Here is a 1,153,433-nt window from a genome sequence, read left to right on the forward strand (position 1 = left end):
GATAGATCTAGAAAAGGGGCGGGCCATGGGGATGATTCTCAATGCGAACTTTAGTTGGCCTACCAGCACCTGAAGCTGGTGTAGGGTAACTCTCTCCTGAGATGACATTACATGAATGGATTCCTTGAAAGCCAGCAACTTCTCCTGAGGCAAGCGACACTCCCCGGCCACCAAATCAATTTCAATTCCCAGGAAAGTGATGCACGTAGTGGGACCGGCAGTCTTCTCGGGGGCCAAAGGAACCCCGAATTCCTCAAACATTGCAATCAAGGCCTGGAGAGCCCACCCGCATTTGTCAGACCCCGGGGGACCCAAGATTAGGAAATAATCCAAATAATGAATGACATCGCGGTGACCAGTGTGAAGTGAGAAAGCCCACTGGAGAAAGGTGCTGAATTGTTCAAAATAACTACATGATATACTACAACCCATGGGCATGCATTTATCATAGAAGTATTCCCCATGGAACTGAAAACCCAAGAGCTGATAATCGTCTGGATGGACTGGGAGAAGACGGAAAGCTGACTCAATGTCGGTCTTCGCTAACAGGGCCCCTTGGCCCAGTGCCCTTAACTTTTCCAATGCGTTGTCGACTGATGCATATCGGACAGAGCAAAGCTGGGGGTCAATGGCATCGTTAACCGATGACCCCCGGGGGGGCAGACAAATTGTGAATCAGCCAGAACTGCCCTGGTTCCCTCTTGGGCACCACTCCCAAAGGGGAGCACACAAAGCCGGATAAAGGTGGTCTTTCAAAGGGGCCCGCCAGCCTCCCCAGGGCTCGCTCCTTTGCCAGCTTCCTGGCCACCACGCAAGAGTTCTGTGACGCTGAGACTAAGTTTTTACAGTGATTTACTGGTGTAACATTTGAGGCGGGGATCCTGAACCCGTAGGAAAACCCGTGAAAAAGTAACTTTGCGGAATCTAAGGCAGGGTAAGCCTGTAACCATGGGAGCAATGTGTTTCGTCTAATAGGAGAAGGCAGAGGGTGGTCAATTTGCTGGCTTACTTGAATCCCTGCCCCTCTCTTTAGACTTCTTGATACACTTAGATTCAGGGTGGGAGGGGTGCCCGCAGAAGGAACAGTTATGCCTGAACTTGCAAGACCCTGCGGGACGTGAACACCCGTTTCGGTTGAATGCCCAGCAAGAGCCCTTCCTCTCCCTATGGGCCTGAGTCCGAAAGGGCTGCCTCCCAGAAACCTTGTTGTTAACGCATTCCAGCCACACATCAACCTCAGTTTGATCCCAACTGATGGATGGATCCTCCACCCTAGCCCAGCGGAAGTCCCTGTCGTATTCTAACCAAGCGTACCCCCCATAAGTGTGCTGGGCCTTCAATATTTTATTTGCGTAGTATATCAAAGAGGAGGCCAACTCCAGTTTTTTCTCCAACAAGACTGACATGAATACATTAAAACCCAATAACCAATTAGTAATACTCTCTTCCACCTTGGGTTTCCTATCCCCAAAGAATGAAGACTTGGGTTCTTTATCTTTAGACTCGGCCTCCCTCCTTTTTGCCCTTATCAAGGAAAAGATATCCACAAATTCCCCTTTCCAGATCTTCTCCTTAACCTCTGCAGCAACGTGTGCTGTCAGCTTACCTGGTCTGGATAGCAACGCATCTGTTGTCCCTTCCTTTGTAGAGTTATCCTGAACCGTAACCTTGCTGGGCCCAGGCTGGACATTTTGAACTATGGGAGGTGAGGTGACAACAGCGCCCGGTGTCAGGGTGACACTCGGGCTGAGAACAGATGCCTGTAGGTTCGTTGTATGTGCAGCCGATAGCGCATCCAATTGACGCTTTAGTTCATTTAGTGTGTTCTGCAAAGAATCATCCGCCACCCTCGGCGTTGTAAGAGGGGGCGAATTAACAGGTGGTGTACTAATACTGGCTAACAACCTGGATACTTCAAGCAATGTTTGCCTGGATGGGTCCTGTACCGGTGCAAGATGCTCAGGAGCCTTAGAAGCAGGGGGGGGGTACAGGCAGTGCTACAGGTACTGCTGCGGGCAAAGCTACCCCTGTTAAGGGGGCGGGAGGGGCCCCTGACTGTGCTGCGGGTGCCAAAGAGGCCAAGGATTTCCGAATATCCGCCAAGACCCCTTCTAACCCTGGTGCTGGTGCTATGCCCTGGGTCACGGGGGAAGGGGCAGCAACTGGGGCGGGAGGTTCTGGTAGGTCAATATGCACAGGTGGACTGGCTACAGCAGTAGGGGCAGCTATAGTGAGGGGCTGCGTGGAGGAGACTGGAGCCTGCGTTCTTCCCTTCCTCGTGCGCTTGACTGGGGGAAAATCCGCACTTGGAGCTACATGGGACCGCTTAGGGGGGCTGCTCCTATCCCCACCAGCATCTCGAACGGGTGACCCCATGACCCCGCCTGCCTCCTCTCTGACTAATTTTTCTAGGACCAATCTCAACAACTGCGATAATTCCGGATCATTCCCACTTCTTTTTGAGGCGCTCGCCTTCTTAGGCGCCATGATCAAATGTAAATGCAAGGATCCCCCCTAATCTGACAATGTCAAGAAAATACCTATATATATATATATATATATATATATATATATATATTTTCTTCAACAGATGGACTGATAGCCATCTGACGGCTGCACCGATCCCATCACGTATCTCCCAAGTGTCGAAGTCAATTGAGTCCAAAGCGCTCGTATTTAGTTGATGAATTTATTTATTTAGCTTGTATAGGTAATTCAGAGTCCCGAATGAGATGTCTGTCAACGCGTTTTGGCAAAACGCCTTCTACTGGACAGTTTGGCTAATCAGCCAGCATCATTTACATATAGCTATTACGTCCTACATTTATTTCTATAACACTGTGATGTACTACAAATGCGGCGGCCATTTTGAAGTGTGTAATTCTAATTATTATAGATACAACAATTAATGGAGGAATAAACCTACATTGATGCCAATATTTATAGATAACATCAAAGTTAAGATTAGACAGTCCTAAGGAATAAATATTGAATAATAAATATAATAGAAAAAAGGACAATTGCTTCCAATAATTCATAATATTTGATCATATAAAAACATTGTAGGAAGTTGGCTCTGTATGTGCTATTTCAAAGTAAGGAATAGCATGCACAGAGTCCAAGGGTTCCCCTTAGAGGTAAGATAGTGGCAAAAAGAGATAATACTAATGCTCTATTTTGTGGTAGTGTGGTCGAGCAGTAGGCTTATCCAAGGAGTAGTGTTAAGCATTTGTTGTACATACACATAGACAATAAATGAGGTACACACACTCAGAGACAAATCCAGCCAATAGGTTTTGTATAGAAAAATATATTTTCTTAGTTTATTTTAAGAACCACCGGTTCAAATTCTACATGTAATATCTCATTCGAAAGGTATTGCAGGTAAGTACTTTAGGAACTTCAAATCATCAAAATTGCATGTATACTTTTCAAGTTATTCACAAATAGCTGTTTTAAAAGTGGACACTTAGTGCAATTTTCACAGTTCCTAGGGGAGGTAAGTATTTGTTAGGTTAACCAGGTAAGTAAGACACTTACAGGGCTTAGTTCTTGGTCCAAGGTAGCCCACCGTTGGGGGTTCAGAGCAACCCCAAAGTCACCACACCAGCAGCTCAGGGCCAGTCAGGTGCAGAGTTCAAAGTGGTGCCCAAAACGCATAGGCTAGAATGGAGAGAAGGGGGTGCCCCGGTTCCGGTCTGCTTGCAGGTAAGTACCCGCGTCTTCGGAGGGCAGACCAGGGGGGTTTTGTAGGGCACCGGGGGGGACACAAGCCCACACAGAAATTTCACCCTCAGCAGCGCGGGGGCGGCCGGGTGCAGTGTAGGAACAAGCGTCGGGTTTGTAATGGAAGTCAATGGGAGATCTAGGGATCTCTTCAGCGCTGCAGGCAGGCAAGAGGGGGGTTCCTCGGGGAAACCTCCACTTGGTCAAGGGAGAGGGACTCCTGGGGGTCACTCCTCCAGTGAAAGTCCGGTCCTTCAGGTCCTGGGGGCTGCGGGTGCAGGGTCTCTCCCAGGTGTCGGGACTTAGGATTCAAAGAGTCGCGGTCAGGGGAAGCCTCGGGATTCCCTCTGCAGGCGGCGCTGTGGGGGCTCAGGGGGGACAGGTTTTTGTACTCACAGTCTTAGAGTAGTCCTGGGGTCCCTCCTGAGGTGTTGGTTCGCCACCAGCCGAGTCGGGGTCGCCGGGTGCAGTGTTGCAAGTCTCACGCTTCTTGCGGGGAGCTTGCAGGGTTCTTTAAAGCTGCTGGAAACAAAGTTGCAGCTTTTCTTGGAGCAGGTCCGCTGTCCTCGGGAGTTTCTTGTCTTTTCGAAGCAGGGGCAGTCCTCAGAGGATGTCGAGGTCGCTGGTCCCTTCGGAAGGCGTCGCTGGAGCAGGATCTTTGGAAGGCAGGAGACAGGCCGGTGAGTTTCTGGAGCCAAGGCAGTTGTCGTCTTCTGGTCTTCCTCTGCAGGGGTTTTTCAGCTAGGCAGTCCTTCTTCTTGTAGTTGCAGGAATCTAATTTTCTAGGGTTCAGGGTAGCCCTTAAATACTAAATTTAAGGGCGTGTTTAGGTCTGGGGGGTTAGTAGCCAATGGCTACTAGCCCTGAGGGTGGGTACACCCTCTTTGTGCCTCCTCCCAAGGGGAGGGGGTCACAATCCTAACCCTATTGGGGGAATCCTCCATCTGCAAGATGGAGGATTTCTAAAAGTCAGAGTCACCTCAGCTCAGGACACCTTAGGGGCTGTCCTGACTGGCCAGTGACTCCTCCTTGTAGCTTTCTTTGTTCCCTCCAGCCTTGCCGCCAAAAGTGGGGGCCGTGGCCGGAGGGGGCGGGCAACTCCACTAAGCTGGAGTGCCCTGCTGGGCTGTGACAAAGGGGTGAGCCTTTGAGGCTCACCGCCAGGTGTCACAGCTCCTGCCTGGGGGAGGTGGTAGCATCTCCACCCAGTGCAGGCTTTGTTACTGGCCTCAGAGTGACAAAGGCACTCTCCCCATGGGGCCAGCAACATGTCTCTGGTGTGGCAGGCTGCTGGAACTAGTCAGCCTACACAGACAGTCGGTTAAGTTTCAGGGGGCACCTCTAAGGTGCCCTCTGGGGTGTGTTTTGCAATAAAATGTACACTGGCATCAGTGTGCATTTATTGTGCTGAGAAGTTTGATACCAAACTTCCCAGTTTTCAGTGTAGCCATTATGGTGCTGTGGAGTTCGTGTTTGACAGACTCCCAGACCATATACTCTTATGGCTACCCTGCACTTACAATGTCTAAGGTTTTGTTTAGACACTGTAGGGGTACCATGCTCATGCACTGGTACCCTCACCTATGGTATAGTGCACCCTGCCTTAGGGCTGTAAGGCCTGCTAGAGGGGTGTCTTACCTATACTGCATAGGCAGTGAGAGGCTGGCATGGCACCCTGAGGGGAGTGCCATGTCGACTTACTCATTTTGTTCTCACTAGCACACACAGGCTTGTAAGCAGTGTGTCTGTGCTGAGTGAGGGGTCTCTAGGGTGGCATAAGACATGCTGCAGCCCTTAGAGACCTTCCTTGGCATCAGGGCCCTTGGTACTAGAAGTACCAGTTACAAGGGACTTATCTGAATGCCAGGGTGTGCCAATTGTGGATACAATGGTACATTTTAGGTGAAGGAACACTGGTGCTGGGGCCTGGTTAGCAGGGTCCCAGCACTCTTCTTAGTCAAGTCAGCATCAGTATCAGGCAAAAAGTGGGGGGTAACTGCAACAGGGAGCCATTTCTTTACAAACATTAATTAAATAACAAGAACAATAACAGTGTAAATGTAAACGAAGAAACGATAATATCAATTTTTCAATTTTACAATGTTTAAATTATCATTCGTTATATATACATATAATTATTAATAATTAGTTAGTATCTTGTATTAAAATCATGTTTAGGTGGTGACAATAGTTATGTTTTAATACCATGGTTTTTATCGGATGCCCGTATAATCAAATCTAGTTCCTCACTGTCCTTATCTGTATACTAGGTAATTCCATAAACATACATATAAATATGTTGTATTAAAATGAGGCCTTGGCATAAAGTGCAATGTGCTGAAAAACTAAGCTACTAATAAGTGCAAAAAAGCATATAAAGTGCATAGAAGTGTTACAAAAACTCCAATTAAAAACAATCAAATCTATTGATCTTTTGGTCCATGTTATAATCTAAATGTGCATATATACCTCTATATATGGTATTTGATATTCTTCAGTCGCCAAGTTATAGAAGAATAAAATGGAATCAAACATCATCATCAATGGTACAGTACAAATCTGTATACAAACTTATTCCATCTATATTTCATCAGTTTGTGATATGAATTCAAACTAGGGAAAGTTATTAAGTCATGTCTATTTTACAGATTACATCATGGCACGATCATTTAAGTTAATACGATCTTATCACCCTTCTCCCTAGTAAGGAAATATAGATAACATACTACCAAATTAGCACTACTATTTTTAAAAATTGAAACACAGGGGGAGTCTCCATCTAAAAAGCAATGAACAGTGTATTTTCATCTAAGATGGACATAGAGCTCAGCATCAAGATTGTGCCCCAATGGGGACTCAGACCCCAATAATAAAATCATCTTGGATTCCATTTGTCTGAGCTCGAGTGTTCTATTGCCACCTCTGGAGTTGTTTTTAATGTGTTTGATGCCATAGAAAGCTAAAGTGCCACATTCTCCTTTGTGTACTTCCCAAAAATGTTTAGCCAGAGGATAGGTTTTGTCCTGATTTTTTATGGCTCTAAAATGCTGTAAGAACCTAACTTTTAATTTATGAATGGTACTTCCAATGTATTTTTTCTGGCATCCACATTCGATGACATAAATCACAAATTCAGTGTCACATGTAATCCGATCTTTGATCTTGCATTGTCGACCATCAAAAGTTTGGTATTTATATGTGTTTTTAGCATACTTGCAGGCCTTGCAATGGCCACATTTCCAAAATCCCAAACTTTTTTGGCTCAACCAAGATGTATTGGTTTTTACTGAAAAATAACTTCTGGTTAGATAGTCTCCCAAAGAACGTGCTTTACGAAATGTTATGGACGGATGGGTTTCTATGTGATCATTAATAATGGGATCGTTCTGTAAAACATGCCAATTTTTTTGGAGTATAGTTCTGAGTGACTCATGTTGTTGATTGTACTGGAGAAATATTCTAGGTGCTGAATGTTGGAAATCATTACTAGTTACTGTGTTATTAAAAAGTAACTCATCTCTGCTTTTATTCCGTACTCTGTGTAAAGCATCATTTAAGATTTTTGGAGGATAGCCTCTACTTAAAAACCTGTTCACCATAGCCTTAGATTCCAACTCATATTGGTTTTCATCAGAGCATATTCTGCGGGCCCGCAGTAGCTGGCTATATGGTATGCTCCATTTCAGTGAGTGGGGATGTCCACTATTGGCATGTAATATAGAATTACAAGCCGTGGGCTTTCGAGATATGGATGTCTTTAAATGATTGTTTTCTACTTGTAGTAGGACATCCAAAAAAGAGATGGTATCTCTATTGTAGATGGCATCTAAATAAATGTTGAATTGATTATTATTTAATACATTTATGTATTCCAACAGCAGTTGTTCTGTGCCATCCCAGATAATGAACAGATCGTCGATATATCGCACCCACAATATCTATCTATATATATATATAATTATTATTATTATTATTTTTTTAATTGTGTTATTGATGATCCTGCAACAAAATGAATACAAACACAGTTAACTGATGAGTCAAGGACCACAAGTATCACAACTTAACCCAGCTAAGACCAGCCAGGCAATGAAGTGCAAATGCAGAGGCCACCCTCTTTTTGCTGAAACCCTGTGTCGGTTCAAGATAGACTTACCCAGGTAGGAGTTACCATTTGCCCAAAAAGATTGCAAACACAATGCTAAAAAAGGAAACTGTAAAAACCCCCAGTTGCAACCCCAGTTTTAAATAAACATTACCTTCTTTGACTGATAACTATGGGCTTGTGGGGTTTTCATTGAATTATAATGCAAAAGTAGCAAAATATTCCCCAGTTAACCAGCGAAATGGGACCCTACAAATCACAGCATTACCCCAAGAGTGACATATCCCAAGCACGAGACTAGTTCTCTAAGGCAGAAAGTGATGCTCGTCCAAAACAAGACTCTACGAGTGTTTAAAAGATGGACAATAAACAATGCGGCATTGGTAAACTGTTAGTACTGTAAAACAAGTGATTCAAAACATGTGCAAAATAACACAATTGCGAAAAGTACACAAAAACAGATAAACAACCTGCATTTGACGTGCTGCCCGTCCCCAAGGAGTATGCAGGTTCGACCGAAATCCAAGCAATCCGGTGCCTGAATAAACTTTTTCGCCCCCACGTGGACACCCCACCACAATGCCGCCCTGTAGCAGGGGAAAGCCTGGCCCCCCTTAAAAATGCGCCTCCTACGCGCTGCTGGGTTGTTAGTTAAGACAGACCCTGGCACTGTTCCAGGCACAGCAGTGCCGTCCTCCCCCTGCCTAAGCGCGGCGCTCCAAGAACTTCCACAGGACTGAATATAGCGCCTGTTACGCGCTGCCCTGAACGTTAATTAAAGCAGATAATAATTGCCCCAGCTACGCGCTGCACGCTGTGCTAAATACGCTGAATTAAGGCAACACCGGCTAGCCCCACGCGGCGGGATATACTTACAGGACCACTCTGCCAGCCACCGATGAATCCTCCTACACGTGACCCTGGACGCAACGCCAAAGATCCGGGAATCCTGCAGAGCCCGAGGACGACCATTCCAATGGTTCCTGGAAAAGCGCGAACCTCTAATCCACCGACCGCCGAAGAACCAGGAACACAGCAAACGCGGGACCCCGCTCCCGTCCAGCCACCGCGAAATAGTAAAGAAGACCTGAGTCATTCTTCCGATGTTGACCGTGACGAGTGAAAGGTGATACCCTCCATCAAACGCAACACAAATACTTGCTCTCTAACAGGCGTAAGGTTACCATGCAAACCTCTGCATCCATGCTGCCTAAATATCCATATAGAAAAGTGGATGTGTTAGAAAAAATTTCATGTCACATACGGTGAATCATTAGACACAGTTCTAATCATATTTACCAAGTTTAGAGCGCACATTGACTGAACGGTCATTTGCCACCATAGCTATGAAAGAGTGAGGAGTTGTACAACGAAGTAACAGCAACATTAACGAGTCACTTCAATCACTCTTGGAAGACGAGTACTTATGATTTGCAAGGCTTTGCTTTGGGGCCATATTGCTCCACTTCCCTGTGGGGAAACTGCGAATGTTGAGTCGTGGGTATTCGGTGGCCTTCGTGGAATAATCGTCTTTGTAGCCTTTGAGAGGAGTGTCACAGCGAAGAGAGGGGCAACACTTGATACACAGCTGAGTCTAGGTCAGGGTTCTGCAAAGTCAGTCCTGGAGAGCCGGGTCCATGCCAGATTTTTAGCATATCCACATTTAGAAACAAGATGTTTCAGAAATCTACATTGTTCTAAATGTGGATATGCTAAAAATCTGGCATGGACCCGGCTCTACAGGACCGACTTTGCAGAACCCTGATCTAGGTAATTGAATTAGGAGGATCATATAATGCCATGCTTCCACTGACCCAAGAACTCCAACGTACACCTGACACTCGGTTTGGCATATTGCATTAATACTTTTCCCTCAAACGTAGCGGTTTGTAGACCGAAAGGTTGTTTTTCATGACAAGACCCCGTAAGATTTTAATTCTTAAGCATGTGCTTTGGTGGGTTTGCTTTTTTTCCTAGCTAATTGTTTTTGGAAAAGTTGACATGCATCGTGCCCTTAGGTTGTGGTGCTGGTGTCGACCTCCCTGTGCATTTTAGTGACGTTGACAAATACATCACTGTTATACGTGTTGGCTTGCCACCCCTACCTTCGTGGTTATCGGGGTTCTAGTGTAGAGCTACAGGCAGAGTGCATCACAAGAAAATCCCTTCCTTTTTAAGCACCACTCATCCATCTGTAACAGACACTGTGACTGACGTTAAACTGTTTATTTACATAAACTAAGTCTAGTCCCAAAGAAGACATGATTAACAATTGTTCATTGGGATTCATTCTTTGGTGCTGCTACTGCACTGTGCGCACACAGTTCATCAATACACAGATCCATTGGTCCTTGAGGACTGATTAATTCCATAGTCATAATGATCTCAATCCACTGCTGGGTGAATATTTACAAAGTGTTGTCATACACCTAAAAAGATTTATCAAGAAAGTCTCAACTTTTATAACCCAGGTTGTTGGGACAGAAAAGTCCCCTGAATTACGATGGACATCCACCGCTGCCCTGAGTGCCCCAGCTGCAGTGATATCTGTATCCTTCGTACTGATTTTTCTTCATGACAAATACAAATCATGGATGTGCCCTTAGGTTTAGGCCTGCCTCGGGCGTACAAAAAGCATGCTCCTCATAGAGGTAAAGGGCTACTGCGCTTAAGTAAAGTGATGTAGCAGGAGTGTGGTGGTGGGATCAGTAGAAGTCAAAACACTTATCTGTTACACTGGAGTGTAAATTTCTGCTGCTGAGTACCAAACTTGCTCTCGGCCTACATCATGTTAGTATGTAATGCTGTTCAGCGAGTGTGTGGTTGCATGTGTGTGCTGTAATGTTTGTGCCCCTTTGTGTTGTGCAGCAGTAATGGAAGCCTGTGGGTTCCATATTGGAAGCCCAAGGCTTTGAAAGGCATGTGGAGGGCTATCCAAGACAGATGTGTAGATTGGGTGGATGTCTGAGAGCTCAGTGGCGGAAGGGAGAGCCAGGCTCATTTGTGCACTTTAAAAGGGTTCTTTCATTCTGAAAAGCTGATGTACAACACCTTCTTGTTGTGTCTAGGACTGTGAATCAGGGTTTGCTAGACTCTGCTGGGTGAAGGGACATCACCAAGGAGAGTCAGGACTGCTTCCCCTGGAGTACCAGCAACGACTTGCTTGCCAGGACCACCGGGCCATGTGAAGAAGAGAAGGCCTGGAGGTAGTGAAGTCCATTGGGGGATCCTGTTGAGCAGAATCCTGAAGTGCAGTGTGGGATTCCTGTCCATGTCAAGAACGCTGCACTGATCGGGCCTTGTGCCATTGTTTGTGACCCCCGTATGCCAGGTGGGGATCACTGTGCAGTGTAAGGGCCGTCGCCTGGGGGTTTGCTGTGACTGAAGAGGGCCGTCGCTATATGCATTGTTCTGATACAAAGGTGCTGTCGCCGTATATGCTTCTGTTCACGATCCCCATATGCCAGGGGGCACCAGCGTGAAAAGAGAACAGTTATCCTGGAGCCACATGCGTCCGTGAAGCATAGCCAATCGCAACTCATGGAAAACAGAACGTTGATTCAACCACCACACCCCAGAAGCATTCAAGACCATCTGGTGGTCTCAGAAAGACTTACTGCATGACCAGAGGAGTGTTATTGTGCCTGCCTGGTTCCCAGTCCTCATCACAACAGTCAGAAGTCATGCTAAGCTTCTCCATTCTGATGTACAGCTAAATGTTGACAATTTTGGAAAGCTCAAGCTCTCCTTTTATACTATGTTTCCAGACTTGCCTTCTCCACAACATCTAGACTTCTGCTCACTGACAAGCCGCTGACACTCGCCCAGGGCTTCCATTTTGTGACTACAGCAAGAGCGGGTAAGACAGACTTCCGTGCTGCTGACCCTTAGGCTCTGATTGAAGGCCTACAGTGCGTAGATACTTTGACTTTTAAAAAGCCATTGTGGAGTGTATAAGACTTGTACTCACGAGGCAGTCCGAGCATTACTGTTGCTTCATGTAATTGGGGAATAACTACAGTCCTCTGGCAGGGAAATGGTGCTCAGGATCTTACATGGACATCACTCATGTGCCGGCCTTACGAAGGTATATCATTTATAGTGTGCTACATTTCATGTTTGTATATAATTACTACTTTTTTCATAAAAACAAGTATCTGGCTGGACATTCATTTACTGGGGTTACTGAGCCTGTTTTGAGTCTCGTGCCCATGTAAACCTTGCACCTACCATTCCCTGAGAACCTTTGGACTTATTTACCTTCGTTACTGCTGAGTCAGGTGCTGAAGGAGTGGTACTTGGCCTAGTTGCTCAGGTCCCATAGGTGGTGAGACCCTGGGACATCGGGTGTAAAAGGCTTCAACTCTCATAATTGAGCCCAGAAGATCCTACTTGCCCTGTGGCCCTCTGAAAGGCATACTGACGCAAGTATATATGCCTTGGGATAAAACAGTGCAGCCCCTATGTTCACTGGCACATATCCAGACATGTTTTTCGATGGTGATGCACACCTGCCAGTGCCAACAGTAGAATAATTTCCACTGTGTGAGGCTAGGTGAAAAGAAAGAATGGGGCCTTAAATGGAAAGGGTGGGGGAGGGGGGTCGTGAAGGGTTGGGGCTATACACCCACCCCCTTCCTGGGTACTGACTAAGCAACTGACCCTGTCATGCCCTAAATTAAAGGCATCTGGAGTCACTTTTTCTTCACTGGGGGAACGTGAGAACAGTACTGAAAAAGTGTCACATGGGCGGCGCCGTGTGACTTGAAAAGTCTGGTGTAATGTTCCCTGACAGAACTGTACGGTTAGCACAACTTGAACGCAGAAAGCGTGACGTTTTCCTCAATCTGTGGCTCTCTTTGCATGTCTGAATCCGTATCTTTTCTGTTTCCAGTTCTTAACATTGTTGCATCGAGATAAACTGTTTGCACCGCTGCTCAGCTTTTTTTTTCTTTCTAATTCACCAAAGACCGCTTGTTGTGAGGAGCAAGCTTCCAGCGCTTGGAACTTGATCGTCATCCAAGAGCTGGAGTCACCTTGCTCGCAGCGAAGACTCAACAGTCTCAGATCTCCCAACTGAAGAAGAAATTCAGATTTCCAAAGCGCGCTCGGGGTCGCAGGTTTAAACTCTATAATTTGAATAACAAAGGCACCGTTTAGTCGTTTATCAAAAAGAAAAGGCTGCTCTCTTCTCTTTTGCTGCTTTCTCCGTCTGCCTAATTAAGAATATTGTTCTGCGGCCTGAGGCACCGGGCCGTTTTACGTTCATGCGCTGTCCCAACAGAGCAGATATTTCTGCATTACAGCGCCGGAATAGCTTTTATCTTCCAGTTTCAGCGGGGGAAGCTGTAAGTAATTGCAAAGTCGCATTTATGATGTGTAGCAGCGCGTGCTTGTGTCATTTCGACCTGTAAATGTTTTGCAAAGGGGAGGAGTATTGAGCTTTGGGATTAATTCATTTTTTGCACTTATCCAACCCCCTCTTTGTTCTCCAAAATTAATGGAAAAAAACGGAAATCCTATTGTGTGTTAGCTGACTTTATAAGAAGTAAATCCAGTAATGGAGTTTTAGTATTTAGATTAAAAGAAGCTTAGCATTTGAGAACAACTCCTCTAAGATTAAATGTGAACTGTCAGTAAAAAAAAAACGTCAGGGCAAGAGGGTAAATCTTGAAAAGGATTGAACAATCGATTTCTCGTTGATTTGAGGAATAAGAGCCAGGTTAGTAGAAGATTGTTTTATGCTTATAGTGTGTTGATCATTTTGATTGTCTTTGTATCAGAAGCACAATAGGTTGTCCTCCTCAGTGAAGCAATACTTCTAGTTTGCCTGTAATTGTTATTAAATGAGTTGTACCCTACAATGTAACTATATTTGTGCTGAGGTGCTTTTAAAGCCTACAGAGGTAAATAAGGTAAGGCCCACTTGGAGTGTGAAGTACATCATCAGGTGACTATGCTTCTAAAGCTTTCAAAGGCTGACTTACTCATTCTCCACCTGTTTCTCCCTTGACATGAATGATTTAGGTTGTGTGAGAAATAGTGGCAAGTGTGTTCTGTAGACATAGGGGCAGCAGTAGAAACGTGACCGATGAATAAAGCGTTGATTAAAAATCTGTGGCCTCTAATAGGACAAGTAACATGACCCACCTCACATTTAAGGCACAGGAATACCATCCCAACAACCCTTTGCATGACAGCAGAGAATGTTTTTCCTCTCACCAGAACCAAACACCCTAAACCTAAGCTAGAACCTCTGAACCAATGGGGGAGGTGGCAGCTTCCATGACTTTCAAACACAACAGCAAACCCGCGTCCATGTTCTTAAGAAGGTCAAGCCAGCCTACTGAAGAGGTGTAATCCTAGCCAATAATTTGACCAAAAAACTCTGATAGTGTTAGTAGTGTGTAAGTGAAGCTCAGGTTGCCCGTTAAAACTAAGTACTGACCTGTTAAGCACCATACCTGTTTCTACATGTTACCTTGTCTCCATTAGTAGAAGCACAAACTGCACCAGCATCCTGTCAATACTGCAGTCAACATATGTCGAAAAGCACCATATGCACTTTACCGGATTTCACTGTCGTCAAAGGGCCCTGAAACGGTTTGGCTTGTTTGTGAATTATTTTCCCTCACTGGGTCTAACTTCTACTCTGCTTTGCAACCCTAGAGAGTCATACTTTTCAGGTCAAATTCCTGCTTTAGTTATATTGAACTTGGCATTTCTGTTCCACTTTTGTCAATAGACTGCAATGTGAGTTAACCTGAATTTTCTTGCACATTTGTCATTGACGAGCCAAACATGCGCTACATGCAGATAGCTACAGTTTTAGAGCGGGTAAAAGTATTGGACCTAGAGCCACTGTCGACCTGTAGCTGGTTTTATAGGGTCTAGCATAATGTAAAGGTAGGATAACATGAATGACCCGTTGAATATCATTGCCTCATCCACTCCTAGTCTAGTCTGGCAAGTATTCTGTCAGCAAATGATTCCCCACGGCCAGATGTATCTCATTCTGTAAACAACAACGTCCAAGCTCTCCACAGTGGAACATCTGTTTTCTCAAAACGTTTCCTGCTCCTCACAGTGCAATTACCAGGCCACTTTCGAGATTCCAGGGGCCCTTGTTCAACTTGGCTCTCTCCTTCAAATGCCATGTCAGGAGAACAGCAAGTTTGTTTTGGCATGATAAAAATCGTTATTCCAACTGCTGTGGCTACCTTCCTTAATTTTACATGTTACACCAAATCGTCCGCCAAATCCGTCTTGTTCATGCTGCTGTTGTATTGTGTCATCTGTTGTGTATAAATCATGCTAGTATCCTCTCAGGTGTACTATATGTAAATACAATATTATTCTCATTGACTACTGTAGCAGCAGCCACCGAAGTATGTTCTATTTTAAAGCAATAGGTTGTTGTGGGTGTTTCAGTTGCTGTTGATGACTGGATGTTGGGTGTAATGAGAATGGAAAGATCATATATGCTTATGTGGCGTTAAGTACACCTATACTCACTGATATATACTTATCTTGTTGATGTTTTGGTGCTTGATATTTTGGCCACAATATATAGTGCCACAGTATTCTGGTGGAATACCTTCTTCCGTCGTGTATAGAGATCACTTGCGTCATACACATTGCTTATTTTCTTTCTCAGGCCCTTTTATAGGCTTGTAGTACAAGGCAGTGTTGACGTGTCTTCCAAAGAATTATATAGTCGTTCTCTTCTTTGTCATTATTTCCGGTTTCAATACATTTAATGTTAATATGCATGTCTTAGTTTTACTTACTGATGCATATTATTTTCATACTTATGAGATCTATCTCGTTTAGCCACACTTCACACACTACATGGTCGCTTGATCCAGTCTCATACATTTGCTTGTATATTGATTTATAAAACAATCCATTCCACGATCTTCCCTTTCGGTCGTCTTTCTACGTAGTCAAACATGATTTTCCTTTTTTCTTTTTAGATTTCCATCTTCCTTTACTCTACCACTTTTCCATCTGCTTACGTTTGCTGACTTTTTAAACTGCTAGTACTGATGTAAGAAGACCGCGCATACTAATGGCTCTCACAATTTTACCAATAGATAGTAAAAACCGAGACGTAATGACATATTACACTCTGCACTAATAACATATCATAGCACGTATAATAGATATCAGACTAAACTGAATTTTCTTACTTCCCCCATCACGGCGTCACAATCATCTAACTCAGAATTGCTTTATATGCGCTAATCATTTTAATCTGTCAAATCACTTTCATCCTATGGTCCTCCTTTCATCTGTTATGTAAATCTCTTATGCACATAATTGTGTACAGCTTTCCAAGTTATCACCCCATTTTGTGAGGCACACCGGATTGATACCTAGCCAGAAGCAAAATGGAAATCCTAGCCCTTAGTTTGTATTTGGATATCACAAAATTAGACCACCCTACATTACACCTAAAGTGTCATTATTTTAAGCAAATTCAACAGCATCATTGGGAAATGGGAGTATCTATTTTGCCCAATCTGTATAACCATCAAACTACCTGGTATTCCTCCTTTTTGCCTCATTGGGTATTTTTCATCATGTAGAAGCTCAGCATTTTTCTGTTCCTTTGTAGTGTAATTTTGTAATAGATCTGTATTCTTTTTGTGCAAGTGGTATGTATTTGCTTTATGCCTGTTGTCGGAGTCTGTCTCTTCTCCTGATCTCACTTAAACTCCAACCCTGTGGTTGATGGGGAATAATGTTAGTCAGGCATTTAATGAATTGGAAGTGTGTTGTCCAGGACACCCTGAAGCAGCTTTGGAAGCAGATTTACCTTCTGTAGTTAAAGAAACTTGTCTTTTAGGGAAAGATGCTACAGACACTTGAAAAAATCCATGTTTGACACTTGTTCACACAAATGTTGCTCACTCCTATGTGGCAACGCCTTTTTGTACATGCAAAAGGCAAACCCAGAGTCTCGGATTTCATTAGTAGTATGTTTCCAGTTGCCACAAGCTGTAGGAGTACCTATCCTCAAATCACCTGCTATGTAAATTGCAGAAGTCCTTTCATTGACGTTCCTATAGTCTTCCGTTATGAAGATGTACATTTGCATCCTTTCCACTTTCTCTGATTTCTTGAAAGTCTGCTGCATCACCCACCAGTCTGTGCTGCTCCTTCCCCTCCCACCACCCACCCGTCTGTGCTGCTCTTTCCCCTCCCCACTCCCCCAGCCATGTTTAATTCCTCCTCAACATCCTTAAATGCATCTCTGCACATCAGGCCTGAGCCACTCTACACTGGCTGCCTGTTGAGCAGGTGGTTCAATTCAAATCCCTTTGCATCACCCGTAGGGCCTTTCAACAAAAGATCCTTTCCATCCTCCGACCGCTTATCTCCCCCTACATGCCAAATGGAGCTCTTTGATCCTCCAATGCCTGTCTGGCTACAGTACCTTCCATAAGAAGAGCGAGCAGTGGAGGGCACTCCTTTGGCTACAGTGTGGCCAAACTATGGAACGCCCTACCCTTCACTCTTAGACTGACTGACATTGAACTCCGGTTCCGTAAAATGTTAAAATCATGGTTATTTGACAACTGGTCTACCCCCTGAACATATTGAATAGAATTCTGGATTGCGTTTGCTTGTGCTGGGTTGGACCATGCACAATTTAAGTGCAAATAGAATAGAATCCTCTCCCAACCCCTTACTTATTCCGTCCCCCTGCCGTTGGAAAAAAATGAGTTCTGATTCAGCCAGTGTAGCCACTTTTATTTTATTTTTACCGTCCTGTTCCCTTCTCCAACCCCACTATCTTGTTCTCCACCCCAACCCCGGTTGGCAAAGCCAATGGTTGTCAAATAGGCGATTTCTATTGGCTTTGCCAATGTTTGTTGCTTTGGTCATTTTGTATGTGGTACTCCTCAAAACGTAAATGTCTACATTGAAGATGGTTAATAGGTGATCCCTTCCTTTTGCAAAAGATGAGAAATCATAGAAGCTTTCCAGTGTTTTTCCGGTTGTATCACCACTCCTAATTGTATTTTTGCTTCCGGGGTTTTGTGTAAGACGTCACTGAGCCTTTTATCTTGGGTTCCCTCTGTTTCTGAATCCATTCCTCACCAGCTCCGAGAGCCCATCAAGGCTGCCATGTGCACAGTTGTCCACTTCAAGTATGTATGTAACGATATTTGACAAGCATGATGGATGCTACTGGGATAGTAGAGTGCAATGCTTTCCTCTGAAAAAGCTTTGTGTATTGTGGTAGGGACAGGCACAGCTAAGCCATGTAAGCTGTTCTGTAGAGACGTACCTGTTCCCGTGTGTCGGAGATAGCAAGCATCTTTTTCCAATCTCTCCTTGACTTGCCAGTGGTAGAACCCTCAGCAGGCATCTAATTTCCAGGAGAAAAACAGTTGCTGAGTATTAACTGTACATACATTTTACAACATGTTTACGGTATGTTTTTGTCTTCATTTTTCAAATTCTTCAACTCCTTCTGATCAGTTGTCTAATCTTCTTACAGCCCAGTTTAATGGAAATGAGAAAAGACAAACCTCTTCTCCTTCGCCCTCAAGTGACCGGCGACGACAGCTGCGAGCCCCGGGTGGCGGCTTCAAGCCGATTAAGCACGGGAGTCCAGAATTGTGCGGGATCTTTGGAGAGAGAGTGGACCCAACTGTGGCCCTGGAAAAACAAATGTAAGTGGTAACTCCTCCCTTTCGGGGTCCCATGTGGCATGAGTGCGGTCCACACATCTTCCAGTCGCGTTTAGTGGATGAACAGTAGTTTCTGCTGATTTTCCAGGCTTTGAGATTGAGGCTTCAGCATTCTGTTTCTAAAACTATATATCAGAATGTGTAGTGCTGGCCCCATGTGATCATGCCTGTGAGAGTGTGCTGCCGAACAAGAGGTCACATTATTGCCTGATTTATGTGCCCAGACAGACTGTAGAGACAACTAGCAACCCCTTCATGAATGAACTCATGAAACTGTTTCCTCAGGATCCCTCACGCACTCCCTGTAGATCGCTTTTGGGCAGTAGTGGATCATCCGTCTCAAATATAACCAAAGTGTGTGCTATTTGCCCTCCAACACTTCTGGTTGACCATTGGTGTTCACTTAAGACCTTTTAGGCTGTGCCCCAAGCGAGCATGGTGACCTCTTATGATTGCAGGAAGGAGAGCACATGTTGACAGATGGTCTGAAAGTATCTGAACTGTATTGCTTCTTATTTAAGAGAATATTATAATTCCCTTTGGTATCCTTTTGATGCCCCCCTGTTTAGTACAGCGGTGTAGGCTTGTTGACTTCAATTGGATGCTCATCTAGTGAAAATCTGGAGTTTGAGTCACGTTGTACAGGTCAGTAGAGCAGACTGTGGCGCTAATATAAGACTAAGTACAGAAGGGGTGCGTAGGTGCAGAAACCTTGACAGAAGCCAAAACCTGAGGTGCGGTATAGAATATGAAATCCTTCCCTCCCCTCTGAGGTATGACAGCTCAGAGCATGAGGGTACAGGGAGGCTGATTGGTCAGTGTTGCAGCATTAAACCTAGGGCTTCTTCTAATGACAAGCCAACAGCCCTTTCTCCTCTTTGGTGTCACCTGCCTCTAAACAGGTCGACACAGGACCAAGCTGCCTACAGATATGACACCCTTGCACTGGGATCCCTATTTGTGAATCCTCTGTTCTTCAGGTTGATAGTTAAAATAGGTCTCTTACTAAGCTCCCGCGAGTACGCCTCTCACTCCTGTTCCATAAGTGTTCATTTGGGAAAGAAGCAAGATTTGTATAAGTTTGACACAATGAAATCACAGAACCTTGTATCACTACTCCCGCACCTATTCTGTCTACACCTCTTCTAGGGTCATAGTTGAAAAGGAGGTTCAGGTCTTGTGTTCTTGCTTTGAGTAAACAGAGCTTGCGTTTCAGGAGTATTAAATGTATTGTTTAAATGAAAAAGGTGAACTTAAAAGCCTTAGAATAGACGGTTACATTGCTTAGAATTCCAGGTGTGGCCAAAGATGCCACACGTGGCGTGGTCCATTTTGGCACCGGCAGTCCAGAGTTGCTGCCTAACATTGAAATCAGTCACAAGTGCACGCATCAGCCCGGGCCGCAGCTGCTTTTGTCGCCGGCTGGCACTCTTACTTCTCGGCCTTCTGTCACTTGAGTTAGGGAGCCTTCTCCAGTGTATGTGAATGCATGGAAAAGCCCGTGTTAGGGAAACGCTATTCCTTGGTTTGTTTTGCTTGGATGCCTAATTTCCCCCTATATATTTCCAAGCCTTTACCAGCCAAGCCAGACTTGGCTCTTAGTCTTGGTGTATTTCTGCTGGATGGCTGCATTTAGCTAGAGCCGTGGGCGGAGTGGCCCCGAGGGGGGTGTAGGAAGCATGTTGTGTTTAGGCTGCATGCACAGCTGCCAGATATCTTTGTATCTGTAAACTTAGGACGTCTGGATTCTTGTCCTATATATGGTAGTGCGGTGCTCTCTCCCATTCTCTTGTTAATCTCTTGAAAGCACGGAAAATTAGAGAGCTCCAGTTACAGCAAGCTTGTAATTTTTAAAGCACGACAAATATTACCGTTCATTCTCCAGCTTGTGTAAGGGAGTTTGTTTTTCTAGCATTATTTAAATCGGTGTTCCATTTGAGGTAAACCACAGAGACTTGGCTGAGAGATTGAACCTAAAAATAAAAGCTATAGCTTTAACATTTACACTGAACAGCTTTCCAGTGATGCCTAGTAAGTTCTCTCCTTTCATGAGTTGTGCCTGTCAAAACATCAGATTTTCCTATTTCAAATGATTCAAAGCAATACACCCAGACTTATCACCTGAAAGTGTTGAGTCTTAGTACGCTGGTGAGCCATCAACATCCTAATCCCTTACAGCCCCCTTCTCCAGTCACGAACACAGCTATCAAAATGGCCGCCAAACCACTATATCAAAATGGAACTCCACATCCTTACATGCATCTTCAAATCATCAGTCAACAACTACTCCTCTTCTGTCCGCCCTCTCCTTGCTTTGGATCCTAACGAGGCAATATGCTTTCTATATCTAGCACTCTGGGTTTATTTTAAGTATACTTCATGAATATCTCTATCAGAAAGAGGCCTGTCCTGCTTTTGGTGGGTCAAAAGTTGCGATGACTCGACAGAAATGAGGTGGTCAGCATCTGGATGGCTACCAGCAGGATGTGCAATGACCAGCTCGTTCTTGGTGCTTCCCCCACATTGAGTATTCTGGAAAAATGTAACTCTTGAAACATTTGAACCCTAGAAGGTGGGTTTTAACTTGAACTCTATTTTTTGCCTTTCAAGTCTTTGGTGCAATAACTTATCCATACCTTTTGCTTTTATCATTTCCATGTTGCTGCTTCCTCTGTTGTTTTGAACATAATGTGGTGTTGTCATTGAGCTGGTCCAGTCCCTATTTTATTATCCTTTTTTCTTTCATTGTGATCCTGCCAAGGTTTTGGAAGATAACAATTACAAAGATTGTAGGGGTGAATCAGATTTGAGGCTTCTGTTGACGTATATGCCACTGGAATCCCCAGGAAGACACATACTTTTCAAATTCATCACTATTTTTAGCAGTTGCAATGACTCTGTGTAAGAGGTAGAAAATAGAAATACGTGTTTTTTTTTCTTTCCCCTGTAAAAAAAATAAATATCTAAAATGGTCTGGAACGATGGTTTGCCAAACTCTGTCCTGCGGTACTCAGTCTGCAACCTTGAGATTTCACTCCCCGCAGCTCACCTTTTTATATGTAAATTAGTTGGTAAGTAGCTGTTGGCAGCAGTATCTGGTCGAAGGAAGCTAGTTTACAGCACACTTTTTCAAAGTTTTGGAGATCAAACCAGTATTCATTCACTCTTCTCGCTTCCTTCTCGGAAAAACTGGGTCCATTAAAAGTGAATTTCGCTTCATGGTTGGTAGGCTTGAACACAAAGAAAGTATTGCCGTGAAATTTCTACTCCAGCAACATATTTAAAATGTGATATTTGTAATCTGGTCACTAGAGCGATGAGATCTCCTCCCACCCACCCATTGAAATCCATTTGTGTCACTTTTACCAGCTGGACAACCCCAAATTGAATGTTGGTTTGGGATTAGTGTTCAATTAGCCGTGGTCTCATCCCTCTGTCTTCTTGTTTTCCAGATGGTATCATGGAGCCATCAGTCGGACAGATGCTGAGAACCTGTTGCGGCTATGTAAAGAATGTAGTTACCTTGTTCGCAATAGTCAGACCAGCAAGCATGACTATTCTCTGTCATTAAAGTAAGTTAATATGTTACACAACGTTGCACACCCCTGCACTTACGTATTATGTGATGACAACCTATTGTTTCTCTATCCAAAAAAAGGCTAATGAGGCACCAAGATTGCCCTTTTTATTCTGTCATGCTGGTTCAGCTCTACTGACGGGAACCGAATTGGATTGTGAAGTACTTCAGAGGTACTGATGGACTGTGTCCACGTGCCATTCCAGAATTCATGTACATTTTTTCTTTATACAATGGGACCTATTAGAAAATAATTTATATTCGCTTTTCCAGGATGTTTTAGACCCTGAGCATCCATTTATCCTCTGTCAGTCATTTTGTATATTAAATATAGGATTCTCGTGTAAACAAGCAAATGGGTCTTGCCTATCAGTAGTGATACCCAATGTTTTGGCTTTAATACTTTTGATGATGTTATTCCGCATCAGCAAAAAGAAGAAAATACTTATTTGCTGATGTGAAACTACATCGGCAAAAAAATAAAAATAAAAACGAGCTCGGCCCCTCACACATCTTCATGCATGTGTGCTTATACATCATGACACAGCCGCAGCCATAGCATCACCACTATTGTGCATGCATCCATCTTTACATGACAGCCATTTTGTTTTTTAATTTATTTTACTGTTTCAAGATGGTGGGTGCCCATCTTGAATCAGTAAATTAAAAAAAAGAACGTTTCTAAAAGTGCATTTTTTTAAAGAGCAGCAAATAGCAAGTGGCCACCCGAGATTTATTATTATTATTTTTTTTTTTTAAAGGTATGAGGAGGTGGCACTGATGAAACTGACGAGTTTGGCGTGCAGTAAGCTGTGGGGGCAGAGGCCACTGACAAGCTGAATTCGGAAAGGGTAGCAAGACGTAGACTGCAGGTGTTTCAGTGGAGAAGCAGCACCCAAGGTTGAGAGCTAGAAAGCTCATGCATTTGCATGGCGTCTTGAAGGAAAAGACAAGCGTAGTTCCCAGAATGTAAGAACAGAAGGATACAAGTTGTCCAAAGAAAAAGATTGTAAATAAGCTATGCCCCAGTGCAGGGATAACACAACAATAGAAAGGAACCCATTAAATAAGATGGAAGCAAATTAGATTGATGAGAAAGCCAACTATCGATTACGCAATGGAGTAACTTTAAGCCCACTGGGTGTATGGGTATTGTCCTCAATACGTCTTCAATAACAAATGGCTATCAGCTGTTTGTAGTGATACTTAACTGTATATGTGCATCAGCAAAAGTCAACATACCTTTTACTCGAGCCAGATAGCATAGTTGGTTGATGCAATCAGTGTGTGGGCGTTTCTGGGTGGAACTGCAGCTGAGGAACTCTCTATGGGTTTTTACCAATGGCTTCAGGCAGCCAGACGCAACTGGCAAATAATGGTTCCTTTTTTCTTTAAAACGTAAGGTACCGACATTCCTCAGTTTTATGGACGCGTTTAGCGGTTGGATGCCTGTTTTCTTTTATGGTGCTAGCAGGTTGTAGGTTCTGTTTTACTGAAAGTGATTTGAGACTTGTTAGGAAACAATTTAAAGAATTAGGAAGGTTTCTGAGGTGTGAGGCTTTCTGGAAATATAGGAAATGGTGTCTACGGGAGAAAAGGATTGTCTGCTTGTTATGGGTTCAATAAATGGCATATGATAAAGCACCCTACAGGTAGAGAAGTACTTATTAAAATTGTTAGTTTTGTATAACTGGTACCCTGAACTCACATATGTGAAAGTGCTTTCATTCATATTGGTGAAAAAAAATATTTGCTTAGGATCACACAAATTAATCAGGAAGCCATGATTTATCCAGGTTTTCTGGTTTCACTTCGTACAGATCAGCCAGGAAATGGCTATTTGTCTTTCCGTATGTTGTGTTGGAAATGACCCTTTTTGCAGGGTTATTCCCTAACGTTTTGCCCTCTTCCTCCTGTTTTCTGATCTGTTTTTGCTGGTTTTAGGCCTCTATGCACTTTACCACTGCTGACCAGTGCTAACGTGCAAATGCTCCTTGTGTAAATTGTGATTATGATTGGTTATCCGTGTTTGGCATTTTTGAATTACTACTAAGTCCCTAGGTTAATGCACCATATGTACCCAGGACCTGTAAATCAAATGTTACTAGTGTGCCTGCAGCACTGATTGTGCCACCCAAATGAATAGCCCTGTAAACATGTCTCAGACCTGCTATGGCAGTGTCTGTGCACGGTTTTAAACTGCCATGTCAACCTGGCAAGTGCACCCACTTGCCAGGCCAGAACCTTACCTTTTAATACATGTAAGGCACCCCTAAGGTAGGCCCAAGTTAGCCCCCTGGGGAGGGTGTGGTGTATTTAAAAGGTAGGACATATACTGGTGTGATTTCTATGTCCTGTCAGTGAAATACTGCCCAATTCGGTTTACCCTATTGCAGGGCCTATCTCTTCCACAGGGCCTTGAAATCTCTCAAGCGTAATTTCCCATTGGGAGCAGGTAGAGATGTGGAGTTTGGGATCTCTGAGTTCACAATCTAAAAATACATCTTTTGGTGAAGTTGGTTTTTGAATTGTAAGTTAAAATGCCACTTTTAGAAAGGGGGTATTTTCTTGCTTACCTATTCTGTGCCTCTGCCTGTCTGTGGAATACACTTCTGGGTCAGGATGCCAGTTGGGCTGTTTGTGAATCCACTCTGCACAGTTATACAAATGGAGCGGAGGTGTGTCCTGCATATCCTGATGAGACTTCCTGGGAAGAGTGGTGGGAGGAGCTGACACACCTGAATAGGGCTTTGCCTGTCCTTACACAATACAGTCTCCAACCCCCTATAGTGTGTCTTGGGCCAGGGCAGGAAAGGCGCAGGGTCTTGTGCATTACAAAGTCTTTTATTTGATGTTTGCCTGCTTCGAAGGCAGAAATGAGTATGAGTGTTGGACCCAAAACCCCAGATTTTGAGAACACTTCTGGATCAAGAGGAGACTCTGCCAAGGAGAAGAGCTGTGATGAGGAGTAATGCCCATTTGCTGTGTGTGTTTTGCTGGGTTGGCCTGCAGTTTCTGCTGCTGCTTTGGAGAGGGCAAAGACTGGACTTGCTGTGTATCCTGATTGTGAAGTTTCTCCAAGGGCTTAGACAGAGCTTGCCTTCTGTTATGAAGTCTCAGGGACATCAACGACTTAACCTGCCAGCCCCTGGGTTTTCTTGCTGAGGACCCTGACGTGCCAAGAGGTGCCCACGCCAGTTCCTGGGCCCTTGAGAGTGAAATCTGGCATAAAATAAGAGGAACCAGGCACCCCGACTCTGTACAACTCTAGAACCCACGCCTCTGTCTACACCCCAAGCCATGGTCAGGCCCAATGCCGCCGCAACACCTCTGAAGTCCTGCAACACCGTGAGTCCCGAGTGCTGTGTCACCGACGTCTGTGACACCTGATCTGCTGCGACACTTGTGGCCCTGTGGTGTGACTGCAACCCCGTGAGGTTGCCTCATCGCGTCTTGGCCCGCTAAACTCATTGACCCTGCCAGATCGTACAGAACAGACGACTTGCTGCCTCACCTCTGCTGCCCCGTAAGAAACAGACGACTCACCTCCTGCACAGGAGTACGGAACTGACACCGCACTGGCTCCTGAGATGCCTCACCTCCCCGACTCCGTGCCACGTCTTTGAGTCTGCCTCATTTCTAAGGTACTGTACATGGGGTCCGTGCGACTCCGTGACTGATGCCACTTTCCCTCGCGAATGGCATTGGACTGTTGGGAACGACTCTGTCATGACGCTGTGATAGCACAATTTGGAGCCAATGTGTTTCTAAGCATTTTATTGGAACTTAATCTTTAAAAAAAATTGTAGATTTGCTTCTTTGTGTTGCATATTTGTTGTTCTGGTCTTGTTGTACTTAGATAAATATTGGCTATTTTTCTAAACTGGTGTGGTGTCCATTTGTAGTGTTTTCACTGTGTTACTTTGTGGGTACAAACACTTCATGCATTGCTTCTGAGATAAGCCTCACTGCTGATGCCAATCTACCAAGATGGGGAGCAGGGGTCATCTTAGGAGTGGGACTCCCTTACCCTGAATAGAGTGGGAGTCCCTACTTAGACAGGGTGTCAACTGACTGCCAACTAATTTCTAACATTAATTCTTTGTTTTTACCTCTTAGTTCATTTTCTACAGAATTGAAATACAGTATAAACTTAACCCAAACGCTGAGCACTTTGCATGAGCACCAGTTACATTACATAAGGTCACATGTATTGTAGCCACAGATAAATTAAGTGATTTGCCCAGAATTACAGAATGCTGAGCCAGTGCTGAGACTCAAACCTGGTTCCTCAGTTCCACAACTAGTAGCTCTGATCATAACACCACATCCTGGTTGGAGGGGAGGATGGTTGCAGAGCCACATGAAAGCTCAGCTGGTTATGGGCTCTAGGATCCCACAGGACCTTGAGCTGAACCAGCGACAGACTTCAGGCTTGAGCTTTCAGTGGCTTGCCCAGCTCTAGTTAGTAACCAGTGTGATGTGTGTGATAACTGATGGCAGTCCGTCTTTAAGGGGGGGAATCCCATTGTTGAGCCATATCATAAACAATAAATATAAAACAGATGTGCATGACCGTGTCAAATGTTTCATTTTCCTCTTTTAAACAGTGTAGTCTTTATGCCCATCATATAAAAGCTTTGTTTCTTTTTTGCCTCTTCCAAGTTATCAGAGTGGGGTATGATGTAGAAGTAGTGCTTGCTTTTTCTATTAACCTCATCAGACCTTAGCCACCCAGTGTCTTGTAATCGGTTATATAGCTGTGGTGCCAAACACCGTTGATCAAAAGTACGTAACCCTGCCTCCTGGTGGGTTAAGGAGCAGTGAATCCAAGCAAACAGGAGTACCTGAAGACACCCGGGTCTTAGGAGGTCTGTGGAATAACTGCTAGTCAAAGCAGTCACTGTGAAGGGGGGACTTATTTTTTAATTAATTTTTATTCAGAAGGAGTAGGAGTGTGCAATCTGTCATGTGAAACTTTTACATAGATAGTGCTTGAAATTAAAATATAGATTTTCAGGTACTCCTTGTCACAGGGTACCTTCTGCTTCAGGGAAGTGCTAGTACTCTCCCATTGAAAGCACTGGAGCAGTGCTGAGAAGTGCCAGTACCATATCTTCCAAGTAAAAGAAATGCAGGTACTCTGTACCTTTATAGTACCTTCCCATTTAAAGTACTGGGCTTAGACCATGGCCACTAGAATCATGCAGCAGGGGAGGCCAAATTATGTGGCACGATTGACTAAATTATGTGTCACAAGGCAAAATATGTAGTGTAATGCAGCATATTTGAAGATAGTATTACTTCATCATTTTGCCATTTTTACACTTGTAAACACTGTCTGTGCATGTGTTGCACCTCGTTAGTAGCAGTTTAACACTTAAATTCAGCAATACACATTACAATGTTTAATGAGCAAGTGTGACTCTAGCCACATCTAGGGCCTAGTGGAACCACTCGAAGCCAGGTCTTCAGCTTCTTGTGGAATTCAAGAAGTTAGGAGGAGAAGGCTGTTATGTGTAGGTAATCAGTGGTGCTCCTTGCGCACTACCCAGCCTACCATCCGACTGGTATCTTGGAGGTGGACTTAGATTTGGTCCAGGAAAGAGAAGTGATCACTGTCCAACCAGCAAATATTGCTATGGCGAATATCAAGGAAGACTGCTCAGCTGAATACCTGGTATTTGTACAGTGGATTGTGGTGGCAGGGAGTGGACATCAGAGAAAAGTTCCAAAAGTTTACCTTAGTACACATCTGGAGCCCAAAAATTCCATGCACAAGTTTTTTTACCTGCGACCTTGCATTGGCCATTTTTTAAACTATTATGTGTTTTAAAGGAGGTAGTTAAAAAAATTCAAAGTTCTGTCACTTATGCCAAGCATGCAGCACAGTATTGGAGTGGCAGAATGCTCTGACACGTGTCCCTACATGGTAGTGTAATCCATATGACTAAAGTATGTCATTGTGCCACTTTGTAATAGCGGCACCGTGTTACGTGCTTGGCAAATCCATAATTATACGAAAAATGCAGCGGCCACACAATTGCTTAAGTCCAGTAGTCCTAGTCTTAGACGAAACAGCCGCCCCCTTCCATTGAGCATCGTGTTTCTAACATGTTTCCTGAAGCAGTTAATTCAGTTGTGGGGGCTGTATTAAAATAAAATGTTTCTCCCGCCATCGCTGTTGACGGCGGTCATGACCTGACCACGTGATAACGTAAATGAGACATTGTTTCCGGTGTACCTGTGGCGGCCATGTCCATTCACACCTTTAATCAGATTTTCTTTAGTGACCGTGCGCTAAGAAGCTTGCGCCTCCGAGTGCACCCTGCAAATCATTCAAATCTATTCATTCAAAGAACCTGCCCGATTTTCTCGGTGACGCACAGCAGCAGGCTACTGAAAGCAAGCCCTGTCAGCGTGTCAGGCATCACTTTCCTGACAGCAGGGAACACGCGTGATCAGGTTACCCCCGACTTCCCTTGGGCACTCGAGCCACTTAACTTTACCACGCGCCTTCTGGGACCTTGGAGCTGGGATTACCTGCGGGCTCCAAGTTGCTTGTTTGTTTTCTACTTCACGGGATCGACGTTGCAGGGATGAGTTCAAATTTAAGATATCCGGGGGACAGGTCAAGCTGCCTACAGTTTGCCAAGGAGAGTTTAGAAGGTAAATGGGCGCTTGTACTCATTCTAGTGCCCAGGAACGTCTCCCCGAAAACACTGGGCAAGAAAAGGCCAGTGCAGATGAGCCACTGTCTGTCCTGTACCTTTGAAAAAGAAAAATCTCAAAATTATGCAGTAGCTTCGCCTTTTAATAGCTCAGCAGTATGATAATATAGAAATTGATAGCAATTGTTCACGCTGGCAAGGGAAATAAACACTTGCAAAGAGCTGATGTTCTGCATAATTTTAGTCCCCTAAGGCATACATAAAGTGTTATCGCCATAATTACCTCAAATGACTGGCCCAGAAAATCCTGCACGTTAACCATAAGATGCATACATACCTACGCACATGCCTGCATATATTAATACAAAGTGACAGCAGAGAGGACCCGCCTAGCCTGCTCATTTCCTCATCTATTACAGACCCTGGGGACACTCAGTCTCATACCAATCTCTTCTCACTCCTTGTTGTGTAAGAGAGAGCTTCCTTTTTGTAATCGTGCTTCTTAGTTACTTGCGACATGTATTTCGCCAGCCTTTTCACGCTTGATCTTCAGGTTTCTTCATGGTCCCATAGCCGAGACCTTGCACACCAACTTCAATGGAGTCGAAGCTCCGCCCCCTCCTTTTACTCAACAGCTGCTTCCAAATGTGAATGCACTTCCTTGCTGGAAATGGGAAAAAATATTCCAGGAAAACGCGCATTGGGAGACGAAGTTGTGGTTACGTGGTAGAGCCTGAAAGGGCGAAATCGCGAGGAACGGAGTAAACAGCAGTCAGTTTATGGTCTGCCAGCACATATGCATTATTTTTACAAACTCAAGAGACCGCATAAGAAGATATCTTTAGGGGCTGAGGCACCAGCTGCAGTGGATCTATGTATCCAACACCTTTTAGGGTGATATAAGGCCAAGGCAGTTCAGAAGGTTAATGTTCTTCCTGCAGAGATCTTTGCAGGTCACAGTTTTAAACCATTTTAAAATAGCTTTATAGTTTAGTGGGCCTGGAGCATAGTATTGTGCCATCTTAACGCCAGAATTCCCAACCCTGGTAAAATAGCTTCGTGGGTTAAGCCTCCCTGCAAGCACGTGTATCCAACTTGCAATGCACGAATGCGCTGCCTGCAGGCTTAAGTTCAGTGCTTCGTTCTTCTAGCGTTGATGACGTGATCATCACTTATAGCCAGGAGTATGCAGTTGATGCCGTACAAGCAGAAAGACGAGTAGGTGGTTGTATGGAGATTAACCTGCCCAGAAAGACTGTCTTGAAGCTGAAAACTGAATGCAAAGCTGACATCCGGCATCACACGCATCCACGTATTTGACCTGTTTGCTCCTCTGTTGTAAAGAGCAGAGTTTGTGGCCACTGTTGTCTTAAGAATTTATGGGGCCCTCGGAAAAGCATATTTTGGGTCCCCCCTGATTCTAACAACTTTGAATGTTTTCTGCTAATTGAAGCCTGCACGGTGCCAAAGAAACATTCGGAAGTTAGGTTCGCTCAAAAAAGTAGAAATATGTATTTCCAGGGGCTCCAAAAATCCGTAAGGTGGCACTGGACGGAGTCAGAGGAAGGCAGAAGGAGAAAGGTAGTCAAAGGCGAGCTAGAGAGAGAAAGTAAAGTTTCTGAGGGGGGAGGAGGAGCCTGGGCACTTGCCCACTTAACCCGTGTTTTAAAACATATCTGCCTGTGGGCGTTTCATGTCTCTTTGCCTTTCTGATTCTGTTTGGCTGCTTGTGGCCGTCTTTCTTCCTATCAGTGCCATGGATCAGTGACTGTGGTGGGTGTTGACTTTTGTGCTGGCCCTGATTTGGGTCATAAATAAGCCACTGGCAGTCCGCAGGGCTGCCCTTCCACATTCCACCTGTCCTGCAGTGTTGACTCTAGAGGGTAAGGAGCCGCTTTCCAAAGGTGAAGGCGTGCCCGCTCCGTATACATCTCCATTTGTGGCTTTTGACACTTTGTTTGAATTGCGGAAAACGGGGAGTTGAGGGGGTTACGAGAGTGAGTTATTCAAATAGTTGTGGCTGGTCACATCGTAGTCGAGCGGGGCAGGTGAGCAAACGCGCCGACCCAAAGGAGGAGCAGTTTAGGGGCCGTGTTACAAGAACCTTGGACCACAGCACTACAGTGCTCGCAATAATCGAGTGGAGCAAAAACAGCATTTGTAGTGACCGAATGGTTCAGAAACTATTTCACCTACCACTGCACGTTTGACATGATGCTGCCCATTTATTGTCAACAAAATGACGAGACGCCGGAAAAGTGTATTTTTGGTTAGGGCCCACCGTGCAAATGTCACTTTTTGTGCGCTGGCTCATTGTTGTGAAATAGAAGCACACTAGTGCTTTATTGTGCAGTCTGGCCCAATCACTCATGCTTGCAGAAAATGGACAGGTAGATTACTTCAAATGCTTTTTGTGGAGTTAAATGATACTTGAAAGTGAAGTGAACAATGACCAGTGTGGGTAGAAAACTAGACCACCACAGGAGTGTGGTGTAAGGGAGAGCAGCAAATATAAACGTTTCCAATTCAGGTTAAGCTGTCGCTAAGACAGGCTACACTCCACGTTGCAACCCATTCACCTCTGCTGGGGTTGAATGTAGAATTAAGGCACAACCAGCAACTATGCTGTGCATATGCAAATACAGAATAGAAAAATGCCTACCTTTTTTAGGCTCAAGCTTGTGAGTTCATGCACTAGCGCATGCGTCTTACTTGGAGCCCACCTGTAGCTTACCATTTGTTGGCATGTGTGACACTTCTTTACAGCCTTGTTATTAGTCACTGCAGGCCTGGCGTAATTTCCATTCCTCTGTGTGGAGCAGGGACCAAGCACTGATTGATTCAACTTAATCAGTGCCTGTCCGCTACCCTACTCAATCCAGTCCACCCCACCCCCTCCAATCCGGTCCACCCCACCTCAATACAGTCCTCCAAACCCTGATCCACCCCACTCAATCCATTGCACCCCACGCAATCCATTGCACCCCATGCACTCCAGTCCATTCCACCCCACCTTAAAACAGTCCACCCCACTCAATCCAATCCACCCCACTCAATCCATTGCATCCCACGCAGTTCAATTCACCTTGCTTCAATCTACTCCACCCCAATCCACCCCACTCTAGTCCACCCCACTCCAATTCCATTCACCCCATGCCAGTCCATACCACCCCCTCTTCAATCCAGTACCCCCTCCCATCCCAGCTCCACTCAACCCCACCCCCAATATAGCCCACCCCAATCCATTCCGCCCCACCCCAATCCAACCCCTCCAACCTACCCCACCCCATCTTAAACCACTCCAACCGATTCCACCCCACCCCGTTTCAGTCCATTGCAATCCAATCCATCCAGCCTACTCCATTCCAATCCACCCCACCTCAATACACTCTAGTCCAATTCACCTGACTACAATCCACCACTCCCCTATGCAGTTTACCCCACCTTATCCTAGTTTAGTCCATCTCACTCCAATGCAATCTATCCTGGCTACCCCACCCCAATCCAACCCAATCCAATCCATCCACTCAATCTAATCCCCCCCCCTTAATACAATCCACCCCACTCTAATTCAGTCCACCCCACTCCAATCCGACCCACTCCAATCCAGTGAATCCAGTCTATCTCACATCAAACCAATCCACCCTAGCCCAATCTAATCCACCCCACTCCACCTCAGCCCTATCACCCCAATCAATCTATCTCACTCCATTTCAATCCAATCCACCCCATTACCTCAATCCACTCCATGCCACTCTACCCTAAAACAAATCTCTGCCACTGAACCCCTGAACTGTACTCCCATCTACTCAACTGTACAACACTGTACCCCCCCACTCCACGACACACCAGCAAATCCACTGTATGACACTCTACTCCCCACTCCGACATTCCATGCCACTAACTTTTAGTCATGCTGAACAGCAGCCACACTGGCGTAAGACATGGTAAGACACTTTTCCAAAGCCCATTGCTCTTATATAAGCAAGACCTGTTGGCTTTGCCAATGCGTGTTCTTTATAGCTTCCGACTTTCTAATCAGTTTACAGCACCATCAAGCCCCTGCAACTCGCCAACTTAAGGGAGAGAGACTCTCATTAGCACTGGAATCAAATATTGTCCTTATTTGGCAGGTTGAGATTAATTCAGGTTTCAGACTTGCAACTTGTTTTCCTAAGGACAACGAATTTAAAGGTTTGTCAAGTGAAGAATTGTCAATCAATAGTTCGCTGCTTGTACCTTGGCTGCCAGTTATGTTCAATCATTCTTTTAAATGACACCAGCTGACACTAATGTATGGCTGCTTAAGTCATTCTCACAGACAGTAATATTAGGACATCTCCATTGATGTTAAAGGCTCAGCTGAGAGCACATATGTGCCAATGCTTAGGAGGCTTCGAAAAGTGTTTTCTACTCACAAAAATTAGTTCTGCACTGGTGACCAATCCAAGAGTTCAGCACTGGCGACGAGAATAAGCTGCCATTTCTGTTTCAGATTTAGAGCAGACAATTTATTTACATGATTTATTTTCAGATTACGAAGGCATATTTTGGAAATATTTCAGAGACAATGAAAGTGCGACAGAACATAAATATTTTATAGCTGTGTGGATGGTTGCAAATTTAAAAGATGTGGACCATAGTTTATTGTTGTGATTTGCATAGAATAGCCAGAGCAGTTGAAGACCCATTAAACAAGCATTTGCAATGCAATAGGTCTCGCATTTGTGAGCATTAGCTATTGGTGCTGTAATAAGCATAATTGGACTTTTCTTGCCCCATAAATTGGTCAACCCTACCTCATAATGTGGTCCTTTCCTGCCACATAATTCCACTGGCTCTGCATATAGCTAAATCTCTTCAACTTACCTTCTTCCTCTGTCTGCAGCAAAAAATTGAAAATGATGGCATTTAGTATCCTAATTTAAATCGGCCATGCTAATTCCAATAGAATCCCACATTCACCACTCCACCAAAAGAGTTTCTGGCTGGTTAACACAATTCCCCAAAAAAGACACAAGACAGGCACAGAGGAGTAACAAGAGAAGTAAACTAGAAGGGTCATCGAAACATATCAAGACTGTTCAAACAGTCATAGTGTAATAAGGATGTTACGTTGGCCTGAATTATGGTTATAATTGCAATAAGGAGAGTTTAATAAAACATATACCATCATCATGTAAACCCAATGATACAAGCATTCCAGCTGGAAGCACTATTTGGTAAATTTGACATTGGTTTTAAAAGAAGGTAGTATTCAAAGGCATAAACTAAGAACAAAAAGAGCAATTTTTAACCGCACATTCACATCGCATTATAGAATATTAAGATGTGCAATAATTCTCCACTAGTTGACACATTCATACCTAAAGCACATGTCCCTTCACACAAAATTCCACAAGATTAGTTTTTTTTTTCCATAACGTTGGCTTGAACTAAAAAAATTAAAAAAAAGTCAGGAAAAAAAAACACATTCTGAACGCAACACTACTCCTCTTTGACAGACAACATTGCCAGCATAATTTTGATTAAAAAGCTAACTTTTAGTATCAACATCTCCAAGGCTCTCATGAAAAATTACATGTAGACATCAGGAAGCACAGGGTTATAATGAACTGTTATGTTCACATTAAAAATGCTAGTTTTACAACAATCAATGGAAGCAAAAGTAGTGACTTTCAGATATCCTAAAGGAAGCATCTATAAAACGTAACATGCATGTCTGAAAACCTACGGCTGCATTCCAGGGAATATTCAAAAGCTGTCATGCACTGGGGTAGCGGGCCTCCCGATGCTTGGTGCCATGCATAATTCACTTTGAAACTGCCTCGTCATTCGTGAAAGGTTGCTTTTCGAGAAATACACCAACAAGATCACACACCCTGCTGGAAAGGGTTGGCATGGTGAAAAGCAAATGCATCCCCACAGTTAAGTCTCTTCTTAACGTAGATTTAGTGATAGGAAAGTCTTGCCCGGGCAGGAGCAGCTACAGTCATAAAGCTGAAACAAGTAAAATTGTTAAACAAGGGCTCCGCCTTCGGAAGTACCCTCTTCATAAGTGAGTGAAATAAGAGGTTTAAATGGGATAAAATAACTGATTATTAAACAAATATCTGTTTAAAAAGTACATGTGAAAATGGGCTCGCCCATTGGCGATCCGGAGTACGAGCAGCCTCTTCAGCATTATTTATATTTATTGTGGCTGTTGCAGTACAGAGTTAGTGGTAAAACATTAAGATGGCTGCTAGAATCCGTCCCATGGATGTGGCATAATGGCTAGAGCAGCTGACTTTTCAACTGGGGAACTGGGTTTGAGTCTCATTCTCGGCGAGATGCTCAACATTGTGTAAATGTTAATAAAAAATTAGAAAAAGCCACTAAGGGTTTGATATGTCAGGAGCGGCAAGCAGTGCTGAGGGAGTTGGAGCACAAACAGGCACCCTCTGGCATTTGATCTCAGTTGAGATAACAGCATGATTTACAGCCCTCTGTACAGAAACAGAGCTGGAGCGAAGCTAAGGTCAGAGCAAGAATGCACTGAAATGAAAAGGGAAGCTTCACCAAACACTAGAGTGAAACCAAGAAAAAAGTCCCTCAAGGAACAGATAAATATGACAAAGCGTAATTATACAGTAGTTAGTCCCTGCTCCCAAAGAGAAGAAAGAGGGACAAAGAGGCATGACTGACCACTAGCAAGTAAAGAATTTTAAATTACTCTGAAACAAACAAACTAAATTGCTTTAAGCCCACAGAAGTATAAGTATACTAAAGTATACAAGAGGTCGTACGCTTATGCTGGACCTAAAAATCAAGGTTGCCTGCCCACTTTTAAAGCAATACAGAGATACCAGTGTCCGCTGATCTGCAAATTACTTTGTCTTTTGCACTGTGTACAGTTTGCAAAATACTTAACAATTTAACGCTAGACGTGTGCACACTTAGGCCTGCGATTTGTGGGCTTTTCTTGTGGCAGACCACTGTGTGGAGGATGCTGAAGCCCAAGTGAGTGTGCATGATGTGGTTCACTAAGATTGCCAATTTTCATTTTCCCTAGCTCCTACTCACCCTGTGCATGCACACACTCAAGACTTCTTCATAGGAGCTCTAGTGCTCTGCTCATAGAGGCACACCTTCTGACTTTTGGTGATAGGTTACTTGTTAGTGTTTGTACGAGAAAAGATTAACTGAATGCAAGTCAATTTGTGTTGAAATGTGTGTAAACATGTCGGCCATCTTACAAAGGAGTATCGAGTGCAGTTATAAGGCAAGCAGCAAATGGGTTCATTACGTTGTGTTTTTCATTACTTAATTACATTTCTGATTAAATAACAGTTGTAAATATGAAAATTATTTGTTTCTTAAATTACCACTCACTGATTTTTTTGTATACTCCTGCAATGTTTTATTTTAAATTGTTATTCTCTCAGTGACTTATTAGCAGGCAGTTACAAGTGCATTTATCTTGCAGGCACTGGGGTCATGATTTGAATGCTGCAGCAGGTGCAGTGGAACCAGGGCTAAAAGTTGTCAGAACTCCTCTAAACACAGATTATTGCTAAATTGTACTACTAAACAGATTGTCACAAGTGCAGTTATTTAGGCGGAACTAGGGTCATGATTTGAGTGTTGCAGCAGGTGCAGAGGCACCAGAGCCAAAAGTTGTCAGAACGCACCTAAACACCAGATATTGCTATATTTTACTGCCAAACAGGCAGTCACAAGTGCAGTTACCTTGCAGGCATTAGGGTCATGGTTCTAATGGAGCAGCAGGTGAAGTGGCACCAGTGCGGCAAGGTGTTAGAACCCCTCTAAACACAGATTATTGCTAAAGTTTACTACTAAACAGGTGACAAGTGGCGTTACCTTGCAGGCACTAAGGTCATGATTTGAATGGTGCTGCAGGTGCAGTGACACCAAAGCCAAAAGCTCTAGGGACCCTTCTAAACACCACATATTGCAATATTTTACTACTAAACTGGTATTTACAAGTGCAGTTATCCTGCAGACACTAGGGTCACGATTTGAATGGTGTAGCTGGTGCAGTGGCACCAGACCCAAAAGTTGTCAGAACTCATCTAAACACTAAATATGACCATATTTCACTGCTAAACCGCCAATAACAAGTGCAGTAGGGTCATGGTTTTAATGGTGCAGCAGGTGCAATGGCACAGAGCCCAAAAGCTCTAGGGACCCCACTAAACACAAATTATTACTACATTTTACTCCTAAACAGGCAGTCACAAGTGCAGTTATCTTGCAGGCATTAAGGTCATGATCTGAATGGTGCAGTAGGTGCAGTGCCACTGGGGACAAAAGTAGTCATAGCTTCTTTAAACACCAAATATTACTGTATTTTACTACTAAACAGGCAGTCACAAGTGCAGTCACCTTGCAGTTAAAAGGTGCATGATTTGAGTGGTGCAGCAGGTGCACTGGTACTTTACTAACTACCCAATACTATAATCTAATACAATGCCATATTAAATAAGGTACACATTATGAGTCCCGAACCATGGGATATTAATTCAACATACATCACAATATATACAGCTATTAACGGTTTATCAGATTTAAAACAAACATTATAACCTTTTTCTAATATTTATAATCCAGTTAGTAAGCTAGAATGTAAAAGGAAAAACAAAGGCAAGACCTATTGGCTTTGCCATGCTTGTTGTTATAGACATTCTAACTGGTTCAGGGTGTTTTAAACTGCGCCATCTGTCACAAAGTGTGCTGCCCCGTGATAGAGGCATGCGTAGAAGAGAGTGTAATAGTGCACTGCAGCCTCCCTCCCGCTTTGTGTTTGACAAGCTCTCTCCTCAGATGCCTCTCCGCAGTAACAGGTGAAGTGGTACTATGACAGAGCGCCTCCCCAATTGGGGGGGTGCAGCGCTTAGTGCCCGGGGCCGCCGTGGCCCGAGCCCTGTACGCTAGTCTTACGTTTTCTGGCCTTGGCACTTCCGGAGGCCGCACGTGTAACTTCCGGCCGCCTGCGCCGCCCCCTCCATTGGGGGGTATTTAAGTGCCCCCCAGATCAGGCCTCAACCTTTTTAGTGGAGACGGCGTGGGCGGCACGGCCAGTGAACGGCGTTACCCACCCTCCCATCCCTTTAGACATGAGATTTAGGGTAAGGTCTGAGGGGGAATAGTAGGCGGGAAATGAGATAATACAGTCACCCTAAGCAACAGAGGGGTACCCAAGGCAGGGTACCCTGGATAACACCGAAGGTAGGATCCTGCAGTCCTGAATCAACCGGTGGATGTACACACCAGCTTGGGGGTTAGGGTGCCCAGATCGCTGGGGTGGGCACGGGGCTCCCGCTCCTGGCCACCCTGTTGCACCCCCACGGCAGCTTGGTGTTGGGGTGGGGGCGGAACCCGGAGCAGGACAAGGGACGTTGAGGTGTTGGGAACCGCCCCCCCAAGGATACAGGTGAAGTACGGTTCACCTGTGTGGTCCAACGGTGTTCGGGACGCAGGAGGATCCTTGGATGTGTCGTTATCGTGATTTATGACCGGATTGAATTTTGATTTACAGGAAATGTTTTTTATGATTTGTGATTTTAAGTAATTGTCATTTGTAAATAAAATTATTCTAATGCCAAAAACAATCAGACTCTGTCGGTCTTCGTTTGGTGGGTGCGGGCCTACTGGAGGCATCCGGGTACTAAAAATACCAAGGGTCCTGTTTGTTCGGAAAATCCTGCTCTGTTGAGGTCAGCTGAAGTGCAGCTGAGCCAGGGCAGCTATTAAGTGTGGTTTGGCATTTATGTATTTATTGCCTTCTGTTCACCCTCTTAGCATTGTAAAGGTCTGGGGGCATTTACTTCAGCAATAAAAAAAAATGTGCTGGGCGCCTAAAGAAATACTTCGCATTTTGTAGATAAAATGGGCCTCTTAAAACTGGTGCGAACTGGCTTAAGGAAAGCTATCACTGTGGAACCTGAAAGAGGAAATACCTGTTGGCAAACACGTCAGAAGCCTCACAGACGCTTTCTGCGCTGTAATTGCCCCCTCGTGCAGTTAGTGGAGGCTGTGTTGTGAAACCAGCGTGTTGTGTCGATTCATGTATTATGGTAACCACGTGTCACGGTTAACGACGATTCGGAGAGGTCAGGAGTGCAAGCCTTTACTCACTCGCTGAGAGCACTTCATTTTATGCAAATGTTCTCTTATGGAACCCTTAAATCTGGTTACCAGTGCGCTCTACACGAAATATGAAAACACAAGCTTAGATGAAAAAACTGCTCAACAAGTGCAAAAATATAACTGAGTAAAGTTAAGTTTATAAATGGGCCACTCATGAGTTAAGAAGCGAGAAAGTGAGGGCTTAGAAGATGAGCGCAGGCAGGCGAGAGAGAAAGAACTAATCACGGTTGAAGCAGGGCCAAGAATTGGAAACATGGTCTGGGGAGGTCAGTATAAAGCACATGTAAAGCAACATGTGAATCACTGCAAATGGAAGTAAAATAATAGCAGAAATAGGAAGAAATGCAAAAACGAAACCTACTTGGGGTGCTGAAATGTCCCCAGAAGATTTTGTCCTGTTTTAGCAAATAAGGGTCATTGGCTTAGGTGCCTTTCAAAGGGAAACAATTTTTGTCTTTTACAATAACTGATTAGGGATTCTTGCTGTGGAAGTTTTACCAGTAGCGGGTGCCACACAGATGTGCGAGCTCCTGAAAGGGATTGTGGGCTTGTCTTAGGGTGTTGAATTTTTGGGTTTCAAGCGTAAGATTCTGTAGGCTTCTTAAGCTGAGGTGGTTGCCAGATCTTTTGAAATCTAATGGTTATGTATTGTTTCAAGGCAAATATCTATTTTCATTACAAGCAACAGATTCCTAGTGCAGCACTGAAAAAGGAGGGCTTTCTTCACAAATGTTACATTCTGCAGACACGTTTTAGGCAGGTCACAGCGTTTTCATCACACTTTCGTGCTTGATGTATTAGCTTGCTTCCAGGAATTGTTAGTTTTGCACAGCATTGCTAACACTATCCATAACAATATGCACAATACAAAACAATCTAGTGACAGCAAGTGAAACCACACCAATTTTGATATGGAGGAAAAGATTGTTGCAGGTTTATTGAAACACAAGCCGAGTTAACTTGCAGCCGATCTGAGTCTTCAGTAGTTTGTTCAAATTAGAGCTGGTTCCCATCCAAAGAAAGCAAAATGCAACCGGAACTCGTTACATCTAGTTTGCTGTTAATTCATTTAACCTTTTAAAACGGCCATCGGGAGAATGATGTCACAGTATTTCTCAAAGCCCAAGCTGACATAGTCAAAGGCACATTCTATATTGTGATTGTGATTGTTAGCGGTGCATGAGTAGGTAACGAGAACTGAAGATGTCCCTTTTAACTGTATCTTCAAGGTTCTCCTATAGAAGAATGCGGTTTCCAAACCTAGCTTAGCATTAGCATATGATAAAGGTGAAATACAGTTTTCAGGAATCAATCACCAGGAAGCACAAGTAAGATGATCTATCCAGTCACACCCTACTTGTGACATGGCCATCTGCATTTCTATTCTAAGAATGGGTGTGCAGGTCACATCTTGTAAAGTGTCATTAACGAAAAAGCTCTGACATGCCAAGGTCTTGCATATGCCATGAGACCACCTTGAACATATGTATACTTACGCTGCTTTCCTTTATTCTGTTAAGTGTTGTTACTCTATCAGTCAGAAGAGACCTCTTTTCACATTATTCACACAAAGGAATTTTGAGTGTTATATATATATATATATATATATATAGTGTCCTGTGAGTTCATTTATACCTGCCACTCATTTTTTGCGTAGAGCGGCAAGTGTCTGATAGCAAAATACATAGGTAAAATTGTGTTTCATGAGCTTTGCTACAGGTAATGTTTGGGAGGCTTCACACTTTCTAGCCTCTAGTCATTTAGACCTCATTATATTTCTGTTAAACGTGTTCAGGTGTAGAACACTAGCTATACCCTCCCTTATGGCAATCCTTTTACGAATGGCGTATGCTCCTGTTATTTCATGACCTGGCAGTGTGGCAAGAAATGTCAATCAATGGACTTGTGTCGGACACCTGCATTCTTAATAATGGTTAGGATTTGTCTGTAGTTCTCGGCCTAGTTCTGGATGCCACTGCTCTAGAACTATAACAGATATGTCAGGCTATCTGGGGGAGAGTTGCAAAATAGTGTACAAGTGTCCTTCAGTCACGTACATAAAAGCTGGCGTTTTGTTGAACACAGTGACTTTATTTTCTGGTCACATTAATCAGTGTCTTTGTAACATGCCTAAGATTGTCTTGTTATCATAAGTGAAGACAAAACAAGATTTCAGCCTTAAGAGGTACAACGATGTTTATCTTGGAAGTATGTTGTGAAGGTAGATGTGCTCTAGTTCACTTGAGATTTAGGTAAGAGGATGTGGCGTTCTGGCCGGAGCTTCTGATTTAGGAGCTGGGGAACCAGGTTTGTGTCTCCGCATCAGGTCAACATGCCGTGATTCTGGGCAAATCACTTAAAGCCCCCGAGGCTATACAAATTAATTTGTCCTTGTGTAATGGAACTGCTGGTTGTGTCAAGTGCTCTAATACTGTTGGGTCGAGTGCACAATGTGTATACAACTGCCAAAAAATAAATAAATTCTGCTGGTGATCTCCACTTAACTGCCAAAGAATCTGCCCCCAATTTACCTTGATAGTTTAATGTTAAGAGACTGGCTAGATTTAAAATGGAGTAGGAACTAAGCAGGTGACGACCATATCACTTATGCTAACATCACATGGCTACCTTCTTATCTTTTGTCTTTGGTAAATCGAACGGTTTTTGTAAAGAAAGGTGTTCTGAGTCACCCTGAAGGCGATGCAGGCGTTATATAAAAGCACTGAAATAATTTTTGTAAATTAACATTTAAAAGATTATTGTGATGAGTCTATAGAATAGGACTGCCTAAAACTCACAGCTGTGTTTCCGAATGAGGACATATTCGTAATTTATGAGAATTTCATTTGCATAATTTCATAATGATATAAATGCAAAAACAGCTGCTAACATGGCATAGACTCCAACGCAAATAAGCATTAAAGTACATTATTATAAACCATGAAGAGAGGAGTAAGCAGGGGAGTAATAAGCATTGTTTTAATCAACATTTTTTCTTTTGCCCGCTGGCAGGGGATACGAATTCTTTAAATGCGTTACCACATTTGAATCATGGAATGCGTGTGCCCGAATACTGTAGTCCAGCACAGAATTTGGATATCATTGGACCCCAAGCACTTCTAACCTAACAGGCGCTCCCTAGTCTATATCTGGGCCGGCGCTTCCACGAGGTGAGGTAAGGCCTAGCAGTGGTGCCACATAACTGCAGACAGGCCCGAAATGGCCGTTTTTCAGTGCACAGCCTTGCAGGGCCACTCCAGTAGTCATTGTCTCAAGTGCTTAAAAATCCTCTCATCGGTCACCATTCCCATTAAATCTTCTCACATTAAATACAAGGGTCCTGTGAGGATCCTCTCCGAGTAGCCTGTCCGTTTGCTCATCTTTAACTTTCAGAACATCCTTCTCCATTTCATTCATTCTGCTCGGCATACTCTATCCTTGCAGCCTTCAGTCCCATATTAGAGTTACGATTCACCTAACTCGGGGCTCTGAGACCACTAGGGTGGGGTGGCAGCTGTACCAGTGGGACTGACACCTGCGGCAGTAATCTGAGGGGGTCTCAGGCTCCCTAAGCATCGTTTGGAGGGGTTCACTTGGAAGTCTCCAGGGTTGAGCGCATTCTTTTATCACTGCCTGCGATTAGTTTTCATCTGCAAGTGTATCGGAAGTGGTACATTTTCAATCTTTTTATATGTGGCATTGGGTGTGCGTACATGTATGTAAAGCCAGCGCCACTCCATTCCGCCAGTGTTACCCTGTATGTAGAGTTACAGCGGGTGATAAACACTGCTGGCATATTAGCACTTGTCCTCCTAAGTGCTTTGTGTTTGATGCACTTAACTGCAGTCAGTACTGACCTGAGTAAAGTTATTCGTCTTCGAATACCGGCGCAGCCGGTGCTCGACGTCTGTGGGTGTGTTTCATGGTCACTCCCATTCCTCAGCAGAGAGCAGTGCGTTTGGTTTCAGGTGCTCAGCCTGCTGCTTTCAAATACTCAGGTCAGACGCATACCCTGTCTCGTCAGCCTCGCAGCTCCAGGGCAAACCTTGCCCCGCGTGTACATCCTGGAATGCCAATGACCTTTGGAGTTCAGAGGTTACCTTAACTGTATGAAATGCCGCAGTGGTGCCCCATACACTGATGCGCTGAAGTAAAGGCATACGCTCTGCTTTCAATGAGTGTGTAAAAGAGGAACGAAATATAGACGGAAAGAGTGATTTTAAACCAGTAAAGGAAGCCAGCCATCTGTGTGCAGAGAACCATGTACTTCTGTCATTGTAACACCATTTAATGTTGCTTGGCGTCTGTACATTCTACCAAATACAACTACCGAAGAGCTGACCTGGGTTCCAGGTGTGCACATTGACCTGTCTCCTGAGGCAGTTCACCAATGGTGAGCTCTTGTGAGGTGCCTGTTGACAACCAGCTCTCATATGTAGTGAAAACACTCCGTGTCTGGGCGTTACACGTGAGCACTGCAGCGCAACAGTAGTTTTTTTGGACGAACTTGTTTTCCATGAAAGAATCCATAGCTAAACATGCTACCATCTCTAAAAGTAGGTTCATGATTGCTAATGTGCCTTGAAGTCCCTGTTCGCTAAGAAGTGACTGGCAGTATTAATACCAGCCTTCCTTTCCGTTTCTTTGTTGGAATCTTGTGAATGGTATTAACGGAGGGGACCCACGCCTGTGATGATCAGCCACAACAACAGAAAGACCTGCCTGAGACCAAGATGTATTTTTGTTTAGAGAAAAATGTCAGGACGCCCTTTATTAAAAAGAGACATTGGATTGGAAACAGAGAAAACTTATTTGCACAATTCAACAACGACAAAACTGAACAAATATCAAATTACACTGTTATAAATCTGTACTTTTCTTTTTGAATCCCATATAGAGTATTCTAAACAGGACATTTCCAAGAACTCCTCTCCATCCCTCCCATGCACGTTTACGATTTGTACCCTCATGGTCCGACTCTTCCTTTGGTCCTAACCCCTCGTCTCTCCTAACCCAGTAATGAGTGGAATGGCCACCCGAGCCATACTGTTGTAAAGAATCCCCTTGAAAAGGCCTACTCGGGTGCGAATCCGATTATTTGTGCTAGAGGGACCCCTCCGCACCCCGGCAGGCCGTTAGCACCCGTTGAAGTGATAGGCTGGGTAGCCAGGGTATAATTTGGTCCCCTGACTCAGATCACATCTCTCCCACTATCACAAAGAGCTTCCTAAAATGGAGCACCAGCTGAATGAAAGGCCAGTGACAGCTGCTGCCGCATCTGTCCTCAACACCCTGTCAAAGGCTGAAAGCTACAGTGCCCCCCATCCTTGAGATCCAAATAACCACCAATTGTGTCTTATTCTGTGAAAGATATCCAGATGACCATAAGTGTAACTGCCATTCATCTGCTGCCCACTCTGCCACAGGCTAGTAAGAATGTCCTATCTTCTGCCCTCCCTCCCCCGTCCCAATAAAAAATACAGGACATAAACTGGGAAGCAAAAGAGAAAAGTGAGTGGACAAAATATTAATCTTCTTCTTGTGTAAGGTGAACCCCCACCGGCAGGAATCTACCTGTCTCACCGCGAGACACCTTGCGGAATAGACCTAAGATTGGCTACCCTCAGAAACTCAGATATTTTCTGTTCAGCCACTGAACAGATTTAGCATCTTTACTGTACCCTACTCTCCATCTGCCACACTAGTCTACGAGCCTAAAGGGAACTTGCTGCCACTGCCTCAGGGAACCGCGGAGTTAAGCAGGACAATCCAGCCACCAGCATATCAACCACATTGCTGCAACCATACTGTGTGAAATAGTTACCACCAATGTGCAACATAACAAAGCCAGACAGTTGAAGACCCCTTATCTTGTGTTCCGTTTACAGCCAGGCTCATGCTGTTCATGCATAGATCCCTGATGGCGAAATATCTCTTCTTGAAACCAGCACCTCTGACGTATGCAGCCAAAGCGCCATCAATATGTTTGATGTGCTTGCCGCACGAGTTTCCAATTACCAATGCTTCTCCTTGAGACATACCTCCTAATGAACACAGTATGCGAAGTAAAGTGATACCATAAGCAGTAAGACAGCAAAACTTGCTCCAAAAGGTAGTTGTCATCACATGTGCGCATCAAAGAATATTTAAACGCACAAAACAGCTTTAGCAGTCTGATTTCTGTCTGCCCATCCTCTGCATCAACTGCAGTTTGAGACCCGAAAGAGCTGCTAAAGCGGCAGCCCTAGTGTGTAAGGAATGGGAGCTACAATGGGTTGGATCAATTGCAGCCCTCACCAGTGCCCTTTGTACAATACAGGAACCTTGAAGCCACAATTGTGGAACCATGTCCTTATGCAAAAAAAAGCTCATGCCACCCCTACGCTCACATATTAAGGCAGTACCTCCACTGGGCAGCATGGGTTCCATGGGGTCTTTTGTAGAACTACATGATCCCCACTATATGTTTGTTCAGTTTTTGAAAAAGAGAGTGATCAGATGGGACCCCACTGGACCGGCCAATGCTTTCCAGCAGCAACCCACCATGCAGATCAGTTTTTGATTTTGCTACCATTTCCCCCTAATCTGAATACACCGTAAAATGTCAAACAGAAGGCTGCCTTCAAAGTTATAACCTAAAATTATGAGCAGCATAACCAGGAGGTTGGCTATGACAATGTTGAGTTTGTCAACATCGGTGGATCTCCTAGAGTCCTGCTTTACCCCTTGGATTCTTTTGCACCGCTTTAATGCTCTTTTATGTCGGAAAAACAGGAGAAATCACACGTCCCGACTCTCTTACCAGAAAAGTCAAGGCTGCCAGATGCTTCTTTGCATGAGATGCTGACCTACCTTTTTTTCCTCAGGAAAGAAATAACTTCCACCCAAGCCTTCAGAGAAAAAACTTCCACGATCCCCCACAGCCTAATTAAATAGGCAGCCTTAAAATGCCCCCTCATTGGCTTGTCTGGACTTTGGACCCAGGTTGATTGAAATGAGATGTGGTAGGATGGTGCACCAAGACTCCAGAGATTCTCAAAGAATAATGTTGGTTCCTCTGCGGCCTCTGGATGGAAGTGGCTGAATTCCTGAAACTTAAACCAAGACAGAGTATTATCAGTTTTATTCATAGCCCAGACACATGTCTTGCTTTGAAAATCATATTCTTTTTAAGCCTCATGTTAGACCTGTCAGCTCTTGGCGTGGTTTCCCCTGTCATTTTGCTTCTGACATCCCGTATCTGATCCTATGCTGAATTTTGTTTTTGCTGGCTTCAGGACTCTGGGCACTTTACCACTGCTGACCAGTGCTAAAGTGCAAGTGCTTCCTGTCTAAATTGTGTTGGTGATTGGCTTATCCATGATCTGCAGGGGCTGTAAACCAAATGCTACTAGTGGGCCTGCAACACTGATTGTGCCACCACATCTGTAGCCCTGTAAACATGTCTCAGACCTACCACTGCAGTATTTGTGTGTGCATTTTTAAACTGCCATGTCGGCATGGCAAGTGCACCCATGTGCCAGGCCCAAACCTTGCCCTTTACTTCATGTAAGTCTCGCATAAAGTTTTTCACCCCTAAAGTATGCCCAAGGCAGCGCCATGAGCAGGGTGCTGTGTGTTTAAAAGGTAGGGCTTGAACTGGTGTGCTTGGCATGTCCTATTAGGGAAATACTGCTAAACTCCGCTTTCACTATTGCAAGGCCTATTTCTCCCATTGGGTAACTTGGGGATTGCCTTGAAATATCTTAAGTGTAAATTTCCACTGGGGGACAGATAGAGATGTGGAGTTTGGGGTCTCTGAACTCACAATTCAAAAATACATCTTTTGGTGAAGTTTGTTTTTAAATTGTAAGTTTGAAAATGCCACTTTTAGAAAGCTGACATTTTCTTGCTTTACCAATCTGTGCCTCTGCCTGACCACTGAATACAGGTCTGGGTCAGGATGAAAGTTGTGCTGTTTGTTTATTCACTCTAGACAGTCACACAAAGGGAGCTGAGGGGTGCCCTTCATCTCCTGATTGCCTATCGCCAGGCTAATGCTCCTACTGGCAGAATTGCAGTCAATCCTTGACTATGCTTTTGACCTACTCCCCTCTACTCCACAGCACCACCACACAAGTTGCTGTGGTGTGCGCTGAACCAACTCACAAACAATAAGCATGCTTAACAACATCCTAGCCAACTATTCTCCTCTTGGTTGTTGCTGAGAAACTAATAATTAAAAAAGTAGAAAGTGCTCCAACTTTGGATAACAATATTAAAACAGCAGCTGTTTGCGACGTGGTCGAGGTGGTTTGCCTGCAGCCTACCAGCTTCTGACCCCCACCCCCTCGTCAAACCCTCTAATCCCTCACTGGGGAAGCTACTCTAGCCGCCTTCACTGCTGTTGCCACAGCTCACACACTGCCACTGACAGCCAAGCAATGTTTACCCTTCTAGACAACATTTGGATTCATGACCGGCCTGCTTGACTCATTACAACAAACAGCACCATTTGGATATGGCTCAGTGACCGTTGCAGGCACCATGTGTGTATTGGCATTTGAGATAGAAAATCCTTGGACTTACTTGAAGCCAGGCTAGAAGAGGCCACGACTTGCACAGCTCTTGCCCCAGCTTTTCAAGGTCACTTATGAAGGAGTAGAAATGCAGCTATGGGAGAGGCACCCACCCCTAAGTTGTTCATTTGCCGGCGACACCTGCCTGTTCCACAACCTATAGAGTGGAGTAGGGTGACCTAAAGTGGAATTGCATAGAGTGGAGTATGCTTGATGTGGTAGCATACTGCCAGTACAGACAATACATCTTCAATTGAAATGACCATTAGATTTTTGTGCACAGACCTACAGATTTATTGATAAAACTGTACAGCGCACAAACGATAATGTGCGGAAATAGCATCACCTAGTGTATGGATTTGGCCCTGGAAATGTTCAGTCCCTTTTTGTGTAGTGCTTTGTGCTGGGAGGAGCTATTTTTTAAGAGTCCCACTTGTTGTGAATTTCTGGAATTTAGACTACATTCCCTCTTTTACTTCTCACTGGACACTGTTCGGTCCTTCGTCACAAAAGCACAGTATACAAACTGCAATTACAATAAACAAATGAAACACCCCCACTAGGCTGCTTCCTGAAAAGCCCAGGGCGCCAACAGTCGGTCGCAGTTACAATCCAACTACAGAACTCCTAGGTCTCTTCCACGTAGCAGAAAGTAGCACTAGAAATACCCGAATATCACGTGATGATGTGTAGAGTTAGACACACCTGTACTGTGGAGATCAAATGGGTGTGGCATGGGGTGGCACACCTCTGCCTATTCATGGATTGGCTTTGCCCCTTGCTTCTCCCCTTGACCATCACAACTTGAGCTAAATGAAGTGGGTATGAATGCAGAGAAGCAAGATCAAAAGTCCTGTGTTGGTTGAATGAACTGAAATGTTCCTGACTTGACCCTCTTGTGACCCAGTAGGAGTGCACATTTGCCATCTTTACATTTACGTCTTTCATAAGTAGAGATCTCTGGCCTCGAGGCAGTTGACATCAAGGGCTTTGTTGCTGGGAGCTCACGCCACCTGCACCCATCTCATGAGTACTCCGGGAGAGGTCTTGGGATTGAACGAGTGCCCCCTCCCGCCCTACTAAGACATCATGCTTTACCAACAGAAAAAGAAGACATCTAAGGAATTGAAATAAATAAAACTTCAGAGAAGATATAAAAAGAGAAATAAAATAAGAGCAAAGTAGAGGAAAAAGCAGAAGAAAATTTAAAAGGAGTATATAAAAGCAAAATTATAAGAACAAATGAATGTACAATACATTGAGAGATGTAGAATGCCTGCGGATTAGATTCCTATCACAGAGGACCATAAAAATAGTGGGTCTTTATGTTACGATGACAAATCACCAACGCCCCAAAAGATTTGGGCGCCCAGTTGAATGGTCCTTGCCTTATTGACCTTGGAAGGATGAAAAGGGTGAAACAGCTCGCTGAGTTTTGAACCTGACACCCTTGGTTTGTACACAATTTTCAACAGTGGCGTCTCAATCCACAGAGCGACAGTAGTTACATAATTCAACACACACTACCCATATAATATAACATCCAAAACCAAGCCCAAGAGATGTGCTGAACGAGTTCCAGGAGACTGCTATATAATTACTATTACATCATGAAGTAATGTCAATTTCGCTATGCGTTTCAATGATCAAATAAAATAGAAATTCATTAATAAATATTCTGTGGCTAAGATGACCGGATGACAAAGGGAACTCTGGCTTTCATAAGGCATAATAGTCAATCATTGCTAGGACAATAGAAATTATGTGTAATCTTGTTGGATGCAAATATTATGGGTACTGCCGAACTGGCTTATGCAGCCGTTATATACACGTGTTTATAAAAGGGAAGGTGGACTAAAAACATAAATGATGTATTCAGAAGGAGAGGGGTGGAGTGAATGAGGGAAGGTGATGGAAAGATGGAGAAAGAAGTGCTACTGCGTTATAATGAAACCTCACCTGCTTGCCTTCTACACAGAGGTGCTGAAGGGCGGCTTGTTTCCTTCAGACCCCAATACTGCCACCATTGTGGTTATAATGAAGGCGGACCAACCGTCGGACCATTTCTCATCATACCACCCAATTTCTCTTATCAGCGCTGACATTAAAATCTTTGCGGAGATCTTTGCGACCAGACTAGCTCGAACTCTTTACCTCATTCATCCAGACCAGTAGGGCTTTATGCCCAGTAGGAGCACTCGTCACTGTATCCGAAGAGTGTAGCTGGCCCTTTCTCAGTCGTCCCAGCTGGGGGGGTAGTCTGGCCCTCCTTATTGACTTTCACAAAGTGTTTTATATGGTCTTGTCATCGTTTCTTGAGTCCATGCTCCAGAGTTGTGAACTTCGTTACCTGCCTTTCACAGACTGGTGGGACTACTATACAAGGCCCTATACTAGGTTTGGGGCTGGCGCGGGGTGGGTTGGTGTAGAGGACCGAATTGCCCTCTATGCTGGTGATGCCCTGCTTTTCCTCAGAGAACCGCAAACGTCAGGTTCTAGATGTCCTGAGATCCTCCATCTGTATTCTGAGGCATCTGCCCGTCATGTCAACACCAATAAGTCAATTACAGTGGAAGTAACTGGTGACGCTGCAGGTACTGCAGTCAGACGCAACTCCTTCATGTATCTAGGGATTCACAACTCCATCCTTCCAGACTTGGCATGGCCTCAAAATTTCCACCCCCTTGCCTCAACACTACTTTGTGATTTATGCACATGGCCCCTTCTGCACGAGTGGGCTGGGTTAGCTGTGTTGAAACATAGCGCTGCACACTTTTACACAGCCCCTACTTCAAAAACAGAGTTGTGTGATTAAGTGAGGGCGCCTGAAACGATCATCACTCTAGATGAGCGCCCGGTGTCACCGTTCAACAGTAGAATCACTATTATTCACGAGAACATTGGAAACTAAGGAGCTCCTTTGAAAACCCTTCATTTATCCCTCGCTCCCCGTCACCTAAACTGCCTCAGTGCTGCAGTGTGACAATGCACAGGAAGAGCCATGCGGAGGCTTCCCCTACAGCTACTGTTAATAGTGTATGCCACATACCAGTGTTTATAGCCCGCTGTCATCCATTTTTTCAAAGAAGCGCTCAGCATTCCAGTGCTCTAATAATTACAAATATATACTCGCACCATCCTCTAGGTGGTAGAGTTCCCTGATAAAAGGATTCTAGGTGAACAGGAAGAAAATGGTGGGTATACTGGACACCTTTCAAGGGGGTCAGTAGATTTAATGCTAGGAATAAAAATCTACAATTCATGGCAGCACCACCGCCGCAAAAATGTATTCTGGATTTATGACTCAAATTTCACATGATGTCAAAATGAAATACTCATTTGCTTTGGCAGCGTCGTGGGTATTTATTTTGTGAGCGACCTGTTCTATTGCTTCACTGATTCATGCTCACATGAAAATTCATCCGCGTGCGATTTATAAGTCCCCTACAGAATTGTCTCCTTGCTAATGTGCTTCTAAATTGTGTTTGCTGATCGTTCGGCGCCCCGGTTGTTTGCCAATCAAGTATCCGATTTTCTTTAAGCTGTGTCCTCTCTCTTTGCCTATAGATTTGTTGTAGTCCGGGAAGGAGGAGATAAATAACTCTACTGGAAATATTAAAGCGGCTAGCAGGGCTGGCTTTGAAGTTAATTAGAACCCCCCCTCCCCTCCCCCAGTGAACTGAGTTATGGAATTTTTTCACAGTCGAGTGTAATGAAGTGCCAAGATGTGGCTTTATTGCTTTTAAGAGTCAGAGGTTCTGTTTTTTTTATAAAGACTGTGTGTGCCTTGTCTGGTACAGCAATGAGCAATGCCACAGAACTCGATAGAAGTATAAAACCTGTAGGGTTAAGATCGGGCGGAGGTGCCTCTTTTCCATAAGAGTTTTGTACCATGGTAGTTGGCCATTTTGTGCGGGCCACCTGCGTTCAAGTATCATTCAAATCTAATCATTTTTTTTTACGAAGTGTTTTTGTTGAGCCACACTTCTTAAGTGGTTGGGGAAATGTGCTTGATATGTTACTTTACATTTTTTCACAGCCACGTTTACATAGATGTCCTGATTTTTTTGGGTCACCCTCAGTCTTATTTTTTAGTGTTCTGTAAGTTTGACAGACCACAAATCTAACTATATTCCACCGTGGTAGCAGCGGGCAGTTTCACAGTGATTTCTAACGATTTGTTCCGAAACTGTTAATTTATAATTAGAAGATGCATGTCCCCTGTCCCAGAAATGACCTCAACATGGCTCACTGGTTAAAAACTTGATTGAGCTGTGATATGCGTTTCAAGTCACATGTTAGAATCTCATCTTCCTTTATTTTTATTTGATTATTGTTAAACTTGGTAATACTAACATCTGTCATTTACACTGCTTAGGAACTGGCATACATGCAGTACGAACTCCTATACAAAACACATAATCCTAAATAGAACAGATTTTGAAAGTAAATAACACAAAAAGTGATCGATGTAATGCCTAAATTAATCTCAGCCTGTGGTAATTACTCTGGGCCACATCCCAAACCTTTGTTTTTCTGCACACTATATCACCTCAGTTTGGACCCATCAAGTCTTGGCTCTGCTTCATTCAGAATAGCCCAGCCCGAAGTGCCAAGCCAGGCCCGAGTGATTACCAGTGGCTGAGATTAATTCAAGCATTCCATCCATCACTGTTTTGTATACTAATCGTGCCGCTCTAAGTGGGACAGGTATATCCAGGTGCAGGTCTTGTGCACACTGTGTCACTGAATTCAAGCTGTACCCCGCTGCCGAACCCATAACTTGGGGGAAACTGGTCCTTGGTTACTTGTGTTCTGGTTCCAGGAGGACCTGGCTTGGCAGTTGGGACTGGACTGTTCCTTTTGGAGCAGGGTCAAGAAAGATTTGCATATAGCGGAGTCCAAACTGAGGTGTCATGGTGTGCAAAATAACAGTGAATTGGAATATGGTCCCAAATGATTACTAGTGGCTGAGATCAATTTAAGCATTCCATCCATCACTGTTTTCTATACAATATTTTGAAAGTAGTCCTTAAAGGAGGTAGGCATGGTTCCCTGTTGGCATAGGCACTGTATTTTGTTTTATTGTCATTGGATGAGCCTGCTAATCCTTGCATGACAAAACAGGTTCTTGAAGTCAAAAAGAATACCAGGTCATATGTCTGTTGATGTCACTTGTTGTTTCCCCCAAACGTTATCAAGTTTACAATTTATACTTAATATTGCAGGACAGTCGGAAACTAGTAATCTTATCAATAAATCAACAAATAATTTGCCACATAAAACAGTTATTCACAGTGCATTAATCACTGAAAATAAATGTGCATTTAGGAGCAGGACACCTATATATAACATTGATGAGGCTTGCTTTGTTGCAAGGTATCTTACTCTCTGGCACAGTCTGGGTCTTGAGGTACTATTGCTATGTTGGGAGTTCCTATCACATCTTAGATTTAATAATCAAATTGAGCAATTAAATGTGATGCTACACCAGACTCTTGGTCATCTATGTAGGCGTTCTAACTTTGCCATCCTGTAGTGCATGATATCCCTCAGCTTTTCCATAGCATGTATTGTCCACAGTTTGGATCACAATAAACTCAATGTGGCAAGGGGGACAGGTGGCTTCCAGTAGTGAACTATGAATAATGAGGCAGTGTGAGGATATTATTTCTCTTCGCCACAGATACCTAGTATCATGACCATCAACTCTAAATCAAACAGTTTTGTGATTCACAATACCATTTGTACCACCTGCTCCCAAAAGCCTTGTGTTTTAGGAAGCATAGCCAGATGAGGAAACATTGTACCCCTTTCTCCGCTGCCCTTCCGGGAATTATCCAGTGTGCCAAGCATTAACTATAATTTTACTAGGATGAACTAACCCCTCATGATCTTTTAGGAATTGTCCCTGAATTAACAACAGTTAAGAGGTGCTCTCTTCTAATTGATAGCCCGAGCTTCTAGGAAGATCACTTTTCCTAACTGTGCTTTCCATCTACTTATGTTCACCATGTTTGGAGGGCTGAGGGAACAAATAAAGTTGGTGTATAAATTAACAATACCATTGAATACTCTTGCCTCTTTAAAAAGTGCTTCAGCTGGTATCCAGTCTCTACTCCCACTTTGTAGGTATTGGTATGCACCAAGTGTAGAGGTTGTATTAACATCGGCTGAGAACAAAGACTTCTATGCAAAACTCATCCCTAAGTACTTACCCATTTTCTAATAGATCCCCCAATAATAGGGGATTGCCCTGACTCCATGTTTATACACCAGGATCCAGGAAGCCTGGGGGAATCTCTCTCATTGGGGAGGGATTGACTCTACCTCCTAACACGGTTTTCTCCGAATGTTTTAATAATGCTAAGGTAGAATACAGGGTCATATCTTCTCGGCTTGGTACTGTGGTCGTAGCCATAGTGCATACTGTATGAGGTTAGCCGTTCATTTTGATTCTTAAATTATACCTTCTCACCAGTCACCTGATAACCTTGTGCTCTGTTTTTCATGCTAATTTGAACCAAGGTGTTGTGCAGTAATATCACTTTCAGTCTTCCAGATAGCTTAACAGGGAGCGTTGATCAACTGTGCTGTACTGGGTAGTCTTTTACATTAGCGTCATGTGGGTAAATATAGGCATGCTCAATGCTTAATTTGAGATGGCACTCATGTTTGGGGACTGGCACATATTTTTTCACATGAGATATTTAGTGAGAGGGAGAAAAACAAATAATATGGAGAGACTGAGTAAGAGAGAGGCTGAAAAACCGTCACAAAAGGAGAATACAGGCACCGGTAAAAGTGAGATAAGGGGTGGGGGTGTCTGGTAGTGAATTAATGAGGCATAAGGTGGATTCAAGTCTATACAACACTTTTTCCGCACCAACTTTTAATTACTCTTGCTGCAGGTTTCTAAGTAGTGCTTTTGGTACCAGCACTCATTCTTTTGCAAATTAAGCACTGGACCTGCTCAACTTTAGCCTCTTCAGTCAGTGGAATGTTATTCACAAAACACTGGGCCAGTGTACTGGAAATGACACAGTTGAACAGATATTACAAAAGTGGTCCAGAAAGTTTTTGAAATCTCTTGTGTTTTCTGCTTTTACAAAGCTCATGGTTCGCTCGCTGTGCAAACTGGCATAGCTCACAGCAGTGTTAGGCTCGTAAGCTGCTGCTGTTTTATGCTAATCAATGTATTTTTCACATGGTAAACCCATATGAAAACTCACCAGAATTCCTAAAATGAGTAAAACACCAGGTTTATTGCCCTTGCAAGCAGAGCGTCACTGTTGCTGACGGAGAGAGACGTTAGTGCCGGGTGGCTCACGGCACTCACAAGCTCGAGGCAGAGACTGAGAGAGGCGTTGCTGGTCCCGGTTGGGCTGCTGGCTGCTTGTGGCTAGCAGCCTTGACCGGGGCCTGCATCACCTTTTGCGGAGGTTGGGGTGCCGTGGGCAGCCTAGGGGGAGCATTTGTGGAGCGCTGAGGCTGTATTCAGCCTTGGCTAAGCTTTGTCCCCAGAACCCAGCGGAGGCGGGCCGGATAGCGCTGGGTGCAGCTTGCTGAGGGGTTAGTGAGCCTCACTCCCAACTCCCCTCAGCCCCCACACCAGCAGAGCACCCACCTGTTCTATCCCTACCTATTCTGCCACCTAGGCAGTCTTTCCTGGCCCTCAGGACCCTGGATTCTTCTTGGCACCCCTCCAGGCATCCGACATGCCGCTAGGTAGTTGGACCTCTAGCAGTACAACTAGCTGTACATAATTATCATGACTACGCAAGATTTGCGGAGAACTTTTCTTCAATTTTTCCTCAACTGCCACTTAGCTCCCCAATTCAAATCTAAATTCTCGGCCCCAAACTAATACGACAGCTGAGCAATGTCCACCGTGCCCACCGTGCCCCCCTTGTTCACCTTGCGCAAAACTAGGGGCAAACCCAGGGGCATTAGGATGAGCCCAGGAAGGCTCTTATACGAACCTAAAGTGCCACACCTGCCACTATGCACCTGGAAAATATCAAATCTGCTATCCTTCCGCCAACAAACTGATCTGAAAGCAAGGTATTCGATGTCAAGAAATATTTCCATCCTGAGTTTCAACCTGAGGCCACACAAGAAACTGTCAAAGACCCCAGAAGGAGATTCCGGAAGGCGACCTCAGGGGTTTCATGCTCCATCAATACACAGCTATGGAGGCCCAGGCAATCTGGGCTGCAGCTGCCTTCAGACCAGAACCTATGCAAAAACGAACTGCTTAATCATCATCAAAGCATAAAGGTGCAAAACCAATATTCAACAAAGGAAAACCGCCTGATTAGGAACAACTACAAGGCAGTAACAACAAAACAGCGTAGATTAGCTCAAAGATCAGTTTTAGATTTTTTTCAACAGGGCTCCAAAAAACATAACTTTAGCCAAAGGCTATCCTCCATGAAAAAACATTTCCTGTGCCAAGATAGGGGGTGAACAGTGCATAAAGGAACCCCAAGTTCCATCATACAATGGGTCGGTCCAACTGAAGGACGATACAATCATCGAAATATTGTCCAACAGTATCATAGATAACACACCACCGGTAATAAAGGATTACCTACGCCATGAATATCAATTAGACCATGGGTGCAGCATGGCCACCTTGTCCAGGACCCCAGACGAGGCAACCCTTCAGCGCGCTCAAAAAAACTGCTGATATAATATGCCTACAAGAAACATGGCTAATCTTGCCATTGACAATCCTGGGCTTTCAAGAAATACAAAAAGTTGGAATAAAAAAAAAATATATTCAACACACCCTCTGCGGCCTCTCAGTATATCTAAATGTCAATCTTGACTTCACTGTCTGAGTAGTTCCCTCACAAAATGAAATGTTACAGATAATTAGGCTAGAAACTTCAACGCCAAAACACCAAAAGTCAAATTTTTTAATAGGTAATCTTTATTTTAATAAATTTGGTTATGACAGAGCAGAATATATGGCCCACCTAGTAGATATTCTGGATGGAATACTTTGTGATCACATTAGCTACAACGTTTTAATCTGCGCAGACTTTAACCTTATGTCCCTGGGAGGGAGGCCAACTACTGAACAACCAGTATGTAGAGATACTCAATATTGCCATAATTTTCTCAGTAAACAGTCTCTTCTCCTTTCAGCACTTGAAAAATACAAGTTTTTCACACACTCATTCCCAAAAACCTTTCAGGGTAAAAGCACCTTGGATTATATCTTCATCTCTGAGGCAATCATTAATCGCGTGGTCTCTTTTGAAATCTTACAAGTAAACACCAGCTATCATCTCCCACTCATAGCGAACATCAAAACGGATATAAAATGCATGGAAACACAAAAGCTAGTAGGAACTTCACGAGGAGAGGAAGAATCACAACTAAGGTGGATAAAATGGGGTCCAGTGGCAACCCGGCTATACAGCTCGTGGAGGAAACTAATTGCACCACCATGCTGACAATGGCTGGTGATACACTTCAGGTTAATTGGTCGGACATCACCAACCGTGTCTTGCAACATGCAGGATCATCACACATCCACAACAGATCCTTAGTAAAACCCTCCCCCAACCGCCCATAAGGGAAAGCAAACGGAGACTTGGTAGATTGAGAGCACAATGCAACAAAACTAGGAATGCTGCTAATGGCGCTAACCATAAAACTACGGGAACATGTTAAACAACATAAACAGCTGATCTGGCTGTTAAAACACAAACACTCTGAAAAGGAGGTTGTCCATATCTACTCATTAATGGGAAAGCATAACCACACTGATTTATGGAGGTACGTTAAAAACAAGCTGGGACAGAGCATCCTCAATTTAATGCAATAAATGAAACAGAATGGATAAAACATGTCAAGAAATTGTACACCGTTAACTCACCGATTTCCGACCACCAACTGCTTAATCCAGGCACATAAGATACCCCGAAGGCACGGGACCTTGCACCCTGCACCAAGGGAAGTTTCCAGCATCTTACAAAATATGAGATCATCAGGGGCTGCTGGTCCAAATGGCTCCCCGCACAAATCTTCAAGGAAAACAAAGAGCTTTGGGCCCCGGTTTTGTCGGAGCTCGACTGTTCATATCTGTAATCAGAGGAAATACCCCCAGCCTGCACCCAATTTTTAAAAAGGGGGACAGACACGACCCTGCCAACTAACACTTTATCGCCCTATTAGGCATCGATGCAAAAGGCTTTGCCTCTTTCCTCTTGGATGAACTACAAAACTGGGCAGAGGAAACTGGGGTAGTATCTCTCTGCCAAACCGGCTTTAGGGCAAAAACTGTGACCATAGATAACGTAGTGTCTCTCTCATTTCTGATACACGAAGCAACTACAAAAAAGAATCCTCCATTATTTGCGTGCTTTGTAGATTATTCTGCAGCATTTGACGCTGCGGACCAGAACCAGCTTTGGAGAAAGGTCCAAAACCGGGGAGATCCAAGCAAACTACTATGCGCAATAATTTCACTTTACTCATCAACCTGGGTAAGCGTTAAGCTATCTAGCTCTGCCATTAGTAAGAAGATCACCACCACCCGCGGGCTAAAGCACGGTTGTGTGCTCCTGCTTCTTCTATTTAATCTCTACACAGCAAACATTTCACAAGCACTAAAACACGCAAACCTGATACTTGATACCAAAAATTGGGAGCTTCAGACTCTGCAATATGCAGATTACATTGTCTTGCTGTACCACTCAAAAACTGCCCTATAAAAAGCACTAACAGCCCTGTATGACTATAACATCACAAATAAAATGATAGCGAATCCCTCAAAAACTAAAGTAGTAATCTTTGGTGGGCTGCGGAAACACCGGCATCTCAACTGGAAAATGGGGCAGCTTAACATCTGCAGCAGAGACACCTACAACTATCTGGGAGTCTGGCTATCAGCCATTGGAAAGCCCAAAGCTCATCTTCATCACTTAAAGTCAAAAGCTGATTTAATAATAACTAGACTTTGCCAGTTAAACAAAACCACAGAAAGCCTAACCGCCAGACTAATCCTTAAAGTACTGCATGCTTCTTTCTTACCATCATTAAATTATGGCTATGAAGCATACCCATGCCACCTTACTGCGCTGATAGAAAAACTTCAAGTGAAAATCTATAAAAGAATATTCAAACTCTCTTAGTATCCAAGGAGTAACCTGATAAGATTAGAATTTGGGCTGGAAGGTCAAAATTGGGCACATATGGGGGCTTTTATGAAGTACTACCACAAATTAATTATGGCACCTACGAATACTTTGAAATCATTTCTTCGTTACATCTTTGAAACAGTCAAACCCATGGTCACAATACTTAACCATAGCATTAACAGGCCTACAAATCGATCAAGCCGTGCTGACAAAACTAACAGTCACAAATATCCATCAAGGCGATCCTGAAAAGATACACAAATCCTTTCCCGAGCATGTGATCTGGGTAAACTGAATAACACAGCAGTACAAAGAGTGGTGGTAGCATCTTATAAGAGTGATACACAGCATCTGGAACCCCAGCCCTACTTAGCTTGCACAATCAGGCAGGCCTCTGTGACAAAATGTGCCTTTTCCTGGCTGCTTGGCCTAAAAATAAAGGAACTGAATCCAAAATGGCGCTCCCTTACCAGTATAAACTGTTGCAGACTTTGTGGCTACAAAACAGAGACAGTTATACATTTATTATGCTGCTGTCCGGCACTGTGAATGCACAACGCATCCTCCTAAGACCTTTCTAAAAGAGCCAATAGAGCTGGCCAAATTTGGGAAATATATTTCACAACTGCAAGCAACATTAAATGAAAACTGCATGTCGAACTGATTTATCTTTTAAACGGTTTAACTGATACAAACTAATATCTTATTTTAAAGTATGACACAAGGCATATACCAATCCCTGATATCTACTGCTGCACCTCTTATTTTCTTTTAACTTTGTTAGGCCTTAATTTTTAATTACTTCACAAACCAAGAAGCGTGATTGTCTAAACAGTGGTGCACTATTTGTATTTTTAGTTGATGTTTGTAACTTGGTACAGTATGTGTTCGCTTTGCAAAGATTTTAAGTAATCATGCAGTAAAGTTTGTTATGAGAGTAAAACACCACGAACTAATGATTTATACTGTAACTACAATCTGTTATCACCCTGTATAAATGTTACACTTTGTGATCCTCAAAACCTGGCAGTCACTGCAACGCACTTCAGTAAGGATCAAGACCCAGAGTTTGTAACGCCTGCCATAACATTTTGTCCATTTTGAGGCCAGCCAATTAAGTGGGGGTCTGTTTGTAACCCTAACCCCCCCCCCCAACTGTCCCCTATAGCCCCCCCTTCCCTCCCCCCCACACGCACCGTGCCTCAGTGGGGGCGGGGATAGGGGCAGGGTGTGCTGACACTACTTCCTTATATGTTTTTTTTCATTCATTTTCAGGACATAGAGACCACTTCCCAGAGTTCTGCAATGGCTGCCACAACATGTGTATATTGTGGCCAGCAAATCAGAATGGGCTAGTCCCTATAAAGTGGCCAAACAGTCCTGATACACCTACTTTTCCTAACCCCTCCATGTCTATTCGAGCACCTCTTTAAACACAGATTTTTCAATAAGTTAAACAGATTTGCACCAAATCACAAAAAGGACATTTTTTGAGTGGAGCTCTAACTTTTTGTCAAGTATGAAAATGTGATTAAATCAGCCCTGCTTATTTTCTGTATCAACAATAGAAGTTTCCTATGGGAAGAGATATGGGAAGTCAACGTTCTTGGCCCCCATTTGACAGATCCACCAAAATTTTCCAGAAGGGTGATAAGGTGGATGGTTGTTTTTGGGAAAGTTGTGTGCTGGTTTGTCAAACGCAGCCATGTTATTAGTCAAACAAAGTATGCTCTTCCTAACTAGAACTGCAGAGTGTGTGTGTGTGTGTGTGTGTGTATAAAATTAGAAGAGCTAACTATAACTTATGCACCTGCCATGCACTGCGTATGACCTCACATGTTAAAACACACTTGACCTGTCCTATAACATGTATGTATGACATCACTGATGGCATCTCAAATGACATAATTTATAACGTCATCCATGACAACATCCAAACTTCTTTTGTACACATTGCTCCATAAGCAAGTATGACCTTAAAGCTATGAAAGTAATTGCAAAATAGCTCAGAATAATATGAAGTATCATTACTGCCATCATACATACAATTTCCATACATTTTATTATGTGCAGGTATAACTGTAAATGTTATTTTTTTCGTTAATGTTGTTACTGACCGATTCAGCTAACCATAATGTTACTTTAACCTTTCTTTTTTTCAGTGAATGTGTAGGTTTTTTTTAACGCATTTTATTACCATACCTAAAGCCAACCCAGGCTCTACAGCTAACCCCCCCCACAGAAAGCCAGCGCCACACTGCGCACAACCTTTGGCCATGAAGAACAGGGGATTAGCAACAGGGCCTGGCCTGAGACCAGGCTCTGTAGCCAGCCCACCCGGAGGCAGACAACCCACTTGCAGACAGCCAACCTCATGCTGTCCACGGCCTTTTATCACATACATCGTAGGGTTGGTTGAAGGACCTGGCTTGCAGCCAGGCGTTGCACCCAGCTCCCCACTGGCAGCCACCCAGAGGCAGCCAATCCCATGCCACACACTGCCTTATGTCATTCCTGGCCTGTAGTTAGCCACAGGGTGTATTTCAGAGCCAAGCCCTACCTCCAGCTCCCCGCAGTCAGCCAACTGCAAGCTGCACATAGCCTTTGGCCATGCACAGCTAGGGGTTGGTCAGAGGACATGACCAACCCCTGCCTGACACAATCAAAGGCTGTGTGTGGCATGGGGTTGGATGCCTACAGGGGGTTCGCCACAGGCTCTGCGTCCAAACACCATTGCGCATGGCCGCAGGCCTTGTGCGGCGATGGTGAGGTTCACATAAGGTAATTTAATATTACTTAACGTTAAAAAGGGCATTAAAAATTCACTGAAAAAAAATGTTACAGGGACCTAATAGTTAGATTCTGAATTCACATGAACAAAACCATAGAAATTCAGCTGTTAGATAAATTTCACATAACTATAACTCGTGCCCTAAGGACTTTTGCCATTTTACAGCTCGACATGGATGGCACTGTACTAAAATGCTTAAATACTTTGCTGTATGAATGGCAAAAGACTTTGTCCCTTTCTAGCTCAGCGTGGATGGCACTGTTCTGATCCTATGCTCAAAAACTTCGCTAGAAAGACTTTTGAGGTGAGCAACTTTAGACTGTCGCTGGTGTTGTAGGGTGCTCTCTACAGGAGCTGCTATCCACCTAAACTTGGGAACTAGCAAGAGTTCTCTGCTTCTTTTTTACATAATTTATGCAGCACTCTAAGCCTTGTGTTTGGGCAAAGCTAACCCTCTCTGAAGAGCTGTAATGATAGCGAAATACTTCAGGGGTTACTTTTATTCATTCCAGGTTGGCTTGGATGGTATTTTACCAATCCAAAGTAATAATACTGTGCCTGGAGTGGTCAAATGCTTTTGTCATTTTACAGCCCGGCATGGATGTACTGTGCTAATCCAATTTTTAAAGACTTAGCTGTATAAATGGCAAAATACTTTGTCCCTTTCTAGCTCAATGTGGATGGCACTCTGCAAATCCTTCACTTAAACAGTTTTCTGGAAAGACATTTGAAGTGAGCAGTTTTAAAGTGTGGCTGGTGTTGTAGGGTGCTCAATACGGGAGCTGCTTGCCACCTAACCTTGGGAAATAGCCAGACTTCTCTGCTTCTTTTTTTAGCATAATTTATGTGGAATTCTAAGCCTGAGAGGGTATTGTTTTGATTATATATATTTTTTCACTTTAAAAAACCAAAGGTTACAGGGTCGTTATAGATAGGTTCACATTTTAAGTGTACAAACAATAGACATTCACCTACTATAGTTATTTATCTCAAGTAACTACAACTTGTGCCCTAAGGTAACTAGAACTCACGCCCCTCCATGCACAGTTTTGTCATTTTGTTTTTATGCAAATATTATATTGATTTTATCAATGATGATATCAAAGATGTAATGAGTGCTGTAATTTGTGGGGTAATTTGCAGTGCATAGGGTGGGAGTGAGTTATAGTTACTTTAGGGCACAGTTTATGATTACTTGAGGTACCTCTAAATAGAACAGTTGAATTTCTGTGATTTTGTCCATTTAAAATGTGAGCCTAACTATAACGTCCCTGTAATCTTTGGGTTTTTTCAGTGAATTTCTATGTTTTTTTTATTTTTTACTTAAAGTAATTTTCATTACCATTCCAGCACCATAATTTGATTAGTCCAACCACCACTGCGCAAGGCCTTTGGCCAACCCTTATAGCCACCCATCCTCCTGCTGTGTGCGACCTGCGGCCAGTCCCTGCAGCTGACCCGTATAACCACCCACCCATGCGGTGCGCATGGCCTTTGCAGCTGGGGTTGGCTGCAGGGCCTGGCCTGCACCCAGTCCCTGCAGCCAACCCCTATAACAGCCCAAACCCGGATGGCCGCCCCTCCCCAGGGCGATCGTGGCCCCGGGGGCCCCATCCCCCGAGATCTGGCCTAAATAGTTTTTGGGGGGGAGGGACGCTGTGCAGTCCCCCCTCCCTAGGCCAGTCTTGGCTCTGGGGACCCCATGCCCTGGGGTGTGTCCTAATTATTTTTTTTGGAGGGGTGTGGCCCCACTCCCCAGGGCCGATCTTGGCCCTGGGGACCCCATCCCTGGGGGCCAGGCCACGTGACCTGGCTGCTCCCAAGGCACCCAGTGACAATGTTGGGGACCATGGGGGAAGCCTCAAGGCCTCCACAGTCCCAGCCAGCTCCCCACCTCCTGTGGGAGCTGGCATTGCTGTCACAGAGAGCAGTTTCCTCTGCCTCCCTGCCTGCATCTCCGTAAGCAGAGACACAGAAGAAAACTCTGCTTGCAGCGAGGGAGAGCTGTTTGACAACTCTCCCCGGCTGCAAGCAGAATGTTTTCTGTGACTTGGCGTAGCTATAAAAGTGTCCGCCAAACCACAGCAAACCGCTATATCCCAGGGTTGGGCATCCCAGGACATAGCAGGAGGAGGCTCTGGGGAGTGCAGTCCCCATGACCATCATTGGCTCCTTGAGGGGGGCTAAACCGGCCCCTGCCAACAATCAATAGCCCCTGGGAGGTGAGGGTGCGCCCCCCCACAGTCTATTTAAAAAGTGCCCTTTGAGGTGGTGGTGCAAGGGTCTGTGAGGCCATGGCCCCCCGCATTGTTTTCAACTTTAGCCCTGGGGTGGTGGTGGTCCTCGAGGCTGCAGGGCCCCCCCCCCCCACATAGAAATTGTGAATGCTCCCAGGTCCTGCCCCACCTGGGGGCTTGTAAAAAAAAAAGAAAACAAAAAAAAGCACTGGAGCCTTTTGTGGGACTCTGCTCGAGTCCTAAGATGGCTGCCAACACTCCCTGGTTTGAACTGTTGGCAGCCAATCAGAGCTCTGCACATCCATGCACGAGCACTTATTAATCGCGAAGCAGTCGAGGACGATCCGTGGCCCTAGAAATACCAATGTATTTTCCCTTTAATATCTCAAAAACTACTGAACAAATTTAGACCAAATAAGTGAAAGCACAATCTGCGTTCTTAAAGCTAGCTTTCTGCCACATTTGGTGGAATTCCATCCAGTGGTTCGGGCTGTAGTCGTGTTCAAAGGTCCTATGGGAATTAACATGGGAAACCTAATTGTTTTGACCCCCCCCCCCTCTTTTTCTTGACCCCCGATTGACGAATCACTCCAACACTTTCCATGCGTAACAAGAATGACCATCGCACTTTTTGGGGAAATGTTCGTGAAGATTCATTAAACAGTGCCAAAGATATAGGCAAGTCAAAAAATGCTTTTTCTATGGCAACATTGTCCTAACTATAACTACCTAGTGGCGACCGCCATTAGGAGATATATATTTGCACTGTTCCTGAACACTCCATAAGGGGCATAATCTATATGATACACAATGCCAAGGGTAGAAACCTGGGTTATATCCCAAGTCATATTTCATTCAGGCCTTAGCTAGTGCCAGCAAGCATCACTTGGGTGTCTCTCATGAATGTTGGATGACTCATACAATATATGAGGATTAAGGTTGTGCTGCTGAGATGTGTGTCTGAATATATGTAAACTACATGTTACAACTTTAGATTTTAGCATATCCAACTCAGCCAATTAGCCTTCCGAGGTGAATAAAATGAGCCATTTAGTTTGGTAATAGTAACGCCTCTTATTTGCAGCTGTAACCTGTACGTGCAAGATACTAGTGATAAATAACATCAAGTTATCGCACTAGAATTCTCAGAGCTGCCACTACTTCTGAATTTCTGTTTTGTATGCTTAGTTACGTATATTAAATCCTGTGCGCTTTTGCCTTGCATGCGCTTTTAGAAAACCTCACTACCAATATTATATACATGTACTGTATTATTCCACAATGGAACTAAAGTTCAGTTCTAACTTGAAGCTCTGTGCTACTGTTAACTGGCTGTGCTTATAGAATGTGTTTGCAAATTTAAAAGTTACGCTATTTATGTGATACAGTAGTCCCTGCTGTGCGTTCGGCGAATTTTACAAGTATTGCAGGAGGTCTGCGTTCATTTAGAAGAATTTGGTCAAAAGTCGAGCTCCTTTAGGTTGTGGCTAAACTGTAAATGACTTTAAATAATACCTTGAGGGTTGTCGGAGTAGTAAATGATATAATCACAGCACCTTTCCAGCTTACTATTAATGCCTTGATCTCTTGTTCATTTCGATGCAAATTCTCTGGGCTGTGAATATGTACAGTTGAACTGTGCCTCTGAATAGACAAATAAGCAGCTAATATTTTGTTTCACTCCATAATTTTAAGCTTTTAATGCATGTCAATTTAAAATTTAGTGTCATGGATTAAAGCATTTGTTAACAAGCGGACAGGTCCATGTGCTATGGAATACAGTAGTCCAATAAATTAACATATTACCATAAATCCATCCTTACTAGTAAAGGAAGGAATTGGTGTTCAAAGTAAACTTTTTCAGTTCTTGAGACAAAAGAGGCGCGTGATCAAGGTCACGGTCACCTTTTGAAGATGCATAATTTGTAATCCAAAAGCTTGTCAAACTGTGAGCCTAAACCAGTACTTGAGAGAAACGCAGACAGAAGAGAACTAGGCCACTCCTTTAACTTTTTATCAATGAAAAGCTTCCCAGCTGGATCCTGTTATTGAAAGGAAGATTTTCAAGAATGTTGAGGTACTCTAAATGGAGCTATCCGCATAGGGCCATCTAAATGTGGCTCGGACAAAGGCCATCTGCAACCAATTGATGAGACTAATAAAGGCTGACAAGGATAGCCTCTTGCATCCATAGAATACAGAAAATATATAAATCAGACTTTAAATATGCATGTTTTTTTCGGAGGAGTGGATGTAATCTTTCACCTGGTTTCTAGGAGTCAAGTTGTGATGTCAGAAGACCATTATACAAGCGGCACAACAAAAACGTGTAGCATACATTACAATTTACTTGAACATTACTACACTGTACTGCCAAACCTGGAGATTATAACCCAGCCACATTTACAGATAACATGAAGTTACAAAAAACGGGGGACATCCCAGTCCCAACCAATAAAAAGATTGTTTTCAGAAACCCTGTAGTAAATAAAATGCGGTAGTGATGAAATACCCGGAGGTTTCTAAGACAAAATGTGGAAATGGGCTCCACCCATTTAATCTCCCTGTATTTTCCACTTTTATGGACTACTTACTTTGTTATTTTATATGTGTTTGTAAAATGCACCATCACCCACCAGGATATTCTTGCTCTTTAAATAGACTTTTCCTGTGAGTGAGTCTCACTCACTGTAAGCCCTGTTTTAATGGATTGAGAGTACTAACCACCAATGTCTGCCTTTTAAGATTAGGTCCGGTGTTGCTCAGCTAGTGTAGGATGCTTGTTAACATATAACAAGAGGGCACAATTGAGTATACACTTGTATGGGTTGAGCGTGTCAGACGTCTGTCTAACTCAGTCCAGCCCAATAGCTGCGCGCATGTAGCCTGTCAGAGAAGGGGCCCTTCAGAAATTGACCTGTGCACGCCTTATAAAAGGAGTGGGCGTTGATGGTGAGAGTATGCACATCTGTAGTGCTTCACTGGATGTAAAGTGCTAAACTGTAATTTACACTGTGTGTGACATGCACCAAAGTACAGTTTTGCCATAGTTTGGCTTAGAGGCAAGTTTGACACACTAATCCTACAATAAACCAGGATACTAAATGTAAATGTGACATTAATTCCACATATCTGCACCTCTTGTGGTACTTCGAAATCCATATTTTTTTCACAGACACCTCTTTATAGGATTCTGGACTTTGAATCACCCAGCTGTGCGAAGTTAATTACTCTGCTGGCCAGCTAAAGAATCAAAGGCCTCCCCACTCAATAGGGACATGAGCAACAATTAGGCCTACTCCTAGGAGAAGGTGAGGAAGGAATCTACATGTACTAATTACTTTTCACACTGCACCTGGCCTGGGAATCCTCAACTACTCAAAGGAAGATAGCCAGGCCTTTGAGGACTGTTCTAGGAGTGATTGCCCTTTGAGGTTTTAGATTGAAGGGACCAGTCAGCTCTGGCAGTGAGGGGCAGGGCTTAAGTTGTCAAAGAATGTCTTTCAGTAGATCGCTTGATGGTGCTACCTTGGAAATTCTTAAAATGCTGTGCAGGGGTGGAGTGATAAATCACCTTAGGTTTGGGCAGAGGTGCCAAGGGTCTAGAACTTTCCACCTCCACTTAAAGTCCTGGACAAGGGAGAGACTTTTGAGAAGAGTCTGGACATGGGGGACATGATGCCAGAGGAATGCCTAGCTGGAAGAGAGAAGATATTTGACCCCTCCTGCAAGTATGCACTCACATTTTTATAATTTTATTTCGTGAAAAGGGAGTATGACTTGCTTCTTCAGGGCCAGTGGTGCTGCCCCCTTGGACCCTCAGCTGATAACGGAGGGGTGGACTTATTGTAGGGGATTCTGGAGAGCTACTCTGGTTCAAATGAGGACTGGTAAAGCAGGAGTGTCCCCTCCATAAGGAGAGGCCGATGCCTTCCAATAGCCCAGGTGTTGTGCAGATGATGAAAGGAGGCCATTTGACATAGATGGTGCAGGCAGGGACAGCACTGTGGCTTGGGATCGCGAGGGTGCTGCTGAGAAAACCCCTACATCCAGGAGAAGTGCCAGGCACTCAGACAGGAGACATCTACTATGAGGACAGAGAACAGTAAAAATCTGACTCCCAAGAATTGTGAATTTTAGAGATCAGAAGGTCGAAGAAACCACTCCTGGCTGGAGCACTCCACCAGGAGCGAAAATAAATGCTCCCCATGTAGTGAAACATTATAGGTAATAATGAATATCATTCTCATACCATACCATCCTTGGTGGTTTTAATGGTGTTGTATGGGTGTACGGTGACCTAATTCTGCCTGCATTAATGTGATGGCACGTTTAAAAACCCAATAGTTATGTCTGTTAATAACTGCACCCTATTATATTGAGGCCTAGCGTATGTGGAGGATATTAAGGTCTTAGGGTTCAGGGCTCCCTAAGGCTGTGAACTGTTAGGAGGGTGTTAGCTTAGGTTTTTCCATCTGCCATTGTGTATATATTTGCAAATTAATATGTAGCACTGATTAGGGTGCATATAATAAAGTATGTTTCCTTTTTATAAGTAAAAGTACTGACTGGACAATGGTTTGTGTGTTTGCTGCATGAATGCAGACTGGGTTCAGTGGTGCTGGAACAGTTTCAGAGTTGGGCTGATGCCATCACTGAAGTCGCCGATATTGTGAAAAATCCACACAAAGAACAAGTATAGCAAATGAGCCACACCCATTCAACAAGAGAGTTGTAAGAGTGCAGTATGTAGCTAGTGGTGCATTTAGGAGCACATTGTCACACGTCTACTACTAAAGCATGGTGGGGCAGTGCACTGTCATTCACAGACCGCACATTTCGCATTAAAATTGCCACTAAATTTGCACAGACATGATTTACTGATTTAACTGTCTAGCACACAAATGATAATGTATGGAAATCTAGTTTCATTAAAGTTAAATGCACATCACCAAATAAAGTCTCTTGATATGTTTTGATCACGTTAAAATCTTTTCCATCCTACTCCAGAATTACAAGAATGTGCTTTGTTCTTTGCTAAATACTGATATATTTTGAACAATCTGTACTGTTCATTTACAGATATTTAAATGTTGCTTTGTGTTATAAGAAATTGGCAACCTACAGCGTTCCTTCCACACTCGGTGTACCTGGGCAAGTGTCACATAGTTCACTTCAGACTCCTCTCTTAGTTCACTTCAAACTCCTCTCTTAGTAGCCAGTTAAAATAAAGAGAACACCAATCTCCATTTTAAAAGAATAAACAGTAATTTATCAAAAAACGCAGCCTGACTATTGCTCTCTCTTTGAGCACAGCAAATGTGGCGAGATAAAAAAAAAAAAAAACACCTTTATTGCTCATGCACCTTCTGAACTCCTGAATTGGTATTCAGGGAGGGCTGTGGCACCCTTACTTGCATCATCTTTGATTGGGGTCCTAGCTAAAACAACCTACCCGTGGTAGGTCTTACACTACTACTCCTCACTACCCTTAGATAGTCAAATCCTGACACAAGGTATGTTGTTTCCAGTAGATGGAAGGTTGTGGACCTATTACTAGTGGAGGCCTGGCATCCTCCCCAATAACCCACTTTCTTAAACAAGCCAATTTCCTTTTCAAGAGGAATCACCTTTTAGTGGTCTATCAGTCAGGCATTCACTTCCACTGCAGGGCAAATGTAGATACTCTAAAGATTCTAGATGACATTCTAGGCATCCTGGATGTTGGAGATTCCTGCCTCCCTCAACTCGTCATGTTTAATCATTAGACTGATAGCAAGGCTGGAGCGCTGAAGATGCTTTCAAGGCCAAGTTCGGAGGTGGTTTACAGGCATCTTATTAAATCATCACCAATTGATCAAGATTTGAAAGCACATTGTAACCTCTCTTTTAATATATAGTGGTGTGCTTCAAAATTAAATCCTAGTTCCCACAGTTTTCCGTTTCTTTCTGGGGATGTTGATGTCTCTTCTCTAGTGAGAGGCTATCCTCCTACTTTAACATACAAATGACAAACTAATCAACCTAAAAATGTAGTCCGTAAGCGATTTCCTTATGTGTTTTTTCATGTTTAGCGAAACTGCAAATTTGGATGGCAGTGAACTTCCTAATGATTAATCTGCATAAAATGTAGTTAAAACTCATGACGACTAGTCACAAAAATCAGATTTGATCCATCTCTCATCGCGTATCCAAGGTAGATGACTTGCTGTATTCTATTGCTTACAATCGCTTTTTTCTAAGCCGTTTGAGAACTGTTGCCGAGGGACCTCATCGTTTGAGAACTGTTCCCGAGGGACCTCATCGTAGCGCTATATGTTAATGGAACAGGCCTCATCGATAGTTGCTTGCGGACTTTTCTGGACTCAGATAGGAATTAAGTGTATGGAGGGTTAAGGGCTAATCAGGGGCAGGACTAACGGTCCAGGCTCCTCCTCTGGAATGGGGAGCAGGAGATTTGGTGGAAGGAGAAGGAATGTCGGGCTCACATCTGTAACTAATACAGAAATGTGTACCAGTAACCCAAAATAACCTCTTCCACTACCACTTTGTGGGCCCTGCACTTGGTTGTTTTCACCTCCACCTCTATAGCTAATGTGAACGGGTTGTAGCATGCCAGCTTCTGTTTTGTTTTTCATATCTCTCTCCTTATTTGAAGATTGTGGGCAAAGGTGGCTGGCCCTTCTTCCATTACCCTCACAGTTTTTTTTTTTTTGGTTTGCGGAGCCTGCATCTCACGTTCGTTTGAAAAATTCATAGCATTATTTCATATTCTTTCCTCAAAGAGTGATACTGCTGCATGGGACACTAATCTGCCTCCTGACCTACATATTCACTATGCATCTGTTCTATATTTGGTCAGTAGATTTAGAAGGCTGCTGGTCGAGACTGAAAGAAGTCTGTGACGGAATGTGACTTCAGAATGTGATTAGGTATGCATAAATGTAAAGCTGCCTTTATTCACTCAGCGGGCTTAGCTAGAACATTTTCTGCAATAGTTTCTTATTATCTGCTAATTTTCGCTATCTAGAGTCACACTGACAATATTCTTACATGTTTGCTATTAGTTATATTTATGTGGCACTCAACTGCTGAGTGCCTTTACATTTTTCCTATAACTGTGGGAACAGACTGGTCGATGCATGTGCCAATTATATTTAAACGAGTGTGCATGTGCTGCTGATACACTGCTTTTTAGGTCAGGTTTGGCAACAGAGCTGTCTGCAATGCCCACTGTTATCAATTTTTAAAAATATGAATATAGAGTGAATTTTCGTTTCACCCAGAGAGGAGTCTTTCTGTCTCATCTCACTCTGCTTCCTGTAGAATGCTTAGACTGCAATGCACGAGGAACTGTTTAACACCTCAAAAGTACTTTGAACCATCATACATTAAATTATTTAGCTCTCGGTGCAGTGTATACAGAAAGCATATTTTACTGCAGTGTGTTTAAAAAAAAAAAAAACATTTTAGAGCACTGAAAATAAAAGCCAGTCCTATTGCTTTAGCCAGTGCTTGTAAGTTGTGAAGTAGAGCTAGACCTGGTATCACTTTTACAATAAAGGCCAGCCATGCAGAGTAAAATGTATATTCTATCTCAAGATTCAGAGGGGGTATCACAGTGTCGTGCGTACCAGTGCATGCGTGATCCACTTGTGAGTGTTATGTAGATTGTCTCCATATGTTAGGCTGAAATGATCGGGGAAGGCTTTTTAGAGGGCAGACAGGAAACATGCTTCCGAGTTAGGTAGTTCGACCATGGAGGAAGTTGGCCTATTGGAGCTTTCTCCTAGAAGCCACATCTTTTGAGCATGTCCATTTACTTCAATCTCTAGCATCCCAATCGCGGGCTAGTGAATGATCTACTATGGAAGAGCCCCCGCCTTTATCACTTGCATGCCTGTCAACTCTTGCTCCAGTTGATGGATGGAGAGTGGGCCATATGCTGACAGTAATCACCCCCACCAATACAGCTTCTTGGGACCTTTCTTCTCCATGGGATACATCTAGAAGCAAAAGTGCAGTCAATAAAGCCAAGATATTTCTGAGGTTTCCCCGTTGCAATGCTTAGGACATGGAGAGTGTGCGTGAAGACACCTTGGGCGCAGCTGGGCAACATGCCATGTTAGATGGGGTCAGGGGATGACCTGAAGGCCTAGGTAACCAGGCACGACCCTGTCTTGCTAGTAGAATGGTGGACAGGAGTACACGTCGCACATGCAACACATCGAGTGAAATTAAGGACTGATTGCTGGAGCAGGGGATCAAACTGGTTAGTTTGATTTGTAGCTGACTGAATCATGGTCGTGGATGCCAATTCTCCGTTCTCTCCCTGCACTTTCCCTCAAAAGGTTACGTGCTACTTTACTGATTCCCTGATCGCCCGTTTCCCCTCCATCCTCCTCATAGAACCACTGCTGCTTCCCCGTACCCATTCTCCACACAACACACTTCCTTACAAAAGAGCCACATTTGTTGGTCTTAAAATAATTATGCAGTCTTGGAGAGTGTGCCAAGCACGTAACTCTTGTGTTTTCATGGTGTTTCTCTTTGAGCCGCCGCCATTTGAGAAGTTTGATCAAGAAGAAGGATGTTTGGCACCAGTTTACATCTGTAACAATAGCAAATTTAGCACCTTTACGGGGTCCTCACTGGTCCTCTGGTCACCATTAGAGAGAGGAAAGAACATGGTGCCCACAAAGAAAATTCTCAGCTCTCCTTTCAATATTAGTCTGACCTCCTTCACTACTATTAATTCTGCAGGCCCAGAAACTATTGCCGCTGTATATCAACAGTCAGAGTTTTATTATTGCTGTCGATGGGCATCGCACTCACTTTTTTGGAGACTAATTTTTCATGATCAGGCTTTCACCTTGAGCAAGAGAGATAAAGTCACAAAGGGAGAAAGAAGAATAGAGAGAAAGATGGTTAAACTGATAAAGGGAGGCAGCAGGGATGACAAACGCATGGTGTGAAGTAAGCATGGAGTGAGTGGAGGTGGAGGAAAGAGGCATGAGGTTGAATCAAGACTAAGCAGCTTTGCTATTCAATGACCATGGCCTTCGGTGGAGTCAGCAGAACTCTCCCAAGAAAAACGGCCGGGCCCCTGCAAGTATGTGTGTTTTTTTTTTTTTTTTTTTTAAACAATTAGACACTGCTAACACTCACTTGACGAAACCCAGTACCTGCCGAAGCCTGCCAATCCACCTTTTGCTTACATTCCCCGCTCCATTTGCCTTGCAAGTAATTGCCGTTTTGCCTTGTCTTGATTTCGGCCTCTTTACCACTGTTCTAGGAGGCTTTCTTGTGTCGGCGTCCACGGTAAAATAAGTAAATCATATACTTCCTATAAGAATTAGTTATACAGTCCAATGATATTTCAAAAGAGTATTGTACGCAAGGTATACAGTAATTCAGTAATGATTGCAAAACCGGGGTGAACTGTGGAGACATAGGGGAGCGTCTCAGGGCTTGGAGTGTTTGGTTTTAGCTTTTCAAGGTTCGTCAGACTTTCAACCTCCGTGTTCTTCCACAGCGCACGTTTGCAAGGAAAGGAACCCTTGCAATATGCTACCACAAGAGCTGTACTATGTGTTCTACACATTTTATTACCATGTACATTTGATGTTGGTGACAGGAATCTGTTTTCTCACATTGGTGGGGCTTTGTTTTGTGACGGCGCACAGTGTGCCAAATGCATTATTGGCTTCAAGTCTGATCCCCTTTGCTCTCCTAACAAATTCAAGAACGTAGCAGGGGAGGATAGTGGAAAATTCAGGCAGTGTCTTCGGGGCATCATGCGCATGCTTACTGCCTCTCTAAATGTCATCTTGGCACTCCATCCCACATCAGTCCCCTGCCCTGAGCTTTTAAAATGTGGTCAGTTAGCAGGGTAAAGAATCCTATAACCACAGCAGAACCTTTGTTTCTGCATTTCAGGGTAAGGCATTAGTCTTTAGGCACCACCTAGCGATGGCTCAGACACACTACAGTATGCTCAACGCTACCTTTTTAGGTCAAGCGTTTTGACCTGTTTGAGTAATGTGGGCTTTTGACCACGCCCATCACTTTCATTCTTTCCTTTGCTTGTCTTGCAAGAATCACTTGTGGCATTGGTAAAAGCTTAAAATTTGTCACACCTTGAGGCTGTTTTTGTCATGCCTTGAAGACTGCCCTGTTATATGGATTATTGCACTATTGCCGATATACTTCAGAGTGGGCAAACTATTTTCTCCTTTTGTCGCTCCCCTTCGTGCTGCATGGTGGCCATGGTGCTCACAGAGTAAGCAGGCACAACAGCGTGAACTCTATCTGCGGTATTGGAGCGCTGGTCACATTCACAGTTACCTAATCAGAGTAATTTCTTGTGGCTCTCCCCTTAAAACACTTGAAATTGGTAAATACTTCACATAAAACAGAAATCCAAGCGAAAGCGGCTATCCACAGTGGGAGATCCAATACTGCAATAGTCGCTGCACTTGGGAATCTTGACCCATAATGCTTTGCAGGGCATTACTTTCACAAAGCATTTTTGCCATATCTCAGCCTGTGGTGGTCTTAAGACAATGGGAACACCACCAAAATGTTCAGCACAATACACTGTTTGTGTCTATGTCATCCCTGTGTCCCCACACTAGGTTAGTGGGGACCCTAAAATAATAAACTCTTCTACCATTCAGTGTCTTTTTAAGCACTCTCATGGCTGGAACGTTTGTTTTACAACTGGGAATAGCTTGTGCTTTAAGGGCCTTATTTGTAATATTTGTAATATCATTATAGGCCTCCTACCCCTTAAAATCTGTAATGCACTATGCCCTCTAGGGGCTAAATCTATGGCGACACTGCTTTATTTATTGCCATTTTCTTTTTGTGTGGTAATGCCTTCTAGGGTCTAGCTATATAGTTACATGACCATGTTTCTTATAAATGCTATTTTCCTTGTGCTGTCTTCTAGGGGCTGTTCTAAGCATTACAGTTATATCAACATACTTAAATATTTGTGGCATGGAAACTTGCCCCATAATGCTTTACAGGGCATTACTTTTACAAAACATTTTTGCTCATAACTCAGCCCGTGCTGGTCCTAGGACATTGGGACCACCTTCAAAACATTAAACACAGTGTGCTTTTTGTCTACATCATCTCTGAGTCCCCACACTATGTTAGTGGGGACTCCAAAATAATAACCCCTACCACCATTCATTATCTGTTTAAGCTTTCTCATGGCTGGAACTTTTGTTTTATAGCTGGGAGGAGTTATATTTTATGGGCCTCGTTTGTAATATTGCAATAGGCCTGCTAGCCTTGAAAATGTGTAATGCACTACACCCTCTAGGGGCTAAATACATGGATACACTGCATTACTTTCTCCCATTAATTTTTTCATGTAGTTATGCTCTCTAAGGGCTAGCTGTATGGTTACATTGACCATGTTTCTTCCAGATGCTGTTTTTTTTGTGATGCCCTCAAGGGGCTGTTCTGAGCATTGCAGTCAACATACTGTAATATTTGCGGCACAAAAACACGCCCCATAATGCTTTGCAGGTCATTACTTTTACAAAACATTTTTGCTTATAACTCGATGACGATGGGACCACTTCAGAATTCTTAGTCTTCATCATCACTGGATCCCCACACTAGGCTAGTGGGGACCCCAAAATAATAACCCTTCCCACCATTCAGTGTCTTAAGCTTTCTTGTGGCTGGAACTTTTGTTCTATAGCTGGGAGAAATTTTGTTTTAAAGCTCTTGTTTGTATTATTATCATTGCAGTAGGCCTTCTAGCCTTAAAAACACTTTCTAAGGGCTGAGTATATGGTTGCACACTGCATTACTGTTTTCTTGTTGTTTTTTTGCATGGGGTTATGCCTTCTAGGGGCTAGCAATATGGTTACATGACCTTATTTCTTACAAATTATATTTTTGCTGAGGTGCCCTCTAGGGGCTGTTCTGAGCATTGTAGTCTAATGCCAAAAGTTTGTCAGATAGAGGTTTATATGATAATTGTATATGTTTTAATAATCTCTCCTTATTACAGTTATGACCATGATTCAGACCAACTTAACATCCTTATTACATCATTCTGACTGTTTGAACACTCTTGATATGTTTGGGTGACCCTTCTAGTTCATTTCTCCTCTGTGGCTGTCTTGTGTCTTTTTTTGGGGGAATTGTGTTAGCCTGCCAGCAACTTTGATGGTGGGGTGGTGAAAGTGGTATTCTACTGGAATTAGCATAGCTGATTTAAATTTAGATGCTAAATGCCAACATTTTCATTTTTTTTTCTGCACATATAGGAAGAAGGTAAATAGATGTGCTTTAGTTGTATGCAGGGCCACTGGAATTATATGGCAGAAAAAGACAAAATTATGAGGCAGGGTTGACCAATTTATGTAGCAAGAAAAGTCCAGTTATGAAATTACAATGTCAATACCCCTAACTTGAGCAAATGTGAGGCCTATTATATCGCAAATCCTTGTTTCTCATGGTTTACAGACTGCACCTCCTTACCAAAATGTATTTTTCCTGGCATGCTGAAACCTTACTCCATTTCTGACCCATTCTCTAAGGTCCCAGCGTAAATGCAGCAACATTTACAGTAAGGTCAAAGGTGAGTATGCCATGATGACTTACTAGTAATCTTCATTACTCCTAATACTGGCCTTCCTTATCTCAGTCCATACATGTCTTAGGGCAGCGAGAAGGAAAGCAAACACGATGCCAACGCTGGTATCATATGCAAGCCTCTGTGCAAACCCCCAAGACTTAACTGGTAGAACACCTGAGGCCACATTACACAAAGTGCCCGGAGGCCCAACAGGCACTTTGGTATTATAGAAGGGTCTGCAAATGCTTATGTGGCCCCTTTTGTAATACTGATAGCTCTGAAGCACATATAGTGCCAGAAATCTCTTGAGAGGGCAGTCCCTCATTTGCAGTCACTTATCTACAGGGTGATCTCTGTCCCATCTCCAAAGTTCAGGTGAGTGCCACCTGCACAGTTAAACACAGCCTCCTTATTTCTCTGATTGTGTTTCCCACAGGGCCGCCACAAGTTTGTGGCTACTCTGAGGAAACGTGCATTCACTGTAATCGGGAGCACTCTTCATGTTTGCCTCGGTGCACCTGTTTAAAGGTGCTCTGGGGTACAAACATGAATAGTGCGCCCGATATATAATATGGACTCTCATAAAATATGATAATGTTATGATAGTTCTCTCTGCCTTGTGCTTTGAATTTAATTTTTCACAAATTAAATGGATGATCTTATTTTTCAAACTGCTCATAAAGCATCATTGAAATACATAAAAGCATGTATTTAAGAGTTACCTTCGATAAACAATTCTATTGAATAGCGAGCCAGGAATTGTGGCATTTTGCAGTCCTGCGGCAGAGCTTTTGACTTAATGTGTTCCTATCCGTGGCACAATAATCAGGCTAAATCTTTGTTGTGTATCGTAGCATAGATCAATTTCCATCTCATTAACGAGCAAGCATGAAGATTTAATCTATGGAAAATTCTTCACCCTGTGGAAGTAGGCTGCCACCGCGCTGATAGTTGGGCCCCCATCTCCGAGAGGCTGTGCCTGCAAGAGAACCAATTACTAGGAGATAAACCTGACCTTTCTAAATTGCATTTTCTTACCTTCATAATGCGAGTGTTGTAGGAGATAGTTGTGCTTTGCATATAAATATGCATTTATGACTGCTCCCTTCTCATTTTTCGTCGATATTCCACCAGAGACGCGCATTCGTATCTGAAATGCCGGCAGTCTGAGAACCCTTTCCCAACAACTGTGTATCACTTTGTTGAGAGAGTGTGTTGTCTATTGGCATTGCATTATGCAAAACAGAATCATATTCAAATGTATTGCTGGAGGTGTGATGTCACATTTGAGAAATGAATTGGGAAAATTCAATGATGAACTCGTTTGGACTCAAGGCAGCACAGGCTTGAGACGGCCCGTTGTTTGTTCATGCACCTCGCTGTCTGCTGCTTGGGTCCTTTGTCCCTGAGCCCAGGGTGAGTTCAACAAATTAATAAAAAGAGCACCAGGAAAACTGCATTTTTTCTTCGTGTGCAGCTGCTTCCCTTACATTTTAGAACCCGGATGCCCCCAGTTGGCCCCCGCCCCAACACCTGCCAAACGCAAATCAACAGTCTGATTGACTTTGGTATTGGAAGAATTTTTATTTACAAATGCCAATTAATTAAACTCCTAATCATAAGAAACATATCATGTAAGTCATAACTCAGTCATTTCATAAATCTCATACATCCTGATAGTGACACAACCAAGGATCCTCCCGGACCACACAGGTGAACCTTACTTCACCTGCATCCTTGGGGAGGCAGTTCCCAACACCTCACTGTCCCTTGTCTTCTTGCTCCGGGTTCCGCCCCACCAACACCAAGCTGCCCTGGGGGTGCTACGGCATGGCCAGGAGCGGAAGCCGCCGAATGGTTGTACCAGTGATATTTACTAGTCATCGCGCTCCCACAAGTGTAGCAATTTAGTCTGTTCCAGGTCGCACAAAGCTGTAGGAATGGACTGGAGGTGCTGGTAGTGCTATTTCTGTAATAGGTAATTGGAAATGTTAGACTCTGCTGATGTGCTCTGCTAAAAAAACGTAGAGAGGTAGACTGTGTATATGGTAGACTCATAAAGTGCTGGTGTCGAGCACCGAAATGCACTGGTAGTATTTGTGGCCGGCCATTTTCCAGCTCTTTAGTGTGTGTTCCGTGATTGTTATTTGGGGGTTGCATTCAGATCCTTTGCTCTGTTCTAGTTTTCTGCTCTGTATTTCGCCGCTTCGAAGGTCACATATAAGTAGCACCTTACTGGTTTGTAGAAATCCTTATTGAGCTCAGAAACCTGTTTGGAATAATACACTGACAAAATTAATTTAGCAGATTTGGTGAACCCTTTTTCAGCAATGCCAGCAACAGGTCAGTCCCACTTGAAACATCTGACGTGCGCCTTTTCCAATATACATGTCCTTTTGACAGGTTCTTCTGTATTGTGCTGTGATGTCACAGTGTAGAAATCCTGTTCAGAAAGTCAGATATATGTTTCCCCTCATATTCCCTCTTCCTAATCGGTGCTTTCTCAGTCTGGAAAAGGCCGGGAAATTGTAGACCTCTACTGCTTGGCTAGAGAGGTGACTTTTAAAAGCTGAATACAGTTCGTTCTCTGCCAAGTCTTCTGGCCAGCGTCCACCTGTACTGAATAAGAACGAGTAGCCAGTTCATTCTTTGTGGGTTCACATCACTTGAGGGCTGTAGTAGCACAGGAGTACTGACAGGAGACCGAAATAGGAAGGCCAGTACACCATTTGATATTTTTGTCCTCCCTAATGAGCCTGCCAAATCAATGGAAAAACCTAAATATTTAGCGCCAATGCTTTTGCTGATTTTGGAACCAGTGGAATCTACTAGGTTCCATAAACTGCTCGTCTAAAAGTGCTGTAATGGAACTCTCACCGGTTGTTTTAGATTGTTGTGACACCCAGTATGTACCAAAGTTAAGATCTAATTCTACGTTTTAGGACTACTAGGCATCCAATACAATGACCTATCAGCCTGCCCATGAGCCAGCCTTTTGATGTACATCTGGAAAATCTACCATGCTGTGGGATCTTCGAGGCCATGAACATATGGAACACACCCGAACTGGAGATGTGGACGTATTGCCAGGGCCACACTTTATTATGTTTTCAATTTGCTCGAGACCTAGGTCACTTTTATGTGTTTTGTAGAATTGGGCACAGTGGCATTTGTATTGGCTCCTGGTATACAAAGCTCTTTTTTTCTGTGCAGGTACCCTGGTAATGGATTCTCCTCTCCTTGGGTTTGGCAACCTCCGCTCATATAATTGAAAGAGAAGCACAGGCACTTCTCCACAGGATTGTAAAGGAGGTAATACCCCATCATCTCAGGATTCACTCACTTCTCTTAGGTATGTTGTCACTCTGTGGGAGGGTGGCAGGACTTTGCCTGCTCCACCGAGGCATACTCTTATCACTAGTCCTTCCGACCACCAGTGAGTTGGCCACTTTGAGGCTTCTCTTGCAATAAGATGGGTGAGAATATTGTGCTGTCACCACACTCCTCAGGATCTCCTATTGGAATAATACCTCCTCACAAGATCATCTTCCTGAGAATGCTGCTTAGTATTGAAAGTCTTGCCTTTACTGGACCGAATCCAGAAAGCAATACCGAAAGGCTCTGTCCATCATAGTTGTGTCTTCAAAAATGTCAAAAGATTCAGTTGAGAATACTGTGCAAAACTATTGAGACCATCACTCGTGTACTAGTTTGTTCAATAAGAGGGAATATATTCAAGCATATTTCATAGTGAGTCCTTTTGAACGATGTCTAAATACTTTATTCTTAAGCCCTGGATGCTTTTATGGGTACATTACGTGAGCAGTTATTTTTTGGGGAAAAAAATACTAAATTGTTTTCCATTCATGGGGTCCTTATTCAACCCTTGAGCATCAATAGTGATTGTGACCCGTTGAAATATTCAGCTGCTGACTGGATCTCTTCCTTTCAAATTGCTGTAAGCCCCAATAAAACTGTTTTTCTGTATGAAGAACTCAGGATAGTCCGATTTGTCATTATACCTTTCTGAAGGTACTTCAAGAAGCATACGCACTAACAACTGTGGACAATACCTATGTGGCACACTAAAGGTTTATATGAGGAACATGACTTCATCATATTTTCTAGTGTTTTAGGTGCTGATGAATGTTGGTGTTGTCCAAATGTGGGTGGCAGCTCTTCTCCCCATCAAGAGCACCATTTGGGGAGACATCAGTGGGTCCACATACATACATACATACATACATACATACATACATACATATAAATGCAATTTGCCAATGCTATCCATCTTTGTTCTTGAACAGAACTTTTCTGTGAAGATGTTCTCTCTCTCTCCTTCCTTCTCTAAACGGTGCGAGAGGAATCAGAATTGGAGTATGGTACAAGTAGACCTGGTTTTCATAGTTCTGCTGTGGGCTAGGGAGGTCAGGTAAAAGTTCCCATGTCACCTCTTCCAGGCCGTCTCATCAATCAACATTTTGGAAAAATGTACTATTGGAAATGAATGGGGGCATCCTTGCTTCAAGTCAAGTATTACAAGGTTTGACAGCCTCACTCCGAAGTCTTCCAATATTAGCATCTAAGGAATCCTAAGGGAAATAGCGGTGGTCTCTGTTAAAGTTTTCACCTTACCAGTGATAGTTTCTCTAGTCTTCCGTGATGGTTTATCTATCAGTTGTGACACACTGATTACCAAAATTCGAACTCATTACTCTGTTTTCAATTAACAGTTACCCTTTCTTGTCTTGGGGGTTTCAAAAGAAAGTTTCTCATTGTACAGTGGCAACCTCTTTCCAGGCCACAATACTGATTATATTGACTTAAAATGTCTTCAGAAATGATGTAAGAAGACCGGAACAAAACAAGTCCTAATCTCAGTGTCAACAGATGCACTTTTGAACGTGATGTAAATTGCTCTCCATCGAAGTTCATTTTGTCTATAGTGGGAGACAGCACCCAAAAAAATCTGCCCCAGCAATATCTACATGAATATCTACTCTGGCGACACAGAGGACCCTTTTGAAACACAAATTAGGTCTAATGTTGATATCCTATGTGAAAGGGCGAGAGACAACACTTGTAAAGATAAACACTGTTCTCAAGTAGTCGAAAATGTGCGGATGAGGTTCTTCTGTGCCAACCCTGTGGAGCCTAGGAAGACCTCTCTAAAAATCAATGTTGGTAATAGCTGGGGAGATACTAAAACAATGCTTTTGTTATACCTTAGTAGAAGCAACATCAGCTGTTCGAATATTAATCTATCTTAACAGTGAGCTAATGTAGGTATGTTGCAAGAAAATTATCTTCTGAATCATATATGTTATCTATACAATCACATCCAACCTTCTTTGATTGACATGGTCCTATGGTACTACTTGGCTCCTTGTAACTGAAGGAAATAAGATGTGGGTTATAATCTGTACCTAATACATCGGATAAGGCAAAGACACACAATCTGTATAATTCTATAGACAAGCAAATTAACCTTAAAAGGTTCTCCCTTTACCCTCCCGAGAGAAAAAAATTAATTATGTGAGTGATGAAATGAAGGTTCTCCTCATCACCCGGTAAATCCTCTGCAAGTCTTACACTTGTCAAACATTGCAAATGGTATTTTATTTTGATAACTTGGTCCATCAGTCCTGTAGGTCTTTCTGCATTGGACAGCGAGCTCATTGCATTCAACTGTCAATCCTATTTTATAAGACTTAATCTAAAGGTTGGTGGCTAGAATATTTCTCTATCTTTTTGAAAGGGTTTGTATCTGGACTGGTCTTAAACAGCTGGTATATCCAGATGGTAAACAGTGTTAATACAGCGTCCTTCCTCGTGATGTATATTTGAAGTAGGCAGATGGTGGCAGAACGTGCGAATATCTTGCTATGTCTGTTTGTGTGTGGAAATATTGTACATCCAAAAGTTACCTGTTAATTAGATTGAAATGTCTAGCAGGATTGTACGTTTGCTTAGCTACTGAAGCTTTCGCTCTGCCACAAACCCGTCTTTAGAATGGTATAGAGTAACGTCATTGGCGCTGGGGAAACACTAGGTCCTTACAGTGCCAACATGTTTGCATTACCTCATCCTGAAGTTATGGATGCCCTCTTTGGATAAGGCTATATGTTCTTGTTGGAAGTCCACTTACATTTTCAATAGGTTTTATATTTTTCTGCCAGATTCATAATTTCCTCACACGACTATCCATATCAATAACAGGAGTTCAACGGGAGCTGTCCCAACCCTGGAGATGGCCTGGCAGTTAACTTTAAAATAAGGCCTATTCCAAAAAGAATATATGCCGTTCTAGGAAATGTACATTTTTTTATATATATAGCTTCATTTACATTTGCAGAAGCAGACTATAACTAACTTCAAATACATTATAGGGATGCTTTTCTTTAAGGGGCTGCGCGCATTTGAAAATCGAGAGAATTCTATAGAATAGAAAAATTCAAACCACACCTTACCATGACTAAATGTAAAACCAAAAGCAGGTGTCTTTTTCTGTTTTTTACCGGTCGACCAAAATATGCAAACACTACATCTCCAGTTCTCCTGGATACTGTATTTTGACATTCTCACAATAACTTGGCTGTGTCAGCCCCCACCTCAGAGAGGACTTGGAATGCTTTAAGCAGTTTAAACCCCATGCCACCCTGCTTCGCCCGCTCTCCGGAGTGCTGAAGGCAGCAGTTCGTGCATCTGCTGTTTGCTTCCACGGATGCATTTTAATCGGAGTCTACATTATTCTTAAACGGTTCCACTTTTGTGGGCAGCGATTCCATTTCTTTCTTCATTTAGAATACCGTGACATTCTGGAATCTGTGTCATGCCCCCTTAACAGTGAGGATTTGCCCAAGATCACTGCAGAAAACTGGTTGCCTTTCAGAGACAGCTGATGGCAAATGCAGAGACATGGTTAAATGCTAATACTTTCTGAAATTGCTGCCAATTTTCGAGTAATGTTTTGCTTTCCTTTAAAATATTTAGCATGGTTGGTCAGTGTCACCCAACTCATTCTTTCTATGCAAACCCAATGGAATGTGAACTTTATTCGGGTTTGCCAGTCACCATTAGTTTGTGCAAACCGGTAAGGTAAATAGCGTCTCTGCAGCTTTTAATGTGACTAAAGCTGTTTTTGGTACATTTGTTAATTTTTGTTTGTCTCTAAGTGAGCGTTCCATAAAATATAAATATAGCCTTCCGCTGGGTGTTTGTTAGCTTGATGGTCGCATGTGGGGATTTCACCTCAAGTGACGAGCTAAGTGCAGCAACAGAATGCGATAAATGGCCTCATTGCTTCAAAAATTTATAATTTCCTGTCATTGTACAAATATCGCTTTGCAGAATGCAGTTTTGCATATGCTCTTCAAAAAGCATGTACTTTCGCGAGGTGGATTCTCTGCATGTGTGCAGCAGTGGCACCTATAAAAGTGAATTTTAGATAGTAGCGTACATCAGGCCACAGATAAAATTGATGGGTATGAACATACATACTAATTCAGGTTTGAACATTTTAAGCAAACGCTGCTTTGCAATGAAAGGTGGTTGGACAAATTGTATTTGACAGGGTGGGTTTTTCTGTGGCGCCTCCTGGTACGTTTAGCAGCTTTGATTGTGGGGCACAATGTGGGGAGCCAGGACAAATAGAGCTGGGGTACGGGTCCCATCTGGCCCCTCCCTCTAGAGAGACCTCACTGGTGTCTGATGAGAGCATTATACTCTAGTGCCCGTAATCTTTTTCCATTAATTTGCTTGGAAAGTGCACTTATTTATCAAAAACAAACATCTCCTTAAGGACTGTTCCAGTACACTCTGCAGACATGGGCGCTTACGAGGGCATACTGACCCATGCTCAGAATGTCTTTGACCTCTTTAGTGCGTTGTCCAAAAAACTAACATTCAGATCCCTTCTGCAGTCGTGTAATCCACTGTCTATTATCCTTGACTTTTATTCTACCCTTCTGTAGTGTTTTTATGAACATTGAGAACTGGAAGTGAACTGCATACAGCATCACAGTTGTAACGTTGCCATGTGGAATGTGCTCTGTCCAGGTTTTCTTACAGTATTCACTCAGCAAGCCCCGTAAGAAGCCTTTCTGCAAGGCTCCCTTTAAAGACCTTCCACGGGTTACCCGTGCCCTCTGCCCACTTTAAGGTACGGCCTACTTATAGCTCTGCGGCAGGGCCATGCTGAACTGTGGAGGTAGACTATCTGCTTCGCAAAGGCATCTAGCGATCGCTCCATAGCACTTGTGTTGGAAGGCCCTGTTGCTCATGATCATTGTACACAATCTGGTGGTGCTGCTGCAAACTAGTAGGAGGCCTCTACAGGAATAGTGAGGCTTGCTTACGTTTGCCGCGCAATAACGAATGCTTTGTTAGTCTCTGGGGTGTATGGTGGCATGCAATCAAGTCTTTTAGTGCCACGTAACTGACTATTTATCTTACCAGGCAGCACCTGAATACACTGGCGTAGCACATACATATATGGTTATGTGGCTGCTCGTTGTAACTCAGGAGTTCTCGTAGGTAAAGAACAAATGCTCAATTCGAGCAATTTGGAGCAGAGAGAGAATTTTCTGCCCTCTGTATCCTTGCACATTAATTCTGTCCTTAATTCTGTATTGGTTGTCTAGTCCCACTTAGTCATTTTCTACTGTATCTGTCTTCTCATCTTCTCCCCACGTTTTTTCTGTTTTTCTTGTACCGAGTACTCATATTGCCGCCATGCTCACCACTCACCTATGTTGATTGTCACATTATGATTACAAGGTTTGGACTTGGGGCAGTGACTTTGGCGACCTTCTCAATAAGAGCCAGATTTGGAAGCGAGCACGAAGCCATCTGTTAATAATCTTTCTAAATGTTTGCACTTGGGCACGTGACGAAGAGGGTTGCTTTTAATATCTCTTAAGTGGCATTCCTCATCCAGATTTAATATATTTAAAATCTCAAGATTCCATTGAATTAATAACTTTATATTAGTGAGTAACACTGACTTAGCAGGTCAACAATCCAAGCTTCCAAGTCATGTGCTGTGAACATGCAAACTATTTCTTGCATCGATCATTCTTGCCCCACTTAAAAAGTACAAGATTTAAGATATGCAGGACATAACTTAATATATAGCATTTCACGCAGTTTTGTAAACACATTTGAGCCTTTAAAAAAAAAAAGTCCCCATTTCTCACTGATTGGTAGAATTTTCAAATCATTGGAACTTGTCAGAGACATAAGAAGTTCCAAATGTAGGTGGTTAGCATAGAAACGGTTGTGTGCTCACTGCTGTAAATTGGTAAAAAGGTATTGCTTCACATTCCCTGGACCCTCACAACTGTGAAATCTCTGAGAATAAAAAAGAAAAAGTACATTTGTTCCAGAAATGTATGCTAGATAAATATACTGCTCCTTGCATTAAGATAAGATTACTTTTGAATTAGGAGGGATTGCTTTGTTCTGTTAGAGACCATCATCATTGGTTGCATCTTAATATTGTCTTGGTCGCAGTTTTCCACTCTGTCTTGAACACAGAATGGGCCCAGATTTCCTGCATGGAATTTGACTTTTGAATTGGCTAGTAACGAAGGCTTAAGAAAAGGTGAATTTCAACTTCATTTCTTGGGTACTATCAGATTTAAACACCAATCAAGCAAGGGCTGCTCTGCTTTTTCCGAGACTTCATGTGCACCATATCTTGGAAGAGGACTAGGCACTTAGGCTCTCCATCAGCCACACTAGATGAACTACCTTTGCTAAGGGTTCTTAGTCTGTTATCACTTTTGTGCACAAAACACTACTAATGTCCATGGGCGTCCACAAGGGGAGGCACGGGGCACGCTTGCTCCCTCCCCCCCATAATCCCCTGGATTTAGGTACAACCTGGCGTGCAGGCTCACAGTGCAGCATAACACTATGGCCGCTGTAGTGTTACACTGTCTGCACTAGTACGGCCGCGGCCCTTGCCAAATACACCCCGGGACGCCTCCCCTTCCCTAAAAAATGTCTGCAGACGCCCATGCTCAGACCTCTTTCCATCTGGACTGTGGTGTTCATCGGAGTAATCGGCTGGTTAAGAATCAAGTCTCTTTTATGTAATGTCAGTAAACACTGCACTCTTCCAGCCGTGCACATTTTCATGTTTGCGAGCATGTGCTCAAGGGGTTGGAATCCTAAGGAAATAATGTGCCAGAGAGAGACTTCAGTGTGACCTAAATTCAGTTGGCAACGGCGTACTGCCATCCCCGCTCTGATATAGAAAGCTTTAGTATGCGTCTTGGAACATACATAACTAGAACTGAGCAATTTGCATCATGAGTTTAATTAGAACATTGAAATATGGCCTCTTCTCTGCATTTACAAAATGTATGAATTTACATGGATCTTAATTTCGATATAGCAAACTTGTAGAATCTGCAAAAAGAGCTACGTTGGCTATGCCTTGCGTGGTAACCTGGAAGGCTGAATAGGGTTTCTCACTCGACACTTCGTTATTTGATTTCGCCTGCCTTGTGGTGTTTCACACCAGCACAGAAGTCAGACACCATTAGAGCCATGTCATATTTAGAGAAGGCTCGATGTGTTTGTTTTGAATTATTAAAACGTGTGGAATCTAAGAGGAGCAGACAACAGGATTGTATTGCAAGCCCCCTGCTCGATTCTTTGATTATGGGCTATTGAAGCTGCCGGGGCTCTACATGATTCACAAAGAAGATCAGCGTTTATGCTCCCCGCTGTGGAGAGCTATGGCAGCGCTGGATTCCCCAGGCTCTAAGAACACACTGCAGCCGGAGGGGCGGCCCCGCGGCCCACCTGTTCCTTGTCCGCCGGTTGTCTAAACAGACCCGACGGAAGCCATGCTGCGTGCAGGCCGCGTCTCTGTAGAGAGCTGTCCTCGGACGTGTTCCGCCGGGCCCCCTCTCCCCCTCCCTCGGGGCCCCCTGTGTTTCTTTCTCAGCAGCGGATAAGAAGCCTTTTCTCCAGGTCCTGTCTCGCGCTCCGCTTTAAGCCCCGCCCACCCCTCGGCCGGGTGTCTAGGGACGTGGCGTGAGCCCCTGCCCTACAGTGCGGAGAGGTAGTAATGACCCCACAGGGGTCCTGCTCGTCGGATGCACCGTGATGCATTTGTCAGACGGGTCTTTCTTCGCTTCTCCTCTTAAACTAGATGCTCATTGAGTTGTTTCTTCCAGAATGGTTTATTTGACTTTAAAATGCTACTTGACCTTTCAACATGGTATTTTGGTAGTTATCAGGTTTTCCTCTTTGTAACTCGCATTGGTGTTAACAAGGTGTTTTGTGAGGTGTGCCTCAAGGGAGGAATTGGGAAAAGAAATAAATCGTGCATACTCTTGATGCTGCGTAACCTTAGCTATATTATGGATGTCCTCCGTAGCCGCATTAGACGATAACAAAGTATTTGTTAAGTGAGACACCGGCAGCGGATCCACACTCTTGAATACAGTGCAGAGCAACATCACCAACATGTCACATCTTTTCTCTGTGCAGGTTGACTAAAGTGAGTCAGCATACTGGAATTGGTCACAAGTCTATAGAAGGGCCTGTCCAGGAACGAGATGTTAATGTGCGGAAGGTATTGTTTTTTTGGGTTTTTTTTAGGTACTATTCAGTGTCCTAGCATAGGAAGGAGTTGAAGCTCTCCCTCAGCACACTGAACGCTCCAAAGTAAGTCCAGAGTAGCCCCCCCCCCATGTACTCTGCACGCTGCCCCTCAAGTATAGTTACTACGCTGTTACTTTTGACTGTAAATCGGACTTTCGCACAAGGTTTAAAACATACAGTAGAAAAATAAAGGAAAAGAAATCCGACAGAAAAGAGAAAAATAAAAATGAAGCCCTCACAACCGGAAACATGCAAGAATCAACAGGCTGGCTTTCTTTGGAGGGACACGTCTTGTATTTCTTTGCGTCCCCAATACTCTACCGTTATCTACAGTTTATCTCTCATCTAAGGAGAAGTCCTTCTACTCTGGCACCTCATGTTTTTTTTTTTACTCTGTCATCCTTTCAACTGTGTGTACGTTCGGTTTGTAACTAGTTTTTTTATGAGATTTTCCATTTCGCCCCAGCTTTGAACGAGAAACTAACCAGGCGCAGTCACTTCCTCTGCAAGTGTCTCTAAACAGAAAGAAGAGAATGTCTTCATCATTTTCCAAACATTTATTTTCCAATCTGTTTAACGGTTTGATCTCGGAGCCATTTGTAGAGTGGGAAGACCAACAGAAAACGGGTTAGGGCTTCAGTTTGTCCACACGTGCAAATGTCAAAGTTTACTTAATATCTCTTTTATAGTAATGTTTTCAGTGACAATACACCGTTCCTGGCTAATTCAAACAGCTTTCTGGCCCAATAGTTTGTTAGGTTAACCGGGTAAGATTGCATTTACTGTGCAGGATCAAACAGTCCAGATTGTCCCTATGGGTGGAGCGTTTATAAAACTTTGCACCTAAGGAGGCTTCTGATTTTTCTTTCCCCAATTTAATATGGTTCTTTCACATAAGGTTGTTAGTTAATTGAGGCCGAAGTATGTAAGTCACTTTACTTCTTGCAGTGTATAATATTTATTTTGAATACATTCTTTTATTTCTGCTCTTTTTAAATAACATTGTGTTTTTCTTCTGGGTGTTTATTTTCAGCAAATTTTCTTGGCTGTATTTCTCGGTTAGTCAGCTGTGGGCTTGAGGTTCTGGCTATTACAATGGGTTCCTCAACCAGGATTTTAAAGCATTTGAAAGGTGTTCCATCTTGGATAACCTTCAATATCCCACTGTGAAGGTCATTTGTCTGGTGAAAACAGTACCCCTCACTTGTGGAGGGAAATCTTTTACAGGGATGGCCTTTTTGGTTTTATCTAACCTGGGCTATGGTGTGAGTATAGAATTATCACCACAGATAGTAAAGCAGAATTCATCCCAGTGCCCTGCAGTTTCTCAATAACTGATGTCTGGGAGCAGAACTGAAGGCAAACACGAAGATATCTTTAAGTCCTTATCTGCCCTTTACCCAAAATCATGCTATGTAGAACCAAAGACACCCCTCTTGTGAGAACAGTAGATAACGCAATAACAGTCCCCTTTCACTCTCAGAACACATTTCCTCTCCAATGACTTAGTGACTGTATCTTTGTGTTTGATCCTGAACAGCACTCCACTTTGTTTCCGTTAGGTTTCTCCATACAAATACATATGTACATACATACATAACTACTTTCTCTGGGTGGTCAGGTGTACTGTTCTTGAGTGGGCAAGTCATTTAAAGTGCATCATTTAAGATTCCTTCCCTTTTTATAGATCTTGTATATTTAGCACATTGTTATACCTCAGATTTGTGAGCATTCAGACTACAGAATCTTAAGCTCTGCTGGTGGAATACATATCTACAAACTCGTCTGGTCCTCCAAGTAGTCGTAGTTTCTGCAAGATCTTCCATGGTTAGGAAAGATAACATGAGCTCCAGCCCATTCCTAGACTCCACAGATTCAGAGGGGACACATTCTACATTTGTTTCAGAAGTGTAGTGTTGTCATGTGCTCCACAACAGCCAGGGCTCTCTCACCCTACAGCATGAAGGAACACAGTTAGTAGGAGGTTCCCAGCTTGGATTTGCTTAGCTGCTCCTGCTGCTTGGGTATGGTTAAAAATGATTGACCAACATCACTCGGGGAGATTGAAGATAAAGGAGTCCCCTCAGGAGAAGACATCCCTCACTGGGCCACAGTAGCGCATCAAACGGAGGTTCAGAGTCATTGGCACTTGCCCAGAGAGGCTACTAACTTTCATTAATGTTGGAAAATGAAATCACCTAAACACAGGTTTGCAAGTGGGTATGTTGAATCAGAGGTAGGCCATGAGATCGAGAAATCGGTAAAACAGCGCATTTACTTAGGTGTGCATTCACTAGTAGCAATACAAAAAATAGTTAACATAACAGAAAAAAATCTCACTAAAATTTGAGATTGTCAGAGCTGGATTAATATTTTTTTGACTGTAGATTATAATTTATACTTAGCTTGTGAGGTTGAAACAAGCATAACATGAGTTAGTGGTAAGAGTGAAACTGACTTTGTTGTTTCAACTACTAGGTGGATTGTGGAGTGTTTTTCACCCATTGGGTGGATGATGCTGCTGTAGGATTACTTGGCACACAGCAAGTTCTACGAGCCTACTGCTTTTTAAGTGGCATAACAGAGCTTAAGGTGAGTTCTGGACATGTGCACAGACTAAAAAGAATAGGTTTGTAAATTGAATTCATATGTAGATGGAAATAGTGTGCAATGGAGAAAAACAACAGATGCTAGGTTATTTTGCTGGTTGTTTTGTGTCCCAAACCAAAGATCGTTTATTATCCTGGTAATCGCCACGGACTGTGCTTATTGCAGCAGAATGGCTTGAGAGTGAATTAAATTCATGACACCTTCTTTTTCCCTTTTTTAGGTTTTCAGACGTGGAACAGCCGAGTGTGGGTTTTTGCCATATTAGCTGACCAACTTTGAGGGCATTTTTATCTATAGGAAATCGCTGTAAGGCAAGATGCCATTTTTGGTACCTCTTGGGTGGAGATGAGCAAGTAGTTTAATGTATATTGACCTGACCACCAACAAAGAAAGCTTCTTTAAAAACTTGGCTGTAGATTGCAAATATTAGAGACCAACACACCAAAGGATTCTGTTGTGCTTGTACATTGTACATACACAAACCTATCGGACCTTGTGGCTCTATGCAAAACTCATCCAAAATCTTCTTAGTTTGAGGCCAACACGACAAAAATGTTGTAAAGCAACACCTTAACTACAGCTGCAAGTACTGAAAATTAATATGTGATAGGAAAGGAAATCATAGGTTCTGTATTGAGAAAAGACCGCAATCAGGACTCCGTGCAGCAGCGTGCAAACCCTTGACAGTAACTGCCTTTTAAAACACTTCGAACCTTGTGATTTTGTAATGAAAGCATTCGTCACTCGTCCTTTGACAGAGGAACAGAGCTTTCTTTACGTGAACATTGTATCAGGACAGGAAGCCTTGCCGGTGCCAAAGTGTGATGGACTCTTTTCTTCATGGAACCTATGGAATTAGCACCATCTCTTCTCGCAGTTGTCCTTTCTGCCATTACACATTCGCCACAAAGACTGGCCCCCACGTACCCACTAAGATCACTCCTATTGATGGGTGCTGTAGGTTTCTATACCCCTCTGAGCAGCAGTGGGTCCCCGTGCTCCCCTTTTGCAGGCCCAAACTCCTGCACCACTGTTATTCCTCTATTGAGCCAAGTGCAGACCGAAGCCCCTGCAGCCATGGATGCAATTGTCATGCACATGCTTCCTCCAGGAGATCTGAATCCAAGAAAGAAGTGATGTTTTTATTGTATTTTGTAGAACAAAAATAACTGTTCTCATTTTTTTAAATTACAAATGCTTGCAAAATATGATTGCTCACTTTCGGAATGCTTTGCAATTGGGCCAACAGATAACTGCAGATGCATGATCACATGAATGCCGTCTTATTATAGATGTGTTGTAAACCTAGATCAGGCATCTTTTATTAACAATGATTATTGGATTTCTAAATAAATATACAAAATAGGATGAGCTCGGCAATCAAAGGGGTTAAAGATTTTGAGTGTATTGTACTAGGTGAAAAACTCTTTTTACGCACCCAATTTCATGTCTCATAAACACTATCCCAACTAATTAACCCAATAGCAGTAGATTCATGAAAGTTAACAGTATTTCACTAGTAAGAAATAATAAAAACTATGGAGTAAACAATAGATGGGATGAACTGCCCAAAGGCAGGGTCGCCCTGACAAATGTTGTCAGACCAGTCCCAATACGGTGCAGAGAGAGCTTGATGACTGTAAGAGGGACGGGAGAGGGAGGTCTCCACCCAAGAAAATTTCCGAAAAAATATTTAAGAAATGGTGCACACTACAACACGTTTTTTTAGATTTAATTGTGTTAGCTTTTAAAACATAGTAAATGATGACTTTGCAGTGCGCCAGGATACAACAATCTTTGATGGGGCTCTTCAATGATTACCTCACGATTACCCTCCAACAGTGCCTTTTATCTCTTCATAGCCCCTCTCTCACCCGTATTTCAATTGTTGTATAGCGCCAAGCACCCCAGTGTAGGATGTCTGGGCACTTTACATCACACATACAGAGACAATGACTCAGGTGTAAATTAGTGTATAGAGAATTTTACATAAGACACAGGGGATTACCAGGTGTATGGTTACCTTGCCATCTATGCCGGCAGGCCTTTGTGATTCAGAACGTAATGCAGTGGTTAGGTTGGCTTTACTAATAATCATTTATTTCTACCCATACGGACCCTTCTTGGCAACATTAGTATGATGAAAGACCCGGAAAAACATAACTTTCCAACCTGTAACATGCAGTTCGCATACATGTTTTTGATGGCAATTCATAGCTCACTGTGCTAGGTTACGATTGTAATTCATGAAATACACAGGAACAAAAGCAGTAACCCACTGAGCTACGCACATAAAATACTGTTCTGTGATCTGTTTACTAGACGTTATTTGCAGCAGGCATATTAACCATCTGTGCTTCTTTAGATGACTCAAAACCGCCACTAGCAAAAACTCTGATCGCTCTCCAGTGGGTACACTAATCACCAGATTTGTCGGGATACTTTTGTTATAGCATGGAAACTGCTGGATATTCAAGGAACTTTGAAGTGGGTGCTTTTAAAACTGATTCAATGGTTCAAAACCACCCCCAGTAACAAAACCAGCCCCCACCATTCCAGCCTCCTAGCGAAATGCCCAATTTTTTGTACAGACATATATGTAGTTCTAATATTTCTTTTGGCATTAAATTACATTGTACTCCAGAGAATTGTATACATGGTGAAAATGTACAAAGCACATTTGATTCTTTCAGGGTTTTTTTCACATGGAAAAACGTTTCCCTCCGGCAAACCTCTTTCCCCTCACCCTGACAAAAGATAATGATTTATAAATGTCTTTCCTCCCCTGGAAAAGCACTACTCCTGCCAAGTGCTTAATTTGCACAGGTGGTTGCATGAAGTGACTCCTTTCTGCTCCCCCAGGACACTTAGGTAATACAGAAAAGGCTGCACAATCTTGCCTGCCCCTTGTGTAATATAAATAGTGCTAGCACGTATGTAGCTCCAATACGGTCCCAAAGAAGTGTTCCCTCATTTGCATGGGGGCATGACCCCACAGAAATAAAGAAATCACTTTGCCTCTATGCCTGTTCTGAATAATAGATGTGGCACAGAGGTGAAGAGGCTGTCAGGAGGCACAGTAAATGTGCACCACAAAGAGGTGGCACACAGTCAGTGTGCCCCATAAGGACAGCCCTTTGGGGGTGAAAGTGGGGGGCCCATGGGCCACAACTAAGACATCCTCCTGCTGTAGGGTGCAGGCACTCACTGCACCTACCTGAAGTGGATCTCTGTCCCTCTTGAAAGACCAGTCCAGGTGCTGTCTGAACTACTAAAGGTGGCCTGGTTGGGTCTATCAGCCAGTCCATCTTTCACTAGTGTACCGCCTCCCACGGCAGCGCAAGTTTGCAACTACCCTGGGGTGCAGCACATTATCAGTAATAGTGTGCACTTCCTTTGTCTGTGCCTATCTCACCTAATTAAAGGCATACCTGGCACGAACAGGGACAGTGCACCCTTATACTGACTCAGTCCTCAATTTTCAGCGTATGACTTAAGTTCATTATTAGGCATCGAACTTCATCACTAGAAAGAACGACTGAAATGGGTGAAAGAAGGAGGAAGACATGAAAAACATTCACAAAGGGAGAAAGCAAGGATGGGCAAGCAATGGAAAAACTCGTAGGTCTGTCTTTTTGTTAGTGGACGTGGTTGGTAAGTGTTCTGTGTCTTTAAGTGTTTCCCATAATTAAGCAACATCCTGGGCTACAACAGTAGCTGGGGCAGGTCCCCATTGCAGAATAGACTGCGTGGTATAATCGGGAGTCTGAAGATGAAGTTTGTAATATAAGTGATAAACGTAAAAGGCATGCACAGCTAAGTATTCAATAGCGGAAACTTTGGACGAGAGGCCCATATCATTGAGAAACCGTACATGCATGTGCATCTTTAATTTAGGAACAAAAAAGCCACAACTCTTAACAGCATGTTATCATGACTGCATAGTAAAACAAGTCTGTGCATAAGGGTTATTAATTAATTGTAAATCAGTCACGTATCTGCAGTCCAACAGACTGACTGCTTGTTACGCATTACAAACATCTAATGGGAATTCAGGTGGCACAATGTAACCATCTATAAGTTCCTTGGTCTTCATTAACAACCGTTCCAATAAAAGACCAATAAAGAAAAGCACACAGCCTATGGTTGAAGGGACCTGACCCCAAGTCCACGGTTTCTGTACTTGCTGTCTTTGTTAAAGGAATCATGAAGCGGTCTTACAGACACGCTACAGTGAGATAACAAAAGAGGAACTGCAGGGTAATGGAAGAGAGAGCCTTGGAGAGGTATCAAGTTTAGGCAACCTTGATATCCAGCTTTCTGGTCTTCTGCAGCAGTAGAATCTGGTTCTTAAAAAAAAAAAAAAAAAAAAAAAAAATTGCCTCCTTTTCCTGATTATTATTTTTTTTTTTATTAACCGATGAAGCACTGCTCCTGCCTTTTAATAGAAGTAGCGCAAAAGCACTTTTTAAGGCAGATGGGCCAACAGCAATTTGCTGCTTGCTCCTCCGCCAAAAATAAAAACATAAAAAAAAAAAAAAGACTAGGTGAAGGAAGGGGACAGTAACTGGCAGTGGAAGGTTGGGAAGGGGCAGCAAGGGGAGCGGGCAGGAGAGGGTAAAAGCAGCACTCAAGGAAGAAGCACAGAAGGGTGAAAGCACGACGATGCACACTAGTTAAGCGCAACAGTGAGGGAGTGGAGAGAAAGCAAACGGGTGAAAGAGCAATACAGAGCACAGCGGAGGGAGAAAGAGAAGTTACACGAGGGAGGCAGCTGGAAAACAAATGCATTCTCATGGATTGCTTAACGAAAAAGTAAAACGTTGTTCCTGGAAAGTAAGCCGTGGAAGGACACAAGTGAAAACAGCATGCTTCAAAGGAGGGACAAACACAGAAGGCAAGCCCACACAAGGCAACAAATAAAGAAGCAAGTCAATGAGAATGACAAAGCTTCTGCTGTCTGGTAATCTCGACCCATAAAGGACAACTTCAATACCCTGAATTAGTCTCCGTCTATACACTTTTTTCAGCGCAGGTCGGAGAGCCTCAACGTCATGGAGACGCGCCCTCTTCATAACTGTTTATTGTCATCAAAAGTAATCTAAGAGGGTTTGCTTGCAGCGCGTGGGCATGACCCCAGTCAGAAAATCCAAGAGCTCCCACGTCATCGTTCTGTTTACTTTGGAACTCCGTGTGCTTTGTTTTTCAGCTTCCACTTATAATGGGGCAAAGATGTAGAATTAACGTACGTTTAACTGTTAGCGTCACAGTTTAAAGGCCGGGCTGACAAATCTCTGAATACATTCTTTGTTCGCACGTGGCATGCAGCCTAGAAGACCGTTACTGCAAACATTATCAGCCTCTATAGTAAACAGTGAAGAGATTTTGTCCAGCAACACAAAAGGCCTTTGATAATTTGGGAGGTGAATGTTACCTCATAAAATGCGTACTTTACAGTGTTAAGCACATCTTTTCCGAGTACAATTGGGCTTATTTTATTTGTGGTAATGTTATGTGGGTAAGAAGATGTAGCTCCTAACGAGGTGCTGCATCTCATAAAGCTCACATCCGTGCTTAATTTGTAAAAGCTTTTCTCTGAAGCCCCAGTCTGACCCTGTTGAATGTCAGCTTGCCAAATACCATGGCTGCCTAGTATTGAATCTGCCACATATCTCTTCGACCCAAGACCAGCCACTCGCTGCCCCTTTATCTCCCTCTTACAGATCTGCTTTCTCCATTCCTCATGTTTTTTTCTGGTTTTTCACTTCCCCCTTTTCCTCTTGTATGTTTTCCCTCACTTCATCTGGGTCAGTCTGATGAGGAAAAAGTGCTGGTCTCCAAAAATGAGGGCAGTTGGGCCCCAACTGCAACCACTGGCTCACATGTGTGCGTTCTTAGTAGTTGTGTTGGGCAGAAAGAGCTTACTTAAGTTTTAATGTAGCTTACTTGACTAGACTGCAGCATTTATCATTGCTGGCTTTTTCCCTTTGTAAACTGTTTATGTTATTAGTGTTTTGAATGTTATTAAATTTTGTCCTGACCCTAAGAGACATTATATTGCACCAGTGCTAAATTTGAGCCCATGGTTGCCAGTTGGGGGGGGCACTGGCCCTTACTTTTGGGGACCAGCACTTATTTTTCCTTATCAGACGTTTTCCAAGAGCAAGAGAGATAAAAACACACAAATGGGTAAGAAAGATGGAAAAACCGTCAGAAAGTGAGAAAGCAGGGACTTGCAAGAGTTAGATAAAGGGCGAAGGGAGTGTCATACAGTGGATTAAAGAGTCTTGAGGTGAATGCAGGACTATGTAGCCTTGGTATTCGGAGTGCTGACGATTAATATCGTCAGCCGCGGGCTTCTGAGCAGCGATTTGGGCACCAGTACTCATTATTTTAGAAATTAAGCAGTACATTCTACTAAGACATCTCTTCTGCTATGTTCTGCTACTTTTCTGACGGAGTGCTCTTCAATTACTGAACTCTGAAAATTATACTTTTATTTACTCCCAGCAGGGCCAGATGCCTGTGCACAATTTCAGAACGCTCCACCACGTGCAATCAACAGTGGTCTCAGGAGCATATGCATCAATAGTGCATGGATGTGCAATTCCATTGGGGCCTGCATGTGAGAGGGGACCCCTGCAGCCAACTATGGCTGTATTTTAGTACTAAACCACAAATACATTTCCTTTGCTTATATTAGGGCTCATTCCATCCTGCTACACCACTTAGCGACATGAAAAGCCACCTTTGTGGAATCAAAAGGACAAACAACACTTTCACTTAGAAAGATTTATCTTGATTTTAGAGTCTTAGTGAGAGAATACGAGGAGCGGATGCGGGAGATCTGCAGTGGATTGGCTCCGGTCTTTACGGTATGCAGTGTGAATCTGTTTTAATAATTTATAAAACTCATCTTGAGAATAAGTTGGGTTTTTGGTTAGGAGTGATGTGATGCTTGTTAAAAATACCAGATACATTTCCTATTGTAGGAAGTTTGGTTGATCACCAGTGAACATGTATGGTCACCGAGCATACCCTTCATGGATTTGTCTGTCCTTCCAGATTCTATTTATTCTTAAATTAAAGAATGCCACCTAGGGTTTACCATTTCTGTATTGGAATTTTAGGCGTGATTTGGATAGCTGTTCGAAACTGCATGTAGGACAGAGTTAAGTTTGGGGAAAAATATAATAAGAGTATAGCTAGAATGAGCAAACCAAAAACCCATTAAGTCTGCATATACTTGACACCCTAAAAAGTCACCTGCAAGTAGTCCAATACATATATTAATAGAACGTATTGTTGCTTCATATTATTGATCATTTATGTAATTATACCTGCTAAATAACACTTTTTGGTTAAGTTGTGAAAACATTCCAGAGGCTGTTTTTATTTCACCAAGCCCTGATAATTAGCTTGTTTCTGAGCAGCCACTCATAAGGGAGTGCTGAGTTAAGAATACACTGATGAATCCCTGACTAGGAGTTACACTGTGTGAATCACCCGATGGGACATATGGGGAGCAGGGGACATAACTGGGTGGTGGGAGGGAGACCGTTGCTTGTATTTCTGTTTTTTGGGACACATTTGGACCTCTGTTTAGCTTTCATAAGATGTTGTTGCTCATCGCACTGGCCCTCATGCGCTTCACAGAGCTTGAGAGGTTAAGGTGTAATCCTATACCTTGGATTTTAGTTACTAGTTCTCTGGTGGGCTTGTGCCCTACACTGGTTATATATACTCTGTTGGTACCTATAAAACACATTAAAGATATTTTGGAAAAAATACACAGATGGAATCCGTGAGCTATTGATGAAGTAAGGACGTTGAGACTGCTTTTCGCAGCATAGGTCTACAATATGCTGCCTACTGGTGGCTGTTGACTGCAGGTTCATTTCATGATAGTACTAGACCATAAAGGATTTAAAGGAGCAAGTGATATGAGAGAGGCCGATTGTCATTAACTTAAGGAACCTTGTCCTTATACATTCTATTAATTAAATAGCAAATATGGACAAAGAAGCATAATGATCATTTGAGATGCCAGGAATGTTACTCTTTCGTGGCGTCTCAAATGATCATTATGCTTCTTTGTCCATATTTGCTATTTAATTATTAGAATGTATAAGGACAAGGTTCCTTAAGTTAATGGCAATCGGGCTCTCTCATACTACTTGCTGCTTTAACTTTTTGTCCTGGCTGAGATCGAAAACAGTCTTAAGTCCTGAAATATTCACTGAGTTCTGAAACGTGGTTAAAATTCTTGTGAGTAATCAAAAAATTGTCTGAATGAAATTGTGACATGGAAGATTAAATTGTATTAATCTTTCTCCTAAGCTGCTAGCCTTTAGTAAGGTTATGTGGCTTAATGATCCATTAAAATGATATACGATTTCTTGTCTTACTAGTTTAATAATAACGTGCTGGTTCAATTTAGCATGTTTGTTTGTGTTGAGAAATTTAATAACAATTTATTATATTTCAAGACCCTATTTAGGCCACTCGTGTTCACTCAAAACAAGTGACAATGAAGTAGGTTCTCTTTTCTTCCTTTTGCTTCTGACAGATTGGAGTGTTGTTAATCGATATCCGTAGGGTTAACATGTTTATCTTCTAGCATTATTACATAATAAGTAGAAATAATGCAGCATTGACGCCTGGCTATTGAAATAGAGCAGAGAAGTGGCTAGTACTTCAGTCAGCACTCTCGACCTCTCATCCCCTTCAAACTCGTTTTGAACCTTACAATAGGCAGTGTCTCATTTATTTAAAAAATGCACCGGGCCCTAAAATTGTTTTTATGGGACCAACTGCTTTTGAACATGTTGCTCCTCTGTGTTCCATCATACGTGCAGAGCTCAAGGCTGCAGAAAGAGCAGCCACTATTCGGTGAGAAGGAAATGGAAGTCGATCAGGTGCTGCCAGCAGCACCACTGATGCGCATCCTGTGACTACATATATGCCAGCAATTTCAAACTAGAAGCACTGAGAGTTTGAAATATATCAGGGGACTTTATTTTCCCCACTGATTTACACTGAAGCAAAGACAGTTTTAGGTGGGGAAGTGTTAAACTGGAGCCATTTTTGTTAAAAAAAAAAAAAAAAAATCAGGACTATCCCATCTGACAAGGGTCTGTTGGCATGTATGTGACCCCTTTTGGAGTTATACTCAGGCCAACTGGAAAGCAGCATGCACACCGTCCAGAAGGGAAAGCTACAGTCCTCTCTCTGCTGTATATAATGATGTATTTTGTGTATTATCACATGATGCATTAAACGCTATAACCTTTGTGTAGTTTAGTATATTTTTTGGTGTATGTTCAAGTGATCCGGAGTCAAAATGATGTAAACAGTTACACCTCTAGCACCCTTTTCTCCAAGAACCTGGAGTACCTCTGCTGAAATGGTGATTGTGAATAAGGTCATTTTAATGCTTATATTGGTGCCATTGATGATCAGAGATTCAAACCGGATAGAAAAAAGAGTTTAAACCCGAAGGTAATACAATAGAGGGGAAAAATATTTTCTATCATTTACCGGATGTTAGCCCTACAGAATGAGGAGCTGGATGAAAACCAAAGTGCAGTTAAACAGTTAAAAGTTCACTTCAAAGACAAAATTATTTTGGTTGTACTCGGACATCATTTCTTTAACAGGAACCCAAGCCCTCGCTAAGTCTTTAGGAACGTAGGTGACTTCTCTTAAAGTGTTGGCATCCTATTGTGATTTTGAAAATTTCACCTCTTAATTGATAAGAGATCAGCTAGTGGTAAGGTGTAGTTCTAATAAAATTCAGGAGAGATTGTTGGCATACAAGAATCCATCTTTGGATGAGGCATCAATATAGCCAAGAGTATAGAATCTTCTAGAGAAAGATTCTAAACAACTAGACCTCAAGTTACCACAAGTTGCTCTTGTAAACCATGGTTTTAACATAGGGCATCAGAGAGGTTGCAGGCAACCAGGTTTGGCATATGCAAATAGAGTGCAAGGAAATACCAAATATATTTGTTTCAGCTGTGGGTCATCTTCTCATGTTTCAAGTTTTAGGAATTGTCTAGCAGTGTCCCTGGAATGTTGGAAATGTAACAAGCCAGGTAATTTTTCCAAAGTTTTAGAGGAGGCAGACGTCCTGTAGTAGTAGAGGCAGAACAAGAGGTATGTATGTTCGTACTGTATAAAGTCGCGAAAATAATGAAGTCATGCAATGTTTGGAAAACAAGGTATTTGAACTTGTGTTAGCCTTAGAGGTTTCTGAAACTGAGGGTGATATTAATGCCAAGAATTATAGTGACTCATTTGTGGACTTTGTAGTCCATGCATGTACCATTCCCTTGTTGGTGAATTCTGGAGCTAGGAACACAATTATTGACATTTCTAAATGTAATGAAAGTTGGGAAGATCAAGCTTTGTTACCTCCAGATGTGATAACTACAACTCTGAAGGAAGAATAGTTGATTTACTAGGTTATTTGTGGGCTAATTATGGATTTTCTACCTAGGAAATCAAATGAAAGGTGTATGTACTAAAGAAAGGCATCAATGCTCAGATGGTGGCATCAAGCTAATTTTGGTATTGTAATTAGACCTGGAAAAAACACCCTGTGACACTTGATGAAGAACAGAATGTTGGAGGACTCATGTCTAATGAAAAACTTTAATGGGTGTCAGAGTTTACCAATGTTTTCACGGATCAGATTGGGAAAATAAATAAAAAATACATACACCATATTAAAGTTAAGGAAGGTTATAATCCTGTTGAACAAAAACTTGTTAATGTGCCTTTTGGTGTAAGAGATTTATCCAATTTATTGTTTTAAATGCAATAGTACAGTATAATTGAGCCAGTAGATGCAACACTATGGCTATCCCTGGTTGTTCTTGCTAAGAAAACGTGAGGAGAATTTCAACTGTGTCGACTTGAGAAGTGTTAATGATGCTATCTGGGTGGAAATTGTTCCCATTCTTTGCACGGAAGATCTTCTCAGAATGGTGGGTCAGGCTAAATGGTATACCAAGTTGAATTTAAAAGCAGCGTATCGTCAGGTAGTGTTGGACAGCGAGTCTTGTAATTTAACAGTTTTCATGACACTTGATGGTATGTTCCAGTTTTGTAGGATGCCATTTGGTCTGGCCTCCGCTACTTCAGTTTTTCAGGACGTTATAGCAAAATTAATCCTCCAGGGGATAACAAAACATTGTTTTCCAAGTTGGCATGTTAGTCTTCGCGAATAATATGGAGGAACACAGTGTTACACTTCATCTGGTGCTAACTGCTTTAAACAACAATGGTGTCACTTTAAGAAAAGACAAATATATGTTTGCTGTCGAAGACATTGAGTATTTAGGCCACATCTTGTCATCTCAAGGAGTCAAACCTAAACCAGGTTTGGTTGATGCTATTATAACATGAAATAACAGTGGAGCACACATATGTGAATTTCTATGTATGCAAATCAATCCACATTTGTATAGTAGTCGAATCATACACAAATCATCATCACAAATTATTTGAGGACATACGGGTGTTATTCTCTTTTCCTTTACTATATCCAAAATATATAAAAGGTTTTTGTTTGCATTGTTTTTCACTTTTTCCTTTCTTGTATCACAAATACTTCATTAATTTTTGTTTACATTGCTTGTATTACTGTATTTTCGCTCCCGGTACCACTGCTATTCGAACAGTATATACAATCTTGGTACTAATATCATTAGTGTTGCATTTTTGTTTATCTCCACTGCCTATGATGGATTATAATTTCATTCATCCAGGCCCATTTCTTGGTTCTGAAATGCTTATAGCCAGTTATTGATGATCTAGCCTGATTAGGTGAAGATTACAGCTGACACGTGTTTTGTCCCATTACAGGACTTCTTCAGGGCTGATTATATATTAACATAAAAACAATATTAAAACATATCCTTTATTCCTTCCTCATTTAAGAATTATTTATTGCATTAATCGCAACAGTTATATCCACCTTTAGAGACACCTTCTGACATAGACATCAAAGAACTCATTTATCTAAAAACACCACATCAAAATGTGTCTAGAATTCATTACTAGATTCATTATAATCCCAAATATAAGAGTGAGTAGATAAAAAAGACCCCGAGATATACCCTTAATTGTTGCACAATCAGTTGTCTACTCAAAAAAAGGAAAGAGTAAGAAGAAAGAAAAAAGTTTTAAGATAAACACCGTGTGAGCCCAAAAATAAACCATAAGTGATGACTCTTTATTAGTTAAAACAACTCCCCAAACATTTGATTATATCACTTAATTACCTTGCTCCTGGTATCAAAAGCTACATATAATGGAGAAAAACAACTACTTAGGAAACAACATTTAAATCACTGAATATGAACTCTAAGTATAAGACCATTTGTACAACTGTTAAGAAACTAAGTACCACATGTACTATAACTTACCTTACAGCTAATATAAGTCTCTGACAGTATCTGCCCAAAGTAACACTCACAATGAATAACAGCAAAACCTATTTGTATCTCTTCAGAAGATAGACACTACATCATAACACCAAAGCATTTTGTAATTATTCCCGTATTTTTATCCTCCATATTAAAGAACACAATATTAGGTACATGGCCCTTTGTAGAGATAATTTTGCCCATAATTCATCCACGATCTCAGAATAGAAATTGCCCCATGACGATGCCCGCTCTGTCTACTGGTAACCATGAGGCGACTCCACCAATTATAATTTAAAGAACTACCACTTGTTAGGTGCCACGTCTGTCTACAGTCAAATCTACACTGATGACCAGAAAAGATATCATACATACATTTCTAGTCCCGTTACTGTGATATAATACAAGTCTTCTGTATTCAATAAGGCTTGACGGTTGTATATTCTCCCCAAATAAATGGCACATATACCACCATTTAACTTATATTGCTCCGTATTCATCCATCATCTAATGTCGGCCTAAAGCGGCTTTCAAAATGAGTAAAAGCAACCCTGTTTGCATTTTTTTTTTTTTTTTTTAAAGGTTGAAAAAGTATTGCATCATCAAAGCAATTATTATACTGTCCCGTGTTCTTGCACTCCATATTACAAATCTCACTATTAAATGCGTGGCACTGTGGCACTTCGTAAAGATAGTCTTACCCATAATTCTTCAGAGAACATCAAAAAAGAAGAAATGACCCCATAATGGCGTCCGCTCTGTCTGCTGGCAAACATGAGGTCTCTGTCAATTGCCATAATAATGAAACGAATAGCCAATTACGTTGAAGTTCTTTCAAAACATAAAATCGCAGCGACAATACAACCAGACTTCAAAAACGGTCGCCATCTTGGAATAGGTTTGTGTATCTATATTCTTCTATCATATAACATTTGTTCGTACTGCAATTCACAAATTTGCACTAAATTGGCCTAAACACCATAATAATAACCACTCATCAATAGCTATTTTATAATAATCCAATTAACATTTTTTAATCTGTCCCGTGTTTGTACGCTCCATAATAAAGATCACAATATTAAATACGTGGCCCTTTGTGAAGATATTCTTACCCATAATTCTTTAGAAACGTCAAATACAAACAAGTGGCCCCATAATGGGTTCCACTCTGTCTGTTGGTATACATGAGACATCCCTGTCAATTGTAATATAAGGGACAGAGTAACCAATTACATTGACGTTCCCTCAGAATGTAAAATCGTATCGACAATGCGGCCAAACATCACGGACGGTCGCCATCTTGAAACAGATTTATATATCCATATTTCTATCAAATAGCATGTGTTTGGTAGATGCTATTGTCAAGACTTCTCCTTCCAAAGACAAGGACCAACTCAGATTTTTTTGGGATCCATGTGAGTTCTTCTCAAAGTTTGTGCAAACCTTTTCAGATATGACTAAATGTTACAGGAAGTTACTAAAGAAGGATTCTGATTGTGTGGACTATAACATGTCAACAGAATTTTGATCTCATTAAAAAAGAATTGTCAGTTCCAGCATTACAACCATATGTAGAAGGATGAACAACATTTATCACTGTAGATGCAAGTGCATACGTCCTGGGAGCAGTTTTCTCCCAGTTTGATGGAGGCAAAGAAACAAAGGGGGGGGATTCGTATCCAGGACATTTTCAGAAGTTGAAACCAGATACTCAGTTATTGAGAAAGAAATGTTAGCATGTACGTGGAGGGTTGCAAAGTTTAAATCGGTTGTGTGGGGAAGAGCATTTTGTCTACAGTGGATATTCTAAAAGGTGTTAAAGTTAAGAAATCTACAAAGTGATTGGCAAGACTATCTGAGGAACTATTAAAATGTAATATTGATGTGGCTTCTATTCTAGGGGGAAGAATTGCAAAGCGGATTATCAAGATCACCTTTGAGTGATCAAATAGATACCCTGTATGAAGAAGAGATTGAAGAGTGTATGACTGCTAATGTTGAGGACCAAGTTATGTGTAAAGGTCTTAAGGAATGCCTTAAGGCTACAGTTAAGGATTGTGAGTTACAAAAGGTATGGAATGTCTATTGAAGGGATGGCCAAGAGATAACAGTATCTCATTAAAAAGTGGCATCCTTGTGAGAGGATATAACCTTGTTCCCCCCACTTACTATTGACAAAGAATTATTGAAACGGCACATGCAAGGCATTTAGGCATGACTGCCTCCAAAAGACAAGTGAGGACCATGTATTGATGGCCATCCATGGACCGTGAAGCTGATGTACTTGGTCAAGGATGTTATGAGTGTTGTTTGAGGCACAAACATTTGGTAACTTCAGTGCCAAAACCTAGAGTGGCTTTGAGTCCGAACAGAGTATGGAAGAAAGTGTCTATTTTGTTTTTTTGGACCACGTGTTAGCATATGAAATATTTGATCATAATGATTGACCATTTATACAGGTGGGCGGAAGTGAACGGTGTTACTGAACCAAATACAGCAAGTGTGATAAAGTTCTTTACATCGTTTTTTTTTATTTTTATTTTTAATAGAGAAAGCCAGCCGTCCTCATGAAGTATTGTCGGACAATGAAGTACAATTTTTGCCCTCTGCAATGCAAGAGTTTTGTTTTTTTTTGTCTTTTTTTATTTTAGAAAAATTGTATTAAGCACATTTGCACCCCATTGTATTGTCCACAATTTAATGGAAAACTGGAACGATTTAGCCAAGTTTGGGTTTAGAGCATTCAAAGTGTGTTGAAATCCCTTGTTGATTGTTTTGAGGCAGTCAAATACTATATGAGCTTATCGTACAACACCACATTCTGTCACAGGACAGATTCCTTTTGAGATCATGAGAGGGAGCAGTGTAAGGTCATGTTTAGCTCCTGGATGGATGACTGATATCCGGGATGTGAAAGTTAATGTTCAGGAATTATCTGAGAACGCGAAAGCTGCTAGTGATGAGGTGGGGCATGCCAGACATGGATTGAGTGGAAGGCATAGGTGCAAGAAAGCAGTGTGTGTGGAAGCAGGAGATTCAATTCGCATTAAAGATCCTTTGTTGATCAGAAAGGGTTTGTCTAAGTTTAGAGAACCTGTTCAAGTCAAAAAAGTGTGTGGCAGTTTGGTCAGTGGTGGAACTTGTCCCTTGTTGCTAAAGTGAGTAGGGACTGCAATGGCAGGGATGGTTCTGAAAGTGTGGAATGTGGTAAGAGTGATTCGTCTGCTGAGAATTCTGGATGTTACTTTTGTTCCTCTAGTGGGGAATGTGATTTGTGCATTGAGAAGGAGTTCATGTACTAAGAGATTGCCTAAAATATATATGCATTAAAGTTTTGTTAGTTTACTTGTTTTGTTGTATTTGTGTGTTTTGTTGTATATTGTATATAAAAAAGGGGAGCTGTATATAAAAAAGGAAAGATGTGAGGTGTTGTCATTAATGTAGTGTATGTGCAGTTTCTAGTTCTAGCAATGACATAGTGGTATTAGACTATGACATGCATAGATTCTAAGGGAGTACAGGGACGCCAAGAGGAGGCACTGTGGGTTGTAGACATAGAAGATGGGCTGTCTGTTTAATGAATGGTGAAGGATAACAGTATTGGCTATCTTTAGATTGTTTTTTTCTTGATGGAAATAAAAGGTGTGACTCATCTGTTTAACCTCACAAATGCTACTTAAGTTAGCTGCAGACTGTGGCAGTGTTAGAGGAAGCTTACAGTCCCAGTCCCAGCTTTGGTTTCTAAATGGAAGGTCAATCTTAGACAGTCCCGGGGCTCAATTAAGATTTTATTTTCGAATTGGCCTTTTTGTGACTTAAATTCGCTTCCACAGTGAGCTGTGTCTGTCCATTTCATTGGTGTGTCATTCCCAAAGGTGTAACAAATGCCCCCACGGTGGGGGGGTCAGGGAGGGGGGAGTCCTGGGCTCCAGTGGCCCCCTCAGCACAGTACACTGTGCACGAGCGGCAGGCCCCTGACTGGGTCCAGGGGTTAGGTGCCCCCCTCAGGTTTCCTTGCGGCCCAGTGTCTACCGGCAGTGGCATTTCTGGTGTCTTGTTTGTCCTGCTACCCCTGCCCTAATTCTGGCGACATGTGTGTTTTCCTAGGGTGCACTTGTCCAGGCTTCGTGTTTCTCCATCCTGTACTCATCACGCACATTTGGGTACAAGCAAGTATGCCCATGAGATATGGAAGTATTTTTAGGCCACTTATCTCGTGAAGACATGATTTAACTTCTATTGCGCTGTAGCCTTTATGAAATATGCAGTAAGCAATTACTTTGTAAAAGTGAGAGGGATAAGAGATGTCTGACGCCAGAGGCTTCATTCTAGACTCTCGCTGATGTGTTATTATGCTCTTTAATTATTATCAAGATGCAGTCGGTGTTAAAGGGGTCTATGTCGCTATTAGACTTGAAGTAGTTGACGATTGGTGTGATCGGAAATTACCTTTTTGTTATGTTAATGAGGCATTTTGAAGCTGGTAGGTGTGACAGTTCATGTAATTTTAATGCTTCGCTGCTTTAATTGGGTAAGTCATTCGCCAGGAAGCAGACTGTAATTGCCGCATTTTCCTTTAACATCTTTATCGCAGAATTTAGCAGTGTAAATGTGCTGTGGCTATCCTTAGCTGGTGGGTCCTGGTCTTCGTTCTGCTCTTTTCAGGCTTTTGAGAAATACTTTGTTACTTGTTGTAATGGCTTTGCATTTTGCCTCTACTGATATTCTTCGGTGATGAGCATCGCAATGGACATTGGTTTGGATGTTCGACTTTTCCGCATAAGGGGTAAGCAATATATCAATCAAGCACTGCGCCCAGAGGCGAGGCGCCATGTTATTGATTGTCAATCACATATAGTGTAATCAGTCTATAGGATCTGTTTGATGGTGGTCTCACAATTTAGTGGTAAGGGATATGCAGTCCTCATAGGCGGTTGGTTAACTTTGGATAGTTCACTATTGCACGGTGTCCATAAACAAGATCCCAGGGTGACTGTCAGATTCAGGGATCACAGACCACCGGGTCTAAATGGAAGGTCAATCAAAGACCACTGGGTATTTCAAGTGGATTTCAGCAGGAGGTGACAGTACCCGTAGTGGTAATAATCCAGGCTTGACTAACCCACCACTTCTTTTGTAAAAAGAATGGAGACGCCAGTATATAGTGCAAACATCTCAAACCTGTGCATTTATTAAATAAAGTTCCGCTAATTAGCAAGTGTTCCGTAAAATATGAAAATGAAAAATCATTATCACTGCTAAATATTGCACTAGGAAGTTGTAAATTTTCTGTAGATAAAAATATATCTTCTGACAAGTCCTTCCAGTTCAAAGATTAACTCTAGAAATCGTTTCTTCCGAATCAGAGTGCAATTGAGTTGCCGATGTTGCCTGTTTTCCTGAATGGGCTGGACCTTCGTTTGTTCATCCAGAAACTCTGCCATATTGATCCACAAAATGGTTGGGGGAAGTAAAAGAAAAGCGCCTTCAGCAAATAAAGCAATTTGCTGTGCATACATGCATTTTTCCAGAAACGTACTGAGGACACAGCCTTTACTAATGATGTCTAAGAAATGGCTATCTGCAGGAAGTCACTCTACACTAGTAGTTCCCCAAGGAGTCCACCCGCAGGGAAGCCAGATCAACTCTATTTTCAAATGTCTGTCTGGAAGATTCAGAGTACAGTGCCAAGACGGGAAAGAGCAGGGTAGTTGTTGTTCTGTAATTAGGTCACAGACACACTCAAATCTGCTTAAGATGAGCCATAGGTAACGAGAACATTGCTGAAAAAGAACAGGGCCAACTGAACACCTACTGAGTGGAGGGAAGGCTGTCTTTGCAATGAGAGCAAAAACACAAAACCCTGCGAACTCAGAAGTCATGGATAAATGGAGAAGCTGGCAGATCAGCATAGAAGGAAACCTGGCTAAAGAGCACAGGGAAAGGGATTGGGCATAGTTGGAGAGGCGTGCTTCATCTACATACAGCAAGGTCAGAAACATGAAGAATAACACATGATTCTGAGAGTCTAGCTGCAAGGCAAAAGACATGTAGGAGGACATCGGCGAAGAAGCTTGTGGTTCATGCAGTTTATACAATAAGAACTGTAGTTGAAGGGTGGACTTAAGTCCTTTGAGCAAGAAAAGCATACATGTACCAGAATAAAAGGGCAGAACAAAGTCAAAACCTGTAACAAGGCATGTAGAGGGTTTGGTTGAATATTACTACCTAATATGGAAATAAAAGCAAATGCATGCTTCTTTTTTAATTTATGCAGAAGCGGGGTCTTAGAGGGCCCGCAGTTTGTGCCACTTTAGGATAATAGATTTCTAACACACTTGTGCACAGCAATGGCTTGTTGAATGTAAACAAACGTATTGATTCAGCAGAGCAAAATATTTTTTTTAGTAAACCAGACACCTACATTCGGATAGGCTGACTTGGTAATTATCTTGCTATAAAAATATTTAGAACTTCTATAAGGTTTGCTGCCTGTCCAGACTGACTGCCTGTTCAATGAGAGTTGCCACTTGTGATGCTTCTCAATAAGTTTTCTAAGAGGAAGTGAAAATCTGTGTTCCATTAAACAATAATGTATTTAATTTATTTTGGACGAGGATCACTAAAATGGGGCAAATGCCTCTTTGTAGAATACACTGAAGAATTCCATCAGTGTGAATTAGTCCTGCTTAGTGCTGATATAGTGTTCAATCCAAAGGCTATAATCGGAGGCAAAAGCCCTGCACCCTTTCAAAGTTCACTCATATGAAATTGTGACACAGCCATGGTCTAAGTCTAGAATGAACCCTGCCTTCATACGTGAAGGTCGTTCAAAGTGTGTGTTTGCCATTCGTTATCTGTGAGCCATACATATCCGGCATGTACGTACCCAGAGCAAAATGTTTTTTGTACCACTGCAGAGTTCCAGATACAGTGAGGTGTTCATCAAAGATAAGAGTGCTGTGTCTAAGGTAGCTGATGTGATTGATGGCTTCTGGTCTTTACGCACTTGAGCTTTGACCCATCAATGATTGGTTCCCAACTGAGACTAACTTCCAGGAGATTGTCCTCGTCTTCTCCTCAGTAGAGATTGTATGGAAAGGTCTTTTATGCTTCTAATCAGTTATGAGCAGTGGACCTGCAAGACATGGACACAATTTTTACCCTGACCCACCCCCAAAAAATGTACACAATCCATATAATCATTTTGGAATCTGTTGGTCTTATTTATATGCAAAAAATATGTTGATTAACTTTCACAGCCGCACTATGCCAGTTAAAATGTTACTGTAACAAGAGAATCTAAAATTGACAAACTTGAAAAAAACAGCTTACGTTAATTTCTTAATAAATGCATTTACCTCTGGCATAGCATTTGAGGTCTGCACTCCTCTAGCGCAGAACCTACCTCAGGTATTTGATGACCAAACCTAAACGTTTAACAGGTCAAACCCATTTGCATGAATGTTTTAAAAAATGGCAGACTAAGCTGATCACCTTGCTATCATGCTTGAGTGTCTATGCCACCCTCGAACCTCAAATCTGGAGCCGACTTCAGCCAGTATCTTTTCATCATAATGCTAACAGAGGGCTCCATCTTTCTCATCGCCGTGATGTGATGGCCATGCCAAAAACGACATCCATGAACACAAAACGACTGTCGCGCCTGTCCTGGAATTGTGCACGTAAGCCTTGTCGAAGGAGAAAGCCTCATTCAGGGATTACCTGCAACATACAAATGGCCATAAAGCATACTTTTTTTTTGTCCGTGCTTTCGCCAAGGTATCTCTGCACAGACTTCCAGCTGTCAAAATAGATGTAAAACAGCACAATTGGAAATATATCTGCGATGTGCTTCTCTCCAGTTTTCACCACGGAACAATGCAATCCAAATCTTATAGTTTATAAATATTGTTTACATGTTTTTAATTGTTTAATTGGGAAACAAAGCTCATCCATCCAATGTGCAGAAATGTTTTTAATTTTTAAAGGATTTACACTCTCCCATGTTAACAGCAAAAACAAATGGCAGCTCTCGGAGAGGTAGAACTCCAGAAATACCCACCTAGGTCTTTAGCTGTAAAACCCTCCAGTTGTCTGATTACACATCACTAAGCACAGGCAAAGATTTAGAAAGCCCCAGTGTGTTTAAAAATAATGTAACACATGGCTCTGAAAGGACCTAACAGAGATGGGTGCAGAAGCAGAGATCGGAGGCTCCACACTGAATGAGCCTAAGAAGGAGAGCGTTAGTATCTCAGAATGTAGGTGGCGTAATGGCCTGAGCTGCTGACTTTGAAACTGGGGGAGCGAGGTTCGAGTCTTGGTTGTCCGCTCAACATCCTGTGATTTTGGGCAAATCTCCCTGACCTTCATGAGTGATTTACTGAGTTTTACAAATCCTGGATTTATTATACCCCACCTGCAAAGAAAATGTACATATCTTGCATTCCATTACCTTAATTAATTTAACAAGTGTTTCCTGCTGCAATTTGTATGTATTTTGCAGGAAACACAGTTTGTTATTTAGCGCTTTTGGGCCCTATTGCACTCGTAGGCTCTGAATAGAAACGTAAACAACTGAAAATGGTGCCAAAGCAGACACCCATCACTCTTAGTTATCAAGCAAGTCTCCATTCTCCAAGAGCCTCCGACTTCAGTCGTAGTGCTTGATAAGCCTGTGATCTGAAATAGATGTGGCACCAGAGCAGCCCCTCAACTCTGAATGCTCTCATCTCAACCTAGTTGCTGCATCCTAGCAGCTGCTTAACGTTCCTTACGCCTGCTGATCAGCGCCCGCTGCAGCCATCAGAAATAGGAATAGATCCGCGCCCAGGCAAAGTATGGAAGAACATTACCATTAATAAGCAAAAATGGAAATCTCATTCCTTGACTTCATGAAGGTTTGAAATAAAAAGGGGCCACAACACCCTAATAGAAAGGATGTTGCTCCAGCAAACCTCCCACCGCTTAGGCAGACAGAGTCACAGATAACCCGAGCACTCACGTGGAGTGCTCACAGACAAAGAACAAGGAGGCATGCAGCGACGGGGTCATGTGACGGGGTAATAAAAAATAAAATGGCACTCTGAGCGGATTAAAACAGCAGCACTCCTGAGGAGGGCTCGTACAGCAAGAAAAAATAAGTCCTAAAATGGTGATAAAATTAGGGATAATGGAGGGATAGTGTACTTAGTCCCTGCTCTTGGGGAGGAGTAAACAGAGGAAGAGGCATGACAGATGAATGCCATGGACAAATGGCGTGAAAAAATGGGAGAGTGACGATGGAGCCAAAAAATGGGAGGCCTCTGGGCGGACTGAAGCCCACAGTGTAGATACAGCATGTCTCTTCGAGACAGCCGAGACATAAAAATAGGCATGAGAGATAACAGGACATGGTCAACAGCAGAACACAAGTGAATAGCAAATTAGAGTGCATACATCCCTTGTAGTAAACAGACTCCCACCTAAAAGTTCCTGACCAGTAGCTTGAATCCTGTCCCTTTAGTTGCTTCCCCTATCGTGATTGGATAATGAGTAAACTGGAGTTGATTCCTTCCACAAGCCCCTGAGAGATGTAGCCCCTGGATGCCCCAGGACCATAAGTGGTGACTCTTCAGACTCACCCACTCCAAACCGATGCACAGTTACCTTCCGGTGCCCAAAACTTACACTGTGTTGAACTTCTAAGGGTGTTGTGCCTCCCAGCCTGCTCATGTTTTTGGGATTGTGGGAGAAGGAGCTGTGCTACCAACTCTCATGCACAGCCTCTTAACGATTCCTTTTGCAACCGATTGGTAGGTGAGACAAAGCTTCGGGTGTAGTGCTCCAAAGAATGGTCATCTGTGGGTTTGTGTGGATATTCTTTGAAAGAGGAGATAGAAGGGTGGCTAGAATATATGGGGAGCAGGACTGGTATTCTTTTTAGCTACCCTGATCCAGCAAGGAGATGAAACAAGGGTTAAGATCTCTGAGAGTAAAAGATACAAGACTGTGGAATTCCCTCCGCCTCTCTCCGAGAACCCAATCATATTCACTTCACGAAGCTCCTAAAAATTGGGACTATTCAGCCTCTTGTTTTAATGGACTGTACGTTCGGTCTTTTAGGGGCTGCGACCGTCAGGGGCTGTGGGCATCATATACCCGAGAACACATGATCACTTCTTACACCACTCAATCAAATTGTACAATGTTTCTACACCCTTCTAACACTTTGAAATATCTGAAAGCTTACGCAAGACATTACACAAATCCATAATAAATAGCTAGACTCAAACTGCAGTTTGTACCCGGATAGTTGTTCGGTACGAACATAATCACCTGAATACTGATTGTATGGACGCTAGTCATCGGTACTTGTAAAACCACGAGGCCCTTGTGCGACGTACTGACCATGCCTGTGCGAGAACTGCGTGAGGCTGGGTTGCTTGAATGTGCACTATCAAGCACGAGGCCCTTAGCCCAGACTCTCAGACTTCTTGCCATCGGAGCAGCATGCAATGAATAGAGCCAGCCGAACAATATTTCTCTTCATAATGATGTTTTTTTTTAGACGTCGCCCTCGGCTTAACGAATGTCATTTAGAGAGCAATTATCTTTCAAAAGAGAATCATTTGCTCGCGCAAAACTCAACTTTAAATTAAGATCGGGCCCTGAAAAAGCTGTAATTACACTGCCTGCTGTCAGTTTCACTCGCAGACTGCGGGTCATTTCTTGAGAGAATTGTCTCCACAAAGCAGGAAGACATTCCGTCTGCCCTCACTTAACTTGCCCCGCAGACGCCGTTATGCGCATAAAACAGAAAATATGATTGCGGAGGAAAGCACTACTTCAGTAGAGGGGCAATTTGCATCTAGATGTAGAAAGCTACCACGCTGATTGTAATTGCTGGCGCTACGTGTGCCTTGTCACCTGCAAAAAACACCCAATTTTGCATTCTAATTGGGAGTCTGGAAAATGTCGGGTTGACGGATCAATATCACGCCGTCCCTTTTCCAGCTCCCGGGGTCTCATCATTATTGAACAGGTGGATGTGAAATCGCCAGCTTCTGTGGCCACAAAGCACGGCTTTAACAAAGGACTGCTTCCCGGCACTGAATTATATGTCAAGCCGTTAGAGCCGAGTATACTGACGGGGAACAGCGCTGTTTGTGTTTGTTCGACTTGTTTTTTTAATCGGGCAGCTGAACCAAACGTCTCTCCTGGTGGTATTGCACGCGTGTTGTTTGCTGCCTGGTAAGTAACCACTCGAAGCAATGTATTGGATATGTCAATGTTCTTAAGAATGTGATATGTAAGAGACAAGCAGACAATGCTCAAGAGAATGGAATTCAGAATTAAAGGGACTGTAGAGAGACATTTTGAGGCAAAATGAACCAAAATGATGGGCTCTCCGATTCAACGAGAACAAGAGGTTGCAAATGAGAGGCTGCAAATGAAATGAGAGACGACTATCAGGATGGGGAATGAGACAGGGAGCGAAAGGGAGCTGTCCAGAAGGGAATGAGAGGCAAAAGGCTGAAGAGAGAAGAAACGACGAGTCTTCACAGTGAGACTTGAGAATTTGTTTAACACAATCTGTGAATTTCCTTGGCGAACACACACCCAGGACAAGAGGTAAAGTAAGGCTCAGGTTTACCTCTCAGCCACTGTCATTGCACACTCTGTTGCAGTCACTTCTCACCTCCTCGTTCCACCTCTGAAAAACGCCTAGCAGTGCCTAGTCCAGCCGTGAGAAGCAGGAGCCGGGGGATGGCCATTCCAGTCTCCAGTTGGAGTGGGTAATAAAAGTCCATGATTGGAGCACTTTACTCTCTTTACTGAGCAATTCGGGCGCCACAAGTCCACCGCCAGGGAGCTGTGCTCACCAGCTGCTTTTTATCCTATGTCCAGCTTCTTTTTTTTTGCTGGCCGTGGTTTATTCCTGTGTAGCTTTCTCCTGCCTCCATCTTCCCGAGAGTCAACAGCAACGCGTGTGTCCTTGCTACCTCATGGGCCTGCCCCTTTCAAAGAACCTGCAGTCTTCTTCCTGGTTGGTGTGCCAGCATAGGTGCTGGCTCAAGACAAAAGGTTCTCCAAATTTCTGCTCCCATGTTTGGTGGTCAGTGATGATGCCACTTGTCCTGTGGATGTGCTCTGATGATCACTGGATGGTAACGTTTTATTCACTGTTTTAAAATAGCCCCATCCCCAGCTTCTTCTTCTGGTCTCTTTCCTTTTTCTCTGAGGGGAATAAACACGTTTTCCAACCACAGCATGTCCCTGTAGAGAGTGCCTGCTTGTAATCACATAAGCATAGCAAAGGCCCCCACAGTGCATTCTAAGGAAAGTGATGGGGTGGGGGGTGCTGGTGTGTGTGTGTGTGTGGGGGGGGGGGGGGGGGCGGAGAGGGGAAGGTCTGATAAGCAGCTGTAATGCTGGTCCCTGGGAGCAGAGCAAAGGGGCTGTGTTTCTTACATTGTCATGTTGTCATAGTAGCATGTGAAAACATGATGCAAAAACATCTTTTGAAGAACCATACATTACGAAACACAGACTTTCAAAATCTTGGCCTTACTTAAATATCTCCTTACAAAATTTTTGTTCATCTTTCTAATTGATTTTCAAGCCCTTACTGCAAATATGCTAGAGCCGGAGTTAGAATTGTACGTTAACCAAGTCTCGCTTAAATAGGGAATTGGGCATGCTCACTGAAGCCTCAGGGAATGCTATTTTCAGTCCGTTTTGGGTCCTGATCTGTGTATTCCACACAGGTTGGACTGAGGGATGATTTGTATCTGCTTTGGTTAAGAATATAATATTTGTGTAGTTTGTTCCTATTGTGGTTGTGCTTACGATCTACCCGAGTGTATCATTTTATGGCAGGAATAATGAATTTCTTTTCCTGATACATGTCAATTATAATCGAGATTTGGTCATGATGGTTTTGAAACGTTTTAAAAAAAACTAGCGAAATGGGTCTGCAGCAGAACATCCTCTGCATGCCAAGGCATGTTCTTCTCTGATGAGTGATGCTACCAATGCTTTGTATTATTGCAAGATGCAGGAGTTTAAGAAGTATCACTTGGTGGCAAAAGAAGACATGAAAGATTTTCAAGCATACTCCATGAGACATGATTAGAGTCTACTTGGTGATCAAAACAAATAGGGTTGATAAGAGGATATTGGGACATGTTGTATTTTTTGGGTGACAGACACTCAAATTCATGTATTGTCTCTGGAAGCGTGGGTAGCTTACATTCCAGGGATGCAAGCAGTAAGTCAACCATGGCCTGGGCAAACTGTGAACCTAGTCTTTCTGTGGAAATTAGCAAATTAATATATTCATTTATTTGAAGGCAGTGGTGGGATGGAAGCCTTGGCAGGATTCCTCTTTGACTCCTAGAGAATGCGACGTTTTGAGAGCTTTAGTCCTTGTAATTGCAGAATCACCAGCATCTCAAGCTTCAGTTTGAAGCACGGTTATTGTAAGTGACCTTGACACTAGATGTTTATGGGGCTTTTTTTGCATTCCAGAGTTTATTTGTAAGTCAGAGTGATTCCTAGATGGACTTATGATGGACAATGTTTGTTTGTGGGTCGCATGCTCCAAAACTTCAGCAGCTAAGGAATATTAATGTGGTTCAATTCAAACATTTGGCTCGGAGTGTTAGGTTGCTGCAAGCTCTTTGTGTGCTTGGATAAAGGACTATTCTGACCTTTGTGGAAAACCAACTATTTGGACTTTCAGTTTTATGAGAAGTGTATTGGCATTGGAGCTGTTAACGATGCTCTGCAACATGGTGTTGAAAGCCTTGCACTGTGAGTGACTCCTACTCCTGCATTTCTTTGTTCTCAGTTTTGATTTGGATGAAAATTACTTTGCTGACAGGGGTAGGAAAGCTACCCAGGGTGCAAGTACTGGGAAATTTTTTTTGTGGCTGGCAGACCTTTTTCAACGGAAATCATTACATTGGCCTACATATGTCTTAGGCAATATTGGTGCTTACAGAATTTGTCATGGTGTGGTGGATATGTCTGTGATACATCCTAACGCAGAGGAAACTAAATTTAGTTTTGCCAAAGGATGCTTGAGAAACGTTCCTCATTAGTTGTTGACAAGCCTTGGAACAAGGCCTCCTTGGTGCCATTTGCTTTTTCTTCTTTGTTTGGTCTGGTAGAGAGAAGCAAAGGACTCGTGAGCCCTGGAAGTCTGGTGTCCTACATAACTGTAGGAGTCTGGCCTGGTTTGTAGTGGGTACCAAAGGTACTTACACCTTATACCAGGTCCAGTTATCCCTTATTAGTAAAATGTAGTCAATGTCTAGAAACCAGGCTGTCTAGAGGTAGCTGCGGGCAGATCAGCCAAGGCTGAATTAGGGGACATGCGAAGCTCTTGCAATACCACTATAGTCACACACTACTTATACACAAGAAAGACAATACTCAGTGTTACCAAACATAAAGGTACTTTATTTTAGTGACACAAGGCCAAAAATACTTTGGAGACTATACTCCCTTAGGAGGTAAGTAAACTACACAATATATACACTAGTAACCAGAAACCGGTAAGTACACAGTCAGAAAATAGTGCAAATAGTGAAAATCACAATAGGTTGCAATGGGCCTAGGGGGAACACAAACCATCTACCATCTACTACCTCTAAAATAGTGGAATGCGAAATTCGGTTTCCCACCTATGCAATTGTAGTGTGTAGAGGGGTGCTGGGAGTGTAAGAAAAACACCAAAGGTAAGTAAAATACCTCACCCCAGAGCCCAGGAAAGCAGGAGTAAAACATGGCAAGTTTCCTAAAATACACTAGAAGTCGTGATAGAAGATAATGCAAGAACTAGAAGAGTCTGCAAGACACCAACCATGCATTCCTAGACCTGAAGACCTGTGGAAGAAGGGGACTAAGTCCAAGAAGCACTGAAGAGTCCAGGAAGAACAGGAGCCCCTGCTAACCCAGATGAAGGTGCAAAAGTGGAACCACCGGTGAGAAGACAGTCAGTATTACACCAAAGAAGACATATATGGGTTACTGGTTGGTGCAGAAGATGTCCCACGCCGGATGGATGAATGCAGTCTGGTTTGCATCGCTGGATTCCGCCAACAAGCCTTGGTAAACGCAAAGCACACAGTTAGCAGAAAATGGCACTGACCGGGACCTGTAGGGACCTGGTGGCCTCTACCCAGGAGGGAGAGATAGAGGGGGCTCTCAGCAACTCAGAGAGCCCTCAGAAGACCAGGCAGCGTGCACAAAAGTCCCACAGCATGGGGACAAAGGAGGTGCAAATGGAGACCCATGCAGCACGACACAAAGGATTCCCACGCCGCCGGAGAACCACTCAGGAAGCTGTGCGTCACAGGATGGTGTGCTGGGGGCCCTAAGCTGTGCTGTGCATTAAGAACTTTTTGGAAGGTTGCACACAAGCCTTAACAACTGCAAGTCACATGGTACATGGGGTACTGTCTTGCATGTGGAGGCAAGCTCTTACCTCCACCAAAGTTGGACAGCTGGAAAGAGGGACTGCCGGGAATCACTTTTCACCCATGTTGCTGGATCCATGCCTGTCATCTGGAGAGGGGGTCCAAATCACCAGTCGTCGCTGCAGAGAGGTGCCTGCTGAAGCAGGGAAGTGACTCCATCACTCCACAGGAGGGTCCTTTGGTTTTTCTGGTGCAGGCAAGACAGGCAGTCCTCGGAGGATGCACAACCTGGATACTGTTGCAGTTGCTGGCAGGAGCTGAAGTTGCATGGTTGCAGAAGTCAATTTAGCTTCTTTGTTGCAGTGTTGTAGAGTTCCTGGAGCAGTCAGCGATTGATCCATCGGTAGAAGATGAAGTAAAAGATGCAGAGGATTCCTGCTGGAGTCTTGCAATCCGAATCTGAGGAAACACCCAGAGGAGAGACCCTAAATAGCTCTGAGAGGGGGATTGGTCAACTAACCAGGAAGCACCTATTAGGAATGGTCTCGGACGTCACCTGCTGGCACTGGCCACTCAGATGCTCCCAGAGTTCACTGACCATCCTGAAAACAAAATGATAGATCCCAGGGACACTCTGGAGGAGCTCTTGGGTGGTGATGGATAGGGGAGTGGTCACTCCCCTTTCCTTTGTCCAGTTTCGTGCCAGAGCAGGGACGGGAGGTCCATGAACTGGTGTATACTGGACTATGCAAATAGGGCACCATCTGTGCCCTTTCAAGCATTTCCAGAGGCTCTGGAAGGATACCCCCCATGCCTGTAACACCTATTTCCAAAGGGAGAGGGTGTAACACCCCTCTCCTAAAGGAAATGCATTGTTCTGCCATCCTGGTATTGAGTTGCTCAAGCCCCAGGAGGGCAGAAGTCTGTCTGTGAGGTGGCAGCAGCTGGAGCTGCAGTGAAAACCTCAGAAGACTGGTATGGCAGTACTGGGGGCCATGGTGGAGCCCCCATAGTGCATGGGATTGTGCAGCCAATACTAGAATCAGCACTGGGGTACAATTCCCAGTTGTTAGACACCTTACATGGCCATATTCAGAGTCGCCATTGTGAAGCTGCATATATATGTATTGACCTATATGTAGTGCACACTTATAATAGCATCCCTACACTAATGAAGTCCAGAAAAATGGGCCTGGACATCGTGGGAGCACCTCTGCTAGTGCAGGGGTGCCTTCACACACAAGTACTATGCACCTAGCTTTCAAGGCCTGTAGGTTAGACATATAGGTGCCTTGTAAATGACCCGGTGCAGTGAAAATGGTTGTGAAATAGTGTTTTCACTATTTCACTCAGGCTGTAATGGCAGTCATGAAGAAGTGTTTGTATGAGCTCCTTAAGTGTGGCAAAAGAAATGCTGCAGCCCATAAGGATCTCCTGGAACCCCAGTGCCCTGGATACCTACGTACCATTTACTAGGGACTTATAAGGGGGGCCCAGTATACCAATTTGGAGTGAAATACTGGGTTACCAGCATGTAAGTACAAATTTGGACCCAGAGAGAGCATAAGCACTGGAGTTCTTATTAGCAGGACTCCGGTGACACTGTCAAGCATACTGACTAAAACAGTAAAACAGACTGACATGTAGGGTACAAACCATAAACACTGGGATCCTGACTAGCAGGATCCCAGTGACAGTCAAAACACACTGCCAGGCCAAAAATGGGGGTAACCATGCTAGAAAGAAGTTACTTTCTCACAATAACTTGCTAAATTTAATGTGTGATCTTTGGGATTTGTGAATGTGCCAATTAATTGGTGACATTGTTTTCCCGTGCACTGGGCCGTGAGGTTGTTGATGTCTCTATATCATTTAGTCTGACCAGATAGTTTTTAGAACTGCCATGCACTGGCACTGGTGTATGAAGGTGGCACAAGCATAGAGCACAATTTTCATAGATTTCCTTCTCTGTCTTAGTTACTAAATGATCAGTGAAGGCAATTTAGTTTTTAATGGTATTAATTCACCGTCAATTTTTCCTTTTTTTTTTTCCTTACGTTTTGTAGCTTAAAAAAAAAAAAAGAAAGTGTCTCCCACAAAAATGTATAGTTTTTCTCTTGTCTTATCTTGAGGGAGGCTGTGAGTAGGATTCCTAGATGGGAGTAAACCCATTGAAGCTGGGTGCTGTTCATGTTCCAATCCAAGTCAATTCAACCATATGGCCACGGAGTGACTTCCCAGTCTCTCACACAGAGCTGTGGCTCTAGCAGCTGTCAGTCGGGGGTACTGAATGACCTATTTCCGAACCCACTTCAGCGTGGGATATAAAAAACATGCTTACGGTAGTTTACCCTTCTTTCTTCATGGTTCTTTCCCTTGCAAACCAATGCTAGTAATTTGTGCTGTTAAACTGATTTTCATCATCCCTTACAGCATTCTCTTTGTATGGTTGACGTGCTTCCCTATTGAGGAACTTTCTCATTACCAATAAGTTTTAGGCTTTCAGGGATGGTCTGCAGGGTGCTATTGTTATCTTGACTAATGTAGTTTTGATCATTGCAGTTTGTGAACATGAAGATCAAGCTGTGAACTTATTTTCCATAGCTATGGGACAAGGAAGGACTTTGCAATTAACTCCTTGTGAGTGACTCTTATAGTATGTGGGAGTACGGGCCTGGACCAGGGCCTGTGTTGTTTGGTTAGTGTGCGGGGTACTTTTAGGCACGGAGCACAAACATTTAATAGCTGATCATTTTGAAGTTCAAAAGAGGCAAAATCCATCATTAAGTAATTTTACCACTGTAATGTTCCATGAAAGCAGTTCTGATGTAAATTTATTTTCTTGTTTGATCTGTCTTTTTTATTAAAATGCAACCCATTTTCCCCACCAAAAATAGTGTTTGTTTTGCCTCCGCTCGATTGGGGTGCGGTAAATAGACGCATCCTCATCTTTTGAATTTTGAATGAGGCTTTGGTCCTTCCTCTTTGGGTGTGGCTTCACACTTTTTCCTAAATCGATTTGTCCTCTTTGAATCACTATTGACCCTGAAGAAAATGTATCATTAGCAGAATTGTTGCAACACACCCTTGATCAACAGTTTATGACTCGAAATCACAAAACAAGAATTGTCAGCTGTTGTTTTTTCTCCACCGGTTTCATGTTTCTGGAAAAAGGATCAATATTGCACAATTGCTCTGCGTTTTGGTGGGTTGATTATGCAGCATGCATGTTTTAAAGACAAACATTTAAATATGATTCGGTCTTGCTAGGAGACAGCTTTACATATGTACAACAGATCTCATGAAAAACCGAGAATGTAGAGTGAGTTTGTTGATTTATGCAAATATAAATTCTGTATTGTGCATTTGCATCAGCGAAAGAGCTAGAGAAGTAGTTCCTCTGCATCATCGCACTACATACCTTCCCTGACACAAATGACAGTTTCTCTCCCAGTGACATCCATGAGTACCCACTTTATCTTCCTGAAGACAACACCGTGAGTGCTTGATTTCTCATTGCCAGTGGTTGCAACCTTGCTAATATTAAAACACATATCTGTTAACTTGCACGGTAACATCAGTTGTAACACAGTAGTGGTACTCTCCACAGGGTCAATTGATGAAGGGGCATCAGTGCATGCTGATCCCTATCTTGAACTGGAAACCATTCAACAGTATAGGACTCTGTCTCTGTGTAGAGGTTCTGCGGTGTTGTAGTCCATTTTGGGTCTTGGGACCAGTCCTTGACACTGGATGCTTTTATTTGGCCCGTTGGGGAGGTAAGGCATTGGCTGTTCAGCCACTTTAGTACTCCAAAAGCCCTGTTCCACCCCTTCCTCCAGGCTGTGCTCTGTCCATCCCGTTATGGTAGAAATTATTCCAAGATTGGAGTCTGCAATCACTATGAGCCCCATGCATACGAAAATATAGACTGGAGGATATAAATGGACATTAGTTTCACTGAGCTGAATTAAGCTCAACTCTCTAGATGGCATTAACGTCATAGATTCAGGAAATGTTGTTGCTTTGCTTTCAGAAATGGTAAAGTGTTCGTATCCAACAATGGTCCCAGGCCTGGAGAAGTTGCAACTCTTGTGCCAACAAAATGGGAGTTTGTTAGTTGAACCTACTGATGTCTAAGTTGACCATTAGTGGTCAGCTTTCGGCGGCATGGTCTTTCAAGGAATAAACAATTTCTCTTCCTGTAGGTCTGCAAGGTCTCTCCTGGGCTTCTTGTTTAGGTGTACATAATTCTGCAATGAGCTTTCCCTCGATTCTAGCAGAATGTCATTGTATCCGAGCACAAAGGCACTTGCAATGTAGGTCAAGCTGTTCCAGGTATGACGTAAATCCCGCTAATAAAAGTTGCTCAGTAAGAATCAATTTTAGTCTCTTTGCTGCCTGAAGCATTTGCACATTCTCACGTAGCTTTGGTTTGGCTATATGACTGTTGTTTCAATTTAGAATTGCACTGCGTGAAGGGGGTTGATGTGCAGCCCAGTACCTTTGGCTTTGCGTTCTTTTCAAATTATTAATTAAATTGTATTGTCTTCTACTTTCTGTTGAATGAAGAAAAAGTGTCTGAACAATGATACCATATTGATGCAAGCTTGGAAACAAGTTCTCGGTAGATACATTAAATGAGACCTAAATCAAAATTTGTGTTTTAAAAAATAACTTTAGTAACCTTTTTATAGATAGTATGCCAGCCTACCCATCTTGAGAACACAGGGCCTTTGAATGTTAACATGGCTCAGGCATCTGTAAACATGTCATGGTGAACAAACCCTGTCGTACCAGCAATACAGATTCCTATTTCATTTATAACTTCTGCTTTTCATTGTAAGACTTGGAACAAAATAACATCAAGTGCACAAAGCAATACAGATTGCTGCTTGCGCAATTGTTCATACTTTGCTTCTTTGTATTTTTGTATACATCTGTTGTAGAAAGCAAGGTCCGCATCTGGTACGCAGGCACTTTTTGTGAGAGCTGCATGTGCCCATGTTTCTGATTGATACATATTCCCACAAATTCATCACCCTATGAGTATCCTTCCAGTGTTCTGCAGGATCCAGAAACTTTTTCCCAAGCAACAGAGCACCAGCGTAACTAAGCGGCACCATGCTGCTTCAACCACTAATCTGCCTGACAAATTTTGCTGTAGCCAGAGTATAAAAGTACCAACTGGTTGTGGCACTGGCATCAGTTCCTGTTTTTTCCATACTACTTTCTGTGGGTCCGGAGCGCTTCTCAGTGCTTCACAGAGAAAAATCCTCAGCTTTCCAACAGCAACTGTGTTGAATGTCTCCTCCTAAGATTTCAGGTTCAAACCCTGTTGTAGATTACACAGGAAGATATCCTTCTCAGACTTACATGACATCTGCATGTCCATCATGGAGTGGGAGGCCAAGCTATTTTCGGCCAAGACTGTTGGGGACAAACTGAAGCATTTCTCTTCTGCTTCAGCTACATCCTCAAACAGGAGATGTTTTCCCAAGAGATCTTCCCACAGAAAGCAGGGAAAGCACAATGGTAAGGAAAAATTCTCGCCTTCCTTGAGGAAATAGTCCTTCTCCCAGGACTATTCAGTGCCCCAAATCCAGCCTCTTTGTTATTTGTGACAAATCTGACATAAGAAAGATTTGAAGTGGTGGGAGTCTCTGACTTTATCATCTGACCATGCAAATAATTAATTTTTTTCAGGACAGCTCAGGTGTCCTCTGCCCGAAGGGTGGATCTGATCTTGTGGGTTTGGCAACTGAAGGAGGATTTCTTGGTGACATCCAACTCCTCTACAGGCTCTGGCCTCAGCACCTCAAATAAGTCAGTGCCAGCCAAGGGGCTGTGCCCCATATGTTTGGCACCTGGTACAGTGCCAACATCAGCACTGCCCTTCGAGTTTGTTTCGGTACCACTCATCAGGTCTGTTGAAATCATGAGGGTGGCAAAAAGAGTGTTAAAGCTAGTTTTGATGACAAATCCTTGGTGCAGCCTCGTCCCTGGCTTAGAAATTTGATTATACTGATTATGGCAGAGGCTAATAACTGCATCCACTCTTGTAACATTGTTGCTGACCTGTATCGTGATTTACCAAAATGCATTTGGTTTGAGTATCTCTCCAGAACCAGAGATATCCCTCACCCATCTGGCTCTCCTTCAGAGGAAGACTTTTCATTCACTACCGTGGTAGGAAAACCACCAGAAACAATGGAGTTGACTTCCCCTTACTCACAGTCTTACATTTTAGTAGATATTGAAGACCCCTTCTACAGTTTCAGAGTCTCTTACCTTTGAATAAAGCATTATTAGAGCTTGTCTTAGTTGCTCTTTAAAACCTCTTCCACAGACAAATTGCTCAAAGCACATGCCTGCTCTATGTGATCCAAAGTTCTGGACATCACACCCACCACCAGGAAGTCTGGTGGTCCAAGTCTCTGATCTAAAATGTAATCCATATACTCCTCTCTGGTGGCTTCTCTAGGCAGAGTCCAAATGACTAGATTATACAGGATAAAAGGTTGTTGCTTCTGGCAGCCTCTTCTTCTCAGTGCAAATGGGACATGCCTTTCTAATTTGCTATACCCATGCCCTGTGGAGAAATACCAAATCTAAGTGTCATCAATCTACTGAACCACATGAAAAAGCCATTCTCTGATTTGATTGATGATTTGAATGCTTCCAGTCAAATTCTTAAGAGGGATTTTGCTGACACTGTGGCTCCATGCATGGGCACGGCTGTCAGCCTATGTTGTTATGCTTGAATTTTTTTCACAAATTTTCCCGTAGGACTTCAAGCCTCACTATTGAGCATGCACTTTGATAGCAAGTGTTTTTTTGCAGAGTTGGTAGCTCATAGCATTTCTTGTCTTAATCAATATCTTGCTACTAAAGTATTGCAGAACAGAGCTGACGGACTTGGACTTGGGTGAACTAGCGCGAGCAAACCCTGGTTTCAATCATATTTTAATTATAATTTCTTATGTACAAACACTCCTTTTTCAGAATGAAGGATTACTCATGATCCACTCTTATTAACTGCTCAACGCCTTCTTTGGCTAAACGTTTCAGGGAGAGATTCATATAGAGTTGATTGTGCTATAACAGACCTTTTCCTTTCCTTTACTAATATTTCCTATAATCTTACTCCTTGGAGAAGCAGCTGTTTTTGCTTTTTATGTTGACACTCCCAACCACAGTAAAACTTGCATCTGATTATTCCATGTGGTCAAGCCATCTAACCACTTCCCTTGACCAGAAATATATAGGTCAGGGGGTCTCACAAGACAATGGACTATAATAAATTCATTGAGGCTAATCAGTAAAGCCAGGGCCTGGAGCTCACCAGTTCCAGGGATTTGAATGGAAAAGTTCCAGAGGTCATTCACCAAGTGTAAGAGAGCTTGCAAATCTTAGTCTTTGGCTTCACCTCCCTGAGGTCTCCCAATTTCCAAGCCATCTGGTCATGTCAGTTTGTTTTTGTGGAAGTGACGGAGATGGAGTATGGCTTCTGGTATACTGGGAAAGGCCCCCTCCATCACGAAATGCAACAAGCATTGAGTTTCCGTGTTTGATGACGCTTGAGTCTGTTATCTTCTGTGGTTCTGCCTTTTGTGGTATATCTGCCATGCAATTACTGGTGCATCCCTTGCTTTCACATACATAGACGCCTGCTGCATTTTTGTGACATTGAACTATGGCCTGAGTAACTGATGTGGAAAATGCTGCCAGTTTGGTGAGATTCGTTTTCAGAGGCTGCTACTGCGTTCCCTGGTTCCTGATGTGAAAAATGAACCAAAAGCAACAATTGTACTCCTTGTCTGAACTCACAGCCACATGAGCTCAGTCTAGATCGAATGTGCTTCGAAAACAAGGATGTGATGCCATACACGATGTGCTAATTGATACATTTTTCGAAGAAGAAATGGCAATATTCACAAAGACACAGCCTTCCTCACTAGCAGTTTATCTGGGATTTAATGCAGCATGGCCTCAGGCACACCCATTCAGGTGACCACAAACTAGTGGCTATGGAGAGCATTAAAAGGAGGAATATTTATCGAAATAAAGTTGTGCTACTGTAAAAGGATGCATTTTCCCACAAATGTACAGCATGTCCCTTCTAAAAGCTGGAACCAACATTTACCATAAAGTGATTACATACTTATTACAGATTTCTGAGCCTTGTGGTGGGTACAAGTTGCACTGCCTGTAGTACACACCCAAATACCCCTTTTTGCCCAACAGCTCATTTGATTCAGAAGTTTGATATGGGTGAAGCCGACGATTGTAAGAAGCACTTATTGACAAGGACAAAGTAGTCGTATTTTTGACACAGTGGAGGCACTGTTGTGCATGCCTGCTTCTCTGGTGTTACTTACTTGCCAATGCAAGTATACACGTGGCACTAAAAAGTTTTATTTACAATGTGCTGGGAGGGGTCACCTTTGCAAATAAGTTCCAAGACTGGTAAATTTCATACCCAACTAAATTCAGTTAAAAGGTTACTGGTATATAATTGGCTGCTGTTGGAACAAGAACCTCCCCAAAATGATGAACTGGAATTTACCCCTGTACTGAGCACCTGACTGCATGTGAAACTGGCATCCTGGCTTTTATTGTTTTCCTGGCGTCATGCTAAGCTAGTGAGTGCAGAGGCACAGGTTTGTTAGGTTTGTCCCTGATAATGCAAGGTCCAAGACCTGCACTTGAGACCTTGACAAGTGGCAAGTGTGCTCTCATAGGGAACAGGAGGCTATTATCCCTGTTCTGTGATTAGCCCATAAAGTGGCAGTGGAAACTTACTTTGTTTTGTTGACTTATAGTTGAGTAGACCTTTTTATCTGTGCCAGTGAGAGTATGGCCTACTTACTCCTCTAGTGTAAAGTTTTGCTGATATGTGAAACTTGAAACCTTGTATTGCCATCTTGTATTTGTGTAGAGTGCCTGTGAAGGTATAGTATGTGTGCAATTTATGTTGAAGTTAATCTGTATGGATTTGAGACTGAGTACTGAAGCCTCAGGGACCCATTTAAAATGTCCCTGGTTTGACATGGTACAAGATGGAGGATGAGGTAAGTTTCCCCAGACAGTGAAAGTGTATTGGCTGCATTCCTGTGGTTGGAGGGAGGAGATGCAATCACTGAAAAGAAGAGGGTGGATACAGAGTTATCTATAGAAATTCTATGAAGTCTTAGTTAGCAGGGGGATGCAGTATGGTTCTTCCTGAGCATTAACATTTGGTTGATGGTAGGTGTAATAAACTGGGTTATTAGTCAAGGGGGGGACTAGGCACCTAGGTTAATAATCCCAATCCTCATCAGGGTAAACTCTCAAAGTCACTAAATTAACTTGAGCCCAACCCCACCTCCCCTCAGTAGCTATGGCACAGAGCAGACAGGCTTAATCTTGTGCAGTGTGTAAAATCTTCATGAAATACTGAATGAGTAATAAAGTCCAAACAGGGCACAATAAAAATCAAATTGAATTAGAAAAAGAGTAGATTTCAATAAATAAAAATCACTCCAAAACAACAAAAAGAACCAAGGATTTAAATGTTCTGATATTTTAAATAGAAATTAGTGGCAAAAAGCATTAAGCACCCACCAAGGTCAACCGATCCCAGGAGACTAGGACCTAGACGTGATTTGAGGTGGACCATGTTGGAGCGTGGGTCGAATAAAGAAGCCAGGTTCGACTGGTCTGAGGTTTTACAGTGGAACTTAGTTTAAAAATGGAAGTCAAAAATCTTCAGTGGAGCAAGGCAGGCTGTATTCGAAGAGGGCAACTCACGAGTAACTAGGGAAGCGGGTAACAATCAATCAGCATTTAATTTACTGCAGAACGAATTTGGCCACCCAATGAAAGCCCAAATTGGAAAAAAAGTTACAGGGTTTTATTACTAATTAATACTCTGGTTAATTTAAACAATTCTCAAGAATATACTGTAAAGGTGCAAAAATCACCATAGGATAGCCAAATCTTCTGAAGAAATTTAGTCAAACTAATATGAGACAAACTTGGCACTTACTAACTGCAACACAGAATATCAGTCATAGAATCTGAATCTCCGAAAATAGATGCTGGTCAAATCTTTTAAACAGTGCAAATTAAATCATCCAGCTAAAATGGACTATGAGCAATTTAGATAAGTTTGTTGGAGCCTGAACTATCCAAATTAGATTGTAACTAAAGAACATATGGGCAAAAGGCCAAAAGCTAAAATGAAAAAGAATTCGGAAGGAAAGGTAAAGGGAAGTTGTCAGCATTTCAGAAGCTCGGTCAAAAGTTTTCTGTGGGAATTAAGTGCAAGCCTAAGCCACACTCAGCAAAGCATATGGCAAAAAGGGAAAGTCAGAGGTCTGTTCCGCTCAAAGTCCAAGGGGATCTGCCTTACGATCAATTAGTGAAAGTTGTAAGTAAAAATGCACAACTCGATCAGATAACACCTCCTGGCTCAAGCTATCACATGCTTCATTGTTCTCCTGAACATCCTTTACAACATGTATGAATAAGTGACAGTCTTCACATTCTTTGTCTTTCCTTGTACCTTCTCCAGGGTTATTTTCTCAGGCTGTCTATTTGTAAAACAATAGCACATCTATTTCCAAACTAACATTTAATGGAAAAACATCTTCAATTAAATGACACGTTTAGTAGAAAATGGAAAACAGTTTCTCACGTTAAAGAAAATTAGGCCTAGTCAAGCTAATATTAAGCAGTGCACGTTTAATTTTGTGTTATACTGTGCACATGTTTAATTCTACAACAGTATGAATGTGAATTATATTTTGAGTCATAATTACATGTTAAGGTTAATATGAATGCAGGCTCTACTAATACCTAATTGTAAGTGTGATGTAGGCATACATTTCAACATTAGGGTATACATTACATAAACCTTTGTCATTTTAAATGCAATTGCATTCTAAGTAAGAATGGTTAAAATATTATGCTTAATGATTACATTTAACTTAGTGTAGTTAGGCACGCAATATATGTGTTTCTCACACTACAGTGAATACACCTCAGTATTAAAAGTTTTACAACTTTTACATTAGACAATGGTTAAAACACAACTTGTTATATTGTCACAAACACCTATGGCCATGTTTATGACATCAGGAGTAGCATCCAATTATCCGCTGCACAGCTATATATGTAAACATGTAACAATGTCTTAAGTCTGAAAAAATATATTTATGACGAAAAAGTGGTTGCATCTGTATTTGCCACATGTTATATTTATTCCTGTGGTTTTTTTTTACCTCTTCAGGAGCAGTCAAGGATTCATGCACATGAAATTGGCAAAAACCAAAGACACGTATATTTTGGGTCAGAACAGCCCTCCATTTGAGAGTGTCCCTGAAGTTATCCACTACTACACCACAAAAAAGCTTCCTATAAAGGGAGCTGAACACTTGTCCCTGCTGTACCCTGTTGCTGTGCGAACCCTGTAGAGAAATGACTGACCTCAATCCTTCCTGTGGAAAGGAGCCAATGAGCAAGGATGCAGCATCGCAAACTATGGTGGAGCAGAGCATTTCCAGCACCAGTTGTTAAAATGAGGGCAGGATGCCCTAGACCTTTGACTTGTTGGTTTGAACGCATTTCGTTTCATGTATAACGTACTATTGCACTACTGCATGTCTTTCTTATGAGTCGGTTGAACAGCTACAAGGGAAAGGCTGAAAGGAAAGACCCTTAATGTGCTTACTTGTAATTCAGACAATAGTTAAACATCCAAAGATCTGTCTTCAAAGATGCAAAGATAATGAGTAGCTCTCCAAGGACATTTATCTTTCTTTTCCCACAGGACCAAGAGTGACACGATTTAATGATGCAATACCTGGATTGTATTTTTGGTGCCAATTGACAGTAGACACCTCCACAGACTAAATATAATAAAATGCTTAGGCATGTCAGCCTCTTGCTAATTTGACCCATGCCACCAAACTATTATCTTCCTGCCCGTTCTGTGTTTGGTGCAACACGAACTGAATTCCTCCATGATGGGATTTGCAGATCTTCACAAGTAATTCTGCAATAGTGTTTTTGTTGCTTTATTTATGGCTAGAGTATGTACATAAAATAGCAGTTTAATATATACATCTATTTTTATTCTTCTTGTTGGTACACTGCTCCGGCTGTTAACGGATAACTGAACATTCTGCCAGATTTTGGACCTCCGTGTTCGGCGACGCCTCCAGTTGTCTGGTTGTATTTCTTTCAGTGTAATGTGTCTTTAACAGAGTAATTGAAATGTGATTGTTTGTTTTTGTGCCTAGGATTTTATATTTTTTAGATGGTGGGAGAGATGGGGAGCCGTTCCTTAACTTATTGTGTATGTTTGGGTGAAAGCTGGTAATGCTGACACCTATCTCTTTATGCCAATGTGAGGGTATTGGATTGCCAAGGAGAGGATGATTGAATATCCCAGATAAATTTCACAGAGTTTTTCACCTCAAAAGTTTACAAATGTTCCACAAATACACACGCTACTTTTTCTGAGTGGGGTGTATTCTATTTTGCAATCAAAAAAGCAAACATTGTGTCTCAGGCTTATAAAGTGCAATTTCTCATTCTCCCAGTAAGAAGAGGTTTTTGTCCAACTACGCAGCGCCAAAAGCAGCAATAGTGTTTTATTACCATAAGGTTAGCTGGTGATTTTCTGAACTCTCAGATTAATTGCAAATCCTGCGTTACTGTAATTTTTTCATTCTCTTGCCACTAATAATAAATCCCACGAGTGATTTTCTTCGTCTGTTTGGCATTCATAGCCTATCATGCCTTGCCTACCCTACCATGTAGCCGAGTGTTGGTACGCCACAGTATTTCTATGTAAATCAAGCTCCAATTTAAAGAAAATTGACCCCAAGAGATGAACTTGAAAGAGCAGACGAGTATCCTGATGGGGAGGAAAGAACATGTAAAATCCTCTCGCATAGAAATCTCTGCATGACATCTGACTTTAATTACCAGGCTGTCTGGTAGCAGGCTACTATTATTCCAATTCAGCAAAAGCCACATAATGGCTGACCAGGACCCTAAGATGCTAGACGTTAGAAGGGGAGTGCATGACACTTAACACACAGCATGTCAAATGAAAGAATTGGCCAGTTTAAATATTCTTATACTGCACTCGACAAATATAATCAAACAGATTTTTGTCTAAGTTGTTGGTAACAAAAGAAACATGTATTGATCAAGAAATACTGTTTTCTAAAATTTTCCTCTTCAGCATTATTGTCACAGACACTAATATCTTAGACTTAAATCACACACTGATTCCACCTATTTTGGCTAGGTCACTCAAAAACAGCCAAGTCCCATGGCATGCATTCCTGCAGTTACTAGGTCCTGATAGTTCGTCATAACAAGCAATTAAGAGATTGAAAGAGGTACCCCATTCGAATCTTGCCTAAAACATTCTCTTGCACATGATTGTTCCCAATGATGCTTTTAACTTTGTTTCAGTAGTCCTTACTCTTCAGGTTATGTCTGTTTGGTTAAGGAAACATCAAGATTCTATAGGAAATGTTCCTTATGTGTAAGTGCTTATGGGAAGAAATGTTCGCTATTTATTCAAGCATTTATAAAAATGGAGTCCCTCTCAGTGCATCATTATGTGTTCAGCTAGATGGTGTTTCACAACCTCTCCTCTCGCTCGGATGCGCTGTAAACCCTTGTGCTTTGGACTTTGAGTAGCTATCAATGAGTATTTGTTTTATGGTACCTTTTTGAAAGGTCCTCAAGGCCTTCTTTTACACGTTTATTCATGTACAGACTCCCTTTTGATCTTAATGCCTGTTGTTCAGCCATCCACTCAGAAGACAATCTCAGTGCTACCTCTTCATAATAAGTTAAGTATCTTTGGTGTGTAAACTTGTTCCAGGCCTTGATAAGTCTTAGAGTGTTCTTAATGTGCATTACGTTAAATATCAAAGCTCCAAAAAAGGTTAAAGTAGTAAAAGTTATAAAAGCATCAGTTGATGGCTGACTGGCTGTTAACAAACATGAATCTAACAGAACCAGCAATGTGGCATAGTGAGAATTTCAATTAAGGTACCAGGTTTAATAATAATTTTCAGTGGATCCAAATGTTCTCTTAGTAAAAGACTGAGTCAGTACACCAGTAAGGGTTTATAGCGGTCTACGGGAAACCTCTTTTTCTGAAAATTTATGTTCAGTGCTAAGCTGGTGCATTGTCATCGATAGTCCAAATTGTGGTTAAGTCATGATCAATGGGAAATCATTCCAGTTATGTACATTTGCATTCACATAAGCACTAATTATATTTTAATATTACTTCCTAGTTGTGGAGTCTGAGATTTCTGCTTTTGGGGATCACCTAATTCATCATTTAATTTGTAATTTTTTTATACCAATAACAGTTATGGGGTGGGAAGTACATGGAGTAAAAATGAACAGATTAAGATCTACCATAAGACCGATTGCTCATGTAGACATAGTTGTCCCCTTGAGGTAATACTGAGTGATGTCAGCAGAGATCATAAATTGTATTGTCATGGCTAAGAGGTCATGGTAGAGAAAAGAAAACATAGCTTTAGTTCTGCTTCGAAAGTTGTTTTAGAACAATTGTGAGTTCTAAGCAGTAATGCACATAGTTGTTTAGCAACTGATACCTGAAGGGGTTTTGAATGAGACAAGCTAGGACCAGTTGTATCTTGAGGAAAGCATCATTAATGTCTACCATGTCGGGATCCCAACAGCAGATTCAAAGAGAAGGCCCACCCAAGAGTACTAATGGTACAACAAATCCGATTTCAGGTTTAAAAACCGATCAAAATATTATCAAAATAATGAGTTCTGTAGCATAATGGCAGTTTGGAGTGGTTTACATCCCAGACTAGATGTAAAATGCAGGACGTCCTCAATGTTATTATTTGTTTTGGTTGGAATAAATATTGCCCCCCTGCTCCGTGGGTCAGCAGAACATCTACAGTGCTCCAGGCCTCGAATAGCCCGGGAGAAGTGCTGTTTGACTTCACTGCGTCTGTTCAGATGCTAATCGCATGAAAATGACCTGCCCTAATGTCTGAGTCGCTGCCAGATGCAATCAGCGCCTGGTTACTAGCACAGCAACTGCACCGAAAATGCCTGTGGCACAAAATGATTACAAACGTGGGAAATGGATTCGTAGTCAACAGGGTCCATTCGCTTTGGTGTGATAAGTTTAGAAGGAAATGGACTACGGGCACCTGGAGTCCAGATCTCCATTGAAGAAAGCCATTTTCCAAAAATTGCAAATCTGAATGTGAAAAGGGATTCTTCAAGAGGTGAAACGTATGGCCGCTTTGTTTAATAACTGCACCTGGAGACCAGTGGAAATTGGCACTGATGCTTTTTTGCGGCTTACGACGTGACTGTATTTTCAGGATGTCCCCTGCCCTGGCTGCCCTCCAGGACATTTTCAACAGTGGGTGGCTCTCCGCTTATCGCATCGCAGGGAGATGAGAAAGGAAGCTTTAATCATGGTGCCTTCGCAGTTAGAAAGGGCGCATTCTTTTTATTGGCCGCACCCTCTTCTTCCTCTCATTGTGCTGGCTTCCGCTTTGTCACCAAGCAGCCATGTTTTCTTGAACAATTGCGCTCTTGAAGAACTGTTCTAATTCAGGCGGATGGGACACTTAGTTCCTCTCTGTGGTATACAGTGAGACTAATAACTATGTTGTGGATTATGTGAAAGGGGCACCGATTCCCGGTTTTTATGGCATGGACAACTCGCTCCGTGTTGAGTATTGTGGAGCCCCACTCTATGCTCCATTGCTGGGTGGAATTGCCGGTCTTCCTTCTTATCTAGCAGAGAGCCTTGTAGATGATAGATGTGTGCACCTACAAGCACCACACTTGCCTGGAAAATCATATTAGCCAAATTAGGAAATGAACTGCACAGCACGTACATCTATAAGGCCACAATTTCACGTGAGGATCAGGTTTAATACAAATTTGCTTTATTTGGTACACTCGCTCATCTTAAACAGGAAAGACACCTTGGCCTTTACAAACTCGAGGTCTCCTTCAACCATTGCACCCTCTACAGCCGTGTACCGTTTCTGTTCGTGGTTAGGTCAAAGGACGGATATTGTTTGGTGTCTCTGTTCAAAGATCATGAAATTGTAGTTTTAGATCTGTGGAATTCACTCTGTTTTTTGTTTAGCAAGTAAATTAAGGTTCACTTTGGTCGGACTCATTATTCATGTCGCAATTGCGACACTGGTTGTGTGTGTCTTGGTTTGACAATGTAATTGTAAAGACTGTAATTTCGCCCCTTGCTGAAATATTTTTTCAAACGTTTCTGCAACATTGTGTTGGTTTTTGCACTTTATTACTTGTAAATAAATTATTACAAAAGAAGTACGAAATTGGTGGTTACATTTTTACCTCGCTGTGTCTGCTTCTGGCCCCCTCTCCAAGAACACCTGTAAGTGGTGGCTTTCAAGAGCAAATTATTGCATCACTTGCTTTTTACTATGAATTTCCTCTTAAATCACAAGTGAAAAGTATGTTAATTGTCAGGAAACCACAAAAATCAGTTTTCCAAAAGGATGGCGATTTGTTTTAGGCACTAAACAACTTATACGTTCTAAACAGGTTGTAGACATGGCAATTTATCTGTTTAAAGTCTAGATTTTGGACCTCGGAGTGGTTCATCTCTCCTTTATAGTATATTACTGGTCTTTATTAGGTGGACATCTCACTTTATTCGACCACCCTTTCTATTCTTACTGTGGATGCCTTTTCTTATGTGATTTATGCAGGTGAGATTGTATGTTATATGTATGTGTGTAGGTTTCGAACCAAATCCCAAAGGATCATTTTGTTGATATGGGAAATTGATATATGGCTGCTACTGAGTGAAAAGGTGAGTGCAAAGATTGCTTAGCTACATGGGGCGGCCAGCTTAGCAGGATGGCCCCATGGTGTATATAATGTGAGGATTGTTGTGTGTTCTATCGGACCGTGATAGCCAGAAAATATGTTTGATCCACTTCCTTCCTCCACTCATTAGTCTTTTCAAGCTAGGCTTTGGGTGTCTGGTTCGGAATTCAAGTCGGCCTCAGTGGAACATGAAAACCCCTTTTTGCTTATTTTCTCTGGATCAAGCTAATTACAGCAGGTCAGTGTGTAACCTTAGAAAAGGAACATGGCCAAGGGCCTGCACATCCCCTGCATTATGTGCCCAAACCTGGAAAGGAGAGAGCAGTCAAGTAACAATCACTGATTGGCTTAAGGGGTATTTGAGTCAGATACATAAACACAAAATATTATGGGATGCTTACAAACATCGGAGTAACTATGCACAGTTTAGGATACTGCTTTCCATGGAGCTGGACTGTACCCACTGTAAAGTTCACCAAAGACAAATAAAAATAAGGGTGACCCTGCAGAACGTGCACATTTCTGATTCTTACACAAGGATGAACTTGGTATTTATTGTACCTTGTTAGCCATTTGGAAAATATGAGCATGTTTCCCCTTATGACACTGTCTGATCTGCCTGCAGTCTCCTGTGACGTTTGGCACAACACAAAAGAACACCATGCGGCAATGCCTGAGGACCTGCTGACCTTTCAGAAGAGTGAACCATATCAGCAGTTTGTGTACTACACCCACGGGTGCCTTTCCAAAGAAATGTACTTTATAGGAAATTTAGTACAATGAAAAAACTCTGGACCCCTGAGATAAGACAAAAGGCTATTTGACGGCATAATTATTGCTTTCACCATATTATTTAAATGAAAGCAGTCCTTTGGTACATGGAAGTACTTGTTACAAGAATTTTCCACATTGCACCCTATTCCCAAATTACTTGAAGGACTACCATAACAAATAAAGAGGAAGAATTGTGTGAATACCTCGTTGTACCACCAAAACTCACTGTATCAAGACGAGCACTTAAATACACATCCAGACCTCAATGGCCCAGATACCTCTGCATTTTGTTTTTTTTAAGTGCTTGATACAGGATTCTGATGCCAAATCCCCTCCCTGAGAGGGACATGCTTTGCTGCGTGTGCCTTCCCTGCCTTGCCCTCATGGAGATTTAATTTCCCATTTGAATCCTTGACCAACTACTAAACCTCTAATTCCTGTGTCCCAAATACTAGCTTCCTTTCAGCACCTGCCACCATGGATGAAAGAGATGTTGTAGGAAGAAGAGGAGCAAGAAGACGAGTCACCTGGATTTGGTGCTCTCTGGCCATATATTATGTAGCACAGCCTGAATGAATAGGGTGAGGATACGTTGAGACTATGTGGCCCAGACTGAGGAATCAACTGCCAACTTTTAGTGACTTCCCAATATGGAGGCCTTTCAACATCATGAGTTGCTGTGAAGTGCTTCAATTCAAGGCAACACGGAGTCCAGCATTCTAGACATGCCATTTAATGACTAATCTCTGTTTGCTAAAAAACTTCAGTGATGTACTACAGACCATAAAGGTGAACACAAAGATAGCAAGATCACTAATTTAGCTACAAAGAAGAAAACCTTTACATACTTCCAAGCAAGGGCACCGGTACAGTGTCAGAGCATAGGCCTAGTAGAATGATTCTTTCCTATACTGACAATTCAGCTCCCCCAAGGGGTTACCAACTCTATTATCAGACACATCATTAACAATCACAGACCTACAGATGCCCTACAAGACGTCCGAGCACCCAATTTGCTAATTTACAGGACCAATCCAGAAGGACCTGACTCAAAAGGGTACTTCTCTCCCACATTTACCATACCATGAAAAGGAGAGTAGCCAGTTGTCCGGATGCAAGATATGGTGTAAACTTTCTCGAGATTTCAGATTACCACATTTACCTTGTCTCACCAATACAACAGGGAAGATTTCCCGAAGTTTTTTCAGGCTTTTGCAACATTTCAGCAAACGGAAGGAAGCCAACTCCGTCTATTATTTATTCTCATGAATTCTTCAGAGGTTATGCATTGGTTCTCTTAATATAGTTGCTTAACTGTTTCAAGTCCGTTGTCAAGTCTCCCTCCTTTCCATAGTCTGTAATTTTCATGCTCAAACATAAATATTACAGGGCAAGCCACTATATAGTATATACATGATCTTGTCTTCTCAGAAAACCGCTGCATTCCCCACACTTTCGGTATCACAAATATAGGTGTCAGCAAGCCCTTGGTGTCTTTTCGAGGCAATTCTGTATAGACATGAGTCCCAGCTGTTTAGAGTAGAGCTAGCCTTAACATTGCTGTATACCGTTACTGAAGCTATTGCCTCAGCCACTCTGTCACATGATGTAGCACAGAGGTCTCTAATAGGTAGCTCAGGCGTTACTGATAGTTCAGCAGTAACCTGGAAGTAACTCCCTCAGGGGCTGCCTAGCACACTACTTAATTTAAATGGTCTATGCTGGCCATATTGAAGAAGGTCACTTTAAAAAATGAAAAAACAAGATTTTCTTTGAGTATGTTGACTCAAGTTGGAAAGTGCATATTTGCTAGAAAACTGTATATTCAGATAAACTGAAATGCTGATGTTTGAAATCAAAGTTGTTGAAAATCCAAAGAGCATTTAAACTGCTCTTTTAATGATAAGTCATATCTAGATGTGTAGATTTATGGGCTTTAGCATTTCTTTTGTGCTAATGGGCACTTACTGCTGTGATTGATAGGCCATTTATGACGTGGACGCATTTTATCATCTTAAGAGTTTACCTGCCGTTGGTGTCAGTAATCCCCTTTAAAGTGTGGGGCTGACACGTTGTAGTGTAATATCAGATTTTAATACTGTGGAGCCAAAGTTTTGTATCCAGAATATAGACTACCAAACTATCAAGACGGTAAGTCTCTAAAGATGAGTATAGTTTTATATACCTTCTTAGCTCAATGTCTATTTATCTTTAGCGTGTATATATCTTCAAGGTATGTAGATGTGGAGTATAGAGTAGTAAATCTATATTTAGCTACTCCTACAAGTTGTGGCCAGTATCATGATTGCCTCTGATGTGGTCACTACTGCAGTAATCGTCAAAGACATTAGTAGTTTGGGACAATTTTGAGTGATCCGAACTACCTCGTGTTAAAAAGGAGGACTGAGACCCCTGCTGTACCACTCAAGCCTGATAACCAGATTTAAAGTTCAGTTCTTGCGTCCTTCTGTACATGACAGAACTAACTTCTCATCACACTGCCTTCTTAACATTCAAAAGACTTAATAATTTTATTCATCTTTGTTAGATAATCTTTTGGTTTCGGAATGATATGGAAAATGTACACTAGTCTACTAAAGGGAAATTATTTGACAAGTTTCAACCTGCATATAAAAGGCTTGCAAAATCCACCCCAATGCTCCATAGAGCAAGTCCTCTCCCTTGCTCCTCAGTGACATTTCAGTCCTTTGTTTCTTCTCCATCACCCCTAATCATGATACCAAGGTATTGGAACAGGTCTCTAGACACCATAATGGGGAACTGTGCCAATCTTTTCCCACCACTTATTTAGCAGACTAGATAACTGCTAGAAATGGGGTCTGTGGTTGGCAGGCAGTCTGCACTCTGTCCAAGCAGGGACCCTCACTCTAGTCAGGGTAAGGGATTTACACTCTTCTGACAACCCCTGCTCACCCCCTTGACAGCATGGCACAAGCAGTCAGGCTTATCTCAGAGGCAATGGGTAAGGTATTCGTACCAACACACGCAGTAATACAGTGGGAACACTACAAAAGGAACACCACATCAGTTTAGAAAAATAGCCAATATTTATCTAAATCAAACAAGACCAAAACAACAATCCAACATACACAAACAAACTTATGCATTTTTAAAGTGAAAAGAGTCTTAATACATAGAAATCAATGGATGCATTGTTTTTACACAAAGTAGCTTGTATGTGTCAAAAATAAAGCCACACATGCGGGCATGCATTGGAAAAGTAAGCAATGCATCGATTCCTGACTCGCAAGTGAGGCCGTGCGTCGATTCTTCTGCGGTGGGGTAGGCGATGCATCGTTTTCTCTCCTGCAGAAGAGCAGTGCATTGATTTCCAGACGAGCATCCTTAGGACCGTGCATATTCACTGCGATTTACCACCCAGCAATGATGCATGCAGAATCCTGATACATGGTGGCGAAGAGCCACGCTGCCGGGCTGATGCATTGATTTTGGCAGTCGCAAGCAGGTGTTGCATTTTTTTTTTTTTTCCGCTATGTAAGTGTGGCATCAATTTTCTTTTTTTTCTCCCAGTCTGCTCTGGTGCGTAGATTTCAGCCTTGGTTCCACCAAGTTTTCCTTTGAAGGGCCCAGGGACTGGATAGGCCACTGCTTGGCAGGGTAGGAGTCTCAGCAAGAGTCCAGGTACTGGCAGAGAAAGTCTTTGATGGCCTTGGGACTTGAGAACATGGGGCAAGCTTAGTCCAAGCCCTTGGAGACACTTCACAAGCAGGAAAACATAGCAAAGTCCAGTCTTGGTCCTCTCTAAGGCAGAAGCAGACACTGCAGGCCAACCCAGAAAAGCACACTCACAGGCAAAGGGGCAGTACTCCTCCTCCAGCTCTTCAGCTCTTCTCCTTGGTAGCTGTTCCTGCTAATCCAGAAGTGATCTAAAGTCTGGGGTTTTGGCTCCACTACTTACACTAATTCATGCCTTTTGAAGTAGGCAAACTTCAAAGGAAAGTGCCACAGGATCATGTCTTGCCCAGGCCTGGCCCGAGACACACCAGGGGCTTGGAGACTGCATTGTGTGAGGCCAGGCACAGCCCTTTCAGGTGCAGGTGTCGGCTCCTCCCTCCCCAGTCTGGTTCAGGAGACTCATCAGGATATGAAAGCCATTCCTCAGTTCTCTTTGTCACTGTGTTGAGGGAATTCACAAATAGCCCACCTCTCAGTCTGACCCAGACGTGGATTTCACAGGCAGGCAGAGGCACAGAATGGTTAAGCAAGAAAATGCACACTTTCTAAAAGTTGCATTTGCAAACTGACAATCTAAAAACCAACTTTACCAAAAGATGAATTTTTAAATTGTGAGTTCAGAGACCCCAAACTCCATATCTCTCTGCTCCCAATGGGAAGCAACACTTAAAAGGCAGTCCTCATGTTAACCTATGTGAGGGATAGGCCTTGCAATAGTGTAAGCCGAATTTGGCAGTATTTCACCATTAGAACATGTAAAACACACCAGTACACATCCTACCTTTTAAATACACTGCCCATGGGGCTACCTAGGGCCTCCCTTAGGGGTGACTTACATGCAGTAAAAGGGAAGGTTAGTCAAAATGGCAGTTTAAAACTGCACACCCAGGCACTGCAGAGGCAGGCCTGAGCCATGTTTCCATGGCTACTCGTGTGGGTGGCTTAATCAGTGCTGCAGGCCCAGTAGCAGCATTTGATTTACAGCCCCCCCTGGCCACCTCCAGTGCACTTTATTAGGGACTTACTAGTAAATCAAATATGCAAATCATTGAAAAGCCAATTACAAATACAGTTTACACAGAGAGCACTTGCACATTAGTACTGGTCAGCAGTGGTAAAGTGCCCAGAGTACCAAAACCAGCAAAAACAAAGTCCAGCACACAGTCAAAATACAGGCAACAGAGGCAAAAAGACAGAGGAACCACACCAAGGATGTTAGGTCTAACATGTGCACCCCTTGCCCCCAGCTGAAAGTGGTGAGAACTACCCAACCTCATGTGAGTTCTCATCACTAAGGCGGAAGAATCTGGTCAGATCATCAGCATTGGCGTGTTCTGTACCTGGGTGGTTTTCCACCATAAAATCCATTCCCTGTTGGGAGATGGACCACCTCAACTGTTTTGGGTTCTCACTCCTCATCTGCATTAACCATCTGAGGGGCCTGTGGTCTGTCTGGACCCAGAAGTGAGTCCCAAACAAGTGCCCAGACCACATCAAAAGCTTCTTGTTCATTTGCACTCCACCTCCGTACCCGGGGAATTAACCTCCTACTAATGAAGGCTACAGGCTGGTCTAGGTCCTCTTCATTTAGCTTTGCTAGAACTGCCCCCACACCATGCTCTGAAGCGTCAGTCTGTACAACAAATTCCTTGGAGAAGTCGGGTGCCTTCATCACGGATGCCGTACACATGTCTGCCTCCAGGGCATCAAAAGCAGCCTCGCATGCCTCAGTCCAGATCACTTTCTTGGAGTACTTTTTGGAGGTCAACTCTGACAAGGGGACAACAATGGTGCCATATCCCTTGATAAACCTCCTGTAGTAACCAGTGAGACATAGGAAGACTCTCACCTTTGTCTTGGTCTTGGGGTGGGGAGAGATTCTCCAAGCCAGAATAGTGTCAATTTTAGTTTGCAGGGGTGCCACCTGGCCACTCCTCACCTGGTGTCCCAGGTAAACCACAGATCTCTGCCCTATTTGGCAATTACTGGCCTTAATGGCGAGGCCTGCCTTCTTCTGGTCCTTCAAATCTTCACAGGGGTGTTGCAAGTGTTAGTCCCAGCTGGAGCTGAACACTGCAGTGTCATCCAGGTAGGCTGTGCTGAAATCCTCCAGCCCAGCCAACACCTGATTGACCACCCTCTGAAAGGTGTCGGGCATTTTTCATCCCAAAAGGCATAAGCCGGAACTGGTAGTGCCCCTCTGGGGTGGAAAATGCTTACCTTTCCTTCGCCTCATCAGTTAAGGCAATCTGCCAGTACCCAGATGTCAAGTCAAACGTGCTGAGGAACTTGGCAGCATCTAGCCGATCTATGAGCTCATCTACTCTTATTGATGGTGTTGAACCACCGTAGTCCACACAGAACCTAAGTTCTGGGGTGGCACCGGGGGTAGTAGTTGTTTGGACCAAGGCCACTGTGCTGGCCCAGGGACTGCTGGAGAACTCAATTACCTCTAACGCTAGCATCTTGAAAACCTTATCCATGATGCTGGCTCTGACCTTGTCAATCATCCTGTTAGTTTTGTGTTTCACAGGTGGACTGTCCCCAGTGTCCACATCATGGGTACACAGATGAGTGACCCCTGGGGTCAAGGAAACAAGGAGGCAAACTGTCTTAGTAACTGGCGACAGTCCCTCTGTTGCTCTGGTGTCAGTGGTGGGGAGGGTTTCACACCCTTCAAAGACCCATCTATCTTCTGGGCAGGCAGGATGTCAGGAAGAGGCTCACTCTCCTCCTACACACCATCATCTGTTACCAAGAGCATAATCAGTTCAGACCTCTCAAAGTGAGGTTTGAGGTGGTTCACATGTTGGACCCTCAAAGGGTTCCTGGGATTCAGTAAGTTCGCCAGGTAGGTTGGCGTGTAGGCTCTCATTATGCTAATGAGGCTACTGGATTTGAGCGGCAGAATCACCTGTGGGGTTGGGGTTGGGGGGGGGGGGGTCTGAGTCTAACCCACTACAAATGACACCTGTCGGCCTAATCCAGATTTTGCTTCGGCTAACTAGCAGTGCCTTATCTCTGCCCTAGAGTAGGGATGATTGGGCAGCAGAGTGCATGACACAAGGGACTCCTCAGGGAAATCGCGGTCACTCAGATCTCATCCGTTTCTCTCAGTTACATTAGTCTCACATATACAAGGACAGTCAGAGGTAGTATATGTTTCAATAAGGTTTTAATGAAGCAGCTGCATCTTAGATAATAAAGCATGTGCTGCAATAACTAGGACGATGAAGAATGACAGGAGTAAAATTGTGACAAGGAGAGTAAAGCATAAAAATAACACTACCATATTGTCACTAGAATAATTGGACTAATTCCTACCTAGGCTATAGTAGAGCACAGCATGTTAGGTTCTAGTTCTGCCCTTCAGGTTCCCTTAGGAAGAAATTGTCCCTCATACCTTAGCAATAGGCCTGAAGTCTGCATAAGCAGCTGTAGCCAAGCAATCAGCATACACTCGTGGTCATCTGGCTGGAATCTCCCTCTAACGTATATGGGACAGTGAAGTGTTTTTATAATAAAACAGCTGATGTTCTAAGAAAATGTCCCTACGTAAGGATGTGTACGTTTATATGAATACCAGAGACAAAGCATTACCATGTTTACCAGCAACCTATCTTACTACACCCTTCAGAAAAGCACAGAGTGATAGAAATGTCTTGTTTAAGAACGCAGTGCTGGCTTAAGCGAAGAACAGCTAGATAAGAGAAGTAAAACAAGACCGCACATGTGGCTATTGCTAAAATAATAAATGAAGCTGAATAAAATATATCTAGGTTAAAGTGCACAGTGGCAGGCCTAGTGTGCTAAAATAAAGTGCATGGAGCTATAACAAAAATGGCTACACAACAAGGTGACATCACTCTTGCACGCCAGCACCTCAAAAGGCCCATTCCACTTGTCCTGGAAAGCACAAGGCTCCACTGGGGCCATGGCCCACACTTTCTGGCCAGGCTGAAACTCAACCAGAGTGGCATTCTGGTTGTACCACCATTTTGTGTCCTCCTGCCTGGCTTCCAGATTCGCCTGAGTGAGTTTTCCGAAGTGCGCAGTCTAGTTTCTAAAGGCGGGTATGTTGCTAAACACGTACTTGGGTGGGGGGGGGGGGGCTTACTGGAGGTGTTCTCCAAGCCCTCCTTTATCAGACTCAGAGGTCCCCTCACAGGCTGGCCATAAAGGAGTCCAACCGGGCTAAAATGAAGTCCCTTCTGCGGTACTTCACTGTAAGCAAAGAGGAGGCATGGCGAAAGGACATCCCACTTACCCCTCGGGGTTCTGACAGACCCATATTCATGCCCTTCAGAGTGCGGTTGAGCTTTCAAACAACACATTTCCTTGGGGGTGGTAAGGTGTGTTGAACTTGTAGGTTACCCCACACTCCTTCCTCACAGACTTCATGTATGTAAATATGAAGTTGGTACCCCGGTCAGACACCATCTCCTTGAGGTCCCCCATGTGGGTGAAAATCCCCATCATTGCCTGGCCCACCACAGGGGCTGTCGTTGTTCTCGGAGGGATGGCCTCTGGGTGCCAGGTGGCATGGTCCACCAAGACCAGGATAACCCTGTTGCTCCTGGCTGTCTTGGGATCCAGAGGCCTCACAATGTCAATGCCCACCTGCTCGAGAGGGGTGCTCACGACAAGAAAGGTTTGGCGAGGAGCCTTGCGCTCCCACCCCCCACCCCACTCGTGCCACTTGCCTGACAAGTTTGGCAAAACCTGCAATGTGCGTCAGAGTGCCTACACATTTGGGGCCAGTAAAAGTGGGTGCCAAATCTCTCAAAGGTCCTGTCCCAAATGTCCTGGTAAAGGCACATCATGAGCCAGACCCAGTAGAAAGGCTCTGAAGTGCTGGGGTACCACCAGTAAGCCTGCTGCCCCAGGCTCAGCAACCATAGGCTCAGTATATAGGAGGCCATCCTCCCAATAGATCCAGTGTGATCCAGACTGCTTGCCAGATGCCTGGTCTGCAGCCTGTCACCACAGACCCTCAAGAGTAGGGCATGACATCTGTGCCTCACAGAATTCTTCCCTAGTGGGACCCCCTTCCTGCTGCCAATGGGTCAGCTCGGGCACTTCCCCCACTTCAACCTTTTGTTCCCCTGTAGGCTCCAGGGCATTCCCCCAAAGGGTTTAGCCTCCTCCCAGACCATGGGAACTTCTGGGGTGAGTTTGTCGTGCCCCTTGCCCAGCCTCTTCCTGATTGGCACCTTGGCCACTCTTTCAGACTCTAGGGCCTCCTGGTCACCCTGACGGGCTGCCGTAGACTGGGTGGTCACACACTCCCACCAAGGCAGACCCAACATCTCCGAGTGTGTCCAGCATTCCACCTCACTTCAAGGGGAATTCTCCAGGTCATTGCCTAGCAGACAATCATCAGGCATGGTTGGACTCACAGCTGCGATCAAGGAACCGGAGATCCTCACCCCACTCAAAGGGAATCTGCGCCACCTTACACCGGTGCTCTGAGTTGTCTACCGCAACTACTTGGTGAAGTACATGGGGAACTAATTGCTCTTCAGAAAGCAGGTGACACCTCACAGTAATCACATTGGCTCCTGTGTCTCTCAGAGCCTCCACCCTCTGTGCATTGATGGTCACCCACTGCCTGTACTTCTTAATGTTCTCAGGCATGAGGGTCCTTTGGTTCATCTCACGGTCCCCTAGCGAGACCAGGGTCATCCCAGCTGGCTCCCATTTTTCTTCTGGAACCAACTCCCCAAAGCGCTACAGTGGCCAAACCCTGTGACAGAGCACCTGTGGGTGCTGGCGTCCACTAGGGAAATTTGGGGTCCTCCCTCATGTGACCCACCTGATGACGTGCAAAACACTTGCAGAGACGTTCTCTGCAGGTTTCCCTGTAGACACCCATTGTTTCTTTTCACCTGGGGACTGGGAATCCTTACCCTGGGAACTAGGTTGGAGCCCTTTAGAGAATTTCCCCTGTTTACCCTCACCCCCCCTCCCTCCACCCCACTTCTGATGGGGACCCTGCCCACCCTCAGCAGAGTCTCCCCCATACCTCTTTTGGTCCCTGGTGCTCTCACACCGGTCCACTTCCTGTGCAACTTTCCTGGGGTCAGTCAGTTTGCTGTCAATTAGGTGGTGGTGCAGCTCTGGAAAACAGACTATACAAGTGCTCAGTGCTTCCACAGACCTTCACCCAATGTACCTCAGGGACCATGTTCATGTGAAGAGCTGACTTGTACCCCTTAAACCACAGGTATAGGTCATCCTTCCTTTTTGTAATCCTTCACTAAATCCTTTGGGATGTGTACCCCCCTTTTAGGCTGCACAGTGGTATTGCTGCTACCATCTCTGCTCAACTGGCTCCTTTGGTCCAGCTCTTTCAAGCTTAACTCCTAAGCCAAAATAATATTTTTCTCTTCTATGGCTAATCGTTTCTCTTCCATTTCCATTTTAAGTTTCTCTCATTCGAATTGGTGCATCCTCTTTACTTGTCTGTCCTGCAGCTCATCTGAGGTCAGACCTTTGGAAGAAACACTACTGCCTGCTCTGGATGCCCTCCCCCCAGGTAGGTCAGGATTATTGAATACAGCATCATGTATGCTCTGCACCTCCTCATCCACATTCTCCTCCTCTGTGTGCCCCATCCTCCTTAGCTGCCAACTAGGCCCCCAGCGCCTTATGCAGCTCCTTCTTCCTAGCACAGCTTTTGAGTGGGCAGGAAAGTTCTTTGCAGAACTGTTTAAGCTGAGACACTGTATACTCCTCCACTTTCTCCAACTCAAACACAACTTTTGTATCAACAGCTGGTGCGTCTCCAGATTGAGACGTGCTTGTGGGTGAGGATCAATAAAGATGCAAGAGTTCCAAAAAGGCAGAGGGATCCCACAGGAAAAACAAACAAAAAGGAAGAAGAAAAATAGTCCACAGAGAGAAAAACAAGTAGTATGTGGTCACCTAATGGTCTGCACTGAAACAGTAGTGTACACCAATCTCTCTGTATGTCAAGTACAAATACAAGTCCTATCCTCACAACTGATAACCAATGTTAGAAATGGGGTCTTTAGTTAGCAGTCAGTTTGCACTCTGTCCTAGCAGGGGCCCTCACTCTAGTCAGGGTTAGAAAGTTACACTCCTCAGACTCCCTGCTCACCTCCTTGGTAGCTTGGCACAAGCAGTCAGGCTTATCACAGAGGCAATGTGTAAAGTATTTGTTACAACACACACAGTAATACAGTGGAAACACTAAAAAAAGGAACACATCACCAGTTGAGAAAAATAGCCAGTATTTATCTAAATCAAACAACAAGAATCAAACATACACAGTTTTGAATTTTTAAAGCGAAAAGTCTTAATCCATAGAAATCAATACGTGCATTTTTACACAAAGTACCTGGTATGTGTTTAAAAAAAAGAAAAAGCTACACAGGTGAGCAAATGTCGGAAAAGTAAGAGATGCATCAATTCCTAACTCACAAGTGAGGCCATGCATCAATTTGTCTCCGGTCAGGTAGGCAATGTGTTGTTTTCTCTCTCCCGCAGAAGAGCGATGCTTCGATATACGGACTAGCAGCCCTTGGTCCGTGCAGGTTCACTGTGGTGTTACGCCCAGTGATGATGCATGCAAAATCCTGTTGCACGGTGGTGAAGAGCCATGCTGCGTGGGTGATGTCTATTTTGGAAGCCACTAGTGGGTGGTGCATCGATTTTTCTCCCGCTCTGGTGCATGGATTTTAGCCGTGGTTCCACTAGCTTCTCCTTTCAAGGGCCCAGGGACTGGGAAGATCACCACTTAGTGGGGTAGGAGTCTCAGCAAGAGAGTCCAAGTGCTGGCAGAGGATGTCTTTGGTGGCCCTGAGACTTCAGAACAGGGGCAAGCTCAGACCAAGCCCTTGGAGACATTTCACAAGCAGGAAAACACAGCAAACTCTGGTCTTTGTCCTCTCTAAGTCAGAAGCAGCAACTACAGGCCAACTCAGCAGAGCTCACTCACAGGCAAAAGGGAAGTACTCCTCCTCCAGCTCTTCTGCTCTTCTACTTGGCAGAGGTTCCCCTTGATCCAGAAGTAATCTTAAGTCTGGGGTTTTGGGTCCACTCTTTATACTCATTTCTTCCTTTGAAGTAGGCAGACTTGAAAGGAAAGTCTCTGCCGTTCACAAGATCCTGCCTTGCCCAGGCCTGGCCCCAGATACACACCAGGGGGTTGAAGACTGCATTGTGTGAGGACAGGCACAGCCCTTTCAGGTGCAGGTGTCATCTCCTCCCTCCCCACTCTAGCTTTGGAGACTCATCAGGATATGCAAGCCACTCGTCAGCTCCCTTTGTGTCACTGTGTAGAGGGAATTCACAAACAGCCCAACTGTCAGTCTGAATCAGACATGGATTCCACAGGTGGGCGGGCAGAGGCACAGAATGGTTAAGCAAGAAAACACCCTCTTTCTAAAAGTGGCATTTTCCAACTCACAATCAAAAAAACAACTTTACCAAAAGATGTATTTTTAAATTATGAGTTCAGAGACCCCAAGCTCAAAATTTATATCTGCTCCCTATGGGAAATTGCACTTAAAAGGCAGTCCCCATGTTAACCTACGGGAGAGATAGGCCTTGCAATAGTGAAAACCGAATTTGGCAGTATTTCACTATCAGAACATGTAAAACACACCAGTACATGTCCTACCTTTTAAATACACTGCACCCTGCCTATGGGGCTACCTAGGGCCTACCTTAAGGGTGACTTACATGTAGTAATAGGGAAGCTTTGGGATTGGCAAGTGAGTTTACTTGCCAGGTCAAATTGACAGTTTACAACTGCACACACAGACGCTGCAGTGGCAAGTCTGAACCATGCTTACAGGGCTACACATGTTGGTAGCACAATCAGTGCTGCAGGCCCACTAGTAGCATTTGATTTACAGGCCCTGGGCACATCCAGTCCACTTTACTAGGGACTTACTAACAAGTCAAATATGCCCATCATTGAAAAGCCAATTACAAATACAGTCTACACAGAGAGCACTTGCACTTTAGCACTGGTCAGCAGTGGTAAAGTACCCAGAGTACCAAAACCAGCAACAACAAAGTCCAGCGCACAGTAAAAAATACAGGAAGCAGAGGCAAAAAGACAGAGGAAATCAAGTCAAGGATGCCTGGTCTAACAATACAATTTCAAAATCCTCTATTGATTCTAAGATTTTGTCAAATATAATTATTCAATTTCTAATATACAGCAGAACACAGTTTGCATACTTTGAGATGATATGTGAAGTTTCCTGATAATCAGCTTGTGTGTTCCCAGTCTGCCTCATTATGCAAGCTACTAGTTTGACTGCTGGGGCAAATATCAATGGGGTGTTGGATAAGATTTGCCAGGTGCCTCTGGTTTCACCCTTATAATAATTTCATTGACCCAAACTCTGTTGTTTAGAAGAGTACATTACATTTTCCTAAAAAGCATAAATGTGGAGTGTCTTATACAGAAAGTGTAATTTCTATGTACAACTAAAAGAATGTTTCAAAAGGTTTTTTATGTCAAGACTGGCTGTTGCTTTAGGGCTATTTTACATTGATTTTCCTTGTGTCATTTAATAGTAGTTCCGGGTATAAAGCCCAATTGATATGGGTGAACCATTGCAGGCATCAGTGAGGTGTATTGTGCTGCTAGTACATTTTTCCAGGAGCTTAGCATCATCTGTGTTTAACAGTGACACTGGTCTGCGTGATCGGTGGACACGTTTAATGTCCCTTTATCGGTGTACACGTGTGATGGATGCTCAGGTTATCTCTTATCGGATTCAGTAGTTATCTTGTCAGGTTTGTTGTTCAAAAAAACACTTGGATGTGTTTTGTGAAAACTTTCTGTACCTTTCTGGTCTGTTATTAAATAGTTTATAGTAGCTTTGCCAGCTGATTTAAGCTTTAAGCCCTTGTCTATAGTGAACAGTCAGTCCAGTATGCTACCTGTTTTCTCTGTGATGCTTATCTAAAAAATGTACACAATTCAATTAAATCTCAACAGTTTAGTCAAACTATCAACCTGTTTAGCAGCAATGTAAACCTTTTTGGGTTGTTAGTGTATTTTATGTGGGTTCTCTATCAACGTCCTGCTCCAATTGATCAATTTCCCTCTCAGTGTGTTTATTATCTCAATTGCGGCAGTCTTGCTGTATCCCCATGCTGTCACTTAACATGCCTCCCGCTCATTTCCCCACGTTGAGGTTTTGACCCTATTTATTTTTTTTTTAATAAAGAAGTTTAATCGCCGCCCTCACGCCTGAATACCACATTCCTTAACCAACGCAGTTAAAATTTCAATGTGTGTATAGAGACGTGCGTCCCAATATTCAATATAGCTGTAAGTGGTGCAAGGTTTTGTTGAGGTATTCTGAGTACGAAGAAGCTTGCTATTTTTCTGTCCGTGGTATCAAATAATTTATATTTATGTACATTTTAAGTACCTTGGAACAGAAGAGATATCCTTTCCTACCCTCATTTTCTAACCACAAGATCTTCTCCAACTGACCATTTTGAATTAGTTTCAATTACACCAACACATTAATGTACCCACCACTCCAACATAATGTTCTGAGTCATTGCTTAGTGTCTTACAAAGCAAAAACAGGGCAGCCTACTAGACCCAAATGAGAACACCTCTTGTAGAGTATGTTAGTGCCAAAAATGTTTTTTCGGCCTCCCTGCTTTTCATCAGTTTCTCTCAAGCTTGTTTACAGACGTTTCCTGAAGCATGGAAGTAACTAATTCCTACTCACCCAATGTGGCTTCACATGGCCACATTTAATTACCCCACCCGTGCCCTTAACCTTCCATCCCAAAACCCCTGTTTTCATTGATATTTGAATTTAATTTACACGTCACCAGTATGATGTGAAAATCAAATTCAAAAGCGACTATATGTTTTCCAAGTCATGAGAATAAACAGAACGCTCGCACCACTGTCCAACCATTATAAAAATATTCAAATAAACCCCGCCCACCTTTGAAATCCACCCAGTGCATCCCTTTCCTGAATCGGGGATGTTTCACTTCAACCATCGTCCTTTAGTCACTCTTCACCATTCCTCAGTCAAATAACTAAGTTAACCTAAATGGATAATTATCAATAACAGGCTTCCAGTTTTAGAAGAAATATATAGCTAAAGTGTAGGTTTTATTCCTCCTTTCCTATGTATTTTCCAACAATACTGGCACTTGCATCTTTACACGAGTACCCTAAATTCCATTTCCACAACTCATTCTTCATAGCTTGTTGATGTGGAGCCTCCCTCTGAGGCTACAAGGGACTTTTTACCAGTATTATCTTGCCTGAACTACATCTGATGTTTCTAACTGGTCATAAGTCTCCGTGGTAGGGTGGTCCATAAAGTACACCTTTAACAATCTCAGCAAGGAAGGGAAGAGTAGCACATATATTAGTCCTCTTTCTCCAAACTTTCACTTCATTAAATCACTTCCTGACCTATTTTACTGCCGTGGCATGGGCAGGGCTGAATGTATTAGCACTTCTTATGCTCTTTCAATGTAAAAGAAGTTTGAGAGTTCTTTGTATGCTACCTGCTTTAGCAACCAGCCCTCCAAGAACAGTTCCACTGTGTAACCAATAACTCCCTTAAGAAGTACCAAAAACCTAATGTTTTTCCTACATGACCTCTGGTCAGCATCAGAGAGCCGACCTTCCAGGAAACTTGTGCAGTGATTGTACTGGATAGTTGTGACTGTAAGTGAAAGATCTTCTGCTTCATTTCTTTTTGAGCATTCTCAGCTTAAGTGAATATCTCTGCCATCTTTCTAATATCACAATATAGAAACTGACATTACCTCTACTATGGCTATTTGGTCTTCCTCTGATACCTGCAAGTCTTTTAATACTTTAAGCATTATCACAGTCAGCTACAGTAGAGTGGGTGTGCACAAAGCTGTGATGGTCGTTCACCATGTGTTAATGACATTGGGATCCCAGAATGGGCATGGGTTCCACCACATTGCTTCTTCATGTTAATCAGTTTTTCTATGATACCTCCGATTGAACGTATAATGAGCAGTAAGCAAGTAGGTCTTCAATGGCAATGCCTAGGAAGCAGATATTAGGCCTGCATCAAATAGAAGGCCACCAGGGAAAAAAGTGTGATTCCTACTGACTGACTCTTCAGGGCTCCGGTATATAATGCACCCACCAATCAGTTTTAGGTCTTCTACACACCACTTAACTATTGAGTGATGCAACAATCGGCTTTATACCATTGCAGAAGAGAGTAATAACCCTTACACTGTAATAGATCTGTATGGGGTGACCTCCAGCTCATTCAGGACTGCCACGATCTGCTTACGTTGCACCTTACATCAGTTAGCCTCTCAGCATGCAGCAACTTTCAGAACTGAAAAGACATCTATGCAAGCTAATTTAGTATGGTATATGTCATCACCTCAGTACTAAAATTTCAAGCCCCTATTATATGCATTTCATATGGAACCAATTCCATGAAGTCCAGAACTGTTCATGGTAGAAGGGCTTTCATGTTGTACTCATGAGCAGCAACAGACAATATGGCATGCACAGCACGCTGTTGCAGACTGTCTATGCCAAGCCAGTGCCATTCAATAAGACACCCAGTTTATGGAGAGTGTGTAATTGTTTCTTCCCTGTAGGTTACAGCATGCTCCACTAGACCATCTCGGTGCATCTACAGTAATGGTAATAGTTCTCTACACTGCATCCTAAACCTGGTGCAGTGCTTAATTTGTGCTTGTCGTTTTCGGTACGGAGCACCTTACTTTTGAGGGCCGGCACTTATTTTTCTGCCTCAAGCATTTACTGTGAACAAAAGACACATATGGTAAAAAGACGGGGGAAGAGAAAAACGAAAAGCGTCACAATGGCAGAAAGCTGCACGAGTGAGCTGGAGTGGCTGTAAATGGATTAAAGGGGCCAGAGAAGGCTTGAGGATTACGCCGCCTTAGTATTCCGTGTTCTCACATTTAATTGCAGCATCCGCATGTTTGAGAGAGGGGCTTTGGGCTCCGGCACGTTTTTATTCACAAATTAAGCACTGGTCTGGTGTGCAGGGGTTTCACATAGAGTTGGGGAAACCGCCACACTGACTTGATCCCAGCCCCGCAGGCTCCCATGACAGGTACAGAGTTTCCAGGTAATACACTGTTATGTGCCTTCAGTCCTGAAGAGGTGGATCTCTGTGGACACAGTTCTGTAGAGTGAGCACTTGCTTAATGTGACTCGAAGAATCTATTCTGGCTATTCTTTGGGTCCAAACTCAAGCCCACTTCCCAAAAAAGGAAAGAGCCCATCACAGGTTGCAGAAGAGGTGTTTTTGGTTAACAGTATGCAATGGCCATGGTTGAAACTTTTTCTACTGCTAAGCGGCCACGGGTGCTTTTGCTTATATGGATGAAACTGCCGATCTAGGTTGCAAATTTCTTGATTGCAAAGCTATCACAGGCCCTTCTGCTTCGTTGAATGAACCACCTGATACCGGTTGCTGCGAAATCTTGGCAGAAAGACTGGTATTTTCTACTCCATACATGTACCAAGCTTGCCTAATACTGAACTCCAGCTTTGGAACTCATTTCTGGCAGTTCCTGGCCTTTGAATATTCCTGGCTTAGTGGTCAAGCCACAGTCTTTGTCCTCTTGTGTGGGGTGGAACTGTGAACTCTGTAGTGAGAGGCACAAATCAAAGGCACAAAAGAGGGAGAGGCAGGCTCATTCAGCTACTTTCCAACATGCTGAAGGTAGCACCTCTGGATGAATGGTTCAGGAAGCACAAAGGCTGCTTTACACTGTAAAGGGCCCTCCACCTCCTACCATTCACACCCTGGAGTCTGGTCTACTACAAAGAACCTGTGGGATGCTGAGGAGCGCTGAAATAATTTTACATTGGTGGTTCTCCATAACTCCATCTTACATTCCACTAATGTGCAGGAAATCAAAATGAATACCTGGGCTGTAGCGGTTATGGTATGCACAGCACTCCTCACACATCCTACTTCACATACAGATGATATTCATACCTCCGCCACCACGTCCCACATGGATAGAGTAAGGCTCCAGTTGCCGGGGGCTGCCAAACTTAAAACACAGAAGTCTCGGCACCTCTTCCTCGTGTGAAGCCTTTAGAAAGGACTGTCCTTCCGCTATAATATGTTGCTGCCACTATCGTCAGTACTCCACAGAGATCGCCTAGCTAATAGTAGACGTACTCAGTAGAGAAGAGTGCACACAGTTCCTCCCTCAAGACCACAGAGCTTAAAGCTCTCACTGAAAAAAGGGGGGACAAAAGGCAAACTTGAACACCATATTCCAGCCGGGAACGGTATTTACTATTCAAAACTGGACTTCAATGACTGTGATGAGTCGATGATCAGGTTAAACATGACAACTGAATTGGTCTAAAGTAACTGATGCTGATATAAGTATGCATTTTGATTCTGAGAATGGAGTGTGTGACTGCGAGACAACGAATAATTGCATGTTGTCAGACGCTTTAAAAATGAGTATCGGAATGATGTATTTTATAATACAAATTTGAATCTTTAAAAAATTGATAAATGCAGCATGAATTCATGGTTAAAGTGAATATCCTCAGCATTGGAGTTTATCGGTGCCAATGGTGGGTTGTAGGAATAATAATAAATTAAAAAAATTTAATAAAACCACTTACCTTAAGAAAGCCGCTTCAGTGCTTCTGTGCATTTTCTCTCCCCATCAAATCCAGAAGCTTGTCTCATACTGTTACACCACATGAGACAAGAGCCTGGATTGGTCTGAGCAGCCTGAATTGCCGCTCAGATGGGGACTGGGAGACTGGCACTAGTTTTTCACCTGGGCTGTGATACACAGCCTGGGTGGAGAGTTCTAAGTGTGCATTCGTGTTTAAAAGGCTCCCTTGAGCCATTGAGCTGTCGAGCTCTGGAGATGCGCCTGTGAGTGGTAATAGACCTGGGACTATTTTGGCAGCATTTCCAGCAACCCCAGATATTTTGCGATGTTTTCGTCTCTCTACTGATGAAGGGCAGTAACCCAGAAACACGTGTATAGAGATGAACATCAATGACTGCACTAACTTTAGTGAAAAACTACGGACACTTTCAAGTACGCGTTAAATTTGAACTGCATTTACAAGGATGCAAAGGGACGAACTCTACTGGGATGTGAGGCAGTGTGCTCCCAACTCGCCTTCCTGTTTAAAAGGCTCCCTTGAGCAATTGAGCGGACGAGCTCTGGAGGTGCACCTGTGAGCCTATGAGTGGTACTAGACCTGAGACGATTTTGGCAGCATTTCCAGCAAACCCCAGATATTTTTCGATGTTTTAGTCTCTCTACTGATGAAGGGCAGTAACCCAGAAACACGTGTATAGAGATGAACATCAATGACGGCACTAACTTTAGTAAAAAACTATGGCCACTTTCAAGTAAGCGTTAAATTTGACCTGCATTTACCAGGATGCAAAGGGGCGAACTCGACTGGGATGTGAGGCAGTGTGCTCCCAACGCTACTTCCTAAGTGTGCATGTTGGTTTTCCCAGGCTTGGACGGCCACCCAAACTGACATGCGCACTTAGAAGTGCACACTACTCCTCACCCCCCATTCTCCGCTGCTGATGACGGTACAGTAGTTGTATTATCGTTTTATTTTTCTGCTGCCTCTCAGCAGAGGGGTGATGCCCCTCCGCCATAGGGGAGTGGCCGCCCCTGTCACTGCCTTTGCTACCCCAGGCCTCAGAGGTGGCAAAATCAGTGCGAGGGGCACTTCAGGCATTGATTGGGCTTCCACTCTCTTTTTTTCTCTGACATTTTTCTTATTACACTAATAGTGAATAATATTACATTATTCACTATTGGTATAAAAAAGAAGCAGAATTAGCTGGAACATGACCTTCCCTGGCAGCTGAGGTAAGTAAGAAAATGCTTTTAAATATATGCTTTGTGCATGCTTGCAGGAAATAGTGTTCATGTGAGAGAGTGTGCGCGTATGTGTAAGCGTGTGTGTGAGTGGAAGTGGAGTTCAAAGGGCGTGTGATGTCACTTCCCCTACTTCAGGCATTTTGGTCAATTGACATTCATGATACACTGGCCTCTCTAGCATCTGACAATTCTCATAATATTTTTTACTCGCTCTACGGACAAGTTTTATTTTCATTTAGCTATCTTGTACTCTGACATAGGTATTGGTTTAGGGCCATGCCATAGAAGCGTTTGAATGGTGCTAACATTAATAATATAGGTTCACTGTTCATTCCTCTCAAGAAGCACAATTTATATATCCCTGATGAAGTCTATCTCACTAATGAACTGCATTGTATCAGGCAGATATTTACACCCTAGAATAACTTTTCTTCTGCTTAAAACATTTGGCATCCTCTAAAATAAATTAAAAAAATTAATTTGCGGAGCAGCAGCTCCCTTTCAAGTATAGAGATCCCTAACATGCAGGTTTTGATCTTTAAATGCAGAGGACAAAGGTCATGATCTCATGCCCTGGCAGGACAGTGATCTGCACACCAATTCGTAAATAAGGCCCATTGTCTGAAAAGGTGAGTGGAAAGATGTAAATCGACACTAAGTTGAGAAAGAACTTTGTGAAATGGGCCTCACACCTTCTTATATAAACTATATCATGTCATTCTCGACCAGGGGCCTTGCCACAGGCTCACAGCCAGCCAGTTGCCAGCGAGTTCTGGCCGGCGGGCCACCTATGACAATATTTTATTTTGCGGACTCCAGCAATGGATATTCATTGGTTGCTGGGGGACTACTGAGGTCACCTGAGCAGCCATCAGGGGCTGTTTGGCAGGTCAAGTAAGGCACTTTCTCAGCTGATCCCCTTCTTTCTGTCTGGCTGTCTCTGGGTACCAACGACATGTTCTGTTTCCTGCATCCAGGCCAAGTGCTCTCTTTTAGCATTGGGAATTTAAGTGCAGGCAGGCTCAAGATGGAATTGGTTTGAAGCCTTTGGCTCAAACCGGGGCATCGGTACCATGGTATGTAGTGAAGGACTAGTGATGTCTGTCACAGTGTTTGTCCATGGCCTGACAGAGTATTCCATTGCACCCTGGGGAAAGTTCAGAGGGATGGTAGCTCTGGCAGGGGCCCAAGTTACGGGCCAGTTGCCCAGGCCCATCTCCTGTTTGGGAGCTAGGTGGATTCCCGTGATTGGGTGGCTCAGGCAGTTTTTTTTTTCTTCAGGGACCAGTTTTTATGCTGGCCCATGCTCCCTTGATCTTGAGAGAGCAGGTGGGTTTGCCTTGTAAAGGATTTCCAGTGGAGGGCTCTGTGAGGGGGTCTTTTCTTCCCAGCCCGAAGTTAATTGAATTACGTGATGCCACAGGGTACCCGGCAGGTGGTCAACCATGACATAGGGTTCTGACAGTTTTTAAAGAAATGAGAGAATGTTGATGGACGTTTTTCCATGTATTAGTTGCATCAAATCATGAAACACACTTCTGCATTTATTTATAAATGAATGCAAAAAATGTTTTTTTTTTATCTCAAAGGTTTTGCTTAATATGACATTTTTATGATGCCTAACAAATACTGTCTGAAAATGGAATATTTTCTCTAACGGAACAAATGCAATGAGACTGGTCATTTTTGCGGGCCTAAAAATTATGGTTAGTGATGGGGGATGTCTGATATTTTTGGGGAAAAGGGCGGTGAGGTTTGACAGGCCTTAAGCCGGTTTCCCACCTGTGTGCCTGGTCATATTACACACTAGGACAAAGTCAGTCTAGTTACTGTTAACCTCAAACTGAGAACATATGTAGACTTATTTTTGTAGTTAGTTTTATAGAAAATGTAGCACGAAATAGAGCTGCATGTCTGATAGGTCATTAATCTTAGGTGGGTTGTATTACATTGCAATTGCATTTGTATAGTGCTTACTACCCCTGACGAGACACTGAAGTGCTTTACAGCAGGTGGCAGGCTACTCTGTAATCTAAGATTAACGTTTAATCCAGTGGTTGTTGCTTATCGTTGGTTATTGTGATTAGTCGCATGCTCTCAAGGAAGCCACTTCATGCATTTTCTCCTTTTTCTTTGTGGTATATTAATTCCATAGAAGTTAGGAGTGATCGTTAGTTCATTCATATGGTTGGTGGGATGAATACAAGAGTTATAGGTGATTAGGTATTGTTAGGTTGCAGGGATATGTTTTCGAACACGGAGAGGTTGTGATCTAAGAGGTGAGATGAGGGCATTTTGCATAAATACAATAATAGTGAGTAAGGCATACAAATATGCGACTTAGAGTGGGCTGCTCTTAGAGACACTAAAGCATGCAGAGGATGGAAGGTAACAAAAAGAACAAAGCACAATCACTAGTTTTGAGTCAAGGTCAGTATTTATGCAGGGTTTTAGGAATATAGTGGGAAAAGGCTTTTTGAAGCAGCATGCAATTTCAGGAGGTGAAAACTGTAGAAGGAAGCCACATTCTATGCATGTGAGATAGCATATTGTACTGAAGCATTTGTGTAGCTCTTACTGCCCATTTTCAAGTGCTGAACCACCTATCCAGCTAGATCGTGCTCTGTATTGAGTTGTTTAAACGTATGTAGACAAACGACTGCTCTGTAATGAAAACGTAAGTATAAACCAGCACAAACCACTTACTCAGACAGGTAGGTGAAAGGATGAAAACACCATGTTTTATTGAATAAATAATATGTTGGTTTAGGTATTGACTACTAGATTTAATTAAGATGCACTAGGATGCAAATCTATTATGTTTTCGATCCCTACATCCATGTTGTACATGTGCATTTATATACATATAACAAGGAACTTTTTAACCCCAAGTTATTGCTGTTTTTGTTGGTAAAGCATACACCATTGTTATTCACATAAACACGCAAGTCAGTAAAAGATTGTACATACAGTACACGATATTGAACCAAGTGTTTCACCCATGGGGGACATTTTCTGTGGGGAACCGACTGACTTCGAGTGTGTCTCACAATTAGCAGACTCTTTCTACCTAGATCTTTCACTACACATGCTGTGTCCTATAGATGTGGAATGGTGAGTTGTGCCACTGCGGACAAACAAGAGTCCAGAGTCGTTGGATCATCATCAGCATAATCTAAAATAATTTTCTTATATATGTATGGTGTGTCTCCCTCGTCAGTGCAGTGCTATGTGCAGCAGCCCTCTAAAAACAAAAGGAGCAGAAAAGCACTCCACTGCTCTTTATCAATAAAACATGTCATTTATAAAAGGGCCAAATGAGTCTTGTACTGAAAGTAACACCGAACACCGTCTCACTTATGCACATCAACACTGCACAAATGGGGAGTGTGCTGGCAAGGCGCCCTAAAGTATCACCCTCACTCAGCCAAATCACAGAACCACCTTTATGACCCACTGACAGGCACGGTAAGAAACTCGCTCTGCCTTTAGCCTCAACTCTCTCAATAATGAGCCATCATAAACACCCTGTGACGAGGCGTCCTTTGTGGAAGACACCCCTAGGTGCTCCGGGGGTACGTCCTTGGATCTTGCCAGCCCCGGGGGACTTCCAGTGTCGGCTTAGCCGCCCCAGAAGTGTTATTTGGACCACACGGGCACGTGGACACAGGAGGATGGGTGGGGCCTTTAAATGGCCTGAAGCACACAGGAGGCGGCGCAACCACTGGAAGAGGGAACTCCCCGGAGCCCAACGACCGCAACGCTGATGAAGACGACCACAGCCGACTGCTACATTTCGGAAGGGGAACCAGGAGGAAGCAATGTATTGAAGCCGACCTCGCTCTGGAGAGCGTGGCCTAACCAGGTACGGGACAGGAGGGGGGCGGGAGAGAAAAGTTGTTTTGTTGTTGGTTTGCTTTAGTTCATTTTTGTCCTTATTTTCTATGGTAAAACAATAGCCCACATAACGAAGGACCGGAACACGGTCTGAGTGACAGTAAGGTTGTTGTTTGTTTTACGTGATAAAATCAGTGGGCATTAAAGTAAACATTTAAGACGGGAGAACATGGCGGGCTGCGTCGTCTGAGCAGCGCACTAGGACGCTTCCAGTTCCGGTTCCTGGGGGATGTGGCATGACGGGGCTGCCGATCGGACTGCGGTAATGACGGGCACATGGCTGTGCGTACCGCGGTTTTTCGGACCGGAGGCAGGCTGGAGGGCAGCGGGGGCTGTGTTGTGGTGCCGTGCCGTGCTGGAGCAGTGCCGGGCATGGAAAGGAGCGGCGCGTATTCCCTTTCGGGGGAATAGCGGCAGCAGCTACACCAGTGGCTTCCCTAGCGAAGCCATAAGGAAGGTGAGGCAAGGAGCACAACTTAATAAAGGGGACCAGGAAAAAAACAGTGAGGCAAAGTGGGGGGGGGGGGTTTATGGTGATTTCCCCCCCCCCCTTTTTTTGCAACAAGTGTGGAGGGGACTGACCAGCTTCAGGTGGACAATTTTAATGTGATACCGGGTGATAAGGGGGGTTTAGGCAAGAAAAGGTCTAAATCCAAATCTGGTGAAGGAGGAAGGACTGTTGTGAGGAAGGAGGGGGAAAGTAAGCTTAAGGCGAGAGATAATTTGACTCCCTCCTTAAGGTATTTTTTTAAGGTAAGACCGGAAGTAATTAAGCTTACCCCCGGCCAGGTCAGAGCGGTAGTGGAGGTTACCACCTCTCAGTCGGAGGATGCTTTTGGTGAGGGCAGGGGGCGGGTGGACAATAGTACGGTTGCGTTGTCCCAAGCAATTGGTGGAAGCAAAGAAGGAGCAGGGATGGAGAAGTCTTTTCCCCCGCCATTGTTGGGTAAGGAGCAGATGGCCCCCCCTCAAGTTCAGAGCTCAACCTCAGTGGCCTTAGAGTTACAAGACCCTTTGCCTAGGGTGATGGTTGAGGAATCCTCCCAAGCCGTTCCTGCCCCCTCTCTTTCCCTGAGCTCCTCGCTGGAGGCACTGATTTTGTCCATTTCTGAGGATGTAAAGAAAGGCTTCGCGAACTCTGAAGTAAACCAAGGGGAGATAAGAGAGCTTTGTGCAGTTCTAGAAAGAAAGATTGATGGTGTAATGAAGAGAACTCAGGCCCTTGAAGAAGCTATGGGTGGTATGAAGGAGGAATTGGCTCAACATAAGGGTGAGATTGATGCATTGAAGGGAAGTGAGCAGGTATTAAAAAATAGGATTGAGCAATTGGAAAATTACTCAAGAAGAAACAACTTAAAACTTTTGAAAGTGCCTGAAGGTACAGAAGGCAACGATCTCAAGGCCTTTGTGGTATCGCTAATCAAATCGGCAGTAGGACTGGAGGAGACTGAGGAGGAAATTGGAAAGGATATCCAGAGAGTACATCGGGACCCTTTTAAGATGCAGATGAATAGTAGTAAACCTTGAAGAATTTTGATAAACTTTTTGACATATCAGATGAAAGAAACGATCTTATCTAGAGCATTGAAACAATTTTCTTTCAAAGTGAATGATGTTGTTTTTGAGATTAGGTCTGATTTATCTAGGTCTACTATGGATAGGCAGTGGGAGCTCGGGAAGCGTTTGGAGATCTTTAAGTCTCTGGGGGTCTCGGCTCAGTTGAAATTTCCAGCCTTTCTCCGGGTCGTGTACAACAACAAAATGTACAATATTAGAGATACAAGTGAGGCAGAGGAATTATTGGAAGTAGTTAAAGATGGGCAGACCGCAAAATAATGTTGTTTTAGTGGTTTTCTAAGTTAAAATTCCCCAGGAACGCGGGGGCGTTCTAAAATTTTGGACCAACATGGTTCTTAGTTGGGGGAGTTCTCCACGGGTGGGGTATGGGGGGAAGGTGAGGGGTGGTTGGGGGGGAGAGTTTAAAAAAAAAAAAGTGCCTCGTTCAACCCGGTTATTTGTTCCGTAAGATTTGAGAGATAGCTAGTAGGGAGAGAAGCCAGGGGACGAGGAGCACATCATTGCAAATCCTTTCTTGGAATGTTAATGGTCTGAGGATGAGAGGGAGAAGGGAGCAAATATTACAGTATTTGCATGATTCAACTGCTCAAATCTTAGTCTTACAGGAAACACATTTAACAAAGGCGGAGTGTATTAGCGTAATAGAAAAGTTGAGGTGGGTTCAAACGTTTACATGTACAGAGCACAATTCTCATACTAAAGGTGTGGCTATTTTAGTTAAACAGTCACGACAGGGAAATGTAGTAATTTTGGAGGTAAGATCAGATACAGCGGGGCGGTGGGTGGTAGTTAAAGTACAATTTGGTGGTCGTAATTTGGTTTTAGCAGGGTACTATGGCCCCAATTGCGATGATATAGAACCTCTAAGGCGTCTTTTCTCTCAGCTTCTTGAATTCTCGGACCCAGTCATTTTGATGGGTAATTTTAATGTCGTGTTAGATAATGAGCTGGATAGGCATAATTGTAAGTCGCGAGGCACGCCTAAATCGCAACAATATTTCAGGAAGATGATGAAAGAATTTGGTTTGTGCGATATTTGGAGACAAAGGGTGGGGAATAGTAGGGATTTTTCTTTTTTTAATAAGAAATATAGGCATGCCTCTCGAATTGATTGCTTTCTATTAGATTTACGCTTGAGAGAGGACGTGAAAAAGATAGTGTATCTGCCCTCTCACTTATTGGACCATTCCGCGGTTGTGCTTGATATGAGTTTCCTGCAGGGAATACTTAGTAATCGTTGGACGATTGAACGTTCTTTATTACTGGGTCAGGAGGTGGTGACGCAGTTGCGTAAGGAATCAGAATTGTTTTTTAGTGTAAATATAGGATCCGCCCCAATATCAGTTGTATGGGATACGTTTAAAGCGGTTATTAGAGGGGAGATTACGAACATCTCTATCCAGAAATGTAAAGTGTTTAGAAGTGAGATTAATTTGATAGATCAGGAAATGCGGAAGTGTAAAGTTGAAATGATAGAATCAGGTGAGACAGAGGCTTTGAGGGCTAGCTTTAATGGGTTGAGAAGACAGTTGGAGAAGGTATTACAGGGAAGAATTCAAAGGAAATGGGAGGCAAGCAAATTGGCCCATTTTGAATATGGGGAAAACTCTGGGAACTTGTTAGTCTGGAAAGGCAAAACAGATCATGTCAGGAACTATATCAAGGAGGTTGAAATGGAGCAGTCAGGAGAAAGAAGAACGGATGATGCAGCAATAGAATCTGCTTTTCAAAACTTTTTTACACAATTGTACTCAGAGGAGTTAGAGGTGGGAGAAGGTATGGTAACGGATTGGATGGGGTCTGATATATCTTTATGTATATCATCGCAGGAGAGGGAAGCACTGAAGGCCCCAATCACGTCAGAGGAAATTAGGAGAATTTTGAATAGCAGTAAGTCTGGGACTGCTCTGGGTCCGGATGGTATCCCAGTGGAGGTATATAAGGTATTAGGGGATTCAATAATCCCCGTCCTGACAGAGTTGTTTGGGGGGATTTTGGAACATGGCAATAACATTCCTCTTTCGTGGAATGAGGCGGTTATTTCATTAATTTTAAAACCTGATACAAATCCTGCGAAATGTGCTTCTTATAGGCCTATATCGTTGTTGAACAGCGATTATAAATTATTAGCTAAAATTTTAGCGGATAGGCTGAGTAAGATAGTTAATAATTTGGTGCACCCAGATCAAAAAGGTTTTTCTAAAGGTAGATATTTGCATGCGTTAACTTTTGAATTGATTGGGGCAATAGATATGGCTACAACTTTTGGGGCACCGTTGGCAATTATCTTAGATGCAATGAAAGCTTTTGATCAAGTAAATTGGAATTTTTTAAAATCAATTTTAAGGCGGGCCAACTTAGGAACAAAGTTTTGTGGGGTTATCGACCAGATTTATACAGCACATTTTGCTAAGGTTTTGGTGAATGGGAAACTTACAGGTCCTATTACAATTTCTAGAGGTACTAGGCAGGGTTGTCCCCTGTCCCCTGTCCCCTGTTTTGTTTAACCTGTATATGGAACCATTTGCCAGAAAAATCAGGCAAAATAGCCTCATCCCTCCTTTTTGCTGCAATGGTTGAGAAAAAAATCTCTTTATATGCAGATGATCTGCTGATATATACCAATAATTTGCCATTGGCCTTTAGTACAGTTAAAGAATTGGCTGAGCAATTCGGAAGCATTTCAGGATATCGGATTAATGTGGGAAAAACTGAAACTATGAAATGGAATATGGAAGTAGGGTCAATATCAAGTAAGCAGGAAATACGGTATTTAGCCATTTTAGTGACTCATAATCTTAAGGACCTAGTGGAGAGGAATGCACGAAAACTGTTAGCTGAGTGTAAAGCTATGCTACAAAAATGGGCATATCTCCCTTTGACGATACTCGGGAGGGTAAATTTAATTAAGATGTTTATTCTGTCTAAATGGAATTTTGTGTTTGCAGCAATTCCTCTGGCAATGCATAAAGGATATTTGGATAAAATGCAGCAGGTGATAAACAGTTTTATTTGGAGTTCAAAGGGGCCAAGGATATCCTGGAAGAAATTATGCAGAAGAAGGGAAAAGGGAGGATTGGCTTTACCAGATCTGGCATATTATGCTTGGGCCTTCTTATTCAAGAACTCAAGGATGCTGTTTGTATGCCCAGATGGTTCAGCAGTGGGCAGAATGTATAAGGCAATTGTTTCAACTGTAAAAGGGGCCTCAAGGCTTTTCAAATTCGGCGATCCTAAGTTTTTCAAAAAAATTAAATTGAAAGTATTGCAAGGACTGGCAAGGAGTTGGTATCAGTTGAGACGACGTGTGGGTATTCATTACTACAGTTATCACTTGCCTATTTGGGACTCCCCGGGCACCCCAGAGTGCTGTAAAGACATTTTAGCACTACCACTCAAAAAGGCAGGGGTGGAAAGCTGGGGTGATCTTTCTCAAGAGGGTACTTTACTTTCATGGGAAGAGTTGGTAGGGATAACGAGTGGATCCCTGTCTAGGTTGAAGTATTTGCAGATAAGAGAGTGGGGAAAAGGAATTAAGGGGGGTCTGTGGGTGGTAAGTTCATTGGAGGATTCTTTTTTTAGAATTCTCGGTCTCTGCCCCTGTAAGAAGTTGGCGGTTTGGTACTGGGAAATGTTAGAAACACTTGATGGGAGTTTTACCCTACCGACCGATCTATGGGGTAAGGCCGTGCCTGGCGATAAGGTGGGTATATGGTGGAAGAAGTCGTTTTCGACTCTTTACGAAGTAGTGAAGCCAGCCCCATTAAGGAAAAATCATCTTTATACTTTACACAGAGCTTATATCTCGCTGGCAAAACTTTCTAAGTTTAAGAATGGAGAAGTGGCTAAATGTTTGAAATGCGGTGGTGTAGGAGCAACGGATATTCATGTTTTGGGATTGCCCCGCTATTCGGTTGTTTTGGGAGGAAGTTTTTGGGGCAATATCATCTATGTTGGGTTGGAAAATTACTGTATCACTCCCGTTGATTATACTTGGGCAGCTACAGGAAGAGGGTACAGGGAGTAGGGTGAATAATGTTAACAGTAAATTTCTGTTTTATGTAATTGTGTTGGGCAGGAATGAAATTTGCAAAAATTGGATGAAGGAGCACCCTCCGAGTTATATGGATTGGCTCAATGCAGCTCTCCGTACCTCGAACATGGACTTGAATGCGCGGGGTACTAAGAGAAATGCGGAACTTTGGTTGCCTTTGTTAAAGTTTGGGGGAGTGTTATGAATTATTTGAGAATTTACTGCTTTGAAAATATTTGAAATTGGTTTGTTGTTTTCCGTCCAATGATTATTCACCGCTTAGAACTCCTGCTGGTTTGTTTAGGCGAACCGGGAGATATAATGGTGCACCTCCTGGTTAGGGTCCCTCTCTTATTTAAAGGGTGAGAAGGATGTATGGATCAAGAGGTGGCTCAGAATGCGGGGTTGAATGAGGGCAAAAAAATAAATATAATAATAATTTTTTTAAGTAAACATTTGCAGAAAAGCATATAGCAAACGGACCAGAAACAACAGAAAACAGGGGCTCACATAAGTCTGTATTCGCACCAATTTATTGTCATTTAAGTAAAGAGACCAAGAGATAGAACACACCCAAGTAAAAAGACAGTAAAAGACAGAGAAAAACTTCAACCATACAGAGAGAGAAAAGAAAAGAAGGAAGGAAGGCCAATCAGAAGTATAGGAAAGGACAGAGGGTGGCAGCGAGAGAGAATAAGGAGAGATCAACACCAGAGAGAAGAGATAGAGAGAACAAGGAGAAAACAGCACCAGAAAGAATAGACTAGAGAAAGAATGGAAGAAGGAACTAGAAAAGGAAAGAATAGAGAACAAAGAAGGATATACATACCAGCTACCTGTGGTCTTCTTCTCTTTGCATGCTCCTCCTGAGTTGACCCTGGAGAAAAAGAAAAGAAGAACAAGAGAAGAAAAGCGTGAAGATCCACAAAGAAGGCAAAGAGAACAAAGAATCAAGACCCACCAAAAACCAATCGAATAAGAGACTATTATTATCTTACCTTACTTTAATAAGTAATTCCGTAACAATACTAGTGCGTCCCTCCATTTTCTGACCCCTCTTACACACCCATTCTCAGAGACACCTAGAAGCCACTCAGTTCGCAAAATGCAAAATATTAAAGTCCTATGTTACATAAAAAAACTTCAGAAAGCAATTTTCGGGGAAAATGAATTACTCTTTTGAAGTGCAAGGTAAAGGTAAATATGAAATGTAAACAGATTGCATCGCTGAAATGGACGACATTACATTTTTTACAGTCACTGTTGAGAAATCGACCAATCTTTTGCCTGTAAAGTTAAAGACATGAATAAAAGGCCAAGTAGAGACCCCTTTCAAAATCACTTCTTAATTACTGCTGGGACTGAGACCTTGGGACAACCTCAATTCAGCTTGAAAGGACATCCGGAAAAAACAATGCAAACAAGCACAAAACTGATGAAGTTGAAGTGTTTAGAGCCATGCTTTAAATGAGTAGCAAAAATAACCCAACCTGAACATTATACAATCGATTACCTACAGACTCTGTTCTCCTTCCCAATGCTTTCTTGTAAGCACTCAATGTTTTTTGTAACTTTCTATCACACCAGCTACATAAGCGTCGAGTTACTCTGAGAAACCGCCTTTACAATGAGGTATTTATCACTCAATGCCTTAAGCATGCATGCCTCCACAACGAAATTATGAAATGGTAAGTACGTAACCGGTAAGTGTATAAATGTATATGTGTGTGTGTAATTAAATTAAAATGAAGTAGTGGTGTTCAGTGTTGAAACCACAATAACAAGATACAACGTGGTCTTGGTGTTCCTGATACAATCGAACACAAGGAGCACAGCCAAGGAGTACAGTATGGCCCAGCGCCCAACATTTGCTGCCTCCTGAAGATCTCACCATTGAGACGTCCTGCTTCTTGGTAAATGGCATGCTTCAGGAGAAAGTGGAATGTGCAATCATGCCGTACCAAGACGAGGGGTGAGTGGATCAGGCAGACATGAAGAGCGCTTGGAATGGGAGTATGATCACGCTGAAAGCCTCTCCTGATTGAGTAAGGTTGGAAGCCACTGAGTAGAGCACTATGGAGGACTATAATTTATGCTTCACCATCAAGGGGTCTTGGTCTCTAAAAGCCCTTGATTGCGCCTATTCTTTGCGAGCAGGCTCCAAAGGTGCAGGCCTGCCATTACCAGCCATTCCATGTGCCTCTTGGGGGGGCATTATTATTCCACTCACGTTTCTGGGGCAGCCGCAGTTTAAAGAATTCACTGTGGCCCAGAAATGCGGCATGTTCATGCACTAAGTATTTTTTCTGCTAAACATTTTTTAGCCTGTTCCACAATTCCACAAACCACTGTAAAGGATTCCAACACTTAAAAGCGTAATCAGGTGTTTTTTTGACCCCCCTTTCACAGCATCCGAGATTTAAAATGTTTTTTTTACATCTGTTTGAGATGTAAAACATGTATGGGCTGACACAACCACGATTAAATAGCATGTTACCTATACAAATTTGTCAGATTCTAACAATTTTTTAACAATGCTTCAGCAGTGTGCGTTGCTTGAAATGAGAGCAACTCTGCTTCTTTTTACCGGGAAGCCTGCTTTAGTGATATGGAAAGCTGTTTCTTTTTATTGATTTTGTGGTACAATCTATTCGTCATAAACCCAATCCCCTTTTCTCCAATGAAGAGAAATAGTACACTTGCTTTCACTTCTCATTAGTAAATGAAAGCCTAGAATGCAATGTAAAAAGCCGAGCACAGGAGAAATAACCATCCTCTTTACGGTAGATGCTTGCTCTTCTGCGGATTGGCTGAAGTGAGAGGGTGTGGTGAACTGCGACCTGAATGAGTGGTCAAATTTAAATACGTATGTTTGGTTCATAATTCTCTCTATGGTCCACGCCCTAGTTCTCTTTCAGTTAGGTGTAACTACTATACGGCTCACCTAGATCTTCCTCTCCATGGTTGCTGTCTAAGTTTAGACTCATCTACGGGCGGGCAAGGCATTGCAGTTGCATCAGTGAGGCCCTGGAATGAGCTGCCATTATAAAATAGATCTGAGTCCTTCCTTCTGAAGTTTAAGGAAGTTGTGAAAACCTGGCTCTTCTCATCTGAGTAATGACTACCTCTGGTTCATTATTGTATGCGTCTGTATTCCCTTTAGGCTGTCATCCAGCACCGAGGTACCCACTCCGGCGTTGTTGTGCTTTAGATATATAAAATGAAAATAAAATTATTATTCGTTTTAAAAAAAAATGTTTTTCAAGGTGTCACTATGTCGACTTTAGTCAACTTCAGGTCTCCTTTGGCCACTGTAAAAAAAGATACAAACGCAAAAACAGTAACACCTCTCAGAAAGTGCAGCTAATGCTTCGTACATCAGGGATGTATGTAAGTGAGGTAAGAGTGCTCATCCGGCATGCTGTGTTCCCCATCTGTCTAGAACCCCATTATTATCCAGACCGAAGCTCCATTACCATGTTCATCCTTCTATACCTTGCAGCTATGTTCAGCACAACCTACCATCACTCACTACTGGAAGGCCTGCAGTGGGACAATGCTGCATGCAGAACAGCACTAAGATCGTTCAGGCTGTTCCTGAGCAGCTAGAAACGAGGTAGCCAAATGGATTTGTATTTAATAGTGTAAAAGAAAGAACAGTAAGTACATAGGGTGAATAACTTTATTAAATATCACTCATTAGCATTAAGAAGTGGTACGGTCTGTTAGTGAGCAGAAGGGATATAGGGTCTGATTTGGAGTTATTCAAGATGTTTCTTTCCCAGCAGGTTCACCTCTTCTAATAGTTCAGTCTTTCAATTTATAAGATGGAAGAACGCTTTAGACATGGTCAAGCAAGATCATGCAATTGAAAGTTCATCAAGAAACAAAACAAAAAACATGGAATGGCATAAAACTTAAAGAATCACATCAAAAGTCACCAATTTCACGTAAGACCTTTCCATCTATAATAAGGTGCAATACAAGTTTATTTAAAAGTTGGGACCAGCAGAATTTCTTCCATCATATCATTAATGTAGGAATGCTAATTTCCCCCATTTGGAGTCTCGTCTGGATTTAGCATTTCCTCTAGGAATCGCAGGTTTTCTGGTGCCACTCTTCTGTAAATCGGGCCTTAAACTGAAATCCCGGAACGTCCAAGGGCTCCCTTACTGCACTGGGCGCAGAGAAACAAGCATAAATTCCCTCTTTTTTCTCTTGCTTTCTTTCCACCTAAGCCTTCTTAATGCCCTGGGGTGCCCCTGGTATTCATCTGTTTCATATAGCAGTTTTTTTGTTATTTCCTTGTAGGTCATGAAGCGTGTATGTAGTTCTGTCACAATAGTTAGCATGGGGCACACTCTCTAATCAGTCTTCAGATGTTGGCCCAGCTGACTCAGCTGAATCAACATGTCCTATCTGTAAGGCTGTTACCAGACAACTATGTTGGTGTCTATCTACTATTTTAATTGCTATGGTGGAACAATAGCAGACTTGGCAAAATTAATTTATTTTTCCAAAGCACCAATTCCAAGGCCTTTAATATTTTATCCCAACAGTCTCTTAAGAGTGAGAAATTCCAGAGCACGTGCACATTCCACAACTTCTGCTCCAAAGCAACAACACCAGTCAGACATTGTTAGGCCTGCCGTCTTCAGATTCTGGGGTTTTCACTGCTACTCTTGTAATATTTTAAACTTTACTAGCTTTGAGTTCACCCTTGTAATCCATTCATTACATTTTACATGAATAATGTTAGAACACACATTATATATCATGTTTACATATACATATAGGCTAAGTAGTAATGTCAGGGGTACAGTGAAATTTACGCTGTTCCAGTCCCCCCTTGGATGGAAATTCAAGTCATCACATTCTCTTATCAAAGAGGCCACTCCAAATCTCAGAGGTTGATCCAGGAAAGATCTTCTGGGTTGCTCTAGTTGCTTCATGTCATCATAATATCTGCTTTGTCTAGTTTCAAGTGGAAGCAGCCTAAACGACGATGGCTGAATAACGATGGGCTTTGTCCACGAAAGCTGAACAACGCTTTCCTGAACAATGACCCTGTTTTCCTCTGCCTTAACTACGCATGCCTGAACAACGAACATGCATGGTTAAGGCAGCGGAAAATGGATTTAGGATCGGAGAGGACGCGGTCAGGTAAGTGGGGTTGGGGTATGGTTGGGGGTAGTTTAGGGACGGGGTACTTTTAGTTTTTAAGGGTGGGGTGGGGGTTCCAGGTAATTTTAGGTTTTAATGGCGGGGTTGGGTGTCGGGGTAGTTTTAGTTTTTAGGGGCAGGGTTAGGGGGTAGGGTAGTTTTAGGGGTGGGGTTTGGGGTCTCAGTAGTTTTAGGGGGGTTGGGGTAGTTTAAAGTTTGAGGGACGGGGTGGGGGGTCGGTGTACTTTTAGGTTTTTGGGGTGGGGGTTGCAGTAGTATTAGGGGCAGGGGTGAGGGGCTGGGGTAGTTTTAGGTTTTAGGGGCAGGGTGGGGTAGTTTGGGGTTTTAGGGGTGGGGTGTGGTGTTGGGGTAGTATATGTTTTAGGGACGGGGTGAGGGGTCAGGGTAGTTTTAGGTTTTAGTGGCGGGGTGGTGGGGTCACTGTAGTTTTAGGGGCGGGGTGGGGGTCAGGGTAATTTTACTTTTTAGGGGCTGGGTGGGTGGTAGGAGTAGTTTTAGGGGTGGGTGGGGGTCGGGTGGTTTTAGGGACGGGGTGGGGGTCACGGTAGTTTTAGGGGTGGAGGTCGGGATAATTTTAGATCTAAGGGGTGGGGGGTCAGTAGTTTTAGGGGTGGGGTCAGGGTAATTTTAGGGGCAGGGTGGAGGGGTTGCGGTTGTTTGTTTTTAGGGGCACGGTGGGGGTCGCAGTAGTTTTAGGGGTGGGGGGTCAGAGTAGTATTGTTTTAAGGGGTGGGGGTAGGGGGTCAGGGGAGGATTGTTTTAGGGGCAGGGGGTCAGGGAGGTTGCATGCTGGAACCATGCATGCCATTCCACTGATGCCTTTATCAGGAATGCCTTTACAATGAAAAATCATTGTTAAGGCTTTCTTTTTAAGGGTATTAGTGGTAACAACGTGGTAGTTGTTCCGACTGCGTTGGTCAGGCATGCGTGGTTCAGCATGTGTTGTTCCGACGTATATTCGTTTCAAGTTCTATGTCTACTCCACTTCTCCCTACTTCCTTCCTCATCTGTGCTTTCTTGTATCACTATCACTGGTAAAGTCCAAATAAAATTAATTCACAAAGAGCGATTATCAACAAAGGTCTCAAGATGCTTACGACAATTCCACTACCTAGTTTTCCAGCCCATTTGCCAATAGCTGAACATTTACTCCCTATAGCTTCCCATGCACCTGTTGCAGCTAGCTTCTGTAAATCTTCATTCAAATAATTAATGTTCTTAATATATTTCTTCAATTCCTTACTATTCTGAGGGATGTAAGGGCAACATTGTTGAACTTTTAACATTAGACAGACTCCGCCCTCCTATGTGAGAAGGATGCATAATACAGGTCTGTTTTGCAAAACCATTGATCGTCTGGCATCTGTCTCAGTATTGACTATCAATGATGCATCTGTTGTACGAGTGGATCACTTATCTACAATATTGGACAACTTTCTTATCTTGATGTCCTTCAAAACCACTCCTACAGATGGAATCAATGCACCAAAAATATCTCCTATGATCACTGAACCACAAGCACCTCTCTTAATTCAGGTGTTTACTTCCCACACAGGATCATTAAGATGTTCCATGTGATAAATCTTTGGAAAAAGTATACCTAAATAACATGTACCACACCATCCCTTGAGCAACCTAAAATGTCCATGATCCCCACAAATAAAGTAAACTCCAGGTATGGCAGGATATCATCATCACAACACAAAGGTCCAACTGTTTTTAATTTCAAATGTATGGTCACACTCACTTTTTCCCATATACTTTGTGTCGGTTGTTTATTTCTCCTTAAGAATGCACAATTTCACTTTGTTTACAACCAAGTGTCAAGGCAGCTTGATTCCCTTCAGTTAAATGTTCAACTTGTTCTTGTTCCCATCTATGTTCAACTTTAGCTTTCGCTGCTCTAGATTTAATTCCTACTCATCAGTCTTTAACTATGTTAAAAAAATCCTTTTCAACTCTTGTCAAGATATGGTAGGTTGTTTTGGTGAGCATAAACTGTATCAAATGACATAATAGGTTGAAAGAATCCCCAAACTGTGTCTATGTGCTTTGCTTTAGGGGTTTTGTTCAAATGTTTAAGGATAGTAATCTCTGAAAAACAAAATCATAATTTGAATAATAATATTGAAAGTGTTCTTGTTCATACGGAAGGCCCATCTGTAAGCCATACGTCAAAGGAATATGGTGACATGATTCCTTCTGTAACTGATGCAGGTAATTGTGTACAAATTTAGCAATCCCTTCCATCCATAGTGCCAATGTACTTAGAAAGCAATTTATAATACAAATTTGATGAAAGATCTCCTCTAGAAGTATCTACATGTAAATCTTTCTCAATCAGTGAATTGATTCTACTATCACTAGATAGTGTTGTTTTAGAGGCACTTGTAGATCTAATTTTCTCTATGCTAGAATGTGTAGGTAACCTCAATCCTATCAGTCAGTGTTTCCCAAAGTGTGCGCCGTGGCTCCCTGGTACGCCATCAGAACTCACCAGGGGCGCTGCACACTTCTAGGGAACACTGAAATGCTTTCATACTACCGTAGGGCCCCATTCTAAAAATACATCGCATTTAGAATGGAGTTGTACAGGAGAATGAAAAAGAAGGAATCACAGTGGAAATAAATCGAACTTGTTAGGGTTTTGCAATGTTATGTTGTAAGTTGTAAAATGCATCAAGTTTGATTTGTTTCCACTGTGAGTCTCAGCCAACAAAGCTGCATGGTAGTATGAAAGAGAAAGACTTGCAGTGGAAACAAACCAAACTTGATAGATTTTACAGTAGACATTGTAGCATTGCAAAAACCTAACAAGTTTGATTTATCTGCACTGCGATTCTTTCTGTTTCATACTACTGTACAGCTCCATTCTAAAGACAAGTTACGTTTAGATTGGAGCCGAACAGTAGTATGAAAAAGAAAGAATCACAGTGGAAATAAATCAAACTTGTTAGGGTTTTGCAGTGTTACATAGTAAATTGTAAAACCCATCAAGTTTGATTTGTTTCCACTCAGTGTTTAATTATTTATAACTAAAAACGTACCTGAAAGCTCTCCTCTGAAACACGTGGCTGCTGCAATTAAATATGCATGCGAGGCAGCGGTAATCCTAAAGCCATCTTGGACCTCTTCAATCCATTTACAGCCTCTCGCTACCCCTTCAGTTCACTCTTGCATCTTTCTCCCAATGTGGAGCTTTTCCGACCCTATCTTCCTTCGTCTTTCCCATATGTGCCTTTGCTCGCAGTAAATGCCTGATGCAGAAAACTAAGCCCATATTTATGAAAAGTCTGCGACGCAATTGCGTCATTTTTTTATGCAAAAGTGGCGCAAACGTACAAAATAAAATTATATTTTGTAAGTTTGTGCTTCTTTTGCGTAAAAAAATAATGCAAATGCGGCGCAAACTTTTCATAAATATGGACCTAAGTGCCAGTCCTTAAAAATAAGCCAGTGCTTAATTTGTAAATAAAAATGTGCTGGTGCTCAAAGCTCTCTTTTGAAACAAGCGGATGCTGCATTTAAATGTGCAAGCCTTCTCTGGCCTCTTTAATCCATTAACAGCCACTCCCTACTCCTTCAACTCACTCATGCAGCTTTCTACTTTCTCCCTTTGTGATGTTTTTTAGTTTTTCTCTTCCTCCACATTTCCCATATGTATCTTTTGCTCTTACTAAATTCTGAAGTAGAAAACCATAAACCTCCTGCTCAAATTAAGCCCTGCGGAAAGCACTGGCTCAAATTAAGCACTGTTTGCACTGCCATTCTTTCTCTTTCATACTACCATATGGCTCTATTCTAAAGATGTTATGTTAGTATGAAAAAGAAGGAATCACAGTGCAAAAATAAACTTGTTAGGGTTTTATAATGTACATTTGCAGCCCTGAGTAACCTATGTGGGAATGCCATGTGGGGGTGTTATGGAAGCCACAGCTGTCAGCGTCTGGAATGGTTTGGACCAGCACATGACGTCTTGCCTAATAAATAAGGAGCGTGTCTGTTTAGGCAGGGTCTGGCACAATCAGGACAGTGATGGAGTGTTACTTCTCTCCGTGTTCTGCAGCTACTCAAGAAAAGAGGGTAATCATGAAATTAAAAAAATGTCAACATTTAAGAGGAAAGTGGGAGATTAAAAAAAAGAATCAGGAGAATGTATTTCTCCCCTTGATGCCTGAATCAGGTCTATTGTCTTATGTAGGACTTCCAGGTGTGGTGCTGCAGGATCTGAGATCAAAAATGCTAATGTGCTTTTTTTTTTTTACTTGCCAGGAACAAGGAGAAAGCGCCATGGCAGGCAGAAAGAGCGTGACAACAATGTTGTGCATTAGCCTGCAGCAGCAGATTACTGGCAGTGTGTACTCTGTCACTAAAGACAAGTCCCTAGCGCAGAGGCCCTTTATCGGCTTCATCCCAGTTTTAGGGAGAAAAATGGAAGTGCTCCCGAGTCCTGGCTTACATCCCCCCACCCGTCAAAATAAGTGACATAACGGGGAGCCGCAGCCAATGGCCAGTAGGTCAAGGGAGCCAGGGGTCGAAAAAGTTTGGGAACCACTGCTACAACTAAAGAAATCATTACTACAACTATTACAACTAACACTCTGCAAGTAAATATCTAAGTCTACCATTATTGTTTCTAGGTTCCATGATTTCACTAAACTCAAACCGTTTTAGTAAAGTGCAGCAGCAAAAGTCTCTTTAGTTCCCACTTGTACAAAGCAGCAGCAAACAATTGTCTTTGCAACAACTCAAATGTTATTTGCTAATTTTCCGTTAGTTTCCCTTTACCCTACTCCTTGTTCTTCCAGAGGATAATCCTACATTGAATCTGCAGCCTCAGACCTTGGTACTCTTCTTTATTCTCTACAAAGTCTATTAAATGTCTCTAGTAAGTGCACAGTTCAAACTCACTAATGATCATATCAAGGATAAAATGTCTCAGTATCTATCTAAGGGCAATGTAATTTCAAAGCTCATTTCAACCACAAAGTTCAGTTCAAGGAGGTTCATCTGGATTCAAATTATTATTACAAGAGACTCCAAATTCTTTCTCCCCGTCATTGGCAGTAAAATACTTCCATGCAGGTGAGTGGTGCCTCCGAAAGGGTACTCTTGCTCTCTTTGATCTCTGTACTACTGGCCCTTCACCATCACTGTCACTTTGGCCAGATTCCTCAGTCTCTTCCGAAAAAGTGTGTGGTACTTGTACTTCATGCAACTTCTGCTCTCTTGGTCACTGGTCTCCAGGCACAACTTGCTTAGCTCCAGCACTAAGCCCTTCACCAGGTTCTGAGTTTGAGCAGTCAACATTTCTGGATGCAGCCCTCCTGTACCGACTTCACCTACTGACTCACTCTGACCGAACATGTGTTGTCCCAGACACTTGCTTCTCCCCAACAGCTTGACTAACCTTGATAGAAGTAGGGTTTCTGTTTGGCTAGGGTATGTACCTCAGCAGAACCTGCCCACTCTAGTCAGGGCAAGTCAGATAAACAAACTGAATTGACCTGTGCTCACCCTCTGGTAGCTTGGCACCGAGCAGGCAGGCTTAACTTAGCAGGCAATGTGTAAAGTATTTTTGCAATTCTCCCACACAGTACCCCAATGCATGCACCACAAAAGACTCCACACAGTGTTAGAAAATAGAGGATACTTTATGGATTAAAAACCAAATAGAGATGATAATAATCCACTTACATAGTTGAGTGCTGATTTTACAAATAGAATGTGTTCGACACCCTCATTGGCTTTTCAATATTTGGAGGCGTTTCGCCTCAGGTTAATATGGTAATTTCCCCCTCCCGGCCGCGCTTTCCTTGCGTGATCGGCCGGGAATGACGTCTTTGATGAAACCAGCTCCATCCCAGGTTTTGGCAATATATGGAGGCACTTTGCCTCAAGTTACTATGGTAATTCTCCCCGACTGTGATGCCCTCACATGAGCGTCAGGGAATGGAGTGTCTGGTGGGTTGTCAGCCCCCTTCTGCCCGCCGCGGGGAGAAAGAGCAGAGGCAGGAGGCAGGCTGCGGTGATGGGCTCCTCCTGAGTAAGTGAGGAGAATGTGAAGCAACACCAGCAGGTTCTGGGGATCAAGGCCACCCCGGGGATCGAGGCCACTCTGGCGATCGAGGTGAGACGCACTCAATGGTCTTGGAAACCCTCAGGGAAGGAGGTGCAGGGCCCAGTGGTGTCCGTGAGCCTTTGGGAAGTTCTCAGAAGGGGGGCCGCAACACAGAGTTAGGGCTCCTCCAGGCTAAGTGAAACAAATTTGTGGAGCCGACAGGTTCTGTGGTACAGCGACCACTCCGGCAGTCGAGTCAGGGCCTGCTTGGTGATCCTGGAAACCCTCCGAGAAGGTGGTACAGGGCCCAGTGGTGTCCGTGAGCTCTCGGGAAGTCCTCAGGAGGGAGGCGGTCCATGACACAGAGTGGATGTCCCCCAGAAAGCGATGCTTTAAGTCAGGGATGCAGCGGCAGATGAGCAGAGTTCACTGTTGGAAGAGCAGGACTTGGCAGCCTCAATGATGGCCGGCTGCAGTCTTTAGGGAGGCAGGGCCCACCAGCGAGTTTCATGAGGCACTCTGGGGTTGCCTGGCAGAATCATTTTCAGAGTGCGGGCAGGGATTTGCAGGGTGTAGGGCAGCCCAGTCAGTAAGAGCAGCTGCTTCTGGGAACAATCAGGTTCTGGCATAGTGGTGATCCTGGTACGCAGCAGTCCTTGCTCCCTCACAGTCTTGTGGGTCAGGAAGTGTACTACTGAGTGGGTCAAGAGGCCCACTGTTTATACAGAAAAGTGCCTTTCATGTGGGGGATGACCAACAAAGAATTATTGTGAAGTGTGCAGGTCACCCTTTCGAGTCACTCTCAGCTCCAGACAGCCTGTGGGAGGTAATCAGCCCTCTTGTGTGGACCCCAGCCTTTACCCTTTGAGATATAAGTGTGAGAGATCCTCCCCACCCATTCCCCAGGAAGACTAATCAGTATGCAGATGAATGCAGGTATAGCTGAGTCTCCTGTGTTATGGGTGTCTGAATGGAATACACAAGTTTAATTGTCTCCCCACCCCTGCCAGATGTGTATTGGATGTAGGCTGACATTTCTACACTGGTTGTAATAAGCTGAATCTTATCAGTAAAGCGGGTTTATTGTTACCATTCCAATGGTACTAAACATGACCCAGCCACTCCTCTCAGACCAGGAAATATAACTTAAGTTATTGTAAGGAATTCCTAATGCTGGCCTATGAGAGGGGTAGGCTTCACTGTGATGAAAAAACACTTGAGGGATTTTTTATTATTAGGACATGGAAACTGGAAGTATATGTCCTGCCTTTTTACTTACATGGCAGCGTGCCAAATGATCTCCCTAGGGCCTGCTTGAGGGGTGACTTACATGTAAGAAAAGGGGAGTGTAGGGCTTGGCAAGAGGTTTTAAATGCCAAGCCGGGATGGCAGTGAAACTGCACATACAAGCTCTGCAGTGGTAGGCCTGAGACATGTTTTAGAGCTACTTAGTGGGTGGCACAATCAGTGCTGCAGGCCCATTGGTAGCATTTAATTTGCAGACCCTGGTTATATGATACACAACTTGACCAGGTACTTACAGGTAAATTAAATATGCCAGTTGTGGATACACCAATGTTACTATGCTTTTAGGAGAGAAGCACATGCACTTTAGCAGTGGCAAAGTGCTCAAAGTCCTAAAGCCAACAAAAAAATACAGCAACAAAACAGGAGGGAAACGCAAACAGTCTGGTGTAAGACCACCTTAAGGATGCCAGGTCTCATAAACCTGCTCTTTTTGTCTCACTGTAACCGGCTCTTCAGGGACATGTGCTTTTGTACCATCAAATGGATACAGGACTCTGTGAGAATGTGCTGCATGCACCCAGTTGGGGAGACCTCCACAATTCACAGCAGTCATAGTGACCAAAATCACCTGAGCCAGTCCTTTGAAGTAATCAAGAACTATGTCATCTTTAATGTTCACAAGTGCATTTGCAGACACAGCTTGCTATCTCATGGCTCTTCCCATAATGATTTCATGAGGGCACAGTCGTGTTCTGGAGTACTGTGAAGACTCATCAACACAAGGGGCAATGCATCAGGGTATTTCAAAGAAGTGGAAGCACACACTTTAGTCAGTCTGGATTTCAGTGTTCCATTTATTTGTTCCATCAGACCTTAAGCCTCAGGTCAATAACTAGAATGTAATCTCTGCTCCACTTGCAATGCTGCACACAGTAATTTCAGGACCTCATTATTAAAATGAGTTTCTCAGTCTGACTCCAGAGAAGGCAGGAACCCAAAATGTGGAATGCGTTCTCTCAACAATAACTTGGCTACTATGAGACTGTCATTTCCCCTAATCAGGTAAGCTACGACCCAACATGAGAAAATGCATGCAATCACTAGGATTTGCACACAGGTAACTCAATCAAATCTAACTGCATCCTGTTGAAAAGACCCCATGATCTCTCTATGTCACTCAGTGTTACTGAAGTTTGTTTGCCTACATTCATCTGTTGACGTAATACTTGTGTGACACAATGCTTCATCCATCAGTCTAAACCTGGGATTGAACCATGTCTGCCGAAACAAGCTCACCATTGCATCTCATCCTACATGAGCTTGACCATGGTAAAGGCTCGCCATAGGGGGTATCATGTTATCTGGCAACACAGGTCTTCCATCATTTCTCATCTCTTTTGACACATCCTGGTCTAATCCAACCTTGCTCCTCTTCTTTGGACACTTCTCTTAACTTCTTCCCATATATATGCTGCAGTTAATAAGAGGTTGTAATTGGTGTCATCTTTCTCCTCATTTTGATATTCACCATTGAACGCACAAGCACTTAAGGCACAATATCTGGCAACCTCATCAGCATAATTATTTCCAACATTCACATAGTCAGTCCCCTAGCAGTGTGCAGACCATTTCACAATAGCAATTTTGGCAGACAGCTGTAATGCCTTCAACAAGTTTTACATTCTTTCCCTCTATTTGAGAACCTGAGGAGGTCATAAACCCCCACTGTGACCATAACTGTCCAAAGTCATGGACAACACCAAAAGCATACTATCTGTGAAAATTATCATCTTCAGCTGGTCTGAAACACAGCATGCTCTCATAAGGGCAATCAATTCAGCCGCTTGGGCCAAAAATACTCCTTGAAGCCGGGAAGCTTCAATCACACCCGAGACAGTACAGACTGTGTAGGCAGTTCTCCAGTTTCCTTCATGGTCTCTTAAGCAGGGGCCATCGACAAACAACACATAGGGGGTCATTCTGACCCCGGCGGTCTGAGACCGCCGGGGCCACGGTCGGCGGGAGCACCGCCGACAGACCGACGGTGCCCCGCAGGGCATTCTGACTGCGGCGGTTCGGCCGTGGTCAGATGCGGGAAACTGGCGGTCTCCCGCCGGTTTCCCGCTGCCCTGCAGAATCCTCCATGGCGGCGGAGCACGCTCCGCCGCCATGGGGATTCTGACACCCCCTACCGCCATCCTGTTCCTGGTGGGTCTCCCGCCAGGAACAGGATGGCGGTAGGGGGTGGCGCGGGGCCCCTGGGGGCCCCTGCAGTGCCCATGCCAATGGCATGGGCACTGCAGGGGCCCCCGTAAGAGGGTCCCACAAAGTATTTCAGTGTCTGCTATGCAGACACTGAAATACGCGACGGGTGCCACTGCACCCGTCGCACCTTCCCACTACGCCGGCTCAATTCTGAGCCGGCGTCCTCGTGGGAAGGTAGATTTGCCCTGGGCTGGCGGGCGGCCTTTTGGCGGGCGCCCGCCAGCCCAGGGCAAATCCCAAAATACCCTCAGCGGTCTTTCGACCGCGGAGCGGTATTTTGGTGGGGGAACTTTGGCGGGCGGCCTCCGCCGCCCGCCGATGTTAGAATCACCCCCATAATCTGTTTCAGAAAGTGGCACATCTTGTATTTGAAGTCTTGGTTTGGCGGATTGTTCAGTGACATCTAGATAGTCATGCTCAACTTCATTTTCAACATTTGCATCATTCACAGGCACAGGCAACAAATTGGCAGGATTAAATGTTGTACATCTCTTAAGGGTTGCATTAGGCACAGCAAGTATGGTCTGCTCATATCGCATCAATCAACTGTTTGTGAGGTGCTGTGTTTCAGTGCGAGTTAACAAAATCTCCACAGAGAGGGGAACAAAAACATTCAAAGGATGACCCATAGCAATGCTTTCACACTGTTCAGTGCTGACACCAGTTGCTACAATGGATTTAAGACAGCCAGGCAATGCAGAAGTGGGTCAAGTGTAGCTGAAAATGGGCTATGAGTCTGAGTATTCCCCTGAAACTGAGTTAGTACCGAGAGAGCGCATCCCTCACTCACATTGCAAAAGAAAGTAAATTATTGTTGTAATCAACATTCCCAGAGCAGGGGCACCACCAAGATTTTCTCTCAGCTTGAGAAGGCACGCATGCAGATTTCACCCATTCGTACTGGATCTGATACATCCTTGTGTGTCTGCCTTTATAAAGGCTTGGCCAGTTGGTGAAAGTTGGGAATCCACTGACAACTGTAACCCACCATTCCCAAGAACATCCTGACTATTTTCTGCATAGTTGGCAGATTCATTTTCAGTATTTCTGAAATTCTCTCTTGTAACGCCTCCCTTGCATCTTTCTCAAAGTGATGTCAAAGGTATAGGACTTCTCTCTTACAGTATTGCAATTTTCTCTAGATACTTTGTCCATTCTCAGTGAAGTGATTCAACAGGGCAATAACATCAGGTCTGCAAGTTTCTCATGTATTTGTCTCCACTAATAGGTCAACAATGTATTGAATCAAGACTGAATGACAGGGCATCACTAGGGTCTCCAGATTCTTTTGAAGAATCTGATTGAAAACCAATGGACTTCCAGTATACCCTTGTGGGATTTGGCACCATGCCAAAACGTGACTGCCAAACCTAAATACAAAGAGGAACTTTCTTTCCTCATGCAACAGTATGGAGAAAAATGCTTGGCAAAGGTCAATCACGGTGAGCCACTCTGTCTCACATGGATTCTGAAATAAAATAACAGCTGGATTTGCTACCACAGGACAACAAGGAGCTACAATTTCATTGATCTTTCCCAGGTCTTGGACTATGCAGTACTTGCCACTGGGCTTTTGCAGTGCCATGATATGAGATTTACATGGACTTCTCATAATTCCCTTTAGTGTCTCTTGCTGAATCATTGAGTCAATCACTGAAGTAATCCCAGCAGTGGTTTCAGGGATCAGATTATATTGTGGGATTTTTGGATACTCCCCATTTGGCTTCACAGTTATCCGTACAAGTTCAACATGTTTGATGAGACCTTTTTCTTTTACTGAAAAATCCCAGATTTCAGGTAGTACTATGTCTCTCTGATCTGTGGTTAAATCATAGCGTGTCAGTATAGACTACAGTCTGGGGTCTGACAAAGGAACTACCATTTACAGTAGAGACCTGACTCAATTTAGATTTGGGATCTTTTGCGTTTTGTTGGGGCATTGGAGCTTGTAGAACCTCCGTCATTTGACCTTAGGGCACATTACAATTTTGCATTCACTGTTTCTGTTCATACTGCGACTGAACTGGATTATTTCCTTGAAATTGCACAAATCCACCATTCTGTAACTGATTCTCATTTGCCATATTATTTGGATTAAAATGACATTCTCTCTTCCTATGGCCCGTTTTGCCACAAACATAACAAGGATTGGTCTTTTTTTAAAGTCGCCACATCAACTCCTGCACTTGAATTAATTGGGACACCTCGTCTTGCACCCTGTTGTTGAAACCCATTACGTCCTTGCATCATCGGAACTCGCTGCTGATACTGTTGTAGAAGCCTAATTATTCAGCACCCATTCAGGATACAAACGACCGTTAGCCAGCACTTTCTAGATAAACATTTAATAATTCATTAGGGATAGAATAGAAAGACATGTACATGGAGGATGCTCTGTACTAGTGTACACGAACAGCCTAATACAAGGAAGTAATACACGATCTTTTATAGTATTAAACCACAAACATAATTCAACATCTTATTGGTTCTTTGGCTTTGACGTATGATTGACGTATGACTACTTCTCCATTATGGCTGAGGTAGTTTTTCCTATCATACCATATATAGTAACAAAAAGCATAGAAAAGGATTTTACACAAGGTGGCCTACGTGCCTAATATCACATGGTCCATCTTGTGACAGAACTTGAGAACATCACGTACTCAGACTGGTACTTTCCAGAAGGGAGAATGCTTCAGCTAGCATGCAATGACGATGATATTTCATGATGGCTGTTCAGAGAGCAAGCCTTGCAACATAATGCGTTCCTAGCAGTGGCGAATTACATTTTTAGGCCTCTTTACTTAATGATAGGCCTGTGCAGAGATTGTCATTGTGTATCACAGGGGCCACTAGGCATAGCATACCTAAGAACTGTAAAATGCGATTCCACATTCCGCCCTCTGATACTCAATGACAAATCTAAGGGTCATGGTGTATTGCTCTCATTTATACCTCTTGCTCGTCCCTGTTGTCATCCTTATATCTTTTTCTTCTATAATGTGTGCGTTTCTGGTGACAGGATTTTTTTTTTTCAAGAGTAGGGCCAGGAAGGATGGACAAACTGGTATGAGCACAGATATCGTTATCAGTGCCACGATCCCCATCGCTAGTACCTCTACCAACCAGGTACCCCAACCCCTGAACCATGCTGCTATTCGATCCAGCATTCCTCCGACGTCTGTCCCATCTGCCACTTTCCCAGCTCCTTCTTCTACCTATTTATATCCTCTATTTCCTTTCTTATATTCCCCACATTGGTGTCCTCTTCCTGCGCACCACGCCAAGTGTTCTCTTTTCCCCCTTCTGTAATTCTGTTCTATGCACCATTTTTGGTAGCACGAATGCTAGGTAGCAGGTACCTTGCCAACCTGCTGGCAATTTAAAAAAATGCAGATGTCCCACATATAATAAATATTCCATTGGGAGGTGTCAGGCCTATGGACAAGCCTGTTGTGTCATTTCTTTTGTAGTCCAGGCTCAATGTTGTATTGCAAATACTATGTCCCACATCAATTCAGTTTTTGCTAGTGTCTGCGTTACCTCTTGAGCATTTGAAACACCATGGTGCCTTTATTTCTGTATCTATGGCCAGGCATGGTATTCGTTGTTCTGAGCCATGATCCCTTTCAGTGTAACCCTTCCCTCTTTCTGTTGTAAATGCATTCAATAAATTCTCTTCTTCTTTCTTCGGATCTAATCTCCTACACTTCTTTCTTCTCCTTCTATCTTCTTCCTTCAATTTATTTTACACTCTTTCTACCAATTTTCCTTTCATATCACCTACATAAGGTTCATCTTCCAAACCATAGTCATCCCTTTTTCTCCTCATTTCTCCTTTGTTTATATTTTCTCTTATTCTCTCCTTTTTTCTTTTCCCTGTTCTCATTCCTTTTAAATTTCCCCCTAACATATTATCTAATATGTTACATACTTCGAATTCTGTGAGGGGCATTTAAGTGTAATTTCTTTTCTCCTGGCTAGTGGTCGGTAGGTGGGTACATATATAACAATCAGACACATTTGCTAGTTCTTTGTACATTGATACCATTTGCACAAATGTATTGTCCTTATAATCTTCTCCATCTTCTTTACATTTTCTATATTTCACCCATTTTGTTTTATCCTCCACCCCTCTCATGTTGTTTTGAGATATTGTTGTTCTCAGCACCGGTTGCTACTTCACCTTGGCCACTTTTGGGGATGTAGTGTTCCTGGTCGAGCCATGGAATATGTATGTCGTCTTTATATACTATCAGGATTGTTGTGAGTACTTTAGCTGCTACCGGGGTGAGTAATGCTGTGACCACCACGGGCCACTTCTTCTGCTCCTTTTTCTTACGTTGTAATCTGAAATCCATGTCGCCTTATAGGGTGTGGTCGGATATGGCTAGCACTTGAAACCAGTTCTATTGGTATGTAACCTTTGGTACCTCCTTATTCCTGTAGGAGTGCCACACGAGTAGTCTATTCCTTCTGTATATTTTCGGGGCGACGTTGAATGCTATTTGACACTTGTAGTTATGCAGAATATAAAAGGATGAATCCCAATGTCCAGTTCTAAGGGAGTTGGGTGCGATAGTCCACTGACCCGAGGGATGGCCCTTTTGTCCTATTTTTGCTATATTCCTAATTGGAAGAGGCACCTCCCAATGGGGCTACAAGCCGCACTGATCCTAGCGACCAGCCGCTTCCATAGGACTGGGATCTGTACCTCTTGGCGCAAATTTTTCTAGCGGACTTTTAGTATTCTGTTCGTTTATATCCTGATGTCTTTAATACTTAAGTGGCCTTGCTTGACTCTCCGACTCCTGTGGAGAGCAGCACGAGCAGTTCTGAAAGAGTATCCTGGTGTCTTGAAGGCCTCGCTTGCACCCTCCGACTCCTGTGGGGTTGCAGCACGAGCAGTCCAAGAACAATGCTCTGGTGTACTGGGGAACCCGCTTACACTCTCCGACTCCTGTGGGAGTGTAACACGAGCAGTTCCGTCAGTGTTGGCTGGTGGCCCTTGTTGAACGAAGGTTGTACTGCTATGCTGAAGGTGGCATTACTCTCATCAGCAACTTTGTTGGCGGCTGGTCGTCCTTTGGTCCAGCAGCCTTCTTGGTGTGTGAGGTATGGACCCAGGATGTGATGCCCTCACACTTGACTGCTGTGGCTGTTGTCAACAGGACTTGGTGTGGTCCCTTCCACCGTGGTTGAAGGCAGTGACGTCTGGTGTGGCCTTTACCCACACCCAGTCTCCAGGATGCAGTTGTGTTCCGGTGGTGTACCTTCTTGGTGTAATAGCTGTGGATCCAGGAGGTCAGTCCCTCCTACTTTTCAGGTGACCCAAGCCCAATCTCCCTGTTGGAGATCATGTCCAGGTAGTGTTGTCCAGCCAGGAAGGGCCTGCAGCACCTAATGCTGAAGGTAAGGCAAACTGCTGTCAAAATGTCTTATCAGATAATAACTTCTCAGCACCAGACATGTTCATAGGCCAGTCAAACAGTATCTCAGTCGGTGCTCACTTTAACAACTTTGTCAAGGGTGCCTTTCTTGACCAAAGAAGCAAGCGGTAGTGCATCAATCTAGAACCGCTCAGCAGTTGCACAAAATCTTATAAAGGGACATATCTGACTAGTTTATGGGGTAACTAGCACACTCTTAAACTGAAATCAACACTCAAAAAATAAATGACAATTACAGTCAGTAACAGTGCAATATTCACACAAACTATTTCACCAAACAAATGGTGATCCAAAGGTCAGGAGAAAACACATGTTACACTGGTATACAGCCAGTATATTTTTTTAACATAGCATTGTATCCTATTATTCTATTTCAACACCCTGAATATCTGCATCAATGCTGGAAGGGTTGGGACTTTGCAGGCATCACCGCCATCAGAAGTCACTTTCCCTTTCTCGTACAAGTGTGATGTTCTGAAATGCTGATGTTCCTTTAAGATATTATATTTATTTTATTTATTTATATTTGGCACCCTCATCCTCAGAGGTATATTACTCATAGCTGTATTGCAGTACTACATAGCACATCCTAAGGTAGTAATAACTCTATCCTAATATAGGTATTTTCAATACCCAACACCAGTTTGGAGAATATTTAGTTGCAATCTACCAACACATGAAGGCAATCCATGTCACTGTGCACATTAAGGTGTACCACGGAAGACTCCCATTAATTATGAAAACATAAAACGTAACATAGACAGACGTATACAGAAACCACATCTTCTCGTCCATGTTCTGAAACCTAGGAAAAAACATGGATAGAAAAATACTCCTCCTGCCGCCAATTATATGCACATATATATACGTAGATACATACATCCTGGGTCCAGGGTGTATATAAAAAAATCCTATAAACTTTAAAATTAACAAACATTCAGCTGTACATTTATTCTACAATTCTACTTGGTCCGTCATGGTAACATATCGCAACAATCCGTGGCTTTGCCCTTGGAGCCATGCCCAGAGTCTGTGGTTTTCAGAAATGGGGAAGGTAATCTTAACTGCCACAATTTAATACAGGGACGGGACCTCGCAGATAAATGCATTCAATAAAATACAATAAAAATAAAACACATTTGTGACAAATGTGCTGCATTTTGACCCATTCATTGCCCTTTTGACACCCTGGTTGCACTCACATGACTTCAACATACTACATGTACTGCAGATGTTTAAACATCCACTTGTGTTATTTTCTTTTAGCCTCTTATTAAGTGAAATCGATCAGTCACTAAAACGTCATGTGTAATCATTATTACTGCACTAATGTGTTTATTTTAAATATCAATACACCTTAGTAGAAGTTTGTTATCACATAACTAACTCACTCTACACCCCAACAAGAACCCACATTATTATTATATATCTATTATTTCCTTATATTATTTACAATTCAGCACATAGTAACTCTTCTGTTAATTTCTATATCTCTTCTGTCATTGAACATGACTAAATTATTAGTATTTACTCTATAGAGCTATGAAGGCACAACCAGGGGTATGGAATTACCGTAAACAAATGCCCAGCACAATTCTTCCAGAATGCTCTCTCATCAGATGCAAATATCTGCAGAAACTTGAAAGCAAAATTTGCTATTCCCTACTTTCAAAATATCTTCACAAACAATGTAACTAGGAAAGAAACATTCTGCTAAACTACCATGATATTTTAGGTGTCATTTCTTTGAAGCATCATTTAGTAAAATGTGGGATGCATGGTGGTATTTCCAAAATTTATATTCATAACAGGAAAAATCAATGTAAACTTTTCATCAAAGTTACACATTGACATAGTAGTTCCTGGCATGAACAAAACTACTTTGTGACAATATTCTTTGTATGGCAGAGCAGAATGGTGTCACTACCACTGAAGCCAGTCAATAAACAGAGAGACAGAATTCAAATAAAAAAAGGTCTGTGATAACCAGTTTATGGCATAATTCTTAAAGAAAATCACAAAGTGCACCCATGGTATCTGTTCCTGCATTAGTGCAGATTTACAGCTTTTATACATGAGCTAGCATTTAATGGGGCAGACCAGGAAATCAAAATCCTAGACAATATTTGTAAACACCATTTTAGCAGGAGGAAAATATGCATGTGTTTTTACAGGACAAGTAGACTGATGACACAAACTGTCCCATGGACAATTAGACATTTTATAAAATTCCACACTCCTGACAACATATTGTTAACTGCTGCAAATGAATCCTCTATTCCCTCCAGACTAAATTTGTTCACTGTAACAATTTTGGCAACCTTTGCATGGGTCAAATATTTTTAAATGTAATCCCTACATAAGAAAGTTCTAATTTGTTGTACACCTGTGGTTCCTAACCTTTTTACTCCTGGGGACCACCAGTGAAACATTACTAGAAGCCAGGTACCCCCAAGCAATTTGCACAATTTAAATTTCAAACATGAAATCATTCTTTTTATATTGAAAAAATATGCAAAAATCTAAACATTTTATTGGAAATGTTGGTGCTGCATCTTGGCGACTAGCTTTTCAATTTTTAGTTTTATTTAGGAAAGGTGAATCCTTCGGGCAATGTTTTTTTTAATTATCTCCGGGGCTATTTCTGTTATTATTTTTAGGTACATAAGATCTAAGAAAGCTTTTATACATAAATATGTGGTGGGGAAAGGAAGTAAACCATAAGTGCCTCTCTTCTCTCCATATCCTTTTTGCCACATGTAATTAATTTTTATTATAGCATCTCTCATACCAGTGTAGGTGTTGGAGCACTTTACAGCACTTTAAAATGAAAGACTGGGGAAAAAACAGCTTTCTAATTTGTGCTATGCAGTTGGCATGCCGCTCCTTAATTGCAGTTCATAGTTCACTGTGCTAGATTACTATTATGAACTGTACAGTAACTAAAGAATCTCTGTGACAAAAGCAGTAACCCACTGTGCATCCACATAAAATACTGTTCTTTTCATGATACACATCCTTTGCAGCCTGCATATTAACCATCTGCACTATCTTTCAGTCAAAAATGCCACTGTCCAAAACTCTCATTCCTCCCCAGCAGGTACATTAATCACTGGAGTTATCTTGACATTTTTATTTTCGCTGTACAATGCTCTTTGCAGTGCTTTTAAAGCCATTAACAAGTAATAAAGTCTGAATTTTGTGTCTTATTACGTGTGATAACTTAACAATTAAACTTACATTTTCTACAGTGTGTAAGCATGTTACAGCCATCCCTTGTCTACTTGCAAACCTTTCCCATACTCAGTCTAGCGCCAAATGATAGTGTAGTAATTGGAGTAGTGGTCACATATTTCAGGCCAGTGTATTGCCTTCTTACAATCCTCCCACAAATCTCATGGTACAATAATGCTAAACAATGTATCCAGATCCTTCCAAAGCAGCCCTTCCCATGGCTATTATTCTGTTTAACTCTGTACATTTTTATGTACGTCGAGAGACTGTGTCTTGTGATCTCCAGCTGTGTGTTTGTATTGCTGAGCACCTCCTTCCACATCTTGATGTTATGGATTGTGTGATGTGCATATATGGACATATCCCATAGTAAATTGTGTGATCCCTCTCGCCCCTTGCCAATACACCTTTCCATTTCATTTGATATCTGTTCGTACTTCTGTTCATGTTTTCTAATTGCGTTAGCCACTTCCTCTTTACCCTGGCTATGGAATAACTGTCTAATTCTTTCACAAGGTCTCTTACGTTTTGCTTTTATTTTTCACTTCCTCATCCATCAAATGCCATGCCAGGGTGCGGCTTTCACGTTCCGTCTCTGCCTGCTGTTGTAGAGGCAGCTCAGAGTGTTTGGTCCCTGTTGTGGTGCCCTCAGGCTGTAGTGTATTTCCCAAATGTCTTCAAACAAAATCGATGTTTTGTTCCTGTGACTGTGCACTCGCCACAGGAAGAGAGCTTGACAAGCCCCTATTATCTCTATTTTTTTTTTTCTTCGTCCTCCAATCTTCCATGCCCTTGTCAGCCCCCCCACCATGTGGAGGAAACCATTCTTCAGTTCAGTTTTGTTTTTTTGTTTTTTTTGTTTAATCCTCCACATACAGGACAGCCCCACATTCAAGGGACATCCCATATGCTACTAGTATGTAGGCGGCATTGTAAAGCACCACACATGTCCGCAAAGCCACAGAAACACTACTGTCAGTTTCCTTGCAAAGTCAAAGTCTAAGTACAGTAGTGCCTATAGGCCTTCTTTCGCCTCTATTTGGTACGCTGGACTGTCCTTGGGGCTATGTTGATGTGTCTCTAGTTTGCCTTTACTAAGAGGGTTCCTCGTGACTGTCTTACCCTAGCCGTTTGTTACATAACACGAAGCCAATTACAATCGCTCCAGAAAACAGTAGGATGTGGGTGTATTTTTTTTAACACCACTCATACCCCATGACACAGAAGGGATAACAATGGGTACATTCACGCACGCAGCCTCTTTCTGTCAGCCGCAATTATTTATTAGTAAAATCAGGAAGCAAGCCGGTCTGCATTCATGCCACAATTTCAGCCGGCCATGTCCACCTTAGCTCACACAAAGTTTGAAATCAGACAATACCCAAGGTGCTAGTGACGGCGTCCACACTGGCGTCCTTTGGGGCGAATCAAGAGATTACAGAATAGTCAGGAGGGAAAGATAAAATATATCACACCCTTGCATTCCTGCCCTGGGACAGGGTGCGGCTGTATGATATTGGAAACTGGACCAGATCCTTGGCCAGTGACACACAGATAATGCAATAGCGGTGAACAAGTCAGGCAACCACATGTGACGGCAGAACCATAGACAAGGGTCACAGTACAACTAGCCCTGTTGGGTGATCCTACTCCCACCCCTTGTATCAAATATGTAGTGAGTGCAGGGCGGTGTTTGTACTGTTTGGTGTTTGCAGATTAAATCAGTCAATTGTCATACAAATCTGTATTATGTCGCCCAGGAGTCCACCCACCTAGTCTTAAATTTTCTAAAAATTCTTAGCCTAAATCGCAAATGCATGCAGTCAAAATAAATCACAGTACACCACCTTGTGGTGAACCTTTCCTTCATGAATCAAAAACCACTTTCGCACACACACGTATTCATAGCTCAAAAACCACTTTCACACACACACGTATTTATAGCTCAAAAACCACTTTCGCACACACACGTGATCAAACCAGCATCTATAGTTTACACCATTTCACATGAGTAGCCGATAGTTCAATATGCCATAAGCATTGTTCAAAGAGCTGCAATATCACAGGAAACAGATAACATAACAATTGTTTAACACGACAAACAGAGCCTGCCTGCTCCACTGGAATGAACAACTATCATCCAGTTACTGGAATGAACCACTATCACTCCTATACACACAAGGACGCTGACAACACCTGCCAGTTCCTCTTAAATGGACACATAGACCCTGAAACGGACCACTACCATTCCATTCCACATCTGGGCAACGCCCTTTTAACCTGGGGTTGGCTTGGCGCCTACAACACCCTCTCTGGCCAGAGTTATACACCCCAGCCCCTCCAGCTGGGGACTGCAAATAGCGACTCGCGCTGTGTTCTGAAGCAACACCGCTAGTTGCCTCTATTCCTCGGACTTCGTTTTTAACAGTAACAAGCTACATGAAATACAGGAAGCTATTCTAAGTATACAGCTGCAGCGCAGGGAGGAAGGAAATGGTGTAATACAATGGAAGGACCAAATTAACACAGAATGCTAGCAGAATGCTAGCAGCCGGCGGACGGCTATAGTTAACTATCTGAATGTTTTCACGAGGTGCATTATCGGAGCCCGCAACAGAGGACAACAGAGGAAGAAATGCCCTTGGCATTCCACCGGAGACAGAGAAAAAAAATGTCATTATAAAGAGCTGGCTAAGGGGTACGGCAAATAGAAATATTAACCATAAATGCATAACCACTCTATGCAGGAAACATATTAACGAAACACCCCAGTTACCTCCCTTTTTTCGCAATATTTACACCGAAAATACAGTAGAGCAAACAGCGAGAGCAGGACCACGAAGCAGCAATAGATACTCACGACAGCTCCAGCTTCTGCCGCAGGAGGGGCCCTGTCCAATGGGTCAGCTGTCGCCCCAACCGAAACAGGAGCCGGGCTGAAGGAAGCTATTCGCTGAACGAGACCGCAATTCTTCCACCAAATGTAGAAGCCTAATTATTCAGCACCCATTCAGGATACAAACGACCGTTAGCCAGCTCTTTCTAGATAAACATTTAATAATTCATTAGGGATAGAGTAGAAAGACATGTACATGGAGGATGCTCTGTACTAGTGTACACGAACAGCCTAATACAAGGAAGTAATACACGATCTTTTATAGTATTAAATCACAAACATAATTCAACGTCTTATTGGTTCTTTGGCTTTGACGTATGATTGACGTATGACTACTTCTCCATTATGGCTGAGGTAGTTTTTCCTATCATACCATATATAGTAACAAAAAGCATAGAAAAGGATTTTACACAAGGTGGCCTACGTGCCTAATATCACATGGTCCATCTTGTGACAGAACTTGAGAACATCACGTACTCAGACTGGTACTTTCCAGAAGGGAGAATGCTTCAGCTAGCATGCAATGACGATGATATTTCATGATGGCTGTTCAGAGAGCAAGCCTTGCAACATAATGCGTTCCTAGCAGTGGGGAATTACATTTGTAGGCCTCTTTACTTAATGATAGGCCTGTGCAGAGATTGTCATTGTGTATCACAGGGGCCACTAGGCATAGCATACCTAAGAACTGTAAAATGTGATTCCACACTGTCACTGCATAGCACCAATGTACCTTATGGATTGTAAAATCTGACTCCTTTGTATAACTTTCATCTGTGCCAACATCAACTTCTTCAATTTCTTCTGTTTTATCTCCAATTCACCACTGCAGTATTTTGCTTATCTCAGAATGTCATCAACTGATTTACTCTGCCAACAAATCAAATGCTGTTGAATTGTTGTGCTAATCTAAGGTTTCAATCCATGCACAAATCTGAACACAAAATGTCCCATGTCATTGGGCTCAATAGTCTCTTTGCCACTATACTGTTTAAACACCTGTAAACATCTCTTATAGTAGGAATGTATTGACTCTTTGGACTCTTGGGTCGTCCTGTCAATCTTAACCCAATCAATGTCTTTAGGAGGCATCTTGGATTTCAAAAATATAATCACCTGATGATACTTTCTCATCAACACTGGAGACAGATCCTTGGTCACTGGATGTATCATAGGTGCTTTTTCAGGCCACTAAACAGCTATTTTGCATTCAAACCACAGATCACTTGACACAACAGTCTCAAACAAGATGTTCAAATCTACCCATAGGACCTTTGAAATCTTCACAAATCGATTGACCTGTATATACCTTTTTCACTGGATTCTACCTCAACTGTAGGAAATCAATTGTGAATGACACAAGATCGCTCCTACGTCATGGCACATTAAAATAGCCTACACCAGGAACTTCTCTCATTAGAAGCATTTGTATGTCTTCCTCATCCGCTACAGTCAGAGGCAGATCTAACCTTACTTTCTTCGGTTCTTCTTTCTTTACTGATCTTCCTTCCCATCTGTCTTGTTCACTCTAGTTTCAAATGTAGCCGATTCATTCTCTGATCTGTAATTTCATCCTTACAGTCTCATGTTAGAAAGGTCTCAATCATTAAAGCACAAGCAATAGCTTCTGTGTAAAGCGTTGTACCTATTCAAATCAACTTTGTATCTCTGAGCTAATTCAGCCAATCTCTCATGAGTTTGTCCTGCATGTCTTGTAATGTCTTTACATACAAACAATAGTTCATCTTCTTGGAAAGTGTCTTATTAGGACATGTCAAGAGTTCCAAGTATAATTTAATTCAATTCTTATTTCAGTTTAGCACATCTATTTCCCTCTCTCCTTCTGGGGTTTGAAATGTCCTCGCACAGAATCCTGAACCTTCCGTTTCCCCTGGAATGTCCACACCCTTGAGCCAGTCATCTTGGGGACTACGACCTGCTGGTTCGGCTGGGATATTAAGCATTATCTCTCCTTAGAAAGTACTCGGATTTACATTGTCTGGAGTATTCACAATGGACATTGCAGAGTTGGCGAATTCAAAGGCATTCCTATCCTAGGAGTTCTGCAGTTAGCATTTGGGGCAGTGTTCGTTTTGGGTATGAAAAAGGGTGGTGATCCTTGAGAAAACTTTGCATTTGGGGACAATCGTGTCTGACTTGTTGTCGGATCTGTATTTGTGATGCATTTAATGTTCCTTTGTAATGGAACTGAAGGAAGTCTCCTTATCGTTATGTTCCCTAAATTGCTATTGCCTGAGACACCCCTTACTGTAGGTACAGTCAAAGTATATAAGTTACTCCCTGCCATTTTTTGGTCCTTACAATGGAACTACAGGACTAATTATGATGGCAACAGTAAGTGCATTTGGAATAGCCTATGTATTTGGACTTTGGAGTACTGTCCTCCCTAAACTCTCTCCTGTCTGATTTGAAATGAGTTCTACTGGTGCTATGGGTACATTGAAATGTTAATTCCTTATTATCCCAGTTGTCCCTCCTGCTTGTATCATGTTATATGGTGGTGGATGATCTAACACCAACTCATTTAGGAAATCCTCATCCGAATCACTATCACTGTCCTCACCCCTATTCTCAGTGTCTTTGTTTCTTCTTTCTTTTCCTTGTCTTTTGTTTAGTTTTTCTCTCTTCTGCACTGGTCAAAGCAGGATACAATCTTGTTTCCTCAATTATGTCTTTTCTCCAAGCTTTTTTGTTGATTATCCCATGTAGCATCTACACAAGTATGCAGGACTTTCCTGACCTTTCCCTCATATTTCCCTCCGTCTCTGAGGCACTACCTGTGCCCAAGCATTAAGTGCTTCAAATTGTGTAGGTCTAGGAGGCGGTTTCATCTCATACAGGATTCATCTCAAATGTTCAATGATTCTCAAAGTATGTGTTCCATAGCATGGAAATGCCAGTTCATTCACTTTCTCAGTGATCTTGTGGCATTGTTCAAGCCAAAGACAAGTGTGAAGACCTACATTTATCATCATATAATGACCTGGCGTACATTCGGGATGTATCTCTTCTCCCACTCTAACAGGTATAATCACAACTCCCTTCATCAAACTTAGCAATGCCTTAAAGAATTTCATTTTTCAGTCAAATTGCAACTTTCCCACAATAACTTGTCATTAACAACCAGAAAGTAATTCCTCACCCACAATTCTCTGTTCGACGTTGACAATAAATATCAGCATGTCTCTCCATGATGTGGTTTACCAATAGCAGTGCAGCTTTATTCCAGGTATCCAATACCAGCGCGGCACTATGTGATGTCAATCTCACTCCTTGCAGCGGCTCACCCTCCGTTACAATTTTCTCACAAACACTCTCTCACTCAACAAGCTATGTGCAAAAACAAAAGCAAACAACATTTCACAACAACTTAGTCTGCTCCTCTAAAGGTTCAGGGTATTGAATAACTTCAGAAAATGGTTCGGACACTTTCCGACCTACTCACTATACCAACCTCTCACAATCACCAAAGAAAGTCCCTTTCCAATAGTACTGTTGACGATGTCTCATAACTAGTACCACAATGCAGCAGACAAGAACAACATAGTGTATTGTACACTTTTCTCACTATCCCGGATCTTAGACCACAATGGACCGATAACCATCTGAAAATCTTTGCGATAAGCGCCACATTCACACAACTTAAAATTTCTCTGCGAAAACATTATAATCACTGCAAGCTAAGCATTAGCATCACAATGCGTAACCCTCTTGTTACTCACACAAATTTGATGCGTTGTAACAATGCTGGATTCCACAACTTTTCTGAATGAACCATGGGCTTGGAATCTCGGGCTGGGTTTGGGCAATGTCATAATGAGACATCCCCACTCCCTAATTTCCCTGAAGAAACCATCATTCTGCTTCCAGGTTTAATGGCGCTTTTAGCTCTTCTTCTTTAGGTGATGGGTCTTTCCTTCCTATGAAGGGATTAACTTAGGAAGTTAGCACACAACCAGTCATCATTCATTTACAACGTAATCAACTTAGACACAAAATGAAGCCCCAAATCGGAAAGAACATTAAAGGATTTATTTCAAATTAATGCTCAGGTTAATGTAAACAAATCTTAAACACATACTGTTAAGAAAGAAAATTATAATGGGGTAGCCAAATCTCCTGAAGAAATTTAGACAGATTAGCATAAGACAAACCAAAAATTCAGTTACTGCGATACAGAATGTCAGCAAAAGAATTTGATGTTCAAAGGAAAAATATTCCATCTTCCCTCTTACACATGGGTGCAGTCTAAGAGCATTTAACCAAATTAATCTATTAGTCGATAGGTGAAATCTCAAAGTCAAATCTCAAAGTCAAAAGCTATGGCAAAAGGAAAAAATCTATCTGAAAAAGGGTGTAGCTATAATAATAGAAAGTGAAGGTGTCAGCATTTCAGAAGCTCAGTCAAGAGCCTTCTCAAAGAGAGTAAAGGGTTAGCCTAAGCCACACTCAGCAAAGCATTGGGGCAATAGGGAAAGTCAAAGGTCTGTACTTCTCAAAGGCCAGGGGAAAATGTCCTCAAATCAAACTGTGAGGATGCTAGTTAATACCTCATAATTCTATTAGGCAACACTCTCAATCATGCCATCAAAGGTTCCATCCTATTCTTTTGCCCCACCTTGTAACCTGCAACATTTGCAGCCTCTCCCTGACCAGTCCTGAGAATGTTGTTGTCCTTAGTTTTCTAGACATCCTTTGCAACATGTTTAAATAAGGGACAGTCATCTCATACTTTGTTTCTCCATGTTCTTCCGTCAAGATTTCTTTCTCAGACTCTCTATCGCTAAAACACCAGTATCTCTATTTCCAAACTAACATTTTGTGTGAATGCACCTGCAATGAAATGAAACGTTAGTGGAAATGGAAAGCAGTTTCTCATGTTAAATAAATACAGGCCTAGGTATGGCAACTTAATGTACCATTCACCAATACGCATTTAATTTCATGTTATATTGTGCACATATTAATTTAAATATTCATATAAATGTAAATTACATAATCTCAATTAAACTTCATGTTACAGTTAGAATAAATGCAATACAATTGGGAATGTATAAACCCAAGTGTGACTGAACACTATATTTCGCAGTGTTGACCTGTAAATATTAGTGCATACATCACATAAATTGCCTTAGTTTCTAATGCAAATACGCTCCAATTAATATGAAGATAGCTTTTCTACTTATATAAATCATTACATTTAATTTAATACGGTTAAAGCACACTGCGTATGTTATTTCGTAACTCTACAGTGAATGTATTTCTTTACTGAATTCAAGTGCACAATAAAAACTTTAATAATGTTAGAACGCACATTATATATCATGTTACGGATACATATAGGCTAAGTAGTGACATCAGGGGTACAGTGAAATTTAACCTGTTCCACTATGTTTGACTTCTGTCAGAAGATATTATCTTATATGATTTTTTAAACCTAGCTATTGAGTGCTCTGGCATCAGAGCTGTGAAAAACAGAGTTATATTTTTAAGTGCCCTGATGTCAGAACAGTATAAAAGCAGCTTTAAAGCTTGTGCTATGAAAGGTGCTGAGCCACCGCCTCACCTAGGTCTTCACATACCTGAGGGAAGTTATGGAAAAGTCATTTGCCATCTCATGTGCCTCTCTGAGGTCTTCACAGACCTGACTGAGGTGGGAAAATGTCAGTCAGCATTTCGCCCCTCAGCAAGGGTCTGTGCAGAGTCTCAGTGACAGGGGATTCCTGGCTGCGATGCTGAGCTCCTCTCACAGAGCCTCTATCAATGCAGTGGCATCTCTCTAATTGAAAGTAGAAAGCCCGGTGGGTGCTGTGGAGGAGGGAATGCACAGAGGGTGATGGGGCGGGTGAAAGGGGCCAGATATACATTTTTAAATATTAGTACAGGAGGGAGAAAGTGAGAGTTATGTGGCAGCTATTGGGTTATTTTATAAATACTGGTAAGTGGTGGGATACAGTGTTTATGAGAATGGTGTGGAAGAATCACAGGGTGGCTGGCATACTTTGTGCATTTGGGAGAAGTGAGGGTACAAGTGACGACGGAGTGACTGGTGGGGTATCAGGATGCCGGGAGTATGCAATATATTTGGTGGTTTTTAATTACAATGGTGGGACCAGAACAATGGTTAAATGTTATTTTAAAGTACTCTAGGGGGATGGAGTTGAAGAAGTTGAGGGGAAGAGGTTTTGGGAGGAGTACACAGATCATAAATGTGTAGAAAGTTGTCAGTAACATGGAGTTTTCCATCGCAGGGTTCTCAGGGTTCCTTCCAAGCTACATCATACACAACTTGAGCTCTGCTTTCATCTATTTGATGTCACTTGGTACCTTTCAGTGGAAAACTATTGTTGACTACTACCCATCAATAATTCTATATAACCTATCTGGATTCTAACCGTTTCGAGGGATACCCATTTCCCCGGTCCCTAGCTAATGGTCAGCTTCCATACAGTTTTCTTCCTTCAAGATGCATTTTGGTTTAAGCAGAAAATGCGGGGCATCTGGAAACCAACTGGATTACTTGTTCCACATTCATGCTTTTTTACTTCCACTTCAACTTTTCATAGCTTATCAGATGGATTTCCAGTGGTAGCAGGCAAAATATGTATTTTGATTTCAGTAAGGCCATTAATGTGATGACCTGCTTTAGGCACCATAGCCGCATGCTCAGTCCATCACACTTTTGGAAGTCCCATAAAGTTTTAAGCTTTATCTTACACTACGCAATCAAGGCCTCAGTTCTGTTTTATTTTTATATACTTCAACTGAGATGCACCCAACATTTATCAGGTACAAAGGAACAACTTGTGGGTTCTCTTGTTTCACAGCATTGCCTCCCATTTCACCCAATTTACTTGAAGTTGTAAAAATGTGAGATGTTTCTTTCTTCATTGATTCATTGTGTGAAAAGTCTTTGCTGTGTTACCTCTGCTACTGAGCCTCACAGTGGGATTTGAATAAAACAACTTAACTTTCTTCAGAAAGCAGTGGCTTAATCTGAACTCTGATGGCCTTGGATCCCTTTTTGTTTTGGCCAATTAATCATTAGTCTTCCAGTGCCTCCCCGACCCTATTGGCATTTTTCATCCTCTATACACCTGACCACAAGGGATTTTGGGGGTCATTACAACATTGGCGGTAAAAGCCGCTTACCGCCCTGCAAAAGACCGCCAATACACCGCCGCGGCCACGGAATTCCACCACAGCTATTATGACACACATCTCGGAATCCGCCGAAATCCAGACACCCACACAAGTCCGCCACACCAAAGGTCAGTGTTAAACTGGCGAAAACAAAACCTCCACCTCCACGCCAACAGAAACACGCCCATGCTATTACAACCCATGAATCCACGCGGCAGTCTTTTAACCGCGGTATTCCATTGTCGGTACACACCGCCGCGCTCAAAATACACACACATCTCCAAAACACCGCCACATTGGACAATTCCAAATACACACACCTGATACACATACACACACCACTCCCACACACCCAATTCAATATAAAACACACACCCACATCACCCACAAACCCCTTCGACCAAAAGTTAGTCACAAAGGCCAGAGAGACAGCACAGAATAGACAATCCCACCACACAGAGGCACACAACACCATCACCCACACAACATCCACACACAAAACACCACACACCACTACACATCACCACACACATCAACACTGACACCGCCCCACACATCACACACACCACCCCATGTCACGCCAAAGACACCCCCGCTTTTCCGAGGAGGAGCTCCAGGTCATGGTGGAGGAAATCCCACGGGTAGAGCCACAGCTATTTGGCTCACAGGTGCAGCACACATCCAAAGCCAGGAAGATGGAGCTATGGCGCAGAATCGTGGACAGGGTCAACGCTGTGGGAAAGCATCCAAGAAATCGGGAGGACATCAGGAAGAGGTGGAACGACCTACGGGGGAAGGTGCGTTCAGCGGTCTCCAGGCACAACATCGTGGTTCAGCGGACTGGCGGCGGACCCCCACCTCCTCCCCCACAACTAACAACATGGGAGGAGCAAGTCTTGACCATCATGCATCCAGAGGGCCTCGGAGGAGTCGGTGGAGGAATGGACACTGGTATGTCAAAGCTTAACTATCAGATCCCCCACCCTACCTGCATGCTATCACACACCCCCACCCTCGCCCCCTCCCCTATCACTCCAACTCCTCACTAATGTACTAATAACACAAACCACACATCCCAACACCAAGCCCTGCATGACACAACTAAGCATGGACACCCATCACTAAAGCATGCTCACTGCACATACCCATAACAACCCCTAACCAGCATCGCACAAGACCCCACACAGGAATGCTTGCACTGGGGTACACGCTCACCCACCCATTGCACACCATGACACACACACATGCAATAATCATGCTCTTATGCCCCTGCAGGATCACGAAGGACCGTCACCACACCGGAGGGTCCAGACAACTCCACTCCACCCACAGAAGAGGCCCACAGTGACGATAGCAGCTCTGCCCTACTGGATCCTGATGACCAGCCCGGACCATCGTGGGCCTCGGGACAGTCGGTTCCCCTTGCACAGGCACAGCCCAACACTGACCTTCCACCCTCTGGTAACACCAGCACAGCACCCACCCAGCGGGCCCAAACCTCCGTACCCAGGACAGGTCAATCAACTGTGTGTCCACCACTACAGGGAACCCAGGATAACCCACCACCCCAACAACAACAGGGACCTGGGGGCAGTGGTGGTGGGCACACAGTCCAGGGGACGGAGGCACAGGAACACAGGGTAACTGGGAGGGCTGCTGTACGACAGGGGGCGGACAGGCCAAGGGAACCCACTCTCAACGAGGCCCTCTCATCCATCATGGGAGCATACCACCACTCCCAGGAGACGATGGTGACGGTCTTGGTCAAGTTTCAGGAGACCCAGTGCCTGCAGGAGGACCAGTATTTGGGGTTCAGGGAGGAGCTCAGGACCATCAGCTCCGCCTTGGGCACCATCGTAGGGGTGCTGAAGGACATACAGCAGACATTGAGGGACACAGTGGCACTCCAAGGGGCCCCTGACACTAGCATGGACGATGAACTGCCCACCACCTCCGCCGGCGCTAGTGGACAGGATGCCCCGCCACAGGACCACCACACCAGCACCCCACCCCCTGCAGATGGACAACCACCACGCAAGTGGTCCCTGAGATCCAGGAACAGGACAGAGCAAGATGGCAAGACCCCCGCCAGGAAATGAGACCACCCTGATTGTCCTCCCACTGTCTCACTTTGTTACCCTGTCCATACTTAAACTGCCCCATATGGGCAGTGCACCTTTGAGAATAATAGACTGGACTCTGCCATGGACATTCCTCCACCATCACCCCTCACCATTTTTCAACCCCCCTCCATTTTTGAGCACTTAAATAAACACCCTTGAACCACAAAACAATGTTGAGTCAGTCTATGATTTGATAAAATGTATTATCAATGACAGTGTCAAAATGCGTTTCTAGTTGTAAAGGCAACATACCTATGTCACACATCACAAGTCCTTGAAGGATGCATGCAGATGACACACGTTGGTAAGCACACCTGTGAAACCGTAATGGAAAGGAACAACTCAGTTACCAAATAATCCTATGAAATTACACACAGGATAGAGGAAGACGTGTGACAGTGAATGTAATGGTAAAAATGAAAATGTTCTCACCTGTGTGTCACTGGAAATATTGCTGTATGACTGACTCCCTCCCCTGGAATGATAACTCTTACGGTTCCTGTACACCTGTTCACTCCTGTGGGGTGGGACCAGAGCTACATGGGTGCCATCAATAGCACCTATGATGTTGGGGATATGTCCAAGGGCATAGAAGTCACCTTTCACTGTAGCCAAATCTTCCACCTCAGGGAAAATGATGTATCTCCTTACGTGTTTCAGCAGGGCAGACAACACTCTGGACAGCACATTGGAAAACATAGGCTGGGACATCCCTGATGCCATGGCCACTGTTGTCTGAAAAGAGCCACTTGCAAGGAAATGGAGCACTGACAGCACCTGCACGTCAGGGGGGATTCCAGTAGGATGGCGGATTGGTGACATCAGGTCTGGCTCCAACTGGGTACATAGTTCCTGGATAGTGGCACGGTCAAACCTGTAGATGACGATTAAATGTCGCTCCTCCATTGTCAACAGGTCCACCAGCGGTCGGTACACCGGAGGATTCCGCCATCTTCTCAATTGTCCCAGCTGACGGTGCCTAGGAAGGACAACAGCGACCACAGAGTCAACTTTTTCCATGTATGCACCCACAGTTACACAGAACACGACACCAAACACAAAACCCTTCCTGTATGTATGTTGAGTGTAGGCCTAGCTATGTGTGACGCAGAAGTAAATGAAGCCATGTGGGCCCCTGAAATGGCGGCTGCCTGACCTCTAAACTGGGAGAATGGGATTGTGGGGTAACTGTGTTGCCGTTGCACACCGTCGCGGTAGGCGGTCGTAGACCGCGGCGCAATGCTGCATTGGTTAACATTCGATCCTATGGGTCCCAAGAGCCAATGAACAAGTGCGCCGCCGGTGATGATACGCATCGCCGCGGACGTCACCGCCATTTTCTATCTGTTCAATCACTAGATACCTGATCTTCGACAGGACAGGACCTACACTGCAAGTGCTGCTGTGACCTCGGTCTGGAAGCGACGATGGCTGCTGCGTCTGGGGAAAGGGCCCCTGCCTTCACTGCTCAGGAGTTGGAGAAACTAGTAGTCGGGGTCCTACCCCAGTACACGCTACTCTACGGTCCTCCAGACCAACAGGTTAGTACACAGGTAGCACGTTGTATGGGCTAGGCCTGGGTGGAGAGGGCTGGTTGTAAGAGGGAAGGGGGCAGAGTTCAGGGAACATTAATGCATGTGAATGAATGTGCCACATGGCTAGGGTAGGGAGGGGGGACACTCACTTTGACTGTGCAGTTGGTAATGACTTCTCTTCTTCCCTTGTGCATGTCATGTAGGTCAGCGCCCACCAGAAGAAGGACATTTGGCGTGCCATCGCCAAGGACGTCCGGACCCTGGGGGTCCACTAGAGACGGGGCACCTACTGCCGGAAAAGATGGGAGGACATTCGCCGCTGGAGCAAGAAGACGGCGGAGGCTCAGCTGGGGATGGCCTCCCAACGTGGGAGGGGTGCCCGTCGCACCATGACCCTCCTGATGTTCCGGAGCCTGGCGGTGGCCTACCCTGAGTTGGATGGGCGCTTGAGGGCATCATAGCAGACACAAGGGGGTGAGTACAACCTCATTCTGGGTACTTGGCGTGCAGTGGAGGGGCTGGCTGAGGGAGGAGGGCTGTGGGTGTACCTAGGCCAGGCAGAAATATGTAGGCTAGGCCCCTCCATAATGAAGGCCATGTGGCACTCTACCCCACCGCAGTAGAGTGCCAAGTACAGGTATACATGCCCCTGTGGCATCCATGTGTGCAGATGTCCACCATAGCCATGTAGGCCAGATCCCAGGAATTGCATCTGCAGAGGCCAGGAGCACGGCATAGTGCAGGGGGCTGCTGTGTCTGTATTGTCCGCTAACGGTAGCGGTATGCCATGCACTCAACCTGTCTTTCTTCTGTCTACCCCCCTCTTTTTGTGCTCTCCCTGTTCTTTTGTGCATCAGCATCATCAGGCGGAGGTACAGTGGCACCGGAGCACGAGGGAGCTGCATCCCACATGGCCATGGAGGGCCACACCACGGACTCAGGATGCACCAGTGGGACGGAGGGCGAGGGGAGCTTCACGTCGGCCACCGGATCACCAACCAGCGACACGGACTCGTCCGCCGATGGGAGCTCCCTTGTGGTGGCGGCACCATCTGTGCGCCCCACTTCTACAGGTACAGCCGCCACCTCCCCTATCAGCACCGCCCTCCCAGCAGCCCCTCAGCGTTCGCCCCGTGCCCACTCACCCAGGAGGGTGGGCATCACCTTCGCCTAAGGCACCTCCGGCCCTGCCCCAGTCACCCCTGCTGCCCTCACTGAGGAGGCCATTGACCTCCTCAGGTCACTCACTGTTGGGCAGTCTACCATTGTGAATGCCATCCAGGGTGCAGAAAGGGAGTTGCAACACGGTAATGCATTCCTGGAGGGCATTCATTCTGGTCAGGCTGTCCTTCAGCGAACCCTGTAATCTCTGGCCTCAGCACTGATGGCAGCCATTGTTCGTGTGTCTAGCCTCCCCCCTCCAACCTCCTCCACCCAGACCCAATCCCCTGTACCCCAGCCCATTCCAAGCACACCATCAGACCAGCATGCACACACCTCAACACACAAAAGTAGCTCAGGCAAACATAGACACCACACATCCCACAGGCACTCACACAAGCATCACATACATACAGACACAGCAACATCCATTGCCTCCACTGTGTCCCCCTCCTCATCGTCTCCCTCCTCCCGCCCAGTCTCGTCTATACTCTCACCTGCATGCACTACATCTACAGGCACCAGGACTCGCACCAGAACACCCAGCACCACACCCCGCTCACCTGCAATCACCACCTCCACTCACATTTACACGTCCCCTGTGTCCTCTCCCAGTGTGTCTGTGACGCCCCCTCCCAAAGTACACAAACGCGGGCACCCACACACCCAACATCCATCCACCTCACAACAGCCTCCAGTACCTGCACCTGCACCCAAAACACCTAAAGTGACACCTCCTACAACCACCTCCTCTTCCTCCACTCCCAGACCCTCTCCAGCTACCCATCCCAGTGTTTGTCAGAAACTGTCCCTCTGCAAAGATGACCTTTTTGCCCCCACCCCCCCTCCAATTCATCAGTCCCGTCGTAGCACCTCAGCCAAAAAGCCTCCAGTACCAGTGGTGCGTGTTCAAGGTGTGTGGAGTGCACCGGCCACCAGGGCAGGCAGTGTGACACGGAGCCAAGGCACTGCCAGTCCACCCCCTGTAAAGGCTCTGAAGTTGGAAAGTGGCCGACGGGACTGTGTGAAAACTCCTGGAGGCAAAACAACTCACAGGGGTCCCAGGGGGATTGCAGAGTCAGCTGTGACTCCTCCAAAGGTGGGGAAGGGCCAGAAGAAGCATCACAGTGGAGAAGGGCGGCATCCTTCCCGGCGGCCGGGACGCCACCGCCAGCACCGTCCTCACTGGTCAGGAGACCACTGGCGGAGTCAGTGCCCAGGAGGGCCCAAGTATCGTCACTGGTCAGGAGACCACCGCCACCACTGGAGTCAGTGCCCAGGAGGTTCCAACTATCGTCACTGGTCAGGAGACCACCGCCACCGCCAGAGTCATTGCCCAGGAGGGCCCCAGCAGCCACAGCCCTGCTGGGCAATGAGGGACCGTCATGCCACACACCAATGCCCACTCCAGAGAACGTCATGCCACACACCAATGCCCAGTCCAGAGAACGTCATGCCACACACCAATGCCCAATCCAGAGACCGCCATGGCAAAGCACCGCTGAACAGTCCAGAACCGCCATGGCAAAGCACCGCTGAACAGTCCAGAACCGACATGGCAAAGCACCGCTGAACAGTCCAGAGACCGCCATGGCAAAGCACTGCTGAACAGTCCAGAGACCGCCATGGCAAAGCACTGCTGAACAGTCCAGAGACCGCCATGGCAAAGCACCGCTGAACAGGGCATGCACTGCTGAACAGGGCAAGCACCGCTGAACAGGGCATGCACCGCTGAAGAAGGAAAAGACCGCCACATCAAGCATCGTTATCCCATGTGCAGCTGGGACAGTGACGGGACAGGAACTGTCACGGGGAGACTAATCCAGTCTGGGCACCAGTCCCCCTCCAGAACCAGTGGAGAGATCCATCCACTCTGTTTGTCCTTCACAGGATGAAGAACTTTGGGCACCAGTCCCCCTCCAGAACCAGTGGAGGCTGTTATCTACTTGAGAGACTGTGGCTTTGCACTCCCCAGGATGGTCCAGTGGGCAACCCACCCACTGTAGAGACTTGAGAGACTGTGGCTCTGCACTCCCCAGGATGGTCCAGTGGGCAACCCACCCACTGTAGAGACTTGAGAGACTGTGGCTTTGCACTCCCCAGGATGGTCCATTGGGCAACCCACCCACTGTAGAGACTTGAGAGACTGTGGCTTTGCACTCCCCAGGATGGTCCAGTTGGCAAACCACCCACTGTAGAGACTTGAGAGACTGTGGCTTTGCACTCCCCAGGATGGTCCAGTGGGCAAACTACCCACTGTAGAGACTTGAGAGACTGTGGCTTTGCACTCCCCAGGATACATCAATGGGCATGGAGCCCCGTTGTGGATCTGGCTTTGCACTCATCCGGCTGAGGTGCCCCCCCTTCCCCCTGAGGTGCCTGTTGTATTTCTCTCTGATGCCCCGGCAGTGTTCTCTCCGTTTGTGGACAGGTATCTTGTGTGGGCCTCGCCCATGCATTTTTGGACTAGTGGTGCACGGACATTGATATGTGCTTATCTGCACTACTTCTCGTAACGTATATACTTTTGAATGATTTTATAATATATCTGTATATATTTGAGACATGTATATTGATACATTGCAATGTTTGAACTGATTTCGTTTTGTCTTTGCATTCTTCCGGGGGGGTTGTGGGTTGTTACTGTGATGTTTCTAAATGCATTGGTGTGTGTGTTGTAATATGCGAGGGTGGGGGTGTTTTGTGTGTGTCCCCCTGACTTTTGCCTCCCCCCTCCCCTATGTCGTAGGTGCAGTACTCATCGTTGTCTTCGCCGGCGCCGGCGTTGGTCTTCGTAGATGAGTAGGAATACAAGGGCCGGTCGGATTTGTAATTCCGGCTCCATGGTGTCCTCCTTCCTCGTGGGATGTGTTAAGGTGAGCGTTTTCCCATTGCAGAAACTGTTTCCGCCGTGTTTTTATCCACGGTGAATCCGCCCCGGAAAAGGTGGCGGATTGGCGGGTTGGTATACTATGGGCGGTACATTGTCTTCCGCCTGTCTGTTGGCGGTGACCGCCACTTGTCTGTACCGCCGTGGCGGGCGTTGTGTTAAAGTGGCTGTCTTTGTTGGCGGTTTCCGCCAGGGTCATGATTCTCTTTTTTTCTCTGCCGGCCTGTTTGCGGTATTACCGCACCTTTAACACCATCTGCCAGGGTTGTAATGACCCCCTTAGTGTCTCTTCCCGCTATTTCTTCTCTGGGCTATCGTTCCTCGATGTAAAGGAATATTTATGAATTTACTTCACTCTCAAATACATCATTTATGATGCCAATACATTATTCACCAAGCCATCGAATCCTTCACTCTTTCAATATACTCTACATGATCTCTAGTTAGGGACAGTTTTTCCACCTGTCTATTGATCGCTCAGTGTCTTCAGTGACTCATTCTGTGTCTATCACTCGACATTTACACCTTACCCTAGATGAGGACCTGATCTAATATACTGCTTGTCTGAATAGTGAATCCAGTGAGTTATTCAACGCACTACATGGGCAATAAAATACTTTATTATTGACGCAATCCCTTGGACACACAAGATGAAACAAAAATCCCATTAGGATTGGCAAGTCTCCAGGGGTTCACCAAAACTAAGTTTCACATGAAGTGTGTATATTTCTCTCTTCTTGTTGGAATGCGGGCCAATCTTCCTTATTTTGCCTAATAGCAGGCTGTGTCCTTTTTCAGTCTCCCTCAATGATCACAGGGGTTACTTTGGATAATGAACAGAATTGTATTGAAATAAATCTTACAATCCAGACATGGCAAATTTAATTACCACTGGGAAAGCAGACCACATAAAATATCGAAATAAATATTCAAAGATGATTCAAAGTCTAAGCAAGTGACAGCATGTAATTATATGCACAGATAATCTAGATATGTCTTTATCACCCCTGTTGAGAAACAGGAGAGAGAGAGATGCCCCAAGCAGCAGAAAACCGACGAGTCCAGTGCTTTATGATGAAGTTATCTGACACACCTGAGGAGAATCACATGTTCTCAACTAAGGTAGGAGGTAAGGAAATTGAATCCTAATAGACAGTGGTGCAACTATCTCATCAGTTAGAAACAAGCTGGATCCAAGTAGTGGCAAAACAGTAACTACTGTAGCTGTAAATGGAATGCTGATGCATGAAGAGTTATTAGAACCCCTACCTGTTTCCTTTTGAGGATTTCACAATGACCCATCAATTTCTCCTGTCACCAGATGCACCCATCAATTTGCTGGGAAGAGACCTCCTCTATAAATTGTGTGCAACATTATATTTTTCACAAAATGGGATTTACTTACAAGTACCTGAGGACAGGTTAGAATTGGCTAATAGAGCGCCCACTGCTTGCAAATTAAGTGAGGAATCTATGTTATGTCCAAAGCCTGTCTTGTCTCTCTGTCCAGCATGCTACCAATGGACTTCGTTACAGGGAGATTTCTACAATGGCGTGTAACTGTTTAAATACAGCCTTGACATTGAGAGTGATCTGGTGACTTAGTTAGTGCAGTTAGCATTAGTACCTTGGTCTATACACTGTACTGCAGAATTTTTTTACAGGCCCAGTGCCTGAATGGTACACCTACATGGCAGACAAATATTTGTTCTGGACAATGGAGTTGCTCAAAGACGCATTGTATGTAGGCAACATAGGGTGTGCTGTGAGCATTGAGCTGGGACCACAGGAAGAGAGGTTATTTCAAGTGCCAGCTTCAGAACCACACGTGTCTATAGCTGTAGCACCAGGATTTTACCCTAAAGATTTGGGCCTCATGGTCAAACGTCTCCGGGACTTACAAAGAACTAAAGATTTTACATTTCCTTTGCCAGTTATGTCTGTATTGGGAGATGGAGAAGAACGTTGTATATGCTCAGAAACAACAGGGCTGCAGATTTTGATAAGCTTGAAGGGAATATGGCTTTACAGCTGACTAAAAACAAGGTCCTAGAACAAGTGAACTCCGAGGAAAAACATGCCCTCCCCGTAAAGTGACGCTTAAGGAAAATGCAGAATCACATTATGTTTGTCAGTATAGACTGTCACCTCAGGCAGAGGAGGGAATAAAACCTGTGATTGAGTCTCTCTTACAACAGGGTATCATTAAAAAGACCAATAGCCCCTGTAATAGTTCAATAATTCCATTGCCCAAATGCAACACAGGGTAGTATAGATTCATGCAGGATTTACGCCAGATAAATAACATTGTGGTTCCTTTAGCACCTGTTGTGACTGACACCAATACTATATTATCTTCTATACCTGCAGAAGCAAAGTACTTTTCAGTTATAGATCTCGCAAGTGAATTTTTCAGTATTAGAGTTCATCCACAGAGTGAGTACATTTTTGCCTTCACAATAAAGGATACCTAGTACACTTTCACAAGACTGGCCCAGGGCTTCACAGAGAGTTCCACGGTCTGTGCACAGGCAGTAAAGAAAGACCTGGACAGCTTACATCTCCAAGGCAGTAGTGTCATCTTGCAGAACGCTGATGACCTCCTCGTGGCATCTCCATCACTTGAGGCTTGTGAAAAACACACTGTAGCTCTGCTCAACCACCTCCAGGAGAGAGGACACAAAGCCTCATTGTCGACATTTCTGTGCAGCCCAAAAAAGTGACTTACCTGGGTTATGTGGTATTCAAAGGTACATGCTGCATACCACCTGACAGAATAAAAATGATTTAAAGCATGCAGCCCCCATCCACCAAAAAAGGAATGATATTCTTCCTGTGGATGATGAACTACTGCTGCCAGTGGATCCCTGAGTACAGATCCTATGCTGCAGTCTTGAGGAAATGCACCCTACAACACTGTATGGACTAATGAACTTGCAGAATCTTTCAAGAAACTGAAAGGGACATTGTGTACTGTGCCAGCATTGGGTCTGCCTGATTACAAACTGCCCTTCCTTCTCTATGTGTCAGAGCAAAACAGCATTTCACATGGTGTGCTTACACAGCTGCATGGCTCTGGAAAAAGGCCTGTGGCGAATTACACTGTGACTTTGCCTGCAGGCGTGACTGGGCATCCAGCTTGTTTGAGAACAGTGGCTGCCACCGCTATGATGGGAGAGAGAGCGGCTCTCATTGTGATGGACTACTGTATTGTTTATGTACCACATTCAGTACAGTTGTTGTTGTCATCAGCAGCAATACAGCATTTTGCGATGGCCAGGCGCACAGGTTATGAGGTCACGTTGTTGTCTAATACTAATATCACCATTAAAAAATGCCCACCTGTTAATTTGGCAACATTATTTCCTGCAGTAGGTGAATCTGATGAGACCCCTGACCATGACTGTGTTGAGGTTGTAGAAACATGCACCACCCCCAGACCAGATTTACAACAGACACCATTTGAAGAGGCAGACTATGAGTGATACACTGATGGTTCCTCCAGCAGACTAGCATACACTGATTACAGAGCTGGGTATGCTATAACAACAGTAGACACCATCATTGAAAGTGCAGCTCTGCCCCCTGGCACATCTACCCAGCAAGCTGAGCCGTATGTTGTAACAAGAGCATGCATCCTAACTGAGGGGAAAACTGTTAACATTTATGCTGACTTACGTTATGCCTATGAAGTTGTCCACCATTTTGGCCAGCTGTGGCAGTATCGTGGTTCCATAACAGCAGCAGGGCGCCCGATTAAAAATGGCCTTTTAATAAAAAAAATTGTTAAAAGCAATACTACTACCCAACTCCATAGGAGTCATAAAATGGGAGGCCCATTCAAGAGCTAATATCAAGATATCCAGAGGAAACACCATGGCTTACACAGAAGCAAAAGAGAGCATGTTACAGCAAGTATAGATGGTGCCCCTAATGGCAAAAAATCATTAACAAAATTCAGCTCATTCAGAGACATTTGTTGCTAGCTGATGTGAAGGAAGCACAATGGTCTGCAATACCAGGTGAGGAGAGAGTGTGGATTGATGCTGGATGTGAGCAAAATGATGAGGGATTGTGGATCCACCGGGACGGGAGCCCTATGGCTCCATGCAGTATGTTCCTTCCCCTTACAAGGCTTGCTCATGGACCCACTTACATGGCACAAGGCGGGATGAATGAGCTAATTAGACAGGCATAGCTTGCACAAGAGATAACTGCCTTCACTGCACAATTCCACTCCCAATGTCTTATCTGAGCCCAACATTTTAAAAGCCAGTCCCCTGGTACACATGATCACTTACCAGTACCTTAGGGTCCCTTTACCAATGTCCAAATAGATTTTGCCTATATGCCCCCAGTGATTGGATTCAAATATTTGCTGTTGTGTTTGGATCAATTTTCAAAATGGGTGGAGGCGTTTCCCACGAGGAAGAATGATGTGGCAACTGTTGTGCGATGCCCAAGGGGATAAATAGCGACAGAGGGGTGAATTTGTGGCTGCAGTTTTGCAAAAGATGGGTGAATGTTTGGGAATATAGTGGAAACAGCATGCCCCTTACCACCCCCAAAGTTCAGGGCAGGTGGAAAGGATGAACTCCACAAAAAAAATATATTAGCAAAGACAACTGATGCAACAGGTCTGAAATGGCCTGATTCATATATCCTTTAGTGCTGCATGCCATAAGGGCAACGCCATCTATAAGGCCATCTATAAGAACCCATGAGGCACTGATGGGGCAGTCTATGTCTGTGGGGTTAAGTTTTCCTCTTCCAGCATCTCAAGCAGCACTTCTGTGGACAGATTAAAACATTTCTGACTATGCTATAAAGTTGTCAGCAGTCTTGAAGCATCACCATCTCCAGGTGAAGGAAGCTTTGCACCATCGGTCCTCAAAGCCCACACACCCTTTTAAAGCTGGAGACATGGTCATGGTGAGAAAAATGAAAGATGTTTCTCTTAGTTCTAGGTGGACTGGACCACACCTCATGCTTCTGGTGATGCGGAAGGCGGAGAAGGTGCAGTGACGTCCTGAGTGGATTCATAGCACTAGGTACAGATCCGCACCAACAACAACTGAGACAGAGGTACCTGCAACAGATGAGCACCTTCAACCCGTGGAGCAGCACTACATACCAGAAAAGGGGGAGACAGACCAGACCATTCCTAAGTGCCGTGCTGAGGGCCCCTCATCAAGTGTCAGATGACACCAACTGATGCAGTTGAGAGAAGCACACAACATAGTCTTGAAGAAAGGTGATGGTCACACCTGCAGGAAAATTTACTAAAGAGGACACCGCAGGGCAGGACCGTGAAACCGCCCTGAAGAAGATGACTATAGATCAGGAGGAGAAGCAGAGGACACAGCGCTGCATGCCATTGCCTTACTGACAATTAGAGAAAGTGGCATAGAACTGAGTAACTGAACGACTTCATTTCTATATCTATACATTTTGAAAAGAAAAAAATGCATCACATAGCACAAATAATATTTTTAGTACCTTAATTTTGTGTGTGCTACCTGTATTCAGACAACCAGCTGACCATCCCCTCATTGCAGTACATGAGAAAGTAGCCCAAGTCTGAGGTCTTGAAAATTGATAGATGTGTAGAGAATTATCCTGACATCCTAAGTACCTCATTGGCTTACACAGGACACCTGTGCCTACACAGAATCACGTGCAAGGTAAGAGATCCCTTATACCAAATATAAGTTGGGACTGTGGAGAGGGAAGGATTGGATGGTACCCACGTTTGCATACTACCAAATATTCAAGCTGAATACCCAGTGTCACCTACAGTGGAAAACAATGCAGAGGACAGTGTTTTTCCTGTATGTGTAAAGCATCAAGTTTCAGGATGTAACCCAGCTTCCTAATACTTAGGATATCTAGCAACTAGCAAGTGTCCTAACATATTAGAATTTGATACCAGGGGTAATTGCAATATAAGGGACAGACAGTTAATAACTAGGATCTGGACAACTAAGATACAAGGAAAAAACATTAAGTACACTTTACACTACTGGAAGATCACTATACATGGAGAGACGCTGTTGATAACACCTGACGGTCTTCTATATGATCCATTAATTGAGCAAGAAAGTGATTATGCTATTGCACCAAATGAGATTGCTAAAATATTAGAATATCCTTTATGCTCCGCTCGCTGTTCTGAACTAACACCCTGGGCAAATCTTACACTCATAAATTCTACATGGATTGATTACAAATGGTGTGATCAAGTCCAGATCTCTTTTCCTGAGGGAGTAGGCCTTTCTCCCAGTAAATATCACACATTGGACACACAGTTACAAGGAGGTATGTATTTCATTTGTGGAACTAAGGCTTACAAGGAGCTTCCCTGGCACTGGGAAGTCATGTGTGCTATTTCTTATATAATATCAAACATTTCAGTTGTGCCACATATTGCAGCACATGAGCCATTACATTTGGAGTTTCGCTCATAGGTATAAAAGAGATATACATAGACCTATGCTGGCGGCTAGACAAGGTCTATTTTTTTTAGCTAATGCGTATAATAATCTTTGGTTATGGTGTATATGATTTGGAATTGGTCCTTGTTAACATGTCTGCTGAGCTAGCCATAGCATTCAGTGCCACAAGGGATGCACTGCAAGAGTTGCAGGTGGAAATATATTCAGTGGCTGCCATGACTATCCAAAATAGAATCGCACTTGACCTCCTAACACTACAACAAGGGGGACTGTGTGTTTGAATTCCTCTTGCTGTTATTTTTTAAATGAAAGTGGAAACATAGCAAGGGATGTGGCCCAAATTAACAAACCAGTTAGAATATTTCATGAAGCCAAGAAAATTACAGATTCTGATGATTGGTCCTGGCTTTGGTCGTGGTTATCAACAGGATGGTTGAAGTTCTAGCACTATTCGGTATCTTTATAACAATAGTGATACTTTTGTGTTGTCTTCAGTGTTGTTTCTCCATGCTATAGCAATGCTGTAGTAAGAGAATCTATTTGATTTCTGCAGTTAAAATTCTACCTCCTACGGAGCAGGAGCTAACCCACAGATATCTTAGAATACAACAAAATGGAGAGGAAGCACATAAAGAAATGTTTGATTTAATGGCTAGAGACCTATAACATGCGAATGCATTGGGTACTAGCATATCATTTTGTCTATGTTTGAATAATGATTATCTCATAGGTGTATATCTAGATGACAATATGTGTATTTCATTAAAAAATGTCTAATGCCATCCAAAGATATGTATTTTATTGATATGTTGTCTGTACTATGCTTCTACTATACATGTGTGTGTGTGTGTGTATATATATATATATATATATATATATATATATATATATATATATATATATATATATATATATATATATATAATGCCAAGAATTTTTACCGCACTCCACGAGGTACCAGTAACGTATATTTTATTGTAGTAACAAGCACTTTTTTACTACAATAAAATATGCGTTACTGGTACCTCGTGGAGCGTGGTGAAAATTCTTGGCATTATACAAACTTCGAGATTGGTTCTCTCTGTCACTGGGCACCGGCAGTGGAGTGCGCCGCCCAGCAACTCTTAGACCACTTTGTTCTACAATATATATATATATATATATATATATATATACACAGATTATTTTTTTATGTTTTTTACAATTGTGTATGATCTTACTACCAAAAGGGAGGAATTGTTGAGAAAAAAGTATATATATATATATATATATATCCACATGTATGTTCCTATAGATATCATACTTCTGTTCCAATTCTCTCCACCATTATCTGAAGCCCACTAAGCTATTTATTCCTGTCTCTGACCAAGCTACTTGCTCACATGCTCCCTTCACATTCACAGAATGGTTCCCCTCATCCACATTACTTTTTTAACACCGCCCAAAGACTTCCCGCTGAACTCACTGACACCTACGACAGCTGTGCAAACAAACCTCCCCAAGCCATTTAAGTTTAGCTCTGTCTTACACATTAAGGGGCATATTTATACTCCATTTGCGCCAAATTTGCGTCATTTTTTTACACAAATTTGTCACAAAACTAACTCCATATTTATATTTTGACATTAGACACATCTAACCTCAAAACATTGGAGGTTGTACCATTTTTTAGAGGTGTGAACCTACCTTGCGTCAATAAGGTGCAAGGGAGGTGTTTCCATCTAAAAAATTGTGCTATCTCCATAGCCCCATATTTATCCCCCCTTGTTAAAATGACTCACGGGTGGGAGGAGGGGCTAAATAATGGTGCAAAGCTTGCTTTGCACCATTATTTAACGCCTGGGTCAGACCAGGCTTTAGGCGACCTGTGGACCCATTTCCATGGTAAACACCATGGAATGGGTCCACAGGTGCCCTCCTCAAGCCCCAGGAACACCCCCACGCACACCAGAGGGACACCGGAGGATGGTGGACCCCATCCCAGGTAAGTAGGGTAAGTATAGCTAAGTATTTTTTTTTATTAAAGTGCATCAGGGGCCCAACTTGGTGCCCCCTGCATGACACAGTGTGCAATGGCCATGCTCAGGGGACACTGGTCCCCCCTGTGCTGGCCATTGGGGTAGTGGGCATGACTCCTGTCTTTACTAAGACATGAGCATGTGGTATGGATGGTTTTGCGTAATTTTGGGGTGCAAAACCCCCTTCTCCCATACAGCCACCCCCACCCGCTAACGTCATTTTTTATATGCTAGCCCACCCTTTGCACCAGGTTGTGCCATTCCATAAATGGCGCGCAGGAATGGCGCAAACCGGTGCTAAACATTTTGATGCAAAACTGCGTTAGTGCAGTTCTGCATCAAAAAGTATACATATGTCCCTAAGTAAATCAAGTCAGACCAACCTACAAGCAAGGTCATAGCTCCCCTTCTTCCTGCAATCAGTCTGCCTGTTGTCTGTTTACTGGTCTTTGCCCACCCTGCATTATGTATAATTTTACTCCATGGTCTTGAAGTTTGTGTATATGCAGCATTTCTATTTTGTATATGCTTGCCCATGTTTGGACTATGTCCCCTTTTGGGGTTTTGCTGTGACAGCACTTTCAAACATATATAACTGCCTGACTTAAATGTCTCAGGGCAGAAGATGTTTGTTTGTAAGACGTAACACTGGGATGTGCATATGCCTTCTGCCTTGGCCTACAGATAAACCTTGGTACCTCAACAAACATTTCATCTGTTCTGGGGCCTTGCCTGATGTTTGTGTTTTCTTTGGTTCACTCTGAGGAAGGTTGGAAAAGTTGTTTCACTAAAAACCCCATCAAACCAAATGTATTCAAAACACACATTTCCCTGTAAATGAAGTGTACGTGGGAAGCAACATTTACCACGCAGTCATTACCAGGCATTCACATTACCAAAAAATGCCTTTACCAAGCATGCTATTACAGCGACCTATTGATGATCGCCAGTAGGTAAATAATAGTTAGGACCTAATTTCTATAGGAAAAGCAGTTTTTATTTTGCTAAATAACTTTGGCGCCCATCGAAGAAACTTCATGAAATTTTCAAAATTAGTTTGCCACTCATTTCAACTGCTGTCTGGAAAGTGTTGTGTGGCTTTACAAGCAGGGGCCGAGAAAAAGGGGATACCAAAACGCATTTTCCCCATGCAATTTCCCATAGGGATTCTAAACATGACTACAGCCCAGACTGCTGAACGGAATTACACTACATTTGGTAGAAAATTCCATCTTGGTCCAGAAAAATATATTTTTGTAATTTGGTGTAGTTTTCAAGTTGTTAAAAAAAAAAAAGAGATATGTATGTCTAGGGACGCGGAGGGTCCACGGATCGCCCAGATTCATGGTGAGATGTGATTGCCTGCCACCACTTACTGGGACCAAAACATTTTTTTTAATTTAGTGAGGAACTGCAGATCAGTGGCAACATTTAACCCAAGAAGTGTCATGGGCCGATCTAATCAGCCCATTGTAGAAACTGAAAGTGCTCCAGCCTATTAGATCGGCCTTGAGCACTGCCCACTAGTGGGAGGAGATTTTATCAGTCTCCGTTCATCGCCATACTTTTCCTGTTAGAGTCTCCGTTTTCTAGCCTTTCCTGCAATTTATAGGCTTCATCATACCGTTAAGCAGGTGCCCAGAACAAGAAGAAGAAATCGCCACAAAAGACTGTCGGTTCCTGTCAGAAGTGACAGCCTGAGAGCTGCTGAGGCAGAAGCTGATGTAACGGTCTAAATATTGGGCACATCTATCTCAAATTGGGATCTCCTTTACTTTAAAGGCCATGAAGCTGGCTTCCGGGGTGACTTCCATTCTTTCCCTAGATCTGCACATTCTTTGTTTGAGATTGTAACACACATGCATTTTGAGTATCAAGCACCGGGTAAACATCTGAGGGCCTGGACGCTATCTCTCCTATGATGCCTGTGGAAACCAAAACCTGCAGAACCAAAACTTGTAACATGAGTCGTGTCTTATAACTAAAAAGTGGCACATATGTCTGCATCCATCTGGCCTTCGTGTATTACAGAGATTATTGTCTTTGGTGTGTTTGCAATGAACTTACAGCAGCCTCATTAACAAAAAAGAAGAAAAAAAATCCTAGCAGGAACCCCGAAACACGCCGAGGAGTTGAACATGTGGGTCAGCATTGTAGGAATAAGGGCCAAGGGAAAAGCAAGGCACATTTTCATGGATTACCTTATAGTGGTTACATGCATTTGTAATGTGCACATTTTCGTTTTTGGAAGCAGACCCGGTTCAAGAGGGTGGGCCAGGTGAGCCAGGTGAGCCAGGTGGGCCAGGCCGACCCAAAGGAGGACTCTGGGCTTCCCAAGGCCCGTTTAAAACCAGAAGAAAGTCCGCATGTGTTGTATGCCTACAGCATTTCCTCTGTGCCTAGCGTCTCACCAATGGAGCTGAGGGGAAAGCACTTTTTGCTGCAACAAAATAATGCTTTCTTTAGTTGCTTAAAAGGATGGGCTGCACTCAATGGCAATGAAAAGTCAGTTTTTCTGTGTCAAGACTTTAATCTGTAAACTACTAAATGGAAGGTTTGCCTCTTTTTTCTGTGAAAAGTCACACCAATTTATTCCCTTAAAGAGATTCTGCAAGGACCTTAAGGTGTGGTGCCTGTACATAATATGTAAAATTATCAGCATTTTTTTAAATCTGGCAATTCTTGCCTGTGTGGTTTAAATATCGCTGAAGAATAGTGTTGACAACTGTAGGTCACTTTTTAAGTGTTTTGTTCACGTATGCAGTTTTCACCTGCTCATGAAATAGAAAAAATACAGACTGTTTTTATTTTCACATTTGTTTTTTCAGCCTAAACATGAACATGCATACTACACTTGTTAAAGTTCTGCAAGGTGGCAGCTTACTCAATGATGATTAATGATAAAACAATTAGTGTCTCTGAAAGGTGATAGGGCTGGGACAGAGTCAATAATATGTCAGGGAATATATAATCATATTGTTGCCTGATATGTGACTTAGGCCCTCATTGTGACCCCGGCGGTCTTTTGACTGCCAGGGTTAATGTGGCAGTATCACTGCCAACAGGCTGGTGGTGTATACCAGCACATTATAAGTGTGGCAGGTTGGCCGCTGCCAACCCGCCACATCACCACTCATACCGCCATGGTGGTATGAACTGCTGGGCCGGAAATGTTAATTTCTGACTTGGCGGCCCACAGGGTACTGCCCACGGTATTATGAGCTAGCCTACTGCCATGGTTTCCCCTGCGGTAGCAACGTCACGAAAACCATGGTGGTAGGGCATACCGGTGACAGGGAATTCCTTCACTGTCATCAGTAGACAGCTCCCCCATCCCACCAGCAAGCACCAAAATCCCCACCCACCCCCCATCCAAACTCACTTCTTCAGCCACCCCCGATCCAAACACATCCTCCCACCCCGATGCAAACTGACACACACCCACCCCCTCCAATCCAAACACACACACCCCCACCCCTCCAATGCAAACACACACACACCCACCCCCATTCATGCACGCACTCGTAGACACGCACACACTCACACTCACGACACCCATTCATACACACGCAGACTCGCACCCACCACACAACTGCCCGCACAGCCATACATGCACACAGCCACACACACGCACATCACCCCCACGCCCTCTACAGTCACAGCGCCCCCATGCCACACCCCCTCCCCACATACATGCACAGACACCCACTCTCACCATGCATACACCCATTTACCTACAGTTCCAGACATGCATCCACTCACACTTATCCAGACATGCATTCACTCATACATACTCACACGCATTCAGGCATGCATACACACAGACATTCAAACATGCATACTCACACACATGCACACTGACATGCAGACACGCGTTCACTTCAAGATTCATGCATGCATTGACTCATGCAACCACGCATACACCACAACACTCATATTCACACACGCACAAACATGCAGAAACCACACACTCACACACAACACCCCCCACCCTCCTCCCCTGTCAGACGATCACCTTACCTGTTCCAGGGAGGAGGTCACCCGGCAGGGAATGGGAACGGGTGCTGCTACCGCCAGCAGGACACTGCCAGGCTGTATTAAAGGTCTTAAAATGGATGGCAGCATCCTACTGGCAGGTGGTGCAGGTGGTAGCACCACCAGGACACCACCGTCCACCAGCATGGCTACTGCCGGATTTCCGCCCTAAGTGTGGCGGTAGTCCGGCAGTCTCCATAACCTGGCGGATGGATGGTCACCTCCATGGCGGTATGTTGGTGTCCGTGGCATCAACAGTATTGGAAGAATACCACCGATGTCATAATGACCCCCTTTGTCAGCTCCAATCTTTGCACCCTTACAAAGCCAGAAAACTGTCAAAAATCCTCCCTATTTCTAAGTGCATTTTCAAATCATTCTCTTATTTGCCTTTTTCTAAAACCCTATGATTTTCAGATCACTGCCATTGCCTCAAGTGCTTTGAATGTACCATGCCTTTTTGTAAGTAATTCTTCAAGAGAAACTTGAAGTCTCACGTAAAATGGTGTTTAATTCCTATTCATTTGAGCTGTGTTGCTGGCTGAGTATGCATTACAATGCACCATTTACTGGTGTTCTCAAAAATGTCTGAAGGGGAACCGATCTCCCTCCCAACTGTACGTCATCTTCTGTTCATATAAATGTTATTTGCTCACATTGTTTTAAAATGCTCAAGTAGTAGGCTTGCCAGATAGCACAAAAGGTGTTAAGTTGATCAGTTTGAATCATGGATTTATTAATTCTGATGTGACAAGTGAAGAACGCCAGATTCATGTGCAAACCTATTTTGTTCCTCACATGGTTTGAATCTCAACCTCAGTGCTAGACTCAATAATGGCTGATTCTTGGCAAATAACTTAATCCCCCAATGCCTAGGTGTGTTTATAATGTATTTGTGTGATCTCCAATTGATGTGCACAATCTTTGTAAGAAATTGGATTACTATTTGTGGTAGGCAATAGCCCACTTCGCGGAATAATCGTAACTCTTGTCAGAGCAAACCCTCATAGTCACTAAACTAACCTGATCCTGACTTCCTTGTAGATATGGCTCAGAGGAAGCAGACTTAATTTAGGGCAACGTTTAAAGTTCTATTCAGTACCAAAACAGTAAACAAAAGTCAAAACAACAAGCAATAATTATCCCAAACCAAAATAGAAAAATAAAGGATCCAATTTAGGTCCAATTTGTACTGGTCACCTGGACATTTCAGTGAAAAGACCTCTTGCAGCTAGTTGTATCCTTGCAGCCAGTTAACTGACCCTTGAAGTCCCTTTCTTTGTCCTGAGTACAAGATGGAGCATGTCTAGTCCTTCAGGGCTCCCCCCAGGCCACAGAGCACAGGTCCAGTCCTGAAAGTGTTCTGAAATGAGTGCCTGGGGGTGCCACATTTATGCTTGGCGCTAGAAGGTTGGTGGGGATAACTCCTAGTCCCTCCCTAAGCAGTTGGGAAAAAAATCCTGGGAGTAACCCAACCCACTTTTGCAGCCATTCCCCACAGTCCACCTCACTCTCAAAATCCAAGATTGAAAAACCTTTCTCTCCTTGTTAAGGTCAAAAGGTGTGGCTAGACTAATGAGCAGTCCTCTCCTTTGTGGTCACTTTTGACCAGTTCTTAGGGGCATCTTTCCACTCAATGGGTTGTTTCCTGCCTGTCTGGAAGGACAAGGGCTGGGGCCTTTTCAGGTGTCACCAAACATTTGCTTGTGACAGGGGAAGCCCAATGATGTAAATGAAATTCCTAGGCCCACATCAACTGGTCTTCCTGCCCGAGGATCAAAAACACCTCCCCACCCTCAAGCCTTTGTCTCTGTTGCTTCATAGCTAGGTTTGTGTTATATAACTATCAATACATACGTAAATGGGGTCCTAGCGAGACCACCACAAAGAAAGGTACAATAATTGTGAAAACTGGCTCTAGTGATGTTTTGCAACCATTAGATATTTGCCTTTACTAGTTTAATCAGACACACAAGAAGAAAAGCAGAACCCACAAGACTGGGAGGAAGGAATATGCTCAACTAAGCACAGACTGTTATGCTCAATTATAAAATGCAGAAAATGTACACAGAAAGATTTTAAATTAATCTTGCAGATAAAATGGCTCAAATAGTCAATGAAGGATGGATATTTTGTGAGCAATATATATGTTCCAAGCAATACATATTCACAGTTACAATTTAAAAGTTTGGCAGCACTCGGCCTCACCAAAGAAGCTAAGATGTATTGTTAGTCATAGCTAATCTGCAATACATATTAAAAAGTAATATTCGTCAACTCAATTTCCATTTCCATCGTGGATTTTGATATGGCGTCAGTACATTTCACAAAACCACTTCTTAGTTGAGGGTCTTGCCCACCTAAACAAGGCATTACTGCAAAAGAACAGTTTTGTATGCCCAGTCTTTTTAAGGAACATTTTAGATATCTACTTCATTTGTTTTGTAGCTTGGGGAAACAATAAATTATATGCATAAGAAAATCTTCGATGTTACTATAGAATGTAGAATGTAGAATATTTGGGTTTGTGCACACTTAACATTGTTCCTCCATTGAGAAAAACTCAATTTTTAATCCTAAAAACAAAAGATAGGAAGCAAGTATAACAGATACCGCTGCAGGAGTAGACATTTAACCATAGCTCAGCATATTTCCTCAGCAAACTAGTTATTTCTAGTCAGTGTGGTTTGCTATTTAGTTGTTTTGTCTGTATCTTTTTTGTCTGTATCTTTTTAAAACACCATTTGGTAATCCAATTTGCCATACCTCCTGAATACCCAATTATGTTAGTAAGTATGAATGTAAACAATGGGAGTATAAGGGAAAGCCTTAAGGCAAGCAACTCCACAAAAGCTGAGATTTTAATGTGTCTCTGTCAAAATTTCTGCTTTGGTGCCAAATCACGACTAAACAAGCATCATTACCAGGGTGTCCTGAGTTAGCCTAAACTTTATTAAGTAATTAAGTAACCTGAATAATCTCGGCAAGGTACATGGGGCAGTGCCCAACCTCTCTGAGAGTTTCCCTGGAGATCCCTCTACAGTACAAGACAATGTGCACAGTAATTTGTGCCTCGCTCATCTAGGATTGGCTTTGCTGCTGAGCCTAGAAGGTGAGTAAATTATTTGTGTAGTACATATTTAAGAAGTAGCTTTTAGGTTATGCGATGATGGTTGATCATAATGACTGCCCTTTTAGTTTAACCCCTTATTTTTGACACTGTGGTTCGCTTTACCTTTCGAGCCATAATCAAGTGGTCAACATGAACTGCCAGTTATGTTTCCTCCACTACTATCAGATATGGAGATTCCAGACATCTGTCAGTTTCCCCACAGATGTTTCCCATTATCTCATCTGGTAGCTAGCAAGACCATGCTAATTTCAATAAAGACTAAAACGAGCCTCGGCGTCCTCTGGCATTTCCTTCACCTTTTCCATTACAACTATCGTCTTGCACTAGATCAGCTTGTTGTACCCCGAAATGCGATATCATGCTTTTTAGGTTCAATCTCCATCTCTTGGTTATTCTACTGTAATCTAAGAAGAGAGAGTGCCATTCTCTATCCCATTCCTACCTTCAACACCTGGTAATGTGGTATTCTAAGTGTTCAGCACCGAAACAAAGGAATCCATTAGTTTGCAGAATTTCTTTAGGAAATCTACATCTCTGGTTTGAATACTTATATATATGTGCATTCTTCTTCTTGCCTAAACCTTGGAACTCATGGTCTGTTGGGACTGTGCTTCTTGAAAGCAGGCCCTTTAGTGGAGACATCCATGCCCCAATGCCCCAAACCACTTCCAGTCTACTCTGATCATCAAGAGTTCTGTGTTCTGCGCGATTAACCCACCAACGTACAATTGTGCTTCAATGTCCTCTGGTTTCCTTACTTACGTTTTCTGCGTTCAGCTTTTCTGGACATCTTTTAAGTACCTTTGGTGAGGTGCATGAGATTGAGAATTCATTACTTCGCAAACACTGTGCTAAACCATTGAACATGTTTTCTCCTGAGTTAAATATGACCTTCAACTATCTGCCTTTTACAAGGACATTAACACCTGTTTCTTTCACTATGCTTAATGGAGAACGAGTTGTTCTTTTATGGCAGTTTTTGTGCTAAGCAGCAGGCAAATAATACTTTTAGATATAAGTTCAATTCATGTGTTCATTCATTATATACCAGCAGGACTTGCCTCTTCACAGCACATAATATGAAAGGTCATTTGAACTGGAAAGATCAGGCGCCTGGTGTGGGAATTCACATATGCCTGAGGTTGACAAGTAGTATAAGGATCTGAATGCCATTACACAAGAGCCCAAGCTGTGGAAATTGAAACAAGAAAATGTTTTTATTTCATTTTTATTTATTTAGGCAACCTATATAATTTCAACCAGAAACGCTATTCATAGCAACTATACATAACGTCAAAAAAAGTGAATGTGAATCACGTGTATACATTTGTGAGACAATGAGTGCAATAACAATTAATCATATACATATTTAGATTAAATAGCGGTGTGTGGAAGCTGCGGATTTGAGCAGATGAGATAGAGGCATGTTGCCTAAGGTCTTGTGGCTTGCATTGTGTGGTCTGAGAGAGGGTTCACACACAGATAGAGATTAGATTGAGAATAGCTCCACTGGGCATTGAGAATGGCCCAGTGCTCGGGTCTGTGTAGATCGAATGAACAGAAACGTGAGGTAGCACATGGAGGCTTGTGGGTAACTGTAAAGGTGTATAGATCTAAGTTTGCATGATTGTGTGTATCCGTTAACCAACTGAGTTAGGTAGCTAGTGTACTATCTATTTTTAGGTTTTAAAGACAAGGGTGAGTAGTTTGTATAATGTTATTTTTTCTAGTAGCCAACCAATTTGATGTTGTGAGATTATGGACTACCTAGGCAGATTAGACACCTCTGCACCAAAGTTTATTACTGACAGACAATATTTTATTTAGGATATTGTTGACTTCTATCCTGTAACATAACTACCTTATATTTCAAGATCCATCTAATTTATAAGCAACTGACACTTGTTTGAGCTGCATCATGGAGCCATTTTATGACAATATACTTATGCGCTATTATAAACAAAAATACAGAGTAATAAATCAGCAGTGGTGATAAAATATATGTGCCTAGTGAAGATTTATAGATGATACTTTTGGACTATGGATGTGAACATTTAGCTTATTTCTTGTGACATCAATTTATTCAGTTCATCTGTGTTAGACCTGGCGTCCTTAGTGTGGTCTTTCCTCAGACCTTTTTGCCTTTTACCTTCTGTTTTTGCTATATCTTTTTGTTGACCTTAGGACTCCGAGCACTTTACCACTGCTGACCAGTGTTAAAGTGCATGTGCTTCTCCCCTAAACATGGTAACATTGGTGTATACACAACTTGCATATTTATTTTACTTGTAAGTCCCTTGTAAAGTGGTATACTATATGCCCAGGGCATGTAAGTTAAATGATACCAGTGGGCCTGTAGCACTGATAGTGCCATCCATAGCCCTTAAACATGTCTGAGGCCTGCCATTGCAGACCCTGTGTCTGAAGTCTCACTGCAACTTCAACTTGGTATTTAAAACCTCTTGCCAAGCCTTAAACTCCACTTTTATTTCATATAAGGTACATCTAAGGTAGGCCCTAGGTAGCCCATAGGACAGGGTGCTATGTAAGTAAAAAACAGGATATGTACTTTAAAGTTTTACATGTCCTGGTAGTGAAAAACTCCCAAAGTAATTTTTTACTACTGTGAGGCCTATTCCTCTCATAGGCCAGCATTGGGAGTGCCTTAATAAATGTTTAAGTGATAATTCCTGATCAGAAAGGAGTAGTAACATCATGTTTCATATCATTGGAATGGTAATGATAAATCCTCTTTATTGGTAAAATCAAATTTAACATTAGTATTTTAGAAATGCCATGTGACAGGAAAATGAATATGACTCAATCACAAGAGAGCTTAAAATGTCTTAAGATGTATTGTTTAGTGTTTGTATTTTCACACTTTCAAAAAATTTAGACAAAAGTCCCTCCAGTCTTGCTGTAGTCCCTTCATTCCTAAACTCCCTCAGGGTTTCTTTGTCACTTTCTCCTTTGGTTTAAGTTGGTGGCTCCCTCGGAGATAACGAAATACAAAACAGGACTTTTGTGATAGTTTTTTTCTCAAACAAGGTTATCACCCGACACCACACCACTAGGTGAATCTCATGCTCTGTTTCTTGAGTGCTTAGTGGAGGTGTACAATACCCTAGTTTTGCTAACACATGGCTGACTCCACGGCTGAGGTGCAACATTTAATAGAACATAAAGTGTAACAACAACCCATGCATTTTACAGACATGCAATCAAGTGAGCCCGGTGAACACCTCCTGTGCAACTGCCAGCCACGTTCCCCCTTCAGTGCGGCTTAAGTACACTTGCCTTGAGCCACGGTTCTGAACAAGAGCTGTGACGCCTTGGTTCCCAGCGCCTTCGACTAGGGAAATTGGCCTCATGTCTTCCATCCCAAGGTCAGTTCGCTGGTTCTCCTTTGCAGTGCCACCACGACTCGGACTCCTCACGTTTTGGCTGGTCGCTGCAACCTCCCTCTCACCCCCTCTGTGGTTCGTCAGAGTCTCCAGCTCCCGTTTGTTATCTTCTACTCATCCTTGTCTCCACACCCCTCTCCACGCTGCTGTCTCTCCAACTTCCTCTCTCTCTTCCACATTTATGTCCCCGCCTATTAACTGCTGATTGGTGGAAGGAACACGTACAGCTAGAATACTGACTTGTGGATCCTGGATATCCCTAGGGTCCCAGCTGTCACTTGCATTCCCTAGCATCGCATCACATGCCTGTTTTGGAAAGTGGGCATTTCTCTACTGCTACTGCTCTGTGTGCTTGACAGCTTGTCTCCAACACACATCTGGGCTGGGTGACAGCTACATTTGTGTATTCCATCCAGATAGCCACAACAGAGGACGCTCAACTGCATCTGCATACTGGTGGGACTTCCTGGGCAGGAAGGATGGGAGGGGCCCACACTTACACTTGAAAGGGTAGTGGCTTGACCGCACACAAAGGACTCATTACTCCCCACAGATAGTCTGGCTGGGTGGAAAGTGATCCTTCTGCACTTCAGAGACTTCCTTTGAAGTAATTCACTACATCAAGGGGTCCTTTTGGGTTTAAGTACTGGGTCTCTGTCCCTTAAAATCAGATCTCTACTGAACCTGGGAAGAAATCTGCTGGAGTAAAGACTGCTGTGCTGTAAGGATTGCCACTCTGCCTGGATTGATTGTGCTATGCTGCATGCTGATCTCTGCCCAGCTGAGGACAATGACTGGCCCCATCTCATTTGAACCAAGAGTGACTCCAAGGGCTTGCCCTCTGTTCTTCTGCAGACTCAGGGACATCAAAGACTGCCTGCAACTCTCCTGGTGCTGCTGGTCTCTGACACCTGTGAGTCCTACCCTTTCCTAAGGCATTCACTCCACTCTGAAGTGAGTTTTTGCAGCTTCTTTCTGCTAAAAACTAATGCATCATCACTATTGAGCCAGTCAGAACCGACGCATCACCCCTTCGACACAAAGGCGTTCGCCAGCAGACGCATAGCCTGGCCCAGCCACATGATGACGCTCTGCATGGCTTGATGATGCATTGCATTCATCTCTATTGAGTTCAACGCTGATGCAGGACCTGACTTCAGGGAAAAAATGACCGCATCAGCTTCGCATTTGCTCCTCGATCTTTATACTTGCTCCATACAATGTACTTCTTCTGCGGACCCTGCCTGGGTTCTGTAACCGGCATACCCTCCATCACGGTCAGCCTGGACTTTGGATTTTCACTGGTCCCTTGTGACCGCAATTAACCTTTTAACTGCCAGTGATTAAAAAAATTAATACCTCGACTTCTACTGATTGGATATTTGTTGTTTTGGTCTTATTTTACTCAGATAAATATTCTCTATTTGTGTACACCTATGTTGCGCATTTTTGTGGTGTTTTCATTGTTTTACTCTGTGTGTGTTGCACAAATACTTTACGTAAGTTAAGACTGCCTGTTCTGTGCCAAGCTACCAGAGGGTGATCCAGGTTAATATAAAGTGTGTACATGACTTACACTGACTAGTGGTGGTTCTGCTTGTACAGAGTTCATACTCTGACAACCAGAAACCCAATTTCTAACAATCTGATATTAGAAAAGGTAGATTGTCTTATACATTTAAAAAAAATGGAAATAGATTTAATGCATGGCAATTTTCAGACAGATTGATATATAGAAAGTATTAGACCAGTGTAATTTCACATCACATGCTACTTTTGATGTGTGTAGGTAGGGAACTGTGTGGAGTATTGGTGGAAGGTTCTGGGGAGGGTGGCATGGGGTAGGGAAAGAAATATAATGGCAGGAGTGTTGTAAGAGGGGGACAGCATGTGGTAAGGCAAGAGCTGTGGCCAAGGCTAGGTTGCACTTGCAGCCGAAGCCTAAAGCAGAGTTTCCAGCAGATAAAATCTGGCATGGTTTTCCATAGGAAACCCATGTATTACTTGAGTGAAGAGCTAACCACCAGGATTATCACTCTATTCAATCCATAACAGGGGCCTGACTGTTTATTACTCAAAACGGAACATACAGCACATGCTAACAGAGGAGAACATTCAAAGAATCACTTTTTACAGATGTTTATGTCAACTAAAAATTTTGGTTATACAAATCCTTGTTTGAGGTATACCAACTGTAATCATGTACTTGGAGGTTCACAGATTCCACATCCACAAACGGGATATATGGTACAATTATAATAATTTGAAACATGTGATTCAGCAGAGGTGATTTATGCAATAAAATGTCCACCTGGCACAACTTATACTGGGCAAACATCTTAAAATTAAAAGTAGAAATAAACTATGTGACTGATGGACACTAAATTGAATTTGGCAAACTGTAATGGACACAATGAACATGATGTATCACAGGTTCAATGTCAGTTATGATAATTAGTACGAAGACCAACAGAAGAAGATGACATAATGAGGATATTACCTCGAAGGAATCATGGTCGGTAGGATATTTGAATACACCGATACCATCAGGATTGAATAAATTAAAACAACTGTATCTTATAAAAAGGAGAAAAGCGATTATGAATATGTAAGCATAAAGAGGAGAAAGGGTTACAAAAAGGACCTATGTAACATGATGGCAAGTGGAAGTTGTTATTACTGGGAATAGTTTGTATCCACTGTAGACCGGAATACCTTTTTTAAAATCTCTTTTGTTATCTGAACCTATTAGCCGCTATCAATTTAAAAACATTCCTACCCCAGTAATCCAAATAAAGATCTACAGTGCCTTAATGAATTATTATGCTTGTGAAAATAAATAATCACACCGTACAAATAAATCTCCTGCTGTTTTTCTGATGGACGATTTGACGTTATTAAGAATCTATTGCTTGTACTTATTGTTTTTAATAATCAATATAATATTTGTGAATATTGTATTCTGTTACAAAATGTTATTGATTTAATTTCTTATTAGAATTCAATTAAACTAAGGTACTAAGGTTAATTGCAGTCAATCAGCGTTTACAATTTAGTCTACAAAACTTGTCAAAGCAGTCATTTTGTCCATAATTCCCACACTCCTTGCTCATTTATAGACAATAAACAATTTATAGACAATATTCCTTAATAGACAGTTAATGCTAGACACCCATTTGGTGCGAATGTATGATGGAACAATGAATGCTGGAACCTCGCATGCCTAAACAACGCTGTCGGAACAACGACCGCGTTATTACCATGAATGCCTTTACCACGCATGCCTTAGCAACGATTTTTTGTTGTAAAGGCTTGCCTAATAAAGGCATGTGTGGGACGGCATGCGTGGTTCTAGCATGCGACCCCCCACCCTAATGCCCACCCCTAAAAACAACCCCTGACCCCCATCCCACCCCTAAAACTAAAACTACCCTGACCCCCCACCCCGCACCTACAACTAAAACTACACGACCCTTCACACCGCCCCTAAAACTAAAACTACTCCAAACCCCACCTCATCCCCTAAAAACTAAAACTTGCCCGACCACCCACCCAGCCCCTAAAAACTAAAACAACCTTGACCCCCACAGCCGCCCCTAAAACTAAAACTATCCCAACCCCCACCCCAAAACTAAAACTACCCGACCCCCCCACCCTGCCCCTAACAACTAAAACAACCCCAACCCCCACAACGACCCCTAAAACTACCCTGACCCTCCCCCCCTTAAAAACGAAATGGATTGGTGGATAGCTCATCCAGTATATTTTTGACTTTTTGGAATTCAGCATCATCAGCAAAAGGTCAAATACTTGTCTTCCAAGTTTGTGTTGTAATGATGTTTTTGAGAATGAGCATTCCTGTATCTGCTTTGGTAGTAATAATAATCTATTTAATGGATGGAGCTGCCAGCATGCTAGACCTCACAATGAAATTGAGATACTCTTCAGCTGCTTTTGATGTTGATCTGTGGCGATGTAGTGGTACTCATGAAAAGTAATCTGCAGGGTTTTTGTATTTCCCCTGCTTGTGTATAATCACATAGTCATACTCTTGCAGTTGCAACTCTCACTTCTTGATGCGAGAGGGCATTTTAGATTTCAGGTTTCTATCGATAGTGAACAATGCCTGCTGTTGATGATAGTGAAACGTTTCCCATATGAAAATGTGAAAAATTTCTCAGGCCCACACTACAGCCAGTCTCTCCTTCTCCTGCTGAGAGTAAGCACATTCTGTTTCAGACACACTTTTACTGGCATAGGCCACAATGTGTCTCTGAGCATTTGGATAGCCATTGTGCTGAGCAAGGATTGCCCCAACCCCACTGGGCTCGCATCTACTGTGATCTCAGTATGTAACTTTGGTTGAAAATAGGCCATTTCAGTTGCATTCTCAATCGTAAGTTTTTATTTCTTTGAAACTGTGATCACATTCATGGGACCAATAAAATGGGACATTCCACTTTGTTAAGTCTCTCAATGGGGAACTCACTGTACCAAAGTCAGGAATGTACCTTGAGCAATAAAGGGCCATGTCTAAGAAGAAATGTGGCATGGTTACATCTTGTGGAGGGCAGGTAGATGATAGTGCTTTCACCTTATCCGGATCAGGAGTCATTCCCTCATCAACCGCTGCATGTAAGTGTAAAGCAGCTCAGTCGTTCTTTTGGGCAACAGGGTGAATGTCCCCCTTAACATGAAGCTGCACTTTCATTTTTTTGAGTCTTCCTAAGCCATGAAACAACAACGGAACTGAGTTACAATTTTAGCCTGAGCATGGATGTTGTAGTTGATCGATATCAAGCCCATGTCAGCAGCAGTGGCAAAGCTAAGTATGCATGCACTAGATGAAGTTCCCCAGAGGACATGAATTGGTGCAGGTACTGATGTCGTTCTATGTCGTAAGGTTGCTGTAAACAAGAGCCAGGTTGTTGAACTTTTCTGCTAGAATGATTTATTTAATGCACTACTGTCAATAATGAGGGTTATGGGGCTACTGTTCACCTTTAATTAATTTTGGACAGTGTCCAAATGGGTTTTGTTGCTTTGTTTGGTGATTCTTTTTCACTGGTGCTTGATAATGATGTTGAAGAACCTTTCTAGGATGATTTTGACAATGATCCACTGTGCCTGGATGCTACTTGTCACAATTGATGTTGCCTTTTGTCCTTGTGGGCATGGTAAGAATGCTTCTGGAACCTTCTGTCATCCATTATCTTTTCTAGCTTTGACGTTTTCGCTTTGCAGGCAGTCATAAAATGGTTTTCTTTCCCGTAACCTTTGCATGTCTCTCTATGACTGGACATTGACATTCAGAAGCATAGATTTTTTTTCTTCGGAGATGCAACTTGTGTGCATCTATTTTGTGCTTTTGCTTGCTTTTCATGATCAACGCTGATTCACAACGCACTGTTCCTGCTTCTATTTGAGCAGCTTGTCGATCTGCTCATTCTTCTGCCCTTGCAGCCATTACCATTTTCTCTAAACTGAGTGGCTCTCTCGACATGCGTCTGCTGAAGGAATCTGAAAAGCAGCCATCAGTGCCTCTGAGGTGCATGGCTTCTTCATCATTAAAGTCACAGAACTTACAGTGTTTGAGAAGTGCATCAAATCTCTTAACAAATGTAGCCATCCTTTCACCAGCTTATTGTCCTGCTTGGTTGGAGATGTACCACTCGCAGTTAACTGTTGGCAATGGATTCAACTGGCATCCAGCGCTTCTTTTATCTTTTGGTATGATTTTGCATCAGCTTGATTGACTTTCTTTAGCACTTCTTTCACTTCATCTCCGGCAAGGTTTTTCAAATATTTAATGATTTTCTTATTGTCTTCTTCTCCTAACGCAGCTATGAAGTCATTGAATGTTTCGATCCATGCAGTCCACCTGACACCAATGTTCTGTTTGTTCGCTGTATCAGACTAAGGTGCTGACTTCAGGAATTTAGCTGTGTCATACTTTGCTGTTCAGGCACCATTCTTCTCACAGGGCAGGACCAGCAACCTCTTCACACAACACCCTGTTGCTTGGGCCTGGTGGTCTTGTCTGATTTTCAAGGTCAGATAGCACTTCGCTGGTTTGTGCCGGTGAGTAAGCTTCTGTTTTCGTACCTGGTTGTCATTGCCTTTAGTGTTTGCTTCATATTGATGATGGCTTCGCTCAGTGTTATGGTGCAACACAGTATCTCTTCTTTCAGCCTTACCAATGGGTTTTGGCAGGCTTTGCAAATATGCTCCACTGCAGGGCCTTCATCTTCTTTGAGGGCTGTGTATGGGCTGGAGTAGGGCTTTGACTCCACATACGCCAATTTCAGACTGCTCTGCATCAATTTGGGGCGCACATGACATATACAAGCAGTTTGCTGCACCTTTGCAAACACTCAAGGAGGGCAATTTACTTTCTTCAGGGCACATATCTGACCTTCATCACCAGTTGTAGTGTCTTCCCTTGCCCGATAGCAGGCAAATGAATGCACCACACATGGAGCTTTGTAACAGACATGTTTATTCTTCAACATGCTATCGAGCCCTACATGCTTTGCATCATTACTTTCAAAACCATACCTTAACACCTCCCGTCAGATTACGTAATTCCTGTCTAAATTCCACCCAGGACCGCAAGGGTCATGGCACGCATGATATAAAAGACACTACAACATTCACACTCTGGTAAGATGTCAGCAATCCTTGTTTTTAAACATTATGGCAAGCTTTGGTCTTTCCGCCCCAATAAATTAGAAGTATGGCAAATTTCAGTGTAATTGGAAACTGTCCACCATCAACAGCCACTAGCTACCAAACATTGCAAATCTGATATATCAACTTGAGTTTTAAATGTGATATTCTTGGAGTCGCAAGGCAAAATGTGATGGGCTAACCTTCTTTATCTGGGGATTAGTGATATTCACATGTTCCCTAGGTGACCACACATGCCATATTATAGCAAATGCTGTTGTACGCTTTTAGTTAATTTGATGTAATCCTAGTAAAGTTCATGCTGATTCTCTATTTATTTTGTTAATCTGTTTGGCTTTTAATAATGTAAACAATTCACCTCTTTCAGACAAACACGATACCCTGCAAACTGCATTCCTGTCATGCACAAGCTTGACTATCTGCTCCAAATTTTGGCTTGTATTTTCTGAATATACATTTGGAAAGAATGAATGTCCAAATACATGACGACACAAATTGGTGTTAAGCTCAGCATAGAAGGAATGTCCTTGTTTGTTTCTCCACCCCTCAGCAAGTTCATGAACTAGAGTGTAGACCATTGGCTTTCACTCAGAGTAAATTGCCATTTACTTAACAACTGACTCACCATTCCATTCACAGCCTGCACTTTGTCATTCATGCACACAGTGGCGCTTCCACGATGTCTGACGCTTAATTGTTCATTCTGAGTTTTTAAATGTATCAACAATAAGTCCACTGCGCACTCGAGGGCCATAACATTGTATCCAAAATGGGCACAGCTCAAAGGAAAGTATGGCATGCCAAACACTGCCTGTCTAGACAGTACTGGAAATGGAATAAAACTCTACTCTGATACCCTAAATTGGGGCCTACATGGGCAAGAAAAAGGGTGTGGAGTCGTGAAAAGCTGTCTGTAAGTCAACTTATATATGTTTTTTTTTAATACTCTGTCGCAAAGAAGTTGATACCAAGAGACACATGAAAGAAAATTTGCTCTACCTTATTTGGTTGCAAAGTCTACATTTTAAAATATCTTATGTGGTTAAAAACACCTGCTGCAGAGCACTTTGTGCTCATTGAATACTAATAATGGTAAAATATCTCTAATATCCAAAGCACTTGCTGAAGAGATCTTTGTTTTGATTAGTCACAGTTTTGACTCATAAAGTAGCAAAGAGGGTTAATTTGCCTCCGGCACAGCACATCGGGCAACATGCAGATGAGAGATTACTATGTTATGTAGATAGGTAAGTGGGTCACTTTTTTTGACAGAGGGGTCCCTTTTAGGCTGAGCATTCGAGAACTCTTGTATATACTTTAGTATCTACTTCTTTGTGGGCTACAAGTCCGCCCACTGCTTCTCATTTGTTTATGGCAGTGTCCATTTAAAATCCTTGCTTCTAAGTGGTTAATCTTTCCTATTTGTCCCACCTTTTCCTCCTTTGGCCCCACAATACTTGTACCCTTCAACTTGTCTCATTATAACATCTGTGTCAGGGACTATGTTTTCCTTGTTTCTTTTGCTTCGGCTAGGCTTGTTAGTTTTCTCTTGTGTTTTGTTCCTTGTCCAGTGTTTTGTCTCAGCGTACTTGGCTCATGTCTGCAAACCAATGTAGCTGTGTACACATGCATAAACAAACTTTAATTTATGATATGCTATTAACTGCTCCTTGGATTAAAACTTAGGTTCTTAGGTTTTTTTTAACATATGGGGACAGTTTTGTTTTCTTATTTTTAACGCACAGGGAGAGCCGACATGGGAGATTTGAACCAGGCTTCCCAGGTCTAAAGTTGGCAGCTCTGAATGTTATGCCACATCCTCTCTCCAAGACAATTGGCATTTTTTAAGGTTTTATCTCAGTTTCCCTCACTGAGTTGCCTTCCCGCCGTGCACCCACCTTTAACTCCTTTCTCCCTTTTGTTTCCCTGGGCGCCCCTTATGTTTACATTTTAATAAATTGCTGTTATGCAGTGCTTACTACCCTGTGTTAAAAAGCCTTGTCTATTGGTAGGCATGAGGAGATTAAGGCCCTCATTATAACATTGGCGGTATATACCGCCTACCGCCTACCGCCACGGCGATGGCCGCCAAAAGACCATCCCTGCGGCTACCAGCTGTCAGCCGTATTATGACCACAGCGGGATTTCTGCCAGAAGGATGGTGGAATTCTAACTGTGGCCATGCCGGCGGATGGCGGTAAGGTGGCGCTTCTGCCAGCAGCAGAGCCACGCCAGTAAACAGCTGCAGAACATATCGTCACACATGATACAGCCTGGCAGTGTTCTGCTGTCAGACGCTGCTGCTGGCAGCAGCGCCCCTTCCTGTCTCCTGCCAGAGGACCCCCTCACAAAAGGTAAGTCGGATGCTCCAACAGTGGAGGGGGGGTGTTGTGTGTGTGGGTGTGTGTGTGTATATCTGTGCGTGCGTGAATGCGGGTGTGTGTTGTGTGTGTGTGTACATGTATGGATGTATGAGTGTATGTATGTTGTGTTGTGTGAATGCATGTGTGCTTGTATGTATGTAAGTGTGTGTGGATGTGTGTGTGAATGGATGTCTGCATGCATGGTTGATTGTGGGAATGAGTGTGTGAATGCGTGTGTGCCTGTGTGAATGAAGGGGGGGGTCTGGAGAGGGAGGGTGTAGGAGGGAACCTGGGGAGGGAGAGGGGGTGGGGAAGACCCCTATCAGTGACAGGGAAGGGATTCCCTGTCACTGATAGTTCCTACTGCCATTGTTTTCGTGGCGGTAAGGAAGCCACGAAAACCATGGTGGTAGGCAGGGTCATAATCCCGCAGGCAGGCTAGTGACGGCCACCAGGCTGAAGACTGAAGTCTCCAGCCCATCGGTCGTTACCACCGTGGCGGACGGTGTGGTACATTGGCAGTTTGGCTTGAGCCAAACCGCCAATGTCTTAATATGAGAAAAAAGTACCTCCAGCCTGTTGGCAGTACTTTCCTCCATATTAACGTCATCCACAGGGGTCATAATAACTCCCTAAGTGATTTGTGCAAAATCACATGAGGTACCTGCAATAGGCTCTGTTGTGCTCTGCCTCTCCATGGGGCTGCAGAGTGTTACTTGTCCGTTCTCTAGTAGTCTTTGGCTTGGAGCCATTGTGACATGTCAAAAGCATTGATCGAGCTGCACCGCACTGTTTAGAGGCTGAAAGAGAAGAGGAACACGCTCATCTCACGTAAACAGACGGTCACCTGTGTGCCTTCACAAATAGGTGTCATAGACATATACAGGTTGCCCAGGCACCTGTTTTCCAGTGCTAAAAATAATGGCATGATTTGAAATATAATAAAGATTATGTGCGAGGTAAGAAACTGGGTGTCAATCACAGAAAACTTTCTAACCCAGAGACTTAACTGGAAATACCTGCACTAAATGCTGAACTGTTTATTCATTATCGTGCAATTCCACCCGACTGGGTATCAGAGCATATGTTGACCATGGTAACATATAAATAAGCATTTTACACATATAACATAAGAACTGATATGGACATATAAAACAGGTGAGTGATGCATGTCAGCAACATAAAACTCAAGCACAATTAAATTAGTTCAACACTAAGATATGTTAAACCGTAATCCCCTGTTATCATATGACTCATAAGCATCTCACAGACATTGGCTGGGATGGTTATTAATAGAGCTGGTGGTCACTGGTGTTAAGGCATTCTGTTTCAAGTCCCATGGCTTGACTTACCTATGAGAAAGTGTCACTCGAAGTGTCACTCACTTAGCATTAGAATGTCACTCATAAGTACAATAAAACCATTGAAATGTCACACACAAGCAATGTGAAAACTTGGCAGATGTGTTTGCTTGAGTAGAAAAGTAGGTACCTATCATAAAGTCGTACTTCAAACTAGACTACTTTACTCCTAACTTTCTCTACTATCATCAAATGTTGTGCAGGAGGATTTCCTTTCTGGCTCAAACAGTTAAGATTTGTAACTCTACCAGCACGAATAAGAGAAAGTGCCGACCACCTCTAATTTCAAATACCTTTAAAAACCTGGCTTTTCTCATCGTTCTAACAAATGTGTGCTCTCTGAACGTATAACTAGGTAAGTAATTGCACACTCACTGCGTTTGCACACTCTTCCTCAACACCTCATGCATAAGCTCAATGATTGCCAGAATCATGTTAACAGCACGTCCTAACCTTCCACACCTCAATGTAATTTACATGTAGGTAACTCTACAATGAACATCCAGTAACAGAGTACCACTACCTTCCTATTACACATCAGCCTCTTCGCACATCCTTTTCAATATTTCTACTCCTAGCCTTCCCCCAGATTTTCTGTTAGTCAGCCAGCAACTCTGATGGTGGGGTGGTGAAAGTGGTATTCTATTCTACTTAGCATGGCAGATTTAAATTAGGATGATAAATGGCAATATTTTTATTTTTTGCTGCAAATAGAGGAAGAAGGTAAATGGAAGTGCTTTAGTTATATTCAGAGCCATGGGAATTATGTGGCAGAGGGGACCACATTATGCTGCAGGGTTTACCAAATCATGTGGCAAGAAAAGCCCAGTTATGCATTTACAACGCTAATAGCTCTAACTCTCGCAAATGTGAGACCTATTGCATTGAAAATGCTTGTTTTACTTGCAGTTCATAAATTGCAATCCTTGTAAAATAGCAGAGAGTGCTATGAACCATCATCAAGGACCTGCATGCAAACGGCAAGACATTTAGGCCCATATTAATACTTTTTTAGTGCCGCCTTGGTGTCATTTTCTGACGCAAAAGCAGCACAAACTGTCAAAATATAATTGTATGTTTTAAGTTTGCGCCGCTTTTGCATAAAAAAATGACGCAAATGCGGTGCTAAAAAAGTATAAATATAGGCCTTAGAACCTTTTTGTTTTCTCAATCTGTTTTTACAAGGGTGCTGAAAAGGGGTTTTGGAACAACCCCAAGCACTGTGTTACTTTTTAAAACATGATTTCGGATATAATCACTGTTAGTAAAGATGATGTGTGACTCCTACACCTTGAAACCTTCTTTGTCATATGTAACATCTTGTACATTGATTTACACTACACACTTATATGATTTATTTTTAAACTATAATGTGTGCGTGTGATGTAAAGTGCTCTGACACCCTGCAGTGGGATGAATAATGGTATAGAAGTATAAAAAAAAAAATAGCAAGTGCTATTTCAATGTCATTCATGAAAGTGCTCCTACATATTGATACATCTGACATTCTTGCAGGGCATACATATGTCTTACATATAGAGGTTGCGCAAGTCAAAAACCTGCCTCTAAATTGTAGCGTCTCTAAAGTACTCGTAAAGTGATATAAGCGGTGTGCCTTTGTTTCCCCATTGCATTAGGATCTAGGTGTTAGGCTGCAGATAGCTTCTAGCGAGGATTATAATTAAACAAAAAGAGGGCTGATGGCCCTTTAGATTCACCCTTTGTTTTTGGGCCAAGCTGGAAGAGAAAATAAAAAAGCCTCCTCACTGCCCCCACGTTGCTGCTGCAAACAGAAAGCAGACAACGTGCAGGTGCTGCTGAATTGTGTCCTGATGTTAGCAAATCACACCAGGACCAATTCAGCCTATTTCAGTGGGGCTAGATGGAAACAGGATCCGGCTGACTAATAGTACTAGATCAGGGATCCGGTGGGTTCCCCCTTTGTTCCAGCACTGTGTCTAGATACAAGGACTCCTGATAAGACATCTGTCTACATGGCATTGCTAGAGTACCCGCATAAACATTTCAGCTGTTAAGAGTTTACCTTTTCATCCTCCCTTCTGTAACACTATACACATCTTTCCCCTGCCACAGTATAGCATTGGTTCCCATCCGTTTTATATCACAGTACTTAATGGATGTACTTCTCTAAACAAATACAAGTGCATTATTGCCCCTTCACTACTGCCTAGTCCCTCAACTACCAGTTCAATCCCTTCCTGCCAATTGTCCAAATAATTTATCACAACAAGGAAGAGAGGTGGCCTACTGGTTGGAGCTGTTGACTTTAGAACGTGGGGAACCAGTTTTGAAACCTAGCCTGTACTCAATGTCCTGTGACTCTGGACAGATGGCCTAATCTATCTGCGCTAAAAAGGAACAAAAAATATGTAAGTGGTATTTGTATAAGGCACTATGTGCCAGTAAAGTGTGTCCACTTTGTGACCATTAATCAGTGAAATTCATCTTGGATTGCCACTGCAAATTTGCCACATAAGATAGAGGATGAATGCCAGACAGCGCATTATGTACACCTAGCAATCCTTTGGTCAGCGGTACCAACTTTAGAATATGGGGAACCCAGGGCCGTGCCCTCCACGTGGGCGGAGGAGCGTTGCCCCGCCAAAAAAATGCCAGCGTAACAGAAAAATTTAATGTTAATAAACGTTGTTATTACCATTTTATTATTTAGCACCCCGTCCCGAACCGAGTGTCAGGACGGGGCAGGGCAATTAATGCCGAGTGGCAGCAGGGAGCTGTGCACCTGTTTAAAGTGTGCATGTTTTGCGATGGCCAGCCTGACATGCACACTTTAAACTTCTCTAACTCCGCTGTCTTAAGACAGCTGGGTTAGAGAAAGCACAGGCTTCCAGAGAGACCGCTCCCACCAGTCCTGTCTCTGGTTTCATACTGGTTACCAGCATGAAACCAGCATCAAGATTGGCTTGTGCAGTTTCCTGGGTCTCGTGACCGTCGCGCATCTCAGCTGGGAGAGACGACGCAAGGAGAGGAGATCGGCATCAGATAAGTGCTTTTTTAAAGAAAAATTACTCTTATTGTATCCCCCTCACACCCTACCCCCATTGTAAATATGAGCTAGCCGCCACTGGGGGAACCACAATCAAATCTTAGCCTTGGCGCTACTTCTTGAACCCCTTTGCAAACCACTTATTATCTCTGTTCGTAAAAAATGCAAAACAATGTGTGACAAAGTCTTGTTCTATTGGCTCAATATCTTTGTGTGAAGTTTGTACTATAAAAAACTACAAAAGAAAATAAGTGGGTTTTGTAAGTGGTAATAATGGCAAGATCCCCGCCCCCCCTTAGATATGCAGAAATTACCTATTACTGTGCTCTAGCTCTTGTTCCTTCCTGAAGCAAATGTCATTAAATTAGATAAGGGTTTTGGAAGTCTAAATGCATCAATCTCCTCTGAAATGCCTTTGTCAGGGCCTTTCCCCTTAGTTTCCCCAGAAGTACCGCTTTCATGAGGTGATGGGAGTGAGCTGATCCAGGCTTCTCCCATTTGAGACTCCCATCCTCAAGTCCTGCTGCCTGCCTTATCTGGAGACATAGGGTGTGCCTGTTCTTGAAGAAATGAAAAGTGAATCAACAGCCTTGAACTGGAATATACAAACCATGTGTGAGAAATGAGTATGAGGGAAGGGATGAATCTGACAGTCAGGGTTCCAGGACCTCTCTGTTAATGGTGCAAATGACACGCAGCCCACAGGGCATTGAGAAAACATCTGAGATTGAGGATTGGTGTCCTTGACAGCCAGCCTACAGGAGGTGAGAGTGTTGGTAAAGGAGGAGAGCTGGAGGTGTCTCTACTGGATGGGCCTGCCCAGAGACAAAAACCCAGTTGCTGTCACCTGGCATAGCATCTGCTCAGAAGAGTGAACTGACTACTGAAGACATTTTGGTGAGCTCCCTGCTGCTACGGTGAATGTCACTGGGTTGCCTTCATGAGGCTTTAAAATATTTCTCTGCCCCTCCGTGGATTGGATCGGAGTTGTAGCCAATGTGGATTAATGGAGAGATATTACAGGAGCACTGGCCATAGAATGACTGAAGTGGGTCTCCCTCTGTCCTCTGCTTGGGGCACAATGCACCAAGAAGCCCAACCTCTGGTCACTGCCATGATCTGAACTGTTTCAAGAAGCATGTGGGGCCAAAAGCGTACAATGAACCATCATCTGCGCTTGTCACTGCAAAGCTGCTGTACTGGTGCTGGTTCATGCACCTTCTGATCTCGGAACCCCTCTTTCATTGTGTGCCAGGAATACCTGAACAGAAGCTCCAAAGAACAACTGTAACTCCCCATATGAACTCCAGTAAACTTGACTCAAGATCTGTTGGTTGGCTGTGCACTTTTACTTGGGTGGAAGGTTTTGCTTTGGGTCGGAACTGCAGTATGAACTCCAACCACTCATCTATCTCAAACCCATTTTAGGCTGTGCAACATTATCCTTACTCTTACAGTATCACTAAGGACCTGATTTAGAGTTTGGTCCTAGGGTACAGGGTTGCAAATGCAAAGGAGTACCCCGACAGACAAAACCTCATTCCACCCTCCTAAATTAGAGACGGGAATACATTATGTATTATGTAAATGGAGCCCTCATTGACTCGGTGAACTGACTACTTCCTCAGATGGCCCAATGGAGTAGGGTCCATTGGAGGAAGGACACTACACCACCTGCCCTATTTAAGGTGAACATTGAAATGCCTTTTTTCCTGTCCATCGCCACCAGAAAAAAACAGGAGGCGAGAGACCAGAAAAAAACAATAATAACCCTATTGCAGCGCGGATTGGATGTGCACATTATTGGTGCAAACTCAAGTGCAAGTTGCACTTGAGCAGATGGACCTTTAGTCCCGGGCTAAGGTTTGACTACAACATCAATAACAATGAAGCGCATAAGGCCCCACAAGGATGACAGAGAGTAGTAGATTTGCAGACCATGAAGGTTTCTTAACAGATTAGTTATTTTACAACTCAAATAACATGCAGTAGTCAGAAATCAATGATCACTGTATAAATGTGTCAGTCAGAAAAATTCTAGTGATTCAAAGTAGCAAATACAAAGACAAACTGTTTAAAGGTTTCATAAGCAAATCAAGCAAATTCATTTTCCCATGCAGGGAAGTTCCCTAGCATACTAAACTAAAGGAAATCGGGAAAATTGTGAGAGCACTTAAATAGAAGGTGTCAGCAGGTGACGCCTCTATAAGGCAGAATCAAACAAAGATTCAGTCAGGCAAGTAAGAATAGATTTACTCAGGAGTCTAACTCTGAGTAGGAGTAAAGGGAGGCATCCGATCTCAAATGACCAATGCACAATTAAAGCATACAATTTCTCAACAAGATGCAACACTCCCCATGGTTCTCAGAGAGAGGAGACCAATCAGGGCAGAGCATTTAACGATACGATTGCATCACCCTTTTTCTCAGCCATAGCACAATGCCATGACCATCAAGAAATATCTCATGGTAGGATGATGTATCGTGGTCAGTCTGTCCTCTGCAAAAGAGCAGAGACTCATTGCTGAGCTCTCAGTGAAATACATGCAGATAACCTATTCTCACAAAATCCAAATCATTTTGTAGCATTTAATTAACATTTAATTAACTCAAACTACTTTAGCTTGACTCCGGAATCATGAAAACAAGAGAACCATGAAAACGAGAGAAAGAACACAGCCTTTGAAAGTACATTTTCATGTTAGCATGAGTCATTTAACCTGAGGCCTACATTAATTATGGCTAACACAACATAGAAATCACACTTGAAATACGTGCGTATGATGGGCAGGTTAGTGTACATGTCATGCAAAATGAAAAATACTGAATGCACGCGACCAACCCACACATTCTGGGAGTAAATTCCCCGGGTGTGGGGGTCATCCTTTTTGTGTTTTACCAAAACAAACTCTCACTTTGAGAGTTCGTTTTTGACAAACAAAAAAGTTTCAAGTTTGGTACACGGCCATCTAAACCAACAACAGCTGTCCACCAAACATTAAATACACTGAAATTTACAATCTTTATGACGGTTCCCTTCAATGTGCAGAGATGACCACTGGGCCTAAAGTTATCTTTAACTCTGTAAATTTGGAGGGTGGTAGTCCATCAGGGTGGTAGAGGTAATGGCCTCGTCACCCTGATGAATTGTACTCCACACTCTCTGAATATGTTTCTAAACTAGGATGTATGCACTAAAGACTGACCAATGGGTCAAAGAAGCAAGAAGCTATTCTCCTTACACTGTGAGACTGCACATGTCCAGTTCATCCAGATTACTACTTTAGCATTGTCTTACTGATAGAATCGCAGTAGGGAATCCTTTGTCCCCTGACCGGCTTGACATTCCTTCACTGAGTGATATTATGTTGATTTATGAGGTCTGATTCTCTACCCCCACACCATCTGTCTGAGTAAGCCTTTGGCTGCTTGCCTCACTACTCTGCGAGTCAAGCCTACAGGGTTGTACTTTGTGCTTAGTTTTCAGTGTCCATACTGTAGGACCCTCCCCAGCCTGGGTACACGCAAATGAATATGCCACACAGGGAGTTATGTATTACACATCTTTATTCATCTGCGTGTAACCGCGAGCTCAACATTCTAAGCCTGAATTCACTTCACAATGTTCTAACACTCACGTCATCACTCTACGGAGTCTTTTAGGAGCCAAAAGGGTTCTGTCATTCACACTCACACAACGCTACATCTCCCCCTCTGTTAAATAACAAAACTACTTCTTTTAAAACATATGAACAATCAAACATAAATAAGCCTTCTTTGCGCTTCGATGATCTGTCTCAATCGTGTCTTTGGAAACAGGGAATCAGATACAGGAATGTCCATAATCTGTGTTGGTGATGCCAGAGCAAAATCAATCTGTGGTTTTCCAATTGTCTTTTCTGAACCAGTCTCTGCATGGAGATCACTATCTGACGAGCAATTAGCCACATGTCTGAAATGTGAGGAATCTTGTGTGATGGATTTTCCAAGGTGTTGGGCAGTCACCATGTGTCTTTTGCTGGTTACAACATGGAATGGCTCAGCATCAAATGGAGCATCAGATTTACGTTGACGGGCGAGCACTAGATCTCCTCTTGTGAAAACTTTGTCTGGCATGCCATTGTTTCCTTTATTACGATCCAAGTCTTTTATATGAGTCACTTCATCACTTGTTGATCTTGAGTTGGTCCATTAAGGTAACTTGATCGTCATCGCTCTCCTGAACATCAATGTTGCAGGGCTTTCAGCTGTGGTCGAGTGAGGAGTCAAACAGTAAGTTCGTAGGGTAGAATTCAACACTGTCTTGAGGTTGAGCTTTTCTAATGCAGCACACTGAACAGCTGGCTGTAATGTACTCATGAAACATTTAACAAGGCCTGTGTCCAAAGAGGTGTGCTCTTCTGATGCTTCACTTTAAGAAGATTGAGAAAGTCTCTGAATTCTCGACTATTTAAAGGTGGACCATTGTCATATTTTAAAATTGCAGGAATGCCCCATGTCGCAAAGAATGCCATCTAATCTCTCGATGACTCTTTCCTGAGTGAAAGATAAGAGATCTTCTATTATTGGAAAGCAGAAGTATTCATCCACAATCACCATCAGGTGATGTCCATAGTCTAGTAGGCTGAAAAAGTCAACAGAAATTCTTTCCCATGCATGTTTTGACAGGCAGTTGTATAAATGATAGGCCTTCAACTCCCTTTCCACTCATTCATCAAGATGAGGAAACCAGACTTGATCTCTCAGTGCTCATTTTGTGGCAACTATTCCACAAAGGCTTACATGGACTACTTCAATCATCTGTTGTTGCAGACTCTCTGGAATGACAGTTCTTGAACCTCTCAGGGTAATGCCTTGTTGAGTCACTGACAGTTCATCTTTGACATTTTTAACCTTCTGGTGTTCTCTGTCACTGGTAAAGGGACAAGTATGTTGGTTCCATGACTGATGTGTAATAATGGCTTTCAATTTTAACATGTCACTATCCTGACTCATGGCCATGACAATTTGTTCCAACAAAATGGTGGCTGGTATGTTTGATTTCATGATGAATTTTATGTAGGCCTCAGCTGTCTTAGATTGGGTACCTTGACACTGTAGAGGCATTCTGGAGAAGTAGTCGGCAGAGTTTTGATCTTTCCCTGGATGAAGCACAATTGTGTAGTTGTACTCATGTAACCGTAGACCCCAACGTTCAGTGCACAGAGGCATCTTGGCCTTTGGATTGCCAAAGATGGTCAGCAATGCTTGATGATCTGTCACAAGCCTGAAAGGTTTTCCGTATAGGAACAGGTGGAATTGTTTACAAGCCCACATCACTGATAAACTTTCTTTTACAGGTTGTGAATAAGCATGTTCACTCTGCGACAAACCTTTCCTTGCATATACTACAAAATGTCTTTGAGCATTTGGGTCTCCATTGTGCTGAGCAAGGATTGCATCTAACCCAACTGGTTCCAGCGTCAACAACAACTTCTGTGTGTAACTTTGGATCAAAATATGACATTTGTGTAGCATTTTCAATAGCTTTTTTGATTCTCTTAAAACTTTACTTGCATTCATGTGACCAGTGAAATGAAACATTATTTTTTGTCAACTCTCTTAGTGAAGCACTCTCAGTGGCAAAGTCTCATATGTATCTAGAAAAATAACTGCCCATGCCAAGGAATGAGTGTAACATGGAAACATCTTGTGGGAGACTGGCAGTTGACAACACTTGTACTTTAGCTGGATCTGGTGTCATTCCCCCATCGGAAAAGATATGCCAAAGCACTTTAGCTTTGTATTATTTGATTCACATTTATCAGCATTTAGCAACCTGCATCAATGAGTAAACAACACCCGTGCCTGAGAACTTTATCATGCTCCTTCTGTGTAGTTCCGAAAACTAATATGTCATCACTGTAGGGAAAGCATTCACAATAGGCTGTATGGTACATCTAACGATGTCTTTAAAAAAATCTCTGCAGCTGATGACACACCGAAACTTAGTCTTTTGTATTGAAACAGACCAATATGTGTAGAAAAGGTTGCAATTGAGTTCCAACTGATGATAACCTTTATTCAGGCCAAGTTGAGAGAAGACTTGTGCATCATTCAGTTGTGCTATCATGTCAGCAATGTGCGGAGCTTGATGTCATTCTCTTTCAATTTCTTGTTCGCTTGACGCAATCCCACGCAGATGTGTACAGCTCCTTCATTGTCCTTTTTGGTCACTAACACTGTGAGCGAAACCCATGGTGTCAGACCAGTAGAACTCTCAATGATGTCACACTTAAGTAATGATTTGAGTTCCTTTTCAACAGCTTTTTGTAAGTGAAATGTGATTCTTCTGTGTCTTTGAGAAACAGGACGGACATCCTAATTAATATGAAATTGCACTTTCATAGTCTTAAATTTTCCTAATCCATGAAACATTGAAGGGAACTGACTTACTATTTAGAGCTAAGCATTCATATTTCCATATTGTAGTTCACTGAGATCAGTCCCATATCAGCAGCTGTGCTAAAACTGAGTAAACAGGCGCTTGACACTGTACCTTGAAGTACGTGAATGGGCATTTGCACTTTTGCTTTCTTGTGTTTCATAGTCGCTATGAATTAACCTTTAGTTTTCAAGGGTGTTGAAGCAGCCCATGTGTACACTCTGATTTCCGATGGTGTCAGTCTTGGCAATGGAGATAGTTCATTATATTTCTCCTCAGTTATAATGTTTATCTATGCTCCATTGTTGATGATGAAAGGTACTGAACAACCATTTATCTTCAGTGTAATCTTCGAACAATACTTGATAATTTGGGTGCTTTTTCATGTGGACTTTTCTTTGACTGGTATTTTTCTTCACATGCGGCCAGTCTAATATGTGCACATTTTATTGTAGTAGACATCGACATTGCACAATCATCTTCTTCACTTTCACTTGATGCTGACACAAAAAAAAAATTGATGATGATCTAGATGATGATCCACTTCATTTGGTGTTGATTTGTCTCAACTGATGTTGTCGCTTGGCCTTGTGGGTGTGCATCATTTTTTGCTTCTGGAACATTCGGTCGGCTTTTTTGCCTTCTCGCTGACGCACTTACTTTTTCCTTTGCCCTGCAAACCTTTACAAAATGGTTCTGTTTACCACAGCCTTTGCCTATCTGTCCAATCTCTGGACATTTACATTCATGTGGAAACGATAGACCACATCTGAAACACAACTTCTTTTTCTGTGGAGACATCACTTGTGTCCTTTAGCTCTGTGTCTCGGCTTGCTTCTCATGTTCATGACTGACTCGTTTTGGGCACCTCCGGTCTCCATGTCAGCAGCTTGTCTATCAGCACGCTTCTCACTCTGGCAGCCATGAGAACTCGCTCCAGACTAAGAATTTCTCTCAGTTATTGTCGTCTGAATAAATCTGACTGGCATCCCTCAATAACTATGAGACGTATTGCCTTTTCGTAATTAAATTAATTGAATCTACAGTTGTTGATGAGCGTATCCAGTCTCTCAACAAATTTGTCTATGGGTTCACCAACTCGTTGTTGTTCTTGGATAAAAGTGTACCTTTCGTGATCTACATTCGGCATTGGATTGAAATTAAGATTTGTGGCTTTTTTAATTTGACAGTACGTAACTTCATCAGCTCGCAACATTTTCTTTTTGACTTCTTTTACACCATCACCAGCAAAATTCTTGAGGTACTTGATAATCTTTTTGTTATCTGTTTCTTCTGGTGCATCAATGAACTTATCAAATGTCTCTATCCAAGCAGTCCACTTATCACCAATATTTTGCTTTTTGTCGGTGTTGGTGGTGGTTTTCGGAAGGTGGCAGCATTACAACTGTTCATGGGAGTGGCTGAAACAGCGTCTGGAGCTCTCACCCACTCCGTCTGCCATCTATCAGGATCTGTTCCATTCAGACCATCAAAGTAGCCCTGTGACGTGCAGGCCTTAAGGTCATCTTTTATGCTTGCTGGAATTGGGGCCCCTTTTTTGGCATCCATTGGAAGACAGCCTTCTATTGGGTCTTTTGCAGCAGCAGTATAATGACTCTCTTTACTTGGTTCTGGTAAGCGGATGGCCTTTCCTTGTATCTGAATTGCTATGTTTTCAGGTGATCTTTTGCACTTTTGACACCTGGTTGATCATTGCCTTGCAGCACTTCTGATTGTAGCATCATCGTGTAACTTGCAGTTGCTATTTGCTGCACTTTTAAAATCTGGTTGTATCTGCCTTCAGCAGTAGTGCTCTGTATACTGTATAGCTTTATATTGCGTAATAGAGTGCTACCTTTCAATATGGCTTTGCTAGTAGCTCCTTGGTGAATGATGCGTAGACTTCTCAGTGAAGCTTTCTTTATCTTCAAATGCTTCACAACGACTGGAGTTGCGCTTTGATGCCAAACGTTGAATCTGCACTTTGGTGAAGCCACACGTGGCATGCACAAGCTGTTTGCTTGGACAACGGCAAACTCTCTAGGAGAGAGCACTGTTGATCTTCGAGTAACCTATCCCCCTATCTCATTGCAAGTTGTATCGTTCTCCCCAGCCTGGGGACATGCCAATGAATTCCCCAAACACAGAGATGTGTATTACATGTCTTTATTAGTCTGCACGTAACTAAACTCAACATTTTAAGCCTGCATTCACTTCACCCCATTCTAATGCTCACATCATCACTCTACAGTCTTTCAGGAGCCTAAATGGTTCTCTCATTGGCACTCACACGATACTACACATAACTAGACTGAATCCCAGGACATCAGTGTAAATGGACTTAACTTCTATGCTTGAGGCCTGGTAACCCCTCCATGTCCACACAGTGCCATACTGGTTCTTCTAACACTATTCCTTCTTGTGGTTTTTAGCAAATAGGGATGTAGGAACAAAAGCAACCTGAGCACAAAACTCATAGCTTCAGTGTCCGAGTGCAGGGAAAATAAGGGCATGTTAATAAACATAAGATTAAAATGACAGTGATCCACATACATGGCATAGTAAGACATTCCTCGTAAAATCGCAGCCACGGGTATTAACTGAAATTATGGCCTATAGAAAAAAAATTGAAAATCACAAATGTTTTAGAAACTTACTCAGGGAAAATAAAAATTGTCATATGAACTATTGTGTATATTATGTTTCTTCAGCGTTTGTTACATTGGTAGAGTCCTGTTTCTGCAGGTTTGTGGCCTTTATATCTTGATACCTCATTTGTCCTTTCATTGCAGGTTTCAGTAGTCCATGAAGTGGTGAAAACACTTGTAACTAATTTGAAGCATAAAGTTGCATAAAAACAGTGTACATTCACCAAATTTACACCAACATGAGTTGTGTTCTGATGAAAAGCAAAGCAAGCAAAATGGCAAACTGATTATCGTTGTTTTAACCAGGCTCCACTCTTATTTTCACACACTGATGTCTGAAAGCTCTACTAGTAAGACACAAACGTACGTTATCTGAATGTTTTTGATTATATCATACATTACTTTTGCGACACCAGCATTGTAAATAATGAGGCAGATTTACTAACACTTTGCACCAGGTTTGTGTCAGGCACAAAGCGAAGAACTGGCATATGTGCATGGCATAAGCTAGTCTCGGAGAGTGCCGGCACAAAGGGAGCGAAACAGCGCCTTATTGTAGTGGATGCGGAGCTGTGCTGCTCGCTCCCATTCTTGCAGCACACGGTGCGATGTGTGAAATGTTAGTAAATCTGCCCCAACGTGTTGCCCAGGACTTTCCACCTCTTTCTCACTGCTGAATCGATGACATGCACTTCAGGTGATAATGATCAAGAGAAAGTATTATTTTGAAGCCGGAGTGGCAGATTGAAGATGGCTGCCGACTAGTCTTGGTTTGAGATGCCTTGGAGCACTGAACCCAAGGACGCATCCTACAAACACTGCATCTGCATATTGATAGGATGCCACAGCCCCTGTAACCAGTCCAGGGCCTACTATATCAGACTGAGCTCCGTCCTTGCTGAGCAGGGGGCGGTTAAACATCCATCTCTTGTGAGTGTGGAAACAGCTGTCACGCTTGCATTTGATGGGGGAACGCTGCTAGGATCATTTAATACAAATGGAATGAGTCACCCCTTTCACAACCTTGCAGACAGCCGCAAACGGTTCTAATGAGGGGACATTTGTTTAACTTAGTTTAAAGCCTTTTATGTTAACGATTTTCCATACATTCATTATCATGTGACAGACTAATAACGGGCAATCTTGGTCCCGCACTCCTGGCAGCTTTCTGATAATGTGCATCCAGGCATGAGGAAGATGGCAGGCTCTATTTGGGGCTTAGCCAATACTTAAAAAAAATCGAACCCACTTTAATACAAGTATTTACCCGCATTTCCTTCAAAGATGCACTACCATTTCGACAGCCTTTGTTTGCACTTACCCTGCTCACACAAGTGCTTTCACACCACATGCATAACCTCATGCCAGCCGGCACCTAAAATGTCCCAGCACAACTTTGGATAAGGGCAGTCTGTTGGTACCGAGTATATGAAGGTCAATTCACCAAAATGACAGGGATTGCGGAGGTGACATCACAGATATTGACCATTACTTTCACTCACGCGCAAGCTTACACATACACACACATTTACACATAAACACACCTGTTCTCATATAAACATACTCTCACCCGCAAGCGTGCACTCAATGTATTTAAACATAAATTTGAATCATTTTTTACTTGCCTCAGCTGCCAAGTAGTGTCATACTCCAGCAAATTGTAATTCTCTCTGTATTACACTGTGAATAATAAAATAATTAAAATATCATTCGCTCAGCGTAATAAAGAATTTACAAAAAATAAGCAAAGTGGAGCTTCCCATGTGTGTCTGACACTGATTTTGCCACCTCTGAAGCCAGGAGTCACAAAGGCAGTGCCAGGGGTCGCAAGAGAAAAGCCAGGGGTCGCAGCTGCGAACCCTGGCGACCCCTAAATGACGTCCATGGCAGCGAGGGGTTTTTACTTTCTTTCTTGGATTTTTTTTCCTTCAGTAAATTCGCGACTGTATTCCTGAACCCTAGAAATTGCCAAGTGGGACCAGCTTTAAGGAGCTACGCTGAACAGTGTGAGAAATGGAGCACTTCAAAGTGCCACCCAGTAAAAAGCGAGGTGGGGAATTACTCTGGGATGCCGGAAGAGTGGCAGCCCTGCCGACCAGGAAGAGGAGGCTAAAAACGGGAGCTTCATGGAGTTGGTACACAGAAGCTAAAAGATATAAACCCTGCAAATTAGTCCCTGATCCATAATAATGACACCGGATAAATAACTATCACATTACATTGGTAGCATAAATGGGATCAATGGCCTATCCCTGAGCAGAACATAGTTTAGAAGAGCATGAAACGAAGAAAGGCATTGTGGTGGATTAGAATGTTAAGGCCAAGCTACAGTTTCATTCATTCATTCATTCATTCAATTATGTGGTTAATATTTAAATATAGTGCTACTCCACCCCGAGGAGAGTCAGTGTAGCAATAAACTGCGTCACAGCAGCCTCTGAAAACACATTTAACATTAGAAAGCGCTAAACAGCGTGTACCAATGGAAATTATAAAAGGAGCCAATGAAAGGGGAAGAGAAGAAGGAGGATGAAGGAAGGATATATGGGGAAAAGAGTCAAGGGGAAAACTCAGAAAGAAGCGAGGGTGTAAGTGGCGAAAAGAAAATAATGGGAGAAGGCAGACAAGAGGTGACTATATTGTCCTTTGTCTTTTTAGTGTGGAGAGAGAGTTCTGAGTACAACGATACCAATGCTGTCGTGGCGTCTCAGGTTTTCAGGAACAGAGTTCCATAAAGACAGGGTAACCCCAGAGGAAAAGGTAAAAACTGCTGAGCTGCACTTGAATCTTTTGATTTCAAGTCAAAATTTGCTTCTGAGGTCCTTTTTCTTTGCCTGGTGGGCGAGGGGTGCCCTGTCATTTTGTGTTACTCCATGGGGGAGAGGGATGCAATATAGTCAATTACAATGTCCAGGAATCTTAAGAAATAATATATGTCAGTAAAGAGTATTTGTGTATGAAATTGGGTTATTAGTTGAGGGAGTTATGTACTCACTTCAAGAAATAATCACAATCCTTGTCAGGGTGAACCACTTAAGACCATGACGAATGTGGCAATGGAAGGAGACTCCAATCAATGAAACATTTCAAAGCTATATTTTACAGCCACAAAGCTAATGTCACAAAGACTGTGCGCAAAATGAGATAATAAAGATTTAGAAAGATAAATCAACACCCTTGGCTGCCCATAGCGTCAAAATGAATTTAATCAAATTAGCATTAACACAATTAAGCATTCAAGGAGAGCGATACATATCATTAAAGATATAATCTGAAATACAGAAACATTTCTCAGGTCGGACTGTATCAACATTAGTAAAGTTCAATTAAGCAGAATATGCAAATGTGAGTTGGACATAGGTTATCCCTACAGCTAACCAAATTAGGACATGCATGTGTGGGGACAAACACATGCAGGGAAAAAATGTAAAAGAAAGGCAAATATTATTTGGAAGAATATATCTAGGACTATAGATTGCTAACTAGAAAAATAAAAAGAATGAGTGTCAGCGTGTTAGCTTCTATTCTAGAAAAAGAAGGACACGTCAAGGGAAATGACAATCAGCAGGGAGATATACCTCTCCTCAGGTCAGCATTTATGGATTCTTCATCAGCAATTAATTAGATCATCAGCAGAGACTGTTAGAAGCTCCATCAGGGAAGTGCAGAACACGATCTGCAGAGAAAACAGGCTGTGTCTTTGTACCCACTTTGTTCCTTATTTTTCTAAATTACTGTGTTTATTATTTGCACAATTGTACATCTGATTCACTTATTTTGGCTCGCACGAAAATACCTGCCCTTTTGTTTGTGTATGATACGCTTGTGTTTTCAAAAATACAAATAAGGCTGCAAACCGTGTTAGAGAGGTTTGCCTAATTTTGCATGACCCATGGGTTGTAGGATAATACAGCAAAGACTATGGGCCTCATTATCAATTTGGCAGTCCCACCACGGGACCGCCAAACTCACGGGGAGGATGCCACCAATATATCGCTGACGTTCCCCCCGAGCGTATTACAATGTTCCTGCCGGGCTGACTGCCAGGAAGATTTTATTACATGTTCCCACAGGGCTGACCAGCAGAAACAGTGTTAGGATATTGGCCTCGGCACTGTTAAGGGAGTCAAGACCAATATCCTAACACACCAGCACCCTTGAAATGCACACCGTCTGCAAAGCAGACGGTGTGCATTCCGAGGGTGCTGGGAAGGGGACCACTGCACTGGCAACAACATGGTCGTGGGTAGTGCAGGGGCCCACCTGCAGCTCCCAGCTCTTCCTTTCTGCCAGCCTTTTCATGGCTGTGAAAAGGCTGGTGGAAAGAGGGGTTATAATCAGTCAGGCAGCACTGAGTTCAACGCCACCATGGCTGATTGCAAGCCCAAACACCGTCATGCCATCGGGAACCATGTTGCCGACGGGGACGGTGGTCCTTTGGTGATCCAACTGCCAAAGTTGTAATTTGGCCGTTGGACAGCCAAAGCCGCAGCAGTCCGACTGCCACTGCGAGTTTGACGGTCTCATGACCACCACACTTGTAAAGAGGCCATAAGGTTATGTCCACCAATCCCCACATGATCTTAAAAAGTAAACTAACACTGGGTGACACCTGTTTTGAGAGAGTGTCTGAATAGGAATACCTGGGTGTTTGATTATCAGACTCATAGTCATGGTGTACTTAAGCTTATAAGAGCACTATCCTGCTGAATCACAGAGCCTCAGCCATACGTTTGTGAGGCACACATCATTTAATTCAGTGTTACTTGCAATTGAAATCTATAAAGAACAAGCATTTAGTGCCACTTTGCACGGCTTACAGCTTTGAACGAATTGCAACTCTGAAGCTCTTAGGATCAACAGAAACAGTTTTATAAGATCCTTCCTGAAACTTCCCAAAAGCACACTATTACTCCCACTAAGATTAGACATAGCATTGAAATCAATCAGAGAGTTTATTAAACTGGTTTTGTTTTGGTTGTGTGCCTGGTCTAAAGACGAACTGGAGCCATATAGGCTGGGCCTAAGATACATCATTCAAAGACCTGAAGCAATCAAAATTCCTTGGCTGGGATATATACAGACCCCTTTACTGGCCCTTGGCTGAAAGATCATTGGTGCAACAACTCGTCCATTCCTTTTACTACATGTAACATTGGTAAACAAATACTTTCGTTATTGTGAGTGGGAGAAAATGCAAAAGAGCCCCAGGTTTGGACAGCCGGTTCTGCTTATTCTAGATTATGAAATGTGGGCCAAAATCTGAAGAGTGTTTGAACTAAACCAATCCCGTCCAAACAAGATGTTTGTGTATCATATTTCAACTGGAAATCTTACCATTAGCTTCTTTTACCGAAGGGTGGGGACACTAACCACAGAAACCAAGCAGTATCTTGTTTGTCGCTTAGATGAGTAACATGAGAAACATTTACTGTTTTTCTGTAAGACCTACTCAAAGCAGAACTAGAGATGGATCATCCCTCTTTTGTCGCTTATTGAGAATTAGATGCTGTAGAGAAGCATTGAGAATCTGTAAGTTAAACATTAGCCCACTTGTGGTATTTTCTGTCTCGCAATTCTTAGAGTCCGCCGGGCTCCTGAGATATAAATCACATTGAACCAATTGTTGAGACAAAGGTGCGATTTCAGATAATTTTGTACAACATATTTAGTCTGTGCCATAATTAATTACTGACTTTTATATTTGCAGTGTTTGTTTTAAATATTTAAATACTTTTCCAAATGAACACAAAGAATTAAATATGTACTCGTTTTATTTGTTTTGATGATGGATTTGATCAGATCTGACAGTAAATAATGATGATGATAGTAAATTAAAAATTAATTTGTGTGGATGGTGTTCAGAGGGTGTTGGTGAATGGATAATGCATATTGAAAGGATGATTGATGAACAGAATGAAATGATAGCAGAACAGAGGAATGAGGAACAGGAAATATTTTTTATTCGGCAGGTATAGTTTCAATAGGTGCATTTTAGAGCACGCTAGGAGGCTAGCAAATATGAACTGCGTCTGAGTTCTTCAAAGAGATGATTCCATATTTTAGACTTTTTGCATAAGAAGGACTGGTTAAGAGTTTTTGATTTTTTGCTCTAAGGAATTTACCACAGGATGTATTTTCATCTAATGTATCTTTTTTTCTCCTGTGATGTGGAGTGTATTTCTCAAGTAGGTAAAACACTTACATGAAGGTCTTCTTTTGTATGATGCAGGCCATTCTGAAGTTCATTTTGGCTTTAAAGGGGATTCAGTGGATGTCCCTCTTAGAAGGAGTATTATGCTACAAATGTTATCACATTTGACAATGAGAATTTCTTTCAGGAGAATGGCCTTGAGAGGTGTCAGGGTGGTTTTGAGGCACTGTCTAATAGAACATTGACACTGTTGAGGTGCCAGAATACTAGGGTTTGGACCTCTGCTCTTAAGTCACAGAGACTGGAAGTAGATTAGAGGTTCCTAAGTAGGAAGTTGACAAGAGGCATTTTTAACTACTTTTGCTTATGTGGGTTATCAAAGGTATTTCTTGCTCAGTAATGCAGTCAATCAACATAGCGAATGGGACAAATGTGGAGAATATGTTTACAGAAGTTATTGCAGCTGCTGTTGTACAGTTCAGAGGGTTGTGTTTTGAGAAGAGTAAGATTATTTGTTGTTGGAAAAATGAGTCCATCCTGTTTATTAGTTTGCTCAGGAATAGTTGCAGAGTTGTTATCTTTGACGGTGACTGGAGATTTTAAGATAAAGTTGGCTATCATCATCATCATCATTTACTTTATTTTGGTAGGTAAAAACATACCATAAAAGTACAATACACAACAGATTGTAGAAGAACACTAAAAATAGAAGTGCAATAAAATGGATAAAAAAATTGGAAAAAGGTTAAAATCATGGCAGAATAAACATAAAATATATTTCTCCAATAATAAAAAGTTCCACTCAACAGCAGACCAATTCCCAAAATCCATTGATAATCAATAATGTGGAGAAACAGTACCTATAATGCCACAAATTGTCAACTAATATCATGCGTCAAAATTCAATAAATATACATAAATAAATCTAAAAATCAGCTACCCAATCTTGTTCTTTAAAATTGCTAATCTAAGACGCCAGATTGATTCAAGGAATTTTGCCACTGGATAGACTATATAAACGGATGAATCAGATTTTAGAACTCTCTCAGCATGTAAACAGGTCCTAACACCTATTCATTTGCAAAGGGGGCTGATCCAAAGGGCTCTTTGTTTATTGTATGCACGATGGTGGAAAAGAACATGTGAAACAGACTCTTCGTTTTTACAACCCATCGGGCAGAGCTTAGATCTATTAATGGAATTGGACCATTTGTAGGTTAAAAAACACAAAGGGAGGGACCCTATTCTAAATCTGATAAAAAGGGCACGTGTCAATGGAGAAAGTGCTACGTCCATGAAGGGCTCAAATTCATAGTGGCATTTGACTGACAAGTAGCTATCAGACATGGACAACGGGACAACCTTAGCAAATTGAACAGTTTGGACATTATGCCAGAAAGCATCCTTCAACAACTGCACAGCGTTTTGGGGGATGGAGGAAGGATCCTGCCAATAGGACCCTAAGCCAAGGTGAGTTAAGGACCGTTCGACATAAGCGCACCAATTAGTTTTAGTAATGGGGTTGCGGCCCACCAGTTTAAGGAGCCTGTGTCTAAATGGAATGAGGGCATCTGATGACCATAGCCGAATCCAAAACAAGAGGGGCCTTAAGGCAGCAATCTGCGTAATTGAAAAGAGATTTAAGTCCATTCGGATGGGCAGGGATGGAGTGCTGGAAGGAGCTTTTAGCAGCATCTTCAAGAACTGATTTTCCACCCTTGCCAGATTCGCCAAGTCGCAGTGGCCCCAAAGCTCTGCACCATACAGAGTCCCCCCCCCCCCGGCTTGAGATTTGTATATTTCGAGAGCAGGATTCATTGCAAAACTGGGTGATCTAGTAGCAAATCTCACGATGCCGCCCGCCCTTTGCTTCAAACACAGTAGTGATTTCTGGCGGTGGGCATGCCAGAGGTGTGAGTCTTCTAATTTTATGCCTAGGTAATCAAAAGTGCCCACTCTTTCCAGGGAAAAACACCTTCTAAATATACAGGCCTCTTCATTTTCTGCCTATTGTCCCCAAAGACCATGTATTTTGTTTTTGCTGAGTTGATTTCCAAACCATGATCCCTGCAGAACTCCGTAAACTTAGAAAGCAAACTAGAAAGACCCATAGCTGTTCGAGAAAGTAGTAAGGTATCGTCCGCAAACAAAAGACATGGGAGCTTCTGCCCACCCATACTAGGGCCATCGCCAGGACAATCTAGAAGGTATGGGATACATGCATTGATAAACAGAAGAAACAGGGTGGGCACAAGAACGCAGCCCTGCCTCACACCACGGGCTGTTGGAAATGCTGGAGTCAGATCATCTGCAGGGCCCCAGCGAACTTAGGCACAGTTGTCAGAGTAAAGATCTTTAATATTATTGATCATGGAGCCCAGGACTCCAATATTGCTCAAAACTTCCCACAGCTTGGTGCGCGGGACAAGGTCGAACGCAGATTTCAGATCAACAAAGGCCACAAATAAGTGGCCTTGGTCTGCGTCTACGATCTTCCACTTGATGGTAGTAAATCAGAAGAACTGGTCGATAGTGCTGACCTTGTCCCTAAATCCAACCTGAAGATGGCTTAAGACCTGATTTTTCGCTATCCAATGTTTCAATCTGGATAGCAGCTGAGAGCAGAATATTTTTTGCAGGTTATCTAATAAACTAATGGGTCTATAATTTCCTGGAGAGCTCTTTTCTCCTTTTTTTGTGAATGGGCACAATAGTTGCCACCTTCCAGGAATCCGGATAAGACCGGGTTGTCAAAGCAATGTTCGATATCCTGTTGATATACCGGGTCCATGTAGACAAATCTGATTTGTACAGGTCCGAGGGGATACCGTCTGGTCCAGGAGCCTTCCCTGATCTTTGGGCACAAATTGCCAGCTCTGTTTCTTTTAGAGTAAAGGGAGGCACCACGGGGTAGCACAATGGAGAGTCTGCAAGGTTTGTGTCGGCAGATTCCGACCAAGAGCCGTACAGTTCCCCAAAGAGGGAGAGCCAAGTGTCAGCATCAATGTGGCATTCTGGAGTGAGTGAAAGATCTGGGTCTCTATGTGAAACCAAAAGCCAAAAGAGTTTGGCATCACGAGCCCTGGCCGCCTCCGCCAGATTCCCCCATAGACTTTCCTCATACTTGAGTTTGGATGACTTGCAGGTGGAAATATAAGTTCTTCTCGCATATATGATAGCTTCCCGAATCTTTGACTTTAGTGCTTTGGTCAGGAGGCTCTTGGCCTCCCGGCACCCCTTATCAAACCATTTGCAGTTAGGTACAGTGGTGGGATTCCTTTGGATCGTAGCAGATTTAATAAAAAGCTCCTTAAGAGCCGCAAAAAAAGCCACATGAGAAGACATAACTTTCAAAGGAGATAATACAATAGAGTCATCAAAAAGCTGGTGACTGGAAACTAAGGCGTGGAGTTTATCATTTAGCAAATTGGACTTCTGAAATGAAGGCCATCTCACAGCGCGCCTATTGCTAGACAATTTCAGCAGATCGTGAGCATTAGAAGCATAAAGCGGCGAGGGCCCTGCAAAAAGAGTTGCGTTTAATGCAATTTGTAGAGGGGCATGGTCGCTAGTAAACCGTGGACCCGCCTCTACATTAATTATACAATGCCAAACCCGTAGGTCAAAGATGACATAATCCAAAATACTGCTATAAAGGCCCCTGAAGAAAGTAGGTCTAGCAGGATTGTCAGTTGGGAATCGGCTGTTTCCAATACGAAGGCCATAAGTTACTGCAAGTTGGCTATCATCACATCTCATCAGCATCATCACTGGATTGGCACCATGTGCACCATATGATCAGCACTGGATGCTAAATGAATAACAATTGAACGATGAATTACCAGTGAATGAGATCACTCAGACTGGTAAATCAGGGACACGAGTATTGAGAGGCTTAGGGGTGGGAAGTAACAGGAACAGTCCTGGGATGGGGCAAGCACTGTGACAGGAATGGAAGGGAGTGATGAGGAAAAGATGACCAGAATGAGACACACTGGAGTTATATCAACAGAAATAACAGGAACGACGAGCAGGGAAGTTACACAAACAGTTATAGATGGGGCTGGGAGGACGGCATTGTAACAGGAAGTGAAAGGAGTAATGAGAAGTAGAGGGGAAGAGTTCAAAGATGCATTGAGGTGCTTGGGCAAAGCAATGTTTCTCTGTCACATGTGGAATAGAATCTGCCTGCCAGTAAGATGGAAGCTTTTCCATGCACACACAGCATGCATAGTTTTGTATAAAGCAATTCATTGCATCCAGATAACTGGATGGGCAGCTGCACCTTGCTGTACGCATTGGATGAAGTATTTTGCAGGAGGGCAGACAGTGGATAGCTGTGGTGATTTGGCTTGCCACTTCTGTATCTCCTGATTGCTCTTGAATAGTCCCGGTAACACATTGCCACCTTGCAGCTGCACAGCTTGGTGCAGAAACAAAAAATGCTGAGCTGATGCTTTTGTGATCTACAGAAGCGTGATTTGACGTTACATTTATCTGCACACAGAAGAATGTAGCTGTGTATTTTTTCTAAATACAAGTGAAGGATGCAAACTGGTAACTAGAATAACAAAAAAAATATAGTTGAAAAATGCTGTCAATGGTCTCCTCAAAGAGCTATCTCTTTCTCCCACTACCTGCCTAACACCAACATTCCAACAGTCATGATAAAGAACAAATCAACAATGACAAGAAACGGGGTGGGGTGGGGTCGGGACAGTGACAATGGAATGTGGTGCAGAGTTGGATGAGTCCTAACTATAACACATCTCCCTTTCAACTGGGCAAAAAAGGAATGCCTGGGTGCCTGGAGAGGGGAAAATTAACTAACTAAGGTTGGGCCAGTTAACACATTGGTAGAATGTAAGGAGTAGAAGATATTTGTTGGTGTGACGTATTTAGATTTAACCATCTTTTGACCATCAAATGGATTTTGTGTGAGTGACTCCATTTTATGCCCTGCTGAAGTTTCAGGGCAGTGCAGGCATTTTTCCTTACAAAACTTGTTTTTCTCTTCAACAGTGAAGAGTCGGACAGTGCTGGAACATATTATGTTGAATGCAGACTTGATAAGAGTTCACAAGGCTGAGACTGTTTTTACCAAAGGTTTGTATGAATCTGTCTCAGAACAAACATTGGGAGCCTGGCCAGCTTCTATGGGTGTTTTTGATGCAGACGAAGTACAGCCAGCATTTAATTTCATAACAGAGGGGAGGGGGGTCCTAGAACCTTCTTCTTGAGGTGTTTTAAGGTATAAAATACGGGGAGACTTGGCACTCTGGTAGGAGCTCACCTGTGGGGCAGGCACGCTGTCCAGGATCTGAATTGTGATCCCAATTGGTTCTCTTCTCTGACTGAATAAAGGGTTCCCCAGTCGCACTGGCAAGGATGATGTCAACCCAACTGGTTAAGTATTTGGAATCTTGGTTATTTAGCTCATGTATACATGCTCAGTTGAAGCATTGCACATTTCTTTAAGACTTGACCACTTGATATTTGCATTTATCTATGTATATACATGTGTCCTACTGCATTCGAGTTATATTCTTATTCTCATATATTTGTATGCCTTTTATTAGATATTTGGGAAGTGTCTTAATAAATTCATTATTTAGACTAAGAGTGCTGAAATCTTTTGGCATTGTGTTCTCTTAGTTTAAGTAACAGCAAAACAGTTGGTAGAATGTAAAAAGAGGAAGAAGTTCATAGTTCATTACATAGTTCTTGAGCCAACTTGCTTTGTATCGGTTTGTCGCAGTTTTTGTCATTGTGGTCAAATGTTTCACATGGTGTTTTTCAGTCCTACCTGGAGTATTGAGCACTTGACTAATCTGTCCATGCTCCAAGTGTGCCCATCTTCCAGGACAACCATGGTGCATTTAATTAACGTAATTATGATGGGATTAGTGAGGATGCTATTCTTGAACCTTAAGGACTCTCGTTCATTGACCGCTAACAATTCTCCCACATGCCATCTCAAATTGTTCACCTCAAACTTGATGTTAAATCCCTTTTAATAATCTATTAGGTAGTGCACCACTTTCTAGCTTACTGCGTCCCTGTTGACCCACATGGGGTCTACTCCATTCAACCAGTCGGTTACTTTGGTACCTAGTTGCTTACCTTTGAGAGATATAGGCGGTCATTCTGAACCTGGCGGTTGAAAACCGCCAGGGCAGAGTGCCGCGGAAGCACCGCCAACAGGCTGGCGGTGCTTCATGGGCAATTCTGACCGTGGCGGTAAAGCCGCGGTCAGAAAAGGGCAACCGGCGGTTTCCCGCCGGTTTACCCCTGCCCCAAAGAATCCTCCATGGCGGCGCTGCTCGCAGCACCGCCATGGGGATTCCGACCCCCTTCCCGCCATCCTGGTCCTGGCGGTAAAAACCGCCAGGAACAGGATGGCGGGAACGGGTGTTGTGGGGCCCCTGGGGGCCCCTGCACTGCCCATGCCACAGGCATGGGCAGTGCAGGGGCCCCCTAACAGGACCCCATAATGATTTTCAGTGTCTGCCTAGCAGACACTGAAAATCGCGACGGGTGCCACTGCACCCGTCGCACACCAGCAACTCCGCCGGCTCCATTCGGAGCCGGCTTCATCGTTGCTGGGGCTTTCCCGCTGGGCGGGCGGGCGGGCGGCCTTTTGGCGGTCGGCCGCCCGCCCAGCGGGAAAGTCAGAATGACCGACGCGGTCATTTGACCGCGGTGCGGTCTTCTGGCGGTCTCCGCCCGGCGGGCGGCGCCCGCCGGGGTCGGAATGACCCCCATAATGTTGTAGTTCACATATTTTCATTAGAGGTCTGCAGGAGTACAATGAAGCTAATCCTATTCATAGAGGGAGATTATGACTTCTGATTGTAACAGAAATCACAGCAGCCCACACAGAGTGGAAAGAAATGAGGGGAAGCGGGAGAAAACATTGATGTGAGGCTCATCACACTTCCTTTGGAACTGCTATGGAAGTCTGCAATGAAACAATACAGTTTGGAAAACAACTTTGTAATATTCATATCACGTAGAAGTTTTTTAACACATTACCTCAAGATACAAGTCTTTTAACTCAATCCTTCCTACACTTAAATTTAGCACTGTCTCTCAATGAAATATAAAAAAACAGTGGTTATTATTTGTCCTCTGAAAAATCCTTGCAGTGTAGTTTTTTTGTATGCTTCTTGCGAAGTTAATAGATACTTCAATGCACATGATTTCAAAGCAAGGTCCAGTCTTGTAACTCCAGTGATAAAATGATGATATGTACAATGCCGATGATGAGAACAGGAAAGCCACAAAGTGTAAAATGAGAATGTGCTAAAAAGCCAAAATGTGATAGAAAATAGTGTGCGCACAAAGTGAGTACAAACATACTAGGCCTTGAATGTGATAGAAAATAGTGTGCGCACAAAGTGAGTACAAACATACTAGGCCTTGAAAATGGTAACGGTTCTGAGAACAATCTGAGTAGACAATAAAGTGCAGAAGTAGGATGTGAAAGTCCGAATCTGACACTCCTACTCAAAGACAGTGACTCAACAATGATCCTCTGATGACATCCGATGACTCAGATGTCTGCCAAACACAAACTGCTTTGGGAAGCAACACGGCTCTGAATTCACTCTCCTTATATACAATCAAAATTCAAGATGCCCACCATAACATATTTCCTTCTTTCAGTGAGATTCAGGTTAGTTTGTTTTTGGTTCCATAATTCATCATCACTCACACTAATTTTCCTCTGATCCCAAACATTATCATCATATCTAGCTCTCCAATTGTGGGAAGCATTTAACAAGCACTATTTGGACTTGTTATTTTCCGTAACTCAACAATTTTTGACACCGCTATATAATGTAATCATGACAGTGCCCCCCTCTTTAGTGTCTTCCTTAGCTTTTTCCTTATATTTTTTTAAAGCCTGTGGGGCTGATGACATCCTTAGCGAATTGATTGACATTTTTGTCATTGTTTAGACTGATAATATTCTTATGTTGTCAAAAGACAGACAGGAACAAATTCAGTATGTATGCAGAGCATGGCAAAATATGTGAGAAAATCATTTACATGCAAAGGCTGAAAAGTGTGAATTTCATGTTTCTCATGTAGAATGTTTTGGGCTTTGAGATTTTTCCAGAAGGGTTAGAGATGGATAATTATTCATGCAATCATTGAATAGCCCATTCAAAAGACATTGAAAGCCATTCTGAGTTTTTTAGGCATTGTACAATTTTACAGACATTTTATTAAGAATTTTAACCAGGTTAGGAAACCCATTACTAAGCTATTGAAGAAAGGGGTCCATTTTAATACAGAATGAGGAGGCAGAAGAAGCATTCTAGGAATTAAAGACCAGGGCTGATCCTTAGACATCCTGATTCTAAGCTACTTTTTTTTCTGTGTTGAAGCTGATGCACCAGATTTACCTTTAAGGGTCGTAATATCACAGAGACATCCAGATACAGGTCAAATACATCCAGTAGCTCATTTATCTCGAAAAACTGACTAATGCCAAACATAATTTCACTATTTCTGAGAAAGAGCATTTGGCTGTTAAAGTAGGTTTAACAGAACAGGGACATTATTTAGTTTGAACACAAGTGCCTGTCATTGGCTATACAGATCAATGTAATTTGTTGTTCTTATGATCAGCAAGGCATTAACAGCTAAAGAGATTATGTGGTTGTCATTCCTCTCATACTATAATTTTGTCATATCTTTCAGATGGAGAAATAAAATCAAAAAGCTGACTCATTGTCTCATAGAAATCATGAAAGTTATGAGAAGGAGCAAACAGTCTATCTAGTAATTCCCAAAGAGAAAATCATTATGTATCCATTTCAGAGAGTATTAAGAGAGATATGTCTGATAACCAAATGATGGATTTGGCTAATAAGGATGAAAGACAGACAATTTAAAATCAGTTACCATGGTTTAACCAATGTCTACATTTACCTACAGTGGAGAACAGAAATCAGGCATTAAGGAAACTTATGATTCTCCATTAGCTACTCATCAAGGGACAGCTACACTGATTGAATTAATGAAAAGACAATTTTGGTGAGAAAACCTAAGTACAACTTAAAGGAGTATGTATTGTCTTGTGACATTTGCTCCAGAAACAAGCATGAACATAATAAGCCAATAGGAATGTTACAACCACTGGAAGTTCCCCAACAACCTTGTCAAATTAGTTCCATGGATTGCATTGTAGATCTTCCATCCAGTAAAGGGTTCACAGCCATTATTATAATTGTTGATCCCTTTTCAAAGATGGTCCATTTTTTTATACCCACTAAATGTTGCCATCAGCATCACAGACTAATCTTTTGTTTTTTCAACATATAGTAAAACTTCATGGGTTACCCACAATAGTGTTTTCTGATCATGGGAGTCAGTTCATCTCCAAATTTCGGAAAGGTTTTTGTAAAAATTTAAAATTTAATATCAGGCTGTCATCTGTATATCATCCCAGACTGATGGTCAAACTGAATGGCACAGGAAGTGACGTCACTGGATTTCCCACCATCCATCTCCACAAGAAGTGACATGACTGTTTTCCAGCCAAAATCGTCTTTATAACAAAAAGCCAAACAAGAAGATTTCATTTTCTGTTGCCTATCTGCATGAGAAGTGACATCACTGGATTTCTCAACATCCATCTGCACAGGAAGTGACATCACTTGTTTGCTGCCTGTGCTATCCTGAACTCCTCCTAGAACCATTTAATTGTGGCTGGCATGTCTAAGGCATGCCCCTCTGTGCCCAACCATACCTGAAATTCACCCAGAACACTTGTATACAGACCACCATAACCCAGCACCAATTTCACCCGCAACATCATAGACTTTGTCACACCCCTCATTATCAAAGCCAGCACCTTCATCATCCTCAGAGAGCTTAACTTTCACATAGAAGACCATACCTAAATTCTACATCCCTCCAAGAAAACGTTGGAGACCTTTGCCTCATTCAGCACAAGCTAGCAACTTTGATCTGGACAGACCACATCTTCATTAGTTTCCGCATACCCATTCCACACCATCACAGGCCTACTCCCACCAAAGCTGCTTGCTGCAGCTGGAAAAGCATCTCAGAAGAGGTGTGGATTTCTGCCTTCTCTGAGCCCTGACCTGAGCACACCAGTGACTTGTTGAAAGCCATCAAAAGCCCAACATCTGAATCATCTCATGCGCCAACACCCTGGCTCTACTCAAGTGCAACCCAACTGCAAGAGCCCGACCACAGGCCAGCTGGTACATAGAAGAACCCAGGCTGACAAAATACCACTGCAAAGAACTGGAGCCTACATGGAGAACAAGTGACGACACCACAGACAAAGACATCTTCAAATGAGCCCCAAAACGCTACCATCAGCAGGTACAGAACACCAGAAGCACAGCTCTTGCAGATCACATCAACGCCAGCACTAACAGCAGCAAGGAAATCTCCACCATCATCAAAGATTTCACTGCACCTCCTGCCGCCTACATCAACATTAACCCCTCACAAGACCATTGCAGCAATATTGTGAAATTCTTCTGTAACAAAATCACTTCCATATACAGAAATTTTGAAACTCATCTCGACTTCTTCACCATCACCACTCAACTCTCAACTTCCCATCACAGCAGGTGAACGAAACATAACTTTGTGACCTGCTGTCACCACCATGGAAATCACTACTACAATGAAAACCATTCACTTGGGGGGGGGGCTCAATGTGACCCTTGACCCACCATGCCTTTACCAAAGGACTCCTACTGATCAGTGAAGACCTAACACCCATCCTCAAAGGCTTTGTCGTCCCTGTCACATCCCTGCACACCTGGAAACATGCCACTGTCATTAACCTGCTCAAAAAAAGTCAGCTGACCTAGCAACGCTTTTCAACTACAGACTATCTTCCTCCTACCATACCCAGCAAAGGTCTTAGAGACACTCATCAACCGACTCCTCACCGAGACCTCAGCAACCACCAGCACCTCGATGCCCCACAGTCTGGATTCAGGTCCATTCATAGTACAGAAACAGCACTCATTGCTGCCACAGATGACATCCACATGATCCTTGAGGAAACAGAGCAGACCTCATTTTCCTGGACCTCTCTGCAGCTTTTGACATAGTCTCACACCACATCCTCATCAGGCACCTGCAAGAGATTGGCATCCAAGGATTAGCTCTCTGCTGAATCTGCTGCTTCTTAACAGATAGAACACAAGCTGTCAGCCTGGAACTTACTCCTTGGAAGCCCGCAAACTCATCTGTGGAGTGCCTTATGGTTATTTGCTCAGCCCTACCCTCGTCAACGTATATAAGATCCCCCTGACCAACATCATGCAACTCATACTCTCCCTCTCAGACAGTACAAGAAACAAGAAGTTGCTAACTGGATGAAAGCCAGCACCTGCAAGCTCAAAACCTGCAAGACAGAAGTAGTGATCTTCAGCATGAAGACATCACCATGGGCCTGGTCGGCAGGAACTTTGACCCACATGCAGAATACACACCAGGGACCTTGGAGTAGTCATTGACAGCAAACTGGACATTATTGCACTAGTTAACACCATCACTAAATCCTGCTTTTACACCCTGAAGATGCTGAGAAAGATCTTCAAATGGCACCAAGCAGTACTAGAAACAGTGTCACTGTCATCCTAATCACCAGCAAGTTGAAATATGGGAACAATCTTTATAATAGGACCACAAGGCAACTCACTAGAAGACTACAAACATTCCAGAACTCGGCAGCCAGACTTATCTTCAACCTTCCACACACAACTCACATCAAACCACATCTCAGGGAATTGCACTGGCTCCTGATACAAAAACACATTAAATTCAAACTCCGCACACACATTCAAGGTACAACACAATTCAGGCCTCACCTAGGTGAATAGTTACATCTCCTTCCACCAGCCACCCAGACACCTCCACTCTGCTTGACTCCCAGTCGCATGTATCCCAAGGAACCAGATCCAGAGGACGAGCATTCACTTAAATCGTTCCTAAAGCATGGAACGACCTCCAACTCCACATAAGAGCCTCCTTTTCTCTAGAATTCCACAAGAAGCTAAAGACCATGCTTTGCAATTAACCAACCTACCATAGGGAGGGCTAGGCACATACACCTGCTCAGCGCCAAAAAGCCCCCATTGGTGATGGTGCACTTTAACAATAGACATACCAGTTCAGAATTAAATTTTCTCATTTAGTCACTTCTCCCATGATGCCTTGATATCGCTCCAAGTCACCAATCCTTGGACAGCACAGGTAGCAGCTGGCGAGTTCAAAAGCCACAAAACAAAGCAACAAGATAATTTTCTATATAGAAAGATACAGCGATACTGGTGGGGCAACCTCATGCTTGGCAGGCGATAAATTCTTATAAGCTTTTAAAACCACAACTATACTTCGATCTTGGCTACCCATTTTATATTCAGCTAAAGTTCGTGAACCTCCACCTAGGAATCCATCCAACTTTGGACCATCGCCTGCTGGTTACAAAAAGTCCTCATACTGCAGACTGTGTGGTGTTGGAAATGAGACTTTAATACATGTTCCCTGCACTTGTCTGGCGATGCCACTAAAGAATAGGAAGTTACTATGTGGATGTTTAGTCAAGTTGCTGCGTGTACATGCAGGCAGGCTATCATTGTTGTCCTCAATCCAGAAAAATGTGCACCTTAACATTCAGCCAGTACAGTTCACAGAAATATTCGAAGCTCGAATAAAGTCCATTGTGAGGGCCGTCAGCTGTATTGACTGCATGGGTTAATGACCCATGGTGGGAAATTGGGCACCACACAAAGCACTGTCACTTTGGTAATCTTAGCATATGCATTTCTGAAATGAGAGGCAGAATTTAATATTGCAGTCGGCGAGGGAAGCCACGGAGAAGAATGGAAATTTAACTCTCTGTTCACTTTTTTGTACGTTTTTTGTAAATCCACAGCATGGATTTCATGGAACTCCTGTAGTTTTAGTGAATAGAAGTGACGTCTTTTCTTTAGTTTATTTGTCTTTTTATTATTTATTTTCTTACTGTATAAAAGTGTGATGAGTTTAATTAGCTATGCACTTCAGAAATTAATTTGAATTTGAATTTCGAAAAAATAACATAGTAACCAAGAGTTGTAACATATTTATTTTAAGATGTTTCATCCAGTATTGGAAATTATGGTTGGATCATTTGTGCTCAGCTCAATGTTGTCCCAGTAGCACTATTCATGCCTCTACTGGTGATAGTCTACTTTTTATCATGCAAGAATTTCCACCCACGTTTCTTGGCAGATATACCACTCACAAGTTCTAATTATTCTTCTACTGAAGAAATGACTCAGCAATTAGATAGCATTCATGAGTGTGTAATAGACATTTTAACACAAGACAAGCAAAAGATGAAGATGCAGGCAGATACAAATGAAAAAAAGAACCTCAATATCAGGTAGGAGATGTAGTATGGCTTTGCACTGGTTATATTAAATTGTATGGAAAAGAAGATTTCAGACCAGATTTATTGAACCTTTTTCTATACGTATGGTGATTAGTCCAGTGGCTATGAAATTCGCATTACCAGAGACATTGAAAATCCACCCAGTGTTTCAAGCTCAAATCGAAAAACCACTGGACCCTATAATTCAAAATTCTGAAATTGAATATGATATTCAGGCTATCTTAGAGTCACTTATTTTAGGAATTAAATTGCAAAATTTGGTTAAATAGAAGTATTATGGTGTAGAAGAAAGGCACTGGGCACCAGCGCAAAATGTTCTTCATGAAATGTCTTTAAAACCTGAAGGCCATGCGTATTCTGTGCCAAGTCAGCAGTCTGATTACTTAACACTTGGATATATTCTATTTTAAAATTGTATCCTTTTAACCCAAAACACATTTCACTATGTGGCAAGGTGTACACTCTATGCTTTTGGACGAAAAGACAGAAATTAGGCGTTTGTGGATGTTGCTCAGGTTAAAAGGTGGGCCTGAGGAAACATTTTAATTGGTTTATAGGCGAAAACCATAAGAGTTCCTCCATCTCTACTGTGCCAATCAACTAGAGGCAAATGCAACTATCCTTTCCTTCGAATACAACTTCTTAAAGAAAGTAGCCCCTAGTCCCTTGATAATGGCATCTGTGGTTAACATGGTTTTAGGATTAACATTGAACTTTCCTAAGGTAGATGTAGCAATTATGGTATTTGTGACATAGTCAAAAGCATCCTGGTAATCTTGAATCCACTTGAACTGGGCACCCAAACACTCAGAACTCTCAATTGGTTCAATAACAACTTGTGCTTTAGGTTTTTCCAATTAATACTTCAACGATTCTTTCATCAAGTTTGGAACTGGGTTTGTTTTAGGTGCCACATGCACAGCCTCAAATTACAATGTACATTTTTGTAGGAAGTTCTTCAGTGATCCTAAATTGAGGCCTAGTTGCGTTGCCAGTGCTTGTTATATATGATGACCAATTGAATAGAAACTAAAATCCAGACCTAACAAAATAAATTATATAGTCTTAAATTCCCATTTTTACACTGTGAGTCTTCCAGAGGATTCCAATGTACACACAAGACCATCAGTTAATTCCTTGCATCAATGAAGCATGCCCTCGAAGAGACAAATGTTTTTTGAGGAGAGCAGATGCTTCCATGTATTGGAGCCCAGAGCTGCTAATAGCTTTGAGTGTCAGAACAAGACAGCATGATTTAGTGGTTAAACTAAACTTTTCAAGAAGGAAATAAGGACAAAGGATGTGAGAAGGAGCTAGTCTGTTAAACTAGCAATTGAATGCGATGAAATGGATGGATGGATGGATAGATGGATGGATAATGGATAGATGGACGGACGGACTAGACTTGTATTTATATAGTACTTTAGCCTCCTGAGTAAGTGCAAAATTTATTTGCAGACAGGTAGCATATCACCAAGGTGCAATAGTGTGCAACCCATAGGAACTGTGACCCATAGGAACACAACCTATCATAGTATCTGCTCTAATGGCACCAACGATGAGCAACTATTTAACAACCAGCAATAAAATAAGCTTGAGTAGTCGACCATGGAATGCCAGGGAGTAACCCTTAGGAATAGTCATTAAACAACCACCACAGGTTCATGGTCTGCAAAGTCAATACAGGCTCTGCAAGGAGAGTACACTACGCAACCAGTCATAGTACAACCTCTGAGAAGTCTACCCATGAGTGGCAAGGAGCAACCAATAAAATGAGCATTATGCAACTAGCTAGCACATGCTCTGAAGGATCCACTGTTGGGCAATCAAAGGAGCAGCCTTAGCATTTGTTCTGTGTAGTCCTAAACAAGCAGTAGATGAGAAGTCGTTACACAACCAGACAGAGTGAAAGGATGGATAGATTGGTTCTGGGCAAATAAGTACTCCTCTGCACCTCAGAAGCAAATATGCATAATATCAGTATTTGAAGTTCATGTTCACTTCCTAGATTCCTGTAATCCATTCCCTACCAAACCCTGGGCATATTTATAAGTGGGGCTGCTTTGCTCTTGCACCAAGCAATGTGGTGCATGCGCAACGCAGGTCCAAAATGTGATTTGTGAAGCTACGCAAGGCCACCTTGTGGGACCCTGAGTGGCTTCATAAATCTGGAGTAAAGCAACGCTGCACAAGTCGCTGTGTTGTGTTACTCTGCTCAAAGGAGGCATTTCATGGGTGTCGCGTGGGTGTCACCATGCAACATCCATGGATTTTAACAGATTCCCGGATTTACCAGAAAAGGTAGACCTGGCAATGTGCCAAAATACTACGTCTTCCAGGTGAGGCGTAACAATGAGAAATATCTTTATTTCTCTTTGGTTTTTTTCTCTTTCCTGTGTGTGCTGCAAAATGCTGCACACATAGATGCCTCAGGGTATTGTTTTTATGCACAAGGTGCACATCCTGCACAAAAACAATCATCCATGCAGCGCAGGCATCTTTACACCCTAGTTCAAGGGGGCCTGCGTTGGCACTAGGCACCACTACAGGGACAAAGGCAGAAATGCTCCATGTTCTTTTAAATACTGTCAAGCCAGATCATAAAAATTAATGCATTGTTATGTTGGAAAGGGAGGCTTTTACGCCTCTCCTGCAAGGCCCCGGAATACAACCTGTGTCTGAGGACATTGAGGAGATACCACTTTAATGGCCATCTGCAGTTGGAAACAACTGGAGTGCTAACGTCTCTCATACTTTGTCACTGTGTGAGTGCCATAGCTGTGCAGGCAGATGACTGTATTATCTTCCATGTGAATAAATATCACTCTTGATACCCTCTGTGTGGTTCAATACCATTTTAGGTACCATCTCTGTGCCTATCCACACCACTGTAGATACAATGTATGTAAATTCAACTCCACTGCAGATGCCTCTTGTGCATCTTTACACCAATGCTGATAACCTATGTATGAACAACTGTTTAAACTCTGTAGATAAACTCACTGTGTGAACCCACACTAATGTGGATACATTGTGGGAATCCATAGCAATATGGATATTGTTTTAATACATTAATTTCTAACAGTGTGGAAATCATCCATGTGAATCACTACTACTACTGATACTCTCTAAGAAGTCAAAGCATTGTGAATCCCCACTTTCCAGATCCACACCATTGTAGACACATTCTGAGTCAATGTTCTTGCAATTTTAGGGGAAAGGGAGATTCTAGCCACTAGGGGCCAGATGTAGGTAAGTATGGTTTTGCGAGTTGCAATTTGCGAGTCATAGAGACTCGCAAATTGCAACTCGCAAAACCACATGCAGAAAGGTGTCTCAGACACCTTCTGCGAGTCGGTATGGGGTCGCAATGACCCACCTCATTAATATTAATGAGGTGGGTCGCAAATTGCGGCCCCATACCGACTATGGGCACTCGCAAACATGGAGGCCTGCTGTCGTCAGCAGACCTCCATGTTTGCGACTGCTTTTCAATAAAGCAGGTTTTTTTTTTCAAAGTGCAACCCGTTTTCCTTAAAGGAAAACGAGCTGCACTTTGAAAAATAAACCGAAACCTTTTGTTTCGGTATTTTTCAGGGCAGGTAGTGGTCCATTGGACCACTGTCTGCTCTGAAAAATTATTTTTGTGATCATTCACAAAGGGGAAGGGGTCCCATGGGGACCCCTTCCCGTTTGCGAATGAGTTACCATCCACTTCAAGTGGATGGTAACTGCGAGTTGATTTGTGACCGCTTTTGCGGTCACAAATCAACTTACATCGCGGTGCGAGTTGCAAATAGGAAGGGAACACCCCTTCCTATTTGCAAGTCGGAAACACATTTTGCGAGTCGGTTCCGACTCGCAAAATGTGTTTCTGCATCGCGCACAGGCATTAGCGCCTCGCAAACGGCGTTTTTCGCCGTTTGCGAGGCGCTAATGCCTTGCTACATCTGGCCCTAGGTTTTTCTTAATTGTGCTAAATGATTCATTTTAGGGCACGATTTTCCATATAAATTGACTGAAGAATATATAGGTTTTGAAGGTAGGTCTGAAAATAAACACACTAAATAATACAATAATTCAGGATCTGTCACAGCACACATGAGCATTATGGCTCAGCAGAAGAAAATCTGTCACCGATAAGACAACTATTTTCATTTTTTTTCCTTATGATTTCAGTGCATATTTTTTGTTGTGTTATTGAACCTTTCAGGCCTGCTGTTTATATATTTCGTATGAAGAGTAGATGCGTGCAGAAGGACCCCTTGAATTAAGTGTGATTGCCCCAGCACAGTACAGATAATACAGTGGTATTGGAATTTTGACAAGTACAGGAGCATATACAGCATGCTAAGACACATTTCTGGGACAGTACATCAGTGTTTGATAACAGTCAAGGCATTAGCAATAGGTTAAGCCTCCACAAGTACCTGTCCATAATAGCGCAGTTTGCATACCATCAGCATTAATGACAAAATAGCAAAAGGAACCCCCGACACAACCAACAGAACTCCTCCACCTGCTCCCTGCCCCTCAGCTTCCAGTTAGCATCCAATCAGTTTATGGAGGAACAACTTTAAGAGCATATACATGTCAGCCACACTTTTGGTTGGCCATCTGCATCCACGGTCACACACATCACATCTGATTCTCCCGCTTATCAGTATCCCCACCTACCCATCGACCAACCTGCGCAGTTGAGACATTTAGCTGGTCGTGTCCTCCTGCTTGTTATAATGAAACAATACCATTTGTAATAAAGTTGTATTCATTTATCATTTATTTCGTTCAAAATTGTAGAATTATTAGCAAGCTTGCAAAACCTTTGGAAGATGTATGTTACTCAGCAGCGGCTCATCTGTACGGCTGAGGGGCCACGCAACCCTACGTTTTTCCTGACGTGAAGAGTGTCTCTCAGGCTGAAGAAAAGTCAGCCTGACAGACACTCTTCTGGTTCACGACAGGCAGCCAGGAGCTTGACATGTGCTAAGTGCCAAGACTCCTCGTTGTCTGAGCGGAACTTTGCCGGGCTGATGAAGTCGCAGCCTGTGGGTGTGACCTCTTTAGCCTGGCAAATGTTCCTCGAGGCCTGCCCTCCAGTGATGAAGGATAGAGCCACTCATTGCCTCCGACCTGGGCGCTTCAGTTTTAAGCCCTGGAGTGCTGAGGTTTGAGTTTCAATCAGTGACACCTCGTCACAGAGTGGGGTGGGGTCAGCAGTCTCACTGACCCCATTCCACTCTGTGACAGATGAGATTGGAACTGCTGCCTTCCCTCACTGGCTAATCTTAGGTCAGCCCATGAGAGAAGGCAGCAGTCCCAACCATCAGGGGACCCCTGAGGCTTCCCTGTTGGAGCTGCTGCTCTTGAGATACGTTTGTTTTTATGTTTTATGTTCAGTGTGTACATATATGAATGTATGTGCATTTGTTAGTGAGTGTTGTGAATGGGTGTGTGAGTGCATGTATGAATCAATGGGTGTGAGTGAAGTGTATATGTGCATGTGTACCCTTCTCCTCCCCCGTCACCCTCCCTCATAAAATTACCGGCCGCCACTGATATTAGGAGAATGATAATGAAGCCTTTTCCATATGGCTATTACTACTTCAACATTCATATTTTGGATCCTAATCATAGCGATTAGGGGCAGAGCCTGTGACGCCTAAGTGTGCACAACCAATCAGGAACTTAGAAACATATTCTATTAGAGGTGAGAAAGTGTGATATCCTGGGAATGGTTGGGGAAACTCTAGCCAAGTGATTAACTGGGCATGTTCTTGCGACTGATTGGCTTTCTCTCCTGAGGAGTGCACTATGGCTTTGGATGGTCTCAGATAGCCAGGATGTCTGTACAAGAATGTTTCTACTGGGTGACTAGTGCTACCTGCCTGCATCTTTCATTTTAGAAAGCTGGTACCTTGGCAGTTGGCCAACCTTGGTGGCCCATGTAAACTGAATGCATTGATGAGCAAACTCTTCCCCAAGGGGGGAGTGGGTGTGTGTGTGTTGTGTGTATGTGTGTGTGTAACCTGCATTTCTTTTCAAAGCATTAAACCAGGCTTGGGGGGGGGGGGGGGGGGGTGCACGTACGTGCATGCGTGCCTGTGTCATGTATGCCAACAATTTAGAGCAAAGTGGTAAATTTTCAAGAAACAATAGGGATATGGTATTTTCTCCACTGACTTCTATTGAAGCAGAAGCAATGTTACGCTGGAGGCTGCTAAAATAAAGCCATTTTGTACTTCAGAAATGGGAAATCTTGTGCCTAAACCGGGTCTGTTGGCATGTGAATGAAATGAAAGGAAAGTTAATTTATAGAACAACAGTTGCTCAGGATAGATCTTCAAGGTGCGAAAAACCCGATAGCTCAACTACAGAAACCAGAAAGGTAGAACTAAACATCGAGGGTGAACAGCAGCAACATTTTCATATTTTACAGGAAAAACAGAATTAATGGTATGCTCTATGTGTGGGTCTTGCGTTTCTGCTACCAATGTGATATCAGTTCTGTGGGTACAGGGGAAGCTGACACTGCTTATCCCTGTGGTGCCTGTTCTCAGTGCCTTCATGGAGCTTAAGAAGATGTTTATAGAAAAATGAAAGCTATTGGCACTGCCAATGCTTAACAACGACGAAGGGGAACTAGGAAGATAAATAGTTGCACCTTGTGAATGGTTGCTGCTTATGGCGGTGGGGTGAATTTGCTTCTCCTTGTCCGATACTTTTCTGCTGCTAGGCCCAGGCCGCCCTCGTCGTTGTGATAGGGCAGTTCAAATGTGCCAGACACCACTCTCATTTATAGAAAACAAACAATTAAAGAACGTGCTGATCGCTGGCATTTAAATGATCATGCGGGGAAACTCACGTTTTCTACTGAGTAATCGTCTGCTTTATGCTTTACCGCACACTTTGAAAGAAGTGCTAAAAATCGAATAAAGAATCACACTCATACATATAAAAACTTGGCTAGAAAACCGCTGGTCCATAAATGTACTAAAGAACAGCTAGTGAAAATGGTTAAATGCGAAATTAAGAGATCGAACACAAAAATAAAAAAAAACAAGCACAAGTGATTTTTCTGGAACTCAATACGGGGTTTCTAAGAGTTTTAATGAGACATTTCTGCCATCTAGTGGGCACATTGTAGTACACTTACCAGTCTGTGTACGTACTAGGAAACATACAATTAAAAATAACACCCAGAATAGCCCTTTCCATCATATCAACAAAATTGTGTAATTCATCCTGTTCACTTATTTCAAGGGGTTACTCCACAAATTGGGGTTAGCCAGGGCCCACCGGCACTTTTTTTTATTCATCAGACTTAAAATCTGAGAAAGAGAGAAGAAAACTCGAAAAAAGGGAGAAAAAAAGAGGAAGAGGAACGCCAAAAAACAATGGCAAAAGAAGATAGGATGAAAAACAACATGAAAGAGTGAAATAAGAGACAAATAGCATCTGGTGGAGGAATAAAGAGCATCAGGTGGAATCAAGAGTATATCGCCTCGGTATTCAGCACCCCGAAAGTACGCCTTTGCTTGAGGCATGCCAGTATACACAGCATTTATTGATTTCTCCGCAGCGTTTGATATAGAAGATCGTCAAACGCTGTGGAGGAAGCTTTTTCTTTTGGGTGTTCCGCACTATCTTTTGGGACTTATTATGGAGTTACACATGGGCTCCTAGTGCCAAATTCAGATTGGAGGGACAGAGGGTTTACCCCGTAACTTCAAAAGACATAATGGTCTTAAACAAGGCTGTTTGTTTACTCCCCTTTTGTTTTCTTTATGCATTTTTGACCTTTCAGGCACCCTCAATCAAGTGAGGGGTGATCCTCCCAGAAGTAGCTCAATGTCCATTGGCTCTTAACTTTATGCCAATGATGTAGCCATTGTGAACCGAACTCCTATTGGCTTGCAATGCCCTCTTGTACTATTGTCAAAGCATACTGAAGCCCATTTTCTGAAGATCAATATTTCCAAAAGCAAGATCCGGATCTTTTGTGAGAATGGGTTAAGATTAAAGAGAAATTTTAATTGGTATTTAGGTACTGATAAACTTGAAATAGTGGACTCTAATCTCTATCTCTGGAAGTTTTTTCCCAAGAATGGGCAGGATATTTATCACACTAAGATTTGTGTGAACAGGACCCTCTCTCAGGCCAATGCCTTGTCTAGATTTTACAAAATGTGTGGAAGACCTCATTTTGGGCATGCCTTGTGAGGCTAAAATTTCTCCCTCTTTGCGCTATGCATGCAAAGTGGTAGATATAAGTTATTGACACACTTTTTGAGGGGATTGAAGGTTGCATTTTTCATCAGATGTGCTGTTTGAATATACTTGCATCCCCTCATGCTTTGCACCGGGAGTTTGGTTAATTATCCTCTAACACTTTTCCCTGGCCACTGTTTTGAGGTGGGGAAACTCACTTCTGTGTGAAGAAGAGGGAACATTACGAGCAGCTTTGAAGGTTGACATTTTCTCTCTACTTATAGAACGTAGCACATGCTTTAGGTCTTGTGAGTGGGCTAATGAAACCTTCGGGATTGATCTGAATATAGATTCTTTCATGCCCAGGCCCGCTCTGAAGAGCTTAATAAAGGGCTCCTTGTCAATAATAAGTTTGGCTAAAGATAGTGCCTTAAGCCAGTCAAATCCCATAATCAGGTGGTGCATGAGAGTAATCTGGGAAATAAACCTCAGCCTTATCTAATATGGAATTTGCCCCATGGGATCAGAAGCATGATACTATTGCTGAGACTGGACTTGCTCCCTTTACCTGTGATTACTGGCATTTGGGATCAAATCCCGAAAAAGGGTAGAAGATGTGAGCTGTCCCAGCTATATATTCAGGATTGTAACCACATATTATGTCTGTCCTGTGTTGCAGAATGTTCATTGCCATTTTTAAGGCCTATGTTTATTAAATATAACATACAATCTACTTTGGAGGCTCGTAAATTTGCATTGTCTCCTTCAATGAAATTAGATGTAATAAGAATTACCAATTGTTAAAATCATTTTTGAATATCAATTAGGGCCTTGTGATAGGACCAGTGGCTATTTTTAAAAAAATCCTTGGATTCTCTTAGGACATCTGTGAGGCTTTTGGTGTATTATCTGTGGGTGGTTAAACCAAATCTAATGTTTTTCCTGAATGATTTGATCATGGGATTGCAGAGTGTAATAATCATTGTACCTCTATCTGGTCATGTTTTTAGACATACAATACTGGTATATTCTAATTTTGTTTATGTAGTCTGCTATTCCTTAAGGTTGCATTTATAAGAATGTATTATACACTACTTGCACTGTGCATATTGCACTTTATAAAAGGTTGAAAATGACGTAGTTGATTAAGCTCTTTATGTGTTAAGTTTGCTTTTCTACTCTCTTTTGGTGTCCATTACTTCCTTTCCTAGGTGGGGAATAAGTGAGCATAAAGCACTTCGAGTCGAGTGTTGTGTGAACTGAAGTGTGATGTTTCTACCATTTCTATTCCATGTGTACTACTATCCCTTAAGGTTGCATTTATAAGAATGTATAATGCACTATTTGTACTTCACATATTGCACTACGCACATTGCACTTTATAAAAGTTTTAAAATGAAGTTACTGAATAAGCCCTTTAAATGTTATACTTGCTCTTTTTCTCTTTTGGTGCCTATTGCCTCCATTGTGAGGTTGAGAATAGGTGAACATAAAGTGCTTTCAGTGTTGTGTGAACTGAAATGTGATGTTCATACTATTCTCATTGTGTTATGCATGCTGACATTTTTTAGTGGTTGCACCAATAGAACTGCAGTCATACAGTATATGTGTTGTGGTGCTATACATTTCGTCATTTAATAAAGGACATTTATTGTCATTTTTAGATGATGTATATAATAGATTGGAGGTTTTATATGTTTTTTAATTGTTGATTTTAATATGTCATTTGTAATGTTTTTGTGCTCTTTTATGTTATGTGGACCTCCGTAGGAGTTCCGTAGCATAATAAAGGTAAACTGAGGTGAGTTTTAATGAGCCATTCCTACCATCTAGTGGGCAAATTGTATTACACTCACTAGTTTGTGCATGAACTAGGAAAAATACAATAATAAAAAAAGAGAAGTCCTTTATATCATATTATATAATTCACCCTGTCCACTTATTTCATGGGGTTACACCCCAAATCAGGGACCGCCAGTGGTTAATTTAAACTGATGATTGATGCACTCTTTGGGACCTGCACTTTTTTTCCCCTCATCAGACTTAAGCAAGACCCTGAGCAAGAGAGAAGAAACCATGAAAAAGGGAGAAAGGAGGAATGAGAACGCCAAAAAACAGTGACAAAGGAAGAAAGCAGGGATGAAAAACAACATGAAAGAGTGAAGTAAAGAGGCAGATAGTATCTCGTGGTGGATTAAAGAGCATTAGGTAGAATCAAGACTATGCAGTCTTGTATTCAGCACCTCTGATATTCTATAGCACTGACCGCAGGCTTTTGAGCAAAGCTTTGGCCCCTGTAGCTCCTGGCAGGGGTGAGGTAAGGCCGCAGCGTGGGCTTGCATGTGTAACAAATGTGAGACATGTACATGGTATCGCAGTGACCATGAGCAATCACCCTGCCTTTATTGGCTTGGAGCCTCTGTGGGGGTCACTTTTCGATGCTTGATGTTCAGTCTGCGGAGATATGATTGGAACTCCTGCCCCTGGTATGGAGGTCCATTGTCCATCTTTATCTCATCAGGTATTCCCAGTAATGCAAATGTCTTCTCCAGTGCTGGCTTTATGTTCACAAAAGCCTCTGATGGCATAAGTTCTATGACTGGGTATTTAGTGGGGCTGTCCACCACTACTGCTGTGAGCCTGCCATCAGGAAAGCTGCCAAAGTCCATGGTGACACACAACCACAGCATTAGCTTGATTCCTTGGTGATTACTGGTGCAGGTGGTGGATCTCTGCTCATGATGGAACAGGAATGGCAGCCTATGACTCTGTCATCCACCCAGTGGTCCATGCTACGGAACGTACCTTGTCCCTTAGACATGCCTTGGTCTTCACTATGCCCTGGTGATCCTGATGGGCTAGTTTGATGACAGGCGTCTGGGCATTACAATCTGCCATCTACAGAGGAGCAGGCCTTCTTCGCTTGTGCTGAGGCCACCCCTGATCCTCCAGATTTCGCTTATCACCATTGGTTCCTTGTGGTTAACGCTTCGGCACCATCCAGGAAGTTGTGCCATTGTCTCCTATGGAGTGCCCCTTTTGCCTTGGATAGACATGTCATTTTCCATGGTCTCTCGGATTTCCACTAGGGAGAGTACTCCCAAGCATGCAAAGTGAAACACCATTCTCACAAACTCTTCTGCACCTTCATCTTCCTCATCAGAATTGATGCGGGCCTGAGCTGGCAGGTGTCTGGTCAGATAGTCTGCTGGATTGCTCACCCGTGGGTGATACAAAACTTCAAACACGTATGGTTGAAGTTGCACAGCCCACCTCGTGATGCGAGGTGGAAACCTTTCTGGTTGTGCCAGCAAATAGTGGGACAAGTGGCTTGTGGTCAGTCACAACTTGGAATTTCTGCCTATAGAGGTAGAGGTGGAAGTGTTGGCATGCTCACTGAATTGCTATGGCTTCACGTTCAATCTTGGCATACCTGGCCTCTGTGTCTGTGAGGGCCCTGCTTGCGTATTCAACAGGAACCCACAATCCTTTGTGTTTTTCTTGCAGTAGTACAGAGTACAGCATCAGAACAAAGGACCATGCATCCACCACCAGCTCTGTTTTGCAAAAAGGGTTGAAGTATGACATTGTTTCCTCAGCCAAGGGTGTCTCCTTCACCTCCCAGATTGCTAAGTTGGCAGAGGTGTCCCAATTCCATGGACTGTTGTGTTTAGTTAAGGCTCTTAGGAGCTCTGATTGTGTGGCCAAATTTGGGATGGACCACCTGCAGTAGTTGGCCATTCCAAGTCACCTGCAGTAGTTGGCCATTCCAAGGAAGTTTCTCACTTCTGATGCGGTTTGGGGAACAGCTGCATTTCTGGGTCCACTTCTAGTCCCTCACTTGAGAAGTGGTATCCAAAGAACTCAATAGCATTGCTGTAGAATGAGCACTTTTAGTTGTGAAGGGATAACCTGCAGTCTGCTAGCCACTTTAGCATTGCCCTCAGTGGCACATGGTGGTCTTCTAGTGTGTTGGAATACATCAAGATGTTATCGCTAATGTTCAGCACTCCAACCAGCCCAGACAGAGGGCTATATTTATACTTTTACACGCAAATCTGCGTTAGCACCGTTTTGTTTGTAAAAATATAGCGCTGGCTAGTGCCATTCCTGGACGCTGGCCGGGCACCATATGTATGGGATGGCGCTAGCCAGTGCTAATGCACTGTTAGTGTCCTTATAAAGGATGCTAACTGGGTGGCAGAGGCAAAACCGGAGCTTGTACGCCGAATTATGGCACTATACTCTTTAGAGGCAAAAAATGCCTCTAAGCAGTGTAACGCCATTTCCTGGCTGACAACCCCCATGAACATGCCTCCCATTGTAGCAAAGACAGGAGCCATGCCCACCTCCCCAGTGTCCAAGCCAGGGGATGAATGTCCCCTGGCATGGCCATTGGGGCCAGCACCATGAAGGGGGCCCCTAGTCAGGGCCCCCAAGCAGGATTTTTTTAAAATATATTTACCTGGACTTACCTGGGATGGGTGCCCCATGCTGTGGTGTCCCTTTGGTATGGGTGGGGGTGTCCCTGGGGCCAGGGAAGAGCACCTGTGGGCTCTTTCCATGGTCTCTGACCATGGAAAAAGGCCCAAAGGTCCCCTAACAACTGCCCAGACCCAGGTGTTAAATAATGGCATTAAGCAAACTTAGCGCCATTATTTAGGGCCCCTATTCCCCCGTGCTGGATTTTAGCACCGGGGATAACTATGGCACTAAGACCATATCGTCATTTTCTGCACGAGAACGCCTACCTTGCATCTCATTGACGCAAGTTAGGTTTTCATGTCCAAAAAATGACGAAAACTCCATATCTTTGGCGCTAGATGTATCTAGTGCCAAAGTATAAATATGAGTTAGGTTTGCGCTGAATTAGTGTAAAAAGAAATGCTGCACATTCAGCGCAAACCGAGTATAATGATGGGCCAGAGTTTCTTGTATGACGTTTTGGAACACCTCTGCTGCTGAGGAGATTTCGAAGTTGAGGCACCTGTATCGGCAAAGAGCCACATGTGTTGAGAAGGTAGTTATGTACTGGCTTGCCTCTTCAAGCTTGAGCTGTTGGTATCCTGCACAGAGGTGCAGCTTCGAGAGCCATCTGGCTTGACTGACTCTGCCACTATGTCATTGACTGTGGGGCTGATGTGCTGTTCTCCGCATATAGTTTGTTCGGGAACCTCATGTCAATGCATAGCCATATGGCCCCCTGTTTCCTGGGTGCTATAATGAGAGGCGAGACCGATGGAGTAGGCCCAATGACTTTCTCAAACACCCACTGCTGTTTGAGCTGGTGTAGGTCTTTTCCACTAGTGAGTGTAGGTGGACTGGCACTCTCCTGTGCTGGAGAGCTGTGGGTCATGGTCATGGCATGGCAACCAAGGAGGTTGTGTCTCCTCTGCTCACATGGAACTGGGTCTGTGTTGTCTTTCCTTCATTCTCCATGGCTACCTCTATGATACCTCTCAGCGTAAATGGCTCATTGCCCCCATATATGTAGATTCAGACTTTGGTGGGTACCAACTTCACAGTAGCTTGATTTTGTGGGATTGGGTTGAGTCCATAACATTTATAGATGTGCCTGTTTCGATGAGGGCTGTGGTCAGGGTTGAATGTGGTGCAATCTTATTCCATGAATGGCATTCCTAAATTTGCAATACTCCTCAGTCTGTATGTCTATGCATTTCAGCCCTTGATACATATGGGCCTCATCAGCACATTGTAAGAAAGAAGTACCTTTGTGTTGTCTATGGAATAAGATGGCACCACATTTAGGCCCTGATTTATAATTTTTTTGCAAGCATTACCGTAGTTTTTGATGCAAAAACAGCACAAACTTACAAAATACAACTGTATTTTGTAAGTTTGCGCCGCTTTTGCATCAATAAATGACGCTAATGGGGTGCAAAAAAAGTATAAATTAGGGGCTAAATCACCACGGATATAACATCTTCAGCTTGCGGTACTCATTACTACTACCTCTTTTTGCAGACTGCATTTGACAAATTGAACTGGCAGCATCTTTTTGCATATATAAAGGAAGACTGAAGTGCAGTGGTTGTTCCACCAGTACCTTTTAAGTTAAAACCAGCCTGCAGGCATATGACTGTATTTATGTGTTTTACTGTAATGTTTTGTGACAGGTTCAGTGTGAAAAATGTTGCATTGAAAATTATATGCAATTCCCTTTTTATGTTCTTGTGATGAGGAGTGGGGCAGTGTGTGACAAATTTTTTTTTTAATAAGAATTGGTGGCATAAATAATGAGACTCTCTCCAGTGATCATTTGAGCTTTTCACTGCAATTGTAATTATGTGTGTATCTTTCCCTACTTCATACCACTTCTTTGTTGATGTTCTGTTGCAGGCTAAGTGGATGCTGGAGGTTTTATTTTCTTCTTCTATTTTGTTTTTTTCGCACTTGCCTCTTCACTGGTGTGTGTAGTTAGTCTTGTCAGTGTGACCTACCCTCTCAGGGGCACACCACTCACAGGCCTTCTTTCAGAATGGTTTAGAGTCCCTGTTTTTCTTTTTACACCACTATTATTTTGTTGTTTTTTTCTGTTCTTTTTTCTTTTACGGTCCAATTGGGTCTGTGCCAAATTATGCCTGTTGCCAGACTTCAGCTCCCACCTCATGCATGCCTCCCAGGGAAGTCTGCCTCATTCCAACTCACCTCGCTGGATTCCTAGATTCCTGTATCCCACTGAGGCCTTGTTGATGGCCAAGCATGTGATACATTGCTCTCTGGAGTTGCTCTGTGGATGAACAGCATCGTTAGATGGCGCTGCAGCCACTCCCCTGGGCTGTGCAAGTCTTGCTACTCTGGCAGGCTGTGCCCCCCCTGGAATGGCTTGAAGGCGGCTGAGTGAAGGGCACTTTATGCTGAACAGGAGCAGACGCAGATATGCGGCATGGGCAGGGTACTCCTCACCTGCCGTTGAGCTCTTATGACTTCAGCAAGCCACCAGGGTGTACCACGGTTCACTGGCTACTGGGCAACCAACTTCTCTTCAAGTACCGCATAGTGTGTAGGGGATCGGCTTCAGGGATTCTGGTGTTCCCTGCGCATGGGGACACTGCCATCCTTGTCACCAGTGTAGCTCCTGGCAGGGTGAGGTAAAGGCCCCAGCGTGGGCATGTGCAGGTAACAAACACTTCAAACAGAAACCGTCACTAATGAGGACAAAATGGAACTGTCACAATAACTGATTCTTCCTGAATCTCCAACAGCAACCAATGAATCAGGGGGGAAAGATGAAAGGAATAAAGAAGGTGATGTATCCCTGCCAGGATCAGGATATTCACTCCAGAAGACTCTGGAACAGGAAAGCAGGCAGAAAAAGGAGGCAGCTAGACATTCCCCAGAGAACCAAAGAGGTCAAGAACAGGCCTTTCTTACCTGTAATAGATGCTCTTGAAAGATGCTGGACAGAGGGGATTTTCCTCCTTGATCTTTTTTCCCAGATATTGATATTGTCCAGTTTCCTAATGCAGAATGCACTAAGAAACAACAGATGGAGTTCAGCTCAAGCCCAAAGATACAAAAAGTAACCAAGATGAGGGACCTGAACCAAGCACCTTGCTCTTTGGTGTTTATATGGATGATAGCAGCAAATTTGTTGGTCTGTACCAGCACGTAATGACTGCTGAGTTTGACCAGAAATTAGTGCCAGTCCCTTAGAACAGTACACCAACACTTTCAACGATTTGGAAGCGCAACAGCTTACCACCGGAGTACAGCAACACTGTGTTAAGTGGCTGACTAATGTTGATTCCCCATCTCAGGGAACAGGCATCTGACCAATAAGAACAGATCTGGACGAATCAGAGACTCTTAATCAAGGAGATTGGACACAGCCATCACTGACCCTGAAAGATAACACAGGGGGACCTAAGGGTCAAATGTCTCAATGTCCTAGGACACCAGAACCAAGTGCTGATGATGATGTGTCAGAGGAATTCAAGGATGCAAGTGGGCTCAGAGGACAGTAAAGACACATGAGACCATGTGAGCCTGTAACCATAAGTGGATCGGAGAGTTTGGTGAGCCAACAAGGAAAAGAGAGTTCATATTAACCACTATGCTCTGGGTGCAGGAAGAAACACCATATCCATGTTGATGTAGAAGTGAGCCTCAATGAATATCCTAACCTAGTAAAGCACCGGCAGAAACTTTAACAGATTATAATTAAACCTATATTGAGCCAAACACCATCAGATTGGAGAATTCCTAGTCTTCTCGAAGCCACCTCCACAGAAGGAGCATGTAGCAGACAGATTCCTAAATACAGGAGCAGGTGCAAACCCTGCTGAGGAAGATGGCCCACAATGGGAGTCTCTTCCTTGGTGAACATGTGTGGGGAAGTTCAGAACACAAAGGGCAATATACAGAACTGATAGAGCTGTCTTCAACCACAAACCCAAAGGAATCTTTTATGACATTTTGATGATAGACCTTTATGAGACCGATAGACACCATTTACGCCAGCTTTGCCACCAATGAAATGGCGGGTCTCCTTTTTAAAAGGGATCTTCCAAAGGTAATAATAGATTGATGATCTATTGAAAACACCCAGTAACCTGGGGCACCCAGAACACAGTGTAGTAGACTCGTGTCCGCTAATCGTCTAAGGGGACATGTAGCACCACCAACTGGTTCAATAGGAAAGACAGGACAACCTGAACCATGCCCACACTCTTTAGTTGACAATGAGATCACAGCATGGAGATTACTTTTCAATGTAAAAAAATATCAAAGAATTCTAGGCAATACCCTTCTTTTACCACTTAAAGACACAAGCATCTGATGTAAATTGTTTCTAGGAAGTCATAAATCATTATATCTGTTTACCAGTGGGTCAATTAAGGCCATTGTCAGCATATTCAGGAGTGCTGAGATTTCTCTGTAGAGGAAGGCATGGTATACACAAGAGACTGTCCCAAGAGACTCCTACCTCACTATTTTGTGACTGGTAGTAGAGCTGGTCTTTTTAACATCTGGTGAAAGGAAGATCAAGTCACAGCACTTGAGGGAGAAGAAAACTGGAGATACTAAATGATGAAGAGTATTTGTACTGTACAAACAATCAAGGTAGTTTGTGTTCCAGATGATCAGCAACAAGCAACCTGGTACCCTTAAGAGAAAATCACAAAGCAGCAGCATTCTGGCAGGTGTCAGTATACCAATCATTAAGAAGCAGATTGTGTTGAGTTGCTATATAAACATCACCCACCCGCGCAGCAGCCCAGGTCCTATGAAAAGAGACACAAGAGAGGAATTGAACCTCACTCTGTATTACTCCAAAAGAGAAGAGAATTGCATTTCCTCTTGTACAGCTTGAAAAGTCAGAGAGTACAAACTGAGGTATAAGCCCCAAAATCCCAGCAAGCAGCACCAAATAGAAACCAGAGTAGACCAGGGCTGACTATCTTTGGCATAACTATCAATCCAGCTTGAGATCACATTGCAATACATAGACAGTTACCTTAAAATCATAGAGGACACCCTCCTGACCATAGATAATGATGACCATTACTGGGTCTCTCAGTTGCCTTAAACATTGTTGACCATCACACCCTCATCCACACCCTGATACCTCGAATGGGGTTCAGAGGCAACATCTTTCACTGGTTTTTCTCTAGATGACACACTACTGTACCTAAAAGCTTTCCCACCTCCAGCCATTGAACGCCTCAAGAACTTCCTGCATCTAATCTGGATATTAATGTCCAGCGCCTATCTCAAGCTTAACCTCACTAAAACAGTTTGCCAAAAACAAGAAGTAACAAATAGTCCAAAGCATTGTCAACAACATGAACCTGGACCTCAACTTTCACCCATGCAAGTCATTCAAATTCATCCTGGATAGCAATGTCACCCTTAGGGAACACATTGCAAAGAAAACCAAGCAGCCCTAGTACATGCTTTCTCTACCAAAGACAGGGAATCCATTCATTCTAGAAATAAATATGAGAACTGCTGTTCAAGGCCTTGTACTCACACCTATGCGCGTGGCAATAGTTTGCTCTGAGACTCCACACTGGCATCTCTTAAGGGCATCCTGTATGTTGCAACATGCCTCATCAAATGTTTGAAGAAATGCAACCACAGCATCCCCTACCGCAGTGGTCTCCAAACATTTTAATGCCACAGCACCCCAATTGAAAAATAAAAATCATTGGGCCCCCCTCAGAATTTTTCACAATTATTTTATAAAGATGGCAATATTTAAATGTGTCTAGACCTATTTAAACATTGCAGTTAGGTACTGTTAACTTTTTAACAATGCAATAACATGCTTCTGTTGTATAATGCTTCTTTCGGCCAGAGTCTAGCACCCCCCTATGCTCAATTAAGAAAAACTGAAGATACACCACACTAAAGAGCACTTCATGAATATGCAGTAACAGTCCACATATTAGAACTCTGCTAACCCTCCAACTGCATAATGACTTTGGCGGTCCGCCGCCCGCCAAAGTCCCGCCGTCAGAATACCGCTGCGCGGTCAAAAGACCGCCGTGGTAATTCTGAGTTTCCCACTGGGCTGGCGGGCGACCGCCAGAAGGCCGCCCGCCAGCCCAGCGGGAAACCCCCTTCCATGAGGATGCCGGCTCCGAATGGAGCCGGCGGAGTGGAAGGGGTGCGACGGGTGCAGTTGCACCCGTCGTGATTTTCAGTGTCTGCTTGGCAGACACTGAAAATCTTGGTGGGGCCCTGTTAGGGGGCCCCTGCAGTGCCCATGCCATTGGCATGGGCACTGCAGGGGCCCCCAGGGGCCCCACGACACCCGTTACCGCCAGCCAGGTTCTGGCGGTCAAAACCGCCAGAACCAGGCTGGCGGTAAGGGGGTCGGAATCCCCATGGCGGCGCTGCCTGCAGCGCCGCCATGGAGGATTCCCTAGGGCAGCGGGAAACCGGCGGGACACCGCCGGTTTCCCATTTCTGACTGCGGCTGTACCGCCGCGGTCAGAATGCCCATGGATGCACCGCCAGCCTGTTGGCGGTGCATCCGCGGTCCCCGGCCCTGGCGGTAGTCAACCGCCAGGGTCGAAATGACCCCCTTTGTCTTTACCTTTAACTATCTTCAGTTCTCTGCTACCTTTTAACTAGGTTCATGCTGTAAAGATTCCACATACAAGCATACATTCACATATACATTCATAGACAGGAATCCGCCTTCTTCCCAACGCAATGCTTGAGAATGAAGTACTCCCAAACCAAGTTGGCCACAAGAGAATCCACAGGTAAGTACAGAATCAAGGAAAGACTTTTCCATGTCTTCAACAGGATACAGCTGAGCCATAAATCTTGGCAAGTTGATGGGGACAGGGACACTCTGCTGCCAGTGAATAGCACCATGCACATGCTGATGAAGAGTTAACCCTACAATGTGCCTCATTTCATCCTTCATCCCCTGCCACATGCAGGACAAGTGCTAACTGGAGAGGCATACATTTAATAGCATCTATGCAAAGCAGTGTCATGTGAAAATCTACAGTGCTGTGTTGATCGAATGATAAAAAGTGTGCTTGGTCACATTCACTAGGAATCACACATGGATTAAGTCATCAACCAAGCTGGTGCAAAAATTGGTTGTTGAGGACAATGCTAAGATTTGTGCTACAGTTCAAGGGTGAATCAGTAGTGTCTAGTGTGACATTTGTACACTAAGTACAGTATGCATTAGCAATTCCAATAAAAGGGTATCTGGCAATGGGTAAACATGCAATATTTCACTTGACCCCTGTATGTGTATAATTTTAGTTTGGGTTAGGAATTAACACAAGCCATTTAACTGAAGGCCTCTCGCTAGAGGCGAGAGCAGAGGTCAATTGAAGGGGTGGTGCAAAGGGTAGAGTGGCGCTGGACCAGACAAAGGAGTTTGGAAGGATAATTAACTTGGGGAGGCATTTGTAAAAAAGTGTTTTTCATAAGTCTAACAGATCATAGAAAAGGTAGGCCAATATTGACCAAATTGGAAACTACCACATTGGTGGCATGCTGCTGTGGTAGATGAAATAATGGAAGCAGGGTAAGTCTCCTTTCACCAAATTTTATCTATTTTACCATGAAATGTCATTCACTACCAAAAATGAAACTGGAGGTTGCTCTGGGAAGAAATTCTAGAAGGTCAGGAGGATGCCTCCTTATGTAAATTAAAAAGAACAGGGGTACCTGGGATGAAGCTAAATATTGAGCAGCAACGGAGGGATAACAGAAGCTTAACATGAGGCTAATGATTTGATCTTGTACTGCCAGGGCAGCAATCTACCAAGCCCTTTGCCCCTTTCTCTTTCATGTGCAGGTTGCCATTCTGGATCGAGTCTGAGCCATGACTTGACAAGGGCTCCTCCAGTTAGTGCTCCTCTGCCTTTGAGAGCTTAAGGGGGGCTTGTGGCATGAACCTTTGACATAAATGTTGGCTTCTCTTTGCCTAGCAGAAGTAAGTGGAATCCATGCCTTTTATAGTTTGTGTAATTTCTGACCAGAATGAAAACCTAGATTGCTCTCTCACTCCCTTCCTCTTTCATGTAATGTATTTATTCACAAGTAGACAGTATCCCTGCCTTTAATAAATAAAAAAATAAAATAAAAAAATAATGCATGGCTACTGCTTATGTCGCCAATTCCCATTATCCACCTTTTACCCATTGAACAGCAACCGCGTTCAATGGGTAAAAGTGTTCAGACAGTGTAACACTAGTGACACTTCTTCTGTCCATGAGTCTGAGAACACCATAGAGACTCCTCCTGGTTCCCTTCCTCAATGCACGCTGAGGTGTCTTCCTATGCTCGATGTGGAGTTTGAAAAGATTGAGCTACAGAATTAGGGACTCTAGAAGCACCTTGTTGATGTCATCCAAAACTGCAGGTTTCACCCCGACTTTGAGGCTATATTAAGGTCAGCGAGGTAGTTTTCAACATTTGTCTAAAGCTAGTTCTCTTTTCTCTGTAGGGCATGAGCTCCCTTTTGTCTTGCTGTACCTGTGGGGTGGGGTGTTGTGATGAACCTTTCTTTGTCCACTTTACATGCTAGTGGAGAGCAATTAAGGCATTCTGTGAGCTTTGGGGCAGTCTAGGTGTGGATGGTGAACCTTTACCTTCTTACCTACTGAGAAGTTTTAGCTCACCCATTAGTAAGACAGCTCACATCCCATTGGGATTAAACTGGGTTCTTTGGGTTCTAACTGTCACTATTTTCAAACCTCTTTTAAACCTCTTGATTCAGTAGACCTTAACTTATGGACCCTTAAGTATGCCTTTCTGATCACATTTACCTTAGATCCTCATATTGGCAACCTCCTTTACTTAGAATTCTTGATGATGGTGTGGTGCTTACACCCGTTACAGAGTTTTTGCCGAAACTGCAACCTTGGCTTGCAGAAATCAGGAGATAATTTTACCTGCTTTTTTCCTTCTTCTTCTTCCCCGGGGGAGGAATTCCTGTTTTCATTAGAGTTCAAGAAGAATCCCTTAGACCATCTGGAGCGTTGTTCGTCTTTTTTCAGTTCTGAGTATGTGTTGTTTAAATTAGTATTTACTGGGTGGGGACGCCCAACCACTTCTTTATAATCAGATGCTGGATGGTCTTCTACTATACCCTGGTTTTACCCTGGTTTCTGCAGGAATTCACCATCTGCTGTTCAGGGTAGGCCATCCAGGGATCTAGCTATTTCTTGAGTGGAAGTACGGGTAGTTTCTTGAGCTACGCTTTGTTGAGCGGTTACTTGGGCTTCTTCACATACCTTTGTGTATAGGTTCAGGAGGGTACTATTTAGGTTTTAGAGTACTAATTACTCACTACCTGCTCGTCCTCGTGACAGTCATTACAACCTGCCCACCTACCCTTAACTGTTTGACCCTAGGGATGGCTTGGTTATTTTAGGAGGAATGCTGGGATGCAAGCCTGATTAAGTGTGCAGAAGATCGGGTTTCTTTGCATTTCAGCATACTTCTAAGGTTTTTTCCATCCCGAGGATGGATCACCTCATGAGTAATGGCTGGGATGAGAGTGGAAAGTAATGAAGATTACTAGTAGGTACTCAAACATTCTTGTCGTCTGCCACTCAGATGTTATCAATGTAGATACCAACGGTCCAATGTACTAATTAAGGTAAGGATTTTATGAAGATACGTGGCGTGCCCAGTCGTCTTTGCTAGTGTGAATACACGAACATTAAATGTTCCTTTTTCACCAGTCCAAAATGGCGTTTCATAGTCGCACTTACCACTGGACACCATTTAAAACTACTTTAACCTTTGAAGCAGCAATTAAACGTGCATTCAAGCATGTAGAGTGCCTCCCCACTGGTGCCAGCACGATTTAAATTGGCGCTGCGGACACACGAGCTGGATTGCTTATTCTTGACTGCATCTTATGTCCGCTTGATGTGGTCTGGTGGCAAGCTGGGCATTAAATGAGCTCAGAAAAGGTTCACATAGGACACAATCGTAATTATCTCATTAGGCGCATATAACTCGTTTATTCATTTCTCTCTACTAGAAAAGGTGTTAAAAAACACAGCAATAACTGCCCCTCCATCCCTTACAAAGTGGCGTCTTCAAAAAAACTCACCATCACTTACGAACTGAAAAAGCCATTTGGTGCTTAAAATAAACACGTTATGTCAGCTCCAAAGTTTGACATATGGAATTTCTGGGCCAAACAAGCACAGGGCACTGCTAATCTGTAAATGGGCTGATGCTCGTCTCTGCCAAGCGAAGTTTGTGAGAATGTAACTCTATGGCAAAGATGTGAGGGGAAGTGAAGTTGGTAGTTTATGGTTTCCCATTAGACAGTGAAGGCCCACCTGTTCGTACGTACTGATCACAGTCTAAAATCGCCACAAAGCCAAACTTTGAAGAGGATGATGCTTGCCTTCACCCCACCAATAAGGCTTGCATGGTTACCATGAAGCTCACACCAGAGCACCTTCTGAGAGCTTGACTGCCCAACTATACCTCACAGGAGTCCAAAAACAGCCACTCCTTCTGCTGCCCGTGACTCTGCCAGCCGCTTTAAAAGGGTGCTGGTGGCATACATGCGTTAAATAATAAATAAATAAATACATGTCAATAGAGTTTGCATATATCATGTAGTCCGCTTATTTCTCCTATCAGATCAGATTCCGATGCCCACATTTTTCGAAGAGTCACATTTCAGTGTAATCTTTCCATTTAACGCCTAACTCATTTTTCCAGCAAAAAGTCCCTTTGACAAAGGTTCCCAAGAGAAAGGATATTTGATTTAATGAAGGGCGAGTGGTCATACAAAGATTAAAACGGATAAATCTTGCTGTATAATATTTTGAGAAAGGAACTCTATACTTGTCACCCCTGATGAAGCGTGTCACCATCACTTATTTGTGCTTAATGATGTGTTAATCTGTAATGCGCATAATCATTGCTTATATGATTTATACCTGAGTTAGACCTGATTTATTATTTCACACATCATTTTTCACAATGTTTTCTATTTAGGTTTAGTAAACCATGTCTCTATTCTTCATTAAATGTTTTCAAAATTAGACAAATAATGATCCTCAATGAAACGCCTTCATATAAACATAAAGTACTGATGATACATAGAAGTATGAGCCACATAGTAAGAGAAGAAACAAAAGGAAACATATTTCAAGTAACACATTTACATACATAGGTGATCGATCAACACATCAAAATATAACTTTATGTGAAAAACAAAGAAACTTACTTAAACATCATATTTTAAACAGGCATAAACCCACCAACAATAAGTATATACAATATTTAAAGTCAGGATTATCATGAACCTAAAAAAAGGGGCCCCATAAATGACAAAAATAATGTAAATTGTTGTTTAATTTATGAATATTTTTTTTAAATTTAGTCACATCAAACATATCTTTCAGCCATGAGTTAATCGTTAAAAGAACATTGGTCCTCCAAAAATGTAATATATGAACTTTGGCTAGGCTGAGAGCACTGGAAAAACATTTAAAGGTATGAATAATGACTACAGGGGATAATTCTGGAGTATCGTGTACAAGTGATAAACACTTTGTGAAAGAAAAATTAATAGAAACGTGTTTTTTCAAGTGGTCTTCACTCTGAAATCAAAATGTGCAAATGTTTGCGCTTTTCCACAATATACAGACCATGTCACAATCAGGTGCTCAACATCTCCAACAGAGGGAATCAATACTAGGTTTAGCTGAGTATAATTTGGCCAGAGGCCAGTGCCAACGGTGCAGTATTTTGAAGACTTAAATTTAAGATGGGAATCTCTAAGCCCTTTGTTATAATTTTCTAACATAGCATCCCATTCTTTGTCCGTAAGCTCTATGTTCAAATGTAAGGACCACCACAACCTTAAATTATTGGAAGTTTCTATAGAAAATGAAAAATCAATTACGATGGTGTAAACACCAGAGTCAGTACCCTTGCAGTTTTTCCAAGTGTGAATATACCGTGCAATCGGGGAATGGGATGTTGTATCATGAGTTTTTGCCATACTTAAAGGAAGGGCAGATGAACGTTGAGTATATCAAGTTGCGATAAAGAAGGGTGAATTTTTGTTATAAACTTGGGAATGGTTTTAAAGAATGTTGTTGTGTAAAACCATCAGCTATACAGAATATTTTATGATTGGCCCAGATAAACCAATTGAGTTTAGCCCCTTGTATGTGACGTCTGCATTGTTCCATAGGAGCTTGAAAATGTAGAAAATATGAGTATCCATAAGCTTGTGTGTCTTCTGCCAGGCTAATTGCGAGGAGTAAATGATGGGGTGAGTAGAGTTTGTAAACTGCAGATGTTTCGTATCATAAATTGCCAGTTCCACATTAGATGGAAGTAGGGACTGTTCCCGTTTAAACAAAAGTGGAATATTCCTAAGCGTGGGTAACATATAATAGAATGAGCTTATTGTTGTGCAATCCAACAATTTTCTAAGTGAGGAAGACATAAACCAACTTTTCCTAAGGAGGAATGTAACTTCGAGTCACTTAAACAAGGTCTATCATGAGCCAGGATAAGTCATTGTTTTGAAAAAAATATCTTGGGATGGAGAGTGAAATCATTCCAAAAATATAGTTACATTTTGGAATCATATTCATTGTTATAACCTGTACTCTGCCCCAAGGTGATAAATTCAGAAGTCTACATCATTGAAAATCTTTTTTCAGTGGTGGGAAGGATCAGTCTAAACAGGGATCCAAGACAGTGTTAAAATTACCTCCCAATAACCAGGAAAGCTCACTCCATCGAGAGAGTTGGCTAGATAATGAATGGAAGAATGAAGCCTGATCCGTGTTCGGTGCGTATATGGAAACCAACACCAAAGCACGACCAGCAAGGCGTCCCCGCCCTAGGGCATTTCATCCCTGCGTATCAATGATTTGATCTTCTGACCCAACTGAAGGCTCCTCTAGCATAGGAAGAGTAGCCTGTCGCATAGAGCTGCGCTCTCCAAAGTTGCTGCAGTCAAGCCACCTTGGGTTGTGCTAGGTGAGTTTCCTGCAAAAGCGCTATAGGGATGGAGTGCCTTTTAAGATATGAGTATATGGAATATCCGCGTACTGGCATGTGTATGCCTCGCACATTCCACGTAAGGATGGTAAAGGGATTCATGGTGGGTCATTGTAATGATAATGTCCAACGGTTCGCTTCCTAGATATAGAGGGTGTTGCGCTACCGGCAACGAGGGTCTCGTGGGCCAGCGGGCAAAAGGTTCTCAGACTCCACACAAAAACTAGCAAATAGAATACCATAAAAGTAGAGGGACAACTGGCATCTGCCCAAACTAAGCAACTCGTAAAAGTGGCAAAACAGGTGTAAATAAGAAGTCTCCACTAGTAGGAGAGTGGGATGGGCAAGTTGAGATGTGATCAATTGACAAAAGGACAAAACCCCTAGTCCAGTATAGACGCAGGGGGCCAGCAGCAGCCAGGTATGTCCATATATAGGGGAGGCATATGGCGGTGCACTGATAAAGGAACCCCAATTGGTCATAAGAAACATCAAGTCCTGCACCAGTGCCGCCGAGTTGTCTGCAGGGGGGGCAAGGAGGACAGCTGAGACATCAGCAAGGTGATCAGGAATTATAACAATGAGGAATTTCCCAATTCACCCATGCAGCACTTCCGGGAACCGAACATTGTCAGTTGTGAGTCAGCTTGTCAGATTCAGAGCAAGTCGTCTGCGGTGTGACCGCGGGATGAGCCGAGGATCCCACTTCAGGGGAGGTGTCAAGGGAGGAAACATCTTCTCCATTAGATTGCGAGAGCTCGCTTCTGCATCCAAGATAACTGGAAGGGCATTAATGGCTGCTGCAGATTGCAGTGCACAATGTCGTTCTTGTATGATTTGTTCCAGATCAGGGACATGTTTCACCTCTCTCGGAGCGGTCACTAATTTCTTCCGACTTCTCCTGTTGCAGAGGTGCAAACCATTTATTGGTAATGTTTCTGCTTCTGTGTCACGCCCACCGACCCGGGTCGTGGACTCCAGCCAATCCCAGGCTGCCTCTTGTGTGGTAAAGAAATGCGTCTTGTCATCAGTGGCTACTCGCAGTCAGGCCGGAAATAGGAGGGAGTATGATAGATTAAGGGCACAAAGTTTACGTTTTAAAGGCAAAAAGGAGGCATGTTCTTTTTGCACTGCAATTGCATAGTCTGGGAATAGCATGACCTTGGCGTTATCCACTCGGAATGCCGGAAGCGATCTGACTGCACAGAGGATAATATCTCTGTCTGCGTAATGTAGTAGGTGGATCAGAAAAGGACGTGGGCCAGGACCCGGAGGCTGAGCCCTGGTAGGGACCCTGTGAGCTTGTTCTCTGTCGGGCTGGACTAGTCCCATAGGGAACAAGGTGAAGACTGATTTGCATACGGCTGGGTCCAAACTGGGGTGGCAGTGTGAGCAAAAGAACAATGGATTAAACCCAGATCTGTGACTGGGGGTAAGTGGTTAAAAAGTTTCAACACTCCGTCCATCATCCTTTTGTGTTTCTAAAATTGCCCTAAGTGGAAAGAGTATGCCGAGACATGGGTCCCTTGCTCACTGTGCCACTGGATTCAAGCTAGCCTGGCTGATGAAGGGTGATTCCCTGAAACTGGTCCCAGAATGCTTGCTTCCGGTCCAGGGAGATCCTTGCCGGCAGTTCGGGCTGGACTGTTCCCCTGAGGAACAGGGTCAAGACTGATTTGCATATGGTTGGGTCCAAACTGGGGTGGAATGTTGAGCAAAAGAACAATGGATAAAACCCAGATCTGTGACTCGGGGTAAGTGTTTGAAAAGTTTCAACACTCCTCCCATCATCCTTTTGTGTTATCTCCATATTCCACCATCCACGCTGTACTAGGCAAGATTGCCCCCTCTCCATTATTGTTTGTTTTGGCTTTAGGACCACTAGCTATAGCCATACGGTCTAATACGGATATCATGGGCATTGACACTACTGCTGGGGAAATCAAAGCCTCTTACTTTGCAGATGATATTGTTTTGACTCTTTTACACCCAAAATCATCGGTAATTTCTTTAATTTCTCAATTAAATACATTCTCAAAATTTTCTGGTTATAAAGTTAATTGGACTAAATGCAAAGTCATACAGATGACTCCTGTTACCACTAAAGCTTCTATCAATGGCCTCCCTTTTAAATGGCGACACTTGAAATTAAAATGTTTAGGGATATTTCTTAACATTGGTCTGAAGTATAGGATTACAGATAATTTAAATCCTATAGTTGAACGTCATATGGCTTGATCAAATGGGAAACATTTAAAGTCTTCATTAGGGGCCACTGTATGGGCACACAGTGGAACTTGCATAAATCTATGGAGTGCGACCTGACTAGAGTGGAACGAACCCTGATGCAGCACGAACAGTATGCTACCCAGCACCCCTCAGAAACGACACAATTACCATCTGCCCGAGCAGAACGTATATCCCTTTTAGAGAAATTACGTTGTTTAAACTATGCAGCCCACTCAGCATGCGCACATGCTTTTGTGGATAGATCGGGTAAATTGCCTGCCTGGCTCATCTGATAAGATCAAGACTGCAGCCCTATCACAGAACTCCGCTTGGTGACTGGGAATATGCTCTATACCCCTCATGGGATTCATGCTGAACTTACGAGGCATTATGAGTCCCTTTACTGCTCCACAGCAATGACAGGCCACTTGGATTTTGATGACTTCTTCTCCCTGATCGCCCTACCCCACTTGACTACCGACCAGCGGGAAGAACTGGAGGAGCCCCTGGCCCTCTATGAGGGACAGGAAAGTATCCATGCATTGTCTGCAGGTAAAACTCCAGGACCAGATGGCTTCCTGTCTGTCTTTTATAAATCCTTTTCTGCAGCTCTCGCACCTCACCTTCTCTCTCTCTATGAGGGGGCACTACAGGTGGCATCCCTGCCAGTATCGCAGAGAAAGGGGCTGCTGGTGTCCCTCCCTAAACCAGGCAAAGACCCGTTAGAACTCGGATCTTATAGACCACTGGCGATGCTTAACACTGATTATAAGATCCTCGCCAAGGCCTTGGCGTCACGACTGGTGCCCCTGGTCCCACAACTGGCTCACCCCTACCAAAACGGTTTTGTACCTGCACAAGACACTGCTCACAACATCAGACACCTGTTCGAATCATGCGATACTCAACGCAGGATTGGCCTCGAGCAGGATGTCTGGTGCTTGACTTGGAGGAAGCCTTCGACTCCTTGGAATGGCCTTACCTGTTTGAATCACTGAAGTGATTTGGACTTGGCCCTTATTTTTTCCGCATGGTAAAATTACTGTACAGCCGACCACGGTTTAGGGTCAAGATGGGCGGGAATGTATCTGACCTGATTGAGGTGGGAAGGGATACATGGCAGGGCTGCCCTCTCTCTCCGCTGCTATTTTCCCTAGCGATGGAACCATTGGCTGCAGAGATTCACAGGGGAGGTGATGGCTGGAGCATTCTACTAGGAGACGGCCCACACATCATATCATTGTATGCGGATGACCTTCTGTTGTATTTTAGGTACATCGATGACATCCCTCCAGAAGATGCAGTCCTTCTGCAACAGTTTGCCACCCTTTCTGGTTCATGAGTCAATTGGGCAAAATCATGCCTTTTCCCTTTCAATCCAGCACTACTGAATCTGGACCTATGCCTTTCAGGGTCAGCATTCCATGGCAACCAAGGACGTTCCGTTACCTGGGTATACAAATATTTCACAGAGACGAAGATCTTCACAACGGGAACCTTAGAAGGGCAGTATCATCCATTCGCTCCCAAATTACCTTTTGGCAAACACTGCCACTCTCAGTGGCAGGAAAGATCGCCTTCCTGAAGATGATAGTACTCCCTCACTTATTATTATTCTTTTCCAACTTACCATATTATGTCCCAGCCAGATTCTTCAAAGATCTGGAACCCAGAATAAGGGAATTTAACTGAAACAAAGGCAGATGCAGAGTGGCGCTGAAAAAACTTTACTTTCCTTTAACTCACGGCGGCCTCTCTGCACCAAACATGGAACATTATTATTTAGTCTCGCAGCTTCAATTGGTGGGGCGCTAGGTGGCAGAACTTCAGTTCTCTGACACGGCAACCAATTCCAAACCCTGGACTCATGCGTGTCTTGTGCACCTTTTCCACCCACTCACAACTGTGGCACCACCTGCAGAACATTTATTAAACGTAGCTCATCGGTGCTACCTCAGATGTTTAAGCCTCATAAAGGGAACCATCCCCTATGCTCCCGCATTAGTGCTTCTAGGCACACCAAGAGGCCTGAGAATCACGACTGCTCCTGAACTTGGACCTTGGCATGCTGTGGACTTACACACACTGGGCAATCTCCATAGCGATAAAAGGCTTATCCCATTTAATGAACTGATGGCAGAGACAGGCCTTCAGGCAGGACAATTTTTAATATACAATTCATTAGTGAGGGCTCTGTCGAGCAAATGGGAGGAACTGGCAACCAAATCCCCAACTCATTTACTTGTACAATATATACAGGTTTTGGAACAGGACAGGCATCTGATACGATGGTTCACTTAAGCACTTAGGCCCATATTTATACTTTTTGACGCTAAACTGCGCTAACGCAGTTTAGCGTCAAAAAAATTTGCGCCGTCTAACGCCATTCTGAAGCGCCATGCGGGCGCCGTATTTATGGAATGGCGTTAGCCGGCGCAAGCAGACCGGCGCTGCCTGGTGTGCGTGGAAAAAAACCACGTACACCAGGCAGCGCCGGCGTTGGGCAAAAATGACGTTAGGGCGTCTTAAAATGGGGCAAGTCAGGTTGAGGCAAAAAAATCGTCTTAACCCGACTTGCGCCATTTTTTAACGACGCCCATCCCCCATCAACATGACTCCTATCATTGTAAAGATAGGAGTCATGCCCCCTTGCCCAATGGCCATGCCCAGGGGACTTCTGTCCCCTGGGCATGGTCATTGGGCATAGTGGCATGTAGGGGGGCACAAATCAGGCCCCCCTATGCCAAAAAAAATTATTAAAAAAAAAAAAAAAAATACTTACCTGAACTTACCTGAATGTCCCTGGGGTGGGTCCCTCCAGCCTTGGGTGTCCTCCTGGGGTGGCCAAGGGTGGCAGGGGGGGTCCCTGGGGGCAGGGGAGGGCACTCTGGGCTCATTTTGAGCCCACTTGTCCCTTAACGCCATGCCTGACCCAGGCGTTAAAAAGCGGCGCAAATGCGCCGTTTTTAGCCACGCCCACTCCCGGGCGTCTCTTTTGCCCGGGAGTATAAATACCACGTAAAGGCCTGGGAGTCATTTTTTAGACGGGAACGCCTCCCTTGCATATCATTAACGCAAGGAAGGGGTTCACGCTAAAAAATGACGCACATTCCGGGAACTTTGGCGCTAGACGCCTCTAACGCCATAGTATAAATATGGCGTTAGTTGGCGTTAGTTTAGCGTCGAATTTGCGTCGAAAAAAACGACGCAAATTCGGCGCAAACGGAGTATAAATACGGCCCTTAGAATGCATGCACTGCACACTCATACTGCACTCTGTGCCGCCTGGGACGGCGACTCCACTGAGCCCTTTACTGATGCAGTATGTGGTGCAGCCCTGTCCAGTCGCATTACCATCTCCCGCAACTCTAGATTTCGCCTTATTCAATTTTATATTATTCATAGAGCATACCTCACTCCGGCCCGCATTAATAAATACTTTAACCGTTTTTTCGCTGCTTGTCCTCACTGTAAGCAAGTAGACGCGGACATCCTCCACATGCTGTGGTTCTTTTCCTCCTTATGCACCTACTGGTACACAGTAACATTATGTCTCTCAATATGCACGTCACACCCACCATTAGAAAATTGGGAACTCTGTATTTTTGGCTTTTTCCCCAGACACAAGAATTATAAAGTCTCCACGAGATTCCTAGACCTCGGGCTCCTAACGGCCAAGTGTCTGATCACTCAGAGATGGAAAGCCGCTGAACCACCATCCTGACTGGCATGGAAGAACTTTTTTCTAACATGGGCGGAAGCTGAAGGGATGGCGTTAAGACATGAAGATCCCCTATCTATTAGCTGGGATGACATGTTTTCTCTCCTACACAAACCACACACTGACACGGACTCTAGCGATCCAGCTGAACAACTCATGGTAACAACATAGGAATAGACAATTGGTATGTTAACGTTGATAAGTGTAACATCTTTCCTAATCCTAAACAGCGTTTACGTTCACGATATCATCGGCAAATATTTTAATGTGTCATCCTGGACTCAAACACATTACCATTCACGCAGTTATACTGGGGGACCCCCTTGACTAATGGATGGGGGGTAATTGACTCAGACTCCAAGTTTAAGTTTAGTTTTGTTCTGATGTATTATTCTTCTGAATTATGTTATTCTATTTATCATCAACGTTAAATCTACACTTATAAATGATTTTATGGACACACCAATTATATCGAGTACAAAACATAAGGTTATAAATTGTGTGAAGAAGCGCTGACGGGACTAAGCGGATGGACTTTCACTGTAGCCCGCACCCAAGGGCAATCGCCCTGAAGAACACTTTCAGCCCCAATCAATAGCTCATTACTAACTAGGAACAATCTTATCATGAGCAACAATTTTCTAGCTCCTTGGAGCGCGATTCAGGAGCTATAAATAGTATCTGAAAGCTGAACAAGTGTAAAAAAATATTTACCATAACTGTACTGTAAAGTTTAACTGGTTAAAAGTAATAAAAAGATTCAACCAAAAAAATTGTCCAGCCCGAACTGCCAGGCAAGGTCCTCTCTGGACCGGAAACAAACATACTGAGACTGGTTTCCGGGTATCACCCTTCATCAGCTAGGCTAGCTTGAATCCAGTGGCACAGTGAGCAAGGATCCCACATCTGGGCATTCCATTCCACTTAGAGTAATTTTAGCAACACAAAAAGATGATGGACGGAGTGTTGAAACTTTTCAAACACTCAGCCCCTGTCACAGATCTGGGTTTAATCCATAATTCTTTTACTCACTATGCCACCCCAGTTTGGACCCAGCCGTATACAAATCAGTCTTGACCTTGTTCCCTATGGGAATAGTCCAGCCCAAACTGCCACAAAAAGGTCCTCCCTGGACCGGAAACAAGCATCCTGAGACCAGTTTCAGGGTATCACCCTTCATCAGCTAGGCTAGCCTGAATCCAGTGGTACAGTGAGCAAGGGATCCACGTCTGGGCATACCCTTCGCACTTAGGGCAATTTTAGCAACACTAAAACTGGGGTGGCAGGGTGAAATATGGGGATATAAATCCACCACAGGTAGCGGCTGCTTTAGGTGAATGATATATACTACTTGTTAAAGTGATAAAATTTTTACTAAATCCCATTTTCTCCATAATGCGGAATAGGTAACCCATTCTACTCTGTCAAAAGCTTTTTCCACATCTAAAGAAAGAAGGACTTTCTCCTCTTTATTGTTTTGCAGTTGTCATAGTAAATGTGATATAGTAAGAAGATGATTAGTAGATGATTGACCTGGGACAAACCCAACTTGTGATGGATGTTTTAAGGAGGTAATGACCGAACCTAGCAACTGGCTAGAACTTTGGCTAGAATTTTAATATCTGAAATTATTAATTAAATTGGGCTATAATTAGAATAGTCTACAGCAGTGGTTCCCAACCTGTGGTCCAGGGACCCCTGGGGGTCCCTGAAGCCTTCTCAGGGGGTTCCGTGACTTCTTAGAAAATTAAAAAATATTAGCAGATTAGGTCCCCAGCTTTCAATAATGACTCAGTGGGGGGGTCCCTGGATTCCAATAATGATTCAGTGGGGGTCCCCGGGTTCCAGTAATGATAAAGTGAGGGTCCACAGAAGTCAAAAGGTTGGGAACCACTGGTCTACAGGGTTTTTACCTTGTTTAGGAATAACCGTCATAAGGGCCCTCAAGAAATCAGATGGTAGATGTCCCAAATTTAGTGCCTCATTGAAGATAGATTTCAAGATTAGGACAGTATAATTGTTGGTGATTTTGTAAAATTCTATGGAAAATCCGTCTTCCACAGGAGCTTTACCAGAGGCCAAACAGTCACTCGCCTTAATTATCTCATCACTTGTAATTTCTCCTTCTAGTTTTTCTTTCTGTCCCTGTGTTAAATTAGGAAGATTGAGTTTGGAGAAAAAAGTAGTCTTCTTCTGATTGATCTGAGCAGTTTATGGATGTATAGTGTGTTTTATAGAAATTCTGAAATTGGGATAGAATCTCTGAAAAATGTGTAAGTAGATCACCTTTAGGATTTCTAATAGCAGGGACCACTCTAGAGGATTCCTGCTGACATAATTGATAAGCTACTAGTCTCCCAGCCTTCTCCCTGTGTTGTAGTTGGGCTCTTGCTCCAGGCAAAACTGCTGGTTTAGGGATGACACAACTTTTGTTTGTAGGCGACTAGGCCAATCCTATAACAAGTCGCAAATGTCAACTCTAACCTTCTGGCTCACAAGAAGCACCTCAACAAAAACCCAAACAGTAAAAGGTTATTTCTGGCAGCCTTTATGCATGGACTCAAGAGTGTGACATCCCAGGGGAGTCGTGGTTAAACGGAAACTACCCTTTGTTCACATGAGCAACAAGTCTCAATTACACACAGGTAATGAAGGAGATGCAGTAAAGTTTTCAATAGGTTTTATTAACAAGACTGCAATCTATTGTAAAATGCATGAGCTGCAATGATTAGGATAATGAACAATGGAAGAAACAAAATTGTAAGAACAAGAGTTGTGAATATAAAGACCCCCACCATCTTGCAACAACATGAGGTGTAAAATAGTTCCTAATACCCTAGCATGGAGAACCTAATCTCTAACCTGAAGAGAGCTAGATGTGTTAAACCTAATCTGCCAGTACCATGTCCATGAGTAGATGCCCCCAACCTTTGTTATCTTGGTCACTAGATCAGATTCCGTGGGGACACAAAGGCTGGATCTGCATCATGGCAACGTGTAGCATAGATAGCATCAATGGCATCTAGTAGGAATCCCCCTGATAACCTTGTCTGCGTGAGATGTATTTATACAGATCTAGCAGGACCCCTGATGCAGGTATGTTCCCAAACAATAGATAAGAAGGCATGCTTGAAGTGGCAATTATATAAACAATTCCCTCCATTATGTTCCTGTCACACATAAGTGGGAAAGGGACATGATGTGAATACCTACGTATATCACTTGTCTTTGACACTGATAGTGATGCGTTTTCAGAGTGGCACTGATCAAATCAAAACATCATCCTAACTATAAACATAGCAGCTATCTTGGAAGAATTAATCAAATAAATACTCTAAAACAGAGTAGGCTAAGTAGGTTAAAAGTCACTAGGTGAAGGGGAGCAGGCCTTCCAGCAAGAAGGCTAAGCGAACACCTGATACCCAATTAAACTAAATAGGATCCACTACACCTGTAGAGTCACTGACGAATACGAAATAAACATTTCTCTGCATGAGAAGTAGAATTATTGTTAAGGGCAAAGTCCGCGGATAGCAATTTCTTCAATATATCTGAGGATTGTGTTTGAGAATAGGTGGCTGTGAGATTTGAGATTTCCTTTTTGAGTTTAATTCTAGTCGTGTTTGCTGCCTTTTAGGGTAGAGCGTGCAAGCACTCTGGCCTGTTGTAATCTCACTGTGGGCTTTTAACCATGCCCACTATTGCCATTCATTCTTTGTTGTGCTTGTTTTAAGTGCTTCATTTTTATTGGTGCATTTTGTGAACTGTCCCTACTTTGTGTGCTGAGTTGCCTCCCTGGCGATTTCACTAAGTGAACATTTGTGTTGGCCCCGCCTCCGGTTTCAGTTTGCCTTTCATCCCAACCGGGATCCTTTCTAGACATTTACACAGGGAGCCAGTAACTCTCGCTCATGGTGGCCGTGGCACTTTGAATTGACTTGTTTATGTCAACTGTTTTGTTTTTACTTTCCATTTTCGATTTATGTGGCAAGAAAAGTCCACTTAGGAAATTACAACACTAATCGCTCTAACTTGGACAAACGTGAGACCCATTGCATTGCAAATGCTTGTTATTAAGTGCCATGTCTCTCATTATCAAGTTTCTCAATAATGCTTTTCCGGCACACCATAGTGTATGTGCATTAGAGACAAGGTGTTCATTATCCTCTAGAAATTGTTCCAGATATGAGCATAGTTGATGTTTCCCTTGAGAAGACTTATATGAAGAGTGATTGGGTGTCCAAGGAGGTTTTAGGGATCGAAAGAACCCCAAGTCTATGCAGATATCAATAAGATCGTGATCTAATATACTGCATGGAAGTATATTTGCATGTGTTACCAGTTGCAGAACAGAAGAGGAGGCTAGGAAGTAATCAATTCTTGTACATATAGAAGGAGGAAAAGAAAGAAAGGTATAGACTCTCTCATTTGGATGTAACAATCTCCAGGGTTCCTGTCATGTATGAGTGTTAAGGAAATCCAAGAGCATGTGTCTTTCTTTATTATGATGAATGCCAGGTTTTCCAGATCTATGAATGAATGCATCAATGGTAATGTTCCAGTCTACCCCTATTAATACTTGTGAGGTCCCAAAGGATGTCAGTAATCTACTGAGATGGGATAGGAAGGCAAGCTTGGAATCTGTAGGAGCATATAGTGATCCCACTATTGTAAAAGTGTTATGAATGTGGAGTTTAACAAAGATATATTTTCCCACATTATCTTCCGATGTTTGCAATATTTTATGGGGTATATATTTATTAAAGAGGATGGCAACACCACATTTCCTTTGTGGTGTGGAGTTGTTAACAGTCTTGTTATTAGTAATACTCAAAACTATTACATGGCCTACCCAATCTTCTTTCAACTTTTCACTTTCTTGTGAGGTAAGATGGGCTTCTTGCAATAATGCAATAGCTGGTTTGTTGTGGCCAATATATAAGTATTTTTTCCTTTTGATAAAGTGTGTCAAATCATGTACATTCAAAGAGACAATTTGTAACGGCCTTGTGTGAGTTGACTGCATAGGTTAGGTTGGTGTTTTAAGAATAGTCAGTGGTGTGACATTACAAGTGTATATAAAATGAACATATCATTAGTAGAAAGCATAATGTTGATGTGAGACAATAGATTCTAATTCCAAGATGATTCACTAGGAGGTACTTTGTAGAGTATATAATATGGCAATAATAGAGATAATAGGTATACGAATAATGATCAGTTATGTGTCCGACAGTAAACGTTCAGATGACGATATACAAACATTTGAACTGTTTAAGTCTGGAGGTGTGTATGAGATGACATGGAGTAGGGGGAAAGTCCTTCAGCCTTGTTAAGAACAAATATAAATGCCCAGTACATAAACTTAGCTATAGAGAATGCTTGTTAAGAGCAAATTGTGGCGAACAGAATATAAATAAACCAATTGATAGTAAACAATAAGAAAAAGGAATGTGCATGAAGTACAGTTGTTACAAAGAATGGCATAATCGCGTACAAACATATGAGGTGGAGGAAATGAAATAGAGAGAAGGGACAAAAAGAGAAAAGATAAGAAAAAGGAAGAGAAAACACAAAAAATATGTTATAAATCTGTGGAAAAGTACAGTAAAAAGGATATTGTAAATATCCATGTTCAGGATTTCAGTGGTGATCTTGACTAATTTCTTACTGTCGATCCCTAATGAGATTTAAATTTACCACCATGAGACCAAATACGAGTCACGATTTCCCATCTACCACATTCATCTAAGTCTAAAGTAGTATTACTATTCGGATAAGTCTGCTGTGATGATGGTCTGTGCTTTGTCGTAGGTGCAGGAGCAGAGATTTTACTGATGAAATTTATAATTGATAATGTACTGATCATTGATGAACTAATGTGTGAAAATGGATGACTTTTCTAAATGGCCACCATAATCCATTTTATCTTCTACTTATGCTAACTTTAGCTAACTTTGCAGTTGTTTTTCATTGCTCTATGCTTACTTAAAGGAGTGTGTTTAATAGTTTATAGAAGTGTAGACAGCTACCTCTAGTGTTTTTTGTGTGTTATGTCTTACAAGGTCAGATTTATTAGGTCATTGCTAGAGTTTGACTGTCCTATTGTTAAGAAAATGCCACTAACGTGTGGTTTCTTCCTCGAGGATGGAAGTTAAACCAACAATGTTAGACGTTTCCTCCTGAACCTGAGAGTCTGATGAGTTGGAACAATGGAGACACAGACGAGACGGAAGAGAAGAAGAACTTGTTATAAATTGAGTTTAGCTAATGATTTCATCAATGAGAAATTGTCAAATGAGAATTCAGTGTACTATGAATATCTAACCTTAGTTTTATTGGCTAAATGTACAACACCCCATGTCCTGACCAATCATGAGTTTTGTGAAAGTTAATGAAATGTTCTGTCATTTATTCTTGGGGGTTGGTTAGTTGGGTTGGAGAGAGAGAAAGGAGAGAAGAGAGAGGCAGACCAGACCTTACAAGATTTTCCAGTGATATTTCAGTCATCTAGGCTTGGGGGATTTATAGATCGTTCCTACTGATGGTGCCCCAGTACTGAAGTGATCTTCCTGTTGTTTTCTTATGGGTAATGTATAAATTGCGAATTGTTATATGTCTTTTGTTTACAGGTACCAACTGCAACTCATGAATTAATTACTGCATGTTAATGATATTATTTTTATTATAACCCGAGTTAGTATGTTTTCTAAATTTGTGTTTCTAAAACGTTTACATGAAGCCCAACATGTTAATGCTAATTAGAGGTTAGTGAGGGATTCTGTCTTTACATGCTCATGATTCATATTGATGTTCTTTGACTTATTGCTTCAATGTATTTTATCTCACTGGCGCAGATTTTGGTGTTATTAAGTTGCATCATAACACTTGAATTAATTTGTTTACTTGCTTTACTTAAACTCAGATATAAGGAGTTCTAATCACCATTGATGATTCTGTATGCATATCATTTGTGGTTGAGAATTATTTTTGTGACTTTCTCATTGTTAATATAGGGAAATACATTTATAAACCTTCTTAATAAACTGGTGTGGTCATTGTAGTATAATTAGATTATTGACTTCTTGTTTATTAATGCTTATTATGAATGATTATGACATGCATCCTTGACATCCCCTCCAATCAATGCTGTGTCGGTCCATTGGCCTAAGGCGCGAGATCCACTATATAGTCTGAGGTAATAGTTAGGATTTCACTGCGCTACAGCAGAGGTACAAGGACCATGTTTTTTACTTCTGTTATGATTCGTCAAGACTGTTGCTGATGAAGGCAACAATCCAGAATATAGTGGGCTTGAGAGATACAAGTGAAGTTTTTGGAGCGTACTCAGTGGGCACACTGAAATTCAGGTTTTGGAGAAAAATGAACTTAATCAGGGTTGGAATTAGATCAGTAAGAAATTCCAAAACTGCGTCCTTTTCGAACTGTTCTGGAAGACCAATAATTCTAATACCGTCTCTTCTACTGCAATCTTCAAAGTCAATAGTTTTTTGTTTGAGGTACGAAATGTCTTGACTGTGTTTGGAAAGTTTATCAATTCACAATTCAACCTCAGTGAAGCCACCATCTAGTAATTGCATGCATGATTAAAATTGGGTAACCTCCCCCCTAAAAGACTGTACTTCCAGGGTATTCACAGTTACTGCATAATTTACTAAAGCAATTGAGTTTTTAGAGTCCAACAGTTCTTTAAGTAAAGTATTAATTGCTGTTGAAGGGATGTTCTGAGAGGTTGCCATGATGGAAGGAGGATCTCTATTAGTTGGGTCTGTCATTAAAGCTTCAGGTGTCTAATGTGCTTAAATTTGACTTGGGAATAAAAATTGATGAAAAATAGAGATGACCCTCTTCCTTAGATTAAATTCAAGCCAGAAAAAAATTGGACTGGCTTGCAAAGGCCAGCACGGGGTTATAACGGGATAGATAAGCTTGGTACTTGCATAACGCTAACTTGGAGCAAACTCGGAACTCCATTATGTCCACTAGGAGGGTCCGTTTTGTGACATTTATTAAAAGAGAGTTTTTATACATGCACTGAGATGTATTCCTGCCCACTCCCATCAGTAAACTAAAAGAGAAGTCAGTTGTCAAGTGCACCCTTTATGTGGCTTAGAATCTTCTTATTGATGGAGCAACATTATAGGCTCTTAAACCCAAAACTAGATGATATTGTGCAGCGCACACCTTGAACTCACATATTGGAAACTGCTCTCAAATGTCAGTCAGTCAAATCCTTTATTTCTAAGAAATAAATTCTTATAGAAATATTACGTAGACATCATTTGACATACACAATTACAAATTTCCTAAACATCCATACATTACACTTAATTACATTTAATCCACAAACACTTACATCAACCTAAAATGAAAACAAAGAGAATAACATTTCGAATATCATCACATTGAAAGTCAAAGGTCATAACATTATCATATATCCATTGAGAACATTTTAGAAGCCATTAATTATCCAAGGCATACAGCTCATCTAAGCAAATAAAACATTATAAAATGCATTGTGCAGAGCCATGCTCTCTCAATTCTCAAAGTCGTGTTCCACCTCTCACCTTGCATGATCAATACCAACATATGAAAGGGGAACAGATCTTAGTGAGTTCACAACACATTATAACTTTAACAACTTTCAAAAGACTACTGAGTTCCCAAGGCATACAACTTGTTTACGTGGGTAGAACATTAAAGCGCAAAGTGCAGGGTCAAACTACCATGAACCCTGGGGTACCATTCAGCCTATTTTCTACCATGATCGACACCCACCTATTTAAAAGAACAAAAAATAAATAGAAGATTATAGCCCATTATCACATACCTATCAAAAATAGTTGGAAGAGGGGGATATATTACCCAAGTCAAACAGCTCATTTAACCCACTAGAGCGGTATAAAGTGCAACATACAACTTAACCCCATTCACATACACAATACCAGCATTTGGACAACCTGGGAAATTGCCCAAGGAATACGTCTCATTTTGCTGTTGCATAGGGTCTCATTATTCTAATAGGACTACTGGATTTTGAGCAGCAAGATCGTCCACCGTGTGGGGGACTGAGTCTGACCCATGGTGGATGACACTTGTCGCTCCAAATCCGGGCTTTGCTCCGGCTACCTAGCAGTGCCTCATCTCTCCCAAGAGACAGAGACGATTGGGCAGCCCGAGCGCATTACATATTGGTACTTCTCAGGGAAGTCGTGGTCACTCAAGTCTCAACCGGTTCTCTCATACACAGTGTGATCTCATATAAAAATGACAATAAGGCAGTATAAGTTTTAAAGATTGGTTTAATAAAACAAATGCATTTTGGATAGCAAAGCGTGAGCTGCAATAACCACAACTACTCAACACAACAATATTAAAATAATGACGATGAGAGTGAAGCATAAGAATAATGCTATCATAGTGCCACTAGAATCGATGGACTATTCCCTATCTATATCATATTTCTAGCACAGCATTGTTGAGCTCTAATCCTGCCTTTCAGGTTCCCCCGGGAGGACATCAACCCTCATACTTGAGCAAAGGCCTGTGATCTGCGTCAGCATCTGCAGCGGAGCATTCAGCATACAGTTGTGGTTCCCTGGCTGGAATCTCCCTCTTGACGTGTATTAATGACTAGAAAGTGTTTTTATAACTAACACAGCAGACGTTGTAAGAAAATGTCCCTACATAAGGATGTGTATTTTCTACGAATGTTGGAGACTAAACTTCTACCACGTTTACCGGCAATGTACCAGATTGTAGCCTTGACTGAAGCACAGGGTGATCAAGAATGCATTGTTTGAGAACACAGTGCTGAACTAAGCAAAACAGTTTGATAGAAGAAATTAAAACAAGACCGTAAAACTGGTTATTGTAAAAATAACAGTGCAAAGCTGAATAAAATATATCTAGGTCAAGGTGCACAGCGGCCTAGTGTATTAAACTAACGTGTATGCTAACCGTGTTATAAAAATGCAAAGTGCAGAACCACTATCACAACCTCGGATCTTTCCAGCGATCCCCCTCTTAAGTTATTTTAGGTCAGCCTATCTTGTAAAATGGAGTCACTAACAAACCTGGGGGCACAAATCCTACCTTACAACTGAATCAATTGACAAGAAGTCTGGCATAGGAGGTTACAATTTTCTCCAAGGATTGGCCAGTAGCAATAGCTACGTACTGGAACCTTAGGCCACATATGAGGTTAAGGCCTCACCTCAAATTCAAATACCATATGTTATAAAAAACAGGGTGGAGAATCTTCCTCCCTTCCTCAAAGAAAAGTACACAGTCCATCAAGAGATGACTTACTGAGTACTGACAACCTTGCCGGCAGGGACACTGTCCAAGATTCTCCATAATTTTCAGCTTTAAACCTGGCATCTGCCATCCAGGGTCAATTCTAATCCTTAAACGCAAAATTTCATATCTCAAAGACTTATCCAGGATATTATGCAAATATGGGAAAGGGTCCATAATCTCCTGAAAAATATGGAAGGGAGCAACAGAACCCTTACTTTTAAAAAATGCAAATCCTCCCTTTGGCTAGTTTCCACAGCACATTGCCTAAGGGTGCATTTTATTTGACTTATTTGTATGACTTTACCTTCCTCCAAATATAAATTAGGGACTTCCAGACACCCTAACATACCTGACACTGGGTTAGTCTTGCAATAGAAAGTTAACAATACCTCGGGCAAGATTTGGGCTGATAGCTTTTCATCTTCAACTTCTTGTGTCATCAAAAAATTAAAGTGCAAGTCTCTTGCATCTGCCAGAGCACTCCAAGCAACAGAGCCAAGTTCCCTCTGTATAGCTCTAAGTGATAATGAACAGCTAGAAGTCTTGGTGAAATAACACATTTTCCTAGGTTCACACAGTTTGGTCAAGCAGTGAAGGTAGGAAAGATTCAAAATTTTCTGGTTTCAAACTTTCCTAATTCATCCACTAGACAGATATCTCTTTCTGACATGAAAGTTTAATGCCCATGGTGCATGGTCCACAGCTGTAGGGGCTAGGCCACATCATCTCCGGGTAAAGCTCGGCTCATTTTGGGCTCAATCTCTGTTGGCCTGGCAGAGGACTTAACCTCCGCCAGGCCAAGACTACTCCAACCACCAAATTTAGAAATCACCACCAAACCGGCAGTCACTTCTGAAGCACTGGCAGAAACCGCCATTACCTCTGACCCTTTCAGTACTGTTTACAGTTTGGTGCCCTGCAGCAAACTGAATTCTTTTTTATTTTTGGAAATAAAAAAGAAAATCCTTCCCTCTTCATGGGAGTCCATTCCCATGATAAGAAGGGCATTTAGCAGTTTTCACTGCTCCTTATTGCCAGGGCAGTCAAAACTAACTTCTAATTCCTCCAATCTATATGAAGTGGACTGTCAGAGGGGTTTAGTCTGAGTGGAGACAGAGTAGTCTCTGCTGTGATTAAACCTAAGGTCCACCTGCATCAACATTTGGCAGGCAGACGATTATCTTTGAGTTGTAGATGCTCTGTTTCTATTAGAATGAAGTATCAATTCCACGAGATGTAAATTGGACCCTAAGTCATCAAATCTGACAGGTGCTCTCCTAGATCTGGGAATAACATTCCTTCTTCCTATACTCAAATGAGCCCTGACCCTTATGTTATGCCTAAAACGTATTGTTTGACATTTAACTACATCTGAACTTGCTCCTTTGTTAGTTTCAGTGTATCTGAGACATTTTTCATTAGACACCAACCACTATGCTTCTGTTCCATTTTTATTCCATTGTCAAAATCATTTCTTTTCACAGATACTACTTTATGAGAACCCTTACATCTTAATAAACCTGCACCCAGACACCCTGACCTTGAGTTGACCTTTACCAGTCATCTTCGATCACCAATTTCTCTTGTTGACTACATGTGCATCCTGAGAAATTGGTCTCTTGTCCTTCTCACTTACTTCTTTCAACCAAGTAGGAATAAGGTTGGTTTGGGCAAGTTGACCTCTCACCTAAAGAAAGGCATTTGACCAGGCAACAACGATGCACCCAGACCGCATTCCATAACTGCCTTCTCTGCATCCAACCTGCCATTCCCTGCCATCTGAATCACTCCTTTGACCATGCAAGAAGCTCTCTCAACTATTTTGTTGATCTGGGAGTTATAAAATGATGTTTTGTAATGTTTGACATCAATATACCTCACACATTCCCTTATTTCTTCTGACGTTAACTGTGTCCCAATTGTCATTAAGCAGGAATGAGGGGGCCCCTTCTCATGCAAAAACTCCTCTGAGGATTTTATGGTACTGGTGGTGGTACTTTTGTTTACAAACTACACCTCCAACCAATATGGGTGTATGTCCACCAGCACAACAACACACCTCCTAGCACAAAGTAGTGCCTAACGCCCCTTTTTCCATGCTTGACCTTTTTCTTACCTTCTCTTCACATGTTGGATGATATCTTTGTAAATCATAGGCTCCAAAATGCTCCTTTTAGTCTCCTGAAAGTCATGGATTGCTCTAGGTGGCCTGTGTGGGAAATAGTGCAAATCTTTTTGGAATGCAGCAGCACTGCTTCCCTTCTTCAACAATTAACTCCTCCTGAATTTTGACAAATTGTCTCACTCTAATACTTCTGCTGCTGTCTCTCAAGCACCCCTTATTAGACTATTTGCCTCTTTCATGACTACATCATTGTCTTGCTCTCCTAATCACTCCTCTTTAGGAATGGCTCTGTTGCACTCTCACAGGACATCCTCTATGTCAGCCACACCACTTCACCATCTTTATCACTATTACTGAGGAAACAATACAACGGTAAACTAGATAAGCAGGTTGCTTGTCTGTAGTTTTATCCTGGTATGAACTTCAACATATATCCATAGCCATGCAAACGAGAAGCTACTCTAGCCAATCTTGCTGAGGCATTGTATGTTCTACCATGTTGCAGTACACATAACACAGGTTTGAGATCGGTACATAGTAACACATTTACATCCCAAATGTATGTCTTAAAATGATCCATGGCCACACAATGGCCACTGCCTACACCCCAATAACAGAATAATTATGTTTTGTCTATGTCAAGGAGTGGGAAGCAAAAGCTACTGTCTTTTCACTACCCTCTTGGTTTTATGACAATACTGCTCCTATGCCTACTGCACTGCATACACTGTTACAATAGACTTGCATTTGATAGCAAAAGGTGTCAACATCTTAGCATTGGTGATTTTGTGTTTCACTTTCTCAAAAGCATTTACTTGTTCCCTCTGCTACTCAAATGTTTTCCCTTCCTTAACAACTGCTCAATGCTTCAGTATTCTCAGAAAATCTCTTGTCAACTTTGGCCCACGAATGCCCTTAGCTCATCCTTATCTTTCGGTACTGGTGTGTTCCAGACGGCTTTGACAACATCTGCTTTTGATTTACCATTTTGGCAGTACAAGTATACCCTAGGTATTCAACCTCCTTCTAAAAAAAGTTCCACTTTTCTCTCTGTAAGATTGTCTCTTCTTTGTCTAACTTGCCCAGGGCCTGTTTTAATGCCATACTATGTTAATCAATATTTCAATAAAGAATCAAAATGTTGTCTTGAAATAAGACAACTTTCCTTTCTCCCTCAAATATATCAGTCATAATTTGCTGAAAAATACTTGCGGCTGAAACCAAACCAAAATGTAGCAGATTGAATTGGAATGCCCCTTCCTTGGTTACAAAGGGCAAGGGACCTTTAGACTTGGGATGTAATTTGGCCTTGTGGTAAGCACTACGAAGGTCAAGCATAGAGAAATATCTCCCCCTTTCAGCACTGAAACCATTTTGTCTATGTTGGGCAGTGGAAAGCTGATGTTTTGGGACAGTGCATCTGACTTCTTGGTTATAACAGAAGGGGATACTGACTCTGCAAATTAAGGCCTGTATTTATATTTTTTTAGCGCCACATTTGTGCCGCTTTTGCGTCAAAAAATTATGCAAATGTGGCACTATAAAAGTATAAATATGGGCCTAAATTGGTTCTACAACTGCCTCAACCACCACGTCTTCTAACATTTTCTTGACTTCTTCCCTGATGGCAATAGGTACCCTTTTTGTTTTGCATATGATATGTTGGACATCATGTTTTAGAATACTTTTATGTACATATGTTTTTATCACTCCTAACCTGTTCTCAAGAACTTCTTGGACATTATTTATGATCTCCTCAGTGGTTAGAGTCCTGTAGTATATATGTATATTTACAGGTTGATGTAGTATATATGTATATATACAGGTTTAATAATGTTACATTTTCATTACTTGTGTTATTTTTACTTTTGCTAGGTTACGTTACACTGTGTTTACTTTTGTTATTCCTAAGTTCTTTCATCTTTGGGCAAGTAGAACTTTGTTTAGGTTCTAGAGCTCTGGGGGCCCTCGTCTGGCATTTGCACTGAGGTCTTCGACCTGTGTGTACGTGCCTGTGCCTGCCGTGGACCTGTCAAAAAAACTACACATAATCTTTTCTTCATTGCGTTCTCAACTTATTCAAAGGAATTACCTGTGATATCCGACTTCCTACAAGTCCTCAACCACCATAACTTGATAATTCCCTCAGAGGTTAATGATTATATGTAGGTCATATTGATGGATCCAGCCTAAAGTAGGTGGGTCTGTCTCAGCCACATACACTTTGCCACTGACCTCATTCCTACAAAAAAACGTATGTCAACCCTCATGAGTTCCAATATCTTTATACTACGCACTTAGTAACTGTGTGATTGATAATTTTGGATTCTAGGGATAACTTTTCCCATTCTTCTAACCATAGTTTCTCCTGTATATTTGTAAACATTGAACCAGAATCTACAATGAGATCTTTGAATTCAGCAAACATTGGGCTTTAGGTTTACATTTTCTTTTCAAAGTTCTCTATTCCCCATGCTCAACACTCTTTTAACAAAGTTTTCACCTCCATCAACTAAGTTAACCTTACGTTTGCCCAAAGACATACACTGGCAAAATGGCCTCTCCACCCACATTTCTTGGACTTTTTATTAATCGAAAAACACGTTGTCGAGTCTGAATTGTGAAAAGTGCTGCCACATCTACTGCACATTTTATTGTGTTCATATGTCTTGTCAGTTCCTACATTTTTCTGTTGATTGGCTTTGTAGTGATAAAGGCCCTCATTCTGACCTTGGCGGTCGGCGGAGAGGCGGCGGTCGGACCGCGAACAGACCGGCGGTCCAAAAAATGGCATTCTGACCGCGGCGGTCACCGCCGCGATCGACCGCCACTTTCCCACTCCGACCGCCACGGCGGTCATGACCGACGGGCTGGAGTTTGCGCACTCCGGCCCGGCGGTCGACCCAAGACCGCCAACCGTATCATGACCCTGCTTACCGCCGCGGTTTTTGGCGGTCGGGAACCGCCATGCGAACCATGGCGGTAGGCACTATCGGGGCCAGGGAATTCCTTCCCTGGCACTGATAGGGGTCTCCCCCACCCCCTACTACCCCCCACGAGTCCTCCCCCCACACCCTCCACCCCCCCAGAGGTGGTACGAACCCCCTGCCCCCCCCACCCCGACATGCACATACACGCACCCCGACATGCACGCACCCCCAACATGCACATATGCACACCCCCTACACACACACATACACAACGGGGGCACATACCCGCACACATACATGCCAACATGCGCACCCGCCGAACTACACACATTGCCCATAGGCACAGCAGCACCCCCCGCCCGCATGCACGCACTCACACACCCCCTCTACACACCCCCATGCACGCACACATCACACAACACCCCCCCACCCCCTCCCCTCACAGACGATCAACTTACCTTGTGTGTTGGTCCTCCGGGAGGCGACGGGAGCCATAGGGACGTGACCGCCAACAGAAGACCGCCAACAGAAGACCGCCACACAGAAATGTGGGTCATAATTCTGGGGGCGGTGTTCTGCTGGCGTGGCGGTGGAGGTTGACCAGTCTCCACTTTCCCGCCGACCGCCAGTGTGGCTGCTGGCGGTTTTCCGGCAGAACGCTCCCAGCGGTCGGAATACGCGCAGCGGCATACCGCCGCGGTCGGCGGTCTTTACCGCGGCGGTAACTCGGCGGTCTTGCGAAAAGACCGCCAAGGTCAGAATGAGGGCCAAAGTTTCTTTTATTGACCACTGTCACTCTTCGTTTGGTTGTTCAAACTGAAAATTGACAGTGGCAGTCACCGCTTCTTGAGTGTTTTTAATTGCATACGCTTCCTTCTCCTCCATGCATGCAGCGGACTCCTAAACGATTATTGCAATGTCAAAATCTTCCTTAAGTGATTACTTTTTAGCAGCCCAAAGTCTCACTTGCATCTTTTTTCTATAATATTGCACTATATGTTGGTCTTTTATTAGTTTGCCAGTTATTTCTCCAAATTCTCGTTTGATTGACAATTTCCTGAGGTGAGCTACCAATTCTTCTATGGACTCATGTTGTCATTCCAGCTGAGCGTAAAACTTGTGGTGAATCATGGCTACGTTAATTGCCTTGGCAAATCTACTTTCCACCCTTTGTTTAACTTCTTTCTAAACATCTTGAATGTGTAGTTGTTCGTGGTCCAATGCCTCAGGTAAATATTTGAAAGTGTATTGCCCTCTTTGCCCACGGCATTTAGCTTAAGTGCTTTCTTCCTAATGGGATTGAAGTTCTTCCCATCTAGATTTGCTGAATAGTTTTCAAAGTAATCTATAGATTTTTCCAATTGAATAGATGGTGGGCCATTATTGAGTAGGAATTGTAGGGGTTATGCAATGGTGGGTTCCCACTAATGTATTTAGTACCGCTGCAAACTCAATTTGTAAAATCTGGGTCATTAACTTGTTATTTTGTGGCTTGGTGAGGTAGTGAAGTGCTGTCAGGTGAATTTGTACTTTGTATCAAAAGATGGCATTGTGGCCTTGTAAAAACCCAAGTTTGGTTTATTTATTTGTGTTTCTCAAGTGGTGATAGTCCACTTTCTATGTTTATTGCAGGCAAGGCAGGGCTGTGTGCCTAGATGAGTGCTACTGTCGTCTTTTGATGAAAGAGAGGAGAGTGTCAATTGTTTTCTGTTGTGCCAATTTCATTTCACACAATGCGCTGCCAGTGTGCTGGTGATGTGAAGCGGCACATGCTGGAGATCAGTGTGTGACTATTGTGAGCAATGATGAACACAGTTCTACTTGATGTGACATTTGTGGCAGTCGGATTGGTCAGAATTTCAGTCATGCTTGTTCACATGCTCACTTGCTTTTAATAACGGCACAGACCACAGACAGAAGATGCCTTCATAGCCAGTCAGCAGAGGATCAACTACCCCTGTTGTCATAGACTACTGAGTCACAGTGAGCAATTTGATGTAACAACATTCCGTCAGATGTTGCCATGTTTTATTTAAAGGGCCAGTTCATAACACCTGTTTACCAACATTCTCAGTAGTACACCTGAAAAGCAGCTTCAGGCACACTTTCCAACCATACTACTATGAATGTGATATGACATATCTCAAGGTCTCTTAGTCCCTTGTGTTTTATTCTACATAATGTAAAAATCTGCATAGGGGAATGGAGCCTCCGGTCCAAATGTATTTTTTTTTTTTTGCCACATCGGAAAATTGATCCCAATAGAGAAATCTCATCCCATATACCCCAAGCAAAACTGGAGGTGAGTTATTCCCTTCTCGTCCTGGAAGAGGAGCAATTCTACAACCATTTCCAGGCAGGAAAGGGGTCAAAAAAAGTTTGGGAATGCCCACAAATGTATCTATTTTGTGGCCATTTCCACACTTCCAGGCAAACCACACCTTAAAACACCCACTTCACAATCTGTGGCTAGGATTTACTATTGCTGATTTGTAGGCACTTGTAGTTTTCAGCTGGCATAATTGAGGTGTTGTTGTCCCTGAGCCTATATGTTCAGCTAAAAAAACATTGTTAATACACCCCTATCCATTCCACTGTTGGTTTTGTGTATTCTTTTAATTGTATTGATATGCATGGAGTGACTGCCGACCACACTGGCTTGAGGTGTGTATTGTTGTAGTTTGTGTGTGTGTGGAGGGGCGTGTTTTTCCATAGTTAAATGTTTGCTGGCAACAAAAATGTTACAGCATTTGAAATTCCTTGTTCTACTCTGGTTTTGTGTCAGTCAGTGGATTTGTACTGAAGGTCTGCCAAGATTTAGCGTTCAGACACATCGACTTAGAGTGTTTGATATGAGCAGTTTTTGTGCATGTCTGTTTAGTCAGAAGCTCAAACACATAAAAAATGGTGCATAATTCTTTGTTGAAAATGTAAATTCTATATGGGACATATTTACAAGCCCCTAGCACCACCGTGATGTCACTTTTTGTGACACTCCTGTGGTGCTGTGCACTGCGCCGCATTCACAAGGCATGTTAAGCCACTTTTCGTGGCTTAACGCCACCTTGTAAATACAGTCCCTTCACACGCAGCAGTTTACGTGAAAGGAATGTGCAATGGGTGTTGCTGTGGGCGTTCCACAGCAAAACCCAATGCGTTTTGATGCTGCCCCAGATTTACTAGAAATCGTAAATCTGTGGCAGCGCCAAAATATAAGGTCACTCCATGGGTGGCTTTAGCATGGCACAGCGAAGGGAAATGTTTTAATTTCTCCCAGTTTTTTTCTCTTTCTCTGTGTGCTGTAGAAAGAGCAAATCACCATTGAAGATTGTTTTTGTGCAGGAAGGTGTCCCTTCCTGCACAAAAACAATGTCCCCCATAACATAGCCATTCTTGCATCATGGCGCAAGGGTGGGTGTGTTGGCGCTAGGCAGCTAATTTAGCGCCGATGAAGGGGGAAACACAGGGATGCACCGTATTTTTGTAAATACAACGCTTTCCTGGGTTTCAGGACTGATGCAGCACAGTACAAATTTTAGCGCAGCATCACGCTGCACCAGTTCTTTGTAAACATGCCCCTATATGTTTCACTGTGCTGTTATATTCACTCATAAATAATTAGATAAATTGTGGTTTTAGAAAAATATACACACTTTGCCATGCTTACTAGAACTTAACATTTTATCTTACATCTCCAAAACGGCTGAACATATTTTCCTCAAAAAGAAAAGGCGTGGAATGACCAATAAAATTATATGCCTTAAAAGTTTGTAACTGTCCGTTCAGCAGTTTCAGAGTTACTCAAGGAGAAACACTTCACAGGGTAAACCCCATCATATTATCTCATAAAAAGTGATTTGGTGACCCCCTTATAACTTTTAAACTGTTTGTTATATGTTTCAATGTTTGCAATATCTTAGACATCTTCCTTTCAATAGTTTTCACCAAAGTTTGAGCAGATTTGTCAAAGGGTGCCAAAACTTTGTGTGAATTATAGTTTGTATGACATTGTGTGAGCTATTGTGTGTAGTGCTAACCTAACAGGGAAAGGCTGTTTCCGCCCGCTGACCCAGTGGGAAACAGGCCACAACATTGATGCTGGTTCGTAATCAGCAATGCTGTGGTGCGTCAGGTGCAACAGTACCCTTCGTGCTTTTCAGTGCCTGTAATTCAGCCAGCGAAAAGTGCGACGGGCTGTCCATGGGAGCCCCTGCACTGCCCAATCCAAGTGGCTGGGCAGTGCAGGGCCCCCATCGAGGCCCCAGCACCCCATCTCCGCCAGCCTGCCATGGCGGATTAAGACTGCTGGCGCCACCAGCACTGCCAGGCTGTTGACCGGTGGCAATCTGGCGGTGCAGGCGGTCGGACAGTGGTGGCTCCACCACAATCATGTAGTGGATGCCAGACTGCTGCTTTGGTGGCAGTCCAACCGCCACCACGAGTTTGGCAGTCCCAGGACCGCCAGACTCATAATAAGGGCCTAAATGTGTTTTCTTAAGTGCAGTTCCAGGTTTCTTAAATTAAGGTCTTTTTCATGGGCTATGATGAATGACTTTAACTGTTTTTAGTGAGTTTCTATGTTTTTTGTGATATACTAGAGCCATGAACAGCCAACACCCAATGTGCATGGCCTTTGATTGATGGTTCTGCACAAAACCTGCCAGACCCACAGAATGATTAAGATACTGAATATATCATCAAAGGATGCCACAGTTGTTGGCAAATGAACATTTCATTGAATCCCATTTTAACTTTGCATTAATATTAAAAAAGCAAGAACTATACAAGCTAAGCTTCTCCAAATTTCATGCAAAGTTGTCAAAAGATGGTGAAGGTATAGGCATAAATAAAAATCACCTTTTCAGTTGTCACAATATCGCAAAATGATAAATCATCTAATGCTAATATTTTAAAAACTAATGAAAGGTTGCCTGGTTGGTGTAATTACCGTAAGCAGTATTTACTGTAGCAGACAACTAAATTTCTGATCGGGTTTAAAGGGAAAATGCAAATTTTTGTTCCATACTTTGGGGGTCATTCTGACCCCGGCGGTCTAAGACCGCCGGGGCCAGGGTCGGCGGGAGCACCGCAGGGCATTCTGACCGCGGCGGTTCGGCCGCGGTCAGAAGAGGCAAACCGGCGGTCTCCCGCCGGTTTACCGCTGCCCTTAGAATCCCCCATGGCGGCGCAGCTTGCTGCGCCGCCATGGGGGATTCTGACACCCCCTACCGCCATCCTGTTCCTGGCGGTTCGCCTGCCAGGAACAGGATGGCGGTAGGGGGTGCCGCGGGGCCCCTGGGGGCCCCTGCCGTGCCCATGCCAATGGCATGAGCACGGCAGGGGCCCCCGTAAGAGGGCCCCGAAAAGTATTACAGCTAAGCAGACACTGAAATACGCGACGGGTGCAACTGCACCCGTCGCACCCCTGCAACTACGCCGGCTCAATTCTGAGCCGGCGGCCTCGTTGCAGGGGCATTTCCTCTGGGCCGGCGGGCGCTCTTTTGGAGAGCGCCCGCCGGCCCAGAGGAAATGTCTGAATGGCCGCCGCGGTCTTTTGACCGCGGTGCGGTCATTCAGCGGCGGTCAGAATGAGGCCCTTTATTTTTACCTCCCATGGATGAAAAGAAATGTGAATTTATATAGTGCAGCTTATCACCCGGGAGGGTCTCAAGGTGCTGTCCATGGGCACAGGGAGATTAAGGGGGGTCATTCTGACTTCGGCGGGTGGCGGAGGCCGCCCGCCAAAGTTCCCCCGACAGAATACCGCAGCGCAGTCAAAAGACCGCCGCGGTAATTCTGAGTTTCCCGCTGGGCCGGCGGGCGACCGCCAGAAGGCCGCCTGCCCGCCCAGCGGGAAACCCCCTTCCACGAGGATGCCGGCTCCGAATGGCAGTTGCACCCGTCGCGATTTTCAGTGTTTGCTATGCAGACACTGAAAATCTTTGTGGGGCCCTGTTAGGGGGCCCCCAGGGGCCCCACGACACCCGTTCCCGCCAGCAAGGTTCTGGCGGTCAAAACCACCAGAACCAGGCTGGCGGGAAGGGGGTCGGCATCCCCATGGCGGCGCTGCCTGCAGCGCCGCCATGGAGGATTCCTCAGGCCAGGGGAAAACCGGCGGGAAACCGCCGGTTTCCCTTTTCTGACCGCGGCTTTACCGCCGCGGTCAGAATTGGCCTGGATGCACCGCCAGCCTGTTGGCTGTGCATCCGCGGTCCCCGGCCCTGGCGGTCTATGACCGCCAGGGTCGGAATGACCCCCTAAGTGATTTGCCCAGAACCACAGGACGTTGCACCAACGCCAAGGCTCAAACCTGTATCTTCTGCTCCCGAGGCAGTTGCTCTGACTACTGCAAAACTCGATATGGTGAATGGTAGCCCCGTTTATTATTTGATGGGAAAGTTTTGTGCAGCTTAGTTGCACAATGCCAAAGTTGTAAGCAAAGTAAAAATAGCATGTTCAATTGAAAGATAGACCTAAACATAAGCCAAGGGTTGCTATTCCTGACTTTGACACACTCACCCACAAACACACACATAATGAGAGTTGCTATCGCTGACTCTAATACACACACATACCATACACACATATACACATGCACACACCTAGAGACACCAAAGACACATGAAGGAATATGCAGTTTTTAGGTTTCTCATGCACAGCGCTTGTGCTGTGCATGTGAAATCTATTTTATTTAATATAAAACTTAAAAGGAGCTTACACCCGCCCCATTGATTTCCTTGCTTTTCATTTGTTCCTGTGCTTGCCACTTACTTTCCCTCCATTTGTATTGGCTGTAATTCTTAGTGTTGTTCCTCTGTGCTTCTCCAATCACTTTCCTGTCGACCAACTACTGTTTCCATCATATGTGTGGAACTTTTTTTAAGATTATGTCTGTACAGCGTTTGCCAGCTACAGTAGAATAATCAGACAGTATTTGATTCTCATGTCTGTTCCCTTCTTGGCGCCTCCTCCTTTCTATGCCCACCCATTTGTTGGTACTGGAGTACATATTTCCTCTTTCTTGCACTGTGCGGTTCCGTCATTTTCTAAAACCACAATATTAAAGTTGCGTCTCAATTTATATAGTAAAAGGAATTCAAATACTACATGCACACTTTGTGTCTCAATTTAGAACTAACACGTTTCACAAAAATGTGAAGTCACAATAAAGGATGATAACAACCAGCATGTAGCCAGTTCTTGTGGACACTGTAGTTAGCAAGCAGTTCTGTAGATCTTTTGCATGGGTCTTATTTGAGCAGAACACTGTTCACTGGTTACTGTTCACTGGTCACAGAACTTTATCCAACATCATCACTCTTTAGTGTGATCTTGTAACTTTAAGCTTCACTGGTATTACCCTCCCAGTAATCCCAGACTGCATGCAGCTGGGGAGATTACTTCTGGTATAGTCTCTTCCGGAGCGAATGCTTTATTTTCTAACTACCTGTTAGTCATGAGAAACAAGCTTTCTTATTTGCTTTCCTTACCATCAGCATTTAAAGTTGCATAGAGCCGGAAGTGAGGCAGAATCACACGCTCGGATCTTTTAAAGATTTTTGACTGCTGGAGGTTAGGTAAGTCTTGCTTTTGAGAACCTGCTACTGGATTCTGGAAGGGTACCCTTGTTCTAGTTTTTTGCCACATATTTTATATCCCACATTTGTTTTTATTTTTGCTTACTAAAAAATAACACATTAAAATAATAGTAAAGGACACTCTCGTTTTTTGGGACATAATATAGAATTGTTAATGTGTACATGTGAGGTAACAATGCACTGGCCAGACTCTTGGGACATCTGTTTTTGGAGGAGCTCTGCAGTTTTTATAGTCCCTTCTCCACCTCACTCAAGAATGCAAGTCAATCTCTTTCATTGGATCCTTTCTGCACCTTCAAAAAGTAGACTGAATGAATTGAAAATGACCTGCAAAGTATGCGAAGGTGAGCAGCGCCAGAGACTCGACTGTATCTATTGAATTCATTTTGCATGTGTTTAGAGGCTACGCAAGTGCTTTCCTTGTACTGCATGAAGACATTGATGGCCTGATTAGGACCATTGTTTTTCAAACCTGAAAAGGCATCCCTGAAGTGAACTTGTCCCGAGTCGCGGCTTGTGCTAATTAGAAGGGGTGGGGCTGAACGCAGAGGGAAGGGGGGAAGAATAAAATTAAATAAAAAATATTTGTAAAAAAAAACACCTCCGCTCTTGCACCGCACTACTCCTCTGCCTCCTCCCGTCTCGCTGCAGACAGGCACAGGCTCCTAGCCTGCTCTGCGCCAATCCTGATGCTTCTTAGAGAAGCGTCAGGATTGACTGGGAGTGCCCAGCCAGGGCGCTCCCAGGCAGCCTGGGAGCCTGTGCAGGCTCTCTCCAGCCCAGCAACTTTGTTGCTGGGCTGGAGAGAGCCCTGTGTGCATGTGTGTTTGGCTGACCCTAGACGGCAGGCCAAACACACATGCGCTCTGAGGGGGAGTGCTGTGCACTCCCCCTCTTTGCTCGTCACCCCGTGGCCCTGTCCCATTTCCTACAAAAATATCATAAACACAGTTTCTGATCTTTTTGGGGAAAAGGTTTGTAGCTGCCGCTGTTGGCGGAGGGGGGTGATGCTCCTCCACCCTCATGGAGGAGCAGGACCTGCTTGTACCCGTGCTACTTTTGAGCAAGTGAAAAACAAACTCCTGTGCATGTTCACATGTGCCATCTGTTCTGCAGTTCTCGAAACGTTGCAATCAAGTTCCAACTCTTTCAACCTGCATTGTTCAATGCATAATTCTCTAGGCCTAAAAAACACTCAATTGGTGCTAACATGTTTCTAAATTAAGCTCACGATGTCCGCAGAGCTTGTGTAACAATATTCCTAAGGAAAGATCCCAACATATTTAACAGCTGGAACTGAAAATTGGATTTTCTTAGAAAAGTAAATTGAAGATGTGCAAAGGGGAACTCCTTTGTAATTACGTGACATTCCACAAGACTTTCATTTTTTTCTAGTACATTTGATTTAATATAGGTACACACATACATGACTTATTTTTTCGGAAGGAACATCAGCATGAAACAGTACAACTAAAGTTTATGTGCACATTATGTCTGGCTTGATTTTCAGCCAGTCAATGTGCCATTTCGTATTGGACAATCTCTGACTTATTTCCCTGGCTCTTTGATTTTTAGTGTCTCTCTGCAAGAAAAAAAAAACAGGGTTTTAGCTTTGGCAAAGGTTTTTTGTCACAGCTCCATGATTGATCTTCAGGCAAACAAAATTAAACAGACAATGGTATGAGAAGTTATTATAAGACACCTTTCCCTGGATCCAGCATAGAAAAACAGACACAAAGAACAAAGGGAAATTAAATGCAGTTTATTCACAGAATAATTTGATAAGGCGTGCTAAATAATCCTGTACTGGAATACATGAAAATTCTCTTTTCTCTGTGTTCGGGTTCCCCTCTCAATCATTCAATCAACTCGGATGTATAGAGCATGGCTAATCACCCAAGAGTAATGGTCTGCCTAACAAAATGATGACACAAGTGTATAATTATTTTATATTACTGAATTCAGCCCACTGTTTGAGGGTTTTAGAAGCATTAAGAACACTTATCAATCTTCATTCATGCACCACTCACCCTGCACAGAGAGCACTCAAACACTGCTCCCACACCCCGTAACATTATTAATCCCATAGGCGAATACTAATGCATTTATCAATGCTTATTTCACATGTATTTGTTAAATAAAGGTTTTTTAACCAAAGCTGGATTCAGGAGGTCAAATGTGTGCAGTGATGTAACATCACATTGGAGAGGCCTGCCAGAAGAGTTGTTTTGCTATGTAGAGTCACTAGGGCTAAACCGGTCTTGTTGGCTTGTGTTCTGGTCCTTGAGGGCCTGACTTGGTAGTTCAGACCGTGCTGTTCCTACTGGAGAAGGATCAAGTCTGATTTGTATAAGAAGGTGTCTAATCTGAGATGTTATGGTGAACAAAATAATGATGGACTGAGTTGCGGCCTGGGTAATTACCAGTGGATGAGATTAATTCAGGCGTGTTGCCTATCACTTTTTGAATTACTTCAGTGTGAAGTCACTGTACCGTACAGTCTGTGATGCAGTAAACAGTTTTCTTCTCATGTTATTCTTGATGTACTTTGGTAACAAATGTTAGTAGATGGTTTTATTATTTGTATTGTTACTCTAAATACTACGATATTGGGCCATATTTAGTTTCCCCACAGTGTGATAGATATACTGTATGTATATATAGATAGGTGTGAGAAGGGCCTGGCTTGTGGTGGACACAATTAAACCATGCCGAATGGGAATGGGCTGCAACTTGATAGAAAGACATTATCCTTCACTGCCACACCGGTGACACCCTCCACATATATCCACACAATTATTAAAACACTTTTACATTTCCATCTAAAAAACACAGTTATTATGAATTAATGTTAGCTTATGCACTTGAAGTCCAGTGCTTATAGCCTCACACTGTATGATATTGTTAGTTTTTTGTTTAGAATGTGCCGTTTTGCTCAAATTCGTTTTTGATGTAAATGTTGCAGACTGTGTTGTATGAAAGTAGAATATTGTTTTTTGGGTGTAAATGTTGGCAAATGAACCATCAATCTTGTTTTTCTACTGACATTCCCTTACATGTGCTATATTAGGAACTTGCTTCTTCAAAATGACCACTCTTCTTAGCTCCATGTCTTTGTGAAGAAATATTGCAGGTCTGGACAGTGTAGGTTCCTTAAACCAAGGCTGAGTTGTGCTGTCCTAGCCTTCAGCTTTTTCATATTTGAATAACATGGCCTTCCTTCCAGCCTGGGTCTCATTTGGTTTGAAATCTCTGCGGAGATCTGCACGCCCCTTTTTTTGCTGGGTTTGGCTGTTATCACTTCACACATGCAGCCATATCTTTCCTGGCCTGTACATCCCAACATTACATTACCATTCTCACCTTCCTGAATTGGGCTACAGACTGAATTTGCGGGTAGTGTGTGTGGGGAGGGGGTGACTGGGGGGAGGGGTATTTGTCTGTGTCTCCTCTTTTCCCTCACGACTATAAATCGAAAACTGTTCGATGCTTAAAACAATAAAATGGCATTTAGAAAATTTGATAAAATCGCAAATAACAAATCTGTAATACACCATTTCCTGTGTTTTTCAATTGAATACACAAGGTAAAGTCACATCTGTTGACTATAAGAAGATAATGTATACCCCCCTGTTTTCCCTTTCTTCGCTCAAACACAGCATGACTCTAGAGAGATGTAACGTGCCCAATGATGTCAAAGATCTCTTGGGATTTTCTGTACTCTGCAAATAGTGCTGATGACATTTTTAAGTTATTCTTGGCACTTTATTAAGAATATAACGTTAATCTTTACTAACGTGATTTAGTAACGCACCTTTTCATTCCAGTCCTTGCAAAGGCTGTCATGGCATCTGATGCTGCAAAATAGCGCTAGAAATGTTAAAGCCAGCTGAACACTTCCAAAAGGGGCATTTTCCGGGACTTGGAGCACAGGGAAGTGAGTCCTTACATGGTTACAGCAGCTGAGGCTTTGTAAGGTACAAAAGACACAAACTTACCTTATTGTCCAAATTTGAACAGATAAGGCTATAAACACAGAGCTACAGAAATGCTTTGAATGGCAAGGATCATATTTGGGCTGCCCGAGGCTACCTGGCAGCAGGAGCCAATAGGAAGAATTTTGGCTGTGGAGAAGCGCAATTTTAGACTCCATCTTTTACACGCCAATCATTGAGCAACTATACCTTTATAACTGAAGTTATATTTATTCTGTATCTTACTATGATTAACATGTGTACCTATCTTGAGGCATTAATGAAATGCAACCACTGAGAGACTGAAGCTTTATAAACGTGCACACAAAATATGTGAGCCTTGTCGGCATGGGGCGGACTAATAGCTGTGTGAGCGCGTCTGACCTTATTTGGTCTTTTATAGTTTAATTGATAAGGGTTAGAATTCAATGGACCTTTCGACTACCCTTACAGTGATTCCACCATAACTCCTTACTTCAACAGCAATCTTTACAACTTTCAATAAACACTATACCTGTTTCCTATCTTGGGTGACCAGCTAAAGAGGATCAATTCTGGAGTCATTTCAAACTGTAGGTGTAATATATCATTTAACACCTCCGAACCATTGCCCAGAAGTTCTGAATTTGAGAACAAAAAACAAACATATGTAGGTCATCTGCCATAGGAAAGCCGCAATTACTGCAACCCATATTCCCTGCAGGTCTGAATTTGACTATTTTCTTAGAAGTGTAATATGACCTGTGGAGGAAAAAAAGGTGATTTCTTCTTAAATACTGTACTCTGGTTTTACCACTTGGTAAAGAAGGCGTCATGAGACTAAACATAGACAGTGACATCTTCATTCCGGAAACGTTCACCACATAAGGAGGCAGAGAGATCCTGATCTTGATCTAGACTTTCCTAAAATAACCTATAGTAGGCCGGCACTTCTTTCTTGCAAATTGGTCGTTTGACCAACAGCTCCTCCAGCTCATTTGTGTCAGCTCCTACTTCTCGTAACGATTGGGCCCAGCTTTGCAGTTGATAATATTAGAATTTTGTTAGTGATCCCCGTGTCTTTGCCACAAGTTCGTCCCAGTAATTAACTTTCCCATTTTGGAGCATCTGACCCCATTCTACAATACCTGTCACATTTAGAGGGAGTTATAGGGAATCCTTAAGGCACTCTGGTGTACCAGGGGAGTCACACAAAGGAGCATGACTACTATAGTATGACTACACTATAGTATGACAAGTTCATTGTTTTCCTTATCTGGGCCCATAGCGGAGCAGCTGCCTGTAGAACTTTCAGTCTTACTTTTTTGTAAAATCTGGGATGGCCAAATTTGTACATGAATTTTAACTCGTCTTCTCCCACTCCTTCTAACATAACATTCCTCTGCTGATTATCCCCTCTCCCTGATAGCAGATCTTTTGCGTTCTTTAACTGAAAAGCCCAGGATTATAGTTGAATATGTGGCAAGGCTAGTCCTCCTCTATCATACTTCCTGCTGAGCTTCCTTCTTGCAATTCTGATTCCCTTTGAAGCCCAAATGAAGGAATCAAGTTTAGATTGTAATTTTTGCATCTCGGTCTTCTTACAATGTAGAGGTATCATATTAAAAAGGGAGGTGAGTTTTGGGAGGATGGACTTTTTTAATAATATTTACTCTTCCATATAAAGTTACCGGTAGATGAGACCAACTTAACAAGAGCTTGTTAACCTTTCTTGTAACAGAATTTAAGTTCACGTCTACAATAGCCTCCAAGTCATTACAGACCTGGACACCCAAATATTTAATTTCTTTTTGTTTTCCAAACTATGCTCTTCAAACCATATTTCATGTCATAATTTCCGTTTTAGCCATATTAACTGAATACCCCAACACCTTGCCAAATTCTTAAGTTAGGTGTTCTAACCTATCCAGGGTAGAAGGCAGATTAGTAGTATAGATTATAATGTAGTCTGCATATAAAGATATTTTATTTTCCCAGTCAACATGGGTAAATGGCTTAATTGAATGATCCTTCCTAATCATCAAAGCTAGTGGATAAACATAGAGAATAAATAATGATGGAGCGAGCGGACAACCCTATCTAGTGCCCCTCGTAATTTTAAATGCCATAGTTAAATTCCCATTTAGCAGTTGTAGTGTGGTCAGTTTTATGTATATTTTGCGCATTAGCTTCAGGCCTTAGGCCTCTGTGCACTTTGCCCTAAATATATTTTATTCATTTGCTAACAGCTTAGAGCCTCTGTGCACTTTACTCTAAATGCTTTCTATTAAGCTTCGTACTGTTATTTTACAGAATAGCCAGTTCTACGGTGTTGTTTTTTATTCATATCACACTGTTTTGCCTACTTCAGCACTGGAGTTCTTCATAACATATTCACTCTGTGCTTTAGTCAAGGATACAGTCTGGTACATTGCCGATAGACGTGGTAGGAGTCTAGACTTGCCATTCCTGCGTAGGAACATTTTGTGATCACGATGACATGTTAGTTATAAAATCACTTCCTTGTCCCAATACATGCAAGAGGGAGATTCCGACCAGGGAACCACAACTAGACGCTGACTGCCTCTTTGCAGATGCTGAACCAGATCACAGGCCTTTGCTCAGGTATGAGTGTGTCCGTCTCCCTAGTGATACAGAAAGGCAAGCTGAAAGCTTAAGATGCTGTGCTCCAAATAGAACAAGCAGAGGGAGAGTAGAAACGGTTAGGAATTATGATAGCTTTATTTCTATGTTTTACTCTCCTGGTTACTATATCAATCCTACTATGTTGTATTGTTCTGGTTATTGCGGCTCACGCCTTAATATCTAAAATACAGTTGTTTTATTAAAACATTATATAAAACTTATACTGTCTTTGTCATTTGTATATGAGACCATATTGTGAATGAGAGAGTTGGTTTGGATCTGAGTGACCACGACTTCCCTGAGAAGTTCCAAAGATGTCATGCGCTCGGCTGCCCAATCATTTCTTCCCCGTGGGAGAAATGAGGCACTGCTAGTTAGCCGGAGCAACAACCGGATTTAGGGTGACAGAGTTCCTTACACGTGGGTCAGACTCAGTCCCCCACACCGTTATCGATCCTGCTGCCTAGAAATCCAGTAGTCTCATTTAGGATAATGAGAGCCCACGCGACATGGCGCCGCCAACGTTTGGTCTGGCTCTAATGTTTGGGTCCGACTGACTCTCTCGGTCTCGTATATATTTTGACTACTCGGTTCCGTATACGGAGACGTCCGTGGGGCTGAGGGTTTCCGCCACCACAGGTTGGGTACATCCTCATACTTTGTGGTTGGTTGTTCAAGCTTGAACTTTGAAAGGAAATACCCCGATATTGGTGTGCCTTCTCTGTCCTAAAGCTATTATTATTATACTAATGGCGAATCGAGTTGTAGTAAATATACCGCTTAATATGCGATTTCCGCTCACGGGTCATCTGATAGCACATGGACTGACGGTCCAGGGGGGTCCGGTCACTTTTGTGGTGGACGCCCATGCAGCCTATAGAACAGAACTTTTTTATTCTTGGGTCGTATTTCCAGCAGCTGATGGGGGTACAAATACTTTTCACGAATATACTGTTGCGAATGTCCCTGGACAATACAGGGCTTATGCATACTTGGAAATACCTTTATCTTATCAAGAACACCTTAATTGGCTTGATGGCGCCCTCCCACATTCAGTAACACCAGTAAGGTTAGGTCCGTTGAGTAATGATGGTCCGACCTGGCCTTTATTGGCTACATATACACCATATCCTGGAGTGGCAAATGTGGCAGTGGCTGAAGTGCGTCGTTTATATGTGGAATTAACTGTAACGTACAGACGATTAGTTCAGTTTGTGATGCAGACATTGAATACTAATGCAGCGCGTGCTGCTCCAGCTCACCCACATGCGGTGGTACCGGGAATCAATCCGGCCACTGTACACTCTGTAATGGGCAAAGTACCGGCTAAACGTGAGGAGACTCCATTTTGGCTGGCGCAAAAAATTAATACGCTGGAAGCAGTATTTCCCCATATGGGACCTCAGGATAAGCATAGAATTTTGACGATGTGTTTGCCGTATGGGATGGTTCCTACGGTGGATCTTTGTAATACTTGGGGCACGGTGTTTGCCGCACTCTATACTACAGCACACGGTACACCGACTTTGGCTAATTTGCCGGAGATGCTTAAACAAATTCAGGATGAATATGGGGCTGCCCCTGCCTTAGATTTAGGCATGCAATTGATGGGTAATTTTGACGCGGTTTCTTCTATTATTTTGAGTAATCTCAAGGGGGAGGCTGTAGCACTAGCAGTGCGAATGCGTCTTCGGGACGTTCCGCAGATTAATCAGAAGCGGGAAATTCCGAGAATAATAGCTGAAACATATTGTAGTATTGGTCGTGATAGCCTAGGGGCTCGACCGCAGAAGCCACAATTGCAGGGTAAAAATAATAAAGATAATTATAAGCAACAGCAACCTGAGGGTGCAAAAAAGCGCTGGGATAAGAAACAGCAAACACCTAAGAAAGATGGTGGGCAGTCTCCGCAACCGGAGACCCCACAAAATAAGTATAATCTCAGGAATAGGGATACTTTGAAGACGCCTGATAGATATCAATATACTGATACGCGCCAATCTCGTTCCTTTCAGGACTCCTCGGAGAAAAGAAGTGAGAGAGGTGGGCGGTCAGAGCGGAGGACGGAGTACGTGAAACCGAGACAGGATTCACAACGCTCAGCGGAGGTTTCTATTAAACAAGAAGAGAAACCGCTGCAACAAAAAAAGCAATTTAAAAAGAAGAAAGTGGCAGCAGTCTCAGTTAGACATGCCGCTCAAGAAGAGAGTTCTCTTGACGAACAAGACATGGGCGTTAGCGCTGTTAGACAGCGCGGCAGAGGTCACAATAGTTCGCCGGAGTCTTCTAGAGCATCTGGAGGCGAAAGCAACTGATGACTTCATACAAGTCGAGACGGCGGATATGCGAGTCTCTGATCCTGATCAAGTATATCTTGTGACTCTACGATTAGAAGGGGACATTGACCGCGTTGTACACGCCATCTTTTGGGACCATGTGGTGAAATCATATGATGTCCTGTTGGCCGAACAAGATTGGCCACCTGACTTTGTTCGCGACTGTCCGGTTGGGGAGGAGGTTATTGCGCCTTCCTTTTCACCACTTGTTCTGAGAGAACTAGCGGAGTCATATGGTAAATCATGGGCTCTAGCACAAGACCCCACCCTATATAGAAATAATGTGGGGTGGGATAAACAATCACCTTATCATGTCATTCCCATTAAAGGAGAACCTCAGCCACAGCCGCAATATCCTATTAAATTTGAAGCAAGGGCATCGGTTCGGAAAATTCTTACACAATTGGAGTACCAAGGTGTGATTGAGCCTTGTGTCTCGCCGATGAATAATCCCTTATTTCCGGTTGCTAAACCGGACCATTCCTATAGGATAGTGGTGGATTACAGACATTTGAATAGTCATACACGCACATATGCAATACAGAATTCACATAGCGCTGCGCTTATGAATAATATAGTGTGTAAAAAATACAAAACAACCTTGGATATCTCGAATGGATTTTTCTGCCAGAATATAGCACCCGAAAGTCGGGACTATACCAGTTTCAGTGCGTTTGGCTCTCAGAAAAAGTTTTGTCGTTTACCTCAGGGGTATAAGAATAGCCCGGGACTGTTTTCGGCTCGTGTGACTGAACTTCTGCATGAGTTGGACCCTGAGGCGTTATCATATGTTGATGACATTTATTTGATGAACAATGAGATTCTACAACATCTCAGACGCGTATTGTGCATTGTTGTGGGTTTTGCTGATATTGGTTATAAGTTTAATTTTAAGAAATCGAAGATTGCCTTCCTCAGTGTTATTTTCCTGGGATATGAGTTATCGAGTGAGGGCAAGAGCCTGGCGCCACATTTTTTGGAGAAATGTGCTTTACTGCAGCCTCCTAATACGGTTCTGAGCTCCAGTCATTATTGGGGTTTCTGAATTTTGGCAGAACTTACATTCCTGATTATGCTACACGTATAAAACCTTTATATGAACTGATTCGCCCGAATTTTTCAAGTAGATTTTGGACGATTGAGCATACACACATACTGCGAGAGTTGCAGACTGATCTCTTAGCGGTTAAACATTTACACACACGGGACAATAAAACTAATTTGGTCATCAGGGTGATTCCTGGGGCTGTTGGATTTACGTATGTCACCTTTAATGAGGGGGAGACAGTCCCGATAGCATACAAGTCCCACTTGTATTCTGCTGCAGAACAACGTTTTGCACAGACTGAGAAAATTCTCACTGCAGTACAGATGGCTGTGATCAAAGAAAGACCGCTAGCCCAGGGCCAACGCATTATTGTCGTTTCCCCAATTCCGGCCTTAGAGGCTGTTACAAAAGCGAGTGTTCCTAATTCGAAAGCTTTACACCCGCGGTGATACAATGGGCTACGTCTTTGACGGCCACTGATGTGGATTACATATTTGACCCTAAGCTGCAGACTCAAGAATTTCTTCAATTTGAAATAGAGTACCCAGTTCCTGCTGGCACATTGCCTATTGACCAATATGAAGTGGTCATGTATACCGATGGCTCTGCGCAACCGGCGGTTGGGACTAAACAACAGTATTCTGCTGCATGTGCGGTGGTGAGCGGGACTATGGAGGGGGAAGTCTTCTGCCCCCGACATACTTATACTAAAACCTTGGGAGATTGCACGGCGCAGCTGGCTGAGCTCAAAGCTCTTTTGTTAGCGTTGGAGCATGCAGAGCCGGCGATATTGACCTTGCTGGTCTGTGACTCCTACTACTGTGTGCAATCCTTCAATGAATATCTGCATTATTGGAAAATGAATGGGTTCAGAGATTCTAAAGGCAACACCATTAAACATAAATTGTTGTGGGGTAAGGTTGCAGGTCTGAAAGAAACGCTTCCTAAAGTCCATGTTGTACATACACTTGGACACCAGCGCGTTGGAATACCCGTTGCTGGGAATACTTTGGCTGATGAGACTGCAAAGTCGGCAGTGGCTATTGCCACTGTAGCCGCGGTAACTCGTTCGAGTTCAAAACCAGACATAGAGATTTTGGCTGCCATAAAAGCTACGGCTGATGGCACGCCATTTCCTAAAGGATTCCCTTCTAAATATAGTTACTGCTTGAGTGGTGCACTAAATGCTGTTGTTAATATTCCAGGCGTTGGTGTACGTGAGTTACCGAATAAGATTGAGAGACCTCGATTAATTTCTGCAGCACATGAAGGGGTGGCATCTGCGCATGCTGGTGTGGCTGCCACGATTTCACTTTTACAGGCCCTTTATTGGTGGCCTGGTCTCTATAAGGAGACAAAGCAGTATGTCCTTTGTTGTGACGTCTGTCAACAAATTAAAGCATCGTCGGCTAGACGCCCGCAGCAGACTCCTCTTCTGATATCAAATAGACCATTACAGTGTGTGTACTTGGACCATTGTGGTCCACTGACACCAGATAGTGCATACAAATACATATTGGTTGCTGTAGATTCGTGCTCCAGATTTGTGTGGGTCTGGCCACAGCGCTCGGCTGACGCTCGGACTGTTATTAAAGATTTGCGTATCTTTGTCGATACATTTGCAGTTGCGGCTTTTCATTCGGACCAGGGCCCTGCTTTTGCCTCTAAGGCATTCAGGGACACCATGGCTTCGTTGGGGGTCCAACTCCAATTCTCGTCTCCATTTCATCCCGAGGGAAATTCTGTCGTGGAGCGTTTAAATCGTGATTTAAAGCAATCCTTAACAGCCAGGGTTATAGGTACGGGTCGTAGTTGGCTAGCCCACCTGTATGGAGTACAGAGAGCACTTAATAACTTGCCTAGAAGGTCACTGGGGGGTCGTACTTCATATGAGTGCCTGTTCGGAACACAAATGTATGTTCCTGATCTAGATGGTCCTGGTGTGGAGGCGGCAGATACGCCCTTTGACATAAATGATCGTGTCACTGTTTTGCAGGATTTACAACAATTTCGTGAAGATAACTCTTCTGCGAGTGCTGCCTCCTCTGGAATTAAGGATGAGCCAGTAACACCTACTGGTTGGATACCCAGGATTGGGGATCTAGTGCATGAAAAGGTCGCAGTAAAGACAGAATTTGGTCCTTCTTATCGAGCACCTGTCCCGGTGTTGGGGGTGAGCGGCACGAGAACTGTGATTTTGCCGCCGCTGCAAGGGGCCAAAGGAAATCGTTTTGTTTCCATTGATAATGTCAAGTTACAACATGTGGCCGATTCTGCACAGCAGACCAAGAGGGACACCCAGTAGTTCCGGCATCCCTCTCACTACTGGGGAAGAAGTCCCGCTGCAGGCGATTTGCACCGACCCTGTTTCCTCTCCGAGCTTGGGGAGGGTGGAAGATGATCTTGCGATTGTTCCACAGTCAACGATTGATATCGATTCTTTTTCTCAAGTTGCTGTACGTTCTACTGATGTTTCTGAACATGTGATTTATAGCGTACCTAGGAGAGAACCTCCATCAGCTTCCTTGTTCACTGTTGCACCTTTTGCAAGAACTGCCTCTGGCTGCTTCAACGACGCGGATGCGGCTGTATCCAGCTCTTCGTCTTCGCTGTCTTCAATCTGAGGTCCACGTAAGCTACTGAGTTGGCTTAAACGTACATATTTTGTTATTCCTTGGAACTATTTGTGGCTTTTTATGGCTGTACTGACTCTTTTTTTATGGTTGGGATTTGTGGTTACCTTTTTTCTAGTAATACATGGTCATTTTCTTCCTGATCGATCAGACATTGAGCACGTGGAGACTGTGTTGAGACCACATTTTTCGTCTCATATGGTTCGAAGAGACTTATCCAATGTGAACATTTCTGCAATACCAATTCCGGATGGGATTGTGTGGGATAAAGTAATGTTTGATATATATGGTCCCACTGAATTGATTCAAATACCGTATGTTCTTAAGTTATCAATGAATGATATTGTTATTCCAGGCATTGTTTCTGATGATTGGGATGTGAAGACAGTAGATGCTATGCTAAAAGATTTGCAATATTATACTGTCTATGACGATGAAGATGCTTACCAATTTAGAGATAATCATGGTGATATGTTTTGCTACACCTATTATGGACACCACTTTATTCACAAAGCGAGTAGCCCTAAGTCCATCTTTAATTATGTACAATGGGAACATTGCTCGACTCCTCCACAAGGGAGTTCGAAAACGTATAATGATAAATTTGCATATTTTTCTGGGCATGATCAGCGAAATGCTAAGTCTTACTATTTTAAAGTGACACCGTATTCTAATAAGCAAATTTTGTTGACCGATACTAAATTACTGTATTCTAATTCGTTTGTATCTAAACTTTCGGTCGAAGGATATGAATACTGGTTGAAGACTGTTGACTTGAAAAGTGTTTGGGGTACGAAAAATTGGCAGATGCAAGGCAAAGATACATTATTTCGAGCATGCATTATCCCTGTGCAAATGATTTTCCTCAATGACACAGTACAACAGACTAGTTGTTTGGGCTTGGCGTCGATTAGAGAATTGACTTTGCCTAGTATACCTGTCCCTTCTAAATTAAATAACTGGCAGCACTATGTGAATGCTACTTTTAGTGAATTTACGCATTGGGTCCAGAATGGTACGCTTAACGCTTCATCGTTACATCCGGGCGGGTGGTTATTGTGGCCTGTAGACACTAATCAGTGTCATCAACGTTTTGTTACCTCTTCTGGGGGGTTCAGGACTAGTAGGGCAGACCCTCGTTACATTTCACCAGAACATGCTGATATAATAACTACATACAGTGTGGGGAAACTTTGTCAACAATGGTTGAAGTACTCCACGCTGGGTGCAGTTAAGTCACACCTCAAGTTACTGTCTAATGGTACTGATTTACAAGATTTCTTATCGGGTCCCAAGGTGCCCCGGAGAAAAAGGTTCTTATACGAAGTGTATAATGAGTTTTGGAAACTTTCCCAGCAGGAGGCTGCAGCCCGGTTAAGACAGATTGATCAAGACAATCTGCTGCAGACTTTGTCTGTTGTTGATAATGGCATGCATACCCTTTCTGACCGTGTTTACACGATTGACAGCATTGTCTCTTCTGCTATTGACATTATAAAATCAGACATGTCTTCTTTATATTATGGGCAGAGTCAGACACGATCTATCATGCAGCTGGGTTGGACTCTTCAGACCTTGAAGGCGGGTCGCGTTCCATGGCAGCACATTCGTGCCAGAGAGATCTTTATCTCCTTTAATTTAACTCGTCAACAACAATTGATGGCTAAGAAGGAAGCGACGTATGTTATGTTAAATATTGAAAAGTTGGAGAAACTGCCTTTTACGGTGGCTGAGATTCCGTCAGCTGAGTGGTTGATTCATGGGGTTATTAATTTGCCTATCTCCACTCTGCAATTTACTTCTTGTTTGAAGCACATTCCGGTGGGTAGATATGAACTATTGGGTGACAGTTACATACATGAGGTGTGGGAGCTTCCTTTTCAGTACAGATGTGTTAATGGTTTGCGGGAAGTTTTTCTTAGCGGTAGCGAATGGGAAGCTTCTGTTAGCCATTCCATGGTTTGTAAACAGTCCTTGCACGGAGCGTGTAATGCTTCGATTGCTAACTTAGCTTGTTATCTGAAGGGAGTTCCAGTCCCGGTAATTAAAAACACTTTCCAGGTGCTTTCTAACGGCAGGTATATTGTTCTTAACAGCGAACGCTGCTGTGGCATGCGTGCCGGAATAGTTTACGTCGTTGTCGTCAACAAGGCCGTTACGTGCTGCGGGAATGTGTTGTTTCCCCCTACTGAATTTAGGGAGGTAGCGGACATCTGGCCTCATATTGCTACTTCCAAGGTTGATTTCGACAAGTTGAGTCGGCTGAAAGCTTTATTGTTTCAAAAGCATGTGGCCCTTACAGCTGCTAGCGAGACCTACGCACTTCAAGTGGCAAGGTCGTCGGCGGAGATACAGTCCCTTTTGAATACTAACTTTCCGAGTCACTTCGGTGAACTTGTGGGACGTATATTTAATGCATCCAGCACTGCTGGTATTGCTCATTTTTTTAAAGCCGTTGGTGTTGGTTTCGTTCACACCTTCTCTTCCATATTCGGTTTGATACCTTCGGCTATACACTCTATTTTCGGAAGCATTTTTGGGGGTTTCCCAATTACTTTGGCTTTATTGGCTGGAGTTTTGCTATTGTTGCTATTTTTTCGCAATGGCTGTCCCGCCGCAACGAGATCCTGTATTGCTGCTCCCGTCAGCGCAGCTGTGTCGTGAACGCATGATGCAGCGTTTTGGAGCAACACTCCTGGCTCATTTGGAGTGTGACTGGTCTTTGTCGTTCCGACCGGTTTTGGATTGTGTGCAACCCGTGTTTCGATGCCTTTGGTGCTCGTTTGAACATGCACTGGCTTTCTGTCTCTCACTGCAGCGCTCTCCAGTGGTTGATCTTGATCTGTTGATGTTCCCGATTAGGGCTCATTCCCAGACTTGTGCACTTCGGTTGCGTTTGCTTTGTGAAGCGGATTATGAGATTCCCTTCCTGGAGGAAGATGGTTTTGTCTCTTTCCTTGGCGCTACACGGGGTGCCGCCCTGAATGGTTTTGGGGCTTTGGAACACACCTGCTCCATGGTACTTTGTGGCGTGGATCTTCCGATATTGACATATCTCGAAGTGGAGGAGCTTCTACGTTCTATTGCTTCTGTCTGACAATTGGATTTTTTTTTCTCTCTCTCCCGACTAAATTGACACTATATTGCAATTCGCTCTATCGTCACATGTTTCCTAAATTTATGACTTTGTTGTCTTCTCATCTTGTCGAAATGTTGGGTTTAAATTTAGGTCATTTTTTTTATTTTATTTTTTATGTTGTTAGAACCACTTGTTACCGACAAGGGGAGGGTGTAGTGTGGTCAGTTTTACGTATATTTTGCGCATTAGCTTCAGGCCTTAGGCCTCTGTGCACTTTGCCCTAAATATATTTTATTCATTTGCTAACAGCTTAGAGCCTCTGTGCACTTTACTCTAAATGCTTTCTATTAAGCTTCGTACTGTTATTTTACAGAATAGCCAGTTCTACGGTGTTGTTTTTTATTCATATCACACTGTTTTGCCTACTTCAGCACTGGAGTTCTTCATAACATATTCACTCTGTGCTTTAGTCAAGGATACAGTCTGGTACATTGCCGATAGACGTGGTAGGAGTCTAGACTTGCCATTCCTGCGTAGGAACATTTTGTGATCACGATGACATGTTAGTTATAAAATCACTTCCTTGTCCCAATACATGCAAGAGGGAGATTCCGACCAGGGAACCACAACTAGACGCTGACTGCCTCTTTGCAGATGCTGAACCAGATCACAGGTCTTTGCTCAGGTATGAGTGTGTCCGTCTCCCTAGTGATACAGAAAGGCAAGCTGAAAGCTTAAGATGCTGTGCTCCAAATAGAACAAGCAGAGGGAGAGTAGAAACGGTTAGGAATTATGATAGCTTTATTTCTATGTTTTACTCTCCTGGTTACTATATCAATCCTACTATGTTGTATTGTTCTGGTTATTGCGGCTCACGCCTTAATATCTAAAATACAGTTGTTTTATTAAAACATTATATAAAACTTATACTGTCTTTGTCATTTGTATATGAGACCATATTGTGAATGAGAGAGTTGGTTTGGATCTGAGTGACCACGACTTCCCTGAGAAGTTCCAAAGATGTCATGCGCTCGGCTGCCCAATCATTTCTTCCCCGTGGGAGAAATGAGGCACTGCTAGTTAGCCGGAGCAACAACCGGATTTAGGGTGACAGAGTTCCTTACACGTGGGTCAGACTCAGTCCCCCACACCGTTATCGATCCTGCTGCCTAGAAATCCAGTAGTCTCATTTAGGATAATGAGAGCCCACGCGACACAGTAATCTAGCTGACAGGGTGTTATAGATATCTCTCAGTAGCCTGCAGAAATGTTCACCAAAATTAAGATATACTAAAATGGTATTTAGGTATTCCCAGCTCACTCTGTCGAAAGCCTTGGTAGCGTCTAGGGTTATTATGGCCAGATGGAATTTTGCCTTTGCCAGGTCTATAGCTCCAATCAGTTTGTGAGATAGCTCATGCATATACCTTTCCTTTAATAATCCCTTCTGATCTCCCTGAATCAATTTCCCCTTCACCTTACCCAACCTTTTAGCCAAGATGTTTGAGAATAGCTTATAGTCATTATTCAGTTATGAAATCAGTCAATATGATTCACATGTCGGAGGATCCTTCCCTGGTTTTAGAATAAGTGTAATCACTGCTTCCTTCCATTATTTAGAAAGGGGGTATCTCCTTTAAGAATGCCGTTGAATAGCTTAGTTAAGACCGGGTTAATTATCTCCTTCATCCCTTGATAGAATTCAATTGGCAACCTGTCCGGGCCTGCCACCTTCCCCTTTTTGCCCTTGCAAATGACCTGCAGCACCTCCTCCAATGTTATCGTCTCCTCTAACTCTACCTTCTCCTCAGAAAGTTTTCCCATCTGCACATCTTCCAGCCATTCTGGTCTTAATGATGTTATTTTTGCTGGATCTTCAGTATATAAGGACCCAAAGAAATACACAAAGCCATTTGAACCTATGAGGACTCCCTCAACACTTACCTGGTGGTATTGGATCTTATCTCTCTTACTTCATTTCTTGTTAAATCGGTCTTAATTTTCCAGTCCAGGAGTGCACTTTCACCATATTCGAAGTGCACTAATTTACTTGCTTCCCATCTATTTTTCACCCTGACTTCTATAACGTCAGCTAAGGAGGCCCTTTTCAGCAGAAGTTCCTTCTGCAGGGACTCACCCTCCTCCTTCTTTGTCTGTGATTCTACCAGTTTCCCCTCTAGATGGGCAATAGTTTGCCACAGATCCTGTATTGTCTTCCTGTGCTCCCTGCTTTTATTAACTGAAAGGCTGATCAGGGCGCTCCTTATGAAGGTCTTGTAAGAATCCCGCACCACGTAAAGTGAAGCCGACTTCATATTGATTTCAAAGAACTCGCTGGTCTTAGCCATCAGAGCTTCTATCACCTCCCGATCATTTAAAAGTGACCTGTCTAAAGTCGATCTCCTCATTTGAACCCCGGAATTACACCGTAATCCTCAAGTCCACCGTTGCATGGTCGGACAGGTGTCCTGCTGTGTCCTCGATGTCCAAGATTTCCCTTTAAGTGCCCTATTCATCAAGAAGTAATCTATCCTAGAGTGATGTTTATGTTTCATATTATGGTATGTGTAGCCTCGAGACCGTCCATGGTTCTCTCTCCAAATATTTAACAGCGCAAATTGTTTCATTACTAACCTAAGGAATGCCTGTGATTTTGGGCTCCCTAGGGATCTACTTTTACTTGATGCATCTGAAGAATTATCTAGAACAGCATTAAAATCACCTGAGATTATGATTGGGTGGGGGGCGTTTAGGAGTTCTCAGCACAATTCTTGCAGGGGCTCTTTATCATCAGTGTTAGGTCCATAGTAACCTACTAGTGTGTAGCCATGTTCTTAGATTTTAACATTTGCTATAACCCACCTGCCCTTCCTATCTGATTTATAGCTCAACATTGAGGCATTAATCTGTTTCTTAACCAAGATTAGAACACCTCTTGAGTGAGACATACTATCTGTGCACACCATCTGATTCACCCACCTCTGAGATTTAAAAATTGTGTGAGATTTTTTGCTTGTGAAGTGTGACTCCTGAAGTATTGCTATCTGAGCCAGGGCATCCCTTACGTATTGAAGGATATAGTTTCTCCTAGGTCTTACTCCAAGACCGTTCACATTCCAGGATAGGAGTTGAACTCCTTTATCATCCATCTCCCTTACTTTCCCTAACTGTTATAAGTTTATGCGTCTTGTAGTCTTTCCAAGTGTCTACTGCGTATTGAGGCACACCCCTTTTTCTTTCCTTTTTTTCTTTTCTCCCAATGCTCCACCCCTTGTCCTACCCTTCATCCCCCTTTACCTATGAAGCCCCTCCTCCCTGGAGAACCCAATCCTTCTCCAAAATTGTTTTGTAAAGCCAGTGGGTGCTGCCCGGCCTAACTGGATATACAAGACTACACAAAGGAGGAAGAAAAGAGGAAAATGAGTGGAAATCACATCCCACACAGTTAAGAAAGGATCTACGAAAAGAGGAAATGGAAAGGGGTAAAAAGGAGAAGGGAAATTGTACCTTGCCGAAAATCCCTCATAGCATATTCTAAGTGTCTCTACTCAGTTGTCCGCCTCTTCCCAGTCTTTTAGGTTATACATTTTATTGTTCATCATGACCCTTAGAGTCGCGGGGATTTTTAACTGTGCAGTGGCCCCCAGTTTTTTAAATCATCCATCCATCATCCATCCTTTTGCCTAACTCCCACTGTTTATTTGAAGTTGTGAGTGAGATATCTGATCTAAATTCGAAGGAGCAGTCCCTCCCGTTCAACGTTCCTAGCTTTAAGATCTTAGACAGTACTTTTTCTTTAATGGTGTAAGTAAGAAAGTTCACCAGGATCTTCCTTGGTTTGTTCCTATTTGCTGGTCTCCGAAATGGGTCTCGGAGTACTCTCTGGATGTCATTTGCTAGCACTGACTCAGTGCCTTCCCAGGCACCACTTTGTGTCAGTAAATCAACCACTAGAGCCTTAATGTTTTCAACTTCTTTCTCTTCCGGGTCATTCATCAATCTAATGTTGTTTCTTCGTGCATTATTCTCTAAAGTTTCAAGCTTGCTAGAATCTATTTTTCACCCTCAAAATATCTATCTCTTGCCTGTTCCTTACAGACATCACTTTTAATTCTTCTACTTGGACTTCCAGAGCCTGAGTCAATACATCCAGCTTATCTGCTAATCCTTTGCAGACTTCCTGTATCTCTTTCTGGTTAGCCTGGGATACTGAGAAGCCATTCCTAACCTTTTTTGCTAAGGACTGTAACAGTACCTCCAGGGGGGCCAGCCTGTGAACTCTGTGGTTTGTCATCGACCATATGAGTAGCTTGGGGGCTCCTGCACACCTGGAGGTTCAAAGACTCGAAGGCTACCTCACCTGGGGGGTCTTGGAGGTCACCTGGTTAATCAATTAGCGGTCTCAGGCTTCAGTCAAACCTATCGTAGTCGGGTTTTCAATAATCTCCCCAGAGTCAGTTTTGCAGGGCCTCCCGTGACAAGGAAGCTTCAACTAGGTTTCAAAGCCAATAATGTAGAAACCGTCTCCGATTGCCCCTTGTTTTTATCCTCCATACCCCTATTTATACCTCCACTGGGATGCGGGGGGGGGGAGGGGGTGCAGCTGGAGGCTCAGATATACCCCCCTGCGCTTTAAAGAAGGACCTGAGAGAAGGGGTGATTTTCTGCTGCCACCTGGGGAGTGCCATCGCAGTTTTTTTTCTCCCCAGAGATGCTGCCTGGCTTTGAGGTCTCTTTTGACCAGATATAGTTCTCACTCTATTGGGGGGATCTTCCTTCCACCCAGCCTGGTGCATTAACTTACCTACCCCCTCCAAAGACCCCTCTGTCCCAGCATACGCCTGCAGGGAGTATCCCTCTAGTTTTCCTTCTCTAGTATTCTGGGGGTCCACCCTCCCCTTTCCCCACAAATCACTGTGCCACTTATCTTTGGGTTCCTTCGGGCCTTCCTTCTTGCCTTCCAGGAGAGCTGGGGGTTATCTCCGCTTTCCTTTCACTGCTGGGGCCAAAACCTTCTGCCTGTAAGGAGACATTCACTTGTGCTGCCTCTGCCAGTACTGCCCCCATTCACCCCCCAAGCGCGACCATGGAAGTGAGATTTCTGACCTTTTTCACCTCCAGGGGTGACCGAATCTTCGAAAGAATCTCAATTTTGCTAACGCATTGACAGTTAAACACTTGAGGGCTACAGTGAAAATCAGTAACAGTATTGACTGGAAAACTGAGACAGTAGACATCTTGAATCGACAGGTGAATAAAATCAATTCTCCGTTAATAACCATTTGTCAACATCTTGGGCATACTAACTAACCTCAGTTTAGAATAGCATAATTGGGTTTCATGCAAAACAATTTTAGTCAAAGTTAATTTGGAAAACATCTAACTATGGCTCTATCAGAATAGCCGTTGGTACCTAAAAGAAAAGCACAAATATAGCACAAAAGAATAGCAGTTTTGTTATACCTCTCCTCATTGAGCCAGCAAGAGACAGTCGCTTCGTCAGGTGGACATCTGTCTGGTCAGAATCAGCCATGGGCAGTGGAAAAAGGGAGGTGGCTCAGTCACGGTTGACCTCTAACTTATCTGAACCAGGGGACATTAAGCTAAAGAATCAGCATTAACACAAAATAGCAGAAAACATAGATCTGCGATTCTCCAAGAACAGGACACTAACAGGTACAGAAAGAATCACTCGCAAAGGTTCAGAAATAGGGACTCTCTCTCTTAAGTACAGGCAGGCGAAGTTGAACTACCATGAAATATCTTCTGCAAGATTTTGACTTGATGTTCCTGCGATTTCTCATGGAGGAGTCAGATCATTTTGACTTTGATCCAACTAAACTCCTTCTACCGGGTCTGTATCCTGCCTGTTTGTCTTTCAAGATTGTCTGCTTCTGGGAGAGCTCTCCTCTCACTAGAATCCCCTGCTACCTCTGTTGAGGTTGGTTCGCTGTCACTGTCCCATATATCCTCCATTTTGTCTCTCACAGGAGTATTTCCATTGTCTTCGGTCTGCTAAGGTCTGTCTCTGATCCTCCAGCTTCCTTCTCTGAGTATCTACAGAAGTCGTTGGTACTCTCAACAACTCTTCTTCATTGTCCAACGGACAGGGTACTTTCCAAGTATGACTGGCATGAATCCAATTCGGAACTCCTGCACACTTCACAGCAGTAGTAGTAATCAGTACTACCTGGTAAGGCCCTTTCCACCTGGGCTCCAGGCAAGTCTTCCTCACGTCTTCTGATTACAACCCAATCTCCAGCTCTTAGAAAGATCAAAAAACATCAGCCAGATCCTTGCAGTGATCCAACACCATATCATCTGTTATGTTCACAAGAGCATTGGCAGGAACTGCTGGCAATCTCATTGCTCTGCCCATAAGAATTTCATGTGGTGACAGTCCAGTTTTTCTGTCAGGTTTGTTCCTCATACTCATCAGAACTAACAGTAGTACGTCTGGCTATTTCAGATTCATGGACACACACATATTTGCAAATCTTGATTTCAGGGTACAATTCATTTGCTCAACAAGTCATGATTTCAACAGAGCAACATTTTTGGGCATTTGTCAAGCTTGTAAGAAATCATGGATTTTTTCACCATTTCTAATTGGCGTACCAGAAGAGGTCAGGAAATCTCTCTGTGACCATAGCTGACCGAAGTCACGGACTATTCCAAATCCATAGTAAGAGCTACTAATTCAGCCACTTGTACAGAATACACTCCCCGAAACCAGGAAACTTCGAGTTTGCCAGAAATTGTGCACACTGCATATCCTGCTTTCAATGTTCCCATGTTATCTCTTAAACAGGAACCATCAACAAAAATAATTTGGTCATTTTCTTCCAATCGGATATCTTGAATTTCAGGCCTAGGTTTTGTAAACAAATCAGTAACTTCTTGATAGTCATGTTTGACATCTTTCAATTTGTCAACTTCAATGTTTTCTTTTTTTAAACAAAGTTGCTGGGTTAAGCACTGTACACCTTTTCATAGTAACATGTGGTGAACTCTGGTCAGTCTTGTGTTTGTGAGGTACTGAGTTTTCATTCAGGTAAGCAAAAGTTCAATGAAGTGAGGGACCAAAACAGTAAAGGGGTGTCCCATCACAATGCTCTCACTCTGAGTGAGGCTCAAACCAACCGCTACCATAGCTCGAAAACAGCCGGGTAAAGCTGCTGCAACTGGATCCAAAGTAACTGAAAAGTATGCTACTGGGTGGTTTATACCACCATGTACTTGTGTGAGGACAGACAAGGACCATTCATCATGCTCATGACAAAACAACACAAAAGGTTTTGTGTAGTCAGGCATTCCCAAAGCTGGAGCGTTGCACAGACTTTCTCTTAGTTCAGTAAACGCTTTCATGCAAACTTGATCTAACTCTAGGGGATCAGTAACTTCTTTGTGGGTCATCTTCTGCAAATGCTTTGAAATTAATGAAAAATGCAGAATCCACTGTCGACTACAGCTCACCGTTCCCAGAAACATTCTGACATCTCTCTGTATAACTGGGGAATGCATCTGCAATATGGCAGTGACCCTCTCCCTAGAAAATTTTCTAGTTCCCTTTTCAATCAAATGACCTAAGTACTTTCCCTGACAGTATTGTAATTTTGCCAGAGATGCCTTATGTCCATTCCTTTCCAAATGATTTAACAAGCAAATAGTATCCTGCCTGCATGCTTCTCTTGTCTTTGATGCGACCAACAAGTAATCAATGTACTGCACTAGTGTCGATTGATAGGGCATTACCAATGGTTCTAGATTCTATTTCAGTATCTGGTTGAAAATGGATGGTGACTGAAAATCCTTGAGGAATTCTACACCAACAATATACTTGATCCAAGAACTTAAAAAAACAAGAGAACCTGGCTATCCTCATGAAGAGATACAGAAAAGAATGCTTGTAATAGGTTCACTACAGTGAACCATTCAGCATCACATGGGAGCCTGAACAATATCACTGCTGGATTTGGCACTACTGGGCAACATTTAATAACAATCTCATTGATTTTCCTCAAATCCTGAACTATTCTAAATTTCCCACAATGCTTCCGCAATCCCATTATATGTGAGTTACATGGGCTGCTCAATACTTCTATTAAGACGCCTTGTCTTACAAATTCTGCAATTACAGGGACAATCCCTTCAACAATATCCAGAGTCATGTGGTATTGGGGAATCTGGGGGAACATTGCATTTGGCTCACCTGGAATTTTAACTGGCTCAACTCCTTTGATTAAACCAATGTCTTTTCTTGAAAAATCCCACACTGTCATCTGAACAGTTCCTTGTAAGTCAGCAGGAAGATCTTGCATTGTAAAAACAGGAAAGAAACTGATCAAGGGGTACTTTTCATTCACTGAGTCACACTTTGTTATCTCTTGTGGGTCATCTTCATCACCACTATTGGTCTGAATGGCAATTCCATAATTTGAACAGGTAAGTGAACATCTCATTTCGCATAGCAAATCTCTTCCTAGTTAGGAAACTGGACTCGAGTCACAAACTACAAATTTGTGTAAGCCTCTGAAGTTTCCAAGTTTAACTGAAACGGGCTCTGTAATCGTGTTTGTCAAATACTGGTTTGCAACGCCTACAATCTGCACTGTTTTCCCTGAAAGGGGCAAGTTTGGTACTTCTTCACTTCTCACTGCAGGGCGTGTAGCTCCTGTGTCCACTAAAAATATGACCTTGTGACCCATCACCTTTCCTTTCACATATGGACCCTTCTGATCCACTTCTAATGAAGCCGCTGACACACATTTTTCTTCATCCGAACTTTCACTCACCCAGTCATCATTCGATTCATCCTCACTGTGTAATGGGTATTTATGTATTGTGTTATTACTCGTGTTAAACCTTTAACCTGTGCCCTGCTGAGGAAGCATCATCTGTTGCTGTTCCTTAGGGGCTTGAGGTATCTGCATTTGTTGCCTAAGTACCATTTAGACTTGGGGTTGCATTTGCTGCGACTTGGGCATCTGCAAACATGGCATTTGCATTGGTTACATAGGCTGAAGACCTTGCACCTGATTCACATTATTTTGAAAATTCTGATTTTGACCTCTCATTCTTGGTACTCTCATGTTCGGGAAAGAATTGATTTAATTTGTCTGTGGAACAACACCTTCTTGCACTAGCATTGGACACTCCTGCTTCCAATGTCTGAGGCCTCCGCAAGCGTGACATGGTCACATCCTTTTCATTCCCTGCACATCATGCTGAGTGACTACAGTACTGAAATAGGGACCACGGTCCACATTTCAAATTTCACCTTGACCTTTACCTTTTGCCTGATTCTGCAACCACATGTTTTCCTTCTGCTGTTGAAAACTCCCTTGCATTCCTGATTGTGCCACTTTAATATGCATCACCATTGTTTTCTCTTTCAACTTCCTTTGCTTCAACTCAATCTTGTCACTACAGTCCTACAGTACTTAGCATATTGCAATACTTCATCATTTGGCTTCACTTGCCAACAAACCAAATGACTCCTAATCATCTGGCTAATTTCAGCTCTTAATCCCCCAACAAATCTGAACACAAAATGAATCATGTCTTTCGCCTCAATTGTTTCTGTACCACTGTAATGTTTAAAAGCCTGTAACAATCTCTCATACTATGATATATGGACTATTTTCCTTCCTAAGCTGTCCTGTCTATTCTCTGCTAATCTATATTCATGGGAGAAATTCTTGTTTTAAAAAATTCAATCACCTGTAATAGTATTTCATTACATCAGGAGATGGTGCACCTGTAGCTGGATCTTGTGGAGGTTCTCTCGTCAGCCAATTTATGTATCTTTTGCATTCAAAAAATAAATCTGCTGGAACCACTATTTCTAATACGGTGTTCAAATCCTCCCACATGCATTTTGCAAGTTTCACAAACCTATCTGTTTTCTGGTACCATTCCACTGGTTTCTCTCTTAGCCTGGGGAAGTCATTTGTGAAGGACAAGATGTAACTTATGCTCCAAGGGACATGAACAAAATTCCCTCCCAGAATTTCCCTCATCTGTAATATTTTCACCGGGTCATCAGTCTGCTGCACATTTGCAGTAAGGTTCACATAATCCCTTCTCTTCTTGTCTCTTTCTTTTCCCATCTTGCTTCCCATTTATCTAATGCTCCCCGTGTTTGAACGCTCTGGATTAATTCCCTAATGTTAATTTTCATTCCTGGTATCCTCATGTTCTCAATGTCCTTTGAGTCAAATTCTAATCTGTATCTTCTTTTCAAATGCTTAATTTTTTCAATTTCTATGTCATATTTCTCAACCAAGTCTGCTAACTTCTGATGTACTAATCCTGCTTTATTGGTGATTAATTTGAACAAATAACGCAATTGCTACGGTCTGAACGATGCTTCTCACCTTTGATTGAAGGGCTTAAAAGAGCACCCGGTCTACTGCTGGTTCTGGATAGTCCAAGATAGGGGCAACCCTTTCTAGTAGCCACAATGCTGCTTGACAGAGAAACGCCAAGGCAGACCGTACCCTCCAGAAGGAGTCCCAGAGGAAAAAAAATCCCAAAATGGGAAAATACTCTAAAACAGGAACTCCTGAAACAGAGGAAAAAACAGGAATGAATACTGGAAAAAAGAAGAAAAATTTGCAATCAGAGAGCAGGAACTGGAAAACAAAGGACGAACAGGAGCGAAGATCACCATCAAGAGGAAGTGTTTGCAACACAAAGCAGATCAGGACTGAGTGACTTATATACAGGAAGACAGGAAGTGACAACACAGGAAAAGGAAACAACACCATCTTGGATTGGGAAAAGGCCCATAGAAAAGAATGGGAAAAAAGTAGCAGTATAGGAGAAAAAGGCATGCTGGGAAAAAAGAAACAGAGAACAAGACAACATGGATCCCTTGCAAGAAGACAGCATGGAGACCAAAAAGAAGAAAAAGACAAGAGCACAGAAAAGACAGAAGAAAAGAAGAAAAAGAAAAAAGAAAGGAGTCCACCACCGACAGGAAAGAAAAATATTATAAGGACAGGTAAAAACGATGCGACTGGGACCATAAAAATTGCTTCCTGGTACGCATCACAAAAGCAGGACAAAAACGCAGAGGACAGCGCTCCGATAATCGGAGGCGCTGTCCAACTGGGGTAGCAAATAGAGACGCTGCAGTTAAGCGCGGCGTCACAGCAATTCATCTTCTCGGTGCGAGTCAAGTCTATCTAGTTCAATGATTCCCTAAATCAATTAGTCTACTACTTGTTTAAGCCTGGTCAAATTTAGTGAACTTCCTCCACTGAAATCTCCTTGGGTGCTACTCAACCTTTCCAACCATTCAGTTAACTGCTGAGTTGTCAAACCTTATAAAGAGATGTTGTTATTATTCGCACTGGGTACTTGCTGTAACGTTAGACGTGGAGTCACTGGTGTCACCAAACTTGGGTTAGGACCTATGTCAGATCTCCCCTGATTATTTGGAGGAGCCCTGGACAACTCAAATCAATTAATGGACCTGTCTTATCAAATGTCAGGTTCATGGGAGTCATCATTCCTGCATGTTCATTGAACCTTTCCATTCCTACATGTGTATTTAGACTTCTCTGTCCACTGCTCTTATTTCCCTGGACGAACAAGGGTATAACTGGACCAATATTAACAAGTACTGATACAGCGTCTAAACTCAGTAGGACGTTCTGATCTCAGGGGTATACTACTCCTGTATCTGGACTTGTAAATGCAGACATCTCTGTCAGTGACCCTGTGATAGGAGTGTCCCTCTGGATAGTATGTGCTTGCGTTGGAGACATTAAATTAGAGGTAGACTCCATCTGACTCAGTGTCGGCTTCTGATAAATCTGTCTCATGTGGGCAGCTTGACCTGTTGACACCACTAAACTCAGTGTAGAGTTTACACTAGATCTGGATAATTCCTAGGTATGTTGATCTGCAGTATAGGAATCTGAATGGTAGAAGTGGTAGGAACACTATGGTTAGCTTGTTCTTGCCTTGGTGTAATTTCAAATGGTACTGGAGCTGTAGGATCTTGGACCCATCTCATGTGCTGCAAATGGTGGGGGAAGACTTCTCAGTATTTGCAAAATAAACTTGTCATCATCTGACTCTTGATTGTAAGTCAAGGGCATTCTAGACTCTGACTATTTCTGCTCCCTGTCATCAGAAAGATACAAATCCCTCTCTTTGGTACTCTTCCTAGCCTTGCTCTCTTTCTCTTGTGGAATTGCAGGAAACATCCAAATCCCCTGTAAAATCTCAGCTCTCCAAACTCTCTGCTCCCTATCCCATCTCGCCTCAGCTTTTCTCATTCGCCTCTCAAATTTCTGTTGCTGTTGCTGTATAGCTACTAACTCCCAAATAGTTAATGCTTCAAATTGGGCAGATCTCGGAGGATGTTTGGAATAATACAATATTCTCCTAAAATTCTCTAAGATTCTCAAGTTAAATGTTCCATGGGCAGGAAACACTAAGCTCCCTTCTTTCTCTGTCTCTTTCCATCACTGTTTCAGCCAAAGACATGGCGCGGCTCCTTGTTCTTTGAATACAATATATGCGGATGTACCTTCTGGTGGTGTAGCTTCTCCTTTTCTGACTGGAATTAACACATCTCCCATTAGGGCACTCTTTCATGCTTTGAAAAATTTCATTTCTGTGTTTCACGCTACTCTTCAATCAAATTGAGAAGTACATTTCAAATCCAAAATCATTGTTCTCAACCAATTATGCTTCACGGTTGTCCACCAATCCGTTTGCATTCTTTCTCAGTATCTGACCTATCCCAGCGCGGCTCTAGTGATGTCACACTCACACATACAGCGGCTGATAAAACCCTTCAGCCTGTCTTCGCAATTCAGACCCACGCCAAACTATATGCAAATATTGTGAGCACTAAATAAAAATCAACACACAACTTGTCTATTTGCTACAGGTAGGTTACACAATCGCTTTAGAAACCTTACTGAATTTTCAACTGTGGTATTTAGCTCTGACAGATACTCCTATTTCAGTTTCCCTGGCTCGCAAGCAAAATTCGACCAGCAACTTCTACTCTGAACTGATCATTGGATCCTCCTGGTGCACATAGGACTCACCAAATCTCAGACGAAAGATATCACTCATTTTAACACGCACTCTATGTTTGTCAACCACACCGGATTGACCTATTAAACAGACAAATTGCAGCATAGACCAAGTGTTTCATACACTTATACAATACTCCAGAGTCTTGGACCATGCAGGGTCTGTATATCAACTAACATATGGGCATTTTTTTTTAGCACAAAGCACCATACACATGTGAAGTTTGAGGGTACGCAAACTCCCTAAACCTCTTCATTGGAGTACGCAGACTCCTTAACAACCTCATTTGGAGTACGTAAACTCCCTATTCTTTCTCAAACATCACAATTCACCTGTGATTTGCTTAAGTTGTGCAAGTGCGAAACCTATTTTGTTCACACTCTCACTAGAAACTCTGAAAACATCCTCAAAGAAGCATTGGAAAACTCCAAGGTTTGGGGAAAGTCATGGTAGGTTCTTAGGAAGACATAGGGCCTGATTCTAACTTTGGAGGACGGTGTTAAACCGTCCCAAAAGTGGCGGATATACCACCTACCGTATTACGAGTTCCATAGGATATAATGGACTCGTAATACGGTAGGTGGTATATCCGCCACTTTTGGGACGGTTTAACACCGTCCTCCAAAGTTAGAATCAGGCCCATAATCTTTATTAGCACTACCAAAATCAGCCGTTATGTCTGGGGAATCATAGTGGTCGCTTAAGGAGACTAACCCTTTTATTTTTCTATTAATAACTGGAAATTATGGTGGCCTCTTAAGGAGACAAACTATCTAACTCTGCTACCAAAATCTGTGAGCGCGCCTGACCTCACTTGGTATTTTATAGTTTAATTGATAAGGGGACGCGTCAGAGGTACGATGGACCTTTTGACTACGCTTAGAGTGATTCCACCAAAACTCCTTACTTCAACAGCAATCTTTACAACCCTTTCAATAAACACTATTCATCTTCAGAGACTTTATAACGTGACCTATTTGGCCACGAATAGCCACACCTTTTAGTATAAATTAGTATGTTTATTTTCCTAGATTAACAACGCTAATATCACGTAGATTAGTCTCAAAACCAAGAGATAAACATATACAAGCAACACGGTTGACCGAATTTTCTAAAGAATGTAAATTTCGCTAATGCATTGACTGTTAAACACTCGAGGGTTACAGTGCAATCAATAACAGTATTAACTGGAAAACGGACACAGTATACATCTAGACTCAAAAGGTGAATAAAATCAATTCTCCGTTAATAACAATTTGTCATCATCTTGAGCATACTAACTAACTTCAGATTAAAATAGCATGTTTGGGCTTCATGCAAAACAATTTTAGTCAAAGTTAGTTTGGAAAAAACATTTAGCTATGGCCCTATCAAAATAGTGGTTGGTACCTAAAAGAAAAGGACAAATATAGCACAAAAAATTGCATTTTTATTATACCTCTCCTTAATGAGTGAGCAAGAGACAGTCTCTTTGTCTCTTTATCAGGTGGATATCCGTCTGGTCAGCATCATCAATGGGCAGTGGAAAAAGGGGGGTGGCTCAGTCACGGTTGGACTCTAACTTATCTGAACCACGGGACATTAAGCTAAAGAATCAGCATTAACACAAAATAGCAGAAAACATAGAACTGCGATTCTCCACGAACAGGACACTAACAGGGACAGAAAGAATTGCTCGCAAAGGTTCAGAAAAAGGGTCTCCCTCTCCTAAGTGTAGGCAGGCTAAGTTAAACTACCATAAAATATCGTATCACGCCATCATTGGTCAGAAAATCGTACATTTACAGTAGGACCAATAGGCTATAAACTATGTATTTAAAATATAATTAAACAGTCTTTCGCATGTTGATGATTGGCTCCTCTTCTCCTGTTCCCATCGTCAGGTTCATCAGGTAACTTTTCTTGTTGTGATCCTAGCTGCAGTCAGTGCATCCATTGTTCGGTCCTGGGAACATCGCTGTCTCACGCATCAAAATTACAATGTAATATTTTCTAGTACAAGACATTCTAGGAGGCAGTTCTCATGAGAAGGTGTAAGACATTTACAAATTGCTTGATCAGCACCATGTGAACAATAAATAATGTTCATTCTCGGCTTTCACAGAACATTTACAAACATTTTTCTATGTCAGGTATTTAGCACGAGGCTTGTCAAGTAGGCCCAAACTACATGATTAATCAACGACTAATATTATTTAAGTGAATACATTACATTCATATTTTAGTGGAATCCATTAATACGTTTGGCTCTAGGTGTGCACATCAAGAAAAATACAAGTGTACATTTATTATTGGTTATTACACTCATTATGGTGGCCACTCAGGTGGGTACATCTTCCTGAACATACACTTTTTTCTATGTTATCCTCATTCATGTATATCTCTTATTCCATTAATCATTACAAATGTGTTAGTAATTAATTCAGCTCTCACAGCACCAAGCAGATAGCTGTGGAGGAACGGCATGCCTGGCGCTCGTTGGGAAGGAGAATGTCTGAGTAAAGATTGTCACGTATGGGACCCCCTCCCATACCTCCTGTGATCTCGGATATTACCTCCGGGCCTCGGACTTTAGATCCCCTTTCCAGAGGGAAAGCGACAGCAACAGTGAAGAAACCTAACTCGGGGACAGCTGTGCTTTGGTTTCACAGCTGCCAGTCAGATGCAGTGGAGGGAGTGCTGCCTGTCTGCTTTAGGCATCAAGCTTCAAGCCAGCTCCAAGCTCCTGGTTGGTTCTGTCCCCCGGCTGGATGGCTCAATGGGCTTGATTTTCCAGCTGTGGAGGCTGCAGCAGTGGTGGTGTGCCCTGAGCCCAGAACTTACACTTTCACGTTACTATTTCTGCATTCATCCAGACATAAGAGCTGGCAGGCAAGGGGCTCTTACTGGTTATTTTCTTGCAGTGCCTCACGCCCCATGTGAGAACTTTGATTCCCAGGCAAGATATCTAGGCAAGGGGAGTGATACATTCTTTTACAGGCACAAATAAAAGGCAGAGTAACTCACCTCTGGCTGATGGTACACTATAGGACATTGAACTGGTTAGCTGTTTGTGCTCTGTTTTACTGCATATTGCTTCTGCCCCCAAATCTGTCACAAAGTGTGATTATTTTAATCCTGAGCTATCTGGGATTTTTTGGGGATATCTATCTACCTGACATTCCTCATCCAGGCAACTTGCCTCTAAGGGAAGGGGGCAAAGAAAGGGACACGGTTCAAGATCTCAGACAGCTGCAAGGGCTGAACAGGAAAGCAGTATTTCTGGTAGACAGAGCACTCTCATCTCTAGCTCTCAAGACGGCTTTCAGAGAGGAAAGGGGTTCCCCCGATCTATTGCTGCAAGAGTGAAGAAAGGGCCTAATTGAAGTTCTGGGCAGGCAGAGAAAGGAGTGCAGAATGAGTCTGGGAGTGAATTTGAAGAGGCCACATCCGGTGGAGTCAGTGGTTTACACAAGAATAAAATGGCTTCTCATTTGACAGAAGACTATGGACTCCTTTGTCACCCCCTTTATGTTTGCTGTGCCTGATGTTTCCTCTGCAAGCCATGTAGACGCAAGGGTTCATGCTCAAGTTCATATCCAAAATGTAGTATCAGACTCCTTGGTGGGGTCTGCTATTGGGAAACCATCAACTTCGGTAGCAGTGGACTTACAAACACCTAATACATCTGCAATGGCAGCTGTGGTGGTTCAGGAAGGTGGAGCCAACCAACAAAAAGGGGCAGCCTGTCTAGTTCACCTAGGTTAATCTACCTCTATTAAAGTCTTCCACCCTCTCTGGGCACTGAGCGAAACTGGCACTAGCGGCACCAGTGGCACCACGGGGACTGATTGGTGACACACAGGAGGCGTTTTTCTAATTTTCAGATCTATCTGATAGCGACTGGAAGGATGAGGTAGACCAAGCGGCGCAAACAGTTCTGGCTGCCAATGACTTGTCACCGGTAGCAAAACCCTATGCAAATGCCGGCTTTGCTACCGATCTGCTATCTAGGTCTACACAGGAGATGGGTACAGAGGAGGCTAGATCTGGTGATGTGGTGAGATCTGTCTTTGACAAAGGTATCATCAACCCTACCCTCAAAATTTCACAGGAGAAGGGAGAGCTGGTGTGGGATCCTGATGGTACAGGGCAGACCCCCACTAACTTCCCACCTCCAATCACAATACCGTCAGCAGTGTTGTCTACCCAAGCTTCATCTCAAGCCCCTTCTCAACCTCATTGGTGGCAAAATCTCTCCCTGCAAAACACCATCTCTTGCTGCAGGATCGTGAGGAGTATAAGAAAGACTCATTGGCACTAAAGGCTGCACATTTAAAAACCCAAGTGGTCCTTTGGAAACTTCCCAAGAGCATAGAAATGCTCTGATCGCTGTGATTGCAGTGAAATCAAGTCAAGTGTCCCTCCAGGAGGTGTTGGAGGGCAATTTCACTCTCACCAAAGGTCGAAGACCAGGAAAATAGATCATGCAGGAACAACCTCCAGGTCCTTGGGATTCCAGAAGGCTTGGAAGGAGATGGCCTTCGGGGGGTTCGCGGTTCCTCTGTTTCAGGAAGCATTTCCTGACCTCAGTGATTGGGATATGGACTGCATGATCCAGAGGGCCCATAGATTTCCATTTAAACCGCCTATTAAACTATCACAGTACCTATGGGCACTTCTGATATATATAGGGAGCTTCATCCTCTGACAAGAAATCTACCTAGAAGCCACACGTAAACTACCGGCTAAAGCCTGTAGAGTGGAGTTTTTTGTCTGCGGTGACCTTTCACACCAAACACTTGTGAGATGCTCTGCGAGCTTATCCTGACTCTGCAAAAGTTTGGGGGCAATGGTCTCTCTAGTGGAACCAGCAACTCTGCAGATTCGCAAGTAGGGACGGACCTACTTTTTTTATGATTACCCCAAAGTCCAGGAGCTTATCTCGAAGTGGCAGCCCGGGGGATGAGAGAGTTTTCCCTTATTCAGTTCAATCTTTGCTGTACTTTAAGGGGGTTGGCTGTGAGGGAACACTAGGGGGTTGGAATAATGAGAGAGGATTGGATTCATGGAAGGTTTGAGGAGACTTGTTGGAAGTTTGTGATTACTGCATTTGGATGAGGGGTTACCACTAGCAGCTGTCATGTCTTTTTGACTCACCATTCTTCTTTACCCTACTCTGTTTCTCTCTACCCTACTCTGATGTCATCTCTCTATGAATTGGGGGATCCAGGTATTTTCGGTGGTATTGTGTATCAAGTGGAGATTAGGCCATTGGGCCATCAGAGGAGGGAACAAATGGCAATGAGATGGAGGTTCATACATTCACAGTCTTCTGGGTGGACTGGGCGGGTGGAGGTTTCAGGGGGTTGAAGGGGTTAGTGGATGGTCTGATCCTTCTCTTGCTTGAAGGGGGCATCTGGTTTCTACTGTTCTCATGGGCAGGCCCCACAAGCCTTTCTGCTGTAATGGCTTGTAATCACAACCACCAACTGGGAAGGAGGGCCCTTGAATGGCTTGGGCTTAGTGCAGGGGGGTGTCACAACAATTTGGGGCTTGGGGTGGGGGTGGCCGTGGTGGGCGAGGGGTGGGGGGAATTGGGGGTAGGTGGGTTATTATTTTTTTCTCTATTCACTTTGATCATTTATGTGGCTGGGTTTTGGGGAGAGGGATTTGCAAAAAAATTAGGTTCAAAGGCATTTTGCTTATTGTGCAAAGGTGACGGCAAGTACATTTTTTCCCCGTCTAATAGGTTGTGCTGGATGTATATTTAAGTATGCCAGGGCTAGTCAGGGGGGTGGCCCTGACCAGCACCCACATCTTCTCTCCTGGAATATTAATGGGCAAAAATCCACCAAATAAGTGTAAACTTTTGAATAAGGAATTACGGTAAATCCATCACTCAAAATTCCCTTTTAGATGACATGGGCTAGCAGGTCTTGGCTTCGGCTTGCTACACCTCCTCGCAGAAGGTTGTGGCCTTATTGGCCAGGGATAAGAGCTGGACACTTACAGATCATCAGATCGATGTAGGTGGAAGAATGCTTATTGTTAACGTTTGTAGGGTACAACTTGGTTTCAATCTCTGTGTTTTGTATGGAACCAATATGGATGATCCTGGGTTTTGTAGCAGTTTATTATCAGAGCTACATGTATTGCCTGAACCACTGATAATATGCAGCAATTTTAATCTTACTCTAAATCCAAAAGTAGGCTTCAATAAAATGGCTAGAGCGGCCCCTTTTCAACTAATAGAATCCTATGCATTAGTTGATGTCTGGCGATATCACCGTACAAGGCAGCATGGCTTTACACATTACTTTGCCTCTTGTGAGACTTTTTCTTAGATTTATATATTTCTCGTTAGTAGCATGTTTGTGTCTTATCCTAGCATTTTTTTAAATCCGAGGGTGGTTTAAGATCATAACTCTTTGTCTCCTCCTACTTGGGGGAATGGGGTTCAATTAAATTCTAAAGCTCGTTGGTGGACATTGGAGCGGAAGCTCCTACTGTATGAAGAATATATCCATTCCATTACTCAGGAGGCTAGGCTTTTTTTCCTAACTCAACACGGGTTCAGCTTCTATCCCCATGGTATAGTATGCATTTAAAGCCTATTTTAGGGGGGCACACTTTGAAGTTTGCCTCTTCCAACGGAAACAGGCAGCATCAGTAGTGATCAGTGTTCGGTGTACCCTTACACGTTTGGATATTCTGATGGTCAACAAGGCAATTGCTCATGATTGGCATTTTTTGTGTCTTTGCTCTGAGGGATTATTTTTTAAGAACTCAATCCTCTCTCAGGGAGTTTATGCTTGATAATCTTATGAAGATGGTGCAGGCTAAACAACTGACCTTCTTCGAAAACAGCGAAGAAATTGGCCGGATATTATCATTCATGTTTGTTACAGAGTCAATTCGTATCTCATCTCTGAGATAAAGCATTCGTGTGGGGATGTTGTTACTGATCCGGCTCTTATTAGGGAGGATTTTTGCTGTTGCTACCAGAAAACCTATAATGAGGAAGTGTTTCCCTCTACGGAGTCAATTGGCCGGCACCTCCAACTTTATCATCATTGGAAACTGTCTGCTGAGCAGCAGCTCAAACTTGAAGAACTGAAATTGGTTCTGGAAGTCAAAGGTTCATTTGGCCAGCTGGCACGTGGTAAGGCTTGTGGTCCGGATCAACTTCTGCTTGAATTATATTCTGGATTCTTACATTTCATAGTCCCGGTCTTGTGCGACTTATTTATCTCATTCGAAATGCTGGGCACAATTCCTCAATCATGGACTGAGACCAGAATAGTCACCTTTCCAAAAAGGGGAAGGACCCCCTACTTTGTTGTTCATTTCGGCCTATATCACTAATCAATGCTGATTCCATCATTTATACCCGGATTCTGGCCCACAGGCATGCCACACTCATCACTGATCTTGTTGACGAGGATCAACATGGTTTTGTTTGGAGGCAGGATACTAGTGTGCATGTTAACTCAGTTATCACAGCTTTGGAGGTAGGGCCTGCTCAGGATAGCCCAGTTTGAGTAATAATGTTGGATACCAAAAAGGCCTTCGCCCAGGTATCATGGCTATTTCTGTGGGTAGTTATGGCCAATTCAGGGTTTGGTCCACGCTTTATAGCTCGGGTCCAACAGCTCTCTTTGAATCTAACGGCCTGAGTATTTTGTTTTGGGTCCCCTTCGGACCGAATCAGGATAAATCATGGCACCAGTCAGGCATTCCCTCTCTCTCCTCTCCTCTTTGCGCTCTATATGGACCCCTATATTTAAGCATTGAAGTGTTCCTGGGACATCTCTGCTCTGCAGATTCATCTTCTTGAACTTAAAGTTCTTGCTTTTGCAAATGACATTGCAATTTTGACTTCCTCCCGTGAGGAGTCTTTGAGAGCTATTCGGCAAGTGGCAAACAAATTTGGGGTTATCTCCGGTTATAAACTCAACCTAGATAAAACACTGGTTCTACGTAATGTCAAATCTGCTAGTGAATATAGGCACTGGGGCAAGTCTGCAAAGTATATGGGGGTAGAACTCTATGAAGATGAGCAACATAATCAAATCTAATTACGAGGCACTCTCCAGAAGAATGATCGATATATTTAGCAAGTGGAACCATTTACATATTAGTCTAATAGGCTGTTATATCCTAATCAAGATGATTATTCTTCCATGGTATCTATATCTCTTTTGGTGACCTTTGTATTTATCTAAAGCTTTTTTCACAAAGGTCGAAGTAATATGACAATATTTGACTGGGGGTATAAGAAGCCTCAGGCCAATATTGGTAGATTGCAGAGGCTTAGAACCGAAGGTGGACTCTCGCTACCTGACCGCCAGATTTACTTTTTCGCTGCATTCATATCTAGGTTGAGCAAAGTGTTGGGGTGTGAACCATGGAGGCTTGGACGTGCATTTATGGAATATCTCTCTTGGGTCAGGACTGCATCTTTTAATAGATGTTCCTATCTCAGGTACAATCCCAACTTTCCACCTTCAGTCCATGATAGCTTCATTGACGGATGGCAGGCAGCTGGCTTATCTACATCTGCTTCCTTCTTTGAGGGGGATTGCTTTTTCTCTTTCTAGGTGTTATCCCAATGATTCTTCCTCGCTCAGACTTACTCCAGCACCTTCAAATCCGCATTTTATACAGAGTTATAGGGGGCCGGGATAATTTGCTCCAATAATATTGTTCTTCCATTTTTGTAGAAGGGATCCCCCAAGAATACATTAGCCGGGCCTATAAATATATATCTAAGGTGGAGGCCCAACAAAGGGCAGACATTTTCCAGACTTTGGCAGAAAAACTGAATTGACTTCTAGTTACTCACGAGGAATTGAGGTGTACTAATTATCTATTTCATATGGTCTTGAACTTCTCTCGGATGAAAAACCATCAGTTTAAATTCATCCATGATTTCGATTAAACTCCCTACTGACTTTGGGCTATGAATCTGAGGGACGATTCAAAGTGTTTTGATGCTCTGGCGATCTTGCACACTCAGTGCATATTTTCACCAGCTGTCTGGATTTATCACATTTTTGTCTGTCTGTGTTTGGGAAATTGAACTCGCTCTGTGCGTTCAAACTCATCATTCTCGGTCACTCACCTCTTATCCCAAAGCATCTTGATAGTTTTTACTTCTGTGCTTTCGCATTGGCCTGATTGATCTTGGCTGGACATTGGTTAATGAACCAGGCCCCCAACCTGTTGCTTTGGTGTCATCATTTCATTAATAAAGGTTCCTTTGAATGCTTAATTATCAATGCGGATGAGCAGCATCATAATCTCAGGGAATATGACAGCCATTTAGGAGGTCCTTTCTAATACTGGTCATGGTCTTTAACCTCACCCAGCTCTCGATTGTCTTATACTATTTTTGGTCTTTTTGGGCATGGCAACATATTTTTTTGTTACACCTAGGCACTCCTAGGGGACGGGCTGGATATCTCTATCTTTCTACATTTATTTGATGGGTATTTTTATCTGCTGTTTTCTGTTTATTTTGGACCTGTTATCTCAATATAAAAAGAATAAAGCAAGTCTGCATGCATGGACCTGAGCTGGCTGCCAGCATGTACCCTATGGGAGGATGCTGCTGGGGAATTTTGTGGATTCCTGTTCCGAACCCTAGCATACTTCAGTAACATTTTCTCACATACCAACTTTAGGCAGGTCACATCTATATCAAGGCAACATCCTTTATAAAGAAACATAAAAAACTGCATGTAGACAGAAAACAAATTATAATTAATGGGTTTTGTCTAAATCAAGGATGTTAAATTCTGGTAGGATTAAAAGTGCAGATTGGACAAGCAAACAGATCAAGATCAAGATCAAGTTTATTTATTCAATGCATAGTTAATAAAAACCACTACATCACATCATTCTATCTAATCAAAAAATATCTAAAATCAAAAGATCTATAGTCCAGAAAATCAAACTGTAACCTCTAATATGCATAAAAATAATATTATTTAAGACTTTTCTAATAAGTACCTCCTATTCCAAGGTCAGTATAACTACCCATATATGTCTAATACCTTACTTAACTAGGCCTAAACATAATTTAATGAATACTATACAGTGATTTATTGTTTTTACAGAGAATTAAAAAATTGTGAATTCTATATAAAAAACGTAATAAATATGTACTAATTAAGATCTTATTTAAAAAAAAAATCTGTTGTTAAACATAGAAACTTGGTAAATTTAGCATTCAAAACGTCTGAGGGTTTAAAACAGGCAATCACCACTTGCCTGCATGTCCGTATCCTCCTTTGATTGAATGCTGCCTTCAATAGAGATTTGCGTTCATTTCGTAGGCCATTACAAATACAGATCAAATTAATTAAATCTTCCTTACCCCGGCCACACAGCCTTCACTGAGGGATTGTTGCAGGGCGTTCCCACTGGGCTAGGTGGGCACCACCAGGAATTGGTATTTGATTAAATGATCCTTGTCTGACTTTGTCCACCCAGCTTCCAGGTAAGACTGACATTTCAAAAGTTTATACTCGTTTATTACCATCCAGGAATGCGAACTGTAGGCCAATAAACTCTTATCCATGTTCACTGATCTTTTCCTTGTTATTCGATTTAGGATTTTTTAAAAAGCAAAGTAGGAAAGGTTTGAGTTCCATAATTCCACTACTTCCAAGTCTGTTAATGCCTGATCTAAGTGCTCTTGAGATTTAGCCTTTGAGTTTGAACTAATCTCCTTCCAAAGTGCTTGGCAGAGCTGATTTTCCTTTGTTAGCTGTAAATGCTTCCAAACTTTGATATAACTGGCTTTCCTATCTATACATTGGTTTAGATAACCAAACTCCAGCCTAATTTGGGCTTGGGAGGTATATCCCAGTAGTTGGAATAAGGACCTAAAAATGTTTCCAGTAATTTTATTTAGGGTGATAGCATCTTGTCCACACAGAGCTTCGCTTCTGTATACTAAAGATGGAATTAGTTTGGCTGCAACGACTTGAAGCAACGGCCGATAGCTAGGGACGGTAAGCAGTTTCTTTAAAGTGTGGAAAGCGAACAGCAGAACATTTCCTTTTCTGTATAGCTCCTGTTTCTGGGGAAGAAAGGAGCCCCGTTCATCAAAAAGTACACCCAGGTATCTATACTGGTTTACTTGTTCCAAAACACCCCTTTGTGTGTTCCATTTTTTAACTCTCGAAGTTTTTTTGCTAATTTCCAGTACTTTGTTTTTTTTCTGATTTATTTCCAATCCATTTTGCTCTGCATATTCAGATATCTTTATGATGAGCCGCCGTAGCCCTACTTTAGTTTGACTCAGGTGTACTACGTCGTCAGCATATAGCAAGTTTGAAATAGTCATATCACCAGGCTTTGGGGGTTGCGCATTTACCTTATTTAGTTCCGCAGTCAAGTCAGATAAAAAGAGATTAAAAAGATATGGTGCCAGCACACAGCCCTGTTTCAGTCCTTGTTTTGTTTTAATTTCCCTTGTAAGGAAAGATCCATCCCCTATCTTAACTCTTACCCATGTAACTCTTACCCATGTATCTGTGTATCTGTGTTCGATAGCCTTTAACAGATTCTCTGGTATCCCCCAGGAGACTAATTTCTCCCATAGGAGAGGTTGCTGTACCAGGTCAAAGGCTGATTTAAAATCTACAAAACACAGATACAAGGGTTGATTTTTTTGTTTCTATTTATCAATAATCAGGGATAGGGTTAATATGTTTACGGCAGTACCCAGGCCCTTTACAAGACCTGTCTGATTGGAGGGAATAATGCTATTTTTGATTGCGCACCTACGAAGATGCTCCAGTAAAATCCCTGCATAATATTTAGCTTCTACATCCGTTAAGGTAATTAGTTGATAACTCTCAGTTTGTGATTTATTACCTCCTTTGAATATTGGATGGATTATCGCCCCACTCCAAGATTGTGGAATACTTCCTAGCGCCATACAATGGTTGAAAGTCAAAGCCAATTTTTCACCCCAAAAGGCAGGATTCAGTTTAAACAAGGCATTTAGGATCCCATTTGGACCAGGAGCACCCCCAGTTCTGCTGTTTTTTATTGAGCTCATAATTTCGGCCATTGTAAATATTATTTTTTTGGTTTCCTTTTGGGGTGTGAGGGGTTTTAATTTTACTTTTTCTAGGCTTAACTTTTTTGCTTCCTCTTCTAAATTTTTACTGGCTCTCTTTTGTTCACCGAAGTGGTGACTTAAGTAATCAAACCAGACGGCTTCTGAGATATTAGAGCTGGTCAGAGTCATCAGTGCTTTATCAGGGCATTCACCATTTTCCAAAAACCTTGTCTATTTGATTTTTTACTCAAGAATAGGGCCTTTACCCAAAGATCATGGTTTTCCTGATGCTTGTATTCCCATATTTGTTTCCGATATATGTTGTTTAGATTTTTTAAAATCTGCCTTAGAATAGCGGTTTGTTGGGTTCTTGTTATATAATCTTAAATCAAACAGTTAACACTGCATGATGCCATCAGCTCTGGTGGCATATGGATTCACATAAAAACAAATTGTATAAAATAATAATAATTATTATTATTAATAATAATAATAATAATAAAAATAATAATAATAATAAAAAAGAACAGGACTTTCCAGTCAGCCCAGCTCAATGACATGACACTGATAATTCTGCTGGCTAAGCTACTTTTTCTCACTGTGAAAATACAGCTGGCAAAGCTGTTTTTCCTCCCATTCCTATCTGGTCACCCATAGCATAGAAATTAAAGATGCAAATGATTTTCCATCACAGCAGGAAGTGTGTTAATGCCATTTTTAAACGTCATGGGGCCTTTTATTGGACTTTAATCAATATTTTTTTCCATGAAAAGCGACTCTGGGACTGAAACCATATCAGGCACAAGAATACTAAAACAGATAAAACAAATTAATACAAATAGCAACTCTTGCTCAGATTGTGCAAAAACTGGCCAAGGCTTTAAATATATGTATATATTTACTTGCAAGTGTGAAGCTTTATACTGAATTCTTACTTCTTTTTGGAAGACTTCTACTGAAGTCTTCGCAATGCTGACACCTCCTTGCATTTCCAAATTGCCTCAAGCGACTTTCCACTCATCCTTGGGCTTTCATTCCAACTACCCTTAAGATTTATTTCTAAACCATCCTCATTCTTTACTTAAAACTCTGATTAGATGTCTTTAGAATTATTTCATGTTTAAGAGAGAGAAAGGAGTTTCTTTATGTAACACCTATTTCTAATTCTCAATTTCAGTATTGCTGTGATTATAATTACTCTGTATCTTAGTCTACAGAGATTGAACAGTTTGCCATATTTCAGCATGCCAGATGCTAGTTTGCATCTTTTCAATATTTTCATGACATGCATATATATTTGATTGATTATTGATTGGCTATAAATCAACAACCTCAATCACCAATTCCTGAACCTCACTGTGGAAAATACATTGATTATTAATATAAGTCTCTTGTGCATCTCAACCAACCTAAAAAGGTCTATCAGACAAGAGTGTAAATTCACATTCCTACGCACTCTCAAATGATAGCTTGTTGGATGTTTCTGTTATTGAGATCACAGGAGTTACTCTATCCATAAGAGCCCAGTTGTCCAAGCCCATTCACAATTCTAAAGTCCATATCACGATTCAGAGGAGCAGCAGTATTCTAGAGTTTGCAATTACATTGTTGCAGTGGGGGAGTGGGTTTCAATGGGGTCTCACCTTGCAATTGCTTATGTGTAGCATGTGGTGTTTTGCTGAGATTGTGTGAGATGATGCAGTGATGTCTTGCGTTGTTGCATGGATATGGAAAGGCTTGATGCTAAGTTGACATGGTTATCAGGCTCGATATAGCCTAAGATCCCAGGATAGTAACAAATGATCAGAGTAGAAGACACTGTGTTGTAATTGTCTGGCAAGTTTAGTGATGTTAGCCGTGAGGTATGGTCAATTACACAATTGAGATGGGCTAAGTACCTTTGTGTAACAGCAAAGTGCAGTTGGTGTTGTGGATCCTTTTGTGCAGGGGTGAAGCTGCACTAATCCGGGTGATTCCCTGCTGGTCAAGGTCTCACTCGAGTGTGAGACAGAGTAGGCCACAAAGTGTCCCTCCGGACCATTTTGTGTCTGATTGAATACTATTGATTCTTCAGTAGAGCAGCCAAAGTTGTTGAATTTGCTTTGCATTTGTTTTGTGCTTCTATTGCAACATTCACAAAAAATTGTAAAGGAGGAGAACTACTGCAAGGAGTAAGGAAAACATCATAGAGTGCCGTGCTGAGATTGGACAGTTGCAGGTAAAGCCACACTGTTATTGGTTGACCATGTCAAAGAGTGCCATGCCGCTGTTGGTTGTTAACATCAAATAAGAATTGTGGGTGAAAATAAATTATTTGCTGGTTGAAATTAAAATTGAAATTCTATTTGTGACTGTTGATATTATTGTTGGACAATGAAATGCTTTAAGGCTGTACAGAATTTGATTAGGGGAGATGTGAGAATACCTGTAAGAGAGAGAAACATCGCCCGAGGACATGCAGGTGATTATATAGCCATAAATGTGGGGCTTCCTACATGTGTTTGGCTGAGTAATGGCATAAAATCACAGAGAAAGAAGGTGCCTTGATATTTCCATGCTATGGCACATTTAATTAAAGAATCATTGAAAATCTGAGAAGAGGATTGTACAAAATGAAACCGCATCCACAGTTCAAAGCACTTAATACTTGGGTGCACAAAGCTCATGTTAGGGAAAGGGAAATATATCAGCAAAGAGTTTGAAAGGCAGTATGTAGTTGTGCCGATGATAGATAGGATGCAGAATAGAAGCGGTGGAGGACTGACATGATAGAGGGAGCTTGGTTGTACCCTGCATAAACAAATGAAGAATCTGAGAAAAACAAAGAAAGACAGGGAAATATGAAAATACAGGAAACCAAGAGAGTTCAGATGAAGATAGTGATAGTGATTCTAGCAATGATACCCAAGATGTGTTGTTATAACCATGTCCACCTCCATATCATATACCCCAAATTCAATCAATCAATCACAGGGTCTTCTATAGCTCTACTTGTCACCCCGGGGGGGTCTCTGGGCACTGGGGGGCTGCAGGCCTTATCTGGCTGGTGCTGGTGATCGAAGAGCCAACTTTTGAGCTGCTTTCTGAAGTCCTTCAGGGAAGGGGAGGTGCGCAGGTGGAGGGGGAAATCGTTACAGGATCTGTCGGCGAGGTGGAAGAAGGAGCGTTTGCAGAGGATGTGGGGGATGTGGACTTGGGCGAGGGAGGCTGAGCAGAGGACTCTGGTTGGTTGGTGGAAAATGAGGCGGTTGTTGATGTAGGTGGGTCCGACATTGTGGAGAGCCTTGTATGCGTGCATGAGCAGCTTGAAAATGCATCTTTGCTGGATGGGGAGCCAGTGGAGGGCCCTAAGGGGGGGGTGATGCTGGTTCTTCTGGGAAGGTTGAAGACGAGTCTTGCTGCCACGTTTTGAATAGTCTGTAGGTGGTTCATGAGCTGTTTTGTGGTTCCAGGATAGAGCGCATTGCCGTAGCCGAGTTGGCTGGAGATGAGGACCTGGGTGACTATTATCCTGGAAGAGATGGTGATCCATTGAAGATCTTGTGGAGCATGTGGACGATGTGGAAGTAGGCAGAACAGACGGTGTTGATCTGTTACTTCTTGGTCAGTTGGGTGTCCAGAATGATCGAGAGGTTGGGTGCATGGTCGGTGGGTATGGGTGGGGAATTGAGGGCGGCAGGCCACCACGTCTCATCCCAGGAGAAGGCCTTGTTCCCAAAGATGAGCATCTCCATTTTGTCCAAATTTAGCTTGAGGCAGTTGGTCCTCATCCAAGTGGCGATGTTGGTCATAGTGTTTTGGAAGTTCGTTTGTGTGGTGGCGGTTCCGTCTATGAGGGAGAGGACGAGCTGGGTATCATCAGCATAGGAGACAATGCTGAGACCGTGGGTGCATGCAATGTCTACGTGGAGCTGAGAGAGGAGCCATGGGGGATTCCACAGATGATGTCTTTGGGGGCAGAGACGTAGGGAGGGAGGAGGGTCCTATGTGTTCAACTGGATAGGACAGAGGAGATTCATTTGAGTGCGTTGTCTTGGATGCCAATGCTGTGGAGTGATGAGAGTGTGGAGTTGAAGTCTGCCGATAAGACGAGGAGGATGAGGGTAGATGTTGCCCCTTGGTCGAGGAGGAGCCTGATGTCGTTGGTATTGTGATCAAGGCGGTTTTGGAGCTGTGATTAGTCTGGAAGCCAGATTGCGATAAGTCAAGTACGTTGTTGAGTTTGAGGTAGTTTGTGAGCTAGCAGTTGATAGCCTTTTCCAAGACTTTGGTGGGGAATGAGAGGAGTCAGAGGGGGCGGTAGTTTTGTAACTCACTGGGGTCAGCTGAGGGTTTCTACAGGAGGTGCTTGGCTTCGGCGTGCTTCCAGGCACCGGGGATGGTGGCTGTGGAGACGGAGGTGTTGAGGAGTTCTGTGAAGGGTGCTCTGATTTTTTTCTCCCCCTGGGTTGTAAAAGCATTGTGGACAGCGGTCCGAGGGGGATCTGGGGTGGATGGAGGCCATGGTGGAGATGGTGTCTTCAATGAATAGGTACTTCCATTCGGTGATCCTCTTGAGGGGGGAGTGGTGGGGCAGGGTGCAGGGGTGATTGAGGTCAGAAGGTTGGGTGTCTAAGTTGCTATAGATGTTGGCAATCTTGTGGTGAAAGCAGTCTGATAGCGTGTCACAAAGGGTATGGCTGGGGTGAATTGTGTTCTCTTTGGTGGCGGGGGAAGAGAATTCCCTGACGATGAGGAAGAGTTCTCTGGCACAGTTAGTGATTGCCTCGATGTGGGTGGTGAGTTCTTTTTTGGTCTCTCTGAGTCAGCGGTGGCATCTTTTGAGGGCAGCCCTGAAGCCAAGGCTAGTGTTGGTCTTGTTGGAGTGCCAGTGTCTTTCGAGTTTCCTGCGATATCGTTTGAGGGTCAGAAGTTCTGGGGTGAACCGTTTGGCTTGCTTGGTGGGCTTGCTACTGGTGGTTTTCTTAGACGGGCGTTGGTTTCGGCAGCTGAGGAGGTCCGTTTGGAGAAGTTTTGCACATGGCGTACAAGTGTGTCTGCAAGGACGGGTCTAGCTTCTTTGAGGGTGGTGATCCAGGGTGTTTCAGTGACTTTGCTCCAGTTGCAGTGGGGAAGGGTTTTGTAGGGACTCTAGGCAGTCCCTTGATGGTGAAGTGGAAGATGTTGTGGTCGGTCCATGTTACCTCAGAGGTGTGGGAGAACTTGACTCTGTCATTGGAGAAGAAAATGCGGTCTAGTGTGTGTCCTGCGCTGTGTATGGGAGTGGTGACCAGCTGAGAGAGGCGGATGATGCTCATGTTTTCGAGGAGTGAGGCTGAGTTGGCATCGTCCGGGTTTTCCAGGTGGAAGTTCAAATCCCCTCGGAAGATGTAGTGGTTGGAGTCGATTGCCAGGGGGGCAATGAAGTCCAGAATGGAGTTGCGGAAGCTGTGGTGGGCACCAGGGGATCTGTAAGCAAGGGTTCTTCGGATGGTGGTTTTGGCATCAGGTTTTACCTGGAAGTTGAGGTGCTCCATGATCTGTTTGGTGTCGTAGTCTGAGGCGGTGCAGTGGAGGGAGTCCTTGTAAGTGAAGGCGATGCCTCCGCCTTGCCTGTGGGGGCGGTCACAGTGGATCATCTTGTATCCGGTGGCGTGGCGGCAGCATTGTGTGGTGCAGAAGTAGAGGTGAGCCAGGTTTCAGTAATGAACATAATGTCGGGTGTGAGGGTGGTGATGGTGTCCCACTTTTTTATGGCGTACTTGCAGAGGGATCAGACATTGAGTAGTACGCAGTAGAGCTGAGGTTTGCGGCTGGGGATCTGCTGGGTAGAGATTATGGTGGTTCCAATGTGGTAGGAGAAATGACTGTTGAGGCAGGAAAAGATCTTGGTGGATCGAGGCGGTGCTGCAGCTGGGGCTCCGGGTCTTAGGCCTGAGGTTCTTGAACTCGTCAGAGGAGTACCGGTGCCAGGTTGCAGGTCTAGGGGTGCAGGCACGGGCGGGCGCAGATGCGGTGTGCCTTTGTTGCGCCTTTGAGGTGCTAGCGGCATGCTCGCTGCACAGTCGCAAATTGACTGCCATAAAGTAGGTCCTGGGGGCAGGGCGTGAGGGGAGCAAGGGGGAGCATGGCGGGAAAAATGGCAGCAGGATGCAGGAGGAAAATAAGGTGGTAAAAAGAAAAGAAAAAGTGGAAAGAGCAGGGAGGGGTGTCTGCAGTAGGCAGTAGGCAGCAGCAAAACAGCAAAACAAGGGCAGAGGCAGCAGAGACACTGTGCTTCAGGTGCTATGTAGTGCCTAGTTGCAGTGCCAGGGGGGAGCTGTAGGGGCCTGCTTAATGGGGAGGCGCAGCGACCACCATTAAGTAGGTCCAGGGTGGCTGGGCATGAGAGAGCAGGCGGAGCAAGGCAGGAAAAATGGCGGCGGGATGCAGTGGGCCTGATTGGGGGCAAAAACAGGAGCAAAAAGAAAAGAAAAAGCTAGAAGAGTGCAGGGAGGACGGGAGCCTGAAGTAGGCAGTAGGCAGTAGGCACCAGCAACATAATAGCAAAACTGGGGCAGAGGCACTGTGCTTCAAGCACCATGTAGCACCTAGCTGCAGTGCCGGGGGGGCTGGAGGGGCCTGCTCAATGGGGTTGTACAGTGACCACCATTAAGTAAGTCCTTGGGGGTTGGGGCGCAGAGGGGTAGAGAAGCAAGGCGGGAATAATGGCAGCAGGATGCGGGGTGCCTGAGCGGGGGCAAAAAGAAAAGAAAAAGCAGAAAAAGTGCAGGGAGGGCAGGGGGACTGAAGTAGGAAGTAGGCAGCAGCAACAAAACAGCAAAACTGGGGCAGAGGCAACAGAGGCACTGTGATACAAGTGCTATGTAGCGCCCAGCCAGTGCTGGGGGGAGCTGAAGGGGCCTGCTCAATGGAGTTGTGCAGCGACCGCCATTAAGTAGGTCCTGGGGGGGGTGGAGAGCAGGGGAGCAAGGCAGGAATAACGGCGGCTGGATGCAGGGGGCCTGAGCGGGGACAAACATGGGGGCAAAAACAAAAAAAAAAGAGTGGAAAGAGTCCAGGGAGGGCAGGGGCCTGAAGTAGGCAGTAGGTAGCAGCAGTAAGATAGCAAATCGGGGGCAGAGGCATTAGAGGCACTGTGCTTCAGGCGTAATGTAGTGCCTAGTCACAGTGTCATGGGCGGGCTGGAGGGATCTGGTCAATGGAGTTGCGCAACAACTGCCATTAAGTAGGACCGGGAAGTGTCGGGGAAAGCAAGGTGGTAAAAACAGCAGGTAGATGCAGGGGGCCTGATTGGGGCAAATAAGGGGGCAAAAAGAAAAAAAAAGTGGGAAGAGTGCAGGGAGGGCTGTAGTAGGCAGTAGGTAGCAGCAACAAAATAGCAAAACTGGGGCAGAGGCAGCAGAGGCACTGTGCTTCAAGTGCTGTGTAGCACTTAGCTGCAGTGCCTGGGCAAGCTGGAGGGGCCTGCTCAATGGGGTTGTGCAACGACTGCCAATGAGTAAGTGTGGCACACTAGGGCAGGAGAGCACGGCAGGAATAATGGTGGCAGGATACAGAGGACCTGAGTGGGAACAAACAAGGAGGCAAAAAGAAAAGAAAAAGCGGGAAGAGTGCAGGGAGGGCAGGGAGCCTAAAGTAGGCAGCAGCAGCCAAATAGCAAAACAGGTGCAGAGGCAGCAGGGGCACTGTGCTTCAGGCACTATATAGTGACTAGTCACAGTGCCAGGGTACGCTGTAGGGGCCTGCTCAATGGAGTTGCACAGCAACCGCCATTAAGTAGGTCCTGCGTGGGCACAGGGTGGGAGCAGCAAGGTGGGGAAAACAGCAGCAGGATGCAGGGGCCTGACAGGGACAGAAAGAAAAGAAAAAGCGGGAACAGTGCAGGGAGGGAGGGGGCCAGAAGGAAGCAGTTGGCAGTAGCAACAAAACAGCAAAACTGGGGCAGAGGCAGCAGAGGCACTATGCTTCAAGCACTATGTTGAGCCTAGCCACAGTACCGGGGGTGGCGGTATGCAGGGGCCTGAGCGTGGCAAAAAGAAAAGAAAAAAGCAGGAAGAGTACAGGGAGGGGGCCTGAAGTAGGCAGTAGGCAGCAGCAGCAAAGTAGCAAAAGGGGGCAGAGGCAGCAGAGGTACTGTGCTTCAGGTGCTATGTAGCGCCTAGCCTCAGTGCCAAGGGAGCCCTGGAAAGGCCTGCTCAATGGGATCACGCAGCAACCACCATTAAGTAGGTCCTGGGGGGTACAGGAAGGGCAGTGGGGCAAGGTGGGAAAAACAGCAGCAGAATGCAAGGGGCTGAGGAAATGAACGATGTAGCTACTAGTGTAAGTTCAGGAATAGCTACTACACCAGTGAATATGAGTCAGAACATTATAGGAGTTCAGGGATTAGTGCTTCTGGAAACTCCACTGTTCCAAATACCCATGATGCAATCTCTGCTCCAGTTACTATTGTCCAGCAGTTCCTTTGTGTAAATCTGAGTCTGCAGGAACTCATACCTCTGTAGGAACATACTTTGACAGTCCTCACTGGAAAAAGAAAGTCAATGAACACTCTCGCAGCCCCAAGAATGGGAGTGATTCCTTTAGTCTTGACTCAGGTAAATACTGCTTGTATTGCCTCTGCACAATTAATTATGAATCAGGCAGGAATTATTCCTGTAGGAGAGTCCCCTCCAAGATAACAAATCCTAACATGTTTAATTGGAACTCACCTCAGGATGCTACAAACAGTAATCACAGAGAAAGAGCAGAGTCTAATACCCCTATGATACAAAATGGTATTGATCTTTGAGGACTAAACAAATTGATTAGGTTATACAAATGGGTCCCCAAGAAAAGGTGAAGGTTCGGAATCAAACAGAGAAATAATGCAGGTCCTGGTGAGGGTAAAATGCAGTGGATATAGTCAAATAAAAGTTAGAATTGGATGAGGTGATACAAGGAAACCTTTCCTGCTTAGACACCTATCAAGAGAATAAACTTGTATTCATGTGTACAGACGTTACGAAATGTGAACAACAAGCTCATGATAAATTGTCTGAATGGGCTTATGAAGATTTCACAAGTTTTGTGGGTGGATTTGACCACCTTCTTTGACATAGTTGTACCGAGTGACTTGTGGACAGAATGCAAAGTGACTGTAGAGTGGCAGGATAGGGAACCTGAGAGAAATCCAATAACAAATGCCCCTTGACTGTTGGTGATGAAAAAGTATCAACAGGTGATGACTTTTTTCAAAGGGAAGATACTCGCAAAGGATAATGATTGGGTTAACATTGATAGAATGGCACAAGAGCCCAAAGTGTGTGTGCATGTCTAACTTAAAAGATTGTTGTAAGTGTTCAAGCAGCTTAGTTGAAAGGAGACTATCGAAGCTAGACATGAGAAATTCTGGGGCATATTTATACTCCGTTTGCGCTGAATTTGCGTCGTTTTTTTCGACGTAAATTTGGCGCAAAACTAACGCCATATTTATACTTTGGCGTTAGACGCGTCTAGCGCCAAAGTATGAGGAAAGAGCGTCATTTTTTTGCGTGAACGCCTTCCTTGCGTTAATGAGATGCAAGGTAGGCGTTCCCGTCTAAAAAAATGACTGCGACGCAAATGCGTCGTATTTATACTCCTGGGCAAAAATCACGCCCGGGAGTGGGCGGGGCAAAAAAACCCGCATTTGCGCCGGATTTTAGCGCCTGGGTCAGGGCAGGCGTTAAGGGACCTGTGGGCTCGAAATGAGCCCACAGCTGCCCTCCCATGCCCCCAGGGACCCCCCCCTGCCACCCTTGCCCACCCCAGGAGGACACCCAAGGATGGAGGGACCCATCCCAGGGACATTAAGGTAAGTTCAGGTAAGTATACATTTTTTTTTTTTTTATATTTTTTTTTGGCATAGGGGGGCCTGATTTGTGCCCCCCTACATGCCTCAATGCCCAATGACCATGCCCAGGGGACATAAGTCCCCTGGGCATGGCCATTGGGCAAGGGGGCATGACTCCTGTCTTTACTAAGACAGGAGTCATGTAAATGGCGTCTGGGCGTCGTTAAAAATGGCGCAAATCGGGTGGAGGCGATTTTTTGGCGTCAACCTGACTTGCACCATTTTAAGACGCCCTAACGCCATTTTCCCCAACGCCGGCGCTGCCTGGTGTACGTGGTTTTTTTCCACGCACACCAGGCAGCGCCGGTCTGCTAGCGCCGGCTAACGCCATTCAATAAATACGGCGCCCGCATGGTGCTTCAGAATGGCGTTAGCCGGCGCAAAACTTTTTGACGCTAAACTGCGTTAGCGCGGTTTAGCGTCAAAAAGTATAAATACGGGCCTCTGTGTCCAGGTTTGTGACAGGATTGAGGTTAGCTTAATGATTCAACAGCATTTGATATGTTGGCAGAATAACTTAGTTGATGAAATCTTGAGATATGTTAAACATTGTAGTGAAGTATTGGAAATGAAGCAGAAATGATTGAAGGAGAAGTTGATGGTGGCACAGATGAAAGCTACGCAGAGAGGATGTCAGAGCCAACTTTTTGTAGGGAACGTTGGGTCTATGCAAGAAGTATTTCAGCAGGCGGTTCCTAAGGTGCAAGGTGGAAATGGATTCCCTCAACAAGGTAAAGGCCATGGTACTCCAATCGATCCGAATACTGCATTTGATATGGTTACTTTGAACAGATCAAAACATTGTCACTAATGCAACAAGTTAGGCCATTGAAAGTGGGAATGTTGTTTTAATCCAAATAGAGTGATGAGTGAGAACCAGATTCAGAATTCAGGATTTGTACAGCCCCAGAGTAAAATCACTGAATGTACCGAGACCAATAATGCAAAACATTAATGCGCCCCAAGCTCCAGTGATGCAAGTTTCACAAGCCCGCTGCTGCAACAAAATGCTAATGGTTCCCAGTTTAATTCAGATCAAGTACCTAATCTGAACTAAAACGCTTTCCACAATTATAATCCATTGCATCAGTTGCCATTGTTTGATGTCTTTAAGCACTACAGATCTGACCAATCATAATGACCGTGATGAGGGCGGAGGAAGATTGCCTACTTGGCGCAGCTTTACAAGTGGACCAGAGTAGTTCATTCATAGAAGGTGAGGTGAATGGCCAATCCGTATAATTTCTGATCGATATTGTTGCTACCCGCTCTACTGTTAGAACTGTGGAAGTTCCAAACCTACCTCTCATAGGAAGAAGAATCCAAGTTGCAAGCAAACAAATGTCAAATCCTTTAACAGAAGGTATTTTGAGGAGAATCACCTGTTTGTGGTGTGCGATTTGAGTCCAGTGAGTCTACTAGGACACCGTTTGTTATGCAAATTGAACTGCACTATTTATTGCACCCTAAAGGGTGTCAAATTTCAAATACATGATGAGGATGTAAGTTTTAAATTGAGTGAAGAACCAGAGGTTCAATTGTACCTTTTGATGCCACTTGAAGTCTTGCCACCAGATCTTAAGGATAGGGTGAGGCCTGAGGTCTTGGACTTTTCAGGAAAAGAGATTGGTCTCATAAAGGGAGTTGAGCCTATTTACACAAAAGCAAAACCCAATGTAAAGTACCCAAGCACTCCACAGTACAATCTGGCCCCTGAAATAATTGGTGGGATTATCCCCATGATTGAGTCAATGATACAACAAAAGGCATTTTGAAGTAAATAATGGGAAGTCCATGTATTTCACCCATTATGGGCTTACAGAAGCCTCTCGGTAAGTACTGCATAGTGCAGGACCTGAGAAAGATCAATGCTATTGTTGTTCCCTGTGGCCCCAGGATGTCGAGTCCAGCTGTGATTGTGTTTCCAATTCCATGAGAGGCTGAGTGGTACACTGTCATTGTCAGGATACTTCAATTCGATTTCCTCAGAAGCAGAAGATAACTCCTCAGTCCCGACCCGAGCTACTCACAACGAATTTTAATCCTTCGTGCTGAGTACCCCGGAGGGGGAATGGGGAATGGGATGGTAGAGAGACTGCCACTGAGATGATGAACGCCAGTACTCAGTCTGCCTCTTCACATCTAAGATTGGATGCAGCCCCTGCAAGAGTCACAGTCGCAATTACTAGGGACATACAACATCAGTTTTTCACTTTCTACTCTCAACACTTAATTCTCTTTAATTCGATTATTTCTTCACTCACCCTGAGTTCTCTGTAGCCTTGCTTCTCTCTATGAATGATAGCTCTTCTTGAAAAATGCTTATTACTGATTCTGGAAGAACTTCTCAACCTTTGTTAGAGATTGGTTTTATGTTGATATATATATATACAGTAGTTGGTGATCATGCGTTCTCCAAATCAGCTGATGTTATTTAATTTCTCCTGTCTTATTGTGACTTCTGTCAATACTTGTATTTGTAAATGCTTGTTTATTAAAGTTCGTTTCTCCTTTCTTACTTCGACATTTGCTGATAACTTGTATTTGTAAATGCTTGTTTATTAAAGTTAGTTTCTCCTTTCTTACTTCGACAACTGTCGATAACTTGTAGTTGTAAATGCTTGTTTATTTAAGTTCGTTTCTCTTTTAAACTCTATTTTGGTTTATTACCATTGAATTTGTAAATGCTTATTTGTTAACAGTTCGTTTCTCCTTTAAACTTGGCCTTCGTTTATAACCTTGACATTTGTAGATACTTGCTCTTTTAAAGTTCGTTTTTTCTTTGACTTTAATATCTTAAACAAGAACCTAGTAAACATAAGGTTTATTCATACATTAACTCTGTAGCCTTGCCGACTTCCACGGGAACGGTCTACTATCAAACTCTTCGAATAAACCTTGACAATATTTATCCGTTTTCTGTAATATAATCTTCAAATGTAATTTTACCTCACAGGAGTTTCTGCTCTGAAGCGCGCTCTCTCTCCACACAGCTGATTCCTGTCAGACCTCAGTTGAAGTGCAAAGCTTCCAGCTGGAGAGCTCGTAACCTAGCAACCAACCGATTGCAAGACTAGAACTGTAACTAACCTTCAGGACTCACAGCGGCCATCTTGGATCTTCTCTCCTTGATTCTTCCTTTGAAATAAGCACAAGATTACTCTGCAAACCTTCTTCCAGTTTTAGCTTTGCTGTCTCCACTGAGGATATCTCTTTGCTTTTCTCATGCACTTCTTTGATTTGACTTGGCAAGTTTGTGTGGTCATGACAGTCATTAATCTGTGCCAGGGCTTTTTCTATGTCCCCTTGCATGAGAATATCAGTACCTTTTTGCTTTCTGTTTCCAGAACCATGTTTTAGCATGGTGGAAAATCCCTAAAAGGTATACAGAAAGTCCATCAATTTTAATCAGATTCTCAAAAAGAACCTTGAGTTTCTGGTCATGCCCTTTCATTGTGTCCTAATACAATACATTGACAACCTGTTTGTGGCATCCGATGCTCAGAAAGCTTGCAAAAGGGACACTATTGCCTTGCTGAACCACTTGGCTGAGAATGGCCATAAAGTGTCTAGGTATGCTGTAGTATTGCAAGAAAGAAGTTCTGAATCTTGGAATATAATATTGAGAAAGGTGTGAGGAAGGTGTTGCAAGAAAGAATCTTGGCTTTTCTTAAAATGGATTCACCAACCACCCAGAGAGAAGTCAGGATGTTCTTGGGAATGGTGGGCTACTGTCATCAGTAGATACCCAACTTTTCCCTAGTGGCCAAACCTTTACAGAGCCTGACACACAAGGATGTGTCTGATCCAATACCATGGGACAATGACTGCTTGATTGCCTTCCTAGAGCTGAGAGAAAGTCTCTACCATGCCCCGGCCTGGGAATTCCTTGTTAAAATAAAGCTTTTACTCTTTTCTGCAGTGAGAGGGAGGGCTACTGTCTCTCAATGCACAGATGCATGGGAATGTGGGACGCCCTGTGGCCTACTTTTCTGCTGCGCTTGTCCCTGTGACTTAAGGAGCTCTCAGCTGTCTTAAAGCTATGGCAGCTCTAGGTGTTAGCTTCAAACAATGTAAAAGCATTGTGATGGGACATTCTTTACCTGTTCTTGTCCCACATTCAATTGAGATATTGTTGACATGTACTCTTATACAGCACCTTACCAACAGGTGCTTGCGGAAGTATGAGCAGATTATATTGGCTGCAGACAATGTCACCCTCAGACGTTGTGCTACTTTGAACCCAGACACATTTGTGCCCCTTCCAGAGAACGAAAATGATGATGGGGAGGCTGAGCGTGATTGTTTTGCTATCATTGAACTATGCACCAAGCTGAGGCCAGGTATATGGGATGAGGCACTGTTGGAGTCTGATCACATACTGTTTTAGGATGGGTCTTGTCTGAGAGACAATAAAGGAAACGAGAGCTGCCTATGTAGTCTGTACTGTCTCAGGAGCAGCCAAAGCCTCCTAACTTTGAGTGGTATTCTTTGCACAAGTGGCTGAATTGATAGTTCTTTCTAGCACTTGCTGTGTCTCCAACCAGCTGAGTGACTATATTTACAGATAGTCAGTACGTCTTTGATGATGTTCACGGATTCAGACAATTATGGTCACAACGAGGATGTATGACATCATCTGGTTCCCTGATTCATAATGGAGAGTATGCCATGAAATTACTTGAGGCATTAAAACTGCTTGTACAAATTGAGGTTGTAAAATGCTCAGCTAACTGCAGTGGTGATGATTATGTAACAATGGGCAACCGTTATGCTGATGAAGTCGTCCAATATTGTGCATATGGGTCACAGACATTCAATAGTGTATATGTGAATGAGTCTGAAGGTGAGACCAACTATAACCTTTTGTTGTCAACAACTGATACATGGGAGGAAGTGAAGAGGTTGCAGGAAGAAGTAACAGGCAGAACACCAAGGTTGGATCAGTGCTGGGTATGTAAAAAGGGATAATTATATATAGGTTTCTGTGGATGACAGGACAGTGTTACCAGACAGCATGCTATCCCCAATAGCAAGACATTTCCATGGGCCCACTCATATTGGGAGTGACGCCATCTTTTAGTTGATCAAGCAACATTTATTTAACCCATGATTTAGGCTGCTGACTGAAGAGTTGTATTACAGATGTGATGTATGTCAACAGATGAGCATAGGGAAAAGAACTCCAGTGACATTAAGCCACATAGGAAGATCTGGAGGGTCATTCAATTGAATGCAGCTGGACCTCATCAAAATTCCTATGTGCAACAGGCTGAGATATGCCCTGGTGATTTTATGCATCTTCTCGCATTGGGTGGAGGCCTATCCAACTAGGAGAAATGACAGTCTCACAGTAGCCAAATTGTTGATGAGGGAGTTGATAACTAGGTTTGGTTCCCTGACTTGGCTGGAATCAGACAGAATAACTCGTTTCAATAATGAGGTCCTCAGCATGTTATGTGCATCATTACCAGTGGAGCAAAGACTACATTGCAGTTATCAATCAGAGGCTTCTGCCATTATGGAGAAAGTGAATGGCAGCTTGAAAGCCAGACTAGCCAAAGAGTGTGCAATAATATCTCCAAAGTGGCCAGACTCTTTGCCTCTTGCCCTGATGAGTCTTCCCAGTGTTCCTGACAGGAAAACAGGATTGTCCCTGTCCCCTCATTAGCTAATCATGGGGATAATCATGAGATTGCCTGCAGTGGCTACAGATGTGATTGTGAACATTACGGATGACATGGCTCCTGACTATTGCAAGGGACTAGCTGACATGGTCCGTTCTGTGTCCCGTCAGGTTGAAGCTGTTGCCGCCACACCAAGTCTGGAGTAGTGCCATGACCTCAATCCTGACAACTGGGTCTTGATGAAGAAGCACGTTCTGAAGACATGACTGGAGCCTAGATCGTGTAGGCCATATCAAGTTATCCTAGTGACAAACACTGCTGTCAAGTGTTGGGGTCCTCTTAACTGGATTGATGCAGCACACACTCGTAGAGTGGAATGTCCTCTTGATGATTTGACAGAACCTCTTCCTAAAGCGCAACCCACAACTAAGAGACGGCAAGACGAGTGTGCATAGATTACTGAGACTCGTCAAGAGCCTGCGTCTGCACATCCTCAGCCCGACGGGGGTCTTGATGAACGAATACTTGTGGAGTCTTGGGCTAAACCACTACCTGGGCCAGACTCAGACCTGCACATAGGGCCTAGTGGTGTGTCATGGTGAATTGGGACTGAGAACCGTTGGCTGAAAAGGCTACAAAGAGAGAGGTTGAGATTGCTAACAGAATGAGGACTGAGTACTGTCCTGGAGGAAACTGAGGAACCTGATCTGAGTGACACAAAAAGTGAACAGTCCATACCCAGAAGATCAAAAAAGAACGAGAGTGTCATTTCAGAGGCACTCATCCCCTGATTGGACATACTTTGCTGATAATGTTTACAAAGAGGAAACTTGTGAGTTGAAAGACAAGAGTGAGATACCAGTTGAACCTCAGTAAACTTGAGTTGCAACTTGAAATTTGAACCTGTACATTTCAATGAATAGACTGATTTGAAGGATTATTGGTACAATCATTGGAAATGAACTTTGACGTCTAAATCATGAATTGCATAAAAGAAACCAAAAAAAGTCCCAGGGCATGAAGTAGCTGAAGGAGAGTAAGGGGGTCACTTAGAAGAAGATAGAGTAGGGCCAAGGAAGTCTCATAAAGTTTCTGTAAATAATTTAATTGGACATCGCTTGAACTTTGTTTTGCCATTTGCACATGTAGAAACCCTGCAGAGAAGATTCTGTTTACTGCAGATTTCTACTCAATGGTCTGATGATAAAGAAGTTGTGGAAACTAATAACACAAATAGACCTAGATATGTATCAGTAGGAGTGTTGTTTGTCACTATTGAGATACTAATAGTTCTTCTTGTAGGACTATTCTCACCCACACCTTCCACAGTGGTTAAGCCTAAACACAGTGTTACCCCTTTGCACCTGAGTCCTATAGGCAATAGCTTATACACAATAGATTATAAGGCTTTGCATGTAGATGTGTCAGCCGCAGAAGGAATGACCTATCATCATATTCTACTTACGCATGGTGTTACGTGTAGCCTTCTGTTAAGTAGGTTTTATGGGACAGGACATTTTCAATGTTATTTTTTTTTAATTATGATTGGAATTGCTATTTACTGAAGGTCCTTTATTGAAGCATTTGAATTGTTGTTTCCATGCTACGACGATGGGGACAGTTGGCAGCTTCCTTAAACCACTTAAGTCACTGGACACGGCTTATGCTCACAGACACAATCTTACATGTTCTTTACCCGAAGGTGAGAAGTCATTTTTAGATTCAGTAGTAGACAGGAAAAGGACAATAGATGAAAGGGAAAACAGGATGGGATCAGAAGTATAAAGGATAGTGGGAAGAAGAAGAAGCGAAACACCGAGATCTATGAGTCATGCCCGCATTGCTTTTAGATTGACAACGCGAAGGGAAATTATGTGTAAGTAGGAGTCAATCTTCCCTTAGCAAAATTTTCATAGGTAAAAGTGCATGTGACCATGATTTCAAATATGGAGACATTTGGCTTGCATTTTTGGGACAACATGATCACGTTATTCCTGGAGTTTATTTTATTTGTGAGGATAGAGCATATTTCAAATTGCCTGAAGGATGGTACGGTACATGTTATTTAGGTGTGGTTTTCCAAAATATCTATCATGTGAAGCATTTGAATGGTCCTATATGGCAGACAAACCTAGAAAGAAACAAAGTACAAGTGGAGCTGAAATTGTAGGAGACATGTTTGGTGCAGTGATTCTAAATGTTGGTGTGATCTTGAATGATCTCAAGATTAAAAGATGTCCATCATAGTGGATATGTTGTCCACAGCAATTTCTTTATTGACCCTAAATACTGTAATGATAGCTATGAGATCCATGGTTTTGCAAAATCATCTTGCATTAGACATCTTTCTTGCAAAAGTGGGATGAGTCCATGAGTGATTTGTCTGTTTATAATTTTAAGGGATACAGATATGTAAAGGCAAGGAAGGAAATGCAACAGTTGAAGAGACTGAAAAGAATTAGAAGAGATATGAGAATGGAGGAGAGTCAGTGTAGATTCTATGGTGACATGAAACACCTAGAAAATACTAGACAAAAGTTGCTTGACAATTAAAGGCTTCGACTTGACCTCACCTGATATGGATTCACATGTGTGTTGTTGGATTGGCTTACATCACCATCAAAGGGGGCATACGAGAAGCCCAATTTCAGACTCCATCCTTTACACATCAAACATCGAGCAAATACACCTTTATAATTGACATTCTATGTATTGTGTGTCTTAATACTATTAGGATGTGTGCTTATCCTGATGCATTAGTTAAATGTAACCACTGAGAAACTGAAGCTTTATAAACGTGCCCAATAATGGTCATTTGAAATTCTTACATGTACTCATTATCCATATTTTACATTTATATTCTAGCTGCATATGTTTAAGTAACGTATTTCCTTATTTGCATTTATTATGAAAGGCTGAAAGTGCAGATGTATAACCATGTATTTGAAATGCACATTAAATGTTTAGTTAAAGTTATATTGACTAAAGGCCTTCATTCTGTAATACATCCTTTGTTTGGTCAGCGTCTTCTTTGCAGGTGTGTTTCAAGGCTTCGGTAACTAGAAGAAAGGAGTATGGCCTGAGAAGAGAAAATCTTGGCATTTGCCGTGAAGATTTAATGAGCAGCTGAAGTCTCCTATTCATCGTGTACCAGGAATGTGGGACATTGAAGGTTGCAGAGACTGTTTGAGTTCTGTGGGATGAGAAACTTGGGTGATGTAACAATTTATGAGATGGATGAAGGTCCCATTCATCCCTGAAATTGAGGGGAAAATTCAACTGATAATAAAGCTTATGTATGTTTTAAATAATGCTTGGAAAAAAGGCGGGAAGCGCAAGGAGGTCACTGGAGGCGTGTCGAGGGCAGGAGCCCTTTAAATTTCTAATAGCGCTCCCGCCGTCGCGGGAAGCGCAAGGAGGTCACTGGAGGCGTGTCGAGGGCAGGAGCCCTTTAAATTTCTAATAGCGCTCCCGCCGCGCGGGACGCGCCCGGGCGAAGCCCGGGCCAAGGGCGGGCCCGTCCTTGCCCGTCCTTGCCCGTCATTGCCAGGAAGAGGCAGGGCAGGGCCACCCCCCTGACATTTATCCAAAAGTTGCATGGATATGCCAATCTACACGTATGGCTGCCTGAAGGTACTGTGTTGATACTTACTCCTAAATAGGTCCTTTTATAGAGGGCCTTTGGACCGTATTCTCCACCTATTGTTGCGACGCTCTTTCCATTACCCGATAAATATTGGAGTGGGGCCAGGCTGGGCCTCTGCCTTTTTTTTTTTTTTTTCTTTTCTTTAACTGGCAAGAGGTCTGCTTAGATCTATAGTGGCAGCTTAATCCATGGGAAAACGCAAGGCATCAGAACCCCCAAGGGGAAAGATGAATTCTGTAAAAAAACTTAGGAATGCGGGTGAGAACTGCACGATAGCTGAAATAGACGATCTTATTGAGGAGGTAGAGTCACTACTATGCAGTAGGACCACTATTCGGGAGGGTCCCGACAAAAAGATTACCTCCTATTACACGAAGAAAATCAAACCAGTGGAAGATAAAGCGATAGAGATCGTTTCCCAGCAAGAGGGGGAGGCACCATCTGATGTCAGGACTGTTAGCCCTAGGGTTGCTGCAACTAGACCCATGCACCTATGCACCATTGATAATGGTAGGAAGAAGAGCCATATCCAGGAGTGCGAAGTTAGGTGCTCCAATAAATATACAGTCTTGGCAGAACTTGATAGTAGTAACATACAGAATGCACAAGAGGGGGAACCCGTGGATGAATTACATCCATTTATCCCAACTGTACAGCTAGATAGTGAAAGGATCACTCCTTTTAATTCAGAACTAGGGAACCCTCTAAAAAATAAAACAAGATCTATAGCAGATCTTTATGATTTAATCACCGGATTAATCCAGGAAGTTAGGGATTTGAAACTTGAAGTCAGAACCTTTACAGATATTGTGGAAAAGGAGGGGGGTAGGGGCACCAATAGAGGCCAATGCGAAAGGGAGTCCCCCCCCATATCACTCCATCTACAAGGTAGACCTACATATCCTCAAAATTCGATTACTAACCCTAACCTTACCCCAGCTACAGCCAAGATTGTACAACAACCACAGGGATGCACAATAGGGGTCAATGTGGAACATATTGGTTCACGCAATTCCCAGAGAAGAAATGATAGTAACTTATGCCAAGGAACAGGGAAACCACAAAGAGGTCCCCGCTTGATAAAAGGACCCCAAAAAGGAATTTTGGAACTTACTTTGAACTCCTATCCCCAAGCATCTAATGATCATAACAAAAACACCATATGGAACCCATACTCTGAGGAGGATAGGTCTCCTACTAGGATCAATGTTGTCCATCTGTTAAATGTTCCAAAATTACCCTTAAATAGCAGAGAAGATGAGGACTCCTTAAAAAATAAGCTTATACATTGGATCAGGGCTAAAAGACACTGTTTATCCATAATTCGATCAGACATTAGGGGGGCAGAAAGAATCCCTGGAGAAAGGGGGAAACCTGACGTTATTGCATTAACACTCAAGGATGGAAGATTAATCAGAGGTTTGATTGACATGGAACAGAGAACCCCCGCCCCTAATTCCAATGCTATGAGGTTTAGCTTGGATCCATTAACTACCAAACTTCGAGCACAAAGGCATAAACTTAATCACAATGAGGGACTGCAAAAGAGAAACTATGATTCAAACCTTGAGAGAGTAGATTGACTAATCCAGATAGATCAGGCACAAGTGGAACCCAATGGGGACCCAATAGTAGGGGAGCCCCATGAAGGGATTGATCTCCATGCCATAGGGGCAGGGAGCGCAGTGGAGCCTTTGTATGGTAGGAAAAATTTAACAACTTACCCGAGCCATACTCTCAATGCCACAAGCCTAAACGGAAGGGGTCCTATCACCATGATTTCATGGAATGTAGCTGGCTTAAAAAATAAGCTTATAGACCCCGAATGGCAGGACTATATTGATCGACACCATGTCTGTCTCTTCCAGGAGACGTGGCTTAAAGATCCACCGTATAAAGTAGGATATAAAACCTACTTTATCAGTGCAACTTCAGCTGCCAGAGGGAGACCGTCTGGGGGGTTGGTTGTATGGGCGAAGATCTCATTAAATGTTGAGATACGCATGCAAGCCACTGAGTCGGAGGACATTCTATGGTTGACAATGGGAAAAAAAAATAAGATAATAACCAACTTGCTTAATGTATATATAAGACCTAGAAAGTCAAACGTGGAGTCTCCTGAAATAACTCTACTAGACGAGCTGCTCAAACAAATTCCAATAGGTGAGACAATTATGATAGGGGGTGACCTTAATTGTAACTCTGAACCTATAATTGGATTCGAACATTTAGCAGAAGAGGAAGACCGAATGAGAACAATTCCTTACCTAACAATAGAAAAAACTGTCCCAGGCACAGTGGCCGCACTGCAAATCATGAGCCTTACATTAAACCATGGACTGAGGGCATGCAATGGCAGAGTGGGTGAAGTCGGCCTTAATCTGGTTACTTTCCAGAGAGGCAACTCAACTTCAAAAATAGATTACATTCTGCATAGTATAAGCACATGGGAAAGACTAGCGACCTTTAAAATTGATCAAAGAAGGGATAGCGATCACTTCCCGCTAATAATTGAATTCAAGGCCCACTTCTTAGATTTGGACTCGAAATATATAGAACATGATAAGGTGGAGTTACAACCCACCCTCAGTAACAACAGAAGGGTTGTGAAATGGCCAGTAATACTAGGCAATCAGGTCACTATGATAAACATTTACAACATATTTTCTGATCTCTTGGAGCCTTATGCAGAAAATATGCCTAGTGACATTCCTATTACGGCCATCCACCAGTCATTGAGCACTATGCTAAGACCTGTCCTGACTAAACAGTTACAGAATAAGCACATAAAGGAGAAGGCCCAAACCACCCCTAACAGTCCATGGTATACTATCAAATGTAGAGAGAGGAAAAGAGTACTGGTAGAGGCACTAAAGCAAAAAAATCAATTAGCCATACAGCAGGCAAGGGCCAGTTATAAGAAAACGCTGGCTATTGCCCAACGCAACTGGGAGGGCCAAAAATGGCAAGACCTGCTGGTAGCAGCGAAAAGCAATGATGCAAGAACCTTCTGGAAAATAGTTACCCATGGTAGCAAAGAGGAGATATTTACTACAGACCATCATATAGACCCCAAAACATGGGTTAACTATTTTACATATCTTTACTCTGACCCTCTCACCTTCGATCTCTATCCCTCAAGACACAAAACCCCAGTTGCTTGGGGTATTTTACCCGAGTTACAGTTTAGTCTGGAGGAGACAGTGATTGCCATTGAAGCAATCAAGCCAGGAAAAGCCCCCGGTTTGGATAAGATCCCGGGGGATCTATTCAAACATAGCATAGAAATCTGGGCACCTTATCTAAACCTTCTGAGTAATGCTATAGCAAGGGGAGGCCCAATGCCCGAGACATGGACAGGGGCAGACATAATCCCAATCCACAAAAAAGGATCCAGGGAAGACCCAGGGAACTATAGACCAATTAGCCTCATAGACGTCACACAAAAAATTTATGCGAGACAGATCCTGAATAGAATTAATATCTGGATAGAAGAGAACAGCATAATGACTATATACCAAGCAGGCTTTAGACAACAGACCAGTACAGTTGACCAGGCCTTTAGGCTATTGACAATAATATGGAAATACACTAGACTAAGGAAAGGCCACCTGTATATCGCGTTTGTGGACCTGCGCGCAGCCTTTGATCTGGTGCCGAGAGACTCCTTATGGGCAGCATTAGGAAAACAGGGCATGCCTGGGAACCTCCTGGGCCAGCTGGAGAGGCTACATGAAAATACATTTGCAAAGGTCCGGTGGGGGCCAAAAGGAGAGTTGACAGACCCAATACCTATCAAGAGGGGGGTGAGACAGGGCTGTGTGCTCGCCCCAACTCTTTTCTCTTTATACATCAATGATCTGGTTCATTATCTGAAACAAAGTAACCACGACTCACCAAGATTGAATGATGATCCAGTCCCCGCCCTCCTTTTTGCAGATGACATCATCCTACTGTCTCAAACCCCAATGGGCCTGCAAACTCTACTAGATAAATTCAGTGAGTATTGCAGCTTGAATGGGTTAGAAATAAATGCAAACAAGACTAAATACTTAACTGTTAACCCTCACAAAGCACTCAAGAGAAACATCTGGATTAGAGGGCAGGCACTGGAACGAGTTAAAAATTTCAACTACCTAGGGATACTGCTTGATGCCAAATTGTCATGGGCGCCGCACATCAACAAAGCTGCTATCTCCTTAACTCATAGCTCCATGGCAATTAGTAAAAATTATAAATGTTCAAGGTCGAGTACTGTGTCACCAGTATTCGAGATCTATAGGTGCAAAGCACAGGCCGCTGCTCTGTATGGCGCAGAACTCTGGGGATTCACAAAACTAACTCCATTGGCCACTCAGGAAAATAATTTCATGAGGGGGGTATTGGACATCCCTCCATCGACTCCGCTGATTCCCTTAGCCCATGACACTAATATGAAACAAATAGGCAAATTGGCAGCCCTGAGGCCCCTGCTCTACTGGTGTAGACTTTGGACAACCCCTGAACTGATCCAATACAGGCAAGCCTTAATTGAGATCATGGGCTTGGACAAGACTATTTCCCTCCCGTGGCTTTATTATATCAGGCAAAGCTTTTATAATTTAGGGCTGAAAATCTACTGGGATGAACCGCATATACTCACAACCCAATCAAAGATCCGACTAAAGCAAGTATTTTGGGACTTCATCTCTAATAGCCCTTTTCATAGCAAGGATTCAGGTAGACTAACCTTAAGTTTTCTGGATTTTAAACCACTACCGAGCGCTGAGGAATGGATTGATACAATTCAACCTAGACGAGCAAAGGCTTTATTTATGAAGTATCGATATGGGATTCTCCAGGTCAAGGCTTTTACCTTCAAATGGGGTCTCCTGAATGGGAGTAATCATGAGGCGACCTGCGAGCTGTGTAATATGGAGACACCAGAAACGACAGATCATGTCCTTTTAAATTGCATTGCCTATGATAAACTAAGGAAGAAATGGATCCGACCCATCTGCAGGAACGTCGGAATCAGGAACTACAATGAAGCTGCCAGATTTTTGAGATCCAGCTCGATACCATATGTTGTTTTTGGTCTAAGCCGGTTCTTAATAGCAATTTCATTCATCAGAGACAAGGCGGGCCTGAGGTTGTAGGCGTTCTAATTCAGGCAAAACTCCCAAAGTCAACCTATGGTCCTGAAATCGATAACTGGGAGCCACCCTCTGCAATTCAATGGCCTTGGGACCTATAATCGGCCAAGGATATATCTAGCTCAGGGGACACTGTCTATGCCCGGGAGGACCGTAGCTACTGGGAGGTTGATTAAGTTACCTAGAATGGTCATTGTCACCTATGAAACTTGTTCCTGGATTCTGATATTTACTTATTTTTATCCCAAAAGGTCTCCTCCTAGTTAGGCAAACAAGTGCCTGATGGCACGGGAGGTAAATTTTATGGGTTTTACAAATGAAATACTGTACTCGATTTTTACCTACTGTTTTTAAGATCAATATCAGATAACTTGTTTCTAGTAGATAAGTGAATATTTGCTGCTGCTAGAACAATGTGCCTTTTTACATTACTCGATCGTATATGACCTCTAAGCAATATAGGCACGTAAGAAAGAAAGGAATCGTTGGGCCCTAGGGATTGTTAATCACTTTTTAAAAAATTAGTTAAATAACCCCTCACGTGATGATGCTATCTATATTGCTAAGATTGTAGAGGCAACTTGAACCTACTGGAGGCAAATAATCATTCAAAAGCATATATCCTACTTTCATAATGGTTACTTTTTGAGCTAGTCCATAGTTAACGATACTACTAGCAAGATAGCAATTTTAATTGTTTTTTGTATTAAGGCTTATATTTTAGGGGTATTTTATAAAATTTTATAATATTTATATGGCGACCTGCATGATGATGTGTACTGTATATTTTATAGTGTTTTAGTGATTAATTGTTGATTTTTAACAATATTTATACCCACAACTCGCCTATTTGTATTGTATGGCCCTGAGGGAGCTTTGGTCTCGATCAGTTTTTTAGTGTTTCTTTGTCTTTCTTCTTTTAAAAAGTGTCTTTGTTCCTTCTAGAAATGTAAGAATTTTGTCAGTATGCTTTTATGGTATTGTTTTACCGAAATAAAGCTGCAAAGGTAAAAAATAAAAAAATAAAAAATAATGCTTACGCTGTCAGAGTTTAAGGGTGATTCTCCTAGACCTCGAGGGGTACAGACCTCTCTGCTTTCGTTATTCTTGCAAGCGTGAAGCTTTATGCTGAACACTTACTGCTTTTTAGAAGACTTCTACTGAAGTCTTCACTATGCTCACACCTCCTTGCATTTCCAAATTGCCTCAAGCAACTCTCCACTCATCCTTGATCGTTTATTCCAACCATCCTTAGGTTGTATTTCTGAATCATCATCATTCTTTACTTAGAACTCTAATCAGATGACTTTATGATTATTTCATATTTACGAGACAAAATAGGAGTTTCTTTATGAAACACCTGTTTCTAATTCTTAGTTTCTGTATTGCTGTGATTGCAATTGCTCTATATCTAAATCTACTGAGATTAACCAGATTGCGATATTTCAGCTTGCCTGCTGTGTTTTGGTATCTTTTTAATATTTTCATGACATTTTTGAAACTAGGGCTCTAGTTGGCAGAGGTATGCACCCTGTCCAAGTAGGGACCAGAATCCTAGTCAGTAGAATTCAGATACACAACCTAAATTAACCTGTGCTCACCCTCTGGTAGTTTGGCACAGAGCAGTCAGTCTTAACTATAGAGGCAATGTTTAAAGTATGTGTGCAACACTTGATTATAGTAACACAGTGAAGGAAACCTCAAAAAGACTCCACACCAGTTTAGAAAAATAAAGAATGCTTATTTGGGTTAAATGAGACCAAAATGACAAAAATCCAAAACATATTTGTTTAGGTATAAGTATCCAAAACATATACGTAATCAACACGTGTGGGAGCACCTGAGTGCTCCTATTTCAGTATTTGCTGTAAGTTTCTTACGTTAACAGCGGTCCTCGTCAGGGTTCGGCAATCAGATTCCTGCTAGTTAGATTGGGACACAACGATGCTCCGCAGTTCCCTATAGTGATTCGGCAATTAGAATTCTGATAGTTAGATCAGGACACAGCAATACTCCACAAGTCGATAGAGTGGTTAGCACACAGGAGACCTCACTCAGTCCCTCCCGATTGTGAATTCACAACTCCAGCTGCCCACAAAAGCACTGTGCAGTCACAGTTACAGTAACTTTCTGTGGTCCAAGTGCTGTGGATTTACTCAGGTTGCTCCAGCAACACAGGGGAGGGAAGCTGCACTGAACCAATTCAAATACTGGAGGCCTCCTTAAGCGCTCAAGAGTTGCAGCATCACTTGGATTCCTCCAGCAACACATGGGCGGGGATGCGCTAAAGCAGGGCATCCTCCAATACTGCATTTTTAATCAGTGGTAAAGTTTGCGGCTGCAGGCAGTTCACCGGGAAGTAATACAGACAGGTGAAGAGCAGGCCAGAGTTGATGTGCACGCCCTGGATTCAACCTGGCACGGGGTGCAGGGCACATGCTGATCAGGGAAGTTGTAAGCGCTGATCCTTAGAGGCGTCCACGATTGTGGGTGGATTGCCAGTGAAGTCTTTGATGGCCCGGAGACTTCAACAACAGTGAGCAAGCCAACAAGTCCTTGGAGTTCTTGGGTTAAAGAGTTTGTCGAAGGAAAGTTTCAATCCTTCCTCACTGCATGAACTACCAGGCAGCAGGCCAACACAGCAGAGCAAGCCGAAAAGTGGCAGTCCCTCCTGGCAGCACACCTCTTCTCTGTTGCAGAGTCTTTTCAGGGCCCCAAAGTAAACTGATTCGGTGGGGTTTAGGGTCCAGTACTTATATGAAAATGTGCTTTGAAGTGCGGGAGACTTCAAATAGGCCTTTGTAGATCACGAGGTCCCTTTCCTTCTTTTCCTGGCTTCAGACGCTCTATAGGAGGGTATGCAACTCTTTGTGTGAGGAGAGGCACAGCCCTATTCAGGTGTAGGTATCAGCTCCTCCCTTCCATGTAGCCCAGGAAGACCCATCAGCCAGGTGATAAGCCACCAGGATGCAAATGTTACACTCAAGCTCCCTTTGTGTATGACCGCCTAGAAAGAATGCACAAATCCCAGCTGCCATCTACCCCAGAAGAGTATTCAGAGACAGGCAGAGTCACAGAATGGTTAAAGTAAGAGAATGCCAACTTTCTAAAAGTGACATTTTCAGAATTGCAATTTAAAATCCGACTTCACCATAAGTTGTGATTTTAAATTGTGAGTCCAGAGAAAACCAAACACCATATTCCTCTCTTTTCCCAGTTGGAAGTTACACTTAGAGGATACTTCAAGATAACCTCACTGTTAATATATGGGAGACACAGGACTTGTAGTAGTGAAGAATGAATTTCACAGCTTTTCAGCACCTGGACATGGTAAATTTAAAAATGCATGTCCAACATTTTAAATACATTGCACCCTGCTCCGAGGGCGAGTAGGGCCTACCCTAGGAGTGACTTATATATAAGAAAAAGGCAGGTTTGGGCCTGGCTAGTGAGTACACTTTAAAACTGCACACACAGGCTCAGCACTGACAGGCCGGAGGCATGTTTGCAGGGCTACTGTAGTGGGTGACACAATCAGTGCTGCAGGCCCACTAGTAGCTTTTCATTTACAGACCCTGGGCACCTATAGTGCACTTTACTAGGGTCTTACAAGTAAATTAAATGCACCAATTGTGGATAAGCCAATGCGCAGAATCCTACAAGCAAGCTAAAATGATGTCGGAAAACTAATGGTCAGGGGGCAAAAGTTGGGGGAATCCACAACAGGGATTCCAGGTCTAACAACATGCATATATATTCAATTGATTATTGATTAGTAATAAATTGACTTAATTTCAATCACTGATTTCTGGTCCTTATTGTGGGGCCCAAAGGGCCTTATTGAAAATTAAATAGTTTATTATTGTAACTCTCTTGTGCATCTCGCTAGCATAAAATGGTCCATCAGTTGAGGGTGTAAATTTGCGCTCTTCAGCGCTCTCAGCTCAAATATTCACAATCGTATGTAAGGCTCTATACATCTTTACAAATGTGTGATGCTTCAAACATGCTTCCTTTCTGAGATAGAAAGCTCTCCCCTTGGAGCCTAAAAACCTCATCACTCTAGGGTATTCATTCAGCCTTCCTACCGCAAAGTACAGTTATAGATCTTTAGAAACCTTCTTGTACTACAATGAATTTCTGCTCAGAAGCATCAAAAACAGGGGGTAGTTTGACCCTACTCTGCTGAGTAAATTAAATGTGGATGGCTTCTCTCTTCCACTGTAATCTCCACCGATACATCTGGGGCAGTGGTTCCCAACCTTTTGACTTCTGTGGACCCCCGCTTTATCATTACTGGAACCCCCTCTGAATCATTTTGGTATCCAGGGACCCTCCCAGGGAGTCATTACTGAAAGCTGGGGACCTAATTTGTTAATCTCATTTAATTTTCTTAGCAGTCACGGACCCCCTGAGGAGGCTCTGCAGACCCTCACCCATGTCATGCCCATCAGTTTGGTTAGTTTGTGGGCTTGCCTTTTAAAATTTGCTTGATTTAATTAGTGAAAGGCACGCAAACGTCATGCCTTTTATTATGTTTAACCCGCCTCCAGCGCATGGGCCAACTATTAAAAACATACAGGGGTCCATGTTTTCGGTATGATTTCTGGACTACTTTTTCTCTTTAATTCGTAGACAGTTCGATCTCGCTGGGCAGTAGTCGAGCGCTTTGCATGACATCAACCCTGTTACACGGATATTTGCACTTTTGCCGGTTACATGGATAATTGCACTTTTGCCGGTTATATGGATAATTGCACTTTTGCTGATATTTTTCACTGCGAACGAACTTCTGTTTCCTTTTGTGTGTCTGCTTTGCGCTCATGGCAGCCGTTGGCTCCCTTATGTGAAACTGTTTTACTTTTCATTTTCAGTTTATGTGGCAAGAAAAGTCCGGTTAGGAGTTTACAACACTAATCGCTTTAACTCGAGCAAACGCGAGACCCATTGCATTGCAAATGCTTGTTTTTCATTGACGTTACCATTACCATGGTTACAACCACCTTGATCATCATTACCAGCACCACCATTACTAGAACTAAACATTTACCACCAGTACCACCCCATGACAACAGCAACATCACCCCCACATCCTCCATCACCAAAACTCCATTACCCTATTATCACTACAACCATCACTAGCAACACCTTTGCAATTCCAAGAACCTAGTCACACCATCATACAACGTTTAGCACATTTATAAATATGATTAATTACTCTCTCAAGCATTTCTCTTTTCACGCTCTCTCAAGTAATATTATGCATGCGAGTACTGCTTGATTTAGTAAGCTGGGTTAGGAATAAGACACAAGGTTACAGCAGAACGACCACCTGTCATTGTCATCGTAAACTTGGGCAACACTTTATCCACAGTCATTGCACACACAACGCTTGTCCCTGAATGCAGTGCTGTATTCAACAAGGCTCTTCTTAACCAAAGTCAATAATTCACTTTTAAATTGCCCTTTCTAAATGCCTATTGTAGGTGGCCACAATAGTTTTATCAGTGGCCCAATGTGTCCCACTCGCTCTTAAAATTCACTTCTAGAGATGCTGGTGGTTAGGGACTTGTTCTGCTGTCTTCCAATCTGACATCAAGATTTTTACTTGGTCAGGTGTTTGTGGGTGATGGACACCAGCAGTAATTTTTTGGGTCCAGGACTTGTTATTCATCTATCTTCAGAATGTTGACCCAAAGATGGGCAAAAAGTGACAAATGCAGAAAGTAGAGAAAGTAGAGATGAAAGGCAACATGCAAAATTGAGTTAAAAAAGGTAATGTAAGTTTAGGTGGTGGAAGAAACAGGTATGAGGTTGAATCAAAAGTCATGAACCTTGGTATTCAGCAACCTCAGAATTCAGCAGTGTTGGGTCCTTGGAAAACATTGCATCCCTGCATTTAGTTTGTGAAGAAATTCAGCTCTACTTTCACTCAAGTGGAATGTTAAGCAGGATGAAAACAAAACGCTCTCTGGATAAAGATGTTCTATCACACAGATTTACCAAATTCTGGGTCTGATTACGACCTTGGCGGAGGAGATTACTCTGTCCCAAATGTGACGGATATCCCATCCACTACAGTATAAGTTCCATAGGATATAATGGAACTTGTAATACGGCAGGCGGGATATCCATCACATTTGGGACGGAGTAATCCCCTCCGCCAAGGTCGTAATCAGGCCCTAAGTGTCGCCTCTCAAGCTGTGTTAAGCCTGCAGTGTCAGCAGAAAGTGTGGCGAGAAGACCAGGATGAGTAAGGAGAAACAAGCTAGGAGAGATGATTTCAGTCAGCACTCTTTTTCTAGGGAAAATCATTTTTCGCACTAGCATTTTGAGGATATATTGTGATTATTTTGTGAAGGTTTATTCAGCCATTGCATACTATATAATGCATTGCCTGTGGTATATTCAAAGGATGGAAAAGTACATCCTTTGTTAAATCAGGTTTGCAGAAAAATAGCCTAGTTTTAATGATAGCATTACCCCAAACCACTCGTACTAAAGCACGATGTGATCAAGTTTCTCATCATAATGTAGTATGTGATAGGCAACTGCTCACATGACAGACCCTGTCTTACTACTCTCTTCATAAATGAAGAAGAATGCTATTAGGTTCACTACTACAAAAACACAGATATCATTTGTTGGGAGGGACAGACAGAAGCCACCCTTCAATCTTCCTCAACCCCACACACAATCACACCCCTCAGAATGTGGTACACACTAGCTGCTGAGATATGCACAAGCTGCACATCATTTGACTCTCAGCTAGGCCAGCTCAGTGAGTAATGTTGCATTGGGTAATAGTAACATCTGTGATCTACAGTGCTTAGGAAAAGCAGAAGTGTGACATGAAGCGTAATATAAAAAACAAAGTTATTGAGAGAACTAGTGGTAGAGGAAAGTGAGTGCAAAATACGGGCACATGCAAATGTCTGCTAAAATATACTTTTAATATAAATCTTCTCACATCAACTTCATGAATTTGATTTATTACAGAGAGTGAAGTCTATTAACAATTTAGCTCAAAGAAAAATCTGTCTTTATCTGTCAGACTCTCTGGCAATATGACCATTAATGTATCACTATAGCAAATCACTGAACTTCATAAGAATGAAGGTGAAAGAAAAGATAGCACTGAGTGCTAGAAGGGGGTATACTGAAAGCAAATGAAATGCTTTAAATTTCAATTTTGAAATGAATTCAAATTGTGAACGATCTCACTGCAAATTCATTCCTAGGTCATTAAAAATCATAAAATTATGTGAATCTTAATTTAATAAACATACATCTATGACTAAATTGACTTTTTAGGGTCGAGCCTGCGTTGCATGCGCTCGCGCATGCGTATCGCAGCGAGACGCTTTAGTGTTTAGAAAAGGGCTCGGAGCCCTGTCGACGTCACGTCAGTGTTTTTCATTGGTTCGTGGGCTTGCCTAATAAAATCTGCTTGCTTTCATTAGTCGAAGGCATGCATACGTCATGCCTTTTCCGGTGGCTAGCCCTCCTCGAGCGCATCGACCAAGTACAGAAAACATGCGAGGCTTGCTGTTTTCAGTCCGGCTCGTGGACTACTTTTTCTCTAATTTACTAGCGCAATTTTGCTTGGCAGAAGTTGAGCGCTTTACATAGTTAATTGCACTTTTTCAGGTTACGTACATAAATGCACTTTTGCCGATAGGTGAAAAGTTGGGTTAGGAGTTTACAACGCTATCAGCTCTAACATGAGCAAACGCGAGACCCGTTGCATTGCAAATGCTTGTTTGCAAATGCAACCTTTAAGGGATGAAAACCGACTAACTGCATATTCCCCTTGTTGTAGAAATCTACTTTTAATTGGGTCAGTAAGTTACTAGACTCGGAATTCAGAATTGTGGTCCAGATGTACTAAGCCCTTTTGTTGTTGCAAACCCTGTTAATTCACAAAAGCATTGCTGGTAACAACAAAAGAGTTTTTTTAGGTCTCGCCTGGAAAGCGCATGCGCTGTCTCAAAGAGACATGATGTTTTCAAAGTGTGGGCTTCTACCCACCCACAGGCTCATCATTTGCTTGCTCCGTCGTCACTCTCATATCCATTGTCCCCTATTGTCTATGGCATGCATGTGTCATGCCATTTTTTGTGTTTAGCCCTCACCCAGAGCATGGACCAAATTTTTGTGTCAATCCACTGCTCCCATTTTAGGAGCTCATTTTGTATTTGTGTTTGAGCACTCCACACGAGTGCTTATGTTTTTCCAAGCTCCATCTCCTACCGCCTGGGCTTCATTTTTAACTGCTCCCGTTTTCGGAGCTACTTTTTTCTTTGTGTTTGAGCACTCCACACAAGTGTTCATATCTGAACCAAGTCTTTTAAAAATCAATAAGCATTCAGGAAGCTGCTGATAATGTGAGTTTCCAAAGCACATACATTGACCCAAATTGACAATGAGCTTTTTTGTGTTTTGAAATACAAAACAGGGGCATTTGCCATGTAGATATAGATTTTACCCACCAATCTATGGAACAAAATAGATTATAGTCATCGGGCATGCCTCAGGATTTCTTAAACAAGGGCCAGATTTCACTATATCCAACAAAAGTAAAAGGATTATCGCTATGTTATCAATATCAGTCAGTATTTTAGACAAAAAAAAAAATTCTTAAAACAATACCTGCATGCAGTGGCATTATGTCACTCAGTGATTGCAATTCAAGCTTTGGATTACGGTGTGGTGGGTCCCTCTAGTGTCTGAAAACGGAATATCCCACACAATATCCAACTACATTCTATTTGCGTTATACAGCGCAGGCTGGGTCATAGCATTTTTTACATGACATTGAGCCATGCTGAACAGCATCCATGCTGCTATAAAACAGGGCTAAAACATATAAACATGGACAACACCAATAACTTGGTTTGCCACAAACAATAGGCTTTGCCAATGCTTGTTTATATAGAGTAAAGCTATTTTCCAAGTCAGAAAGCTTTCCTACTTGCAAAAAGAGGGGTTGTGACCAATTCTGCATTGTAGTTAGGCAGGGGCATGAAGGGGTCACCCCTTCCAATTGTGAGTCACAATTGTAAGTATGGATAGTTTTCAGCCTCTATTTCAGTCACAAACCATTGATCAACACTTCAAGGGAGGTGGCACTGATTTTTAAAGAGGAAGGAGGAAATATGTCAGAAGCCACAGGGCGAATGGAAATACGACCCTTAGGGGGTCATTCTGACCCTGGCGGTCACCGACCGCCAGGGCCAACGACCGCGGAAGCACCGCCAACAGGCTGGCGGTGCTTCCTGGGCCATTCTGACCGCGGCGGTAAAGCCGCGGTCAGAAAAGGGGAACCGGCGGTTTTCCCCTGGCCCAGGGAATCCGCCATGGCGGCGCTGCTTGCAGCGCCGCCATGGGGATTCCGACCCCCTTCCCGCCATCCCGTTCCTGGCGGTTTCTACCGCCAGGAACAGGATGGCGGGAACAGGTGTCGTGGGGCCCCTGGGGGCCCCTGCACTGCCCATGCCACTGGCATGGGCAGTGCAGGGGCCCCCTAACAGGGCCCCATAATGATTTTCAGTGTCTGCTTTGCAGACACTGAAAATCGCGACGGGTGCCACTGCACCCGTCGCACCCCAGCAACTCCGCCGGCTCCATTCGGAGCCGGCTTTATCGTTGCTGGGTCTTTCCCGCTGGGCCGGCGGGCGGCCTTTTGGTTGGAATGACCCCCAAAATGTTTTTTTCCCAAAAAGGAAAAGCTTTTTTTTAAGTAGCACCAATTCCTTTAAGGAACATGATTAACGTTTAAATAAACATGTTTTTCATTTGGGAATGCAAATGCAGAGCTGGTGGTTTGTATCCAATCAGAAAGGATACCAAATAAACCCTTGTTTTACTGAGACCTAGTGAAATACCAGGCTTCACCTGGAAATAAGCTCATACAGAAACAAAAGTCTGGCTACTGATAGTTACCCATAAGATAGGGTGTCAGGTTGTTTGATGATCTCATAGAACATTTCTATCATAGTAGGAAGCTTTAATGTTTTGATGAATTATTGGCCAGGATATCCATGCCTTTTCATGGGATCGGTCATATAGGCTAGCAGCCACCGCAGGAGGAGACATAAAACAGCATATTGTAGTGATCAGTAGCTGGAAACATGGGAGCCTCGGGTCCTTTTCCTTGCTGGTGATGGTACTGCACAAAAGACATGCCAGCCTGTGTAGCTGCACACACATGTCATTGAGTAGTGCGGATGGAGCTGTGGAAGGTCGCCACAGGAACTACAACTGAGCAAGGTGCTCAATATAAGCCTTTGAAGGATGACTATGTCTGAGACACAAGGATTCACATATGTGGACTCCGCAAACTCAGCCCATCGCCTAGAGACTCCAAGGGACAGAGACGGGGAGAGCTGAGGCCGGTAAGGCAGAGAAACGCAGGTTCTGAAAGAGGCAGCTTCCAGAGGGTGGCACAGCGTGACATAGCCACACCGGCCTCATTTTTACACAAACCATATTGTGGAAAATAACAGGACAAGCACGATACGTTTATAAAAGCTGCATGTCTCCTATGAGCACTGAGCCAAGGGTACCTGAGGGCTCATCTAAAATTTTAATAATACTTCAAGCAAACAGGGACTGAAGGGGATGACCCAAACCCCTACCTATGCATAATTCTTTTATTTTTCTTTATTACAAAAACCTTAAAACTGAAAAAAGGCAGAGCTGGCTTTAGGACGACTGCAATTTAAATAGACTCATGACTTATCAAATATTTAATTTAGATGAGCACTGCACAACTGTCAAAATCCTTCTTGTAGAAGAGAAAAATTAGGGAGGGTAAGATATGTCTTTTCCCGTGGACCACGGGTCAAGAACCCGGGTGTCCATGACGACTAGTCAGGGGATCTGCGACTCTATTGAACATTAAACATTAGGAAATGAATAAAGTGTACATAAATGAACAAACTATACAAATAAAAGTGTTAAAACGTTACATAAATAGGAAGGAATTTGAAAAAGAAGGCTAAAAATGGCCGTGGTATACTTAGTTTGATTTGTTGGAGCAGCACAAGTACGGCAAACAGTATATAGACAATGGGCTGGCTCAACTGAATCACCAACAAAAGCACAGCATGCATTAGGAGCATAAAGACAAAGTAATGTGCTAGAGTTTCCCATATCACTTTGTATTTTAGCATTAAAAACTGAATTTAGAAAAGGTCCAACCTTCCCATTAAAATTTATATTTATATGTTTCTATATTTCTTTTTTAATTAAGTAAAATATTTAATCATTTGTGCATTCCTTTGATGTATGCCTGTTTCTGTATTTTTGTGTATTGTTTTGAAGTTAAAATCTTAAAAATTGTTTAGAGATGGTCCCCGACTTCCAATAGTGGCTCAGTGGGGTCCCTGATTTCAGAAATAATTCAGAGGGGAGATCATCAGATTTAATGCTGAAACGAACTAGGTGCCTCGACATATTAAAATGCAGTACCAGTGGTGCCCAATCTACAGTATCACACTCTTGGCAGCTGAGAAGTTGCAAAGCAAAGAGCAAAGGATAGCTAACCCACAGTCAAGTGGTGGCCCTTATTGTCTGTAAAAGTTAATTTCTGTGTATCGATGCCTTGTTCACTACAGGAAGCTAGGAAACAGGTAAATGTCGAATCCAGCGGGGCACCCTGGCAAAATGCATCTTTAGGAAAACCCTTTGAGGTTCAGATCTTTCATTGGCTTCATGCAAGTACTTGTCAAATGTGGCTTTCAGATGTTTACGCTCTTGCACATTTTATTTTCTTCTTTTCTTTTTCTCTTTTTCTTCCCTTTGCTTTGCAAATGGGGGAATCTGAATAGGAACTATGAGTTTACTAACTTGATTCAGATGGCTGCCAATTGTACATACTGCTGAGAAGCAACACCAATTGCAGAGTTGAAAACTGAGCATCAATGAGAAGGTGGCATCCAAGCGCAGTAGACTTTCCCTTGGGCTCTGGACTAGCAGGAGTTGACTTGGAGCTATTTTTATGTCTGGCTTGGCAGTCTTTGCCTTTTTGAGAATATTATCCTCTGACCTTTTTCTATTGGCTGTCTATTGCATCATTCCACCTCCAAGGAAGAGTTTGCTCTATAATGAATGAGAGACCATTTTACTTTTCGTACACTGAATCACGACACATGAAGTTATTTTTCTCATATATGCAGTGTATACACCAAATAAGTATTTGTTTTGTCTTTTTCACAGGTTTTTTATGTTTTAGTCTGGAGTTGTTGCGTGACTTTCCCTTCCTGTCTTATCTTTTGTTCTTCTACCTCTGTGTCTTTCCCATGGACTTTGCATGTTTGTTTGTTTTCTGCTATTTTCCCTGAATGCCGTTGACAGTGCTTTCTACATCTGTCTCTTATCCATTGATCTTCATGGGTCTTCATGAAACAAAAACGTACCGAAGCCAATTAGTCTAGCTTTAAAAAGTTACCATGTGCAGAGACATGAAGAAATGCTGTTTTCATGCACATTAAAGCCAGAACTAGTGGGATTACCAGTAGTTGTATTTTCGGTTGGCATCACCCAGGGACACAAAGGAACTTCAAGAATTAAAATTGATTTTAGATAAAAGGAAAGTTACTATAACAGTTATAGACTGGATATGCTTCTAGTGAAAGGGTGGATGCCAGCACGTGGATGAACGAGGAGGCCTTTTACATCAAAATTCACAAAATGTTCTTATTAGAAGATTCTCATCAGCAGTGGGGCGACGCTCCTCCCCCTTAGCGGAGGGGCCGCCCCTGAGTGAAATTTCTTTGGGGGAATTAATGAGAAAATGTTGTGGGTAGTTGCGTTGACCCAATTCAACAAAATCAGAAGGTTATGTGTTCGCTTCCCACCCGTTATCACAACCAAAGCCAACAATTTGATTGATTTGATTCGACAGAGTAAGTTACTGAGTCTTGCCAATGAGCTCTGTGCCCTGTTAGAGTGGGGACCTTATCTACTATTCTCGATTCAGAAATGTGACGTGAAGATGGGACTTTGTGTGGGGGCGTGGCCACGGAGCTGAGCATGGCGCACGCTTAACCGCTCGGCTCCGGAGGGGCCGACTTCAAACGTATGCCTAGACGCGCTGGGGCGGGCAGTGTCGCGCTCAAAGTGGAGCGGAACGACTGCTGAAGACGTGGGGAGACGGTGGCGGCGCGGCTTGGCCCCCGGGGTGAGCGCCTGGGTTCCCGGGGCTGATCGGGGCTGCGGAGTGGCTGCGGCCTAGCTGACGGGCGGGGCCGCCCCGCGCTGAATTGAGGTGCCGCTGGCTCGGAGCGAAGGAGGAGGTGAGCGGCGATTGCGGGTGGGGCCACTGGCGAGGGGCCGTTGCCCCGGGGGTGGCCCCCTGCGGATTCGTGTGGCCCGGCGGGGATCGTGCCCGGGGGCCTGCTGGCGGGCTGCGGCCGCGGTCCTGGGACGTGCGGCGTGCCGCGCCGGGCGCGGAGGCTGTGCGCGGGCCCGCCCCGAGGTGTGAGGGGCAGATCGGAGTGCCGAGTGGGGGCGCCGGACGGAGTGAAATTGGCCTCCCACCCGGGAGACGTGGCCTGGTGCTTCCCGGCTGCGGGGGCACGGACGGTGAGGAGACAAGGGGACAAGAGGCGCCCCGAGGAGGACTGATAGGGAGCCCGCTTCTCCTGTGCCCCCTGGGGGCCGTGCGACTGCCGTTGCCCGGGTGGCCCCTGTATAGTGGCGGGGGGGCCCCCTGTGCCTAGGACGGTTCAAGTTGGACGCTGATCGCCCGTCGCGGGGTGTGGCGGCGAGGGTCCGCCCCGTGCTGATTGCTGTTATCATCCGAAATTTTAGACTGCGCACCATTGTTGGGGTCCCTCCTGGCTACTGGAGACGGCGCGGCCTTGGGGGCCTGCCGCGGCTGCCCCTCCCGCGCAGGGCGGCGCGGTCTTGGGGGAGGCGCCGCCCCTGACCCGATCCAAACCACCTTGTTACCGACTACGCCGCTGGTGGGGACGCTCGGCGGAGGCGAGCTGCACGGCGACATCGAGGATCCTGGGCGCACCTGCTTACTGTGGCCCAACGAGCTGGAGATGACTGGCTTGGTGGCTGAGACTCCTCCTAGAGCGACCAGAACCTGAGATCCTGACGGCAACAGATTGGGTGAACGAGCAGGCCAACAGCAGGCAGCATAATTACCTGTGCGGCTCGCCGGCCTCGCTGAGACGCCCTCCTCTGCATATCCAATGCCCTCCAAGGGCAGACACAAGAACAAAGCCATGGAACCCATGACACTGATACCAATGGCGGACAACGAGCTGACCACACAGAGCCAGTCACAAACCAAGGTTCAGGACACCCTGGACAAGATACTGGGTGCCATTGCGGACACCAAATCCACTCTACAGCGTGACATTAATCAGGTGGCGATAGAGGTTGGGCTATTGAGAGCCGACCACCACAAATTGGCTGACAGAGTAAAGGAGGCAGAAGCAACACTAGAGGAAGTTGTTCCAAAACAAGCAGAAGTATCAGCGGAGGTGACCTCTCTGGCAGACAGAGTGGCGAAGCTCGAACGGCGAGCTGAGGACGCAGAGGGCAGAAACAGGAGAAACAATATTCGCGTGGTGGGTCTCCCTGAGGGGATCGAGGGGACTAACATGGTGGAGTTTCTGGAGAAATGGCTAAGTACGGTTGTGGCACCAGGATGCCTGACCCCCTTTTATTCATTGGAACGTGCACACCGGGTGCCGGCTAGACCGCTTGCCCCTGGCAGACCGCCCCGGGCTGTAATTGCTAAACTCCTGCACTATAGTGACAGAGACATCCTCCTGCAGAAAGCCAGGGAATTGGGTCCGTTTAAAGTGGCCAATGGCGAAGCAACACTGTTCCCTGACTTCACCTTGGAGGTCCAAAACAAGCGTGCCTCCTTCCTGGCCGTTAAAAGAACTTTACGAGAAGAAGGGATACAGTACTCATTGCTCTATCCAGCAAGACTACGAGTGATTGTGGAGGGGAAAACCACTTTCCTCCAGACTCCGGAGGAGGCATGGGAGTGGCTTGAGAGCTCGGGGTCGGGCCCGGCGCGGCCCGCGCCGGGGGGCCGCGGTGGGGGGGGGTCCCGGCGGGCCCTGAGAGGGAGAAGGCCAGGGGGCGGCCGACGGCTAGCACCCACGCAGGCACAAAGGGAGACTGGAAAGAGAGAAGCCCTAAAAGCGGCAGCCAAGATGGGAGTGGAATCGTCTCCGCCGGCGGTCTCTGAAGAGGAATCAGAAGACATAGTGGTGTCCTCGCCCGAGGGCTCTGGGGGATCGACTAGTGCGCCGGAGGTAACCCCACAAACGGCTGATGAACTGATCTAAACAGAACCTGCACCGGCGCTGAAAGGCGAGTCAAGATAAGAAGTACGGTGGCCCCTCCGGACCTGGCCGCCCCCCCGGACCTGTTTCTCGCCTGTCAACCCTGACCGGCGAGTATTGACTTGATGTGTTTGTGTGATCTGCAGTGTTGTAGGACTTACTGGGCAGCCTACAGTTTTGGAGGCGCCCTGGGGAAGGGGAGTTGGGTTTTTTTGTTATTAGTTATACCGGCTATATGTGCGATGTGGGCTGATCATAATGAAGGTGCAAGCTTCTGGGGGGCTTGGCCGGGGCCGGGGGCGCGTAGACTCCATGTACAACGGGTTCTAAGAATACGATGGGGGGCTACAACACTATGACCTGGAACGTTAGGGGGATGGGCACTCCGAGTAAGCGACATAGAATTCTTTCCTTTTTAAAAAGAAGAGGGGTGCATATAGCTATGCTACAGGAGACTCACCTCGCGCCCGGAGAGGGGGAGAAATTACGGAGGAGATGGAGGGGTCAGGTATTTGCCACAGAATATTCAGCTTACGCAAGAGGAACCCTAATTTGGATTAGAGCGGGAGTTCCATTTGTGCTAGATTCCTCCAACATAGACAGGGAGGGAAGATTTGTCATTCTAGAAGGGAAACTACAGGGGCTCCAGTTGACCCTGAGTTGTATATACGCCCCCAACCAGGAACAAGCATTATTCATGACGAGCCTGTCTGGGCATCTCACTCGTCAATGCACGGGGGAAGTACTAATAGGAGGAGACTTTAACGCAGTGCTTGATATCGCCCTAGATAGGTCTAACCCCCCACTGCAGGGAGCAACATCAATTAAAGCAGCAAAAAAACTAGCAGAGTGGCTGGACGCCTGGGGACTGGTGGATGCTTGGAGGCTACAACACCCTGTTGCCAGGGATTATTCGTTTTACTCGGGCCTCCACCAGGTACATACTAGAATCGACAGAATAGTTTGCACAGCAGGGCTGGCCCGAAATATGACCCACGCGGAGTACCTTGCCCGCACAATATCTGATCATAATCCTCTATTGATGACATTGAATGTATCTCGGGACAGACCTCCTATACCGGCATGGAGAATGCTTCCGTCGGCCTTGGAGGACCAAGCGTACAGGGAGGGGGTACAAAGCTACTTAGAGGAACACATAGAGGATAACCGGGGATCCACTTCCTCCAGAGGCATAGAGTGGGAGACACTCAAGGTGGGGACGCGGGGTCATTGTCTGGGACAGTCAGTGGGGATAAAACGTACACTTGAGAGAGAACTAAACGCACTGGAGAAGGTCATCCACGAGGGGGAGTTGAGACAGGGCCCCACAAGACAAGCGGATGAAGAGTACGAGAGTGCGCGTAGGGAGCACTCCCGAATAGAAGAGCGTCTTAGATGCCACAGTGTGCAAAGATACTTGGTATCCATGCAATCAGAGGAGGGGAGATCCGGTAGACTTCTGGCATGGCTAGTGCGCCCGAATGGTGATAGTGGTCCTATTGCAAGTGTATTGGACAGGGGTGGGACACGCAGAATTAGTCCAGAATCCATTAACGACGCATTCAAAGATTATTATACGTACTTGTATAGGAAGCCTACAGACTTGGAGGTGGGGATCCTTGATGGTTTCCTAACTCGGATGTCTCTGCCGGCTTTGAGCCCGGAGGACGGGGCCGGCCTGGGGGGTCCAGTGACTGTAGAAGAGATAAACGAAGCAATCACGCAGCTGGCTCCTGGGAAGACCCCGGGCACAGATGGTCTTCCGATGGATTTTTATAAAAAGTATAAATCCTTATTAACTCCCAGACTGAAGGAAATGTATATGGAGGCGGTAAAGAATGGGGTGCTCCCTTCCACGCTCCGTGAAGCATTGGTTGTGCCGCTCCCAAAAACAAACATTAGTGATCCATCGGTAACAGAATTTAGACCACTATCAATGCTAAATAGCGACTTTAAGATCTTGAGTAAGATACTAGCTAATCGGTTACTGCCCCTTATGCCGACCCTGGTGCACCCTGACCAGAATGGTTTTATTCCTGGTCGCAGCACCTCCTTGAATCTTAGGCGGATTTTCTCTATAATGCATATGCCTGATGAGGCGAAGCCACCAGCCGGGACCTTGCTAGCTGTGGACTTTGAAAAGGCCTTCGACTCGATCAGATGGGATTACTTGAGGGCGACAATGTTAAAAATGGGCCTGGGTGGTGGCTGGGTTGCCTGGGTGGACCTGTTATATTCGTCCCCATTGGCAAGGGTCAAGACGGGTAGGACGGTCTCAGCTGTTTACCCAGTGCATCGGGGAACTAGACAGGGATGCCCCCTGTCCCCATTGTTGTTCGCGTTGGCGATGGAACCCTTAGCGGCGTGGGTGCGAGGTGAAGGAGCGGGCAGAGGGATTCGGTGGGGACCAGGGGATCACATTATCTCGCTATATGCAGACGACATTTTGATATACCTTAGAGACGGGGCGAGTGGACTCCCCTGGGCCCTGAACGTACTTGAGGAATTTGGTTTAGTATCAGGATTAAGACTTAACCGTAATAAAACATATGTGTTCCCCCTGACGTCTGGATATGGTCGCCCCATAGCGTGCCCGGTGGACCTGAAATGGGCTCCGCGTACATTTAGATACTTGGGGATCCAGATCTACCATGGTATGGCTGACCTAAGAGAGGGTAACCTAGGTGGAGTGCTTCGTTCGCTGAGATCATCAGTAACATTCTGGCGCTCTTTAAAATTGTCAGTGATGGCTAGAGTGGCGCTATCCAAAATGATCATGCTCCCCCGACTGCTCTATTACTTTGCCAATTTACCGCTGCTAATACCCCGGGCATGGTTCCGTGATCTGAACACCTTGCTTAGAGAACTAATTTGGGATAGTGGGCGAAGACGTACCACTCTCGTGACCATCTGCAGGCCTCCCCAAGCGGGAGGCCTGGGGGCACCTGACTTTGAGGCATATTACCTTGCATCCCAATTGCAGTGGATAGCCGGGTGGCTTACGGGTCGGGGCCAATTGGATTTATATACGGCCCAGGGAGTGATTGATACGGCGTGGATTGCGGCAAACATGGCAAACAGGAAGATAACTCTCCCTGGGAACAACATAATGATAAAAGTGGCAATAGGATGTTGGAAAAGATGCACGAAAAGAGTAGGAGTTGGTCACCCGTATTCTCCAGCTCTGCCGCTGGCAGTACTTGCTATAGAACCCAGGGGGAGGGGGCCGGGAAGTATGGGACTCAGTCATTGGCTAGCAGCGGGAATAGAAGTAGTGGGAGGACTTTTCAAGGAGGGTGTCCTGAGGGGATTTGATGACTTGATGGAAGAGGGTGTTCCCGGTGGACAGTTTCTACTGTACGGGAGACTGGTACATACCCTTAGGGCTCACTGGGACACGGCAAATGCGGAACCTGACACACACGGGGTTTTGCACTCACTGATGACATTAGGTGAGGAAACACGTCTCATCACCAAGATATATCGGTCCCAGGTTGAGGCAGCTTTAGACCCCCTACGTTCACTGAGAGGAGGCTGGGAGGGCACGGTTGGTCGAGAACTCACAGACTCAGAGTGGAAAAAGATACTGGCTTACCCCCGGATGGTGTCCCGTAATACACGCTTAAGGTACCTTCAATATAATTACCTGCATAGAACATACCTCACACCCCACAGGCTGTTCCGTATATACGGTGGATCTCCAGCGACCTGCCCTAGATGCGGGGGGGGTGGGGCGAATTTCGACCACATGGTTTGGACTTGCCCGGTGATCCAGACTGGCTGGAAGGAAATGTTGACTACCTTAACTGAATTGCTTGAGGTTGAGTTAAGACCCAGCCCCGAGATGTGCTTGCTGGGCCTTGGACCAACGGCACTCCGTGGAAAAGTGAAGGGGCGCTTTTTGGACCTCACCCTGGCACTATATAAGAGACTAATCTCGAGGGGCTGGAAAGCTGCGGGTTGTCCTTTACTGACTGTCTGGGAGAATGATACATTAACGTGGGCTAGAGCAGAATTACAGGTCCTAAAAGCAGAAGAAGCCAGGAGTATCCGCCGGGTTCCCATAGCTCCGGGGTGGGAGAACTTAGTGACGAATTGGGAGAGTATAACTAGGAGATTGGTGAACCCAGCAAGAGAAACCAGCGACTCCCAACCCACGCCGAGGTCGGAGCCAGGCGATTGTAGCACATAGATAGGCGCCCAGAACAAACCCGACCCCCACGTGGCTTTCATTAAGTGTAGAGGCCTGAAGACAGCTGGGCCGTGGATCCCCACCTCGCCATCGAACATGATAGGCAGTGTGCGTGCCCCTCCGCCTACACGGCGCGTCCCTGCGCCCTGGGTCGATATTACCCCCTGCTTAAAATTAAAATAAAAAAGTGGATCTGACATAGCACCTCCAGTTCAACAACTATAAAAATCATTTGCACATAGCCGCATGGTTGGCCCTGTGTGGCCTGTTCTTTTTTATTCCCGCCTCTTCCTCCTTCCTCCCACACCCAATTGGGTGGCACCTAACCCTCTATATCATTATTCCAAGTTACAAGGAAGAAGGGGTTTAAACCTGTTGCTTGACTATTGCTTATGCAGAACAAAGAGCTGTAACAAAGAAAAGTGATTGAATAAGTAAAAGAGTAACTGGTTGAATAAAGAGAAATAAAACGACTGTTAATAAAGATTGAGCAATAAGCGAAAAAGTACAAAATAAGAAGCAGATATAAAAGTGCATGTGAAATGAATAAATATGTAACGTTGTAATAGCAAAATGTTAATAAAAATATATTCTAAAAAAAAAAGATGGGACTTTGTGTGCCTTTGAACTCTTGTGAAACATGTGCGAAGTTCGTTCATAAGACAAACATTTGTCTTTCTGCCATGAAAGAATGCAGTAGCTCCGGAATGTGTTTGTGATCTCATTTTTCAAACCTTTAACTAAATACTGGGTGTTGTCATTTTTCAGTGCTGTTTCCTTTCACAATGGCAGCTAGTTTTCTACCAAAAGAGACATCACGACCTGACACTGGCTGGAAACGTCTTTTATCAAATGCCTGCAAGAGATAAATAACTGACTTTGTGCAAATAAAACTTTTATTTTGTGTGAATTTCCGCATTAGATTATTTAGACATGAATACTTAGCCTTATCCTGAAAGAACACCACTCACAAGGCATTTTCTGTGTGTGTCTTACTCCCGGAAAATGAGGTGTAAATCGCAATTAAATTATGTGTTAATCACAGAAACATTCTTTTAGTTTTTCCTTGGGGCACAGTTTTGAATATTTCTGAGCTTCATTCTAAAGAAATGCTGAGTATCACTTTAGAGTTTAGGTGCTGTGCTTTAAATGAAGTGTAAATGTTTCCTAACGGGCTGCAACTGGCATGTTTAAATAGGCTTTCAATTCCATCCTCGCGCCCAGATTAGTTGGATTTACTGGCCTTTGTTGGGATCACATCCTCGGGTTGCCTAAACCCTTGTCCATATTTGATTCATCAGTTCTAGGAAGCTTTGACTGCATTAGGTATGTTTAAACTGGCTTTGACTTAAAGGGTCTGGTTTAGAGTTTGGCAGACAGATTACTCCATCACAAAGGTCACCCATATCCTGTCTACCATATTTAAAAGTGCTTTGAATTCCATGGCACTTGTAATAACACATCACACTGTGAAAGATTAACCCATCTCCAAACTCTAAAGGATGCCCAAAGTCACTTCCTCGAGCCTGCTTTAGTTGGTCAGCAGTGGCAGCCGGCAGCTTTAGGAGGGAGGGGGGCAGGCGGGATATACACACACACACAGCACACACGCACATCCATTAAAAACAATCATACCATTCAAACATTCACGCATGCACCAAACATTCATTTCAAAAGATCGCACACACTCATTCTTTCACACACACACGCACACACGCATGCACATCCATTAACAACACTCAAACATGCACGCACGTACCAAACATTCAATTTAAAACATCACACACATACACACACACACACACACACACTTACCTTCAGCCTCCAGGTCCCAGGAGGGTTAGGACTGCTACCAGGGAGAGTGTCAATTGGTGACGCTTTCCTCGTCACCCAGGGGAGGGCCGCGAGGCACCTTTGCTGTGCCGAGGAGGTCACACCCATATGAGCTGTGACCTCCTCAGCCCAGCAAAGTTCAGCTCAGGCAGCCAGGAGTCTGCACAAATCGCCCATGTCTGCTCCTGGCTGCCTGAGCTGAACATGGGGAGTGTCTGTCAGGCTGACCTTTGTTCAGCCTGACAGTCACTCTTCATGAGGGGCAAAAGGTGGGGGAGCGTGGCCCCTCCGCCCTAAAGGACAGGCCACCACTGTTGGTCAGTCTGATCAGGAGTTGGTGGAATCTACATCAATTCAATCCTAGAATGGTAAGCACAGCCGTCGCTCAGTCTTCTTCGCTTCACTCTATGCAAAGTGTTTGTACATGTATGTTGCAACATGTTATGAGAGGCCTTTACCATGCAAAGACAAAACTAAAATACTTCCCATGTACGTCATACTGCATTCACACACTTCACCCACACAGTCGTGCCTCATGAGCCTCAGCATCCTGTCTCTCACTCCTTTCACTTCACGCTGTCAGAGCAACTCAAAACCAATAAGAGTACTGCTCAGGTCATTGAACATCAAAACACTTCCCACATGGACCACATCAGAAACCTGCACCCTTTCATTCAGGCATACCAATTGAGTAGTGTTCTGCTAATCTGAAAATGTGCTTTTAAACCTCATCAGGAGCATCAAATCCAGCATAATAAAACAATGTAAACATACTATGGGTTGAACTGTAGGATTTTGCCCTTAGTTGTGTGATTTTCATCCTTGCTCCCCCATCCTGTTTGCCATTGGCAGCCGATAATTTTAGGAGGAGAGGGGCGGGCGGGACAAACAGGCACATATGCACACTCACACATTCACACACACGTGCACACACATCCATTCACAATACTTGTTATCAAATTTTCAAACTTACCCTCACGAACGCACCAAACAGTTGTTTAAATAAAACACACATACACACACACACACACACACACACTTACCTTCAGCTCTACCTCGGAGGTCCCAGGAGGGTTGGGACTGCTGCCTTCTCTCACTGGCTAACCTAAGGTCAGCTAATGAGGGAAGGCTACAATCCCAACATGTCACAGAGTGGGATGGGGTCAGTGAGACTGCTGACCCCACCCCACTCTTTGATGAGGTGCCACTGATTGACATTCGGGCTTGGGCACTTCAGGGCTTAAAACTGAAGCGCCCGGGTCCAAAGCAATCAAAAACATTCCCCCCTCATCATGAGGTGGAGATCCTCAAGGCACCTTTGCTAGGCTAAAGGGGTCATGCCCACCGGGCTGTGACTTCATCAGCCCAGCAAAGTTCAGCTCAGGCAGCCAGAATGCCTGCGCAAATAGCGTATGACTAGCTCTTGGCTGCCTGAACTGAAAATGAAGAAAGTCTGTCAGGCTTGCCTTTGCTGAGCCTGACAGACACTCTTCTTGGGGGAACAAGATGGGGGGGCACGGCCCCTCAGCCCAAAGCATGGGCTGCAGCTGCTGTTTGCAGTTTGGACCTAGGAACTCAGTCCATGGAGCAACAGCGCTTCTCAAAATGCTTCCTCACCCATTGGTTTGTCCATTGTGGTGTGTTATTGTTATATCAGTGTTATCACTTTGAGAGACGTTTCATTGTAAGTACATCAGTGTGGTTATCGCATTGTAGGTAAGTACATCATGAATATTTGCTTTGCATTTCGTGGGCCTTTACTTCAAATGAAAATGTATTATATGTATTTGTGTGTGTGTGTGTGTGTGTGTGTGTGTGTGTATATCAACATACACACATAATATTCTTAGGGTTCAGGGATGGGTAGTGTATAGTGGTACTGAAGGGAGCATTATAGAGCTATTAAGAATTACAATACCTCATACCCGGTTGCCAGGCATTGGTCGAAAATGCACAATCGAGATGCCGAATGTTTGGTATATTATGGTGTTGACAGAATTGAAAGAAATATACGTGGAGGTGATCGAGAAAGGGTTCTTAGAGTGAGGGAATCTGAATATATTATTCTACTTGGTAGCAAATCACCGGGGGCCTGAACGAGGATAAGGAGCTTTATGTACATGTTGGTTTGATTTGATGAGATTAGTGAGACATGAGTTTTTCACAAGTTCCTCCATTAGGCGCTTTCTTTAGATTGAAGATTGACATTGAAAAAATGTGTGGGTTTTCTTATATTAGAGTCACACGTTTAAAGGTTTCACGGGGAGGGTTGTATGTTTCATTATGATGACAGATTAATTGAGATGTCAATATATTATGACAATTTTTGGTGTTATAAATTGAAATTTATGTAATCTGTGATTCACTGAACATATTTTGATTGAACATATTTATTATATTTTTTATATATATTTTTTTATGTATAGAAATATATATGAAAAATCTTTTTATTTATGGATGAGAGGCCACTTGGCCGAAAATGGAATGAAGTAAATTTCATATATAAGAGATCATTTAATTTATATATAAGGGATCAGGATTTACCATAATATTTATGAGAAGAGTAGGAATTTTGACATCTGTTCATTTTAATCAGAATCTATAAATAATTCATTGGTAACAGTGTGGTAAGTGTAATTTAAGTTCCACACCTAATAAGGAAATTTTGATTATTTATTTTCTTCTTTTTTGAAATTATGAAGTACAATGTGCAACTTTTTTAATGTTCTTTGTTCATGTTAGTATTTGTTCAATGTTCATGAACTGGGTGTATATAAGGTCAGAGGGGAATGAGCACAGATTTTTTCAATTGGGCCATGATGAAGACATTTTGGTGTTGAAACGCGTAGCCATATTAGAAGTAGACTTTGGATTGCTAAACCTAATCAAACCTTTGGTCTGAGAAGCTGAGACGCTGGGTGCCACCCTCTTTTCTGCTATTTGGAATAATTTGGCAGAAATATCAGACATATATATATATACATATATATATATATATATACATACACATATATATATATGTGTGTATGTTTATATTATATAAAGTATGAATGGATACATAAATGCATAATGAATTATGTTTTTTCATCAAAAATTGAAATGTATTCATTAAAATTTGAAATCAATATATAAAATAAATTATATGGGCTTAAAAAGAGAGCCTACCAACTCAGGAGGTAAAGGTGCTAGAGATGTAAAAGCATGCGATGTGAAGGCATTCCAAGTGTACTGGCATGTCATGTAATGCCGCTCCTGATATGTAAACTGCAATGTTAGGACTCCAAATGTAATGATCTCAGAAGTTATAGCTGATATTCACAATTTGTAGTTCTCCTGCAGCTTGGCCCTTCCTTTGGCTACTTTGCCTGCATCAGACAGGGCCTGACATCATGACCGACCTTGTGTGCAGGAGTATATCCCTTGGTTGGATGATATCAAATGATTAGTGACCAAATCTGTCAAACGCTTTGGACGTGCTAAGAAGATACAATGGCATTTGAGTAAGCGAGCATGCCTGCCGGAAATCTCTTGCTGTGTATTGTTTTCTTATTGAAGTTTAATTTGCACTGTAAGATCATAACACAATTTTGCATAATTGTGTCTCATTGCAGTCTTTGACCACTCTAGCTCTGCCCCTTCATCCTAACCTCTCCCACATACTTTGTATATTTGTCACCTGGCCCTAGCAATTTAGTCCGTGGAGCAAATGCCCTTCTTTTGGGGCTTTCTGACCCATTTAGAATTGTATTTGTAGTTTTCCATCCTTCCTGCTTTCCTAGGTGAACTCCACCTCCCTTGTCTGCCTTGTCTTCAGGGTCGCACTGGGAACCAAAAGCGGCTGTGGCAAAATGTCAAACCATTCCCTCTACCGTCCTTTCTTTCTCTCCCATCTCTCATTTTTTTTTTTTCTCATTTGCTCTCTCCTCTCTCTCTTTCCTCTCTATATCCTAAAGCATCGGAGGTGCCTGCTGCAATTACTCTGCGGACGTTGGAGCTGGAAAAAGTGGCAAGGGAGTCAGTACAGACCCATTGCCTTGTAAAACTGGCCTTCGGTAGCTTCCAAAGTTCTGCCCTCCCCGGAAAAATGCCTGATGAAGAAATGGGCAGCGTGCTGGACTAAATAGGGCCTGCCATCCTAGACTCTTCAATGAGAGGAGGAAGCGATGCCTTGGGTGGAGAGTATTAGAGGAAAAGCCTTTGTCAAATCAACTTGCAAGAGGTGTGGGTACATTTCAAATTCTTTGCAACACCATGGGGGTCATTCTGACTCCCGCCGGCCGCGGTAACCGCAGGGCCGGCGGGAGCCGCCAGAATACCGCTGCGTGGTCAGAAGACCGCCGCGGTTATTCTGGGTTTCCCGCTGGGCTGGCGGGCGACCGCCAGAAGGCCGCCCGCCAGCCCAGCGGGAAACACCCTTCCATGAGGATGCCGGCTCCGAATGGAGCCGGCGGAGTGGAAGGGGTGCGACGGGTGCAGTAGCACCCGTCGCGATTTTCAGTGTCTGCATGGCCTGGGGCAAAAGCAAGGGATATAGAGGCGATGGGCTGTGAATGAGAGCTCTGAGGCGAAGTATCCAAAACCCAAATTTCCAGTTGTACTTTTTTAACTGTTTGAAGAGGCTCAGAAAATTCAAGTGAAAGTTCCTGGAAAGGGCGTGTATTGATCTCCTTTTCCAAAAACGTTGTCGATTTTGAAAGAAATCTGGACTAAGAATGTAATGATGGATGCTGAAGAAAGGTATTGAGGAATTTGCTTTGTATACAGCACTTCATAAAGGGCGTCTGTCAGTTCCAAGCTCTGTAAACAACAGGCATTACTATCACCCCAATTTATTATCAGTCAATGTGCAGACCGCAGAAAGATTGATTGGCCTTACGAGAATTCAAATTTGTGACCTGCAGATTACTGCGAGATGTAGCAGTAACTAGTCAAACGTCTGAGCCCTTCTACTCACTGTTGTGGGTCCAGGACATAAAAGATGTAATGATTATTCAGTTTAATAGGACCCTTCACCCCTGCCGCAGAAGACCAGGCGGCTGTGTCGACCTATAAACGTATGACCTTTAGATCACTACATGCTTCAGCAGCGAGTGCTGAAGTGGCTGTCCTATTTATTGGGCTACTGTGGGCATTAATTAAAACACTACAAGCACTTCAGGTTTCTGTTAAGACCCAAACACATTTTCCCATCATTTTCTCTGTCAATCAGGTAGCATGACATAGTAAGATGGCCAAAAACACACTTTAGCAGAGTGCTCACGGGACCCCTAACATAGTCCTGAGCCAGAGAGAGATGAAAAGTCCTTTTGCTACTTCGCCTGTCCTCGACACTGCAGAGATAAGTAGAGATAAGGAGTGCCGGCATGCGAAACTGGAAATTTGACTACTCTGGCCTACTTCAGCAGGAGCAGTTATGTTGATGCAGCTGCATCCCTTCCGGTGAGAGACGGTTGGGATGGAGACTCGCGGCTGACGTACTGCCTGTGGCCTGCTACCATGAGGCTCTCGTAGAATGTGAGCAGCCGAGACTCAGCCATGCCCTGTAGGCAGCCTTGGCGTTATGTGAAGAGCAGTGCTTAATTTGAGCAGGTGGTTTCCGGTGCTAGGCACAGGCACTTATTTTTGAGAGCCGGTATGTATTTTTCTGTCTCAAGCATTTACTGTGATCAAAAGGCACCTATGGAAAAGATAGAGGAAGAGAAAAGTGAAAATGCGTCACAAAGGGAGAAAGGAGAAAGCTGCAAGAGTGAGCTCAAGGGGTAGCAAGTGGCTGTAAATGGATTAAAGAGGCCCGAGATGGCTTCAGTTTGGCGCTGCCTCAGTATTCTGGGCTCGCACATTTAATTGCAACAGTAATGTGTTTCAGAGGAGAGCTTTGGGCACCAGCACATTTTTATTCCCAAATTAAACACTGGTGGAGAAGAGCTACTTTTGCTTTTCTCTGGTGAGATGCCTGAACTGGAACTCACTCGTGGGACCCATAGACAGTAAGGCCTGCAGGGTTCCTGGTAGGTATGAAACCCTAATATGGTTCTAATTTGTGCATGGATGAAAGGCACTGGTTATCTGGTTGTCCCAGTGATGGCTCAACTTGGGGGGTTTACCACAAGTGCAGATAGTACTGAGGCAGCAGGACTGGAAGGGCAATGAAATTGAGCTCAGGGGGCCCCAGTGGACATTGAGAGGAAACAGAAGGCACACTGTGCTTAGAGCAGGCTTCCCCAACCAGTAGCTCGTGAGCTACTGGTAGTTCTCCAGTTTCCAGTACGTAGGTCTCCTGTTTGCAGCCCAGCCTACTTAATTAGAAGCTTTTGCTTCGTTAGATAAATGTAATATACCTGTACCAAAACTGAGAATGTATATTTAAGATGAAAATGTATTTATCCTCAGAACTCATATGCTGATTGTCAGAGAAAAGTGGCTGATTTCCAAAAATATATTTAAAGCTGATTTTTGAGTGATAAATCATGTAGCATTTGGTAGACTTTCTAGAGATGTTATTACTTGGTGTCAGAGGCATTACAACTGTGATTGTCATGTCTTACCCATGTAGAATAATTTCAAACTGACAAAGGTTCTTTTTACGTTACTGTTGGCAGCCATGCCCGCTGGACTGAGGTGAACGCTGTTAGAATTTTTGGTTATGGTTGCCCGTTGTGTAATCTTATCTAATGTGGCCAGTATAACAAAACTAACAATATTACTAGCTGTAAATGAGTTTAATTGAAAATAAGTAGCTCGTATTACAGAAAAGATTGGAGACCCTGCCTTAGACCTAAGCTGCACTGCAAGACAATTGCAGCATGACACACCATTAGGTGGGAGCTGACGCTTCAGTAGTGGTTGAGTTTTGAGAGCTGTGGGCACCCCCCTGGTGAGTGTGGTGTTAGAGGTTTCATCCCATTTAGAAAATTACTGGAGTGAGAATAGCTGGAAAACAAAATACCTGAGGATGTATGGGTCTGACGGCCAAAGTGATGGAGAGACCTGGGGAGGAAGTCTACTGAGATGTACTGTTAAAGGGGAGAGACAGAGCATCCAGAACAAACAAACAAATGAGAATAGACTGGTATGCATGTCGGAGCCATGGTGCCAAATCAGCAGGAGAGAGCAAAGGGGATCAGACCACACCAATGGAACCAATGGGTACTCAGATTCCAGCAGTGACAGAACATTCAATGCAAATGCTTGAAAATAAAATTGGATTTCATTGAAGTGAACCTCCACAAAGTGTGTGAGAGGTCCCTCGAGAGTGAAAAGACTGTGAAAACTCAGAGCAGAGGCAGCAAATGTTAAACCAACAGTGCAGGACCTCTCAGACATAGTTTATTTCTTAGACAATAGACTGGAAGACTCCTAAGGCAGGTTTTGCTTCACTAACCTGTGTTTTGTTACATTCCCAGAGTAAACTGAGGGTGGCTCCCAGAAGCACTGCATAGAACAGTAGATCAGAGAGTCTATGAAACCAAATGACCTCTCAGCAGTGCTTACAGTGTAGAGCTCACAGAGTTGTGGCCTCTGTGCCACCATCTGGGCTAGGTGCAGAGTCATAATATACAGAAGCATAAGGGAAGGGATTTTCACTTCACAAGGCCAACTGACCTATGAAGGATGAATGATATGCATTTTTCTAGACTAGAATCAAAAAAGGGCAGAAACTACAAAAATAATTCTTGCTTCTGTTTCCTGTTAAGCTACGTACATTACGTAGTTTAAAATACTGTCCCTTTATGTGCCCAGATGTATGGGAGTGGCTTGCACATGGAGACAGAAATGTCACTGCACTGGCTCATAGGAGGGACATGCACCTATGTAGTATGAGTGAATCAACTTGAAAGAGCGGTGAGACTAACCAGGTCAGCAGTAGAATAATTATGCAACAGGATGGCACAATAGGTTTAGAGACAGAGCCAGATACAGGCAGATTGCAATCAATTTCAATAGGATGGTCCTGAATTAGAGGAGGAAGAAACTGTGGGGCAACCTGAACTTGTGGAGCCAGCTGGTGGGGATGTCTGCAACGTGAGAGTTAGCTGCATGCTACTACAGGGAGCCCTGTTTCACAGTAAATCTGACAGCCTGTATAGATGTGGAACAATTTCAATACGTAATGAATAACCTAAAGGCAGCTGTTGAGGTGCACAGGAGCAAGGGGGTATACAAAATAGAGGGCCTCATTTAGAAGCCCTTTGTGCCACCGCTGCATCATTTGTTTGACACAACAGTGGTACTAGCAGTGCACTGCACTGCTCCAGATTTACAAACTGACACATTGAGCCTAATGAATCAGTTTGGAAAGCCCTGCATTAGATAATTCCTGCACCAGGTATAATATATGCAGGGGAAGGCATTCCCAGGCAAAAAGCCAAGCAGGACTGACGCACTGAAATGTACAATATTTCACTGCATCATTCTGCGACTTCACTGTATCAAAATGTTTCCGCCTGGTCAGAGCAGGCGTAAAATTGATACAGGGCTTTCTCCAATAGGAGCCTCCTCGCATTGCTGAAGTAGCAACATTTTTAGGATGCTACTCCAGCAATGTGTGAGTTTAGCACCAACAGATGCATCACAATTTCTGATGCATCTGTGAAAACGTACGCCATGGAGCTCTGTATTGTAAATACAGCACACCTATTGCTTGTTAGGGGATCTTAGGGAAGCACAGGAAATCTGACGCATCAATAACGATGCGTCAGATTCCTGAAAATGAAGACAAGAATGTTGTTGAACGGCAAGGAGAGTCTAGCATTAATAAAAGCACAACATGTGGGATACTTGATTTAATAAGAATTATGGGTACCCTGAAGAGTACATGTCCTTTTCGTTTTTGCCAGCAGACCCACTGGTGTGGGCGATTGGAAATGAGACACAACCTTCATGAAAAGATGTTAGATTTTAGTTAAGATGAGGTTTAGCTTCAAGTCAGCAAGCATTTTACAGAGATAAAATATATGTATGGGTGAATGATGTTCATCAGGGCAAGACTGCAAGAATTATTTTTTTATTATTTCTTTATTCAGTTCAAAAAGATATAACTATAAATGATACATAAAAATAAATACATTAACACATCAATACCCAGGTCGGTAAGCACCATAAAATCTATAAACAATTTCATAATGTGACATAAACATACAAGTTTGTATGTTTAGTATTCCTATCAGAGCATACTAGAATAATTGCAATAATGCAAGGAATCATCAGCTTGAAACCTATATGCTAAAACTTATTGTCAACAATATATAGGCATAGATCTGGAAGACAGCAAAATAACAACAAGGAATTATTAAGTGACCTTCTAAGGTTAACAGCTTCACGTAAAAAACAAGCAATTGAATAACGTGAGTTAATTAGACAACAATTGTGTAAGTATTTGGGCTGGCCATACGTGAGTAAAATCCCTCCCATCAAAAGTGAAAGTATAAAATCCTCACTGGAGCTTAACATAATACTTACAAAACATAATAAATTGAAGAGTGTATTTTGGGGAAAAAGAATGCACCTACAAGAGTCAAGGTTTCTGACATAAAACCTCATAGTAGGGATCTACAAACAGCCAGTGTGCTAAGATTATCCTGAACATCGTTAAAAAAAACATTGGTAACCGTTGCTAGCAGACAACAGCTATGGGGCTAGATGTACAAAACATTTCTGAGATTGCAAACTTACGACGGCAAAAATGCCCAAATGGCAATTCGGTAACTTGCTATTGAGTCCCAATTTGGGTTTTGAGATTTGGTACTTGGAAGGGGCGTGTTAAGGGCATCCCTTCCTAATATCGAATCAGAATGGCATGTGTGAATGTTTTGCAACAGAAATGCGGTCGCATTTACCACCATTTAAGAAAAAGTGGTAACCCATTCACAAATGTGAAAGAGTCCCCATAGGAGACCTTCCTCTTTGAGAAATGTTGGTAAAATATTTTTAAAGATCACTGTTTACTCTTAAAAGAGAAAACTTCAAAGTTTAATTTTTTTCCTCCAAGCAAAACGGGCTGTGTTTATAAATTGCTTCCTTTAAAAGCACTCACAGAAATGACGGTCCCCAGCAGGCCACCATTCCTGTGATGGCTGTCATTCCTAATGGGTCGCAAATTAGGACCTATCTCATTAATATTCATGAGGTGCATCTATTTGCGAACCACTAGGAATCTCTAATGAAACTCCAAAAGTTTCATACATTAGAAATAGTTATTTCCTAATTACGATTCACACGAAATAGCAATTAGGATAGCACTACTTAGGACTTATGTACCTGATTCAGTGAAAATTGTTGTTTTTAAAGGAACAGAGCCATGGACTAAAGAATTAATTAGTTTCTCTTCTGCCTGTTGGAACTCACGCTGCAAGAAAACATTTTTAAGGGGGCAGGCCAGGTCAGACTTAATAGTCTTGTTTGGGCTCTCAAATAAATCCTGTCTGCCCAAAAGGCGAAAGGAATCCCTTAAGTATTTCAGCCATGATATGGACCGCCATTTATCATGATTAAGACAGTCGCTCACGATTGCCATATTCAGATTACACTCAGACCTCAAACAGATTGGAACCCATCTGAGTAGAGGGCGATGGCCTATTATGTTCGAAAGATAGTTTAAGCCCAGTTTTTGCTGCACTATGTATGAAGGGCAGCACACTGTGGCCCATATTTATATTTTTGACGCAAAACTGCGCCAACGCAGTTTGCGTCAAAAAAATTAGCGCCTGCTAACGCCATTCTGAAGCGCCATGCGGGCGCGGAATTTATTGAATGACGTTAGCCGGCGTTAGCCGCTGGCGCTGTCTGGTGTGCGTTAAAAAAAACGACGTACACCAGGCAGCGCCGGCGTAGGGGGAAAATGGCGTATGGGCGTCCACAAATGGTGCAAGTCAGGCTGAGGCAAAAAAATCGCCACAACCCGATTTGCGCCATTTTTTTACGACGCCCATCCGCCATTGAAATGACTCCTGTCTTAGCAAAGACAGGAGTCATGCCCCCTTGCCCAATGGCCATGCTCAGGGGACTTCTGTCCCCTGGGCATGGTCATTGGGCATAGTGGCATGTAGGGGGGCACAAATCAGGCCCCCCTATGCCACAAATTTTTTTTTACAAAAATACTTACCTGGACTTACCTTAATGTCCCTGGGGTGGGTCCCTCCATCCTTGGGTGTCCTCCTGGGGTGGGCAAGGGTGGCAGGGGGTGTCCCTGGGGGCAGGGGAGGGCACCACAGGCCCACAGGCCCACAGGTCCCTTAACGCCTGCCCTGACCCAGGCGCTAAAATCCGGCACTAATGCAGGTTTTTTAGACCCGCCCACTCCCGGGCGTCATTTTTGCCCGGTAGTATAAATCCGACGCATATGCATCGGAGTCATTTTTTAAGACGGGAACGCCTACCTTGCATATCATTAACGCAAGGAAGGTGTTCACGCAAAAAAATGACGCCAACTCCATGAACTTTGGCGCTAGACGCGTCTAACACCAAAGTATAAATATGGAGTTAGTTTTGCGTCGAATTTGCGTCGAAAATTCGGCGCAAACGGAGTATAAATATGCCCCTAAATATTTTCATATAGAATTAATTTTCAGCAGTTTGCAAGGAGGAGGTATTAATGTGCACCAAATGTCATTGTCATACACAACCAAAGACACACATTTTGCCTGGAATATTTTCAAAAAGGCACCTGTTGTTTTTTTGCCCGACCTAGCGGAAAAGCCAAAGACTGTAGCTATGGCACTAAAAAAGGTGTTCTTCTGACCATTCACAGGAGTGGACTAAGAGCCTGCATTGCCAGTGCCACGGTATGGAAAATAATTCACCCTGGACAGTTCATGAACTTGGATTCGGAAAAATCTAGGGCATATTTATTACAATGGCATGCAGCACAGGGCAGCAAGTCACCTTGCTGCACCTCATGACAGAGAAAGGGCAGGAATGCACTATATTTAAAATAATACAGTACATTCCTGCCTTTCCCCAGTTCTGACGCACAATGTGCTGCCTAGCGCCAGTGCAGGTACTCTTGCATCATGGTGCAAGGGTGCTTGAGTTGTAAGCAGGATTGTTTTTGTGAAGGAAGGGGTGCCTTTCTGCACAAAAACAATCCCTAGAGACATTTTCCTCAGCACATCTAGAAACACTGAAAGAGGAATAAACAAGGAAAAATAAACACATTTCTCCTTGTTTTGCCTCACTTGGAGAGGTGTAGAAGTTTTGGTGCTTTACCAGGTCTACCACTTATGGTGAATCTGGGAATGCATCAAAATCTAAGGGTGTTGCGTGCACCACCCATGGAAAGTCTCCCTGGGGAAGAGAAACACAACACAGTGATTTGCACTGCATTCCATTACTCTGGATTTATCAAGTCACTCAGGGTCACGCATTTAATTTATTCAAAAAGTATTTAGGAAGTCCCTTGCCATGATTGTTCCATATGAAGACCATTGTTAACTGTACACCTAGGTTCAGAATGAGAAGATTAATGTGACCCCAGAAAAGGATGGATGTTAAAATCACCCAAAAATATAAGCCAGTTGGTGATGAAGCACTTATCCCTGAGACAGTCTATGAATGATCTTAAAGTTAAAAGATACTCAAGGCCTTTAACCATAGGGGTAGCATTATAAACGTTCATTTATAACATTGTACTATATTTAGCAAAAGTAAACAATACATTCTCCAAATTGGGAGACCCGATCAGAAGATCATCAAGCGCTACACTTAATGGAACGTCCAACCAGTGTCAACAGCCCAGCTTTGGGTCTGCCAGAAGATAAGATTCTAGGTCCAGCAAAGGCTGACTCATCTGATCTAGCTGAAAATAATTGGACAAGTCTGAGGTTTCCTGCGAGCAGGTCACCTCAAATTGTATTACATAATTAAGCCAAATTTGTTCATGCTTTTTACTGTTCAAACTAGCTATATTCCAACTAACAAATTGAGTACATTGAAGAGCCACCTTGTTAATCTCGGCGATCGCACCATCCTGATAATTTATAGAAGGATAGGAAACCACACTGATTGTGCACAATCAATCATTATTCCCCATGAGGGTCAATGGTTCCAACTGGTTAGATGTGTGAATATTGGACATATGGGAAATACCGTACACTGTTCAATGACAGCGGGACCAAAACAGGGGCCTTTGATAGTAAACGGTACACCAGGAGATGGTGGAGCCTATAGAAAACCCCATCTGTAGTATCATAATGGAAGACGAGGAACCATGAGCTCAAGAGGCCTCAGCCAACACACAAGCAGCCACCCCCAGGTGGTTAAAAATGCCAACTATGCAGTCTCCTTCAAACGATTTAGAACCAGCCCAATCCAACTTAACCACCTCACCCTGTTGATATGTTGACATATGGCTGGCATTCTCCCAGCATGTCTACTAATTCAATACATAATCTTGTTCTTCTATTTTGAATACCCTCTTGTGCCCCAACCTGTAGATGTGGCACTTTACCTAAAACAACCACTTATGGTGTAACATTAGTTGGCGGGTTTAAAACTATGCCTGCGGGAGAACAGCCACACCATTATGGCCAGCATGAGGGTTATCCAGCTCTACACTCCCTGAAGAAACCTGGTGAGATGCAGCAAGAAGGTAAGTGGGTCATATAACAAAAGGGTTAGGGAGGAATAAAGGTATAGGAGGTGGAACAGCCATGGGGGTAGGTAGAAACGACACCTGCATTGGACCAGCCAAGCACCAGAGGGATTGCTCACTTACTCATCCAAACCCGAGAAGAAGAATTGAGATGTAACCCCTTAAGCAAGGTGCTCCGTAGAACCACAGAAAAAGCACTCATATTGGCTTCCATATAAACCTGGGCAGAACTCAAATAGTTTCACTCTGTGGAATTTCACTGTTACATAAAAATTCAGCAAGATTCCTCAGAGTTCCACGAGCCAGCAGAATTCAGCCACATTGCACTGTCCGCACTTATTTTTAGCACCAGGAGCTTGTTCGGCACCACGGAGCGTGCCAGAGGGGCTGCTTCTTTCTGCCACTTGAGTAGACACCAAACTCCAGCACAGTCTGACTCAATCTAGAATAAAGTTTCTGGTCTACAGAAACTAATTGGATTAGGTGTGCCTGTGTAAACTGAGTTGTTGGAGGCAATAATGGAGCCAGGCAAAGTCCGGGTTAACCTGGACAAATTTACACTAAAGGAATACAAGTAGAAGCTACACAGTGGAAGGTGCAAATCAAGTAAACTCTTGGCCAGGCTATTAAAACGTGAGACTGACGCCCTGAATTAAATTAAATAAGCTTGATGAAGGCCTTGTGATGACCTAGAAAAGTATTAAACAAGTTCTATTTTATCATCCAGGTGCACTATTTAAACAACCCCTTGTATACTTGAGAACTAGCTTGGTGATTTTCTTACTGGTATTCACTTACCAAGACCAATGGAAGAACATAAACCTGAATTAGAACAAGATCTTTTCATAGAAGATACAATGGAGGTTGTGAAAAATGCACCCATAGGCAAAGCACCAATGACATACAGTATACCTACAGAATGAAAATCAGATCTTCGTGGGACTCCTCTCAGAGAAGCTCTTGCAGGTGTATAGTGCGCAAAAAAGCTAAGTAACCTTGCGGATACGATGTGCGAAGCAGTAATTGTCATAGTGCCGAAGCCAGGCATGGAACTGAAACTTCCATGTTCCTGTCAGCCTCTATTGATGAAGAACTCTGTTGTTTTACACCAAGATGCAGTACTCTTCTGAAGAGCTGAAGACAAATCGCATATTGAATGTGACAGGCCAACTAGAGGGTGAATGTGTGTTTGTGGTGCTTGATACAGAAAAAGAGTTTGATGCATGGTTGTCATTTATCGGTCGCCAGGGTTCGCAGTTGCGACCCCTGGCTTGCAGTTTGTTGCCCCTGGCGCTGTCTTTGCGACCCCTGGCCTGAGGTGGCAAAATTAGTGCCGAGTACATAGAGGTAGTTTGCATTACCAGCGTCAGGCTCCAGCCTCCTTTTCTGTTCATTTTTTTTACATTAATAGTGATTAATCACCTATCAGTTACTATTACGCAAGTTTCAGAACACCCGGACAGACATTGATTGCTACAATATTGGCACTACGGTATACTCACGCTTGTTTTTTGGTAGTTAGCTATCTGTTAGTTAGTTAGTTAGTTGGTAGTTAGCTATCTGTTTCTGCTCCATCGTATTTGCACCCAAACAAACCATCAGGCTGATTATTGCAGCAGAGAATGACTATTGCGGATGTAGGCAAATGCTTTCATTCTAATTAGCTGTGTACTTAGAGACAATTGGGTGCAGCAAGCCGTGTGATTGCAGTACTGCCTGCGCGCTGTTATTTTTTCGGAGCCAGCACTTTACTGTTTTTCCCAGTTACCTCATATGGCTGACCATGTGATAACCATACCACTAGATCATGCCATTGTGTCTGTGTGTGTGTGGGGAGGGGGGGATATGTGAGGGGGATTTGATTCCAGCCGCAGGCAGCAGTGCAGACAACTTTGTTGCATGGAAGCTCGTTCAACAGTCATATGTTTAAATCTCCTTTCCATGTGGCATACCTTTGCATTAACAATTCTGAAAATGGTATGTCCTGCTTCCACTTTAAATGCAAAAAAACTCGCATCGCTGTAAAATGGACATGCGCCTGTCTCAGGTATCCTCTAGGCTGGTTTTATTTGCACAATTATGTGATAATAAAACATAGTGAAACAGAAACCAGCATAATATAAAGGTGCCTTGTCTATGTGGCATTGTTGATAATTTGTCATTTTAGTGTTTAGAGGGTGCATTTTATAGTGCTTACATTTACGAAGACTGCGTCGGGTTTGCTTTAAAAATATAGAATTTAGTAAATACGCAGACCGTACTTAATTCTAACATTTTTTATATGTACCCATGAAAAGCAGTTACTGCACAAGCTTCTAACACCTTTACATTACCCCTCCGAAAGAATAAAACTTCAAGTGATCCAAGCAATGTAAACCAATACTAGCTTCCAAGCAGCCGTTACATGTTATGTTTAACCAACTGTCCAAATATCTTTCAGGGAGCAGACACCCTGGTGCGAAGGCTTGCTTCTTCTTTAGCGGTCTGTCCCTTTCCTGGCTCCACGGCGCAGTAGACACCCCTCCCTTTCAGCAGAGAGGTGTACTTAACCCTTCCAGGACGGTATCGTTTAACAAAAAGTAGGGACACCTTTCTCGGTAAATTAAAAGAAACTATGGCCACGTTGTTCCACAGAGAACCTACCCGCTGTGACCTCTGCCTGTTGCGCCTCAGTAACTGCCGGACACCTGCCCCTCTTCCATTGTTGAACATCTCCCCCACCCACCACTTCTGTTTGGTTGTTGGGGTGCAGCGCTGTAGCCAGGGTGCCTCCTGTCAGTGCTCGGTAGTGGAGGTGCACCACCCGGCAGACTGGCATGGACAGCGACGCCAGACCCGCGCCAAGCGCCTGAGCTAACAACCATAGCAAGAGCCATTCACATGTTTAGAATGTGCATCATGAAACAGTTCTCGTGTAAACAAGTGATAAAGAATCTTCAAACTTCAAAATAGTACATAAGATTGCATCAATGGACTTCATTTATGGTCACCAGAGGTGGCAGCTGCGAACCTCTGACTCTCTTCTTAGGCAGGGCTCTTGTGTCCCTTGTGTAATTTCCGTTGCCTGTATGCAACAGCGACATTGCACTGAAACAAATATGTTGCGTCCTGCATCGTGGCAATAGCAATTTCACTCTGCGTAGTGACGGCCTCAAAAACACAATCGACAACAGGACCAAAGCATGGCGTCTTCAAGCAGAATCCATCAAACTTGCAACATAATGTATTTATTGCTGCTAGTACTGAAAATGCGTGTCATAAACACATCTATCTCCCTGTCTCTGACTTTCCCTTACTATGTGAGAGGAGATGAAAAAACAGCAGAGAAGAGAGTTAATAGATGACCAGGGAAGGAGAGAACAGATAAGAGGAAGAGGATTCTGCAAATAGACATATGGGGCACAGCGAAACAAAGAGGGGTGTGTGTGTGTGTGTGTGTGTGTGTGTGTGTGTGACAGATATCGAGAGAGATAAAAAGGTGACCGAGAAGAGAGACAGTCGAGGTGACAGATGTTGAAGAAATAGAGATTGACAGGTATGATAGAGGGAGACAGGTGTGAGAGGTGGCGGAGACTGAGACCAGTAAGAACGAGAGAGCACGGTGAGATGGGAAGACAGGCATGAGAGGCAACAGAGAGGAGAAAGAGGCATGGAGGAAAGACAGAACTAGAGACAAGACAAGTTTGAGAAAGGGGAGATAAAGAGGCAGGCTTGAGAGAGACAACTGAGATTGGGGAAACATGTAAAAAAGACATCCACAAGAGAAGGGAGAGAAATAGTTGAGAGAGGGAGAGTAGGAGATGTGATTGAGAAGTGATAAAGAGAGACATATGCGAGAGAGCTGCACAAGGGGATAACAGACAGGTTAGAAAGAAAATGCTAAGAGGTTGGGAGACAGACAGGAAGAAATGGGCGATAAACAGTTGAGAGAGAGGATGAAAGAGTTGCAAGAGGGGTGATGAAGACACTGGGGGTCATTCTGACCCTGGCGGTAATTACCGCCATGGCGGAGGTCGGCGGTAGCACCGCCAACAGGCTGGCGGTGCACCGCTGGGCATTCTGACCGCGGCGGTTCAGCCGCGGCCAGAAACGGAAAGTCAGCGGTGTCCCGCCGACTTTCCGCTGCCCTTGAGAATCCTCCATGGCATCCAGTTCCTGGCGGTTCTCCCGCCGGGAACAGGATGGCAGTAGGGGGTGCCGCGGGGCCCCTGGGGGCCCCTGGGGGCCCCTGCAGTGCCCATGCTAATGGCATGGGCACTGCAGGGGCCCCCGTAAGAGGGCCCCAAAAAGAATTTCAGTGTCTGCCTAGCAGACACTGAAATTCGCGACGGGTGCAACTGCACCCGTCGCACCTTCCCACACCGCCGGCTCAATTCTGAGCCGGCGTCCTCGTGGGAAGGGTGTTTCCCGCTGGGCTGGCGGGCGGACTTTCGGCGGTCGCCCGCCAGCCCAGTGGGAAAGCCAGAATGACCGCCGCGGTCTTTTGACCGCGGAGCGGTCTTTCGGCGGGAACCGCGTGGCGGGCGGCGACCGCCGTCCGCCGCGGTCAGAATGACCCCCACAGACTGGTGAGAGACGGAAAAGTATGAGAGGGATGATATAGGAAAGACAGGCTAGAAAAAGGTGCATGTGGAGGCAGTGGTGGGAGACAAGTGGCAAAAAGGTGCTAAAGAGGCAGGCGAGAGATACAGATGAGATAGGGAGAGATTATCAAAAGACACGCGAGAGCCGATTTATGAAGAAAGGTGAGAGGCAGGTGAGAAAGAAGCAGTTTAAAAAAACAAAAAGGGAGATAAGGTGATAAAGAGATATATTGTTGGTATAGATCTCTGAGGAAGAGGCCTTTGCCATGCATCCTTACCACGCATGGCCATTACCAACAGTCTTTACAATGCAGGTAAGTATCACACAGGTAAGTATATAATATAGGTGTTCACCATTACCTTACATCCTTTACTCTGCACACAGGTATTTTTTTTTTATTTACAAAAAGGTTTTATGTATGGATTGATATAAAGTGAGATATGGGTGATTTTAGGGTTATGGGGTGGTTAGATGTAAAGGGTGGCAAAAGGCAATTTTACGGTTCAAAGGTGGGTAGAGGTAAAGAGAGGCAAGGGTGATTATTGGGTTAAGAGATGGGTAGAGGTAATGGGAGGTAAGAGTGACTTTAGGGCTCAACTGTGGGGAGAGCTAAAGGGAGGTAATGGTGATTTTAGGATTTAAGACAGGGTAGATGTAAAGGGATGTTACGTTGATTTTAGTGTTAAGAGATGGGTAGAGGTAAAGAAAGGTATGGGTGATTTTAGGGTTTAGGGGTGGGTGTAGGTAAAAGGAGGTGAGGGAAAATAAGGCTTTAAAGAAAAGAAAGGCTGGAGGGTCCCTCAAAAACACCCAAAAAAGAAGGGGTGCTTGGTGTAACCACCTTCTCCTCCTAAATGAAAAGAAAGAGGAGGTAGAGGGGTTAACTTCCACTGTAAGCCACTCCACTCAACTCTATAACTCTATACCACTCCACTCTATGCTATTGTATTCTACACTTCACCACTTTATGCCACTCTACTGTATGCCAGTCAACTCTATGCCACTCCACTCTACTCTATTCCAGTCTACACCACTTAACTTTACATCACTGTACACCCCTCCACTGTATAATATTCCACTCTGCACCATTCCACTCTACGCTACTCCACTCTATGCCATTCCACTCTACGCCAATCCACTGTGTGCCACTCAAATGTATGCCACTCAACATTATACCATTCTACTCTATGATTTTCCACTCTACGCATCTCTGCTCCATGCCACTCTAGTGTTCACCATTCAACTCTATGCAACTCCACTCCATGGCACTCCATTGTACACTATTCCACTGTCGCGCCGCGAACTGCGGCACGAGCCGAACATTTGGCTCGGGACGTGACCGCAATCCGCGGCAGCAGGATGTGCCGCACCCTTGCCATTACATATTTTAGTCAAGGCCCTAAATTGGGCATAGGGGCCTTGACAAGTTACGGGCGTGGTGCGCCCCTGCTAGTCCTTGCCTCCCTCCACACACAAACTCATCCCCACTTGCCCTATGGTTCCTTTTTCTTTCTTCTTTTCTACTTTCCTTGTTTCTCCCTGTATTTATGCCCTTCTTTAGTTGCCATGATCCTTTCTCCTTCCAAGCATGCCTTCCTTCTCCCTGCATGCCTTTGAAACCTTTTTTAACATGGTGACTTTTCTATAGGTTTCTATCTTATATTCCCAATCCAGTGTGGTGTCTTTTACTTCCTGTTGGTCACTTCCTGTTCTTTGGGTAAATAAGATGTGTGCTTCCTGTTCTCTTTGTGCTGCAACACTTCCTTCGGGTGGTGATCTTTGCTCCTGTTTCTTCTGCGTCAGTTATATTTCTTCCTTAGCCTGTTCCAGCTTTTTTCATTGTCATTTTCTCTTTTGTTCAGATTTACTTTTTACTTCTTGTTTTTGTTCCAGGAGTTCCTGCTTAGAGGTTTTTTCCCTTTTTGGGTTTTTTCCCTCTGGGACTCCTTCTGGAGGGCACGGACTGCCTTTGGCGTTCCCTCCGTCAGCAGCACTGTGGCTACCAGAAAGGGTCGCCCCTACTGGGGTCAAGGCAGAACCTATAGGAACTAAGACCTCGCCGCATTGTCAGTGGGCCACAGACAGAGACAACGAGTAGTTTGTGACATCCACTCTATGCCACTCGAATATACTCTACTGTACGGCACTCCACTATACAATATTTCACTCTACACCACTTCACTGTACATTACTTCACTGTACACCATTCCACTCTACGTCACTCCACTCTATGCCACTCTACTCTACGCCATTCCGCTTTATGCCACTCTAGTCTACTCGATTGACTGACGCTCTACTCAGTACGTCACTGTTCTCCAATGTAATCTATAACACTCCACTTAACAACACCCCACCAGGACAACACCACACAACACTATACAATTAGGTTTAAAACATTTTTTTATAATATATATATATATATATATATATATATATATATATATATATATATATACATATATATTCAATGAAAAAGCAAAGGTTAAAACTTAGTTAAAGTTAGAAAAACTTCATTTATTTTTTTCTATACAAACCAAACTTAAACTACACAAACATTAGACATTCTATAGGTATAGTTGTACCTTAAATTTATAATTCATGCTCCAGCTTTAAATTACATTAACTCATGCACCGCCGAACATACTATTGGCAGCTCACTAGCCACACTATAAAAACAATAAATAAAGTTTTCAGTCACCAATTGGTAGTTATAGTTACCATAATGTTTCCACAGGAAATGTTTTTTTTAATTTGCAGTTAACTTTGGTGCAGTTTGACAAACTCTTTCAAAACAAGTGCTTTTTTTCACTCAGCTCCTTCATTGAAAGTTTAAGGGTAACCCGTGAAGCAGGGGGCTGATAAATAGTGGTGGGTGTCACAAAATGGAAAAATCCCATTCAATTTCCTTAGGAATTTTTGAAATGCTCTACAGCCAAAACAATGGAACAGAATCACACCAGATTTGACAGGAAGCTAGTTCTTCATCCAGAAAGTATGTTTTTTGTGATGCAATGTAAATCCATTCAGTACTTTTCCAGAAATTAAACTTGAAAAATATTTGTCTATCTGGATCGTTGTGTTCTCTGAACTCTTGCGAGACTCCTGCAAGCACAACTTTAAATGTTAGAGTGTTTTGATTGGCCAAGGGGTCTTTTCCCATGGGTCACCTAGCTCAAGCTGAGTAAGAGTCCTGCAGGAGCAAGCGCTCTGATTGGCTGGCCACAACATAAACACAAATGCTGTGGCTGCCATTACAGAACTCCAGAAACGTAGAACCTAATTTAGCGAATATCCTGTCCACTGTATTACGATCCCATTGTCTCCTATTGAAGTCGTAATACAGCAGATGGGATATTCATCATATTTCTGATGGAGTAACCCATCTGTCAAACTCTAAATCAGGCCCTTGATGGCTTGGTGAGGATTCCCAGGCCTTTAACCCTTGTGATGGGGGTCCCAAAGAGACCTCCTGGGGTCAATATGTTTAAAAAAATTCTTTTAACAGTACTCCCATGGGATCGCAGCAAAAAAAAGAAAATGGCCGCCGCCATTGATTTTTTTCTTTAAGTAAAATGACCCCTGAGTGGGCCACAGCCTAGGGATCAAAATATATTTAATTCTTTTGGGAGGTGGGCATGCATAGCCCCCTCCTCCATGAGCTAATTTTGGCCTTTGGAACCCCATGCACCTGGGCCCACCAAAGTTTGCAAATTGGAGGGGTACGTGGCCCCCTTCCTGATCCACATAAGCCCAGTATGCAATTCTCCCCCATCTGTGAACAAGGCTACGGCTGAAACGCGTTGGGAGGAAGACTGTTTCTGTTTTTGTTAATATATTTTGCAACTGCCCTTTTGTGTCTTGACCTTTTCTTTATATTGGATAAGAAAATATGTGTAGCATGTTAATGGGATTCCTGTTCCCATGTCAAGACCACTACGTTTGAGCCTCGATATTTCGGGCATTTTGATGGACATATATACGCACAAAACAGTAGAAATTATGGTTATTTCAAGTAACTAAAACTCACGCCCTAAGATAACTATAACTAGCAGTTTTCTCTTCAATAATTTGACTGCTAATGTTACATTCATATTTTTAATAATGCTATAAAAGATGTCATGAATGCTGTAATATGTGGGGTAATTAGCAGTGCATGGAGAGGGTGCGCGATATAGTTAATTCAAATAACCATAACTATAACTGCTGAGTTTCTATGGATTTGCGTGAGTAAATTCAGAAACTAACTATAATGTCGCTGTACCCAATGGATTTTTTTTAAAGTGAATTTCTATGTTTTTTTAAATTCTAATTCCTAACTACAGTATAATATCCCTGTAACCTTTGTTTTTTTACTGAATTTCTATGTTTCTTTAATATAAAGTAATTTTAATTGCTTTACGTTTATCCAGTCACTGCCGCCAACACCCTATAACCACCCAACCCCACGCCATTCACAACCTTCGTCCGGGCATGCCATGATTTAATCATAGGTCCTGACCTGTTGCCAGGCCCTGCAGCCTACCCCACTGCACTAATGAAGAGCTTCTTTGTTTGGTGGAGATGTGATCATATTCCTATGGATTCCTATGGATCAAGAACGCAAGAACGCGTCTCCAAAATCATCACGAAACGCGCTGGGAGAGCTTTAGGTAGGCGGTCCATCTTCTTGGCAAAAAGGGAGGGAAGACCTTGCATATCACTAGTGTATATGGGGAGGGGCCAAAAGGGCAGGGCTTTTACGCCATTTTACATAGTTTCAGTTTTTAAAAGTGATAACACAATCTGTGGTCTCAACAGCAGATGACAAGAAAGACACACTAGTGACAGTCACTACATGAGATATTGTGCTTGAAAAAGCAAGGATGCAAACACCTCCATCAAGGATTACAGATAACTTTCCACAATGGTTTGCCTTTCCCATGCGCATGAAGTTAAGATGATTAGTACTTCCCAAAAGTGAAGCTTCAACTTGGGCACCTGCTTTGTTTATATCTGTAAGTGCCTTTTGTCGAGGTTTATGTTTTCTGAAATGATAATCATGCCACAATGAATCCTGCCCAGCATATTTATCTAAAATAAATAACCAGGGCAGGGTTCCTTTTTTTTTAGTGTTGAAATTCTTTATCAGCATTGCAAGGTAATACAGAAAAAAGGGGACCAAGGTCCCTACATTGACAAGAAGTGACATATAACACATAGAAACACATAGAAAATAAATCGAGTGAAATACACCCAACCATACATCTAATCATTATAAAAGGGCAATCGTAATAAACATAGGAAGATAAAAAGATAAAGAAAAGGAGAAAGAAGGGACTAGAAGTGGGAAAAGGGGGAGAGGGAGAAATAGGGCAAGATTGGTTCATAAGCAGCCTACTGGCACAACGTCTGTAATAACATGTCTCGCTGAAATGAGGCACAGGTCAGAGTTATACAGTGCCATTTGTTTATGCTAAAAGGCCAGTACGGGTCGCGATCCTTCATGCTAGAGATCAGAAAGTCAGAATATCAGAATATCAAAATATCAGAATATCAGAATATCTGGGGCTGCATGCATCTTAATGTTCGCCTGTCGTGGGTAGTGATTGGTGCCCTGTACAACAGCTGCGAATCATTGAGATACAACTATGAGGAGACCCTACAAAGAAGGGAATAGAGGGCCAAGTCCAAATCTCTTAAACTGAGAATGTTTGTAAGGCTCACTAAGGCCTGCACAAGGCATGTTGCAATGCAGCCTGGCATATGGAGAAAAGGGAGATGGAAAAAGAAGAAGAGAAAAGAAAAGAATGGAAAGAGAAGGAAGGAGAAAAAGGGAGAAAAGAGAGAGATAGAGAGAGAGAAAAAGATAGAGAGAGAGAGAAGTAGAAAGAAGAAAAAAGGGGGAGAGAGAGAGGGGAAGAGATAAAGGGAGAGAGAAGAGGGAAGGAAAGAGAGAGAAATTAATGTCAGAAGGGCAGCAGGGAGCACTGTATGAAGAAGAAGGGGGGAGGGGAGGGAGGTGGGGTGGGGGGGGATATAGAACAGGGCGAGGATGAATCATGAGTATCAACAAGTTCCGTAGAGTAATGATAGCCAGATAGAGTACTATCAGTATAAGGGGGGGAGGGGAAGAGACTGAAATACTAGAGGGGGTGGGGGCAAGGGTGTGTGTGGGCAATATAAGGTGGAGCTTGTGTGTAAGAGTGGGAGGTAAAGGCTAAAGGCTCGAGGGGAGGAGGGATGTAGCAGCTAAGGCTTTCATGTTGGCTGTAAGTCTGTTTCTGATTATGGTTTTGGTTTTGGTTAGGAGCTGTCGGGAACAGAAGCAAAAGGCGAGGAGCGGCCTACAGCAGGTATGGGTGGTGTAAAGCAGCTCACGACAGTCCTGCTGCAAGGAAGGGGGTCCACACCTGGTTGAATATATGGGCCTGGTCCTGTAGATTGTAGATGACTCTCTCATGCGTGGCTATGCGGGCCATTGCCGCAATCCATTCCTCCAGAGTTGGGGAGGCTGCTGATCACCAATGGCGAAGAATACAGATTTTTGCGGTTGCTAACGCCATATGTAACAGTCATCTATGCGGTCTGGGCAGGGCCGGAAGGGAGGTCATATCGTGCAGTATGATAAGGGAGGGGGAGAATGGCACTGGAAGCGGTATAGACTCAGCCAGAGTGAAACCCACGGCTGCCCGCAGAGGCTGGACCATCGGGCAATCAGTTAAGATATGTAACAGATCACAATGTGCCTCTGTACAGCGCCAACATTTTGCATGCAGGAGGAAGCCTGTTCTATGCAACTTCGCTGGGGACCAATACCAGTCATGGAGCACCTTGAAGAGACAGAACTTTAGCCGGGCCTCCCGGGTATCCTTGTCCATGGCCTCCAGGATGTCCACCCAGCCCTCCGTGTCAAACGTCCGTTACAGGCGGTCTTGCCATTGTGAGCACAGCTTATCCAGGAGAGGTTGTGAGTATAAATGTTGTGTGATGCCCTCATAGAGGCCTGCCATAACGCTTTTGTGCTTTCCCCACTTTTTCAGATAAGTTACCACAAGCGAGTTCTGGGGTCCCCAGCGGATTGTGTCGGCGCCGTGTTGCAAACAGTGTTTGAGTTGTAAGTATCGCTATTCCTGCCGCGGGTGAAGGTTAAATTCCTCCTGCAGCTTAGCAAAGGGTTTGGGTGCTCCACCATCCAGGACCTGAGCGAGATCAAGGATACCGACCCTGCTCCATTGTGGCCAGTTAAGCACCTCTCCTCCTATCCGTAAGCCATTATTGTTCCATAAAGGGGCCAGGGCATGTAAGAGAGGGTGTACCCCAAACAGGCAGTGAGCCCTGCGCCAGGCCGCTCGGGTCGCCCTCAGGATCGATTTTGTCGTACCGGAAGACGAGAGATCGTCACGGTAGAGCACTCCAAGTCCCCCGTCATGGGAAAGCAGCACCTTCTCCAGAGCTACCCACTGGGACAGGTCCTGCACTCCAGGAAATGTGTGGGCCAGTTGTGATAAGTGTAGTGCAAGTGCATAATGTTCCACCGAGGGAAGTCCCATACCCCCATGAGAGCAGCGTGCCAGCAGTTTTGCTTGTGCCAGGCGTGGCCGCATGGAGCCCCACACAAAGGCTCTGATGAGAGTGTCAATGTTCCGCAGAGTAGAGAGAGGCACTTGAAAGGCTAAGAGCCACAAGATGTAGGTAAAACGAGGCACTGTGACCATCCTTACTGCCTGTACCTTACCCCAGATGGTTCCACTTCTCAAAATCAAGTTTCATTTGCGCAATAAGGGGATCCAGGTTGTCCACCACCATGTGCACCAGACCTTGATTGACTAACACTCCCAAATATTTGAGGCATCTCGGAGTCCACCGAAATGGGAAGCCGAGGAGCATGGCTTTCGTGGTCACACGCGAAAGGGGAAACGCCTTGCTCTTGTCCCAGTTAATATGGTAACCAGAGAGGGGCACGAACCCATCAATGATCTCCAACATCTCCAACAGAGCTGGCAGAGAACGCTCTAGGTCCGTTACGGTTAAAAGGACATCGTCGGCATACAAGTATATTTTGGAGATGCCGCTTGACAGAGTGAGACCCTTTATTGAGGAGGAGGAGCAGATGGCAGCTGCAAGTAGTTCCATTGCCAACAGGAACAAAAGGGGCGAGAGAGGGCATCCCTGCCGCGTCCCTCTGCGGATGGGAAAAGGGTCAGAGAGGAAACCTCCGCAGTTAACCCATGCCGTGGGGTCATCAGATACAGCTGTATCATAGAGATAAACCGATCTCCCAGACCGAACTTTGCCAGTGTTGAGAATATATAGGGCCACTCTATGCGATTGAATGCATCCAGAGGCAGAGCCAGTGCAGTCTCCGGCAGTTCCATGGAGGCCCATAGAGTGTGGCATGGAGTGCGCAGGTGGTTTCTGGAGGTCTGGCCCAGTACAAACCCCACCTGAGTATGGTGTATTAGGGACTGAATGACTTTGCGTAATCGGTTTACTAGAACACTAGCTAAAATCTTTAGATCGCTGTTCAAGAGAGAAATGTGCCGATAGCTGCTGCAGAGTAGGGGGGGCCCTGGTTTCGGTATGATTGCTATTGTGGCATTGTTGGACATAGCATCCAGAGCCGTCGTCCTCCAGGCTTCACTCAAAGCCCCATGCAAGACATCAATCACCTACTCCCCTGCTCATTTATAAAATTCAGCGGGAAATCCATCTTCCCCAGGTGACTTGTGGTAGGGGAGGTCGGAGATGACTTTCTCTATTTCCATCCTACTGATTTCTCCATCCAGAAGGCTGCGACTGTCATCAGATAGAGAGGGTAAGTCAATGTTGGCAAGAAAGGCCTCAATCTGGGCAGGGCTAAATGTTGTCTCCGGCGTGTAGAGATGCCGGTAAAAGGATGCAAATTCGTTGACTATCTCTTGTGGATGCGTGAGCATGTCTCATGTATGAGCGCGGATGGCTGGTATAGCGAGAGCAGCTGTTCCCTGATGAAGCTGAGCTGCCAGCAATCGGCCGGCTTTCTCGCCCTGCTCATAGTGCCTCCCCTGCAGACATTGAAGGGCGTACTCGGCCTGAGAGGTGTATAGCTCGTTAAAGGCCATACGTGTGCATTCCAGACATCGACACGCGGGGAGAGAGGGGTGATCTGTGTATTGGCATGTGAGACATCGGATGTCAGTTTTGAGTGCCACCTGCCGCACTTTTATCTCTCTGTTTGCTAACGCCGCGTCCCGCATGAGCTGCCCTCCTATCGTTGCTTTGGCTGCAGCCCACATAATTCTCCTATAATCCACGCTGGCCAAGTTTTCTTGAGCAAAGGTGGACGCATGGGCTCTCAACTGCGTCTTGCCCTGTGGAGAGCGATAGCGGTGAACAGCGAATCGCCACGGTTTGCGACCAGGGGATACCAGGCCCGCCTGGACAGCAACGAGGATTGGGGAGTGGTCCAAGAGACCACATTCAAGGATGCAAGCGTCTTGGGCATGGGCCACTAAGTTATGTGACATGAGGAAGTAGTCTAGGCAGGATTGAGTGCCATGCACCGGTGACAGAAAGGTGTACTCCCTGTCAACCGAATGTGTCATCCTCCAGTGATCCACCAGGCTGTTGTCCAACAGTATATCAGACTGTAGGGATCTATCAGCATTATTGCTAACGTCCAGGGGCCCCGTCCTATCCAGTACTGCGTCTCTAGACAAATTCCAGTCTCCTCCGATTACATAACAAGTTGCCCCTATTTCTGTCAAGAGTCGGTTGATTTTCAGAAAGAACAGATGCTTGGAGCCGATTGGTGCATACACGGAGCCCACGCACAGTGAGAAGCCTCCCATCTTCAGCTTAGCAAACACATAGCGTTCCTCTGGATCAATCCATGATTTAATGACTGTGAGATGGAGGGTTTTGCGCAGCAGTAGTGCAACACAGCATTTCCAGGGGGCACCGCCCCCTGAGTCTTACGAGGTAGGGCTGCAGTTAAACAATGCAGTCCCCACCCAGTCTCTGTGCAGCTTGCCGGACACCTCCCTGTCTAAGTGTGTCTCCTGAAGTAGAGCTATATTAGCCTGCTTGGAGTTAAGGTAGAAAAGCACTTTCTTCCGTTTTGTGAAATGGATAAGACCATTCACATTTCAGGATATGATCCTCAGCAGGGCAGAGATGGGTGGAGGAGAGCCATTCATTGTGAAACCCAATGAAAAAGGGTGGAAAGAGGGGAGGGGAGAGGGAGACTAGGAGCGAGAAAAAGCGAAAGGTAGAGACACGAGGAATGGGCCAAAAGGGTAGGGAGAGATCGGTGCTGCCCTCAGGAGCAGAAGAGGGGAGAGAGAAGGGAAAAAGATAAGAAAAAAGAAAAAGGGAAAGGAAGAGAGGAGAGAGGACAGGGGAGGAGAGAAAAGATAGAGTGGAACAGAAAGTCCAGTCGATCCCAATCTGTAGCCTGCGAGTCTAAACCTAAGCCTATAGAGCTCAATCGCCCGACCAGTGGGCCCCAGGCCGGGAGAGGGGAGGTGCGCAGGGGATCCCATTCCAACCAACCCAATCCCCCCGTCAGGGCTCACGCACAAGGGGGCAGCCCAGGAGCATGCAGCAGGAGCTGGAGCGGTGCCGCACCGCAGGAGAGGGAGGGGTGGGGAGGGAGAACTATCACATGATACGTCAAGGGTGATATCAAGCCCTGACCACGACAAGAGAGACAAACCACGAAAGTGACGCAGGCATAGGGTGTCCGAATGCAAAGGTTGGGGGGGAGGGAGAAAAAAGGGAAAAAGGAGGGGGATGGGAAAGGGTAGCGTCTACCTGCACATCTCATGAAGACTCCACGCCTCCCAGTGCAGTGACCCCCGATGATAGACAAATGCCATATCGCCCAATACCAAGACACTGGCAGTAAATGTATGGAAGCATATCCATATATGAACTGGTCTAACAGCGTAGAGAGGGGGACAATCTGGCCTGGGAGAGGGGTGTGTATGAGTGCAAGGGAGTGGGAGGGGGGGTGATGCACAGGGAGGGGATAGGGTGAATTGGGGAAAGGTACAGAGTGAGTCTCGGATATGTGTATCATATAGCTTTGAGAACTTAAAACAGTGAACATCAGTCAGTTAGAAGCAGTCAAACTTGAAGCATATTTCTAACAAATGGGATCAATAGGTCATTTAAGCATCTTCCAAAATAAACTCAAACAAACCAAATGAGGGCTAGGCAACAGAATAAGTTTGCCGTAAGACCTGTGAGAATACAGTTCAACTGTAAAATAAAGCATCAGCTATACTATAAAGGCAGGTACTCATCTCTCCGTCGCCTCAGGTGAAGGATCTCTGCAACTCTCGCAGGACTCTGCATCTTCCAATGACAAGGCTCCCTTGGAATACTGCGCTTCCTTGTCCTCAGGTGGGGGCCGCAGTGGGCTTCAGCGGGGAGCGAGACTTGTCTCTGCCTGTGGTCTGCGTGTGCATCACCACTGCCTGCAGTACTTGACCCCTATCTTTGTGGCTCTTCGTGAGCCTCTCCAAGTCTCTCCCCCTAGGATGGGAGTCTACGGTGGTCTGTCCCACTTCCCCAGGAGCGGAATTCGGAGGGGTGTCGCTCGGGATCGATCCCAACAGGTCCTGAGTCCGGCGCGGGCCGCTGTGTCCATGGACTGGGTCTGGTTCTGGAGCCCCTACAGAAACACTCGCAGGTCTTCGGGTCATAAAAGTCTCTGGACACCCCATTTTTAGTGATCCACATGCTTGCTGGCTCAAACAAACCGTATTTCACTTCCAGCTGATGCAAACGGGGTCGAAAGGCCAAGAATGCCCTCCTGCGCTCACTGGTCTCTTTGGAGAAGTCAGCCGTTAGTCTAACCTCTAGGCCATCTGACCTAAATGGGCTGTGTGCCCGGGCCACCTGTAGGAGTTGACTGGTCTGCACATGGCGCAGAAGGCATGATATGATCGGGCGGGGGCGATTGGCGTCATCTCGGCATTTGGGACCCAGCCTGTGCACCTTTTGAAATTCCGGGGGGGGTCGAAAGTTAGGCCAGTCAGTTTTGGTAGAGTCTCCCGCAAATAGGAGTGTATGTCCGCACCTTCAATGTTTTCCGGGAACCCGAGAAAACGGACATTGTCTCTACGGCTCCTATCCTCTAAGTCAATCAGCTTACTTTGGAGATATAAAAGTTCCTGGTCTCTGTCCACTAAGGAGGCGGTGTGCATTTCCACCGATGTTACTCGCTGATCTAGTCCCGTAACTTGCGACTGAAAGCCCGCTATATCCAAGCGCATGGATTTCGTCTCCGCTGTCAGCGAAGCCATGGCACTATACATCCCTTCCAGCTTACGGCCCACCGCCGAAATCTCCTGCACGATGCGGTCCATGGTCGCTCGCTCTGTAGGGTCCACCATAGTACTAGGTGGTGTGAGTGGGCACTCCTCTGTGGCTGTGAACAGGGCTCTCTGATGGCACAAAGCTTCAGAGAAGAGCAATTGCTGGGATGGCTTACCCAATTGCTTGCTGACCTACCATCGGGCATCGCAGCCTCCCCGGTGCGGATAGGGTTTCGGAAGAGCACCGTCCCACGGTTCAGCAGGCGGGCTATGCAAGCGGAGGGGGGAGGTAGGCACCTCTTGTGTTGTGTCTGGTTCCCGCCAAAGACAGGTAAGTATCCGCTGGGGCACCAGGAGCCAAGGGCCAAAAGTCAGAAGCGGGGTGGAGGGTACAGGTCCCAGTTGCTCAGGACCCACAAGGAAGAGGAACGACAGATCAAGGAGTGCTCTGTTGGACCAGCACCGGGGAGGACAATCTAGTACTGCGGGCACTCCAGCCTGAGGGCAAGGGTAGTACGATGGTCCCCTGTCACAACATACAACGTCATGAGTGTTCCCCTCCTGGTAGTCTGATTAGGATCCCCTGTGTCGCTTACACGGCGTGGGAGAAAGTGCTCTGTCCGTTTCGCTCCCAGGCCCGCTGCACAAACCTGCCGGGCACTGCTCCACTATGTGCCTCTCCTCTCTTCACAAGACTCTTCACCTCCGGGCCAAAAACCCCTTCTCAAGACCACCAGCCAGGGTCCGTCCCTGGCTGTGCTGGTCCGGCGTGCCTGTAATGAGTCGCCTGTGCGCTGTTGTAGGCCTCCGGTAGTCAGCCTGGGTGGGGGCCGGAGGGGATGCGGGAACAGGCCGGGCCACTATCCCCCTTTTAAGTCCTTATGGCAGGCGCAGCTAGTTCGAGGCTCCAAGCGCCGTCCTTGGCGCCACCCGCACCCGAGCGAGGAGGAGATGATATGAGATGGGGCCGGCGTGGGCACACACAAGTGAGTGTAGTCACGAGCCAAACCCTCGTCCGCCCGCCGAATCTGCTGCCTCAGCACGTGTCCCTTCCCAGGGCGCTTGGAGCCTTCATAATGCTGCACACATCAAGCCGGGCCTCCAGGGCACACAAGGCCGCGGCTCAGCGGTGGATCGCAGGCCGCTACTCCTCACGCAGCCCCCACAGGAGGGATCGGGTGCTCCCCGCATCCATTCAAAGGCTTCCCCAGCGACCCACAGTGCTTATTCAGTGTCCGAAGCAGGATTCTCAGCGCCCGTGTAACGCCGCCGCCCCCGGCCCAAGGCCCGCCGCTCCGTGGAGCTCACCTCTCAGGCGGCCATCTTGTCTCATGGCCAGACCATGCCCCTTCCTTTTTTTAATTAACGGGGACCCCTGTGGTCTCAGATGGCTCTCCTCCTCCTGCAGGAGCCGGCATTGCTCCTGCCTGCAGGGAGGTGCTGGAAAAGGAGCTCCCTACTTGAGGGAGCAATACTGTAATCTCTTTCCCTCCCCGAATGTCTGCGGGCAGGTAAAGAGATTAAATCTCCGCTTTTAGCAAGCAGGAGCATTTTTACAGCTCCTGCTTGCTGGAAGCGGATTGATTGCTTTTGCTTAGCGGGAAGTGTTACAGCTTCCCCCAAGGAAAAGCAAACAGCTACCTCCCAAAGGTGGACACCTCAGACAGTAGCAAGAGCCGGCCCTGGGGGCTGGTGGTCCAAAGGGTCATATATGGCTCCATGATGAGTGCAGCGTGGCCCCCTCTTTTTTTTGCTCTGCATGGGCTGTCCCGTGGTGTTGTTGGTCCCCGTGGCCATATGTGGCCTGGGAGGTGGGCCACATGGCTTCCCTCCATTTTTTAAGAAATAAAATTGTCCTCTGGGAGGTGGCAGTCTCTGGGGCCGGGAGTCTGCTCGGACCCCTATTTAAATTTAATTGTAGCCTGGGGAGGTCTGTCCCCAGGGCCTGGGGGGTGGGGTCCATGCACCCCCCCAACAAATAATAATTTATGGCCCTGGGATCTGGGGGGTCCACATGCTCCCGTATCATTAATAAATATAGCCACGGGTAGTTCACAAACTGTGGGGGGTTCACAAAGCACCCCCTATTTCTATTCTGTAGCCCCTGGGAGGAGGTGGTCCCTGGGGCCGGGAAGGGGTTCACTTGCCTTGTATATGTATTAAATATTGCCCCAGGCAAGTGGTAGTCCCCAAGGCTTTTAAAAGCCCTAGGAGGCATGACCCATGTGCCTCCCTCCTTCTTAATTAAACTGTGCATCCCCTTGGAACCTGGACCACCTGGGGGCCAAATTAATAAGAAGTGCAGTTAATTTTCGACCCAATCCATTGATCCCTATGCAGATTTTGCTGACTTTTTTAAAAATAATACCTTTTTCCCTAGTGAGGCCGGAGGGAGACCCCAGGACCAAGGCAAGTGGGTTCAGGGTATTTGCACCTTGTCCCCTTTTTTTTGTTTTTTTTGTTTGGGACTTGGCTAAAGCTGAGTCCCAAAATGTCTATCAACACTTCCTGTTTGAAATGTTGACAGCCAATCAGATATCATCACGGGGACTGCTAGATCTGCAGAGGATCCACGTCCTTAGATATGTATTTTTTTGCTTTAATATTTCTAAAACTACTGTAAGGAATTGGACCAAATCACAAAAAACACGAACGTGCTTTCTGGACCAAAAGCTTGCTTTCTTCTAAATTTGGTGAAATTCCATCTAGCAGATCAGACTGTAGTCATGTTCAAAATGCCTATGGGAAAATGCATGGTGAAAATGTGTTTTTGGACCGCTCTTTTTCTCGGCCCCTGCTTGATGGATCACCCCGAAACTTTCAAGACAGCAGCTGAAGTGACTGTCATATTAATTTTTATTTTATTTTTAAATGGTGGCAAAGTTATTGGCAAATTAAAAAACTATTTTCCTATAAAACCATGCATGGCATTACAACGTGATGTAAAGGTCAACCTGGTAATGACACATGGTAATGTCTCATATGCAAAACAGGTGAGGAAGAGACGTTAGAATGAAACATCTGAGATAAGTATAAGTTAGAATGAAACATCTGAGAAAAGTAGCAAGGGTGCACAGGTCAGAAAAGAGTGATAAAGAGACAGACATGGGTGAGAAAGAAGTGTGAAAAAGTTGAAGAAGAGAGATATGTGAGAAAGTGATAGCTGAGAGAGAGGCAGACATTTGAGAAAGAGGTGACTACGGCACTGGATCGTTTGGGAAGGAGACAACTGAGAGAGAATAGTGATAAAAAAGAAACACTTGATATACAGATGACAGAGGCAGGTGAGAATGAGGCACTGAGAGAGAGAAAGAGCAAAATAGACAGGTTAGAGACAAAGAGGTTATAAAGAAAGACAGGTTGAAAGAAAACAACTGAGAGGGGCAAAAGGTGACAAAGACACAACAACAACTGTGAAGAAGGCAGCAGAGAAAGGGACAGGAGGTAATAAAAAAAGAACCCAGCATGAAGCAGATAGATTTGTGTAGGAGTACCTAGTGCATAACTGTGTATAGCTATTAGATCTGGGAAGGCTGGACACTACCAGCCACAGGTTTTTCAATTGTGTCATACACTCAATTTGCACATTTTGCTAGTAAACAATAGGCCAGCAGGGGATCTTTCTTTTCCACAAATGGTGAGGCACTAGAAGTACAATGACCAGACACTGGTGTGATCATGCATCGGCCTGCACTGCATCCCCAGTGCAATGTGTTTCCAGAGTCAACCTTTGTCAGGATAGCCCCCTGGGCAGAAAGAAATTTGGCTTCCCTGTTGCTGCTGGTAAACAAACGGAGGAGCAGGACCCCCTTTTGTGTTTAGAGGCTAGTTCCTGGCTGATTAAATCAGAGTTGTGACAGACCTCTGAACACAAACATCTCTGCACCCAGGGCCATACTGGGCTGGACTGGGAACCCAAAGCAGCCCTGACAGACCACCCCCCATAGCTTGCATAGCGAGCGAGCCTGACCACTACAATGGGGCTTGGAGGGATTCCTCCCCAAGAAAAGTTGGGAAGAATGGCAAGAAAGATGTGTTCTACAATACATATTTCATCATACATTCAATGTATTAATTCTTACAGCGTAACAAATGATGACCTTACAGTGCACCGTGATAAGGCGGTCTTTATTGGGGCTCTTCAGTGATTCCCTCACCATCACCCTCTAACAGTGCCTTTCATCTCTCCATAGCCACTCTCACATGTATTTCCTTTGTTTCAGTAACGCCTCTCTTACCAGCATAGAGTGCTGGAGTACTGTATATCACACATAGACACAATGACTCACATGCGTGTAAATCAGTGTATAGAAAATGTCACATAAGACAAAGGTGACTATCATTTCACATGCCATACATACTGGTAGACATTGTTTTAAGACTGCTTGATCTGGGGAAGCATAAACCCAGGATTCAGAATGCAACACAGTGGTTAGGGTTGACTTTACTAATAACAATGTATTTCCACTGAAACAAACGTTTTATAGGAAAACTATGATAATTAAAGACTGGGAAAAACATAACTTTCTAACCTTACCATGCAGTCTGCATGCAGCTCTTTGATGGTAGTTCATAGCTCACTGTGCTAGATTCTGCTTGTAATTTATGAACTGCACAGGAACAAAAGGATCTTTGAGACAAAAGCAGTATCCCACTGAGCTATGCACATAAATACAGTTCTGTGATCTGCATAGTACACGTTCTTTGCAGCAGATTTATTAATCCTTGCGCTACCTTAGAGGAGTCAAAACTGCCACTAGACAAAACCCCAATCTCTCCCCAGCGGGTACATTAATCACTAGAATTATTTTTCCACTTTTATCGTTGCCTGAAAACCCATGGATATACAAGGAACTCTGCAGTGCTTTTAAAGCTGATACAAAACGGCCCCCCAGTAACAAAAGTGGCCCCCACCCTTCTGGCCTCCCTGAAGACGCTCAATGTCCGGTACAGCCAGCCCAGCCTTGTATGCAATGGCCTAAATTGCACACGGATTAGGTCCTCACAGTGATGTCAAGTTATTTGTTGTTAAAAAAAAATCAGTTACAGCACTTTAATGTGAATTGTGGTGCCAGGTGACAGGGACTCTGCTCTCTGCATGACCTTAATGCATGCAGCTGCATATGCCCCTCTGAAGACTGGCGCCCTGGGCATGGGCCCAGCTCCCTCATGCTAAAATCCAGACCTGTGTATTTGTTTGGAGCCACTGTGATGCAAAGTCTGTATGAGATACAGGAGTGACTCATCAAAGCAAGTGATAATGCCCTCAGGGACAGCACTACAGCATCAAAATGAAAAGGAAGTGGGTGGCTTTCAGAGAAAAATGTTATCCGCAATTCAATACATTCCTTATACAGTTCTGTCAGCTTGCAAGCTAATTATACAAACCGGTTAATGTTTGCTAAATTCTCTTCTAGATGGGTGCTACGTGCACAGTTTTAAATGAAATATTCGAAGAAGGAATATTGTTCTTTTCAACTCTGCAAACATTTCTAATTTTATAACCAAATATCCACAATTTAAAGTTCAATGTTGCACCTTCTTGTGTGTGCTCTTAGTTTAAAGTGAGCTGTTTCTGACTGATAAATGCACAATACATGTACTTGATCTTGAACTCTGCCTAACTAATGTACTGATACATTGTCTGAATTCTTTTTGTGTGGCACATACGCGCCTGTACAGTGCAGCTTAGACTCTCACGCACACTCAGCACAGCGCACTCCTTATCACGTTTATTTAACAATTGCTGCTCACCGTACTTTGATCCGACTTCTCTTAAACTGGTTGTTTTGCCGCGTGCAGTGTAAAGACACAAGGCACACAGGTAACAATATCACACTTGATGAAGTGCAGCCATTTTATTAAGAGTGAAGATCAATATGGGTAATCGTAGTGACCAGAAATGACTCCCATGCTAGCTTCCTCTAGTGAGTTGGTTAATGTTTGATGGGGTGTTTGCTGTCTTACTCAGACTGGAAGTTTACACAGAGGCGCACTGAGGACTTTGTCGCTCACCCTGACAGCGATATCACATCAGTTACAGGATCTGTAGGCGGCGGTAGACCCACCTGATGGGATTCATCCAACAGAACATGGAGAGGCCGTCTGGCACCCAGCGCTAAACTGTCCGGTGGGGGCTTCTTGGCTCTTTCTTACAGTCCACCAAGCCTGACTGTATAGAGACCCCTGGCATCTTCTTTACCACTGTGCTCACATTTCACGATATCACTATCGACATGTCTCTCCCTGGCCTAAGGTAAGTGAAAACTTAAAAAAAAATACATTTCTCAAATATACCTGCAGGTGACTCATAAAACAAGCTGTGAGATAACGTTTCCCATTTTACGCACGTGAGAAGTGTGTTATTATTTAACGCGGACAGCAAGAAGGCAATAGAGAGTTCAGGGACCTACCACTACAGACGTTTGATATCATATTTAAGACTTCCAGTTTTCCGATTTTTACAGTTTTTTACAGATAAATACAGAATTCCTGTCTGTATTTATTTTAAAATATGGTAAAAACGAAAATATGCTTGCTTTGTGACTGATTCTAAGCGCTGAATGTCATGACTTCCAAGACAATAGCTGTGCAGATGGACAGGTAAGGGAATTAAAAAACAGACAGAAAGTTTCTTTAGGAGGCGTAAACAGCTCTAGATATGTAGAAGGGTAATACTAAAATGTAAATGTTTCTGTATATTGATTTATCACTAAGGGGCATTCATGTCACTGAAAGGTGTCAGGTGTTCAGGTATCAGTGTACATTTAATGTTTGAATACATGTGGAAATATACTCATTTTAGTTGAATTTTTTTCACATAACCCAAAATAGAAACGGATGAATACAGGTAAAAGTGGCAAAAAATAAATATGGATCGATAGAGTCAGAAGTGTGAAAAAGAAAATACAGTAAAAAGCCAGGATCCCTAATTATATTAGCTTTACTACCTGCTGCAACACGCAGTTTTATTCATTTACACGTAAAACAAACAAACTGGAATATATTAATTTGGTGTGCACTATTTACGAAGAGCCAAGCTTTAAGGCGCTAATAAAAGTAGCATAAGCTGTGATAGTCGCTCTAAAATTGATTTTGAAGGAACGGCCAGCCAGGCTGCTCAACATGATGACATTTTGGCACTGACTCTTTTTATGTTTGGTCACTGAGACATATTTAGCAGTCTTGCCAGTTAATTGTTTTCCAAAACATTCATGCATAATATACGTTTACAAAGGGACTTTTGGCCAATGGGCTTCATTCATTGGTGCAGTTAATTTGACTTCCGCCCACTAAAGCATGCTGCATGGGGAATAGCTCAGCTCTCTTTACTCTCCACTTTGTGAAATGCTGTCTAGGACTGAGAAACTCTGAGGGAGGGGCCTTAAAAATTTTTATTTGGAAAGAACCCCGTGAACTCCCGAAAATACACAGCATCAATGGCTCTTCCAATTTGTATAGAATTCTGAACAGGCTGCAGTTGATCCACAAATGGAATAATAGGTAGTATAGAGCTTTCACGATCACGGCCAGACACTGCAGTCGCAATTTCCTTTAGCAAGAACCTAGAGGAACTAGACAAGCTGAACCAACCTACTACCCACATTCAGCTCAGAATTATCTGAGAACAAATTTGTAACAATTGATTAGAGCAAAATACGTCTTTTTGGTGTCATTAGATAATATCAAAGCTGGATGGAAGCCAATATTTTCCAAGTCATTTAAGTGCTGTAAAAGTTGTGGATATCATCTAGAATCCCTGACACATCATTTAAATTTGTTCCTTTTTCTGGAACTCTGAAAAAAATTATAAGGCTATACAAGAAACGTATGGGGCTTCGAACTTTTAAGGATGCTTGTTGGACTTGGCCCTTTTTGCAGGATCATCCCCAAGCTTTTTGCCTCCTTCCTCCTATTTTCTGACCTCTTGCTGTTGCCTCTAGGACTCTGAGCACTTTATCACTGCTGATCAGTCCTAAAGTGCAGGTGCTCTCCCTTCTAAAGTTGGTATGATTGGCCTACACCTAACTGGCACATTTAATTGACCTATAAGTCCCTTATACGGTGGTATCCCTATACCCAGGGCCTGTAAATTAAATGCTACTAGTGGGCCTGCAGCGCTGCTTGAGCCACCCACAGCAGTAGCCTTTCAAACCTGTCTCAGGCCTGCTAGCGTAGGGCCTGCGTGCGCAGCTTACTGCCACAGGGACCTGGCATCTAACTTTACTTGCCAGGCCTGGAACTCCCCTTTTATTACATGTAAGTCACACCCGAGGTAGGCCCTAGCTAGCCCTATGTATGGGCAGGGTGCTATGTATGTGGAAGGCAGCACATGTGCCTGGTTATGTGGCCTCTCCTGGTAGTGACAAACAGCCTCTTTGGTTTCTCACTGCTGTGAGTGCTGACTTGCTCAAAGGATTGCATTGGAAATACCCTGCCTTATAACAAGATGGTACTGTCTGATTCATGAGGGGTAGCATAGGCATGTTTGGTATGGTTGTAATGGTAGTGATAAATGCTGCTTACTGGTGTAGGTGGATTTTTTTATTACCATTATAGAAATGCCACTTCTAGAAAGTGAGCATTACTCTGTGCTATGCAGCTTGACTCCAATCCACATCTGGGGCAGAGTGACAGCTGGGCTTAGTGCATACTTTTCAGACAGCCTGTACACAGGGGGGGTGAAGGTGTCATAGAGGTGCATATGTATATTGAATGGTCTTCCTGGGCTGAAAGAAGGGGAGGCGGGGCACACCTGCATTTGTAAAGGCGGCGCCTTTGCCTCACACAAAGGTCTTGTTTACCCCAACTGATCTATGGAGCCTGTGCTGGAGGAGAGAGGGGACACTCCTAGAACCAATTGTAACTTGTTGGAACCTCTTATCCCCCTCTTTGTAAGTTTGTGCAAAACTGAGCATGAGTACAGGGGATTTTCCCCATGTTTTGGAGAGACACTCTGGAACAACTGACATGGACACAGAATGCTGCTGGAGGTACTCAAAAGGAACCGCCATGCTCCTGCTGTCCTGTGACCTGCTGGGTCACTAGGAGGACCTGCCTGACTGTATCTCCCTTGTGCTGGCCTACTGTTGGGCCCTACAACCCTGTGCTCCACTTGTGTCCTCAAGGGCTGGATGCTGTGGCCCCTGCCCCCTGCAGCTAATTGCTTTCTAGGACAGCGCTGTGTTTGACGCACTTGTGCTGGAGCATAAGGGCCTGACAAGCGCTTTAAGTGTTTCACTTAGCGCCTTGAGAGCGCTCCTTCTTTTGTTTGCTTAGCACTTTGAGAGCTGTGCTGGGGATCCATGGACAAGTCAAAGTGAAGACAGGAGCTAGCACGCTCCTTTCAGTGCCCCAGGGGCGACGAGCACTGAAGGGGCACAACCGGGCACCAACTTGTGGTCAAATTCACCGTCGTGGGCTGGGAGGACTGGAGAAAGGCTTGCGCACCAGGACCGGGTGCGGGCGTGCAAGGGAAAGTGAGGTGCCGGTCTCAAGAGGGCAAACGGAGCGCCCCCTCCCTTTTCCTCTGAAAGAGAAGACGAGGCAACGGGAGGCCTCCCCTGTCGACTTGAGCCGTCCACCTGTCTCCCGCCCCGACTGCAATAGAGGGACGTGCAGCCGAGCGGGAGCACAGGATTTAGGCCCCAGAGCCAGAGGGCTCATTGTACATTGTGGCCCCGCATAGCAAGGAGGCTCTTGTTTGGAAGGTGGCCCCTGTGTGAGGAGTGTGGTCGCCTCCATCCGATGTGCCGGCTTTCCCTGTTGTTCTTTCCCATCCTCCCTGGGCACACTTAGGGGAATCGTGGGGACCTTGATTGTGGGGGAATCACCTTGCGGGACGGAGAGAGGCCTCATCAGAAGCCCCGTCCCGCTGAGGGCCATTTTTGGGTCCCACAGGAGTCGGAGCATAGGAGCTCTGGGATCGGGACACGGATGTCCCTGTTTGCCCTAGGGCATAGTAGCCCTGATAACCTGGTTAGGCTGACCTATGCCCCATAGGAAAGTTGGATGTCCTGTGCATTTACGATGGTGCAGTGTGTTCCTCTGATGTTTCCTTGGTATGGGCGTTCATGATGTTGGTGGGACACTTATGCTAAGGGAACTCCATGTTCATCTGTTAATCCTGCCATTCGCTTTCTTTAGTGATGTTTCACCTTTTTAGGCATTCATGTTGGTGTCTTGGTAATCGTAATTACGTGTTTCCCATGATCCATGCATTTGTGTTGATATGTTTTCATGACTTGCCATGTGTTCTCTGATGTTCCTTTTATGGGCATTGATGTATATTATGATATGTGCATTTCTTTTGTAATGTTTTCCTGACTACTGCTTATGTTGCTGAATAATCAGTAACCTATGTGTTCTATGTGACTACTGCTGGCTTTCGCATTGTGTAATGTTCTGACAACTGCTTGGGTAGCAGGTTACTACTGACATGTTGTGTTTGGTCTAATAATGTTGTGTACAATAAAGTTTATTTTTATATAATTTTGTGTTGTGTTTCCTTTGTGGTGGGGATAGTGTGTCACGCATGTTGTTTATATTGTGCAAAAGCTTTAAACATTGTCCCTGGGGTAGGCCTGACTGTTGTGCCAAAGTACCAATGGGGCGAGCTGGAGTTATCTTAGGTGTGTAACTCCCTCACCCTGACTAGAGTGGGTGGGTTCTTCCTGGCATAGGTGCATACCCTAGCCAATAAGAAACACCATTTCTAACAATGTCGTACCTGCATGTTTATTGACCAAAGACACACAATTGGTCTGCAGATTAACCAAATGCATGGACCTTTCAGTAAACTAATTAGATAAATGTAACAGAAGACAGTGTGCTGTAGAATTTGGAGCCATAAATTATGTACTTTCTTTTAAACTTCTAATTGCATTTCACATCATGAAGCAACTACAGGAACTTAAAACCTATACGGTCTGCAGGATTGCTGCCCTTATGACCCATTGCTGTCCTCCCCCTGATGCTGATATAATCAATGGAAGGCTTTTATCATTTATCACTTTATAATGTAAGATTGTCTTTTTAAGAATGTTTCTGTAGTATGACATCTATGAGATTTTAAATATTGTTATATTCTTGTTCTTCAAATCAGCATCTCTAGATGCTTTTAGGAACATCTGCTTAGACTTATTGTTCCGAATCGTGGACCTAAAATTGCTGTTTTGGGTCGACTTCGACAATGTTGAGTTGTGCGCCAAAATGTATTTTGAGATTTTTTTTTGTAAATCTGTCCATCTATATTATCCATTAGGTCCTTTCACACTGAGTTACTGCTCAGCATCTCTGCATATTGTTCACATATGGTTCAAATACATCCTTTATCTTCAGTTACAAATTTTGTCCAAATGGTGTTTTATTTTATGTGTTTTTACATTAACAGCGATTTATTTTTCCTGCACTTGGAGGGCCATGTAGATGGTTATTTATAAAGTGTTTAGATCACACGGTGACATTGTAACTGCCTGCATTTAACTTGTTGTTTAGGTGGTAATTGGTTCTTATATCCTTTACAAATAATAAAATGCATGGCACATCTGAAAGCTTGTTAGTGAATAAACATCACAGGTAAAACAACCACACCAGTGAATGTTTTTAATTTTCAAAAATGTAATGTAAGAATATGTCAGCCACATGCTGATGATGCGTGTTTTTTCTTTTCATTTTGTGGAATATGCTTGCAAAATATGCAGTTTAAAAAAAAGAAACAGTGTAGCATGAAAATATTCATCTGGAGTAGAATTTTGGCAGGAGAAATATAACAGCTAAACTAGTTTCTTGTAAGTGAATTTTCCTGTAGGAAAAGCGTTTTCAGGACTTTTTTCCCGCAAATACCTTTTAGTTGGAACACTCCACATACAGGAGATGGACACTGCGTAATTTTGTGTGGTGCGAAGGAGGTTTATCTTTCAGGATTTTGCTGGAGAAATTACAGTTTTGCACACCACACATTCTACAAGAAGATTCAACTTTAATCAGCGAGGAGATAAATATGTTTCTTGCTGCTTGTGTTCCGTGTTACAGAGAAAGTTCCCCTGGTTAAATAAAAACATCCAGTAACAGCAAATCAGCGCTCTTAGACACCAATAAACAGGTTCCAAGATGCATCTGGAATCTACTTTACCTTTCACCATATCACTTCAGCTGGTTTCCAGCTGCATCCAGTAGAAGCCAATAGAAACCGGAGTCTTTCATGTGTAATAGTTCTGAGAGCCCAAGGCTATTTCTGCAACATTCCCCTTATAAATATACTCCTGGAAAAAGTTGCACTTACCTATGCATAATTTGGATGCGATTCACAAAGCTAGAAATGTCCACTTTATGTCTGCAGTGACTCCAAAACATCCGAGTTACCTATGCAAAGTATTTGCAATTATTGTGCAACCATCACAAGGGTAGGATATGCATTAACTTGAAAAGACACGAGTTCCCAAATATGTTAACATGAAGACAACAGAGTACGCATTGAGCACTCGTGGCCAAGCAAAGAACATTTTACAACCACCACAAAAGACTTGAGAAGATGCCACAAAAGTTTTGCAGAGCTGTTGCTACACTTACACAAAAAAGGCGTAATTCAGTTTTCTACATATATATCAATTACTTATATAAGTACCTATGCGCTTTGCACTTGGGCATCTGAGGTGCCACTAGAAATGTTTATGATTCACAAGCAGTATTAATTTATCCCCTTGCATAGGCATCATTTAATAATTTCGTAAGTTACAACGTCTGTAAGCATGCACTGTGAATTTAGGGCCAGATGTAGGTAGGAAAAAAATAGCGACTCGCAAATTGCGAGCATGTGTGACTCGCAATTTGCGAGTCGCTAACTGCAATTCAGGTAGAAAGTGCGCGGACAATTTGCGACTCGCACCCGGAGTCGCACCGCAGATAGCGAGTCCGCTGTTTGCGAGGTCGCTTTTTGCGACCGCGCAAAAAACGGTCTCGCAATTTGCGAGTGGGTGTCGCAAATTGCGACTGTGCTGAAAATTGAAAGCAGGTGCTGCAGAACACTCTAGAAATCACTTCAGAACACTCAGGAAAACACTTCCTGGCACATGATGATGACATCACAGCCAGGAAGTTTACAAATACACCTGGGAGGAGGGAGGACCACACCCTTTTTAACTGCAGCACAGCTAACAGAGCACCAGCAACCATGGCTGACACTCCCAGGAAAAGGAAGCTCAAGTTTGCTGAGAAGGAGTTGGAGGTGCTAACAGATGAGAGCTGTCAGCACCATGATGAGCTGTTTGGCAAGGCAGCCCTCACTGTGCCAGACACAGAAAAAAAACAAATTTGGCAGGATATCCAGGACAAGGTAAACTCCCTGGGGGTCAGCCACCGGAGTGTGGAAGAACTAAAGAAGAGGTGGTACGACCTCTGCTCCCGGACCAAGGAGATGGTGGCAGAACGGCTCCGGGTGATGAGAGGCACAGGAGGGGGACCATCTACCATACCACCACCCACACCCCTGGAGGAAAGGGTTGAGGAGACCCTTGAGCCGGAGACTGTCACTGGATTTGGAGAACTGGACACCTCTGAGCCCGGACCATCAACGGGTGAGTACCATGTGATATGCTTGTACCCCCATCAATGCCATACCCCCACCCACCATGTACACAGGGGCATGCACAACCAAGATAGCTCCATTTCAGAGTAGCAAACACCAGGATGATGCATTATGGGCAATGTAGTCAAGTAGGCATTTCATAGGCAATTGTTTATTAGGAAGTTTTTAACTGATAGTAGACACTGACAGTGTGTTCCCCATGTCCCACAGGTCTCCCACAAGACACTCCCACCAGCCCAAGCAGCCAGGTGCCAATGGTCAGCCAGCACAGAGAGGAGACAACAGGACCAGCCACCACTCCCACCTGCACCACCAACACCATCCCCTCTCTGGAAACACCTGTTGCAACAGAGGGGTTTTGGAGCCTGCACCAGGTACAAGCCAGAGTGCCACATCAGACATTACAGGGCCTCCACCGCTGCGCAGGCGACGCAGGATGACAACAGCAGAGCAGCAGGAAGAGTCAGGGCTTCCCTCCACAACACCAATGGAGGCCCAACTGCTACGGGGTCAGCGCCTGCAAAACCAACAGTTAAAGAGGATTAGTGGGGTATTGCAGCGCTTTGAGAGGAACCATGCCATCAGCATGCAGCAGGTGCATTCAGAACTGCAGGTCATTGGGAACAACACAGGTGACCTTGCACTGTCTATGCGCGAACTGGTGGCTGGACTGCTAACGCAGAGTGACAGTGCACGGCGCAGGGACCGCCAGCTGCTGCAACACCTGGACAGGATGGCCTCCTCTATCGTTAGGCTTGCAGTTAACACAACTGGGCTGTCTAGGAGAACAGCCAGCCTCCAGGTTGATATGAGCCACTTTGCGGGTGATGTGGCACGGGGACTGGGCCGGATCACCCATGCAATAGACCTAATGGAGGCATGGCAGGTGTCCAGGGGCACAGGTGACACCACACAAGACAGTGAGGAGGGCTCCACTGTCAGCAGTGTCTCTGCCGGTGACACCAGGGTGCTACGTAGTGGGAGCACAAGGCAGAGCACTGCTGACCCACCTAGTACCAGCCAGGCTGGCCGAGCCCGCCGTAGGGTGTGAGCTAAACACTGTCCCTGGGGTTGGGGCACATGATGACAATGTGTCCCATGCCAGGTGGACTATTGAAGGCCCTGAACTGTTTTTTCTTGTATATAGTTTGGTTATTTGCACTTATTAAATCATTTGTTCTTTCCACTTAACACATGGACTGTTTGTTCTATTGGTGAGTATGGTAGAAGTTGGCACGTACCTTCCAAAGTATTGGTTTGCAATGTGTTCCCGTCTCAGTCTGCCTTGATTGGCGATGCTCCTATCCCCATGATGGTGATGTGGTTGCTCTTGCTCTTCATCCTCCTGATCTGGGTCTTCAGGGGTGAGAGGTTGCCCACGTCGGGTGGCAATGTTGTGCAGGATAGCGCATGCGACAACTATTTTGAATGCCGTTATTGGGGTATACTGGAGGGCACCTCCAACTCGGTGGAGGCATCTGAACCTTGCTTTCAGCAGTCCAAAGGTTCTTTCGATGATGTTCCTGGTCCTCTTATGTGCACTGTTGTATCGCCTCTCGCATTCATTGCTGGGTGTTAAGTACGGAGTCAGTATCCATGGACGTAGTGCATATGCACTGTCACCTGTTGGGCACAAAACGTACACTGTTAGCAAGGCATGGGTGGTTTGCACATTGATCTGTGTGCATGTCTTCAAGGTGTATTCAGCTCTACCTAGGAGGTATCCGTCTCCAAACTCCCCACGTTCCAGGCGTTGGTGTATCCCACTGTGCCTAAAAATGTAGGAGTCATGAGTACTGCCTGGAAAGTTAGCAACCATGTCAGTGATGACATAATGGGCGTCACATACCACCTGAATATTGAGTGAGTGGGTACACTTCCTATAGCGGAACAGATATTCCAGGTTTGCAGGAGGGCATATTTGAATATGTGTCCTGTCTACACACCCTATGACATGGGGGAAGTTGGCAATCCGGTAAAAGTCCACTTGGTGCTGTTAATTTCTGCCTCATTCCTGGGTAGGTATATGTATCGGGACATGTGTGTGTGAGTATGGCATCTAGGAATGCCCTGAAGAACCTTGGTAGTGCACTTTGGGATACCCCACCTGCCACAGCAATGACCCCCTGATAGCTACCCGAGGCCAAGAGGTGCAGTGAGCATAGCACTTGCACATGCGTAGGGATGGCGCAACCGCGCACAGTCTGGCGTTCTAGCTGTAGTTTGAGTAAATCTATTAAATCTAGTATAGCTGCGCTGCTAAGTCTATATTTCTCATATATTTCCTCCTCAGTTTGCTGGAAGAGTGTCTGCCTTGTTCTGTAAATCTTCTCCTGTCTCTGGCTCCTCCTCCTCCTCTGCTGGGCTGCGTGGGCTCTCCTCCTCACTGCTATCAGGTATATCTCTGCCATCTTGAGTAACCCAGATGCCTTCTGGGTCTCCTTTTATACTTTGGTAATGGTTACCACCTGCTCTGAGTTAGTGGTAAATTGGAAGTCCAAAATGGGCTTTTTGCGACTAGTCGCAATTTGCGAGTTGGTATTGCATATGGTTTGCGACTCACAAATTGCGACTTCCTATTTGCGGGTCGCAAAATGGGGTCGCAAATTTTGCGAGTCGGTACCGGCTCGCATCGCATTTTGCGAGTTGGAAATGGGATTTTTGCATCCCATTTCCGATTTTGCGGGGTCGCAAATAGCGAATCGGGCCATTTGCGACTCGCAAAAGTTTGCTACATCTGGCCCTTAGTGTGTTATTTCCAAACTTTAACAGTAAAATGTCCCTTTTAATAATGGCCGACTGAAAGTGCAGTGGTCCAAAAATCATTCACGGTTCAGTCTTTCACTTAAACTTCCTTTTTAGGCTTTCTCGTTCGTTGTGCATTTTCAGTGGACATGGGTGCCCTTGTTTATGGGAAAGTGGTACAGTGCAGTGCAGCAAGTCGACTTGCTGCGCTGCGCTGCACTGCATCACTGAGAAAGGGCAGAAATGCACTGTATTTAAGGCATATTGTGTATTCCTGTCCTTTCCTCCTGCGCTTGCCCACAATAGGCTGCCTAGTGCCAACACAGGCACATTTTCACAAAAACAATCCTGGGAGGCGTTGTCCTCTTTCTGTGTGTCCACACGTACAATGAGGAAAAAACAAGGAGAAATAGTGAAATTACCTCCCGTCCCTCCCTCGCCTTACTTAATGACCAATGAGGCTCCTTTGTCTCACCTAGACCCCTCCCCTCTCTTTTGAAAAGAACCCCCCATCCCACTCCTGTACAGAAACAAGCCAAAGGCAAGTCAGTTGTCCTGTACCAGGAGGGAGGGAGGGAGGGAACTGTAAGGAAGGCGAGGGAGTAGGACTAGGAGTAATGCCATTGACGGTAAGTAATGACGCATTACCTCTTAATCCCTCCCTCGCCTTCCTTAATGACCAATGAGACATAGCAAGGAAAATAAGAGACAGACAACTAAGTTGCAATGCACAAATAAGCATATTTAATCACAACCAGTTCATACACAGAAAGACCCCTATTCCTTCATAGAGGACAAAACCATGTCCCCCAAAAACCGCCTCCAAACGCCCCAATTCAGCAATACGGTAGTGTCTTACAATAGTGGACCGAGACGCCCAAGTAGCAGCTCTAGAAATCTTCACCACTGAAGCACCCAGCAACTCAGCCACAGTAGCAGCCTTAAATCCCAGCAGGAGGCACCACCCCTTTCAAATCATAGGCCAACAGTACCATCAACCGGATCCAGCGACTCAGGGAAGCAGTAGAAGGCTTATGCCCTTTCCCTTACCAAAATTTACAAACAAAGAATCCCCTTTACGGAATGCAGCAACCACCTTCAAATAACACAAGGCCCGCCGCACATCCAACGCATGTAATCTGATCTCGTTCTCAGAGGAAGGATCAGGACAAAAAGCAGGAAGAATCACCTCTTGTCGACCATGAAAAGCCGAATTAACTTTAGGCACAAAAGAAGGAACTGGAACCAGCACAACCCGATTAGAAAAAAGTTTGCAAAAAGGAAAAGAGCAGGATAACGCACCCAACTACCCCAAATGCTTAGCCGAAGTAATAGCCACCAAAAAACAAGTTTTCAACGTCAAATGCTGTAAATCAATGTCCCCCAAAGGTTTGAAAGGGGGATCCAGCAATACATCTAACACCAGCTGTAGATTCCAGCCAGGGAAAGAACGCACAGAAGATTTATGAGGCTACACAAAGCTAGGCAAAGTGGCTTTACGTGGGTTCACATATCTGACTTAAAGCTAAACCACACACCTCAGTTCTAAGTTATACTGTGACCAGGTCAGAGCCTTGTTATCACTACTTTTCACAGAGTACAAATATTTGAAAGTATTAGACCTCAGGCCACCATCTCTTGTAACACATATTGTCCATGCTGAACATTAATAGTGACCTTTTAATTCTCCTGGCTTGCTGCTAATTACAACAGTGTCAGAAACACTAGACACAATTTATCCTGCAACTAGTAGAGCTATAAGGACTCAAAGAGGAAGGGTACTGTAGAGTGTTAATCCTTTCTCTGTTAGGGTTTCTGTGCATTTAATGCATTTTGATATATTAATAGATCATAAGGGCAGTGAAGAGGATTTTAGTACAAGTTTGTGGCTTTTAGAAAAGGAGTGCAGCTACCAATAGTGCAGCAGGGAAAGTGCCACCAGGGCACAGGTTTGTAAGAGGGCCAGTGGACCCCAGCTAAAATTGTGTAAAGTTGCAAGTGGATTTCTAAAGTTGCATGAGGTACTGTGCATAGTGCAGCATGTTTTGTGGTGTATAACGTAGACTGGATTATGTGAAGGAGGGTGGGAAGGAGATGTAACCTGTATTTGGGTCAATGCTGGGCAGCATAATGTACAGTTTGAAAGATGTCCCTGTGAGTTGATAGAGTCCTGAAGGTTAGAATCCCTGCAAGGTAGGCTCAGCCTTCCATCCTCCAAAGAACAGCAAATTGTATATAAAACACATGGAACCAGATTTACAAATGTTGGGTTAGCATTACTTTCTTAATGCAAACCAGACACTTATGGGTATATTTACAAAGATTTTGTGCCATGTTTGTATCAAAAAAGTGGCACGAATCAATGAAAAATCTTTTTTCCAATTTACTTTACTGGAGAAAAAAGGGGCAGGGTGGCGCGTGGTGGAGGGCATGATGACAAAAAATGTATATATGATAATTAAAAAAAACAAAAACTTTTGCGCCATGCCAAGAATCGCTCTTCGGCCCGCTCTTTGACTGCAGGCACAGGCTCCCAGCCTGCCCTCCGTCCTATCCTAACACTGCTAGCATGCTGCTGGCAGCATGAAAGTAGCATTAGGATTGGACGGAGTGCCCAGCCAGGGAGCTCCGAGACAGAGTGGAAGTCTCTGCCTGCTGTCTCCAACCCAGCAATGCAGTGCCTACGCTGCCGGGTTGGAGAATGTCTAGTGCGTATGTGTGTTGTGCCAGCCCAAGCCGGCCGGCTAAACATACATGCACACTGAGGGTGAGTGGTGTGCACTCCCTCTCCGTCCCTGTCATCACCTGTGGCCCCCCTTTCACAAGAAAACGATAATAAACATAGTTTATTGTTATTTTATAGTAAACGTTTTGCAGCTGCTAGAGGGGGAGTGGGAGGGGCGACGCTCCTCTTCCAAAGCAGAGGAGCCATCCTGCCAGCACAAAGCTTGTTTTGCGCTGAAAATTCACTTGAAAGTAACACAAAGCAGCACATAGCTCTGCTTTGTATTACTTAGTGCAAAGGGGCCATTCCATGGGTGGTGCATGGGCATTTCCATTCAACCACCCATGTTTTTTGACACAAAACTCTATCTGCTAAAAAAAAGTAGACAAGGTTTTGCATCAAAAAATAGCACCCATATCAAATAGGCTCTTCAAAGAGAAATGCTTTTATTTTGCCTTTCTTTTCTGACCTTGCATGTTTGCTGCACTGTACAGCACACATACAAAGTGGGAAAAAATTAAAAAGTTAGTCTAAGCATAGTATTTTGTAATGGAAGGATATCCTTCTAGTACAAAACATGCACTATACTCAAGCATATACCCTTGCACTATGCTGCAAAGGTGTGTTCCTGGAGCACGGCTGCCTAATTGTGCACCAGCTCTAGGGAGAGGGGAGGAGAGAGCCATATCTCTGTAGATATGGCACTCCCCTGCTCTCTGCTTCTCACGCAGAAAAGAAAAAAAAGTGTGAGGGGGGAATGTGGGAACTAATAGTCAAAAAATTAATCTATGGTGAGAACCCTAATTAAACACCATACTCGTGGTATATACATATCAACAAACGAATAAATAAAAATGTAACAAATCAAGCACAAGGTCTAGTGTTTATGATGTTTCACGTAGGAACCCCGAGCACCTATTTATTTGCCAAACCAAATAACATCCAGACTATACACAGATTGACAACAGTATTCCAAATACTTCACACAGACTGCACAAACAATGTTATCCTACGGTTTTGTCATATAAACAGCTTAAATGGGTAAGAAACCCTTTCATCAAAGAAGTTCCAGTCTGCCAACAAAGTCTTTTTGGCTATATGAAGTAATAACATCAAGTCCACTGGCTGAGATGGTCCAAGACAAGGTGCAGACTACAGAGACACCTCAGTCTCTTATCCTGTTTGCTGCACCCAGCATAGTTTATACAAACAGCTTCCACATTTGAGGGACCTCTCCAAGTAGAATGTTGACGCTCTTCGGCCCTCCTGGGTACGGGCCTCTTCTGGACATGAGAAGAAGGAACACCTAAAAAATGTATGTACAAATTCTATCCATTTCAATGTAACTCGAAATAGGGTGCTTCCAGACAGCCAAGAGTCACACATCCCTTACACGGGTGACCAAGAGCACACAAAGTACTCAGAGAAAAAACATGCAGAGCCCAGCTGTCCATACACATTCAGTTAAACACATGTAATACATATACTCCGAGCATAAAACCCCAACAAATAAAGTGTCTGTTGCCCAACAAAGTGCGAAGGCAAACATCTGTACAAAAAGCATTGCAAAATGAGTTTAGTAAAGCATGCCCCCCAATCATTAGGTGGCGGCACGAAGTTACTTCAAAAGCCAACAAAATTGCCAAGCAGTTCAGAGCCTCAGAAAGGGTCTGCCAGAGGAATCAGCACTAGTATCTCTAGGGGCTAGAAACAAATGAAAGCCATAATGAGGCCTGGTGTAATTTACAAAGCTTATGTAAAACTAAACAAAGGACACGTGCCTATCCGAATGAAGGTGAAACGGGCAACAAAGGGACCTGTCAAAGCGGGAACTCCATTTGGCTTCATACAGGACCTAACACGACCGCAAGTGTTGGTTGGACCTGAAAAACGGGCTACAAATGCTGACTCAAGTAAGTGGCTACATCAAGTGTCGTACTATGAAAAGCTCCTCAGCTTGCATTGTTCCACCGCCACACCAGATACACTCCGTGTTGTCATGCACTAGCAGAGCAGACCACATAACAATAATGGCCGCGGGCACGTGACCAAACAATCCAATAGGTATCGCGCCCGCCTTGTTGGGGGAACCATGCATAAAAAAGACTAGACTGAGACACTACACTAGTCTAAACACAGGAGGTTATAAATTCAGAAGGATAGAAAGAGTATCATGTCCGCTAAGTCAGGGGAACAAAGAACAAAAAACAGAGGGAGACTAGACTGTGTCATTAAACTATTAAAACTACGGAAGGTCCACGCTTGCTTAACAACAAGGCATGGGAATTGCTCGGACTATCACATTGTTACAGAATACACAAAAAAGACTACAAGAATCAAATAAAAGTCTCAATAATACATCCAAAAATTATACAGATACTTCAAAGTTAGCAAAAGTATATACATAGCACCAAAAGGTAATTAAAAAAATAATAGAATACACTGAACATCACACTATCGCCCGTGTTAGACTTTTCATCCTTGGTGTGGTCTCCCCTATCTTTTGTGCATCTGTTTACCAGGTTGTTGATGTGTGCTGGACTCTGTTTTTGCTGTTTCTGTTACTCTGGGCACTTTACCACTGCTATCCAGTGCTAAAGTCCAAGTGCTTCTTTATAAAATGTGAATGTAATTGGATTTCCATGATTGGCATATTTGATTCACTGGTAAGTCCCTAGTGCAGTGCACTAGAGGTGCCCAGGGCCTGAAAATCAAATGCTTCCAGTGGGCCTGCAGCACTGGTTGTGCCAACCCTGTAAACATGGCTCAGACCTGCCACTGCAGTGTCTGTGGGTGCAGATTTTAACTGCCACTTCGACATGGCAAATGTGTACCCACTTGCCAGGCCTAAACCTTCCCTTTTCTTACATGTAAGACCCCCCTAAGGTAGACCCTACGTAGCCCCACGGGCAGGGTGCAGTGTTTGTCTAAGGTAGGACATATACTAATGTGTTTTATATGTCCTGACAGTGAAATACTGCCAAATTCGGTTTTCAATTTGCAAGGCCTATCTCTCTCATGGGTTAACATGGGGGCTACCTTTAAAAATCATTAAAGCGTTGATTCTCTTTGGGAGCAGATAAACATGTGGAGTTTGGGGTCTCTGAGGTCGCAATTTTAAATACATCTTTAGTAAAGTTAGTTTTAAGATTGTGTGTTTGAAAATGCCACTTTTAGAAAGTGGGCATTTTCTTGCTTAAACCATTTCTGTGACTCTGCCTGTTTGTGGATTCCCTGTCTGGGTCAGTTTGACAGTTGGGCTGGTTGCACCTCTCTCTAGACAATGACACAAAGGAAGTTAGGGTGTAGCCTGCATATCCTGATGAGCCATCTATGCTAGGAGGGAGGGTAGGAACGGTCACTTACACCTGAAAGGGCTGTGCCTGCCCTCACACAATGCAGTCTCCAATCCCCTGGTGTGTCTGGGGTCTGGCGTGGGCATGGCAGGATTTCAAAAACAAGAGAGACTTTCCTTTGAAGTAAGCCTACTTCAAAGGCCAAAATGGGTATAAGAAGGGCACCAAAAACCACAGACTTTAGGTCACTTCTGGACATCAAGAGGAACCTCTGCCTGGAGAAGAGCTGAAGATCTGAGGAGAAGTGCTGCCTGTGACTGCTTTGTGCAGCTACCCTGCAGTTGCTGCTTCTGCCTGTGCAAGAGGACAAAGACTGGACTTTGTTGTGCATTTCTGCTTGTGAAGAAATCTCCAGGAGCTTGTCCTGAGCTTACCTCCTGTTTTTGAGTCTCAGGGCCATCAAAGACTGCTCCTGCCAGCACCTGGACTCTCTGCTGAGACTCCTGTCCTGCCAAGTGGTGCCCTATCCAGTTCCTGGGGCCTTGGGAGGTGAAGCTGGCAGACCAAGACTGAAAATCCACACACAGACCGCTGTGCGGGGAAAATATCGACGCACCTTCCGAGATGCGGCTGAAAAATGACACCGGCTTTGTGGCAGAAATGGATGCTCCACCTTCATCACGGCTGGAAGATCAACGCACGTAGCTGGAGAAACAACGCACAACACCCGTTTACAGAGGCTGACAATGTCGCAGCCCACATTGCGCGGTTTTGCTGATACCATGCGCAAACCTTGCTGGGTGCGGAAAAACAATGCAACGCCTTACCGGACCCGAGGGCTTGCCCGGATCGATGCATCGCTCTCCTGCAGAGAAGAAAAACGACACACACCGACCGGACCAGAGAAGGAGATCCGACACACGGTCTTGCTTGCGGTTGAGAAGTCTACACATCGCTAACCTTTTTCAACGCACACTCGCCCCTGTGTGTTATTTTGATGCTACCCAGGTACTTTTCAACTCTAACAGTGTTTTTACTGTTTTCAAGGACTTAAGACTCTTTTGCTTTTAAGGTTAATAACTTGACATGTGCATGTTGGATTTTTGTTGTTTTGGTCTTGTTCTGTTTAGATAACTATTTCCTATTTTTCTAAACCTGTGTTGTGTCATTTTGTAGTGTTTTACTGAGTTACTATGTGTGTTGGTACAAATACTTTACACCTAGACTCTGAAGTTAAGCGTGCCTGCTTGTGCCAAGCTACCAAGGGGGTTGAGCGGGGATTAACTAAGGGTGATTTTCCTTTACCCTGACTAGAGGGAGGGTCCTTGCTTGGACAGGGGGTAAGCTGGCTGCCAACCAAAGACCCCATTTCTAACAGCCCACATTTTGTCTTGGTCATTTAACCCATTCCTGGCTGTCCCGTACTTCTCAATCAGCTGTGCCTCTATTCTATTCAATATGCAGCTTGCAGGGACATTGGACACAATAAACAACATTTTTGGTGTTACAATAGGAAAACGTTTTTTGAACATGTTTGACCATTGATGCTGATGCTTTTTGTATTGATTGTATAGGGACATACACTACAATTATGGCATTTAAAATGGTCGTTCAATAGGGGCAAACCAATCATTTCACACAGTTTGTTTTTCTTTTCTGTAGGTCGCGCTGCTTTTACTAAATGATTGCAAAGGTGTTTTTCCTTTTTTGAAAGCAAATAATGGTATAGGAATATTAAACGGAGTCAAGATTTTCCAAAAGTTCTGAATAATGTTTTCGATCTTGTTAGCTTTTTGGTTGCATGTAATCACACAGGTAAGGGGAATAATCACTTGTTGTACCTTGGTTGCCAACAGTGTTTCCCGTGGAGTAAACCCAGCCCTTTTGTATGATGATTTGAACAATCTTTTAGGGTATCCTCTATGTACCAGTTTAGCAAACAAACTTTAAGCATTTACAAAATAATCTTCTTTAGGAAGAAATTGTCCAGAAGGAAAATTCTCTTTTGATGTAAGAGGGTGACCACTTGAGAAATGGTGTATTTCGATCTGTGGGTTTGGTAAACAAACTGACTTCTAGTTGTCCTTCACTTTTCTCTATGCATACATCGAGAAAATGAATTCCTTTAGTGTCACTTGACATGCTGAATCTCAAATCGGGGGTGCAAATACTTTACATGCCGCTCTGCGTTGTATGGCTTATATTGAAATATGGCCAATTAGAAGTGGATAATCTGAGGTAAAATGTGTGATCACAGCACATTTGATGCAGCAAAAGTCAAACCAACACATTCTAGTGGGCACTGTAACACATATGCTAGGGGCATGAAATAAACACCATTACGTAACCAGTCCCAGTGAGGACCAGTGGCATTCCTAAGCCTTTAGGACTTCCAGGTTTTTTACCTTTTTGACTGGAGTTGAAAAAGGGGCCAATATACTTGGATGATCTGTTTTGTTTGGGGTCTGACTCAGGCAAAAGGTATGTGAGTCAGGGTTCTTTTTGTAGGTTTGATCTATAAAACCTTTGTAAGCAGAGGATTTGGGAGTTGTAGGAGTTTGGGGGCAAGGCAAAGAGCCAGTGCCACCTTAAGTGTTTTTGAAGCCCTGCGTACGATATATTTTGGAGACCATGTTCCAAACAATTTTAAATTTATTATCCAGTTTCAGCTACTAGAGCACTCTTGATCAATCAACATTGAATTGCGTGTTGAATTGTCAGAAATAGGCATAACGAAAAAGAGTTGAAAGCTCCAGCTGCCATGTGTATAACAACCAAATAGTTCCAAATAAAAGCTTAAACCTTCATAAAACCATTTATTTTTCCACTTGAATATGTGTATTTGTTCTTGCTGTAACACTATTTTATATAGACTGCTTTCCCTAACCAGCCTCTTCCTCCCATTATTCGAGACAAAAAAAGACTGACTTGCTGGATAATTAGAGGACTACTGCATACATCCTCCTGGAATTATGGCTTGAATTCCAGAATATTTGCAATCACAAACATCCTCTTTCACATATGACATTATCATTGCAACATGAAATCAAAGCACTTCTGCTAGGATTTTCTCCTGTCCCACAGATGAACTCTGATAATTTTCTCCTTAATTCCTTTCCCCTGCCTTGTCCCTCCTTTCCAGTTTCTCTATCTATGTTTTTGAGGTGAAGTGGAGGAGCAAGGGACTGTTTAAAATTAAACACATAAGGCTGCCCTACAATCCAACCTGCGTTTAAAGCAAAAATAAAAATCAGCACAGCAAAGTGAGCATATTGGTAAAATACATGAAATCTAATACAGTTTATATATGTTTTCTCTTCATACAACTCTGTGGAGCCTAATCACATGACAGAAACTTGATATTTTCAGCAAACATTTATCTAATGAGAAGGTGGCAAGATCTCCTCCCAGAGGAAACACGAGGCGTCCTCAATGAGGAGATATTATTCATGAATACAATACTGAGTTCATTATTTTCTTATAATACCACTTTCAGTTGCTAACACTAAAACTGAGGTTACAACATGCAAAAATGTGCATGAATAAAATGAAGCCTGGGCCTACTAGAGCAATGCAACTCAGCAAACATAATCCAGCCTAAAGTCCCGTTCAGATCCATTGGAAACAACTTCCATATTTAACTATAAAATATATTGGTACATAAAGTGATGTGCAGAGATATCAACACAATAAGGTTGCAGAACAAAGGAATGTATGACTATGTTTTCACAGGAGGTAGAGTTAGCGACGAGATAGAGAGACAGATGAAGTAGGGAGAGACTTAAAAGGAGAAAGTTGAGATAGCTAGAAGTAAAGGGATTGAAAGAGGAAGAGGTCAGAAGAAAAATAGAGGGAGAGGGAAAGAAAATGGTTTTAGAGTGTAATAGAGAGAATTAGGGCCAGCAAAATGTTGGAATGCGTGGGGCTCACAGAGTGGTGAGGTTAAGAAAATAGTAAATTAGAATGAGAAGTGAGTTAGAGAGCGTTGGAGGCAAAGAGAGGTGAACAGGTTGAGTAATAAGCTAGTGAAAGAAGTATGAGATAGAGAAAGAGAAAAAAACTGGTAAGATAGGGTCCCAGTCACAGTGTACTGTGCTGAGGCGGGCCCATGGAGCCTGGGGCCCACCACTACAACAGAGTGCTGTGGGGGCCTTTGGTAAGCCACTTACTGTGAGAGAGATTTGAAGTAGAAGAGATGCAAAGGAGGTGAGATCAAACAGAGCATGGAAGTCCAGAGAGGGGTAAGGTAGAGAGAGATGGCATATAGATAAATGACAGGGAGGTAAAAATATAGAGGTAGGCTCAGAGAGTGGTGGAGAGGCCATGAGAGACATACAGAGGGGGAATAGAATGTGGTACATTGAATGTGAAACATGTTACACAGAGAGGTGAGATAGAGGAGAGAGAGAGTCGAACGATTTATGGAGATACAAAGGTATGTAAAAAAAGAAAAGAAAGAGGGGTGATTGTAGGAGGCTGGACTGGCTTGTAGTGAGTACCTAGGGGTACTTGCACCTTGCACCAGGCCCAGTTATCACTTATTAGTGTACAGGGTGACTAGCAGCTTAGGCTGATAGATAATGGTAGCTTAGCAGAGCAGCTTAGGCTGAACTAGGAGACGTGTGAAGCTACTACAGTACCACTTAGTGTCATATGCACAATATCATAAGAAAACACAATACACAGTTATACTAAAAATAAAGGTACTTTATTTTTATGACAATATGCCAAAGTATCTCAGAGTGTACCCTCAGTGAGAGGATAGGAAATATACACAAGATATATATACACAATACCAGAAATATGCAGTATAGTCTTAGAAAACAGTTCAAACAATGTATAGTTACAATAGGATGCAATGGGGACACATAGGGATAGGGGCAACACAAACCATATACTCCAAAAATGGAATGTGAACCACGAATGGACCCCAAACCTATGTGACCTTCTAGAGGGTCGCTGGGACTATTAGAAAATAGTGAGGGTTAGAAAAATAGCCCACCCCAAGACCCTGAGAAGTGAGTGCAAAATGCACTAAAGTTCCCCTAAAGACAAAGAAGTCGTGTTAGAGGCAATGCAGGAAAGACACAAACCAACAATGCAACAACGCTGGATTTCCAATCTGGGGTACCTGTGGAACAAGGGGACCAAGTCCAAAAGTCACAAGCAAGTCGGAGATGGGCAGATGCCCAGGAAATGCCAGCTGCGGGTGCAAAGAAGCTTCGACTGGACTGAAGAAGCCACGGTTTCTGCAGGAACGCAAAAGGCTAGAGACTTCCCCTTTGGAGGACAGATCCCTCTCGCCTTGTAGAGTCGTGCAAAAGTGTTTTCCCGCCAAAAGAACGCCAACAAGCTTTGCTAGCTGCAAATCGTGCGGTTAGCGTTTTTGGACGCTGCTGTGGCCCAGGAGGGACCAGGAGGTCGCAAATTGGACCAGGAGGTAGAGGGGACGTCGAGCAAGACAAGGAGCCCACTTAGCAGCAGGTAGCCCCCGGAGAAGTGCCAGAAACAGGCACTACGAGGATGCATGAAACAGTGCTCACCCGAAGTTACACAAAGGAGTCCCACGTCGCCGGAGACCAACTTAGAAAGTCGTGCAATGCAGGTTAGAGTGCCGTGGACCCAGGCTTGGCTGTGCACGAAGGATTTCCGCCGGAAGTGCACAGGGGCCGGAGTAGCTGCAAAAGTCACGGTTCCCAGCAATGCAGTCTAGCGAGGTGAGGCAAGGACTTACCTCCACCAAACTTGGACTGAAGAGTCACTGGACTGTGGGAGTCACTTGGACAGAGTTGCTGGATTCGAGGGACCTCGCTCGTCGTGCTGAGAGGAGACCCAAGGGACCGGTAATGCAGCTTTTTGGTGCCTGCGGTTGCAGGGGGACGATTCCGTCGACCCACGGGAGATTTCTTCGGAGCTTCTAGTGCAGAGAGGAGGCAGTCTACCCCCACAGCATGCACCACCAGGAAAACAGTCGAGAAGGCGGCAGGATCAGCGTTACAGAGTTGCAGTAGTCGTCTTTGCTACTTTGTTGCAGTGTTGCAGGCTTCCAGCGCGGTCAGCAGTCGATTCCTTGGCAGAAGGTGAAGAGAGAGATGCAGAGGAACTCGGATGAGCTCTTGCATTCGTTATCTAAGGAATCCCAAGAGACAGAGGGGGTTATTCTAACTTTGGAGGAGGTGTAAATCCGTCCCAAAAGTGACGGAAAAGTGACGGATTTACCACCAGCCGTATTACGAGTCCATTATATCCTATGGAACTCGTAATACGGCTGGTGGTATATCCGTCACTTTACCGTCACTTTTGGGACGGATTAACACTCCTCCAAAGTTAGAATAACCCCCAGAGACCCTAAATAGCCAGAAAAGAGGGTTTGGCTACCTAGGAGAGAGGATAGGTTAGCAACACCGGAAGGAGCCTATCACAAGGAGTCTCTGACGTCACCTGGTGGCACTGGCCACTCAGAGCAGTCCAGTGTGCCAGCAGCACCTCTGTTTCCAAGATGGCAGAGGTCTGGAGCACACTGGAGGAGCTCTGGGCACCTCCCAGGGGAGGTACAGGTCAGGGGAGTGGTCACTCCCCTTTCCTTTGTCCAGTTTCGCGCCAGAGCAGGGCTAAGGGGTCCCTGAACCGGTGTAGACTGGCTTATGCAGAATTGGGCACATCTGTGCCCAAGAAAGCATTTCCAGAGGCTGGGGGAGGCTACTCCTCCCCTGCCTTCACACCATTTTCCAAAGGGAGAGGGTGTAACACCCTCTCTCAGAGGAAGTCCTTTGTTCTGCCATCCTGGGACAAGCCTGGCTGGACCCCAGGAGGGCAGATGCCTGTCTGAGGGGTTGGCAGCAGCAGCAGCTGCAGTGAAACCCCGGGAAAAGCAGTTTGGCAGTACCAGGGTCTGTGCTACAGACCACTGGGATCATGGGATTGTGCCAACTATGCCAGGATGGTATAGAGGGGGCAATTCCATGATCATAGACATATTACATGGCCATATTCGGAGTTACCATTGTGAAGCTACATATAGGTAGTGACCTATATGTAGTGCACGCGTGTAATGGTGTTCCCGCACTCACAAAGTCCGGGGAATTGGCCCTGAACAATGTGGGGGCACCTTGGCTAGTGCCAGGGTGCCCTCACACTAAGTAACTTTGCACCTAACCTTTACCAGGTAAAGGTTAGACACATAGGTGACTTATAAGTTACTTAAGTGCAGTGTAAAATGGCTGTGAAAAAACGTGGACGTTATTTCACTCAGGCTGCAGTGGCAGGCCTGTGTAAGAATTGTCAGAGCTCCCTATGGGTGGCAAAAGAAATGCTGCAGCCCATAGGGATCTCCTGGAACCCCAATACCCTGGGTACCTCAGTACCATATACTAGGGAATTATAAGGGTGTTCCAGTAAGCCAATGTAAATTGGTAAAATTGGTCACTAGCCTGTTAGTGACAATTTGAAATAAATGAGAGAGCATAACCACTGAGGTTCTGGTTAGCAGAGCCTCAGTGAGACAGTTAGGCATCACACAGGGAACACATACCTATAGGTCACAAACTTATGAGCACTGGGGTCCTGACTAGCAGGGTCCCAGTGACACATAACAAACATACTGAAAACATAGGGTTTTCACTATGAGCACTGGGCCCTGGCTGGCAGGATCCCAGTAAGACAGTGAAAACACCCTGACATACACTCACAAACAGGCCTAAAGTGGGGGTAACAAGGCTAGAAAGAGGCTACTTTCTCACACAACCCCCCCCCCCCCCCCAAACGAAGGACAATAAGGCTAACCTTGGCCAGTTGAGACTTTATTGTCTAAGTGGTGATAAGTAGAGAGTAGCTCTGCAATAGACTGGTTACTCCCTTTATCATCCACTATATGGTTACTTCCCTGTGGGGATGTAAACCACCCTGTTTGAAGTTTTTTAGCTAAGCAACAATGTGAAGATGTATTTTCAGAGTTTCTACCAGTAAGTTTTAGTTTAGAGCAGTGGGAATTGTCCACTGAACCTATTTGTAGTGATGGAAATGCCAGACAGGGATGCTGTCTCAGAAAAGCCATAGCTGGGCAAAAACTTTGTCCATATGGCTGGAAGAGAGAACAGAGATGCTGTTTCTCTTGAGTTGGAGCAGGGATGCTGTCCTATGAGCTCCACACTAGGGCAGGGATGCTTTCCTAAGTGTTGTGAGGCAGTGCAGGGTTTCTGCACTAAAGTTTCTCTGGGAGGGTTGGAGGGATGCTCCATGTTAACTAAAATGGTGCTCTTTTTCTCACCAATGTTAGTTATCCCACAGAGAGGTACTTCTACCTCAGGGAGTCCAGCTTTGCCAGCTGATGATTCCTTTGGAACAGGTGCCACCCCAGGAGAGGTTTCTCCCACCACAGGAATGGTATCCTGAATGGTAGGGTGGTTAGGGGATACTGTGATACCCTTTTTACCTGTTGATGGAGAGGGATCCTGAGTTTTCAGGCCTTCTCTCCTTTGCTTTTTCATTTCAGTAGAAATGAGAGGGAACAATTCCTCAGGGATGCCCAGCATGGCTGCATGGGCATAAAACTCTACATCAGCCCAACCTGAGGCCTCTAGGTCATTACCTAAGAGACAGTCTACAGGTAAGCTAGGTGATACCACCACCTGCTTAGGGCCAGTAACTCCACCCCAACTAAACTGAATTATAGCTAAGGGAAGAAACTTAGTGGAGTTATGGACATCAATAATTTTATACTGTTGTCCAATGATGTGTTGTTCAGGATGCACTAGGTTTTCAGTCACCAAAGTGATACTGGCACCTGTGTCCCTGTAGGCCAAGGCCTCAACACCATTTATTGAAACTGTCTGCCTGTACTTATCCATTGTAAGGGGACAAGCAGCCAGTGTGGCAAGGCCAATGCCACTAGGTGTGACAGAAACTGTTTTGGGACTGACTACCCCAGTTTCTATGATGGACCCATAAGTGAACCCAACTACACCCTTAACTTGACTGTTGCCAGCAGTCCCACCACTAGTACCACTACTGCTAGGGGCACTAGAGCTTGATGTATTAGTGGTGGTAGGCTCAGGGGGTTTACCTGGACAGGACTTATCCCCTGGCCTATGGCCTCTATTTTTACACACAAAGCACCAAGGCTTTTTAAATTGTGTAGGTTGAGAAGAAGAGGAATAATTTGTTTTATCCCCACCCCCTGAAGAGTGTTTAAGATTTGAAGTGGGATCTTTGGTTTTACCCTTATCCCCATGCTTATCTTGAGATTTTTCACCATCTTTCTTCTTATTGCCATCTTTGTCACCCCCTGTATGAACTTTTCTGTTCACCCTTGTTCTGACCCATTTGTCTGCCTTCTTTCCCAATTCTTGGGGAGAGGTCAGATCAGAGTCTACCAGGTACTGGTGCAACAAATCAGACACACAATTATTAAGAATATACTCTCTCAGGATCAAGTTATACAGGCTGTCATAATCAGTAACTTTACTGCCATGTAACCACCCCTCCAAGGCCTTCACTGAATGGTCAATGAAATCAACCCAGTCTTGTGAAGACTCCTTTTTGGTCTCTCTGAACTTTATCCTGTATTGTTCAGTGGTTAAGCCATAACCATCCAGGAGTGCATTCTTAAGAACTTTGTAATCATTAGCTTCATTTTCTTTTACAGTAAGGAGCCTATCCCTACCTTTTCCACTAAATGATAGCCATAGGATAGCAGCCCACTGCCTTTGAGGGACATCCTGTACAACACAGGCCCTCTCAAGTGCAGCAAACCACTTGTTAATGTCATCCCCCTCCTTATAAGGGGGAACTATCTTATGCAGATTCCTGGAATCATGCTCTTTTGCAGGATGACTATGGGGAATACTGCTACTGCCACCATGGGTTTCTAAACCCAGTTTCTGTCTCTCCTTCTCTACTTCTAAAGTCTGTCTATCCAAATCCAGCTGTTGCTTCTTGAGCTTCAGTCTGGTTTGTTCCACTCTCAATCTATTGAGCTCCCTTTCTAACAATCTGTCATCAGGGTGGGTGGGAGGGACATGCCTTGAAACAGAAGTATGGTGAGAATGGACAGAAGGAGACCTGTCCCTTACAGAGGACACCCTAACAGCTTGGCTAACAGAAACATCAGTACCACTGTGGTGTGAGTAAATGCTTTTGCTATGATGTGAGACAACACTATTTGTATGGTGTGACCCATCATCATTACCAACTATGCTAGACTGTCTAGTAATGGGCAGGCTAGGAAGTTTCTTTCCTGAATCTTTTCCTGGGGGAGTCCCTGGATCAGATTGGGAACCATTAGCTACCTTTTCAACAGATGGGGCACTTCTTGCCTTATCTTGTTCTCTAAGCATGTTAAGTAACAATTCCAAGGAAGGATTCTTCCCTACACTCAAACCTCTCTCTATGCAGAGACTCCTTGCTCCTTTTCAGCTAAGGTGGTCATATGCAAGTTTGGACAGATCAACATTTTGGCCTGTGCCAGACATTTTTAGAAAGAGTTAAAGTGATAGAAAAAGGCTAAAAAGTTTGTCAGAGCTTTTAGAAAGACAAAGAAAAATTAAAAAAAAAACTTTTTAGAACTTTTTAGAAAGTTAGAAGTACTTTTCAGCACTTAGAAAAGAGTGAAAAGAGGAAATGCAAAACTTTTTGGTTATGTGTATATACACTGAACTTGTTTTGTATATTTTTCTCTTATGAAAAGTACAATGACAAGAGTGGTAAGTAGTCTCAAAGCACTTATCCCACCGCTGCACAACCAATGTAGGAGGCTGGACTGGCTTGTAGTGAGTACCTAGGGGTATTTGCACCTTGCACCAGGCCCAGTTATCCCTTATTAGTGTATAGGGTGTCTAGCAGCTTAGGCTGATAGATAATGGTAGCTTAGCAGAGCAGCTTAGGCTGAACTAGGAGACGTGTGAAGCTACTACAGTACCACTTAGTGTCATATGCACAATATCATAAGAAAACACAATACACAGTTATACTAAAAATAAAGTTACTTTATTTTTATGACAATATGCCAAAGTATCTCAGAGTGTACCCTCAGTGAGAGGATAGGAAATATACACAAGATATATATACACAATACCAGAAATATGCAGTATAGTCTTAGAAAACAGTGCAAACAATGTATAGTTACAATAGGATGCAATGGGGACACATAGGGATAGGGGCAACACAAACCATATACTCCAAAAGTGGAATGTGAACCACGAATGGACCCCAAACCTATGTGACCTTGTAGAGGGTCGCTGGGACTATTAGAAAATAGTGAGGGTTAGAAAAATAGCCCACCCCAAGACCCTGAAAAGTGAGTGCAAAGTGCACTAAAGTTCCCCTAAAGACAAAGAAGTCGTGTTAGAGGAATAATGCAGGAAAGACACAAACCAACAATGCAACAACGCTGGATTTCCAATCTGGGGTACCTGTGGAACAAGGGGACCAAGTCCAAAAGTCACAAGCAAGTCGGAGATGGGCAGATGCCCAGGAAATGCCAGCTGCGGGTTCAAAGAAGCTTCGACTGGACTGAAGAAGCCGCGGTTTCTGCAGGAACGCAAAGGGCTAGAGACTTCCCCTTTGGAGGACGGATCCCTCTCGCTTGTAGAGTCGTGCAGAAGTGTTTTCCCGCCGAAAGAACGCCAACAAGCTTTGCTAGCTGCAAATCATGCAGTTAGCGCTTTTGGACGCTGCTGTGGCCAAGGAGGGACCAGGAGGTAGCAAATTGGACCAGGAGGTAGAGGTGACGTCGAGCAAGACAAGGAGCCCACTTAGCAGCAGGTAGCACTCGGAGAAGTGCCAGAAACAGGCACTACGAGGATGCGTGAAACGGTGCTCACCCGAAGTTACACAAAGGAGTCCCACGTCGCCGGAGACCAACTTAGAAAGTCGTGCAATGCAGGTTAGAGTGCCGTGGACCCAGGCTTGGCTGTGCACGAAGGATTTCCGCCGGAAGTGCACAGGGGCCGGAGTAGCTGCAAAAGTCGCGGTTCCCAGCAATGCAGTCTAGCGAGGTGAGGCAAGGACTTACCTCCACCAAACTTGGACTGAAGAGTCACTGGACTGTGGGAGTCACTTGGACAGAGTTGCTGGATTCGAGGGACCTTGCTCGTCGTGCTGAGAGGAGACCCAAGGGACCGGTAATGCAGCTTTTTGGTGCCTGCGGTTGCAGGGGGACGATTCCGTCGACCCACGGGAGATTTCTTCGGAGCTTCTAGTGCAGAGAGGAGGCAGACTACCCCCACAGCATGCACCACCAGGAAAACAGTCGAGAAGGCGGCAGGATCAGCGTTACAGAGTTGCAGTAGTCGTCTTTGCTACTTTGTTGCAGTGTTGCAGGCTTCCAGCGCGGTCAGCAGTTGATTCCTTGGCAGAAGTTGAAGAGAGAGATGCAGAGGAACTCGGATGAGCTCTTGCATTCGTTATCTAAGGAATCCCAAGAGACAGAGACCCTAAATAGCCAGAAAAGAGGGTTTGGCTACCTAGGAGAGAGGATAGGCTAGCAACACCTGAAGGAGCCTATCACAAGGAGTCTCTGACGTCACCTGGTGGCACTGGCCACTCAGAGCAGTCCAGTGTGCCAGCAGCACCTCTGTTTCCAAGATGGCAGAGGTCTGGAGCACACTGGAGGAGCTCTGGGCACCTCCCAGGGGAGGTACAGGTCAGGGGAGTGGTCACTCCCCTTTCCTTTGTCCAGTTTCGCGCCAGAGCAGGGCTAAGGGGTCCCTGAACCGGTGTAGACTGGCTTATGCAGAATTGGGCACATCTGTGCCCAAGAAAGCATTTCCAGAGGCCGGGGGAGGATACTCCTCCCCTGCCTTCACACCATTTTCCAAAGGGAGAGGGTGTAACACCCTCTCTCAGAGGAAGTCCTTTGTTCTGCCATCCTGGGACAAGCCTGGCTGGACCCCAGGAGGGCAGATGCCTGTCTGAGGGGTTGGCAGCAGCAGCAGCTGCAGTGAAACCCCGGGAAAAGCAGTTTGGCAGTACCAGGGTCTGTGCTACAGACCACTGGGATCATGGGATTGTGCCAACTATGCCAGGATGGTATAGAGGGGGCAATTCCATGATCATAGACATATTACATGGCCATATTCGGAGTTACCATTGTGAAGCTACATATAGGTAGTGACCTATATGTAGTGCACGGGTGTAATGGTGTTCCCGCACTCACAAAGTCCGGGGAATTGGCCCTGAACAATGTGGGGGCACCTTGGCTAGTGCCAGGGTGCCCTCACACTAAGTAACTTTGCACCTAATCTTTACCAGGTAAAGGTTAGACATATAGGTGACTTATAAGTTACTTAAGTGCAGTGTAAAATGGCTGTGAAATAACGTGGACGTTATTTCACTCAGGCTGCAGTGGCAGGCCTGTGTAAGAATTGTCAGAGCTCCCTATGGGTGGCAAAAGAAATGCTGCAGCCCATAGGGATCTCCTGGAACCCCAATACCCTGGGTACCTCAGTACCATATACTAGGGAATTATAAGGGTGTTCCAGTAAGCCAATGTAAATTGGTAAAATTGGTCACTAGCCTGTTAGTGACAATTTGAAATAAATGAGAGAGCATAACCACTGAGGTTCTGGTTAGCAGAGCCTCAGTGAGACAGTTAGGCATCACACAGGGAACACATACCTATAGGTCACAAACTTATGAGAGCTTGGATTTTCTTTACCAAATATGCCTGGCTGTGTGCTGAGAGCAAGGGCGGAGGATCACTTGTAATTGCTTATAGGCTTGTCACCCAGCTCTACCGGGACTCCACAATCCCTAGAGAGGCAGTGCCCACTTCTGATTCCACTTGCAGCTCCATCAGTGCACCTCAGTTCACACACTCCAAGCTCTCATCCATGCCTGGAACCTCACACATGCTGTCTGCCAGAGCACCTCAGTTCTTCCAGTCAGTACACTCTGCTGCTCCAGTAGTGGGACCTTGATAGCGTGTCAAGACCTTGATAAGTAAACTTACAAGGAGACACGCCTAGGCCGATGAAAATTTTGACTAAGTTCGGAGACTTCTCAGAACTAGATATCTTTTAACATCACAATCAATGTAATAATAAGTCAATCAATATTCGCAATACCTAATCAACAAGTTATCAATAACATTCAATAAGAATCGATAAAGTGAACACACCATGACCTTTCAGCCAATGAATAACCTCGCAAATCTCATTAAGTGTTACGATATTTATTCCCTATTAGGTACAATCTAAAGTAATTTCTGTTAATCTTATTAGCAATCAATCTCATTAGTAACTCTTCAAACTTGTAATTAGAACACACTTAATCAATTCATAGAGAACACTTATTGAACATTATCACATCATTAATAAGAAGCAGTTTAGCAAAGTCTCCGTTGTGCAAGATTCAACAAAGCAAGAACTCAGTAATTTGTCTACTTGCATCAGATTTTAGTGAACACCTTAACTAACCTCGAATTAACATCAGCATGTTGGGTTTCATGCAAAACCATTTAGCAAACACAAATTTGTAAAGCATCTAACTACGGCTTCTATCAAAAGAGCAGTTGGTACCTAGAAAGAAAAGGCAAACAGACAATTACAATTGTCATCAGATAGTTACCCTTCCAACGAATCAGCAATCAGCGTCAGTCTTCGTCCTCAGGACATCAGTCGATTCAGCATCGGCAAGGATAGGACAGGGCAAAGTCTCAGTATGGCATAGCTAAGAATAAGGCACTTCCCTCATAAGGAGGAGAAGTAAGTATCAGGTAAGGATTCAATCAAGGATGGTTAAGAACCAGAACAACAAAGTCTTGAAGAATAATGGCAAAGGCATAGCTCGGTGGAATGTCCAGTAATGGATAATAATGGCTCATAATGGCAAGGATTTGTGAAGAAGAAGAATGGCTGATTTCTCCTCGGGTCACGCTGTTATATCAAAACTGTCGAACTAGCCCTTAATTCATCATTGGATCAATTTTGGTGCATCATTATCTGTGTCCAATAATTCTCTACGCACCTCACTAGAATTTTCCACAAAACACAGTTCTCATGCAGTTGATTGGCTCATGTTGTTGACGTCTTCATCGGTAGGAATGTCAGGTAAGAAAAGTTACACTTTACGCTCCAGTCAGTAGTCCCATTGTGTTCTCCTAGTCTAGACAGCCTTGTACCTGTTACGAATTACACTATTGCATTCAGCAAGAATGTCTCCTTGAGCAAGTCGAATCCCATGAGAAAGAATTTACTACGGCTACACACACGTATCTCTAGCTTCTGGAAAAGTACAGCTTTGTGTCCTTCAGGAAAGCAGCACATTGCACGTTAGAAAAACACAGTTTAATATGAGACCAGGCAGCTAGGCCCAGACCCTCGCTAACTAAGGCCTCGTAATTTAAGTTGACAAACCCCAAATACATGACTCTGATTGAGATACTCTAATACAAAACCATACATTAGTACATTATTAATTCATCATTAATTAGTCTCATTCGTTTTCGTGTACATTCGTGTACATTGGTGGCCACTCCCCGTGGGCACATTTTAAACATGTGTATTATTAACACATTTTCTATGCAGCTCCATTACAGAATATATTGCAAGCTTTTCATGTTAATAGTAATTTTAAAAGTCACACTCCAACAATCCCTCCTCTGATGACTCTTGTCATCACACAAACCTTTCCCCTTACATTTTACATTTTAGAATTCCTTCATCTCAATTTCCTCTCTCAATCTTTCCCCCTGTGATTGTGCCCTGAACAATTTTTCCCTTTGCTTTTCCCTTTTGCTTTTCCATAATCCAAATAAGCAAGCTATAACAATTAATATTCCCTGTATTATTTTCGCCAATATCCCATGCCAAATACTACTAAACCAACTTCCCACTGAAGCAAGTCCTTTTCCAAACTTTTCCCAAACACCTGGCTCTTTCAGTTCCTTCAAATCTGTACTATCCCTAGTCAAGTTAGTAAGCATACTTCTAATCTCATTACTATTGTCAGGTATGTAAGCACAACAATGACGCTCATTAAGCATTTTACAAACTCTGTCATTTTTCGCTAAAAGAATGCCTAAAGCAAGCCTGTTTTGAAGAGTCATAGCCCTCTCTGCAGCAAGTTCAGTATCCATCAGAAGTATAGCTCCTGTGAAATTTGTCAGCATGTTATCCACAATAGTAGACAACTTTCAAATCTTTATGGAGTTTAAGATAACTCCCACTGAAGGAATTATCGCCCCAAATACGTCTCCTACCACACAAGCAGCAGTCTCTCTCCTTTGTCTAGTACAATGTAATTCAGACAATTTCGGAAACCTTTTCAAGTCCTCTAGTTGATAAATCTTTGGGAAAACTATCCCCAAATAACATGTTACATACCATCCCTTTGGAAGATGGTAATAAGCATTAATTCCACACATATAATAGATCCCAGGGATCGCTGGATCCTGTCCGTTTAACATGAACGTCCACTTACTCTGAAACAAAAACACATGCTTACATTCACTCATTCCCACAAACACATTGTCATAGTACGATTTTGGCCTAGATTTGCAAAGCTTCCGTACGTGTAGTGCATCTAAAGCTAACTTCCCCTGTTCCCTAACCGCACTGTAACTCTCACTACTAGCAAAAGCTCGCTGCTGCAATCCTTTCTCTAACTTTCCCTTCAATGCCCTCCTTCTATCTTCCGTGTGATCTAAAAAGCTTTTCTCTACAGGTGTAAGCAAACATTTAAAATTGTTGCGGTGTGCATAAGATGTACTAATTGTTAGTGTCGCCTCAGAGAATCCCTTAACTAACTTTATGCTATAGTATTTAGCCACACTACTCAAATCCTCTATGATAGGCACATAAGAAAACACAAGGTCGTGATTGGAGTAAAAATATTGATTCTCTTCCTGGTTATAGAATCTTGTTAGTAACAGACTACAGCTTATCCCATATGTCAACGGCAAACTATGATAGGTAACCCTTCTTATACCGAAACAAGAATCTGTGTACACACATAACAATCTTTCGCATCCATAGTGTCAACATACTCACTCAGCATGCGATAGAAAACATTAGTTGATAATTCCCCTTTTGCGTTAGTCCCCTCATGCAAGTATTTAGTATCCTGCTCAAACCTCTCCCAAGCTGTTAGTGCAGTGGCGGTCTCAGGAATTGTAGCATTGTTAGTTCCACTCTTACCCACTAATGGCATACCCACAATCACAATTATGATGAATATTACACACGCGACACCCAAACCAACACCCAAACATTTACAACGCTTACTTCCCCTATTATCTTCTCTAGTGTTAGCCATGATCTGTAAAGAATCAGAAAGTGAAGGATGATTAGTTCAAATAAAAACTAACAGAGGATGGTTAAACTTATTATTATTATTTTTTTTTCAGCAAAGTTAAAGCAAGCAAGAGTCTTTCTTCAGCAATTATTTACAGCTTTCAGTTTCACTCCCAGGATCCTTGTCAATTTCGGTTAGCAGCTTGTCAAAATCGTTTTCCAAAAGTCAATTCAGGTTAATAGTGTCACATCTGGTAAGTTATCAGTCTTTTCTCTCACTTTTCTTCTTTAACTCAATTTTCATGCCAATGCAGTCTCTTTGGCCAAACTCAAGTGCCAAAGTACTGACCTGGGACTTCACAATCAAAGCAAAACGCCAAGAACTCTTGCTGCTATTCAGCTGACGTTGCATGCGCCCATTCAGGACCTGCGTACCTTCTATTTGCTACTTTCTTTCTTTTCAATTTGCGATCACCTTGCAACTCTCCGTCACTCAGATCTTCTCACCTTGTCGTATCAACCTCTTCCTCTATTGCATCTTCGACGACCACTTTCCCTTTCTTCACTTGCAATTCCAGCCAATTATCTTCTTTCAGCGACTCTCTGGCCTTTGATCTTTCCTGGGGCAACCCTTCGTCCTCCTCTGACTCTATGGTGTTCTCTCTTGATGGACCTGCAGTTTGCTCAGGTGGAGTCTGGACACTCTGACTCTCTTCCGCCTCAACTCCTTTGCCTTCTGGGTCTGTCACGGGCTCTAGCTGAATTCCACATTCGTCTCCTTCTGGGAGAACCTCCTTCTGACTTGGCTCTCCTGGTGCCTTAGTTGAGATAGGCTCACCGTCAGCCCTCTGGGTCTCCGCTCCTTCATCTCTTACTGGAGTGACCAAGCCGTCCTCAATGGGCTGTCCTTCTGTCTCAGTTCCCCTTCGATCACTCTCTGGCCCTGAGACTTCCTTCTCTGTTGTTGGTACTTTCAACAACTCAACTTCCTCATCAGTTGGAGACGTCACCTTTTTCGTGTGACTGGCATGGATCCAGTTTGGAATTCCCGCACACTTCACAGCAGTAGTAGTTGTCAGTATTACTTGATATGGCCCTTCCAACGTGGCTCCAAACACAACTTCCCCACGTGTTTCTTGATGACAACCTAGTCACCTGCCTTCAGATTGTGCCCTGGATCATTTATCGGTGGCAGGGTGGTAGCTTCCACCAGTTGAGAGAAAGAGTGGACCCTGGGAGGAGGGAGGACCACACCCTTTTTAACTGCAGCACAGCTAACAGAGCACCAGCAACCATGGCTGACACTCCCAGGAAAAGGAAGCTCAAGTTTGCTGAGAAGGAGTTGGAGGTGCGAACAGATGAGTGCTGTCAGCACCATGATGAGCTGTTTGGCAATGCAGCCCTCACTGTGCCAGACACAGAAAAAAAACTAATTTGGCAGGATATCCAGGACAAGGTAAACTCCCTGGGGGTCAGCCACCGGAGTGTGGAAGAACTAAAGAAGAGGTGGTACGACCTCTGCTCCGGACCAAGGAGAGGGTGGCAGAACGGCTCCGGGTGATGAGAGGCACAGGAGGGGGACCATCTACCATACCACCATCCACACCCCTGGAGGAAAGGGTTGAGGAGACCCTTGAGCCGGAGGCTGTCACTGAATTTGGAGAACTGGACACCTCTGAGCCCGGACCATCAACGGGTGAGTACCATGTGATATGCTTGTACCCCCATCAATGCCATACCCCCACCCACCATGTACACAGGGGCATGCACAACCAAGATAGCTCCATTTCAGAGTAGCAAACACCAGAATGATGCATTATGGGCAATGTAGTCAAGTAGGCATTTCATAGGCAATTGTTTATTAGGAAGTTTTTAACTGATAGTAGACACTGACAGTGTGTTCCCCATGTCCCACATGTCTCCCACAAGACACCCCCACCAGCCCAAGCAGCCAGGTGCCAATGGTCAGCCAGCACAGAGAGGAGACAACAGGACCAGCCACCACTCCCACCTGCACCACCAACACCATTCCCTCTCTGGAAACACCTGTTGCAACAGTGGTGTTGGAGCCTGCACCAGGTACAAGCCAGAGTGCCACATCAGACATTACAGGGCCTCCACCGCTGCGCAGGCGACGCAGGATGACAACAGCAGAGCAGCAGGCAGAGTCAGGGCTTCCCTCCACAACACCAACGGAGGCCCAACTGCTACGGGGTCAGCACCTGCAAAACCAACAGTTAAAGAGGATTAGTGGGGTATTGCAGCGCTTTGAGAGGAACCATGCCAACAGCATGCAGCAGGTGCATTCAGAACTGCAGGTCATTGGGAACAACACAGGTGACCTTGCACTGTCTATGCGCGAACTGGTGGCTGGACTGCTAACGCAGAGTGACAGTGCACGGCGCAGGGACCGCCAGCTGCTGCAACACCTGGACAGGATGGCCTCCTCTATCGTTAGGCTGGCAGTTAACACAACTGGGCTCTCTAGGAGAACAGCCAGCCTCCAGGTTGATATGAGCCACTTTGCGGGTGATGTGGCACGGGGACTGGGCCGGATCACCCATGCAATAGACCTAATGGAGGCACGGCAGGTGTCCAGGGGCACAGGTGACACCCCACAAGACAGTGAGGAGGGCTCCACTGTCAGCAGTGTCTCTGCCGGTGACACCAGGGTGCTACGTAGTGGGAGCACAAGGCATAGCACTGCTGACCCACCTAGCACCAGCCAGGCTGGCCGAGCCCGCCGTAGGGTGTGAGCTAAACACTGTCCCTGGGGTTGGGGCACATGATGGCAATGTGTCCCATGCCAGGTGGACTATTGAAGGCCCTGAACTGTTTTTTCTTGTATATAGTTTGGTTATTTGCACTTATTAAATCATTTGTTCTTTCCACTTAACACATGGACTGTTTGTTCTATTGGTGAGTATGGTAGAAGTTGGCACGTACCTTCCAAAGTATTGGTTTGCAATGTGTTCCCGTCTCAGTCTGCCTTGATTGGCGATGCTCCTATCCCCATGATGGCGATGTGGTTGCTTTTGCTCTTCATTCTCCGAATCTGGGTCTTCAGGGGTGAGAGGTAGCCCACGTCGGGTGGCAATGTTGTGCAGGATAGCGCATGCGACAACTATTTTGAATGCCGTTATTGGGGTATACTGGAGGGCACCTCCAACTCGGTGGAGGCATCTGAACCTTGCTTTCAGCAGTCCGAAGGTTCTTTCGATGATGTTCCTGGTCCTCTTATGTGCACTGTTGTATCGCCTCTCGCATTCATTGCTGGGTGTTAAGTACGGAGTCAGTATCCATGGACGTAGTGCATATGCACTGTCACCTGTTGGGCACAAAACGTACACTGTTAGCAAGGCATGGGTGGTTTGCACATTGATCTGTGTGCATGTCTTCAAGGTGTGTTCAGCTCTACCTAGGAGGTATCCGTCTCCAAACTCCCCACGTTACAGGCGTTGGTGTATCCCACTGTGCCTAAAAATGTAGGAGTCATGAGTAATGCCTGGAAAGTTAGCAACCATGTCAGTGATGACATAATGGGCGTCACATACCACCTGAATATTGAGTGAGTGGGTACACTTCCTATAGCGGAACAGATATTCCAGGTTTGCAGGAGGGCATATTTGAATATGTGTCCTGTCTACACACCCTATGACATGGGGGAAGTTGGCAATCCGGTAAAAGTCCAACTTGGTGCTGTTAATTTCTGCCTCATTCCTGGGTAGGTATATGTATCGGGACATGTGTGTGTGAGTATGGCATCTAGGAATGCCCTGAAGAACCTTGGTAGTGCACTTTGGGATAACCCACCTGCCACAGCAATGACCCCCTGATAGCTACCCGAGGCCAGGAGGTGCAGTGAGCATAGCACTTGCACATGTGTAGGGATGGCGCAACCGCGCACAGTCTGGCGTTCTAGCTGTAGTTTGAGTAAATCAATTAAATCTAGTATAGCTGCGCTGCTAAGTCTATATTTCTCATATATTTCCTCCTCAGTTTGCTGGAAGAGTGTCTGCCTTGTTCTGTAAATCTTCTCCTGTCTCTGGCTCCTCCTCCTCCTCTGCTGGGCTGCGTGGGCTCTCCTCCTCACTGCTATCAGGTATATCTTCGCCATCTTGAGTAACCCAGATGCCTTCTGGGTCTCCTTTTATACTTTGGTAATGGTTACCACCTGCTCTGAGTTAGTGGTAAATTGGAAGTCCAAAATGGGCTTTTTGCGACTAGTCGCAATTTGCGAGTTGCTATTGCATATGGTTTGCGACTCACAAATTGCGACTTCCTATTTGCGGGTCACAAAATGGGGTCGCAAATTTTGCGAGTTGGTACCGGCTCGCATCGCATTTTGCGAGTTGGAAATGGGATTTTTGCATCCCATTTCCGATTTTGCGGGGTCGCAAATAGCGAATCGGGCCATTTGCGACTCGCAAAAGTTTGCTACATCTGGCCCTTAGTGTGTTATTTCCAAACTTTAACAGTAAAATGTCCCTTTTAATAATGGCCGACTGAAAGTGCAGTGGTCCAAAAATCATTCACGGTTCAGTCTTTCACTTAAACTTCCTTTTTAGGCTTTCTCGTTCGTTGTGCATTTTCAGTGGACATGGGTGCCCTTGTTTATGGGAAAGTGGTACAGTGCAGTGCAGCAAGTCGACTTGCTGCGCTGCGCTGCACTGCATCACTGAGAAAGGGCAGGAATGCACTGTATTTAAGGCATATTGTCTATTCCTGTCCTTTCCTCCTGCGCTTGCCCACAATAGGCTGCCTAGTGCCAACACAGGCACATTTTCACAAAAACAATCCTGGGAGGCGTTGTCCTCTTTCTGTGTGTCCACACGTACAATGAGGAAAAAACAAGGAGAAATAGTGATATTACCTCCCGTCCCTCCCTCGCCTTACTTAATGACCAATGAGGCTCCTTTGTCTCACCTAGACCCCTCCCCTCTCTTTTGAAAAAAAAACCCCATCCCACTCCTGTACAGAAACAAGCCAAAGGCAAGTCAGTTGTCCTGTACCAGGAGGGAGGGAGGGAGGGAACTGTAAGGAAGGCGAGGGAGTAGGACCTAGAGTAATGCCATTGACGGTAAGTAATGGACGCATTACCTCCTATCCCTCCCTCGCCTTCCTTAATGACCAATGAGACATAGCAAGGAAAATAAGAGACAGACAACTAAGTTGCAATGCACAAATAAGCATATTTAATCACAACCAGTTCATACACAGAAAGACCCCTATTCCTTCATAGAGGACAAAACCATGTCCCGCAAAAACCGCCTCCAAACGCCCCAATTCAGCAATACGGTAGTGTCTTACAATAGTGGACCGAGACGCCCAAGTAGCAGCTCTAGAAATCTTCACCACTGAAGCACCCTGCAACTCAGCCACAGTAGCAGCCTTAAATCCCAGCAGGAGGCACCACCCCTTTCAAATCATAGGCCAACAGTACCATCAACCGGATCCAGCGACTCAGGGAAGCAGTAGAAGGCTTATGCCCTTTCCCTTACCAAAATTTACAAACAAAGAATCCCCTTTACGGAATGCAGCAACCACCTTCCAATAACACAAGGCCCGCCGCACATCCAACGCATGTAATCTGATCTCGTCCTCAGAGGAAGGATCAGGACAAAAAGCAGGAAGAATCACCTTTTGTCTACCATGAAAAGCCGAATTAACTTTAGGCACAAAAGAAGGAACTGGAACCAGCACAACCCGATCAGGAGAAAGTTTGCAAAAAGGAAAAGAGCAGGATAACGCACCCAACTACCCCAAATGCTTAGCCGAAGTAATAGCCACCAAAAAACAAGTTTTCAACGTCAAATGCTGTAAATCAATGTCCCCCAAAGGTTTGAAAGGGGGATCCAGCAATACATCTAACACCAGCTGTAGATTCCAGCCAGGGAAAGAACGCACAGAAGATTTATGAGGCTACACAAAGCTAGGCAAAGTGGCTTTACGTGGGTTCACATATCTGACTTAAAGCTAAACCATACACCTCAGTTCTAAGTTATACTGTGACCAGGCCAGAGCCTTGTTCTCACTACTTTTCACAGAGTACAAATATTTGAAAGTATTAGACCTCAGGCCACCATCTCTTGTAACACATATTGTCCATGCTGAACATTAAGAGTGACCTTTTAATTCTCCTGGCTTGCTGCTAATTACAACCGTGTCAGAAACACTAGACACAATTTATCCTGCAACTAGTAGAGCTATAAGGACTCAAAGAGGAAGGGTACTGTAGAGTGTTAATCCTTTCTCTGTTAGGGTTTCTGTGCATTTAATGCATTTTGAAGTATTAATAGATCATAAGGGCAGTGAAGTGGATTTTAGTACAAGTTCGTGGCTTTTAGAAAAGGAGTGCAGCTACCAATAGTGCAGCAGGGAAAGTGCCACCAGGGCACAGGTTTGTAAGAGGGCCAGTGGACCCCAGCTAAAATTGTGTAAAGTTGCAAGTGGATTTCTAAAGTTGCATGAGGTACTGTGCATAGTGCAGCATGTTTTGTGGTGTATAACGTAGACTGGATTATGTGAAGGAGGGTGGGAAGGAGATGTAACCTGTATTTGGGTCAATGCTGGGCAGCATAATGTACAGTTTGAAAGATGTCCCTGTGAGTTGATAGAGTTCTGAAGGTTAGAATCCCTGCAAGGTAGGCTCAGCCTTCCATCCTCCAAAGAACAGCAAATTGTATATAAAACACATGGAACCAGATTTACAAATGTTGGGTTAGCATTACTTTCTTAATGCAAACCAGACACTTATGGGTATATTTACAAAGATTTTGTGCCATGTTTGTATCAAAAAAGTGGCACGAATCAATGAAAAATCTTTTTTCCAATTTACTTTACTGGAGAAAAAAGTGGCAGGGTGGCGCGTGGTGGAGGGCATGATGACAAAAAATTTATATATGATAATTTAAAAAAAAAAAAACTTTTGCGCCATGCCAAGAATCGCACTTCGGCCCGCTCTTTGACTGCAGGCACAGGCTCCCAGCCTGCCCTCCGTCCTATCCTAACACTGCTAGCATGCTGCTGGCAGCATGAAAGCAGCATTAGGATTGGACGGAGTGCCCAGCCAGGGAGCTCCGAGACAGAGTGGAAGTCTCTGCCTGCTGTCTCCAACCCGGCAATGCAGTGCCTACGCTGCCGGGTTGGAGAATGCCTAGTGCGTATGTGTGTTTGGCCAGCCCAAGCCGGCCGGCTAAACATACATGCACACTGAGGGTGAGTGCTGTGCACTCCCTCTCCGTCCCTGTCATCACCTGTGGCCCCCCTTTCACAAGAAAACGATAATAAACATAGTTTATTGTTATTTTATAGTAAACGTTTTGCAGCTGCTAGAGGGGGAGTGGGAGGGGCGACGCTCCTCTTCCAAAGCAGAGGAGCCATCCTGCCAGCACAAAGCTTGTTTTGCGCTGAAAATTCACTTGAAAGTAACACAAAGCAGCACATAGCTCTGCTTTGTATTACTTAGTGCAAAGGGGACATTCCATGGGTGGTGCATGGGCATTTCCATGCAACCACCCATGTTTTTTTACACAAAACTCTATCTGCTAAAAAAAAGTAAACAGGGTTTTGCATCAAAAAATAGCACCCATATCAAATAGGCTCTTCAAAGAGAAATGCTTTTATTTTGCCTTTCTTTTCTGACCTTGCATGTTTGCTGCACTGTACAGCACACATACAAAGTGGGAAAAAATTAAAAAGTTAGTCTAAGCATAGTATTTTGTAATGGAGGGATATCCTTCTAGTACAAAACATGCACTATACTCAAGCATATACCCTTGGACTATGCTGCAAAGGTGTGTTCCTGGAGCACGGCTGCCTAATTGTGCACCAGCTCTAGGGAGAGGGGAGGAGAGAGCCATATCTCTGTAGATATGGCACTCCCCTGCTCTCTGCTTCTCACGCAGAAAAGAAAAAAAAGTGTGAGGGGGGAATGTGGGAACTAATAGTCAAAAAACGAATCTATGGTGAGAACCCTAATTAAACACCATACTCGTGGTATATACATATCAACAAACGAATAAATAAAGATATAACAAATCAAGCACAAGGTCTAGTGTTTATGATGTTTCACGTAGGAACCCCGAACACCTATTTAATTTGCCAAACCAAATAACATCCAGACTATACACAGATTGACAACAGTATTCCAAATACTTCCCACAGACTGCACAAACAATGTTATCCTACGGTTTTGTCATATAAACAGCTTAAATGGGTAAGAAACCCTTTCATCAAAGAAGTTCCAGTCTGCCAACAAAGTATTTTTGGCTATATGAAGTAATAACATCAAGTCCACTGGCTGAGATGGTCCAAGACAAGGTGCAGACTACAGAGACACCTCAGTCTCTTATCCTGTTTGCTGCACCCAGCATAGTTTATACAAACAGCTTCCACATTTGAGGGACCTCTCCAAGCAGAATGTTGACGCTCTTCGGCCCTCCTGGGTACGGGCCTCTTCTGGACATGAGAAGAAGGAACACCTAAAAAATGTATGTACAAATTCTATCCATTTCAATGTAACTCGAAATAGGGTGCTTCCAGACAGCCAAGAGTCAGACATCCCTTACACGGGTGACCAAGAGCACACAAAGTACTCAGAAAAAAAACATGCAGAGCCCAGCTGTCCATACACATTCAGTTAAACACATGTAATACATATACTCCGAGCATAAAACCCCAACAAATAAAGTGTCTGTTGCCCAACAAAGTGCGAAGGCAAACATCTGTACAAAAAGCATTGCAAAATGAGTTTAGTAAAGCATGCCCCCCAATCATTAGGTGGCGGCACGAAGTTACTTCAAAAGCCAACAAAATTGCCAAGCAGTTCAGAGCCTCAGAAAGGGTCTGCCAGAGGAATCAGCACTAGTATCTCTAGGGGCTAGAAACAAATGAAAGCCAAAATGAGGCCTGGTGTAATTTACAAAGCTTATGTAAAACTAAACAAAGGACACGTGCCTATCCGAATGAAGGTGAAACGGGCAACAAAGGGACCTGTCAAAGCGGGAACTCCATTTGGCTTCATACAGGACCTAACACGACCGCAAGTGTTGGTTGGACCCGAAAAACGGGCTACAAATGCTGACTCAAGTAAGTGGCTACATCAAGTGTCGTACTATGAAAAGCTCCTCAGCTTGCATTGTTCCACCGCCACACCAGATACACTCCGTGTTGTCATGCACTAGCAGAGCAGACCACATAACAATAATGGCCGCGGGCACGTGACCAAACAATCCAATAGGTATCGCGCCCGCCTTGTTGGGGGAACCATGCATAAAAAAGACTAGACTGAGACACTACACTAGTCTAAACACAGGAGGTTATAAATTCAGAAGGATAGAAAGAGTATCATGTCCACTAAGTCAGGGGAACAAAGAACAAAAAACAGAGGGAGACTAGACTGTGTCATTAAACTATTAAAACTACGGAAGGTCCACGCTTGCTTAACAACAAGGCATGGGAATTGCTCAGACTATCACATTGTTACAGAATACACAAAAAAGACTACAAGAATCAAATAAAAGTCTCAATAATACATCCCAAAATTATACAGATACTTCAAAGTTAGCAAAAGTATATACATAGCACCAAAAGGTAATTAAAAAAATAATAGAATACACTGAACATCACACTATCGCCCGTGTTAGACTTTTCATCCTTGGTGTGGTCTCCCCTATCTTTTGTGCATCTGTTTACCAGGTTGTTGATGTGTGCTGGACTCTGTTTTTGCTTTTTCCGTTACTCTGGGCACTTTAACACTGCTATCCAGTGCTAAAGTCCAAGTGCTCCTTTATTAAATGTGAATGGAATTGGCTTTCCATGATTGGCATATTTGATTTACTGGTAAGTCCCTAGTGCAGTGCACTAGAGGTGCCCAGGGCCTGAAAATCAAATGCTTCTAGTGGGCCTGCAGCACTGGTTGTGCCAACCCTGTAAACATGGCTCAGACCTGCCACTGCAGTGTCCGTGGGTGCAGATTTTAACTGGCACTTCGACATGGCAAATGTGTACCCACTTGCCAGGCCTAAACCTTCCCTTTTCTTACATGTAAGACCCCCCTAAGGTAGGCCCTATGTAGCCCCATGGGCAGGGTGCAGTGTTTGTCTAAGGTAGGACATATACTAATGTGTTTTATATGTCCTGACAGTGAAATACTGCCAAATTCGGTTTTCAATTTGCAAGGCCTATCTCTCTCATGGGTTAACATGGGGGCTACCTTTAAAAATCATTAAAGCGTTGATTCTCTTTGGGAGCAGATAAACATGTGGAGTTTGGGGTCTCTGAGGTCACAATTTTAAATACATCTTTAGTAAAGTTGGTTTTAAGATTGTGTGTTTGAAAATGCCACTTTTAGAAAGTTGGCATTTTCTTGCTTAAACCATTTCTGTGACTCTGCCTGTTTGTGGATTCCCTGTCTGGGTCAGTTTGACAGTTGGGCTGGTTGCACCTCTCTCTAGACAATGACACAAAGGAAGTTAGGGTGTAGCCTGCATATCCTGATGAGCCATCTATGCTAGGAGGGAGGGGAGGAATGGTCACTTACACCTGAAAGGGCTGTGCCTGCCCTCACACAATGCAGTCTCCAATCCCCTGGTGTGTGTCTGGGGTCTGGCGTGGGCAAGGCAGGATTTCACAAACAAGAGAGACTTTCCTTTGAAGTAAGCCTACTTCAAAGGCCAACATGGGTATAAGAAGGGCACCAAAAACCACAGACTTTAGGTCACTTCTGGACATCAAGAGGAACCTCTGCCTGGAGAAGAGCTGAAGATCTGAGGAGAAGTGCTGCCTGTGACTGCTTTGTGCAGCTACCCTGCAGTTGCTGCTTCTGCCTGTGCAAGAGGACAAAGACTGGACTTTGTTGTGCATTCCTGCTTGTGAAGAAATCTCCAGGAGCTTGTCCTGAGCTTACCTCCTGTTTTTGAGTCTCAGGGCCATCAAAGACTGCTCCTGCCAGCACCTGGACTCTCTGCTGAGACTCCTGTCCTGCCAAGTGGTGCCCTATCCAGTTCCTGGGGCCTTGGGAGGTGAAGCTGGCAGACCAAGACTGAAAATCCACACACAGACCGCTGTGCGGGGAAAATATCGACGCACCTTCCGAGATGCGGCTGAAAAATGACGCCTGCTTTGTGGCAGAAATGGATGCTCCACCTTCATCACGGCTGGAAGATCAACGCACGTAGCTGGAGAAACAACGCACAACACCCGCTTACAGAGGCTGACAATGTCGCAGCCCACATTGCGCGGTTTTGCTGATACCATGCGCAAACCTTGCTGGGTGCGGAAAAACAATGCAACGCCTTACCGGACCCGAGGGCTTGCCCGGATCGATGCATCGCTCTCCTGCAGAGAAGAAAAACTACACACACCGACCGGACCAGAGAAGGAGATCCGACACACGGTCTTGCTTGCGGTTGAGAAGTCTACACATCGCTAACCTTTTTCAACGCACACTCGCCCCTGTGTGTTATTTTGATGCTACCCAGGTACTTTTCAACTCTAACAGTGTTTTTACTGTTTTCAAGGACTTAAGACTCTTTTGCTTTTAAGGTTAATAACTTGACATGTGCATGTTGGATTTTTGTTGTTTTGGTCTTGTTCTGTTTAGATAACTATTTCCTATTTTTCTAAACCTGTGTTGTGTCATTTTGTAGTGTTTTACTGAGTTACTATGTGTGTTGGTACAAATACTTTACACCTAGACTCTGAAGTTAAGCGTGCCTGCTTGTGCCAAGCTACCAAGGGGGTTGAGCGGGGATTAACTAAGGGTGATTTTCCTTTACCCTGACTAGAGGGAGGGTCCTTGCTTGGACAGGGGGTAAGCTGGCTGCCAACCAAAGACCCCATTTCTAACAGCCCACATTTTGTCTTGGTCATTTAACCCATTCCTGGCTGTCCCGTACTTCTCAATCAGCTGTGCCTCTATTCTATTCAATATGCAGCTTGCAGGGACATTGGACACAATAAACAACATTTTTGGTGTTACAATAGGAAAACGTTTTTTGAACATGTTTGACCATTGATGCTGATGCTTTTTGTATTGATTGTATAGGGACATACACTACACTTATGGCATTTAAAATGGTCGTTCAATAGGGGCAAACCAATCATTTCACACAGTTTGTTTTTCTTTTCTGTAGGTCGCGCTGCTTTTACTAAATGATTGCAAAGGTTTTTTTCCTTTTTTGAAAGCAAATAATGGTATAGGAATATTAAACGGAGTCAAGATTTTCCAAAAGTTCTGAATAATGTTTTCGATCTTGTTAGCTTTTGGGTTGCATGTAATCACACAGGTAAGGGGAATAATCACTTGTTGTACCTTGGTTGCCAACAGTGTTTCCCGTGGAGTAAACCCAGCCCTTTTGTATGATGATTTGAACAATCTTTTAGGGTATCCTCTATGTACCAGTTTAGCAAACAAACTTTAAGCATTTACAAAATAATCTTCTTTAGGAAGAAATTGTCCAGAAGGAAAATTCTCTTTTGATGTAAGAGGGTGACCACTTGAGAAATGGTGTATTTCGATCTGTGGGTTTGGTAAACAAACTGACTTCTAGTTGTCCTTCTCTTTTCTCTATGCATACATCGAGAAAATGAATTCCTTTAGTGTCACTTGACATGCTGAATCTCAAATCGGGGGGGCAAATACTTTACATCCCGCTCTGCGTTGTATGGCTTATATTGAAATATGGCCAATTAGAAGTGGATAATCTGAGGTAAAATGTGTGATCACAGCACATTTGATGCAGCAAAAGTCAAACCAACACATTCTAGTGGGCACTGTAACACATATGCTAGGGGCATGAAATAAACACCATTACGTAACCAGTCCCAGTGAGGACCAGTGGCATTCCTAAGCCTTTAGTACTCCCAGGTTTTTTACCTTTTTGACTGGAGTTGAAAAAGGGGCCAATATACTTGGATGATCTGTTTTGTTTGGGGTCTGACTCAGGCAAAAGGTATGTGAGTCAGGGTTCTTTTTGTAGGTTTGATCTATAAAACCTTTGTAAGCAGAGGATTTGGGAGTTGTAGGAGTTTGGGGGCAAGGCAAAGAGCCAGTGCCACCTTAAGTGTTTTTGAAGCCCTGAGTACGATATAATTTGGAGACCATGTTCCAAACAATTTTAAATTTATTATCCAGTTTCAGCTGCTAGAGCCCTCCTGATCAGTCAACATTGAACTGTGTATTGAATTATCAGAAATAGGCATTACGAAAAAGAGATGAAAGCTCCAGCTGCCATGTGTATAACAACCAAATAGTTCCAAATGAAAGCTTAAACCTTCATAAAACCATTTACTTTTCCACTTGAATATTTGTATTTGTTCTTGCTGTAACACTATTTTATATAGACTGCTTTCCCTAACCAGCATGTTCCTCCCATTATTCGAGACACAGAAAGACTGACTTGCTGGATAATTAGTGGACTACTCCATACATCCTCCAGGAATTATGGCTTGAATTTCAGAATATTTGCAATCACAAAAATCCTCTTCACAAATGACATTATCATTGCAACATGAAATCAACGCACTTCTGATAGATTTCTCCTGTCCAACAGATGAACTCTAATAATTTGTTCCTTAATTCCTTTCCCCTGCCCTCTCCCTCCTTTCCAGTTTCTCTATCTATGTTTTTGAGGTGAAGAGGAGGAGAAAGGGACTGTTTAAAATTAAACACATCAGGATGCCCTACAAACCTGCGTTTAAAGCAAAAATAAAACTCAGCACAGCAAAGTGAGCATAATGGTAAAAATACATGAAATCTAACACAATTTATAAATGCTTCTCTTAATACAACTCTGTGGAGCCTAATCACATGACAGAAATGTGTTACATTCAGCAAAAATGTATCTAATGAGCAGATGGCAAGAACTCCTCCTAGAGGAAGCACGAGGCGTCCGCAATGAGGAGATATTATTCATGAATAAAATACCGAGTACTTTATTTTCTTAAAATACCACTTTCAGTTGCTAACACTAAAACTGAGGTTACAACATGCAAAAATGTGCATGAATTAAATGACGCCTGGGCCTAATAGAGCAATTAAACTCAACAAACATAATCCAGCCTAAAGTCCCGTTCAGATCTATTGGAAACAACTTCCATATTTAACTATAAAATATATTGGTACATAAAGTGATGTGCAGAGATATCAACACAATAAGGTTGCAGAACAAAGGAATGTATGACTATGTTTTCACAGGAGGTAGAGTTAGCGACGAGATAGAGAGAGAGAGGAAGTAGGGAGAGACTTAAAAGGAGAAACTTGAGATAGCTAAAAGTAAAGGGATAGGAAGAGGTCAGAAGAAAAATAGAGGGAGAGGGAGAGAGAAAGAAAATGGTTTTAGAGTGTAATAGAGAGAATTAGGGACAGCAAAATGTTGGAATGCGTGGGGCTCACAGAGTGGTGAGGTTAAGAAAATAGTAAATTAGAATGAGAAGTGAGTTATAGAGCGCTGGAGGCAAAGGGAGATGGACAGGTTGAGTAATAAGCTAGTGAAAGAAGTATGAGATAGAGAAAGAGAACAAAACAGGTAAGATAGGGTCCCAGTCACAATGTGCTGTGCTGTGGGGGGCCCATGGAGCCTGAGGCCCCCCACTGCAACACAGTGCTGCGGGGCCTTTGATAAGCCACTAAGGGCCAGATGTAGGTAGCCGTTTGCATGATGCAAACTGCGAAAATCGCAGTTTGCGCCATGCAAACGGCCTAACGCGATACTCATTCCCAAATTGCGAGTCGGTACCGACTCGCAATTTGGGAATGCAACTCGCAAATAGGAAGGGGTGTTCCCTTCCTATTTGCGACTCGCATCGCAATTCAGAATTGCTTTGTGACCGCGAATGCGGTCGCAAAGCAACTCGCAGTTACCACCAGTGTTACACTGGTGGTAACTCATTTGCAAAAGGGAAGGGGTCCCCATGGGACCCCTTCCTGTTTGTGAATGTCGACAAAAATATTTTTTCAGAGCAGGCAGTGGTCCTATGGACCACTTCCTACTCTGAAAAAACGAAACCAAATGGTTTCGGTATTTTTTTCATTTTGCAACTCGTTTTCCTTTAAGGAAAATGGGCTGCAAAATGAAAAAAAAACTGCTTTATTTAAAAAGCAGTCACAGACATGGAGGTCTGCTGACTTCAGCAGGCCACCATCCCTGTGAGTGCAGGGACTCGCTATGGGGTCGCAAAATGCGACCCACCTCATTAATATTGATGAGGTGGGTCTTTGCGACCCCATAGCGAGTCGCAGACGGTGTCTGAGACACCGTTCTGCATCCGAGATTGCGACTCGGAAATTGTGAGTTGGACAGACTCACAATTTCCGAGTCGCAATCTTGGACCTACCTACATCTGGCCCTTACTGTGAGAGAGATTTGAAGTAGAAGAGATGCAATGAGGTGAGATAAAACAGAGCATGGAAGTCCAGAGAGGGGCGAGGTAGAGAGAGATGGCATATAGATAAATGACAGGGAGATACAAATATAGAGGTAGGCTCTGAGAGTGGGGGAGAGGCCATGAGAGACAGAGAGAGGGGGAATAGAAAGTGGTACATTGAATGTGAAACATGGTACACAGTGAGGTGAGATAGAGGAGAGAGAGTGGAAAGATTTATGGAGATATAAAGGTATGTAAAAAAAGAAAAGAAAGAGGGGTGATTTAGAGGAGGTGAAGTGAAATAAGGATACAGACAAGAGAGAGAAATCAGGTGACGAAGAGGGATCATAGAGCCCTCAGACAGAGCTTTGATCTGGCAAGAAGGGACGCTCAACAGTGTACAACAGAAAAGGGAAATACACAGAGAGAGATTAAGTTGACTAAGATGACCTAGAAAGAGAAGTGATAGGCAGAATGGGAGGGAAAGTTGAGGAAGGTAAGAGTATGAAGGTATACAGAGAGAGGTAAAGAGGAAGGAAGCACGGAGGAGAAGATAGAACGAGAGATAAATAAGGTAGAGAAAATGAGGTAGAGATAAAGGTATTTTTATTTATTATTTAATGTTTACTGCACAGATCATGCACACGTTAGAACTAGAAAAACATACTTATAAATATAAGACATCGAAAATAGACTTTTACACTATTAGGATCATATAAAAAGACAATCGCATCGCCTACAATTAAAATATTTCTTGAACCAAACAACAGGTTTGAACACATATTGTTGTAATCTTATAACCCCTTGCAGAAAAATTATATCAATTATGTTCAGGAGTGGGTTAAAATAATAAGACATCCTCTGTTCGTGGCAGATCGCATGTAAACTAGGCATCCGCTGCTACCTGGAGTCCACTGGTTTTGAGATTGATAAAAAAAGTCTTAGTTTAAATTCCAGGTTTGATATAATGTAAAACTGTACATGTTTACAAATCTCAGTTCTGTAAATTGGTCATTGGCAATTTTATGATTAAACCGAAATTAAACCAGGGAATTTACAAGTTAATTGATTGATTGCCAACATTGCTTAAATTTTTATCCCATTCAGGTAGTGACTTCAATATATAATATGCATTTCAGAGTGCCTTGTTTTTTGCTAACATGAAGTTGTTGAAAATAAGTATAATTTGAGCTAGGCCTCTATAAACTATAGTAACCATCCATAGACTGAGACCTCCTTACCATCAAATAAACTTTCCAAAGACGGACTTCTATTTTTTTAAGTCGAGCGCAAGTGTACGACCTCTTGTACACTTTTAAGTATACTTCTTCTATGGGCTTCCAGCTATTTCATTAGTTAGTTTCAGTGTCATTTAAAAATCCTTGGTTGCTAGTGGTCAGTCATGCCTCTTTGTTACTCCTTCTTCTGTGTGGGAGCAGGGACCAACTACTGTATAACTACACTTTGTTCTGTTTATCTGGTCTGTAGGGGACTTTTTTTAACTTTGTTTCCTGCTCCTGCCCAGGGAAGCTTCCCATTTCATTTGTAGAGCATTCGCCCTCTGAGCAACGCTGTAAACAAGGCTATAAATCAAGCTGTTATCTTTGTCACATTTGGTCTTTGTGGGTTCTCTGCACAGTCTCTCAGCTGCCTGGCTTCCGCCCCTCCTTGGCTTGGATTTTCTTTGGATTTTCTTTACCAAATGTGCCTGGCTGTGTGCTGAGAGCAAGGGCGGAGGATCACTTGTAATTGCTTATAGGCTTGGCACCCAGCTCTACCGGGACTCCACAATCCTTAGAGAGGCAGTGCCCACTTCTGATTCCACTTGCTGCTCCATCAGTGCACCTCAGTTCACACACTCCATGCTCTCATCCATGCCTGGAACCTCACACATGCTGTCTGCCAGAGCACCTCAGTTCTTCCAGTCAGTACACTCTGCTGCTCCAGTAGTGGGACCTCGGGCGCAGCGCCATCAGTGCACCTCAGTTCACACACTCCAAGACATCAGCCGTGCTAGTGGCAGAACCCCACACATGCTGCCTGCCAGATCATCTCAGTTCTTACAGTCAGTACACTCTGCTGTTCCAGTACTAGGACCTCGGGCGCAGCTTCATCAGTGCACCTCAGTTCTACCCCGGCGCGGTATCTTCCTTTCCTATACTGGGACCCCGCTCACTTACAGTTCCATTACAGCAGCTCAATTCTAATATTCAGTCCCACTGGCAAGCCAATACTGGACTCCAAAGAGCAAAACACAACTCAGCCAGTGCACCTCAAGTCTAACATCCAATGCCACTGTTGATGGGAACCACCACAGCTCTGCCAGAATCCATCAATTCTAACATTCAGTGCACATTTCTTCTCAGTACTAAGGCTCACACACATGCCCTTCAGGACTCCTTGCTTCTGTGGTTCAGAGGCAATGCCACTCCCATACTGGGTCCCACTCACAGCTTCACCAGGGCACCTCCAGGCTGACACCCGGTAACACTGGCATGCCAATACTAGGTTCCACACAGAGCTCCATTATCATACCTCACTTCTGAACTTGTGTGCCTATTACTATTCGCGTACTGCAGCCCACATACAACTCTGTCAGTGCACTTCAGCCCTAACCTGCAGCCCCCCCATTATTCCAATGCCAGGAATTACATGGCCCTCCGCTTCTCATTCCTCACCCGCTGCCTTTCTATTATTCCAAAACTGGGCCGGAACACAGCTGTGTCCATACCCCCAATCCTGATCTGAAGCGCCCCAATATTGCTGTATTGGGGTTCATATACAACTGTGCTAATGCACCTCCTGCTGTTCTGCAGTGCCCCCTGCTGTTCCTCACTCTGATTTCCATTTGAGGATCTGGGGGAGCCAATTAAATCTATTCATAGTTGCCATCTTTATTTCAGAGGGTCTGTTTCATCTATCTCACTCCGTTATTCCCTTTACTCTGTTAACTCTCAATGTTTTCTTTCTCCCGCACTTTTCTCTTTCCAGCTCTTAAAATCCACATGTTAACAGTTTCACTCTTTCTTTCAACTGTTTGTTTCTACTCTTCTCCCTTTTTTTATTTCCCTTTTCCTCTTGCTACCTCGTCTTTCAAACTTGCAAAAACTTGGTTATGCCATTCCTTGTTCCTTCTCTTTTTTCTTCATCAGGAATTCCTTCTTTCACTATTCTTTCTCTTCCCTTGATTCTTTCTTTGTCTTTTTTTATTTGCTCTTTCCTTTGACTCTGTATGCGTCCTTTCTTTTTTTTTTTAGATCTTTCTTCCTTCCTTTCTCTGCTGTTTTTCTTATCTTTATCTGTCAATTCACGTTTTACTATTAATCCCTATTGTGTCCAGTCTGTTTGTGGAAGCCACAAGTCACTTGTCGAGACCGAAGTGTCAAAGTGGTTTTCCCATTCTGTGTCTGTAGGAAAGGTGTCAGTACATAAATGCCCAGGTTCTTTCGCTGCTTGTTTCTCTCATTATCTCTCTTTTTTCTCCAATGTTCATTTCTCTCTTTCTTTTCACACTTCTTTCATTATTTTTTCCTCTATCTTTCGTTTGCTAGCTTCCTTCTCTTTTTTCTTTTGTCTCACACATTTGCCCTATTTCTTCTCTTAGTTATGTTTTCATTTTCTTGTTTTTTCTTTCCCTTCTTTCTTTTAATTTCTTTGTGACCCCTTCTTTTTCCTCCTTTTGTCGGTTGTATTCCTTTCACTTCTCTTTTTCTGCCCCATCTGCTTTCTCTCCTGAGGCCTAGTTATCAATAGAGCAACAGGTGCAGTGGCACCAGGGCCCGGAGACCTATGGACCTCACTCAACCCTAACTACTTCTGTATTTTCCTGCCAAAATTGCAGTCAACAATTTTCCTTTCTTACTCTAGGGCCCATGATACCGTTACTACACCACTTGTCCTCTCCATCTTTACTCCCGACTCCCTCTTTCCTTTTATCATCCAATCTGCCCCAAATTATATTTTTGTTATGGTGTTTTGAGCATTACACTCTAATGCCAAAGGTTTAATTCTGATAAAGGTTTACATGATAATTGTGTATGTTTTAAGATAGAGGAAGAAGGTAAATGGAAGTGATTTAGTTGAATGCTGGGCCACTGGAATTATATGGCAGGAAAAGATGAAATTATGAGACAGGGTTGATCAGTTTATGTGGCAAGAAAAGTCCAGTTATGAATTTACAATGCCAATAGCTCTAACTCAAGAAAATGCGAGAACTATTGCATTGCAAATGCTTGCCTATTAAGGCCATCTCTGAAATAGAGACACTCTTGATGCAAATACATGAGCACAATTTCTGCTTTGGCTATATATACTTTCTTATATTTTTTCAGTCCAGTAGGCTATTTTTTGCTGTCTGCCAAGCTGTGATGAATCTCAATAAATTAGAGAATTAGAGAATCTCACTAAAATAGAGCCGATTGACGCTGCTTTGTCCACTTGAGCTGAAGCATAACACCTTGTAGACACGTCTGCATCAAATAGCATCCCTAAACAAGCCTAGCGTTGCACTGTTCGATGCCTTTTCCGAGCATGCCTCTTCCGAGAGATCATAGTCTATTTTTTTTCAAGTTGATATGGAGATAATGTTTGGTAGGAAGTTCATAAGAACTATTGATCAACTTCCTTTGCAGGACAAAGGGAGTAAGATTTTTTAAAAACTCTCTAATTGTCATGCAAAGGCAAATTGATATCCCCACCCCCTATATTCGGGGACACATATTGACTATTTCTCAACGATTCTGGCAAGTTTGCCAGGTGTAGGGAGAACAGCAGGGGAAAGATTACACACCCGTACCGGAAGCTTTTCTTCGACGGAAGTAAAACAGAATGTTTGTCAAAGGAGCTCCTAGTCATGTATCTAGACGTGTTTGTCATGATTGTTATGATGCCTTTAGCAGAGCTGATGGAATTCTCCAATTTGATAATTTGGACCACAAAAGTTCAAGCCACCCTATCAAATGTACAGGAAAATCGAAAAGTGGTAGCTTCCTAAGAATTATGTATTTTTCAGAATATAATCAAATAGCCATACTATTGCCCAGTGGTGAACAGTTGGCCCTAAAGTAATTTTGGTCTAGTGGGGCAACTGCTCATCCTCTGACCAATATTTAAGAGTAGTCAAGATTTGTTTAGGATGTGGCTTCACTGAGGCACCTGGTAATACTCCTGTCTATAACTGCCATAACAGTCAAGAGTTCCTTTCTTGTAGATTGGCAAAATTAAGCTATTCTGCCATGAGTCAGGGATGCAATTAAACTGCAAGCACACATTAAACAATTGACAACATAATTTAACTCAGAGAGAGAGAGAAAGGAAGAGATGGGTATGGTGAGGATAAGTAGAATTACAGAATCGGAGTTGGACATAGGCAGAGGGAAGGCAAAAGATTGAGTTACAGAAAAAGACACAGAAAGGATAACGACAGAAGGAGGGAGACGTGAGAGAGAGAAAACAGCAACAAAGTGACAGAGTCAGAGGGAGAAAGAATGAGTGCCTTTTTACTGTCCGGTTCTCTTAAAAAGGGTGCCCCTTGGAAGGAGGGGTCTCTGGCCAATTGGCCACTTTGCCCATGTCCTAAAAGGATTACCCGCTAAGCAACATTTGGTCTCCTAGGGGAAAGTATGCATTATATTCGACATATTTCTGCTTTTGGAAGGACATCGATTTTCTTCATTCCTGGGTAGAAAGTCTCTATGAATGAACAATGAAGGCATTTTTGTCTAGACAATCTTATAATGTGGAAACGTAATGTAGCTAGTTATTGCACTATTTCATCAGCAACCTTCCTTGCACAGTAACACAAGTGTACGAAGTTTATGTCCAACGACACAATTGTACTCATCTATCAGAAATGTGTTAATTGACATAATTCAGTGTGCAGTATCACATGGCTGTGCACAGTAATACAACTGCAAAATAACTAACCCCAAAGGCAGTATGTCTAACTTTTAAAACACAAGTACTAAGCTATTGGTTTTGCTAATGGTTGTTCGTAAAACGTGTTGAAATAAAGCATAAGAAAAATAGCAACAATGCTAGTGAAAAATCAAACATATAATGTAACCGTATCTTCAAAGTAAACACTGAATTCAATATTTTCGATCTTTCTAAATGGCTTAGTTTATTTTTCAAATTTCAAGCAGTAAAAGGAAAATCATTTTAAAAAAGGCTATTGCAAAGACCTACTGCAAAAATAACACAGAGGACTAATTGTAGGTACTTAAAAGTGCATTAAAGCTTTCTAAAGAGACGTCAGAACTTAAATGACAATGATTGGCAGTTACTCTCCACCGAAGAACAATTGCCCTTGCCATTTGGTGGGCTGCAGCAGCACAGGGTGGAGATTTATGATTCTCTGAGAGAAGGGACATCTTTCCAGTCACTTTTCTGCCTCAAGTACTACTTAGGGCACACCAGGTGGGGTGCCTCTTCTGAAGCAAATACACTTATTCCTACAACAAATCAACCTCGTTGATTTAGATTATGTTATTTTTAGATTGAATGAGCTTTTAATATATTTTCCTCAGGATTATTTAGATTTTTATTAATGCTAAGCTTTACAGAAAGAGCTGAGGGTCTTTCGTAACAATAGGACATATTTAAGACATAGGCCTCCATTTTCGTACTGTTTCCCATCCGAAGACGTTAACAGGTTTTAACTGATGAAATCTATGGGTGAGCATGAATCTGTATATATGTAGTTTTTCATCAGGAGTTATAATCCTGATTCTGCCCATAATTTATGTTAGGGGCCAAATCAGGAATACATTCACACCTGTAATGGAGGCTTTAGTGCTATATTTCATTTAAGTCAAATCTAAATATGTAGCAACCATATTTTCATGGCTTTTGCTCCAATGGTGCTTATGTGTTATTAAATATATGTATTCAAATGTGTACATTCGTTTTGAAGAACAAAATGAATCCAGAGGCTGTCTGGCAGACATCAATATAACAAGCATTGGAAAGGACAATAGGTCTTGCCTTTGGGATAATTGGTTTGCCAGTGTTTTTTTTGCGATGCTGTGCAGCATGGCTAATAAAGAATAAAGCAAAACCCTATGACGTGGTTTTGAGAAAGTGGTTATTAGTTGAGGTGGATTGGTGTCCTCCACGAATAATAAAGTCACTATCTTGATAGGTCCAGTCAAGGGTTTCAGTGATTCAAACCTGAGCTCAACCCCTGGTAGCTGTGTCACAGAGCACACAGGCTTGAATGTGTAAAGCATTTACAAGAAACAAAATTGTTAAAAAGTTGTTAAAGGCACAATTGAGGAACTCTCCCACTCCAATTTATACAACTAGAGAAACAATTAATCAGCAAAATGACATCAAAACGGTAAAAATCCCATTAAGGGAACTGAAGATATGCATTTTTAAAGATTTATTTGAAAATAATTCCCAAAAAGTGTAAATCACCAACGGTAGTCAATGTCAGTGGTGTAACATAAGCACCCACAGTGCGTGGAGGGCCCTGAGCTCCAGGGGGACCCCTCAGCAAAAGTGGTAGGTAATGGGCCAGGGAGGGCGCCTCTCCATCTACTTTGTAGGGGGGACCTTCAGGTTTCATTAGGCCTCTGGTAAATATAGTGGTAGATTGGGATCTCGGCATGATTTAAGGCCAATTACAATGGTGCCATAGCCATCTACACCCAGTAGATGTTTTCCACAGAAGCATGGAAGTAGATAAGTTTAACAAAAAGTCTAAATCACAATAAAAAAGGGACATTGTCATGTTTTTGCTAAAGAAAAATTCTTCACCGTGCAGGACAAAACGGAAATTGTAGCTGCTGCCATGGAACTGAACGTGAGAAATGTAAAGTCATTTGCTTCCACTAGAGCTTTTTGAGGTTTACGTTGAAAAACTTTCTAAGTCTCAGCGCAGAAAGGTTCTTTGTCATTTTTTCAGAGGTGCAGAGATCTCTGTGTAGGCCAAACCTAAAATTCAATATGACACCGTAGAACTGTCCATCAGATACTTCTCGCAGCAGGTCCTTTTGAAATTCTAGAGCAAGAGGTTTTCAAAAGTCCAGACAGTCACAGGAGTACACATCTAGGGCTCATAGGACCTCATGGGGGTACCTAGAGACTTTCTGGGTGTCAGGCAGAACCCAACAACAAAGTCAAGTCAAAGTTCCCTTTGCCATGGTCAGCTGGAAATTTCCAAGAAAAAGCCTCTTGCAGCTTTCTGTGTCCTTGTAGTCACACAGCAGGTCAGCCAGCTGCAGAAGGGGATGCAGAACCACTCTTTCACGACTCGTCTCAGGCACAGACAATAGGTCTATTGCTCTTATGTTCTTCTGCAGGTACAAATAGTTTTCTAAGGAAGTGCCTTCGGGTGCCACGTTTATGCCTGGCACTAGCTAGTGGGTGGGGGTGAATTCTGGGCACTCCCTTTCAAGTGTGCCAAAGGGTTACATGTGGCTCAGACACACCTGTTAGGCAGGCACTGACATGGTGATGCCATCAGGATAGCTGTCCCTACCCTTCTACTGAGTTCAAAGGAGTCATCCTTCCCAATTCAGGTCGATCTGCCAATCACAGTGACATATTGAGCAGCTTCTGGGAGAATTTTCACACCTCATTCACACCTTATTCAGGTCATGTACAGGCTGGGAGAAACTGGATAGCTAATGCAAATTAGCCTCCAGGAACCTCAGACAAAGAAATGGTAACTTTCTAAAACCTAGTTTCCTTAATATATGTTAAAAATGCATCTCCAGGGGCATCGCCAGAAGTACAATGCAGTAGGATGCTCGGTCAGCTCAGCCTGCAGTTGTAAGGCACTTCTTCAATGGTGCAGCCTGCTGGAATCAGGTAGTGGGGATCCGCGGAACAGCCAGAGTGTAGCCAGCTCAGCTTTCCAGAGTTGGAGGAGGCCACGATACTGGCTCCAGCATGACCGGTCTTCAGTGCCCTGCAGCAGCCAATCCATTGGACATATCAAGATGACAGTGACTGGCAATCTCTAGACCTGAGCTGCAGGGATGTACTTCTGCCTCATGTACTACAGGGTGTGGCAAAATGAGAAAGAGTGCCCAGGCACACATGCGACCCAGCAGTGGCAGTGGAATGCGGATGATCTGGGAGGGTTTATCACAGTACCTTTTCACCATGACGGTGTTGGGGCTCTAGGTGTGCTCTATGTGGCCCAGTGGTTCCTGGGAGGCAGTATTGCTGTGAGGCCTGACTTGCCTTCGAGTTTCTATGCACCGTGGCAAGGACTATTGTAACACAACAGTCGCACCAGCACTATTGAAAGGGTGGAGCACCATTTTGGACAGAAGCAGAGGTGAAATCAGTGCAGGAGTATGGGACTGAACTGAGAAACTAGGACGATTAACAGTGTTTAATTGCACCCCTGCAAGTCCAGTGTCCCTTGAGCAGAGAGTTGCCTACGTGGCTATATCTAGACACTGGCTACTACACTGTGGCTGGCAACCTGTTAGATGTCTCCCCTATATGGACTCTGAAATATCTAGGATGGTGCCCCATGTGAGCAGGAAAGTTTGAGTGGGCTCTAGAAATACAGAGGGCCCACCAAACCCCCTTCACTGGAAGACAACAGCATAGCCCAACCTATACAGTTTGCTTTGCTGCCCCGTTTGCATATTGTGGATAAGGAAGAGGAATGGGGCAATGTGAAAGGTTGATTGCTGCTCCAGGTGGAAAGCTGGCCACGTGGGGGAGCCCCTCGAACATGCATTCTTGATCAGGGCTGACGTCCTTCACCATGGTGAAGCCCAAGGGAAGAAAGCTGGTACAGGAAAAGAGTGCTACACCAGATTACAGTCTCCATGACTTCCCACAACCCCCCAGGACTATGGAGACTGTATTTTAGGGTTATAAATCACTATTTGCATCAATCCTTGAGGCTCTTGTCAACTCTGTAGCACTTGAAACCAAAATAGACTCAGTGACCATTGTAGCCACACTTCTTAGAGCAGATCAGAACAAGCTGGCAGAGCAGGTCACCAAGAACGAATCAAACCTAACAAACTTGCATCCCTCTGCGAAAGACTAACAGACGAAGGTAGCAATGTTGATTGAGGAAGTGGACACCTTGAAAACATGGGCAGAGGACTCTGTCTGCTGTTCACTCGGGAGCAACACACAACTGAAAAGGACACCAGAGATCAAGGGATTTCATAACTCTGAACTGTTTCTGGAAAAATGGTTGCTGGACAATGTGGTTCTTGGCATACCCCCGATTTTTTTTTTTGCTGTTGACATGGAGCACAGAGTTCCTGGTGGGTGTCCACTCCACGGCTCTCATCCAAGGTCCATGGTCGTCAAGTTGCTAAACTTCTGTGACAGGGATCATATTACGGAAAGCTGCACAGCAACCTGGAGAATGGACACAATGAAAATAAATATCTTCTCTGATTACATAACCTAGGTTTCGGGTCAACAGAGAGCATTCCCTGAGGTAAAAAAAAAACTGTCTTTAGCAACATAACATTAAATTTGCAATACTCTTCCCAGCCAAGCTTCGTCTAATTACTAATGATAAGACCAACTCATCATTAGTTGTGTAGGACTGACTGAAATCCGAGGGGATTCCCAGTTCCAAGACACATAAGGTCTAAGTCAATGGTGCCAAAACCACACATCAGGAAGCAGAGAGATGGGCAACTGTGGATGACCATGGATCACTCCACATGTGAGCAGGCGACACAGAACGGCCATATGTTGTTCAGAATGTCCTATCATAGAACACAGCACTCTTTTATGACTGGCTCTGCACGGGACCTGTGCGCTGATCATTCTGTGTCAAATGTGGCTCTGGATTCAGATATGCTCCTACGGGGTCACACATTAACTCCCATGGCTTCTGAGACAATATTCTGAAGGTTCTTTGACTGATGTCTATTTTCAGGTTGCAATGGCAAGTAGGGAGGAGAAGGATAGAGATGGCTTTTATGGCAGACTCGTCTTACCCAGTTAATGTTTTGGTGATGCTCTCCTACATATCGGTACACCACATTCGGGCTGCTAGAATGGTACATAGTTAAACGATGGTGTGGGGCAGACCAGTGCAGGGTATATAGATGGAGTACTTCTAGTTTCTCCTACTGTTACTCACAGGTACACAGAACGCAAGGTAGAAATAGAACAGGTAGCTTTCTGTTTTATTTTGTTTGGGGGTAGTTACAGGGGCCTGAAAGGTAGTTCCACAAACCTCAGGCATGAGATTAAATGGATTGCTGACCAGCGGCAGATTTCTTCCCCTTGCGACAAAAGGCACATTTGATTCCAATAACACACACTATTGCAATGATTGGGGCACTTCACAATGTTTCCTATACCATGGGGATGGGGTTGAAATCTGTCACATGGAATGTTCTTGGTTTAGATATACTGATAAAACTGTAGGAGGGAACAGTTCTGAAGGGGTGGAAGGTTCAAGTGGCTTGCATTCAAGAGACACGCAAGATCACAGAAGAACTGGGTAAATTCCAAAAGAAGTGGAGGGGTCTGGTACTTGGCACAGCTTATTCAGCGCTTTCCAGAGGAGTTCTGATTTTGCTTTCCCTCAGTGTTCCCTACTGGTTGTCCAAGACCATCGTACATCCTGATGGAAGATTTGTGATCTTAGACGTAGAATAGAGAGACAGCACGTACTGTTGCTGTGTATATATTCTCCGAAAATCAATCTGGTGTGCTTCTTGCAGGACCCGGACTGGTACATGTTGCCAATGTGATTTAATTTTGTTACTGATGTAGGCATGGATAAATCTGCCACCCTGAGATCTCAATGGCTCACCTGAATAGCGTTTAATGTGATTCCTTGGACAAACTACTATCAACTGCTGAGACTGGCATAGCCATAGAGCTGTTGGCTAGGGGTAAGGTTTCTGGCATGGACTGGCTGCTCACAGATATCTAAGCTGCCTATAAAAGCAGATTAGTCCCTAAATTGCTAATTGTGTACCAGGACACCCTGGAGTGAGACATGCTCCATGAATCCACACAGACCACCTTGGTGGTAGTCTTGCAGAAATCAGTAGATATCCATTAAATGTGTCATCTTATACCCCCTTTCACTACTAAATTCAGAATACAAAATAATTAGCAAGATATTGGCTAACAGACAGTCTCCACTGATGATGTCCCTGGTGCACCAGGATCAAATGGGTTTATACCAAGTAGAAATACTCACCGTCTTTTTTACATTTTAGACTAATCTAATTGTCTGCCGCAAAGTGCTACACTGGCCTCGCTAGATATTGCGAAGAACTTGCACACCCTCCTATGACCTTACCTTTTTGAAGCTCTCAGGAAGCTCTGTCTTGGGGATGGATTCTTAGAGTAGGTGCGGATACTGTATTCAGACCAACAGGCTAGGTTCGAGACCTCGATTATTATATCGGATCAATGGTCGGTTCAAAGAGAGATGAGGCAGGAATGCCACCTGTCGCCCCTGATATTCTTTTTGGGAATTGAGCCACTGGTGTGTCAATTTTAGGTGAAGGGACCAGCCTGGGAGATTGCATTGACAAGTGAATGGCAGATAATCTCATTGTATGCAGACTCATGGCAGTGCATGACTGAACGTCTAACGTTGCTGGATGACTTCAGGATAGTTTGCTGCCTATGGGTTAAGTGGGGCAAGTCTGTTCTATTTCCCGTGTGCTCTGGGGGCCCTGTGGGTCTGGAGTTGGACTTGCATATACCAATGTATGTTGAACAGGACACCTTTAAATATTTAGGGGTTTGTGTGTATCGTGGTGACGTGCAGCTGGTGATGGGTAACGTGGGCAGGACAATGGCATTAGTGCAAGCATCTTGCCCTTCTGACAGAAATTACCATTATCTTCTGTCAGGCCATTGCCGTAATTTTAAAACAATCCTTTTTGTAGCAAGTTAAATATGTTGTGGCCTGATCAGATCCTGGCGGGACAAAGGAAAAGAATGTCTATAAAAAAGATTAGGCTTTCATTGCACGAGAGAGGAATGAGGTGCCAAACTTTGAAATATATCATCTCAGCTGACCTGACCAATGTGCTGGATTGGGGAGCTTAATGATCAAGACCCCTCAGAGTTACTAGCATTTGTTCTGGACTCTTCAGTAGCTCCATGGCTGGTAAGTGGGGATACATTTTTCGTAAATTAACCAAGAGCTCTTAAGTAGTGAGGCACATGCTGTCAGAAACATATGCACGCCCTGTGGCTCTCGTGTGTGTATGCCCCTGATATACCAATGTGGTGTTTACCGCAGTTCTGAACTTTGACTAGATTTTATGACATACAGACATGGAGCTTAGCTGACCTCTATGTGATTGACGTTAATTTCTTCTGTAGGGTCTTAAAATCCTTTCAGAAGATAAGTGTATAGCATGAGCTTTCCCTGGGACAGTTTATGGCACATGCAGCTCTGTTAACTGGGATAAAAGTGACTTAGGACTGCGAGGACCGTGAACCAGACATGTCCAGGGTCCTATCGCATATACTCAGAACGTGTAATTGCGAACATGCCAGTTATGCTCCTTGAGGCAGCCCTGTCATCGGTTTTTCCGATGACAATGCTTCCTCACACAGGAGCACAGAGGAGTTCCGGCAGAAATGGATTGACCCATTAGATGTCGAACTTACAGATAGCACATGGAATAATGTCCTGACGGATGCTCGCTTGGGCCCAGATTTAAGAAGGCCTAGCACCTCCTTGCGCCACATTAGCGTCATTTTTTATGATGCTAATGTGGCTCAACAAGGGCAAATTCTCCACGCCAAATTTACAAAGTGGAGCAATGTATGCATAATGTATGCATGGAAGGCGTTCTTCCTGTTAGGGGGACCACAAAAATGGCACTGTGAAATTTATGAGATTCTGCTGCACCATTTTAGCAGCTATTTTTAACGTCTGCACAGAGGAGGCATTAAAAGGCGGCACACCATTATTCTTAATGGGCCCCCATATACTTTGCAGGATTAGCACCAAAGGTTTTGACACTAATGCTGCAAGTACTACAATGTCGTCAAAAATGATGACGCTATTGTCCCTAGCCTGCGCCATGGTGCGCTATATGTTCCATACGGCACACACATGGTAGCGTTAGGGGCACTAAGGGCCACAAGAAGAGTGGCACTGCATCTAATGCAGTGCCACCTTTCCTAAATTTGGGCCTTGGTTTCAAGGAACGCACAGTTTTGCTTCATGCAAGTGAACTATGTTCATCAGACTTTTCTTATCAGGGTCTGGTGGCAGCAACAGTATTTAAATGGGCACAAAGACATTTTTTTTCCTTGTTAACGACTTACACCAAAGTTAAGCTAAACCTGAGGATGGATCACTTAAGCAGGGTCTTCCCATCTTCACAGGACATACTAATTGGCAAACTGACCATCCAACAGATTTGCAGGAAGTTCAGGACTGCTTTCATAGATCGTTTTTCAACACGGGACAAACAAGTAGATGGCAGATTCTGTTATAGGTTCCTGGACAGTATAGTTTATGGGTTTAATGCTCTACCAGTCTGGTGTCCCAAAGGTCTTCTGTGGGCCTTTCCACCTTTTGTCCTGTTCCCAAAAGTACTACTCAAGGCTCAACAAGAAAGGGTGAATGTTCTTTTGGTAATAACTTCCTGGCTTTGATAAGTTTAGTTCCCACTTCTGATTGACTTGTCTGTGGACATTCCATATATACTGCCTCTATTTCAGTTTTCTTTGCATAGTCATCTCTTCTCTCACAGGTGACTGTCTTACATCTGTTTAGTGATTTGGCAGCTGAAAGGTTAGGTCTGCAGGAATTTGGCTTATCGATAGAGATTGCATAGACTCTGCAGGCTTTTAGAAGAGGTGCATCAGTTTATTGACTCAAATCCAACAATGCATCACTTTAGAACCAACAGATGCGTCAGAGTTTCTGACATATCTGTGAAAATGTGTGCCATGGAGCTCTGTATTGTAAATACAGTGCATCCATGGATTTCATTAGGGGATGTGTGGCAGGTGCAAGAAATCGGACGCATCGATGCCGGTGTATCAGATTATTGTAAATTAGGCCCTTGGTTTTCTGTTAGATGATTTTCCTTTGGGCTTAGTGGTGGCCACTTAGAAAGTCCAGTAGGTTGCAATTTGCAATTAAGGCATTTAGAAAACTATGAGGAAATTTATTTATTTTTGGTTTCCAGATCATTCAAAACTTTCATTTTGCTAAATCCACCTCAGAGACCTTTGGTTCCTCCTTGGGATTTACCTCTTGTGTTAAAGATATTGCAGAATCCACCTTGTGAACCACTTTGTTCATAACCAATAGATCTGTTGACTTTGAGGGGCATGTTCCTGGTAGACATCGTGTTCTTACAACACTTTGGTATTTTCGGTTATTTCCCTTCCTTATTTGAAATATCTACATTAATCTGTGTGTGAAGCCATCCACAGCTATTGACATTTTTTAAATTCCACTTCCACCATTTGCACAAGGGGCTGGCTGCTTCATAAACTTTGGCCTCAAGTATTCCTTTCCTGGACTGTTGTAAGGACGGAATTTGGTGTTCAGCTTTCACTTTTTTTTGTTTAAATGGACGTGTCATGGTAGCTGATCAAATAGTTTTGACTATGAGCCATTCTGTTACTTTAGAAGCGAAACATTAAACTGTTGATGTGTATGTTTTTCACTGTTGGCTTTCAGTAAAAGTACACTGGTGATTGTATTGCATTTCTAATGCGATAGGTGTTTAATTACTTCTTCAACTGGCGAGCTTGGATACATCCACATCATCAACATTAAAGGAATGGTATAAGGACGAATTGAGAAAGTGGTCATGATTGGATTGCTTGTGGTAGTTTCCATTGCTTACCCGTACCATTTCTTGTCTACTCTACCCCTCCCTATATGTTGATTGCAGAGGTGAGATGCAGAGTATGCTTGGTACCTAACAGAATTGCCCTTGATAGGTTTCCCAATAAGGATACCTTCTAGAAATTGGATAAATGGAACTACTGGGAAAACCACAGGTTTTAATTTGAGAACATTGCTAAGTGGAGGGACAAACCTCTCTATCAAGAGATGGTATGTGATGAAAAAACAGAGAATGAGTAATGGAGTTTGCCACAAGTAGTTTAGCAGTACTTTTTGATGAAGACCACAGTATAATTGATAATGATGTTGGTGAGAGAATTTGAAGATGGGGAAAAAGAAGACACTGAAGTTTAAAGTACGTTGGTACAGAATCTTTTGGTATATCTAGTTTTACACATTATAATAGAAAAGTATTTGATGACTCACTTATTTAGTTCACAAGAAAGAAAACCTGTACACTGAATGTCTCTGACATTTAGGGGGTTATTACAACTTTTGAGGAGGTGTTAATCCGTCCCAAATGTGACGGATTTACCACCAGCCGTATTACGAGTTCCATAGGATATAATGGACTCGTAATACAGCTGGTGGTATATCCGTCACTTTACCGTCACTTTTGGGATGGATTAACACCTCCTCCAAAGTTGTAATAACCCCCTTAGTGCCATTATAGGGAAATGGTTGACAAGTATGACCACTTTGTTATCAGCAAACTATTGACAATACTGCTGCTTGACACATAGAGGAACTTGTGGTATCTGTAGACTGTTTGTCATTTGTATTTATCTAATGGATATTGTGTGCATCATACACGTACATGTGTGTTGCTAGGGGAGTGCTCTATCAGTGCAGACATTCATCTTTTATATTTGTTCTAGTGGGTCTCCAAACAGGTGTTGTTGTTTTTAAGTGCATCTGCTGTTCACCATAGTTCCTTGATAATAGCAATATTAATCTTGTACTGTATTACTGCTTAGGTATATGATTCACTGCTGTTGTATGGTTTTTAATGAAGTGAATTTCTTACCATTGACTTGTTGGTAACTGCTTTTTTGATGACCTTTGATGTTGCACAACAATAGTGATATTAACTGGTATTCTGGCACCTTCAACTTCCCTTTATACAGACCTTGTTGTTTTCTTTTTTTAAGCTGTCATGTGTACAATAATAACAGGTTAGTTAGCAGCCGGATATAGTGGTGAGCCTTGTGTTTTGAGATTAAATCTCAATGTTCAAGAAGTTTTTTTACTGCATAATCACGCTATATTGCCAGATTAGTCTGTTCATATCAAGTTTTTTGTCTATTTATTCTAAAACATAAAATGGTTATTCAATATATGTTGTATTGATGCATAAGTAACTAATATACAGAAGACGTTCAATGTTGATTAATAAAATATAGTATAAAAGAACAAATCATTACTACTGAATGGAGAATGTGTTCAGCACCAATCTGAAAAGATCATACATGATTAAATGATCGCCAACAAGGTATGAAAGTACTATATAAAATGGTACTCATTTTACAAACTTTTTGTCAGATGTTTGTTGTTCAAATGTATCAACACTTGCAATATCTATGGCATCAAGTGAAAGATCCCTTAGTGATGTTAGATGTTTTGGGTGACCCTCCCCACGTACCATGACAGTGTTAATTTCATTCTAAATGTTTATCATGCCTTAACAATATTTCAGCTGTGTTCAGACTCATGTTTAGTTATTCCCACTATACTGACTTTATCCATATTTCCCTCAAATAGTTTTTTTCATTTTTTTATTTTAGACCTGGTGAAATTAAGGGTCTGATGTAGAGTTTGGCAGATGGGGTTACTCTGTCACAAATGTGACGGATAGCCCGTCCACCGCATTTCAATTGCATTATATCCTATGGAAATTGTAATAAGGCAGATGGGATATCCGTCACGTTTGTGACAGAGTAACCCGTCCGCCAAACTCTAAATCAGGCCCTAAGTGATTTGTTCAGAATCACAGGATGTTAAGCCCACCCCAAGCCTCAAACCTGGTACCCCAGTTCCAAAATCGGCAGCTCTGGCCATTAGGACCCATAAGATACATACACTACAAAATAAATATGAGCAACCTCCAAAATATCCAGTTCTTGTGCATAAAATGTGGCCGCACATTGCCTGTTTGTAATGAGTCTATTACTTTATTGAAATAAATGTAAAACATATAAATAAGGTTTAGAATAAAGGAGCCTTAAGAAAGCAAAAACGAGTGTCAACAAATTGCGTCCCACTTGAGGTCTAACACTGCTGAATACACCATACATGAAAAAATGCTCGCATTAAACTGGTTGCATAGTCCAAAAGTTTGACAACTGCAACAGCCTAGTGATGGAACCTACCCACTAGCCAGTGATACCTTCAAATATATTAATATCGGCTTGACCATATGGGATGGTTACCACATGCACCCTCTTTAATATGGCTGGACAATTACTTACCTGGCATCCCGACAGATAAAACCTCACGAAAGACGCGCAAACCAGTGCTCGATTCCACCTACAGCACATTATCGCCAACTACTTCTCAAAACAGGTGTCATTTAACTCTCGTACTTGCTCCAGGATCTCTTGTTTGAACATTGGCTCAGAAAACTATAGTAAATGTAAACACATTTTCTAATTATTGATTAATATAAAATGCTTGACATTGCGAGCAGTGCTGCCATATATGAGGGTAGAAGAGATACTTAGCATAAAATGCAGCAATGGTGGAGAACACAAACCTGACAAGATGAGTTATCAAATGTATTAATTTGAGAAGAATGAAGAGCGATAAAAACAACATAAAGACAGATACATGGGTTTGTTACCTAATAGGCATAGTCACATTTAATATAAAGTGCATCTTTATGTATGCATATATTAACTAGCAGCCAGCTTCACTGAGATCAAACACTGCAAACTGTTGTGCTAATATGTATGTTAAAATATTTATAAGTACCTTATGGTTCCAATCCCTGCCGTGATTAAAACACGGCAATCAAAAACACATCCATATAGTAACCATCAATCTGTGATTGTGTTTCAGTACACTTTGGTTGTTATTTACTATATCACTTATCAAAACATTTCTTTGAAGCAATCCTAAATGTAGCAAAACAGTTTTATGACATAATATTGAGCACAAAAATACCAACTGCCAAACAGGTTGAGGTACTTTGACTATCTACCTACATACACATTTATACTCACTGAAGAAAAACAAAGGTTAAAGTGACATTTATATAATGTATGGTAATAAGATCTCATCTTACATCAAGCCAAAAAAAACTGGAAAATCACTGATGTTGATATAACTCAAAAACATGCATTTAAAAATTGAACACTGAAATTCACATGTTATGATTTACCAACCTAACTATAACTTCTGCCCACTCAATGCCGTGCTTATCATCATATACATTACAACTCTCATGAATCTTAAATTACATAAATGGGGATATCAGTAATTATTACAAAAACTGTTGAGAAATGTGCTGAGTTAGATGACTGTTTTTGTTCTCTAAAAAAAAGCTTTGTGTAGATGAATCAAATGGTACCAAAGTTATTACCAGAACAAAAATAGTCTTCCTATGGAACCTCTGACCCAACTATAACTGCACAGTGGCACCCACCACTGTGTTATCTATCTATCTATCTATCTATCTATCTATCTATCTATCTATCTATCTATCTATCTCTCTCTCTCTCTCTCTCTCTCTATATATATATATATATATATATATATATATATATATATATATATATATATATATATATATATTCACTAAAAAACTAAAGGTTACAGGGATGTCATAGTTACGTTCAGATTTTACACACACAAAACCATTAAAATTCAGCTGTTATAATTAGATTATTTCAAGTGACTATACCTCATGCCCTAAGGTAACTCTAGCGCCCTTGCCAAAGTTCTTAAGTTATAGTTATATCTTCAATTCATAAATTACCTACCTCTTCTCATTTTTACATCTCACGCACCTCTATACACAATGTATTGAACTCTGTAACCACATTACACTAACTATAACTCGTGACTTCTCCATGCACTGCTTATACTCTTTCATATTGCATCACTTATACCATCTGAAATTATGGCATTCATAACATCACTTAGGATATTGTAAATCAATTGTTACAGCACAGCATAGGGTGGAGTGACATGCAGTAGAGTGGCGTAGAATGGAGTGGCATTGAGTGGAAGAGCATAGATTCGAGTGGCTTACATTGGGGTTACGTAGAGATTAGTGTTGTAGAGTGGAGTGTTGTGAAGTGAAGTGTCATAGAGTGGAGTGGGGTAGAGTGGAGTAGCATAGAGTGGAATAGCATATAGTGTTGTAGCGTACAGTGGACTGGTGTAGAGTAGAATAGCATAGCATGGATTGGCGCAGAGTGGAGTTGCATACAGTGCAGTGGTGTACAGTGGAATGCCTCACGGTGGAGTGGCATAGGGTGCAGTAGCATACAGTGGATTGGTGTAAAGTGGAGTGGCATGCAGTGGAGTGGTGTAGAGTGGAGTGGCATAGAGTGGAATAGGGCCAGTTGAATGGCACGCAGTGGTGTAGCATAGAGTGGAATGGTGTAGAGTAGAATGGCATACATTGGAGTGGCATATAGTGACGTGGCTTAGACAAGAGTGGAGTCGCATACACTGGAACAGCGTAGAGTGGACTGGTGTAGAGAGGAGTGGTACAGAATGGGGTGATATGGAGTGTAATGGTGTATAGTGGAGTGGTGTATAGTGGCATAGACTCAAGTGTGGTACAGTGGAATACCTTAGAGTGCAGTGGCGTACAGTGGAGTGGCATATCATAGAGTGGCATTGACTGGAGTGGCACAGAGTGAAATAGAGGAGAGTGGAGTGGGGTAGAGTCGAGTGGTGTATGGTGGAATAGCGTACAGTGTTGTGGCATAGACTGGAGTGGCATACAGTGGAGTAACGAAGAGTGAAATAGCCTAGCATGGAGTGGAATAGAGTGAAAAGCCGTAGAGTGGGATAGCATAGAGTGGAGTAGAATGGAATAGCATAGAGTGGAGTGGTGTAGAGTGGCTTAGAGTCCAGCGGCATAGATTGTAATACCGTACAGTGAAATAGCATAGTGTAGGGTAGGGTAGAGTCGAGGGTGTACACTGGTGAGGTGTACAGTGAAGTGGTGTACAGTGAAATAGCATGTAGTGGATTGGTGTAGGGTGGAGTGGCATAGAGTGGAATAGCGTTGAGTGGAGTAGTGTAGAAAGTAGTGCCATAGAGTGGAGTGACTTGTGGTGTAGTACAGTGTAGTTTAAAGAGACGGAATGTAAAAGTAGCTGAACGGATGTACATGAAATTTGGCAGGAGTATATATTATGGGATGGAAACTGTAATGTTTTGTATTAGGTCCAAATTGGTTAAATACTATTAAACTTATAAGGGGAAAACAACTTTGTTATATATTTTGCTGTGGCAATTTCACGGTATAGTGTGGCACATGCCAATCATTAAGCAGTATATGATCGGCTAATGGCTGTGTTTAGAAAAGTAAAAAGCAGTCATGTAGTTTTCACTGCACTTTGGCTGTGTTCTGGGTTAGGGCCTTATATGTAAGTAAGTAGTAGGCGCTATTGCTGTTCCCTACCTATTTCCACTTTATTAAAGTGATAATAGGTAGGGAAATGTATTATTATTTTTCTACATATTTTTTAAAAAAGTTTATGCAATATTGCACTAGTACCTACAAAGTACTGCGGTAGTTACAGGAAAATTGAAAAAAGAAGTATGTAAAAATAAAAAATACACTGTAGTACACTTTATTTGTGAAATAGAGTGTAGTACAGAGTATTTCTTTTGCAAGTTATTTTTTTTACATTTTTCTAAGTAGCCAGAACTTTGTAGGTAGTATTGTGGTACTGCAATTTCATTTTTCTAAAAATAAATATGTAAAAAATTGAAAATACACTGTAGTACACCATATTCGTGAAATATAGTACATTACAATGTATTATTAAGATTTTACATATGTTTTTCCTTTTTTAAGCACCACTGAATTTCCTAGGTGGTACTGAAGTACTCCCTGACCTCTTTTTAAATATATAGCAACATATAAATAATTTTCCCTACCTATTATCACTTTCCTAAAGTGATAAAAGGTAGGGACAAATATAAAACCTACTACTTAGCTTTATGTAAAGCCCTAACCCAGAACACCAGCAAAGTGTGCTAAAAACAAAATGGCTGCCTTTACCTGTGTAAAGGCAGCCATTAGCCAATCATATACTGCGTTGTCATTGACAAGTACTGCGTAATTTCCACAAAATTATTACGAAATTACATGGCTTGATATATCACTAAATTGTAAAGCCTCATAACTTGAAGAATACTACCTGTTCTAACAAAAATAGTCATCTACACACCACAAAGTATATACCTGCCAAATTTCATTTAAAGCTACGGCTGAATACAATGTCTGTGGAAAATGCTTTGGTGGACAAATGAGTTTTGGAAATGGCCTTTATTCTTTGTATTCCCTTGACAAATCTCTGCAAAACTTTGCATTATCCGTCAATGTAGAAAAAGCAATGGGCCTGCTAGCTTCCATGGAGATTCGTCAAACATTGGTAAAGACACTAGTGATCAAAAATCCGACTAAGGCCCTCATTACAAACCTGGCGGTCGGTGTTAAAGTGGCGGTAGTACTGCCAACAGGCCGACAGTAAAGAAAATGGGATCACGACCACGGCAGAAACCGGCAACACAGACAGCCACTTTAACTCTCCGACCGCCACGGCGGTAGCAACAAACACAGCGGCGGTCACTGCCAACAGACAGGCGGAAGACAATGTACCGCCCACCCCATCACAACCCGTCAATCCGCCAGCTTTTCCGGGGCAGTACTAACACCATCAAAAGTATGTCAGAAACAGTGTTTGGAAGGGAAACCACTCACCTCTCGGCACTCAATGAAGAACCAGGACACCATGGAGCCCGAGTTACAGGTCCTGCCCATGATGGTCTACCTCCTCATTTATCAAGAATACGAAAAACGGCGGCGACGACCAGGGTGAGTACTGCACCTAGTACACAGGGGAGAGGGGAAGGAAAACAAGAGTGATACACACATGCAACACGCCACACCCCCGCCCCCACCCTCACCCACAACACCATACATACAAACACATGCAGCAACAGTACATGTACACCCCGTTACTACCTGGAAGAACTCAAGGACCAAAGGAATAGAGTTAAATCAGTGTAATTATAGAAATAGGCAGATCTACGTAACGATAATTAAAACAGTATCTACAAAAATATACAATATGTACATAAGGCCGTACATTGTCCCTTCCAAATGTCCGTGGGCCACTGGGCCAAAAATCATGGGCCAAGCCCACACTTGACTCCTGCCTCAATACGGAGAGAACACTGCAGGGGCATCAAGTCGAAAACACACAGGCACCTCAAGGGGGCGGGGAAGCGGGGGCACGTCAGCCGGAAGATGGAATAACGCCACTGCTACTCGAGGGGGCTTCATGCCCACTGCTTGGTCCTGGGGAGTGCAAAGCCACAGTCTCTCAAGTGGGTGCTTTGCCCACTGCTTGCTCCTGGGGAGTGCAAAGCCACAGTCTCTCAAGTGGGTGCTTTGCTCACTGCTTGCTCCTGGGAAGTGCAAATCCACAGTCTCTCAAGTGGGTGCTTTGCCCACTGCTTGCTCTGAGGAGTGCAAAGCCACAGTCTCTCAAGTGGATACCTTTTTCCACTGGTTCTGGAGGGGGCCTTGTGTCCATTGTGCTTCATCCTGCCAAGGAGGGGGTGAGTGGATGCCTTTCTCCACTGGTTTGGGAGGGGGCTTTGTGCCCAGTCTGCTTCATCCTGCCAAGGAGGGGGTAAGTGGATGCCTTTCTCCACTGGTTCTGGAGGGGGCCTTGTACTCATTGTGCTTCATCCTGCCAAGGAGGGGGTGAGTGGATGCCTTTCTCCACTGGTTCTGGAGGGGGCCTTGTGCCGAGCGATGCAGCACTTGGGTTGTGGCAGTTCACATTCCCTTACCTGGGTGTCTGAGGCACAGGATTTCCAGGGACCACGTTGCATGATAGTCCATGGAGTCAGGACTAGTCTCCATACTGCGTTGCCTAAGGCTGCTAACTGGTGGTAGTGGCAGGGCTGGTGGGGGTGATGCCAGTGGTGGTGGGAGGCTCCAGCCCATCTCCTGCAGCCTCGGGCGGCTGCCCACTGGGGATGCTGCTGCTGGTAGTGGTCCTACTTTCAGCGGTGCAGGTGGCGGTGCTTGCGGCAGGGCTGCTGGCGGTGCTGGCCATGGTGCCGGTGCTGCCAGTGCTCAAGGTAGGCCCCAGCCTTTCTCCTGCAGCCTCGGACGGCTGCCCACTGGGGATGCTGCTGCTAACAGTAGTGGTGGCATCGGCCGTGCAGGTGGTGGTGCAGGTGGCGGTGCTTGCGGCGGTGCCTGCAGTGGGGCTGCTGGCAGTGCTGGCCGTGGTGCAGGTGGCGGGGCTGGCGGTTCTGCTAGTGGCCACCAGGCCTTCACCTGCAGCCTCTGATGGCTGAAGGGCCTTGCCTTGGGTTTTCTGCCCCTTCCTCACCTTGACAGATGCTGTAGCGACCTTGGCTCTGGCAGCTGGAGTTTTAGAGGAGGCCTTGCTGGGTGGGTCGTGCTCCTTGCTGCATGTCGTCCCCTTCTTCACCTTGGCAGGTGGTGTAATGGTTTGGTCCTTTGCAGGGGTTGGTGGCACAGTGGCTTGTCTGACGGGTGACCCCTTTGAGCCTCTGGGAGTTGGAGGTACCACAGCGGACGCCGACTTCGTGGCTGAGGTGCTGGCCTGGGTTCAGGAGAACCTGGCCCGAGGGGAAGGACGGGGGGGAGGGGTAGGGAACAGGTCAATGTTTGCCAGGACAAGCTTTTTAGACACACTGGGGCGTTAAGAGGGAGAGGGTTTGGGAGTGGAGGAAGAGGGAGTGGTGGTAGGAGGTGTCTGTCTGCTGAGTTTGGGTGAAGGTGCATGGGCTGGATGCTGTTGTGAGGTGGATGGCTGTTGGGTGGGTGGGTGCTTGCGTTTGTGTACTTTGGGAGGAGGGGTCACAGACACACTGGTAGAGGACACAGGGGACGTGTGAATGGATGTGGGGGTGGTGACTGCCAGTGAGGGGTGAGTATTGATGGGTGTGCTGGTGATGGAGGTAGTGGATGAGGATGTAGTGCATGCAGGTATGAGTGGCGAGGATACTGGGAGGGAGGTGGACGAGGAGGAGGAGGGGGACACAGTGGAGGCAGTGGATGTTGGTGTGTCTGCATGGGGATGGTGCTTGTGTGAGTGCCTGTGGGATGATGTGTGGTGCTTGTGTTTGCCTGAACCACTTCTGTGTGTTGATTTGGGTGAATGCTGGGCTGAAGGTGTGCTTGGGATAGGCTGGGGTTGAGGAGATTGGGACTGGGTAGAGGAAGTTGTAGGGGGAGGCTAGAGACGGGGACAATGGCTGCCATCAGTGTGGAGGCCAGAGCCTGGAATGCTCTCTGTTGGGCCGCCACCCCAGAGTGAATGCCCTCCAGGTATGCATTTGTATGTTGAAAATGCCCTGCTGCACCCTGGATGGCATTCACTAAGGTTGACTGCCCAACAGAGAGGGATCTCAAGAGGTCAATAGCCTCCTCACTGAGGGCAGCAGGGCTGACTGGGGCAGGGCCTGAGGTGCCTGGGGCTAAGGAGATGCCCACCCTCCTGGGTGAATTAGCACAGGAAACACGATGAGGGGCTGCTGGGAGGGTGGTGCTGGTATGGAGGGTGGCAGCTGTACCTGTTGTTGGGGTAGGCACAAAGGTGTCCGCCACCGCCAGAGAGCTTCCATCGGAGGAAGAGTCGCTGTCTGTGGTCTCCCCTCCTGTCCCCGTTGTGGTGCTCCCGCACCCTCTGTCCCACTGGTGCCCTCACCCTCGGTGAATTCGGCCTCCAGGCCCATGTGGGATGCAGCTCCCTCTGTCGCCGGTGCCTCTGCTCCTCTGCCAGATAATGCTAATGCACACAGAGACAGGGTGACAAAACAAAAAGGGGGGGAAGAGACAGATGATACACTTGGTCAATGCCAGCAACACCACTACCGTTGGCGGACACAACACATAGGGAGCAGCCCTATGCACTAGGCCGTGCCCAACCAGTTACTAAGATAGTCACCAGCCCATGGGGTACAATGCCTAACACCATCAGCTGCACACCAGACACCCACAGGACCCTGCCCATTAGTAGATGCCCACTAACACTATTGGGGTAGGAGTGCTTCAGAGCCTGCCCAACAAGGGACCTACCCTGCCATTTTCGCCCTGGCCTAGGGGCAACCATATCCCACAAACCCCAACCAGGTGCCTCTTAACAAGTGCAAAGTCAGGAGTCAGTATCTGTACTCACCCCCTTGTGGCTGCTGTGATGCCTTCAAGCGTCCATCCAACTTCGGAAAGGCCACCGCCAGGATGCGGAACATCAGGGGAGTCATGGTGCGACGGGCACCCCTTCCTCATTGGGAGGCTAGCCCCAGCTGGGCCTCCGCCATCTTCTTTGACCAGTTGCGCAGGTCCTCCCACCTCTTGGGGCAGTGGGTGTTCCGCCTGTCAAAGACCCCCAGGGTCCGCACCTCCCTGGCATTGGCACACCAAATACCCTCCTTCTGGTGGGCGCTGACCTGCAGGGAAAAGACAGCAGATAAGGGAATTAGTCAACCGTCCGGACCGTCAGACTCATGGCCCTCGAGATCCCTCCCATCCCCTTACGCACATACATTGTCCACCTTACATGTTGCACTCTGGCCAGGACGCCTCTGCCCCCCCACATGTGGCTTACATACACAGCACTCCATACATTCATGGCCCACGCATCATGCTCACAGTGTACTCACCTGTTTGTCTGGAGGACCTTACAGTAACGTGTACTGGGGTAGAATCCCATCCACCAGTCTCTCTAACTCCTCCGCAGTGAAGGCCGCGGCCCTTTCACCAGACACCTGAGCAATTGTCGCTTCCAGACACAGGTCACAGCAGCACTTGCAGTGTAGGTCCTCTCCTGTTAAAGGTCAGGTAGCAAGTGAGTGGATAGATAGAAAATGGCGGTGACGCATACCATTACCGCCGGCGTACATCGCCATTGGCTCATGGAACCCATAGGGCTCAATGATAACCAATGTGAAGTTGCGCCGCGCTCTTTGGCCGCCTACCGCGACAGCGCACAACGCCAGCGCAATTACCTCATTTCCACTCGTCCCTCCTCACAGGTCAGGCATCCGCCATTTCAGGGGTGCACAGAGCATGGCACCTAAATGCGTCACAGCAGACATTGGCACGGCAACTGAGAGTCGGCTCCAATTTTTTGTTCTGTAAAGTAAACAAATCATCATTAGTGCAATAGATGTGGGAATCTGAACCTCTGCTCACCGTTCTCTTCCATAGGCTTCAACAGCTGAGGCTGAATATGAGATGGCGGCATCCCCCGGTGTACAGACCCCTCGTGGACCTTGTGACAATGGAGGACAGACACATTATCATTACATACAGACTTGATCGGGCCACATTCCAAGAACTGTGTGCCCAATTGAAGCCAGACCTGATGTCAGCTATCCTCCAGCCCACAGGTATCCCCCCTCTAGTGCAGGTCCTGTCAGTGCTCCATTTCCTGGCAAGTAGTTACTTCCAAACAACAGTGGCCATGGCATCAGGGATGTCTCAGCCAATGTTCTCAAACATGTTGACCAGAGTGTTGTCTGCCCGGCTGAAACACATGCGCAGCTACATCATGTTCCCCCAGGTGGAGGATTTGGCCACAGTGAAAACTGACTTTTATGCCCTGGGTCATATCCCCAACAAAATTGGTGCCATTGATGGTACACATGTGGCATTTGTCCCCCCCCCCCCCCCCCCCGGAGAAATGAACATGTTTTCAGGAATAGAAAAAGCTATCACTCTCTGAATGTGCAGATGGTGTGTTTGGCTGACCAGTACATCTCCCATGTGAATGCCAAATATCCTGGCTCTGTGCACGACACCTTTATCTTGAGAAATAGCAGCATTCCATATGTGATGGGCCAAATCCAGAGGCACCGGGTGTGGCTAATAGGTGAGCCCAAGTATATCTTGGTGTCTGGGTATGGGGTTGTCCCTAAGGGTTAGTGTGTGTCTAACAGTTGGCCCTTGATATTTGCAGGTGACTCTGGTTACCTGAACCTCTCATGGCTACTGACCCCAATGAGGAATGCCAGGACAAGGGCAGAGGAATGTTACAATGAGGCACATGGGCGTACAAGGAGGGTTATTGAAAGGACCTTTGGCCTCCTGAAGACGAGGTTCCAGTGCCTCCGTCTGACAGGTGGATCCCTGTACTACTCACCCAGGAAGGTGTGCCAAATCATCGTTGCATGTTGCACAACCTGGCCTTGAGACGCCAGGTGCATTTTCTGCAGGAGGATGAGCCTGGAGATGGTCTTGTGGTAGCAGTGGAGCCTGTGGACAGTGGAGAAGAGGAGGGAGAGGAAGAAGATGTTGACAACAGAACCAATATTATTCAGCAGTACTTCCAGTGACACACAGGTAAGACACTGTAACTTCACTTTACATTTCATTTTTCTGTTGGATATTGTACATGGCAGCCTGATTTCCCTCTGTGTATGGCCACTGACTGCACCTTTTGGCACCTCTATTTTCAGATCTCTGTGCCCCACTATGGCTCCTGCTATGTGTACTGCTGCCCACCAAAGGTCATTCCAAAGTATATTTCACTGTACATTTGAGTTGCAATGCTTTGATAATGTTGTTCTAATACATTTGTGAATCATTTGACAGACTCCAGATTAGTATTTGTTTCAAGGGTGTTTATTTAAGTGCTCATAAATAGAGGGGGATGTGCAATGGGCTGGGCTGATGGTGGAGGAAAGTCCATGGTAGAGTCCAATCTCTTGTTATCACAGGTACATTGTCCAATGGGGTATAGGAAGGGGAGTAATGGCAGTTCTAGGAGCAGGGTGACAGAGTGGGACAGAAGGGTGACAATCAGGAGAGTCTTATTTCCTGGCGGGGGTCTTGGCAATGTTCTCTGGCTTCTGCCTGGATCGCAGGGACCGTTTGTGGGGTGGTTCTCCTTCTGCAGGGGTTGGGGTGCTGGTGGCCTGTTGGTCCTGTGGCGGGGCTTTCTGTCGACTAGCGCCGGCGGAGGTTGAAGGCTGTTCATCGGTTTGGCTAGTGTCAGGGGGCCGTTGTTGTGCCACTGCCTCCCTCATGGTCTTGGCCATGTCAGCCAGCACCCCTGCAATGGTGACCAGTATGGTGTAGATGTTAGTTAGGTCATCCCTGATCCCCAGGTACTGTCCCTCCTGCAGCCGCTGGGTCTCCTGCAACTTGGCAAGTATCTGGCCCATCGTCTCCTGGGAATGGTGGTATGCTCCCAGGATGTTGGAGAGTGCCTCGTGGAGAGTGGGTTCCCTGGGCCCCCCCCCCCTGTCGCACAGCAGTCCTCCTAGCTTCCCTGTTGTCCTCTGCCTCTGTCCCCTGAACCATGTGCCCACTGCCACTTACCCCAGGTCCCTTATCGTCCTGGGTTTGTGGGGTTGCCTGGTGTCCATGTAGTGGTGGACACACTGCTGTTTTTTTTTTTTTTTTAATATATTTTTATTAACAATTCGCTGTTTTACATTTCACAGGTACATTAATGGGAACATTTTATTCTTGTCATACATCTTTATACGAGGCTTCACATATATCTTGTGTCATGGTTTAACGTACATCTTGACCTTCATCTAAACTCTGTTATCTGTTAGCACTAGAGTTCTAGCATTTCTTTCTTTGGAGGTCTTACTCATTGTCGTTCTGTGTTACCCATTCACTTTATATGCCCACATAACAGCTTTAGCTTGAGATTAAACTATGTACACACTTGGTGGCTTTTTGTGGGTGGTTTTGGTGTTGGCTAGGAGGGGTCATTCCCTGAGGACGCTATACTTGGGGGGATAACTATCCAACCACATACATTTTCCTACTGCTTTTTGCAACAGTATGTGGCCAACTCCGACCTACCCCCTGTGTCATATTGTGAACTGTTGGCCTTCTCGTCTAACTGTTTCATTGGTGTTTTTTCCTCCCCAAAAGGTGGTATTATTGGGTGTATCCCTTATCTCATTTCTATACTCACTCAGGGCTCTGTTTCTGTTGGTGCTGTATTGGGAGCTATTGGTCCTCTTACTATATTGTCCCAGCTCATCATTAGATCTTCCCATTCTGGGGCTATGGGGGTCTGTCGGATACCTTATGCTTCCTCAGCCTTCAAGACCTGTAATTCTGCCCTGGTCCACTTCGTGACGTCGCTTTTCCATTCAGCGAGTGAGGGGTGGCTAGGAGCCTTCCAACCCCTCATGATCAGCCTTTTGTAGAGGGCCAGTGCGAGATCTAGGAGTGATTCCTAACCTTCCCTCGTAAAGTACCCGTTTTTAGGCCCAGCAGACATATATCAGGGGTAAACGGCAGTTCTGTGTCATATAGCCCTGACATGATCTCTATGATTGCCCTCTAGCCAATCTGTAACACTGCGCATTTCCACATCATGTGGTCAAAGTCTGCCTCGCCCTCACCACATCTGGGGCACGTCTTGGGGGTCCCTCCATAAATACGAAACAGTCGGTGAGGAGTAAGGTACGTCCTATGCAGGTAGTTATATTGGATGTATTGTAAACGGGTGTTACGCGAGATCCCCCGGGGATAAGCCAGAGCCCTGTTCCACTCTGTCTCGGACAAAACGTGTCCGATCGTTTTCTCCCACCTCTCCCTCAGCGAGTGCATGGGATCCAATGCAGCTTCTATCTGGGCTCGATATATTTTCGTAATCAAGTGGGGTTCTTCCCCCGATGTCAACAGGAGGTGTAACACTCTATGGACCTTGGGTTCCGCATTGATCGTATCCCAATGGTCTTTCAGAGCATGCACTACATTCCTGCACAGCAAAAATTGACCCTGAGGGACCCCCTTTCCTGCCAAGCCAACGAAGGTCTGCAATACCCCTTCCTTAAAAAGCTCTCCCACCGTCTCCACTCCTACACCCGTCCATGGTCCCAGCCCTCGGCCCCCAGAACCGGTCCCCTTCGGGTCCACAACTAAGACCGATAGTGGTAGCGCCGGAGAGTAGGGTGGACCAACTCCGACCCTACTCATACATCTCTTCCAGCACGTCACCGCAGCGTTAGTCATTATGTTGTCTCCGAGGGGGGGGAACCCTCCTCCCTATCATATGTGCTATCTTTCGGGCTGTGTCCAACGGACCATGGGAAGTAAACAAATCCAGTTGTCCTTTGCCCACCATCCAGCCGGCCACCCATTGCAGTTGGGATGCCAAGTAATATGCCTCGAAGTCAGGAGCCCCTAGTCCGCCCGCACGTGTCGGTCTGCACATAGTCATCAGTGCTGTGCGCCCACGACCCTCATCCCATATTAGTTCCCGAAGCAGAGCGTTCAATTCACTGAACCACGCAGGGGGGATCCATAACGGTAGGTTAGCAAAGTAGTAGAGGGGGCGGGGAAGCATAACCATTTTAGACAATGCTACTCTGGCCATTGTTGTTAGTTTCAGTGATCGCCAGAACCCGATCGAGGAGTGCAGAGAACGGAGCGCCCCACCCAAGTTGCCGTCTCGGAGGTCACCCAGTTCATGGAATATTTGGATACCCAAATATTTAAAGGTCCGTGGGGCCCAGTTCACATCCCCTGGACACGTTTCGGGGCACATGCAGTTTGGTAGCATGGGGAATACAAATGTTTTGCCTCGGTTAAGGCGAAGTCACGACAGTTCCCCGAAGTCCTCCAGAATCTTCAGAACCCACGGGAGACCACTGGTTCTGTCTCTCAGATACACCAGAATATCGTCCGCATATAGGGAAATAACATGCTCGTTTAGACCCCATTTAATTCCATTACCGACTCCCTCTTGTCGCAGCTGGGCCGCTAGAGGTTCGATTGCCAGGGCAAATAGCAGTGGGGATAGGGGACATCCCTGCCTGGTTCCCCGATATACCGGGTATGTATTAGAGATCGTTCTGCCCGTCTTCACCCTAGCTAGCGGGGAGGAATACAGCAGGTCCACCCATTTCACCCAGCTTTCACCTAATCCCATCTTTAGCATCACAGCCCTGAGGTAGTCCCATCTAATCGAGTCGAAGGCCTTTTTGAAGTCCACCGCTAGCAAGACCCCGTAGGAGGCTTCTCTACTACTGGCATGTGTAAGATAGCAAAAATTTGCCTTAAATTCAGCGAGGTGCTGTGGCCAGGGACGAAACCATTCTGATCTGCATGCACTAGTGTGGTCATAAGGGGGAGCAGCCTGCTAGCCATGATCTTACTGAGAATCTTAAAGTCGCTGTTCAGCATTGATAAAGGACGGAAGTCAGTCACTGGTGCTTCCCTGTTTTTTGTTTTAGGGAGTGGCATCACCAAAGCCTCGTGCAGTGTGCCTGGTAGCTCCCCTCGGCGCAATGCCTCCGCGTATACCTCAGCCAGCTGGGGCACCAACAATGTCCTATATTTTTTATAAAAGTCCATTGGGAGGCCATCAGTACCGGGAGTCTTTCCGGTAGCCAACCGCGATATGGCCTCGCTTATCTCCTCCGCTGACACAGGATCCCCAGGCTATCCCTCTCTTCCGGGTTCAGAGCTGGGAGAGTGATTCGCTGCAGGAAGTTCCAAAAGGCCTCCACCCTCAGGTCGCTGGGTTTCCTGTACAGGTGCATGTAATATTCCTTAAATGCTTCATTAATTGAGCCTGGACTACGCCTGCAAAGTCCCTCTTTGTCTTGTATACTCGTGATGGGCTCTCCCCCCCCGCCTGGGCGCACCAGCCAAGCCAGCAGTCTCCCTGACCTACCCTCCTCTGATTGTACTGATGCCAACTATTTTTGTATGTTATGACACCTAAGCTGTGCCTCGATCTGGGAATGTTCTCTTCGGGCTCGGTTATATTCCTCGTTCTCTTGGCCTCCAGAATCCTGTCTCACTTCTCCCTCGTGTATTTTCTTCTCTAAGGAGGACAATTCCATTTAAAGTGTGCGTTTCACCCCCACCGATTGACCCAAGCAGAAGCCCCTCGTTACCACCTTAAGTGTTTCCCATTCTGTGGCCCTAGATGTGGTGGATCTACTATTAATCTTGATTTGTGCTGTCAGGTGGCAGCGAAGGGCATCTCTATACGCCTGATCCTGCAACGCAGCGGGGGACAGTCTCCATGATGGTATTGGGGGTCTGTCCTCTAAAATTCTTAGTGTCAGCAGCAAGGGATTATGGTCTGACAGTGTGCGGCCAAGATACTCTGAGTGGGTCACATAACGTGCAAGGCCCACCGTGCATGTCATTCTATCAATTCTAGTGTGCAGCCGGTGGAGGCCTGAGTAATACGAGTAGTCACTGTCTTTTGGGTGTTGTTCCCACCAGATATCCACAAGCCCCCAAGTGTCCAGCCATTCACGAAGCTTTTTGGCTATTCTAGTGGACACTGCACCCTGCTGCGGCGGGGTCGATCTGTCCATTTTAGTGTCTAATATTGCATTGAAGTCCCCCCCCACTAGCAATTCTCCTGTACATTGGCGGGTAAGGTGGCTCGATAACTTAGTCAGGAAGGGGATTTGGTCCTGATTGGGGGCATATATGCAACTCATGACAATTGAAATTCCATGCAGTCTCCCCTCACAAATCTGCCCTCCCGATCTATGTCAGATGAATCCATTATTAGCGGGACCCCGGCCCTGACCCATATCAATGGCCCCGTCACATAAGCTGAGTACTCTCCGTGGCAAACACCTGTCCCCTCCATCTGCGTCTCAGTTTCTCCACCTCCCCAGCTACTAAGTGGGTCTCTTGCAGCATTGCCACCTGCACACCTCTTCTCTTTAAGTAGGAGAGGATTCTGTGTCTTTTGGCCGGAGTGCCCATCCCCCTGACATTCCATGTTAAGAGATTGTAGTCTGCCATATTAATATAGTAGTTTGATAATAGCCCCCCTGGTGACCCCAGAGTTCCGGTCTATCCCTACCCATGTTCAGACCTTTACTACCATCGAACATCGCCACCCACTTAGCCAAGTTAACTGTTAACTGTAAACCCCAACTCCCCAACCCCAGGGCGCCTATTAACCTGCAGGTAGCCCAGAAAATCACGCAACAGTGCAACTTGTTCAAACATATAGCTACAGTTCTCACCAGACTAGCTGGACCAGCGAGGTACTGGTTCGAGGGGCAGCCAAGTCCGGAGGGGCCTCACGTTCTCCTGTTGTGCCGCATCGCCAGGTCCTCTCGTGCCAAGCTTATCCGAGCTCGTCAGCAGTTTGCCGCGTCACCCTGGGAGCACGTGTCGAGCAGCCTGAGTCCCCAGCCGAGGACACCACTGTATCATCTGAGTCCTTCCCTGAGCCCTCCGGGGGGGACACTCCACCACCAACTCGGGTCGCCGCCTCCAGGGCCGCTCTTTTGCCTTTTTCTTTTTGTGTTTGTGTTGGCGCCAGCCTCGGTCGATTCCCGGGCCTCTGCGCCCCAGGGGCCTGGTGAGCCCGGCCCACAGCCGCGCCCTCACCAACGGACCGTCCCGCCTGGGGCCCCCGTTTCTCAAGTCATTCCCATGCCTCCTCCGGGGTTTGAAGGAAAGTGGTTTTCCCCTCCAACATCACTCTCAGTCTGGCCGGATACAACAACAAATATTGAATCCCTTCTTCTCTGAGGGCCCTTTTGACTGCTAGGAATGAGGTTCGCTTGTTCTGAACATCCATAGTGTAGTCCGGGAATAGCGTCACCTCTCCGTTTGCTACTTTAAACGGGCCCATCTCTCTAGCCTTCTGTATAAGAGTGTCTCTATCTTTGTAATGCAGCAATTTTGCAATCACTACAGAGGGTGGCCTGCCGGGGGCGAGCGGCCTCGACGGCATCCGATGCACTCGCTCCAGCGTGTAGAAGGGTGTTAGGCATCCAGGCGCCACCGTTGTACTAAACCATTTCTCCAGGAAGTCCACCATGTTGGCTCCTTCGGCCACCTCGGGAAGGCCCACCACGTGGACATTGTTCCTCCTGTTTCTTCCCTCCGCATCCTCAGCTCTCTGTTCAAGTCGTGCTACTCTAGTAGCCAGGGAGGTCACCTCAGCTGCTAGATCTTTCTGTTTTGGCCCAACGATTGCCAATGTAGATTCTGTTACCTTGACCCTGTCCGCCAGTTTATGGTGGTCTGCCCTCAGAAGGCCTACTTCGACCGCTAATTGGTTGATATCGTGTTGTAGTGTTGTCTTTGTGTCTTCAATCGCCCCTAGTATTTTGTCCAGGGTTTCCTGTACGTTGGATTGTGGGTGCGTCTGTTCTTCCATTTCTTTGTGCACTGGTGGCGACGCGGGGTCCATGATTTTCCTCTCATGTCAGGCCTTGGAGGGCATGGGCCAGAAAGGGCAGGGAGGGCCGCACCCCCAAGGCGCCGGCCCGAGCCTATTTACAAGCTCTCCTTCCCTCGTGGTCTCGTACCTCGGCAAGCGCAGGCCTGGTCTCGGTCCCCGGGTGGGCGCCGGGCAGGGCCGCTCCGACCCCACCAGCTATCCTCGGCTGTTCGTCACAGTGTCAGGAGATTCCATGCCGTCAGCCCGTAGCTGGTCCCTGTTCTCAATTGTTCTGGTCTTTTCGTTGGTGCCACAGTGCGCTTCGCTCCCAAGATCAGGTCTCGGTTAGTTCCACCAGAGCGCCATCTGGTCGTTTTCCCAGTGGCCCCAGGTCGCCAACACCCCGCAAGCCCCAGGCTGGTCGATCACTCCCACGGGTCGCCTTCGCCTCCTCCGTGTGCACTCAACAGTGTTAGCTGTTTGTTTAGGAGCATCCACTTCCGTCTTGTTTCCAGTCCGGTCAGTTGCACTACACTCAGCGCCACACCCTTTCCGGGTCAGTGGCGGCTCCAGGGTCGAACAGTAGATTGCCCATGTCAGGCATTCCGGCAATCGCGGCCAGAGGGAGCCCCCTCCCGGTTGCCAGCACCGTTAGTTGCCCTACTTCTGCTCCGATTTGGGCCAGGAGGTCAGTCCTGTCCTGGCGTCAGGGCCATCCACTAGGCCCGACTTCCGGCTGCTCCTACTTAGTGGGGGTTCTGCTTCATACTCCTGTTTCAGCCACTCTGGTGATGATCCTCAGGGGGCCACAGCCTCAGGGCTGCCCGTCCTCTCCCGTCAGGGCGGCAGCATGTCCGGGGTCGTCATACATCTGTTTTCCCCCTTCGTGTTCTTCTTGTTTTCCACTCTGTTGTTTTTACTGTTTTTTTTCCTCTTTTTTTTTGTTGCGCCTTTTTCCTTTTTATTTTTCCTTTTATTTTTTATTATTATTATTTTTTTTTGTACTTTTTTCTGCCCCCCCCGGGGTGCTACCTCATTGGGGGCCCCTCTGGGTTCTTCAGTTGCCCGGCGCCTCTTATCGCGCTCTTCGGGGCCAGTCCTCGGGCCCCGGCTCTCCATCAGCTGAAAAGGCCCGCCCCGAGTCTCCGCGACGGGGCACCGCTGAGCCGCACCGCCCTCCAGGAGACCGGGCGCCGCCCAGCCTCACTCCTGCCTCTCCCCGGAGGGAGCTCCCAGGGTCCGGCTCCACACACCGGGGATAACTGCCCGGGACCGCTCCCTCGGTTCGAGCCGAACGCGCTCGTCCGGCAGCGGCTCCCAGCCCCACTCGAGGTCCCGGCTCCTCGCGGCGGGGCAGGCCGCAGATCCCCTCCGCAATCAAGGGGCCGAATCCGCGCCCCCGCTCACCTCGGAGTCAGGACGGGGGCCCAGTCGCCTCCAGGACCGGCCCCCAGTTCACCGCTCGTATCCAGGCATTAAATCGCCCGGAGATGGCACGCTTGCAGTCAGAAATTGAATCGGCCCCTCCGGAGCGAGGGGATCAAGCGTGCGCCATCTCCCGGCAGTTGGCCACGCCCTCGACACACTGCTGATTGACGTGTCCTGGGGACAGTGGCATGGGCCCGCTGGTTGGGTGCTGTGGTGGTGTTTCTTGAGGGGGGAGACTCTGTGGTGGGTTGGGACTGTGGCTGGGTACCCGACTGTCCAGAGGTTCCTGATGGACCAGGTTGGTCATCCTGATCCAGGTGTACAGAGCTGCTGTCGTCACTGTGGGCCTCTTCGGGGGGGGACTGGATGTAGCTGGCACCTCCTCTCTGTGACGTTGAGTAGGGGTCCTGTGGGGATGAAAATGCAGTGTTATTGTGTCTGCGTGTACCATCTTGTGCATGGGTGTGTTTCCCTGTATGGTTGTGATTTCCCTGTCAGCTTTGCCTTGTGTGAGTGGTGATTTTGTGGGCTGGGTGAGTCTCTCTACTGGGCATGCTGTGGTGATGGGTGTCCATGCAGGTCTGTGTTGGGGGTCCATGTGTTGGTGTTGCGTGCAGGGCTTGGTATTGTGATGGGTGGGTTGTGATAGTGGGGTATATGTGAGGTGGTGGAGTGATAGGGGTGAGGGTAGGGGTAGGAGTTTGTGATGGCATGCAGGTAGGTGGGGATGAAGTAGTAAAGATTTGACTTACCCGAGTTCAGTCCTCCTGCTACTCCTGTGAGGCCCTCAAGATGCATTATTGCCTCCTCCCATGTTGTTAGTTGTGGGGGAGGGGGTGGGGGCCAACGCCAGTCCTCTACAGCTACCTGGTGTCTTGCAACCACGGACCGCACCTTCCACCGTAGGTCGTTCCACCTCTTCCTGATGTCATCCCTTGTTCTGGGGTGTTGTCCCACGGCGTTGACCCTGTCCACAATTCACCACCATAGCTCCATCTTCCTTGCAATGGACGTCTGCTGCACCTGTGATCCGAATAGCTGTGGCTCTACCCGGATGATTTCCTCCACCATGACCCTTAGCTCCTCCTCAGAAAACATGGGTTGTCTTTGGGGTGCCATGGATGTGGTGTGTGTGATATGTGTGAGGATGCGTGGGGTGATGTGTTGCGGTGTATGCTGTGAGGTGCGTGGATGGTGTATGGGTGATGGTGTTCTGTGGCTCTGATTGAGAGGGTGCTCCTGGCTTGTGTCTCTCTGTGTAGGCAGTCTTTTTTTGTTGTTGAAAGGGTTGTGGGTAATGTGGGTGTGTGTTTTGTAGCTGTGTGAGTGTGTGGGTGTGGTGTGTGCATGTGGGTCTGGTGTGTGTAGTTTGAATTGTCCAATGAGGTGGTGCTTTGTAAATGTGTGTGTACTTTGAGCGCGGCGTTATGTACCGCCAATGGTTTACCGCGATTGAAAGACCGCCGCGGTGATTCGTGGATCGTGATACTGTGGGCGTATTCCTGTTGGCGTAATGGTGTGGGTTTGCCTATCGGCAGTTCATCACTAACCTTTGGTCTGGCTGACTTGTGTGGGTGTCTGTATTTCTGTATTGTGGCGGATTTCTCTGTGTGGGTCATAATACCCGTAGTGGAATACCGCTGCGGTCACGGTATGTTGGTGGCCGTCAGCACAGCGATAGGCGGCATTTACCGCCAGGGTTGTTATGAGGGCCTAAGTCTTATCTGTGTGAATCCTAACTTTACTACAGAGTTGCTAATGCCACTATGTAATATAGTCAAGGAACTTCTATACCTCTATGTGGAGTTAAGAACAGCAAGTCTGTTTTTATCTATGTATGTTTACCTTCATGACATGGCAGTTGTTAATATTCAATATTTAAAACTTAATAGTATGGTAGAATACGAACAAACCATCAAATTTACAATACAGCTCGATTACTTTGCAGCATAAATCAAACTAATAACTTGGAGTTGAAACAGAAGAAAAAGGAAAGCAGAGAAGGCTTTTTATATGGTACACGGATATGTTTTCACATTTTTCATGAATAACAAGTATGAAGGAGATACTTTTAGATGGAGTGGGAGCATATTCCAAAATTGAGTAGTAAAACAGCAAAGGAAGTACCTCCATAAACTGCTTTCTCAAATCACGGTACAACTGGAAACATGACATCAGAGGAGCAGAGAACACAAGAGTGTCTATAGTGGAAGAACTTTGAGTTGAAAAAGGTGAACTTCCATTCAATCATTTGTAAACTGCACATCAGGCCTTGAAAGGAATTATTTTCTGAACAGGAAGCCATGTAATTTATTAAGTGTACTTAGCAGATAAGAAGCGTTAGATAGAGAGCCCACTGATCTGGCTGCTTCGTTTTGGATAATTTGTAACCCATTAACTAAGGGCCAGATGTAGCAAAGGATTTGCGCCTCGCAAACGGCGAAAATCGCCGTTTGCGAGGCGCAAATGCCTCTTTGCTATGCAGAAATGCATATTGCGAGTCAGGACCGACTCGCAATATGCATTTCAAAATCGCAAATAGGAAGGGGTGTTCCCTTCCTATTTGCGATTCTGAGTGGTATGCAATACCATTTGCGACCGCCTATGCGGTCGCAAATGGTGTTGCAGTTACCATCCACTTCAAGTGGATGGTAACCCACTCGCAAATTGGAACCCCTTCCACTTTGTGAATGGACCCAAAACAATTTTTTCAGGGTAGGTAGTGGTCCAAGGGACCACTACCTGCCCTGAAAAAAAAACGAAACTAAAGGTTTCGTTTTTTTTTTTAAGTGCAGCTCGTTTTCCTTTAAGGAAAACGGGCTACACTTAAAAAAAAAAAAACTGCTTTATTGAAAGCAGTCACGAACATGGAGGTCTGCTGACGACAGCAGGCCTCCATGTTTGCGAGTGCCTATACTCGCTATGGGGCCGCAATTTGCGACCCACCTCATGAATATTGATGAGGTGGGTCATTGCGACCCCATAGCGAGTCGCAGTCGGTGTCTGAGACACCGTACTGCATACCAATTTGCGAGTTGCAAATTGCGAGTCGCATGGACTCGCACTTTGCAACTCGCAAATGTTTTATTTGCTACATCTGGCCCTAAATGTTTTAATAGTCTAAGATAGAGTACATTACAGTAGAGCCTCAAGCAAAAATGGCTGAAATAACCAAAAGTGTGGTTTCTTAAGAGAAAGAATGAAGGATCAGTCTATGTTTGGGAAGAAAGCTACATGAAGAGAGTACTGAAGAGATATGGATGTCTAATTTCAATTTGGAGTCTATTTTGATTACTAAGTATTTGGCAGCTGATTTGGGATTTGAAAAGGGGCTACAAGATATGGGTCAGATAGAGAAAGACTATACAGACAGACAGTTCCCTATTACAAGGACCTCCAGATTTAATTTCCAGATTTTTCAGATTTAATTCAACCAGCAAAGATGCATCTATATTTGATATCATATAGATAATTGGTAAGGGTCTTGTGAGAAATTAGGTTGTTGATTGAATGGGGTGTGAGTGCTGGTCAAGCAGTAACTGAAATCCATGTCAGGGTGAGGCACAAGCCAATCATAAATTAACTTTTGCTCAACCTTTTGATAGCTTGGAACGGAGCAGTTAGGCCTAATTTAGAGGTAATGTATAAAGTACTCGTGCACCAATTCAAACAGTTATAAAGTGAAAATACCACACAAAAACGATCCCACAGCCCAAAATGGAGAAACATTGAATAAAACAAGATCAAAACAACAAAAATCCAATCCAATTAGTAGAACCAGAGATATTCAAGTTTAAAGATTTCAGTGAAAATAGCCCCAAAAGAACAAATCACCAACTGTGGAGACCTGGTTGCACAGGACTGGGGCCAAGTCACAAGGTCAGGCCGATTGTGATGGAACACAGGCCAGCTACAGGGGCCCAGCTAGGCCCACTGAACAAAGTACCTTACACTCTGGTTTGTCGAGCACTGCAAAAATCTGTGTCAAAGATGCGTCACACAGCCAAAGTGATGTGTCGGTTTCGAGATGCAGCGAGATTGCTACTCAAGGGATGCATCTTCGTTGTGGATCCCATCTACAGGGCTTGTGATGAAAAGTCTGCCATCAAGGATGTGGTGTACAGTTGGTGCGATGCGTCAGGTCCGAAGAGCTGCGAGGCTGCAATGCGTAGTCCAGTGCTGTCATCGAGGCTGTCATTGATGAGGCATGCAAGGGCCTGCGTCAGGCAGTTGGGTGATGCTGTGGTTCCAAAGAGCTACCATGCTAGGCAGGTCTTTGGGACGTATTCAATCCATGCAGCAGTTGAGATGTGCCAGTTCTGCTCGGGTTTGTGCCGAGTAGCAGCGGAGATACATCGGTATCACTGTATCTGCAAAGGCAGACAGAGCACCTTAAGCCCACTTCCAAGTGTCCAGGACTGGGGTGGCACTACTTGGCAGGGCAGGCTCACAGATGGCAGGGCGCAGGGGTAGATGTAAGGTTGTTTGTAGCCTGTTGTGTCCCTGAGGCTTTAGATTAGGTGGCCAAACTGCTAGCCCTTGGAGTCACTCTGGGTTCTGGGTTCAAGCGATGCAATTCTAGTCCTCAACCAGGAAAGAGGGCAGCAGGCAGCAGGTCAGCACAGCAGGATAGCAGTTTATTAGGAGTAGCAGTCCAGCAAAGTGGCATTCCTTGTAGCAGCACAACAGTCCTTCTTCCTGGCAGAGTATCCACAGGTCCAGAAGGATACAGAAGTGGTGGTGTCTGAAGTTCAGTATTTATACATAGGTGTGAGAAGCTTCCAGAGGCTTGCCTTTGAAGTGCACAGGTACCCTGCCTTCCTGGCTCTGGTTCCAGACTAACTACAGGGGGTACGCAGGCTGTGTGGAGACAGGACACAGTCTGTGTAAGTGTAAGTGGGGATCCTCCCATCCTGGCAGTGATGGCCCATCCAGTGACACCTAAGCTCCCCATTGCTTGTAACTGTCCAGGAGGAATGCACAAAGCTCAACTGTCACCCATGCCCAGTCATGTGACCCAGAGACAGGTTGTGGGCACTAAGTGGCTAAGGCAAGGAAATGCCAACTTTCTAAAAATGCCATTTTCAGAGACACCAAACATGAAGGGGTTACATGTTCTCATTTGGAAATTACAGTTATAAAATGTAATGAGGTAATTCCAAAATTACCCTATGGGAGAGGTAGACCTTGCAGTAGTGAAAAACAAATGTAAGAGTTATCCTCTACTAGGACAAATAAAAGGCAAAAGTCCATGTCCAACCTTTTAAATACATTGTACCTTGCCCTGTCCGGTGCTGTCCTTGTCTGTACAGAGCCTACTCTAGTTGTGACTGTATTTAAAAGAAAAGGAAAGTTTGATCCTGGAAAAGGGTTTACTTTGCCCGGTCTAAAAGACAGTTCAAAATTGAACACACAGGCTCTGTAATGGTAGGTCTGAGACATGTGTAGAGTGCTACTTAAGTAGTTGAACAATCAGTGATGCAGGCCCACTAGTAGCATTTAATTTACAGGCCCTAGGTACAGGAAGTGCAAATTTGTGAGGGACTTACAAGTAAATTAAAGAAGCCAATTGGATATAGGCCAGAGTTACCATGTTTTAGGGAAGGAGCTCAAGCACTTTATTACTGGTTAGCAGTAGTAAATTGTACAGTCCTAAGGCCATCACAAACGAAGTGTGCAAAAACAGGAGGTCTGACGGCAAAAAGTCAGGGGAAAACCACACCAAGGATGCCAGGGCTAACAGGCCTCTTGTCCAGGATTGGTCTCACAAGCTGAAAAGTGAGCTGTGTATCATCCACATAAGTGAAAGCGCATCCATGTTTCCTAATCAGGGACGCCAAAGGCAAAACATAAATGTTAAATAGGAATGCTGAAAGTATTGAGCCCATGGCGGCTACAATACCAAAGGTCACAGAGGAAGAAGTTAAATTATTAATCATGACTGTTTTAGATCTTTCTGCCAAAAAGGAAGTAAACCACTTGAGGGCAATATCTTTGACAAAGCAGTGCTGCTATCTAGTGATAAAGGTATTATGGTCTACGGTCTACGGTGTCAGATGCTGCAGGTAAGTCCAGATATATTAATACACTGATTAAGTTGTTATCTGATCTCAGTTTGAAATTTCTAAATTATCAAGACGTATCAAGAACGGGGGCCCTGTGCTTTTTCAGTTCCCACATTTGTGCTTCAAAATTGTTTAGGTTTTGAAACAAGCTTGCTCTATTTTTTAATGATGCCCCAGCGAACACAGCTACATCACTAGATGACGCCAGATGCTGGAACTGCTGTGCTTTGTCCTTCCCTCGAGGACTCCCTAGAAGGCTTTTTTAAACTTAGAAACAGGTGCTTGTACTATGAGGGGCCTCACATGACATTTTTTTTACTTGGGCTTGCAAAAACGAATGGCGTGCCTGATTATTAGCCTACTCTTTTTTTAACGTATGGCTGAGCCCAAAAGTGGTACCACTGTGACTTGTGGTCCCAGCTATAGTGAACATTTTGCAAAGAAAGACAGCATGCCTCCAACCTTCTGGTAGTGTTCTTGCAAGTAATTGTTAAAAAAAAATACATACACAAGGAAATCGAAATATGGCTGTGAAAATATGTAAATGCATTTGTAGTTGCATCAAGGCTATTGTTAATGGATACACATGACACTGAATATGACAAAACCAAAAGCACAGCTTTGGTAAATCTGTATGGAGATGCCGCACTTTCAACAACGTTATCATACAAATAAACTAACTAAACCTGATATGGGACTTAGAAGGGGTAGAATGAATTGACTCATCTCGTTGCTTTTGAAAAATAAATTGATAGTCTAAACTGTCTCATTCATGTGATGATATATGTAGCATTATATTGCTAGTTACTTAGTTAAATTTAAAATGTAACCGTGATCATTTGAACATTTAGTGATTTGTAAGGGATGCATGATATTTTATTGGGTTGCCAGTTGAGATTTTCTATATGCCTATGAAGAATGTAAAAAATAAGTTTACACTATTTTCCTTACATTTAATTAAAAATAGTGTAATCAAGCGGTTTATTTGTAATGTGTTTGCCATTGTCAGTGTCTTACTTTACTCACGCATGTATGTTGCAGGAGTGCGGGTCACAATGGAACGTGTGCCGGGTATGTGGACATGGGTCTGTTTCTGCATTACTCCCTTATTCCTTCGGTAAGTAACACAGCAAACAAAATACCTTCTCCAACTGAGTAAGAGCCCCCAGATGCAGAATGGAGTTTTGTACCTATTTTTTCAGTAAATATCGGTCTCTGTAGTGCATGTGCTGAGGTATGCTCGAACCGTTATTAATTAACACTCTAAAACTGAAACTTGGCATGCGGAGACTAAACTGGTTTATTTGCTACTTCACCGTATTTCTCTTTTCTACTTGCACTAGCATAACATAACATAGCCTAACATAGCTTTCCATAACATATTGTAGCATTACAAAGAATAACGTTATATATAATAGCCTTGCAGAACCAAGTAGCAAAGTATTGCATAGCCTAGTCCAACACAGCATTAAATCATAGCATGACATAGACCAGGCAGAATACAGTATAACATAAGACAGTGTATTAGCACATGTGTACAATGTGGGATCTTACAGCAGGTTTGCCCCATGAATCAGCATCACATTGAATCATTGCATGTCAGTAGGGGGATCAACAAATACCACGCATAAGTACTTTAGTTCTGTGCATGACACTTTGACATAATGACATATTTATATCTGAGTAGGACTTTTACGTGCTGTACTTTATTTTAGTGAACATCATATTAGAATTGCTGTAGATATCTGTACTCACTCTTTTAAAAAAAAAAATCAGATTTTGTTATTAGAGGCTCTCAAAAGCTTGATGTTCTATTGATTTAATATGGAAGACAACGTAGTAAATGACCTATTGCATTAAGGTGTATGTATGCCAGTATTAGGGATATGCTGTTACCTAAAAGTGGACATCTTCACAGAATTTTCGTAGGCCATCCAATTCACAGAGTGTAACCAACCAGCTAACATGATTTATAGAATCATAGGGTCTGATTTAGAGGTCAGCGGTCCAATTACTCCACCATAAACCTGACAGATATCTCATCCGCTATGTTACAAGTGCCATTGTAAATAATGCATTTGTAATACGGCTGACAGTATATTGTCAGGTTTGGGACTGATCAAGCTGTCTGCCGAACTCTACATCAGGCCCATGGTCACCTAAAGTATGGGTGTTTGTAAACCCCTGGTCCTACATTAGTTGCATTATTGGCTGCAGCAGATTAGGTCAATTTGATCATGAGACGTCAGGAGAGGTAGGCAGCCCCAGGGCTGTGTCAAAACCCACTTTGCCCTTTGCTTTTGCAGACTGCAGCATGCAGAGAGTGGCATGGAGCAGACTGAATGCAGTGTTGCTCTGGGAGGATGTAAAGTCTCAGAGCCTGAAGAGACGAAGAAGCCAGGCTGATCACGTCTCTCTTGTGCCTGCTGTTTTCAGTGGCAGTTGCCACCTTTTGGTCGGTTCAAGAAATCATTTGTACTACCAGTCCAGCTAAACAATAGACGTTATGCATTACCATAGCAAAAGAAAAACAGTATGTCTTATAGAAGCATAAACAATGCGGTATGTGACACCATGGATCCTAGACACTTCACAATCAGTCCACCAATTCTCACTAGCACCAAGAACCTACTGCTGACCCAGTGATGAGGCAATAAAAGATAAAGATATATCCATTAGTTGCCGAAAATCATATTATTCAATTCCATTTAGGACTGATTGTTAGTTTTCCAATGCTCATTTTCAGAATTACCTATAAGATTTCGAAATAAACCTCTATGCAAATTGCCTTCCAGGGTCAGCATCCAGAGAGCCTTAAACCATAAAATGAAACATATGACACTTTTAAACTTTGAGATCAGATTAATGACTAATATTGCCTGGCCATACCCAAGGGTGATGCAACTCAGCCCTGTATAGTCCCCTCGGCACCCCTTTATAAATTGAATATTGAGCATAAGTTTTTAGTTTCTTAAAATGCATATTAAAACCAAGAACTAGGCCTGCGAGGGGGTGCCTTTTCCACAATTCCATACTATGCACAAGAATGTGTTGATGGATTACTGGGATTGTGAAAGCGACCATAACATCTCCTATTTCGAGCATCCACCTCAAAAGCTATCAGGGCTCCTCATGTGGTCATTGGTTATTAGTGATGAACAATGTGTTTGTTGCAGGGGGTTGTGAGGGACTCGCTACAAAGCACAGCGGCTGACAGTGCACGCTGCTCTGTTGGTGTGTGCTACCATCAGTCAGGGCAAGAGCTCTCAGTAACTACTGAGTTGCTTAAAATCAACAACAAAACTGTTTTTTTCAATGAAATGCCGGAGGTTACACATTGTATCCTTTCTATACATTTTAGAGGATTTTATTGGAAAATCTGAATATGACACAAACAAACTTTACTGTTCACACTTTCCCTCTGCTACAGTTTGTCATCATGGTGATCCTGTCTTACTTTGAGAAGCGGGTGAACAGAATGAAGATAGATGAGAAACTGCCCCTACAAGGACGTTTTGGAATTGTAATGTAAGTAGTTGATCTGCTCTGAATGTGACATTCTCCACAGATACTTGGAATAACTATAGATCTTTGTGGAGAGTTGCTACCCAGCCAGGTTAAGAGACATCATAATTCAAGAAAATTTTGATTTTAAGAAAATTGGCACAGCTGTAAAGTAAACTCTGAGCAGCGAATCCCACATACAATGATTGTTAGTCCTGAATTCTTTGGTTTAGTATTTCCCCAGACATTTTGCTTTCATTACCTTGTTTTTTCTGGACCTGTTTTTGTTAGCATTAGGACTCTGCGAAATTTACCCCTGTTAAACACTTGTAAAGTGATTGTGCTCTCTCCCTTAAACATGGTAAAATTGGTATACACCTATTTGGCATCTTTAGTTTACTTATAAGTCCCTAGAATAAAGTACTGTAAATTAAGTGCTAAAAATGTAATGCAGTGCTCATTGTGATACCAACAAAATCAGTGCTACAAAACATATCTCTGGTAGAAATCGAAGGTAGTGTTGAAGCACCCTTACTGAAACTAGTTTATGGAACACATCCTTCAACTAGGACTCATATTTCTATCTGGAAAGCTACACTACTGTATGTGCACCTGTAGAGATGGCACACATACCGGAAGGCCAAATGCAGGATGAAACATGAACTTTTTATTGAAGAAGCTTTCAGGGAGTTCCACATATCTCATAGAACGCTAATTATATATCATCAAAAATGCCCTGGCGGCACAATGGGCATGTGTGCCGATTTTGTATGCTCTAGGGTTACTTTGGAATAATAGAAGGGGATGCAGATGCTTGTGTGGCCCCTTCTGCAATAAAGATTGTGCTGGCACACATGTAGCACCAGCGCTGGGGCGTTTTCTTATTTGCATGAGGCATGGACCAAGCAGAAGAGAAAACACTGTGCTTCTGCACCAATGGCGCATCATAGGTGAGGGCACACAGGCAAAGGGGCCATCAGAGCCACAAAGGCGCTCCTTGGAAGAGTGGAAAGGGGGTTCCTAAGGCTAGGGACCCCCCACACACCTCTTTTAGACAGGTGCAGTCACTCACTGCCCCCAACTTCAGGGGCGACCCTGCGGCCCCATTGAAAATGCAGGCTGGGTTGCAGCCTGCAGTGACTTGAACCAGCCGGCCCACCTTTCATTAATGTGCTGCCCCTGGGGCAGGTGCAAATTTGCTGCAAAACTATGGACATTATGAAAGGGCGCACTGACCTGGTATGTTCAAGTGAAATCAGTCAAAGGTGTGCGGTGATACAGGCCATGGCAGCACCCCATCTATAATATGGGCTCAGTTCACTAGGATCTGACACACTACAATCCAGCGTGACTGACAGAACAGCACAGAAGGCACGGCAAGTTCTATCCAGGATGACTGATACAGGATATATTGGATACCACGGTCCTTTCTGCCTTCATGAATGATGATTCTTGTGCATGACTACATGTGCAGTTCAGTACCTGGAATCTAACTTAGGAGTCAGCATTCAGTTCAACAGGCCGGGTGTGAAAAACTTGCATGGGAGGTCTCAGCAAGTTACCTGGATACCCATGGACTTGAGGAATCAGTTAGAGTTTAATTGGGATGGAAGAACTGCAGTGACTCATCACCCCACCAAACTTGCGTTTCCTCTCCTTCACTAGAGGAAAGAGAGCCACTGATTGACTACTGGTGGAGTCAGCAAAGTTGGAGACTCATCACCATAGGGTCGCTACTTTTCGTGCATCATTAGCTCTGCCATTATTGTATTAGAACAGTCCTCCCGATTAACAAATAACATTCACCCCCATTTACAGGAAGAAAACTCCCTGTGGTCTAGACAGTTTGTGTTTTTTGCTTTCAAGAAATAAAATCTGTCTCTCAGCTTGTTACTAAAAAGCAAAAATGAATGCACACCAGGCTGCATCAAATTGGTAACCTGTTCAACATCTGGTGTGAGGAAAGCATCGCACTGGCAGATGCACTCTTGTCACAGGGATCTTGCCAGGCAGGGAGGATATCTAGATAGAGTAGGCGGTCCTCCATCAAGGCTGTGCAGGCAATGGCCTGTGCTGACTCAACATGCTCTTAGGCTCCCATTTAAGAATAAATTGCCCATTTAGTCTCAGGAGAGGTCTCCATAAGGGCAATTCCAACCTGTCCTTAAATCTAATATAATATTATTACTCTTGTACCTGAATCACCTATTGAAGTCTGAGAAGAAATATGCCTCTGAGGAAGTTATCCACAGAATAAACCCCAACCCCTGGACCAGTTCAACAGCTGCAGTTTCTCTGTGGGAGCGCAGGAGCACCTCCCACTACTGCTGTGTAGAAAGCGACAAAAATAAAATGGTAATAACATGATTTTATTAACATTTTATTTTTGACGCTTTCTGCAAGGAAACGGAGTGTAAGGGCAGGGCCAGTGTGTTACTGCTGCCACTGATTGGCAGCATTGAGGAGTGATCACTTTGAAGTGCACATGTTGGTTTGGCTGTCTAACTTGCTACAGCCAAACCGACATGCGCAATTCAAGCCTCTCCAACCAGGCTGTCTTGGACAGCTGCAATGGAGAGCAGGCACAGGCCTACATTGCCTTTTGGAGCGTGGAACCAGCCTACTCTAGCCAATCAAGACGTTTAACAGCATGAAAACAGCATCTTGATTGGATGAGGGAATTGACAGAGGCTTCCCGCTCAGAGGACATGCTGCAGAACAACAGGGATGTGCTGCAGAACATTGAGTAAGGTAAGTGATTTTTTAAATATTTATATTAGGGTGGATATTATTGTGTATGTTATGTGTAGTTTTTTGTTTGTGTTTTGCGATCCTCCAATGTAATTTGCCACCAACCACCACTTCAATTCAGTTTTTTTTTTTTTTACTTGGTACCATAACTCCAACTCTCTGCATTTTCATGGACAGTCATCACTTACCTGCATCCCTCCGGAAGAGTCTTACATTCACTGCTTATCTATTGTATTTCGTTCAAACTCTGAAACAACTTGTTGACTCCCATAAGAAGGTTTTACTGGAGTGGGGTAGAATAGTGATGGAGACAAGCTAATTACCTTGTAGGTATTAGCTATGTACCCTCGTGACTGATGATCCTGAGTTGATTCGCCATTTCAAACCATCCCAGGCCTTATTTTGTTCAAAAGCCTCCACCCCCGACGATTGTGTATAAATGGGCTGAAGCTGGAAAGAAGTGCACCAAGAAACCAAGAGAAGTCATGGTAAATGTGATCAGTAAGTATGTAAAATAGTGGTGACGCTAGCAGGAGGAAAAGAGCTGGGTTAGAGAGATCACCCTGAAAAATACAGAGGGTAAGCAAAAAAGAGTTCTACAGTTAAAAAATGAATGTAAAGAAGATCTGTGGTTTACCTAGGAACACTTGCAGATATAAACATCTGCTTCAATGTTTGTGGGAGTCATGAAATTTACAAAACAAACCTTGCGTTGTATAGCCCGTTCAAGCCTCTTGCATGGGTTTTACTGCTGTGGAATTCTCTGCACTAGTGGCGGTGAACGCTGCAATAGTAAAATCATTTACACCTGCTAGGAATCATTTTGTGCCTTCCTGGCAGGCATAAATGAAGGCATTTTCATACGTAAAAATATATTTACTGTCGAAAATACCTTTATGAATTGGCCCGTGAGAGTGTTAGCACCAGGACACTTGCACTTAACATTCTGCTGTAGAAACCAAATGCAGTCACTCGCTGACTTAAATGTGATACAAATTCAGAAATTGAGCTTATTGCCACAATGACTTGGCTTATACTGTATTTTCTATCAATAAAGACTAAATGGTATTTCATGGTAGAGATTAAACTTTCTGTAGGTTTGCATGGAATATAATTTTGATTTGGTGTATTTAAAACACGTTGTGTTTCTTTTCTGAGTTACTAGCAGGGGCGGCTCCTTCATTAGGGCAGAGGAGCATTGCACCTCCGTCAGCAGCAGCAGCTGCAAACCTTTTCACAAAAAACGATAATAAACTGTGCTTATTATCTTTTTTGGGAAAAACCCGGGGGTACCAGGGGTGACGGGCAGTGAGGGGTAGTGCTCAAAGCGCATGTGTGTTGGCCGGCCATCTTGGGCCAGCCAAACACACATGCGCACAGGGCTCTCTCCAGCCCGGCAACACAGTTGCTGGGCTGGAGAGAGCCTGCAGAGGCTCCCAGTCTGCCTGGGAGTGCCCTGGCTGGGTGCTCCCAACCAATCCTAACGCTGCTCTAAGCAGCATCAGGACTGGCGCAGGGCAGGCTGGGAGCCTGTGCCTGCAGAGGAGCGGGTGGAGTGGTGGCAGCAGAGGTAAGTTGTTTTTTAAAATTATTTTACTATTTTTAAATTAATCCCCCCCAGCGCCGCCCTGCCCCTTTTGCATGAAGCGAGCCGCGACTGATTATTAGTAACAACTCATTGAAAAATTGTACAAAACCCACGGTGAAAATGATCAGAAACCAGACACAACCCCTCAAAATATGTATTTATTTATTTATTTACATTTTTCTATGGCACTACTGAACCAACTAGCTCTATAGTTTACAAACAATGCAAGAAAGCTTTTTAACATTCATAAAATACTTCGCTGTGGAAGAGAGGATGTCAGGGAATGTTCTTAGTAGGGTATTGTAAGGATGCTCCAGATGTTTGCAGAAGCACTGGCGATCCATTGCCTCAGTGCATTTGCTTCTTTGAATTTTAGTGCTACAAGGTGAAGTGTGTTCTTGCTTATAGGTGTTCTCCAACCTCCCAATCTCATAATGAAAACTGCTGGGTGCCTTGTCCTACCTATGTTTATTGCTTTGAAGTTGAGATACCAAATTTTAAATGTTATATGTGCCTCCAACATAAGCCAGCTTTAGCACAGGGGAGAGGTGTTTGGATGTCTTTATCTCAAAAAGTAATCAGTCGATTGGCGTATCACTTTCATTGGCGTCAGTACATTAGTAAGAAGGTACACCATAGTGGGGTTATAAAAAACAGTCTTGATAATTAGAGCAGAAGGGCTATTGTTAGCCATTCGTTAGAGTAGGTTAAATTCGTTTAAGTAAATGTTGATGGAAGTTTGGTGATTTCGCAACTGTGTTGAATGGCCAGCTGTTCACTACAGTAGATGCTTTATTATTCATAGTTCATCTCGATGGAACTTTGCCAAATGCAGAACTGTGCTGAATGGGGGAATCATCAATAGTGAAGAGTCCAGTGAGAAACCCATGGATTTCACCATCATAGAAACCGGAAGTGGAAGTGGCAAGCCTTTCACTGGCAGTTCTGAGACTGGGTTTGGGTGAAATCAAAATAAGTTCCACTTTCTGTGGTTTCAGCTTCAAGCACTTTGCTGTCATCCAGTTTTGTGATTTCTCAAGTACAGTGATGAAAGTTTGAGAGGACTGGAGGACCTTAATGGTGTGCTTCTACCAGAACCATCATAATCACTTCCTGAAGGACGTCAGAAACAAGTCTTGCCCAATGACCGGCCATTCAAAATGTAGCAGGTCCTCGACTTCATACATCTTGAATCTCCTAACCTTATGTTAACTGGAAATACCACAGGGTATTGGTTGGATTTTAATGATAGTTAATGCTACCAGATGACCCAGCAGGTGTAGGACAAGCTACATGAAGCCAAAACTTACCTGGCTGACCATGGGTGACCCACACCCCTACCAAATATCCGATGATTCTAATGCAGACCCAGGTCCCAAACTTAAAATTTAATTGAAGAAAAATATTTCCAAATGCTAATTATGCACATCATATGCATTTTCCTTTAAAAGAGAGGCTCCTTACCAAAGTTAGGGACACATTTACTATTCTTAAGAGAATGCGATGCACCAAGTAAACCAAATGTGCTGCATGAAAATAAGAGAGCAGAAATGCTCCATATTTACATAGATATGGGGCATTTCTGCCCTCTCCTTGTGCTGGCGCATCTTGTGCTGCCTAGCGCCAACCAAGGCACACTTGTACCATAGTGCAAGGGTGCCAAAGTTATGGGCAGCGTTGTTTTTGTGCAGGAAGGAACTCCTTCCTGCACAAAAACAGTCCTTAGAAGCAGAATGCAGCACACATGGAAAGAGGACGTAATGGAGAGAAATAAAGATATTTCTCCTTGTTACTCCTCTGCTGGCTAAGCACAAACCCAGGTTTACAATTCTTTGTAAATATAGGTGTGCTTCAAAATACATGGGTGGATGCTCCTCCCGTGTAACACCTAGCTGATGCAAAGTAATGTGGATACTTTGTGTTTATTAAACCACGCAAAGTGGCTTTGTATGGCTTAGATAATGCTAAAACTGATTTTGCATCTGGGCTTCACCACAAACATGATGGAGTCCCAGTGCAAAATCATAATTCAATTTGGGCCCTACTGTTTGAATTTACACACTGTCCACTAGCTCTGGAAGCAGTCAATCCTCCTCCCCTGCTACTCACCAGCTTAAATTCCTTGTTTAGTTTTGCATTACTTTTTTAGCAACAAAACAGTCCTAACAAACTCTACCCTTGCCCTCTTGGTCATGCTGCCAAGCCAGTGGTAAAATCCACTCTACGTCCAAAAAGCTTTATGAGAAACAAGTATGATGGTAGTCTCTTGTTGCATCGTATTGACAAACAGTTAACACCACATCAGTAGTCCTCTAAATGGAAGCAGTTAATGGTACTCCTGTGGGAGCGCTGTTAGCAGGTGCAAGGTCAGACCTCTACCTTCATGACTGTCTCCACCAATATAATAGACACTGCTGCTTAAGATGGTCCTCATGTAGAAAGAGTGAGTACCATGGTATCCGTGTCCGTATTGCATTCTTCATCTATCAGTACACCCTGCCCGAGTAGCTAGACATAGAAGTGTTTGTCAGCTAGCCTAGCCACTTCTGTCAAATTTGTCTCAAGAGTGACCCTAGCTATTCGCTCAACTACTTTGTTTTTTAAACGAAGTATTTTAAAGGTCATTACTTTCTTTCTAGATCATTCCAATTCTGTTGAGGCACCCAAGCTTCTTAAACCATTCTCTGTAATTCTGCAGCCGCAACCCATATCTACTGAATGTTTGTGAGTTAAAAACCAGGAAATTCAGTCTGTTTGTCCATTAACACAGAGGCATGGCACGAGTATTGTTTCTGACACTCACAGAATCAATTACTTGAATATCTGTAGTATAAAAGAAAAGAGAGAATCTGCAATCTTTGTCCTGCCACTGTGTTCCAAATGACAGAAGGTGTGATGTTCATCCATAAACAGTGTAGGCTCAATGTTTTTGGCAAACTCATAGTGTTAGTGCACTTCACCATATGATCCAAATATCACATAGATGATAACTCATGCCTTTATGATGCACTGCTTATACCCTTTCTTATTACATCACTTATACCATATGAAATAATAGCATTGATAACAACACTTAAGACATCTCAAATGACGTCGTTTGTGAGAACTTTGTGCATGGTTATAGTTTATGTACTATGGCTAACAAGTTGACAATACTGTGTACTGAGCTGCACGATTTATAGTAATTGAAAGGTGGTGTGTAAATTATAAATGTAAGGTGTAACTATAACTTTAGCATTTCTAATATTTATGTAGTTTAGGTTTGGTTTGCATAGAAAGAATAAGTTTATAGGAATTTGAAGGTGGTGCTTAAATGATAAATTTGATAAATAACTATAACTTTAGAATTTATAATAATTGTATAATTTAAGTTTGGTTTGTATAGAAAGAATTCATGTTTTCCTAACCAGAACTAAGCTTTAGCCCTTGGTATTTTAATTGAATTTGTATGATTTTCTTTCAATTATTAAAATATCTTTGTAACATATAAGAAAGTAGAAATATAATTGTTTGTATACAGTGGCTTGGAGTAGCGTAGAGTACAGTAGCATATAGTAGAATGCCGTATAGTGGTGTGGAGTACAGTGGTGTGGACTTGAGTGGCATACTGTGGAACTGCGTAGAGTGGAGTGATGTAGAATGGAGGGTGTAAAGGGAAGTGGAGAACCATAGATTGGAGTGGTATAGAGTGGGATAGCATAGAGTGGAGTGGCATACCTTGGAGTGATGTAGAGTGGAGTAGCCTACAGTATAGTGGCATAGAGTAGAATAGCATACAGTGAAGTGGCATAGAGTGGAGTGGCATGGCATAGAGAGGCATAGAGCGGAGTGGAGTAAAGTGGAATAGTGTACAATGCAGTCACTTAGAGTGGAGAGGCATAGAGGGGAATAGGTTAGAGTGGAGGGGTGTAGAGTGGGGTGGAGTAGACGAATAGCCTAGAGTGGAGAGGTTTGGAGTGAAATAGCACACACTTGAGAGGCATAGAGTGGAGTGGAGTGGCGTAGAGTGGAGTGTTATAGAGTGGAGTAGGGTCGAAGTGAGTAGTGTAGAATAGAGTATAGTGACGCAGAGTAGAATATCGTAGAGTGGAGTAGCATAGAGTGAACTAGACTGTCATAGAGTGGAGTGGTGTACAGTGGAGTGGCATGTCGAAGAATGGCGTAGAGTTGGAAAGCATAGAGCGGAGTGGCATACAATGTTGTAGAGTCGAGTGTATAGAGTGGAATGGTGTGGAGTGGAGTGGGGTAGAGGGGAGTGGTGTAGAGTGGAGTGGCATTGAGTGTAATAGCGTAGAGTAGAATGGCATAAAGTGTAATAGGAAAGAGTGGAGTGGTGTAGAGTGGAGTCACATACATTGTATTAGCAGAGAGTGGAATGGCATAGAGTGAAGTGGTATTGGCGTACAATGGAATACCATTGAATGGAGTGGTGCAGACTGGAGGGGCATAGAGTGTAATAGCACAGAGTGGAGTAGAGTGGCATAACGTCAAGTGGTGTAAAGTGGAGTGGGGCACAGTGGTGTAGCATTGAGTAGCATGGAGTGGAATAGCGTTCATTGAAGTGGCATAGAGTGGATGGCATAGAGTTGAGTGGCATAGAGTGAAGTTATATAGAGTGGAGTGCTGTGTCATTCAGTAGAGTTGAGTAGAGTGGTGTGTCACAGAGTGGCGTGTGGTACAGCGTCTTAGAGTGGGGGGTATAGAATGGAGTGGTGTTGAGGGAGCTGGTATGTCATAGAGTGGAGTACAGTGAAGTAGCAGGTCATAGAGTGGCGTTGATTGTAAAAGCGTAGAGCGGAGTGGCATAGAGTGGAATAGCATAGATTGGGGTGGCATACAGTGGAGTGGCCTTAAGTAGTGGTGTAGAGTGGAGTGGGTTAGAGTGGAATAGCATACAGTGGAGTGGCAGAGAGTGAAATAGTATCAAGTGGAGTGGCGTAGAGTGCCGTAGAGTGGAATTGCGTATAGTGGAGTGCCATAGAGTGGAGTGGCATACAGAGGAGGGCCTTGTCCTTCTGTAGAGTGGAGTAGAATAGCATGTCATAGAGTGGCGTGTGGTACAGTGTCTTAGAGTGGAGAGGCATAGAATGGAGTACTGTTGAGTGAACTGGTATGTCACAGAGTGGAGTGGTGTACAGTGGAGTGGCATGTCACAGAGTGACGTAGAGGGTAAAAGCACTGAATGGAGTGGCATAGAGGGGAGTGGTGTACAGTAGAATAGGATAGAGTGGAGTGGCATACAGTGGTGTAGAGTTGAATGGCATAGAGTGGAATAGTGTAAGTGAAGTGGCATAGAGTGGAGTCGCGTACAGTGCAGTGGTGTAAAGTGGAGTGGGATAGAGTGGAATACCGTACAGTGGAGTGGTGAAGAGTGGAATAGAATAGTGTGGAGTGGCATAGAGTGAAGTGGCGTACAGTGGAATAGCATAGAGCAGAGTGGCATAGAGTGGAGTTGCATACAGTGGAGTGCTATGTCATTCAGTAGAGTGGTGTGTAATAGAGTGGCGTGTGGTACAGTGCCTTATAGTGGAGGAGCATAGAATGGAGTAGCTTTTAGTGAACTGGCATGTTATAGAGTAAAGTGGTGCACAGTTGAGTGGCATGTCTTAGAGTATCACAGAGTGTAAAAGCATAGAGTGGAGTTGCATAGAGTGGAATAGCGTAAAGTGGATTGAAGTACAGTGGTGTAGAGTTGAGTGGCATAGAGTAGAATAATGTAGAGTGAAATAGTGAAGAGTAAAGTGATGTAGAGTTGAGTGGCATAGAGTGGAATAGCATGGAGTGGCATAGAGTGGAGTGGCATAGAGTGGAATAGGATAAAGTGGAGTGGCGTACAGTGGCATAGAGTTAAGTGTGTTGGGGCCACATGTACAAAAGAATTTAGCATTTCAAATTGCAAATTGGTCCATTTGAGAACGCTAGATGTGGTTTTGTCATGTACCAACCCTATTTTGCGATTCGGTAACCAATTACCAAATCGTAAAATAGGGTTTGTGAGTCGGTATTAGGAAGGGGCGTGTTAAGGGTGTCCCTTCCTAATGGCAAGTTGGAAGGCTATGTATGAATGTTTTGTAGTCGCAAAACATTCATCTTTTACAAACTCCGTGAAGGAAGTTGTAACCCATTCGCAAACAGGAAGGGGTCACGAGGGATCCCTTCCCCTTTGTAAATGTGGGCAGCAACATTTTTTAAGAGCAGGCAGTGGTCCCATGGAGTTGGGGGCTTCAAGGTCACTCGTCATCTGCCCACGCCACATATCAGCTCCAGGAAGAGGCTGTGTAGTTCTCTGAAAAATCATCTGGGAAGCGAAAGTGTTAGTGCAGCAAAAAATTTAACAGGCGAGGCAATAGAAGCATTTTAGAGATCGCCACTCGGCCCACTGGGTAGAGAGGCAAAGACAGCCAAAAGGGAGGAGATCCGCGTTTTGAGACTAACACGTGGTCCACATTGCCCTCTTTGAGGTGCTGGGATGTATGATATAAATGGAAAAATATTTGGAGGTGTTGTAGCACTATTTGAGTCGGAGTCCCGGCAGGGTGTCTCTTTCAGGGTCCTTGATCACAGACAAAGGAAACAGGCACAACTTGGTCCAGCTGACAGTGCGGCCCTAGTCAGTCCCAAATTCCTCCATCAGGCCTGGAAGGGCGGTGGTCACATTCTGCAGGAAGACCAGGGCATCATCTGCATACAGTGAGACAACATAATGCGTACCCTGTTTCGGAATCCCCCATTGTTGCATGCGCGGACGTAGATTGCATGCTAATGGCTCCATAGCAAAGGCAAAGATCAGTGAGGATAAGGAGCAGCTCTTCCTGGTGCCCCTTTGATTTGTGAAGCTGACTGAAATCATCGTGCCGTCGGGCATGTATACATGGTACGTGTCCAGCTAGGGTGCCCTGGCCACAAGCCCATGCCCTCCAGAGTCTTCAATAAGTAGTCCCATCCCAAGGTGTCAATCTCCTTATCTATGTATAGGGAGAGTGCAACGTGTCCATGGACTTCAGCCGGAGTAGCCTGCATGAGGCACAGCAGCCAGCGAATGGTGAGGTGAGGAATGAACGCTAAGGTATGAACCCTGATTGATGGTCATGTACCAGGGTACTGACTACGGGCAGCAATCTGTTCAGGAGCACCCTTCCCAGTATTGCATAATCTAAGTTTAGGAGGGATAGTGGGTGATTGGAGAGGACAGCCAAGGGGTCACGGCCTGGTTTGGGGAGAACCACAATCAGAGCCTTGTGGAGGGTGCCCGAAGCTGGACCTCAGCCTCATACAGGGACTGACAGCAATCCTGAAATGCAGCATTCCTGGCAGACTGTGTGGTGACCAACAAGCCTTCCTCTAGTCTGATGGCTCCTATCCAGGAGCACTGTTGATCCTCCTTCACCAGCCATGCCAACAGCCTCCCCGAATGGTCCCTCTAAGCATTTACCAAAGCTAGTGCCCACCTGTAGTCATGCCTCACACTCCCTGTGTTTCTTTCATAGTTGCAAAAGTCACTTGACTTTTTTGGTCTGGGTAGGCACTTCGGTCTCATGGAGTCGCATTTCCTGTTCGAGGGCCATTAATTCGTCATTCAGGACCGGGCAGACCCCCCCACATGGTGGCCATGCACTGACCTCGCATAACCACCTTGTGAACATCCCATTCTAGTACCCGAATGGGTTGGAGTCTTGTTCTGGGTTATACAGATAGTGCTTAGCTGAAAGGAGGGTCTGATAGGTTACGCGCTAGATATTCAGTTTGCACAATCTGCACCCCCACCCGTTCAGTGCACAGAAAGAGATCTAGCCTGGTGTGTATGCTGTGCACAGGAGAGTAGAATGAGAATTTGCTGTCATTTGGGTGGCCTAGTCTCCACACATCGTGGAGTCATCTATCAGACATCTAGTCCCGGAAGTGATGCGTCATCTGGACACATGAGGCGTTATGTAGTGGGGGTTCAGAAAGGTTCTGGGTCACATCTGGAACACAGTTAAAGTCACTGCCCCAGAGGCCCGGGGTGTGTGGGTCTCAAAAGAGACAGTGTAAGAGTGTCAAGAAAGGCTGATTGGTTAGGATTGGGAGCGTAGATGTCCACGACTGAGAGTGGGGCACCACTGATGTGTCCTTCCACTACTATATATCATCCCTTCACATCAACCCTGTGTGAGTCCACCACATAGGGATCACCTGGGCCAACCCAAATCAGAACCCCTCAGGCTGAAGTAGAAGTACCATATGTTTGTCCCCTCCATTTTGCACGTACCTTGTGTACCTTCGTTAGCGCTAAATGTGTTTCCTGCATCAATGCAATGAATGTGTGCCAGTGTTTGAGATAAGCATATATTCACTATCCTTTTGCCCATACCCCTCACGTTCCATGTCATCACATTTTTATATCATGGAGTAAGGCTATCTGCGGGTGTGTCCATGACGTATAACTATGAGGTACCTGAAGCAGTTCAGCCCATCATATCAATTCCTTTTGTATTCAGTACATATGATCATCCTCATGTACCAGCTGCAGCTAACTATGCCATGTATAACTGGGTTGAGACTCCCTTGTACTCCTGTGAGACTCCAGAAAAACAATTTAAAAAAAGAAGAACCATGACAACCCTTCATTCCCCTGGTTAGATGGAACTCATGTCCTCAGCCAGCAATGGCTTCCTCACTGAAACATGGATGAACTCCTCATCGGAAACCGACATCATCATAGCCATCCCAGAAGGATACAAAATCACCCGTAGAGACCGCACCAACAAACCAGAAGGAGGAATCACCATAATACACAGAAACTCCATCAAGATTTCCACCAACACCAACGACACCCTAGACACTGCAGAGTACCTACACTTTCAGGTACACATCAACACCAACACCACCCTAAGAAGAACCCTCATCTACAGACCACCAGGACCCCGTCCCCATTCTGCGACACCATCGCCGACACTATCAGCTCCCACGCCCTCACCTCCACAGACTACCAACTCCTTAGTGACCTTAACTTTCACCTGGAAAGCACCCACGACTGCAACTCCATGGCCCTGCTGAACAACATCGCAACCTCGGCCTCAAGCAACTGGTCACCTCACCCACCCTCTCAGCCGGACACATGCTAGATGCCATCTTCACCTCCAGCAGCCACATCGCCTTCACTCACACCACCGAACTCCACTGGACTGACCACCACTGCGTCCATTTCTCCTTCCTGAAACCCACCACCCACCACCAAAAACATCCTACCCCCTACTGCAAGTGGAACAAGATCTCTAAAGAACAACTGATCTCCAACCTCGCACAAGCTCCACCTCCCAGTACCAACGACCCCAACGCCGCCACCCTCAACCTCACACGATGGCTAGAAACATGCACATACTCCCTCGCCCCACTCAAAATAACCAACAACACCTGCAATATCAAGACCGCCCCCTGGTAAACCACAGAACTTCAGTCTTCCAAACGAGAATGCTGAAAGATTGAGAAAGCCTGGCGCTAGGAACCCTCAGTGAGCAACTTCTCCACCCTTAAATCAGCCATGCGCAAACATCACCAACTCATACGGACCACCAAACGATCCTTCTACAAAGAACGCACAGACAACAACATACACAACAGCAAGGAACTCACCAAACCCAAATCCTGCACCATCGACCCTCCACACTCCCAAGACCTCTGCAACTCCCTCTCCAACTACTTCCACCGCAAGATCGCAGACATACACAACAGCTTCACATCGTCATCACCCACCACCACCGACACAATCAACACCACAGCACCCTGCCGCACCAACCTACTGAACACCTTGACCCCCACCAACAACGAAGAAATCAGCGAAACTATGAGCTCCATCCACGCAGTCTCCCCAACAGACCCTTGCCCCCACCACATCTTCAACAAAGCCAGCCAAATCATCACTCCCCAGCTCCGGGCCATCATCAACAGTTCCTTCGAGACCACAACCTTCCCAGATATTTGGAAACACGCTGAAGTCAACGCCCATCTCTCTACTCCCCTTCCCCGTAAAGGTCATAGAGAAGATAGTAAACATACAACTGTCTCCCTTCCTAGAAGACAACAAAATACTCGACGTCTCCCAGTCTGGATTCCGCAAAAACTACAGCGCCGAGACCGCCCTCTATGCCTGTACAGACGACATCAGGACCAGATTGGACAAGGGCGAAACCGTCGCCCTCATCCTCCTAGACTTCTCTGCAGCTTTCAACACCATATGCCACCAAACCCTCCGCACATGCTTCTTCGACGCCGGAATTCATCACAAAGCCCTGGACTGGCTCACCTCCTTCCTCTCTGAAAGAACCCAAAGAGTTCGCCTCCCTCCTTTCCAGTCTACAGCCACCAAGGCCATCTGTGGGGTCCCCCAAGGAGTCTCCCTCAGCCCCACCCTTTTCAATATCTACATGGCTCCTCTCCCAACATCATCCGCCCCCACGACCTCACCATCATTTCATACGCTGACGACACCCCACCATCATTTCATACGCTGACGACACCCAGCTCATCATCTCCCTCACGAGGAACCCATCTACCACCAAGAATAACCTAGACGCCGGACTCCTCGTCATCGCTAACTGGATGACAGCAAGCCACCTCAAATTGAACTCAGAAAAAAACAAGATCATCATCTTCAGTCCCAACAAGACAGCATGGAACAACTCTTGGTGGCCCACCACCCTTGGACCACCCCCAACACCCACCACCCACTCATGAAATCTCGGCATCATACTGGACTCATCTCTCTCCATGACTCAGCAAATCAACCCCATATCATCCTCCTGCTTCAACACCCTTTGCATGCTACGCAAAACTTTCAAATTGATTCCTTTAGAAACAAGAAGAACGGTCACCCACGCCCTCATAAGCAGCAGACTGGACTACGGCAAGGCCCTCTACACAGGGACCACAGCCAAGCTTCATATAAAACTCCAGCGCATCCGGAATGCAGCCACATGTTTCATCCTCAATCTCCCTCGCCACAAAAACATCTGCGCCCACGTCAGATCCCTACACTGGCTGCCCATCAACAAAAGGATCATTTTCAAAATCCTTGTCCACGCTCACAAAGCCCTCCACGACACCAGACCGGCCTACCTCAATGAACGAATCAACTTCCACTAACCAACTCACCAGCCCTGCTCCGCCGACCTCACCCTCGCTACAGTCCCCCGCATCCAACGCACCACCTCCAGCGGCAGATCCTTCTCCCACCTCACCGCCAAAACCTGGAACTCCCTCCCCACCAACCTACACAAGACCCAGGACCTCCTAACCTTCAGAAAACACCTCAAAACATGGCTTTTCGAGCAGTACCCCCCCCCCCAGCGCCTTGAGACCCTACCAGGTGAGTAGTGCGCTTAAGAAATTTGTTTGATTGATTGATTGAGAAATGCCCAACAAATAACCAGTAGCTAGAAAGCTCAACATAGGATGAAACGTGTCCAGTCTGGAACCCTTGTGGGATGTGGTGCACCAGTAGCCCACGTTCTCTATTATTCAGGCTGATGTCACTGCATCTGACCATCATTCGTGAGGGTGTCCAGCATTTCTCAGTGTGCCTCTTGCAGTTAGCCACAGCTGCAGGAGCATGATCATGGGCACTGTCAAATAGTTAGAGTAACTCATCTGCCAGCCCCATTGTGAGTTCTGGGCTGCTTGCTATGCCAGGCTTCAAGGCCCTGGAGTATCTAATGTCCGAGCCAGAGTCTGAGGAGCACCTTGACCTCAGGATTGCAAAGAGGTTCATGCTGTGCTGCAAGCCCTCCCTCACCGTCCTTGCCTGCTCCTCAGCCACTTGATCCTAAGTAGGGCGAGTCTTAATTCCACTGCATCTTCGGGACCAAGGTAGAGGCAGCAACCATTCCCCATTTGCGGGGGCTTCCGCCATTCCTTTGGCATGGAGCCAAGTCCACGAGTCCTCAGACGAGAGAAAATGGGCAGCCTCACCATCCGTCACCTTAAGCTTTGCAGGGTACAAAAGAGCATATTTAAGATTTAAGGTGCAGCTCAAGAAGGAGGTGTTTGACTTTTGCATAAAAATTATGAAGATGTTGCACTTCTGCTGTGAAGTCAGGGTAGGTTGTGATCACAGTGTTCTCAAAGCGCTAAGGGCCCTTAGTTGAGAAAAGTTGGAGTACCAGGACGCGATCCCGGTAATATTGGAGACAGGCAACAACAAGGTGCAGTGGGGCTCGCGGATGCAGCAGGCTGCCAGGTGTGTGGAGTGTCCACTCCACAGAGAAGAATTTGGGAAACTTGTTTTCCATTACAGTGATCATCAACCAGTTTTCAAGAAAGTGCTCCATGCTAGGGCGCTTGGACCATTCCGGCAAGCCCAGGTACCAGATGTTATTGTGCCTTGAGTGCCCCTCAGTGTCTTCCATCCTGAGATAAAGGGAGGCTACTTCCTCCTTCATGTCCTTTAGTTGAGTTTGGAGGTTGTGTATTGTGGGTCCCATAGACGTCATGGTGGACTCAGCATTGTCTACCTGGTCCGCTGGTTTCCGGTGGTCTGCTCGTAGTAGGTTCACATCTAAGGATAAAGCATCAATTTTGGCCTCCATGGTGGCTTTGGTGTCCATAATTGCATGGATTACTCTTTCAGATTGGGCAGAGTGAGTGTTGAGGGTGTCCTCTGGGTGACCAAGCGCGCCCAGAGTCTGGTCCAACCGGGCTAGATGTCACCACTGGGGGTTTGAGGCTGGGTTTCTGGCAGTTTTTGGTTTTACTGTCATGGTACAGCTGGGATATGTCAATGGTGGCAGTCTCAAGTAGTCTATGTAGGCCTGTCGGGGCTCTCAAGCCACCCCCCCCTTACTTCTCACCTTCGGGCGCACAGTGAACTGCCGGCAGTCCCTCACTTTAGCCCCAAAGCCACAGGGGATCACCGGATGGAGTGCCAGTCAGCAACACACTGAGGGCCCACCACAGAGCCAGGTGTCCTCTCTCCTGTGTCTCGCGGTTGGTACCTCGGCTCACCTCCATTAACTCACTCCCAGGTGCCGGGCACCCTCGCAGGCAGGAATCCCAAGCCCACCAAAAAGGGAACAATCAGTGGTTCCCCACTCTGTTCAAACAATCACAGGGCATCATTGAGGGAAGCGCCAGTCAGCAGCACACCAGGGAGCACACCACAGGGCCAGGTGTTTAGCCTTCTGCAGCCCCACTCTGTCACCCCTGCACATCTTGTCTCTTTGTGGTCAATCCTGTGAGTTCCATGCAGTCATGAGTCTTCCCTCAGGCTGCTCATGTCAGGGTAGAGCAGGGGTGGAGAGACAAGCAATAGGCAGCAAGGGGCCCCTATGTAATCAGTCTCCAATGGGGCCATTTCCAGTGCAGCACGACTCCCACCACGAGTGCCACCTCAATGGAGTTCATTTCGTGTAGGCCACAGGAGGGGAAAGCCCATCAGTTGCTGGCCTGCATTGTGCTGCTGCACACACTCAGGGTAGGGGTGGCCAAGGCCCAGCCACATCAAGGGAGTCGCCTGGTCCAGGCAAATCTGCATGACTGTCTCTGCCGGCCGGATAGGAGACCGCAAGGAGGGAGGCAACCACCCACCAGGGACCAACCCCCTTTGTGTTTTCTTTGGGCCGTGCTCCCATTCCTTTGAGGCATCACAAGGAGCAGCAAGGAAGCAGGCAATGGGTAAGGGCTTTGCCGGTCAATATCCCTCACGGCAATTACCTCAATCATCCTTCTGCAATACCATGCGCGTTCTGACATGGTGCCACGGACCTCGTCCCATTCAGGATCCCACCAGGCCAACGCTGTCATAGGCCCCGCCTCAGGTTTGGGTCATCAGCTGATCCCCAGTCGCAGCACCAGTGGGGATTTAGCTGTCAGGTGCTTTCTTCCAGCGCTGCCCCCCTTGCAAAAGGGCTGCTGGAGTGGTTCTGGAAGTCTATAAGCCAGAGGAAGCTGTATGTTGCAGGATGGTATACAGGCTCTGGGCGGAGCTCGTTAAAACGCATCCAGTGCAGCCGTCATCTTGGCAATGCACCCGCTGCCATTACTGTTTAGTGTGAAGAATTTGAGGTGTTGTGGAAATTAAATGAAAAAGCTATATAAGGGGGCATCAGAAAGGCATTATGTCCCCCTAAGTTGAGAGAGGACGGCCCAGATTCTCAAAGGCTTAGCGTCGGGTTAACATTACTTTTGTAAAGCTAAACCAACGCTAAACCTTTTTTGGGATTCAAAAACTAACACAAATTAGTATTTGCATTGGGTTGTTAGGCAAAGTAATACAAAGCAGTGCGGAACACTGCTTTGCAATATTTTGCCTCAAAGGGGCGTTACAAAAGTGGTACATGGCATGCCCATGCAACCACCCAGCTTTTTGATGCTAAACCTAATTTCAAACATCAGTAAAATGGTTTTACGTCAAAAATTAACATCATTGAAAATCAGGTGTTAAACGGAGAAATATTTTTTATTCTCAAGGCTTTTCCAACTTTGCAGGAGTGCTCCACTGTACAACACACATACAAAGTAGGAAAAGCTTTTTCAATGGTCTAGGCATAGTATTTTGTATAGGAATGATAATCTTCCTGTACAAAACCTATGCTAAACTGATGCACACACCCTAGCACCATGGCGCTAAGGTATGCCCATTGCACACAACAGTTGAAATCAGCCTGACAATCGGGAATGGTGAGGAGAGTGCCATATTTATGGGACTATGGCACTCTCCTGCTCTCTCCCCGTCACACAATGCAGCACAGCATTTCTGGCTGCTGTGCTGTGTTGGGTAACAGGTATCAGAATCTAGGCTGAGGTATCTGAGGGATAACTACTGTGAAGAAAAGACATGATTATTGTTTCTAACTAATTTTTACGATCTTGCGGACTCTCATGGGACTCTTGCGGGATCGTGAATAGTAAAAAGAAGTAGATGAGTTCTCCATACACTCTATTAGTAGGAATGCATATTGTGTTTTCTTTAGAAAAAGTGAGTAAGAGATAAGTACTAAGATGAGTAGATGGTTAATTCTTATGGGGTTGGTTAGATCTCACAAGCATCTCAGAAGACTTGCATGGAAAATTACTGAGCCTTTCACGAGGTGTTTTATGAGCCCTCGAGAGTCTAGCGAGATTGTAGGTGGAGAAGTAAAAAAAAAGGCCCAAGGCTCAACCAATAGTTACTATTTTTATGACATGTTTGAAGAAATGCTGTGATGTGATTGGGTGCAGAACCAGATATAGCTCAGTTTGTCCTTGGTGCTTTGGAGGAGAAGGAAGTCTCTTTGAGTTGTGCTGATGAGAACTGAATATATCATTCTGGAGTTGAAAGAGACGGATGTGGTCATTTGCATTTAAAAAGGATTCCAAGTTAAGGTATTTAGTACTATATTTCATAAACTCAGTTGTGAAGTGTCAGTCAGGTACTAATGTTGATAAACGTTTCCTTCGCTATGTTTACAGACTGAATTTTTGTTTAGGAAGGTGTAACTGTGATAATATAGCATTTGAGAGATACAGATTAGAATGCATGGAGAAGTGAGCAAGGTTTGCAGACTGCATTACAAAATGAAGTGTACAAACTGTTTACTTGTAAGTAAAGGAAGCAGTGTTTCCTAAATTCTAAAACAAAGAATGTAATAATACAAGCTGTAGTGTTATTATGAGTATTATTGTCCATACACTTGTTTGAGTGGTGACAGTGCTATTTGTAGAGTGAAAAGCTGTTGTGAGTGTTAACTCAGGTGTCTCAATAGGGATGTGTCACTTACTAAAGTTTTAAGAAATTAGGTTTGAGCCATTTTAAAATATATTTGTGATAAAAGTGCACTGGGTGAGGTTTTGGAATTTTTGGGAAAAAGGGAATAACACATTACTGGGGGATTTGATGTAAATATGTGATTGTAGGCGAAAAATATAGAAAGGTTTGGAAAATATACTGAAGTATTGCTTTTATCAATTATTGACCAGTATGTAACTTTTATCTTTTTGGTTATTTTGGCTTTTTTGGGAGGAAAATGTAAACTTGTCTCTGAGGAAGTAATTACATAACCAGCAAAGAAGAGCCCTGTTAAGACAAACAGGATTATTGTGCTGTTCAGCAATAACTACTTCTTCAGGTAAAGTGTATTCAGATTGGAAGGATTTGAAGGTGCCTGTACAGTTGAGTAGTTCAGCAGCACAAGCTAACTCTGCATGAGCTAGGCTTTATGAACTGTAATTTATTAATATGGTGCTTTACTGAGACTTTATTGCCACCTAGCCTGGCATTACATATCAGGAAACCAAAGTCTTTGGCATGCTAAAGTGGCTAAAAGACAGGAAAAGAAGTGCTACCAAGATAAAAATCCAGTGGAAAATTAAAGCAACTAGGGGTGTGTATAGCAGCTGCTTGCGAGCATTAGAAAAACAAGTATTTTGAAGCAGTTTTCTTTGTACTATGGATGTTCATATAATTTGTTAATATAGTTATTGTAGTGTTTTGTATTGTTAAATTGTTTAATTGTAATAAAAAAGTTTAAAGTTACTCTGGATTACTTTCTGTAGGAAATTGGGCTATTAGTTGTGTGGCCTGCACAAGTAATAGGTCCACAATTGTCCTTACTGGGAATCAAACACCCCATTGTAGCATCTGACTCTCACTGGGTAGTAGAGTGGAGCAGTCCAAGGCCTACTCAAGAGAGGTGGTGAGGGCTACTAATCACCATTCACTGGCACGCAACAATAACAATCAAAAAATGGTTGTCCAGACAGTACTTTTTCTTAAGAAAAAGGAGAAGTACATTTATTACACACACTACTAAATACTATACAATCATTTACAAATATGTACATTGGCAAATGGAAAATACCATATATGACATTGTGTACCCATTGATGATCCCCCCTCCCCCTAGAGAGGTCACCCAACCATATCAAGTGAGTACCACAGTTTTTTGTACTGAATTGAAACACATTTATATACCTTTAGCAGTAGTCATTGTCACTATTGCAGTAACTAATAAAGCATTTGAAATCATTATGGTGAACCAATAAAGCATTGGACATGAGTAGCGCTGTGTTTGCGCATTTCTTATACATTTTATTAATGAGCTGTGAGTATCAAAGAAACCCCTAGAGAAAATCACATTGATATAACATTGTTTGGCAACCATACACTTGGTCCCTAGATGGAACTTTAATACCAGTATTGAATATAACGTTTTTTATCCCTTTCAGGCCTTCATAAATGTCACCACACACATGGCCCTTAGACAGCACTCCCAGCTGTAGTTCAAAAGCTCCAGCCTTGGGAGCTCTTGAAAACATCAGGAAACTTCAGGGGATGTGATGGTTGTGGAGTCCCCCTCAACTTAAGGCAGGGACTCTGCAAATCCATTTGGAGGTGAGGGGCAGACAGCATCCTTCTGAATTTGTTGGTGGTGACCCCCTCATCCTGGGGCCACCACAAGGGGAAAAATCACCAAAAAGAGGTTGATAATGAGGAGGCCCAGAGGGCTTTGGGGCGCGATCCCCGCACTTGTACTGAATTTTAAAGGATCGGCTCTCCCACTGAGCTGGAAGGGCTGTGGTGCTTTTGCTTTTTGCTCTTTTAGTTTGAGCGCAGCCTGGCACTGCATTTCTTTTCTCCTCTGGGTGCCTGGTCCCACCTGGATCACCCCAAGTGTATCATCTCCCTCGTTCAGGGACAGCTCAAGGAGTCCAACCACTGCTTTCCCCACCGGCTCCTCGCAGCCAGCAGCATTCCATTGTGTTGACGCAGGATCCGCCAGTCTTCCAACCCTGCAGGCAGCTGTGTGTGGCTTTGGTTGGCCTCCTGCTCCTCCAATTACGGGCACGGGGAGTGAAATGGACCATCCACGTGGGGGAGCATGGCAGAGCTCCCTTTCCTCTCCTCCTTTCATGGAGGCCCAGCGATGGGGTCCTGGGCCCCTCCCACGTTTGCAGGAGGGAATACAACAGCGCTCCCTCCCTTCACAGCTTTGGGGAAGTGCAATGTGCCTCCCTGCTTAGGGGGCTGGGGATGGGGTCCCGACCTCCTAAACAGGAGCCCGCCCGGGGTTGCGGTCCGTTGGCAGCAAAAAGAAACAGGAGAGGGAGGCCCATGCACACCCTCTCCCCAGCAGTACAAGGACAGCTCCTTTGTGCTGAACCCTTGACCCTGGCCCATCCCGGGGAATTTACCAGCCAGACGGCGGAGCTTCCCACGCTTTGCGGCAGGAAAAGGGGTCAACACTCACCTACTTTAAAATGCCATTTCTCAGACCCAGTTGAGCCGATTTGGACGATCATGAACTCGTTTTACTCCTGGGACTAGCTCTATCCACCAGGAGCAGTTGCAGCAAAACTCCTCACCTCCAAAGCGGTGCAGTCCTCAAAGTGCTGGCCATTGTGGCTCACTTCATCAGCTCTACTCTTGATCTTTGTTTCTGGGCACAGAAAAGTCCAGGACTTTCCCCCAACTGGTCCTCAGGGGGCCTAAGGGGGCCAGCCTCACTTTCCCTTGGGGAGGCTCACTCGTTCTGGGGTCACCTGGGCAGATTCCTTAGTCCTGAGTGGGGTTCAGGGGGTTCTTCTTTCCAGTTCTCTGTAGCTGTCCCTTGATCCAGCAGCAAGTGTAGAAAAATCCACAGCAAAGAGGGAGTCTCCTCTCTGGTGCAAGGGTTTTTAAAGGGGAAAGGAAGATCCTAGAGTTCAGGAACTCCTAGCCAATCCTGGGGTCCAACATCACCTCCCCACCCCTGTCCCAACCCTCCTGCACAGCATGCTGGGACAATCCAAAATGGCATAATCAAGGAGCCACTGGTCACATCAGCTCCTGAGGTCTCAGCTCAGTTCCACCCCCCACTGACATCACTTTTCAGGGACTTGCACTCTAGAATTTCAAAGGGAGCCCCCCAGTAGCTTGGCTTTAGTTTTCTGGGCACTCTTCTTTGTTCCGTGGGCTTGGGCAGGCCCATTCCTGGTACAGTATGGCAGCTGAGTGATTGATGCAGATCATTCTGCCTCATCCTCTTCCTCCTTAGCAACTGGGAGAGTACTGTTTATTGCCTTTTTTGTGTGTGGAGGCCTTTTGTTCCTGCTTGTGGAGAGAAATGTAATTAACTGGGCACAGCAGGGTGACAAAAGGCCTGGGCTCTGATCCTGAGCAGAGCCATGGAAATATGAAAACTCTGGATGACCCATAAAGTGTACATACATCATTTTGGGGGTAACATAATTGATTTTTCCACACAGATTACACTCCAATTCAAGATCTCAATGGTCCCTGTAGGCCGAAGCAGAATGAGACTACAATCTAGGGCAGTTCTCGCCCTATGATTACAATGGGGTGTCACTATAGACAAAACTGTAAGTCACACTGACTCCCTATTAGTGTATGCTCTCCGTATAAGGCCTATCCCAGGTGAACACCTAATCCTGAAGAGTCTCCATTGTGCCAGGCTACCTGTGCACAGTTACCAGGCTGTACAGGACAGTAGTTTTGCATGCGCAGCCTGCACATGGGCACGCACGTGTGCACATGTGTATGTGTAACCAGTCAAGTGCCCCTTACTCTTGCTGTGTTGCAGCAGTCTTATCTTAAAAGGTGACCACTAGCTGTAAACATGCACAGTATGTTTGCCATGTAATTACCATGGGTGAGATAGAGGTAGTAAGATTCACCTACAGTAAAATATCCAAAACCAGGTGATCAATACTTTCCTTAATACTTATTATAAATTTAAAGTGTATTATATTATTGCAATATTCAGTAGAACTGGCAATTCTATGTTGAGGGACTGTGAATATGTTACTATATGTGCATGTATGTCAGTGGCACTAGTCACATCTTGTATCCTACAGAGACTTGTTAATGGAGAGCACAGTTGTTTTATTATGCAGCTATGGTTACTTGTCATGCAACAGTGAGGTGTTCCCACAGAGATTAGTCATTGTGAATGCTCTAGTGTAGGGAACTCTGATACCAGAGAGACATCTTGGCACAGAGGGCAGTGCACCTTTATCCACTAATACACACTGCTATCAGCTGCTGTGCACACCCTAATGCATATGAGTGTTGCCATTGCAAGGTGTCTGAAACATAAGTGAGTATGTCTTCACAATCAAATATGGACTCCAGTTGTCCAAGGCAGAGTTCTCAACAGAGAGGATACTCCATTTTATACTGTGGTATGGACATTATTCAGTATGAAGAGAAGTATGCGCAGAGAGAATAGCTTCAAACCACCGCCTTCTTTCCACATATGTTACTCTGGAGAGATGTCTTACCTGAGAGGGCAGTGCGTTTTCATAACATAGGCCCTCATTCCGACTTTGACCGGCGGCGGTCGCCGCCGGCCTGTCGGGGGCCGCCAGAATACCGCTGCGCGGTCAAAAGACCGCCGCGGTCAAAAGACCGCCGCGGTAATTCTGACTTTCCCGCTGGGCTGGCGGGCGGCCGCCTTCAGGCCGCCCGCCAGCCCAGCGGGAAAGATGCTTCCACGATGAAGCCGGCTCGGAATCGAGCCGGCGGAGTCGAAGCTGTGCGACGGGTGCAGTGGCACCCGTCGCGTATTTCACTGTCTGCCAAGCAGACAGTGAAATACTTGTAGGGGCCCTCTTACGGGGGCCCGTGCAATGCCCATGCCAGTGGCATGGGCACTGCAGGGGCCCCCAGGGGCCCCGCGACCCCCCCTACCGCCATCCGGACCGCCGGGATCTGGATGGCGGTAGGGGGGGTCGGAATCCCCTCGGCGGCGCAGCAAGCTGCGCCGCCTTGGAGGATTCAATGGGGCGGCGGTACACTGGCGGGAGACCGCCAGTGTTGCCGGTCTGACCGCGGCTTTACCGCCGCGGTCGGAATCCCCATTGGAGCACCGCCGGCCTGTCGGCGGTGCTCCCGCGGTCCTCCGCCCTGGCGGTCTTTGATGTTGCCACATCCGTTTGGTACTCATGCTGTATTGCTTGTTCCTGCTGCCCTTGCTGACCTTCTTTTTGCATATTTTACATTTGACATATTTAGCAGATACTTTGTTTACCACAAGGCCTCATTTAAAATACTTGCCACACCAAGGACTCCTTGGGTGGCTGAGGTGGCTGAGTTGTAGCAACAGCACTAGGCTGTTCATCTGAATCTGAGGATGACATTCTGGTGACAGAAAATCAGCAATGTCAGAGAGGTAGCCAAAAGGTCTAACCCAGTGGCGGCTTGTGTCATTTAAAGGTGGTGGGGCGTAAATGCTTGGGGTGAGTGCTTTGCGGCCAGCGAACATGGTGAGTGAGCCCGACCATCCTAAGAGAGGTTCAGGGGGGTTCTCCCCCCGGAAAATGTATTCTAAAAAAAAGTGACATCAAGGAATAAATATAAAAAGGCTGTAGGGCACCCTACAACTAGAGTACAGCCCGAGGCAATATGCTGGCGCCATCCCCTGGAATCAGTTCCCAGGCCCTGTGATTTTATTTATGTTCTGTCCATTGTGAAAAGTTTATTTACATGCGAGTGAGCCGCGAGCCGCAAGCATTTTTATAGATAAGAGTGCCCTTTATAAAAGCCAAGGCTCTGCTACAAAGATATGTAAAAAAAAATATATAAAATAAACATTGCAGCTTACATACAGTGTTCACCACACACACCGTAATAATTTTTCCTCCTGGCATTGCTTTCTATTGGGTCTTTCTGTTACCCTCAGTATCCCCTTCGCGCGCTCGCTCTCTCTCTCTCCTTCTCCCGTCCCCCCTCCCTCCCCCTCCCCCGGTATTGTAGTAACAGTTTTGGGGCAAGGGCTATGCATTTGGCAAGTGCACTTTGCTTTACAGCTAGCTGTTTACGGGCTGTCTTGTAAACATCTGAGAGACATTTGCTGTGAAATAAAAGGGTTTGGTATATGGTTGCGCACACTTTCTTTGAATGGCGCTCGCTCACACAGTAAATGAGGGCCATTGCATCCCTGGTGTCTAAGATGCGCAGCCCTGTTACTGGGTGTTTAAGTTTTATTTACTGAAATTCCACTTTTTAGCTGCTCGCAAGTGTCCGCTTCAAGATTTTTTATATTTCACATATTGTCCCCCACCCTATTTCCATCCGTGCCCCAATGTATCCAATACAGTTATCTCTACGGTAGTGAAAGGATCGCTCCAAAAACCACTTGCACACGCCACTGTACGCTATATTTAAACACGAGTTAAGCAATCGATGTATCTTCATTCGTTTTGCAGTTTTTTATATAGTGTGGAACAGCTCTCGAGGCGCTTGCGTGCTTTACATTGAAATAATACAGGAAATCTGCATGTAATATACAAACACCGCCCGGTCTCTGACTTGTCATTAGAGGCAACAATATGATGGGGCAAAACGGGTATAAATAAGAGGGGAAAAGTTTCACTCTAAAAGGGATTATTCACGTTAGCAATAAACGTAAGTCGACGACTTGCAAAGGGAAACCATTTACTTACACCAAGCACTCCTGCAAAGAGCAGAGCAGGCCTCATTCCAAAAAGTTATCTCTTTAACATTTCTGTTGATGGTGGCAAATCCTTTACTGCAAACAACAGTTCTCAGGGGCGCTGCGTGGGGCAAGAGGGAAGCACCTGTGCCGGCCCAGAGCACGGCCACGAGGCATCTGGAAGCCGTGCTGCTGCTGGTGCGGGCTGCTCAGGAGCAGGAGGAGCGGGAAGCAAACACCTCATGTTTGCTAACAGTGCATTAGCTGCGCAGTGCGCAGACTCGATTTTCGCTGCCTTCCTGAAGCCCCGCCCACCATTTCCCAACTTGTTACAGGGCTACACCCATACTCCGTGACAAATTGGGAAAGGGTGGGGTGACCATCCTCCACTACCCTGACTGACGTGAAGCCCTTAGCACTACAGGGCTTCAACCTGAAGCGCCCGGGGCTAAGTTTATTTCCACGTGATTAGGGGGTGGAGACTGGTCCTCTGAGCTATGTCTGTGCCGAGCTGATGACCTCACAGGCCTCAGGCTGTGAGCTTATCCGCCCGGCAAGCATAGACTCAGTCAGGGGAGGGCCTGGCCTGATCCTGCCAGTCTAAAATGACGTGACCTAGCCCCAAGCAAGAAAGAGGTGTGTACATTTCTTTTAGGGAGGGACTGGGAGTTAGGGGAGTTTGTTTTCACCTTTTTTTTTTGTTTGTTATGTTTACGAGGGCGGAGCCCCGACGCCCTCGTGTAGAAACCGCCACTGGTCTAACCACAGCAAACCCCAATAGCTTAATAAAGCAAAAAAGAAGGACTCTTTCTTTTCTGAATAAAGACATCCATATGAACCAATTACAATCCTTTCTTCGGATGCCTTTCCCCTACTGGACGACTCTTGGGTGTCTCACAAGATCATAAAAACAGAGAACTTACTTTATATTGCAAATGAAACAATACATCAGCTGTTTTTTACTTAAAACAACACTTCTCATGTCTCACTTTCTTCAAAACAAAAAAATACACTGTAATGAACTTAATTCCAAATGTTCAATCTTGTGAGCGGATCATGAGAGCCGGACATAAAGTACAACCCCCTCATAGTCCATGCAGGGAATAGTATGTTCGCCTCTTGGGATCATCTCGCAAGAGCTGTAAGTTTCCCAAAAACAAATTAACACAATATACATACTGTAATCACTTTATTGTTAAAAATTAGCATTCAATAATAACTGACCACATGAAAAAGATCTCTGTACAACAGATTAGAAATAAATGTACAAGTGCTACAGCCACGCAAGTCTCCAGTGAGCCACCAGCGAGCCTCCCACAAGAGCGACCACACACATTAAAAATAGAGGTACGTAGTAAAAACACATAGGCCCATATTTATACTTTTTTAGCGCCGCATTGGGGCATTTTTTTACACAAAAGCGGCACAAACTAACAAAATATAATTGTATTTTGTAAGTTTGCACTGCTTTTGCATCAAAAAATGGCGCAAATGTGGAGCTAAAAAAGTATAAATATGGGCCATAGTTTGCAGTAACACTGCTGGAATAGTTTGTATGTATTTATAAATATATTTTTATTTTTAAAAAAGCCTTCAAATTCACTAAAAAACAAAGGTCAAAAGGATAAAAGGTTTGAAAAAACAATCCTTGGAAATTTACTGAAAATACCAAAGATCAAAGTAACGTTATAGTTAGGTGAATTTCTCATTCACAACGTTTATGTTTTGAACTAACAAAACACAGGAATGCACCATAGCTAGCAGCACTAACTATAACTTACATCCCGCCATGCTCTGCTTATGACCTCACAGATGACATGTGAGGTCATAAGCAGTGCATGGCCGGATGCCAGTAATAGTTAGTGCTGCTAACTATAACTGGTGAATTTCTGTTTTTTCTTTTTTTTAAGTTCAGAGCATTAACATTGTCATTGAGAAATTCACCTAACTATAACTTTACTTTAACCTTTGTTGAACAAATACAGCTATGGAAAGAAACAATGATGTAGTGCTCCAGAAGCATAACAAGATTAATGAAACTTTGAAATAATGCAATTTGGTGAATGGGTTTCCAGAGATTGATGTTAACTGTTAAAGAAAGATAAGAATACCATAACAATCCTTGTATAATTGTATTTTTATTGATTTTATATTTTAAAGAAAGATAAACGTTCACAGGGCCAGAGGAATAGTAATGTGCTTTCAGATAACTGTTTCCATTAAGTAACTTATAATTATATTTTAGATTTTTGACAATTCCTTTACACACATAAAATTGAAATGTTCCAACTGATCTGGTATTCTTAGTATTAGATCACTAAATTGCATCAGCATTGGTTTGTGTTATAATGGATAATTTATATAGCGCTTACTACCCCTGACGAGGCGTCGAAGCGCTTTTCGGTGAGCAGCACGCTACTCTGGAACCCAACTTGGAGTCTAATTAGCTAGTGGGGTTCAAAGGAGACCTTCAGCAAAAGAAAATTCTGACGCACTCCCTATTTGAGTGAAATCAAAGGATCTAATATGTAGGCTTATTTACTGTGAGGTTTTGACAGTGTTATTGTAAAACATTTTTGGGACACTGGGCAAAACATATTTCGAGGTCCCTTGTTGGAACAACTCTGAATGTTATTACACAGTTTCTGCTAATTGAAGCCCGCAGAATGCCCAACAATTCTGAATTATATTTAAACTTTCAGAAATGGGGGGTCAAATAAAAACATCTTGAATATATCTTGCCCTGGGCCCCAAAAGTCCTTAGGATGACCCTGGGTCCTGAAAAAGAGTTAGAGACAGACGTAGGCATGATGAAGTTGAGATAAAGAAATAGACAGATATGAAATAAAGAGAGGAAAAGATCACTTTCCTAGGGGGCCCTCTTTGGAAGTGGAGGCCCTGGGCAATTGCCCACTTTGCCCATACCTTAAAACGTCTCTGTCTTTAGAAAGAACTTTGGTGCAAGTGGTGCACCTTTACAGTACTTGGCCTCCTGAATATTGTACCTTAGCAATAAACAAAGTTTTCATTACGCCCCAGTCCCCTGGGTTTGTAATAAAAAGAGTGAAGGGGGTGTCTCACAGCACTGGGCCCTGATGTCACTGCCATTGCTGCACTATTGATAGCTGTGCCTCTGCGACGACTGCATGTCCTCTCTCCTGGCTGGGCATGTGTCGCGGGCCTGCAGCGTAACTTCTGAAGTGTACAGCCAGCAACTTCACAAGTGCCAAGTGCGGCACAGGCCAGCGTGCCCCACCTGTCTCGATAGATGCCAGCTGAGCTTCGCCCATTTAGATTTGGGCATGCCAGTGCTTACCTAGGCCTTACTTCCCTCTCAGTGACTGTAACCCAAGCCCTTTCATCCCCACCTCTCGTCCTACAAGAGCAAACAGACACAGCTCACAGACAGGCACTTGTAAAAAAACATGCGTACCTTAGTGGACATTTCATTTACTGCGGCCATTACAGGTCGCATTAGGCCTCTTGGATTTCTGGCTTCTGGTGCCACTGCACCAGCTGCACTACTGGTAGCTTTATGCCTAATGTCGGTGCAGGAAAGGTAATATTAAAAGAACAAAAGATGATGGGTTGAATGCTTGCGAAAGTCTCAACCACTGACTATCACTCGGACTACGTCCCAGTCCATCATATTTTATTTTGCCAACTTTGCCATTCCATTAGGAGTAACGATGTGCAAATTAGTCTTAGCCCTGCTCCAAGAGGTACAACCCAGCCTGAGCTGGCAGCAACCACAGACCAGTTTCAGCCTATGTGGGCTGTACAGTGGGGAGAAGCTCGGATGCCTTGAAAAGGCGATGTCGGGTTTTATGACTATGGTATACCATAGTAGTTCATTCATGAGGATAGAGGGTGGGCACCCATATCTGAGCAGGTTTTATAGTGCATTTCAAACCTCACACGGGCTTACATTAATTAAATAAACATCAGTGAAATTGTTCACGTAATAGTATTTTGCACTTAAATAAATAGCCAGCTTTAATTCCCATTTAGGGGTACAAAGAAAATAGTTAGTTCATGACTTCAGATATAGTGAGACCCATCAAATAAGGGCAATCAATGGCATCCTTCATGTAGCCTTTTTGACGTGTTTCCGTATATAGACTCACTGATACCTTTTGTTTTGTGTCTCTTGTTGGCTCTTCGGCTCTCTTTGAGAACAGATTTTGCATAACTTTGTAATCGCACTTCAGTGGCATAATAGACACAGGAAAATGCTTCTCCAGTTGTCATCATTTTGTTTTGTGGCTGTAAATAAATCTCAGTGCTTCTGTCATGAATGTAGTACTTGACTAGTTAAAAAAGAAGCACGGTGTCTAAAGGTTATTGTAGGAGAGTGACTATCAAACGCCTCTGCCAAACACCGAGCTGCTAGTTATGCACAATTAGTCTGTTTATCTCACTCTTACCGGTTCTTTTCTTCTCTGTTTCCTGTCTTGGTCACTATTTCTATGTGTTACTCTTCCTGCAGCATTCTCACTTTTCCACTTTTTTAGCTCCTGCTTTGGATCAAAGTCTGAAGATGCTAAATTAGTCCCGGTCACCAAAAATCAGCGCTGGTGATCCCCGCCAGCAACCACCGGCAGAAATAAAGCACTGTATGGAGGCCGGAGTCTTCCTTTAGTACTATTCCACCAACCAGGGCAATAACAAGCTAAGCCGTTTTGGACTAACGCATTGTCCCTGAGCAGTGTCTGTGCCTCATCATTTGCAGAATAACCTTCAGAGCAGGGCCGCTTTAGTGCTGGTGGCACCCGGTGAACAAATCTTGTTGGCGCCCCCCGCCAATGATCCCCTTCACCACAAATGTCCTCACTTCCACCCTCTAACAGTGCCCTCAAGTCTTCATGACTACTTTCTCTCAGATGCAGGTAATTAGTTTTATAGCGCCACTCATCCCAGTGTAGCACATCAGAGCACTTTACATCGCACACCATTACACAGAGGCAAATCAATCAGATGTGTGTAATTCAGTGTATAGGACATTTTACGTAAGACAGAGGACTACAAGGTGTAGGAGTCATGCCTTCCATACTGGTAGGCAGTATAGTTTAAGAGTGGTTGATCTATACAAAAACAAACTCAGAATTAAAAAAGTACCACCATGGTTGGGGGTCGTCCTTACTAATAAGAATTGATTTCTACCCAAATGAACCCTTTTTGCAACATTACGATAATGAAAGACTGGGGACAAATCATAACATTCTAGCCTATAACTTGCAGTTTCCATGCAGCTCTTTGATGACATTTTCTAGCTCACTGTTCTATGTTGGGACTTTAACTTATAAACTGCAAGTAACTAAAGGACCTCTCAGACAAAAGCAGTAACCCACTGATGTATTTACATTACATGCACATTATGATCTGCTTGCTACACATTTTTTGCAGCAGGATATATTAACCATCTGCACTAACTTAGGATGAGTTGAACTTCCATTAGACAAAACTCAACCTCTCTCCAGAAGGTTAATTAATCATCGTATTTATCTTGACATTTTAATTGTTGTCTAAAAATTGGTGGAGGCAAGGAATGCGGCAGCAAGTAATGTTAAAGCCATAACTACTTGCAAACATGGCGCCCCCACCCAAGTCAGCACCTGGTGCAGTGGCACCGGTCGCACCCCCTTAAGCCAGCCCTGCTTCAGAGTTACCTGACGTTGTTATTGTAGTTATAGGCAATCTTTTTCAGTCATAGAGATGGGGTTGGCAGTCACACCCTGGAAAACAAGGAAGGGTGCGGTTTCCTCTAGAGTACACCTTTCATATTTGTGATTCATAAAAATGAGCAAAACCTCATTCAAACACTTTGGCGCAGGCGGGACTAGGTACTGTTTGTGAGTTGACCCTGTGATTACCAGATCAGACACTTAACAGATGGGTGACAAGGTGTGAATTTGAACTTAATCATAGTAAAACAAAGCAGTCGGTGATCTGTGATATTTAATTACCCGTTTTAATCTTACTTAGCACATGACTAGGAGACGTCCCGAGAAATGTTGTCCTTGGAAAATAGTTCCTTTTTTTACAGCGTAGGATGCCGCATGTTTTGATTGTGACTTTTCCCATTGCGAAGATCCCAGCACTGATACGGAGCATTAGCCTGAAAAAATGCCAATTAAGCAGTAACACCATGCCTTTCTGGCTGTGGGAGAGAGTTAGATTATATACTTAAATCTTACACAGGTCAGTTTGAAAATCAGAACACATTAAGGGAGGCACAATAATGAGGGTCTTCCATACAACTTAACTGACACAATCGTAGGATGCCCAGAAATAGATGCCGCAGCCAATGAGGAATGTGGTCCTATAGGGCCCAATGGCAGGAGAACAAGCCATTGTTCTCCTGAAGCTGGATTGATGAAGGTGAGGTGCAAGACATGTTATTGACCTTTGCGTATGAGATGAAAGACATAGATCAGTTGAAGGCCCCCCCCCCCACACACACAATGCAGGTGCAAGCTCAGACTTCTCATTACATTACTTGTAACTCCACAAATGGTTTCCAAGAACAGAAGAGCAGAAAAAGCTTGGCTAGGCCACGTACTAATTCGAAAAAGCAAGTCTCACCACCCAATCTTTAAATAGTTTGGCAATTAATTAAGCACAGTGTCTTTGCACTTAATTCCTGCTATTGGGACACAATTATTTGTATTGAAAGAAGCTTGAAAAACAGTGCACATAGTGCAAGGCCCAAATAGTTTCAGGTCCAGAATAGAGTGGCAGAATATAACATGAGTATCTGTAAGGCACACATTGAGTCACAGAAATCTTGGTGCTGGATAAGAGAGGTTTATTGTTACCCAACAGTACTCATTTTGTCAACCTTGGGAAGATGAAAGACATAGTATACCTACCAGGATTCAAGCATGTGACCATGGGGTCAAACACAGATCTGTAAAGTGAAGCATTAGCTGAGCCATCAGACCCATCTTCAAGTGTCTCTCCCTCTGATTGAGACTTTCTCCCTGGTATGTTACCAGACCCAGAAGGAGGACCAAGATGGGACTTCAAATCGATTTTAGCAACCAGTTGACTGCACATGGCATCAGCAGTAAGATCACTGCATCAAAGTCCACACAACGTTGCTTCCTCAGGCGTGTTTTTGACAGCAAGTATGGGAAAGGTGATAAACACACAGACATACGATTCTCGATTTTCATAAAGAGTAATTTTCTTTCGCTAGCTATCCTTAAATACTTGATTTCTAAAATTCCATACACCATTAACTTGTCGATGTCCCTTTTGCAAGTTCTCCCTAATTGGTTTCCTGAAAGCAAATCAGAGGAACCTAAAGTCCCTTGAGCTACTCTCTGGTCAGGGACAGCCAGAGAATTATGCCATTGACATAATTGCCCGATATATCTAAGTTGCAATAAGCTATTTTCATATGGCATCTAGAAATCATCAATAACCTACGCTATTTGTGGTTCTGCCCGTAGAAATATTTTCTGTTGCACAATTTTGTTTCACGTTTTGAAATCAATTCTTTTAAGTGCCATTTAACCACTTTATTAAGGAGTTGTATTCATACACCTGCTATTGCAAATTTGACATTCTTATAGGCATAAGACCCTGACAGCTTTATTTTTCTCTGTGACATGTATTGGATGAATGAATCATTTTGGTTGTTCACATAAATTCTTCTGAATAACATATATGTAGTTACATATCTGTCTGCTGCTGTTTCTGCATTTGCACACTTGCATCATAATGTCGTAAGTCATCTTTTTTGCATCTACAGGTGGTTTCAGAGTACGTTTTTCATGCAGAGAGGAAAAAGAAGGGTGTGATTTGGCCTTGTTTAAGTCTAGCATTGGCTTTTGATTTCTGGTGCATCCAAAGCCTGTCTCATTCTCTTAATTAGTTCAGTGCATCATTTCCATTGTTATTTTAAGGAGGCATCTGCATCACAACACAAGAACATATTAGAAAGAACATCCCACTCACACATTTTACAAATACGAAAATCAGACATACATCATTTACAAAGTGAACATGTAAAAGCTAGCAACATCATGCTCAGACTATGCCTACCTGCAGGGCAGTGCACATGTTACTGATGTAAGATATGCTCAATCAGTTTGGTAAGGTCATCTAGCTACTCTCCAATACCAAACTTATACACTCACACTTAATCAAATATGACAATGGCACTGAAACCTGGATAGATCAGAACACTAGAACCAAAACATGTCATCATATTGGGACTCAAACTTCGATCCGGTAGTTGTATTATAGTTGAAGTGATAAAGTGCCAATTATGTCTTGTAAGAGCATATGATGGAACCTTTTTGGATCCTGAAAGACTCCGTAGAATGATGACGTAATTTTTAATACGTGGTGAAGTGAATGCAGGTTTAGACTGTTGGATTCACTGCCACACGCTGAAGAAAAAAGGCATGTAATAAATAGCTCCATATGTGGTGTAGTCATTGTCAAGTACCCAGGCTGGGGAGGACTCTACAACTGGTGACGAGATAGGGCAGAAGTAACCTGATGATCAACAGTGCTCTCCCAGAGAGTTTCCAAAGGTCCAAGCAAACTGCTTGTACATGCCACGTGTGCCTTCGTGGAAGTTCTAAATCGATGTTTGGCGAATGTGGAGTCAAAGCGTCATTGGTCAAGAAACTACAAACAAAGACATACCAAAAGGTACTGTGCTACTACTCAATATAAAGCTATACAGTACATGGACTGCTTCTGCTGAAGGCAGATACCACCAGGTTTTGAAAGTGCAGCAGTAAGCAACAGAAGACTACGTAATACCGCTGCAATCAGAAGTGCTGCAGGCAAAGATCAACCAGATGTTAAGAAAAAAGAAAGACTGAAAACAAACCACTTAGATACATGAAAGGGTCATCTGCTTACCAGAACTGAATAAAGAGAATCAAACTACTGCAGAAGGTGACTCCCAGAGAAGGGCGTTGGGTTGTGCTTACTGAGCCGTCTATACCAGCAGCAACAAGATGCCCAGCAGAAAGCCATTCTGCCAATGGAGACTGCAAAAGATAACCCCTAGGCCAACCGGGCCAGGGAAGGGGCATGAATGGAACTGATGAGCCACAGTGTCAGTTAATCCAATGAACAGTTACATTGATGCCGCCTTCCTGAAACCACCACCACCCTTCAATACCACAAAAAGGCAGAATATTGGCAATAGATGAACTGCTTGGATAAAGACATTTGATGATTTCATTGATGCGCTAGAAGAAACAGATAAAAAGATTATCAAATATCTTAAGGAAGTCATGAAAAAAATTCTGTGAACTGATGAAATTGCCTTCTGTCAAATTAAGGAAGCCTTGAATCTATAGTTGAATCCAGTGCCGAACGTAGATTACAAAAGGTACATTTTCAGTCAAGAATGACAAAGAGTTGGTGAAACCATAGGTGAGTTTGTAGAGTGATTGGATATGCACGTAAAACACTTCAGAGTCAATTAATTTAATGAAGAAGGATCAATACATCTCAGAGTTATTGAATGATGCTTGTCAGATTCTCTCAGGCGATAAATGCTGAGCGAAACATCTAGTCTGGAGCAGGCTGAAGAGCATGCTGATCGACAAGCTGCTGACAGGGAGGCTAGAGGTGCCAAAATGAGTAAGTCATGAATATGAAAAGTGAGCAGAAACACAAAGCTGAGGGACGCAAGGTGAAGTTTCTATGGAAAAAATAACCTATGTTTCTGATGTGGATTGTCATTTCCACACAAAGGAAAGTCTCCCGCCAATGGACAGATATGCAAAGGCTGTTGTGAAGAGAAACATTGTGTGATTGTTCGCAAAGTGAAAGAAAAAGTAAGTGTGCCACAGCGAGAAGACAAAATGGGCACCCAAACATTCCAGAAGCAATGCTCAACGTGCATCCCTGGGACCAAGCAGCAACATCAGTTGAGACAAATCATTACCAAACAAAGTTGATCATCATCTAAATTATTGTCGAAAAGTTCATCAGTATCGAGTGAAAGTGAAGAAGATGATTGTGCAATGTCTTTTTATTATTATTATTATTATTATTATTATTATTATTATTATTATTATTATTATTATTATTATTATTATATCCTAAATAAAAATGAGCAAACATCTACTTTCATTCCATACATATCATAGATTACAGCAGAGTTCACAGATAATAAATATCACATATTCAGTCCATTCTAATGGCAGCAGTATCTCACTGTGCATTCCATTCTTAAAGGTGATATGAATGTGCCAAATGTGGGTTAAAAAGGGAATAACATTACATACCAAATATAGATCATACTAATGCAGTTCCTACTAACGTAGTAACATTGGTTATACATTCAATCTGCAACTAGAAGTATTACTACAAAATTTTATTCAGAAACTAGCCAGTCATCGTATCCAGATTGATTTGAAATCCTGTTGATCATAGTTGACCAGACCCTTTTACCACGTCTCCTAGCAGTTATATACCAAGCAGACGTCCAAACCAATGTTGCAAAGTGGGGGGGTCTGCACTTTCCAATGCAGTTCCATTAAGGAGACGAGCCAGGGCCATAGCTATAAAAATGAAATATACCTGGCCCAAATCTCCCTTGTAGCGGTGAGCATATCTGGGAAGCATCATAGCAGGCGTAATGTATATCTTTTCTCTAGAGGGCTTCTGCCAAAATGATTCTCTCCCTTCCTTAAGCATCTGCAGTCTCTCACAACTCTGAAACATATGTAGTGTATCCGCTGGTCCTTCCCCTCATCTGTGGCACTTATCGTCCACCCTTTTAGCCCAAACAAACAATTTAGCAGGGGTAAAATACAATCTAGACATCGTTTTGTGGGCTCTCAAGCTAGAAGAGAGAAGGACTTTCATTCCTAAACCGATCGTCGTCTGTAGGTCTACATCCTCCTCCCCTACCTTCTGTGCTCAGTACTCTGCCTGATGTTTTAAGTCATCTGGGACAGTACTAACTAGAATATTACACACTTAACCTATATTGCATCCAGAGCACTAAATGACATCTAAGAGGGGGACTCTTTCCAGTGAAAAAGTAGTCTGTCCAATTTTGCCCATAAAATCTCTTATCTGAAGGTATTTAAAGAAGGTGCTATCACCTAACCCGTGTTCCTGCTGCAGCACAGGAAAAAGAATAACTGGTCAGTCAGATAGGGATCACATAGTTTATTAAGACCAGATTTCTCCCATTGCTGACCGATAAGATCATAGGCTTCTGCTGGAAAAAGTGGAGATTGCCACAGGGGAGTATACAAGTTATAACACCCATTATTTATGGGTCTCATGCATTACCCTCCAGACAGGAGCCATAATCTTGAACCTCACTACTTTATTATGACTGGGCTGTATCTGACGTAGAAAACAACCACGAGCTAACCTCCAGAGCATTAGCTCGTAAATCGTAGGGGCCCTATATTATCTTTCAACCCAGCTGTACTGCCCCTCTCAGCCAAGAACAAAACCCCCATCTGCTGAAGGAGGGCAGCCTAATAGTAAAATAAAAAATTAGGTACTGCTCAGCCCCCACCCTCTTGTGTGAGATTTAAAAATGTGAAGGCCCGCCTAATCTTATTGTACTGCCAAACAAAATTAATACATATAGAATCAAGTTTTCGAAGCAGAGACTGGTCCTATTCTTGGGGTATGGTTCAGAACAAATAAAGCACTTGGGTAGAACAGATATCTTCAAAACATTGCACCTTCCGGTCAGGGATAAATGTAAACCATTTGCATGCCTTACATCAGAGCTGATCTTGCTTATTAAAAGATCGAGATTGATCTGGTATATAGAATCAACCTTGGATGTTAGCTTTATACCGAGATATGTGGAGCTATCCACCCTAAGGGTGTCAATCAGGTTGATATTGGCTGTGCACACAATCCATGGTTTTTCCTTATTAAGAAGGTAGCCAGAGCTTCTCCCATATTCCCCAGCCAGTTTCTCAAGCTCAGGTACAGCGGTATGCAGGTCTAAAGTTATTTTTGCGATATCATCCAGGTAGGCAAGTACCTTGGTATCAAACTCATTTATCTGGACTAGTTTAATGGTCTGGCTTTGGGTAAGTTGTTCTTTAAATAAATAAATCTATCTAAAGGGCAAACAGAATTGGAGAGCCTTGTGCCTCTCGTAATAACAATCCTCTGAGATTCGTGGCCCATAATTTGTAGTCTGGTATAATACATCCCCCTTATTGTCTTAACCTGCCATGAGCCAAACACCTTCAGTTTAAAAACTGACCGTAGATAACGCCATGATACTTGATTGAATGTTTATTTCTGCATCTAGGAGGATCATAGCCACCCGATCTCCCATGACTTCCACTATGTCAAAAAGTGTGACAGCTCGTCTTGATGTGGTCTGATGTACCTCTCCTGGGTATAAACCTGTGTTGCCATGGTGAGACCAAATGGGCTATGACTCCCCCCCAAACGAGCTGCTAAAACTTGGAATATAGATTAGAATCAGAATAACTCAACAAAATTGGTCTATAAGAACCTGGGTTATCTGGGGGTTTATTCTTTTTTGGGAAGATCACTATATTTGTGTCCTGCCACAATGGAGGAGGGGCCCTGTTCAGTTGAACCCCTTAAAAAGATCCACTATAAATGGGGCCAACACAGGGTACAATATTTTATAAAAAAGGGAATTTTGTCAGGGTCTCCCACACCATCTCCAGTGAGGAGCTGTATCTGTTTAGGTAAAAAAACTCCATTACCCAGTTGCTCAGATGTTCGATGTAGTAAGTATTTAACAACAGTTTCCTATCAAATAGCCAATTTGCCTGAGGTCTCAATCCTCCCAACCCCCCTACTTCAAAAATTAATAGATTATGGTCAGAAAAAAGCATTGGGAGCTTCCGAATGTGAGCCCTACCAGCTAAACCAGCAGAGACTAAAAAGTAATCTAAACAATAGTACTTCCTATATGGGCAAGAAAAATAGGTGAAGCCAGGATCCTGGTTCTTCATATAATTTCCTTAGTATTCAGCTATCTGTCACCATCCAACATCTAAATGTACATTTAGATCCCCGTAAACAATCAGTGGGGTAGGCCATGTGGCCAGTTCGACCTCCAACTCTTCAAAAAGACCAGGTCATCCTGAATAGATCTATAAATCAAGCAAATAGTAGACTGGTCCCTGCATTAAAGCATTCTTCTACTACCCACCGCCCCCTCTTATCAACCAGCTTCTGTTTAGCTGGTCTGATGTGGTTTTTATCCAGTATAGCTACCCCCTCGATCGTAGATGTCTGAATAGTACATGCTAACATAGCATATCCTTTCATAGCTATCAACTGTCACTTTCCCCAGGGTATATGTGTTTCTTTTAAACAAATAACATCCATAGCCAGAGATCTGAGTATCTCTGCCACTCTTTGCTGTAGAGAATTTACCCTAACCAGAGGCGTATGCCTGTATCCAAATCTTGATGACTAGACAGCTTATTACCATATCAACCTAATGATGACTAGACAGCTTATTACCATATCAACCTAAACTAGCTGCCAGCACAGCCAGGCCTCCTTATGGGACATTCTAAACATTTTGATTTGTCTCTCAACAATGCTAATTTTTTTTGGGATGTACTTTTTCCCCCGCGCCACCTACCCCAACCAAAACCAAACAACCCACCCGCTCCCCCTCCCTCCTTAGTACGCGCCCACCCTACTGAGCCTCAATTGCTCCCTTCACACAATGTTATCTTACTCCCACAGCAGGTGCCCCCCCAACCAACTCACCCCCAGCCACCACTGCCCCAGTTCCCACATGAGAAGCAAATGGAGCACTCATTGGTCTGGTAAGATGTGGGAAGCGTCTCCGCCAGGCTCTGGAGCGAGCAATATTTTTATACTTATGACCTGGGCACCACCTAGAGGGTCCCTTCCTATGCCTATACATGCACCCCCATCCCCAAAATCACCTAATACTATTCATATTTGATCCACCAAAGTGTACATTTCAACATGATAGTCTGCCATCACCCACTACCTATATGGCCCCCACCCATTCTATTGTGCTAACTAGCTCATAAATACTGTTACTGCAAGGCTTACATATACTCCTTAGCTTTGACTTCGGATGTAAACATCCACAAGCTATTATTGCAGACCACTTTCAAGCATACAAGGTTCAATAGGAAGGCCTGCACTCCTTTGTCCTGAAATGGTTTAATTCTGGCAAAAATGTGGCTTAACAAAAAACAAAATGGCGTTGACCGTTCTCTTAGTATCTGGTCTTGCTTTCTTGTAAATTGTCTGTCTAAACAGATAGTTTCCAATGTAAACTAATATTGCCCTAGGTCTTTCCACAATAGTTTTACACTGCTTCAGCATCAGGGGTACTCTGTGAGCTCGTTGAACCTCTTGAGACCAGTTCAAGCCACCAATTCAGAGAGGGCCTGTAGACGGGTCTCGGCGACCGCGTCTTCCCTACCTCGGAACCGCCATCATTCCTCAAGTTCCCTGGATACGGCGTTGCGTTCCCCTGGCAACGAGAGGACGATACGTCGCGTCAGCAGTATCAACTTCCTGAAAGCGGAAGTTGAAAAGACGACGGACAACGCTTATGCGGCGGTGAACGCCACGGAGAAGACGCCGACCGGTGGAGCAACAGAGACAGCGATTCCGAATACGCGGGAGCAGTTCAGCGGAGCTTGCAACCAGACGCCGAGCGAGTCATTAGGAGAGACACAGAAGACGCGAGATTCCCGCCACGACCCCGGAGGGTCGTGGCTTTGGAAGGTACGGTCCCTCCTAGGGGCAAGGGGGTCACCGACAAACGTAGGCACTGGGGAAGGGAAACAGGGAGGCGGGAGAAAGGGAGGAGAGGGACACTGAAACACAGAGAGGGGAGGGCGGGAGACCAAGGAATTAAACAGCACCAGAACCCAAACCCTTCACCGTAACCCCCTCCTCACCAACCCACCCTGCTTGCTCCCTTCCCCCTTTAGATAAAAGTAACAGACACCCGACCCCACGGAAGGACTTACCTGTTCTTTCTTTTTTCCATGCTCCCGGAAACCACCTGATGGGTCCACGTCCAACACCATCACGACAGCTCTGGGAAAGGACAGAAGAAGAAAGAAGAAAATAATTAGAACAAGTGACAGGAAGAATTAATTGTAACCTAACCATAAAATTACTGAACAAAGTACTTTCCTCTGTGAGCACGAACCAGAGAATAAAAGAAATACGATAAGACCCGTGTACCACTTCTGAGACTCAGTTTTTATATACGCTCGTATACCACATCCTACCACAGGGCCTTTTGAATTAGCTCCACAAAAAACAACCTAGTACCAGAGCATTCTTTGCATTCTGGCACCCCTAAAATTTGCAGGTTGTTCCGGCGCTGGCGATTTTCTTGATCATCTGGTTTCCACTGGACATCTAGTAGCTGAACCTCGTGTGCATTTGTCTGACCTTGGGCCCCTGCCACTTTAGCCTCAAGAGTCAATGTTCTAGTTTCTAAGTCGGCCAATCGATCAACAACAGCAGTTCAGGACTTTGCCATTTTGCGAACTACTCCCTGCACTTTACGGGTTGCCGCTTGAGTCCAAGGCTGTCAAGTCTGGTCACCTCTCTGTGTGACATAATGCACTGGTAGATTGCTTCCAGGGCTGGAGGGGGTGGCTAGAGTTATGTAACTCACCAGGGCCTACAGGTAAACCTCCTACTAGCTGATCTGTTGGCGAGTAGTCCCATTGCAAGTCTTTCCAAGTTTTAGCCATTAGTGCATTATTTTTGACAGTCTTACAGGCAGTAGGCATGATATCCTGATCCACATCACTTGGAGGATAATGGCTAGAGTCAAAAGTTGCCTTAGAATCCTTGACCGACCATGAAGTAAAAAGTCACTTGTTGCCATTTATTTCGGACCAAGCTTTTCCCCTGCTGCCATTATGGTGGCTTTTAGCAAGTCTATAGCAAGCCTATGCGCCTTACAAAAGTTGCGAGGGGAACACAGGTCTTTATGGCCACCTGTATTGGCCAAGTCATCATGGTCTCCAGCTCCAGACCCACCCTCGGGTCAACCTGCATACTTTTTGGCACAGCATTCTCAATGGGTCCTCGAGAGCCCTCTATTGATTGTGATACGTTTGAAGGAGAGGAATGGCTTACTTCGGGGTCCCCCAACTGTTGGTGAAGATGAACATCCTCCTTAGCGGCGACCGCCGCTTCACAAGTTAATCTATGGCCCCCAATTGGAGATTACCTGCTGTCTAACATCCTCCCGAGCATTTAAGACTGGTGTCTTCCCCTTCTTGGAATCACTCTCCACTTCTTCCATCTCAGTAACTGGATGGGGGCGGGCAGCACAAAAGACACATCATTGAGGTGCCGGACACAGGAGCAGGGGGGAATTTCCCCTCTCTCTTTTCTCCAATACTTCTGTTTCAGCACCAGGTGGTGTCTTCCGCCCATTCACCTGCACCGCCCACTCCGTCTCTGACAAACTCAGCCGCTGCAGCATTTTGGGTTGTATTTGAGGCAGCTTGTTTAGGCAGTCCACCGCCCACAGTTGTAGGTCCCATTTTTCAGGTCGGAGTGCCGATGATGGCACGACTATGTCCGTAGATTTTAAAGACTGCTGCTATCAGCTGCTCCCAAGCATGCAGTAACTTTTTACGGCAGTAGAGCAGAGCATAGTTACCCCCACCCAAATAGCTTTGTCGTGTCACTTGAAGAAGCCCTACAGCAGTATCAACCAGCATGGTGACCTAGGCTGTACTCTGGCAAGTCTATAACCCGGCGTGCTTGAGCCTTTAGACATCTAGACGGAGAGCCGCAGTACGGCCGCATCAGCCGGCCTCCATATTGCTTCTCCTCACGGCCACCATCTTTACATGCATCTTGCCAAGACGATACATGTAAGGCACCCCTAAAGTAGTCCCTACGTAGCTCCATAGGCAGGGTGCATGTACTGATGATTTTTAAATGTCCTAGCAGTGAAATACTGCCAAATTCAGTTTCCACTGTTGCAAGGCCTAGCTCTGTCATAGGTTAACATGGGGGCTGCCTTTAAATAACTTCTAAGTGCAGTTTCTCTTTGGGCAGATGGAGATGTGGAGTTTGGTGTCTCTCAACTCACAATTTAAAAATACATATTTTTGTGAAGTTGGTTTTTAAATTGTCAGTTTGAAAATGCCATTTTTAGAAAGTGGGCATTTTCTTGTTTAAACCATTCTGTGACTCCGTCTGCTTGTGTATTCCCTCTCTGGGTCAGATTGACAGTTGGGCTGTTTGTGAATCTCCACTAGATGAATCTCCAATAGACAGTGACGCAAAGGGAGATGGGATGTAGCCTACAAATCCTGATGGGCCATCTGGGCTAGAGTGGAGGGAGGAGTGGTCACTTAAACCTGAATGGGCTGTGCCTGCCCTCACACAATGCAGTCTCTAACCCCGTGGTTTAAGTCTGGAGCCAGGCCTGGGCAAGGCAGGATCTTGTGAATAACAGAGACTTTCCTTTGAAGTTTCTGAACTTCAAAGGCAGAAAGGGGTATAAGTAGCGGACCCAGATTTTCAGATCACTTCAAGGATTCAAGAGGACCCCAGATTTTCAGATCACTTCAAGGATTCAAGAGAAACCTTTGTGAGGAGAAGAGCTGAAGGAGAGGCGCTGCCCCTGCCTTTGACTGTGCTTTGGTGGGCTATTCTGCAGTTGCTGCTTCTGCCTGTGAAAGGGGACGAAGACTGGACTTTGTTGTGCATTCCTGCTTGAGAAGATTCTCCACGGGCTTGGATTGAGCTTTCCTCCTGTTTTGAAGTCTCAGGGCCATCAAAGACTTGCTCTGTCAGCACCTGGACTCTCTGCTGAGGCTCCTGCCCTGCCAAGTGATGCCTATTCAAGTCCCTGTGCCATTGAAAGGAGAAGCTGGTGGAAATCCAAGAATACCCGAGGGCACCGACTTTATGACCCCGGACTGATGCCGCTGCCGGATTCCGTGACGCCACTTGCAACTGAAGCCGTGGTCCTCACTGGAGTGTGGCGACCCCACAGGCCAGATGCCACAGAAGCCTTGTCGAAGTCCTCAACTCCATGAGTCTGTAGATGCTGTGTCGCCGACACCTGTGACGCCTGACTTTGCCGCACAACGCCATGACCACCAGATATCGGCTCCACCGGAAGTGCTCAAATCCAACGCTTCACACCGATGCTGCCTCAGCTCTACCACTCTGCAGTAAGGACCCGACGTCTCTTCGTGACACCTCCGCTACGCAGCACCGGAACCAACACTGCAACAGATTCAGCGATGCTGTGATCCCCACCTTCGGGCACCTGCTTGTTTTTTCATTTTCACAAGGTACTGTACCTGGGGGTCCATGTGACTCCGTGCCCATGCCATTAGTGTCAGATTGTTGGGAACGGCTCCATCATGACTCCGTGATATCATCAATTCGAAGCATTTGTGTTTCTAAGCACTATATATTGAAGTTGAATCTTTAAAAATTCATAACTTTGCTTGTGTATGTTGGAATTTTTTTGTTTTGGTCTTGTTTTGCTCAGATAAATATTGGCTATGTTTCAAACCTGGTATTGAGTTGTTTTGTAGTGTTTCCACTGTATTACTGTGTGTGTTGGTACAAATACTTTACACATTGTCTCAGTCTTTCTGCTCATGCCAAGCTACTAAGGGGGTAAGTGGGGGTGAACAGGGTGTGTTTCTCCCTTACCCTGACTACAGTGAGCATCCTTGCTTGGACAGGGGGCAACCTGACTGCCAACCAAAGACCCCATTTCTAACAATTACATTACACAAATTGGCCTGTTTTGATACAAACGACTACTGGCCTGATTTAAAGTTTGGCAGATGGGTTACTCTGTTAAGAATACGAAGAATATCCCACCCACTGTATTATGATGTCCATAGGATATAATGGCTTTGTAATACGGCAGACGGGATATCCTTCACATTTGTGACAGAAGAACCCCACCTGCTAGGTTCTAGATCAGGCGCTAAGTTTTGGAGTGTCATCAGATGCCGAGATTTTTCAAGATGTCATTAGATGTATCATACAACCTGTTGTAAGTGCTTTCAACTATAGCAATGGCATACTGGTTTTTGGAGCCACACAGAAGGAACATGACAAAGCGTTAAGACAAATGTGTTGTTTACTTGTTGATGCAGGTTTAATGCTAAATGTTGAGAAATGTGAATTCAATAAGACAAAGCCAAAATTCTTGGCCATATTTTTTCTGATGGGACATGACACCTGATCCAGTTAAGGCACAAGTGTTGTCAACTGCCAGTTCCCTACAAGATGTTTCTATGTTAGGTTAATTCCTTGGCATGGCCAGTTACTGTTCCAGATAGATGTGAGACTTTGCCACTGTGAGTGCTCCATTGAGAGAGTTGACAAAAAAGAATGTTTTATTTCACTGGTCACATAAATGCGCGCAAAGTTTTAAGAGAATCAAACAAGCTATTGAAAAGGCTACTGAAATGGCCTACTTTGATCCAAAGCTAGATACTGAAGTTGTTATTGATGCTAGCCCAGTCGAATTAGGCTCTATCCTTGCACAACACAGCAGACAGCCAAATGCTCAAAGGCATATTGTGGCTCATGCAAGTAAAAGTTTGTCGCAGACTGAATGTGCTTATTCACAACCAGAAAAGGAATGTTTAGCAGTGGTGTGGGCTTATGACTATTTCCATATGTTCCTGTACAGAAAACCTTTCACACTTGTGACAGGTCATCAAGCATTGCTATCTTTGGCAATCCAAAAGCCAAAATTCCTCTACAAATTGGATGTTTGGGTCGACTATTATGAGTACAACTACACAATCGTGCATCATCCAGGGAAAGATCAAACCCTGTTGACTACTTTTCAAGAGTGCCTTTACGGAGTCAAGGCACCCCATCAAAGACGGCTGTAGTCTACATAAATTTCATTGTGAAATCAAACACACCAGGTGCCATTTTGGTGGAACAAATTGTCAATGGCATGAGTCAAGATAGTGACATATTAAAATTAAAAGATATTATTAAATGTCAGAAATGGAATCGACATACTCAACATCCTATCAGTGACAGTGAGTATAAGAAGTACAAAAATGTCAAAGATGAACTGTCCGTGACACAATAAAGAATTATCCACAGGGTTTCAAGAATCATCATTCCAGAGAGTCTGCGACAGCAAGTAACTGAAGTGGCCCATGAAGGACATCATGGAATCATTGCTACTAAACAAGCTCTCTGAGATCGAGCCAGGTTTCCTCATCTTGATAAACAAGTTGAAAAAGAGTTGAAAACCTGTCCTGTCATCTATGTAACTGTCTGTCACTGAAATCTACTCAACGCCCCTTGAATATTTCAGAGCTGCCAAAGCATGCCTGAGAAACGATTGCTATTGAGTTTTTGAGTCCACTTGACAATGAACATCACCTGGTGGTGATTGTGGACCAATACCCTTGCTTCCCATTAATTGAAGATCTCTCGTCTATCACTCAGGACAGAGCCATTGAGAGATTAGATGGCATCTTTGAGACATGGGGCATTCCTACTATTTTGAAAACTGACAATGGCCTACCTTTTAATACCAGAGAATTCAGAGACTTCCTCAATCTGCTTAATGTGAAGCATCATAAGAGCAATCCTCTTTGACCATAAGGCTAATGCCCTAGTTCCACATTTTATGAGTATGTTTTAGAAAGTTGTTCAGAATGCTACATTAGAGAAGCTCAACCTCAAGACTGTCCTGAATTCTACTTAACAAACTTAACGTTGACTTCTCACTCGACCACATGTGAAGGCCATGCATTGTTGATGTTCGGGAGAGCCATAATGACAAAGGTACTTCAGTGGACCAACACCAGATGAAAAACCGACAACGTAAATCTGATGCTTCTTTTGATGCCAAGATATTTCATGTTGTAACCAACAGGAAAATCTATCACCCAAGATTACTTGCACTTCAAACATGTGGCTCAACTCTAATTGGACACTAATGTAAATGTAGAGACTGGTTCAGAGAGTACAGTTAGAAAAGCCTAGACTGCTGTTGCTCCAACATTACCAAAGCAGATCATTAGCCCTCTGATTACTGATTGCCAGTTTCCAAATACACAAGCCGGACAAGTCATCAAAGCACCAAGAAGGCTCATTGAAACGTTGTAATGTGAATACGTTGTAAAAAAGTTAAATTTTTTATTTAACGGACAGGGAGATGTTGTGCCTTGTGAGTATGTATGATGGAACCTTTTTGGATCATGATAAGCTCTGTAGAATGATGTAGTAAATTTTTGAACATGGTGAAGTGAATGCAGGTTTAGAATGTTGGGTTCGCAGTTACACGCTGAACAATAAAGATTTGTAATGCATAGCTCCATGTGTGGTGTAGTCATTGGTGGGTACCCAGGCTGGGGAGGGCCCTACAGTGCCCAATAAGCCTGACAAGATTCTGAAGCAAATTGCTAATGGCTAGCATGCTACTCTTTAGGTGTTCTTAGTTTACAGCCTGACCTATGCTTGAATTGTTTTGGTGTTGTGCATGGTAGGAGCTGGGTAAAGCTGAACTCTTATTGTGCAATGTATGTCCTTACACCTCAAGGTGTAACGAAAAAAGTAAAATAAAGGACATTCAAGATTATAAGTCTTTGATGTGTTTGATTGGCAGAGTGGGTGAATGCAGTGTGCCCTTTTTGGGACTTTCATGGTGTTGTGATAGATTGATATGCAATGGAAAGCTCCACAGAAGCTGAAAGACCCCTTCAGGCGGCCAACACCACCACAAGGCCATACTAAAGGCACCATACAAACACCACTAATGTAACATATTCTATATCAGCATAACTATTCACACAATGGATAGTAAGCATAAAGTAATCGGATAATTTACTCTGGTATGTCGTGTATTTGTATGGTTTTTGTGGACAAAAGTGAACTCATTATTAATTAATGTATTTATATGAGTCCAAAATATAGTACTAATATATTCACATGGGCATGATTGTATTTCATTTTTAGTGGTAGTTGTTCACAGTGAAGTAGATATTTATGTTGTGTAGTACTGGTTCATCCAAATTGTTGGATTGTGTTGTTGACCCTATGTAACAAACAGAGTCAGAACTTGTTGTGTAACACTGCCTCTGCATCTCCTAGACCAGAGCCTAACTTTCTAAATGGATTTCAAAATAGAAAGAGTAGTTTTATCAAAGGATTTCCCAAGTTCAAATTATTTTTAAAATTAAATTATTGTCCCTGATGGCACAATAGTGCATAGGGAATGACAGCTAACGTATGTCATGATCAACCCTGAAGTTTGGAGATCAGTAAAGGGGAGAGGGCATGGACATCATTTAGGGGTCTCCAGGGGTCGCAGCTACGACCCCTGACTTGCTCTTTGTGACCCCTGGAACTGCCTTTGCGACCCCTGACCTTAGAGGTGGCAAATTCAGTGGTAGGGACACAGTGCCATCTCGTTCTTATGGATGTCAGTTGGGACTTGCTCTCTTTGCTTTCTATTAATTGTAATAATAGTATTCACTATTACTGTAACAAAAAGGGTACAATTAGCTTGAATATGCCCTTTCAGGTAGCTGAGGTAAGTAAAAATGCTTTTAAATGTATGGTGTGTGCGTGCTTGCTGGTGAGAGTGTGTTTATGTGAGAGAGTTTGTGTGTAAGTGTGAATCTGTGTGCATATGTGAGTATGTGTCTGTAAGAGAAAGTAGAGGTCAAAGGCCACGTGATGTCACTTCTGCTACCCCTGGCATTTTAGCGAATTGATCTCTATGGTAGAGGGCACTTCTTTATAGACCCTGCAGAGGCTCGGAAAATTGTAGAGTTTTGTCCTCAGTCTGGAAACAACTGGGGAGCTCATTCACAGCTAGAAACAAAGAGAAAATTATTAAAATGGGTAGGAGCAGTATGAAAAATACAAATAATAACAAATGACATCTTTGAGAGTAATTGTATATGATATGCCTTGAATAAACTCCCTGCGATTAAGCAGCAATGTATTTGAAGTGTATGGTCATTCTGTTGTACATGTGGAGCGGAGCACCACAACCTGTGAGCAGTAACAGAAAGACCTTTCTTTCCTCTTATCGGTTTTCCTCTTTCTACTGAGACAGACACTTATCTACAAGGACATGATGGTCCTTGGAGTAAGACTAAATGCATGCAACTAAATGAATTCACGTGGGTTGTGCATTAGATCAGTTATGGTTGTGGGTTTCCAAAGGAGTCTTCACTTGGAAGCCTCGGAGCCATGCTTCCTAAATTCGGTGTGGGCTACTTTTATCTTAAACAATTATCTGGATGAAATTGATAAAACTGCCTTACAGGCTTCTGAAGCCAACGTCATCAACTACTGCTCTACGGACATTAGCATTATTTGTTGTAATGGTGCTTGACACAACAATCGTGCATTATTGTTTTCATTTATTAGCTATCTATCTACATGAGCCAAACCATCTCTTGCAGCGTATTGTTTGACAATTTGTTAAAATGGGGCATAGTACTTGGACATTGTGGATATTAGTTGTACCACAGGACCCATTCTAGACGTGAACCACTGAGGGCCAGATTCACAAGGCCCTTGTGCCCCTTAGCGCCACATTTGCGGCCAAACAATTTCCGCAAATGTGACGCTAACGGGCCACTACCATAGTGCCATATTTACAAGGGGGCACGAACGCCACCTTGTAAACCCTTTGCGCCGCATCATGCATAATATATGCATGATGTGTGCAAAGGGGGCGTTCCCTCATTAGAGGGTCGATGAAAATGGTGCAATGGAATCTACAAGATTCCATTGCGCCATTTTAAGCGTAATTTTTAACGCCTGCTTAAAACAGGCGTTAAAATGAGGCTCTCATTGATTTCAATGGACCTCTTAGCACTATACTGGATTAGTTTAATCTTTTTGGACGCTAATCCAGTATAGCATTACAATAGCATAAAAAAAATGACGTTATTCCCCCTAACATACGCCATGGTGCTCCGTATTGTAAATACGGCGCTACCATGGTGGCGTTAGGGGATGCAAGGGGGCGGCAAGAAAAGTGGCGCATCACTAGTGATGCACCACTTTCTTGTAAATATGGCCCTGAATCTCCAAAGGAACCACTCTCGAGCTGATATCATGATCGCCTACCTTCCCCTGGAGTTAGACTCTTTGCATCTCTGGCACCTACATTTCTGCCTCTGTCTTTACAGGTGGTAGTTGCTATCACAGATTTACTCCTGGAACTGGCTGAGGAGTGGGCAAAAATTCTGACAGGAAGGTTTTAAAAGACTGTCAAGCTCTTGTCGCTGTGCCCCGAGACAATATCAATAAAACATTTAAAAACAAACTATCACTTGCTGGTTATTTTGCGATTCAATGTAACAGCGTCCAAGCAAGCTGCTGCTGAGAAAATATCTCAATTGAACATTCTTTTACTTTTTTACGTAAAAATTAAAACAAAGTTAACAGTCATTATCGTCATTAATATCCAACTCGACCTTTAGTCAGTTTGTTGGTAATGATCTCAGTCTCAAAGGGATTAAGAGATGCTTTCTGTTCTCTCGCCTTGCCAGACCCTTAGATTTTGTTGGCGCATTCAACAATCGTTGGACACTTGGATTTGCGTTTGGGGCCATAGCGAATAAGATCATGTTCCTGTTCTCGGAGGAATTCACTCCATCTGAAGTGCCTAGTTGGGCAAAAGGTAGGCCATCTTTCACAGACATATCTGGCCTTTTCTTCCCTCACTGACCCTGGAAGCTAAATTTCACATTTCGTTGCCTCACTAATGTATTCAGTCCTTTCTACACTTATGAATTCTATGACAATAAATATATTTTGTATTTATTTTAGGAAATCAAAAAAGTGTTGGTTTAGGATGTTTGAATTAATCTCAGTGATCGGTAATTGCTCAGGGTTGCAGCAGTCCAACGTTTTTGTTTTTCTATTATCACTCTGCAGTCATCATCACAATACAGTTGCTCGCCTTTAAACATCCAAGCATCTAAAACTTTAACTTACAATTTGTGACTAATTTACCTCAATGTTTAGTTAATTCACTGACCACCCATTAAAAGAACACATAACTCTGTGCTTGAAAACGTTTTGGGAGTTAGTTGAATTATTAATTGAAAAGCTGTACATTAACTTCAGCTAATCCTTATTACAGCCCTGTTCATCCTCACTGGCTTCATATCCTTGCTTGGGCTCCTTCCATCTTCAACCATGTCAGCCTCAGAGAGACGAATCACTTTATGAAACATGCCCATAAAACATGCCACACTCACCCACATCTGGCCGTGAGAGAGCAATGTTATGAGGAAGTGAAGACTAGACATAATGGTGTTTTGCTAATTTGGCCTGAGTAGGCCCTCGTTTTAACATGTAAAATGCTTTTTCTGTGCTTCACATATTTTTCCTTTGTAGGCCCACATTCTTCATTGTTTAGGTAGTGAAAGGAGTATTTTATATTAGAGAAATGAAGGCTGAGCAAGAAGACCCTGGCACAAACTGGGTAACTGGTGTGCCTTCTGTTTGTCCGTCTGGGAAGAAGGAGCTCAAGGTTGATTTGGTGGTTACGGGTGCGTGAGATGGGAGAATCTCTCCTTGTTGCAAGTACGCTCTGTGAGAAGGAGCAGTAATTGGCTATCAGATGACATGTTCAGAAGATACGGATGCTCCTGGAACTTCAATGTTCATTTAGTTTTCACATTGTTGAAGAGATTGCAGAATCTTTTTAGAATCCGAGAGGTGCAGACTTCTTAGACTCCTTGTCCTTACAGTGTATAGCTTCATGCTAACACTGGACCCTTGAATTTTTTGAAGACTTCTAGTGAAGACTATAAATGCTGACACCTACCTTGCTTTGTCCCGCAACTCTTAAATCTGATTCTATTATTTTTAGAGCCTTAAGTAGATGTCTCAAATTTTTATTTTTCCTGAGAAGATATCTGACTCCTTCCATTGAAGGTCAATTCTTATTTCTTAGTTTTTGCATCACTGCGCCTGTAACATTTATATGCTGTATACTGAATAGACTGAACTTGGTTTGGCATTTCAGCTTAGCGGTTCTGATTTTGTATTTTTACAATCTGATTTTGTTATATTCATATACTGGAGTGATAACTAGCTTGAAATAAATCTAATAAACTTCAATATTGATTCCTGGTCCTTTTTGTGTAGCCAAAAGGGCTTCACAGAATTGTAAATCTTAATTTGGTGATGTAGACTGACCTCCGTTTCCATGCACGCTTTAACAAGATGGCAGCTTGTCGGATGGTTCAGTTGTTGGAACAGAGAGTTAGAACGCTCAAATTCTAGTTGCCCAAACCCAGTCCATATCCCAAAAGCTCATGATTCAAGTCAGAGGACTGATGGAGTTTCAGCCATTCAGGAGAGAATTGTAACAGGAGGTGAGTGAGTATTAATATGGTTGTGTGTTGTTGTCGCGTATGTCTAGCTTGCAGTGTTGAAGAGGATTGTGTTATATGATGCAGTAATATTTAAGTTGTTTTGAGAGTGTGGCACTTGATGCAAGGAAGTTGAAGTTGCTATAAGGTCTGACGTGGCCTAAGAGCCCAGGATAGTATTAAAAAGTGTAGAAGACAATATATTGTATTTGTCTGCTACGCTTGACGATGCTTGTTGTGAGACGTCGTCAACGGCACAACTGAGATAGGACATATATCTTTGCATGTAAGTGAGGCGTAATTGGTGTGGGGGAGTCCTAGTGCACAGGAAACCACTACATCAATTCGAGTGATTCCCCGCAGGTCGAGGTTTTATTAAAAAGCGTGTCAGAGTGAGTTAGAAAGTGCCTGTCTAAATTGTTTCTTGTGTGATTGATTACTTTCATTTCTTTAATGGAGCAGGCAAAGTTGTTTGTTGAATTTGCTTTTGAAGTTGCTCTGCATGTCTTTAGTATTGAGAAGAGTAGGCTCGTGAAAATTGTTAAGGAGGGTGAGCCACTGTGAAGAGACAGGCCGACAACACATTGTGCAGCGCTGGCATACGTTGGTTGGTGTTGAATCATGCTGGTATTGGTCGTTCACTTCACAAAGTGTTGAGCGCTATTGGCGGCTATTGTTGGACAGGAATTGTGAGTGAAGCTTTAGATTTGATTCTTAGTTGATTTCAAATTGCAAATTGTTGAAAATTGTTGTGAAAGATGAATTGTTTTAGAGTTTTACATGACTTGTTGAGAGAAGATGTGCAGATACCTGTCTGGGTAGGGGGAAAGGCACTGCCTAAGATGCGCCAGATCAATATATAGCTATAAATGTGGGTCTTCACTCTGTATTTGGCTGAATCAATGGGATACAATCACAGAGAAAGAAGATGCATTGAGGTTTCCATGCTATGGCACATTTAATTTGTGAATTATTGAGAACGTGAGGAGGATACTTTATGAGGCAAAACCAAGACCTGGACCCACACAGTATAAAACACTTAGGCCCATATTTATACTTTTTTAGTGCCGCATTTGCGACGCTTTTTGATGCAAAAGCGGCGCAAACTTGCAAAATCCAATTATATTTTGTAATTTTGCGCAGCTTTTGCGTCACAAAATGACACAAATGCGGCGCTAAAAAAGTATAAATATGGGCCTTAATGCTTGGGAAGGTGTACCACAAGCTAAACATAGAGAAAATTTTCAGGGAAAGGTTAAAAAAGAAGTGCGTACTGATGCAGATGCTAGATGGGATGCAGAAAAAAAGAGATGTAGAACTGACATGATGGAAGGAGCTAGATTGTACCCAGCATTAACAAGCGAAGAGATGGGTAAGGAGAAAGGAAAGTCGAGAGCACAGAAAGAGGGAATGCTGAAGGATACAGAAAATATATGGATGAAGATAGTAGCGGTGATTCTAGCAATTACATATTGGATGCATTGTTGTCAACATTTCCACCGCCATACAACGAGACACAATTTGGAGGAATGAGTGGTGCATTCCTAAATGAAGGTTTAGCAGTGCCTTCCGCACCAGCAAATGTAGGAGTAAATGTGAGGCCAACACCAGTGGGAGGGAATTGAGGACTAGTGTGTATTAGAGTCAGAAAGGCTGAGCAAGAAGACCTTAGCTCAAAGTGGGTAATAGGTGTACCTCCTGTTCTTTGACCATCTGGGAATAAGGCGCTCAAGGTTGATTTGGTAGTTAATGGTCCATGGGATGGAAAATCTCTCCATATTGCAAGTGTGCTCCATGAGAAGGAGAAATATTAGGGCATTGGATGACATACTCAGAAGATTCGGATTATCCTGGAACTTTCCACATTAGTTTAGTTGTTCACACTGTGAGAGAAATTGCAGAATCATTTAAGACTCCAAGAGGTGCAGACCTCTTAGACCCCTTGTCCTTACAGTGTATAGCTTCATGCTAACATTGGATCCTTTATTTTTCTGAAGACTTCTACTGAAGTTTATCAATGCTGGCACCTATTTTGCTTTGTCCCAAAACTCTTAAACCTTAACTAGATGTCTTTATTTTTATTTTCATTTTCCTGAGAAGAAAATACCTGAATCCTTCCATAGCATGGCAATTCTTATTTCTTAATTTTTGCGTAGCTGTGACTGTAACTTTTGTATGCCTTAGACTGAGGAGACTGAACTTGTTTCGTCATTTCAGCTTACCGATTCTGATTTTGTATCTTTTCAATTTGATTTTGATATGCTCCTATATTGGAGTGATTACTAACTTGAAATCAATCTACTAAACTTCAATATCGATTCCTGGTTCTTTTTGTACAGCCAAAAGGGCTTCACAGAATTGTTAATGTGAATTTGATTTTAACTCCTTTGCCCCACAACACTCTGAAAAAGGTCCATAATAATACTGACCTCTGCTTCCATGTGTGCTTTAACATAATCCAGTGATTACTGACGTATTGCCACTTCATTGTTGTATTATTTACTAAGTCAGGAAATATCAAACAAGATTCAGACGTGCCCCCAAACAAAAAGACATGCCTTGTCGAATACAGCACAAATAATTTTATTAAGCAGCACAGATAGGTTGTGAACTAGAGGTAGCCAGGACAGCATGCCCACCACCATGGCTGCCTAACCAGCAACCTGCAAGCTATAATGTTGAACAGTAGACAAAGGGGCGACCTATGTAGCTGCACAACAGACATCCAACAAGGAAATTCCAAGTGCCCAAGCTCCAGATGCTTCAATCTATTGGGTAGGACACAGGATACTGTGCAGAGCAATGTTTCAGTCAACTCATAAGCTTTGAAAATGAGAGTGAACCTCAACAGACTCTCGGTTGCTGTAGCTGTTTGCAGATGTTTTTAACAGGACCAACATTTACAAAGAGCGCTCCACAGGTCCTTTGTCCAGAGGTATGCTAAATGCACATGAAAACACCTCTAGTCACATCCACACCCAGAAGAGCAACAGACAATCCTTCCATTGAATCAGGCAATAGGACCAACTCCTCACCTAAATAAAAAAGGGACAGAACAATGAACAAAAATCACAAAACCAGATCAGACCGTAGGATCAAATGATTTGATAGGACATGCAAATAAGGCACAAGAGATGCAGAGTCCATAATCACCTCAACGAGGTCACTGCAGTGAGAAACAAACATCAACATATACGACATAAGTTTCAAAGGAATGTCTTACAGATCCTCATAAGGAGGGGCATGTGTGAGCCTACTAGCATGCTCCATCTGGCCATTTTGCTAGCTAAAGGTCACTAAACGTCCCACCAAGTCCAACAGCGGTTGACCCATTCAGCAACATAAAGTGGGCTCTATTGATCCACATGTGTGCCCTGCGTCAAACAGGACATCTTCTCCATCACTTAACAAGTTCATGGACAAGCAAAAGATCAGGGAGTGATTCTTCTCAATGTGGCTGATGTGGGTGTAAAGGGGCCCGAGCCCAGCACAGTAAGTGGAGGCCATTGCGCAAGGACAGAGAAGAATAAAAGCAATGGAATGGGGAAGTGAAGATGCAGCTGGAGTGGGATGTTTTCAATGTATTTGGGCAAGCATTTCTGTGTGGAAACTGAAGAAATTTATAGTCAGTCGCCAACCACCTAAGCTGTTCCTTCCATATACAATGTTTTGTGGGCACAACATGAGGCCTATTTGAATGTGTGCCTGTGTAAATGCTGTCTTTGAACAATGCCAAGTCAGCTCATAATGGTACCCTTATGGGGGAATCAGTTTCTTAGCTGGTTTACTACTGCCTTTCACAAAAGTACATCTCCAAGCTTTTTTCATGGTGGAAATGGGCCTTGGAAATGCTTTAGAATGGCAAAAACAACTATGGTTTGGGTGTTCCCAGCTTTCAAGTCACTCCTGTCCAGGACCTGGGACAAGACTAATTCACAAAAAGAAATAGATATGAGGAAACGTTTCACGGGTGTTAAAGCACTTGTCTGAATCGCAAAAGTGGCTGTACTGCATGTATATATTCAACTTAGATGTGCAAGATGCTTCAGGAAACAGGTTATCTGTGCATATTTTGTCATTTGAAACATAACTCATGCTCCATTAGTTAACTGTAAGGTCATCTTTCCAAGATCTGCTAGGTCCTCCAATTTCAAATGAGGAAATGTGAAATTTCAATGTATTGCTTTGTAAAGCTCTTGTAACTATGTTGGTTTTCCATTTTCTGGCGTACTTGTGGACACTGTGTGGTTGTGTGCATCTGTGCATGTGGTATCTTGTATTGGTTGCGACTTTGAAGGTTTGTGTTTCCTTATAAATGTCTAAAGTAATTGATAAACTGATTTTGTGTTTTGTCGAGTTTGCATTTTGAGCAGTTGCCCACATATGGGGGTAATATCTTTCTAAGCCTAAAGCATTTATAAGCTGCTTCGATGGCACATATTATTTTGATGTGGTCAATTAGCATAACTGGAGGTAACCTGAAAATTATAGGGCCTATTAACAAACTGCATTTTGTACTACATTTAGGGGGTCATTCTGACCCCCGCGGGCGGCGGGAGCCGCCTGCCTGGAGGGAGCTACCATATGGCCGCTCCGCGGTCGAAAGACCGCGGAGGCCATTCTGGCTTTCCCGCTGGGCTGGCGGGCGACCGCCAGAAGGCCGCCCGCCAGCCCAGCGGGAAACCCCTCCCCACGAGGAAGCCGGCTCCAAATGGAGCCGGCGGAGTGGGTATGTGCGACGGGTGCAGTGGCACCGTCGCGTATTTCAGTGTCTGCAAAGCAGACACTGAAATACAAAGTGGGGCCCTCTTACGGGGGCCCCTGCAGTGCCCATGCCATTGGCATGGGCACTGCAGGGGCCCCCAGGGGCCCCACAACACCCCATACCGCCATCCTGTTCCTGGCGGGCGACCCGCCAGGAACAGGATGGCGGTATGGGGTGTCAGAATCCCCATGGCGCGAGGATTCTGCAGGACAGTGGAAAACCGGCGAAAGACCGCCGGTTTTCCTGTTCTGACCACGGCTGAACCGCCGCGGTCAGAATGTCCTGAGGAGCACCGCCAGCCTGTTGGCGGTGCTCCCGCATCCCCGGCCCCGGCGGTCCTTGACCGCCGGGGTCGGAATGACCCCCTTAGTGTGCTATTTATAAACCTACTAGTTTAAATCTCCGCCTCACCTATCTTTTCTGTTGGAGAGATCTTAACACATACAAATTTTACAACTTATTAGTAACCATGAGAGGTAACATGGGGAGTGGCTAGAAAAAGGGCATAGTTATTATACATGGAGGGGTTTTGGGAGGTGTAAGCAGGAGTTTAGGGAGGATTAGGAAGGGGTTTAGGGAGGGACATCCAGTCACCCACAAGAGTAAGTTCATTGCTTTTTACAAACTGCACTTCTAAAGATACTACAGTCAAAAATGGAACCAAAATAGTAGAAGATGATTCCAGCTCGAAGCTCCAGCACCACACATGGCCAACCACTGGTATTTCTTTAATTATTTAAAGTATATTAAATTATATAAAACACTTTTTTAAAGTTTAAATTACAAAATAAGTTCCTACCTAAAGGAAAATAATATTATGCTTTATTAATTATTAAAATAGGTGTATAGAATTATTTTAAAGTAATGTATTGATATTTTGGATAAAAACATATGTTACACAAAGTTATACATTAAAAAAGGTTGTTAAAATATTTTATATTTAAGTAATAAATATTTTAATTTTTATGCATACATATATATTAACATTAAATTATATGTATATATATTTTAAAATATTTAAAATATTTTAATGTATTCCAACATAATTTCCCACAAGGTTTTATTTAAAGGTTATGTTTCATTATTTTCTATTAGAAGGTACTGAAGTATCAGTGGTTGGCCATGTGTGGTGCTGGACTTACTATTGTTTCTTTTTGGTAGTATTAACTTGGCTTATAAATGTGGCTACACCTCCTTTTCCAGGAGGTGATGTGAAAGTCCACAGTTTAGAGTAACTTTACAGTTTGATTTTGTAGCCAGACGTGGCACATTTACTCAGAAGTGTAAGAGCAAATTCCAATTTAAGTGTAAGTTGCCTTTGTAAATAGTCCAGTGCGTCTATAGCACCGTATTTTGGGATCAACACCATAAGATATGTTGAGAAGGGCACATGCAAGTTGGTGTTTTTTTCAGGACTTGTCTGTGGTGTGTTCGGTGTGGGGTTGGTCAGTGGGCTTGTGTGTGTGCTGTGGCAGGTAAAGTGGCAGTACGTGCAGGTGAAAGGACCTACTATGGAGCATGGGTTGGCACGGTGGCAGTCTTTGTTGTGGTGTCTGGGGTTGAAGGTGTTGAGCTCTGCGATGATGTATCTGTTGGAGCAGGAGGGCCAGGGTTTGTGGCGCTGGGTGTGGTCCAGGCACTGACAGTCGTAGACAGGCTTACTGCTGGCACGCCGAATGCACCCAGTGCATGCACCCACTGTATAGTCACGCTGCAGCCTGTATTAGGTTGGCCCTGGGGTGGGCGGGACTCCTGTTGCGGGAAGAACAGTGAATGGGAAACCCAGGTGGGAAAACCCATGCAACAGCTGTCTCACTTGGTCAAACAACAGCAACTGAATCAGGTTGGGACAAGCAGGAACTGGAGGTCACAGGCAAGTGGCTGGCTTGGTGCTTAGGAGCCTACTAGTGTGGTACTGCTGCTTCCTGCATGAAGTAGGTCCTTGGGTGGGTGGGGCTTCTAGTTTACCAATTTATGCAACACCTGTCATCCCCATGCAGGGATGACTCCTGTATATGGATTGGAGACTTCATTGTTAAAATTCCCATGTCAAAAAACGTAACTATAATTGTCAGAGAAGTGGATTCTGTATCCCATACAAGTGCCTCTAAATTTGAACATCATCAGTGTAATCATCTTGGCCTAGCATTTTCAGAAGGACATAATTTGTCCCTTCTTAATAGGTCCTTGCTAGGAACTCTCTGGCAGTGCAAACATGTTGCAGTCAGAGTTCTCGATCTGTAATAGATTACACCACTGTTGATGTTGTTTTTTTCTGGCTGTTATGATTTTCATGTCTATGGTTAGCGCTTAAGTAATTGTTTACCTCTGCCTTTTGTGCTTTGTTTTCTCTCCTTTATTGTTAAGCTGTTGTCTTCGTACAAATGAGAATACTAACTCTGGAAATAAACATCCTGTGGGAAAAATGAGCGATGATGACGTTCAAGATACCATACCCCACTATAATAAATCACTACATACTATGACCACCATTTCTGAGAAGGATAGTTCTGTAACAGAACCACAGAGGGGTTCAGAAAATGACTGGATTGTTCATGCTGTCTGTTGCAGAGGAGACTGTCAAGATCTTCACATTTCAGGCAGGAAGGCAAAAGGACAGAAAACCAGAGATGGACATACATCGCTCAGGACTTCACATGACAAGGAAACAACATAGGCTACAGAAATAGGCACTAGGTGAATAAAAGTGGCTGAAAGGCTTCTAGAGGCTGGGCTGGCAGAACACTGGTTGTAGAGCTTTCCATAGTCATTAGTGTATCCACTGTTTGGCGGCACAGGACTTTTCCATATCTTCCCTATCTTCTCCCAGTTTCCCTCTTACTAGTGATTTCGGCATTTAGAGATTGTGAATACTTTCACTGTTCCTAGACCTCCCTTGATGTTTATGTTAATAATTTGTTCAGTGCTCTGTACCTGTGTGTGTGCTGGTGCTCCTAAGATTGAGAGGCTTTTCTTGAGGAACTCATGTCTGAAGTGGTCAGCACAGGAACTATTACTGGAGCTTTTGGTAAGCCAATAGTGTAAGGATCAGTTAAAACAGTATTTTCTTTATCCCTCAATGATTTCATGCTCCTTAACAAATTGTTGCATGTAATTCTTAAAGAGATGCCTTAATTGGGGTACTTGTACCATATCAAAACATCAAAGAGTTTGGCTTTGGAATTCGAATTGAGACCAGGTTAGAGGAGCCCTATGCTTTTTTTTCTCTCCAATCCAAATCCCTATTTTCCACAGGAGAATGGGTCTTCAAAGGTTCACAGTTTTGACTGTTTTCTGCCGTATCTCATCAGATCTAAGAATGGTGCATTAACATCTAGAAATATTGTCACTACATAGACCTTTATTTGACTTCAAGAGAGTGACTGATTGAAGACTTAGATAAAAGCATCAATCTCTCAAATATCTTATAAAGTACAGAAAAAGTAATACTCAAAGGAAATGTCGGAAGCTATGCTGGCACCAAAATTAATAATGTTAGGAGCTTTTGCATGGTAGTTGCTAGAAATATTCATTTAACACCCAGAGATTCCACTGAACTTCAAGTTAATTAGGAGGCTTGGGTTAAATATCTGAGTACTAAAACAGCCCACATAACATACTGGGTGCACTCTTATGGGTAAAAAGAAGGTTGATTTATCCCGATCTCCAAATATCCCATATGTACATTCAATTATATAAAAAAACAAAGCATCATAGGCATAGTATCCCAATGGAATGAGCCCAGACGTTTTGAAAATTTACTTCACTTGTTGGACAACAGTACTTTGATCTCTACTCGTATTCCAGTTACAAGAAGCAATTCATAACTGTTTTCCATTTTTAAAAGGGAAGCACTAAAATCATTGTGATTATTGTATATGACAGTCTTAAGTCCACCTTCTAAGATATTTCCTAGCCACATTCTTAGTAAATTGAATAACTGGCTGGACTGTATGGCAATCCTTCTTCATTTGCAGGTGTGATTTCATAAGTGGATGTCCACAGTCCACAGTAGATATGGTGGTATTTGCACTCTGAGCACAAGAATCATTGAAAAGAAATATGATATGTCTATATTATGTGTTCATGGACTTCAGGAAAGCTTTTTATATCATCAATATATCATTGAAGTGGAGATATTCAATAAAATTGGACTGCCCCCTCCCTCTGGTTTCTTTAAATTAACATCTGGACTATGACATGTAAACATAGGAGTAAATATGTGGCACATCCTAATCCCAGATGATCAGGAGTGAGGCAGACTTGCGTATATATATGTTGGCTCCCATCCTTTTTAAGACCTTCTTAAATGTTTTGGTATCACACCCTGTACAATGTTTTACCCACAAAATTAGGCCCAACCTAAATATAGACATTTGCATGCCAATGATTTAGTCAGGTTAGATAACACTCCAAATGGACAACAATAGATTTTTAATCTTCTGGCTTCATATGACTCAGTCAACCAGGTAAAATCAATTTAGAATTTAGAAAAAAAACTCTTCATCTGGTACTTGGTCCCAAAAGCAGACTAGGAAATGACATATTTTAGGCTCCAATCTAACTGCAGTAAATCAATTAAAATTTCTTAGAATCCAATTTGATTTAAAGTTGATGTGGGATTTATGTATGGCAGATACAAAAACTTTTTCAAATCATTTACTAATGTTTTGGCACACTTTAACACATTTGGAGGACTACAGTTGATCCAAATGGGTAAAGCCTATTGGTCTAATGTCTGGCATTCCCTCCTGGTGACCTTGGAAACCCCTCAGGCTGGGAGTGTAGGTTGACAGAGTAATTTTTGTGTACCAAAATGAGGCTTGTGTAATAAATTGAGCAACAAAACAACTGTAATTTAGAATTTTTCGTTTTTGCTGTGTTTAATAAGTAGCAGGAGCCCCCCTCTCAAAGAGTCACAATCCAGTCCCCATGTTAGAATTGTGTTTTTTCTTTAGCCAAATGTATGATGGCACAGCAAAAGTATTTGGAATAACTTGAAAGGTTTTACATTCGCTGCATATTTATTTCAATGTTTTCAGTCATGGCAGTTGTGCTTCTAATTGAGATGCTTTTGTGTGGTGTGACTTACAGATTTTATTTTATAAATGATACACTATGATGGTACATAATCCTCAGTTTGAGTACTTTCTTAATAAGTGTGTTTGTTTTGATTGTGTGTGGGGTTTGTTTTTTACAATGGATATGTGAATTGCACGTTATGAATTGAACCTACATGTTTTGCATTTTGCCTCTTCATCACATTATTTTATATTTGAATGTGTGATGTGAGCCGATCTTTGCTTTTCTTTTAGCGGTTGTGCTCCTCCTGGCTGGGCTTGAAGTGGGCTTCTCCTACTACCCTTTCTTTGCCTGCTTGTCAACTAGCTCCAGAATGGTGGGATCCATTTTGGGATTTCTCTATACTGCTTGTTGGTAAGTGGTATCTAAAGAGTATCTGTAGAAATACAATGCCTATATACCTGTTTGTACACCATGTCTTCAATACCCATTTAAGTAATTGAGAAAATGGGCATCCCAAGAGGAGTTAAAGAATTAAAAATGCCTTGTTTATAGCTTAGCATTTTCTTAATTTTTGTGTTTGTTGATTTTAATGATCACTAATGTTTTGTTGGAAACTGTGTCACGAGTGCTCCACATTTAATGAACATTCCATTTTGGGGCAAAGGAATCAGTTCATTACACCCACTTTAATCCTTGTTGTATAAAATTTTATAATTTTATGTTTAGTTTAATTTCATAGCCATATCAGCTGCTATCATACATTCTAAAGGTGAGACTGTAGCACAATATATTCATTTGGATTCTGAAATATTTCTATAGTCGGCTTTGTTTTGTGCTTAGTTAAAGACAGCAAAAGGAGGACAGTGAATCTTACAAATGGTTCCATTTAGAGATGAGTGGTCTGGAGGCATCTGGCAAAAATTGGTGGATGCCATATCCTTTCACCACAGGGTGCCCTGTCTCATGTAGAGATGCTCTATGCAGCATTGCACGTCCCGGCCTAACTAGAGTGGGACTTCTAATATTGCTTTTCTCTGCTTAAAAACAATCCCATGCAATAAAACCAGCATTCTCCTAGTGCATCATAGACAATGTTTTACATTTCTGACAAATAAATACCCTCTTTAGGGGTTTGAAAAATGTAAAGAAATGTCAGCTAATTGATCATGCCACAAAGACATTGTTTGTCATTGGACATACAGATCCTTTGCCTTGTCATTGAAAGCACTCCTGTCAACACTTCAACCACAGGGCCAACAGAGGAAAGGCTCCTAAAATGGCAATTAGGATAATGATGACATCATTTGAGTTGATCTTTGACCTAGGTGCTTTAAAAGCTTGTGTAACAGAGCTCAGCACTGCCTCAGTCCATTTAATGGTCTTTCAAATACTTAGGCAGAAAATTCGGGAGTTAAGATAACTCAGTCGTTTAATGTTCGGACAAATTGCACTCACTTAGTAAATAAAAAAGCAAGGATATGTGCTGGAAGTAGGGGATTGGGGAGGGTGTTGCAGCACCCCCAAAATATATATGCTGGAATTCAGAGGGTAAATGAGCAATAAAGATGCCTTTACATTTTTTTTTACCTTGTCACATTTGCTGTGCTTCGAGGACAGAGATCAAATGTCAAGCTATGTTCTTGAGAAATTACTGCCAAAACACTCGCTAGTCTCTTAAAAAGGGAGATTGATGTTTGCTTTTCGTTTTTGACTCCAAAGTGAGAGGATTTTTAAAAACAAACTATTGGCCTGATTTAGAGTTTGGTGCACCGGTTAGTCTGTCACAAACCTGATGGCTATCCTGTTCAACTTAGTGCATTACATCCCATGGCACTTGTAATAAGAAGGCAGGACGTCTGTCATGTTTGTGCCAGAGGGCCATCTCCCTTCCACTGCCTCTCTCGCCTGAGCATCCATATTTCCCTACAGGAGCAGCTTTATACTGCAGGGTAGAGAGCTACAGACAAGGCGCGACGCTTCACTGTTGAACGATACCAGAATAGTAATCAAGATGGAAAACATTTGGAAGCAAATAGTAATAGGCCAAATTTAAACTGAATTGAGAATTGAGTTAAAACACTCATTAGTAACATGATTGTTTGGGAAAATAACGGCTTAATTCAGGTGCATCACATTATTTGCAGCACAAAATATGTTGCCAGCTGAATGCTGATGCTTCAAAGACTCATAGCAATATATGAATAAAATTCATCAGGCTCATCAGCGTAATTGTAAGGTCGAGGGGCAACACAGCCATCTAAACGAGCTACATTTGAACTACTGTCCTTAAATACTCGCGGGGCAGGCTGTGCTGATTCTCAGGCAGCCTCTGCTGGGCTGCACAGCAGCTCGTCTGGGTTACTTTCACTGCACGTGGGAGTAGTTGCTGTGTGATGTTCTGTTGGGCATTAAGAGCGGTATGATGCAAAGGTAGGGTCCGTGGGTGGTACAGCTGAAGCAAGCGCTGGTGCCTACCGCCTAAATCAATATGGTTAGCACGTATGGCCCTGTCCTGTTCACTAAATGTGCTCGATTTATTTTGTCCTATTTATACAGCTCATTTCACAGCTTTGTCGCTGGTGCGGGGCATAATTAAAAAATGATTTCATTGCACATCCACTAACTACGTAATTACTTATCTAAGGTGTCATGGGTTAGTCCTTGCGTTACAGTTATTTCCACCCATGCTATGCGTACTCTTTTAGAAGTAACAGCTCGTATTACCTTTATAAAAACAACAGAGCTGTTATGTGAATCATAAGTGTTCATTTAAAAGTCTTCTAAGTAGAAAAATCATGGAAGAGTTGTCATTGTTAACTAAACATATATGTACATTCTGATTTTGTGTCAGCCTTTACCATGAATCAATAATGTAAAAATATCTTAACGTACAAACTGCAAACAAAAATGATTAAAATGGAGACCTTATATATTGATATAGCCTAGCAATGCTTTCAATATTTAAAGGGTTAATGGGATACGTCTGTTAATGACTAAGTCCAACTCGGTTAGCGGCGACCTCTATAGTGATAGTTCATGTGTCGAGATCATCCTTGACCCTGGGGGGTCTATATGCCAAATTCTCATGCAGCACAGTGCACCAGCAAAAAACGCTGAGGAGAGAACAGGAGAGTGCCACATCTACAAAGATATGGCACTCTCCTCCGCTCTCCCTAGCGCCAGTGCACAATCAGGCAGCCGTGTCCACGAGCAACACTTTGCACCATAGTGCAAGGGTATCTGGATTGGAAGGATACCCTTCCAGTACAAAATACTATGCTTAGACTAACTTTAAAACTTTTCCTACTTTCTATGTGTGATATATAGTGCAGCACACATGCAAAGTCTTAAAAGAAAGGAGGAATAGAGCATTTCTCCTGGATAGCACCTAAATGGGAGCATCCTTTCCCACTCTACGAGACTGCCATCTCGCTACCTTGAGATTCCTAAGCATATGAGCGTGTGCTATTCATTTTTAATATTAGTGTGTTATTGTTTTTTTACCTAGTTGTTTTCAGGGACATTACCACTTGCTACATTTGCACTGCTTCCACTCATACATGTGAGGTTACTGTTTCAGTTGTTGGGCTCAGGATGAACTCAGGAGATGGGGCATTATTGAATTGGCCCTTATGTGCAGGCTCGCGGACGTGATTGCTGATTGGTTCACCTTGCGATGTTCTCATCATCCGGCTCGTCAGGTATAAAAAATGTTGCATCTTCTTCTCCAGTCAGTGTCTCCATTAAACAATCAGCGGTTCATGGTCAGTTCAGCACATTAGCTTCTCTACATTGCGTTAATAATGCAGCTTCCGCATGAGGCCTGGCAAGACTAGGCCACAACTTTGGCTAAGTTAACTTTACAATATGTTGCAAAACATACATTATATATCTCAATATGACATACTACTACATTATTCAATAGGTTTTTCTATATTTCATACATGTTATTCATTTTATTAGTTCATTTGTGAATCTTGGTGATTGCTCTCCGAAGGCACATTTTCAAACGTGTACATTATTTTTATTTATTTCTACATTTTTTTATTATTCAACATACATAAACATTCATTAATAATTTTAATTGTCATATCTGCCATTGCACACCACAGTTTAGATGCCTCAGATTAAGCTGCAGGAATGGGAGCCACAGATGAAACCACAGCAGTGGGAACCTCACTCACAGACCTCCACTACATTCAAGGAAGTCTAGAGTTCTCAAGCAGGCATTTTGTTGTTCATGGCCAGAACACACACTGATTCCACGGTGGCTGACGCTGCTGCCGACACTGCTGCAGAGGGTAAAACGGCAGAAGAAATAAGGCTGTATCAGAAAAGGGCGTGGACAAAGAGAGGTAGTTTAGATTCCATCAAGGGAGGAGGAGGGAGCAACACAGAAGGTGATATATGGGAATGTGCCTTCCAACTCTGCTACCAAGAGTGCAAAAGGTTGAGACACCCCTACACCAGCATGGTAAAAAACTGAAAGTTCCTACATTGGTAAAGAGAGTTGAAAACCTGAACAGAGATCTTCCAGGTATTTAGAAGTGTGGATGATTATTCATTCTGGTTCAGTTCTGTTTTTCACACAGAAGAAGCACTAAAGCTATGGATGCCTAATTTTTGGGGCACTACGGTTGCTTCATTGTTTTTCCCACAGTAGCTAATAATGCGATATGGGAAGCAAAGTGGTGCTTAGAGAAACTTTCTTTAAGTAGTGTGCATATAATAAATGTTGGCAGTTCAGTTTTAAGAGGGAGTGCCTTAAATATGGTTGAAGGTTTCATTGGTTTTACTTTGGATTTTATATTCTTCTAGCTCCTGTATCACGACTACCCCTTTCAAATCAATTCAAAGTTTAAGTTATCAGACAAATGTTCTTATTGAACATTTAAATGAAACATGATTAAATGATAATTTAGTAAAAATCAAATGCAATAACCAGTAATCTTAACAGTATGCAAGAAGGTTTCCCAACCCTACTGTGACATCCAGAAATCACATTTCTCCATCAACTAAAGCAATGGACACAGTCTCTGAAGATACTTTCCGTACTTTGTACAGTATTCTTGCTCACACCTTGATTCCCCAAATGTTTCTTTGCATAGACCACTGAAGGAAATAATCCACGGTGGTGGGCACACATTATCAGATGTGGTCCAGTGTTGCTCCAGAAAATAGATCACAATAGATCATCTAGGTACTTGCTGCCTGACACTTTAGTGTATGAATTTTTGGATGAGCAAATAGTAAACTCCCAACTATGATGAAGCCTAACTTATTTGAAATAGCCCTTCCAATATCAATGTTTTTGGGAACACATTGGAAGACAAAGGAAGACGCTGTGTTTGAAGAAAAGGCTGTCAGAGTTGGGCACACTAACTTCTTGGTTGAATCCTAGGGACATAGTAGTCCACACTGTTTGAACTGCTGGAGGTACCTACTGACTGCAAGGAACCTGTGAAGGCTTAGGGAGAACTGCCGTAGGGTAAGGGATTTATTTTGCCTATCCGGTGGAGCCTTTTGAAACTCTGTGTTCTCGGAAATCCATACTAAAGTTTGAAAATATCATGCCAGAGATTGTTTTAGGATTGAGCCACTGTCTCATACATAACAGGCTCGACACATATCTGCTTGATAATTCCTGCTGATGCTGAAACTTCAGCCAGCATGCAGTAAGATGTGTTTCGAAATTCAACACAATGCCTTGAATTATTGAAATCAAGCTTTTTTCACCGACCAGGACAGCTGAGCGCTTGATGGGTACTAAAACAATCTGTGCACACTTTCCATGAGATTCATTGGCTATGGAAGCCACGTGGAGTAGTCCAATCCAACCCAACTTCAAATGCATTATTATTACAGTTTCAAACAAGTTCGAAGCAGCTTCGACACTTGATGATTTCGCAAGTGATTCGACCCAACACGTGTCTTCATCATCCCAATATCTTAAAAAGCATTTGATTCTTCATCTTCGAATTCAATTACACCTTGTTGGGAGCAGAGCTTGGACAATGATTCAGTTGAGTGGTTTTGTTGTTATCTAGTCACTATTCCCCCTGTTTAAGGACTACTTGGCTAGCTGCAATCTTGTTTTTATTCAAGGTCTTTAATTATTAGCAACTCCTGAACTACTGATACAATGTTGATAATTTTACTCATTTTAATTTTTATCGATACACTTTCTATGTTAGTCTAAATATGATTTTGAAGTACTTTATTTCGTGTAAGAATTATGTTCTACATTGTAACACGCACACTCCACACACTTTAGCTTAGAGGACAACGCTGCTGTTTGCCATGTTACCAAGGGTGAGCCGTGGGTACCTTATCGCAAAACACGTTTACTTTTGTAAGTCTGACTTTCTGAGAGATGAGCGAGCTCGTAGATAGCACGTGCCTCTGTCATCCCTCATGGCCCTGTGAGCATTTTCTTACATTAGAGTTTTATATTTATTTGTGCAACCTCTGCTCGTACTAGCAAACGTCGTTCAGTTTAATGCTGGAAACCGCACAAGGGCGGCCATTTTATGCAATTAATAGGCTGTAGGGCCATGCTAAATGATGAAGAATGTCAGTGCTAGGACCAATGGCAGTTTACTTATTAAATGAAGAAATACTGATTATTCCCTGTTTGAAAACAATAGTGGTAATAATACAGTCTGTCCAATGCACCCACACTGTCATGGTTGAAGGGTGGGGTTGGGAGCAGAGGGGCATGTCTAGCCTCATAGTTTAGAAACTGGATAGCAAGAGTTGCTCTTAGGTGTAGGCCCATATTCGTAGTTTGATGGAGGTCATATTTGTAGAGCTTCCCAAACCTCAATTTAATCAGTTATTTATGTTCACTTAAAATCAGACTATCCTAGTCTAAATCCAATGACACCCATTCAGAACATAACTCCGAATACTTCACATAGGAACCTACTCCTGACACCTCACGCAATGTAAGATTTATGAATGTTTGCACAAATTCTTACTGCTCAATGTTTTGCAGGTTTATAATTACCATGATACATACTGTGACGTGCCCACATGGTGAGGTAAGCTTATTGTAGAACATTTTGTGACAGAGGACAATGTTTCTGAACACATGTTGTAAATGACCAATTCTCTGCACACGCATACACACAGGTCCTGTGTCATCAATGAAAGCAATATTGTGTGGTCTCTCTGCCTAATCTTTGCCATGTTCAGAAGGACTCGCCACTAGACGAATCTCTCAACATCGTTCATGAAATTAAATGCTACTTGCATAACTAGGAATCAGAAACAAAAGGTGATCCAGACGAGTGTGCAAACTAAACATTACATGAGCCCTGACGTCCAGTTAGTTGGTCAATGGGCATTTTAAACAGTAAATGGGATAATACAAATGCATTAGGCTCAGATTTGAAGGGTCTCAAAAGGAGGCAACTCCTGGCTAAAATATGAGCATCAGACACACTGTGGCTTTGAACAGGAGTCCGCCTACCAGAATATATGAAGGGTTTTCACTTTAGGATGCTACATTAGGTCGGAGGCTCCTTGTAATTGTTTCTTGTACTTCTTGGAATTATTCATTTCCTCACCAATTTGCCTCAAGCCGTGATTGCCTTGGTCCAGTGTTCTTAGATCATTTGCCAGTGGATTTGAATTGTATAATTCAACTGCATTTTGCAAATGTACCACTATATTTTCTGGATAATCCAGATTTCAGAGCTGCTCTATTTACTACTGAATTTTGGGTTCAGTTCCACAACAGCCAGAACACTGGGGTATCTAATAGCTTTCCCTTATACTCAGCCTTGATAAAAGAAATAGTGTTGCCATTGTGCCTTAATCTTATCGTAGGAAGACTATGACTTCCGAGTAAAGGTATTTCTTTATGGGCCTCAGAGAAAGGGTATGATTCAGAGCTGAATGATAATGAACAATCCTTTCATTTGACAAATGGGGAGGAGGAATCCAAAATAGAAGTAGTATGATTGTGGGAATTCTATAGATGGGTTTGACTTCAGATGTAGCACTTTATCCCTATTCAACCTTCTTAAGGGGGATCGCCATGGTTACAGTGTGCACATTAACTCTTTTGATGCCCAATTATCAGAAAGGTGCCACAAATAAAGTAACAGAAATCATCACAGAAGTCCCTATAGAGGCGCCTTGTAATCTCATCTCTGAATGGTATCAACACATTACAGAGACAGCTAGGAGGGATCATGGGGTAGAAGGATAAATGCTTAGGCAGTGATATTGGGTATCAGTGAGTTTACATCTGCAACTTGGGTATCAGTGAGTTTACATCTGCAAATTGAACACATTTGCTACACTCACAATGATTGGTTAAGCACTGCAACAGTAAAAAACAACCTAAAATTCCTGATTGTTCATAGCTTCATGCACACATCGCATCACTGTACAGTTTCTGGGCACCTAAGAGCACATTCTCTGCCAAACTTGTGGAGGAGGAAGCTATAGAAAGAGAAGCCCATTCTAGACTTGAAATGGAGGACAATGAGATATATGATTGCTCTGTCGTAACTATAACAAGATTCAGTAAACATTAAAAGAGGGATTAGCATCATCACAAGCTGGTGTGCTTTTTCGGGATATCAAAGAGACAACACAATTAAATAGAGTTACCAAACCATGTGACAAAGAAGTGTAGAAATTCAAACAACATTGATTAAGATTTATTACATGCACCAAAAGGAGCTTGTAGTCTAAATATGTGTAAAAAATAATTTGAAAGACTGGGCCTGATTACGAGTGGGTCGGTTGAATCCAACCTATGCACAAACTCGTAATAGATGTTATTGATCGCACACAATAAATAACATAACTCGTGGTATTGTTATTTCTCATGTGTGGTAAATAATTCCTAAACTCATAATCATGCACTTAGGCCCTCATTACGACTTTGGTGGTCTTTTTGCAAGACCGCTGAAGCTGCTGCAGCCAACGGACCACCAGTGTTGGTGGTCCGAAGACCACCATATTTGCAGTTGCTTAGGATTTCCGCCCATTTACAGGCGGAAATCTGACCCAGTCGGCCTGGCCAATGGAGGAAGAGATGCCGTTCCACCATCAGCATCGCCACGCCAACAGGACTCTATCCACCGTATCATGATACATAATCAGGCGTGGTGGTGTCTTGTATGGCAGTGCGGTGCTGGCAGTGGAAGACACCAGGACCCATCCTCTCCCGGACGAGCACCTAAACAGGTAAGTGGACTTTCCGAAAAGGGTAGGTTGTTGGGTGCATATGTGTGGTGTGTGTGTATGTGTGTGAATGGGGGTTTCTGAGTCCATGTATGTGTGCGAATGGGGATGTCTGAGTGCATGTTTGTGAGCGAGCAACTGGGGGTGTCTGGATGTATGAGTGGGTAAAGGGGGTGCCGGGATGTGAGTGAATAGGTGTGTGCATTGGGATGCATGCAAGTGGGGGTGTATGTGTGAAAGTCTGCGAGTGAATGGGAGTGCATGTGTGCAAGTCTGTGAGTGAGTGGGGGTGCATGTGTGCAAGTCTGCGAGTGAGTGGGGGTGTCTGTGTGCAAGTGTGCAGGTGAGGGGGTGTCTGCAAGTGTGGATGAGGGGGGTGTGTGCAAGTGTGTGGATGGGGGGGCAAGTGTGCAGATGATGGGTGTGTGTGCAAGTGTGCCGATGGGGGATGTGTGCATTTATGCGTATGTGGAGGAGGGAGTGTGTGAATGTATTCTGAGGGGGTGGGGGTGTGTATGTGAGGAGTGGGGTGCGTATGTGTGAGTGGCGGTGTGTGTATGTCAGTGTGGGAGCGTGGGGGGATGTTTGGAAGTGTGTGGACGGGTGGGGGTATTTACATGTGTATGGACGTGTGGGGGTGTGTGTGCCAGCGATAGTAATGGAAATTCCTGTCGCCTAGACTTACTGCTAGGGTTTTCATGGAGGGGGGACTGCCGCAAAAAGCCTGACAGTACGCTGCCTCCTAATACGGCTGGTGGCCTTAGGCCTGCCACCGGCCCAGATGAGCTCACCTCCTGCAACCGCACCAGCGAGGTGGGTGGTGTTGTGGTGGTTTGGCTTCGGCCAAGCCCCCACAACTTGTAATTCGACGGTCTTTAGCGCCAGGTCCGCGACGACCAGACCGCCGCGGCAAGTTTGGCGGTCTCTTGGTCGCCAAACTCATAATTAGGGCCTTAGTGTGCTATTCTACATCTCGTTCTAAAGACAGAGATTATATGTTAATAACAAATTGAGACATAGAGATCTGAATATCAATACTCCAAAATAGGGAAGACAGGAGATACAGGTGAGGCACAGTGCTTAATTTGAGCTGGTGGTGGGAGGTGGGGTGCACTGGCACTCATTTTGGGGAACCTGCACTTCATGTTTTCTCATCACACTTTCACCCAGAGCAAGAGAGAGTAAACCCCAAAAGGGGGAACAAGGAGGAAGAAAAAGTCAGCAAAATAGCACCAAAGAAAGAATGCACAGCTGAAAAACAGATAAGAGGGCAGAGAGAGTTTGGTGGTGAGTGAAAGAGAGAGGAGGTGAAATCAAGACTAACAGCATTGGTAGTCAACACCTCTGAATTCAATAGCACCAGCAGCAGGCTTCTGAGCAATACTTTGGGCCCCAGCACTTTTTCTTTTACATACTAGGGTCTATAATAAAATGTATTTCTGTGCACAACAGTTTGCAGAAAGGGGATGAGCATAATGGTTCATGTGAAATAGACACACAAGAATAACATTGAGAAGTACTTTACAGAAAGGAGTGAGGCATGAGTAGACTACCAGTAAACAATGAAGGGAGGGGTTAAAATGAACTAAAACTCGTGATATTCGTGTAAAACCTTATTATGTAAACAAATGTGAGTAGCTCAAGTTGTATATTCAACAAATTAGGTTTCTCTTCAATAAATATCTGTTTCTATGTTACCTATGGAACCTCTCTGTTGCTTCTCTTCGCAACTATCCAAAGTGCCTCAAAATCCCATCAGTCCTTACTTGCCTGAAGAATCATTTCTTTGTGTTTTGTATTTTCTTTACAGAGTGGTGAATATCTAGAGGTCGTCATAAACTGGCCTTCCCTTTTATGTCTAGTTTTCCTTTTGGGACGATTTCTCCACATGTTCATAAAGGCCATGCGGGTTCTTCTAGGATTAGAAGAAGAAGGAACACCGGTGGGTGCATATTTTTATGTTTTCCATGAAATGTGTGCTAGTGTTATGGAGTGAGTCCAAGAGATGTTTCACTTTTTGTCCCTGCACCCAGTCATGTTGATTTGTCGATGGGTACAAGAAGGACACACTGATGAGTCTGAATGCAGATAAATTCTGCTTCTATTACACCAATACTTGTATATATTTGCTATGTTATTACAAAATTATTAACAAACTCCTAAAACTTGTAAAATTTGGAGTCATGATGGGACACCTTCACTGCTTGACATTAATATGTCTATGGCTAAGGATCGTGGAACCAAGACATGCATGTAGTCACCAGGTCTGCCCATTGGACATGTGACACCTGAGCAGGAGTGACAAAGATGATAGGCACGCGGGGCAGGTCCTGCTCTGTGACTGCAGACAGAGTGTCTAGGGATTATGACACAGCTCCCGGCAAGCTGCGGGGTCACCAGTAGCATAACGAAACTTCCGGGTCCCTCTGCAAAGTACCTTGAGGGGGTACTGTGTACTGTGCTGGGGCCTCCCCTAGAGCTTGGGGCCCCCAGCACCAGGAATGCAGTGGGGGCCTTTGCTACGCCTCTGGGGGCCACCGGGGCCACCACATGTTGTTGCAGACAGTCCTTGATTCCTCCCAGACTCCAGCAATACAATGGTTGAAATACTGAAGGGGTTTGCTGAGGGGACAACTTTAGGCACTAGAATAATGCCCATTACTTTTTAAAACAATCTGATTGCAGTTATTGCACTGATTTTTATCTGGAACATTTAGGACCTTAGTTCATCGAGGCAAGAATCTAGCACTTTGAGGCTGGTTATTTCATCAGTCCTTAGTTATAGCTGCATGTCATCACCATAGTGATGGAAAGAGATGCCAGTTGTAATAGGTCTTTCCCACAAATGTTCAACATAACATGAAACGATAAGGAAGCGCAGCCTGAATCTTTGAGATACCTATGCTCTATCATGCTGCACTTTAATCTATTTCAATAGATACCATTTGAACCCGCTCAGATCAGTGCCTCAAAGTCCCATTGAATCATTTAGTATTTTTAGAAGAACAGCATGCTCAAGGAAGTCAAATGGAGCAGGCAGATTTGCAATTGTTAGTAGGACCTACTTCCCTTCATTAAAAGTACGTAATAGATCATTGACAATATTGAGCAAAGAGGTTTTGGACTGTGTCCAGATATGAAAATGTATTGGAGCTCGTCCAAAATCTGCTTTTAACAGGTATATTTGTCTGTTGAATGGCAACACATCCCTCCAAGATTCTAGCAATGAAGGAACTGCCTGTAATTGGCTTACATTTTTTGATTGTTCTTGGTCAGTGTTGAGGTATTTACAAAATGGTGGACATGACTAATTTTGAGTCAGGGAAAAATCCTGCTCGAGAGTGGCGTTCATGATTTCCAACCAGACACGTACAAGAATTTCAGCATGGTCAGAGGAGAACTGAGATGGTTTGTTGTGTGCAACGTTTGAATTCCATGCCTGTGATCAAATTGAAGTTAGGTTAATTAAGCTTTCCTCAAGAATACAAAATATCCAGTGTCAAAGTAAATAGAGTTATAAATGTCATCTCTAATGCCTTAAAATGTGTTGACGAAGAGCATAACCAATTTCTTCGAATGGGATTTATTGAGAGGTGATGGTGGGATAGCGTAGCACGGATTCGAAGAGGTATTTAGGTCTGAAGTTCTGTGGCAGCTCCCCTGCAACGTATGTGAGGCTGAGGACAGAGCCAGCTGAGCTCTCTAACAAAAACAAAGCATTTCCCTCACCTCTAAGTGAGGTGACAGAACCCACAGGTGGGAGGACACCAATTTGTAGCCTATGGCTCATTGCTGCCCGCCACTAAATGAGGACCAATGTAATAGTCACTGTTCTCCTTTTAGAAGGCAAAGGCGGAGAGTAGTGAGACAATGTCTCCATTTTAGAAAACGAAGGCTGCAGAAATGGTGGCAATGTGGGTTAATCCCAAACTACAATGGCGATTGGTAGTAGGTGCAGGGTCTTCGTGGCGAGGTGCATGAAGCCAATGCCTGCATGGAAGTTACAGGTTTCCAGATTTCATGCCCTGCGGGAAAGCTCAAGTCTCCCAGCCGAGGCTGGTCAGACAAAGAGAGGGGCTTGCGTTCACAATAGGAATCAGTTACAGTGGGATGGCGAGGCGGAGGCCTGCGATACGTGTATGTTCTTCCTCCCTTTCAGAAAATGGCTGTTGCAGCAAAGGCAGTTATAAGGAACAGTCCCAAACTACAATGGTCAATGGATTCAGGTGCAGGGTCTGTGGCCTTTGTTGTGCCTTTCAGGTCGTGTAAGCAAGCCGGGGTCAACTTCTCCCAACTAGCACTGGTCAGACAAGAAGAGGAAGTCAAGTGCTCCAGCCCCACCTGATTCTATATTCAGAAGGAATTTGAATATTCTCAAAATGAGGCTCTTAAGCATGTTTAATTTAGATTTTGTAGTCGAAGCAATAACGCTTTGGATCAGCCTTGAGGAGATTCATTTTGTCCCAGGAACGAGTGGAACTTTTCATGTTAACTTAAGGACCACGTCAGCTTGGCCCCTTCTGCTCATCTGATTGCCCCATCTAGAAACACATCATTTTGAAGCATGCACTATACACATATTCACTTACATGGTTATATTTTACTATATGCCTAGTGAGGTATTGCAGCACTGTGCACTCCCCAGTGCCTTTCCACAGTACAAAACGTCGGTGTCTAAATAAAGAAACTTGCAATTTTGTCGCGTATGTGCCTATAGTTTCTTGATATTATTAATATATGAGTACAGCATTTGTGAAATACCTCCAGTATGTGTGAGTTTAAATATTTCAAGCACTATGTACAGGAAGTAGTCCAATAATGCATGAAGATTATCCAGCGTCTCCTTGTGTTTGTGTGGTTGTGGCTCCCCTTTGGGTTAAAGCCCGTCACTTCTTGTATGTCATGTAACATGCACAGCTAAATACAGAGGCTGACATGGCATACACTGTGTTTTTGTGTGGCTTGTGTGTACCTGGCTTATCACAGTATTTGACTGAGGTGATAAGTATTGCTGTGTAATGTGAAATGACTAAGGGCCAGAAGTAGCAAGCAGTTTTGCTCATTCTGTGTCTATGGGAAAATGTGTTCGTACATATGGCCCTAAATCTCAAATCAATAATTTCCCCATTGTCTTCTACAAATGTAACACTGTGGAATTGACACTAATCATCGTAACAATCTCAAATTAAGGTATTGAAGTGCATATAGAGTTCCATTAAATTCAAATTATCGGGATTGGAATTTACAAAGGCCCAGACTTGGAACTGGTAGTTCTCTATGTGGATGAAATTCGGCCACTAGTAATCCTGGCTACAGCTGGAGCTCCTTTCAGCTAACCAAAATGCAAGTATAAAGTAAAACATCTTGTGTACAGCCAACTACAGGCCACTGCACATGCCAATATATTTACACACCTGGAATTCTGAAATGTGATTTTGTGACCACTAATACAACACATAGGCCCTCATTGCGACCCTGGTGGTCGGGGTGGCGATCGGACCGCCACATCACAACTGCGGCGGGAGGACTGCGGTCAGACTGCCAGCACGGACACTTTTCCGCCACAGGATGGACTGGCGGATGGACAGGCGGATGGACAGGATGGACCGGTGGTGCTGAAGTCTACTTGGCATGGGTAGTGCAGGAGCCCCTCTGGCCAGCCTCGTTGTAAAGCTCACTGTCTGCCTTGCTGGTACACTCTGACCCAGCGGGAAACTCATTATGGGGCCGACAGGGAGGCAGCCGCACTGGCGGCAACCTACCCATCAGGACTCTGGCGGACTGGCTTTTCTGTCTGCCAAAGTCATAACCGACCCCAAAGTGCCCAGAAAATGAAAGTTGTTAGCATGCTTGGCCCAATTCACAAAAGTTCAACCAATAAACTGGAAATTTTCTTTTAGGGGATTACTCGTAAATTTGGAGCTTTCTGAATTATTTGGAAGTTTCAAACATTCCCAGAGCAGTTACCAAATTCATCACATTTATAAATGTCCAGAAGTAATCAAACATGAAGGCATTTCTGCATGCAGAAATATATTTTAACAACCTAATCGTTTTGTTTCTCCACAAGGAAAATGTTTCTTCCCAGGAATATACTTCTTAATCTATATCCCCATCAACTCTGGGGTGTTCATCTTTATTTCACTCCTGAATAAACATTTTCTCTTGTTCATGTAAGGAATAAACATCCACATGTTTCTAGGGTGGAAAACTATTTGCACATCATTGAAAAATATTCATAAAACTTCACGTTTGGTATTGTCTACGACTGTTGCTGCCTGAGCTTCACTAAATATCCAGAAGATTTTCTTTCATTCTGGATTTGAGATTAAGGAAATTCAAACAAAAATATTTTGTCCATGAAGGAAAGCAGGAAAAAGTAAGGGGCCTTTAAACATTACAAATACGTGCAAACAGGTTAATTTTCTGCTGGTAGACGTTTTGCCATATAAAGGTTAGGCATGCTAACATAAATATGATTTTTCACAGATTGAAGTCTAGTGTATCCTTTAGTGCTTTTTGTAACACCCATAAAAGACATAGGTTAATCATATTCAGAAGGAAACCCATAAGAAGTAGATTGTTGACTTATAAAAATACCCATGTTTAAGAAAATGCCTGCATTTGTTTGGTCGCCCACATTTTTTGCTGAATGTTATTGCTTGATTTTAAGCCCTGCACACTTGGATACTGCTGTCCTGTGGCCAGTGTTAGTACTCCGACCCCTAAAATATGCAGAAATGAGCTAATCCCTCATTTGGTTGTTTTACTTTCTTATAAGGACATAGTATATATGGTGCAGAAAACACATCAATGGCTTAGAAAAGTAAATGTCACCATTAAATGCAATTCACTAGATTGACAAGGCAAAGATGGCTTCAGGCCGGCCATTGAAGCCTGACTGCAAAAATTTGAACCTGCAGCCCAACCTTTCAAAATAGCCCTTGTGATGTGGGGAAAAAGCTTCCTTTTAAATATTAAGAAGTCCCCCGATGTAGGCCTTGTAGTCCAAAGATTGTGATGCATAGGATTTAAAAATTGGACATATAGACATTTAATGTCACCATATCCCTGAAGTGACAAGCCCCCAAAAGCTGTTTTCACACTGGAAGGCCCCCAGCTTTCCTATAAGAAAGCTAGAGTACAAATTAAAATATTAATTGTGTGTCACAGCTTTGGGACCAGTTATAAAAAAATAAGTAATTACTCTATTTAATTTTTATTAAAAGCTAAATTCAATGGTGAAGTTGGATTTTTTAATAAATATTTAGGAAAAGTAACTTTTAAAAAGTTACCTTTTCACTGTCTGAAGCTCCTTTAGGCTTATTTACATGGGGTCGTCAGAGGCTGACAACCAAGTGGTTGACCTTAAGGAGGTGTGAAAACTGTTCCCAGAGCATGGAAAATGGCTTGGGGTGTGGAAGTATTTTCTTCCCCTGGCAGGAAGACCAGTTGAGATGGCGTCAGGAGTATTTCTTTTAGTGTTGTAATTTTTATCAAAGACATATAACAGTATAGGGGTACAAATTACATTATGCCACTAAACAGTAGAGAGAGGAAAAGAAAAGAGGGGGAAGGTACGGGGCAGGAGTGAGAAGTACCTGATAGGGGCGGTGAAGTACAGGATAAATGATACTATGAGATAAGGCAGGAATAGGGACTGAATTGCAGGTGGACCCTGGGCCTTAGCTAAATCTTAGCGTCAATGGCCAGGGATGCTATACCTCCCGCCTGTTGGACCGAGCTCCGAGGTAACCGAGAGATGGGCTGAGGAACGAAAATATGGCAGCTAAGTCCGGGTAGAGGGGTGAGTGGTGATGTGGAAAGTGGTACTGTATGGCAAGCTGAGGCACTGAGCACTAGCGCAACAGGTGAGAGGTATGAGGAATGCACAGAGGGAAAAGGAGGATGGGGTAGGAGCAACGGCGTAAGAAGGAAACTGTTTAAGAGGGCATTGGAACTTGAGTAAGAGGGGATGGTAGATAATAATGTATAGTAGAGTACAGTTGAATAGAATAGAGTTGAATAGAGTAGAGTAGGGTACCCAGCGTCTGGTGTGGTCTGGGGAAAGGAAGAGGGGAGAAGGAGAGAGGGGGAGGGTGATGAGAGGGGTAGATAGAAGGGAGGTCATAGAAGTATTGTCCGAGAGTGGGGATAAGTCAGAAGGGGAGGAGGAAGTGGAGGGGGGAGAAAGGAAGGGGGGGCTGTGATCAAAGGGAACATAGCCGGGCTATAGAAGAAGGAAAGGTAGAATGAAGGGAGCTGGTAGGGAGATGGGGGTGCGAGTGGGGCAGCAGAAGAGTGATTGGTGACATTCATTCCCTTGGCAACTATGGCATTAGCAACAGTAATTGCAATTGAAATTGTAATGGGGAAGTGGTAAGCGCGCTATGAATCACCAGGAAGGAAAGGCGCCCATATCTGTGTAAACAGGGCAGTCTGGGCTTGCAATTGATAGAGGACGTGTTGATGGGCGGCGGTCCGGACCATTGCAACCATCCACTCCTCCGGCGTGGGTGGAGCAGGAGATCTCCAGTGACGGGTGATACAGATCTTGGTTGTCGCAAGAGCTGTGTGCAATAGATGGCGTTGCAGTCGGAACAGATCAGGGAGGTCCCTCATATCATGAAGGACTACGGAAGAGGAAGAAAGGGAACTTCAAAGGGCCATGGAAGCACCAACGGTGGAGCCCACGGCCTCCCAAAGTGGTCGGATTGAAGGGCAGTCGAAAAGGATGTGAGTCAGGTCGCTTCAGGTCTCCGTGCATGGCCAGCAGTTCACTTGAGGTGGAAGACCCATTCTGTATAATTTCACAGGAGTCCAGTACCAGTCATTGTAGGAAGCTTACTCTGTATATACTATATCAAAATGAGATATAGGGGGTCATTCTGACCCTGGTGGTCATGGACCGCCAGGGCCAACGACCGCGGGAGCACCGCCAACAGGCTGGCGGTGCTCCCATGGCATTCTGGCCGCGGTCAGATACGGGAAACCGGCGGTACACCGCCGGTTTCCCGCTGCCCGCCATGGGGATTCCGACCCCCTTACCGCCAGCCTTGTTCTGGTGGTTTTGACCGCCAGAACCTGGCTGGCGGTAACGGGTGTCGTGGGGCCCCTGGGGGCCCCTGCAGTGCCCATGCCAATGGCATGGGCACTGCAGGGGCCCCCTAACAGGGCCCCACCAAGATTTTCAGTGTCTGCCACGCAGACACTGAAAATCGTGACGGGTGCAACTGCACCCGTCGCACCCCTTCCACTCCGCCGGCTCCATTCGGAGCCGGCATACTCATGGAAGGGGGTTTCCCACTTGGCTGGCGGGCGGCCTTCTGGCGGTCGCCCGCCAGCCCAGCGGGAAACTCAGAATTACCGCGGCGGTCTTTTGACCGCGCAGCGGTATTCTGCCGGCGGGACTTTGGCGGGTGGCCTCCGCCGCCCGCCAAAGTCAGAATGACCCCCCATAGTGTGCCAGAGTCGAGGGGTTCCCCAAAGGCTTAACAAAGGCTAAAGTAGATAATACTAATGCTCTCTTTTGTGGTAATGTGGTCGAGCAGCTAGGCTTATCAGAGGGTAGTGCAAAGCATTTGTTGTACACATGCAGGCAATATAGGAAGCACACACTAAATAACTAACTCTAGGCCAATGCTTTTTTGTAGCAAAAATATATATTTTGTTACTTTATTTCTAGAACCACAACATTCAGTTTGCAGGTAAGTACATTTGCAAGTAAGTAGCAAGCATATGTATCAACACCACTTAGTTTCCAATTGGCAAGTAAAACGGTTTTCAATGAAATAGCAAAAATCTATTTTAAAAGGGGACATTGCAATTTTCAAAGACAGTTCTAGGAGGGAAGAAATTTGAGTACAGTTCCAAGGTAGGTACAAGACGTACAGTTCCAGTCTCTGGGGGTTAGGATGTCCACAGGTGGGAGTTCAAGTTAACCCCAAACACCCACCACCAGCAACACGGGCCGGCCGGGTGCAGAGGTCAAAGTTGTTGCAAGATTTAAAATGGGTTCCTATGCAGACTGGGGGCACTCGGAATCAGGCCTGCTTGCAGGTAAGTACACGTGTCTTCGGAGGGCAGACCTGGGGATTTAGGAGAGCACTGGGGGGCACAGGTCAGCACTAAACACACACCCTCAGCGGCACAGGGGCGGCCAGGTGCAGGGTGCAAACTTAGCGTCGGGCTCTCAATGCTTTTCAATTGGTGGAGCCCGGGGTCACAAGTAGGCTGCAGGCTGGGTCCAGGGAGTCGGTTCGGAGAAACCACAGACTGGACAGTAAAGAGGGCTGTCTGCTGCACGTTGCTGCACCAGATGTCGGGTTCTCCAGGGCCAGGCAGCTGCGACTGCAGGGTACCTTTTGGCATTGAGTATCCTCATACGGATCCTTCATAGGCAGGGGGTCCTGTGGATTTAGTTTGCAGGTGTCATTGTGGTGGACAGGAGGGGTCAACCTAGGGTGGACACTAGTTCCGATTTGTCTGGGGACCAGCTCTACTCCGTTGGGCCACCTGGCACAGGCCGTGGGCATTGGGTGCAGAGTGGGCAAGGCTTGTGGATCCGGGGCAGTTCTGGAGTCCTTTGTTGGAGTTTCATTCTGACAGGGTCACTGTCCACAGGAGATTCTGGTCCTCTGTTGTGCAGGCAGTCCTCTTAAGGCTTTTAAGAGGTTGCTGGTCCTGCAGGATGTGTTGCCTTTTTGTAGTCGTGGCTTCAGAAGCTGGAGACAGGCCGATATGTCTTGGGCCAAATCAGTTGGTGTCTTAAGTCTTCTCTGCTGGAGGTCAGCTTAGCAGTCCTTCTTCTTTCTTCTTGTGGCCAGGAATCTTGTGAGATAGGTTCAAGGGTGCCTCTAAGTACTAGATGTAGGGGCATTACAGGGGTCAGAGGGCCGTAGCCAATGGCTACTGTCCCTGAGGGTTGCTACACCCTTCCTGTGCCCACTCCCTTTGGGGAGGGGGCATACTCCTATTGGTCCCTGCACTGCGAACCAAGATGGAGGATTCTGCAGGTAGGTGGCTACTTCGGCTCTGGACACCTTAGGGATGGTCCCGGCTGAAGTGGTCACTCCTCCTTGTTTTTCCTAATTTTCCCACCGGACTTGCCTCCAAAAGTGGGCTTTGTCCAGTGGGCAGGCATCTCCACTAGCTGAAGTGCTCTAGGGCACTGTAATTGGAGGCCTGAGCTTCTCAGGCTCACCGCCAGCTGTTACAGTTCTTGCAGGGTGAAGGTGTGAAGCACCTCAACCCAGTGCAGGCTTTGTTTCTGGCCGCAGAGAGCACAAAGGCTCTCAGCCCATGGGGTAAGAGTTTGTCTGGAAGTGGCAGGCTGGCACAGACCAGTCAGTCCTGCACTAGAAGTTTGGGTAAAACAGATGGGGCATCTCTAAGATTCCCTCTGGGTGTATTTGTCAAAAAATCCAACATTGGCATCAATGTTGGTTTATTGTGCTGAGAAGTTTGATACCAAACTTTCCAGACTTCAGTGAAGCCATCATGGAGCTGTGGACTTTGTAATGACAAACTCCCAGCCCATGTATCTTATATGGCCATGCTGCACTTAAAATGTGTAAGAATGGACTTGGGCACTGTAGGGACATATTGCTCATGCAGCTATGCCCTCACCTGTGGTATAGTGCACCGTGCCTTAGGGCTGTAAGGCCTACTAGAGGGGTGACTTATCTATGCCACAGCCAGTGGTTTGTGGGACTGGCACCTTGAGAGGAGTGCCATGTTAACTTTGTCTTTTTTTCCCCACCAACACACACAAGCTGCAATGGCAGTGTGCATGTGCTTAGTGAGGGGTCCCCTAGGGTGGCAAAATACATGCTGCAGCCCTTGGGGACCTTCCCTGGCCACAAAGCCCATGGTACCATGGGTACCTTTTTCAAGGGACTTAGCTGTGTGCCAGGGGTGTGTCAATTGTGGAAACAATTGTACATTTTTAGGGAAAGAACATTGGTGCTGGGGCCTGGTTAGCAAGATGACAGCACAATCTCAGTCAAGTCAGCATCAATATCAGGCAAAAAGTTGGGGGGTAACCATGCCAAAAGGGGCACTTTCCTACAGTCATGGATTGTTTTAAAGAGACAAAACTTCAGGCGGACTTCCTGAGTACGTCTACCTAAGGCCACCATGATGTCTGTCCATTCCTCCACATCAAAATCCGTCTGGAGACGGATATGACACTTAGCGCATAAATTGTCGAGGAGGGGCTGCGAAAAAAGATGATGTGTAAGGACCTCATAGAGGCACAACATCACGCCCTTGAAGCAGCCCCACGTCTGAAGATACAACAGCATGGGGGAGACCTGAAGGATCCAGGGGCTGGCTCCCATGCTACTTCGCAGACAGTGCTTAAGTTGCAAGCACCTCCACGCCTGGTGTGGTTGGAGGCCATATTCCTCTTGCAAGTTAGCAAATGGATTGAGTTCACTATTCTCAAGGATCTGGTCCAAACTTCTGATACCGGCTGCAGTCCATTGCACCCAGTGGACGGTGTCCCCTCCGACATGTAGGCTGAAGTTTCCCCATAAGGGGGCCCATTTGTGGAGATGAGGGTGTACGTCGAGAAGGTGGTGTGCTCTACACCAGGCTGCTTGCATCGCCCGCAACATTTGGTTGTCAGCGCCTTACTAGGAGAAACTAACTCTGTAGAAGGAACTGAGGCCTCCCCGGCTAGAGAGTAACAGTCATTCAGTGATGACTCATTGTGGATGCGGTACCTCAGGAAACATATACGCTAACTGGGAGAGATGGAGTGGAAGCGCATAATGTCCTATATCCTTGCAAGAACGTCGTGTCATGAGCTTAGCAGGCGATAAACGGGGACAAGAGGAACCCCACACAGAGGCTTGCATTGCTGCATCAATCAATCAAAGGGTTGATATGGGCACTTTAAGGGGTAACATACCTAACACATAAGTGAAGCACGGTAATGTAACCATCCTCACCGCCTGTACCCTACCCCACATGGAGAGTTCCAAATTAGACCACTTCTCAAAATTCAAATTCATATGTACCATGAGTAGATCCAAATTGTCTGCGATCATACGTTCTAATCCCCAGGTAATGAGGATCTCCAGGTATTTGAGGCGAAGCGGCGTCCATCGAAAAGGCAAGCCATAAATCTCGGCCCATGTGGTGATGGTGGAGAGGAGCAGCACTTTACTCTTGTCCCAGTTTACCCGATATTCGGATAGGATCGCAAAACCATTGATGATCTCTAATAAGGATCGGATGGATCGGCCCAGGTCTGTCAGGGTAATTAGGATATCATCCGCAGATAAGTATAGCTTGGACACACCCCTTAGAGGAGTATTCCAGTAAGGAGAGGAGATTGATGGATAGTGGCCTCTAATGGTTACATACCCAGCAGGAATAAAAGTGGTGAGAGACGGCAGCCTTGCCTTGTCTCTCTGCGTATTGGAAAAGAGTCAGATAGGAAGCTGCCACAGTTAACCTGTGCCGTGGGACAATCATATAACAGACATACTTTGGCAATGAATTGATCACCCAAACCAAATGTTCTCAGTGCTGCAAACAAATAGCCCCATTCAATGCAGTTGAACCCTTTTCAGCATCATGGGACAAGGCTAAGGCTTCATCCAGGATATCTCTGGCTTCTCACAGGGCATGTGAGAGGGAACAGAGAAGGTTTCTAGAGGTGCATCCCATGATGAATCCCACATGTGTATTATGTATTAAGGATAGGAGGACCTTGTGTAAACAGACTGCCAAGACACTGGCAAGGATTCTGACATCCCCATTCAGGAGGGAGATGGGATGATAGCTGTCACAGAGGAGGGGATCCCTTTCAGGTTTAGGAAGAACCGCAATCACTGCCCTATTTGAAATAGAGCCCAGCAATCCCTCTTGACTGGCCTCTCAAAAGGCTTCATATAAGGAGTGGACTACTCCCTCACTGTCCCATGTGTAAAATTCTGCGGGGAAGCCGTTGTCCCAGATGATTAGTGGTATGGTAGATTATATATGGCCTGTGTTATTTCAATCCTATTGATCTCTCATCCAACAGGGCTTGACCCTCACCCGATAGGTGGGGAGGCTAACGCCCTCCAGAAAGGCCTCTATTTGACTGGAGCTAGCCACGGTCTCATGGGTATACAAGTGTTGGTAGAATGCTGTGTACTCATTAACAATATCCTGTGGTCAAGTGAGGAGCACAACAGTTGAGGAAGAAATAGTGGGAATGGCCTGTGCAGCTTCTCGCTGGTGGAGCTGAGCTGCTAAAAGTCAGCCATGCTTTCCCCCTGTTCGTAGTGGCATCCCTTCAGTTGTTGCAGCACATATTCGGCCCAGGATATGTACAGTTCATTAAGGGCCACACAGGCTTGCTCCAAGCGCTGGTGCACGGGCAGCGAGGGATGGGCTGTGTACAATTGGGTGAGAGATGCAATGTTGCCTTCCATTTCTGTTTGGCGAGCTATCTTTTGTTTTTTAACCAGCGCTGCTTCATGCATCATTTGCCCCCGAATGGTTGCCTTCACAGCCACCCACAGAACCCTCTGGAATGAAACTGTGCCTTTGTTGTCCTGTATGTAAGTGGATACATGGCCCAGTAGTTGTGATTTGCCGTGGGGGATAATATAGCGATGTACGGTGAAATGCCAGAGTTTTCGGCCCAAGGTGTCAAGGCCTATGCTGACAGACAGCAATATCAGAGAGTGACCAGAGAGGGCAGGCTCCAGTATCCGAGAGTCTCAGACTTGTGGGCCACTGTGTTTTGTGATCTGAGGAAATAGTCTAGTCATGACTGAGTACTGTGTACCTACAAAAGAAAAGTATATTCACTATCTGACGGATGTGAAAGTCTCCAGTAGTCCACCAGATCATGGTCTGAGGTCACATCTGCCGGTATTGCCCTGTCCTGATTATTGCTGACATCTATGGGACCGGTCCTCTCAAGCACCGCGTACCGGGCTAAGTTCCAATCACCCCCTATAAGGTAGCGGTGCTAGGAATTTAATTAACTTGAGAGGCTCATGCCACATTACATGTAAAGGTCAAGTGACACCTGGAAAGACACAGCCTTTGTCCCCATAGTGAGGCTGGAACCAAATCCAATGGCAGGAATGCTACTTTCACAACTCATTTTGAATGATCTCAGGGGAGGAGACTGCTCATTACCCTGGCCACACCTCTGGGTAGGCACCTAGGCTCTCTGAAAGGGGAGACAGGGTTCCCCATCTTGGATTTTGGGAACCCGGGGATTTTTTGTAATAATGAAAACATTAACTCTTGCTAAATGGACATCGTTGTCTCAGGAAACTTTTACCTCATTGGTTATGGAAGAGCCCGGAAGTCACATTGCCCACTAGCTGCTGTCTGACATAAATTTGGCATCGCAAGGCAACATCCTCAGGATTCTCTATGGACCTGTGGAAGAACAGGAGTAGGGCTGCACCTGCTTTTTGAGACCTGTGGAGAGATCTGGATGGCTGGACCTGCTCCCACTTGCAACCAGGACCAAAAGGTGTACTACAAGGGTCAGCTGGTCAGACAAAACAAGCTGCAAGAGGCCCTTTTTCTAGAGTACTTAGCTCACCAGTAATAACTGGATCTCAACTGGACCCTGCTGATGGCTTCTGACACATTGAGTGTCTCTAAGTGCCTTCCCTGAAGTCCTGCATCCTTATAAGTATGCTTCTGTGGTTTTTTGAGCACCAGAAGAGTGATTGGATTTTAACTTCAACCCACTCAGAAGTCACTGCACCCCTGAAAAAAAAGCTAATCCCCATTCTGTGAAAAACTTTCAGCGAGAAATCTCCAAAGGGCTGAGGGCCAGCAGAATAAACCTGCTTCAGGTATCTGGCCTTTGGTCCCGGGCAGGAAAGGTTTTCCTTCTCATAAAATGACAATACCCCATTCTGCAGACTTAGAAGAAATGTCAATGTTTTTCTTCAAAAACGTCCCTTTCCAAAAAGGGAATTTTCCAATTTGTTTTTAAATCCAGACTTTCACCAGGACCAATCCTCTTGGTGTATCTAACCCATGCTACATTGCTGTGAGTCTCAAATTACACCTACGCCGCAGTCCATTGATCATTGACCACCATGGAATTTAACTCTTTTTGGTTGTCACTTTTTCCACTTAAAAATTCATATAATCATTTCCCCTTATTTGATTTTTGTCATTTTGGTGTCGATATGCTTATTAAAATTGTCTCTATTTTTCTAAATTGAAGTGGGATTTTTATTGTGTTGTGTCTTTGACATCTTAACTTCTCAACAGTTTCGATACGTCTAAACCGTTCATACATTTACTTTAGGTCAAACCTGCCTTTCTTGTGCCATAGCTACCAGGGGTTTTGCTGAAGTCTAAATTATTGAATCTTTTGACTGGACCTAACATGTCTGTGATATTTTTTACTTGTGGTGCACTATTATCCACACCAACTAAGAATTCAATTTCCTACCCCACGCTATCCTTATTTCAACTACTGAGTATTTGCTATACTACTTTACATTACCTTCTCGCCCATCTTCCCCCACTCCCTGCAAGTCCTTACTAAATGAGACTTCCGTCTTCTATATAGATGTGTTCTATCTGCCTAAGAAATAAAATTGCAACCTTTAAAGATACAGTATGCCTCGGTGAGAAAGACAAGACAGGAGGTGACCTCTCACCTTCATAGTGGAGCTATCCATTGCAGTTTCCGTCTGTTATCTGTGTTTCCAGTGTTCAATAATCTAAGTATAGGATTCATACTTAAATGTAGTTCAGGGATTTATGTGGAGCACAAGGGCTATGAGCGCCTCCATGTCTGTGTCTGAGTCAGTGTGAGGGAATTCTGAAGCTCTGGCTTTTCATTACTTGCAAATAGGACCTACTCCAGTGGTTCTGCATGCAAAGTCCAGTGAGCGTTCTTACTTCACAGAACTCTTTACACGCTGAAGTGCATAGTTTGTTTAGCGTTCAGCATTTGTGCAGTCAGTCTATCTGTGGAGTGGGTAGTGGGAAGGGTAGCGTGTAAGTGACTTTGGGCAGCTCGTTGATTCCATTTTTTGTGGTGTCAGGTTCTTGCGAGATTGTGTTCAGTGCAAGATTTCACTTTTATTGTGCTGTGTGGTGCAGAAGTCGTGCATGTTATTGACTTGTAGTTATGTTTGGAGTTGCCCCTTTCTGCTAATATGGAGCTTAAAAAGTGCTCTAGGAAAGACATCATATTGAATTTTCCCCTTAGTCTCCTGCTTGTCCACAGACCTCTGAGGTCGGAGTCTTAGACTAGGAGTAATTCTGTCCCTTCCTGAGCTACACTGCAAGACATGATCCCGCAGGCAGTTGCTGCACTGTTTCAAGACAGGGAACCCCCTCCAAAGAATCTAGCTGGGGGAACCAGGACGACATCCAGGAAGAGGAAGATATCAGAAGGCACTTTTTACAGGAAATGGAGCTCACTGAGATCCAATAGCACCTGAGAAGCAACGTCTTGTTCCCAGAACCTGAGCAGTAGATAGGGTTGATTTTTTGTTTTTGCATTATCAGCGTAAAGAACCAGAGTCTCTTGCTCTACATGCTGCAATCCAGAAAGTGCGGGCAAGAGAATGGAAGAAGGTGGACTAGCTAGTCTTTCCGAAATTGTATATGAAAAGATGCCTCTTAAAAAACATTAATGATGATTTTTCAATAGAAGTCATGTTATGTTATATGTTATGTTATGGTGATTTATCTAGAGCACTAATCGCCCGACAGGGTTCCCTTGTTCTTGGAGTTTGTTCTTGGAGTAGTGAGAATGGCTCGTTACAGCTGTACTGTTCTCTCTAGGACACATCATCAATCATGGTTGCAAGATTCAGCTCTTGGATGGTCCGCCAAAGCATTCTTGGAGCTTCAGCAGGTTCTGAGAAGGGGAATACAGAGCAGCTATTATACCGGTGCCACGTGCAAAACGGATGCAAGGCTGCTTCTGGATAATATTTCTGGTACACAAAGGTGTCAGGATACTACTGTTTAGTTTTTACTTCAATTCAATTCAAATCCTTTATTTAGTTCAAACAAACTAAAAACACATAAAATTGAAACCATTAACATACAGAAATATTAAAATTACTCAACAGTACATAAATGTAGAGAGACGGCTACAAACTACACATAAGCAGCAACATGCATCAACAAACTCAGCATAAAACACATTGGGCCATATTTATACTTTTTGACGCAAAACTGCGCTAACGCAGTTTTGCGTAAAAAAAATTAGCGCAGGCTAACGCCATTCTGAAGCACCATGCGGGCGCCGTATTTAATCAATGACGTTAGCCGGCGTTAGCCGACGGCGCTGCCTGGTGTGCGTGTAAAAAAACGACGTACACCAGGCAGCGCCGGCGTAGGGGGATATGGGGCATGGGCGTCAAGAAATGGGGCAAGTCAGGCTGAGGCAACTTTTTCACCTCAACCCGATTTCCGCCATTTTTTTCGACTCCCAACCCCCATAGAAATGACTCCTGTCTTAGCAAAGACAGGAGTCATGCCCCCTTGCCTAATGGCCATGCCCAGGGGACTTATGTCCCCTGGGCATGGTCATTGGGCATAGTGGCATGTAGGGGGGCACAAATCAGGCCCCCCTAAGCCACAAAAAAAAATGAAAAAAAACACTTACCTGAACTTACCTTAATGTCCCTGGGATGGGTCCCTCCAGCCTTGGGTGTCCTCCTGGGGTGGGCAAGGGTGACAGGGGGTGTCCCTGGGGGCATGGGAGGGCACCTCTGGGCTCCTTCAGAGCCCACAGGTCCCTTAACGCCTGCCTTTTGCAGGCGCTAAAAAACGGCGCAAAAGCGGCCGTACGTCATTTTTTTTGACCCGCCCACTCCCGGGCGTGAATTTTGCCCGGGAGTATAAATCCGACGCACATGCCTCGGAGTTGATTTTTTAGACGTGAACGCCTACCTTGCATCTCATTAACGCAAAGTAGGTGTCCACGCAAAAAAATTACGCAAACTCCATGGACTTTGGCGCTAGACGCGTCTAACGCCAAAGTATAAATATGGAGTTAGTTTTGCGTCGAAATTGCGTCAAAAAAACGACGCAATTCCGGCGCAAACGGAGTATAAATATGCCCCATTATTATTCTAAAACCCTAAAGATAATATCATCCCTCAAAGTGCTTGGTGCAAAACAGAATAAAAAACAAGCGTCACCAAAAGTATCCAGGACGGCGCCGAGTTGCCATAATGCATGCCATGATTAAAGGCCCGGAGGCTATTCAGCTAAAAAACATCAGGTCAGCTGCAGCTACAATGTTTGTCTGCGCCGCAAGGCATACATGAGAAAAGCAGCCACACCTATACAGACTTCCAAGGTGCGGAGTTTCTGCAAATATAAAAGTGCTGGAGTATATCTAAAAACAGAAGCAGCTTTGAGGAGTAGAATTAAAAAACTTCTGGTATAGCAGCGATAGTAAAACACAAACTGTGCCTTAGTCTGTAAGGACAGGTCATTGCAAGGGCAAACCAAAATCAATTTGAGGTCAAACTGGCCCAAAGGAAATGAGAGCTGGCTCCTAATCTGTCCAAACCTAAATCTGTTCAGTAGTACCCTGGTTTTGGGCACCATCTCCAGATAGAGTTCCAGCTTTAAGGTGGTTTGCACCAGCTGATACTCCTTATTCATCAGCTTTTTCGTTCACAACAGTTCTGTTTCACTCCTTTTGAGATCCCCAAAGCTATATTTAATCCAATTTTTTCCCTCAAAGAGATGTTTGCAGGCAAGGAAAAGAGGTTCGGTCTGCCCAGGTATCCCTGACACACCTTAGCCAAGGGATAGAAAGACTCCTGTCACAGAAAAAGCCGTCCCAGGGAACCCTGTGGATTGTGCCATACAGAGCACCATAACAGCAGCGGTGCCAGAAGGATATAGTCAGCTACATCTGGAAGCCCAAGTTCTTCATGCACAGGGTATGCCGATGACCTTGGTGAGACACCAAGGATATGCCTATACAGTAGTCTCTGTTCTATTCATCCTGCAGGAATCTAGCTGCCTCATAACCCCATAAGCCAGAACCATAGGTTAAAATGGAGAGACACTTTCTCTCAAAAATCTTAACCATCTGGGCTATAGGTTTGTGCTGATTTTGGAGGTCAGGCTAAAAAGAATGCCAACAGAGTTGCAGCCCTTAACCCTCCACAGTTTCAGACAGAGTCTTAGGGACGGCTGGGAGTCAAAAGTGACCCGCAGTTAGTAGGATTTGCCGGTTCTAGCAATGGAAATTCCATGCAGTACAAGACTTCGCAGCTTCAGGTTTTTGAAGCCAAAAGCCATGACAAAAGTTTTAGCTGAATTAGTGACTAAACCTAGGCCGCCCATAAAACTCACAAAAATATCTAACGATAACTGAAGTCCATAAGGTGTTCTAGCCAGTAATAGGTGTCATCTGCATAAAGAATAACGGGTAACGCTACACACCTCACAGTTGACAGATCTTTCCCTTTGCTGACTAGGGTGGAATTCAAGTCATTAATATACAAAAGGAACAGAATTGGTGCCAAAATGCAGCCTTGTCAGATGTCTCGGCCTAGGCTAAAATGCTCAGTCCATTCACCATTTGGCCCAAATCGGACTTAACAATCATACATTTGTCAAGACGGTGACACTCCAAACAATCTATCCTTCATGACTCATGGAGATTTTTTGTTTTGAACATCCTTGGGTCTCCTACAAATTACAATTCATCTGGAGACACTTCAATTCTTCCACCACTTTGTCCTCAGCCAGCAGTTTCAGTTTTGTGTCTTTTCTTTCAGATTGATCTCTGCTCCAAGGTTCTCCATGAACGTCCTTTAAGCATCTGTGGATTTTTTGCATTCGGAAGGTTTACAATTATCTCCATAGCTCAATGACTGGTTGGTAACATTTTTATGTTTTTCATGGCTTGTCAGGACTTTGGAAAAGTATGCAGAATTATCCAGGAACACAGATTTCTGGTCAGCATCGGAAAATCGAAACCCCCCTTATCAAAGACTCTAATTTATTAGTGATCTCATCGTGTACAAAAGTGAGGAAAGTGTTCTTGCCAGAGTCCAGAGAAATCAAGTTGACTTTTCATATCCAAGAAATCTAGGGAATGTTATAACTCCAGTGGCTCAGGAGATAAGACACTTTCTTCAGAGGTGGATGAATCTGAAAAACCTAAAAAAGGTTCTGCAGCCGATTCCCCCATCCACTCTGGTACTTACCACAGATGGCAACGAGTTGGGCTAGAGAGAAATATTTGAGGATACATCACTACAGTGGAAGTGGTCTCCAAGGGAGATCAAAATGTCCTCCAATTACAGGAAGCTCTCAGCGATCTTCAAAGCTCTTCTACATTTTTCTTCCGTACTCAGGGGAACAAATGTGTGTATTCGTATGGAAAATCAGATGGCTCACATGTATTTCAATCACCTACTGTGTTCTCGAGTTCCAAGCCTGTTAGCAGTGGACTTGATGACAGGTTTGTGGGCAAAAAGGATTCTTTTTTCTTCAGAGATTATAGGCTGAGGGTTTGGAATTCCAAAGGTTAGCACTACAAGTGGAGGTGTGTTCTGTTGAAGTAGCTCAGTACATTCAACAATTCTATTGCCCTGGTACTTTCAAAGGCTGCATCCATCATTGGCGAAGTTTGTGAGCTGAGAGGAATCCTCTTTTACTGAGAGCAATTTACTCACACAGGAAGAAGAATGCGCCTAGATCATTTGGGTCCAATTTTTCTCTTATCGAACTTGCTGTTTCTCAATCCAATTATGTATCAAGAGATTGTGGTAATTTAAAGTCGTCCATTGCTGCATTTCTTTGTCTCAGAGAAGAATGCTATTCTTCTAAACTGCTACCCTCTAATTCTAAACATAAGATCTTGGATTGTGGATGCTATGTCTTATCTGTCCCGGGGTCTTCTATTTCCTTTTCCCATATTCAGGTTATTTTAATCTAAAAAAATTAGGGTTTTGTTGATAGCTTCTTATTATGTATGACAGCTGTGATTTTCCAGTCTTCTTCAGTTAGAAGTAAGCCCTCTTTTGATCCTCCTGCTAAGCCCCTCACCTTTCAGATATCCTGTAAGAGATTGGGGTTATAGTTGAGGGGTGAGAACTCACCTCAAATAATAAATGCAATCTGGATGAACTAAAACGTCACAAAATAAACCTGTGCTTAACGTTCTGGTAGCTTGGCACAAAGCAATGAGGTTTAACTTAGAGGCAATGTGTAGAGTAAAGCTGCGGCCGTAGAGGACTCCTTGTCGTTGGATAGCCGCTGGGCATGGTTTGGTGATACTGTTGAGTTTTGATGAGAAAACTCCGAGCAGATGAAACTTGAATTTCACTCCCAGAGAAGATCCTGTGCCAGTCAGATAGTTTTTGTCCCTTCTCCCAGTAAAGATTTCTGCCGTCAGACGAAGTCACTTTTTTTTTAGATTTCGGATTCTTGCAGTGGGGCAAGGCTGCAGTCTGTAGCCGTAGAAGGCTCTATGAGGTCCAACTGAATCAGATTTGCTGCTGTGGAAAACAAGCTAACAAAAGAAACCTAGGCTCAGATTTATCATACTTTCACCCAGCGCAATGTAGAAAGCCACCTTGCTGTGCAGCACTGTGTGAAAGTGAAAGGGCAGGAATGTGCTGTATTTACCATTATACGGTGCAGTCCTGTACTTTCCTTGTGCTGGTGCACTTTTGGCCACCTAGCACTGATGCAGGCACCTTTCCGTCATGGTGCAAGGGTGCCTGCATTGCAGACAGGATTGTTTCTGTGCAGGAAATGACACCTTCCCACACAAAGCAACTTTCAGAGGCATTTCCCTCTTTCTATGTGTGCTTCAGGATGCAACACACATAGAAAGAGGGAAAAAAAGAGGAGAGATAAATATATTTCTCCTTGTTATGTCTCCCCTAGGAAAGCATAGCATTTTGACGCATTCCCAGGTCTGCTAGTAATGGTAATTGTGGAAATGCGCCAAATTCCATGTGTGGCTGCGTGGGAACACCCATGCTCCACCCATGGAATGCCTCCCTGAGGCACAGTAACACAAGGCACCAATTTGTGCTACCTTGTGTTACTCCAGAATTATCAAGCCATGCAGGGCATTAGGTGCTTGATAAACCAAACTGAGTGTTGTGTCGCCCTTGCCTTTGAAGAAGAAAAGAAGAGGAATGGACCAGCTGTTGTGACCTGAGAGGAGCCTTGCAAACTGGACATGCTCTCCCTCTTGTACCCAGGACCAAGACATGCTCTGCAAGAGGCACAAAGCTGACCTCCTGTTTGGGCTACAAGGGCACAATAAGCTTCAAGAGGCCTTTTCTTGCCTTCCCAGCTAACCAGTCTCCCCCCATTGAGATAAGAGGCAAGTTAACCAGGAAGCCAACTTGAAGCAGGCCTAAGTAGGAACTACGTGTGCCAGTGGCCAGTGCCAGGCTCTTAGAAGCTCAGGAGGAGGCTGGCACAATCCTCAGGCCATCCCACTCCAGGCAGAAAAACACCTCTTCACACCTAAGCCTTTTGTCCACAGTCTGGGAGAAATACACGCAATACCGTAGGAGAGGCATAGGCAGAAAATGACAACTTTCTAAAAGTGTCATTTTCCAAATAGTAAGATAAAATCTGGCTTCACCACTAAGTATGAATGTTACTATTAAAATGAGCCCTTGAATCATAGTTTTAACTGATCCTAAACTTAAGTTAAGTATTATAAATTGTGATAATGTAACAGAGTGTTTTCCAATGAGAGAGCTAGCCTTGCCACAGTGAGAAACAAATTGGGAGTTTTACAGTGCCAGGACATGTAAAACCTTAAATATACATGTCCTACTTTTTAAGTACTATGCCCCCTGCCCTAGGGGCATTTTAGAGCCAACCTTAGTGGTAACTTATGGGTTTTAAAAAGGAAGGCTTAGGCCTGGCGAAAAGTTTATTTTGCTAGTTTGAAATGGCAGTTTAAAACTGCATCCATAGGCTACAAGGCAAGCCCGGAGACATGTTTTACAGTGCTACTGTAGCGGGTAGCACAATAGAGCCTGTATTTCATGGTACAGGCTCTAAATATATGGAGTACCATCTACTATGGACTTATAAGTAAATTAAATATGCTGGTCATGTGTACGCCAATTTACCTATGCTTAGAAGTGAGAGCACATGCACATAACCTCTGGTATGGCCAGCTAAAACGGGTTCAGAAAAAGGAGGCAACAATCTGGAGGAATACCACACAAATGATGGTCATCTCCAACATATCCCCTTCCAGCAATTCTCCTTTACTAGAATCTTCTCTGATTACACTCTGGTTGAGATTCTGGAATTTTAGCGGTCAGCAGTACAGGTTAAGATGTGTTTAGTTGAGGTAAGTCCAAGCATTCAAAAATCCTGTTGCCCTGTCACTCTCAAAGTTTACATCCAGCATTGGCTGAATCTCGAGGTTTTGCTTACTAAAAGGGTTATAAAAGCAGAGGGATGGCTTTAGGCTGTGTTTAGCTGTCTGTACATTAGAAGCTAATGACCTATAATTTAGGGGTTCTGAAACGATGTTTGTATCTGACCTAACTTCTTGTCTTCTTAAGGCTTTTTTTTCAACGGAGACCAGTAATTTGCTTCCTGATGCAATTTTGGGATCTCCTTTTGGTTTTATGTTGTCTCTAGTTTTTGTCTTTTGAACATTTAGAGAAGAATAAAGTTGAAGTTTGTCAAGGCTGGACTATTCTTTTCAGTGGTCATTTGCTCAGGTCAGCCATCTTGGGGAACCGGGTGCTTTGTTATGCTCAGATCCGTTTTTGCATTTTCTACCAGACAAGATAGTTCTTAGGTCCACTTCATCTTTTGTGGCAAATATTCTTTTTTTACATTCACTTTATGAAAAGTTAGTTTTGCCCTTATTTTTTCCTTACCCTTCTTTGATGGAGAAAGAACTTTGGCATACTCTTGATTTCCATGTCCACAGAGTTTTCTCACTTTATGTAATTTGGGTCTCTATTTTTCACAAAGTTACATTTTTGTTTGAAACCTGTGGATCAACAGGCCAAGGACTATGTCCATCCACATAGACCAAGAGTCATTGGATTAAATTTGTGACAACATCTGGTTATCAAAACTAAGGTTTAGTGTTATCTAGTTCCGTACAGGGTGGATCCACAAAGATTTTGTCTGCTTCTTGGGTGGCATTCAGAGGGAGGACATAAGAGATATATGCAATACCCTTCTTATGCATCTCCTAACACCTTTATAAACCATTTTCAGTTGCAATGGGAAGGTTCTTTGGCTTCTAATTCTGAAATACATGTATTAAATGATGTATGAAAGTAAAGCTTTTGCGTTTTTGGGAATTATTAGAACATTGGAATGTTGAGAGTGCCCTGAAGACAATGGAACAGCAGCAGGATAAGAAGAGTGGTATAGCTCTGTTGCAGTCAACATTTCAATATTCCCATTCACATTACAGTACATAGCTTTTGCATTTCTTTGTGATGTTTTTTTGGATATCCATGAACGTTTAGGTATATCCTGCTCTAATAAGGACTGGGATGGGCAGGTATGACCCAGTTGCTTACCTTTAATTTTCATTACTCTGAATCCTAGTCTTCCTCATCACAAGCCTGAATCCCTACAACCACCCACAGGTTTTCTATGGTGTTTCTGGTATCAAAAAGGAAAAAACACACAGCTGGTTGCTTGGTATTAAACAGGATCTGTATTTGAAATCTCCACTCTCTGAAGACTTTAGGTGGGAAGTCTTTTAAGGGTTTTAATTTTGTTTCTTAGGCTGGTGGAGCACTTCTGTGTGTGGGGTCGAAGCCTCACTAAGAAAGGACAGTGATGCAGCAGACTAAAACTCAGAGTAATTAATATTACTGGTAAGAAACCTGGCCTGCACCAAGATAGACACCCATTTAGCTAAAATTGACTGAGAATTACATTCACTGGTTAACAAAAACCATATATTCCCCATGGCATTCAAAATAGGGGCATGCTGTGTTACTGTTGGGTTTAACATTAAAGTGTAATAGTCAGTAGAGTAACATATCTGCTTTATGATTTAAAGGAAGAAGCTTTGGTACTACTGCGTCATCAGGCTGATTACGTCAAAAGGCTAATGAGGAAACCTACTGAGTAAGTGTGTCATTGATACTTTAAATTTAATGGAAACATTTATGATGATACACACAGCATTATTATATCAATAGCTAAGACTCTAAGTTGAGCCTAGACAAACAATGCAGATTGAATATTCATGCATAGATGGAGGTTGTGCAACTATATGCTGTGCTGGAAATGCATGTGTATATTAAGGTAAGATTAAGGTATGCCTTCTTGAAACAAAAACATTCCCAGGTTTATGCAAAGTCCTTCTTCCTTTGAACTAAAATGGTCCTCATATGGTCTTAACATTACATGGTGTTTGTGAGAAACTGGGTTATTAGATGAGAGGAGTGGCAGCTGCACTCAAATAATGGACACAATTCTTGTCAGGGTGTACCAGAACATTCACTAAATTAACCTGTGCTTAACCCTCTGGTAGCTTGGCGGAAAAGGAGTCAGGCTTAACTTAGAGGCAATGTGTAGATGGGCGACTGGACTGGCACAAAGCCTCGTATGGTGGCGGGATTGTGGGAAACCACGGCTAGACTTCAACTGGTAGACATGTGGCGGGAGCTTCATCCAACATGTATGGAATTCTCTTGTTTCTCCCCCACACACTGGGCCCATAGTCATCTAGACCGTTTTCTTCTAACAAACAAGGGTGCCCTTAATGTAAGGGTAAGCTATCAGGTGCGGTTTCTCTCTCTGACCATGCCCTTCTACTATTGCAGTGCCGTGTAGTGGGACATAGATCCCACATCCCCTTATAGAGGCTGCGACCCGAGGCATTGTGTGACCCGCAATACAACACAGACATGATGGCAGCACTGCAAGTCTTCTTTAGTACGAACAGGAACACCACCCAGATACGTGGCACTGAGTGGAGGGGCTCTTAAAGTGGTTGTTTGAGGGGAAAGCCTTGTCCAGACCTTTGGGATTAGGAAGAAACTATTGAAAGAACTGAGGGAAGGGGAAGAGCAACTTGTGGGACTGCAGAGACAAACGTTGGGCCCTGAGGCAGGAAATGGTGCCCCTGCAGACCTGATGATTCGTTAACCAAGGGTCAAGTAGCAATTAAGCGGCTCCTGCATGACCACCTGGCCGGGGTGTATGTAGCCCCCATGCAAGGTTGAGAGGTTTATAGCTCAGATTAACATTCCTAAGCTGACAGAGGCCCAAGCGGACGGGCTCGGTGAAGCCAGCACACTAGACGCAGGGTTCTGCAAAGTCGGTCCTGGAGAGCCAGGTACATGCCAGATTTTTAGCATATCCACATTTAGAAAAATGTAGATTTCTGAAACATCTTGTTTCTAAATGTGGATATGCTAAAAATCTGGTATGCACCCGGCTCTCCAGGACCGACTTTGCAGAACCCTGCACTAGAGGAACTAGGTGAGGCCCTTTGGGATATAGACAGAGTGAAATGTCCAGGACCTGATGGTCACCCGGTTGAATAATTCCAGGTATATTCCACCTCTCTGCTCCCTGCACTTCTTGAAACTTTACAAGAGGCACAAGAAGTCAGAGAACTACCCACTAACATGCAGGAAGCCCTTATAATTATGCTACCCAAACCAGGCAGAGATGATATTGACCCTGGGTTTTATAAGCTGCTCTCGATGCTTAACATGGACGTCAAATTATTAGCCAAAGTCCTAGCCCTGCAGATACTATGAGAGGTCATGTATCTGGTCCATGAGAATCAATGTGGCTTTATGCCTGGACAAGGTACATACTTGAATCTGAGAAGACAGTCTTATGTGATGCACGAATATAGTAACTCAGACATTCGAGCTGCACTAATAGTTTTAGATATAGAGAAGGCGTTCAACACCTTGCCCTAGACGTATCTCTGGGAGGTTCTCCGCCGGATGGACTCTATGAGGAATTCCAGAAATGGGTGGAACTCCTTTATAAGGCGCCAAGTGCAAGGGTGTGCACAGGTGGTTGGGTGTCCGAATCCTTCCTTATTGAGAGGGGTATGCAACTGGGCTGCTCATTATCGCTGCTCCTGTTCACGCTCTGGAGCCAATAGTGATACGCCTTAGAGCCAAACTACAAGACTGAGGCATACGGATGGGAGATGAGACACATGTTTTGTCTATGTATGCCGATGATACACTAATTTATGTGATGGACCCAGAGCAATCGGTGCCTTTTCTCTTTCAAGTTATGGTAGAGTTTGGAACGGTGTCACGACCCTGCGTTAATCGCCATAAGACAGTGTGGTTCCCACTATTGGCAGACGTGGATGCATTCGATCTCCTAGAGGTAGGTTTACCATGGGAGACTCAAAGTTTCCATTATCCGGGTATGCAAATATCGCACAACCCCGGCCTCCAATATGGTTTTAAATTGGGAAGGGTATTTGACGGCCTCACAGCCTCAGTTCAGTTCTGGATCACACTGCCACTGTCAGTAATAGGTAAGCTGGCCCTAAGCAAAATAGTCCTTTTACCCCGCTGCCTCTATGTGATGTGAGATTCATTTTTTGTTCTGCCAACTACGTGATGGGCTGTTGGTGACCCTGGTATGGGCATGGAAAAAGGTGTAGGGTCCGCCTTGAGTTCCTGAAACTAGATTCTAGCCAGGGCAGGCTTGGTCTCCTGGACCTCAAACTAAACTACATGGCTGGACTGTTACAGTACGCCGCTCTATGGTGTGAAGACAGGCCTAACTGGGAGAACAAATTACTATCTGGCTCGACCGTACTGACTGAGCTCCCCAAGCTGCTCAGGAGCAGACAAAGACTCCTGGGGGGGACACCCCATATTGTCCTACAAGTGGCTCGGGCGTGGGAAAATGCTGTCACACAAGTTCTGAGACTGGCGCCTTATTCCTGGCTTCTCCTGATTTGGTGGCTGTGACCGTTCCTGCACATCCATGATTCAATGGATGTTACTAAATGGATGGAGGGTGGTTGTCAGAGGGTGTAAGATATATTTTTAAACTACACTTTTATGTCAATAGAGGAGGTTGAAACTCACTATGGCATAGATAGGTGCCAATACGCAAGCATATCTTGCACGGCCTGCAAGATTTGAACATTCCCAGACGAGCCAGGCGAGTCCCAAGTCATGCAGGTGATTCTAGATCTCTGCTCCTCTAAAGTTCTTATTTACCAGTTTACTGATGCCCTCAAGAGTGATAGGTGGACAAATGTGGCACCCCATTGTGCCGTATGGGATGTGGAGTTGGAGTCCCTCCTCGCGGATGGAGAATGGAACAGGGCACTGGCCCAAGTCCCTGAAGTAGCCAGCAATGCCCGATTCAAATTGGTGCATTTTTATTACATACATAGAGATTATCTGCTGCCACAATGCCTACATAGGATTTATCAGACAAGTCTGGCAGGCTGTGCTCGATGTGGGACACTCCCGGCAGATTTTTAACATGTTGCATGGGACTGCATGAAGATACAGGAGTTCTGAGGAGAGGTAATACAGGAGTTGCGTAGAGTGACAAAGGTGACTGCAGACCTAGCGGGCAACACTGCCTGCTGGTACTGCTGCTTCTTACCAAGAAGGGTGAAAAATGCAGTATGGATTTGCACGGTTGGGACTAGTGCTGGCGAAAAGGCTCATAGCCATATATTGGGTTAGTTAGACTCCTCCGACAGTGTCTATGTGACTTGCGGCTTCCTTGAATAGGCAGCAGCAGAAGAATGTAGGGTTTGGAAGAACTGTACTGATAACAACGCAGAACATGATCTTGAGTTTTGGGGAAACATGTTGGACAGGTTGGGTAATCGGGACCCGACCTGAGTGATGACATAGACTCTGACGCACCAGCAGCGGATGATACTGATCCCACTGTGTTGACCGGGAACATGATCAAACTGGATGCACATGCACCCCCTCCAAACTCTCCTGCTCCTGTCATCACCAGTGGGATCACCTAAGAGGTATGGATGGTACCCCCTTCACAATGATCCTTCTAAGACACTGGAGTGGATGTGGCTGCCAGATGTTGGTCTGAGTCTCTGGTTTCCTAGACCCCATCTGGGACACCCCCCCACCAGCTATTTTATTGATATTCATACAAAGGTCAAGAGGTGCACATATAGTGCACTTTACTAGGGACTTATAGGTAAACTAAATATGCCTATTGGGTATGAGCCAATATGACCATGTTTTAAGGAGGGAGCACAAGAACATTATCACTGCTTAGCAGTGGTAACGTGCACAGACTCCTAAATCCAGCAAAAATTAGGTCAGAAAAAAAGAGGAGGAGGAAGGCAAAACATCTGGGGATGACCTTACAGAAACAGCCATTTCCACAGGAAGGAAATGATGTAACACCTTTGAGTCAGACAAAATACTGCATTGTGTAGCTATTAAAACCTATCATGAAGAGATTAAATTAGCAAAATCCACTTTCTAAGCCAGTAAGATAGATGCTGGTAAACACTCTGCAAAGGAATTATTCTCTACAGTAAAATCTATGACTGGCCCAGCTTCCATGAACCAGGAGACACCACACTTATTTATGGAATGATGTTAGCCAGCGCTGCGGCCTGGTTAGCGTAAAAATAAATGACAGTAACCGGGCAGCAGAGGCGAAGGGAAGACTGGGGGTTGTGTGCCAAAGAATGGTACAAGTCAGATTAGAGTCAAAAATATTGGCTCAAACCTGACTAGCGCCATTTTTTGGTGCACAACCCCCATGGAAATGACTGATGTCTTAGCAAAGAGAGGATTCATGCCCCTCTGCCCAATGGCCATGCCCAGGGGACTTCTGTCCCCTGGGCATGGCCATTGGGCGCAGTGGCATGTAGGGGAGGCCAAGTTAGGCCCCCCAATGCGACTTAAAAAAAATATATACATCCATGGGTGTCCTCCAGGGGTGGGCGAGGGTGGCAGGGGGTGTCCCTGGTGCAGGAAAGGGCACCTGTAGACTGCTTCCATGGACTCCCACCAGGGAAATGAGCCCACAGGACCCTTAATGCCTGCCCTGACCAAGGCATTAAAAAAACAGCGCAAATCCAGCTGGGCGCCTTGTTTTAAGGCCCACCTCCTCCTGCGTGTCATTTTGACGCTGGAGGATAAATCAGGCGCACATGCCTTAGAGTCATCTTTTGCACGGAAACACCTACCTTGCATGTCATTAGCGCAAGGTAGGTTTTCACGTACAAAAAATTACTCAAACTCCATAACTTTGGCGCTGGACGGGTCTATCGCCACAGTATAAATATGGAGTTAGGTTTGCGCCGAATTTGCGCCAAAATAAATGACACAAATCCGGCGCAAACAGAGTATAAATATGGGCCTTGGTCTCTGCCAGAACTCAGCCCACCCACTTCCTCAGAAGACGTTGTCAGGAACCTGGGTGTGAGATTTGACAGTAAGCTCACCTATAAGCAGCAGATTAAGTCACATCTACCGATTCTAGGCTACTTACAATTCTTCATAAGGCTATAGACTTTCTTCCTCTTACGGTCAGAAAAGAAGGTGATCCATGCCTTAATAATGACCTGGCTTTACTACTCAAATGCCTTATACCTAGGCCACCCTAAAAACTTTTCAATAAACTTCCACAACTACAGAGGGATGTGGACAAAATAACAGACCACTAGGCAGATAGAGGATGGAGGGACAGGGAGGCAAACGGAGAACAACAGTGGATGGGTTCACAACTTCTGTAATTCGGTTTTCAACTTGTGTTACCAGTTGTGTGTAGGTTTATATGTTGCACCACTTATAATAAAAATCTCAATACAAACCCTTCTTTGCAATCATACAATCATCAGTCCATCCCTTCAGATTTCCGGCCACCCATCTAACCATCCATTTGTTGACCCATTCACTCATCAATACACCTATGTATCTGTTTATCTATCGGATCATTCTTCATCCTTCCATGGATTAACCCTTTCACCCTTCCATCTGTCCATCTTTTCTTCCTTCTATCCATTCATTATTTCACATTTCACCTATTCCTCTTTATTTTCTTTCAGGCTTTCATCCTTCCTTCACTCTTCCTTTCTCCTCATGTTATTTCTTTCATCTTTTAATCTACCCATCGTTTGTCTCTCATCGTTACTTTTCATTTCTTACCTTTCTATTTCATGCTCACTTTTTCTATATGTTCCTATCTCCGTGCACTCCCTATTTCCAATTTGACATTGGTTCTCATTCTCTGTTTTGTTCTCTGCGCATGTAAGCACATCTCCTTCACCCTTCAAGGTATCACTAACAATATTGTTTATGAGCATTTTGTCTGCAGACAGACGCTGCCCATTGACAACTAATCGTCATTTCAGTAGGGTTCAGTTCATCGACCCATAATGCCCAGTGGCAGCCCCCGCTTAAGTTGCTTAAGTGGGGGTCCACTATGCCACTGTTCACAAAACTCGCCCGCCAGGTTGCAGTGAAAGGTTGAGAGGTATACATGCAACAATTTGTGAACTCTGGTGCTTGGCCCATTCAGGCCCCTTTGCAGCCTTTTATCTGTGGCAGTGCTACTCGGGATACACTAAAGTTTCCAGTTGTTCTGCTTTTCTCATCTCAGAAATGATTGTGCCTATTGGTAAGTTGGTGAAAGTCACTTGCTGTACTCATTTAATGTCAAGACACATACATGACTCTTATCAAGTATGTCTGTCTCCTTTGTGGGTCAATGAACGTGGTGTAGCTTTGTGGTTACAGATCACAGGTTCAAATTTGGCTTGAGTCTGTACGATAAAATGAATACCATTAAGTTTGTAATAGTAATATCCAGTATTTAAAGCAGCAAGAAGCTGTCTAGAAGCAATATATATTAGTTTTATTAGAAGTCGTTAATTTAATTGGTTTCTGGCCAGCGCTAATTAAAATATGCAAAAAATATATATTTTTAAAACAATTGAATAGTTTCGACGTTTTGTGAATGTTGGATAAATGGCTAGGAGCAGCCTAGTAAAGTAACAATGGACAGTCTGTTACGCATTATGATACTGACACGTGCAGTACTCTGAAGTGCAACAACATAGGGCCTTTTAAAGATAATATTCTCTTTCCTTGACGACAGCCCAAGTCACACACATCTTCAATAGCTTTCTTGATCTGGCGTATTTGCTAGAAATTGAAAGACATGAGCAGAACATGAGAACATGCTTTAACGGTTTTATTTCCAAAATATCAATGCTCACTTTGTAATTTAGGGCCAGATGTAGGTAACAGTTTGCACGTCGCAAACAGCGATTTTCACTGTTTGCGACGTGCGAACTGCACTATGCAATGCACAAAACCCGTTTTGCGATTCAGTAACCTGGTTACCGAATCGCAAAATGGGTTTGCGAGTCGCAATTAGGAAGGGGAGTCCCCTTCCTAATTGCGAGTCGCAGTGCAATGCCAGATTGCTTTGTGACCGCGAACACGGTCGCAAAGCAATCGTAGTTAGCACCCATTTCAAACCCCTTTGTGAATGGCATTAAAAACATTTTTGGACTATGGACAACTGCCTGCTCTGAAAAAATGAAACGAAAATGTTTCACTTTTTCATTTTGTAATGCATCTCGTTTTCCTTTAAGGAAAACGGGCTGCATTAAAAAAAAACAAAAAAAACTGCTTTATTTAAAAGCAGTCACAGACATGGTGGTCTGCTGTCTCCAGCAGGCCACCATCCCTGTGAGTGCTGCAAGTCTCAAAGGGGTCGCAAATTGAGACCCACCTCATTAATATCAATGAGGTGGGCCTTTGCGACCCCCTTGCAAGTCGCAGATGGTGTCAGGGACACCATCCTACATTCCAATTTGCCACTTACAAATTTCGAGTCGCTCTGACTCGCAATTTGCAATTCGCAAATTGGAATATACCTACATCTGGCCCATAGTCCTTTATTCCAAGATCAGCATTTTAATTTGGGCGAGCCTCACAAAGATTTTCCTTTAAGTAGGTTTGACTTACTCTTCTTATATTGTAGCACAGAGAGTTTACTCAATTTGCCCATGAGTGCAATAATCACTATAGTAAATAAGCTAGGATAATTACTATGGTCTTAATAAGCAAGTGACTAGACCACAACTTTCCTTTCTAGAGTATGTGTGAACGACAAACTATCCTACATGGAATTTTCAGTATTTTTTCTACTATTCTCACTGTTTGACCAGGGCCCAAAAAAGTATCACAATGTCTACCCATAGCTTTTATGTTTATCTTCTGTATTTATTAGGTGAAAAGTAAAGAAACTAGAAAAAACCTGAACATATCATTGATCTTGGATGGCATATATCAAACAGTGGGAGCCTTTTAAAAAATAAAAATATGAAATACAGGGGTCGGCTGCTGAATAAAAAGGTTTAACATTCGATTTTTAATTGTTGTGTTTTTTAAATTATTTCTTTATTTTTTATGGCATGCGCAGTGCGGGGGTCCCACTGCGAGCACCCACGGAATGTGCACTGTCAGGGTGCTGTTGTGCCATGGTGCTGTTGTGTCACAGCACTGGCCTCGGCTCCCTTATAGGAGCCGAGGCCAATGCCGTGGCAATGTTTCCACTTGTCTGACAAGAGAGAATGTCGTAATATGATGTTTCTGCTTGTCAGCCCGGTGTAAACATCGTAATACGACGGGGGAGACAGCCGGCATGAAGGCAGCTTCCTCCCCGCGGCTTTGGCGGTTGGATCTTTCCAACCACCAAAGACATAATGAGGCCCTAAGTCTATGTTCCTGCAGCTTCTCACACAGTTGATCCATTTGCCTATTGCTAATCACACTCTCTGCCCAGTGCCCCTAAGCTTCTCACACTGTAGATGACTCTCAAATTTATCTTATCTCTCCTCACCGTGCTCGGAGATCCATCGCTCTTTGTACTGCTCCTTCACACAGCGGGGGAGGAGGGTAGTCTATGGTCAGCTACATTCTAAGAGCGGGAGAACATCTAATACCCCCTGCCCTTTCAAATCTAGGTGCTCTTTGGCTCTTGCGTCTGCAAGGTTTACATTGGGAGGCTAACTGAAATTTGCTGCTACATTTTCAATTGTGGGTCGGTGTGAAATGTGGGAACCTTTCCAAGCATCTTCACTCATTTTTATTAGGTGTCTTGGGCAAACTATTTCATTTCCTTTCTAAACCAAATTTGAGTGAGCTCAAGCTGAGTCACATCAAATGCTGATATTTTTACCATGTGAGCATAAAGATGGGAAAACCCCTCCCGTTGTAGCCCACTCCAGCAGCCCTCCTCATAAGTGGCAACAGTGGACCTGACCTGCACTCACATCCAGGAGAGCTTTTCATCTACTTCAGGAACACTACAGGGCCAGGGGCCTTACTGTGACCTTTTGTTTGAAGTCTACTACTTGCTTGAGCAATAGTTTGTTCTGAACTACGGCTGGAAAATATTCTACCTCTCTGAACATAACTGCCAGGAAAGCTCCCACTGAAAATATGTAAGGATTTTTCTTTTTCAGGCATGGATATCTCCAGCACACTATCACTGTTGTTGCTAGGGATGTTTCAGAACTGTCTCTCTTTTAGGTAGACCTTGCGCCCTCCCATCAGCTTTTAGCAATTTCATGAATTTTATGCAAAATCAGCATAATTGTGCATTGCCTGAGATTTACGCAATGCCTGCCGCAAAAGAGCTTCCGTTTTAACTGGTAGTCTCTATTACTCTGAGTCCCACTCGTTCTCATCCCAGTCATCACTTAATGAAGTTTGTTTCACCTCAGAACAAGAAAAAAATAGGAAATGGCAGCCCACAACCACGCCCATCCCTGCTGGAAGCTATTAAAGGGCTAGCATGCCCTCAGCACTTGTAATAACAAGCCTTGTCAAAGCCAAGCACCTGACAGAGGGAAGGCGGGTGGGCTGTGATGACAGGGATAAGGACAAGAAGGACTAAGAGTAATAAAGATCACCTTTAAGTAATCAGGGTATTACCTCCACACCACTCATCCTTACCCAGTCATTGCTTATTGAGGTATACCAAAGTCAAAAAGGCCTTTCACAATAAAACATCTCCCTGAGTTTACATATATTTATCATCTGTTTTCCTATACACACACAAACAACAAACTATACCATGAAATATAAATATAATCACACTGTGACTTAATGATATTCATGAAAATAAATTAAATAAATGAAGAAAACAAAATTCATCATTTAACAGCAATTATCACAAAGTAATTTATCTCTCGATGACTGCAAGACCCCTTCACCAAACTCTTTCCCTTCAGGGTTAATCTTCTGCAATTGATAAAGCTTAGCAAAGAACTATGCACATGCCTAAGTTCCAGCTCTGCATATTTCTCCCTACAGAACCCCATGAAACTCCCTCCAAGACGCCACTGGTAGAGCGACTCTAAACACACAATGTAAACAGACAAACCAAGCTTAACATCCAGTAAATGAAGATTCATGAGGTAGGTCATTTGCGACCCTATTGCGAATCACAGACAGTGTCATTTGTGAGTCACAAAACCAGATCTTCGTACATCAGGCCCTTGATACCTTCCTGGGATGATATCGCATGGCGTAATAATGAGGTGCTGCACCAATTCTCATTTCCACATTCCCTTGTGAAGTTGGGCATGGAGCTATGGTATTAACAATATCTCAGTAAGTTTGGGCACTTGCTGTAGAGATCTCTGTGAAATCATATGGGCATAGGTTGCCTAAGCCAGGCAACCATCTGAGGCTAATAAAGTGACTAAAATGAGTAAGGTTTAGATTATCATACCTCTGACATTAATCAATTAACCCCATTCAGGTCAATAGTAACAGCCACTACTATTTAACAGCACATTAAATGTTAAATTCCATTGAATCTGTTTTTTGGAAAGAGCACATTGCCTCTTTTGTCATCGTTTGGAATCATGTTTTCCTAATAGGTCGAAAACCCTGGAAAGGAATCTGGAGGCCTAAGACCTAGTGAGAGTTGCAAGAGTGGGCACAATGGATATTGTACTTCTTCTGTGGACTGAAATTTGACAAACCCAAAAACATGTTCTTCACTTGACTTCTTAAATCAGACATGGATAAGCCATACCTGATTCGTTTCTTTTTCACTGATTGGATATGTGTTGTGTTAAACACCAAAAATAGGTTTCCCACTCAGGCCCTCTGTGCGGGAATGGCACATTATCGTCTAGACACGCACTCCCCTTGTTGAAATATGTATGCAATTCCTCTGTGTGTAAGTGCATGTTGTGTGCGCATGTCTAAGTATATTTGTTAAGAAGAGTGTATCTATCTCCTCCTTCTAGAGGTACTTGCCACTCTCAAAAACCTTTCCAAAGGTTGGAAAGCTATCCAAGTTATACAGAAGCATTTGTGACACAATGGTGTACTCTTGTAGTTTGTCACAATCCTTTTTTGTAGCAATATAGGGGCTTCAACTGCACCTAAAACCATTTGCTACCTTCAACTTTCTTCCTTGGGCTCAGCTCTGCTTGATTTAATCAAATCAAATACCTATGTTTAGCCTTAGGGACTTTCATTATTAATTAAGCAGTGTTTGTTGAATAGACCACACAGTCCTGCCTCACACCACTGTTCATTTTGATAGGTGCAGGGCATTCCTCATTGGCCCCATACTGACTACATAATGGTGGTAAGGCTTGGCATATTGTGAACATCTAAGGCATGCCGGTGCCCACCCCTGACATAATGGTAGTGGAAATGCCTCACATTCAATAGACATTTCTTTTCTTGAGATAGTTATATATGCATGTACGGCACAATCTGTCCATTTGTGGCATGCTAATAGTTAAGGAGTAAATTTAGATTTACAAAAAATGAAACAAATATTTTAATTCAGGGCCTATAAATTCCTATATATTAGGCATAGAAAATGTAGTTAGTGGCAGTAGTAGTAGTAGTAAAAAATCAATATGAAAATGGCATGTTTTTGGAGACCATTGGGATTACCCAAAATAAAAAAACTTGCATGCAGTTAATGACAAAGTGTATATAGTACCAGGAACTGACAAACTAAGGTTTGAGAATAAAATTAATTGCAATTCATTCTGAGATCAGCAGACAAGCGGATACAAGCAGATCTAGTTTAATGTTGAGTCACGTGTGCCACATTCATCCAACCTGCTACTTAGGATGCTATGGGAGATGGTACCTAATGTCACTGAGAGGTTTAGTCAAATAAGAGCTACTCTGCTGCCCTCTACCAGTATCTAGCAAATATCATCCACTATGTAGACTATGGGCCTGATTAGGAGTTCGGCGGATGGGTCTTCCCGTCTGCCGAACTTCCAACAGGGAGGTTGCTGCCACACTGGCGACCTCCCCGCCAGACCCATTACAAGTTTGCTACTAGGGTGACAGGTGGAAACCGAGGTTTTTGCCAGTCAGCCTGGCAGTAAACTGGTGGAAGCATTGTCTCCGGCTCGCAAGACACCAGCACCCTCGTAATGCTCACTGTCTGCACAGCAGACAGTCAACATTGCAAGAGTGCTGGGTAGGGGGACCCCTGCACTTCCCATGCCAAGTGCATGGGCAGTGCAGGGGCCCCCCTGTGGCCCCCTGCACCGGTTGGCGGAGAATAAGGTCATAATCAGCAGGGCAGCACTGCATGCAATGCCATCCTGGCTGATTGCGATCTCCGCCACAATCAGTCTGTCACTATCACCAATCCCGGCGAAGACGGCGGTACCCTGACAGTCGGACCGCCAGGGTCTTAATGTGGCAGTCTTAAGACCGCCAGCCTCGCAACGAGGCTCTAAATCTGCCTCAATATTATGTACAGATCTATTACCAGTTGCATGGGTTCTAAAGCTGTTGTCTGTGTCAAAAGGTAGAGAGCTGTTTATAAGTAGTTTTCAAGTACTTTTATGATCACCAATAACTGCTAGCTTACTTTCAAGAGGATAACTAATGCCATAGCAGTAAGGGCATTACAAATTGGAGTCAAAATGGAGCTAGAACCGTCTAAATCTAAATGCAGAACTCAGAAAGGGCAGACCTACTGTGGAGAATCTGATGTTACAGTTGGCAGTAAGGAGACTGTGATATTTCTTGTTAAAGGCTCCAACAAAGGTAATGTTCTGATGTTCTGAGGATATTCGACTCCTGTAAAGCCCCATGCATTGAGGAATGTAGAATAGGTAGTCTGAGCACATTGTCAATTTTGTCATAAACAATCAGGTCAGCTGGTTGCAAAAAGCTTGTAATTGATGTATTTGATTACCCTTACAATGCGGATTAGTAAGGGAGTTATAGGCTTGAAAATAGCCTTAGAGGAATTTGATGTCAGATTGAAACGAATTTAATGATCTGCAGAATTAATCATTTTTGCATCTTAAGAGAGCAGCAGTATATTTAATTTGGTTTTCCAGTCTACAATCAATCCTCCAACTGCATGCAGGTTTTTTACAATTGTGTTTGCACTGAACTATGGTGCCCAAGGTATGGCACATTTTATGCAGATGCTTTCAGCTAGTTATTTGATATCTACTTTATTAGCAATCCAAGCCTCATATTCAGAATGCAAATGCTCAAAATCAACCATATTGGAAAGTGTTAGCAAAGTTAAATTCAATGGTCGGGTGTTATCTTCCATAATCGTCAACCAGGCTCAACCTTTATATGTATTTTGAATGGTTTTACATGAGCATTCACCTCCCAGTTGAATAAAACTGCAAAATCATCAGTCCAAGGTAAAGGTAGTTAATTTAGGCCCTTAACATCAGAGAAAGATAAGTCCCAGGTATGTCCTGCTATGTGAGTAGCAGACCCCACTAACTGAATGAGGCCTAATGAGGTGCACTCCTCAATATGATAGAGTACGTTGCCATGCTCAGGGCAATCAACCCAGATATAAAAAATCCTTATGCAAAAGTGGATTCACGGCTGATAGAAGTAGTGGTGCAAGAAATGTCAGCAGGCTCACCTTGAACTAACTATTCGAACCTGGCACACTACCCAAAAGAACTTCACTTTCAGTAATTGAATAAGACACAGCCATTTTGAATTCTAGGAGTTCAGCCAAGGGAACACTATCTAGGGCTAACTGCCCAGCAACAGCATGTGGTTTAACACAGCTACTAATTCACCCCTCTCTTCTTTATTATTTCACATGAGCAATACTAATAATATTATACATTTAACATTTCCTATTTTTACCTTCATACCCATAAACATGTAGGTAAATATATACATTTGGGAGTACTGATTAACTAATCAAACTCCACTCTCAAAAACAGTTGGTAAAATGCATATATTTGGGAAGTCAGAATTCGTTTTCTAACTCCAATACCACAAACATTGAGGACAGTGTGTATATGGGAGGCAAGGGGGCAGATTTACTAGTTTAACGCCAACTCCACCAACATGAAAGTGAAAGCTAATATATTGGGGTGACGGCTGATGTTAGGCTCCAATCCTGGAAAAAATTGGGAAAGTGCTTATATGGGGGTAACAATTAAGTTTTTCACTTCAGTTCCACAAACAGAGGGGAAAGTGCATATATTGTGGGTGTTTACATTTTCTATTCTAACTACAATCCCACAAATACAGTGAAGTTGGGATATTTTTGGTGTGTGATAGCATTTACTATCCTTCCTTCAAATCAACAAACTTTCGGTAAACAGATATGTTGAGGGGTTTGGATTTAATAGTCGAAGGGCCTCATACGAGTCTGGCGGTCCTTGAACCGCCAGACTCGTGGTGACGGTCAGACCTCTGCACTCCAGATCGTCCAACTGCCATATTACAACCCTGGCAGTCAGACCACCAGGGGACCGACATCACCACCGGTCTAGTGGACCACCACAGGCAGAACTCATGATCAGCTTGTCACAACTCCTCTTTCCTGCCAGCCTTTCCATGGCGCGGATCCCACCATAGAAAGGTTGGCCGAAACACAGTGCTGGGGGCCTTAGGACGGCCCCCAGCACTGCCCATGCCCACGGCATGGGCAATGCAGGGGCCCCACTGCCCAGCACCATCATAATGCGCACTATCTGCTTTGCAGACAGTGCACATTCCAAGGGTGTCTCCCTTAGGGGAGCCAGGACCAATATCGTAGCACTGTTCTCGCTGGTCTGACCAGCGGGAGCATTGTAATACGACTGGGGGGGAGGCAGCCAGTTTGACATCTTCCTCCCCCACGTGAGTTTGACAGTTGGAGTTTTCCGACCACCAAACTCGCAATAGGGGCCTAACTCCAGTCCCACAAACATTACGTAACATACTTATTTTAGGTGGGGATGAGGGGATTAGATCACTAACTCCAATTCTACAAACACTGGGAAAAGTACATATGTTAGTGGGATCAGAGTAACTTTTCCTACTTAAATAATGCATATACTAAAATCATTATATGGTATAAATATATCACTTGACTGATGCTATACTTAGGTGTCAATACAAAACTCTATAAAATTTGCTACATAAAAAACATATTCTTAAGTAAATTCTAAAACTAGTCTTCAATGGCATGCAAACATAATATCTACAGTCAACACCTATTTTTCGTTTTTTGCAGTATTTGTGTTCATATGCAATCTACAAATAATATTTCAAAATAATATTACAGTAACATTAATACTACTTTAATCCCCATTTTTGTAAATGAATCATTCTTGTACTACAACACTACCCACCCAATCCTCCCCCAAATTGTTTGAAAAAATGCATTATTAAAAAGCAACTAACACTCCCCATATAATATTTTTTACACTTATAAATAGTTTTGGTTTCATTAAATTAAATATGAAAGGAAAAATAATTACACTTTTAAATTATTCATTTTATATTATTTTAGAACATTATTTCAATTCTTAACTCACCTACACAATTCTCTAATAAGCCCTACAGCCTGTTAAACCTTTAATTTAAAATATATAAAATTAAATAATCACACACTTTATTAAAAGAAAACTTAAAAATATTTACATAAAAATCTGTAACAGCATTGAAGATTATAAAACAATAATCCTAATTTAATTAAAACTCTACACACCCAACCCCTCAAACACCCACGACCCACAAAACAATACAAACATAAAATGTAAATAATATTAACAATAATTATGTTTATATTCAAAACCTTAGCACAAAATATACACATTATATTATTAATTAAAACTACATTAAACACGCTGATATTTTAGTAAAATATATTTTAACATTGATAATATGTATGAGAAAAACATGATGTACTTACCTTCAATACTCTATCCCATTGTAGTTTTGCAGTAGCATTATTTTGACTAGGATATTATTGACACACAATTGGGGTTCTGGTAACATTTTTGCCTTGTGGTTTATTTTCGCATGAGAACCTCGGGATATGTATTGCCTACATAATGCTCAAATATAGTATGACTAGTGCTTCCGCTGAGCCAACAATGATAAGAGTACTAACAGAGCAACACTTGATAGCTCAATCACATTCCATGAAAGTGTTTCCAGTACATCTCTGATTAACTCAGTAGTTCACCTTCATTGCCAGTACAACAAGGGCAAGCCGCAGTGCCAGGGTCAAAATCAGCACCATAGTGCCAGTGATTAACCCTTTGTAACTCAGTTAAAATCAGCAGCTTACAAATCATAGAAAAAGCTCCAGAAACTCTACAAATCAATAAAAAAATACCCAAATAAATGTTTCTACTGTTCATTTTCAATCATACTATGGGACTCAGAGTTTGGTGAAGAGGGTACTCTGTCGCAGCGGTGACGAATCATCTCTGCCAAACTGTCATCTCTGCCAAACTGTCACCTTTGCCAAACTGAAGCTCCTTCAGACGGATTGTGGACGGAGTTTGACTGAACCATCCGTCAAAGTTTCATGCTCTCTGGGCCTGCAGACATCTCTAGATTCGCAGTATGGGTACTCAGTCAGGGTGACGGAGGAATTTAAATCCGTGGCCTTGAACGAGTAAATACCATACACTGATGTCTAACTCAGGCTCTATGTATTTTTGACATCCCTGTGGTATTCTTGCAGGCTAGTTTACTGGTGTGTCTGTTTCTACGGATTGCTTTCATTGTTCATCGCTACTTTTTACCCAAGCTTTTCCTTCGACCATACAGTATCTTCAGCCTGTCAAATACTCTACTATATAAATACTTACCTAGTTTGTCTCTCTGCACACTCATAGACTAGACGCTCCTCCATAGCTACCCTCCACCCAAGCCCTCTTATAACCGTGCTGTTCAGATGCTCTTTATCTGAGTATTAGGCATGGTCTCTGACTCAGAGGGTTATGTAAAACACAGTGCAGCCCTGTAAATCCAGAATACCCAGGTACATTAAATATTTATTGATGGTACTAAAGGGGCTGTATTTCAGAATAATCTTATCAAAAATATAATTTGACATAAATAGTGTGTCCTAAATATCATTTACAGAACTATCTCTCGACTGGTTGTAGATTGTGTTAATTCCAAGGAGGTGATATTTTTGATATCAGACGATAATAATCTAGTACCATGTCACTATGGGGATAGATGCAGAAAACATGCCATCTTTAGAATATGAACATGGACGCTTCCTACCGATAAAAGAAAACCCCTTGAAGCGGGAGAATAAGAGCTTGTGACAAAGTGATCAGTGCACATGAACAGGAGACCACCAGCAGGGTTTGGTTAGAGTTTCTTACTAGCTCATGGCGATACTAGGATATATGAAAAATGGAATGAAAAAGTTGCCCCAGGCAATGCAATGGTGGGAAGAGATTACGATACAAAAGCAAGAAAAAAGAAATTGGTGTGAAAAGTTTATAATAAAATGTCTACAAACAGGAACAATGGTTCCTCAAATAGTCGGACGTTTATCAATAAAACTAAAGGGTTTTACAGAGCTGGATTGGAGTGCGTTTACCAAAATAGAATGTGTAAATAAACCTTGCATGCGGAGGCTTCGGTGTTCTGGCATGACCGGGCCCTTGAACTCTGGTCTAAATTATTAGTTCAGAGATATTCATGTGAACAAGGATAGAGTTGTTGCAAATTAGTTCACATGTTGTTATTCAAATAAATACACTTTATGTATGCATAATAACTGTGCATAATGTTGACTGTTCTAAAGTTATCTCAGAAGGTGCACAGCAGTTTCATGAACTAAAACCGTCCTATGCTCATCACATTTTCAGCCACGCAATTATCTCCATTAACAATTCCTCGCTACTTATTGCTTTGAGCAGCACGTACAGAATCTTAAAAATGTTCTTTTAAGAATCGCGGCCTTTAAAATTGGACTTTCAATGGGGCCTATTCATAAAGGCATCCTGAAGTATGGAAAGTAGACATCCTGTAATACTCTTTTTGTTATCTTACACCTCTTTATGAATTGTTCCCGAAACTTCTAAAATGGAAAAAATTGGGCTATTTAGGAATTAATCATATTAATTTACTACAAATAGAAAGGTCTGTTTAACAGTTGGGAGTTTGAGAATCTGCGGCCAGTTCACAAAGGCATGTAAGAGTATGTAAAAGAGTTCTCTAGAACTACTTCCAGTACTCATAAATGTTTTTGTGAATCATCCACATTGAACCAACATAGCTACCATGCCTATTATGATGCTACAAATATATCACATGATTGGTGAGGCCACCACAGTCACAGATGAGGCATCTGCAATTCGAATAACCTGGGAATCTATCCTGTACACTAATAGGTCTTTTCGGTTCACTTGCCTGCCAATCAATCCACATATTAGAAGAGTTACCTTCCTGCTCATAAACATCTCCCTTTTTCACCAGGTGTAGTAAATATGTTGGAGTGCGCATGTTATTTTAAAATCAGTGCAAGCTTTTTGACATCCACCCACGTAAGCGTTGAGGTGCCGCATAATGTGCACATTAAATTAAAACAAAAGTGGAAATTACCATTATGAATAGTATAGAAGTGAGCCCTGCAATGACTAAGAAACAATTGAAAACTCAATAAACTACAAACTAATGAGACAAAAAAAGGACAAGTTTACATTTGTCATAGGTGTCATTTAGGGGTCACCAGGGGTCGCAATAGTGACTTCGGGCAGATCCCGTTCAATCCTTTGCACTGCCTGTAAGACATATTTGCTGAGCTGTGGCAAATCAGTGCCATGGACACAATGGCAGATCTTCTTCATTTTTATCAGGGTTTCTCTCACCTTTTTCTGCCCATTTTTCATTCTACCAGTAGTGAATAGTTGCTAGTGTAATAAAAAATGGAGCACCAGGAACCAGATTGGGACCTTTGCTGGCAGCAGAAGTAAGTAAAAAAATGCTTTAAATTGTATGTGTATGCATGCAGGAGACAGAGTGGCTGTGTGAGACAGTGAATGTATGTCTGTATGTGTGAGTATGTATGTGTGTTTGAGGGAAAGTTAGTGAGTGACAGTGAGTAACAGGTAGTGAGTAAGAGATTGAGTTGCTCATTTGGACTTCGGCGGTCTTTTCCGGAGACCACTGTGTAAGAGGGCTCTGAAAGACTGACAGTGATGGCGGTCAGAAGATCTCCGTATTACGAGCCACCAACACAACACCGCCAAATCACCGCCGGCCTGATTGCCGACTTCAAAAAGGTGTTTTCACCACAAGCACCGCCACGCAGACAACATCCCACCCTCCAAATTACGAATCACAAATCCGCACCACGGTCTTACCATGCTGCAATCCATTGGTGGTACGAACCGCTGCAGACAAAAATGCACCTCCGCAAGAACGCTGCACTACATTGGACAATACCAATACCCCACAACCAATACCCATACACACACCATCCATACCTGACCACAGCACTACATAACACACCCCGACACATACCCAGCATCCTTTGCACCCAGAAAGTCTGACATAGCGACGCAAGACCACACTGACAGAAGGCACTGCACCTATATATCACAGGCACCATCACACTGAACCCACATCCCACAACACACAACATCAAGAGCAACACAACACGCATATCACCACTGCACGCAAACACCATAAACCACACGCACATCCTAGCACTCAACCTCACACCAACAAACAGTACACCCAGCATCCCTGCACATCACACACCCCACCACCCACAACACAACAACCATGGCACCACAAAAAAACACGATTCACATATGAGGAGCTGAGGGTCATGTTTGATGAAATAGTCAGAGTGGAGCCGCAACTGTTTGGAGCATAGGTCCAGCAGACATCCATATCCCAGAAAACAGACTTATGGCAGAGGATCGTTGTCAGGATGAACACAGTGGGAAACCACTCACACACAAGGGATGACATTAGGAAGCGGTGGAACGACCTATGGGAGGAAGGTACGGGCAATGGCATCACAATACTAAATTGCCGTCATGAAGACTGGTGGGGGGCCCCTACCACCTCCCCCAGAATTATCATCGTGGGAGGAGAAGGTCTTGGCCATCCTTTAACCAGAGGGGCTGACGGGTATACCAGGTAGACTGGACTTTGGTAAGTCAACAACATTCCCTGGCCACCATGTACCCCTGCACAGTGTGTACCTCACCACCCTGTCACCCCCTCACACCACCCTCAAGTGCACAGAATCACCACAGACCCAATGACCTCCCCTGCATGCCACAGCTCCCTACTAACACCATTCCCTCATATTCCCACCTAGTGCATGGATTCCCCACACTGCAGCAAATACTACAACTACCACAATGCAACACTTCCTAGCCTTGCATTACTGCTAAATCCACTTCACATCTGTGCACCTGTACATAAAACCATGTCACCCCCTTCACCAACAAGAAATTGGAATGCACATCGGTACATAGCAATGACAGTAGGCAAGACTAATACCAACTATTGAGCAAAATAATACCATAGCAACATTCAACTGATGCAAACAGAAGCAGTATTCAAGAAACTGTCAATGTCATTATTGCTTTGCAAATCCAGACAATGATGGCATACAACCATGTGTATCACTAGTACAATACCATCATGTAACACAATACCTTTCATTACACAGGTCTCCTAAGTACTGCCACACAGCAGAGGATGCCAGAGACAGAAAGACTAGCCCTGGTAGCAGGTCCAATAGAGGAGGACTCCCCTGGATGTTTGGATATGGATGACATACCTGGCCCATCAGGCATGACTGGTCAGTCCACCACCACCAGCCTCACCCTGCCCACAACTGAATAACCCTCCCCTGTGGCATCTATTGCACAGCAGATGCCACCTTCCCAAACCTGTGTCATAAAGACAGATCAAACATCATTTTGCCCCACAGTACAGGGCCATGAATCAACAATCAAACCCAAGACAATGACGGTCCAGGAGTCAGTGGGAGGGAGCACACTGCACGAGGGGCACAGGGGGCAAAGGCCAATGCGAGGACAATCGTGGGCCAAGGGAGGAGGCAGCTACAGGACTCGACTGGCCAGGAGGTTCGTCTCCAGAGTCCTGGGAGCCTACCAGCAATCCCAGGACAAGATGAGCCAGATAGTCACCACCTTGCAAGAGTACCAAAGGTGAAGGGTGAATACCACCAGGAGGCCATGCAGCAGTAGTAGGCACACAATGCTAGGGGTGTTCAAAGAACTCAACACCATACTGTGTACCTCCTCCACCCATCAGCAGGCCCCTTCCAGTAGTCACACAACACATCTGCCATCTACATCAGCAGCTGCTACAGGAATGGAGGCCCAGCAAGAGGACCCACAGGCCACCAGTGCCCCTGCACCTGCAGCTGAGGAACCCCCTGTAAAAGAGGTCGACCATTCAGACATCCTGCAGGACCTGAGGCCAAGACCAAAGCCCCCACCAGGAAGTGATCCATCTCCTGAACTGTCACCCTTGTGTGCCACTGATTCATCCTGTTTGCTGTCCACTGGCAATGTCCCATCATCCCAAGGCTAATGGATACAGGACCCTGTGGAACAAACAGCTGGACCACCCACTCTGATGATCACAGAAACAATGTCCCCACTCCTTTGAACTGAATAAACACCAATGAGCACAAGTAACAGTGTACTGTTAACAAGCCAAAATCAAATACACATAACTGAACTACAGGAATGTCAAAGTGACAGATGTAGTAGGAATCTCCAGCAGGCATGTAAGTACATCAATATTGTAGTAACATCCAATGACAAGGGTGCCAACAGGCATTTCAGGAAGCAGTTGCAAACAGACATTTGACCTGAAGATGGAAAAAACATGGGATAAGGCTCAATGTTGTAAGCCATGTAAGCCATATCCATACATCAACAGCAGTATATCACAAACACAGGATGATTGCTGCAGCAGGTATGATACCACATGTGTGGAGGCCAGGATTGTCACTCAAACACGTGTAGTAATGATAAGATTCCTCATAGGTGACATCCTCCACAGAACACCTCCTTGTGCAGTCAGAAACAGGTAGTTGCCTGACAGCAGCTGACAATACAACATGATAGGCTTACAGAACAGGACAAGTCTGATAAGTGTCCCTTACATTTACCCAACCATTTAGACTGAGGATCAATAAACTTGGGTACAACCATAGGGATGTATTGTGATGGCACCAGCATTAAACACATGTAATTGGCAGCAATGCATTTTCACTACCCCTATGGGAAGTCAGCAACCTTTCGGGGTTGGAAACCAAGACAGGAGGTAGTAGTCTCCACACACACCTTGATGCATGCAAAATCTAAGTACAAACTTGTGTTTCTAATGCATGGTCCAAGTGCACACACATCTAAATCACACATAACTGAAAATCATCGAAAGTAGTGGTGAATCAGGTTAGTCTTGTTGACATGTACCTCCTCCTTGCCTCCCTCTTCTTCAGTTCAGGGTCACAGGGCTCAGCCACAGCTCCTGCATCAATGTCATCCTCTTCCAACAGTGGGACAGATTATGTAGCATGCAGCATGGAACAATGATCTTGCAGACTTTCCCTGGTCGGTACTGTAGGGCACCACCGAACATATGGAGTCAACAAAATCTAGATTTCAAGAGGCGAAAGTCCTCTCTATCACCTGCCTTGCCTGGCTGTGTGCCTCATTGTACCTGTTCTACCCATCTGTAGTTGGATATCTAACAGGTGTCAGGAGCCAGGGCAGGTTGGGCTATGCGGACCTCATTCCGCCGGCGGCGGTCGTCATGGCAGAAGGCAGTAGGAACCGCCCTGCAACTTCTCATTGGTTAACATTGACGACAATAGGAAACGGGGGCCAATGACGATCAACGCCGGCCCTGACAGTCATTACTGCTGCAGTCATGATAGCCATTTTGTATGGCCAAGCTCACTTGACTCCTTGCACTAAAAAGGAAGACCTCCAGTTTGTGTGCTTCTGTGTCCTGTATTTTGGAGCCACAATGGCATGCACTGCAGGGGATAGGGACCCAGCCTTCATAGCTGGGCACTGGATAAACTGGTGGAAGGGGTCCTACCCCTGTATGAGCGTTTGTATGGTGCACCATACCAACAGGTCAGTTCAACATTTGTTGTCCTGCATTTCTGGTGGTGTTTGATGGCGAATGTGTGTGCACATTGGCATGTGATGTCTGAGTTGGGGTACTGAATGCACATGATGTATGTGGTGTTTGGAGTAGTGGCAATGTGCATGGGCTGTGTATGTTGTTTGTTCACAAAGGTTGCAGCTGTATAGGTATCATCTACATCATGTTCTCCATGTTCTCAATGTTTCCCATGCAGGTCAGCGCCCACCAGAAGAAAGGGTTATGAAGAACCGTCGCCAAACAAATGTGGATCCTGGGGGTCCATAACCGGTGAAGCACTCACTGCAGGAAGCAGTGGGAGGATCTGAGACACACATCTACAGACCACCACACACCCACTACAACAAACAAGGTGTGCAAAGACAAACACAAGCACCACACACAAACCCACAGGCACGCACACACACACAACACACATCTGCATACACAACAACAGACACTTCCGACACTGCTCCCCCACCACCTCCTCCTTTACAGTCGAATCGCCACTCACCCCTGCTGTCACTGCATCATCACACCCTGATCCTGCCAGTATTCCTGTCATACCCTCAGTCACCACAACAGCAGACTCACAGACACCCACCCCACACACCACATCCGCACTCACCACGACTACCTTCTCTACCACCTGAAGCACATCCACCTCTCATGCACAGACCACCCCAGCATTCACTCATGTTTCCATTCCCTCTCTTTGCATCTCTTCCCCCCCTCCCAAGAGACACCCACGTACCCACCCCCCCTGCAACATACACCCACCATACACATGCACACATTGCACACACCAACATCCACTTACAGCACATCAACACTTCACACAAGCACTCCCTCTACCTCCACTCCCATCCCTTTTTCTTGTGCCCATCCCCGTGCACCTAAGAAAGGCTTCCTTGCAGCCCTTGACCTGTTTCCTACTCCTGTCCCACCCTGTGTTGCCCCCAAATGCCATGTCTCTCTGCCCCTACCCGGCCCTTCTACCTCCCATTCCTCCACTGCCCCCTCTGGTGTTGCGCCTGCTCTCCACCCAGTAAGAAGTCCCCCGCTCCCACAGCCAAAGTCCCCCCTCCCAAGTCCAAACAAAAACACCCCCCCTTCCAAACCCAAGCCACCCCCATCACCCCCACACCCCTAAGGTGCCTGCCTATCCCATTGATGCCCCTATGATGTGGAGGCCTAGTTGCTGTCAGGAGTCAAGTTTGGGCAGTGACATGTGGACTATGAACTTTGTGCACTTCTGCACGTTGGACTTGCCATTTGGCACTTTTTGTATATAGTTCTTTTTTAATGTTATGTTTTCTAATACATCTGCCCACATTGCTCTGGTTGGCAAGATGAGATGCTTGTCCTGGTTTCCTTCTACATGGTGGTGTGACATCTGTGTGCAATGGTGTGTGATGTTTGTGTATGGGTTGTGTCTGTGTTGTTGCATGCATTGGGTAGATGGGTTGTGCCATGTGCATGTTGTGATGTGTCTGAATGCTGGCTTGTAGGACTGTATGGGGTAGTGTGTGCATCTGTGTGTATGGTGCTGCATCTGTGAATCCCTTTGTATGTTGGTTGTATGTGACCTGTCACCTGTGTCATTGTTTGGAAGTGTGTTTGCTGATATTGATTGTGTCATTGCTAAATACAGTTTTTTGTTTGTGTGTATGTGTGCTATTTCTCAACGTGCCTGTCTATGACTGTGTTTGAGTGTTTGTGGTCTAGTTATCGTTGCGTCACTATGGGGTGTTCACTATGGATGTGTATGACTGTGTTGGTGGTGTTTGTTTGTGTTGTGCTGTGTGCTTGGAATGTATCTGTTTGGTGTTGTGTGTGTATTAGGTACTTGGCTTTTTTGTATTTTGTGTGTGCAGGTGTGTGTAGATGTGTGTGCTGGTGCGGTACGTTTCTTTGCATGTGTGTGACCTTTGCTGTCCGTGCCAGGTGTGTGTGTGATGTGTGGGTGTGTATCGCTGCCCTTTCCTCCAGTGTGTGCTAGGCCTACTTATGGTTGTCGTCTTTGTCGCTGGTCCCAAAGGTGTATGGGGAGATACAACACTGGGAGGACATGCAGTTCGATTGCCATGGCGCCTGAGGACACATCTGTGTACCTGGAGTTGAGTGTCTCCTTTTATACTTTCTGTTTCCGCCAAGCTTTTCGTTGGGGTCGACCCACCCCAGAAATCTTGGCGGACTGGTGACTCGTAATATGGTGGGCGGTACATTGGTTCCCACCATCCTCAAGATGGATACTGCCACCGCTGCAGCGGCTCAACCGCAGTGGCGGTACTGGCAGTAAGTTGGCTGTGTTGCAGTAGGTTCACCGCTGTAATCATAATTAGGTGGTCTGCACCACCAGCCTGGCAGCGGTTTTACCGCCACCGCTGGCGTGGCGGTCTGCTTTCTGCCAAACTCGAAATGAGGGCCTGAGTGTTGGTAAGTGAGCATAAGTGAGTCAAGCCGAGTAAGAATGAGTGAGTGAGAGTAAGAGTGACTGCAAGTGAGTGAATGAGAATTAATAAGAATTAGTGTGAGGGAGTGTTAGTGTGAAGGAGTATGAGTGAGAATGAGTGACTCAGTGATGATGCAGTGAGTGTAACTGAGTGAGTCAACAAGAATAAGTGGGAATTAGTGAGCAAGAGTAAGTTTGAGTAAGAAAGTAGGAGGATGAGTGAAAGTGAAAGTGAAAGCGATTGTGATATAGAATGCAAATGAATGAGTGAGAAGGAGTGAGTCAAAGTGAGTGAGCATGAATGAGTCAAAGTGTAAGTCAGACTAAGCAAAAATATCTCACTGAACATATGAGTAAGTGCAAGTGAGGGAGTGAGATAGTGTAAGTAAATCAAAGTAAAATGAAAGAGTGTGAATGAATGAGAGCAAGAGTGAGTGCAGGAGTGAGTGAGAATGAGTTTGAGTCAGAAAATGTAAGTGAGAGTGAGTGAGACTGTGATGTTAGCTTCGAGGTCCACAGACATATTGAAGGTAATTCTTGTATTTTAGAAGCATCCATGGCAAATCCCTGGTGCACTGGAGGCAATGTTTAGCATTACAAGTAGCTGTGACAGAATACTGGCATAACAAAAGTAATACTTGGCATATGGAATACCCATGCCAAAATGCTGGTCCTGACATAATTGTGGTAAGTCTTAGCACAGGGGCACCTCTGTAATAATGCTGCCATTGGTATATTGGAGGTAATTCTTGGCACAAAGGAAGACAGTGGCTTGTGGAAGGTGGCAACCATGACAAAATGCTTGCCCTAACAAACTAGAAGTAATGTTTGTTATAAGAGTCACCCATGGTATATGGATGGCACTAATCTAAACAATCAAGCACTGGCATACTGGGTGTACGTTTTGGCCTAAATGGGCACCTATGACATATGGGGGGCACCCATGACAAAATGCTGACCCTGGCACAATAGAGGTAATTATTAACATATGAGGCACCCAGAGTGATTTCTGAAAAAATTGTACCCACTCCTGGGGAGCATCAGATTTCACTGGCCTGCACACCACAAAATGACTTGAATAGGTAATGTGGGCTATTCGAAGCCCAGGGAATTTCAGAACATTTATGTGAAAAGTTTGCTGTAAAATGCACCATGTTTTCAAAACCTCTACGAAGAAATCATACTCACTCACTTTGCTTGCTACAACTCAGGGCAAGTATTATCCTTCATCACAGAAGGTAGCAGCACAACACAGATCTCTGACTGGGAGTGAGTGTTTAAAAAGTTTCAGCACTACGTCCATCATTTAATTTTGTGATGTTGCTATGTGCACCCTCAGTGGCTAGGGTATGCTCAGACATGGGTGGGTCCCTTGCTCACTGCCCCACTGGATTCAAGCTAGCCAGGCTGATGAGGGGTTATACCCAGAAACCAGTTGCAGGATACTTGTTTCCTGTCCATGGAGGACCTGGCTTGGCAGTTCGGGCTGGACTGTTCCCATGGGGAGCAGGTTCAAGACTGATTTGCATATGGCTGGTCCACACTGGGATGGCGTGACAAACAAAATAACAATGGATTAAACACAGATCTGTAACTGGGGATGAGTGTTTGGTAAGTTTCAACACTCTGTCCATCATTTTATTTTGTGGTGATGATAGAACAGAAGACAAACAGTGTCTCGATGAGCACTGTTTACTTTCTGAAGCTCCCACTGTGACCCGGACATTATGCTTTACAATGGGAAAGTAAATAAATTTAGCAGTGCAATGCACACTCCTCTGATTAAATAGAAAAATTTACAAAAAATAAACACATTTTTAATTCAATTGTTGCCATGTTTCACTATTGTAAATGCATGAAAAAGTATGTGTTTGAATAAAATCTTTACCTCTGTGCCTCACGATAGCATTAGTGCCTTGCAAATGATAATAAATCAACATTTATTGGCAAAAAGGAATGATTTAAGCCAATAACATTGTTTGTATTCATTGTATGGTCAATATCAATTAGTGGATGTATTTTTTGTAATCTCTTTTTTTTATTCCCTGTACAATTTAGCAGTCCATTTCTCATTATGGTATACAGTAGGATAAATAATTCAGGTTTCCCAGTGCTTTTCTGTGTTTTGTGACATTATATTCTCTTCAGACTGACACATGGTTTTCCATGTTGTACAAAGCAAAATAAAGAATGTTACCGTGGTGTAAGTAAATGCCTATTTTCTCATAATTACCCCCCTCCCTATTTGTTTGGAATGATGCTGTTGGTTTTTTGTTTTCTCTATTCTATGCACTGGGACTCTGCTAAACAGGCCCCAGTGCATGCACTTTGACCTCTAAAACATGTCAAGTGTGGTTATATTCCTTATTGGCCTACATAACTTACCTTTAAGTCCCTAGTATATGGGGCCAAGTGTACCCAGGGCCTGTAAGTTAAATGACACTAGTGAACTTCAGCACATATTGCGCCACCACCAAGGTGACAATGCAACACGGCTGCATCCCTTTCTGGACACCCTCTCCAAAACACTACCATACCTGTGAAAGACAGAAGGACTGCACCTGCTGTTGTGACCTACGATGAGACGTATCCCACTTTTGGCCAGGAGAAAGTAGGGAACTCCAAAGGTCAGTTGCATGATCTTCTGGTAAGGGACAGGGACACAAAGGCTGCAGGAAGCCTTCTTTCATGAACGAACCAATCTGACCAGTTTCAACTGGTCCTGCCCTGGACCACGCTGAAGGCTTCTGTGGAGTGAATCCTGACATCCAGGTTCTTTTCCATAAGTCTTGGTACTTTTCATTGTTGTCAGAGTGTATTCCTGCCTAACCCCAAAACCTGAGACCTAGAAACCTTTGCAAGATTTTTTGCCTGGAGAAGTGTCAAATCACCGGGACCAACCTGGCAAGCCAGTTTACAAGGGATGCATCGCTGGTGGGCCTGTCTTTGCCACAGTTTCTGATATGTTCTCATCTGCAGCAAATTTGATTCATTGGGCCCAACGCGGACTGGCATCCAGTGACATCAAACCCTCCCTGATTAAAGCCTGCACCCTTATCCTGCTGACTGGACTGAACTTCCAATACTCCGTCACAAATGTGAAAGATATCCTGTCCTCTGTATTATGACACCCCCAGCGTATAACAGGATTGTAATAAAACGGATGGGATATCCATCATATGGAGTATTCCCCTCAACTGACTTCTAAATCAGGCCTTTGCTGGCTTCCTGTCAGGAAGCTTGTGATTTTTAAAGCACTCTGTATGGTCAATATGGCACTCCATCATCAGGGGATCCGTGCTTCTGAGAACTGCTTTTAACTGTCCATCATTTTATTTTGTGGTGATGATAGAACAGAAGACAAACAGTGTCTCGATGAGCACTGTTTACTTTCTGAAGTTCCCACTGTGACCCGGACATTATGCTTTACAATGGGAAAGTAAATAAATTTAGCAGTGCAATGCACACTCCTCTGAGTAAATAGAAAAATTTACAAAAAATAAACACATTTTTAATTCAATTGTTGCCATGTTTCACTATTGTAAATGCATGAAAAAGTATGTGTTTGAATAAAATCTTTACCTCTGTGCCTCACGATAGCATTAGTGCCTTGCAAATGATAATAAATCAACATTTATTGGCAAAAAGGAATGATTTAAGCCAATAACATTGTTTATATTCATTGTATGGTCAATATCAATTAGTGGATGTATTTTTTGTAATCTCTTTTTTTTATTCCCTGTACAATTTAGCAGTCCATTTCTCATTATGGTATACAGTAGGATAAATAATTCAGGTTTCCCAGTGCTTTTCTGTGTTTTGTGACATTATATCCTCTTCAGACTGACACATGGTTTTCCATGTTGTACAAAGCAAAATAAAGAATGTTACCGTGGTGTAAGTAAATGCCTATTTTCTCATAATTACCCCCCTCCCTATTTGTTTGGAATAATGCTGTTGGTTTTTTGTTTTCTCTATTCTATGCACTGGGACTCTGCTAAACAGGCCCCAGTGCATGCACTTTGACCTCTAAAACATGTAAAATGTGGTTATATTCCTTATTGGCCTACATAACTTACCTTTAAGTCCCTAGTATATGGAGCCAAGTGTACCCAGGGCCTGTAAGTTAAATGACACTAGTGAACTTCAGCACATATTGCGCCACCACCAAGGTGACAATGCAACACGACTGCATCCCTTTCTGGACACCCTCTCCAAAACACTACCATACCTGTGAAAGACAGAAGGACTGCACCTGCTGTTGTGACCTACGATGAGACGTATCCCACTTTTGGCCAGGAGAAAGAAGGGAACTCCAAAGGTCAGTTGCATGATCTTCTGGTAAGGGACAGGGACACAAAGGCTGCAGGAAGCCTTCTTTCATGAACGAACCAATCTGACCAGTTTCAACTGGTCCTGCCCTGGACCACGCTGAAGGCTTCTGTGGAGTGAATCCTGACATCCAGGTTCTTTTCCATAAGTCTTGGTACTTTTCATTGTTGTCAGAGTGTATTCCTGCCTAACCCCAAAACCTGAGACCTAGAAACCTTTGCAAGATTCTTTGCCTGGAGAAGTGTCAAATCACCGGGACCAACCTGGCAAGCCAGTTTACAAGGGATGCATCGCTGGTGGGCCTGTCTTTGCCACAGTTTCTGATATGTTCTCATCTGCAGCAAATTTGATTCATTGGGCCCAATGCGGACTGGCATCCAGTGACATCAAACCCTCCCTGATTAAAGCCTAAACCCTTATCCTGCTGACTGGACTGAACTTCCAATACTCCGTCACAAATGTGAAAGATATCCTGTCCTCTGTATTATGACACCCCCAGCGTATAACAGGATTGTAATAAAACGGATGGGATATCCATCATATGGAGTATTCCCCTCAACTGACTTCTAAATCAGGCCTTTGCTGGCTTCCTGTCAGGAAGCTTGTGATTTTTAAAGCACTCTGTATGGTCAATATGGCACTCCATCATCAGGGGATCCGTGCTTCTGAGAACTGCTTTTAACTGTCCATCATTTTATTTTGTGGTGATGATAGAACAGAAGACAAACAGTGTCTCGATGAGCACTGTTTACTTTCTGAAGTTCCCACTGTGACCCGGACATTATGCTTTACAATGGGAAAGTAAATAAATTTAGCAGTGCAATGCACACTCCTCTGAGTAAATAGAAAAATTTACAAAAAATAAACACATTTTTAATTCAATTGTTGCCATGTTTCACTATTGTAAATGCATGAAAAAGTATGTGTTTGAATAAAATCTTTACCTCTGTGCCTCACGATAGCATTAGTGCCTTGCAAATGATAATAAATCAACATTTATTGGCAAAAAGGAATGATTTAAGCCAATAACATTGTTTATATTCATTGTATGGTCAATATCAATTAGTGGATGTATTTTTTGTAATCTCTTTTTTTTATTCCCTGTACAATTTAGCAGTCCATTTCTCATTATGGTATACAGTAGGATAAATAATTCAGGTTTCCCAGTGCTTTTCTGTGTTTTGTGACATTATATCCTCTTCAGACTGACACATGGTTTTCCATGTTGTACAAAGCAAAATAAAGAATGTTACCGTGGTGTAAGTAAATGCCTATTTTCTCATAATTACCCCCCTCCCTATTTGTTTGGAATAATGCTGTTGGTTTTTTGTTTTCTCTATTCTATGCACTGGGACTCTGCTAAACAGGCCCCAGTGCATGCACTTTGACCTCTAAAACATGTAAAATGTGGTTATATTCCTTATTGGCCTACATAACTTACCTTTAAGTCCCTAGTATATGGAGCCAAGTGTACCCAGGGCCTGTAAGTTAAATGACACTAGTGAACTTCAGCACATATTGCGCCACCACCAAGGTGACAATGCAACACGACTGCATCCCTTTCTGGACACCCTCTCCAAAACACTACCATACCTGTGAAAGACAGAAGGACTGCACCTGCTGTTGTGACCTACGATGAGACGTATCCCACTTTTGGCCAGGAGAAAGAAGGGAACTCCAAAGGTCAGTTGCATGATCTTCTGGTAAGGGACAGGGACACAAAGGCTGCAGGAAGCCTTCTTTCATGAACAAATCAATCTGACCAGTTTCAACTGGTCCTGCCCTGGACCACGCTGAAGGCTTCTGTGGAGTGAATCCTGACATCCAGGTTCTTTTCCATAAGTCTTGGTACTTTTCATTGTTGTCAGAGTGTATTCCTGCCTAACCCCAAAACCTGAGACCTAGAAACCTTTGCAAGATTTTTTGCCTGGAGAAGTGTCAAATCAACGGGACCAACCTGGCAAGCCAGTTTACAAGGGATGCATCGCTGGTGGGCCTGTCTTTGCCACAGTTTCTGATATGTTCTCATCTGCAGCAAATCTGATTCATTGGGCCCAACGCGGACTGGCATCCAGTGACATCAAACCCTCCCTGACTAAAGCCTGCACCCTTATCCTGCTGACTGGACTGAACTTCCAATACTCCGTCACAAATGTGAAAGATATCCTGTCCTCTGTATTATGACACCCCCAGCGTATAACAGGATTGTAATAAAACGGATGGGATATCCATCATATGGAGTATTCCCCTCAACTGACTTCTAAATCAGGCCTTTGCTGGCTTCCTGTCAAGAAGCTTGTGATTTTTAAAGCACTCTGTATGGTCAATATGGCACTCCATCATCAGGGGATCCGTGCTTCTGAGAACTGCTTTTAACTGTCCATCATTTTATTTTGTGGTGATGATAGAACAGAAGACAAACAGTGTCTCGATGAGCACTGTTTACTTTCTGAAGTTCCCACTGTGACCCGGACATTATGCTTTACAATGGGAAAGTAAATAAATTTAGCAGTGCAATGCACACTCCTCTGAGTAAATAGAAAAATTTACAAAAAATAAACACATTTTTAATTCAATTGTTGCCATGTTTCACTATTGTAAATGCATGAAAAAGTATGTGTTTGAATAAAATCTTTACCTCTGTGCCTCACGATAGCATTAGTGCCTTGCAAATGATAATAAATCAACATTTATTGGCAAAAAGGAATGATTTAAGCCAATAACATTGTTTATATTCATTGTATGGTCAATATCAATTAGTGGATGTATTTTTTGTAATCTCTTTTTTTTATTCCCTGTACAATTTAGCAGTCCATTTCTCATTATGGTATACAGTAGGATAAATAATTCAGGTTTCCCAGTGCTTTTCTGTGTTTTGTGACATTATATCCTCTTCAGACTGACACATGGTTTTCCATGTTGTACAAAGCAAAATAAAGAATGTTACCGTGGTGTAAGTAAATGCCTATTTTCTCATAATTACCCCCCTCCCTATTTGTTTGGAATAATGCTGTTGGTTTTTTGTTTTCTCTATTCTATGCACTGGGACTCTGCTAAACAGGCCCCAGTGCATGCACTTTGACCTCTAAAACATGTAAAATGTGGTTATATTCCTTATTGGCCTACATAACTTACCTTTAAGTCCCTAGTATATGGAGCCAAGTGTACCCAGGGCCTGTAAGTTAAATGACACTAGTGAACTTCAGCACATATTGCGCCACCACCAAGGTGACAATGCAACACGACTGCATCCCTTTCTGGACACCCTCTCCAAAACACTACCATACCTGTGAAAGACAGAAGGACTGCACCTGCTGTTGTGACCTACGATGAGACGTATCCCACTTTTGGCCAGGAGAAAGAAGGGAACTCCAAAGGTCAGTTGCATGATCTTCTGGTAAGGGACAGGGACACAAAGGCTGCAGGAAGCCTTCTTTCATGAACAAATCAATCTGACCAGTTTCAACTGGTCCTGCCCTGGACCACGCTGAAGGCTTCTGTGGAGTGAATCCTGACATCCAGGTTCTTTTCCATAAGTCTTGGTACTTTTCATTGTTGTCAGAGTGTATTCCTGCCTAACCCCAAAACCTGAGACCTAGAAACCTTTGCAAGATTTTTTGCCTGGAGAAGTGTCAAATCAACGGGACCAACCTGGCAAGCCAGTTTACAAGGGATGCATCGCTGGTGGGCCTGTCTTTGCCACAGTTTCTGATATGTTCTCATCTGCAGCAAATCTGATTCATTGGGCCCAACGCGGACTGGCATCCAGTGACATCAAACCCTCCCTGACTAAAGCCTGCACCCTTATCCTGCTGACTGGACTGAACTTCCAATACTCCGTCACAAATGTGAAAGATATCCTGTCCTCTGTATTATGACACCCCCAGCGTATAACAGGATTGTAATAAAACGGATGGGATATCCATCATATGGAGTATTCCCCTCAACTGACTTCTAAATCAGGCCTTTGCTGGCTTCCTGTCAGGAAGCTTGTGATTTTTAAAGCACTCTGTATGGTCAATATGGCACTCCATCATCAGGGGATCCGTGCTTCTGAGAACTGCTTTTAACTGTCCATCATTTTATTTTGTGGTGATGATAGAACAGAAGACAAACAGTGTCTCGATGAGCACTGTTTACTTTCTGAAGCTCCCACTGTGACCCGGACATTATGCTTTACAATGGGAAAGTAAATAAATTTAGCAGTGCAATGCACACTCCTCTGAGTAAATAGAAAATTTTTCAAAAAATAAACACATTTTTAATTCAATTGTTGCCATGTTTCACTATTGTAAATGCATGAAAAAGTATGTGTTTGAATAAACTCTTTACATCTGTGCCTCACGATAGCATTAGTGCCTTGCAAATGATAATAAATCAACATTTATTGGCAAAAAGGAATGATTTAAGCCAATAACATTGTTTGTATTCATTGTATGGTCAATATCAATTAGTGGATGTATTTTTTGTAATCTCTTTTTTTTATTCCCTGTACAATTTAGCAGTCCATTTCTCATTATGGTATACAGTAGGATAAATAATTCAGGTTTCCCAGTGCTTTTCTGTGTTTTGTGACATTATATCCTCTTCAGACTGACACATGGTTTTCCATGTTGTACAAAGCAAAATAAAGAATGTTACCGTGGTGTAAGTAAATGCCTATTTTCTCATAATTACCCCCCTCCCTATTTGTTTGGAATGATGCTGTTGGTTTTTTGTTTTCTCTATTCTATGCACTGGGCATGCACTTTGACCTCTAAAACATGTAAAATGTGGTTATATTCCTTATTGGCCTACATAACTTACCTTTAAGTCCCTAGTATATGGAGCCAAGTGTACCCAGGGCCTGTAAGTTAAATGACACTAGTGAACTTCAGCACATATTGCGCCACCACCAAGGTGACAATGCAACACGACTGCATCCCTTTCTGGACACCCTCTCCAAAACACTACCATACCTGTGAAAGACAGAAGGACTGCACCTGCTGTTGTGACCTACGATGAGACGTATCCCACTTTTGGCCAGGAGAAAGAAGGGAACTCCAAAGGTCAGTTGCATGATCTTCTGGTAAGGGACAGGGACACAAAGGCTGCAGGAAGCCTTCTTTCATGAACGAACCAATCTGACCAGTTTCAACTGGTCCTGCCCTGGACCACGCTGAAGGCTTCTGTGGAGTGAATCCTGACATCCAGGTTCTTTTCCATAAGTCTTGGTACTTTTCATTGTTGTCAGAGTGTATTCCTGCCTAACCCCAAAACCTGAGACCTAGAAACCTTTGCAAGATTTTTTGCCTGGAGAAGTGTCAAATCACGGGACCAACCTGGCAAGCCAGTTTACAAGGGATGCATCGCTGGTGGGCCTGTCTTTGCCACAGTTTCTGATATGTTCTCATCTGCAGCAAATCTGATTCATTGGGCCCAACGCGGACTGGCATCCAGTGACATCAAACCCTCCCTGACTAAAGCCTGCACCCTTATCCTGCTGACTGGACTGAACTTCAAATACTCCGTCACAAATGTGAAAGATATCCTGTCCTCTGTATTATGACACCCCCAGCGTATAACAGGATTGTAATAAAACGGATGGGATATCCATCATATGGAGTATTCCCCTCAACTGACTTCTAAATCAGGCCTTTGCTGGCTTCCTGTCAGGAAGCTTGTGATTTTTAAAGCACTCTGTATGGTCAATATGGCACTCCATCATCAGGGGATCCGTGCTTCTGAGAACTGCTTTTAACTGGTACATCCCAAAGACACACCTTGGATCATCATATGAGTAAGGTGAACATTTCCAGTTTTCGAAAGGCTAGATTGGATAGTTGCACTTTTTCTGTGGCAGCAGTCAAACTATGGAATACGCTGCCTACCCATATTGTGAGTTTGAATTCTTATGCAGTGTTCCACAAGCAACTAAAAACGTGGCTCTTCTCATGACGATAATTGTGTGTTCTGGTCTTATCATCTTAGTGGTTCTTTAACGGTGCTAGCAATTAGATGCTTTTGGCTTAATGCGCTTTTCAAATATAAATACAAATGTATATGATCTGTGCTCCATCAGGTCTGGCCTTAAAATGTACCCTTGTCTTGGTCTACTGTGACCAGTTGCCCGAATTTAGGGTTTTGAGATTTTGGGCACAATCTTTATTTGAAACTTTAAAAAAATCTCTATTTCCGTTTATTGGATTTTTCTCTTTTTTGGCATCATTTTGTTCAATAAAATATTCTCTATTTTTATAAGGTAGAGTGCGGTTTTTATTGCCTTTTTAACAGTTTTGGTACTTCTAAATGCTTTTCACGTTGCACTATGTTTAGCCTGTCTGCTGTGTGCCATAGCTACCCGGGCTTGAGCTCAGGTTTAAATTACTGAAACCTTTCTTGGACCTAAGCCCAATAGTGACATTATTGCACGTGGTAGACTACCACCCACTGCAAATAATAACCCCTTTTCTCAACTGTTGTATGCCAGCCCCGAACCCCAATAAGGGTGGTATCTAAAATAGACTTATCTGTGTTGCATTGTTATTTTAGTCATGTAGTGATTATGGAACTTCATTGATGTGAATTATTATGATTTCTTCAGGGTTAAGGTCATGTCACATCACTACTTGGGAAGATTCTGGGTCAAAGATGAGATGAAGTCACTTTCTGTGATGCTATTAATCAATCAATTAATAGATCAGGAGGTTTTGGTGAAGTGTGAGCTTTTCACCCTGTGGGTTCTCCAGTCTCTGGTGTGGTGTAGAAGTTGTCTTCCGGCTCTTGGTGGTGGGTGAAGAACCAGGTCTTGAGCTGCTTTTTGAAGTTCTTAACGAATGAGAAAGTGCAGAGGTAGAGGGGGGAGGTTGTTCCAGGCTTTGGCGGCGAGGTGGGAGAAGGAGCACCCTCCGAGGCGTTCACAGCGGATCCGGTGACATGTGCCAAGGTGAGGGTGGCTAAACATTGTTCTTTGGTCGGTCTGTGGAACGCAAGGGAGTTGTTGATGTAGGTGGGTTCGATGTTGTGGAGGGCCTTGTAGGTGTGCCTGAGGAGTTTGAAGAGGCATCTGTTGTGGATGGGAAGCCAGTGGAGAGCCCTGAGATCAAGAGTGATGCTGACTCTTCTGGGGAGGTTGGAGACGAGTCTTGTTGCAGCATTCTGGATGGTTTGGAGGCGGTTCAAGAGCTGCTTCATGGCTCCGGCGAAGAGTGCATTGTCGTAGTTGAGGTTGCTGGAGATGAGGGCTTGTGTGACTGTTTTCCTGGTGGAGATGGGTATCCATCGGAAGATCTTACGGAGTATGCAAAGGATGTGGAAACAGGCAGAGGAGATGACATTGATCTGTTGTTTCATGGTCAGTTGGGTGTCCAGGATGAGCTTGGGGATGCTTGCCTGGCCGGAAGGTGTGTGTGAGAGACTGATGGTGGTGGGCAACCAGGAGTTGTCCCAGGGGAATGGTTTGTTACCGAAGATGAGGTTCTCTGTTTTGTCAGAGTTTAGCTCATCCAGGCGGCAATGTTGGTCATAGTGTTTTGGAAGTTGGCCTGAGTGGTGGTGGTGTCATCTGTGAGAGGGAGGACGATCTGGGTGTTGTTGACGTAGGAAATGATGTTGAGTCCATGGGTGCATGCAACTGCGGCCAGAGGAGTCATGGATGCGTTGAAGAGGGTGGGGCTGAGGGAGGAGCCCTGAGGGACACCACACATGATATCTTTGGGGGAGGAGACGTAGGATGGGAGATGAATCCTCTGAGTCCAGCCAGAGAGGAGGGAGGAGATCCAGTTGAGTGAGTTCCCTTGCATGCCGATGCTGTGAAGTCTGGTGATGAGAGTATGGCAGGAGTCAAAGGCTACAGATAGGTCGAGGAGTATGAGGGCTGCTGTTCCCCTGAGGTCGTAGAGGTGTCTGATGTCATCGGTTGCTGTGATAAGGACGGTCTTGGTGCTGTGGTTTGGCCGGAAGCTGGATTGGGATGGGTCAAGCAGGTTGTTGTATTCAAAGTAGTTTGTTGCTAATAAAGTTGAAGTAGTGTGATGTCACTTCTTCTACCGCAGGCATTTTGATGAAACTATGTCCTCTCTATTGTTAACATCCCTGTATCTTGAAGATATCTATTGTCAAGGTGCATATATGTGGAGTTAATTATACTAAACCTGTACTTACCTATGTATACTTACCATCATGATATTTTGGTAGTCCATATTTAAGTCACAATATTTTTATAGAATAATATTTCTACCACAATATACTGGTACTATACTAGAATAGTGCCTTTTTGGTGCTTCTAGGAATACAGAGCACTTCCACATGACAGCTTAACACAAGGAAAGAGAAGTTAATTATTTATTGGGCTAGAGGGCAGGTTACACCAAATGTAACCAACATTTATGCAACCAAAAGGAGGCTTGGCGGTGAAGAGGATCCAATATCACTGATCTTTTTGCCGACTTCCAGACAGTAGAAAGCCAATGGGTATTTTGGGTCTAAATGTGTAACACGTTCCACATCTAAATTACTTTTTTCTTCTAATGAATACTGAAAGATGACCAGACAGGTTTAAAATATTGCTAAACTAGCTGCTTGTAATTAATCTCAGGCCAGTCATTTTCAAAATATTTAATGGACTTGCATCTCAAAATAAGGGATAACCCCTGTAGGAGTTGGGGCCTTTCCAAGGAAAAAGAGCAGGACCTTCATGTACCTGTTTTGCAGAACTCTCCAGCAATATTACTAAAAAAGAAAGAAAATAAAGTAAGAAATAACTTTAAAAAACGTTTTGGGTCAAAAATCTGCACCGATTGCAACAACCCTCTGGCAATTATTAATCACAATCGTTTAAAAAGTATCTAATTACAGCAATTCTGAGGTAGATACATTGTGGTCAGGATGCCAGTTTAGGAAGCTGGATCTCTGTATAGTGCACTAAAATGACGTACACTGGGCAGAAAGTCCAGTGGATCCCCAATTGGCATTGAAGAGGCAAAACTAGATAGGACTGATGCTCTTTTTTGTGGTAGTATGGGCGAACAGTTAGGCTTATCAGAGGGTAGTGCTAAGCATTTGTTGTACTCACAGAGGCAATAAATGAGACACACATTCAAAGAATAAATGCAAGACCAATTTAGGAAAATAAAATTTAATTTTATATATGTTTCAAGCTCAAGAACTTCATAATAAGGTAAATAGATTTTCAAGCATAAGTACTTTGCAGTTTCAAAAATGAACACAGAGCAATTTTTCAGTTTAGCAATGTTAATCTATGGGAGGAAAACAAGAATGCAGTTTTGCAGCTAAGTAAATAACTTACAAGTCCAGTCTTCAGGGGTTTAGCTCAACACCAGGCAAGGTTCAAATCAGTACCAAGATTTCCCCCATAGTAGCACGAAGACGGCAGGGTGCAGAGATCAAATTCAGAGTCATGTGCCCAATGCTAACCTATAGAGAGTGGGGGTGAACGTAGATGAGCTGCTCACGAGTGAGTAAAGCGGTGTCAGGGGTCGATCTTCTGGGGTTCAGGTAAGCACAAGGGGGCCACAAGGCAGCCCCAAACATACACCCTGAGCGGCACAGGGGCAGCCGAGCACAGAGTGCCAGCACAATGTTGTGCACCCAATGTTAACCAATGAAGACTGAGAGTAACCGAAGATGCACTGTTCATAGATAAGTAAAGTAGTGTCAGGGGTAGATCTCATGGAGTTGAGGTAAGCACCGGGGCAGGGGGGAGGGGACACAAGGCAGCACCAAACTTACACCCTCAGCAGCACGGGGCGACTGAGTGCAGAGTGACAACACAGCGTTGGGCACCCAATGCAAATCAATGGGGGAGATCATTTTTGGAAAAAGGCTGCAGGCTCGGGCAGGAGGCTGAATGACGCTGGCCAGGTACGTTCTGATGCTAGCAGATGTAGAAACACCAATGGTCCAGCTACCCCCAGTGGATCTGGATTGTGGGGTGTCCATTGGCATCAGGAATTGCTTATCAGGTAGGTCTCAGTCAGTGAGAGTCTTCAGTCTGAGGCTGCAGTCTTTGAGGCGGAGTCTGACAGGGGTCATCCCTCGGTGGACTCAGATTTAGAATTGTTGGGGAACCTTCACAAGACCTGTAGGCCACCTGGACTCGGGCTGTGGGCATCGAGTGCAGAGGTGGATCTGGAGGCAGGCTTGTGGGTCCTCAGTGCAGAGTTATTTTTCTTTTAAAGTTGGTTTCTTCTTGAACAGTTCCGCTGTTCTCGGGAGATCTTGATCTTTGTTGAAGGCAGGCAGTGCTCCCAAAGCTTTGGAGGTTGCTGGGCTGCAAGCCTGATAGTCTTTTGGATCAGGCTCATCGAGGGCTGCAGACAGGCCTGTAGGGCTGGGGCCAAGTCAGTTGGTGTCTGCAGTCTTCTCTGCTGGTGTGGCTCTGTAGCGTCTGGCTCTACTTAGGTTGTCAGGAATCTGAGTTCTTGGGTTCTGGGGTGCCACCTAAATACTAAATATAGGGGCTTTATAGGGAGTACCAGGTGGTAGCCAGGTGGTAGCCAATGGGCTACTCACCTTAACAGTGACTACACCCTTTTTATGACCACTTCCGTTAGAAAGTGGGCATAACCATAACCCTAGTGCCATAGACTGCTTCCAAACAAGATGGAGGAATTTAAAAGGTAGTGTCCTCTTCAGCTCACCCACCATAGCGGTGCGTCTGAAGTGTCTAATTTTCCTGCCAGTCCTGCCACAAGAAATGGGGTCAGGAGCTGAGGGTCAGCCTTCTCTACCATTTGGAGAGGCCTAGGTCGCATTACAAAGGCGGCAAGGCCTTTGAAGCTCCCCCCCTGCAATATCCATCCTGCCTGGATGAGGTGTTAGCACCTTTGCCCAGAGCAGGCCTTTGATCTGAGCCCTCAAGAACGTTGGATCAAATCTCAGGGGGGCAGAACTCTGTCTAAGGTGGCTACACTGGTTTTGACAACTCAGTGTCCACGCTAGGAGTTGGTAGGTTTTTGGGGGCACCACTAAAGGCCTTCGAAGTGCATCTATTAATAAATCCATCACTGGATTCAGTGAGGGTTTATTAATATGAGATGTTTAATACCAAACATCCCTATTTTTAATGAAGCAACCATGTAGCTGGGGAACTCGGAATGACCAGTGTCCAGCACATGTACTTAAAGCCTATGTCCCTCGGTGTTGGTGGTATTTGCACCAGAGCCACATTGCCCAGCTCCTCCTCTGCCAATGTGGCTGCTGTCATCTTCGCCTTGCACAGACAAGCTGTAAAAACATACAACAGTTTGAGGGGATCTGTGTAAATGGAGTTTAACATGAACTTTGCTAAGAAAACATTTGGCAAGTCTACAGATTACACCAGCTTCAAGGCACGTGTTCAACTTTTCATCCTTGGCGTGGTCTCCCTTAACTTTTTGCCTCTGTTTCCCAGGTTGTTGATGTGTGCTGGACTCTGATTTTGCTGTTTTTGTTACCCTGGGAACTTTACCACTGCTGACCAGTGCTAAAGTGCACATGCTCCTATACCAAATGTGTATGTAATTTCCTTATCCATGATTGGCATATAATTTGATTTATTAGTAAGTCCCTCGTACAGTGCACTAGAGGGGCCCAGGGCCTGTATATCAAATGCTACTAGTGGGCCTGCAGCACTGGTTTTGCCACCACACATAAGTAGCTCTGTAATCATGTCTCAGACCTGCCACTGCAGTGTCTGTGTTTGCGGTTTTAACTGTAGATTCGACTTGGCAAGTGTACCCATTTGCTAGGCCTAAACCTTCTCTTTTCTTACATGTAAGGCACCCCTAAGGTAGGCCCTAGGTAGCCCCAAGGGCAGGGTGCAGTGTATGGTTAAGGTAGGACTTATAGTAATTTGTTTTATATGTCTTGACTATGAAATATCGCAAAATGTGTTTTTCACTGTTGCATGGCCTGTCCCTTTCATAGGTAAATATGGGGGCTACCTTTAAATCTGATTAAAGTGCAGATTTCCTTTGGGAACAGATGGACATGTGCAGTTTGGGGTCTCTGAGCTTGCAATTTAAAAATACATATTTTAGTAAAGTTGATTTTACTATTGTGTGTTTGAAAATGCTACCTTTAGAAAGTGAGCCTTTTCTTCCTTTAACCAATTCTGTGACTCTGCCTGTTTGTGGATCCCCTGTCTGGGTCAGTTTGACAGTTGGGCTGGTTGCACCTCACACTAGACAGTGACACAAAGGGAGCTGGGTGTAGTCTGCATTTCCTGATGAGCAATCTGTGCTAGGAGGGAGGGGAGGAGTGGTCACTCACACCTGAAAGGGCTTTGCCTGCCCTCACACAATGCAGTCTCCAACCCCCTGGTGAGTGTCTGGGTCTTGGCCTGAGCAGGATTTCACATTCAAGAGGGACCTTGGTTTGAAGTAGGCCTACTTCAAAGGAGAAATTGGGTATAAGCAGGGCACCCAAAACAACAGACTTTAGAACACTTCTGGAAACCAAGAGGAACCTCTGCCTGGAGAAGAGCTGAAGAGTTGAGGAAGAAGAGCTGCCCTGCCTGTGGCTGTGCTTTGTGGAGCTATCCTGAAGTTGCTGCTTCTGCCAGAGTAAGAGGGCAAAGACTGGACTTTGTGTGCCTTCCATCTTATTGAGATCTCCAAGGCCTTGATTTAGAGATTGCTTCCTGTTGTTTGAAATCTCAAGAACAGTAAAGACTTCTCTCTGCCAGCACCTGGAGTCTCTGAAGAGACTCCTACTCTGCCCTGTGGTGCCCATCCAGTTCCTGGGACCCTGAAAGGAGAAGCTGGCAGCCTAAGAGGAAGAAATCCACACACAGAACGCCATGCGGGGAAAAGATCGACACAACTCCGATCTGCGGCCGAAAAATCAACGCGGCGCCGGCTTCGCGGCTGAAAATCAACACTCACCTGCAACGCGACCGAAGAATCGACGCACGGAGCTGGAGAAACGACACGCAGCATCGCTGACGGAGGCTGGTGAGATTGGAACCCGCGCTGCGTGGTTTTCGGATCATTGTGCGGCTGGATTTTGGATGCAAGTACCGCTGGCCGTGTAAAAACAAAGCAAGGCCTACCCGGACCCGAGAGCACTGACCGGATTGACACATCGTTCTCCTGCGGAGAGAAGAAATGACACGTCCTGACTCAACGAAAGGAGAAATGACGCAAGATCTCTCTCGTGAGTGAAATGGATGTATCGCAAGCCCTTTTTGACGCATACTCGCCCGGGCAGGGTTATTTTTGATGCACCCAAAGTACATTTTCACGCTAATAGTGTTAGTGTGTCGTTAAAACTACATGAAGACTCTTTTTGCATTTTTATTGATAACTTGACTTGTGGATTTTTGTCGTTTTGGTCTTGTTTTGTTTAGATAAATATTCTCTAGTTTTCTAAACCTGTGTTGTGTCATTTTGTAGTGTTTTCATTAAGTTACTGTGTGTGTTGGTATAAATACTTTACACCTAGCACTCTGAAGTTAAGCCTACTGCTCATGCCAAGCTACCAAGGGAGTCAGCTGGGGTTAGCTGAGGGTGATTCTCTTTTACCCTGACTAGAGTGAGGGTCCTTGCTTGGACAGGGGGTAACCTGACTGCCAACCAAAGAGCCCATTTCTAACAACACTCAAACTTGGCTTCTTTTTCATCAGTATCTCATGTATGTGGGAAGAATTCCACAAACCATCTGCTTACAGTCTGAAAATTCCACATGCTAGCTCCCATATCATGTATGCCTTTTGCCCCTCATCCACTTTTATTTTTCTATGTGACAAATGGTTTTGACAGCACTAGTAAATACGTAGGCCTGGATACATTCCTAAACCAGTGCAGAGCAAAAATATATCAATATAGCCAAAAGTGACATCTTTCGTCACGGATATTGACTCATCAAGATGGGATACACCAACATATATGTGACAGAACCTTCCACCTGCAATTGTCAATTCATGGATCACTTTGCTCTCCTTCATTGCTTTTACATCTGGACATAACTAAGGACACTTACATGTCATTTGGGCTATGTTTAACTCTGTAACCAATATGTACACATTCCTGTCTGTTCAAACAATACATTTTTGCATGAAATGTTATGTTGGATGCCACAGACTGGCTCACATGCACATTTGGGAAGGACTGAAGCTTCATGACAGCCTGCTACTGCCTACATTGAATGAACTGATTCTTGCTAATTGAATCATTTCTCAAACAGTTTTCAGATAAGGAATTATGTCGTTGTGCACATGTTTTCAGTTCTTTTGATGCAGTTGCTCATGAATATATTTTCATTGTACCAACTTACCAATGTAAAGTCTGAAACTGCAACTTTCTCACAAGTACTTACTATGCAATGTGATCAGTAATAGGGCCTACATTACCTTCTCACATCGGTGATGGACCATCACACCTGACCCAATCCTCAAATGGGGCATGTTTGGTAAAAAATGTCCCTAATAACATGGAGGAAAGGCAGGTAACCCCTTTTTCACATCCTGCCATGTGTCTGCTCTAGATAGTACTTGACTTGTGATGAGGAGTCTTATGACAAACTTTGGCACAAAAACGCATCCCAAACACAGCAACAAACACTGTCTGAAAAACGTACATCTCCAAAAATCCTTGTCTGCATTGGATGTGTGTCAACCATCATGTTGATGCCAAACTACATTGCTGTAAATTAAAAAGATTAAACATCAAGAATAGCTACATACAGTAACTCACCACCTTGATGCTGCTGTTGGGCCCTCAACTGCCCATCAAGCGCTGGGTAGGCCACCATAAAGATGAGGGCCATTAGGGGGGTCAGGCTGTGGTGAACGCACTGACCTCGTTGGGAGGCTTGGTCAAACTGGACTTGCAATGACTACCTGGTCCAGGGTCAGAGGTCCACCGACCTCTTCCTTCAATGCAAACTGCACCACTTGAAAACGCCCAGGGTCTGCACCTTCTTTGCGATGGCCTTCCACATGTCCCACTTTTGAGTAGCGTTGACCTGTACGGTTGAGAATAAATGACCACAAAAGAGGTTTTAAATGATTTTGGTTGTCTGTCATACAGTCACACAATTTAGTAGCAGCTCTCAGAGGCATTCCCAGACCAGGCAGTACAAATTATCTACAAACATTTCAACATGCCTTATAAACACTAATTTGCAGCGATCTGTAGAGAAGTCTCAACTTGTGTGTGCTCATGTTACCTTTACAGGACATAAACACCATCTAAAGCAAAGATAGGGAACTTGTCATGTAGTGAGACCCACTACAGATTAGTTCAACTCATTGTGAGTTTCTAAAGGCTAAACAGCCTGTACATTATGTGCACATAACCACACTCACAGCTACATTGGCTTCATGCCTAACCTTCTAAGAGTCAGATACTATTGTTTGGACCACATACAGTGACTAAGGGCAGTATGGGAATGCTGCAATGTGTCAGTGAAAGCATGGTTTTGGGTGATGTATGAACACGTGTATAGAATGGGACATACATGTATGGCTGATTATGAGCCTGTGCCGTTTGGACTGGCAGCACAGACAATACCTTTCCTCATATGTGGCACCATGACATCTGTAAAAAAACACAAATGTATTCCAATTCCCACTAATGGTCTGTATATTGACTTGACAGAACAACATCAGACAACTCCAGAACTCTGAAAAATCTACTTGGATGTCAGATTTATACCATTTTGACCTGGGCTGCATGTTTCCACTTAAACTAGTGGTACAGCGCCTACTAGCCACTGGAAGTAAGAGGCCTGCATTTTGCCTTATTAAACCTGGAATTGTGAGCAACATGCACTGAAAACTCAGCTAATTCTCAATGGGGACTTCTTATTTCAACGCACAGACATTGCTAACATACTCAAACACTACCCTGTACCTAGCTAAATCATTCAGTTCACTACCCTCCAATCACAACACACCAGTCATGAATAAAAAGAGAACAAATAGCCTGTGGAACAAGAGGGAACAAGTTACTTTGGCAAACATTTCCCACTCAAACATGTATCAGTCCCTTTGGGGTCCCATACAGTTGGCTGTACAGGGACAGACCTCCTTGGTGCAGAGCTCCAGCTCCTCAGAGGAGAAGGCAGGGTCCATGTCACCTGCTATGCCTGCATCCTGGCTCCTAGAGGTCGATAACAGCAGCAAATAACGAGGAGGTCCTGTTGGCTGCATTGTTAGGAGGCAAGTGAGCTTTTTTTCAATGTGCTGCATACATGTACACGGCGGGCACGATACGTGGTGAAGATGGACACAGCCATTAGCTTTTGTGCGTAGCTGTCTCACATGTTAGCCTATGGCAGGGTCTGTCATGGACTGCTCCACCTAGTGCTCTGTCAACTTCCACTGACAGGTGTCGGGTAGACAATGTCCAAACTGCAAGGTCAGGCAGCCAGCATTCTAGGGTGTGAAGCTCTGTATTTTATAATTGTTAGTGCGTCACCAGCACTGTGTCCACACAAATATCAGATACAAAAGACACTGATTGTGGCAAAATATGACACATTAAAAAGTGAACAGTGACTGTGTTTGACATCAGTAGCGCAGAGGGGGAAGTAATACGTCTGTTGACACTAATTTGAAAAATAATTTACAAAAAATGATTTGCAAATAATATATTTCATACCACATGTGGTTGGAGCAATAGATGGCACACATATTGCTTTGGTGCCACCACAAGCAAGGGAACAGGTCTACTGTGATCTGAAGAACATCCATTTCATCAATGTGCAAGTTGTCTGCTTACCGGATTCACACATCTCAAGTGTGTATTCCCGCTTTCCTGGGTCAAAACATTCATTTGCACTACAGAACAGCACCACACCCCTGCAAATCTCACAACTTGGACCTGAGAGAGCCTGGCTTCTTGGTAAGTACAATATGAATTGAGGATCATTTGCTAGAATCCTAGTTTAGAAAGGAGCAATGGATTGATATGATGTTAATCTATTGATCTGTTGCTTCCATGTAGGAGATTCAGCTTATCCTAAAAGACCATGGTTGTTAGCACCACTGAAGAATCCAACAACACCAGGGGAAGTCTGCTTCAATGAGGCCCTTGGAAGAACATGGTGGCCAGTGTAGTGGCCTTTTGGCCTCCTCAAGGTCAGGTTTATGTTCTTGGACAAGACTGGTGGAGCCTTCCTCAATTCACAAATAAGGTGTGCCAAATCACGGTTGCCTGCTGCATGCTCCACAACATCGCCCTGTGACAAAACATCCAAATCATCGCAGTGGGTGGAGACTGTGACGAACCACCGGGTGAGGAATTGGAAATGCTCAATGAAGGTGACAGTGGTGGAGAAGAAGGAACTGCTCTACGTCAAGATGTAACTGACCACTTCTTCCACTGAGAACAAAATGTGACATAGGGAACATGTCACTCTGCAATGGTAATTTGGTAGAAATGGTCAATTCAGAAAAGAAAGTCCAAGGCACTGATGTTAGTGGATCTGAGTTTCCATACATTGACTACTGTATTAATTTACATAGATCACCTTTGCTTGCTCTAAGTGTTTGTGTCATCCTAACTTGTCATTTGAGTCAAATTTAATATGTGAAATCATTAGATAGCCCTTGTTATCCTATTTCAGGGTCCTTCACTGTGTCATCTTCATTTAGACATTTCAAAGTTGTGACATTTGCAATAATATGTTGCTGTGGGAAAGCACAAAGGGAACATGGGCTGAACCTGGGACAGACACCTACTTGGGATGAACAGACCTTGTACAAAGACAACTTGCATGGGATTGAATAGACATTCAGGACATTGTATCAGACCTGTTTTCTGTGTGATGTTGCCATCAAGGCAATATGTGCCACATAACTTGTTCAACCCACATGTTTTTGTCATGCCATTGCATACTGTTCTTCATTCACATTGTCTAAATCTTCAGTTTGTATTCAGTGGAGGTAGCTGCTGATGTGGCTCCTCATAGATGATGGGGTGATGGAACATTTTTAGAACACCACTGAATGGTGGTTGTGACATTGTGCCAGGTATTGCCACAGTGTCCTGTAATGGTCATGTGGCCTTAAATTGTTTGAGTGTCATGGTATAGACTATTGGTGTTATTGATGTAGGATTCCTATTTTGAGGGCAGGATATATGACTCTAGCTGAGGTAATGCTTTGCTGATAGTTTGCCTATTTAATTAGATTCCATGCAATATTCCCTTTCTTCCGTGGTGTCCTGGCCGTAGAGTGTCCGCCTCTAAATGGCACAGACTATTGGGGTTATGCATGGTTTGTGAACCTCAGCTCTGATTTTGTCTAGGACTTGTTACCTACATACCTATGTTACCAATATATCAAGATTTTCTTTTATTTTGTTTAAATGAAATGGGTAACACATTACCTCTTTGTCATTTCTAATTTTCCTTTGAAAATAAATGTTCTAAAAGCTTTAACAGCATGATGGTGGAAGACAGACATGACTAATTAAATGGCACAATAAATGCAACAAGAGTTTTGTAGTTTATGTCCATATCATTTATTTGCATGACACAAAAGAACAGAAAGTTGTTTCAAATAATGTGAAAATGAACTAAACAAATATCTATCATGGTGGATGAAGGTGTGGTGGATCTGGACTTGAAGAACTGGTGTCCTCACTGAAGGCTGGATCCTGGTCTGGAGTAGAGGTGTCTTGAGTGTCAGATAGTGGTACACTGACCCGGGGGTTGAACCTCAGAAAAAAGCAGACAATATGAAATTACAATCTGGTTTACAACTCATATGTCTTTAGCAACAAATGGAGCAACCTCAAAAAATTAAAATCAGATTGATAGAGTGATTAGGCCTTTGTGTGGTTTTGCATAGTTTTACACATAAAGGCTGATTTACACAAATGAAAACTTCAGTGATGATGTTTTAGAGATATCCTGAAATGTAAAACGTTATTTCTGAATTGTGCATTACAAGTACCAGACATTCAACCCAACACAGTGGTGAGTAGATTAGAGTACTGGACCATTCCAATGCCTAGCAGGCTACAAAACATTAGACAAACTGTGGTCCAACTCAGTAGTAAAACTGTTATTGGTCGTCATATGGACAGTACAAAGTAAATTGTGTGTGGATACTTCTTCTATTCAGCATGCCACATCACATGGTAGGAAATTTTGGATTCAACAGACTATGAATTTTGTGAGCAGTTACATCACATCAATGTAGATATGAGAAAGTGTCAACATGCTTGAGATGTACAACAACTGACATTTTCATCCATAGTATGACGTGGTGACTTTCAAATGCACATGTTTTTGAGATATGTATACCTACGGAAGTAAGGTAAGGTGGAGCAACATTACATTGCACTATTGGTTTGCAGATACATAAACAGGGCAACATGGTAGTTGTAGTCATCGGTTAACACCAAAGACAATACTTGTTTAAAAAGTGAGTTACACATATCTATTTCAATAACTATAGTGGAGATGGGCACACATTTACAACATGCACACACATTTGGATATGATGTGAATAGGTCATAATACCACTTACAAGCACTATACCATCATGTGCAAGTGGATGGGGATTTGGACCAGTTTTTGGCAGAACAACAACATACATTGACAGAAAGCAAAGGACTAAACAAATGCAAGGGATGATCCATGAGGAACAACATACAGTATAATAAAAAATGTTGCACATTGTTAAAAAGAGAGACACAACCATGATGCTAGTAATTGGTATGAAACATGATATTTTGTGGAGTCAAGTTTAGATTCATCTGTTTTGATAAGGGTGTTGAACCATTTTAAATGTCTAACTTAAGGACAGAACACCATTTGTGATTGTTGAGACATTGCTAAGTACAACTTACCAGTCTCCACTCCACCAGGGATCCCGGTCAAACCTTCAGGATGTAGATTCTGCAAGACCTTCTACTCCAAGGGAAAGATTTGTAATGGGGGGGCTGCAGTGCTTAATTTGTAAAGAAAGAGGTGCCGGTGCTCAAAGCCCTTCTCTGAAACGCAAGGCTGCTGTAATTAAATCTGCCAGCACTGAATACTGAGGCAGCATAATCCTGAAGCCATCTCGGGCCTCTTCAATCCATTAACAGCCACCCCTTCCCCTTCAGCTCATCCTGCAACTTTCTACTTTCTCCCTTTATGACGCTTTTTAGTTTTTCCTTCTTCCGTCTTTCCCATATGTGTCTTTTGCTCGCAGCAAATGCCTGAGGCATAAGTATAAGCCCCGACCCTCACAAATAAGTGCCGGTGCTCAGCACCAGAAACAACAATCACAAATTAAGCACTGGGGGGCTGGGTGAACCACTACCAGTCCTCTGGGCCTCTAGGTAATGCTTGGAGGCCAGAGAATGCACTCTCCCCTGCAGGTCATTCCAAGTCTTCCTAATCCCCTCCTTTGTGTGCAAGTTGTTTGCTACAGCGGTCCCTGTCAACTATTCTGGACCACATTTGTTTTTTTCTGAAATGTGGTGGTATTTTGTACTTGTGCTCCCAACAAAATGGCTCTACTCTCATGACAGACAACTTTACCTCTGTGAAATGTGGATTTCTCCTCCTTGCCATTGTGATTATTTGTTTAAAAAAATTGTTCCCAAAAAAGATGTAGGAGAATAAAAAAAAATAACAAAAGACACAGAGGAAGAGAACCCAGAAAAAAAGCCTGTCTCCTGTGTGGCTGGTTCTGCTGAATAAATGATGTTCTGCAGTGTGACGGCAAAGGATGATAGTCTAAATTGGAGTGTGTTTTATATTGTGTTTTGTAGGTGTTCATAATTGTCCAGAATACAATAGGGTGCGGGCTGCTAGCAGCCAACCAATAGGCACAGCCATAGTACTATATCGAAAGGGTACTGCGACGAACTCCCACCGTCATGGGCCTCAGCTGATACACCTCTAGCATGCCTGTAGCAAGCCTCTGACGGTGGGCTACTTGTCAGCATTGGAATCTGTTGCATTGGCTGCAAGATGCTACTGGGGCGACGAAGTGCACTCCATTGTGACGAGCTTTGGCTCAGCTGTAGTACATCTAAATATGGCCGGTGAAATATCGTTGGCTTAACTGTCTTTTCATGTCTTCCTCAGACACGACTTGGCAGTAGCACCATCAAGATTTAAATCAGGCCCTAACTTTGAAAAATAAACATAAGTGCTATGGAGGCAGTTCACTGTGGTGTGTACTTATTACTGTTGCTAAATACTGTTATTTAATCTCGTTACCTTTGGTAGTTGACAACAGAAGTATGACTCCTTCACAATTCTAACAAAACAATCACGTTAAACAATATTTTTCTATTGGTAATTATTTCATGGTTGCAGTTTGGTAATCTGATTTGCAATAGAGATAGATAAAACAGACTGCCATCTGTTCCAATTTTAACTTTAAAACTATAAACGCCTTCTATTTGCACTACACAACTAGACGGTTAATTGTGTGTTTTAAAATAGGCAATTCGAAGGTAGGGAAAAGTTATATATGCCACCCAGGCTAACACATACAGTATCAGAACTGTCACCGGATTTCTGAGTAAATCTTGCAGGCAAGTTTTGGGGGCTTTAAGTTGGCACATTCTCATTTGAATTTATAAGCTCTGAAGCCTCTATGTCAGAACAAGAGGACAATTTGAGTAGAAGGTTTTTACCATAATCCTACAGCGAAGAAATGTTGAATCCTGAACGATTGCAACTGGGATTTAAGCAGGATTTTTGACAAAAATATCTGATGAGTGTCTACCCTGCAGAATGCATCATTAACCAAAAGGACAATGCTTCTTAACTTTCAGGGCAGTAATTTACTTATATAGGGCAATCCGGACGGATACATCATGACCCGTGGGGGCTTTGAAAGTGCAGTGGGAAAATGACCTGGGGATTCCAATTCCAGAGAGGGACTGAGAGCTAATCCTAGAAAGAAAACCAAAAGTATCTAGAAATGCCTGATTCAAAGTGAAAAACTTTTACATACTACACAGGGCCTATCTCACTTCCAGGAGTCTTTGCGAGCACTTTCACGTAGTCGAAATGAAGTGTCCATAATGTGGAGAGGCAGAAGCTGAGTTGTTACACATGACATGGTCTTGCCCAACCCTAACCAGATATTGGAGAGAGGTAAAAGCCTTCATGGCTGATGTTATCTATGGGACGTTCCTTTTACAACCAGGCACTGGGAATTGGAGCACTGGGCAAAATGCAAAAGCATGGTGCTGATGCGTGAGGCTAGACAGGGTAGAGGAACGCAGGACTTGGCCCAGGCCTGGGAGCACCTGGCGGACAGCCTGAAGGATGCAGGCCAACCATCCCCGGGGGGCTTCCCTGGGGCCTCTCCAATAGCTCCCCACCATTAGCACTCCCCTGTCATTTCAATAGGCTGCTCACCCCTAGTGGGAAACCGGCCAGCAAGACTGCCGACATCACGCACTCCCACGTAGCTTTGGACAAACATAAGCACACATCGACACCACCCAATGGATTTGCACTTACATCGACTTGGGCTGCAGCAGGGGGCTGGGAGTGGGAAGGGAAGTGGAATGGTTCAAAGAAATCTGAAGGGATTAAGGATGTATTGATTGTCCTTCTTTAAACATGACGCCTGCTAATGCCTAACTGTCACAAACTTCAATAAAATCTGTTTTAAAAAAGGGACAATGCTTCTTAAGACACTGCAACCACAGTCAGCAACAGTAGCCAATGGTCATTCATCTTAACGGCCACAGATAAACAGTGCAGTCTTGAGTTCTTGCTATCATGTCAACTACAGGCATTGGGCATCATATGGTAGTTGGAATTGAGGTTAAACCGCACAACCATAGCTTTCTGACCAGAGATCTCTTTGATGCTGTTGTGAAATCCCTGGGAGACACTGTCCTCAGACATCGAGAAGCTTGCTAATTAGCTTCTGCTCCTTGGAACCCCTTGATCTCAGGTGGATTGCTAGACTGTGGGCACTTCATGACAATGCTCCACATGCGGCTGAGTAACAGTGAAACAAGTAACAGGATTTCTGAGGGTCAGCAATGAATAATCTTGCTAGCAAGGGACATTTAGAATTGTTTGTGTTGTTCCTGAGAAAGAACAGAATATTTGAATCTGCACACTCTCTAATGAAATAAATTTAAAGTGTCGCCTGGACTTGTTTGAAGGATTAAAGGTAGACGTTACAAAGCCAGGATGAGACTTATTTTTGCCAAGTCTTCCAAAATCAGAGGTTGATATACTGAGCAGATTGGATTGTCACAGCAAAAATGAGTAGTCTCTTTATTGGTCTCCCATCAACACCCGAAACAATTACATTGCTTGCTACTAATATATAGTAGAAGTGTGGTAGGGTTTAGTGATTTAAAATGTATGATATGTAAGTGCCCCCAAATAGTCATTTTTAGAAAAGAAGCACAAACACACTAGCGTTGATGCTTGGTGATTTAATTAAACGCGATGAAAAGATGATAATCTTTAATAATGTTTTCAAACTACATAAAAATATTCTCTAAGCAGTCATAGTAAAATGTCAAGATAAACATCTGTATGAATGAAAAGTCTCAACCAGCAGCAATGGAAAGATTGACTTTCACAGGAAGAAAAAGGCTCAGTCATTTGATGAAATTGGGGAGAACAGGCTGACCTTTCTGAACAAAACGAGTGGTTGTAAGAAAACAACTGGAAATACCGAATATGGATATTGGTGTAGTGTCATACATGTTCAAAATAATCAGTTACAAGCGAGAAGTAATTGCTAAATTGGTAGGTATATTGTCCGTCAAAGTATCAATGACCTCGTACTAAGGTATAACCACATAAATTAAGATTTGGAACACCCAGAATACAATTTATAGTTACATAAGATTTTTCTTCCTTCCTACTAACAACTTTTCAGAAGCCCTACAAAAACGTATAATTGTAAAGGGTTTTACTGGGTATTTGTAATGCTCTTTTTTATTTATATTTTATTATCGTTGGCATTTTCCCTGACGGCTAAATCCTTGAAGCTTCGCTATGTGTGTCAAGAATGTCTTCTTGGTGCTTCATTTGATTTTGACTCCAACCAACTGTAACCCGTCTTGCAAAATGAAAAGTGAAAACCTTTCTAAAAAATTATAGTTTGTTTAACCCACTTGTCGTGAGTCCCTTACAGTTCCTTCTTTGCTTTACAGGCATGAGAAGTCGTGGTTTCAACGCAAGGTCTACGAATGGGATCCGTACTTTAAATTCCCCAGCAGGATGGTCTTCACGTCCGTTCTCACCCTGCTGTGCCTTTACATTGTACGTTGTTTTCTTAAAATGTGAAACTCTTCTTTTTCCGCCTATCGTGAAAGGAGTGCATACATTTTTGGCACCAGGTAGCCCTGGGGAAGCATTGCAGAATAATCATAACAAGAAAATGAGGGCATATTGGTACTGCAACTAACCTCTGTGGTAGCTGAGGCCAAGTGCGAGGCCATATGAGTGGTGCAATTCAAACAGAGCTAAACCCCTATGGCATCTGCAGAAACTGCTTTTAAATGAAAACACTGGCCCGTATTTATACTTTTTGACGCTAAACTGCGCTAACGCAGTTTAGCGTCAAAAAGTTTTGCGCCGGCTAACGCCATTCTGAAGCGCCATGCGGGCGCCGTATTTATTGAATGGCGTTAGCCGGCGCTAGCAGACCGGCGCTGCCTGGTGTGCGTGGAAAAAAACCACGTACACCAGGCAGCGCCGGCGTAGGGAAAAATGGCTTTAGGGCGTCTTAAAAATGGTGCACGTCAGGTTGACGCCAAAAAATCGCCTCCACCCGATTTGCGCCATTTTTAACGACGCCCAGACGCCATTTACATGACTCCTGTCTTAGTAAAGACAGGAGTCATGCCCCCTTGCCCAATGGCCATGCCCAGGGGACTTATGTCCCCTGGGCATGGTCATTGGGCATTGAGGCATGTAGGGGGGCACAAATCAGGCCCCCCTATGCCAAAAATAAAATATAAACAATTTTTTTTTTATACTTACCTGAACTTACCTGAATGTCCCTGGGGTGGGTCCCTCCATCCTTGGGTGTCCTCCTGGGGTGGGCAAGGGTGGCAGGGGGGCATGGGAGGGCAGCTGTGGGCTCATTTTGAGCCCACAGGTCCCTTAACGCCTGCCCTTACCCAGGCGTTAAAAAGAGGCGCAAATGCGGGGTTTTTTGGCCCGCCCACTCCCGGGCGTGATTTTTGCCCGGGAGTATAAATACGACGCATTTGCGTCGCAGTCATTTTTTGGGACGGGAACGCCTACCTTGCATCTCATTAACGCAAGGAAGGCGTTCACGCAAAAAAATGACGCTCTTTACTCATACTTTGGCGCTAGACGCGTCTAACGCCAAAGTATAAATATGGCGTTAGTTTTGCGCCGAATTTGCGTCGAAAAAAACGACGCAAATTTGGCGCAAACGGAGTATAAATATGCCCCACTGTGTTCAAAAATGAAAAAATGCAGGCAAATGGATGCACCTTACTCGGCTCGGGCCAGGTGAGAAAGAGAAAAATATGCGGAAGCAACTAATTGCAAACTCTTTAAATTAGTCCTGCCAAGTCCAGTGGTGACTGCTCTGAGACTGTGCAACCTAGGAAGTGTTATAAATGATGAGAAGAGCTAAACTACTGCCATTAATCAGCAATAACCATTGCATGACGCTTTGATCCCCTCCTCACGCAGTTTGTCGTCCTGGAGCTTCGCCTGTATCGTTATGCATTTGAAAAGCTGACATCTCTGGCAACGAGTTTTGAAGAAGTCGTTTCTTCCTCTAACGATTCTGCGGCATTCGAAGATTCTGTTGTGCAGTTTAGAAGATTCACAGTTATTTTGCAAGGTAAGAAATCCCTCATATGGTCAGATAAGTCGATAATGGCATGCCAGAGGTGGCAAAGCCTCGATGACACAGTCAGTGCCGTTATGTAGCAGACGTGCCATGCAAAAAGGCTCACAACATTCTACGTAAATTGAATGGAAATCCAGATATTTAATATATAGTTTCAACCAAACAACAAAATGGTCCTTGGAGCAACCCTGTATCGTACAATGCACTGCAATGCTTGGAAATTCTTCACCCTTAAGAATCAAATGCAATTTATAGCTGCAAAAATTAATTTACTTTGTCTCTTTACCTGTAACGAGAAAACCGGGCATATGGCAATGACCTTTACTTAGGTAGTTTGCCGTCTGCAAATAAGCTTTTATCGTTTGTCTACATGTTGAGCTGTGTCTAGATTTATTTTCGATTAATTTTGGGAGCTCATAGTAGTTACCTGAAATTTCTTACTGTGTTGTATTGGTATTTATATAGTGCTTTTCACAACCCTTGCAACCAGATATAAAAGGATTTTATGTAGTTCGTGTTGGTGTTCGTTGTGATTTTCCACAACCACCAGAGATCCAGAATATCAATACAGGATATGTAATGCTAACAAGGCAGATAATTACGACAAAGCCCAGAATGACCAAATGTTGATTGTACTCCTTAAAACCTCTCATCATGTCCTCGATTAGAGGCAAAGGAGGAGAGATGGAATATGTTATTCTGGAACGTTCTAGAACAGTGGTTCACAACCTCTGGTGCGGGGACCCCTAGGGTCCGTGAAGCCTCATCAGGAGGTCCGCGACTGCTTAGTAAATTAAATAATATTAACAGGTTAGGTCTCCAGCCTTCAGTAATGACTCAGTGGGGGGGGTCCCAAGATTCCAATAATGATTCAGTGAGGGTCCCTGGGTTCCAGTAATGATAATGTGGGGGTCCACAGAAGTCAAAAGGTTGGGAACCGCTGTTCTAGATCAACGTTCTGAGGGTGTTGCATAAGAGAACTGACTCATTAGTTTCAACAGCTTGGATCTCGCATGGGAAGACCTTGGTAGAAGACTTATTTTTTTCTGGTGCCTGATTAGAGAATATAAGGTCTTGGATTGTCATTTTGTTGCTTTCAGAAATTTCAGGAACTAGGGATGGTCTTTGCTTGTGAGGGATATCGTTTACTATTTGTAAGCTGGCTGTTTCAGTGCTGCATCATGATATTAACTTGATTGGAAGTCATGCAGGTGATTGTTTGTATGTGTTCTTGGAATGCAGTCTGCTTTTCTGATGAACTTTCAGATCAAGGGTTGATTAATGATGGACAGGTAGCTGCAGAGATCATCAAACTGGAATGAAATGACCCATTTTGAGGGCTTCTACAAAGGTACCTTAAGTGAGGGAGGTGTTGACTATGGTGCGATAGTATGGTTTCGATGAAGGATAAGGGTAAGTCGCATTTTCAAATGAGGTATTTGAGGATATTTTTAAGGTCTGTGAGAGAGAGAAAGTTGTAGAATGACTATTGCTAAATGGTGTGTGGTGTGGTGGGTTGTGGCAGGGAAGCAGTCTTGGTTCTGTTATGTGCTGTTGGAGCTTTCGTTTTTTTTTTTATTAAAAAGGGGTGACAGCATTGCATTTGTCAGTGGAAATGAGGATTGTTGAGCCCAGCAGGGGCTGATTCAATGTTTGATGTCTTGAAGAGTGTTTGGCTTCTGATGGCTGCTTCATTAATGATGTTGTAATGTGAGAAAGATGGTTGAGAGGGATCCTTGGACAACCAGGGACTGCTGATCTCCAGGTTTAACAACTGGGGTCACATGCCTCTACTGGCATACAGCCTTCTTACTACAGGTCCCAATCTGCAGACCATGTCACCTCTTTTAGCACTTGATTGTTAGAGTGGGCAAGGCAGAGAAGTCTAACTAAGCAGGGAGCGTGGGACACTAATGACACTCAATAAATAAAGGTCCAGCCAGTGCTTTTATTTTGAAAAGAAAATTATTTGAATACACACCCGGTTAAATACTACATATAAAATGTAAATTATTTACACAGCCAATGGTCTAATGCATGTATCAGTTACTTTTATGATGTATAAAACAGGCCCACAAGATTTAACATACATTTTTCATTGTTTAGAAATCTGGCTTACTGTGTTGGACAATGGTGTAGATATTTGTGTTGGTTGAGCACTATTTGTGTGCATTTTGCAGCAACTACATATGGTTTACACAACTATATGACCATGATTTTACCCTTTGGAGATTTGCATTGTTTAGTTCTAGGTACAGAATACACATCTAACTAGTACCCATTATAATAATGCAAGTGTTTTTGTTGTTTCCATTTCTTTACAAATCAGACGACCAGAACATTGCATCACACAGGCAAGCTGTAAGTCTATATGCTTTTCCCTCTTCTCATACACACTACATACACACAACAAGACTAAATAGGAGGCTAACACCATAAGCCTCCAATGAGGCGGCCAGAGCCTCTTTCCACGCTCTCGCAATGTCACTTTGGCTATAGCAAGGCGTAGTCATATTAGGGCTCTCCGATATCTGTTCCCAACTATTCAGTTCGAGGTGTGCAATAAGGTACACCTTGGAGACCACGGCAAGGTCAGACCCAATACTCTCTCTAAGCAATCAAGGACTCCATTCCAGAGGGGGGAGAGAACTACATCGCCCCAAACTGTATGTATAAAGGCCCCTGTCTCAGTCTGGCAGCACAGACAGGCAGCACTGACAGGTGGCAGATTCAGTAAGCCCCCTCTTCCACATCTTTTCCCTACTATGGCATGATAGTGGGGGCCGAGATTAGTACTGGTAGGCCCTGGTTCTCTGATAGGCAGGTGACTTGCGTAGCTCCACATGAGGAGATTGAACCAGTGCACAAATTCAAGAAAGATGCTGCAATGTAAAACGAAATCACAGGGTGATGTTGACCAAAAGAGGGGTTGAGGATGTTGTGCAGCAAAAGGACGCTCGGCTCATGAGCCCAATCATAGTGGCACTGCCGGGAGCATTGTTATAGGCTCAACAGAAGGAAATATGAACATTGAGATTCTAGAGGAGGACGATTCCAGTGGTAACTTCCCAAGGCCCACGGAGGAAGTAGGAGCAACGCTCTTGGGAAAATTCATAAAGGATTTTGTCGGTCATTCTATTCGGTTGCCAAAGTTATTTACAGAAGAAATGGGTTTGAGTGGGGGGAATGTAATAAGTGGTTCAATTCTGTTACAATCTGTGATGGACTTGGATCTTTTCTTAAGGAGGCCACAGGAAGGCACCTACTTGGCTAAAGGTATCTTAATCATCTCATCTCTCCCCTTTTGTGATTAAGAGTTGTGTTGTGAAGTATGAGAATCTTTTCTTTGGTTTGAGTTTGGTTTGAGAGAGGAAGACAAGTGAAGGGGGAGAATAGGTCTTTGGATAATGCAGGAACAAAGGCTAACCCTCAATGGATCTTGCCCCCCTTAAACCTCCACAGACCTCCCTGGGGTTTGTTATTTCAGCAACCCTTTCCACATCTATGTTAGAGGTGATGTTTTAATGCAGAAGATCCTACAGTGAACATTAGAAGCTGTGATGGTAGATAATGGGCTAGGAAAAAAGCTTAAAAAAGCCAACTACAAGTAATCACTGGGGAGCTAAAACAGATTAATAATTGTATGCCTGCCTTAGCTAAAAAAATAATAGACAAACAGGATCAAGAAATATATGCTTTTTGAGAAGTTGGAGTGGTAGACCCCACTAATGTTGCCCAGTTTCCATTGATATATATCTAAAAAAGACCCATGTTGGTAATCAAATGGGGGTTAAAGGGCTATATACCTTATGGGATAAGAACTTGCAAGGCAAAGGGTTAAGGTAGGAAAGAACTGCCCCGGGTCCTAAGGGATAAATACCGAAGGAATGAGGGAAGGAGTAAGGAAGAGGGTTAAGAGTCCCATGTGTCGAGCAAAACACTCATGAAAGGGGGATGCCCAGTCGAGGCCTAATAGGGAGCAACCCCTAAAATCTCTACGAAATAGGTTAGAGGAACCCCCAGCAAGTAAAAGAGAGACATGTGAGTTGGAAAGAGTGGCTCCTAGTGTAAAACGATGGAGGGAGGCCAGCTCTGATCAACCCAGGAAGAGTGGGCACTCAATGTCACATAGGGGGGTTGAGAGTGAGGGGTGGTCAAGGTAAGGCAGGCCAGAAGGTGAAGAAAAGAACAAATGGTATAGTTTTTGGGCTTACCTAGAACCTCAGCAAAGGGTTAATAGTAGGAAACATCTAAGGAAACTTAAACATTTAAATTGTTCATTCTTTCTGCAAGCACGCGCCAAATGTCCTAGCCTGCGCGTAATAGCTTTAGGGTACATAAAGCTTTGCAACAAATCGGAAAGGAGAAGAGATCATGATGGCACTTTTTTATTCAGAATGTGTAAACTCGACCCTAGTGATGGCAGAGGATGAATTTCTGAAAGAAGGTATACAGCTGGTACATGTGTGTAAAATAAGGTTGGATGAGAGGAGGGCAAAAAAGCCCTGACAAACCATGCTGGTTTAAGCTTAAATCAAGTAAGGGTATGCTCGTAGGGTGTTCAACACAGCAGAACTATTACAAACTCAAGGGAAGGTGGCCTTCAAGTGACCATAGCAAGGGTTTAGTGTTAAGGAACCTTTTTGATTGTTTTTGTTACTTTGTACTGAGTAGCAATGATAGTGGAAGGGGGGGGGGTTCTGAATGATTTGGATTAGGTACTGAGGGTTTCACACAACATAGTAGCCTTGTCTTGGAATATAAGTGGGTTATAAGAAGCCTTTAACTCAAAATTATTTCAAATAAATGCTGGAAAGGTATGTGAATATGTGCCTGCAGGTGACATGGTTGTGCAAAATGCCTGAACCTCTAGATGGGTTCCTAATGCTTTCAAAAGATGCAATGCATCTGGGTACAGGCTGGCCTTCGGGTGGGGTGCTGAAGCTAGTTTCTACAAAAGTTGCCAATAAAGTGACCATATTAGAGGTTAAAAATCGATGGATATTGGCAGGAGGGGTAGAGCTTTATAGTGACTCCCCCACAAAGGTATATATAATTGTGATTAATATATATATATTCAACTATGGAATGCTGAAGACTATGCAGTGCAGTTAGGACTGTTAGAAGAAGATCTGGTAAAGACATGCATAGAATACTCTACTCAGTTGATAATGCTTCTTGGGGACTTTAACCACAAACAAAACCCAATATCTAGCGATCAAATATCTAAAGATCTGCTCTCTGTCACCCAGGTGCCCCTGGCATTCTTCCTGAGAACCTGATGTTCAGCATGCTGCCACCCTGGCAAACTTCTTAGGGTCAATAGGGCTATTTTGTATAAACAGTCGGGTAGACCTGGATCACCCAGCCGTTCAGACCTTTGCCTGATCGACTATGCCTTTATCAACACATGACACTTTTTCTCGATGGAAGCATTTGAAGTGTTGCATACTCAGGGAAGTGATCACAGGCCCCTGTAGTAAATGTTCAGGGCAGGACAGTGCGATGAAAGGGATAAAGCCATCCCAGTGCAAGTCGAGTATCCAAGATGTATAACGACACCATATCGAATGAAAACTTAAAAATACTTAATGAAGGAAGTTATGTTGGATCAAAAGCTGTCAGAGGTGTCGGAAGGCCAGGTTGATTTTTTAACATGATGTGTCCTAGTTATTGGACAGGCCAACAATTGCTTGAGGGTGAAAGCCGGGAATGAAAAAATAGGGCAAATCAATCAGGGTAAGAGGAATGGCTGGTTTAATAGGGAATGTGGGACACTAACAAAAAATAAGGAAATGGGAGCGACTGCATAAGAAAATGTATGACCCAGTTCTAGCGGGTACCCGCCTCTCTGCAAAAATTGAATATAGGAACCTGTTGAGAAACAGGAACATGGACTTTATAAGTTGAAGTTAGCAAACCATGTTTGAGGTAATTGTAACAAATACCAATACAAAGTTCTGGCAATTGGTACGTGAAGGAACTGGGACAGAGAAATTGGAGGATGTGAGGATGGTTGGACTAATCATCTAAGTAACATATATGAAAGTGAGGACAATGAGGTGGGTCCGAGAATAAACTTTGAGGTGGGTGATGAGATTAGGTTACACTTCTCACTTAAAAGGATAAAATAAAGTGTTCTGTCCCTTAAGTTAACCAAAGCAGCAGGTCCGGAAACCCTCCCTGCAGTAGTACTAAATACTAATGTTGACTGGTGGGCTAGTTTTTATCATGGTTATCTTCTAGAAGGCCCTGGTCTCGGGGTGTTTCCCTGATAGTGGAAAGCTGCAAACGTTAGTCCGACTTCTACGAAAAACGATGTTATTGCACCTAAGAATTATTGACTAATTAGCCAACTACTTGTGGGGAAGAATGTTTTCTCCAGGGTGTTTTTATATCTTATGGAGACTTGTGTGGAAGAAAATGACCTTATTCCAATTGAACAAGGTGGCTTCATAGAAAGCCACTCAACTCTTGAGCATTGTTTTAGTCAGGCAAGGAAATCAATAGATTTAAGAGGGAAATTGATTTGCTGTTTTGTTGGTTTCTCTGCCGCCTTTGACCTAGTGGACTGAAATTTAGTGTGGGACATGTTCTTTTTTGTGAACAGATTTTATTGAAGATTCTGATATTACTAACATAGGGAGTTGCAATTAGATATAGGTAGCTTTGTAGCATCATTATGTGTCATAACCTGCAATAGAGTTTAGCTTATTGTTCACTTATACAGTAACTTAACAGAACCATTACCACCTCCCCCGTCCCTCCCTGTGCATCTCACAATAGGTAAGGAATAGTGATGTGGATGGAGGTATAGGGATAGAGGGCACAAGGGAGGAGGGGTCATTGCACCTCGATGTCCTAGATCTAGGCCCCTGTGTGCCTTATGTTCTTTAGGCTATTGTAGTTGGGGGTGTTGAAGCTGGGGAAGGGGCCATCGATGACCCTCTGGACTGAGCCTCTGGGTCTTTCAAGCTTTCCAGTAGCATTTCCCAGGCATGTGCTACCTCCAATGGCAGCACTTCCCCCTCGTATGTGGTCCACTTCTCAAGCTCTATCTGCCACACCGCTATATGCGGGCCACCTTTGGGCCTTCCAGTGTTGCTTGAGTTCTCTCTTCACCAGAATGTATATGAGATCTTAGAATATACTGGTTACTTTTGTCTTAGAGGTGTGGGCAAACCAACCCAGGATACAATGCATCATATAACGGACTTCTCTGTCAATGACATCTGCCACTATTCTTGCAACTCCTGCCCAATATGTAACCAAGTGAGGGCAGTCCCAGAACATATATTTGATTTCAGCTCCCTTCACCCCACATCGGAGACATGCTCCCCGTCTTGTGGAAGTATTTGGTTATATGGCTTGGTGTGAGGTATGCTCTATGTAAGATTAAATAAAATAATCAATTTAAAGTGGGCATTGAGGGATATTTTCAGGGTCCCATTTAAAATGTTTGTCCAGTCCTTTTCTGGAATGGATGCCCCCAAATCCTCCTTCCATTTTGCTCATAGGGTGTTTAATGGAAGGAACATATTGCCACGGATTGCTCTATGTAGACAAGTGACTGCCTTCATCTTGCCAGCCGATATGGACAGATATCTGGCAGCTGCATGAGCCAGTTGTTCTGTTAGACCTCCCCTTTAGTGTTTTTGGATTACCATTGTGATCTCTGTATGGAGTAGTATGGAGTAGTAAGTGGCCTTGAGGCAATCCATGTTACTCTCGAAAAGTGTTGAAGGGTAGGAGTTCTCCTGCTCTGAATATGTCCCCTACCTTCGTTACCCTTGCCTCCATCCATTCTGTCATCCCCTCCCAACTACATTTATGTGGCAGTGCGTTCAACATTATCAGGGATAGATCAGGTGAATATGGCACCTGTGTCCGTGTTTTCTGCAGGCACCGGGTCCAGCACCGCCAGATGACTGTGAACTTCTGTGTGTCACCCTCTGCTGTTCGGCCCATTCCTAGTGGGATGGTGTAAATGGTCTGTGCTGCTTTACTCTTCAGAATATCAAAACTATGCACTTCAGGATATTTTAAGGCACAATGTAAAGCAATCACTCTCAAACACCTTCGTAAGTAGAATAATCAAGTTTATTTAAGGGGCAAGTTCTCAGCTAGCAAAACTAAACCACACTAATATATATATATATACATCAGGAAAGATATAAGCACTCTGTGAATAATTGCAAGAGTAAGTGCATATAATACAAGCACACACAATATACCTCAATGCTCAATAGCATGAAAATGACTGCAAGAATAAGTGCATATTACGCGCGCACACACAATATACTTCAATGCTCAATAGCATGAAAATGACTGCAAGAATAAGTACATATTACGCGCGCACCCACAATACACTTAATAAATTGAAAAGCTTCACCGAAAAGAGTGTCTGCATCCCTCCGCCGTACACAAAGCTGGGGAACCCAAATCAGCTAGCACAGGGAGCCTCTGTTCGGGACAATCAGTCCTCCTGGCGTTGCGTCCAACCCAGAAGAGAGTTCCTCAACCAACCCATCCAGGCCCCCAACTTTTATAGTATTTACTAACGCCCAGGAGTCTTTTCTAGAAAAAGACCCCCTCCTTTACAAATTGTGCAATCGGCGGTACCTTGTTCACCCTTCGAGACGTCTCCTCAGAACGGGCCAAGTTCCCAGGAGAGGACTCCAAGGTGAAGCTTGCATTCCTCCTTGTGTACAGGCAGCTTGCATTCCTCCTTGTGTACAGGCGCATCCCCCCCTGTTGTTCTAACTGATAGCTCGTGGAATGTAAATAGCGCCCTTCGTACCAGGCAGATGGAGCGAAATTGAGCAGAAAAACACCCCACCCTTCAGCTTGACGAAGCTTGTGGAAAAACACAGAACAGTGCCTTACGCACCGAACCAGACTCGACAAAATGGAGTCGTGAACCAAAATGGAAGCGAAGGCCAATGAAAGCAGAGGCCAATGGTCCACACTCTGCACCACTGTTTACCTTGCACGTAGTGCTGCCAAATGCAAGTAGTGCATGTAGCAATACATTTCCACCCTTGGACCTTTTGGCCAACTTACAACTAAGTATATCCTATAAGCTGAAATGGCAGTGCTCTTGGGCGACACTGAGATAGAAGGTTAGGCACTCACTGAATACAACAACATAATGAAATTAAAATAACTGTTATGATAATGATTACACCAAAGATATAACGCAGTTGGCCTAAATTAGGCAGCCATCCAAAAGCCCAATCCCACCACCCCTTGTCAACATCCTGCTGCACCCCCTTCACCAACTTATGCAGGGCCTCTATGTGGGAGTTGATTGATATGGAGTGGTCGGATAAATTGAAGCAACATAATCCTTCAAAATCACTGCAGCCATGGTTGTGTTTAAGCAGTAAATAATCAATAGCAGCGCGATTCTGCAAAGCAGCTCTTCTAATTCCCTGTACATCTAATAACAGCTCAGCTAAGGCAGCTGATGTATAGTTAATATTCTTGACTACTAAACATGCAAGTTTATTAATAACTCTGGTATTATATACTGCAAGTCCTGGCACCCCTACGATAGAACCAGCTAAACTAACATATTCTGTTTTGGACAGCAATGAAATTTCAGAATCACAGTCCGTAGGTAATTGAATAGTGTCTCTGGTATAGCGAGGGTGTAGAGCAGTATCCATAGGAAACATGAGAAAGCCTAAGCGTGACCAGGCACAAGGCCCTCCGGTTAGATTGGCTGGAATATAAGTAAAAGAAAGATTACCACAAGAAAAGAGCCAACCTTTGGGCAACTTAACATTTTGAATGTGGCTGGCAGCAGGCACCACATGTTGGCAAAACATTGAATTATTTACATTCAAACAGGTTAGGTCATTCCGTGAGTGGCACAACGTCCGTTGTGCAGCAGTTAAGTTTTTGTCTCTTTTCTCCAATTTGAGCTGAGCACATTTACCTATTTTCATAGGATCACAGGTCAATGAATAGCACACATCCCCATTTGAGATGTTAAACGTGAGTATAGATGTCATGTTCCTCCACAACCGCCTGCCCACCTCCGGGCAATAACGGCAGTACTCATAGAGTGACAGATGGGAGCGAACGTCACTCACATCCACCATTCCATCCTGGTTTGTATTGTTAAAGATGTGTAATAATACAGCAGCAGGAGTGGGCACTGCCACTACACAAGTGGTAATCAAATCTTGAACGCTTTGCATGTTACTCATACAGAAGTGAGATATATTCAGCACTTCCTGCGCTAGATGAATCCAAACATTGTTCGGTTGATGCAGCAGCGTTGGCATCTGCGGCTGACGGTTGAATTTTTGGGCTATGAGCCCCTCCCGCTCCCCGGTGGAGTCTCCCTAACGGGCTCCATACACCACACTCATGGCACAGGCACTCCACAGGATGATCTGAAAAGAACAAAGGACAAAACACGTATTATCATTCTCGCAGATAGCATTTGTCAGCGGGAACATGTTCCCATTTGTCTTGACCAGGTCGCATAACTACCAGGACATTGTCTGGTCCAGTGGCGATGACATCAGCGGGTTGAGGAGGGTTATTTGGGGATTCAATCCACACTTTGGCCCCTGGGTTCTTGTCAGTAGATCCAAACCCTCCTTTGCCTCTCACAGTGAGAAGAGCTGGGGCGCTCCCCTTCTTAACAACACCTCCATAAACCGGCATGATGACAATTTGGGCAACGCGATCACCAGGTTGCACCACTAGGTCTGTGTCACCACTGTTCAAAAGAATGACTTTCAACTCGCCCTGGTAGTCTGCATCTATCACGCCTCCTAAAACTTGGATGCCCCTCAAGGCAAGCCCAGATCGAGGGGCGATCAGACCGTAATGCTCAGGGGGAATCTGAATTCCCACCCCAGTTTCAATCAGAGTGATGTCTCTAGGTTTCAATCGATGCATGTGTAAAGCATGTAAGTCAAGTCCTGCAGATTCTGGTGTAGCTCGATATGGGGCCAAAGCTCCTGGAGCTGTTTCCCAATACACAATGGTATTGCTCGTTGTAAACAGATTAATCTGTAAAGCAGGTGTCAGCATTCTCATGAGAGGTGTCTCGGCATTTGTTAGGGGTCGGTTGTTCAAAATTTGCAAAGCATCATACAAATTATCCCTCCACCCCTTCAGTGTCCCATCATTCAGTTTACGCAATTGTTCTTTCAGCAACCCATTCATTCTCTCAATCAGTCCCGCTGCTTGTGGGTAGTAAGGTATGTGAAAAATCCACTCAATATTGCATTGTGCACAATAGTCCTGCACTAGTCTGCCCTTGAAGTGGCTGGCGTTATCACTTTGAATCTGGAGTGGCACCCCATAGTACAGAATCAACAGATCTAGTGTTTTCAGGGTGCTCTGCTGAGTTGCGCGCTTGCAGGGAAAGGCTATGAGATAACCAGAGTAAGTGTCTACCACAGTGCAGGCATACTGACACCCTCTGCTCACTGGCATTGGTCCAATGTAATCAATCTGCCAAATCTGTCCTGGCAATTTACCTCTACCTAGCTGGCCTCTCACCACCTGTGGGACTGGTCTGTGCTGTGCATGCTGACAAATGGGACATTCAATGATCGCTGTTTTAATCAAATCTAGGGGAAGATGCATCCCTCTAATCTCAGCCCACCTGTGAGTAGCCTTTTCTCCAAGATGTCCGCATTTCTGGTGTGCCCATTTAGCCATTCCCACCAAATCAGAACTCTGCGCCTCCACTTCAGCCTCTTGAATCTTGGCTCGATCGTCTGCAAGACAATTGAACCATCGGTCTAATGAATCAGTTGGACAGTGAGCGTCCACATGATAGACAGTCACGGTGCTTTGAGGTAACATTTCCCAGATCTCCTGCCATAACTCCTTCCCCCATACCTCTTTGTTATGGATTTTGTACTGATGTGCATGCCACGTGGGAAGCCAAGTAGCTAACCCATTGGCGGTAGACCAGGAATCTGTATAAATGTGACATTTTCCGGGTAGCTCCTGTTTTAAAGCCTGATACACGGCATAAAGCTCTGCATACTGGCTACTTTTTCCCTGTCCTGTAGTTGTCAAAAGCTTCTTGGTAACAGGATTATAGGACACTGCCTTCCAGTGCCTTTTCGCTCCAACATATTTTGCTGAACCATCTGTGAACCACACATGTTTTTTGTCATCTGCAGACAAGTCTGCGAACGGCTGGCCCCACCCTACTGGGGATTCACACACTGAAGGTACATCATGCAACATTTCGGAATTCTCCACTGGAGCCTGCGCTACCTGCTCATGCAAAACGGCGGTCCCATTTGGACCCGCTCGTGCCCTGTCCTGGACATACCATTTCCATTTTATAATGCTGGCTTCTTGCGCATGTCCAATTCTATGAGTTTTTGGGGAACTCATCACCCACTGCATGATGGGAATTTCAGGCCTTAAAATCACATTGTGTCCCAGTGTAATTTGCTCAGTATCAACCAGGGCCCAATAGCAGGCCAGCAGCTGCTTCTCAAAGGGAGTATACCGCTCTCCTGCCTCAGGTAACTTCTTTGTCCAAAATCCCAGGGGCACCCTCTTTCTTCCTTGTTTTTGCCATAAACTCCAATTGGGATACTGCCCCTGGACTGTCACATTCAATTCAATGTCTCCCTCTCGAATCGGCCACAAATCCAAAGCATGCTGAATGGCGTCTTTCGCCAATTCAAACGCGCGCTGCTCCTGCTCTCCCCATTCAAACGCATTTTTCTTTCGTGTAACTTTGTACAATGGGGCCAAAATCTGAGACAAATGGGGTATATGTTGTTTCCAATACCCGAATAGTCCAATAAAACTCTGGGCTTCCTTCCGATTTCGCGGTACTGCGAATTCCTTAATCTTTTGTTTCACTTTTGGCAACACTTCTCTGTGTCCCTGAATCCACTGAATGCCCAAAAATTTCACGCTCTGAGACGGTCCCTGCACTTTCTCGGGGTTAATCTCCCACCCTTTATTCTGCAAATGTTCCACCACCCTGTCTAGCTGAATTTGCACCTGTTCTTGCGTCTCTCCCTGCATCATCACGTCGTCTATATAGTGAGAAATTTGCACTCCAGGAACCACTGGTACTTCATCCAAATGCTCTGCCACCAGCCGGTGGCAGATAGTGGGGCTATGTAAATACCCCATGGGTAATCTACAGAAGGTGTACTGACGCCCCGCCCACTGGAATGCCAGCTGAGGCTGGCTCTCAGTAGCTATTGGTATTGTAAAGAAGGCATTGGCAATGTCAATGGTTGCATACCAAGTCCCACTGTGTTTCTGTATGTTCTCAATCAAGGTAATGGTGTCTGGGACCGCTGCAGTCAGAGGAGTTGTATGTTTATTCAATTGGCGATAATCAATGCAAATCCTCCAACTGTTATCACTTTTACGAACAGGCCAGAGGGCATTATTCCACGCAGTGGTGATGGGAACTATTACCCCGGCCTCTAGTAAATCATGTATAGTCTGGCTAATCTCCTCATGTCCTCCCGGTATTCTGTACTGTTTCATTTGAATCACCTTAGTAGCTTGGGGAAGTGTTACCGGAGGAATCTTCAACAGCCCCACCCTTGCGGCGGCTATTGATATAAATCTTTTGGAACCAAATTGATAACATCCATCTTCCAAATGTAGGGTCATCCCTTTCAAAATGTCAATTCCAATAATGTATTCGGGAATGGGCACAATCAGGACAGTGTATTCTCTCTTTGGAAGTGCCCCTATTTTCATGGGAACCACTATCTGCACTGCCGGGGTTTCTTTTCCGCCCAATCCCGTAATGGTGAAGTACTGTCCCCTGAATTTTCTTGGATTGCCATGAATCAAAGTGGCCTCCGCTCCGGTGTCAACGAGGGCTCGAACTTTTTGAACATTTCCACGTTTCCAATAAATTTCTACTTTGACATGAGATCTGTTATCTTTGCGAGCCCATCCCTGCACCGGAGTTTGGCCTGTTTCCTAATCTATTTTCACTCTGCGCACATCCGAGTCTGCCCAAGTCAAATCTGGATACAGTTTGCGGTAATTCTCAGGGAACTCCTCCTCCCTGTCTCTGCTTCGCAACTTCTCTGAGCTTACCAGCTCCCTCTCCCACTCTCTTCCTCGAGTTTTCCCAGAACCTGTCAGTTCCCGGTCTCTCTCCCTGCTCCGGGTTCCCTCTGCGCTTCGGTGCTCTTCCTCCCAATTTCCGTCCTCTGGGGATCTCTCTCTACTGTGGGGTTCTCTCCCTCTCTCTCCCTTTTCACCCTCACGCTCCTCCCCTCCTGCCTTTCTCTGGTTCACCACTTTGTTATCCTTCTTGTTCCCTTTCCTGCTCCCCTCCTTTTTATCCAAACCGCGTTTGCGGTACATTTCCCACATGTCCTTGGTGCTTATCCCATCAATTTCATTCCTGGTCACCCCATCTCGCAGCAAGGCCTGAAACATGTCTCGCCTTGTCACCCTGTTGTTATCAGTACGATTCTCAGACCGTGAATTCCTCTCTGGCTTAGCCCATTCTCCTAAATCACTTAACTCACGCACCGCTTCTACCACCTGAGACAATGGGTTACCCGTCTGATTAATTAACAAAGTCATGATGACATGCTTATATGCAGGAGGAGCGGCCCTAATCAGCCGGTTTCGCACAGACACACTTAAAATTCCATTCATCAAATCATGGGCATTACCCATAAAGATAGCTGTTTTCATCCCTTCTTCCTTCAATCTCTGTACTGCATCTCTCAAAGTATACCAAGGTTTATCATTAGGCGGCCAGTCTGACTCTGTCGGATACTTCTGAGCACACCCTTGCGCAGCTAGCTCTAACAAATTGGTCATGGGACCATTCCCTGGATAGGTTCTAAACTCATTTTGAATAACCGGGTCTGTACTTAACATACAAAGGCTCGGGGCGTCGCCGTGATCCAATTGGACCCCCTGGCCCCCCATATCGTGCACCCGCACCAACCACGTAAGCAATGTTTCCCCAGACCTCTGTCGAAATCTGTCTATCACATCACTTAGTTCTTGCTGAGTATAATCCTCCAGGGCATCCAACATCACCCCTCCAGGATTAGCTGGGCTATGCTGTAACTTTCGCCGATATATGGGCTGCGCACGGACAACATTCCTGCGCTCTGTCTTCTCCTGTCTAACATCTTGGCAGTCATCGCCCCCGGACCCATCTGAAAAATCAGATGTATCCCAGATGTTTCCATCCCAAAATTCAGGGTCAAAGGCTAATCCTGCCTGAGAGATAGCTAAATGCACCTTCTTTTTATTAACTTTCCCTCTTCGTTTCTTGTGTTTATATTTAGCTACGCTAACGGCCGTTCTCTCTGCAACCAGTTGGTACATTTCCAACTTATCACTTAATAATTTATTTTGACAAGCTAGCATGGTAGAGGAATTTCGGGCTTCTACTAACTCCTTCCCCAGCTGCTCGTGGTCTTTTTGTAACTGTAAACATTTTTCATACAACTTTCGGTACGCAGAAAGCAAGATCCAGCCTCGCCTCCCCAACGCACAAATCTCCCTTCCCTTGTCAATTGAAACTTTCTGTAAGCATATAAGAAGATCTTCAGGTTCCACATTCAACATACACGCATTCCAATTTTCACACAAACCAGCACAACGTGACCATTCCTGAGCTAAAAGTTTATACGGGGCAGTTTCCCACCCCGGTATTTCTGTCTGGATTTGCTACATGAGAACCTGCTTTTGAGCTCGCTTTTATCTTATTAAGCATTTTCCCCCTTTTTTTTTTTTTCGAATCCTGCCGACTACGCCAATTTGTGCTGCTTTACTCTTCAGAATATCAAAACTATGCACTTCAGGATATTTTAAGGCACAATGTAAAGCAATCACTCTCAAACACCTTCGTAAGTAGAATAATCAAGTTTATTTAACGGGCAAGTTCTCAGCTAGCAAAACTAAACCACACTAATATATATATATATACATCAGGAAAGATATAAGCACTCTGTGAATAATTGCAAGAGTAAGTGCATATAATACAAGCACACACAATATACCTCAATGCTCAATAGCATGAAAATGACTGCAAGAATAAGTGCATATTACGCGCGCACACACAATATACTTCAATGCTCAATAGCATGAAAATGACTGCAAGAATAAGTACATATTACGCGCGCACCCACAATACACTTAATAAATTGAAAAGCTTCACCGAAAAGAGCGTCTGCATCCCTCCGCCGTACACAAAGCTGGGGAACCCAAATCAGCTAGCACAGGGAGCCTCTGTTCGGGACAATCAGTCCTCCTGGCGTTGCGTCCAACCCAGAAGAGAGTTCCTCAACCAGCCCATCCAGGCCCCCAACTTTTATAGTATTTACTAACGCCCAGGAGTCTTTTCTAGAAAAAGACCCCCTCCTTTACAAATTGTGCAATCGGCGGTACCTTGTTCACCCTTCGAGACGTCTCCTCAGAACGGGCCAAGTTCCCAGGAGAGGACTCCAAGGTGAAGCTTGCATTCCTCCTTGTGTACAGGCAGCTTGCATTCCTCCTTGTGTACAGGCGCATCCCCCCCTGTTGTTCTAACTGATAGCTCGTGGAATGTAAATAGCGCCCTTCGTACCAGGCAGATGGAGCGAAATTGAGCAGAAAAACACCCCACCCTTCAGCTTGCCGAAGCTTGTGGAAAAACACAGAACAGTGCCTTACGCACCGAACCAGACTCGACAAAATGGAGTCGTGAACCAAAATGGAAGCGAAGGCCAATGAAAGCAGAGGCCAATGGTCCACACTCTGCACCACTGTTTACCTTGCACGTAGTGCTGCCACATGCACGTAGTGCATGTAGCAATACATGGTCTCACAGGTCTATCTGGTGTTTGGTGCACTGCAAGCCATTGTGTGTACCACTGCAACTGTGCAGCTAAGTAGTATGATTCAAATTCGGGTCCCACAAGACCACCATCTCCTGACAGGCCTTGTAATTTGGAAAGGGCCACCCACCTCCAACTCGATCCCCGCAGGAAAGTTATAGTTAGGCTGTTAAGGTCTTTGAAGATTGTTTGTGGATTCCAGAGCATTAGTACAGAAAAGAAATACAATAATCTTGGGAGGGCTACCATTTTAAGTAGGATCGCTCGACCTATCATCGAAAGTGGGATCATTTGCCAGGCGTCCATGGAGGAGTTGAGTGAGTGAAGCAACTTTCCAATATTTCTGTCCAGCATGTCTTGTCAGTTATGATAGATTTTTGCCCCCAGATATTGGAAGCATCAGGGTTCCCTCTGTAGGAGTCCCAGTGTGTCTGGAGGAGTAACATCAGTGCTGAAAGAGAATAGTTTTGATTGTTCCCAGTTAACTCGTAAGCCTGACAAGGTGCCAAAATTCGCCATCATTGCTTGGCACCCTCCAGTTCCATGATCATATTTCTGAGGAATAGTATAAGGTTGTCTGCCTATAACACAATATGGTGGTGTGTTGGTCCTATCTGAAACCCTCAGATTCTGCTCCTCACTCTAGCCAGGCTAGCGAGAGACTCCATGGCCAGAGCACATAGCAATGGTTGACAGTGGGTAACCCTGCCTTGTTCTCCTCTCCACCCTGTAACGTTCTGAAATAACCTGTCCTGTGCCGACTCTATTGAGTGAAGTATTTCTGCCCTGAATAAACCATGGTTGGTCAGGGTGCATCAGAGCTGACATGTGTGGGAGTCGCCAAGATCCTTCTGAGGATCTTATTGTACAAATGTAGCATGGATAGGGGTCTATACGCCCTATGGTCATATGCTGGCTTTCCTGGCTTCAGCAAGGGTACCACCAGTGCCTCCAATGTGGATGCTGGGAGGGCGCCGTCCTCCTTAGCTGCCAAATAAAGATTAGTCTGTCTGGGTGCCAGTTCGGTTGAATATGTAACATAGAATTCAATTGGGAACACATCTGACCGGTGGGTTTTACTGTGGGACATATTGAAGAGGCTCAGAATCCAATGCATAGGCAGAACTGGGCCCGGGTGATATAAAATCAAATAAAATAAAATACAGATTACGAACAGGACTGTGTTTTGGCTTCCCTTTTATTTTCCCTGTTTGTGGCAGATTCACTTAACATGTTAACAGAAGTAAAAGGACTATGCCCCACGATGAACGACATGCATGTCTCATGTCTCTTATATGCCAATGATTTGGTGGTAATTGACATGACAGAGGAAAAAGCTCACTGTCAACTTAGATAAGACAAAGATAATGGTGCTGGGAAAAAAAGGGAGGATTTAATTGGCTTCTGAGTGGGAATAAAGTGGATGTGGTTGAAAAGTATAAATACTTGGGCACGTGGTTTGACGCAAATCTAAATAGGAGAGAGCATATTGAATTGTTAAAAGCTACGGCATTGACTTCAGTATGTGGCTTAAAGCAATTTAGTGGAAAGTATGATGGGCCCTCCTTACGCCCCATATTATCAGCCTATAATGCAATGGTCAGCCCTCGGTTTCAGTATGGTGTGGAAGTTCTAACTTTAAAGGGGGGAAATAGTCTGGAATTATGAAGAGTGCAAATGTGTGGAAAGACTCTTTGCATTACCTCCTTCAGTTATGATTCAAGCCATAAAGGTAGAGAGTCAGCTGACTGTTTGGAGCTATTTAGGATACGTAGCTGCACTGTGGTTTTTGCTAAGATTAGAAGGAGAAGGAACCCCTGAAATTTCACATTTCTGTAGAGAAGAGGTTGTAAATAGTGAGCTGAAATGGGCTAATCAAGTCAGACAAGCATTGAATGATATTTGTGTAGGCTGACAATAAAACAGGATTAGTGGAAGCAGGTGCCAAAGATTCCCAAAGCAGAGTTACAAGCACCTTCATATAACTGCCCTAGAGAGAAGGACCTGTGGTATTTGACAGGGAAATCATCCCCTCAATGTTTGTTAAAAGGTTGGGTCAAAGATGACTGTTTTCCATATATTGTGGCTTTACCTAGCCCTAAGCTCAGGAATGCAGTACTAAAATTTTTGGATTGGGATAAATCCCTGTAAAGAAGACAGGAGGACAAAATCAGCAATGATAGGTGAGCAGGGTTTGTGTACTTGCAGATTGAAGACAATATGTTACAAGACCCACTTCTAATTAGATTGTTTATGGTTCTTCATGGACAGACATTTTTATCAAATATGGAATTGCAAATCATGATCAAGCATTCAGTTTTTTGGTGAACATGAGATTTTTGGACATTGCATGTGCAATTGGGAGATTTTTATTTGTGATTATTGAGGGGAGTTTAAAAGATTTTGTAGTTGGTATGTCAGAAATTGTGTGTATTCATTGGCACTCCCAAACTTTCTCTCTGCTCTCTATTGTATGTTTTAGTTAATGGATGCATTTTTACCTTTGTATTGTATGTTTTACCCATTGAATGTATTTATGGTAGACTACGGTCCAAATAAATAGAAACTTTGACTGGGTGACTTTGGTCAGTCTGTTAGCCAGTGCTTTGACCCACACCTTGACTTCGATGTTAAGAAGAGAAACAGGGCAGTAGGACCCACACCACTCTGGTGGCTGGTGTGGCTTTAGAATAACGACAATGTCAGCTGTTCTAAATGTCTGGGCAACAATTTGCCCTCCAGGGCCTCCCATGGGGTTGGGGAGAAGGAAATAGTCAAGTCAGAAAAAAGTCTTGTGTACCCCTGAAAAGTACGTATAGCCCTTGTCAGTGGATGACAGAACATCCAGACATCTAACAAGCCCAGGGTATCATACCAAGTCTGAATGTGATAGAGCGGGACGTGTCTTCTGATGAGTATAGCTACGCCTCTAGACCCCCCTTGGAACCCTGAGTGAAATACCTGTGCAAACCCCGTAGTGCCAAGAAAGGACATTTGTTGCCGATAAGGTGAGTTTCCTGTAAAAGTAAGTAATCTGGACTCACCATCCAGGCAGCCCTCAAGACCGCGCCTCGCTTAATTTTGTCAAGCAGCCCATTGACATTCCAAGTGAGAAGTCACAATAAAACAGGCTTGTCTCCTGAAACGTGGCATATATGGGGTGCGGGTAGTGAGTGCATAAGCAGAGCAAGAGTAAAAGTGCAACGCCTTCAGTGTGATGCAGACAATAACAGAACAGTCTATGAATAAACCTAACCCTAACTCTTTCACCCCTTGTACTTTGAGAATGGGAAGTACCTGTTGTGGTATGAACCTCAGGGTGCCGCCAACCAGGCACACTAGAGTCCAATCCTCTCTCTGACTGTCCTAGGACATTTATCCCAACGAAAACCCCCACCCACGAACCGAGGAGTGCATGTAGGTACCCTGCAATTAATGTATTGAGACTAACCCCGCACCAGGCTATCATAACTGCATGGGAAACACAGCATACACAAATCAACAATGATGACACAAAGCAGGTTAGCATTCAATAGATTGTGAAGGCAGCATCGGGGAGACATATTTGCCCTCCAGGGCCTCCCGGAAGTCTCCTAACAAATGAGAGCCCGTGAGCGCTCATGTGGCCTTGTAGAATTCAGCTGGGAGACCATCAGGGCCTGGTGACATCCCAGTTGGAGTTGCATCAAGGCCACCTCTAGCTCTTCTGCCATAATGGCCAGCTCCAGGGAGTCCTTGTCCTGATTTGAGAGGGCTCAGGTAGGGAGATCATGGATAAACATCTCTACATGAGAGGGGCTCTCTGTGTCGTGGCAGGTGTATAGCGCAAAGGCATCAACGAGCAGCCTCTCACCATCCATACATTCACCCTGGGCATTTAAGACTTATGGGATGGGATCCCATGAGGATGTGGCGGAGAAGAGCCAATGAAGAGTTTTACTAAATTTGTCCCCCCATTGATAGATGCAACTCTGAGTCGCTGTCCATGCCAGGCACTCCTCATCCATCATGGTTGGGTGCAAGACTGTTCTAGTTTGTAGCAAATCCCAAAGGATCGCCGGGTCAGGGGAGTCTATGTACCGAGCCCCTAATTCAAGGAGTCTCATCTCCAGGTTCTCCACCTCAACGTGATCCCTGTGGGCGGCATAATAGCTATTAATAAAACCCCATATTGTGGCCTTCCGTGTCCCCCATAGGAGCCTGGGGGATGTGCGGGCTGACTTGAACTCGGCATCTAAAAGGGTCCAGTTATTCAACTGCTTGAGGGGTGGACCTCCCCTCTCCCTCAATGCCATCCACAATTCAACCGGCGCATGGTCGGACAACTGTGCAGCCGGATTTCTGCTGCACATACTGTGTAGCCATGGGGTTGGGGAGAAGGAAATAGTCAAGTCATAAAAAAGTCTTGTGTACCCCTGAAAAGTACGTATAGCCCTTGTCAGTGGATGACAGAACATCCAGGCATCTAACAAGCCCAGGGTATCATACCAAGTCTGAATGTGATAGAATGGGGCGTGTCTTCTGATGAGTATAGCTACGCCTCTAGACCCCCTTTGGAGCCCTGAGTGAAATACCTGTGCAAACCCCGTAGTGCCAAGAAAGGACATTTGTTGCCGATAAGGTGAGTTTCCTGTAAAAGTAAGAAATCTGGACCCACCATCCAGGCAGCCCTCAAGACCGTGCCTCGCTTAATTTTGTCAAGCAGCCCATTGACATTCCAAGTGAGAAGTCACAATAAAACAGTCTTGTCTCCTGAAACGTGGCATATATGGGGTGCGGGTAGTGAGTGTATAAGCGGAGCATGAGTAAAAGTGCAACGCCTTCAGTGTGATGCAGACAATAACAGAACAGTCTATGAATAAACCTAACCATAACTCTTTCACCCCTTGTACTTTGAGAATGGGAAGTACCTGTTGTGGTATGAACCTCAGGGTGCCGCCAACCAGGCACACTAGAGTCCAATCCTCTCTCTGACTGTCATAGGACATTTATCCCAACGAAAACCCCCACCCACGAACCGAGGAGTGCATGTAGGTACCGTGCACTTAATGTATTGAGACTAACCCCGCATCAGGCTATCATAACTGCATGGGAAACACAGCATACACAAATCAACAATGACACAAAGCAGGTTAGCATTCAATAGATTGTGAAGGCAGCATCTGGGAGACATAAATGCAAAAGTTTAGGGTGACAGGGGATCTAAGTCAGGCTTAGTAGTAGTGGGGGAGGGCAGGGGGACATCGCTGTCAGAGGGCAGCCCGATGGTCCGGGCCACAACTGTCACAAGTTGTTGGAAGTCCTGCGTGTGACTGGACCTCTGCCATTGTGGTTTCAATTTGCATGTATCTAAGGGAGCCTATGGGTCCAAGGCGCGTTCTCCCCCTGATGGTGTCTCTGTTCTTCAGACAAGGTCTCTTCTCTGCCCATTCACAGGCAGCTTCGGGAGTGTCAAAGAATAGCGATTTTCCCCCAAAAACACTTTGATGGGCGCAGGGAAGAATAGCATATACAGTACACCCATGGCCCTGGGTTTTTGCTTCATGCCTTGGAAAGAGCATCCTTGTTGCTGGACTTCCAGGGTATTATCAGGGAAGATCATAACCCTAGATTATTCACAATGCAATGAGTCACATGAGTGAGAGGCCTTAGGATAGCATTGTGGTCAGCATAGTTAAGCATACAGGCAATGATGGTCCACGGCAGAGCCCCCAGTGGGGGCCTACCTGTCAGGAATCTGTGAGCTTGTTCTACAATGAAGCACTGAGGAGATGTAATTGGGTGACAACCAGGATCAAAGCTATTTAGTGATGAAGGAAGTTGTGTTCAGATTCTCTTTCTCCTCCGGGATGCCCACAAGTCAGATGTTATTTCCACCCGGAGCACCCCTCAGCGTCCTCCACTTGCGTCACCAGCCGGGCCGCTGTGCATCGCAAGGTTGTCCACTAAGATTGACAGGTCCACAGGGGGCCCTCTGAATCAGATAGCCGTTCCTGCGGGCCGCAATTCTGTCTACTGTGTTGAGCAGATCTTGGCGTATGGATGAAAGATCTGTACAAAGCTCCCCAATTTTACCCTTGCCAGAGGAGAGGAGTTCCAGAATAGCTTGCAGGATGGGGGACTTCCCCAGTATATGGGGGATATTCCCCTGTGCACTAGCATCTCCAGGTGGGGGCTCTGGAGAGGAGGTGAGCTTCGTATATCTGTCGACCTTGCCCAGTTGGGAAGGCTGTGGAAGTTCATGATTCCCCATTATGTGCAGCTACGCCCAGAAGTCCAAGAGGGGGAACAAGGGCATTAGGGGGGTCACCCTCTTGACAAACAAAGTGCCAGTGCACAGCATCACAAAGGTGTTCTATCCTCTGCTCTTCCTGCCTGTGATATAGGGCAGCTACATATGACTCTTTAATTGCCGCAACCTGAGGTGGGCACTGGCCAATCTCCTGCTCCTGCATCTGGTTTGGGCACATGCTCATGTGTCGGTCCTGTGGCCCGGCCCAGCTTCCAAATCCTCCGATGTTGAAGGAAGGGAAGCCAATATCCTGTGACTCACCCCAGCAGGGTTCAGAGATCTCTGTGGGAAGCGCTGTCTTCGGTTTTCTCTGCCAAGTGTTATGGGGAAGTGATGAGTGGGGCTTCAAGTGCTGCAACCCAAAATGGCAGCCAAGCAGTCAACTGCTCTGCACTTGGTCCGCGCGCTTGTGTGCACTTCGGCCCTGCAGCCCGACTCACTAGCCAAATCTCCTGATTCTGAGAAAGGGAGGCCGATGTACTTCACCCCCATGCACTACAACGGGGACCGCTAATCCCAGCAGGGAGGAGGACACCAGACTGCACCCTGCAGCCCAGTCTGACTGAGGGAGAGGTCCAGCCATCCCTCCAGCATCCCCCCAGCTAAAGTAGCAATGCTGGAGGTAGTTTGCAGATCTCCCCAGGCATGGGCTGACAGGGCAAGCAACACCCGCATCGTCCCGGGGCCAGGTCCTAGAGAGACTACCACACAGTCAATCTGACCATTGCAACACTGCAATTAAGGTGCCTCCCCCATGATAACGTCTACAGCCTTGCCTAATTCAGCCACCAATCCCTGCCCAAACGGGTCCGCCCCTGCAGGAATGGCCCAGCATCAATTGGCCACCTGCTAGCAGCCGTCAGCATAAGCTGTGCTCCTCTGTCTCAAGGAACGACAGGTGGTAGGAAGAAAGAGGGCTCAGGAGTTCCACCCATGAGGAGATCACCCACCAATCGGCCCCTCATGTGGCGGGTTCCTCACCAATATCGCACCCCAATAATCTAGCCTCATGAACTCCAGGGCACACATGGTCTCGCAGGTTGCTGCATCTCCAGCGGCTATCGTCTGCTCAAGCAGTGCGGCTGCTGCCCATCTGTAGCCTCTAAGGAGTAGCCACTCCGCAGGCGAGCATCTAGCACAGCAAAAGTAGCTCATCCCTTAATGGATGAACCCAGATAATGTGCAGGGTGGCAGGTTCTCTCTACAGAGCAGCCATCATCCATCACAGCCAAGCCACGCTCCTACAGCCTTGTTCTTGATGTGTATTTTACCGATGTTTCTTCACCCCAGACACCGGTCTGATTTTGTATGCAATATTCTTGTTCTTGATGTATATTTAACCAATATCCCTTCATCCCAGTAAGGCCAGAGTCACGCAATGTAACCTCAGCCCCCTGGCCCTGGCAAGCAGTCTCTGAAGCACATTGAAGCAACTAAGTTATATAGTCTAGCTTTTGAGATGAACATAAACACGAACAGATTTTTAGTGGTCCCGACCAGACAAATTGAGTATAACTGTGATGCTAAGGTGCATGTCTCTATTAAACCGTCTAAATCTATATTACCTTTGAAAACAACAGCTCTGCATCTGACTGAACCTTGCTGCACGCGTCAGTGTGCAACATCTTAACCAAACATAGTAAACTGGGAAAAATTAACCACGTACTTACATTTTTCCAAATAAGTGGTCCGTCTGTGGTATGAAGGGCCTAATGAAACTCAAAAAGGATAAATAATTAGTCCGGGCTTGGGGACTTCCATGGAAAATACCAAAGGGGCAAATATCGTATTTAGGGTGTGCACCCTGAATATCGAATCCAAAATATAGAGGCATTAAAATATTGAGGAGAAAATATTGAATACACAAAGGCAATAAGTCGATTCTTCACAATGCTATCACACACAGGGATAGCTTCTCATTTGAGCCCTTTGTCTCACAATACCATCCAATATCAATTAATTACCAGTGGAAAAGCTCCAATAATCTGCTCACTCTAAATGGACCATACATAGACCATACAAGAATAGACTTATATTTGCCTTTGTGGCCAAGTTAGCCACTTAATGCAAAAGAATGCAGGATGTTGTATTATGTAATGGGTGAAGGCAAAGTTAAAGTGAGTGGGAAGAAAGTTGACAGTGTCCTGAACAACCCTGAATAAGCAGCAGACACCGCAAAACATTTTTTGTCTCTAGCTCAAGTTTAGATTTGTGACTCAAGTTTAAAGCCATAGTGATTTCATTATGAAGATCAGAGAAATCCGCGCTATTCAATTCAAACTGCTATTTTGTAAACTATCTTGGAACTTGTTGTTCGCACTCATCTATTAAAAACTGTAAGGATCCTATATCAGGAAGTGTGGAAACATTTGGGCATAATTATAAATTTGAAAGGTTCATGGCAAAAATATTTTTTAAGGGTAATTATTGTATTTAATAAGTCAAAGTAATTATATCTATTGGTATAGGAAAAGTACATAAATCATGGATATTTATTGAGAATCATGTATGCAATATAAGGTGAATCTATGTGCATTAAGACTGTTAGATTGATTACCCGCCTTTTTTAGAAAAAGGAACGATTATAAATATAGCAACATCAAAGTATATGGGTTAAAGAAGTAGAACTCCACCTAAAAACTGAGTGCGAGATCACTTTCACTGTTACATTAGATGTTTTTAGTTGTTGTGAAATAACTAAACTATAAAAACCACTGTAACATAACTTAGTGTAGCATAAGGTAACATGCTTTTAGAAAGTTTTGTAGCCTTTAAGGTGTTGCAGATTCGTCTGGGTCAAGGAACTTTGTCAACTACTGGTTTATTTAGTTATTCACACTTTCTGACAAAATCTGCACAATGAGTAAAGCAAGTTTTGTTTTTCATATTTTTTTAGATGTCTGGTTTTTCGGCACTTTCTCGGCCATCGTTTCATCTGTGACTTATGTGTTTCACATTTTAGTCTGCTACAGGTAAGATTTAGTGGCACATTCTGAAAATACAGCAATGTCTTTCTTAAAATGTACTCAAATGTACTACAACTGGTTTGTTTCTAGACTTTGTTCGGACTCAATTTCAGGATCCATATTATAATATTGAACTTACACAAAAGAAATATTTTCAGCAGAATGTGCTAAGCTATGGACATATCAAGCAAAAATAGAGAGGACCCAACCAATGTAGCTTGCGAGGGGGGCAGAGCCATAAATAGGGCAAAATGTCTGTTCCCTCCAGCCCAGGAACAAAAGAAGCTAACCAAATAGGGGCAGAAATAGGGGGCAAAGGTATACTTCCTATAGGCTGCCAGAGGGCCCAAATAGCATTCTTGTGGTATTGAGTTAATCCGCCCATTCCTGGAAGTAAGGTTAGGAGCTAAAAGAGTAGGCCTTCGCCGCAAGTGCCAGATCCACAGGGATAAAAGAAAAGTCAGTTGTTCAGTAGCACGACACTTGGTCACAGGAATGACTGCAAAGGGTGAGGTCATCCCTCAACCTATGAGCCTTATTTGATGGTCAGGGCAGTGGGGAAAGGGTAAGCAAATGATTAAAGGGCATGGGGAAAGCATGCACAAATAGCACTGCAGACCAATCCCAGATTAAGACAGTGGCTGGGCAGGACAAGGTAGCAAGTTAAGCCTGAACTCTGCCAATGGATCTCCTTAAAACAAGACTATTTCAGGGACGTCTTTAGCGACTACTCAGAGGTCACAGATAAAGGTTTGTTCATCTTTATATGACCACTGTTATTATGTTTCGTAGGGGCCATCTGCATGCGGACATCTTTAGATAAAATGTTAATAAAATGTAGCCTTTTTAACCCTCAATAGAGAATCCACATATTTAATCGAGTGTGGTTCCACTGGCAGGGCTGAGTGGCAAAAGTGTTTTTTGGTGTTGAGTAATTACTGGTGTAATGTCAGCCATAAACAGCCAAGCAAAGTGCAGGTCAGCAGTCTAGCTCCTGACCAACTGAAATGTCCTAGGCTAGCAAGAAGGGAATAGGAAGTGGGCATTGGCTTGCTGGATTATGATGAGGCACAACATGAGAAGGCTAGATCTACATAAGTAGGCTGTGGAAACTACGACAGGGTTATGATAAAATAAAAGGAGAATTGTTTCCCTGGTGAGCTGTTGTGACATTTGAAGGCTTTGCTGCATCCCTCACTATGCTGGCTAAGGGGATATATCACAGATGGTCATATATGTAAAACACTGCTGAATGAAGCAGTGGAGTGCCGAGCACATCTACGGAAGGCTAGGCACTGACATGCCTTGCTCTTTTATATGAATGAATAGGCTTGTTGCACATCATTCTGTGGACTTCCTTGTGAAAAGCATCTGGTGGGGAATGCAACACATACAGGCATGCCGTTAAAACCTGTGTTAGAAATGGGGTTTCTGGTTGGGTAGGGTATGCACCAAAGCCAGGCAGAACTCACCCACTCTAGTCAGGGCGAGGGAGTTACACACCTAAGAAAACCCCTGCTCACCCCCTTGATAGCTTGGCATGGGCAGTCAGGCTTATCCCATAGGCAATGTGTAAAGCGTTTGCACAACACACACAACACACATGACACACTATCCCCACTACAAAAGAAACACAACACCAAGTTATATAAAAATAAACTGCATTGTACGCAACAACATTAGACCAAATACAAGGTATCAGTAATACCTTGCTACCAAAGCAGTTGTCAAAACATTACACAGTATTATTACTCTACAGCAATCAGCAGTAGCCACATATAACACACAGGTTACTCATTATTCTGCAACATAAGCAGTAGTCAGGAAACACATTACTATAGAAATGCACTTGCCATAAAAGTATCACAAATTCCCATGCCAGGAACATTAGAAAACATATGGCAAGTCATGAAAACACATTAGCGTAGAACGCCCATAAAAGGAACATTAGCAGATATATGGCACATCATAAAAGAAACAGGTTAGCATAACATTCCCAGCATGCCTTTAAAAGGAACATTAGAAAAGTATATGTCCATTCACAAGTACCTGTTGTCCTGATGAAGGCACCTTCAGTGCCATGAAGAAAAATAGGGGTCCCCTTTACACCTCTGCGTGAGAACGGGCCCACTTGGTGACTGGGAGAGGGGGCGTCACGCACGCCCTCAGTTTTTATACAGGGGTCCATCCTGGGGGCCCGAACTAGGATGCCAGCAACCTCTGTAACCCCCCCAGGCCACGACCAGCCCTCCCAAGGTGGAGGGGTAGAGTATACAAAAGAAAGCAAGGGGCCAAGTGGTGCAGGGGACCTCCGATGAGGTCTCCTCCCTGCTCACGACCTCCTAACAAGATTCAGGTAAGGGCCCGGTGGGGCAGAGGGAGCCTCCGATGAGTCTTCCTCCCCGCCCATCCTCCGACACTCATTGGGGGTCTGGCAGGACAGGGAGCCTCCGATCAGTCTTCGTCCCCACCCACAGTGCTCCCAACAAAAATGGGGCCGGTGGAGCGGAGGGCCTCCGATGAGGCCTTCACCCTGCTCTTAAACGGGCTCCTGCACCAGACGTGGTGCACAAGCCTCTGTCAGCCCTCCTGGGCCGCAGTGGTGGCCAGGCTGGAGTTGGGGCCTGCTGGTGCCCTGGAGGCGATAGGAGTGTGCTCGCTCCAGGTTGCTTTTCTTCATGCGCCAGGGGCACCAAGGACAGCGCGATATGACGCACTTGATATTGCAGCCCTCCCGGGCTGCGGCAGTGATTTCTTCCACCCAGCAACACAATAAAGCGCTCTCAAGGCGATATCAGTAATGGCCCAAAGTGCTCCCAAGGCGCTATGGGCAAGGGATCCAAAGCGCTCCCCAGGCATTACTTTTGCAAGAAAGAAAGCATTCCTTCAGGCTGCAGCAGATGATGGCAGGGGTCAGGGGCCACAGCCGCCAGCCCCTGGGGGACACAAAAAGATGAAGCACACAGCAACTGGACCCAGCAACAAGCCAGCACAAAGGGGATGCAGACTATAGCAGTTTCTCCAAGTGACCCAGCAGGTCACAGATCAGCACAGTAGCAGAAGTCCAAGTTCCTGGTGAGTCCCTCCAGCATTCTGTGTCCAGTTACAAGTATGTTTCTTGTCCAGGGTGTCTCTAAAATGTGGGGAAAAATCCCCTGTATTTATACTCAGTTTTGCAAAGGTTTAACAAGGAGAGGGAGAGAAAGTTCCAACCAGTTACAACTGGTTCTGGGAGACCCCCCACTCTGCTCCAGCACAGGCTCCAAACATCAGTGGGGGGTAAACTAGCCCTTTGTGTGAGGCCAGGGCACAGCCTTTACAGATGCAAGTGTGCCCTGCCTCCCCTTCTATCAGCCCAGGAAAACCATTCAATATGCAGATGCACCTCTGTGACACCTCCACCCTCCTTGTTTACAGGCTGTCTGAAAAGTATGCACCAAGCCCAACTGCCACTCTGCCCAGAGGTGGATTGGAGTCAAGCTGCAAAACACCAGAGTCATAAGCACAGAGAAACGCTCACTTTCTAGAAGTGGCATTTCTGTAATGATAATAAAAAATCCACCTACACCAGCGAGCAGCATTTCTCACTACCATTACAACCATATCAAACATGCCTTTGCTACCCCTCATAAATCAGACAGTACCCCCTACACATAGGGCAGGGCATTTACAATGTAATCCTATGAGAAGGCAGCACTCACAGCAGTGAGAAACCAAATAGGCTGTTTGTCACAACCAGGAGAGGCCACGCAACCAGGCACATGTCCTGCCTTCTGCATACATAGAAGCCTGTCCATAGGGCTAAATAGGGCCTACCGTAGAGCTGACTTACATGTAGTAAAAGGGGAGTTCTGGGCCTGGCGAGTAAATTTAGATGCCAAGTCCCTGTGGCAGTAAACTGCGCACGCAGGCCCTGCACTGGCAGGCCTGAGACAGGATTGAAAGCAGCACTGCAGGCCCGGTAGTAGCATTTAATATACAGCCCTTGGTAGAGGGATACCACTGTACAAGGACGTAGAGGTAAATTAAATAAGCCAATTAGGTATAAGCCAATCATACCAACTTTTAGAGAGAGGGCACCTGCACTTTAACACTGAGCCGCCAGCAAGAAGTCAGAAAAAATTGGAGGAAGGAGGCAAAAAGTCTGGGGATGAACCCGCAAAAAAGGCCAAGTCCAACAACCTGCTTTTGTGCCCATCTGCCTAATTTCAGGTTATCATTAAATGGATGCCATTAAACTGGCCTTGTCAGTCAATGTGTCCCGCAAGAAGGCTGAAGTTGCCTACCTTGGTCTGCCAGTGAAATGCTCACTGCCTTCTCTAAGTAAGCCTTTGAAATAGTTTATTATCAAAAATAGAGGGTTCAAAAAGTATTCAATTATAAAATTACTTATCATATGAAAAGCCTTTGCTTCCCCGAAGAAGAGAATGGCATTCTGATCTATGAATATAAAAAGTATTTTTTGGCAAACTTATATTAAGACCAATGAGTTTCAATGTTACAGTTGGCTTTCTCGAGGTAGCCATAAGAAAAATCAAAATAAACATGGCTGATTTATATACACACATGGACATAGAAGAAATATTACCTCAAACATAAACATTTCTAAGACCATCATCAACAAGAAATATAAAGAATATTTGGCAATTATTCTGAATAGGTGATGAGCGGAAAATCAAATCATGATTTTTACATATCATGGCAATAGGTATTCATCAAGTCCTAGCCAGAAAAAGTTGTTAACTCCTTCACTGTATACCTTTTAAGGACGAATATACAAGGCCAACAGATAAGGTATATAATAAACATAAAGAGGATAGAAAGATATGCATAGCATAAAATAACGTCATAATGTGATGACTAGAATATAATGCTCAAGTGGGATAAATTAAAATCTAATTCTTGTCACCAGACCATATTATTTAATCTCACTATCTAGTCGTTCAATAAAATGACAACTGGGCTACTACGTCTCACACAATCTATTTTAAGAAAAATAAATGGTGATATTTGTCCTCCATTAAAGAAAAATAGTAACAAATGATTGGCCATCGAACGTACATCATATAGAACAAAACGATCATATGGCCATATCAACAGTTAAGCATGGACACATGCAAATCCTCATCATGGGCAATCTGGGTTTCTACAATCACCTTGTCTTGCCTGTGGCGCCGCGGGCCTGGAGGGGTCTCGTAAAGATGGAAACGCTGCCAAAGATTTGGCTGCTCTTGTTGGAAAGCAATTGGAGGTGCTTCATAACTATTTAAATGCTTTACCACCTTAAGTGCCTACAGTCCAGTGGCTTGGTGGTTCGTGCATAGTTAGTGCATGGGATATTCCATGCAGAAATAGAACTGGGAGAGAGTCCTTGTATATACCCTGATGAAGGCTTTAATGCATCAGACAGACAAAAACGCATCAGCTTTATTTAGCGCGAGGATTGATGAACTATTAAAGTACTTTTAAGAGAAAAAGATCCATACAGTGGAATAATCAGAGAAAAAGACATGATATTCCATTCTATTTGTACTTTACTTCATCCACTGCATAAATTGACTCCCAACAATGCGCTATGCACTTAAATGGTTTTACAAGGATTTAAATATCAAAAAGACAATAAAAAAGATGCAACCATAACATATTTGATCCAAGTACTATACATTTTTTAACCAACTACAAATACTTTGAAAATCACATGTAAATAAAGTGTATGTGCTAATGAAAACACCTTGAATGGAAAGCTTGGTTTATAACATGATCAAAAAGAGTCTTGTGTTTTCACGTAATGCATGATGTTTATCCGCCCAATGAATAGCATATTAGTAATACAAGACAAGAGTTACTATAGCAGGTAGCTATATGTGAATTCCTTTTGAACCCTCTATTTTTGATAACGAATATGTGAATGAATATGTAAAGTCCAGATTCCAAGGTTTGAAGTCCACACACTGTTAACTGCACTTTTTGATACCACTGCATTTGATTGTACTTATAAATACAGAAAACTGAGCAAATGCGCATCAACAGCTATTACTGGGTGTGTTTTGTTGGTCCAGTTATACGATGACGCATCTAATGTTAATTAAAATATTGTTTGTAAGAAAAAGGTTAATTAGCATTACTGATTTGGAATATTTATTCTCAAATACTGACACAGGTTGCTCATTAATAGATAGGTTCTGAGGTGTTGACCCTTTATGTGCAAAAAATTAAAATTAATGGGGCTACAGCCCCAGGGAATTATGAACATCGTAAAATTGATGGGCCATTTCAGGTGACACTGCTTTAGTACCTGGGCAAAGGTGGGGGAGTCTCGTCTCTGCAGCTGTGTCGGACCCACGTGTCTTCTAAACTGGATGTGATAAATAGGTAATTACTTGATCAGCTTCAGTGCAATTGTCTGGTGGAGCAAACCCTATCCTTCAACATGGCGCCATCGTTTTCTCCTTCTAAACGGATCGACAGTAACAGGTTGGTGCGTATTGATTGTATCTTTTCACTTATTGTACAGGGTGTCACTGGAAACACTAGTATAGCATGCACCTAATTTCAATTTGATCCCTGATCAAACTATAACCAATAAAAAGCTCCTCCATCTAGAGCCAATTGAACCCCAGGAGAGGTGGGGGCAGCATAAGGTCAATCGTGGAGCATTGTGTTTGTATGTTTGAATGTGAACTAATGCTGCTGGGGTAAAGGTACTCTACTGCTTTTTATGAATGTGCCGACTGCAGATTTATCGTGATACTTCTGAAAATGTATTTCGTCAATTAATGTGAAGTGTTTAAGTTATCAGTACTATGTCCATTTGGTGGTTAGCAAAGGTGACAGTGAGCTATTAATCACGCACTGTACCTTGCATATTTTAATTTGCATATCTAAAGAGAACCTCATGACTAAGGGTTTTTAGATGATGGCTATGATATTTTGGATCAAATCCATTGTTATGCCACTGTTCGATTACCAAATTGTAAATTCACTTCTTTGGCCGAGTGGCTTGTATGCATCTCTCTTCCTCAGCTTATGCTCTCAGCGTGACGTCCCAAATACTCATGACCTGAGACTCGCTGGACTACAGCAGTGTAGGTAGTGCTGACTAAATTATGCAGCAAGAAAATGAAATTATTTTGGTAGAAGGTGGCTGTTAGACTTTTCATCGTTGGCGTGGTCTCGTGTAACATTTTGCCCCTGTTTCCCAGGTTGTTGGTGTGTGCTGGACTTTGATTTTGCTGTTTTTGTTACTCTGGGCAGTTTACCACTGCTAACCAGTTTTAAAGTGCAAGTGCTCCTTTACAAAATGTGTATGTAACTGATTTATCCATGATTGGCATATTTGATTTATTAGTAAGTCCCTAGTACAGTGCACTAGAGGTGCCCAGGGCCTGTGAATCAAATGCTACTAGTGGGCCTGCAGCACTGGTTGTGCCACCCACATAAGTAGCTCTGTAATCATATTTCAGACTGCCACTGCAGTGTCTTTGTGTGCAGTTTTAACTATAAATTCGACTTGGCAAGTGTACCCACTTGCCAGGCCTAAACCTTCAATTTTCTTACATGTAAGGCACCCCTAAGGTAGGCCCTAGGTAACCCCAAGGGCAGGGTGCAGTGTATGGTTAAGGTAGGACATATAGGCCCTCATTCTGACCTTGGCGGGCGGCGGAGGCCGCCCGCCAAAGTCCCGCCGTCAGCTTACCGTTCCGCGGTCGAAAGACCGCGGCGGTAATTCTGACTTTCCCGCTGGGCTGGCGGGCGGTCGGCTTCAGGCCGCCCGCCAGCCCAGCGGGAAAGAGGCTTCCACGATGAAGCCGGCTCGGAATCGAGCCGGCGGAGTGGAAGCTGTGCGACGGGTGCAGTTGCACCCGTCGCGTATTTCACTGTCTGCGCAGCAGACAGTGAAATACATTTAGGGGCCCTCTTACGGGGGCCCCTGCAATGCCCATGCCAGTGGCATGGGCACTGCAGGGGCCCCCAGGGGCCCCGCGACCCCCCCTACCGCCATCCGGATCCCGGCGGTCAGACCGCCGGGATCTGGATGGCGGTAGGGGGGGTCGGAATCCCCTCGGCGGCGCAGCAAGCTGCGCCGCCGTGGAGGATTCAATGGGGCGGCGGTACACTGGCGGGAGCCCGCCAGTGGTGCCGGTCCGACCGCGGCTTTACCGCCGCGGTCGGAATCCCCATTGGAGCACCGCCGGCCTGTCGGCGGTGCTCCCGCGGTCCTCCGCCCTGGCGGTCTTTGACCGCCAGGGTCAGAATGACCGCCATAGTAATGTGTTTATATGTCCTGACAGTGAAATATTGCTGAATTTGTTTTTCACTGTTGCAAGGCCTGTCCCTCTCATAGGTTACCATGGGGGCTACCTTTAAATATGATTAAAGTGTAGATTCCCTTTGGGAGCGAATGGACATGTGGAGTTTGGGGACTCTGAGCTCACAATTTAAAAATACATCTTTTAGTAAAGTTGATTTTAAGATTGTGTGTTTGAAAATGACACTTTTAGAAAGTGAGCATTTTCTTGCTTATAGCATTTCTGTGACTCTGCCTGTTTGTGGATTCCCTGTCTTGGTCAGTTTGACAGTTGGGCTGGTTGCACCTCACACTAGACAGTGACACAAAGGGAGCTGGGGGGTGGTCTGCATTTCCTGATGAGCCATCTGTGTTAGGAGGGAGGAGAGGAGTGGTCACTCACACCGGAAAGGGTTGTGCCTGCCCTCACACAATGCAGTCTCCAACCCCCTGGTGAGTGTCTGGGGCCTGGCCTGGGCACAGCAGGATTTCACATTCAAGAGGGACTTTGCTTTGAAGTAGGCCTACTTCAAAGGAGACATTGGGTATAAGAAGGGCACCCAGAACCACAGACTTTAGAACGCGTCTGGAAACCAAGAGGAACCTCTGCCTTGAGAAGAGCTGAAGAGCTGAGGAAGAAGAGCTGGCCTGCCTGTGACTGTGCTTTGTGGAGCTATCCTGCAGTTGCTGCTTCTGCCAGAGTAAGAGGGCAAAGACTGGACTTTGTGTGCTTTCCATCTTGTGAAGATCTCCAAGGGTTTGATTTAGAGGTTGCCTCCTGTTGTTTGAAGTCTCAGGGACAGCAAAGACTTCTCTCTGCCAGCACCTGGAGTCTCTGGGACTCTGCCAAGTGGTGCCCATCCAGTTCCTGAGACCCTGAAAGGAGAAGCTGGAAGAAATCCACGCACAGAACGCCATGCGGGGGAAAGATCGACGCCACTCCAATCAGCGGCTTAAAAATCGACATGCCGCCGGCTTCGCAGCTGAAATTTGACGCTCGCCTGCAACGCGACCCAAAGATCGATGCCCAGGGCTGGAGAAACAATGCACAGCATCGCTGACGGAGGCTGGCGAGATCGCAACCTACGCCCGTGCTGGGTTATTTTTGACGCACCCAAGGTACATTTTCACGCTAACAGTGTTAGTGTGTGTTTAAAATTACATGAAGACTCTTTTTGTTTTTTAATTGATAACTTGACTTGTGTATTGTGGATTTTTGTTTTTTTTTATCATGTTCTGGTTAGATAAATATTTTCTATTTTTCTAAACCTGTGTTGTGTCATTTTGTAGTGTTTTCATTGTGTTACTGTGTGTGTTGGTACAAATACTTTACACCTAGCACTCTGAAGTTAAGCCTACTGCTCGTGCCAAGCTTCCAAGGAGGGAAGCAGGGGTTAGCTGAGGGTGATTCTCTTTTACCCTGACTAGAGTGAGGGTCCTTGCTTGGACAGGGGGGTAACCTGACTGCAACCAAAGACCCCATTTCTAACATTGGTGATCAGCGGTTGGGATTGGACTTGTATTTGTACTTCACATACAGTGATTAAGGGGCATATTTATACTCCGTTTGCGCCGAATGTGCGTCAAAAATTTTGATGCACAATCAGCGCAAACGTTGCCCCATATTTAAACCCTGAAGCCCGAGGCCGCGCACACGAAAAAAACGCAGCGTGCGCCATTTTCTGGAAGCGGCAACCCGCCCTGCGTTAATGACATGCAGGGTAGGCGTTCCCGTCCAAAAAAACGACGCACACAGCCGTGCGCCGTATTTATGCTTCCGGGCAAAAAGGACTCTCGGCCGGTAGGCGGAGCAAAAAAATGACGCAAAGCCCGATGTGCGCCAAAATTTAACGCCTGGGTCAGGGCAGGCGTTAAAATGGGGCAAACACACCTGTATTTAATCAGAACACACAGAACAAACAACAGAGCAGCAGAGCAGCAGAGCAGCAACAGGGAGACATGGAGGTGATTGTTATTCAGCGTGCACATAGACGCAGAGCCCTGCAGCAACACAGCAGCTACAACAACAACAGCAGGGACCCCAAAGGCAGCGCAGAAGGCAGGAGAGGATATTCCACCCAAGAACAACCCTGCATGGCCTCAGGGAACACGACATCATACAGAGGTACCGGTTGAACTGGCAGGCCATTCAGCAGCTGCTGAGAAATATTGAACAGCAGTTGGCCCCCACTTTGGTGACACCCCACACCATACCAACAGAAACAAAGCTGCTTGCTGTACTTCACCTGCTGGCAAGTGGCTCGTTTCAGACAACTGGTGCCCTGGTTGGTGGAATATCACAACCATCATTCTCCGCATTCCTGCCAAAAGTCCTGGATGCCATCATTCGCCTGACACCCCGCCACATCTGCTTCCCTAACACACTGCAGAAGCAGCAGGAAACTAAACAGGGGTTCTACGCCATCAGTGGCCTCCCACACGTCCTTGGTGCAATCGACTGCACACACGTACGCCTTGTGCCACCTGCTGCAACAGAACACCTCTACCGCAACAGGAAGCACACACATTCAATCAACGTGCAGGCCATAGTCGATCACCAAGGATTGTTCAGCAACATCGTGGCAAAATATCCTGGGAGTGTACATGACGCATTCATCTTCCGTCACAGCACCATCAACCAACACTTCCAGGATGGACGGTATGGCAATGGACTACTTGTTGGTAAGTACAAAAATCAAACTTATATACACACTGCACAGCAACCTTCTAGGACAAACAACACCTACACCACAATAGCAACACCTAGCCAGGAACACACTGAGGTCCTCACATCACTAGCCATGTTTCTGAAGTCACCATTGAACCTGTCACACATTGGAATTTACTCCACAGCTTAATGTGAAGACATTAATGAGTGTGGTTGCCTAAATGTCACCTTGCAAATTGGAAGTGTCACAATAACCTGTACATTAACACATTGCATAAGTCTTAAGGTATGGGATGTCCAGGGTACTTTCATATGAACGTGTTAACTACACTTTCATGTTTTAACTGTGCATGGAACAATCATCTCACCCCCAGTGAAGACACACGGACACGTGTATCACAAGTCACAATGCAAGGGAGGGCACACTGTTCTGAAAATCCAAATACATACTGCTGACAAACGGTTAGCTAACAAACACTTGCTCAGCCAAGGAAAAAACTCAATGCAAAACTTTTCTCCTACAAGTATAGGTTTTCACATTAGTACACAAAAGAGTCACAGACAACAGAACACAACTACTGCCATCAAAGGTCTGTACAAGAGTGCCTCCTACATCGAATTGATCCCATTCTGTGTTTCTCTTTCAGCTGATCAGGGGTATGGCATCCAGCCTTGGCTAATGACACCATTTGGGAACCCGACTACTGCTGCAGAGCGGGCATACAATGACGCCCATAAGAGGACACGCAGCATTGTTGAGCGGACCTTTGGGATCCTAAAGTCAAGGTTCCGCTGCCTTGACATCACTGGCGGTAGCCTACTATATTCCCCAGAGATGGTCTGCAGGATCATACTCACTTGTGCCATATTGCACAATATTTGTGTAAAAAGGAACATTCCCCTCCTTGAACCAGACCCAGACATGCCGGAAGACGACGAAGAGGAGGATGCTGGCCTGCAACAGGAGGGGGAAAAGCCAAACACGGCTGCTGGAGTGCGTAGGCGCCAACAGCTTGTAAATAATTTATTTTCATAATTTCTTATATCAACACTTATTCCACAATTGTAAATAAACACAGATAACAAACACCACATCATGCTTTGGCCTATTCATTTCTGCCAACCTGTAGTTTGAATTTGCTGAAGAAGAATGTCGTCTCATTGTGCAATAATGACATAACACTCATCACACAAAAAATATACACCACAAATGTCTGCACAGAGGCTATGATGTTTCATGATACGTTACCATCCACAGAGGCCAACAGGAGTACAAATGTGGCAATGACACATGCCGGATCCAGACACCTGAGACAGTCTCTCACTCAGCACAAAAATGTAGCTCATTTGAAAGTCTCATTACACGTGTTCAGTGACAGGGTGGGACCATCCATGTGTACGTGACCATGTCCTCAATGGCATGTATCAATTTTTGATATAAACAATACCCAATTGTAACAAGATTAGCTGCCACTAACTCATGAGGAGACCTTGAAGTTACAGTGACAACATACACCCAGACAGTTGATAGTGGATCCACATTCGCCCACACATATAAACATATGTCATCCAATCAACCAAATATTTGCAAGCAGCCGATCACAGTAGTGTCCCAGTTCGAACCTAGCAGGAAGAATGTAACATGCCACTAAACCAGGCAATGCATAAAGGGCCACATACATCAACAACCTATTTGTCATCAGCACATGAGGAACGCCGAGATTTAGCAAACATAGTCAGTGCAAAATGGTATGTCAGATTGCTCCAAATAATCAATAGGGCAAACGTCAAATGGGCTAATGGGATGATTGAATGGCTAACAGTGATTCATACCCTATGGCCTTCCATTAGCCTGCTGCTGCAGGTTTAGCATAACAGCATAAATGAAAGACCTGGATAAATTAGCAAATCTGGAAGGGCAAAACCTAGGGTGCTGGGGGCCTAAGTCCACCTTTACCGCCCCCCAAATATGAAAGAATTAGGTAGATGTGAAGTAAACACATGCATAAGGCGCATGTGTGGCCTACATGTCAAAAGTCAAACACAAATCAGATACACAAAATCATTATTAGGACATGGTTAGCCCCATAAAAAGTGTAAGTGACTATTGCACTCCCTGCTTGGACTATAGATAAATGCATTACCGTGATAACTGTGGACACATTTTTGAGAAGGAATACATCCTGGTATCCCATTCATCATTTCCAAATAGCCATCAGCAATTACCCAAAATATGTGTACAAATATGGTTGATAAACATTTTGAGAAATCATAAATCTTACAGTGTGAATGCCTTCTATACATCCAATAAGGGACATGTGTCATAGCTAACCACAAATGTGTATCACATAGCACTGTTTGGCCATGACAAAGTTCCTTTCACAACTTGAAAAAATGTAGACATTTTTGTGTAAATGCATCATTTTTTCACGCATACAGCATGGGCGTCATAATTTTTTGACGTACAGGAGTGCACAGAATGCAGAGTCAAAAAATATTATATGAAAAATAATAAAATAATAAGGTACATGACATGTACACCCTATTGTCTATGAAGCGTCATATTTCCACGCATACAGCGTGGGCGTCATAATTTTTTGACGTACAGGAGTGCACAGAATGCAGAGTCAAAAAATATTATATGAAAAATAATAAAATAATATGGTACATGACATGTACACCATATTGTCTATGAAGCGTCATATTTCCACGCATACAGCGTGGGCGTCATAATTTTTTGACGTACAGGAGTGCACAGAATGCAGAGTCAAAAAATATTATATAAAAAATAATAAAATAATAAGGTACATGACATGTACACCATATTGTCTATGAAGCGTCATATTTCCACGCATACAGCATGGGCGTCATAATTCTTTGACGTACAGGAGTGCACAGAATGCAGAGTAAAAAATATTATATGAAAAATAATAAAATAATAAGGTGCATGACATGTACACCATATTGTCTATGAAGCGTCATATTTCCACGCATACAGCATGGGCGTCATAATTTTTTGACGTACAGGAGTGCACAGAATGCAGAGTCAAAAAATATTATATGAAAAATAATAAAATAATAAGGTGCATGACATGTACACCATATTGTCTATGAAGCATCATATTTCCACGCATACAGCATGGGCGTCATAATTTTTTGACGTACAGGAGTGCACAGAGTGCAGAGTCAAAAAATATTATATGAAAAATAATAAAATAATAAGGTACATGACATGTACACCATATTGTCTATGAAGCGTCATATTTCCACGCATACAGCATGGGCGTCATAATTTTTTGACGTACAGGAGTGCACAGAATGCAGAGTCAAAAAATATTATATGAAAAATAATAAAATAATAAGGTACATGACATGTACACCATATTGTCTATGAAGCGTCATATTTCCACGCATACAGCATGGGCGTCATAATTTTTTGACGTACAGGAGTGCACAGAAGGCAGAGTCAAATATAATTTTCATATTTGGTTCTCATATTTGCCAGCAAATTACAATTCTACTGTAGAACTGTAAACTCAGCCTCACACAAATGTAAGGGAACAATGAAGAAATTAGTTTTGACTCTGCATCATGTGCAATGTTATGCGTCCAAAAATATGACGCACAATCTGTATGCGTGAAAATATGACGCATAACGGAAAAATAAAAACGGCGGCCATTTTCTGCAGGAAGTGATGTAATAGGATATCCTGTTTACATAATCTGTACTGTGAGTTTACTTTCACTTTCACTTTGCAGTCTCAGATTCTTCTAGACTGTGTGGCTGTGTGAAAAGTGTTTTACTGCTTTTGTGTCCTGTGTACCTTGTATATTGTGCTTTTGTGATCATAGTCGTGTTGTCTAATATTGTCTTACTCTGTTTTGTATACTTTTGTCGAATCCTGTGTTTGTTTGTTTTGTCTGTGGGAGTCTGTTCTGGGTAGTTTAAATTTGGGGTTAGTTGGGCAATTTATCTTAAGTTTTCTTTTTCCTTCACTACTCTACCTTTCCCCATTTCCCACTTTTACTTTTTTGTCTAATTTTTCACCTTTCAATTTGTAAATATGTCAGGTAGGCCTCGGCTTGCCAGGATGGGTGAGGAGGAATTGGGGGGATTCATTTGGCTTGTTTGCCATTTCCTCCCACTCATGCTGGAGGCTGGGGGCCGTGTGATACAGGGGTATCACACGGAGGCACGTAAAGTCCGGTGGGGGAAGGTGCGGCATCATCTGGGCCGGGTCTACGGTAGCATTAGGAATGACCATCAACTCAAGCACCGCTGGGCTGATCTGATATCCAGGGAGCAGGATATGCTGGACCACCTGGGAATCAGGATTGGTGGCCATGTTGGTGAGTACAAATCAATTACATGTGAATAATTGAAAGCTCTGTGGGGACATGTGATGATTGTTACCCAATCTGCTAGATTAGTAGCTGACTGTGTGTAATGCTAGGGAAACCTAATGTTTATTTGTTGCATAATGTGTAGGAAGACCAATGCTAGCAGTCAGATGGCTCATGTTTTCAACAAATACCGGATGCCTGTAGCTGTATGTAATGTGTTGTTGCCTTTGTGTCAGACAAGCGACACGTTAATGCCTCTATTTGAACTCTACAGGTCATAATTGCCAGTGAAAAAGTGATGTTGAAACATCATACCTACATATGTAGACGCCATAGCTAGCTTGAAAATTGTAAACCCATGATGATGCTATAAATGTGTGGTGCCTTCACGTCACATGAAGTTAGCTATGTTGTCCACACATATGTCACATGTGTGTCTGGTTGGTGTGTGTTGAAAATGTCCACATAGCCTGTTTGAGTTTGAGGGGTCATGCAGTCCTCAAGTAACCAGCTTTTGGATGTCTCTCTGGGATGCACATGATGAGATGAATGCAACCCTATATTGTTGGGGCATAGTAATGGAGGTGTATCTTTGACACCACATGACTGTCCTGGCCACTGCATGTGTGTAGTAGGGTGTGTAACTGTAGCAGGAGACTCATCCAATGTAAATGTTGCTTAAAAATACATCCATGCAGTATGAGCATGTGTGAAAGTGTATCATTACGCATGTCATATTCACACAGTGTCATAGTAACTGCAATTATTTGTCAGTGCACGGAGTCTGAGTATATTCTTCCTTTCATGCTTTACAGGTGGACCTGCACCGTACACCGTGGGAGAGGTGGCACATTTTGAGGACCCCGATACCTACAGTGAGTGTGGCCTGAGTGCTATTTTTATTGTTTGCTAGTGATGCATGATGGCCTACTGTGTGTTCAACAGAATTCAAGATTTGATGCGCTGCCCGTTCATTGGCATTGTTGCTTTAGTGGGATTTCAAATATCACTTCTGTTTCTGTAGACCAATACTTAGCCATCTCTCAGATTTAGGGGCTGTAGGTCATTCCAGTCGGCCCGCTATGGGGAGTGGGATGAGTCATGTGGAATACACTGGTTAATGTAAGAGTTGCTCTGGGACTTGGCTTGGACTGAGTCTGCATATCAGACTGACATTCTCCCAGATAGCTTTGGCAAAAGGCTTGTATAAAATATGCAGCTTCCTAGTTGAGGATGGACTGTGTACACTGTAGGTTGGATCTTCCGGGGGCATGTACTTCCACAAGTTGAACTAGAAGTGTGTGTGACTAGGGTGCAATGGCCTAGGTGTTCAGTTGACTCATGATCATGGGTGTTCTTGCTCCTCTGTGTGTGTGGTAAAACATGCCTCACTGGTAGTATGTGATGTTGGCCTGAGTCAGTGCATTTTGACATGTGTGGACCTTGGATAGGACAATGTTTGGCTGACTCCAAAGTGTTGCTAGCCCTTCATTGGTGTTGTGTGTGGAGCCAAATACTTGTTGACCTTTCTATACACTCCTGGGTGTGCATTGAATCTGGGATTGTTGGTTGTTCTTCCCACCCCACCCTCAAAGAGTGCCATGTGATTGGGAATAGGGTACCTAGGACTGTAGCAACCAGTATGTTACACATACTTGTGACCTTTTGCAACTTTGTTTAGAACCTAGTGTACACATTCGGTTATGGCCCATGGGTTCAATATTTGCAAACAACAATTTACAAATGGCATTGAGTGAGGGTTGTGATAGTTATCACATAGAGTGACATATGTAGTGAAGTCAGTATGCGGAAGAGGTTCAGCCATAATGACAGCTGCATTAGGCATTATTTGGATGAGAAGTTTAGGCTGATGTCACCCATCATGTAGAGACATGGATATGCTAGGTGTGAGATGGCCTTATGTATGCAGGCTTCACATGTACTTCCTCTGAGACTTTCAATGAACTATGTTGTGACAATTGCTGGAACAAATACAGTACAAGTAATGTGCAAATGACCCATTGTGCTATTCCACCCAATGCATTTCCCATGGTAAATATTTGCCATATCTCTTCACAGCTGCAAACATGAGTGCCGCAGATAGACACCAGTTTGAGAGGCGTGCCATGCGATACCGGCACATCCTGCAGGTGCAGTCGGGGTACAGGAGGATGGCCCGCAAATACCAAGCAGATCGGTCCTCCGGGGCATGGTGGGCCTCACCACAGGGTGGCCCTACATTGCCCACAACAGCCACCACCACCACATCCACCAGGTCTCCCCAAGTGGCCCCAGCAATGGCGGGGACAGTTGACCCTGCCTCGTCATCAAGACCTGGACCCAGCCATGTTCAACACCCAGGACAGTCCAGTGGCCATTCAACTACTGGCACAAGGTCCACCTCGGCCAGCACACAGACTGCAGCAGCCCCTCCTGTGGACCCAGCCGCATTCCTGGCATTAAGCCGTAAATTGGACAAAGTTTTTACAAAGGTGGACAAGCTAAGCCAGGATGTGGCATTTATCAAGAAAAGGGTTCGGTCCATCAGGCGGACCCTACGGAGGGCCAACCTCTAGGACTTTTGCCATGTTTTACTTTTACCCCTCCCCTCTCTCCTCTTTCCTATTTTGTACTGATAGTTGGGTTTTGGGGATTAGTATTAGGTTAGTATAGGTTGTTAGCTTAGTTAGTGTTAGGGAAGAGGGTGGGGGGTCCTTATTCTTTCTATTTTTCTTTTTTGTGTGGGTGGGTGGGGGTCAATGTTGGGATTCCTGTTTGTTTAAAAAAAATAAAAAAAATGTTTTAAAAACAATAAAAAAATACAAAATAATATATGATTGTTTAGGATAGTATAGTATGTGTGTAGGTTAGTATGTGTTGTCCTGCATGTGTCCTGTCTCATAATGGTGGGTGGGGGTTGATGTTTAGATCGTTTCGTTATATGTGTAGAGTAAGTTTAGCTTAGGTTAGTTAGGGACAGTTGTGGGTTAGTAGTAGTCAGGTTAGATTAGTGTAGGTATTACTTTTCCCTTAGTTGCCTCTTGTGTGAATAAATAGTAATAAATATATAGTTAACCCTTTGCATGATGTGTTAGATGCTACTTTATCATGGCCTTGACATCAGTGTAGGTGAATGTTTTTCTATGACATTAGTGTCCTATGCTACCCACCACAGAAAATTGAGGTTTAACATGCCAGCTACCCGTGTGCTAACTTGGTAAGTATCCACCATTTGGGAGACCCACCATTGGTAGTTTGCATCGATCACCAAGGTTTTGTGTTGATGAGTAGGTATTCTACTTCACAAAGTGTGCTTCCAGACTTGTTATTGTGGGTAATTTAATAGGTCGGACTACAGTGTGATGTTCAGGGAGATCTTTGTAGATGAGGTGTTGTTAACACTCTTGTCTTGTTGCCTTCATTGCTGACCTAGATCATGTGTGTAATAATTCAGCATGACTTTCCTTCATGGAAGTATACTCAGAAAGGGTGATTGATGCAGTGTTTTCTTTTTTTGTTTGCTCAGATTTTGCTGCATAATTTCATGTTTTAGTATTGCATGGTGCCTACATATCTCAGCCACCATTAGTTGACTAGAATTGCTATAGATGGAGCATTATTCTGTCCAACACAGCATGATTGTGTGTGGTTTGTCCCTTCATCAGTTATTCTCCTCAGGATGGTAAGGCTATGATGCAATCCTGGCGACTGCACAGATGTATCAGACTACATGATGTCAGGACAGTTGTATTGACAAGCTACATGGTTGCCACACAGGCACTTTGGAGTTATCTACTGCGCAGTTGATGTGTCAAATCACACAGAGACATATTAGGTGTGCAAGTGCTATTTATTGATTGGTGCTGTAGAGCAAAATGTCCATTGTCCATGTTTGCTGAGTCCGTTCTGGTGCATTCTTACATGGTGATCCTACAGAAGGGGTGTGGATGATGCTCCTGACATGCTGGGGTGATGTCACAGACAGTGCAGAGGGACAGGAATTGGCAAATAGTAGGAGAGAGACATTCACTGGCAATGGTGACAAGTCATACAGTGGATTGCAGAACAGTCATTGAGTGTAGTTGTAGTGAGACTGGCATTTGACAAAATGTAGGACCTTGGTCAAAGTAGGCCATGGTGCAGGGACTAGTGCTTCCGGGTACTCTTCCGTGAGAATGTGATCTGTTCCATGTCTTCTTCTTCTGATGTGTGTGTTGCCTGGTTTGTCCTTGTTGTTGTTGGTTGTGAAGGGGCAACACACACCTCAGTGTTAGAAGACGTGGAGGCAGACATCCCGGGGGCTGCTCCCTGTGAAGTTCTTAAGGGCAGTACTGCTGCAAGGAGGGCCTGCTGGTTTTTGAGAATAGCAGCCACATCACGATGGTAGGCAGCCAGGTCGGCCCTGAGGTGTTCAATGTTGCATTCGTGCACACGTTGACTGGATTGCAGTTGTAGGTGTTGTGTCAACTGGATGACAGCTGTGCAGTGGCGGTTTCTACACGAGGGCGTCGGGGCTCCGCCCTCGTAAACATAACCAAAAAAAAAAAAAAAATCCCCTAACTCCCAGTCCCTCCCTAAAAAGAAATGTACACACCTCTTTCTTGCTTGGGGCTGGGCCACGTCATTTTAGACTGGCAGGATCAGGCCAGGCCCTCCCTCCCTGACTGAGTCTATGCTTGCCGGGCGGATAAGCTCACAGCCTGAGGCCTGTGAGGTCATCAGCTCGGCACAGACATAGCTCAGAGGACCAGTCTCCACCCCCTAATGACGTGGAAATAAACTTAGCCCCGGGCGCTTCAGGTTAAAGCCCTGTAGCGCTAGGGGCTTCACGTCAGTCAGGGCAGTGGAGGATGGTCACCCCACCCTTTCCCAATTTGTCACGGAGTATGGGTGTAGCCCTGTGACAAGTTGGGAAATGGTGGGCGGGGCTTCAGGAAGGCAGAAAATCGAGTCTGCGCACTGCGCAGCTAATGCACTGGCAAACACGAGGTGTTTTCTTCCCGGGCCTCTTGCTCCTGAGCAGCCCGCACCAGCAGCAGCACGGCTTCCAGGTGGTGCCTCGTGGCCGTGCTCCGGGCCGGCACCGCTGCCACCCTCGCCTTTCTGCTCTGTCTTGCCCCCAGAGGACGATGAGGATGGCACCTGCCTGCCCCCCGGCCTTACGCGACCGTGACTCAGGCTAAAAGTAAGGTATTGTACATGTTCGCTGTCACACTGAAAAATATGGTAATTTGCCTTTCTTTATAGCGGTTCATGCCACACTTCTGCAGTTTTTAGGCACTATAAATAGCAACTTTTTAAAATTAATAACAAGTGTAATGGTAGGGTGTAATTTATTGACTGTAAAAAGAAACCTGCTGAGTTTGCCTTGCGAGGATTTGCGCTCTTGACATCAGAAGTCAGCTGTGACTCTTAGCTTTCAGGACCTCATTAAGAGGGAGGCGGAATTTGTTTGCGCTGATGCTGGAGGAGTGAAATTCATGATTCTGGCTATTATGACTTTTCTTCCACGAATTCAGGATGAAAACCAGGACATGGGAAGACAGAGGTTCCCTTTTCTAATCCTGGGGGCTGGGGGGAAACGGATGACATTTGTATGCTTCTTAGCTGCAGGTGCAAAGTAAAGGTGGGTGTGTGTTTGGGTCGGGTAGAGGCTGACGCGGACGCGGTCGCGGTCAGGGTATATGGGTATAACTGCAGAGGAAGTGTTGTCTGCCTCTCCCAAGCTCTGCTGTGTGCGGCCTGTGGAGGGAAAAATTGGAGGTGAACACAGCTCTGAGCCCTTTTACTGACGTGGGACTAGCCTTAAACTGGAGGGGTAACTGGAAGGGGCTGGCGCGAGGCCTGCTTTGTGTGAGCTCCGCATGCTCCATACATGCTGTTGTCGGGATCAGGCAGTGGCTGAATTGTGCTGCTGCTCTCTACCCCGCCGCGTTTTACAGTTTGAACAACTGCACCCATTGAAACTGGACCCAGAAATACCGGGACTGGAGTATGCAGACCCAGTATTCCTTGTCCCAGAGACACCAGGCTACTCAGAATAGCAACATTTATTTCACCTGCCATTATTGCTTCGAGGAGAATTGCGCCATTTATAATGAGGGCCTCAGACTTTCCAGTTTTAAACCATAGATGAATGGTTTAGTGAAAGTGTAAATGTATGGGTGGAAGATTGGGTCTATGAGCAAAAGGGAGGATGGATGGGTGTATGTCTGACTGTCTGAAATGGTGGGTGGATGAGTGAAAGGATGGATGAATAGTTAGTGGATGAGTGAAAAGATGAATGGATGAGTGAGTAAAAAGATGGGTGAGTGAAAGTGTAAATGGAAGGGTGGATGGAAGAATGAAAGGATGGATAGCTGACTAAAAGTGTGGAAGGTAGGATGGATAAATGAAAATATGATGTAAAAATAGATGAGTGAAAGAATGGATGAATGTGTGAAAGGGAAGATGGGTGAGTGAAAAGTTAGATGGATGGATGATGAGTGAAAAGCTGAATAAATGGATGAGGGAAAGGCTGAATGGATGCCTGAAAGGGTGGATGGCTGAGTAAAAGGATAGGTGGATCGAGGAATGGATAGGTGAAAGGATGGAATAGTGGATTGCTAGGTTTGGAGATGAGTGAGATATCAACCCTAAAACGTCTTGATGCTGTACACATTGCTAAAGAAGGAAGTCAGGCTTGCCTACAAAGCCAGGTGAATGAAAGCTATTTTGGTTCTTTTTATTTAAAAAAATGTATCTCAATTTTGTTAAATAGGATTTGCAGAAGAAAGGGAAATTGCTACTAACCTCCTGAAAAAATGCGCACGCCCATCCCCCTCGCGCTAATCCCAGCCCCACCACTCACAAACCTCAGCAGCCGCCACTGCAGCTGTGCTGATTTCCTTCTGTGTTTTAGCAAGTTCCTGCAAGAGAGATGTTAGGGCTTGCATTGCAGCTGCCTGATCTGCAAATGACGTAATGCACAAATGCACCCCCTCAAGGCTGGCTGCCATGTTTTGCATCCCCACCCGCACCTCCTTGGCCAGCTACCGCTGGACACCAACTACAGTTCTTTCAAAGCTGGTGCCAGTGTCGTCAGAGTCCTCAGCTGTGTAGGAGCTGGCAGGTCTTACAATTGGGGTGGTGGGTGGGTCTTCTGTGATGGCTGCTAGTTCTCTGCTCCTCCTTGTGACTGAAGGTGGGGTCTGGAGGGTTTCAAGGACCTTTTGGATGGTCTCCTGGGAAATGTTTATGGGCTCGTCATCCATGTCATCAGGGAAATCAGGGACACGCATATCGGCAGGAGATCCATGTTCCTCTGCAATGAAACAGGGTACAATTAGTGTGTCTGTGTTGTGACAATTTTGCCATAACATGCAAGCCTTTTGCTGAGTTTACTTTGTGCTCTGGTTTGGTATTGGTATCTGCTGTCCTTCATATGAGCATTGTTATAGGCCTATGGCCCACCTGTGTGTCACATGTATGATATATAGTTTTCAGACTTGTCTGCCTAATCGCCTCTAGGTGTTGCTTTGTACCAATTAGGGAATTGCCATCTTTTTGTCCTACTCGTCCCTCCGTGTATATCTATTCTTATGGAGCGACATTTTGTTGCGTGGGCTCTCATTATCCTAAATGAGACTACTGGGTTTCTAGGCAGCAGGATCGATAACGGTGTGGGGGCCTGAGTATGACCCACTTGTAAAGAACTCTGTAACCCTAAATCTTTTTTATGGCTCTGGCTAACTAGCAGTGCCTCATGTCTCCCACGGGGAATAAATGATTAGGCAGCCGAGCGCATGACATTTTTGCAACTTCTCAGGGAAGTGGTGGTCACTCAGATCCAAACCAACTCTCTCATTTCCAGTATGATCTCATATACAAATGACAAAGACAGTATGAGTTTTATATGATGATTTCATTAAACAACTGTATTTTAGATAATAAGGCGTGAGCCGCAATAACCAGAACAATACAACATAGTAGAATTGAAATAGTCACCAGGAGAGTAAAACTTAAGAACAAAGCTATCATAGTGCCTAACAGTTTCTACTCTACCTCTGCTTGTTCTATTTAGAGCACAGCATGTTCAGCTTCTAGCTTGCCTTTCCGAGTCACTGGGGAGACATCAGCCCTCATACCTGAGCAAAGGCCTGTGATCTGGTTCAGCATCTGCAACAAGGCAGACAGCGTCTAGTTGTGGTTCGCTGTTCGGAAACTCCCTCTTGTGTGTATTGGGACAAGGAAGTGTTTTTATAACTAACATGTCATCGTGATCACAAAATGTCCCTACGCAGGAATGCGACATCTAAACTCCTACCACGTCTATCGGCAATGTACCAGACTGTATCCTTGACTGAAACACAGAGTGAATATGTTATGGAGAACTCCAGTGCTGAAGTAGGCAGAACAGTGTGAAATGAATACCAAACAAGACCGTAGAACTGGCTATTTGAAAATAACAGTACGATGCCTAATGAAAAGCATTTAGTGCAAAGTGCACAGAGGCTCTAAGCTGTCAGCAAATGAATAAAATACATTCAGGGCAAAGTGCACAAAGGCCTAAAGCCTGAAGCTACTGCGCAAAGGATAGGTAAAACTTACCACACTACACTTTCACTGGCTGTGGGTGTTGTGATTGCCCTGGCAGCACACTTGCCTCTCAGGACCTGCCCCAAAATCTTTTTATTCACATTGACCTAAATGTAATTGGTATGTGACATATCCTATGCATGGCAATGTTAGGATGTGATATGGATTTAAACATTGTTGATGTTTCCAGCTGATGTTGGGTAATGTGTGTTTAATTGGATTGCCCTGTTTATCGTATCAATGTCCTATTTGGTTCTCAGACTGTGCAGGTGTGTTTCAGTGACCAGTTGCATGTGTCCCCTCCTCAATGTTGTTGTCTGAGCAGTATGACATTAGTGATGTTGCCTTGTTAGCCAGGCACGTGAGGGACCCTGACGTATGCAGCATGTGTGTGTCCTTAGTGCTGTGTGGCTCCTATTGCTGTTTACTTTGGCTGATGTATGTGTCAACTATGGGCATTGGCATTTGAGTGTACTGGTGCCTTTGTCTTATTTCTAGAAATAGTTGCAGCTGTCATCCTCACCCCCTAATTTAGGTAGGTATGTTCCATGGGGAGGTTCCTGCCATTTGCTACTATAGCTGCACAGAGATCAGAGGTGTTAGTGTCAACTGTTGTTGCAGTTACATTGCAGTTGTTGTTTTGGCTACTGGATTACTGATAGGGACCTAGTTGATGTAGGATACATTTTGACTGTTGAGTGCCTGGATGTAAGTATGACGTAGTGCCTTCCCACCTGTCGCTGCTTTCCCTTAGCTCCATTGTTGTCATGACAGGATGGCCCCATGGGACTGGTGTTGGTGCTGTGTTTTGTCGTGCCCCAGTTTCTGTCTGTGCTGGGCATGCCCCCCTGCTGTGCCCCTTTACTCATGCCACTTCATATATATGCTGACTTACATGCATTGTGTAGTTGGTATTCCCCACACCGGTTGCAGTTATCATTATTGCATTATAATTCCCCATGTGACTTACCCTGCATGTGCGTTGTGTCCTGGTAGTCTGCGCTGTCCTGTCCTTGAATCCCTGTGACGATCTCCTCAGGGATGACGGCTGCGACCATCTCCTCCATGTGGTCCAGGGCCTCCTGTTGTGCTGGACTCCCCCCTCCAGTCTGCAGTGCTGCCTTCCTGTTCCTGGCCATTTTTTCCTTTGTCCTACGTTTGCAGTCATGCCAGCGTTTCTTACACTCGGTGACTGTTCTGCGTTCTTCAGCCACACTGTTGATCTTGTCCACAATTTGTTTCCATATGGCCTCTCTCCTGCTGATTGGCAACTTAGAGGTGATGAACAGTTGGTGCTGGTGTTCCGTCACCTCTTTAACCAGGATTTCCTGCTCCTCTGCACTGAAGCGACACTTTCTTTTTTTTCTAAAAATGTCCTGGTTCCTGTATGGATTATCCTGGCTGGTTCCTGGTCTGCTGTCATCTTCCTGGGGTATGTTGGGGCATCTGGGATCCATTTTGGCTCTCCTCTGCTGAAAGGGCAGTGTTCGCGGGTAAATTTGACGCTATTGCGTCAAAATTGACGGCGCTTTCCGGGTTGCGCTGTCGTAAATCGACTCACAGTCATTTACGTCACGTTAACGTTGGTTTCCTTTACGACTTGACGCCGCTGTGTGCGTCACGAAATAATGACTCCCACCTGTTGGTTGCGCCGCCGTGCGTCAAAGTATAAATTTGACGCCCGCACGGCGCATTGAAATGGCGTTAACAGATGCTAATTTTTTTGACGCAAAACTGCGACGGCGCAGCTTTGCGTCAAAAAGTATAAATATGGCCCTAAGTGTATAATACTGTTTTGAGTTCAGACCACTACGTGACCACATACTACTTGTCTTGTGATTTCTGATTTTTCTCTTTTGCTTGGATTTTTTCCCTACATCCATTTTTGTGGTAATCTTTGATTGACTTCTGAACTTCATTTGGGAACTTGTTTTCTGCCTTTTGGAACTTTTGTTGACTTTTCATCATGTCCCAATCTGGAGATGCATCAGTTGGAGCTGCTTTTGGCCTAGAGAAATCGGATAGCTATACCAAGGCTCAGTTAAAGCAGTTCTGTAAAACTGAGGGCTTGGGTGACAGCCAGGGGCACAGAAGGGCACATGGAGGAGGAGGAGGATGAGGAGGAGAAAGAGCATTCCTTACACAATGGTATTGTGGGTGGGCCTGTTATACCCAGGGAGAGAGTCTCCAGGGCAAGTAGCAGTGTCTCATATAAGGGTCTTACCCCTGAAGAATTGCAGGACAGACAGGCAGAGAGGGAGCACCAGAGAGAGTTGGAGAAAATGGGGATGGCCATTGAAGAGAAAATGTTGTTGTTGGCTCATGAGCTCAGCTTGAGGGGAGCTGGATCAGAGGATCCAGTCCAGTAGGGATGGTGGCAGCCACATCACACTGCAGCCTGAAAGGAGGGTGCACATTCCTTAAGATCTTGTGAAGGATTATAAAAGGAAGGACGACATGTACTTGTGGTTTAAGGAGTATGAGTCTGCTCTCCATATGAATCTGGTCCCTGTAGCTCATTGGGGGGGGGGGTCTGTGGAAGCACTTTGAGGTAGAGGGGTTGGATACACTGACAGTCTTAGAGGAAGCTCAGAATCTCACCTACACTATCATGAAGGATGCCCTACTCATAAGGTATGGTCTCACCCTTGAGCAGTATAAGGATAAGTTTAGGTCCTACAAGAACAAGGAATCCCAAACATGGTTGGAATGTGTTGATTCTTATTGCAGGTCACTAGATGTTGGGTGAAGGGCAGTAAGGTAACTACGTATGAGGGGCTTTACGATCTGATTGCTTGGGAGCACTTGTACAGTTTATGTTTTCTAGAGCTGCGCCAGCACCTGATTGACAGCAAGCTGACTGATAACAGGAAGCTTGCGCAAGAAGCGGACTGCTGGGAGAGCACCAGGGTTCAGAAAAGATATGGGGGAGACCACGCCAAGGGTGAGCAGGGTCCCTCTCAGAAGAAAGGAGGGTAAGGGTAAACAGTGGGAGTTCTCTAAAGGGACCCAAACTGATTGCCAGGGTAAGGATTCCCAGCCCCCCAGTGAGAAGAAGCCATGATTCTCCCAAGGGAAGCCAGTGGCAGGTGGTCCCCCATGTAAGTGCTATGCATGTGAACAGGTGGGTCATGTGAGGAGGGACCCCAAATGCCCCAAAAGTACACCGGCACCCACTGGTGCTCCGTCCCAGGGTTTGGCTAGTATAGCGCTTGGGGAGGAGTTGGTTCCAGGTGGGTGGGAGCCAGCTGAGATGACCCTTGTCTCACTAGGGGACAGTGAGATGGTCCAGAGAACCCTCGTGCCTGAGAACACTAAGAATTACAGGCAGTGGGTTACCATCAATAGACAGAGGGTGGAGGCTCTGAGAGACACAGTGTGACTACAGTGAGGAGTCACCTGGTGTCTGAAGAGCAGATTGATCCCCAGGTACTTCACCAAGTAGTTGCAGTGGACAACTCAGAGCGCCTGTGCAGAGTGGCACAGGTTCCCTTTGAATGGGGGGGGGAGTCTCAGGTTCCTTGAAGTTAGCTGTGAGTTCAACCATGCCTGTTGATTGTTTGCTAGGCAATGACCTGGAGGATTCTCCTTGGAAGGAGGTGGAACACAGGTCTCACTTGAAGGTGTTGGGTCTGCCTGGGTGGGTATGCAAATCCACCCAGTTAATGGCAGCCTGTCAGGGTAGTCAAGAGCCCCTGGAGCCTGAAACAGTGGCTCAGGGGATCCCCAAGAAGAGGAAGGGCATGGAGTGCCAGAAACTGGCCCCAGAAGTTCCCACGGTCTGGGAGGAGGTGGAGCCTGAGGGTGAGGCCCCGGAGCCTACAGGGGAACAGGTGGCTGAACTGGGGGAGGTCCCTGACTGTCGCAGTGGCAGAATGAGGGGGGAACCACCAGGGAGGCATTCTGTAAAGCACAGAAAACGTGCCCTACTCTAGAGGGACTGCAGCCTAGGTGGCTGGCGAGGAGCCCAGTACTCACCTGATCTATTGGGAGGATGGCCTCCTGTATAGTGAGCCTAAGGTTCCTGAGCCTGGGTCAGTTCGCATGCTGGTGGTACCCCAGTCCTTCAGGGCCTTGCTACTGGGGTTGGCTCATGATGTGCCTTTGGCAGGACATCTGGGACAGGATAAGATCGATAAGAGGCTTGTCTCCCACTTCTATTGGCCCCAGATGCACAAGCATTCTGCTGCACACTGTAGGTCTTGCCCAACTAGTCAGGCAAGTGGCAAGAGTGGGGGGAAATGTAAGGCTCCCCTCCAACCTTACCTGTGGTTAGTACTCCCTTTGAGAGGGTAGGTATTAACATTGTGGGGCCTCTGGACCCCAAGACAGCCTTGGGCAACAGGTTCATCATTGTCTTGGTGGACCATGCCACCCGGTACACAGAAGCCATTCCTCTGAGGTCAGTCACTTCCCCTGTGGTGGGTTGTGCACTGATGGGGGCTTTTACCCACATGGGGTTCCCCAAGAAAGTGGTATCTGATAGGGGTAAAACTTCATATCCACATATATGAAGTCTCTGTGGAAAGTGTGTGGGGTGACCTACAAGTTCACTACACCTTACCACACCCCAAGTAATTGTCTGGTTGAGAGATTCAACCGCACCTTGAAAGGCATAATCATGGCCTGTCAGAGCCCTGGAGGCAGAAGTGGGACGTCCTCTTGCCATGCCTTCTGTTCGCCTACAGGGAGGTGCCTCAAAAGGGACTTTGAGTTAGACTTTGAGCAGATATATGGCCACCCTGTGAAGGGACCTTTGTGTCTGGTGAACGAGGCTTTGGAGAAAGCTCCTAGTAACCTCCCCCCAGGATGTATTTAGCTACATGCTGGCTTTGAGAAACCAGACTGCACGCTTCAGGAGTCTCGCACTTTTGGTTGTTAATTGATAACTTGACTTGTGTATTGTGGATTTTTGTAGTTTTGGTCTTGTTCTGTTTAGATAAATATTTCTATTTTTCTAAACCTGTATGTCATTTTGTATTGTTTTCATTGTGTGTTTTGGTACAAATACTTTACAACTAGCACTTTAAAGTTAAGCCTACTGCTCGTGCCAAGCTACCAAGGGGGTAAGCAGGGGTTAGCTGATGGGGATTCTCTTTTACCCTGACTAGAGTGAGGGTCTTTGCTTGGACAGGGGGTAACGTGACTGCCAACCAAAGACCCCATTTCTAGCAGTGGCACAATATTTAACTGTTGTCATTTTAACAAACTTCACTTCTATTTGGAAAAACGTTTCACCTAATCAGCAGTAGTCCAATCTATTATAAATAGGATTAGTTGTTTATGTTCTGTTCAAAAATAGGTGCATGGCAAAGTATTACTTTTTGACGTTTAAAAATAAATAAATATCTGCACCGCTAAGGTTCGAGTTGTGTTTTGCAAAGCTTGTAGATCGCAATGACTGTCGATTTGTTGCCCTATTGGCACTGAGGCCCTCATTACAACCTCGGCAGTCTTCTTAGAAGACCGCTGAGGCAGCAGGCGCCAGCTCCCTATTTCGACTTTTCCGCTGGGTCTGCGGACGGTAACAGTGTTACCGTTAGGCCCAGCGTCCGCTGGCCCAGCGGAAAAGTCACATCAATATTGCTGCCAGCTAGTAATAGAGCCGGCAGCAATGCTGATGTGCAGCAGGTGCAGTAGCACCCGTCGCGCATTTCACTGCCCGAAATTCTGGGCAGTGAAATGCGCGATGGGGATATGCCTGGGGGCCCCTGCACTGCCCATGCCAAGTGCATGGGCAGTGCAGGGGCCCCCAGGGCATCCCAAGTCCCCCTTACCGCCAGCCTTTCCATGGCAGTGTTTACTGGCAAATGCAAAAAGAACAAGTGATGGATGGAATGCTGAACAATGTCAAACATTTACCCCCAGTACAAAGTTCTGGGCCTAAATCCATCGTTTTTTTGCTACCCATGCCGTTCCATTTTGGACCCAGCCATATGCAAATCAGTCTTGACTCTGTTCCCCAGTGGAACAGTCCAGCCCGAACTGCCAAGCCAGGTCCTCCCTGGACTGGAAACAAGCATCCTAGGACCGGTTTCAGGGTAACATCCTTCATCAGCCAGGCTAGCTTGATTCCAGTGGCATGGGGAGCACAGGACCCACATCTGGGCATATCCTTTACACTTGGGGCAGCAAATGCAAAAAGAACAAGTGATGGACGGAATGCTGAACAATGTCAAACTTTCACCCCCATTACAGAGATCTGGGCCGAAATCCATCGTTTTTTTGCTACCCGTGCTGTTCCAGTTTGGACACAGCCATATGCAAATCAGTCTTGACCCTGTTCCCCAGGAGAACAGTCCAGCCCGAACTGCCGAACCAGGTCCTCCCTGGACTGGAAACAAGCATCCTAGGACCGGTTTCAGGATATCATACTTCATCAGCCAGGCTAGCTTGATTCCAGTGGCATGGGGAGCACGGGACCCATGTCTGGGCATACCCTTCCCAATTGGGGCAGCAAATGCAAAAAGAGCAAGTGATGGACGGAATGCTAAACAATGTCAAACATTCACCCCCAGTACAGAGATCTGGGCCTAAATCCATCATTTTTTTGCTACCCATGCCGTTCCAGTTTGGACCCAGCCACATGCAAATCAATCTTGACCCTGTTCCCCAGGGGAACAGTCTAGCCCGAACTGCCAAGACAGGTCCTCACTGGACTGGAAACAAGCAACCTGGGACTGGTTTCAGGGTTTCGCCCTTCATCAGCCAGGCTAGCTTGAATCCAGTGGCACAGTGAGCAAGGGACCCACGTCTGGGCATACCCTTACCACTTAGGACAACTTTAGCAACACAAAAGGATAATGGACGGAGTGCTGAACAATGCAAGCACTCACCCCCAGTCACAGATCTGGGTTTAATCCATTGTTCTTTTGCTCACTATGCCACCCCAGTTTGGACCCAGACATATGCAAATCAGTCTTGACCCTGTCCCTCATGGGAACAGTCCAGCCCGAACTGCCAAGCCAGGTCCTCACTGGACCGGAAACAAGCATCCTGGGATCGGTTTCAAGGTTTCACCCTTCATCAGCCAGGCTAGCTTGAATCCAGTGGCACAGTGAGCAAGGGACCCACGTCTGGGCATACCCGTCCCACTTAGGGCAACTTTAGCAACACAAAACGATGATGGATGGAGTGCCGAACAATGCAAACACTCACCCCCAGTCACAGATCTGGGCCCTTTAGGTAGGTAATAAGAGCCAGAAGGACTGGAACACTAAGCTCCGTAGGTATAAACTGCATAATCTTTCTGAGCATTTTCAACATCCAGTGTCAGGTTTTCACTGTCTTGCTAATCTGCCCCTCAAAGGTCAATTCCTGGTCAAAAACAATACCTAGGTTCCTAGCTTCCTTCATAGGAGTGGGTAAAGAGCCGCAGTCCTCAGGCCACCAGCTGCTATTCCAGATGGAGCCGTCAATCATGAAGAACAAGATCTCCATTTTATCACCATTCATCTTAAGCCAATTCTTTTTCATCCAGTTACTGATCTCCATCATGCAGGACCTGAATCTCGCAGCCACCGCTGTCCATTCCTTACCATTCGGCACAATAATTTGTGTGTGATCCGCTGTCAATTTTAAGACTTCTGTTACTTTTAAGACTCCAGGTACTTCTTGCGATCAACAACAGTTTTACTAATTTGTGTTACGTTTGAAGGGCAAATAGTGAAGGTATTGATTTTGGAACCAAGAAAGCTTCTATCACGTGGGAGGGGCAGAAAAGAGCAAAGTAAACCTCATGCCTCAGGAGTACGTATTTGCCAAATCCTTTGTTCAAATTGTTTCTTGTCATCACTGGGCAGGAACATTTATAAGGATTTCACTACTAATATGATTTGTGGCAAAAAATAATGGACACCAATGGCACATTTACCATAAACTGGAGAACTGAACTTTGTATTTTGCAGATATTCTATTTTTATAAGAGAGGACAAGTGATATGATTGAAAATGTCCAACCCTGTTTTAAATCTCTCCTCCATAGAATTTCTTGGTGTTAGAAATTGGGTTTCTGGCTGGCTAGGGTATGCATCTAAGTCAGGCAGGACCCACCCACTCTAGTCAGGGCGAGGGAGTTACACACTCAAGATAACCCCTGCTTACCCTCTTTGTAGCTTGGCACACGCAGTTAGGCCTATCCCAGAGGCAACGTGTAAAGTGTTTGCACAACACACACAACACACAACATACTATCCACACCACAAAGAAAACACAACATCAAGTTATATAAAAATAAACTGTATTGTACACAACATTATTAGACCAAACAATGTCAATGATACCCTGCTACCCAAGCAGATGTCAGAAGATTGCACAGGACAATTACTCTGCGAAAGCCAGCAGTCATCCCATAGAAGACATAGGTTACTGATTATTCTGCAACATAAGAAGTAGTCAGGAAAACATTACCAAAACAATGCACGTCATTGTAAACATAAATGCCCATAAAAGGAACATCAGAAAACACATGGCAAGTTATGAAAAACATATTATCATAAACGCATAGATTGTAGTAAAAACATACTCACAAATGTCCCTAGCAGGAACATAGATTGTACTGCACCATTGTGCACATAAAATTACCATGGTTTCCAGGGGGGCTTATGTGAGCATACTAGCTAGGGCTGCCATGCCCTAGGTGTCAACAGGGATGTCCATGTCCCGATCCTGTAGCTCCTCTGCTCCGATCCAAAGGGGGGGGCACAGACTGGCCCTTAGTGGGACAGGGCCTCCGTTGAGGCCTCCGTCTGTCCCGCAAACAATGCCCTCTCAAATCAAGGCTTCGGGCTGCAATCCCCAAACGATACCCCAGGTGCAGGGAAGAGGCAAAGAGAGCCCACACAAAGAAAGGGAGACGGCGCCACTCCTCACATGGAGGCTGCCTTTCTACAAAAGCCTTCTGGGGATGGGACCACAAATTTCAATGAGCCCGTGGGCTCTGGGGCCACGATCCTGCTCTCTTCCCTGGCTGCACGTCCCTTTATTGGGGTCGGGCGGGAGAGAGGTGGACGGCTTGCCTCGAAGGAGGGGAGGTCTCTCGAGTCCTTGTCTCCTTCTCTAGAGGGAAAGGGAGGGGGGAGCACCACGAGCCCTCCTGTACCCGGCGCCTCACTTCCCCCTCGCACACCTGTACCCGATCCTGGTCGCGACCTCCTCAGGGCAGCAGCGGCAATCGCACCGAGGCAGGTGCCTACTTGTGCCCCAGGGGCACTCCTCTCATTGTGCTTTGCCCCGGGGACACCTCCAGGAGCGCGTTCGCTCTAGCTCTCTCTCCCTCGTATGCTGGGGGTACTTTGGAAAGCGTGTTTCTAACACCCAGGTTGCAGCGGTAATTTATCCGGCGGCAATCACAGAGAAAGCGTTGTCCAGGCGCTTTAGTAAATAAAACAAAATCACTCTCAAGGTGCTTGGTAAATAAGAAAAGCACTCATCAGGTGCTTAGCTCCAACACAGAGGCTTCCAAATATAGCGCTGCCCTTGCGCTAGGAATCAAGCAGATGCTGGGGACAGAGGCCAAGGCACCCAGCCCCTGGGGCCACAAGTGGAGCACAGGGCAGTAGGGCCCAACAGCAGGCCAGCACAAGGGGGATGCAGTCAGTGGCAGTTTCTCCTAGTGACCCAGCAGGTCACAGGTCAGCACAGCAGCAGCAGTCCAAGGTGGTTCCTGGTGAGTCCCTCCAGCAGCATTTTGTGTCCATTTCTCCAAGAATGTTTCTTGTGTTTCATACAGAAAATCCCCTTTACTTATACTCAGTTTTGCATAACACTCACAAAAAGGGGGGTGGAGGTTCCAACCAGTTACAGCTGGTTCTAGGAGTGCCGCCTCTCTCCTCCAGCACAGGCTCCAGACATCAGTTGGGGGTAAACAAGCCCTTTGTGTAAGACCAGGGCATAGCCTTTACAAATATAGGTGTGCCCATACTCCCCTTCTCTCAGCCCAGGAACACCATTCAGGATGCAGATGCATCTCTGTGACGCCTCCACCCTTCCTGTGTACAGGTTGTCTGAAAAGTATGCACAAAGCCCAGCTGTCACTCTACCCCAGAGGTGGATTGGAGTCAAGCTGCAAAACACCAGAGTCATAAGCACAGAGAAATGCTCACTTTCTGGAAGTGGCATTTCTATAAGGGTAATAAAAAATTATCCTACACTAGTAAGCAGCATTTACCACTACCATTACAACCATACCAAACATGCCTATGCTACCCCTCATAAATCAGACAATACCCCCTAGACATGAGGCAGGGCATTTCCAATGCAATCCTATCAGCAAGGCAGCACTCCCAGCAGTGAGAAACCAATCAGGCTGTTTGTCACTACCAGGACAGGCCCCACAACCAGGCACATGCCCTGCTTTCTATATACATAGCACCCTGCCCATAGGGCCAGTTAGGGCCTACCTTTGGGGTGACTTACATGTAGTTAAATGGGTGTTCTGGGCCTGCCAAGTAACTTTAGAAGCCAGGTCCCTGTGGCAGTAAACTGTGCATGCAGACCCTGTGATAGTAGGCCTGAGACAGGTTTGAAAGGCTAGTTCTGTGGGTGGCGCAAGCAGCGCTGCAGGCCCACTAGTACTATTTAATTTGCAGGCCCTCGGTGTAGGTATAATACTGTACAGGGGACTTACAGATAAATTAAATGGCCAATTCGGTGTAAGACAATCATATCAACTTTAGAAGGGAGAGCACCTGCAATTTATCCCTGATCAGTAGTAATAAATTGCTCAGAGTCCTAGAGCCAACAGCAAGAGGTCAGGAAAATTAGGAGGAAGGAGGCAAAAGGTTTGGGGAGGACCCTGCAAAAAGGTCCAGGTCCAACACTCGGGATGCCGACTAATGTTTACACTTTTATACAAACTCTAAACAGGCTTGAGCTTGATGAGAGAAACAATTGTATCCTTCAAGGCCGGCTGTCCTATGTAAAAATCCAAGCCTTTTTCTTTCTTCATTCTCTGTGCCATAAACCTAATCTCCACTATCAGAGCATTACCTATGTGCAAAGCACGCTTAGCAACCCATTATGAGGTCATTTCTTCACTTGTTCAAGCCCCATTTACAATTTGGGTACCACTATTCAAAAAGTTTTGACTTCAGAATGAGACCCTCAGTGTTTTTTATTTATTTACTGTCTACATGGAAACATGACTAATTAACAATGTTTCAGTTACATATTCAATTTAAGTGCTTAAAGGAGATGTGGCCTAATAGCTAGAGCTGCCAACTGGGAAACATGGCATATCAGTTTTGAACCATGGTCTCATCTCAACATCCTGTGATTCTGGGAACATCACTTAATGTGCCTGTGTCTAAAAACGTGTTCTATAGTCAGGTTCGGTGGTAACTCTTTAATTAATCCCTTGGGCTAGGTTCGCACTACTAAAAAAGGAGGGCAAAAATAATTTAGTGTGCCTCTTTCCCTTGGTTGCTTGCTCTTTAACCAGTAAAAGGTAGTACTTCCTTGAATCAGTATCATTATTTATGTTGGTAAGGTGTTGTAAGTCAATCACTCCATCTTTACAGAGAACCTCTGGGACACTGGCAACATCATGATATTTGGTCAAGGATAGCAGTCATCTGAATGTATAGGAGCATGGTGCTTCTTTTTAGATACTATTAAAGATTTATCTGATCTTTAAACAGATGTTCTGGAAGGTAATGATTTGGCCACAAAGGTGGTAAATAATGGACAGATAGGCACTGCCTCCTTATATTTATTCATAGTATGGGTCAGGTATACCCCAATTCCCAGCCTTACCTACATAAAATGTCATGATCTAGAGCACAAACATTTTGAGCAAGGTTTGATTGAATATAATTTGATTTATGTAGCGTTTTCTAGCAACAAAATCTTGCCATCTGGTGGAGCTTTAAATAACAGATGTTACCATTACCCATTTTCATGATGCTGAGAAGGATAAAGGGCCGCAATAGTTTTATTGAATTCAAGCTTGAGACTTTCTGGTCACACAACAATCTCAGCGGTGAACTGTTAGCTCAAAACCAATTTCTGCAAATTGTATTTAAGGTTATTCTAATTTCAATAAGAGTACTAAAAGTCTTAAATGTTTACAGTACATATAAGGAAATGTTCTGCCAGGACAATGGTACCAACACGAATGATGATGATTAACGTTGATTTCAACAATCAAACAGAAGGTTATAAACTGATCATTCATTGTAATTAAAATTCGGTTCTCCAAGTGGCGGTGCAAGTACAGTGATCCATACAACACAACAAACATGCGTCAAAAAATAAATATTTACACTATGTACACTGGTTCACTCCCCACAGGTTACATAAATACATAAATGATAAACACAATGATATAGGCATTTGGGCTTGGAAACCGTACAATTAAAGATATGGGTAGACCCATGGGATGTTGATGTTTGGACCCCCTTATGAAGAATCACCTGGGGTCTTCATCAAGACAAAGGTCTGGTGGCAACTTAACCTGACCAATTTGGTCTGAATGTCACATTGAATGCGTATGCCAATCTCTGAATCTAAATCAGCACAATGAATCAAAGCTCGCTCTAAACGTTCCGATCAGCAAACTGAATGAGAGCTCATCGTTGTTCTCATTATTTATTTCTCTAAAGTTCAATCTGAATTATAATTCAAAAACCACCAGAAGCAGCTTGATTGACAAACTGCATCAATATGTACTATAATCTTGAATGCTGATTTTGCCCATCTCTTTTTATAGTCATATTACAAATTTGAATACTGGTGCCAAACCAGTGCCTTCTACTACTACATGTGTGAAACCCAAGGATAGTTTCAAATCTCAAATTCACATTATTTCTATATGGTTATTTTTTAAATACTTCAATTTATTTAACAGTGCCTATTCAGTCTCTTACACATACAAATAAGATATTGTTTTTCTATGGAATTGTTAAGTAGTATCCACAACAGGGACACGCTACACTCCACAGTAAAGGGCAAAGAATGACTTAATTAACAACACTGACTAACATAAAAAACACAGACAATGAGGAAGCAAGGAAATGAAATGCAAACTTTAAACACAGTATTCATTTATGTTAACTAAACTGTTTGTCTGTTCAAGGTTGCTCATTAATTTCGCTTTGCACCATGCGAAAACCTGCCTTCCTCAATATTCAATAAACCGTGTGTGAAAACTGGGACAGGCGCTAAATATGCTGAAATTTGCCGGGACAGATGGTTAAAAAATCAGGATTGTCCCAGCAATTCGGGGACATCTGATTACCTTAAATGTGTGATCTTGGTTGCTCCACTGTCAGAAGAGATAATGGCATATCTCCATGGCTCATTCTGTGACTGCTGTACCTTTACGAAAGTGCATTATTATTGATAGATAAAGCCGCATTCTCATTAGAAAATAATTTATTATGATTCCTAGTTAGTGCAAAACTATCAATGTTTGTATTTCTCCTAGGAAACACATGAAGCGGCTCTGGGCAGGAACGAAAACTTTTCTTCCTGAAAAATATCATAACTTTTCACCTGATCAAAGTGTGGTGAGTGTGTTCATTATCTCCCAAAGTTTAGGATTAAATAATTTAGCTACAGAAAGAGATGGTATGATTGGGTTTTCAAAGTTTTTTTTAACATCTTGAATTTTCCTTTAATTACACATTTTTTACACTGTTATGACCACACTTTGCTTTAATCATTATGTATGCTTACAAAGGGTAAATGCTTTATTTTGTTCCCTGAGGAAACACTATCATAGCCCTCTGCCAACGTCATTGTGATTCTGATGAAGAGCCATATTATGAGTCGCGTAGAAATCCTTATTTGTGCACAAACTGTACTTTGTGCTTAAAGTGGGATTCCAACATGTGCAGATGTACCACACCCTGCGGTTTTCCATTGCTCGCATTTTCAAGTAACAGAACAGGGAATAGGGCGGTAATACTGCACTTAGTTAATATAGAACCTAATGATACCCAGATCAACAGGGTGTGTGTAGGAAAGTACCATCTTGCCTGGCATGTTACCCCCATATTTCACTGTATATATGTAGTTTTAGTCTATGTGTCACTGGGACCCTGCTCATAAGTATGTGCCCTGTATGTGTTCCCTGTGTGATGCCCAGCTGTCTCACTGAGGCTCTGCTAACCAGAACATCAGTGGTTATGCTCTCTCTGCTTTCCAAATTTGTCACTAACAGGCTAGTGACTACATTTACCAATTCACATTGGCATACTGGTACACCCATATAATTCCCTAGTATATGGTACTGAGGTACCCAGGGTATTGGGGTTCCAGGAGATCCCTATGGGCTGCAGCATTTCTTTTGCCACCCATAGGGAGCTCTGACAATTCTTACACAGGCCTGCCACTGTAGCCTGCGTGAAATAACGTCCACGTTATTTCACAGCCATTTACCACTGCACTTAAGTAACTTATAAGTCACCTATATGTCTAACCTTCACCTGGTGAAGGTTGGCTGCAAAGTACTTAGTGTGTGGGCACCCTGGCACTAGCCAAGGTGCCCCCACATCGTTCAGGGCAAATTCCCCGGACTTTGTGAGTGCGGGGACACCATTACACGTGTGCACTGTACATAGGTCACTACCTATGTACAGCGTCACAATGGTAACTCTGAACATGGCCATGTAACATGTCTAAGATCATGGAATTGTCACCCCAATGCCATTCTGGCATTGGGGCGACAATTCCATGATCTCCCAGGTCTCTAGCATAGTACCCAGGTACTGCCAAACTGCCTTTCCGGGGTCTCCACTGCAGCTGCTGCTGCCAACCCCTCAGACAGGTTTCTGCCCTCCTGGGGTCCAGGCAGCCCTGGCCCAGGAAGGCAGAACAAAGGATTTCCTCTGAGAGAGGGTGTTACACCCTCTCCCTTTGGAAATAGGTGTCAGGGCTGGGTAGGAGTAGCCTCCCCCAGCCTCTGGAAATGCTTTGATGGGCACAGATGGTGCCCATCTCTGCATAAGCCAGTCTACACCGGTTTAGGGATCCCCCAGCCCTGCTCTGGCGCGAAACTGGACAAAGAAAAGGGGAGTGACCACTCCCCTGACCTGCACCTCCCAGGGGAGGTGCCCAGAGCTCCTCCAGTGTGTCCCAGACCTCTGCCATCTTGGAAACAGAGGTGTTTCTGGGACACTGGACTGCTCTGAGTGGCCAGTGCCAGCAGGTGACGTCAGAGGCTCCTTCTGATAGGCTCTTACCTCTTTTGGTAGCCAATCCTCCTTCCTTGGTAGCCAAACCTCCTTTTCTGGCTATTTAGGGTCTCTGCTTTGGGGAATTCTTCAGATAACGAATGCAAGAGCTCACCAGAGTTCCTCTGCATCTCCCTCTTCACCTTCTACCAAAGGATCAACCGCTGACTGCTCAGGACGCCTGCAAAACCGCAACAAAGTAGCAAGACGACTACTAGGAACCTTGTATCGCTTCATCCTGCCGGCTTTCTCGACTGTGTCCAGGTGGTGCATGCTCTGGGGGTAGCCTGCCTCCTCTCTGCACCAGGAGCTCTGTAGAAATCTCCTGTGGGTTGACGGAATCCTCCCCCTGCAACTGCAGGCACCAAAAGACTGCATCACTGGTCCTCTGGGTCCCCTCTCAGCATGACGAGTGTGGTCCCTGGAACTCAGCAACTCTGTCCAAGTGACGCCCACAGTCCAGTGACTCTTCAGTCCAAGTTTGGTGGAGGTAATTCCTTGCCTCCCCACGCTAGACTGCATTGCTGGGTACCGCATGATTTGCAGCTGCTCCGGCTCCTGTGCACTCTTCCAGGATTTCCTTTGTGCACAGCCAAGCCTGGGTCCCCGACACTCTAACCTGCAATGCACAACCTTCTGAGTTGTCCTCCGGCGTCGTGGGACTCCCTTTTGTGACTTTGCATGGACTCTGTCTCACTCTTCTTCCAAGTGTCTGTTCAGGTACTTCTGCAGGTGCTGCCTGCTTCTGTGAGGGCTCCCTTACTTGCTGGGCACCCCCTCTGTCTCCTCCTCCAAGTGGCGACATCGTGGTCCCTCCTGGGCCACAGCAGCACCCGAAAACCTCTACCACAACCCTTGCAGCTAGCAAGGCTTGTTTGTGATCTTTCTGCGTTGGAACACCTCTGCAAGCCTCATCGCAACGTGGGAGATCCGTCCTCCAAAGGAGAAGTTCCTAACTCTCTTCTTTCTTGCAGAACTCCAAGTTTCTTCCAACATGTGGCAGCTTCCTTGCACCCTCAGCTGGCATTTCCTGGGCTCCTACCCACTCTGGAAACAATAGCGACTATTGGACTTGGTCCCCTTGTCTTACAGGTACTCAGGTCCAGAAATCCACTGTTGTTGCATTGCTGGTGTTTGTTCTTCCTGCAGAAACCCCCTATCACGTCTTCTGTGCTCTCTGGGGGTAGTAGGTGCACTTTACACCTACCTTTCAGGGTCTTGGGGTGGGCTATTTTTCTAACCCTCACTGTTTTCTTACAGTCCCAGAGACCCTCTACAAGCTCACATAGGTTTGGGGTCCATTCGTGGTTCGCATTCCTCTTTTGGAGTTTATGGTTTGTGTTGCCCCTATACCTATGTGCTCCTATTGCAATCTACTGTAATTTTACACTGCTTGCATTACCTTTCTTGCTATTACCTGCATAATTTTGGTTTGTGTACATATATCTTGTATATATAACTTATCCTCATACTGAGGGTACTCACTGAGATACTTTTGGCATATTGTCATACTTCTGTGTATTGTGTTTTCTTATGATATTGTGCATATGACACCAGTGGTATAGTAGGAGCTTTACATGTCTCCTAGTTTAGCCTAAGCTGCTTTGCCATAGCTACCTTCTATCAGCCTAAGCTACTAGAAGCACCTCCTCTACACTAATAAGGGATGACTGGACCTGGCATGAGGTGTAAGTACCTCTGGTACCCACTACAAGCCAGGCCAGCCTCCTACATTGGTGGCAGCGGTGGGATAAGTACTTGTAACTACTTACCACTTTGTCATTGTGTACTTTTCATAAGAGAATAATATACAAAACAGTTCAGTGTATGTACACCTAACCAAAAAGTTTTGCTTTTCTCCTCTTAAACTTTTTACAAAGTTTTGAAAAATTTCTCTAAACTTCAAAAAAAATTCTAAAAGTTAGAAAATGTTTTTTCTCTGTTCTCTAAAAAGTTCTGAAACTTTTTCTTCCTTCTCACTATTTCTAAACCTTTTACTATCATGTCTGTAGAAGACTCTACTCTTAAACTTAAACTTACAATTTGAATTACAAAAGCCTAAGGAGTCTCTGCTTAGATAGAGGTTTAGTGATAGGAAAGAACCCTACAAAAGAGTTTCTATTTAACATGCTTATTGTGAATGATGAGTCCCAAGCAGGCACATCAAATGAGCGGTTAATAGAAGGTTCCCATTCTGACTCAGGGGATCTCCTTGAGGGAGGTGGGGAGGGTTCTGTACCAGATCTGCCCCATAGCAGGACACCTAGTAATGTTGGTAGTAATGGAGGTTCCCATCACAGCAGGGGAGTCTTTATTCCTGGAGGCCAACTTGCTAGGGTTCAGTCAGTTAGGGACAGATCCCCCTCTGTTGTGTCCAATTTATCTTCTATGTCCAAGCATTCCCAACCCACCCACCCTGAAGACAACATGTTAGAAAGAGAACTCAAAAAGTTGAGGGTTGAAGAGACCAGACCGAAGCTTAAACAGCAACAGCTGGCCTTAGATAGGGAATCCCTAGACCTGGAGAAGGAGAGACTGAGATTGGGGTTTGGACCCCATGGTGGCAGCAGCAGCAGTATTCCTGATAGTAATCCTGTTAGAGGGCATGATTCCAGGAATCTGCACAAGATAGTCCCCCCTTACAAGGAGCGGGATGACATCAACAAGTGGTTTGCTGCACTTGAGAGGGCCTGTATGGTACAGGGGGTCCCTCAAAGGCAGCGGGCTGTTATATTGTGGCTATCTTTCAATGGAAAGGGTAGGGATAGGCTCCTTACTGTTAGAGAAAGTGATGCTAACAATTTTGAAGTTTGGAAGGGTGCACTCTTGGATGGATTTGGCCAAACCACTGAACAATACAGGATTAAGTTCAGAGACACCAGAAAAGAGTCCTCACAAGACTGGATAGACTTTGTTGACTGTTCAGTGAAGGCCTTAAAAGGGTGGTTACATGGCAGTAAAGTTTCTGACTATGAAAGCCTGTACAATCTTATTCTGAGAGAGCATATTCTGAATAACTGTATGTCTGACTTGTTACACCAATATCTAGTGGACTCAGATCTGACCTCTCCCCAAGAATTGGGAAAGAAGGCAGACAAATGGGTCAGAAAAAAGAGTGAACAGAAAAGTTCATACAAGGGGTGACAAGGATGGCAAGAAGAAGGATGGTAAGTCTTCTGACAAGGGTGGCGACAAAATTACAACTGAGTCTTCATCAGGCCCACCAAAATCCTCTGGTGGGGGTGGTGGGTCCAAATCCTCTTCCAATAATCAACCTAAAACGCTTTGGTGTTATTTGTATAAAGTCAAAGGCCATTGGACAACTGATGCCAGTTGTCCAAAGAAAAACACCAAACCTCCCACTACCACAACCCCTACTGCAAATTCTAGTGCCCCTAGTAATAGCAGTGGTGGTGGGAGCAAACCTACTAATAGCCAATCCAAGGAAGTAGCTGGGCTCACTTTTGGTAATTTAGTTGGGGTTGGTCTTGTTAGGGAGACCACAGAGGCTGTGTTAGTCTCTGAAGGTGCCATTGATTTGGCCACCTTGGTTGTTTGTCCCCTTAATATGGATAAGTACAAGCAACTTCCCCTAATAAATGGTGTTGAGGTTCAGGCCTATAGGGACACAGGTGCCAGTGTTACCATGGTGATAGAGAAACTGGTGCACCCTGGACAACACCTACTTGGTCAGCAGTACCAAGTGACAGACGCTCATAACAACACTCTTAGCCACCCCATGGCTGTTGTGAATCTCAACTGGGGGGGGGTGTTACTGGTCCGAAGAAAGTTGTGGTTGCTTTAGATTTACCTGTAGACTGTCTACTAGGAAATGATTTAGAGACATCAGCTTGAGCAGAAGTGGAGTTGGAGGCTCATGCAGCAATGCTGGGCATTCCTGGGCATCTTTGACAAGGGCTCAGGCCAAAAAGCAAAAAGGAGAGGGTAACTTAGATCCTGGAACAATGGACCAAGTGCTCCCTAAAGCTAGGGGTAGCAAGGGTAAAGCAAGGGTAAATCCCTACCCACTATCCCCCCCTCTACAGATGATTCTTCTTCTGAGGAAGAAGACGTTCCTCCCTGTGCAGAACCTTCACCAGATGAGCTGGCAGCAGACACTGCTGAGCATTTTGGTGGAGGGGGACCTGCCAGGGAAGAGCTGAGTGTGGCACAGCAAACCTGTCCCACATTAGAGGGTCTCAGACAGCAAGCTGTCAAACAGCAAAATGGGGATGTCAGTGACTCACATAGAGTTTACTGGGAGGACAACCTCTTGTACACCGAGGCAAGGGACCCAAAACCTGGAGCAGCCAGGAGATTGGTCATTCCCCTGCAGTACAGAGAGTTCCTCCTAACTCTTGCACATGACATTCCCTTGGCTGGGCATGTGGGCCAGATCAAAACATGGGAAAGGCTTGTCCCCCTGTTTCACTGGCCTAGGATGTCAGAGGACACTAAAGATTTTTGCAAGTCTTGTGTGACCTGCCAAGTCAGTGGCAAGACTGGTGGCACACTAAAGGCTCCCCTTATTCCACTACCTGTGGTTGGGGTACCCTTTGAAAGGGTAGGGGTTGACATAGTTGGCCCCCTTGACCCTCCTACTGATTCAGGCAATAGGTTTATCTTGGTGGTTGTGGACCATGCCACAAGATATCCTGAAGCAATTCCTCTAAGGACCACTACAGCTCCTGCAGTGGCAAGTCCCTCCTGGGAATCTTTTCCAGGGTGGGTTTCCCTAAAGAGGTTGTATCAGAGAGGGGTAGCAACTTTATGTCTGCATACTTAAAAGCTATGTGGAAGGAATGTGGTGTAACCTACAAATTCACCACTCCTTATCATCCACAGACTAATGGACTGGTAGAGAGGTTTAATAAAACTCTCAAAGGTATGATAATGGGACTCCCTGAAAAACTCAGGAGGAGATGGGATGTCCTGTTACTTTGCCTCCTTTTTGCTTGCAGGGAGGTACCCCGAAAGGAGTGGGCTTCAGCCCCTTTGAACTCTTCTTTGGACACCCTGTGAGAGGTCCACTAACACTTGTGAAGGAGGGTTGGGAACAACCTTTAAAAGCTCCCATACAGGACATAGTGGACTATGTACTTGGCCTAAGATCCAGAATGGCTGAGTACATGAAAAAGGTCAGTAAAAACCTTCAGGCCACCAAAAAGCTACAGAAACAATGGCATGACCAGAAGGCTGTTCTGATCCAGTACCAACCAGGACAGAAGGTGTGGGTATTGGAGCCTGTGGCCCCAAGAGCACCCCAGTACAAATGGAGTGGACCCCATCTAATTGTTGAGGAAAAGGGTGAGGTTACCTATCTGGTAGACCTGGGCACTGCCAGGAGTCCCCTTAGGGTGATTCATGTCAACCGCCTAAAACCCTACTATGACAGGGCTGATCTCACCCTGCTCATGGCAACAGATGAGGGACAGGAAGAAGAGAGTGACCATCTCCCTCATCTCTTTTCAACCACTGAAAATGATGCTTTAGTGGAGGGAGTAGTTTTGGCAGATTGTCTGACTGCAGAACAGAAAGACAACTGCATAAATCTCCTTGGACAATTTTCTGAACTCTTTTTAACTGTGCCAGGCACCACATGTTGGTGTGAACACACAATTGATACTGGACACAGCTTGCCTGTCAAAAGTCAAATCTATAGGCAGCCTGACCATGTCAGGGACTGCATAAAACAAGAGGTTCAGAAAATGCTTGATCTAGGAGTGGTTGAACCTTCTGAAAGCCCATGGGCGAGTCCTGTGGTGCTTGTACCAAAGCCTCACTCAAAAGATGGAAAAAGGGAGATGAGGTTTTGTGTAGACTACAGAGGTCTCAATCAGGTAACAAAAACTGATGCTCACCCTATACCCAGGGCAGAGGAGCTCATAGATACACTGGCATCTGCCAAGTATCTAAGCACCTTTGATTTGACTGCAGGGTATTGGCAGATCAAATTGGTTGAGGATGCTAAACCTAAAACTGCACTTTCAACTATAGGTGGGCACTACCAATTTACAGTGATGCCCTTTGGTTTGAAGAATGCACCTGCCACTTTTTAGAGATTGGTGAACACAGTCCTGCAAGGGTTGGAGGCTTTTAGTGCAGCATATCTAGATGATATAGCTGTCTTTTGCTCCACCTGGGATGAGCACCTGGTCCACCTTTGGAAAGTTTTGGAGGCCCTGCAAAAGGCAGGCCTCACTATCAAGGCCTCAAAGTGCCAGATAGGGCAGGGAAAGGTGGTTTATCTGGGACACCTGGTAGGTGGAGAACAGATTGCACCACTGGAAGGGAAAATCCAGACAATCATGGATTGGTTCCTCCTACAACACAGACCCAGGTGAGAGCCTTCTTAGGCCTCACTGGGTATTACAGGAGATTCATTAAAAACTATGGCTCCATAGCAGCCCGACTTAATGATCTCACTAGTAAAAAGATGCCTAAAAAGGTAATGTGGCAAGCTAGCTGTCAGAAAGCTTTTGAGGAGCTCAAACAGGCCATGTGCTCTGCACCTGTCCTAAAAAGCCCATGTTACTCCAAGAAATTCATTGTTCAAACTGATGCATCTGAATTAGGGGTAGGGGTAGGGGCAGTCATATCACAACTGAATTCTGAGGGCCAGGATCAACCAGTTGCTTTTATCAGCAGAAGGTTGACCCCTAGAGAAAAGCGTTGGTCTGCCATAGAGAGGGAGGCCTTTGCTGTGGTATGGGCACTGAAGAAGTTGAGGCCATACCTGTTTGGCACTCACTTTATTGTTCAGACAGACCACAAACCTCTACTTTGGCTAAAACAAATGAAAGGTGAAAACCCTAAATTGTTGAGGTGGTCCTTATTTCTAAAGGGAATGGACTATACAGTGCAACATAGACCTGGGAGTACCCACTCCAATGCAGATGGACTCTCCAGATATTTCCACTTCGACAATGAAGACTCATCAGGTCATGGCTAGTCGTATTGTCCTTCGTTTGGGGGGGTTGTGTAGGAAAGTACCATCTTGCCTGGCATGTTACCCCCATATTTCACTGTATATGTGTTGTTTTAGTCTATGTGTCACTGGGAGCCTGCCAGGCAGGGCCCCAGTGCTCATAAGTATGTGCCATGTATGTGTTCCCTGTGTGATGCCTAACTGTCTCACTGAGGCTCTGCTAACCAGAACATCAGTGGTTATGCTCTCTCTGCTTTCCAAATTTGTCACTAATAGGCTAGTGACTAAATTTACCAATTCACATTGGCATACTGCTACACCCATATAATTCCCTAGTATATGGTACTGAGGTACCCAGGGTATTGGGATTCCAGGAGATCCCCATGGGCTGCAGCATTTCTTTTGCCACCCATAGAGAGCTCTGACAATTCTTACACAGGCCTGCCACTGCAGCCTGCGTGAAATAACGTCCACGTTATTTCACAGTCATTTACCACTGCACTTAAGTAACTTCTAAGTCACCCATATGTCTAACCTTCACCTGGTGAAGGTTGGGTGCAAAGTTACTAAGTGTGTGGGCACTCTGGCACTAGCCAAGGTGCCCCCACATCATTCAGGGCAATTTCCCCGGACTTTGTGAGTGCGGGGACTCCATTACACGCGTGCACTGTACATAGGTCACTACCTATGTACAGCGTCACAATGGTAACTCCGAACATGGCCATGAAACATGTCTAAGATCATGGAACTGTCACCCCAATGCCATTCTGGCATTGGGGGGACAATTCCATGATCCCCCGGGTCTCTAGCATAGTACCCGGTTACTGCCAAACTGCCTTTACGGGGCCTCCACTGCAGCTGCTGCTGCTGCCAACCCCTCAGACAGGTTTCTACCCTCCTGGCCCAGGAAGGCAGAACAAAGGATTTCTTCTGAGAGAGGGTGTTACACCCTCTCCCTTTGGAAATAGTTGTCAGGGCTGGGGAGGAGTAGCCTCCCCCAGCCTCTGGAAATGCTTTGATGCGCACAGATGGTGCCCATCTCTGCATAAGCCAGTCTACACCGGTTTAGGGATCCCCCAGCCCTGCTCTGGCGCAAAACTGGACAAAGGAAAGGGGAGTGACCACTCCCCAGAGCTCCTCCAGTGTGTCCCAGACCTCTGCCATCTTGGAAACAGAGGTGTTTGTGGCACACTGGACTGCTCTGAGTGGCCAGTGCCAGCAGGTGACGTCATAGGCTCCTTCTGATAGGCTCTTACCTCTCTTGGTAGCCAATCCTCCTTCCTTGGTAGCCAAACCTCCTTTTCTGGCTATTTAGGGTCTCTGCTTTGGGGAATTCTTCAGATAACGAATGCAAGAGCTCACCAGAGTTCCTCTGCATCTCCCTCTTCACCTTCTACCAAAGGATCGACCGCTGACTGCTCAGGACGCCTGCAAAACCGCAACAAAGTAGGAAGACGACTACTAGCAACCTTGTATCGCTTCATCCTGCCGGCTTTCTCGACTGTTTCCAGGTGGCGCATGCTCTGGGGGTAGCCTGCCTCCTCTCTGCACAAGGAGCTCTGAAGAAATCTACTGTGGGTCAATGGAATCTTCCCCCTGCAACCGCAGGCACCAAAATACTGCATCACTGGCCCACTGGATCCCCTCTCAGCATCACGAGCGTGGTCCCTGGAACTCAGCAACTCTGTCCAAGTGACTCCCACAGTCCAGTGACTCTTCAGTCCAAGTTTGGTGGAGGTAAGTCCTTGCCTCCCCACGCTAGACTGCATTGCTGGGTACTGCATGATTTGCAGCTGCTCCGGCTCCTGTGCACTCTTCCAGGATTTCCTTTGTGCACAGCCAAGCCTGGGTCCCCAACACTGTAACCTGCAGTGCACAACTTTCTGAGTTGTCCTCCGGCGTCGTGGGACTCCCTTTTGTGACTTCACGTGGACTCCGGTTCACTCTTATTCCAAGTGCCTGTTCAGGTACTTATGCGGGTGCTGCCTGCTTCTGTGAGGGCTCCCTGACTTGCTGGGCGCCCCCTCTGCCTCCTCCTCCAAGTGGCGACATCCTGGTCCCTCCTGGGCCACAGCAGCACCCAAAAACCTCTACCGCAACCCATGCAGCTAGCAAGGCTTTTTTGTGGTCTTTCTGCGTGGGAACACCTCTGCAAGCTTCATCGCGACGTGGGACATCCATCCTCCAAAGGAGAAGTTCCTACCTCTCTTCTTTCTTGCAGACCTCCAAGCTTCTTCCAACAGGTGGCTGTAGGAAAGTTCCATCTTGCCTGGCATGTTACCCCCATATTTCACTGTATATATGTTGTTTTAGTTGTATGTGTCACTGGGAATCTGCCAGCCAGGGCCCCAGTGCTCATAAGTGTGCCCTGTATGTGTTCCCTGTGTGATGACTAACTGTCTCACTGAGGCTCTGATAACCAGAACATCAGTGGTTATGCTCTCTCTTTGCTTTCCAAATTGTCACTAACAGGCAAGTGACCAATTTCACCAATTCACATTGGCATACTGGAACACCCTTATAATTCCCTAGTATATGGTACTGAGGTACCCAGGGTATTGGGGTTCCAGGAGATCCCTATGGGCTGCAGCATTTCTTTTGCCACCCATAGGGAGCTCTGACAATTCTTACACAGGCCTGCCACTGCAGCCTGAGTGAAATAACGTCCACGTTATTTCACAGCCATTTACCAATGCACTTAAGTAACTTATAAGTCACCTATATGTCTAACCTTTACCTGGTAAAGGTTGGGTACTAAGTTACTTAGTGTGTGGGCACCCTGGCACTAGCCAAGGTGCCCCCACATCGTTCAGGGCAAATTCCCCGGACTTTGTCAGTGCAGGGACACCATTACACGTGTGCACTATACATAGGTCACTACCTATGTATAGCGTCACAATGGTAACTCCGAACATGGCCATGTAACATGTCTAAGATCATAGAATTGTCACCCCAATGCCATTCTGGCATTGGGGAGACAATTCCATGATCCCCCGAGTCTCTAGCACAGACCTGGGTACTGCCAAACTACCTTTCCCGGGGTTTCACTGCAGCTGCTGCTGCTGCCAACCCCTCAGACAGGTTTCTGCCCTCCTGGGGTCCAGCCAGGCTTGGCCCAGGAAGGCAGAACAAAGGACTTCCTCAGAGAGAGGGTGTTACACCCTCTCCCTTTGGAAAAAGGTGTCAGGCTGGGGAGGAGTAGCTTCCCCCAGCCTCTGGAAATGCTTTGATGGGCACAGATGGTGCCCATCTCTGCATAAGCCAGTCTACACCGGTTCAGGGATCCTCCAGCCCTGCTCTGGCGCGAAACTGGACAAAGGAAAGGGGAGTGACCACCCCCCTGACCTGCACCTCCCAGGGGAGGTGCCCAGAGCTCCTCCAGTGTACTCCAGACCTCTGCCATCTTGGAAACAGAGGTGCTGCTGGCACACTGGACTGCTCTGAGTGGCCAGTGCCAGCAGGTGACGTCAGAGACCCCTTCTGATAGGCTCTTACCTGTGTTGCTAGCCTATCCTCCCTCCTAGGTAGCCAAACCTCCTTTTCTGTCTGCTTTGGGGAATTATTTAGATAACGAATGCAAGAGCTCATCAGAGTTCCTCTGCATCTCTCTCTTCACCTTCTGCCAAGGAATTGACCGCTGACTGCTCAGGACGCCTGCAAAACTGCAACAAAGTAGCAAAGACGACTACTGCAACCTTGTATCGCTGATCCTGCCGCCTTCTCGACTGTTTTCCTGGTGGTGCATGCTGTGGGGGTAGTCTGCCTCCTCTCTGCACTAGAAGCTCCGAAGAAATCTCCCGTGGGACGACGGAATCCTCCCCCTGCAACCGCAGGCACCAAAAGAACTGCATCACCGGTCCTCTGGGTCCCCTCTCAGCATGACGAGCGTGGTCCCTGGAACTCAGCAACTCTGTCCAAGTGACTCCCACAGTCCAGTGACTCTTCAGTCCAAGTTTGGTGGAGGTAAGTCCTTGCCTCCCCACGCTAAACTGCATTGCTGTGTACCGCGTGATTTGCAGCTGCTCCGGCTCCTGTGCACTCTTCCAGGATTTTCTTTGTGCACAGCCAAGCCTGGGTCCCCAACACTCTAACCTACAGTGCACAACCTCCTGAGTTGTCCTCTGGCGTCGCGGGATCTCCTTGTGTGACTTCGGGTGAGCTCTGGTTCACTCCTCTTTGTAGTGCCTGTTCCAGCACTTCTGTGGGTGCTGCCTGCTTCTGTGAGGACTCCCTATCTTGCTGGGCGCCCCCTTTGTCTCCTCATGCAATTGGCGACATTCTGGTCCCTCCTGGGCCACAGCAGCATCCAAAAACCCTAACTGCAACCCTTGCAGATAGCAAGGCTTGTTTGTGGTCTTTCTCCGTGGGAACACCTCTGCAAGCTTCTTCACGACGTGGGACATCCATCCTCCAAAGGGGAAGTTTCTAGCCCTCTTCGTTCTTGCAGAATCCACAGCTTCTACCATCCGGTAGCAGCTTCTTTGCATCCTCAGCTGGCATTTCCTGGGCATCTGCCCAATCTCGACTTTGTCACGACTCTTGGACTTGGTCCCCTTGTTCCACAGGTACTCTCATCCGGAAATCCACCTTTGTTGCATTGCTAGTGTTGGTCTTCCTTGCAGAATTTCCCTATCACGATTTCTTTGCTCTTTGGGTAATATAGGTGCACTTTACACCTACTTTTCAGGGTCTTGGGGTGGGCTATTTTTCTAACCCTCACTGTTTTCTTACGGTCCCAGCGACCCTCTACAAGCTCACATAGGTTTGGGGTCCATACATTATTCGCATTCCACTTTTGGAGTATATGGTTTGTGTTGCCCCTATACCTATGTGCTCTCATTGCAATCTATTGTGACTGTACATTGCTTGCATTACTTCCTTTTGCTATTACTGCATATTTTTGATATTGTGTACATATATCTTGTGTATATTTGGCATCCTCATACTGAGGATACTCACTGAGATACTTTTGGCATATTGTCATAAAAATAAAGTACCTTTATTTTTAGTATATCTGTGTATTGTGTTTTCTTATGATATTGTGCATATGACACCAGTGGTATAGTAGGAGCTTTGCATGTCTCCTAGTTCAGCCTAAGCTGCTCAGCTATAGCTACCTTCTATCAGCCTAAGCTGCTAGAAACACCTCTTCTCCACTAATAAGGGATAACTGGTCCTGGTACAGAGTGTAAGTACCCCTTGGTACTCACTACAAGCCAGGCCAGCCTCCTACAGTGGCAGCTTCCTTGCACCCTCAGCTGGCATTTCCTGGGCTCCTGCCCACTCTCGACACTGTCGCGACTATTGGAGTTGGTTCCCTTGTCTTACAGGTACTCAGGTCCGGAAATCCACTGTTGTTGCATTGCTGGTGTTTGTTCTTCCTGCAGAAACCCCCTATCACGACTTCTATGCTCTCTGGGGGTAGTAGGTGCACTTTACACCTACCTTTCAGAGTCTTGGGGTGGGCTAGTTTTCTAACCCTCACTGTTTTCTTACAGTCCCAGCGACCCTCTACAAGCTCACATAGGTTTGGGGTCCATTTGTGGTTCTCATTCCACTTTTGGAGTATATGGTTTGTGTTGCCCCTATACCTATGTGCTCCTATTGCAATCTACTGTAATTTTACACTGCTTGCATTACCTTTCTTGCTATTACCTGCATAATTTTGGTTTGTGTACATATATCTTGTGTATATAACTTATCCTCATACTGAGGGTACTCACTGAGATACTTTTGGCATATTGTCATACAAATAAAGTACCTTTATTTTTAGTACTTCTGTGTATTGTGTTTTCTTATGATATTGTGCATATGACACCAGTGGTATATTAGGAGCTTTACATGTCTCCTGGTTCAGCCTAAGCTGCTTTGCCATAGCTACCTTCTATCAGCCTAAGCTGCTAGAAACACCTCTTCTACACTAATAAGGGATAACTGGACCTGGCACAAGGTGTAAGTATCTCTGGTACCCACTACAAGCCAGGCCAGCCTCCTACAGTGTGGTACTAGCTCCAGGATTTCTGCTGGCCTCCTCAAAATGTCCTCACATATTTGAGAAATCCTATTACAACATAATGGCAATCACATTTTATTTTGTATTTCTTTGATAATTCAATAAGTATTTTTATGCTACAAATTCTGTGCGTTGTTAATTGATTATTTAACTGATCTCAGTGAATGAAAAAATGTGCAATTGCAGAATTTAGCTACCTTTTCCTTATGCAAAATTGTACTATGCACTCAATTCTACGTTGGGGAAATAGCATTGTTTTGAAAAAAACTCACGTATCCTTTTACATGGGTATGTGTGACTGAAGGAGCTTTTCAAACATGCTAATCCAGAGTCTTGTAAAAAGGGGAAAATCATAAGTCTGCAGCCATGCACTGAAGTATTTCTACAGATGCAGAATTAACCTGCTCTTTGTGAATCAGGAACTTTATATATCTTTAAACAGGCTTCCTATGTCTCTCTGAGAACAAAATTTAAACGACAGTCAACCGATTTGGCTGAATCAAACATGGTATACATTGTAAATTTTAAGAGAGACCATAGCAAAACCTTGTTATAACCAGCAATATTGCTATCAAAATTCCACAGCTCTTCCAATAGTTTCTTCTTTCGGTGTCCAAGGCTGAGGTCCTCATTAATATGACAACGTGAGAATGTGATGGATACTCAGTCTATCTACTCGGATTTCCACACACAAGGCAGATCTATTGCTTTTTATGTTATTAGTAGTGGAGTCTGCTAAAGAATGGTCTTGCACTACTATCATATGGTTGAGGGGATGTTCATGCCCTCCAAATGATACCATCATAGACAAGAGATTGTAGGTTTTCGGGATGATATGGTTGGGGTGTTCTAATCTGCATATAGGACTGTGATGTGCAGTCTGCTTAGTATTAGCAGCCTGCCACGACGAGAAATTCGACTAAAATAACAGCATCAGTAATAACCGATAAGGAACTCAGAAAGTTCAAGAAGTAGAACGTGTTCCCTGACACACTTCTGAAGAAGATTTAGTCAGTGCGGGCGATCAGGCAGGCAGGAACATTGAGACCATTCATACTCATGACTTGCACTCTTAGGACCGACAAGACCTAGCAAGACCCTTTCTCTAATACTCAATCTCTTGTGCATGTGGCCTTTTCAATCTTTGATGTGAATTATAGTCTAAATCATTTCTAAACTGAAAAGAGTATTAATGAGGAGCAATTCGTGTCAAACAGCCATACTCACAAAATGATATTGGCTGTTCTTGGTCAATGGAAGCATAGTCACCCTTTTCTGCCAGGACAGCATTCGTGGTCAGCACAGTGAGGGAAGAAGGAAGAGTTGATGTTACTGGTGAACACATGAATCAAGTCATAGAACAGTGTGACTCTCAAGAGTTGCAGAAGTGTGGTCACTTGCCTGAAATTAGGAAACTATGGCCCATATTTATACTTTTTTAGCGCCGTTTTTGCGCCGCTTTTTGATGCAAAAATGGCGCAAACTTACAAAATACAATTGTATTTTGTAAGTTTGCACCAATTTTGCGTCAAAAAGTGGCGCAAATGCAGCGCTAAAAAAGTATAAATATGTGCTTATGTTTTCTTTTAGGACTCCATGGTAATACACGTGTTGCCTTGCTCTCTCCCTCATATGTGCTGCTTATCCCTCAAACGCCCCTCACTGTTTTGCTTCTTTTATCTCCAAAGCTATTCCATTGCGTCTTCTGCTTCTCTTAGTCTGGCTTTTTTTTTTTTTTTTAATGTAAAACCCTTCACTCACTCCTTCACTGTTCCTGAACGTCAGCTGCCACTCACCCACCCAGTCCATTGTTGCTATCCCACCCCTCCATGTTGCATTGTGAAAAACATCTTTTTTGGAGAGTCCAGCAGCTGCAATTTGCTACCGACCACTCCTTTCTTTTTTCATGCACTTTCACAGAGTTTTTAAAATGTACTACTCCAACATTGGAGTATACCATCTGGGAACCGTATATTTAAAACTAGCATTTTCAATGCAACGGGTCTCTCATTTATTCGAGTTACAGCTATTAGCGTTGTAAAGCAAAAAGAAACGCAGCGCGATCGCAGTATGTAAAATGCAGCGCGATCGCACTGTGTGGAAAATAAACAGATAAAGTAGTCCGGACTCCAGGCTGAAAACATCGAGCCTCGTATGTTTTTGGTACTTTACCGGTGCTATGTAGGTGGGCTAAACACCTGAAAAGGTATGACGTATGCATGCCTTTCACAAATGAAAGCAAGCAGATTTTTAAAGGCAAGCCCACAAACCAATGTAAGTGACTGACGTGGCATGGGCGTGGTTTCAAGCCCAAAGAGAGATTACAGAATGGACTGAGCACTTTGTGCTCGCCCATAAAAATGACTGAAATTTCATGATGAATGTGCATACATGCATGTTGATGCATGTGCACATGCATATCAACGCGAGTTGGCCTCTGACCTGATGCATACATGCTCATGCTGCACTACGCATGTGCAAGTGTACAAAATCAGATCTTTTTTTGGTGATAAGCTGTTAATTTTTCTCTCTTTTTTGCCAATGATTAACAATTTAGGATTTACAGACATAGGCAAGGGCAAACTGCACATTCATTTTTTTCTCTTTTTTTTGCTGATGCTTAACAACATAGGATTAAAAACATAGGCAAAGCCAAAATTAGTGTTTTTTGCCAATGCTTGTTTGTATCGGGCCTAAAAAAGGAATCTCAAGTTTTATTATTGTGCTGTAAAACATAGTAGCCAGAATGTAGCCTATAAAAATGTAGTGAAAATAGGTATGTAGAGGTCAGTATAGGTTTACTGAATTTAACTTTAAAAATATATGTACCTTGATAATATATATATATATATACACACACACACACACACACAAATATATATATATGTGAAATATATGGTATAGAGATATTTTCAAAATTGTAAATCTATACTACATATACTTACCTTCACAGTATTTTTGTAGTCGATAATCTGGTCACATTATTTTTGTAGAACGATATTTTTGTGCTCTGTATTCTGACATACAACCGGTAAACGACAGTAATGTATAATACATTGTTCACCTTTTCATACATATGTAAATAACACTGCAAAGTTACAGGGTTGACGTCCTATTGTTGGCTGCAAAATGAACTACACTAACTCAGGCCTCACGGCCTCTCTGTTTTTCTATGGTGCCTTCGACTGATTCGGCCCACAGGTAGAAAGACCATCCATTATTCATTCAGCAGGTTGGATAGGCAGCCTGTGACCCCAACTTCGTAATTCAGTATTAAATTCACTTAGGAGTGTAGGATTCCTTGCAGTGGGCAATCCCACCCTCACTATTTTGTCGACTGCTACTGCTGACACACGTGTACGATTAAGTGTTTCACACCACTGCGCGGTAATCATCTCTTTGCTCTGAGAGGTGTTTGTGAGCCGGCGGGAGGACACAGCTTTTCAGTTCACAATAAGTCCTCGTTCCAAGTGCCCCATAGGAGACTGGAATATTTTTGTCACCCAATAAAATCTGACTCTGCAGTGGTCGGAATTTAGAAGGTGAGATAAATAGCACCTATTAATCGTTTTGCGCTGAAAATGGACATACATGTAGATTTTGGTGCTTACCAAACCAAAATCTAAATATTTTGGTAATTACCAGGCCCTTTTTCTATGGTAAATAATGGCAGTTCTGGCGTGCCAAATTTTACGGGTATGCGGACTTTCTCGCACACATCAATTACTGGGTGTGATAAAGTCTGCACAGTTCGAACCCGGACAAAATGGGGTTTAGCGCAGTTTCCGGCCTAATTTTAATAAGGGCCATCGTTGTCTGTCTGCTGTTTCGATCTGATCTGTCACATAGTAATAGTAGCATGGGCACGAATGTAAATCAGGGCCCACTTAGATAGCAAAGGAGAGCAACATTTTATATTCCAGATCTGGATTGTCCCAGCACCAATACACCTGCTCCGGCATTGATACCTACGCCCGCATATGTATCAGACTGCTGAGTCTTATCTCAGGCTGGGGCGCAAGCGTGAATTAGATTCAGCACAATGCTGCACCTGATGGGCTGGACATTTGGGGGCCTCATTTACAAGGTTTTGGCTCAGGGCAGCGTCACAAGGATTCTTGTTCCACTGCCCTCCCTCAAATGAAAAGGGCAGGAATGCGCTGTATCTATGAGCTGCGGTGCATTCCTGTCCTTTCCGCTTGCATTTTTTCACATTTGGCTGCCATGCACCAACGCATGCGTTGGAGGAATGATTGTTTTTGTGCAGGAAGGTTTCACTTCCTGCACAAAAACAATCACTGGAGGCAATATGCTCTTACTGCAGCACACGTAGAAAGAGGAAAAAACAAGGAGAAATTAGGATACAGCTCCTCATTGCTCCTGGTGGGGGCTCCAAACTTGTCCCATTTATGCAGCTTGCCCAGCTAAGGCGCAGGCAGGTTCTGGCTGTACCAGACACAGGACACACATGCTGACATCGACAGGAACAGCCCTTCCATCCCTCCACACATCATCTCTAAAACTAGTTGCATCTAATAGGTACAGTCCCTAACCTGTGGCTGGTAATGGGGGCAACTGTAGCGGTCATCACTGTGTAGTTATTCTTAGGTCAGAGTTTCTATAGGACAGGTATTTTTTATTTTCTTAATAAATTGGGTGCCGTTTAACAAATCTGTATGAAACTTTCCAAAAAACGTTCATCCATGCTGACTCATTCATGGAAAGTTTCACACCAATGCACTAGTAGGGGAAAGGGCAAGAAAGAGGGGCTGTCCCAAAAGTGTGATTTCCCACATTAATTCCAATCGGATATTTTTTTCTCTGCTACAGAAAAAAGCAGCTAAAGAGTATTTAACCAAATTTGGCAAAAAGTTATAACTTTACTCACAGGGCAAGTTTTTTATGATTTGGTGTAAATCAGTTCAGCCATGTTTGAGAAATCAGCATTTAAACAGGGGCTCGGGTTGGACATGAAGCGATTAACCTTTAAAAAAAACGTAAGTATATCTGGATGGTTGGTACTGTGTGAGTTCCATGGTACTCCTGTGGTACCAAAAAATAGGCCATTCTGTTTGGCTAATGGAGCTTTTCTCTCCTGTCCTCGTAACAGGGCAGGATTGGAACACCCTGACCCCCAGGGCCACGTGGGGAGGTGGGTGGTGCCCAAAGACACACTCCCTCCAGTTAAATCAGAAAAACATATTATTTCAGGGTGCCAGTAGTGTGGTACCAGTAAAGGGTATCCCAGTATGCAGTGGGACGGGGTATGTGCAGGGGGAAGGCTTGTGAAAGACTTGGTCAGAGGCCAACAACCCTTGCACACAGTACAAGGGCATACACAGTGAGGGTTGGTCACCTTGCAGAAGGTGGGTCCCTCCTGGGGGGTTGGGCAGAAGGACGAGCCAGAGGTCAGTCCTTGCAGCCAACCTCAGCTGCAATTGTTTGAAGGCTCTGTGCAGCAGGGGTTGACCGGTCCCTGGGAGGTTTGGGGTTGAACATTTAAAATGTGAGCCTAATTATAACATCCCTTTAACCTTTGTTTTTTTAAGTGACTATGTATATATATATATATATATATATAGTCACTGAAAAAACACCACATGATAAAGTGACGTTATAGTTAGGGGCTGAAATCAGACAAGAACTAAGGTTTACAAACAAAAAAAAGCCTGAAATTTGTCAGTTATGGTTCAATGAATTTTACTATACCTTGCGTCCTTGTCATGCACTGCTCATGACCTTGCATATGACATCACTAATGACATGTTAAAAGGCATCATTGATGGCATCAATATTTAAATCAATAATAACTTAATTCATGATATTGCTATTCATATTACTGCATAAACCGTTACATCTTTTAAAAAAAAGAAAGTTGGTATAAAGGGCCCTATAGTCATGTACAGGAGAGTTTCACAGTGTGTGCAAATAAGGTAAATAGCGTAATAGCATAAATACTGGCGGCAAATGTGGCTGTACACAATGAAAGTTATATTGTGTGCGGTTTACCAACTGTTAAAGTTTTGGGTACAAGCATGTTAAGCAAGGTAAAGGATGAGTCAAACTTGTGGGTTACAGAAGTTTGCTTCAAAGTAGGTTGCTTAAAGACAAAGTGTATCACAAAGTTTTGGTAATTCTTATGCAGATTCGTTAACCAAACTAAAGTTATTAGTAAAACAAAAGAACACTTGTCTCATGGAAACTCTCAACTACCCATATCTACACAGAGGCATCTGCCACTGTGTAATATATATATCTATATACATTCACTAGAAAAAAATCAAAGGTTAAAGTGGCATTGTAGTTAAATGTTGAAATAAGAAACAACCTAATGTTTGAAAAACGAAAGCCTGGGAAATCCTAAAGTTATAGTTTAGTGAACTAACTTTACCTTCCGCCTCTGTCATGCACTGCTAATGAACTTGCATATCAGATCACTAATTTATTTTAAATTTGTTTTTGTTATTATTGCCATTGTTAGAGCTGTTTACAGCGTATTCAGTCACACACAGTATATAATGCAGTTTCATGCCAAGCCAAAAGTGGTTAAGGACATTAACAATGATAAACAGGACACATCTGTTACATGCTTGTTAGCTATTCCCGCATGACAGCTGGCTTTTGACTGAAATATAGTCTGGCAGTGGTGTGCTATACAGTATGTGTATAGGTCTTAAGCTTAGCAGGTGTCAGGAGCGGTGTCTGTATCATGATAGTTGGAAGTCCAAAGTTGGTAACTATGCATTAGATACAAACCGTGAGAAAACAGGCAATATCCATAACTTGCATAGTACATTACTCATGACATGTTAAATGACATAATTGATGACATCACTGATGACACCTCACACGGCATCATCCTTGTTACTATTATTGACATTACTCCATAAACCCATACATCACTTAATAAATAGAACATTGTTAGTAAAGGGTCTATAGTCATATACAGCATAGAGGTACTATATGGCTGCACATAATAGAAATAGCGAAAGGCCTGATGGCAAGTGGTTGTGACTATGTTGAAAGTCATATGGTACACCTTTTAGGAACCAGCTAAGTTTGTGGTGCAAGTAATGCTCCATGTTAAAAAAGTTATTGGCTGAGTGCACATGATGTGGGTTACAGAGGCATGTTTCAAAATAGGTTGTGACTTAAAGACACAGGCATTTGCAAAAAATCAAACCCAACGCTTCTTTTGACAACAGATTATGTACTAGTGGATGTCTAGGTAAATTTGACTCTAGATTGTAGTTGGCTCTGGATACTCTTAAATTTTTAGGAATCAGGATATACCATAGAACAGAAAGTTTTTGGGACAACCACATGAGAGCTGTTGCATCACAACGTGCTTCGATATTGGTCTGGCTCAGTCTTCTAATATTCCTGATGGGACTGCTGACTTTGATAAAAATGGATATACTTCCAATCCTTCTTTACTGCTTTCCCAATGTACCAGTATTGTTGATCTCACAACTTAGTTAAAGGAACTAACAGCTTTAATTAGATTAGTGACTTAAAAGGGGAAGCAGGCAGATGAACAGAACTTGGTAAAATCACACTCCAATCACCAAGACCTTCTTCAGCATCCCCAATTTGATCACTTCTACTGGCAGTGCAACTTCAGTGGGCAAAAAACTGTTTAGCAATAAGATGGCGACTGAGGCTAATTTTATAGTACGGGTTCTAGAGCCGAACTTGTTGGTGTCAGCCTTGTAGGGAGTGGTCCACAAAGAACTCCACTTACTTTATCTGTTACTGTTACACACCATTGTTAAACTACTTAGAGTGTCACACCCTGTTTGGGGGCCACAGAGAAACAGAAGCTACTGGGCTTCAACCATGGGGATGGGATGATGTGCCTTATATTTTGTTGAGTCTGCCCTACTATGACTTTACAAACTGGACCAAGTGCAACCTCTCCAGCACTTGACTCTCAGTGGTAGCACTGGCAAATAGTCACAAGTTTTTCAGGGAGGGTATTTAGGGATGCATGAGTTCAATAATCATAAAGCAGCGCAAGGGTGTATATATGTGTGTATATCTACACATATATAGTCATACAAAATGGATTTTATGATTTGTTAATGACTTTGACATATCTTCACAAAACTGCCCCAAAAAGTGAATCTACCTCAATTTCTCCTTGGAAAGTTTTGGGCTGATACGCTAAGCAGGGGCCAAGTCCCAAAACATGTTTTCTTCACGCAAATTTCCACAGGAAAATTGAACAGCAAAAATGGCTGAAGAGAATTACACCAAATTGGGCAGAAAGCTAGATCTTGGTCCAGCAAGCATGCTTTTTGTGAGTTGGTGTAAATCCGTTCAGTAGTGTTTGAGAAATTAAGGTTCAAAGAGAGTAAGGAGTGTCCGGGCTTCCAACAGTTCTAAAGTTAAAATCTGATTGGGTGCCACCATAGCAACTAAGATGTGATGACAGCCATTTTAGGACCCCTGTCCTTATAAAAAGTTAGAAAAAACATAAAGGGTGGGAAGGGTGGGGATAGCCTGGTTGCGGGGAGAGTTGCATGGGGCCAAAACATATATTTTTAGTTGTACTGCAGATTCGCAGAGGATCCACAGATCTACGCCACTGTTAAAAAAAAAGCCTTTACAAAAATAAGCCCCTTGTGGTGGGCCAGGGGGTGGCTGATGTCTTTTTTAGGGGAGGGAGGCATGCACCCCTTCCTTCCAAACCTTTAGGAGGTCATTGGATCCCATCCCTCAGGACCAATTCAATAATTATGAGGTATGGGGTGTGAATCCCCCCCTCCCAAAGCTGCAGTAATGTGCATCCTTAGAAGTTGATTACATTTTTTTAGGGGAGGGGCTTGTGTGACCCCCTCCCTGAGCCTATATAAGGCCCCAGGGTCCCTATCTTGAAGGGCTGATTCATTAATTATGGGTAGAGGTGTGCAGCCCACCTACCCGAGCCGTAGAGAGGACTGGGGACCCCATCTCTGGGGCTAGTTTTTTATGGAGATGGGAGTGTTGGGTCCCCCTCCCTGGGTAATATACAGACCCTGGGGACCCCATCTTCCAGGGCCCGACCAAAGCAGTGTCCCAGGGATCCCATCCCTTGGGCCACTGCTGCTCCCTGCCTGGGAAAGTTCAGGTAGGGAAAACAAATTGAATTCCCTGCCCACACTCTTCTGGGCCGGGAACACAACTTTGTTCCAACCTGGTAGGGGGAGACCAATAAGCCCTGGCATGTAGAAAGAGATGGAGCTGGCTGCAGAGCCAGCAACAGTCTTGGGGGGCTTGGGCTGTACCCTCTGGCCCCCGATGATTGGCAATGTTGTAGATGCCCCAGGTGGGCACTCGGGTACCCACTTTAAAATAGTGACTGGCACCCAGGAAGGATGTTTCCCTGAGGAGCCAGCAGAAGTAATGATTTCCCTGGGGCTGCAACACACGTCCGTAATGATTTGCCATGCTGAGGGTGCCCCAGGTGAACACCTGGGCACCATCTTTAATCAAAATGGCTGGCTCCCACTGGCACCTAGTTTGGGCAGGTTGGACACCTGGCAGGGTCCATGTGGTCTTCGGGGCTCACCCCAAAATCCCAAATTAAAATACATTTTAGCTATCCCAGGTGGGACAGGGAGACTCCAAACAATGTTTAAAAAGAATAATAAATGAGCGGCAGGAGGTGTTCATTCATTAATCAAAGCTCCAAGCAAAAATAACCTCATAATTACCTGCGAGGGCGTTATTGATAATTTTGGATCCTGGTGTGGCCCATACAAGGGGCTCGGGCACCTTCAAGCACTTTTTTCAATGTTGTGGAAGGTTGTAGGGAGTGCAACAGCCCCCAGCAACTTAAAAAACACAGTATGTCTCCTGAGTCATTGCTTCCATGAACCAAGGAAAGCTCACCATAGTCTTTTAAATCACTTTGAGTTGGAGCTGTATGCTCTTCAGGTGCAGTGCAGGGGCCTTGTGTGGTTGGTTCTAAGGCTGCACTTTGTGGCCTGTAAAATGTTTTAAAAAAAGACTCAAATACATGTTTAATGTTTTTTTTAAATGTTCAATGAAAGTCTTTTTTTTACTATTGTTATTATAAAACATTGCAATGTGTGAATTTATAAAATATGCATTTGGTTATAGTTATTGGTGACATTTTGACAAAGTCAATAGGTCTGTTTTATGTACGTAAGTGTGCTGATTTTTTCATAAAGCCAATAGGACTACGTTTTTATACTTTGGTGGTCAAACACTTTGATAAAGACAGTAGGTCTGCCTTACTTAAAATGACATCCTTTTTATTGCTACATGACACAGAGTGGTGGTTGCCACATTTGACAGAAAGCTACATTGTAACTGTAACTCAGAAAGCGTGTTTTTGTGATTTGGAGTAAATCTGTTCAGCGATTTTTGAGAAATCAAGGGTTAAGAAATATTGATATCTGGACAGGTGATCCTACAGGAGTTCCGCAGCACTCCTGCTGTACTGCTTATTTAAGAAATAGAGCATTCTGATTGATGAAGAAGACTTTTTTTCCTAATGGCTCTTTCACTCCCCAGGACCAGAACCAATCCCACTGTATTGAGAAAACTGATTGGCTGGTCACAACATCAATAGAAGTGTTGTGGCCGTCATTATAGGACATGGGTTTTGGTCTCTAAGGCATGAATAAGGCATAAAGAATAATGGAGCCTGGTAGGAGTTTCTTAACTGCCTGGCTCTTGTGGAGGTATCCCAAATAATTGTTTTCTCTGTGCCTCATTTCCCGTGGTACTCCTGTGGGACCCAGGGAAGTCCACATGTGGTACCACAGAACTATTTGGGGACGCAGCATACCCTCCTCTGTGGTCCAATGGGAGTACTGCATTGCCAAGAAAGAGCAATTTTAAAAAAAGAGGTGAAGGTGTCTGTAGTGAGTTGCTCGACTGGGAGGGGTGGTGGCCAGCAATGGGGCATTGGCCACACCCAGGCCAGGCCTGCAGTGGGTTATAATCAAAATTCTTAAACCAGTGTCTGCCTTTTCCCTTTCAGTGAGATGACAGTAGTCACGCTCCAAATAGTCAGGGTGCATGATTCAGATCAAACAATTTCCATGTGCAGCCAACATCCTTCATTGTGAGCTGTGCTACTGTGAAAAGTCAAAACCTATATTCAATGCAAATGGGAATGCAGGCATGCACGGTTCACCTGTCTATGCAGGGGGACATTCTAGTGCCAGGAAAAAGTTACCTAAGACCCTATTTACTTAATCAAACTAATCTCCCGGAAAACCAAAATACCTCCCTTGTTGGTTAGAGACGGCAACACTGCCATAGTGGTGAACTCCTTTGTAGGGTTTCAGACAGATAGTAAGCAATTGACTGAACTCCATTTATGTATGGTCCATTTATTTGTGCTGCTAGCTTTTCTGCTGACAAAGTAAAAGAATTACAATTGTTTCATGTGAGAGTCACTGGGTTGCTATTACTAAAATTACAAATTAAATTACGATTTACGTTTCTGGTATACAACTAAAACTGATAATATCCCACAAACACCTACTGAAGCAAATATTTATTTTCCTGTGGAAACAGAAAATCCCTGAATTTAGCAATTTTTATGCTGCTTTGGCGTCCTGTGATGTCAGAGTAGTACAGGTGCAGCCCCTACATCTCAGGACTTTTCTATGAAGGATGCTCCTGCTATGCACATCGGACCTAATATCACCAGATATATCCTTGTCACCATCATCAGGTCCCTAGGCCCCTGGGATCTACTTCACATTCCTCGTCCCTAAAAATCATGGGCAGAATTTATGTTAGAGTTTATAAAATGTATTTTCGTGAGGCAGAAAGGGCAACTCTGAAGAAGGAACCTCTGCAGATATTTCAAAATGCAGAAGAATTTGTAGTGTTTTGCTCACGATTTGTGTGTCTCGCAAGGCCAAGCAAGTCGAGAGAGATGGTTAGGAGTTCTATGGAGGCGGTGGCTGCGACATGACAGATCGCAGCGGTCTGTGTATTTAATAAAAGAAATGACTTACTATTCTGCACAAAGTCTCTCTTCATCACAAGAAACCTGGCGACGAGCGCTCAGACCGCTACGTCGGACCCGTTTTCCTCATCTTAGATCATCAGGAAATCTAGCTGATTTCTGGAAACGTCAACCAAGGTTCCTGATTGGTTATTTACTTTTCTTTTCTGCTGATTAGACCACGAAGGTAAAGCCAGTTATACTGATACTAATCCAACATTGCCATTTTACGGGAAAAAAAGGTACTGCACCCTATTTTAATTGTAATATAACTTTGGAAGCCTATTTTTGTGTGCTGGCTGCTTAAGCAGTACAAAACTACTAGTGCCTCTTGTGCACGATCTGTTATGGACCTTATTTAAGTATAGACTCTGGATTATCCACATGTTCTGGTCTATATTATGTACATCATGGAGTTAGCACAGTAAATGAAGATAAAGTGATATAAATTGTGTATTGAGAGGTTCAACAGTCTTCGTTATCCTCAGTAGTACAAACTCAGTGACGTTACAGTGTGTAACTTCTACTGTGCTTGCCATTAGCAGTTGAACTCAGGATCAATATGTAGTCTGTGGATCCGCCACCACCTTTTCTTGAGACACCTGGGAATCCATCAATTGTCTGGAAAAATTGGTTTGATGCATTTAAAATGCAGCTAGGAACAATTGGTGCATCACGTTTCTGTCCTGAAAGGAAACAAGTTATTTTACTGCATTCCCTAGGATTTGAAGGAAGATCCGTTTTTAAGCATCTTCCTGCTTTGGTGTTGGATGAAGGAGAAGAGATTAATGAGTATACTGAAACGGTAAAAAAATTAGAACTGAGGTTTGATATCCAACCCAGTTTAGTGGTTATCAGACACAAGTTTTTCAAAAGAGAATAAAATCCTGGTGAAGATGTGGATTCTTTTGCACAGCCTTGAGGTGTCGCGTGGGCTCTCATTATTCTAAATGAGACTACTGGATTTCTAGGTAGCAGGATCTATAACGGTGTGGAGGACTGAGTCTGACCCACGTGTAAAGAACTCTGTCACCCTAAATCCGGTTTTTGCTCCGGCTAACTAGCAGTGCCTCATTTCTCCCATGTGGAAGGAATGATTTGGCAGCCGAGCGCATGACATCTTTGGAACTTCTCAGGGAAGTCGTGGTTACTCAGATCCAAACCAACTCTCTTATTTCCAATATGATCTCATATACAAATGACAAAGACAGTATAAGTTTTATATAATGTTTTAATAAAACGACTGTATTTTAGATATTAAGGCGTGAGCCGCAATAACCAGAACGATACAACACAGTAGGATTGAAGTAGTCACCAGGAGAGTAAAACATAAGAACAAAGCTATCATATTGTCTAACAGTTTCTACTCTCCCTCTGCTTGTTCTATTTAGAGCACAGAATGTTAAGCTTCTAGCTTGCCTATTAGAATCACTGTGGAGACATCAGCCCTCATACCTGAGCAAAGACCTGTGATCTTGGTTCAGCATCTGCAACGAGGCAGTCAGCGTCTAGTTGTGTTTCCATGGTCGGAATCTCCCTCTTGCATGTATTGGGACAAGGAAGTGATTTTATAACTAGCATGTCACCGTGATCACAAAATGTCCCTACGCAGGAATGCCAAGTCTAAACTCCTACCACGTCTATCGGCAATGTACCAGACTGTATCCTTGACTGAAGCACAGAGTAAATATGTTATGGAGAACTCCAGTGCTGAAGTAGGCAAAACAGTGTGATATGAAATAAAAAACAACACCGTAGAACTGGCTATTTGAAAAATAACAGTACGAAGCCTAATAAAAAGCATGTAGAGCAAAGTGCACAGAGGCTCTAAGCTGTCAGCAAATGAATAAAATATATTCAGGGCAAAGTGCACAAAGGCCTAAAGCCTGAAGCTAAAGCGTAATGAATACGTAAAACTAACCACACTACACCCTCCCCTTGTCAGTAGCAAGTGGTTCCAATAATATAAAAGGATGCCCCAAATATAAACAATACCTAAAACAATTATTTCGACAAGGTGAGAAGACAACAAAGTCAGAAATTTAGGTAACATGTGACCATAAAGCCAAATTCAATATAGTGTCAATTTCGTAAAAAATTCAATCGTCAGACAGAAGCAATAGAACGCAGGAGTTCCTCCACTTCGATATATGTCAATATCGGAAGATCCACGCCACAAAGTACCATGGAGCAGGTGTGATCCAAAGCCCCAAAACCATTCAGGGCGGCACCCCGTGTAGGGCCCATGAAAGAGACAATACCATCTTCCTCCAGGAAGGGAATCTCATAAACTGCCTCACGAAGCAAGCGCATCCGTAGTACACAAGTCTGGGAATGAGCCCTAATCGGGAACATCAACAGATCAGTATCGACCATGGGAGTGGGCTGCAATGAGAGACAGAGAGCCAGTGCATGTTCAAACGAGCACCAAATGCATCGAAACACGGGTTGCACACAATCCAAAACCGGTCTGAATGACAGAGACCAGTCACACTCCAAATATCCCAGGAGTGTCGCTCCAAAATGCTGCATCATGCGTTCACGACACAGCTGCGCTGACGGGAGCAGCAATACAGGATCTCGTCGTGACGGGACAGCCATTGTGAAAAAATAGCAACAACAGCAAGACTCCAGCCAATAAGGCCAAAGTAATCGGGAAACCCCCAAAAATGCTTCCGAAAATAGAATGTATAGCCGAAGGTATCAAACCGAATATGGAAGAGAAGGTATGAGCAAAACCAACACCAACGACTTTGAAAAAATGTGCAATACCAGCAGTGCTGGATGCATTAAATATACGTCCCACAAGTTCACCGAAGTGATTTGGAAAGTTAGTATTCAAAAGGGACTGTAACTCCGCCGATGACCTTGCCACCTGAAGTGCGTAGGTCTCGCTAGCAGATGTAAGGGCCACATGCTTTTGAAACAATAAAGCTTTTAGCCGACTCAACTTGTCGAAATCAACCTTGGAAGTAGCAATATGAGGCCAGATGTCCGCTACCTCCCTAAATTGAGTGGGGGGAACAACACATTCCCGCAGCACGTAACGGCCTTGTTGACAACGACGATGTAAACTATTCCGGCACGCATGCCACAGCAGCGTTCGCTGTTAAGAACAATGTAATTGCCGTTAGAAAGCACCTGGAAAGTGTTTTTAATAACCAGGACTGGAACTCCCTTCAGATAACAAGCTAAGTTAGCAATCGAAGCGTTACACGCCCCGTGCAAGGACAGCTGTTTACAAACCATTGAATGGCTGACAGAAGCTTCGCATTCGCTGCCGCTAAGAAAAACCTCCTTCAAACCATTAACACATCTGTACTGAAAGGGAAGGTCCCACACCTCGTGTATGTAACTGTCTCCCAATAGTTCATATCTACCCACCGGAATGTGCTTCAAACACGAAGTAAATTGCAAAGTGGAGATAGGCAAATTAATAATCCCATGAATCAACCACTCAGCTGACGGAATCTCAGCTACCTTGAAAGGCAGTTTCTCCAATTTCTCAATATTCAACATAACATATGTCGCTTCCTTTTTAGCCATCAGTTGTTGCTGACGAGTCAAATTAAAAGAGATAAAGATCTCTCTGGCACGAACGTGCTGCCATGGAACGCGACCCGCCTTCAAGGTCTGAAGAGTCCAACCCAGCTGCATGATGGACCGCGTCTGACTCTGCCCATGATATAAAGAAGACATGTCCGATTTAATAATGTCAATGGCAGAGGAAACAATGCTGTCAATCGTGTAAACACGGTCAGAAAGGGTATGCATGCCATTATCAACAACAGACAAAGTCTGAATCAGATTTTCTTGATCAATCTGCCTCAACCGGGCTGCAGCCTCTTGTTGTGAAAGCTTCCAAATCTCATTATAAACCTCGTATAAGAACCTTTTCTTCCGTGGTACTTTGGGACCTGACAAAAAATCTTGTAAATCAGTATCATTAGACAGTAACGTGAGATGTGACTTAACTGCATCCAGCGTGGATGACTTCAACCATTGCTGACAAAGCTTCCCCACACTGTATGTAGTTATAATATCAGCATGTTCTGGTGATACGTAACGAGGGTCTGCCCTACTAGTCCTGAACCCCCCTGAAGAGGTGACAAAACGTTGATGACACATATTAGTGTCTACAGGCCATAATAACCACCCGCCTGGATGTAACAATGAAGTGTTAAGCGTACCATTCTGGACCCAATGTGTAAAGTCACTGAAAGTAGCATTCACATAGTGCTGCCAATTTTTTAATTTAGAAGGGACAGGTATACTAGGCAAAGTCAACTCCCTAATCGTCGCTAAGCCCAAACAGCTAGTCTGTTGTACTGTGTCATTGAGGAAAATCATCTGCACAGGGATAATACATGCTCTGAATAACGTGCCCCTGCCTTGCATTTGCCAATTTTTCGAACCCCAAACACTTTTCAAGTCAACAGTTTTAAACCAGTATTCATATCCCTCGACCGAAAGTTTAGATACAAACAAATTGGAATACAGTAATTTAGTATCAGTCAATAACATTTGCTTATTAGAATACGGTGCAACTTTAAAATAGTAGGACTTAGCATTACGTGGATCATGCCCAGCAAAATGTGCAAATTTATCATAATACGTTTTCGAACTCCCTTGTGGAGGAGTCGAGCAATGTTCCCATTGCACATAATTAAACATGGACTTGGGGCGTCTAGCTTTATGAATAAAATGGTGTCCATAATAGTTGTAACAAAACATGTCACCATGATTATCTCTAAACCGGTAAGCATCTTCATCGTCATAGACAGTATAATATTACAAATCCGTTAGCATAGAATCTACTGTCTTCACATCCCAATCATCAGAAACAATGCCAGGTATAACAATATCATTCATTGATAATTTGAGGACATACGGTATTTGAATCAATTCAGTGGGACCATATATATCAAACATTACTTTATCCCACACAATTCCATCCGGAACTGGTATTGCAGAAATGTTTACTGTGGACAAGTCTCTTCGAACCATATGAGACGAAAAATGCGGTTTTAACACAGTCTCCACGTGCTCAATGTCAGATCGATCAGGAAGAAAATGACCATGTATTATCAGAAAAAAAGTAACCACAAACCCCAACCATAATAAAAGAGTCATCACGGCCAAAAACAGCCAAAAATAGTTCCAAGGAAAAACAAAATATGTGCGTTTAAGCCAACCCAGCAGCCGTCGTGGACCGTGGACAGAAGACATCGAGGACGAGGAGCCGGACACATCATTATCAGCGTCGTTGAAGCAGCCAGAAGCAGTTCTAGCAAAAGGTGCAACTGCGAACAAAGAAGCAGATGGAGGCTCTCGCCGTGGCACGCTATAAACCACATGTTCAGAAATGTCAGTAGAACGTACAGCAATTTGATCACAAGATTCCATATTAATCGCCGTCGGTGGAACAATCGCAAGATCATCATCCACCCTCCCCAAGCTCGGAGAGGAAACATTGTCAGTGAAAATCACCTGCAGCGGGACTTCTTCCCCAGTAGTGAGAGGGATTCCGGAACTACTGGGTGTCCCTCTTGGTCTGCTGTGCAGAATCGGCCACATGTTGTAACTTGACATTATCAATGGAAACAAAGCGATTTCCTTTGGCCCCTCGCAGCGGCGGTAAAATCACAGTTCTCGTGCCGCTCACCCCCAACACAGGGACAGGTTCTCGATAAGAAGGACCAAATTCTTTTTTAACTGCGACCTTTTCACGCACTAGATCCCCAATCCTGGGTATCCAACCAGTAGGTGTTACTGGCTCATCCTTAATTCCTGAGGAGGCAGCACTGGCAGAAGAGTTATCTTCACGGAATTGTTGTAAATCCTGCAAAACAGTGACACGATCATTTATGTCAAAGGGCGTATCTGCCGCCTCCACACCAGGACCATTTAGATCAGGAACATACATTCGTGTTCCAAACAGGCACTCATATGAAGTAGGACCCCCCAGTGACCTTCTAGGCAAGTTATTAAGTGCTCTCTGTACTCCATATAGGTGGGCTAGCCAACCACGACCCGTACCTATAACTCTGGCCGTTAAGGACTGCTTTAAATCACGATTTAAACGCTCCACGACAGAATTTCCCTCGGGATGAAATGGAGACGAGAATTGGAGTTGGACCCCCAACGAAGCCATGGTGTCCCTGAATGCCTTAGAGGCAAAAGCAGGGCCCTGGTCCGAATGAAAAGCCGCAACTGCAAATATATCGACAAAGATGCGCAAATCTTTAATAACAGTTCGAGCGTCAGCCGAGCGTTGTGGCCATACCCATACAAATCTGGAGCACGAATCTACAGCAACCAATATATATTTGTATGCACTATCTGGTGTCAGCGGACCACAATGATCCAAGTACACACACTGTAATGGTTTATTTGAAATCAGAAGGGGCGTCTGCTGCGGGCGTCTAGCCGACGATGCTTTAATTTGTTGACAAACGTCACAACAAAGGACATATTGCTTCGTCTCTTTATAGAGACCAGGCCACCAGTAACGAGCCTGTAAAAGTGAAATCGTGGCAGCCACCCCAGCATGTGCAGAAGCCACCCCCTCATGTGCTGCAGAAATGAATCGAGGTCTCTCAACTTTATTGGGAATTTCACGTACACCAATGCCTGGAATTGTAACAGTAGCATTCAGCGCACCATTCAAGCAGTAACTATATTTTGAAGGAAATCCTTTAGGAAAGGGCGTGCCAGCAGCCGTAGCCTTTATGGCAGCTGAAATTTCTGTGTCTGGTTTGGAACTCGAACGAGTCACTGCGGCCACAGTGGCGACAGCCACTGCCGATTTCACGTCTTCATCAGCCAAAGTATTCCCAGCAACATGTATTCCAACGCGCTGGTGTCCAAGTGTATGCACAACATGGACTTTAGGAAGCGTTTCCTTCAGATCCGCAACCTTACCCCACAACATTTTATGTTTAATGGTGTTGCCTTTAGAATCTCTGAACCCATTCATCTTCCAATAGTGTAGATATTCGTTGAAAGACTGTACACAGTAGTAGGAGTCACAGACCAGCAAGGTTAAAATCGCCGGATCTGCGTGCTCCAATGCTAACAATAGAGCTTTGAGCTCAGCCAGCTGTGCTGTGCAATCTGCCAAGGTTTTCGTATAAGTATGTCGGGGGCAGAACACATCCCCCTCCATAGTGCCGCTCACCACCGCACATGCAGCAGAATACTGTTGTTTAGTCCCAACCGCTGGTTGCGCAGAACCATCGGTATACATGACCACTTGATATTGGTCAATAGGCAACGTACCAGCAGGAACAGGGTATTCCATTTCATATTGAAGAAATTCTTGAGTCTGCAGTTTAGGGTCAAATACATAATCTACATCAGTGGCTGTCAAAGACGTAGCCCATTGTATCCATTGCGGGTGTAAAGCTTTCGAATTTGGAACACTCGCTTTTGTAACTGCCTCTAAGGCCGGAATTGGGGAAACGACAACAATGCGTTGACCCTGGGCCAGCGGTCTTTCTTTAATAACAGCCATCTGTACTGCAGTGAGAATTTTCTCAGTTTGTGCAAAACGTTGCTCTGCAGCAGAATACAAGTGAGACTTGTATGCAATCGGGACTGTCTCCCCCTCATTAAAGGTGACATAAGTAAACCCAACAGCCCCAGGTATCACCCTGATGACTAAATGTGTCTTATTGTCCCGTGTGTGTAAGTGTTTAACTGCTAAGAGATCACTCTGTAATTCTCGTAGTATGTGTGTATGTTCAATCGTCCAAAATCTACTCGAAAAATTTGGGCGAATCAACTCGTATAAGGGTTTTATACGCGTCGCATAATCAGGAATGTAAGTTCTGCCAAAATTCAGAAACCCCAACAATGACTGGAGCTTCCGAACCGTATTAGGAGGCTGCAATAAAGCACATTTCTCCAAAAAATGTGGCGCTATGCTCTTGCCCTCACTTGACAACTCATATCCCAGGAAAATGACGCTGAGGAAGGCAATCTTTGATTTCTTAAAATTAAACTTATAGCCAATATCAGCAAATCCCACAACAATGCGCGATACACGCCTTAGATGTTGCAGAATCTCATCATATGTCAGATATATGTCATCAACATAGGATAATGCTTCAGGGTCGAACTCATGCAGCATTTCAGTTACACGAGCCGAAAACAGTCCTGGGCTATTCTTATACCCCTGAGGCAAACGACAAAAAAAATTCTGAGAGCCAAACGCACTGAAACAGGTATAGTCCCGACTCGCGGGCGCTATATTCTGGCAGAAAAATCCATTCGAGATATCTAATGTTGTCTTGTATTTTTTACGCACTATATTATTCATAAGCGCTGCGCTGTGTGAATTCTGTATTGCATATGTGCGTGTATGACTATTCAAATGTCGGTAATCCACCACTATACTATATGAATGGTCCGGTTTAGCTACCGGAAACAAGGGATTATTCATCGGCGAGACACAGGGCTCAATTACACCCTGATACTCCAATTGTGTACGAATTTTTCTAACCGATGCCCTTGCTTCAAATTTGATAGGATACTGCGGTTGTGGCTGAGGTTCGCCCTTTATCGGAATTACATGATAAGGTGATTGTCTGTCCCACCCCACGTTATTTCTATACAATGCGGGAGCCTGTGCTAGAGCTCATGATTTACTATAGGACTCCGCTAATTCTCTCGGAACAAGTGGTGAGAAGGAAGGTGTAATAACCTCCTCCCCAACCGGACAGTCGCGAACAAAGTCAGGTGGCCAATCTTGTTCGGCCAGCAGAACATCATATGATTTCACCACATGGTCCCAAAAAATGGCGTTTATAATACGGTCAATGTCCCCTTCCAATCGCAGAGTCACTTCATAAACTCTATCAGGATCAGAGACTCGCATATCCGCCGTCTCGACTTGTATGAAGTCATCAGTTGCTTTCACCTCCAGATGCTCTAGAAGACTCCGGCGAACTATTGTGACCTCTGCCGCGCTGTCTAACAGTGTTAACGCCCATGTCTTGTTCGTCAAGAGAACTCTCTTCTTGAGCGGCATGTCTAACTGAGACTGCTGCCACTTTCTTCTTTTTAAATTGCTGTTTTTGTTGCAGCGGTTTCTCTTCTTGTTTAATAGAAACCTCTGCTGAGCGTTGTGAATCCTGTCTCGGTTTCACGTACTCCGTCCTCCGCTCTGACCGCCCACCTCTCTCACTTCTCTTTTCCGAGGAGTCCTGAAAGGAACGAGATTGGCGTGTATCAGTATATTGATATCTATCAGGCGTCTTCAAAGTATCCCTATTCCTGAGATTATACTTATTCTGTGGTGTCTCCGGTTGCAGAGACTGTCCACCATCTTTCTTAGGTGTTTGCAGTTTCTTTTCCCAGCGCTTTTTCGAACCTTCAGGTTGTTGCTGTTTAGCATTATCTTTATTATTTTTACCCTGTAACTGGGGTTTTTGTGGTCTAGCCCCTAGGCTATCACGACCAATACTAGAATATGTTTCCGCTATTATTCTCGGAAGCTCCCGCTCCTGATTAAGCAGCGGAACATCCCGAAGACGCATTCGCACTGCTAGTGCTACTGCCTCTCCTTTGAGATTACTCAAAATAATAGAAGAAACTGTGGCAAAATTGCCCAGCAACTGCATGCCCAAATCTAAGGCAGGGGCAGCCCCATATTCATCCTGAATCTGTTTAAGCACGTCCGGTAAATTAGCTAATGTCGGTGTACCGTGTGCCGTAGTGTAGAGCGCGGCAAACACCGTGCCCCAGGTATTACAAAGGTCCACCGGAGGAACCATCCCGTACGGCAAACACATCGTCAAAATTCTATGTTTATCCTGAGGTCCCGTATGGGGAAATACTGCTTCCAGCGTATTAATTTTTTGCGCCAGCCAAAATGGAGTCTCCTCTCGTTTAGCCGGTACTTTACCCATAACTGAGTGCACAGTGGCCGGATTAATACCCGGAACCACAGCCTGTGGGTGCGCTGGAGCAGCACGCGCTGCATTCGTATTTAGTGTCTGCATGACAAACTGAACTAATCGTCTATATGTAGCCGTTAATTCTGTATATAAACGACGAACTTCAACCACTGCCAATTGAGCAACCGCAGGATGAGGTGTATATGTAGCCAATAGAGGCCAGGTAGGACCATCATTACTCAGCGGACCTAACCTAACTTGTGCTACTGCGTGTGGGAGGGCGCCATCAAGCCAATTATGGTGTTCTTGATAAGATAGAGGTATTTCTAAATAAGCGTAAGCCCTGTATTGTCCAGGGACATTCGCAACAGTGTATTCGTGAAAAGTATTTGTTCCCCCATCCACTGCTGGAAATCCGACCCAAGAATAAAAAAGTTCCGTTCTATAGGCTGCATGGGCGTCCACCACTAAAGTGACTGGACCCCCCTGGACTGTCAGTCCATGTGTCAACAGATGTCCCGTGAGCGGATGACGCATATTAATTGCTATATTCACTACATTTGGATTCGCCATTTTATAAAAAATAGCTTCAGGTCAGAGAAGGCACACCAATATCGGGGTTTTTCCTTTCAAAGTTCAAGCTTGAACAACCAACCACTAAGCAACAGGAAGCACCTATGCCGTGGCGGCGGAAACCCTCAGCCCCACGGACGTCTCCGTATACGGAACCGAGGAGTCAAAATATATATGAGACCAAGAGAGTCAGTCGTACCTAATCATTAGAGCCAGACCAAACGTTGGGCGCCATGTCGCATGGGCTCTCATTATTCTAAATAAGACTACTGGATTTCTAGGTAGCAGGATCTATAACGGTGTGGGGGACTGAGTCTGACCCAGGTGTAAAGAACTCTGTCAACCTAAATCCGGTTTTTGCTCCGGCTAACTAGCAGTGCCTCATTTCTCCCATGTGGAAGGAATGATTTGGCAGCCGAGCGCATGACATCTTTGGAACTTCTCAGGGAAGTCGTGGTTACTCAGATCCAAACCAAGTCTCTTATTTCCAATATGATCTCATATACAAATGACAAAGACAGTATAAGTTTTATATAATGTTTTAATAAAACGACTGTATTTTAGATATTAAGGCGTGAGCCGCAATAACCAGAATGATACAACACAGTAGGATTGAAATAGTCACCAGGAGAGTAAAACATAAGAACAAAGCTATCATATTGTCTAACAGTTTCTACTCTCCCTCTGTTTGTTCTATTTAGAGCACAGCATGCTAAGCTTCTAGCTTGTCTATTAGAATCACTGTGGAGACGTCAGCCCTCATACCTGAGCAAAGACCTGTGATCTTGGTTCAGCATCTGCAACGAGGCAGTCAGCGTCTAGTTGTGGTTCCCTGGTCGGAATCTCCCTCTTGCATGTATTGGGACAAGGAAGTGATTTTATAACTAGCATGTCATCGTGATCACAAAATGTCCCTACGCAGGAATGCCAAGTCTAAACTCCTACCACGTCTATCGGCAATGTACCAGACTGTATCCTTGACTGAAGCACAGAGTAAATATGTTATGGAGAACTCCAGTGCTGAAGTAGGCAAAACAGTGTGATATGAAATAAAAAACAACACCGTAGAACTGGCTATTTGAAAAATAACAGTACGAAGCCTAATAAAAAGCATGTAGAGCAAAGTGCACAGAGGCTCTAAGCTGTCAGCAAATGAATAAAATATATTCAGGGCAAAGTGCACAAAGGCCTAAAGCCTGAAGCTAAAGCGTAATGAATATGTAAAACTAACCACACTACAGAGGAAGCTTGCAGCCGACTGTCAATTTCAGGCGTTCAGTGACAGTTGGTGAGGGACCAATTTATTGCAAAATGCACAGACAAAACTATCCAGCAAAAGCTTCTTTCTATGAGTAATCTGTCACTTGATGAGACATTACGACTGGCAAAGAGCATTGAGACCTCTAAATTGTTGTTGAAGGAACTGGACTCCAGAACAACAGAAAATATAGGATTGGTGAAATCTCAAGATTAATTTTTTTTTAAATTAACAAAGACTTCTTCCAAGCCATTTTTTAAGCAAAACAATATTTGTTTTAGGTGTGGTAATCCAAACCATTTTAAGAGTGGTAGAAGCCGTCCTGCTAAGAATGCTATATGCAGGAAGTGCAAAAAAGTTGGACACTTTGCCAAAGTGTGTCAGAGTGGCACAATAATTGCTGGTTCTCAACAGAGTTTAGGGAGGTATACAAATAGGTATGGGGTAGCCAATGTCACAGAGGTAGTTGACAGTGATATAGACAGAATCCAAGAAGAGTTCAGGGACATGGTAATGATTGTTACAGAGGATCAGATAGTGGCTGGTGACCCTACAATGTGTGTGGATCCTTATGTTGAAATTGGTGTTGGTGACAAAGTTGTGAAACTATTAGTAGACTCTGGTGCTCGGATCACAATGATTACTCAAGAACTATGCAAGGAAATTTAGGGAGACAGATCTCTCTGTGCGCCTGACAGAGCACTTGTGTCCTATGAAGGGAGAAAGACTGAATTGGCAGGGTATTTTGAGGATGTGCTTGAATTTAAGAGAAGGAAAATATTTGGCAAGATTTATGTAACAATAAAAGGGTTAAACATATTGGGTTGGTTTCATCAAGGATTGTTTCAAATGGTCTTGAGGCCAGGTACTAAGGAACATGTATCTATTGTAAAATCAAACAATTACAGAGCCAGTTTAATAAAGGATTTCCCGTTGGTGTTTTCGGAAAAATTGGGCAACCATTGAAGGGTTTACGCATGTAATAAAAGTCAAGGAGGGAGCCATACCAGTCAAACATAAATTCAGGAGCGTACCATTCAGTGTGAAGGCCAAACTGGAAAAAGAATTGAAGGATTTGTGTTTGAAGGGTATTATTGAACCTATAGAATCCTCTTTATGGTTGTCCCCCGTGGTTGTTGCCAGGAAGAAAAATGGCGATTTGAGAATTTCTGTTGATCTCCGCTGCTTGAATAAAAATATTTGGGTATATTTGTATCCTTTGCCCAAAATTGCGGAGAAGCTGGTTACTATTGGTGAATCAAAATGGTTTTCCAAATTGGATCTAGCTGTGGTGTACCATCAGATTGTTTTAGAACCAGCTTCAAGACATCTTACTGCATTTGTTTCACCTTTAGGTACATTTTAATATTGCAGGATGCCTTTTGGGTTGGCATCAGCAGCAGCTGATTTTCAACGGGTTATGTCTCAGATGTTTAAAGACATTAAAGCGGTAGCTGTGTTTGTGTTTCAAGATGATGTTTTGATCCATGCAGCATCCAAAGAGGAACATGATCACATTGTGAGAAGGGTGTTAAAGATCATGCAGGAAAAAGGAGTTGTTCTTAGATGCAAGAAATGCCAATTTTTTTGAAATAGTGTTGAATATTTAGGACATGTTGTGTCTGAACAAGGAATTGAACCCAGACCAGGGCTAGTCAAAGCAATTATGGATGCATCTCCACCATCTGACAAAACTGGGTTGAAGTCTTTCATTGGTTTCTGTGAATTTTATTCACGCTTCATGAGTGATTACGCTGCTAAAACTAAATCTTTGACAAATGTTAAAGAAAAATGTTGCTTTCAATTGGAGTAAGGACTGTCAGGAGGCTTTTGAATGGGTCAAGTCGCAATTAGTTGGACCAAGAATTTTGAAACCTTTTGATCTAGATGTGCAGCGTATTATAACTATGGATGCTAGCAGTTTTGGTGTGGGTTCGGTATTGACTCAAGCGAAAGAAGGTGTGGAAAATACTTTGGGCTATGCATCAAGGGTGTTGAGAGGGTCTGAATTAAAGTTTTCTGTTATTAAAAAAGAATTGTTGGCATGTTGGTAGGCTATAAGGAAGTTTAATCCATATGTGTGGGGACACAAGTTTGTGTTGTGCACAGAGCATAGTCCCCTTGTTTCTATTTTGACTGGAGACAAAATCAGAGAATTGACACCTCGTATTTCTAGATTTGTCACAAAATTATTGCAATATGACTTTGATGTCCATTATGTTCCAGGTAACAAGAATGTCAGGGCAGATGTTTTAGCTAGATTCCCGACACTTGAAGAAGCTGGTGTTGGTGAGGATGAAGAGGAGGATGATGTTGACAACTGTTTCATAGCAGCTGTTGATTTAGAGGGTAGGTGTCCGATAAGTGAAAGTGAGTGGAAGAGGGAATTGTCAAAGGATTTGGGGTTGGCTCAGGTTAAGAAATTTGTAAAAGAAGGGTGGCCCAGAGAAAGAAATGTTCAGAATCAGTACCAAGCTTTCGTCAAAGTATCAGGTGAAATGTCCTTTGAAGACGACATTCTGATGAGGGGTGAGAGGTTTGTTCCCCCAGAGAGCCTGAGGAAAAAAATAGTTGCTGGTGCGCATGAGGGTCATTTAGGTGAAACACTTACTAAGCGCAGGCTAGGTGAAACGTTTTGGTGGCCTGGAATGGATCAATGTGTTGATGCTTGAGTGGAGGAATGTGTAATATGCAACAGTTGTGAAAAAGGGTTCAAGGTGAGGACCCCACCCTTACAACCTTTTGAGATACCCTCTAAACCATGGGATAAGCTGGGAATTGATCTTATTGGTCCTTTCAACACTTTACCAGGTTCATTGAGGTTTGCTGTAGTCTTACTTGACTACTACTCTAAATGTAATCAAATGTATAGGCGATCCCTCATCAAAGAATGTTATTGAATTTTTGAGGGATGTATTTCTACTTGAGGGGTTCCCTTCGGCTATTGTCCTCGACAATGGTATGCAATTTATTAGTCATGAATTTTAATAATTTTTACTAGAAGGAGATGTCAAACATATCAAAAGTTCACTATATTATCCTCAAACTAATGGCCTTGTAGAACACATGAATCATGTGTTGGGGAATTGTGTGCAATGGGCTGTTGCTAACAAGTCAAATGTTCAATTTTCTGTACGGCTATGCTTTGGTTTTATCGCACAACCCCCCCTTCATCAACAGGAGTTTCTCCTTTTGAATTGTTGCGTGGAAGGAAACCATCTTCTAAGATCTGTCCTGGTTGGACGTCCAAGTGGGTTACACAAAGTGATTGGATTGTGATTGATGATGTGGTCAGGAATAATGTCCGGATGGCACAGATCAAGCAAAAGGAATATTTTGATTCATCAAAGAAGGTCTATCCCCATCAGTTTTTGGTAGGGGATAAGATTAGAATTAAATTACCTGTTCACAGGAAGAAAGGAGAAAAGAGGTTTTCAGAACCAATGGTAATTGACAAAATATGTGGTAATGCTGTCTGAGTCAATTTGCGAAATTGGTCGAATGTTAATAAGGTGGTCAAGATCAAGGATATGTCTAGCAAAATGTGTGGTTCTGATCAATCTTTTGTGTTTCAGGGCAAACCATCTCATGGTGAACCCGTTGCTGAGAAAAAAAATCCATGAGATGTTAATAAGTTTGATCTTGATTGTTATGTACACAGAAGTGGCAGACAAAGGGTGAAACCTTAAAGATACCGTTAATTTTGTGATTCTATCCACTTTGTTTATACCTAGTTTTTGTTAGGTTTTCTCTAACGTTTCTGCTGAAATGTATTAGTAATGTTTTGACTTTGTGTTTTTATTATCCTTCAATGTTATGAATTCTTTTGTTCTTTAGTTTATTTATTTTTTACATTTTGTTTGTTCTTTTGTAGATCGCTTGCTTGATGGGTAATGCACAGTGTTTATAAAAAAAAAAGTTGTTTGCTATTTTGTTAGGGAAGAGGATAATGTAGTGTTTTGCTCGCGACTCATGTGTCTCGCGCTGGACAACGCGCACGAGGCCACGCAAGTCGAGCAAGATGGTTAGGAGTTATATGGAGGCGGTGGCTGTGACTTGACAGATCGCTGCGGTCTGTGTATTTAATAAAATAAATTACTTACCATTCTGCACAAAGTCTCTCTTCATCACAGAATTTTAATTGCAAGACTGCCATTCTGTTAGACAGAAAGTTTGCTGGTTAAAAAATGTTAAATCATCTTGTTGCAATTCTTCATTTCATTGCAATATGTTACCATGAGTATCCTACCCAGGCATCAGCCAAAATAATGCAGGAGCAGTGGATGATGGGAGGTAAAAAGGTAGTGTCAAGTTATAGATATCCAGATACTACATGTGAACATCGAATTACCATATGATGTTGAAAGCAAAGATGTATGCAATTTTGAAGGTCAAATATTCTGACGATTAATCAGGTTTTAAGACAAAGATGAATGACCCTCAGAATGGAAGCTTTAATATGCCAAACTTGATTATTCAGAAAATTCACATATAGTATCTGAATACAATTTACGTTGAGGGAATGCCTCAATGATTCAGAATTTGTGCACTAGTTAATGATATTTATGATACGTCAGCACTGATCATTAGGAGACTGCTTTACAAGGAAATTTACCAAGGAATACTGTAACAACTGTCAACTGTAGTGCATTGTGTTTAGACACTTGGACAATTACTTAACAATACATAGGAAAGCAAAATGTATTGTATCAGATTGTATTTTCAAATGCTTTTCTTTTGCTCAAACAGGCTGCAATAGCAAGGTATTCAGGCTGGCAAATTGCATACATCCTTTGGGGTATGTTTACAAAAATATATATAATTCTAAAATTACAATGCCTTTTGGATTCTTCCATTATTGAACTTGTTTATACTTTATTTTCACAGGATATAAAGTTATCCATGTGATCCAGTCTCTCATTGGACTGGCCATCATGTACATTTTTGTAGTGCCCATCATAGAAAACCGAGCATTGGAAATGCTGAAAGGCTTGGGGATTTCAGTGTAAGTGTGCATAAAATAGTTTACATTTAATCCACTCTTTGTGTCGTTCATTGGCAATTTTAAAACTATTCGTAGGTGATTTAGATTTCCTAATTATCAATCCCTGTTAAAGGAAAGAAAGATTCTCTAAGAACTAGATACACAAACACATCCTTCAGACCATCCACATCTGCCAATGGCGTTTAAGAAAGAAAGAAAGAAAGAAAGAAAGAAAGAAAGAAAGAAAGAAAGAAAACAAACTAACACAATTCATTTGACCCTGAGCTGCAGCCCAAAATTTCAGAAACATCATTTTGTTATATGAATTGATGCATGCCCCTTCTCCTTCCAAGAAATAGTCACCCGAAGGGATCTACTAAGAACTTTCTTTCAAAAAGTGACACTTGGGGAGGAGCAAAGATGGCTGCAATCTCATCTTAGAGATCTCTGCAACGGCCACACCTGTCTATCTTTCTTCCCCTGTGTCATCGTATTCAATTACAAAAAAGCTGGTGTGTGTTTGGAGACAGCCCCAAGGCCATTGTTGGATTCTTAAGCTGAATACGATTCCTGATGGTGGAGATCTTGTTCAAGGACGCAACATTTGATGGTCATGTAATTGCCTGAGTGAGAGGAAGAATTCTCGGCCCTCTGGCATGACAGTAGGAGACTTGGCCTGGAGCTCTTGGTCTCTTTGAGTGTGTAGGGTTGACTTAAATTCCTGAACCGCTGCTCCACAGTGAGTATTTTATAGAGGATGGGCTGTATCACCTCAGGAAGAAATTAGAGGCCTGCTTTTAAATTCAGAGCATTAACTGTCCATGAATAACCACTACTGGCACTACTGAGGTTCAGAAAAAGTTTGCAACCCTCATTTATAGCGCCTTTTTTTCTATAAACTCCGTCAACCAGAAGGTAAAGGGCCCCGCTCCCCTCCCTCCAGGTATGGTGTTAAACAGCTGCTAGAAGGCCCAACATTGATTCCCACATCAATGTCCTAAGTCAGCTGCTTTCTTCTACAGCACTCATTTACTTCCAAACCTCAGCGACAACATTGGGGTGCAAAGCACATTCCTAAGAAGCACATACCCACTTTGAGAGCACAATGAAGGCTGCATACAAAGAGAAAGCACAGCACATTCAGTTGTAACAAGTGAAAAGCACTGGTGAGAACACAGTACATTTAGTAGATCTTGGTGGGCACATCAAAGTACCACTCATTGTTCTACTGAAGAAAATTAGGAGCAAAAAGGCATGACTTGGCATTATTAAATACTATGGAGCATATTTGTACTTGTTTTGCGCCAAATTTGCGTCTTTTTTTAATGCAAATTCAGTGCAAAACTAACTCCATAATTAAATTTTGGTGCTAGACACGTCTAGCACCAAATATATGGAGTTAAAGTCATTTTTTGGACGTAGAAACCTACTTTGCGCCAATGAGATGCAAAGTAGGTGTTCCCGTGCAAAAAATGACTCTATGTTCTTAGCGCCATATTTATCCCCCTGTGCTAAAATCACACACGGGTGGGGTCAAATAATGGTGCAAAGCTTGCTTTGTACCATTATTTAACACCTGGGTCAGGGCAGGCACTAGGGGACCTGTGGGACTATTTCCATGGTGGAACACCATGGAATAAGCCCACAGATGCCCTCACTAGGCCCCAAGGACTCCCCCACCTACACCACAAGGACAGCATAAGATGGGGGACCTCATTCCAGGTAGGTGCCTGAAATGGGTCCCCCTACATGGCACTGGGTGCAATGGCCGTGCCCAGGAGGGGACCCTGGTCCCCTTGCTGGCCATTGGGGTGGTGGGCATGCCTCCTGTCTTTTCTAAGATAGGAGTCATGTGGTATGGATGGTTTTGCGTCAGAAAATGACACTAGACTGGTTAGAGTCATTTATTTTTACTCTAACCTGCCTAGCGTCATTTTTTGGTGCAAAACCCCCTTCTTCCACACTGCCAGCCCCACCCGGCTAATGTCATTTTGTTTATGCTAGCCTACGCTTTGACCGGCTTGCACCATTCCATAAATATGGTGCATGTCTGGTGGCGTAATGCAGTTTTGCACCAAAAAGTATTAATCGGGGCCTATATTTCTGAAGCTATTTTGAAATTCAGCAATTTGCAGGTCAGGAGTCATTTGGAAAGTATTAGATAAAAGGCAAAGCAATGTTTTATGTATTTGAGTAATCAAGTCCATAGTCATCCTGAAGAGAGGCTTTAGTGATTAACAAAGCCTGAGTGGTGAAATACAAGATAAAGCCAACTGCAAGTGAGTAGTGGCTTCACCAAGATAACCCTGCAACACCATCAAGCTCTGAAGCCTGCATCCGAAAAGGTGCCAGAAAAAAAATGAATAAATCATCCATTGACTTTATTATTTGTCTACAAGAAAGAACACAACGCTCACTTCCTCTGTTGTGGCCTCCCAGGACCTCTGATTACAGAACATCCTGCATAAGTAAGAAAAACACTTAGGGCCTGATTACAACTTTGGAGGAGGTGTTAATCCGTCCCAAAAGTGACGGTAAAGTGACGGATATACCACCAGCCGTATTACGAGTTCCATAGGATATAATGGACTCGTAATACGGCTGGTGGTATATCCGTCACTTTACCGTCACTTTTGGGACGGATTAACACCTCCTCCAAAGTTGTAATCAGGCCCTTTGTATTTTGATCTTGGAACTAATATGGTGGTGACAGATGTCAGGAGAAGACAAAGGGTCTCCATCTGGAGATGGTAAATGGAATCTCGATGGTTACATGACACTGAAGTAGCTCAACAAAATAGATTCTCGACTCTCTCAATCAGGACTGGTGAACCTGATGGTAGTAAAATAAATTGGTGTTTTCCTGAATTACTAACTGTAAGAAATGGGGTTTCTGGTTGGCTAGTGTGTGCACCTAAGCCAGACAGAAGTGACCACTCTAGTCAGAGCAAGTCAGTTCCACACCAAAGATAACCTGTGCTCACCCCCTGCTAGCTTGACTCAGAGCAGTCAGACTTATCCCAAGAGTTCATATGTAAAGTGTTTGTGAAACACACTCCCACCAGTGACACAATAAAAACACCACAAAAGACTCCACATAGGATTATATAAAAAATATATGGATCATATATTGGAAATATGTACCATAGGCCATAAACAAAATATATCAAAAAATACTGTGGTTGTTACACCACTACTGACTAGTACTCGTTTTCCTGACAGTGCAAGTATCTACATGACATATAGTCTAATATCAGGTCATGACATGCAGCAGTTTGGTTAGGGAAAACACCTAACTCCCCAGATGCCACCACGATTACGCAAATGACCACAGGTATCGCAGTAATAATGCATTAGGTATTGCAGGGGCATCAGGGAATCAGTACCATATATAACAGAATAAACAGCTGTAGTAGGGAATAATACAGACCTTTTATGGTGATGTCTGGTGAATCCCTAGATGCAGCAAAGCGCGGGCCTCCTGTGAGGTCTCACCCTGCCAGAATACAGTTTCTCGGGGCCCCCAGGACACTGCCCAAAGGACGAAACATTCTTGCTGCAGGCATAAAAGGGGAGGCCTCACTTGGCCCTCCAGGCCTCTGCAAAAAAAATCTGCAGTGTTAGCAGGCGCACTCACCCTCAGGGTGCTATGTACGGCTTCAAATTGGGCTTCTCAGGGAAAAGCGGGTCTCTCGACAATAGAGATGGGAAGCCGCAATGCTTCCCTGGACCCACACTGGTCGGGGGGCACAGTACCTTCTCTGGGCACGGTGGGTCAGGGATTGGATGAGGCTGCAATGGCCTCCCCACTCCAAGGGGTAGGCGGGGCACAGCATCCCCTCATGACTTGCTCACCTGGCAAGCTACTTCTCGCAGGTGGTGCCGGCCCGGACGTGGGACTGCGGGCAGATCCTTGGTTCCTCTCCTCATTGCAGGCAGGCCCTAGGTTCCATTTCTCACACCGTGGAATACCACAGTGAGAATCCGATGCAGGCTATAACTCCCCTGCGGCTGCGCACCATGGCTGCGGCCAGCGTAAATGAATTTTTATCTATGCATCACAACTAGGTACACTTACGAAGTAGTAATCTCATGCAGTGAAGGGGAGTGGGTGGCACAAGGCTTGATTTACCTTGTGAGTTATTTGAACACCCTCTAACTTGTGAGTATCTGGACATTTACAATCTCCTCTCCAACACTTTCCTATCACAAACGTAGTCACTATTTGCTCCGAAAACGGCTGAACGTAATTCCCTTCAAGGAGGGAAGGAGAACATAACACCTCTACACTTCGTAGTGACGTAGCAAAGGGGTTTCTCCTATGGGAAAATTGGTTTCTCTGGGGGTAGAGACACAAAATTGAAAAACAATGTGCAATTTTACAGCAGGACTGCTTTTCCCCAGCGTGTAACTATGCTTAACATGGATGAAAAACAGACATTGTCACTACCATCCCTGGAAATCTGAGAATGGGCACCTTTACCAGCATTCTGCTGTCAATATCTATGAGCAGAAAAAAATAATAAATTCGCACCTGGCGTGTAAATTTTTGGAGTGTTTTGTGACTTGAGCCTATGGTGTTTATTGCAAAATGAAGTATTAACCTAAAACCGTCACCATGCCCAGTACCCTCTTTGTCACTGAATTACATTCTGCACGACCATAGCAATAATCAGCACAGGAACAGTCACACTACTCATCCAAGCCGTGCTCAGAAGATCCTCAACCACTCTACAGAACATCAGCCCCACTAGACACATAGGCCTTCACTATTCTCACCGTCTGTAAACCTTTGGCCTCATTCCTTAACCCCTGGACAGACTCCGGACAACCTCGCCCACCCTTCGCATTTGCAGTGCATAGCCATAGTCATCACCATCCTCTGCAGCCCTCTGCATGCTCTGCATCTAAGCTCCAGGGGGTTAGAGTGGAGAACACATTTGCCCCTGGGTAAGGAGAACTTCAGGAGGAAAACGGAACATGTACTTCAATCTCGGTGCCTCAAATGTATTGTCCCTATTTAGGACCTAACAATCTAGAAACACAAGACTTATGGAAAACGTATGCACATTAATTATGTCATTTAGTCTTTTTTGGAGGAGGAAGATGGATGAACGTCCAGATAAAAGAGAAAATGATCTTCCATATCTGCTTGTAAGCAGGACACTATCGCTCATATCATACTTTGTAAACATACTCAATTTTTCAATAACCACAGTATTGTAAAAAAAAAAACATTTTGAGAGATTGCAACCTTGTTTGTCAATCCTGTGGTAAAAGTAGGGTAACCGAACATTTTATCATTCCAATATATAGACATTTTGAACTTTTCTATGGACTGCTACATGAGGGCAAGTATCTGGCTCAGATGTTCCACAATGACGTACCCTAATCACGCCACCAATTAGCAATACTTGCACCGCTTCCGGCCATCTTACTTTCGTTCTATGTGAAAAATAAAGCAAATAAAGTGATTTCTCACATGATGCAAAAAAAAATCAAAGACCTATTTCTATGAACATTTTTGTATTTCTTGGTTACTTCCATATTTGTTGCCTGCAGATATCACTCATATGGCTTTCTCTGTTTCTCTGTTTACAAAGGACAATACTTTAAAATATATTAATTATCAACTTTTATTTCTTGTATTTATGTAGGCTTGATGGTAAGCATTGAAGATAATTCTGGATTGTATTAAAAATCACAGAGCTATTCAAATTCATTATGCAGGAAATGTTACATTCCACCATTTTTGACAGAAAATATTTGGCTTTATTTAATTGTGCTTCAAGCTGTATAAAATCAGAAAAAAATAGAGGATGTATGTATCTTTGTTGTTGCACTCTAATTATGATGTTTGTTGAGAGGCAGGCAATTCAATGTTCGTATTCAAACTCACACCATGGTGGTGGAATGTAACAGCACCAATACATTTCAGAGTAATCAATTAATTCCCTAGTGATTTAATTTCTACCAGAGACTTTATACCAAAACATCATGACTAAATCAACTGTGGACAGGCTAATGTTTTTCACTTAACTCATTTCTTGTATTTTTACGTAGGCCATCACATATTAATAGATCACACGACAATCAATCTCATGCATCAATAGACAGTGCTCTTGAAATATTACCTCAAGTTGAAAATTCATCAAAGCACAGTTCTTATGTTATGTTATCTTAGATGCGGCATAACTATCAGTCTTGTCAAATGTAACATATCTATTCATCTGATTGATGCACGTTTTGGTGCTCAAACCAAGATGTAAGGCATGTTCTTCAGGGCAAAATGTAATTCAAACAGAGCAGGAGATAAAATATCCATATAATTTGTCTGTTCATACATTTGTGGGTGACCTTTAATAGTTGATGCACTTATATTTCTTTCTAGTCTGACAGTTACATTGGTCATTGTGCTTGTGATAATACAGACTACAATAGCCTCTGTTTTCTTCCTTCAACCGAAAATGTCACCTGAAGACAAGAAGAAACCATTAGCACTCAACAACAGGTAAGTCCTTATGCATCTTCTTTTTTTTTTTACAAATAACGGCCGCCAGATTCAGATTGGAGGTAAATGACTCAGTCTCCCACCGCAACCTTCCAGGGACCAGAAAGACAATGTATGTCTGGGTGGCAGAAGAGAGCATTAGTCCAGGACAAGAAATTGGTTGGAGTGGGCGCTCCCATCATGATACGAGAAAGGATGAGGGTACTACCAGAGCTGACAACTTTGGAACTGGGGAACCAGGTTCGACTCTTGGTGTCAGCTCCAAATTCGGGGCAGTTTGCTCCATGTAAAAATGCTAATAAAAAGATAATTCCTAATGGTCTATTACAGTGGAGTCTTCCTCAGGGACTACCTTCATATAGCAGTCAATGCGCACCTCTTGTTTCCAATGCACGTCCTCGTGAGTGTTAAGACAAATAAACTATACACAGACACACATATATACATACATTTTTTGGATGCCTTAGATTTACATTTTCCCCACTCCCTTATTGTGTATTTTGTGATATGGTTTTTATATGTTCTCTTGTCCGTAGTTTTTCACTGTAATGATCCAAATTTAGTACACACAATGTGTAATGACATTACAAATGCTCACTGGGGCTTTATAATCATCACGTTTGATTTTGGGTGTTAGGTGTCCACGGCGCATCAGAGTCAATTATGAGGCAGGGTGAAATTGATTTTGATGCAAATGCTCTTAAATGTAAGCACTTGCACACTAACTGATGTATTCAATTCAGCCATTATGGCTATATTATACTATCATTATGCCAATAATATATGTCCATCAGGGCTCATTTGCACCATCTGATGATATAAAGCTGCTCATTTCATATTACTTTTACCTACTAGGGCTTTACACCATTATGAAACATTACATCCCTTAGTACGGATGTCCATCTATTAATTTCCCACTTGAAAGAATAGTTCTGGGTTCTAAATGCCTATCCAGTAAGACGTACGTCAGTACCCAGCAACCCTTGGTAACGATGCGTATGTGGCTTTAAGGGACTCGCATATGTGACACGATTTTACTGTCTGGCAGATCCTTGATATCACAAACGCGGTGAACTTGGTGGATTTGATTTGCTACATTGTATCCTTTACATGTAAATTTTTGGCAGGGTTAAGTTTGATACTTTGTATTCGTTACGTGAGGATGTGTTGTTCCTTTTTTATTGGGAAGAACAGATTGTAACATGGACATGTATTGTGTTGTAAATTGTGTTCACGAAGAGTTGCTGTATTAATTTCGTTTTCTTTCAATTTTGTTTTATACAATTTTGTTTTTGAATGTACATTACCACATGAGCACCAGATAATTGTGTTTGTATTTCACTTAAATTTGATGTGAGCTGGAGGTTAGTTTAATTATAGTCTGTTTACCATGTAGTCGTGATTGGTTGCACAATGTAATCTTCACAGGCGAAGCGATTGAACCCGCTCTTGAGAAAGGCTGCTAAGCTGAAACACGTGTCTGTCCCTGACTTCGCAATAAACGTATTACTTTCATCGTAAAGAGTGCCCTAGCTGTATTTTCTTGCATGGTATCATTGACATGGGTGCCGAAGCTCGCTTCACGGCACCAACGCACTTAGGTGGGTCTGACCGGTAACTCGCAGAATTGTTTGAAAGAATATATATAAATATATATATATATATATATATATATATATATATATATATATATATATATATATATTTTTTTTTTTTTTTTTTTCACTGAAAAACCAAAGGTTACTGTGAAGTTATAGTTAGGTTGTGAATTACTGGTACAAAACCATAGAAATTCAGCAGTTAGAGTTCTTTTAAGTAACTATAACACGCTCCCTAACGTATCTATACCTCATGCCCTCGCCATGCACATTTGTCTGACCAATATTTTATTGAAAATGTTGCAGTGATAATATGAAAGGTGGGATAGATGGTGTCATCAGTAATATAGGAGGAGTAATTAACTGTGCATGGTGAAGGCGCGAGTTATGGTTACCTTATGGAAAGTTTCAGGGTGAGACATCAAGGAGAGCCAAGAGAAAAGGGGGGGGGGGTCACAAAACATGTTTTCACCATTCATTTTTCCATAGGAAATGGCTAAACTGAATTTTACCAGATGTCTCAAAAAGCAAGCTATTGGTTCAGAAAATGTGCTTTTTGTGATTTGGTGTAAATCCATAAATTTTTTTTTTAGAAAAATAACGTTTAAAAAAGTTGTGTATTTCACGCCAAGGGGAGGATACATAGAGGCAAGATATTTCTAGATAAGATCTGATTGGATGCCACAACATCAACTTAGTTGTGGTGGCAGCCCTTTTAGGACTCGGGAACTCAGTCCTCTGTCTTGAGAATAAGTGTAAAAAATATATAGGGGACAGGATAGGAAACTTCCATCCCCTCCGCCCCCCCCCCCCCCATTCTCCCGCCCCCCAAAACCCTGGTGTTTTTTTTTCTTTAAATGTTACCACAAATTCACGATCAGCAGTAACACCATTATTTTAAACAAGTGGGCTCCCACCTTATATTTAAAAAAAATAACCATGTGGTGGGGGACACTGACCATTAATTTCCCTGGTCCTTGTAGATGCTCCGGACCTCATCCCCAGGGGTAGCATTCATAATTAGAGGCTCACAGCCTCCCCATTCCAAGCTTTTCAGAGGTCATGGGGACCCAATCACCCAGGGCTACATACACTCATAGGGGAGGGAGGCATGAGTCCCCAGAGACTTTCAGAGGCCCCAGGGACCCCTATCACTGTGGTCACAGTCATTGTTAGAGGAGAGGGCATCAGGCCCCTCTCCCAAGGAGATTAACAAGTCTCAGTCATCCCAAACCCTGGGGCCCCAACACTTAAAGTGCCCTGAGTGCCCCAGTGCCCACCCAGGATACCCACAGCAATTTTTACCGATGGGACTGCGGTAGGTAGCCTCAGTCTGCACTGTTTGTGGTGTGGTGGGAGCAGCTTTCCTCTGCTCATGCTGAGTGGGAGCAAACCTGTGTCCCCTACCTGCAAGAGTGAGGCAGGGAGTTCCATTTTTCCCTGCCCGCCGCACTCTTGCAGGCAGTGAACTGCAAGGTTCGGGGGTGAGGTCCCTTGGATTCTGCTTCTATCATCATCTGGTGATGGTGTTCCCAGTGCCACTGGATGGCTCAAGATGAGGGCCCCACATTACTTCCACAAAAACCCAAATTAACCCTAGAGGGTGAGGTCCCTAAGACTCATGACCGCTTAGCAGCTGCTTTAGGAGCAGCCCTTATTTGTATAACTATGAATTTGTGGGTTTTAAGGGTACTTTTCAGAATGTCTTCTTTCTTGTACACTGACTTACATTTAAAAGGCACAAATGCAGCAAAAGCCAACTGGAATTAAAAATGTTCTACTACTTTATGCTCCCACAAGTCTTCCGATAAAAATGGTAACTCACTTTTGTGGGTAGGCTTGGTACCTGCACAACAAAACACAACATGAAAGCATCACATTTTTCCACTGAAAATGAAGCCTTTTTCACAATGTGGGTAGCTGTTGGTTTTGGAGCTTAGTTCAGCCGGCAACTAGGTAAACCAAGTCAATCTGTACATTTTTTAAATCTAGACACTTAGGGGCATCAAGGGGGGGGGGGGGGGCTGATTTGTATGAGTCTCCCTGTTTTTTTTTTTTTTAGACAGAGTCCTTTGCAAAACTCCAACCTTAACTAATAAAACACACTTTCCTTGCATTTCTGTGATGTAAAGTTCTGGAATCTGTGGGGAGCCAAAAACTTCCCATCATTTCCCTAAGTCTCCAATATATAGGGCATATTTCTTGAGTGGGTAGTCCTAATGCCCACAACAGGAAGTGGCCCAAAATGCAACATGGATGGATTGCATATTTCCATCGAAAACTGACCCTTTTTTCCAATGTTGGTAGCTCTAGATTTTGGATCCTAGCTCAGCTGGCAACTAGGGAAACCTAACCAGTTTGTACATTTTTGAAAACTGTACAACTAAAGCTATCCAGGACGGACTGACTTGAGTGGGTCTCACCAGGTTTTTGTACCCGGAATCCTTTGCAAACTTCAAACTTGGACTAAAAAACACAATTTCTGTGATTGAAAGTTCTGGAATCTGTGGGGAGCCACGAATTTCAATCCACCTGGCATTCCCTCAAGTCTCTTGATAAAAATGGTGCATCACTTGTGTGTGTAGGCGTAGTGCCCACAGGAAATGGCCCAAAACTAAACATGGACAAATTCCATTTTTCCACCAAAAAATGACCCTTTTTTCCCAATATGGGTAGCTATAGGTTTTGGATCCTAGCTAGCCAGCACCTAGGGGAACTTAGCCAACCTGTACATTTTTTAAAAGTAGATACATAGGGATATTCAAGGTGGGCTGACTTGCATGGGTCTCAGCAGTTTTTGTTTTTTACCCAGAATCTCTTGCAATCCTCAAACTTTGACTAAAATACAAATTTTCCTCAAATTTCTGTGACAGAAAGTTTTGGAATCTGGGTGAACCTACAAACGTCCATCCTTTCGACATTACCCCAAGTCTCCTGATACAAATGCTACCTCACTTGTGTGGGTAGGCCTTGTGTCCGTGACAGGAAATGGGCCAAAACACAGCATGGAAGCATCATATTTTTCCACTGTAAATTGACCCTTTTTTTCCAATGTGGGTAACTGTAGGTTTTGGACCCTAGCTCAGCCGGCACGTAGGAAACCTAGCTAACCTGTATATTTTTGAAAACTAGATACCTAGGAGTATCCAGGGTGGGCTGACCTGTGTGGGACTCACCAGATTTTATTTTACCCAGAATCCCTATCAAACTTCAAACTTTGACTATAAAAAATACATTTGCCTCACATTTCTGTGATGGAAAGTTCTGGAATCTGTGGGGAGTAAAAAAATTCCATCCACCAGCATTCCCCAAGTCTCTTGATAAAAATGGTGCCTCACTTGTGTTAGTTGGCCTAGTGTCAGTGACAGAAACAGATCAAACTAAGGTCAGTGGGCATCTCCTGGGGCAGCATTTTTATCAGAACAAGTGGGGTAATACAGAGTGGTACGAATTGTGTGGCTTCCTGCAGATTCCGGAACTTTCCATTACAGAAATGGAAGGCAAATCAGTGATTTCAGACAGAGTTTGAGTTTTGTAGAGCATTTTTGGTAAGAAAAGCTTGTGGGATCCATGCAAGACACACCACCCTGGACTCTTGTGGTTGTTTAGTTTTTAAAAATGTCTGTGGTTTGTAGGTTTGCATAGGAGGCACCACAGCAATGCCCCAAATACTTTTCCTTTCTGATTATTATTGAATGCATGACTAGTGAACCTTTACTAATAGCTCCCATGACAGCCACATGAGGCTGAGGAACACGTTTTACATGTGTCCTTAGCACACTCACTGTGGAAAATCCAAGTTCTTCCAGTTTGTGGATGAAAGTTGTGGGTGTCTAAGTATGCCTTTGAGGTGTCATTCCTCGAAATGATGGAGTCTATCTACCTTTGAAACTAAAGCAAGCATGCTGGGGAACACTGCCAAAGTTCCCTAAAGAAAACATTATATACTATGAAGAACAGTATTTTTTAAAACACAAGGTAGGCTGTGAGAACGCAGCATATGACCCATCCACTGTTATGTGCAGTGTTGTGGCTGTAATGCACTTATCATACAGTAAACTGAACATCTACTAATATTCTGACGGAGGATGAACATGGCAAACAGGTCAAACATTTACCCACGTACCATAGTCATTCAGTGTTTGAATTCGTAGGTGAAAATAAACGTCATGGCATGTGTATCTGTACTACCTACACTATCTGCCTTCTACCTACGTAATATCCTTGTGAAAGCACACCTACCCTAAGCTTTTCTTACCCGTTGATATCTCTGTCCTCATTAGAGTCCTGACTAACCCTGTACACTTGCCAAGTAAACCTATAATAATGCCTTTCGCCCCTAGCTACTCGAAACTCAAGAAAACATGTCTTTCATGCGTCTTCAGCACATTTACTTTGTTAAATTCAACTCCTCCCAGTTTGTGGATGTAAGTTGGGGGTGTCCGAGTATGCCTTCTGAGGCCTCATTACTCGAACTGAGCAACCATATCCACAGTTAAAACTAAGGCAGATATGCTGGGGAATACTGCCTAAGTTCCACAAAGTAATGAGCCAAACAAATGTCCTGTGGGACTCATTCACAGACACTTCTACTTTTGCTTTGAAAGTGTGAAAACTCAATTACTAACTTGCATAATACCCAGGGCCCCTAGAATTATGCGGTAAGAGAGGACCAAATTATGTGGCAGGTTTGAGTAAATTATACGGTAGGAAAAGGCAACTTATGTGGTACAATGCCACACATTTTGTAATGATATTACTTCATTATTCTGTCCTTTTTAAACTTGATAACACTCTGAGAGCATTGATTGCACCTCATTAGTACCAGTTTAACACCGAAAAATAACAATAAACCAGAAAAAGTTGACCAGTCTAGCTTTGCAAATGGCCTTCCACTGCACAGCAACAGGTGTTATTATTAACTTTTGAACCATTTGAGCTAGAAGCAAACTTTTTTTGTTAAAACCTGCAGATTATAGGGCAGATAATGGATTATGTGGCAAATGCTGGAAATCTATAATTATGTGAAAATCACTGCGGCTGCACAATCACATAATTCCAGTGGTCCTGATCATACCCAGTGTTATTGAAAAAGGATACAGGACACAATATCTTGTATGATTATTGTTTTCACATCTTATTCTAAAGATATGAATACAATCATCGTACAAGCTATTGTGTCCTATACCCTTTTGCAATAACATTGGTTATGATAGAAGTTACTATTTGAGCTTGCACACTTTCAAACCAAGTAGAAATGTTGGTGATTAAGTTCCACAGGCCATTTGTTTGACTTATTACACTTATTCTGACTCTTGTGGGCTATCATTGTGGTCCTTGTGTTGTACACCTAGTTTCCCTATAAAGCACTTCAAAATCTAGTAAATCTTTTAAACGTTTGCCACACAGGGTAATCCATGACAATGTGGCACATGATCGGTCCACCATTATACACAGTGTGGGGACTATGATGCACTTGTAAATCAGTGAACAGAACACCTACCACTTTCTCATGGTGGATAAAGGTGTCGAGGGGGCCATAAGGAAAGCCATGATTTCTCAAGTAGAGGAACTAAAGTTCTGCAGTTACTTGCCTAGTGTAGTTGTGGCCCATGGAAGGAAGGTATTCATGCATAGCCATTGAAGAGTTTGCCTAACAGCAGCTCCACCTTAGTCAATTTACCAGTACTTCACTTTTGTATGGTACAATATAAGGCAAGTTGGAAAACACAGGGGTGGCTGAGACGGGCACTGTGAACAGTAAACATAACTCTCCTGCCCCTTTCGGTACTTAGAGCAGACTTTATAATGACAACATGGTCGAGCCATTTTAAGTGTTTCAGGAATGCAATCAGCAAAGTGTTGCTCCTGCAGCCTTGCCACGTTCTCAAGAACATATGAAGGTGAGGCTTCTGCTTCTGTAGCACTAAGACTTTCAATGATGGACAAATGAAAGTCAAGGAAAGACTTGAGTCTTCCTTTGGGTGTCTGACAATAAACATCATACACATTGTATAGTACCACCTGGCTCAGGTGGGTAAACAACTACATGTAGCAAGTGTGAGTTTTACGACTTGCATTGTATGGCTGAAGAACCTGCTCATTCTCATCTAACCTAATTACTTGTTGTAACCAAGTAGCCAGGTGGGACTGTGAACTAAGGACACCTGACCCTAAACTGTGAGGGGGAAGTGCTCTCATCATGAATTGAAGTGAGCCCATACACATCACGCCTATCCAAGATCTTGACTACAAGCAGTTTGTTGGACCGCAATGCAGTGCTCTGGAATTTCTTGACCTACTTACAAACAAGCTCCTGCGGGAATCCTTTGCAGCAGCAATGAACTGTACCACACGCCACAGAGCCAGTTTTGTACAACTTAGTGAAGAGCTCTACTCTTGTACAAAAATTGTCCACATAAAGTTTATGACCTTTGTGAAGGAGTGACTGGACAAGCTGCCATACAATTTTTCCTGTGACTCGTGGGAGGGTAACCTACATGGCTTAGAGTGAAGTCCTTCTCTGTGTACACTCTCAAGCTGCACGGCCCCTCCTCCCACCCTATATTATATTATATATTTTAAGGCTAGGCACCAGGAGATAGGGGTCCCTGGGGCTAAAATCAGTTGGGAATTGGGGGGGTGGCCCCCTGTCCCAATAAGATATCACATGAGAACATCCCCACCAAACAAATAATTACTTATGTCATGAAGATAAGAGGAAGGGCACTGGTTTGGTGAAGATGTACGTCTTTGTAGTCTCATTGGCCTGTCTATAGGAGGATTGATGTTATCCCAGAATTTTGGAGAAAAACGCACGAGTCACACTCATATTGCCAAATTCACACAATGTCACTGGAGACATTTCCTCATGGTCTACAACGCAGCTCTACTGTTGAATACACACTGGACATTTAACCAAGGAGTCAGAAAGAACTCCACTTGGGTAGATATTCTATGCAAAACTGTGGACAAAAGGACAGGTGAGGTTCCTTTGTGGTCGAGTCACCCACACAGTTACTGGCACACCCACACAGATACTCAAACACCCACTCACAGACACCCTCAGACACTCACTCAGTCACTCATACACCCACTCACAAACCCACTCAGACACTCATGCACCCAGTAACAGACTCACTCAGACACTGATGTACCCACTCACAGACCCAATGGCGGGGGCATGAGTTATAGTTACCTTAGGGCACAAGTTACAGTTACTTGAGGTAACTCTAACTATAACTGGTGAATTTCTATGGTTTTGTACATTTAAAATGTGAGCTTAACTATAACGTCCCTGTAACCTTTGTTTTTTTAAGTGAATAAATATATTCACTGAAAAAAACAAAGGTTAAAAGGACATTATAGTTAGGTTCTGAATTTACTCAGCCTTTGGCCATGAGCGGTGGGGATAGGCCACAGGGCCTGGCCTGGGGCCAGGTGCTGTGGCCATCCCCCTATACCCACCCAACCCCGTTCTGTGTTCAGCCTTCAACCATGTGCAATGGGTGTTGGCTGCACGGCTTGTCTCTCTAGGTGTGAGAATAGGTGTGAGAGGGTGTCCCTGAGTGTGAGAGTGGGTGTGATAGTGTCTGCCTGAGTGTGAGAGTGGGTGTGAAAGGGTCTATGAGGGTGTGAGAGTGTCTGTCTGAGTATCAGAGTAGGTGTGAGGAGTCTATGGGAGTGAGAGTGGAAGTGAGAGTGTCTTTGTGAGTAGGTGTGTAAGTGTCTGTGTGGGTCTGTGAGTGGGTGTGTGAGAGTCTGAGTGGGTCTGTTAGTGACTGAGTGGGACTATGGGTATTTGCTTGAGTCTCTGAGTGTGTCTGTGAGTGAGTTCCTGAGTCTCTGAGTGGGTCTGTGAAGGAGTGCATGAGTCTTTGAGTGGGTCTGTAAGTGGGTCATAGAGTGGGTGCAAGAGTGTCTAAGTAGGTCTGTGAGTGGGTGCCTGAGTATCTGAGTAGGTCTGTGATTAGGTACATGAGTCTCTGAGTGCATCTGTGAGTGCGTGCATGAGTTTCTGAGTGGGTCTGTGAGTGAGTGCATTAGTCTGTGAGTGGGTCTGTGAGTGGGTGGGTGAGCCTGAGTGGGTCTATGAGTATCTGTGTGGGTGTCAGTAGCTTCTATAAGTGACTCAGCCATAAAGGAAATGCTCCTGCCCGTTTATCCAGCAAGAGTCCACACTTTTGTTCAAAGAACAGCATTCTGCCAAGTTTGTTGAAATTCCGTCCAGCAGTCCGGATTGTAGTCATGTTCAAATCCCTGTGGGAAAATCAATCAATCAAATTTTTTTATAGAGCGCGCTACTCACCCGTGAGGGTCTCAAGGCGCTAGTGGTGGGGGCGAGGGGGGTTACTGTTCGAACAGCCATGTCTTGAGGGTTTTTCTGAAGAGTAGGAGGTCTTTTGTTTTGCGGAGGTTGGTGCGGAGGGAGTTCCAGGTTGTGGGGACGAGGTAGGAGAAGGCGCTGCCTCCTGTGGTGGTTCGATGGATGCGGGGGACTGTAGCTAGTGCAAGGTCGGCTGATCGGAGTTGCGGGTGGGAGTGTGGAAGTTCACTCTTTCGTTGAGGTAGGTCAGGCCGGTGTTGTGGAGGGATTTGTCTGCGTGGATGAGGATCTTGAAAGTGATTCTGTTGTCTATGGGGAGCCAGTGAAGAGATTTGAGGTGTGGTGAGATTCGTTTGTGGCGGGGGAGGCCAAGGACGAGGCGTGCGGCTGTGTTCTGGATTCTCTGGAGTTTGCGTTTGAGTTTGAGTGTGGTGCCGGCGTAGAGGGCGTTACCGTAGTCATGTCTACTGCTGATGAGTGCATGGGTGACTGTCTTCCTGGTCTCTGGGGGAATCCATTTGAAGGATTTTTTTAGAGTGCGGAGTGTGTGGAAGCAGGAGCAGGTTAGTGGATTGATTTGTTGTGTCATGGAGAGGGAGGGGTCCAGGATGATGCCGAGATTGCGTGCGTGGTTTGCGGGGGTGGGTGCGGGGCCTAGGGCGATGGGCCACCAGGAGTTGTCCCATATGGTTTTGTTGGGGCCGAAGATGATGATCTCGGTTTTGTTGGAGTTAAGCTTGAGGTGGTTAGTTGTCATCCAGTTGGCGGTGTCGAGGAGAGCAGCGTGTAGGTTGGTTTTGGCGGTGGTGGGGTTGCGGGTGAAGGAGAGGATGAGTTGGGTGTCATCTGCGTAGGAGAGGATAGTGATTCCGTGTGGTCGGAGGATGTTGGCTAGGGGGATCATGTAAATGTTGAAGAGTGTGGGGCTGAGGGAGGACCCTTGGGGGACTCCGCAGATGATCTTCGTAGCGGTGGAGTGGAAAGGTGGAAGGCGGACTCTCTGGGTCCGGTCAGTGAGGAAGGAGGTGAGCCAGTCTAAGGCTTTGTGGCGAATTCCTATGTTGTGGAGGCGTGTGCGGAGTGTGTGGTGGCACACAGTGTCAAAGGCTGCGGAGAGGAAATACATGGGGCAAATGCGTTTTGGGACCCCCCTTTTTCTTGGCTCCTGTTTGACGAATCACCCTGAAACTTAGAACACAGCTGAACTGACTAAAGTATGTGCTTTGAAAATTTGAAAGAGCTTTGCCAAGCGGCGCTAAAGCTGTTAGCAAAAGAAAAATCACTCTTCCTATGGACACTAGGTCATAACTATAACTACCTACTGGCGACCGTCAGTAACTAATATATATAAAAAGAGAGAGAGAGAGATCCGTTTTCTTTAATAGATAAACCCCCACCCCATGAAACAGCACATTTATATAAAAAATTGGGCCCCACATGTAAAGGGCCGACCCCCTGAAAATGTCATCTTAATTTTTTTTTTTTATTTAATTATCCCCTGGTGGGGCAATTGCACCCCCCATGGGAAGAAAACAGCTGTATTTTTAAATATAAATGCCTCTGGGGGGGGCAGCCCTTTACCCCGAGGGCCGACCCCCCAAAGAGATCTCTCTGGTGGTCTAATGGGTTTCCTGGCAGTGGACTATGGCACACCCGCAATTCATTGCCAGGAAAAACATTTCAGAGAGGCCTCATTGTAAAGGGGAGACTCTCCCCTTTCAAATGAGACCTCTCTGAAACATGGGCACACCTTTTTGGGCCTTTTTGTCCCCACCAGTGTAGAGTGAGCGCTTGCCTGTTGCTTTCTCCGGCTCTGATGGGGAAAATTGTGACGTCAGTGCACCTCGTGGCGTGCTGATATCACAGAAGTGCGGAAGGGGAAAGCGATTCCGTGTTTCATCCAGCATTTTCTGTTTTTTTAAAGGAATCCTCTGGTGCTGGTGTCAACTAGTGGCCACAGGCGCACCTAAAAGGGGCAGGGGCACTGCCAAGTATGTTTTTTATGTTCTGGAGGGCTGCAGGTAGTGCAATAGCCCCTAGCAACATTAAAAAAATACAGTAAGTCTCCTGCGTAATTGAATTTCTGACCCCAGGAGAGCGTACCAAATTTTTTAAAAACACTCTGAGCTGCTGCAATGTGGTCTTCAACTGGAGTGCAGGGCCCTTAGTGGTTTGTTCTGTGGCTGCACTTTGTGGCCTGAAAAATGTTTAAAAGACCCAATGACATTTTAATATTCTGTTCAAAATGGCTTTATTGAAAATATTTTATGACAATCACTTTTATTAAATATTGTTATGTATGAACTCATAAACTATAGATTTGATTAAGGTTATTGGTGACTATTTGACAAAGTCAGGAGGTCTACTTTATATATGTTGATGTGCTGACCCCTTGATAAAGCCAGTAGGCACACGTGTTATATTATGGTGTTCTGATCCTTTGCAGTCAGTAGGTCTGCCTCACTTAAGTTGACCCTCATTTATTTGTTTATCATATAATAACCAATGTGCATCCAACCCTATGTTTTTCACAGCCTACGTCTGTGCACAGCAGGGTGGCAGGTTGTACATGGGAGGGGATTAGACTCCCCCAGGTGTTTGGCGCAGGTCTGGCTTATGGCCATAGTCAGGCAGTTGGTTGGGCGCCCAACCCCTACATTGACCTTGGCAATGGACATCATACTTTAAAAACACGGAAAAAAACAAATATTAAAGTGACATTACAGTTAGGAATTGAAATGATATCTTACTTTATATTGAAGAAAAACATTAGAAATTCACTAAAAAAAACAAAGGTTAAAGGGACATTTTAGTTGGATGAAAATGTCAGTTAAAACATACCAAAACCTCTGAAATTCACTGGTTATAGTTATTTCAGCTAACTATAACTCATGCCCTCAAGTAATTATATCTCGTCATATACTGCTAATTTCCCTCATGTATTACATCACTCATGACATGTTTTGTGTCATCAATTATAAAATCACTGCAACATCTGAAATTATATCGTTAATAAAAACACTGTTCATGGTGAGGGCTTCCTGATTCACATTATGCAATTCTGCCACTAGATGGATATCTGTTTTGCCCTCTCATTTTACATCAAATTTGAAAACATTTTACTGTTTTTTATGAGGTGCTGGTTCAGTACACTCTGTTAAATAAACACACCATAATGTTAAATCAAGTTGACCCAAGAGGCCTTGCTGGAAAAAATAGAAAATTAAGTTAAGGGTGAGTGAGGTGCCCTTTTTATGTATTGATATCACTGCCACCCTTAACTGTCAAAGGGACTGATTTTAGGAGAAGCTGAACACAACAGAGAAAGCAATTACACCTATTAGCAAAATTAAGGCCCATATTTATACTTTTTTAGCGCTGCATTTGCACCACTTTTTGACGCAAAAACTGCACAAACTTTCAAAATACAATTGTATTTTGCAAGTTTGCCCCGCTTTTGCGTCAAAAAATGCCGCAAATGCGGCGCTAAAAAAGTATAAATATGGGCCCAAAAGTCCCGATCATTGAACAGATTTACATGTCCTCATGAACACAAGTGCAAAGCACAGCCCAGTTTCGTTTTTTCATTACCATTTGCGGCGAGGGCGGTAGTTCAGACTGGTCGATATCCAAGACACTGTAGAGTGCTGTGTGAAAATATTCATCAACGCAGGGACTGTATGAAAAATCAAAAGAATAATGTCCTTGCTGCCCTTTTACAACACTCCATAGGTCTTTCCTCACAGTCCATCTGGTTAACCCTTCCTCTGCTCTCCAGTAGTGGGAGTTGAAGTGGTAGACAGAAGCTACATGTAGGCTCTGCTCTTTTTGGCTAGGGGTTCGAAGAAGACCTCAAACTGAAACAGAGCGTGGCGTCTCGTTCAGGCTAGGCTCAAGCCTTCAGTGGCTCATCCACCTCTAATGGTGAGTAGGAATTTAGAGAAGCAGGTAATAGATCATGAGGCAGTGCCACCAGCACTTCCTCATTGTCTTCCTATTGTGGTTAGACAGAGAGCCAGCAAACAAGAGCACCAGGTACTAGGCATCTCACAGCCCCAAACATGCTTCTGTGTCCACAATTCAGGATGTCATTGCTATTACAAGTCACCTCTAATATTTTTAGCCAGTGATCTTCCTTCATTGGTCTGCAGTAGTGTCATTCATGTTTTGCGTCTGCCAGCCACAACATACTGCATGAGGCAGTGGGTCAGCCCAAGCACAGTGTTGTCACCCACACAGAAAGCAATGAGTTTCCCTGCCAGGGTCTGGTGGGCTCTTGTGCTTGTGACTGAAAAATGCAACCACCTTTGGTATTTTTAGTGGTTTTGTAATAAAGGTGTACTAAAAATGATAACAAAAACACAGAGAAGGCCAAAAGGCTTGATCAAATGCCAGGCCTCTTGGCTTTGCCAGTGTTTCTTCTTATTACAAGCCATTTAGATGACAGAATGTGCTAGTATAAACTGCATGTATTAATGAAACTATTGCCTGATACACCTTTGTATATTAAATACAACAATAACAAATTCACGTGATTTCTTCTTATGTGAAAACTAATATGCTGATCACCATGAATATTTGAACAATAAATATAAATGTTTCAAACATACCAAGTAGACGGGCTCGGATCTTGATAAAGCTGACGCATTCCAAGGAAACAGAGGGGCATATTTATGAGCCCCTTGTGCCACCATAGCGTCCCTTTATGTGATGGTCTGGCAGCACAAACTACAAAATGATATCTATGAGGCCATGCAAAGCCACTTTGCATGGCTTTAAGTGGCCTTATAGGTATGGAGGAAGGCAAGGAAGCACAAATTGCTGCATTGTCTTACTATGCACTCAGGAAGCGTTCCAGGGGCAGCGCAGTGGGTGTTCCTAGGCAACACCTTTGCATTTTGACTCTTCCCCAGATTTACAAAACCATGTTTACCTGCGGATGCCCCAAAACCTTACGCCTCCTGAGGTAAGGCGTAACAAGGAGAAATAACTTTATTTCTTCTTGTTTTTTCCACTTTCCATGTATTCTGCATTTTACAGCTCACATAGAAAGAGGAAAACGTCTCTCAGGATTGTTTTTGTGCTTGAACGTGCCATTTGTATTGGTACTATGCTGCAAAATGACACCAGGACAGTGGGAAAGGACAGGAATGCAATGTATTTTGTAAATACTGTGCATTCCTGCCCTTTCACTTTGGCGTAGGGCAGCACAACAGGTCCGCTGCGCTGCCCTACGCCAAATCACCATAAGTGAGGGCCAAACTTTTTACCAGAAGGCACTCATGACCTGGGAGTTAAGGGATAACCATGACTGTGGGTATCTAGTTTAACAAATGTTTTTCGTATATACTGTATGTTAAAATCACCTAAAATTAAACTTAATAAATCATTCCAGAAAAAAAGAAAACTATTCCCACTTTTTTTGGAAGATTATGAAATAACACTCGTTGTACAATTCAAATACCAGTGTTTAAAACTAACCACCTCCAGAACTGGGCTAAATGATAAAGGTGCAAATGCTGTTGCCTGTCTTTTGGAAGGATGACCTAATAATCAGCAACTCAGGTCAATCCATGCGGGTAGTAATAGTTAATCCATGACAAATGGCAAATGTGCTAATGACAAGTTCCATATCAACTGAGACTCTCTTAAGGGAATGGATTTTGTGTTACCTGGGAAGTCTGACTTAAACTGTCTCATGTTTTGTTTTACAGGAAGACATTCCATAACTTCAGTTATTTTTTCTTCTTCTACAATGTCATCCTGGGCCTAAGCGCGTGCCTGTTCAGGCTGTTTTGCAGCTTTTTCTTGGGCACCTGGCTCATCGCTCGAATTGACAGGACAATTCTGCAAAAGGGTTATGAAGGTGTAGATCTTGGTAAGTGTGAGCTCCAGAGCCATTGAACACTTTTTGGTGCAACTACTGCTTCTAAAGGCCTCATTATCAGGCACAGGAATTACTGGCAGGGTACTGGTGTGGAGGCCCTGTAACATGGTTATGCTGCCTCCTTGGCATTGAGGGTGTCCTTACGGCTCTTGGATGAAGGTTAAAACTAACATGTCTGCTAACAAAAAGAGAGAAATGGAGGCTTCCTTCACCACGTTGCCTCACAGAATTTTGGACAGAGGCAGATGAAGAACAAAAGATTGCAGATATCCTGGAAGGCGACAGAAACTGAGTAGGGTGGAAAAACATCCAAGGAACCACAACCAGGGACCAGCAGGACCTGCAACAAGACAGGGATAACATGATTAAACTAAGTAGCAAAGCACTGATTTAAATCCAAAAAGATATGATAAATAAAGGGGCTGGGATTTGTCCTAACACCCAGGGATGACTACTTTAAATTGAGGATTGAGGTAGCAGAGTTTCTGAGGAAGGTCAGACTCCAAAATTTCTTTCCCGCAATAGATATTGAAACTGAGGACAGGGTGGTAGTAAGAAACTCAGGTCTCCATGGATGATCCACCTTCACTCCAGCACTGCCTCAATTACCTCCAGAGGTAGAGGCATTCGAACGAGCAGTAAACTTAAGTATAGATGCATTAAGGCTTTCCAAAATTTTACAAGAGCAGAAAGTGAAGCACTAGAGGAACTACAGAAAGATACCTTCATTGTTAATAAACCAGCAGATAAAGGAGGAGGGGTTGTGATTCTAGCACAGGAAATGTACCATGCTGAACGCATAAGACTACTTGAAGATACGAGATTCTAAAAACAATTAAATAGGGATCCCACACCAGACATAATGGATGAAATCCCCTTTATGGTAAACAGGGCTCTGGGTAATGGTTAGGTCACAGAAAAAGAAGCAGAATTTCTAGTACAAAAAGAACCGCCATACTTTACTTCTACATACTTCTCCAAATTCATAAGAATAAACACTCACCCCCTGGCCGACCAATAGCATCAGCAATAGCCTCTGCGCTGGAACATTTGTCACAATTTTGTGACTTTTTCTAAAAACGTTTGGTAAGCATAATGCTCTTGTACTTGAAAGACACAAAAGACATATTGAATATGTTGAGAGATATCGAGTTCAATCCAGCACTGGAAGTACTGGTGATCCTAGATGTAAAGTCATTATACTCAAACCTCCCACAAGAATCTACCCCATTAGTAATTGAAAACCTATTGAAACCAAGGGCAGGAATCAGATGACCCCTACTCACTTTGAGTTAGATTGTGCTCATAAGAAATTAACATTGAATGTGTTTGAATACGAGGGTGAGTTTTTTTTGCAAACACATGGCACTTTGATGGGAAGCATGTGTTCCCAGTCTGGCATGCCTGTACAGTCATAGTTTTGAAATACAGTTTATCTACAGTGAGGAGAATCCATTTTGGAATCAGAGTATATAATGGAAACGATACATAGATGACATCATTGTGATCTGGAGAGGTTCGAAGGAAGAGGCTGGTGAATTTAGCCTGTGGTCAACAGCTTATGCTCATTCCTCAAATTCACAAAATACACAAGTCAATCAGAAATATCCTTCATGGACCTAAGATCTACCCAGATGAAGGAACTCTGAAAACAGAGGTTTTCTACAAACCAACAGATAGGAATAGTCTACTCCATTATGAGAGTTTCCAACCTCATTCTCCGATAGAAGGTCTTGCTATAGGACAATTATTGAGATTGGCACATAATTGTACTGACAAAGAAAGTTTGCAAATTCATGCTGAGAAACTGAGTAAGAAACTAGGAGGAAAAACATTACTATAAAAAGATCATCAAAAGAGCAAGGAAGAGGGCAGGGAATGACAATAGGGAGGTGCTGCTAATGATGTATGAGAAGCCTCTGATAACAAGACCAATTTGTGTAATAAGGTTTGGCCCCCGTTTGAACAAGATATCAAATTTTATCAGAAAACATTGGAGCATTCTGACTTTGAGCATACTAAGAATAGATAAACCTATGTTCTCCTTTAGGAAGTGTCAAAACCTAACAGGACAGACTGGTACACATATGCCCTCACAAAGAAATACTGGTGAACAACCGACCCACTCCTTGGAATAGGTCGATTCCTAAGAGTGACCAATCATGTGGCAACCTGCAGGGCATGCCAGTTCACTAAGAAATGTAAATGCACGTGTGAATACCCGCCCCACTTGGAGGTGGGGTGTCAGTGCATCGGAGAACCGCACCCAAATAGAGATAAAACTTCTTCCTCCACAGCAGACAAGGATGCACATCGAATCACACCACCATCTGCGGATGACGCGAGTGGTCACCTGGTCGCACGCACCCAGAAGGAGAACAGGCCACTCACAAATATGGCAGCCACCAGGCATATGTATCAGAGCTCCTTCGAGGTACACTAACCTTCTGCAAACCCTTTTGACTGCTATCCGTGTCCCAGCATAACGCTGACCATGTGAACCAACTTCACTTGTGACAAAGGGGGTGATTCTCACCCTGGCGGGCGGCGGAGGCCGCCCGCCAGAGTTCCCCCCTCCAAAATACCGCTCCGCGGTCGCAAGACCACTGAGGGTATTTTGGGTTTTGCACTGGGCTGGCGGGCGACCGCCAAAAGGCCGCCCGCCAGCCCAGTGCAAAACGGCCTTCCCACTAGGACGCCGGCTCAGAATTGAGCCGGCGGAGTGGGAAGGTGCGACGGGTGCAGTGGCACCCGTCGCGTATTTCAGTGTCTGCAGAGCAGACACTGAAATACAAAGTGGGGCCCCCAGGGGCCCCGCGGCACCCCCTACCGCCATCCTGTTCCTGGCGGGAGACCCGCCAGGAACAGGATGGCGGTAGGGGGTGTCAGAGCGCCATGGAGGATTCACAAGGGCAGCGGAAAACCGTCGGGAGACCGCCGGTTTTCCGCATCTGACCGCGGCCGAACCGCCGCGGTCGGAATGCCCTGCGGGGCACCGCCGGCCTGTCGGCGGTGCTCCCGCCGACCCTGGCCGCCGGGGTCAGAATGACCCCCAAAGTGTCACAGATCAATAAGTAAACAAAATAGGGTTTTTAAAAATTCTAAATGAATATGGAGTAATGAGGCTACTGTTTCGGTATCCAAAACACACCACTGTCAGAAGGAATCTGACAGCCAAAGAAGGCAATGATGTGAAGGTACACTAACCCACAGTTCGGCTGAGAACAAGGGTCGGATATGTGGACTATGGGTATATCTGCTTGATGAAGTAGGTAGCTGGGGCCGATTTAGTCTCTGGAGCTACCGTCTTACAGAGCTGGTAAAAGAATGAATGGGCGCATTTCCTTCCTTTTCACAGTTTTGGTTTCCTCTATGGAAAGGAATGTCAGAACTGAACCAAGGTTGCCATTTTGAGATATGGCAGGTTACTTCTCACATGACCTATTTAACTCAGTACCTCACACAAATTGTTAACCATTTTACAGTGTGTGACAGCCCAAATAGGATAAGGGAATATTGCACCCACAAAGTGCTGCATGTATGCTTCACATGTATCTTTGAATACTTTGTTTTGCATGGTGTATGCTTGCCTTTGCAGCGTCACGACCATCACGTGTGCCACTAGTGAATGTTTTGTGTCTTTTACCACTACTATTGGAACAGAGTTTCATATATGAATGTTTATGTAACTATGTAGTTTTTTATCTTAGGTGCTGATATATGCACATACAAAAGAGAAGGTAGGACCTTGTCTTTGATTTTTTAACATACCACAAGTTAGGGATCCTTCGAGAGCCATTAAGAATGCCCAAGACCAGATCATGGCTAATTATAGGCAGAAACTTGTTGACAAACCAGAAGGATGCGAGGGACATTGTACCAAATTTCATCTATTAACGGTATCTTATAGTATTTTATTTCTACTTAAGGCACCATCTAATAAAGGTTATCCTTTTGGTATATTGTGAGGTATTTTTAGATGAAAACTGGATCCCTGAAATGTCATCCATATTATTATATCTTAAGAACTCCCTTCACTATTGTGAGGTTGAATCTGCCTTGGTAGTACTATTTTACCAGGGTGGGATGAGGTGGCTGATGATGAAGCATGCTACATTATGTGGGTGAGGCCTCCTCATCCAATATCTTAAGATTCTGAGATGGAGTAATCATTACCTAGGATAGTCACAATCGAGTACAGAAAGAGTAGTAAAGGACCCCACTCTTTCACAATAAACCTTGCAGTGTATTTTGTGGTTGTGTAAAATGTACATGTCTCATCAGGAAGTTGACTTTCTTTATATGCAAACCAACACATCGGTCTGTAAGCAGGACCACTGGAATTATGTGATTGTGCGGCCACAGAGATTTTCACCTAATTATAGATTTGCCTCATTTGCAACGTAATTCATCATCTGTCACACAATCTTTAGATTTTAACAAAACAATTAATTTCTAGCTCAAACAGATAGAAATTAACTAAAAAAGCAGGGACACGTGTTGCCTCACGGGGGAAGGCCCTTTGCAAAGCTTTCTGTTGATTATTAATATATCTCGGTGTTAAACTGGGACTAATGAGGTTCACCAATGCCCATACAGTGTTACCAAGTTTAAAACCTATGAAATAATGAAGAAATACTGTTACAAAATGTGCAGCATTTTGCTGCATAATTTGCCTTTTCTTGTCACAATGTACTCAACCCTGCCACATAATTCTCCTCCTCTCCCCCACCTCATAATTCCAGAGTCCCAGTCTATAAGGTACTGCCTTCAACAGAAAGACTTAAAGTAGCAAGAGCCTACCTAGTCTCCATCTCCCATAACATTGAGGTCTAATACGTTATTTTCTCTTTATTTTACAGGATACAAGACGTGGATCGGTATGATATTTGTGGACCATTACCACACGAACCCTGTCCTGCTTAGCTTTTGCCACATTATGCTGACGAGAAGGAACGCAAACGCCTTGTACTCAGCTCCTAAATGTAAATTCTTCCGAACGTTAGCAGGTATGTTGATCTTGTTACAAGTATGCCACTTGAAAAATAGACATTCTTATTTAAAGGATATATAACTAATATTACATTATGTAGCTCCTTAAAAACAACACAGTCTACTTCTGTCAAATCTGTACAAACCCGGGTTGGCAAATAGAAATAAAAGGGACATTTTAAAAATGTCAGAAATGTGTAGAATCTGTAGGAATTTCTCTACAATAGGAATCTCCCTCTTTAAGATCCCAGTGCTTGCACTATAGATCAAACCACATCACAACACCCATGCAGGAATGGAGCATAGCTGACTTACAACTTTCTGCCACATCTCATGAATTAAAATTAAGGACCTGATTACGAATTTAGGTGTTATTTATCGCACCTCATAAAGAATAATACCACGGGGTACGTTATGTATTGGTGCGATGAATTACACCTCTTACGAGTTAACGGGGAATAACATTCAGGTTTTGGTGTTTAACAATCTGCATTATATGGCAAACACCATATGCTTCCATCCCTTAACTTTTGGCAGGTTTGACCTGCTGAACTTTAAAGAAGGTTGAGGTACTTAAGGGTTGTGTTAAATATCTAACCACTCTGCATAAACAGTGGGGGGGTTAAGCACAGGCCAGAATACATGACCATCAGTGACGTAGCTTCAAGGGCATCCCAGATAATTTCTCTGTCGGTTAGGAGGCAGCACAGTCAGTTCTGTTGCCAGTAAGCATGTGTTTATTTTATTGAGATTCTTGGGCTTAGGAGGAGGGAGTACTTGACAGCACAGGCAGGGCCCTGAGCTCAAGGCACACATCGCGCTAGAGCAATCAGCCTATGTCCGCCTGTCACTCACTCCACTGAGCTGCTGGTGCTGGAGTGACCCCTCAGTGCCCTAGCTATTACGCATTCCTTTGGCATTAGGTCCCTGTGCTCGAACAGCATTGTGTAACATAGGTGACATATGCTGTCTCTGCTTGCCAGTGATTTAATTTACAATGGGACTTCTTCTCAGTGTGTTCCTGGAGTTCACTGCTCCCTTGTAAGAAGGCAGGTGGAGCAGGCAGGTGGGGGAGACTGACGCTCTTCAGGTGCATATTTTTAACATTTCTGTTTACCACAGGCAGCATGTTCGCCTGCCATGCTTATATACTTGACTTGTTCAGAAATTCTGATGCATGAGTTTCATGTATGTATGCCCTGTGCTTCGAAGCGGCTGTCAGTTACCAGTAGCACTGCATCAAAGTCAGGAATAAAAACTGAATTCTTACATGATTTTGGGGATATGCTGTATTTGAAGTTTAAAACTTGCACATGTTTTTTTGGGAGACCAACAACTGGGCATGGGACTGGGTTGGCTTTTAGGCCCATATTTATACTTTTTGATGCAAAACTGCGCAAATGCAGTTTTGCGTCAAAAAATATAGCGCCAGCTTGTGTGATTCCAGGGTGCCAGCCAGGCATCAAGTATAGGGATTCCCGCAACCCGGTGCAAAGGGTGGGCTAACGTCAATAAAAATTATGTTAGCTGGGTGGGGGAGGCAGTATGGGAGAAGGGGGTTTTGCACCAAAAAATGACGTTAGACTGGTTAGAGGCAAAAAAAATGCCTATAGCCAGCCTAGCGTAATTTCCTGACGCAAAACCATCCATACCACATAACTCCTATCTTATACAAGACAAGAGTCATGCCCACCACCCCAATGGCCAGCACAGGGGACAAGGGTCCCCTGGACATGGCCATTGCACCCAGAGCCATTTCAGGGCCCCCAATGGCACTTAAAAAAAAAGAACTTACCTCTACTTAACTTACTTACCTGGGATGGGTCCCCCCCATCCTGTCGTGTCCCTCTGGTGTGGGTGTTCCTGGTGCTTGAGGCGGGCACCTGTGGTTCCTTCCATGGTGTTTGACCATGGAAATGGGTTCACGGGTCCCATAACGCCTGCCCTGACGTAAGTGTTAAATAAGCAGGCTTAGCACCATTGTTTAGGGCTGCCTCCTTCCCGTTCACCAATTTTGCACGGGAGGATAAATAAGGTGCTAGAGTTGTTTCCCAACCTTTTTACTTTCCAGGACTCCCACTGAATCACTGCTGGAAGCCGGGGACCCCCAAGAAATTTGTACGATTTAAATTTCAAACATTAAAACAGTAATTTGCAAAAAATACACAAATAAGTACACGCCAAACAAATACTCAAGTTAGTAAAGATATAATTATTTTATATTGGAAAAAAATGCAAAAAATGAAAAACTTCAATGGGAAGGTTGGTGCTGCATCTAACTTTTCAATGTTTGGTTTTATTTAGGAGAGCTGAATCCTCAAGTCACATTCTACATTTCCCAAGCAATTTTTGGTTTTTATTTTTTAGATACATAAACTTTTTAATTTAATGTGTGGTGGGCTAAGGAAGTAAAACCATAAAGTCCTCTCATCTCTCCATAGCCTCTCTGTCACATGTATTTAATTTGATTTATAGCACCTCTCATACCAGTGTAGGGTGTCAAAACACTTTACAGAGGACTACAAGGTGTAGGATTCACCTCATCCATACTGTTTTCTAACAGTGCTTGGTCTGGAGAAACACAAACTCAGGATTCAGAACATAGCACAGTGGCTAGCCTTGACTTTAATGATAGCGTACTCCTATGCAAGCAAACCTTTTTTTAGCAGTAATGAAAGAATTGGAAAAAAATATAATTTTCTAATTTGTTCCATGTAGTTCTTTGTTGGCAGTTCATAACTCACTGTGCAGATTATGATTGTGATATATGAACTGCACAATAACAAAAGAATCTGTGACAAAAGCGGTAACCCACTGTCTCTGCACATAAACGGGCATATTTATACTCTTTTTGCACCGAGTGTGCTTCAAAATCTTTGACGCACATTCGGTGCAAACCATGCACCCACCATATTTAAACTTTGACACCCGAGCTTGCAGACGTCAATGCATCATTTTTTGGATGCGGGAAACTGCCTTGCGTTAATGAGATGCAAGGTAGGCGTTCCCGCCCCAAAAATAACTTTAAGGCCTATGTGCCTTATTTATACTCCTGCATCATTTTGACGCACAGGAGGGGACGGACCTTAAAAAATGGCGCACAGCCTGATGTGTGCAGTTTGTTAACACCTGGGTGAGGGCAGGCGTTAAGGGACCTGTGGGCTCACTTCCACGGTCTCTGACCATGGAAGGAGTCCAGAGGTGCCCTTCCCTGCCCCCAGGGACACCCCCTGCCACCCTCGCCCACCCCTGGAGGACACCCATGGATAGGGAGACCCATCCCAGGTAAGTACAGGTAAGTTGAGGTAAGTATTTTTTTTTTTATTGGCATAGGGGGGCCTAATTTGGGCCCCCCTACATGCCACTGTGCCCAATGAACACCCCCAGGGGACATAAGTCCCCTGGGGATGGCCATTGGGCAAGGGGGCATGACTCCTGTCTTTGCTAAAACAGGAGTCATTTCAATGGGGGTTGTGCGTCAAAAAATGGTGCGTGTCCGGTTTGAGGCATGATTTTTGCCTCAAACCTGACTTGCACCATTTTTTGACGCACAACCCCCTGTTTTCCCCTACGCCGGCGCTGCCTGGTTTGAGTATTTTTTTTTTACTCTGACCAGTCCGCAGCGCCGGCTAACGGAATTCCTTAAATAAGGCACCTGCATGGCGCGTAGGAATGGCGTTAGCCGGCGGTAACATTTTTGACACAAACCAGCCCCGACACTGGTTTGCGTCAAAAAGTATAAATATGGGCCAAAATGTGTTTCTTTGCATGATACACGTTCTTTGCATCTGGCATATTAACCATCTGCACTACCTCCAATGAGTCAAATCTAACACCAAACAAACTCCAATCTCTCCAGCAGGTACATTAATCACCAGAGTTATCTTGACACTTTTATTTGTCCGAAAGCTTACACTGAACTTTGCAGTGCTTTTAAAGCTGCCACACAAATGAATTGCGGATCCCCTGGGGGTCCGTGGACAACAGGTTGGGAAACGCTGCGCTAGAGACTTAGAGTCATTTTGGGGACGGAAACACCCACCTTGCATCTCATTGCATCTCATTGACGCAAGGTGGTTTCATGCATCCAAAAAATGACGTTAAATCCTATATTTTGGTGCTAGACGTGTCTAGCGTCAAAATAGAAATATGGAGTTAAGTTTGTGCTGAATTATCATAAAAAAATGTACGCTATTTCAGCGCAACTGAGTATGAATATGGGCCTTAGTGCGGTGAGCACATGGCACTGATTTGGGTGTGCTGAGGTTGAGGGCACTGTTTGTTTTAGAAAATACCTTGGCTTAAATGCCTCTGCTACGGCAGAGTTCCCTGTGTGTTCCAGCAGGATTCAGACAACAAAAAAAAATGTCAAGATAACACTGGTGATTAAATGTAATGTTCCTGCAGGAGAGAGATCGGAGTTTTGTCTAGTGGTAGTTTTGACTGTAGCACAGAGGATTAATGTACCTTCTGCAAAGAATGTGCACAATGCAGATGAGCTCACAGAACTGTATTTATATGGATAGCTCAGTAGGTTTCTGTTTTTGTCACAGACATCCTTTTATTACGTGTTGTTCATAACTTACAATAATGAATAACATGGTGGTAGTCAGGGCGACTAGCTTCATAATTTTTTTACGCTAGTCCGGCGTTTTGCAGGACTAGCGTCAAAAATGTTGATGCTAATCCTGCAAAGCACCCAGAGGCCCATTGAACGCAATGGGAGCCTCTTCATAACGCCTGCACTTAGCAGGTGTTAAAAAATGGCAATAAAAATGGTGCATAGGAATCTTATAGATTCCTTTGTGCCATTTTTACGCCCCCCTCCCTACCGGCGGAACGCCCCCCTTGCATACATTATGCCTGGTGTAGGCATATTGTGGCACAAGGGTTTACAAAGTGGCACAATGCAAGCATTGCACCACTTTGTAAATATGGTGCAGCGTTTTTGGCCTTCCAGCGCCACATTTTTGTAAAAAAATGATAGTAATGTGGTGTTGAAATGGCACTAGGCCACCATAAATCTGGGCCTCAGTGTTTATCTCACAGTCATTAAAACTGAGCTTCACATAACTGATTTGCATTTAAGGAACTAGCATATCTGTCTTGCCAAGCTCATTCCTCTTTAGTACACGCCTGATGTATTCAGCCCAATAATACAAAAAATAACATTTTAAAATATATTTTCAATTTGCTATGTGACTGCCAGATATTTTGAAAACATGCAGCTTTGCTTTACATATTAGACGATTTGAGGTCTGTGATAACGTGTTGTGGCCTAAGATTATATTACTGTTACCAAGAATGTCCTTGCCTTACTAAATAACTTAAAAATAATGCCCCTAAGCATGTCTGTTTTTTCTGTTCAGTGACCTAAGCCCATCTCTACTCTTTTCAGTTGGGTCCACCATGTTGCTAGTTGGGTAATCTCAGACGCACAACCCCCTAATGTTTTTTACTAAGCTACGCCCCTGGTGACCAGCTCATATTCAGGGTCTTAGGTGAAACAAAGACAGAGGCAACCCTCCAAACTTTTTTTTCTGGCATGCCCTACAGATTTTCAACCAGAAATACTTTTCCAAAGAACAAAATAGAAAATGCTGCCATAATTGACTGCTTTTTAGGTTGAGCATAGCAGCGCGCAAGCGCTGCTTTTTGACTTGTTATAATCTATTCTGTGGGCTTTAACCACGCCCATCTCATGCCCATCATTTTCAGTCGTTCCTGTGCCTGCATGTCAAAAATCCCTTCATGTTGTTGGTAATTGCTTTACGTTTGTCCAGCCTTGAGGCTGTTTTGTTACCACCTTGGAGACTAACCCTGTTGCATGGATTATTTGCACGACTGGGAAGGTACCTTAGTGGGGCGTACTATTTTTATGTTTGCCTCGTTGCTTCACTCATGGCAGTATGTGGTTTCTTCGTAGTCCTTAGTTTCGGGCATCTTGCTGTTTCTTTGCGATGTCTGTGTTTTTTTTTTTTTGCAGTTTTATGTAGTGAGAACTTGACACAAATGTATTCGGGTGCTTTATTTTCTTTATGCAATTTTTTATAATGCAAACTTGATACAGAGGTATTGCACCACTTTACGTGAAAACCAGTTACATTACACAAGAACACATTCATTTTTTGTAGCAAGGAAAGATGAAGCAATTTGCACAGAAGCACAGGATGTTGAGCCGGCGCTGAGACTCAAACCGTGTTCCCCAGCTCCAAAGTCAACAGCTCTTGCCCTTATGCAGCATCCTCTCCCCTAGGGTTCTTTGTCTGGTGAATCTTGGGGCAGCCTGGGAATAAGCCGTTTTTTAGGTCGAGCGTTAGCGTTTGGCCTGCTGTATACTTTTAAGTATACTATACAGTGAGTTTCAGCGTTTTCATTTGTTAGTTGCAGTGTCCTTCAAAAATCCTTGCTTGTGGTCAGTTCTGCCTCTTTGTCCTGCCTTTTTTCACTTTGGGAGCAGCACAAAGTACTGTGTAATTAAGCTATGTTCTGTTTACCTCTTTTGTAGGGGACTTTTTTTTTTGCATTGGACTGTTTCACATCAACACTGTGGGTGCTTGTTCAGTCCCTCCTCCCCACCAGCTCCATTTGCAATCATAATAAAACAGAGGGGGGCTTTTCCACGGCCAGCTTGCTCTCCCCTCACTGTTTTTTTATTTTGTGTAAACATGATTCAATTTCTCGTGCATATTATTAAAAGGTCACGGTAAAACACGACACGTGTTTTTGCGAGTTGAGCTGTACAGCTTATTGTTTTCATCCCCATGTGCGCTGATCGGCGCAACGGGTCTCACATTTGCTCGAGTTAGGGCTATTAGCGTTGTAAACTTCTAACTGGACTTTTCTTGACACACAAATGAAAAGAAAAAAAAACACAGCGCGATCACGCTAGGGTTTACATAGCGCGATCGTGCTGCACTGACTAGCTCTGCAAAAGGCATCTTGCAGTGCTATTTCCGTTCCTTCCCGTCCATCCTTGGGTGCCAGATGCCTCTAATTATTTGCTTTACAGCATTATTTACAGAGCGTGGCGCACACTGCCATATGAGGTGAGTTCTTTCACCATCCTGGCCATCCAGGGAATTTTGGAGCTCAATGTAAACAGACGAAAACATCACGTTTTCTTTGCAGGACTAATTTCTGCGCATTGGGAGACAACTGCGAACAGCCCCATCTTTCTGTTCATTAAAACAGTGCTCTGCCTCTGACTGTGGCCTCTTCAAGCGCCTGTCTGGGTCTGAGTCTCATGTCCACATGAGACACAACACCCCTTCCTTGCACGTTGTCACAGAAAAGTGATAGCATTTTCTTATCTGCTTACTGAATGCCACGCTCTCACATAGCAGCAACTTTCAAATAGCTCTGCGTCCCGGGTCTCGCAAAAGTTGCAGAATACACATAAGAATTCAGGCAGAAACACAGACGCTGCTTTGTCATGTACAGCTAAACTGGTTATTGCTGTGCATCTGTGAACAGCACCTCTCCAGTTCCTGTGTGCTGAAGTTGACTAATGCTTGCCCTGGTAGCTGCAGGGATCTTTGTTTCTGAGAACTTAAGTATCTGTCTGTATAGCAATTTACGGCCCGATTTTTGTGTTAACCCAAACTCCACTAATTATAGCAGCCACATCCATGCTGTAGCTGAAGTTGTACACATTTATATTTGAAACCACAGAACTGGCGAAGCAATGTCCATTTTTATTTCAGGTACACACAATTCTCCTAGCAAAGTAGCAAATAAAGCTGGCCCTTACAATCATCATAATACCCTTCCATCGAAGCTTTCATGAATGTGAAATTACTTTTAAAACAGGAAAATATCCCTTTTTCTGATTTATATTTAATTTGTTCCAAAAATCAACACAATTCTTTTTTGTTTGTCACCGAAGCATATGGTGTAAGAAGAACGGATAGTGACAGGTTTATGAAAAGTTCTGATAAGTTTGGATGAGAGTTGAAATTAGGGTTGACTAGTTAAAAGTAGACAGGTCTTTCGAAGTGCCTTGAATTGCATCTTTCTTAGGGGCTGAGGATTTGTTCACCTGGTGTTTCCGGAGGTGAAGAATCGCCACCTAGAACCGTTTGGCCTCCTTGTCTGTGAACCCTGAGTGCAATTAAATATGTTCAAGTTCTCTTTACCGTTAATGAAGGTGATTCTGATTAAAATTGAGACTGCAATTTAAATGAATATCATGCTTGCAGTCTAATTAGCTTGAGGGAAGGATATTGCTCATAGATTGGGCTTTCAATTGGTTGAAATGCATATTACAAATGAATGATTATTTATCTGCGAAGTATGGAAAATAATTCCTGGATATGACATCATCCACATGCAATATGGGTTTGGAATCACTGTTTTCGGTGTAATAAAACAGACAGTGATTGTAGACATATGTATTGTGAATATATGTGTGCATACATACATAGATATGTATGTGTGCAGTGTGTGTTATGATGTTTCTTGCCAATGTTGAGTGTGAGGCGGGGGCATGACTTACAAAAGGAGAAGTTTGAATAGCCTCACTAACAATGGTAATGAATAGTATTTTACACTGTGTGCATATGCATGTGTGGTTTATGCCCTGCTGTTTTTGTTTGGGTGCAGAAGTTGTAAACAAGGATATTACAGCAGGACTAAAGTACAATTTCATTGCAGAGGCCCATGTTGTAAGCAGTGAAGTTCAAGAGTAATAATCTTAATCTCACCTCACCTCTGACCATTACATGTGATTTGACCTTTTCACTGTAGTATTAAATGTCTGAATCTGTTTATTGCAGTACCTGCTTCAGATAACCTCTTATTGCCCCTCCTTTGTTTTTACTGGAATAGCATAAATATTTAGGCTTCAGTAATTAGGTCGACCTGTTGTAAGTATTGTGAGCTTTGAACCACTCCCACTGCACGCCCATCACTTTGACTCATTTGTGAGCTTGCCTTTCAAAAAGTCTTTATCAGTATTGGTAAATGCTTTATGTTTGTCCCTCCTTGGAGCGGTTTTGTTACCACCTTGGAGACTGTCCTTGTTACATGGATATTTGCACGATTGGCGATACGTTTAACTGCGAGCAAACTTCTTTTTCTTTTTGTGTCTCTTCTTTGCGCTCATGCGCATGGCGGCCATGGCACTTTCAGTCAGCTCGCTTATGGCAACTGTTTTACTTTTCATTTTCAATTTATGTGGCAAGAAAAGTCCAGTTAGGAATTTACAACGCTAATAGCTCTAACTCGAGAAAATGCGAGACCCATTGCATTGCAAATGCTTGTTTTTAATATAGCTCTTGGTTATACAGGTTCTGCCATTTCATAGCGCTGCAAAGCAGGCACCATTCTTAACAAAATCACTATAATTCATTTGCAGTTAAGCTGCCTCTTCTGTTATTCTCTTTGTATACAGTAAGGCCCATATTTATACTTTTTGACGCAAAACTGCGCCAACGCAGTTTTGCGTCAAATAAATTAGCGCCGGCTAACGCCATTCTGAAGCGCCATGCGGGCGCCGTATTTATTGAATGACGTTAGCCGGCGTTAGCCGCCGGGGCCGTCTGGTGTGCGTTAAAAAAAACGACGTACACCAGGCAGCGCCGGCGTAGGGGGATATGGGGCTTGGGCGTCAAGAAATGGGGCAAGTCAGGTTGAGGCAATTTTTTCGCCTCAACCCGATTTGCGCCATTTTTTTTCACTCCCAACCCCCATAGAAATGACTCCTGTCTTAGCAAAGACAGGAGTCATGCCCCCTTGCCCAATGGCCATGCCCAGGGGACTTCTGTCCCCTGGGCATGGTCATTGGGCATAGTGGCATGTAGGGGGGCACAAATCAGGCCCCCCCTATGCCACAAAAAAAAAAAAAACACTTACTTGAACTTACCTTAATGTCCCTGGGATGGGTCCCTCCAGCCTTGGGTGTCCTCCTGGGGTGGGCAAGGGTGACAGGGGGTGTCCCTGGGGGCATGGGAGGGCACCTCTGGGCTCCTTCGGAGCCCACAGGTCCCTTAACGCCTGCCTTTTGCAGGCGCTAAAAAACGGCGCAAAAGCGGGCGTACGTCGGTTTTTTTGACCCGCCCACTCCCGGGCGTGAATTTTGCCCGGGAGTATAAATCCGACGCACATGCCTCGGAGTCGATTTTTTAGACGGGAACGCCTACCTTGCATATAATTAACGCAAAGTAGGTGTCCACGCTAAAAAATGACGCTAACTCCATGGACTTTGGTGCTAGACGCGTCTAATGCCAAAGTATAAATATGGAGTTAGTTTTGCGTCGAAATTGCGTAAAAAAAAACGTCGCAATTCCGGCGCAAACGGAGTATAAATATGCCCCTCAATGTTTTCAAAAGTTAGGCTGGTATTGCCAATGTAGATGAGTAATTCATTTAAAAGTTTAACACACAGACATATATGGCTACCCCCTTTTCTTTGCTTCTAACTCTACCCCCCCCCTTCGTTCTCTGGGTTATATGCCACAAAGGTGCCTTTTTGTGACTTGTTTGGTGCTATAAAAGTTTAGGTAAACACACTAGAAGGGGTTGCATCTCTAGAATATCACAGCAAGTCTGTAGGAATGAGGCAAAAAACACTCCCAAGATGGTGGCCTTGTTGTGTCCCCCCTCAGCGACAGGACTGTGAGGATTGCTGTGGCACCAGGTGTGCATCCACTACACTCCAAACCAAAACACATAGGTAAAAGACATTGGCCCTCATTACAACCCTGGCGGTCGGTGTTAAAGCAGCGGTAATACCGCCAACAGGCCGGCAGTAACAGAAATGGAATCATGACCACGGCGGAAACCGCCAACACATACAGCCACTTTAACACTCTGATCGCCACAGCTGTAGGTACAAACCCGCGGCGGTAACCGCCAACAGCCAGACAGAAGACAATATACTGCCCACCCCATTACAACCCGCCCATCCGCCAGCTTTTCAGGGGCGGTACCAACGCCATCAAAAGCACGGCAGAAACAGTACTTTGAAGGGAAACCACTCACCTCTCGACACTCAAGAAAGAACCAGGACGCCATGGAGCCCAAACTACAGGTGTTACCCATGCTGGTGTATCTTCTCATATATCAGGAGTACCAACGGCGGCGACCACGGTGAGTACTGCACCTAGTACACAGGGGAGGGGGGAGGAAAAAGAGAGTGACACACACACGCAACATGCAACATCCGACCCCCACCCTCAACCCAAACACCACACACACAAACACATGCAACAGCATTACATATACACCCAGTAACCCTCTGGAATAACACAAGGACAAAAGGAATGGAGTCAAAATAGTGTAAAATTAGAAATTTAGGGAAATACGTTCATAAATAAATAAATAGTATGTACAATACATACAACATATACTAAACGAGGGACAATGGCCACACAAAAATAGTCTGTGGCCCACTGGGCTCTAACACATAGGCCACGCCCACACTTGACTCCTGCCTCAAAATGGAGAGAACACTGCAGGGGCATCAGGTCGAAAACACGCAGGCACCTCAGGGGGAATGCAAGGGGGGCACCTTAGCCGGAAGATGGTATTACGCCACTGCTCCTGGAGGGGGCTCCAGGCCCACTGTTTGGTCCTGGGGAGTGCAAAGCCACAGTCTCTCAAGTGGATGGTTTGCCCACTGCTTGCTCCTGGGGAGTGCAAAATCACAGTCTCTCTTGTGGGTGGTTGCCCACTGCTTGCTCCTGGGGAGTGCAAAGCTACAGTCGTTCAAGTCTCTCAAGTGGGTGGTTTGCCCACTGCTTGGTCCTGGGGAGTGCAAAGCCACTGTCTCTCAAATCTCTCAATTGGGTGGTTTGCCCAATGCTTGGTTCTGAGGAGTGCAAAGCCACAGTCTCTCAAGTCTCTCAAATGGGTGGTTTGCCCACTGCTTGGTCCTGGGGCGTGCAAAGCCACTGTCTCTCAAGTCTCTCAAGTGGGTGGTTTGTCCACTGCTTGGTCCTGGGGAGTGCAAAGCCACAGTCTCTCAAGTGGGTGACATGTTCCACTGGTTCTGGAGGGGGCTTTGTGCCCAGTGTGCTTCATCCTGCCAAGAATAGGGTGAGGGGATGCCTTTCTCCACTGGTTCTGGAGGGGACTTGGTGCCCAGTGTGCTTCATCCTGCCAAGGATAGGGTGAGTGGATGCCTTTCTCCACTGGTTTTGCAGGGGGCTTTGTGCCCAGTGTGCTTCATCCTGCCAAGGATAGGGTGAGTGGATGCCTTTCCCCACTGGTTCTGGAGGAGGCTTGGCGCCCAGTGTGCTTCATCCTGCCAAGGATAGGGTGAGTGGATGCCTTTCTCTACTGGTTCTGGAGGGGGCTTGCTGCCCAATGTGCTTCATCCTGCCAAGGATAGGGTGAGTGGATGTCTTTCTCCACTGGTTCTGGAGGGGGCTTTGTGCCCAGTGATGCAGCACATGGAAGGGTGTCAGGTCCCAGTCCCTCACCCGAGGGTGTCAGAGCCACGAGATTTACAGTGACCAGGATGCATGATAGTCTATGGATGGAGGGCTACAGTCCATCCGCCGGCGGCTACGGCTGCACAGTGGTAGTAGTGCTGGTGGGGGTGCTGCCAGTGGTGGGGGGAGACTCCAGCCCTTCTCCTGCAGCCTCAGACAGCTGCCCACTGGGGCTGCTGCTGCTTACAGTAGTGGTGCTTGCGGCAGTGCAGGTGGCGGTGCAGGTGGCATGCTTGCGGCGGTGCAGGTGGCGGTGCTGGCCACGGTGCAGGTGTTGGTGCTGGCGGTTGTGCTGGTAGCCACCGGGCCTTCACCTGCAGGCTCGGTCGGCTGAAGTGCCTTGGCTGGTGTTTTGCCCTTGGCAAATGGTGGTGTCACCTTGGGTCTGGCAGCTGGAGTCTTTGAGGTAGCCTTGCTGGGTGGTTGTGGCTCCTTCCCCTTGCTGGATGCCGTCCCCTTCTTCACATTGCCAGGTGGCGGAATGTTCTTGGCAGGGGTTGGTGGCACACTGGCTGCGCTGACGGGTGTCCCCTTTGAGCCTCTGACAGGCTCCCCCTGTTGCATATCAGTCCTCCCAGCTTCCCTGTTGTCCTGTGCCTCTGTCCCCTAAATCGTGTGCCCACTGACCCCAGGTCCCTGATTGTCTTGGGTTTGTGGGTTGCCTGGGGTCCCTGTAGTGGTGGACACAATGCTGATTGACGTGTCCTGGGGACAGTGGTATGGGCCGACTGGGTGGGTGATGTGCTGGTGTTTCCTGAGGGGGGAGGGTCTGTGGTGGTATGGGACTGTGTCTGGGTACCGACTGTCGAGAGGTCCCTGATGGGCCAGGTTGGCCATTGTGATCCAGGCGTGCAGAGCTGCTGTCATCACGGTGGGCCTCTTCTGTGGGGGGACTGGATGTTGGTGGCACCTCCTCTCCGGTGACATTGAGTGGGGGTCCTGTGGGGATGCAAATGCAGTGTTATTGTATCTGCGTGTGCCATCTTGCGCATGGGAGTGTTTCCCTGTATGGTTGTGATTGCCCTGTCAGCTTTGCCTTGTGTGTGTGGTGATTTTGTGGGCTAGGTGATTCTCTCTAATGGGCATGCTTCAGTGATGGGTGTCCATGCAGGGGTGTGATGGGTGTCCATGCATAAGTGTTGCATGCAGGGCTTGGTATTGGGATGGGTGGGTTGTGATAGTGGGGTACATGTGAGGTGGTGGAGTGATGGGGGTGAAGGTAGGGGTAGGAGTTTGTGATGGCATGCAGGTAGGGTGGGGGATATAGTAGAAAAGATTTGACTTACGAGAGACCAGTCCTCCTGCTACTCCTGTGAGGCCCTCAGGATGCATTATTGCCAAGACTTGCTCCTACCATGTTGTTAGTTGTGGGGGAGGAGGTGGGAGTCCAGTCCTCTGTACGGCTACCTGGTGTCTTGCAACCACGGAACGCACCTTCCCCCAGTGGTCGTTCCACCTCTTCCTGATGTCATCCCTTGTTCTGGGGTGCTGTCCCACAGCGTTGACCCTGTCCACAACTCTCTGCCATAGCTCCATCTTCCTTGCAATGGACGTCTGCAGCACCTGTGACCTGAATATCTGTGGCTCTACCTGGATGATTTCCTCCACCATGACCCTTAGCTCCTCCTCTGAAAACCTGGGGTGTCTTTGGGGTGTCATGGATGTGGTGTGAGTGGTATGTGTGAGGCTGTGTGGGGTGATGTGTTGTGGTGTGTGCTGTGAGGTCTGTGGATGGTGTTTGGGTGATGGTGTTCTGTGGCTCAGATTGAGTGGGTGCTCCTGGCTTGTCTCTCTCTCTGTTATCTATCTTTTTTTCATTAAAAGGGTTGTGGGTAATGTGGGTGTGTATTTTATAATGGTGTGGGTGTGTGGGTGTGGTGTGTGTATGTGTGTCAGGTGTGTGTAGTTTGAATTGTCCAATGTGGTTGAATTTTGTAAGTGTTTGTGTATTATGAGCGCGGCGGTGTGTACCACCAATGGTTTACCGCGGTTGAAAGACCGCCACAGTGATTCGTGGGTCCTGATACTGTGGGCGTATTTCTGTTGGCGTAATGGTGTATATTTTGGTACTGCCAGTTTATCACTGACCTTTGGTCTGGCGGACTTGTGTGGGTGTCTGTATAGTGGCAGATTTCCCTGTGTAGGTCATAGTACCCGTATCGGTATATCGCCGCGGTCACGGTATGTTGGCGGCTGTCAGCTTGGCAGTAGGCGGCATTTACCGCCAATGTTGTAATGAGGGCCATTGTCATTTACGATTCCGGAGGAAAATAAACCTGGCAAAACTAATCTACAAATCCTTTCTTTAGCGGGTCACAACACCGCAGTCAAAATATCAACGTAAAAATATTAAATCCACAGTATGGACTTCTACTATATTGCAAGGAACTCAGGTGTGAAGTTAACAATTATCTACACTTTTCTACATATACTTACCTCATAGTGGCAGTCCATACTGTGGTTTCAGTATTTGTGCAGGCAATATTTTGTCAGTGATATTTGTGACATACAACTTCAATGCCAGATAAGGTGATAAAATATTTTCGGCAGATGTGCTTGCAGAAATTACATTAGCTTTTTTAGCTTTGTTTTGGAGAGGGGTCCATCTTAGTCTTCTTCAAAACCACCTCATCCCTGGTCTCCTTTTCAATTTCTGTCCTCTATCCTTTTTCCCTTTTCTTGCTTCTGGGCCTACTCTATATAGGCTATTCCTTCTCTTTGTGCTCTCCATCCTCAGGCTTCCGCCCATCTATTATGTCTTCCTCCTTCTCTTCCAACAGTGGTTTTAAATATTGTGAGGACATTCCATAGTCACACGTCCAGTTCCCATCCATGTTTTTTCAGTGATGTCTGCCCTATCATCGTTTTTTTCAGCAGGCCCGCTCCCTTTCGAATTTCGGCCCATATTTATACTTTTTTAGCGCCGCAATTGCGTCATTTTTTGACACAAATGCGGCGCAAGCTTACAAAATTTTATTTTGTACGTTTGCGCCGCATTTGCGTCAAAAAGTGGTGCAAACGCGGTGCTAAAAAAAGTATAAATATGGGCCTTCATATTTTACTCTACATTTTCACAGCTGTACCTGCACCTTCTTCCTGCACCCGTGTCCCTCTCGTGATTCCTCTTCTTATGTTCCTGAGACAACAGTTATTGTTTCTGATGCCCTAACCCATTTCTTTTTATGAGTGTCCAGTTTAATCCATTAGTTTTTTGCACATACTTTCTATAATATTTTGAGGCTCTATGGGACCTGAATTCATCAATGTTGGCCCTGGAGCCATTTATCGGTTCACCTGTGTTAGAAGCCTCCACATTAAATCAATTTCAGGCTTGCTTCATACGTCTATAAATAAATTCCAGGTCTGGGGCGTAATGCCACCTTTTTCTCCTCCCTTGTGATAGGCTACTGGTATATTATATATTAACAAAGTTGATAAAATTCAGGTTGTCATTATAACCTCGATGCAGGCGGTTTTCCGCTCGGCGAATTATGACTGCTGGCAGCCCTCCGTCCCTTTTCAGACGGAGAGCCACCAGCAGCAATACTGGTGGTCGGCGGGGAAGTGGAGGTTGCTCCACATCCACCGCCCCGTCATCAGAACACCGCCCACCGAAGCACGTTCCGTGATTCGGCGTGGAGGTGTTCTGATGATGGGGTGCTGGTGGCGGAGCAGCCCCCATGGATCCCGTTCCCTCCCGGAGGATCAACGGACCAGGTAAGTTGATCGTCCTTTAGGGGAGGGGGATCAGGGTGTTTGTGTGTTGTGTGCGTGCATGGAGGTGTGGTGTGAGTATGTATAGGGGGTGTGTGAGTGCGTGTATGCATGCGGGGGGTGTAGTGTGTTCAGAAATGTGTGCGTGTCTGTCTGTATGGATGTGTGTGTGTATGTCTGTATGTGGGTGTGCGTGTATGACTGTGTGTGTGTCTGTTGGCATGTTTGTTGGTATGTGTGCGGGTACGTGTGTTGGTGGTGTATGCATGCGTGTACGGTGTGTGTCTGTGTAGCAATGTTGGGGGTAGAGGTGGGGAGGGGGGTCCTGCCACCTTTGGGGGGTGGCAGGGAGGTGGGGGTAGGACTCAGGGGTGGGGGTGGCGGGTGGGGGATACCCCTATCAGTGCCAGGGAAGGAAGTCCCTGGCACTGATAGTGCTTACTGCCATGGATTTCATGGTGGTTCCCAACCCCATGGAATCCATGGCGGTCAGCCGGGTCGTGATACCGCCGGCGGTCTTGTGACAGCCGCCGGGCTGGAGACCCAAGTCTCCAGCCCAGCGGTCGTCCCCGCCCTGGCGGTCGAAATGGAGAAATGGTGGATGACCGTGGCGGTAACCGCCATGGTCATAATTCAATTTTTTTGTCCGCCAGCCTGTTGCCACTTCTCCGCCGACCGCCAGGGTCATAATGAGGGCCTGAGTGTTTTAGAAGGAGTCAGGAGTAATTATTTGATCTGTATACAATATAAAAGCCGCACTTTAAAAATGTGTTACATTTGGAACAGTGAAGGGTGCATCATTTGACCCAGAATGCGTCACTTAATGCACCCTATAGAAAAGAACGAACGTTCTGTGTGATTCCCTTCTCCTATCTCCCAGCAGCTCTCAATCATCCTGTCAGGACACCGTCTACAGGTGCTCTCGGTTCCACACACTCTGGGCAAAGCTCTAGTCTTTAGACACAAAAAATAAATACTTGACAACTTCCGGCAGCACATATCACAGAGTCTTACACAAAGAATTTATCACACCATACAGCGAACACCAACCAGTGTGTCATTTCGAAGATTAAACATTTGTTCAGGGCTGGCTTTAGCACTTGTCGCACCTGGCACAGAAATCCTTTTTTGGCACCCCCCTGCCCACAACTACCACCTCCATGGATTTCCTCTGTGCCAAGCTCTAACAGTGTTCCGCATCTCTCCATTGCCACTCTTCCTGTAAACAGTCAAGTGTAAATGCCATCCAAGGTAGCCAAAGCATATTTCATTCTCTAAACTTTATCAAGACTGGTAGACTTAGTGGTCCGGAGACCTGGCAACCAGAAGGTCTAATTAATTTTTCAATTGAGAAGTATTACAGAGCTAATATTCACTAACAAGAAACTAAAAGGTTCAAAAGTAGTATTGTATATGGAGATAGTAAAAAATGGTCATCATCAAAGAAGTCAAGTCTAAAGGTCTCCATGAAGTGATGCAATAATCAGACACACAATGGCCAGGTTATATCTAATTTTACTTTTTAAAGTACATAAAGTAATACAATTCATGTTAACAATAGAAAACTGACCATAAGGAGCCTTTCACAAACCTTTATTTAACCCCTTCGCTGGCAGGCCTTTTCCACCTCCGGTGCCAGGCTTTTTTTTTTTTTTACTATTTCAGGCCTTTTTTTTGGCTAATTGGGGCAGTTTGCGCTTAGGCCATCATAACCTTTTGTCCACAGAGGGTACCCACGCCAAATTTGTGTCCTTTTTTTCCAACATCCTAGGGATTCGAGAGGTACCCAGAGTTTGTGGGTTCCCCTGAAGGAGACCAAGAAATTAGCCAAAATACAGCAAAAATTTAGTTAATAAAATGGAAAAAAGGGCTGCAGAAGAAAGCTTGTGGTTTTTCCCCTGAAAATGGCATCAACAAATGGTTTGTGGTGTTAAAATCACCATCTTCCCACCTTCCAGGAACAGGCAGTCTTGAATCAGAAAACCACACTTTCCAACACAATTTTGACATTTTACTGGGACATACCGCATTTTTACCATTTTTTTTTGCTTTTAGCCTACTTTCAGTTAGTGACGGAAATGGGTGTGAAACCAATGCTGGATCCCGGACAGCTAAACACTTCTAAAACGTAGACACAATTCTGAATTCAGCAAGGGGTCACTTGTGTAGATTCTCCAATGATTTTCTACAGAAAATAACAGCTGAACGAAAACAATTTTGAAATTGAGGTGAAAAAAACAGCCATTTCTCTCCACGTTTTACTCTGTAACTTTTTCCTGCCATTTCAGATTTTCTAAAACATATACTGTTACGTCTACTGTACTTTTCTGGTTGCGGAGTTATATAGGGTTTGTAGGTTCATCAAGAGCCCTAGGTACCCAGAGCCAATAAAGGAGCTGCACCTTCCAATGGGTTTTCATTGTATACCGGGTATACAGCAATTCATTTGCTGAAATATAAAGAGTGAAAAATAGGTATCGATGGAAACCTTTGTAGTTCCAAAATGGCCACAAGATAAGGTGTTGAGAAGCAATGGTTATTTACGCATCTTTGAATTTCGGGGTCCCCATACCAGCATGTAAATTATAGGGCATTTCTCAAACAGACGTCTTTTTTACACACTGTTTTACATTTGGAAGAAAAACATGTAGAGAAACACAAGGTGCAATAACACTTGTACTTCTATTCTGTGTTCCCCCAAGTCTCCCGATATAAATGGTACCCCACTTGCATGGGTAGGCCTAATACCCGCGACAGGAAACGCAACATGGACATATCACATTTTTACATTGAAATCTGATGTGTTTTTTGGAAAGTGCCTAGCTGTGGATTTTGGCCTCTAGCTCAGTCGATACCTAGGGAAACCTACCAAACCTGTGCATTTTTTTAAACTAGACACCTGGGTACATCCAGGAAGGGGTGACTTGTGGGGCTCTCACGAGGTTCTGTTACACAGAATCCTTGGCAAACCTCAAACTTTGGCAAAAAATACACTTTTTCCTCACATTTCGGTGATGGAAAGATCTGGAATCTAAGAGGAGCCACAAACTTTCTTCCACCCAGCATTCCCCCAAGTCTCCTGATAAAAATGGCTGCAGGAACAAGAAATGCCCCAAAACACAACTAACATGGGCACATCAAAATGATCTATTATGAAACTACCTCTTTTTCCGGGGAGGGTAAGAAAATGTTAGGAGATCCATGTAAGCCACACCTCCCTGGACTCCTCCGGGTGTCTAGTTTTAAAAAATGTCTGGGTTTGGTAGGTTTCCCTAGATGAAGGCCGAACCCAGGACCAAAAACGAAGGTGGCCCCCAACCCTGGAAAAAGAGGTTGTTTTGTAATAGATCTCTTTGATGTATCCACATGCTTCTGTGATGTTCCAAACACTAAAATTGTGAAAAGAAATGGACTTAGGTTATGTTAAAAAGGCCCCCCCACCCACCAACCAAGTTGGTTGCATGCTTCATCATCAGGGTCCCACCGAGACACCTAGCATGTCACAGGTGTGCTGCGACACCTGATTACAGCGGAACAGGTTTTGTCATTTTTACCACACATACTGGTTGGATTTGGCACGAGGGTGAGTGATGGTTCAGTAGATCAAATGTTATTAACAAGAGATTTCACAAAAATTAAATGCACTGTTAATAACTGAAAGGCCAAAAAACTGAACCAAATGACTCGCAGCTCGTGAGCTGTAAAGCTGCGTCAAGGCACCTTTCATACATGGCATGCACAAGACCATTCACGCCGCCAGCCGTGGGACCAGCACAACACTTGCACCAACAGACAGCGCTATTGAAGGGCCCATCACTTTCATACGCCCAAGTGCCTGATAGAGCAATCACACCAGCTGATGGGGGTGTGTGGACTGGCGTTTGGCTGGCAGTGTGTTGCAGTGGCCGGTAGCAAGTCACTATTTATACCTCCAGCCAATCGCCACTCCACACACACCGCCAGCCAAGAGCCACTCCACCCACACTGCCAGCCAAGCTCCACTCCACGCAAGCACACCGCCAGCCAACCACCACTCCATGCACACCGCCATCACTTTTTTTTAAACAACAAAGAAATCACTAACTAATTAGAAATAAGTAAAAAACTACAAACACAAAGCTCTAACTAAGTACATGACAGAAATGCCAACCGTGAAACAGAACATATGAAGATATAAAACAGGAAGTTTATGCTCACTGTAGCTCCCAGTAATTCTTCTGGGTATGGTAATTCCTGAAAACAGTCAGCCACACACAACCTAGGCTTTGAAGGACAGTCTGGGCAGTACATCCGGCTCTCCCTCTGGATACCTCTTCGGGCACAGACTCTACATTTCTTAGTGGGCAAGTCTTTTTTGGGAGTGGAAGGAATGTGATCAGGAAAGAGGCGATCTTTCAGTCTATCCACATCCTCCACCACTGCTACTCTAGGAACTCTTGCCTGTTCCACCAGAGTAAGTCTCTCTATCACTGACTCCTGAAATTTAACAAATTTCATCCTTGACTCAAGGGAACAATCCTTGAACACAATAAAAGCATTAAAATTTGTTAAATGAAACAAATGTATGGCCAACTTTTTATACCACACATAAAACTTATGAAGAGCAGTGTAAGGTTCCTGTCACGACCTACTTGTTGTCTCTGTCTGTGGCCCACTGGAAATGTGGCGAGGTTTTGGTTCCTATAGGTTCTGCCTTGACCCAAGTAGGGGCAATGCTTTCTGGTAGCCATGGTGCTGCTGACAGAGGGAATGCCAAAGGCAGTCCGTGCCCTCCAGAAGGTGTCCCGAGGGAAAAAACCCAAAAAGGAAAAAAATTACTCAAACAGGAACTCCTGGAACAAAAACAAAAAGTAAAAAGTAAATCTGAACAAAAGACAAAAATGACAATGAAAAAAGCTGGAACAGGCTCAGAAAACATAATTGACGCAGAAGAACAGGAGCGAAGATCACCACCCAAAGGAAGTGTTGCACCGCAAAGAGAACAGGAATCACACACCTTATATACCCAAAGAACAGGAAGTGACTGGCAGGAAGTAAAAGACACCATGTTGGATTGGGAATACAGCATAGAAACATATAGAAAAAGTCACCATGTTAAGTAAGGTTCCAAAGGCATGCATGGAGAAGGAAGGCATGCTGGGAAGGAGAAAGGATCATGGCAATGAAAGAAAGGCATAAATACAGGAAGAAAAGAGGAAAGCAGAAAAGAAGAAAGAAAAAAGAAGCAGAAGGTAAGTGGGGGTGAATGGTGAGTGGAGGGATGCAAGAACTAGCAGGGGCGCTCCTGGCCCATAACTTGTTGAGGCCCCATGCCCAATTTGGGGCCTCGATGAAAATATAAAATGACAGGGGCGAGGCATGTCCTGCTGCCGCGGCTCGTGGCTGCATCCCGAGCCAAATGTTCGGCTCGCACCACCCCCCCCTCCCAGAGCCCGGGTTTGTGCAGAAACAGCCAAAAAAATTGACGAATCAAAAGAGGGGCATGAACAGAAGAGGCATCTTCCCAAGAACATTCACTAAAAGGATAGCCTTTCCAATGAATAAGATACTGGAGATGGTTCCAGAATGTACGAGAGTCACATATTTCTTGTACTTCATATTCATCTTCATTATCCACCAACAAAGGAGGAGGACATGTGAAATGACGGGAAAAAGGATTAGGTGTATAGGGTTTCAACTGAGAGACATGAAAAACTGGATGAATCTTCCAGGTTCAAGGTAAACAGAGATGGAAAGTTACAGGATTCATTTTTTGAAGAATACAAAATAGTAACGGGGTTTAAACTTATTTTGGGAAAGACGCAGTGGCAAAAATCTTGAGGAAAGCCAGACTTTATCTTGGATGTGATAAGCTGGAGCCTCACTTCGTTTCTTATCTGCCAGTCTTTTCATGTATCTTTTAGTGACTAGTAGATTAGATCGAATAAGCCAGTGGATTCTATGTAGTCTCTTGGAAAGAGAGGTGATAGCAGGAAGTGTAGAGGAGGTCTTAGGAGTAGTAGGAACAGATGTGGGATGGAATCCATATGAGCAGAAAAAAGGAGTGACTTTGGAGGCACTATGGACGGTATTGTTTTAAGAGAACTCAGCAATGGGAAGGTAAGTGTTCCAGTTGCTCTGAGTGGAGTTACAAAAACAACGAAGATATTGCTCAAGTCCCTGGTTAAGGTGTTCCGTCTGCCCATTGGTTTGGGAATGAAATCCAGATGATAAAGCTACATTGATATTCAAGATCTTACAAAAGTGTTTCCAGAACTGTGATATGTATTGAGGTCCCCTGTCTGACACAATAATTTGTGGGAGACCATGGAGATGAAAAATGTTTTGAATAAAGATCTAACTCAATTCTTGTGATGTGGGTAATTTCTTTAAGGCAGTAAAATGAGCCATCTTAGTAAATGAATCTATTGTCTCCATTATAACTCGGTTTCCCACTGATGGAGGCAATGAGCGCATAAAATCAGTTGATATTGTATGCCAGGGGGCTGGTGGAACTGGTAATGGTTGAAGTAGTCCTGCGGGCCTGGTACAAGGTACTTTCAATTGGGCACAAATGGGACAAGATTCCACGTATCTTTCTGCGTCTTGTTTCAACGTAGACCACCAAAAAGAGCGGAGAAGTAATTCCTGCAGGGCTTTAATATCCAGATGACCGGCTACAGGGGAAACATAACACATCTGAAGTGCCTTTTCTTGCACTTTTTCAGAAGGTAGAAATAAGGTGTCCTTGTAATAGTAGTATTCTTTATGTTTGCATATTTTGGGACATAGATCCTTTAATTCTTGTTCTGAAAGGGTTGAGTATTCAGATTGTACTTCATCTAGGAATGACTGGACTACACCAATTATCTTGTCTCGTTCAAGTAGATATTGTGAAGGGTATTAGAACTGTCAGGATAACAGCGAGATAGGTCATCGGCCAAAATATTTTGAGATCCTGGGATATAGGTAATATAGAAATCGTATTGACTAAAGAAAAAGGCCCAACAAGCTTGTCGACTGTTGCGACACTGAAAATTGCGTAAGCATTGCAGATTGCGATGGTCCGTTCTTACTTCAAAAGGTTCTTTTGAACCCATGAAGAATTGTCTCCACTCTTGACAGGCAGTTTTTAGAGCCAACAGTTCTCTTTCCAGTACTGAATAATTTTGTTTAGAATCAGAGAGTACATGGGATAGATAAAAGATCGGATGTTCTAATCCATCGTCTTCTTGTTGTTGTAGTAATGCTGCCCGATAGCTCTTTCTATGGTGTCAGTAACAACTATGAATTGTTTATTGGTGTCTGGATGTCTCAGTATGGGTGCTTGGGTGAAGGCCTGTTTTAGATTTTGGAAAGCAGTCTCAGCCATGTCCGTCCATTTGTGAAACCATTTCGCAAACTCTCTTTTTTGAGAGTTTGTGTGATGGACTGGTTTGTTTAGCAAAGTCCAGGATAAACTGGCGGTAGAAGTTGTCCAGCCCTAAGAAACATTGAGTTTCCTTGATTGAGGAAGGGGATGGCCAATCTAGAATAGCTTGAACTTTTTCCGGATCCATAGAGATATCAATTTGATTAATGCGATAGCCTAAATATTTCACCTCAGTCTTATCAAATTTGCATTTCTCCGCCTTACAGAAGAGTTGATATTGCCTAAGTCTATTTAAGACTTGCTTAACTTGTGCAGGATGAAGTTCAGGGCGTCTGGAATATGAGGATATCATCTAAATAAATCACTCCAGTGTGATTTAATAAGTCGGAGAATATTGAATCCATAAATCTTTGAAACACTGAGGGGGCATTCATTAAGCCAAAAGGCATTACCTTATATTAGTAATGTCTGATGGTTGTCCAAAAGGCAGTTTTCCACTCATCTCCCTCCTTAATACGCAAGAGATGATATGCTCCACGAAGATCTAATTTTGTGACATTTGTGCCCCTCTGACAGCCTCCAAAATGTCTTTGATGAGGGGTAGTGGATATCGATCTTTTATAGTGATTTTATTTAATCCACTGAAGTCTATACAGGGACAAAGATCTTTCGTCTTTTTAGGTACGAAGAAGAGGGGAGCCTCCCGCAGGAGAAGAAGATGTTGTAGTAAGACCACTCCGTAGATTTTCTTGAAGCTAGTCCTTGAGAATCTTATTTTTTTGGTTCAGTGAGAGAATACATTCTTCCAAAAGGAACAATCGTTCCAGGTTCCAGGAGAATGGTACAATCATAGTCTCTGTGTGGAGGTAGTACGGGCTTTGTTGGTTTTTGAAATGTCTATAAATTCCAGATATTGGCTTGGTACCTCTTGGACTGAGGTTATGGAATGTCCTAAATTTGGTTCTGAGGTTATTATTTTTCTGGGAGACCAATAGATGTCAGAAGCATAGCAATGATCGTGACAAAACTTAGAAGATAGAGAAATGGTTCTGGTTTCCCAGTTAATATATGGATTGTGTCTCATGAACCATGGTATTCCTAGGATTATAGAATGATTGGGTGAGGAAATTAAATCAAAAGAGACATGGTACTGATGTTTCCCAAAGTGTAGACCTAGAATTGAAGTGGTATTAATAACAGGACCAGATGATAATAAGGATCCGTCTACAGTATGCGCTTGTTCTGGAACGTCTTTAGGCAGTAGAGGAATTTGTAGTTTTTTAGCCCAGGTTATAGCCATATAAATGCCACTAATTCCACAATCTAATAATGCCAGGGTCCTTTCTTCACGACCATCAGGTAATTGCAGGATAACAGGTAAAAGAAATAGAATAGTGACATCTTCCTTGGAAGAACTGATGGAAGGTATTGCAGAAGATCCCGTTCCCTCCCTTCTCACAGAGGATGGGAAGTGGCGTTTCCCGAGGTCTTCATAGGACGAACTGGACAAGTGCGGAGCAAATGACCAGCTGCGCCACAATATAGGCACAGTCCTCTTCTCCATCTTCGCGTTCGCTAATAGAGAGTGGACCACGAGCAGTATCTACCTGCATAGGTTCTCCTTCTGTGTCCCTAGATGCAGGTTGAGGTTCTTCAGGACGAGGTACAAAGATACGTGTGTTGCTTGACTGGGAAGGTCCACGATTCATTCTTTTTTCTAGACGACATTCTTGGAGATGATATTCTATAGAGAGCGCTAAATTTATCAAACCTCGAAGATCATCTATTATGGCAGAGTGTAATAATTTGTCTTTTATGTCTTCTCTTAGACCTCTGCGAAAAAGAGTTACCAGAGTACGCTCTACCCATTTTGTCTCGGCTGCTAATTGTCTGAAGCATGTGATGTATTGGAGAACATCTTGAGTGCCTTGTTGAATATCACAGAGCGCTTCTTCTGCTGATGCTTCCAATCCTGGGCATTCAAGTATTTGTTTAAATCTTCTCACAAAGGCTGAATAATCAGACAGCACTGGGTCGTTGGAGGCTACTATCGGAGTCGCCCAGGCCAAGGCAGGACCAGACAAGGCACTGATGAGATAACCCACTTTCGTTTTATCTTGCAAAAATTGTGTTGGTCTAAAGGCAAATTAGACAGTCAGAACATCAAGGAATTCTCACAGCTTATTTGGGTCTCCTGAAAACCGAGGTGTAGTAGTAGAGACAGTAGGAACATCGGTACTTCGGGACGCCAAGGCTTGTCATAAAGCCTCATTTTCATTTCTTAATTTTTTCAATTCCTGGGCTTGTTGTTGCATAGTTACGAGTAGGGACTGGTTAGGGTCTGCAGCAGCCGTTGCAGTATTTTCCATTCTGCCTGACAAAGTCTGGTTCGTTTGGCGCTGCAATCTGTCATGACCTACTCGTTGCCTATGTCTGTGGCCCACTGGAAATGTGGCGAGGTCTTGGTTCCTATAGGTTCTGCCTTGACCCAAGTAGGGACGACCCTTTCTGGCAGCCACAGTGCTGCTAACGGAGGGAACACCAAAGGCAGTCTGTGCTCTCCAGAAGGAGTCTCCAAGGGAAAAAAACCCTAAAGGGAAAAGAAAACTCAAACAGGAACTCCTGGAAAAAAAAAAAAGTAAAAAGTAAATCTGAACAAAAGACAAAAATTACAATGAAAAAAGTTGGAACAGGCTCAGAAAACATATAATTGACGCAGAAGAACAGGAGCGAAGATCACCACCGAAAGGAAGTGTTGCAGCGCAAAGAGAACAGGAATCACACACTTTATATACCCAAAGAACAGGAAGTGACCGGCAGGAAGTAAAAGGCACCATATTGGATTGGGAATACAACATAGAAACTTATAGAAAAAGTCACCATGTTAAGTAAGGTTACAAAGGCATGCAGGGAGAAAGAAGGCATGCTGGGAAGGAGAAAGGATTATGGCAATGAAAGAAAGGCATAAATACAGGAAGAAACGAGGAAAGCAGAAAAGAAGAAAGAAAAAAGAAGCAGAAGGTAAGTGAGGGTGAATGGTGAGTGGAGGGAGGCAAGAACTAGCAGGGGCGCACCGCACCCGTAACTTGTTGATGCCCCATGCCCAATTTGGGGCCTCAATGAAAATATAAAGCGGCAGGGGCGCGGCATGTCCTGCTGCCGCGGCTCGTGGCCGCATCCCCCAGTTCCAACCTCTGATCTACTCTATCAACACCACCCATGTGCTTATTGTAGTCCAAAATGCACGCAGGTTTGCGCACTTCCGCAACCTGACCCCGAACAGTCACAGGGGAAGTACTCTCATCATGGATGGTAGTTAGCATGTACACATCCCTCCTGTCTGCAAATTTCAGAGCTAGCAGCTCATTATTATGCAAGGCACTGCATTGTCCCCCTCACTTTTTTTACAGACAAACTCCCTTGATAGCCTTTACAGTTAGAACAGATTGTGCCACAAGCAACAGTGTCCACTCTGAACAATTCCTTGAACAACTGCACTCCAGTGTAGAAGTTATCTACGTACAAATGGTGACCTTTGTTAAACAGTCCTCTACCAAGTTCCCACACAATTTTCTCACTAACTCCAAAAGTGGGTGGACAACCAGGGGTGTCAATACTGGAATCCCTACCAGTGTAGACCCGGAAATTATACACATATCCTGTACTATTTTCAGACAGCATATACATCTTAATTCCATACCGTGCCCTCTTGCTAGGAATGTACTGCTTAGTAACCAAACACCCCTGGAACCGGACCAAAGACTCGTCCACACTTATTTCTTTGCCTGGAACATAGACCTCTGAAAAACGATCTACAAGATGATCAAGGACAGGCCTAATCTTAAAAAGACAATCATGATCAGGGTGATTTTGTGCCAAGGCTAAAGCATTGTCCACAAAATGCAGCATCTGAAGGAGAATCAAATACAGATTACGAGTCATGGTTGCAGGAAATATAGCCATTGCCATCAAGGGACTAGTAGACCAATAAGAAGCCAGTGACGGCTTCCTTATCAACCCATCAAAAAAGTCAAACCCAGGAACTTTTTCAACTCTTCCAGATTTGTGGGAATCCACTGGGTAGCTCTAGACTGAGGCCTGGCAGCGTTGTGCCTCAAATACTGTTCTGCATACCAATTAGTCTGCTCAACAATCTCTTCCAAGAATATATCCTCCATAAAGAACTGAAAGAAATTGACAGGCAAAACGTTTTCTGAATTCACTCTACACCTTGGGAGACCAGTAAAAGCAGGCAACTGTGGCTGCTCCATGTTTGGGCCAGCCCAGGTGTCAGGGCTTCCAATGGGAAACCTTTAAGCGCCAGGCTGATGCACTATTGGCACATCAGTGTCCTCCTCTAAAACAAGCCCTTCATCTGCACTGAGAATGGCTTCCTCGTCAGAAGATTCCTCTCGGACAGAAAACTCACTGCCAGAATCTCACTTCCTCCTCTGCCTCAGATGCAGAGTCAGTCTCATAATCGTGGTCAGAAGACGACTCAAAAGCATGCCAACAACCTACTGGGCGGTCACTCTGCAGCTAGCTATGATCCTTTCTAATAAGTGTAATTTTACAACTGTGCCATCAGCAATCAGCACTGACTAAAATAAGTAATACACAAAGTGTGGCTTTATCACAAAGAGTTATGTACTCAAAAACTATCTAACTCACTTGCCTGAAAAAGCTAGACTCACCAACAACTACTCTTCACAGACACAGCAATCACCAATGATATCCCACTAAAAAGAAAAAAGAAAAGCAAATCAGACATAAGACAACACAAATATCATTGTGCACAAATCTAAGGACAATTTCACACACAATCCTGCATTTAGTACACCACCTACAAACATGTCATTCATTCTTTGGAGTAAATTGTTTTTACTTACCTAAAACATGTAACTACGCAATCTGCAGGTCAACCACTGCAAAAACCGCAAGGAGACACAGCAAAGGAAGCAAAAGCTTTGAACTAGTACAAAAAGGAGAAATAAACTATTACAATCACAAATGCAAATACTTCATCAGTTGACAAACACCCTGCCACCAAGCATTTCAAAATTTTCCCTGGTGCCTAAGTGGATTCTGCTACCCCTTAGGGGCAGATGGGCCTAACAAAATAGGCCAATCTGCCCCCAAGAGGGGCAGAAATGGCCATCAGTAATGTGCCCCCTTTGGGGGCTACCCTTGCCAAAGGGGCTGCCCCGCCAAACAAACACACACACACAAGATCCCTGGTGCCTAAGTGGATTCTGACCCCTTGGGGGCAGATGGGCCCAAAAAATAGGACGATCTGCTCCCAAGGGGGCCAGAAATGGCCAACAGTTCTGTGCCCCCTTTGGGGGCGAACCTTGACAAAGGGGGCTCCCCTAACACATAAAAAAGCAAAGAAACAAACTCCCTGGGGGGCAGAAGAGCCTAGAAAAATAGGCCAATCTGCCCCCAAGGGAGGCAGAAATGGCCATCAGTCTTATACCCCTTTTGGGGGGTTGGGGGGCGATCATTGCCCAGGGATGCCACCAAAAAACAAAACACACACACACTGTGTAGGAAAGTACCATCTTGCCTGGCATGTTACCCCATATTTCACTGTATATATGTTGTTTTAGTTGTATGTGTCACTGGGACCCTGCCAGCCAGGGCCCCAGTGCTCATAAGTGTGCCCTGTATGTGTTACCTGTGTTATGACTAACTGTCTCACTGAGGCTCTGCTATCCAGCACCTCAGTGGTTATGCTCTCTCATGTCTTTCCAAATTGTCACTAACAGGCTAGTGACCAATTTCACCAATTCACATTGGCATACTGGAACACCCTTATAATTCCCTAGTATATGGTACTGAGGTACCCAGGGTATTGGGGTTCCAGGAGACCCCTATGGGCTGCAGCATTTCTTTTGCCACCCATAGGGAGCTCTGACAATTCTTACACAGGCCTGCCCTTGCAGCCTGAGTGAAATAACGTTCACGTTATTTCACAGCCATTTACCACTGCACTTAAGTAACTTATAAGTCACCTATATGTCTAACCTTTACCTGGTAAAGGTTGGGTGTTAAGTTACTTAGTGTGTGGGCACCCAGGCACTAGCCAAGGTGCCCCCACATTGTTCAGGGCAAATTCCCCGGACTTTGTGAGTGCGGGGACACCATTACACGCATGCACCGTACATATGTCACAACATATGTATAGCGTCACAATGGTAACTCCGAACATGGCCATGTAACATGTCTAAGATCATGGAATTGTCACCCCAATGTCATTATGGCATTGGGGAGACAATTCCATGATCCCCTGAGTCTCTAGCACAGACCCTGGTACTGCCAAACTACCTTTCCTGGGGTTTCACTGCAGCTGCTGCTGCCAACCCCTCAGACAGGTTTCTGCCCTCCTGGGGCCCAGCCAGGCTTGGCCCAGGAAGGCAGAACAAAGGACTTCCTCAGAGAGAGGGTGTTACACCCTCTCCCTTTGGAAAAAGGTGTTAGGGCTGGGGATGAGTAGCCTCCCCCAGCCTCTGGAAATGCTTTCATAGGCACAGATGGTGCCCATTTCTGCATACGCCAGTCTACACCGGTTCAGGGATCCCCCAGCCCTGCTCTGGCGCAAAACTGGACAAAGGAAAGGGGAGTGACCACTCCCCTGACCTGCACCTCCCCTGGGAGGTGCCCAGAGCTCCTCCAGTGAGCTCCAGACCTCTGCCATCTTGGAAACAGAGGTGCTGCTGGCACACTGGACTGCTCTGAGTGGCCAGTGCCAGCAGGTGACGTCAGAGACTCCTGCTGATAGGCTCCTCCAGGTGTTGCTAGCCTATCCTCTCTCCTAAGTAGCCAAACCTCCTATTCTGGCTATTTGGGGTCTCTGCTTTGGGGAATTCTTTAGATAACGAATGCAAGAGCTCATCAGAGTTCCTCTGCATCTCTCTCTTCACCTTCTGCCAAGGAATCGACTGCTGACCGCGCTGGAAGCCTGCAAAACTGCAACAAAGTAGCAAAGACGACTACTGCGACCTTGTAACGCTGATCCTGCCGCCTTCTCGACTGTTTTCATGGTGGTGCATGCTGTGGGGGTAGTCTGCCTCCTCGCTGCACTAGAAGCTCCGAAGAAATCTCCAGTGGGTCGACGGAATCTTCCCCCTGCAACCGCAGGCACCAAAGAACTGCATCACCGGTCCTCTGGGTCACCTCTCAGCACAACGAGCGAGGTCCCTTGAACTCAGCAACTCTGTCCAAGTGACTCCCACAGTCCAGTGACTCTTCAGTCCAAGTTTGGTGGAGGTAAGTCCTTGCCTCCCCACGCTAGACTGCATTGCTGGGAACCGCGTGTTTTGCAGCTGCTCCGGCTCCTTTGCACTCTTCCAGGATTTCCTTTGTGCACAGCCAAGCCTGGGTCCCCGGCACTTTAACCTGCAGTGCACGACCTCCTGAGTTGTCCTCTGGCGTCGTGGGACCCTCTTTTGTAACTTCGGGTGAGCTCCGGTTCACTCCACTTCGTAGTGCCTGTTCCGGCACTTCTGCGGGTGCTGCCTGCTTCTGAGTGGGCTCTTTGTCTTGCTGGACTCCCCCTCTGTCTCCTCACGTAATTAGCGACATCCTGGTCCCTCCTGGGCCACAGCAGCATCCAAAAACCCTAACTGCGACCCTTGCAGCTAGCAAGGCTTGTTTGCGGTCTTTCTGCACGGAAACACCTCTGCACGACTTTTCACGACGTGGGACATCCATCCTACAAAGGGGAAGTTTCTAGCCCTTGTCGTTCTTGCAGAATCCACAGCTTCTACCATCCGGTGGCAGCTTCTTTGCACCCACTTTTAAGGTTCTTGGGGTGGGCTATTTTTCTAACCCTCACTGTTTCCTTACAGTCCCAGCGACCCTCTACAAGGTCACATAGGTTTGGGGTCCATTTGTGGTTCGCATTCCACTTCTAGAGTATATGGTTTGTGTTGCCCCTATCCCTATGTGCCCCCATTGCATTCTATTGTGACTATACATTGTTTGCACTGTTTTCTATTGCTATTACTGCATATTTTGGTATTGTGTACATATATCTTGTGTATATTTGCTATCCTCATACTGAGGGTACTCACTGAGATACTTTTGGCATATTGTCATAAAAATAAAGTACCTTTATTTTTAGTATATCTGTGTATTGTGTTTTCTTATGATATTGTGCATATGACACTAGTGGTAGTGTAGGAGCTTCACTCGTCTCCTAGTTCAGCCTAAGCTGCTCTGCTAAGCTACCTTTTCTATCAGCCTAAGCTGCTAGACACCCCTCTACACTAATAAGGGATACCTGGGCCTGGTGCAAGGTGTAAGTACCTCTTGGTACCCACTACAAGCCAGTCCAGCCTCCTACATTGGTGGCAGCGGTGGGATAAGTACTTGCAACTACTTACCACTTTGTCATTTTGTACTTTTCATAAGAGAAAAATATACAAAACAAGTTCATTGTATGTACACCTAACCAAAAAGTTTTGCTTTTCTTCTCTTACTCTCTTTGCTAAGTGCTGAAAAGTACCTCTAAAACTTTCAAAAAGTTCTTAAAAAGTTTTTAAAGTTTTTTTTCTGTTCTTTAAAAAGTTCTGAAACTTTTTCTTTCTTTTTCTGTCCCTTAAACTCTTGTCTATCATGTCTGGTACAGGCCAAACTCTTGATCTGGCCAGCATAGCTTATGACAACCTTAGCTGGAAAGAAGCAAGGAGTCTCTGCATAGATAGAGGTTTAGGGGTAGGGAAGAATCCCTCAAGACAACTGTTAGTTAATATGCTCATTGAACAAGATAAGACCTTAGTTGGCACTTCTGGTGAGAGATTAGCTGATGGTTCCCACTCTGATTCTTGGGCACCCCTAGTAAAGGAGTTATAAGGGAACCTTCCCAACCTGCCCATTAGCAGACCACCTAGCAGGGCTGGTACTGATGTGAGTTTTCATCATAGTATAGAGATAACTCCTTTAGGCCAGGTTGTTAGAGTGCCATCTGTTAGGGACAGGTCTCCCTCTGTTCATTCTCATCATTCTTCTGTGTCAAAGCATGCCCAACCCACCCTCCCTGAAGACAGAATGTTAGAAAGGGAGCTCAATAGATTGAGAGTGGAAGAATCCAGGCTGAAGCTCAAGAAGCAACAGCTGGATTTAGATAGACAAGCATTTGACTTAGAAAAAGAAAGGCAGAGGTTGGGGTTTGGACCCCATGGTGGCAGCAGCAGTATTACAGATAGTAATCCTGTAAAAGAGCATGATTCTAGGAATCTGCACAAGATAGTTCCCCCTTACAAGGAGGGGGATGACATTAACAAGTGGTTTGCTGCACTTGAGAGGGCCTGTAATGCCTCAAAGGCAGTGGGCTGCTATCCTATGGCTATCTTTCAGTGGAAAGGGTAGGGATAGGCTCCTTACTGTTAAGGAAAGTGATGCCAATGATTTTAAAGTTATTAAGAATGCACTCCTTGATGGTTATGGCTTAACCACTGAACAGTACAGGATCAAGTTCAGAGAAACCAAAAAGGAGTCTTCACAAGACTGGGTAGACTTTGTTGACCATTCAGTGAAGGCCTTGGAGGGGTGGTTACATGGCAGTAAAGTTTCTGACTATGAAACCCTGTATAACTTAATCCTGAGAGAGCATATTCTCAATAATTGTGTGTCTGATTTGTTACACCAGTACCTGGTAGACTCAGATCTGACCTCTCCCCAAGAATTGGGAAAGAAGGCAGACAAATGGGTCAGAACAAGGGTGAACAGAAAAGTTCATACAGGGGGTGACAAGGATGGCAAGAAGAAGGATGGTAAGTCTTCTGACAAGGGTGGGGACAAATCTAAAAATGAGTCTTCATCAGGCCCACAAAAACACTCTGGTGGGGGTGGTGGACCCAAATCCTCTTCAAATCAAAACAAAGAAAAGAAACCATTGTGCTATTTATGTAAAATAAAAGGCCATTGGACAACTGATCCCAGTTGCCCAAAGAAAAGCACCAAGCCTCCTACCACTACAACCCCTGCTGCTACACCTAGTGCCCCTAGTAATAGCAGTGGTGGTGGGAGCAAACCTACTAATAGCCAATCCAAGGGAGTAGCTGGGCTCACTTTTGGTAATTTAGTTGGGGTTGGTCTGGTTAGGGAGACCACAGAGGCTGTGTTAGTCTTTGAGGGGGCCATTGATTTGGCCACCTTGGTTGCTTGTCCCCTTAATATGGATAAGTACAAGCAACTACCCCTAATAAATGGTGTTGAGGTTCAGGCCTACAGGGACACAGGTGCCAGTGTTACAATGGTAATAGAGAAACTGGTCCACCCTGAACAACACCTACTTGGTCACCAGTACCAAGTGACTGATGCTCATAACAACACTCTTAGCCACCCCATGGCTGTTGTGAATCTCAACTGGGAGGGGGTTACTGGTCCAAAGAAAGTTGTGGTTGCCTCAGATTTAACTGTAGACTGTCTACTAGGGAACGATTTAGAGACATCAGCTTGGGCAGAAGTGGAGTTGGAGGCTCATGCAGCAATGCTGGGCATTCCAGGGCATATTTTTGCTTTAACCAGGGCTCAGGCCAAAAAGCAAAAAGGACAGGGTGACTTGGATCCTGGAAGAATGGACCAAGTGCTCCCTAAAGCTAGGGTTAGTAAAGGTAAAACACTACCTACTATCCCTCCCTCTACTGTGGATTCAACTTCTGAGGAAGAAGAATTTCCACCCTGTGCAGACCCTACACCAGAGGAGCTGGAAGCAGACACTGCTGAGCTTTTGGTGAAGGGGGGCCTGCCAGGGAGGAACTGAGTGTGGCACAGCATACCTGTCCCACACTAGAGGGTCTAAGGCAGCAAGCTGTCAAACAAGCAAATGGGGATGTCAGTGACTCTCACAGAGTTTACTGGGAGGACAAACTTTTGTATACTGAAGCAAGGGATCCAAAACCTGGAGCTGCCAGGAGACTGGTGATTCCTCAGGAATACAGAAAGTTCCTCCTAACTCTAGCCCACAACATTCCCTTAGCTGGACATTTAGGGCAAATGAAAACTTGGGACAGGCTTGTCCCCTTGTTTCATTGGCCTAGAATGTCAGAGGACACAAAGGAATTTTGTAAGTCCTGTGAAACCTGTCAAGCCAGTGGCAAGACAGGTGGCACTCCAAAGGCACCCCTTATTCCACTGCCTGTGGTTGGGGTTCCCTTTGAAAGGGTAGGGGTTGACATAGTTGGCCCCTTTGACCCTCCTTCTGCTTCAGGCAATAGGTTTATCTTGGTGTTAGTGGACCATGCCACCAGATATTCTGAAGCAATTCCTCTAAGGACCACTACAGCTCCTGCAGTGGCAAAGGCCCTCCTGGGAATCTTTTCCAGGGTGGACTTCCCAAAAGAGGTGGTATCAGACAGGGGAAGCAATTTCATGTCTGCTTACTTAAAGGCCATGTGGAAGGAATGTGGTATGACATACAAGTTCGCCACACCCTATCATCCACAAACAAATGGACTGGTGGAGAGGTTTAATAAAACTCTCAAAGGAATGATAATGGAACTCCCTGAAAAACTCCGCAGGAGATGGGATGTCTTGTTACCTTGCCTCCTTTTTGCTTACAGGGAGGTACCCCAGAAAGGAGTGGGCTTCAGCCCCTTTGAACTCATATTTGGACACCCTGTAAGAGGTCCCCTAACACTTGTGAAGGAGGGTTGGGATCAAGCTTTAAAAGCTCCAAAGCAAGACATAGTGGACTATGTACTTGGCCTAAGATCAAGAATGGCTGAGTACATGAAAAAGGCCAGTAAAAACCTTCAGGCCAGCCAAGAGCTCCAAAAGCAATGGCATGACCAGAAGGCTGTTCTGATTCAGTACCAACCAGGGCAGAAAGTGTGGGTCTTGGAGCCTGTGGCCCCAAGAGCACTCCAAGATAAATGGAGTGGACCTCACACTATTGTTGAGAAAAAGGGTGAAGTCACCTACTTAGTTGACTTAGGCACTGCCAGGAGTCCCCTTAGGGTGCTCCATGTCAATCGCCTGAAACCCTACTATGACAGGGCTGATCTCACCCTGCTCATGGCAACAGATGAAGGACAGGAAGAAGAGAGTGACCCTCTCCCTGATCTCTTCTCTTCCACAGAACAAGATGCTCCAGTGGAGGGTGTAGTTTTGGCAGATTGTCTTACTGCTGAGCAGAAAGACCACTGCATAAATCTCCTGGGTCAGTTTTCTGAACTCTTTTCTACTGTGCCAGGCACCACTTCTTGGTGTGAGCACACTATAGATACTGGAGACAGCTTGCCTGTCAAAAGTAAGATCTATAGGCAGCCTGACCATGTCAGGGACTGCATAAAACAAGAGGTTCAGAAAATGCTTGAACTGGGAGTGGTTGAGCACTCTGAATGTCCATGGGCCTCTCCTGTGGTACTTGTACCAAAACCTCATTCCAAGGATGGAAAGAAGGAAATGAGATTTTGTGTAGACTATAGAGGTCTCAACCAAGTAACTAAAACTGATGCTCACCCCATACCCAGGGCAGATGAGCTAATAGAAACACTGGCATCTGCCAAGTATCTAAGCACCTTTGATTTGACTGCAGGATATTGGCAGATCAAGTTATCAGAGGATGCAAAAGCAAAAACTGCATTTTCCACCATTGGAGGGCACTACCAATTCACAGTAATGCCCTTTGGTTTGAAAAATGCACCTGCCACTTTTCAAAGGTTGGTGAACACAGTCCTGCAAGGGCTGGAAGCTTTTAGTACAGCATATCTAGATGATATAGCTGTCTTTAGCTCCAGCTGGGATGATCACCTGGTCCACCTATGGAAGGTTTTGGAGGCCCTGCAAAAGGCAGGCCTCACTATCAAGGCTTCAAAGTGCCAGATAGGGCAGGGGAAAGTGGTTTATCTGGGACACCTGGTAGGTGGAGAACAGATTGCACCACTTAAGGGGAAAATATCAACTATTATATATTGGGTTCCCCCTACAACTCAGACTCAGGTGAGAGCCTTCTTAGGCCTCACTGGGTACTACAGGAGGTTCATAAAGAACTATGGCTCCATTGCAGCCCCTCTTAATGACCTCACATCTAAAAAAATGCCTAAAAAGGTATTATGGACAACAAACTGTCAGAAAGCTTTTGAGGAGCTGAAGCAGGCCATGTGCTCTGCACCTGTCCTGAAACGCCCCTGTTACTCCAAAAAATTCATTGTCCAAACTGATGTATCTGAATTAGGGGTAGGGGCAGTCTTATCACAACTTAATTCTGAGGGCCAGGATCAACCTGTTGCTTTTATCAGCAGGAGGTTGACCCCTAGAGAAAAGCGTTGGTCTGCCATAGAGAGGGAGGCCTTTGCTGTGGGCTGGGCACTGAAGAAGTTAAGGCCATACCTGTTTGGCACTCACTTCATTGTTCAGACAGACCACAAACCTCTACTTTGGCTAAAACAAATGAAAGGTGAAAACCCTAAATTGTTGAGGTGGTCCATATCCCTACAGGGAATGGACTATACAGTGGAACATAGACCTGGGAGTACCCACTCCAATGCAGATGGACTCTCCAGATATTTCCACTTAGACAATGAAGATTCATCAGGTCATGGCTAGTCTTATTGTCCTTCGTTTGGGGGGGGGGTTGTGTAGGAAAGTACCATCTTGCCTGGCATGTTACCCCCATATTTCACTGTATATATGTTGTTTTAGTTGTATGTGTCACTGGGACCCTGCCAGCCAGGGCCCCAGTGCTCATAAGTGTGCCCTGTATGTGTTACCTGTGTTATGACTAACTGTCTCACTGAGGCTCTGCTATCCAGAACCTCAGTGGTTATGCTCTCTCATGTCTTTCCAAATTGTCACTAACAGGCTAGTGACCAATTTCACCAATTCACATTGGCATACTGGAACACCCTTATAATTCCCTAGTATATGGTACTGAGGTACCCAGGGTATTGGGGTTCCAGGAGACCCCTATGGGCTGCAGCATTTCTTTTGCCACCCATAGGGAGCTCTGACAATTCTTACACAGGCCTGCCCTTGCAGCTTGAGTGAAATAACGTCCACGTTATTTCACAGCCATTTACCACTGCACTTAAGTAACTTATAAGTCACCTATATGTCTAACCTTTACCTGGTAAAGGTTGGGTGCTAAGTTACTTAGTGTGTGGGCACCCTGGCACTAGCCAAGGTGCCCCCACATTGTTCAGGGCAAATTCCCCGGACTTTGTGAGTGCGGGGACACCATTACACGCGTGCACTATACATATGTCACGACATATGTATAGCGTCACAATGGTAACTCCGAACATGGCCATGTAACATGTCTAAGATCATGGAATTGTCACCCCAATGCCATTATGGCATTGGGGAGACAATTCCATGATCCCCTCAGTCTCTAGCACAGAACCTGGTACTGCCAAACTACCTTTCCCGGGGTTTCACTGCAGCTGCTGCTGCTGCCAACCCCTCAGACAGGTTTCTGCCCTCCTGGGGCCCAGCCAGGTTTGGCCCAGGAAGGCAGAACAAATGACTTCCTCAGAGAGAGGGTGTTACACCCTCTCCCTTTGGAAAAAGGTGTTAGGGCTGGGGAGGAGTAGCCTCCCCCAGCCTCTGGAAATGCTTTCATGGGCACAGATGGTGCCCATTTCTGCATAAGCCAGTCTACACCAGTTCAGGGATCCCCCAGCCCTGCTCTGGCGCGAAACTGGACAAAGGAAAGGGGAGTGACCACTCCCCTGACCTGCACCTCCCCTGGGAGGTGCCCAGAGCTCCTCCAGTGTGCTCCAGACCTCTGCCATCTTGGAAACAGAGGTGCTGCTGGCACACTGGACTGCTCTGAGTGGCCAGTGCCAGCAGGTGACGTCAGAGACTCCTTCTGATAGGCCCCTCCAGGTGTTGCTAGCCTATCCTCTCTCCTAAGTAGCCAAACCTCCTTTTCTGGCTATTTAGGGTCTCTGCTTTGGGGAATTCTTTAGATAACAAATGCAATAGCTCATCAGAGTTCCTCTGCATCTCTCTCTTCACCTTCTGCCAAGGAATCGACTGCTGACCGCGCTGGAAGCCTGCAAAACTGCAACAAAGTAGCAAAGACGACTACTGCGACCTTGTAACTCTGATCCTGCCGCCTTCTCGACTGTTTTCCTGGTGGTGCATGCTGTGGGGGTAGTCTGCCTCCTCTCTGCACTAGAAGCTCCAAAGAAATCTCTCGTGGGTCGACAGAATCTTCCCTCTGCAACCGCAGGCACCAAAGAACTGCATCACTGGTCCTCTGGGTCTCCTCTCAGCACAACAAGCGAGGTCCCTTGAACTCAGCAACTCTGTCCAAGTGACTCCCACAGTCTAGTGACTCTTCAGTCCAAGTTTGGTGGAGGTAAGTCCTTGCCTCCCCACGCTAGACTGCATTGCTGGGAACCGCGTGTTTTGCAGCTGCTTCGGCTCCTGTGCACTCTTCCAGGATTTCCTTTGTGCACAGCCAAGCCTGGGTCCCGGCACTCTAACCTGCAGTGCACAACCTCCTGAGTTGTCCTCCAGCATCGTGGGACCCTCTTTTGTAACTTCGGGTGAGCTCCGGTTCACTCCACTTTGTAGTGCCTGTTCCAGCACTTCTGCGGGTGCTGTCTGCTTCTGAGTGGGCTCTTTGTCTTGCTGGATGCCCCCTCTGTCTCCTCACGCAATTGGCGACATCCTGGTCCCTCCTGGGCCACTACAGCATCCAAAAACCCTAACTGCGACCCTTGCAGCTAGCAAGGCTTTTTTATGGTCTTTCTGCACGGAAACACCTCTGCACGACTCTTCACGACGTGGGACATCCATCCTCCAAAGGGGAAGTTTCTAGCCCTTGTCGTTCTTGCAGAATCCACAGCTTCTTCCATCCGGTGGCAGCTTCTTTGCACCCACAGTTGGCATTTCCTGGGCATCTGCCCACTCCCGACTTGGTCGTGACTTTTGGACTTGGTCCCCTTGTTCCACAGGTACTCTCGTCAGGAAATCCATCGTTGTTGCATTGCTGGTGTTGGTCTTCCTTGCAGAATTCCCCTATCACGACTTCTGTGCTCTTTGGAGAACTTAGGTGCACTTTGCACCCACTTTTCAGGGTCTTGGGGTGGGCTATTTTTCTAACCCTCACTGTTTCCTTACAGTCCCAGCGACCCTCTACAAGGTCACATAGGTTTGGGGTCCATTCGTGGTTCGCATTCCACTTCTAGAGTATATGGTTTGTGTTGCCCCTATCCCTATGTGCTCCCATTGCATTCTATTGTGACTATACATTGTTTGCACTGTTTTCTATTGCTATTACTGCATATTTTGGTATTGTGTACATATATCTTGTGTATATTTGCTATCCTCATACTGAGGGTACTCACTGAGATACTTTTGGCATATTGTCATAAAAATAAAGTACCTTTATTTTTAGCACATCTGTGTATTGTGTTTTCTTATGATATTGTGCATATGACACTAGTGGCACTGTAGGAGCTTCACTCGTCTCCTAGTTCAGCCTAAGCTGCTCTGCTAAGCTACCTTTTCTATCAGCCTAAGCTGCTAGACACCCCTCTACACTAATAAGGGATACCTGGGCCTGGTGCAAGGTGTAAGTACCTCTTGGTACCCACTACAAGCCAGTCCAGCCTCCTACACACACATACACACAAACACAACAATCCCTGGGGCCTAGTGGGTTTCAACCCCACCGGGGGCCAGATCGGCCAAAAACATGGCTGATCTAGCCCCAGGGGGTCTGAAACATACAAAAAAATCATACCTCTAAGGCAGCGACCCTTTCCCAAGGGGTTGCTGCCCTAAAGTATAAAAAATAAAGTGCTCTGTGGTGTCTAGTGGGTTTCGATCCCCCGAGGGCAGATTGGCTGAAAAAATGGCCGATCTGGCCCCCAGGGGGGGTCAAAACACAGATACATTATTGCCCCCAGGGGAGCGACCCTGGACTAAGGGTTCCCTCACCAAAATACACACAAAAACAATCCCTTGTGTCTAGTGGGTACAGAGGTACCATCGGTCGACATCAAGACACTTCTCGAATCCAAGGCAGCCATCACCGTCAAGATTGGCATCGATGTCCAAGCGGCACTAACTGCTGTCAAGGTCTCATGGCACAACATTGAGACACATCTCCAAGTCGAGATATTCTTTGACTTCTAATAGACAGAGACCGACGTCAAAGCCACAGTCAATGTTGGCAACGAGGCCTGTGGAAAAACCCCACACGACATGGAAGAAGAAGCATTTATTGACGTTGAGAGACAAACAGACACTTTCCCATACTGTAGAAAGGTCTCAATTGACATCAGCAGAGGTCCAAAGTGTTTCTGGGGACTTGATTGTATCTAGAACTCTATCACCTGCTAGATCCGGATCGCAGTCACCAGTCAATGTCTCTCCAAGATGGTTAGAAATTCTGCGAGCAAGACGTTTGCCTCTGACATCTGATTCAGAGTATTCACAAACATACTCTTCCTCCAGAGTCACACCTCATACACCATCTCTGAAAAGAACACCTTTCCCAAGGTTCTCTCTTGGCACAACACCAGTGGCTCCTGCAGTTCCTTCAAAAGTCAGGCAACATAGGAGTCGGCAGTCATCACCTCAGAGATCGAGAAGCCCTGTCCATCACCATTCTAAATCTAGAACAACTTCTAGAACCAATTTAAGGGCCAGAAGATCTCACACTGCATCAACCAGACTCAGAAGGTAATCACCTTCTTGGCCTACAATATCTAGTTCCTCCTGACAAGATTATTATCTTACACTCATGGATACATCTCCATCAAGAGTATTACCAGTGGATGACCTCTTGACCTTCAATGATGTCCTGAATAGAGGTGAACAAAATTGAATCTGGACAGTCGAACCACAACGACAACCTTGTTAGTGATCTTTGAAACGTTACATCACAGAACAGCTTCAAGATCCCTCTTGCCACTGATGCCTGGACTTCTAGAGCCTGTAATGAATATTTTTTTTTCCTCCAGCATCTCTAAGATCAGCCCCATTTTGGTTCATTAAGAAATATAAGGCTCCTGATCAGAACCTTCTGTTCCTAAGAACTGATCCTCCACCGAATTCTGTCACAGTGGGGGCCGCACAGAAATCTCACTCTACAGCTTCTTCCTCCTCTCCTGACTAGGAGAGTAAGCAGATTGATGCCCTAGGAAAAAAGATGTGTGGAATATCAGCATCTTACATGATGGTTGTTAGTTCCTCAGCTCTGCTTGGAAGATATGGTAGGTCCCTGTGGGAGTCACTGAAATCTTCTACATACAAATCATTAGCGCAGCTGCGGATGTGTCAGATCTGGCTGTGCATGGTTGTACACATGGCATCTATGCCAGAAGATCATCCTGGCTGCACCTCACTGGGTTGAAGCCAGTAGCACAGCACCCTATTATGAATCTGCCATTCGCGGGTAACACCCTGTTCGGCACCCATGCAGATGAGGAGATGTCTGGCGAACAGAATTGGACACTCTCATGGCTGCGGGCTTAGAAAAGAAAATAGAATTCCGTAGAAGATACAGGCTTAATGATAAATTGTATTTCTAGCAGAGGGTTGAAACCCCTCACTGGCAACAACAACAACAGCAGGCACACACTTTAATCCTCACAGACTATCTAGGAAGAGATTCACAACAGCAGCCTGCAGCAGCAAGAAAGCCTTCTGCAAAACAATGAGCTTCACTTCGATCTTCACTTGTTACCAGCTCTGGTGGGGGGAAGTATCATCAATCACTTGGAAGAGTGGTAATCAGTCACAAAAGACAGTTGGGTCTTAAATATTGTACCAAATAGCTACTGTCTTCACTTCAGGTCCCCTCCTCCTTCTGTTCCTCAATCAAAAACATCCTGGTACTAGCTAGAGCTCTTTCAGTCAGAAATTAACAGTCTAATGCAAAAAGAGGCCATAGAGAATGTTCGATGTCATCAATAGGAATCAGGAATCATACTCCCGTTATTTTCTAGTAAAAAAGAAAGGACCAAAACAGGAGTTCAGACCTATCTTAGACCTCAGGATACTCAACAAATATATACGTTGCTAAAGCTTCAGAGTGTTAGTTCTTCACCAAATCTATCCACAATTGCATCAAGGGTATTGGATGTGTGCAATAGACCTTCAAGATGCATATTTCCACATACCAGTTGCCATAAAACATGAGAAATGTCTCAGTTTCAAAGTGGGATATAGGCAATATCAGTACAAAGTTCTTGCTGATAAAGAGCTCCTCACCATCACAAACAGAGGAACATTTTCACTTTTGTGTCAAGACTCTCACACTTCTGGGTTTTTGTATCAATTAAAAAAATCTAAAATTTCCCCAGTACAAAAACTGCACTATCTGTGGTCCTCAATAGACACACAGTCCGCAAAAGTGTATCCTTCAGAGGACAGACTATCACCAATCACTCTGAAATATCACAATCTCCTGCTGGTTCATCATCCATCTTCGAAGCAGATAGCGCCCCTAATGAGGTCGACGGCTTCTGGCATCTTCATAGTACCGAATGCAAGGCTGCACATGAGGCCTCTGCAGCAATGCCTGGAAGGCCAGTGGAACAAACTCTCCACTCACTGGGAAGACAAGCTGACATTGTCGCAGGCTGCACACCAGTCTCTCCCATGGTGGTCTCAGAAGAACAATCTGATGGTGGAATTCCATTCCATCAGGACTCATCTAGTGAGACACTAATGACAGGTGAACGTCTCCAGGGATGGGGAGCTCACATGGAATCCTGTCAAACTCAGAATGTTTGGTTGGAAAAGGAAAAAACTTACCACATCAACATGTTAGAATTGAGAGCAGTCCACCTTGCTCTAAAATCTTTCTTTTCAGCGATCACAAACAAACAACCTTGTTCAGACCACCAACATGAACAACAATTCATTATCTGAACAAACAGTGAGGACCCTACCCTGTCCCTCTCCCTTTTGGGGCTAAGGCCATTTAGAAATGGCTACTAGCCAGAAGCTTGATGATAACAGCCATTTATCTGCCAGGTGCTCAAAACAGACAAGCAGATTCGCTCAGTCATCACTTCCAGGACAATTACAACTGGATTCTCAACAACAAGGTGCTAAAAGACATTTTGCACAAATGGGAATATCCTCAAATACACCTGTTCGCAGATACAAGCAACAGAAAATGCCCTAACTATGCATCCAGGTTCCCTCAATCAAGGTCCAAGGTAAATGCCCTTTTGATAAGTTGGTCAGGGAAATTTATCTATGCATTTCCACCAATTCCTTTCCTTCCAACAGTGATTCTCAGGCTCTATCAATCCAATAGCAGAATGATCCTAATAGTACCACAATGGCCTCACCAGTGGTGGTTCACAGACCTTCTACAACTTTCAGAGAGCCCGCACAAGAGGTTGCTGTGCAGACCAGATTTCCTGTTCGTGTTCAGAGGACAGATACTGCATCCCCATCTCGCATCTCTGAGCTTACTAGCATGGCTCCTGAATTCCTCCAGCATAGATATTTTGGACTTCCTAAGGAATGTACAGACATTCTGAGGGAGGCTAAAGGACCTTCCACATAAAGGGCATGTGCTTTCAAATAGGAAAGGTTTTATTTATGCTCTACACAAAATAATTACAATCCAAATTCATGCCAGGAAAATGTAATCATCCCATATCATCTACATTTAGCTAAATCAGCACCACGGTTTTCCTCTATTAAGGTACATCTTGCAGCCATTACGGCCTAAAGGAAATCTCCTTCTCTAACATTGTAATTCAGAATTCCAGTGGTGAAAGATTTTCTTGAAGGACTTTAAAAGGTGTTCCTTTCAGTTAGGACTCCCTCTCCATGGGAACTTAATATTGTACTTTCCAGGATGATGGGCCCGCCACTTGAACTAATGCATAACGCCTCTTTGAAAGATCTCCATGGAAAGCGTCTTTCCTTGTTGCCATCACTTCAGCCCGAAAGGTAAGTGAAATTCAAGCCCTACGTTCGGCAGTACCTTATACAGTGTTTCACTCTAGTAGAGTGCTGTTAAGAACTCATCCCAGTTTTCTTCCAAAGTCTCAGATTTTTGCATAAATTAGAATATCTCTCTACTTACTTTCTTTCCTACTCTCTCTAACCCGGCTGAAAGGTGATTCCATTCTCTGGATATTACAAGAGTGGTAAAATTATACTTAGACAAGACCGAGGATATCAGAAAATCGGATCATCTTTTTGTTAACTATGGTCCAGTGAGAATAGGTTTGCATCCTCTAAACAAACTTTTGCTAGATGGATTGTTTCCTGTAATCTACTGTCATACTAGCTAGCTAAAATTCCTTACCTTCTAGACCTAGGGCACACTCTACAAGGGGCAAAGTTGCTACTACAGCACTTTTAAGAAATGTACCTATTTCTTAAATTTGTAAAGACGTGACATGAAAATCTGCTCATACCTTTACTGGGCATTATTTTCTGCTTTCAGATGCTAAAGCAGATCTTTTGGTTGAGTGTTAAAGCTGTTTTTTCTTCTAAGTCCACGTTTTGTGGGTTGGGCTTGCTATTCTATTCAATCCATGTGACTATTGATGAGGAGCCCTTCGGAGAGAAGGAAAACATAATCCTAGTTCTATTGCAGTGGAATCCTCCTCAAAGTCATAAGCAGCCCACACACCTCCCCTGACGGAAGCTATTACAGCTCTCAACAGGTTCTATGCGCAGGACTCTTCCAATAAAATTACCTGTCCTAACTGTCACCTGTGGGGCATGATGGGATACATGGGGGCTGTGATGTTCTTAAGGGCGCAGTGCCAGTTTTGTGTTTACTCTTTTAATGGCAGCCTATTGGTTAACAATGCCTCATACCCCCTTTCCTTTATCTTTCGAAGAAAGGTTTGTAAAATGGTCCTTGTGGTCAGTTCTCTATTATTAACATGAATTGTGTTGATTTCTATACTTCAATATATATATATGACAAGAAGGTGGAAATGTGAACGCCCAGCCTAGCAGGTCGGGGCTTCGTTGGTGGACACTGCTACTTGTATATCCTGTATATTCCTACGAAAGCCCTCATCTATTCTGGTGAAAAACACAAGCCACTCTGGTTCGGGTGCTTCAAAATCAATTTCTTTATTCCGGCTGGGAAAGAACGAAAGCGTTTCGACCTATAAAGAAATGTATATATATATATATATATATATATATATAGATATATATATACATATAGAGAGAGGGAGAGAGAGATTTTTTTTTAAGAGGTGCTCTGGGGACCCCACTCGTGGGTGAGATTATTCAATGTTTATGACTTATGACTTTACTGAGGATTCCCTTGGTAGAGAACTAGGATTACAAGAAAGCAAATTATCCTTACAAATGTTGGGCTATGCTAAGCCATCCAAAGAAGAGGATCTGCCGAATGATCAAATGTGCACCATTATGAGTCTCTAGCTCAAAAACGTCCTCAAGGTGCCTATCCCCCTAACTCAGAGCCCGTACTTAAATTTGTAGTGTAATCTTTCAGATCCTTATTGACTTTCTGCATAAGGAAAAGCTGCCAACACACCAAACTTTTCAAACTCGCCGCCTCTTGTCCTTAGTCCCTTTTGAATTACATCAAGAAGACAATCTTCTATTTGCCCATGCTGCAGCCTGCTGCATGACCGCACAGAGAAAAACACATTTGGTCAAATTGACCCTCTGGAGAGCAACAATATGTCACAACTTCTTCTGTATCTGCTACTAGTTCAACATTTTGACTGTCTTGTGTGGGGATGGTGCATCCTGTTCAAGAATGTCATCCATAACTTGGTGATGGCTTTTTCCTTCTCAATTACACTTCTGTGAGGTCCAAATGGACAGTTTGTTGCCTATCCTTAAGTCCTGTTTGTGAGCCTCTAGTGCAGGAGCACAGACAGTCCCTACCCTGCCTCCACACCAATTCCCATCAGTTTCCAATATTCGGTGCTGCTGCCTCTTGCTCCAGCATCCTAAGAGTGAATCCAGCTATCCAGGCAGTCCTAGGCATCCTCAGAATTTAACAAAGTGACAGAATTTCCTTCCGCCAGGACTCAAAGCTTCACAAGAAAAACATAATGTGCTGTATTTCTTGTATCCTTGGTTCTGTCTTGACCATTTCAAAGTGACTGTTGTTGCACTGCATGTGTGAAGTATTCATGTTTTTGAAGAGTAATGGACCATGGTTCCTGTCCATCAGGAGGACTGCATTCTCTGTCCCTGAAGTTAAATATGTAATTAATTAATCTTCTTTGAGATGCTTTAGAATGGGCATGGATGTCAGAGCCCAGTGAGCTCACAGCAACAAGATTAGGGGCATATTGAAGAGCCCCTAGTGCCATCTACTCACACAATAGTGTAATTGTTTTACACTAATATTTAGTTAGATGGCCAAAATCCCAGCGCCTTATTTACAAAGTGATGCAATGCATGCATTGTGCCACTTTGTAACCCTTTGCGCTACATTATGCCTGTGCCAGGCATAAGTATGCAAAGGGGGTGTTCCCCCATAAAGGGGGACAAAAAAATGTTGCAAGGAAATCTAACAGATTTCTTCGCATCATTTGTTTGGGTACATTTAACCCCTGCTCAGAGCAGGCATTAAAAGGAGGCACACCATTGTTTTTAATGGGCCCCTATGTACTCTGCAGGAGGAGCGCCAACATTTTGCCGCTGCTCCTGCAGAGTACATCAATAGCGTCATAACAAATGATGCTATTGCTCCCTACCCTGCGCCATGATGCACCGTATTTTAAATACGGTGCACACATGGTGACGATAGGGGGGCAGTGAAGGGTGCAAAAAAAGTGGTGCTGCACAGTGTGCAGCACCATTTTCTTAAATATGCTCCATAGTGTCTTAGTGCATTGGAGCAAGGCTCCTTCAAGACAAACAGTGACAAACAGTTCAAAATGTATACCCTCCGCCTTGTCTGGGACTACAACTACATGGACATTGTTTCATCTGGATCTGCCTTCTGCATCCTTCACACCTGTGCTGCTTATTATAGTGGAACTGATTCAAGCCTAGGGACAGTTGTCTGAAGTGTTTGGACTTCATCTCTCACTTCAGTGGACGTTTTCTCCACTGCTCCAACTCTATCCCAGATTTTTCCAAGATAAGCGCATCGGATGTTCAGATCCATAGTCACTGTTTCCACCTATATTTTAGCACTTTAGTGGTGTTCCAGAACAGCCAGTAGCACATCTTGTATTGCGTGCCTAATAAGATCATGTTCTTTGACTTGGCTTGCTTCAACTTACCATGTTTCCTCTTTGCAAACAAAAACATATTGCTCCAGCTTGTTCTGCTTCTGTTAACACATTGCACAGTTGTCCAACGTCATGTCACTTTGAAAGGTAGCCGTTGCTTCCAAGATCTTATTTTCCTTCAATAGTAAGTCTGCCCTGGATGCTTAGTTGTGCCTCAGGGGTGTAAGCATGATTAGTTTACTGATGCCCCTTATTCACAGCCCACTTGACTCTATTTGTCAGTCATCGAGTGCATAGTAGAGGAATTATCTATGCCAGTTTTTTCTAGGGTTTGCCCTTATGGACTGAGTGGCAAACTTACGTTCACCACCACCATCTCTTCATTGTAGTCAGTTGCTGGGTAAACGTGGGAGCAACCATATCACAAAAGGTCCCAATGGTTTATGAAGAGATGGATGAGTGAGCAAGGGGGGCCAACAACTGTCCAGCAACTGGTCTTTCCTCATCTCCAGCTTAAAGACATCAGTTCCTCATCCACCAGCTTTCCTCCTCTGTCCTGCTGGGCCTCATCACCCACAGTCCTCTAGTTATCATACGACACAGCTGCTTTGCTGTTCCTATTCCTGTCTCTTCCACCTGTGAAACCCAGAATGTTGTCTGCAGGGTCTCAGCAAGTTCCAAAATTATTTTTTGCATTTCTAAGTCCAAATCCCCATATGGTGCTCCGTCACTGTATTGAATCCACCATCACACTTGTTTTGGGTGCAGAGGAAAGTGTGTGTCGACTGAAAAAAGGGTTCAAGTGGTGCATCTGTGACCTCTATCAACCCCACCGGAAAGGTCCCACCTTACCAATGAGAGTGCTCCTCAGCTCCTGGCACCCCGATAGGGCCCTGCCAGTGCCTTTTCAGACAATCTTATCTCTGGCTTCCGATCGGGTTGCACATATCAAGTCCCCTTTTATCACCACCAGTCAGGGTCCCCCCCTGGTCATTTCCAGACATCACACAGCAGCAGAGGATGAAGGGTGCTCAAACACACAAACCTGGAGGCTATATCTCTCACCTTCGTAAACAACAAACCGCAAACCCCAAGAGAAAGCTCTCCTCCCTCATGAGGCTACCCACTCGTCCCTGTCTGTTTCTCTCACATGAGCTCTGCACTGCGTATTTGCAGGTTTTTCCTCATTTACCTTCATTGTTGGCCATGGTAGTGTTGGAGAATGTTGGCAGATGGGGGGAAGTCAGCCGGGTTACGACAGGAGTTCATCAAATCAAGCAACATATTCAGTACCATCGAATCCAAGCCCCTCTTCTGTCTTTTTTGTTTTTATACAAAGTGTTTATTTACACAGGGGGTTCCGACCCACTGCACTCCTGCCTCAACATCTGTAGCTGCTCTGAATGGTTTTCACGCAATTTATTTTTGTTGATTCACTAGTGGGTTAACTTTCCTTGCCGAACAGATTTTCCTTTGTTGATGTGGGTTGTAGAGCCGCTCTGAGCTTTCTGTGACTCAGTTGCAACGTGAGGCCCAGCTCCCAGTTTGTACTCATTCACCACACCCACTATGGCCCTCTTGTTACGAAGGTCATCATATTTTGTCTGGGGATGCACGCTGATTTTCTTATATTTACAGTTTCTCCCCATACCCCAACTTCGCTGCATCTACATCAGCACCCTATGAGTGGCTGAGCTATATGCATGGCTGCTACTTCTTCTTTCAGTGGCGGCCAGTCCTTTAGGGCAGAGGGGCCACGCCCCCCCACCTTTTGCCCCTCATGAAGAGTGTCTGTCAGGCTGAACAAAGGTCAGCCTGACAGACACTCTCCATGTTCAGCTCAGGCAGCGAGAAGCAGACATGCGAGATTTGCGCACACTCCTGGCTGCCTGAGCTGAACTTTGCTGGGCTGAGGAGGTCACAGCTCCTATGGGAGTGACCTTCTCGGCTCAGCAAAAGTGCCTCAAGGCCCTCCCCTGGGTGACGAGGAAAGCGCCACCAATTGACACTCTCCCTGGGCGCTTCAGGTTTAAGCCCTGAAGTTCCCAGGGTGAGTGTCAATCAGTGACACTTCGTCACAGAGTGGGGTGGGGTCAGCAGTCTCACTGACCCCATCCCACTCTGTGACGAGGCTGCAACTGCGACTGCTGCCTTCCCTCATTGGCTGACCTGATGTAAGCCAATGAGGGAAGGCAGCAGTCCCAACCCTCCTGGGACCTGGAGGCTGAAGGTAAGTGTGTGTGTGTGTATGTGTGTGATGTATTAAATTGAATGTTTGGTGCGCACGTGCATGTTTGAATGTTATGAGTGTTGTTAATGGATGTGTGTGCGTGTGTGTGTGAAAGAATGAGTGTGTGCGACCTTTTAAAATGAATGTTTGGGGGCGTGGCCAAGATGGTGGGGTGAGCGGACACGTTGGTCCGAGCTCCGCCGCCTAGACCCTTAATTTGCTGCCTAGATGCGGGCCGGCCGGCCGGAGGTGCCCCGCCATGACGCCTGGGACCGGGGGGACATCGGGGGCTCTGTGCGACCCCGTGGAGTGCGAGGCCGCCACGCCCAAGTGCACGGACCCAAGAGCGCCAGGCCGGCGCCAGAGGCTGAGGAGCACAGGGGGCCGAGGGCTCTTCTGTGTCACGAGCCCGGGCCCGATATACTGCTGGCTGGGTGCAGGGGGTGCGGCGACGCCCCTGGAGGGAGCTGTGCCCCCGCAGTGAGGTGAGACCTGCGCTGGAGGCCCGGTGGGGGCCTGGAGCCGGGCCCGGGTGACGACCGGGCCATCCTTTTTGGTCCCTGCCGGGGGGACCCCAAAGAAGAGAGAGGGAGCGGATCGGTGGGCCCACTTGTCATTTGGAGCTGGAGCTGAGATCCCTGAGTGCCAAAGTGGACCAGTGCTGCAGTCCAGTGGTGCGGACGGTGCGTGAGGGCCATACCCGGAGCAGAGTGAGCGGGGCCACGAGGAGGCCCAAGGACTATCCTTAGATGGAAGGTTGATGTCCTTGGCGAGGGATTGAGGCCTAGAAGACGTGGCCTGCAGCGACACTGCAAAGTGGACAGACTGAGATTTTTGTTTACCTGCAGTTAGTGGGCAGAAGGGATGGCGACCTCTAAACCTAAGCGGGCCCGGACGGTTCAAGATATGCTGACCGGTGGGCGCCAGGTGCCAGGAGGGGTTCTGGAGGAGCCGCGGACCACGAGGACCCCAGAGACAGTGAGGGAGGTGACAGAGGACGAGGCAGCTCCAGTTACTAAGGGCTTTCTTACCTCCTTGTTCGAATCACTTAGGAGTGACCTCCAGGCACTCCGCAAAGACATATCTCATGAGGTGAAGGAGTTGAGAGTTGAGCTTTCATCCCTGGGTGAGTGGCTGACGCAGGTTGAGGATGGTGAAATTATCTGCGGCGAGGAGGTGGCGGACCTGCAGCAGGAGGTTGTACGCCTGCAGGAGCAGCAGGATCTCCTACAGATGACGGTGGAGGACCTGGAGAACCGGTCGCACAGACACAACATCTGCATCAGGGGAGTGCCGCGTGGGGCTGAGAAGGAGCGCATTGAAGGCTTCGTGGTGGCGCTGTTTCGCTCGGTCTTAGAACTTGAGGAGAACCGAGAGATCACCCTCGATAGAGTCCACCGCGTGGGCCGACCTGGTGGAGTTGGGGATCGCCCGCCAGACATACTTGCATGTGTCCATAATTTTGGACTGAAAGAAAGTATACTGCAAAAGGCACGCAATCTCCCACAGGTCCTTTTTAGAGAACATCAGCTTCAACTATACCAGGACCTATCGGTTCGGACTTTGCAAAGACGGCGTGAGTTTAAACCCATCACAGAGCACCTGCGCGAGCGGGCGGTGTCCTACTCGTGGGGCCATCCGTTCTGCCTTGTTTTTCGCTGGGAGGATCAGCTTCGCCAGGTGAAGTCAATATCGGAGGCTAACCGGATCCTGGGCTTTAGAGGAAGACGCCCCTGCTTCGGGTTCGAAGTTGAGTTCAATCGACAGTGACCGTCCGCGCTGGCGGAGGAAAGAAAGAAGAAAGAAACAGCAATGCCCAACTGCGATGGAGCAGATCTCGGGGCGTCAGTCGGCAGTGAGCAGCGTGGCAGCTGGGACAAGTGCCTAAACGAAGAGCGATGGGGGCCCTCTGGTCGGCTGGGGGCCGTTGGCCACGGTCCTGTGGCTGAGTGAACGGGGCCTGGGCGGCGGAGCCGGCAGACTTGGTGGAGGAACATGTGTGGTTCTACAGCCCAGCTGAGACTTTTACCTTTTAGGATGTGTGAGAGAGGACTTTGTTGGTATAAGAACCTGTTGTGCATTTTGGTTATTTGTTTGTATGCTTACCTGCGAGCTCGGTCATGGATGGTTTCGGAGGTTTGGCTATGTGAGCTGGAGCGGCCATTTTAGCCCCGGTGGTGATAATCCGCCAGGGCAGCGCTGCAAGCAGCGCTGCCCTGGGGAGTATGACTCCCCTACCACCAGCCTGTTTCTGGCGGTTTGCACCGCCAGGAAGAGGCTGGCAGTAAGGGGACTCAGGGGGCCCCTGGGGGCCCCTGCACTGCCCATGCACTTGCCATGGGCAGTGCAGGGGCCCCCAGGCAGAGCCCCTTCGATCATTTCACTGCCCGAATTTCGGGCAGTGAAATGCGCGACGGCTGCTACTGCACTCGCTGCACATCAGCATTGCCGCCGGCTCAATTACGAGCCGGCGGCAATGTTGATGTGACCTTTCCGCTGGGCCAGCGGAAATGTCAAAATAGGGAGCCAGCCATACCGCCAGCAATGGCGGTATTCTGGCGCCCGCAACCTCGGCGGTCTGCCATGCAGACCGCTGAGGTTGTAATGACCACCTTAATTTGTAATGACCACCTTTAGTTTAAATGTCCGTGGGCTGAACAATCCGACTAAGTGTTTAGCGATTCTGTCAGGTCTGGAGAAATCTGGGTGTCACATATGTTTATTGCAGGAGACACACTTGTTGCATAAGGACACATATCGCATGCGCTCAAGGTGGTTTCCTAGGCAGATTTGGTCCTCAGCAACTACAAAGCATGCAGGCGTGGCGATATTGCTTTCCAGGACCTTCTCTGGGGAGATAGTGGGGAGGATACATGAAGTACAAGGCACATTCCTGGCCATTAGAATAAGACTTGGGGCCTTCTCTTTTACTATTGCTTCTCTTTATGCTACGAATGCCCAACAGGAGGCATTCCTGAGACAGGTGATCTCCCCAATTCTTAGCTCACCAGATAGTGCTATTTTAGTGGGAGGAGATTTTAACTTGGTGATGGACAACGAGCTTGACCGCTCTGCCCAATGCTTTGGACAAGCGGGGGCCTTATCGGAGGTGGGGCGTCAGTGGCTGGCTGATTGTGGATTGGAGGATATCTGGAGAAAGTTGAACCCTACGCTCCGAGATTACTCCTTTTACTGGGCGGCAACCAAGACTTATGCTCGGCTTGATTTTTTCCTGGCCTCGCAGGAATTTGTCTCCCGGGTCCGGGAGGCCACGATTGAACCCAGAGCTTTGGCTGATCATGCCCCAATTACCGTGGAGGTTACAGTGAGGGTGGGCCGGGTGGGTACCCCGAGTTGGCGTCTTAGAGATTCCCTGCTCCAGAGTGAGACAACTGTAGAGTCACTTCGACGCGTAATCGCGGATTACCTTAGTTTTAATGATGATGGTAGCACTTCAACGGAGATAGTATGGGAGGCTATGAAGGCAGTGGTGCGGGGCGAGGTGATGTCACTGTCCGCGAGGGATAACAAGGCAAGGAGAGAGATAAGGGAGGAGCTGGAGCAGAGGGTGGCTGTGCTGGAGCGCTCCCACAAGACTACTGGTGCGCCTCGAATCTGGCGGGAATTAGAGAAGGTGAGGCAACAGCTGAAGAGGCTGGACTGGGATAGAGCGGAGTATGCGATAGCGAAACTCAAGCACAAATTCTATGTTGGGAGCAATAGGTGCAGGAAGCTATTGGCACACCGGTTGCGAGCACAGCGTGCAGCGTCTGCGATAAAACTGATCTATTCCTCTTCCGGAATGGTGGCAGGTACGAGCGATCAGATTGCAGAGGCTTTTGCAGAGTTTTACCGGGGCTTATACGCGACTGATGAGGGAGATCCTGAGGCATTGGATTCATTCTTAGAGGGCATAGAAATCACGCCTCTTGGTGAGAAGGGGGCGTTTCTGTTGAACCAGCCGATAAGGTTGGAAGAGGTTATTTCGGCAATTTCTTGACTAAAGGTTGGGAAGTCCCCTGGCCCTGATGGGTTTACAGCCTTATTCTATAAGACTTTTTGCGTGGAACTCGCTCTGCTTTTGGTGCGTCTTTTTAACTCCTTTCGGACGACAGGAGCCCTGACACCTAGTATGCTGGATGCTACTAATGTAGTTATACATAAACCGGGTAAGGATACAGAGGAGTGTGCCTCATATAGGCCGATCTCGCCCCTGAATATAGATGCCAAGTTGTTTACTAGCATTCTTGCTTCCCGCCTTAATTTCTATATGCCGGGTCTTATTGATCCGGATCAATCAGGTTTTATACCAAACCGACAATGCGGTGACAATACAAAATGGCTCCTGCACCTGTTGGATAAAACAGATCGCTCCCACAGGGAGGTGCTCTTCCTCTCTATCGACGCTGAAAAAGCGTTTGGTAGGGTTCATTGGCCCTATCTCTTTAAGGTGTTGGAGCGATTTGGGCTGGGCCCCGTTTTCAGGTCTTGGATCAGTTGCATTTATCGGTCGCCCAGGGCGGCGGTTCGAGTTAATGGGGTGCTCTCACTGCCTTTCCCGGTCGGACGCGGGACCAGACAGGGATGCCCGCTTTCTCCCCTTTTATTTGCGCTATATATGGAGCCCCTTGCGCAGAGGTTGCGGGATAGTGCCTTGGTTTCAGGGGTGAAGTTTGGCGGACACCACCATCTCATCACCCTCTATGCAGATGATGTGATCCTTACTCTGGCGGAGCCCGCAACCTCACTGCCAGCGCTTATGGAGATAATATTTGAGTTTGGTCAGGTCTCGGGATTTCGAGTTAACATGCAGAAGTCTCAGGTTCTCGGTTTGTCGGTGAGACCGGATCATGAGGCAGACCTGACAGCTAGCTACCCCTTCCTCTGGTCGTCCTCGAGTCTCCCCTATTTAGGAGTTGAGCTAGCGACCTCGGTCGCTAAGACAGCGAGCCTGAATTATGCAACGCTGGTTCATGAAGTTCAGCGGGATTTGGAATCGTGGGGGAGGCATAAACTGTCTTGGCTGGGTAGAGTGGCGGTGGTGAAGATGACAATCTTGCTGCGCATCCTTTATGTGTTTCAGGTGCTTCTGCTAAATCCGCCCCCGAGAACGATAGCTACTCTTCAATCGGCGATTCTGAAGTTTATATAGTAGGGGCGACCGGCGTGGCTATTGCAACGGGTGCTGTACCGTCCTAAGAGTGGGGGAGGTTTAGCGATCCCTTGCCTCTAGCGATACTTTCAGGCGACACAGCTGCGCTTTCTTTTGGAGTGGAGTCGCCCGCTCTCTGAGAAACATTGGTGCTTCATGGACCAGGCCGTAGCGGGCTCGCATATATGGAAGGAGCCATGGCTTCGACGCCGACATAGGGCAGCCGGACTTTATTCCTCCCCAATCACGGGGGTTACGCTGCGCACATGGGATGCAGTGGCCAGTCGATCCGACTTGACGTCCTTGCCATCCCCAATGACCCCCATAGGCGCAAACCCAGACTTTGAGCCTGGGCTTCGTCTGGAGGCTCTGCGACGCTGGTACGAGGGGCGCTGTAAAAGGGTGGGAGGTCTCTTTGATGAACAGGGGGTCTTGTCTTTTGAACAGATGAGGGAAGCGTATGGCTTGACGGAGGCAGATAGATTGATGTATTATCAGATACGGCACTGGGCTTTGCAGCCGGCAAACAGAGCGTTAATAGATAGACTTCTTACGCCATTCGAGAAATGGCTCCTGTTAAAGAAAGATGATAAAGGAGTCATCTCAGAACTTTATTGGCTCTTGCAGGGGGAACAGCGCCCGCCTAGGACTAGAGGACAGTTGCGATGGGAGAGGGAGTTGAAGAGGGAGTTCTTGGATGAGGAATGGGACAGTAGTTTCTACAGAATACATCACACAGCCTATAATGCAGCAGGACGGAGACGTCATACAAGGTGGCCTCCTACTGGTACCACACTCAGGCGCGTATACACACATGGGACCCTGCTAAATCTGACCTCTGTTGGAGGAGGTGCGGAGGCACGGGTACACTTGTGCATCTGCTTTGGCACTGTCCCAAACTTCATCGCTATTGGGAGGACATTATTGATGAGATTCACATAGCGTTCCACACTAAGATCCCCAGATTTCCATCATACATCTTGCTGGGGCTGCCTAATCCCCTTACCTTTCCTTTGAGGTCGTTGAGGGGGAGACAGATGGCCTGGCACTTAACGCAGCCCTACAACTGATCCTAACCATGTGGGGTATGGATAGGGTCCCGACACGTAACGCGTGGCTCCAGAAACTCTGGTTTATCCTTGCCATGGAGAAACTCACATTGGCCTCGCAGCAGCGGACGGGGGAATTGAGTGAACTATGGAAGCCATTTCTGCAGATTCTATCTGCAGAATTTACGGAGTTGACATGCCCAGCTTATCTGAGAGTCCTGAGGCTGACTTGAACCCTGACTAGAATGCTTGATTTAGAGATTTCAGAGGGCTGTGATTTGGTGGGAGGAAGGATGGAGTGGTGGAGAGATAGGAAGATGACATGGACGCTGTGGGGGAGCATTGTTAAAGTGTTTCATTTTCTTTGTATGTCTGGAAGATTTTTAGATGCGCTCCGCATGCTAATTCTATTACCAAGAAGAGACTAGTACCGAGGCTCCTTTGAGCCAAATTTAGAGTTAGGCTAAACGATTTTTGTCAGTGGATTTAGAGCTTCTGCTGCGGAGATATATACCATTTATTGCACTGTGATGTACTGTACTTGCATTTCTTATTTTGTATTTATATGTTTCAGTGCTTCTAAAAAATAATAAACAGATTTGATCCATAAAATGAATGTTTGGTGCGTGCGTGCATGTTTGAATGGTATGAGTGTTGTTAGTGGATGTGCATGCGTGCGTGCGTGTCTGTGTGTGAAAGAATGAGTGTGTGTGTGTGTGTATCCCGCCCGCCACCTCCATCCTAACGCTGCCAGCCGCCACTGTCTTCTTTGCAGGTATGGCCTTAAAAAAGACATTTAGATTATACTGAAATTATATCAATAAAATAATTACTTAAATGGGGCTTTCACCCAGCCGTCCTCATCCAATTGATCATTGTTTTATCATTCGCATTTTTAATCTGTCTCCTATAGCATACATCATGGGACACTTGGGCCCATATTTATACTTTTTGACGCAAAACTGCGCCAACGCAGTTTTGCGTCAAAAAAATTAGCGCCGGCTAACGCCATTCTGAAGCGCCATGCGGGCGCCGTATTTATTGAATGACGTTAGCCGGCGTTAGCCGCCGGCGCCGTCTGGTGTGCGTTAAAAAAAACGGCGTACACCAGGCAGCGTCGGCTTAGGGGGATATGGGGCTTGGGCGTCAAGAAATGGGGCAAGTCAGGTTGAGGCAATTTTTACGCCTCAACCCGATTTGCGCCATTTTTTACGACTCCCAACCCCCATAGAAATGACTCCTGTCTTAGCAAAGACAGGAGTCATGCCCCCTTGCCCAATGGCCATGCCCAGGGGACTTCTGTCCCCTGGGCATGGTCATTGGGCATAGTGGCATGTAGGGGGGCACAAATCAGGCCCCCCTATGCCCCAAAAAAAATAAAAAAAAACACTTACCTGAACTTACCTTAATGTCCCTGGGATGGGTCCCTCCAGCCTTGGGTGTCCTCCTGGGGTGGGCAAGGGTGACAGGGGGTGTCCCTGGGGGCATGGGAGGGCACCTCTGGGCTCCTTCAGAGCCCACAGGTCCCTTAACGCCTGGCTTTTGCAGGCGCTAAAAAATGGCGCAAAAGCGGCCGTACGTCATTTTTTTTTGACCCGTCCACTCCCGGGCGTGAATTTTGCCCGGGAGTATAAATCCGACGCACATGCCTCGGAGTCGATTTTTTAGACGGGAACGCCTACCTAGCATATAATTAACGCAAAGTAGGTGTCCACGCTAAAAAATGACGCTAACTCCATGGACTTTAGCGCTAGACGCGTCTAACGCCAAAGTATAAATATGGAGTTAGTTTTGCGTCGAAATTGCAAAAAAAAAAACGACGCAATTCCGGCGCAAACGGAGTATAAATATGCCCCTTGGTCAGCTGATTTCAGCCACTGACTAACTTCACTGTGAGTGATGAAAACTGTTCTTTCACAGAGGACCCATCTGCACACAAAGTAGTTCCGTTAGTACTATAGGCTACTATGGAAAGGGATGCTGGTTTTAGGCATCTTTATATGTTCGTGAGGGTCTAACAGCAGGCGATGATTTTTTGCCAAACAAATATCAAAGCAAAACATGTATTGACTAAACCAAAACACTGGCAACCAGTGCCACATCTATTGGCTTTGTCAGCACTTGCTTAAACTTTCTGTAATGGAGGTACTGGTAGTGCATATGCAGCAATGCCATTCCAAGAAATTTCCCCTTGTATGCAAGTCACAAAATGTTTAGACCTACAGTACCAATGTTTACATGTGGTTAGAGTGTCCCCCCTAAATATCGACTCAAAAATATCATCTGATCATAATATCGTGGTCAGAACAAAACTTAAATTGACATTATACTTAGGTAGACCCACCCTTTTAAACAAACAAAACAACTGAAATCCACCAGTTATAGTTGCCCAGTATTGTCATCAAGGGTGTAATTTCAGATGCTGAACTGATGTTATCAGTGGCATCATAGAACATGTTTTGAGTGACGTAATATGGAAGGCAATTAGGAGTGAGCTATAGTTTCTTTAGAGCATGAGTTGTAGTTACTAGAAATATCTATATCTGGTGAATGTTGGTGATTTTGTTTGTTTAAAATATTGTTTTTAACTGACATTTTCACCTAACTATAACCTCCCTTTAAACTTTGTTTTTTTCAGTGAATTTCTAAGGTATATTTTCAATATGAAGTAACAAATTATTGCAATTCATAGCTCTAATGTTAGCTGTAAATTTCTATGTTTTTAAATGTAAATTAAAATTACCATCGCCACAAGTGGCTTCATGTTGATTGCTGGGCCTGGCTTGTTGCCAAGCCCTGCACCTAACCTTCACAGGTGCCAAAACCTATTAATGCCCCTTTACCATAGTCATATGTGTACTTTGCACTGACACTCGGTTGAAAAGCCGGCTGACTCTATTTTTTTCAGGGAACATAAAAAAAGACTTAGGCCCTCATTTTGAACATGGTGGGATAGCCCGCCGCCAACCATGCTGACGGTCGACAGAAGACCGCCAGTGTCGGTGGCATACAGCCTGCCATATTCTGACTGCCTTGCGCCATGCTGGCGGTCGGTGATAGGGGTGGATGCTGCTCCACCCTCACCGCCATGTCAGTCCAGAACCGCCACTCTTATAATGATGCAGTCATAGGCATGGCGGTGTATGGAGGCGCGGCGATGCCGGCGGAGCAGCATCCAAGGAGCCCGTTCTCTCCCAGAGCAGCGCCACGGAACAGGTAAGTGCTGTGCAAGAGGGAAAGGGGGTAGGGAGGGTGTGTTGAGTGAGTGAGTGCATGGGGGTGTGCGTGTGTGTTTGTGAAGGGGGGATGTGTGTCTGCCTGTATGAATGTGTGTGTGCATGTAGGAATATGGGTGCATGTGGGGGTTTGGGGGGTACCTGTATGGAGGTGGGGGTGGGGGATGGTGAGGGGGGTGTTTGGGGAGGCCTACAGGGAGATTGGCGGGAGGAGGGATGGGGGGTCGGTTTTCATGGTTTGGGGTGTGGGGGCGGTTCTAGGGGCTTGGAGAAGTGGGCTTTGGTTGTGGCAAGGCGGGCTGGTATATCACATACAGGTGACAGGAATGAGAATTCCGGTCACCCTTATGCTTTCCGTCAGGGATTACCTGGTGAGGTATCCCTGGTGGAAATCCCTGGTGGAAATGGGATCATTTTCCCACCGCCGATCTGGCCTCCATCGCTGGGTTGAAAGTGCCTACCACCGGCCCAGCGGTTGAATCTGCCCTAGCGGTGGGTAGTAGTGAACTGGCTGCTCTTCAGCCAATTCACTACTGTGTTCATCATATGGCGGTCTGAACCATCATGCCATTTGCGGTAATGACCTCCACAGCTGGCGGGGCAGTCATTACCGCCATGTTTGTAATGAGGGCCTTAATCCTCACTGCTAGGTAATATATTCACAAAGCAAATTCAAGGAGAGGGAAACACATCAATTGTGTTTGAGATGAGAACGAGGACTTCTCATAAAGTTCACATTCACAAACGTGGGCACCAATTACCATTCCGGATGCCTATATGTATTTTGACAAGTTGCAGAAAACCACCTCTGCGTCTTTTACACATTCATTCGAATATGTACATTCTCAATGTATCTCATTCACACTATATACCACAACAGGCCTAGCACTTTGTTGACTCAGGTACATGTACTCAGTTGTACACAACCTAGGGTTGTACATTTTTGGCTGCAGTAAAGTTTTCTGTTCTCAGTCCCAAAAATAAAGTACTTATCTTTCCATAGTCCAAATTTAAACTGCGTTTTTTCAAGACAAACACAATTTCAGTTGTCATGTCACATCGAAAAGGACATTTCCTCCAACAACACTAAGCTTTTACAAACAAATTTGTTTTGGACTGAGTCTGATGAGATCTTCCAGGTCAGTCACACCTCCGGTCATAGGCATTGAGCTCCTTTAAGTCACCCACATACGCACTCCAAAATCTAACATATGGTCACCGATCAGCTCCACTAAAATCATGCAAGAGAACCTCTTTCTCATGCAGGCATTTGCAATCTATCGTACAAATGTTTTCACTTGCACAATTTTTTACCCTCTCTGTCTTTCAGAATCACATTTATTCAAGACTGTGCCTGAAAAAAAGAAACTGGTTACAGTTTTCACAAACAACAAATGGATTACACAACAACAGGTTTCTTTTATCACAGTTCAATGTGGACAACAACAGCTGTTGAAAAAGGTTCATTTGTGTGCTCTGGGTGATTAGAGAGGTGCAAAAATAAATTGAACTGTTTGACGTGTAGAGCAGAACAGAAATGTGAGATTAGAGATCCCGGGAGGGTCTTGAATCATCAGGGGTGGCTCCTCCGTTATGACAGAGGAGCATCCCCCCCCCTCACCACCAGCAGGAGCTTCAAACCTTTGAAATTGAATTGATAATAAACAATGTTTATGATTGTTTTATTTTTAAAGGGGCGGTGCCATGGGGGTGACGAGCAGTGAGCGGAATGCACAGAGCACTCCCCTCAGTTCGCATGCATGTTTGGCCGGCCATCTTGGGCCGGCGAAACACATACGCGCACAAGGGCTCTCTCCAACCCGGCACTGTGTTGCTGGGTTGGAGAGAGCCAGCCCAGGCTCCCAGTCTGTGTTGCAGTGCCTGGGTAGGGCTCTCCAGACAATCATAATGCTGCTTTGAGCAGTGTCATGATTAGCTGCAGGGCAGGCTGGGAGCCTGCAGTGCGGTGAAGTGCGGCAGAGAGCACCAGTGAGCTTCAGGTAAGTCTTTTTTATTTTTTTATATTTATTTATCTTTGTGTTATTCCCCCCACCCCACCACTTTGCCCAGTGGCCAGCCACAACTGTGTGTTACATGTCTGACATAAGTTACAGGTCTCTTATGCTGAGTTTACCAGATTCTGCAAAATCATGATGTTGTCCCAGGTATGATTCTGAATGTCTCATGGTTTCTGTCTCGATCTTGACTTTATAATGCATCTGCATGACATTTGCGTCATCCATTCGTAAAGGCTTTTATTGACAGTCTAGCCTGTGTCAAATTTGTTAACTGATGCTGACAGAGTCCCATTGTTCATCTGGGTGAAGCCAACTGCCGCCATGTTTCATCTGGGTGAAGCTGGCATGATGTGGGTGAAGCTGACAGCCTTCCATAGTTTATGTGGGTGGTCTATTCTAAAAGCTCAATGCTTTAATAAACCAGCTGCTGCTGTTTAATGTGGCTCTTCACTCATGTTCAACAGTTCTGTCACACTTTCTCAAAAATGATTTGGAGTTCACAGCATGCAGAATACAAACATCTCTTGTACCGTATGTCTTCACTCCCTCCCCACTCTGCTTCTACTTGTTTGCTGTGGGGGCTGTGACACATAGTCAAGCATGTAATGTAAAGTCTCTCTCACCCTTTTACTCTGCTTCAATGATCTCCTTTGTCTCACAATCATGCACAGCTCTGACTTAAATTGCACATATGTCCTTTGCCATGATTGGAAACACTGCACTGCCTATCCACGAGGGTTCTAAAATTATTTCTCCTTTGGCCTTTAAAATCTGGGCAGTATGTAAATATCACCCTGCCCTACTTTGAAGATGGCAGTCTCAAGCAAGCTGATGATAGCCATGACGGCATTACCTGGATTTGCTTCATGACCCCCATTTGACCGTCGCACAGCTTTGAACTTTTTGGCTGAAGTTTGGTTTCTGATACTGGCAAGTTTACAAGGGCATCCCAAAAGTGGAGACACTTACCTATATCATTTATATTTATATATATTCCTCTTACTTGGGCTTGTATGGTGTTACCACTGTCGCAATTATGGTGCATATTCTGGTATCACAATCCTGTCATCCGATTCAATGAGAGATCTCACATGTACACGTGTTTGGGATGTGGCTCCTCAGTATTGTATACCTCACCTTGGTGTTCTCTTTGACTCATCACTGCCCTCCCCGTCTGGTGCCTCCAAAATGGGTCTCTTATTCGCCTGTGAGTTCTTACATGCACACTACCCTTCTGCTCCCACGTTCAGTGGGGCCCCAGCTGGCTTCATTGTTTATTCACAATCTCCTGTAGCTGCAAGGAATGCTATTTCAGGGTCACCTTTGCTTAGGGTTACATTTCGGTTATTTTCCTCTGTATCTGTCTCAGAGTGTTCTTCTCACCACCATGATCCATTGGTGTCTTACTGGATTGCAGGGAGCTAACAGTCTCTATTGCACCTCCATTATCCCGTGTCTGTGACGAATTTTGGTCTGGTATTTATGAATATGGCACAAACAGATTGAAAACTCTCTCCAGTCTGTAACCTGGAAAATGTACCCTGGAATGACCCATTAGGTCAAGATGTCCTGAAAACTCCATCCTGGTTCTCTGTGTATGTTCTAACATCAGCCCAACACTTTCTTCACCTCCTCTTGCATTTTCACTCACGACGTACATTCTTATACATACCCAGGCAATCATACTACAGATATCCCCATAAACCATCCTGGTCTTGATTACAACACCATTACCACTTTCATCATTCTTTTTCTCATAAGGACATGCAAGGTCAAATGCTTACAAGACATCAGAACACATAAAAACGAGGCCTGTCCTTTGGTCTGCTGGACACTGCACCTGCTGCAGACATACAGCTCCCTGCATGCACACTCAGATGCCATGGGGATGGTTATCCTACAATGGGTTACTTCACTGGCAAGAAACCAGCGATTTCCATGTACCATGATAGGTTGATGATTGCTGCCCCACCCATTTTGGATGTTGGGGGCTCAGATCTGTGTGGCATCTTGTCCCTTCTAGCTCAGACCTACAGGGACAACCAAAAGTGTTAAAGATTCACCTGGAAGTGCTACCACCAACAGCAACCTGTCATCTAGCCTCTTTTTAGCAATTAAATCTGAAAATGAATAGAAAGTACTACCTCCTTTCTGAACATAATTGTTATGTCTGGCATTAGCCAAGACCTTTGATATTAGTAAGATTATACATTTAATATACATTCTTATAAGAGCTTTCGGATAGCTCTCGTCATTCATTGGTCGGTTGTGGCATTCAGCCTTTTCAGCCACCCACTACAGCTTATGGCATGGAGCAGTGGCTCAGCCCACTTCAGCCATTGGCAAACTTCACTGTGAATGACAGCTTTTCCCATTTCACAAAGAGTACATCAGCACACAAAGTAGTTCCTTTCAATGCCAGGGACTACTATGGCAATGAGTGCTTTTTGAGACGAAAAATATTTTAGTTTTTAACCATTTTTTCCTCAATATTGTTGAGATTCAGGCAGCTTCCATCATAACGTTTTATAAAAAAAACATGGCAAAATGAGCTTTGAGAAAGAAGAGACTGGCAGCCAACACCAGACCAATGAGCTTTGCCAAAGCTTGTTAAAGTGGTTAGAGGACAACTGTAAATTGTTAGAACAGTCAAAAGCATGGTGTAACTAAATATTTTTGAGTTTCCTCAAGTTGCAATTCAAATCTAGGTGCAATTGATTTAATAAAACCAAATTGCACTGAAAATAAAAGAATAAGCCAAACGTAAAATCCATATTCGGGAAAATAAGAGTTTTCTTCCTGCAGTCGAGCAGAAATGTAGCGTGTTTCACAGGCAGTGTTTCCATTAGCACACTTTTTGCTGATCGTCAGTACGACAGTGGTTGCGCTGATTCAAATATCTCGATGGCTTTTTATCGTGTCACCAGCTTCCTCAGCAGCTTTATTATTCACAATACACAGTAGGCCTACGGGACTTAGCTCCCTATCAAACAATGATTATTTTGATCTAGAATGTGTCAACTCTGCAGTCATTCTTTTTGTTCAGTGTCCATTCAGACATCAACAAATGGCGTAGAACTGCTTGCAAAATATTGATGATGATTTAAACGAGAAATACACGTATAAAAGAACCACTGAATGTCAAAACCTTGTTTTACTCAAATACTATAGATGGCTGTAATCAGAGAATATGAATTTCAAGGCATGTACAGTCAAATTAACTACTAAAATTACAAGAGTTAAAACAAAAGACAGATGGTGTTTTTCAGAAGTATATCAGTGTTGGAGAAATGTACTGATGTTTATCATGCTGATATCTCTTCGTAGGAGTTGTGTTTTGATCATTAGCCCGGTTGTTTTACAGTACAACCTAAGTAGCTTCCATGGCCTCTTGGCACTGCTTGGTGTCCATGAGAAACTAGTGATGCCCTGATTACTTCTGGTAATCTTCATTACTTCTAGTCCTACTCATCATTTACCCAGTCATCACTAACGAGGATTGCAACCAATCACAGGGAACACTAACTAACCCCACCCATCCTACATCAGGGCCATAAACACATACCCTTACCTTAGGACTTCCTGAAATACCAAGCTTCACAAAGGCCTGATACCAAGAGGTACGTGGGAAGTTTGACTGGGTTGGGGATGAGTAGGACTAGGAGTAATGAAGATTACCAGAAGTAATCAAAGGAATACCTCGACGTCCCTCGTCCTCGACCCAGTCATCACTAATAAAGCCAAAGCCGACAGAAATCAGATGAAGGCCTTTGACATTACCCACACCTGAAAACAATAAGCAACAGACGTACAACTGACAGCAGTTAGGCACATCCAAGTGATTTCATGACATATCAGAAACACATATAAAGAAATCATCACACAGATGGCACTGGATCCCAAGCCTGTAAAACACTAGCACCAATATTCTTAGAAACGGACTGGGCACAATTCAGTCTGTAATGGTGGATGAACGTGTGTTCAGAAGCCCATGTGCTGGCTGAGAAAATCTCCTCCAAGGTGACACCTTTAAGTTCACCCCAAGAAGCAGACTTGCCCCTCGTAGACCGTGCTTGACCAAAGGCAGGTACAGGAATATCAGAAGACTGATAAGCCAACTTAATGGCCTCTTTTACCCACCTGTTCACAGTAACTTTAGAAGCATTCTTCCCACAGCCATGCATCCCAAAAGTCACAAACATTGAATCATATAACCTGACGGCAGCAGACCTGTCAATGTAAACAACATAGCACCCTGAACATTAAGCAAATGCAATAACTATTTTTCCGCAGTAGAAGGAGCATGATAGAATGAAGTGACAATGTAGATTTTCCTAGTAATTTATGACAGAAAGACTTAATTTTATTAAAGACACGGAGGCGAATATTATGCATACTTTTCTTACTTTATTTTCAATAGCAGCAGTCAAGAACTACAACTCCCAACAGGACTAGCAACAGGCTAGTCAATGGGAGTAAACAGAATCCAACGTTAGACCAATAAGGGAATCCCTCCAAACCATAGAGACTACCCTTGACTGCAAGCAGCCCTCTTTTCTTGAGCGAGCATGTCAAACAGAGTCATAAAACAAGGGATAAATGAGTCCGATAATTGCTAGAGCGAGGGAAACGGAGCAGAAGTCCTGAACACAGGCAGTAAACCAGGTAACTGTTGAGGAAGTGTAGATATCCTGGAGCGAATGGCGAGAAGAATCCGGAGGCCTTCCTTTGACGATGGAGGAGATGGAGCAACTGGCACTATCCCGAAGCCGGAGGTAATGCTGGAGTCGCTGGGAGGGAAAAGAAGAAATACATATTAATAGAGAAATGTGGTGGGATAATATTCGCCTCCATGTCTTTAATAAAATTAAGACTTTCCGTCATAAATTACTAGGAAAATCTACATTTTATGGAAAGACCAGAAGCTCTATTGTGCAAGTTTAAAGCTTGTCAACAACCAACGAAGATGCAGTTCTAACAGGTTTGCAATAAAAGGTTCTAAAAACATTGTCGTTAGACCAATCTGCCGACCTGAGAATGTCCTCCAGGCTAGATCCCAGGGAGAATGCTTTGGACGCCATTGCTCCCCTAGAAGAATGGGCTCCAAAAACGGAAATATCTATACCGGCAAGGGACATTATCCATTTAACCCAGAGGGCCAAGGTGGCTGAAGAAACCGGTTTGTGGGGTTTACGAAAAGAAATCAAAAGTTGGTTAGCAGAGGACGTTCTCAGGTTACAGGTTCTTTTTTCATATTCCTTTAAACAGAGACCCATGCACAGCTTAGGTTTGTCAGGAAAGAAAGGATAGAAGACAGAATGTAGATTGGTTTTGGTACGTTTGGAAATATGAAATAGAACAACCATAGGTAAGAACTGTCGAGCAGAGACGTCTAGAGATTTAACATCTGAAACCCGTTTTATAGAAATCAAACACAACAACATAGTTTGGCAGAGAGCATCTTAAGAGAAAGGCTTACATTTTCTGGGCAAGAAAGAAAGAAAGAAATTTAAGACTAAAGAAACATCCCAAATATGGGTATACTTGGCAGTCTGAGGTTTCAACAGCTTCACACCCTTTAAAAGTCGACAAATCAAAGGATGTTCCCCGATCGGCCTGCCATCAATATTGGAATGGTGCATAGATATAGCAGATCTGTAAAGGTTGATAGTTCGATAGGATTTACCTGAACCAGCTTGGGCAGCTAAGAAGTTAATAATTAGGTTCAGATCCGTTGAAAAGGGATTGGCACATTTTCCCACACACCAGCTTGACCAAAGAGACCATGCTGATCTATAAGCCCGTCTTGTACCGGGCGCCCAGGCATTACTAATGAACTCCGAAGCGTCTGTCGAAATAGGGAAGCCATGTTGGGGAAGCCAGATATCTTCCAAGCTGAAAGGGTTAAAGAATTGTCGAGAATTAGTGTGTGGGGACAACCAAAAGGGTCTAGGAGAAGCGACGGAAACACTGGAAGCAGAATGGGGAAATCTACTGCCAACTCGAGTAAAGGAGGAAACCAAACCTGGGGTTGCCAAAAAGGGACGATCAGTACCAGGGAAGCCTTCTGACGCCTGACTTGGTTCAGAACTCTGTTGATTAATATGAAAGGAGGGAAGGCATAATTGAGCGTGTGGGACCAATCCTGGAGAAAAGCATCCGTAGCAATGGCCAGTGGATCGGGCGCCAGCTGAAGAGTGGAAGCTGAGAATTGAGTCTCGTTGCGAAGAGATCTATGTGAAAAGGACCCCATTTCGTTACGAGTTGTTGGAAAACTGACTGGTGTAGTTTCCAGTCGCTGGAATCTGTTAGATGGCGGGAATGCCAATCTGCAGTGGAATTCAATGACCCTGGGAGATACTCGGCTAGCAGGGAAAATTTGTGGGATAGACAGAACTCCCAAAGGCTCTTGCCTAGAAGAGCGAGGGGTCTGGACCTGGTGTCTCCCAGATGGTTGATGTATCTTACCGCGGATATGTTGTCCATACGAAGAAGGATGGAGCATCGCACTCTGCTTTTTGTAAAGCTTTTGATCGCAAAGGAGCCTGCAAGAAGCTCTAAACAATTTATGTGCAATTTTGACTCCTCTGTGGACCATATACCGCCAGTCGATATCGAACCACATCGGGCGCCCCAGCCCGTGAGACTTGCATCTGATTATAACACTAGATTGGTCACAGAGGGGAAGATGGATTTGCCGTTCCAGGCCTCTAAATGGGATATCCACCACTGAATTTCCATTCGAGATTCTTCGTCTAGAGACACGAGGTCGGAGAAGGCCAGACCTCGTCGGAGATGCAAGATTTTTAGACGTTGTAAAGCGCGATAATGAAGCAGCCCCGGAAAGATGGCCTGAATTGAAGAGGAGAGAAAACCTACTACCCTTGCGAGAGACCTGAGGGAAATTAGATCTTTTTGGAGTGTAAGCGATAGTTCTCTTTTGATTGAAGCAACCTTGGAAGAAGGGAGGAGAAGAGTGGCCAAAACTGAGTTTATTTGAAAGCCTAGGAATTCTATTTGTTGAGAAGGGACAATCATGGATTTCTCGTGATTTATAAGAAAAACGAGCTCTGTAAGGAGTGTAGATGTCGTATGAAGATGAGACAGCAGGGAAGATATGTTCTGATGCATGATAAGGATATCGTCGAGGTAGATTATAAGTCTGATGCCCAGAGACCGAAGATAGGACACGACGGGTTTCAGCAATTTCGTGAAACACCAGGGTGCTGATGACAGGCCAAAAGGAAGGGAGGAAAACTGATATGTTTTTGACCTCCATTGGAACTGTAAAAAAATTCTGTGAATAGGATGAATAGGAATGGTAAGATAAGCATCCTGCATATCCAATCTGACCAACCAATCGTATTGAAGAAGGATATCTTTGAGATGGATGATGGTTTCTATCTTGAAATGTCGGTAAACCACAAACTGGTTGAACGATTTCAAATTGATTACCGGTCTTAATTTTTTGTTCTTTTTGTTGAAAAGAAAAAGGGAACTGAGAAAACCGGAAGAGTCTGGCGTGCAAAGTTGAATCGTGTTTTTGTCTAAAAGAGACTGAATTTCTGAAGAAATGAGAGAGGACATTGAGAGGGAAAACCTTGGGGGAGGGGGAAGACGGGACTGGAATGGAGGAGAAAGGAGCTCGATATAATAACCCTGAACGGTGCTTAGAACCCAGGGGTCCAAAGAAATTGACCTCCACTTTGGTAGGAAAAAACGTAACCGGCCTCCCACAGGAAGGCCAGAAGGTTGGCTTACCTTGAGTATTGGAAGACCTGTTGTAACGGTGTCCATGGTTACGGAAGCCCCTTGATCTTTGTGGGTAGAACTGGGGTTTAAACTCCTGTCCGTAGGAGTTGAAGGAGCTGGAGGAACCTCTTGATCCTTGGTTTCGGTATGCCCGGCCGGTAAAGCGGCTCCTACCTCTACCGGCCCGTGCAAAAACCCGCTGGTTAAAAACCTTTTTTATCGATTGTTGGGCTTTGTCCAAAGAGGAAAACGTGGAGACAAAACGGCTGAGATCTTTAATGAAAGAATCGCCGAAAAGTTTACCATCGGCCTGGATACCGGGATCCAAAGTGGCAAGATTAGCTAATTTAGGGTCCATTTTTAATAAGAGACCCTTTCATCTCTCATGAATAATTGCCGAATTGGCATTTCCCAAGAACCAGAACGCTCTTTGAATCCAAAGAGAGAGGTCCACAGGGTCTATCGGAGAATCTTCCAGTCTGGCTGATTCGGCCAAGTCGAAGATTCTAGCGAGGGGTCCCACTATATCCAGGAGTTTGTCCTGGCACGTCGACCAGGCCTTGTCCACCCCTTTCCGGGGATCCTTGACGAATTTTGTGAAAAAAGTTATAAGCGACTGATCAATAGTCGGAGTGGCTGTAATATTTGAATCCAAAGAAGGTCTAGGGCATTCTGATTTAAGTTTCGCTCGTGTTTGTTTATCCAAGGGGAGACGCAAGCAAGAAGCTATGTAATCCCCCACGTGATCGACAGGAAGCCACTCAGTGGAATTAGGGTGTTGAATCAGGGACGGATCGAACATTGGAACACCCTCTGAATCAACAATACTGGAAGAGGGATCACTAACAGAAAGTTTGGAACGTTTAGGAGGAGGAGAGGATTGAGGAAAAAGATCAGGATTATCAGATTGTGACAAATTGTCCATGTCTTCATCATCTGCGTCCAATATTTTTGATACAACAATCTTTTTTGGCGCATTCAAATGTTTTGATTTAAATTTACACTTTGAATGAGAAGACGCAGGTTTTTTTGCAATATTCCCCTCCTTCGTAGGAGGCCTGGGAGGAATCAAGTCCTCAGTCTGTTGTGAGGAAGGCTCACTTTCCAATTGCGTGCCTTTACCAGGTTTAGTCGCAGTTAATTTGCGTTTTCTGCCGTCCCCCGCAGAATGGGCCAGAGAATTGGACACCATGGACTTCACAGTATTTTCAATGTTTTTTGACATTTTATCCATAGATGCTTGTAAAGCATGTTTCACGGATGTTTGAATAAACATATTTAAATCTTGTTTAAAAATCTCCTCATCCTCATTAATGTCAGGCATGGTAGGGGAACTGTCAGGATCCACTGGCAAAAAATAATCGAAAACGAGAAGAAACACAGTAAAAATTGAAAGAACTGAAGTTGTATGTAAACTGGGCAAGCAGGGGTTAACTGAATGCGGAGCAAGCTGCTCGTAGGGAACAAACACTCCCCGAGGGCAGGGCTGGGCCAGGAAGTCAAGGAATACGGAGGCCGCGCCCCCAGAAATTCGCTGCTAACCGAGAGGAGCAGCGCGACAAGAAGAACGAAGACGGAGTCACAGAACTACGAAAACGGGCCTCAGGAGAAGCGAAGGACCTCCAAAGCCACGCACCGCCGAAATGAGCCGTTCCCGAGGTCAGACGCGCAAAATACACAGCGCGCTGTCAGGGAAAGGCAGTTAATTAGAACGCGTGGCAGTTGAAACGCGCGCGGCAGAGAAAACCAGTAAAAAAAGGGGGGGTTGGGGGGTGAGCAATGGACCAAAGCGAAGGACAGCTTTAGGAATATAACCACTATATGAAATTAGAGACAAATTAATATACAAAGTTAAGCACTGTAAATTGTATGAAACTTAAGGGAAAAAACCATAAAAGAGTACTTATCTTGACTGCGAGCAGCAAGAAAAGAGGGCTGCTTGCAGTCAAGGGTAGTCTCTATGGTTTGGAGGGATTCCCTTATTGGTCTAACGTTGGATTCTGTTTACTCCCATTGGCTAGCCTGTTGCTAGTCCTGTTGGGAGTTGTAGTTCTTGACTGCTGCTATTGAAAATAAAGTAAGAAAAGTATGCATAATAGAGCCTCCGGTCTTGCCATAAAATTAGCTCCTTAGAGGAATGAAATGTAGATTGTAGGAAGAAAACCATGATCCAACACCAACACCACAGCATCATCAAGAAAATTAAGAACAGGAGGAAAGTAGCGTAAAGCAGAAAGTTCTCTCAAACGTCTGGCTGAACTAATGGCAATAAAGAAAGCAACCTTAAAAGAAAGACATTTCAAATCAGCAGTTTCCAATGGTTCAGAATGTGGAGCTTGAAGACCCCTGAGAATCAGGAAGGAACCAAAGGAGGTGCCGGAGGAACAGAGAGGGAAAGCTCTAATTGCAGCCCATTGTCCTTATAAGGTAGAAAGAGAATACCCCTCCTTAGAACCATACAAGAATAATTGAAGAATCACAGAAGTAGAACATGTGACAGAAGATAAGTTACGGAAAACACACCACTTGCGCAAATATGCTTTCCTGGACCACAGCAACGACATGGGAGGGCAAGCCTTGCCTCTCGAAGGATTGCCGCTCAACCTCCAGAACACTAGGGTTAGCGGAACTGGAAAAGGAAGCCCCTGTGATTTCATAGGAGATGGAATCTTTGGGCATGTCCATGGAGGACAGCTCACCAAACTCTTCAACCGAGGAAACCATGACTTCCGTGGCCAGAGGGGAATAGCCACCACCACCTGTGCCTTCTCCTGTTGAACCTTCATGAGAAAACTCTGAATTAGTCAGAATGGAGTGGCATACAGACGCAGTGGAGGCTGTGACAGGGCCAATGCATCCACTCTCCTGGCATCCACTTTTCTCACTCTCGAGCAGAACAGCTGGAGTAGAGCATCCTCCCTGGATGCAAAGAGGTCCTTGGCTGAAAGACCAAACCTCCTGCAGAATAACTGAAAAGGTCTTGTGAGCAGACGAAGAGAGATGAGAGGAACTTGTGACTGAGCACATCTGCTGTTATATTGTCCACCCACATGATGTGAACCGCAGACATTGGGAGGAGATGTCTCTGCCCACTGACCTAGGAAGCATGCCACCAAGTTTAGAGACTGATTATGTGCGTTGCCCTGGTGGTTGATGTATGCCACAGGCACAGTATTGTCTGATCGAATTAAAACATTGAATCCCTCTACCTGATTATGGAAGAAGTGAAGGGCTCCCTCCATGTGACAGTTCCCTCCAGTTGGATGATCGCTTTATTTCCCATGTTATCCAACAAACCTAAACTGAAAGATTGTTCAGCGTGGCACCCTCAACCCAGAGAGTTGGCATCTGTACTTACTACCTTGGGCGGGGAAGAATGCAGAACTACTCCTTTCAGCAGAATGGGAGTATAAAACTACCACTGCATCTCCTGGATGGTTGCTGGTGACACTGGTATATGTACATCCATGTTGTGAATTGGAAAGCAGGCAAACTTGTTCAGATGCCAGAGCAAGGGATGTAAGTGGAGTTCTGCCCAAGGCACCATAAACACTGTGGCCACCAAATGCCCCTGCACCTCCATCCATTGAGTCAGGCTGGCAGAAGATTGGTCAAGCAAGAAACTTAGAAGGGGTTCTGAAGGTGAAAGATTCTGTTAGGTGGAAGAAATACTTTCCCCTGAATTGACTCAAACGGAGCTCAGATTAATCAAATTCGGGTGGAAGGTAACAGCTGACACTTTGGAAAATTGAGAAGAAAGCTGTGGTCGTTTACCAAAAATATGGACAGGCCCGGATACTCGGGGGAGGTTCCCCCACAGGGGCGTTGATCCCCTGCGTGCCACTATATTCCTGACATTTTATTGAAAACAAAAATCCAAATTAAAATACTTGTACAATGAGATTCATTGCTTCTTGAATGGGGGCGGGGCTACCATGGAGCTGTCTCTTCCAGCAGTAGACATGATTGACTGGAAAAACCAGCTGAGGTTGAATTGCGCATGTCAGATTGACTGATATTTTTCTGTGGACAGCCTGACATGCGCAGTTCAGGCTTCCATAGTCAATGCATCAGGGAACTGGGGAAACAGTACCATCGGTCTATGATGGGGCGCTGTGTTCGCCTGTCCCAGCCAATCCTGTTGCTGTTTATTATTATAGACAGTATGACAGCAGTGTTCAGATTGGCTAGGAGTGGTGGTAGAACTTAGATTCCATGAGCTCTGCATGCACTCCGTTACAGCCGGGCAGCGACCGACAAGATTATTTTTATTGCCTACACCCTCCCATTTATAACATTTCAAAGAAGAAGATCGTGGAGGTAAGATTAATTTTTGTTTCCAGACGACAGTACTCGCTTCACAAACACCTCTCTCCACCGACCTCCCATAAAGTGGTAACTTTTCAATTGAGACCGACGTGTGTACAAAAAGAAAACACAACATTGCACCTTTACAAAAACAGTTTCTGTCGATGCACACAAAAGAAGATGCACAACATGGCACCGTTTGTGGAATCATTCAATACAATTTGTGATATGTCTATGTAGGTGTGTGATTGATACTGAAGCTGTACATTTCTAGATAACAAACGTGGCCGAATGAAAGCCCCCAGTCCCCCCCAGCGGGCTTTGCTCCAAACACTTGTTATATGCACTTGGTGGGTGGAGACTGACACACAAACTGTTGGCAAGTCTGCGACTCGTGATTTCGACAAACTTTTAGCAGTCAGTCTAACAAAAAAATCATACAGAGCTTTTGAACTTCACTCCAAACTACAGAGAACTTTACTAAAATGTAATATATATATATATATATATATATATATATATATATATATATATATATATATATATATATATATATATATATATATATATGTGTGTGTGTGAAATGTTCTAACACATATAGGCAGGTCAGCCTGCCCCTGTCCTGTTAAATTTCATTTTGTCTAGCTTAGGGTCAGTGTTCATGGTATCCACCCTCTCGTACTTCTAAACATGCCTAGTGTACTTGTAATAAAAAATGTATACATTGTTTTCACTAACCCTCGTACTCCCGAAACATTCTAATGTCCCCCCAGTGCACCCGTGCCAACAATAAAAGGGGCATAGGCCGACTCTAATGTACAGATGGCTATTTGTGGATCCACCTTTCTGCGCATTTTTCGTTCTGCTTTATAGTTTTGTTGTTACACAGACACGCGCATTGCAGCTCATTACGTCCCTTTGAACAGGTGTTAATGTTTTATCACTCTAGCAAAAATGCAAACCAGAAAAAATCTTTTCATTTTTATATGCATCAAACTGACTTCCATGCAATCATAAATCTCCTATGGCAACAAGGTGCAGTTTTAGGAGTGTGTGAAAGATGTGCATTACATATGCTGAGCATTATCATTTGGTTAAGAGAATCCCTTCCTGTTGAGACAGTAGGCACACTGAAAATATTTAGTGCCACAAGATATGGGCACATTCTTTAAATTTTTTAAAATATTTGAATGTGACACCTTTAGAATTGCCTTATACACCTTACAGTGTGTAAATCAAGTGATTTAACAACTTTTTCTTTAAATATTCCATTTGGCCATCTATTTTTCAAAATTTCTACTATGAGAACACCTATGAACATCCCTTATGATAATGTAGCTCACTTGTTTCACATGCTTCATACGTCAGACTCATCACCAATATTTACGCCCCACCACTTTCGAAGGTCACCTGCCATCACTGCAGATGCTGCTCCATGACCTGGATCGATGGGGCCTGAATCAAGCAATCGTCGGGTGTGGAATCAATGGCACACCTTGAAGATGGAGATAAGCCACCAAAGGTGGCAGCACTTTGGCAAAAACTCATGGTGAGGTGCAGAGGCCAAAGGGGAGAACACAGTACTGCCAGTGAAGACCCTCCACACAACTCGGAGATACTGGTGTGACCTGGATGGCATGGGGATGTGGAGATAGGCATCCCTGAGATGTCGTCATCACAAACTGAGCTGTATCAATGCATTGTCTTTGTCTTGAATGGGATCTTGCACATATGCTTGTTGAAGACTTTCACATTTATAACAATCCGAAATCCTCCAGTCAGGTTTGGAACCAGGAAGATGATAGAGTACACTCCGTTCCCCTATTAGTTGAGAGGTATCAGGATAACCGCCTTTAACAAGAGAGATTGAATACCCTCCTTCAATGCCATTCTCCTGACCGGATATTTGAATGATGAGTAGAGATGGTCCCCGAATCAAATGAGATCATAGAGGACTCGATCTGGTACCTTTTGCCAATGATCTCAAGGACCCATCGGTCCGTCATTGTGCGTTGCCAAAACTGTGAGAGTGACTCTGAGCAGACCGGTCCCAGAACGTGGCCTGGGCTTTCGTGACATCGCAACCTATATCCTAGCTGCACAGATCTGTAATTCTCTTAACTGGAAAAGCAACCCTGAGGGGGCCAAACCAGTATTCCACCCTTTCAAATATAAATTACGGTGAGCTGCAACAGAAGCGCCACATGATAAATCTGAAGCTCCCACAGAGTCAAATGAAATATCTGATAACAACTTGGCTGGTTTATCTATATCTTGCAGCAAGTCAGGGTACAGGCCACCCTCTTGCAAAGTGCACAAAATCTCCTTTAAATCAGTGAGCAGGAATTGATCCACATATGTTCAGTAGATACCAGATCTCAAAGTCAGATGTGACTCAGAATATAGCTTTTTGAAAGAGGTATCAATCTTTTGTCAGCCGTATCCTTCAGGATATTTTCCTCTTACATAGATCAACAGCCCACCAGACTTGCAACCACTGAATCAATGTGAACAGAGTCAGGCATCAATTCCTCCATCTTTTCCAGTGAGTATAACTTGGCTATAAATCATGGAATAGAAATCCTCTCCGGGTCTTTCCATTTATTCAGAATCACCTCCTGAACAAACGGATGAATGAGCAGAGAAGCACAAGAAGGACACAAACTGAGGCAATACTGTGTCCTGTGAAGATGAAGGAACTTCCTCCTGAGGAAACCCCATATTTTCCCTCACATGGGACAGGGTTCAGGCAGCATATCTTTAACAATATATTCTCCTCTATTTTCCAGCACCCCTTGCGCTGGATTATCCAAAGCCTCTGAACCTGAAATATCAGAGTAACGGCTCTCCTAGTCAGAAGCTCTTCTTCTTCAAAGAACTCAAAGTCCCCACAATCAATTGTCGTAATCTTACCCCTTCACCTCCAAGTGTGCCTACTTAGGTGGGGGTGAGGGAGACAAAGACTAGCTTGAAGAACAAGGTGAGCAATTCCTCCTCTTAGTGGAATGTTTCCCCGTAGTATACACAACACTGTACTCCACACTATTCAAAACACTAAAAGCAGTCAACTTCTTTAAATACCAAAAAGCGGCCATTCCGGAACAAACCACTTCAAACTTGCTTAAAGCAGATATCTCCCATCATATTGCACTGCCGAAATTCCATGCATGCCTCAGAGACCTCCCCACAGCGCATGCATGGGAAATGCCTGGAAAAGAAGCTGAGCGGAAGCGCTCTGTAACTCAAAGCCTGGCAACAAAACAAAAGTTGGTCCTGCAGCGTGATCCACCGACAAGTTGTCTGTCATTACAGATAAGCACCATGCTGCCCACATCAATGGAAGGTGGCAGCCAAAATTTATTGACACAAATGGCAAGAAAGGACCTGCGTGGTCATAAGTTATAACGACCCAATCCCTTACCTGCAAGTAGGGTTCACTGGGAGGACAGACACACGTCCATAACCCGGTATCTCCCGCGCTGGAATAGGAACTCTCTTCAAGCCGAGGAGGGGAAGATATTCTTCCCACAAAAAAAACAAAAGTTGGAGGCAAAAGCCTAGCAGATGCCTCAGGTGTCCCCTTGTCCTTGATCCAGTCAACAGAAAAAAAAACAGAAAGTGCTAAGTTAAGTCTATACGGGTGGGGATAGTTAGTGTTTCCTGTTTTTGTTTCCTGTGATTGGTTTCAATCCTCATTAGTGATGACTGAGTCAAGGATAAGGAACGTAGAGGTAATGGGATGACCCACTGTAAGGTGATCTTTTCGGGTCATCTGGTTTCGTAAACTTTGCAACATTTGTATGTGTGTTGTTAGCTTTAGTCCTGTTGAGCTGTAGACCCAGTTAGAATGTAATCCTTGTAAACCCCGCTTCTCATGCCTGTGCCTCTTGGGGTGAAACTGTATTTCACGTTTTCTATGCTCTCATGCCCCTAAACAATATCTGTAGGTTGTGAGTTATCTCTATGGCTGTCTCAGAAGGTGTTCTGATCTTTTGACTTTTTACCAATACATGCAGGTCGTGGCATGGGCATGCTAGAGTCCTAGTTTCAAAGTATTCCCTGTTCAAATATCAGGATATTTCATGTCCTTATTGTTGATGTGTTTCTTGATCGTTGCCATGGTAGAATACAGGGAGAACATGGACTTTCCTGGTCCATTTTCCTAATATTACATTTACCCGCAAAGCCCATCGTTGGAGTCAAAGAGCTGTAAGAGGGAGGGATGGTGGAACAGCTTGAACTGGCGAATGGACACAGCCTAAATTCAATTAGAGTGAGGGCTTGTAAAAAGACAGCGTCATGAAGGCTTGAGGTAGAAGTCCCCTAATGATAACAAGGTGCAGGGCCGAGCAACACATGGTCTCAAAATGGCTCAGCTTAGTCACCAGTGCTCTATGCCTGTTTGCCATGGCAATAATAGTGTAGAAGCAAAATCGTACCCCAAAACTTAGAGACTCCAAAAATTCAACACCCCCATGAAATGTTACCTCATTCCGTTCTTCCACCGTATGAATTATTCTCCCAAAATAAACGGTAAAGCTAAAAGGAAATCGGGCTGCATCCCATAGTAGCATAGGGAAGGAAGTCTTCTCAAAATTTAGCTCACCCCCAAAATCAAGAGTTTCTTAAACACAATTCTTGCACAACACATTTAAGAAACTGTGAAATCATGGTGGTGTGAGCAAAAGTATAATTTCTTCAGCAAACCACATTACAAGAATAGAACATGTCATTGCCTTACCATATATGTTCTATCCCAGTTTTAAGAAAAGTATTCAAAACTCCCGGTTGGCATAATTTACATAATTCCATGCAGCGTAATCATGTGGAATTACCCAAGGCTTCTGCAAGATTATGCCAAATTACGCAAGAAGAGTAAATCTGCATTTAATGCTATTTATTAACTCAAAAACACCCCCTCACATCCAAAATGAATGCAAGGATGCATGTCTGCACTAAGAAATAGTGCTAAATGCAACAGAATACAAATAGCGAGTGCAAACGGGTGCTCGCACTCTCAGGCTAGGATTTTTCCATAATTTACTCCCGGCATTTAGCTCAATTTTCTTACCGCAAAATGCACAGTCTCATCCAAAATGGATGCAAGGATGCATTTTTGGGCTAGGAAATAGCGTTAAATGCAGCATAAAACGATTAGCAAGTGCAAACACCCGCTGCCTAATGTGCTCTCACTGTAGGATTTTACCCCCATATTACACGAGCAGGAGTAATTGCTTAATTATGGTAATTACATATCAAAGAGTAACATGGAATTGCCGATATTAGTCCGATTACTATCGCATAGTTGAAATTCTGCCCAGGCCTATTCAACACCCTCTAGGCTAAAGTCATTTGGAGATGCTCTAGCTAATATGAAAGAAGAACAAGAACATTTCAGTGAATGAATAGACTTGTGATGACAGCGGAAGGTAGGGGAAGGGTCTTTGATAAATTTATAAGTCATAGAAAATAGGGAAAAGTTCATCAAAAGCAATGTAATCATAAAATTTGAAATGCACGACTGCAAATCAGCTTGACAGTGCACTGTGGAGCCTATGGGGAGAAAATGTGCAGGAGGGGCAAGGAGGAGCTGGAATGACTGAAAGCGAAGGCATTCTTCTTATTTGAACATCGCATGAAATTTGATTCTCTTTCAATTATGTCAATTCAGTCTCGATATATATATTACCTACTGGTGGTCACCAATAGGTAGTTAAAGTTAGGACCTAGTTTCCATCAGAAAAGCGTTTTATGTTTTGCAAATAACTTTAGTGCTGTTTCATGAATCTTCACACAATTTTCAAAATTAAAACTTCAGCTGTTATCTGGAGAGTTTTGGGGTGATTCATCAAACGGTGGTTTAGAAAAATGAGGGGTATCCCAAAACACATTTTCTCCATGCAGTTTTTTCATAAGCGTTTTACACATGACCACAGACCGAACCGTAGAACAGAATTACACCAAATTTGGCAGAGGCAAAACCTTAGCCCAGAAAGATCTCTTTTTGTAATTTGGTGTAAATCTGTTCGGTAGTTTAAGAATTATTAAAGAAAAAAGATTAAAGTATATCCAGAGACGGGGATCCTTTGTGGATCCGGGTGGATTCGCAGATCCACATGCCAACAGCGATGCCATGATTGGCTGGCTGCAACCTGGGAGGTTCCGTCTGCCATTTGTTCATTGGGACTCGGTTCCCAGTGGGAAAAACAAAATTTAAAAGTGGCAGAAGTGGTCAGGGTAGAGGTGCCCTGACCACATGGGACGGATAGAGGAGTCTGTGAGGGACCCCTCATGGGCAAGAAATTGTCCGTTTTTTTTTAAGTGTATGCGGACCCATGGATCCCATGGTCGCCACTATGTAGTTATATTAGAACCTAGCTTTCATAGAGCGAGCATTTTTTTTGTTTTGCCTCTAACTTTGGCACCGCTTGACAAATCTGTATGAAATTTTTAAAACTTAGACTTTGGTCAGTTCAGCTGCTGTCTTTAAGGCTTTGGGGTGATCAGTCAAGCGGAGGCAGAGAAAAAGGAGGGTACAAAACACATTTTCCCCATTCATTTTTCTGTAGGACCTTTAGACACGCCTAGAGCCCAATCCGCTGAACTGAATTACACCAAATTTGGCAGGAAGCTAGATCTGGTAGTGCAGAGCACGCTTTTTGTGGTTTGGTGAAAATCCATTCAGTAGTTTTGGAGTCGTTTAGGGCTAAAAAAAAATATATATATAGGGACGTGGATCCTCCACGCATCTGGACTCGCGGATCTAGGTCTGGATCCCTAAGTCCGGTGGAAAAGCAAGGCCCTGATTGGCTCACCGCAACCTGACAGAAAAGTTGCAGCCACCATTTTCTTTTGTCACATCAGTTCGGGGTGTGGGAAACTAGCAGTGAAAAAACACATTAGGGGTCAGGATAAAGGTATCCTGACCCCATGGGACACATATCCGCATGACTGGATCTGAGGATCAACAGGTGGAGCCGCAGATCCAGAATTGTTTTTTTTTTTAAGTCCAAGCTCATTCTGCACACAGCCGAATGTGCTGCACGGCTTGGGTTTGGGTGCATGCAGGAGGGTTGGCCGCCAGTCCTGGCCATAGGCCAGGTCCTGCGACCAATCCCTGCTGCGCATGGCCAAAGGCCACAGGGCTGTAACAAAGGTTACAGAGACGTTATAGTTAGGTTCTGAATTTACTCGTACAAAACCATAGAAATTCAGCAGTTATAGTTAGTTATTTCAAGTAACTATAACTCGAGTTCTAAGGTAACTATAACTATATTTCACATCAGAATCTTTCCCACTGCCTCTGGGTCTACTCCCTACACTGATTCATCTAGCCTTTTCACGCTCCTTGTTCAAACCGTGTTCTGTTCTATTTGCCTGGTCTTTGTACTCCAGCATTGTATCCTGCTTCAGCCGACATGCTAGCTTTTTTTGTGGTAATGGCTATTTACCCAGCCACCAGGTAAATAGTGATTTTTTTTCTGCTTGACCACAGGCTAACTAGTAGAAATTACTTTCTATTTGGCCAGCAGCCCTAAAAATAGCAGAGCAACTTCACTGTTTACCCAGCAGCTGGCTAAATAGTAGATATTCTGCATTGTTTGGCTGATGGCGATGCAAATTGCAGAAAAACTTCACTTTTTACCTGGACACAGGCTAAGTAGTAGAGATTCTGCACTGATCGGCTGGGGGACCTGCACATAGCAGAAAAACTTGGTTTATCCAGCCACTGGCAAAATAGTAGAGATTTTACACTGTTTGGCTGGTAGGTATGCAAATAGCAGAAAAATGTCACTATTTACCCAAATGCTGGCTAAATAGTAGAGATTCTGCCCTGTTTGGCTGGAAGGTTTTGGATAATCTCACCCACCCTCCACCTGAGGTTGTCAGCATCCTGTCCTAAGGGGACTCTTTCCCCTTTGCAAATTAGTTACAACCTCAACTCAGGGGTCGTAAGCTAATCAATGGTTTGTGTCAGCAATTCACAAACTATCAATAAATGTGTTTCCGAAGTGCAAAGGGGAGGGAAGAATCCCCTTTCATAAACCCTCCTATCTGCAACTAAGAAACAATCGCAAAAGTTATTTTACTAGTCTAAAGCAATTTCCAGCTCATAAAAAGGGTTTTAAACATGACAAGTACTTTTGTACAGGTCTTGTGATTTTGCGACATGAGGCCCTAAGTGCTAAAACTGGCTTTACCTATAGGTTAGGCTTTACAGGCACTAACCTATAGGTCTAAAGGTCCCAAATGTTTGAATGTTTCCATATTATTTTGACAGACATGGCACAGAATGCCTTTCCATTACACCACAGACCACGACATAGCAAATTGGGAGTCCCCTCATGTAGCTGTGTTCTCCACAAATTAAGTCCCTTACATTTACCTGCAGATATGACTAATGACAAAGATGATTAGAGGCTGTGTAAGACTAGTTAAAGCTACTTATTCTTCTAAAGCTATGTACTCACTTACTCACAAAGGCATGAGAACGTACAAGGGCCATATATAGGATTTCCAAAAGGCTCCATGCATCAGAACACCTATTCTTCTGCAGAAAAACAGTGCACTCTGGAATTATTAATTCTGACTCAGTTCAATTTAGAAAATCAGACAAACCAGCTAAAAATAATGGTTTGTAAAAGCAAAAACCAGAAATGGAGATGTTGTATCCCAGTAACATAGAGCCAATTCGTATTTTTTTGATAATCAAATGTATTGATTTTTTCATAAGTAAACAAAACAACAAGTATCCACACATAGCCGCCTTAAAAGGGGAATTATACCATCTCAGATGAATCCCTCCACCACGCAGTAGCAATGTCAGAGCCCTCACGTTGAGAAATGTAATCAACATTACAGTGGGGGGCCCATCCAAAAGTAGTTGCACCACTTGCTCCATATCTTGGTAGAGCCACCTAATGTTTAGGGTGATTTTGTCAAAATAGAAACAATTGCATAGGGCCCCTTATGAAATGGTCAACACAGTATACTTGAGAGACTTCATTCCAATCTCATGGGCCTAATTTACAGTTTCAAGGACTGAGTTAACTCCACCAGGAAGGTGGAGAACAATACCTCCGACATCCTGAGGGCCCACCGTTTTCCAAATTTCGAGTTGTCCTTTGGCCCTGTGAACAACTCTCAACATTGACTCATTGACAGGAGGTTCTTGTCTATGCGTGAAACATTTGAAGGGCAGTACAGTCAGACATGAGGGCCAGTTAGCAAATAAGAGGAGGTATTTTGTTGAGAAGCCACAAGCAAAAGAATGGGGCTATCATTAACTGAACTGAATATCATTAGAATACAAATGATTGTTCCCAATAAATCAGAGAAAAACATATAGGCATCAAAGACACATAAGAAAATAATCTCACAGAAAAATATTATTAACTGAATTTATTACAAATATTGTAAGAAATAGGACATTGAATAAACAGACATTTTGCTACCTCTGTTATTGTGAACTTCTGACCGATCGTTCCTCAGTTCCACTTTAATACACACTTTCCAGACAGGGGATGGATCCACTATTGGGGTTTCAGAACTGATTTGGGGTATTTCTCTTTCAATATAATTTTCTGGATGTCACTCAGACAAAGCCTTCGTGTCAGGTGAAGCTCTTACTGCAGTAGCTATAGATCTGGCTCCAAGTAGAAGTATCCAAAAAAGGAACACAATGAAGCATGAGATCTCTGTACCTGTCATCAGCCTTTCTGAGTAGTCATCAGACGCTGAAAAAAGGGCAGCCCTGCTTGGAAACTCTGACACCTTTAACAAGAGAAACCTATGACCTAGCCCTTACTTTTACCATCTACCCTATGTTGTCACTCAAGAAGCAGCCCTTTTTTTGTTAAATCTTTTTATTGCATTTATAACATAAACAAAACGGATACTACTAAAATACTTATAAAAGATAAGAATAGAGTGGGAAAAAAGAAAAAGAAAAAAATAAAATAAAATAGATAATAGAAAGGTATGAAGATTATACTCTGTTTGATAAGTGGTCGCGAGACTGTTGTTTGGTGGTCTGATGTAGGGGGTAAGTCCGCCGTGGGGGGGGGAGGTCTATGGGGCGATCAGGGCGTAGGGTAATAATTTCGAGCAGGATGCATTTGTCGTGGGTGGAGTGTACCTTTGTGGATATAGTTTTGCGGCTGTATATCTAGGGTGTGTGTTTATATTCTTATCATGTGTGTTCGAATGAGGTTTCAGGTCTAGGTAGTTGTGTATGGGAAATATGTTGGTTGTGATGTCTCGGATCAGTATTTTTCCAGAAGACTAGGGAGGTCGTGTATCATCTTTTTCCTGTAGTTGATCCGCTACGGAGTCCCATATACCAGCATGCTTGACTACCACTCCACTATCACGTAATGTGTGCAACACCTGTATTTCTGCATTGACCGAACGCTGTACGTCAGTTTTCCAGTGGCAGGAATCTGGGGCGCTAGGTGATTTCCACTGTGTGGCGATGAGTCGTTTGAGGATTACAAATGCTAGATCTGCGCATCTGTGTTTTTGTTTATCTTTGCTACGTTTGTGTCTGATACCCAATAGGCAGGACTCAGGGGTAAGTGCTAGGGGAATACCAAGCCATGTAGCAGTTTGTTGTGTGATGTCTTGCCATACTCGGAGTAGTGGTGGGCAGTTCCAGGTCATGTGCAAGAAATCAGCTTCCGTGTTATCACACCTTGGACAATCAGAACTAGCTTGGGGGTACATGTGATGGATTCGGTGTGGAGTCAGGTACGTCTGGTGCAGGTAGTTGAGCTGGGTGTATCTGAAACGTGCGTTGCGCGATACCTCGCGTGTGGATGTAAGGGCCATGGACCATGTTGGAGCTGTGAATTGTGTGTGAAGTGCTTTTTCCCATTTGTTCTTAGCTTGTGGCTGTGCTTCTTCTGGGTTAGCTCGTAGCACGTTATGGATCCCTGAGATTCGTGTTGATGTACCGGTGTCTGATAGCAACTCATGCAGAATAGGTGATGGTAGTGGTTCCCTGCTACCGTGTCCCAATGCGTTGCGTATTAGAGATTGTAGTGCGCCATACATAATAAAACTGCCCTGTCCCAGAGTGTACGTCGACGCGAGTGCCTCGTAGGGGAGAAATTGGCCCTCTGCGAATAATTCTCCCACTAACCGGAGGCCTTTAGCGGCCCAATCAGAGAGACACAGATGGCCATGTAATCTATGTACCCCTGGGATGGCGAGTAGTGGGGTCTTAGGCGAGTATGGTGGTTTTCCGGGTCCCCTGTTCACATAGCGCCGCCACACCCTTTTGGCCACTTTTAACAGGATATTGTTGTGTCGCGATAGGGCTACACGTCCCACGAGCCATTCCAATATGTTTAAACCACCCAGTTGTGTGCTCACAGTGTGGGTTTCCGAGTGAGTGGGGTCTTGTAGCCAAATTAGGATCCATTGCAGCTGAGCAGCTGCGTAGTAGAGCTCAAATTGTGGTACACCCATCCCGCCTCTGTCCAGTGGTAGGCAGATCTTAGCCAAAGCTGCACGTTTACGTCCGGTGCTCCATATCAAGTCTATCAACAGCTTGTTCAGCTGTGCGAAAAAAGTGCTAGGAAGCCATAGTGGTAGGGCAGCGAAAAGATATAATAGTCGAGGGAGTATAATCATTTAGATTAATGCCACTCTACCCATAGGTGATAGTGGTAGTGCACACCAAAAGGGCAGCAGTCCTTTTATTGATCTAATCATCCGGTCTAAATTGCCCTCCTTGAGGTCAGATTCGTCATGATATATGTGCACTCCTAGATATTTGAAAGTGCTGTAAGTCCATTGTAAATTATGCTCAGTGAGTATGTGGGTCTGTGTGTCGGGTAGTCGGCGCATGGGGAATAGACATGATTTGGCCCAGTTAACGCGTAGGCCGGATATGTCTCCGAATGAGTTCAATAATTGTAGCAGGATTGGTAGGGATTCGGTATGGTTACGTAAGTATATTAGTGCATCGTCTGCGTATAAGGACACTATGCGGTGTTCCACGCCGTCCGGTATGCCCCATCTTGTGGCTTCATTGTGCAGTTTAGCCGCGAGGGGTTCTATGGCTAGTGCGAACAGAAGTGGTGACAGGGGGCATTCCTGTCGCGTGCCTCTACCGATCTTGAATTTTTCGGAAGTGATGGTGCCCGTTTTTACTCTAGCTATCGGGTCTGAATATAAGATAGATATCCAGCGTGTGAACACTTTACCAAATCCCAGTAACTGCAGGGTTGCCATCAGATATGGCCATCCCAGTGTGTCGAAAGCTTTTTCAACGTCTAGTGAAACCGCAACTCTGGAGTAGTCTGTATCAGGAGTTTCAGCGATCAGGCGCAATAGGTTCCTGATGTTGATAGAGGTGTTGCGTCCTGGCATAAATCCTGATTGGTCTGGGTGTACCAGGGAAGAAATTATTGAGAGAAGTCGGTTGGATAGTACCTTGCCTAATATTTTACAGTCCGTGTTTAAAAGTGATAGGGGTCGGTAAGAGCGTACATCCAGTGGGTCGCGGCCCTTTTTATGGAGGACTACAATCTTAGCTTCGCGCTGTGAGTCTGGGAGACGACCTGTTTCGTATGCCTCCTGTAGCATAGTCAGATATGGAGTGAGCGTTTGTGATGAGAAAGTCTGATAGTACTCGATCGGTAATCCGTCTCCCCCTGGTGCTTTATTGTGGGCTAGCTGTTGCAGTGCTTGTTTTATTTCGTCACTTTCAATGGGTTTGTCTAACTCTAGTGCTTATGCAGCCGTTAATTGATTTACGTGGGAGGTCCTGAAGAAATCTTCTAGTTGTGGTGCGAGTGGGGTAGATTCTGCCTGATATAACCTTGCATAATACTGCCTAAATGCGTTGTTTATTTCTGATTGTGTGTTCACTATCACACCAGTATCTAGGCGGATAGCGTTTATAGGAGTATGCTGCTGGGTCCCTTTCGCTAACCAGGCCAGCATACGACTTGATCTATCGCCCTCGGCGTGTAATCGTGCCGTATGGTATCGATAGTCGAATTTTCGTAGGCGGGTTTTGGCATCGCCCCATTGTTTTTTGAGTGTGATCGTGTTATTCTTAGCAGTACTATTTAAGGCCGCCTCGCATTCTGCCTTCCGTAATTTCTCCTCGGTATCGTGTAGCTCAGAGAGCAGTGTGCGCCTGATACCTCCTGCAGCCCCGATGCACATGCCCCTGACTACCACCTTGTGTCCATCCCACTCGATTGCGCGTGTTGTGGCTGTTTGACTATTAATTGTGAAATATGACTTTATGGTGTCAGCTAGTTCTTCCCGGAATGGCTGGTCGCGCAACAAGATGGGATGTAAGCGCCAAGTGGGTATTCGTGATGGTTGAATACCCCATCTCAGTGTGACGATTAGGGGGCAGTGGTCCGATAGGGTTTGGCCAGATAGTTGGCGCTATGTATTAAGTGTGTTAATGTGGGCAAGCATAATAGTAAATCAATCCGTGTGTGGAGGTTGTGTACGGGTGAATAAAAGGAATATTCTCTATCAACGGGATGGAGACTTCTCCATGCATCATGTAGCCTCCGTTCTGTTATCCAGGACCTTAACATCTCAGATACCCGTCTACTAGGGGCGCTTATTAATGGCGGGTGTGATCTGTCCATAGAGATGTCCGGTACACTGTTAAAATCTCCTCCCCAGATAATTGGTATGGGCGGGTCCCGTGAGATCTGTGCGGATGTGGCCCTCAGGAATTCCCCTTGTCCCGAGTTTGGGGCATATATACCAGCTATGGCTAGCTGTCTACCATCTAACTCTCCAGTGAGGCAGACATATCTGCCATCTGTGTCTATATACGTGTCTTGGACCGTGTATGGGATCCCTGGTGCGATCCACATCAGTACTCCCTTTGCATATTTGGATATTTTAGTTCCATAAACAGTGCCCAACTAGGTCTTATTAATTTCCTTTAGTTCTTGTGTGGTGGCATGGGTCTCCTGTAGTATAGCTATATGCACTTTGTGGCGTCTGAGATATGTATGTACTCTGCGTCTTTTAGTTGGGTTAGCCAGGCCTCTTATGTTCCAGGTTACAATGTTGTATGTCATTGAAACGTTTTGTGTACGAATCACTAGCGGTGCATGTTTTTAAGTAGGATTTGCTGCGTCCCCTCGCCCATCGCCCCCCCGACCTCCCCAAATCCAATCAACCCTCGAGTGTGGTGTGGGTAATACATACCTTAAGGAGTTAAGAGTAAGAGGAATATAGAAGAAAGGGGGAAAGGGGAAAAAGTGTGAATAACCAAGCACAACAGGTGCAAGAGTGGCTTCGAGCCGATTCATGTTCATACGGGAACCCATCTGGGTTAGGGGGCTGCTATGGTATGTGGTCCAAGGTGGCCGCGGGGTCCGGCCCATTCGGGTGTCGTCTTCTCCCATTTAGGCGCGTTCAGGCGGGAAGGCACGCCGGCTTCAGGCGCATAGTGTTTATGGCTTTCGGAGTAGGTTAATCGCTGCATCTGTGTGTTACCTTTTCAGAGGTCGTCTGCGGTGCGTGGTGTGACCACCGGTCCCGAGATTAGTGGGGATGTGGGTAGGCTTTGCGGGGACCCCACCGAGTCCGAGTCCGTGGTACCATATTCGCGGTTGTGCTGTGTTCGAATACTCGAGTACCTATTAACATCCTTTAATGCTTGAGCTTGCCAGTCTGATGCTTGCTTTTCAGTAGGGCGTGATCCGGTTCTGGGTTTCAATTTCCTTTTCTTACGCTTTTTTTGTGTTAGCCATTCCTTATGCTCTGGGTGTTCATCTGTGGGGTCTATCAAGCCCTTGGCGTGGATCCAAGTCCATACATCCTCTGGGGACGGGAAGACCTGAGTTTTATCGCCATCCACTACTCGTAGTCTGGCAGGATACATGAGGGAGTATGGAAAGTTCTTATCGCGTAGTACCTGTTTTGCCTTGGTAAAGGTGGCACGTCTGCGCTGGACCTCTGCTGTATAGTCCGGATAGGCTGTGACTTTTAAGTTTTCAATTTCGACGGGTCCCAGCGCACGGAAGCTCTTTAGGATTTGATCTCTATCACGGTAATTCAACAGCCTGGCTATTAATGGGCGAGGAGGGGCTCCCGGGCGTGCGGGACCGCCCGGGATCCGGTGTGCCCGCTCCACTGTCAGAAAAGGGGAGGCCTCCTGCTGTAATATGTGATCTTTTAGCCAGCTCTCTAGAAATAACTCTGCGTTAGGGAGCTCGATTCGCTCCGGGAATCCCATAAATCTAATGTTATTACGGCGTGAACGGCCTTCCGCCTCCTCCGCGCGTCTTTGGAGTTGTATTATCTCAGATTCCTGCTGTTGTATTCGGTTTTTCATGTCCTCTATATTTGGTTGAGATGTTTCTAGGGTAGATTCGACGGTGGTTACTCTATCCGCTAGCTTCCGGTGTTCAGTGCGTAGGATAGTGACTTCCACTGCCATTGCATCTATCTTTCCTTCCAGGGATGTTTTAGTTTCTAATATTGCCTGCAGTACCTTGTCAATTTGTAACGAGTGAGCAGCTAGCGTTTCAGTCACTTTATGCAGTGGATCTGGGCTCTCCGTCGTTGGCGAGTCTCCGAGTCTGGTCTCTGATTGGCCCCTCGGTGGCTTTGGTTTCACCATGGTTTCGCCTGTTCTAAGCTCTCTTCGTATTGCGTTGTGATTGAGGTGGTTAGTTTATACGTTTCTTGTATATGATTAGGCGAAATTTGTTGTGTCCCCATCAGTGGGAGCTTGGTGCGTTCCGCAAGAGGTATGCACCGGATGTGTGCAATTGACGATTGCGTGTTGCAGCGCACGTGTCTGTGCGTTTTATGTTGGGGGAGAATCAGCTTTGCTCCTTACAAGAGAGGTGTGCCTGGTACTTGCAGTTGGCGATTGCGCGCTGTGATTCCCGTATCTGTGCGTCTTATGTTAGAAAAAGAGAAAAGGAAGAAACAGCATTGCTCCCTGGCTGTATGCAAGACTAGGAAATGTCACTGATTCCAATTTTCGTTGGTGGGTGTGGTAGATGCCTTTACCTAGTATTTGATTTCCGAGCCCACTCAAGACACTCCTTTAATAGGGCACAGCGTAGTTTGATAACCCCGTTGAACTCCGATGTGCGTTACGTGTTGGGAATGGCTAGCGCTCCGCAGTTATTGCTGGGCTCCGTACTTCTCCATCGACCTGACCTCTTTTTAGCACGCAATCATTCGGTGTAATTAAACAGCCGTTCCCAAGAACTTCGGTCTGCGGCCTTTTCCTCGTCTGCAGTTAGATCTCAATCGGGCCTCGTCGTCATGCTCGTGTTCCGCGATTGGGCCCTAATGTTCGTTCGGAGTCTTAAGCTGCCCGTTAGATTGGGCGCCTATGGCATGCAAGGGTGTATCCGTTGTTGCGTGCTGCAGGGCCCGTAGCTGCGCGTTTTATGTTGGGAAAAAAAGAGAGGGAGAAACGGCTTTGCTCCCAGGCTGTGTGCAAGGCTAGGGAATGTCACTGAGTCCAGTTTTCGTTGGTGGGTGTGGTGGATGCTCTTACATAGTACTTGACTTCTGGGCCCACCCAAAAAACTCCTTCAATATAGCACAGCGTAGTTTGATTTCACCTTTGAGCTCCGTTGTACGTTTCATGTTAGGAATGGCTAGCGCACCGCGTTTGTTTCTAAGCTCCGTACCTCCCCGTCGACCTGGCCTCTCCTTAGCACGCAATCGTTCGGTGTGATTAAACAGCAGTTTCCAGAAACTTCGGTCTGCTGCCTTTTTTCTCGTCCGCAGTTAGATCTCCATCGGGCCGCGTCGCTATGCGTGTGCTTCGCGACTAGGCCCTAATCTTCGTCCGGAGTCTTAAGCAGCCCGTTAGATCGGACGTCTATGGCATGCAAGGGTGCGTCCGTGGCTCCTCGCCATCCCCACCCGCAGCGCTAGGATCGCTCCGTACCTGCGCGCATCTCTTTACCATCGGGGCCCTGGGCGAACCGCTGCGTCGGTTTGTTCAGGTCTTCAGGGTCTCGGGATGTTACTGAGCATGAAGCATGTGGGTTCGGAGGTTTTCAACGCCTGGAGACAGGAGGGTTACAGGATAATTGTGGGCCGGGCACGGAGCTCTGATTCAAGCGACCGCACTCGCCGCCATCTTGGCCACGCCCCCAAGAAGCAGCCCTTTGCTAAAGAGAACTTCACAGAATTTTTCTAGTTGCCTTTTCTCCCTCACTTCAGCTCTGGGTAACCACCGTCTAGCCACAGGGATGCAGTCAATACACTCCCACTAAGTAGGGAAGATGTATCTACTCTCCATCACATCATGAAAAATGCATCCCACTGGTCAAAGCACTAAGACTTTCATCCCACAAGGAATTTTACAACTACACACCTAGGGGTAGATTTACTAAAGGCTTGCATTGCCCTTGCATCAAGCAAGGCAACTCAATTCAACACAAGCTCTTGAATGGGATTTACTAAGCCACACAAATCTACCTTGCATGACTGTGCTTGGTTTAATAAATCCAGAGTAATGCAAGACAGGGCAAATCAAGGCTTGCATAACATTGTGTTGAGAAGGCGTTCCATGGGTGGGGCATGGGCATTTACAGGCACCCATACATGGATTATGACACAATGCCAGATTTACTAAGGTGAGTAAACCTGAGATTCTGTCAAAATGGTATGCCTTCCCAAGTGAGACATAATGAGGAGAAACATCTGTATTTCTCCTTGTTACATCCTCTTTCTATGCATGCTGCATGCTGGCAATCGTTTGAGACACTCTGCAGCACACACAGGAAGAGGGAAATGCCTCAAAGGATTGTTTTTGTGTCCCTTCCTGCCCAAAAACAATGCTACTCATAATGCAGACACCTTTGCACCATCTTTGGACCATGGCACAAGGTGTCTGTAAACACAATCCTCGAGCACACGTTAATTAATAAAGTCCCTAAATTAAATCAATAGTCCTTGATATCAGTATTATCACAGTTCTGATGTTTAATGGTTTGTTGCCCACTGCTGACACATGTTTCATCGCTCGGTTGACTTACCACACGACTTCATCACAGCTAAAACAGAAATAACACCTTTATTTAACAAACATGTTAAATATTCGAGTAAAAATCCCAACTTTCATTAAGTGCATGCCACCCATACTCAGTCAAACAAATGTCCAATTAGAACCTAATCAAAGTCAAGTTCATTAAAAAAAAGCCGAACGTAATACACACCCATGTGTTTATAATGTATACATGTACCATCAGTAGAACATTTACAGAAGGTGCTAGCATAACACCCCAAACATGTTGTTGGGTAACATTTATTTTCTTTTGAATTTAATTTTTTTATTTAGATTGGGAATAACTTTTTATGCATGTGCAGAGATACGGACTGCATTAAGAAGTAAACTGATTCTACTTATATGGTGAACTGTTCATGTCCCTATGAGCTAAGTGCTAATTTTATACACACATCATTTTAAAATATGATTTTGGCACTTTAGGATTGTGTTACTGAGTTAGCATAGATGATAAGAATTCAGAAATGGTTGCATTAATATGTCTGCTATATATAAATCCTTTAGCTTATTAATTATAACAACGTTAATGAGAATAAATATTGATGCTTTAGTAGAAGCCCTAGGATTGGATAATAATCCATTTAGACATAAAAAATATCCTTTTGATAAGGTTTGTTTAACTTTTGTAAAAAAAGCCCAGATGTTAATACATTGATTATTGATTATATTCATACTGATACTATGCGAATATATATTATTATGAAGCCTATGGAACTGATTGATAACAGATGTGGCGATAGGTTATTCAGAATGCTCGCATCCCTCCTTTATGGGACGCCCTTTCATAAGTGCCCATTTTTTATATTAATGGGACTTTGGTGCCGGTATGTTTGAGGGCAATGATCATAGAACATTACTCATTTAATTTGTATTAGATGTCGTTTCAAAAGGGGTTTGTGAGGTTAATGAATCCTGTTTTACTGCAGAGTCTTTGGAGCACCCATGCAAAAAACATGTTATTTTGTGGATATACTTATTTAGAAATGTTTAAATATCACTTTGAAATGAGAGAATATTACCAAAAAAGTACGAGATGTGGGATTACACAGTGGAGAGGCGCTTTCGGTAGAGGTTTGTGCCCGTTTTCTATGCTTATGCTTTTCTGTTGAGTTGAGATGGCGCCCGTCCAGGAGGCTGTTTCTTTAGTGGTGTACTCGTTGTGTGTAGCTAAAATTGCGGTTGGTGTGGGACATTAGTACGTGAAATATACTGGATTTGGTAGCAAGTAATGACAAGTGGTCGCTACATTATAACATGATTTTTATGTTAGCGAGAGAGTTTGTCTTTGTAGCACATTAATAACAATATATTTGTTAACAGCTGGGAGGCAACAACCATTTGGATGTTTTTTCTTTATTAAAAGTGGACTTAAGTGAGACAGTGGGAGGACATTAAGGCATGATCATTACCCTCGAGGTTTTGAGTGGTGTCCATTTGTGGGGTCTATTCCCACAAGCATAGTTTATCTTACACTGATTTACAGCAGCCTTCAGACAGTGTTAGTTTGGATTTTTTGGCCTACACTAAGTCAAGGACTGTATATACAGGTATAGTTACTACCCTAGGGCCCAGATTTAAAAGAAAATGACAGAGTACACCGCTGCGCCACATTTGGCAGCGCCGCGCTCTGTCATTTTCAAAACGCAGGGATGCGCCGTATTTAATAGAATATGGCATACCCTTGTGTTGCCCCCTGCGCCAGTGCTAAATTTGCTACTGAGCGCCAACACAGCCACCCGTGTGCCATAGTGCAAGGATTGCAGCACTGCGGGGGAGATTGTTTTTGTGCCGGAAGGAACATCTTCATGCACAAAAATAATCTTCAATGGCGATTTTCTCTTTCTATGTGTGCTGCAAAATGCAGCACATATGGAAAGTGCAACAAACAAGGAGAAATGAAAGCATTTCTCCTGTTGTGCCTTGCTAACGCCACCCTTTGGGTGGCGTTAGATTTTGCCGCTGCCTATGGTTCACGAAAACTCATAAATCTGGGGCAGAGTAAAAATGCACGCCCACAGCATCAACCATTGCACGTCCGTTCCACGCACAGTGCTGAATGTGAAGGGGCTGTATTTACAAGGTGGGGTGAAGCCACAAAACGCCACCTTGTAAACACGGCACAGTGCAAAGCGCCACCGGGGCATCACTAAAAGTGATGCTTTGGTGGCAATAGGGCCTTTTAAATCTTGGCCTAGGTGTGGTAGAGTGATTCTGTCAATAGGACCACCTATGCACTAATAACCTTATTTTATATTGGTTACAGTAACTTTTGTGAAATCTTTGAGGTATGTGTGCACGTATAGTTTTTACACATTATATTGGGGTATTGTAATGTGACTTTATACTGTATTAAGATGGAGAGGCAATGAGCATGCAACATTATTGGGTTATGTTTGTACTTTCTGTACAATTCTCTACTCGTGACATGTGTACATTATAAAAACGCATGTGTGTGTTACTTTTGGCTTTGTTTTAATTGACTTGACTTTGATTGGGTTTCCACTGAACACTATTTTAACTGAGTATGGGTGGTATCCTTTTAATATGAGGTGGAAGTTTTTTGTAGAGTATATGTTTGTTAAATGGAGGTTTTATTCCTGGTTTAGCCCTGGGGAAGTCATGGGGCAAGGTGCCCGAGTGACGAAACATGTGTCATCAGTGAGCAGCAAACCAATAAATATCGGATTTGTGATAATTCTGATATCAAGGACTACTGATTTAATTTTGGATCTTTATTTAATGTGTGCTCGAGGATTGCTTTTATTGTTGTATGTATACATTTTGGTAAATTTGGGGTGTTGGTGAACACCCTACCTCTGAGCACTATGTATGTCTTGTAGTTATATGTCATATACTTATGTGGATTTAACAGTGAGTGCCAATCTCTTTTTCTTTTCACCCATGTTATTGTGCCACAAGGGTGGCTGTGTTGGCTCCAGGCAGCGCATAGGGCACCATGCAGGGAGAGAGTAGAAACATGTCATATTGTAGTAGATATGGCACATTTCAACTCTCTCTCTCTCTGACCCAGCACACTTGCTTTGCATGACTTCTTAGTAAATCTCACCCTTGCTACATACCCACTTCACATGCACACATGTGGAATTTCATCACAGAGATCTGGGGGGGGTCACACAGGATTCCTCTTTGGGCCAATTGAAATGATCTTCCTGGATGCTCCATCACCCCCTCTGCTTCTCGTCAGAGCCTTCTTCTGATCTTGAGCTTGCCTTTGCTAATTTCCATATCCTTTTGTTAGCCATTAACCTTTTGTTATTGACTTCAGCCATCTGAGTTTCTCAAATCCCTTCTGCCATCCTTCACAGACCACACTTATTTTCTCCCATCCACCTTTAAACTGCCCTTAGATCTACCCTCAAACTTCTGTACCAGCATCAGACCACGCCCTCTACAATCTGAGGTCAGTGTACAACACTCACAGCTTTTTTATTCACTTTGCATGCTCTGAGTTTTTGTCATATACTCAAGAATTCTATACGTGGGCTGAGAATGGGGGGGTTTCCAGGGGTTGGCAGCATAAGAAGCATGAATAAGAACCATTTACAAAAGGAAGGTCCTAATACATGTGGCCTAGACTCACTTAGGTATCCTCTTGCTCCTGGTCAACTTCCTTCACTTTTAGGTTCTTCTGCACCTTTAGGCTTTGGTCCTCTTCCTAGTCTTGTTCAAGTCCTATTGTGCTTTTTTGTCTTGTTTTGGTTCTTTTGATCCTATCTTGGCCCTGGTCTAACTAGTTCTAGTCACCCTGGTAGTGGATATATGAATCTGGTGGTCCTGGTTGTAGTCCTTCTTGCCTCTATTCTTCTTGTTCCTGCTCCTGGCTCATCCTTGTTTTAACACTTACTGGTCCTCCTGCTCTCTGTACTATTGATTGTCATTCCAATCCCGCTGGGTCTGCTAGGTCCTTATTCACTTGTCCCTGTTGTGCAGGTTTTCCTAGGGCTGCCACTCCTAGTCTTTCTGGTTTGGGTCATCCTGATTCTCCATGCCCTAGTCCTTGTCCACCTGATATTGCCACCGCTGGTTCTTGTCCTCCTCATTAGGTCTTCTTGGGCTGGGCCCATTGAGCCTCATGTCTCTGGTTGTCCTGTTCTCCTGATCCTTGCCAGTCTAGTCTTAATACCCCAGTTCCTTGTCCTTCTGCTCCAATTTGAACTTCAGGTCCTGATTCCTTGGACCTGACCTCTTTGGTCCTCCTAGTCCTGTTTCTGGTCCTACTTATTCTGATTCTTCTAATCCACCTAATCCCCCCATCTGGTCTTAATGGACCTAGTCCACCTACTTCTGACCTGACTAGTTTTCCGGGTCCTCCTCCAATGTGTCATTATACTCTCGGCCCTGGACCTCTAGCTCATTGTCATCTTGTAGAAACTTGTCCTATTTATCCTGATCCTCCTTGGTTAGGTGATCCTGTGCTTAGTTGTTCTTAGTCACCTACCTTGGTCATCATGGCTCCTGTCATCCTGACCTTCCTTGCCTTGGTCCTCCTTTTCCCCCTCATCCTGGTCACACTTGTCCTGGTATGCCAGGTCCTGATAATCTGAACCATTGTGAATTGAGCTTCATTTTCTTCTTGGTTGTGATCCCACTGCTCCTCACTGCCCTGGTCCACTTAGCTTATGTCCTGTTGGCTCTAGCTGCCTGGCCATCTCCTCTTTATTCTTCAGGTCCCGTTCTCCTTGTCTTCCTCACTCTCAGTCTGGTTTGCCTAGCAATGGTCTTTCTATTCCTTGTCCTCATAGGTCGTGTTATCTGTTCCTGATTTGTTGCCCATTAGACTTGATCCTTATGTTTTTAGTCTGCCTTGTGTGGGTCTGTATATGGCTAATTCTCTTGGTTCTGGTCCTTTTGACCAACCTGGTCCTGTCAGCTCCCTCTCATAGCGCTTTCTTTTCTTTCCTCATCCTCTTGACCCTCGTCCATTTAACTTGATCCTTCTGATCCTTCCCACCCTGCTCATCTGATTTCCAGTAGATCAGTTCCTGGTTCTGCTGGTTCTATCCAGCTGCTTCTGCCTTGGTCCTCTTAGGCCCTGCCTTTGTAGCTCTTTTCTTCCTGCTTTGGATCATCATTGTTCTCCTGGCCCTGTACCTTGTCCTAATGATTCTTCTGCCACAGAACCCAATGGTCCTGGTTCTCTTTGTTTGGGTCCTTCTGAGCATTGTCATTTTGGTCCTGGTCCTACTAGACATCCAGGTACAGGCACCTTAGTCCTCCTGGCTCCAGCTCTTCTGGTCCTTCTAATCTTCCTCACACTGGTCTTGCTACCCCACGTCCTGGTCTTTCTGCTCCACTTGGAACTCTGGGCCCTGGTCCTATGGCTATGGTCCCCCTGGCGCTCCTAGGCTTGTTCCTGGTCCTTTGGTGCTGATTCTTCTAATAGTCCTTGCTCTGATCCTGGCTCTGGTCGTCCTGGTATTTTGGTTCTGTCCCTCTCATCTTACCTGCTTATTCTGCCCCCGTGCCTCCTGGTCTGAATCTTGTCTTCCTGGATCTGGTGCTGAACCTTTCTGCCCTGGCCTTCCTGCTTTGTATCCTCATGTTATTACACAAACTCATCATGCTTCTTCTTCATCTGGTCTTCCTGGCCCTGGCCATCCTGGAGCTCATCTTCCTGGCCATCCTGTTCCTAGCCATTTGGCCTGGACCTTAATGCTGTAATTAGCCCAGTCCTGATCCTCTTTTTCCTCCTCACCCTGGTCTTGCTGGTCTGGTACTCAAACGTCTGATCCTCTTTGCCCTGATCTTCCTCGTTTCCTTAGTCCTTTGTTTTCTGGTTCTCTTAGAACTTATCCTTCTGGCTCTGACTGCCTGTGTCCCTGGTCTCAGCTACCTGGCACTCATGGCCAAGATCATGCTATTCTTGTTTTTCATAGCCCTTGTCTTTCTTGACATTCTGTGCCTATTGTCCTTGATCCTCATGGTCCTGTTCCTTATATTATTGGTTCTCTTGGACCTAGTTTTCCTGGACCTCACCTATCTGCTATCCTATTCTAGGCCGCATTGGTCCTGGTCATCCTGGCACTTCTTGTCCTATTGTGCTAGTTATCATAAGCTTTGCCTTTTGGCCATTGTGGCCCTTCCTGGCTCTCCCATTCTTGGCCTATATGGCCCTGTTTCTGTTGGAACTCTTGGCCAACCTTCTAGCCCTAGTACTGCAGGTCCTCATATATCTTGCTTCTCGTGTCTTGGCACTCTTAGTCTTTATCCTCCTGGTTTGAATTACCCTGGTTCTCCTGTCCTTGTTCTCCTGAATCTGTCCCTTGTCCATTTAGTCCGACTGGTACTACAGTCATTGATCTACATCCTCTTGATTCGGGTTCTCCTTGTTTGGATCCTCCTTAGCCTGGTCACTTTGGTCCTGGTCTTCCTGCCCACCACTGTCCATTCCACTTGGGCTTCCAGTTGCTGGTTGGCTTTCTTACTTCAGATCCTCCTCACCCTGTCCCTGCTACTTATGATGATTGCTCTGCCCCACTTGGTATTCTGAGCCCTAATCCCTTACATCCTGATCTTCATGACCCTATTAGCCCTGTCTCTGGTCCTCCTCTTTAACTGACCTAGTGCTCTTGCTCTGCTTATCCTAGTATCCTGGACTACTGGCAATTGCCCTTCAGATCCTTATCTTCTTAGTCCTCTTCAATCTGGTCCTAATCCTTCTGGCCCTCATCCACCTGTCCCTTGCACGCATGTCTTGTCACAGATCATCCTAGCCTTTGCTAGTTCTGATGTTCCTTGACTTCCAGTTCTTGCTAGTCTAAGAACTTCCTCGTCCTAGTTTGACTGGTCATCATTCCTATGTACTCCTGCCCCTAGTCATTTGGATCCTGGGACTCCTGTTTTACAGAATCCCGGTGCTGGACCTTTTCCTCCACCTCATACTAACTCTTGTCCATCATTTCCTGGTACGGCTTTCCTGGATTATTTAGTCCCCTTGTTTGCCTATTTCTAATTTTCCTGATCCTCGTTACCTTGGTCCATGTAGTCCTGGTCTTAGTTTTGGTACTCCTTTCTCTGGCCCTCATGTATGGGGTCTTCTGATGCTAGTTCTGAGGGCCTTGGTTTCCCTAGCCCCCTAGTCCCAGGTCCTCCTGCCCCATCCTACTCATGCTAGTCCTCTTGGTCTCCTACTTTGCCTATTCTACCTTGTTCTTTTCCATCTGACCATGGGCCCATCTATAATTGTCCTCCTAGTAATGGTCAATAGGGGTCTGCTTTTGGGTCTGGTCTTCCTCATCCCTCTGACACTGGCCCTTTTAGTTCCTATGGTGTGGGTCACCCTAGTTCATGTAAATCTTGTCACCCTGTCTTAGGAACCCCCTGAGTCTGACACTCCCAAACCTTCAGATCCAAGTCCCACTGGACCTAGTCTTTCTCTTCCTTTACAACCCCCTCTGGTCACTCTAACCTAGGGTTTACAGCTCCTGCTAGCCCTCGTCCTTTCTGGTTCTGGTCTTCCTGGCCCTGGTCCTTTTGCTTCTGGCCTTTTGGGCCTCCTTGAGCTGATCTCTGTGGTCTTGGCCCTGCAGTATCTCATCCTTCTCTTAATTTGTTTGCTGGTATTGGTCCTTTTGGTCTGCCTACTTGAGTCAGCTACTCCTGCCATTGGTTGTTATTGTTCCTCTAGTCCTGGCCAGTGCGCACAGTCCCTTATATAGTTCTTTGTTATGGTCCAGGGTCTTTCCTTCCTTCTACCTTCTGTTACGTTGGGCTCTTGTCCACTTGGCTCAGACACCCCTCAGTCCTCCTGGCTCTCCTGATCCTTCTCACCCTGGCCCTGGTTCCCCTAGTGCTGTTTTCTATTGTCCTCTTCCTTATTGTCTAGTTGTTCCTGGTCCCCTCTGACATTGGCAACCCTGGTCCTCATAGATTAGGTCTCTTTGTGCCTGGTTCTTCTTGTCCTGGTCATCATGGCTCTAATCATCCTACCCTTCCTAATGGTCCACCTTTTGGCCCGTATTCTCCTACTTTTCATCCTCCTTCTCCCACTGCTTCTTCCCCAGTTCTCCTCCACAATCTCTTTAGTCAGGTACAGCCTTTAAGCCTATCGGACAGATTTGTATTTTCCTTTTTTTTACTTCCTGGTTTATTTTGCTGAGACAGTACTGTCAAGTACAGAAATGAGGGCCCATTAGACAAGAACTTGCCTACTTTAAACACCGCTTAACATGTTAAAAATCAAACCTACCGTTCCCGAGATGCATTGTGCAGGTGACTAAAATGTCAGTGTGGCTGAAGGGGGCACTCATGACATGGGACCAATAAGCATCAATGCCCTAAATCTATTCTGCTCAGTGAATAGTATTAAAAAATGTATTTATTCACAGGCTGTAGAGGCAACTCCTATGAATTACACAGATGCATTACTTACATTTCTCCTGCTTTTCACTTCCCCATTCCACCAAAGCCCCATTACAGTGTCTCACTAAATTTATCTCCTTCAAGTGCCCCAAAGCACTGTGCCCCCAAATACCAGTTACCTACTGTACATGTTCATCCCTCTGGAGCCCAGATACAACTTATCTGTCTGCATTCCCTGTTTGCTGTTGCTTATAGCCTGCTGCTGTGTGGTCAGATTTGAAATACTAATCAGGCACAACCCTTCTTAAACAAAAGTCTAAATCTAGCACAACGTCCTCGATAAGAAGCCCAAAATGAGCCCACCCCTCAAAAATCATGAACATTAAAAAAACAATTATTCCGTTGAGTGAATAAAACATTTATGTAAAATGCTTTAAACCCATAATCAGTATTACTCGCTGACAGCCCAAAACTCCCTGACTGAAGCTCAAAATATCTGTGGGCCATATCCCAATGCTTCTCTTTGGTTTCTACACGTCTTTTTTTTAATATTAAAATAACATAAATGTTTTTATTCAAAATTGATTTTACATTTTTTTTAATCTGTAAACAGCTTAGCTTAATTCGTGCACTTACCGTTTTACAAAATATTGTACATTTGTATATGCACTTCATTTCAAATGCTTCACATATGGTGTATCCCAATTACAAGATGGCCATCACACTACCATTGCCCGTAGTCCCATTTCCCTTATAGCCGGCTAAATAAAGACCTCCTTCACAATAATTATACAGCCGCTGGTCAAATTGTACATCATCTCTACTATTTAGTCTACCACCGGTTAAATAGCAGAGATTATGTGCTACCTTACTTTGCCGGGCACTGGATAAGTAGCAGACATTTTGTACTATTTACCTGGCGGCCAGTAAATAGACACTTGCTTGTTTTATTCAGCCTTTCTACCTTTGCCGAGCACTGTAGCCCTGTAGCCTGCTCCAATTTTGTGTTCAGCTTTATTTCTGTTTTTGTCTCTGCATGTGCATTGTGCTTCATTTGTGTTTTTTTAACTTTCATTTTCCAATCTATACTTTCCACAAGTGGGAGAGGATGGGATATAAGGACCATATGTCCACTTCAAAAACCGCATCAACCGCATCAACCACATCAACGCCAACGCTCACAACAGTAAAGAGCTCTTCGGCATCGTCAATAAGCTCTCCACCCCAGGACCTGCTCCAACGAACCCCTGCCATCACATGAGTTCTGCAACTCACTGGCAACCCACTTCCGTCAAAAGATAGAAGAAATCCACAATAGCTTCAAACCCCAGACCCACCAGCTGACTACAAACACCCAAGAACCCAACGCTCCAAGCAACACCCACCTCATCCACACCTGGACCCCCGTCAACATAGAGGACACCGCCAGCACCATGGCCTCCATCCACTCCGGATCACCATCGGACCCCTGCCCACACCATATCTTCAATAACGCAAACATCATCATCACCCCCCACCTCTGCAAAACCATCAACAGCTCCTTCGAGTCAGCCACCTTCCCAGAAAGATGGAAACACGCAGAAATCAACACCCTGCTAAAGAAACCAAAGGCAGACCCAGACGACCCCAAGAACTACCGGTCGATCTCCCTCCTCCCCTTCCCAGCCAAGGTCATTGAAAAAATTGTAAGCAGCCAACTATCCCGGTTCCTGGAAGACAGCAAGGTACTTGACACCTCCCAATCCGGAATCCGCAGAAACCACAGCACTGAGACTGCACTCATTGCTGCCACAGACGACATTAGGACCATGCTCAACGAAGGAGAAACAGCAGCACTCATCCTCCTGGACCTCTCCGCAGCTTTCAAACGGTATGTCATCACACCCTCCGCACACGCCTACACAACGCTGGAATCCGTGACAAGGCATTCGACTGTATCTCGTCATTTCTCTCAGGCAGAACACAGAGAGTCCGCCTCCCACCGTTCCTGTCAGAAGCTTCCAGAATCATCTGTGGCGTTCCCCAAGGATTTTCGCTCAGCCCCACGCTCTTCAATGTTTACATGGCCCCCCTTGCCAACATCGCACGAACCCACCACATCAACATAGTTTCCTACGCAGACGGCACTCAGCTCATCCTCTCCCTCACGAAAGACCCTATAACTGCACAGAACAACCTCCACAACGGACTTCACGCCATCGCCAGCTGGATGGAATCAAGCCACCTCAAGTTAAACACAGACAAGACAGAAATCCTCATCTTTGGCACCAACCCCTCAACTTGGAATGACTTCTGGTGGCCCACCTCCCTAGGAACCGTGCCCTCACCCACCACCCACGCACGCAACCTAGGCTTCATCTTGGACTCCACACTCAGCATGACTCAGCAGGTCAATGCCATCTCCTCTTCCTGCTACAACACTCTCCGCATGCTCCGCAAAATCTTCAAGTGGATTCCCGTCAAAACCAGGAAAACTGTCACCCACGCCCTGGTCAGCAGCTGATTGGACTACAGAAACACCCTATATGCAGGAATAACAACCAAACTCCTAACAAAACTGCAAAGAATCCAGAACGCATCCGCCCGCCTCATTCTGGACATCCCACGCCGTGACCACATTTCCCCCCACCTCAGAGACCTTCACTGGCTACCAGTATCAAAGAGGATCACCTTCAAACTCCTCATCCACTCACACAAGGCCCTCCACAACAAAGGCCCAGCCTACCTCAACAACAGACTCACCTTCCACACCCCCACCCGCAATCTTCGCTCCGCCAGCCTCGCCCTCGCCTCCATCCCCTGCATCCGCCGCACCACCGCTGGAGGAAGATCCGTCTCTCATCTAGCCGCCAAGACCTGGAACTCCCTACCGCTCCACCTTCGCCAGACCCAAGACCTCTTGACATTCAGGAAACGCCTCAAGACATGACTCTATGACCAGTAGCTCCCCCCCCCCAGCGCCTTGAGACCCTAACGGGTGATTAGTGCGCTCTATAAATCCTTGATTGATTGATTGACCAGAGATGCCAACTGTGGAGCTGGTGAATCAGGTTTGAGTTTCAGCATCAGCTCAACATCCTGTGATTAAAAATCACTTAATCTCCCTATGCCTAACCAAAAAAAAGAGAAATAAATGTGTAATGTAACTGCTGCTCATGTAAAGAGCTCCAATCCCCTTGTGCTGAGTTTGTGTCCAAAAATCTACTTTTAAACTTGAGATCAGGCATCAGAGAACTCCAAGCCCTATAGTTCTATGCGCCAGGCATCTGCTAAAAGAGGCAGGAGAAAAATAAATCTCCCCTGTGCTAAAAAGCGTGGACATATTACCTGCTGTGCAGGACACATTTCTAAGCATCAGAGGACTCCAAGGCCTACAGTTCTAAGCAGCAGGGACGCATTGTTGAACCTGCTGAAAGGGAGAGGAGAGTAAATCCCCCTGCGCTATAACGTGTTGATATATCATCTACTGCACGGATGCATTTCCAGGCACCTGGGGAGTCCAAGCCCCATAGTTCTAGTTCCCTGGGAGGTACCGTCGCACCTGCTCAAAGAGAGACGGGGAGAGTGAATTGCTTCTGCTCTATAAAGCACCAACATATCACCCGGTGCTCGGGACGCATTTCTAGGCATCAGGATACTCCAAGCCCCATAGTTCCAAGCGCCAGGGAAGCGCTGATGCTCCTGCCTGAAGGGGGAAAAGGAGAGTGAATCTCTCTGCGCTATAAAGTGCTGACATATCACCTGTTGCGCGGAACGTATTTCCAGGCATTCGGGCGCTCCAAGCCCCATCATTCTAAGTGCCAGGGAGGTACCGCTGTACCTGCTCTAAGAGAGATTAGGAAAGTGAATTGCCCCTGCGCTGTAAAGTGCCGACATTTCATCTGCTGCTCGGGACGCATTTCCAGGCATCGGGGGATTCTAAGCCCCATAGTTTTAAGTGCCAAGGAGGCGCTGCAACACCTGCTCGAAAGGGGAGGATGAGAGTGAATCCCCCTGCGATATAAAGTGCCAACATATCACCCACTGCACCAGATGCATTTCCAGGCATCAAAGGACTCCAAGGCCCATAGTTCTAAGTGCAAGGAGGTGGCGCTGCACCTGCTTGAAGAGGGAGGAGGAGAGTGAATCCCACCTGCACAATAAAGTGCCGACATACGACCTGCTGTGCAGGACATGCCCAGGACGCGCCCAGGCCAAGCACAGGCCCTTCCTTGCCCGTCATAGCCCGGAAGAGGCTGGACTGTGCACCCCCACCCCTGGTTTAAATCTCAGGCCTGGCTGGTATTTACTAATGATTGCTTTTCGTTTGCATAAGTGGTTAACTGGTGGCTATCAGACCTAATATTCTTTGGATTGCTACTGCGTCTACTTTGCTCACTATGATATTTCAAATTTGACATTTAGAAATATGCAGAGTCAAGTCGGGCTACTTTGGAAGTCCACAGTTTATACTTGTTTCTAATTGCTGATTTCATCCAGTGTGTACTGTTCAGATTGTTCTCACTTGAGCAGTATAAACGTTAGTTCAGACAGATTTTTAAATTGGTATTATAATGTTGGCTATCTCGGGCAATATTTGGGGTGGTTTGGGGTGCCTGACCGATAACTATTAAAATGGTGAAACAAAAGGCTTCACAGTTACCACCCGGAAAGGGGGAACCCCCTAAAATTAGGAAAAATGCAGGGGACAATTGCAGTATGTTAGAAATTGATGACTTTATTATAGAAGTAGAGACAATGTTGGGTGGTAAAAGAAGAGTGGGCAACCTGCGTAATTGTAGAATAGCACTCTTTTATAAAAACATGACGATGTCCAACGACCTATTTCTAATACTAAAGCTGCTCCCAGTATCCCTAATAAGGGACACGGAGATGAACATCATTTAATTGATGCTTCCAACATAATCCCTCCTGACACTGCTCAGTACATAAGGAAAATATATCCTTATCTGACTCAGTCACTATTGGAGTAGCGGAAGCAACCACAGCCATTATGTGTTGTAACAGATTTTCGCCTTTGGCCTCCCTCGAGTTATCTGAGGCAACCAAATGTTGTCCCCAGGTTTATAACACCACCTACACAACCGCCAGGTGTGTCCCTCCGCTACTAGAGAAGCTCACAAATGAGTCTGTTGTACCCTCTAAAGAGCTATTTAACACCCACAGTAAAATAGTAATGAAGGACCTCAGTGTGAAAATAGACTCCCTTAGGAAAGAGGTTGTAGATCTAAAATGGCTAGTTAAAACCTTGTTGAAATATTTCGTAGGTCAAAGGGCCGGTTTGAGCAGCTGTCTTCAGGGAAAACGTAGTGTGTCTGCTGAAACACAGAACATGAACAAGCCACAGAGCCAGGAAATACAGGCATCCGCTCCACCCCCTATACCTTGCCGAAGTGCTATATTATACAGGCCCATTGGTTGAAACGGAGTGGTTCAGTGAACATTGATAGGATGTCTAAAGAGCAAATGTCCCAAATGAGATCTAAGGTTTCATCTGATCTTAGAGGTCTTATGGTGCCCCTGCAATATCACCCACCCCAACACCCCCCCTTATGTTGAACCTGAAGAGAGAATCTCCCACCTAACATATCTTAGCGAAAGGATTTCCCACCCTAGATTTTTGTATCACCTTAATGAACAATACAATATAGGCCTACATGGGCAACAGAATGTACATGACAAATATTCCCAAACTAAGGTACAATACTAGAGAGGATGGGGACTCCTTAAAAAAACAAAGTTATTTACTGGATTAGGCATGAGCAATTATGTCTATCAGTTGTGCAATCGGACATAGTCAAGGCAGAAAGTATTACCAGAAATAGAGGAAATCTTGATAATGTTTGCCTTTCTTTCAAAACTAAAGGTGTTGTGGGTGTCCTGGTTTCAATGGAACTGAGATCCCCTTGATTGACAAGCCATTGATAAGGTTCAAGTTAAACATACCTACCACTAGTTCACAACATCACTTGGGTAATCTGACACTCCCTTCCAGCACATCTACTATAAGACTCACTTCGGTAAGTCTGAAGGAAGTTGGCTGATTCATTGGGAATGAGATGTCTCCCCAATATGATGACTTTCCAATCATGGAACTTTCAAACCACTTGATAAGAACCTTAACACCTCACAAACAGCAGACCAAAATTAGGCACTGCAGCAAAATGAGGATACGGTCCCCTCCTTAGCCTCTAATATGAAGACAGAAGTAGACACTTCCATTTGTAGGTGCAGTGAAAATAAGCGTAGCAAGTCTATACATTTGGTATCATGGAAAATAGTTGGTTTAAGAGATAAAATGATTGACCCAGACTAGCAAGGGTATGTTGATCAGTTCAATTTTTGTTTGTTCCAGGAAACCTGGCTATTAGAACCATCATAGAAGCCAGGCTATAAAACATTCTATGTTAATGCTACACTCTCCGCTCGTAGTAGAACATCAGGGGGACTTGTCCACCGGCAAAAACTTCACTCAGTGTCTTCACTGACTTTTTGAGAATTGATTCTCCTGACATTTTAGGATTAAGAATAAGGATGCAAATGGCCTTAAGTTATACCTCCTCAACATCTATGTTAGACCAAGGTAGAACAATATGGAGTCCCCATTAATAGAGCTAATAGACACCTTTCGTTACACCTTAAACCCAAAAGGCACGGTTATCGTAGGGGGTTCTTTAACAGCACATTGAGCCTATAATCAGCATGAGCTTGGTCGCAAAGGAGAAAAATATGATACAAAGTATACCTTGTCTTGATAGCTGTACCTCAGTTCCATGCCCTGTAACCGCTATGCAAATGGTTCACTTAACAATAGAACTTTGGTTGCACGCCTGCAATGGCAAGCCCAAATCTGGTAATCCTAGTTCATTTACATTTAAAAGAGGTAGAACTCAGTCAAAGATTAATTATGTACTCATAAGTGTCACCATTTGGGCCAGAATGCTGGATGTAAAGCAAGATGTAAGAGAAGATAGCAATAATTTCCCCTTGCATTTAGTGATGTCAGGACGTATCGCTGAGATGGTGATCTATAGTCCATTATCGTTATCACCACAAATTGGTAATAATCAGATCAATCAGGTCGCCATTAATATAGGCTAAATTAGACACTATGACTAAGATCTTTAAGTCTTTTTAAATATCCATTTTTTGACTATCTGCCTTTAGATATGCCTATGGTTGACGTAGACCATCCTCTCCTCGAGAACTTGAGGCTTTATTTAACCAAAAAAAACCTACCAAGTTGTAGAACAAGGAATCAACAAGGGACCTTTGTGCAATCCTTGGTATACAAAGGTTTGCTGAGGGGCAAAAAAGATATTAGTTGCGGCCATAAAATATAAAAGCATTCTCTTTGTCCAAGAGGCAAAGGTCAATTACAAGAAAACAATATCTTTAGCAAAAAGGAGATGGGACAATGCCAACTGAAGCTATTTGATCGATGCATCTAAAAACAGTCACTACAACTTTATTCAGAGGCTGTAGCCACTTAGCAAGAAAGTAAGAGAAGAAAAGCAAAACTTTTTGGTTAGGTGTACATACACTGAACTTGTTTTGTATATTTTTCTCTTATGAAAAGTACAAAATGACAAAGTGGTAAGTAGTTGCAAGTACTTATCCCACCGCTGCACGACCAATGTAGGAGGCTGGCCTGGTTTGTAGTGGGTACCAAGGGGTACTTACACTCTGCACCAGGTCCCGGTATCCCTTATTAGTGTATAAGAGGTGTTCTAGCAGCTTAGGCTGATAGAAAAGGGTAGCTTAGCAGAGCAGCTTAGGCTGAACTAGGAGACATGCAAAGCTCCCACTATACCACTGGTGTCATATGCACAATATCATAAGAAAACACAATACACAGATATACTAAAAATAAAGGTACTTTATTTTTATGACAATATGCCAAAAGTATCTCAGTGAGTACCCTCAGTATGAGGATAGCAAATATACACAAGATATATGTACACAATACCAAAAATATGCAGTAATAGCAATAGAAAGCAATGCAAGCAATGTACAGTCACAATAGATTGCAATGAGAGCACTTAGGTATAGGGGCAACACAAACCATATACTCTAGAAGTGGAATGCGAACCACGAATGGACCCCAAACCTATGTGAGCATGTAGAGGGTCGCTGGGACTGTAAGAAAACAGTGAGGGTTAGAAAAATAGCCCACCCCAAGACCCTGAAAAGTAGGTGTAAAGTGCACCTAAGTTCCCCAGAGAGCACAGAATTTGTGATAGGGGAATTCTGCAAGGAAGACCGACACCAGCAATGCAACAACAATGGATTTCCAGACGAGAGTACCTGTGGAACAAGGGGACCAAGTCCAAGAGTCGCGACAAAGTCGAGATTGGGCAGATGCCCAGGAAATGCCAGCTGAGGGTGCAAAGAAGCTGCCACTGGATGGTAGAAGCTGTGGATTCTGCAAGAACGAAGAGGACTAGGAACTTTCCCTTTGGAGGATGGATGTCCCACGTCGTGAAGAAGCTTGCAGAGGTTTTCCCACGCAGAAAGACAGCAAACAAGCCTTGCTAGCTGCAAGGGTCGCGGTTAGGGTTTTTGGATGCTGCTGTGGCCCAGGAGGGACCAGGATGTCACCAATTGAGTGAGGAGACAGAGGGGGCGCCCAGCAAGACAAGGAGCCCTCTCAGAAGCAAGCAGCACCCGCAGAAGTGCCAGAACAGGCACTACAAAGAGGAGTGAACCGGAGCTCACCCGAAGTCACAAAAGAAGATCCCACGATGCCGGAGGACAACTCAGAAGGTTGTGCACTGCAGGTTAGAGTGTCGGGGACCAAGGCTGGGCTGTGCACAAAGGAAATCCTGGAAGAGTGCACAGGAGCCGGAGCAGCTGCAAATCATGCGGTACCCAGCAATGCAGTCTAGCGTGGTGAGGCAAGGACTTACCTCCACCAAACTTGGACTGAAGAGTCACTGGACTGTGGGAGTCACTTGGACAGAGTTGCTGAGTTCCAGGGACCACGCTCGTCGTGCTGAGAGGGGACCCAGAGGACTGGTGATGCAGTATTTGGGGCCTGCGGTTGCAGGGGGAAGATTCCGTCGACCCACGGGAGATTTCTTCAGAGCTTCTAGTGCAGAGAGGAGGCAGACTACCCCCACAGCATGCACCACCAGGAAAACAGTCAAAAAGGCGGCCTGATCAGCGATACAAGGTTGCAGTAGTCGTCTTTGCTACTTTGTTGCGGTTTTGCAGGCGTCCAGAGCAGTCAGCGGTCGATTCCTTGGCAGAAGGTGAAGAGAGAGATGCAGAGGAACTCTGATGAGCTCTTGCATTCGTTATCTAAAGAATTCCCCAAAGCAGAGACCCTAAATAGCCAGAAAAGGAGGTTTGGCTACTTAGGAAGGAGGATAGGCTAGCAACACAGGTAAGAGCCTATCAGAAGGAGTCTCTGACGCCACCTGCTGGCACTGGCCACTCAGAGCAGTCCAGAGTGCCAGCAGCACCTCTGTTTCCAAGATGGCAGAGGTCTGGAGCACACTGGAGGAGCTCTGGGCACCTCCCAGGGGAGGTGCAGGTCAGGGGAGTAGTCACTCCCCTTTCCTTTGTCCAGTTTCACACCAGAGCAGGGCTGGGGGATCCCTGAACCGGTGTAGACTGGCTTATGCAGAGATGGGCACCATCTGTGCCCATCAAAGCATTTCCAGAGGCTGGGGGAGGCTACTCCTCCCCAGCCCTGACACCGTTTTCCAAAGGGAGAGGGTGTAACACCCTCTCTCTGAGGAAGTCCTTTGTTCTGCCTTCCTGGGCCAGGCCTGGCTGGACCCCAGGAGGGCAGAAACCTGTCTGAGGGGTTGGCAGCAGCAGCAGCTGCAGTGAAACCCCGGGAAAGGTAGTTTGGCAGTACCCGGGTCTGTGTTAGAGACTCGGGGGATCATGGAATTGTCTCCCCAATGCCAGAATGGCATTGGGGTGACAATTCCATGATCTTAGACATGTTACATGGCCATGTTCGGAGTTACCATTGTGACGCTGTACATAGGTAGTGACCTATGTACAGTGCACGCGTGTAATGGTGTCCCCGCACTCACAAAGTCCGGGGAATTTGCCCTGAACAATGTGGGGGCACCTTGGCTAGTGCCAGGGTGCCCACACACTAAGTAACTTAGCACCCAACCTTTACCAGGTAAAGGTTAGACATATAGGTGACTTATAAGTTACTTAAGTGCAGTGGTAAATGGCTGTGAAATAACGTGGACGTTATTTCACTCAGGCTGCAGTGGCAGGCCTGTGTAAGAATTGTCAGAGCTCCCTATGGGTGGCAAAAGAAATGCTGCAGCCCATAGGGATCTCCTGGAACCCCAATACCCTGGGTACCTCAGTACCATATACTAGGGAATTATAAGGGTGTTCCAGTATGCCAATGTGAATTGGTGAAATTGGTCACTAGCCTGTTAGTGACAATTTGGAAAGCAAAGAGAGAGCATAACCACTTAGGTTCTGGTTAGCAGAGCCTCAGTGAGACAGTTAGTCATCACACAGGGAACACATACAGGGCACACTTATGAGCACTGGGGCCCTGGCTGGCAGGGTCCCAGTGACACATACAACTAAAACAACATATATACAGTGAAATATGGGGGTAACATGCCAGGCAAGATGGTACTTTCCTACAGAGGCAAAGAGGCTGAAGATTAGTTTTCTTTGGCCTCACAAAATCTTCCAAACTTAAATAGTGGTAGGACCTACAAACCTTATTTTGCCCTAGAAGAGACAACGTTGGCTATTGATACCTTAAGCGTAGGAAAGGCTCTGGCCCAGATAAGATCCGAGGTGACTTTTCGAGGCATGATACATCTGTTTGGGCACCTTATGTTAACATATTATGTAACTTAGTTGCTTTAGGTGCCCCGGCTCCTGATACATAGAAAGGAGCAGAAATAGTACTGATTTTCAAAAAAAGAAATTGGTGCGATCCGGCCAACTGCAGACCCATGAGTCTCTAAGATAATTTACAACAAGTTTATACAAGACACAGTCTGAACAAACTGAATGACTGGATCAAGGAAAATAAGATCATATCACCTTATCAAGCAGGATTTAGGCCTCAGGTTATCACAACAGACTAGGGGCCCGATTCACAAAAGGTAAACTTAGACGTTTGGTCTAAACATAGACCAAACGTCTACGTTTACAACTTTGGGAATTCACAAAGGGTATTTACGAGAACTATCTTTAGGTCTGCACTTGGGGTGATACAATAATACTCATGTATGCATTGTATGGAAGTCCATCAAGGTAAAGGGAGGTCATCTATACAAAACATTCATTAACTTAAGGGCAGCCTTTGATCTTGTCCCAAGTCGGTGTCTCTTAGGAGCAAGAAGTTGAGGAAGATCTTAAAAGACAGATAATTAGATTGCCCTAGGACAACTTTGCCAAAGTTTGCTGTGGTTCCTGAGGCAAGCTTACTGATCCCATCCCTATAAGTAGGGGAGTGAGACAGGTCTGTGTGCTAGTGCCTACTCTCTTCTCGCTTTCTGTAAATGATGTCATAAAAGCTCTTTGGGAGTGTAATCATGACTCTCTGAAGCTCAATGGGGTTCCAGTACCCGCATTACTATTTGCTGATGACACTGGGTGTCACAGACCCCAAAGGGCTTACAGAGATCGCTTGATAAATGTAATGCTTACTGCGATACCAAGCATCTAGAAATCAATGCCAGTGAAACTAAATATATGATAATTAGACCCCACATGACATTCATAGGGAGCATAGGGCTGTGCAAGCAGACAGAGCGAGTATCTATGTTTGAATACTTGGAAATCACGCTTGATTCAAAGCTTTCTTGGTCCGCACACATCCAAAAAAGAAAACCTGTGCTCACCCAAAGCTCAAAAAACAGCATGAAATGTCATGTAAAGCAATCTCCCTGGCCACTGAAGTATATAAGTATAAGGCCCCGGCAGCAGCACTATATGGAGCAGAATTGTGGGTGGTTGAGAATGCTTACAAGCTCACTGATACAAATGGTCCACTTTTCACAGTGCAGATGGCAGACAGCCTGCTCTTTGAAGAGGGACAGAGATCCCCCTGTAGGAGAGTGCAGTAAGTAACTGCACTGTCCTGCAGGAGTATGTCTGGGGCATCCATCGGAGCTTTTTACCAAATTCAGTGGGACACCCTCGGGCACGTTGACTGTGCACCACATCTTTGTGTTGCACAGTCAGTGTGTCTCCTCATGGCCTCTTTCCCTCTGTGCCTACATCCATAATACCCAGTGGCACAGCAAAACATGAGGGGGCCTCCCTGCAAGATTTGCTGAAAGGGCCCCCACACTGAGATCAGTAGGGGTTGAGGGTCCCCTCCAGTATGGGTAAGCATTGGGGGCCCCTCACACCGCAGGGACTGCAGGGGCTTCTGTTACGTCCCTGATAATACCGCTTGGGCATAATGGAAAACCATTTTCCTTATTTGCATTGGGCCCTGCATATAAAGGAACACGCTAATATGATAGTGATGACTTGCCAGTGCTATCTGTACCACAGAGGGCCTGTGCAAATGTCTCCATCCGCTTCTGTAATACCAAAGTGCCCCAGAGATACAGAAAGCAGGCACAGATGCCTGTTGCACCTCTGGGGCACTTTACATAATGCCGTTCTAGGGGTGCACCTGCTTCTTTGTAAATACTAAGTAATAATACGTCTGTCACTTAGACTATGTAGAGATTTGCCCAGATGATATCCATCCGGAGTTGCTTACTTTCTATCAAGCTTGTCATATGTATGTAAAGATAACTGGAAATGTTGTTTTGTTACAGATCCTAAATCGTCAAGTAGGGCCAGGACAAGATGGTTCCTCCTCTACACCCTTCTGAAAAATCCAAAACTTATTGTGCTCAGGAAATTAATAGAAGACAGTGGTAGTGTTCTAAACAGCACAGCAGTACAACAAAGACACATCCAGGCTGCTGTGCTGACGGCAGAGAAGAAACACAAGAATGAGAGGCCGGTGGAAGCGAGCGGAGCGCGGCTTTCAGAGGATGCTCCTTTAGAAACATCTAGTGTGGCGTGGCTCATTATTCCAGAGGAAGGCGACTCGACCTCTTGAGTTCTCCTAAGCATTGTCTCCATAAGCACAGAGGAACAATAATAGTATGCATACAATACATCTATATGCAACATTGCTGAAAGTGACCAGGTGGACAAAAAATGAGGGTAATACAAACTGTATTCCATCCTTAGCACTTTACACCAATTAGTATACATATGGAAATGTAACTTACATTTGCACTATTGAAAAATACTGGAGCAAACCTATTTTGCACCTCCTTCTAACTGGTACAATTGGGGGGAAGGGAGGAAAACAATTTTGCTTGCATAATGGGAAAAAATGAAGTTCTTGTTAACTGATTATGAAAACATTGTAATTAGCCCATGGCATCTGTTGCCTTCAAACCATTTTTTGCATTATAGAAGTTTTAGCAAAGTAACCTTGGTCCATGCATAATATATGAAGCAAACTGGTGGCGGGCGATTTCAGCGGATTACTGAACAATAAAATGCAGCAAATATGCGGCCTGATTTAAAAGGCCCTAGTGCCACCTTAGTGCCACCATAGCATCATTTTTTTGATACTACGGCAGCGCTAAAGGAACTTTTTACACGCGCCATATTTACAAAGAGGCGCAATGCATGCATTGTGCCAGTGCTTAATTTGTAAGTAAAAACGTGCAGGTGCCCAAAGCCCCCCTCTTAAGCAAGCGGCTGCTGCAATTAAATGTGTGAACACGGAATACAGAGGCAGCGTAATCCTGAAGCCATTTAGGGCCTCTTCAATCCATTTACAACCATTCCCTGCCCCTTCATTTCACTCTTGCAGTTTTTTGTTTTCTCCCATAGTGATGCATTTTCGTTTTTCTCTTCCTCCGTCTTTCCCATATGTGCCTTCCAAAATAAGTGGCGGTGCTCCGCACGGGAAACAACAAGCACAAATTAAGCACTGCATTGTGCCACTTTGTAAACCCTTGCACCACATTATGCCTGCACCAGGCATAATGTATGCAAGGGGGCCCAAAACAATCTGTTAGATTTCCTTGCGCCATTTATTTCGGCACTTTTAATGCCTGCTCACAGCAGGCGTTAAAAGGGGGCATGCCATTGAATACAGTGGGCTCCTATGTACTCTGCAGGAGTAGCACCAAAATTTGGGCGCTACTCCTGCTGAGTACATCAATAGTGTCAGGAATTCTGATGCTATTGTCCCCTACCCTGCACCATGGTGTACCATATTTTAAATATGGCGCACACATGGTGGCGATAGGGAGGCGCTAAGGGACGCATGGAAAGTGGTGCTGCACTGGCTTCAGTGTCACTTTTCTTAAATCAGCCTGTGGGTTGCTTGAAATGACACATTGACAAAAAACAGATAGGCATGTATTTGCTCCACGCCTTGTCATGGGTGTCAATACACCAAACTGTCAGGGGTAGGGGAAATGACATCACACGCCATTTGTCCTTTACTTTGATTCACACACGCACATGCTTACACACACGAACATATTCACACACTCTCACATAAAAACACACTCTTACCCGCAAGCATGCGTACAACATACATTTAAAAGCATTCTTACTTAACTTAGTTGCCATATATTGTCATATTCCAGAAACTGTTACTCACTTTTTAATATATTAATAGTGAATAATATTATCCACTATTTGTATAATAAAACACTGACAGAAAACCAGGGAAGTGGAACCCCAACCTACGTCCATTAGGAGGAGCTGCCCCTGTGTTCCAGGCACTGATTTTGCCACGTGCGAAGCCAGGGGTAGCAAAGGTAGTGCCTGGGGGTCACAAAGGGCAAGCCAGGGATTGCAACTGCGACCTCTAAATGACTTCCATGCGCCTTGTTATGTAAACACAACAAAAACAATATAACTTCAGTTTAGTGATGCAAAAATTATGCAGGCTAAATTGGAGGCAAGCGCGTTGAGTCTACGTTTCTTTCGTGGCTCTGTTTGCAGTATCGCCCTTAGTGCTAAAAACGAATGCCTCTCAAAGGGTCAGAACTCAAGAACTAACCGAGAGCTAATCTAGAATATGGAGGGGCCATTCCACTCTTTTAGGCGAAACACTGCTTTGTCAGAACTGCGGCCACACATATATTATTCAAAACATTGGTCTATACATACACAGTACTTTCAATGGATCTGTATTCATAGGGGCATATTTACACACGCCTAGCGCCACCCGAGCTTCACTTTTTGTGACGCTCTGGTGACACTGTGCACTGCTCCATCAATACTCTCTATTTACAAGGTGGCATTAAGCCACTTTTTGTGGCTTAACACCAGCTAGAAAATAAGGCTCCTTAGCACTGAGCACTTTGCGTGGAAGAGGCGTGCAGTGGGTGTTGCTGTGGGCATTCCACAGCAACACCCATTGCATTTTGTTTCCACCCCAGATTTATGAGATTCTGCAAATCTGAGGCAATACCAAAAACTAACACCACCCCAAGGGGGGGATAGTGGGGGGGGCGGTAACATGGCACAACAAGGAGAAAAGCGTTAATTTCTCCCCGTTTTTTGCTCTTTCTATGTGTACTGCATTTTGCAACACACATAGAAAGAGCAAATCACCATTGAATATTGTTTTTGTACAGAAAGGTGTCCTTTCATGCACAGAAACAATCTCCCCCACAACGCAGCTATCCTTGCACCATGGCCCAAGGGTGGCTGCAATGGCGCTCTGCAGCAAAGTTAGCACTGGTGCAGGGGGGAACATAGGAGTGCACCGTATTCTTGTTAATACTGCGCATCCCTCAGTTTCTAAAGTGACACACTGCTGCGCTGCCAATTTTGGAATAGCACCACGCTGCACCACTTTATTGTAAATATGTCCCATTGTTTATACAGTGACATATATTCATGTGTAGAAATGGTAAACAAAGGCATTTCACCAGAGACAAGGTCCTGTGAATGTGTGACTGTTTGTTTTCTTCTGGAAAGAGTTTGGTGGTTCTCTATGCACTGTAGTGCTATAATATGTGAATGTAATTTATTTATATGTACACTTGCAATAAAATCTTTACTAACCCAGATCTATTTTCACCGCCATTGCACAATACCAATATTATACTAGATCGAATATTTTTCAAGACTCAATTGTTAGGGTTTGGGCATGTTTTACCTGTTGTTTGCTATTCATTTTTTTTCCTGCTATTACAATGCCTGCTTTGTGCATTGCCACAACTGTGAAAATGTCTGTAAACATTATTAAATCATCAAAGGAACCAATATGCACTCAGAACTTTTTATGCTGCCTCCATAATTATTTCTGTGTCACTACGAGACTGTCAGCTATTTGGAAAGCAAAGGACAATATGTGAAACTCTTGTAGGTGGAAGTTTATTGCACTAGGGCCTAATCCTGGATTCTAGCTCGCACTTGTTTCCACCTCTCTACCAGCAGCGTCTGCAGCATAACTCAAGGAGCAGGGGAGGTGATGGGATTGGGACGGAGACAAGGTAAAAATAAAAAAGCACTTACCTTGCCTCTATCCATGCCGACTCCTGCCACCTCGATCTCCTCTTCTGGTGTCCCAGCACTTACTGCTGGGAAACCAGCACAGGTTCTCCAGCAATCCTGGCACTGCTTTCATGCAAGGTTGGCATGAACGTAGCGCCAGGATTGGTCTGAGCGGCAGTGACTGCTGCTCAGACACAGCTATGGGGTCTGTGCAGTTTCTGCAACCGGAAGTGCGCATGTGTGTTTTTCCGGCCTGAAACAGCTGGCCAAACCCACATGCGCACTTAGGTGCACTCTCCCCGTCTCCCCTCTCACATCTCCCATCTCTTGTGGCCCAGCCCTACCCCTCCCTGCACTGCTGGCTGTGGCAGAAGCAGAAAAATAAAACAATAGTAAACTAGTGTTTTATTTTTCTGCTTCTGGCACAGCAAGTCGGGCGACGCTCCTTCGCCACAGCGAAGGAGCTACTCCTGCTCTCTACACATAGTAGTTAAGCTGCCACCAATGACCACTTACAGGTAAGAATCAGCTCTGCACAAATTAAAAAGAAGGTGCACCAAGAACGTGAAGAAGGAAGTGTCTAATGGGCATTCTGTAGCCTTAAAATACATATTTGCTTAAAAAATATGCATCATATATCTAAATCCTCCTTGGGCCGCCAGTGGTGGATTCTGAATGCAAAACAGACCTGGGTGTGTTTTTTTAAAATATGAGCTATAGAATGCACAGAGCAAGCGAGCATCGCATGCAAAGCATACGCTTTGAAAGAAGGTTTTTGAGGTTCAACCCCCCAAAAAGTATTTGGGCATAAGTGTGACATGCAGTGTATTTTACTTTACAGTTTAGTTATAAAGCAATATATTTCACCCGCTTTTCTGACGGAGAACTAATTCCCGTACCACACTACGTAAGACCCATTGCCAGGCTAGGATTGTCTCAGCATGTCTAGCTTCATAGTCAAGCCAGTTTCTACAACACACTAGTATGTAAAGTACTGTTTCCAAGAACTGTCAGCCGGAATTGCTAAACCGTCTCCCGTAGGCTAACATTCTTATTGCTACAGTTTATAAATCACCATTTTCAGGTCAGTCTTCAAACAGTCCCAGTATGTTAACCACCATGCTGAGAACAATGCCTACAATGTACTATTCGAAGTCCAGTGCCTATAGTGTCTATGGTGCACCAGTATGTAAACCCCCCTTTCATGTCAGTAACTATAATGCACCAGTATGTAAAACACTAGTCCAAGGCCAGTTTCTGCCATGCACCATTATAGAAAACACTATTCCATGTCCAGTAACTAAAATACACCAGTAGGTAAAACACTATTCCAAGACCAGTGTTTGTAATGCACCAGTATGTAAAACACTAGTCCAAGGCCAGTGTCTGTCATGCATCATTATGTAAAACACTATTCCATGTCAAGTAACTATAATGCACCAGTATGTAAAACACTATTCCATGTCCAGTAACTATAATGCACCAGTATGTAAAACAGTATTCCAAGACCAGTGCCTATAGGGCACCAGAAGGTAAAACACGCTTCCATGTCCAGAAACTATAATACACTAGTATGTAAATCACTATTCTGTTTCTAGTCTCTATCGAGCACCATTACGTAAAACACTATTCTGGGTCCAGTAACTAAAATGCACCAGCAGGTAAAACACTATTCCAAGACCAGTGTTTGTAGTGCACCAGTATGTAAAACACTATTCCAAGACCAGTGTTTGTAGTGCACCAGTATGTAAAACACTATTCCAAGGCCAGTGTCTATACCACACTAGTATGTAAAACCCCTTTCCTAGGCCAGTAAACACAATGTGCCAGTACGCAGTGCTGTATGCCTAAGCCAGTACCTGCAATACCTCAATATGAAAGCAATATAGCTAATCCTGTATCCACAGTGCCCTTGTAAATAAGACACATTTCCCAGGGCAGTATCCACAGTGCCCCAGTGTTAGACCTGACAGCCTTAGGGTGGTCACCCCCAAACTTTTTTCCAGCCTCCCTCCATTTTTCTGACCCTGTTTTTGCTGGTTTTAGGGCCAAAACTGTCCAGTGGTAAGTGCATATGTTCTCTACCCTGAACATGGTAACATTGGTTCCTACCCAATTGGCACATTTAATTTACCTGTAAGTCCCTGGCAAAGTGCACTACATGTGCCCAGGGCCTGTAAATTAAATGTGACTAGTGAAGCGGCAGCACTGATTGTGCCACCCACATAGGTAGCCCTTTAACCATGCCTCAGGCATACCATTGCAAGGCCTGTGTTTGCAGATTCACTGGCACTTCGTCTTGGTGTTCAAAACTATTTGCCAAGCCTTTAATGCCCCTTTTTCTACATATGTTACCCTAAGGTAGGCCATAGGGCAGGGTGCTATGTAAGTAAAAGGCATGTACCTATGTGTTTTACATGTCCTGGTAGTGAAAATCTCATAAATTTGTTTTCCACTACTGTGAGGTCTGCTCCTCTCGTAGACTAGCGTTAGAACTGCCCTCATATACATTTAATTGGTAGATTATGATCTGGAAGGAATAGCCCTGTCATGTTTGGTATTGCCAGAATGGTAATAGAAAATCCTACTTACTGGTCAAGTTGGATTTAATATTACTATTTTTTAAATGCCACTTTTAGAAAGTGGGCATTTATCTGCACTTACTGCCATCTGTGCCTTCCAGCCCTGTTTCCAATCCTCGTCTGGTCTGTGCTGGTTGACAGCTCCCCTGGTGCATTCCACCCAGACAACTATAAACACTGGCCACTCAGTCACATCTCCATTCATCTACATACTGAATGGGTCTCCCTGGGCAGGAATGGTGGAGGGGCTCTCTCTTACACTTCAAAGGCCAGTGGCCTGCCCTCTCACAAAGGACTAATAACACCCTACAGGGATCCTGGCAAACAGATTTAGGCTGAAAGGGGAACTTGTGCACTTCAGAACCACTCTGAAGTTTCCCCACTTCAAAGGCCTTTTGGCGTATATCATCCAGGTCTCCGAACCTACCAAATCAGACACTTCTGGACCTATACCTGAACTCTGTCAGAGAGACTGCCTGGCTGCCCAAAGGATACTGCTTGTTGCCCTGCTGCCTGGTACTCCTGGCTCTGCTGGAAGGACCCCCTGCTTTCCTCCTAAAGCATTTTCCAAGGGCTTAGATTGAGCTCGCCTCCTGTTTCCGAAGTCTCAGGGCCAACACAAACTTCCCCTCTTTGATATACAGTGGGTGAGGTGATTTCTCCAAATATTTTTGGATACCTGCAGGGTGGAAGAAGATACTACAGGTGGGTCCTCCATTTTTAAGACCTGAACACTTGTGTGTAGTAGTGTGAGTAATGCCCCACTATGTAAAGCACTGTTTCAGGCCAGTATTCATACTACATTAGTTTGTAAGCTACTGTCACCAGTCAAGTAGCCACAGTTCCTAAAGCAGGCTTCTCCAACGAGTTGCTCAGGAGCTACTGGTAACCCTCCACCTACCTCTAAGAAGCTCTCCTGTGGGCAGCCCAGCATACTAAATTAGACAGTTTTGCTTGGTTGGATACATATATTTATTCCAAAATTGAAAAGTGTGTTTTTGAGATGGAAATATGTATATTTTCAAAACTCATAAGCTAGGGCCAGATGTATCAAAGGGTTTTACCCATTCTATGTCTATGGGAAAATGTGTTCGTACATATGGCCCCTAATGTTTAGAGAAAAATACTCACATTTTTAAAACACTTTTTAAAGCTGATATTTGAGTGATAAAAGAGATAGCACTGGGAAGTCTTATTATTACTAAGCGGCTCATTGTGAACCCGGTGAGTCAGACCGCCATGACGGCGGCGGCGGTAAATACCGCCATTGCCATGGCGGTCTGAACCGACATATTAAGAACACAGGGAGGGCCGCCTGTGGCAGCCCTCTGCCACCACCAGGCTATCGCTGACAGGCAGCCTAATGATGGAGTAAATCATTATCCGACAGGCCAGCGCTGCAAGCAGCGCCGCCCTCCGGATAATGAACCCTGTTTCCTCTAGCCTTTCCCTGGCGGGCTCCCCCGCCAGGGAAAGGCTGGCGGAAGGGGTGCTCCGGGGCCCCCCTGAACCCCCCTGGAGGCCTCTGCACTGCCCATGCACTTGGCATGGGCAGTGCAGGGACCCTGGGCAGTGCCCAGTCGCGCAGGTCATTGCCCGATTTACGGGCAGTTATCTGCGCTAAGGGTGCTGCTGCACCCACCGCACTGAGGCATTGACGATGGCTCCATGTGGAGCCGTCGGCAATGTCCCGGCCCTGCATTCTGCAGGGCCGGTGGGCAGAAACACTGTTTCCACCTGCCGGCCCAGCAGAATGTTTGTAATTCGCCTGGCGGGGTCTCAAGGGGTCTGGCGGTCTATGAAAAGACCACCAGCATAAATACGGCGGGGTTTCCCGCCGTGTTCATAATGAGCCCCTAAATGTTTTCCTTTGTGCCTTGACCACTGCAATTATGGTTATTGGGGGTCATTACAACCCTGGCGGAAGGCGGAGAACCGGCGGTAAGACCGCCAACAGGCTGGCGGTCTTACTCTGTGGAATTATGACCATGGCGGTTTCCGCCATGGTCATCTGCCGGTTCCCCGTTCTGCCCGCCAGGGTGGAGACGACCGCCGGGCTGGAGACCTGGGTCTCCAGCCCGGCGGCCGTCACTATACCGCCGGCGGTATTTGGACCCGGCTTACCGCCGTGGATTTCCAGTGGTTTGAACCGCCATGAAATCCATGGCGGTAAGCACTATCAGTGCCAGGGAATTCCTTCCCTGGCACTGATAGGGGTCTCCCCCACCCCGACTCCCTCCCCTACCCCCCCCACCACCCCTGCCACCCCCCAAAGGTGGCAGGGCCCCCCTCCCCACCCGACCCCCAACTTCACTTCACCCATACCCACACGACACGCACGCAGGCACCACCTACATACTTACATGCACACACACCGGCATACATGCCTACATCCACACACACAGTCATACACGCACACCCACATTACAACATACACGCACACATCCATAAAAACATACACGCACTCATTCCCATACACACAACACCCCGCAGGCATACACGCACTCACACACCCCCTCTACATATACAGACGCACAACCACATGCACCCACACAACACAGAACAGACGATCGACTTACCTGGTCCGATGATCCTCCGAGAGGGGACGGGAGCCATGGGGGCAGCTCCGCCGACACCACACTGCCAACAGAACACCGCCACGGCGAATCACAGGATGTGATTTGCTGGGCGGTGTTCTGTTGGCGTGGCGGTGGAGGTGGAGCAACCTCCACTTCCCCGCCTCCCGCCAGTATGGCTGTCAACGGTCATAATAGGCCGAGCGGCAAACCGCCACCAATGGCGGTCTTCCGCACGGCGGTCCCTCGGCGGTCTTCAAAAAAGACCGCAGAGGTAAAAATTACCCCCATTGTGTATTAAACATGTAAATACATTCCAGAGAGACAAAGCCTTTTTTCATAATTTCTGGGAACCATACGTTATGCATAAAGATGATCACTGCTGACTATCTTGCATGGGGTGGCCACTAATATTATCTTGTCTGATTTGGTCAATGTGACAACACTAATAATATTAGTAGCTCAGGATGCTTTTCGTTGAACATACATAGTTCATATTAAAGAAAAGATTGAAGACAACTGTCGTAAACCATCTTCCCAGTGTCCTCAATGCCTGTTTGTACAGCACCTATTCCAGATCAGTAACTTAATTGTCCTAGAATATAGAGCTTGATTTAGAGTTTGGCGGATGAAATACTCCATCATGAATGTGACAGATATCCCATCCACCGTATTACAAGTAGCATTGAATATAATTCACTTGTAATACAGCAGGTGGGCTAGCAATCACGTTTGTGACTCAGTAACCCATCCCCCAACTCTAAATCTGGCTCATAATGCATTACATTTCGGTCACTTTATGCAATGTCCTAATGTGCATTACACATTCTTTAGGCCAACATCCAAAGTGCCCAATCATGTAAAGTAACAGATGGACAGCAGAGCACAGGAGAAGAAAATATTTGTTAAGGGGCTCATACAGGAAAGCCCCGATATCAGTGTGCTGATGCAGTGTAGCATTCAAGAGCAGTTCCTTAAGCATGTAGGCTGCACCTCCATGGAAAAGCAGGAAAAACAGATTCTGAAGAAAATTGTGGAAAAAGAGCCTCAAAGGTGCAGTAAACGCCAGCTTCATGGAAGAGTGGGTCCCCTCTCCTTGAAGTCGTGCTCGTGCCGGCCCACACGTTGCTCACCATGTTGTGTCATTCACTCCAGAGGAGTCATGAGGGGAATGGGGGGAATGCTGTTGACTTGCATCACAGCTTACTGTGTCTGGTAGGGATTAGACTGAGTCTGTACAGAGCCGATAGAGTTTGTGCCCCCCAAAGCCTCTGCACCGCTGTTTCTGCCCCTGGCCACAACCACCGTATCTGCCCCATTTATGGAGATGGGTGGGTGCAGGTGTACGGCAGGGTGGTTAAGACGGGAACAGCCTTGAAGGGGAGCCACAGGAACTGGAGTTTGCTGTTTTAACATCTGGCTGTGGCTCTGGTTGTGGATGTACCTCTGAGCTGCTGCAACAGCTCCTGTCAGCTGTGATAACCTATACAGCTGAAGGAGGGGAGGTATGGTGATTCTGGTGAATTCTGGAGGATCCTCATTGGCAGCTGTTGAATTTTGAGCCCAGGGTGTAATAATTGATCATTCAGCTTGCAGCCTGGTGGGTGGGGTGGGGGATTATTTAGCAAGAAAGTAAGCATGCAGGCTACAAATGGGGCCTCCTGTGCATCATCAGCATTGCAGCTAGATACTACTTATACTACCTGCCGTTTGTTGCCATCTCCTGCTGTCCCCTGCCGTACACCATCTGCCATCATCTATGGTCGTGGCTTGTGTGGGAGGAGGTGGTGGCTGCAAGACCAGAGGGAGGAAGTAAGGGGACAACTGTTATTGTCGTTGCTGGGCTGTTGTGCTGCCGGTCGGTTCTTTTGGTTGGCCTTGCTGACGGTTCTGTGGGTTTGTCATTGAGGCCAATTGCAATCATGGGCAAGTGCATACTGGCCCCAATGAAGAACAGTGTTGCAAAAAATCTCCCAGTGGGTACAACCTTCAATTCCTTTCTGGTCCGGGCAGTCAGCATAGTCAACAAGGAGATTGAGCTGGCTGCAATGCGCCTATCGCTTGAAATGGGAGAAAGACCCAGGAGCAATTGGGGGAGCAATTACCATTGCCTGATGCCCTTGAGGTCACCCTTGAGGACGCTTCTACAAGCCATGCAAATAGTATTATGCCCGACGAGACTACGAGTCATGTCTCGCCCGTGAGGACGGATGGAGAGTCAGATATGAGTGACTTTGGCTTGCCTATATGCACTAGTCCCTGCAGACCTTCTGCAAGGAAGAAAAGGGAAACACAATTGGAGTCACCTCTGGAGTTTCTGGGAGAAAGCTGGGTCCATTTACTCATCTTTCTAATAGTGCCTGCAATCCTGCTAACCATGCCCTTCTCGCGCAGAGTTGGCTCCACCCAAAAACTAGACCAACATGGGAAACTGTCCTGGACCAAGTCAAATCCTTAATAGCATCTGCAGTTTCCCCTCTTGTAGACAGGATAAGCTTACTGGAAGGGACCATACCGGACTTATCCTGCAAGCTAACCCATTCCCTTACTTAACTAATCATGCTTCTACTTGTGATAATCCTAGCACCAATATTGGTAACCATTCTACCAGGCAGATGCGTCCACCTCCTGTAGACTCATCTGCTCCCTTGACTTTCACACCGTGTATAACACTGTATACAACAACAGGACCAGTGGCTGCTTCTCCAAGCTGGACAGCAGTAGTCAAAACCAGGGATAATAAGGTTGCTGGGGCCTTCTCAGGTAGCTGATCTCCATCTAGGCCTAAGTCTGCAAGATTCCAGCAGTCCCTGGACCTGTCAACCCAATGTTGCCCCTATGTTGCGTTTTATTTTACTAGGAGTGTCGCCCCTGCTAGCTGACAAAGAAGTATCATATCCAGAACTGTTAAATAAAGTCTTTCATTGGCTTCTACGGAACACTGCGTTGATCATGCCTGAGTATCAAGACATACTGTTAGTTAGAAGAAGTAGGTGGATTTGCCACTCGCCTAAATCATCTGAGGGGGACTGTGCTATCATTAACTGCAGAAATCCAGATCTGGCCCACCGTTTGATTTTTCCTGGGTCTGGGTTTTGAATCAGGCATGGCTGTGCAAGTGCATGTCCAGCCATCATAATTGTGCCATTGGGCTACTTTTATAAACCAAGGTCAACTAGCACAAACAACCGTCTCAGTCAACCTATAAGGAAGGAAGATAGAAATTGCCCCATAGAGCTACTGGGTGCCCCAAGAATCACTATTACCAATAGATACATGACTCTTTCTGGTCTAGATGCCAATGACTGTCTTGCACCACCCTTGGACTCATTGAGGGAGTTTGGAACCTTGACCGATAGTGAGCCTCTAATTAGTCCTATGACCTCTTCCTAACCTTCCCCTGTGGAGCTTGTTAGACCTGCACTGGAAGTCCCTGGCCATGATGATTCATTGGCGTATGGTGAGATGGACTATCATTGTCACTGCTCCAACTATTCACGGGCAGCTGTACGAGGCCATTGTTACAGTTCTGGAAGCAGTTTTGGCCCTAGTAAAGAGTTTGCTTGTAGCCTCCTCATGGGAGGACTTCCCTGATATTCACAATTCCATGTTCTGCTCCATAAAGGAGCTTTTTTTGATAGAAGCTAGAACTCTTCCAAAATGGGCTCCTGTGGCCAAATGGTATACAAAGGCATGTCAGTAAGCTAGGTGGACCTTGATGGCTACTATTAAGGGGGGGGCGGCGAGAGCTGCAATGCAGGAAGCTACAGCTTCCCACAAAGCTATACTGGGCAGGGCCAAACAAGATTATGAGATCGCTAGATGGGAATTATTATTGGTCGCATCTAAGGGGAGAGATCACTGCTCCTTTTGGCAAATCGTGGCCAACAAGGGTTCAGCCCCTGCAATCTTACTGTGTAGTAATATAACAGCTTCCGCTCGGTTCGAACATTTTTCAGGTCTGCATGCACAAGACATGGGGATGAATGAACCAGCCTTATTGCCACCGCTGGCTCTATATTGAGTCTAGCTAGCATGGTGCCCGAGGGTGCGACCTTGGCCATGCCTGTTGGAGGTTCGGGTTCCCTAGGGAAGTGGAAAAAGGAGTGTCTTTCCTCTAGTGTCCTGCCTGTAGTTGCCCCTTCTCATCAGCTTGACTGTGCTCCCAGCCCCATTACTGCAACTGAATTTGCTGCTGAAAATGACTGGATCACCCCAGGGAAAGTAATGGGGCTTGATAAGGTGCCTGGGAACTTGATTAAAGATAGAAATGAGATTAAGTGTCCTTATTTTGCCCTCATATTCATTAATATCATGAATGGGTTGACCATTCTGCAGGCTTGAGCAGGGCTTGAAATCGTCCCAATCTAAAAAAATGGCCTTAGGTCTATCCCGTTGAACTATCGCCCAATAAGTGTCATTGACAGCTCACAGAAGCTTTTTAGTCGCATCCTGTTGAGCAGACTCCAAGTTTGGATTGAGGGTGTAGGAGTGCTGACCCCTCTCCTTGAGGGATTTAGGGCTGGGACAAGTACTATTGACCACGTGCTCCAATTGCAACTCATTTACTGAAAGTATTTCATGCTGGAGGGTGGGCGCCTCTACGTTATTTTTGTTGACCTTCTGTCACCTTTTGATTTAGCTCCCAGGGAGGGTCTGTGGGCAGTCCTTACAAACATTAGGGTTCTGAAATATTTGGTTTACATGGTCAGGAGGCTTCATCTAGGCACCTACATACAGGTCAGATATGACCATGCTGGAGTGCTGACAGAGCCCATCCCAGTGTCCAAAGGCGTGAGGCAGGGGTGTGTCCTAATACCTACCCTATTTCTGATACATATCAATGACCTGGTAGCTACCTTAGAGCTGTGTAACCAGGATGCCCTGCGTCTGGCCAACATGAAGTTCTGGTTCTCCTGTTTGTGGACGACACCTTACTGGTCTTGAAATCCCCAATGGGTATCCAAAATCTGCTGGACCAGTTTGGTGTCTTCCGCAGGCAGAAAGGGTTGGAGATTAACCTCAACAAAACCAAAAACATGGTTTTGAATCCTTGTCAGGTGGCAAGATCTCACCCAGTCCTTAATGGCTCCCCACTAGAAAGGGTTTGTACCTTTGAGTACCTGGAGCGCACCCTCAACAAGCACCTTGGATGGTCACCCCAGATCCAGAAGTGCAAACTCAGATTGGAACATTGTACTGGTGGTATCCTGAGAGCTCTGAAGTGATCTAGTTTCCATCCTATAAATCCCACATTGCAAATGTACAACCTGCAAGCTCTGGGGGGTCTATGTATGGTGGGGAATTTTGGGGGCACGATAATATGAACGATATGGAAGTGACAGAAAACCATTTTCTTTGACTCCTCACCAATGTTCCTGTCGGCACCCCATAGTGGCACTTAGATTAGACCTTGGAATTCGTCCTCTTGTCCCCAGAGTCAGACTCAGACTTATATTGTACTGGAGGAGGATTTGTTCCTCAGCAGACTTATTGCCCTTTCAGTTGGGCCTGGAGGAGATCTTAAAACTCCCTGGGGCTACTAGGATTTCATGGTAAGGGTTCATCAGACGCTGCCTTGAAGAGATTGTTACAATCACCACAATCTAATTGTGAACTGTTACACTCTGCGGTGATTGTAAAGTTGGATGGTGTTTTGTGGCAAAGTTTTGAATGTTATGTGAGTGTGATGATTTATTTATAGAGAAATTGGAATGGTTATTGGGCCCGACGTGGCCTAAGATCCTGGGACAGTATAATAAGTGCAGAAGACACCATATTATATTTCTTGCCGAAGATTTGCGGTCATTGTGGGTCGTCATCAGTGGCCAGGTTAAAATAGAAGTTCACTTAGGCCCATATTTATACTTTTTGACACAAAACTGCACCGACACAGTTTTGCGTCAAAAATATTACTGCCGGCTTCACGCCATTTCTTTGCGCTGTGTGGGTGTCAAATTTATACTTTGACGCAAGGCGGCGCAAACCACAGGTGTGAGTCATTTTTTTTTACTCAAACCACTGCGTCACGTTGTAAAGGAAAACTACGTTAATGCGGCAGAAATTACTGTGAGCCGGTTTACGACACCGCAAACCGGATATGCAGCATTTTTGGACGCAATAGCGTCAAAATTTGCCACAAACACAGCAATTTGTGCAGAGGAGAGCCAAAATGGATCCCAGATGTTTGCACAGACCCCAGGAAGATGACCACAGACCAGGAACCAGCCAGGAGGACCCACACAAGACCCAGGACAGGGAGAAGAAAAAAAGAAAGTGTTGCTTCAGTGCAGAGGAACAGGAAGTTCTGGTGAAAGAGGTGACGGAACACCAGCACCAACTGTTTGTCACCTCAAAGTTGCCAACCAGTAGGAGAGAGGCAATATGGCAACAAATTGTTGACAAGATCAATAGTGTGGCAGAAGTACGCAGAACAGTCATCGAGTGCAAGAAACGCTGGCATGACTGCAAGCGCAGGACCAAGGAAAAGATGGCCAGGAACAGGAAGGCAGCACTGCAGACTGGAGGTGGGAGTCCAGCACTAAAGGAGGCCCTGGACCACATAGAGGAGATGGTCGCAGCCGTCATCCCTGAGGAGATCGTCACAGAGATTCAAGGACAGGACAGCGCAGACTACCAGGAGACAACGCACATGCAGGGTAAGTCGCGTGGGGAATTAAAATGCACTAATGTTAACTGCTACCGGGGGGTTGGACACACCTACTACACAATGCATGTCAGCCATGATATTCAGGGAGTGGAATGGGTAAAGTTGGCACGGCACGGGGGCATGGCCCGTACTGAGGAAACCTGGGGCACACCACTACACAACACAAACAACCTTTGCATGGGGGTATGCTGCCATGCCAAGGATGTTGCAAAAGTTAAGCCAGGCCAGGAGGGCAGGGTACAACATAAAACTGTCAGCCCGTCACACGTCAGCCAGTATACTCCCTACATTAACTAGGGCCCAATTAACAACCTCTGGCCATACCTGCAAGTGGAATGTAACATTGACAACAGTTGCCACTACCACCTCTGCTGTGTGTGCAGGTCAAGTAGCTAATGGCAGTAACGTCACCATGGATCAAACACACCCAAATTAGAGGGTTCAGGATGGCAACGTTATCAATCCCCTGAAATCAAGACAAATGTTCCAATCCTGTCAAATGTGATTGCCAAAAGTTGCCACGAACTTCACCCATTGTCATGAACATTAGGAGGTACACAGCACTAATGTCATACCCATGCTGCATATGTCAGGGTCCACCCTGTGCCTGGGTTACTATAGCTCCAATGACACCATACAACATCCCAAATGTCATACTGCTCAGTCAACAGCATTGAGGGGGAGGACACATGTAACTGTTCACAGAAATACACCAGCACAGTCAGAGGAAGAAATAGGACACTGCTACGACTATCAGTGCAATCCAATGTACCACACAATTCCCAACATCAGCAGTACACATTACCAATGCTGACATCCATATTGTGCCATAACAATGCTGTACATAGTATATGCTACATCTCAAATACATATAGGTGGATGTGAAAGATCAGAGACTGGGGCAGGTCCAGATTGTTACGTGTGGTGCCAGTGCCATCAGAGTACCCACAGCCAGTGAAAGGCCTCACCATGAGAATGGAAGTAGACGGAGAGCTGAGTAGGACAGAAGGTGGCAATTCACAATTTGGCCTGAACCAACACCTAGAGGAAATGATGCTGACAAGTCCACTAACTGGCCACAATACATGTGACATGCAGGTGGGGCATAGGCCTGGGAGAATGCCAACCTGAAAGACAGGAACAATGAACAGGAACCAAGATCACAATGTGAAAATAATCGGAAGGCAGGCATGTCACATTACAAAGCCCACAACACTGACAAACTAATTGTACCATATTTCATTCCAGAGGACGATGGATCTCCTGCGGATATGCCTGTCCAGGACTACCCTGATGACATGGATGACATCAGCCAGCAGACCCTCCAAGAGGTACTTGGAACCCTCCAGACCCCACCTTCGGTCACAAGGAGGAGCACAGAACTAACAGCCATCACAGAGGACCCACCCACAACACCAATTGTATGACCTGCCAGCTCCAACACAGCTGAGGACTCTGACGACACTGGCACCAGCTTTGAGAGAATTGTAGTTGGAGTACAGCGGGAGCTGGCCAAGGAGGTGCGGGTGGGGATGCAAAATATGGCAGCCAGCCTAGAGGGGGTGCGTTCGTGCATGATGTCAACTGAAGAACAGGCAGCAGCTATGCAAGGGCGAACAACTATCTTGCAGGAAGTAGAAAAAAGGTTGAAGGAAATCAGCACAGCCGTAATACAGTTGACCCAACACCTACAACAGCAATCCTGTCAATGCGTGCACGAATGCAACATTGAACCCCTCAGGGCCGACCTGGCTGCCTACCACCGTGATGTGGCTGTTATTCTTAAGAACCAGCAGATCCTCCTTGCTGCAGCACTGCCCTTAAGACCCCCACAGGTAACAGCTACCGGGATGTCTAAGTCCACGTCTTCAAACACTGAGGTGTGTGTTGCCCCTTCACAACCACCACCACCAACGGCAGAGGAGACTACACACACATCAGAAGATGAAGACATGGAACAGATCACCTTTACACGTAAGAGTACCCGGTAGCACTAGTCCCTGCCACATGGCCACATATTGCCAAGGTCCTGTGCTTTGTAACACTCCAGTCTTGCAACAACTGTACTCAAGCACTGTTCTGCAACCCACTGTTTATCTTGTCACCCTGCCTGGTGATTGTCTCTCACTAACTCATTGGTAAATCCTGTCCCTCTGCACTGTCTGACACTTCAACCGAGCATGTCCAATGACATGTCCTTTTGCACATGTGTCTGATCACAATGGAAGATGTCACAATAATGGACTCACAAGCATGGACAATGTACATATAGCACTACAGCACTTTAAAAAATATAGCTCTTACACAACCACTTTGTCTCTGTGTAATGTGACACATCAACCGTGTGGTAGATCAGTGATGTTTGCCTCCTGTCAATGATTATAGATTGTCAATACAACTGCCATGAAATAATGTGGGCTGATAACTATACATAGTGGCCTGGATTGTACCATCATCTGCCCTTCCTGAGGGTTAATTGTGAGGGAAATAGAAACTATACAATATAATGCTGTGTTGGACAGAATAACGCTTCCTCAAGGGATGTCTAAGCCAGAAAATACTGCCTTCAATTGTTGCAGAAAGTGAAAATATTTGTATTTGACATTTGCCCCAATTTAAACCTAACACACCAAACTGCATGAAGGGATGTGTATGAGTTCCCATACATATAAGTAACCATGCTGCACATTGCAACAATTGATATGTGTGAGTTATGTACGCAACACTACAAGAGAGCATACTACCACTCACCTTATAAGGAATTGCTTGGACATCAGCCTGCAGGCAGACTTAACACAGTGTCCCCAATAACAATTTTGGTAGCACAGTATGTGACATTGAAAACATACATCACAAAATAACCACACTTTGGGATCCATAGTAACCGTGAGTGGTGGATGCAATGAATGGCTGAATCTTAGCTAAGTAGCTTTGGGGTAGCTGCCAATGTATCAGTTCAGTTGGGATATGGTTGCAGCATGGGACACAAAAGCTAATACAAAAGAGACACTGTTCACTCATGGCAAGGCCCTGATCTTCAAGCACATACTGTAAAGGGTTACCTACATATTTATTAAAGAGTAAAAACAGAAGTTAAAACTAGTGGAAACACCTTACCTAACCTAATCTACTCTAACTACACATTACCCACAACTGTCCCTAACTATCCTAAGCTTATCACATTTAACGAAACGATCTAAACATCAGCCCCTCACCCCCCTTATAAGACGAGACACATGGAGGACAACAGATACTAACCTAAACACATACTTTCCTATACTAAACAAATACATTTATTGTTGTAAAATTTGTTTTGTAATTTATTTATTTATATATATATTTTTTTTAAACACCAAAACACCAACATTGACCCCCCACCCACCCACTCACACACATAATAAAAAACTGTAGAAATAATCCGAAACCCCCACCCCCCACTCACTACTACTAACTAAACTAACAGTCTATACTAACCTAACACTAAGCCCCCTAAACCCACTAAGTTTAAGAACCAGGAAAGAAGAGGGAGGGGAGGGAATCATGTTTGCGTTCAGCCTACAGGTTGGCCCTCCTCAGGGTCTTTTTAATGGCACGCACCCGCCGGTTGACATGTGCCACCTCCTGCTGCAGTCTGGTCATCTTTCGTAGGACACGGTCCAATTTCCTTTGCATCTCTGCAAAAGCTGCAGGGTCTATGGATGCAGCAGGAGTGGTCTGGGTGCCAGCCGAGGAAGTATGGGCCCTAGTCGGTACAATGTCTGTAGGCTGCGGGGCAGGTGGTGCTGTGACTGCTACTGGAGCTGTTGCAGTTGATGGTCCCGCAAAGGTCCCAGCTGCTGTTGGTGCCACCTGGCTGGTAGTGGTGGTGCTGGTGGTGGTGGCTGTGTTAGACATGGAGGGTCCCCCTTGTGCAAATGCCCTCCACGCTCCGGATGCTCTTTCATGGCGATATCTTCTTGCCATGTTGCAGTACCCAGACTCAACATCAAGAATGTGGGGGTATCGCATTGCCTGGCGTTGAAACTCCCAAATCTGGATGGGAGTCATATTTGCAGCTGTTAGGACAAATAGAAAACCAAACATTAGGTACTGCATTGTGTGAAATGGCTCAAGAACTAAATCAGACATTACATCTAATGTATCTGTAACAGCCCATATCATCATACAGATGACTGACAGTCCCTGAGGAATTACATGCAAGCCAGCCTACAAATGTCCTATCATCAAGTAGCACATCCAAACCCTACAAGATGGGTAACAACTGGAATGATTTTGGCATCATAGTTTTGCCAGTTGTCAGGTAAAAATCATGCTGCATATCCTCCACCACTGCCAGGCCAACAAATTTCTATGTACTGGATGGCAATCTAGGGCCATAAGATCTGTGAGTTGTAAATGGACTTGCCAGTATAGAAAGCATGTGCTAATCATGAGTAGATACCCTAGGCTTTGACAAGTGATTTACTGATTTACATGTCTGTGTACCAAACTTGGATCATCAGTCATAGGTACACTATTCCCAACTCTACACCTGTGTCGGGGGGGTGGACAATCAACTACTAATTTCTAACAACAAGGACACCCAGGGAAGCTTTGGAAAGATGTACATGGGTTTGGCCAGCACACCACAGGTAAGGAGGAACTCCAAATAGGATACACCCAAACCTTGGACAATCCCATCAACACTCATCTTTGGAAATGCATACCTTTGTCCACATCAGTTACTACCAGTAAGTCATGACTTACAACAAACAGACAGATGCAAGCACACCTCTGGCCATGAGCTGCATGCACACCTAGGCCATTGTACTCAAGTGCCTCATACTCATAGCACTACATGTGGAGCTACATGCAGCTAGGAAGTTTAACATACAGTCAAACATGTCAATTAGTGAATAGGGAAGCTGAAGTCTGCGGCTAACACTTTGGCATCCCTATTCTGGGAAAATCAGGGTCTGACTGGCTGACTAATTCACTAATATAGTCCACTGCCACTTTTTCAGATTCAAGTTTTATCCACATGACTCATCCCTATTCACATTGCCGTGCTTACAGGACTGACCTAGAATCCCAAATTATGACAATACTATAAGGATCGGCCAACTGTAACATGGTGATAAAATGATATTCCACTCATGGAACAAAACAAATGATTGGCCAGCGCATCACACCTTGCTATGGGTCCAACACACAGGAGTCAATCACACATCATCAGCTAACACAACACAGAACATAAATATTAACACTTACTGGATATGTCTGGGTCTGCAAATCGAGCCACCTCTCCAATTGTGTAGGGTGCCGGTCCACCTGTAAGGCATGGAAGGGAGAAATGTGCTCAATGTCTGTTCACTGTACAACAATTTAAAATACAAATACTATGTGTAATTTGAACTCATAAAAGTAAAGCCTCTCAGACATGATGATACTGCATCCTACATACACTGCAAACATGTACAGATCCCGGGGACTCCAGTGAGTGATACACACATATCTGCACACATGCAGTGGCCCTAACTATCATGTTGTGGCAAACATGTTCCTTCATTAGTGAGCAGACAATATCATGGAGTGTATTCCTCTCATCATGTGCATACATGAGAGACATCCAAAGCCACTTTCCATGAGGACTGCAATACCAGTCACCCAGACATTGTGACTAAGACCAATTTTAGACACACAGGTACAATGTACAGAGGGCCAGGGACAGTTGTTACCCCTCAATTTGTATCATGTTCTGCAATTGATGTGCCACAGCTATGGAGAGTTGCACCAACCATAGAGAAATGAACCCATGTGCATGCCTTTTGCCAGCCATCCCTAATTGAAATGTGGCACTACAAACTCCAAACATCAGTCTAAGATGTTAGCTGAGTGCAGCTATAATTTGTTACGTATGTGTCCAAATCCAGTTCAGACATGTATCCGAATAAAATGGAGGTACACAATAATTTTGAAACATTTCGGGATTTCCATGATCTGTTTCCTGACACACTCACCGACCACACATGAAACATATGTTTGCGCCACATTGCCATCATCAATTGATGTGAAGGCTGCACTAATTGTCTGGCTACTGTTGTGTTTATAAAGTTAGTGTAGCTGTTGCGTCAACAAATGACGGTAATGTGTTGGAAATTTCTACACCTCACAGGCAACTGTGGCCCATATCTAAACATATTTTGCACCACATTTGTGTCACTGTTTGACACAAATGTGGCACAAACTTACTACATACAATTGTATTTTGTAAGTGTGCGCCGCTCTTGCTTCAAAACAGCTCGCAATTGCGGTGCTAACAAAGTAGAAATATGGCCCTGTATGTTTCACTAGCATTCCACATGTTCAAAAACATTGCTGGCAGATTATGAAAAAATCAGCTACTGTCACTACAGAGCATTTAAACGTGCACATTACCCTGATTTGTACTCACCAACAGGGCTACCAATCACAATGCCCAGGTGGTCCAGCAGATCTTGCTCCCTGGATACAAGGTCAGCCTAGCAGTGCTTCAGCTGGTGGTCATTTCGTGGTGTGTTGTATATCCTCTGCAGGTGGTGCAATACCTTTGCCCACCGGAGCCTCAGTGCCTCTGTGTGATAACCTTGGATCACACAACCACCTACCTCAATCATCAGGGGTAGGAAATGGCACACCAGCCAAATGAACCCACCCAGCTCCTCCTCTCCCATCCTGCCAAGACGAGGCCTACCCAACATTATGTGAGAAAAATAAAGAGGGGATAAATGGGAAAAAAGGAGAGTAGAGAGAAAGTAGGACAGGAAAAATGCAAAAATACAACAAACACAGCCCAACTATACCCAAACTACCACTACCCATAACAGACTCCCAACACAACAAAGACAAATGTTGACAACACAAATGACCACAAAAACACTCAGACAGGATACCACAGACAGTTATGAAACACAAAAAGACAATTTAAAGACCACACTGGAGACAAAATCACAAAATGCACAGAGAGACAATTCTAGACACAGCCACACAGTCAGGAAATATCACAGACTGTAAAGTGAAAGTGAAAGTACACCCACTGTACCAATTCTGTAAACAGGATATGCTATTACATTACTTCCTGCCTCAAATGTGGTGCGTTTTTATTGTTATGCATCAAAATATTATGATGCTTACAGTCTGCTTGTCATTTTTTTCTGACGCACAGGAGTAGATTTAACCCCGCATCCATATGGTTAAAAAATGTTTCCACCTTAACCAATTTCCAGGGGTACAGTGTGGAAAATACAGCTCAGGGCCAATGGATGTTTCAGGGCATTGTGCGTCAGATTTCTAAGCATAAGCGTCATTTTTTGACGCTTATGCGTCAAAATTTCTAACATAAACTGGGTTTGGGTCATTTTCCCATTTAAATGGTACATGACAGTTGTGACCATACAGAGATAAGCTGATTGCACCCACTTTGGGCATTACGGTGTATGGGCACATGTGACAGATCATTCTACTGCGGACCATGATCCGCTACTTGGTGTACAGGATTTTCACTCTTCACTGACGCATTAGATGGCCAAACGTGTGGCCTACAAATATGTATTACCCAATTTGGGCATGTTTGGCGTCAAGAGAGGATAGCAAGGCGACGCACATAAGTACAATAAGTCAATGCCTATGGGTCAATGTGTGTGATTTGGCTACTATTACTATTGTTGACCCACTGTGTGACCATCACAAGATGCATTGTAGCAAATATGCTTGTATGCATTCGGAGTCATTGTGTCCAACCCTCAGATGCAAGCTAGTGTGGAAATGAGAGAGGACATGTGTTAGTCATAGATGTAGCAACAAGCAACAACTCCTGTGTGCACTTTCTAGTTGTTTTGTAACATAAACACCACAAATGACAAAGCATGCACTGGATAGATAGCAGACAGTTGTTCATGTCAATGGTCTAAAACTTGGCCATCCAATATCCTGGAATGTTGGATACTACTTCCTAGGCACTTGTTTGTTGCGCCACCATGAGTAAGGAACGGGTACATACTATGTGGGTACCGTGTTTGTGACACGGAGATCCAAAGATAAACCACATTTGTATTGTTACGCCACAGTTGAGGTCATATAACTGAGCCATGCCTCTCCTATGGCAGTGGAGGACCAGCAGACCAAGCAGCAGGTGTTCACATATTTCCAGTGGTCAAATGCACAGAGGTGTCTGGTTCATGTGTGTGGGCCAATGTTTCACCTGTATAATTCTTGGGATCTATGTTGTCACACTTATGTGCAGGTCTAGTCATGAGTCTGTGGTGCCATTTCCTGTATCTACGAAGTATCTTTCACAGATATATAGAAGTAAAGCCAATGAGAATTTGAGAACACACATGGGGATGGTCCAACCCTGTCACTGCAGACATGTTATGAGACTGTCAACAGGGCAACCTGCTGAGACAGTTAATATCTCAGGATTATTGTACCAGCAGGTGTCATCACAACATTTGTACACAGGTTGGCCTCTAAAATTCCCAGTGCATCTGGGAACATCATTGCCTCCGTGCTGATTAATCTCACAGCCATTCACCATGCATGCCCCATAAATATGTTGGGAGCAATGTGAATCAGCGTGTGGACTGTCAGGGTCCTAACAAGTGTAGACTTTTCATGCACATTATCTGACATTGTTTGTTATGCTGGAGGCACCCTACCCAATCCCTGCATACAGTCACAATTTGTCAATCATGCATACATGAGACCCAGACAAGGGATAGTCCATGATTCGGGTATTTGGAGACAAGTTCCCACCCGTGGTACGATAAATAAACTGATTATCCTATACATTTGTTTGAGTATGCATTGTAGACCCACCTGACACAATACCCCAGGAGCAATATGAGGTTTGGGAAAGCAACTATGATACAAATGTAGCCACAAGGAACCTTTAGGGTAATGAAACTGGAGCAAGTCAGGCTAACAGGATGAAGGGTCTATCAGGATCCAGGCAGTTCACAAGGTAAATACACAGTGGTCAGACTGAGACAGGTCAAAGGAGGAACAAGACAGTTGAAATGGAAAACTGTTTTTGTCCTGTGTTTTGGAAGGTAAGACATTAACCCAAGGGCTGTGTTACACAGCTGATTTATACGTCAAGGCATAACAGTGTTATAGATAAAGTGGCAGCTTCTATGCTGTTCCAAGCATCAGCAAAGGCAGTGCATGTTCAAATGGCTGGTCTCCATGGAGGTGCTCACAGGTGTGTGCAGCATCAGTCTCTCACAAGTCCTGTATGTGAGATTCAAGTTCAAAGGGCCAACAGTACCTTTCACAAGGGGATCACTGTACAAGTGATAACAGGTCTTAGAAACTACAAGCCAGTGCATTATTTAACGTGGCGTACATGCAGACAGAAGTACAATGACTATGGCATACCATACTAAAGGGTGAAGCACACTGGATTTAGATTGTGAGTCCGGGAGTGTGTAGAGGAGGTATTATCTGGGTACACATATTACCATTCCAGGGACCTCTGAAGATGGATGGGGTGAGACCGGGAACATGGGTGTGTCAGGACATGGGCTGACATGTGCAGGGGATGTCATGTGAGCAATGCTTGTCATACCTGGGGCACTTGTGCTATGACTTTGCTGCTTATATGGAAATCTAGTCACACATTGTCCTTGCAAAGATAGGTGATGTAACAGTTACTGCTGTCAAGGGTCTGGTCATACGTCCCTGTTACTAATGCAATAGCACATCCACTGTCTCATGTATGCTGATTTTTTTTCCCATTATTGACTGATGGTGTCTTAGGTGTGTGTCATATGCTGAAATGAACCTTGTTGCCAACATGTATGTGTGAAATAGGTGTGGTCCTCTGCTATCGCCCTTCAAATGTGACATGTACAGGACATATGTCATTTACAGTGTGAGTGAATGTGGCTGTATATTCATACGCATCTAACTAGTTTAGCAAAGTTCTGTGTCCTAATCAGTATTTTAGCAATGCTCCATGAGGCTACACTCTGAAGCTGATAGTTAGAGAAAATGTTATGCAAAAATGATGTTCTAGACCATGATATGGTGATTAGTATAGGTGTTTATTTACATATGGTTAGACAGCGGTGATGGGTGAGTAGGGTCAAAAGAAAATGTGTGCAATCTGTTGTCTCCAACGCAATCCTGCTGCTGTGTTTGGATGGTCCCCCTCATGTTGATGGCCAGCATCCTCCTCTTCAGGCATTTGTGGGTCGGGTTCATATAGAGGAATGTTCCTTCTTACACATATGTTGTGCAGGATGGCACAGGTCAAAATTATTTTGCACACCATTTCTGGTGAGTATAGGAGGCTGCCTCCGATGATGTCGAGGCACCTGAATCTTGACTTCAGGATGCCAAAGGTCCTCTCGACTATGGTGCGTGATCTCCTATGTGCCTCCTTATAGGCACGCTCTGATGCAGTGCTTGGGTTGGCAAATGGTGTCATAATCCATGGCTGAATCCCATACCCCTGATCAGCTGAAAGAGAAAATGAGTGAGAACATGCTGATGTAGCTTGCCCAATAAATATCACCTTGGATGGCAGTAGGTCTCTTGTGTTGTCTGTGATTCATTGGTGTTTGTGTTATTGTGTCGATTGCTAGGCTTCTAGGATGTACCATCAGCATTGGGTTGTTTCCTTATCTGAACGGGTGTTTGGCTGTTGACCGGATGTCAGCAGTATTTTTGGAGAGTTGCAGTACAGTGTGTACTCCCTTGCATTGTGACTTGTGATACAGGTGTCTTAACTGGGAGTGAGATGATAGTTGCATACACAGAATCAATTCGACAGTGGTGGTTACACGGTTGCATCTATGTACCCTGGACATCCCATACAATTTGACATATGCAATAGATTAATTTAAGCATCAGTGAGACCCTTTGATTTGGCAAGATGACATTGTGCAAAACATCTCCGTACGTTGTGAGCACTGACGTGTTAACAATTGACTATACACTAGTTTCACGTGTGTGACAAGTTCACTGCAGACCTATTTCTCTGCCCTTGCCAAGTCGACTCAGGTTGTTACGTGTTCCTATACTACTGACAATGTGCAGGTTCCGATGGCTAACTTGGTTGTGAGGTTGTCATTCAGAGTTTCAGAAGGTCCGTATGGCAGTACATCTGTTGTGTGTGTGTTAATTTGTCGCAATGCGTATGTGTAGGAATGTGCACTTTCAATATTGTCCCATCAAGATGTGTTCTTCGCACAGTCCACTTGCTTCTTGGTAGTGGGCAATGTGAGAGCAGGAGTGATGTGAGATATTGGAACGGCCTCAATGATTGCACGTGACCTTCATTGTACTCCTCATCATGCAACGTGTATCATGGTGTTTGACCTGCTGCTAAAAATATTACACACCTCTTACACAGTATGTATTGATTTGAATGGTGTTGGATTGAGTGTTATTGATGTGATATTGAAAGTTTAATCTTCCCAGATGTACTGCCAGTTGGGGCCATGTGTTTGTCCTTGTGTTGTTTTTTAATTGTTCCCTTGTGTCTGTGGAGTGGCATCAGTTGTTATTTGGAACAGTCATTTGTCCCTAGGTGTGTCTCCCATTGGGTGAAGATATGAAACATGCCTAGCGGTGTCACAACCTCAGTGTGTTCCTGTCCACATGTCAATGTCGTGGTTTATGTGTTGTGTGTCCTAGAGGGTTGCTGTGCAGTGTGTATATAAGTAAGTTTCTGTACTTACCAACAAGTAGTCCATTTCCATATCGTCCATCCTGGAAATGTTGATTAATGGTGCAGTGACAGAAGATGAATGAATCATGTACACTCCCAGGATACTTTGCCACGATGTTGGTGATCAATCCCTGGTGATCGACAATGGCCTGCACATTGATGGAGTGTGTGTGCTTCCTGTTGCGGGATAGATGTTCGGTTGCAGCAGGTGGCACAATGCGCACATGTATGCAGTCAATGGCACCAAGGATGTGTGGGAAGCCATTAATTAGGTAAAACCCCTGTTTTGTCTCCTGCTGCTTCTGCTGTGTGTCGGGGTGTGAGTGAGATGATGGCATCCAGTACCTTGGGGAGGAAGGTGGAGAATAATGGCTGTGAGATCCCAGCAACCAGGGCGCCAGTGGTTTGAAAGGAGCCACTTGCCAACATGTGTAGTACAGCTAGCAGCTTGGTTTCGGGTGGAATGGTGCGGGGTGTCTGTAAGCTGGGTGCCAACTGTGGCTCAATGTTGCGCAGCAGCTGCTGAATGGCTTGCCAGTTCAGCCTGTACCTCTGAATGATGTCTTGTTGGCGAAGTCCCATAAGGGTTGTCCTGGTGCAGAATATTCTCTCCTGCCTTCTGCGTTGCCTTTGGGGTCCCTGCTGGTGTTGTGGAAGCTGCTGTTGTTCTTCCTGTGCTCTGCGTCTGTGTGCATGCTGGATGAAAAGCACCTCCATTTCTTCCTTTTGGAGTTTTGCTGTTGCTTCTGTGTGGTTTCATTAAATACAGGTGTGTTTGCCCCCATTTTAATGCCTGCCCTGACCCAGGAGTTATTTTTTTACGCAAATCGGGTTGTGCATCATTTTCCGCCTCCGCCTCCTGGCCATGTGCCTTATTTTTGCGCGGTAGCATAAATAAGGCGCACAGGTGTTTAAGTCATTTTTTGGACGGGAACGCCTACCTTGCATGTCATTAACGCCAGGTGGTTTCCCGCCTCCAGAAAATGACGCACACAGTGGGATTTTGGCATTCGCGGCCTTGGGCGTCAAAATTTAAATATGGTGCACGGTTTGCGCTGAATGTGCGTCAAAATTTTTGACGCACATTCGGCACAAACAGCGTATAAATATGCCCCTTAGTGTGAATGTGAGAGAATTGGTATAGTGGATCTTATTGAGCAGAGAGAAACTTTACTGATTTGGATGCTACCCCGCAGGTCGATGTTTCATCAGAAGTGTTTGCGAACTTTCTTGTGTGACTGAAATGGTTTAATCCTTAGTAAAGCAGACAAGGGTTTATTGCATTGCATTTTCTATGCGTGTGTTGCTTCGGAGAAAGTGTGTGTAGATTGTGAAGAAGGGGGAACTGCTGCGAGGAGCGAGGTCTACGTCACAGTGTGTAGCTCTGGTATAAGTCAGCTAGGTTGGTTCTGTGCTGTGATAGGTGGACAATGTCACCAGTTGCTGCGCTGTGTTTGGTGGTTGTGGTAAAGCAAGGGATTGTGGATATGGCGCTATTTCAAATTGAATTGAATTATCGCAACAAGTTTAGAAAAATGAAATGTTTTAAAGTAATACAGGACATGCGTTGTGGAGATGTTTATATCCCGAGTAGGGAGGGAGGAGTGGCGCCTTCTGAAGGTACACCAGGTCATTATATGGTGACAAATATAGGGCTTCATAAGTGTGTTGGGCTTGGTCAATGGTACAAGATTACAGAAAAGACTGGTCCAATGAGATTTCCGCAATATGGCACATTTTATTTGCAAATTATTGAGAATTTAAGGAGAGTGATATACAATATGAGTGATATACAATGTGAAGCGCTTAATGCTTGGGAAAGCAAAGGAAAGAGAGAAATATCAAGGTAGGGTAAAAAATAAGCTGTTATGCAGAGTTATGCAGATGTCAGATAGGACGCGACCAGAAGAGATGGAGAACAGACATGATAGTGGGAGTCAAGCTGTATCCAGCTCTGATTACTGAAGCGGCTGAGGGAGAGAAGGAAAGAAGAACAATACAAAACCCGAAAGAAAGGAGTATAAAGGAGCCAGATGACATGAGTTTGGACAGTGATGGGAATTCTGGAGATAACCTTTTGGACATGTTACTTTCAAAATGTCCAGCCCCTTGTAATGGAAATAGAGACAAGAGTGGAAATCAGAATGTTGGTTGTAGTGGTTCAGTTGCTATTGAGACCAGCCCAACAAATGCGACTCCTAGCCCGGTGGGAGTTCCTTATACTGGGGTAGCTCATGGGTCTCGGAGAAGGAGGCTGTGTTCCTATTGATCCTACAGTGCGTCCTGTTACAGTCACAATTGGTCTGTGGTTCCTGTGTACAAGACAGAAGGTCCTGGGAGAAATATGTATAATCTGAATGTTCCTGGGAATGCTGAAAGATAGAGTGGAGTATTCAGTGTTTCGAGTGCCAAAGATTTTGTTCCTTTAATTCCAACTCATGCTAGTATTCTATGTAGGGCAAGCGCCGATACGACAATGAACATGTCAGGATGTGCTTCCATAGGGTTATATCGAAAGATGCCTACTCATACTACTCCCATCTGGGAACCATCTTTGAGTCAGGGAAATTAGTCCAACCCAAAGATTCCTGTGGTTACACAATACATTAGTGCCAAGGAAATAGATACATTTGTAGAATTCTTTAATGGAAATACTCCATGGGGGGGGGGGCATGGCCTGGAGCCAATGGAGTGAGCTGTTGAAGATAGGAGCTCCAGCCTGGGATCTCCCGTCCGCTCTCATCCTGACCTGATAGCCTCATACCTTGCATGGGAACTCACCTCCCCAAGGTGCAGGGGGGGTGTGGTGTGAGGAAACAAAGAATAGAAGCAACAGAGGAGCCTGGAGACCGTTTGAAGCGGTGGTCACTGCCTGGCTGCCTAACCTTAAAATGGCAGCCGGGAAGGGCCTGAGCACGCGAAGAGTAACTGCGGCTCCCAGGAGCCGCTGCAGCCGATCAAAGTGAGGGGGTCTCCCCAGGAGGGAGAACGGACAGCAGCTGAAGGGGCAACCCAGCGGCCCGTTGTTGTATCGGACCCGAGGATCGCTGGTGGCCCTGCCCTCCTCCTGCAAAGATAGACGCCCTCAACCGGGGGCCTGGTGATTGAATCAGCCGGGCCTACAAAGAAGCCCACGACCATTCTGAACTAGTGTTGGTAGTGTGGTTTGGGGCGACCCTACCTGCAGTAAAAGAGTCTGAGAGCGGCCCACCTGCGAGGATCAGACAGCGGGCCGTGGAGTGGTCATTGGTGAACTGACTGAGGTGAGGGTGTGGGGAAATGCACGTTGGTTCATCCTGGATAGCAGGCACAGCATGGTGGAGCCTTGAAAGAGGCTAACGCAGCCTGACCAATGGACCTTGCCACATGAATAGCCAGTGCTGGTGCGGAACGTGGGGGAACTACCATACAATGGGCAAAACCAACAAGAAAAAGGACACAACAGGAGTCCCTGGCACGCAACATAACTGCCCCACCTCCTCCCCTACAAACATGGCACAGATGACACCTCTTGATGTCCCATTGGGGGGTCCCTCACTAGGAGACATATTTCAGGCCATCACATCATCCAGGGAAATCCTGGAGTCTAAAATCGAAACACTTGCTACGGATCTGGGCCTACTGAGAGAGGACCAAAGACGCCTGGTGGAAAGAATTGCGACAGCATAGCAAAGTATGGATGCGCTCAAACCGGAAGTGACAGCAACAGGAAACTGGGTGACTACCCTTGAGAAACAAGTAGAGAAGTTAATAGCCCGCACTGAGAACGCAGAGAACAGATCAAGAAGGAATAACATCCATATTGTAGGGCTACCTGAGAAAGTTGAGCTAAAAGACTTAACAGAGTATCTCGAGAACTGGATTAGTACGGAGGTGGCACCTGAGGGTTTGCTGCAATCCTTTGCCTTTGAGAGGGCACATAGGGTGCCGGCACGCTCTCCCCCTCCTGGGGCCCCACCCCGACCAGTGGTGGCCCGGCATACTAGCTCAAGTTAGAAAACATGGGGAACTGAGAGTGGAGAACAACATAGTCTGAATTTTCCCTGACTTCTCTCACGAGGTACAAAAACAAAGAGCAACTTTCTTAGAGATCAAGAAACAATTGCAGTCATTAAACCTCCCGTAGGCTTTTCCCCTCTACGATGAGGATAGCGGAGGGTCAAGGGGGAAGATTCTTCCGTACACCGCAAGAGGCGAGGGAGTGGTTAGATGGGCGGGAAGGCCCCAAAGATATAAGAGCACCTTGCAGACCCAGACCCAGAAGCAGACAACAGCAACAACGAGGATCGCGGCATAGAGGGGCGGCGTCCACCTCGGAAGAAGCCCAGGAGGAGAGACAGCGTGCCACAGCAGCCATAGCATCATTAAGCGGAGGAGAAGCTACCCCACGATCTAAGGTGACAACAAGAGGAATGGCATCTGAAGCGGAATCTGAGAGCTCAACAGCTGTAAGGGGGTCATTACAACCCTAGCGGATGGTGTTAAATGTGCGGTAATACTGCAAACAGGCCGGCGGACAAAAAAAGGGAATCATGACCCTGGCGGAAACCGCCAACAAAGACAGCCACTTTAACACTCCGCCCGCCACGGCGGTACAGACAAGCAGCGCGGCGGTCACCGCCAACAGACAGGCGGAAGACAATGTAACGCCCACAGTATCACAACCCGCCAATCCGCCACCTTTTCCGGGGCGGATTCACTGTTGATAAAAACACGGCGGAAACAGCTTTTGCAATGGGAAAACGCTCACCTTAACACATCCCACGAGGAAGGAGGACAACATGGAGCTGGAATTACAAATCCTACCTGCCCTTCTCTTCCTACTCATCTACGAAGACCAGCGCCGGCGGCGGCGAAGACAACGGTGAGTACTGCACCTACGACATAGGGGAGGGGGGAGGCAAAAGTTAGGGGGACACACACGAAACACCCCCACCCTCGCATATTACAACACACACACCAATGCATTTACAAACATCACAGGAACAACCCATAACCCCCCAGAAGAATGCTAAGACAAAACAAAATCAGTTCAAACATTGTAATGTATCAATATACATGTGTTAAATATATACAGATATATATAAACTCATACAAAGGTATATACATTACGAGAAGCAGTGCAGATATGCACATCTCAATGTCCGTGCACCACAAGTCCAAAAATGCATGGGCGAGGCCCACACAAGATACCTGTCCACAAACGGAGAGAACACTGCCGGGGCATCAGAGTGAAAAACAACAGGCACTTCAGGGGGAAGGGAAGGGGGGGCACCTCAGCCAGATTACAGCACCACGCCACATCCACGACGGGGCTCCATGTCCATTGATGTATCCTGGGGAGTGCAAAGCCACATTCTCACAAGTCACTACAGTGGGTAGTTTGCCCACTGTTCAATCCTGGGGAGTGCAAAGCCACAGTCTCTCAAGTCTCTACAGTGGGTGGTTTCCCCACTGTACCATCCTGGGGAGTGCAAAGCCACAGTCTCTCAAGTCTCTACAGTGGGTGGTTTGCCCACTGCTTAATCCTGGGGAGTGCAAAGCCACAGTCTCTCAAGTCTCTACAGTGGGTGGTTTGCCCACTGTACCATCCTGGGGAGTGCAAAGCCACAGTCTCTCAAGTCTCTCCAGTGGGTGGTTTGCCCACTGCTTTATCCTGGGGAGTGCAAAGCCACAGTCTCTCAAGTCTCTCCGGTGGGTGGTTTGCCCACTGCTTTATCCTGGGGAGTGCAAAGCCACAGTCTCTCAAGTCTCTACAGTGGGTGGTTTGCCCACTGTACCATCCTGGGGAGTGCAAAGCCACAGTCTCTCAAGTCTCTCCAGTGGGTGGTTTGCCCACTGCTTTATCCTGGGGAGTGCAAAGCCACAGTCTCTCAAGTCTCTCCAGTGGGTGGTTTGCCCACTGCTTTATCCTGGGGAGTGCAAAGCCACAGTCTCTCAAGTCTCTCCAGTGGGTGGTTTGCCCACTGCTTTATCCTGGGGAGTGCAAAGCCACAGTCTCACAAGTCTTTACAGTGGGTGGGTTGCCCACTGACCAATCCTGGGGAGTGCAAAGCCACAGTCTCACAAGTAGATAACAGCCTCCACTGGTTCTGGAGGGGGACTGGTGCCCAGAGTGCTTCATCCTGTGAAGGACAGACGGAGTGGATGGATCTCTCCACTGGTTCTGGATGGGGACTGGCACCCAGAGTGCTTCATCCTGTGAAGGACAGATGGAGTGGATGGATCTCTACACTGGTTCTGGAGGGGGAATGGTGCCCAGACTGGATTAGTCTCCCCGTGACAGTTCCTGTCCCATCACTGTCCCAGCTGCACATGGGATAACAATGCTTGATGTTGAGGTCTTTTCCTTCTTCAGCGGTGCTTGCCCTGTTCAGCGGTGCATGCCCTGTTCAGCGGTGCTTTGCCATGGCGGCTCCTGGACTGTTCAGCTGTGCTTTGCCATGGCGGTTCCTGGACTGTTCAGCAGTGCTTTGCCATGGCGGTCTCTGGACTGTTCAGCGGTGCTTTGCCATGGCGGTCTCTGGACTGTTCAGCAGTGCTTTGTCATGGCAGTCTCTGGACTGTTCAGCAGTGTTTGCCATGGCGGTCTCTGGACTGTTCAGCGGTGCTTTGCCATGGCGGTTCCTGGACTGTTCAGCGGTGCTTTGCCATGGCGGTCTCTGGACTGTTCAGCGGTGCTTTGCCATGGCGGTCTCTGGACTGTTCAGCAGTGCTTTGCCATGGCGGTCTCTGGACTGTTCAGCAGTGCTTTGCCATGGCGGTCTCTGGACTGGGCATTGGTGTGTGGCATGACGGTCCCTCATTACCCAGCGGGGCTGTGGCTGCCGGGGCCCTCCTGGGCAATGCCAATGGCGGTGGTCTCCTGACCAGTGATGATACTTGGCCCTCCTGGGCAATGACTCCGGCGGTGGTCTCCTGACCAGTGACGATACTTGGGCCCTCCTGGGCAATGACTCCGGCGGTGGTCTCCTGACCAGTGACGATACTTGGGCCCTCCTGGGCAATGCCAATGGCGGTGGTCTCCTGACCAGTTACGATACTTGGGCCCTCTTTGGCAATGACTCCGGCGGTGGTCTCCTGACCAGTGACGATACTTGGGCCCTCCTGGGCAATGACTCCGGCGGTGGTCTCTTGACCAGTGATGATACTTGGGCCCTCCTGGGCAATGCCAATGGCGGTGGTCTCCTCACCAGTGACGATACTTGGGCCCTCCTGGGCAATGACTCCGCGGTGGTCTCCTGACCAGTGACGATACTTGGGCCCTCCTGGGCAATGCCAATGGCGGTGGTCTCCTGACCAGTTACGATACTTGGGCCCTCCTGGGCAATGACTCCGGCGGTGGTCTCCTGACCAGTGACGATACTTGGGCCCTCCTGGGCAATGACTCCGGCGCTGGTCTCCTGACCAGTGACGATACTTGGGCCCTCCTGGGCAATGCCAATGGCAGTGGTCTCCTGACCAGTTACGATACTTGGGCCCTCCTGGGCAATGACTCCGGCGGTGGTCTCCTGACCAGTGACGATACTTGGGCCCTCCTGGGCAATGACTCCGGCGGTGGTCTCCTGACCAGTTACGATACTTGGGCCCTCCTGGGCAATGACTCCGGCGGTGGTCTCCTGACCAGTGACGATACTTGGGCCTTCCTGGGCAATGACTCCGGCGGTGGTCTCCTGACCAGTGACAATACTTGGGCCCTCCTGGGCAATGCCAATGGCGGTGGTCTCCTGACCAGTTACGATACTTGGGCCCTCCTGGGCAATGACTCCGGCGGTGGTCTCCTGACCAGTGACGATACTTGGGCCCTCCTGGGCAATGACTCCGGCGGTGGTCTCCTGACCGGTTACGATACTTGGGCCCTCCTGGGCAATGACTCCGGCGGTGGTCTCCTGACCAGTGACGATACTTGTGCCCTCCTGGGCAATGACTCCGGCGGTGGTCTCCTGACCAGTGACAATACTTGGGCCCTCCTGGGCAATGACTCCGGCGGTGGTCTCCTGACCAGTGATGACGGTGCTGGCGGTGGCGTCCCGGGCGCCGGGAAGGATGCCGTCCTTCTCCGCCGTGATGCTCTCACGAGGCTGTGCAGACTTCTTCTGGCCCTTCCCAACCTTTGGAGGAGTCACAGCTGACTCTGCAATCCCCCTGGGACCCCTGTGAGTTGTTTTGCCTCCAGGAGTCTTCAGCCGGTCCTGTCGGCCACTTTCCAACTTCAGAGCCTTTACAGGGGGTGGACTGCCAGTGCCTTGGCTCCGTATCACACTGCCTGCCCTGGTGGCCGGTGCACTCCACACACCTTGAACACGCACCACTGGTACTGGAGGCTTTTTGGCTGAGGCGCTACGACGGGACTGATGAATTGGAGGGGTGGGGGCAAAAAGGTCAACTTTGCAGCGGGTCAGTTTCTGACGGACACTGGGCTGGGTAGCTGGAGGGGGTCTGGGAGTGGAGGAAGAGGAGGTGGTTGTAGGAGGTGTCACTTTAGGTGTTTTGGGTGCAGGTGCAGGTACTGGAGGCTGTCGTGAGGTGGATGGATGTTGGGTGTGTGGGTGCCCGCGTTTGTGTACTTTGGGAGGGGGCGTCACAGACACACTGGGAGAGGACACAGGGGACGTGTAAATGGGAGTGGACGTGGTGAGTGCAGGTGAGCGGGGTGTGGTGCTGGGTGTTCTAGTGCGAGTCCTGGTGCCTGTAGATGTAGTGCATGCAGGTGAGAGTGTAGACAAGACTGGGAGGGAGGAGGGAGACGACTAGGAGGGGGACACAGTGGAGGCAGTGGATGTTGCTGTGTCTGCATGTGGGTGATGCTTGTGTGTGTGCCTGTGGGTTGTGTGGTGCTTATGTTTGCCTGAGCTACTTTTGTGTGTTGAGGTGTATGCATGCTTGTCTGATGGTGTGCTTGGGACAGGCTTGGGTACAGGGGATTGGGTCTGGGTGGAGGAAGTTGGAAGGGGGAGGCTGGAGACAGGGACAATGGCTGCCATCAGTGCTGAGGCCAGAGATTGCAGGGTTCAATGATGGGCAGCCTGACCAGAATGAATGCCCTCCAGGAATTTGTTTGTTGCTACTGCCTTTCTACACCCTGGATGGCATTCACAATGGTAGACTGCCCAACAGTGAGTGACCTGAGGAGGTCAATGGCCTCCTCACTGAGGGTAGCAGGGGTGACTGGGGCAGGGCCTGAGGTGCCTGGGGCGAAGGTGATGCCCACCCTCCTGGGTGAGCGGGCACGGGGCGAACGCTGAGGGGCTGCTGGGAGGGCGGTGCTGGTAGGGGAGGTGGCGGCTGTACCTGTAGAAGTGGGGGGCACAGATGGTGCCGCCACCACAAGGGAGCTCCCATCGGTGGACGAGTCTGTGTCGCTGGTTGGTGATCCGGTTACCGACGTGTAGCTCCCCTCGCCCTCCGTCCCACTGGTGCATTCTGAGTCCATGGTGTGGCCCTCCATGGCCATGTGGGATGCAGCTCCCTCGTGCCCCGGTGCCACTGTGCCTCCGCCTGATGATGCTGATGCACATAAGAACAGGGAGAGTAGAAAAAGGGGGAGTGGACGACAGAAGAAAGACAGGTTGAGTGCATGGCTTACCGCCACCGTTGGCGGACATTACAGACACAGCAGCCCCCTGCACTACGCCGTGCTCTTGGCCTCTACAGAAGCAAATCCTGCGATCTGCCCTACATGCCTATGGTGGACATCTGCACACATGGATGCCACAGGGGCATCAATACCTGTACTTGGGCCACTACTGAGGTGGGGTGGAGTGCCACATGCCCTACATTACGGAGGGGCCTAGCCTACGTATTTCTGCCTGGCCTAGGTACACCCACAGCCCTCCTCCCTCAGCCAGCCCCTCAACTGCGCGCCAAGTACCCAGAAAGAGGTTGTACTCACCCCCTTGTGTCTGCTGTGATGCCCTCAAGCACCCATCCAACTCAGGGTAGGCCACCGCCAGGATCCGGAACATCAGGGGGGTCATGGTGCGACGGGCACCCCTCCCACGTTGGGAGGCCATCCCCATCTGAGCCTGCGCCGTCTTCTTGCTACAGCGGTGAATGTCCTCCCATTTCTTCCGGCAGTGGGTGCCCCGTCTCTGGTGGGCCCCCAGGGTCCGGACTTCCTTGGCGATGGCACGCCAAATGTCCTTCTTCTGGTGGGCACTGACCTACATGACATGCACAAGGGAAGAAGAGAAGTAATTTCCAACTGCACCGTCGATGTAAGTGTCCCACCTCCCTGCCCTTGCCATGTGGCACATGCATTCACATGCATTCATGTTCCCTGAACTCAGCCCCCTTACCTCTTACAACCAGCCCTCTCCACCCAGGCCTAGCCCATACAACGTGCTCCCTGTGTACTTACCTGTTGGTCTGGAGGACCGTAGAGTAGCGTGTACTGGGGGAGGACCCCGTCTACTAGTTTCTCCAACTCCTGAGCAGTGAAGGCAGGGGCCCTTTCCCCAGACGCAGCAGTCATTGTCGCTTCCAGACCGAGGTCACAGCAGCTCTTGCAGTGTAGGTCCTCTCCTGTCGAAGATCAGGTATCAAGTGATTGAACAGATAGAAAATGGCGGTCACGTCCACGGCGGTGACGTCCGCGGCGGTGCGTATCATCACCGCCGGCGCACCTGTTCATTGGCTCCTGGGACCCATAGGGTCCAATGTTAACCAATGCAACATTGCGCTGCGGTCTACGACCTCCTACAGCGACGGTGTGCAACGCCAGCGCAGTTACCCCCAAATCCCATTGTCCCACTTTAGAGGTCAGGCATCCGCCATTTCAGGGGCCCACATGGCTTCTTTTACTACTGCGCCACACATAGCTAGGCCTACACTCAACACACATACAGGAAGGGTTTTGTGTTTGGTGTCGTGTTCTGTGTATCTGTGGCTACATACCTGGAACTTTGTTGACTCTGTGGTCGCTGTTATCCTTCCTAGGCACCGTCAGCTGGGACAATTGGGAAGATGGCGGAATCCTCCGGTGTACCGACCGCTGGTGGACCTGTTGACAATGGAGGAGTGACATTTACTCGTCAGGTTTGACCGTGCCACAATCCAGGAACTATGTACCCAGTTGGAGCCAGACCTGATGTCACCAATCCGCCATCCCACTGGAATCTCCCCTGACGTTCAGGTGCTGTCAGTGCTCCATTTCCTTGCAAGTGGGCCTTTTCAGATGACAGTGGCCATGGCATCTGGGATGTCCCAGCCTATGTTTTCCAACGTGTTGTCCAGAGTGTTGCCCTGCTGAAACACTTAAGGAGATACATCATTTTCCCTGAGGTGGAGGATTTGGCTACAGTCAAAGGTGACTTCTATGCCCTTCGACATATCCCCAACATCATAGGTGAAATTGATGGGACCCATGTAGCTCTGGTCCCCCCCCACAGGAGTGAACAGGTGTACAGGAACCGGAAGAGTTATCATTTGATGAATGTACAGATGGTATGTTTGGCAGACCAGTACATCTCACAGGTAAATGCTATATTCCCTGGCTCAGTGCATGACGCCTACATCCTGCGGAATAGCAGCATCCCTTATATGATGGGTCAACTCCAGAGGCACCGTGTGTGGCTATTGGGGGACTCTGGTTACCCCAACCTGTCCTGGCTACTGACCCCAGTGAGGAATCCCAGGACCAGGGCAGAGGAACGCTACAATGAGGCGCATGGGCGGACTAGGAGGGTGATCGAACGCACCTTCGGCCTCCTGAAGGCCAGGTTCAGGTGCCTCCACATGACAGGTGGTTCCCTATTCTACTCACCGAAGAAGGTGTGCCAGATCATCATCGCCTGCTCAATGCTTCACAATCTTGCTTTGCGACGCCAGGTGCCATTTCTGCAGGAGGATGGTCCAGATGACGGTGTTGTGGCAGCTGTGGAGCCTGTGAAGCCTGTGGACAGTGATGAGGAGGAAGCTGAGGAAGAAGACAACGACAACAGGGAGTCAGTCATACAGCAATATTTCCAGTGACACACAGGTGAGAACATTTTCATTTTTACCATTACATTCACTGTCACACGTCTTCCTCTATCCTGTGTGTAATTTCATAGCAATATTTGGTAACTGAGTTGTACCTTTCCATTACGGTTTCACAGGTGTGGTTACCAACGTGTGTTATCTGCTTGCATCCTTCAAGGACTTGTGATGTGTGACATAGGTATGTTGGCTTTAAAACTAGAAACGCATTTTGACACTGTCATTGATAATACATTTTACCAAATCACAGACTGACTCCAGATTGTTTTGTTGTTCAAGGGTGTTTATTGAAGTGCTCAAAAATGGAGGGGGGTTGTACTACGGTGTTGGGGGACGGTGGAGGAATGTCCATGGCAGAGTCCAGTCCATTGGTCACACAGGTGCACTGCCCATATGGGCATAGGAAGTGGAGCTGGGGAAGTTAAAGTATGAACAGGGTAACAAAGTGGGACAGTGGGAGGACAATCAGAGTGGTCTCATTTCCTGGCGGGGGTCTTGCCATCTTGCTCTGTCCTGTTCCTGGATCTCAGGGACCGCTTGCACGGTGGTTGTCCATCTGTAGGGGGTGGGGTGCTGGTGTGGTGGTCCTGTGGCGGGGCGTCCTGTCCACTAGCGCCGGCGGAGGTGGTGGGCAGTTCATCGTCCATGCTAGTGTAAGGGGCCCCTTGGAGTGCCACGGTGTCCCTCAAGGTCTGCTGTATGTCCTTCAGCACCCCTATGATGGTGCCCAGGGCGGAGCATATGGTCCTGAGCTCCTCCCTGAACCCCAAATACTGCTCGTCCTGCAGGCGCGGGGTCTCCTGAAACTTGGCCAGGACCATCACCATCGTCTCCTGGGAGTGGTGGTATGCTCCCATGATGGAGGTAGGGCCTCGTGGAGAGTGGGTTCCCTTGGCCTGTCCGCCCCCTGTCGCACAGCAGCCCTCCCAGTTCTCCTGTGTTCCTGTGCCTCCGTCCCCTGGACCGTGTGCCCACTACCACTGCCCCCAGGTCCCTGTTGTTGTTGGGGTGGTGGGTTATCCTGGGTTCCCTGTAGTGGTGGACACACCGCTGATTGACGTGTCCTGGGTAGGGAGGTATGGGCCCGCTGGGTGGGTGCTCTGCTGGTGTTACCAGAGGGTGGAAGGTCAGTGTTGGGCTGTGCCTGTGCAAGGGGAACCGACTGTCCCGAGGCCCACGATGGTCCTGGCTGGTCATCAGGATCCAGTAGGGCAGAGCTGCTATCGTTACTGTGGGCCTCTTCTGTGGGTGGAGTGGAGTTGTCTGGACCCTCCGGTGTGGTGACGGTCCTTCGTGATCCTGCAGGGGCATAAGTGCATAATTATTGCATGTGTGTATGTCATGGTGTGCAATGGGTGGCTCACCCTGTACACCAGTGCAAGCATTCCTAGGGTGTTGATGGTTGGGGGGTGTTCTGGGTATGTGCAGGGAGAATGCTTTGGTGAGGGTTGACCATGCTTAGTGGTGTCATTGAGGGCTTGGTGTTGGGATGGGTGGATTGTGTTATTAGTACATTAGTGAGGAGTTGTAGTGATAGGGGAGGGTGTGAGGGTGGGGGGGGGGTGATAGCATGCAGGTAGGGTGGGGGATATGATAGTTAAGATTTGACTTACCAGTGTTCATTCCTCCACCGACTCCTCCGAGGCCCTCTGGATGCATGATGGTCAAGACTTGCTCCTCCCATGTTGTTAGTTGTGGGGGAGGAGGTGGGGGTCTGCCGCCAGTCCACTGAACCGCGATGTTGTGCCTGGAGACCGCTGAACGCACTTTCCCCCGTAGGTCGTTCCACCTCTTCCTGATGTCCTCCCTATTTCTTGGATGCTGTCCCACAGCGTTGACCCTGTCCGCTATTCTGCGCCATAGCTCCATCTTCCTAGCTATGGATGTGTGCTGCACCTGTGAGCCAAATAGCTGAGGCTCTACCCGTAGGATTTCCTCCACAATGACCCTGAGCTCCTCCTCGGAAAACCGAGGGGGTCTTTGGCGTGACATGGGGTGGTGTAGGTGATGTGTGGGGTGGTGTATGTGTTGATGAGTGTGGTTATGTATAGTGGTGTGTGGTGTTTTGTGCGTGGATGTTGTGTGGGTGATGGTGTTGTGTGCCTCTTTGTGGTGGGGTTGTCTATTCTGTACTCTCTCTCTGTCCTTCGTCTCTAATTCTTGGTCGTAGGGGTTTGTGGGTGATGTGGGTGTGTGTTTTATATTGTGTTGGGTGTGTGGGAGTGGTGTTTGTATGTGTATCAGGTGTGTGTATTTCGAATTGTCCAATGTGGCGGTGTTTTGGAGATGTGTGTGTATTTTGAGCACGGCGGTGTGTACCGCCAACGGAATACCGCGGTTGAAAGACCGCCGCGTGGATTCGTGGGTCGTAATAGCATGGGCGTGTTTCTGTTGGCATGGAGGTGGAGGTTTTATTTTCGCCAGTTTAACACTGACCTTTGGTGTGGCGGTCTTGTGTGGGTGACTAAATTTCGGCGGATTCCGAGATGTAGGTCATAATAGCTGTGGCGGGATTCGGCGGTCGCGGCGGTGTATTGGCGGTCTTCTGCTCGGCGGTAAGCGCCTTTTACCGCCAATGTTGTAATGACCCCCTAAGTGTGGAGCTCCTGGTGGTGACACCGGAAACATCCGAAGATATAATTTGACGTCATGGCCAAGATTTGATGTGGTCATATGGGGCCCTGCCGTCACAATGGATTCGGGTCCTGATGTTAGATGGGTCACTGAGGCTTCAGGAACAACAACGGGGGAACCCCCGGAGCCGCTACCTCCACGCGGCTGGAGAAGTACTCTCCCCCACCCCTTAATTACTGATTTCAGTTGGTTATAGTTTGGATGGAGGACTGTTTTGACACCTGTCCTGGAGGAAGGGAGTTGGGGAAGTTGATGTTTATAGTTGCTAAGCATCCCGCCTGTAACCTCACCCTACTAATAACTAAGGAAGTAAAGGATGATAAAATGCATCTACTGCATGGGGGTGTCCTATAGACACACAGCAGTACTATTCACTTATTATGAGTGATCTCCAACATTACAAAGTGACCTCCTGGAATATAAGGAGCATGCATAGTATGGCTAAACGTTATAAGGTATACTCTTATCTGCAGAGGAAAGGGGCTCTCATAGTAATGCTACAGGAGACACACCTGGCAGCAGCAGAAGGTATGGCACTGCAGAGAAGATGGAGGGGCCAGGCATATTACACAACCTGCTCAGCATATGCACGGGGAACCCTAATTTGGATAAAAGCAGAAATACCATTCCAAATGACAAACACACTAATAGATCCTAATGGGTGATTTGTAGTGGTCACTGGCCAGTTGGGGGGGCGAGATATTGCGTTAATAAATATATATGCGCCGAACACAGATCAAAGCAAGTTCCTGGATCATCTTTGAAATGCACTGGCCTCCCACCTGCTCCAGGCGGCACTGATAGGGGGGACTTTACTTGTGTGGCCAATCCTGAACTAGATTGGTCCCACCCTCTGCTGAGGGAGTCACCAGTAAACGCTTTAGCAAAAAAACTCCAGGAATGGCAGGCAGAATGGCAATTACTAAATTCCTGGTGATACCTTAACCCAAGCACCAGGGATTACTCCTTCTATTCAGCAGTACGCAATTTACATGTGCGACTGGACACCTTTGTATGCACTCCTGAAGTACAGACTCAGGTTAGAGAAGTAGAGTACCAGGGAAGAACAATTTCAGACCACAACCCTATCCTACTTTCTCTGTCCTGGGAAAAAACAAACACAAGCATACCTACCTGGCGCTTAAAGCCTGATTCTCTTGAAGACCCTGTATATTGGAATCAAATAAGGGAACACATTAAACACTATTTTGAAGAGAAGGAGGCAATGGCCCCTTCCCCCCAGATATTGTGGGAAACATTTAAGGTTGTGATTAGGGGACAGTGCATCGCTGCATCAATGGGGATTAGGAAAACACTGTTACGAGAGATAGAGGCAGCTGAGAAAGCGTTGCGAACAATGGAAAAATTGAGCCCAGAATTCCCTGAGCTGCAGGAAGAAGTGAGCGAGGCCATAGGGAGAGTCACAGCACCTACAGAGAGGCTTAGATGCTTTGATTATAAAAACTACATGGTGAGGGCACATGCGGAGAGGGATAAGGCGGGAGCACTATTGGCCTGGTTGGCCAACCCTGTGAAATGCAGACCCCATAATAGAGTTTAAAACCCCTCTACGGTTTTGACTATACCGGCAGGATTAAATTAACCGTCACTTTCTCGAATATTACACTGCACTTTATACCAATAGTTCACATGGGGAGGAGGACGATATACAGGCATTCCTTCAACATCTACCGCACAGATGCCTCCGCGAGGAGGAGAGTGCTGCTCTGGGAAGTGAAATAGAGGTCTCAGAAATCAAAGATGCCATCAAAGGCCTGGTGAGGGGGAAAACCCCAGGCACAGACGGACTGGCAATAGATTGTTATGTCACATATGCACAGGAACTGACCCCTAAACTAGCGCAATTATATAATAAGGCACACGAAATTGAACACCTCCCAAATTCCACAAAGGAAGCCCTGATAATTCCATTACTAAAACCCGGTAAACCGCCTGATGATAGTAGAGCATACAGGCCTCTATCTATGCTGAATTCGGACCACAAGATCCTAACCCAAATACTAGCGACTAGGTTGCTCCCATACATGACCCGTCTGGTCCACACTGACCAAGCGGGTTTCATTCCCACCAGGAATACTGCCCAGAATATCCGATGAGCTATCCACATTCTAGACGCTGTGGCCTCTCATGTAGTTGCGGCAACTATAGTGGCAATAGACATAGAAAAAGCGTTTGACAGCTTAGAGTGGGATTATGTAAACTCAGTTCTTGCTCGCATGGGCCTGGGAGAGGGCTTTATCAAATGGACCAAACAACTATACACAGAGCCAAAGGCGCAGGTTAGAACCGGGGCCATAATATCTGAACAATACTCAGTAGAAAGGGGCACCAGACAGGGTTGATCACTCTCACCAGTATTATTTGCCTTTGTAATGGAACCTCTGGCTGCCCAGGCTAGAGCCGCCAATTGATATCAGGGACTGATGCAGGGTGACTGGCATCACAAGATAGCACTATATGCAGACGACCTCCTCCTATTTTTACGGGACACTGGACCGGACCTCAAGGGAGCCCGAGCACTCCTGGCACAGTTTGGCAGCTTGACAGGATTACATGTGAACTAGCAGAAATCATACTTGTTCCTGCTATCGGAGGTCCGTGGCCCACCTGAGGGGCTAGGGAATGTATCGTGGGAACCCCAATGCATGTCTTATCTGGGAGTCAGGATATACCACACTAGGGCGGACATCCTGAAGGGATATGTAGGGAGTGCCATGAGGGCACTGACTGGAGGTCACTCCCACTCTGTGTAGCTGGACAACTGGTGCTCATTAAGATGGTGGCGCTGCCAAGGCTCTTATATTATTTTGCAGCATTGCCAGTCTGGGTCCCGACCATGCTTTTTCCGGGAACTCGACTCCTTACTCACGGTGTTCATATGGGGAGATGGGAGATGCAGAGTGGCCCTAACCACTTTGAAGCGACCCCGAGCAGAGGGGGGACTAGCGGTCCCAGATTTTGAGGCTTACTACCTAGCAGCCCAGCTGCAATGGCTGACCCGGTGGATGGCGGAGGGCAGGACCAGAGCGGAGGATGGGGTCACATCGGCCCCCCCAGTTTCAGTACTGGCGGGCTTGCTCTTTAATCTCACTGGGTCGGAGCAGGCACTTGTCACAGAGACTCAGGTCCTCCGCCGGTGCTGAAGAAGATGCCTCTGTAGAACAGGTACGACTACACCTTACACAACTGAAATACCAATGACATGGCTTTAGTGGCTACCCGAGCGGGTGGCTGGAGGGGACTGGGGACCTGGGAAGAAGCCATGGCTTTACAGATGGGGGACCTATATCGTGAGGGTAACCTATTACCATATGAAGATTTTCGGCAGTAACATGATCTGCCACAGGGCCAGCATCGATAGCTAATACGCACCATTGGTGCCCACTGGCACATGGGAGGTGTCGAGCCCCGCCCTCACAGACCCAGCACCTACCTAATGACCTCCGATGGCACCCAAAAAGCCATCACCGGCTTATATAGAGTGATCCGAACAGAAGCAATGCGCCCTCTAGATGACCTATGACATAAATGGGAGTTAGACTTGGGGACCCCAATACCAGAGGGGGCCTGGGACCAGATCTTAGAGAGAGCACCGAAGGTCTCCAGAAACGCTAGGTTTCAACTAATACATTTTTATGTCATACATAGGGCATATCTCACCCCGAAAAAGACTCCGCGAGCATCTACATGTGATGGATACGAAATGCCTCAGATGTGGCAAAGGGGCGGCGGAATTTATACACATGTTGTGGTCCTGCCCCCACTTTACCACTTACTGGAGCTCAGTTATGGCATGTGTAGCAGAAATCAGTGAGTGAGAAGCCGTGTGCATACCCAGCCCACTGTTTGTTGCACTGGTTCCCCCACACTCCCAAGAATAGGGCAACTAGCAAATTCCAGGATCTTGCACACATTCTAGCCAAACGAGAATTGACAAGCAACTGGAAGAGTTCGAAAGGTCCCAACTCCCACAGCTGGAAGAAGGAACTAAGGCACTGGGCAGAATATGAAAGCTTGGTGCTGAAAAGGAAGAAAGATTGGGGAGGGGGATCTCCCAGAATTAACAATTGCTTGGGAACAGATTGTCACAACATTGCAGGATGACACTAGGAAATCCCACATAGAAGAGACTGTACATATAACACCCTCCACAACAGGAAGCGACAATATCTCCTCAAAGTAGAAAATAAGCAGAGCAGAGACCAGAGTTTGTAAGGGGCCTATAGACTTGAGAAATTTGAGCGACTCCATGATGTAACACAAGCTTAGGCGCATTAATAAACCATGTTATAGGGTTAACGGCAGGTGGGTGGTGAGGGCACGGGGGTAGTTTAGAGTTGAATGGCACTGTGTATTATTGTATCCTGGTTCATTGGTAGGAGAGAAATGCACATTAATGTTTCCCTCATGCATACGTACACGGAGACTAGACATAATTAGAGGGTGTCATAACGGGGTCACTCACCTGAAAAGCAGGATGTCTGCAGGGGCAATTATATGCCCCCGACCTCCTGGAACACCTCTAGGCACTTCAGCTGGACACAGAAACCTCGGCAGGTGTCCCAAAAGGAAAGGGGGAGTGGAAGAGAAAGAGACAAAACACTGCCACGTCTTGCCGGTCCAGCCAGGCACCCTGTATCTTCGGGGAGCAGGTCGTTGTTGACAGAGTGATAGTAGAGTTAGTGCACTCAACTTCCTTGAAACTGAATCTCTCTTTCTGATATGGTGATATGGGCACGAGAGCGGTAGAAGAACACCGGGATGTTCCAGCACTTTTCTTGGATAATAATAACTGTTGGCACAATTACTAAAACTGTATTACCAAAAACGCAAACTGAGTACCATAACAATAAGTACTGCAACACTAGGGCTGGCTTCACAGAGATTCACTGTTGCACATTACAATTAGAACTGTGGTTGCACTTATCATGTACAAGAAAGGCAAATAAGGGCATTAATTATATCACATATAACTTTCCTGCATGCATAGGCTTAAACTAAAAGGAAAAAAAACAATCCAAGAAATACAAATATCCACTCTGGGTTTAAACAGTTAGGGTGGCACAGTTTTGTTTGGTTTCACTGTGTGTGTGAAAAACCCTTCAAAAGCAAATACCTCAATCCTGAAACACAGGTATGAATGACACAATTTAAATCCAAGAGTTATGCTATTAGAGAAAGAAAAGTCACGTAAATGCTCTTTTAAAATTGCACTGTCACTTTTTGTAGTACTTGAACTCAAGCAGATTTCCTGAAGCACATTTATGCAAGTAACTACAATAATAATGTAGAATGTTCAGAAATGCATTTGTCTTTTCAAGATAAGCACTCTGCCAAAACACGAGGTCTGAAATACACCAGCTATTTTACGAAAGAACGGCGCTCAAAGAACAAATTCCCTGGAGAATACTAGTCACTTAGCTGCGGTCTATTCCGGAGTGCTGGAGGAATGCCTGGTGTCAGCTGGTACAGGAACGAAGAAAAGAATTGCCTCAAAAGTCCTGAATACAAGGATGGCAACAGGGGCTGGACTGTCAAATCAGATGCTGAGATCAGGAAGCAAAACAAAGCCACGCAGGGTGGCATGCTTCACTCTGCTATTTATAGCCAATCCGGAAAGCAGTTGAGTTTCCACATGTGGCTGAGTCACCACACCCAATTAGAAGCACATGTCTACACCACACCCAATTAGAAGCATAAGTTTACACCTGCTCACATTAGCAAACAAGCATTGGTAAAACAAGCATTGATAAAAACAATTGTGTAACACAGCACATTATGTTTACTTAGAAACATGAAGGTTTAACCAAGAACAGAGATATGATTTAACCCTAATCCCTAGGGGTGCTGACAGATAAAACAGGAGGCACCTTGCGGATTCCTGACAGAGGGGCATGGAAGTGAATGCTGTATGTTTCTTCCAACCTGACTTGTACTCTTTGAGACTATGTAATGACAGCGAATGCTGTGAAGAACTTATCAAAATATGTTCAGCGATTTAAGATACATGTAAACAGACACTGGGCCATTCTCTGTAGTTGAGAGTTGTTACATTAAAAAAACAATAAAATCTGTTTAAAAACAAAATAAATAGAAATACGCCATCTAAGGAGAGTACTAGCACAGAGGTGAGTGAGGGGATGCTTCCATCCCCTCAAGGGAGAACATTTTTGTTATGACTAAATTAGTGGCAGAACTGGATGCAATGATTGTTTAGAATCTTGGGTTGGAGAGGCTAGATCCATATCAAGACGATTAGCTTGTTTTCATGTGCAGGGACATCACTAAACGATTGAGCTAGGTATATGAAAAGTTGGCAGAATCGGCACAGAATTATGAGGTAGATTTGAACAAAACAATAAACTTGCAAAGAAGTTATTGGTGTGTCTTAGTGATAAAAGATATCTCTGAGATGAGGACACCAGAATTAAAGACCCAGATTAAGGAGCTTTTATTCATAACATTAGGAAATGGAAAGAACTTGATAAATGGGAGACCAAATGGGCGAAAGAGAAAGAGGTGAAGATACCTTCCAGTGAACGTTGGAGGAGAGGGAAGCATCAAAACTTTCCCATTGAGAGAGGTGCCCGGCGGAGGTTATGTACATGTGCCATGGAGTAGGAGTGATCTTGCATCATTTACCAATGGTTTTCCAAAATAGTGAGAGAAGCAAGTTGGATGGTACAAACAGGTTGAAAGGTTTGTGAAGATTTCGCAGGTGTTGTAGGTTGATTTGAACACATTGTACAACATTGTTGTTCGGAGTGATTGGTGGAAGAGATGTAAGATAGCTGTTCACTGGTCTGAGAAGGAACACCTATCAATCTAGTAACCAAGGATCCCTCACCATTGGTTATGAAGAAGTATCGGGGTCATAACATTTCTGAAAAGGGAAGGTGCCCCCTCAGGATGTTGATTGGGTCAAAACTGACAGGACAACTCAAGAACCAAAAAAAGGCAATACATGCCTATAATGAAGAGATTGTTTCAGGCATTCAAACAGTATAGTGGTATGGAGACTTTAGAGGAAAAAGCTATGGGACATTTTGTGTCAAGGTTTGTGACAGGTTTGAGAACAGAGATTAGCTTGATGATCCAGCATTCGATTTGTTGGCAGAATAAGTCCATTGATTAGATTTTGTGTTATGCTAAATACTGCCATGATAAAATAAAAATGAAGCAGAAAAAGCTCAGATGAAAGCAGCTCAGAGAACTAGCCAAATTCCTGTTGCTGTGAGTACTGCGGATGCAATGCAAGGTGTATATAAACAATCACAAAATCTAACACAAGGGAGAGGTTGAGGTGTCCCAGTAGATCCTGACCCCAAGTCATGGGGCTTCTTCTCAACCAGAACTGTCTTTGTTTAAGCCAAGAGCAATCAGCATATTAGAGGGCTTATTTACAAGCCCCTTGTACCACCGGTTCATCACTTTTTCCCATGGAAACAGTACAGTACAGGAATGGATCTAAATAGTTTAAAGAGGTCAACTCCTTGTCATGTTTGTAACAAACTGAGTCATTGGAAGCGGGAATGTTGTTTAAATCCTGCTAATCAAGCTCAAAATGCAGGGTTTGTGCCTTCACAGAATAATAACTTTAACCAGATGCAGGGAGTTCAAAGACCTAGGAGTCAAAATTCCAATGTGCCCCAACCCCGACCATGCAAGTCCCTCAACCTCCAATGTCACAGCAAAATGCTACTGGCATACGACAACATCCAAATCAAGGTCTGAGAATGAATGTGAACAAAACGCAGAATGGAAATCCATTCCAGAAATATTGGTTATTTGATACGGGTGAAGGAAATGGCTCCGATCAATCAGCCTGACAGGACGTAGACTGCTTACTTGGCACAGCCTTAGAGATAGAGCAGAGAGGACCATTCGCAGATAGTGAAGTGGATAGCCACCCTGTGTCATTTCAGGTTGACACTAGTGCTACCAGTTCTACTCTGAGAACAGTAAAAGTCCCAAACTTAACCCTCTTGGGAAAAACGATCCAAGTTGTTTGTGTGGAAAATAATCAGATGACATTTCAGGAAACCACCTCCGTTTCAGTTAGAATAGGATCCTTTGAAGACAGGCACAAGTTTATATTATGAGACCGTACTCCAGTGAATCTCTTGGGAAGAGATTTGCTGGCAAAATTAAATTGTTTCATTTATTGTATTGCAGCAGGAATAGAGGTTCAAACTCAAGATGAAGATGCTGTCTTTAAGTTGATGAAAAATTAGGCTTCTTGCACGTTACTGACTCCATTAACATTTGATGATCTGCCCTTGGATTTGAGAGAAACTGTTAAGCATGAGGCATAGGATTTTTCAGGACGGAAATCAGACTGATAAAAGGTGTAAAACGTGTCCGAATCACTGTCAAACCAAATGTTGAGTTTCCAAAGACCTCGCAATATAATATGACCCCTGAGACTATTGCTGGAATAATTCCTCTTATGGAGTTGATGATGCAGCAGGGAATTCTGAAGGAGATAATGGGAAGTCTTTGTAACTCTCCCATCCTGGGTTTTCGAAAAATCGAATGGAAAGTACAGGATTATACAAGATTTAAGGAAATTAAACAATATCATTGTTCCATGTTGCCCTGTAGGGCCAAATCGAGCTGTGATATTGTTTCAGATTGGTTCACTGAGTGGTTCACTGTCATTGATCTGTCAGGCCTTCTTTTTGATACCGCTGTATGAGGACAGTCAGTTCCTTTTTGTGTTCGAGCTCGGAAACAGGGCCTTAACATGGTGTTGTGTCCCACAAGGGTATACCGAATCTCCATCAATTGTTAATTAGATTTTAAAGAAAAATCTTGAATCTCTGATTATGTCTTGCAATTCAGTCTTGATTCAGTACATTGACAACCTGAGAGTGTCGTGGAATACTCAAGAACCATGTAAACAGGATACTATTGCATTGTTGAACCACCTGGCTGAGAAGGGACATAAGGTGTCCCCTGGGAAACTGCAGTATTGGCAGAAACAGGTTCAATACCTTTGACATCAAATTGAGAAAGACGTGAGAAAGGTGTCATAAGAGCGGATTTGAGCTATACCGAAAATGGGTTCACCAAGTACACAGAGGGAAGTCCAAATAGTTTTGGGAATGATGGGCTACTGTAGACAGTGGATATCTACCTTTACCATAATGGCCATGCCTTTATAGAGCCTGACGCACAAGGATGTGCTTGATCTGGTACCATGGTACAACAACTGCCTTGTCGCATTTCGTGGACTGAGAGAATCTCTCTGTCATGCCCCAGCTATAGGGATGTCCAATTATATTAACTCTTTTGTACTTTTCTGCAGTGAGAGAGAGGACTGCGCTCTCTCAGTGCTGAAACAAACGCATGGAAATGCCAAGAGACCAGTGGCATATTTTTCTGCTATATTGGATCCTGTTAAGTCAGCTTTGCCTGGCTGCCTTAACCCCTTCTGGGCCGGGGACGTAATGGTTACGGTCACCGGCACAGTGCTCCTGTGCCGAGGACTTAACCATTACGTCCTCTGCACAAAGCTCAGAGGGAGCGCTAGCGCTCCCTCTGTGGACTTCTCTCCCACCCCCCCAAGGCAGGGGAAGCCCTTCCCCTTCCACCCCCCCAACCTCCCCCACCCCGGCAGTGACGTCTGATGACATCAGCGCGCATTCGTGCGCTGACCTCATCAGAGACCACTTCCCCATTGCGCTGGAACCTCAGCTTCCAGCACGATCGGAAGAGAAATGCTTTGCATTTCTCTTCCGACCATGTGATGGGGACCTGAGAGGCATCACAGGGAAGGAAAGGAATTTCCTTCCCTTTGAAGTCTCTTAGAGCATTTCAGAAGCTGGATCGTAAAGCGTTCCGGCTTCTGAAATGCCCACTAAATACCAGGAATTTATTCTAAAAATGAAATTGGCATAAGGGGAGCGACCCCTTGGGCAAGGGTCACTCCCCAGGAGGGCAATTTGTTTTCCGGCCTTTTCTGACCCCCGAGGGCATATCGGCCTATTGTTATTAGGCCGATCTGCCCTCAGGGAGGGCAGAAACCACTAGGCGCCAGGGATCATTTTTTGTTTGTTTTTGTTTAGTTTTTTAGAGTTGGGGAGTGACCCCTTAGGCAAGGGTCGCTCCCCTAGGGGGCAAATTATATTTAGGCTATTTCTGCCCCCCTTGGGGGCAGATCGGCCTATTTTTTTTAGGCCACTCTGCCCACAAGGGGAGCAGAAACCACTAGACACCAGGGAGTTTTTTTTTATGGCAAATTCACGGAAGTGGAGCAACCCCATAGGTAAGGGTCGCTCCCCGGTGGGCACATTTATTTTAGGCCATTTCTGCCCCCTCAGGGGCAGAAACCTCTATGCGCCAGGGATTATTATTTTTTTGTTGTTGTTTTGTTTTGTTTTGTTTTTAAGAGGTGAGAGCGCCACCCCTTAGGCAATGGTCGCTCCCCTGAGGGGCAAACTGTATTTAGACCATTTTTGCCCCCCTTGGGAGCAGATCAGACGATTTTTTGTTAGGCCAATCTGCCCCCAAGGGGGGCAGAAACCACTAGGCACCGGGGATTTTTTTTTGCACCAATTTCAAGCAAGGGGAGCGACCCCTTAGGAAAGGGTCATTCCCCGGGGAGGCAAATTTGTTTTAGGCCATTTCTGCCCCCCCTGGGGGCAGATCGGCCTATTGTTATTAGGCCGATCTGCCCCCAGGGGGGGCAGAAACCTCTATGATCCAGGGATCATTTTTGTTTTCTTTTTTAGAGGTGGGGAGCGACCCCTGAGGCAAGGGTCGCTCCCCTGGGAGGCAAACTGTATTTAGACCATTTCTGCCCCCCTTGGGAGCAGATTGGATGATTTTTGTTAGGCCAATCTGCCCCCAAGGGGGGCAGAAAGCACTAAGCACCGGGGATTTTCTTTTTGCGCCAATTTCACGCAAGAGGAAAGACCCCTTACGCAAGAGTCGCTCCCCGGGGGCAAATTTATTTTAGGCCATTTGTGCCCCCTGGGGGCAGATCGGCCAAAACCTCTAGGCGGCAGGGATCTTTTTTTTACTTTTTTATTTTTTAGAGGTGGGGAGCGACCCCTTAGGCAAGGGTCGCTCCCCTGGGGAGGCAAATTTATTTTTGGCCATTCCTGCTCCCCTTGGGGGCATATCAGCGTATTTCTGTTAGGCCGATCTGCCCCCAGGGGGAGGCAGAAACCACTTAGGCACCAGGGATTGGAGTGTGTGTATGTGTGTGTTTTCTTTAGAGGGGCAGCCCCTTGTGTAAGGGTCGCTCCCCATGGGGGCACATTACTGTTGGCCATATCTGCCCCCCTTGGGGGCAGATTGGCCTATTTTCAGAAGGCCCATCTGCCCCCAAGGGGGGGCAGAAAGCCCACCAGAGACCAGGGAAGTTTTTTTCCAAAATAAGAGGGTGGGGGTATGGCCATAATCCCACCCCAAATAAATGGGGGCAAAGTTGTTCTGTCCACCAGTGGGCAAATGGGGCAATTACCCCTGATCCACACTCTGGGGGGCAGAAAGTCTACTAGATGCCAGGGAATTTAAAAAAAGAAAATAGTGGGGTGGTGGCTACCAACCATTATGGGCATGGTGGTAACAGTCTTTCAGCTCTCCCCCTGCACACTAAAATATCTTATCCCAATGGCAAGCAAGAGGACATTTAATTATTTTGGGTTTTGGTTTTACATTTGGTCCATGAGGGGTGTCTAACTCTCAAAATCGTCCCACTTGGAATGGTGAGGGCTGCACTTTTTGGACTTTGGGACGCTGCCATATAGAAAAATCTACGAGACCTAGACACATCTATAAAAAACTAAACATCTGGGTGATTCCAGGGTGGTGTGTTTCACATGCACCCCGCACCATTTTTCTTACCCACAATGCCCTGCAAACCTCCAACTTTGCTGGAAATGACGCATTTTTCCCGCGTTTTTGTGATGGAACCTTTCGGAATCTGCAAAAATCCACAAAATTCCTACCACCCAGCATTGTCTCATCTATACCAATAAAAATTCTGCTGCACTTGTCAGCCTAAAAATGTTCTTTTTCAAACTGCCCTTTTGGACCCGCTTTGGTTCCACCTCAATTCGGACATGTTTTTGGCTCTTCCCTGTTCCAAGCACTTGGCCCACCTACACAAATGAGGTATGATTTTTACCGGGAGACTGAGGGGAATGTTGGGTGGTATGAAATTTGTCCCGGTGCAGTGATCCCACACAGAAATGTGGGAAAAATTAGATTTTTTAGCTAAATTTGAGGTTTGCTGAGGATTTTAGGTAAGAAAACATTGGGGGATCCACGCAAGTCACACCTTCCTGGACTCCCTCGGGTGTCTAGTTTTCAGAAATATCTGGGTTTGGTAGGTTTCCCTAGATGGCAGCTGAGCCCAGGACCAAAAACGCAGGTGCCCCCGCAAAAACAGGTAGTTTTGTATTTGATAATTTTGATGTGTGCAGATGGTGTTTGGGACATTACCTTTCGCGGGCAGTAGGCCTACCCACAAAAGTGAGGTACCATTTTTATCGGGAGACTTGGGGGAACGCTGGGTGGAAGGAAATTTGTGGATCTTCTCTGATTCCAGAACTTTCTGTCACCGAAATGAGAGGAAAAATTGTTTTTTGGGCCAAATTTTTAGGTTTGCAAAGGATTCTGGGTAACAGAACCTGGTCAGAGCCCCATAAGTCACCCCATCTTGGATTCCCCTAGGTGTCTAGTTTTCAAAACTGTGCAGATTTGCTAGGTTTCCCTAGGTACAGGCTGAGCTAAAGGCCAAAATCCACAGCTAGGCACTTTGCAAAAAACAGCTCTGTTTTCTTTGTGAAAATGTGATGTGTCCACGTTGTGTTTTGGGGCAATTCCTGTCGCGGGCGCAAGGCCTACCCCCACAAGTGAAGTACCATTTTTACCGGGAGACTTGCGGTAACGCTAGGTGGAAGGAAATTTGTGGCTCCTCTCTGATTCCAGAACTTTCTGTCACCGAAATGAGAGGAAAAAGTGTTTTTTTGGCCAAATTTTGAGGTTTGCAAAGGATTCTGGGTAACCGAGTCTGGTGAGAGCCCCCCAAGTCACCCCATCTTGGATTCCCCTAGGTGTCAAGTTTAAAGAAATGCACAGGTTTGCTAGGTTTCCCTAGGTGCCGGCTGAGCTAGAGGCCAAAATATACAGCTAGGCACTTAACAAAAAACAGCTTTGTTTTCTTTGTGAAAATGTGATGTGTCCACGTTGTGTTTTGGGGCATTTCATGTCGCGGGCACTAGGCCTACCCCCACAAGTGAGGTACCATTTGTATTGGGAGACTTAGGGGAACGCTGGGTGGAAAGAAATTTGTGGCTCCTCTCTGATTCCAGAACTTTCTGTCACCGAAATGTGAGGAAAAAGTGTTTTTTTGGCCAAATTTTTAGGTTTGCAAAGGATTCTGGGTAACAGAACCTGGTCAGAGCCCCAAAAGTCACCCCATCTTGGATTCCCGTAGGTGTCTAGTTTTCAGAACTGTGCAGATTTGCTAGGTTTCCCTAGGTGCAGGCTGAGCTAGAGGCCAAAATCCACAGCTAGGCACTTTGCAAAAAACAGCTCTGTTTTCTTTGTGAAAATGTGAAGTGTCCAAGTTGTGTTTTGGGGCATTTCCTGTCGCGGGCGCTAGGCCTACCCCCACAAGTGAAGTACCATTTTTACCGGGACACTTGGGGGAACACTGGGTGGAAGGAAATTTGTGGCTCCTCTCTGATTCCAGAACTTTCTGTCACCGAAATGAGAGGAAAAAGTGTTTTTTTGGCCAATTTTGAGGTTTGCAAAGGATTCTGGGTAACAGAGCCTGGTGAGAGCCCCACAAGTCATCCCATCTTGGATTACCCTAGGTGTCTAGTTTAAAAAAATGCACAGGTTTGCTAGGTTTCCCTAGGTGCCGGCTGAGCTAGAGGCCAAAATATACAGCTAGGCACTTAACAAAAAACAGCTCTGTTTTCTTTGTGAAAATGTGATGTGTCCACGTTGTGTTTTGGGGCATTACCTGTCGCGGGCGCTAGGCCTACCCCAACAAGTGAGGTACCATTTGTATTGGGAGACTTAGGGGAACGCTGGGTGGAAAGAAATTTGTGGCTCCTCTCTGATTCCAGAACTTTCTGTCACCAAAATGAGAGGAAAAATTGTTTTTTTGGCCAAATTTTTAGGTTTGCAAAGGATTCTGGGTAACAGAACCTGGTCAGAGCCCCACAAGTCACCCCATCTTAGTTTCCCCTAGGTGTCTAGTTTGCAAAACTGTGCAGGTTTGCTAAGTTTCCCTCGGTGCTGGATGAGCTAGAGGGCAAAGTCCACAGCTAGGCACTTTGCAAAAAACAGCTCTGTTTTCTTTGTGAAAATGTGATGTGTCCACGTTGTGTTTTGGGGCATTTCCTATTTGCGGGTGCTAGGCCTACCCATGCAAGTGAGGTGCCATTTTTATCAGGAGACTTAGGGAATACAGAATAGCAAAACAAGTGTTATTGCCCCTTGCCTTTCTCTACATTTTTTCCTTCCAAATGTGAGACAGTGTGTAAAAAAGGCGTCTATTTGAGAAATGCCCTGTAATACACATGCTAGTATGGGCAACCCGGAATTCAGAGATGTGCAAATAACCACTGCTTCTCCACACCTTATCTTGTGGCCATTTTTGAAATACAAAGGTTTTCCTCATACCTATTTTTCACTTTTTATATTTCAGCAAATTAATTGCTGTATACCCGGTATAGAATGAAAACTCATTGCAAGGTGCAGCTCATTTATTGACCCTGGGTACCTAGGGTTCTTGATTACCCTACAAGCCCTATATATCCCGGCAACCAGAAGAGTCCAGCTGACCTAACGGTATATTGCTTTAAAAAATCTGACATCGCAGGAAAAAGTTACAGAGTAAAACGTGGCGAAAAATGGCAGGTTTTTTTCCCCTCAATTTCAATATTCTTTTATTTCAGCTGTTATTTTCTGTAGGAAACACTTGCAGGATCTACACAAATGGCCCCTTGCTGAATTCAGAATTTTGTCTACAGAAATGTTTAGCTTTATGGGATCCAGCACTGGTTTCTTACCCATTTCTGTCACTAACTGGAAGGAGGTTGAAAGCACAAAAAATAGTAAAAATGGGGTATGTCCCAGTAAAATGTCAAAATTGTGTTGAAAAATGGGGTTTTCTAATTCACGTCTGCCTGTTCCTGAAAGCTGGGAAGATGGTGATTTTACCACCACAAACCCTTTGTTAATGCCATTTTCAGGGAAAAAAACACAAGACTACTTCAGCAGCCCTTTTTTCCATTTAAAAAAAAAAAAAAAAATGTCCGCTGTATTTTGGGTAATTTCTTGGTCTCCTTCAAGGGAACCCACAAAGTCTGGGTACCTCTAGAATCCCTAGGATGTTGGAAAAAAGGACGCAAATTTGGCATGGATAGCTTATGTCGAGAAAAAGTTATGAGGGCCTAAGAGCGAACTGCCCCAAACAGCCAAAAAAAGGCTCAGCACAGGAGGGGGAAAAGCCCTGGCAGCGAAGGGGTTAAAGCAGTGGCTGCAGTTAGCACTGCAATTGAGAGGTGTGAAAATATTGTTATGGGTCATCCATTTATTGTGTATGTGCCTCATTCAGTTGAGCTCTTATTGACAAGGACAAGAACTCAATATCTTACCAGCAGTAGACTTACAAAATACAAGCAAGTGATTTTGTCAGCGGACAATGTAACAGTTAAATGATGTGGAATTTTGAATCCTGCTAATGTATTGCCAATAGTTGGTCAAAGATCAGTTGAAGACTGTGAAGGAGACCATGATTGCCTTGATGTCACTGAACTATGTATCAAACCCAGACCAGACATACAAGATGAACCAGCTTCTAGGCTTCAAGGAATAATTTTGGCTTAAGTGACTGAGCTGATTGCTCTTACAAGAGCATGCTGTGTTTCCGATCTTTACCGATAGTCTGTACGGCTTTGGTGACAATCATGATTTCCTGATTTCCTGCAACTCTGGTCTCAGCCAGGATTTATGACATCCTCTGGATCACCGATCCGGAATGGTGAACAAGTGAAAAATCTCCTCGGCGCAGTCCACTTGCCCAAACAGGTTGCGGTGGTAAAGTGTTCTGCACACCGCTCTGGAGATGATCACGTGACTTTGGGCAATCGGTACGCCGATGAGATTGCTAGGTATTATGCACATAATGTTTGTACATTTAATGGAGAATCTACGAACGAAGGAATGGATGAGACTAACTTTATCCTTTTGTTGACAACACCTGACACCTGGGATGAGGTGAAAAGGTTACAGGAGGAGGTGTCTGAGGAAGAACAGCAATGTTGGGTTAGAGCAGTTTGTGTCAAAAGAGAGGATGATATTTGGGTTTCAATGGATAGAAGGCCAGTATTGTCAACTATTTTGCTACCACCTATGGCTTGACATTTCCTTGGCCCTGCTCATATTGGTAGGGATGCTATGGTGAGGAATTTCAGGCAAACATGGTTCAATCCTAAATTCAGAGTAATGGCTGAAGCGCTGTGTCACCGGTTTGTTGTGGGTCAACAGAACAACGTTGGGAAAAGGACTGCAGTTATGTTGAGTCACATAGGGAACTCAGGAGGACCCTTTAACATAATTCAGGTGGATTTCATTGAGAGGCCTGTGTGCAGTGGACTGAGGTATGTTTTAGTCATTGTGTGTGTCTTTTCTCGTTGGGTTGAAGTGTACCTGACTAGGTGAAATGATAGTCCTAATGTGGCAAAACTATTATTTTGAGAACTCATCCCGAGGTTTGGTTTCCCACCCTCTTTGGAATCAGAACTAGGAACTCATTTCAATAATGAGGTCCTAAAAGTGTTTTACAAGGGTCAGAGACTAAATTGCAGTTATAGACCTGAGGTTTCGTGTCTTGTTGAATGATGGGAATGGCACGCTGAAACTGAGGTTGGCAAAAGTGTGCGCTTCAATGCCTCTGAAGTGCCCTGATGCTTTTCCTCTTGTTTTGAAGAGTTTTTTAAATGTACCTGATCGAAAGACTGGATTGCCCCCCCACGAAATCCTGATGGGGAGTGTGATGAGACTGCCAGCGATTCCTGCAAATACACTTGTGAATATAACTGATGACATGGTCCTAAACTATTTGAAGGGGCTAACTGATGTGGTGCATTCTGTGTCTCATCAGGTCCAAACAGTCACAGCCTCCTTGCACCAAGAACAGTGCCTCAGACCTGGTAACTGGGTCTTGGTAACGACATACATCAGGTAGACATGTCTGGAACCTCATTGGTGTGGGCCTTATCAGGTAATCCTGGTGACAACAACTGTTGTCAAGTGTGGAGGCCTCCCTAGCTGGATCCATGCTTCTCACACTTTCAGGGTGGAGTGTCCTCTCGATGAAACGCGCTTCTCCCAAAACAGCCAGTGGAATGTTTAAGACAACTAGAACAGGTCAATCTAACTGTTGGGGACCAACCTGAGCATGAAACAGCACTTGACCAAGCAGAAGAGGGTCTAGGGCAAATTACTTCTGACTCTGAAACAGAATCGATCGAAGTTTGTCCTGAGGTGCAGGAGTCAGACTCAGAATCAGATCCTGGTGAGAAAACGAGTGCTACCGGAAGGCAAGTGGAAGCTGGAGACCTTTGGCCTAGACAACAGGAGCGAGAAGGAGTTAATCTACCCAGAGTGTGCCATCAACGATTGCTGAGGAACAGAGTTTTCTGATCTGAGTGAAAGTGAAGACAAAGGTATATAACAGGGAAAGTCAAAAAGAATATGATTACCAAGTTGCAGGTACTCTTCACCTGAATAGACCTATTTTACAAGCAACGCAGACCAAGAATTCTGGGAATGTTGGCATTAGCATACTCGTTCAGCTGAGCCTCTGTGCATTGGACATTGTGATTGAGCTGTATTTTGAACTTTCATTGTCATCTGGCAGCGTACTTTGTGCACATATTAGAGACATTTATATTGATCGAGAACTTGGGAAAACACCAAGGCCCCAGTAGAAATCAGAGGGTTGTCATTTAGAAGAACACGGAGTAGGGTAATGAAGCCTCATGAAGATTTATTTGTTCTAATACTGAATGGCCTGTGAACTTTTGAACCTTTGAGCCTTATTTCCCTGATTGCATTTATATAATCAACTAAGGGAAATTTATTGCAGCCATATTTTGCTTGATAATAGATCTGATTCTAAAGCTATAATGGAGATAAATCAAAGAAATAGACGTAGATGGATAATAGGTGCTTTCCTGCTTCTTCTGCTTATGGTATTAATAACATTGCTAGTAGGAGTGTTTTCCCCCCACTAATCCTGTAGAGGAAGGGACGTCTTCTGATATTCCTTCCCAAACTATTAGTTCTAGGAGAGGTAATAGAATAAATGAGAAAGCATTACACGTAGATACATCTAGAGGAGATTATTCTGCAAATGTATATTTTCGCTTGTTATCTGAATATGTAGTGACCATAAAGGAAAGGGACTGCTATGAATGTACTCAGTTGCCTGCTTCCGTTTCAGAGGGTATTACTTATCACCACATCCCTGTGACTTACGGAATTTAATGTAGTTTGTTGTTCAGTTTATTTTATAGGACAGGACATTATCAATATTATTTCTCCAATTATGACATGGTTCTTTCAGAAATTCCTAAATTCGAACATTTGAAAAGACCCCCGCTCCTTTGGCAATAAAAAAATCATTGTAAGATACTTCAAACCTGTTTCTACCTTAGGTACTGTATATGCACATAGATACCATAAACACACGAAAAGTGTGGGGTGTTGCTGAAGGGAACTAGACTGTTAGGCCCTGTTCAGGAAGCGCTAGTTGGGCACGTATTCTCAGGGCAAGGAAAGGGTGTGAAGAATGCCTGTACCTTGGAGGGAGTTCCCTTTACGGACTAGGTGGTCTCACACACATTATAGTGTCATGCTTCATCAAATGACCACCTAGCCCCACCCAGGTAAGATGATACTACCTGGGCGGACTCAACCTCGTTGTTAAAATAACTGCAGAGGGAGTGCTGAAATTAGATCTAGCTGGATAATACAAGGGATCCAGATAAAGAATTGGTGAATAATAGTAATAAAATTACCTTACAAATCACCTATTTCGCTGGGGATTTTTAATTTAGGTCTTCGTAGGAAAGTATAAAACCAGGGTAGGAACTCTGTTGAGAATGATGACTCAAGGAGTCTAAAAGAAAGAAACCAACATGTTTCTGCCCGCACTAAGTGCTGGAAGGTCTGGGGCATTCATCAGGGTCTGGGATCCCTAAAGGACAAAGAGCGTGGCTACACGCTCGATATTATGGAAAGTGCTCAAGTTGAATGAAAAATATATATATGTGGGGCCTACCTAAGTCTCTTTTTTAGAGGGGAGGCCTACAGGAAGAATAAAGAGAAACATGATGAAAAAATGGTGCCACTTCAGTCAAAAACACACAGCACACAGAGGTGTCTGAAACATGCCGTGGATGTCACACACAAGCGTATGCAGGAGAAACTAAGGACCAACAGAAAGGGTGGCCTAAAGGTTTGGACGAAAGATCGAAGTGCTAATGGAAAGCCATGGCAGGTACACAAAATAGATAGTAGAGAAGGAACCAGCATCAGTGGGATAGTTGGGTCACTTCACAATATCCTGGATTAGTGCATATATTAGACATACAAAAGGCCAAAAGAACAATAATATAGCTGGAGGACCAATATGCGCAATTAGCCTTTTGGGGTACTGGTCTCGGGTAAGGAAAGATGTTCTAGGGTAGTAGACACTATTTAGTAATAGGAAAGTGGGCCTCCCATATTTACGGGGATCCAAGGTAACTTACAACTCCAAAGGATGCAACCGATAGAAGCACCTACTGTCCGAAATCCAGCCGCTTGACTGTTGCAATGCGCGAGCGCTGGGAATTTTAGGACCTATTAGATGCCAATTAGTTGAACTCGTACCAGCTGGTATGGTAAATAATTGCTCCGACGTCCTCTTGCCGTAGAGAGGCTGTGGCAGCGGAAATGACGTGACGCCGTGTGTCAAGCCGAAGCTCAGAGTGCGGGGAAATGGAGTCCCTGGCCTCTGAGTTTCGTTTGTTTATTGGTTGCCATCGCAACCGGGCCGATCGCGCGCTCCGCTAAGAAGTGCGGAGTCGCGTGGTCTGGCGCGCGTTGTTGTGCTCCAGTGTTAAGGAGCAAGCGGGAAAGGACAAAGGGGGCAGAGGGAGGGAAGAGAAAAAGGAAGGATGGGGAAAAAGAGAAAGAGAAAGAGAGAGAAATGTTACAGAGAACGAAAGTTCAACAAGTTGAACTAGAAGATAATCAGTGTAGATATTATGATTATATCAAGCGTCTGGAAGAATCTAGGAGGAAGTTGTTCAAAACAACTAGGTTTTAAAGAGTCTCATTCAAGAATGAAGAGAGATTTATGCTGACTCTAAAAGTCAGCAGAGGGAGGGTTGAAAGAGTGTAGCTTGGCTGTGCCACTACGTCTCTGGGAAAAGAAAGTGAAAGGGTGATCATTTTCTAGTGGACACCATATGGTGGCCACATTTTGTGTAACATTTAATATAATTCATTTAATTCCTGCACTGCAAAGTATGTGAGTGGAATGCATCTTTGTGTATGGCATATAAGGAACTTTTATGAATATCTATTTGAGACAAATGTTTTAAAAGTATTATTTTGCATAATAACTGTGTATGTTCTTATATGTTATGTTATATGTTTAGAATTTGTTTAATTTGAAGGTATAGTTGTGTTTTGTTACCTTGGCTGGAGGGAAGGCCTACACATATAATTTTCTTTTTACAGTTAACTTTCATTGTGTTTTTTTTTCCGTAAATGTTTCTTTCAAGATGCAGGTGTTAGGAGCAGAGACGGAGTCAACAAGAAGCTCATTGCACGTGAAAGGTAAGAAAGTCTGGGACAAACTATGCAAGGACGAAGAGAAGAGTGTTCTGGAAGCTTGGCAGTCGTAACTCTGTTGAATTTGCCGAGACCAAAGAGTATCAAGATGGGATGCATCAGGGATTGGAAATAGTAGCTCCCAATTAATTTTAGTTAGGGTTTCATTCGAGATGCGTTGACTTTGATGTCATCGTCCTAGGAAATTGTGATTTAAGGAGAATTTAGTTAGTGAACATTCAGACCCTTTCCTATCTTTAGAACTGAACGGACCCTTCTGAGGTATAGACCTCATACTTTATGTGGCTTCATGTCATCACACCTCTCTTAAAAGAATATTCTACTGACTTTCTGTTTGCAGACCTTGCTCAAATATTTTTTTTTAGTTTTAGAATGATTAGTGTTTCATTTAAATGGTTAGGCAGGAGAATTTGGTTTTAGTGACTAAAATTGTTATGCTTTTCCCGATCCTTTGAATTGTTGCAATAGAAGTTTTGGTCTTATACATGCTAACTAGGTCAAACATTATGTGACGCTTTAATTCTCCTTTAGTGGTTTTATATGTTTATACTATGGCTCTGAGACGTATTTATGGAACTTTGAGTCTGTAATAAAAGCTATTTAACCCTATGAATTGACTCCGAATGTTATTATGTGACATTTGGGTTGTAAAGAAACTGTTTAATGAAATTGCAATGCGTTTCTCTTCCCCTCTCTAAACTGAGAAGGAAAGATTAATCGGACCCCAGAATTAGTGAAAGGGCCCCAGGCTCACAAGTGTATTAATGGCCGACAGGAGTTTTCCTTTTTGGTGTCTACGAAGCAGAGACCTGAAGTCAGACTAATCTGGCACTCCCTAATTGAAGAACGTATTCCCTTTAGGCGAGTACATTTTTGGGCCATTTTCTCTGTCCACAGCTTATGTGTTGTGGGGCCTCATAAAAAGGCGTTTTCTATTCTCTATCCCTGCACGGGGCAACTTGCTATACAGATTACTGCAAACGCAGCTGCCGGGAGAACAGTAGAGGCCTCTACCACGGCATCTGATGAGTTTGACATATGCAGCAAGTTATGGAGGGCTGGGGGTATAGAAGTAAAAAACGGGAAGTATACAAGTATACATTCACGGTCTGCGTCATTCAAGTACCAGCATGCACTGGAGACATGGGCAGCAAACACAGAAAGCCTCCACAGCTGTGTTCCTTAGCATGCGCCTGAACAACTAGGACATTGGGCTCAGTGCATTGTGCCTCCAGGAGTGTGAGCCTCTGCGTTCACGTGGGCCTCCAGTAACGGCAAGTATGTGTGCACTTTGCTCTAAGATTCATTCTCTGTGTTTATGATCTATGTGAAGCATTTCGGATCAGAGCTATCATAGGAGTGCCCTCTCGTTTCTTATTTCCTTCTGAGGACAGCGCTGCCCCATGTCGCGCAGTTAGTGACATTCTTTGCTCAGTGCTACAAGTTGAAACTGGAGGATGCGGGCAAATATCCCTATGACGCCTAATTTTTAGACAAACTTCGTTCGTAGGAGGCAAATATAAGTAACATTAATACAAGCTTTTTTGCTTTCTATGGAAGTATTAATATATAGAAGTATAATATATGTGAATGGCTGTTAAAACAAAGCAGGCACAGCTGCCAACTGGTCTCATGTCAAGGTGATGCCCTTTGACCAGTTACGGTTCGCCAGCAAACAGCGCTAAACATATTGCAATTTACGGTTTCAGTTCCACGATTACAATTATGGACCTTCAAGAACCAGGGGATTATTTACAAGCCTTTCGCGCCGCAGGTGCGTCACTTGTAAATAAGGCCCCAAGTATGCGTATTGCTCTGGGCTGAAACAAAGACAGAACATGCTTGAGAGGAAGCCCCATGACTTGGGGCCAGGTGTGCCATAATGACCAGTGCTTAATTTGAGCCCCTTGGTTCGGTGCGGGGGCCCTACACATATTTTTGAGGGCCGGTACTTATTTTTCTGCCTCAAGCATATAATGGGAGCGAAAGACACATACGAAGAAAGCAGAAAGCTGCAAGAGACCTGAAGGGGCAGGGAGTGTATGGAAATGAATGAAAGAAGCCCGAGATAGTTTAAGGATTACGCTGCCTCGGTAATCTGTACATCTAAATGCAGCAGCCGCGTGTTTCGGAGGAGAGCTTTGGCCACCGACACGTTTTATTTACAAATTGAGCACTGGCAATGACTATTGGGCTGAGTGGACTGTCGCATCCTCCCTCACACACACCAGATGTCTTGGACCTTGCTGTCTAGGCTGAGACCGTCGGTCTGGCCTGTAGGTCAGTCACATGAAATTATTCCTGTTATTCCCCCAAAGATGTTTAAACTGCTGAAGGAGGCTCCATTTGCCTTTTGGTGTGTGTGTTTTTTCCATCGTTGCAGGTGCTCTCGGCGACTCTGCTCCTAATCGTTTACCTTTCAACAAAGATTATGAGAGTGGCATGGGCTATTGAAAGTGCCAAGGGTACCGGTGCGGGGACAGTAGCAACAGCGGGGAGTGCGGCTGTTATCACATCCAGTCCCATCAACAGAAGCACTAGGAGGACAACCCTGCAACATCCTCACTGCTGTGAAAGCCATGTAATGATGTTTCCCACAAAGGGTCATTTGGACAGAGGCTGTGATCGCTTGAAGGTTGTGACTTCCAAAAAGATATATATCAATTACAACCAGGGGATCCGATGTTGCTTAGCGGCCAGAGCTCATGACATTGGAATTGGGGAACCAGGTTAGAGTCCTGGCGTCTGCTCAACATTTTGTGATTCTGGGCAAATCACGTAATCTCCCCGTGCCTAAAAAAGAGGAATTAATCTGTCCTTGTATAATGTAATCTGGACCTTATGTAAAGCGCTCCAATGCCAAAAAACTGTGCAGGTATTGCACCCCGACATTCTATTAAATAAAGAACGTCCCAACATTATACATAATCCATTGCCACAGTAAGGAAGTGCTACATAAATGCCTTTGCAAAACAGGCAGAAATATGCATTTGTATATAGGTATGCAAAATATACCGGGATCTAAAACCTGCAAGATATGGGTTCGAATTCTAGCAGGGACACCTCAGTCTTTCATCATTCTGAGATCGAATAAAGGATACTAATATACAGTGCTTCATAACTTTAAAATCTATTGTAGCCAGCACAGTGTATAGCACACATTATGTAGTCAAATGGAAAAACAAGGTTTCAAGAAAAGTTAATGTCATATTTCGCAACAACAACAAAAAATCAAAAGTATCTTAACTCTTCAATTAAGTTGCATTTTTAAAAATTTGCCTTTTAAAAGGATCTTACTATTTCTTGAATGTTGTATAGTTGTGATGGCTATTGTGAAATAATGTTGGGCTCCTGTACCATTGCAGCATCTGGAGCCACGAGGATAGAGATATTCATCTGCACGCGCCGATGACGACCATCTATGTAGGGTGACTGCCTCGTCTTTCCTAAATTCCAGGTAGCCTTGGTTTGTTTTATATGATCAGGGAATGAGCTCTAGAATTTGTCTTCCTGAACTGTGAAGTACGTTCTGTCGATGTGTATCTCCTTGAGAGCGGGACGGTCAGTAAGGAGGGATAACAAGAAGAAAGGGTGGTGTTTGCACCATGTAACCTGGGCGAAAATTCTAAACTCCGCTATACCTACTTGGCTGGGTGCTTATGTCGAATTGAGGCTTGAATAATCATAATCAATGTATTAACATATCAATGACAGTAAAGCATAATTTGTCCCACAGTTCTGACAGAGAGGAGTAGATTTGACAATCATAAAGGTTTATTAACACATTAGTAAAGTTACAAACTCAAATTAATCAGTGTTGGTTATGACTCAATAATCACCTGATTACGCCACATGTGAATATGGTCCATACAAGTCAAACAGCAAATGTGAAGTCAAGTTATTTAAAGATGGATGAGCCAGATTATAAAAGATTCAGTTCCCTTGAAGGGAAACTACCTATTGCTATGCAAAAGTTGTAGGTAAAATCCAAACTGAATTGGCATGGGTAGCAAAAAAACAATGGCTTTAGGCCCAGATCTCTGTACTGGGAGTGAATGTTTGACATTGTTCAGCATTCAGTCCATCACTTGTTCTTTTTGCATTTGTTGCCTTAACTGGAAAGGGTATGCCCAAATGTGGGTCCCTTGTCCCCCCCCCCCAATGCCACTAGAGTCAAGATAACCTTGCTGATGAAGGGTGATACTCTGAAACCGGTCCCAGCGTGCTAGTTTCCACTCCAGGGTGGACCTGGCATGGCAGTTCGGACTGGACTGTTCCCATGAGGAGCAGGGTCAAGACCGATTTGCATATGGCTGGGTCCAAACTGGAAAGGTATGGGTAGCAAAAAAACAATGGATTTAGGCCCAGATTTCTGTACTGAGGGTGAATGTTTTACATTGTTCAGCATTCCATCCATCACTTATTTGCATCCAGTGCAAAATGGGGCACATACATATCCAGCTATTCCATCAGTACTCTGGGGCCCATGATCTGAGGCAGAGCTCTCCGGCCTCACAGCAGCATCAACAATTTGTGGACACTGGGTACATCTTCTCAGCTGAGGAGCTGCTGTAGTGATAGGATAACTAGGTAGGGGAACGCATTCTTTAGGAGCATGGCATCCTTCATCCTGGGATTCTGACAGTAGTCAAGGCATGGCCTCCCACTAAAACCTGGACACATTTCTGAACGAGAGGCTTACGAGCGAAGCATGTGAGCAATAGATTCTCACATTAAGTTAAATCACCCAGCCCAACGGGGTGATGGATCAGACCAGATGCGGGTACAGAGTCCCTTAGTGACATGCTCCTTCATGGGAGGAGATGGTTTGGGGGATCCATGAGGAAGTTTCACACAAAGTAGATGATGTCTCAAAAAATCTTAAAGGCATTAAGCAAGACCTAACCGTGTTGAGTCACAGGGTGGAGACCCTAAAAGAGAGTCAGGACACTAGAGATAAAAAAATGGAACAAATACACCAGGAAATCATAACACAGAGAGATCAGTATCTTGATGTGCAGACACATCTGGAAGACCTAGAAAAGCACTGAAGTAGGTAGGATATCCAAATTAGGGGAGTCTCAAGAAACATGGAAGGAGGTGGAATTGAGGCGTTTGTCCGAGGATGATCAAGGATGATCATAAGAAGGCATTGTACTGGATAGGACACATTGGGTGGGTGTGCCACCCTGAAAGGAAGCTCAGCTCCAGATATCCTAACATGTGTCCATAACTCTCAGCTAAAGGAGTACACATTGGGGGCAGCCGGAACCGCATGCCCAGACAATTGCAAAGGCCACTCAATCAGCCTCTTCCAGGACATATCAAACATTATACTTCAGAAAAGGTTAGCTTTTTCAGCCAGAGACCCACCTTCTATGGGCAAAGGGCCCTCATTTGGATGCTAAGTTATCCCTTCCAGATTATATTCACCTGGGAGGGCCCTTTGCCAACTAACATCTCTGAGGTACAAAGGATCATAGGATAAAAAGGTTATCTTGATGGGGGACCGTAATCTAGTCATTGTTAGTAATGTTGGCACATTTCATCCTTCACAGGAATCAATGCTGACAAGGTCAACAGATATTTGCACCCAGCATAAGGGTGTGGGGAGACAAAACAAGAACCTACAAGTCATTCAATTGCATCAATCTATGACCAATGTGGCCACACAAGGAAAACTCCAGTCTAAAATAAAGCTAAGGGTTTTTATTACAAGCTGACACTCAAAGTCATGTAGAAAATTCTCAAGACACAGGGCCTCATTACAGGTTTGGCGGTCTTTTCGGAAGACCGCCATAGTGGCAGCCACCAAAAGACTGCCATGTAGGTGGTAATCAGACTGCCAAATTACAACTCACACCATGAAGATAGCTAAAAGACAGCCACAAATCCGATACTGCCAGGAGACAGAAGGGTGGGAAATAGGCGGTTCCACCACCAGCACCACCAGCCTGACAGAATTACACCCACCACATTATGAGCCACAAATCACCACAGCGGTTTCTTTCACAGTGGAAAAACATTGGCAGTGCAAACCACCACGCTCAGAACCCACTGCTGTCAGAACACTACTCCACATTGGACAGTTTGGATAACCCACACCTGACACACATACACACACCAGACACACTCACTCACTTCACTATATAACACACCCCCACACAACCCACAATCCTTTGCTACTAATTCGATTTTCACATACACCGAGAGCAGGCAAATACACTTATATAGCACCATTACACCTTAGGTACATATACACATCTCACTCAGGACACACCACACAACTGCACTACTAACACAAAACACACATAACGAGCACACACACACACACACACACGGGTCCATCACACACCACCCGCCACCCACACCCCATCAATCACCCTACACTGCATCCTTCCACACACAACAACCCCCCCAACACAACCAATACCATATCCCCACAAAGGCACCCACAGTTCACAGACAGCGAGTTGAGGGTCATGGTGGATGAAATCGTCAGGGTAGAGCCACAACTGTTTGGAGCACAGGTCCAGCAAACCTCGATAGCCAGAAAAACTGAGTTGTGGCAGAGAATAGTCGACAGGGTCAGCTCAGTGGATAATCATCTACGCACAAGGGAGGACATCAGGAAGAGATGAAACAACCTTAGGGGGAAGGTCCATTCCATGGCATCACAACCAGATTGCCGTGTCAGTTCACTGCAAAAATGAGTACAAAGGGAAGGCGTCAGCATTTCAGAAGCTCAGTGAAGAGAGTCTTCTTCTCTGGGACAGGGGAACATCTCTAATTCTCAGCAAAGCATTTCAAAGGGGCAAGGGTAAAGAGAACAATACCTCTGAGAGGTATTGTTCCCTGAGAGTCCAAGGGATTCTACAAGCAGAATGGGATGGGCAGACAGCCGCACTGGGGTCTGAAGCGGGACAGCTCATCTTCTGCCCAAAGTCCAGCTGGGGAATAGTATCTTAAAGTTCATAGGGCCACATTGACATTGAAGGTGTAACATCCAATAAAATTCAATCATGCGACTTGAACTGAAGCATCGGCTAGGATTCTCAGGTTTGTCATGAGAATGGAGTCCAACTGTACTCTTCAGTGCAGCATTGCAACAATTGTATACATTACCTGTTTAGAGACCTAAATGTTCCATCCTTAAGGGCAAATTCTCAGGCTTACTATGTGTAGAACAATAGACATCTATTACCAAGCTAGCATTCTCATGAGAACAAAATCTGGAAGAAAGGTTCACAGTAACAAGATGACAAGACATTTTCTGCCCAGTCATGAATACAGCGCCTAACAGGCCTTACTTAGGCTAAAGCAAATTAATTAAAACAGCACATTAAATCATGATAATGAAACACAATTTAATACGCAAATTATAAATCCAACATTAATAAACTTCCATTAGCATTCATGTTAGCCCGCAACCTCGGAATCATCCTGAACTCCAATCTCAGCATGAACCATCAAATCAACTCAGTCACCTCCACCTGCTTCCACAGCCTCCACCTCCTACGCAGGTCCTTCAAGTGGATCCCCCTCGAACATAGAAAGACCGTCACACATGCCCTCATCACCAGCAGACTGAACTATGGCAACGCACTCTACACCGGAATCAACAACAAACTCACCCGCAATCTTTAGCTTTATGGGATCCAGCACTGGTTTCTTACCCATTTCTGTCACTAACTGGAAGGAGGTTGAAAGCACAAAAAATAGTAAAAATGGGGTATGTCCCAGTAAAATGTCAAAATTGTGTTGAAAAATGGGGTTTTCTAATTCACGTCTGCCTGTTCCTGAAAGCTGGGAAGATGGTGATTTTACCACCACAAACCCTTTGTTAATGCCATTTTCAGGGAAAAAAACACAAGACTACTTCAGCAGCCCTTTTTTCCATTTAAAAAAAAAAAAAAAAATGTCCGCTGTATTTTGGGTAATTTCTTGGTCTCCTTCAAGGGAACCCACAAAGTCTGGGTACCTCTAGAATCCCTAGGATGTTGGAAAAAAGGACGCAAATTTGGCATGGATAGCTTATGTCGAGAAAAAGTTATGAGGGCCTAAGAGCGAACTGCCCCAAACAGCCAAAAAAAGGCTCAGCACAGGAGGGGGAAAAGCCCTGGCAGCGAAGGGGTTAAAGCAGTGGCTGCAGTTAGCACTGCAATTGAGAGGTGTGAAAATATTGTTATGGGTCATCCATTTATTGTGTATGTGCCTCATTCAGTTGAGCTCTTATTGACAAGGACAAGAACTCAATATCTTACCAGCAGTAGACTTACAAAATACAAGCAAGTGATTTTGTCAGCGGACAATGTAACAGTTAAATGATGTGGAATTTTGAATCCTGCTAATGTATTGCCAATAGTTGGTCAAAGATCAGTTGAAGACTGTGAAGGAGACCATGATTGCCTTGATGTCACTGAACTATGTATCAAACCCAGACCAGACATACAAGATGAACCAGCTTCTAGGCTTCAAGGAATAATTTTGGCTTAAGTGACTGAGCTGATTGCTCTTACAAGAGCATGCTGTGTTTCCGATCTTTACCGATAGTCTGTACGGCTTTGGTGACAATCATGATTTCCTGATTTCCTGCAACTCTGGTCTCAGCCAGGATTTATGACATCCTCTGGATCACCGATCCGGAATGGTGAACAAGTGAAAAATCTGCTCGGCGCAGTCCACTTGCCCAAACAGGTTGCGGTGGTAAAGTGTTCTGCACACCGCTCTGGAGATGATCACGTGACTTTGGGCAATCGGTACGCCGATGAGATTGCTAGGTATTATGCACATAATGTTTGTACATTTAATGGAGAATCTACGAACGAAGGAATGGATGAGACTAACTTTATCCTTTTGTTGACAACACCTGACACCTGGGATGAGGTGAAAAGGTTACAGGAGGAGGTGTCTGAGGAAGAACAGCAATGTTGGGTTAGAGCAGTTTGTGTCAAAAGAGAGGATGATATTTGGGTTTCAATGGATAGAAGGCCAGTATTGTCAACTATTTTGCTACCACCTATGGCTTGACATTTCCTTGGCCCTGCTCATATTGGTAGGGATGCTATGGTGAGGAATTTCAGGCAAACATGGTTCAATCCTAAATTCAGAGTAATGGCTGAAGCACTGTGTCACCGGTTTGTTGTGGGTCAACAGAACAACGTTGGGAAAAGGACTGCAGTTATGTTGAGTCACATAGGGAACTCAGGAGGACCCTTTAACATAATTCAGGTGGATTTCATTGAGAGGCCTGTGTGCAGTGGACTGAGGTATGTTTTAGTCATTGTGTGTGTCTTTTCTCGTTGGGTTGAAGTGTACCTGACTAGGTGAAATGATAGTCCTAATGTGGCAAAACTATTATTTTGAGAACTCATCCCGAGGTTTGGTTTCCCACCCTCTTTGGAATCAGAACTAGGAACTCATTTCAATAATGAGGTCCTAAAAGTGTTTTACAAGGGTCAGAGACTAAATTGCAGTTATAGACCTGAGGTTTCGTGTCTTGTTGAATGATGGGAATGGCACGCTGAAACTGAGGTTGGCAAAAGTGTGCGCTTCAATGCCTCTGAAGTGCCCTGATGCTTTTCCTCTTGTTTTGAAGAGTTTTTGAAATGTACCTGATCGAAAGACTGGATTGCCCCCCCACGAAATCCTGATGGGGAGTGTGATGAGACTGCCAGCGATTCCTGCAAATACACTTGTGAATATAACTGATGACATGGTCCTAAACTATTTGAAGGGGCTAACTGATGTGGTGCATTCTGTGTCTCATCAGGTCCAAACAGTCACAGCCTCCTTGCACCAAGAACAGTGCCTCAGACCTGGTAACTGGGTCTTGGTAACGACATACATCAGGTAGACATGTCTGGAACCTCATTGGTGTGGGCCTTATCAGGTAATCCTGGTGACAACAACTGTTGTCAAGTGTGGAGGCCTCCCTAGCTGGATCCATGCTTCTCACACTTTCAGGGTGGAGTGTCCTCTCGATGAAACGTGCTTCTCCCAAAACAGCCAGTGGAATGTTTAAGACAACTAGAACAGGTCAATCTAACTGTTGGGGACCAACCTGAGCATGAAACAGCACTTGACCAAGCAGAAGAGGGTCTAGGGCAAATTACTTCTGACTCTGAAACAGAATCGATCGAAGTTTGTCCTGAGGTGCAGGAGTCAGACTCAGAATCAGATCCTGGTGAGAAAACGAGTGCTACCGGAAGGCAAGTGGAAGCTGGAGACCTTTGGCCTAGACAACAGGAGCGAGAAGGAGTTAATCTACCCAGAGTGTGCCATCAACGATTGCTGAGGAACAGAGTTTTCTGATCTGAGTGAAAGTGAAGACAAAGGTATATAACAGGGAAAGTCAAAAAGAATATGATTACCAAGTTGCAGGTACTCTTCACCTGAATAGACCTATTTTACAAGCAACGCAGACCAAGAATTCTGGGAATGTTGGCATTAGCATACTCGTTCAGCTGAGCCTCTGTGCATTGGACATTGTGATTGAGCTGTATTTTGAACTTTCATTGTCATCTGGCAGCGTACTTTGTGCACATATTAGAGACATTTATATTGATCGAGAACTTGGGAAAACACCAAGGCCCCAGTAGAAATCAGAGGGTTGTCATTTAGAAGAACACGGAGTAGGGTAATGAAGCCTCATGAAGATTTATTTGTTCTAATACTGAATGGCCTGTGAACTTTTGAACCTTTGAGCCTTATTTCCCTGATTGCATTTATATAATCAACTAAGGGAAATTTATTGCAGCCATATTTTGCTTGATAATAGATCTGATTCTAAAGCTATAATGGAGATAAATCAAAGAAATAGACGTAGATGGATAATAGGTGCTTTCCTGCTTCTTCTGCTTATGGTATTAATAACATTGCTAGTAGGAGTGTTTTCCCCCCACTAATCCTGTAGAGGAAGGGACGTCTTCTGATATTCCTTCCCAAACTATTAGTTCTAGGAGAGGTAATAGAATAAATGAGAAAGCATTACACGTAGATACATCTAGAGGAGATTATTCTGCAAATGTATATTTTCGCTTGTTATCTGAATATGTAGTGACCATAAAGGAAAGGGACTGCTATGAATGTACTCAGTTGCCTGCTTCCGTTTCAGAGGGTATTACTTATCACCACATCCCTGTGACTTACGGAATTTAATGTAGTTTGTTGTTCAGTTTATTTTATAGGACAGGACATTATCAATATTATTTCTCCAATTATGACATGGTTCTTTCAGAAATTCCTAAATTCGAACATTTGAAAAGACCCCCGCTCCTTTGGCAATAAAAAAATCATTGTAAGATACTTCAAACCTGTTTCTACCTTAGGTACTGTATATGCACATAGATACCATAAACACACGAAAAGTGTGGGGTGTTGCTGAAGGGAACTAGACTGTTAGGCCCTGTTCAGGAAGCGCTAGTTGGGCACGTATTCTCAGGGCAAGGAAAGGGTGTGAAGAATGCCTGTACCTTGGAGGGAGTTCCCTTTACGGACTAGGTGGTCTCACACACATTATAGTGTAATGTTTCATCAAATGACCACCTAGCCCCACCCAGGTAAGATGATACTACCTGGGCGGACTCAACCTCGTTGTTAAAATAACTGCAGAGGGAGTGCTGAAATTAGATCTAGCTGGATAATACAAGGGATCCAGATAAAGAATTGGTGAATAATAGTAATAAAATTACCTTACAAATCACCTATTTCGCTGGGGATTTTTAATTTAGGTCTTCGTAGGAAAGTATAAAACCAGGGTAGGAACTCTGTTGAGAATGATGACTCAAGGAGTCTAAAAGAAAGAAACCAACATGTTTCTGCCCGCACTAAGTGCTGGAAGGTCTGGGGCATTCATCAGGGTCTGGGATCCCTAAAGGACAAAGTGCGTGGCTACACGCTCGATATTATGGAAAGTGCTCAAGTTGAATGAAAAATATATATATGTGGGGCCTACCTAAGTCTCTTTTTTAGAGGGGAGGCCTACAGGAAGAATAAAGAGAAACATGATGAAAAAATGGTGCCACTTCAGTCAAAAACACACAGCACACAGAGGTGTCTGAAACATGCCGTGGATGTCACACACAAGCGTATGCAGGAGAAACTAAGGACCAACAGAAAGGGTGGCCTAAAGGTTTGGACGAAAGATCGAAGTGCTAATGGAAAGCCATGGCAGGTACACAAAATAGATAGTAGAGAAGGAACCAGCATCAGTGGGATAGTTGGGTCACTTCACAATATCCTGGATTAGTGCATATATTAGACATACAAAAGGCCAAAAGAACAATAATATAGCTGGAGGACCAATATGCGCAATTAGCCTTTTGGGGTACTGGTCTCGGGTAAGGAAAGATGTTCTAGGGTAGTAGACACTATTTAGTAATAGGAAAGTGGGCCTCCCATATTTACGGGGATCCAAGGTAACTTACAACTCCAAAGGATGCAACCGATAGAAGCACCTACTGTCCGAAATCCAGCCGCTTGACTGTTGCAATGCGCGAGCGCTGGGAATTTTAGGACCTATTAGATGCCAATTAGTTGAACTCGTACCAGCTGGTATGGTAAATAATTGCTCCGACGTCCTCTTGCCGTAGAGAGGCTGTGGCAGCGGAAATGACGTGACGCTGTGTGTCAAGCCGAAGCTCAGAGTGCGGGGAAATGGAGTCCCTGGCCTCTGAGTTTCGTTTGTTTATTGGTTGCCATCGCAACCGGGCCGATCGCGCGCTCCGCTAAGAAGTGCGGAGTCGCGTGGTCTGGCGCGCGTTGTTGTGCTCCAGTGTTAAGGAGCAAGCGGGAAAGGACAAAGGGGGCAGAGGGAGGGAAGAGAAAAAGGAAGGATGGGGAAAAAGAGAAAGAGAAAGAGAGAGAAATGTTACAGAGAACGAAAGTTCAACAAGTTGAACTAGAAGATAATCAGTGTAGATATTATGATTATATCAAGCGTCTGGAAGAATCTAGGAGGAAGTTGTTCAAAACAACTAGGTTTTAAAGAGTCTCATTCAAGAATGAAGAGAGATTTATGCTGACTCTAAAAGTCAGCAGAGGGAGGGTTGAAAGAGTGTAGCTTGGCTGTGCCACTACGTCTCTGGGAAAAGAAAGTGAAAGGGTGATCATTTTCTAGTGGACACCATATGGTGGCCACATTTTGTGTAACATTTAATATAATTCATTTAATTCCTGCACTGCAAAGTATGTGAGTGGAATGCATCTTTGTGTATGGCATATAAGGAACTTTTATGAATATCTATTTGAGACAAATGTTTTAAAAGTATTATTTTGCATAATAACTGTGTATGTTCTTATATGTTATGTTATATGTTTAGAATTTGTTTAATTTGAAGGTATAGTTGTGTTTTGTTACCTTGGCTGGAGGGAAGGCCTACACATATAATTTTCTTTTTACAGTTAACTTTCATTGTGTTTTTTTTTCCGTAAATGTTTCTTTCAAGATGCAGGTGTTAGGAGCAGAGACGGAGTCAACAAGAAGCTCATTGCACGTGAAAGGTAAGAAAGCCTGGGACAAACTATGCAAGGACGAAGAGAAGAGTGTTCTGGAAGCTTGGCAGTCGTAACTCTGTTGAATTTGCCGAGACCAAAGAGTATCAAGATGGGATGCATCAGGGATTGGAAATAGTAGCTCCCAATTAATTTTAGTTAGGGTTTCATTCGAGATGCGTTGACTTTGATGTCATCGTCCTAGGAAATTGTGATTTAAGGAGAATTTAGTTAGTGAACATTCAGACCCTTTCCTATCTTTAGAACTGAACGGACCCTTCTGAGGTATAGACCTCATACTTTATGTGGCTTCATGTCATCACACCTCTCTTAAAAGAATATTCTACTGACTTTCTGTTTGCAGACCTTGCTCAAATATTTTTTTTTAGTTTTAGAATGATTAGTGTTTCATTTAAATGGTTAGGCAGGAGAATTTGGTTTTAGTGACTAAAATTGTTATGCTTTTCCCGATCCTTTGAATTGTTGCAATAGAAGTTTTGGTCTTATACATGCTAACTAGGTCAAACATTATGTGACGCTTTAATTCTCCTTTAGTGGTTTTATATGTTTATACTATGGCTCTGAGACGTATTTATGGAACTTTGAGTCTGTAATAAAAGCTATTTAACCCTATGAATTGACTCCGAATGTTATTATGTGACATTTGGGTTGTAAAGAAACTGTTTAATGAAATTGCAATGCGTTTCTCTTCCCCTCTCTAAACTGAGAAGGAAAGATTAATCGGACCCCAGAATTAGTGAAAGGGCCCCAGGCTCACAAGTGTATTAATGGCCGACAGGAGTTTTCCTTTTTGGTGTCTACGAAGCAGAGACCTGAAGTCAGACTAATCTGGCACTCCCTAATTGAAGAACGTATTCCCTTTAGGCGAGTACATTTTTGGGCCATTTTCTCTGTCCACAGTTTATGTGTTGTGGGGCCTCATAAAAAGGCGTTTTCTATTCTCTATCCCTGCACGGGGCAACTTGCTATACAGATTACTGCAAACGCAGCTGCCGGGAGAACAGTAGAGGCCTCTACCACGGCATCTGATGAGTTTGACATATGCAGCAAGTTATGGAGGGCTGGGGGTATAGAAGTAAAAAACGGGAAGTATACAAGTATACATTCACGGTCTGCGTCATTCAAGTACCAGCATGCACTGGAGACATGGGCAGCAAACACAGAAAGCCTCCACAGCTGTGTTCCTTAGCATGCGCCTGAACAACTAGGACATTGGGCTCAGTGCATTGTGCCTCCAGGAGTGTGAGCCTCTGCGTTCACGTGGGCCTCCAGTAACGGCAAGTATGTGTGCACTTTGCTCTAAGATTCATTCTCTGTGTTTATGATCTATGTGAAGCATTTCGGATCAGAGCTATCATAGGAGTGCCCTCTCGTTTCTTATTTCCTTCTGAGGACAGCGCTGCCCCATGTCGCGCAGTTAGTGACATTCTTTGCTCAGTGCTACAAGTTGAAACTGGAGGATGCGGGCAAATATCCCTATGACGCCTAATTTTTAGACAAACTTCGTTCGTAGGAGGCAAATATAAGTAACATTAATACAAGCTTTTTTGCTTTCTATGGAAGTATTAATATATAGAAGTATAATATATGTGAATGGCTGTTAAAACAAAGCAGGCACAGCTGCCAACTGGTCTCATGTCAAGGTGATGCCCTTTGACCAGTTACGGTTCGCCAGCAAACAGCGCTAAACATATTGCAATTTACGGTTTCAGTTCCACGATTACAATTATGGACCTTCAAGAACCAGGGGATTATTTACAAGCCTTTCGCGCCGCAGGTGCGTCACTTGTAAATAAGGCCCCAAGTATGCGTATTGCTCTGGGCTGAAACAAAGACAGAACATGCTTGAGAGGAAGCCCCATGACTTGGGGCCAGGTGTGCCATAATGACCAGTGCTTAATTTGAGCCCCTTGGTTCGGTGCGGGGGCCCTACACATATTTTTGAGGGCCGGTACTTATTTTTCTGCCTCAAGCATATCATGGGAGCGAAAGACACATACGAAGAAAGCAGAAAGCTGCAAAAGACCTGAAGGGGCAGGGAGTGTATGGAAATGAATGAAAGAAGCCCGAGATAGTTTAAGGATTACGCTGCCTCGGTAATCTGTACATCTAAATGCAGCAGCCGCGTGTTTCGGAGGAGAGCTTTGGCCACCGACACGTTTTATTTACAAATTGAGCACTGGCAATGACTATTGGGCTGAGTGGTCTGTCGCATCCTCCCTCACACACACCAGATGTCTTGGACCTTGCTGTCTAGGCTGAGACCGTCGGTCTGGCCTGTAGGTCAGTCACATGAAATTATTCCTGTTATTCCCCCAAAGATGTTTAAACTGCTGAAGGAGGCTCCATTTGCCTTTTGGTGTGTGTGTTTTTTCCATCGTTGCAGGTGCTCCCGGCGACTCTGCTCCTAATCGTTTACCTTTCAACAAAGATTATGAGAGTGGCATGGGCTATTGAAAGTGCCAAGGGTACCGGTGCGGGGACAGTAGCAACAGCGGGGAGTGCGGCTGTTATCACATCCAGTCCCATCAACAGAAGCACTAGGAGGACAACCCTGCAACATCCTCACTGCTGTGAAAGCCATGTAATGATGTTTCCCACAAAGGGTCATTTGGACAGAGGCTGTGATCGCTTGAAGATTGTGACTTCCAAAAAGATATATATCAATTACAACCAGGGGATCCGATGTTGCTTAGCGGCCAGAGCTCATGACATTGGAATTGGGGAACCAGGTTAGAGTCCTGGCGTCTGCTCAACATTTTGTGATTCTGGGCAAATCACGTAATCTCCCCGTGCCTAAAAAAGAGGAATGAATCTGTCCTTGTATAATGTAATCTGGACCTTATGTAAAGCGCTCCAATGCCAAAAAACTGTGCAAGTATTGCACCCCGACATTCTATTAAATAAAGAACGTCCCAACATTATACATAATCCATTGCCACAGTAAGGAAGTGCTACATAAATGCCTTTGCAAAACAGGCAGAAATATGCATTTGTATATAGGTATGCAAAATATACCGGGATCTAAAACCTGCAAGATATGGGTTCGAATTCTAGCAGGGACACCTCAGTCTTTCATCATTCTGAGATCGAATAAAGGATACTAATATACAGTGCTTCATAACTTTAAAATCTATTGTAGCCAGCACAGTGTATAGCACACATTATGTAGTCAAATGGAAAAACAAGGTTTCAAGAAAAGTTAATGTCATATTTCGCAACAACAACAAAAAATCAAAAGTATCTTAACTCTTCAATTAAGTTGCATTTTTAAAAATTTGCCTTTTAAAAGGATCTTACTATTTCTTGAATGTTGTATAGTTGTGATGGCTATTGTGAAATAATGTTGGGCTCCTGTACCATTGCAGCATCTGGAGCCACGAGGATAGAGATATTCATCTGCACGCGCCGATGACGACCATCTATGTAGGGTGACTGCCTCGTCTTTCCTAAATTCCAGGTAGCCTTGGTTTGTTTTATATGATCAGGGAATGAGCTCTAGAATTTGTCTTCCTGAACTGTGAAGTACGTTCTGTCGATGTGTATCTCCTTGAGAGCGGGACGGTCAGTAAGGAGGGATAACAAGAAGAAAGGGTGGTGTTTGCACCATGTAACCTGGGCGAAAATTCTAAACTCCGCTATGCCTACTTGGCTGGGTGCTTATGTCGAATTGAGGCTTGAATAATCATAATCAATGTATTAACATATCAATGACAGTAAAGCATAATTTGTCCCACAGTTCTGACAGAGAGGAGTAGATTTGACAATCATAAAGGTTAATTAACACATTAGTAAAGTTACAAACTCAAATTAATCAGTGTTGGTTATGACTCAATAATCACCTGATTACGCCATATGTGAATATGGTCCATACAAGTCAAACAGCAAATGTGAAGTCAAGTTATTTAAAGATGGATGAGCCAGATTATAAAAGATTCAGTTCCCTTGAAGGGAAACTACCTATTGCTATGCAAAAGTTGTAGGTAAAATCCTAACTGAATTGGCATGGGTAGCAAAAAAACAATGGCTTTAGGCCCAGATCTCTGTACTGGGAGTGAATGTTTGACATTGTTCAGCATTCAGTCCATCACTTGTTCTTTTTGCATTTGTTGCCTTAACTGGAAAGGGTATGCCCAAATGTGGGTCCCTTGTCCCCCCCCCCCCAATGCCACTAGAGTCAAGATAACCTTGCTGATGAAGGGTGATACTCTGAAACCGGTCCCAGCGTGCTAGTTTCCACTCCAGGGTGGACCTGGCATGGCAGTTCGGACTGGACTGTTGCCATGAGGAGCAGGGTCAAGACCGATTTGCATATGGCTGGGTCCAAACTGGAAAGGTATGGGTAGCAAAAAAACAATGGATTTAGGCCCAGATTTCTGTACTGAGGGTGAATGTTTTACATTGATTAGCATTCCATCCATCACTTATTTGCATCCAGTGCAAAATGGGGCACATACATATCCAGCTATTCCATCAGTACTCTGGGGCCCATGATCTGAGGCAGAGCTCTCCGGCCTCACAGCAGCATCAACAATTTGTGGACACTGGGTACATCTTCTCAGCTGAGGAGCTGCTGTAGTGATAGGATAACTAGGTAGGGGAACGCATTCTTTAGGAGCATGGCATCCTTCATCCTGGGATTCTGACAGTAGTCAAGGCATGGCCTCCCACTAAAACCTGGACACATTTCTGAACGAGAGGCTTACGAGCGAAGCATGTGAGCAATAGATTCTCACATTAAGTTAAATCACCCAGCCCAACGGGGTGATGGATCAGACCAGATGCGGGTACAGAGTCCCTTAGTGACATGCTCCTTCATGGGAGGAGATGGTTTGGGGGATCCATGAGGAAGTTTCACACAAAGTAGATGATGTCTCAAAAAATCTTAAAGGCATTAAGCAAGACCTAACCGTGTTGAGTCACAGGGTGGAGACCCTAAAAGAGAGTCAGGACACTAGAGATAAAAAAATGGAACAAATACACCAGGAAATCATAACACAGAGAGATCAGTATCTTGATGTGCAGACACATCTGGAAGACCTAGAAAAGCACTGAAGTAGGTAGGATATCCAAATTAGGGGAGTCTCAAGAAACATGGAAGGAGGTGGAATTGAGGCGTTTGTCCGAGGATGATCAAGGATGATCATAAGAAGGCATTGTACTGGATAGGACACATTGGGTGGGTGTGCCACCCTGAAAGGAAGCTCAGCTCCAGATATCCTAACATGTGTCCATAACTCTCAGCTAAAGGAGTACACATTGGGGGCAGCCGGAACCGCATGCCCAGACAATTGCAAAGGCCACTCAATCAGCCTCTTCCAGGACATATCAAACATTATACTTCAGAAAAGGTTAGCTTTTTCAGCCAGAGACCCACCTTCTATGGGCAAAGGGCCCTCATTTGGATGCTAAGTTATCCCTTCCAGATTATATTCACCTGGGAGGGCCCTTTGCCAACTAACATCTCTGAGGTACAAAGGATCATAGGATAAAAAGGTTATCTTGATGGGGGACCGTAATCTAGTCATTGTTAGTAATGTTGGCACATTTCATCCTTCACAGGAATCAATGCTGACAAGGTCAACAGATATTTGCACCCAGCATAAGGGTGTGGGGAGACAAAACAAGAACCTACAAGTCATTCAATTGCATCAATCTATGACCAATGTGGCCACACAAGGAAAACTCCAGTCTAAAATAAAGCTAAGGGTTTTTATTACAAGCTGACACTCAAAGTCATGTAGAAAATTCTCAAGACACTGGGCCTCATTACAGGTTTGGCGGTCTTTTCGGAAGACCGCCATAGTGGCAGCCACCAAAAGACTGCCATGTAGGTGGTAATCAGACTGCCAAATTACAACTCACACCATGAAGATAGCTAAAAGACAGCCACAAATCCGATACTGCCAGGAGACAGAAGGGTGGGAAATAGGCGGTTCCACCACCAGCACCACCAGCCTGACAGAATTACACCCACCACATTATGAGCCACAAATCACCACAGCGGTTTCTTTCACAGTGGAAAAACATTGGCAGTGCAAACCACCACGCTCAGAACCCACTGCTGTCAGAACACTACTCCACATTGGACAGTTTGAATAACCCACACCTGACACACATACACACACCAGACACACTCACTCACTTCACTATATAACACACCCCCACACAACCCACAATCCTTTGCTACTAATTCGATTTTCACATACACCGAGAGCAGGCAAATACACTTATATAGCACCATTACACCTTAGGTACATATACACATCTCACTCAGGACACACCACACAACTGCACTACTAACACAAAACACACATAACGAGCACACACACACACACACACGGGTCCATCACACACCACCCGCCACCCACACCCCATCAATCACCCTACACTGCATCCTTCCACACACAACAACCCCCCCAACACAACCAATACCATATCCCCACAAAGGCACCCACAGTTCACAGACAGCGAGTTGAGGGTCATGGTGGATGAAATCGTCAGGGTAGAGCCACAACTGTTTGGAGCACAGGTCCAGCAAACCTCGATAGCCAGAAAAACTGAGTTGTGGCAGAGAATAGTCGACAGGGTCAGCTCAGTGGATAATCATCTACGCACAAGGGAGGACATCAGGAAGAGATGAAACAACCTTAGGGGGAAGGTCCATTCCATGGCATCACAACCAGATTGCCGTGCACATGACTGGCGGTGGGCCCCCACCTCCTCCCCCACAGATCACATAGTGGGAGGAGAAGGTCTTGGACGTTCTGCATTCGAGGGCCTGACTGCAATACCTGGGGGACTGGACTCTGGTAAGTACCCACATCTACCATGTTACATAATTGTTGTGTCCTGCATGCTACCTCACCACCCAAATACTCCTCAATTCACTGTGGGCCATATTTACACTTTTTGACGCAAAACTGCGCTAACGCAGTTATGCGTCAAAAAAATTAGCGCCGGCTAACGCCATTCTGAAGCACCATGCGGGCGCCGTATTTATTCAATGACGTTAGCCGGCGTTAGCCGGCGGCGCTGCCTGGTGTGCGTGAAAAAAAACGACGTACACCAGGCAGCCCCGGCGTAGGGGGATATGGAGCTTGGGCGCCAAAAAATTGGGCAAGTCAGGCTGAGGCAAATTTTTTGCCTCAACCCGATTTGCGCCATTTTTTTCGACTCCCAAACCCCATAGAAATGACTCCTGTCTTAGCAAAGACAGGAGTCATGCCCCCTTGCCCAATGGCCATGCCCAGGGGACTTCTGTCCCCTGGGCATGGCCATTGGGCATAGTGGCATGTAGGGGGGCACAAATCAGGCCCCCCTATGCCACAATTTTTTTTTTTAAAAAACACTTACCTGAACTTACCTTAATGTCCCTGGGATGGGTCCCTCCATCCTTAGGCGTCCTCCTGGGGTGGGCAAGGGTGACAGGGGGGGTCCCTGGGGGCATGGGAGGGCACCTCTGGGCTCCTTCCGAGCCCACAGGTCCCTTAACGCCTGCCCTGACCAGGCGCTAAAAAACGGCGCAAAAGCGGGCGTACGTCATTTTTTTTTACCCGCCCACTCCCGGGCGTGAATTTTGCCCGGGAGTGTAAATACGGCGCACATGCCTCGGAGTAAATTTTTTAGACGGGAACGCCTACCTTGCATATCATTAACGCAAAGTAGGTGTCCACGCTAAAAAATGACGCAAACTCCATGGACTTTGGCGCTAGACGCGTCTAACGCCAAAGTATAAATATGGAGTTAGTTTTGCGTCAAAAAAAACGACGCAATTCCGGCGCAAACAGAGTATAAATATGCCCCTGTGTGTCTCACTACACCTCCCACCTATCCACCTAATGCCCCTCTCCTACATGCCACACCTCCACCCAGCCTAACTGCCCACAGAGCCCTTGGCTAAGGCATGGATAGCAATGGCTAATATCACTACAACTCCCATAATGCACTAGCCCATCTAAGTGAATACCTGGAATGTGCACATCACACCACATACCTTGCATGTATGACTATTGTACTAGCTATACCAACTAGATGGTACGACTGAGGATCATGGCAATGACAGCAATGCAGTGGCACAACACAATGCCAAACAAGTGAAAACATAGCTACAGCACTGTGACTAATCCAATTGACCACTAATCAGGATCCACAACCCAGAAATTGACTCACCATGGTATGGCATGTCAGATGACAGACTCCATGAACATGCACACCATGCACAGGCAGGACAATTAACCTTGCATACACACATACCCTCCTCCCACTGGGACACCATGCTGAAATGTCCAGCCATTTCCTCTCACAACTAGCAAGCCTGAATAGACAGTAGCTAACAGTGCAGAACAGTCATGTGAACTATCAGAAAGTACCAGAACCCATCCACAGAGCCAAAGTTGCTAAACCTGAACGAAACCAACATAAATGGAGTATGGTACACATGTCACAGACCACTAACTACCACCAATGGTATACTGTGCAGCATCTGTCATTGTCATTGCTGGGAATTATGTCAAGCCACTGTATGCATATGATAAGGAGATAACCAAACACAAGTTTAATATTTAACTCCCTTACTCACTCCATCCACAGGTACTCCTGCCAGTGCCACCATGGAGGGGATACCAGAGACTGCCTGCCCTCCTCAGGATAAAGGCCCCAATGAGGACAACACGCCTGGATGTTAGGACACTGACAACCTACCTGGCCCATCTGGGACACCTGGTCAGTCTACGACTCCCTCCCTCACCCTGCCCACATCAATCCCCCCCAACCCTGTGGCTTCTACATCACATCCAATTGTTCGTCCTCAAACCTGTGTCCCAAGGACTGTTCAAACTATTGTGTGCCCCACAGTACAGGGACCTGAGTCCACCCCTCGCGCCCCAGACCTGCAAACACTGGGAGTTTGGTGTGTGTGTGTGACGTGTGTATGTGTTGGTTGTGATAGTTGTTGTGTCTGGGCAGAATGTGTGGATGTGACCCTGCCATGTGTCCCGCTGTGATGGCTGTGTGTTGTCTGTGGGATATATTTTTGTGTTTGTGTTTGAAACATGCAAGTATGTAGATAATTTGTGTGTTGTTTGTGTTGACATGTGTAATGGTGGTTTTGTGTGCCTTTGTGTGGTTGTTGTGTGTGTGTGCGTGTGTGTGGTGATGGGTATGTCAGAAGCATTGTGTGTTGTGTTACCGTGGTATGACGTATGCCTCATTGTATGGCTGTGTGATTGTGCATATTGGTTGTCACCTGTTGTAACGTGTTGTTGTATGTATGTAGTGTCATGTGGAGGTGTGTAATGTGTCAGCTTGCCAAAGCATTTGTGTTGTTGCGGTTGTGGTATAGTTGTGTGAATCGGTGGTGTTGTGTTGGACTGTGCCAGTGCTGTGTGTGTGTGTGTTTGGGTATCTGGTTACGTGTGTGTGTGTCGCTGTTGCCTGCCATCCCAGATGTGTATGTTGTGTGTGCACGTATACTTTAGGTTTTCCCTACAGTGTCAGGTAGGTGTGTGTGCTCACAGTTGTGGTTGTTGCTAGTTCCAGAGTCGTCGTGTGAGCAGGAGCAGTGGGATGACATCCAGTTCAGGTTCCATGGCGGCTCCAGACAGGTATGCGTTCCAGAAGGTGAGTGTCTCCTTTCATAGAGTTGGTTTCTGCCAGGATTTTCATGGTGGTACGACCGCAACAGAAACCTTGGTGGTGTGCAGCCTCGTAATGTGTCTGGCGGGAACATGTTGTCCGCCAGCCTGAAGGTGGCCACCGCAGGTGTGGCGGCATGGCCGCAGTGGGGGTACAGGCGGTAGTTTGGCTGTGTTCTGTTGGGAAGACCGCCATGGTCATATTTTGGCAGTCTTCTTCACTGGCCCGTTGGCGGTGCAGCCGTCGCCAGCAACATTGCGGTCCTGGTACCGCCAAACTCATAATGAGGCCCAAAGTTATAATGATACAGTATCACCAAAGCAACGGAATACATTTAGGCGAATTAACATTAGTAGAACTAAACACTCAGCAAATAAAATACAGAACATCAGCAGAGGTACCCGATTTACAGAAAATAAGCACTGCTCAATTCTAACAAGCATTAAGGCAATTTAAATTGATTGCCTGAATACAGATAGTTTTAGCACGGGAAACCCTGCAGATTAGACAATCAGACATGAACCTGTGGTGGGCGGAACACATGCAGGCAAAATACAAAAGCACAGAAAGGGGCAAAAAGGAATTTGGAAAAATGAAATCTTGGGCGACAGTTCACTGCAAAAATGAGTACAAAGGGAAGGCGTCAGCATTTCAGAAGCTCAGTGAAGAGAGTCTTCTTCTCTGGGACAGGGGAACATCTCTAATTCTCAGCAAAGCATTTCAAAGGGGCAAGGGTAAAGAGAACAATACCCCTGAGAGGTATTGTTCCCTGAGAGTCCAAGGGATTCTACAAGCAGAATGGGATGGGCAGACAGCCGCACTGGGGTCTGAAGCGGGACAGCTCATCTTCTGCCCAAAGTCCAGCTGGGGAATAGTATCTTAAAGTTCATAGGGCCACATTGACATTGAAGGTGTAACATCCAATAAAATTCAATCATGCGACTTGAACTGAAGCATCGGCTAGGATTCTCAGGTTTGTCATGAGAATGGAGTCCAACTGTACTCTTCAGTGCAGCATTGCAACAATTGTATACATTACCTGTTTAGAGACCTAAATGTTCCATCCTTAAGGGCAAATTCTCAGGCTTACTATGTGTAGAACAATAGACATCTATTACCAAGCTAGCATTCTCATGAGAACAAAATCTGGAAGAAAGGTTCACAGTAACAAGATGACAAGACATTTTCTGCCCAGTCATGAATACAGCGCCTAACAGGCCTTACTTAGGCTAAAGCAAATTAATTAAAACAGCACATTAAATCATGATAATGAAACACAATTTAATACGCAAATTATAAATCCAACATTAATAAACTTCCATTAGCATTCATGTTAGCCCGCAACCTCGGAATCATCCTGAACTCCAATCTCAGCATGAACCATCAAATCAACTCAGTCACCTCCACCTGCTTCCACAGCCTCCACCTCCTACGCAGGTCCTTCAAGTGGATCCCCCTCGAACATAGAAAGACCGTCACACATGCCCTCATCACCAGCAGACTGAACTATGGCAACGCACTCTACACCGGAATCAACAACAAACTCACCCGCAATCTTCAAAACATCCAGAACGCCGCCGCCAGACTTGTCCTCGACCCACCTCGACACTGCCACATCTTGCAACACCTGCGTACATTGCACTGGCTTCCCATAGAGAAAAGAATCACCTTCAAGATCCTCACCCTCGCACACAAAGCCCTCCACAACATCGGACCAGCCTACCTGAACCAGCGACTCAACCTTCACGTACCCCACTGGACCCTACGCTCAGCCCAGCTCCCTTTCCTCGCAACCACCGCCTGGAACACACTCCCTCTCCACATCAGACAAACCACCTCCCTCCTCAGCTTCACAAAGGAACTGAAGACATGGCTTTTCTAAGAACCACTTCACCGGTAAACGCTACACTCCCCCCCCAGCGCCTTGAGAAACTAACAGGTGAGTAGTTGCGCTATACAAGCAGTGACTGATTGATTGATTTATTGATTGATGTTACAGTAGCTTTAAATGAAATAACTCTGTCAATACATTGCTGTTGATATGACACAGAGCTACATTTCTCTGTTTTTGCAGTTGAATGTTAAAACATTTCTCATTAGAAATCTAATATCATTTTAATGGAAACTATCAGGTTATACTCTAAAATATAACTTAATGACAGTTAATTCTCCAAACAGGAAATTTAATCTCTACACTACATGGGTTCCATTAGCTAGTCTAGAGTGAATGCACACTAATATGGCTTCTCAGTGCATCTCTTTTCAATTAAACCAATAATACTTTGGTTAATACAATACATATATGTTACACATAGATGATCACTGGGACACGAGGGACAATGCTAAAATTTATGCTACATCGTTCCCCGTCTGATGGCGAATCAAGCATCACAAAACACACAACTCTAATCTTCAAAGAGACAGCACAAAACGTCAGAGGTTGTGCCAGTCAAGGTCTTCCGAACTTCTCCAACTGCTTGAAGTTGCTATAGTATAAGCTCCTCCTAGTCTCTATCTCAATCTCTCCCTGTCTCCTTTTACTCTTTGCTCTTTATTCTTTCAGCTTCTTGAAAAACGTGTAAAGCCCAACTGCATCTAGGGCACACAAAGCCATTATCAACAGAGTTCTCAAAATGGTTCCAACAATTCTTCTCCATAGATTTCCAAATGACTTTCCAACTGCTGAAAAATCATTACCAATTGCTTCCCAGGCATCTGTCGCTGTTAACTCCTTCAGGTACTATCTCAAGTTTGTCATATTTGCAAAATACTTTCATATCTCCTTACTACTGTCAGAGATATACGTGCAGCACTGTTGTGCTTGCAACATTATGCAGACTCCCTCATTCTTAGCCAGAAGAATGTCTAAAGCAAAACAATTTTGTAAAACCATTCATCTTACCGCAACCATTTCTGTGTCCATTAACAAGATGGTACCTGCAGCATCTGTACATAACGTATCTACTATTGTTGACAGCTTCCTTATCTTGCGATCATTCAAGATAACACCTACTGATGGAATTATGGCATTACAAATATCTCCTACAATCCCTGAAGCACTAGCACCACTTTTGATTCTGGTATTTGATTTCTCATCCCAGAATGGATCATCAAAATGGTCCACATGATAAATCTTTGGAAAAACTACTCCCAAGTAACATGTTCCATAGCAGCATTTTGGCAGCTTGTAATAGGCGTTCCTCCCACAAATTAAATAAAACACCTGGTATGGGGGGCTTTGTACAGCTAACATGAATGTCCAAATACTCTTAAACAAAAACATGTCTACATTCACTAGTCCCTACAAAATGTATTTCAGTCTTAGATTTGGGTCTATATGCACAGAACTTCCATACATGTTACCAATCTAAAGTAAAGGATCTTTGATTTCCAGCTAATTAATATATTTCTTCTTTTTCCCAATTTTGTAAAACTACTCCCTTTTCTACATTTGCCTTCATAACCTTTCTTCCTTCTTTGACTTGTCCACTAAACTCCTTCTCTACTGGGTAAGAATACAGGTCAAATTATTCTTATAGGCATCAACATCACCAAATATCAATGTAGGTTCAAAAAAACTTCCCATTGTGTCAATGTCTTTCACTTATGCAATGTTACACAAATGTTTCATCATTAGCACAATTGAAAACATAAGATCATAGTTTGAATAATACTATTATTTGTGTACACATGTAACAATTTCTAACTTCCATGGTATCCACATATTCATACAACAACCTATAAAATACACTTGCGGACACATCTCCTCTAGCACCATCAGTGTGTAAGTAAACTCAGGACATTTGCAGATTTGACTTTCTCTGAATCATTTGATATAGGTATACTTAATCCAATGAGCAACAATATAATCATGATAACTGGCATGACTACTGAACCTGTATATATGTATTTACACCTATTACCTCTACTTCTATTCTGCTCCACAAATTCTCTAATTTCAAACCATAAATTTAAAATTCAAAAATCAAAAATTGCAAAGCGGCTTTAATGTATCAGTCTCCTTTTTATTTATAAGCAATGTAAACATATCGAAAATAGTCCAAATTATTCACAAAAACATCCTTGATCTTTCTGAAAGTTGGTCAAGTGTTTCTATTTAAAAATGTTTAAAAGCTTCCAATAAAAGTTCAATTGTCTCAAATACAAAACACAGTTTGAAATCACGTCTAATCACTTCCAAAACATAATGCATTTGTTCAACAAGCAGCATTGAGACATCAATGCTCAGTTCCAACGTAATCTCAAACTCAAGAAATTTAACCTGATTCAAGTCAAGTCAAGTCAAGTCAAAGAAATATAAATTCGACCAATCATGGCCATAAAAGATAAAACAGACCAATAAAATATGCCAAAAAATCACGGAATAAAAATAAAAACAATCATAATAAATTAAGTAAAGCCATGCATAAAATATTTCATTCTACAGCAACAACACAGATGCATAAAAATACAAACGAGAAAAGTGAAAAAGCATAACATATAGGCCATAAAAAGAGGGAGCAGTGCAGGAATACTCTGTAATAAGTTTTGCGCACAGATATCAGTCTTTAAATGACAGACGAATCCAAACATAAGAAATTACCACTCCATTGACTTCTGTGTTCTACCAGCTGCCTTAAGGAAAGAACGCACCCTCACACAGATGATGGGGGTATTCAAAAATTGCTGGCAATAAAACGCTACTCAACAACTATGATGACCCAATGAGATTAAAAGGGGTTTACAAGAACACCTATGTTGGTAATTTAAAAAGTCGCAAAAAAACATAAAATGTGAAAGTGACTGTTCAGTGGTGTCATCGCAAGGACAAGGTGGAGCAGGACCCTCCAAAGAATCAACTTGCCTCCAGAAGCACAAGAGCCTCCAGGCTGTTCCGGCTCTAAATTGAAGAAGAACGGACCGCTCCCAATGGGTAAGATCTAGAGAAAGATAAAAAACAGGCTCTGCAATTGCAAAAAAAATATCGTAAGTCCTAACGGAATTTTTCATTAATTCACTTTGCAGCCTTCTTTTGTCACAGAACTGAAAAAACAGCTACCTAACTCTCAGTTTACCCCCCTTTCCTGATACTCTGGGGCATCGTGAATAGAATGGACAGCGGACAGCCCTAATGTCTGAAGTGTTTTGGAGACATACCTCAACCACAGGATATCACGTCCCTTTTCCAGATTAAGACAATCATTAACAATTTCTGTACAGAAACATGTCTGGGAATTGTGCCACAACACACTGGGCATTAAACAGATTTAAAAGGGGAGGAACAGTGCCTTTTTCCTTTCTAACTTGGCAGATTAAAAAGTGCTCCTGCAGACCTACTGAGCTTAAGATGTGCCTTAATCACCTGATCCTGTAACATTGAAAGTGACTCCTAAATAACTATATCGCACACACTACACAAAGAATGCCCCTTCACTGTAATATTACAGATATTTGATTTGCCGAACCCACATGCCTTAATTTAAGACTTTGCATAATTAGTTACCAGATCAAGATTGCTCATATAGCTGACGAAGAGGTCCACTAGTAACCTCAAAGCATTAGAAATTCTTGCCAGATTGACGGCGTCATCTGCATTGAGCATTGCGGGCACCTGAGTACCGGCTATTATAGGGGAGGCTACCCGAGTAGCATTCAAGTGAGAACGGAGACTATTTACGTAAAGGGTAAAAAATAAAGGGGCCAGAATTCAACTTTGGCGCACTCTTCGCCTAAGGCAAATCTCTTAGACATTTCACCACTTTGCCTGCTAGGTCATCGTGCAGGTTATGGAGGAAATTCACCAATGGTAGCTCCACACCTAGGTCCAGCAGCACCTGGACATATTTACAGAATCAAACAACATTGAAAGGTCCATAAAGATCAAATTTATGAGGCAACAATTAACGAAAATATTTGTATTTACTATTAAATTCAGATTTAGGCATTGCTCTGCTGTACCTAGACAGGGGCGGAACCCAAATTGAAAGGGAAATAGAATATTATGCTCCTGCACCCATGCGCCCAGGTGATTGTAAATCACTCAGCCTATGATTTTAACTTAACTATCAATAAGGGAGATGGGCCTGTAACTCTTGGGTGGCATACGGTCTCTGTTTTTGAAAACAGGCACAATAAAAGATAGAGAGCAAGAGCACAGGATGTGCATGTTCAAAGAAGAATTAAAGACATTCATAATTAAAGGCCCCCATATATCGATATTACATTTTATAAGGTCCATTGGGATCCCATAAGGGCCTGGTGCTTTTCCTCCTGAACTCTGTTGTATAGATAGCTCGACTTCAGCTAAGAATACAGTAAAAGATGGTGCATTACGTAACCTACTTTGCAAGGTTTAACTCATCTCCATATTCTCTTCTAAGTGATAAATGGCCATAAAATGGAAGACCCAGTCAGAGCCTAAAATATTGCAGTGCAGTAAAGGGAATTCAGGGGCATCCTTAGCCTAATTTTATAACTAGATTCCAAAAGGTCTTACTATTCCTTCTCACCTCTGCTGATTCTGGAACTTCCCAATCCCCCTTAAGCAAGGCCTCCTTTCTAAGTGTAAGACTAATCTTATATGGCAGGCGAGCAGCCCGAACATTGTTCTGTAATCTTGGGATGTAGCCAATACATGTCTTAGGTCCCGGTTTGCAGCCAAGCAACACCCATCAAACCATTGGGGATCCCCAATATCCATCTTAAATGGTTTAAGGAGGAACAGCATGGTTAAAGCTGTCGAAATAGATTAGCACAGCTTCCCCATGCTCCTCTGCCAGGCATTTCAAAATTAATCACTGATACTGTTTCAGAAGCCCAAACAGTGCAACTAAAGGATCTTTGATCTGCCAAATAAGTCTAAGGCCATCAGTGGAGTGTTGTGTAGGGAAAATAGCATTAGTAGGGGTTACCCGCTTACAAGGAAGCAGATACCATAAAGTAAGTAGGGCATTATGGTCACCCCAATCAGTCTGCATAACCTCTCCTCTAATAAACTTATGGGGGAGGTTCCAGGTAACAAAAATATAATCAATAGTTGATGCCCGACCATGTCTTCTAAACAATGGGAGCCAAGGCTCATCCGCTCCTAGAGTGTCCAGTAGATTATTAAGATTGTGTGTAGCTAAATATATGGTCAACTTGGCTACCCTGTCATTGCTAGATTCCTCATTACCAACCAATTTTGCATTGTAATCTCTACATATCAGATAAGGGGGCTCTGGGCTGAATCCACCCTCAGGGGATTCCAACGTAGAAAGAAAATTAAACAGCTCCTCGTAATAAACGCTTGTGGGGTTAACAAAATCATTATTATAGCTGTTAATTAAATAAAAAACAGAACAAATGCTACTGTCCATTGATTTTACAGTTAAAAAAGCAGGAGACCTGGTATCAATAACTGTAATTTCCACTTGGAGATTTAAGCTGACCCAAATCGCAAGGCCTCCTATGGCTCTACCACGCAAGGAAGGGATAGCTGAACTAAAATAACAAGCAAACCTGTCATAAAAAATGGGAGTAGTGGTCCACATTTCCTGGAAGACCACCATATCATACTTGCTAATAAAGGCATGAGACTCAGGGTTAGTGGACTTCCCTTTAAGGCCCTCAACATTCTAGCTAAGCAGGGAAAATATTCAACCATCCTCAAGGCCTTAACAATGTACTGTTGCAAGAAGGGGGGACTGATTCATATCCTTAACGGGTGGTCGATCTGCCTCAGTCAGGCGTCAATCATTACATGCATGAACATCAAACCTGTTGGCTGTAGGGATAGAAAAGGAAGGAGGGGCCCTGGGTTAGAAACCTTACTTGGACTTTTAGGAGGGTGTGTAATACTTGAATTCGGGATGGTGGCATGCTGGGAGCCGGGGGAAATGCTTGGTTGAGCAGGAAATAATCCCAAATGATGACTAATTTCTTGAGCATGCTAATTCAGAGGGTTGTAGAATAACTGTAGTGAAATCGAAGAGATAGAGCTCCTCAATACAGGATACATACAGGAGTCAAATAATAGTTTATGAACTAAAAACAGAAACCTACAGTTCACAATAACACAATCTCCCCATGGGTCAGCAGTATCAGGACTAATCCAAGCACATCTTCACACCATTAAAAGGTCTTTGGTGTGAAGGAATGGGAATCCTTTGTGGTGGACCAGCCAATTCAAAACCTTATTGAATCATTCACCATAGAGTTCAGTCTGCCCCCTGCGTAGTAGAGGACCCCCTTCAGTAGAGCTACATAGGGCCAGGCAGCTAGGGGCAGATTTACTACTACTTTATCAAATGTAGAAACTGAACTGGATTCAAAGTGTTAACGCAAAAGGTTGCAAACTCTTACTCCCAGACATTGGCAGCAAAATATGTCCATTCAGGTGCTGAGTATTTTTGACTTGCTACTCTTTTTCTCTTTGATCTTCTATTTACTCGACTGTCAGTATCACTGTCACTTTGGCTTGTGTTCTCAGTTTCTTCAGCAGTTGTCAGAGGCACTAGTACAGCTGGTGCTGCTTGTTCACTTGACAAATTGTCTCCTGGTACAGCTCTTTATTCTACAGCAACTTGTCCTTCGTTAGCATTTGAGCTTGCATGAGTCAACTGATTCTGTCTCAACACTTCTGTACCAACCACTGATATTGACTCACTCAGAACCATTTCAAACCGTACTTGTGCTGTAGCAGCCACTTGTCCAGCCCCAACAGTTTGACTCACCTGATCCCTCTCGCTCACTTTAACCGACCCTTCTGGAACAGGTGCTGTATCATGTAGGGGACCTGGAACTTTGCGAGTGGGGCTAGTGTGCACCCAGTTAGGGAGACCAGCACACTTTACAGCTGTAGTAGTGATTAAGACTACCTGATGGGGACCTTTTCAATGCAGTTCCAAGCATGACTTCCTTACATGCTTTTTCACCATGACCCTGCCACCTGGACATAGGTCATGGCAGAGCTCCTGCTACGGCTGTACTGCAGCCTCTCCAATTTGATGGGACAAAGAAAGAACCACATCAGTCAGTCCTTTACAATAATCCAGCACCAAGTCAGCTGCAATGTTTACAAGCGCATTTGCAGGCACAACTGCCAATCTTACGGCTCTTCCCATTATAATTTCATGTGGGGATAACCAATTCTTTCTGCTGGGTGTACTGTGCATACTCATGAAGCAAGAGGCAATGCAACTGGCCATTTTAAAGTGGATGCACATACTTTTGCCATACTAGAATTCAGAGTACCATTTACTTGCTCCACTAATCCAGACGCCTCAGGTCTGTAACTGCAATGTAATCTTTGCTGAATTTGCAATGCTACACATAATAATTCTAGGACTTCACTGTTAAAGTGTATCCCTCCATCTGACTCTTGGGAAGTCGGGAAGCCGAACTTTGGAATTAACTCCCTAAGTAACAGCTTTGCTATCCAGTCGGGTATGCTTCAACCTAATGGGAAAAATGCACACGGTCACATAGGCATATCTCTGTCCATTGCATATAGGTAACTCTATAAAATCCAACTGCATTCTGTTGAACGGTCCTCTTGGTCTGTCTATATGACTCAGTGTAACTACTGTGAGTTTCCCTGCATTCATCTTTTGGCATATGGCACACCTGTGACATACAGCTTCAGCTACTGTCATTCTGATTCTGTGATTAAACCATGTCTGCCTAAAGGTTCTGATCATTGCATCTAAACCTACATTTGCCATCCATGATAGTGTCTAACCATGGGTGACAAAAAACTATTTGGTAACACAGCTTTTCCATCACTTGAAACCCAAACATCATCCTCATTTCTATTGACACATCCAGCTCTAATCCAACTCTGCTGTTTCTCTTTTGTCACTTCCTCCTGAACTCTTTTAACTTCTTCCTAGGTACCAACAGCAGTAAACAGGACATTTTGGCTTGTCTTTTCATTTATTTGGTGTTCCATTCCCCATTTAAGGAAGTGCAGCTTATGGCGCAATATCTTTCCACCTCACCTGCGTATGCATTTCCCAAAGTTACATAATCACTTGATTTTTTTATGAGCACCACATTTGACTACAACAATTTTTGCAGACAATTGTAATGCATTCAACAAATTATAAATCTTGGTGCCATTGTGTATGGGTGATCCAGAGGAGATCATAAACCCTCTCTGGGACCACACCTGTCCAAAGTTGTGACCAACACCAAAACCATACTGACTATCAGTGAAGATTGCCACTCTCAGCTGTTCAGAAACAAAGCATGCTATAGTAAGAGCAACTCATTCAGCTATTTGGACCAAAAGGAATCCTTGAAGCCAGGAGGCTTCAATCACACCTGAGTCTGTGCAAACTGCATTACCAGCTCTCAGTGTACCATCTTTACCTTTTGAACAGGAGCCATCAACAAACATAGCATAGTCATTTTCAGTTGGGGAATGCCACAATGGCAGGTCTTGGTTTGGTACACAATTCATTCACATTGATACTGTCATGCTCAACCTCATCCATACATTAATTTTCAATTTCAACAGGGGCAGGTAACAAAGTAGAAGGATTCAGAACAGTGCATCTCTTTAAATTGACATTTGACGTGGCAAGGATGGCCTGTCAATAATGGCTCGAACAACACCTTGTGAGATACTGTCTTGGTTCATGTTAACGATATCTCCAGGGAGTAGGTTACTAAAACATTCAGAGGGTGACCCATAACAATGCCTTCGCACTGTTCAATGCTGATGCTCAGGGATGGAACCGCCCTCAAACAATCAGGCAGTACAGTAGCCACAGGATCAAGTGTGGCAGAAAAATAAGACACAGGCTTGTTTATATTTCCATGCAACTAAGTCAAAACTGAGACAGCCCATCCACCCCTCTCACAACACAATAAAGAAAAACATTTGTTATAATCAGGCATTCCCAGAGCTTGGGCACAACATAGGCTTTCTGCCAGCTCTGTGAAAACATGTATACAGTTATCATCCAATGGTACAAGATTGACACATCTTTATGTGTCGGCCTCTGTAAAGGCTTGTCCGGAAGGGAAATGTTTGGAATCTACTGATGACAGTAGCCAACCATTTCCAGGAACATACATACTTTCTTTTGAGTGGTAGGGGGATTTATTTTTAGAATTGCTGAGATTCTTTCTTGTCAAACCTTCTGCATACCTTTCTCAATGTGATGACCTAGATACAGAACTTCTTACTTGTAATACTGCAATTTTGCCAGAGAAACTTTATGTCTATTCTCTCCTAAATGATTCCAGAGAGCAATTGTATCTCTCCTACAGGCTTCTCTAGTGTTTGTTGCCACAAGCAGGTTATCAATATACTGTAAGGAAATGCCTCCTTGGCATGGTTACCCCCTGACGTTTTGCCTTTGCTGATGCCAAGTTATGATTTGAAAGAGTGCTGGGACCCTGCTAACCAGGCCCCAGCACTAGTGTTCTTTTCCTAAACTGTACCTTTGTCTCCACAATTGGCACAACCCTGGCACCCAGGTAAGTCCCTTGTAACTGGTACACCTGGTACCAAGGGCCCTGATGCCAGGGAAGGTCCCTAGGGGCTGCAGCATGTCTTATGCCACCCTGGGGCCCCCTCACTCAGCACATTCACACTGCTTGCCAGCTTGTGTGTGCTGGTGGAGAGAAAATGACTAAGTCGACATGGCACTCCCCTCAGAGTGCCATGCCAACCTCACACTGCCTATGTCATAGATAAGTCACCCCTCTAGCAGGCCTTACAGCCCTAAGGCGGGGTGCACTATACCACAGGTGAGGGCATAGGTGCATGAGCACTATGCCCCTACAGTGTCTAAGCAAAACCTTATACATTGTCAGTGCAGGGTAGCCATACGAGTATATGGTTTGGGAGTCTGTCATACACAATTTCCACAGCACCATAATGGCTACACTGAAAACTGGGAAGTTTGGTATCAAACTTCTCAGCACAATAAATGCACACTGATGCCAGTGTACACTTTATTGTGAAATACACCCAGAGGGCATCTTAGAGATGCCCCCTGAAAACATACCCGACTTCCAGTGTGGGCTGACTAGTTTTTGCCAGCCTGCCACACACCAGACATATTGCTGGCCACATGAGGAGAATGCCTTTGTCACTCTGTGGCCAGGAACAAAGCCTGTACTGGGTGGAGGTGCTTCTCACCTCCCCCCTGCAGGAACTGTAACACCTGGCGGTGAGCCTCAAAGGCTCACCCCCTTTGTTACAGCGCCACAGGGCATCCCAGCTAGTGGAGAGGCCCGCCCCTCCGGCCACTGCCCCCACTTTTGGCGGCAAGGCTGGAGGAGATAATGAGGAAAACAAGGAGGAGTCACTCCCCAGTCAGGACAGCCCCTAAGGTGTCCTGAGCTAACTCTTACTTTTAGAAATCCTCCATCTTGCAGATGGAGGATTCCCCCAATAGGATTAGGGATGTGCCCCCGCCCCACAGGGAGGAGGCACAAAGAGGGTGCCTCCTTCCTCAGGGCCAGTAGCCATTGGCTACTGCCCTCCCAGACCTAAACACACCCCTAAATTGAGTCTTTAGGGGCTCCCAGAAACGAGGAAGATAGATTCCTGCAACCTAAAGAAGAAGAAGGACTGCTGACCTGAAGCCCTGCAGTGAAGACGGAGATGACAACTGATTTGGCCCCACCCCCACTGGCCTGTCAAGGAGCCCCCCCTGTGCCTGCCTGCATTGTTGATAGACCCCCGGGTCTCCCCATTGATTTCTATATAAAAACCTATTGGCCTGGAATTTATCTTTGAGTGTGTGTTCCTCGTTTATTGCCTGTGTGTGTACAACAAATGCTTAACACTACCCTCTTATAAGCCTAGTGCTCGACCACACTACCACAAAATAGAGCATTAGAATTATCTCTTTTTGCCACTATCTTACCTCTAAGGGGAACCCTTGGACTCTGTGCACACTATTTCTTACTTTGAAATAGTACATACAGAGCCAACTTTCTACTTATACTCAACTAAGACTAAGTGATCGAGCATTTGAATGATTCCAGATTCTTTTTCAAAACCTGATTAAAAATCAAAGGACTCTCGGTATACTGGCTCTTCTCATGCAACGGTATGCGGAAAAATGCTTGGCAAAGGTCAATCACAGTAAACCATTGTGCTTTACATGGAATTTGAAATGAAACTACTGCAGGATTCGGTACCATGAGACAACATGGGACAACAACTTTGTTAATTTTTCTTAACTCCTGGACTATGCAGTGGTTTCCATTGGGCTTCTGCAGTCTTAGAATAGGAGAACTATCTGGACTTCCTATTATCTCCTTCAGAGTACCATGCTCAATTAAATAGTTTATCAGGGGTGTTATGCCAGCAATTGTGTCTGGTGTCATATAATAGGGAGGAATGTTTGGACACATCGCATTTGGCTTTCCTGTTATTTTTACAGACTCAACTCTTTGAATGCGACCTATTTCTTTTCCTGAAAAATCTCACACTTCAAGTGTCAGTGTGTCTTTTAACTCTGGGTAAATCATTACATGTCAGCATTGGGGACAATGTGACACGCGGTTACTGTTTCACAAGGGCACATCCTCATCATTTGTCTGTATTGCGATTCCTCATGGTGTGCAGCTCAATTTCGCTTATACGGTAGGCTGTGGTCAGGCAAGCTTACAGGACTTGAATCGCAGACCACAAACTGGTGCTTATCTTCAAATTAACCTATTTTTACAGGGACAGATTCTGTTAATTGTTTATTTGCAACTTGGATTATTTTTCCTGAAAGGGGCAAATTCTGTACTTCTGCTGTTCTGACAGTGGAACTTGCAGCCCTAGTGTCAACCAGAAATGACACATGGTGACCCACTACATCAGCATTCACATAGGGACCATGTTGATCTACTTCTAAGGATGCACCTAACATTCAGTCCTCATCATCTTGGCTATTTCCTTGAAGAATTTCTGAAAATACCTCATCACTCAGGTCCATTAAGGGAAACTGTGATGATAACTGATTCATATTTGCATTTGCAACTTGATTTAAATTCTGTTGGGGACAATCACTTGTTGTTGAGTCTTTGGGACTTGCAGTATCTGCATCTGCTATCCTTGGGGCACATTTACATTCTGCACTCGGGGTCTTTGAACATTCTGTAATTGAACCCGATTATTCAATCAATCAATTATAGTATTTGTAAAGCGCAGCTTATCCCCACGGGGGTATCCAGGCGTTTATGGTTGTCAGTGTGTTTCCGAGCTACTCCTCAAAGAGCCATGGCAAGTTTTTCTGAAGTCGAGGAGGGTGCGCGAGGTGCAACGGTAAGGCCGTTCCTGTCTTGGCAGCTAGATAGGAGAAGGAGCATCCTCCACAGCAGCTGCATTGGCCTCTTGGGACATGGGCGAGGGCAAGAGTTGTCCTGCAGAGCTCCCTGGCTGGCTGGTCGAAGGAGAATCTGCGGTTCTTTAGCTTGGGTCCGATGTTGTGGAAAGCTTTGTAAGCGATGATGAGAACTTTGAATTTGCATTTCTTGTGCAGCCAATGTAAATCTCTGAGGTGAGGGTGATGTGGTTTCTTCTGGGAAGTTCTAGGATGAATCTCACTGCTGCGTTCTGGATGGCCTGCAGGCAGTGGAGGTAGTCCGCCGTAGAGGGCATTTCTGTAGTCTAGTCTGCTGGTAATGATGGCTTGGGTGACTGTCTTTTTTGGGTTCGATAGGAATCCATTTGAAGATCTTCCGTAACATCCGGAGGATGTGGAAGCTGGAGATAAACTGCATTTATCTGTTGTTTGAAGGTGATACTGATGATGATGCCGAGGTTGCAGGCTTTGTCAGTTGGTGAGGGGAGTTGTCCAAGCGCGAGGAGCCACCAGGAGTCAACCCAAGGGGAGAAGTTGTTTTCGAAGATGATCACTTCAATCCTGTCTGAGTTCAGTTTCAAGCAGTTGGATTTCATCCAATTAGCGACGTGTGTCCTGGTGTTGCTGAAGTTGTCTCTGGGGGTGGTGTGGTCTTCAACAAGGGAGAGTATTAATTTTTTTTAACACAACTTTATTGCATTTTACATTTTACAAATATAGTAGCATGCTTAACCTGTATCAAAGCACATCTGGTACAGGAGACCTATATTTCTTTACATTTTCAACAGTATTATATATAGAAGTAATGGTATAGTAGCATAGAAGGATGAGCAGTATAATTTTGCTATGTAATCTCAACATTTAAACACTAACTTACCCACCCTCCCTCCTTTAGTTGACATACAATCATGACTATTGCAAACTCATAGGGGGACTGAGCATGTACATCATTATCAATATACGTGGATCCACATTGCCACAGTGAATCATTTATTAATATGTGATCTAGTGAACATTGGGTAGGTAAAGGATGCTACTTTGAGTCCTGGTCTGAGTGTGAGCACAGCAAATACAGGTGCAAACAGCATAGGGTACATTGGAAGTTGGTAGAATAAATGACAAATCCTTGCATTAGACTTATGGTGTCCCATTAGATGTTATCATCATCGCTGTTTGTGGGGTAAGTTTTTCTAATATAGTGTCCCATTGTAGAGCTATTGGTCGTTTGCGGAGTCCCCTATATTCTTCCTGGCGGATCCCAACACTCTCTGCTAGACCCCATTGTTCTACCTCCTCCCTCCACTGTTTTATCAATGGGAGCTTAGAGGATTTCCAGTAGTGCATAAGTAACCTCTTGGCCAGCAGGAGTGCCATGTCTGCGAACCGGGAAGTCACAGATGCTGATTAGCGTCTGGGGTATAAACCTAGTATACAGTGCGCCAACGTTTTCCAGTTATTCCCACCTGTTAATGACGTCAGTGTTGCCTCAATGGCATCCCAATAAGATCTTAGTAGTGGACATGACCATATCATATATATAAGGTCTGCATTTGGCAAATGGCACTGTGGGCAGGAGGCTGAAGCTGATGGGAACAGCAGATTCAATCTATGTGGCGTGAGGTAGGCCCTATGAAATATTTAAAATTGAATACATTTAAAGCATGAGTTTTGAGAGATTTGTTTTGAATATTTTATGAGAAAGACGCATTCTACTTCTGTTACTGTCCCTTTGTATATCAAGCCCCCTTCTGTACTTTAAGGGGTCTAGTAAAATCCCTACATGTGTCCTAAGTCCTCTGTAAGCCATTTAATTAAGCATCATTCATGCTCGACGGTGTGTAGTGCGTGCAAGAGTTCGTATGTTTCAGGCATGTGTCCGTCTGAGGCCCAGTAGCGACGTAGTAATACTAGCATGTGTTAAGAACAGAGTATTTGGCAGCTCATGCAGTTGTATAAATTTATGGTGGGTCATCAACACTCCCTCCACGAGCAGGGAACCTATGGTCAGCTCCACCTGTTGGCTCCAGGGATGTAGCATTTTGTTTGGGAGGATGCCTATAAAAACAAGAAGACTAAATAACAGTATAAGTGACAAGTATGGGAGGGTTGAATGTGTGTATTTTGTAGCAATAGGAGAGTGCAACTTTCAGTAACATGGGACCCTTTGTGAGAAGTTCAGAACCCAGACAGAGTAAAGTGTGTAGCTTGCCTTTTGGTAGCATGTGGTGGGTATATCCTATTTCTTCCAAGTTATGGCCTGCTAACCAGTATACTAGCCATTGTAATTGACTGGCTGTACAATAGGCTATCATATCTGGAGCTCCCATCTCGCTCCCATCTGTCGGCAATTGCAATTTAGCTAGGCTGAGCCTTCGCTAGCCCACACTCCACATGAGGTCTACTATTAATGTATTAAGCGTAGTGAAAATGCGTGAGGATATAAAAAATGGTAAATTTACAAAAAAGTAGAGTTTTCGAGGCAGGAGGACCATTTTGGCCAGTGCCAGTCGGTTAGCTATAGACAGAGGTAGAGTCTTTCAAAAGTTTACTTGTGACCTTATCGCCGCTATCGTTCGGCCAAAATTGCCATCTAACAGATCCTCTGGGTCATGATATATTTTGCACCCATAGGTGCAAACTATTGTGGAGCTAATTGAAACTGAAATGGACCAAATGTAATCTGAGGTGCGTCCAGCAGACTGCTAAAGGAAAAAGCATAGGACTTGTTGGCATTTATCCATACACCTGACAGGTTCCCAAATGTGGTCATGAGCTGGGCTGCCTTCTCAAGGGGGAACGTATATCCCTGAAGTAAAGGATCATTTCATCTGCATATAAAGATATTGTATGGAGAGATCTGTCCACACGTTTACCCCATGTCTCTACATGATGACGAAAGCAGTGGGCTAGCGGCTCCACTGCCAAAACAAATAGTAGAGGGGAAAAGGGGCAGCCTTGTCTGGTGCCCCATGATATATGATACGGAGTTGAGATGCAAGCCCGGTCTTGGCTCTGGCCGTGGGGTGTGAATAAAGTAGTCTAACCCAACGGATAAAACCGGAGGGTATACCATAGGCAGTAAGGGCTCCCAACATGAAATCCCAGCTGAGGGAATCAAAGGCATGTTTAAAATCTAGGGAAAGGCAGCCAGCATAAGGTTGGAGAGTATGAGAGGCGTCCATGGCCTGAAATAATCTCCATATATTTAAGGAAGTGTTTTTCCGGGGCAAAAAGCTGCATTGTCAGAGTGTAGCAAATGTGGAAGCAGGGTAAGCAAACGGCTGGCCAATACTTTACTAAGGATCTTGTATCCGGAATTCAGAAGTGAAAGAGGTCTACATGAGGACACCTCTGCTGGGTCCCTTTCCAGTTTCAGGAGCTTCCCAAGTGGAGTGGGGAAGTGCTCCATTTTCTAGCAAATCCGTATATAGAGTGAGGAGGTGGGGGACCAGTAGCGAGGAGTATGTGGCATAAAATTCCACCGGTAAGCCGTCTGTACCGGATGTTTTATTTCGGGCTAAATCTTTTATAACATTACTTCTCTCACTCGTAGTTATAGGAGCCTCTAATAATTTGCGTTCCAACGGTGCGACTTGTGGTAATGTGAGTCAGGCAATATAGGAGGCTACTGTCATCAGATCATTCACAGCGGGTGCTGTATATAGTTGCATGTAATATTCTTGGAATGCTTGACACATTTCTGACTGGGTGTGTACTTGGCAGTGTGTTGGAGTGTTTATGCCGAGAATTGGGGTGGGGGATTGTATAGGTTTAATTAGTCGAGCTAGGAGATTACCAGTACAATCCGCATCTGAATGTATTTTAGTTAGATATTCTCTGTGGTCAGTGACCCGTAGTGACCTAATAGTTCTGCATATGCGATACATGTATTTTGGAGTTGATAGGCCTCTTCTGGGTGGTGCACAGCTCTATGTTCTACTGGGCCCAGTTTGGTCTCGACTTGTGCTAGGGTGCGCAAAAATTCCCCCCTGACTCCCATCAGCGTTTTAATCGAGACTGCCCATATTACACCTTTAAAGGCCTCCCACTCTGTCAGTGTAGAGGAAGCCGTATTAGCATTTTCAGCAAAGTATGTGGTGATGGCTGTTGTGAGTGTATCACAGTACACTGCATTTTCCAGCAGCGCGGGCTGTAATCACCATGAAAGGATCAGGGTTGGGACATGTCCCCATATTAGCAATATATTTCCAACAGGTTATGATTGGATATTGTTTTGCCTAAATATGTGCAGTGTGATATTTGGGATTGAAGAGTAGAGGTGAATAGAAATCGGTCAAGTCGGGAATGTAATACATGTGGATGGGAGTAAAAAGAGTATTCCCTCATGCCCGCAATGCGACCGTGCCAGACGTCTACGAGACTCTATCCCTCCACCCAGCAGCACAGTGCTTTTGCCTGCTTGATTGTGTTTGTGGTTGGTAATGGGGGGGTGAGAGCAGTCTAGGTATGCATTTATACCATATTGCAATCACCTCCTAGGATCCATGGAAGATGTGCCCAGTCTGCAAGTATTGTGGATAGATGGGCGAAGAACACATCTTGATCTGAATTGGGGGCATAGACACATCCTAACTCTATTGGCATGCCATCCAAGTAGCCTTTTTAGAGTACATATCAGCCTTGCATATCTATTTTGGATTCTTGGTGTGAGTAAGAGACACGTGCTTGCGCCCATATCGCTGTCTCCCTCGCAAGTGCATAGTATGATGTATGGAATAATTGACCTCTCCATTTGGTTTGGAGTTTTTGTGCTTCATGTAGATGCGTTTCTTGAAAGTAAGTAATGTGTGTTTTCCATCTGTGTAACTGGGCCAGCACCTAATGGTGTTTTTGTATCGAACCCAGGCCGATGACATTCGAGGTAATGATATTATAAGCAGTAGGAGTGGAAATCATTTGCCTAAAGGATATGATATATGTGGCATGTCCAATGCTGAGAACATTGTCACCTATCGGCTAGTACGAGTATGTCAGACTTGTAGCACACTTGTAACTTTCCCAAAACTCGTTCCAGTGAGCAACGGCTGTTTGACCAAACTGTTAATATAAACATAATAAATTGAAGAAGGCACAACTTGGGCATTTGCCTGTGGGGGTGTAACCATTGGGAATTTGTCAGCGGGGTGCCTATCATGCGGTCCATACAGAGTACTAATCAGGTGTCCGGTATCGGACTATTATACATGTCACAACTGAAACACATAACAGGAATAATCCTGTACTGCATATAGTGTTGCCATCTGGTACCCAGTGCTAATGGCCTGTAGGTTATTGACCATGGAGCATACCTAATAAAGGAGAGATTATAGTTACACCTATGTACTTGCGGTTATAGGTTAGGTATTACAGGTCATTTGCTATTTGCAGCGTTATTGATGGGAACAATGCTGTCAGTGTCTGAATCCATTGGACTGCCCTCAGGCGAACTACCACTAGGACAGCATGGTTGTGTCTTCAGGGCTCCCAGAGAAAGCAGGGCCTCACGATGACTCGCCCTGGCCTGGTGCAGTGGCGGCACAGTCCGCAGCATAGTTTCAGAAACTCCTCTGCCGCGACCGAGGCGGGGATCTCAGCGAGAACTCAGAGGAGGGTTTAGCAGGAAGAATCAGAGCATAGGTGAGACTAGCAGCACGTAGTTGTCTCTTCACCTCTGTGAATGTGGCGTGCTGCCGTTGCACTGCCACTGTATAGTCTGGTGACAGGGAAATCTGCATGTTATATACAAGATTGGTGCCCTTTCTGTTGCCGCTCTGAGCACTTGGTCCTGTTTTCTATAGTTCAAAATCTTGGCCACTATGGGTCGTGGCAGCGCGGCTGGTGCTGGTTTCTTTGTGGGTAGCCTATGTGCCCTTTCCACTGTGAAAAAAGTTGAGAGTCCTGTTGGGGACAACACCGTGCGGAGCCACTCCTTGATAAAGTACGTTGCCTGGATTCCCTCCATTCCCTCCGGCATGCCAATGATACAGACATTATTGCGACGCGCAGGTCCTTCAGCATCTTCTGCCCTATCTTGTAAAAGCTCCCCTTGCTTCCGTAGCTGAGCCGTTATGGATACTTGCTCTTCCAAGGCTGGTTCAGGGGTTGCCAGTGTCTTTTCTGTTGTGTGCACCGTGTCTGCTAATTTGCAGTGTTCATCTCTGATAATTTCCATTGCAGCTCTTGATTCTCTGATTTCCTAGAGGATGCGATCAAGCTTATCCATAGGTGTTGTCTGGTCCATAGGTGGCACTACCTCCATGGGCCATGTTGCAGAGGAGCCGTCCAGGGGAGGAGTGTAAGTGGTGAATAATTTATCCCGTCCTCGCAGTTTGTTTTTTGTGCGTCCCATGTCGTCTTCTCTATAGCGGCTGGTCATTTGAGGGTAATAAATTTAAAGCAGTTTTCACACAGTCCAACTGTGTAATTTCACGGGCTCTGTGGCAAGGAGTGTGGTGCCTATATGTAGGTATTGGATATTGGAAGCAGGTTCTTATGGAGCTCATGCTGTGATAGACTGCAGGCCCCGGGCGCAGATCGCGCAAGGCACCGCGGGCTGCAGTGTATCACAGCTCGGCTCAACAGACGTGCACCTCGTTCCTCGGTTCTGACCGGAGCACTCTAGTGCGTTCCTCCGGATCCTGGCACTCCTCTCCAGTACACAGGCAGGACACAGAACTGAGGTGATTCTGCCCGATGCACCGCATATTGAGAGGTCCAGGCCCGGAGCCGATGAATCAGGTGTCTGCCATCTTGGGCCAGTAGCCACGCCCCCCCCCCAAGGGCAGTATTGGTTGGGTGTCGTCGGCATAAGAGATGATTTTGAGTCCATGGGAACGAACTATCTATGTCAACAGCATCACATACACGTTGAACAGGGTAGGGTTGACAGAGGATCCCGTGGGGGACGCCGCATATGTTCCTCTTAAATTCTGAGGTCAAGGGTGGGAGATGGACCCACTGAATGTTGCCTGTGATGAAGCTGTGGATCCATTTCAGGGTGTTGCATTGGATACTGAGGTGGTGGGGTCTGGCTGTCAGGGCGAAGGTGGAGATGGTGTTGAACTCTGTGGAGAGGTCTAGGAGGATCAGGGCTGCTTTCTCTCCATGGTCAAGATGAGACCTGATATGGTTCGTTGTGGCGATAAGGGCAGTCTGGGTGCCGTGGTTGGAGTGGAAACAGCATTGTGATGAGTCAAGTAGGTTGTGTTTTTCCAGATGTTCAGAGAGCTGTTTGTTGATGGATTTTTCCAGGACCTTGGCTGGGAAAGGTAGCAGAGAGATGGGTCATTTTTGAGTTTGCTGGGGTTGGCAGAAGGTTTCTTCAGGAGTGGCTTGACTTCTGCTTGTTTTCATGCTTCGGGGATGGTGGTAGTCCTGATGGAAGTGTTGAAGATAGGAGAGAGGATGCTGCTGATTTATTTCTGGCCCAGGTTGAACATGTAATGTGGGCATGGATCATTGGGCGAGCCAGATTGGGTTTAAGTCATGAGGGTGACTGTTTCGTGGATGGATAGTGGCTTTCAGTCCATGATAAGGTGGCTGTGGGAGTCCTCAGATGGGGTTAGTAGGTGTTCGAGGCTGGTGGATTGGGGGTGAAAGTTTCTGTAGAAGGCTGTGATTTTGTTGTGGAAGTAGTCCACTAGTGAATCGCAGAAGGCCTGAATGGGTTGGATTGTGTTTTCGGTGGCTACTGGGCAGGAGAACTCTTTAATGATCTTGAAGAGTTTTAATGATCTTGAAGAGTTCCTTCTGGTAGTTGGTGCTCTGCTCAATGTGGCTGAGTGGGGCAATCTTTTTTGCTTCTTTGAAACATAGATGATATTTGTTCAGCATACTTTTGAAGGTGGTCCGGTCTGCAGGGTCCCTGCTACTGACGCCATCGTCTTTCTAGTCTTTTGCATTCTCTCTTGAGTATGTGTAGTTTGGGGGTGGGACGGAGCTCCTTACAAGGGCGACTTTGTTGGCACCACTGACGATCCATTCGGAGAGATTGCCAGCGTCTTTTTCACATTAGCATGGATGTTGATGGTCTATTTGGTCTCTCCCACTTTTCCCTATATGCCGAGAGGAGGATGGGGAGTGTTGGACAGCTTCACTCTGCTGGTTATGGCAAAGTGTACCAGGTGGTGGTTGGTCCATGTGAGCTCTGGTGTGTGGCTGAACTTGCTTTTTTTTCTGCCTGTGAAGATGGGGTCCAGAATATGGTCCTTGTGGAGAAGTGTAGCTCAATGGTGGAGAAGTGTAGCTCAATGGTTAGAGCGGCAGACCCTGAAGCAGAGATCTGGCTCAAGACCAGGGTTCAAGTCCCGCTTCGGCAGGTCTTGGGCTCAATTCCCCTTGACCAGATAATTCTCGCCTCGGTGCCTAATCTAATTCATGGGTCCCACTCTGCAACTCTGGGCAATAGCTTGCTTAATCTCCACAACGGCCCCAACAGCGCTTGGATGCCTGGCTTCACCCTGGGGGTGCTCAGGAGTGGGCGCCTCACAGGGAAAAGCCAGGAGGGGTTCCATAGCGGTATGAGTACAGCGCCTTGAGACCCTAACGGGTGAGTAGTGCGCTATACAAGTGCTAATTTAGTGTGTGTGGGGCTGGTGACTAGTTGTTTGAGTCTGATGTTGCTGAGGTTGTCCAGGAGTTTGGTGGTGTTGAGATCGCTGGGGTCGTCTGGATGGAATTGAGGTCCCCTAGGAATAGGTAGTCTGTCATGTTGATGACAAGAGGGGTGATGAGGTCATTGATGGCCTTGCAGAACACAAGTCGGGGGCCCAGGTGGTGCACGGGAGGTTGTCCTTATGCATGATGGCGATGCCTCCTCTGTGCTTGTTGTGGCAGTCTTTGTGGATCCATTTTTATCCTTGCAGAGTGGCGCAGGTAATGTCGGGGGTTGATGTGGGCATGAGTCAGGTCTCGATGAAGAACATCAGGTCCGGTCTGAGTGTGGATACAGTGTCCCAGATATCCATGGCATGTTTGCAGAGGGATTGTGTGTTGAGCAGCAGGCAATGGAGTTGTTTCTCTGGGTTGGAAGAAGGCAGTGCCGGAGTGGTGAGGGTCTCTGTGTTGCAGGTGAAGTGGCATTGGAGGCATGTGAAGGGTGTGACTGTGATCTGGGGGGAGTAGATGCAGCAGTTGTTGTCCCAGTTCCTGTGGGCCAGGTCCCGGAGGTTGAGGGTACAGTATCAGCAGAAGGTGGGAGAGCCAGCGTTCCTGCCACTGACCGGGAACAGACAGGTGCAGACAGGCTTCCCTATGGCATGCCAGCGGCACTCCCACAGCATGCCCGCTGTGCGACTGCCATTAAGTAGGTCCTAGGGTGGGAGTGGCACAGTTGGAGGAGAGCAGGTGGGGAAAAAACAGGAAGAAATAGCAGTAAAGGCAGCGGGGTGGGGCCACAGGGCAAAGGCCAGACAAGGCCAAAAAGGAGGCGGAAGACAAAATGCAGCAAAAGGAAGAAAATACCCTGAGGTACCCTACATGTACTCAGCAGAGTGGGCAGAGGCTGGCAGAGGCAATCAGGCACCTGGCAGCAGGGGGGAGCTGGCACAAGACCTGCTGAGTGGGGTTGCGCTGAAACTGCAATTAAGTAGGTCCTGGGATGGGAGGGATGCAGTGGGAGGAGGGCAGGTGAGGAAAAACACACAGAAATGGCGGGAAAGGCAGCGGGGGCAGGGGGCATGGGGAAAAGGCCAGAATATGCCAAAAAAGTGGCAGAAGGCAAAATGCAGCAAAAGACAGCAAAATATCCTGCAGCACCCAGTACCTACTCAGCAGAGTGGGCAGAGGCTAACAAAGGCAATCAGGCACCGGGCAGCAGGGGGAGCTGGCACAGGACATTGTACTTGAACAGCTCCCTTATTGTATACTTTATTATTCACATTATTAAGGGGACACTCCCTTCTCCAATGGCCCCAATTATCATACGCATGACATGGCTTTGTCCTCTTCAAGAACTGGACATAAACAACACCACCAGTCTGACCTACCTGAATACCACGTCCTCTACTTCTAGGTTAGATAACATTAGTTTCCTGTTGCTGTACCTCTTGCATACCACCAGTGTTCACCATCACCTGTAGGCTTTGACTAGCTTTCGGTGCAGCTTCCAATTGCATGACCATGACTTTCTCTTTCAACTTTTTCTGCTTCAATTCCAATTCATCACTGCAGTACTTTGCGTAACACAGGATTTCATCAATTGGTTTGCTCTGCCAACAAATCAAATGCTGCTGAATCCCCTCACTTATGGCTCGTTCCAAGACTTGCACAAATCTAAACAAAAAATGACCCGTATCATTGGCTTCTATTTTCTCTGTTCCAGTGAAATGTTTAAAAGCTTTAAACAAGCCCTCATAATAGGAATGAATTGACTCTTTCGATTTCTGTGTCATCTTGTCAATCATCTGCGGACTATCCTCTTTCAGAGATACCTTGTTTTTCTAGAACTCAATTACCTTATAAAATCTCTTCATCACTTCTTCAGATGACGCACCTGTTACTGGGTGTTTTGGGGGCTCTTTTTCTGGTCAATCAATGTTAACTCTGCGTTCAGTCCACAAATGACTCGGAACCACAACGTCAAACAATGTATTCAAATCTTTCCACAGGCATTTTGAAATCCTTTGTGTCTGCATTTACCATTCCACTGGTTTCTCTCTCAATCTCTAGTAATCATTTGTAAATTACAAAATATCCCTCCTACTCCAAGGGCTAGATGCGTCAAGGTTCGCATTAGTGAATACCAAATAGTGATTTTTAGTGAATCGCTAACTGGGACTTGCAAAATGCGATGTAACAACACCATCGCACTTTTTTTTGCAATTTGTTAGAATTCGCAATCACAAATAGCAAATAGCGAATCTGTAAAATAGCTAATCGATATTTTGAAATCGCTAATTGCAATTTTTTAAATTCTGGAGCAGCTTGATGACATCACAACCAGGAAGTGAGTCAGTGCATTCTGTTTCCAGAAGCCTGAGCCACATGAGCAGGCAGAGAGACCCATCACATTATCAGGGAGGCACTCAGGCGAGTCAGCCAGGACCAGAAAATACTATGGCCACTGATGGGAATGGGAAGGACAAAGAAGAGAGGAAGAGCAAACTGAAATTCAGTGAGCAGGAACTGAAGGTGCTCACAGAATAGTTGGTCAAGAACCATGACCAGTTATTTGGAAAACACTCAGTACAGGTCCCAGAAAGTGAGAAGCAAAAATTTTGGACTGACATCCAGACCAAAATATGCGCAGTGGGTGTTGCACAGCGTTCCATCGAGGAGATACGCAAGCACTGGTACGACTTGCGTTCACATGCCAAAGAGAGGGTAGCAAGTAGGCTGAAGGAGGCAAGGAGCACTAGAGGAGGGCCACCCACCCAGACACCATCCACCCCCATGTAAGACATGGTGGAGTCAACACTGCTGCCTGAAGCTGTTAGTGGTGTCACTGACATTGACGCCTCAGGCACACCCGGCACCAGCAAAGGTAAGGGCAGTAATGATTTGAATCACCCTATGTGAATGTACAAATGCCCCTTAGAAAATAGCAATGGCACTATGCACAGTGTTAAGTAGTCCATGCCACATATTACATACAACACAGTAATGAGTTATTGTTATCTGTGGCACTACATAGACGTTATGCGACATTATTAACTGTTACATTACCAAGTAGGTATCCTTCACCAAACTCCCCAGCAAGAAGTCTTGTGTGTATTCCACTGTGCCTAAAGATGTAGGAATCATGTGTGCTACCTGGGTATCTGGACACAAGATCCGTTATTACGTCGGAGGCATTGCATATGACTTGCACGATCAAGGAATGTGTACTCTTTCTGTCCTGATAAACATACTGTATGGCAGATGATGGACAGATAGCTACATGTGTCCCATCAATGAAGCCAATGACACGTGGAAATTGGGCTTCTTGGTAGAATTCAAATTTTGTTTTCTGCAAATCCTGTGGGGTATTGGGGAATTTTATATGCAGATGGATTTTGGTTAGCATGGCATTTAGGAATGCATTAAGGAAGCGTGAAAGCGCACTTTGAGAGACACCTCCAGCTGCTGCTATGACCCCTTGATAGCTTCCTGAGGCTAAGAGGTGCAGCAAGCATACCTGCACTTGAGTGGGTATGGCATCGGTTCTGTGTGTGTTTTTCTTCCGTAGGGGTTGTAATACAGCTATCAAGTCAAGTATTATGGCTGAGTTTAACCTGAACTTATCAAAATTCTCTTCCTCTGTCTGTTCAAAAAGGGTAATGCGCACTCTAAAAATGTGCTACTGTCTCCTCCTCCCTGTCCTCAAACCTGCCAAGATCCTCATCCTCCTCGCCATAACGTAGAGTGCAGCCATTGTGGAAAAGGGCTGATGCATTCTAGGCCTCTTTATATAGGTTGCACCTGTTTACCATCTGATTTCAATTCATGATAAATTGCATATGCAAAAAACCATTTTGCGAATGCTTGATACATTGAACTGCGATTCAGCATTTGTGAATCGCAGTATCTATTCGCAATTTTAAGGAATCGCTATTTTACTGATTCCTTAAATTTGCACTGCGAATGCCGTTCATACATTGTGAAAGGCGATTTTGCATTCACAAATGGTGGATTTTACAGATTCACACCGTTTGCGAATGCAAAATCCTTTGATACATTTAGCCCCAAGATACATGAACTTAGGCCCATATTTATACTTTTTGACGCTAAACTGCGCTAACGCAGTTTAGCGTCAAAAAATTTTGCGCCGTCTAACGCCATTCTGAAGCGCCATGCGGGCGCCGTATTTATGGAATGGCGTTAGCCGGCGCAAGCAGACCGGCGCTGCCTGGTGTGCGTGGAAAAAAACCACGTAGACCAGGCAGCGCCGGCGTTGGGCAAAAATGACGTTAGGGCGTCTTAAAATGGGGCAAGTCAGGTTGAGGCAAAAAAATCGTCTTAACCCGACTTGCGCCATTTTTTAACGACGCCCATCCCCCATCAACATGACTCCTATCATTGTAAAGATAGGAGTCATGCCCCCTTGCCCAATGGCCATGCCCAGGGGACTTCTGTCCCCTGGGCATGGTCATTGGGCATAGTGGCATGTAGGGGGGCACAAATCAGGCCCCCCTATGCCAAAAAAAATTATTAAAAAAAAAAAAAAAATACTTACCTGAACTTACCTGAATGTCCCTGGGGTGGGTCCCTCCAGCCTTGGGTGTCCTCCTGGGGTGGGCAAGGGTGGCAGGGGGGGTCCCTGGGGGCAGGGGAGGGCACTCTGGGCTCATTTTGAGCCCACTTGTCCCTTAACGCCATGCCTGACCCAGGCGTTAAAAAGCGGCGCAAATGCGCCGTTTTTGGCCACGCCCACTCCCGGGCGTCTCTTTTGCCCGGGAGTATAAATACCACGTAAAGGCCTGGGAGTCATTTTTTAAGACGGGAACGCCTCCCTTGCATATCATTAACGCAAGGAAGGGGTTCACGCTAAAAAATGACGCACACTCCGGGCACTTTGGCGCCCGAAGCGTCTAACGCCATAGTATAAATATGGCGTTAGTTGGCGTTAGTTTAGCGTCGAATTTGCGTCGAAAAAAACGACGCAAATTCGGCGCAACCAGAGTATAAATACGGGCCTTTACCTCCACCTCATGGGCAGCAGTTATACATTGTCCTCAACTGGATTTGCTCCTGCTGGAGGCATATCTGGCTTTGCTTTCTTCTGATCTCGCCCACCCCCTTTCCACTTATCCATAGCTTCCCCTTTTTTGATGTACATAATAAATTCATTCCAGAGGATCTCATGCTGACTATATCTTTTGTGCTGAACTCAAATCTGTATCTTCTCTTCAAGAGTCTTTATTTCTCCAAATCAACATCATATTTCTCAGCTTTCTCTGCTAACCTTTCATATGCCTGTCCTGCATGTTGAGTAATGTCTTTGCACATGAACCGCATTTAGTTTCTAATCGAGATATGCCTACTGGGCATGATCTATCTTTTTCTGGGGTCTCTTCTTTTCTCGCATTGCAATTTGTAATACCTGTCAGGACTCAAATTATTCAATCAGTCACTCAATCATTGTGAAGTGATACCTTGTAAATTCACAGGACATTCTGCAACACTTCTGTTCTTAAGGGACCCATAATTTGCTAACTTGGGATATTTGAAACCGACATATTCTCTGGCGTGTTGAATGGTATTCTTCCTTGTGGGGTTCTGCAATTAGCATTTGGCATCTGACCTGGGCACAAAATAAGTTGAGGCTCTTTGAGGAAACCTCGTATCAGAGGTAAATCCTATCTGACTTGTCATTGGGGTTGGGTATGCAATCCGCATAGGGGTAAATGGTCTCACAAGAGAATTAATTCCCTATATTGCTAAGTCATTTGAATATTCTGACCTCTGTACACTGCTGGGTGCCATTCCTTTGGATGCAACTGATGCATCAAGCACAGTCGTGACATTTAATGAATGTGCATTACTTTCAGACATGCCTGGAGCATACAAGGGAACAACTGGACCTATAGTTACAGATATCGTTAATGCATCTGGGCTCACATAATTCGTCTGGGTCTGGGGAATTGTTATTCCTACTCTTTGTTTTGACAAAGCAGTACTAAAACTTTGTCCAGTCTGAGTTGGGGAAACATCTGGTATGGGCTGATTGGGACTAAACATTTGCACAAGTTGATTCGGAATAAAATTTGGCACAGGCGGATTCACATATGGTGACCACACCTGCTAAATAACGTTAGAATTTGGCACAATCTGATTCACAATAGGACTGTATAGGCTGAACTGTGCTAAAGCTCTGAACCGGTTGATTCACTTCTGGAATTTGTGTCACTGAATTTCCAGGTGTACCTGGCACTATCTGATTTGTATTTTGTGGCACTGAAGAAGTAGGTATATTCAGGGTTATATTTTGTGCAGCTTCACTTCTTGCTCCAATCTCTAATGAATGGTATGGAGGCACATGATTTAACAAGATCTGATTTATAAACTCATCATCTGAGTCACTGTTGTACATCACTGTCATTTGATCTTTTGTATTTGTTATCTGTTCTGCTTTCCTGTCTTTTTCTTATTCTTAGGTTTTGTGCTTTCCCCATATTCACTAGAAATAGCTTGATACAATCTAACTTCTTCAGTTATGTTGCTGTTCAAGCTTTCTGCTCTTCATCCTATCTTGCCTCATCAATTGTCTTTATTGCTTTCTGCATTCTATTCTCATACTTAGTTGTCATTTTCTGATGTGCTGTGTCCCCAAATATTGAGCCATTAAAATTGTGCAGGCCTCATAGGTGGTTCATCTCATAAAGCACTCACCTCAAGTTATCTAAAATCCTTAAATTAAAAGTTCCATAACTGGGAAATGCTAATGCATGTTCTTTCTCTGTAATCTTGCACCACTGTTCACTGTTGCACCACTGTTCTAGCCACAAACATGCATGAACACCTTTTTTGGATGCTACATAATGACATGGAGTACTTTCGGGTAGGGATACCCTCTGTTACTGGAATAAACACCTCTCATTTTAATGCACTTTTTAACGCTTTAAGGAACTTCATTTTCAGTCAAATCCAATAAATCATAATAAATGTTCATTTGATTCAGGAAGTAACCTCCATCCCACATCCCTTTTCTCTCATTAGTCTCAGCCAAGAGCAACATGGCACTGTCCAACAATACTAGCGCGGCTTTACACTAACCAACCTATACCAGCGCGACACACTATGACGTCAGACTCACTCCTCTCAGCAACTCACTCGCTTTGCAATAGTCTCTCACACAATCGCACACTCACCGTTCATTCACTTTCGCATTTGTATCTCACGCAATTGCTCACACACACCTAATGCAAAACGTTTTGAGCAATAAACAACAACTGCTTGCTTGCTGAAGAATAGGAACTGAAACACTTCGATGCAGTAAGGTGATCTGTTGTCCGACTATAGCTTTCACAATTACACAACAAATGAGGGTCGACCAGCAACTCGCACTCCGGTTTATACAGATCCTCCACATGCACTCAAGATTAATTTAATAGCAACCAAACCCACACTCACTCAAGGAAAACTATTGCCACAGTCAATGATGTCTCATGAGAAGCACCTAAGTGCAGACACTAAAATTAACCAAGTTTCTTCTACACTTGTGCGTTATCCCAGAATCTTAGAGCACAACCATCTCTTGCAGGAACTGCACTGGAACTTCATCAGTCGTCGGAATGAACCATGGGATAGAAACTTTAAGGCTGGGCAAATTTTGGACTGGCAAATCACATGCCCATTATTCCATCTCCCTAAAACTATGGACACACCTTGTGGGAGAAACCGGACCTCTGCTACCAGCTCTGTTGACACATTTAATCCTTTGCAGGAATCAATGCTTGACAAGGTCCACAGATCTTCACACCCAACATAAAGGTGTGGGGCGACCAAACAAGAACTTACAACAAGTTCAGTGTCATCAACAGCATGACCAATGTGGCCACACAGAGGAAAACTCCAGTCCAAAATTAAGTTAAGTTGTGTTTTGTTACAAGCTCAAACTCATAGTCGTATAGACAATTCTCAAGACAAACTTCTAAAGATACAGTATCATCAAAGATTGCCCAAGGCAGCGTAACAAATTTAGGTAAACTAACATTAGTAGAACTAAGCATTCAGCAAGCAAAATACAGAACATCAGCAGAGTTACCATATGTATGGAAAATGAGCACTGCTCAGTTACAACAAGCATTGAGGCAATTTAAATCTTTAAATACAGATAGTTTGAGCAGGGGAAACCCTACAGATTAACCAAGGAGGGATTAACATATGCTGGGTGGAACACATACGGGCAAATGACAAAAAGTACTAAAAGGGATAAAAAGAATTTGGAAAAAAGGAATCTTGGGCAACAGTTCACTAACTAAAGAGGGCAAAAATGAGTAAAAAGGGAAAGCGTAAGCATTTCAGAAGCTCGGACAAGAGTCTTCCTCTTCAGGGCAGGGGAAAATCTCTTCAGTCTCAGAAAAGCATTTCAAAGGGGCAAGGATAGAGAGAACAGTACCTCTCAGAGTCCAAGGGTTTCCGCAAGCAAAATAGGATGGGCAGACACCTGCAATGGGGCCTGGAGAGAGACAGCTCATCCTCTGCCCAAATTCCGGATGTGGAACGGTACATTAAAGTTCATAGGGCAAAAAGAATAATCGGTCCATCGTTCCACATTAACATTGGGGGTGTAACATCCAATAGAAATCGATCATGCAACTCAAGCTGAAAGATTCTCAGGTTTGCGTGAGAATGGAGTCCATCTGTACTCTTTCATGCAAGATTGCAACAACTGTATACTTTACCATTCAACAGTTCTAAATGTTCCATCCTCAAGGACAATAGACAACAAGCTAGCATTCTCATCTGGACAAAATGTTCATGTTAAAGGAATGACAAGACATTTTCTGCACAGTCACAAATACGGGGCCTAAAAATACATTTTAATACGCAAATTATACATCTAACATTATTAAGCTTCCATTAGCATTCATATTACTGTAGCTTTAAATGAAATACCTCTGTCAATACATTTCTGTTAATTTGACACACACAGAACTACATTTTTCTATTAGGGTAGATGAATTTAAAAACATTTTTTATAAGAAATCTAATACTGTTTTAATCCACACTATCAGTTTATACTCTGAAATATAACATGATGACAAGTATATTATTCAACTTTGAAATTTAATCTCTATGTCACATGGGTTTTGTTAGGTAATCTAGAGTGAATGCACACTAATATGGCTCCTTAGTGCATCACTTTACAATCAAACCTTTAGTACTTTGGTTAGCATAATACATAAAATGTCACGCATTGATGATCACTCTAACATGAGGGACAATCATAACATTTCTGCTACATCAGTAAACTGGACAGATCAGTGCAAACCAGGGGCTAGAGGAGCCTTATTAGTAGGGGGCATGGTATGACTTAATGTTATAGGCTTGACAGATATTTAATGTTCCATGCACACTACAGCAGAATAGTTTTCATTCTACTATGCGAAGTGTAAGATTTATGCTAGGTTGGGTCATTTCCTGGGTTCCCCCTCCATGAAGGACATGGTAAGAGATGTGGAGATAGGAATGAGAGCCATCATGGACCTCACCAGGGTCTGCATGGTCTTTCATACATTCAAACAGCAGGCATCCCCGGGGATGTGGAGACTGAACACAACCTTCTATGTAGAAACAATATCTGGGCCCCATTTGCAGAGGCTCTATCTTTAATCCTTAATGAGAATGACTTGGAAGGAGTTGAGATAAATTTACTTTGGGATGTGCGGAAGGCATACGTCCTGGACGCTGATCTTTTATCACAGTTACCACTAACATTGACAGGAATGAGAAATAAATAGAACTTGGCATTAAAAAGTGGGTGCAAGAGTGTAGCTTAAGGCACTGTACCTCGACAGAGCATAATACGCATGTTAGACCTTTCATCCTTGACATGGTTTCCCCTAACTGTTTGCCTTCAGACCTCCTGTTTTTGCTGGCTTCGGTTTTGCTGGCCTTAAGACTCTGCACACCTTAGCAGGGCCAACCAGTGGTGAAGTGTGTGTACTATCTCCTTAAAAGATGATGAATTGGCTTGTAAGTCTTTCATAAAGTGGCAATACCTATGCCCAGGGCTTGTAGATTAAATGCCTTTAGTGTGGCTGCATCACTTATTATGACATCCTCTTAAGTAGCACTTTAAACATGCCTCAGGCAGCCTGTGTGTGTGCAGTTTTAAATTGTCATCCCGACCCGGCAAAGTAAACAGTTTGCCAGGCCTAAACCTTCCTTTTTAAGACATATAAGTCATCCCTAAGGTAGGCCATGGAAAGCCCAAGGGGAGGGTGCAGTGTATTTAAAAAGTTGGACATGTACTTTCAAGTTTTACATGTCCTGGTAGTGAAAAACTCTTAAGTTTGTTTTTCACTACAGCAAGACCTACATCTGCCTTAGGATAATATTAGAATTACCTCATTACATTTTATAAGTGTAATGTCTAATGGGAACAGGTGACCCATTCATGTTTGGTATCTCTGGAAGCGTAATTTATAATTTCAACGTATGGTGAATTTGAATTTTTAATTACAATTCCGAAAATGCCACTTTTAGAAAGCTAGCCTTTTCTTGCCTTAGCCATTTTGTGCCTGTAGCCTGTCTCTGGGTCACATGACTGGGTCTGAGTGACGGATAGGATTTGTGTATTCCTTATAGGCAGCCACACTCAATGGGCAGCTTACGTATGACTAGATGGGCCATCACTGGCAGGATAAGAGGGAGGAACTGGGCCCAGACCCTCTTACACTTGAATAGGTCATGTCCTGTCTCCACAACACAAAGGGCTGCATACCTCCTATGGTTATTCAGGAGCCAGGGCCAGGAAGGCAGGGCACTTGTGCATTTCAAAGACATGCCTCTAGAAGCTTCTCCCCACTTCAAAGGCACAGCTGTTTATAAATACTGGACCTAAGACACCACCAATTCACAATACTTCTGGACCTAGGAAGAAGGACTGCTGTGCTGCTGAAAGGACTGCCTCTCTGCTGGACAGCTGCTCTGAAGGAACTGCTGACCTTCTACCTTCTGTCCTCTTGCCTGCGTGAGAAGGACTGGACCTGCGTCTCTTGAATCCAGGACCCAGGGTGACTCCATGGGCTAGTTGGCTGGCCTCCTGATTTGAAGCCTCAGGGACACAACAGGCATCCAACAATGTTGCAGTTGCACCTGGACTCTGCAATTTGTGAGTATACCATGCTAAGTGGTGCCATCCCAGTACTGAATCATTGTAAGTGGACTTAAGGTGCTCTGCCGGCCTCTGTGGATTGAGCCAAACCGACACATCTCCTCTACTATGCAGGGCAAAAGCAACAGAACAAACATATAGCCACTGCTGCATATATTGGGCCCGTCTCAAAGGCCTGCATCACAGATCTTCGGAACCGCCTCATCACCCTAATTGCGCAATGCATCCTCAGCACAGACACTCACACACCTCATCAACTGCAGCCTCGATGATGACGCCGGACTCCATATTGCAGACTCACAGCTATTCAGAACTGACAAATTCCCCTGACTGCATGCTGCAACCTCGACGTCGGACTTTGGAATGCAAGCCCCATTGACGGGATCCTTAATGAGGCCCTCACATCGCAGCCTCAACGCATTTAAGCTACTATGTTCAGTGGGCCTTACTGGGTTCCTGTAGCCAGCCCATGCTCAATCACAGTCAGCCTGAACTTGTGACTCTTTGCCGGTCCAGCGTGACCAGTTCTCAGCAGTTGGAGCTTTGTGTTTTTTTATGCTATTTTTCACTAAAATCTTTGAAACTGAATATCTCCAGTTCTACTGATCAAATTTTTGTCATTTTGATCTTGTTTCATTTATTAAAGAAAGAAAGTTCTATTTTTTAACTTGTTGTTGGATTCTTTTGTGTGGTGTTTTCACTTTACTACTGTTTGACGTGTTGCACAAATACTCTACACCATACCTCTAAGCTAAGTCTAATTGCTGTGTGCCAAGCTACCACGGGGTTGAGCACAGTTTGATTTAGGGTTGACTTGCACCTTACCCTGATAAGGATTGGTATTTGTTGCTTGACCAGGGCTCACACCCCAGTCAACCAACAGCTCAATGTCTCACAATGCAGTACTCAGGCTAAAGGACAAATACTGCAAAGGGGAACAGTGAAGGGAGGCTGCTGGCTTATAAGCTTAGAGCCAAAATGATGAGATCTGAAGTGACAGCCATCATAACACAGTCAGATGTGGTGACTAATACATCTGAAGACATCAAATCATCAAATAGGCATTCAAAGATTTCTATGAGGAGCTACATTTGACAAAACAAAGGGAGCTAAAAGGTACCACATACTATTTAAAAGAGGTGGCACTTACCACACTGACAGTCTCTCCAATTGCCCTCGTTAAAGAACCCATAGCTACTGAGGAAGTGATTACTAACACCACATAGGGCCATGAGGCCTGATAGTTTGAAGGGTCTCTTTTACGAGACCTTCTGCCTTTCATTAACACCAACTCTTACATGTTTGTATAACTTGTTTGGGTACTCTAGGTCAATTACAAACTCAAAGATGAAAGATTCTATCAAAGTACTACATACGCCAGGTGAAGTCTTCACATTATGTTTATCATACAGGCCTATTTTAGCTATTGGATGGGGATTTCATTTTCAGAGTCTGATAGATCTAGACCAACAGGCTTTATACCAGGCAGGAGCTGCCCAGATAATGCAAAATGTATCCTTCACATAACAGATGTCAGGAAAACCAACAAGATTGCCATACTGCTCCAAATCAATGGAGAAAGGGAGTTTAACATAGTGCATTGGCCCTTCTTCTGAGACACCTTCAAGGCCTTTGGGTTTGGCCCTAAGTTTAGAACATCGTCCTCTAGCAATTATAATAACCTAATCCACAAGGTTAGAATTACAGGAGCCCCCACAGGAAAACTATCTTATAGGAGGGTTACTAGGCAGGACTGCCCGTCGCCACTACTGTTCACTCTGTAGATGGACCCACTTGTGAACAAAGTACAAATAGGGCCGGACATGCTGCAAGCAATAATTTAATTGCCATATCCAAACCAGTCGTTAAATTAGCTCCCTTGTTACAGGATTTGGACAAGTGAGACTCAGTATCTGGGCTTAAAATAAATTTGGAAAAATCTCAGATCCTCAACTTATTGATGTTCATGGACCAGCAGAAATATTGCAGAGGAAATAATGCTGAAAAGGGCATACAGCAACATCCACTATTTAGAGGTTAAAATGTATGCATCTCTGGACAAAACAGTTCAGGAGAACTACTTGGAGTTGACTTGCCCCTGTGTGACGACTTACAGGCCTGGCACATGGAAGGGTTGTCATGGTTGTACAGTTTTTTCAGCTATCAAAATGACTGAGTTCCCTAGATTTCTATATTTAGCACAGACCTTTCCCCTACTCATACTTAGGGACATGCTGCAAGAAATCCAGCAAGTACTCACCCTTTTTGTGTGGGAAGGAGGCAGGGAGTATAAAACACATATAGGTAAGTTAGCCATGTTCTGATCAGTTAAACATTTTATCAGATATGTATATAAGTTCTTCTTAGATATATATCAATCACTCCACTCACCACAGTAAACCTCCAGGACAGACAAGGTGGGAATTAGACCTGGGCAGATAGCTCTCTGGGAAAGAATGGAAAGAGATGTTATACAGAGGTATGATGGACTCAACCACTGTAGCCCACAGGGAAGCCCTGTCTAAAATAGCAGCCTACATGTGCTATACACCTGAAAGGATCCACACATGGGATAACAACAGGAATAAAAATTGCTGGATGAAGTGTGAGAGTTTGGAGCTCTCCTGCCCTCACAGTGGCACTGCCCAAAAACTAAAAGATACTGACAAGGTGCTGGATAACATTGACTTATAGTTCAGCAATAACCTCATAAGACTTCCAACATACAAACCTTTGGGCATAGCTGGATGGATATACTATCAGATGAAATCCCTTAGGGGAAAAACAATCACTCTTCTTTTAAATGCAACCAAGCAGGTGATTCTGACTCAGAGCTCTTCAACCTTTTTTTTATAACAAAAGCTACCTATAACTAATAACAAATCATCCTGAGTTAGCTACTAACAAAATGTATCAGTATTACAACAACGACCACTGCAGGCAAGTTTCCATTGGTGGCTATTGCATGTAGAATTACTAGCAGTAATCACCTCAGTGTATAATGCACATTCATCAACACAAATGTAAAACAAAAGCTTTATTAATTTAATTTTGAAGGCCTCTACAAGCAATAGCAGTCATAAGAGCAATGCCCTCTGGCAACTAAGAAAGAACAGAATTACTAAGACTCCCCAATGCAGTATGAATTACCATTAAAAGATCAGCCGTAAATATATTTTCGTGCCAATCTCAGCTTACACACTATGAAAATACATATATTTTACTCGTAAATTCGCTCATACACAATGAAACCAAAATCTTTGTTTTACTGGGTTGAGCTACACAGAGCAGGAGAGCTAATAGTAGCTCCCAAGCTAATCGCTGGAAACCCCTGTTCTAGCCCAATAGTCTGCCGACTAATCTCCCAGTTACAGATCACTGATAAATTGGGTGTGAGAGCCGATAGTCAAGGAAATATATACATGATGGTAGCGCATAAATGGGCATCATTTGAAACAGGTTTCAAAAGGTGTCTATCTCTATTGATGATGTTTGTAGTGTCTTGCAAGTTTTAGGATGGAACCCTTTTGGCTCCAAACAGGCTTTGAAGCAGTATGATGTAATCACTAGAATAGAATGTAATGAAAGCTTGGTTTAGAATGCTGGAGTTCACAGATATACGCAGAGGAATAAAGAGGTGTGGTTTACGGCACTGTGTGTGGCATAGTGATTGGCAGGTACTGAGGCTGGGGAGGATTCTACAACTGACGACGAGATGGAGATAACTAACCCGAAGAAAGACACTGCTCTCCCAGAGTGTTTGCCGTGGTCCAAGCAAACTACTTGTGCATGCCACATGTGCCTTCATTGAAGTGCTGAGCTGATGGTTGGCATATGTGGAGTTAAAGTGCGACTCCAGCCGGAGTGAAGTACTTAAAGATAAAGACAGCTTCACTGAGAAGTCTACACATCTACATCGTTGGTGAAGAAACTACGACCAAGGTCATAATAAAAGGTACTGCGCTGGCACACAAAATAAAATTATACATTGAGCGGAGCATTAACGCTTAAGGTGGATACAAGCAGGTTTACAAAATACAGTAAAAGATAAATATAATTTTCAAAAGAAAGTTACGAATAGAAGGCTGGCTGGCAGAACAAGTAAAAAAAAAGCGTATTGTCATTACATTAACCAGAGTCTTGATAAGTGTAGCGCTACGACCTTAGCACTAGGCGAGGAGACCCAAGAAGAAGCAGTGGAGTTGTGCTTACTGAGCTGGCCAATACCCGAAGTGGCACACAACTAAAGCTGACAGGTGGTGGCTCAGAACAACTCCAGAGGTCTCCACAAGTAACAGGACTCAGGTGGAGGCCAAGATGAAGGTCAAACCCCCAGAAACTGTGCTGGATGATCCGGAGACCAATCCACTGCTGGGCCTCTGAAACCATTGATGAGTTTGTGGAAAGACTAGAGTTCTTGATGGATTCCAGAGCTGAAGAGCATGCTAAGACATAAGCTGCTGACATGGAGGCCAGAGGTGCCTAAAGTGAATCAGTCACAAGTGTGAAAAGTAATGCGCATCAAAAGACCGAAGGACACAATGTGATGTCCACACTTAAAAATAAGTTATGTTTTAGATGTAAATTTTCGTTTCCACATGAAGGAACTTGTCCTGCCATTGGACATAAATGTAAAAGCTGTGGGAAAGAGAACCATTTTGTGACAATGTGTAAAGTGAAGGAAAAAGTAAGTGCATAATGGTGCAATGACAAAATGGACAATAGAACATTCCAGACGTAAAGTTCGATGCATGCCCACAAGCCCAAGTGGGGACTTAAGTTGAGGTAAATTGATACCAAACTACGTCAACCATCATCTAAATCATCCTCAAACAATTCTTCCATTTCAATATAAAGTGAAAGTGAAGAAAGTGACTGTGTCATGTCGATGTTTAGCTCAGAGAAACGTGTGCAGGTTGAACGGGAATGGCATGTGAGGAAAAATGTCAGTCTAAGAAAAGTCGAAATACCAAAGTTGCAAAGTGATACAAACACTGTCCAAAGATTACACTGAAAATAAATGATTGCTTGATACCTATCATTATTGACAGTGGCGTATTGAGAAATTAAATATTTGAAGAGAAATACAATGAACTATCTTCATTACTGTGGCTTATGCCATCAAAGACCAAAGTATATACATGGGCTGCATCAACACTTCAGGGTACAGCATCAGGTGCCTATTTACTCAACATCAATACAGCTGCTGACATGGTACTGATTCCTGTGAATTACAACATGAATACTCATCTTGAAATAGGAAGTCAATTCCCTTTGTTGTTTCATTGTTCCGGAAAGCTTAAGACTGTGGAAGTAAAGCTGCATATTAATGAAGATGTCCATACTGTTGCTCAGAGACCGAGAAAAAATTATTTTCATTTGAAAAAAGCTGTTGAGAAAAAACTTGAATCGTTATTTTAACATGACCTTAATGAGCGTTCCACTGGTCCAAATCCATGGATTTCTCAAATAGTAGTATTGGCCATTAAGGACAGTGAAGGACCTGTATACATCGGCATTGACATGCATCAGGCAATTGACCGAGAACTACATCAAGATCCACACATTGCTGACTTGATAATGCAATTGAATGGTGCAAAAGGTCTTTTCTCACTTGAGTTCAATAAATGTGAACATCACTTGTAACTCAAAGAAAGTTGCAGGTACATTGCAAACTTTTCTACAGATGTTGATTTATTTCAATCCTAAAGACTTAAAGGGCCTGATTTAGAATTTGGCGGATGGGTTACTCCGTCACAAATGTCCATAGGAATTAATCAGTCAAAGTATCAGACAACATTTATAAAGCGCAGCACTGTCACTCCTAGGGGTATCTGGGCACTGTGGGTGCAACGTTTTTGTCATGAATCCAGGCATTGAGTTTCTTCCTGAAGACCACCAGGGAGGGTCCCGTACAAAGATGGAGGGGGAGGTTGTTCCAGGACTTGGCAGCAAAGGTAGGAGAAGGAGGGACCTCTGCTGCGGGTGCGAAAAATGTGGGAGGTGTGAGCACAGGCTAGTGAGGTGGAGAACAGGTGTCTTGCGGGTCAGTGGAAGTTCAGTTGACGATTGATTTAGACAGGTCCTTGATCATGCAGAGCTTTTTAGGCGTGCATAAGGATGTTAAACTGGCATCATTTCTGGATGGGGAGCCAGGGGAGGTTTCTGAGGTCGGGGGTAATGTGGGCCTGTTTGGGGAAGTCCAGGATGAGTCTGGCTGCAGCATTCTGTATGGTCTGGTGTCTTTTGAGGAGCTGGGTGGAGATGCCAGCATAGAGAGTGTTGCCGTAGTCGAGGTAACTAGGGACACGGGCCTAAGTGACGTTCTTTCTGGAGTTAACTATGATACATCTAAAGATTCTGCTGAGCATGCAAAGGGTGTGGAAGCAGGAGGAGGCAACTGTGTTGATTTGTCATTTCATGGTCAGTTCACTGTTGAGGATGATGCTTAGGTTGCGTGCATGGTCTGTGAATGTTTGTCCAAGTTCTGCTGGCCAGCTAGATGTGGTCCCAAATGGAGGTGTCCTTCCCGATGATCAGAACTTCTGACTTGCCAGAGTTGAGTTTAAGGCAGTTGTCTCTCATCCAGTTGGCTACGTTGATCATGGTGTTGCAGAAGTTGATCTGGTGGCGGAGGAGTCTTCAGTGAGCTAGAGGATGAGCTGAGTGTCACCTGCTTAAGACATTTTGTTGAGGCCGTGGGATCTGATGATGTCTCCGAGGACAATCATGTAGGTGTTGAACAAGGTGGGGCTGAGGGATGATCCTTGGGGAACACTGCATAAGATGCCCTTGGGTTTGGAGGTGAAGGGAGGCAGCCAGATGCTCTGTGTGCATCCTATGAGGAAGGAGGCAATCCACTTGAGGGCACTTTGCTGAATACCGATGTAGTAGAGTCTGCTGATGATGGCGTGGTGGGAAACAGTTTCAAAAGCAGCATCAGCATTTAGCCAGAGAAGTGGAGGATGATCAAGGCCACCATCTCCTCACAGTCGAGGAGGGTTCTGATGTCGTCTGTGGCCACGATCCGGGCGGTCTCAGTGCTCTGGTTGTCACGGAATCCTAATTAAGAGGCGTCAAGTAGGTGATTTTGTTCCAGGTGTTCGATGAGCTGTTTGTTGATGGCCTTCTTGAGTACTTTGGCTGGGGAGCAGTGAGATCAGGCGATAATGTTTTAGTTCCCTGGGGTCAGCAGAGGGTTCCTTTAGGAGGGGTCTGACCTCTGCATGCTTCCAACTGTCTGTTGGAAGGCAGCTGTGGTGATGGAGGTGTTGATGATGCTGGGTCAGTTCCGAGGTTGAAATGACAGTGGGGGAGGGGTCAGTGGGTGCCCTGGAGTGAATGGATGACATGATGAGCGTGGTAGTCTACAAGGTGATCAGGGATCAAGTGTTGATCATTCGGCTGGTTTGTGCTGGTTGTTCGAGGTTGCTCAGGCTGAGAGCAGTGGGTTGTGGTCGAAGTTGCTGTATATGGCGGCAATCTTGTTGTGGAAGTAGTCTGAGAGGCTGTTGCAGAGTTCTTTAGAGGGGTGGATGGTGTTCTCATGGCTGCTGGGTTGGAGAAGTCCTTGATTATTTTGAAGAGTTATTTTGTGTGGTTGGCTGCTGTGCAGATGCAGGCTGTGATGGCTGTTCTCTTGGCTCTTTTGATGCTCCGGTGGTAGTTGCTGAGGGCTGCTTTGTATGCAGGTCTGTTGGAGGTGTTCCTTGTGATGCTCCATTGTTTTTCAAGTTGGTGACAGTTGTGTTTGGTGATTCGGAGCTCTGGGGTGTCCCATCTGGCTTGAATTGACGGGATATCTGTCACATTTGTGATGGAGTATTCCCTCTGCTTGGATCTAAATCAGGCCAGTATTAGTTTTCGGAGTAGCACAGAAGAAGCACGATAAATCACTCACATAAGTATGTCATTTACTCAGTGATGCATATTTGACTTTGAATGCTAACAAATGTGACGTCAGCAAGACAAAACTAAAACTCATTGGCCATATCTTTTGTAATGGAAGTATGACACCTGACCTGCAAAGTACAAACTCTGTCAAATGTTGATCCCCTGAAGATGTTTCAATGGTATATTCCTTTATTTGCATGGCCAGTTACTGTCCAGGATGTATACAAGACTTTGCCACTGTTAGTGTTCCATTACGAGAGTTAACAAAGAAAAATGTTTCTTTTCAATGGTCACAGGAATGTGATAGAAGTTTCAAGAAGATCAAACACACCATTGAAAATGCTACTGAAATGGCATACTTTAATTCAACGCTTCATATAGAGGTCGATGTTCATACCAGCCAGGTTGGGCTAGGCACTATCCTTGCACAGCATACTGGACTCCCAAATGCTCAACAGCATATTGTGGCCTATGCTAGAAGAATTTTATCCCAAGCAGAACATGCTTACTCACAACCTGATAAAGAAAGTTTGGCAGTGATATGGGCTTGTGAACATTTCCATGTATTCCTGTGCGGAAAGCCTTTCAAGTTGACCACTGATCATCAGGCTCTACTGACCATCTTTGGCAATCCAAAAGCCAAGATGCCTCCTCGCATTGAACTATGGGGACACTGATTGCAAGAATACAATTAGACAGTTGTGCATGATCCAGGAAAGAATCAGAATCCTGCTGACTACTTTTGAGAGTGCCTATACAATGTCACTCATTCTTTCATTCATTGTCAAGCCAAATACACCAGCTGCTATTTCGTTAGTTCACATTATCACTACCACAAGCCATTATAGTGACATGCTGAAGTTAAAGGATATAATTTCACATCAGTTGTGTAACTGACACACTCGACCTCTCACCAATGATGGTGAATATCAAAAATACAAAAATACAAAAATGTCAAGTATGAATTATCCATAACTCAGGAAGGAGTCATACTATGATGGTCAAGGATCCTGTTTCTGGAAAGTCTGGGACAGAAAGTAATAGAAGTGGCTTACGAAGGACATTGTGGTTTCATTGTCACAAAAAGAACTCTCTGAGACCGAGTGTATCTTCCATACTTAGATGAAAGAATTGACAATGAACTCAAGGCCCGTCATACATGCGACTGCATTTCTACCAATGTTACTCAACATACTCTGAACATGTTCGAACTGCCTAAGCATGCAAGGGAGAAAATAGCCATTGACCACTGGACATTGGACATCACCTGATGGTGATTGCTTATGAATACTGATGGTTTCCTTTAGTTGAAGATCTCTCATCTACAACTCACAAGTGACTCACTGAAAAAGTTGATGCCATCCTTTCGATTTGGGGCATTCCAGCTGTTGTGAAGTCTGATAATGGTCCACCCTATAACAGTAAAGAATTCAAAGAATTCCTGGAGAATCTGAACATAAAGCATCAAAAGAGTACACATTTGTGGGCGCAGGCCAATGGACTTTTTCAGTGTACGCTAAAGAAAGCAGTACAGCATGCAATTTTTGAGAAGCTCTGTTTGAAAACAGTACTAGATTCTATTCTACAAACGTATCGGTCAACACCCCACTCAACCACAGGCAAAAGACCTGCAACTTTGATGTTTGGAAGAGTAATGACAACTAAGTTATCTCAATGGACCACCAAAACAGACCAGAGTGAGAACATGATTCATTCAAGGGACTTGGTTAACAAGCAGAAAATAATTAAAGCTTATGCTGACAAGAGGCGACATACAAACGACATCACATTTAAAAGAGGTAATTTCGTGATCGCCTGCTAGATTCACAAAAGAAAATCTGATGCTCCATATGATGCTGAACCACTCCCGGTGATGTCTGCCAAAGAACACATGGTGATTTCCTAGGGCCCAGGTAAGTCTTTTGTCAGAAGCTCTTCTCATTTCAGGCATGTGATTCATCTGTCTTCAACTTGAAAAGGCGACTGCTGCTACTTCTTCACCATCCTTAGGTGTTAAAAGACATAACATGTTCTAAATGCCTTAAGGTTTTGTGAATCACATGTGGTTCCTCACTGCTTATGATGCACAATTCAAGAGGGTCAGGCCAACATAAAAGGGACACAAGCATTTGGATCACTGTTTGATATTTTATCCATTCTGCAAAATGGAGACCTGTGGTGGTGCAGGTGGTTATACGGACGGTGGTCTTGTTATGTGTTTTTTTCATTGCCTCGTCGGCCTACGGATGCAGACGAGGGTATTTGTAAAATTAATTTTAAAAGTGTTGCATATAATGCTTTATCCTCAAATGCCTCATGTGATGTTTATATTTTTTATGTGCAGCAACGCCAAGCAGGCTACATGTGTGTCAAACGTTTAGTGAAATCTGATGTAATTTTGTGGTGTGTGCTTTATGGGTTGTTCAAAAATCCCAGATGATAATATTGCTTAAAATGGGCTTTAAAAGCACGTTTCAGCCTACGAAAAACTTGTTCTGTGACAGAGGATAGAGGATGAGTAAGTACTGCTTGGTGGAGAACGATCGGCAGTAGAGATTAAATAGTCCTGCTCTATTTATCCAATTAATGACCTCTACGGAATTAACAACATGGGACAAATGAAAGAGAGATAAATCAATCAATCAATCAGTACATTTGTAGAGAGCGCTACTTACCCGTGTCTCAAGGTGCTTGGGGGGGGAGCTACTACTGCTCAAACAGCCTGGTCCTGAGGTGTCTCCTGAAGGTCAGTAGGTCCTTGGTCTGTCGTAAGTGGATGTGGAGGATGTTCCAGGACTTGGCTGCGAGTTAGGAGAAGGGTTGTTGTCCTGTGGATGCGTGGGACGGTGGCGAGGGCGAAGTCGGCGGAGCGGAGCTGTCGGTTCAGGATGTAGAAGGTGAGTCGATCATTGAGGTATGCAGGTTGGGCGTTGTTGTGTGCTTTGTTGGCGTGGGTGAGGAGCTTGAATGTGATCCTTTTGTAGAGACAGACCCGGAGAGGGACAGACACATAGATGGACAGAGAGAAAGCAACAGATCTGCAAGAGATCCCAATAGTGCTTTAAAGTTTACAAAATATGTCAATTTAAAATTTTACAGCAAAGGGAAATTAGTTGGTGTATTGCTTATTTGTATACCCTTTGTACCAAATACACAAAAGATGACGTAGCAATGCTTGCAATAAGTCTAACTTCTGGCTTTTGCTCATGGTAGCATTTCCCCAATAAGACACCTCAGACTAGACCCAGCCATATGCAAATCATTCACGGTCATACTCCAGTAGGAACAGTTCAACCCGAACTGCCAAGCCAAGCCCTTTCTAAAACAGAACACAAGCAACCCAAGACCGTTTTCAGCCTGATTGAGCTGGAAGTTACCCTGAGCAATTGCCAGTTGTTAGACTATTTTCAAGCATTCCTCCCATCACCTTTTGTGTTATTAATGCAACACCCTACTTGGCCAAGACGTGTTCTTTGCTCACTGTGCCATAACATCCAAGCTACACTTCACTGACCAGGCCTAACTAGGTCGAATGAAGAAGAAGCCTTGTGGACAGAGTGGGTCTTTCTCAAAACATTGTTTTGTCTCACTAGATAGATGGACAGTGTGTTATGTGTAGCTAGCTATAGGCATCTGGCAAAAAAGATGTGAAAAAAATCAGAACAAATAAGGGTAGGAGAGATCAGAAAATGGAAGGAGCAAGACTTCAGGGGTGAGAGTTAACAGAAGAATGGGAATGGCTGTTAAAAATGAGTGTGCGGTGTCCAAGAGATACTAAGGCAAACCAAAGAGAGCCCCTTGGAGGCAGGAGACTGTCCACCCAACCTCTATTGAGCCTCCTTCCAATCATAACATTTAGCTGATAAACGAGGAGGAAGTAGGTTTCCTGAAGAACAGAGTACAATAGGATTAGCGATATCATGTATTTAACAATGGTTAAAGGGGATGTGAGCAAAAAGGATAGGTTAGAAGGAGAGGCACTGCTTAAAATGGATAATATTAAGTTTATATATTTTTTCTTGGAATTATTTCTATCTGTTCTTAACAACCAATAGGCTTCCTCTAAAAATCAATTGATGTTCTAGTTAGGCTCCAAATTTTCCCACTTTTGTGCCTACTGCAATATAGTAAACAGCAGTCTGTCTGCACTCCAGTCTTTTTCTCACACAATGATTACTCATGGTTGTACAAAGGTTTGCACTAAACGTTTTTAAATTGTTTCATTAGCCCATGTTCTTAGTCAATCTTATGTATTCATTAGTCTTACTGGAAATACATTGTCATACTACCACCGAGTATTCCCTTAGTAGTCTTACTCCATAATTCATTTGCCTCACACAGGCATTTTACTGAAATAGGCACTCCTTACTATTGGTAGAAACACTGCATAGACTTACGTTGTAGCAAAGTTATGCTCCATATCCCCTTGTTATATATTTTCATGAGGGTCAATACAATTTAATAATCTACTCCAATTAATTTAATTTTGACTATAAGGTCTGTGTGTCCATGGACAGTTATTCTTACACGTATTGTAAGTGTCTCACAGAGGGGCTGCAGAGTGTTGTAAGTGGAGAACAGAAGTGATTGTGATACTCTGAAGAACGCTAACCCTTCCACAGACATCTGTAACTTTTAATTGCAGTCTCATAATTTTAGAATTGTACGCTTTGCCAAAACCAATAGGTCTGACTTGTTTAAGGAGCATGTCCGTTATTGTGTGATACACTTGTATATAATAACAGTGAGCTGTCCAGATGCTAGTAACGTGTGTGAAGTATAGGGTTTTAGCTTACATGTTTTGAGCCACACCCTTAATTAAGTAGGCCATGCCTCTTCAAAAGGATTCATAATTATTAGGGCACAAGTCCTAAAAAAGGAGGTGGGGGAACTATCCAAGTTACACAGTATTCAAGTGACATTATGGCATGTGACATCACAGTGTGTGAGATCATGGCATTGCAAGTGGCATCACAGGAGTTGACATCACAGGAAGTGGCATTACAACCCATAACCTCAAAAGAAGTGAAACCAGATCTTAAGACCTCACACATGTGATTAGCTGTCTATAAGGAGTACATCTGACAGCAGCACCAGATTTAACAAATTCAATTTTGCATCAGGTGTGTGCCACAAAAGTGACACAAGCCCAACCCAAAATCTGGGCCTCAGTGTATACATTTTCTTTTTTTTTAAACTCTGCCACAAAGAAATTGACAGAATGAGAAATCTGTTGTGCTTAATTGATTGTAAAGCCTGCATTTAAAAATAGCTTATGGGGTTAAGTCACCTGCTGCAAAGAGCTTTGATTGCCCCATGAGTTTCAGATGATAATAATAATGGTAAGGTAACTCTGGTGGCTAAAGCATTTGGCGGAGAGATCTGTATTTTGTCTAGTCCCAGTTTTGAATGAAAATAGCGTAGAGGGTTAATGTGTCTCATTGAAAGTACTTCATGTAACATGCAGATGACAGTTTTTCATTCCATGTAGACAGGTAAGTGGGTTACTGCTTTTAGCACAGAGATCCTTTTGTTACTTGCAGTTCATAAACTGTAATCCTAATTTAGCACAGTGAGCTATAAAGGACGTGTGACTCCTACTCCTTGTAACCCTCACTGTCCTTTGTAACACACTATGCACATAGATTTACACGCATATGATTTATTATCAATGTATAATGTGTAGGCGTGATGTAAAGCACTCTGACACACTGCATGGGGCTATGTATCGCCAGTGCTTGAAATGTAAAAATTGAAGTGCAGGTACTCTGAACCAGAGTACCTGTTTGTTTATGAGAAGTGCTGGTACTCTCTAATCAAAAGTATTACGTTTTTCTTGAGAAATGCCGGTACCCTCCCTCTCAAAATGAAAAAGTGCCGGTACTCAGTACCGGACAGTACCGGACCATTTAAAGCACTGTTATCGCAATAAAAGAAATTAAACAAAATAGTGGTAATTAAATTGTAATTTGTGTAAATACTGGAACAGAACAGAACATCTGGCATTCTTATAGTGAATACATATCTCTTATTTACAGGGTCTGAACAACGTCAAAGCCATGCGTCTCTGAAGTACCTGTGAGTGACAAGAATTGAGCCTTCCTGCATGTTGCTGCTCAGATCGAAATCAGACAACGTGCAGTAGCTGCTGAATGTGTCCAGGTGTCTGAACATTACACAAGGACAAATTCAGCATATTTCAGTAGGTCACAACGTTTTAGGCAAGTTGGACAGGGTATACTCTGTGAAAATTGTAAGTAGAAACATTCTACCTGCGTATACCCCCGACCTCTGCGCTGATAATTACACTTGTTTGGCCACACCCCTTTTAGAGACCACCCCACGTTTTTCATTTCAGTGAAAACCCTGGGCCTACTGGCCCAAAGTGTATTAAAACAGTACATATGTCTTTCATTGTAGCAATATTGCTTGAACACAGTGCTTATTTGAGGTCATGATTCTCGGTGTTGGGCACTTGCACTTATTTCTGGGAATCTGCACTTATTTCTCCTCAACAGACATTTCCCACACAAACAGAGGGAATAACAAACTAAACAGAAAGACTGAGGAAGAGAAATACAGAAAATAAGTCACCAAGAGAGACAGCACAAACCTGTTTAAGAGTGAGATAACTGGACAGAGTGTGACTGGCAGTGAATTAAAGAGGCCTGAGTTGGATTCAGGACTGCACACCCTTGCTATTTGGCAAGCTGACATTTTTATAGCACCAGTCGCAGGTGCCTGAGCAGCGATTTGGGCATCGTCACTTACTATTTTACAAATAAAGTACAGCTTCAATGAGAAACCCTCTAAATTATTTTACGTCATTCTTGCTGAGAACATTGTGTTTGCAGAGAATTGCCCAAAAGCAACCCCACACTGTGCTGTAATTTGCACCAGTACAGCAAATGGAGTCCTACAAAATGAATTTTAACTTGCCTCTGTAGATGGCTCCTCGCCTACTGTTAGACAAATGTTTTTATATTGATGTACCCCTGCCATTTGATAGCATTAAAAAAAAGTATGGGAACTGTGATGCAACATGCAATGGGGGGCGGGGTCAGTGAGCGTGGGGCGGGGTCAAAGGTATGGTTAAAAAAACGAAATATTCAGTAAATTTTTTGGTCCTTCACCTACATATAAAATAGCACATAGCTTAAATGAGAAATACATTTTAAAAAGTTTAGGTAATCAGTGGCAAATGCACTACATTGCGAAAACTCTATCACTGGTAATGGGGGGCGGGGTCAGTGAGCGTGGGGCGGGGTCAAAGGTGTGGTTAAAAAAACGAAATATTCAGTAAGTTTTTTGGTCCTTCACCTACATATAAAATAGCACATAGCTTAAATGAGAAATACATTTTCAAAAGTTTAGGTAATCAGTGGCAAATGCACTACATTGCGAAAACTCTATCAAGCAATACACTGCAGTGGTCTGGGTGTATCCAGAGAGCCACAGAATTAAATCTTGGTTGGTGCACTGGAGAATAGTAACTTGTGTATTATTAGTGCTACACGATCCCAGCCTGTGATACAAAGCACTGTGAAAATGTAAGCCTTTATTTAAAACTTCCATTACACACATTGTAAGATAGACTGCTGCAAAATGTGCAAAAATGTTTAAGATAAAATAGTGCTTCCAAATTATAGATTTTAGTAATACCCAGGCTGTATGTAATGCATTTATTGTTTATATTGCTGTCTCTTAAAATCAGGCACTTCACAGCTCCACTGGTAACTCCTTTGGACTACCACACAAAACGAGTAAATAATTATTATCACAAAGCTTCCAGTGATTCCATCAATTAAAGCCCACACCAGCTCCAAAGCATCCTTTATTTACAGTTGCAGATTAACCAGTTATGCACATATGCTTTTCTTTTAGGCGCCCTGTCTGGAAGATTTGTTTATTGTTTAGCTGCCTTCCCACCTTGGGTTTCACAGCACAGGATACTCACTGAGTGACACTTTAGTTGAAGCATTTAAACTATTAGAATTAACCGTCCCAGGACGGTTGTGTTTTCACAATAAGGAAGGGGAACGTTTTTTAACAATTAAAAAAGTATGGGCACGTCGTGTCCCTGCGATCCCGCCTACTTCGAACACTGATCCAAAGTGTTTGAAGTGGAGGAGGGTGTGTACGTATGTCTGGGCATGTACGATACAACATTCTTTGTAGATCGCTTGCTAAGTGACTGAAAGGTCAGGTAAGAGCTGGTTATTAGCATTTTACCTCAAGAGCCTTTTTCCTGTGAGACTTATGGCTCTCTACAATGACTGTAATGGAGTTTACATAAATTACTTAAAGATTGTTCACTCATGCAGTCAAAGGAGGATACAGTTAGCATCTCTCTACCAATCAGAGACGGAAGCAGCCGTTACAGGTGCGCAACACCCATTGGACTGAACGGGCTTTACCCCATTCTATTGTCGGTTTCTATGTGCTGGGATTGCTTGGCTGCCAGCCTGACCTGCAGGTAGGACACTCTGAGTGTTCCTTTTGGCTCTTGAGCACGTTTAAGTGCAACAAGCCAGTCTTCCCTACCGCCTATTCGTCTGGCTATCTCAGCATACGTGACCTCTGCTGGGGGGGGGGGGAGGCCACATCATCAGTCAACGATGTTGTCCTTTGGCGGGGTGAGATCATGACTGGGAATACAAAGGGGTACCTTTTCTATTACAGAAAATTGGTGACAAGCTAATTGGACACTCTAAGGGGTGCTGGCTGGGAAGTGCGGACGACATACAGGGGCGTGAGGGGTTGTGAGCGGTTGCTGGCATCTGGCCCTTAGGGCCAACCACCCTTGCAGGCGCAAAAGATCTGAAGCGAGCACTGGCCTTGGGGGGGGTGGAGTCTGAGCATGGCAGGGGCGCCGGAGGTAGGTATCCTAGTGGGCAGACAGGCCCCCTCCACAGCAATCCAGTTTGGAAAGGTATGAGAACACCCTGATGGAGATCCTACCCCTGTGATTTGGAGGGGCAGGGTTTGGGGTGCTAGGAAAACAGTCATGATCTCATTCACAGCCGCCAACATTGTGTACACAGTAACAAACTGTTTTTTAGTCAGTGTCAGGAATGTGGATGTATTAGCGTACTCTGTTAAGGCTAGGGATCCATTGAAAAACTCTGTAAATACTTTGTGGATATGATTGTGGTTACTGCGTATAATTTTGATTATGATTAACAATATCTTGTCAATAATAAAATACGTCCGGGGGTTTACGACCCCTAATCCCAAAGCAAAGTGTATCTAAAGTTTAATTTAAGCTTGGGGGGGTGAGTGGTGTTTGGTGGTAAGAGGCCTTGGCGATACCCGCCCATATGCACGGGGCCACCCCAATCAGGGGGGCCCCGCTGATGGTGGCAGTACTGAGACAGAGAACGTGGGGGTAGTGGAGTGGCAGGCTCCTGGCCCCCACCCCTGGAACAAAACCGCAGCGGATTGGCTATAATGGTCCGCGGCCCCGGATGCACTGTTTGTGCTTTCGGGGTCGTGCACCAAAATGACGTCTCGGGCCAGCCTTGATTAGGCAGCTGCGGTTGGCGAGCGCGTCTCTTACTCGCACTCTCTGACTAGACCAGGGGACCCCAGCGACCACAAGAAGAATTACCCACCCGCCTCCCTCGTTCGTGGGCACCAGTCTCTACTGAATTAGTTTTCCTGCAGTTAAATGTGAATGCTCGGAATGTTCAGTTGTGGTCCATATGCTAACAATTTGTTTTTTCTCAGGTGACTTGATTCGTGGTGGAATTGGACAAGTATAGTTTGTTAGTTTGTCATATTTTAGGTGTGATGGTGGGCGGGGTGAGATCATGACTGGGAATACAAATGGGTACCTTTTTTATTACAGAAAATGGATGACAAGCTAATTGGACCCTCCAAGTGGTGCTGGCTGGGAAGTGCAGATGACATACAGGGGCGTGGGGGTTTGCGAGCGGTCGCTGGCATCTGGCCCTTAGTGCCAACCACCCACGCATGAGCAGAAGGCCTGAAGCAAGCACTGGCACTTGGGAGGGTGGAGTCTGAGGGTGGCGGGGCGACTGAGGTAGGTATCCTAGTGGGCAGGGGGGCCCCCTCCACAGCAATCCAGTTTGGAAAGGTATGAGAACACCCTGATGGAGAGTCTACCCCTGGGATTCGTAGCATAAGGAGGGGCAGGGTTTGGCGTACTAGGAAAACAGTCATGATCTCATTCACAGCCACCAACATTGGGTACGCAGGAAGAAACTGTTTTTTAGTCAGTGTCAAGAATGTGGATGTATTAGCGACTCTCGTTAAGGCTAGGCATCCATTCAAAAACTCTGTAAAGACTTTGTGAATATGATAGTGGTTACTGCGTATAATTTTGATTCTGATTAACAATATGTTGTCAATAATAAAATACAGCCGGGAGTTTACGTCCCCCAATCCCAAAGCAAAGTGTATCTAAAGTTCAATTTAAGCTTGGGAAGTGGGGGTGAGTGGTGCTTGGTGGTAAGAGGCCTCAGCGATACCCGGCCATGTGTCTTTTCGTCCATTTACTCAGCTACGCCCTGCCACATGCACCACCCTGCTTAATCATTTCCCTTTCAAGGAAGATTACGAGGTGTCAAGATGGCACTACAGACAACAGATGATGTTATTAAAGCCCACCCAATCAACAAATCAACAAATACATAGTAGGAGTACCCTGCAACACGCCCACTGTAAAGGCCAGCAATGAATTGCCAAAACATATAAATAAATTCTTAAAAGTACTGAAAGGCATCAGTTTAGGTGTTTTTTAAGCTCTTTCCTCCAAAGTACTATACATTTTCCAGAAAAAATGCATACAGCTATCTAGTGTGTTGTGGAATAATGGTAGTCATTCAGCATTAGATACATTTCACAAGATATGCCAGATTTATTGCTTAAGAGTTGTAGTCTACATCACTGTACCTTAACGTTTGTTTAAAACGTTTCTGTAAGTGAGTTTCAGTGGCTGTGGCTCTGATTATGACTGGCCTAGGTAACTCCAATATGTGTGATAACTACTAACACAGAACATATTTGAATTACAATTTTGCCGCGTAGCAGGCTTGTAGCAGTACACCTTCACACATATGCACCCGTTTCAGAATATCACACCCACCAAAATTTACCAGGGGAGAAAAAAGGTCTAGTAAATACCAGAATAAAGTATTGGTGTTGAAAGCAACAAAAGTCACCTGTTATGGCCTATTGTTTTGGGCAAAATCATGATTGGTGCTACTTATCACACCCAATAAATTCAGATCCTGTGCCTGGGTTTAATTAGGTGTGATGAATATTGCATTAACCTCTGAGGCAGTTATAATATGGGCCCAGGTACAGTAATGTAGTGCACAGTACAGAGCTGTGCAGGCTGAGTACATATCTTTTTCCATGTTTCCTTAGGGGAATATATGAGCATGCAATGGTTTTTGGAATGTCCTTGGCTTCTTTTATGTATATGTTTATTTCCCTCAAGTAAATGTGATGCACATTACAAATGCACATTTTAGTATGTAAATGTACATTTCCTGATTTAAATGTATATTAATTGGTGCAATTGTTCATTCATAGGTGCATATATAACCAGTGGGTTATAATTGTCATTGCTTACACTGAACGCACATTTGCTTTTTCCAGTGCACATTCATTAGAGCAAATGTACCTTTGACTAAGTTCATGTAGCACTTAGTCTGCATTGTAGTGTTGTTGTTTTCTTATATAGCCTTGTGCCCTTAGTAGGCTCCAAAGTAGTTCTTGGTAGATGGGTAGCTAGCTACTACATAGGTTGTGCTTGATTGAGGGAGTGTTGGTTTATAATGTAATCTGGATGAAAAGAGTATTGGTGTTAGCCCCGTGGGGTGCACCACTTGGGGATCAGGAACTCACTCCAGCAGAGTCTAGAAGGACTCAGACATGTTCAGTTGCAGGTTCAATGCAGCAGGTGAGCTGGGCATGTGCAGGGAGGCCTCTAGAGCACGTTGTGTTCCTGTAGATCATACAGGCCAGTCAGCTGACCCTTGGAGTCACTTCAGCCTGGGATGAAGGGTGCAAAGCCAGTCTTCTGTCTCAGCTAGTAGAACAGGCCTCAAGAAGCGTAGCAGCTGGGTGTCCTTCTTCGGTAGCATCCACAGGTCCAGGTGCTTACTAAAGAGTGGGTCTGAGGTCCAATTCGTATAACTAATGCCTTCTTTGGAGTGAGAAACGCTTCTGGAGGCTTCTCCTCACAGGCATGTCTAGAATGTCCTTCCTCCATGCTCTGCTCCCAATCTGTCTGGGGACACAATAGGGTAGTGTGAAGTCCTTTGTGTGAGCTGAGCCAGTACCGTTCAAGTGCAAGTGTTGTAGGTCACAGTTCAGCCACAATCAAGTCAAGCCTACTGTTTCTGGCTGTCTGGGAAGGATATCCAAAGACCAACTGCCACTCACACCTAGTCAGGCGACCCAGAAACTGGCTGTAGACACCAAGTTGTTAGGGCAAGAAAATGACAATTTTCAAAAAGTAGCATTTTCAGAATTGTTACTTAAAATCTAACTTTACAATTAAAGAGAATTTTAAATTACAACTTACCAAGTACCAACTATGACTTTCCTACCTACTCTTACTCAAATGTTGGCACTTATTAATTGTAATTAGCAACCCAATGTTATCCTTTCGGAGAGGTAGACTTCATATAGTGAAAATAAAACGTGTGTGTTTTTCATTACGAGGGCATGTAAAATGTAAAAGTACATGTCCAATATTTTTATTACAATGCACCCTGCCCTGTGGGCTGTCTAGGGCCTACCGTAAGGGTGACTTACATGTAATAAAAAGGAAGTTTTAGACTTGTCCATGGGTTAATTTTGCCAGGTCGAACTAGCAGTTTAAAATGCATAGAGGTGGCAATGGTAGAACTGGAACACGTTTTAAAGGGCTACTTAAGTAGATGGCACAATAGGTGCTGATGGCACAATGGCAGCATTTATTTCACCAGTCATGGGTGTATGGTCTACCACTTTACTAAGGACAAGTAAATTAAATAAGCCAATCAGGTGTAAGCTAATTTTACCATGTTTTAGGGAGTGCACAAAACCACTTTAGCACTGGTTAGCAGTGGTAAAGTGCACAGAGTCTCAAGGCAAAGAAAAACAAAAAATAGGAAGGGTGAAGGCAAAGGTTTGGGGAAAAGACCGTCCAAAGGCTGACAGGGCTAACAAAAATACAACAATATTTTAATGGATTTGACACTTTATGTGTTCGGGCTTCAGAATAGAATTGAAAGCCTGGTTGTTATTATTTTTTACAACACATTTTATTGGTACTTAACATAAATACGGTACAGCAAGAACAAATGGACTTGGTGTCATTCTCAAGTGGCAGATCCAAACTAAGGAGAACATATTGTAGAGCACCCATTGTTAACTCACAGGCCATAAGAACTGTTAGGACCCATCTTCTGCCATGCCCCCCAAGGTCTCCACTATCACCCCAGCCATCAAGTCCCAAAGGTGCACACCTTGCCTAAAGACCAGGCTCATGTGTAGCAAGGCTAAAGTTAAATCCCTCTGTACTGAGCCCAATCACTTCAGACACTGCTATGCATATGTGGGAAACCCCTAGACACGCATATTGGTTTTTGCAGGGTCATACACCTATCCAGTCCCCTCTTCCTTTCTGCCAACGATGGAGCCTCTACTTTTTTTACATTCTCTGGCAATATCATCTTTGGCCACCACCAATCCAACCCAGAGTAGGGCCCTCGTGTACCTGATGCCTTCTACATTGTTAGTGACATGCAAAAGGGTTAATGTGGGATCACAAAAGAAGAACAAACCCAGTAATCGCCCCACCCTGAGTAATGTCAAAACCCCCAGAGGACTCAGTAGCCCCCACTGTATGGAGCATGTCTCCCTGATAGAGCAGCACTGACAAAGTGGTGCAGTGATCACACCCATTTTCCACAACCTGGGCCTCGGCAGATAGACCTGTAGTAGGTATTTTAACAGTACAAAGCAAATCATGGCCTTAATAGCAGCCTCAAATGGGGATCCAAATCCTTCCTGCCACACATCATCCATCAGTTAGCAAGGTTGTGTGCTCAAGCTGTGTGCAGCTTAAGGAAGGAATCAGGGGTATGTGTGACAAAAGATTTATAGATGTGTAAAGGTTTGCGTCATATGGGGTCGCCGAGTAATACCTGTGCCTCCAGTGGACTGAACTCTGGAAGCCCCTCCAAACCAGAAACAGATCTCAGAAGTGCATGTTGGAGCTGCAAATATCAACAGAATTGGTTCCTATGGAGGTCATACTCTGTTTATAACTTATTTGTTATTATCTGTTACATCTGCTATTAAGAGCCTCAATTTCAGTTTCTTTTGGTTTCACGTTTTTGCAGGGTATTGCTCATCCACCACACATTCTATATGTTGTGAAGCTTGAAGGAATACTTTCACACTTTGAACACAATTTGTTGCAAAGTTATTTTAAGGTAACTACATTTTAGGCCTGTTGAGTTTGTGCATGAATGTGGCTCAGTCACTTAATATGAGAACTGCTCAATGTGGTGTGCTAACAACAACTATTTTATTTTGATTTTGGATAATGCAGATTTCTGGCAGAGAAATGTACAGGTGGTAATATTGTGAACTGGTTTTCACTCACCTATTCAGTCTCAGAAGGAAATAGGATACATTAAGAATCAAACCTGTGACTTGACAGCCACACATCCCGAAATCAGGGATATTAACCCAGTAAACTCAATATTCTGACACCTCTATCTGTGAGCGGCTTCAAGCAAGCATATATTGCAACGTCCCAATTAGCAGACTGGACATGTTTCTTTGACCAACAACCAGGCAGGAGCTTATTTCTAAAAATGGAAATAAAAATATTTCACAAGCTCACTGTCAATTCACAGAAGGAATTGGAAAAAGAGTTGTCTTGAAATAACTTTGTGAAAACTGTTTTTAAAGTTCTTTATAGTGAAATCTGTAGGAGCTGTGTTTCAGTTGTGAAATCTTTCATCGCCCCCTCCCCCCCCTGCCTAAAGAGCTCTGGGCCTAATCTGGTGGATGGCCCGTTTTTCTACCAGGGTAACAGGGTAAGTTACTCCATCACCCTAACAGAAGTACCTTCCACGAAATTTACAAATGGATGCCAATACGACGATCATTTCTAAAGCATTGCCACCGTCACAGTGGTTCCTGTCAATGCTTTTCGCAGTTTGGTGCAGGGCTATGAAATATGTTCACAGAACCCTACACCAAACTGCAAAAAGCATTGATAGGAACCAAACTGTTTTTTTTATTTTTGAAAAGAAAATCTTGAAGTGGGATTTTCTTCTGAAAATAAAAAATAAAATGTTCCCCACGCCATGGGAGTAATATTGCTTGGTGAGGGGGACATTATTTGTTTTTAGTGTCCAGTGCCCTCAGAGTTTGCCTGGTTGAGACAGGCAGTAAAAAACAGTTAAATGTTTTCCCATCCTAATTGGTCAGACGTCCCTTCCTCCATTAGACCAACAGAGAGATTTAGCAATGGCAGTAATGGAGTGGTCACCGTTGCAGCCATATCTATGGTCTGCCCACATTTAAATCTGGCTGGGTAGACCGCAGTGTTTGGCAGAGAGAGAACTCCATCGCCAATGCAATAGACTCCCCTCTCCACCACATATAAATCTGGCCCATTGTCGGTAGCCTATAGACATTGTCAAATGTATTATGACGTTTGTTGTAATTGTTTTCGGTTTGACAAGCATGGCTAAAAATGCAAAATTTATCACTCTATAGTATTGGCTCTAAGGATAGCACTGTACCATTATTTAAAGTGTTAGCCCTGCCTCCATTGGTTGGTAAGTTAGTCCCTCCGAAGTTCAGGTCTAGTTGCGTCCTTGAGCGGTTATTCTCAGAATTTCGAATTCTGCTCTTAAACAATGAGCATTTCTGTATTTTGGGGGTTTTATATGTGTTTGCTGGATCTATCAATGTCATTGCTTTTTACAAAACTGAGCAGTCGTCTTGTGTTTTGATATTCAGTGCACTGATTTGTAGATAGATTTGTCACTGTGTACTCGAAAAAAGGATCACTCCAAAATCACTGCTAGTACAATCCCATACTGAATTGGCAAAGTTGATCCTATGATAGACTTGATCGCACTACCAGTCCTGCTCACCTCCCAACCTGATCAGATCTATTTTGGTCAGCTAGGGACCATTTCAAGACTTTTTCACCTGCTTTGCAGGTTATTAAAAGGCCATCGTAATTCGTAAACTCCTTATTTTCATATTTTCTCATGTTCACCATGTAATAACAGTGGATTTGTGGTAGAAGTGGACAAATTAACGGTGAGAGCCAAGCCAATGGTCTGGCACGGATATTACAGCCTGTGCAGTAGGCGAGCCCAGAAAATGCGATAAAGTGTCTTCAAAGTTCAAAAATGTTATTGTTTACTAGGTAGAAGCTTTGACATTAGTGTGTCACATTTATAGCACTGAACCAAGAAGTTCTTTAATAAAAGTGGTAATTTGTAAACATGAACCTTTAGTGAACTAAGAGGCAAGACAATTATCATGTAAATCTGAAATGACCCACATTTTTAAAGTGTAACATTCCTTTAAGGCTTTGTTTTTACCTCTTTGTGCACCTCTTAGCTCTTTTTAGGTCTTGGCTCTAGACGGCCTGCATGTGCTGTCTCGAGAAGTAACATGCTGTATCTACTTCTGGGCTTACAGCCTGCAAATAGGCTTCCCATTTGCTGACACCATCATCACTCTGTTTTGCGATCTCCCCATTTGTGAAGGTCATGCCTTTTCCGGTGTTTAGACCTCCCCGAGAGCACCGGGTAACTACTGTTAACATACCCAGCGGAGATTTTTTCTGCATTGTTTCAGTACTACTTTTCTATTTTTACAAAGGGGTGACGGTCTCGCCACACGTTAGGATCGCTAGTGTTTTTGTAAAGAGTTAATAAAGAGCCATGCGGGCTCTCCATGTGCGCCTGACGTGCTCTGCGTGTCCGGGAGGGGCACGGAGCACGAGGGTATAAATAAAGAGTGAACTGCGGGTGACGCAGTTCCATGCGTGTGCTATCATCAAACACTGTCTGTGAGTGTTTCTTTCACCGACAATGAAGGCCCAGTACATTGGCGACGAGCGGGATCGAAATGCGGGACAGTAGAAGAAAGTCCAGTTAAATATCGAGGCCAGGCTGAGAAAACGTACCGGGAGGAGAGCGGAGCAGTGTCGGCTGCCGCGATCGTGGTGCCGGGCCGGTCGCCGAGAAAAAAAAGCCGGGTTCACGAAGGGAACCTCAGGCGCGCGACTGGCGGAGCGGACGACGAAGAAACTGACCGGTTTCCCGATCGGGGAAACCCAAAGACGGTGAGCCGCGCCCCGCGCCCTCCCCCGCACGGAGCACACCACGTGGGGCTCTGACACCCCGCCCAGGGCGTCCCTCGCTGCCCGAGAGCAGCACCACGCGAGGCTCCAAGGCCCCGCCCAGGGCGTCCCTCGCTACCCGGGAGCAGCCGAAGGAGACGCGTGCTTCCCTGGCCGGGCGCGCCGTGCGTCTCCTGCGAGGCCGGAGAGGGGGAAGCCCGAAATAAAAGAAAAGACGCGTGGTGCACGCGCGTGTGTGTTTGCACACAAGAGAAAAGACCAGAGGAAAGGCAAGTCAGATGTGTGCCGCCCCCGGGAGGGGCTAAAAAAAAAAAAAAAAAAAAGGAAAAGAAAAGAAGTAGAAAACAAAAGAAGTAAGGAAGGCGGAGTCAAAAAAAAACAAAAAAAAAAAAAACCAAAGGACAGCTTCACCGGGTGTACAGCGCAAGGGTGAGAAGGGGTAAAGATGAGTGCCCCACCACAGGATGATGCCAATCCTCCACCGCCACCAGGGAACCCCCAGCTCCCAGCACAGTTGACCAACAGGGTTCACTCCTCGATCGTTTCGCTACCACCGTTTAGCCAACTAATTGACCCGGCTACCGCTGCACCCAGATGGCGTTTGTGGATAAACAGGCTAGAAAACTACTTTCGTGCAACCAGGGAAACGGACGGGGAAGTGCGGAGGTCAGTAATGCTGTTGATGGGTGGAGATGAACTACAGGAGATCTTTGACTCGCTTCCTGACACAGGGGACAAGGCTGATTTTGATACAGCAGTAACTGCTCTGAACAGGCACTTCGACCCGCAACTCAACTCGGATTACGAACGTTTTAAACTACGACAGGCCCAGCAGACCGAAATCGAGTCGATGGATATGTTTTATGCCAGGTTGAGAAAGCTAGCGAGCTCGTGCACAGGTCTCAACCAGCAAGAAGAGATCCGTGCGCAAATCATTCAAGGGTGCCGGTCGAATGCTTTGAGGAAGTTGATTTTGAGACAGCAGGGCATGTCCCTCGATGACATTCTAATTCTTGCAAGATCACATGAACTGTCGGCAGTACGAGCGGATGCGATGGCGGCAGTAAGAGGTCAGTCATTAGCGGCTGCGTCATCGTCTCGTATAGTCCAGGTGAAGGAGGAACAAGTGGATGCGATCCGAACACGCCCAGCAGCGCAGCGGAAAACAAGCGCTGCCAGGCCCGGCGACAGGGCCTGTGGAAGCTGCGGGTATGACCACCGGCCGAACATGGGATGCCCGGCTAAAGGACAGTCCTGCAACTGTTGTGGCAAGCCAAATCATTTTGCCAAAGTGTGTAGGTCCAGGAGGAATAAGCCAGGAGAGCAGAAGGGAAGAGATACAAGTGTTAGAGCTGTATCCAAGGACACAGAGGAGGTGAGAGACCAGGCGATGGCGAGTGGCCCGGTCTTCGAGGAAGATGAAGAAGAGGACATATTTGTAATATCGTTCACGGGGGGCAAGGCACGGAAAAGGAGACCGCCGCCCATGAGTGACGTTCATGTCAACGGCATGCTTGTTTCCGTACTCATTGACACAGGGGCGTCGGTCAATGTCATGGATGAAACGCTTTTCCACCAACTAATACCTGCCCCGCCACTGACCCAGACAACTACTAAGATATACAATTATGGAGGGCGAGACCCTCTTCCCCTCAAGGGAACAGTGGAGGTGGCTGTAAGCAGTGGAGATAAATCAACAAAAACCAAATTCTATGTGGTGGCTGGGGATCGTGGCACTCTGCTAGGATGTCGCACGGCAGAAGAGTTGGGACTGGTGTTTTTTGCACGACAGGTGTATGAGACTCAAGTGGAACGCCTTCTCAACGAGTTCCCACAACTATTTGAGGGGTTGGGTCGGTTAAGAGGAAAACGCATCAAATTGCACATAGATCCCAACGTGGCTCCGGTGGCGCTAAGGCATCGTCGTGTACCCTTTCATCTGAGACCTGTCGTTGAGAAAGAGCTGCAGTTGCTGGAGGACCAAGGGGTCATAGAGAAGGTGGATGGGCCTACGCCGTGGGTGTCGCCGCTGGTGATTGCGCCAAAACCCAAGCAGCCAGGAGCGATTCGCCTCTGTGTTGATATGCGACTGCCAAACAAGGCTATTCGAAGGGAAAGACACATAACGCCCACCATGGACGACATCATTGCAGATCTGAATGGGGCAGAGTGGTTCTCCAAGTTGGATCTCAATGCGGGGTATCATCAGCTAGAGCTAGACCCGGAAAGCAGGAACATTACCACTTTCTCGACGCATGTGGGGCTGAGAAGATACAAGAGACTGAGCTTTGGAGTGTCCTCCGCGGCGGAGGTGTTTCAAAATGCGATTAGGGAAACCCTGTCGGGGTTACCAGGAGTAATCAACCTGAGTGATGACATTCTAATACACTCCAAGACGAGAGAGGATCATCATTGTCATCTACGTGCGACGTTGAAACGGCTATCTGAAGCGGGACTAACGCTTCATAAAAAGAAGTGTGCCTTTTACCAAAACTCGGTAGAGTTCTTTGGATATGTATTTTCGAAAGAAGGCCTGCAAGTGGACCCACGGAAGGCTGAGGCTATCCGTCAGGCCGCGGTTCCGCAAAGTGCCACGGAGGTTCGTAGCTTCCTAGGGATGGCCACGTACTGCGGGAGGTTTATACCACATCTAGCTACCATGTCTGAACCTCTCCGGCAGCTAACAAAAGGGCAACATCGTTGGGACTGGACTCCAGAAGCACAACAGGCCTTCATGGATATTAAGGAGGCGTTGCTAGACAAGGCAACTATGGCCTATTTCAACCCCAGCAGAAAGACCGAAGTAGTGGTAGATGCGAGCCCCATCGGGCTTGGAGCTGTCCTCTTGCAAGAACAGAGGTATCAGGAATGGGTCCCGGTCGCATATGCCAGCCGGGCGTTGTCGGCCGTTGAAACCAGGTATGCGCAGATTGAGCGTGAGGCTCTAGCCATCCGGTGGGCGTGCCGCCATTTTCACTTGTATTTGTACGGGCACGAATTTCAAGTGGTGACTGACCACAAACCTTTAGTTCCGTTGTTCGCTGGTTGCCCGCGTCTTGCACCTCCGCGGATTGAGCGATGGACCGTTCTCCTTCAACCTTATAGGTTCACTGTTGTTTACCGGCCAGGGGCAAACAATCCGGCAGATTATCTGTCTCGCCACCCTTGTTCGCAGGTGTCGGATGCGCAACAAGAACAAGATGAGGAGAGTACGGAAGTCTTTGTAAGCATGGTCGTGCAGTCGGCGTGTCCTAACGCCCTTCTCGTACCAGAGATTGTAAGTGCCACGCAGGAAGACATCATTTGAGCCACGTCAAAGATGCGTTGAGCCATAAAAGGTGGAAATATTTTCTAGAAAAAACACATGCGTCTCGCCCTGAACAAAGAGTGGCCATGCAAAGTATCTGGAAAGTGCGAGATGAACTGTCTACTGATAATGAAGGATTGGTTCTACGGGGAAGAAGGATTGTACTTCCACAAAGTCTCTGGTCTAGAGTGATTGAGCTGGCACATCAAGGACATCAAGGGGCTGCTAAAACCAAAGCTAGATTACGTGCCAAGGTATGGTTCCCAGGTATGGACAGCCAGGTTGACGAGATGGTAGGACGGTGTCACTCCTGTATCATCACGTCCGTGGAACCTCCGAGTTGTCCAGTGATAACGGAGCCGGCTACTCTGAAACCATGGGCTAAAGTAAGCATGGACTTCGGAAGTTTTCCAGATGGGAGATTAACTGCTGTTCTGATTGACTCTTATACTAAATTCCCGGTGGTTGAGGTGGTACCGTCGACGGCGTTTGAGAACGTGCGACCAGTTCTACAAAAGACATTTGCGTTGTTTGGTTTGCCTGATGAGATTCGAACGGATAATGGTCCCCCATTCCAAGGCCAAGAGTTTCGGTCATACCTTGAGGGTCTGGCAATTCATCATCGGAAGATAACGCCTTACTGGCCTCAGGCAAATGGGGACGTGGAAAGGTTCATGCGAACTTTGAACAGGGCTCTTCGAATTGGAGTAGAGAAAAGGGAAGACAGCGAACAGTGTCTACACCAATTCCTGAGTGCCTATCGTCAAACGCCTCATAGTACTACTGGTTGTGCTCCCTCCTCTTTGATGTTCAAAGTATCTCCACGTGACTGTATTCCATCAGGTCCTAAGTGGAAACCTCCGGTGCTGGATGTTAAAGCCACTCAAAAACGACGGCGAGCTACTAATCAGAGGGCGAGTACCCATCGACGAGCAAGGTACCAAGGGTTCCAAGAAGGAGACCAAGTGGTGGTGAAATGTCGGAGAGGGGGAGGAAAGTTTATAACTCCGTTTGAACCCGAGGTATGGGAGGTTATTGGCGTGAAGGGGTCCATGATCACTGCGGCCAGAGGAAGACAAAGAGTGACACGGAATGTGTCACATTTTAAGAAAGCTGGACGGAGGGAACCAATTGATGATGAAGGAGAGTTTGAGGACATTACCGGCGGGTCACCTGTGGTGACCAATGAGGTAGAGAGTGTCAGGAGGCCGGTGCTGACTGAACAAACCTTACCTGTTTATGCCCCTGGGAATGCAAGTTTGCGCACAAGAAGCCGAAGATATGATCTACGTCCCAATCCTGCACCGAGTAGTCAGTTGAAGGACTTTGTCTGTCATGTAGGCTGCTCATAGTTGGAGTTCCGTTGCCAGGTGGCTATAACAGGATGAAGACGGAAGGTCTGTTGGTTCGTAAGGACCGTGTTTTCATTGAGGTGGACTGTTTACGTGTGTTTTGTAGTACGAACTATTCCTAAGTGATTTTATACCGCTGTGTGTTAAGTTTGGTGTTGGATTTGTTAAGTCCAACCTCCATGTGGAGTAAAACATGGGGGGGATGTAAAGAGTTAATAAAGAGCCATGCGGGCTCTCCATGTGCGCCTGACGTGCTCTGCGTGTCCGGGAGGGGCACGGAGCACGAGGGTATAAATAAAGAGTGAACTGTGGGTGACGCAGTTCCATGCGTGTGCTATCATCAAACACTGTCTGTGAGTGTTTCTTTCACCGACAATGAAGGCCCAGTACAGTTTTCATTAGCAACGAGCAGCATTTGAGCATGTTACTGAAGGTACCTTTTTCTCTCTTTCTTTGTCTGTCAATGACACCTTACCACTGCTTGCTGCCAGACCCACTTCCTGTTCTCCAACATTCAGGCACCAGTCATTTTTTCCCACTTGTAAGAATAGGTTCCGAGCTCTGAGCAGCAGGCTCGAACCGCATCTTGGAATCTGATGCAGGCACTGATAACTTTAATTGAAAATCTTCAGAAATGCAGGCTGCAGCTGGGTCCAGCTGATGAGTCTATGAGAAGCTTGTGAGAGTGAGCGCAAGTGGACTGTGGGACCGGAATATCAAGCGGGCCTCAGCCCTTGTCATAGAGTGGGCTTGAGCAGAACACATAAGCTGGGTAATCAGACCCCGGGTCCTCGCCACGCACTCTACGTCTGCCTGTACACATGGGTCCAAAGGCTAGTCCACTCACCTAGACTGCCCGATGCCCTGGCGATCCCCTGGTCCTCTCCTTGCCCATAGCCTACTCTCCTGCATGCTGCACATAGTCGGCAACAATGCTAAAAACTATTAGCATTGCCAACTCCAATAGTTCTCGGATTGCTGAGACCTATTGGCTTTGCCAGTACTTGGTATACAGGGAATTGATTTGCCTAGAATCACAGGATATTGACTCGATGCGGAAAGTCAAACTGTATACCTAAGGTCCAAAGTGGACAGCTCTGGCCTTAATGCCACAAAGACTGTGGACAGGGAGGTAGGCAGGCAGAAGACACATGAAAGCTCAGCTCTATATGGGCTCAAGGTTCCAACAGGACCTCGAGCTGAGCCAGAGCCAGTCTTCAGGCTCGAGCCTGGCTCAAGCTTTCAGTACCTCGCCCACCACTATTTTGTAGTAGACGAGTGACTTTTCCAATACTATGTGCCTTGTCTATTTCCCTTTGCCCCGAGTGCTCAGAAGCAATAGAAAAGCGGCATGCAGAGCTTCATTAAAAAAAACCTCTAATACATTAAATACACTGTGTATACACAACATGTTATTTAAAGTTTTGCATTTCTTTTAGCCGGGTTTCTCCTGGATAATTACCAAAACAATCTGAAAATGTAATTTTTAGGAACGTTTGCTTAGGCCGTTTGTTCAAGCATGAGTGAATTCTTTTTGTGTAGGACGCCGAGGTTCTTGTTTGGAATAAAGGGTTAATTTAACATAAAGTAGTACCATTGCTCAGTCAGGGAATTGTACATCTCTAAAGAATCTGAATCGTTAGTAGCAGTTAAGAACTACCTTTCCTCTAGCCTAGAGACTGCATGCAAGTAACCTGATTACCATAAAAAGTACCTTTCCTCTAGCATTGAGACTGCATGCAAGTAATCTTTTTACTAGCTCTAATAATGTTGCGTATTATTAAACAAACTACAAATAATAATGCATTAAACTCTGGGCTCCATCGAATAGTGTGTTGCAGATACACAAAGCGTTTCAATACCTCATAATGGGTAGTAAGCAAGATATAAATATGCAGTACTAAAACACACACATTATTCTGATTGCAGCATGCAGTGTTGGCCGTGCTAAAATATGCTGGAAAACGTGTTCTAGTTTCTTACCAGTGACTCGCATTACTCAGCGCTGGTTTCTTCAACACAGCCCTTACATCATGAAGTTTAGAGCGTTAAACAGGCAAGGATATACCTATCTCAACTGAGGAGTCCCAATCAGGTTAAAATCGGTCCTGGGTTGTTTGTGTACTGGTTCAGAGAGGACCTGTCCTGGCAGCTCGGGCTGGCTTGTTCCTGTTGGAGCAGAGTAAAGACTGATTTATGTATGGCTGGGTCTAATCTGAGGTGGCATGGTGGGCTAAAGAACCTTGGATTGGAATGGTATCCCAAGCATTTACCAGTGGTTAGACTTGTTGCAAGCCTTCCTCCCGTCAGCTTTTGTGCATTTGCGATAACCTTGAGTACAGCATTTGTTTGGACAATAGACATGTGTTTCCCCAATGAAAAGATTCCATTCTGAGTTCATGCATTTTAAGATGTCCACAAACTACAATGGGATTCTAGTGTTGAAAGATATAGGGCCTGATTTACATCCTGGCAGAGCTGGTTACTCTGTTACAAACGTGACAGATATCCCATCTGCTGTATTACATTCCCATTATAACCTATGTGGATCATAATACAGTGGACAGGATATCCGCGGACAGGATATCTGTCACATTTGTGACGGAATAACTCCCTCTGCCAAATTCTAATCAGGCCCATACTCATATATTGATTTTGCAGACGTTTCCTTAGCATTTCACACAATTGTTCCACTTACGCAGTGCACCAAAAGCTAGGTCTAGATTATGTGGGGGACATGATGAACTTGGCCCCTTTGTTATTGTGGTGCGCAGTTTTGGACCAACCCTCGTACATCTTTCAATTGAGAAACCATTGATGATTTTCTATCTAGTGATGTGGGTCAAAGGATTCTATTGCTATACTAAAAAGATATGTAAGACTTTAGACAGATCAGTTATGTTCTTTAACTGATCTGAGCTAACCAAACTGGAAAGGTCTTGGGTTAGTAAGTAATTTTTGGACAGAGAGAAAGGGAGGCATGGAGGTAATAAAGCCCATGCCCAAGAGTACATTTTCATCCAGACAGCAGTTGGCCTGGAACCATATCTGGAATTAGTCTTGAAAACCTGAGACTGAATGTTATTGACCAGATTTAGACTGGGGACTATTAGATTTAACTTAAGTTTGCCAATGAGACAATATGCCCCTGCTTCCATTCCCCTTTGGCCCCTATGACAAACGTTCTTCACAGAGTTTGCCTTATTATACATTCTTTTGTAATTTTTTTAGTGGACTTGTTAGGAACTTTTTATTGCCAGACGTAATGGTCACAGGTTTTAAAAAGGGTTAGCCAGCCCTGTTGTACTTCCAAATTTAGAATTTTACACAGGTTGGTTTTGGTGTTATCCCCTTCCTCAAATTTGCTCTAACTTAGAGTAAATTGTTTCTTTTTTGATTTTGGGTGGGAGGTTTTTATCAAATTGCACTTTTTAAATATTTTTAATAAGTTGATTAATTTCTTTGTATTTATTGTTTATTGTGTTTTAATGTTTGTATATGTTTTTATGATTATTTATAATTAAGGCTTCCGGTTTTATGGTGTTTATTTTTTTGATATTTCCATCTACTTATCCATATTTATATTTTGCTCATTTTAAATGTATTTGCCGATATTTATTTTGTGCTTAGTGTCAAAATGAATCTGCATTGGGTATATTTTCACATTTATTTAACCAGTAGATGTATAATCATGTTTGAATGTGGGCAGGTTGTAATCATTTCCAATACATACAATGCTAAAAAATCTGCACATCTACCTTATTTAAACTTTATTAGGAAATCTTTGTTCTTTTTTAGTCCAGCTACCTGTCACTCTGCACAGCTACTGGCCTACAATACTATGATTGAAGGTAGTGATAATCGTCCAAAAGAAGACCTATTTTCCAGATTTTTCTGTAGTTTAAAAATAAACACAGGCATGAAAATAGATGGTTTTCTGCCTACATTTATCTATAAAAATCAGTGAAAACGTAATACTTAGAAATGTATTTATAATGATTGAAGAAAGCTATTGATTGATTGATGTTACTCATACACTCATTTTATTAAAATGAAGGGCCCCGTGGAGAGAAGAGACACAGTCTAGTCTCTCCACAGGATGCTTTGTGACAGGAAAAACGTGGGTATATATGGGTCGGTAGGGGAGGGGTCCGCCTCTTCCATGCATCAACCAATTATGCTGCTTGGCCTCCCACCCACCCTGCATAGGTTGAGAGAGTGGTCAGAGGTTGCGGTTGGGGGGAAGTTATTTGGGTTAGGGTTCTGATTGCCACTTTAGGGCAGGTTGCAGTGAGTGAGTGAGTGAGTTGGGGAGGGTGGAGAGTCAGATGCGGGCCTGTTCCCCCTTCCAGAGGGGAAAGAAGAAACGGGTGAAGGATGACAGAGTGGGGGATGCCCGAATGAGGCAGGAGAGTGTGGATAGTAGGTGAATGAAGGTGGAGGCTGGGTGAATGGAGGCAAATTGGGGGAACAAAATGGAAAAAAGAAAGGTGGAGCGTTTCAAAAGGGGGTTACAAAAAAGATGCTGGGAAGTTGGAATGTTTAGAGTTTTTCAAAATGTTTGTTATTAATTGCAACCGTTTCCTAATAAATGGCCTTTTACACTATTTGGGAGTGTGACAGTGATTGTGTCACGAAAATATATTGCGAATGGTGTTTTAAAAACAACAGCATTCCTTGCCACGTGAGCCAGCAGCAGTATGGCAAGTTGATCGTGGCATGATTCGATCTTGGCTTCACAAACATAACACTTGCTGGATTGTGTTGGCAGTGTGGCATGGATGTGAAGCAGTGTCCAATCATGTTTTGACTCCTGAGATGGCTCCCTGAGCCTGGGGCCTTCTGCCCTTCACCGTGCACATATAAAACTTTTGTGTCTTATAGGCCAGTATTGAAGATGCACACACCTCATGTTTTATTTGTGATGATTCAAGATGTCTGCCATCCTCCTCCTCTCCTCCATGTACCACCTCCCCTTGAGCCTGCTCTCCTACCTTTACAGCTCTGATCGGTTGGTTCCTGAAACACCAAATTGGAGCTTGTGCTTGAAAACCTTCTGAAAGTCCTGTCAGACATCACACCAAGGAAATACATCTGCAAGCAGTTAAACCTTCCCGAGGAGAAGAAGGAACACCCCCAGTGGCGTAACAAAGGCCCCCGAGGTGTGAAGGGGAATCCCCGAGCTCTAGGGGGAACCCTCAACACAGTACCCTTGTCGGAGGGGTCACAAGTGAGTCCGGAGGGGGGCCCTCTATGTACTGTGCAGCCCCCCCCCCCAAGTAAAATTTTGTTGCGCCTCTGTGCACCTAATGAACCTGTAATGTGCTTACAGAAAGGTCCATCCTAGAGCACCTCTGCCTAGCACCCACGGCTGGCCGGCAAGCAAGTTTTCACGATTTTACCACCAGAGCAAAATCTTTCTTGAACTTTTCTGTGAAAGGCACTACAGATCTATTTAATAATTTGTTTTTTATAGCAAAGTATGTTTTAATCAGTATGTACGACTTATCACACCTACTTCTATAAACATAACTAATACAATTTACTCTTTTGCATCACTACCATTTTTATCTATGCTTTTAAGATAGCTCAGTGGGTTGTGCATCCACTGCAGAGAAAGAAAGGAGTGGAGGAGGGCTGTTGTGTGCCTTTGTGTGTTTGTGTGTTTGAGAAAGCATCCCAGCAGGGTTGTCTCCGCCTTTATAGGCCTAGTCTTATCAAAGGTGTTTAGCCTTTCTGGGTGTGTGGGACAATGTTGTAGTACATATGGCCCATACTTCACACATCTTGTGCTATCTCCCAGGGACTGGCACCTTCCCTTTATCTATGGTCTGAGGTAGATGCCACTTCACCCTTTAAAGTGACTTCACCACTATAGCAAAGGGATGAAGAATGGATGTGTTGTTTTTTATCTGCCTTTACTGATCATTGAAGGCATGGGAATGCCCACAATACAAGCCTGCTGAGGACAAATAAAATGCAGTGTTTAAGTGCACACGCTGAAGGGGAGAAGTGCTGAAAATGAGAAGACACCAGCCCTCGTCCTACCGCTTTGCGATCTGCAAGGAGGGTGAGCAAGTCCTCCTAAAGTCCAGGTAACACCTCCATTATTGGGTCCGTGAGGTGATTCCAAGGAGGGCGAGGTAGATCCATGGATGGTGAGATGGTCCAACTGAAGTCTATGTGGTACCTGGCTTGGAGGATGAGATTATTCCAAGAAGAGTAGCCTATTCAAAATAGAGCAAGTCGCAAGGTGTGATGGGTAGTGCTTGCCATATCACATATCAAAGGGACAAAAGACTCGGGCTGCCATGAGCTTTGCTCGGATGCCCATCTATGTCAGCAGTCTGTCTTCCCCCCACCAGCCTGAGAACCAGCCATTGGGCTATTATATAAAAGTTCGACAAAGTTTCTTGAACAGCAGTTCTATTTATCTGAACAAGGAGATCTTAGCGGAATAGAAAGCCAGAGCATCGAAGGTATCCAAGTTGTTCATTTGGAAGGGTGTGGAGTGCCGCCTCTGAACCTGTAGAACTGCCATTTACACCATGTGTAAACATGGAGACAAATGGGATGGTTTATGCTCTAGGAGATTATTACTTTGCCCAGGGGCACACAGTTGGTCAATGGAAGCTGCATGATTTTTTTTTAATCTCAAGTGCCACCACCGCTCTCACGAATTATTTAAAAAAAAGTCTCCTGTTAATCAACCAACCGACACTGACAGCCCAGAAGAATATGCGACCATTCCAGACACAGGCCTCAGCACAGCAGCGATCTTTCTGAGGCTGGACCTAACGGTGTGAAAACTCCCCTGCAAACTACAAAGGGAATTAGATATCTGTGCTCAAGAAAACTTCTGAAGGGATACGTGTTTCTCTTATAGGCAAGTCTAGGCTGCAGTTCCGTGCCAAGAAATCCTGGGATGAGATCCCACACAACAAGAAACAACATTTAGACACACAGGCAGAGAGACGGGTAGATGGATGGAAGGACACGTGGATAGATGTAAAGATAAACTGAGTGCTAATGAGACAGAGAGATAACCTGACAGGTAAATACAGTTTTTGCACGGAAATGCTAAGAACGATAACTGAATGGGTGGATAGAAAGATGGATGAATGGAGAAATAGGCAGCTATTTAAAGCAACTTAGATTCCTTGTATAGCCTAGCAATTCTTTTTCCACGGTGCTTATAGTATCCTAAAGTCCACTGAGGATGATCCACATAATTTAAATGCTCTCCCTGCAATCTGATAGCGTAAGGTCACATCCAAATTGTAACCCCAAATGTATGAATCTTGCATCAAGTTTTAGGGAGAATGATTGCCTGTGTCAGCATTTGACAGTAGGGGGTTTAGATCTTTTTGCTTCCACCTTGGGAAAATCACCTTCAGATTCTCTCTGTGATACTTCCAGTCCTTTGTAACTGTTGTGAAAACACAGTTATACATTCTTATGTACTTCAGTGTTATTGTTTTATAATACAGAGGAGCCTGCATTCCCTGTATAAAAGACAGTCTCTTATTTTCTCATTATTTTGAAGCCTCTAGTTTCCTGTAATTAAGAAATGATGTAGCCGCTCAACTGTAAGAAGTTGTTACAGATGAGTTCTGATGTCACAGTGTCTGCTGCCAAAACCAGCAGCTGACAAAGGCAGGCCACGAGCATAACTAAAGCTGTATCTTAAACAGACATTGTCAAAGCTAATAGGTCTCACCTTGGTAGACCAATGGCTTTGTAAATTTTTTTGTCATGTACAAAAGCACAGATCGGGTGCAGCATGGGTGAAAATAAAAAAAATAATTTAAAAAAATGAGCGCTAAGACGCAGTCAAGGCTGGGCATGTCATAGTGCATTTTTACTTTCAACAATGCTGCACACATGACAAAAATTTGACAAAGCCAAATAGCTTCATTTACCTTTATTATATATTTTTTTGTATTTGTCACTATAATGGAGCGTAATGTGTTTGTGTTTTTTGGAAGGTTATGTGAACGTTACATGTAAAGCGTGTGTGTTTTGCACATGTAGTATAGCAGTATGATAGTATAGTACTCCACGGTTATAGTATTTGGTCGTTTTTGCAATCAAGTGCAAACCTTTGATGCCAAAAGGGCGAAAGAGTAACTTTAGACTCAGTGGCGCTCACCTGGAAAGTAAAGAAACTTTAAGCTACCAGCACTTAGCACGTAATTGGGCATTTCTAAACTGAAATACATAAAGTGTTCTTCTTTTACATAGTGTGTGCTAGAAACGGAGTCTAGTATTGTCCATTGTGGTCCTTTGTTTGAATTTGGTCTTAGATGCCACTATGGTGGTCATTCCAACCCTGGCGGTCGGTGTTAAACCTGCGGCTAAACCGTCAACAGGCTGGCGGTAAAAAAAATGGAATTCCGACCCTGACGGAAACCGCCAACAGAGACCGCCACATCAACACACCGCCCGCCACGGCGGGACAAACAAACAGCGCAGCGGTCACCGCCAACAGACAGGCTGGAGTCAATGTACCGCCCACCCTATCACAACACACCAATCCGCCACCTTTTCCGGGGCGGTAGCCTCGCTGATAAAAACACGGCTGAAACAGCCATTTCAAATGGAAAACGCTCACCTCCATACACCCCACGAGGAATCTGGACAGCATGGAACCCGAACTCCACATCCTGCCAGCGATTGTCTTCCTGCTCCTCTACCAGGAGCACGAACGCCGGCGCAGAAGACAACGGTGAGTACTGCACCTACGACACAGGGGAGGGGGGAGGAGAAAATATTACGGGGACACACATACGCGACACACCCACCCCCACCCTCACCCACTACAACACACACATCAATGCACAGTAATACATCACAGTTACCCCCCCCCCAAACTCCCCGGAAGAATGCAAAGACAAAAGGAAATGATTCTAAACATTGGAATATATTGTATTACTGGCTGAATTATATATATATATATATCTACACATCAAAAACACTTATATACATATATGTACAAGTCCGAGCATTGTAGCAGGCATTGTCCGTGGGCCCAAATCACATGGGCAAAGCCCACACAGGATACCTGACTCCAACGGAGAGAACACTGCAGGGGCATCAGATAGGAAAACTACAGGCACCTCAGGGGGAAGGGAAGGGGGGCACCTCAGCCAGATGAGTGCACGACGCCAGATCCACGAGGGGCCTCCATGGCCACTGTTCAATCCTGGGGAGTGCAAAGCCACAGTCTCTCAAGTCTCTGCAGTGGGTGGGTTGCCCACTGTGCCATCCTGGGGAGTGCAAAGCCACAGTCTCTCAAGTCTCTGCAGTGGGTGGGTTGCCCACTGTGCCATCCTGGGGAGTGCAAAGCCACAGTCTCTCAAGTCTCTGCAGTGGGTGGGTTGCCCACTGTGCCATCCTGGGGAGTGCAAAGCCACAGTCTCCCAAGTCTCTGCAGTGGGTGGGTTCCCCACTGTGCCATCCTGGGGAGTGCAAAGCCACAGTCTCTCAAGTCTCTGCAGTGGGTGGGTTGCCCACTGTGCCATCCTGGGGACTGCAAAGCCACAGTCTCTCAAGTGGATGACAGTCTCCACTGGTTCTGGAGGGGGACTGGTGCCCAGAGTGCTTCGTGCAGCCCTGCCCGACACAGATGCGGGCCTGCCCCTGCCGCTAATGGGCCAGCGGTGCTTGAGACGGCGGTGCCCAGTTCAGCGGTGCTTGAGACGGCGGTGCCCAGTTCAGCGATGCTTGAGACGGCGGTGCCCAGTTCAGCGGTGCTTGAGATGAAGGGCCCAGTTCAGCGGTGCTTGAGATGAAGGGCCCAGTTCAGCGGTGTTTGAGACGGCGGTGCCCAGTTCAGCGGTGCTTGAGATGGCGGTACACAGTTCGGCGGTGCTTGAGACGGCGGTGCCCAGTTCAGCGGTGCTTGAGATGAAGGGCCCAGTTCAGCGGTGCTTGAGACGGCGGTGCCCAGTTCAGCGGTGCTTGAGATGAAAGGCCCAGTTCAGCGGTGCTTGAGATGAAGGGCCCAGTTCAGCGGTGCTTGAGACGGCGGTGCCCAGTTCAGCGGTGCTTGAGACGGCGGTGCCCAGTTCAGCGGTGCTTGAGACGGCGGTGCCCAGTTCATCGGTGCTTGAGATGAAGGGCCCAGTTCAGCGGTGCTTGAGATGAAGGGCCCAGGTCAGCGGTGCTTGAGACGGCCGTGCCCAGTTCAGCAGTGCTTGAGATGAAGGGCCCAGTTCAGCGGTGCTTGAGATGAAGGGCCCAGTTCAGCGGTGCTTGAGACGGCGGTGCACAGTTCAGCGGTGCTTGAGACGGCGGTGCCCAGTTCAGCGGTGCTTGAGACGGCGGTGCCCAGTTCAGCGGTGCTTGAGTTGAAGGGCCCAGTTCAGCGGATCCGGCCATGGCGTGCAGGTCATTTGCCACCTGTCCTGTGGCTGGCGGGGCCTTCCTGCCCATCTGTCGGGTGGCTGGCGGGACCTTCCTGGTCTGCAGTACCGGGCCTGTTGGTGTCCTCCTGCCCACCTGGGATGCGGGTGTTTCTCCGGGGGTGGGCTGCCCGTGCCTTGGCTCCGTACTGAACTGGCTGCCCTTGAGGGTGGGGGACTCCACAGTCCATGGCAGACTGTCATCACAGGGCCCGGTTTTGTGGTGGCTGAGGTGCTGACAGGAGTCCTATGAGATGGACGGGGTGGGGGAGTTGTAGGAAAGAGGTTAAGTTTGGACAGGAATAGCAATTTAGGACCAGTGGGACGGGTAGGTGTAGTGGGTATGGGAGTGGAGGAAGAGGTTGTGGTTGTAGGAGCCTTAAGTTTGGTGTCTTTGGGTGCAGGTGCTTGGGCTGGAGGCTGTCATGAGGTGGATGGCTGTTGGGTGGGTGGCTGCCTGCGTTTGTGTATCTTGGAAGAGGGGGTGACAGACACACTGGGAGAGGACACAGGGGACGTGTACATGGTAGTGGGGGTGGTGACTGCACGTGTGCGGGGGGTTCTGGTGGGTGTGCTGGTGATGGACGTAGTGGCTGAAGATGTTGTGCATGCAAGTGTGAGTGGAGACGTGACAGGGAGGGAGGAGGGAGACGAGGAGGAGGGGGACACAGTGGAGGCAGTGGGTGTTGGTATGTCTGTATGTGGACGTTGCTTGTGTGATGTGTGGTGCTTATGTCTGGATGAGCTTCCCTTGGGTGTTGAGGTGTGTGCAGGCTGGTCTGATGGTGTGTCTGGGATAGGCAGAGGTACAGGTGATAGGGTATGGGTGGAGGAAGTTGGAGGGGGGAGGCTAGAGACGGGGACAATTGCTGCCATCAGTGCTGAGGCCAGAGTGTTGAACGATCGCTGAAGGGCAGCCTGACCAGAATGAATGCCCTCCAGGTATGCATTACTCTGGTGCACCTCTCTTTCGACACCCTGGATGGCATTCAAAATGGTAGACTGGCCAACAGTGAGCGTCCTCAATGTTCTCCTCACTGAGGGCAGCAGGGGTGACTGGGGCAGGGCCTGAGGTGCCTGGGGCGAAGGAGATGCCCACCTTCCTGGGTGAGCGGGCACGGGGCAAACGCTGAGGGGCTGCTGGGAGGGCGGTGCTAGTGCACTGGGTGGCGGCTGTAACTGTTGTTGCGGGGGGGCACGGATGTTGCCACCACCACAAGGGAGCTCCCTTCAGAGGACGAGTCCGTGTCACTTATGTCTGCCCGAGTCCCCGCTGTGGAGCTCCCCTCGCCCTCCGTCCCACTGGTGTATTCGGAATCCATTGCATGGCCCTCCAGGGCCATGTGGGATGCAGCTCCCTCGTGCTCCGATGCCACTTCTCCTCCGCCAGATGATGCTAATGCACACATGAACAGGAAGACCACAAAAAGGGGGGGGGGAGAAAATAAAGACATGTTGAGTGCATGCATTGGCGACACCGTTGGCGGAGAGGACAGACACAGAAGCCCCCTGCACTACGCCGCGCACTTGGGGTCAACTACTCAATCCGTGTGACATGGCCTACAAGCTTATGGAAGACATCTGCACACATAGATGACACAGGGCCATGAATAGCTGTACTTGGCACCCTACAGAGGTGGGGGGCGGGGGCACAGGGCCATGCCTTACGGAGGGGCCTAGCCTACAGAAATCGCCCTGGCCTAGGGATACCCACAGCCCTCCTCCCCCACCCAGACACCTCCACTGCGCGCAAAGTCACCAGAATGAGAGTGTACTCACCCCCTTGTGTCTGCTGTGATGTCCTCACGCGCCCATCCAAATCGGGGTAGGCCACCGCCAGGATCCGGGACATCAGGGGGGTCAAAGTCCGACTGGCACCCCTCCCACGTTGGGAGACCATCCCCAGCTGAGCCTCCGCCGTCTTCCTGCTCCAGCGTCGGATGTCCTCCCATCTCTTCCAGCAGTGGGTGCCCCGTGTGTGGTGGACCCCCAGGGCCCGGACGTCCTTGGCGATGGCACGCCAAATGTCTATCTTCTGGTGGGCGCTGACCTATGTGAAATGTACAGGGGGAGAAAAAGAGTCATCACCTTCTGCACCCTCAATGTGAGTGGCCCCCCATCCCTACCCTTGCCATGTGGCACATCCTGTCATCCGTCGTTTGATGCATGCCTCATTCGCTCCCCTCCCCACCATCTTTCATCCACCCGACTCAACACAGGCATTGGCCACAAAGCATGGTTCCAGTGTACTTACCTGTTGGTCTGGAGGACCGTAGAGTAGCGCATACTGGGGGAGGACCCCATCCACGAGTTTCTCCAATTCCTGAGCAGTGAAGGCAGGGGCCCTTTCCCCAGTCACATGAGCCATTGTCTCTTCCAGACCGAGGTCACAGCAGCACTTGCAGTGTAGGTCCTTTCCTGTTGAAGATCAGGTATCGAGTGATTAAGCAGATAGAAAATGGCGGTCACGCCCGCGGCGGTGCGTACCGCGGCGGTGCGTACCGCGACCGCCGGCGCACATCGTCATTGGCTCCTGAGACCCATAGGGTTCAATGTTAACCAATGCTGCTTTGCGCCGCGGTCTTCGACCGCCTACCGCCACGGTGTGCCACGCCAGCGCATTTACCTCACATCCCATTGTCACACTTCACAGGTCAGGCAGCCGCCATTTCAAGGGCCCACATGGCTTACTTTTAACTGCGTCACACATACCTAGGCCTTGCATCAACACTCATACAAACCATTCAATGCATTGGGAATCGTGTTTTGTGCAAACTGTGGTTACGTACCTGTGGGTTGATTGACTCTGTGCTCGCTGTTGTCCTTCATAGGCACCGTCCGCTGGGACATGCGAGGAGATGGAGGAATCTTCCCGTGTACAGACCGCTGGTAGACCTGTCGACAATGGAGGAAAGACATGTCATACTGACATACAGGCTTGACCGAGCCACTATTCATGAACTGTGTGACCAGCTGGAGCCAGACCTGATGTCACCCATCCGCCAACCCACAGGGATCCCACCTCTAGTGCAGGTGCTGTCAGTACTCCATTTCTTTGCAAGTGGGTCATTTCAAACAACAGTGGCCATATCATCAGGGATGTCCCAGCCTATGTTTTCCAAGGTGTTGTCCAGAGTGTTGTCTGCCCTTCTGAAACACATGCAGAGCTACATTGTTTTCCCTGAGGTGGGGGATTTGCCTACAGTGAAAGGTGATTTCTATGCCCTTGGACATATCCCCAACATCATAGGTGCCATTGATGGGACCCATGTGGCTTTAGTACCCCCAGCAGGAGTGAACAAGTGTACAGAAACAGAAAGAGTTATCATTCGATGAATGTACAGATGGTGTGTTTGGCAGACCAGTACATCTCCCATGTTAATGCCAAGTTCCCTGGCTCAGTGCATGACGCGAACATCATGCGGAATAGCAGCATCCCTTACGTGATGGGTCAACTCCAGAGGCACCGTGTGTGGCTAATTGGTGACTCTGGTTACCCCAACCTGTCATGGCTACTGACCCAAGTGAGGAATCCCCGGACAAGGGCAGAGGAACGGTACAATGAGGCCCATGGGAGAACTAGGAGGGTGATCGAGCGGACCTTCGGCCTCCTGAAGGCCAGGTTCAGGTGCCTCCATATGACAGGTGGATCCCTATTGTACTCACCAAAGAAGGTGTGCCAGATCATTGTGGCCTGCTGTATGCTTCACAACCTGGCTTTGCAACGCCAGGTGCCTTTTTTGCAGGAGGATGGTCCAGATGGTGGTGTTGTAGCAGCTGTGGAGCCTGTGGAGAGTGAAGACGAGGAAGCTGAAGAGGACGACATAGACAACAGGAACACAGTAATACAGCAGTATTTTCAACGACACACAGGTAAGATTCCAACCCGGCATATTACATATACTTAACCCCCACTACCTCTCTACTGTCTGACCTTTTCCCCCAGTGTATGGTAACTGAGTTGTGACTTTCCCTTCCAATTTCAGAGATGTGGGCCATACTGCGTGACATCTGCTTTGTTTCCCCATGGACTACAGCTGTGTGACAGTGGTATGTTGGCATCACAATGTAAATATGCATTTTGGGAGGGTAATGTCTAATACATTAGTACAAAATCACAGCCAGACTCCTGATTGTTTTGTGCAATAACTGTGTTTATTTCAGTGCTCTATTATGGTTAGTGATTGCAAATCGGTGAGGGGTGATGGAGGATTGTACATGGCAGTGTCCAGACTATTAGTATCACAGGTGCATTGTCCAAATGCCTGTGGAAAGTGGAGCATGGGCAGTATAAGAATGGACAGGGTGTCAATGTGGGACAGTGGGATGACAATCAGGGAGGTATCCTTTCCTGGCGGGGGTCTTGGCATCTTACTCTGTCTTCTTCCTGGATCTCAGGGCCCGCTTGTGGGGTGGTTCTCCTTCTGCAGGGGGTGGGGTGCTGGTGGCCTGTTGGTCCTGTGACGGGGCCTCCTGTCCACTAGCGCCGGCAGAGGTGGTAGGCAGTTCTTGGTCCATGCTAGTGTCAGGGGCCCTTTGTCCTGCCACAGTGTCCCGCAATGTGGTGACTACCTGATTCAGAGCCCCTACAATGGTGGCCAGGGCGGAACTGATGGTTCTGAGTTCCTCCCTGAACCCCAAATACTGTTCCTCCTGCAGAAGCTGGATCTCCTGAAACCTGGCCAGGACCGTCGCCATCGTCTCCTGGGAGTGGTGGTAGGCTCCCATGATGGAGGAGAGGGCCTTGTGGAGAGTGGGTTCCCTGGGCCTGTCCCCCCCCTGTCGCACAGCAGCCCTCCCAGTTCCCCTGTTTCCCTGTGCCTCTGTCCCCTGGACCGTGGGCCCACTACCACTGCCCCCAGGTCCCTGTTGTTGTTGGGGTGGTGGGTTAACCTGGGTGCCCTGTAGTGGTGGACACACCGCTGATTGACGTGTCCTGGGGACTGAGGGATGGGCCCGCTGGGTGGGTGCTGTGCTGGTGTTCCCAGAGGGGGGAAGGTCTGCCATGGCCTGTGGCTGTCTGAGGGGAACTGACTGTCCCGAGGTCCCTGATGGGCCAGGCTGGTCATCTACATCCAGGTCGACAGAGGTGCTGTCCTCACTGTGGGCCTCTTCTGGGGGTGGAGTGGACATTTGTGGACCCTCCTGCGCGGGGACGTGACGTTCGGGTCCTGCAGGGGTATAAAAGTATGGTTATTGCATTTGTGTGTGCCATAGCGTGTAATGGGTGGGTGCCCTTGTACCCCAGTGCTGGCATTCCCGTGTGGGGGCTTTTGTGACGGTGATTTGGTGGGGGATGGGTATGTGCAGTGGGCATGTTTTGGTGATGGGTGTCCATGCTTTGTGGTCGCATGCAGGGATTGGTGTTGGGATGGGTGGGCTGTGATGGTGAGACATTTGCAAGGAGCAGGATGTGATGGGGGTGAGGGTGGGGGTGGGGGTATGAGTTGGTATGCTGGTGGGGTGGGGGGGATGAAGTAGTGATGATTTGACTTACCAGAGTCCATTCCTCCAGACACTCTGCGAGGCCCTCAGGATGCAGGATCGCCAAGACTTGCTCCTCCCATGTTCTAAATTCTGGGGGAGGAGGTGGGGGTCCGCCGCCAGTCCGCTGTACCGCGATGTTGTGCCTGGATACCATTGAACGCACCTTCCCCCGTAGGTCGTTCCACCGCTTCCTGAAGTTGTCCCTATTTCTTGGGTGCTGTCCCACAGCGTTGACCCTATCGACTATTCTGCTCCAGAGCTCCATCTTCCTGGCAATGGTGGTGTGCTGCACCTGTGTCCCGAAGAGCTGTGGCTCTACCCGTACAATTTCCTCCACCATGACCTTGAGTTCATCCGCGGAGAACCTGGGGTGTCTTTGCGGTGCCATGGGGTGGGGTGGGTGATGTGTGGGGTGGATTGTGTTGTGATGTGTATTGGTGTGTTGTTAGAAGTGCGTGGAACTATTGCTGGGTGAAAGTAAAATGCGCGTCTGGGTGCTCAGTTCTCTTTTACTCAGTGCGTGGTCCCGATTCTGTAGGAGTGGGGGTTTGTGGGTGATGTGGGTGTGTGTTTTACATTGTGTTGGGTGTGTGGGAGTGGTGTTTGTATGTGTATCAGGTGCGTGTATTTTGAATTGTCCAATGTGGTTGTGTTTTGTAAGTGTGTGTGTATTTTGAGCGCGGCGGTGTGTACCGCCAATGGATTACCGCGGTTGAAAGACCGCCGCGTGGATTCGTGTGTCGTGATAGTGTGGGTGTATTTCTGTTGGCGTGACGGTGGAGGTTTGGTCATCGCCAGTTTCTCGCTGGCCTTTGGTTTGGCGAACTTTTGTGGATGTCTGTATTTTGGCAGTTTGCCTGTTCTAGGTCTGAATGACCGTGGCGGTTTACCGCGGCGGTATGTTGGCGGTCTTCTGACAGCGGTAAGCTGCTTTCACCGCCAAGGTTGGAATGACCCCCTATGTCTAAACACTGACTGACTGAAGTTTGATAACTCGTGTGCCTGCTAGAACTTTGTGCTATCCACCAGTATGGGTACAGCCAAGAGACTGATTGTCTCCGAGGACGATCACCCTGATGTGAGAAGCGATCTGGTGGCTGTTTGTGAAGGACTGAACTCTTGCCTTTTATCCAGAGGAGCGCTGTGCCCAATCCTTCTTTAGGGATAACAGAGGGAGCCCTCAGTGCAAATCAAGTAAACAGCATACTTGGCAATTCGAACAATTTAGGTCTAGGTCGTAGGCTACAGCTTTGTGGACAGCGCTGCTAGGTACCGATTTCAGTATGCAGTATCTCCTTTATAATTTAAAATGTGGTATAACACAACATATTTCTGTACATCATGGGCCAAAACTGTTACATTCATGTAAAACGCAGCAAAAAGGGGTTTAGAGAGAAATCATTGCTATTTTTCAAAAGCCTTTTTTAAAGAGGTGCTTCCAATTTGTGTCCTGCTGGCACCACGCTGATGTTGGAAGGCATTTTGGAAATGAAATTGTAGTTATATTGCTTTAACTTTCTTATAGTCAGAAAATAAACGTGTTGCCAAAATATACTTGTCGAACATTACAGGTGCTTAACAAAGCTTCAGCGGGATGTAAGGGCCAAGGCAGACCATGGAAGAGGTGCGAGAAGCAGGGAAGAAGCCCCAAAAAGTATAAGGGTTTCTTTGTTACATAAACATAAGATGGGATAGCAGTTTGAGGAGTAACTTCAGTTATGCTGAAAGCAAGAGAAAAGGAGTTGGGAAAGAAGTCATGAAAACAACAGGTGATGGTGGGAAAAACAAAGGCATTAGCCAATGATCTGCTGGTGTTTCATATGCCCTGCTGGTGTAAGAAGAATTTATCAACAGTTGAGGAAGCAATATAATCACCCTGTCAACCCCTTCGCTGCTAGGCCTTTACCTCTTCTCTGCTAAGCCTTTTTTTGTCTATTTGGGATAGTTTGCACTTAGGCCTCCATATCTTTTTCTCCACATAAGGTATTGACGCCAAATGTGCATCCTTTTTTCCCAACATCTTGGGGATTCGATTCTGAAGGTGACATGGGTTTGTTGATTCCCCTGGAGGGGACCTAGAAATTTGCCAAATTACAGCTAAATTTGGGGTTCTTTTTTGAAAAATGGGAAAAAGTGCTGCAGAAGAAAGCATCTGGTTTTGTCCCTGCAAATGGAATCAACAAAGGGGCTGCAGCGCTAAGATCACCATTTTACCAACTTTCAAGCAGACTGGAATCAGAAAAAACATTTCATCAGGGATTTTGCATTTTACTGGAACATACCCCATTCTTCCTAATTTTTGTGCTTTCAACCTCCTTCCAGTTAGTGGTAGAAATGGGTGTAAAACCAATGATGGCTCCCAGAAAGCTATACATTTCTAAAGAGTAGACAAAGTTGTGAATTCAACAAGGGGTCATTTGTGTAGATACTTTAAGGTTTTCCTATAGAAAGTAACAGTTTAAATGAACAAATATAGAAATCGAGTTTAAAAAACAGCCATTTTTGTCCACGTTTTCATCTGGAACTTCTTCTAAGTATGGCAGATTTTCGACATAAATATACTGTGACGTCCGCTGGACCCTTCTGGTTGCGGACATATATAGGGCTTGTAGGTTCACCAAGAAGCCGAGGCACCCACAGCCAATAACTGAGCTGCACCTTGTAATTGTTTTCCATTGTGTACCAGCAATTCATTTGGTAAACTTAAAGAGCGAAAAATAAGTACCAAGGAAACCTATGCGTTTCCTAAATGGGCACAAGATATAGAGTTGAGAAGCAGTAGTTATTTGCAAATCTCTGAATTTGTTGGTACCCATACTAATGTGAATTAGAGGGCATTTCTCAAAATGACTTACCTTTTTACACACAGTCTTATGTGTGGATTCGCAAATGCAGAGAAAGACAATTGGCAATAACACTTGTTCTACTATTCTGTGTTCCTCTAAGTCTCGCTATAAAAATGGTACCTCACTTGTGTGGGTAGCCTCGTGCCTGCAACAGGAAATGGCCCAAAATCCAATGTGGGCACATCACATTTTTCCACTGAAAACGGACCCCTCTTTTGTAATGTGCCTAGCTGTGGATTTTGTGCCCTGGCTCAGCAAGCACCAAGGGAAACCTACCAAACCTGTATATTATTTTAAGCTAGATACCCAGGGGAACACAGAATGGGGTGACTTGTGTGGCTGTCTTCAGGTTCTGTTATCAAGAATCCCTTGCAAACCTCAACATTGGTCTAAAAAACACATTATCCTCACATTTCTGTGGTGCAAAGGTATGGAATCTAAAATTAATCTGTGCTCACCCTGCGATAGTTTGGCACAAAGCAGGCAATGTGTAAGGGATTTGTGCAACACTTTAAACAGTAACACAGTAAAAACACCACACTAAGGCGGTCATTATGAACACAGTGGAAACAACTGCCGTGTTCATGCTGGTGGTCAAAACACTGACTGCCAGCGACCCCAGAACCCCACCGGCCACATTATGAACTTTTCTGTGAGCCGGCGGGTGGAAACCTTGTTTCCGCCCGCCAGCTACAAAAAGGCTCGGCCGGGTCAATGCCTCTGTGCGGCAGGTACAGTTGAACACGTTGCGCAGATCGCTGCCTGAAAATCGGGCAGTGACCTGCGCGACAGGGCTCTGCTATACTAAACATGACATATCCACTCCTTCTCAATTAGGAATTACAGCTTATTAAATGTAATAAGGAATCCACAATGTTAGGCAATGACAAGGGTAGGCCTCACAGAAGTGAAAAACGAATTTAGGAAATGTTCACAACCAGGATATGTTATGTCCTGCCTTTTAATTACATAACACCCAGCCCTATAGGCTACCTAGGACCTACTTCAGGGGTGACCTAAATGTGATAAAAGGGGTGTTTAAGGCTTGGCAAGAGGTTTTAAATGCCAACTTAACATGACAGTGTAAATGCACATACAGGCCCTGCAATGGCAGGCCTGAGACATGTTTAGGGGCTACTTGAGTGGGTGGCACAAGCTGTGCTGCAGTCCCACTAGTCGTATTTAATTTATATACCCTGGCATTTGTAGTGCACTCTACTAGGGACTTACATGTAAACTAAATATGCCAATTGTGGATGTACCAATCAAACTATGTTCAGGGGAGAGATCACATGCACTTTAGCACCTGCAGACAGTCCCTGCGACCAACCCCCCCTAACCACCCAACCCTACTCTTCACATGGCCCTTTGGCTGTCCGCGGCAGGAGTTTACAGCAGCCTATCTCTCTTGGTGTGAGAACAGGTGTAAAAGGGTGTATCTGGGGGTGACAGTGGCTGTGAGAGTCACTGGGTGTGAGAGTGCATGCATCAGTGTCTTAGTGGGTGCGTCAGTGTCTGCGCAGGTCTGTGAGTGGGTGCATGAGGGTGTCAGTGGCTCTGTGAGTGGGTGTGTGAGAGTCTGAATGGGTCTGTGAGTGGGTGCATGAGGGTCTGACGGGCTGTGAGTGGGTGCACAAGAGTCTGAGTGGGTCTGTGAGTGGGTGCGTGAGTTTCTGAGTGGGTCTGGAGTGGGTGCGTAAGTGTCTGAGTGGATGTGTGAGTGGGAGAAAGAGATTGAAAGAGAGTGAGAGAGATTTTTTAGGCTTTGATGGATGATATACTTAGAATGAGGTATTTCTGGACAATTTGAAAAAAAATGTATTTGCCAATTAAAAAGGGTAAGATCACCTTACAGTCTGAGCCTTAAACATCTGCTTTTGAAAATAAATTAAAGGAGAGAAATTACTACGGATGCACCTGGAGTTGAACCCTCTGTGACCGTCACCATTGGGCTATGTAAATATTTTTTTAATCCATTGTTTTGCCTTTTACGGGCTATCTGGGACTGTGGGGTTAGCCTCAAGGCCTCCCCCGCAGTCCCTGACTATTTATTTCCTATATTTTTTGCTTTTTCCAGGCTATCTAGGACAGCGGGGGAGCCTCTACGCCTCCCCTGCAGTCCCAGAGGGCCCCTGCCTCCTGTGTGCCTGTGTGAGAGCCTAAATTTAGCTCGAATAATTGTCTCTTATATAATCATACTTATGTACTAATGTGTAAAATAAGCTAACCATGAAAATAATGTTGACACGAAAATTGTGCTTTATTTAGTGGCCACCATCAAGTGAAAGTCCTTCACATTGAACTAACGTTGTAATGGAAAATTATTCTGTCTCTTTAGGAACATCTTCTCTGTTAAAATAAATGCTGAAATAATATGAGTATTTCTTGTTTTCTGCTGGGCCTGAAGCAGACAAGGCCACAATGTGTAGTTATCTAACACTTGATGTTCCTGTTATGGATACATTTATGTAATCTCACGTCCGTTGCTTAACAGACACAATTCATTGAATTTGCATATTTGTCTGTAGTTATGTTTCTAACTCATGTGTTTTTCTCAAGGGAAACCGTGCAGAGAAAATGTTTCTATACTTTGTAACTACTGTCAGGCAACAGCGCATTCGGAAGGTGCTAAAACAATGGATCCACAAATCGCAGCTGGAGAAGAAAGTGTGCAAGATACCTTTAGTATTAGTTCGAGTTTCATCAATGGAGCAGAAGCCAATCAGTGGCTTCCAAAAAAATGTTGTATCTTCTTTAGTATATTTATGATATCAAAAGTCTTTGTAATTGGATGTTCTATCTTCGTACAAGGTTCTTGTCCAATAAAATATTGTTTAGTAAGTTTAATATAATGTTTGAGAGCCATTTGCCATTAGCACTTACTTCCCCGGTTTCCAGAGATTTCATTTTGTATACTTGATTTGATCTGTCACTTAAACATTTCATACTTTGCCTGTTAGTCTAATGACATTCTGGTGTTTTATTATTTTCTGAGTTTATTGTGTCTGTTCAATACTGAACTAATGCTCTGATGGTTTAGAAATCTTATAGCCCAAATTCTAAACCATCCCCCTTTCCCTGTTCCTGTCTTGATGCTGATGCTGATGCTGCTGTCCCCTTGATGAAGCCGAGCCATTTGCAGTTCTATTAGGATAGGTAATTGTATAAATGAATGTTAATTTCCTTGTCTTTTGTTTTAAAGGTACCAAACTGCTACTTGTTTGATAGCGCCAAAGCTAGATGTTTCCTAAATTCATGTTACTAAATCCTTTGTATGAAGCCCAACATGCTAATGCTAATTAGTGGTTAGTGAGGTATTACTCTCATACTCATGAATGGTCATTGACTTTCAATTTGTTGATTCAATGTATTCAATTTCTCTTGCTCAAATTCTATTGCTATTAATTTGTGTATTCTATATTGAAATAATAATTCTTATTGCATTGATCAAGCTTAGATATATTCGCCAACTCAATCAGCCTATATTGTGTCTTTACTTGTACCAATTGACTTTGAGAATAATATTTGTGACCTTAGCATTGTTAGCATAGGAAAATAACAATTTAACTTCTCAATAAACTGGTGTGGTTATTCATGGTCACATTGATCATGGTGTGGTTTTCATTGTCTTTGTAATGATGTGTATAGTATTGCTTGATATTTGACTTGATGCCTCTGACGCTTTCTTTAAAGCTGATTCGTTTTGGTTCATCGACCTATAGCATGAAATCCGCTATCTAATTTGTTGTAACTAAAATATAGCAGAGATTTCTGCTTTAACAGCTTTGGTAACATAATTTGATGGTTAGTGTCTCTTTAAATTGTCAGAAGTTGTGTAAATTGATTTGATTGTTTGATTATTGTTTTTGAATTGTTGTATAATGTGGAGAAGATGTGTCCCTAAACGCCCAAAGTGACTTTCCCTGGTCCTTAGAGTTTGCCTATGTTGATGGGGAGTGTTCTCAGCGTTCTGTTGTCAGAAAGAATTGAGTAGATTATGCGCCTGCACAGCTTTAGCTAATTTGCAGTTGATTGAGTTGCTTGTCAGACTTCAGGGGAGTTGGTATACTCCAAATGTGTTTACAGAAAGAGTCGGCGTACTCGAAAGTGTTGGAGTAGGGAAGTTGGGGAACTTCATATGTGTGTGGTGCTTGGTGCTCAAGAATTGTCCACGTGGTTGTGGGTATAAGGACCTCGCAGGGTAGGTCTAAGGCTCCGGAGTATATTAAAAGTGTATTGAGACACTTTGATTTTTGGTTGAAATTTGTCTGTTTAGTAGGCCAATCGGGTGTGGTTGGTAAGTCGAGTTTGTGAGTTAAAATTGAGTGTTAGGTCTTTTCGATTAAGATTTGGTGAGTCCTATGTGCACCAGGACAATACCCATTGATCAGTTGAGTGTACAATTTGCGGGTCGAATTTTGCTTGCAAATCTGGGGAACTGAGAAAGAAAAATAGCTGTGAAAGCCGTCAGTGAAAATCCGTAAGGTTCCTGAAGTGATTGTGATTTCCCCTACCTGTAGTAAACAGATAGATTTGCTTAATTTTTGATGAAGTGCTCGCAATTAATTTTGGATTAATTTTGAGTGGTTTTGAGTGCAGAAGGACAAGCAGAAAGACTTTGTCAGCCGCTGTGTAAGTGTGACGTCATTTTTGTGCAGCGCTGAGATAGGTTGGTTAGTGAGAAGGGTCGCACACGGATTGGTGGACAATCGTGAAGCACAATTGGTTCAGAAGGGAGACGAAGAGGAATGTGGGATTAAAAGTCACTTCCTGATTATTGATTTTTTGAAATAAATTTGTAAAAATGAAGTTTTTCAAAGATTTAAAAAGTGCTCATAGAGAAGATGAGTACATTCCGGCTAGGAGAGGAGAAATGTGTCCGCCTGAAGGTACTCCAGCATATATTGTAATTGAAGAGAAAGGTACTGAAGCATGTTTTTGGTTAAAACATTGGATTCAAATCACAGAGAAGGAAGGGTGTTTGGCATTTCCTGAAAATGGTACATTTAATTTGAGAATTGTGATCTGAGACAGGTGATGTATGGTCTAAGACCTCCACCAAGACCAGCTCAGTTTGAGGCATTAGCGATCTGGGAGTTAGTAGCTAGGCAACAACAAGCATTGAAATTTGAGCGTAAAATTAGAAAAGGAGAGGTCACTAGCAGAAGCTAGGTGGGATGATGAACAAAGACAGTGGAGATTAGATACCTTACAAAGTATTAGGTTGTTTCCTGCCATGGCTAGAGACAGTGAGAAAGATGTGAAGAAAGTTTCAAAGAAATCTAAAAAGAGTTATTTTTCATCAGATGAGGAGCAGACATCAAAAGAACCTGAAAGGTATTTGACTAATAATGAGGAATCAGAGGATGATGAGTTTATTTTACAGATGTTGAAAAACCGTCCGCCACCTTATGGGGCTCGAGAGGGTCTGAGTACAAGTAGTATAAACCCTACTGCACCATTACCAGTTGCAGTGACACAGAGCCCATTACAGAATTTAGTGCAGAGTCCTATACAGAATAACATGACTGAGAGTTCTGGGCAGGTTAATCCTGACATGAACCAGAACTCAGTACAGACTAGTCCTTCTACACAAATACTGATGCAGAGCAGCTTCAATCTACCAACTGATAACAAACAGCTGCCACAACCTAGTGTTCCTAGGATTTATCCAGATGTACCAATTGTGAATGCAGCTACTAATCTAGTAGTATCCTCAGAACAGACTTCACAAGAGCCAATGTTGATTCAGACAGAACCAACTCCATTGCTGTTGCCACAAGCACAGACACAAGAAACTCCAAGCCTTACTCCCTTAGTGAGTACACAGACTGATATGACTGTATTAATATGTCATAATACTTGTGTAACACAAACACAAAACGTAGGGAAAAGATTAAGGCCAGATGCACTATCAGTTCCTATCACAATTGTTCCACCTGTGCCTTTATATGCTCAAGAAAATGATGTTGCGGAGGATCAAAGAGTTCGAATCCAGGATGGCAACACTAGATTAATTACATTTGAAAGACAGACTTTAAATAGATCGAAATCACTGATAGATTTAACTACTATTAGGAATTCGGATTTAGCAGGATTACAAAACGGCTCTGAGCTGAAATTGTTAACTCATCAGATTGTTAGTTAAAACCAACAGCAGTTACCAAGTATGCAACCTCTGAAGGCACAACAATTAAAAATGTGGTTGGAGGAATTGAGTGCCTCAGATAATTGATCTAGAGCAGGGTTCTGCAAAGTCGGTCCTGGAGAGCCGGGTCCATGCCAGATTTTTAGCATATCCACATTTAGAAAAAAGATGTTTCAGAAATCTACATGTTTCTAAATGTGGATATGCTAAAAATCTGGCATGGACCCGACTCTCCAGGTCCGACTTTGCAGAACCCTGATTTAGAGAAAAGGAATTTATAAATCAGACAAGATTGTCAATGGAAGCATATGAGCTTCTTGAAGGGACAATGGGAGTAAATTACAATGAAGTTGAGATTAAATACTGAGAACACATCTTAAAGAATTACTTGAGAAAGTACAAATTTGTAGAGCATTAGAGAAATGGGAAGGCAGATGGGTCAAGAAAAGAGAAAAACCAAGGAAAGGGTCAGATACTGCTTCTGTAGATGTTTAAAAAACTAAAGAGCCAGTAAAAGTTTTACCAATGAGAGAAATTCCAGAAGGGAATTTTGTACATGTCCCTTAGAGCAGGAGTGACATCTTGTCATTTACAAGTGACTAGCCAAGATTGAGGGAGAAACAGATAGTTTTGTGAAACTCTTTTGGAGAGAGTTGTTCCAGCAGACTTGTGGGTCGAGTGTAAAAGGAGTGTACATTGGCCTACAAGTGAGCCTCAAAGAGATCCATCAACAGGTGCACCATCTCCTGAAGAAATGAAATGTTACTATAAGGTCATTGAATTTCTGAAAATGAGAATTGCGCCCAAAACATTGATTGGCAACGCATAGGTAGAACAGCTCAGGAAGCGAAAGAATCGATCCATGGATACTATGAGAGGTTGTTAAAGGCATTTAAGCATTACAGTGCAACTGAAACAATTGAGCCGACAGATATGATTAATTTTGTGTTCAGGTTTGTCGAAGGGCTCAGACCGGAAATTAGTCAGATGATCAAAAACCATTTAATTTGTTGGCAAGCAAAGCCAATTGATGAGGTGTTGAAATATGCAAAATATTGTAGTGAGGACTGAGTTGAAACAGAAAAAGCTGAAAGAAAAGGCAATGGTGATGCAGATTAAGGCAGCACAAACAGGAATTCAGGGAGGATTTCCAATTCAACAGCAGCAGCAAGGAAGTAGTATGTTTCAGAATCAAGGCTGAGGTAAAGGACGTGGAGGAATGTCGATGGGAAGTGTCAATCGTGGTATTGATTTGAATTCTGTGATGATACAGGGAGAATCTCAGGGAAAGAAACTGTTTCCTTGTCACATTTGCGGAGGCATTGGACATTGGAAAAGGCAGTGTTCAATGTTAAATCAGGGAGGTGTTGCCCAGCAGATGAATGGTGTCAATGCCTTTCAGAATATAAGAGGACCAAGAATGAAAGGTCAAATTTCACATTTCCAGAATAATATAAATCCGATCCAGGGTTTCCAAACCTTACAACCTGAGCAGCCTATGCAAGCTGTGCAACCACAAGTACAACAAGTACAATTACCCCAATTGCAGAAGAGGCAGCCACAAGTGGAGATGGTGCCTGCACAACAAATTCAAATGCCTAGACAATTACAGGTACCACAATCTCCGATGGATCAGCAACAGGTGATGCTTTCTAAAGTGGTCACTAGTCAGAAAATGAATCAGAGTAATAATGAAGTACACCAATTTCCTTCACACAGTGAAAATGGAATAAACGGTGTCTGTCTGCCTGATAGTTCAGATGAGGAAGAATGTATGATGGCTACTTCTTTAGAAGTGGATCGTAAAGGTTCTTATGATAAAGGAAAGGTGCATGGTCACAAAGTCTCTGAGGAATCTCCTTTGATTAGTTTTTTTCCAGTTTTTGAAGTGAACGATCTTCCTGTTGATTTACAGAAGACTGTTAAGTCTAAAGTTTGGGATCTTTCAGGGAAAGACATTGGGTTAATAAAAGGAGTAGAACAAGTTAAAGTTGCAGTTAAGTCAAATGCAATCTATTGAGAAGTCCATGTAATTCACCAATAATGGGTCTGCGAAAACCATGTGGGAAAAATATGACTTGTCCAGGATTTGAGAAAAATAAGTGGCATGATGGTCAAATGTTGTTCAATTGTACCAAATCCAGCTGTGATTCTGTTTCAGATCCCATCTGATGCTGAGTGGTTTACTGTGATAGACCTATGTCAAGCATTCTTTTCCGTGCCTCTTCATGATGACAGCAGATACCTAGGGTTTTTAGAGTCACCATCCATTTTCAACCAGATCTTGAAAAAGAATTTGGAATCATTAGTGATGCCTTACCAGTCAACATTAGTTCAATACATTGATGACCTGTTAATTGCATCCAAGACAAACGAAGGGTCTAAATAGGATACGATTGCTTTGTGAAATTTCCTGGGAGACAATGGACATAAAGTGTCCCCTGCTAAACTACAGTACTGTCAGAAAGAGGTAAAATACTTGGGTCATCTGAATGAAAAAGGAACTAGGAAAATTTCCATAGAGAGAGTGGCTACAATTTCACAAATGAAAATACCAAGTACACAAAAAGATGTGAGAATGTTTCTAGGAATGGTTAGCCAGTGGATCTCACATTTTTCGGTTCTTTCAAAGCCACTACAGAAGCTAACTCATAAAGATGTTTCTGATCCTGTATCGATGGATGCAGCTTGTACGGAAGCATTCAATGATTTGAAAGAAAGTTTGTGTCAAGCTCCAACTTTAGGCATGCCGGATTACACAAAACCTTTCCTACTGTTTTGTCATGAATGTGATGCATGTTCTTTGTCTGTCTTGACACAAACTCATGGCGGTGTAAATCGGCCAGTGGCATATTTTTCAGCCACTTTGGATCCGGTCACAGCAGCCTTACCAGGATATTTGTGGTCTGTTGCAGCACTTGAGCAGAGCGTCGCTCAGAGCGAGAGCATAGTGATGGATTATCCTCAAACTATTATGGTACCACATTCAATTGAGATTTTGCTTACCAGGTCTGTAACCCAATTTCTGACCAGTTCTAGGCTGACCAGATATGATACCACAATCTTGGGATCTCCTAACGTTACTATTAAGAGATGCATAGTGCTTAACCAAGCAACCTTACTCCCGATTGAGAATACTTTCTCTGACAAATTGAATGATACAGAACATGATTGTCTGAAAATTACAGAGTTATGCACAAAACCCAGAGCTGATATTAGAGATAAACTTGCCTGGAAGAAAATGACCAGATTATCTTTGTTGATGGTTCCTGCTTGAGAGATAATGTGGGCACATTAAGAGCAGGATATGCAGTATGTACTATTACTGGCTTATTGGAAGCTTCATGGCTTTGAGCAGTGTTTTCTGCACAGGTGGCAGAATTGGTAGCTCTTACTAGAGCCTGCCACATCTCAAATCAAATGAAAGTGACTATATACACAGTCAATATGGATTCGGCATTGTGCATGACTTTGGTCAAATCTGGACACAGAGAGGTTTCCTGACCTCTTCTGGTTCACCAATAATGAATAGTGAGAGAATTCATGACTTGTTACATGTTACAAGCCATTCAAATGCCCGAAAAGGTTGCTGGGGTGAAATGCACTGCACATCAGAGAACACAAGATTGCGTGTCATTGGGCAATGCATAGACAGATCAATTTGTAAAGTTTTGCGCACTGGAAGGCATATCTGGGAATTGTTGCCTGAAAATGATGAGGTCTATGCAAGTTTTACCATGCAAATTATTGACACTTTAGAAAAGTTAAAGACTCTTCAAAATAACGTTCCTAAAGAGGCTCAAATGTATGCAGCATGATGATATCTGGGTGATGGGAGAAGGGAAGGTAGTACTGCCCAATAGTCTACTGACTCAAATGACCAGATACTATCATGGACAAGCTCACGTAGGTAGAGATGCTGTGGTCCGCTATTTCAAGCAGCATTGGTTAAATCCAAAGTTTACACAGGTTGCCCGAAGCAATTTGCCATAGATGCATTGTTTGTCAACAGATGAATACAGGACATATTGGCATGGTTGGAGGACCATTCAGCAGAATGCAAATGGATTTCATTGAGATGCCTGCGTGTGCTGGTTTGAAATATGTGTTGGTGATTGTGTGCATTTTCAGTCATTGGATTGAGGCTTATCCTATGACAGTCTCACAGTAGCAAAGTTATTGCTTAGGGAGTTAATTCCATGTTTTGGTTTCCCGGTCTCTTTGGAATCAGACAAGGAAAGCCACTTCAACAATGAAGTGATGAAATTGCTATGTTTAGCTTTAAATATTGAGCAGAAACTCCATTGTAGTTACCGCCCAGAAGCATCAGGACTCGTAGAACAGATGAATGGGACTCTGAAATCAAGATTGGCAAAAATGTGAGCATCCTCGAATTTTAAATGGCCAGATGCTTTGCCGTTGGTTTAAATGCCAATGAGAAGTACCCCTGACAAGAAAACAGGACTTTCGCCCCATGAAATTCTCATTGGAAGAGCAATGAGATTGCCAGCTGTACCTGCAAATGCTCTTGTGAACATTATAGATGATATGGTGTTAGACTACTGCAAAGGTTGAGCTGATGTGGTCCAATCTTGCTCTCATCAGGTAGAAGCTACCACACTTCAAGTATCTCAAGGACACAACCTGAAGGCTGGTGATTGGGTTGTGATCCGAAAGCATGTGAGAAAATCGTGTTTGGAACCACGGTGGAAAGGACCTTGTCAGGTGATACTAATAACAACTACAGCTGTAAAGTGTGCAAGGCTTCCGAATTGGATCCAGGCAAGACACACTCGGAAAGTAAATAATCCAACAGAGCAAAAAGATCTGTTGAGATTACCTGCACCTAAGCATATTCCTGGTCAAGAAAGAGAAAGAGAAGAGCTGGAGGCTGCACCTGAAAACACTCCAGTCAACTTACCCACTCCTGTGTCAGACGAAGTGGAGGGTATTCTGGTAGATGAGGGTGAATCATCCTCAAATGAAACAGTGAGAGAGCAAGAACCTCTCCAGACTGAAAACTCTCAGAGGAGGGTATTGGTTACAGAAGGTGGTCTGGACAAGCAGACTGAACAAGTGACTGACCCCAATGGAAAAGGAGTTGAGACAGATCCAAGCCAAGAGGGTTTTACTCCTCCTGAACCAGTTGCTGGAACGTCAATGGAAAAAAAGTAATATCCAGTTCAGAACAGAGCATTAACAAGAAAACCTCTGAAAGGTGACAACTGTCCGGATACAAGGTCAAAGACAGAGAAGATTAACATGGTACCACCAATTCTGGAAGAAAACAAGTTAAATAGAGAAGAAGAGTGAAGGAGAAGCAAGTGGTGGTTAAAGACTGAAAAGGAAAAGAGTTGCCAATAAAAGATACTCTGGTCCTGAACGGGCATATGCAAGTAGCAATGAATGGCAAGAGGAATTTTTGTTTATGACAGAGTCATTCCTGGTCTATATTTTGGCACAAGAAGATAAATGGGACTTTAATGGAAATTAATACATTTGAAAAATTTTGAAAAGAAGAGAAAGACTGTTGAATCTTACCTGAAAAGATTTTGATCACCTAATTTGACAAGCTGCTAAACTGATTTTTTTTGTTTTGATTTTGCTGCATAGGCATACTTTATCTTTGCTTTTACTTTTGATTGCATACAGACCATGGGAGACTTTAGCAAGCAACACACTAAGAATAGACGTTGCAAATTCATAGGTATTGGTTTGGCAATCATTTGTGCAATAGTATGTTTCTTATTGATTGTGAGTGTGATTCAAAAGGACCCATCCATACCATAGCTATACATACAACTACTACATCAGAATTCATTCTTACTCCTTCAGCAATACAGTAGATGGGTTTAGAATAGATGGAAAATACTTACACACAGAGAAGGAGCTTTCTTCTAATGTCTTCTATCTCTTATTGCGGGGTATGTTGATACTACGGATGCGAGAAATTGCTATGTCTGTACGCAGATTCCAACCTCTGTTGAGGAAGGAATTCCATATCACAGCTTGCCTTTAACCTATGGCATAACTTGCAGTCTTTTATTAACAAGGTTCTATAATCAAGAGAGTGTTTAGTATTTCTAGTCTAACTACAACCTTGTATTTTTCTTTGTCCTCATAATTAGACATTTGAGTAGAGTAGCTAAGGATAATGACATAGTTTTGGTAAGGGGATTCTTTGAACCTACATTAACCTTTGGGATGGTGTATGCACACACAACTTATCCTGCGTACTAACACCTGTTGAAAAGAGTTTCTTAGAGAACACTGAGGAAAGAAGAAGGGTGACGAAGCTAAGATAGATAAGGGAATAGTTCAACGAAGCCATGGAACTGATCATGCTTATACTAACATCACTAAACAAGGGAGGTTAGTTTTAGATGCCTAACATGTAGACAAGCTCTGTATATACAGACCGCAATCTTATTTTGATAGAATATAGGTGGGAATGAGTGAATGTAGACATGTATTTTTGTTTCAGAGTAAATGGACATTTATGCTGAATGGTCAAGGTCCTGCGAAACCTGGTATCTATTACATCTGTGGGAAAAATTCCTATTACCTTCTTCCTGTTGGATGGTATGGCACATGTTTTTTGGGAATAGTTTTCCCGAACATTTACCAACTGGATGTTTTGAATAAATTTACTAAATTTACAGAATTACAACCTGGACACAAGCGAGAGTCAGTTTCTAGCATTGTGGGTGATATATTTGGACCAATAATTCCTTCAGTGGGAGTTGTTCTGAATTCAATGAAAATACAAAAGTTGTCTACAGTAGTGGATAACATGTTAACTGATTTTTCAGGAGGTATTCTCCTCTTAGATACTGAAATGGCTGCGACAAGAGCTATGACACTTCAGAACCGCCTTGCATTAGACATTCTTTTAGTAAAGGAGGGCGGAATTTGTAAATTGCTTGGTCCTCGTTACTGTTGCTCATACATACTGGACAATAATAAACTAATTAGAGGTTTGAGTCACAATTTAACTAATCATGAGGCAAGGGAATTGCAACAATGGGAAACTGGATTGGCAACCTGGGAGAAGGTATTATTTTAAAATTAGAAAAATGGATTTCAATATTTGTGTTTTGCCTAATTGGAATTTGGGGAATGTACAAATTATTTCAAATGATCAAAAGAAGAAGATTTGAAAAGAATCAGAGGAGGGTAGATATTCAAATGGAAAAACTTTATAGGAAAATTTGAGACGAAAGGAAATGTATACAAATGTGAATGAAATTAGGTTTCAAATTGTGCATTGAAAGAAAGAAACTTATTTGGGGTTTTGTGTGATGACATATAGAGTCATCAGAGGAAGGACTGTGAAAGCCAAAATTTAGTGTGAATAAGTGTCTCTTATATAATCATACTTATGTACTAATGTGTAAAATAACCTAACCATGAAAATAATGTTGACACGAAAATTGTGCTTTATTTAGTGCCCGCCATAATTTGACAGGCCTGCACATTGAACTAACATTGTAATGGAAAATAATTCTGTCTCTTTAAGAACATCTTCTCTGTTAAAATAAAAGCTGAAATAATATGAGTATTTCCTTGTTTTCTGCTGGGCCTCAAGCAGACAAAGCCATGATGAGTAGTTATCTAACACTTGATGTTCCTGTTATGGATACATTTATGTATTCTCACATCCGTTGCTTAACAGACTCCATTCATTTAATTTGCATGTATGTCTGTAGTTATGTTTCTCACTCATGTGTTTTTCTTGAGGAAAACGGTGCGCAGAAAATGTTTCTATATCATTGTAACTACTGTCCAGCAACAGCGCATTCGGAAGGTGCTAAAACAATGGAAAACACAGATCGTAGCCGGAGAAGGAAGTGTGTAAGATAAATTTAATATTAGTTTGAGTTTCGTCAATGGAGCAGAAGCCAATCGGTGGCTTACAAATAAATGTTGTATCTTCTTTAGTATATTTATGATATCAAAAGTCTTTGTAACTGGATGCTCTATCTTCGTACGAGGTTCTTGTCCAATAGGATATTGTTTAGTAAGTTTATTATAATGTTTGAGAGCCATTTGACATTAGCACTTACTTCCCTGGTTTCCAGAGACTTCATTTCGTGTACTTGATGTGATCTGTCACTTAGATATTTCATACTTTGACAGTTAGTCTAATGACATTCTGACGTTTTAATATTTCCTGAGTTTATTGTGTCTGTTCACTACTGAGCTAATGCTCTGATGGTTTAGAAATCTTATAGTCCAAATTCGAAACCACCCCCTTTTCCCTGTTCCTGTCTTGATGTTGATGCTGCTGTCCCCTCGATGAAACCGAGCCATTTGCTGTTCTATTAGGATAGGTAATTCTATAAATTAATGTCTACTTCTTTGTCTTTAGTTTTACAGGTATCAAACTGCTGCACGTTTGATAGCACCAAAACTAGTATGTTTTCTAAATTCATGTTACTAAATCTTTTGTATGACGCCCAACATGCTAATGCTAATTAGTGGTTAGTGAGGTATTACTGTCATACTCATGAATGGTCAATTACTTTCAATTTGTTGATTCAATGTACTCAATTTCTCCTGCTCAAATTCTATTGCTATTGATTTGTGTATTCTCTATTGAAATAATAATTGTTATTGCATTGATCAAGCTTAGATATATTTGCAGACTCAATCAGCCTATATTGTTTCTTTACATGTATCAATTGAATTTGAGAATAATATTTGTGACCTTAGCATTGTTAATTTAGGGAAATAAACATTTTAACTTCTTAATAAACTGGTGTGGTTATTCATGGTCACATTGATCATGGTGTGATTTTCATTGTCCTTGTAATGATGTGCATAGTATTGCTTGATGCCTCTGACGTTTCCTTTAAAGCTGATTTGTTTCGGTTCATCGACCTATAGAATGAAATCCGCTATCTAGTTTGTTGTAACTAAAATATAGCCGAGATTTCTGCTTTAACACCGGCATTGCTCCAGCAAGCAAGGAGCTTTGCTTGCTGGAGCAATGTTTTCATCTTTCTTACCTGCCACAAATCTGCATGCAGGGAAGACAGATGAAAACTCTGCTTTCTGACATTGGGACCTGCTTGACAGATTTATTTTTCTTTCAGCTCCCACCAAGCAAAAGCAAACATCTATTTCCCATTAGTGGGCACCCCGGGACGTAGTAGGAGCCGGCCCTGGGAGGGTCGCAGTCCACATGGTCATCAGTGGTTTCACAAGGGGGGCCGGGTGTGGTTTGTGCCGCAGGGAGATTGGTGGTTCCCAGGCCTGAAGGGGTGAGGGTGCTTGAATCTTAATAATGACCCAGGAGGTAGTGGTCCCCAGGAGTGCAGGTGGGCCACGCGCCCCCTGCACATATTTTATGTACCGCTTCAAGAATGTGATTGTCCCTGGGGCTGTTTGGCAGGCTGTTGGGCCACACCCACACATAAAAAGCATTTTGCCCAGTGAGGTGGTGGTCCCCCCAGCATGGGGGGCACTGCTTCGCCCACCGCACGTATAACAAAAATCGCCCTGGGGAGGTGGTGGTCCCGGGGGCTGTAGTGGGCCAGTAGACCCCCAACATTTAAACTCATAAATATCCCTTGGACCTGGCCCACCCGGGTCTTGGAAAAAAAAAACGTGGGAGCCCACATTTGTTTTGTTTTTTATTATTTGCCATAAAATCGCAAATATCACAATTTTTTTGCAAAATATATTTTTAAATGCTTTTTTGCTTACCAGAGCTAAGTGGCCAGGGTGTCTCTACACTGGCCCCTTCGCTTTTTTATTGAGTTTTCTCTGGGACTCTGCTGAAGCAGAGTCCCAAGATGGCTGCCAACACTTCCTGATTTGAAGTGTTGACAGCCAATCAGAGCTGTGCATTACACTGCATGAGCTTGTCATCATTCTCAAAATCGTCGTGGCCAGAGAAATATAAATTTATTTTCCCTTAATATCTCCCAAACTACTGAACAGATTACACCAAATAAGAGAAAGCACAATCTGAGTACCGAAAGCTAGCTTTCTGTCAAATTTGGTGTAATTCTGTCCAGCGGTTCGGGCTGTAGTTGTGTCTAAAGATACCATGGGGATTAACATGGGAAACGCAATGTTTTTGACCCCCCCGTCCTTTTCTTGGCCGCCGAACCTTTCTTTTTTGGTAACATTTCTTGAAGATTCGTCAAACGGTGCCAAAGATATAGGCAAGTCCAAAAACTATTTTTCCATGGTAACATGGTACTAACTATAACTAACTAGTGGCGGCAGCTGCTAGGTAATATATATATATATTTATAGATAGATAGATAGATAGATAGATAGATAGATAGATAGATAGATAGATAGATAGATAGATAGATAGATAGATAGATAGAAAGATAGATAGATAGATTACGTACTGGTGGTCACCCGTAGGTCATTATAGTTAAGGACCTAGTTTCCACTGGAAAGCGTTTTTGTTTCGCCAATAACTTTCATGCCAATTGATGAATCCTCTTGAAATTTTGCAGACTTGTGCAACAATCAGCCCAGTTTATGTTTTGAAAGTTTCAGGGTGATTTGCTAAGCAGGCTGCCGAGTAAAGGGGGGTCCCAAAACACATTTTCCCAACGCATTTTTCAACAGGGTCTTCAGGCATGACTACAGCCTGAACTGATAAACAAATTTCACCAAATTTGCCAGGAAGCTACATCTTGGTGTGCAGATTGTGCTTTTTGATGTTTGTTGTAAATCCGTTCAGTAGTTCTGGAGTTATCAAAAGAAAAATAAATCTAGAGATCTGGGCGGAGCCTAAGCAGAGCTCTCATGGTGAGATCGGATTGGCTGGCAGCACTTCAACCAGAAAGTGCTGGTAGCGCTCTTTGCACATATATACATGATAGCACCTCACTGAAATGTATTGTAGTGAATGGCAGATTTTTAGGATCATAAAAGTCAAACATATAAAGGGTGACAATAGATTTTAATTACAATATCAATCATTTGTTGAGGGTACCATACTAATTTTAGGAATTGTGGTATGTACTAAGGTGATTTTACCTGTGAAAAAGCCTTCTGCAGGGATTTCATGGATCATGTTTAATAGAAAACGGTCTTCTCATGATCTTCCAATAGAGGTTATGGAAGGTGCCCCAGAAGCTAAAATGAGAGCATATTTTCTTTACATTCAGAGTATCTTTCTCAGCCATATGAGAATGAAATTTGACATTCTTAGTAAAACGTACTTTCAACAGGAGTAGCCTCAACAAATCTTTCACATTAACACCATACAATGATACATATAAAAATAAACTGCCCTTGTGTTAAAGTAGTCAGCATAATTTATTTGGCAAAGCTTGCATTTTATCTATGTGATTTTAGATCCTTGAACCAAAAAGCCTAATTTATAAGGCATTTGAATTAAAAAAGGGACAGCGTAAAAATAAACATTGTGGTTGACAATACGAAAAGCAGCATTCCTGTAAAACAAGTGTACTTAAATATGAAGCAACAGTGTGACAACTTAAGACTGGAAGGAGAAGCACACTGACCAACAGATAAATGTTGCTGCAGTATGACGAGAGGGCTCACACCCAATCAGTTAAAATGTAGTCAAAAGGTCAGAGAAAAGAGAGTTACATACTCTGACCAATCTGCTGGCCTCCAGCCCTTCACCATGACCACCTACTCTGGCATTAAAGTTACACAGGTCCAATTATGTTGGTTTTGTATTGCAGCAAGGACTAGACTACAGCTCTCAGTCTTGGCAATAAGCAGAATGGTTTGTTTAGGGTCCAAATGAATGCAAGTGTATTGGAGCAGAAAGAAAAATAAAACCTTTTCCAAAATGTTCAGTGATACACTACCCCAACATCTCAGCATTATAACACTCACTCCATTTTGTTGTCATTGTCATCACAAATATTGTCCCATCCCACTCACTCCCAATTCTTCATTAGCTCTTCCCCCCTCATACCACCCATCAACTGTGCAATCTCAACAGACCATGCAATTCCTCTTGTGGGCCGTGATTAGCCTTATATTATTTTTATTATTATTTATAAGTTGTCACATACAGGGTCAACTATCTCTTACCCTTAGAGGTCAACTTGGACAATTGCATCCAACCAGGAAACAACATTAGAAGAAAGATCTCCTTGTGAGTTGTCTAAGTGCAAGTATTTTTCATCCCTGTTAAATTATTCTAACTTTGAAAGTGTAGTAGTCTCTGGGGAAGGTATATAATTTGTTTCAGCTTTGCTAGAAACACTCATACTCACAAGCAATAACAAACTTACTAATACACATACAATGCCCAAACCAATACACATACATTTACAACACACACAATTTCTTTTGGGACTGCGATTTAAATCCATAGTCTGGAAAGAATCAGAAATTAGAAGAAAAAGAAAAAGATTTAACTATGCAGTCAAAAATCAAAAACAAAAATAATTGTAATTCTTCTTTGCAGTTATTTACAGCTGCTTTCAGGCTTCACCAGAACTTTGTCAAAATATCGGTTTAGTAGCTTGTCAAAATCAGGTTTTCAAAAGTCTTTTAGTAGATCATAGTCTGTTGATTACTAATTATAAATTCTAGCATGTAATGTCATTGTCGTTCCATTGGCAAGGTGATTTCAAAACTCAGTTCAAAAGCAACTCAAGTTCCAAAATGTTGAATTGGATTCTCATGGTCAAAACAAAAGGACATAAACTCACATTGCCACTAATCTGTTTCAAAGTACGCCTATTCAGGACGTGAGTATCTTCGACTTGCGACTCTTTTCCTTTTTTGATCTCTGATTTACATTTATTTCTCCTTCACTCAGATCTTCATCTGCATCTGCTCTTGTAGTTGTTTCTGGCTCTTCATTTATGGTTTATAGTACATCTGGAACCTTTCTCTTTGTTAGCAGTGTGGACCACTTGTCTCCTTTCTCAGCTTTTCTTGCCAGTGTTGTTTGCAAAACTAGACTTAGAATTCTTCTTGATTCAGCAGGATTTTGACTTTGACTTGATGTACCTGCAGCACCATTAGCTAATTTAGGAGGAGCCAACTCCGTATTACTTTGATTCAGCTCAACTCCATTCTCAGCTGATTCAGAAAACGTGATTTGTTTCAACTGATTTTCCAATTGTCTGCTTCTGGGACAGTCCTTCGATTCAGGCTTGACTCTCCTGCTACTTCCACTCTCAGATCTGCTGATGCCGATTGAGGAATGTCAAGAACCTCTATTTCATCTCAGAGGTGTACCTGGAGAAACCTTATCTCTTAGAGGTGTACCTGGATCTTCACAGTTTCCAATGTCGCTGTTCCTGCCTATGCAGTCTCTCTTCTTGCTACTTGAGACTGTATCAGTGCTCTCAACAATGCTGGATTTTCTTCATCATCTAGAGGATATAGCACTTTTTGAGTGTGTCTGGCATGAATCCAGCTCATTATACCAGCACACTTCACAGCAGTCATCGTCACCAACATGATTTGAATAGGACCTGTCCACCTAGGTTCCAGACAAGTCTTTGCATGTGCCTCTTGATGGCCACCCAGTCACCAGCTCGGAGACTGTGATACTGGTCTTGGGATGGTGGTACGGCTGTAGCTTCCACCTGGTAAGAAAAAGAGTGAACCACATCAGCTAGACTCTTGCAGAAATCCAACACCATGTCATCTATTATGTATACAAGAGTATTTGCAGGAACAGCTGGCAATCTCATTGCTCTGCCCATAAGACTTTCATGGGAAGAGAGACCAGTCTTTCTGTCAAGTCAGAACTAAAGGCAAGGCATCTGACCATTTCATATCTGTAGATGCACACATTTTTGGAACACAAGCTTTCAGAGTACCATTCATTAGCTCTACTCCAGAAGCTTCAGGGCGATAGCCACAGTGCAATTGCTGCTCAATGTTTAAGGCTAAATTTAGCAATTTTATCACCTTGTTATTGAGGTGGTTTCCTCTGTCTGATTCTAAAGAGGCTGGGAACCCAAAACATGGAATCAACTCCCTAAGTAAAAGCTTTGTTACTGTGAGACTATTATTTCTACGTGTAGGGTAGGCTTCAATCCAGTGACTAAAAATGCAGACAATCACCAACATATCTCAAACCTCCACACACTGGCATCTCAATGAAATCCATTTGCATTCTGTTGAATGGACCACCTGCTCTTCAAATGTGACTCAAATGGACAACTGTCCTTTTCCCCATGTTCATTTGTTGGCATGTAACGCATCTGTGACAAATTGCTTCAGCAACCTGTCTAAACTTTAGATTGAACCACGATTGCTTGAATGTGTGGATTATTGCATCGCTGCCACTGTGTGCTTGACCATGATAGTATCTTGCCATTTGTATAAGTAGAAAGTTTGGCAAAACCCCTTACCCCTCATTTGAAACCCAAATCTCATCATTGTCCCTTTGAAAACATTTTAATTTTATCCAGCTTTTCTTTTCATAATCAGGAACATCATCCTGAAGTCTCTTAATTTCCTCCAAAATATCAATCACTGTTAACATGTAATTTTGACTTGTTTAATTAACATTTAGTTCTCTAATGATATTCTTCCATTCTTCATTAAATGTAATACAATTCAGTGCACAAAATTTTGCAACTTGTTGAGTATAGGAATTTCCTATAGAAGTAAAATCATTTGATCTCTGGTATACACTGCATTTAACCACAGCAATTATTTCAGGTAATTGTAGTGCTTGTAACAAATCATGAATTCTATCACCATTTCTGAATGGTGAGCCAGAAGAAGTCATAAAACCTCTCTTGGACCACAACTGCTCAAAATCGTGTACTACACCAAATCCATATTGACTGACTGTTAAAATTGTAACTTTAAGCTGCACAGAAATACAGCATGTTCTAGTAAGAGCCACAAATTCAGGTACTTTTGCAGAAAATACCCCTTGAAACCATGAAACTTTGACCACCCCAGAAATTGTGCACACAGCATATCCAGATTTCAACATTCCTGCATTATCTCTTAGACAGGAACCATCGACAAAAATTATTTGATAATTTTCCTCTCGCAAGGTATCCTGAATATCAGGTCTGGGTTTTGTACACAATTCAGTAACTTCCAGGCAGTCATTTTGAACTTCTTTTAATTTCTCATCTTCAATATTATCTACTGTGAGCAAGGTTGCTGGGTTAAGTACAGTACACCTCTTCAAAGATATGTTAGGAGAGCCAACCTAAAATTAACAATGTATATTTTGTTAACCTTGCATTTGTCAAATATTGGGTCTTGGTTCTAATATGTAAAGCCTCAACCAAGTGTGGGATAAGTACAGTTGAAGGATGTCCCATCACAATACTCTCACATTGAGTGAGGCTTATACCAACCACAGCCACTGTCTTCAAATAACCAGGCAAAGCTGCTGCAACTGGGTTCAAAGTAGCAGAAAAATATGCTATGGGGCAGTTTACACCACCATGTAGATGTGTCAACACAGAAAATGCATAACCATCACGTTCATGGAAAAATACAAATGGCTTTGTATAGTCAGGCATTCCCAGAGCTGGTGCTCTGCACAAACTCTCTCAACTCAGTAAAAGGTGAAGGGAACAGGATCAGTAATATCTCTGTGGATCATTCTCTACAATGGCTTTGAAATACCAGAAAAATTGGGAATCCATTGGCGACAATAGCTTACCATTCCCAAAAACATCCTGACATCTCTTTGTGTAACTGGAGGATTCATTTGCAAAACAGCTGTAACTCTTTCTCTGGAAACTTTCCTTGCACCTTTTTCTATTTGGTGACCCAAGTATTTCACTTCTTTCTGACAGTACTGTAATTTCACTGGGCACACTTTATGTCCATTTTCACCTAAATGATTCAGTAAAGCATTAGTATATTGCCTGTACTCTTTTTTGTCTTTGAAGGATCCAAACAATCATCAATGTGTTAAACTAATGTGTATTGAAAGGGCATTTTCAATGATTCCAACTTCTTTTTCAACACCTGATTAAATATTGACGGTGACTCTGAAAAGCCTTGTGGGATCCTACACTAGGAATACACACGATTACAGAATTTGAAACAGAAAAGAAATTCGCTATCCTCATGTAGAGGCACTGGGAAAATGCGTGTGATAAGTCCACCACCGTGAACTATTCTGCCTCACATAGGATCTGAAACAAAATCGCTGCTGGATTTGGCACTACTGGACAATACTTGACCACTATGTCATACATTTTACTCAAATCCTGAACAGTTTGGTTTTCACAAACCCATAATAGGAGAATTACATGGACTACTCAACACTTCTTTCAGAACTCCCTGTTTAGCAAAATCTGCAATGACAGGACTAACGCCTTCAATGACATCTGGTGCCATGTGATACTGTGGGGTTTGTGGAAAAACTGCATTAGGTTTAACTGTGACTTTAACTGCTTCCGCTCCTTTGATCAGACTAATGTCTTTCCCAGAAAGATCCCAAACTTTTAAAGTAACTGTACCTTGAAGGTCCGTTAGTATGTCTTGTACTGTGAATGCAGGATAAAAACTAATCAGTGGAAATTCTTCATTAACCGAATCACATTCAATTGGCATGGATGAATCATCATCATCATCATCACTATTTGTCTGGATGGCATTCCATCATTTGTACAGGTAATCAAACATTTTGTTTTGCACAACAAGTCTCTTCCCAATAAGGAAACTGGACTTGAGTCACACACTACAATTTTGTGCAAACCCTCAAAATTGCCAATTTTAACAGGAATCGGTTTGGTAATCGGATTTGTCAGGAAATGATTGCAGCTCCTACAATCTGCACTGTTCTGCAGTTCTTACTGTAGAGTGTGTAGTTCCTGTATCAACTAGAAATGAAACTTGATGACCCATTACTTTTCCATTTACATACAGACCTTTTTGGTCCACTCCTAATGAAGCTGCTAACATGCATTCTTCTTCATCCGAACTCTCACTCATCAATTCATCATTCGATTCATCCTCACTGTGTAATGTGAATTGTTGAACCATTTGATTATTTTGAATCAATCTTTGACCTGTGTTCTGCTAAGGAAGCATCAGCTGCTACTGTGCCATTGGAGCTTGAAGTATCTACATTTGGTGCTGTGGTATCATTTGCATTTGGAGCTGTATTTGCTGCAACTGTGGCACCTGAAAATGTGGCACCTGCAATTGCTGCATCTCTTGGGGACTTTGCATTTGCTGGGGAATCTGCATCTGACATTTAAACTAGGACCCCTTATTCTTGATCCTCTCAAATTTGGAAAAAGATTGTTTTTATTCATCTGTGCAACAACACATTCCTGTACCATTATTGGACACTCCCGTTTTCAATGCCCGAGGCCCCCGCAAGAGAGACGTGGTAACATCTTTATCATTGTCTGCATACCACCTGGATTAACATTAGTATTCAAATCCACCCCACGGTTTCCATTTCCACCACCACCTCGTCCTCCTCTCGACTGATTCTGAAACACCTGCATGTTTCCCTGTTCTGGAACAAGTCCCTACATTCCTAATTGTGCTGTTTTAACCCCTTGGGTGCCCTGGACGAGCTGGTCTTGCCCTCAGGTTGCCGTGCACCCGGCCCACGGCTCCCCCCCCCAGTGTTGTCAGCTTCCAGCACAATCGGAAGAGAAATGCAAGCATTTCTCTTCAGATCGGAGGGTGGGGGCAGGTAGATAGACATGAAAGGAAAGGCCTTTCCTTTCATGTCTTTATGAGCATTTCTGCAGCCCAATTGAAAAGTGATTGGGCTGCACAAATGCCCACTAGACACCAGGGAGTTTGTTTTTTTTATATATAAAGAATGAAGGGGAGCGACCTAGGGAGGGCAATTTCTTTATTAGGCCTTTTCTTCCCCCATGGGGCAGATCGGCACAAAAAGGAGCGGAGCTCTCTTTTGGTAGTGGGTACGGATACCTGTACGATAGCCCCTACTTTATTTTTTTGGGGGTTGCAGTAAACCCTCTCCTATGAAGTATCCCAGATACGCGATGTGGTTGTTTCCTAGATTGCATTTCTTCCGGTTGGCCGTGAGGCCTGCTTTGTACAAGGTGTGGAAACTTTTGTGGAGATGTTGTAGATGTTCTTCCCATGTATTACTGAATATTACAATATCGTCTAAATATGCCGCTGCAAACGATTGGAATGGTTTTAATAGGTGATCCATTAAGCGTTGGAACGTGGCCGAAGCCCCATGTAGACCAAAAGGAAGAACTGTAAAATGATAGAGCCCTGACTGGGTGGAAATGCTGTTTTCTCTTTGTCTGCAGGGGCGAGTAGAATTTGCCAGTATCCCTTCGTCAGGTCTAGGGTTGACATATATTGGGCTTTCCCCAATTTCTCGAGTAAATCGTCAACCCGGGGAATGGGATAGGTGTCAAAGAGGGATATTTCGTTAAGTTTGCGGAAGTCAATGCAAAACCAGATGGAGCCGTCCGCGTTTGGTACTATGACTACAGGAGAGCACCATGGGCTAGTAGAAGGTTCAATAACGTTGAGGGTTAGCATCTTTTGTACTTCCTCTTCAATGAGGTGTCTCTGTGCTTCCGGAATACGGTAGGGTCGTAACCGGATTGTTTTACCCTCCGGGGTTCTAATATGGTGTTGAATTAGGTTGGTCCTCCCCGGGGTCCCTGAAAAAAACGGTGAATGGGAATTTAATAGGCTTGTAAGTTGGGATCTTTCCTTCTCTGTAAGAGCACTATTAATATGTGGGACCCCCCTCGCCTCTTCCCGATTTGCAGGGAATAGGTCCATCCCCAGAGATGTCGCCGGGGTTACTAAAACCCTGTAGCGGTCTTGGTTGTAGTCTCTTCTGGCTCTTCCAATTTCTTTAACAAGTTGATATGATATATTTGTGTTCTTTTGGGGTGTTGGGATAATTCGATCAGATATGTGACCGGGGAGATGGATTTTAAAACCTTATAGGGTCCCTGCCACCTGGCTAAGAGTTTGTTTTCGGATGAGGGTCGTAATATCAAGACTCGGTCGTTTGGTTGGAAGGAACGGACTCTGGTTCCTTGATCATAATAAGTTTTTTGATTTTTCTGGGCTTTCTCTAGATGTTTTCGAACATCGTCCCACACGAATTGTAGTTGGGTTTTTAATCTGCTTACATATTCTAACAGGGGTTTTTCTTCCTCTCCCTCTTCTTCCCACAACTCAGCGGCCATGTCCAGTAAGTTTCAGGGCTGTCTCCCAAACACTAGCTCAAAGGGGCTATGTCCGGTGGAGGCCTGCTCATGGGTCCGTATAGCATAGAGGACTAGAGGAAGTTTTTGATCCCAGTCCCTCCCTGACTCCGAAACTGTCTTCCTAAGCAGAGTCTTAATAGTACGGTTGTAACGTTCAACTAAGCCGTCAGTTTGAGGATGATAGACCGAGGATCTTAACTGCTTTATTCCCAGGGTTTTACAGACCTGCTTCATGAGGGCGGACATAAAAGGTGTTCCCTGATCCGTCAGGATTTCCTGTGGGAAACCCACTCTAGAAAAGAAGGTGATCATGGCTTGGGCTACTGCCTTCGTGGTCATACTAGAGAGAGGAATCGTTTCCGGGTATCTCGTAGCATAATCCACTAAGACTAATATATATGTGTACCCCTTTGTGGAGGGTAATAGGGGTCCTACTAGATCCATACCGATGCGGGAGAATGGAATATCGATAATGGGGAGTGGCTGCAGGGGTGCTTTCCTCAGGGGTCCTGGGTCTATCATTTGACACCGAGGGCACTGGGCACAATACTTTCTGAGTTGGGCATAAACCCCGGGCCAGTAAAATCATCTTAGTAGGTATTCCCCTGTCTTTTCCCTGCCGTAGTGCCCACCCCTAGGTTGGTTGTGTGCCAGGAATAAGACTTGATTACGATAGGGTTCGGGTACTACGATTTGTTTCTTTTCCCCGTGATTGGATTTGATGACCCTATAGAGAAGGTTCTTTTGGACTAGAAAATAGGGACCCACCTCATTTGTGGATTCCGATTTTGCGGTTCTCCACGCGTGACATAGGGTGGGATCTTCTCGCTGACTAGCTCGAAAAGAGAGAGAAGGAGTAGTTGTGCTGGCTACCATTTTCTCGGGGACCTGTCCGAGTCTCAAGGCGTGATAATTTTGTTATGCTTGCCTTTTTTCCCGTCTTGTCAGTTTTACACGATCCGGTGGTTTCTCGATATGGCTGCTATGAAAGGGTGCTTCAGTCCACCAGTCTGTGGAAAATAAGGGAGACTTCACCTTGTCTAAAAGTTCGGAGAATCTTATATAGTCTGTACCTATAACACAGTCTTCTACTAGCCGATCCATGACTCCTACCGGTAGGAAATCCTGATGTTCTTCCCACTCTATTTGTACCAGTGCCAAAGGGTAGTTAGTTTTGTCCCCGTGGATGCAGCATATGGATACCCATTGGTCGGAGGTTTGATCCGTACAGCTTAGTATGTTTGCTCGTAGCACTGACTGACTGCACCCCGAGTCTATGAGAGCCTGGATGGGTTTTCCAATTATTTTAATGGTTTGTTTGAACCTGAGGTTTCCCTTACCGGTGCACAGAACTCTACCCCTAGTAACCCCGATTTCCATGGGCTCTGTTCTGTCTCCTTTTCTCTAGCACATTCTGGCTATGTGGCCCCACTCCCCACAGCTGTAACATTGTGGTTGTTGCATGGGGGCAACCTCTCCACTACGAGTAGGTCCTGGTTCTTCCTGTATTCGTCGGGATAGGTATTTGAAGGGTACAACAGGTGGTTTGGTTATTACCTTAGTCACGGGATTCTTAAACTCAGCCGATCTATGATAGGCACAGGCTAGATCTACCGCCAGTTCTGTGTCCACTTTTGGATGTTGCCTTATCCAACTCCTAGTAGGGGCGGGAAGCGAGTCTAAATATTGCTCCAATATTACCGCCTTGATGACATCCTCCCTCTCTGTACCCAGGGGATCTAGCCATTTCAATCCGAGGTCTTTGACTTTAAAATAGAAGGTTCTGGGATCCTCAATCTGTCCCCACCTGATCTTCCAAAACCTCATTCTATAATACTCAGAGTCATGGCCTACCCTTTCCAATATACTGCTCTTGATATCCTTATAGGGTGTGGTACCTCCTGGGTTGGCGGCTTGGTATGCTGTTTGAAGAATGCATGTTAAGAGGGGTGCAATGTATTGGCCCCACCGTTCTTCTGGCCATTGGGCAGAGGAGGCCACGCGTTCAAAGTTCGTGAAGAACGCGTCGGGGTCTTCCCCGTCTTGGAATTTCTTAAGGACAGAGCTCGGGACGTTAGGATGTACTTTACTCGCTGCAATGGTATCTGTGAGTTTCTGTAATGCTGTTTTGTGCACCAATTGATTATTAGCCATGATGGTGGCTTGGCTTTTTAGTGCGGTTTGTAAGGCTTCCCGATCTTCCTTTGCCTCTCTCTGATGTGCCTCCCATACTAGCTGAAGGTGCCTTTGACCCTCAGCTAGTTGTTGAATCATGTCCTCCAGTGTTGGCTTTTCCCCCATGTTCGACGCCTCCTTCGTATCACCTATTTAAGATCCCACTTCTGACACCACTGTTATGGGGTGGGTTAGGTGATATGAAGGACTCGGAGACTTGAATATGTGCAGGTGATAATTTATTTAAAAGTTCTTGCAATATTAAATTGGTGTCTCGGTGTGTTTCTCTTCTTTAATGTCTCTCTTGGTGTTCTTCCCAGGTTCCCTTCTTGACTGGCGCTGACTCCCGATGGACTCCCAAGCATACCGGAAAAAAGGAACGAAAGGGAAGGTAAGTCAGGGTGTAGGGTTATCGCTATCGTAAGAGTGAGAGTGGAAGAGAGAGCGAGAGAGAGAGAGAGAGAGAGAGAGAGAGAGAGAGATCCGGGTGTGTGTGTAGAAGTGGATGGAACAGGTGCACGTCACTCAGACACCTCTTTGTGCTCCCAGTAGGGTTTTGTTCTCCTAATGCCTGTATTTCAGTTTGGAACTCTCTCTGGTAATTTCCTATCCGTATCTGTTGTATCGGCTACTCCCCTCTAAACCCTCTCAGCTGTGCCCCTCTCAAGCCCTCCCCCTCCATCCTCGCACTCCTTCCCTCCTCCCCTCCGTCCCTTGTTTCTGTATTTTTCGTCTGTCCTTTAAACAAGGACCGTACCTTGTTTAGCCACATCCCTCCTGGGACATGGCGGTGAATGCTCGTCTCCTCGCGGTTGTTCTTCTTTGCGGGCCCCGTTTTCGTGCTGGGAACATCGGAGTTCCCAGACGCTCCTTCTCGGTTTGGTTTACTGGCGTCCTTCGGTTCCTCGGTCCTCCTGCTCGCGTTGGTCGCGTCCTCCGTCTCCTCGAGGAGTCCGTCGTCCAGCTTTTCTTTGACAGGAACCCGGAAATCCGGGTTCATTGCATTGGTATCCGCCCCCATGCTTTCATGGGAACGGTAGACGCATTCCTCCGACGCACGCGAACAGCGCCAGTCGGAGGAGTCTGTAGCCGTGTTGGCCGAGAACCGGCTACATTCAGTTACTTTGTAATAGCTTTTTATGACATCAGGAGATGATGCACCTGTAACTGGATCACGTGGAGGCTCTCTTGTTGGCCAGTCAACACTTCTTTTGCATTCCACCCACAAATCAGCTGGAACAAGTATTTCTAACAAGGTATATAAATCCTCCCACGGGCATGTTGCATGTTTCACAAATCTATCTGTCAGGTAGTACCATTGTATTAGGTCCTCTCTCAGCCTTGGCGAGTCATTTGTATATGACATCATATCACTCCTGCTCCAAGAGACATGTACATAATTTCCTCCAGGAATTTCTCTCATTGGTAAGATCTTTACTGGATTATCAGTCTGCTGTGCATCAGTATTTGAATTTGCGGACTCCTTTTTCTTCTGATCTCTTTTCTTTGCCAATCTACCTTCTTATTTATCTAATGATCCCCATGTTTGAATACTCTGAATGAATTCCTTAATGTGAATTTTCATTTCTGGTTTTCTCATGTTCTCAATGTCTTTTGCATCAAATTCTAACCTGTAACTTCTTTTCAGTGGTTTTGATTTTTCAATGTCTATTTCATATTTCTCTGCAAGTTCTGACAATTTCAGGTGTGTCAATCCTGCCCTGTTTGTAACATCTTTACATATGAAGTGTAACTCATCTTCATTATATGAGTCAATTCGATTTATTTCAAGTGTTGCTTCAATCATTTCATTTAATTCTAATGTAAGTCTTGCCAGGATCGATGATTTTCCTCTTTCAGCATTTGTTTTCACTCCACCACTCACTTTTTCCAACTGGTCTGTTAACTGCTGAGCTGTCACACCTTGTAATGAAACATTATTAGTTACATTAGGCACACTTAGTGGAGTAATACATGGTGATTCAGGTGTCATCAGAAATGATCTTGAATTTGAGTTTGAATTTGACTTCTCCAACTGTGAAGTCCTGGGATCGGACAAGTCAATCAGTGGGCTTGCCTTGTCAAAAGTCTGATTTGTTGGAGACATAATCACAGCAGACACATTGAGTCTCTCCATTTCTGCATTTCCGTTAAAAATATTCTGTACATCATCTTCATTATTTCCCTGGGCATACAATGGTACAACAGGACCAATAGTAAGAGGAACTGATAATGCTTCTGGACTTGAAGTAGCATTCTAATTTCTCGAGTAAATTACTCCAGAACTTTGACCTAAAACCGTCAAAGAACTTGACTACATCATTGTTACAAGTACAGAGCTCAGCATTGTTTGAGCTTGCACTGGAGTCATTGAATTAGGTGTAAACTCCAACTGGACTATACCGGACTTTGGACATTCTGTGGTACCTGTGGTGTTACCAGTACTGTAATATTCGGTACAGAACTTACAACAGGAATTGTAGGATAGACTACAGGTTGAGCTACAGTCTGAATCATAGGAGTCTGAGTTACTGTAATAGCAAGAACGTTTGTTGCAAACTGTACTTGTCTTTGCGTTACCACTACTGGAGCTTGTCTGGGTACACTTGGACTAGTACTAATACCTGGACTTGTTTCTTGTGCTGAATATGGAGAAGGACAACTTCTCAGTAACTGCATTATAAATTCACCATTGTTTTAGTCACTATCATAAGTCAATGATTTTCTAGCTTCATCTGACTTTGACTCATCTTCTTCAGAAGAGTCCTTATTCTTTTTCTTTGTCTTTTGTATAACACCGCTCTCTTTCTCTTGTGTGATTGCAGGAAACATTTTAAAACCCTGTAAAGTTTCAGTTTTCTAAAATGTTTGCTCATCATCCCAACTTGCTTCTAACAATGTCTTCTCAACTTTTCTCATTCGTCTTTCAAATTTTAATTTCTCTTGTTGTCTGGCCACTAACTCTCAAATAGCTAAAGCTTCAAATTGTGCTGGTTTCTGAGGTGGTGTTAATTCATAGAACACTCTTCTAAACTTTTCTAAAATTCTCATATTAAAAGTTCCATAAATACGAAACGCTAAGCTCCAGTCCTTCTCTGTAATTTTGCACCACTTTTTTAACAAAATACATGCTGTGGCACCTTTTGCATCAATTACGATCTATGCAGGTGTATCTTCTGGTGGGGCAATTTCTCCTACTCTAACTGGAATGAAAGCATCTCCCCAAAACACACTTTTGAATGCCTTGAAAAATGTCATTTTGTTTACTTTGATCGGACTTAAAACTACAATTTAAATTCAAAACAGGAAGTAATTAAATACCAAAATCCTTTTTACTTGTTACTCTAGTCCAGTACTGAAACAATATTGTCCACCAATCCCTTTGTGGCCCCTTTTCACTAACTGACCAATCCCAGTGCGAACCTAGTGACATCACGTTCACACGCACAGCAGCTGACAAAGTCTTGCAGACTCGTCTTCAAATCCAATTCTGACAAAATCTAAATGTGAAATATTGTGAGCACCAAAGAAAAATCAACACCCAAACTTGTCTGCTTAATACAGGTAGGGGACACAATCACTTCAGAAGCTCCAGAAATATTTTGATTGTGGCTTTGAGCCCTGACAACTAATCATTGGTTTTTGTTCTTCTTCTGATTCGCAAGTAAAATTCGACCAACAAACTTCACTCTTGACCAATACTAGATCCTCCTTGTGCACTCAGGAATCACCAATACTCGTCAAACTAAAACTCCTTTAACGCACACTCTAAGAATACTATTTGTTAACCACACCCCATTGACCAAACAAAACAGACAAATGACAACAACAACCAAGTGTCTCCTATACGTGTACAATACTCCGGAGTCTTAGACCAACGCACGGTCCGTATACCAACAACCATGTGGGCAATTTCTGATCACAAAGTGCCACACTCAATTGAAGTTCGACTGCTTCCCTACATACACCCTTTGGAGTACGCAAACTCCCTAAAAAACTAAGTTGGAGTACATAAACTCCTTATTTCTGACAAATATCACAATTCACCTACGATTTGCTAAAGCACTGCAAACGCAAACCCTGTCTCAAACACAAATCATACTAGGAACACTGGGAATGTCTCCAAACAAGCATTGGGAAAACCAAATTTCATCCAAACAAGCATTGGCAAAACCATATTTCCACATTTCAAATAAGCACTGGTAAACCAAATCTCCCTAAACTTTCTAAATTACATAAAACTATTAAAAATAGGATGTTTCCCTTCTATTGAGATGAAACCATCCTCTGCTACCAAATTCTGTGGGCGTGACTACCCTTAAATTATTTTTATTATTCTTTATAATGTGTCACTTAAAGGGCAAACTATCTATTACCCTTAGACGTCGACTCGGACCTCTGGACCCAGACAGGAGTAAGTCAACATCCTAACAGTCAACATCATAAGTCAATTAACATCAACATTCAGTTTTGGAGTCAGTAATTTATACGCACCATGACCTATGTGGCCATGAATCCCCACACCAGTTTAGTAAAGTTCAAACATTTATTGCCCTTTAGATTAACAATGCTAAAATCACGTATATCATGCACAAGACCAAATGCTATAAGTACAAGAACAACACAGGCTGACCGAAACGTCTGAAAAATCCCAATCTAGCTAAAGCATTAATCATCAAACATTCAAGAATCACAATGCAAAATAGCAACAATAATAGATGAACGCTAGAACTAGAATACACATAGTTATAACAGATGAATTATTCACAATCAATTTTTTTGACAGTGAAATCTAGATTTTGACATTCCTAAATATCCCTCTAATTTGATATGCATGTTTGGGTTTCATGCAAAAAGACAAGAAGACAAAAATTAATTTGGAAAAACATCTACTGATGGCGCTAACAAAAAGTGGTTGGATTTTCTAAAAAGAGAAAACAGAGAAAGACAAATGCACATCTGGTTATACCTCTTCTAAATGGATCAGCAAACAGTGATGTCTTCATCAGTGGAGCATCATCTGATCTTCTTCATTGGACAATGAAATGAATAGGGAACAGTTCAGTAAAGTTTGGCCTTATTGTATCTCAACTGACGGAGACAGAAAGCTAAGGAACAAAACACATAATTGCCCTAGCTGAGAAAGTAAGATTCTGAGTTTACATCACTTAAACTTTGCTGTATTGAAATATTAGAAGGTAACTAGCTAAACTTGTACTGGACAAGACTATGGGGTGGTTTAGTGAGCAGTCAATAAACATTGATTTATGCTCCAGAAGTATCTTTCTTCGTTGTCTGCACCCAGGATTGGTTCATCTTCTTTCACTTCTGGTCACCAGTTTCCGCAGTTGAATACAATTGTTATGGGTTACAAGACATCGACATTGAGCATTAAAGCCCATTGTTTAACTAATGCATAGAATCTCATCTCAGGAAGAACAAATGCTACAAGCAAAGAACATAACTTTTCCACAGTGTGCGAGTTAGACAGGATGTTGAAAAACTAAACATTTAAACATTTTCAGAACACTTGACATTTTTGTAAGGTCAGCAAACAAGTGAACAAAGAACACGGAGTTTCTAGAAAATGCCGAGACTCACAGGCCTTTAGAAAATGCTAAACATAGGCTTTTCACTAATGCTAACATACGAATAAAATAAAATACTTAATTAACATTTCAAACATAATAATTCATTAATAATTATCTTCTTTAGTACATATAGCTATTAATAAGAAAATATATTTCACATTAGACATTATTATTTCTTAATAACGTACATTGTTTATGGTGTAAACCAACTACTGTTGATTTATTTTCTAATACATTGTTTTCAGTTAGGCTTTGAGGCACAAGTTTTCATTTAATTATTAACATTTTAGTACTTCAAATTTTATTAATAAAGATTGCTTTCTAACACCCTATCACTATCATCCATTCAGGGCTTTAAGTGGGGCAGGTCCTAAAATTGACATAAACATGGTTCCCTATCGGATCCTATATTCAATAACGAAAGATTCAGAAAAAACAAGTTCTGAACGTATGCATTGCAAATTGCAAGCAGCTCCTTCATAGTGGTTCATCACTCACTGTGAGAAGTATTGTAATTTTTTAACAAGAAGGCCCTTATGTATGAAAAACTACACTACTAAAGATGCTGCACTGCATTGCATGGAAGGGAAAGAGCATAATAGCACTATATCTAAGGTACTGCACTGTTTTCCTTTCTCCATGAGCTAGGGCCCTCTAGGCTTCCACACCCAATGCACATATCACTGCGCCCTAGTGCAAGTGTGCGTGTGCTGTAAGAAATAGCTTTTGTACTAGAAGGGGACTCTTCCAGTACAAAACTATCGTTCAGCACTTTTTCTGCTTTGTATGTGTGCTGTACAATGCAGCACACATGCAAAATAGGAAAAACAAGGAGAAATGAAATTTTTTTCTTTGTCATACCTGTCTTGAGGAAGCTTGAGATATTGGAGTAAATCCTTACTTACAAATGTTTATAGATGTGGATTTGCATCAAAACCCATCAGTGGATGTGCCTAACTTGATGCAAAGTAACACAAAGCAGTGTATAGCACAACTTTGTGCTACTCTCGGGACCTATCCAACCCAAATCCTAGGTGTCAGGCTTGTAATACAAAAGAAATGCAAACCCAGTGCTAACTACTAGTCAATCTGGGCCTAGGCAACAAAAGAATCTCTTTGACAGCAGTAACCCACTGAGCTATCCACATAAAAATTAAAGGTGGGCAAGCCACTGAAAGCTCAAGCAAGGCTTGCTCCAGAGGCCTGGCTCAGACTCAGCTCGACGTCATCTTAGAACCTTGAGCCCAAAACATTTTGAGCTTTCACAGGAGGTAATGTGGCCTAGTGGTTACAGCTGCTAGGTATATGGAGAACTGTGTGGAAGTAGGTTCAAATCCTGGCCTCAGCTCAATATCCTTTAAATCTTCCTGTACTGAAATATGGGTGTGGCATAGCCAGAGTCTGTTATGAAGCTCTTTTTTCCTCCTTGGGCAAGGTTTGTGCTATGTTAAACTGCTAAAAATAAAATGTGCATTCACCAACGCTTAATTGCACAATGTGAAACTTGAAATTCTGGGATCAGTCCTGGCTTCCATGTTAGACCAAATAGTGTGATCCTAGGGAAATATTTTCTTTCATCTAGCCTCCATTTTGTTCATTATAATAGATGAGAACACCTTGAAATATTTAAATTTAGGTGGTGCGCTAAACAAAAATTTCTGCTGTAATTAATATGCTATAATGATGCTCCCCATATAACAACCAAGTCCACATAAAGGTTTCACATGACAACTTACTCTTAAGTCACTAATTGCACTGTCATCAGGGTGCGGGAAGAATGTTTATCAGTTCGTTTAAAAACTCTTGCTTCCTTGCGTTAAAGAATGACCATATTTTTTTTTTACTTTTGAAGACACCATCTCATTTTGTAACATGTTTGCTGTATGACTTACATCCAAATTATATGATCTTGATGTTACACCTTGTGCTCTGCAGCAGGTACAGTAACCCTCTATGCTACTTTCTGATGAGTCACAACTAGGACTACACATAACACAGATCAGTCCAGCAAGGTCATTACCCACCACTGTAATCTTACCTTTGGTAGTAGCCACCAAAGACTGCTAAGCACACATGGTTCAGGCTCTACGACTTTGGCCCTGGTCAGAACTGCTAACAGCATTGGGGATGGTGTCAATTCTGTTTTTACATTAAGGGATGCACCTGATACCAGTCTCGACTTCTTGGCATCAGGATTGGGATGGTTGCTGGCCTAGAAGGCGGGAGGCAAAGCTGAGAAGGGTCTGGCAGTCACATAACCTGATGGGAAAATTGCGACTCCTGTGGACGCAATCAAAAAAGGGAGCTGCCTCACTCACAAAAGTATGCACACAGTGCCCAATCAAGCCCAAAAATCGGACTTCCGACAGCTGAGTTCTTTCCCACAAAATTAGGAAAAATATTGCCCATTCGTGCAGGGAATAGCCTGATCTGGCAACACTGGAGCAACCTGCTAGTTGATTCCCTTGTATTCAACTGCAGCCTCCCATAATGTTCTAAAGAACAACTAGAGTGCTAAGCAGGCACGGCCCGTCCTTTAGGGTGGAGGGGCCACGCCCCCCCCCCCACCTTTTGCCCCTCATGAACAAAGGTCAGTCTGACAGACACTCTTCATGTTCAGCTCAGTCAGCCAGGAGCAGACGTGCGATTTGCGCAGACTCCTGGCTGCCTGAGCTGACCTTTGCTGGGCTGAGGAGGTCACAGCTCCTTTGGTTGTGACCTCCTCAGCTCAGCAAAGATGCCTTGAGGCCCTCCCCTGGGTGACGAGGAAAGCGTCATCCATTGACTTCGACATGGGTGCTTCAGGTTTAGGCCCTGAAGTGCCCAGGGAGAGTGTCCATCAGTGACACTTCGTCACAGAGTGGGGTGGGGTCAGCAGTCTCACTGACCCCATCCCACTCTGTGACGAGGCTGGGATTGCTGCCTTCCATCATTGGCTGACATAAGGTCAGCCAATGAGGGGAGGCAGCAGTCCCAACCCTCCTGGGACCTCCGAGGCTGAAGGTGTGTGTGATCTTTGGTGCGTGCGTGCATGTTTGAATGTTATGAGTGTTGTTAATGGATGTGCATGTGTGCATGTGTGTATGAAAGAATGAGTGTGTGTGTGATCTTTTAAAATGAATGTTTGGTGCATGTGTGCATGTTTGAATGTTATGAGTGTTGTTAATGGATGTGCGTGTGTGTGTGTGTGTGTGAATGAATGTGTGTGTGTGTGATCTTTTAAAATGATTGCTTGGTGCGTGCGTGCATGTTTGAATGTTATGAGTGTTGTTAATGGATGTGCGTGGGTGTGTGTGTGTGTGAAAGAATGAGTCTGTGTTTGCTTTTAGCCCGCCCCCCTCCCTTCTATAGCTGCCGGCCGCCACTGGTGCTAAAAGTCTTACCTATGACAAAAGTGTGGCACAACTGAAGCTATCTTGGTTGAACCAAACTGGTAAAACTTAAAATATTTAATTTAAAAAGGAACAAAAAGAAGGGGTCCATTTTGTCATAGAATGTATGGATAGTGCTGTGCAAAGAAAAATTAGAACGTTTTAATAGAGTTCTCAAACATATTCCTCTTAAATTTCATTAAAACATTCTGACATGCAGACTGAAACATGCACATTCAACACCAACAGCAAACTGTCAGTTAACTCCCTAGTGATCAGCAGCTTCTCTACAGAGTTCTAATGTGCAACTAGACTGCTAACATTCTACATTTATGCCAAAAGTGTGGCAGGTCTGAACGCTACCTTGATGGAACTGAAGTGGAAAACGGAAAGTTTTCTGTTGAGGATACTGTAGTAAATGAGAAAATTATGGCAACATAACAAATATGTTTCCCACGATGGTCACCAGAAAAAAGTGCCCAAATGTAGCACAAATCTCACCCAAACATAGCCCAATGACAGAATTAGGCAAAACCCTTAAATGTTTTGTTTTGTTTTGCAGTTTTATATAGGGCAGACTTGAGCCAAAGGTATTGGAGTGCTTTATATGAGCATCAGTTACATTACACAAGGTTTGGTTTTAGGGATGGGGAGATTAAGGGATTTGCCCAAAATCACAGGATACCGAGTGGACACCGAAACCTGAACCTGGTTCCCTAGTTGCAAAGTCTGCAGCTCTGGCTATAACGTCACATCCTTTTCCCTAAGTGTAGCAAATAATCAAGTGATCAACTAGATAAAAAAAAAAACATAAACATAGCACATAATTTAAAAGTGCCTTGTCGCTATACTTGAACTCAGAAAATATGTCCTCATTTCGTTTTTTTACAGCACTAACCATAATATCTATGGGAATAAGACCCTCTCATTTTTATAACATTGAAAAGAAATGCCTTAGGTATTAAAATTTTTGGTTACATCAAGATGACGACAGGCATGCCACACTTTTGTAATAAATATTGATTGTCAGCAGTCTAGTTGTTTATTAGAACACTGTGGGGAGGCAGAGGTCAAGGGCACAGCCTCGGATAATTGAGGGCAGGGAAGAGGGGCAGTGGCAGTGAGAGAGCGTAGCTTATATAATCTATATTAACATGAAATGTTTATGAATTAAGGTGTGATACTGCCGCATAGAAACTATAATAATAGTAATTTTGCTTAGACATGCACTTGAATTGTGACCACAGAGAGTGGCCACCAATGTATACGTAGACTAATAATAATGACCAAAATGTTTATATTATGTATGTATATAAGTTTATACTAATGTTTGCGTTATTGAATCTGTATTAAAATCCTCATAGGCCTTAAGTTAGCATGAGCCGAAGCTTAGCTGCCCTGGCTCTCATATTAAATGCATTTTTCTATTTTTCAGTGTGCTGACTCACAAGGGGACATGACCCTGCTTGTTCTTTTTCTTCAAACTTGGAAGATGAATGTAACCATGTTAGATCCGTTCTCATCACTTTCTTTCGTTTACAGAATGAATGTTAAAGTAAATTGAAACAGTGTAGATTAATGTAATGTACAAGGTCATTCAAACCGGTGAAGACAATGGAACTGCTGACCAAAAGATGTGCAAAGAATTACAGAAGGATGAATTCATACCGGACGTACCACCTCTGAAGACGTCAATTACGAAGACCAATCAGAGACTTGTAAAACAATATGGGGTGAAGAATTGGATTACCTAATGTACTTTCTGATAGGTTAAAGATAGTGGGGTGTAGCAAATGTCCATTTGAATTTTGGGGGAATGTACAATGGAAAAGGGATAAAAACCCATGTCACGGGAGTCATTTAGGTGGGTTAGGGAATGCTATTGATTTTATCCAGAAACTCTGTCACTCTGTTTGGTGACTTGGTGGGTTACTTAAAACTATCCTCGCCCTTAGAATTGTCCATTTTACACTTTACCTTCTTATGAGGAAAGTGCACTTTTGCCCCGGAGCTGAGTTCTGACTGATGGCGATTTGACTGAAGTCCTGAGGACGAAGACTGAACATGTGCGCTGACCTAAACTTTGGAGGGTAATTATGACAATGCGATTGTGATTTGTCTGTTTGCTTTTCCTTTCTAGGTACCAACTGCTTGTTTTTGACAGAGACCTTAGCTAGATGTTTTCCAAATTGGTGTTCTAAATTGTTTTGCATGAAGCCCAACATGCGAATGCTAATCAGTGGTTAGGACAGGTGTTCACCAAACTGACGCAAATAGCAAACGAACGAGATTATGCTTTGTTGAACTGACGCGTTATTGACACTCTGCTAAATTGATCTATGTTCATGCCGTGTTATGTTCTGATGTTTGTGATTCTCGCTTTAATAAAAGCTTACCAAAGTTGCCATATAGTAACTATGCTATTATGTTTCTTGGTGTTGAGATTAACGCATTTGCCATTAGACTGTAATTAATAGGGAATAAAAACTCATAAAATTCTACTAAACAAGGTGTGATTATTCATGGCTGAAAGGTCATGGTAGCGTCTTTGAATTGATTAATGACTTTGACTAAAGTGAAATGCATTGTCGTGATAACTATTGATGATATTATTGATGTATTGATTGATATATTGATTAGCTATCTCGTACTAAGGTGTCTCTCAACTGGTTCAAAAGATTCATTGGCCTAAAACGATTACTGATGTGTGATAAATTATCATAAAGGGACGCGTTAACAGTTCTGGTAGCAGAGCAACGGTTTGGCCCTTTGGGGCCCTAGGACGGAGAATCATTGTTTAAATTGTTTTTCTGAGATAATGCAAATTTGAGGTATGATGTGTTTCTAAATTCACCATGACTTTCCCGGGATCTTGGAGCCTACCTAAGGGAGTTGGGAATGTTCTCGGCGTCATAGCATGTATGGTGTAGGGTTTGCACGTGCTCAACTTATGCATTTTTGCAGTTGATTTGTGAAGTTTGTGTGTATTTAGGCCAGGTAAATGTTGTTTTAGTAGGAGTGGGTGTACTCCGCAGTATGAGAGTAGGGAAGTCGGCGTACTTCATATGAGTGTGGCGCTTTGTGCTCAAAATTATCCATGTGGTTGGTTGTTCATGTACGGAATCGTCGTGGTCTAAGACTCCGGAGTATATTGACAAGTGTGGGAGACACTTGGGTTTATGTTGTAATTTGTGCGGTTTAATAGGTCAATCGGGCGTGGTTGACAAGTCGAGTTTGAGTCATCATCATCATTTAACTTTATTTCGGTAAGTAAGAAACAAACCATTAAAGTACAATACACGACAAAGAGAAAGAGAGCTTCTTGAAAGCAGGGGGGTACTAAAAAAGTAAAATAAAATCACAGTTAAAAAGGACAAAACAAGTTTCAAAACAACAAAAAAAAAAGTCAGATAAACATCACTTAATATAATGAAAGGCTGTACTCAATAAGGAAACTGGTTCCATGAATCAGCACTGGTTAAAAATATAATACACCAATGTCTATATCCTGAGGCGCAATCACGCATCCAATTTGATAAATATACATAATCAAGTCTAAAAATTAATTCCCAATCTTACTCCTTAAAATTGCTAATCTCAAATGTCAGAATAATACAATTTTTTTTTACCATTAATAAAACTGTCTGGGTGGATGAATCTCATTTTAAAATTCTCACGACATAGATCTATAAATAATCCATAATAAACCGAACCAAAGTCTATGTCCTATACAACAAAGACTATAATCATACATCCAAATTAAGTAAATATACATAGGTAAAACTAAACAATAACTACACAGTTTTGTTCCTTAAAACTGCTAATCTCAACCACCAGATTGACTCAAGAAATCTTGCCACTGGTAGAGCTATCTGGACGGACGGGTCGCATTTTAAAATTCTCTCAGCGTGGAGACAGGATCTAACCCCTAATTGTTTGCAAAGCGGAATGAGCCAAAGTGCTCTTTGTTTATGATACGCTTGACAGTGGAAGAAAACGTGTGAAACAGTTTCTTCACTTTTACAACCCATCGGGCAGTGTTTAGATCTATTAGTTGAGCTGGACCATTTATACGTAAAACAGCACAGAGGGAGAGACCCGATCCTAAACCTAATAAAAAGGGCACAAGCAAATGGAGATAACTTTGCGTCCAAAAAGGGCTCAAATTCGTAATGGCATTTAACAAGTAAAAAATTGTCGGACATAGACAATGGAATAGAACTAACAAATTGTCCAACCTGAACATTATGCCAAAAAGCATCCTTTAACAGCTGGGCAGCATTTTTAGGAATAGAAATAGGATCATGCCAATAGGACCCTAAGCCAAGCCAAGAGAAAGATTGTTCAACAAAGACACACCATTTAGTTTTAATACTAGAATCGTGGCCCACCACGTTGAGAAGGCCACACCGAAAAGGGGTTAGGGCATCTGTTGTCCACAACCGAATCCAAAACAGCAGAGGCCTTAGGGCAGCAATCTGTGAAATTGAAAAAAGATTTAGGTCCAGGCGAATAGGCACCTTTAGCATCATTTTTAGAAACTGATTTTCCGCCCTAGCCAGATTCGCCAAATTACAATGGCCCCAAAGTTCAGCTCCATATAAGGCGGCCCCCCTAGCTTGAGCTTTGTATATTTCCAGTGCAGGGGATATTGCACATTTTGGAGAACTAGAGGCAAATCTGACAATTCCACCCGCCCTCTGCTTCAGGCATAATAAAGATTTTTGGCGTTGGGCATGCCAAAGATGTGAATCTTCCACTTTAATGCCTAAGTAATCAAAGGTACCCACCCTTTCCAAGGGGACACCTTCTAAATACACAGGCCTCTTCATTTTTTGCCTAATATCTCCAAAAACCATGTATTTTGTTTTTGCTGAATTAATTGATAACCCATGGTCAGTGCAAAACTCCAGAAATCTGGAGAGCAGCCTAGAAAGGCCCATGGCAGTACGTGATAACAATAGGGTATCATCTGCAAACAGAAGACAGGGAATCTTCTGCCCGCCCAGGCTAGGGGCATCACTTTGACAGTCTGAGAGGTATGGCAAACAGGCATTAATAAACAAGAGAAATAAGGTGGGCGCCAAGACACAGCCTTGCCTCACACCCCGTGCAGTTGGAAAAGCAGGAGTCAGATCGCCAATAGCACCCCAACGGACTTTAGCACAATTATCAGAATAAAGATCCTTGATGATGTTAATCATGGAACCCGGAACACCGGTGGTACTAAGGACCTCCCAAAGCTTGGCACGCGGGACAAGGTCAAACGCAGATTTCAGATCAACAAAGGCCACAAATAAGTGGCCTTTGTCTGCATCTACGGTCTTCCACTTAATGATGGTAAATCGGAAGATCTGATCGATGGTGCTGATCTTGTCCCTAAATCCTGCCTGAAGATGGCTTAAGACCTGGTTTTTCGTTATCCATTGTTTTAATCTAGTTAGCAACTGGTACGGAAAAAAAATCTGCAAGTTGTCTAATAGACTAATAGGCCTATAATTCCCAGGGGAGCTCTTGTCTCCTTTTTTATGAACGGGGACAATAATCGCCATCTTCCACGAAACCAGATAGGATCGAGATGCCATGGCAGTGTTTGATACCCTGGTGATATATCGGGTCCACACAGGTAGGTCTGATTTGTACAGATCCGAGAGAATACCATCTTGGCCAGGGGCCCTACCAGATCTTTGAGCGCAAATTGCCATCTCTGTTTCTTTCAGGGTGAAGGGCGGCATTTCGGGCTGGCACAGTGCATAATCTGTGGAAGTATCATAAAACTCCAACTGAGAGCCATACAATTCACGAAAATAAGAGAACCAGGTTCCTGAGTCAATATGACATTCAGTAGTGGATGACAGGCCTGGGTCGCTGCGCGCAACCAAAGTCCAAAAGAGCTTGGCGTCACGAGAACTAGCAGCCTCCGCCAGACACTCCCATAAATGCTCCTCATATTTGAGTTTCGATAGCGTGCGAGTAGACGCATAGTTCTTTCTCGCATATATAATGTCATCCCGGTTCTTTGACTTTAAGGCTTCAGATAGAAGATGCTTGGCCACCCGGCACTCTTTGTCAAACCATTTGCACCTAGGAGCAGAAGATTTTAGTTGGGATTTGCAAGGTTTAGTGAAAAGCTCCTTAAGTTCCCGCAAAAAAAAACACGTGGGCGGACACAATTTCTGAGGGAGATAATACAATGGAGTCCTCAAAAAGTTGGTGACAGGACATCATAATGCCAAGCTTATAGTTCAATAAGTTAGATTTCAGAAACGAAGGCCACTTTACCACATACTTATTAGTGGAAAGTTTCAACAGATCACTTCGACCAACCAAACCAGTGGGTAGATCAAACAGGGCTACATTATATGCAATTTGCAGGGGGGCATGGTCGCTAGTGCGGGGAAGACCCACCTCTACGTTAGTTATGAGATGCCAAACTCGCAAATCTAAGATGACATAATCCAAACAACTGCTATAATTACCTCTAAAAAAAGTGGGCCTAGCAGAGTTATCATTTGGAAATCGGCCATTTCCAAAACGGAGGCCATATGTAAGTACAAGGTCTATTATCTGAGACACACTAGGGGAAGGAATACGTGGTGTAGATTGAAATTGAAGTGGGGGAATGTTCCACACTACGTCCTCATCCTGAGTGGACTCAACAAAGGCTGAGCCAAGTTCAATTTGGGCGTTAAGATCACCAACAATGATGACTCTGTATTTAGAATGGAATTCTGATAAAACATTATGCAAGCGATGAATAGTATCAGACTGTTGATTAAGAGAGCCTGGGCGGTTATAAATATTAATACACAGCACAGGAGTACCAGACCTAGGCTGTATTACTATGACTAAAATATCACAGGAATCAACAGCAATTTCCTTGACCCTGGCCATCTCAGACAACTTGACCCAGATACATAGACCCCCAACCGCCCTTCCACTGGGGGATTGAATTGCCTTTTTTATAAAAGAACGATAGCCTTGCCTATACACACCATCCGTTGCCCAAGTTTCCTGGAACATGCAGATAGAATAAGATTCCACAAAAGCCCCCCACTCCGGATCAGGCAGTTTGCTCTTAATACCTGCCACATTCCAGGACAGCAAATACCCTTCAAAAGATGGAGTGGTGCAAATGGGAGTTCCAGAATCAGTGTCCGTAACTAATTTAGGATTTACTATTGGGATACAGAGTGAAGCACTTGAAATAGGACCACCTGGGCTGATTAAAGGTCTTTGGGACAATACAAGAGGACCACAGGGTATGCAATGATTAGGGAAGCGTAGTCAATCCACATCAGATGTATCCCCTATAGTAACGGGGTCTTGAGTACCAATATGTTTAGGATTGTGAACCAGAGCAGCCCCATCAGCAGGGAAAGGCAACAAACCAGACTTAGAAACGAGAACTGGAGCACTGCAGGGGATTCCCTTGGGCCTTAAAGGATGGGCGGGCAAGATCTTGTGGCCAATAGCAGGCAGGCGTTCGCAGAAGTGTATATCAAGTCCAGTTCTTAACATGTTGCGGGCTTCCATCTGCAAAAGCCCCCTAACTAGTTCAGGGTTAGTGAGGTTAATTTTAATGGTG

The 1,153,433-nt window shown here is 44.3% G+C and overlaps 2 protein-coding genes across 3 annotated transcripts in view; both read left to right on the top strand.

Annotated features, from left to right (window-relative positions):
* Positions 1 to 134,747, top strand: part of SHB (SH2 domain containing adaptor protein B) — a 358,876-nt gene extending 224,129 nt beyond the window's left edge. Inside the window, exons 4-6 of one of the 2 annotated variants that reach the window (XM_069236490.1) lie at positions 18,342 to 18,516; positions 21,987 to 22,106; positions 129,638 to 134,747. In XM_069236490.1, the coding sequence (XP_069092591.1) occupies positions 18,342 to 18,516; positions 21,987 to 22,106; positions 129,638 to 129,821 (479 nt within the window). In that variant the 3' untranslated portion in view covers positions 129,822 to 134,747. Of the gene's footprint in view, positions 1 to 18,341; positions 18,517 to 21,986; positions 22,107 to 22,872; positions 24,456 to 129,637 lie in introns of those variants that run through there. The other variant, XM_069236497.1, reaches the window with a different exon arrangement.
* Positions 134,748 to 445,101: 310,354 nt separating this feature from the next.
* Positions 445,102 to 944,259, top strand: LOC138296986 (stimulated by retinoic acid gene 6 protein-like). Its single transcript, XM_069236505.1, has 18 exons — positions 445,102 to 445,321; positions 537,723 to 537,798; positions 540,112 to 540,209; positions 591,434 to 591,564; positions 603,350 to 603,470; positions 610,057 to 610,102; positions 614,074 to 614,205; positions 638,278 to 638,345; positions 692,507 to 692,615; positions 694,026 to 694,179; positions 720,206 to 720,281; positions 757,577 to 757,658; positions 800,727 to 800,775; positions 800,865 to 800,982; positions 807,353 to 807,472; positions 823,111 to 823,274; positions 828,146 to 828,292; positions 940,795 to 944,259. The coding sequence occupies exons 1-18, from the start codon at positions 445,302 to 445,304 to the stop codon at positions 941,082 to 941,084; spliced, it is 2,001 nt and encodes a 666-aa protein (XP_069092606.1). The 5' UTR covers positions 445,102 to 445,301; the 3' UTR covers positions 941,085 to 944,259.
* Positions 944,260 to 1,153,433: the final 209,174 nt, after the last annotated feature.

Source organism: Pleurodeles waltl, chromosome 1_2 (genome assembly GCF_031143425.1).
Source record: "Pleurodeles waltl isolate 20211129_DDA chromosome 1_2, aPleWal1.hap1.20221129, whole genome shotgun sequence".
NCBI lineage: Eukaryota > Metazoa > Chordata > Amphibia > Caudata > Salamandridae > Pleurodeles > Pleurodeles waltl.

Excerpts from the sequence above, each read along its gene's own strand:
- LOC138296986 (XM_069236505.1), top strand. The coding sequence starts at position 445,302 with ATGTCTCTCCCTGGCCTAAG. Across the intron at positions 800,776-800,864 it reads AATTGCATACATCCTTTGGG|GATATAAAGTTATCCATGTG; the intron begins GTATGTTTACAA and ends TTATTTTCACAG. Across the intron at positions 823,275-828,145 it reads TTATGAAGGTGTAGATCTTG|GATACAAGACGTGGATCGGT; the intron begins GTAAGTGTGAGC and ends TTTATTTTACAG.